The sequence below is a fragment of the Bubalus bubalis genome, chromosome 1, assembly GCF_019923935.1.
Source record: "Bubalus bubalis isolate 160015118507 breed Murrah chromosome 1, NDDB_SH_1, whole genome shotgun sequence".
In the NCBI taxonomy this organism is placed as follows: domain Eukaryota; kingdom Metazoa; phylum Chordata; class Mammalia; order Artiodactyla; family Bovidae; genus Bubalus; species Bubalus bubalis.
The window spans coordinates 169,793,904-170,947,336 of NC_059157.1; the positions used below are offsets into that span (position 1 = coordinate 169,793,904).

The 1,153,433-nt window shown below is 40.8% G+C and overlaps 4 protein-coding genes and 1 long non-coding RNA gene across 16 annotated transcripts; 1 reads left to right on the top strand and 4 right to left on the bottom strand.

Moving 5' to 3' along the window:
- Positions 1-14,379: 14,379 nt before the first annotated feature.
- Positions 14,380-36,371, bottom strand: DIPK2A (divergent protein kinase domain 2A). Its single transcript, XM_006078000.4, has 3 exons — positions 35,491-36,371; positions 20,058-20,361; positions 14,380-17,303 (listed from the first exon to the last, which is right to left on the bottom strand). Exons 1-3 carry the CDS (start codon positions 36,145-36,147, stop codon positions 16,972-16,974), a joined length of 1,293 nt encoding a protein of 430 aa, XP_006078062.1. The 5' UTR covers positions 36,148-36,371; the 3' UTR covers positions 14,380-16,971.
- A 44-nt stretch (positions 36,372-36,415) lies between these two features.
- Positions 36,416-840,751, top strand: SLC9A9 (solute carrier family 9 member A9). 9 transcript variants are annotated; one of them, XM_044946316.2, is made up of 19 exons: positions 36,416-36,703; positions 44,189-44,281; positions 44,447-44,677; positions 211,161-211,363; positions 246,788-246,865; positions 248,358-248,434; positions 370,781-370,896; positions 424,334-424,439; positions 502,800-502,938; positions 507,825-507,930; positions 516,371-516,436; positions 529,097-529,185; positions 587,801-587,914; positions 589,476-589,587; positions 622,130-622,283; positions 706,131-706,182; positions 724,433-724,512; positions 837,636-837,741; positions 839,072-840,751. In XM_044946316.2, the coding sequence occupies exons 3-19, from the start codon at positions 44,629-44,631 to the stop codon at positions 839,285-839,287; spliced, it is 1,863 nt and encodes a 620-aa protein (XP_044802251.2). In that variant the 5' UTR covers positions 36,416-36,703; positions 44,189-44,281; positions 44,447-44,628; the 3' UTR covers positions 839,288-840,751. The 9 variants fall into 9 exon arrangements, with proteins under 9 accessions (XP_044802251.2, XP_044802249.2, XP_044802256.2 ...); XM_044946314.2 differs by having other exon boundaries at positions 36,416-36,657; XM_044946321.2 differs by lacking the exons at positions 36,416-36,703; positions 44,189-44,281; positions 44,447-44,677 and adding an exon at positions 189,199-189,319.
- LOC123334535 lies at positions 310,601-312,308 on the bottom strand. Its single transcript, XR_006552545.1, has 3 exons — positions 312,171-312,308; positions 312,009-312,075; positions 310,601-310,735 (listed from the first exon to the last, which is right to left on the bottom strand). It is a non-coding gene; the product is annotated as an uncharacterized LOC123334535 (long non-coding RNA).
- A 165,139-nt stretch (positions 840,752-1,005,890) lies between the features above and the next one.
- Positions 1,005,891-1,011,334, bottom strand: CHST2 (carbohydrate sulfotransferase 2). Its single transcript, XM_025290461.3, has 2 exons — positions 1,009,931-1,011,334; positions 1,005,891-1,009,825 (listed from the first exon to the last, which is right to left on the bottom strand). The coding sequence occupies exon 2, from the start codon at positions 1,009,641-1,009,643 to the stop codon at positions 1,008,060-1,008,062; it is 1,584 nt and encodes a 527-aa protein (XP_025146246.1). The 5' UTR covers positions 1,009,644-1,009,825; positions 1,009,931-1,011,334; the 3' UTR covers positions 1,005,891-1,008,059.
- A 57,887-nt stretch (positions 1,011,335-1,069,221) lies between these two features.
- LOC102397726 (U2 snRNP associated SURP domain containing) lies at positions 1,069,222-1,120,026 on the bottom strand. Of its 4 annotated transcripts, none has more exons than XM_025290479.3 (28): positions 1,119,790-1,120,023; positions 1,110,306-1,110,350; positions 1,108,847-1,108,978; positions 1,106,766-1,106,864; positions 1,104,348-1,104,462; positions 1,103,656-1,103,789; positions 1,101,269-1,101,336; positions 1,100,628-1,100,722; positions 1,100,512-1,100,544; positions 1,100,339-1,100,421; positions 1,099,197-1,099,362; positions 1,098,819-1,099,030; positions 1,097,830-1,097,873; positions 1,094,658-1,094,762; positions 1,093,662-1,093,728; positions 1,093,418-1,093,581; positions 1,091,722-1,091,884; positions 1,091,238-1,091,317; positions 1,090,753-1,090,840; positions 1,089,610-1,089,732; positions 1,086,999-1,087,155; positions 1,085,301-1,085,396; positions 1,084,543-1,084,609; positions 1,080,562-1,080,721; positions 1,075,732-1,075,842; positions 1,073,090-1,073,208; positions 1,071,682-1,071,858; positions 1,069,222-1,070,577 (listed from the first exon to the last, which is right to left on the bottom strand). In XM_025290479.3, exons 1-28 carry the CDS (start codon positions 1,119,832-1,119,834, stop codon positions 1,070,439-1,070,441), a joined length of 3,087 nt encoding a protein of 1,028 aa, XP_025146264.1. In that variant the 5' UTR covers positions 1,119,835-1,120,023; the 3' UTR covers positions 1,069,222-1,070,438. The 4 variants fall into 4 exon arrangements, with proteins under 4 accessions (XP_025146264.1, XP_025146258.1, XP_025146270.1 ...); XM_025290473.3 differs by having other exon boundaries at positions 1,100,509-1,100,544; XM_025290485.3 differs by lacking the exon at positions 1,071,682-1,071,858 and having other exon boundaries at positions 1,100,509-1,100,544; positions 1,119,790-1,120,026.
- Positions 1,120,027-1,153,433: the final 33,407 nt, after the last annotated feature.

Consider the following 1,153,433-nt stretch of genomic DNA (forward strand, 5'->3'; position numbering starts at 1 on the left):
AAATAAATACCCAGAAGTCCGTACTGATATAAATAAATTATTAAATAAACAAATAGGGGGAAGAGACAAATCTCTCACATGATAGAATTCCAAATAATTTATGAAGATAGTTCTCCTCTAAAAGATGCAGCTTAACTCCCTGCCGCTCCACTACAGTCTGTACTTAGTGACCTGCTTTCAAAGACTAGAATAGGAAAGCGAAAAAAAGTAACTTTACAGTGGAAAAACCTGGTAAAAACTACCTAAAACAGGTGATCAAGGTTGACATTCATCAGTGATAAGTCACGCTGGTAACATGAACTCTTGGTACGAACATCAACCTTAATGCGACAAGAATGGTACTACACCTGTCTGGTCATTCTCCCCAAATCCCATAACCCTCATCTAACCATGAGGAAAACATCAGAGAGTACCCTTCAAAATTGCCAAGGACATTAAAATCAAGGGAAGTTTGAGAAATTGTCATAGACGAGAGGAGGTTGGGGAGATGAGGACTAAAAGTAATGTGACATTCTGGAACAGAAATGGGCATTAAGCAAAAACTAGTGAAATCTAAATAAAGTATGGAACCAAGTTAACAATATACCAGCATTGGGTCCTTGGGCTTCCTAGATGGCTCAGTGGTAAATAATTCGCCTGCCAATGCAGGAGACACGGTTTCAATTCCTGGGTCACGAAGATTCCCTGAAGGAGGGATGGAAACCCACTCCAGTATTCATGCCTAGAAAATTCCAAGGACAGAGGAGCTTGGCGGGCTACAGTCCATGGGGTTGCAAAGAGCTGGACACGACTGAGCACCTAGCACCTAGTGGGCACCTACTGGGTCTTTCAGATCAGATCAGATCAGTCGCTCAGTCGTGTCCAACTCTGCGACCCCATGAATCGCAGCACGCCAGGCCTCCCTGTCCATCACCAACTCCTGGAGTTCACCCAGACTCACGTCCATCGAGTCAGTGATGCCATCCAGCCATCTCATCCTCTGTCATCCCCTTCTCCTCCTGCCCCCAATCCCTCCCAGCATCAGAGTCTTTTCCAATGAGTCTACTCTTCGAATGAGGTGGCCAAAGTACTGGAGTTTCAGCTTTAGCATCATTCCTTCCAAAGAAATCCCAGGGCTGATCTCCTTCAGAATGGACTGGTGGGATCTCCTTGCAGTCCAAGGGACTCTCAAGAGTCTTCTCCAACACCACAGTTCAAAAGCATCAATTCTTCAGCACTCAGCCTTCTTCACAGTCCAACTCTCACATCCATACATGACCACAGGAAAAACCATAGCCTTGACTAGACGAACCTTTGTTGGCAAAGTAATGTCTCTGCTTTTGAATATGCTATCTAGGTTGGTCATAACTTTCCTTCCAAGGAGTAAGCGTCTTTTAATTTCATGGCTGCAGTCACCATCTGTAGTGATTCTGGAGCCCAGAAAAATAAAGTCAGCCACTGTTTCCACTGTTTCCCCATCTATTTCCCATAAAGTGGTGGGACCGGATGCCATGATCTTCGTTTTCTGAATGTTGAGCTTTAAGCCAACTTTTTCACTCTCCTCTTTCACTTTCATCAAGAGGCTTTTGAGTTCCTCTTCACTTTCTGTCATAAGGGTGGTGTCATCTGCATATCTGAGGTTATTGATATTTCTCCCGGCAATCTTGATTCCAGCTTGTGTTTCTTCCAGTCCAGCGTTTCTCATGATGTACTCTGCATATAAGTTAAATAAGCAGGGTGACAATATACAGCCTTGACGAACTCCTTTTCCTGTTTGGAACCAGTCTGTTGTTCCATGTCCAGTTCTAACTGTTGCTTCCTGACCTGCATACAAATTTCTCAAGAGGTAGATCAGGTGGTCTGGTATTCCCATCTCTGTCAGAATTTTCCACAGTTTATTGTGATCCACACAGTCAAAGGCTTTGGCATAGTCAATAAAGCAGAAATAGATGTTTTTCTGGAACTCTCTTGTTTTTTCTATGATCCAGCGGATGTTGCATATAATCACATTACAAGTATACAAAATGAAAATATACTAAAAATAAAAATACAACAGATAATGACTGCTAGCAACCCTCTACATTGCCAATTGGGCTTTTCTGAAATAAGAACAAAGTTTCACATGCTATTCAGAAACCCGTTTTTTTTCCCTAAGTGTATTTATGAAACTTAAACTATAGGTATCTGAATCTATCTTCTTAAAGAAATTCTGTAAACTTCAGGCCCTACATATCTGGATTCACCCACTTCCATGTGAATAAATGTATCTCTGCATTATCATTTTAAGTGCCAGAAGGTATCAATATTTGACTGCATAGATGGACCATCCTTTTTTCAATTAATCCCTTAAAGAGATATCTAGCTTTTCTAAATTCTTTACAATATCACCCAGTACTTGTGCTTGGGTGTTGAGTTAGGACCTCTAATCACCTTTCTCTGTGCCCTGAAGCCCCACACTAACTTAAGGTTCCTAGTGGGACCCCTGCTCTTGGTGCTCCTGTCCCCCACAGGTCTTGAGGAGAGAACTGGGAGGAAATTTTGGAAAACAGAAAATAAGTGCAAATTCTTGAGGAGGATCCCCTGGTGGCTCAGATGGTAAAGAATCTGCCTGCCAATGCAGGAGATATGGGTGTGATCCCTGGGTCCGAAAGATCCTCTGGAGAAGGAAATGGCAACCCATTCCAATATTCTTGCCTGGAGAATCCCATGGACAGAAAGCCTGATGGGCTACAGTCCATAGGGTGGCAAAAGCAGGACATGACTTAGTGACTAAATCACTTGAGGAGGAAATCAGTGAGAGGAAGTTGTGTTTTGGAGAATATTATTATGACAATCATTTAATCACCAAATTAGTATAGCATGTGTGTGCTTTGTAAATGTAATGCTCAGAGTAACAGGGTAAAGAAACTATGACAAATCTGAGACCGACCCCCTGAAGCGACAGATATAACCCCAGGGACATGCTGCTAAGTCGCTTCAGTCGTGTCTGACTCTCTGCGACCCCAGAGACAAAAGCCCGCCAGGCTCCCCCGTCCCTGGGATTCTCCAGGCAAGAACACTGGAGTGGGTTGCCATTTCCTTCTCCAAACCCCAGGGACATAAGATCCCTTAATATGGCTCTTAGGAGAGACAGTCTTTGAAATATAAATAAATAGGAAATAGAGGGTCTTCTGAGAGGGCAGGGATAGAACATGTGGGTAGGTACACTTTAGAAGGGTAGTGCATAAATTATATTTTCTCCTGTGAAAATAGGTGGCCCCAACATGCAGGAAGAGATAGGACTTTGAAGTATGCACAAAAGTCGACAGAGGACGTTAAAATAAAGCAAATTCATACCAGCAGCACATGGGATGGTTTAAGAGTTTAGGAATGAAGCTTTGTATGTCACTAACCAGATACCAGGGGCTTCCCTGGTGGCTACTTAGTGGTAAAGAGTCCTCCTGCCAATGCAGGAGATGTGGGTTTGATCCCTCGGTTGGAAAGATCCCCTGGAGTAGGAAATGGCAACCTACTCCAGTATTCTTGCCTGGGAAATTCCACGCACAGAGGTGCTTGGCAGGCTGCAGACTGTGGGGTCGCAGAGAGCCGGACACAGCTGAGCAAACACACAGCACACAACCAGACGCCAGATACACTGAAGGAGCCACACAGCTCCCGGCAGGGTCTCAGCAGAGCCCCGCGAGTCCCGGAAGGGCAAGGCAAGGGAAAGAGGCCTTGTTCTTTCTGACAACGGTAGGCAGGAAAGAGTGGTTGTGAAAGAAAGACTCTCAAATATGGAACTTATGGGGCCAGAGTGGCAGAGTGAAAAGGCTGCGGGAGAGGGACAAATCCCATTTTTGCAGTTCACCAGCTCTGCGGCCCTGGGCAGGCACTTAACTTCTAAGGCCATAGTTTCCAATGTGTAAAAAGGAAACAGCCTACCTGTCTTGCCTTAAAGATTTGATTTAAAGCGTTAAGCACAAATCCTATCACTTAGTATGTGCTCTGGGGACCTGCATTTAAAATGATGCCCATGTTAACAGACTTAAATCAATTGTTTCTTCTCTCTCCCTGTTTCCTTCTGGTAGCTTCTTTCCGCAAGCTCCACATCATCTCTGTGGTTTCTGTCTCTCTCTTTTCTTAGGCAGAGCCATTTAGCTCTTTTCACCTGCTGCTCCAAATTTTCAAAAGATGAATTATTCAGTAACTCTGGGTATAGGCTTATTCCTTAGATTTATTTACAATGGCTAATCCCTTTGTTTCTAAAGATATAATTAAGGAACCTCTTGGAGAAGGCAATGGCACCCCACTCCAGTACTCTTGCCTGGAAAATCCCATGGACAGAGAAGCCTGGAAGGCTGCAGTCCATGGGGTCGCTGAGGGTCGGAAACGACTGAGCGACTTAGCTTTCACTTTTCACTTTCATGCATTGGAGAAGGAAATGGCAACCCACTCCAGTGTTCTTGCCTGGAGAATCCCAGGGATGGTGGAGCCTGGTGGGCTGCCGTCTATGGGGTCGCACAGAGTCGGACACGACTGAAGCGACTTAGCAGCAGCAGCAGCAGCAGCAGCAAGGAACTTCTGAGCACTTTTGCACTTAGTAAGACATACACCTCTGTGGACACTGTTGACGTTGCTCCCGGTTTCCTCACAACAATTGCTGCACCCTTACCAACTCTGGGACAACAATGAAAAACTTTCTATTCATCTCCTTAGTGCCAACCAGATATTATAATTAAAAGATGTGTGACAGTTTGGAGATCTCTGAGCAAGTTAAAAATAAAAATCCCACATTACCCAGCAATTCTACTCCTGTATATAACCTCCAACGGATAAGGCAATGGCACCCCACTCCAGTACTCTTGCCTGGAAAATCCCATGGACGGAGGAGCCTGGTAGGCTGCAGTCCATGGGGTCGCAAAGAGTCGGACGTGACTGAGCGACTTCACTTTCACTTTTCACTTTCATGCATTGGAGAAGGAAATGGCGACCCACTCCAGTGTTCTTGCCTGGAGAATCCCAGGGACGGGGGAGCCTGGTGGGCTACCGTCTATGGGGTCGCATGGGGTTGGACACGACTGAAGCGACTTAGCAGCAGCAGCAGCATATAACCTCTAAAATTGAAAACAGGGACTCAATCAGTCACCTGTAGGCCAACGTTCCATTCAGTATTATTTACAACAGCCAAGAGATGGAAATTATCCAAGCATTCATCAAGATATATAGATGATGTTGTAGAGACAAACAATAGAATGTTATTCATTCATAATAAGGAATAAAAGTCTGCTATACACTACAACACGAGCCTTAAAAATATTATGCCAAGCTAAGGAAGCCAGACACAAAACGACAAATGTTGTATGACTCCCCTTACATGAAATATCTAGAATAGACAAATTCATAGAGATAGGAAGTAAATTAGAAGCCTGGGGTTAGGGAAAGGGATAATGTGCAGCTGTTGCTTAATTATGTACAGAGTTCTGCTTGAGATGATGTAACATTTTTGAAATTTTGGTGATGGCTGCACAATATTGTGAATGTAATTAATAGTGACTGAATTGCACACTTAAAATACTTAAATGACAAATGTTTTATATATTTTACCATAGAAAGAAAAAAAAAGTCATGACACATTGGAAAAAAGCACTCTAATTCACCAGTTAGAACACAAGCATGTCTTTAAATGTTAATATATCTGAATCAACATTCGTTTTACCATCTCTGTGTCTTACATTTGCTGTCTACCAGGCTGTGGTTGTCAAGCGGAGCCACTGCCTGCTCATGTTCAAATGTGGTTGATACTCTGCTTATCATTGGAAAGGCTCAATCTCTTAACACTTCGGTTGACACACTATTCAAGAACCATTTAAGGAGAAAAATATGAGTGTTTTTCTTTTTTGTCTGAAATCCCATTACTTCTACTGGTAAGCTCAAGAAAGTTCCAGTATCAAAACCTAAAGAATTGGTGGCTATGACTTGGAAAAAAATTCTGGACCCAGCACCAAAGCACTCTTTGGAGAAATGTGGCTGTACCAATGTATTTGATGACACAAAGGATGACATATAGTGTGGAAAAATACATACAGGGAGGGTACTGTAGAGAAAAGTAAGTCAAGACAGTAGATGAATTTTGACTATAAAATGTTTTGCAAATCCCTTAGCCAATCAATTTTGCTTATATTTTCCCTTTTAAGTACACACTCAAAACATCTAAACAAGCTCTTTCAGTACATAGAAAACAAAAATTCTAAGTGATAATATTCACTGGGACATAGCTTCATCAACAATACTTTTTTTAACCTCCCTCCCTTTAGGAATATATAAAATAAAGGCATCTTACAAGCAACGGCAGCTTAAATTTGATAAATGCAGTCATTGTGGCTAATAGCCAAAGATTAATATCCTTAATAAGATGAGGCACTCCTATAAATCAATAGAAAAATATGAACCAGCTTTTAAAAATGGTCAAAGGATAACAGCAAGCAGTTCACAAAACAATTACATGGCCATCAAAAATACTGGAAAGACGGTCGACCTCACAAGGGTTAGTGTTAGAGCAAGACATTGACTGACTCATTTCCAAGTGGAAGAACTGACTGAGAGGGACACTCCTGGCCTGTCTTCTCCCATTCCCCAGTGACTCATCTAACTGGTGAGTTAGGAAAGGGAACTGGATATGTGTGGTTCAGACACTTTCTCTTTCTCCTTCCTTATGGGGTATGACTATCTTATGAATCGCAAACTCTTTGAGATGTTTTCCAAGGAGAGACTAGAAGGTCTGTCATTTTCCAACTCTTTTAAAAGTGGGGAAGATTCATTACAGGATATAGCATTCAGAAAGCTGTTGTTATGAGGGATATAGGTCATGCTGTCCAAGAGCTTTCTCAATAGCACAGGCAATATTCTCTATCTTTTTGATTGCAACATCTGTCTCTCAATTTACTCTAAATCAGGTAGGAAGGTAAAAGAGTATTATTAGCTCTCTCAAGCTTCATCAGCTAAGTATCAGTAGTAAGGGAAATAGTATTTTGCACATAATACTCATAAAAATAAAAATAAACCATTAACCTCCTTTGAAAAGTGAAAGTGTTATTCATTCAGTTGTGTCCCACTCTGCGATCCCATAGACTGTAGCCCTCCAGGCTCCTCTGTCCATGGATTTCTCCAGGCAAGAATACTGGAGTGGGTAGCCTTTCTTTTCTCCAGGGAATCTTCCTGACCCAGTGATCAAACCCGTGTCTCCTGCCTTGCAGGCAGATTCTCTGCCATCTGAGCCACAAAGTGGGGCTCCCCAACCTCGAAGGCACAGAGGTAAACCACGACGTTATCTTGGCCCATCACTCCTTACAGCATTTACAGCAGTGTTTTATGAAATGGAATATAGTGACATAAACACAATTTTTCTTTTTTTTCCAGAGAAGAATAATGAACTCTGGACAATGAACTTGGTACATTATACTTACAAATTATTCCTGGGTGTTATGAGATCAGGTCCTGCTCTTGGGCCCATGATACATTATTTTCCTTCCTTAAATTCAACTTATTTTCATGGATATGTATAGATATATTCACAAATAATTTAGGATAGGTCAGATAAAAGTGATAATATTGAGGACTAGGATGATAATTTTAAGCAGTGGACACTAGGAATTCCCTGGCAGTTCAATAGTTAGGACTCAGCACTTTCACAGCTGGGACCCAGATCTGATCTCTGGTTGGGGAGCTAAGATACTGCAAGCTGTGTGGTACAGCTAAACATATACATAAATATAAAAGTAACAGTGTTGGCAGGCAGTATGAAGCCCATTCTCATACAGTTCTGGGGAGTGTAAGTTGGTAAGTCTTCGGAGAGTTTGGAAGCTATGTTTTCATATTTAAATACAAATATCTTTGAGCTGGTATTCACTTTCTACAGAAGTACTTAAATATGTACAGTGTTATTTGTATAAATATATTCAAAACAGTTGTGTTTAATAGAGAAAAATCGGATATGATTTCAGAAGAATGGTTATTTTTAGCATAAGTACTATATAACAATTTAGAACAGAGGTTGGCAAACTCCTCCCATGGGCCAAACTTGGCCTGTTTTTGCAAATAAAGCTTTATTGAACACAACCATCACAAGTTTTTGTATTGTCTACAGCTGCTTTTGTGCTACAGGATAGAGTTCAGGAATTGCAACAAAGACCACATGGCCTACAAAGCATCAAAGAAAATGTCTGCCAACCTCTGATTTAGAAAAATGAAGTAGATTTAGACTGATAGGTTCTGATTCACACACACACACACACACACACACAATCCAGTTGAAGACTAGTATAATGCCTATTACATAGTATGATCTTCATTATATAAAAACCTGTATGTATGGTTACATCAATGCAATTCAACACAGGTAGCATAAACAGCCGTTGCTTATTTGAAGGAGAGAAGAGCTGAGGTGGGGGAAAGAGGTGATTTCAGTGGGTGTATATTCTTGTATTACTTTTGGAAATTCTTACATAGGCATCCAAAAGGGTAAACAAAATGTCTGGATCTATCAAGCAATTTCTCTTTGCCTTCCAGCATCCCTAACCCTTTACTAAATCCCTGCTCTAGACTCATGCTATGCCAAGCCAAGTAGAAAAACTCTTCATCTGATTCTGTCCCATTTTTACTGGTACTATAGGGATGAAGTGTCCATTATTTATTATTAGCAAATTTGCATATTTTTTCTTATCAGCGCCACTGTGTTTCTTTTGAAAACTGTAAGGCTCAAGTTATATATACTATACTAGTTTCATTTAATTTTGATCAGATAAAGAAAATTCTAAGTAAAACCATGGGCTGAAAACAAGTGGCTATACCTTAAGTATCATTTTTTTCTATAACTGAGATTTATTTAAGTAACTGACATTTTTAAGTAACTGACATTTTTCTTACTTTAGATATTTCAAGGAAAGATGCAAAAATTAAGCTTCAAAAGTGATAATTTAACAAATAGTCTTGAAACAATTCCCCTCCCCCCAAGAGTTGGTGATTTTTCTTTCCCTTTTGATTATAATTATCCTATGAAGCACAAGAGGGCTTCCCAGGTGGATCAGTGGTAAAGAATCCACTTGCCAATGTAAGAGACTCAAGTTTGATCCCTGCCTTGGAAGATCCCTTGGAGGAGGAAATGGCAACCCACTCCAGGATCCTTGCCTAAAAAATCCCATGGACAGAGGAGCCTGACGGGCTATGGTCCATGGGGTCACAAAGAGTCGGACATGACTGAGTAACCAAAGACACACACATGAAGCATAAGAACCTGGAAACTTAAATTTCTCATGCTGAATCATATCTTTGGCAATTTCATCTAAACCACAGGATGTTTTCTAAAAATATCTGCTTCCTCTCCCCCTGCTACAACTAGTTTAGAGCCTTACATTATAAAGAGGTAAAAGGCATGGGTGCCTGTGCATTGCCAGCTAGCAAGAAGTCAATTATTTAATCCTTGAATGAAGTCTCGTCTTTCTCTCTGGGCAAACCATCAATGATTGTTATTACCATGTACTTGTATAGAACTTTACAGCTTACAAAGTGTTTTCCCATACATTACTGCATCTGGCCAGTAAACTTGTAGAAAGAGTCAGAGAGGACATTCTGTGTTTCTTTAATGTGAATGCTATCTCATAGATGTTAAATAATCTGTCCAGGAGAACAACTGGCAAAGTGTCAAGGAAGATATTCAAACTCTCTGAGAAACATCTAAGTATACATTTTTAGCAGTTCAAAGATGTCTTTCTTTTTCATGGCCTTTTCTCAGATGACATCAGAGAAATTATTTTTCCACGGGGGACATGTGTTAAGTGTTTGAGATTTCTATTTGTGGCTTTAGCAACAGCAAATGACTTTTTAAATGAGAATATTAATTTCAGAGGAAGACAAGAATTATACTCAAAACTTCATTACGTCTAAGAGTACACCTGTATCGTTAACTAGTTTAAGACCAAAATCTGCCTGTAACTTATCCTAATTGCTACCTTATTCTACTTCCCCAATATTTGAAAATAATTTGTCTGAAAAATATCATATAAAAGGAACACAATAATGCACTGTCCCAGTAATAGTAGAAAAAAATCAAAGTAACTCAAAAATATTGGCATTGATTTAAAAAAATTCTAAAAGATTGAATTTTAAAATTGTTGATGAGACAACTGAAAACACACCTTTCAAAGTTACCAAGTGATTATTTTAAAAAATGTAGATAACCTACATGGGAAGTCCTTAGAAGACTTTAAGTATAATTAAGTCATCTGGGTAGCTAAAAAAAGGAAAAAAACAAAGAATACATTTTACAAAAAACTAAAACCAATAATCCATTTTTAAGTATAAAAATTAAAAAATGTAAAAACAGTGAGACCACTCAATGTCATTGGAGGGCCACTGACTTTGTTCCAGGATTAAAGTGAAATAAGCAGAGTATTGGAGAAGGCAATGGCAGCCCACTCCAGTACTCTTGCCTGGAAAATCCCTTGGACAGAGGAGCCTGGTGGACTGCAGTCCATGGGGTCACTAAGAGTCGGACACAACTGAGCGACTTCACTTTCACTTTTCACTTTCATGCATTGGAGAAGGAAATGGCAACCCACTCGTGTTCTCGCCTGGAGAATCTCAGGGACGGGGGAGCCTGGTGGGCTGCCGTCTATGGGGTCGCAGAGTCGAACATGACTGAAGTGACTTAGCAGCAGCAGCAGCAAGCAGAGTATTGCTTCTGCTTGTTCTATCTTCATCTAAAAGCCTATAGGTGACCCCTCAGGATTTTGTTACCTAAACACCTGAGATAAACATCTAAAAGGAAAGCTAAAATTAACACCCAGGCCTGACTGAATAAGGTTGAGCTTACTTTAATGGTTTGTCACCTTACAAGGCAGACCTTATATAGTCTTAGAACCTGGAGACATGATGTACAGTTTCAAGTTATCTATAGGATAAATAAAAGTGGAAAAAAAAAATAACCCTGAAAGGCTGAGGTAGGTCCCAGAAAACAGAATGTTGTCAGCTTAAAGAAAAAAAAAAGCACGAGAGAGTTGCAAGTTGTTTTATTTGGGGTAAAATAGAGACTATAGGCCAGGAGACTGCATTTCAGATAGCTCTGAGAAACTGCGCCAGACGCAGGAAGGAGGTCAGTATATATGTTGATTTGCTGAAGCAGAAATACATCAATAGAGTACATATTTTTTGCGGGTTTCTGTCAGTCACAATGGACAACTGTCATCATGAAGGACTTCAGTGCTTTTCTAGATATGACGTGATACAAGAATTAGGCTCATAAAATGGGCTCCTAAAATATCTGAAGAGCTGTCCTGACAGTTTTCTCCTCAGCACAGAGTACCTCATTTCTGCTTTCTACTCTGAACTCCTTTCAGGGGTTGTTGAAAATCAGCAGTTGCAGAAGCACATGATTTAATCATTGTAGAGGTAGATGGCAAGTGCCAGTTTATAGTTGACAATATATTAGTAAACTCTTTTTGGCAAGAGTAATCTAAGTAATCTATATACATCTATGAGAGGTCTAACATTTCAAGGTCAAAGCAAAAAAGATCTTACCCTTTTCTCTTTCTACTCTTCTCCCTAAGTCTCTCTCCTAACCCTAACTTCCTTTTTAAACCTTGCATCTTAACTTGGATTTCTCTACTTCTCCTTGCCATCACAAAACTTTCCTTCCACTAATTTGTTAAAAATTGAGAATGCATGTAAATGTTCTATGCAATTATATGGTCATCTTCAACTATACGCTTCAGTTCTTAAAAGTTGCAACATGGTATAGAAGGGATTCCCAGGTGGCTCAGTGGTAAACAACCCACCTGTCAATGAAAAGAGACGCCACGCCAGAGATGCAGGTTTGATCCCTGGGTCAGGAAGATCCCCTGGAAGAAAAAATAGCAGCCCACTAACAGTTTGCCTGGGAGAATGCAATGGCACCCCACTCCAGTACTCTTGCCTGGAAAATCCCATGGACGGAAGAGCCTGGTAGGCTGCAGTCCATGGGGTCGCTAAGAGTCGGACACGACTGAGCAACTTCACTTTCACTTTTATGCACTGGAGAAGGAAATGGCAACCCACTCCAGCGTTCTTGCCTGGAGAATCCCAGGGACGGGGGAGCCTGGTGGGCTGCTGTCTCTGGGGTCGCACAGAGTCGGACACGACTGAAGCGACTTAGCAGCAGCAGCAACAGTTTGCCTAGACTTCCCAGGTAGCTCAGCTGGTAAAAGAATCCACCTGCAATGCAGGAGACCCCAGTTTGATTCCTGAGTTGGGAAGATCCCCTGGAGAAGGGATAGGCTACCCACTCCAGTATTCACGGGCTTCCCTGGTAGCTCATACGGTGAAGAATCCTCCTGCAATATGGAAGACCTAGATTCAATCCCTGGATTGGGAAGATCCCCTAGAGAAGGACATGGCAACCGACTTCAGTATTCTTGCCTGGAGAATCCCCATGGACAGAGGAGCCTAGCAGGCTACAGTCCATAGGGTCACAAAGTCAGACATGACTGAGAAACCAACAATTTGCCTGGAAAAGTCCATCAGCAGAGGAGCCTAGTGGGCTGTGGTCCACAGGTCACAAGAGTCAGACACAACTAAGCAAATGAGCACACACATTGCAGAGACAACGCTGAAGTCAACCAGAAAATCAACGGTGAGCCATAGGTCTGCCGCTATTTTTGTGATCAGTGGCAAATAACTTCAAAAGAAAGAGAACTAAAATGTCTTTATTCAAAATTTAGATATATAGCTCACTTAGCATAGTTTCGGAGAAGGCAATGGCACCCCACTCCAGTACTCTTGCCTGGAAAATCCCATGGACGGAGGAGCCTGGTGGGCTGCAGTCCATGGGGTCGCTAAGAGTTGGACACGACTGAGCGACTTTACTTTCACTTTTCACTTTCATGCACTGGAGAAGGAAATGGCAACCCACTCGTGTTCTTGCCTGGAGAATCCCAGGGATGGGGGAGCCTGGTGGGCTGCTGTGGGGTCGCACAGAGTCGGACACAACTGAAGCAATTTAGCAGCAGCAGCAGCAGCATAGTTTCATGGTTCTTCCACATAATAAAGCAAGCACGAAATTAAAGGTGGATGAGATTACTCAAGACATCCACCTTATTTTTCAGTTGTTCAAATTTATGTTTCCACTTGGTTTTAAAATAGATTTGTTCAAATCAGGATACAAAGGTGCTATCTGCATTTTAACTTAAGTCTCTTTTAAGTTAAAGGGTCTCCCTCCCTTTTCTTGCAATTGGTTAACAATGCCAAGACATTTATCCTGTAGAATTATCCCTGTTCTGGATTTTGTTGATCGTATTCTGATGGTATTCTGTAACATGTCCCTTTGTGCTGTGTATTTCCTATTAATGGACAGATCTGGAGGCTTGATCCGATTCAGGCTTTCCGCCCCGTCAGGACACTTCATAGGTGGTGCTGGGCACTTTTATTTGAATTGTATTATAAGGCACATCATGAACATTAACCAATGAGTTCATCAGGTGCTGCTATTTCATCCAAAGTTCCTCATCAGCTTTTCAATTAATAGCTTCAGCAGCCACTGATAAGCACTGCCTAGCTCTTGTCAATTTATTAGGAATTTTAAAATAGTGATATTCTAACACTTATCTCCATATATTAACTACAATAATTCTATAAATTCTTCCCCTCAATTATTTGATTATCCTGGGATAAGGCAGGATAAATTCTTCTTTCTCTTCAGATTTCCAGTTTTCAGAATAATTCCTCAACATCTTTCCAAAGGTAACTGAGTTGGTTGGTTTTGTTTTTGCCCTCTTTTATCATTTTGAATGCATAGGTTACATATTCAATGCACTTCATTTCATTTCAGTTTTTAATGAACATCAAAGTACTCCACATATATCACTAGTTGTTTAGAATCCCTCATTGGATCTTGAGCTTCTGAGAAAACATCTTCACGTTTCTGAAAGCTCTCTTGCTTTGGCAATACTTAGGTATTAATTTTTCCGATGTGATATTTTTGTTGGAAGGAGAAAGTGCCTAATGTGCACGTATGAATGAATGATCTCTCTCAAAATAAGCTGGGGCAAGCAGGCTGCAGTATAGATAAAACAGGTCTGGCCACCCACTGCTAACTTCTGCAATTAGTGTAAGCACGGTTTACTACTGTTCCTTGTATCATTCTCTCGTACACATTTGAAAACTTCCATAATGAAGCTTATCGTTTCATTTTAGTAGTAAAACTGTAAAAAGTCACCAACTACTACAGAAAAACAGAAGACAAACATACCCTAAGTCTAGCTCACACCCAGTCAGATAGTTTCTCAAAATTATATGCAAGAGAAAAAAAAAAAAAAAAAAAAAACTTATCTATTTTATCTCACTTTACATTCAAGAAAAAGCTGTATATCTGAAGTTAAGAGATAGTCTGAAAAGTGTGGTTCTTAAAGTATTCTTTATTAAGATTATTAAAAGTTGTAGAAACAACTTTATATTATAAAGGCACAGGGAGACAGTTCTGATAAAATATTCAAATTAAACAGTAACTTACAGTACAAAAGACAATTTTAATGCACATACAAACCCCAAATGTCTGATTCAAAAATATTTTACTGTGTCTATTAATGGGCAATGATTAAAAATATAAATTGCTACTGTATAATAAATATCTGATAGTGAACATCTTGATAGCAAAGTGAACAAAATATTTATTGCTTTTCATATATATATTTTTCCCTGTAATTTAAAATTCCTAATTCTTTTATTATCTTCTCAACTTTTCCAAAGATAAAAGAAATTCCACATAATCTCACAGGGGAAATGGTAGTTATCAAAAACTACCTCAAGAAGCAATCACTGCTGGCAGTGTTTTCTCACTTCCTGTTCTGCAATCACAGTCGCCCTTCCAAAAAGTAAGATAAATGTTTGCTAAACAGTAAGACAACTGCTCTAATGACTGGCATTCTAAGGTTTGTAATGAATACTTATACAAATATAAAAGGTGCTCCATTTTGAAATGTGTATTTTATTCGAAGTTTTGAGCAAGAGGCGAATGTCTGACAAGTAACTTTACCTACTCTCCTCAAAAGTTTTCCAAAGCTGTAAAAAGTCAGCTTAGTAAAATTTCCAGCACTTGAATATTTCTTTGAGGGCTAGTTGGCATATGTAATGTACTAATGTATTAAAATTAACATAATGCAATGTATTTTATAAGGAAGAGATCTTACCCTTCTTCCAGTTTTTAAACTGGGATTAACTTTATTGATTTCCTCCTGCTCTTTCTTTAGCAACAGTTATAGATAGTACAGGTAGAACGTCCATCACAACAGTAAAAGAACATGAAAGCAACATCCTAATGAATGCTATTTCAACTTAAGAAATATCCACATTAAAGTCTTTGATAATCATTGTAAAGTTACTTAACCATATGTCATGTTCAGACAGTGTGTAGCAGCTAGTAATGTACCTGGCACAGAGTTGATGCTCAATAAATAGTTGCTGAATGAAGGAAAAAGAAAAACTTGGCTTTGGTTGTGCATACTTTAATCACATTCTGATTAGAATAAGATCAGTCTAGAACTAAATACTGCACACTACATCAAACTTTGCTGTAAACAAAAGTTACGATTTCAAACAGAAAAATATCACCTACGTTAGCTTTAGCCAATTTATATATACATATATTTTAACTTTAAAAAACACCCGAGAGAAATTTCACACATTTGTTAATTTTTATCCACATACTTAAATTTGATGTTGTTGATGGTTAACAATTAGGTAATGGAGACCAAGTTGGACAGACTGGCTAATAAACCTGTCTGCTTTATAGTTAGAATTATTAGTCCATCAATAAATTAAAAAGTTATGATGCCAGATTAAACTCAAACAATGACTACCACGCTGATTTTTGCAAAACTACCACACTGAAGTTACAGAAATGTAACTGAAGTTACATATGTTTGGAAGTAGTAGCACAATTTTTCAACATTAAAGAATAACCAGGAAGATATGAATTTAATAATGACAGACTCAAAATATTGGAAGTAGGACAGTAAGAATAAGTAGGTGACCAATTTTAAAATCTAGGACTAGGTCTAATATTTCTTTGGCATATGCTTACTATCCTGGACAAGTTAGCATTTAAAAAATACTGTGTGTTTTTTTTTTCCTCTCAATTAAATTAACATTAAGGTATAGATTGCTAGTATACTCTTAAAGCATTTTAAGGGACAAAAATGACATTTTGCAACATATGCCAAAGTTCATATTTAGTGTACAGTTATAATTTATTGGCAGAGGGATGTAACTGTTAAATAACCTTAAATGATCTCATGCAATGGTGAAGCCACAGAAAGTGGGAAGAAATATAAGTATTTACACAATAAAATATTCAGTTTTCTGAAAACTGAATTCTGTTTTTTCGGAAAAACACAGTAAACCTAGGAATCCTAACGGTAAATATGTACCGCATAGCACTGAATGAAAACTAGCCCAACTGTAAATGAACACCTATAGTAACCTGAATGTGTAAAATTTAATAAAAAACATAAAAATGGAAGAGAAAAAAAAAAAAACCCCTACACATCAGAAGGAAAAAGTAGCCTATAAAACAGGCCATAATCTAACTTGATATTCAAAGTAAATAAAAGAGATTCACAAAATCATGACAGTAATGCAAACTAAGTCAAGTACCAAGTACCCTTTGATACACAAGCCAATGTAACTATCAGACTCATTTCCAATAGCTTAACAATACTCACTAATCCAGTCAGGCATTCAGGGGCTGAAGCGCTCAACGAGAGCTCAAGCCTCCAAAGTTTAAGAACAAACCCATCTGCAGAAGCAGCGTGTGATTTCTGAAATCATGTCTTATTTTGGTGGATGTTAACGTAAGATCTGTCAGTGCAAGTTTATCAGCCATTTGGAAGTATTACTTCCAAATTTCATTTTTCCGGATAGGTTTTGGTAGTTTTCGTTTTTAGCCAGTGCTATGTAAATGAAGAAAAGGAAAGACAAGTTCACCGTAGACTACCTCACATTGTTACTTAATTGTGCTAGATATTCACGCAGTTCTTTCGCAGCCTGGAATCTGCCGTAGCGCTTCTTTGGGTTGGCGCACTCATCCAGCAAGGCCTCGAGGCGGCCGTCTTTGGCAATTTCACTTGGTGGATCATGGAGGAGTCCTCCAGAAGTGCCACGCCACGTGGCGTGTCTGGATAAGAGGTTCTGACAAACAGCATAATAATTGTGGTCCACAGTGGCACGAGCACAAAGAATTTCTTTTGAAAATGATAAGCAAGCCTCCTTATCACAGTCATCAAATTTGCTTTCATACCATACATCCCAATTTTCAGGCTTATCTGTGAAAATGGAAAGAAGGAGAAAGAGAAAAATACATTTTAGAAGGCTTTTCATTGTTTCCCAAAATGTAACATTTGACTAATGAACACAGTAATGTTGGTTCTTAAAACTATATTACATTAAACATTTAAATATATTAATTTCTACACAGACATTTATAAGGAGTCCACCAAGGCAGGGGAGAAGGATCAGACAAGGGTCTCTCCATACTAAAGGCCAAAGGGTTCAGCTTAGAGTGAAACTCTCCATGATACAGAGAAAGTGCCACATGCAAGTCTGACATAGTGCTGCATGAGTACAGAGCAAGCAGTACCAGTGCCTGAGACTGCAGAAAGCCGCACAGGGAACAACTGATTGAGGCTTTGAAAGATAAACAAGTCTGAAAAGAGGGAAAACAGCATGCTAGGCCCAGGGTACAGTATGTACCAAGGCATGGATCTAAGGGGTTGGCACAGCTGGTACATTAAGGAAATAATAAATTCACTGTCGCTAGAGCACGAGACAGGTGACTGGGGAGGAGGCACAGGCAATGCTAGAGAAGAAGGCTGCACCTCCTGTGGTCATGACCACGATCTAATAGAAATGTAACTCAGGGCTGAAGACTGGAGGTGCTAGGATGATGACAACAAGAAAGAAGGTCCAGGAAAAAAAGTCAGACTGTAGAAATACTTGATACAAAAATTAACAGTAAAGTCTAAGGTTCTAACTGGATGACAAAGTAGACACTATTAATACAATATTAATATGTTATACATACAGAATAATATAAAGTAGCTGTGAGGTGTTCAGTAGAAAGATTCATTCAAGAAACTTAAAAGGCCACTATAGCGGAAGCATTAAGGGCACTGGAGTTATGTTAAAAGTGAAGCAGAACAAGGCCAAGTCACATAGATTATTCTCTGGTCAAGTGTACGAATTTTAGTAGACAAACCACTGGAAGTCATTACAAGCATTAAGGAAGGGAGTGCTAAGATCAGATTTATGTTTTGAAAAAGAAACTACCTGAGTAGGAGGAAACCAAAGGAGGAAATAATTTCAGAAAGCTGTTACTAATCAGTCACTTCACAAATTTGCCAATTGGGTGACTGCAAATAGTAACATGATCTTCTAAGTCAGGTTTAATGGGCTGAGAAATGAATGGACACTGAGGAAGTAGAGAAAGGCCGTAAGCAACTTTTAAAAATAGAGGGAAAGCAGGAGAGAATCTTATGCATACTTGTTTATGGGAAAGTAAGAAAAATTAGATTTTAAGGAGGAGGGTGGGAAATGAAGAAACTAACTGATGCAACAAGTTCTCAACGAAGGATCTATTTTCTCTGGAAAAAAATGTGTATTGCTTTTACTAGTTTAGATGATAAAGGGAAGGACATTAAGGGAGTTGCCACAACAAAACCACAATCTCCCTGTAAAGGTCATTTACTAGAAAGAGTTAAGAAAAGAGGGTGAATAAATAAATGCAGCCTTTTGCAAAGTTTCTATTTAGCCAGCTCTACCATGAGACATTTGAAAAGAATTAGCCAGAGCTAGAAAAGCACTGGAGCAATGCTCACTGTATGAAATTCAAAAATACAGAAACTATATTGTATTCATCCAAGGTCAGGAATTAGTTGGTACAAAATTGTAACATGTATTCCAGGAATGCCCACGGTTAAAAAAAAAAAAATTTACAAAAAAAATACTTTTACAAATACTGGAATAATAATGTTGTAGAGTTTAGGCAAGTTGCACAACTCTGTGAATATATATATTAAAAAAAAAAAAACTGAACACTTGAAAAAAAAGCACAGTTTAAGCTGCTGTAACTTCCACAAATGTATAAAGGGGTTAAGTGGGGAATGATGTACTCAGAGCAGGGCATCCACTCCCTGTGAAAGGGTCTGCATGGCAGATAAGAAAGAATCAGAAAGTAGTTTTCTGAGTATGGAATCGGAACAAGGCATTGAGAAAAATCAAGTATTTAACAAGATAAGCTGAGATAATGTAAAATGTGTCAACCTAATACATTGCTGTTACACTCACTGCATTCCACAGGTGCCACAAGCTTTTGGTCTCTTCATCAACAGACCCACATGACAGGAGGGGGTTAAAAATACAAGGCTTTTACCGTGGAACAACAACCCTTCGGTTTCTTTTACTAAGTACATTAGTTATAGAACCACAGGCTTTGTCCTTGAAACTAAAATTCCTATGACACTTTATTTTCAAAACACTTTAGACATTCTGCCCACCTATCCAGTGAAGAGTTCATAAATAAATGAAAGCAAAGTTTAATGTCAAACCAAAGTTAGAGATCTGCAGTGCTAGGAATCATCTACATGGTTCAAAAGGAAAAAAAGAGTCACTGGAGGGACCTCACAGAAAAAATGAAACACAGAATATTACTGTAAGAGAATCCACAGAAAAACAGACTCTACAAAAGCAGTATAGTCTCTCTGGTAGCCTTTAACTAAATAAAAACTTAATACTGCATTAGAGTCCTAAACCACAGCACACAGCAGACAGTATGGAAGAGATGTGTACACACACACCCCACACACAGTATATCTGGGTCCATTTGAACCTGAAGTATATTTTACTATATATGGACAAAATGTGACTAAGAGTACAACTCTAATAAATCAGTATTTGTTTACCGGTCAAATAAAACAAAGAAAGATGCAAGGCTGCTTTTTAAGGAGGAAGTTTTAAAAATCTGCATCATATAAATGTAAACATTTGACATAGGAAAAAAAACCTACAAGTTATATACTTACTTTGTCTGATTAACCTTTTGTCAGCAACCAAAACGTTTTCAGCGTCCACAATGATTACCTTCCCATCTCTAGGACCAACTGCAAAATTGTCAAAGCTGACGTCCAGGAGGTAGAGTGCAAATTCAAAGTCATTGTTTGTGAGCTGCTCTGCTATTTCCATTAACTGCCAAGCGAGGTCAACTCGTTTCTCCCATGGTGCATTAAAGTAACTCCACAGTTCTTCTCCAACATAATTTACAGCCACCATTCTTCCACAAGCTCCAAGATATTTTGCAAATGGCCAACCTTCATCAGATGGAAAACTCTACGAAAGAATTATCTTCATTACAAGACATTCTGATGAGGATATCCTAGGTCTATCCCCAGATCCTCGCAGTAGAGATTTCTGCTAGGCATGAGCTTGGATTTTCTTGTTATATTCAATAGTTCAAAAGAAATAAACATTTTTTTAATTGAGGTATAATTAATTTAAGATGTGATGTTAATTTCTGTTATGCAGCAAAGTGATTCAGTTATATGTATACATACATTCTTTTAAAAAAAATATTCTTTTCCATTATGGTTTATCTCAGGATATTGAATACAGTTTCCTGTGCTACACAGTCGCATCTTGTTATTTATCCAATTCTATATGTAATAGTTTGCATCTGCTAAGTCCAAGTTCACCCCTCCCTCACCCCTCCCCTTCCCTTTGGCAAACACAAGTCTGTTCTCTAGGTCTGTGAGTAACTTTATTTCTTTTTTTAACTCGTACCATTACTATGGACTTGAAATTTTTTTAATAGATTACCTCACATTATAAAGCTAAAATAAGTCTTTCTTATTGAAATCTCAGAATCAAATTGATCAACAAAACACAAGACACCTTATTACCAGATCTAAAAGTAGAGATGTTTTCCTTTATCTTTTTGACTAATGTATGTACAATCAACCAAAACTTTCTTTTGAATGAACAGGACTGCACACCTATTAGCCAGCAAGTGTTACCAGGCATCAGGCACTCTGTTATGCTGGCAGTAAGAGTAAACTACACTGTCTCTAAACTAAAAATTTTAGAAGACAAATACCAAACAAATAACTATGAGTGTAATTAAGTATTAGTTACAAAAAAATGGTTCTGGTCCTAAGAGTCTTTAATAGGAACCTCATCTAGTCCAGAAGCAGGCAGGAGAGGAATGCAGAGCAAGATTCTTGGGAAATGTCTTCTAATCTGTACCCACAGGTTGGTAAAGAGCAGTCTGATAACCTACCATGCAATCTCCACTCCAAGTATCTCTGATGCCAAGTTAGCTTTGCTTCCTTTTCCAATGTCACCACATTGTCTATTCACCTTAAATCCAACTTCAAAATTATTTATTCTCCTGATCTTGCCAAGATTTTCTAATGGATTTTTTAACTACTAGTAAGATTAACATCCTAAAACAAAACTTTTCCAGGATTATAAACAAGTTATTTTCAACCTAAGTAAAATGGCAGGCTTCTTGTAAAGTACTCTGCAGTACTGTAACACCCAGCTACAAGTTGAAAAAAGAGCAAAAGGAAGGAAGTAATGCTTTAAACAACTGTTGGAAGATCACATGACCAGAGGCGTTTTTAAAGAGCTATTTTTCAGAATAGTGAAGTGAAAGTCACTCAGTCATGTCCAATTCTTTGCGACTCCCATGGACTATAGAAGGCCATGGAATTCTCCTGGCCAGAACACTGGAGTGGGCAGCCGCTTCCTTCTCCAGGGGCTCTTCCCCACCCAGGGATGGAAGCCAGGTCTGCATTACAGGCAGATTCTTTCCCAGCTGAGCCACTAGGGAAGCCCTTTCAGTACAGTCCTTTCCTTAAATTAGAGGCAGATGATATTTACACAGATTGCAGGGCAAACAAAGCAAAACACTACAGAATATAAATATAGCCTACTTCTACTGCTAAAAATTGAACAATCTACATAAGAGCCAGAGATGAGGCTCTTCTGGGAACTCAAGAAAGTAGGTGGGTGATATTAATTTTACTCTGAGCTTTTATAAAATTGACAAAACTCAGTAACACTCTTACTTTAAAACTTGTATCAACTTTAAAACAAAGGATTTATAGAGTCATACTTCATCCACAATTGCCTATTTTCATGTGTGCTTCCTTTTAACTATCAAATGTACAATAACTGTATTTGTTCTTTGTATATATACCTTTTCTGTTTAAATTTCAATATCTGCAGTTTTGTGATGTAATACTAATTATGTAAATTAAAAATTTAGACATGTTAGTATGAATCTTTAAATATAGTAAATGAATTAATTCATTTTGTTCACAGACAATATCTACTGATTCTTTAGTAATTAGAGGAAAGTACATTTTTAATCTTATCTGAGATTTTAAAACTTCTTGTGGGCACTAGGGAAAGTGACAGATTGTTCATTTCCAATGTGACATGCAAAAACTGCTAACCACACATTATTTTCAGCTTTTCCTCCCAACTTAAAATACCTCCATAATCTTGAAAATTTATAGGCAAAATGATTATAAAAGATTTAACTATTTCTCAGAAGTATTCATGTATAAAATCTGATATATAAAACAAAAGCACTGAAAATAACTAAGTATGTGAGATTATACAGTTTTGCAGTGCAAAAAATAAAGAACTCCTCCACATACACTATTGGCATATTATTCACATGCCATATTGTCAAACAGATACAAACATATCTTTGTGAAACTAAAATGGTCTTTGACAACAGGAGAAAAGGGAACCCTGCCAACATCTGCACATGTACAAATGCCTCCTTGTTTTTGGAGCCTTTCCAAGTGAACGACAGTCAAATATATACCTCATTACTCAAGTCCCTCATGGAAGAGAATAAAATATATGAACAAATGTCATATTGAGCAACTTTATATTCATATAGCAATTTCTGACAATGTTAGATGAAATCATGTTATGCCTCATTTTAAGAAGAGCACAACAATTCTTTCATATAATTTGCTACCAAATCTTTTGGAAGAACTTTAACAAATGAATTCACATCACTTGCTCATATGAAAAGAATTTTTCATTGAATAATCAAAAGTCATACTTCATTAATAAGAACAGAATTCTACTGAGCATTCTATTGAAAATGCTCCAAGGAAGCCAAAATATTTATAATTTGTATTTAAAACAATTCTGGCTTAGAACCAAATGTACCATGATCAAGCAGAGTTTGAGAGACAAAAATTTTAAGATGTTACCACTTGGATTTATTAAATATATTAAGCAGTAAGAAAGAAAACATCTTACTTCCTGATTACCAAACTCCCACAGTGCATAAAACACAGTAGCTAGGATAAGAAGTATACTGCTGAGGTTCACTTTTTTTTTTTTCTTTAAACAAAATCTTAAAAATCTGCCCATTGTGCTGGGCAGATTTTCAAACTGCCTAACACAACAGGCACACAATTTCAAGTAACTTGAAATAAAATGTGTTTCATTTTTTACTTATATTTTTACTTTACTTTTTATTGATGTATAGGTGATTTACAATATTATGTTAGTTTCTATTGTACAGCACAGCAATTGAGTTTTTATTCTTTTCCCTTTTAGGTTATTTCAAAATATTGAGTATAGTTCCCTATGCTAGAGTAGATTCTTGTTGGTTATCTATTTTATATATAGTAGTGAGTATATGTTAATCCCAATCTAATTTATCCCTCACCCACTTCTCTTTTGGTAATTATAAATTTGTTTTCAAAAGTGTGCAAGTCTCTGTTTTTGAAATAAGTTCATTTGTATCCTTTTAAGATTCCACATATAAACAACAATATTAATATGATATTTGACTTTGTCTTGCTTAGTTCACTTAGTATGATAATCTCTGGGTCCATCCATGTCGCTGCAAATGCCATTACTTCACTCTCTTTATGGCTGAGTAATATCACATTGTGTATATATACCACATCTTCTTGATCCATTCATCTGTAGGTGGATATTTAGGTTGCTTCCATATCTTGGTTATTCTAAATAGTGCTGCAAGGAACCATAGGATACATGTATATTTTGGAATTATGGTTTTCTCTGGATATATGCCTCAGAGCAGGATTGCAGAACCATATGGTAACTCTTCCCTGGTAGCTTCCCATATGGGCTTCCCTGGTGGCTCAGTCAGTAGAGAATCTGCCTGCAATGCAGGAGACCTGGGTTTCATCCCTGGGTCAGGAAGATCCCTTGGAAAAAGGAATGGCAACCCATTCCAGTGTTCTTACCTGCAGAATTCCACAGACAGAAGAGCCTGGTGGGCTAGAGTCCATGGGGTCTCAAAGAATCAGACATGACTGAGCGACTAACACTTTTACTTTCTTTCATGGCAACTCTATTTTAGTTTTTTAAGGAACCGCCATACTGTCCTCCATAGTGGCTGCACCAATTTATATTCCCACCAACAGTGTAGGACGGTTCCCTATTCTCACGCTCTCCAGCATTTATTACTTGTGGACTATTTGATGACAGTCATTCTGACCAGTGTGAGGTGTAAGTCATTACAGTTGTGACTTGGTTTTTCTAGTAGTGGTGCTGAGCATCTTTTCACGTGCCTTTGGCCAACTGTATGTCTTCTTTGGAGAAATGTCTGCTTAGATCTTCTGTCTATTTTATGATGGGGCTGTTTGTTGAACTGTCTGAGAAAATGTGTGTATTTTACAGGATTATTTACTAGTGGAAAAATGCATATAAATACTTTTCATCTGAAAGAGAGTCTTTAAACCTGGAATGGTTTAAATTCTAACTGGATTAGAGGAACTCCAATTAATTGTTCAGGGTTTTTCACCAGGTTTGAATATGTCATACAGTATGCAAAGTTATAACTAAGTATTAGTTTAAGATTACACAAAGACACAAAGTGGTTAAAAAACTTATTTATTATTCTATTACTGCTTTTTTTTCACATTAAGTGGGTGACCACCCAAAGAAAGTCTGAGTATTACTACCAATGTAATAATTTAAAATGGAAATTTAAGTATAAAGTCAAAAATGCTTAACTCTAAGATTTAGAGCAACATTAAATGCTTTTACTGTTAACTGACACAGTATGTTGAATATGAAACCTAAGATATCATCATGTCTAGGTACCTTTTAGCTTAAAATCAAGGTTTCAGAAACTACTAGGATCATCTTCATTTTATGAGAAAATAAAATATATACAATCAATACAGTAAAGAGACAATTCAGATATTTTATATTTTTTAAGATACATAATATTTGATAAACTTTCTATATTTAAAGGGTAAAACAGTATATAAGCAGAAAATGGACTTGAAATCACTCGTCTAGCTTCTAAGTTTCACCTTTACCTCTGCCTCTCACTAGCTGTGTGATGGTGGCAAAGTCAAAACTTTTTAGCGCTTTAGTCTCTTCTCTGTAAAACTGGAATAATACTTGCCCCTATTCATCAGGGCCATCAAAGGGAAAAAAGTATGAAATGCTAAACTGTAAAAAGGCTCGGTGCTATGAGAGATGTCTAGTGCATCTACAAGCAGTAAATACACAGATTTAAAACTTGGTAATATGTATATACATAAACACAGCACTGTAATTTGATTTTCATTTATAATAGGTAAGTACCACAAAGTAAATTCTAAACGCTGACATCTCTATCACATCTATTGATTAAAACCAAAAGTCACAATGCTTTGTGGACCCTTCATGTGACCAAATGGGATGTGCAATCTAAAAATTCTAGAGTTGGAGGGTACTCAAGTTTTAAATACAGTTCAACTTTATCAGCATATACCTTAAGTGAGTTGCCTCAAGTCACAAAGGTAGCGGGGCTTCCCTAGTGGCTCAGTGGTAAAGAATCCTCCTGCCAATGCAGGAGCCACAAAACACATGGGGAGCCGCGAGTTTGATCCCTGGGTCAGGAAGAACCCCCAGAGGAGGAAATGGTAACCCACTCCAGGATTCTTGCTGGGATAATCCCATGGACAGAGAAGCCTGGCAGGCTATAGTCTATGAGGTCACAAAGAGGTGGACATGACTGAGCATGCATACACACACACACGCAAGTATTAAGGGGTGAAGTCAGGCTAATATAATCCCTCGATCCCAACATTCCTGTTTCAGAAGTTTTCAAATTTTGGAAAGGTGACAGTATGCATGTTTCACATTCATATTATGCAATGCTTCAAGGACTTTGGTATAGCACCTTACAAGAAAACATTTTGCTGCAAAAATACCATAAGCTTATTCATCCCAAGTTGGATAAAGCACATGAATTACCTCATGTGTTTTCACATTTGTTTTTTAACTTGACAAGGCCTATTTTTCTTCACTTTTTAAATCTAGAATTACAGATAAGGTCAACTCACATTTCACTGACTACTATAAGAAGCTGGACTAAAAGGCAATGAGAGTTACTGTGGAATGAAAATCTTGAATTAAAAAAATCCTATATCAAGCCTAACTCCATTGGAAATGCTAAGAGTTGCAAACAAAACATAATCCTGTTCTTAGCAAGGCTTTTTAGCCTGAGTTGGGAAGATGATTATAAACATATATAAATGATAAATTCTGGAATTTGTTACAAATCACAGAAAAGTACAGAAGATGCTGAGAAAGAAAAACAGGGACCTATTTTAAACTGTGTAGTAAAAGACAGCCTCTCTAAGGAAGTGCTACTTAGGGAGAACTCTAAATGCTGAGCATAATATTACACAGATTGAGGATGAGGCAGGAAGAATGTCGCTGGAATATGTTAGAGCCAGAAACTGTCTTCTCAGAACTGAAAGGAAAAAAAAAAAAAAAAAAAGGCCAAAGAAGCTGCAGTGAAATGAGGAGGGAATGGCTTGAGGTAATGGGGTCTGGACAGGGAGGTAGAGATTAGATCACAATCATGTTGGGAATTACAGAATAAAACACAAACTCCCCAACACAGTCTACATGCCATGAAAACACCAAACAAGTGTCAAATCTTTAACATTCAGAAACATATTACTTACTAGAGTTAATCAACATCCTGTGGTATATAACCTTTAATCAACAGCCACTGTCCTACCATATTAATTAGATCATTTTATTCTATTATATAAGAATACAGTCCTGAAAAAAGGAGACATGGGATGTGTAAGTAAAACTGACAAAAAAAACTAAAGTCAACTCTAAAATGTTCATGTTCTATTATCTTTTACTCTCTTTACATGACCAAAAGTGGGGTTTGCATACTAAGTTTAAAAGATCGTAATTCCTTTAATACAAAAAATATAAAATATTTTATAGCCATTTATTATCTCACAACATGCCATTAAAAAGAACATAACTTTGCAGTTTGCCTAAAAAGGAAATGTGTTACACAACTGCAAGACTGATTTTTTTTAAAAGGAGAAAATTTCTAGTAAAAAGATAATGACTTGAAAAAGAACTCATAAATAATCAAACATATAGTCTAAAAATCTAGTTACAGGTTTTCCAAAGAACTGGCATTTCTACTCATACACACAATTTAAACTTGAGATCATTTCTAGAGAGTAAATTACCAAAAGCATACAAAATGCTTAGAGGTTCAATCTGAGCTTCAAAATTATTTTTAAATGCCAAAATTTGAACAAAATCCCATTGTAGTAACGCATGTTATAACAGCTGTTCATAGAGATTAGTCAAATGTTCTGGTGACAGACTAATGTGTTCACAGTTTTGTGAACTGTCTAGAGGGGGAATACAGTAAAATTACTGGAATGATTTAATGGTTACCTAATTTTTGCTAAAACTTCTTTAAGACCTCAGCTTCTTAATTTATACTGCCAAATAGTAGCCAAAATCCATTGCAAAGACTGTAGGATCTTAATAATCTCAAGATTTTCAAGTCACAGGATATGTTCCATTTGTTTCACTAAGTAATTTTCTGAATGCCATTTCCACCCACCTAGAATTCCAACAATATTAAGCAATGTCTTGAAAATAGCAAGGTTGTGTTATTTCACTGAATATCGTGTCCAACAGCTAGCTGTATCTAAAATAGGAAACTAATGTCAAAACACATCAATGACAAAAAAACCTACCAAGTTTAACAGAAACAACTCATCTTTTAGAATAAATATCTTAAGAAATATTCTTCCATACCACCAAAAAAAAAAAAAAAAAAAGAAAGAAAGAAACCAAAATTGCTTGGCCAATAAAATTTTAAATATATATTTACTAGTCTCAACTGACCTCATGAGAACTAGCAACTGTGATTCATGTTTTTAAGTTGAAAGATATACCTAGGAACACTATACTCAAATATTTCTAATAAACTGTCAAATGGGGGAAAATAGGTATAAGCAGCTTCTTTTAGACCCAATAACCTAAGAATGCTACTTCATACTTTCTTTAGTCAAGATCTGACTTCTTTAATCTGCAAATAGAATAGTACTAACTTCCCCTCTTCCCTTTAAAACACAAACTGAATTAATACAGCCCTTCAGAAGTATAACACAGTATCTGCTAGGAGCATAGTATCTCTCTGCATTAAATACCTGGTGCCTGGTTTTGAATGTGTATTCCTTTGTCTTAAATTTAATACGACAAAACTCTTGGTTCTCCCTCCCCCAAAGCCATTCCTTCTCTGGGCTTCCTCAGCAGTAGTTGCTTAGACCAAAAACCCTGGTGATATCCTTTATGTTTCTTTCTCTCATACAGTAACCCATTCCCATCATCAAGTCCTATCAGGTATTTCTCCAAAATATACCATATCTAACTGCAACCACCTTAATACATACATACCAAGCTTTCTCCCACAAACCAGGGCAAAAGCCTTTGATGCCTTAAACCATTCTCCACAAAGCACGCGCTGCTAAAAACACATTTATTGTTTCCCACTGCTCTGAAAACAAAATTCTAAACTCATGAAGCATGTTTACAAGGTCACACACAATATGGACCTTGCCTACTTCTATGATCTTGTGTTCTACCAGGTTTTTCTACTCCCATGCTTGATCCTGCTTTGGAACCTCTGAATTTGCCCTCAGAATTCTGTACCACTGGCTTTTTCTCATCATTTACATCTCAGCTAAAATGTCACTCTTAAATTCTGACCACTGAATTTAAAATTGTATCTCCAATCCAATTCTCCATTAGAGGAATCTGCTTTGTTCTTTTCACAGTATGTAAAATCTAAGATTACCTTGCTCTTTAATTGTTTGCTGCCTATACCTAATGCCCCAGAAAGCAAAGAATCCACAATTGTGCCCTGGCCTGTCATCTTTACTATACCCTAAGGGCACAGAGGTCAGTTCCCAGTACTACTTGTCAATGCCGCACAATTCCTGTCAGATCTCCCTCAGATAATACATCTTTTAAGATTCCATCTCGGAGTCTAAGAATGCCAAGAAAAACCTTGACTTAACCTCTATTTTAAAATTATTATTTACTCATGTACTAAATAGAATTATTAACTTTATGACTTACAGAGAAAAATTAAACTATTTGGTTTATATTATTGAATCCTTATGAAAACTATGTTTATACAATAGTCATCATCATATGGGACAAATCCTTAATGACCTTTTAATTACTATTCCAAAAAAACTATGGCCTGAAGTAGCATCTACATAGGTATTTTTGATGTATGTATGTATATATAAAGAGGATGACATTTAAACATTTGCCATAGGAAGAGTAAAATTTATATATTTCTAAGACGGATGTCATGGTGTACTGCAGAACTTTCAGATCAGATCAGATCAGATCAGTCGCTCAGTCATGTCCGACTCTTTGCGACCCCATGAATCGCAGCACTCCAGGCCTCCCTGTCCATCCCCAACTCCCGGAGTTCACTCAGACTCATGTCCATCGAGTCAGTGATGCCATCCAGCCATCTCATCCTCTGTAGTCCCCTTCTCCTCTTGCCCCCAATCCCTCCCTTTACTCATGTCTAAAAGTGAAATAAGCTGATTTGCAAAGTAATAATATACTGTAAAAAACTTTACAATTAAGGATATTTTACATATATTATCTGAATAATTCTCTCCTTTCAAACAATTCATTGGATAAGTATTAACATTCCTATTTTACCCATTTAAAAACTCAGGGTCTGAACCATCAAGTGACTTGCTCATTGCCACCCTACAACTTTGTGGTGGTCTAGAATGCTATTTCAATACTGCCATCACCACACCTCCTGGTCCCTGTGAGCATAACCCCATTTATCCTCAGAACTCAATTCCTCTGTGAAATCCTCCCTGGTATTTACTCCAATGAAGGTACACTTAGATGTCCCTCCCTAAATAAGTCACCTGACAGGGTGCAAAGTATCTTTATTGGTAGGGCTAATTATACTATACTGATTTTAATTAGTCATTTATATACCTGCCAGCTACACACAGCTAAGCTACTTGCTGCCCAGAAAGGCCTTTTCAATCCAAATACCTTCTAACAGACTATTTACCAAACAAGCAAACAAACAAAATTCAGTTCTTCTAAGTCCAGGGCTATAAGTCCAAAGAGTTTCCAGCTGCTTCACAGATAAACTCCTGTGATCTATAAAAAAGACATAAAATGTGGATAAAAAATTTGATTACATAATTTAAAATCTTTCAAAGTCTATGATCAGGGTGAATAACTATCCTAAGTTTATGCCAAGAATTTACTGTTTTAAGACAGTTTACAATCATTTACTAAAGTTCATTATGTATAGGGCTTATATTCTAAGGACATATTAGTTTTAGTGTGAAAAGTAAAGAAAGAAAACATGCCAGTATTCTGTGAAGAATAAGCAGCAATAACAGCAATATAGGAAGGAGCCTGAGACCAGAAGCCAGAAAATCAGAATAAAAACCAGTCTGATGATTCCCTGAAAAACTGACTCCCTATTAACGTATGAGAGGAATACGTGCTGACCCATGCAATGGAAATACGAGGGAAAATAGTTCAAATATTAGACGAAAAAAATATTTCTGCACTTTCAGAACTAATAATGGCCAAAAGATAGGAATATAAACAGAAAATAGGCCAGGGTATCAAATGATTTTGCTCCATTGATCTGGAAGTGTTTTCCTATGGATGATCATCTGTTTCCACAATCTTTTCAAAATAAAAGTCTCCTTTTTGAGACCTGGGTTACACACAGATGTTGTTTTTTTGTTTGCTCTGTCACTAAGCTCAATCAAGTGTCAATAAAACCTCTGTTAAAAAGAAGAAAAACAAAAGGAAAAAAAAACCCTCTAGATATAAGCTTATTCATTTATTAGATTAAAAAGTAATCTATTCAGCACTACCTAGTCAGAAACATCTCTGAAGCCTAAATCTGAGAGTGTGGTTACCACAGCAGCATTCATTGGTAGAGAAGTAGGTGGCCCCTTAAACTCTGGTTTGAAAAGAAACTCCTGAGACAAAGTCTGGAACATCCTTTCTAGGTGCCACTGCCCCACAAGAACCTTAGCTACCCTTAGCTCCAGACTATTTTCCTTTAAAGGTAGTCTCAAATTTTGATTTGTTTTAACCTGATTTCATCTGTGTAAAAATTGGGGCTAGGAAGACAAGCTTGAAACAGGGCTAGCTAATCTGGCCTCTGACCCGTATACGCTATCAGGAATCAAGTACCAAACCTCTGACTCCCTTCTAGAGCTTAAACCCACCAGTTAAACTCAAGTTCAGAAGCAAAGTGACAATTTCAGGTTGAGAGTGTAAGAGTCACAGGGTGTTGAGGCTGAAAAGGAAAGGATCTAATCCAATAATCTCATTTTATAGATAAGTAAAGGGGGTCCCACAAAAAGTTCACCAACAGTCCAAAGTAAAAAAATCAGCTAAATGGTCATAATCTGTTTACGTCAAAAAGTGCATCTTAGTACATCTTAAAGATATATTCCTCACCTACAGAAATTATTCTTAAGGGCAGACACAACATTCACTCCAAGTTTAATTATAAAAATTCATCTTGTAATGTAGGAATGGACTAAATTAGTGAAGTAAAGGTATGGTTAATATTCAAAAACATAACTATTTTTAAAGTGATCCATATTCCAGACAAGCTTCAAAACTTTTAACCAAGTGCATTAGATAATTAAGTTACTTTTACTTATTTAATATCTAAACACTTTCTAATTATTGAGTGCTTACTATGCATCAAGCACTATATAAAATGCTTTCCATGTATTATGTCATTTATAAGAACTGAAGGTTTAAAATCTATAGCTTAAACAATGATAGCTACATACGTTAAAAATTAAAGAAATCCTATTAAAAACATGATTTAGAAAACAAGACAAAATTCTGCAAATAAGACAAATTCCCACATTCTTGCCCTTAAACAACAAAGAGCTTTCTTATTTCTATAGATAAGACCATCTTCACTATCTCTGAGTTATAAAGTCCGAGATAACACTTTGAGCTTCAGGAAATCCAGACAGCATTTTTCTCCCTCACATACTCACAATGTTTATAAATTCAAGAATAGGTTAAGTACAAATACTGGTAAAAAATTTATCAGTAACAGAAAACATCTTGCTATCTCGCGAAATACTTCATTTTTAACTATTCCAAGAATGCTGCTATACATTGTATTACAAAGTCCCTCTCTGCATTTTCCCCCATAGATTATGGCAAACTTGATATGAAATATACCTCTAGGTAAAGTAAAACTGTGAAGAGGAAAAGAAGGTATCAGAGTAGAAGATAAAGGTTCTAGCATTATCCTGCTGATGCTTATAATTTTTCCTTAGAGCTAGGTAAGCTGCTGTAAGCTAGTAAAACTATCCAACAATGGGAAAAGAGTCATACTTCTGTATCATTTCACATTGGGAAATTTACACAACAAATCTGTACAGCCTTACATAGATAAATTAGGTCCATATCGTATCTTGCAGACATTTAATACCATTCATGTCTACTTTCAAGGCATAACAGAAACTTAGGTTTTTTACTGTTTCTTAAAATCTGAAGAGGCAAATTGAATGGCCAAAATCACACATACTTTTCAGTTCTTTAGTACCTTATCAAGAGATTTTTAAATGTTTATTTTTGGAAGCATGTTTACTACATGGAAACTCTTGTTAAGAACAGCTTGGTGAATTCAGTTTAAAATACTTTTTCTCCCAAGTAGTTAATTTGGGGGCAATATAAAAAAATCTAGTTTTTCACCAACTGTCCAAAAATTCAATAAGTAGCTCCCTCTCCTGGAAAGAGAAAAAAAAAAAAAGGGAGTTCCTCGTTAAGCTGTAAAACACACACTTGTACTTTTAAAAATATTTTTAAAAAACCCATGAACCCAAAAATATATATAAAGAGAGTCAAAAAAATAAACATTCCTATGACTGACTGGTACTAAAGGCCTCAAATCTGTATTTCACACAGCATGTAACTAGCTATAAAACTAAATTAACATTTCAATTTACAAACAGCCGTCAATAATGTTGATACATGTATTTCCTCATATGCTAAAAACAAACTCATCCTATAATCCACCTAGCCACATGGTCAAGTGATTGTGTCAGTAAGTTTAAATTACAAAAATATAACTGATCTTTTTTTTTTTTTTTTTCAAGTTATCTATCACTAAAGATGAAAAGAGAAGAAAAAGTTTAAGGGAAGAGTTAATCAGAAAACATACTTGACAATCTCAACTGTAAAGTAAACTGAAAATGGCAAGACAACTTCAAGGCTTCAAAAACATGTGTTTCCTAAATAAAGCATTTATCTCAGTGCAAACCAAATGTCAATATTTCTCATATTAAAGTGACATACATTTATAGAACTACATGTACAACATTCTTAAAGTGTTAGTTCTAACATCAGCAGAATCATCTGACAAAAACCTTTTAATATGCAGCTATTACTATAGGTGCAGAAAACGTGTATTATTAAGGAAGATCTTTACTAAATTTTTGGATCCCAGAGAATTTGACAGACTACTCAGCAAACTATATTGCTAGAGTTGTCTCCAGAGACCAAACTTGCTAACATAAACATCTATTTCTCAAACAGAAAAGGCAGCTTAAATGGAAAGAAAAAAGTTTTAAATCAAAATGTACGCATTAAACACTTTAGAGGCTGACTAATTTTGCAACTACCAAATAAAGTAATTTCTTCAAGAGAAGTTTAACCAGTTTTATATCCTATTCACTGATAAGAGAGCAACATTTAATATACAATCTGTACTTTAATCCATTACATACATCCTATGACTCCTTAAAATTTACTACAGTTTTAATTGAGGCAAAATACTTATTTTGTGTTAAAATTATTTGGCTACACTAATCAAACGATGCTGGTTTCTTTTGGCTAAGTTGGGCAGCGAAAAACTTGAGAAAAGCAAGCCATATAAATGAATACTGGACATTTCTATACATGCACTTTAGATTAAAAAAAAAAAATGCAACCCTGTACAAACCTCCTAGCCATTGGTGACATTCTTAGCAGCGCAGACAGGGCGTGAAGTATATCAAAATTACTTGGGATTAGTTTTATGGCATGTTCCCCCGGCCCCCACCCTTTAATACAGCACAACTGGTACAGGGAAGGAGCAAGGTAACTTTCCCTGAGGTTATCAGGAGAGATCACACCCCCACAGTTGCAACAACTGTCCAAGGACACCGCACTAAAGGCGAACGGGAATGTGTATAAACTCAATAACTTTCCCCAAGGTAAACACAGTTTTGAGGGATTCTGTTTTCTTTTTTGGCTGTCACCGCCAGTAGAAAGATCACAGCCTATTCCCTAAGTCACGAGAGAGCCAATACGTCAAGTAGGAGAGAGGTGACTCTTCTTGCCCTGGCCTAACACTTCATCTCCTCCCTGCGGCCAAATTACCAAACGAACAGAGAAGGTCACCGGATCAGCATGAAAATGTGCGTCCTGACACCCTAGCAGCCTCAACTCCAACGTGCCTTATTTTTCCTCTTCTTAATCCCACCCAAAGCACACGACTCAAGGATGAACCCCACCCCAACCACGATCCCCATTTTCCAACCTCATCCTCCCAGTCTGGCTGCCCTGATGATGTGCCAGGTGAATGAGCTAAGGAATAAAACAAAGACAGACTTCGGGGCCGAAGTTAGGGCAGCCGGCGCGGGGTACTAAAGAGGAGAGCAAAAAACACTTGACAAGAGTACTAAGAAAAAGGTCCAAAGGCTCGAGAGCTCGCCGCGGAAGCGCAAGCCCGGGCGGATCAAAGCAGAAAGGCAGGGAGGGAGAAGAGCCCCGGGAAACTGGTCGAAGAGACATTTTGGGAGCGAACGAGAGACAAGCTCCCTCTGGCGTTGAAGGATCCGCAGTCGGATCGGAGATGCGCCCGCGTCCAGCTGACCAGAGCCGACTCACCCTTAGGCGGGTCGCCCTTCGCAACCCCGCACTGCGCCCCGGGTCCCCCTGCGCCGCCGCCTTCCCACGCCCGCCGCCGCGCCGCGCCGGGTCCAGACAGGGCGACCAGCGCGGGCGGGGCCGTTTCTCCCGACTCCCCTTCCCCGGGCGGCCCTCCCGGCAGGACGCTCCCAACCGGCACCCCGCGCCTACCTGTAGCACCAGAGGCTCGGGGTTGAAGGCCAGGGTCAGCAGCAGCTGCATGCGCTCCGAGTCCTTGAGGTTGCGGAGCAGGAAGCTGCCCGAGTCCTTGGTCTCGGCATAGCGGCGCACCAGGCGGTCGAGCAGGCGCTGCGAGGGGCAATGCACCAGGTCGGACCAGCCCTCCACCGCCTCCGGCGTGAGCAGCCGCACGTCGCCGTTGAGGCGCGCGAACTCGGTGCGGGGCATGGCCTGGAGCAGGTCGCAGCGGGGCCGGCCGGTGGCCCGCTTGCAGATGCTCTGGTCGAGCTGCGCCAGCTCGCGCTGCGAGCCGAGGCGCTTGAGCACCACTCGGCGGCGGCCGCCCTCGCGGGGCTCGCCGTACTGCGCGAAGTAGACGTTCTTCACGTTAAGGAAGTCCAGCAGGCGCAGGCGGCCCCACGCCTCGAACACCACCTGCCCGTTGAGGAAGCGGCGGCACCAGCTAGTTCCGAAACAAGCCGGGCACTTATTGAGCTGCAGGAAGCGCCGGTCGGCCAGCTCGTTGCGCTGCCAGGAGGCGAGCAGCGACGGCGAGTGCAGCACCATCAGCACCAACAGGCTGCCCAGCGCCGCCAGCTTCAGCGAGCGGGACAGGCGGCCCAGCTTCGGGGGCACCAGGCGCCACATCCCGCCCGCCGCCCGTCCGCCAGCACCCGGAGGGCGAGGGCACCCCCGGGGCGCCCCCGCCGCGCCGAAACCCGGAGAGCGACCGGCAGGGGCCCCCGGGCGAGAGAAGGAGCAAGGCGCGCGGGCTGGGGCGGGAAGCGGAGTAGGTGTGTAAGAGAGAGACGGAGAGCGGGAACCAGCCGACCCGAGCAGGCTGCGACTTCTCCCAGTCACTAGTCTCCACAACTCTCGAGCTCCCTCCTCCGAGCTCCCCGCCCTCCGACTCCGGCGGCGCCTCCTCCAAGCCAGTCAAGTTATACAGCAAGGGGAGGAGGGAGGGAGCGCAGGGACTCGACGGCCGCGCACCCGCGTCCGCCGTGCGCGCACGCGCACTACTCGCTGGGGGCGCGAGAGCTGCGGCGGAGGTGGCCGCCTGCGGGACGAGCGAGGTCTCTGAGAAGAGAAAAGGAGGAACTCACGGAAGGGGAAGCTGGAATGACTCACACCGAAAAGTAGCAACAGTGTAGGAAGGTGGGAAGGATGAGGTGCCCGCGCGTCCCTGACGCCTCACGCCCCGGTTCGTGCGCGCTGACTCTCCAGAGGGAGAGAGAGGGGGCAGGGGGGCGGGGCTGGCGGGGCGGAGCTAGCGCGCCGCCGAGAGAGCGTCTGCGTGGGCTCCCGGGGGCAGCTTTGGGGTGGGGGGAGGGTTGCTCCACGGGGCGGAGCTTGAGCTTTTGGAGGCGGGGTAAACTCGCAAGCTCCTGTAGTGAAATTATTTAATACTTTTAGTAACAGTTACTCTTTTCTGATTGTTGCCTTTTACTAGGACCTGTTTTTTGCCGTTGTGCAAACAGTCACCTTAGAGGGAAAAAAATAAAGGAGCCGCAGAAGCCTATTGCAAGCCCCTGCCCTCCGCACGGCGCGCCGTGGGTGGAGGCCGAGTAGGCGGGGCGGCGTGCTCTCCGGGCCTTATACGGGTGGGGGCGCGCGCCCGGGGGCGGGGCGAGGCGAGGCCGCGGCGGGAGCTGGCCTCCCCCTGGTCCCGCGCGCCGCTCACTCCGGGGGCGGGCCTGCGAGGAAAACGTGGGAGAGGGCGTGAGTTGTGGCGGGACTATTTAGGGGCTTCACCTTCGGCATCTGTCACGTCTGTGAAGACATCTTAAATTAAAGCTGAGTGGGCACCAGGAAAGAGAAGTCTGCGAGGCAGCGTGATAAAAAATGGCAAAGCAGGATGAAGAGAGAACAGACGCGGCCTGGCGTCGCCGGGAAATCTGCCCTAGCCACTGCGAAGGAGCTGGAACTAGCAGCTAATTTGCTCCCGCCAGCTTTCCCAGCCGGTTTCCTTCAACTGAAGGCGTTTTCTTTAACTCCGGGGAGTCTGTCCCAGGGCCTCCCTTGAGGCGCGGGCGGGCCCTTACTTCCCCCCTCGGACTCAGGCCTGCCCCAAGAGCCCCAACGCGTTGCTGTGACGGTAGCCATGGGGACCCGGGCTGCCTGGTGCTCCACACCTGCACCTTGGCTCAGCTTCACGCCACGACTACAAAAATAACTCGGAAATCTGTAGCTCCAGCGCCTTATTTTGGTAGAAGTTTAAGGGAACCCAGACTCTACAGTAGCTGAAATATGCAGTTATAATGCTTTTCAGTTTTAGCGCTGAAGTAATTAAAATGAGCAGTGTTTCTGATGCACAAGTGATTCCTCATGCGGTGTTAAAATATCTGGGTTTTAACCGAGTTAATGATAGGGGTTGAACAATGATGTTTAGGAGACCCATTCACTGGCATGTAGAAATCAACTCTAGAAGGGCTTAATGAAAAAAGTCTGTACTGGTTTCTGTGTGGTGTTCTCAACATTGTTTACTTGTAAAAGGAAGAGCTATACTCGAGAAGTACTGTTGTAATCAACATTTTGACCTTCGTGATTTAAGAATTCAAACTTTGGGGGGAAAAAACATACTTGTACAATTAATAAATATATTCAGCGTAGAAGTGACTTTTAAATGATGTTACATTGACTCCAGACAAATTGGGCGGTTTTAGTTCTTTCAGTATGTACAAAGTGACTGCTGAAGAAGTTTGATAACGCTAAGGATTTTTTGAAGCCTTGGCAGTAACTTGATTTAACTTACTTTCAGAGCATCCCATAACTTCATGAAATGTAGACTTATGAACAATATCTCCATTGAGAGTTTGGTGTGATTGGTCTGGAGATGTCAGCTCTGCTGCTGTCTCTGCTGATTTGTAAACTGGGCTGCTACTGCTGCTGCTAAATTGCTTCAGTCCTGTCCAAGTCTGTGTGACCCCATAGACAGAAGCCCACCAGGCTCCCCCGTCCCTGGGATTCTCCAGGCAAGAACACTGGAGTGGGTTGCCATTTCCTTCTCCAGTGCATGAAAGTGAAAAGTGAAAGGGAAGTCGCTCAGTCATGTCCGACTCTTAGCGACCCCATGGATTACAGTCTACCAGGCTCCTCCATCCATGGGATTTTCCAGGCAAGAGTACTGGAGTAGGGTGCCATTGCCTTCTCCGAGTAAACTGGGCTAGTTATTACTAAACTGCAAAATTCTTATCGCTAACATCCTTTCTTCCTGTCATTTAGATATGTTCAATCAATACTAGAGGATTTATGTGGAATTGCTTTAAAACAATAAAAGCACTACATACATTTCAATATTTTTATTTAGAGTGAATGATTCCATTGGAATTATTGCCAGTGATAAAGCTGAGAGAATTGAGGTATAATGCAAGACTATTCCTGGAGGAGGGCATGGAAACCGACGCCAGTATTCTTGCCTGGAGAATCCTATGGACAGAGGAACCTGGTACAGTACAGTCCACAGGGTCGCAAAGAGTCAGACTTGACTGAAGTGACTGAGCAGGCACCCAAGACTATCTAGAGGATTCAGCTCAGCTCAGTCGCTCAGTTGTGTCCGACTCTTTGTGACCCCATGAATCGCAGCACACCAGGCCTCCCTGTCCATCACCAACTCCCAGAGTTCACTCAAACTCATATCCATAGAGTCGGTGATGCCATCCAGCCATCTCATCCTCTGTTGTCCCCTTCTCCTCCTGACCCCAATCCCTCCCAGAATCAGAGTCTTTTCCAGTGAGTCAACTCTTCGCATGAGGTGGCCAAAGTATTGGAATTTCAGTTTTAGCATCAGTCCTTCCAATGAACACCCAGGGCTGATCTCTTTAGAATAGACTGGTTGGATCTCCTTGCAGTCCAAGGGACTCTCAAGAGTCTTCTCCAATACCACAGTTCAAAAGCATCAATTCTTCGACCCTCAGCTTTCTTCATAGTCCAACTCTCACATCCATACATGACCACTGGAAAAACCATAGCCTTGACTAGACAGACCTTTGTTGGCAAAGTAACGTCTCTGCTTTTGAATATGCTATCTAGGTTGGTCATAACTTTCCTTCCAAGGAGTAAGCGTCTTTTAGTTTCATGGCTGCAGTCACCATCTGCAGTGATTTTGGAGCCCCAAAAAATAAAGTCTGACACTGTTTCCACTGTTTCCCATCTACTTCCCATGAAGTGGTGGGACCAGATGCCATGATCTTTGTTTTCTGAATGTTGAGCTTTAAGCCAACTTTTTCACTCTCCTCTTTCACTTTCATCAAGAGGCTTTTTAGTTCCTCTTCACTTTCTGCCATAAGGGTGGTATCATCTGCATATCTGCATATCTGATACTTCTCCCAGCAATCTTGATTTCACCTTGTACTTCTTCCAGCCCAGTGTTTCTCATGATGTACTCTGCATATGAGTTAAATAAGCAGGGTGACAATATACAGCCTTGACATACTCATTTTTCTATTTGGAACCAGTCTGTTGTTCCATGTCCAGTTCTAACTGTTGCTTCCTGACTTGCATATAGGTTTCTCAAGAGGCAGGTCAGGTGGTCTGGTATTCCCATCTCTTGAAGAATTTTCCACAGTTTATTGTGATGCACACAGTCAAAGGCTTTGGCATAGTCAATAAAGCAGAAATAGATGTTTTTCTGGAACTCTCTTGCTTTTTCCATGATCCAGAGGGTGTTGGCAATTTGATCTCTGGTTCCTCTGCCTTTTCTAAAACCAGCTTGAACATCTGGAAGTTCACGGTTCATGTATTGCTGAAGCCTGGCTTGGAGAATTTTGAGCATTACTTTACTAGCCTGTGAGATGAGTGCAATTGTGCGGTAGTTTGAGCATTCTTTGGCATTGCCTTTCTTTGGAATTGGAATGAAAACTGACCTTTTCCAGTCCTGTGGCCACTGCTGAGTTTTCCAAATTTGCTGGCATATTGAGTGCAGCACTTTCACAGCATCATCTTTCAGGATTTGAAATAGCTCCACTGGAATTCCATCACCTCCACTAGCTTTGTTCGTAGTGATGCTTTCTAAGGCCCACTTGACTTCACATTCCAGGATGTCTGGCTCTAGGTAAGTGATCACACCATCGTGATTATCTTGGTTGTAAAGATCTTTTTTGTACAGTTCTTCTGTGTATTCCTGTCACCTCTTCTTAATATCTTCTGCTTCTGTTAGGTCCATACTATTTCTGTCCATTATGGTGCCCATGTTTGGATGAAATGTTCCCTTGGTATCTCATTTTCTTGAAGAAATCTCTTAGCCTTTCCATTCTATTGTTTTCTGTTGTTTTAAAAGAAGCTTAAGGCAAAGGAGAAAAGGAAAGATACACCTATTTGAATGTGGAGTTCCACAGAATAGCAGGGCGAGATAGGAGAGCCTTCCTCAGTGATCAATGTAAAGAAATAGAGGAAAACAATTTAATGGAATACCCATCATATATTTTTTTAAAAATGAACTTGCTCTTAGAAAATTAAAGTTTTACATTAAGTCGTTATTATATCCCCTGTAGCTGTTGTTGTAGTTGTTCAGTCACTAAGTTGTGGCTGACTCTGTGACCTCATGGACTGCAGTACACGGGGTTCCTCTGTCTTCCACTATCTCCTGGAAGTGAAAGTGAAAGTTTCTCTGTCGTGTCTGACTCTTAGCAACCCCATGGACTATATAGTACATGGAGTTCTCCAGGCCAGAATACTGAAGTGGGTAATCTTCCCTTCTCCAGGGGATCTTCCCAACCCAAGGATCGAACCCAGGTCTCTCACATTGCAGGCAGATTCTTTACCAGCTGAGCCACAAGGGAAGCCCACTATCTCGCAGTTTGCTCAAATTTATGTCCATTGAATACCTAACATTCCAGGTTCCTATGCAATATTGTTCTCTACACCATCGGACTTCGGTTTCAGCACCAGACACATCCACAACTGACCATCACTTCTGCTTTGGCCCAACCTCTTCATTCTTTCTGGAGCTATTAGTAATTGCCCTCTACTCTTTCCCAGTAGCATATTGTACACCTTCCGACCTGGGGACTCACCTTTCAGTTTCGTATCTTTTTGCCTTTTATACTGTTCATGGAGTTCTCATGGCAAGAATACTGGAGCGGGTTGCAGTTCCCTCCCCTAGTGGCCAAGTTTTGTCAGAACTCTTCATTATGATCCATCTGTTTTCGGTGACCCTGCATGGCATGGCTCATAGCTTCATTGAGTTACTCAAGCCCCTTCACCATGACAAGGCTGTGATCCATCGATGGGTCCCCTGCAGCAGTGGTACTCAATTAGGGAATATTGCCTCTTGGTGGGGAAAGGATACGTTGGACAACCTCTGGAAACATTTTTGGTGTCATAACCAAGGAGTATGGATTGGTATCTAGTGGGAAGAGGCCAGGAATATTGCAAAACATCCTACACTGTACAAGGCAATTCCAACAACAAAGAATTAACCAGCCCAAAATGTCAATAGTGATGTGCTATTGAGAAATTCTGACCTACAAAATTCTGCTGTTAGGTAGTAAGGTTTTAGGTATGAAAGCTTTATTGTTTAGCATTCTTTTCTGCAGCATAAAAAGTGTGTGTATTTACACTTATTGCATATCTTGTGATTATAATGTTATGAACATTGTCAATTCAAAGAAACTTTGTATCATTACAGCTGTTACTAGTATACATCTGCTCAAAGTATAAATGTCACATTTTGAGCATTATGAAAATAATACTTCATTGAAATACATTTCTTAAGAGATTGGATTTTTTTATCATTTAGGTTAAGTTTTCACAGATGAGTATTATTTATTGCTGTAATCTGACAGAGTTCAACATAATTCTTTTTCTCTTTTTCAACTTAAGAGATGTAAAGGCCAAAATGTCTTGTTTATTTGAGAGGAGTTAAAAAATGTTACACAGTAATGTCCTTTAATAATTTTTATTCCTTCAATGTTGTATGCCAAAAATCATTACTTACAGTGGTTTATCAGAATATTTTTAATGGACATATCAGTTAGGTTTTCCAGTTTAGAAGCAAAGCATTGGAATCTTGATTTAGAAAATGGTTCCTTACTGAGTCACTAATTTTCTCATTATTGACTGTTTAGTCCCCTCATCGTTATGTCCTGAAACAATATATCATAATAAATTTAGGATGAGTAAGAGTCATTCCTTTTGGAAAGGCCAAAGAGATAATTCTGTGTACTTAAGTACCTAAAATAGTGTCTGATTTAAGTGATTGTTTATTAGTAGTTGTTGTATAGGTGGATGGACGAACAACTGAAGTAATTAACACTTTAGGATTAAATACTATTGTAATAGTCCAAAGCTGGAAATGACAGCTGATAGCAAGGCTCAGACAAGTCTGCCTGCAATGCGGGAGACCCAGGTTAAAGTTGATGAGAATATTCTGAATATATTCCAAAGACAGATCTAACAGAATTTACTCAAGGTTTGGGTGAGAGTAAGAACAGCATCAGCTATCAATGCATAGTTTTTGTCCTAAACTACTAAAAGAGTTACCACTTTACTGAGGTGAAAAAGGTTGAGAAGAAAAGAATGAGAAAGATATTGCATTGGCCAAAACGTTTGTTTGGGTTTTTCTGTAACATCTTGTCCTCCAGTTAAAAATAAATACAAAAAGAAAAACCTGAGCAAACTTTTTGGCCAACACAATACAAGTAAGAGAAGGCAATGGCACCCCACTCCAGTACTCCTGCCTGGAAAATCCCATGGATGGAGGAGCCTGGTGGGCTGCAGTCCATGGGGTCGCTACAAGTCTGATACGACTGAGCGACTTCACTTTCACTTTTCATTTTCATGCATTGGAGAAGGAGGTGGCAACCCACTCCAGTGTTCTTGCCTGGAGAATCCCAGGGACGGGGGAGCCTGGTGGGCTGCCATCTGTGGGGTCGCACAGAGTTGGACACGACTGAAGTGACTTAGCAGCAGCAATACAAGTAAAATTTTCCATGTCCATTTACTTCAGTGCCACATTTGTGTTTCTAAGCTTGATTTAGCTATTGAAACATACAGTTATCTATCAATGTATGAATAATTATTACTTTTAGTCTAATTGAAAGACCTGTGTCATCACAAAATGATGGGGTCTTTTCCCTGTTTTCAGTTCTGACACCTAAAATTGAAATGCTTGACAATGTTAACTATAAGTCTTCCACTAACTAATGTTAATTATCTGATTTATGTATATTGTTAAAAGCTGTTCAGTGTTTCAATAACGTTTTAATCTCATTTTACTATATTTTAAATCAATGACATTATACACAGGTATTTTTTAGGATGGGTTTAATATCAAACAGTTGGCTCTGTTGGATAAAAATAGACTTCTCAAACTCATAAACATCAAAACCATGATTTTGCTTGAGAACATTGAATCATAGTTTTTCTGACATGGTCAGAATAATTCAAATTAGCTCAAGTGCAACTGTAATTTATAATTCTTGATTTATATTAATTCTGATTAACATGCAATATTACATAAGTGTTTTCTGCCTTGACTAGACTAATCCAGAGAGGCACATTTTCTCTTAGTAAATTTTTATTACTTCTGGTTTTTATTCCCCCAGTTTGTTTCAGCAGAGAAAGTAAGATATGCAAAGACAAAAAAACTAACAGCATTTCAATGAGAGATCACTTACTACCCTGTATTAAGATCTGTTGAAAAATTAAACCAAAGCCTATGTAAATTAATATTATTTTCTATTTTTAGGAGTTGGCGTACATACTGGAAATGCCCCTTATCCAATTTCACCAAGTACAAGGTTCTGAGGTTTTGGGTTCTTAGAGTCCTGTGGAGAGACAGGTACATATATATTAACTTTAACATGTTTGTGAGAAATGTGATGTAAGCAAATATTAAAGGATCATAAACAAGAAATTGTTATAGCTATAGACCTTACCTTTGCATTGATAGCACTCCTTTTAGGAGAGTTCACTAATATAACTTTGCTTCTTTTTTCCTTCATAGTCTGTTTTCCTCATGAGCCTCACATTCTGTGACTCCTACCTCCCTGAACCTACTAATGATGTTCCTGCCATCTCTGCTGGATAACAACAACTGCAGCCCAATGCTGGCTCTTAAGCAAGCAGGCCAAAAGTTGGGAGACCACAGCTGCCCTGTTCAGAGCAACAGCATCTTCTGGGTAGCTAATGCTTGGACTTCTAAGTAAAGATCCCTTCATGGAAACCACACGTATAGGTAAAATATCTGAGTAGTCTCCAGCCTAATTGTTGTGCTCATTTTATAAAAATCAGCCACAGCTGAGGAAGCCTATTTACGTCTTGTGTTTGAGTATCATAGTGTGTATTTAGTATTCAAAATTATGTGGTTGATGTATGTTTTTGTTTTTTTCCTTATAAAAGAGTTTATAAACCCTTTAGGCAAATAAGAAGTCCCATTTTGGGGACCTAAAGATTCTGTCACTAATTCCTGTGTGTGGGGTATATATATGTGGGAGGGCATTCTCCACATCAGCAATTCTCTGACATCAGCTGGGTGTCCTACAATTTGACTCGATTCTAACATTATGTATCTGGAGACAGTATTAGATTCCACAGGTTAAGGACTCAGTCCCACAAGACCACCCTATAGTTCAGAAGAAAATTGTGAGCCCAGGTTATTACCTGTGCTTCTGATGACCAGCTACAAATCAGAGGTACCTAGGACCTACTCCTTGGGTTATAGGTTAAGGAGTCAGTCCCCACAAGACTCGCATTCCCACTTCAGAAGCCAGTTGTAAGTCTAGGTTATCACCTATGCTTCTCACCATATGCCATCCTTGGATTTGGTTAATTTGCTAAAGTGGCTCAAAAAACTCAGAGAAGCATTTTATGTACTAGATTACTGTTTTATTATAAAAGGATATTACTCAGGAACTGCAAAATAGAAGAGATGCATAGGGCAAGGTATCAGAAAAGGACTCAAAGTTTCCGTGCCCTCTCTGAGTGTGCCACTGTCCTAACTCTCTACCTGTTCACCAACCCAGGAGTTCTCTGACCCATCCTGTTAAAATTTTGTGGATACTTCATTACATAGGCACAACTGATTAAACTTTTGGTCGGCCATAGGTGATTGATTCAACATCCAGTCCCTTCTTTCCTCTCCCCTAGGACAGAATGGGACTGAAAAGTTCTCTGTTTGAATCAATTCCCCTGGCAACCAGCAGCATCCTTAGGTGCTCTGTAAAAGTCACCTCATTAACATAGAACCAGCTGTAGGGGAAAGGGGCTTGTTATGAATATGATATCTTCACCTTGATGGCTCTGGAGTGATTTAAGGAACTGAGGACAAGAGATCAAGTATTGTAATAAAAGGTGCACACATTGCTGGCTGCTCAGGAAATTCCAAGTGTTTAGAACTTTGGGCCAGGAACCAAAGGCCAAATATGTATTTCTTACTATGTCCTATGACGTCTCTTATATGTGGAATCTAAAAAGAAATGACACAAATGAACTTATTTATTTAACAGAAACAGACTCATAAACTTACAGTTGCCCAGGGGAAGGATGGGGGACAGGGATAGTTACAGAGTTTGGGATGGACATGTACACACTGCTATATTTAAAACGGATAACCAACAGGACCTACTGTCCTACAGGGAACTCTGCTCAATGTTATGTGGCAGCCTGGATGGGAGGGGAGTTTGGGGGAGAATGAATGCATGTATATATATGGCTGAGTCCCTTGGCTGTCCACCTGAAACTATCACAACATTCTTAAGTGGCTGTACTTCCATGTAAAATAAAAATAACTATATCATAGAAACTAACTGAAGAGATGTCTTATCATCCAGTATAATCTAATTGTATAGTATGGCCAGTAGAACTATGAGTTCAGAATAGAAATATAACTGATTGACCTGTCTATCCAATTTGACAGATTGAGGGGCTTTTTTCTTTCTCTTGTCTTCTAGGAAATAGTAAAGCTCTAGTTATTTTTTGAGAAGTTGTTACTGAACCGAATTTGGGTCCACTTGCCTGCCTTGTAGCAAAGCCAACCTACTGGCACTAGGTTGTAGTAAAGGAAAGTACAGTATTTATTTGCAGGGCCCCAACCCCCGTGGCTCACACAGTAAAGAATCTGCCTGCAGTGTGGGAGACCTGGGTTCAATCCCTGGGTTGGGAAGATCCCCTGGAGAAGGGAATGGCAACCCACTCCAGTATTCTTGCCTAAAGAATTCCATGGACAGATGAGCCTGGCAGGGCTACAGTCCATGGGGTTGCAAAGAGTCAGACACGACTGAGCAACTAACAAGCAAGGAGAAGGGCTTCCCTGATGGCTCCGCAGGTAAAGAATCCTCCTGCAATGCAGGAGACACAGGAGACATGGGTTTAATCCCTGTGTTGGGAAGATCCCCTGAAGGAGGAAAATGGCAACCCACTCCAGTATTCTTGCCTGAAAAAGCCTGTGGACAGAGGAGCCTGGCAGGCTATAGTCCATGGGATCGCAAAGAGTGGAACATGACTGAGCAAGTGACTGACACAAGCAAGGAAAAAGGGCTGTTTGTGTTCAGAAGACCCAACCCCCAGTGGCTTTCATGGAAGGGTTTTTAAAGGCTACATTTGGGATGAGGGTTTCAACTCATGGACTTTCTTCTAATTGGTTAGTGGTGAGGTAACAGCATGACCTTTCAGGAATCTCAACCATCAGCTTTCTGGTTCCAACCAGTCAGGGGTCTGTGTGCTTGTGGTCAGCATGTAGTCACCTTCTTCCATTTGGGTTGCTGCTAAGTCGCTTGAGTCGTGTCCGACTCTGTGCGACCCCAGAGACAGCAGCCCACTAGGCTCCCCCGTCCCTGGGATTCTCCAGGCAAGAACACTGGAGTGGGTTGCCATTTCCTTCTCCAATGCATGAAAGTGAAAAAGTGAAAGTGAAAGTGAAGTCATGTCTGACTCTTAGCAACCCCATGGACTGCAGCCTACCAGGCTCGTCCACCCATAGGATTTTCCAGGCAAGAGTACTGGAGTGGGTTGCCATTGCCTTCTCCATAGAGGGATCTTAATTTCTATAGACCAACAGGGAGATATTCATCAGATTGTTAGGTGTATCTCTTGAGGAAAAACTAGGTCTCTTTTTTTTCCCCTATCATTACTTTTCTTGCTTTACTGCTTTTCCTTTGTTTCTGTATTCTCTCACTTCCCTAATTAGTAACAATTTGACCCTGCTCTTTGGAACTCAGGGAAGGCCTAGGAGATTAAAGCCTTTTTTTGCAAACAAGAAACAGGAGACATGGAGGGGCTTTTGTACCCAGGAGGGCCCAGCAGGATCCTGCTCAATTTCAAAGTCAAGAATTAAAATTTTAAATCACATCAAAGGGACTAGAAATATTACATATTCCTTTATTATAAATAAGCTTCCCTGAAGATTTGCCTCCTTCTTAGAAAATACAAGTTTAATAATTGTAGATAAGTAAAATATATTTTTTAAAAAAGTGATCTAATTAATGATAACAGGATTGCTAGAACTTATTGACCAACTGAAAACAGCAACTTAGTGGATTAAACTGAAATGTCAAAATAAAGTACGTTTTTATAGGTGTTACATTATTCTAACATAAGTGAAATTCACTCAGTCATGTCTGACTCTTTGCAACCCCATGGACTGTAGCCTGCTGGGCTCCTCTGTCCATGGAATTTTCCAGGCAAGAATACTGGAGTGGGTAGCCATTCCCTTCTTCAGGGGATCTTCCCAACCCAGGGATTGAACCCAGGACTCCCACATTGCAGGCGGATTCTTTACCATCTGAGCCACCATGGAAGCCCATTCTAACATAAGGTAGCACTTAATTACAGCTATCAGTTTGCAGACCTAGTGGCAAATACAGTAATTGAAGTTCTAGAATTTATTTTAAAAGAAGCTTTAAACTCTACATAAGGGCAGATTTTATTTTATTTTTGGCTGTGCTGCATGGCTTGCAGGATCTTAGTTCCCGTACCAGGGATCAAACCCAGACCCTAGGAGTGAAAGCCTCCAGTCTGACCATTAGACAGTCAGGAAATTGCCAAGGGCAGATTTTAACTCTTTCTTTTGGTAAGGTTTTGATTCCCAAGTCTTTAAGACACTAGCACTTAGTGTGGAACTGTAGATAATGAACAATAATTTAGAAAACAGTAATCTCCAATTTTAGGAGAGAAAAACTAGCTCACTGTCAGTCTTAAAGCAATGACCAATAGTAAATAGTAAACATTTTGCAGTAAAAATCATTAAATCATAACATGAATAATCATTTATTAATTGTTGGGAATGTTTGTCCCTTCCAAATTGACTACAAACTTGAAGTAATTGCAAAGGAAATTTCAGAGAAAATACTAAGAAAAAAATTATCTTAAAAAATTGCTTTCAAATCCCACAGATGTTTTTAAAAGTCACAGCTTAATATGCAGGTTAATCCTCAGGAATACTATAGGTCAGCTTTCTAGAGATCTCTGAAGTGCATTCTATTCATTAGTATTTCTCCTCAGCATCATTATATCTTGCAAATTATAAAATACTTGACTTCCTTAAACACCAAACTCTGTTTCCTCACTTACAGTGACTGCTAATTTCTGTTTCAGTACCCTTTAATATGATGCAGCCTGGAAACTCCAGAAATAAGCTTGGGCAAAAATAGGGATTATTGTCCATATTTTCTTTTTAACAGGGACATTGACCATTGTCCTGTGCTGACATTGTCCATAATCTGAAACAATTGATTCATATTTTTTGTCCAGTTTTCTATTCGTTATGCATGCATGTGCTCAGTTGCTCAGTCATGTTTGACTCTTTGTGACTCCATGGAGTGTAGCCTGCCAGGCTTCTCTGCCCACGGGATTATCTTGGCAAGAATACTGGAGTGGGTTGCCATTTTCTCCTCCAGAGGATCTTCCCAATCGGGGATCAAACCTGTGTTTCCTGCATTAGCAGATGGATTCTTTATCACTGAGCCACCTAGGAAGCCCTGTTTTTTATGGCAGGAGGTTAAAATCTGGTTCCTCTTATTCCACCATAGCTGGAAACTAAACTTCAGAGTGTTTAAAAGAACTTTTTTTGAAATTACATTCCTGGAGAAGGCACAAACTTTCCAGCTTTACTACAAAATTATTTACCACTAAATACAGTTTTAAAATGAACAGTTTCACACACATTTATGTCACTTACTTGGTCCCTAAAGTTGGCTGAGTTTGCACTGATTTCTAGTGTCACCTTTCCAGTCAGCTTTCTATACTTAGACTTTTCCCTTTTACAACACGAGAGTTCCTACAACTGTTCAAGAAAAAAAGACAAAATTAATACACAGGGCAATCCAAATCCAAACAGCAAAGGACATTTTCCCCAAAGACGCCAAAAAACCTGTAGAAACCTGATACTTAGGTACACTTGCTTCACAAAACAAAACTGAGCTGCTCTTAAGATATTTACATTCAAGATTCTTGAGCTTTGCCCAGGAACAATAGATTGATGACTTGATTTACATTTACTTTACAGGCCACTTTGTGTCTTTCTTAGAGCAAAGAAATAATCTAAAGGTATATTTAACCTCTTAAAAGGTAGACATATTATAATATTTAGATGGCATTTTCCCCAGTTTGTATTCATCAGTGATTCAGAAGCATCTTGTAGTCCAGTTTGTCACCTTTTTGCATAAATGTAGTGAAATAGACAAATATTTGGTCTTTGTCTCTAGTTCCTCACACAAAACTAAAATTTCTTGAACTTCTTTAGTGATAAGCAGGCCTTTAGATCACTTCAGAATGGGGTCTGGTCACCAGAAAGGCCAATCCGTTGTCAGGGGAGTGTGTAATTTCCTTGGTTCTGTCTCACATCAGCAAAGATTTGAAATGGCAGACCAGTATTACAGCTTGGTTACAGCTCAGTTTTATTTGGCAAGCAAAGGATAGTACACCCTTGAGGCATGAAAGTGGGCTGACCCAAAAGGAGAGGCTTCAATCCATCTTGGCTTCCTCTTTTTATAAGTTGTCTCCTCCTCCCTGAGCCAGCCCTATGTAAATTGGGCTAGCCAAGAAAGGGGTGTGTTTGTTTGACCTGAAGTTCTCACTCAGGTCCGTGGATTTTCTTTTGTTCCATTTTCATAGACTTTTCCCTTTCTTTGTCTTTTAGCCCCTGCTATTTTGGATTCCTTTCTCCTATTCTAACTACCTAGCACCATGATTAGAAGCTTGGAAGTTTTGTTGCCTGAAAACTACATAGAGTTGCCTCTTGGAGAGTGCAAAAGACATAACCAAGCCAAAGAGCAGAGAAAGGATTTATTCCTTGCAGCAAGTAAGGAGAACAACAGGGATTTCTCCCAAAGCCTTCTCTCCCCATACAGCAAAACTGAGGAAGTTTTAAGCTAAGAGTATATTCATATTCATGAAAGGGCTTGAGTAATGTATGCATATTCCTGAAGGGGCTTAAGCAGAGGAGAATTTCACACTGTATTGGGGCAGAGGTTGACCAGGTCCAGGCTTTAGTTGATTAAAACTCATAAAGATCAAAAAAGGTCAGCATCATCTTTCCTTAGGTTCCACTACTCTGACATCTAGTTCACTGTCCTTCACCTGAATGGATAGTTCCTGTGAAACTCAAAGATATGTATCAGAGTGTTATGTATATCCCTTGAGGAGGAACTATGAATCTGTTTTATCACTGTATTGTTGGCTCCTTGACTGCTTTTGCTTTGTTCCTACATTTCCTCACTTCTTTTAAGATTATTAATTACTGAGACCTGTTAGCAGAAACACACTGACTAAAACTGTCCACCCTGGCCAGGCACCGTAGTAACCATTTGCAAGGGTTGTTTTATGACTGGAGGTCCTGGTAAGGAACAGGAACTAATAAGCCACCACCAACTGGTAGAGTTCAGGAAAAGTCCAAAGGAGACACCATGTGTCTGAGCACCTCCCAGAATCCTCCTCGCTGGCATCCATCTTGGCTGAGCAATGCGTGTACCGCCAGGAAGGACTCTTGAGTCAAAACAATTAGTCAGAGACAACCTGGAAACTAATCCTATTACCATAGAACCCAAGACTGGGAGCCGTGTGATAGAGCAGCTCTCCTGGGTTCCCTTACCCTACTGCTCTTTGCATGGGGTCCCCTTCCCAATTAACTCTCTTGCGTTGTCAGCAAGTATCTCCTCAGATGATTCATTTCCAAGTGTTAGACAAGAGCCCCATTTGGGGACTGGAAAGGGTCTCCCTTCCTGCAATAGACTTTGTGAAGAGCAAGTATTGTGGCCAGGCTTAGATCACAAAATGACTTAGGACAAAAATGGTTTCTCACATGTTTACAAAGCCATGCCTGGTTCTCTTTCGCTGGGACCCCTTACCCTATCCACTTACACTTTCAGTCCTACCTTCCAACCTTCAGGAAGTGGGGAGGGGCTGGTGACTGGGTTTTTACAAGTTTTCAGTAACTTAGCCATCATGCCCATATAATGATACCTCCTTAAAAACCCCTAATGGATGGAATCTGGAGAGTTTTTCATTTGATAAACTCATTGAGGTGCTGGGGTTAATGCATCCAAAAAAGGCACTGAAGTTTCCCATCACTGCTGCCATACATTGCCCTACATACCTCTTCCATTTGACTGTTGCTGAAGTATATCTTCTATAATAGACCAGTTCAGTTCAGTTCAGTTCAGTCGCTCAGTCGTGTCCGACTCTTTGCAACCCCATGAATTGCAGCATGCCAGGCCTCCCTGTCCATCACCAACTCCCTGAGTTCACTCAAACTCACATCCATTGAGTCAGTGATACCATCCAGCCATCTCATCCTCTGTCGTCCCCTTCTCCTCCTGCCCCCAATCCCTCCCAGCATCAGAGTCTTTTCCAATGAGTCAACTCTTCGCATGAGGTGGCCAAAGTATTGGAGTTTCAGCTTTAGCATCATTCCCTCCAAAGAACACCCAGGGCTGATCTCCTTTAGAATGGACTGGTAGGATCTCCTTGCAGTCCAAGGGACTTGCAGGAGTCTTCTCTGACACCACAGTTCAAAAGCATCAATTCTTTGGCACTCAGCTTTCTCCACAGTCCAACTCTCACATCCATACATGACCACTGGAAAAACCATAGCCTTGACTAGACAGACCTTTGTTGCAAAGTAATGTCTCTGCTTTTCAATAGACCAGTAGTCATAAGTAAATGCTTTTTTTTTTTTTTGATTCTGTGAGTTGTTCTGGTGAGCTACCAAACCTATGGAGAGGGTTGAGGGAACCCTTGATATTTAGTCTGCTGAGCAGAGATATGAATAGCTTTTGCACACCATTTTTGGCCAGAATTTCAAGAGGGGGTGTCTTTTGTGGAACTGAGGCACTTGTAGATCCTGATGCTAACTCTGGGAGTTGGTGTCAGAATTTAATTATTGGAAACCTAGGTGATACAAGAGTTAGTTGATATGAATAAACAACAAATATCTACTTTTACAATGATAGTTGTTATGGGCTGAATTGTGTTTCCCAGAAGTTTATATGTTGAAATCCTTATCCCCAGTACCTCAAAGTATAATCGTAGTTGGAAATAAGGTCTTTAAAGCAATAATTAACTTAAAATTAGGCATTAGCATGTCCTAAGCTAATCTGACTGGTGTTCTGGGAGTGGTCCTGACAAAGTAAAGCAGTTAGGGTAGGGGTTCCCTGGAGAAAGAGAACCAGGCATGATTTTCTGGACATAAGAGATGCCATTTGGGGCCTAAGTCATTTACTCTTATAGAAGAAGAGACTTGGACACAAAAACTGACACTGGGGAGCATGCACACAGAGACAAGACCATGTGAAGAGGCAGTGAGAGTTCTGCCATCTGCAAACCAAGGAGCTAGGCCTCAGAGGAAATCAGTACTGCTGGCACCTTGGTCTTAAACATCCAGCCTCCAGAACTTTGAGAAAATAAATGTCTGTTATTTAAGCCACCCAGTCTGTGGTATTTTGTTATGGCAGTCCCAGAAAACTAACACAGTTTATTACTCCTTCTTCATTTCTGTTGACATATGCTCATTTCAGGCCTGCGTCTTCAGCCAGAAAATTGTAGGAGCACGTTAACTAGTATCCCTGTCTCACTGTATCCCAGGGTAAAGATTTGAATTGTGATTTTCAAATTTTAAAGCTCAGTACATAAAAAAGACAAACAAACAAACAAAAAAAACCTCAGCACATAAAGCATATATCAGAATTAGTAGTATAAAATGTCAAATGGAGGAAAATTGAGCACAGAACAAAAATACAAGTGGATAGAAAGTATAAAAGACAAGATCAGAAAACTGAAAGACACAGATGACCCAACAGTGAGTAACAGGAGTTCCAAAGGAAGGAAGCAAAAAGATGGAGTAGTACTTCATATAAAAAATTTTTATATAGAAAAAATAAAAAGTTCCTGAACTAGAGAAAGATCTGCAGAATAAAAGGTCCCACTCAAACTAGAGAAAGATCTGCAGAATAAAACGTCCCACTCGAACTAGAGAAAGATCTGCAGAATAAAACGTCCCACTCAGCCATGACTGATGAAGGAAGACATTGTTGTAGAAAATTAGACTATAGACTTAAAATTTTAAATAAGACTTTGTTATTTACTAAGAATGACATTGCAGAAAAGGAGAGGAGTTCCCATCAGCTATAGCAAAGCAATCATAATACATAAAATTTTACATAAAATTATCATGGTTTACTTTAAACAGTAGCACAATGAAAGCCCAATTCCAGGAAGTGCATTACAGGCAAAAGGGAAGAAAGGACTTCACTGACCCCAAGAAAGGAAATATTGGCAGTCAGAAGTTAGCAAACAAAATGTCTCCCTGAAAAATATGCCAATATTGTACAATTAGGAAGGATCATAGAATCTACTCATTAATATCTTAAGGATCTATCATTTTGTTGAAATTTCAACTTTCTTTACATTCTGACTTTTAATAGTATCTTGATATGGACATATTAGAAATAATCTAGTTAAATTTCTAAGTTCCAAGGATAAAGAAAAAAGTCTGCCTTCTTTGGAGAAATAATAAATCTCAAAGGCAAAAGAATCAGATCACATTTTACTTACACCATTAGAAGCAAGAGAAAAATTAAATATCATTTATATGGAGAAAAAGGACTATGATCAAATAACTAATTAAGATATCATTTAATTGTCAATTTCAAAGAAAGTTGTTTGGAAATACATGAAGACTGATAGAATATATCAGTAGTACAATTAAAGAAATAGTAAGGAAAGGACTGTAATCAAGCAACAAACAAAAAAATACAGATCTCAGGACAGGAAGATGGACTAAATGAAAGAGTGATGAGTTCTAACATGTCTGTAACCTGAAGAGAAGTCTAAACCGAAATGCAGGCTGGGTACGTATAATATGAGTCCTAATGGTCAGTTCTCGAAATAGACATGGCATATTGCAAGACTACACTGATAATAGGCTCTGAAAGTGAAAAGTGAAAGTGTTAGTCACTCAGTCATGTCCAACTCTTTGCAACCCCATGCACTGTAGCCCACCAGGCTCCTCTGTCTGAGGAATTCTCCAGGCAAGAATACTGGAATAGTTAGCCATTCCCTTCTCCAGAGGATCTTCCTGACTCAAGGACTGAACCCAGGTCTCCTGCATTGCAGGCGGATTCTTTATTGTCTGAGTCAGGGAAGATAAGACTCTAGCTAAAGGTAATTAAAATAGGGCAATAAATCCTAGGAGTTTGGAGGTAAGGAGAGGAGAAATAAAAGTGTTTTAAATGGTTCACCGAGTGAAGGAACTGAGCACCTAAAAAGAGAATTAATTGTTGTTTTTTTTTATTTTCATAAAGCCCTTACTTTCATATGGATTTTATGTTGAGTAAATGAAAATTATAATCACCAGTTGAATGGAAAAGTATAGTAAAATTTCCAAATTAAAAAGAGAAAAAAGATAAGTAATGGTAATGATCAGACAGGAAAACTAATAAGGGAAATATTTAGGAGGAAATAAGGAAAAAGTTAAAAAATGCAAACAAGGAAAGGTGAAAGCAATAAATTACACAAATGATTAAATTCCCCAACATATAAAACAGAATCTCAGATTGAGTTGATAAAAACAAATCTACCCATGTATTCCTAAACACATACACACACATTTAACCAAAACAATGAAGAAATAAGAAATAGGATAAGAGAAAAGCAACTGCATACAAATGGAGGAAAGGCAACATTAATAAATAAAATAGAAATTAAAAGTATTAAGATAAAGATTATTCAGTGATAAAAGGCTCAGTTTACAAAGAGAATATAACAATTATAAGCCAGTTTTTAAGTTACTATCTCTCAGCTTCATATTTATCCTTGTATATTTTGTTTTGTGATTTTAGAACTAGAGCTCTGGAAATTGCATTTCTGATTTGTCAATTTGCTCCCTGTTAAGCTCTGGCAATAGGGGAAATAAAGGGTGATCACAAGACAGAGGAGGAGGAAAGAAACTTTTTTCTCATACCATTTGCTTCTTGTTCCTATTCAGTTCAGTCGCTCAGTCGTGTCCGACTCTTTGCGACCCCATGAATCGCAGCATGCCAGGCCTCCCTGTCCATCACCATCTCCCAGAGTTCACTCAAACTCACGTCCATCGAGTTGGTGATGCCATCCAGCCATCTCATCCTCTGTCATCCCCTTCTCCTCTTGCCCCCAATCCCTCCCAGCATCAGAGTCTTTTCCAGTGAGTCAACTCTTCGCATGAGGTGGCCAAAGTACTGGAGTTTCAACTTTAGCATCATTCCTTCCAAAGAACACCCAGGGCTGATCTCCTTCAGAATGGACTGGTTGGATCTCCTTGCAGTCCAAGGGACTCTCAAGAGTCTTCTTCAACACCACAGTTCAAAAGCATCAATTCTTCAACCCTCAGCTTTCTTCACAGTCCAACTCTCATATCCATACATGACCACTGGAAAAACAATAGCCTCGACTAGACAGACCTTTGTTGGCAAAGTAGTGTCTCTGCTTTTCAATATGCTATCTAGGTTGGTCGTAACTTTCCTTCCAAGGAGTAAGCGTCTTTTAATTTCATGGCTGCAGTTGCCATCTGCAGTGATTTTGGAGCCCCCCAAAATAAAGTCTGACCCTGTTTCTACTGTTTCCCCATCTATTTGCCATGAAGTGATGGGACCAGATGCCATGATCTTTGTTTTCTGAATGTTGAGCTTTAAGCCAACTTTTTCACTCTCCTCTTTCACTCTCATCAAGAGTTTTTTTAGTTCCTCTTCACTTTCTGCCATAAGGGTGGTGTCATCTGCATATCTGAGGTTATTGACATTTCTCCCGGCAATCTTGATTCCAGCTTCTGCTTCTTCCAACCTAGAGTTTCTTATGATGTACTTTTTCCTATTAGCATCACCTTAATAAAGCTTCGGGGCTTCTCTGGAAGCTGAGCTGGTAAAGAATCTACCTGCAATGCAGGAAACCCTAGTTTAATTCCTGGGTCAGGAAGATCCACTGGAAAAGGGATAGGCTACTCAGTCCAGTATTCATAGGTTCCTTGGTGGCTCAGATGGTTAAGAATCCACCTACAATATGGGAAATCTGGATTTGATGCCTGGGTTGGGAAGATCCCCTGGAGGAGGGCATGGCAACCCATTCCAGTATTCTTGCCTGGAGAATCCCCATGGACAGAGGAACATGATGGGCTATAGTCCGTGGGGTGGTAAACAGTTGGACATGACTGAGTAAGCACAAGCACAGTAAAACTTCACTTGTTAGTAACATTTCCTCATCACAGCAGCAGTTGACTGTAGTTTTGCAGTCTTTCAAATACCATGCTGAATATGCCCACTCAGGGGAACCAACACCACTGTAGCTCTGGCTTCTCTTAGGGCTGGATCCCAATTCCATGAGTCCCTTCATTTGAACTCAGAATTGCCAGCACCAGCCAAGTACTAAACACTTCTTCAGTTTTCCAGATCTAGATATGGTAGTTGCTTCCTACAGTTTCTAGCCCTGTAATGGTCAAGAATTTTTCTTTTGCCTTTTGGTACTTTAATATCTAATGAACTTTTTATATTAAGGAATCTCACTTAAATAACTGTAGGATTCTGAGAAAATGGTAGTGGAGACATAACATGTTTGAGATCTTTTGAATTCCCACATTAAAAGACACTGCAGCTAGATTAACAAGCTAAAAACAATATTTGCAAAAAAGATAACTGACTCTCCTCACAAACCTGAGAATGCAAGCAGGTGAGAAAAGCCACCAGTAGCCACAAGACCCATGTCTGATCAGTGTCTATGTAGGGGGAAGCAATGTGAAGCCATAGGGCATCTGATGGACCTGAGGAGAAAAACTCCACATAAACTAAAACTTATTCACTGGGAATCGTGGCAGTTCAATTTGAGAACAGCAGCTGAAACTGGGAGAGGTCTAGCATGTTCCAGTAGTCAGAACTAAGTCTTATTGCTGGCCCATTTTCATAAATCCTCATAACTGACAGACACTAGAGTTCCCTTCAAGTACATGTCTCATACTGAAGAGAAACTGCTGAACTGAAAAAAAAATTGTTCAGCATAGGAACAACTAGGACAAAGGGAAAAAAAGATCCAGATAAAATAGAGAAGGAAACAGAGCTGCCAACTACACCAAGAAAGCAATTCTAGTTTTACTGCTATAGAAAAGCATAGAAAAGGGAGCTTGTGAGAAGTTAGAAAGCTATCTGGACCAAATCCAAGAAGTCATGCAGATTAAATCCATGTAAAAATGAGCACTGGAAAGCTATTGATGTGAAATAACATATAAGTAACTATAAGATGACAGTAAGAAGCAGAATAACCCTGCAGTCAAAGAAAACACTAGAAACACATGCTCACCTTGTATGCAAATTGAAATGTAACATTTCAAAATGAGACAATGTTGCATAGTGAAAAGAACAAGATATGAAAAAACAGTAAAAATTAGAAAAACTCAGAAACTAGCAAATAGAACTCATAAAAGAAAAGAAAAAATATTTCAGAACTGAAGAATAAATTAGAAGAAAAAACACATAACACACGTACACACACAAAACCAAATACAAGTAATGCCTTACAGGAAATAGATCCAAGGGAGGAAATCTTTAAAAATAAATGAAGAAATAAAAAGGATTTGAAGGATAATGACAAATATTAAAGTTATAAAAAGAAGATATATCATACAGTTACAGGAACACCTAAAAAAGAAAGAAAAAAGATGATCTAGGAAATAGAACAAATATTAAACGCTTGCTAAAAAATATTACTGTGAAATATACATTAAAAGAACACCCTGTTACCTGAGAATATCAACCCAAAGCAACTAGACCAAGAAGTATTCTTGTAAAGGTATTGGACTTAAACAAACAAACAAATCATTGGGAATCTAACCAAAAGAACACATATTTCATAAGGGCATCAAAATTATCATCAGATTTTTTAACAAAAATGCTTTATGCAGAAAGACATGGAACAACATATATAAGATGTGGGATAAAGTAAGTAGGATAAAATGAGCAATTATGATATATTCTAAATCTATCATTACTTGTGACCTTGAGAATGAAGATTCTCAGTGTGGAAAGGTGTAAAATAAAAAAGGTTAAGTAAAAACCCTGTAGTCCTGAATTTGAAAATTCCCAGGAGAAAAGAAATCACCAGTACAAATAGAAACCCTAGCTTCCAGACTATTCTTTAGAAACACTATTTTCTTTTAAAGGAAACCATAAAACTTTTTCAAGATATGACTGATCCCAGATCTACAGTAGAAAATATACTAGAATATCTTGAAGCATTTATAACAGAGAAACAATAAAAAAAAAAACAAAACTACAAGGGTCATGTCACAAGGATTCAGAAATCAAATTAAGGCTCTAAATTCGCCACAGTTTGTAGAAAAATGACAATGAATTGAAGCCAATCAAGTATATTTAAACCTCCAAGTTCATAGTAATATTAAATAACATTTTTAAAAGATTTTATTGTCACTGTGGTAAACCTCCAAAAATATACAGTTTTTAACTGTATGTGGAAAAAGGGTCTTTGTAGATGTAACTAAGAATAGTGGGATGGGGAGAGTATCCTCAGTTATCCAGGTGGATCTTAAACTTATCGTAAGTATTCTCTTATGGAAGGCAGAGGAAGATTTGACTACAGAGAGAAATAAGAAAGCCATGTGATGGAAACATTGTCAACGAGAGAAGATAGAGGTAGGACCTGGACATGGGATTTTCACTGAGAGCCTTTGAAGTGAATGTGAAACCCTGCTGAAACCTTGATTTTAGTCCCCTAAGATTCATTTCAGCCTTCTGGCCTCCAGCATTGTAAGGGAATAAATATATGTTGTTTTAAAGCATCAGGTTTGTGGTAATTTGTTACAGCAGCCATAGGAAACCATTATAGTCCCAAATCACTGTCTTAAAGGCAGATGAAAGGAAAGCAGCATTCTTGTCACCCTGTCTAAATGAACCGTGAAAGTGAAAAGTGAAAGCGAAGTCGCTCAGTTGTGTCCAACTCTGCGACCCCATGGACTGTAGCCTACCAGGCTTCTCTGTCCATGGGATTTTCCAGGCAAGAACACTGGAGTGGGTTGCCATTTCCTTCTCCAGGGGATCTTCATCTTCTCCATTTCGATCTCCAGAGATCAAACCCGGGTCTCCCGCATTGGAGGCAGACGCTATAACATCTAAGCCACCTGGAACCATACCATTCACTATTTACCATACTTGGTAAATAGTAATGAGGCTGCATCTTCTTATAAACTTATTTCAGTTAATAAAAACATTGAAGTGAAGTGGCTCAGTCATGTCCGACTCTTTGCGACCCCATGGACTGTAGCCTACCAGGCTTCTCCATCCATGGGATTTTCCAGGCAAGAATACTGGAGTGGGTTGCCATTTCCTTCTCCCTGGGAACTCACCAACCCAGGGATCGAACCCGGTATCCCGCATTGTAGGCAGACGCCTTATCGCCTGAGCCACAAGGGAAGGTATGGATATCACTATTTTGCAAACATGAATGAATTAGTGAATTCAGACATTGAACACAAATGGCTGCCAGTATCAAAACTTGAATGAAAACAGCTATAAGGGCCTTCAGATTAAAATTCTAGTCTTACCAAAGGGATAAAAAGATAGTTTTATCAATTTCTGTATCCTGAAGAGAATTTGCAAGAAATAGAAAAAATAAGAGCATTTGAATAACACCATGAATACAGAATCAGCAAAATTCAGTCAGTGAGAAACTGGACAGGACAAACAGCTCGGCTCTCCAGCAGGTAAGTAGTAAAGAAAAGAAAGCAATGAATGAAATACCTGTGTATAAAAAGAGACTTATAAGACAATTCAAGTTAACATAAATTGGTGAGGATTTACAGGCGCCCACTTTGGTGACTGAAAAACCATAATAACTCCAAGGATACAAATATTATAAAAGTTGGGATACTAGATATGGGTGGGAGGGGGATGTGAGAGGGAAAGAGTACACAGAGAGACTTTGAGAATGGCTAGCCGATTTCTGTTTCTTGACCAGAGTGATGGTTACAAAAGTCTGCTGTAACATAATACCACAACTGGGTAGCTTATAAACAATAGAACCTTATTTTGCACTGTATTGGAGGCTTAAGTCCATGATCACAGTGCTGACATAGCTGGGTGAGGGCCTTCTTCCAGGTCACAAACTTTCCCTTGTATTCTCAGTAGGCAGAAAGGGCTAGGGAGCTCTCTGTTGCCTCCTTTATAAAGCACTAATCAAATCCCATTTGTGAGGGTTCCACCCTCTTGACTGAAGTACCTGTCAAAGACACTGCTTACTAAATACCTTCACCTTTAGGGGTTAGAATTTCAACATATAAATTTTGGTGGGTACACAAAACTTGAAACCATAGCAGTTGTTTAACCTTATAGTATTATAATTCATAAGCTTCATTTTTTTTTCTGTAACTTTATTTTATTTTACAACAAAAAGACAAAAAGCAAGTTTTATTTCAGACTGGCACACCATAAACAACTAAAAAATTGGAGAATATATAGGAACAATTATTTTCAGACTTTAGCAGCACAAAGCTGTGATCCTAAAGAGCAGGGAAAGCACTTAAGTGAGTCTTGCAATCATTCTACCTTTCTAACTGGAGGCATTTTCCAGAATGAAAAGCAAGAAGGGAGAGCATGGATAGGCCTGGGATATATTTGAGATCAGACCAGCCAAAGGTAGAAACATTAGTAAACAGTCAAGGCATTCAGCAGGGACCCCAAAAGGATGCTACCTTAGTAACAGGCTAAATTATGTCCATATTAAGGCTACTCTGTGCCGTGCTGTGCTCAGTCACGTCTGACTCTTTGCAACCTATAGACTGTAGCCAGCCAGACTCCCTCTGTCCATGGGATTCTTCAGGTGAGAATGCTAGAGTGGGTTGCCATGCCCTCCTCCAGGGGATCTTCCTGACCCAGGAATTGAACCCATACCTCTGGTGTCTCCTGCATTGTAAGCAGGTTCTTTACCACTGAGCCACCTGGGAAGCCCTAAGGCTAGACTAGTATCTCATAAACAAAACTACTTAAACTCAAATGGATGAATAATTGAGCCACACAAAAAAGCCAGTATTCTTTAGAGGAGAACTAAAACCCCCAATAACATGAAAATAAAAATTACTAGGAATGTAATTAATTAATAGAAATAAACTCATGAAATAGATAATAATATTAGCAGAAACATTCTTTAAAATAGCAATTAGAAATACTTTAAGGAATTTTAAAGAGAGGAAAGAAAGATACAAAAGAACTAAAAAGAACATCTAGACCTGAAAAATATGTCCAAAATGAAAAAAATAAAAGAACTGAATGGCAGATTTAATTTTAAAATAAAGGATCGGTGAACTTAAAGATATAGCCATTAACAATTGTTCAAGCTAAAATATAGAAAGCAAAAGGTCTGAGTATAAATGAAAACATTCACTCTGTGAGCTATGAGACAATATCAAGTGATCCAACTTAAGTACAAATGGTGTTTCAAAGGAGGGGAACAGAAATATTTTTTATAAAATAATGGTCAAATATTTTTCAAATTTCAAGGAAATTATAAACTCACAACCCCACAAAGCTCAGTAAGTCCCAAGTAGAGCAAGCTCAAGAAAACTATACCAAGGGACATAAAATCAAACTGTTGAAAATCAGTGATAAAGACAAAAATTTAAATTAACCAAAGGGGAAATAAATGGATGTTGTATAATTTGGAATTAATGACATGAGTTAGAATTGGTTTTTCTTTAAAAATACTGTCAGCTTGAGGGTGATGGAAACACATCTTCAAAGGACTGAAAGGAAAAAAAAAGGAAACTATTAATCAAATTCCATATCTAGTTAAAATATCCTTCAAATATAAAGGCAAAATAGACATTTTCAGACAAAACTAAGAAAATATGTCATTAACAGTGAAGCACTACAATGATAAAGGAAATTATTTTGGCTATTGGCCAAATTATTGGCTATATAGCAATAACTCTGCTGTTCTGCTGTTCAGTTGCTAGGTTGCATCTGATTGTTTGCAACCCTATGGACTGTAGCCCATCAGGCTCCTCTGGTCATTCGATTTTCCAGGCAGAATACTAGAGTGTGTTGCCATTTCCTTCCCCGGGGGGATCTTCCTGACCAGGAATTGAAGCCAAGTCTCCTGTGTATTCTGCATTAGTAGTTGGATTCTTTACCACTGAGCCACCCAGGAAGCTCCCCCCACCAAAAATAATACCAGGTGGAAATCTGGATCTATACAAATATTCTAACAATCCATCAAAATGCAGAGATTTTCAGACTAGATGAAAAAGCAGGCCAAACTTTATAGTTTCCTCAATAACCATTTATTTTTTTAAATTTAAATTTATTTTAATTAGAGGCTAATTACTTTACAATATTGTATTGGTTTTGCCATACATCAACATGAATCCACCACGGGTGTACACGTGTTCCCAATCCTGAACCCCCCTCCCATCTGTCTCCCCATACCATCCCTCTGGGTCATCCCAGTGCACCAGCCCCAAGCATCATGTATCTTGCATCGAACCTGGACTGGTGATTCATTTCTTATATGATATTATACATGTTTCAATGCCATTCTCCCAAATCACCCCCCCCCCACAGAGTCCAAAAGACTGTTCTAAACATCTGTGTCTCTTTTGCTATCTCGCATACAGGGTTATCGTTACCATCTTTCTAAATTCCATATATATGCATTAGTATACTGTATTGGTGTTTTTCTTTCTGGCTTACCTCACTCTGTATAATAGGCTCCAGTTTCATCCACCTCATTAGAACTGATTCAAATGTATTCTTTTTAATGGCTGAGTAAATACTCCATTGTGTATATGTACCATAGCTTCCTTATCCATTCATCTGCTGATGGACATCTAGGTTGCTTCCATGTCCTGGCTATTATAAACAGTGCTATGATGAACATTGGGGTACACATGTCTCTTTCAATTCTGGTTTCCTTGGTGTGTATGCTCAGCAGTGGGATTGCTGGGTCGTATGGCAGTTCTATTTCCAGTTTTTTAAGGAATCTCCACACTGTTCTCCATAGTGGCTGGACTAGTTTGCATTCCCAGCAATAGTGTAAGAGGGCTCCCTTTTCTCCACATCCTCTCCAGCATTTATTGCTTGTAGACTTTTGGATAGCAGCCATTCTGACTGGCATGAAATGGTACTTCATTGTGGTTTTGATTTGCATTTCTCTGATAATGAGTGATGTTGAGCATCTTTTCATGTGTTTGTTAGCCATCTGTATGTCTTCTTTGGAGAAATTTAGTTCTTTGGCCCATTTTTTTATTTGTTCATTTATTTTTCTGAAATTGAGCTGCAGGAGTTGCTTGTATATTTTTGAGATTAGTTGTTTGTCAGTAACCATTTAAATATAAAGACAATGATAGATCTTTAGTCATAAAAAAGATAAAATGGCTGTATTAATAAGGGACAAAATAAACTTCAGGTCAAACAATATTACTGAAGTAAATGATGCCATCTCAAAATAATTAAAGAATCATTTAATTAAGAGAACATAATTTTAAATATATATGTGTCTAATAACAGAGCTTCAAAAGATAGAAAGCAAAAGCTAAGAGAACTGAAAGGAAAAATAAATTAATCCATAAATGTTGCTGAAGATTTCAACACAATTTACTAATTGATCAAATAATTTGACAGAAAATTTATCTAAGATTGTAGAAGATATGAATAACAATATCACCCTGATTGTCCTAACTAAAATTATAGAAAATTATGCCCAACATAAGATATATCTTATTTTTGAATGCACAAGAAATGTTCCTCAAGATAGGTCATATGTTGAGTCACAAAAGTTCCAATAAATGTGAAATAATCAAAGTCATATGGCATGTAATTTATGGACACAATTAAATTAATTTAGAAAGCAGACAAAATGTATCCAGAAATAAATTCCTAAATATTGAGAACTAAATTGCATCATTCTACATAAACCATGATCTGATGAATAAATAACATGGTAAATTAGAAAAAAGTATTGAGCTGAATGAAATGAAATTATCTTTGAACTATAAAAAAAAAAACACATCAAAATTTGTCAGGTGGACCTAAAATAACTTACAGGGAAATCTGTACCATTAAGTGCTAATGTTAGAAAAGAGGAAACATTTAAAAACCAACAATAAGCTTCTATTTTAAAAAGTTAAAGAAATTAAACCCAACATAAGTAGGAGGAATGAAATAAGGACTGGAATAATAAATAGAAAATAAACAATAGAGAAAATCCATTGAACAAAGAACTGGTTCTTTGAAAAGGTCAATAAAATTGAGAAACTTCTTTCCAGACTTATCAGAAAAAATGAAGGAAAACAAAAATTGCCAAAGACTAGAATGAAAGAGGACAAAACTCTATGGGGCTTACATACATTAAAAGAGTAATAAAGACATGTTTTGTTGAAATCTATGACTATTTATATAAAATAGCAATAGAAAATTTCCTCCTGAAAGGCTAAATTAACAAGATTAGCACAGGGGAAAAAAATGTCCATTTCCCATATTAAAAACATGAAATTGATTATTTTAAACTTTACACAAAGAAAATACCAGTCCCGTGCTGTTGGACTGGTATATCCAAACAAATATTAAAAGGAGAACATCACTAATCGTATACAGACTTCTGCAGAAAATAGTGGTAATAAACACTTCCAATTCATTTTATGATGCCAACACTATCCTAATACCCAAAAACCAGATAGAAACATTATAAGTAAATAGAACTACAGACCAATATCGCTTAGAACACAGATGCAAAAATTTTTATCAAATCCAGCAATATACAAAAATAATACATCATTACTAAGTGAAATTTATTCTAGGAATACAAAATTAATTTAATTTTCAAAAACTATAGATATTTAATTTTAAATGGGTCATTGATCTACCATAACAGTTAAAGCATCACAGAACTTCTGGAAAAAAAACCTAGGAGAAAATTCCATAGAGTTGGAGTAGAAAAAAGTTTTTGAGCTAAAACAACAGAAGTTCTCACCATGGTACCAAATTTAAAAAATTGATAAATTTGGGGAATTCCCTAGTAGTCCAGTTATTAGGATTGGGTGCTTTCACTGCTGTGGCCCTGGGTTCAATCCCTAGTTAGGGAAACTAAGCTCTCTCATGCTGTATGGCCAAAAAGGAAAAAAAAAAAAAAGATTATTTTATCAAAATTAACTTTTTCTTTTTAAAATGCTTTTATTATAAATTTTATAATTTAATAAATTATTTAATAAAATATTAAAAAAGTATTTTATGAGGTAAGCAATCAAAGAAACTGAGGAACTGGATACAAAGGTTATTGAAAGTGGGCATGTGGGATCTGAAGTATAATTTTTTGAAGATAAATTGCAGGCATGAATGAGGAGAACATCCTGACTCCATTAACAGCTTGAAGTAATGTTCAATGCCAGGAAATTATTCCAGCTTTTAAAACTCTACTTGGCAGGGTAAGACCACACTTCATCCCAAGGTAGAATATGAGAGCAAACTATATGTCTTAAACTACTTTGAAATCTACTAATTTTTTTTACATTTATTTTCTGATTCTGACTTTGCTACTCATTCTCTCTTTTCCAGTTTCTTCTAAATTACTAGCTGTTGGTTTACAATGCTCACCCAGTTTATCCTTACTCAATTGTTTTTCCTTGCTTGATGTTTTCTTCTTGCTTGAAGCAGCTGTGGAGGTACTCAAAAATCTTATGGTGATAACTACCCCTTTTCTTTTCTTCTGAGCTTCCCACTCAGAATTGTTTTATTATCCATTTTCTAGGTGTAAACCCGTATTAAAATGCTTTTTTATTATGACACAGTCACAGTCTTGGTTTCTTTTGGAGTGGTTTTAATAAATGAGTTATTATTGTTTTTAGGTTTTGCAAGTGTATCTTTTTTTCCAGTTTATTGATACATAATGGACATACAGCACTGTATAAGTTTAAGGTGTACAGTGTAATGTTTGACTTAATATTTGTGAAATGATTATAATAATGAATTTAGTTAACATTCATCAACTTGTATAGATATAAAAAAGGAAAAAAAATTGTGTGTGTTTGTGTGACCAAAATTCTTAGGATTTACTCTCTCAACAACCTTCAAATGTGCCATATAGCAATGTTAACTACAGTCATCATATTGCATATTACCTCCCTTGTTGTTCGGTCGCCCAGTCGTGTCCAACTCTTTTGCCACCCCATGGACTGAAGCACACCAGGCCTCTCTGTCCCTCACCATCTCCCGAAGTTTGTCCAGATTCATGTCCATTGCATCAGTGATGCCATCCAGTCATCTCCTCCTCTGACACCCTCTTCTCCTTCTGCCCTCAGCCTTTGCCAGCATCAGAGACTTTTCACATCAGATGACCATAATACTGGAGCTTCAGCTTCAGCGTCAGTCCTTCCAATGAGTATTCAGGGTTGATTTCCCTTAAGATTGACTGGTTTGATCTCCTTGCTGTGCAAGGGACTTTCAGGAGTCTTCTCCAGCATGACAGTTCGAAGGCATTGATTCTTTGGCATTCTACCTTCTTTACGGTCCAGCTCTCACAATCATACGTGACCACTGGGAAGACCATAGCCTTGACTATACAAACCTTTGTTGGCAAAGTAATGTCTCTTTGTCAACACACTGTCTACGTTTGTCATAGCTTTCCTACCAAAAAGTAATCGTCTTTTGATTTCCTGGCTGCAGTCACCATCCGGAGTGATCTTAGAGCCCAAGAGAGTAAATCTGTCACTATTTCCACCTTTTCCTCCTCTATTTGCCATGAAGTAATGTGGCTGGATGCTATGATTTTTTTTTTTTTTTTTTTTTTTGAGTTTTAAGCCGGCTGTTTCACTCCCCTCCTTCACCCTCATCAAGAGGCTCTTTAGTTCCTCTTTGCTTTCTGCCATTAGAATAGTATCATCCATGTATCTGAAGTTGTTGATGTTTCTCTCACCTATCTTGATTCCAGCTTGTAACTCATCCAGCCTGGTATTTCTCATGATGTGTTCCACACATAGGTTAAACAAACAGGGTGAGAGCAGACAGCCCTATTGTACTCCTCTCTCAATCTTGAGCCAATCAGTTGTTCCATACAGGGTTCTAACTGTTGCTTCTTGACCCACAAGTTTCTCAGGAGACAGGTGAGATGGTCTGGTATGCCCATTTCTTTAAGAGCTTTCCACAGTTTATTATGATCCACACAGTCAAAGGCTTTAGTGAAGTCAATGAAATAGAGGTAGCTATTTTTCTGAAATTTTCTTGCTTTCTTTATGATCCAGTGAATGTGGGCAGTTTGATCTCTGGTTCCTCTTCCTCTTCTAAACCTAGCTTGCTTGGACATCTGGAAGTTCTTGGTTCATATAATGCTGAACCCAAGCATGCAAGATTTTAACCATGGCCTTACTAGCATGGGAGATGAGTGCAATTGTCCTAAGTATTACGTCCCTAGTACTTAACTATCTTATAACTGAAAGTTTGTATCTTGACCGCTAACATCCAATTACCCCCCACCACACAATCCTTTGGTAACCATAGATTTGATCTCTTTTACTATGACTTTGGTTTTTGGTTTTGGTTCTACATATAAATGAGATCATACAGTATGTGTCTCTCTGTCTGAATTATTTTACTTAGCATAAATGCTCTCAAGGTCCATCCATGTTGCTGCAAATGGCAGGATTTCCTTTTTTTAATGGGTGAATAAATATTCCATCATGCACATACATACATAATATATATATATATATTTATATATATATATATAACTTCATAACTTCTTTATCCATTCATCTGTCAGTGGACACTTCGGTTGTTATCATGTCTGACTCTTTGTGACCCTATGGACTGTAGGTCACCAGGATCCTCTGTCCATGGAATTCTCCAGGCAAGACTATTGGAGTAGGTAGCCATTCCCCTCTCCAGGGGATCTTCTTGACCCAGGGATCAAAACTGTGTTTCGAGTTGCAGGCAGATATCTTAATATCTGGGCCACCAGGGAAACCCCTATCATGTCTTAACTATTGTAAGTAATGTTTCTCTGAACATCAGGGTGCATAATCTTTTAGAATTAACATTTTCATTTCCTTTGGATGTATTTCCAGAAGTGGAACCACTAGATCATATGATCAGTTCAGTTCAGTTCAGTAGCTCAGTCATGCCTGACTCTTTGCAACCCCATGAATTGCAGTACGCCAGGCCTCCCTGTCCATCACCAACTCCCGGAGTTCACTCAAACTCACATCCATCGAGTCGGTGATGCCATCCAACCATCTCATCCTCTGTCGTCCCCTTCTCCTCCTGCCCCCAATCGCTCCCAGCATCAGAGTCTTTTCCAATGAGTCAACTCTTCGCATGAGGTGGCCAAAGTATTGGAGTTTCAGCTTTCGCATCATTCCTTCCAAAGAACAGCCAGGACTGATCTCCTTTAGAATGGACTGGTTGGATCTCCTTGCAGTCCAAGGGACTCTCAAGAGTCTTCTCCAACACCACAGTTCAAAAGCAGTAATTCTTTGGCACTCAACTTCCTTCACAGTCCAACTCTCGCATTCATACATGACCACTGGAAAAACCATAGCCTTGACTTGACGAACCTTTGTTGGCAAAGTAATGTCTCTGCTTTTGAATATGCTATCTAGGTTGGTCATAACTTTCCTTCCAAGGACTAAGCGTCTTTTATATTCATGGCTGCAGTCAGCATCTGCAGTGATTTCAGAGCCCCCCCAAAAATAGTATGAACAGTATGAAAAGGCAAAATGATAGGATACTGAAAGAGGAACTCCCCAGGTCAGTAGGGGCCCAGTGTGCTACTGGAGATCAGTGGAGAAATAACTCCAGAAAGAATGAAGGGATGGAGCCAAAGCTGTGGATGTGACTGGTGATAGAAGCAAGGTCCGATGCTGTAAAGAGCAATATTGCATAGGAACCTGGAATGCTGGTACATGTTTCAAGGCAAATTGGAAGTGGTCAAACAGGAGATGGAAAGAGTGAATGTCGACATTCTAGGAATCAGCGAACTAAAATGGGCTGGAATGGGTGAATTTAACTCAGATGACCATTATATCTACTACTGCGGGCAGGAATCCCTTAGAAGAAATGGAGTAGCCATCATGGTCAACAAAAGAGTCCGAAATGCAGTACTTGGATGCAATCTCAAAAACAACAGAATGATCTCTGTTCGTTTCCAAGGCAAACCATTCAATATCACAGTAATCCAAGCCTATGCCCCAGCCAGTAATGGTGAAGAAGCTGAAGTTGAACAGTTCTATGAAGACCTACAAGACCTTTTAGAATTAACACCCAAGAAAAATGTTCTTTTCATTATAGGGGACTGGAATGCAAAAGTAGGAAGTCAAGAAACACCTGGGGTAAAAGGCTCATTTGGCCTTGGAGTACAGAATGAAGCAGGACAAAGGCTAATAGAGTTTTGCCAAGAGAATGCACTGGTCATAGCAAACACCCTCTTCCAACAACACAAGAGAAGACTCTGTACATGGACATCACCAGATGGTCAACACTGAAATCAGATTGATTATATTCTTTGCAGCCAAAGATGGAGAAGCCCTATACAGTCAGAAAAAACAAGACCAGGAGCTGACTGTGCCTCACATCATGAACTCCTTATTGCCAAATTCAGACTTAAATTGAAGAAAGTAGGGAAAACCACTGGAGAAGGAAATGGCAACCCACTCCAGTGTTCTTGCCTGGAGAATCCCAGGGACGGGGGAGCCTGGTGGGCTGCCGTCTCTGGGGTCGCACAGAGTCGGACACGATTGAAGCGACTTAGCAGCAGCAGCAGCAGCAGCAGCAACAGCAGTGACTATATATGGAGAAGGCAATGGCACCCCACTCTAGTACTCTTGCCTGTAAAATTCCATGGATAGAGGAGCCTGGTGGGCTGCAATCCATGGGGTTGCTAAGAGTCAGACACGACTTCACTTTCACTCTTCACTTTCATGCATTGGAGAAGGAAATGGCAACCCACTCCAGCGTTCTTGCTTGGAGAATCCCAGGGATGGGGGAGCCTGGTGGCCTGCCGTCTCTGGGGTCACAGAGAGTCGGACACGACTGAAGCAACTTAGCAGTAGCAGTAGCAGCAGGGAAAACCACTAGACCATTCAGGTATGACCTAAATCAAATCCCTTATGATTATACAGTGGAAGTGAGAAATAGATTTAAGGGTCTAGATCTGATAGATAGAGTGCCTGATGAACTATGGACAGAGGTTCGTGACATTGTACAGGAGACAGGGATCAAGACCATCCCCGTGGAAAGATCATATGATAGTGCTATACTATTTTTATTTTTGAAGGAACCGCTATACTGTTTTCCATAGTGGCTATACCAGTTTACAATCCCTCCAATAGTGCACATGGGTTTCTTTTTCTCTGCATCCTCACCAGCATTTGTTATCTTTTTTGATGATAGTCGTTCTAACAGGCCTGAGGTATTATCTCATTTTTGGTTTTGATTTGCATTTCCCTAATGATTAGTGATGTTGAGCACCTTTACATGTACCTGTTGGCATTTGTAAATCTTCTTTGGAAAAATGTCTATTCTGATCTGTTGACCATTTTTTATTGGATTATTTGCTTTTTTTATTGTTGTTATATGAGGAGAGGAGGAGGAGGAGCCTTGTGGGCTGCAATCCATGGGATCGCCAAGGGTCGGACGTGACTGAGCACACATGAGCAGGCTTTACATGTCACATCTAAAAAATTATTGCCAAGGATCTATTTCAAGAATTTTTTTTATGTTTTTTTCTAGAAGTTGTATGGATTATGGTCTTATATTGAAGTCTTTGGTCCATTTTGAGTTAATTTTTGTGAGCTGTAAGAGAGGGGTCTAATTTAATTCTTTTTACTTGTGTATCCAATTTTCCCAGCACCTATTATAAAGAGACTGTCTTCTCCATTGAGTATTCTTGACTCCCTTGTCAAATATTTGTTGACCGTATATGCACAGGTTTATTTCTGGTCTCTCAGTTCTGTTCCTCTGGTCAGTGTGCCATTTTTAGGCCAGTATCATACTGTTTACTTACTTTAGCTTTATTACATAGCTTGAAATCAGGAGGTGATACCTCCCACTTTATTATTCTTTCTCAGAATAACTTCTGCTGTTTAATACACACCATTAGGAAAATGAAAAGGCAAGCCATACATTGGGATAAAATGTTATTAAATTTCATATGTATATATATGTGGGTGTGCATATAATTATACATAGATAATACACATAATATATTTATATTATAAATATATTTTATATAAAACTATAGACACATAATATGTAAAATATGAGTAGTCATTGAACACATGAAAGAATGTTCAGTATTAAAAGTTGTCAGAAAAATACAAACTGAAATGCAGATGAGTTACTACTACACATGTTTTCATATGGCTAAGATTAAAATAACTAGAAATAACAAGAGTTGGTACAGATGTGAAACAACAGAAACTCATACATTGCTGGAGATTGTGACACAGTACAAACTTTGGAAAAGTAGCAGTTTAAACAACATCTTGTTGTAGAACACATTTTTGCAAATAAGACAATGTCAATAAACACTCTAAAAATTTATCTTATTCCAAAAATAAAGAAACATTATATAGAAATTCATCCCAGTTACAATCAGTGCTAGAAGATGATGCAATATTATTTACGTTTTTCTCAGGAAAAGAAAGAACATCAGAAGAATTTAATACAAAATCAAATTATTATATATATTTAAAGCCAACAGGTAGTTTTCAAGCCTATAAAAATCAGAGGATAAATTATATTAACATTAGAAAGAAAGCCACTGAAATCATTAGGAAGAAAATAAGCTTAAAACTAAACCAAAGACAAAACAAAACCTTAGAGTAAACAGTAAAAAGTTAAAATAAGAAAACAAAACAATTTGACAAAACAAAGAACAAACATATCTATCAGATCAATAAATTTAGATAGAATAAACTCACCTACTGAAAGAAGAATCTCTTACATCAAATCATGGAGCTAAACCCAAATATAAATTGTAGGTTCCAGAGATTCATCTAAAGTCAATCTAATCCAGAAAGGGTGAAAATTAATAGGTGGGCACAGACATACATGTAGATGCCAACACAACAAAAATAGGTGATATCTGTGCATGTTTGTATGTGTTAGTTTTATTTTTTGTAGAAATTGTTAGGTGCTAATCAATCCAATTTCTCTTTCCACATAGGAAGACTAAATTTCCTGGCCCAAACTGCAGTATGAATACGGTCTTGTGCCTGGATTCTAGACAATGTAGTGTGATAGATGAGATACATCCTCTTCCAGGGTTGACAGTAAAATGTTTTATGTGGTCTTCTCACTTTTTCTCTTGGCTAGCTAGCAGCAAAAGATCCAGCATAAAATTCTTAGAGGTTCATAGAAGGTGGCCTGAATTAATTTACTATTTTCTAAATATAAGTATTTATAGAAGATAGTTTATACTTCTTCTTCTAGAAAACATGGTCTTCCGCACCAGAAGATAGCATCTTTGGAAGTGATTTCCTAGTTCTGGGGCCTTGATCTGCTTAAATCCCAACTATCAGACATCCTTAAGCTTCAGGGGAAAGTAACATTGAAATATTGCTCAGTAGTGTAATATAAAAACCGTTTTTGTTTTTTTTTTAATGGAAGTATAGTTGATTTACAATGTTAGGTATATGATGATGTAAGTCTGTTACACATATATATGTATACATATTACATATACATATATAATTGGAGAAAGAAATGGCAACCCACTCCAGTTTTCTTGCCTGGAGAATCCCATGGTCAGAGGCGCCTTGTGGGCTACAGTCCATGGGGTCGCAAAGAGTCAGACATGACTGAACAACTAACACACACACACATACATATATAATATATATACTTTTTTCAGATTCTTTTCCATTATATGTTACTACCAAATACTGAATATAGATCCCTGTGACACAGTAGACCATTGTTTATCTATTTTATATGTAATAGTGTGCATCTCTTAATCCCAAATTCCTAATGCATCCCTTCCCCCTACCGTTTCCCCATATGTATAAAAAGCATTTTACTCACCTGTTTTCCACCATGTAAAGTTTCTGAATCATCAAAGCCTTCTCCAACTATTAATATTTTCAAGGCAGCCCAACACTTTCATGAGAATGATCTAAGCTCCATCATGTCCCTTTGTCTAATTTCTTTTTTTATATTGTATACTTACTCTTGACATTTGGTTATGATTTTTGGTTCTTCCTGCAGCTTATTTCAGAGAAGGCAATGGCATCCCACTCCAGTACTCCTGCCTGGAAAATCCCATGGATGGAGGAGCCTGGAAGGCTGCAGTCCATGGGGTCGCTAAGAGTTGGACACAACTGAGCGACTTCACTTTCACTTTTCACTTTCATGCACTGGAGAAGGAAATGGCAACCCACTCCAGTGTTCTTGCCTGGAGAATCCCAGGGACAGGGGAGCCTCGTGGGCTGCCGTCTATGGGGTCTCACAGAGTCGGACACAACTGAAGTGACTTAGCAGCAGCAGCAGCTTATTTCTGCCTAATTATGATCTTTTACATTACAAATTAGTTGCTAACTTCTGATTACCACTTTTGTTACTGAATATATCTTTCTTGTTACTATCTCCCGGAACCACTTTTCAAATCTTTTAACCAGACACCATGATTTTCTCTCTCACAAAATGGAATTTCCTGTTTTTTCCTCTTAAAGTTCTAAAGAATTCCTAACTATGACATTTATAGATTTTTTGGTAGATTTTCTGGTGGTTGTAACTAGTGATAAAGTGATGAATTATATCAATGTATTAAATGGGTTTTGAGCAATAAAGTAACACCACATTTTAGATTTCAAAGTCCTATTGAACTGTTCTAAATTCTCAGCCTTAACCAAATCACTGTTGACAAAATGATGGATGTTATACTCCTTTAAAAGTTTCCTTATGGTATTATTTAAAGTTTCCCTGTCCTCCTCCCCCCATCTCTCTGAAGTGTCTGTATTCTTTGGCCCAAATCAAATATTGCTCTAGGAGTTTGGGCAGCATAAAGGACCTCTCCTGTCTTTTGACCTTTGGCTTGCATAAAGTTTAAAAGTACATCATTGAATGTTAAATCATCCTCTGTTACTTATAAAGCTGGCTTGTATTCTCCAAGTCTACTTGGCAGTATCTAGAATCTCCTAATGTTGTCTTAAAGTGAAAAATACAAAGCGTGCTTTATTGTGGAGAGCATAAACATTTTTTTTTTCACTTAAGGGTTGTACTACCGGATTCAATTTACCTTCTTGTTCCTTCTGAACTGCTTCTGAAAGATAGAAGACACAACCCCTTAGCCAATAGTTCCTAGAAAATAGTAAATCTTTCTAAAGTGCTGTGCCTTGTTAAATCTAGAAGATTTATTAAAAGTGGCTGCCTCACTTTTCTAAGGCTGCCATAATAAAGTACCATAAACTAGGTGGCTTAAAAAAACTACCCCAAAAATCTATTGGATCACAGCTCTAGAGGCTAGAAGCCCAAAATCAAGGTGTCTGCAGGGCTATACTCTCTCTGAAACATACAGGGAGATCCCCCCCTTGCCTCCTCCTAGCTTCTGGTAGTTTGCAGCAGTTTTTGGCATTCTTTGGCTCGTCTATTTGTTACTCCCATTCTCTGTCTTCATGTAGTGTTCTAACTGTGTCTCCTGTTGGAAGCATTCCTCCATTTAAAACTCAGATCTGTAGATTAGAAGATAAGGTTGTAGGTTCAGGGAACAAAAATTTTGCTAGTGGATCAATAGGAGTAATAATAAATTATGCCACTTCCATATTCTTCAGGAGACTGCTGCTGCTGCTGCTGCTTAGTCACTTCAGTCGTTTCCGACTCTGTGCGACCCCATAGACGGCAGCCCACCAGGCTCCCCCGTCCCTGGGATTCTCCAGGCAAGAACACTGGAGTGGGTTGCCTTTTCCTTCTCCAATGCATGAAAATAAAAAGTAAAAGTGAAGACGCTCAGTCCTGTCCGACTCTTAGCGACCCCATGGACTGCAGCCTACCAGGCTCCTCTGTCCATGGGATTTTCCAGGCAAGAGTACTGGAGTGGGGTGCCATTGCCTTCTCCATTCAGGAGACTGTTTATGTCTAAATCAGCATCCAATACATGGTATTGTTTCTTCCATAGACAGTATTCATAGGTCCAGGTATCTGGGGTATAAATGGGAATGAATCCTATTGCTATTTAATACAACTATTTCCATACTCTAAAAGCTGAACAATAATAGCTTTTTAAATGATGAATTAAAATTAACTTCCTTTAAAAAGCTTTTAGTAATATATTTCAGAAAAAACATCTACTTCTGCTTCATTGGCTACACTAAAGTCTTCGACTGTTGTGAATCAAAACAAATTGTGGAAAACTCCTGAAGTGATGGGAGTACCAGACCACCTTACCTGTCTCCTGAGACACCTATACGCGAGTCAAGAAGCAACAGTTAGAACCGAACATGGAACAACGGGCTGGTTCAAAATTGGGAAAGGAGTACATGAAGGCTGTATATTGTCACCCTTATTTAACTTCTGTGCAGAGTACATCATGAGAAATGCTAGGCTGGATAAATCGCAAGCTGGAATCAAGATTGGTGAGAGAAATAGCAACAACTGCAGATATGCAGATGATACCATTCCTGTGGCAAAAAGTGAAGAGGAACTAAAGAGACTCTTGATGAGGTTGAGAGAGGAGAGTGAAAACCTGGCTTGAAACTCAACATTCAAAAAACAAAGACCATGGCACCCAGTCCCATCACTTCATGGCAAATAGAAATTGGAAACAGTGACAGATTTTATTTTCCTGGGCTCTGAAACCACTGCAGACAGTGACTGCAGCTATGATATTAAAAGACACTTGCTCCTTGGAAGGAAAGCTATGACAAACCTAGATAGCATATTGAAAAGCAGAGCCATCACTTTGCCAATAAAGGTCCGTAGAGTCAAAGCTGTGGTTTTTCCAGTAGTCATGAATGGATGTGAGATGAAGAAGGCTAAGCACTGGAAGAATTGATGCTTTTGAATTGCAGTGCCAGAGAAGACTCTTGAGAGTCCCTTGAACTGCAAGGAGATCAAACCAGTCAATCCTAAATGAAATCAACCCTGAATATTCATTGGTAAGGACTGTTGCTGGAGCTGAAGCTTCAGTACTTTGGCCACCTGATGCAAACAGCTGATTCATTGGAAAAGATCCTGATGACAGGAAGGATTGAAGGCAAAAGGAGAAAAGGGTGGCAGAGGATAAGATGGTTAGATAGCATCACTGACTCAATGGACATGAATATGAGCAAGTCTGGGAGATAGAGGAGGACAGAGGAACCTGGCATACTACAATCCACGGGGTCTCAAAGAGTCAGACGCTACTTAACAACTTAACAACAACAATAATCACTAATGTAAACACATACTTATATAATACTTATACTGTAAATTTTGAAGGAGAGCTGAGTTCCAGTCTATTGTGTGCCTTATCTGAATTCTTTATAGTTCTTTTCTTTACCCATCTATCAGTGGTTACTCCTTAATTTCACCATCTCAAATACCTCATTTATCCTTATCAAGGACAGAGGGGAGAAAAAGATAAATTCAGTCACCTTAACAACTCAAGGAAAAGAAATAAACTAATACCATCAGAAAAGCAAGTTTAAAAAAGTAAAAATTTTAGACTTTTAATTTTTGAGTTTAAAATACTTTGTGACTAATTTATCATAACAAGGTTATCATCATTGCCATCTGCCTTGAGTTCTTAAGTACTAGATATATATGATATCTGCTAATAGACAAGAAAGTGGACAATAGTCCATGATTTATTTATAATTTCTTTCATGTACAATTTTATATTTATAAAATATTTTTACATACACTATTTCATTTAATCAAAAGACTTTGGAAATAGATTTAGAAGTAGGCTTCTTCAAATGTGAAAACAAAGTTCCCAGGCAGCTAAACAACTTGTATTCAGTCATATAACTAGTTTATTGACAAATATGAAACTCATAATCCTTTCTTTTCTAATATAACTCAGCTTTCTAATAACTTAGCTAACTGAATATTCCCTAGTAAATGTTATAATAAAGATTAGTTGATGTATTACAATTCTCCTTTTAACCTATCAAAAAATAATGCTACTTATATGAAATTCTTTATAAAATATATAATTGTATAAAACATCTAATTTTTGTTTATAATTTACTTACTATTTAAAGATACTTCTGGATTGTTTGAATATTAAAATATATGAAAAAACAATTTTAAGAAAAAAGGTAGTTACAGCTGAAAATTATCACTTCTTAGTCATCAGAAAGTTTTTTTAGTCATACTCTAAAATGGCCTCATGCATCATCCAATATAATTTGCACAATTACCTCTTGTGTTCATCCCAGGGAAATTTAAAAAGTTGTAGGGGCAACGTTTCCTTTTATACATATTTTCTGTAGTAAAAGATTACAAGTCATCAGGTTCCAGTGTAGTTGAGAAGGTCAAGGTATAACTCCTAAAGAAAGTAGGAAAGGAAATTACCAAACCACTTTGTTTAAAAACAGTTAAACTTGAGGGGGAAAAAAGTACACTTCCATGTACTAGTGATGATCTCATTTATATCTGCAGCCTTGATTGTTCTTCTAAGCTCCAAGTACACATACATGCCATTATTACCTATCCATTGGGATGACCTTTAGGTGCCTTAAACTTAACCTGGTCCTAACAGAACTCTTGTGTCAGTCTTTTAGCCCTGTCTTACTAGATGGCTAAAATCTCAGACATTCTTATTTCCTCTTTCCTTTACTCCTTACATCCAACCTATCTGCAAGAGCCATTTGATTACTTTCAAAATACATACTGCATCCAACTATGTCCTGAAACCTCTACAGCTACCACCCTGGTCTAAGTCACCATCATAGTCTCCTAAATGTCTGCCTTCTTCTACCAGACCATTATCCTACCATCCAGTCTCTACATGGAAGCCACGGTGATATTGTTTCAATGTAAATTAGACTGTGAATGTTGCCACAGCCCAGAATATGGCCCAGTATCTTTACCTTGGCCTAAGGACCTACATACACTTGTCTAGTCCCATCTTATATCACTCACCCCACTACCATTGCTCCAGTCACACTCTCCTTCCAACTCTTCCTAAAAATACACCAAGTTTGCTCTGGCTTCAGGGCCTTCCTATTGGAGAAGGAAACGGCAACCCACTCCAGTGTTCTTTTTTTTGCCTGGAGAATCCCAGGGACGGGGGAGCCTGGTGGGCTGCTGTCTATGCCGTCGCACAGAGTCAGACATGACTGAAGTGAGTTAGCAGTAGCAGGGCCTTCCTACATGCTATTTCTTTTACCAATCACTGGATATCTTTGCAGATTCAATCCTTCATCTCATAAAATGTCCCCGGGGAAGCTTTTCATGATTGCTCTATCTATAATGCTATCCTTTTCCACTACTTGATATTTTTTTGATTCTTTGTCTCTTTTTCTTCATAGAAAGTATTTATTTTTTGTTTTCATATTGTCTGTCCTCCTGCAAGAAAAGCTTTGTCTTTTTCATGACTCCATCCCGTGCCTTGTACAATGCCCAGTGCTTAGACAGAAATAAATATTTTTGAATGAATGCAGAGATGTATTTATTTAAATATTCATAGTTTTATAATCAAGGCAAATAGTTTAATAGAAAAACACATAATACTTTCTTTAAAAGTTATCTTGCTTTGGAAAAATCTCAATTAGGTAAAATTGAATGCAGTTTGCATGTATGAAGAGAGTTGATAAGCTGAGTAAATCAAGCATTAATGGGCACACCTGGTGGCAGATGTAGGCGCTGCAAAAATGAAGACTAAGCAGGCAATGGGATTCTTGGCCTTGAAGTGATCCTGATATCCTTCGACGTAACACTGGTTTTTGTGAGCACCAACTTTGTGAAATACCTTGTTCTAGGCACTGGAGATAAGGAAAGTAACACAGCATTGCAAATCAAGTATACTCCAATAATATTAATTAAAAAAATAAATAAATGAGGGACTTCTCTTTCAGGCCAATGTTTAGGATTTTGCCTTCTAGCGCAAGGGGTGTGGATTTGACCTCTTTTCAGGGAACTAAGGTCTCACATGCCTTGTGGCCAAAAAACCCAAAATATGAAACAGAAAAATATTGTAACAAACGTAATAAAGAATTTAAAAATGTCCATATCAAAGGAAATCTTTAAAAAATAAATAAAAATAAAAATAAAAAATGAAGACTAAGAAAACAATTTGTCTCCATCTATAGCAGTGATTCTCAACCTTGGCCATACATTAGAATCACCTGGGGAGGTGACAAAAGTTTAATATCCAGGTCACACCCCAGAACAAGTAATTCAAAATCTTAGAGGGTTGTATCCGGGGCTCTATTAACATATTTGAAAAAGCTCCCCCACTGATTACAGTGACAACTACGAATGAGAACCACTGATGTATAAGTTAGAGGATGTTTGCAAAACTATTCCTCATGTTGACAATAGTATAGAAAGTACTCAAATATTTATTAAATGAATTGATGAGTGAGTGAATGAATGAATGCTTCTGCTGCTTCTAAGTTGCATCAGTCGTGTCCGACTCTGTGCAACCCCATAGACGGCAGCCCACTAGGCTCCTCTGTCCCTGGGATTCTCCAGGCGAGAATACTGGAGTGGGTCACCATTTCCTTCTCCAATGCAAGAAAGTGAAACGTGAAAGTGAAGTCGCTCAGTCATGTCCAACTCTTCGAGACCCCATGAACTGTAGCCCACCAGGCACCTCTGTCCATGTCCATGGGATTTTTCAGGCAAGAGTACTGGAGTGGGTTGCCATTGCCTTCTCCAGAATGAATAAATGGGTGAATGTAAAGGGTGTTGATAGTCAACTGAATTCTTAAAAATCATTCAAAGCTAGATTTAGCAAATAAAAGTACAGGATTCCCATTTACTTATAAGATTTAAATAAACAGGAGCTTTTTTCAGTAATCCATGTCCCCAAAATTGTAGGGGGCATACTTATACTAAAAAATGTATTTATTATATGCCTGAAATTGAAGTTTAATTGGCATCCTGTATTTTATGTTGCAACCTATCTACTGATTAGGGAACAGTTAAGGTTCTCTTGTAAAAATCAGCATGTTATTAAAATATTTAAAACAATTCACTGTTAAAGTGGTAATTTAATCTCTTCTATCATCAGCTATAAAGAGCTACCACAAAACAGTCTATTATCCTTAAGAATAAATTTAATTTTGCATTTTAAGCTACTAGTAATCATAAAAATTAGGTGAGTTATTGTGCATTATAGATTTTCCAAACGAACTTAGAATTTAAATTCTTCAGTATCTATTTTTCAGAGAAGGCAATGGCACCCCACTCCAATATTCTTGCCTAGAAAATCCCATGGACGGAGGGGCCTGGTAGGCTACAGTCCACGGGGTCATGAAGAGTCGGACACGATTGAGAGACTTCACTTTCATTTTTCACTTCATGCATTGGAGAAGGAAATGGCAACTCACTCCAGTATTCTTGCCTGGAGAATCCCAGGGACAGAGGAGCCTGATGGGTTGCTGTCTCTGGAGTCGCACAGAGTTGGACACGACTGATGCTACTTAGCAGCAGCAGCGGCAGTATCTATTATTAAGCTATCAAATCTTGTACCAAGAGTAAGAAAAGCAAAATTCAGACTGTTTTTAAGGCCTATGAAGTACATTCTCAGCTTGACCTCTGACTAAGTGACTACATTAGGGTGCTGTGTCTTGAGTTCTCCACAGGTCCCTAAAAGTGGAGAAAGACAGGAATCCTTCAGACTCTAGACCTTTATTTCTTTCTAGCTATTTTCTGCTAGGGGGCGACGGAGGATGAGAAGGTTGGATGGCTGTACCAACTCAATGGAACAGAGTATGAGCAAACTCCGGGAGACAGTGAAGGATAGGGAAGCCTGGCGTTTTGCAGTCCATGGGGTCGCAAAGAGTCGGACACAACTGAACAACAAATTTCCGCTCATTATACTGATCAGCTAAAACTAAGATTAAATAAGGAATAATACTTGACTTTAATTCTGATCGAAAAAAATGAGTTGAATACTTGGTAATGCAAGCAGAAGTATCAAAGGCACTGCATTTTTCTTAAAGGATCCAGGAAAGTTCCCGTTCTTTGTAAATGGCTGATAAACACCTTTCACCACCAGGTGGCGCACTCATTTGTTCAGAAATTCTCCAGTGAGTGAGTGAGTAACCCAAAGAAGGATCGAATTCGAGGTTAAACACAAGTGGAAAAAATGGAATGATGAAAAGACAAAACTGAAGAAGCTGTTCACATTTCTAACGTTTTCTGTCCCCAGCTGAAGTGCAGAGTATGGAACGGTTTCTATGCAGAATTTGCAGGAAATGGCTTGTTGAGTGTTGGTAGTCGATAATTTTGATTTTATTGAAACACTATCTTTTAACTGTTTGAAGACATCTTCTTCAAAACTGGTCCAAATGTTGTAATAAAAACCAAACTTTTGCAGCAGTTTTTTGGTTTTTTTTTTTTTTTTTGGTTATATGCCATTTCTTTGCAGAAATTCAAACCATCCCTAAATCTGATGATAGATTAAAAACAAACAAACAAAAAAAGCAGGAGAGGAAAAGGTCTATTCAGATATGAGTTTTAATCCATTTATCCCTTAAGTTTGAGACTGTTTTAGTTCAGTTCAGTTCAATCACTCAGTCGTGTTCAACTCTGTGACCCCATGAATTGCCGCACGCCGGGCCTACCGGTCCATCACCAACTCCTAGAGTTCACTCAGACTCACATCCATCAAGTCAGTGATGCCATCCAGCCATCTCATCCTCTGTCGTCCCCTTCTCCTCCTGCCCTTAATCCCTCCCAGCATCAGGGTCTTTTCCAATGAGTCAACTCTTCGCATGAGGTGGCCCAAGTATTGGAGTTTCAGCCTCAGCATCATTCCTTCCAAAGAGCACCAGGGCTGATCTCCTTTAGGATGGACTGATTGGATCTCCTTGCAGTCCAAGGGACTCGAAAGGGTCTTGTCCAGCACCACAGTTCAAAAGCATCAATTCTTCGGTGCTCAGCCTTCTTCACAATCCAACTCTTACATCCATACATGACCACTGGAAAAATCATAGCCTTGACTAGATGGACCTTTGTTGGCAAAGTAATAGCTCTGCTTTTGAATATGCTATCTAGGTTGGTCATAACTTTTCTTCCAAGGAGTAAGCGTCTTTTAATTTCATGGCTGCAATCACCATCTGCAGTGATTTTGGAGCCCCAAAAAATAAAGTCTGACACTGTTTCCATTGTTTCCCCATCTATTTGCCATGAAGTGATGGGACCAGATGCCCTGATCTTCGTTTTCTGAATGTTGAGCTTTAAGTCAACTTTTTCACTCTCCTCTTTCACTTTCATCAAGAGGCTTTTTAGTTCCTTTTCACTTTCTGCCATAAGAGTGGTGTCATCTGCATATCTGAGGTTATTTCTCCTGGCAATCTTGATTCCAGCTTGTGCTTCTTCCAGCCCAGCATTTCTCATGATGTAATCTGCATAGACGTTAAATAAGCAGGGTGACAATATTCAGCCTTGACGAACTCCTTTTCCTATTTGGAACCAGACTGTTGTTCTATGTCCAGTTCTAACTGTTGCTTCCTGACCTGCATACAGGTTTCTCAAGAGGCAGGTCAGCTGGTCTGGCAGTCCCATCTCTTTCAGAATTTTCCACAGTTTCTTGTGATCCACACAGTGAAAGGCTTTGGCATAGTCAATAAAGCAGAAATAGATGTTTTTCTGGAACTCTCTGGCTTTTTCTATGATCCAGTGGATGTTGGCAATTTGATCTCTGGTTCCTCTGCCTTTTCTAAAATCAGCTTGAACATCAGGAAGTTCACGGTTCACATATTGCTAAAGCCTGGCTTGGAGAATTTTGAGCATTACTTTACTAGCGTGTGAGATGAGTGCAATTGTGCGGTAGTTTGAGCATTCTTTGGCATTGCCTTTCTTTGGAATTGGAATGAAAACTGACCTTTTCCAGTTCTGTGGCCACTGCTGAGTTTTCCAAATTTGCTGGCATATTGAGTGCAGCACTTTCACAGCATCACCATTCAGGATTTGAAATAGCTCAACTGGAATTCCATCACCTCCACTAGCTTTGTTCCTGGTGATGCTTTCTAAGGCCCACTTGACTTCACATTCCAGGATGTCTGGCTCTAGGTGAGTGATCACACCATCATGATTATCTGGGTCCTGAAGATCTTTTTTGTATAGTTCTTCTGTGTATTCTTGCCATCTCTTCTTAATATCTTCTGCTTCTGTTAGGTCACTACCATTTCTGTCCTTTATCGAGCCCATCTTTGCATCAAATGTTCCCTTGGTATCTCTAATTTTCTTGAAGAGATCTCTAGTTTTTCCCATTTTTTTGTTTTCCTCTATTTCTTTGCATTGATCGCTGAGGAAGGCTTTCTTATCTCTCCTTGCTATTCTTTGGAACTCTGCATTCAAATGGGAATATCTTTCCTTTTCTCCTTTGCTTTTTGCTTCTCTTCTTTTCACTTCACATTCCTCCTCAGCAGAGGCCTCCTCAGAAAGCCATTTTGTAAGGCCTCCTCAGAAAGCCATTTTGCTTTTTCGCATTTCTTTTCCATGGGGATGGTCTTGATCCCTGTCTCCTGTACAATGTCACGAACCTCCATCCATAGTTCATCAGGCACTCTGTCTATCAGATCTAGTCCCTTAAACCTATTTCTCACTTCCACTGTATAATCATAAGGGATTTGATTTAGTTCATACCTGAATGGTCTAGTGGTTTTCCCTACTTTCTTCAATTTCAGTCTGAATTTGGCAATAAGGAGTTCATGATCTGAGCTCAGTCAGTTCCCAGTCTTGTTTTTGCTGACTCTATAGAGCTTCTCCATCTTTGGCCGCAAAGAATATAATCAATCTGATTTCGGTGTTGACCTAGACTGTTTAGGCAAGGGCAAAGCCAGGCAAGCTACATATTTTCTGCATGTAGGTCTGACTGACAATCGGAAGTGAGGATACAAAAACACAGGAACTCAAATTGATTTTTTCTGGCATAGAGTGCATATGTCACTATGCTTTTTCACAAACATTACTGCACCTTTCTTTCTTAGAATTTGCATATGATATAATTGCAGACTTTGTCACTTTTCAGCAACACACATTATTTAAGATATCTAATGCAGATGTGAATGCAACTTTGGAATACAAAATTTCAGATTCTGTTCTGTAGAAGGATTGCTGTGGGAAAGTGGATTCAGGTGTGGAGTTCTTGGCTCTATTTTGACTTTTAGAAGTTGTCCTCATATTTACTTTGCAATTCAGTACAAAGGTAGATGCTCTCAATTCAAAAGGTTATGCATGAAACTGTTAGATTCCCTAATTACATTTGTGAAGTTTCTAACATATGTATATTTTTTAGTGTATTGATTTTATGTTTATTTTCTTAAACTAATGTCCATGGTAATGATACTAATAATATCTACTTTTTGCTGAGGTGGTATAGTAAAGCTTAAAGTCTCTGGCCCTGGGCAGTAGTTTAGGGTTCTTCCTAATCTCTGACCCCAGCTCTGCCTCTTATCAGGTGTGTAACTTTGGCAAACCATTTAACCTGGCCTGCCAGGCTTCTCTTCATTGTATTCTTTAGGCAAGAGTACTGGAGTGGGTTGCTATGCCCTCCCCCAAGGGATCTTCCCCACCCAGCGATTGAATCACATCTCCTGCACTCCAGGCAGATTCTTTACCTCTGAGCCACTAGGGAAGCCCCTCTGAACCTTAAGAGAAGACAAATGTCAAGTCTCCAGGCAGTAAATGTTTGGTAACTACGCTTCTAAGGGTAGAATTTGAAAATTAGAAGTTAATACTTCAGTTAACTCATCTCTGAATGACAGATAATAATAGTACTTACTTTTATGGCATTTGTAAGGATTACATGATGTAAAGTATATGACATACAGAGTTGAGTGACCTGCACATAGTAAGTCAGTAAATGGGAGCCACTGTTTTATTGTTATTATTATTCTTTTTCAGGCACCATATATACTACTTCATCAATAAAATTTTTATCCTCATTTTTTTAAGTAGAAACTTAGGCCCTAACAGCCTAAAAGGATTTTGAGCCAGCAATAAAACCTCAGTCTGGCTCCAAAGCCCCAGACCCTTTAATGACAATCTATTTGGCTCTAACCAGTAGCAATTCTGACATCAAAAGAGCTGACACTGAGCAACCAAGGAACAAGTTTTATTTCAGTTTAATTGTTCAGTGAAGGGAAATTTCTCATACCTTTTGCTGATATTCTACTACATAGTTACTAAAAAATACATTGTTTAAGTTTTGAGGGCCTTTAAAAAACATCATGATGATGTCTTCTATCATTCAGACAATGAGATTATAGAGAATCCATGATCGAATAAAAAAGACAATATCATATTCTTTAAATACTCCAAAGTCTGGCAGATTTATAGACTTCATACTTCTTGGTGCATTTTAAGAAAACAAGAAAGCCGATATGAAGTATTTTGTACAAAAATGTTACATGAAATTATTATTTTTACCTGTAATGCTTAATTTTTACTGCTAGTGTTTACAAAATGCACCTGGCTACATATAAATGAGCCAATCAGTTGGTGTTCCAAATGTCTTGGGGAATATCCAGATGTTTTGATCTTAAAAAAGGATATTTTCAAAACAAACATTTTATTTTCCCACTTTTCAGCTGCATGTGCTAGCCTAGCTATTACACAGGCTTAACTATAATTTACTTTTTAGTATAAAATAACCTGAATCTTTTCACAGAGAAAATCTGATTTTAAGAATATAAACTTCAAGTCACTTTGGAAACATTTTTGAAAATTTGAAAAGTAAAAGGACTATCTATACCAGGGATTGGTAAACCTTTTCTATCAAAGGCCAGATAGTAAATATTTTAGGCTTTCCCAGCCTAAAGTCTCTCCTGAAAATACTTAATGCTGCCTTTGTAGAGTTGGTGTGCATGGTTGGATTCCAATAAAGCTTTGTTCGCCAAAGCAGGCAGCAGTGTGCTGTATTTGTCTGGTCTAGGTCTACACACTCTGAAGATACTAGATGTATTCTGTTTGGGGTAATACATAAACATCTGTCAACATAAATTAGGGAGAAGAAATTTCAAAATGGCAGCATCTGTCACTGTTTAGTTGGCCCTGAAGGTGTGCTGATTATTCTTTGTGGGCCCTCACTTCCTTGTTCTCCATTCTCTGTCCCCGGGGAGGCTGATCTTAACAGACTACATCATCACTGGACATTTGGGTAACACCAGTACGGAGATAAGAAGCTAGGAGGAGGGAGAAATTCTTCCAACTCTGGAGTGTCTCACACAGACACAGGTAAGTCACTGCCTACCAAACCTGGACTGCTCTGTTCTGAGGGAAATCCAAACAGTGCACAAATCTTTCCCCTCTTCTCCAAACACAAGTGTCTTGCTTCTATATATATTCTCTCAGGACAACTTCCTGCTGATTCTCACTGAGAAAACAGCTGATACATCTGCTACGGGTTGAGTAACCCTGGGAATGGGTGGGTGGTGGATTTTTTATTAGAGGACTCCAAGTGTCTTTCCTTAACACTTGGTCAGTAAAGAGGCTGCCGGCAATGCAGGAGACCTGGGTTTGATCTCTGGGTCCGGAAGATCCCCTGGAGAAGGAAATGGCAACACACTCCAGTATTCTTGCCTGGAGAATCCCATGAACAGTGGAGCCTGGTGGGCTACAGTCCATGGGGTCACAGAGAGCTGGACACGACTAAATGACTTTCACTTTCAAGAAATACCTTAAAAAGTAAATAAGGAAGGAATTTATAAAGGTAATACCAAAAGCTGCCCCATGGAAAATGAGAGTAAAAGAACCATTATGGAAATTCCTACCATAGAAAAAACTCATTATTCATAAGTTCAACCTTGATACTGGCAATGGACCAAGATTTAAAGCCACAGGTTTGTTATATTACCTCACCAAATGCCATTAGGGCTTAACAAGTGGTGTTGTGTTTATTCATGCTTGATACCACATTTACTACTATTCTAGAAATATTTTAAATTACTCTCAGTTGTCAGGTGTTTTACTGCCCATGATATAATTGTGAGATGGTGAAGTAGAACTAAAGCAGTGATTTTTTTCATGCCATCTTAATGACAATTAGAGATATCACTAGTTTGAATAGCTATGTGTCTACAAAGGATCGGTTGTTGAAAAAAAAAAAAATCCCTTTAAAACTCTTTTAATGTGTCATTTGTACTTTAATAAACCCCAAAGTCCAGTTCTTGGAACACTAATCATGTGAATCTCAGTAAAAGAGTCATACTATGTGTGGGGGGTGCTTTCCTGGTGGTTCAGGTGATAAAGAATCTACCTGCAATGTAGGAGATCTGAGTTCAACCCTTGGGTTGGGAAGATCCCCTGGAGAAAGGAGTCATATTTTAACCTGCTCCTAAAGGATCACAATGCACAGAAGCAGATTAAAGCCACTGGGAAGTACTGCAATAACTAACCAGCTTAACTTCCTGCATTAAATTTTTCCCAAGTTTACCTAATCATGAAATTTTCTTTTGAACATGATTTATTAACACTCCGTGGAACTTATTTTAAGAAGTGCTGGTAAAAAGTAGTAAAATATTTGGTTTCAATCACTAGGAAAATTGCTACTATCAAGTGAACTTGATTATTTTTGGCATCTATCTGTTGATACGAATATTTATTTAAAATTCTTACCTTTGGCCAAATTTATAAGGAAAAATTAAAAAGGGCTTTCCCCAAATAATCTGGTAAATAACTTTTGCCCACCTCGAACTGTTGGACCTGCTGAGATCAAGTCACCAGTAGTGCTTGAAAATAAGTACTTCCTGCCTAAAACCAACATTTGACTCAAGTATTACCTCCACTTGGAAGCATTTCTGGCCCATGATCCAGTTGCTTGCTCCCTCCTTTACATTTCCCTTACCATAATATTTAATCATTGTATGTCTTTATAGCCAGTGGTTTACTTATGTAACTCCACTCCCATGGATTATAAAATCCTTGAGGGCAAAGACTATAATTAGTCATCTTTGTTCCTAATATCTAACGCAGAACTTGATTTTTAGTAGATATTTAATAAAGTTCGGAGAAGGAAATGGCAACCCGCTCCCAGTACTCTCGCCTGGAAAATCTCATGTGCGGAGGAGCCTGGTAGGCTGCAGTCCATGGGGTCGCTAAGAGTCAGACACGACTGAGTGATTTCCCTTTCCCCTTTCCCTTTCTCTAATAAAGTGAGTTTCTTTGACAATTCTACAAGGTTTGAAGCTTCTACAGAAATAATTTGCATTCTCACTAGATACTGAAGCAGTCATGTACCAGAATTGGTGTATACCAATTCATGACAGCAGATGGTCAAAATTGGAGGAATTTTGCCAGCCAGTTGATTTCACATTAGTATCTTGATATCAGGCCATGGTGAGAATATTTACAGCATAGAAATTGGCAAAAGCTGCAAATGAAGGCTTTTTTTATTTTCCTGGACAGCCAGTTGCTAAATATTTACCAGCACACCACTATATATATTTTTATAATTTTTTGTTAAATGGTAATTTAATAATGATAAAATAAATTTTAAATGTTTTTTCATAGTAATATTTTTTAAATGAGCTGTTCTATCTCCTCATTTAGATTGCAAATTCTCTGGGGAAAGTGCCATTACTTTCTTTTTCTTTATTGCCCCAGCGCCTAGAAACTTACTACTGCTGCTGCTGCTGCTAAATCGCTTCAGTCGTGTCCGACTCTGTGCGACCCCATACACAGCAGCCCACCAGGCTCCGCCATCCCTGGGATTCTCCAGGCAAGAACACTGGAGTGGGTTGCCATTTCCTTCTCCAGGGCATGAAAGTGAAAAGTAAAAGTGAAGTCACTCAGTCGTGTCCGACTCCTAGCAACCCCATGGACTGCAGCCTACCAGGCTCCTCCGCCCATGGGATTTTCCAGGCAAGAGTACTGGAGTGGGGTGCCATTGCCTTCTACTAGCACTGAATAAATAACTGTATGTGGAGGGGTTGATGTCCTAAGCTTTTGTGTTTTGAGTAAATTGGAGTAGGGGAGGACGGGATCAAGAGTGAATGAAAAAAAAAATGAAATAATGTTTTGAGTTGATCCTAACACTGAATTTTGTGTTTAAAATTTTGGGTGTAGCATATATTATTTTTCTCTTCTAATTTTAGATTTATTCTCAAAATCTAAATATATTGAAAGCATTATATTAAAACCAGTGACATAATCATAGCCACAGGATTATAATCTTAGGGATGTAGGATTTTATGGTGTTTGGACTGCAGACAAAAACATATTTTAACTGCTGCAAAACTGCAGCAAAATTAGCTAGAGTTGTAGAATTTCCTTAGATTTCCATTAAAAAAGAAAAAAAAAGAAAACTTACCTTAAAAGACTATTACTTTCCAGGGATATTAATCAACCTCATGAATTAATTTACTGTGTAGAATGTGATGAGAATTTCAATGTAAGTTTTTGACCGTGTGTGAAGAAAATGCTGCCTCCAAAATGTACCATGTAGTACTCATGCTTATGCTGTTACAAATAAAATAAATTTTTGAAACCAAAAGCATCTACATCTAGGATTTCACCTAAGCAAAATATGTATTTTTAAAATATTTTAAATTAAGGTATATTTTACATGCAGTAAAATACACAAATCTTAAAGGGAAAGCTTGATGACCTTTTGCAAACATACATCACCAGATCAAGGTATAGACATTGCTACCCTGCCAGAAATTTCTCTTCTGCTCCTTTCCTGTTGTTACCCATCCTTCTCATATTATTATTCTGATTTCTACCACCATATATTAATCTTGCCTGTTAAAGACATTTTTTTGTCTATTTTTGTTGTTGTTAACAAATATATAAAATGGAATGATTCCTGTTTGGGGACTAGTTTGAGGCAAAGGAATATAAAACAGACTGCTGCTGCTGCTAAGTCACTTCAGTCATGTCCGACTCTGTGCGACCCCATAGATGGCAGCCCACCTGGCTCCGCCGTCCCTGGGATTCTCCAGGCAGGAACACTGGAGTGGGTTGCCATTTCCTTCTCCAATGCATGAAAGTGAAAAGTGAAAGTGAAGTTGCTCAGTCGTGTCCAACTCTTTGCGACCCCATGGACTGCAGCCTACCAGGCTCCTCCGTCCATGGGATTTTCCAGGCAAGAGTACTGGAGTGGGGTGCCATTGCCTTCTCCAATAAAACAGGCTAGTGATTATATATTTGAGAATAATAATAGCGATAAAATATCACTTTCAGGCATCTAGCAATGATTTCTTAAAGTGATTTTAAAAATATCTTTCAACACTTTAGGAACACCTCAGGACTTGTTAGTTATCATGATATTATTTACTCTTTGCCTAGAGTTCACTTGAACAGCATAGCTGTTCTGCATGAAGAACTTTTTAATAAAAAGAAACTTTATATTCTCTGAGTTCATTGTTAGTGGACCAAGAGACCAAATTAGAAAGATACTTTTGTCAAGATATTTAGAATCTAATGTCTGTAGAACTTACACACCTTTCACCATTCATCACTGTTTGCTTTATTAGGCTTTCTCTACTAAGTAGTATGTTTAAGGCCAGCCTAGGATTGAATCTGGATCTCCACAACACTTCCCCTATGGTTAGCTCAGTCTAGTCAAAAGAAAATGAATGATGTTTCCTTTGACGGTGGGCCACAGGGCTGTAGCCACCAAGCCACGTGCTCTTGCTCAAGTGGAACATTGTATTCCCTGAACAGATGGTTTCTGGGAAAAGCCCAAAGGGTGTGATTTTCTGTAATGTATCTGCACAGGCAAGATGGACTTCAGAGTCTGGAAAGATAATAATTATACTTTGTATGGTCTAGGGTTTTCTTGCTTTCCAAGTTGCTTTTGAGAAGGAACAGAATGTGAGTGGAATAAGTTCCTCAAGACAGCATTCTGATGGAGCTGCTTTCCTGGCCTGCTCTCCAACTCGGAAAACCACAATTCTGTCTGTAATTGTCATCTGGGGTCTGGGCTAGAGGTGGACTATACCCTCTGTAACTTTAATCCCTTCATCAAATATTCCATACTGCCTATTGCTGTTGGCAATCAGCATCCCACCCAACCATTCCCCTAGTAGAGTGTAACAAAAGCCTCATGAAAGAAAGAAATGATAATAATATCTGTTTCTTCTCTCTAATTATTTTTAATTATTAATCTATTCAAGAGACTCCTGTTTTCCTTCAAAGATATTTGATTTAGCCTAGTCCCCCAATATCCAAAGATAAAATTGAAGCTAAAAAATTTAACCTGAAATTTTGTTTAAATATGATTTCCCTTCTGTCCTAATTATTCTTTTCAAACTTAATTTAAATAAATTCAATTAAGCAAATTCTTCTTGAGTTCTACTGTGTTCCTGGCACTATCCAAGTCCTGGGGAAGTCACAACAGATAAGAAGTTCACACTCTATTAGGCAGAGATTCTCAGAGAGGCAGGAGTTAACGAGAAGGATCAGACCTGGGGATATTTTTCTTTTCTTTTTTTTTTTAATTCACAGTGAATGAGAATTTTGAGAGTCACATGTAATGAATATAATGGTGTGACTTTCTCTCCAGCCTGCATTTTTCTTTTCTTAAAAACCTACCTGAATCTTTATTTTGGTAGAGACAACTACAATACCTCATACACCCCCAGCTCGAGGGAGAGGCATGAAGTTCAGGTTCAAAGTAGATTTTATATTCTCTTGCTTGAATTTCAGTGATTGGTTGATGATTGTATCACCATGGGAGAGCCAGGCTCAGTATTAGACTAGTGCATAGAAGATGGAGACCTAGAAAGGAATGACTCCTTGATCAAAACAATCTTGAAGCCCACAGAAACCCTAGACTTTCTAGTTACATTAATCAATACATCCCTTTTATTTTTAAATTTGTTCTTAGAGTAAAGCCACTATAATAAAGAGACCAAAAAAAAGGAAAAAAAAACACAAAAATTTGTTGCTAAAATAGGATGGTAGTTTATTTCTTTCTTGTGTTATATTTTGATTTCACCGCCTAAGGCTGATGAAGCAGTTCTGTTCCATGAGGCTATTTAAGGACCAAGAAAGAACTCGCCATCTATTCCTTTGCTATCACTAGCATTACATTATTTTGGGGGGGATAGCTGAAGCTGGGTCACTGCCATGTCTCTACCCCACCCTATTTGAAGAGGTGAAGGAGAAGCTGGAGAAACATATCCCCAGTGTTTTTAAGGCCAAAGCCTAGAAATGGCAAACATTATTTCTATTCGCGTATTATTGGTCTAAATTTAATCACATGGCCCTACCAAACTGCGAAGCAGACTGGGCAATGTAGTCTCTAGCTGCCTGCCTAACTAGAACTTTATTACTAACAAAGAAGGGGGAAATAGATTTAGGAGACAACTAGCAGTATGTCACACAATTTACCTTTAATTTTCTGTTATTACATCAAAAGTTCTGAGATATCATGGACTTCCCTGGAAGTACAGTGGATAGGAATCCAGCTGCCAATGCACATGGGTTCAATCCCTGATCTGGGAAGACCCCACATGCCATGGGGTCACTAAGCCTGTGTGCCACAACCACTGAGCCCTCGCAGTAGAGCCCACAAGCCACAGCTACCGAAGCCTGTGTGCCTAGAGCCCATGCTCCACAAGTGAAGCCACCACAATGAGAAACCCGCACACGGCAGTGAAGACGAGGTCCTGCTCACCACTCTACAGTCCAAGTGCAACAATAAAGATTCAGTGGAGCCAAAAATAAATAAACTCATTTTCAAAAAGTTCTGAGACATCATTATCATAGCATGAAAAATTCATGTTAACATTTTTATGTAATGAAGTAAATATTACAGAAACATAAAAGGCAAAGCATTTCCCCCCCTTCGATCTTGCCTTAAGGATAAAAATTACAATTTTATGAAACTATTTGTAGGCTACACTTAAGCTATTAGAAGGTTCTTGGGGATATCCAATAATTTTTATTTGATCCATTGTCTCACAATTTCCTCTAACCTGGTCCATTATCTGCTTTCATTCAGTCTTTTGCTTTATTTCAAAGTACAGAGTCCAAAATGGTCTTTTATTGACTATTTTGAGTTGTCTTGCTGAGCACATACAACACTAAAATTTTTTTTCATTAATCATTGCTTTTATTTGTTCAAATAAGGGTACAGGAAAAGTTAATGGAATTTATAGAAAGGTGCATCAACCAACCAAAACTTGTCAATATTTTTTACGCTCTGGGCCATCTATGTGTAAGGGGCTCATTTTAGTCATATAACTTCACTTTAAAATTTCAATAGTGGGATGTTTTAGTTAAAACCTGAGGAAACAATATTACAATTTTAGTTGAAAAACATTTACTTCCTTTTAAAAAATGGCAGCATCCAAGAGCTTACAAAGGTTTAAAGTGGACTTTATTTTTTAAGATTATATATTTTTTAGAGTACTTTAGATTTACAGCAAATTTGAAAGTACAGAGTTCCCATATACCCCTTGCTCCCACAAGTGCATGGCCTCCGTCTTTATCAATATCCCCCACCAAAGTGGCATATTTGTTACAGTTGATTAATCTGAATTTGACACATCATAGGCACCCAGAGTCCATGGTTTATATTGGGATTCACTCTTGGTGCTGTACATTCTGTGGGTTTCAGCATATTGTAATGATGAGTGTCTACTATTACAGTATCATACAGAATCGTTCCACTGCCCTGAAAATCCTTTAAGCTCCTCTTGTTCATCTCTACCAACCTCCTACTACTGGCAGCCAGTGATCTTTTTACTGTCTACATGATTTTGCCTTTTCCAGAATGTCATATAACTGGCATCATACAGTATGTAAGCCCTTTTAGAGCTTCTTTCACATAGTAACGTGAATTTCAGTTTCCTTGAGATCAGGAGATCTCAAATATAGCATCCTTCTTCTTTAATAGTCCAGTTAAAAGTTTTCATATTAAGTAACTTTTGTTTTCCCATTTAAAATATTCTGATTCCACATTAGATCTAAAGTGAGACTGTTAAAAGCTTTGGTTATTGATTACTGAAGTTTCCCAAGTAGCCTGTTTTTACCCTATTGACCTCCAATATTTTGTTTTCACAACTAGTATCAAAAATTTATTTTCCTACTAAGGGGATTTCCCATGTAACATCACTTCTTTCCCTTTTCAAATCCTATGGTTTGTAGATACAAACATACACCTATATTTATTTACAAATATGTATACGTTTTTGAAATTTTAAGATTTTAGTATATTTAAAAGTGACAAGATGTTTTCTTTTACCCAACACCTCTTTAACAATTAGGTCTATGGCTATTACCTTTTTTAGTCATCTTCTGAAAAGTTCTTTTTAAAAAGAATTATTAGTGTACCAATAAGATGAATTATGGCAATAAGCAATACTTACATTATTTGTTAAAGAAAAATTTAATAAAGAATCATAATTGTAAATCAATCAATCTTTTATTTGTTTAACACATACCATTTAATTATTGTATTGTATATTGTACTGGCATGCCACTAAATTTAATTCATATTGATTAACATAAAGGTAAAGAAGTAGAACTATAAAAGAAAATATTTATATTCTTTGTCTGAATTCCAGGTTGAGACATCCATTGCATGTCATATATTATTTAAGTTTCCAATCTGAAATCATAACAGAACATAATTTTATGTCTGGGAAATTGAGGAGGTTTGAAGAAAAATATATTTCTTTTTCAGTTGTTTTCTTACATTGACATGTGATTCTTAAATTCTTATTACATTTTGAAAGAGATTTATTCATCTGTAAAATAGTTCAAAATACACTTGCATTTTACAAATTCTCTATTGCAATATCAGTGACAGATACATTAAACATTGGTCAGCAGGTTCAGTGGTCTTCAGAGTAGGGCACCTGCACACCTTAAGCACTATGCAAACTGACCCAGTGGTGTGAGGGAAGAAAATGTTAGAACATACATGCTTGTTAACTTTTGAAAATCTGATCCATTTAACATGGCTATTTTTATGAATGATTATATATAATATTTGTACAGGAAGACATGTATGTTATTTATAAATAAATAATAGACGTAGCACTTCTTTTTTTCCTAATAGTATTGCCCAACTTAAAAATTTTGTAGATGCTGACTCTAGATATAAACATTATTGTTCTCTTTTGTATGGCTCATACCTCATATAGAGCTTGACACAGAGTAGAGATGCTCAGTAAACATTTGTAAATGAATAATTAATCAGAATGGGTAGAGAAGAGCTCCATGCATTATTTAAACCTGGGAATGCCATGGAAACAGGTCCAATATATAAATAGGCAGAGTAAATGTTTTCCAGACTCTTTTTAGGGCACATAGACTTAGTGGTTGCTGTGATACTGGGTTGTTCTGGGAAGCACAGAGCCTTCTGAAATACATTCCTCCCATTTTTTTTTTAACTTTCTGTAGAATTAGAACAAAAGCAAATAAACATAAATGGTTGATAGGCTAGAATTCCATTTGAACTTAATGAAGAGTGGATTAGGGAAGAATTTACTATTGACTCTAAAAATATGGAATGGGAGCAAAATGAGGTATTGACACAGATACTTACAAAGCCATAACTTCTGCTAATGTTCAAAGCCTAAACTTTAAGAAGGAATATAATTTAAATTTGTTATGTATTTATATCTTTAAGTTTATATAGGTTTCTTAGAATCTTTAAGGAGAAACAGAAATTCAGGAGAGGACTCTTTTTAAAAAGGAATGAGTGCTTAGCTTCTCATACAGAAATGATAGCCCTATTTTTTAGGAGGGAATGGTAATATTTTCTCAGGCACCTGCAATGTGGGCCTCAGCAAGGTGTAGGAAAGGAAGGAAATAAGATTACTTTTGTACAGTTGAACTTGGCGATCAAAGCAGACTATGTATGCAAAGTAACTAGAAAGATAAGAGTCTTGGCTGCATGAATTACCATGTCCAAAGGAAGGCTTGCCAATAAGGTGGGGGATACTCAGTCAACGAGCACCTGCTTACCTAGTAGCTGGGCTTTATAGTATTTGATCTCCAGTGAGTCTTGGTGTAGTTATGGATGCAGGGAATGATATCAGTGAACTTTAAAGGACTTTTTTTGCTTTTGTTTTTTTAAAGCAAGACCATCTTCCTTCTGAAGTTCAAGTTAGTGTTTCTGCTTGATTTGATTTCATCCCAACAAAGGGCCTTCTGAACAAATGGCCTTTTTCTGATTTGGCTGCTCACAAGGGCTCACTTACAAGGAAAAAAATATACTGATGATATGAATTTGGGTTTTTCCTGATTCTTATGACAGTGGTTTCTTAAAGTGAACCAATTAAGTGGTTTCTGATGATGTTTGGGGTCCAAGCTGAGAAGGTGACCATGCTGAAGAGGCTAGCACTCCAATCTATGAGAGTTTTTGTCATGCATTAACTGGTGTTTTCTTCTAGTTCAAATTCACCTTAGGAACCATGAACCTTGCCCAGGTCTTATCATTCTTGATGAGGATAAAAGTGAAGTAATTGGCATTACAAAATGGCCTGAATCATTGGCAGTCCAATGAACTAGCCTTTGCTTAAAGAACTTAGTTTGGCTACTTCTTCTGTGTTCTCTCTCCTGTACCCAAAAAGGAATTTGAACACAAAGCACAGAGTCCTTTCACTTCTGTGTAAGAGAACAAAGAAACTACAAAAATGGAATTATTGAATAACTTGGACATTTTTTTGAATTTTCTTAAAAGGGCTGCACAGTAATTTTTCACTATTCAGCATACAGCAAACAACCCTCCCTACCCCCCAGCATTCCTCCCCCAAACACAAAGACACAAATATTAGCAGCTCTTCTTCTCCAGGCTTTCATTGTTGAGCAGCTATTTAAAAATGAGTCTCTTTCCCCATACCTTCTCTTTCCAAGTAGTTCTCTCTATCACCCACATACCCTGCACTTAACCCTCTGCCTAGACCCCTCCAAAATCCTGCTTGACATCTGGTTTGCCCTCCCCCCAAAATAAGGGATAATTTCTTATTTTAGCATAGGCATAAATTCTTTAAAAATATGAAAATAGCATATTGAGAGAAAATGATTACTCAGACCTTTGAATTAGGTAATAAATGACCTTATCACAGCTATAAAAGAAAGAGTTTTGAAAAGAATTCCAAGGAATATTTGAAAGTATCTACTAATGAAGAAATAAAAGAAATGCATTTATTTTTAATATTACAGAGCCAATTGCTAGAAAAACCTTCTTCCTAATCTCAAACTATTATCCAGGTTACTGTATTTAAAAAAAAATAAATTGGTGGTCTTTTATTTTTCTGTTATTATAACCATACTATAAATTCATTGTACGGATTTCTTTTTTCCCCAGCTTTATTGAGATATAATTGACATCTGTATTGATTTGATACATGTATATATATTGCAAAATTATTATCGCATAGCATTAGCTAACACCATCACATTACATAATTGCTACTTCTTTTTTTGTGGTGAGAATATTTGAGATTTACTCCCTTGAAAGAAAATTGAAAGTGTTAATCACTCAGTTGTGTCCAACCTTTTGCAAACCCACAGACTATAGCCCACCAGGCTCCTCTGTCCATGAGATTCTCTAGGCAAGAATATTGGGATGGATAGCTATTATCTTCTCCAGGGGATCTTCCTGACCCAGGAACTGAATTCAGGTTTCCTGCATTGCAGGCAGATTTTTAAAGGTCCTTGTATGTTGTTTTATCGTATTTTAAGGAAAACCACTTGGCTAGACTTGGCCCTATGTCAAGCCATGTGATGTTACTTTTCTTTGAACTTAATTTTCTTCATCTGTAATGTAGAATTAATATTTGCCCTGCTACAAGATTAAATTATATTATAAATATCTGTGTAATGAGGAAAATTTTAACAACTGGCACCATGGTCCTTCCTAGGGAGAAAGTTAGGGGACAATTGTATATAAGCTAGAACATAAGGTAAGAGTTTGGGTTTTTTTGCCTTTGGGACTGTTTATCCCTCCCATAGAGATAGCAAATCTTAAATTCAAATCTCATGAGACATTATTTCAGAAGTTTCATGTTGGACGACTAACAATTGTTTGGGGAAGACCTGCCTGATACTGCTTCAATCAATGTTAATTTCAGTTGTTTATAAAGGTCACTCAAGAAACTCAGTTACAAAAAAGAAGGCAAAGAAATTTAACCCAGCTGTAATCATTATTCCCCAGTACAATCTCTCAATTGCAAGTGTTGAATGTCATTGTGAATAAGACTTAAAGGTCACTTTAAAAAGCAATAAATTAAGTGGTTACATTATGGAGAACACGAATAACAGGTTGATTCTTATGGTTTGGGATAAAATTTCAGTGCAATCAGGCTGACTGGGTTAAATATGGTGTGTTTGTTGGCCGCTCAGTTGTGTCCAACTCTTTGCACCCTGTGTCCTTCAAATTAGTTAGAAAGAAATGAGCTTAGTGAGTTTTAGAAAGCTGTGTTAGGTGACTCAACAATGGTTCTATTGGTGGCAAAGACACCATGTCAAATATGAAGAATTTGTCTCCCCAAGTCCTGTGGAGCTCCTGTACTTAAGTCCCATGGGCCTTCAAAGCCAACAGCTTTGGGGATTCCTCCTCCTGATGCCAGACCTTCAGGTTGGGGAACCTGACAGTCTTGGAACTCTCACTCTGGTGGGAGAAATTCTGCAATCTGTTCAATAAGTGGTGCCAGGAAAACTGTACAGCTACATGTAAAAGGATGAAATTAGAACACCCCCTAACACCATACACAAAAATATACTTGAAATGGATCAAAGAACTAAATATAAAGCTGGGTACTATAAACCTTAGAGGAAAACATAGGCAGAACAGTCTTCAACATAAATCCTAGCAATATCTTTTTGGATCCATCTCCTAGAGTAATAAAAATAAAAGCAAAAATAAATAAGTGGAACCTAATTAAACTTAAAAGCTCCTGCACAGCAAAGGAAGCCATAAACAAAATGAAAGATGGCACACAGGATGGGAGAAAATATGTGCAAATGGAGCAAATGACAAGGGATTAATCTCCAAAATGTAGAATCAGCTCATGCAGATCTACATCAAAAAAATAAAGAAATAAAGGTCAATCAAAAAATGGGCAGAAGATCTAAACAGATATTTCTCCAAAGAGGACATTCAGACAGCCATAAAGCACATTAAAAGATGCCCAACATCACTAATTATCAGAGAATGCAAATCAAAGTTGCAAAGACATATCACCTCACACTGGTCAGAATGGCCATCATCAAAAAGTCTACAAACAAGAAATGCTGGAGAAGATATGGAGAAAAAAGAGAACCCTCCTACACAATTGGAGCAAATGTTAATTGGTTCAACCACAATGGAGAACAGTATGGAGGTTCCTAAAAAAACAAAAATAGAACTACCATATGATCTAGCTGGGCATATATCCAGAGAGAAACATACTTTGAAAAGATATATGCATCCCAATGTTCATTGCAGCGCTATTTACAATAACCAGGACATGGAAGCAATGTAAATGTCCATTGACTGATGAATGGTTGAAGAAGGTGTGGAACATATATGCTATGGATTATTACTCAGCCACAAAACGAATGAAATAATGTCCTTTGCAGCAACATGGATAGACCTAGAAATTATCATACCAAGTGAAATAAGTTAGAGAAAGACAAATATCATGTTATTACTCATATATAGAATCTAATTTAAAAAAAAAACAAGCTTATTTACAAAACAGAAATAGATTTGCAGATATCAAAAACAAACATGGTTATGAAAGGGGAAACACTGGTGGGAGGGATAAATCAGAAGCTTGGAATGAACATACACACTACTGTATATAAGATAAATAACAAACAAGGACCAACTGTGTAGCACAGGGGATTCTACTAAATATTATGTGATAAGCTATATGAGAAAATAGTCTAAAAAAGAATGAATATATGTACATGTATAACTGAATCACTTTGCTGTACACCTGAAACTAACCCAACACTGTAAATCAACTATACTCCAATTTTAAAAAGTAATATAGGTCCTCTATAATGGATTCTTTTAAGTATGATTGTGTGATTAAATTGATAAGCTCAATACTGTAAGTAGACATTTGACTATTTTACATCAATAATTTATATACATGTTTAAGTTGGCTAAAACTTCTTAAAGAGGATCTTCTTTTTTGGAAAATACACTCTTGGTCTCTTATATTCAGGCATATTTAGTATATTGATGAGCATCTTGTTGGAGAACTTGTGACTCTAGAGATGGACAGACAAATTTGTTTACCCATGAGGCAGGTAGAGAGATGGAGGCAGAAAGATAGAACCTTCTGAAAGTATGGGCGAAGAATCTCCATGTGGAGAAGGGCCAGAGCACATTCCCCATGATGGAGAGACTGAAGGATAGGGAAAAAGCAGAGAGGAATATGTTCGTCTGAAATTACCTGTGTGCTGAAAGATAAGCCCTTCCAAGTCTTCCATCAGACATAATCTTCAGAAAATTCTGTACACTACACTTTCACAAGCTTTTGGAGAGCAGAATTTTCTGGGGAACTCGAGAAGGGGGATGTTTTGCATCTGTGTTGACACTGGAGCTAGGTCAGAAGGAGCCTGGTGGCCAAACTGACCTTAAGAATACAGAATATTCTCTATCCTCTCACCTTGTACTTGTGTAAAACTTGAGGAAGGCTCAGAGATTTCACCAAGCTGAAGTCAGGTCAGCCTCTCCCAGACTCCATGGGAAGGGGACCCAGATGATATGTGGGCCAAAAGCATGAGAGTTGGCAACACTAATTCACTTCATAAAGTTAAGAGCATATTATTATCTAATGTAATTACTATCGCCTTCTACCTAGTAACTTGTAATTACTCAGCCATAAAAAAGGAAAAATTTGAGTCAGTTGAAATGAAGTGGGTGAACCTAGAACTTATTATACAGAATGAAGTAAGAACGAGTAAAATAAATATAGTATATTAACACTATTAACAGACTATTAATCTGTTAATATGAACAGATTCTATATATATGGAATCTACAAAAATGGTACTGATGAACCTATTGGCAGGGCAGGAATAGACATAGATGTGGAAAAAACTCTTGTGAACACAGAAGAGGAAGAAGAGGGTGGGATGAATCGAGAGAGTAGCACTGACATATATACACCATCATGTATAAAATAGCTAGCTAATGGGAACTTGCTGTATAACAGAAGGAGCCCTGTGCTCTGTGATGTGCTAGAGGGCTGTGATGGGTGGAGGTGGGAGGGAGGCTCAAGAGGGAGGAGATATATATATATATATATATATATATATTGTTCTATAGCAGAAACCAACACAGCAGGGCAAAGCAATTACCCTGCAATTAAAAAAAAAATTAACTATGTTTGATAAAAATACAGTGCAATATGTTCAATATGTTAACTGTGTGTAATTTTATAACTCATATTAATTTTATCTTATCTCATTTGAGCCCTATTTTTTAAAAAGAATATTTGAGTAATTATTAATTTTGAAATAAGTACTTTATGAAATAAATTATGGACCTAACAGAAGCAGAAGATATTAAGAAGAGGTGGCAAAATAAACAGAAGAACTATACAAAAAAGATCTTCATGACCCAGAAAACAACGATGGTGTGATTGCTTATCTAGAGCCAGACATTCTGGAATGCAAAGTCAAGTGGGCCTTAGGGAGCATCACTACAAACAAAACCAGTGGAGGTGAGGGAATTCCAGTTGAGCTATTTCAAATTCTAAATGCTATGAAAGTACTGCACTTAATATGCAAGCAAATTTGGAAAAATCAGCAGTGGCCACGGGACTAGAAAAGGTCAGTTTTCATTCCAATCCCAAAGAATGTTCAAACTACCACACAGTTGCACTCATCTCACGTGCTAGCAAAGTAATGCTCAAAATTCTCCAAGCCAGGCTTCAACAGTACATGAGCCGTGAACTTCCAGATATTCAAGCTGGGTTTAGAAAAGGCAGAGGAGCCAGAGATCAAATTGCCAACATCTATTGGATCATCGAAAAAGCATGAGAGTTCCAGAAAAATATCTATTTCTACTTTATTGACTACACCAAATCCTTTGACTGTGTGGATCACAACAAACTGTGGAAAATTCTGAAAGAGATGGGAATACCAGACCACCTGACCTGCCTCCTGAGAAATCTGTATGCAGGTCAAGGAGAAACAGTTAGAACTGCACGTGGAACAACAGACTGGTTCCAAATCAGTAAAGGAGTATGTTAAGGCTGTATACTGTCACCCTGCTTATTTAATTTATATGCAGAGTATATCATGTGAAATGCCTTGCTGGATCAAACACAAGGGGGAATCAAGTTTTCCAGGAGAAATATCAATAATCTCAGATATGCAGATGACACCACCCATATGGCAGAAAGCAAAGAAGAACTAAAGAGCCTCTTGATGAAAGTGAAAGAGGAGAATGAAAAACTTGGCTTAAAACTCAACATTTGGAAAACTAAGATCGTGGCATCTGGTCCCATCACTTCATGGCAAATAGATGGGGAAACGAAGCAGTGAGAGACTTTATTTTGGGGGGCTCCAGAATCACTGCAGATGGTGATTGCAGCCATGAAATTTAAAGACGCTTGCTCCTTGGAAGAAAAGCTATGGCAGACTTAGACAGCATATTCAAAAGCAGAGACATTACTTTGCCAACAAAGGTCCATCTAGTCAAAGCTATGGTTTTTTCAGTAGTCATGTATGGATGTGAATGTTGGACCATAAAGAAAGCTGAGCACCAAAGAATTGATGCCTTGGAAATGTGGTGTTCGAGAAGACTCTTACGAGTCCCTTGGACTGCAAGGAAATCCAACCAATCAATCCTAAAGGAAATCAGTCCTTAATATTCATTGGAAGGATTGATGCTGAAGCTGAAACTCCAATACTTTGGCCACCTGATTTGAAGAACTGACTCATTTGAAAAGACCCTGATGCTGGGAAAGATAGAAGGCAGGAGGAGACAGGGACAACAGAGGATGAGATGGTTGGATGGCATCACTGACTCAATGGACATGAGTTTGAGTAAGCTCCCGCAGTTGGTGATGAACAGGGAGGCCTGACATGCTGCAGTCCATGGGGTTGCAAAGAGTTGGACATGACTGAGCGACTGAACTGAACTGAACTGAATGAAGCAACTTTATTCAAAACCTTGATTGATGACTGTGTCTTGATATTTCAGACTTTTTATCTATTGCTATTAAAAAGAGTTTATTATTTGAGGCCTTGGCACAGAGAAGGGACTCTTCCCTAATCTTTAGCCAAGTATCGCCTTAAGAGATTCTGGGGGAAAGAGAAGAAGTTGGGGCAGAAAAGGAAAGTGGAGAAAGAGAATAGAAAGAAGAAGAGGGGACAGAGAAAAGGAAGGGTGGGGAATAAAAAATTGGGGGGAAATTTTCCAGCTCTTTGGGACTAATGGGCTAAACTGCTTCAGTTGCCTGTTAGAGGTGAGTGGCCTGCTTGACTACAACTCTACTTTATAATGTCAGCTGTGCTTTGTTAAAGGAAGCCCTACCCAACTAAGACAAAAAAGGGCAAAACATGCCCGTTTCAGTTTTCCAAAGAAAACAAAAATAACATTGACTTCCATGCACATATCATCAGACATTTTGCAAAGGCCATCACAACCAGTATAAAATTAGATCCTAACTGAAGACTTACCTGGTACAAGATGATAGTCATTTTTACAAACTGGGAAAGCAGAAAGAAGAAGGAAGGTGATTTGTGCAGTGTGACACAGGGGGCGATTGTGTGTGTGCGTGTGTGTGTGTGTGTGTGTGTGTGTGGTTTAATGCAACAAAAATTAATTTCTTGTTCCTACAAAGTCCATTATAGGTTGGAGGACTCTCTAGAAAAGATACCTCTCCCCAGTGTGGGGGCTTGACATTCCAGACTGTTCAGACTTGTGGCTCCTCTTTCTATATGTGTAAGTTCAGATGTTTGAACTTGAACCCAGACCACTGTTCCTTGTAAAACCCTAAACTTCTCTCATAACAGCCAGTCTTCACACCGTGATGTCATCTGAAAATCTAATAAGAAGGTTTAATATCATCATGAAAAATCAATAAAAGTATTTAAAGGGCAATTGTTAGACATATCTTCTAAACTAAAGATGACATATGGATTTCATCTTGCAAGCCAACTATGATCATTTGGGAGGGGCTGCCAATCCTGTGTATTGACGAGGATTCTGAGGTCATATTAGGAAAGAAAACCAAAATTAACAATGTCAGCTACAGGCACAGGAAGTGGGGTGTACAACACGTGAACTCAGGACGACAAATGCTACTCCAACCCTGAGAACAGTATGGGGTCCTCTTGGTTGAACAAAAGAGTTTTCCAGTGGGAAGAATGAAAATATAAACAAGGTTGGCCAAAGACATTTTTAAAAATTCTGCTTTGAGTTGCTTCTCTCTGGTTGCCTTATTCTCTGTCAGTATGGAAAGTTGGAACCTCAAAACTAAATTCTAAAATATATTCCTCACATGAAGCTTTATGTATGTGGAAGATAATGAGTATCTGAAGGATAAGGTCTTCAAGATTTTACAGTAAATGCAGAAAGATTGATAAGGAGAAGCAAAATTTGTTCTCAAGAACATTCCTAGCAACTGTTTCATGGTTGGTAGAACAAATGGATATATAATCAGGGAGTATACAACTTTGATTATAGTGGATTACACCAAGAGACATAATAATACTGCTATAATTACATATCAGCAGTTAGGCCTCAAATTCTTTTTTTAGAAAATAGCTATGAGTTTTGTAAAGCTACAAGTTTTACAGAAATAGATCCAAGATAACAAGAAACAAAAGGATCAGAGTAAAAACCCTTTGTGACTAAGAATGTGGCATGCTGCCCCTCCCCACTCCTCCATCGTAAACCTCCTCGAAAATACGTCCTTACTACACAGGACAGTAAACAGCAAAGCATATTTAGTTTTTAACTTAATTGTTTTTCAAGCATAAGATAGATGTCTGCTTTCAAAACAGATACATGCTTAAAATGATTTAAGAAGTTAAATAGCTCAAAAGAGACTGACCAATTTAGCAATATTTACTAACAAATAACTTCATATAACTGCTTTCCTTATAGAAGCTTATAAAATGCCACTTTATAAGAATGATGGAAGTTTTTTTATTGCTATGGAAATAAGAAACATATAAAGATCACTTTAGAATAAAATTAGAATATTTTAATTCAATATTATTAACTTTTTAAGTTATGATTCTTAAAGCTAAAGTTTTTTCCAATTTTTAAGTGATTTTTCTAAAGATATCTGAGCTATGGGCGAGATGTTTGCTTCTTCTAGTATTTATGTTTCTTAGAAAACCTCTCTAGTAACATAAATAATAAAATCGACTTCTAACATGGTTCTTTGTAAAATAAAGTTAATAACTAAATTATAAAGTTATATACAGAAAAATTGAGCAACTATGTGACCCTAGCAAAAACAGTCACATTTCATGTAAAGATGAAGGGAGGAGGATTCAGACTAATTCAGTGACAGGCCTGACTCACTAAAAACATGGAACTTTCCTTTTTTCACAAAGTTCAGTTCAGTTCAGTCACTCAGTCATGCCCGACTCTTTGAGACCCCCAAGGACTGCAGACCGCCAGGCCTCCCTGTCCATCACCAACTCATGGAGCTTACTCAAACTCATGTCCATTGATTCGGTGATGCCATCCAACCATCTCATCCTCTGTTGTCCCCTTTTCCTCCCACCTTCAATCTTTCCCAGCATCAGGGTCTTTTCAAATAAGTCAGTTATTTGAATCAGGTGGCCAAAGTATTGGAGTTTCAGCTTCAGCCTTCCAATGAACAAGTCCTTCCAATGAATATTCAGGACTGATTTCCTTTAGGATGGACTGGTTGGATCTCCTTCCTGTCCAAGGGACTCTCAAGAGTCTTCTCCAACACCACAGTTCAAAACATCAATTCTTCAGTGCTCAGCGTTCTTTATAGTCCAACTCTCACATCCTTACATGACTACTGGAAAAATCATAGCTTTGACTAGCTATGTAATATCTCTGCTTCTAAAGTAATGTCTCTGCTTTTTAATATGCTGTCCAGGTTGGTTACAACTTTTCTTCCAAGGAGCAAGCATCTTTTAATTACATGGCTGCAGTCACCATCTGCAGTGATTCTGGAGCCAAAAAGAATAAATTCTGCCACTGTTTCCACTGTTTCCCCATCTGTTTGCCATGAAGTGATGGGACCAGATGCCATGATCTTAGTTTTCTGAATGTTGAGTTTCAAGCCAACTTTTTCACTCTCTTCTTTCACTTTCATCAAGAGGCTCTTTAGCGTCTCTTTCTTTGAGTTCTGCCATAAGTGTGGTGTCATCTGAATATCTGAGGTTACTGATATTCATCTACTGAAAAAAAAAAAAAAAAGTGAGGTAATAGTCAGATGTTACCTGCACTGGTTTAAATGCAAAGTCCCTCACTGCAAGGTTAGTGCCAGTTCTGGCCACAGAAATTTATCAGTACTAACACTCAATAGCTATCTACTGTCAGTAAGAGTCACTTTAGCTTTCCAGCCCGTATTTGGTCAGGCTAATCTGCATATATCCAATAATACCAAGAGTGTGATGAACAATAAATTCTGGTGAAATAGTCATAGAATAGGAGCACTTCACTACAGAGAGCAGAACCCCAGGCTTCTATGGCTGGATGGCCTTGATCCCACAGCAGGGAGCCATTGCTCTCTTTTCTCCACACTTAAAAGTTGAGGCTCTAGCCAGAGATTTGGATTCCACTTGACTCTCACAATGCAATTTTCTCTCTAACAGCAGCCCAGACAGTCTCATGGGAGAGAGGAAGCTTTCGTACCTACAAGGCAACCAATGGAACAATGCAGGTATCCACCTAGAGACCTCACCAGTCAAGAATGTATGTGTGAGGGAGGAAGTTGCATGTATTAATGGAAATGGCTCTACATTTGTAATTCTGTAACAACTGTAAGAGAATTATATTCCACTTAGTACATCAAGGTCGTGGATGTTATACTGCCACCGTCTATCTGACCCACCAGCAGTAGTTTCAACCTCTCAGTACTTTGGAGTTCTTTTCCAGAAAGTCCCCCACTCCAAGGTTAGACTCTTCTGGAAATGAGAAGATCCCCAGTGATTATATTAACTATGGCAAGTCCCGCTCACCCCAAGTGCCAGTCCTGTGAGGCAAACGGGCCCACACGGATGGATCTCGGGAGACCCACGCTAGCTGATTCTGACAACTGTAGGACTGACAGGGGCATTAGGACCTTTCATCCTGCCTGTGGTGGGCCGAGTGGGAATAGACACAGTTTTCGGTTCAGTATTCAGCAAATCTTGGGCCTCCATGTATTGAAAGCGCCGGTCTTCCATGCTGACCGGTCCCTGCAGTGAGGGTCTGGTCGGTCTACTACTTCTGCCTCAATTTTCTGTCCAGCATTCCAATTCTCTAGAGAATTATTTACTCTAGTACAGCCCTTAAACCTGAGCAGAAAGGGCCCCCGTCCTGAGCCTTGAACTTTGGATAGCCTGCGTATCAGAAATATCAAATTGCAAAGATTATGAGAATGTTATTTTGGATGCTTGGTGATGATAGAACAAATGGGAATTATAAGAGAGGAATTTATGAACTGAACTGGGCATTCATCCAGCCCAGAAGATACAGCCCTGAGAACCCTCATTTGTGAATATGATGGTGAGAGTGGGAAGGGGTGGGTAGAATAAGATCACAGCCTCTGCCCTGGGGAAGCAGGGAGAGGGAGTAGTTGCTCTTATTTGAAGCTGGCCACTATTTATTCAAAGTGACACCTATGCAAACTGGATTCCAAAGATAACAGTACTCCCTTCTTATTTTTTGGGAAATGTTAAAAATTCTATGAAGGAAAAAGTTCATTTGGGAAGGAGAACTTACTCCCTTCAATATTCTGGGGGTTTTTTCTGTATCATTGGGCTAAGACTCAGTTTCTGCCCTGCCCTGCCTCATCCCAGCTAATCTGTGCTTGACCGGGAGACAGGCTTTATCCTTTAGCCATCAAGGCTTCAAGGCATTACCTGGGATACCAGTGGGAGAGGAGGTGCCTTGGAAAAGAATATGGGCCATACACTACACTTTTGCCAGGCCCTTGTGCTGGGTAACATGATGGGGATTGAATTCTGCTTCTGAGAATCGGGTCATGGTCTGGAGTCTGACTCAATAAACTGACTACCTGGAAGAACAATGCTACTGCCTTGTCTTCTGGGTTTGAGTTGTTGCTGCCTAGGGACTTCTGTTGCTATGCCCGTCCTCCCTAGAAACCTCACTATCTCAACATCAGCAGCACAACTATCTTGGATAACTTAGCCTGAGCTAATCCCCAGTTTGCCTTGGGATGTTGGATATTAAGCAAAATCAATTCTCCCTTAATCCTATTTCCTTCTAGGCCTGACTCCCTGGTAAAACAAGATTTCAGGCCATGTGAAAAAAGATTTCAAAAACTGTGGGTTAGTCACTGTGGTTCATTTTCTAGGATTGCCATAGCAAAATACCACAGACTGGGTAGCTTAAAAAAGAGAAATTTATTTTCTCACAATTTTGGAGGCTAACAGTTCAAGTTAAAGGAATTGGCAGGGTTGATTTTTTCCTGAGCCCTCTCTCCTTGACTTGCAGGTTACTGTCTTCTCACAGTGTCTTTCCTCCGTGGGCACATGTACCTGGTAGCTCTCTTCTCTTACAAAGACAACAGTCAGATTGGATTAGCATCTACCCTAATGATTTAATTTTCACTTAATTATTTCTTTAAATTACTCCTTTTTTTCTGCCTCACTATTGCAGCTGGGACATCTCATTTCATCTCTTGCCCTCAGATTGAGATTTATACCATTGGCTTCCCTGCTTCTTAAGTCTTCATACTCAGACTAAACTATACTGCCAGCTTAGGTCTCTAGCTTTTGAACAGCAGACTGTGGGATTTCTCATCCTCTATAATCACATGAGCCTGTTCCTCTTAATAAATCTCTCTCTGTGTGTATATATATATAGGAAATATATATTGGTATATATATTGAAAATTGATTTTATGAAATAAGAGTGTTACAAATACCCAAAAGTGTGGACACAGCTTTGGAACTGCATAGTAGGTACAGGCTGAAAGAGTTTTGAAGTTCATGTTAGATAATGGCTACATTTTGAATGGATCATTAAAGGTGATTTTGGTGAGAGCTTAGAAAGGAAAGAATAGAGCTGTAAAGAAAACTTCAGTCATCTTAGAGAATACCTGAGTAATGCTTAACAAAATATTGGCAGAGACATGGATGGTAAAGACCATTCTGGTGAGATATCAGATGGACATGAAGAACGTGTTATTAGAAACTGGAGAAAAGATAATCCTTATTATAAAATGGCAAAGAACTTGACTGATTTGTATTCATGTTGTAGTGTTTTATAGAATATAGAACTTGTGAACAGTGAAACTTGATATTTTGCTGAGGAGATCTCTAAAGAAAATGTTAAAGGTTCTTTCTGTCTGCTTACAGTAAGATGTGACAAGAGATAAATCTTTTATTTAAAAAATAGAATTGTTAAGCAAAAAAGAATTGGAACTTAAAGACTTGGAAAATTCTCAGCCTATCAATACTGCAAAAATGAGAACGTGTATTCTAAAGAGAACATTAAGGGCACAGCCAAGAGATAATTTGATAAGCAGATTAATGTGGATATGAATCATGGACCTAAAGGACCATCTCAGCAGAAGCCAGACACTCTTGTCCAAGACAGGGGAAGAATGATACCCTGTCTTCCCAAAGTGATGCAGATATCATCAGGATTGTCACTTCCACCACAGGCCCAGAGTGAAAGGGGCCGCGGGGCAGAATGGTTTCAAAAGGTGAGTCTGCCTCTCCAGTTCAGATGGTCTCGAGTGTCCTTGTCCAGAGCCTCTGTGATAGGGCCCCAGCAGAGCTGCAGCAGGGGCAGGGCCACTGCAGACAGCATGGCATTAACAGCACCCCATTGAGTCATGGGCTTATATTGTTATCGCAGTGGGACCAGAGGGCAGAACCTTGAGCCAAACAGGATTATTCCTGAGCCTCAAGGCTTAATATTGTTGCCAGGTTAGGTTTTGGATTTGAAACCACTAGTCCTTAAGGTCCATGTAGTCAAAGCTATGGTTTTTCCAGTAGTCATGTACAAATGTGAAAGTTGGACCATAAAGAAGGCTGAGTGTCAAATAATTGATGTTTTCAAACTGTGATGCTGGAGAAGACTCTTGAGAGTCCCTTGGACAGCAGAGAGATCAAACCAGTCAATCGTATTTAGGAAGTCAATCCTGAATATTCATTGGAGGGACTGATGCTGAAGCTGAAACTTTAATACTTTGGTCTCCTAATGAGAACAGCTGACTCACTGGAAAAGACCCTGATGCTGGGAAAGATTGAAGGCAGGAGGAGAAGCAGATGTCAGAGGATGAGATAGTTAGATGGCATAACCAATTCAATGGACATGAATTTGAGCAAAATCTGGGAGATAGTGAAGAACAGGGAAGCCTGGCTTGCTGCAGTCCATGGGGTTACAAAGAGTCAGACACAACTTAGCAACTGAACAACAAAAAGTTCATTTTTCTTTCTTACTTCTCCCTTTTGGAATGGCAATGTTCACCCTACCATTGTATTTTGGAAGCTCAAAACTTGTTTGATTTGAGAAGTTTAAAGTTGTAGAGGAATTTACTTCAGGATAAATTTTACCTTCTGTCTCATCCGTATCTGATTTAGATGATAAATTAGATAAGACTTTGGATTTAGACTTCAGTGTTGATACTGCAACAAATTAAGACATTTGGAGTTGTTGGGATGAAATACATGTATTTTGCACATAAGAACATTAATTTGGGGAGCTCAGGAATGGAAAGCTACATACTGAATATTTGTGTTTCCTCAAAACTTGTATGTTGAATCCTAATTCCTAATATGATGGTATTCAAGGTGGGGGCTTTGGAAGGTTATTAGGGTCATAAGATTATTGCCTTTACAAATGAGAACTCAGAGAGCTCTCCTGCCGTTTCTTACTGTGTATGGACTTAGCAAGAAGACAGTCATCTATGAACCAGGTGGCAGACTCTCACCAGACAATAAATCTGCTGGTGCCATGATCTTGGTCTTTCTCTAGAATTGTTAGAAATAAATGTTTGTTTGTTTAAGTCACATAGTTTATGATAATTTTGGTATAGGAGCCAAAACTGACCTTTGTCACATTGATTTGGGGGGCAATGTTTTACCCTATAACCTCACTGCTGTGATAGATCGAGTCATTAATTTGTTCAAGTTCATACTTTTTATTAGAAAAGAGAAATAACTTCTAGGGTCCTTTCATGCTGGGCTGGATACCAGAAGTCCCTGCTGAAATTATTTTTTCAGAAACACATTTTTGATTAGGGCTGAGAAGCAAGATTAAAGGTTATATTACCAGGTTAGTATCAGATTAATAGTATCCAAAGCACTAAATATTTATTCAACATGTATTTATTTGGTCCACTAAGTTGTGTATTAAGGCTTTAAAATTGTACTAGCTACTGGGAATATAACAGGAACCAGATACAATTATCATCCTCAAAAAGTTAGAGGCAAGCAAGATAGGAAAAACATGTAATTACATTTTGAAAAATAAAAAAAATTGTTCCAAATCTGATCTGAAAAAGAACATGCTTTGAGTGATATACGTCATATTGTCCTTTTGGGAGAAATTATTACTTCTGATTAGCTTTTAAATAATTTCCCTACAAACTTTAATAGCTAAAATGTTGCTCTGAGGAATCAAGTAACTCACCATCCAGATGACTCTCAGTTGAAAGTCTGATGAACTTCTACCAAATATTCTTTCCTTCTTTCTCTGATTCAACAATGACTATCTAAACATTCTTTTGACTATAAAATCTCTCACCAAGAAAGAACCTTTAACTAGCATATTCATAGGCCTTTTCCTCACAGCAAATGTAATGAAACTTTGACACATGTTCATAACTAAATTGGCTGAAAAACAGCACCAAGTGGCCTTCAACAGATAACTAGATGAAGAAGATGTGGTGTATATGCACAATGAAATATTACCCAGACATAAAAAAGAGTGAAATATTGCCCTTTGCAGCAATGTGGATGAATCTGGAGAATACTGTGCTTAGTAAATGAGTTAGAGAAAAATAAATACTATATAATATCACTTTTATGTGGAATATAAAAAATAATACAAATGAGATATATATACAAAATGGAAACAGACTCACAGATACAGAAAACAAACTTGTGGGCTTCCCTGGTGGTACCGTGGATAGGAATCCACCTACCAATGCAGCGGCAAGGGTTAGATCACTGGTTTGGAAAGATTCTACGTACTGTGGAGCAACATGCACCATAACTGCTGAGCCCACGCTCTAGAGCCCACAAGCCACAGCCACTGGGCCTGTGTGCTGGAGCTACTGAAGCCCGAGAACGTAGAGCCTGTGCTCCACAACAAGGAAGCCACCACGATGTGAAGCCCATGCACTGCAGCTAGAGAAAGCCCATGTGCAGTAACAAAGGCTGACTGCAACCAAAAATGAAATTAATTCATTCATTAAAAAATCTTTAAAAGAAAAAAAAAAGCCTAGGGTTACGAAAGGAGAGATAAATTAGAGGTATGGTACTAACAGATCCAAACTACTATGTATAAAATAGATAAGCAACAAGGATATACTATATAGCACAAGAAATTATAGCCATTCTCTTATAATAACCTATAATGGAGTATAATCTACAAAAATACTGAATCATTATGCTGTATATCTGAAACTAACACAGTATTGTAAGTCAGCTATACTTCAGCTAAAAAAAATAGAAAGAAAATTACTAAGCATTATAATAAAAGCACACAGATAGGGGAGGCATTTGAATTTGGGTTGTAAGAGTGGGTGAGGTTGGGGATGGGGAAAATTTTTCCAGAAGTGACATCTAAATTAAATACTACAGAGTGAATAGAACAAAGGGCTGTGGGGAGATAAGAGGAATCTAAGAGTAGTAAAGACAAGAAACCTAGAAGAGGGAAAACACTATCTGTACAGCAGGCCTGTCAGTGCCCTATCTATGTCCCTTGGCTTTGAAACATCCTTGTTCCCAGGGCACTTCCACCTCTCTGTACCTGCATCTCCACCTGAGACTTTTCCCCAGGACAGCAGAAGGCCATTCTTTCCTCTTTTGGGAAATGCTGGTAAAAAAACACTTGAGAGGACTGACATCTCCAATAGCAGCCCTGAACCAATGACAGAGTGGTGCAGTTAATATGAAAGCACCCTAGTTCCTTCTCCTCCTATCTCCTTCAAGTGGGATAATTCTGATAAGTTTCCCAGAATTTCCCCAGGGATTTAGTTCCAATCCCCCCTTGTGGGTCTGGCTTCCTTTTCCTGTGCTGTTTCTCAGCTCCCTACCAATGTTTTCCCTACTTGTCAAAATGCTTTCCCTCTAGCCCTTGTCACATGGTCTGCTCTGGGGAATCCAGACTATGCAGTCTTATTGAGTGAGTTGCAAGCGGCTGGACAACAGAAAAAATTTGTAATATCCAAAGAGGTTTAAACAAGGTTTGGCCAGAGTATACAGGGCCCTAATTCACCAATTTAACATATAAAACTACAGAATGCTTGGGTAAGCTTTAATTTCAGATAAATACTAAGGAACATTATAGTATAAGTATGTCCCACGTATTGAAAAACTACTTATTATTTATCTGAAATTTAACTAGGCATCCTGTATTTTATCTGGCATTGCTACACAATCTAGAAAGGATTTGGAGCATTATCTATAGGATACTTTGATTGCAGCTTGAAACATGGATTTGGGAAAGGCTGGGGAGACCAGTGAGGAGGCCTGGGCATGGAACGGTCAGGGAGATGGGGAGAGTGAATAGAAAGCATAAGGGCATTTGGAAAGCTATCTGTACATCTCAGACTAGCTGCCAGGGCAACAGAACTCTCTCACTGGATAGAATGGGAAAAGACTTCCAAAAAATGAGTTCAAGATGTCTGAAAATACCCCCCTGACTGTTTGGACAAAGATATCAAAGTAGCAGTAGAGGCCTCCTTCCCCTGCCTCACCTGTGCACTTAGGCTCATACAGTGAAGCACTCTTCTTTGGACCCAAACACCCAGCCCTCTAAATCAGACTGCAGGGACCCTTTGGGCCTAGACCATTTCTCCTAAGCTGTTCTGAAGACCTGCATTAGAATGGACTCGGCTCAGCCTTGTCCCCACACAAGCCTCTGACCAGATCTTCTGGGAATTACCAGCTGTGCATGACAAAGAGCACTAAGGAAAAGCAAATTCTCTTGTTGGTCATTTTCTCTTTGTTATTGTGGCTTTACCCCGAGATGGACCTTGCCCTATCTGATAATTCCAGCCATGATGCCCACATGTCTCAGTGATCTCGCTGAAAATTCAACCTCATTATGGAGATGAATGGAAAGCATATTTTGCTTTATCATATGGCTTTCTCTGTGGAGAGAACTCTTCAGTTTCATTTCAACTTTCATGAAGGAAATTCTACTCCTGTGGGAATCTACTTCAAAAACAATATATTAAAAAAGAAGAAAAATGAAACCCATTTTACCAATAGTAGATTCTTTCTTCTGTTTCATTCTGTTTCTTCAATTTGTAAAATGCACACCAAAGACCATTAGGGAACGTAATTTGAATTTCTTTATAGGAAAGTTAAAGTGTTGAAAGATTAAAAAAAGAGAAAAAACTGCTTCATCATTTTCTAACACCTGAATTTGATTATAACTTTCATTTCTGGAATTGCATAAGGCTATTTCTTCAAACTAAATTGTGAATACTTGTGTCAGACATTAGAAAGGCATATGCATGAATGGTTATCTAGAAGTCATGTGTTTTCTACCCACATTCACATACACACAGACACCACTGTATGAGTGATTTGAGTTAGCATGTAGCTGGGAAGGGTTAATTTTGATCCCATATTGGATCTGTGTCTGTAAGTTTAACCCTTGTTTTGCCACTTTTGTAATTATAGCAAATATAATGATCTACCTCAAGGAACTCTGCCCCCCTCCGCCTGACCCTTAAACTAAAGTGCCTTTGTTCAGCTCACAGGGAGATAACCTGACCCTGCCCACCTGTGAAGGACTGTGACATGCAGGCGTGGCTCAAAAATTCACATTTGGGGGGCCAGAATACAGATGGCTGTGGCATCCTTATTTATTAATATGGCAAGAGATATTCCATTTCACACCACCTATGAAATGGCTATCAGGAAGTGAAACTAGCACATTCTCCTACCTGAGCCTTGCCATTTTAGGAGATATTTGCAAGAATTAAATGGTCTTTTTACTTTGTTTCACCTCCCCTCATCTCTGATCCATAAAAGAACCTGGCATCCAGGCCCCAACAAGATGGTTATTTTGAGATGTTAGTCTGCTGTCTTCTTGGTCAGCCAGCTTTTCAAATAAAATCACATTCCTTGCCTCAACAACTCATCTCTCAGATCTATTGGCCTATCATGGGGTGAGCAACATGAGCTTGGACTCAGTAACAAGCAGAGCTGTTAATCACATTAAGCCATCCCACCGTAATCAAGCTGGTACCCTAGGGTCTCTGATCTATTCTGTTCCAAGGATCATTTTTATTATTTACATATAGTATATGTTTAATTCTCATAATAACTTCATTCTCTCAAAAAAACCTTCTCTACTTTACAGCTGTAGAAACTGAGACCAAGGTCACATAGTCAATAAATGACAGCTTTGTGCTGAATTTTGTCCCCGCTAAAATGTATGTATATTTAGGTCCTAACCTCTAATATGTCAGAATACAACTGTACTCCTTCCTCTGCCTTTTATTCTATTCAGGCCTTCACTGGATTGGATGATGCCCACCAACATTGGAGAAGGCAATCTACTTTACTAAACCCACGGATTCAAGTGCAAATCTCATTCAGAAACTCTGTCAAATTTACCCAGAAATAATATTTATTCATTCCTCAGGTACTCTATGGCTAGACAAGTTGATACATAAATGTAACCATCTCAATTGAAGAGACAGATAGACACAGAGAATCAAAACTACCTAGATCAGCAACCCATGAGAGCCTGTGCCAAGGTTGGAAAATTTAAGCTATAATTGATGAATTGTCAGAGGCTTAGTGTGGACAAATTTGAGAATTAAAAACTCCAAAGAGACCCAGTCATAGAGAGAACCCACAGTATTGTGAGATTTACCTCCAGGAGTTTCTACCAGGCCCTCATAGTGAATATCAGAGACAAATCTCCTCATGCTTCCAGCAGTGGAAGGGAAAAGGATTTTTCTGTATTTTCAAATACACCAGAGCATTCTGTTCTTTTTTTTATTTTAAGTGTTATTGGAGTATAGTTGATTTACAATTAGTTTCTGCTGTACAGCAAGGTGAATCAGTTATCAGTTCAGTTCAGTTCAGTTCAGTCATTCAGTCATGTCCGACTCTCTGTGACCCCATGAATTGCAGCACGCCAGGCCTCCCTGTCCATCACCAACTCCCAGAATTCACTCAGACTCACGTCCATCGAGTCAGTGATGCCATCCAGCCATCTCATCCTCTGGCGTCCCCTTCTCCTCCTGCCCCCAATCCCTCCCAGCATCAGAGTCTTTTCCAATGAGTCAAGTCTTCACATGAGGTGGCCAAAGTACTGGAGTTTCAGCTTTAGCATCATTCCTTCCAAAGAAATCCCAGGGCTGATCTCCTTCAGAATGGACTGGTTGGATCTCCTTGCAGTCCAAGGGACTCTCAAGAGTCTTCTCCAACACCACAGTTCAAAAGCATCAATTCTTCAGTGCTCAGCTTTCTTCACAGTCCAACTCTCACATGCATACATGACCACTGGAAAAACCAGTTATAAGTATACATATATCCACTCTTTTTACAATTCTATTCCCATATAGGTCATTAGAGAGTATTGGGTAGAGTTCCCTGTGCTATACAGTAGGTTCTTATTAGTTATCTATTTTATATATAGTAGTGTATATCTGTTAATCCCAATCTCCCAATTTACCCCTCCCTCCCACCTTTCCCCTTGGAGAGCATTCTGTTCCTAATGAATTTTTCCCTCAGGAGAAATTATTTTACCAGAACCTAACTTGCTGGGATTTTGTCAGAGCTTAATCTACTTGAAGGAAGGGAAATAACCAAATCCTACTGATTTAGCCTTCCATGTGGGAGAAACAGGAACATATGACTTCCCAGGTAAACTTCACCAAATATTTAAAGAAGAGTTGATACCTATTCTTCTCAAATATTCTGAAAAATTCAAGGTTAGGGAACACTTCCAAGCTTATTCTATGAGGCTAGTGTTACTGTGATACCAAAATCCAACAAAACACTCCAAAAAGAACAAAAACTTATAGGTCAATGTCTCTGATAAGCATAGATGCAACCCCCGTCCCCCTAAATATTAGCAAACCAAATTCAACAATACATTAAAAAGATTATATGCCATGATTATCTGGAATATATTTCAGGGATGTAAGGATGCTTCAATACACACAAATCAATCAATCTGATGCACAACATTAATGAAATGAAGGATGGAACTCACATGGTAACTTCCATAGATGCTTAAAAAGCATTTGACAAAATCTAACATCCATGTACAACAAAACTCTTAACAAAGTGTGTGTAGAGGAAATATCTCAACATAGCAACAGTCATATACAACAAACCCACAGCTAACATTATACTCAATGATGAAAAGCTGAAAGCTTTTTCTCTAAGATCAGGAATAGGACGAGAATGTGATCTCACTGAGGCAGAAGATCAATGTTGGAAGTCTTAGCTACAGAAATAAGCAAGTAAAAGAAATAAGAGCATCCAAATTGGAAGGGAAGAAGTTTCACTGTAGAATTATAACTATTTGCAGACAACATGATATGATATATAGAAAATCATAAAGATATCAAAAGACTATTAGAACTAATAAATGAATTCAGTAAACTTGCAAGATAAAATTAATATATAGAAATCTGTTGCATTCTATACACTCATAACAAGCTATCAGAAAAATAAATTAAGAAAACAATCCTGTTTACAATTTTACTAAAAAGAGTGAAGTACCTAGGAACAAATTTAACTGAGAAGGTGAAAGACCTGTACCCTGAAAACTGTAAGACATTGATGAAAGAAACTGATAATGACACAAATAAATGGAAGAATATGTCATGCTCATGGATTGGAAGAACTAAATTGTTAAAAATGTCCATACTACCAAAAGCAATCTATAGATTCAATGCAATTATTAAAATAATATCTTTCACAAAACTAGAACAAATAATTCTAAAATTTGTATGGAATCAAAAAAGACCCCAAATATCCAAAGCAAACTTAAGAACAAGGATGGAGGTATCACACTCCTTGATTTCAAACTATACTACAAAATTATAGTAATCAAAGCATCATGGTACTGGCAAAAAATAGACATAAAAATCAGTGGAACAACAACAATAAAAAAATCAGTGGAACAGAATAGAGAGCCAGAAATAAACCCACACTTACATGACTAATTAATCTATGACAAAAGAGGCAAGAATATGCAATGAGGGAAAAATTAAGCTCTTGAATAAATAGTGCTGGGAAAATTACATGCAAAAGAATCAAATCAGACTACCTTCTCACGCTACACACAAAAATAAACTCAAAATCAATTAACAATTTAAACATAAGACCCACAACCATAAAACTTCTGGAAGTAAACATAGGCAGTATGCTCTTTGACATTAGTTTTACCAATAATTTCAAGGGTTTTTTCCCAAAGGCAAGGGAAACAAAAGGATGGGACTACATCAAACTAAAAAGTCTTTGCATAACAAAAGAAACTATCAAGAAAACAAGAAAGCAGCCTTCTGAATGGAAGAAGATATTTGCAAATAACATATCTGATAAGGGATTATAAAATCCATTTGTAATATGCAAAATATACAAAGAACTCATATAATGCAATATCCAAAACAAAACCTGATTAAAAAATAGGCAAAGCATCTGAATAGATATCTTTCCAAAAAACAAACACAAATGGCCAACAGACACATGAAAAGATGCTGAACATTGCTAATCGTCAGAGAAATGCAAATCAAAACCACAATGAGATATCACCACACCTGTCAGAATACTTATTATCAAAAATAAAATCAATAACAAGTGTTGGTGAGGATATAGAGAAAAGAAAGCCCACATGCACTGTAGATAGAAATGTAAACTGGCACAACCACTATGGGAAACAATATATAGATTTTTCAAAATATTAAGTTTAAAAATACCATACAATCCAGCAGTTCTACTCCTTGGTATTTTTCTGAAAGAAAACAAACCACTAACTTGAAAAGATATATGCACTCCTATGTTCACTGCAGCATTCTTTACAAAAGTTAAGACATGGATATGGCCTAAGTGTCCATAAATTGTTGACTAGATAAAGAAGATATGGTATATATATCTATAACGGAACATTACTCAGCATAAAAAAAAAGAAATCTTACCATTAGCAGCAATCTGGATGAACTTATAGGGTATTATGCTATGTGGAATGTCACTTATATATGAAATCTAACAAAACAAATGAACAAACACACACACAAAACAGAAACACACACACCAATAAAGGAAATAAACTAGTTGTTGTCAGAGGGCAGGGAAGTGGAATAAATGAGCAAAATAGGTGAAAGGGATTAAGAAGTACAACTTCTAGTTATAGAATAAAAAAGTCATGAGGATGTAATGTACAGCACAAAGAACAGTATTGTGATAACTTTTACAGTGACAGATGGGAACTATCCTCATAATGGTGATTACTTCATAATGTATAAAAGAGTTGAATTACTAGTACAACTGAAATAAATATTACTTTGTAAGTCACCTAAACTCCAATAAAAATTGAAATACTAGTTGTGAGATTTTAAAGGAAAAAGAAAAACTAGAGCTGAATAGCCAAGAACTGTGAGACAACTACAAAATGTAACATCTAGAAAGATTAGGAAGAGATAAATAAACAGAAAAGAATATTGACGCAGTTATGGCCGAGAATTCCCCAAATTATTGTCAGACACCAAACCAGATTCAATAAGCATAAAGAACATGAAACAGAATAAATGTCAAAAATACCTACACTTAGACATAGCATACTCAAGTTTCAGAAAATGAAAGAGCAAGAAAAATCTTGAGAGAAGCCAGAAGCAAAAAAAACCTTACCTTTAGAGGAGCAAAGAAACCTTGCATGGAAGAAGAGCATGGAGTAAAACATTTGAAGTCTAGACAAAAACAAAATGAAAGAACTACCCAGAATCCTGTACACTGGAAAACTAGGCTTCAAATAAAGGAGAAATACTTTCTCACACAAACAAAAGTTGAAGGAATTTGTTTCCAGTAGACCTACCTTGCATGAAATATTACAAGAAGTTCTTTAGAGAGAAGGAAAATGATAAAGATCAGAAACTCAGATCTGCATAAAGGAAGACCATTGAAGAATGAATTTGTGAATATAAAATAATTTCACTTTTATTTTTAATCTAACCATTTGTTCAAAATAATAAAAGCAACAATGTATTGAATTATAATTGTTTACATATCAGTCAGTTCAGTCGCTCAGTCATGTCCAACTCTGTGACCCCATGAACCTCAGCACACCGGGCCTCCCTGTCCATCACTGACTCCCGGAGTCTACCCAAACCCATGTCCATTGAGTCTGTGATGCCATTCAACCATCTCATCCTCTGTCGTCGCCTTCTCCTCCTGCCCTCAATGTTTCCCAGCATCAGGGTCTTTCCAAATGAGTCAGCTCTTCACATCAGGTGGCCAAAGTATTGGAGTTTCAGCTTCAACATCAGTCCTACCAGTGAACACCCAGGACTGATCTCCTTTAGGATGGACTGGTTGGATCTCCTTGCTGTCCAAGGGACTCTCAAGAGTCTTCTCCAACACCATAGTTCAAAAGCATCAATTCTTCAGTGCTCAGCTTTCTTTATAGTCCAACTCTCACATCCATATGTGACCACTGGAAAAACCATAGCCTTGACTAGATGGATCTTTGTTGACAAAGTAATATCTCTGTTTTTTAATATGCTATCTAGGTTGGTCATAACTTTCCTTCCAAGGAGTAAGCGTCTTTTAATTTCATGGCTGCAATCACCATCTGCAGTGATTTTGGAACCCAGAAAAATAAATTCTGCCACTGTTTCCACTGTTTCCCCATCTATTTGCCATGAAGTGATGGGACCAGATGCCATGATCTTAGTTTATGTATAGATTTTATGAATTATGGCAATGACACAATGAATTGGAAAGAGAAATTAGAAATATTTTATTATTATAAGGTCATACACTATCTGTGAATTGCTACAGTGTTATTTGAAAGTGGATGTGGACTAATTGTATCTTCACCAAAGAAGATATACAGATGACAATAAGCATATGGAATGATGTTCCACATCATATGTCACCAGGAAATTGCAAATTAAAGCAATGATGAGATATCCCTACAGACCTATTATAAAGGCCAGAATTTAAAACACTGACAACACCAACTGCCTGTGAGGATGTGGAGTAAGAGAAACTCTCACTCATTGTTGGTGGGAATGCAAAGTGGTACAGCCACTTTGGAAGACAGTTCAGTAGTTTCTTACAAAACTGAACATACTCTTACCATAATCATACTCTTTGGTATTTATTGAAAACATTTTTGTTGTTTACTTGATAAGTTGTGTCCAACTTTTCTGCAACCCTATGGACTGTAGCTTATGTCTACACAAAAAACCTGCTTAAAGAGGTTTAAAACAGCTTTATTCATAATTGCCAAGACTTTCAAGAAACTAGGATATCCTTCAGTAAGTGAATGGATAAATAAACTGTGGTACATCTAAACAACACAGTATTATTCAGTGCTAAAAAGAAATAAGATACTAAACCACAGAAAGACATGGAAAAACCTTAAATACATATTAGTAAATTAAAGAAGACAAACTGAAAGCTACATACTACATGATTCCAACAGTATGACACTCTGAATAAGGCAAAAATATGGAAACAGTAAAAGATCAGTGATTGCCAGGGATTGGCGGTAGTGGGGTGGAATGAATAGGCAGAGCCCAGAGGAATTTTAGGATAGAGCAATGATTCTGTGTGATACCACAATGGTGGATAGATGTTATACATTTGTCAAAACTCACAGACTATACACCACCACAAATGAAACAATGTGAACTACAGACTTTGAGTGACAATCCCTGGTGGCTCAATGGTAATGAATTTGCCTGCAATGAAGGACCTGCGGGAGACGCTGGTTCGATCCGTGAGTTGGGAGGTTCCCCTGGAGGAGGAAATGGCTACCCACTCCAGTATTCTTGTCTGGAAAATCTCACGGATAGAGGAGCCTGGCTGGCTACAGTCCATGGGGTTGCAAAAATTCGGATATGTTTGAGTATGTATGCATGCATATGTCAGCATAGGTTCATCATTTGTAAATAATGTACCTCTCTAGTGTGGGAGGTTCATAATGGATGTGGTTGTCATGTGTTAGAACAGGAGGTATATGAGAGCTCTCTGTACTTTCCACTCAATTGTACTATGAATCTAAAACTGCTCTAAAAAAGTTTATTAATTAAGAAATTTATTTGTACAGAGATTTTCTTTTCCCCCCTTTTGTTTCCAAAAGCCTCATCAGATCCAGTCATTTCCCAAGGTGAGAATAGTGGAAAAGGCCTTTTAGTAAAGCTGACTAAAAGAGCTGCTAAAAAGGTCTTAGCCAGGTAGTGTTTACCTTGCAGTTACCTCCTAATACAGGATTAGAATCTCTTTCCGTCCCTAGCTCTGTCTGGCTAGGAACAATCTAACTCAAGAGGTTAAACCTTTGGTTTAACCTTTGATTAAAGAAGAGAGTGGACTCTGAAAGAAAGTGAAGAAAATATTGCATGATCCCATCTGTGTGCAATGTCCAGAATAGGCAAATCCATAGTGACAAAAAATAGATTAGTGGTAGTCAGGGTCTGTGGGAAAAGGGCCACAGCTAAGGAGTGTGGGTTTTTGGAGGGAATGATGAATATGTCCTAAAACTGATTTTTGTGATGGTTGCACAAATCTGTGAATATACTAAAAGTCATAGAAGTATATTATATGGTTTATAATTTATATTCCAATAAAATTGTTTTTGAAAAAGGAAGGCAAGGCAAAACAAGAGCTAAAATGACCAAGGAGTGGGAAAAAGGAGAGGGACAGGAAAGATAAAAGGGGCAAGTTTCCTGGTCATCCTGCAATGTCCAGCCTCAGAGGAATGACCACATGGGTATGCCTTAGCATTTTAAATTTTGAGCTTCAAGTTTTTAAGGAAATACAGACAAGAGTGAAGAAGTCAACTCTGAATCTCAGTGCTTCTGTGAGCCATGTAGAGATTGCAATAATCAACTTGAACCCAAGAGACAGTTTTGCACATGCTTCTGGACTCTCTCTGTGTGCCTGTCTATCTAACAGTGTGGTTGTTTGGGATCCATCTGTTTTTACTATAAAGGGAAACTCACAGTAGAGAGTTACTTACTTTTGAATTCCTCTTGACGTTTTAAATTTTAAGGTAGGATCAAACATAAACCTCAGAGAACTGTGTACTCATATTGTATTCTTTAGTCATCATAAATTGCTTGTAGTTAATTGGGTTTTGTTGTTTTGCCATCTGCCTCCATTGAAGAATGCATTGAAAAAACAATTTTTAAAATTCAGCATCATCTTTATTGAGTCCACAAGACCTGATATCAAAAGCACCTGAAGCTCTTATCAAATGCACAGATGCAAAGATAGTGAATTATAATCCTGAGACTGCGACCAGAATTATGATTCTCTATGTTAACATATAATTCTATGTTAACAAAGGCTTCTTCTGTTGCATTTCCCAGCTGAAAACTACTGTGGTACATCACCTGTTCCTTCTTTATAACACCCCAGAAATGTTTTTGAGAAAAAAGTTGAAGTACAGAAATAAAGTTATTTAGAGAGTGAGAAGGCTTGGATAAGATGGCAGATCTCTTGATTCTTCACTCAGTGTTTTTCTTACCACACCATATCGATGTCACTTACTGATCTGCTAGTTTTTAGGGATCAATAAAGGAGAGTCAGTGCTTCTTGTTCCATGTAAATACTAACCTGAGGGAAATACTCTGGCTTACCCAAGACTTCAGCACTAGGAAGACCCTACCAGCTGAGATTAGCACATGAAAGAAGGTGGGGACTGCAGGGCCTTGAGTCATCGGGTGTGAAACAGTCCACAAGTTCACAGGCCTTTGCTTCATTGCCTGCTGGATTAGTCTGACCTTCCTCCAATCTATCCCTAAAATTCCAATCTCTCCGCCTTTCAGTGGGAGCACCTCTTAGAAATATGAGATGCCTTATATTTCTGTGGAGAAGCTCCATGTGATATAAGCATTTTCAAAGAAAAGACAGTTCTTTGAAGAACATTTTATTGATGGGATTTTTCCCCCTAAGAAATAAAAGGTTTAATTTGAAAAGCCCAGATATTAGATGGAATTATTCATACTTTGGGGTTTCCAGGGACCAAAAAAAAATGTGCAAAATCACAATACTCAGAAGGGCAATTTATTTATATTATATGTCAATTAGCAATATGCAGATGTCCCAAAATTGGTTAGTTATATACTGCAATGGGAGTTCCCTGGCCACTCAGTGGTAAAGAATCTGCATACCAATACAAGAGACAGGGGTTTGATCCATGGATCAGGAAAATCCTCTGGAGAAGGAAATGCCAACCCACTCCAGTATTCTTGCCTGGGAAATCCCAGAGACAGAGGAACCTGGCAGGCTACAGTCCATGGGGTCACAAGAGTTGGAAACGACTTAGCGACTAAACAGCAACAACAGATATACTGCAATAACTTCTAATCTGTTACTCATGTAATGACAATGACAAATTGCAAATTACAAAATGCAACAACAACAAACCTGATTCTTCTTGACTGAGACTGCTTCCATTCTGGTTCACTTATTCATTTTTTTCTCTCTACACACACACTTGCACACACAGAGCATTTCAGTCACTCAAAGCTGCACCAGTTTGGAGATCAAAGTCTCTACATTTTCAGGTTAGAAGTTCTCTTGAATAGTTAAAACTAGTGTGAAATCACTTAAATTTCCATAAATTTCATTTGCTTTTTTCAAGACACATCTTACCTGGCTCATCAAGATGGAGTGGTAAGGAAATTGCTTGAGATTAATATTCAAATGGTCCTAGAAATAAACCAACAAGTTGAATTAAAGGTAATATGCATTTGTAGCAATTGTTCAACTAATTAGATTCCGTTTTTGTGATTCCAGAATTTATGCAACTGAATATAGGGCCCACCTTACAGTTTGTGGTCTGCTCCTTGGATTGATAATGCTTTGGATTGTATTGTCAGTTTAAATTCTTGAGGCTTAAAGGGAAATAATGCAAATGTGACCAAGTTAGACAAGTTACCTTACTTCTCAGAACGTGTTCCTCATCTATTAGTTTCTCATCTTTCAAGTTTGTAGTGAGAAATAGAGATCATTGATGTGAATCACTAAGTATAGTGACTGGCATATTAGAGAAAGTTAGTTATTGTTATTAATGATACTAACAAAGAAACTTTTGCTCAGCCATGATAAAAAAAATCAACTGGTTTTATAGCACAAGTAGAACACTTTTAATTAGAAATTACTTTCCATTTCGTTCTACAAGCAGCACCTTTATTTTCCTTGAAATCCCTAAGAATTCTCAAACAGTTCCTGAGTATTTACAGTCCAAAATTTTCTGTAAAATTATGTATTGATAATATAGCATATTGACACAGCTTTTTTCAACATAATAGTGCCTCATTTCTGCACAAATAAAGTAATGTTATATTGACTGACACCTTTTGTAGAAGCAAATGTAGGAGCCAATGAATAAGCTGATCCATAACCTCTTTATTAGCAAAATTTCTGTTTTGATATCCTTTACTTTAACACATTTTGTAATGTGCCAAAATTTTCTTCTTCCTTTCTGGTTGTGTATGGTCACTTTTTGATGTTCTTCTGGCATTTTTTGTACTAGAACACCTGTCACTAGAAATATATTTTTTTAATGGACCTTATTTTTTTTTAAGCAGTTTTAGCTCTTTTGACCTCAGTCCTGAGGAAGCTTTGAAGCTATAGTTGCTTCCTTACTCCGCACGAGCTGGCACAGATGAGAAGGTCACTGCGGTTGGTTGTAAGCTGCTTAGTTTTACAGCCAATGACAGTGACACAACTGCAAAAACCAAAATAAAAGAAATATTTCTTCCAGGTTCTCATGAGTGGGTTATGGTATATATGAAGATAAAGAGAATTGCACATTTTAAAATATTTTGTTGAAAATAAAAAAGCTGTAACAATAACAAAAGATCACAAAAATGGCAGTCAATGTTGTTATCTTTTTCTTCTGGTTCATCTAGTATTCAAAAATAAAATACTGATAATGCATATTGTGATATTCTATGACTTCTTATTAGGATGTATTTCCAGAAATTGATGTCTCTAAAATCAAAAGCTTTTAACGAGATCTACAAACATTAATACTGAAGTATTGTACTAGTTCTGACTGCCGTAACAAATACCAGAGACTGGATGGCTTAAACAACAGAAATTAACTTCTCACATTCTGGAGGTTGGGAAGTCCAAGAACAAGATGCAGGTGAAGTCAGTCCCTGGTTATGGCTTCCTGGATTGCAGGCAGCTGCCTTCTTGCTGTACCCTCACATGGTAGAGAGACAGACAAAGAAGGATCTAGCTTCCTCTTCTTATAGGACTACCAGTCCTATTGGATTAGAACCTCAGTCCTACAACCTCATTTAATCTTGGTTACCTCCTAAGATCTCTATCTCCAAGTACAGTCACATTGCAGATTAGCACTCAATTCTATGAATTCTGTGGGAACACAATTCAATCCATAGCAGGTATGTTCCCTGGTAGTTCAGCTGGTAAAGAATCCACCTGCAATGCAGGAGACCCCAGTTCGACTCCTGGGTCAGGAAGATCCCCTGGAGAAGGGATAGGCTACCCACTCCAGTATTCTGTCCTGGAGAATTCCATGGATTGTATAGTCCATGGGGTTGCAAAGAGTCGGACATGACTGAGCAACTTTCACTTTTACTTTCTAAAATAGAATAGAAAGGGAGGGCAAAAAATGAGGGAAGGGAGAGAAATTTTTCAGGGTGTGAAGATATAACTGTTGGTGTCTTGGTCTTTTCAGCTTCTGAATGAGCTGCCCTTAAGTTTATGGCCTTAAGTTTTACTGCTACAAGCAGCCATTAGCTGTAAGAAACATTTCCTGGCAGTCTGTCCCACACAAAGGTGTAAGCTAGCATCTTCTAGCAAGTTTCCACAGAATTCTCTGTTAGCTGGCATTGTTATAGCAACCGGAGTGCCAATGGAGGCAGTCATGGTCTTCATCATCAAGTATCACTATGGCAACAGGAGTCTCTGGAAAGTAAAAGTCAAAAAAAAAAAAAAAAAAAAAAACCTTAAACTGTCAACTGAAATCAAAGAGGTTTGTGAAGGAAAAAAGGTGGAGGCTGAAATGAACATGAGGCTGGAGCAAGGGGCAGAGCAAAGAGAAATGATTGTACAGAAGCTGAACAAACAAGAGAGAAAGGAAACAATAAGCAAAACAGAGGGCAGAGACATGGCTCACATAAGAAATAAGGCAGGAAAAAACATATTCACACAAAATGGTGAAAAGTGTTCCCCAGTGAAGGATTTGTAATATTTATTGATTTAATAAACATAGGATAGTAAGGTCTGTGTTGTTGGAACTATCCAGTATGTTACTATTGCTATTTTTTCATGTATTTATTTTTTAATTGAAGTATAATTGTTTTACAGAATTTTGTTATTTTCTGTCAAACATCAACATGATGTCACTATTACTATTAAAGAAATATTTAGAATGAGGCCACAAGATAGTAAGAAAGGATAAACCAATTTATGGAGTACTTTTGGCATAGCATCCTGCTGACTAGGAATTCTTGTAATACTTGATGTTCAGAGGCACCACACTTAAATGTGCTTCTTTCTTTATTGGACAATGTGATTGCTTCAGACAAGGGCATATTGCCATTTGGTCCATTACAAATATATATTTCCTTCATTAGAGGTTCTAAATGGATGTTGTTTTCCAAGAGAGAATTAAGGTAATTACTCTAATACTATTAAAAAGTAAGTGGTAATGTCATTGGGCATAAAACATTTTTCATTTAATATTTTCTATTTTATTAGTGCTCAGACATTAAAGTTTTTCATGGCCCAATATTAATTTTTGTAAAGGGAAAAAGATCTACTTTATGAAAATGTGTCACTAAATGTTGATACTTTTTTTTTTTAGAATTAAGAGATGATTTTGAGAAATGAGAGATTAAAGAAAATAAAAATAGAGACAGGAAAAGATGTGAGATGGTGCAATCATAAAGAAATAAAACAAATGAAAAATAACAAAAGCTTGAGATTAAAACAGAAAAAAAACAGCAGTCTTGGTGCTTTGCAGAACTCTGTTCTCAAGAATTTGTGTTGTTGTTGTTCAATTGCTGAGTCATGTCTGACTCTTTGTGCCCCATGGATTGCAGCCCGCCAGGCTTCTGTGTCCTTCACCATCTCCCGGAGCTTGCTCAGATTCATGCCCATTGAGTCAGTGATGCTTTCTAACTAAGAATTTTAATAGGATTTTAATTTTTCCTGATTTTTTACTTTAACAACAACTATTTCTTTCAAACACCTGTATTTCATGTGTCATTTGCTAACTTGACAAGGAGTGGTTTGTGGCCATTTCTCTTCTGCTCAGAAAAATGTCAGCTGCTTAACACTAGAGAGGAGCAAACCTCATCAGGAAGGCCCACATTTTAGTAGCCATTGGCCCCCATTGACCTGTTCCCACTGGAAGTACAGACCAAGCTCCTGAGCAGATCATAGGAGGGATACCCACCTGGTCTCTCAGATCCTTCCCCAAAGCTTGGATGACAGCAGTGATAATGCCTTTTTGTCAAAGTTCATGATTAGAAAACCAATGCAAAGTTTTTACTGGATGACACACACTTTCAAACAAAGTTTATTTTTCTTTTGAATATTAGTTATGTTTTAATTTTTCCCTATTTTTCTAACAACACATACACCAAGCATCATCATTTATAGAAAATGTATAAAGTTTTATGAAAAGCATAAATTAAATAGCCAATTTTTAATATTCCAGATACTTAAGAAATGAAACAAAAGTGAGATAGCATGCATACAGAAGTCAAGTTATGGATTATAACTTAAAAAAAGAAACCTTTTTTGTAAAGTATAATATATAAGCACAAACTACCTAAAAATCATAAATGCATTGTTTGATGAATTATCACATAGTGAACATACCTGTTTAATCACCCAAATCATGCTGTGGAACATTATACTTTTCTAGCGGTTTTCTGATTGTGTCAGAAAAGAATTTTGACATATTTTAAAACCACATCCATTTACATTATAAGATGGATAAGCAAAATGAAAATATTCTATCCCATCTTCTAAGAATTTATTGTACCATGTGCAGAGAGAGACCCCTGCTGGAACAATTTTTTTTAAAGACAATGTCTGAACCAACCCAAGGAAATTATTTTTTGGGGGGAAAAAAGCTGCCACCAGTTCTTATAGCACCCTTGTAAAAATTAGAAGGTGCCCATTTTTCAGTACCCCTTACTTATCTCTGCCAGGAGATTGATTTACTATACTTATGTTAACAAATTAACATTTGTTAAGAGCAGCCCAGAGTACTGAATGGTGAGCCACAGTTCAGCAACAGATCCAAGAGAAACTGAAATAAAGAAGTTATTGTTCACAAATCCTGGAGGAAATGCCCAGAACATCTCAACAGGCCACATACAAGGGTCAAGTCAAAAAGAGAGAGGCAAGATCTTGGCACATACCTTGATTAAGCACTGGTGAAGTGCTTTGGGATTTCCAAGCAAGGGCTAGATTGACCAATTCAAACCAAAAGAGCTGGGTTTTGGTAGGTCCCACGAGGGTCTTACCTAAGGGGCACATAAGGCTAACCAGGCTCTGGGAGGCAGGGGAAACCTGATCACAAGGGCTGTTGGAGAAGTCATGTGAGGAACTGTTTTTTGCTTCTGATTCTATTGTCTGCTGTCTGGAGCAAATACTTGTATGGCAGATCTAGTGTCCATTTAAAGTTACAGCAGGCTTCTTGGGTGAACAAAATGGATGTGGAAGCAACAATACTATAGAGTAGCTTAGCTAAATTCTCAATACCTTAGTTTGTTGAAACAAAACACATTTCTTCTATCTGCCAGAAAAAAGTGTTGCAATAACTCTAGGATGTCTGCAGTGGGAATGATTCCCCTTTATATGTGGTTCCCCTAAGGATTGCAGACCTGCATAATGGTATACAGCGTCTATGGTCATGAGAAAAAGATGCAATATGTTAGCATGCCTTGGAAATCCCCAGAAGTATTTGAGTGTGAGAAACTGCTAATGGAAGTAAGTTAGGACTGGCTGAAGAGAACATTACTACTTTTGTTTGCATGCATGAGTGATGTTTTTAAACAGTCACACGGAATGTATATTAATGCCAAACTAGGCATTAATATAGATGACTACATAGACGCTATAGTCCAGTGCATCTACAGTCATCAGAAAGTCCCCTGTGAAGACAGTCTAAGACTTTTCCACAGACATTTCTTTAAAAAAGAAAGACCGAGATGTCTGGTCACCTTGTTCAAATCCAAAGAACTGGATCCTTGTTGACTCTGGCTTAATCTTCCTCTGTCCTGAAAGATGTAAGATGTCTAGCATTTTCTGTTTATTTCTGAAATCATCTATTCTTACTTTTCAGGCAGCAAAGAAATGGAATGCTAACTGAGGTGACCAATGCCAGGGCTAGATGTGAGAGCTGTCTGGTTGGCCTGTGGACTATGAAATGCAAAGAGAAATGAATTCTGCTTTGGCGAATGGGGGTGGCTAGTAAGATTGGATTGATATGGAATATTTGATCTCATGGGGAAAATGGGAACAACAAGCATATGAGAAGCAGAGAGTCTAGAACAGATGAAAACTGATTTGGCAGGGTCAGGAGGTGAACGTGGAGAAGATACCTTGGGTTGATGCTGCAAGAGAAGACAACCCACATGGAGAAACCCAAGGGAGAGGAGGGAAGTACTACTAAGGTTAAGCTGGTTCAAAGGGGAAATCTGTCACCTCTGTGATTGTTCAGAATCCAAACAGCATTTTTAAAAATTCATTTGGCTGCTCCACATCTTAATTGTGGCACATGGGATCTAGTTCCCTGATCAGGGATTGAACCCTGGCCCCCTGCACTGGAAGCAAAGAGTCTTAACAACCAGACCACCAGGGAAGTCCCCAGAATCCAAACACTTTTCCTAGCTGAGGTTAATTCCAAATAGATGAGAGACAGGACTCCCCTTCTCACCAGAGGATCATAAATGAGGCAGTGGCACTCTTCCAGCTTACTGACGTGGGACATGAGCATTGCAGCCTAATATCAACCATCTGACTGCTCCAGCCTGGAAATGTGAAAGGTAAGGATATGACACTGACATAGCCCTGGTTCCCTAGACAAAAGGGCCTAGAAGAAAATCTTAGATGCCAAGTTGTCGTTGTTTTCTTTTCTTTTTTTTTTAATTTGCCAGGGAAGCAAGAGTGAGGAGAAAAGAAGTGGAGTAGAGCAGGAAGAAAGAAAATACAAAGTGGTGGATTACAGATCTGGCCACAGCTTCTCAAAAAGATACCATTGGTAGCTTCCTTATGTGAGACACAACCACAGTATGTGCCCAGAGGTCAGTCTCAGAACAGCCCAGCAGGGGCAGAGAAGAGAAAGAACTACCAAAGTCCTCATTTGGGTATTAACTCTCCTGCACTTTAGGCTGTGTTAACCTGGATTGGGGGCAGGAGGAGAAGGGGACGACAGAGGATGAGATGGCTGGATGGCATCACTGACTTGATGGACGTGAGTCTGAATGAACTCTGGGAGTTGGTGATGGACAGGGAGGCCTGGCGTGCTGCGATTCATGGAGTTGCAAAGAGTCAGACACGACTGAGCGACTGATCTGATCTGATCTGATCTGAACCTGCTCTCAGGAGCAACTCTGGGAAAAGCTCAACATTTGTGGACAGATTGGACCAGCCCTGGACCTGCTTTGGCCATGCAAAACCTAACCCCGTCTCCAGGGAGACGGATAAAGTAGATGGTAGTAGAGATGTGTTGACATTTGTAACAAAGTGTTTAGCACCACAGAAAGAGCATGAACCCTCTTTGGAGCTGGGTAGGCTGCAGTCCATGGGGTCACTAAGAGTTGGACACAACTGAGCGACTTCACTTTCACTTTTCACTTTCCTGCATTGGAGAAGGAAATGGCAACCCACTCCAGTGTTCTTGCCTGGAGAATCCCAGGGACGGGGGAGCCTGGTGGCTGCCATCTGTGGGGTCGCAGAGAGTCAGACATGACTGAAGTGACTTAGCAGCAGCAGCAGCAAGGCAGGCAAGGGGCTCAGGCCTGAGGGCATGAGGGCTCAGTAGCCCTGAGGTGGCACCAGGAGATAGTCAAGGAAACCAGTGAAGATTATTTAAGGACACATCTAGTGTCTCAAGGTGGCCATGCCAATAGCAATATGGTAACAACTGTCCCCATGACTGCAGAAAAATGTAAATGAGCAATCATTTTTTTAGTTTTCTGTGGTTGCTTTAGCTACTAGATTTCATTCCAATAAATCAGCTGTCAGCATGAATAACCAAAGTGGAGCTTTCTTGCTTACATCAGAATCCCCAGATATCCATCATGGCCATTTACCCTTTGGTTTGCTAAATGCATTACTCTCTACTTGCTCTGGATGGAGCGTGTGTGTGAACATTAGCATATATGCTGGGCTTGCGACAGGAAAAACTGTTTTTATGGCTCTAGAACAAATCACCAGTGAAATATTTTGGAAATTATTTCAAGTTTGTGAGATACTATATTACAGAGTATGAAGAAAGGAATTACCATTTGCTGGGAGCTCATTCAATTCACCATATACATTATGTATGTTATTTAAGTATCAGAACAACTTTTGTGATAGGCATAAACCAAAATCCCACAGAAAGTTTCAACATAGAGTGGGCAGGCAGTCCTTAATTGCCATTTCTTAGAAATGTAAACCTCTGTTTTATATAACACTCTCCTCCTTAGATATCTTTATTAATGTTTTTGCTGATATCTTTGAATTCTTTGCAATACTTCTAACATAGTAGGCCTTCAAAACATTCAGCAAATGGAGTTGGACTTATATGCCATATACTAACAAAAACTGCCTTTACAGAGTACATAAAAAGCTACTTTGTATTCACTCTGCATATTGTAGCAATGGATTTACATTTTCTTATGGACCATGATCAGCATAGCAATTGATGTCTCATCAAACTTGTTAAAAGAAGAATTCACCTGTCTGTAGATGGCTGTGCATGTATCAATCTTTTGTTTTGGAAAATGACAGTGACTGTGGGTACTACCTGCAAATCACTTAAATGACTGCTGTATAATTAGCAATCACTTCTACATTGTGCACACACAGAGTCTCGTTTGATTTTAACTCATTGTTGCTATTTGTGTGCTGTTTGCACTTCTGTTTATGATTGCAAGCCATTACTTAGATTTACTTTCAGGCAGAATATTTTATGAGACAGACAGGCATCTCTTGCCCCAACAGCTCCTGATGGTGCCACATTTGTTCACTTAGTGACTATTTATGAAGCAGGTGCTGTGAGGGCTTTGGTACTATTGGCTCAAATGGATTCTAAACATTAACTTGATTTTTCACGGGGGACCTTGATTTTTCTAGTCTAAATTGCTGTAACAAGGAGCCCAATAAGCCAGGGGATTAAGGAAGATTATTTCTCTCATCTAACAGTGGTCCAGGGTGGGTTGGTGAGTAGCTGTGCTCACACAGCTATTCAGGGACCCAGCTTCCTTCTCTCTGGCTTCCACTGGAGGTTGTCACCCTCATTCGTGTGGTCAGGGTGGGTCATAAGCACCAACCTGTTCCATTTCACAGAAGGGAAAAGTGGGAAGGAGGCTATATATAAAGGCTCAGGCCTGGAATGAAGCACATCACTTCTGTTCACAGGGCATGGTCACACCTGGATGCAAAAGGCCTGGCACATAGTAGTCCCCAGATAAGTGACCACATATGTAGGTACAACTCTGCTCATGTGCAGAAAGGGAAAGTGGGAATTTGTCTGTCACAGACACAAGACATTTGGAACTTCTTATGTTTTACAGCTGATTTTTTTGAGCAGCATCAGTCACTCCCTTTTTATAATCACCATCACAGAGCCATTCTGAGGCCTCAGTTTTGGAAATGAAGGTTTTGATGGCCAACTTCTCTAGAATTTTATGCTGGTCCAGGAAAATGACATTTTTCTTCCCGGTTTTGAGGCAGCACCTTCCCTTCATCTATTATCTCACTTTCCTAGATTCATTCCTGAGCCCTGATCACCCCACCTCTACCATATCTCATTGTTCATGGAACTTGTTTGCTCAGAAATCTGTTTTTGTTAAAGTTAATTCTAGTGGCCAGGTAATTTATTAAAATACCTACTGAGATATTAATTGGTGTCTTTATTTTCTGTTTTCAGAAAAATCAAAGAGATGCTTATGTTTTTTTATTCTCTAAAATTTATTGCACACCTGTTTATTTATTTAATTGAGATATAATTGATATATAATATTATTTTAGTTTTAGATGTATGGCACCATTCAATATTTGTAGATATTGTGAAATGATCACCATAATTATTATAGTTAACTTCCTTTACCATACATTGTTACAAAGGTTTTTTTTATCTTGTGATGAGAACTTTTGATTTACTCTCTTAGCAACTTTCAAATATGTAAAACAGTATATCTAACTATAGTTACCATATTTGATGTTACATAGCCATGACTTTCTAATTTTATAATTGGAAGCTTAAACCTTTTAACTCCCTTCACCAATTTTGCCCACTTCCCATCCCCTACATCTGGTAACCATCAATCTGAAACCTGTAGGTACATGCTCATTTTTTTTTTTAATGTTCCACATATAAGTGAGATCATACAGTATTTGCCTTTGTCTGACTTATTTCACTTAATATAATGCCCTCAGGGTAAGATTTTATTCCTTTTTATGCTTGAATACTGTTCTTTTTTATATATACCACACTTTTTTTAATCTATTCATCCACTGATGGATGAACAGTTTGCTTTTATGTCTTGGCTACTATAAATAATGCTGCAATGAATGGGGGGGGTGCATATATTTCTCTGAGTTAGTATTTTCGATTTTTTTAGATAGATAAACAGAAGTGGAATTGCTGGATCGTATGGTAAGCACTGCAGATGGTGATTGCAGCCATGAAATTAAAAGATGCTTACTCCTTGGAAGGAAAGTTTTGACCAACCTAGATAGCATATTCAAAAGCAGAGACATTACTTTGCCAACAACGGTCCGTCTAGTCAAGGCTATGGTTTTTCCAGTGGTTACGTATGGATGTGAGAGTTGGACTGTGAACAAAGCTGAGCGCCAAAGAATTGATGCTTTTGAACTGTGGTGTTGAGGAAGACTCTTGAGAGTCCCTTGGACTGCAAGGAGATCTAACCAGTCCATTCTAAAGGAGATCAGTCCTGGGTTTTCTTTGGAAGGAATGATGTTGATGCTGAAACTCCAGTACTTTGGCCACCTCATGCAAAGAGTTGACTCATTGGAAAAGACTCTGATGCTGGGAGGGATTGGGGGCAGGAGGAAAAGGGGAGGACAGAGGATGAGATGGCTGGATGGCATTACCGACTCGATGGACATGAGTTTGAGTAAACTCTGGGAGTTGGTGATGGACAGGGAGGCCTGGTGTGCTGCAATTCATGGTGTCGCAAAGAGTCAGACATGATTGAGCAACTGAACTAAAGTGAACTGAACTGATGGTAGTTTTATTTCTAATTTTTTGAGAGGCCTCCATACTGTTTCCCATAGTGGCTGCGTTAATTTACTTTCCTACCAACAGTGCACAAAGATTCCTTGTTTTCCACATCCTTGCCAACACTTGCTACCTTTTGTCTTTTTAGTAATAGTCATTTTAATAAGAGTGAGGTGCAGTCTTACTGTGGCTTTGATTTGTGTTCGCTGAAGATTTGTAATGTTGAGTGTCTTTTCATGTGTCTGTTGGCCATCTGTATGCCTTCTTTGGAAAAATGTCTGTTCAGATCCTTTGCTGTGCAAGATGCTTATGTGTTGTGTTAAGTGTTTATTTATTTATTTTTTTTTTTGTTACATCCAGGCTTCTTCCTTCCTTGTCCTCAAGTTGGGGTGGAGTGCTATTTTTGAAGGCTAAAAACAAAAATTACCTAAGTTCTTGCTTTCAAAACTGAGTTATTGAATGCATTGTGCTAAGGTCAGTCATTCTTAAAATGTACCCTAGAATCAGAGTCATGTGGAGGATTTGTTAAAACACTTCTTTCTGGCCCTCTACATCAAGACTCTAATAATTTCCATTTCTGACAATCTGCCTCTAGTACTGCTGCTGCTGATCTTAAGATCACAGAGAACCCGGGGAGAGAGGGAAGGCGGGGAGGAGAGTGGCCCAAGAATACTTCAGAAACAGCATAAGAAAGGAAAGCAATTTCCTCAGGCTGAGAAGGGGTCAGAGTTCCCAGGAACCTGAGGCCTACTAGGTGTCCTGGGGAGATCCCTCTCCCTGAGAGAAGCAGTGCCCCTGCCTTCAAAGGAAATGTGGGCTTTACTAACGCGCATAACAAAGAAGGACTGAACTTCTGGCTGCTTCTCATCCTTTGAAATATTCTTTGCCATGCAAGATCCCCAGGACTTTCCCATGACCCTGGCGAGTGGGCCTAATATTCCTGACACTGAATTTCCCAACAGCTCTGATCCATCAAGACTGAGATTGAATTTGAATAAATAAAATGCCATTCTTGCACATCTTGAGCTATAGGGTAAAATTCCTACATGCTTCATTGACTAAGTTGCTATTGGCTTAAGGGACTAACTTTTCTCTTTGTCCCTGTACATCTTTCCAAGGCCACAGGGAGAGTACTTCAGAAGGTCACTTATAAGCTCTGTGACTTAGATCTAGAAGAGGAAGGGGCAAGAGAAAACTTCCTAAGCTCATGTCCATGACCATGATCCTCTGTCCATCCAGCACAGCCAATACAAGTGTTCTGAGGTTAAGAGGGAGGAGACCTGGAACCCCAGGTCAGTTGACTTTCATTTAATCTAGACCTCAGGGCTACACTCTACTGCTACACTTCTATAAACTCTTTCTCATTAAAGTTGCACTGAAAATGTTTTGCAAAATTTATTACAGTTCCCCAATTATCCCAAACAAAAGGCTATTTTGTATACACCAAGATGTTTAAACATTTGTCTTAATGTTCTAAGTCAGAAATGTTTACTATCCAGACATTATAAACAAAGGAACTTTTTTTTTCATACACTTACCCAAACAAAGTATTTACTGGGACCAAGTTTCTTCTGAGCTTCTAATGAGGGAAATCTTCAAGGTATCTGGAATATTTCTTATAATGCTTTTCTCTGTCCATTCAAAATTATCCTTCATTTTAACTTTAGCCTGTTCTTTATTGACTGAAGTTCTAAGCATAGCCAAGAATAATATTTGTTTTCTGAATTATTTTCTGGCCATTTTCACAGAAACATGGAAGGAGATTGTCATTATACTTAAAGGACCTGACAGTAGAAAGAGAAGATGACATAAATAAGGCTTAAATACTTATCAGGTATTGATAGTGAGATAAACCATCATGAAAGAAAGCAGAAAATATCCCTATTATAAAAGCATGATGTTCACACTGGACCATTAATTCATATCCTGCTCTGTATAGATCACACAACTATTTGACACAGAACTTGCCAAGTTTAGTCTCAGACCTTTGGGACTTGAGTATGGCTCAGTGGTTCATACTGTAAAGAACCTGCCTGCAATGCAGGAGACCAGGGTTTGATCCCTGGGTCAGGAAGATCCCCTAGAGGAGGGTATGGCAACCTCCTCCAGTATTCTTGCCTGGAGAACCCCATGGGCAGAGAAACCTGGCTGGCAACAATCCATGGGGTTGCAAAGAGTCAGACACAACTGAGTGACTAGCACTTTCACTTTTCACTTTCAAGCTCTACATTGTTTGCACAGAGGCCCTAACTCCTCACTTTCTGCACAAAGATGAACTCTGTCAAGTTGTATAATATATGGCTCTATTTAGTACTCTATTGGATGTGGCATAAATGGAATACAATATGCAGCACCCCTTCAAAAGGCAACAGTGGATTATTATTTATATATTGTTATAGATTGGGCCTGATATGTTTTTGGTAGTTGCAGAAATTGATGACTATAAAAATAAACAAATTGCAGATTGGGACCTGTATTTCTTCACAGTTCTGATTTCAAAATAAATTAGTCAAAAAATACAAACTTCTGCTATTGTACATGTATCATTGGATCCAAAACAAGAAAGAGATATTGTGTATAGAGGGCAATTCCAAGTCAACCTCTATCCACTGTCATTTCAAGCTCTCTTTTTTGGTTAAAATGTAGAGAGCTCTTATATTTGCCATTTGAATAAGATATAGAGAATTCTTAGATACTGTGCTAGGAAATGTGCATATATTTCTCATTTAATCCTCACAATAACTCTATGAGGTTGACACTTGTTTTAACTCCGACTGCCATAACAAAATACAATAGACTGGGTGCCTTAAACCAGAAAATATTTCTCACAGTTCTAGATGCTGTAGGTACAGACTCAAGGTGCTATCAGGGTTGTTGTCTGATGAGAGTTCTCTCCTTAGGTTGCAGACAGCCACCATCTCCCTCTGTCCTCACTTCACCTTTCTTTGGTACATTTGGATAGGGAGGACAAGCAAGTTCTCTGGTATCTCTTCTTTAAGGGCACTAATCCCACCATAAAGGCCTCATCCTTATGACATCATCTAAGCCTAAGTATCTCCTAAAGGCTTTATCTTCTAATACAGTCATATTGGGCATGATGATTTCAACATTTAACTTTTGGAGGAAATAATTCATCTCATAGCAGTACTATTATTATTTCCATTTCATGCATGGAGAAATCAAGCACTGAGAGGCTCAGTCAATCAGTGGAGGAGCCAGGAATTATACCCATTGTGTCTCCAAATTCTGATCCCTGGAAGACCATAGGACCTTCATAGAGCTATCCCTGGGACCTAATCTCCCAGGCCTTAACAACTTGTTTCTGTAAATGAAACTGCAGTTCCAACTGGACTTTTCAGCTTATTCAGGAGCTCATCCCTTTTCAGATTGCAGCCTCCTGTCTTTTCAGGAAATGACAGTCAGATATCTCCTGTGGGCAATAATTAGCTTCAGTAAGACTGTCTCTCCACAGGTATCTGTCCTCTCCATCCGCAAATACTATGCTTCACCTCAGGCTGAGATCCTGGAACCTTCAAACCTCAGACTTCCTACTGGAAATGTTTATTGAATGTCTTCTGTGTTCTTGGCACTGTGCTTCATTTACCACCATGGGTGAAATAGCATATAACTAGTGAAATATCATGTATGTAACTACAAATTTTGATACATGTTTGAAGGTTTCAAACACACATTTTTCAAAGGGAAAAGTACATCTTTCTCTCTCTTTTTATGAATGTATAAAGAAAAAAAAATCTAAAACTTAGAAATAAAGACAAAAACATAACTGCGTGCTCTTTCAAAATCATACTAGACTAGTGATTCTCAACCATGGAAATTTTGTCCCCAAGTGTGATTTGGCAATATCTGGAAACACGTTTAATTTTAGAAGAACTAAAGAGCCTCTTGATGAAAGTGAAAGAGGAGAGTGAAAAAATTGAATTAAAACTCAGCATTCAGATAACTAAGATCATGGCATCTGGTCCCATCACTTCATGGCAAATAGATGAGGAAACAGTGACAGACTATTTTTTTTTGGCCTCCAAAATTACTGCAGATGGTGACTTCAGCCATGTAATTAAAAGATGCTTGTTCCTTGCAAGAAAAGCTATGACCAACCGAGTGCAGAGACATTACTTTGCCAACAAAGGTCCTCTAGTCAAAGCTATGGTTTTTCCAGTAGTCAAGTATAGATGTGAGAGTTGGACTATAAAGACCACTGAGCACCAAAAAATTAATGCTTTTGAACTGTGGTATTGGAGAAGACTCTTGAGAGTCCCTTGGACAGCAAGGAAATCCAACCAGTCCATCCTAAAGGAAATCAGCCCTGAATATTCATTGGAAGTACTGACGCTGAATCTGGAACTCCAATACTGTGGCCATCTGATGCAAAGAACTGACTGATTTGAAAAGACCCTGAGGCTAGGAAAGATTGAAGGCAGGAGGAGAAGAGAACGACAGAGGATGAGATGGTTGGATGGCATCACCGACTCAATGGTCATGAGCTCCAGGAATTGGTGATGGACAGGGAGGCCAGGCGTGCTGCAGTCCATGGGGTTGCAAAGTCATGCATGACTGAGCAACTGAACTGAACTGATGATTGGGAGGGGAGGTGCTATTGTTGTACAGAGGGTAGAGGCAAAAGTTCTGCAGAACATCACACAGCATACAGCATGATACATCATACAGAATAAGCCCCCACAACAGTAATCCAAATTTTCTGGCCCAACGTGTCAACTGTGCTGAGACTGAGAAACCCTGTACTCTAGAGTATTGTCTACCAAGCCTGATTAAGGGTCACCTGGTGCTCCAGGGACTATAACTTTAATTTCCTTTTTACTACTGATTAAGTCTTAGACAATGTAAAGTTGGATATTAACATATAGAAGATTGATAAGCTGCCAATGATTTCTGTCTAGTAGAAAAGTTGTATTGCCCTGGTAGTCATTGACCAGTTTTTTTAAATCTAACTTTGCAAGTTTATTCCAGCATTCTTTTTCTCTGAGTCTATATATACAGTTTATGCTCATTGTTTGTAGTAGTTATATTCTATAAAGTCACTGTGAATTCTGAATTAGTGAATACTGGACCATTGCTCCTAGAGGAAATATAGGGTTAGGTTCCTTCAAGCTTCTGGTCACATTTAATCAATTATATCAATATTTAATCTTGATTTGTATCAAAGTGTTTCTGTTTAAAGGCAACTTATATAATGTATGCTCTTGATTCTTTTGGAGAAGGCAATGGCAACCCACTCCAGTACTCTTGCCTGGAAAATCCCATGGATGGAGGAGCCTGGTAGGCTGCAGTCCATGGGGTCGCTAAGAGTCAGACAGGACTCACTTTTCACTTTCCTGCATTGGAGAAGGAAATGGCAACCCACTCCAGTGTTCTTGCCTGGAGAATCCCAGAGATGGGGGAGCCTGGTGGGCTGCCGTCTATGGGGTCGCACAGAGTCGGACACGACTGAAGTGACTTAGCAGCAGCAGCTTGATTCTTTAACATTGAACTCCCACTCAACAGCACTACAGCTCATGCCCCATCAAAGCTTATGTAACAAACAAAATTGCTCTGTGAGGTGTATCACAGCTTTCTTGAGTTTAGAAGTAATAGATAGAATCCTAACAACATATGCGGGACTTAATCTGAACAATAAAGTCACCAAGAAAAATACAAAAATGGAAAAAATGTGGCAATAAATAGACCTCAAAAAAGACATTTGATTACAATATGAGAACTGAAACAAGAAGGCAGAGTATGTATTTGTTTGACCTTGGCTAGGAGCTTATGTGTTGGGAGACTGGAATTTTTTGCCTCTCCTAAAATGACCTCTGCGTGTCTTTGAACACTCTGCAAATCATGACAAAAGTAGTGCAAGTATTGATTTTGGGATTACAAACCAATTTTAGTGAGCAGACAAATTCACAACTATGGAATCTGTGAGTAGTGAGGATCTACTATATTAGTTTGTAATGTTCTATTTTGAAACAGCTTTTCAATATGGATGTTAGGCCCTTCATAACTGAATTAAAAATTTGACACGCTCATTATATTGGCATGAGTTATGTTTCTAGCTTTTTGAAAATTAAAATAGAAAATTTAACCCTTTTCAGGTGTCACAATTTGTTATTTAGATAGACAAATGCCCAGTGTTTTATGATGATTTAGCCTCTTGATGAAAGTGAAAGAGGAAAGTGAAAAAGTTGGCTTAAAGCTCAACATTAAGAAAATGAAGATCATGGCATCCGGTCCCATCACTTCATGGCAAATAGATGGGGAAACAGTGGAAACAGTGTCAGACTTTATTTTTTGGGCTCCAAAATCACTGCAAATGATGATTGCAGCCATGAAATTCAAAGATGCTTACTCCTTGGAAGGAAAGTTATGACCAACCTAGATAGCATATCGCCAACAAAGGTCCATCTAGTCAAGGCTATGGTTTTTCCAGTGCTCATGTATGGATGTGAGAGTTGGACTGTGAAGAAAGCTGAGCACCAAACAATTGATGCTTTTGAACTGTGGTGTTGGAGAAGACTCTTGAGAGTCCCTTGGACTGCAAGGAGATCCAACCAGTCCATTCTGAAGGAGATCAGCCCTGGGATTTCTTTGGAGGGAATGATGCTAAAGCTGAAACTCCAGTCCTTTGGCCACCTCATGCGAAGAGCTGACTCATTGGAAAAGACTCTGATGCTGGGAGGGATTGGGGGCAAGAGGAGAAGGGGATGACAGAGGATGAGATGACTGAATGGCATCACCGACTCAATGAACGTGAGTTTGAGTGAATTCTGGGAGTTGGTGATGGACAGGGAGGCCTGGCGTGCTGCGATTCATGGGGTCGCAAAGAGTCGTACATGACTGAGCAGCTGAACTGAACCAAACTGAGGGCAGTAGCTCTTCCAGGTGTATTTTAGGGACGTAAGTCAAGTGGGACTGGACTCAGAAACAAATGTATGTGGTAGACAGCTTGCTGTGTTCACAGTCTCTGTCCCTTCAGGTGTTCCTAGCAAAGCCCCCTGTGTCTGACACCTATTTTCCTCAGTGTGAATTCTCCCTCAGGAGGCTCTTAGCCATCAGAGAAACAGGTTGCTACTGAGCCCACTGGATGCTTTCCAGAAATGTCAGGCTAAATTCAATCTGGGACTTTTAGGAAGAGGTGGTAAGCTAGTCTTTGAGGTCACAGCAAGGGTAAAGTCCAGAGGCTAAAGTCATGAAAGTTTCAACAAGATTAAACCAAAAATAATTCTGAGGAAAAAGGCTCTCCACAGAGTGAATTTTCATTTTAGGGACCAAAGAAATTCTCTTTCATCATAGAACTTTCTGGAACCCAGAGCCCAGGGCCTTTAGTAAAATAAATGTGCAGCATCTTCAGTATGCAATTGAAAGTTTATCAGAAGATTAACATGCAAATAGTCTTTTCCAGTAGGAAATGCTACATTATATGGTATAATGGGGCTGCTAAAGGAAGGCTGATATCTTGAGAATAAAAAGTAGCTTTATAATCCCTACACACCTAGAATCCATATGAGTTGTATTTTTAAATACTATTATACATTTTTTTGCTTGAGAAATTTTAAAATTAAAAATAGTATTGAGGGCTTCCCTGGTGGCTCAGTGCTAAAGAATCTACCTGCCAGTGCGGTAGACGGGGGTTTCATCCCTGGTCCAGGGAGATCCCACATGCTGAGGAGCAAATAAGACTGTGTGCCACAACTGTTGAGCCTGTGCTCTAGAGCTTGGGACCCACAACTACTGAGCTCATGCTCCACAACTGCTGAAGCCCATGCATTGTAGAACCTGTGTTCCAAAACAAGAGAAGCCTTGCAAAGAGAAGCCTGGGCACCACAACTAGAGAGTTGCCCCAACTCGATGCAACCAGAGAGAAGCCAACACAACAACAAAGACCCAACACGGCCAAGAATAAATAAATAAATAAAATGATTTTTTAAATAGTATTTTAAAAGCTCAGCAAGGGATAAAGTAACATCTTTTTTCTTTCCCTTCTCTTCCTCCTTCTTGTCTTTTCACAATCTTCCTTTTAGGCTTGTGATGATTCCTGGGTTGGTGTTTTCATCACTTTAAGCAGTGGTTCTGTTACTGACCTGTCTGGGTCTGCATTGGACCCCAACAAGGGTTCTTCTGCCCAGTGTCAATCGAGAAAATAGAATGAGACCAAGCTCCTTTCAGAAGCAAAGGAAAGCTATGTCTGATTCATGTTGATATTTGGCAGAAAACAACAAAATTCTGTAGAGCAATTAGCCTTCAATTTTAAAAAAAGGAATGGAGAGGTACGAACTTGGCTCTGGAGTACACTCTGTCCCTTACCGGATTTTGGAGGGGCTTCTACATAGGGTTCTCCACTACAGAGGGAGATTCTCCACTATGGATGGAGTGCTTACGGGTCCTTGTAGTTGTGTTGGCCACAGTGCTTCAAACTGAAGTGCTGGGCATAGCTTCTCTGTACCCAGTGTGCTATTGCCATCTTGAATTGCAGTGCTGTGGGCAGCACTTCTGCACACAATCTGCCAAGTTGGGGTGTGGTGCTTCTGAGCTGGGAGCTCTAATCCACAAGGTAGGTGCAAGACTTTGTCCCCAAGATTCCATCTTATTCCCTTCATCCCAGTCCCCAATGAGCTTTGCCCATGACAATTTTCAACCAGGAAGGATTTTTGCCCCTCGGTGGACATTTGGTGATGTCTAGAGATGTTTTTTGATAAAGGATGGAAGGGTGATTAGGGAGTGGTTCAAAATATCAATAGTGCTGAGGTTTTGAAACTAGTCTAATCAGGGGTCAGAAAACTGCTTCTGTAAAGGACCAGATAATAAGCATTTTAGGCCATACTCTGTTGTAACAACTCAACCCTGGTTGTAATTTGAAACTAGCCATGGGCAATGTGTAAATAAATGGGCAGCTGTGTTCCAATAAAATTGTATTTATGGACACTGTTAAATTAATTAAGCAAGGAGGCCATTAGGCTGAGGTAGGTCTAATGCTGGGACTGCCTACATAAGCAAACCAAAATCTAAGCCTATAAATGCCACAAACATAGGAAATTGAAACCTAAAGCCTATCAACCACAAACAGCCAACTAGCCTTCAAGCTGTACCAATCAATAATTTCCTTTCTTTGCTTCCGCATTGCTTTATAAAAGTCTCTCCTGAGTTCCTATCAGCAGAGCTGTCCTAACCACTTCTGGTTTGGCAATGCCCCATTTAAATCAATTTTTACTCCCAAATAAACTCTTAGAATTTTTAATATGAATCAGTTTATCTTTTAATAACATCAAAATTTGAATTTCATATAATTTTCACATATCATAAAATATGATTCTTCATTTGATTTTTTTCTTTTTCAACAATTAAAAAATATAAATGAAAAACCAATTCTAGCCTGCAACCATACAACAAGAGGTTGTGGGCTTGATTTGGTCACAATGATCCCAGTGAATAGACAGACTTTTCCTTCTTTTTTAAAGGAAGCACAGTGTTTTCATTCAGCAAAACCATTTATTCTTTTCTTTTTTTTTTTTTTTTTACTTGCAGCATTTTAATGTATGATTTGTGTCGTGTGATTCAGCTAAGAAGAGCTGTGGATGAAGAATAGCCCTTTTTATGTAAGCAGTTCTGTTGTGTTCTGGTCATTAAGAACTGAATTTTTAACAGACTCATAGGCTGAGGAAACTTATTCTTTTTCTTAAGTGTTTATGATTTGCTTATTTAATCTTTGTCCCCTTTTCAGTTTTCTTGCCTTCTTTTGGCTCAGCACTGGATATTCCGAGTGAAGCAGACTCAATTTTCTGTGGGTCTGAAATTTCACCAGGGGTAAATTCATTCAGATTCGGGGTCATTTACATTTCAAGTCTGCAATTTGATCTGATTATCACTGGCTGAAAAGAAACACCAAGGGCCTTTTAATGTGGGTTGAACTGGATAACCCATTCCAAGGGCTGGGTAAAACACAGAGAAACTGGGAAGTCTGGAGGGTACTTGGTTTTTATTTCTCAGCAGGGGGATATCATGGGAGAGTCTTATAAACACTAATTTCCAAAGAACAACTGAGAAAAACTTGAGATTTTTAGTGAAGAACCAGGGAGAGAGAAATGCTTCCTGCCGGGTTGGAAAAGAAGAATGGGAAAGGAACAAAAAGGGGTTATTGTGGAACAGGCTGAAATGTGCCTGAGGGTGAAGGGTATAGTTATCATACTTCCAGTACTTTCTCTTTTCCTAAGTAGTGTAAAGAGTACCTGAAAAAACTTCTAGAACTGATAAGAGTTTGTGAAAGTGCCTAGATACCATATAAAATATACAAAATTCATTAATTTCTCTGTTTACCTATTAGAAGACAGCATATGGAAAACAAAGGATCCCATTCTCAGTGTCAACAAAAGACATACAATAGCTAAGAATAAGCCTACCAGTAAGTGTGTAAAGCATACATAATGAAAACTATATTTTGAGAGGTATTAAAGAAAAATTGAATAAATGGAGAGAGATTTAACCAGTCGGTTTTCTGGCAGTGAGGCAGAACCATTAAGAGTAATGAGAGTAAGGGATTTTTTTCAAAGATTAGACCTTACACGACTGTGGTAACCAGTTGAGAAATCCGTGTAGAATAGTTGGCTTTCTGCATCTGGTGCTGACCTCATGTCAGCAGAGTTGGCAAATGGGAAAGAAAGATGGTCTAAGGTGGGGAGAGCAGGGAAAGACTGGAAATTGCTATTTTTTTCTTTTTCTTATCACCTCCAGCCTCAGTGACATGGGTGATCTGGAGGGTAACTGGGACCCTTCACCGTGGTGACCCTGGCACATGAAGCTGATTCTGAGAGCTGGAGGAGGAGATGTAGCATTAACTGGTGGAACTTAGGTCCGGATGCTGCTTCATTTCTTCCCTTCAGATATTTCTCTTAGTCAGTCCCAAGAGAATCAAAGTGCTGTGCTAAGTCACTTCAGTGGTGTCCAACTCTTTGCAATCCTATGGACTGTAGCCCACCAGGCTCCTCTGTCCATGGGATTCTCCAGGCAAGAATACTGGAGTGGGTTGCCATGACCTCCTCCAGGGGAGCTTTGCAACCTAGGGATCAAACCCAAGTCTCTTGTGTATCCTGCATTGCAGGCAGATTCTTTACCCACGGAGTCACTTGGGAAGCCCATATAGGGGAGGAAAGTAAAGCACAGTTCCAGCTTAGCTAAGGTGACACTGTGTAAAGCGACCATACAGACTTTGTCTCTTGAAGATGATGATGATGATGATGATGATATAGCAAATATGACATTAACTACATGTTACACACTTTTCTAAGTTTTTTACACTTATTAACTCATTTTAACTCTCCCCACAACTCTCTGAGGTAGGGATGATTAGTAGCCTTATTTTGTAAATGAGGAAACAGCCTTGAGCGGTTAACAGCCTGCTGGTGGCCACATAACTTACAAGTGGCAAAGTCATCATTCAAACCCAGACAGTCTGGAAAGACTGCACTTCTTAAAATGTCAAGTCTCCTCAGGTTAATGTATTTTAATACAAGCTGTTAAAATCCCAATGGGCTGGGTATTGAGAATTTGTAAGAATTTTTCTAAAGCACTTCTTAAAGCCTACATGTGAATACATGTGTATGTGAATACATACAATAAAACTCCAGTAACTGAAACAGCATATTTCCATATAAATCAGCAAAGAATCGAAGATAGCTCTAAACAGAGCTTAGTATACAAACCTAGAAAAGAAGAGCTGCTGCTGCTGCTGCTAAGTCACTTCAGTCGTGTCCGACTCTGTGCGACCCCATAGACGGCAGCCCCCCAGGAGCTAGAACATGACAAATGCACCCTTGAACAACTGGCTTCTGGAGAAGAATGCAAGGAGACCCTCCTCTGCCTGTGCCTCACTGTGACTGTGACATCACAAGCGGGGAGGTGACATCACAAGCGGGGAGGTGACATCACAAGCGGGGAGGTGACATCACAAGCGGGGAGGTGACATCACAAGCGGGGAGGCAGCATCACTTTCATACTTTCTCATGCCATCCTGGCAAACCTGCACATCAGCCCCGTTTCTTTTTTTTTTTTTTTTTCCCCCTGTGCACTTGAGAACTGTCCTGGGCAGATAGGTCCTACCATTTTTCAACCATATTTAGATAATAAGTCTCTCTAGTCACATCAGTCATAGTAGTAGGAGTGAAAAGGGGCAGAAAGTTTTGACAGGGAGAACTCCTCTGCTATTCACTCCCCCGGGGCTGTTGAATATGTTTACAGTTGGCTCCTTATTATGCAAAAGTTTTCCGGAGATGAGAAGGGGTTTACCCTAAAATACTTCTGCTGGATCGCTTTCACAGCAGATCCCAGGAGAGGCAGTGTCTCCTGACTTGGTTCTTCTAACCTTAGCCTCTTCTGAGGGCTGTTTTGCCTCTTTTTTCATAACTTCTTGAGCAGTTGTACAAGGTGACCAACCACCTTGGTTAGGCTGGGACTAAGGAGTTTCCCAGGATATGAGACTTTCAGCGCCAAAACTTCAACAGCCCTGAACAAACCAGAAGGATTGATCACTGTCAAAGTTCCCTTTTGAATACCTTGGCACAACCGTGCCTGTCTACCTCTGGCTCCTGAGCAATGAACACTTCTGGTCCACTATTACATCCTAAATACAGCTTTCTGAGTCCATGGATCACTATTCGTAAGAGACTTCCGTCTTACTCTGGTCCATTGTGTCCCCAGATACCAGGCAACTATACATCAAGCTCTCAGAGTGGCCTTCTAGAAGCCTCTAACAGGGCTTGAGGTGAAAGGAAAGAGAGCTACCAATTCCCGCCTTCAGAGTAGGTGTGGAACTTGCACCGACAACTCTCTGTAGAGAAAGCCGCCCCCTCTTGGCTTTTTTCACTGCCAGTCCTTGTAGGGGCTTTCTCTACTGCCGGCTCAGGGCCACACTAGTGTTTGTCTTTCTGTTGCAGTGCTGTTGAGGCAGTAAGGTTTAGCCATCCCACTTTAGCCTGTGGGAGCACCTGCCATGCACTTTTTTGGTCACGAGATTTTTAAGCCTCAGAAAAACTGTGACAAGATGGATTAGAGTTTTAATATCATGTTTCATAAATCTTTTTTTTTTTCATAAATCTTTTAAGCAAAAAAAAAAAAAAAGGAAAATTTCAGGGCAACAGAGGATAATGAAGTTGGAAAATAATTGACTTGATACATAGAATTGTTAAGTATCTGTACATCAAAAATTGTATACAAATTTAAAAGCTAAATGACAACCAAGAATGTATCTCCAACAAAGTGACAAATAAGAAGCTAATATACATAATTATGTAAACAAAACACTTTTACAAGTAATAGAGTCCACATCTCACCACCTGTACCCCTACTTCCCCTTCCCAAATCACTCGTTTTATGCCCTAAAAGCATAGCAATTTAGGATAATGGATACCTTTCTTGTCTCCTTATGTTCTATTCAGTACCAATAGTCAAAATAATCTTTTAAAATTGTAAATAAGATCCTGTCATAGCTCTATCTAAATTTTCTTTATGGCTTTTCTTACATTTAAGAATGAAATTCAAAGCGCTTACATGCCATAGTGCAGAAGGCCTCATGCCATCTGGTGCTGGCTACATCTCTGACCTTATTCACACCCTAGTCCTCTGTGAGAGCAGGAACTTTGTTTATCAGTTATCTCTTTGTCCAGTATCACAAAATGCTATCACTGAGAACAGCCCCTAGCACAGAGCAGAGCACCACTAAATATCCTTTGAATGAATAAATGAATGGATGGATGACTGTAAGAAAAAAGATCAATGAACTATGAGGAGTTTTCTAAAAGAAAGAATACTACACATCATTGGTTAAGAGCACAAGCTGGAATCAAGATTGCCTGGAGAAATATCAATAATCTCAGATATGCAGATGACATTACCCTTATGGCAGAAAGCGAAGAGCCTCTTGATGAAAGTGAAAGAGGAGAGTGAAAAAAGGCTTAAAACTCAACGTTCAAAAAACTAAGGTCATGACATGCAGTCCCATCACTTCACAAATAGATGGGAAAACAATGGAAATAGTGACATACTTTATTTTCTTGGGCTCCAAAATCACTGCAGATGGTGACTGCAGCCATGAAATTAAAAACACTTGCTCTTTGGAAGAAAAGCTATGACAAACCTAGACTGCACATTAAAAAGCAGAGACATTACTTTGCCAACAAAGGTCCATCTAGTCAAAGCTATGGTTTTTTCAGTAGTCATGAACGGATGTGAGAGTTGGGCCATAAAGAATGCTGAAGAATTGATGCTTTTGAACTGTGGTGTTGGAGAAGACTCTTGAGAGTCCCTTGGACTGCAAGGATATCTAACCAGTCCATCCTAAAGGAGATCAGTCCTGGGTGTTCATTGGAAGGTCTGATGCTAAAGCTAAAACTCCAGTACTTTGGTTACCTCATGCAAAGAGTTGACTCCAATACTTTGGCCACCTGATGTGATGAACTGACTCTTTAGAAAAGACCCTGATGTTGGAAAAGAAGGCTGGCAGAGAAGGGTATGTCAGAGGATGAGATGGACATGAGTTTGAGCAAGCTCTAGGAGTTAGTGATGAATAGGGAAGCTTGGCATGCTGCTCTTCATGGGGTCGCAGAGTCGGACACGACTGAGTGACTGAACTGACATATACTGCTTGATGTATGTTTTTAGACAATTTGAGGGGAAAACAATTTAGAAACAAGAATGTAAAGTATATGAAGTTCATATAATTATAAGATTTAGAAATTTCAATTCTAGAAATTCAGAATATACACACCTATTGATTTCAGTAAAAGAAGCTTATTATAGCATTATTAGTCATAATAAAAAATTGGGAACGATCTAAATGCCCAACAATAGCAGAAAAGTTTAATACATGTGTGCTTATTCGCATGATGGAAAGTTGTATAGGTATTACCATTATTTCCAAACAAATTTTTGCTTCAGATTCATTGCTAAGTAAAAGAACAAAATACAAAATTTAATATATTGTATGATTATAATTAAAATACATATGTATAAATTAAAAATTTGAGCAAATCATTAATGTTACCATTGATTAATTTTGTTGGTGGGATAAGTAGTGATTTAAATTTTCTTCATTATACTTTGTTTAAATTTCAAATTTTGTTATGTTTAGAATCAGAAAAGACTACAAAACTTACTTTTAAAATAATTATAATTGATAGAGAAACTATTGATCAATGAATGCTTGCAGTCTTTAGTATTTCCACAGATAGATGTGGACCAATGACTTGATGATTGTGAATCAAATGTGCATAAAATTAAATTAATTTCCAACAAAACAAGGCCAGAGAACCTTATAAGAAGATTTCAGTTCATGCCTATGGCTCAGATATGCATAAAAAGGAACTTCCTCCATTTTATTCTACATTTTTTCATGCTTATGATAGAAAATACTCGATTTGTCAGGTGAAGTTGTCTCCATCTCATACAATTTGAAATGGTAATTACTCCTTGCTATTCCATCTCTTCCTTCTCTGGTTGATGTAAATTTGGGGGTCATGGTTTATAGGTTTGCTCTAGAGATGTGTCATTTCATCCTTGCTGGACCTGGTTACAGTATTTCACTTCATTTGACCACTTGCCACATCTACCTCAGTGTCTCTTGACCCCTCAGTGATTGGAGTCCTATTCCATCAATTGTGAGAGGGAGGGTTGTCTCATCTGGTGTTCGGGGCAGTGTTTGTGACTGATGCTTATAACAACTAAGTTTCATTGAACACATGTCACGTGCAAGATCATGTGTTCTAACAACTTGAGGGGCACTAGCTTGTGCAATTCTCATAGCAGCCAGCTCTGTGAAACAGATACAGCTAAGGAAACTGTGGCTCAGAAAGGGTAGGTACTTTGCTCATAGCCTATCACGTGTCAAAGTCAGAATGTCCATGGACCTTGTTATTGCCCCCAGTTGTCAGGTCCCCCCTTACTGTGGCCTTCTCATTTGACCCTGGGTCTCCTTGGGACCCTTTCTTTAAAGTTCCAGGAACCCTCTATTGCTTCTTCACAGAATAAGTTGGGTGCTATGAGATTGTGCTCATACTTAGGTACAGGTCTTTACCTGTTCCCCAAGCATTACTGGATTACCTTGCCTTGCCCAGGTTGTGTTGGAGTCTGTAATGACAGGCTGGCAGTTTTCCCAGCATTCTCTCAAGGAAAGTAGGGAATTTGTCTTGCTGTCTTCAGTTTTCCAGAACCTGCCTTCCCAAGAACTTCCCAGAGACTCACTTTCTCCCCAGTCTGTTTTTCTAGCTTCTGGACAAGCTTTCTCCTTTGTGAGCTTTCTCCTTTTTCTTCCTTGTCTGATCTTCAAACTTTAGAACTTGATGAGTGATACCCAGGTGTGGGATATGTGATAAAATCATTAAAAAGTCAGGTTATTAGTATGAAAAAAAGTCTTACTAGAAAAAGAGTTCAAACAAGTCTTCCTACCTGCAGTTTGTTGCTTTTCTGGCTTTGTCTTTGTGATGAAGAGTTGAAGAGGAAAAAAAAAAAAATTACACAAGAAAGGACATGGGTGATATTTGAAAACATTATCTTCAGCCCTGAAGGTCCATGCTATCCTGTCTGCCCCTATCGGGAAGCACTTTTTCCTGTTTTGGTCAGTGGTCCTGTCTTTACCATCCTGCCATTGCACACTCAGTAGCTATTAATATCTACATTCTGCCACTCATGATAGCATTTGGAAGGCTCTTGGGTTTCAAAGGGCCCTTATTTGAATTCCACCCTGGTGAGAGTAAAATCTTAAGCATCAAATGCTGACATCTTAGCCACAACTCACTTATGTGTTATAAGCGAAGGTGAGAAAAAGATCTCAGAGAGGGAGCCCATAGAGGGCCAGTGAGACCATCAGCATGTTGCCCAGAAGACCCTCTTCTTTCTAGTGTGAATGCTTTCATTGCACAGAGGGAGCACTGTGCTACCTGTGCAGAAATATTTGTTGTTGTTCAGTTGCTCAGTGTTGTCTGACTCTTTACCATCCCATGGACTACACACCAGCTCACTTTGGCACTCAGCTTTCTTAATGGTCCAACTCTCACATCCATACATGACTACTTGAAAAACAATAGCTTTGACTCTAAGTACCTTTGTTGGCAAAGTAACATCTCTGCTTTTTAATACACTGTCTAAATTTGTCATAGCTTTTCTTCCAAGGAGCATGTATCTTTTAATTTCATGGTTGCAATCACTATCTGCAGTGATTTTGGAGCCCAAGAATATAGTCTGTTACTGTTTCCATTGTTTCCCCATCTATTTCCCATGAAGTGATGGGACTGAATGTCATGATCTTTGTTTTTTGAATGTTGAGTTTTAAGCCAGTTTTTTCACTCTCCTCTTTCACCTTCATCAAGAGGCTCTTTAGTTCCACTTCACTTTCTGCCGTAACGGTGGTGTCATCTGCATATCTGAGATTATTGATATTTCTCCTGGCAGCCTTGATTCCAACTTGTGCTTCATCCATCTTGGAATTTCAAATGATGTACTCTGCGTGTAAATTGAATAAGCAGGGTGACAATATACAGCCTTGGCATACTCCTTTCCCAATATTGAACCAGTCCCTTGTTCCATGTCCTGTTCTAACTGTTGCTTCTTGACCTGCACTCAGGTTTCCCAGAAGGCAGGTAACATGGTCTGGAATTGTCCACAGTTTGTTGTGATCCATACAATCAAAGGCTTTAGTGTAATCAATGAAGCAGAAATAGATGTTTTTCTGGAGTTCTCTTGCTTTTTCTATGATCCAATATTTGTTGACAATTTGATCTCTGGTTTTTTTCTAAATCCAGCTTGAACATCTGGGAGTTTTTGATTCACATACTGTTGAAACCTAGCTTGGAGGATTTTGAGGATTACTTTGCTAGCATGTGGGGCTTCCCTGGTGGCTCAGCAGGTAACGAATCCACCTGCAATGCAGGAGACCTAGGTTCAATCCCCAGGTTGTGAAGATCCCCTGGAGAAGGGAAGCCACTCACTCCAGCATTCTGGCCTAGAGAATCCTATGGACTGTATAACCCAGGGGGTTGCAAAGAGCTGGACACGACTGAATGACTTTCACTTGCTAGCATGTGAAATGAGTGCAATTGTATGGTAGTTTGAACATACTTTGACATTGCCTTTCTTTGGGATTGAAATGAAAACTGACCTTTTCCAGTCCTATGGCCACTGCTGATTTTTCCAAATTTGCTGGCATAGTGAGTTCAGAAATACAGTTGCAGTTTAATGTATCTGTTTAATACTAGCAAGTCTTAGTTATCTTTCATTTTGTCCATATATCCAGGTTCCTGGTTATGTTTTACTTATGCAGGAGAAATAATCAATATTCTCTTTTCATATCAATGTGTTTAGACTCACATTATAAACTTTGTTCAAACATATTCTATATTTAGATATATATTCTCCAGCTTGGGAACTTTCTAAGGTGAATAAAAGTGAACAAACAGGCATGCAAAACCCATAGACTATGTTTACAGTAGAAGAAAATAACCCGAAGAATCGCTTTTCACAATTCTTAGATAGTGTTATAAAACCGAACTTGGGTCCTCTTATCCACCACCCAGCAAAGCCAGTCTACTGACACCTCTTGGTGGTGAGGGAAAGTACAGTGTTTATTGCAGGTGCCACTCAAGTACACAGGTGGCTCATGTTCAAAAGACCCAGACTTCTCAATGGTTTTCAGGGAAGCATGCTGCTGCTACTGCTGCTAAGTCGCTTCAGTCGTGTCCGACTCTGTGCGACCCCATAGACAGCAGCCCACCAGGCTTCTCTGTCCATGGGATTCTCCAGGCAAGAACACTGGAGTGGGTTCAGGGAAGCATATTTAAAGGTAAAATTTGGGGAAAGGGCTGCTGCAGGGTATGTTTCTTTCTTCTCATTTGTTGGTGGTAAGGTAACAGGTGGTGTTCCAGGAATCTCAGTCCTCAGCCTACTGTTTCTAACCAGTCTGGGTCCAGTGCTGGTACTCAGCCTGGAGTAAACATTCTCCACTTGGGTGGGGACTTTCATTCCTGTGGAAGAACTCAAAGATAAGCATCCAATTGTTATGTATATCCCTTGAGGAGGACCAGGACACTGCTTTGTTGCTGCACAATTGTTCCTTGACTGCTTTTCCTTTGTTTCTGAATTCTCTCACTTCCCTAATCAGTAACTGTATCTGCCATTTGGAGCTCAGGGAAGGTCTAGGAGGCTGAAGGTTTTTTCTTGCCAACAAGAAACAGGGACACAGAAAGGCTTTTATAGGCAGAAGGAACTGACCTCAGGGCCCTGCTTGCTTTTAATACCTTTACCATAATAATTTTAATCAAAACAGTTTTGCCCCAAAGTTGAGTCAACAGACAGTCCACACTCCTGTGAAATTGGATTCTTTCCTGCTTTCAAGAGCTCAACTAAGTAGAGGAACTACTGCTCTTCAAGAAATCTCATCCTGCCTTAGAGACAAGTTCTAAGTTAGCATTTAACAGTTTTCCTCTTTCTTCATTCTTTAAATATTGTCATGTGCATGATTCCTTAAGTTACTAAAAATAAAGAAAACTCCCCTCTTATCATTGGTTAGCTTAGAGGCATTGTAACATTTGAATCATGAAATTTTTAAAAAAGCAAACACATCAAGAAGACATTTCTTCTCTGATGTCCATTATTATAAGGTTCTTGCCTTATAGGAAGGAACTGTCTCTGTCTCTGTCTGTACCTTTGACCTCCGCACTCAGAGAGGCTTTGAAAGCAGTGGTTGCCAGTGGGTGAGAGCAGGTTCATTGCAGAGAAGCAAGATAATAATAATGATGATGATGATGAAGTTTTTGCTTCACTCTTTGGAGGACCAAGAGTCTGAGCAGAAATTCAAAGGAAAGGAAATGTGATTGCACAGAGGCTTAGCACCATTCATAACGAGAGAAATGCTTATTACTCAGATATACCAGTTTCACCCACTAGATTGACAAAGATCAGCAAGTCTGATAACACGCTCAGAGAACATTTTGGAAAACAGAACCAATACTCTCAAAATTAGTGCTGAGATTTGGCAAGATCTAGCAAAATTGCCAAAGCACATAGTTGTTGACCCATAAGCTTCCTTCCAGTAGATTTACCCTATAAATATACTCACACACATGCAAAGTGATATAAAAGTTTACTGTAGAGTTGTTTTTAAACTTTTTTATTGGGAACAATCTTAAATGTGTCAACTACAAATTGGCACTTGCCAAGAGCATTGCCAGCAATTGAACAAGAACAACAAGGGCATTTGCCATCTGCCTCAGTGGAGACTGAACCCTGTGCTGCAGCTGCTGACCTTCAACACCCTCTGAGGGGAATTCAGGGTGGAGAGTGAGATTCTGCTCCAGGGAAACTTGTGCAATAGGTCTTTAGATAGATATTTCCAAGAATCGATTTTAAGATCCCAATCCTTGCATCTCTCTTATCTAAAAAAAAATCACTAAATCCCTTCATGGTGACATCAGCTCCTCATGAATAGTGAAAAACCTTTTGTAAAATAAGAGTTTGATTGCATTGAACTCGTCCTTCACCAAAATTTTATATATTGACCACCCTCCACTGCCTCTTTGGAGCAGTCTCTCAGAGCTGTCTGAGGCGCCGTCTCCCAGGATGCAGTCCTCATTTTGCCTGAAATAATACTTAACTCGCAACTCTCACCTTGCACATCTTTTGAGTCGACAAATGTTTATTAACAGGTCACAGGTTGGATACTACATCCTTACATCTTACTAAGCAGCTTTAAAAAGACTGAGAAAAATACATAGATACATAATGATCTCTAAATATGAGTTAAAGAGCAGAGTACTTAAACAGGGGATACCATTTGTATAAAATAGTTGCAGGGGAGCTCTTTGTATATGTGCATTTTCTTATAGTGTTGAGAAATAACTCAGGAAACTGATGTCACGTGTTCCCTCAGAGGGGACTCAAAGGTCTCAGGAGTGGAAAGGGAGTGACATTGTCCACTATATTTCTATCTATCTATATAGATGCAAACAAAAACACAAATTATTTGTGTTTGAATTTGGACCAAACAAATACATTATCTATCTAAAAAGTACACACACTTTTCTGTATAAGTAGCAAACACTTTTACTTTTTAAGTAACTGTGAGCTGTTTCTTGTCAAGCCTGTATATTGTCACCCTGCTTATTTAACTTATATGCAGAGTACATCATGAGAAACACTGGGTTGGATGAAGCACCGGCTAGGATCAAGATTGCTAGGAGGGATATCAACAACCTCAGATATGCAGATGACACCACCCTTATGGCAGAAAGTGAAGAGGAACTAAAGAACCTCTTGATGAAAGTGAAAGAGGAGAGTGAAAAAGTTGGCTTAAAGCTCCACATTCAGAAAACGAAGATCATGGCATCCGGTCCCATCACTTCATAGCAAATAGATGGGGAAACAGTGGAAACAGTGTCAGACTTTATTTTTGGGGGCTCCAAAATCACTGCAGATGGTGACTGCAGCCATGAAATTAAAAGACACTTACTCCTTGGAAGGAAAGTTATGACCAACCTAGATAGCATATTCAAAAGCAGAGACATTACTTTGCCAAAAAAGGTCTGTCTAGTCAAGGCTATGGTTTTTCCAGTAGTCATGTGTGGATGTGAGAGTTGGACTATAAAGAATGCTGAGCACTGAAGGATTGATGCTTTTAAACTATGGTGTTGGAGAAGACTCTTGAGAGTCCCTTGGACAGCAAACAGATCCAACCAGTCCATCCTAAAGGAAATCAGTCCTGAATATTCATTGTAAGGACTGATGTTGAAGCTGAAACTCCAATACTTTGGCCACCTCATGCAAAGAACTGACTCATTTGAAAAGACCCTGATGCTGGGAAAGATTGAAAGCAGGAGGAGAAAGGGTCAACAGAGGATGAGATCGTTGGATGGCATCCCCAACTCAATGGACATGAGTTTGACTAAACTCAAGGAATTGGTGATGGATAGGGAGGCCTGGCACGTTGCAGTCCATGAGGTTGCACAGAGTCAGACATAACTGAACGACTGAACTGAACTGAACTGAGCTGTTTCTACTCATAACACTTCTGACATAAAATGCATGGTTCTTCCAGCATCAACAAATCCTCCAACTGTTCAACCATCAACTAGGTGTTCTATAATTTAATTTAATTCTAATACTAACTACCTAGAGTTAGCACAGAACCCATAGGCTAAGGGCTCATTCCCAGGTAGTACTGACCCTACCTCAAACATCGATTGCAGGTCCCAGACCACCCTACTTCTTATTAACCAGTTATAAAGAGGGTGTTCCCATGATTCCCTCCTCAGGTTGATAATCTGCTAGTATAGCTCAGAAAATTTAAGAAACACTTTACTTATGAATAGTGGTTTATTATAGGCTTCTCAGGTGGTGCTAGTGGTAAAGAACCTGCCTGCCAATGCAGGAGACATTAGAGACTCAGGTTTGATCCCTGGGTCCAAAAGATCCCCTGGAGAAGAGAATGGCTATGCTCTCCAGTATTCTTGCCTGGAGAATTCCATGGACAGGAGAGCCTGGCAGGCTACATACAGTTCATAGGATTGCAGAGTTAGACATGACTGAAATGACTGAGTGTGCATACACACTGGTTTATTAAAAAGGGTACAACTCAGGAATTAACTCAAGGGCCTCGTTTCCTTTCCTGTAGGTTAGGCAATGGTGCCAAAAGTTCTAACCCTCTAGTCATGCCTTGGTCTTTTTTGCAACCAGCCCCCATTCTGAGGCTACCTAGGGTCCCTCAGTCAGCAGTCATCTCACTAGCATACAAGAGACACTCTATGGCTACAGAGAGTCTAAGGGTTTTAAGAGTTGTATGTGGAACCACTCCTCCTCCTAAGTCGCTTCAGTTGTGTCCGACTCTGTGCAACCCCATAAACAGCAGCCCACCGGGCTCCTCTGTCCCTGGGATTCTCCAGGCAAGAACACTGGAGTGGGTTGCCATTTCCTTCTCCAATGCATGAAAGTGAAAAGTGAAAGTGAAGTCGCTCAGTCGTGTCTGACTCCTAGTGACCCCATGGACTACAGCCTACCAGGCTCCTCCATCCGTGGGATTTTCCAGGCAAGAGTACTGGAGTGGGGTGCCATTGCCTTCTCCGATGTGGAACCACATACAAAGACAAAACATATATTTGTTGTATCACAGTAACACAATATCACTTTACAGAGGATGTGACAGATTATATTTTCCAAAAGTAGCTACATCACTGTATCACACCTCACAAGCTCTTCTTATAGTATGATGCTGACACGCCCCTTGAATCTGGGTGGGCCTGGAACCACGTGGAAGTGACTATTTCACCTTCAAGGTGAGGTCATAAAAGATGAAATAGCTGCTCCAGACTCTTCCTTGCTAGGGATGTTTGCTCCTGGAATCCAGCTACACTGTTATGAGGAAGTCAAGTAGCCCTTTAGAAAAGTTCTGTGAAGTTGTTTCCACCCTAGCCCCAACTGAGGTCCAGATGGCAGCCAGTATCAACTGCCAGACTTGGGGTTAAGAGAGCCAGCCCCCAGCTTTCAAGCCATCTCAACTGGTGCTGAGTAGAGCAGAGACAAACTGTCCCCTCCCAGCTCTGCCCAAACTGTAGACTTATAAGCAAGATAGATGATACCTTGTTTTAGACTACTAGATTTTGGATGGTTTACTGTTACACAGCAATGAATGAATAACTAGAACAGAAGATAAGTTGCTGGAAGGCTTTGAGTAGACCTTTGGAGCACTTTCATGAAATAAAGGAACGGTGAAGCTTGATGTTGTGCACAGCTAGAATCAGATTGGTCACTTCCACAATTTCCCCTCTATCAGTTTCTTGCCATCTGTTGGTCACTGCTGCTTCTCTTTTTCTGCATATTATTTTCTTAGGTCATTTGATTTCATGGCACACTTTCCCAATCTCCAATTCCCAACTTGGCCCTTCAAGAAGAACTAAACCTCTTTTCCTTGTTACAGGTTTCAATATACTATAAACGACTTTGGACCAATCAAATGTGCCTATAGGGAAAGTCTTATAACATTTGGCCTAGGGGTTTGCTGGAGAGTTGGGGTTATTTTCTGAGAAGAGAAAACTGCAAAATGAGTAGTCCTCACTTTTGACTTTGGGTGATTATTTAGGGAAATAATAAATTGCTTTCTGTGTGAGTTTAAATCCCAGAGTCTCAAGCAATATGAAGCTCTAATTTTATGATAGAAAGCAGTGACATATAAGATTAGCTGAACAGGAATTCTCCTAATGGTACCATCTGGGATACTTCTATAAAATCATCAAGATCAACTAATTAGGGAGCTTTCAGGATGTTAATGGTAAATGTAAAGGGAGATTGAGAAAGGCAAATTCATCCAGTGTGGCTTTATGTGTTAACTAATTTTACGCAGCAGCAATACATTATAGTTGTTAGAGACCTGGGCCCTGGAGCCAGATGGCCCCACTCGGTGTGGCTCCAACACTGGTTGTCTTTATGACATTTAGCAAGTAATCTGTGTGCCTCAATTTTCTCATCTGAACATTGGCTCTAATAACATTCCTGCCATACAACATTATTACGGGATTTAATAAATTATATGCTAGGCATTAATATTACTGTTTGGCACAAAAATGAGTCCTCAAGAAATAATGACTCTTGCTTTTGCATTTCAGACATCAGATATGGCATCTGCAGAATTTGTCCTTAATTGTCTTTGTCATTAGAATTTATAATCCAGTTAAATTTATAAAGTGTGAGCAAGTCCTAGCCCAAACTTAGTTGCTAAAGGGAAATTGCTTGCTATTGCCCTTTGGTTCCTGTCTCTGTCCATATTTTGGAGTGGAGAGGTGTTATAGAATGGTAGATTGCCCCTCAGCATCAGTTCCAGCCTCCTCCACATATGTTTGGAGTCTTGAAGATACTCACGTACTAAAACCTACTTTCCTAAACTTCCACATAGCTGGTGTTCTGGGTACTGATTAGACTCTTTAGTCAGATGCATTTATACAAAGCCTTTAAAGTGGATATGAGATGGGTGCCATCTTCCTGTTGCTTTGAATCCTTCTACTGGCAAATATGATTGTGAGAGATTTGAGTTTTTCTGGAGAAGTCCAGTGTCCCTTACTATTTCTGTGTGTCCTGGGAGGCAGCTGTGAGGGGAGGCCAGTGGCTGCAGTTCCCTGATTCCAGGTCACAGTAGGTGGCAGTAGGTGGGTTTTGAGGTCAACCAACACAAGCATTCTCAGCTGGTACAGAATCTGCCAGCAATGCAGGAGACCCGAGTTGGATCCCTGGGTCAGAAAGATCCCCTCGAGGAGGGTATGGCAACCCACTCAAGTATTCTTGCCTGGAGAATCCCCGTGGACTGAGGAGCCCGGCGGGCTGCAGTCCATGGGGTTGCAAAGAGTCCGACATGACTAAGCGACTAAGCACAGCACAGCACAACCCAAATATAACCTCCTAAAACCCCACATTTCTGAACATATCAGAAGTAACAGCTCTTTTGGCTAGCCTGTTATATGATGTTGTTTGGGAGTGATTTCTCTAGCCCCTACAACACTTACATAAGCACCCAATTTCTAACACTACAGTTACACTACCCTTTCAGCTCCTTTTCTTGCAACCAAACTGACTGATTCGGACAGGGAGCCACAGAGGCTGTCTTCCCTTGGCTGTCCTCTGTCAAGTGACTAATTTTTCCAACTTATTCCATATGACCTTGCCAAGCTTCTCTATAAAATGGAGATAAACAGGAAAAGGAGGGTGTGGGCTGAGGAGCTGGATTGCTGATTAAGGATGATTCCTCAAAAAATAAGCAAGTTGATCACGTACACAATGGGGAAAGCCACTTCTCTGCTGCAGCACTGTTATGGCGGTACAATGGGGTCATGTAGCGAAAGCACCTGGAGTAGTCCCCAGTGTGATCACCCCCAAAAGAATTTCACTTGATTTTACAAGTTATTGTTAGATCTTTCCACTTGAGCAGAGTGATTCGGATCTGTTTTAATCTCAGCTGTGCCACCTTGAAAAACTTAACTTTTTAATGCCTGTCCTTTTTCATCAACACCAGTACTGGGTTCCCCAAATGTTCCCAGCTGCTTTCTTCCTTGCCCCTATCTCCACAGAGCATAGAAAGTTATACACTACTGCCCTCTCTTCTCTCGCCCTAGCAGGAGTCATATGATCCAATTCTAGTGGAACTCTCCCTGGAGTAGTTTCTAGAAAAGCTTTTGTTTTCCTTTAAAAAAAAAATATATGGTTGTCAGAGTTTCTTCCTTCCTTCTCTCCTAACTTAAAAACATAAATATAGTATCTGGAGTCATAACAGCCATTTTGTGAACATGAGGTGACAAGCCAATTTACCAAAGACGATAGAGGGGAAAAAAACATGAGTTAAGACCGTTGATGACACCATAAAGTCTCTACATTTGCCATGAATTTCTTACCCTCTGGGCTTTTCCTTAAGTGAGAATAGTAAATTTCTATTTGTTTAAACAAGTATTTGTAGGGTATTCTATTCCTTGTAGTCTCATTTCTATATATTTGTTATTTATACCTCTTAGGGATTTTGTGGGATCTAGCAAGATAACTGGTATGAGAGTACTTTGAAAAACTATAAAAAGAGAACTAATTTTAAAGTCCTATTTTAAAGGGAATCAAATGTTTTCCAAGTAGCTCAAGGTAGAGGAAGTTTCAGTGAAATGATAAATGATTGAAATAAATATCCCACATATTTCTTTCAACAACTCAGATGAAGGCTTGCTTCTTTCTTAAATTATTAATAACCCCATTTAGTACTTTCAAAGTGCTTTGCTATCATTTGATATTTAAGCCTCAGAATTTCCCTAGCAGATTGCAAAATCTCATTTTACAAGGGTAAAAGTGAAAGCAAGGTTTTTCAAAGACTTTCTCAGAGACACACATGCCTGTGGCAGACTCAGAATTAAAAATCAAAGAATCTAACAGTCCGGTGTGTGATTGGCTTCCTCATATAAGTTTGATATGCAGGAAATGACACAGCCTAAGGAAGCCCTAAGGCCAAAGCATTTAAAGTTTCAAAGTATATGTATATTCAAGCTAAGGTCCAGCTAACCACATACTTTATACTCTTTATCCTTGTGAATAAAAGTCTTTATGAACAACATCAGAAGAGGGCAAGGAAATAACATCCTCCACCAGTAGTGAACTGAAAGTCTGTTTACACACTGCTCTATACATGTAATAGTTATGTGTGCCCCTCCCCCCTCCAATTCATATGTTGAACCTAATCCCCAGTGTGATGTGGAGCATTTGGGAGATGATTAGGTCATGATGGTGAAGGCTTCATGGATGGGATTAATATCCTAAAAAAGAGACTCCAGAGGGCTCTTTAATCCCTTCTATCATGTGAATACAGAAAGATGGCAGTTTTTGAAACAAAAAGTGGTCTCCTTAAATACTGAATCTGCTGGTGCCTTGACCTTAGGCTTTCCAGCCTCCAGAGCTCTGAGAAATAAATTTTTGTTGTTCATAAATCGCCCAGTCTACAATTTGTTATAGCTGCCCAAACTAAGGCACACACTGAAAGCATCATCCTACCATGGCATAAGAGATTAGACCATATTACTTTATTATTTTCTGAATGTACATTGTTATAAGCAGTAAGAAGGTGATTCCTTTGACACTATTTTGCCCCTATTTAAGTGGGCAAATAAGGAGAAATGTCTAACTGCCTAAATAGGAAGTGGATTCATACTTTTAAAGCAAGCGAAGAAAAATCATTAGTGATCAAAACTTCTTTCAGGATTGTGCTGCTGAGAATGTCCCTCCACCTTCAACCCAAAAAAATGTTCTGGTAATTTTAATCATATTTTGTTCGATGAAAGGAAACTTGGTCTTTAATTAATGGTGGTATTTTCAAGAACAAATTTATGCATTTCAAATCCTTTTATTCTAATTCTGATTTAGTGAGACTTACATGACATGAGATCAAAGAGAGGAAAAGGAAAAAAGAGTCCAAAAAGAAATGCAAAAAAGGCTTAATAAGTCTATATTATTACAATCTTTATTTTCACATCCAGAGAGGGATGATGTAGGAGTTTCCTGTCCCAATTCTACTACTTCCTAGCTGTGGGACTTCAGGCAAATGACTCCCTCCGTGTTTAATTTCCTCAAGTAGTAAATAGGCATAATGATAGTACCTGCTTCACTGGGTGGTTAAGAGGATTGCGTGAAATGGTATTGTAACAGTAATGTTTCTGTAAAAGCCAGGAAACAATAGGCACAACGAAGTCAGGGACAACTACAACACATACTACAAAGCTGCAGGACCTGTGTCAAACAAATTTTGTAAAATACTAAAGGGGAGGTTGTTGAGAGATGACAGAGAGCACACTTAGATCCAGCTCTGCTGTTTCCAAGGGCAACAATGGTCACTGGATTGAAGAGGACACAGTTGAATTTGAGGAATCAAAAAGGTGGTGCTCAGTAAGAAACAGGAATGTTCCTGAGCAGAAATCCACTGTAAATGGAGAAAATTACCAAAAATTATAAAGGGATTATTATTGGTCACAACAAGGAGCAGATGGCTTCCCAGAAATGTGCTTCCAGAAAGCCTGAATAGTGGAACTATGATTAGCCCTCTGGATTCTTGTTGAAGCTTGTGAATTTATGGGGGAACAGCACACACCCTGGGAGAGTGAGAATTTTGTTAAGATGTTTAAATCCTTGTGCCTGGTGTTTTAAAGGCTGCTGTATATGCACATTGTATATGAACTGCTTCTTTTTTTTTTTTTTTTTAACAAATTAGGTTTTAAATTTGTTGTTGTTGTTGTTTTATTTTTTTAATTATTATTATTTTTTTGGCCACACTGTGAGGCATGTGGGATCGTAGTTCCCTGACCGTAGATCTTGCTGTAGAAGTGCAGAGTCCTACCCATTGGACCACCAGGAAAGTCCCTGAAAACAACATCTTCTGTAGCAGTCTCATAATAATTAGAATAGAGGAGTGAAGTATCTTGCCTGTTTCATATAGCAGATATGTTTAGGATGCAGTGTAATTGCATTGGGGGAGAAATAGGAAAATGCAGCCAGAGAAGGCAAGTGCTTGAAACTGGTAGAATGAAACTGGCTAAACTCCAGGAAAATAAATGTGCCTGCCATAAATGTCAGGCCAATCTTGGCTTCTAAGTTTTGTTACTTCCAGGAGTGCCCAGCACAGGACAAGACCCTTCACCAAGTGTCTGCAAGGTCCCAAGAGCATCTCTAGTGTTTCCTGTTTGCCTCCCTTGTAGCTCAGTCTCTCCTGAGTAAGTGGACCGAAAGGGGAAATAAGATGAAAGAAGGGTGAGGAAGAAGAGACAACAATGAAAAAGAGGGAACCAATGAAGAATACAGAGAAGTGAGAGAACACTGAGAAGAAGGGAAAGAGAAAGGAAAAGAAAGGAGAAACTGAGATAAAATATGGGGAAGAAAGAGAAGAAAGCATGAGACTGGGACAAGCACGGAATCACAAAGATGTCACCAGGAAGCTTGGACTGGAGTGTTGAGCTAGCGCTGGATACAGGAAAGGAGGGAGGAGACACTGTGTCAGGAGGGGCTTCCTGAGAGCAGAAGAGGTAGGATAAAAGGAGGCTAGAGGAATAACGGAGAAGGCAATGGCACCCAACTCCAGTACTCTTGCCTGGAAAATCCCAGGGACGGAGGAGCCTGGTGGGCTGCAGTCCATGGGGTCACTAAGAGTCGGACACGACTGAGCGACTTCACTTTCACTTTTCACTTTCATGCATTGGAGAAGGAAATGGCAACCCACTCCAGAGTTCTTGCCTGGAGAATCCCAGGCACGGGGGAGCCTGGTGGGCTGCCGTCTTTGGGGTCGCACAGAGTCGGACACGACTGAAGCGACTTAGCAGCATTAGCAGCAGCAGAGGAATAAAGAACACACTACTTGTTATCGCAGATGTCTACATCAATAATAATCTTTAAATCTATTGTGTCAAAGCTCTTAGTGACATTGTGGGCAGAACCACATCCAACACTGTTTCAAAATAATGATGCCTTTTGGTGAGGCGGAGTGTATAAAGGGGAAGAGAAACTGGATCAATGATGAAGGAAGAGATAGGAAGCCAGGACTGTGAGACACCACAGGGAGATGCTGATGTTGAACCCTTGGGAATGAGGGTGATGCAATGCCCGTGAAAATGAGCAGGATGTTTACTATCTTTCTGCACAGTTTAAGAAAAAGGAATAATTATAGCACTGGCTACACACAACTCTTTCTTAAAGAAGAACGTATTGGCATCTGTTTTTTCTAAGATTGAGTTGTCACCTTGAGTATTTGGCATATGTTGTTTTATTTACATGTGATGTTGCATACTAGTTATTTATTGTTTTTTTAAATCAGGCTTTGGCTCCTTTGTATATTTGCTCCTTTTATTTTATGATATAAGTCATTTATTGCCTTATCCATACATTTCTCAAGTTATCTCTTGAACCAGTCGTTCTCAAATTTTAATGAGCATCAGAACCATCTGGAAGGCTAGTTAAACACAGATTTCTGAGCTCTACCCTGTCAGCATTTCTTGTGTATTCAGTGGTCTGAAGTGGAAAAGTTTTCATTTCTAACATGTTTCCAGGCCATGCTGATGCTACTGGTCCAGACCTTGCAAATAATAGTGTTCCTACTGGAGAAGGAAATGTCAACCCACTCTAGTATTCTTGCCCGGAGAATCCCAGGGACAGAGGAGCCTGGTGGGCTGCCATCTACGGGGTCGCATGCATGTGTTGGAGAAGGAAATGGCAACCCACTCCAGTGTTCTTGCCTGGAGAATCCCAGGGATGGAGGAGCCTGGTAGGCTGCCGTCTTTGGGGTCGCACAGAGTCGGACACGATTGAAGCAACTTAGCAGCAGCAGCAGCAGTGTTCCTACTGGATGCAAATTCTGTTACTGCAAAGATATTGAAACACAAGATGGTATTTCCAAGGATGGAATTCTTAGCGTATAGAAAACGTTAGAAGCATTACTACACCACATTGTCAGTTTGCTATTATATCAGTAGTAAAAATCAAAGAGTTTTATGAATGTTTTCAGGAAACTTCTGAATTTGTGAGTCTCTGATTACATGACTCATTTGAAGTTCTGGCCTTACCACTGTAGTTTCCTCAATTTTAAAACCTCAAACTTAAGAGTTGTGAAGGAAATATACCTGAAACTAACACAACATTGTAAATCAACTATACTTCAATTAAAAAAAAAAGTTGCAAATAAAAATTTCCCCTCTTCTTTACATGATTGCATCTTGGCCCAGATAGAGGACACATTCACCAATAACTGTCCTCTCAGAATAGCCCCAGTGAGGAAGCTTGCTCTCCCGTATCCACCTGAGCTGGACGGAGTGTGATACTCACTGGGCCATGTTGCTGTGTGAGGACTGTGCCCATAAAAAGAGGAGGGGGCCACCTTTGTCTATGTGAGTCCCTGAACTCTCAGGTGCCAACAGGCTTACCTGCACTTCTGTAGCCAAGCAGTAAGCCCACCTGGGCAGCATTCTTCTATAGTCATCAGTCTGCACAAATTCAGACTCATCTTGCAATTGACTGGGTAAGTGGATGTAGAGTCCTTCTGCAACCTGGCCACAGCCCCAGGGTGAATGTGCAGATCTTAGATCTAAGGTAACTTCAGGTCTAAGCTGCATACTCCAACATACTTTACCAGAAGCCCTGCTAAACCTTTAGTACAATTGACTGTTCTGTAAGTGTTTGCTTTATCAGTCAACTCTCTGAAGGGGAGCAGAATAGAATTTTAGATCTAAAAGGCCTTTAAAATATAGGCTGGGAAAAAAGTATACACGTAAGATGGGCATGTGGGCAATAAAAGGCAACCTAAGGAGAGCAAATATCTCAATGTAGGACTCACTGGTGAGGTTTGGCCAGGCAGCTCACAGCGGTTTACACTACAGCCATAGCTGCTCAAAAGCAGGGTCTGATTAAGTGCCTCCTCAAAATATGTGGTCTTCACCTGTGAGGCTTTTTTAGACATTTGTGGAAAACATGATTGCTACTTTCATGGTGTCTTTTTTCTCCGTAGAGTGCTTAGGGGCACAGGACACTAACGTGTTCATTCTGACCTCCAGTTTGTTAGGATCAGGCCTGAGTAACAGCTGTAAATCAGTTCCAAATCTGACTTCTTCACCTTATTTTAAATTACATCAAAAGTCAAATAGTCTTTTGGACTCATGAGGCTCCATTATAGGATTCTGGAAATATACAATCTCTACCTTTGGGTTGCAAATTAGCTCTGAAATGGGTATGTTAGAAATTCTTCTCATGGGTGTGGATTTATCCCAGCTATAGCATCAACCATGGAAGGGTAGTACAACAGACAAAGTGGGATGTGGAATTTCTCCAAAGGAGCTATGTCACATTTTTAAGCTGGAGTAGAGTTCAGAAGAAAACCATCCTCACTATGAGCCAATGGCTAGGAGGATCAATTTCAAGATTTCCTTCCAGGACACTCTGTCATTTAGAATTTGGCTTGCCAAGTAACATATTGAAGAGAGAAAACTGGAAAGAGGTTTGATCTTGCAATCAAAACATCAATGAGAAAAAGTAAAAACAAAAATGAAGGCATACACATTGAGAAGGTCAGTAGAATAGAGAATGAACTTTTATCTTTGATGAAAGATTGAATTCTTGAAAATAGATATTACTAGGGAAAAGGGAAATATTTTAGTTGTTATTCAGTCAGGGAGTTTGGGGAGCTTACAAAGTCAAATAAGGGAAATGAGATTGAGAGAGCTAACTGGATTAATTTTCCCAGTAAGAGTCCTGATAGAGAATACTGTTGACTTAAATTTTTATTGGAGTATAATTGATTAAAAATGTTGTGTTAGTTTTCTTCTGTATAACAAAGTGAATTGGTTATACATATACATGTATGTGTGTGTGTTTTAGTCACTCAGTCACGTCTGACTCTTTGTGACCTCATGGATTATAACCCACCAAGCTCCTTTGTCCATGGAATTCTCCAGGCAAGAATACTGCAGTGGGGTGACATATCCTTCTTCAGGAGATATTCCCTATCCAGGGATCGAACCTGGGTCTCCGGCATTCTTTGCCGTCTGAGACTGCAGGGAAGTCCCGTGCATATATGCATATATCCACTTTTTTTTTTAGATTCTTTTCCCATATAGGTCATTACAGAGTATTGAGTAGAGTTCCCCATGCCATATAGCAGGTTTTTATTAGTTATCTATTTTATATATAGTAGTGTGTACATGTCAATCCCAATCTCCCAATTAACATACTCATCACCCCCAGGTAACTATAAATTTGTTTTCTACATCTGTGATTCTACTTCTATTTTGTAAATAAGTTCATTTGTACCCTTCTTTTTTAGATTCCACATATAAGTGATATAATATATCTGTCTCTCTGACTTACTTCATTCAGTATGACAATCTCTAGGTCCATTCATGTTGCTACAGATGGCATTATTTTGCTCTTTTTTATGACTGAGTAGTATTCCTTTGTATATGTACCATATCTTCTTTATCCATTCACCTGTCAATGGACATTTTTGAGAGAGAAACTTTCCCTTCCTTTTCCTCTCCTCTCCTATCCTCCTTATCCCTTCCCTTCTCTTCCTTTCTTTTTCCTTCCCTTTCTTTTCTCCTCCTCTTCTTGTTTTTAAAAATATTTTAACTACAGCAATTTTCTAACATACACAAAAGAGTGAATGTATTCCGTTCTCTTCCATATGTTCATCTTGCAGCTCTACCAATTACCAACATACGGTCCTCCTCATTTCATCTGTACCCCTCCATTCCACCCTCAGCCCCTCCTTACCTGCTGGATTATTTTAAAGTTAATTTCAGGCACCATATGATTTCATCTGTATTGTTCTAAAGAAATAAGGATTTTTTAAAAAATTTTTGGCTGCACTGCACAGCATGTGGGGCCTTAGCTCCTCAACCAGGGATCTAACCCACATCCTTATTGGAAGGCAGAGTCTTAACCACTGGACCACAGGGGAAGTCCTGAAATAAGGATTTTAAAAAGCAAAATTTAGCTGTAAGGTCTTTTCATGTCTAAAAATATTAATAATGACTCTAGGAGTTCATAAGCTATTATACCAAAGTTCCAGTATACAATGTTAACATACAAAAGTCAGTTGTTATCCTACTCACAAACAATAAGCAAGTGGAATCTGAAATAAAAAATGCAGTATCATTGGGAATTCCCTGGTAGGGTCCAGTGGTCAAGACTCCCTGTTTCCACTGCAGGGGTGCACGTTCTATCCCTAGTTGGGGAACTAAGATCCTGCATGCTGCATGATGTGGTGGGGGGTGGGGGGAAAAAGTGATATCATTAACATTGACAGACTCACCTCAAAGAACTACTTAGCTGTAAATCTAAAAAATATGTACAAGATCTATGAAGAAAACCTTAAAAATCTGGTGAATGAAATCAAAGAACTAAATAAATGGAGATATATTCCATGTTCATGAGTGAGAAGATTCAATATTGTCAAGATAGTTCTTCTCAACTTGATCTGTAGATTTAATCAAAATTCCAGCAAGTTATTTAAGGAATAAGTTAGCATACTCATTCTGAAGTTAATGTGGAGAGGACAAAAGACCCAGAATAGCCAAAACGGTATTGAAAGAGAGGAACAAAGTTGGAGAACTGAAACTACTCAACTTCAACACTAACTGTAAAGCTACATTAATCAAGATGGCCTGGTATTGTACAACATGGGGAATATAGCCAATAGTTTATAATAACTATAAATGGAGTATAACCTTTAAAATTGTGAATCACTATATTGTAAAACTTCCAGTGTGGTGAAATAATTTTTGTGGCCATTGTTTGGGAGATGTTCAGGGAAATCAAAGTGTTAGGACTCTCAGCAAAGATTTAGGGAAGATGAGGTACAGAGAAGGAGAGCCCTGGAGATTTAAAAGAGATCAATTCTGGACCAGGGTCAGGTGCTGGGCTGATGGAAGGCACTTTGGGTAGAATTATCAAGCTTGGGACAGTGAGGGTGACTGGGTATGTTTGAACAGTGAACACATTTGGCTGAGCCAGAACTCACTGATTTCATGCAAGGGATCCCAGAACAACTGTCTGGTTTGAAAAAAAAAAAAAAAAATGAGGTCAGGAACTCTGACCTAGCAATAAGTGTTACACAGGAGGAAAGAAAATTCAAAGCTTTGCTGAGCCTGAAGAATTCATGGATGAAAAGGAAATGGAACAACAAGGGATATCAAACTGCTGTAGGAAAAGAGGTAGCTAGAGGAATAGCTCTACTACTAATGATGTGGGGAAAGAGATGTTCAGGGTCTGAAAAGTCCAAAAACCAAGGAAAGGTTAGGTTTTGGGGGAAAGCATGTGAAAAACAACACAGTGATCCTCACCTAGAACTATCCACAGCTAAGGGTTTACTGAGGCTCATTCTTTATTATTATTATTATTTTTATTTTGAGGATTATTCTTTAAATGAGTTCATCAGGGTGGTAAGAGGAAACTGCATCTGTAATAAATGGCTCCTTAGATTAAGATTAGAGGAATTCCAGCACCAAATCTTTTCCAGCACAGGCTAAAACTCTCTTGAGTTTCTACTGTGGATGGAGAAATAGAGAAGGGAAAGACATTAAGATTATATAGAATGGAGGTCATGAGTGTACTTAGAAGGGGATGAGGGCTACATCACTAGGCAGAGTTCAAGCTCTGAGAGGAACTGGATACTCCAAAAGCAGCAATCAAGAAGGAAATAAAACTATAGTTAAAAATTTTGAATTCTACATAAAAATAGAACAATATATCATTCCCATCATGCAGCCCCAACAGTCATAAAATTGTTGTCATTCTTATTTTGACTATCCCTTCACGTGATTTTATGGTGGAGTATGTTAAAGGTCCAGATGTTTATCATTTAATTAATAAATAATTAGGAGGGTTTCACCATATAGGACAGATACAGAGCAGACCGATGAAGCCTTAGGTTAACGCAGAGTGGGCTAGAGGTGTCACCCTAGCACATTTCAAAGTTACAGAAGAAGATAGTATTTTATTTTTAATGTTTTAATACAACCACAGTTGATTTACAATATTGTGTTAGTTTCAGGTGTACAGCAAAGTGCTTCAGATATATATATATATGTATATATATATATATTTTTTTTTTCAAATACATTTCCATTATGGGTTATTCCCAGATATTAGTTCCCTATTCTGTATAAGAAATCATTATTGATTATCCATTAATATTTATATATAGTAGGAGAAGGAAATGGCAACCCACTCCAGTGTTCTTGCCTGGAGAATCCCAGGGACGGGGGAGCCTGGTGGGCTGCTGTCTATGGGGTCGCACAGAGGTGGACACGACTGAAGTGACTTAGCGGCAGCAGCAGCAGCAGCAGAGTTACATTTGGAGAAGGCAATGGCACCCCACTCCAGTACTCTTGCCTGAAAAATCCCGTGGACGGGGGAGCCTGGTAGGTTGCAGTCCATAGGGTCGCTAAGAGTCAGACACAACTGAGCGACTTCACTCTCACTTTTCACTTTCCTGCATTGGAGAAGGAAATGGCAACCCACTCCAGCGTTCTTACCTGGAGAATCCCAGGGACGGGGGAGCCTGGCGGGCTGCCGTCTATGGGGTCACACCGAGTCGGACACAACTGAAGTAACTTAGCGTCAGCAGCAGCAGCAGCAGCAGCAGTGTATATCTATTATTGCCAAATTCTCAATTTATCCCTCGCTACTCTTTCCCCTTTAGTAACCATAAGTTTGCTTTCTACATCTGTGAGTCTGTTTCTGTTTTGTAAATAAGTTAATTTGTATTATTTTTTTAGATTCCACATACAAGTGATATCTGACTTACTTCACTTAGTATGATAATCTCTAGGTCCATCCACGTTGCTGCAAATGAGAATATGTCATTCTTTTTATGGGCCACACATATTCCATTACATATATTGTTGCTGTTGTTCAGTTGCTCAGTTGTGTCTGACTGTTTGAGACCCGGTGGACTGGAGCATGCCAAGCTTTTCTGTACATAGATAGATAGAGCTATAGATATAGATATCACAGGTGGCCCAGTGGTAAAGAATTCACCTGTCAATGAAGGAGATGCAGGTTTGTTCCCTGGGTTGGGAAGATTCCCTGGAGTAGAAAATGGCAACTCACTCCAGAATACCTGCCTGGAAAATTCCATGGACAGAGGAACCCAACGGGTTACAGTCCATGGGGTCACAAGTATTGTACACAAATGAGCACACATGTGCACATGCATTTTATATATATCACATTTTCTTTATTTATTCTTCTCTTGAGGGACAGTCAGGTTGCTTCCATGTCTTGAGTGCTGTGAACAGTTCTGTGATGAACACTGGAGTGCATATATCTTTTCGAATTAGAGTTTTTATCTTTTCTGGATAACATCTAAGAGTGATATTGCTGGGTCATATGGAAACTCTAGCTTTAGTTTTTCAAATGACCCTCGATACTGTTTTCCATAGTAGCTGTACCATTTACATTCCCACCGACAGGGTAGGAGGGTTCCCTTTTCTGTTCATCCTCTCCAGCATTTATTATTTGTAGACTTTTTTGAAGATGGCCATTCTGACTAGTATGAGTGATACCTCATTGTAGTTTTGAGTTACTATTCCTTTAATATTTGGCAGTTTTGAGCATCTTTTCATGTGTCTGTTGACCATCTCTATGTCTTCGTTAAAGAAATGACTATTCAGGCCTTCTGCTCATTTTTTGATTGGGTTGCTTTTTTTTTTTTTTTTAATACTGAGTTGTGTGAACTGTTTGTGTGTTTTGGAAATTAAGCCAAATTAAGCCAAATTACATTGTTTGCAAGTATCTTCCCCCAGGTTGTCCTCTTCTTTTGCTTGTTTATGGCTTCCTTCGCTGTGCAAAACACTCTAAGTTTGATCAGGTCCCACTTGTTTACGTTTACTTTCATTTCTTTTGCCTTGGGAGACTGATCTAAGAAAATATTGCTCATTTATGTCAGAAAACATTTTGTCTATGTTTTCTTCTAGGAGTACTATGGTGTCATGTCTTATATAAGTTTTTAAGCCATTTTGAGCTTATTTTTGGGTATGTGTGAGGGAGTGTTCTAACTACATTGATTTACATGAGACTGTCCAGCTTTCCCAACACCACTTGCTGAAGAGACTGTGTTCCTTCCATTGTATATCCTTGCCTCCTTTGTTGAAGATTAATTGACCATAGGTGTGTAGGTTTATTTCTGGGTTCTCTATTTTATTCCATTGATCTATATGTCTGTTTTTATACCAATGTCCATGCTGTTCCAATACTTAGCTTTGAAGTATTGTCTGAAGTCAGGGAGGATTATGTCCCCAGCTTTGTTTTTTCCTCAGGATTGCTTTGGCAATTCTGGGTCTTTTGCAGATTCATAAGAGTTTTAGGGTTATTTGTTCTAGTTCTAGGAAAAATGTCATTGGGTAGATTGATAGTGATTGCGTTAAATCTGTAGAATGCTTTGGATAAAATTGCCATTTTAACAATACTAATATTAATCCTTCCAATCCAAGAGCATAGGGTATCTTTTCATTTCTTTGAGTCATCTTTGGTTTCTTTTATCATGTTTATAGTTCTCATTATATAGGTCTTTCACCTCTTTGGTTAGGTTTATTCCTAGGTTTTTTTTTGTTTGTTTGTTTGTTTTTTAGCTAATTTTAAACAGAGTTGTCTTTTACTTTCTCTTTCTATTTGTTAGTGTAAAGAAATGTAACAGATTTCTATATATTAATCTTGTATCCTGGTACCCTGCTGAATTCACTTATTAGTTCTAATAGTTTTTGTGTGAGTTTTTTAGGGTTTTCTATATAAAGTATCATGCCATCTGTATATAATTTTACTTCTTCTCTTCCAATCTGAATACTTCTTATTAATCTTGTCTGATTGCTGTGGCTAGGACTTTGAATTTGAATAGTAGTGGTAAGAGTGTGTATCCTTGGCTTGTTCCAGGATTTAGTGGGAAGGCTTTCAGTTTTTTACCATTGGATATTATATTGGCTGTGGATTTGTCATAAATGGCTTTTATTGAGATATATTCTCTCTATACCCACTGTGGTAAAAGTTTTTATCATAAATGGATGTTGGTTTTATCAAATTCTTTTTCTATAAGGAGATAGCACTCTCAATGCTTCTCTCTAATGGTGAAATGAATTTCCAAATGAATTTCCCCATTGTTGCAGGAAACGTGATATGGCCATTAATGGGCAATTTCTCCCATGTGGGTTTAAATTTGCTGGAAAGGATTTCTCGACCACATACCCAGATTGATGTCTGTGTTGGTTAGCCTGAAAACAAAATATTTTATCTATAATTGTGCTTTCTTCATGTGCCTGTCTTTCCCTAGGACACAACTTAGTAATGTTCCTGCAGATAACAAAGATATAGACCTAGACTGTGCAGTTTACAAAACTGGGAACAAATAATTTTGCCTGGGATAAGGCTCTAGTGGCAAAGGAATTGCTTGCTTGTATTTTGTAAAGTTTGTTATAATAAGTTTGGTGCAGTGATTCTCAGGCACTGCAGAATGCATGAGTAATTTGTAATTGGGTAAATTCAACTTTGTAGCTGCTGAAGAAGCTATAATTATTCTAGTGCTTCAAAGATGGCACAAAACACTGCAGCTGCTAAAAGAAATCTGGCTCCATCACAGTTTGATAAATCCATTAAAACCAGAAAAAGACAGAAAAAATGTTGAATTTAGTTTACAAGGGGAAGGGGAATTTGATTTAGAATATTAGTACTCTCTTACTTTAACAATCAAATAATTAATATTCAAATTTGGGGCATTTGAATGTTGTTTGTATGGTGTGTTTTTTGAGTAGTTTTATGCTGGCATGTGGATCTTGTATACATTTTTGAGCTGTGATTTGCACAATGTGGATCAAAACAACTTACTAAAAAAAGAATTGAATAGGAATGAGTTTCTGTCCTTTGGTGTGGGGTGGAGTTGAGGCAAATTGAACGAGTTCTTATCCTTCCACTAGGCTTCAGGGGCAACAGTTAGACCACTCAACACACTGTCCCAGGAGGATGCAAAAGAAGCATCCTCATGAACACGGGAGCAGCATTGCTCAGACAAAATGCTGATTTCTATTCTGAAGTGGGTTGATCTGCTCTGGTTGACCACAAACCTGAAGTAAAGCTCAACAAACACCTGGGAAGAGTTCATGGGGGACATTCTGTTCCTATCCTCACATTCTCACACTGGTTCATACAGGAGGAAATGTCCACCTATGCTTTTGAATTTTTGCAAATGCCATGAAGGAGCTTCTGCCTAGCACTCTTGATCACTTGGAATAAGAATGTTCAGTGGGTGATCCAGACATCACATTGGCTGGGTCACATCTTATTAGAGGAGTTTCCTGGGCTCAGGAGCAAAGAAGTTTGAACTGTTCCTTTCTTTGATTTATACTGTCAAAGTGAGGTTAAGGGGTGATTGAAGCTCCAACATTCTTTCTTTCTTTTTCCTGCTGTGTTGCTGCAGGAGACCTCCCTTCTTAAAACAGGCTGAGTACATGGATGTGAATTCTGCTTTTCAGGAAAGGTCTTACATCAGCAGGTGTGTCTTTGAGTGTTCTCTCCTCAGCCTCTTTGTAGATTTGGGATGAGGTGAGAGACCTGAGGTCTACATAACTTGTTCAAACATAGTTCACCAAAAATCTTACATTTTGTATGTGACTATGTTGTTCAGCTGTTTGTTTTGCCTGTCTTCTCTTTTGGTTAAGGTGGTGGCAGGGAGGAGCTCCAACAGAACAGTTCCATTTTTCACATGGAGATGAATCTAGCTATTATAGTAGATTTTGGTGGAATACAATAATATTTCAATCTGACAAGCAATTGACTCTGCTTTTTCCAAATTCAATATTTCTTAATTATAGTGCCTTAACAGACAAGGTTTACATAAGTTCAAAGTAGAGTTAGACTTTTTCACTTAAAAAAAAAAGATTCTTCATTTAACATTTCAAAACAAATAGTTTATAGTTCCTCAGTTTTGAAGTTCAAATGTGCTGAAGAAAAATTCTTCTTTTAGCAGGATACTAAGAGTGAGTAAATATTCAAAATTATCCTTTTTTTTTTTTTTTTTTTTTAGTAATTTTGTTGAGGAACCTGGCAACCTGGATGAGCTGCTATAACACAATGTTCTCTGTTAAGCTTTAATTGAGATTTATAACCCCTGATAATGTTTTGAGGAACAGTTCTTTCCCCCACCTAGGGTCTTAGTATGTCTGGGCTGCTATCACAAAAATACCATAAACTAGATGGCTTACACAGCATTTATTTTTCACAGTTCTGGAGGTTGGGAACTGCACAATCAAGGTGCCAGCAGATGTGGTGTCTGGTGAAGACCCACTCCCTGGTTTACAGATAGCAGCTGTCTTCTAGCTGGGTCCTCACATGGTGAAGGGGGCAAGGGAACACTCTAAGGTCTCTTTTGTAAGGGCACTAATCCTCCCATTTGTGAGAGTTCTGCCTCCATGACCCAATCATCTCCCAAAGGTCCCACCTCCAAATATCATCAAATGGGGACAGGTTTCAACATATGAATTTGGGAGGGGAGAGAATACAAACATCCAGCTAGAGCTTAGAAATGAAAATGGATGATTTAGGTATTTGGATCTTACTGAATAATTTAATTATTATTTATGTATCCATAAAGGAGTACGTCAAGGCTGTATATTATCACCCTGTTTATTTAACTTATATGCAGAGTACATCATGAGAAATGCTGGACTGGAAGAAACACAAGCTGGAATCAAGATTGCCAGGAGAAATATCAATAACCTCAGATATGCAGATGACACCACCCTTATGGCAGAAAGTGAAGAGGAACTCAAAAGCCTCTTGATGAAAGTGAAAGTGGAGAGTGAAAAAGTTGGCTTAAAGCTCAACATTCAGAAAACAAAGATCATGGCATCCGGTCCCATCACTTCATGGGAAATAGATGGGGAAACAGTGGAAACAGTGTCAGACTTTATTTTTCTGGGCTCCAACATCACTGCAGATGGTGACTGCAGCCATGAAATTAAAAGACGCTTACTCCTTGGGAGGAAAGTTATGACCAACCTAGATAGCATATTCAAAAGCAGAGACATTACTTTGCCAACAAAGGTTCGTTTAGTCAAGGCTATGGTTTTTCCAGTGGTCATGTATGGATGTGAGAGTTGGACTGTGAAGAAGGCTGAGCGCCGAAGAATTGATGCTTTTGAACTGTGGTGTTGGAGAAGACTCTTGAGAGTCCCTTGGACTGCAAGGAGATCCAACCAGTCCATTCTGAAGGAGATCAGCCCTGGGATTTCTTTGGAAGGAATGATGCTAAAGCTGAAATTCCAGTACTTTGGCCACCTCATGCGAAGAGTAGACTCAATGGAAAAGACTCTGATTCTGGGAGGGACTGGGGGCAGGAGGAGAAGGGGATGACAGAGGATGAGATGGCTGGATGGCATCACTGACTCTATAGACATGAGTCTGAGTGAACTCCGGGGGTTGGTGATGGACAGGGATGCCTGGCGTGCTGCGATTCATGGGGTCGCAAAGAGTCAGATACGAATGAGCGACTGAACTGAACTGAACTTAGCCCAGGTAACAAACATTCTTGCATCTACATATGATGTAACAGCAAAATTATGATTGTAAGTTCTATCATTCTTTGTGAATTTTTATTCTTTTTCCACAGCAATGCAGGTTATTTTTACAGAAATAAAATTACATGGTCCTATGACATTTCTTAAAACTGCTAGACTGGATTGAAATGAATATGTAACCCACCTATTGTTCATTTAAAATTTATTTGGAGGAAGACCGTGATAGAGTTTCAGTGAAGTGCATTTTAGTATGTGCATATGCCAAATTACATAGCCTTCAATCATGGCACCCTACTCCAGTATTATTGTCTGGAAAATCCCATGGGCAGAGGAGCCTGGTAGGCTGCAGTCCATGGGGTTGAAAACAGTCGGACATGACTGAGCGACTTCACTTTCACTTTTCACTTTCATGCATTGGAGAAGGAAATGGCAACCCACTCCAGTGTTCTTGCCTGGAGAATCCCAGGGACGGGGGAGCCTGGTGGGCTGCTGTCTATGGGGTTGCACAGAGTTGGACACGACTGAAGTGACTTAGCAGCAGCAACAATGAGTCCCAGAGTAGTTTTAAACTTTTAGTTTAAAATTTAAACTTTAGATATGACATATCCACCAAAAAAGTGACATTTCAAAGCAAACTGAATTTCCTCTCCACAGGTGATATGAGACTTTAATTCTGCCAGCCATTGGGCATGATTTGCCTTCTTATCTAAGAGACCTATATTGTTTGTCATTGAATTTATCATGTAATTTTGTTGCTTTAAGCATAAATAAAATTTAACTTATGTGCTGCTTATGGGATGTTTTGACCACATGCATAAGGTGGGGTTTCCCAGGTAAAGAGTGCACTTGCCAATGCAGGAGATGTGGTTTTGATCCCTGGGTTAGGAAGCTCCCTTGGAGAAGGAATGGCAATCTACTCCATCATTCTTGCCTGGAAAATTCCATGGGCACAGGAGTCTGGCAGGCTATACTCCATGGAGTTGCAGGAAAGTTGAACACAACTTAGCATCTAAACAGCAGCAGCAGCATAAGTTATGGTATTAAAGTTTCAAAGTGCATAGACCCTATGAAGATATGGATGAAATGGGGAACAGATTAGGTTAAAATTTTATTTCTGAAAAATGGTATTTCCTAGTCTTTGTGCAATCTTCCTCAGTTGGGATTTTTGGGGGCCATCTCCTGACTAAATCATCTGCACCCGAATCCTTGTCTCAGGCTCTACTTTTTTTTAGGGAACCCACATTGAGATGTCCTCCAACAAGGCTGTTTTAAAGACTGCTTTTTAAATTAGATTTAGGAGGGACTGAAAGAAATTTCTGTCAAAATCTGCTTGGCATTTATGTACTTCATTTCAGAAAAATATTTCCAAGCTTACACAACATCACCTTTTTAGGAATTCTGTCTTCTCTGTACCTTTCACTGGAGAAATATGTGGGGGTAGGGAAAGGTGAGGGGCATGGCGCCTTCCTTTGTTAGTTCATATAACATTTTTTATAATTTAATAAATAAATGATAGGGCAAACTATCTTTTCGCTAATCAGGTCAGAGTTATTAATTTGTAAGACACAGAGTAGAAGTTACTTCCTAAGAAGATTGTGAATTTATCATGTGGATGCTTAGATCAAAGAAATGCATTTTTCAGGTCTTTGGTTGCAGAAAGTTTGCATTACAGCAAGCTGCAGCTTGGAGTGTCAGTACTCCATCTTGTTCTCCTGTCCTTGGCTTCAGAGCTCGTATTTCTTCCCAACTCTGAAGCCTCCATCCTGGGTTGTAGGGGAGGTTTTAGCCACTGTGGCTGGCCTGCATTTACTCTGCCTTGTGGAGAGCTGACAGAGACCGAACACAATAAAAAGCCAATGGGTGATTGTTGTTTTTTTTTTTTTTTTTGTACAACTGACCCGTCAATATGTTCAAGACAAAAGTGGGGACCAATGGACTGAAACATTTCTTTTTTAAAAAACATTTTAAAAACTGAGATATAATTAGCATGTAACCTTTATCATTTCTTTAAAAAGGTTCTCTCTACAAAAGAAAAGGGGATAATATCCCATGGATAGACATCTAGGGACAAAGGAAGAGGAGAGACAGAATGAGAAATCAAGGGATATTCAGGTGAGACCCTCCTCTGAGGCTTTAGCTGTGAGGCCCTGGCCCTTTGATGACACAGAGATGATGCAGCTAAAGGCAAGGCTAAGGCAAGACTTGCCTCCCTGCAGCTCTATACAGCTTTGAGACTCTCTGATAAACAGTACTTAGACCCAGAGGGATGGGATGGGAGGGAGGTGGGAGGGGAGCTCAGGATGGGGAACACATGCACACCCATGGCGGATTCATCTCAATGTATGGCAAAACCAATACAGTATTGTAAAGTAATTAGCCTCCAATTAAAATAAATAAATTTATATTTAAAAAGAACCTTAAATAACAAGTGGGACCCAGTGTGTATTTGCTGGCACAAAGCCGACAAGTACATCTAGTGCAAGTGCAAGCAGATTCCCCTGTTCTCTGCTCATCACCGGTTTGGGGACCTTATTATGTACTCACACACATCTAGCATGAAAAATCCAGAGACAAGGCCTCACTGGGAAAGCAGTAAGCTCTGTACCCCAGAGAATAGCTGGAACCTGATAGGGTAGAAAAAGGAAGAGGTCTTCATTTATACATACATTTCTATATATGAGCTGTTTTACAAAATTATACAGGACCTCTCATTTTCACTTGTTTTCAGTGTTCTTTTTTTTACCTTGCCACCAGAATGAAGAACAGTGGAAAGAACATGCTCTTGGGAGTTATGTCCTAGGTTGACGGTTCTTAGCCCGATAGATTTGGACTCTTCAGAGTCTGAAGAAGAAAACCAGGTATTAGTGAATTTCTTTGGGACTTACTATTGTCCAAGCATTTATCATGGAACTTAACTTTCTGTGAAAGTTTTCAACCTTCATATCTCTGGAGAAATCTACTGATGGGAGTGGTTCATATTGTTCAAATTACTGGCATTCTTATGCTAACATGTGACTTCTGGGGAGTAGGGAAAGCTAAGATGTGGTAAAAGATAAACGAAGGCATGTTAAAAATTTCAAGAGTGTATCTGTGCACACGTGCATGTCAACTTTCAGTTCAGTTCAGTCGCTCAGTCGTGTCCGACTCTTTGCGACCCCATGAACCGCAGCATGCCAGGCCTCCCTATCCATCACCAACTCCCAGAATCCACCCAAACCCATGTCCATTGAGTCCGTGATGCCATCCAACCATCTTATCCTCTGCCGTCCCCTTCTCATCCTGGCCTCAATATTTCCCAGCATCAGGGTCTTTTCCAATGAGTCAGCTCTTCGCATAAGGTGGCCAAAGCATTGGAGTTTCAGCTTCAACATCAGTCCTTCCAATGAACACCCAGGACTGATCTCCTTTAGGATGGACTGGTTGGATCTCCTTGAAGTCCAAGGGACTCTCAAGAGTCTTCTCCAACACCACAGTTCAAAAGTATCAATTCTTCGGCGCTCAGCTTTCTTTATATTTATAGACCAGCTCTCTCAGTCCATACATGACCACTGGAAAAAACATAGCCTTGACTAGACAGACCTTTGTCGACAAAGTATGTCTCTGCTTCATTATATGTTGTCTAGGTTGGTCATAACTTTCCTTCTAAGGAGTAAGTATCTTTTAATTTCATGGCTGCAGTCACCATCTGCAGTGATTTTGGAGCCCAGAAAAATAAAGTCAGCCACTGTTTCTACTGTTTCCCCATCTATTTGCCATAAAGTGATGGGACCAGATGCCATGATCTTCATTTTCTGAATGCTGAGCCTTAAGCCAACTTTTTCACTCTCCTCTTTCACTTGCATCAAGAGGCTCTTTAGTTCTTCTTCATTTTCTGCCATAAGGATGGTGTTAACTGCATATCTGAGGTTATTGATATTTCTCCTGGCAATCTTGATTCCAGCTTGTGCTTCATCCAGCCCAGCATTTCTCATGATGTACTCTGCATAGAAGTTAAATAAGAAGGGTGACAGTATACAGCCTTGACATACACCTTTTCCTATTTGGAACCAGACTGCTGTTCCATGTCCAGTTCTAACTATTGCTTCCTGACATGCATACAGGTTTCTCAAGAGGCAGGTCAGGTGGTCTGGTATTCCCGTCTCTTGAAGAATTTTCCACAGTTTATTGTGATCCACACAGTCAAAGGCTTTGGCATCATCAATAAAGCAGAAATAGATGATTTTCTGGAACTCTCTTGCTTTTTCCATGATCCAGCAGATGTTGGCAATTTGATATCTGGTTTCTCTGCCTTACTAAAACCAGCTTGAATATATGAAAGTTCACGATTCACATATTGCTGAAGCCTGCCTTGGAGAATTTTAAGCATCACTTTACTAGTGTGTGAGATGAGTGCAATTGTGCAGTAGTTTGAGCATTCTTTGGCATTGCCTTTCTTTGGGATTGGAATGAAAACTGACCTTTTCCAGTCCTGTGGCCACTGCTGAGTTTTCCAAATTTGCTGGCATATTGAGTGCAGCACTTTCACAGCATCATCTTTCAGGATTTGAAATAGCTCAACTGGAATTCCATCACCTCCACTAGCTTTGTTCGTAGTGATGCTTTCTAAGGCCCACTTGACTTCACATTTCAGGATGTCTGGCTCTGGGTGAATGATCACACCATTGTGATTATCTGGGTCATGAATATCTTTTTTGTATAGTTCTTCTGTGTATTTTTTGCCACCTCTTCTTAATATCTTCTGCTTCTGTTAGGTCCCTACCATTTCTGTCCTTTACTGAGCCCATCTTTCATGAAATGTTCCCTTGGTATCTCTAATTTTCTTGAAGAGATCTCTAGTCTTTCTTATTCTATTGTTTTCCTCTATTTCTTTGCATTGATCTCTGAGAAAGGCTTTCTTACCTCTCCTTGCTATTCTTTGGAACTCTGCATTCAAATGGGTATATCTTTCCTTTTCTCCTTTGCCTTTTGCTTCCCTTCTTTTCACAGCTATTTGTAAGGCCTCCTCAGACAGCCATTTTGCTTTTTTTCATTTCTTTTTCTTGGGGATGGTCTTAAATCCTGTCTCCTGTACAATGTCACGAACCTCTGTCCATAATTCATCAGGCACTCTGTCTATCAGATCTAGGCCCTTAAATCTACTTCTCACTTCCACTGTATAGTCATAAGGGATTTGATTTAGGTCATTCCTGAATGGTCTGGTGGTTTTCTCCACTTTCCTCAATTTCAGTCTGAATTTGGCAATAAGGAGTTTATGATCTGAGCCACAGTCAGCTCCCAGTCTTGTTTTAAACAGCCTTGTCTAACTCAGTGAAACTAGGCCATGCTGTGTGGGGCCACCCAAGATGGACAGGTCATGGTGGAGAGGTCTGACAGAATGTAGTCCACTGAAGAAGGGAATGGCAAACCACTTTAGTATCTTGCCTTGAGAACACCATGACCAGTATGAAAATGCAAAAAGATAGGACACTGAAAGATGAACTCTCCAGGTCGGTAGGTGCCCAATATGCTATTAGAGATCAGTGGAGAAATAACTCCAGAAAGAATGGAGCTATGGAAGCAAAGCAAAAACAACACCCAGTTGTGGATGGGACTGGTGATAGAAGCAAGGTTCAATGCTGTAAAGAGCAATATTGCATAGGAACCTGGAATGTTAGGTCCATGAATCAAGGCAAATTGGAAGTGGTCAAACAGGAGATGACAAGAGTGAACATTGACATTCTAGGAATCAGCAAACTAAGATGGATTGGAATGGGTGAATTTAACTCAGATGACCATTATATCTACTACTGTGGGCAGGAATCCCTTAGAAGAAATGGAGTAGCCATCATAGTCAACCAAAGAGTTTGAAATGCAGTACTTGGATGCAATCTCAAAAACGACAGAATGATCTCTGTTTGTTCCCAAGGCAAACCATTCAATATCACAGTAATCCAAGTCTATGCCCCGACCAATAACTCTGAAGAAGCTGAAGTTGAACAGTTCTATGAAGATCTACAAGACCTTTTAGAACTAACACCCAAAAAAGGTGTCCTTTTCATTATAGGGGACTGGAATGCAAAAGTAGGAAGTCAGGAAACACCTGGAGTAACAGGCAAATTTGGCCTTGGAGTACAGAATGAAGCAGGGCAAAGGCTAATAGAGTTCTGCCAAGAGAATGCACTGGTCATAGCAAACACCTTCTTCCAACAACATAAGAGAAGACTCTACACATGGACATCAACAGGCGGTCAACACTGAAATCAGATTGATTATATTCCTTGCAGCCAAACATGGAGAAGCTCTATACAGTCAGCATTCCAACTTGGGCAACACCAAACTGAGAGTGATTAGGAACATTCCACCAATGGAAGCTTAGAGGGAAGTTTTTATAGAAAAGATGGGGAAACAAGCAAGGACACTATTTGATTTGCTGTAGATTACCTGGTTGCCTTGTTTGGGAAATCTCCGTTGGCCATTTGTGATTGGTTGTTCTTAAATTCCTCAGATTTGAGCTCATTGACTCTGGCTTAGGTTTGTTTTGCATGCATAGGTAACCAAGACATTAGAGTTACCCTGGTCTAATAGTGCCTCATTTAATCACTTTAAGTCTTCCCAGGTGGTGCTCGTGGTAAAGAATCTGCCTGCCAATGCAGGAGACATAAAAGATGTGGGTTTGATCCCTGGGTCAGGAAGATCCATCCTCTGGAGGAGGAAATGACAACCCACTCCTGTATTCTTCCCTGGAGAATCCCATGGACAGAAGAGCCTGGAGGGCTACAGTCCATAGAGTCTCACAGAGTTGGATATGACTGAAGTGACTTAGCACTGCAAAATCATTTTAACAGATGGATTCATGGCAAGTTTGAAAATAGAACTTTGGTTGGGTGCATTGTGTGGCTTTCAAGTAAACTTAGTTTCAGTCCTGTCCTAGTCTATTTTATAACCTTGGGGCAAGATATGAAACTCCCCTCTCACTGGTCTCAGAGAGGGTTAAGTATCAGGGAAGAGGACAAGAGAGTGGGGAAATGGGATTTCCCTCAAACTCAGGGCCTGGGTTGACTTGAGAATTTTCTGTTAAGCCCAGTGGTTGAGACGGTACTAAGAATAGGTAGGTAGGGCTCTAGGGAGCAGGGAATAGGAACTCTCAGCAGCTCTTACACTAGGAAAGCATCCCTTCTTGATCCTGTGAGCCCACAATCTCCATTGTCCTCTCCAAGCAAAGGAACCCTCAAATGATTGGCTAGATTATGGAACACAGTCTCTGGGTTCTAACTGGTCAGATTCACTAATAGGTGAGGTTACTCTGCTATACAAGGTTATTGGCTTGGAGGCCTCATTAAGTTTTTCCTCCCATGGGACTGGATGGACAAGCTGAGGCAGGGCATATTCACCGCATAAACTGGACCATCCTGCTTTTCTCTTTACTTTCTTCCTCTTACCAGCATGTTGCACCTTGCAGCAAGAAACTCTGACTCAGTGGCCAACAGGTGTTAAGATCTGTAAGAGACAATCAACAATTCCTCTTTGAGCCTTATGTTTAAGTTTTAAGTTCTATCCCAACTTCATTAGAGACCTAGTACTAAGGTTTATGTCACCAGCTAATAAAATAGTGCCTTAATTTTTAACTGATCTTTTTTTTTTTTTTTTTTTGCTGAATATCTCCCTCAGGAATCTCATAAACAACAGTCATTTTTGATGGTACCGGGTTTGTAAATTTGGGGAATCTTAAGGTTGACCTATTGTCCTGGTTTGCCTGTGCCTGAAGAGTTTCCTGGGATGTAGCACTTCTAGTACTAAAACCAAGCAAGTTTCTGACAAGCTAAGATGCATTAATTGCTCTAGCTGAAATTCCATCTTTTCTTCCCAAACTTTATTAGACCTTTACTTCAGGAGAGCAAGATGTAAAGGAAGGAAAAGTGCTTATCAAATAGTCAATTATCAACTAGGAGGCTATGCATAATAACAACACAAAATATTTTATATTATCTAATATATAATTCTTTTATATATGTTATAACATGAAAAAATAAAAAGCAAAAAAATTTGGACATAAATGTTTAGCTCTAACACATCAACATTTGTTTGTTTGTTTGTTTGTTTTTCTTTTTGGTCTCAAGCAAGATTTCCTCGAATTTTACAGCAAGTTTTCCTCACTCTCTTGAGTCATGGCTGTGGATTACAGCTCTGAAATGCCATTGTAATACCATTAAATCCAACCTGTAAATTTAATTCTTACAGGCTGTGAAAACTGGATATATTACCAACCCTCTCTGAGCATTAAGAGCTTCACATATAGGTTTTCTATAAATATTATATTAAACTCAATTAAATTTCCCAGCATATTTCCTGGTTCATGTGTGTCTGCATGCCAAGTTGCTTCAGTCGTGTCCGACTCTTTGCAGCCCCATGGACTGTAGCCCGCCAGGCTCCTCTGTCCATGGGATTCTCCAGGCAAGAATACTGGAATGCATTGCCAGGCCCTCCTCCAGGGGATCTTCTCAACCCAGGGATTGAACCTGCATCTCTTACATCTCCTGCATTGGCAGGATGGTTCTTTACCACTAGCACCACTGGGAAGCTCTTCCTGGATCATGAATATGGGTGTGAAAGTTGCTCAGCCATGTGCACTCTTTGCAACCCCGTGGACTATAGCCTGCCAGGCTCCTCTGTCCACAGAATTCTCCAGGTAAGAATACTGAAGTGGGTAGCCATTCCCTTCTCCAGGAGATCTTCCCAACCCAAAGTTCAAACCCCGGTCTCTCAAGTTGCAGGCAGATTCTTTTCAGTCTGAGCCACCAGGGAAGCCAGGTTCATAGTAGATACCAAATTAATATGTGCTCGTAGTTCATTTTCTTATTTTTCTTGGCACAGAAGAATATTAAATGATATCCTGTGAGGAAAACACAATATAGGAGGAATTGAAATACTTTTCTGAATTGAAGAATTGGAAAAGATTCTTAAGTCTACTTTTCAGTTTAATGAAAAGAAATTTTCCTGATGTTAAATAGTATCAGGAATAGTGAATGCATTCCATTACTGGAATAAACCAGGGGCCACATATTCAAGTGACTGTGGAGGCCATGCAGGGAACATAAAAATGAGTGAAATAGGATGAATGGGACTGTGGCAGACAGGCACCCCTCAGCCCAGATTGTGGCCACTTGAGAAGAAGAGTCCAGTGTGACAGATCCTACCAGTTTTTCCTAGAGAAACTATGTGTTTGACTTTTTTTATGTGAAACATACCTTTTTTCATATGTTGACATCAAGTTTAGGATTTTCTAAAACAGTGTATTAGCCAATCAAAACATTCCATAAGCCTTTAATCCTCTCACTGAGTTGCTTCATTGAGTAAGAGAGTGAAACTGGATGTTGTAATAAGACAACCAAAGCAAGTTAATTCTGCCCAGATGGAATAATCATCATTATTAAAAGTAGCCAAAGCAATTAAATGATGACAGAAAATTTTTAAAAAGTTACGAAATTGTCAAGTTTTGAACTTGGCTATCTTGTAAATCTAATAACTCAAGGCTAACTTTGTGGGTTTGCAAAATTGTAAAGGTTGAACCTGCTAGCAAAGCTTGGTAAAATGCTTGCAAGCATTATCTGACAGATTTCAAAACAGTTTGAATATTAGTCATCACAAATAAGTCTGCCAAAAAGGGTAGTGTAAAACATCTGCAGCCCACATAAATACCCCCTGCTGAGTTACACTCAGGAAATCAGCTTCAAAAGTTGCAGGAGGCAAAGAAGCTGAAACGGCAGAATTTTCTACTAAGTGGTTGATAGACTTTCTATGTGAGTAAAACTGTTGGGGAGGAACCAGTGAGCTTTCAATATATCCTGTGTTTAAACTTCGGCTTTTGGGGACAAGATATTCTGAAGCTCTACTTGGACTTATCCTAACTCAGTGAATTACTTACACGGTATAAACTGAATACTAATTCTGTTGAGTTACGGGATGTTAGACGACTATTAAACTCCTGAGCTACAATAATTTTATAAAATGATGAAAAATCTCACTTAACTGCATTTAATTGTACTGCAGAACCAATAAGGCAAACATCATCACAGTTATTAAGAAAACAGCAGAGCCTAGAGTCTTGAACTTTTTCAAAAAGCATAAAATTTTAATTCAAACAGAACTAACCTGCCAAAGGCAAGATGATCTGAAGAATCATCACTGTCTGTGTCCTGGAATCCTGGAAACTTCAGGGTTAGTGGCAGACTATTCCTCAGCGAGCCACATCGTTTTGCCATGAGACAGAGGAGGTTTGTGATCTGTGGCAGATTCTGTGAGTCCTGAATGTCTGGATCAGGAATTTTATAAAGAGAAATCCACTAATGTGGCATTACTGGGAATGGCTGCATGGTTTCTTCCTTCAGAGATATGTTTCTTTTCTTTTTTTTTCACTCAGTACATAAAAACAGCACAGCTGTAGAGAGGAGGACAAAATTCTTTTTGTCTTATGTTTTCATTTATTCTTGTTAAAAGAAAAACAACTGATTCAGAGTTTAAATACTGTTGTGGTGACTACCAGTTATGTAAAACCAAACAGAGAGAGGAGAGAGAGAGTGTGTCATATACAAAATTATTTTCTTCTTCTCAATTAAAAAAAAAAATCCTTATTAAATCATTTTCAATCAGTCCCCATCACATTGCTAGGCTTTGGTTGGAAGGGAAAAATCTTGCATATGAATGAGGTTATGATTCAGGAATTGGCTTTTTGAACTTAGAAAATGTTGCTGATGTAAGATGATCTGTTCTATTATTAATCTACAATTCACCAGTTATGCAGCTTAAGAAGACTTGTTCTAAATGATAAGATCATGATTCAATATCTCAGAACAACTGCTAGCAGGTTTGTCCAATATGAAAGTTAATTTCTTGGAATGAATCATTTAAAGACAGTAAGAGTCGATGATGAAACCATTCTCTGGAGTTTGAAAAGAGACGGGGCTGCTTTAAGAGAGAAACAGGAAGTTGTAACTAGAAGCCATCTGAATACTAAGCCAAGGCAGAATGCTCATGAAGTAGCAACTTAAGTGGCAGTGTTTATCCTGAAATCCTCAGGCAGCCAGACCGTCTTAGGCAAATCTTGATAAAATAGTCCTTGTCCAGGTTTTTAATCTAAGGAATCCTGAGAAGACTGGAGAATGGAGAGAAAGCAAAGATTCATGTCAGAGAAGGATGAGTATCAGTTTCAACATCAGGGAGCGGTGGAGCTGCTTGTCTTTAATTTTTTGCTCATCCTTACCATTTTGACAATCTGGTTATTTAAAAATCATCGATTTCGCTTCTTGCATGAAACCGGGGGAGCGATGGTGTACGGTGAGTGCAGAAATCGTAGAATTGATGTGAAACTTGTTGCTTGGGCGTAATTAGAGACGTGCTCAGATGGCAAAGTACCAAAACTGGAGAAAATGTGCTGATTGAAATGTCATTAGCTTGATGAAAGGTGCTGCAGCATAATGAATGCTCATCTCTTGCCAGATGAGCTGCTGAAATTTGCCTTGTCACAAAAGTAAATGCCACAGTCATGTTCTCACGAGGCACATAATGCGAGTCTGTTGACAGATGCGGGTCCATTGTCATGTGGGAAGTCAAACTGAGCTAGTTGTTTGTTTTTGTAATGATAGATATTGGGAAGTGGCGGCTCCGCAGTCATCTCTCTCTGGAGGGGCTGATGAGCATTATAAAGTTCTAGAAATAACATCACTTAAATATGTGTTGAGAAAATCTTCTTACAGCACCGAGTTTCAAGAAGAAAACTTGCAGAAATGTATGTATTCCTCCCCTTCTATTGAAGCAATTTTGTTCAAATCTACTAAATTATATGAGTGTGTTTTATTTTCTTAAAATACCAAGAGTTTCTTTATGCAGTGCTCTTCATTTCTTAGCCTGATTTCATACTTTCTAATTAACAATTATTAGTATTATTTGCTAAGTATCTTCTTTTTTTTGGAGGTACGGACAAGATGTGGAAAAACATTTAACCTTTAAACTCCCGAGGTATTGCTCTTTCTGTGCAATTTACCATATCATTCCTTTCAGAAAGTTTATTAAAACATGACAGAGATCATCAAGTCTGTAGTCTTATCTTTTAAAGTAAAGTGTAAGACACTGGTAGTTTTAAAACTGAGTTGGTTTATGAAATAGTTTTCTGTACCACTCTTATCTCGGCCTGATAATGGATAGGAAATTTGAACACAATGGAAATGGCTGAGGCATTGTTATAATTCATAAAAGAATATACTTTTATATTTCACTTCCCTATTTTGGAAGTTCTGAAGCCTTTTACACTCCTGAGTTTCAGGGAATAGGATCAATGCACATCTTATATGCTAACAACGTGACGTCCTGATAATAACAATATACAGTCATGATTTGAGACCATGAGAAACCCTATGCCTTAATTGGATCCAACTGTGAGATATTTGAGCTAAGTAGTTTTAGGCTAAGCAGAGTAATTTCTTTCAGGAGACTGATGTGCTGGTCCATTCAGAGAACAGTTAGGTTCTTTCCATCGAGGGTCTTAAAGCACACACAAACTCTCATTTGAGGAGAAAAAACTCACAATCAGGTTTAAGAGAAATAGTCAAAGAAAGTGATACCACTAGATGTAAAGCCCTGGGTGCCAGTCACTGCCCTCCTCCATCATCACTGGACCAGGCTTTCTCCTGACTTGTCTAATAAATAATCAATGAGGATGTGGGATGTAATCTGAGAAGTTAGAAACAATGTAATACCTAGCATTAAATTATAGGGCAATTTATAGTTTAGAAAAACAACACAAGTTTTAAAATAACAAACATTTATTAGAGGGAAGGATTTCTTCACAGCCCTGAATTTGATTGACCATGACTCATTTACCAATTAAAGTTTATCTATGATCGAGATACTGTTTTGTAAAAGTTTTGATTAAATTTTGGTGACCTATTAAAATTCAACATACTTTGTACTCACAACACATAAATGTAACTTTTACTTTGGAACATGAAAATTCCCAGGTTAACTTTAATACTTAAACAGCTCCATGAAGAACTTTTAAGTTATGGTTAAACTCATAAAATATTAGCACATTTACTCTGTAGCACAGGGAGCTATGTTCAATATCCTTTAATATGCTATCCTGGGAAAGAATTGAAAAAAAAAAGAGTATATATACAAATCACTTTGCTGTACATCTGAAACTACAAATATTTCAAATGAGATGTAGTTTAATAAAAAGAAAAATAATTATCACATTGAACATTAGCTGAGATAGCATTTCTCTTAATTGCTATTCCTAAGGCAGTTTAAGCTTAAGGTTTGTGTGGGATTAAGTTGAGCTATCTGATTTCTGTCCTTCTTTCATAAATTTTTTTATACAAAAGTTATTGAAAGCAAGTTCTGAAACAGTACAATGTATAAGGATTATAAAAATTATGGAGACATGCACATATATGTGTAACTATCCCATTACTAGAAATTTTAGTATCCTTGAGTTATCTTGAACTATATAAATCAATGAAAAGACTTTTAGTGTTGCTGAATGTTTTTGTTGTTGACATAGAATTATAATTGTTGGAATTTAAGGAGATCTTAGAGGTTATTTTCTCTAGCCACCTCATTATACAGAGGAAGAAGCTAAATCTCAAAGAAGTGAACTTCCCCCAAACTGAATAGCTCCTTATAACAGCACCCTTGTGCTTTTGAGTATTCAAAAAAGCCTTAACTGATAATCCATGAAAATAGTCCATATGGATAGCACTGGTAATATCTCAGTGTTCTTTTTCAGGGATGATATAAATGTTATAGGTAAAATAATTCATAGGCAGTTTCTCTCAATGATGTAATAAAATCATTTGAATCTACAACAGAGAAACAAGATGGAACATTCTGATAAACTTTTTTAAATGGTAAGGGGAAAGGAGGTACCAAGTGAATGAATCTCCCAGTAGCTACAAATGAATTTGAAATTCATTTATTGGGAAGAAGTCAGAGATTGTAAGTTCAGTATCTTCATCTCATGGATGAGGAAATGAAGACTTAGAGATGTGAAAGTCATGCAAGTAGCCAATACACCTGTAGCTGTAACCAACCTATGGCTTGGTTACATATTCACGTAACTGAGCTGATAGGCCTCTATCTCTTTTAAGAGATGCTGAAGATGCTTTAACATAAATTATTTCAATGATTGTCCTAGAGAGAGGATGTATCTGTGAGATCCAGATGCATCCTCACATTGTTTACACTTTCAACATTAGTCAGAGAGATTCTATTTTCCAGGAAGTCCAAACGAATGAAATTTCAGAGTAAGACCATGTAAGCCCTCATCGTCAAAGTATGGAGACCAGGGTTCTTGCTAGAGTCCTGTCAGAGGCATGGTGATAATCAATATGGGAGAAAAGAAACAAAACTGGTTGAAATCAACTTTGAACTTTTTTTTTTTGGCTATTCTGGGTCTTGAGGCTCTTGTTGTATGCAGGCTTTCTCTAGTTGCAGCAAGCAGGGCCACTCTAGTACGAGGGCTTCTCATTGTGGTGGCTTCTCTTGTTGCAGAGCCCAGACTCTAGAGTGTATGAGTCTCAGTAGTTGTGCGACACAGGGTTAGTTGTCCCACAGCATGTGGGATCTGCCTGGACCAGGGTTTGAATCTGTGTTCCTTGCATTGGCAGGCAGACTCTTAACTACTGGACCACAAGGGAAGTCCCCACATTGAACTTCTAAAGGTTTTTTTGTCTTAGATGAATACTTGAGAGTAAACTGTACTTTAGTCATTTCCATCTTTCTGACAGATATACTTGTAATGAAACATCTAAGATTGCTTGGTCCTGTATCTGATGCTTATCAATGAATTTGACCAGTAGTTCTCCTACTGGACGGAGTAGTGCTCTTACTCTCATCAACTATCTGTATAATGTGCCATTTTCCTCTGTGTCAAGAATCATAAATATTTTCTAAGGCACTGGATTTCCTGTAATACTTTAGCCCAGCCAGCATGTTACCTTTCTGCAGGCATCCCACTGATATGTATCTGTTATCTTTTAGAAAACACAATAGATGTTGATTCCTTTTATCTGTATATTGTTGTTCAGTTGCTCAGTTGTGTCTGATTCTCTATAACCCTATGGACTGTAGCAAGCCAGGCTTGCTTATCCTTCACTAAATCCTGGAGTTTGCTAAAAGTCAAGTCCATTGAGTCGGTGATACCATCCAACTATCTTATCCTCTGTCTTCCCCTTCTCCTCCTGCCCTCAGCCTTCCTGGGCATCAGGAAATGAGTCAGCTCTTTGCATCAGGTGGCCAGTGTTGGAGTTTCAACTTCAGCATCAGTCCTTTCAATGAATATTCAGGACTGATTTCCTTTAGGATGGACTGGTTGGATCTCCTTGCAGTCCAAGGGACTCTCAAGAGTCTTCTCCAACACCACAGTTCAAAGGCATCAATTCTTTGGTGCTCAGCTTTCTTTATAGTCCAACTCTCACATCCATACATGACTACTGGAAAAAGCATAGCCTTGACTAGATGGACCTTTGTTGGCAAAGTAATGTCTCTGCCTTTTAATATGCTGTTTAGACTGGTCATAAGTTTCCTCCCAAGGAGCGTGCATCTTTTAACTTCATGGCTGCAGTCACCATCCACAGTGATTTTGGAGTCCAGAAAAATAAAGTCAGCAACTGTTTGCCCATCTATTTGCCAAGAAGTGATGGGACCGGATGCCATGATCTCAGTTTTCTGAATGTTGAGCTTTAAGCCAACTTATTCACTCTCCTCTTTCACTTTCATCAAGAAGCTGTTTAGTTCTTCTTCACTTTCTGCCAAGAGGGTGGTGTCATCTGCATATCTGAGGTTATTGATATTTCTCCCGGCAATCTTGATCCCAGCTTGTGCTTCATCCAGCTCCGTGTTTCTCATGATGTACTTTGCATATAGTTAAATAAGCAGGGTGACAATATACAGCCTTGACGTACTCTGCCGGGGTCCAGCACTGGTGGATCCAAGGGTTTCGAAGGGGAGACAGCTTCGGTGATCAGGAAACAACAGCTTACTTAAATGTTAATTAAAGATATAAAGAGTGGTTAAATAAGGATAGCTCAGTGAGGAAATTCAGTGGAGAAAAGAGGCTGAATAATTCAGCCAGAAGGTGAGAGAAAGAACGACATGGGGAGACCAAGCTTCAGTGAACAAGGCCCGCACTTTATTTTTCAAAGTAGTTTTTATACCTTAAGTTATGCATAGAGGATAATGGGGGAAGGGGTAGAGTCATGCAGTAAGCCAGGCTTTCTTCCTGCAAACTTATCATATGCAAAAGATTAGATGATTTGCATCATCTTCTGGCCTGGAGGCCTGTTAACATTTAAAGACCCTTTCTTCAGAAAATTAATTTTTCTCTAAAGGTGATTAGTCAGGCACCACCCTCCAAAAGCATTAGATAAAGTTGCATTCCTATAGGGCAAAGGTGTGGTGGGCTATAACAAGAAAAAGAATTAACTCAAGGGCCCAAGGTTACAAACATTAAAGCTACTACTTACACCAATCATATTAATCAATACACTGCCAGGGACACAGCAGGTAAGGGATATGGAGACTTAGCAGCAAACATTGGCCCAAGAAGTGAAAAACTCTTCACCAATACAATTTCTAATCAATCTTTTAACTGCTCAAAGGAATCGGTATTTAGACAGTTTAGAACATCTCATGCCTCTCACAGTTGGGAGGCTCTGAGCAATCACATGTGGCCGGAAAAACTATTCAGGCAGGCTAGAGGACTTCCAAAGGCGTTTGTAGGTTGAAACACTATCACGCCCAGGAACTTTATTAACTGGAACTGTAAGTTAACTCTTTTTTTCAGAGAGAGGTAGTGGGGGACAGCCCCCCGTAAAGTAAGAGGTGTAGGTGAGAGCACAAAGCAGAAAGTAGGCAGACTCTGGTTTTGGGGGTAGATGCTCGAGAAAATCCAGGGGGACTCCTGAGGCTTGATCTCGCCTTTGCGTATGCTGAGCCTCCTTCCTCATGACCTTTGCCAGGGGCGGAGCTCCTGCTCCCGGCAGTACTCCTTTTCTTATTTGGAACCAGTCTGTTGTTCCATGTCCAGTTCTAATTGTTCAAGGGTCCTGCTGCTGCTGCTGCTGCTAAGTCGCTTCAGTCGTGTCCGACTCTGTGCGACCCCATAGATGGCAGCCCACCAGGCTCTGCTGTCCCTGGGATTCTCCAGGCAAGAACACTGGAGTGGGTTGCCATTTCCTTCTCCAATGCATGAAAGTGAAAAGTGAAAGTGAAGTCGCTCAGTCGTGTCTGACTCTTAGTGACCCCATGGACTGCAGCCCACCAGGCTCCTCCGTCCATGGGATTTTCCAGGCAAGAGTACTGGAGTGGGGTGCCATTGCCTTCTCCGGTTCAAGGGTCCTAGGATGCCTTTAAAAATTAATGGTAACATTTTAACAATATTTTTGCTTTACTGATAACAGTGGTTGGTAATTGTGTCTCATGACATTCTACAATTCTCATTATTTCAAAATTGAAGGATTAAAATCCATAACTGGTTTAACGTATAAGCCATGATGATATTCATTTAAATTGGACTAAAAGCTTAGAAGACTATTAATGGTCAAATATTGATTGGCAGCAGATGGTGCACTTAGCGCTGCTCACTTAGGGCCCTATATCCCCTTCTTATTGTTCATAAAAGAAAAATTGCTTCTTGTTCTCTGATAGCATTAACAATTCCATTATACATCACTGGCAGCTCCCTTACTTTGTAGGACATTCCTAATGCCATGCATTTGAGGGGTGGGATCTGAACTTAGGAACAAAATAGTTTAAACCTCTTAGAATTCTGCCTTTGATTTCATGGCCTTACAATATAAGAAACAGTTTCTAAATGCACATAGAAATCTTGTTTAGTGGGCTGAAGGGAAAAATTAGCTACAAAATTTAGATTTTGAATTCATTAAAGTATGTTAAACTAACTATTGGGCTTCTCAGGTGGTTCAGTGGTAAAGAACGCACCTGTGAAACAAGAGACACAGGGCCCATCCCTGAGTTGGGAAGATCCCCTGGAGAGGGAAATGGCAGCCCACTCCAGTATTCTTGCCTGGAGAATCCCATGGACAGAGGAGCCTGGCAGGCTAAAATTCATGGGGTTGCAAAGAGTTGGACATGACCGAGTGACTAAACAACAGCAACATATTAAACTACTGACCTATGTTCCTCAAAAAAGATATTTACCAGTTTAATGGGTCCCATTGAGTTCATTCAACATCCTGTTTTTCAAGATTTAAAGAAAATATAGTTCATAGTCAATCACTAACCCTATCTTTCTTCAAAAATCACAAGATATTCATTTTACCTAGCACTGCTTGGAGGTTCCTCAGGATAAGACTGGGTTGTTGGACATGGTGTGGCTGTCCCCTACTGATCCATTTTACTCTGCTCCAGTCCAGCCCTGCCTCCTTGACCTCCAGGCCCATAGGAGACGTTGACTGCCACTTTATACCCTTCTCCCTGCCTGGAAGCCCTGTCTGAGGCTTTTTCCTTATTCAAATGTGGCATGCTTTATGGAGAAAGCATTGGATGCTCTCTTGTGGATTTGAGTTTTTAAATCCTTATGATTTTCCTTCTTTCTTTCCTTCTTTTTTTTCAGTAGCTAAATGCATTACTTTGGGCAAGTGACTTAATTTCTAGCCTTACTTTTCCCACCTATAAAATGAGGAAGACGTGAAATAGATTATCACTAACCTTCCTTCCAGCTGCAAAAGTCCTTCAAGATTCAGGTCAAGGCTGACTTTTTCCATCAGGCATCTCAGTTACTCCAACCCAAACCAACACCTTTCTTCCCAGAACCAGCCTATAGTGACATCCAGGTCCTTCTCCGAGACAGAATTTTAGTTAATGTTATATTGTCATTCTTAGTTCTTCCAATCCCTCTCTGATTTTGTATTGCGTGCTCAGTAAATCCTGTTGAATTCCTGTTAGAAAGTTAAAGAGAGAAAGTTATCCTGTCAGAATAGTGAGGGCTGGCTGTGGATTTGAGGGTCTGTGAATGCATGTCCTATGAAAGTCAGAGTGGCTCTGGTTTAATCTGAAAGGGTCTGCAGGAAAGGAAATTACGGTTAAGAGCCTAAGGAAGGAAACTTGCTTTCCCCTTTGGTTAAAAAAAAAAAAAAAAAAGGTTGGTTTTAAGGACGCCAGAGATCAGGGCAAGGTTTTCCATGCTGTTAAGTGTTAGCCAGAGAAAGTTTGAAAAAGTGGAAAAAATCGAAGGCAAATTGCTCTATGTAGGTTTCTGAAAGTTGATTTTAAGAAAATAACCTCCTATGTATTCTGCTGTGCTCCTGAATCAGCAGGGAGCTACAGAGAAAGCCCTGAGAGCAAACTGTGTTGCCTCAAAGAATCTTGTCTCAGTTTCTAAAGGCTAATGAGCAAGCACATCAAGAAAATGAATTTATGATTTGAACTGTTTATGGAGATATTATATGTAGTCTAAATTGAATTAAAATTATATGGTCAGCAAGTGGGGACATGAAGACTAAACATTTGTTAGGGTTTATTATAAAATCAGTCAGTTCAGTCACTCAGTCATGTCCGACTCTTTGCGACCCCATGAACCACAGCGCGCCAGGCCTCCCTGTCCATCACCAACTCCCAGAGTCTACCCAAACCCATGTCCATTGAGTCAGTGATGCCATCCAACCATCTCATCCTCTGTCGTCCCCTTCTCCTCCTGCCCTCAATCTTTCCCAGCATCAGGATCTTTTCAAATGAGTCAGCTCTTCACATCAGATGGCCAAAGTATTGGAGTTTCAGCTTCAGCATCAGTCCTTCCAATGAACACTCAGGACTGATCTTCTTTAGGATGGACTGGTTGGATCTCCTTCTTCAATTCTTCAGCGCTCAGCTTTCTTCACAGTCCAACTCTCACATCCATACATGACCACTGGAAAAACCATAGCCTTGACTAGATAGACCTTTGTTGATAAAGTAATGTCTCTGCTTTTTAATATGGTGTCTAGGTTGGTCATAACTTTCCTTCCAAGGAGTAAGCGTCTTTTAATTTCATGGCTACAATCACCATCTGCAGTGATTTTGGAGCCCATAAAAATAAAGTCAGCCACTGTTTCTACTGTTTCCCCATCTATTTGCCAAGAAGTGATGGGACCAGATGCCATGATCTTAGTTTTCTGAATGTTGAGCTTTAAGCCAACTTTTTTCACTCTCTGCTTTCACTTACTTCATCAAGAGGCTTTTTAGTTCCTCTTCACTTTCTGCCATAAGGGTGGTGTCATCTGCATATCTGAGGTTACTGATATTTCTCCCAGCAATCTTGATTCCAGCTTGTGCTTCTTCCAGCCCAGCATTTCTCATGATGTACTCTGCATAGAAGTTAAATAAGCAGGGTGACAATATACAGCCTTGACGAACTCCTTTTCCTATTTGGAACCAGTCTGTTGTTCCATGTCCAGTTCTAACCGTTGCTTCCTGACCTGCATACAGGTTTCTGAAGAGGCAGGTCAGGTGGTCTGGTATTCCCATCTCTTTCAGAATTTTCCACAATTTATTGTGATCCATACAGTCAAAGGCTTTGGCATAGTCAATAAAGTAGAAATAGATGTTTTTCTGGAACTCTCTTGCTTTTTCAATAAATAACATATAATAAAAAACAATAAAACAAATGACAATAATAGCTACCACAAATGGCATTTGCAGTGGGAACTATGCTCTCATAAGTACTTATACATATATTAACTCACTTAACCCTCACAATCACCATTTTATAAATGGGGAAACTGAGGCACCCCAAATTAAATAACTTGCCTAATGTCACACATCTACTAGATGCCACAGCTGGGACTCAAGCCTTGGTAGTTTGGCTCCATGAGGCCAAAGGGTATCACAAACATGGGAGTATTTGTGTGTGTGTGTGTGTGTTACAGGGAAAGATATTATCATTTTTTTAAGTTACAGATGCTGAAACAAACATTCGGAGACATGCTGTTACTTGCTGGTAACCAAAAGGGCTGAACTTCAAACCCAGGACCATAAAACTCATGTTCTTTTTCCTGAATCACACATTTAGTTCTAGGAAGGTTGCTATTATTCAGTTAAATGTCTACTCTGTGCCAGGTGGTAGTACCTTAGAAAGTTTATGGAAGTAAGACAGAGAATGAGAGATCTAACTTTATACTAAACCTCATTGCTAGTCATTACTGTATCCATGTCAAAATAGGCCTGAAGACCTTCAGTTTGTATGTTAGGAAGCAGAAACTCAAAAAATTTACAACTATGGCCAAGGTTTCCCACAATAATTGGCATGAACACCATTTTTGGAAGCTAGTGCTCTCAAATTCTGGCCACAGTTGACTACTCATCGAAGTCTTCTGCTGATATTTAACTCTCACATGAAGTCAGGAGTGGGGAGAAGTAGGGGAAGGAAGGTATTAAGTTTTCTTTTTCACCTTGAGGCCTCAGAAACAGTATACTGTCCATAGCAAAAAGCCCAGGATGGGAAACAGGTGATAAATCACTTTAGTCATGTCCGACTCTTTGTCACCCTAGGAACTGTAGCCCACCAGGCTCCTCTGTCTGTGGGATTCACCAGGCAAGAATACTGGAGTGGGTTGCCATGCCCTCCTTCAGGGGATCAGCCCAGGGATTTAACCCATGTCTCTTACTCCTCCTGCATTGGGAGTTGGGTTCTTTACCCCTAGCATGGGAAAGACAGTGGGAGCAACATTGTGAAAGTGTGCTATGCCAAGTAGCTGGATTGCAATGTCCCAGGGAGAGTGATAAGGCTGACCAAGAAACACCGGCCCCAGCATCAGGGTGGGTGGTGTTGCAAGTCCACAGTCATTCAGGTTTTAAATGCCTATGCTTGTTGGAATGGGTGGGGAAGATCCTGCAAATGCCTTATTTATGTGGAGTGGGCAAAGTAGGCTTTCATAATATGTTAGGTTAATTGAGTTAAATTTTTGGAAGAGATTGAAGATAAAATTGATTATACCTCTGGACTCTCCAAGCTTGATGAAACCTATGTGCATGAACCTGAGGTGACATGGATATTGATAGAGTTCTATGACTGTGATGTCAATCATACTGGTAGAAACTGTTGTCTTCCAGGACAGTGCTTGTCACAGTAGGGTCCCAGGACCAGCAGCATCAGCATTATCTGAAAACTCATTAGAAATGCTTATATGTGGGCCCCAGCCCACTTTTTAGGTCAAAAATTTGGGGCAGAATCCAGCAAAGAAGTTTTTCAACAGACCTTCTAGAGGGTTCTGATGCACCAAAGTATAACTACTTCATGTAGTTCCTAGTTTTGTTTCTTTTGTTTTCTTTTATATTTTTTTCTTTCTCACTTCATTACCCTATTGTGACAAAAAGGGGAGTTTGGGAGACAATCTCCATGTATTGTCTTCCTCTTTCACTATCTATAATACTTCGTGAAATTTACACCTGTGGTCTGAGGGAAAAAAAGAGACTGCTTTTGTGTAAACATTATAAAGTAAGAAATTAATTTGTTTTAGTCAGTATGTATTTAGTTTGATATCTCTATTTTCATATTTCTTCTGTAAACTTGCAAAGCTGATTTCATGGAAGCATGTTAGCTCTGTATAAGCTGGTGTCTGAGATAGTTTCTAGAGAAGAGTTACCTATAGCGCTGTGTTAGGAATCCATGGCATCCGGTCCCATCACTTCATGGGAAATAGATCGGGAAACAGTGGAAACAGTGGCAGACTTTATTTTGGGGGGCTCCAAAATCACTGCAGATGGTGACTGCAGCCATGAAATTAAAAGACGCTTACTCCTTGGAAGGAAAGTTATGACCAACCTAGAGAGCATATTCAAAAGCAGAGACATTACTTTGCCAACAAAGGTCTGTCTAGTCAAGGCTGTGGTTTTTCCTGTGGTCATGTATGGATGTGAGAGTTGGACTGTGAAGAAAGCTGAGCACTGAAGAAATGATGTTTTTGAACTGTGGTGTTGGAGAAGACTCTTGAGAGTCCCTTGGACTGCAAGGAGATCCAACCAGTCCATTATGAAGGAGATCAGCCCTGGGATTTCTTTGGAGGGAATGATGCTAAAGCTGAAACTCCAGTACTTTGGCCACCTCATGCGAAGAGTTGACTCATTGGAAAAGACTCTGATGCTAGGAGGGATTGGGGGCAGGAGGAGAAGGGGACAACAGAGGATGAGATGACTGGATGGCATCACTGACTCGATGGACGTGAGTCTGGGTGAACTCCAGGAGCTGGTGATGGGACAGGGAGGCCTGGTGTGCTGTGATTCATGGGGTCGCAAAGAGTCGAACATGACTGAGCGACTGAACTGAACTGAACTGAACTAGGAATCCAGAGTGCTGTGAAATGTGTGTGTTATGTGTTTGTGTGCTTGCATGTGTGTGTTTGTGTATGTTGTGTGCATGAGTGTGTTTGATAAACACCAAGGAAGGAAGTGTGCATTGAACAGCCTACCATGGTAGAAGATCTCATGGTTGGGGTTCTGTCATTTCCCATATGACTCTAACCTGTAAGGAGACAGAACTTTGAATGGATGAGGCATCCCAAGGTGGAGCAGCTTCACGGAGACCACTTTCCCACCTTGGGATATCATGGGATACTGTTGCTGGCAGGAGCCCCAGACAGACCTGTTCTGAAATCCTATGGGATGCTTTCCCTCAACAAGTTGATAATGAGCCAGCACCAAGCAATGAATTATGTCCCTTTTAGCAGCACCCACACTTTCTTTTAGTCCTTTGAATTTAGGAGGTTGGTGGGAGGGCAGAGAGAGAACAAAAGCCCTAAATAACAGAATGCACTGTGTATTTTTACTTTTGGTCCTATCCCTGACTAATCTTAGTGTAAAATTAAACTGCTAGAGGAAAATGTTAGGGAATGTATTTAGCATTTGAAACTCAAAGCCACATCATCTCTCTAAATCAGTGTTCTGACAAAGACTTTGATAAGATGGTAGAGGTGGATAAATACCAAATAAACAGTTAAAAATGGTGGAGATACCATGTAATGTCTAATATTTGTGAATAGTATCTTACAGTTAAATGGTGTCCACTGATTTGACTGCCTTAGAATGTTGATCACATCCTTTCCTTCTTCATCTCCACATTTGGATCCCTAGTTCATACATATTTGTTTTAATCTGAGTGACTAAAATAGCATCTTACATTCCCAGCCTTAAAGAGTCTCCTGTTGTAAAAAGTCTTAAGATTGGTAAAGAACACTCTTTCTTCCTTGGGCTTTATTTTATTCCTGTCATCTAGAAATTCCTGTACTCAAATTCCTTTGCTAAATTCTTTTTCACATAAAGGAGAAGGCAATGGCACCCCACTCCAGTACTCTTGCCTGGAAGATCGCATGGATGGAGGAGCCTGGTGGGCTGCAGTCCATGGGGTCGCTGAGGGTCAGACACAACTGAGTGCCTTCACTTTCACTTTTCACTCTCATGCATTGGAGAAGGAAATGGCACCCCACTGCAGTACTCTTGCCTGGAGAATCCCAGGGACGGGGGAGCCTGGTGGGCTTCAGTCCATGGGGTCGTGAAGAGTCGGACACGACTGAGCAACTTCACTTTCACTTTTCACTTTCATGCACTGGAGAAGGCAATGGCAACCCACTCCAGTGTTCTTGCCTGGAGAATCCCAGGGACGGGGGAGCCTGGTGGGCTGCCGTCTATGGGGTCGCACAGAGTCGGGCATGACTGAAGCGACTTAGCAGCAGCAGCAGCAACATACACTAATTCTGATGGTAACTTTCTGTGCAGTTGCCCACTGTATCTCATTTCTCTTTTCTCTCTTCTGATAATTGTCTCCAAATGCTCTTTCCTCTGCTCCAAAACAGAGCAAATCTGCCTCCCCCAAAGGGGGTGACCCTGCCTTTCCTCAGGATCTTCTGGCAAAACCGTCTCTCCTTCTTGAACAACCTCTGTTTCTCAGTTGTGCTGGGGCCTTGGTCTCAGGTGCCTTAGTGGGCCACCCCAACTGCTCCAGGGTCCTGATTAGGACCCTGCTCATTGATTTCCACAGGCTTCTCCCTAAAAAAGTCCACACGCTCTTCTCTACCTGGCAAACCCTATGCATCCTTAAGAACCTTTTCTGTAAGGCCTTCCTTAGTGCTTTCCTGGGGCAGAGTTAGGGTTCCTGGGGACTTTTATATTCACTTAAAAATTATGTCTGTTAGCATGTATTCAGCTGTATAGTCACAGAAGTCCTGACTCAAACACACTTAAGCAGCATGGTCATTTATTATCTCACATAGCTGAAGCCTAGAGGAGAGTAATCTTCAGGGCTGGTTGACTCAGCAGCCTGCTATTGTGTTCAAGGACCCCGGCTCTTTCCTTTACTCTGCTATTCCTGGTGCTGACTTCGATGTCAGAGTGAGGGTGAGGTGGACATGGCAGTTTCTACTGTCCTAACCAGGCCCAATAATAGTCTGAGGCAGAGGACAACTCATCTCTCTTCTGCCTCTCTCTTAGGATGACAAAGCTTTTCTAGGGAGCCTCCTAGCAAGCTTCCCTTCTCATCTTACTGACTGAAATAGAGTCACATGCCGTCTAGTACCAGTGGCTCAGATGGACAAGTATCCCGCTGCAATGCAGGCGATTTCCAGGTTAATCCCTGGGTCAGGAAGCTCCCCTAGAGAAGAAAATGGCTACCCACTCCAGTATTCTTGCCTGGAGAATCCCATGGACAGAGGAGCCTGGGGGGATCGTCCATGGGATCGCAAAGAGTCAGACATGACTGAGCTACTAACACAGTTTCCATGGTGGCTTGGCAGTAAAGAATCTGCCTGCAGTGCAGGAAATGTAGCTCTGATCCCTGGGTTGGAAAGATCCCACAGAGGAGGAAATGGCAATCCACTCCAGTATTCTTGCTGGGTAAATTCCACGGCCAGAGGAATCTGGCAGGCTACAATCCATAGAGTCACGAAGAGTTGGACACAACTGAGCAACTGAACACATATTGAATGGAAATACCCATAGAACTGAGAGAGAGGTCAGCTTACCCTGAGCATGTGTGGGAAGGAATGCTTAGCTGAACAAATCAGGGTTTTATTGGGATAAAGGGGAGATGGATATGAGTTGTCAGTCAACAATATCTGATACCCTTATCAAGTTGAAATATCATATTATACACCTTAAGGATTCATCTTTTTTTGTAGGGGACAGTACTTCATTTATCTAGATTATTCTTAGAAGCCACTCAGTGCGTAGAGTGAAAGAAATATAAAACTCGATTCTTCTTCAGCCTTCATGTATTAACTGCATTTTCTTTAGGCTCCTAAATTCTCTCCAATATCTTGTGGCATTGAAATGTACCTGTGTAGTCATCTGATTATCAGATGCATGTGTATAGTTGGGCTTGTTGCTTTATGTTACTCCAGAGAAGTACCACCCTTACAGAACAAGAATCTGAAGGGAGCCTGCTGTGTGTGCCATGCGGGTAGCAGTGTGTGTGACAGTGTGGGAACACAACTGTTGGTCTGAACATAGCCAAAGAGGTTTCAACATGTGATGTTTTCAAAACCATTCTGTAATCCATTTCATTATATATAAATATAACCATTATATGTCAAAGTAAATCCCCATACATACTTCTCTTAGAAAACACCCTTTAGGAGGACATTTCAGCATCATGCAGAATCACTGTCAGTAAGATGCAGGGGAACTGGTTATGAAACACAGGCTTAATATAAGAAGACACTTAGGAAACACCTGTTGTACCTTCTTCTTACCAGAAATTAGGATCACAGGACTGGGCAGAAGGTAGGGTGAAATATTTTAATATTGTATGATCAGGGCCATATTTTGTTCATTTTTATAACCATAACCCTACAAGTCCTAGAGCAAAGCCTGTCATGTCTATAGCATGCAAGCAGAAGGAGGGAAGAAGGGAGGGTGGTTTTTTTTTTTTTTTTCCCATATTTTCAATGTGAAGAGTGGAGAGTCAGTTCAGAGAGATGAGGCTCCCATTTCTAAATGCTTCTCATTTTGAGTGCTCGTGAGGCTCTTTTTTGTCCTTCCCTCTTTTCTCCCACAAACATCACCATGTCCACTGTATGTCAGGCATCTGCTATGAGAATTATACCACAAGCAAGCTCTGTAAAGTTGGGAACATCACAGCATTTGGTGTGATGCTCCTCACTGTGACATTTTAAAATGCTGGTCCCTGACTGACTACATAAACTCAAAGGAGTTTTCTTCTTGAAATCTCCCTTTTCTTCTTGAATCCAAGGGAGTTTGTGAACTTGGAGAAAGTTGGGCTGTAACTGCCTAAAGTGTTTGGCATTTCATGAGGGAAAAAAAGAGATGAGAAATAGCACAGCTTCTGCCCTAAACCGTCTCCTTGTCTAGTGGTGACAAAGACGAAATCTGCATAGCAATGCTGAGCAATTTATGTCTTTATATAAAATTGGGCCCAAAAGGGTGTGGTTCAAACTGTAAGTATTCCAAGTTAGGGAACTTAGTACAGGCCGCATCAGAGCCCAGGTCTCCCTGCCGGGACTTGGGATGTTCTTTGTTGGACTGTGAGTACTTTAGGCATGAGGACTGGGGTCCAGCTCTGACTTGGGGGGTTGTATGCTGCTGGGGCAACACCAGGGCTCGCTTGAGAACAGGTTCCCATGGCTGTCACTCTAGTTACCCAGAAGCTCAGGCTTGTAGACCCAGGGGATACACTTGGACTAGAGTTTCTGCTTGAAGAAGGTAATACCACCAGCCGGCCAGGTGACAGAGCTCAGCAAAGTGTCATACTTGGAGGATAAACCTGGGACCAGGGCTGTGTGCACATGTGTGGGTGATGTTGCTTTGCTGGGAGAGGCTGCCTTCTTTTCTCCCTGGGCAGGTGGGGTCAGCTTCATGAGTGCTGGTTTGTGTCTGTAAATCATGGTAGATAGTCTCCTCTTTCCTTCTTCTGCATACAAGTGGCTGATACTTTCTTTATCCTGTATCTTTGTGGGGGTGTAAAAACGATCCCTTTTCATTAGCATTTTCTTCCTATTAGCAGTCCTTCTTTATCTGTCCCCTTCTCTCTTAGAATACTGGGTAGGAGTGTGTTCACTCAAGACTCCATATTTGTGTCAAGATACAGCTAAAGCTGTGAGTGATTTAGCTAAAGCTAAAACTGTGAAGCTCTGTGAGTAAGTAGTCTGGCCTCCAACATTAAGGATTTTCTAGTTGCTGCTACTGCACACAGATGGGTGGATGTGTTTGTTAACCAAGTTCATAGGGAAGCTGCAGCTCCTCCACTGATCCTTATCCTAGGCTAAGATGACTCCTCTCAACCCTTGGGGTGGGGGAGAAGGAGGGCCAGGGTCTTTTGTCTAGTGTGTTAATTTGTCCAGTCTTCCAAGAAGCAGATACTGGAAAAAGATTAGTTGTGCAAAAGATTTATTAGAGGAAATTCTTTTGAGGAAAAATAGGGAGGGAGACTGAGGATGCTGGGCCAGCTGTCAGGCCTTGGTGCAGCCCCAACCAACTCCTGTGGAGAGAGGGAAGGACAGGAGGCTGGGGAGGAAAAGGTTTAAACTGCAGTGCAGTTTTAAACAAGGTTTGACAAGGCTGTTACAGAGTCTTTAGCCGTGGGGCCTTCAGAGGCCTGCTTAGTGCCCCTGATGAGATCAGTCATTGGCTGATTTCTTAAGTTCCTCCACTGTGCCTCTTCTCAAAGGCTGGACCCAGTGATGGCACAGAGGGCCAGGCACGGCCATTTAGGTTTCGATTCACTGTATGAATGTAACCACAGAAACCCAGGACCTGAGCACTTGTTTTTATGACAAATTCTTGTGCTTAGGAAAGAATGATGGACACTTCATGTTTACTCCCTGTTACTGTACCAAAAGCACATTGCAAAAATAAAACGACTCACCCTTTGGGAATTTCAGCCCTTATCAACAATATAGTTTCTTTCTATTCAGCTGCACATAGTACCTTGTTTCCCTTCTATATTTTCCACTAAGCAGAAAGCGTAAGAGGTCATAGTATCGTGGTACTTGCCAAGTAACATTTAGAGAATAAATTCTCCCTGAGATTTCACTACAGTGTTGGAAAAGTGATATTCTTGAGCAGGCATCCTAAGCCATGTGCAGCGTATATGGTGTGTCTTCCCTCCCCTTTCCTGACTAGTTTTATTACAGTCATTTGACGCTGCATGTGGAAGGCTGCTCACTGCTCTGTGATACGTCAAGTGCTCATGGTGGTTACAAATCCATCACTTATTTTTTCATTTCTAACAAAAGTTAGCATTAAATATTTCTCACTATTATGGGGGAGTGGACCAAATAGCGAAGCAGGAGTAAGTAAGATAAAAATATTCTTGATAGAAATCTGCTTTCATTCTCACCTCTCACTCTAGTTTTCTGCTTTATCACCAGAGTGATGGCTCTTACATGAAAATGTGACTGTTTTACTGTCCTGCCTAAAATCTTACAACACTTTCATATTACCACTAGGTTAGAAGTAAGAACTCCTTAGCAGGACAGAGGAGCCTCTTTATAACCTGGCCCCTGTAGTCTAGTTTCTCTCTCTTTCTCTCTCTCTCCCTCTCTTCCACTTATTCTCTTCTTGCTCCACTGCTGATTTCCTAAATCCATCAGATTTCTTAAGTTCCTTTGTATTTATATGGTATACTGTTAGGTTATCCTAGTGACCATTAACACAGAAGCACTCACATTTCAGTGAGTGCACAAGAGAAGTTCACTTTTCACTCACATAATGGTCCAGTGCAGGTTTTCCTGGTTCGTGGATGGCTTTCCCCCACCTGGTGTCTCAGGGACTCAGGCTTCTTCAGTGTCGTGACTCTGTCTACCTATAGTACTGTTTTTTCCCTTCCACGTCCATCTGATAGAGGGCGAAAGAGAAGGGAGAAGGCTCACCTACTTCTTCAACACTTCTGTGTCACACATCACTTTTGCTTATAATCCACCGGTGAGAACCCATCCAAACTCAAGACAGCCAGAAACACAGTCTCTGGGTCAGCAGCCACTCCCTGACAACTATTCCATGCGCTGGTGAGTCAGAATCCTGGGGAACGTTTAGTTGTCTCTGCTGTTACTCACGTGCTGCTACCCACCTGTGCAGCCTGGATCCCAATTCATTCCCTGATTCAGCTCATCTGGACAAATCTTATGTGACCTTTTAAGATTCATCTAAAGCTTTGCATCATTCAAAGGGCTTTGGAGTGTCTCCTCTCTATACTCATATAGCACAGAATCCTTACCAGCTGTCATAGCGCATGTCATGTTGTATTATAATTGTTTGCTTATGGATCTTCATTTCACAAACTTCAGCTCCTGTAAGACTGGGAACTGTATTTTTATTTTAAATCTATAAATGTCTGGCACAAAATATGCACCCAAATATCCACATTCATTTATATAATGTGTTATTAAATAAATGAAAGGCAATTAGATGACTTGATTCAGAGAAGAATGGTAAAACCCCCAGCATTTGATTTTTTTTAAAGAGTAAACTGTGGATTTATCCTAAAACAAATACATCAGTTCTAATTTTAAACTGAGGAATGTGTACACTTCTAAAGTTTCTTTGCTTTTTTTGTTAATAAATCCATAATATTAAGAGAATTCACATTTATCAGATTACTGTGAGCATCCGAACAGTTTGTAAACTTAAAGTCAAAGATTGTCACTTGAGTCCAACTCTTTGCTAAAGGAATATTGTGTCATTAAAATGTGTTTGGCTGCAGGTAAGGATAAACTTGATTTTAAATAGTTTGAAAAAAATTAGAAAATGTGTTATGTCACATAATAAGAAGTCTAGAGTTAGGGTAGGGCTTCCCAAGTGGCACAAGGGTAAGGAATCCTCCAGCCAATGCAGGAGACACGGGTTCAATCCCTGGGTGGGAAAGATCCCCTGGAATAGGAAATGGTAACCAACTCTAGTATCCTTGCCTGGAAAATCCCATGAACAGAGGAGCATGGTGAGCTACAGTCCATGGGGTCTCAAAGAGTTGGACATGACTGAGCGCCTGAACACACACTCAGACTAGGCTCCGGGATAGGTTGATCCAGGGCTCAGTGAAGTTATTCAGGACCTAGGTTCTGTGTATATCTCAGTCCCACCATCCTGAGTGTTCTGATTGTGTCCTTGGACTGTATCCCCTTAAGGTGACAAGATACCTGCCAGCAAAATGTGGAGAAATGTATTGCCTTGATCATGTCCTGAGGGCAAGAGAGAATAAGACTTATCCCCTAACCATAGTACATAAGTGCTGCCTACTAGTCTGATGGGGCTCTCTCAGATATGTGCTGATCTGTGGACCAGAAACTTTCTCCAGGGGAATTCCATCTCCTGACTGATTAGATTACTCAGTATCTGTCACAGAGCCAAGGTTTTCTTGAAGCAATTGGATGGAAAAAAAGAGGTGGGTAGCTCTTCTCTCCAAAATCTGTGGGTCCATTAGGAAGGAAAAAAGGAGAGGTACTAAGTGTCCACTGCAAATATTGTAAGAATACAATCTTATTGGCTTAGTGAGTGAACAACAAAAATCTAGTGAATTGGTGCCAGTGGAAGGGTAAACAATTTCTAAGCCAGGTAATGATCCTTCCAAATCATATATTTGAAAACATGGAGTAATAAACATTTTAGATTATGTTTTCCAGTACAGTTATTTATTCTTTGTTTTAGGCCTCGTAATGGGATTAATTTTACGATATGCTACAGCACCAACTGATATTGAAAGTGGAACTGTATATGATTGCGGAAAACTGGTCTTCAGCCCATCAACTCTTTTGATTAATATCACTGATCAAGTTTATGAATATAAATACAAGAGAGAAATAAGCCAACACAACATCAATCCTCACCAAGGCAATGCTATCCTTGAAAAGGTAAGGACCCTTTCTGTCTGGTCACATATTTTTGCTTCCCAGTGTAAATAATTGTGTCATATATAAGCCACCATAGAGAGTGCATTCACACACATACCTATGCCCCCTTAAACACCATACTCATGGGGCAATTTCATTTACTAAGTGGTTAATGTCTTGATATGCTCTTATTGTAAGCTCGGTTGTCTGTATATTTCTTCTAGAAGTTGAGAAAGAGTGCTTCTTATTATAACTGTTTTGCAAACCACAGTTACATTAGGGAAAAAGATAACAATAATAATTCAGCTGACTCTACCTTTAATGATACTTGATTCAAGTTTTCACACCTGTGTTTTAAGTGGCACTGCATATATATATTGTGGTGGTTGTATATGTTACCAGCTGGCTACTAAGTTTAAATCTCCCTTAAGCCAAAGGGAAAATGAAGGAGAACGAAGACATTTGCACTTGCAAACCCTGATCTAGAATCTGACTTTTAGCTGCCAACGTAAAACACTGGCCCCTTGGCTGTTTATGAATGCACTGACACACAGTCGCTCTCAAAAGATCCTGACTCCATCTGTCTAGTTAGAGAATCTTAGACTGAAAAAAGAAAAATTGTGAAGTTATTCACCTTCTAAAAATGGTTTTATTATTGCAAGTGTGTTAACCGCTTTGGTTATTTTGGAAGAGAAAATTTCTTTTGCTCTCAGGACTCTGGGTTAGAAAACAAGTGAGGTGACCTTTTTGCTGCCTTGCGTGTGGCTCAGTCTTTGTAATAAGTGAATTTGTGTTTAACAACATAAGTGCATGCTAAGAATCAGGATCTCGCATAACTTATTCTAGCTCCTTTTGTGTCAGAGCTGAGCACTTCCTTGAAATTATGGAAGTGCACTTTATCACTTTTATTCCATACAGATTTAATTTTCTTTTAAAATACACTTTTTTTCCCCTCTCCATTTTGAGAGATCTGGGGCAGGAGGGGAGATACATGACCTGCCATTTTTCCTCATTCAAGAGGAGTAATTTATAGTATTTTTTTCACACTATCTCCCAACTAGCCAATTTCTAGATTAACTTCCTCCTAGCACTTGGTAAGGGCTCTGGAAAGTCAAACTGATTATAATACTAACCTAAATCATGCTTAGGGAAGTGAAGTGAAGCACAAGAAAGAAAATTAAATAATGTTTCTGAAGTAAACAGGAGCAACTTCTAGATCTTTGATTTTCTTGAGTGATCTCTTCTGTGAGATTCTTTCTATTCTCGTGAATAGTGGAAAATAATCTATCTTGAAATAAATAATTTTTTAAAGTGACCTTGTTAGCAGCATAGGATTTAAACACCCTTGTCTGTTTTAATTTTCTTAGTACCATAATTCAACTTATTTCTCTTCTCACTCTCCTATCTGTTTTTATCTGCATTTCTAAGCAGCACTATTTCTTCAAACAGGTTTGAGTCCCATCCCCCACAAAGGTGCTGATAATTATCTCTGTCATTATAGCAATTTGTTTTATAACAGGACTGCCAGTGAGCACCTGTTCAGAAATTCTGTTATGGTGTTACTGACATATTGATTTTTATCAACAGCCAATTACAGTATTTGCTTTTAAAAAATTAAGGCAAGAGATGGAGAAAAATATGGAGCCTTCTTGGCTTTTCTTGTTGGTTGGATTTTGAGTTCTCACATGAAATGTTGAATTGACTTTGAATGGTTCAAGTATTTTATAGACTAACTTCTAAAGCATGTGACTTATTGAATCACTATTAGCATTTGTTCCTCTGGGCATTCCAGGCTGGCCATGGGCAGCTCAGTACCCAGGCTAAATCCCCAACGAGTCCCTTGCTGGTGGAACAAGGAGCATCTACTGATACACTTACCTTATTAGACAACTTTAAGTAGAAAAGATGTTTTTAATAAATAACCAGAGTATATTTTAACATATATTTGTTGCTTATGTGCTAATGTTGGGGGACCCTACTTAGTCTGTGAAAATGAAATGCTCATAGTCTGTCTTCCTTACTGAGAATTCTCCACTGCATGCAGTTATTCATATGAATCAAGCAATCGCTCAGTCTATGTCAGATGCAAAAGAATTCCAAAATGAGTCCAGTTTTTGAAAGGTTTAACATGGAGTTACAGAGGTAATGTGGAATAGTGGGGAAAAAATTCAGGACCAGAAAGACCTGTCATCTATCTTTAGTAAGTTCTTTGAACTTCCTAAGCTCCAACTTTCTTATTTGTAAGATGGGTAGATTAGAACGGTTTTGTAGGTTGTTTCAATGTTTAAGTGAGATGATGTATAGACAGTGCGTGACTGCCATAGACCTTTTATACTGCATGGCTCTCACTCCTTGTTACTGCTTCCACTGCCGCTTCTAATACCATCACCACTGCGTGACCTTTAAGACCAGTGCTACCATCGCTACTTCTCGATAATATTGGAATGCTTAATGTATTCCAGGGATTAACGGAATATATGTTTTTTTCCTCATTTATTTAATATCTTTGGGGGAGATAAGACCAACATATAATATATGTTAGCATATGATTCAGTTCTAAATTATATAGACTATGAGTTTCTTAAAACTTTACAGATTAGTTGTCATAGATATTTGAGCTTGTTAGGGAGGCTTCCTGGAGGAGGTGACACTTGAAAGGGCTTTCAAAGGTGGATGTGGCTTGGATAGGCAGCAGGATTGAGTTCAGAAAGATCTGGGCAGGATTGGAGGATGAGGCTGCACGAAGTGGTTAACTAGGTGAGAAGGGAAGAGGGCCTCATGGATTCTTTGGGTCAATAGAATCTGCTTGATTTATAGGAAGAGTGTGAAGAGAAGAATCTAAGGTTCCAGGGTTTCAAGCCTGGCTGGGAGAATATGAGGGTCCCAGGATAGTGGGAGGGAGAGAAAGATTTGTGGAAGAGGATGGGTGAAAATGACCTGTGGATCTGCAATTAGAGAGAGATCATCTAATCCAGAGCAAGAAAAAGACCTGATTTCATTATGTTGAACTCCATCATTTAATAGATGAGTAAATGAACTTGAGCACTTGATTTAGTGCTTTATTCGGTGATTTTCAAATTTGTCCGAAATTTGGAATCACTTGAAGCTTCAAAAAATTCTGATGCTTGTATTCTGTCCCTGGAGTTGGTGATTTTACTGGTTTGGGGTGTGGCCTGAGCATTGGAAATTTTGGGAGATCACCAGATGACTCTAATGCACAGGCAAGTTTTGGAACCACTTATTTAGGTGCTATGTTATGTTTGGGTGAATATAGCGAGGAAATAAATACCATGTTTCTGCTTCTTCTCACTTCTACTGCTGCAGATCTAACAGCCCGCTTTACAAACAAAGCATTTTTCTCACTTCAGGACCTCTACACATGTTGCTCTTAGCATATGTTGTCTAAATTGGTCTTATTTCTGCTCTTTGGATGTCAGACTACTTCCTATTCCTGGAATCTTGAAATGCCATCTCTTCAGAGAGGGCTTGTCCTGTGATTTTCTCACATTGCATCCTCTCTCTCTTTTGCCCTCTCTCTTGTTTCAAAGTACTTTTAGCACCGTCTGAAATTTTATATAATTCTTACATCATTTGATGTCCACTAGACGACTTCACTTTCACTTTTCACTTTCATGCATTGGAGAAGGAAACGGCAACCCACTCCAGTGTTCTTGCCTGGAGAATCCCAGGGACGGGGCAGCCTGGTGGGCTGCCGTCTATGGGGTTGCACAGAGTCGGACATGACTGAAGTGACTTAGCTTAGCTTAGACGGTATACTTCACAAAGCAGGGTCCATGCCTTTTTTTATTGACCAATGTGTCCCCAAAGCCTACCATAGAGCCCAGTGCATACCACTGCTAAATAAATAGTTTGTGAATGAATGAATGAATGAATGGAGGAATCTGAGTGCTTGGTAGAGTATATACAGCTGGAAAATTTGGAAGATATCATCTTGGAGTTGGTAGGAGAATGTCCTAGACACTTAATGGTTGAAGAGACTAAGATATTATATAATCTTAGCTGTGTTCATTGCAGCCATGAAATTAAAAGACGCTTACTCCTTGGAAGGAAAGTTATGACCAACCTAGATAGCATATTCAAAAGCAGAGACATTACTTTGCCAACAAAGGTCCGTCTAGTCAAGGCTTTGGTTTTTCCAGTGGTCATGTATGGATGTGAGAGTTGGACTGTGAAGAAAGCTGAGCACTGAAGAATTGATGCTTTTGAACTATGGTGTTCGGGAAGACTCTTGAGAGTCCCTTGGACTGCAAGGAGATCCAACTAGTCCATTCTAAAGATCAGTCCTGGGTGCTCTTTGGAAAGACTTATGCTAAAGCTGAAACTCCAATACTTTAGCCACCTCATGCGAAGAGTTGACTCATTGGGAAAGACTCTGATGCTGGGTGGGATTGGTGTCAGGAAGAGAAGGGGACGACAGAGGATGTGATGGCCGGATGGTGTCACCGACTTGATGGACATGAGTTTGAGTGGACTCCAGGAGTTGGTGATGGACAGGGAGGCCTGGCGTGCTGCAATTCATGGGGTCACAAAGAGTCGGACACGACTGAGTGACTGAACTTAACTGAGTTGTGTTCATATAGATATAAATTCATATACAGAGAAATTACAGGGTGGGCCCAGGGTCCCAGTAATTATATTACTGGTCAGAGGCAGAACTGAGGCCCATAGCACTTTACTCTGAGTACTGAGTAGTTTATCAAATTGCATACCACTGGACAGGCTCTGGAGTGGCCCTGTGGACAGAGAAGGGCTGAGGCCTGAACAATCTGACACTGAGATGTGTGGGGGGAGATGAGGACCAGTAGAAAGGGAAGATTTACAGAACTGCAGAAACAGGTCTAGCACCAGGGTGTCACAGAAGCCATTGGTGTGGCTCCACTGGGTCCTTTTTCTTTGTGGTACAGATTAAAGGGAGTACTTGGCCTTTGTTTCTAAAAGTTACAGGATGAGGAAATAAGTTTTACTCTCAAAATGCAGTTTAGGGGCTTGGATGAAATTTCTGACTTCAGGATTTGAAGAGGCTGGAATAAATTCTTGTGCTATATAATCATCTCTTGGAATACCAATAAAAGCACATGTATTTCTGGGATGGTTAGGCCTTGACGTGCTTGGAAACAGCACTGGGCTTGATGGCTCCCTGGGTTTCTTCCAATAATATGGTATAAAACTGGAAAATAGGAGAGCTGTTGGCATCTATATAAGCAGCAGTATACTGTGCTTTCATACCACATTGTAAACATATAAAATTTTTAAGAATTACCATATGCCAAGCTTCTTTTGTTCATGCTCAATACAGATAAAAGTGTAGAGAAGAAAAAATATTTTCACTTAAAGATGTGTGAGAACAGTATTTTTCTATATATTACGAGCAGCTGATGATCTCAAAACAATCTTCTGAGAGACTAAAACTAGAATTATGTTGATTTATATCTATTCAGTTGACATTTCCAGAACTATTTGTCAAATTGTTCTGTGGATCCACTATATTCTTTAGTAATTTTAACTGAGTGGGGCCTATATTCTATTATACAATATCTTTACAGACATTAATTTGTTACAAAATATTTAGGAATACAAAAATGTCTACTAAGTATTTTCTGAATTTAACATCAATAGGAAGTTATAACTTGTTTTTGAAAAAAGATCTGTCATTCATTCCTTCAAAACAAATGAACTGATTTCCATCAGTTTTGATTCTAAATAGGAATGATCTCAAGGAGTTTATTAGTAAATCTGGGGGTGAATAAATATACCACAAGACAGCTATCAAAGGAGTGGGTCAAATACCATAGACGTTCAGAGGAGGTGACATTATTTCTTATTAGGGTGATAGGCTAAGCACCGAAGAATTTATACTTTTGAACTGTGGTGTTGAAGAAGACTCTTGAGAGTCCCTTGGACAGCAAGGAGATCAACCCAGTCAATCCTAAAGGAAATTAACCCTGAATATTCATTGGAAAGACTGATGCTGAAGCTGAAGCTCCAATACTTTGGCCACCTGATGCAAAGAGCTAACTCATTAGAAAAGACGCTGATGCTGGGAAAGATTGAAGGCAGGAAGAGAAGGGGATGACGGAGGATGAGATGGTTGGATGACATTACTGATGCAATGGACATGAGTTTGAGCAAGCTCTGGGAGATGATGAAGAATAAGGAAGCCTGGTGTGCTGCAGTCCATGGTGTCACAAAGAGTCGGACATGACTAAGTGACTGAAAAACAACAAAGCGTGACAGGAATGATTTTGAGGAAAGATAGCTGATTGACTCTGGTAGTGATATATGTAGTGTTTGGAGGTTGGAGAGTCATTCCAAGCATGGGTAGAAAAAGGGGTAGAGACTATTCTGAGAAAGAAAGTCACTTCTAAGTTGTTGAAGTATGGAAGATCAATGAAACATAGGGTGGGATAAGGGCAGAGTCTGGCTACAGAATCACTTAAATTCCAGGCTGAGTAATGCCCACTGTATTTGTAGTCAGTGGAAGAGTGCAGTGTTGACAAAAGCAAAGAAATAGGCTGCTGTGTACAAGGTAGAGAGTGAAAGCAGAGGGACAGCTAAGTTTTAAGACGGAATGGTAACCAAGGGGCAGATAGAAGAGAAACAAGGAAGGAAGACACTGTAAAGTTTAGATCAGTTGGGCACGAGGAGGAAGGATGAAGAGCTAATTCTGCTGCTGTGTCTTGTGGGTTCATAGAAAGTGGCAGGACAGAAGTGGGTACCTTAGAAGTTAAAGGAAGGAGCTGTTTTATAGTGAAAAATCACAAGTATAGTTTAAAACTATGATGAATGAATGAATCAATCTTATTTATTTATTTTTCATTGATTTAACACATTATGTTTTTCTACATTGAATTGGAAAGGTCAGCAGACCATTTGGCTAGAAAAGTCTTGCAGACCTAGTAGATTTTCAAAAAGTTGTCAGCACAGTTAAATTTATACTTCCTATAATTTATAAATCAGTTGACTGTAGTGTGAAAAGTCAAAGGAAACCCCAGTGAAAAGTTTGCCAAGCCTTCACTTCCTGTGTGACAAATGACACTATCATTTGGTAAAGAAAGTTATTTTAGGGCAAGTTAAACTTCCAAGCAATCTGTCTTGTCTACTGTTTCAATAAAGAGAATTGTCAGGGAAATAGGTAACACTGAAGCTATTATCAATTGTGTTCATAGTACTGTGTATTTTTGAGATATTGATGTGAGTCTGAGTGAACTCCGGGAGTTGGTGATGGACAGGGAGGCCTGGCGTGCTGCGATTCATGGGGTCGCAAAGAGTCGGACACAACTGAGTGACTGAACTGAACTGAACTGAACTGAAGGAAGTCCTTATAGCAACAGTAATTATATGACTTTAAAAAAATAACTTTGTATGTGCAGTATTAAAACATCAGTGTCTGATATTTTCTCGCTGTCCAACTTTTTCTGAAGATGATTTTGACTGTTTGTGGTTCAGAGTCTTAATTCTCACATATTTATTTGTAAACTATTTTTGTTCTTTCCGGTCTTTCTTTTTGCTTGATTATTCTGGCTGCAGAGTCCAGAAGGCAGAACTCTTCTGCTAACAGGGACAGCTTGATCGGAAAGAGTCATTAGACCATGAGATAAATATGCGCACTTAGTGCTGGGACACTTCGGGGGAGGATAAAGAAAAGACAGGAAAGGAATGTCTAAACTGTTCCAGCCACAATGAGAGAAGCAAGTGTCATGATAAATCAGCACCTGGGGTTTGGAGAAACCCTTATAGAGTACTATCAATTATTTCTCCACTCTGTAGAGATCAGGGATTCATGATGTATGTTTCTCTATCAAGACCAGTCTTGATTCTTACACAGGAGATGGTCTCAGGGAATCTCAAGTTTAGCAGTGCATGGGATGAGTCTCTTTGGATAGACTTAGATACTTTTATCGTAAACCTTCCTTAAGAGATTTATTGTTAACAAAGAAACCTAACATTTTTAATTCATTTTATCTATTTTCTTCCACCTTTGTTCAACTTTCTTTGTAGAATTTTGGCCTGATACATGATTTCAGAAATGTCTCAAGACTCAGTATTCCATTAAACTTTTTCCAGTTCTATTGAGATAAATTAACATATAAGATTATGTTAGTTTAAGCTGTACAACATAATGATTTTATATAGCTACATAGATATCTATCTATAGGGCTTCCAAAGTGGCGCTAGTGGTAAAGAACTCATCTGCCAGTGTAGGAGATCTAAGACATAGGAGTTCAATCCCCTGGAGAAGGAAATGGCAACCCACTCCAATATTCTTGCCTGGGAAATGCCAGGGACAGAGGAGCCTGGTGGGTTACAGTCCACAGGGTCACAAAGATTTGGACACAACTGGAGGGACTTAGCATGCACTCACGCATGCATATATATCTATGTATGTGTTGAATGCAAAATGATTATCACAATAAAGTTAGTTAACCTTCATCAATTCATGTAGTTACAAATTATTTGTCTTGAGAACTTTTAAGTTCTTAGCAACTTTTGAATATACAATACAATGTTATTAACTATAGTCACCATGCTGTACTTATATCCTCAGGATTTATTTATTTTATAACTGGGAATTTGTATCTTTTGACCACCTTCAACCGTTTTTCCATCCCTCTTCTCTCACCTCTGGCAACAATCAATCTGTTCTCTGTTTCTATAGTTCTTTTTAAGTAACTGAGATGATGTAGTTTTGCCTTTCTCTATCTTATTTCTCTTAGCATAATGTTCTCAAGTTCCATCCGTGTTGTTGCACACCGCAGTTTCCTGCTTTTGCATGGCTGAATAATTCTATTGCATATTAATCCAATTATCCATCAATGGACACAGGTTATTTCCATGTCTTGGTTATGGTAAATAATGAGACAGTGAACATAGGAGTGCAGCTATCTCTACAAGATTGTAATTTCAATTTGGGGGGATATATACTCAGAAGTGGGATTGCCGGATCATAATGTAGTCCTATTTTTCATTTTTTTGAGAAACCACCATACTGTTTTCCTTGCTGGCTGCACCAATTTACTTTCCCATAAACAACATGCAAGTGTTCCTTTTTCTATTCCACATCCTGTGGAATAGAAAGATAACACTTGTTACCTTTTGTCTTTTCTATGATAGGCATTTTAACAAGTGTAAGATGATATCTCCTATTTCTTTGTGCTTCTGACTTGCATTTCCTTGATGATTAGTTCCATTTGGTTTTAATTTAGTCATTGAACAACATAAATTTTCTGTATTTATTTAGTCATTCAACAACTATTTATTGGACACTATTCATATGTAAGTACTCGTTTTAAGAGATGCAGATACAATAGTGAACAAAACAAAGCCCTCACCCTCATGGTGCTCAGATCCTAAGGGGGAGCTAGACAAGGTACAGTTCAGTATAAGTATTTATAATCTAATGTCAGGAGAAGACATGTGCTATGAAGCCAGGTTAACAACATGAGATGTCAAGAGAAGTGTATTTAGATATGCTTTGCATGGAAGCCCTTGTTGAAAAGGTGAATTTGGAGCCTAGATTATGAGTAATGAATGAATGAATGAATTTGGGAGTAAGCCACACAGAGATTAGGAAGAAGAGAACCAAACTAAATAATAGAAGATGTCTTTATTTTCTTGAGGTCAGTTTTTCCCTTTGCCAGTTCTTTGCTGTATTTTCATGAATATCCAAGATCATTTTGTCTATAATAGAAGTTCTGGAAAAATTCTATTCATTGTGATTGAGAAAGGTGGAGGAGAAGTAGAGAGATGTCAGCTTGGAATGGGCAGTGAAAATGCAGAAATAACAGGAACGTCATGCCCCAAAGGCTGGCAGTCTTGACCTAACATCCAGGCCACTTTTGCAGTCTTGCCTTCAGAATGCATAGTCCAGATATGAAGCAGTTGTTTTGTGACAGTTTAGTTGTAACTTGGAGCACTCCAAATGCAAGATTAGTAATTACCCTTGTTGTTGTTTAGTTGCTAAGTCGAGTCTAACTCTTTTGTGACCTCATGGACTGTAGCCCACCAGGCTCCTCTGTCTATGGGATTTCCCAAGCAAGAATACTAGAGTGGGTTGCCATTTCCTTCTCCAGGGGATCTTCCTGACCCAGTAATTGAACCCATGTCTCCTGCATTGGCAGGTGGGTTCTTTACCATTGAGCCACCAGGGAAGCCCAAGAATAACCCTAGACAGCTCTGTAAGACAGAGTTTGGATTAAGTCCTTACCACCTGGAATGCAGCTTGGCTTTTTCACACAGTGGTATGGATGCAGCACTCAAAAATCCTTCTGACTTCCTATCTTCTTCACAGTTCATCACACATCATCACTCAGTGTTCTAAGGAAGCTGACTACTGGGACATTTATTTGTAGCAGGATTGAATTCCAACCAGATGTCCAATTTTATTTCTTAACAAAAAACCTAGCTATTCAAAATAATGTAAAAGCTGCTGGTGGCAGTGATCTCTTGGATGTCATGTGATTAGAGCACAGATTGTACTGTTGTCTCTCACACTCACTCTTGGTTGGCAAAGAAAAGGAGTCATGTTAAAGTGTATGAGCAGGATGAACACTGGCCTTGGTGCACTTCCTAATGTGACAAAACTGGATAAGAGGAGAGTAGCTATGGAGTAAAGGGAACGCGTCTCAGGTTCTGGACTTTGAGCCCAAGAAAGTACCCCTGACCACCGTGGGGAGAAAAAACTGATATGCCCACCCATCTCCCAATCACGCCTTCCTCCCGACTGATGCCTGGTTTTGGACCATCTCAGTTCATCCATTTGCCTAGTTCCAGAAAGGACTTAGTGGCATCACAGACACTTTTTAGGAACTATAGGAGCCAGCATGGCAGACTGCAACATGGACTAGCATTTTGGGATGTTGAGTAGCCATCCACTTAGATATCAAAGTTCCCTGGTAGCTCAGATGGTAAAGAATCTGCCTGTAGTGCAGGAGACCAGATTCAATCCCTGGGTCAGGAGGATCCCCTGAAGAAGGGAATGGCTACCTATTCAAAGGATAGGTTTCCAAAGCTATTTTAGGGGGTTGTGGGTGACTGGGGGCTCTAAAGCTATTCTATTTCCCTGTCCTACTCAGTTCAAGATCATGGTGAAACATGTTCCATGAGAGGCAATCGTTAAACTGACTTAAAACTTGTTATTTGATCATATTTTCTGTATTTACTAATGTCTTATATTTATTGTGTGTTATCTCAGAACAAAATATTCCTCATACGTCACATTTCCAAAAAACCCCAAAGTATTATTCTTTTAAATATCAACACGTGATAGGAACTGGCATGTATGAGACAGTATAATATGGTAAGAGCCCCATTCTGCAATCAAAATCCTTGGGTTTAAACCTCTGGTCTACCTTTAACCTGCTGGGTGATCTTCAGCATCTGACTTACTCATTGATGCCTTTGTTTTGTCAAATGAGGCAATACTAGTACCAACCTCAAAAAGTTACCATGAGAACTAAATGAAATAATTCATATAACCAGCTAATGTGCTTTAGCATTAATAAATCCTCAGTAAATATTACTTGTTATTATTGAGCATCAGGTACTTGCCAATTAATTAAAAACACTGATTTCCAAACTTTGATATGTGCATCAGTTAAACTATTGAGTATATGGACCTTATATTTGCCCATTTATTTATAAATGACTTGCAAGTGCTATTGTACAATGTATTGTATATATTATAAAGTGAAAGTGTTAGTCACTCAGTCATGTCTGACTCTTTATGACCACATGGTCTGTAACCCACTAGGCTCCTCTGTCCGTGGAATTCTCCAGGCAAGCATACTGGAGTGGGTAGCCATTTCCTTCTCCAGGCAATCTTCCCAACTCAGGGACTGAACCCCGTCTCCTGCATTACAGTCAGATTCTTTACCATTAACGCCACCTAGGAAGCGCAGGTAATACTGCTATGAGAAAAGAGTATCAAACTAGAATTTTTCAAAGGATGAGAAAAAATATAAAAAGTTTTTTGCACACTTAAGTGGATCATCTTGTTCACTTCATAACATATGTACACCTGAACTTAAAGATCAATAAACAGTTCATATTTTATTATAATTTTATTTTTACTTTATTTTTGATATTTTTCTTAAAAAAAATTTTCTTGAAAAATTTTGCTCTTTTCTGAAATCTCACTGTATTCTGAGTCTCAGCAGCACCGATATGCACATGGGCTCTAGGCCTGAGGCCGGGATGCTTTTAGGGGTTGTTAGCTTTGTGGAAACATTCAGTCCCACCCCAGGAGACCCCACATTACTATACTTCAGTATCTAGTTCTAGCGTCTTAAGGCTCCAGCTGATGTTCTCCCACTATATCTTAGCTCAGATGTAAATTAATATTTATGTCCATGATGTTGGGTTACTGTCTATCTTCTCACTAGACTTCAGGGCAGGGACCAGCTCTGTCCACGGTCCATTGTATTCCCAGCTCACAGCAGCGTGCCTGGCACCTGGTTGATACTCTGTGGACCCTGGCAAGTGAGTGGATGATATAATGAAGTATCTGTCTCTGCTTGTCAGTTGCTACTTCTCAGTGCCACTCTGTCCTGTCTTCGCTGTTTTCCATTTTATTCCCAAGCATCTATCACAGATTTCTCCTCAGAGTGAAGTACCAGGGCTCTGTGACAGTTTTTTTCTCTACTCAGTTGAATTTTTGGCAGTCTTTTTTTTTTTTTTTTGGTGGTTGGTTGTTTATTTATTATTGCCGTATAATTGCTTAACAATGTTGTGTTGGTTTCTGCTGTACAATGAAGTGAATCAGCTATATGTATACATATAGTCACCTCTCTCTTGAGCCTCCCTTATCTCCTCCCCTGTATCACCCCGCTAGGTCACCACAGAGCACTGAGCTGAGCTCCCTGTGCTGTACAGCAGGATCCCACTAGGTATCTGTTTTATGCACAATATTGTATATGTGTCAATCCCCATCTACCAGTTTATACCCCAGTCCAAACCCTCCATGTCCACTCATCTGTTCTCTGCATCTGTGTCTCTATTGCTGCCCTGCAAATGGGTTCCTCTGTACCATTTTTGTCTAGATTCCATATATATGTGTTAATATATGATATTTTTCTCTTTTCTGACTTATATCACTCTGTATGACAGACTCTAGGTCCATCTATGTCTCTACAAATGACCCGATTTCATTCCTTTTAGATGGTAGCCTTATCTCCAAATAATTGATCAAGGATAGAGGGAGAGGGAGACAAGGAGCTGGGCACAGGAGAGACAGAGAAGGAGGGAAAAAGGAAGGGAGAAAAAGAGATTTCTCTTGAAGACTTATAGTATGAGTACATACAACTTAAAATGGATCTTTCAATTCCTTTTCTGTTTGCTTTATTCCTTCTAAAACATTAAACTTAGGCAAGACTGCACATTTATCATCGCTAGTCTCTCGCGAGCAATTATATAAGGTTCCATCCAACTGTGTTTCCTGGTTCTTCTCTAAGGTCATTAAGAAGCTCCTCATTAGTAGCTTACACAGCCCGAAGGCAGGGTAAACATAAGTGGCACAGAGGGCTGAGAACAATCAGAAGGAGTGAGGACCTTAAAGAAGCTGTGCATTTAACTGGCTTGTCTTCTGATTCTATTTAAGCCTGTCTTGTGTTAGGGGTCTCCCAGCTGCTCCTCTCAGATCCATTTTTAGTTACACTAAGTCTCCTACATACGAACCTTCAAGTTGTGAGCTTTCAAAGATGTGTATGTGTGTTTGTGTGTCCACTCATGTAAGTTAGTTCATGTGTCTGGTATACATTGTCGTATGTGTACATCCTCTGCCAGAGATTGTGCTTTTGTATACTTTATAGTACCGTAGAGAGTATAGTAGTACAGTATCTTTATGTCAAGCCCAGGATGTCTGTAAGCAAGCGTAAAAACAGCAGTGATGTATCTGGTACTACTGTGCTTTTCAGGGTACTATACTGTAAGATTAAAAGTGTTTGCTCTTTTGTGATTGTTTGTTTATGTATTATTTGGGTGAAAAGTATTGTAAATCTATTACAGTACAGTACTATATAGCTGGCTGTGGTAGTTGGGTATGTATGTGCTGTGTGCTCAGTCATGTCTGACTCCTTGCGACCTCATGGACCATAGCCCACCAGGCTCCTCTGTCCATGGGATTCTCCAGGCAAGAATACTGGAGTGGGTTTCCATTTCCTTCTCCAGGTAGTTGGATACCTAAGTAACATTGTGTACTTATGAACATGCTCTCACAACAGGACTCAATTATATGTAGGTGACTTACTGTATATGGCTAACTGGACATGGTCTGATTTACAGAGTTCTGCCTCAGGTGGTCATCTGAGTTAAATTTACCCATTCCAGTCCATTTCAGTTCGCTGGTTCCTAGCATGTCGACATTCACTCTTGCCATCTCTTGTTTGACCACTTCCAATTTGCCTTGATTCACAGACCTGACATTCCAGGTTCCTATGCAATATTGCTCTTTACAGCATCGGACCTTGCTTCTATCACCAGTCACATCCACAGCTGGGTATTCTTTTTGCTTTGGCTCCATCCCTTCATTCTTTCTCGAGTTATTTCTCCACTGATCTCCAGTAGCATATTGGGCAACTACTGACCTGGGGAGTTCCTCTTTCAGTATCCTATCATTTTGCCTTTTCATACTGTTCATGGGGTTCTCAAAGCAAGAATATTGAAGTGGTTTGCCATTCCCCTCTCCAGTGGACCACATTCTGTCAAATCTCTCCACCATGACCCGCCCGTCTTGGGTTGCCCCACGGGCACGGCTTAGTTTCATTGAGTTAGACAAGGCTAGGCAGGAATCCCTCAGAAGAAATGGAGTGGCCATGATGGTCAACAAAAGAGTCCAAAATGCAGTACTTGGATGCAATCTCAAAAACGACAGAATGATCTCTGTTCATTTCCAAGGCAAACCATTCAATATCACAGTAATCCAAGTCTATGCCCCAACCAGTAATGCTGAAGAAGCTGAAGTTGAATGGTTCTGTGCAGACCTATAAGACCTTTTAGAACTAACACCCAAAAAAGATGTCCTTTTCATTATAGGGGACTGGAATGCAAAAGTAGGAAGTCAAAAAACACCTGGAGTAACAGGCAAATTTGGCCTTGGAACACAGAATGAAGCAGGGCAAAGACTGATAAGAGTTTTGCCAAGAAAATGCACTGGTCATAACAAACACCCTCTTCCAGCAACACAAGAGAAGACTGTATACATGGACATCACCAGATGGTCAACACTGAAATCAGATTGATTATATTCTTTGCAGCCAAAGATAGAGAAGCTCTATACAGTCAGCAAAAACAAGACCAGGAGCTGACTGTGGCTCAGACCATGAACTCCTTATTGCCAAATTCAGACTTAAATTGAAGAAAGTAGGGAAAACCACTAGACCATTCAGGTATGACCTAAATCAAATCCCTTATGATTATACAGTGGAAGTAAGAAATAGATTTAAGGGCCTAGATCTGATAGATACAGTGCCTGATGAACTATGGAATGAGGTTCATGACACTGTACAGGAGACAGGGATCAAGACCATTCCCATAGAAAAGAAATGCAAAAAAGCAAAATGGCTGCCTGGGGAGGCCTTACAAATAGCTGTGAAAAGAAGAGAAGTAAAAAGCAAAGAAGAAAAGGAAAGATATAAACATCTGAATGCAGAATTCCAAAGAATAGCAAGAAGAGATAAGAAAGCCTTCTTCAGCGATCAATGCAAAGAAATAGAGGAAAACAACAGAATGGGAAAGACTAGGGATCTCTTCAAGAAAATCAGAGATACCAAAGGAACATTTCATGCAAAGATGGGCTCGATGAAGGACAGAAATGGTATGGACCTAACAGAAGCAGAAGATATTAAGAAGAGATGGCAAGAATACACAGAAGAACTGTACAAAAAAGATCTTCATGACCCAGATAATCACGATGGTGTGATCACTCACCTAGAGCCAGACATCCTGGAATGTGGAGTCAAGTGGGCCTTAGAAAACATCACTATGAACAAAGCTAGTAGAGGTGATAGAATTCCAGTTGAGCCATTCCAAATCCTGAAAGATGATGCTATGAAAGTGCTGCACTCAATATGCCAGCAAATTTGGAAAACTCAGCAGTGGCCACAGAACTGGAAAAGGTCAGTTTTCATTCCAATCCCAAAGAAAGGCAATGCCAAAGAATGCTCAAACTACCGCACAATTGCACTCATCTCACACGCTAGTAAAGTAATGCTCAAAATTCTCCAAGCCAGGCTTTAGCAATATGTGAACCGTGAACGTCCTGATGTTCAAGCTGATTTTAGAAAAGGCAGAGGAGCGAGAGATCAAATTGCCAACATCCGCTGGATCATGGAAAAAGCAAGAGAGTGCCAGAAAAACATCTATTTCTGCTTTATTGACTATGCCAAAGGCTTTGACTGTGTGCATCACAATAATCTGTGGAAAATTCTGAAAGAGATGGGAATACCAGAACACCTGACCTGTCTCTTGATAAATTTGTATGCAAGTCAGGAAGTAACAGTTAGAACTGGACATGGAACAACAGACTGGTTCCAAATAGGAAAAGGAGTTCGTCAAGGCTGTATATTGTCACCCTGTTTATTTAACTTATATGCAGAGTACATCATGAGAAAGGCTGGACTGGAAGAAGCAGAAGCTGGAATTAAGACTGCTGGGAGAAATATCAATAACCTCAGATATGCAGATGAAACCACCCTTATGGCAAGAAGTGAAGAGGATCTCAAAAGCCTCTTGATGAAAGTGAAAGTGGAGAGTGAAAAAGTTGGCTTAAAGCTCAACATTCAGAAAACGAAGATCATGGCATCCGGTCCCACCACTTCATGGGAAATAGATGGGGAAACAGTGGAAACAGTGTCAGACTTTATTTCTCTGGGCTCCAAATTCACTACAGATGGTGACTGCAGCCATGGAATTAAAAGACGCTTACTCCTTGGAAGGAAAGTTATGACCAACCTAGATAGCATATTCAAAAGCAGAGACATTACTTTGCCAACAAAGGTTTGCCTAGTCAAGGCTATGGTTTTTCCTGTGGTCATGTATGGATGTGAGAGTTGGAGTGTGAAGAAGGCTGAGCACTGAAGAATTGATGCTTTTGAACTGTGGTGTTGGAGAAGACTCTTGAGAGTCCCTTGGACTGCAAAGAGATCCAAGCAGTCCATTCTGAAGGAGATCAGCCCTGGGATTTCTTTGGAGAGAATGATGCTAAAGCTGAAACTCCAGTACTTTGGCCACCTCATGCAAAGAGTTGACTCATTGGAAAAGACTCTGATGCTAGGAGGGATTGGGGGCAGGAGGAGAAGGGGATGACAGAGGATGAGAAGGCTGGATCGCATCACTGAATCGATGGACGTGAGTCTAAGTGAACTCCGGAAGTTGGTGATGGACAGGGAGGCCTGGCGTGCTGCGATTCATGGGGTCGCAAAGAGTCGGACATGACTGAGAGACTGATCTGATCTGATCTGCCTCAGGTGGAGGTGGGTTGAATGAGGATGTCTCACAGATTCAGTTTCTTTTACTGTTGTTGTTGTTTGTTTGTTTCACATGGCATACAGGGTCTTAGTTCCCTGACCAGGGACCAAAGCTGCGCCCCCTGCAATGGAAGTGCAGTACCAATTACTGGACCACCAGGGAACTCCCCTCTACACCATTCTTTCTGTCCATCAAGTTCCTAGAGGACTCAGAGGTAGAGTTTAGTGAGCAGGATGGTTAAGTAAGCTTGAGATCAATATCTTATGAATGGAAGACGAAGGAAACCAGAGAAGGCCAAGGGAAAAGTTAAGCTCTGATGCAGGCTTGACAATTTTGTCTAACTCCTTGGCAAGTTCTTAAGTTAGAATGGCTCTTCAGAGTCCTCTGCCATTGGACTGAGATGGCCTGGACTCTAAAACACCAAATCATTTTGTCTTTGGATGTGGGCCTCTCTGGAAAGGGCATGACTTTGTGTGAGGCAGTTCTTTTCAGTCTTACCAATCTGTGAAGGGACTGACATCCTAAGCAGCAGAGGTGACAAGGCCTTCATTGGAGGAAAAGCCCAGTATCTAACATATTGTAACCCTAATAGGGGAGTAAAATCTTTCTTTCTACCTGTCTAGGTTTTTGCCTTAGGGCCCTTGTAACAAAAGACAGATGAACAAGAGAAAGATACACAGAAGTTTATTTCATATAGGCCTGAGAGAAATCTAGAGAATGAGCAATCCAAAGAGATGGCTTAGAATTCAGGCTTCAATACCATCCTCAGCTAAGATAAAGAAAAGTGTATAGGGGTGGCAAGTTTTAGGAAGGTAACCAGGAAATGTCTGGTGAACAAGGGTAAAACTGTTGTGCAGATTTAAGTCTGTGCCTTTTTTATTGATAAATTTCATATGATTTAGACTTATCTTTCTCTCCCTGGTATCAAGCAGGAGACACCCTTACAAATGAAGGTTTCCTTGATGTAAATTTCCCTTGCTGTTGTTGTTGTCCAGTTGGCCAGTCGTATCTACTGTTTGCGACCCCATGGACTGCAGCACACCAGGCCTCCCTGTCCCCCACCATCTCCCAGAGTTTGCCCAAGTTCATGTTCATTGCATCGGTGATGCTGTCCAGCCATCTCATCCTCTGACATCCTCTTCTCCTTCTTCCCTCGATCTTCTCCAGCATCAGAGTCTCATCCAATGAGCCATCTGTTTGCATCAGATGACCAGAATCCTGGAGCTTCAACTTCAGCATCAGTCTGTCAGGCGAGTGTATGCTCCTCGGTTCTGTCTCATCTCAACAAAGATTTGGAGTGACGGACATTAAAGCCCTCGGTGCGTCACAGCTCTCGGGTCTTGGACAGATCATGTTATAGCTCTCAGGTCTCGAACAGACAAATCAGTGTTACAGCTCTGTGTTACAGCTCTATTTTATTGAGAAAATAGCAGGAAAATCCATCCTCGAGGCATGAGGGCATGTCGACCCAAAAACGTGAAGAGAAAAGAGCCCCAGCATGCAGGAGAGAGAGACCCCTGGCTTTTGGGCCCTCTTTTTATATGTTTTTTCCCCCCCTGGGCCTGCCCTATGTAAATTGGGCTAGCCAGGATTGTTGTTTGTTCTACCTGAGGTCCTCCCTCCAGTCCTCAGACCTTCCTTTGTTCTATCTTCGCAGGCTTTTCTCTTCCTTGTCTTTTAGCCACCGCCATTCTGGACTCCTGTTTCCTATTCTAACTACCTAACAAGTCCTTCTAGTGAATATTCAGGGTTAATCTCCTTTACGATTGACTGGTTTGCTCTCCTTGCAGTCCAAGGGACTTTCAGGAGTCTTCTTGTGCACCGCAGTTCCAAGGCATCAATTCTTTGGCATTCTGCTTCTTTACAGTCCAGCTCTCACCACTGTATGTGACCACTGGAGAGACCATAGCCTTGACTCTACCAACCTTTGTCAGCAGGGCAATGTCTCTGCTTTTCAACCACTGTCCAGGTTTGTCATCGCTTTCCTTGCAAGAGGCAATCATCTTCTGATTTCATGGTTGCAGTCACCATCCGCAGTGATTTTGGAGCCCAAGAAGAGGAAATCTGTCAGTATTCCACCTTTCCCCCTTCTATTTGCCATGCAATAATGGGGCTAGATGCCATGATCTTAGTTTAATATTTAGTCTTAAGCTGGCTCTTTCACTTTCCTCCTTCACCTTCAATTCAGTTCAGTTCAGTTGCTCAGTCGTGTCCGACTCTTTGCAACTCCATGAATTGCAGCACGCCAGGCCTCCCTGTCCATCACCAACTTCTGGAGTTCACTGAGACTCACATCCATCGAGTCAGTGATACCATCCAGCCATCTCATCCTCTGTCGTCCCCTTCTCCTCCTGCCCCCAATCCCTCCCAGCATCAGAGTCTTTTCCAATGAGTCAACTCTTCCCATGAGGTGGCCAAAGTCCTTCACCTTACAAAAGGGTAATTTCTAGTCTGTTTTCAGAGCATCTCCTTGTCTACTCTTTCTCAAAATAATCAGTTCAAAATAATTCTATGTCTAAAAGGCAAGTTTTTTGGGGAAGTTATGTAATAGATTCTGGTCTCCTATACCTTCCACAGTGTGAGAAGCTTTATATATTTATGTAGGTCATGTGCTCAAGCTGCTAAGTCACTTCAGTCATGTCCGACTCTGTGCGACCCCATAGATGGCAGCCCACCAGGCTCCCCCGTTCCTGGGATTCTCCAGGCAAGAATTCTGGAGTGGGTTGCCATTTCCTTCTCCGATGCATGAAAGTGAAGAGTGAAAGTGAAGTCGCTCAGTCTTGTCTGACTTGTAGCGACCCCATGGACTGCAGCCCACCAGGCTCCTCCGTCCATGGGATTTTCCAGGCAAGAGTACTGGAGTGGGGAGAGTATCCAAATGATGAGTTAACACACAGCTGAAGTAAAAGAATGCAGTGGAGTACTAGAACAGGCTTGTCTGTTCTCTGAGAGCTGATTATTTATTTAATATCCATAATCTTACAAGCCAGTTGATCAAACATTGGCAGCTTGAAATGGGTCATGGTGGGAGTATTTAGAAACTGTCAACTGCTGCAAATCCAGGCTTGAAGGCTCTTTTCTCTCTCCAGAGAGATGATTTACTAGCATACCACTGAATATATGCCTACTCTTTGCATTTTTAGGAGAACTGGAAATATCCACACACCTCATGTTTCATTTCACAAAAAAGTTTTTTCTCACATGAGGCTTGTCTTAAAATCCCACTGTTAGAGATTCCTATCTTTAGCTTGAACTAACTGCTTCTAGGGTGATATAGAGAAAAGCATAAGGATTTTGTCTTAGTCCTTTTTGTCACCTGTAACAAAAATACCGTATCCTGGGTAACTTAAACAACAAACATTTATTTCTCACAGTTTTAGAAGCTGAAAAGTTCAAGATCAAGTCATCAGCATATTTGGAGTCTGGTGGGAGCTAACTTCCTGATTCATAGATGGCTGTCTTCCTGCTGTGTCCTTACGTGGCGGAAAGAATGAGAGCCCTCTCAGTTTTATTTTATAAGGACATTAATCCCCTGTATGAGAGTTCTATCCTCATGACCTAATCACCTCCCAAAGGCCCCACCTCCTAAGACCATCATCTTAGGGGTTAGATTTCAACATATGAATTTTGACGAGACACAAATATTCAGTCCATTGCAGTTTTGCAATTCCACCTTGGGCTGAATCCTATCTCTGCCACTTCTAGCACTGAGACCTTGGAGAAGTTAACCTCTCATATTTTTCTTTATAAAACAGGGATCGGTCATACCCACTTTACAAAATGAGTGAGAAAAAGTTGTTAGAAATGCTGTAAATATTACTCTTCTTCCTTAACATCTGCCCTTGGCAAGCATGGATTTCCCCCTTGGGACAAAGTTTGAAGTAGTTATGTTGAAGGAAGTTTGGTATTGTTTTTTAATGCATCATTTTTAAGGTGAAAGCACTGTTTGAAAAACACATCATTTTAATTTTAAATCAAGCTGTTTGGCATCTATTTTCTGCTGATTTCAGCTCATCCCCTCTACTTCCCCCAAATCCCCTCAAGCATGCCTGCTGTGACTGGCCCTTGCTGATTCAGCCCTTCCCTGTCCAGCTTCCCCAAGCCAGTTGCTCCCTGCTGAGGCCTTATGATGGGGAAGCTGCACGCACAATTCAAATCTAAGGACCGAAAAAGATAATGGAAACTCAGAAAATTGTAAGGCAAAAAGAAACTCTGTGGGACTGTGATATTCCTATATATAATGAAGGTCAGAAAGCAGTTTCTTTTGCTTTATAATATTAAGATTGGCCAAGATGACTATCAATTCCAGATGGAAAGGGAATCATTTCTTGATGCACAAGCTTGTCTTTCCTTTTGCAATCCTCACCCAGGTATTGAGGAATGAATACTCTTGGTGAGATGAAGAATCAATCCCTTCTCACATTCACCTGTTATTTTCTCTTCCCTTGCTGATATGAAGCCAGAAGTCCCCTTGTCATGTTAATACCACTGCTAGTGGGGTTGATGGGAGGTAGGCAACTCACAGCACAGGGCAGGCCTATAGGGGACCAGCAGCCAATCCAAGCTATGTATAAGGAAACAAAGGCCAGGAGTCTGTCCAGAGTTAGCAATAGAAAACCTTATCATTTGATTTTCAAGCTAGAACTCTTGTGTGTGAATGAGGGGCGTGAGTATTAATTAAGTCAGGACAACAGCTACTACCTGGGACTGTTCTGGTTAAGCTGGAAGGTATAGTTACCTTAGTGAAGGGTCACAAAGGTAACAGAGGTAAGTTCATGTGTCAAGAATCTTGTTCAGAAACATAGGAGACTCTGGCCATTGGTGTCTAGATGTTGTAGCAAAGATTTGGAAAATGTAGGTGGTCTTTATGTATTTGCAGCTAATGAGGACACATCCAGTAGTGGGGTGGGTAACCTGAACCCATAGGTGGATGGAAGATGGAATATTTTAGTTAAGAAGGTAGTCCCTGGAGCCATATTACTTGGTTCAGCTGCTTCTTACCAGCTAAGTGATATTGGGTAAGATGATTGGTTTCTCTGTGCTTCAATTATCCGTTTGTAAAATGGGATATTCCTAAATACTTGGTAGGATAATTGTGAGTTGCAAATGAGAAAAACTTGTAAAGCACTTAGAATAGTGCCTAGCTCATAGTAAGGGTTCAAAGTATACTAACTGTTAGTTTTATCATTATTGTTATCAACAAAACAATGGACTCACAATTAGAAGCTAAGATATGAGTAAAAGTCTTGATACTTACAAGGTTTGTAACGGTAAAAGTCATGTAACTGTGTGGGATGTTCACAGTACTTACCTCAACAGTTGTTGCAAAGAAAATATGAGAGTCTATGTATGAAGGTGCTTTTTTTAAAAAAAAATTATTACTTACTGTTATGATTAATTGACAAGTGGTAATAGCAGTCTATTAGTGAGGAAGACAGACCCTGAACTTCAGCCCTGCTTAAATTACAATAAATATGCATTCCCTTTTCAAAGATTGTTGTTATTTCCATTTTAGTCTCACCATGTTTCCATGAGGTGAACAGATATCACCCCCATGTCTCAGAAACTGAGACTCTGAAAACTTATGTGACTTGGTCATGATTGATCTGTGGCAGAACTGGTCTTAGGAAAAGGTCTTCTGGCTCTGAGTTCAGTGTACTTTCCACAACTCCATGCTGCCAAGCTAAATATTTAGAATTATGTAAATGTTTTATTCTAAATTCTCTGCTTAAGTTTGCCTGGGTTTGTAGACATTACCTGGGCTTCCCAGGTAGTGCTAGTGGTGAAGAATCCACCTGCCATAAGAGATATGGGTTTGACCCCTGGGTTGGGAAGATCCCCTGGCAACCCACTGCAGTATTCTTGCCTGGAAAATCCAATGAACAGAGAAGCCTGGAGGGCTACAGTCCATAGGGTCACACAGAGTTGGACAGGACTGAAGCAACTTAGCATGCCTGCACACACATAGACATTACCTACCTCCAGTGAAATACCAATGTTTGTATCTGTCATTTTTGCATGAATTTCACAATAGTGTATTTCTAACTTCTGGAATTTCAACTACTTGAAAAGTCATCATGGTTTTGTGGTATGATAGTCTCACAATTTCTCAGTGATATTAATAATTCATGATTATCATTACAAGGAAAAGTACATTCATTTTACATTTTTCCTATGTGATTTAAATCAGGTGGTCTCTAAAACTTTGTAACTTGCTTTATTTATATTCAAACCCTAACCTTTCCTCAGGCTTTTAAAAATTTAGGGTAAACAGCCAATTATAAAACCTTAGGAGAAAATATATTTAGTCATAAATATAAATATAGTCAGGATAAGTAAAGATTTTTTAAAGATGTTACCAAAAGCTGAATCAAAGTAAAAAATGGAATAAATTTTACTACATTAAAATGAAAAAAATTGGCATGAAGACACCAGTGACAAAGTTAAAAAAATGTTAAAAGGTTTAAGAAGGTAAGGGAATAGAAGAATATATTTGAAATGTAAATAACCAAAACTGAATAGTAACCATATTGTGTGAAGAATTAATAAACAAGAAAAAGTCATGCTGGTTAAAAGATATAATCCAAAAACTCATTAAAGAGATGTCACAAAAAACCAAAAACACACAAAATATACTTATTTCGTTAGTAATGGGAAGTGCAAAGAAAACAGTAATATTAAGCAGCCCTGATTGGTAAAAATTGGAAATTTGTTAATACTAAGCATTGGTTAGAATGTGGGAAAATGCTCCTACACCCTTATTTAGGGTGTAAATTGGTATGACCACTTTAAAGTAACTTCAGTCTAGTAAAGTTGAAGATTCGGCATCCAGCAATTCTACCTTTAGTGTTTTCCACTTCTAGAGAACTTCACACACATTATATGCAAAGGCTTAAGTACAGGAATATCTACTGCATCATTTCTAGTCATAGTGAAAAATAGGAAACAACTTAATTGCCCTGATTCTCTTGTTAGAGGAGGGAAAAAACAATCATGATATATTCATCCTACAGAAGGCTATACTGCAGTTTAAGCACATGGACAAGATCCACTTGTATTAATACAAATAAGTTGTAAAAAAAAAAAATCTAAATGTAAAAAGCAGGATATAAAAGGTTGGTGTTGTGTGTTTAGTCACTTTAAGCCTTGTCCAGCTCTTTTGTGACCCCATGGACTGTAGCTCACCAGGTTCCTCTGTCCATGGGATTTCCCAGGCAAGAATACTGGAGTGGGTTGCCCATTTCCTTCTCCAGGGATCTTCCTTACCCAGGGATACAACCTACGCTTCCTGCATTGCAGGCAGATTCTTTACCATTGAACCACCAAAGAATCCCATATAAAAGGCTACTTATAGCTAAAATTCTGTAAAACTTAAAGATGCACAAATAATAGTAATCATTGCTATGGATACCTGTATGTGAAGTATAAGAACACAGTCATGGAAGAAAAGAACACTCTCTAACTTCAGGGTACTGGTCACTTCTGGGGAAGGGGGAAAGAAGGGTCTTTAACTCTGACATATCATTTAAAACTTGTTTAAAGCAAAGTTAAGAATATATTATAGTAAAAAAAGGAATAGCTCTGGTCTAGAATTTTTAAGTTCAGTGGTGCCTCTGAGTGACACCTTGACATTTCACATGTTCCTTGAACTTTCTAGGGGACAATATTAGGTCAGGGTCTGCTTCAAATGAAGCAGAGGAATGCTTCATTCAAAGAAAATCTGAAAACCCTTCTCATTGTGTAAAACAAATCAAAACTGCTCAGGCAGAACCGGAGGGCTGAGCCAGGGTGGAGACCAACACTCTTGTTCCCACCTCCCATCACCACCACTCCCTCCGCAGAGCCCAGGAATTGACGGAGATCAGTTTGCAGACCCCTAAGACAGGTGACCTCTCAGGCAGCTTCTCCCTCTGCCTGTGGCTCTGTGTATTTCTTAATAAACAGCCCACATGAGGTAGAGCCTGTTTCACTGAGGAGTCCCTGCCACATATAAGGGCCCAGCAGGAAACCATCTGGGGAACAGAAGAATACTTTTCACTGTGAATAACAATCTCCTAACCTGGCTGCTCCACAAATTTGAAGTTTGAGAGAAAGATTTCTTTCCATATTTTTTTTAATTAATTCATTATCATTTTGCTGCTTATATTGCTTCCTTGGGGCTTCCCTGGTTGCTCAAACTTCTGCAGTGCGGGAGACCCAGTTCAATCCTTGGGTTGGGAAGATCCCCTGAAGAAAGGAATGGCTACCCACTAGTATTCTTGTCTGGAGAATTCCATGGACAGAGGAGCCTGGTTCAGGCTACAATCCATAGGGTCTCAGAGTCAGATACAACTGAGTGACTAGCACACACACACACACCCCACTTCCTTACTTCCCTAAACTTAAGCCTTCACCATTCTTTGTCCTGATCTGCTCCTCTGCTTCCTTCTTTCTTAGCCTTTATCCTTTTGTTTTTCCTTCATCTCCTCCTAGAGCCAGTTATTGGACTCCTGAAAGTGCTTGACACTCAACCTCCCAAATGAAGGTTCTAAACCCATTGCTTCTACGTTCCCATCACTCACTATTTCCTTTACTCCCTGTATCCATTTCTTGATTGGAATCAATCGAAAAGGATTGACAACCACTTCCTAATTAAGAAATTCAAAGGATTCTCCTCAATCTTTGAAATTCTTTTCTTAGTCATTGATATTGGGCTGAAGAGTCAGTGGCTCCTTGGTTATTCATCTCCTCAGTCAGTTCAGTTCAGTCGCTTAGTCGTGTCCGACTCTTTGCGACCCCATGAATCGCAGCACGCCAGGCCTCCCTGTCCATCACCAATTCCCGGAGTTCACTCAGACTCACGTCCATTGAGTCAGTGATGCCATCCAGCCATCTCATCCTCTGTCATCCCCTTCTCCTCCTGCCCTCAATCCCTCCCAACATCAGAGTCTTTTCCAATGAGTCAACTCTTCACATGAGGTGGCCAAAGTACTGGAGTTTCAGCTTTAGCATCATTCCTTCCAAAGAAATCCCAGGGCTGATCTCCTTCAGAATGGACTGGCTGGATCTCCTTGCAGTCCAAGGGACTCTCAAGAGTCTTCTCCAACACCACAGTTCAAAAGCATCAATTCTTCGGCACTCAGCTTTCTTCACAGTCCAACTCTCACATCCATACATGACCACAGGAAAAAGCATAGCCTTGAGTAGACGGACCTTTGTTGGCAAAGTAATGTCTCTGATTTTCAATATGCTATCTAGGTTGGTCATAACTTTTTTTCCAAGGAGTAAGCGTCTTTTAATTTCATGGCTGCAGTCACCATCTGCAGTGTTTTTGGAGCCCCCCAAAATAAAGTCTGACACTGTTTCCCCATCTATTTGCCATGAAGTGATAGGACCAGATGCCATGATCTTCATTTTCTGAATGTTGAGCTTTAAGCCAACTTTTTCACTCTCCTCTTTCACTTTCATCAAGAGGCTTTTTAGTTCCTCTTCACTTTCTGCCATAAGGGTGGTGTCATCTGCATATCTGAGGTTATTGATATTTCTCCTGGCAATCTTGATTTCAGCTTGTGCTTCTTCCGGCCCAGCATTGCTCATGATGTACTCTGCAGATGCAAAAACACAGGTTCACTTTTGATTTTCTATTTTTTGTTGTTTTCAGTTGATCAGTTGTGTCTGAATCTTTTGTGACCTCATGGATGGTAGCCCTCCAGACTCCTCTGTCCATGGGATTTTCCAGGCAGGAATACTGAAGTGGGTTGCCATTTCCTTCTCCAGGGGATCTTCCTGACCTAGGGACTGAACGCACATCTGCATTGCAGGCAGATTCTTTACTGCTGAACCACCAGGGAAGCCCCTTTCTATTTTTGCTTCTCTGTTTATTGAGTTTCAGGTAAGTAACAAATAATTGAGCAAAGCATATCCTAAATGCAGTGCTAAGAAACTGTTTTGAAAAATTATTGCTTATCTGAAGTTCCCATTAAACTGGGTGTATTTTTACTTGCTAAATCTGCCATCTTTTACAGGGAACAGCACCTCCTTCTTATACCACGCTTCTCCTTAGTTTTCTGTGGCTCTGACCCTCATTCTGCTTGTCTCGTGATTGCTCACTCATTGTCCTTTCCCATGATAGTACCACCTCTTCCCATCCCAGGGTCTGTTCTTGATTTTCTTCTCTTTCCTATAGTACTTACTCCTTCAAAGATCCTGTCTATACTTGACAAATCCTTTCCTCTATGCTGATGATTTTTAATCATTTCTTCTTGGCTCACCTGTCCCCAAGCATGTATTTCCAAGTGTTTCACAGACACCTCAGACTCAGGGAACCAAGACTTCAATTAGTCCTGAGCTTTTCTGACTCCTCTTACCTCTGCCAAGTCAGTTCCTCTTCAATCATTTTTTATTCAGCCATACTCCTAAGTGCAAAAATATGGGTTCCTTCTGTTCTTTTTTTTTTTTTTTTTTAAATTATTTTTGCCTCTCTATTTTACCTGCAAGCTCTGCTGCTTCTCCTTGCCATATGCCTGGCTTATTCTCAGTAAATATTGTTGAATGGATGGATGTCTCCTGGGTTTGTTTCTTTCTTTCCATTCCGTGATAAACACCTTCATTCACATCGTTGTTACCTTGTGCTCATTCTGGCAACTGTGGCTTGATAATGGTTTCCCTTCATCCAGGCCAATACTTAGGGCCCTTCAAACCAATCTACCTGAGACATCTTTTTTGGGGGGAATTGCTTCAGTTTATTTTTTGAGTAGGTAATGCATTCATGTGGCTCACATTCAAAAGGTACAAAAGGGTATGTTGAAATCTTAAAGAAGTTATTCAGTATCATCTTTTGCCAATCTGAGTTTTTAGTTGATAGTGTTTATTAAAATTTTTGTTGTTGCTGAGGTAGGGTTGCCCATCTGATTTTATAACTAGTTGAGACATAGATACAACAATGAGAAAGATGGAGATCAAAAGCTAGGTAAAATAATGAGGCTCAGTTTGTAAGCTGGCTTGCTCATCTTTAGCCCCAGAATTAGAAAGACTTATCAAACCAGCCACAGATCCATCTGGACAGAAAGCCTTCCCTGTGTTTGGGAGGAACTAGGGGCATCCACTTTGAGCAAACAGGCTGATTTCAACATGGAGAGAGAGGAGGCCGTGATGCACACTCTCAATTTCTTTTCTCCAACTTAGATTGGTCACTCTCTGTGTCCTGGGGAGGATGAGTGAAAGACGAAATGAGGGCCATGAGTATTCAATCCTGTACGGTGCTCCCCTGCTGATGTGCTAATGGATTACAGCTGCTCCACAGGCTTTAGATCCCTTCACCCTTGGGCTGAGGATGGTCAGAGTCCCAGTCTTATCCTTTTAGCTCTGAATTGTCTTACCAGGACCCTAATTTCCCCACTTTCCACTGACCACAGTTTCCTCCACTGACCAAATATAATCACTTTCTGTGTGTATGTAATGATGGCAAAAATCCTGGATGCACTGCGCTAAGCAGCAGTCATGTCTGTATCTATAGATAAAAGCCAGGGTGAAGAGAGTCATCCTTCACTACGTAAATACAGAAAAGCCTTCTCCAAGCCACTACCCTTCCTGCCACCAAGTTCTAATCCCTGGTCTCCCCAGAGGCAACTGATTGTATATCTATAACATGGTAACAATGGTGGTTTAGTCACTAAGTTCTGTTCAACTCTTGTGACCCCATGGACTACATAGCCCAATAGGCTCCTGTGTCTGTGGAATTCTCCAGGCAAGAATACTAGAGTGGGTTGCCATTTCCTTCTCTGGGGGATCTTTCCGACCCAGGGATCGAACCCAGGTCTCCTGAATTGCCCGTGAATTCTTTACCATCTGAGTCACCAGGGAAGCCCCGTATATAACATATATGATAGTATATATACAATTTACAATAGTATGTGTATGCACACACACACATATGTATATAATACGCAGGTAAATATTCTACACTTCCTCCTTTTCCACATAAATCTTGGAACAGGCCAAATATTTTAACAGACTACCCCCAAATCTCAATGTGAGGTGAAGTGAAAGTCATTCAGTCATGTCCGACTCTTTGCAACCCCATGGACTATACAGTCTATGGAATTCTCCAGGCCAGAATACTGGAGTGAGTAGCCTTTCCCTTCTCCAGGGGATCTTCCCAACCCAGGGATCGAATCCAGGTCTCCCACATTGCAGGCAGATTCTTTACTAGCTGAGCCACAAGGAAGCCCAAGAGTACTGGAGTGGGTAGCCTGTCCCTTCTCCAGTGGATCTTCCCAACCCAGGAATCAAACCCAGTGTCTCCTGCATTGCAGGTGGATTCTTTACCAATTGAGCTATCAGGGAAGCCCAAATCTCAACAACTTAGTACACTAAAGTTTATTTATTACTTGTGTTCAAATCCACTGTGGTCTTTGCAGTCTTCTCCAGGGGCCAGTAATCATTCCCAGCTTCCTTTAATCTATTGGCTCTGCCACTCCCTAGTATTTGGGACCTCTGCCAGATGTTCTGTGGGAACTAACAATGGCAGAAAGACAGAGAACATAGGAGATCTTTAGAGACCAGGGTTGGAAATTACTTATATTACTGTTATCTATATTCAACTGGTCAGACCTTTGTCATGTCACACGTGATGACAAGGAAATATAGTCTAGGTATCTGGCCAGGACAGAAAAGAAAAGGAGTGTGGTGAGAACATAGCAAGTTTTATTACACATGCCAGATGGACTGTTTTATACCTTGCTGTTTTAGCTTCACAACAAATTTTAGAAAGCAGCCATATCAGTTCCTAGACAGTTTCCTCAGCCTTTCTAACAGTTGCATAGTATTCAGTTTTACAGATTGTAGTTGACCATTGAACAACACAGGTTTGAACTGTGTGGATCCACTTCTGTGCAGATTTTTTTCAGTAGCAAATTCCACAGTCCTACATGATCCACAGTTGATGGAATCTGCAGAGGCAGAACCATAGATAAGTAGGAGTTGCAGAAAGAGAAGAATCTCGTATACAGAGGGCCAACTGTGAGTTATACCCAGATTTTCGAGCATGGGGAGTCGGCACTCCCCTACCCTGATCAAGGGTCAGCTGTATACTGTGATTTATTTAACCAGTCTGCGGCTCGGCCATCCTCAATGTTTTCTTTTTTCCCATTCATCCATCTGCAATGAATACTTTTGTCCTTATGTCATTCCACACATGTGCAAGCATATCTGTGGGATAAATTCTCAAATTAGGTGTTGCTGAATCAAACAGTATGCATATTTGACATTTTGATAGCTGTCGCTAAATTACCCTACTAAAAAGTTATACAAATTTATACTCTCAATAGCCATTTTATTGTTTAATCTTGCTGGGTAAAACATTTCTACTTTTCTTCATGTTTGAATGAATATTTCTGTGCCTCGTGCTTCCAATCCTCAGTCCATTGCGTCAACAGTTTCTTTCATTTCAATTAAGGTACAGTGACCATTTCTTGAGAAACAATCAGTGTTGGGTACCATGTAGACCCCTTTACATCTCTTATTACATCTAATCATGAAAAGCAAGTCTAGGAAGTAGGCAAATTACAAATGAGGAAACTGAGGCTCAGAGAGATTAAGTAAGTAGACTAAGCTCATCTAATCTGTAGGTGGTATATTTTCATTATATATTCTGAAATTATTCATCTTTTACCCCCTCTGGTACTTCTCACACCAAAGCATAACCTAGGGCAGAGGAAAGGAAGCGCTCATTCTTATGTTGTCTAGAGCTGCCTTCCCTAAGCAAGCCAAGATTTCTTTAAAAAAAAAAAAGTCTTCTATATATATTAAAAATGCATGCAAGTTTTGATTTTCACTTTTAAGTATATTTGCATGCTTAAAATATTCAAAATATTTCAAACTACTTGCTCTTAAGTATAACTGAAGCTTCAGGAAGCCGCCAGTTTCCCCTGTGGCTTGGTGAACCCTGGCTCAGTGCTCCCAGGGCAGACAAGGGAGCATGGTTTTGTATGTTGGTGCCCCATGGAGAGGCTTCTATTCATCCTTCAAAACCCAGCTCATGTGCTGCTTCAAGATCAGGGCTCCCTGCAGGGTCAGCAAGCCCAGAGTGCTATCTGTCTTCTAAAGAACTCTGGATTGCAGCAGAGAAGGGGCTCACTAGATTTCTAATGAACAAATCATTGCAGATAAGCAAATACATTATTGTGTTATCTACTTTCATTTTTCCAAAGGAGTTGGGAATTGCCAAAATAATGAAGTCTGTTTCTGAGTGCCAACCTCTCTTAAACACTCCTAAATCTTGGTTTAAGCAGTTATGTTAGCCGGGTTCTCAACTGAAAAGCACACATTTAGTTTGCCCAGGCATATACACCCCGTTCCCAGTGATATCCCTGTCACATTGATTGACACCGGGCATGCCTTTCATTTCTTCTCCTGTCTCTGGAAAAAGGGCATAATTGCATCTGCCAGCTACAACGCAGGAATGCTGTCAGAGTTGATGAAACAATGTTTTTAAAAGGCCTCTTTGGAAGTAATATGCCACATAAATCACAGTCCCCCATTAAAGTGGTTATTTTAGTGCTTATTTAGTTACTAGTTGCATAGAACACATACTTTTTCCCAGGTAATTCATATTGAGTCACTGGATGCCTTAATACTTAAGCCCAAACAGAATTTTGTATCTATAACCTTCTGATGACCTTGAGAGTTGAACTTGGTAGCTTTCCTTTCTACTCTTGGAAGTTTTCAAGTTGATTATCTCTCTGAATGTATGTCTGGGCCATTCCTAGCCAAACACTAGTGCATATTTGAGATAATAGATAAAACTACTGCATCCTTGTAGTAGTTGAACATATTGGTATTTTTCTGCATCGTACTATCTGATATTTTAAGAGTTGAATCCCAATATTTTAAAATCTCAGTTTTCGTGAAGCATTCATAATTCTACCATTTGAGTGGCAGGTCTGTTGCTCCAAATTAATCATTCCTTATGTAGGGCGATAAACCATCTAAAAACTGAATGGTCTGAAGTTTTAAATTCTAGTACCTGTCTATAAATATACTGTCCCATAGTTACTGGCCACGGAAAAATAAAAATTTCAGTCCCTCCGTTCCAGGAGTCTCCAGTTCAATTGCTCAATAGATCATATGACCCATGGCTACTCTATTGGGCAGGACAGTAACAGAATACTTCCACCATCACACAAAGTTCTGTTGGATGGTGCTGGTCTCTAAAACTTGTACTTTAAGAAAAGTGTATTTAGCTTTCTGTCCTTCCATTACACACCTCTAAATCCCCCTCATACTATAATGAAAAATTTTAATTGTTTGGGCTTTTAAACCAGTCTCACCTCCAAGGCCATGATTTGAACACAAAGTCTGAAGAAAATGACACGTGGAACCGCCATCTGGAGGCTGGTGCAGTGGCAGATCCAGCCATTTCTGAGAAATTATCTGGGTTTGGAGATACTCCCAGAACTCTGATTTAGCAGTTCCTAAGCTTATAGCAAGTCTGAAAGGAACACAAATCTGTTTTGTATATACAAATAAATCCTCGTACTCTGCATGCCATTCTCAGCCTGCCAGTTTCATCTGGCTGCTCCAGAAAATATAATTCAATAGCACATTAGTTAACCTGCATGCAGGGAATGGGGCACTCTGATTATGGAAATGTTCTGGTTGAGTGATTAACCTGATTTTTGCAGAAAAACTGCAGAGGCGAGGGATTTTCTGCCCAAGATGTTGTGCCACTGTAATCCTCTCTTCCAGAAGATCACAGACCACAGCTATATGGCTTCACTCCTCCAGAACACAGAAATACATCTCTTTGCAAAAGCCTTCAAATATGCAATTGATAGACTCTTGAAGCGGCCTCAAAAATAATCAATAATGGTGTTTTAGATAATCTTAGAAAAAAAGAGTAAACTTAGAAGGAGAAGTAATCTCTTTGCCCAAATGTTGCACAGCTGTAACACTTAAGAGTTCCTGACAATGGGGCAGTTTCTTCAAATCATATAACTTTACAATATTAATTCAGATATTTCCTTTTCTTTAGTAATGAATTCTTAAAAGTGCTTACTAGATGTTAGGCAATGCTGCAAGAGCTTTACAAGTATTAATTCACTTAATTTTTCCAACCACCTTAGAAATTAGGTATAAAATTATTGTATTCATTTTAAAGATGAAGAAATATGAGAGGCACAAGAAAGCTATGGATGGGCCAAGCTGATCTACCTGAATGCTCACTGGTCCAAGAGGTTGTGGCATCAGTGAGAGAATAACTAGGTTTATAAGTGGGCACCCAACTGAGTTACATGGCTCCTACTTCCCCAGCCTACCCCTTCCCAAATATTAGATGGGTAGAGTCAAGGAGCCAGTGTGGGGAAGGGAGAAGAGGGACGCTGGCAATGCTCAACTAGGCCCAAAGTAAATAGTGGAATTAAGAAAAGCTTTTCTTAATTTTTACTTAAGTAATTCTTACCTGTAATATGTAAGGTTTTTAGGGATATATATATATATATATAATTAATTCCCTGGTGGCTCAGATGGTAAAGAATCTGCTTGCAATGTGGGAGACCTGGGTTTGATCCATAGGTGGGGAAGATCCCCTGGAGAAGGGAATGGCAACCAGTGTTTTTGCCTAGAGAATTCCATGAGTAGAGGAGCCTGGTCCATGGGGTCACAAGAGTCAGACACAACTGAGTGACTAACATTTTCACTTTTTCATAATTCACTCTATTTTAATAGATTTGACTTTAAAAGGTAATTAATTTTTTTCCCAATTGAGAAAAATATATCGAGCAATAAGCTAGCCCTGGGAGGGATGAAAGCAACACAGAATTGACCAAAGCATCATTGTGATCCTTGATGGGCTCCCAGTCTAATGGAAAAGACAGTCAAACAGAAACTGATAAATTATGTTATGAAATATATGCTACAAGGGAGGATATAGAATGCTGAAAGAGCACAGAAGAAAGTACAGTCGGTTTTGACTGGGGAAATCAGCATGCTTCAGAGAGAAGTAGTTTTTGAGAATCAGCCTCAGAATGAGTAAGAATTCGGGCAAAAAAGTATAGAAAGTGTAGTTATAAGACCTGTACGTCTGAAAGGTTTTGATGAGTGTTGTAGTGGTAAGAAGGCCTTAGTGGAGAAATAATGAATGGCAGTGTATGTGTGTGCGTGTGTGTGTGCACGCACGTGTGTGTGTGTGTGTATGTGTGTGTGTGTGTGTGTGTGTGTGCGTATAAGAGCGAAAGACGGAGTGTGAGAGAAGTAGAGAAGAGGATGAATCTAAGGAAGCTTTTAAAGATTAAATTAGTTTTCATTTTCAGACTACTCAGCACAGAGCATGTATTGGATTCAAGAATTTCTACATCTCATTTCATCATACTTCACACTAAGGAATTTTTGCCAAGTTTATTTTAGCATTTAAGTAAAAGCCAATAAACAAATACTAGAAAAATCCTGTTTCTCTTTCAAATGTGTTTTTCCAGAGTCTGGAAAATATTTTGAACTTTGGAATAGGATAAAGCAGGGAAAACTCAGACTAAATTTCTAAAAATGTTTTTATTTGGGAAAATTTTAAATAAATCCTGTCAGAAGCTAAAATGTTTGAACACTACCAATCCCCTCAACCAGAAAAAAATAAAATAGAATAAAAGCATTTAAAATATGAAGAATGAATAGCTAATCAAAATAAAAGCAAAAAATTTTCTTTGCCTAGAAAGGTTTCATTCAGATTTTATGTTGTTCATATTAGCTACAGAATGGAACATAAGTTTTACATTTAAAATATTACTTTATAAGTTATACTCAAAAAAAAAATAAGTTATACTCAATCATAAATTTCTAAGTTTGCATTTTCTCTTATTTTTATCTCTACTAATTTAATAGCATGTTGATATGTCTCATACAACTTTAGCAAAGGCAACTATAACTTTTTTTTTAATTTATTTTTATTAGCCCAAAAGAGCATCTTCCTAACTACATATTTGTCTTTTTTGGCAGATGACATTTGATCCAGAGATCTTCTTCAATGTTTTACTGCCGCCAATTATATTTCATGCTGGATATAGTCTAAAGAAGGTAAATATACAGTGATTGTTTTCGTCTTTTATCATTAAATAGAGAATCTTGCCAGCACTAATGAAAAAAAAAAAAGCATCATTTTATTTTACGTGTTTACCTATTTGGTAAAAATATCATTGTCTTAGATTATATGATGCAGATTCAAATCTGACATGCTTAGAATTCTAAACTGGCCCTGTCCAGTATACTGATTGATAGTCACGTGCAGCTATTTAGCCCTTGAAACTTGACTAGTCTGAATGAAGATGCACTTTAAGTGTACAATATGCACTGGATTTTACAGGCTCGGTATAAAAAAAGAATGTAAAATATTTCTACAATGTTTTATATTTATTTCATGTAGAAATGATAATTTTTGAATACATTATATTATCAACGTTCATTTTACTTTTTAAAAACTTATTTTAATACGACTACTAGAAAAGTACATATGTCATTTTATTTTTTTACATATGTCATTTTAAATGACATATATGGTTTACATTATATTTCTATTGGGCAATATTATTCTAGATGATTATAACCAAAGAGTTTGCTTTTAATTAACATTGAGTTTATAGAAAGTTCATTCTCGCATTTTTTGCACTTGCAAAACATGACTTATGTGTAGCCTGAACATGTACATTTCCTAAATTAGTAATTCACATCAACGTCTACATGCTAGCCTCCCCAGGGCCAAAGATCAAGGCTCCAGCCTGAATGAGTTTTGAGATGCAGAGTTAATGTGGTTGCTTTCCTGGCTGCCCACCCCTTACTCCAGAGATTCCTAGGGCTCTCCTCCCTTTGGCCTGTGGGCTTCAGCAGCCTTTACTTGTTCAGTACAGACTTGCTTTTCTTGTGTACTTTGGGCTCCCTCTTGCTGTCAGTTCTGGCTACTTAGCTACCACTTACAGAACTAGAAGGGAGTTTTTCCAAGCAAGCGTTTGAAAAGATTTAGAAAGCTGGATTTATTCCGCTCATCCTTCTTCATCCTAGCCCCAAGACTAAGCATCATTTTGTGTGATTCATTAAAATAAACTGTTGTAGGTGATTAAGGTTTGGTTTCATCACTTTCAGAAAAACAGTAAATCAGAGATCCAATAAAAGTCAAACGGCAACTTAAATCTTTTACAACAGTATATTTAAAGTGCTAGAGGGGTTTCAGTGACAACAAAACTTCTTAAAAACTCTGTCTTCCTTTAATCATTCCAGAGTCCTGCATGACCATTGCCCCAATCCCTTCCTCCTCTCTCAGGGCCAGCCAGTTCTGGCCTGTCACTTTCCAGATGTATTTTTTCCCTATTTGTTGGCAACCTCTGTCCTTTACACTGTAAATCAGTTAAGTTATCTTTGTACAATAAGGCCAGCAACTGAGGCTCCAAAAACAAAATCGGCCTTAACAGTGAGGAAAGGGAGAGGCTGTGAAAACACATGCATTTGTTTTTATTTCTTGTTATGCTAAGAAGAAAAAATCTGATGTACTATATGAAATCTATCTTTTCCTCCCCAGAGACACTTTTTTCAAAACTTGGGATCTATTTTAACATATGCCTTCTTGGGAACGGCCATCTCCTGCATCGTCATAGGGTAAGTGACATTTGGAGCTTAAGTTCCAGAAGGCTGTGGGGCCAATCTCACGTTTCCTGGCCTCACACTATGTGGGTGAATTTTTTTTTTTTTTTCAGTATATCACATCTTGACACTTTTTTCTGACTCAATTCCAAGGCTTGCATGTCTTCTGAGAAACACAAGGCTTCAAATCAAAGCAAACTAGAATTATATTGTTGGATTTTCTCTGAGTTTTGAACTTCTGACTTAGACAATGTGGCTAATTTGGTTTGAATTATGTGAAGCACATTGCCTTTTTTTGGCTTAAATAATGCAGTAAGCACACACTGTATTCTTTTTCCATCTTCTTTGCAGGATCTTACCTGTATTTGACAGGACTACAATAGTTATATATGTCAGGGGTTTTCTTTCTAAGGGAAAGTTAACAAGAGAGCAGTCTGAGACAGACATTTCTAAATATCAGCAGAGCTGTTTAATGCTGGGATGGCTTTTTGGTCGATACACTGTAGAATCCAGACTTGTTTTTTTCTCATTATATTTTATTGGTTATGCTGTGAGCCCCAAACTCTGGCTTGCAACTTATCATAAAGCAGAATGTGGTACAAAATGGTGAAGCCAATCCAATTCACTTACAATTCTATCCAATACATTAAATCTTCACTGTAGAAAACACATCCAGCTGCTCTGACTATGATGGTGTGGATGTCTTAAATTGTCTAATACAGCCAGTTCTACCCTGAAATTTTACTGCATACAGCTGTTATATCCCTAAAACAAGAAACTGAGGCTAAAAACACACATTAGTCACTCACCTAGCCCTTTCCTTATGAAGTGTTTAGTGTGTGTCACTGGAAGGCTAAGGAGCTATCATTACTTGGACCTGAAAATGGGGAGCAGGGGGGGTTATGTTGAATTCGCTCTTAAATTTTTATTGGTTCAAGCCTAGAACAACTCAGGCTACATTATATGAAAATGTCCAGCATGGTTAAGTTAGTGAGGAAGCTGAAGATTTTAACAGCTGAAGCTGGAGGCTTGCAGAGATGTAGACTGGGGACCCTCATAAAGTCTGGACAACTAAGGGGTCTATCAACTGTTTGTGATTGAGAGTCATAGTGCATTGGATCCTTCTGGAAGCTTGTTTAAGGGAGAGCTTTTCTGCTCTGTGAGTATGCCATAGCTAAGTATTCAAACTTCAAAGCTGGCAAGGGCCTCAGAGATCTGTGTGATTAAACTCTTCCTTCTGAAGATGAGAAATGTAACATCTTGAAAGGCTAATTAATTGTTTCAGTCTCACCATCTATAAGTAGTAGGACCTTGGTCAGGACAAAATTAAAAACTGCTGCTCTTGATCCAGCAGCTCTTGCTATCACCCTCTCTTTATTTAACAATTTATCTTTAATTCCTGCACATCCCTAATCATTGTTCCTATACATCGACTCAAGACTTTGAGATGTGTAAACTTCAGATACTTATCAGTTTATAGCAAAGATTGATTTTTAGCAGTTTTATAATATGGAAATCTGAAATTTATAATAGATCTAAATTCTAAACTTATAGACAATATTATCAAATTATGGCATAATCAGTTTCATTATTACTCTGTTTCCTTGCATAACTGACTTCAAGTATACTTGTTTGTGCATTTACATAACATGCTTTTGCTATTATTAAAACTCTATACATCTCTTTTGTAAAGCACAATATAGTGTGTGTGTATACTAACATGGATGCATTGTATGTAACTGACTTGTTCTTAAAAATTTCAGTTCAAGAAATCCAGTAATATGTATTTATTGGAGCTGAGAAACTCTTCTAATTGATTTTTAAGGCCACAGTTAACCATTTATAATAGAAAGTGATTTGAGTAAGATGTGCAACCTGGCAAAACCTTTAGAACATGGTTCTAAAGGTTGAACAACAAAAACTTATAGGGTGCCTTCCTAATGTGGATCATTAGATTGTAATGCGGAAGGGATAGATAAGTTAAAGATTTTAGGATCTTATGCCGCAAGGTAAGGGAAACCCTTAAAGAGCTTTAGCTCGAGAGTGACAAGATCAGATTTACACTTTGGGAAGGTCATTCTGGTGGCCATGTGAAGTGGGAAAAAGGCAGCAAGGGGACTATTTCTTGAGACAATTTCTAAGCTAGGTTGGAAATGATGAGGGCTTAGTATCAGGCAGTGGCAGTAAAGAAGGATATTGAATCATCAATTTGTTGAAATCCTGAGAGAATGAGGTCATGCAGAGCAAGTATGTGGAGTGAGAAAGGTAGGTATCTGGGCAACAGCACTATCTGAAGAAGGGGAGAGGTGCCCTCAAAAGATGAAGAAGTACTGGGCCAAATAAACAGGAAGCAAACCAGCAGGGAATGTGTCTGGAAAACAAGGTAAAAGGTAGATGGAGGGTGGACAGTGTCTAACACAGGAGTGGTCAAGTGGGACAGACGTAGATATCCATTGGATTCAATCCCTGGGAAATGATGGGTGACTCCACACTTATGCTATGGGCAGAAATAGAGGAAGAACATTGGCAGGTTCAATTGTTCAGGGTACTGTACGATGAAAAACAATCATTGTTTTATGCTGCTCTCCAGATACAATTTCAAAAATTTTGAAGTGAAGTTAGTGGTGGTTTAGTCACTAAGTTATGTCCAACTCTTGTGACCATATGGACTGTAGCCCACCAGGCTCCTCTGTCCATGGGGTTATCTAGGCAAGAATACTGGAGTGGGTTGCCATCTCCTTCTCCAAGGGAACTTTCTGACCCAGGGATCAAACTCACGTCTCCTGCATTGGCAAGCACATTCTTTAAAACTGAGCCACCTGGCAAGCCCCAGCTTAATTTATAGGTATGCTCAAAACATTCCATAAGCAGCACCTAAGATAAATTTTATTTATGCTTAAAGCAACTAAATTACATAATAAATCCCACGACAAACAATATGGGTCTCTTAGATAAGGAAATCCCCCATTTCCTTCTTCAGGGGATCTTCCCAATCCAGGGATTGAACCCAAGTCTACTGTATTACAGGTGGTCTCCTGCATTGCAGGCGGATTCTTTACCAACTGAGCCACCAGGGAAGTCCACTGAAGGAAAGGCACACACTTAAATTCAGACCAAAATGATACTTTCATAATTTGGTAACTCCCATTTTGCGAATCACTCAAATTTAAACTTAAATCTTAGAAAACAACCAGTTCTGTTCTCCTGATAAATTAATAGTGACAAGAACAATACAACAAAAATTTATTGAAAGCTTGATATGTACCATGCCCTTTTAAAAACTGCTTTACAAGGATTATTTCATTTAATCCTCCAAATAATCCTATTAAGTAGATACTATTATTACCCTCATTTAACAGTTGAGACAGCTGAGGTTCAGAGAGAATAACACGGTATAAGTAGTAGGGCTGATATTAGTAACTAAATAGTTTGGCTCCTGAGTCATACTCTTCATGCCAAAAAATTGCTTTACTTCTATTTTTATTAGCACAAAAACATTTAAAATATTAAAATAAAAAATAAAATGGTAGAATAAATATTTACTAACATGCCACATGTTTCTTTGTTTATCCCCTTAAAAGTTCTCATAGACATGAGAGATTTTTATCAAGAATCCCATCTAAAAAGAAATCCACATTTTTAAGGGGAAGAAGGAATGCCTGAGTTTATGCAGATATATTTATATTTGGATAAAATAGGCAAGAGGAGGGACTGAGGACAATCAGTTAGAATGGAGGCTGAGAATAATTTTAAAAAGTGGGTAGATCCTGGGTAGTGATTTAGTGAAGAGGGATGAAGAAGTTGGATTTTACATACTATCAAGTGTGTTAGTCCTGGTGGGTATTAGGAATATTGTGCAATTTTCCATGTTGGAGATCAGTCTCACAGAGTGATGTAAGAGAATGTGGGAACTGGAGTGCTGGAGAGTCAGCTGACAGATGCCCGTGCATCTCAGGATCAGAAATGTATGAGGATGTGAAGATCATGAAGAGTGATCGTGGAATATGCATGAAAACTCAGCCTGTGGGCCATGATCTTCTGCTGGTAAACCCTGTAATCAAACTACAGGTTAGTGCTAGAGCTGGACTCAGATGTTCTTTAGGATTTGAGATTGTTGGGTCTGTTTAAATGAAAAAGTTCTTAAGTTTTATTAACTTCATTTCATTTAGAAAATTAGGTGTAAGTCGTCTTTCAATTTACATGGGAAAGTTTAACAATATCCCCCTGGGAATAAAGTCGAAGACATTTTTAAACATTTTTTTAAGGTTAAATTGTTCATCTTTTCTAGTTGTCTCCCCCATTTTATCACTTAAGAAATATTTAAAATATGTCTCTGCTTTTAAATAAAATCCATGTATTTGAATTATTTTGCTATTCATTTCCTCCAGCTTTGAGAGCTGTTCCTTTCCTGTTGACTCAGTGTCTCCACTTTCATGGTCACATAGGTGTATCATCACAACGCCAACCGACCTAGTGTTTACTGGCATCATGTTTATTTTTGTTCTAAGAACTGATCAGTGTCTGTGAAACACTTCTTTAAGAGAATTGAAAATGATATACTTTTAGCTTCTCTGTTAAGGACAAATTAAAACAAGTACCACAGCTTAAAAAAATATTTTGAAAAAGGGGGTATGGATCTAAATGATGAAGAATGGGGTGTTAATTTTAAGGAAAGCTCACTTTTTAAATTGCATTCCATGTGCCAGACATTGACCTATGCTTTTTACAAGTATTATCTCATCTTATTCTCATAGTGCCCCTATGAGACAGGCACTATTATCATCTTTCTTTTACATGCAAGGATGCTGAAGTTGAGACTTGCTCAAGGTTACACAGCAAGTAAGTGGTAATAAATGGCACAGCCTGTCTGACTTGAGAACAATACTCTTAGAGTCTCTTTGTCCTCCTCCTAAGATGATGCATTATATTTCCTCTAGTGTTTTGCAATTAATAATTATATATGCAAGACAAACCAATCCCTCAGTAATTTTATATTTTCACATTTATCATTGTTGCTGTTTAGTCACTCAGTCATGTCTGACTCTTTGCGACCCCATGAACTGCAGCATACCAGGCTTCCCCGTCTTTCACTATCTCCCAGAGTTGCTCAAACTCATGTCTGTGAGGCAGTGATGCCATCCAACCATCCCATCCTAGCAATTATGAAAAATATGAATGTTTGATAATGAGCTATGAATATAACTGCAGTGTAGAAATTGAACCTGTCCTTTCTTACTGGAGATAGTTGGAGGATGGTATGACTTCATTTTACTTCCTTAGAATTGCTGGATTTGGGGTAACTCACTCTGGAAAACCTGGATTCAGGTGTGAGGTTGTTTATATCATTCATATCAACATTCTTCAGGAATGTTGTTTTACCTGCTGGACTCTCTAATAGGCCACAGAAGCGTGCCTGACACAACCCTCTTGTGTTATCATCCCCACTGAGCTGGGGCCTGTAGGCCTGAGCACCCATGGAGCTAGTTATGGAATCAGTGTTTCTCTGTCCTTGAAAGGGATAAGGTTTGTTGATGTTCAGCAGTCTCAAAAGGCTGACTCCTAAACCTGGAAGAAGGAACAAGGGTCTAGAATCAAAACCTGAAGAAGTATGGTTCATGGATGGAGGCCAATATGTCAGTGCCTTAAGCTCTAACGCTGTAAAGAGAATGATTTACAGCAGTTCTTAGTTACTAATCCAGTTCTTAATCCAGGAAACACAGACCATTAGATGTGCATAGAAAGACTTCAGCAAGGCAGTTAACCCCCTTAAATCATCCATGAATTTTTTATGAGAGAGGGTCTATATAGATTTCACTGTTTCATCAGCTTTGCTAGGGAGTAGCAGTTCCCAAAGAACATGTTTTTCAAGAACCTAAGCAAAGAGAGAGCTGGGAAAGGAAGGATTTTACACATCTCCATGTTTAATTAGAACTGAAGAATTCTCTAGACTGCATTCAGGGTAGCTCTAAAGTCTGAAAATATGTGTCCTATTATTTTATCTGGACTATAGAGTAATAACAATAAACCAGCTATTAGGTATTTGCCTGTGTTCCCAGACTTGGTGGCCATTCTGTATCCATGCCTAAGACTGGAAGTGCCGGCGGTAGGGTATACAAAATGATATTCATTTTTACAAATGAAAAATCGTCTCCAAAGCAATTGTTCCTTGTAATTTTTGGCAATTTAATAGGAATGATATGAAATTCTACTGTAGTCTTTATTTTTATTTTCCTGATTGTTAATGAAATAGATTATATTTTCATATGATACCTGACCAAACTTTTTATCCATTTTTCTAATGAGTTGTTTTATTATATTTTTATTATTGTTGTTTTATCATATTTTAATTATTTTGCCTGGTTTCCTTATATATTCTACATGATGATCTGTACTTAGTTACAGATGCCACAAATATTTTCTTCCAGTTTGTGTCTTATGCTTTTACTTTTTTCATGATTCTCTTAATGAACAGAATTTTTAAATTTTAATATAGTTAAACTTATAATTTTTTTGTTTTACAGCTAGCATCTTAAAATTTTATTTACTAAATCCTTCCTGGCCCCCAAATCAGAAAGATATTTTCTTCTAAAGTGTATTAAAGTTTTACCTTTTGTAGTAAGTCCATTTTCTGAAATAGATTTTTGTGTATAATATGCAGTAGACAGCTAATGAATTTTTTTCTTTCTCAAAGTGACAACTAATTATTCTAACGTCATTTATTGTCCTGCCCCACTTTCCCCCTAGATCTACAGTGCCTCCTGCACTATGTGTTGTGGTTTCTGTTTGGGGCCATTAATTCTTTCTAACTGGTCTCTAATCTATCCCTGCACCAGTACCACACTGTCCTAATTATGAAGGCTGAATAATTAGCCTTTATATCTTAAACGGATACCCTTCTTCATGAGGACCTTGTCTATCATTATTTCTTTACTCTAGAATATACATTTATTCCAATGTTTACATTTATGAGTAAATAATTTTAAAATTTATAAATACATTCTTACATACTTTGTACATATTTGTAGATCTTATATTTCTGAGTGTTTTCCTTAGGGATCTTGCACACATGCACCATGTATAAAAATGTTTGTATCAACATTATTCATAATAGCAAACACTTTTAGACAACTCATATTTCATGAAAAAAAGGAAAATAAATGTATATAATATTATACAGCACTGAAAACAATGAAATAAATAAAATTGCTGATGCCAATGTAGGCGAGCCTTGGAAACAATGTAAGATCAATAAATCAAGCTCCATGTTACCTTTTTAGAAAGTTCATAAATGACCAAGATTAAACAATGTTGTGTAAGCATACATGCATATAGGTGAGAATGCATATATGTATATGTGTAGCAAATAGGGAATTAAGATCACAAGATTCAGCAAAGTGGTGATTTCTGGGAAAGAGGGAAACGAATGGGATGGAAAGAAACACACAGAGGAAATAAGTTATTGGTAATATTCTGTCTCATGGCTTGAAGTGGGTTTCCCGGTAGTCAGTGTGCTATTATAATGTATAATTTGCATATATCTTCTATATATTCTCCTCCATGTGTCAATTACATTAAAAAGAAAATAAAAGGGAAAACAAGTTGAAGGGGCTATCTAATAGGTTTATGACTATAAGCAGCTTGATTATGCTGCTCACTTCATTTCTGGGAAACTCTGATTCTTCTGTTGTTTCTCGTTGTGTGTGTTTTAATAAGAAGAACTCTGGTTGGCAGGCAATAGCAGAGATGCAAAGTGCCAAGAGTGTATTTGCCAGTATCCCCTGGTTAATTCTTATCAACTACAAAGCTCTCTATTTTCCCTCTCTCTTATCTATCTCCACCTTCTCTCTTGTTTTTCCCCGCTCTCTTCCCCTCCTTCCCAACCATGTTTTTCTCAGTGTCCCCTGAGACTCTGGGCTGCTGTTCTCTGAGACTCCGTTTTCAGGAGGCTGCAGCCCAGCAGAGCTCAGGAGGCGGTGGTGAGTCTGGCTAGAAAGCCTCATGCCTCTTCAGTGCATTCATTTACTCTTTGGATGTGGAGCTGGCACAGTAATAGCTGTCACTGCTGTCAGAGAGAAAAATAAATAACGCTGCTGCCCTGACACAGCCAAATAAGAAAAAAATAATCTCTAATCTGTCAAGTACAGCCTGAGCTGCTTAGCAGTGTGGTTTCTCATATCCATATCACAGCAGGCACGGGCTGTATTTCTGGGAGCAAAGAGAAGAGTGAAGTTTGTTAGGAAAAGAAACACAAGGCAGGTTAGAGGGGGCGCTGGAGAAATCAGAGATGTAGTTTGGAGGTATAGTTTGGAGGTGATGTCTTATAGCCTTATGCGTTAGTCCATTTAGTCCGTCTGTCACAAACCTGAAGTTGTGGGCAATAAGGATGACAGCACAGAACAGAGAAAATGAACAGATTCCAAAAGGAAGAGAAATGTGGAAAGTCATGTGGAAGGAACAGAAGGATGTGTGAGATTGTTGACATGAAAGAAGAGAAATGTCTTATAGTAAGAAAGCATAAAAATAATTCAAACATACTCTATTCTGAAAAAGAATTTACCTGACAAGTCTCATTATTAAATAACTCATTCTAAAGATCCTAACCATGGGATTCCTTTTAAATGAAATATTTAATTCTTTGAATTATCTAGTTTATCTTCATCTCCAGGACTCTTGGGTACAATGTCAAACATTTTTTTCAATTTGACCAAAATCTGATGGAGGAGCTACAGTAAATGTGGCACACATACACATACCCCACATCACATGCAGAAAAGGGTTAAAAAAAAAAGCTAAGGGAACTGTATCAGTTATCTATTGCTTATATAACAAACCACTCTCCAAACTTAGCGGCTTAAGACAGCAACTGTTCTCTTATATGTGCTCAGTCACTTCAGTTGCGTCCAGCTCTTTGCGACGCCATGGACCATATCCCACCATGCTCCTCTGTCCATGGATTTTCCAGACAAGAATACTGGAGTGCATTGCCATTTCCTCCTCCACAGGATCTTCCCAACCCAGGGATTGAAGCCGCATCTCCTGCATTGCAGGTGGATTCTTTTACCACTGAGCCACTGGAAGCCCATTAGTTCACAGTTATATGGCTCAGCCATTTAGGTTGGAATTGGTTGGGCAGTTCTCAGATACTCATCTGAGGTCATTCATGTGACCAGTCATCTGGGATTTGACAGGGAAAGGGTGGTCTAATATGTGCCTCGTGGTAGGCTAGCCATGGCTTTTTCCCATAGTGGTCTCAGGGCAGTATTCCAAGATGGTGGGAACTGAAGTGTAAGACTCTTAAGGCTCAAGACCAGAAGTCCTGCAGTATCATTTTCACTGCATTGTCTTGGTCAAATTATCATAAGAGCAGCCAAGATTCAAAGCACGGGGAAGTAGGCTCTTGATGCAATATGTGATAAAGTCACATTACGAAGGGATATATATATACACAGGGATGGAAAAATTATTGTGGTCATTTTTGTGAATAATCTAGCACAGGAAGGAGCTATAAAATATTTTCAAGATAAGAGCTTGCATTAAAAAATGGGGCTCAACTCATTGCTATTTACCTAAAACTATGACATTATTTTTCTAAGATTCATCCATTTTATGGTTTTCATAAATGGTTACGGAGAAGGCAACGGCACCCCATTTCAGTACTCTTGCCTGGAAAATCCCATGGATGGAGGGGCCTGGTAGGCTGCAGTCCATGGGCTCGCTAGGAGTCGGACACGACTGAGCGACTTCACTTTCACTTTTCCCTTTCCTGCATTGGAGAAGGAAATGGCAACCCACTCCAGTGTTCTTGCCTGGAGAATCCCAGGGACGGGGGAGCCTGGTGGGCTGCCATCTATGGGGTCGCACAGAGTCAGACATGACTGAAGCAACTTAGCATCACATTGTTAACTGGCTCTACCCCTATACAAAATAAAAAAAGTTAAAAAAAAATGGGACTCAAAACTTGTTATGAAACCTATGGCTACGAATGAAAACATGGTGGTGAATCAAGCCGACCTTACAAGGATTAACTCATTGGCCTCCTCTGTTAGACTTCCTGATAGCCTGAAACCAGTAACAATGAATATGTACCCTGATGATCTGAGTGACTTATGAAGAAGTATCTTATAACGTTCTTTGTTTGTACATAAAATGTCTATGGAAAAACATGCATAAAGTTCAAAGAAAATAAAGTGGAGAACATGGCTCACTAAGAATTTATGCTACCAAAAAAAACGGCATTCACGTTAAATTGAGCCTTACTCAGCTACAGTGGGGAAGTATGGAAAATTTTTATTTAACTTGAGAATTTCAATTTCTCCTTTTCCCACAAGTGATGCAGAAAATGTGGAGGCCATGTTATCTGCAAAGGCAACAGTCTCTGTTGAGGAGGTTTCTCTCATGACTGCACATCCCTGTGAAAGGCTGTCATGTCAAGCCTGGTTTGTATCCTTGTTTGTCTGGCTGGTCACGGTGCTTTGGGAAAGGGCGGTGCTTTGGGGATGACTAAAGCTCGATCTTGGCAGCTTATTCATTTTTCTTGAACAGCTTAAGAAAAAATAGGTTAAGGAGTTATGCCACATGGCCTTTATTGCACTTTTTCAAGGCCTAGAAGATTACCTTAGAATGAAAACCCATGAATTCTTCACTGACTATAAGCTCCATTGCCAAAGCTGTCCAACTTTCCCATGTGCTCCTCCCCATGGTCCTTTCCCCGCATCCCCAGAGGTAAATCTTATACTGAATTTTTACTTACAGTTTTTCTATATGCTTTCAAAATTTATGAGAACTGTATCATACTTTATGTCATCAAGCCATTTTTTCTTTTTTTTGTCCACTCATAATTTTTCTAAGATTCATCCATTTTATGGTTTTCAGCTGTAGTTCATTCACTGTCATTAGTAATATGCAAAAGTGGGAATATTTCATGCTTTGCTGCTGCTGCTGCTGCTAAGTCACTTCAGTCGTGTCCAACTCTGTGCGACCCCATAGACAGCAGCCCACCAGGCTCCCCCGTCCCTGGGATTCTCCAGGTAAGAACACTGGAGTGGGTTGCCATTTCCTTCTCCAACGCATGAAAGTGAAAAGTGAAAGTGAAGTCACTCAGTCATGTCCGACTCTTAGCGACCCCATGGACTGCAGCCTACCAGGCTCCTCCATCCATGGGATTTTCCAGGCAAGAGTACTGGAGTGGGGTGCCATTGCCTTCTCCGATTTCATGCTTTACTTATTCTCTTATTGATGGAGTTACTTCCATCCATGAATGTTCTTATACAAGTCACCTGGGGCCCTTGTAAAAGATTCTTTAAACAATGAACTTAGAGTGATATGTGCAATACCAAATTCTTTTTCCAAAGTAGTATTCCTACTCCAGCTGGTCCTGTTACTTCATGGCAAATAGATGGGGAAACAGTGAAAATGGTTAGAGACTTTTTTTTCTTGTGCTCAAAAATCTCTGCAGATGGTGACTACAACCATGAAATTAAAAGACGCTTGGAAGAAAAGCTATGAACAACCTAGACAGCATATTAAAAAGCAGAGACATTACTTTGCCAATAAAGGCCCATCTAGTTAAAGCTATGTTTTTTTCCAGTAATCATGTATGGATGTGAGAGTTGGACTATAAAGAAAGCTGAGCGCTGAAGAATTGATGCTTTTGAACTGTGATGTTAGAGAAGACTCTTGAGAGTCCCTTGGACTGCAAGGAGATCCAACCCTTCCATCCTAAAGGAAATCAGTCCTGAATATTCATTGGAAGGACTGATGCTGAAGCTGAAACTCCAATGCTTTGGCCACCTGATGCAAAGAACTGACTCATTTGAAAAGACCCTGATACTTGGAAAGATTGAAGGTGGGAGGAGAAGGGGATGACAGAGGATAAGATGGCTGGATGGCATCACCGACTCGATGGACATGAGTTTGAGTAAGCTCTAGGAGTTGGTGATGGACAGGGAAACCTGGCTTGCTGCAGTCCATGGGGTTGCAAAGGGTCAGACATGACTGAGTGACTGAACTAAACTGAACTGATTCCTACCAGATGGTATAAATGTTTCCATTGCACAGCACGCTCACCAAAGCTTATTATTGTCAGACTTCATGATCAGTTTGTCTAGCCCTGTGACATATCACACTATTTTAATTATCACTGCCTTCTACTAATTAACTCGATATTTAATAGGAATAATCTGCCCCCCCTCCCCACCACACATACCCTGCAATATTCTTCCTCAGTGTTGTGATAGCTATTTGGATCTTTTTTTACTGTAAACATTTTAGAACCATCTCATCAAATTCTTTGACTCACTGTATCAATATTTTGATTAGAATTACATCAAATCTATAGATCAGTTTAGGGAAAATTGATGTATTTATTATATTGTTTCTCTATTCTTAAACTTTGATATCTCTTTTTACTTAGGTTTTCAAGTCTTCCAATAAGAGTCTTGCATAAATTTTACAAAATTTATTCCTAGGAATAGTGTATCATATTATAAATTGTTTTATTGTCAATATTTTATTTTCTTAGTGTTATAATTTAGCAATCTTGATGAGCAAGAAAATGGCCCAGTCCCAGCTGGCCTGGAGCTAACAGTCCATAAGGGAGGCAGCCATTCATGAGGGAGTCACACATTCATGAGGGAGTCACACACACACGGAAAAGCACAACTGCCATGTGTGTGAGCAATAAGAAGTGAATAATGCAAAGAGATCAGAGACTTGGAGGATCTGCTTGAGGGTTGGGTCAGGAGTGATAGGACTGTGATGCTAGAGGTAAGGGAGCTGTGGGAGCACACTGAGGGGACCAAGAGAGGCTTCTGGGAAAATGACCTATAACCTGAGACCTTACATTTATTCCAGAGGAAACCAGGAAAAGATCTGGGAGAAGGCATGCCAGGCAGAGAGGATGTTATGTGGGAGGCCAGAGTATGGATAGGAAGCAGTAGGAGATAAACAGGGAATTTATCCCAGGGACTAGAGACCTTGTTCTGGAGGTTGGACATAACTCTGTAGGCTGTAGAGAACTACAGGAGATAAGCCCTTTTATATTTTTACTCAAATTGGAATATGAAAATGGGTGAGAGAAGGTCAAGATGGGAAGCAGGAGAACAGTTAGGAGGTGATGCTACTTTAAACCTGGAGACTACTTGGTTGGATTTGAGAGCTCCTTGAAATTAAAAGACGCTTACTCCTTGGAAAAAAGTTATGACCAACCTAGATAGCATATTCAAAAGCAGAGACATTACTTTGCCAACAAAGGTTCGTCAAGTCAAGGCTATGGTTTTTCCAGTGGTCATGTATGGATGTGAGAGTTGGAGTGTGAAGAAGGCTGAGCGCCGAAGAATTGATGCTTTTGAACTGTGGTGTTGGAGAAGACTCTTGAGAGTCCCTTGGACTGCAAGGAGATCCAACCAGTCCATTCTGAAGGAGATCAGCCCTGGGATTTCTTTGGAAGGAATGATGCTAAAGCTGAAACTCCAGTACTTTGGCCACCTCATGTGAAGAGTTGACTCATTGGAAAAGATTCTGATGCTGGGAGGGATTGGGGGCAGGAGGAGAAGGGGATGACAGAGGATGAGATGGCTGGATGGCATCACTGACTCGATGGACGTGAGTCTGAGTGAACTCTGGGAGTTGGTGATGGACAGGGAGGCCTGGCGTGCTGCGATTCATGGGGTGGCAAAGAGTCGGACACGACTGAGCGACTGATCTGATCTGATCTGATCTGGGAGATGGAATTGATAGAACATGGCTATTGCCAGATTTAGAGACATAAAGGCCATCATGGTAACTGTCAATTTTCTGGCTTCAGCCATAAGCTCACTCTGAGCTTGTCAAACCTAGCACAATTTGTACCTCATGTCCAAATGAGTGCTATCCCCTTCCATCCTTATTTTATGTTCCCTGGTAGAATTAAACTCTTGGTTATTATGCCCTTACTTTTAGTAAAAGTCAATAACTATATTGCCAAGTGAATTAATGAAAAGATTTGAAAAATGTATATCATTTGGCTGACAAAGGGGTCATAGAAATGACAAAAGTTACAACAAAAGCTAGCTTTTGGTGCATTTTTTGTTGTTGTTTCTGACCTTGAACTGACCATTCTGCATTTATTATCTCATTTAATCTTCACAGCAAACAGCAGAAATGGGTAATTTCTATTGTTCCCTTTTTGTAAGTGAGAAGCTTGCAGCTCGCATCCCTTAAGTAACTGTTCCAAAGTATGACTGACTCCAGTGCGTGTATGCTAAACTCATCCTTGTAACTTCAGTTGCATCTTTGAACCTGCAGTAGCACCTAGAGCTTGTTAGAAATGCAGAGTCTTGGGCTTCATGCCAGACTTCCTGAATCATAATCTATATTTTGGGCTTCCCTGGTGGCTCAGACAGTAAAGAAAAAGCTTGCAATGCTGGACATACAGGTTTGAACCCTGGGTTGGGGAGATCCCCTGGAGAAGGGAATGGCAACTCACTCCAGTATTCTTGCTTGGAGAATTCTATGGATAGAGAAACCCGGTAGGCTACAGTCCATGGGCTTGCAAAGAGTCAGAGATGACTGAGCAACTAACACTTTCACTTTCAATCTGTGTGTATATTAATGAAGTAAAGTGAAAGTTGCCCAGTCGTGTCCGACTCTTTGTGACTCCATGGACTATACAGTCCATGGAATTCTCCAGGCCAGAATACTGAAGTAGCCATTCCCTTCTCCAGGGGATCTTCCCAACCCGAGATCGAACCCAGATCTCCTACGTTGCAGGTGGATTCTTTACCAGTTGACCCACCAGGGAAACTCAATATTAATGACAGCCCTGAGTAAATTTGTTATACCTCACTTCCAAACCAGTAGTGAGATTTAATATCTTACTTAGGGATTTAGTAAGAACAGGCTATAGGAATCAAGATGATTTTAACTTATGTTTAATCCATATTACCCAGGTGTCATTGAAACTAAACCAAATTAATTTTAATTTCATAATTCATGTCCTCAAGATTTATATAGCTACCTATGTCAGTGCACATGTTCAGGGCAAATATTGTATGTGTGGTATGTAGAGTGTAATTGGTAGATTACTGTTAGTTGGGCACACAGAGCCATCTCAGTGAGAAACGCTCAATGTTCTGGTCTAAGAGTTTCAGTGTGGGAGGTGCTCAAGCTGATTTAGCAATTACACTCTGATGTCATTAAAATGAAATGGCTCCAATAAAAGGAATAGAAGTCAATCTTAACTACAGTTCTGAGATGCTTTATTGCTCTATCTCATCCTTACTTACTAATTCTCACTGTGTGAGAGGTAGCTATAAAGGTTTCCAATAGGCAGGCTACATTATCAACAGAATCATGAATATGAATGATGACATCATTGTTTTAGCTTCAATGAGCTATTTTAAACGTGAAGGTCACTGCTACTGGATGATAGGTACCTATCATTTATTTATACACAATTCTTGACTACTTGCCCTGTGGTTGCACCTCCTTCCTCCATGTGATTTCAACATCTATATGAATTTGACCTGCTTTTGACTGGATTTTTCTTGAAGCCTCTGTTCTAGTGTTTGGTGAAGTGGATTACTCAATCTTTTCTTTTAATTTCTCTAGGATAACATATCATTTGGTCCCTTTCTTTGAATAAGGTTTACAACTATGAGAACTATCAACTGTAGTGATGATAGATGCTTGCACTGAAGCGAGTTCTGTCCCTGGGTTGGGAAGATCCCCTGGAGGACTGCATTGCAACCCATTCCAGTATTTTTGCCCGGAGAATCCCCATGGACAGAGGAGCCTGGTGGGTTATAGTCTATGGGGTCAAAGAGAATCAGATACAACTGAGCATGCGCATCTCACTGAGTATTTACTTTGTGCCAGTTACTGAAATGCACTCTCCACACATTAAACTTATTCATTACCCCAATCCCCCATTTAAAGGTTTTTCTCACCACAAGAATATATGTTTTTATATTGTTTATTAAAACAATTTAAAATTTTCCTTAGAATGTTAAGAAGTTTGGCATAATATTTTTATAAATATTCTTATTTATAGAATAGACTTTGCTGAACTTTTGCTAATACGCAGTAGAAACTTAGGGTTCTTAACGAAGAAAGTCCTCAAGGATGAAAAGAATGAAGCTTATTATAGACTATAGACTTTAATAATAATGCATCAATATTGACTTATAGTACTGGAAACTGGAGGAGAGTTAAGGGATATATAGGCACCTATTTTGAGATTTTTTTTTAGTACTTTCTACTCAATCTTTTTGTAAACCACTCAAAAATAGAGCCTATTAATTTTTAAAGCATCCACATTATTAATCTCTTACAATCTCTTTCTTCTATAATGCACAAAATATACCAAATATTTCCCAAGGCCCCAGGTGGTTCGATGTTGTATGAAAACTAGAGGTTCTTATCCTTCTCTAAACCTAAGACTCTAACTCTTTTTGGCTCCTGGACTCTAAAAGCCTACTCAGCCTGTTTTAATGGTAGCATCTAGGTTTACCCGTTTGGCAGTGGCCCTACTACGCTTCATCTCTATTACAGTATTGGGGTCCTAAGAATAGCACTAAAAGCTGAGCTCTTTATGGCTACTGGGAAACTTTCCCTCTGGTAAGTTTCCATGATATGGTGGCCACCTTCCCAATCCCTTAGAATAGTACTATGAGGATGATGCTTTCTTAATCGCCCATGTTATATCATATTTCTTCTATTATTTTTGTTTTATTTTTTGAATTATTTTTTAATTGGAACATAATTGCTTTACAATGTTGTGTTGGTTTATGCTCTACAACAATGTAAATCAGCAATAAATGTACCTACATCCCCTCCCCCTTGAGCATCACTCTCCCATCCCGCTTCTCTGGGTGATCACAGAGCACTGAGCTGAGCTTCTTGTGATACACAGCAGCCTCCCACTACCTATTTCTTTTACACGTGATAGTGTATATATGTCAGTGCTACTTTCTCAGTTTGTCCTACCCTCTCCTCCCCACGCTGTGTCCACCACTCTGTTTCTTCTTACTTCTCCTCTTTAAGTGTCCAAACTACAGTACCGACAAGTCATGATTGAATACAAGCTTTTCATGGGAGTGATCATAGTGTATCATCAATCCCTGATTGACTGTGATTCACTAATCCCATTTCTCAAGATCATTTTCTCCATGGCTATGATCATAATATCTTCATTATGTTTTTTGGTTGCATGTAATGTGCCAATGTTTTCTTCTGTCCAAAATATTAACTGTAATTTAATCATCTGTTGCTAATTGATTCTCTCTCTGTGTGTAATGCATGCTTTCTGTTTCAAAGTTTACTTATGTATTTAATTTTTCCTGTTGATTTTGAACCACTTGGCTTCTGTTATCGGGCTGTCCTCTATTCAGGTAACCTAAGACTTCTAACATATATAGATAAATCCCTTACATGATTGTGAAGGCATTGCTTTTAATTTGCAGCAAAAATGTATCTATACTAGGTTGTGAATTAAAGGCTTCTACTGGAATCAATAACCTGATTATTGATAACTTATCTACTGTGCTTCACAGGGCTAAATACAATTACAGCCTTATTCCAGCAGAGAGAAATTAAGAGTATAGGAAAAGGCAAACAGTATCCTCTAAGAGTGGAAAGTAAATGGAGACTCATTTGGAAGAATGTTAGTGGTTATTGTGGATGGCACAAGCTTTAGGAAAGAATTTTACTTTAAAAAGACCTGTTTTTATAGGACTGATATGTTAAAAATATGGACAAAATTTACTATTTTCATAGTTCCCTCCTCACAAAATGTATTCATTTGCATTTTATAACAACCACACCAGACAGGCAGGACAGAAATTATCCTAGTTTATGGATAAGAAGTATTTGTCAAAACTGGTAATGATACCTATTTTTTGTAATTCCTAGATCTCTTCAAATGCTCTTCATTCTTGGTTAAGGTCTATCCCAGTTTTGAAACCTACTCTCTTGTTGACCATTCAATACAACAAGGAAAGTTTGAGATTTAGAACAAACATGATAAATAATAATAGTATATTACATATACTCTATGTATATATGTGCATATATATGCATATATACACATACTTATACACACACATACACACAGACACACACATATACACACCACGTTCAACTTTTAATTAATTTTTTTTTTTTGAAGCCTGACTGACATCTCATTTAGCATAATGTCCAGTTTCATCCATGTTGTTGCAAATGACTGGATAACCTTCTTCTTCAGGGCAGAATGGTATTCCATTATGTATAAACACCATATTTCCTTGATCTCTTCACCATAATTACATGATATTGTAATTATTGGCAATAAATGATTCTAAGGATAAATCTGAAACACCAGACTATTTTTTTAAGTGATTTTATATTTATATCTGTATAGCTATCCAAAATGTATTTGTTCAAAATGCTTCTTTTATTTAACTTTGAAATCCATTAAAGTGTATTTTTTTTTTGTATGTAGAATGTAGTTTATTGTATGCATAATGTGGCAAACAATAATCTTCCATTTCTGTGAATTCCTCCTAGCAGCAATTCCTAATATACTACTAAGCTGCTATAATTCCATTTTTTTTAATTTTATTTTATTTTTAAATTTTACATAATTGTATTAGTTTTGCCAAATATCAAAATGAATCCGCCACAGGTATACATGTGTTCCCCATCCTGAACCCTCCTCCCTCCTCCCTCCCCATACCATCCCTCTGGATCGTCCCAGTGCACCAGCCCCAAGCATCCAGTATCGTGCATCGAACCTGGACTGGCAACTCGTTTCATACATGATATTTTACATGTTTCAATGCCATTCTCCGAAATCTTCCCACCCTCTCCCATCAAGCCAGCTGGGATGTAAGATTTTGCCCCAAAGACATCCCTAAGCCAGATGCAGAAATGAATATAAATCCAGTGAAATTGTTTAGGACATTGGAGGTGTAATTTCATATCATTGCAAGAGTCCTACATTAGAAATAGTCCTGTGTTCACAGAGGTTTGGAGAACCATATTTAGTTAATCTCTGGAGGAAATTACATACACAGAGCATGCAAGTCAACCAGCATTAACTCACCCAACTGCAGCCCAAATTATACTTTTCAGGAGCTGTGCCTCTAATCTTTACTTAGACTCAACTGTTCTATTACTTCCACTGATGTGCAGTTTAGCTTGGCTACTTCGAATGAATAACTCTTTGTAAGCAAATTGATTTTCCTGTTGGAAAAAAGTACAGAAGTTTCCCCAAAGGTTTTTCTCTTTTTCCTTCTAAATTTAACTAACTTTCCACAAATCAGATTAGGGAAAATACAGCTTTTTTAAAGATGTTTTCTTTAGAAAATAAAGAGTTGCCTGATGATTTCCAACCCTCTTTTTTCTCTTCCTCCCTGCCTCCCAGATGGATATGTTTACAAGGGACATACTTAGTTAGGCACTGATATTCAGTTCCAAAAGCCGTTCTCTGACTCCATTCCTCCCATATTGAATAATTTCAGCATTCAGCAAGTTATGGGGTTTTTCTTTTAAAGTTTACAAGATGAAAGGGACTTTACTTAAACCTTGAGTCATTCATAGCTATTTAGATATTTTGAAACATATTTTGAGCAGTGTTAGTAGTCTTCCAACAATGTAGTTATGAGAACATATCAATTTTTTTACAACCTTGCTATAAGAAGAAAGACCATGAGCAAAATTCTACTGAAAATGTTGTCTGCAGACCCATACTAATCTGTGAGCTGAGTGCTACTGGATTGGGAGTAATAATTGCAAAAAGTGAGAATAAGCATATAGGAACATTAACAGTCACTTGATATCTGTTGAATTTAATAATAAAATATCTGGACTTGCATTTTGTGCAATGTAAAAATAAAATTTATGGAGCTCTAATTTTTATTGCATTTTATAAAATCAGTAGCAATAACTTAGAAATAAGAATAATAAGCTAATTAATTAATACTCATTTACCACAGAGAGTTTAAGAAGTAGTGCTCAGGAAGGTCAATTCAAAGATGTCCTTATGGTAGGGGGATTTCATATAGGAAAAGAAAGTGGTTAGAAAATGATTTCTAGGTTACGGTTAAAAAGAAGTTTGGTTAAAGTTCTCTGGGCTTCCCTGGTAGCTCAATCAGTAAAGAATCTGCCTGTAGTTCAGGAGACCTGGGTTCAATCCCTGGGTCAGGAGGATCCCTTGGAGAAGGAAATCGCAACCCACTCAGTGTTCTTGCCTGGAAAATCCTATGGACAGAGGAGCCCAATAGGCTACAGTCCATGGGGTGGCGAGTGTTGGACATGACTTGGTGACTAAACCACCACCAAAGTTCACTAGGTGGATAACTAGTTTCTCAGAACAAATCTTAATTCTATTAAAGTTTATCAGAAAATTACTTAACCATTTTTAAGATATGGAATTTATTTTTATAGGAGATTTTCAATTATACGCACGCACGCACGCACACACACACACACACATATGCTGCTGCTAAGTCGCTTCAGTCGTGTCCGACTCTGTGTGACCCCATAGATGGCAGCCCAGCAGGCTCCCCTGTCCCTGGGATTCTCCAGGCAAGAACACTGGAGTGAGTTGTCATTTCCTTCTCATATACATATATATATATATATATATATATAGTTCAGATAAACTTTGCTTCAAATTTTCTTTTATCAGAGTCAGGGAGGAAAGAGGTCAGTTATGCCGAATACTTGAAATCTAACTTAAGTATATTTCCTCCTGACATAAGCTTCCCATATTGAGTGAGTTTCTTTGAGGCAACTGGGCTTGCTTCATGTAATTCTGGCTATCCGGTTTTTACTGAAAATGGATGCTTTCCAGGAAGGGCCCAGTAGAACTGAGCTCTAGGTACGATCTCTGATGGGTACACCAACAACAGTCTAGATTTTTAAGAAAGACAGAATGGGGCCAAGGAAGAGATGACAAAGTCCCCTTTAGGGACTTATCTGATGGCCCATTGGTTAAGATTCTGTGTTCCCAGTGCAGGGGGCCAGGGTTGGACCCCTGGTCAGGAAACTAGGATCCCACATGCTGCAGCTAAGCACATGTGCCGTAAGGAAGACTTACTGCAACCTAAATAAGGGAATAATCAAAATAAAAGTATTTTTTAAAATGCTCTTTAGTAACCTCCTTGGTACCCCAAAGAACTAAACAAATGCACCATTCACCAGGTAGATATTCAATTGCTGAATGTTATGAGTTGCTTCCCCAAAAGAAAAACTTTATATTGACAATATATCTTAGCTCTCTCTTAAGTGAGTTTACAAAATTCTTATGATGAGAAGTGTTCAAAATTTTCAATCTTTCTAAAATGACAAACATACTCAGGGATGGTTTTTTTCTCAGTAGAAGCAACAATCCTACCAAGGTGTGAAATTCATTCATATTGAAAGGGAAATAAAATATCGCTTTAGAACATTACTTATAATTAAAAAGAAATCTGATCTAGAAAATTATCCCCCCCCTCAATTTTTTTATATTTCAACATCTAATGATATTTATGAGACTTTTTGTGTTATTACTATGAATTTTAGTCTTTTTTTCTTCAAAGTCCCAAGAAGAAGTTATAATTATGGGAAATAGCTTTTATTTTAAATGGCATATCCCTACTCTGTCCTTTGGAGAAAGAGAGGTGAAAACTATACAAATTGCATTCCTTAGAATGGAAGAGTTGATTTTATAATTCTTTATAATTTATTTTCATCACCAGCCTAGCTGTTCACATTGTTCCAGGTGTTCAGATGTTTTCTTATTAGTTTACAACTTCACTGGACAAGTCCATTAAATCACTTTGAAAAACATTTTAATACTAGGGGAAACTCCGGGGTTTGGTGATGGACAGGGAGGCCTGGCATGCTGCAGTCCATGGGGTCGCAGAGTCGGACACGACAGTTCAATTCAGTTGCTCAGTCGTGTCCGACTCTTTGTGACCCCATGAACCGCAGCATGCCAGGCCTCCCTGTCCATCACCAACTCTGGGAGTCCACCCAAACCCATGTCCATAGTGTCGGTGATGCCATCCAACCATCTCATCCTCTGTCGTCCCCTTCTCCTCCTGCCCTCAATCTTTCCCAGCATCAGGGTCTTTTCAAATGAGTCAGCTCTTCACATCAGGTGGCCAAAGTATTGGAGTTTCAGTTTCAACATCAGTCCTACCAATGAACACCAAGAACTGATCCCAGGGAAAAAACCTTTTAACATAATTTGATTTGAAGAGATGGAAAAAATTATACAGTTGGCACAAGGATATACATAAAAGATCTAATGATGATTTTTATACCTGTTTCCTTTGAAGGATAAGATTAATACATAGCTTATTATTATATGTGTTAAAATCCTTTCAAACCATGTTAAATATACACATGTTTTGAGAAAGCAGAAAATTAGTTTTTTTTTAAATTGTGATGTTTTATATTAAAGAACATACATTTGAATTTTGAAGGTTAGATTTTATTTAGAACATGATAAGGATGTATATTTTTTCAGTGTCCTAAGAATTTACATATAAACTAGATTCACAGCACAAAACAAATTGATAAAGCTTCATCCTTTGCGTTTTAACCAAACACCCACGCCGAGTTGAAGCCAGATTTTAGCAGTGTTTAAAGGCAACACAGTGTGTTATTGTAAGTTTAAAATTCAAATTCATCTCAAAGTTACAATTTTTTGCCTATTGGAAAGAAGAATTGGAACTTTAAAAAGGTCTGTTTCAATAAGCAGATGTGAAAAGCCATTTTGGTAAATTTATTTGCAGATTTCGGACTCAGGCAAACCTTAAACATGAGAAGAATGGAGTGTGGATTATATTAGAATGGATGTTAAACAGGAGGGGGCAACTGTCACCACCTAGGAAGCTGAAACTCCATTCCAAAATCAACAGAATGAAATAATTATACATGGTAAATGATACACCAGCTGGAGCTCCACAGTCATTGGCTTTTATATTGTGCCCTCTGGTGGGAAAATGTATAAATCACAATTTTAACAGTTACGAACTGAGAAAACATGTTTATTTTTTCTTATGTCTGAGCTTTATGTATAATCAAACTTTAGCTTAAGGGAGATTGCATGATGATTTTTTTGTTGTTTTTTGAGGTAGAGTTGCCTTAGGTATCAACTAATCCAACCTCCCAGTTTTACCTGGAGATAATAAATAATTTAATCAAGCTTAAAAAAAAGAAAAAAAATTTTATTATTTAAGTCTCCTGTGTCCCAGGAAAGTATTAATTATTGAATACCCTTTAAGTGCCAGACCCTATATAAGCGTCATTTCATTTAACTTCATTAACACTGACATGGAACAACAGACTGGTTCCAAATAGGAAAAGGAGTATGTCAAGGCTGTATATTGTCACCCTGCTTATTTAACTTATATGCAGAGTACATCATGAGAAATGCTGGACTAGAAGAAACACAAGCTGGAATCAAGATTGCCGGGAGAAATATCAATAACCTCAGATATGCAGATGACACCACCCTTATGGCAGAAAGTGAAGAGGAACTCAAAAGCCTCTTGATGAAAGTGAAAGTGGAGAGTGAAAAAGTTGGCTTAAAGCTCAACATTCAGAAAACAAAGATCATGGCATCAAGTCCCATCACTTCATGGCAAATAGATGGGGAAACAGTGGAAACAGTGGCAGACTTTATTTTTCTGGGCTCCAAAATCACTGCAGATGGTGACTGCAGCCATGAAATTATCAGACGCTTATTCTTGGAAGGAAAGTTATGACCAAGCTAGATAGCATATTCAAAAGCAGAGATATTATTTGTCAACAAAGGTCCATCTAGTCAAGGCTATGGTTTTTCCAGTTGTCATGTATGGATGTGAGAGTTGGACTGTGAAGAAAGTTGAGCACCGAAGAATTGATGTTTTTGAACTGTGGTGTTGGAGAAGACTCTTGAGAGTCCCTTGGACTCAAGGAGATCCAACCAGTCCATTCTAAAGGAGATCAGCCCTGGGATTTCTTTGGAAGGAATGATGCTAAAGCTGAAACTCCAGTACTTTGGCCAACTCATGCAAAGAGTTGACTCATTGGAAAAGACTCTGATGCTGGGAGGGATTGGGGGCAGGATGAGAAGGGGACGACAGAGGATGAGATGGCCAGATGGCGTCACTGACTCGATGGACATGAGTTTGAGTGAACTCCTGGGGTTGGTGATGGACAGGGAGGCCTGGCGTGCTGCGATTCATGGGGTTGCAAAGAGTCGGACACAAATGAGAGACTGAACTGAACTGAACTGAACACTGAACTTAGCCCAACCCTATTACCTTAAGATCTTTCCTGTGCTAAAACATCACCTCCAGTCTATTCATATTTGCCAATACAAATTTTAAATGTTATTTGTTTCCTTTCCCCTTTCAGAGAGGGATCAAAGAGGGGCAAGACCAGCAGAGCAGGAAAGGGTCCCAGGAGGTGCTACTCTTTTCAGCTAATGAGACTAGAAGCCTGAGACCTGGGGTCCTTCACACAAATTAGCAGTGGGACTGGGAAATCCAACTCCAGTCACTTATCCTGGGCCAGGTATGGACAAAAGTCCATGGCAGTGACCCACAATGAGGCTTTTGAGCTGAGAAAGCTGAGCAGGCAGGTGAGAGGAGGCTGATAGGGTCCAGGGATGGGGGACAGGGTCACAGAAACACAATGGGGCATTTTCACCCATCCCTGGGCTTGTCCACATGTGCTAGGTCAATTTGGAAGGCTCAGAATTGGCCAATGTGTATATACTATGAACATTTTTAGAACTAGAAAATGTTGCAACAATATGGAGCTCAACTTTTAGATTTTTTAAAATTGTCTTTTTTTCTGTATAACATGATACATGTATGATACACATAATAATATAATAGCTCACCTTATAGGCCATCTTTTGTGCATGTATTTTATTCCAAGTCTTTCATATATCTTAACCCATTCAGTCCTCATATACATCTCATGGAGTGGATGGCATTGTCATCCTCAGTTTGCCAATGAATAGATCAGAGCCCAGCCCATGACAGCATCACGTGAACAATACTTGTGAAGAATTAAGGCTCAAACTCAGGCCAGCTGGCTTCAACCTATGCTCCTAACGAATATGCCATGCCTACATGAAATTATGAAGCATAATAATAAATCAGCTATAACCCTTGGTTCAACTTTAAAAATGGACGGCATCACTGGTAGCAGGGAAGGCCCCAACCAGTGAAGATGCTTTTCTCAGAATGGCTAAGTGACTGTCCCACAACTGGTTATTATATCTTACTGAGTTTAAAACTCAGCTGTTGAGTTTATATGGATGCTACTAAAGTAGAAGTTCACTAGTTGATTTATTATTTACTGAAGCCAAGAAAACAGAACTTTTGTCTTCCATGCCTTTCTGCCTGGAGAAGGGAATGGCAAACCACTTCAGTATTCTTGCCTTGAGAACCCCATGAACAGAATGAAAAGGCAAAAAGATAAGACACTGAAAGATGAATTCCTCAGGTCAGTAGGTGCCTAAAATGCATCTGGAGATCAGTGGAGAAATAACTGCAGAAAGAATGAGGAGATGGAGCCAAAGCAAAAACAACACCCAATTGTGGTTGAGACTGGTGATGGAAGCAAGGTATCATGCTATAAAGAGCAATATTGCATAGCTACCTGGAATGTTAGGTCCACAAATCAAGGCAAATTGGAAGCAGTCAAACAGGAGATGGCAAGAGTTAACATTGACATTTTAGGAATCAGCAAACTAAAATGAACTGGAATAGGTGAATTTAATTCAGATGACCATTATATCTACTACTGTGGGCAAGAATCCCTTAGAAGAAATGGAGTAACCTTCATAGTCAAAAAGAGTCCAAAATGCAGTACTTGTATGCAATCTCAAAAATGACAGAATGATCTCTGTTCCTTTCCAAGGAAAACCATTCAATATCACGGTAATCCAAGTCTATGCCCTGACCTGTAATGCTGAAGAAGCTGAAGTTGAATGGTTTTATAAAGACCTACAAGACCTTTTAGAACTAACACCCAAAAAAGATGTCCTTTTCATTATAGGGGACTGGAATGCAAAAGTAGAAAATCAAGAAACACCTGGAGTAACAGGAAAATTTGGCCTTGGAGTACAGGATGAAGCAGGGCAAAGGCTAACAGAGTTTTGCCAAGAGAACACACTGGTCATAACAAACACCATCCTCCAACAACACAAGAGAAGACTCTACAAATGGACATCACCAGATGGAAGGTCAACATCAAAAGCATGTTGATTATCTTCTTTGCAGCCAAAGATGGAGAAGCTCTATACAGTCAGCAAAAATAAAACCAGGAGCTGACTGTGGCTCAGATCATGAAATCCTTATTGCCAAATTTAGACTTAAATTGAAGAAAGTAGCGAAAACCACTAGACTATTCAGATATAAATGATCTAAATCAAATCTCTTACAATTATACAGTGGAAGTGAGATATAGATTTAAAGGACTAGATCTGATAGACAGAGTGCCTGATGAACATTGTACAGGAGACAGGGAGCAAGACCATCCCCAAAAATAGAAATGCAAAAAGTAAAATGGCTGTCTGAAGAGGCCTTACAAATAGCTGTGGAAAGAAGAGAAGTGAAAAGCAAAGGAGAAAAGGAAAGCTATATTCATTTAAATGCAGAGTTCCAAAGAATAGCCTTCTCAGTGACCAGTGCAAAGAAATAGAGGGGAAAACAATAGAATGGGAAAGACTAGATATCTCTTCAAGAAAATTAGAGATACCAAGGGAATATTTCATGCAAAGATGGGCTCAATAAAGGACAGAAATGGTATGGACATAACAGAAGCAGAAGATATTAAGAAGAGGTGGCAAGAATACACAGAAGAACTATACAAAAAAGATCTTCAGGACCCAGATTAATCACAGTGGTGTGATCATTCACCTCGAGCCAGACATCCTGGAATGTGAAGTCAAGTGGGCCTTAGGAAGCATTACTATGAACAAAGCTAGTGGAGATGATGGAATTCCAGTTGAGCCATTTCAAATCCTTGAAGATTATGCGGTAAAAGTGCTGCACTCAATATGCCAGCAAATTTGGAAAACTCAGCAGTGGCCACAGGGCTGGAAAAGGTCAGTTTTCATTCCAATCCCAAAGAAAGGCAGTGCCAAAGAATGCTCAAACTACCACACAATTGCACTCATCTCACACACTAGTAAAGTAATGCTCAAAATTCTCCAAGCCAGGCTTAAGCTATATGTGAACCATGAACTTCCTGATGTTCAAGCTGGTTTTAGAAAAGGCAGAGGAACCAGAGATCAAATTGCCAACATCTGCTGGATCATTGAAAAAGCAAGAGAATTCCAGAAAATCATCTATTTCTGCTTTATTGACTATGCCAAAGCCTTTGACTGTGTAGATCACCACAAACTGTGGAAAATTCTCAAAGAGACAGGAATAGCAGACCACTTGACCTGCCTTTTGAGAAATCTGTATGCAGGTCAGGAAACAACAGTTAGAACTGGACATGGAATAACAGACTGGTTCCAAACAGGAAAAGGAGTACGTCAAGGCTGTATATTGTTGCCCTGCTTATTTAACTTCTATTCAGAGTACATCATGAGAAATGCTAGGCTGGATGAAACACAAGCTGGGATCAAGATTTCCGGGAGAAATATCAATAACCTCAGATATGCAGATGACACCCTTATAGCAGAAATTAAAGAAGAACTAAAGAGCCCTTGACAAAAGTGAAAGAAGAGAGAGAAAAAGCTGGCTTAAAGCTCAACAACATTCAGAAAACGAAGATCATGGCGTCCGGTCCCATCACTTCATGGGCAATAGATGGGAAACTGTGGAAACAGTGGCAGACATTATTTTTTTCAGCTCCAAAATCACTGCAGGTGACTGCAGAACCATGGAATTAAAAGACACTGATTCCCTGGAGAAAAGTTATGACCAACCTAGACAGCATATTAAAAAACAGAAACATTACTTTGCCAACAAAGGTTCATCTAGTCAAGGCTATGGTTTTTCCAGTGGTCATATATGGATGTGAGAGTTGGACTGTGAAGAAAACTGAGCGCCAAAGAATTGATGCTTTTGAACTCGGTGTTGGAGAAGTCTCTTGAGAGTCCCTTGAACTGCAAGGTGATCCAACAAGTCCATCCTTAAAAAAATCAGTCTTGAATATTCATTGGAAGGAGTGATGTTGAAGCTGAAGCTCCAATACTTTAGCCACCTGATGCGAAGAAGTGACTCATTTGAAAAGATCTTGATGCTGGGAAAGATTGGAGGAGGTAGGAGAAGGGGATGATAGAGGATAAGATGGCTGGATGGCATCACTGAGTCAATGGACATGAGTTTGAGTAAACTCTGGGAGTTGGTGATGGACAGTGAGGTCTAGCGTGCTGCAGTCCATGGGGTTGCAAAGAGTCAAATAGGATTGAGTAACTGAACTGAACTGCCTTATATGTGGGGGTCATCCCATCCACCCCTTACTTGATTTTAAACAGACCTGAATCTTACTGCATTTGCATTTGGAAGACTTCTAGACTCGGATAAGTAGTCACTAATGAACCAGTTAATTCACCAAGCATATGTATAACACCTACTGGGTGGCAATCACCATGCAAAGGACAGGGCAACGATTAGTAGTGCACTCTAGTGACTTATACTAGTTCCCAAAAGCCAACTGTTAACGATTCAGGACTTTTGTGAGTCAGTTGTCAAGTATATCCATTATCAAAAATTAAATTATATGAATGCACAAATATATGAATTATAATAAAACAAAGTTAATAAATGGCAAAACTTATCAGTTTCTCATCTTTTGCTACATTTTTATTTTGCATGCTCTTGAGGTTATTTAGAATTGTATGGTGGAAAGAGTATGCTAGCAATTGTGCTTTTTTTCCTACTCTACTTCAGAAATCTTACATTGGTCGCTTGAAATTCCCCATTGTGCGTTTATGTCATAGAAATCATCAGATGCTATAAACCAGGGCTTTTCTTCTCAAATAGCTACTTTTTCCACTTTTAGCAGCACACCATCAAATACAGTGAAGATTAATACACAATCTCTACTAAAAAAAGTAGAGATCTAATATAACTAGTTATTTGAGCAATGTTAGTGTTAGTCGCTGGAGAAGGCAATGGCAACCCACTCCAGTACTCTTGCCTGGAAAATCCCATGGCTGGAGGAGCCTGGTAGGCTGCATTACAAGGGGTCCCTAAGAATCAGACATGACTGAGTGACTTCACTTTCACTTTTCACTTTCATGCATTGGAGAAGGAAACGGCAACCCACTCCAGTGTTCTTGCCTGGAGAATCCCAGGGACAGCAGAGCCTGGTGGGCTGCCGTCTTCGGGGTCGCACAGAGTTGGACACGACTGAGGCGACGCAGCAGCAGCAGCAGCAGTGTTAGTCGCTCAGTTGTGTGTGACTCTTTGCAACCCCATGGACTGTAATCCACCAGGCTCCTCTGTCCATGGGGATTCTCCAGGCAAGAATACTGGAGTGAGTAGCCATTCCCTTTTCCAGGGGATCTTCCCCACCCAGGCATCAAACCCACGTCTCCTGCATTGAAGGCAAATCTTTACCACCTGAGCCACCTACACACACTCAATATGAAAAAAGAAAGGAAAATAGCTGAACAAATTAAACACCAAAATCCACCAGGGTCTCCAACAATGATAATTTTATACTGTTACCTTTTAATATAGTTAAAATCAACTTCATTTCCATATTTCTCTGGAATTTAAAGTTGGAAATACAGAACTGATGCCATGCCTCCAAAATTGAAATCTGTTGGGCAGGACCTCTGAAGGGCAGTGTTGTCTCTGTAAGCGTTTCTAGTCACAGCTCCAGTCCCAGTTTTCCACAAACTGGACTTTGGAGCAACCAGTGAGCTTGCTAATTAGCACTTCACAACAGTGGTCACTACTCTAGTTTTGAAGTGAAAAGACTTTCTGAAGGATTTAACTAAAAACAATAGGGATTAAGTGTTACAGTCCCTTCCAGAACTTGTTTTCCCTTCAGGTTACACCGGGCAGAGAGAATGCTAGGAAACATCCACTCAGCCTGCGAGCTTACAGGATGAACTGCTCGTGACCAATCTGGAATTGGAGGTCCTTCTAACTAGAACTTTCCTTCTTAAATATCTATATTCAATTATACTGACTGTCCTTAATCCACAAGCTTTAATGTACCAGAAAGAAACTTTTTTTTTCATGGACTTTGGTTGCTGTACTTTTGGCCCCAGTTTTTCTCTGGTGTGTGTGTGTGTGTGTGTGTGTGTGTGTGTGTGTGTCTGTGTGTGTGCACGTGCATGCGTGTGTATGTGTGTGTGTGTGTTTCTTTCCATTGGAGGATAATTGCATTACAGTCTTCTGGTGATCTCTGCCATACATCAACACACATCAGTCATAATTAGAAATATATCCCCTCCCTCTTGAGCCTCCCTCCCGCCTCATTCCACACCTTTAAGGTACTCACAGAACACCAGGCTTGCCTCCCTGTGTTATACAGCAGGTTGAATGTTAATGCTGCTTTCTCAATTTGTCTTACCCTCTCCTTCCCCTGCTGCGCTCACCAGACCATTCTCTACATCTGTGTCTCCATCTCTTCTCAGTAAATACGTTCATCAGTACTATTTTTCTAGGTTCCATATATATGCTTTAATATATGATGTTTGCTTTTCTCTTTCTGACTGACTTTACTCTGTATAACAGGCTGTAGGATCATGCACCTCATTAGAACTGACTCAAATTCAATTTGTATGGCTGAGTAGTATTCCATATATATATACCAAAACTTCTTTATCCATTCATCTGTCAATGAACATCCGGGTTGCTTCCATGTCCTGGCTATTATAAATAGTGCTGCAATGAACATTGGGGTGCATGTGTCTTTCTGAAAGTAGTTTTCTCAGGGTATAATGGTGGGATAGTGGGTCATATGGTAATTTTATTCCTAGTTTGTTAAAGAACCTCCATACTATCCTCCATTGTGGCTATACCAGTTTACATTCCCACCAGCGTGCAGTAGAATTCCCTTTTCTCCACACCCTCTTAAGCATTTATTGTTTATATGTGTATATTTTTTATAATGGCCATTCTTTTTTCTTTAATAATTCTTTTAAACTTTTAAAATTAAGTTATGAGAGTATGATAACACATTTACAGGAGACTTGGAAAATACAGAAAAAAAGTTACATTTAGTCCCACTATATGTTACAATTATTTTTAAGTGGATAAATGAAGATGTTTAGTTGGAGTTTCAATATCAAGCTCTCTATTAATTCAAGAATGAATAGACAGAAAAGCAGAAGGATATAGTATACCTGAAAAGCTCTATGGACCAATTCAACACAAATCTTAAGATTTATACAATTTTCACTCAGCAGCAGAATACAAATTCTATTCAAGTTCCCATAGACTATAAGCTAGGAGACACTGGAACATATCCAGGGACATAAAACAAGGTGCAAAAATTTCATGGTATCTAAATCATATGGAGTCTATTCTCTTATCACTGTGGGATCGTGTTAGGAGTCAACAGGTGATGGCCATTCTGATTGCTGTGAGGTGTTCCCTCATTGTAGTTTTGATTTGCATTTCTCTAATAATGAGTTTTTTTTCATGTGGTTATTGGCCATCTGTTTGTCTTCTTTAGAAAAATGTCTTTAGATCTTTTGACCAGTTTTTTTTTTAATTAGACTGTTTTTCTGATATCAAGCTGGATAAGCTGCTTTTATATTTTGGAGATTAATCCTTTGTCAGTTGCTTCATTTGCAATTATTTTCTCCCATTCAGAAGATTGTCTTTTAATCTTGTTTATTGTTCCCTTTGCTGTGTAAATGTTTTTAAATTAATTATGTCCCATTTGTTTATTTTTGTTTTTATTTCCATTGCCCCAAAGATGCTACCAGAAAACTACTAGAGCTCTTCATATAGTTAAGACAAAGGATATAAAATTAATACACAGAAATCCCTTACAGTCCTATACACTAACAATGAAAAATCAGAAAGAGAAATTAAGGAAACAATCCCATTCACCACCACAACAAAAAGAATAAAATATCTAGGAATAAACCTACCTACCTTCCCTGGTGGGTTAGACAGTAAAGAATATGCATGCAATGTGGGAGACCTGGGTTCAATCCCTGGGTCTGGAAGATCCTCTGGAGAAAGGAATGGCTACCCACTCCAGTATTCTTGCCTGGAGAATTCCATGGATAGAGGAGACTTGTGAGTTAAAGTCCATGGGTTCCCAAAGAATCAGACACAACTTAATGACTAACAGCAATAACTAAGAGCAGCAACAAAAAGACAAAAGACCTGTATTCAGAAAACTATAAGACACTAATGAAGGAAATCAAGGATGACACAATCAGATGGAGAGACATATCAAGTTCTTGGATTGGAAGAATCAATATTGTGAAAATGCCTATACTTCCCAAAGCAATCTACAGATTCAACACAATCCCTATCAAACTACCAATGGTATTTTTTACAGAACTAGAACAAAAAATTTCAGTTTGTGTGGAAACACAAAAGACCCTGAATAACCAGAGCAATCTTGAGAAAGAAAAACAGAGCTGGAGGAATCAGCTCTGACTTTCTGACTTCAGACTGTACTACAAAGCTACAGTCATCAAAAGAGCATGGTACCAACATAAGAACAAAAATATACACCAATGGAACAATTTAGAAAGCCCAGGGGATAAACCCACCTATGAGTGCCTTATCTTTGACAAAGGAGGCAAGAATAACAATGGAGAAATTCCAGCTTCAATAAGTGGTACTGGGAAAACTGGGCAGCTGCAAGTAAAAGAATGAAACTATAACACTTCCTAATGCCAGAAAGGCCAGAAACTATGTATAAAGCTCTTACTGGAGAACATAGGCAGTATACTCTTTGACATAAATCACAGCAAGATCCTCTTTGACCCACCTCCAATAAATTTTCTTTACTTTTTCTCTATAACTAAAATTAGTTTCTATTTTGAGATTTTACTATCCTGTCTGGATGGCTGAAACTAAATCTCTTCCCTATGATCATGTCCAATACTAGGAGACTTTGGAGCCCTAAGGTATCGTGGGTGGGAGAGCATCCTCTAGGCATACTAGCTTTCACAGAGACACCATAGGCTGGACTTCAGGCATTGGTCTACATATTTCACTTGTATATTCTCCCTGTCCTAGCAGCAAAGTCTAACCAAGACTGCCTGCAATCTGAGTCATGTGTGTGCCACCCTGGAACCCATGAAAAACATTCTGCTGCCCCCATCCCCAACACACACACACACACACACACACACACACACACACACACACATATTCTAGGGCTCTTCTGAGGCTGCCTTGGACCCATATGACCATGTTGGAAGCCTAGCTGTGGTTTAGCAGACCATCTGGCCATCCACTAGCACTTCCTCTTCCATTTCTGCTGCCCAGAATGGAGGCTAGTCTGGAAAGGAAGCTGGTTCTTCCTCTCTGTCAATTCAGGAACAAATGTGATCAGTTCTCCAAGTGATGACAAGAGGCAAAAAGAGTCTGAGTAGTTTCCACTACTTTCACAGCCGAAAACATGACAAGGAATGGCAACAAGAATAGAGAGGAAATCATAATGTCTTGTTAACTGAGTCCACTCCAATGTCAGTAAAATTCCTCAATTATAACTGAGGAGTTTCCTGGGTTTTCAATGACATGTTAGCCTGAAATGGGATAGTTCAGTGTAGAGGATAAATTTCCATTCACTGTCGTAATTCTCGAGCTTGAGATCTCAGCCTTTCCCCCATGGCACCTACTGTCTGCAAGGTCAGAGTGTCTGTCGATGTGTATGTGTGTGTGACTAACAACAACAGTATTTGTCTTTTAAAAACAAAAAACAGCTTTATTCAGTCTAGTCACTCCATCACTTCCATTCCTTGGTACACACCACATACTACATGCAGTTGAATCAGAATCCCACCCAACATGTCATAAGAAGAAAATATATATCATAAAAATATCTCCTCCTTAACCTGACTGACATTCAATGAGCATTGGTTGTATGTAGAAAATACTCCTTTTCCAGTTCCCTACAGATGCTCTCATCAGCCATTATAGTTCAGGCCTGTTTTGAGATCTCTTTGCTTCTTTGCATTGTTGTGTTGTATGGACAGAATATTTGTGTCCCCCTCGTAAAATTGATATGTTGAAACCCTAATGCCCCAAAGTGATGGAATTTGGAGGTGGGGTCTTTGGGAGGTAGTTAAATTTAGATGGGAGCATAAAGGTAGGATCCAATGATGCAATTCTTGTTTTTATAAGAAGAAGAAGAGAGATTAGAGCTTTCTCTGCCAATGTGAGGAGAGTGAGAAAGCAACTGTCTGCAAGCCTGGAAGAGGTCTCTCACCGGGAATGGAATCTGCTAGGACCTTGATTGTGGACTTCCCAACCTCCAGAACTATGAGAAATAAATGCCTAAGCTACCCAGTGTATGGTATTCTGTTATAGCAGCCAAGCTAGAAGATTATATAATGTGTGCTTGGAATCAGGTCTGCAAGTGAAACATAATAGGGAAAGCATTTTCCCTCTATAAACCTTTTGATCTGATCGTTGACATTTTGATAGGTGAAAAATAATAACTTTTAGTCTTCATTTATATCTCTTACTGTGAGTAAGGCTGAGTATTTTTACATTTGTTTAAGAATTGTTTATATTTCCTTTCAGGTAACCATCTTCATAATTTTTATCTATTTTGTCTTTTATTAAGTTGTATGGGCTTCTCCGGTGGCTCAGATAGCAAAGAGTCTGCTTGCAATGCAGGAGATCTGAGTTTGATTCCTGGGTCGGGGAGATCTCCTGGAGAAGGGAATGGCTACCCACTCTAGTATTCTTGCCTGGAGAATTCCATGCAGAGAGGAGCCTGAGGCGGCTACAATCCATGGGGTGGCAAAGAGTTGGACACAACTGAGAGCCTAACATTTTCAGGAGCTCTTTATACATCAACAAGACCATCTTCAGTGATGTGAGCTGCAAATAATTTTTCCAGCTTGTCATTTGTTTGTAATAGGGCTTTCTTTTCCAGGAAATTTTTTTTTTTTTTTATGTGACTAATGTTATCAATACTTTATTTTGTGGGTTTAGGTCATTCTTACAAAGGCCTTTCCCAGTCTACATTTTATTTCATTTCTTTGTTTTCTTTAAGTGTTTTCATGTCTGTTTATTTGTATTTGTAGTAATTATTTGGCCTATCTTCAATTTCTGGAATAAAAGTTGTGATGTAAGGCTCTAACTTTATCCACCCTCTATCCAACTCCCCGCCAAACACACACACAATATAGTTACTTATTTATTTCTATGGCATTTGTCGAACAACTCATCTTTTGCCCACTCATTTTAAATATTATTTTTATTAGATACAAAATTTGCACATTTATTTGGGTTTAATCCTGAATAGTATACTCTGTTTTATTTGTTGTTTTTTCCCTAAGAACCAGTACCTCACTATCTTAATTATTATGGCTGTAAAATATGTTTTAATATATGTTAAGGTTAATGTCTTTTCTTATTTTTCCCCAAACTTTTCTGACCATTCTTGTTTGCTTATTTTCAATATTAACTTATGAATCACCTGTATGATCTTGAATCAAATTCATCTAGAATCCCACCTGTTCTTACTGGAATTGCATTAAATTGATAAATTAACTTGTGAAAATTTTACATATGAGGTCTAGTCCTCATCTTCGAGAAATATGATATATTGCAAGTATCAATAATTTATTATGACTAGTAAAGTATCAATAAGAGGAAATAATTTATATCTTTATGTAGTTAGAATGAATTTCAGGCTACCCATAAGCATGCATGCTTACTTGCATGCAGATACATCTTTTCTTGAGTTGGGGAAAAAGAGACCACCGTTGCAACTAGTTCCCTAGGAGTTCCACACACCTCTTGACATCTCTTATCTCTGTACACAAGAGTGTGTATTCTTCATGTAAGCATCATCCATCCTTGTGTCACAGTGGGGAGAAAAAGGTTTTGAATTTTAGCCAGGGCATATGCTCTGACTTATCTAACACAGATTGCTGTGCTTTCTCGACCTTTTCCTTGAGTACTACCTTTTTCAGATCACCATTGTCCTAACTAGCCACTATATTTTTATGTTTTTGCATGTTTGCACTTTTTATTTATTAGCTCACATGGAATTTCAAGTTAGCATAGCTTCTTGGAAATTTGGCAGCTACAAGGCTACTTTTAGAAAACAGCAAAAGACAACATTTTTAATAGTGTGGAAAAGAAACGGTTCTTATCGTTTCTAGTGTTTTTGCCCAATTTTGCTTTTGTTTTAGAGGAGCAAAGAGTCGGACACGACTGAGAGACTGAACTGAACTGAACTGAACTTAGGGAATGAAGAATGAAACATTCTTCTAGTATCAGCAACTGAATTCAGTATGGGCTTGTTTTCACTAACATTAACATGGATAAGGATGGTATAAATGCACTGAGTCACATAATAGTAAGAGCTGAAGAAGCTATTCTCTATTTTTAAGATTATAAATACAATTTCATTTTCATTAACTTTTACAGCTCCTTGGTTCCCCTTTAATTACTAGCAGTAACAATGTTTCTTATCTACTATGTGTCAGTTGTAAGTAAGCATTTTACTTACATTTTCTCCTTTAATCTGATAACTCTGTCATGTTGTTTCCTCCCACTCTGTCGATGAGGAAATCTAGGCTTAAAAAAGTTAAGTAATTTGGTTAAAGTCACACAGACAGTAAATGGGAAAACTTGAGTGAGTACTTGGAACTCTTAACCACTAATCCATGCTTAACCTTTTATAACAGAATAAAACACCTTATTATTTTAAACTATTTATATTTTAATTTGAAATATTTACACAAAGTGCCAAAAAATAAACATTTGTACTAAATGTTGCATAGAGGTATATAACCTCATTTTAAATAGCACTAGTACTTTGGAATTGGAAACTTTACCAAGACATCCCATTTCCCTTTATTTCCCTTATTTTACTGAATGAAGACATTCATGGAGCATTAATATGCCATGCCATTTATTCAGCAGTTGTATACCTGTGGCGGATTCTTTTTGATATTTGGCAAAACTAATACAATTATGTAAAGTTTAAAAATAAAATAAAATTAAAAAAAAAATAAATAAAGCATGTATATAGGTCTTCCCTGGTGTTTCAGACAGTAAAGAATCTGCCTGCAGTGCAGGAGACCTGGGTTTCATCCCTGGTTAGGAAGGATCCTCTAGAGAAGGGAATGGCTACCCACTCCAATATTCTTGCCTGGAAAATTCTATGGACAGAGAAGCCTGGTGGGCTACAGTCCTTGAGGTCTCAAAGAGTCAGACACCACTGAGTGACTCCCACTTTCACTTTTTTTCATCATGTATAGAGCACTGGCCATCTCAGTAGCCTCACTGTAATGAATCTGTGTCTATGTGTATGCATGCATGTTTGTGTACTCAGTCATGTCCAACTCTTTGCAACCCGATGGACTGTAGCCTGGCCAGGTTCCTCTGGCCATGAAATTTTCCCAGCAAGAATACTGAAGTGGGTTGCCATTTCCTTCTCCATTCGCATGCACGAGTAGGAGTTATTTCCCTTGAAATTGCCCTTTGGTATCTGAAACACAGTTCCTCCTGTGTTTTGTTAGATGAGATACACTCCATCCACTTTCAATACCTCATTAAGTAGCGTTCTGTTACTAGATTCATATGCTCAGAGGAATGTGTTGCATCTGATTCCGAGAGAACAATGCTTCATTCTCTTTAAAAAAAAAAGGGAACAAATTTTCTTCAACATCTCTAATTTGGGGACAAAATACAGGGCGGTTTGTTGTCAAGATTAAATGAACTAGTATATATGTAGTTCTTAGAATTATGTGAGACTCATTTTGTCCCCTCAGAGAGTAGTGTTCTGATTGCTTATTAACATGGCCATTACTGTTATTTATAAGTAGAAATGTTTATCTGTTTTTTTCCTCTTGACTGAGAGTCATTGAGAGAGAGCAGCCCTTCAGGTGTGTAACCTTAGTGTCTAGCAGTTAATGGGTGAATGTTGTATGAATGCAAGAAGAGGGCATGGTGTGAAGAATAAGAAGGGGAAGAAAATGGTAAGAAATGTGGAAAAGTCTAGCTGGAGGAGGGGTAGCAAGCAGGATGGTTATAGAGAGGACCTGTACAGCTGCCATCTATTTACCTTTAATTACCTGCCAGAAATTTTGCAAGCATGAGATTTTATACCAGCTCTCTTCAAGAGAATATATATTGGTCATTAAAAAATTCTGAGGGAGTGAGAGGCTTGAAAGATATAATTATTGTCTGTGTAGTTAATTCTAAATCATTAAGCTTCCCGTTTATAATCATTTAGTTATAAGATAGAGAGGTGTCACAGAAATGCATGAAGTGATAAAGATGATTGGGAAACCAGCCATCTAAATGGCCATTTCATTAAGGAAATAGGCTGTTATTTTTAAACAGTCAATGAAATTTTTTTAAAATCATACTGTGAAGGATGAAGGAAGATTCATACTTACTGTTGAAAAAATTCTAAACCTTTCATGAGTATAAAAACAAGGCTGCACTAAAAGTTCCCTGCTATGAAAGAACAAAAACAATGGAACATATTTATTGAGAGTCCATGATGTTCATTCCAATGGGCTCAAATGCTACAGGTATTTAAGAGTTAAGATGAGTTCCTGGCCATAGTGAAGTCACTCAGTCGTGTCCAGCTCTTTGTGACCCCATGGACTGTAGCCCACCAGGCTCCTCCATCCTTGGAATTTTCTAGGCAAAAGTACTGGAGTGGGTTGCCGTTTCCTTCTCCAGGGGATCTTCTCGACCCAGGGATCGAACCTGGGTCTCCTGCATTGCAGGCAGATGCTTTACCATCTGAGCCACCATAGGGAGCTTTCTAATTGAGGTTAATGAGACATTTGTTTATGTAACTATCCTTCCAAAAAAAAAAAAAAATCATGATAGTCAAGGTAGCCCTTGAAGTCAATTTGTTTTTTCACTTTCTTGCTCTCTTTCTGTTTCAGTAATAGAATCATATGAAGGGCAGTGCCAGCTCAGGTGTGTATATGGTGGGGAAGGAGTAAATAGTTTTACTCAGCATGGACAATTACAGCTAGCTGGAGGATCATCCACATCGTCAAAGGTCTCATTGCCCAATCTTGTCTGAAGATATCCTGGCATGAATAACATGCATGAGGTTTGATCAAGTTATTCTAGTTAAACATCAATTCTTTCCTTCTGTCCCTTGCAAAAACATCTAGAGATCTGATCAAGGGGCGTACCTCCTGAATGGGACATATGCTTTCAACACCCTAACCATGTTATTAGCATAATTCTCATGAAGTATTCCTCAGCTCAGACACACTCAGATCATGGTAGTATTAAATGCTACAGACATGACTTTCTAATTGCATACAACAGTTGTGGGCATGACTACCATGCATAGTTTCTCAAAGCAATTGGTATACTGAAATAATAGTTATGGGACATGTGGATAGACTCCTCTAGTCTATCCCTCTACTTACAGCCAAAAAAATCCCAATACTTACTTGTAGAAATGCAATTTGCAATTTCTTAATATTAGCAATCATCCCACTATTTTTAAATGTGATGAGAGGGAAATCCTGTTTGGTAGCCATTCTCTACTGGCAGAATCCCTCCCTTCCGTACATGTTAGTTAATAATGGTTTTATTGATTCTGGTCTTGTGGCCTGATACTATATCCTTTTCAACTTTCTTAAATGTCAGCTTAGCTTCAGCATGGAGGATTTCCTCACTTTTGTTCCCTCTAGTTCTCATTTTTCAAACTCCCATGCTACAGTTCTTCTTTGCCCTCAGGAGACCATTTCTCAATAAGAACTTCCTCTGGTTAACCCCTGCTGCTGCTGCTAAGTCACTTCAGTTGTGTCCGACTCCGTGTGACCCCATAGAAGGCATCCCACCAGGCTCCCCCATCCCTGGGATTCTCTAGGCAAGAACACTGGAGCGGGTTGCCATTTCCTTCTCCAGGTTAACCCCTAAACCATCTCAAAACATAGTGTGCATCCTCTATCAGTTACCTATTGCCTCATTAATGCTGTGTAATGAACTACTACAAAAACCAGTGGCTTAAGGCACTAGTAGCTCAAGAATCTATAGGTCAGTGATTCAGGCTTTGCTCTGTTGGCTGGTTCTTCTTGTATCACTTGGTCTCAAACATATATCTGATATTCAGCTACGGTGACAAGAGTGATTGGGTCACTTACCTCTCATCTTTGAGCAGGCTTGCCTGATATATCTTTTCATGATGATGGCTGTGTTGTGAGAGAGCAGAATTGTGCAAGTACCTTGTCAGGCTTCTGTTTAGCCAAGTCTACTAACATTCAATTGGCAAACAAGTCACAGGGCTGAGGCTATAGGCAGACTGGAGAGCACTACAAAGTGACGTAGCAGACAGATGGGAAGGTGAGGAAGTAAGGCCGGTAATGTAATCATTACACCATAATATGACAGGAAAGTAATATTGAATTTGACTACACAGAGCTCAGGGTGACTATGAAGCACAAATTTATGTCAATGATTTATTTGAGCAATCACAGACTTATATCTTTCATAGATAGCAGTCTTTTTACCAACTGCCAACTAATGCTTTTTGGTTTTGCAGTAAAAAAAACTCTTATTATATGAATTGAATGCCAATTTATGTAATAAGCATTTATTTACCAAATATGATGTGTTGGTCATGAATAAACGGCCAATCTGTTGAACAACATACTTAAACAAGATCCCTACTGAACCCCAAATGACAGACCCCAAGTGACAGACTCATAGAATCTAAACTCAAGGTGTTAAAAAAAAAGGGAGGCCCCTTGGTTCAATGAACTCTCAGGGATCATTGGTAATGAACACAAGTGCCAGAAATGAAATACCAGACATGAAGAAGAGAAAATGGGAAATTCAGGGAAGGAAGTCTTCTTAGTCTTTCCATATCGCTGGGGTGGCCATTAGGCCGTAGCTACACCTAAAGGTTTTCTGGAAGTTACTCTGAAGGCAGCATTTAGCTCTGCTTGTAGAAGTGTAATTTGCATTGCATATATTTTACCTTTAAAGGGAAAAAAGACCATAAGTGGTCTATCTGGAAAATGACATGCTGTCTTTGAAATTTCTTCAGTTGGCTGCACAGAAACAGTCTGTCTTCATCCTGAGAAGCAGATGAGAACCCATGATTTATTATGTCTCCTTAACCTATCTAAGAGTACTCACATCATCGCTTAGATACCATATTAGCAACTTTCTCCATCAAACTTTTGATGAGAATTAATGACTGGGAGAAAAATGACCTTTCCTGGGCAACTGTCCCCTTCTCTTTCCCTAACCATTCAAAGTGGATTTTTTTTAAAAGCAGTGTCTTCCAATATAAACTTGGCAAAGGGAAGAAAGAGCCCAACTATCTTGCTTAGTCTATGACAAAGAATGGTTTTCAGAGGTTAGAGATCTTAGTAGAAAAAATCTCTTAATAGTAACCTGGGAAATGTGAACTCTCCCAGTTAAAAAGAAGCAATATTGACTTATCATATCAGACTCTCAATAAATATATTCTGTGTAGAAAAAAAAAATCACTCATCTGATTTGATGGCCCCATTTTCTCAAGTTTCTTCTGTTTTAGAGCTTTTACAACAGAGTTATCATCTTAAACATTCCACTAGGTGGAGATCCTGAGCCATATTCCATGCTTTATGACAAAAATGAAGAAACATGAAAAATATTTTATTTTGCTTTTTACTTCATTTTTCATGGCTTTTTTCCTTTTGAAAGATTACAGAGTACAACTATTTATTGGTTGCTATATTAAAGAAAATCTGGCATGTACAAACAAGCTCTCCAAAGACTTTTAGTAACACCTATCACACAAGATTGAATTGATACCAGAAACTAGAAGTATAAAATACCATGATGGTATTTTTTTGTGAAAAAGAAGACAGGTGTTTCTTCTTTGTTTTGGAACCACAGTGACCAAATCACACACTTACTATTTGAACTTATCTGTTTATAAAGACATTTACCTTAAATCAGATTAAGGGATTTTTTTTTTAACTCAAAATTTCTCTGTCCAGAGTCTAGTAAGATGAAGTCAAGATGAAAAACAAGTAGACGGGTGTAAATTTCCAAAGCTTGTGAACTAAAGGCTCACTTTGGTAACTGACACAGCTATCTGAATGTCATTGTGGGTTTTATCTCATCACATTATCCAGGTTCTGAAGGAAGAGGGTGGGGAACTCCCATGGCTCACAAGAAGAGAAAATGAATTTCCATTTCTGCCCACTGTATAGGAAGCCAGTAGAGAAGCTGCCACCAAGAGCCCCAATGAAAAGCTAGCTAGGTCTTCTAGAAGCATCTGTTCTGTGCTATTCTAAATCATTTCAGCAGTGTCCAATTCTTTGTGACCCTATGGACTGTAGCCTGCGAGGCTCCTCTTTCCACGGGATTCTCCAGGCAAGAATACTGGGCTGGATAGCCATGCCCTCCTCCCGGGGATCTTCCTGACCCAGGGATTAAACCTGCGTCTCTTACGTCTCCTGCATTGGCAGGTGGGTTCTTTACCACTAGCGCCGCCTGGGAAGTGCAGAGCCATCTGAGGACTCTCCAAAATATCAAGAAACCTTTAGGACTAGTTTTATCTCCTTTCCTTTTTTTCAAGTGGAACCCCAAAACAGAGCTCTGTAAATGGCTATTCTACTGGTTGCTTCTCATGTGAATTGATCTGAGTTTCTCAACCGTAGGTTACCTCTTAATGTTATGAAACTTGTAAGAGCCACAAAGCCTCTTCAAAGAAGTGAAATGTAAAGAGCTTTAAATCAGGAATGTCAGCTAACTCAGGATCCAATGCTAAACATGCCCCTAAACTGTGTGGCCTTGCTCTTTAGGCCTCAGCATCCTCATCTGCAAAATGAGGACAATGGGGAGAAAGTCTCTTTGTTCTATCTGTGTTTATCCACAAGTATATTCATTGCTTGGGCAAGTTCAGGTCAATTTGAAAAAATAACCATAGTCGGTATCCTTGCTTCCATCTCCCTCATAACAACATAGTTCATGTGGGAAAGTTGCCTTGGAGATCATCACACTATTTAAGCAAACCATTGCAGTTTTATTTGGGGGTATAAAAGTCAAGCTTCTATCTGGCTGTTTTAATTATTTATCAAGGATTACAGTAGAATTCCATTTTAATGAAACTGGTGGACTATCAAAATAGCCCAAATACCACTAAAATTAAAGTCCACTCTACAAATAAAAAGGGTATTTATGGTATTAGATGTGATGGTGGTGATGACTATTGTTATCATTTTAAAAGCCATTTCTATAAAGCAAAAGTATACTGTACGCCCTGTTCCCAGTATTTCTAGTAGGAAGTGGAAGTCTACTAGTGTCTGTGATATTATTATTGTCCTAAGACTAAATCTCAGAGGGATTTAGGAAAGTGTTCCTCGTCTGAAAGAAGACAGAAAATGTTGATGAAAGGGATAAATGCTTAAGGCAGTAAAATACATAAGAGGAGATCGAAACTACAGACTGGAGATCTCTTTGTTGTTTTAGTTATACCTCTTTGGTTGCAAGTGACAGAAACCAATTCAGGGCAGGTTTGGCAAAAAGTCGGTGCTCATTATGAGAACAGAAGGTATCTCATCGAATCTGATGGCAGAAAGGAGCTGGTCTGGAAAAGGGGACTGGACACATACTAAGGACCTAGGAAATGCCCCCTTCCCATCTCTTTTCTGTGTCCTTCCAGTCATTCCCCATCTTCTGCCTCTGAGTAGACCTGAGGGGAGGAGGCAGACACCTGGTAGTCCCTGCGCTGCCGTTTTCTCAGCATAAAAGACTGATCCAAGCTGACTGGTTATTTCTATCTGAATTCCAAATGATTGGGGCAGGGGAAGAATCTGAATGGATAACTTGGGGCCAGGTGCCCACCTTGACTTGAGCAATTCTGTCCTGGGGAGGGGCCAGTTGTACACAAGGCTTCTGGGGTGTCCACTCTTGGTGGAGGGTAGGGATAATTCTCAAGGAGGCTGTCATCCTGGGAGTAACAGAGAGTGTGAGATGTGAAATGAGGCAGGGTCACTTGACAGTTAAAAGTGGAAATTTGGAACCAGATGCCCACCTTCAGATTCCCATTCATACCCATGTGACCGAGTTGAACAAGCTTTTTAAACTTCTCCGCCTTAGTTTCTTCAGCTGTCAAATGAGGATGCCTGTAGTGTTGAGATGAAAAAAGTTAATTCATCTATTCATGACATAACATTGCCTACAACATAACTAATGAATATTAGTTGTTGATATTATCATAATTATTAAAAGGTACTGAGGTCTTAAGAACACATCCAGAGTAATTTTGAATCAGTTCTGAAGCTGTTAGTGACCTCTTATTTTGCAATCCTCCCTTCTTTGTCAATAAGCAAGGACATTACATTTAAAAGCCCCTCTTTATAACAAGGCTTAGAGGGTTCCTTCCTTCCCCCTCTCCCACCCGTCTCTCATGTCCCCTCTCTCCCTTGTAATGCATATCCAGTATACTAGTCTTTGCTTCTCTGCTAGAACCAAGCTTAGTATCAGTTATACCTCCTGACCTTTCACTGTCCTGGTTATTCCACCTGGCTTTACCTATATCTGACACTCCTCTATTTTGAATTTTTGAAATTGTCTTGACCCAGAGGGATGATATGGGGAGGGAGGTGGGAGGGGGGTTCAGGTTGGGGAACACGTGTACACCTGTGGCAGATGCATGTTGATGTATGGCAAAACCAATACAATATTGTAAAGTAAAAAAAAAATACTAAAATTAAAAAAAAATACTAAAAAAAAAAAAAGAAATTGTCTGACACCTATATTCCCACCCCCGCCTTGGTTCATTTCCTATTCTCTGTTAACAATTTTATTTCAAACATCTTCAAATCTGCATATCCCTGAGACCATTTTTTTTTAAAGCTTTTTTAAAGATATGAGTTTCTCTGGTGGCTCAGATGGTAAAGAATCCACCTGCAATAAGGGAGACCGGGGTTCAGTCCCTGGGTTGGGAAGATCCCCTGGAGAAGGCAATGCTACCCACTCCAGTATTCTGGCCTGGAGAATTCCATGGACAGAGGAGCCTGGCAGGCTAAAGTCCATGGGGTTGCAAAGAGTTGGACATGACTGAGCAGCTTTCACTTCACTTAACTTCAAAGATGTGAGGGTCATTACTCCAACAGGGAGACTCTCAACAGTCATTAAGTCCTTATAGGCAACAACCTTCTCCACTCAGAGAAAACAAAAAACTGTACTTTGAGAATTGATGCCAGATTCACACAGGATATTATAACATGCGATCATTCAAAAGTAGTTTCTATTTCTGAATGAAACAGCATATCAACAGATGTGTTAACTAGGTTGACTGGTAAATGAACAATGATTTGGGAATACAAAACTCTGTCTTACACGAGTTTTTCATTTAAAGAAGCTAATTATATCCATAACAGCAACCTTGGGTTACTGTGGGTTGTTGACCATGAGTTGGCAATGGCCTCATTATGTAGAATTGGATGTTATAAATGGTAGTCATTAAGACAGGATTCTAACCCAGTTTAGGGACCAAAGATATGAATGCAAAGTTTCTCAAATTGGGCATTCTGGGAAAGTTCCAAGGTGATGGAATAGGATGAAAGGGAGCAGCTTTGAAAAACTGTGCAGTGGTAGCAGTAATAAAAATCACTAGTCCAGCCTCCCTCCCCACATACTTTCCCTGCTGTTTCCTTTGCCTAGTGACTGCATTGACTTGTCCTTTGATCAGTTTCTCCTCCTCATCTCATTATCTTCATATTTCCTGCCAACCCCTTTATAGTACCCTTTCTAATCTAATGTAAGACAAAGGAAATGATCCACTATTGTACTGTTCTCCTTAAATCCTGAAAATCATGTTGTGAATAAGGAAAAATATGAGGTGAGATATAAAAATACCGAGAGGCAGAATAGTTTAGCCGCGGAACCAGACCCTGGTTCTCACTTTTGGGGTGAGGTGGGAAATGCATTTGAAATTTGGGGTGTTGAGGGGAACACTCTCATTTGCCTAAATGCTTCTATAGCTTTTGATTCCTGGGAGGCCTGGATGTCCATAGACTTGCAACACACAGCAAAATCCTGCACGGTGAAAACTTATTCCGCTCCAAGTGCCAGCAGTTCCACTGTTGAGCAACTTTAGTGGAGTGAAATAGGTCGATTATTTAGAGCAGGGGTCACAATATAGCCATTGAGCCAATAACCGTGGTCAACAGGTATGTTTTGTCTGCCTTGAGGCTTGTTTTATAAAAAAATTAAATGTGAATGGTGGGAAGGAATATTTTTCATTTCCCCATAAGACCCACCCTCTACCCCCACCTGCTGTGGCTTTTTACCACTTCATTAATAGCACCCACTTACAACTTGACTTTGCTTGGTGATTTTGGTTTAGGTGTCACAAATCTGTGTTTTTGAAAAGAAAAGAGAACCCCGAGTTCTCCCAGTTACTGTTTTGATTTTCCTCCTCCAGCATCATAAACTGTTTGGCCCTGTGGACCTGACATTGTTCCTGGAGACAATTTTGGGGATATCAGAGGAGCCTTTATTCTCTCGTTTGTCCTGTGCCCTGATATGGATCTCTTGGTTCATCCTGCATCTTACCTAAATCCCTGTAGAAAGCACTTGTGTTTTATTACATTTGCTTATACATTATTTATATCTTTTAAAAAAGACTTTGAGTCAGCTTACAGTAGCAAGACAAAAACAGAAACAGGACCATTTAAGAGATCAATTAAAAGGAGAACTACTAGGATTAATTTGATACTTGAGTCAGACATTTAATTTAAGTCTGTGCTTTGGATTAATCAAAGAATAGATTATAGAATTCTCTTGCCCAATTAAGGGAAGCACGCACCTTTGTTTGGAGAGACAGACCTCTTGTGCTGATACTGAAGTCTGCAAATATGTTATTGCACAAATTCTTATAATGTGGTAATTCCTATGAATATTTTCAGCCTGTCTCTATTTATTATTACAAAAACAGATTATCCATTCAATAAACCAACAGTCTCCCCAGAGTGCCTTGGTTTCTTAGGTTCGAAGGTGTGGAGGACCAATGAATGGTTTTGAGAGTAAGTACTTTTAAAAACCTTTGCCTGCTTAACATACATAGGGTAACGATTATAAGGTAAATGGATGTTTGTTCTAAAATTTGTTAGGCAACTGAATCATAGATATTTTTAAGAAAGAACACTAAATACATGGGACTAGAATGAGATAGTGTATGAGAATGACAGCTGTAAATCTCTTTTCATGTAAAGCCCTTGCCTGGTGAGTCAATGGCTTTAATTGGTTTATTCCAAGGATTTATAAAACCTGGATACTGCCACTGTTCTGTGAAGAAGAGCTTTCCTTTCCTGAATACTGAGGTCTAATGGGATTGTGGCCTTCATGTTTTGCAACCACAGGTACAGAAAGGCCTGTATATATTTTCTCTTTATGAGACAGTGTGATGGATGAAAAGTGATTTGTTTGACTTTGGGTGCAGAGATTAGGAAGAGGCCCCGATTGGTAACAAACGGTGATTTAGAGACTTGGTCCCTGGAGTCACCACTGCATCACCAAAGGCATGCCACTGAGCAGGTTTCTCAGCTCTCCCAATGGTTTCCTTTTGTCTCCCCTACCCCTCTTTGTCTTTTTCTTGCAAAGAGAAATTTACAGCCAAATTACTTTAACTTACATCTTAATAGCCAACACAATTCTCTCCTGCTCATTCTTTGCTACATTTTAAAAACTACATACACATACATGCATTCATGCATATTTGCACATGTATAATAGATATATTTGGCATAATATAGATTTGACATTATATTCTAAGTGACTTCAAGCTATTTTTGGAAATCAGAGGAGTATATATTATAAATACATTAGATACATAATAAATTATGATTTTTTCGTACGTTTACATTTTAGAGATCCTGCCATATTTCTGTCTCCCACCTGACTGTTTAACAGGACTGTTTAACATGTGGGCACCTAGGAGGCTCACAATAAATATGTCTTGGATTTCTTGAACCCTATTGCTTCCTATAGGAGTCTAACACAGTTTCAAAACAGGTCTTATAAATTTTACTTTTTTTTTTTTCAGTTCTACCAGTTTATTGTTACCAACCCATCTCCCTCCACCCTCATGCCTGCATGCTCAGTCATGTAATCCCGAAGACTGCAGCCCACCAGGCTCCTCTGTCCATGGACTTTTCCAGGCAAGAATACTGGAGTGGGTTGCCATTTCCTTCTCCAGAATTTTACTATTAAATTACCATGACCTAGGTTGCATACTAATTTATGCAGTCCTTCTTTCCCTGTGTCCTTGACTAATCTGTAAAGCTCCTCTTTGCTCAGAGATGCCCATGAATATGTTAAATGCTTGAGAACACACTTGTAGTCATTTCAAGGAGTACCCTTTTGGAAGAATCAACAAATCTCATAGATGTGTATACTAATGTGGATATAAATGTGTTCACCTTGAGAAGCCAATGCAGTGAGCCTTGGCATTCTACGGAGAGGGGATGTGTCTTCAATTCATTCAAGGGTGGCCTGGGGGCAGCTGGAAAGAGCCCACAGTCTCCCAATGCTCCCTGAGAAGGGCTGGAAGCTCCTAAATCACCCATTGTACAAACACCTATTCACTGGCAAGATGTGGTTATAAGATTCTATGTCCACAGCTAGGTTTTGATGGTGTTGTAAACCACTCAAGCTCAGCTCTTGTAATTTATAGAAACATCAATTCCCCTCAAGGGAATTACAGGCTGATAATTACCATTTGTCCAGGTGCCATAAACGTCAAAAGACCCGGGTTTCTCCATGGCAGAACTAAATATTATCCTATGTTGCAATAATAGTGTGTAGGGGGGCAGAAAGCTTTTCTAAAAACTAAACAGCCTAACAGACAAGAACTGTGCCTCCCAGATGAGGTTCTTTTGCTACACATATTCCCTCACCTTTCCTCTTTCCACCCTTGTCTTAATCCCTGAAAATTCCTTTTTTTGGAGGAGCTTCTGTGATAACCAGCTGTCCTTTGAACATCTCAGGAAGCTTCTGCGTTCATCACAGGCTTTGTCTCAGGACTTCTGGCCCCGTTTCCACCCCTCTGTTTTCCCCTTGTCACTTTGCTCTCCGGCGCCTGCCTCTGTCTGACTTGTCCTTTTCAGTGGCTCAGCCTTTTCAGCCACTCGACCACATGGGGAAAAGCCTATTCTGTTCAGGGACCCACTGAGGCTTCCACATCAATAAGGCAAATTGATGGCAGGTTTAACACATCTCCCAATTATTGTCTGCAGATGCTTTTCAGAACAAACAATCCCCAAAACCCTTCACATGCAAGAAAACACTCCCCTGGCAAAATGATCTTGTTGGGAGCTTGAAAAGGAAAACCTCGACAAAGGAAGAATAGAAAATATTCATTGGCAAGAGTTTCCTGGCAATAGACCTTACTCCTGTTCAGAGGGATAAGAGCAGGAAAACACCCCAAAGCATCACAGCCTGACATTGGGGTTGCCATATTGGAATTAGCTTTTAATAAGAGAGGGGGGCTGCAAGAACACTTTATTTCATCAGCTCAGTGGCTATGTTTTTCTATATTTTCTATTTCCTTGGTCTCACTTTTCCACTATTGTGGATTCAGGTGACTAATTCTGACAGCTGGTCCTCTCTTTTCCATACTTTTATCTTGAGTCTTGCAGAGATGATTTCTGAAAGGTCTATCCAAAACTGTGGAGGATGGTTGGGCTTCAAGCCCTTCCTGTAGCTCCTAGGAAGAGAGGGAGATCCTGAGATATCCAGACATGCTTGATTACAGGGGAATATTCAGCACTTGTGTTGGTCTGTTCCCTGTTGGCAGGCGAGGTCTTGTGAGTTATTTGCTTTTTCTCTTTGTAAAAAATCAGTAACCCTTTTTTCTTCCTCACTCTCTATAAAGAATTAGAGCATACACTTAGGCAAAACTATAATTCAAAAAGATACATGCACCCCTATGGTCATAGCAGCACTATTCACAATAGCATGGAAACGACCTAAATATCTATTGACAGAACAATGGATGATGTACATAAACACAATGGAATACTACTCAGCCATGAGAAAGAAAGAATGTCATTGGCAGCAACATGGATGGACCTAGAGACGCTCATACTAAGTGAAATAAGTCAGAAGGAGGAATACAAATCCATACGAATTTACTAATATGTGAAATCTAAAATACCATACAAATCGACATACTTGTGAAACAAAGACAGACACCGATATAGAGAACAGACATGGTTGCTAAGGGCGGGGTGGTTTAAGGGAGGGAAAGAGTGGGAGTTTGGGAGAACAGAGGCAAAAGAGTATATATAGGACGAGTAAACAAGGTTCTACTGTGTAGCACAGGGTACTATATTCAATATCCTGTGATAAATCATAATGGAAAATAATATGAAAAAGAAAATATACATATGAGTGAGTCACTTTACAGAAGAAATTAACACAGCACTGTAAATCAACTATACTTGAATGAAATTTTAAAAAAGATCAACTCCTAAAAGAAAAAAAAAATTGTTTCATGATCTTTTTTTATATCTGTTATTATTACACACCTTTCTGGGAAGCAGTGGTATGCAGGCAATGCCAGCAAGCCTGAGGATCAACAAGACTGAAGGTCTGAGAAGACTGAGTCCCCTCCCCGCTCAGCAGTGCCCATGTGCAGCAAGCGGCCACCGGGGTTTGAAAAGCTCTAGGGGCTGCCACAGTGGAGCGTCATTCCTGGAAATCCTCTAATGTTGCTGTGGGTGGTCACTCTTCTGAAACTCAACTGTAATAACCTGTTAGGGCCCTAAAGGAAACCAGGAAAGAACAAAGACCAGTGCTGCACCAGGCCCAGGGGAGAGCCTCCATCAGCTTCTTCTCTCTTCCTCTCTTGGAAGAAAAATTCCACCTTATTTTCCCACCCATCCAAAGAAGGGGCTGGAGCTCTGTATGGTTACAATTAACAGAAAATGGTGTGTGTGTTGGGGGTGTGGGGAAAGTAAAATTTTCAATCGATATTTGGTGTCTCTGCAAAGTTCCACAGTCTGTTACTTCCTAACTTACATGCATGTGGAGTCAGTAAAGTAAAAGATCCATGCCTTTTTTTTTTCCCCCACATAGACCAAATCCTAATTTCAAGGAGACAGAAAAGATCTTCCAAATATGGCAAAATACAAAGCAAAACTACAACCAAGGGGCGGATGTGAGCTTTCTAAAAGCAGAGCAAAACTTCTTGGAGCCTTTCTGCTCAAGGGAGTGGGGCAAGAGAAGGAATGAAGGCCTGAACTTCAAAGAAATGTAAATAAAACATTCCTCCTGCTCTGATTTTAATCTCTTTGTTGGCCGCTTTCTGTGAGGGGGTGCCTAAGTGACTGGATTTGCCTACCCCTTCAACAAATCAAAGCTTTTCAGAACAGGATCATCAGTGGAGACTCCTTACCCCAGGCAACTGTAATAGGTGGTAAATATTAATTTCAGAGGAAGGCCTTTGAGCCTACGAAGTGCAGCAACAATGAGCCTCCAAGGAGCCACTTCTTTTCTTTTCCGTATCCATTGGAAGCAGGTTGTGGGAGCAAAGCTTATCTCCCATTTTTATCCATTTTAACAATGCTCTGCCTACTGCTAGTTAAACTGAGCTGCCTTAAGCTCAATACAAAAAGCTCTTTTCAGAGCATCTAACAGATAACTTTAAAAAAAAAAAAAAAAAAAAAGGAATCTTTTCACACAGCCTTCCTGGTGCCCTTTCAAGAGATATGGCTGTGTGCAGACAGCAGGCCTGAGGTGGCTTTTGGGGACAAAGGCGACACCAAGAATTAAGTCTATGCTTACTCTTTAAAGTTGTCTCCATCTTCTTGTCTCTACCTTCTGCTTTTCCTCCAGTGCCCACCCTTACTACCCGCAAGTGGGTAGGCCCATGCTGGCAGATTTGATGATGGTTTTTCTTTGCATATTGGTCAGTCAAGCCTGGTGAGGTGAGGATCTCCTGTTTTAAATCATGTCTCACCTTCAAGTTGAAGTGAAAGTGAGTCGCTCAGTCCTGTCTGACTCCTTGCGACCCCATGGACTGTAACCTGCCAGGCTCCTCAGTCCATGGCATTCATCAAGTAATGGTGTCTAAAACCCACAGTGTCATCTGGAGACCCACTAGACCACCTGTAGTGAAGGTGATAAAAAGGAGAATTCATAACAGGCAGGGTGGTGGCTGGATTCTGCTAGAGGTCTGTGAACAGTTTGTTTCCGTACCAGCCTTGCTGAACATGGATTTCTGTTCTCGCTGCTAATGAGACAGACCACTGGACTGCCATTTCCCTTCTCAGGTAAGGGCAGGAGAGGCGCCCTTTCTGCTGCTGCTGATGAGGAGATTTCTGAGAACACTGGAGTTTATTTTAAAATCTCTGAACCTCCCTTTGAAGTAAGGCTTCTTTGAAGTCACTCTGAAGTTGTTTCTGAAGAGCTTGATGAGTCTCTGAGAGGTGATTAAAAATACTGTGGATGGAGGAACAGCCTTTCCTCACAACCTGAGTTGTCCTTTTCTCTCAACAGCAGGCCAGGTTGGCGAGGATAGATTTTTCACTAGTCAGACTCATTGAGGATGCCCCTGGCTCTGGTCCAGAATCCACTTGACTCAACTCAGTCTGAGGGGAGAGGAAGACATTGCCCACTTCATTTTGGTCTTCAGTGTGGCCTCCTTCTCCCCCATACTTCCAACTACTTTCCCTCATATCCATCAACATGTGCTTACTGATGCCATGCCCACCCTGTTAATCTGCCTTTGATCAGTGTCATGCCATTTACTTCTTCTGGAAAGGAGTTTTCTGTCATCTTTGTCACAGGCCAGTGTCTCAGGAAGCCAACTCTGCAGAAGAGGTTAGTGTTATGATGCAGGCCTGTGGAGAAAGGATGGGGTGGAGGGAAAAGCTGAGCTACAACACAGTTCCAAGAAAGGTCTCACCTTACCTTAGAGGATGGGAGGCCCTGGAGCCAGGATGGCCCTTCAGAGTTGTCCCAAACTGACACAAGGAGGCCAGGCCTTTATCCTCACCACTTCATGGGAAATAGATGGGGAAACAGTAGAAACAGTGTCAGACTTTATTTTTCTGGGCTCCAAAATCACTGCAGATGGTGACTGCAGCCATGAAATTAAAAGACACTTACTCCTTGGAAGGAAAGTTATGACCAACCTAGATAGCATATTCAAAAGCAGAGACATTACTTTGCCAACAAAGGTTCGTCTAGTCAAGGCTATGGTTTTTCCTGTGGTGATGTATGGGTGTGAGAGTTGGACTGTGAAGAAGGCTGAACGCCGAAGAATTGATGCTTTTGAACTGTGGTGTTGGAGAAGATTCTTGAGAGTCCCTTGGACTGCAAGGAGATCCAACCAGTCCATTCTGAAGGGGATCAGCCCTGGGATTTCTTTGGAAGGAATGATGCTAAAGCTGAAAGTCCAGTACTTTGGCCACCTCATTCAAAGAGTTGACTCATTAGGAAAGACTCTGATGCTGGGAGGGATTGGGGGCAGGAGGAGAAGGGGACGACAGAGGATGAGATAGCTGGATGGCATCACTGACTCGATGGACGTGAGTCTGAGTGAACTCCGGGAGTTGGTGATGGATAGGGAGGCCTGGCATGCTGCAATTCATGGGGTCGCAAAGAGTCGGACACGACTGAGCGACTGATCTGATCTGATCATTAAATGCAAGCTGCCCCTGGAAGGAAGTATACCCTTGCAAAAGGTGGGTCTCCTCAACCAAGGCAATCCCTGTAGGGGCCTGACAGCAGCAGGAAAATAAGTCCTGCATTCCTGAAGGGATATGAGGCCATGCCTCACATCTACTGTAGTCTCCATATTAAACCATCACGTGGGCCTGCCAGAAACATCCTACTAGTGATTTAAAGGTGATAGGTACTTAGAAAGAAGGATGCCCTCCAATAGCATGCATCCTCCTGTTCATATAGCGGGAACCTGATTGAACAGTGGCAAGAAGGGCAACCTCGATACACCCTACAGTGTCACATTGGGGTCCCAGCTAGCCTGGCTTCAAACACAGAATTGTCCATAATGATGACTTCCTATTTTATTGAAGTAGCATCTGCTGTGCATCTCCTCCAGCAGCCCTGGAAACCGGTTCTGCCAGCTGCAGAGGAGAGAGCCAACAGCTAGACACAACAGGAAGCTTGGATTTCAACACAGAGAAAAAAATATAAATATTTATCTAATCACATAATTAAAGAAAATCCACTGTTCCTGTACAGTTGCTATCTAAAGGGCCCACTTCATTAAAATGCAAAAGTTTTGTGAATTACTTTAAAATATTTCCTGAAAATGTTCTTCCCTTCATGGATTTATTTTTTTAAAAGAGGAAACAAACCAATATATTTAAAAGAATACATTTTTTATTTAAGTATATGTTTTGTGTGCCATATGTATACGTATATGATTACGTTTTGCTTTTACTCTGTACCTTCTTCCCACTTTACTACAGAATGGTTATCAGTTATTGGCACTTAACAAAAACGTTACCAAACAGTATTATGGAACATTTTATTCTCTGCTGTATTACAGGATAGCAGGTAGATTCATCTACACAGGTGGGGAAAGTGGAGAGCTGAATTATTCAATGACTTTGATTAATGTTTATGTCAGAGCAGGAACTAATGTATCAGTAATGGGGAAGTTCAATTAGTGCTTTAATTAATTAGATTCCTGTTTTTAGCTCTATTGTGAAGGATAATTATTTGTTAGATTTGCTTAGGACCTGGGTGAAGGCCTTGATTACAGGTATCACCAAAAATATGGCACTGAGTTTGGGGCTCTTTGAAGAAATGTGAAGCTTGTGAAAATAGAAAATGTCAGTGAAAATTCAAACACATTGTCATTTGCTAAGCCATTAAAGGCTTAGAACAAAGTTCAAAATAAATAGATTTAACTGAAGATAGGATTATAAGCAAGACCTCTTATATACATTGTCTTCTATTTGAATTTAGGGCTACTTTTGACTACAGTATCAAGACAATACAGTCTTATGCACTTAACCAAGAAGCTGACTTGAGACTCTCTCTCTCCCTCTTTCTGTTGGCTAGGAACTTTTATCCTTACAATGATAAATCTACTAACAAATATCAAGATCACAGAGGCGTAGTCTTACCAAAAAATGGAGTAACCCCTGCAGAGGAATCTGCATGATTTAGATTTCTCCCGGTTCTCACTGCTAGGATTTAATCACATCTGAAGGGCAGAGTAATTTTGATGCCTAAGCATCTGCACAGATTTTCCTTTGTTCCTTATTTTAGTCTGACCAGTATTTCTGAAACATTAAGGTATGCTCAAAGATTACTGAAGTATGTTCTTAAAACTAGGATAGTTGTACCTCATGGACCAATTAACAGGCGTTCAAGGGCAATTTTGGCTGAGAATTATGATAAGAAGCACATCAACGATGTAGCCACTTGGGTCTAACGTGAACTAAAGATCAAAAGTGTTGTCCCAACTAACTAGCTATTCTCCTCAACTCTAGCTTTCAGATGTAACACAAATATTAGGCTTCTGATAAAGTATTGAGCCTTATGAATGATTTGCTTTTTACCTTTGAATGAAGTAGAGAACATTAAATGTTAGACCCATAAAGGAGCATGCTTAATCTCTGGCATCTAGGAATGTTTCCCTAAGTGGGAGAAAAGGAATTCCAGCTAAGTCTCCAGAAGTAGAATTCTTAGCCTAGTTCTTTAATGCTGTGGGTTGTCTTTGAAAGTACTGTAGTGTTTCTGAAATGTGATTTTGCAGTGAATTTTCTTCTTAACTCTAACTGTGGATACATTTTTCTAAAAGGAAGAAACAAAGAATAGAGGAAGAAAACATCTTGATTGTGTGTGATAAAGAGTGACACCATAGCTATCTGTTTTTAACATCTAAAAAGTTTCAGTTCTTCTAAAACAGGGCAAAGAGATTTATGTAGCATTTATGAATATCAATTTAAAATAACAAGCAAATACATGAAAGTATGTGTTCACAATATTTACAATAATAAAATGCTTTAAATTTTTAAATAGTCTGTACTTGTCTTTGAGAACCGCATGAAAGTCTAGAAGGAAACCAAAATTTAAAAACTTAAGTTCAGTTAGAAAATATATATGCCATATTTAACTTTTTTATAAAAATGACACTTCTATTATTTGCGTGCTTGTGTAATGTTACTAGGTACATCTTTATCTTTATGTTTAGGGTTTTTTTGCTCTGCAATTTTAGTTTTATTCCTGTCTTCAGTTAGTACCTTCCTTTTTTTAAATATCTTCTTTTACTGCTCTTTCAACTATATTATATGTAGTTGAAATAAATCTCTCATATTTTACATTATCCCTTTAAGACTTCTGAAAACTTTTTAATGAAGAAAGTGTGTATATGTTTGTGTGCATGTGGGTATATTTGGGAAGGAGGATAGTGGCACCACGCAAGCAAGTAAACAAACAAAGACACCTTAAAATATTTGTGTTGTTGTTTAGATGCTAAGGCATGTCTGACTCTTTGCAATGCCCTAGACTTCAGCATGACAGGCTTCCTTGTCCTTCACTATCTCCCAGAGTTTGCACGAACTCATGTCCATTGATTCATAGATGCCATCTAACCATCTTATCCTCTTGTTGCCCACTTCTCCTGCCCTCAGTCTTTCCCAGCATCAGGATCTTTCCCTAAAAACACACACACACATATATATATCTTTTCTATGTTCGTATATATATATATATATATATATGTATGTATACATGGCCCTGCATCTCTTACACAGCTATACTTTGATAAACAAATTAATGCAAACAAGAAGAAAGGCTGTTCTTAAATTTCATATGTATTACATGTATGTAATTAATATACATATTCTTGGGGTTATTGGATGTGCTTCTCACTAACAGGAAAAAAATGATTGATAAGATGTGACACTTGCTTTCAGGCAGCTCATGGTCATAGGAAAAGACAGAATCGTATACAACCTATCACTCACTGTTCCATGAGATAGTGAAAGTCACTCAGTCGTGTCCGGCTCTTTGTGACTCTATGGACTGTATAGTCCCTGGAATTATCCAGGCCAGAATACTGGACTGGGTAGCCTTTCCCTTCTTTAGGGGATCTTCCCAACCCAGGGATCGAACCCAGGTCTCTGGCATTGCAGGCGGATTCTTTTATCAGCTGAGCTACAAGGGAAGCCCTCCAATTAGGTAAGTTCTGGAAATACTTGTGCTTAGGCCTGAAGGAATTGGAGAAGGAAATGGCAACCCACTCCAGTGTTCTTGCCTGGAGAATCCCAGGGATGGCAGAGCCTGGTGGGCTACCATTTATGGGGTCACACAGAGTTGGACATGACTAAAGCAACTTAGCAGCAGCAGCAGCAGCAGCAGCAGGTCTGAAGGAAGAAGAGGAACTCCCCATTAGAAAGGTCCTCTCTGTTATCAAGGCAGCAAAATCCAAAGCAGCAAAAGTATAATAGTCAAGTCTCCGAGGTCCATTGGAGGAATAGGTTCTTTCTGTTTATGATGGGAATGAGAAGCACCAGGGTACCAGTTAAGGCATGAACATTCCTGAAGCAAGAAAGAGGTAGTGAGCCCAGAGAGTCATCAATCACATATCTTGTCAAAGGGATGAGGGTGAAGAAGACTGGCATTTATTAAAAATCTCATGTGAGATGATTGACAGGCTTATTAAGCCCTCAGAGCAAGCCTATGATAAGTGTTCATTCAGGATATAGTTATGAGCACAACACTATGCTAGGCACTGAGAATACAGCTGGGAAACAGCAAATCCCTGTCCGCACAGGGCTTCCACTTCATTAGGAGAAACAGTCAATAAGGAAACCGACTAGTGAACATGTGATAGCATGACCCTGGGAAGGACACGCAGGAAACGATAGTCGAGCTGGGAAGTGCTTGGAAGAAGGGGTCTAGGCCTGAGGCAATGTGACGGAAGAACATTCTATGCAAATACAAAGGCCCCCAAAATGGAAATGAACAGAGAGTCTTCAAGGAACAAACGAAGGGAGGTGGGTCTAGAGTAGAGCCTGTGAGGTCACTACAGCGGGGAGGTGACAGGCAGGTGAGGCTTCACGAACTTACAGGAGGTGCCACCAGTGCTGGGGCACAGATTTGATGCCAAGTCTGCCTCCAAAGCCCCAGTTCTCTCTTACTGGATCCTCTCCCCTGTTGGTTGTAGTAATGGGCCAGGAACTTGTACAAGAACTCTGATCACGGAGTTCAAGAACACAGAATGCTTTTTTTTTTTTTTTAATTTTATTTTATTTTTAAACTTTACATAATTGTATTAGTTTTGCCAAATATCAAAATGAATCCGCCACAGGTATACATGTGTTCCCCATCCTGAACCCTCCTCCCTCCTCCCTCCCCATTCCATCCCTCTGGGTCGTCCCAGTGCACCAGCCCCAAGCATCCAGTATCGTGCATCGAACCTGGAGTGGCAACTCGTTTCATACATGATATTTTACATGTTTCAATGCCATTCTCCCAAATCTTCCCACCCTCTCCCTCTCCCACAGAGTCCATAAGACTGTTCTATACATCAGTGTCTCTTTTGCTGTCTCGTACAAAGGGTTATTGTTACCATCTTTCTAAATTCCATATATATGCGTTAGTATACTGTATTGGTGTTTTTCTTTCTGGCTTACTTCACTCTGTATAATAGGCTCCAGTTTCATCCACCTCATTAGAACTGATTCAAATGTATTCTTTTTAATGGCTGAGTAATACTCCATTGTGTATATGTACCACAGCTTTCTTATCCATTCATCTGCTGATGGACATCTAGGTTGCTTCCATGTCCTGGCTATTATAAACAGTGCTGCGATGAACACTGGGGTACACGTGTCTCTTTCCCTTCTGGTTTCCTCAGTGTGTATGCCCAGCAGTGGGATTGCAGAATGCTTTTTAAACTGGCTGTCCAACACTAGGACTTGTGCAAACCAGAGGAAGTCCCAGACCTATTCCTGGGTCTCTAACATTTGTGGGGCCCAGGACAAGAGCGTAAAGAGACGCTCATATATCATGTGCTTAAATATTTTAAGTTAAAAGGCAAGGAAATTCCCTGGGGTTTCACTGCCAAAGGTGTGGATCCAATCCCTGGTCAAAGAACTAAGATCCTGCCAGCTGTGCAGTGTAGCGAAAAAAGAAAATAAAAGGAATGGTTAAAAATAAAATTAGTAAAGTTAAAAGGAAGGCCAGAAGACTGCTAAATACACGTTCACACTTAAACCTTGACAAATATACTTTTATAATGACCTAGAAGATCTGTTCCAATTTGCAGTTCTCAAGATGCCAAGTTCAGGGCCAGAATATAGGGGCAGTGAGAGTGTGAGTCTCTGACCTCTGACTCCCAGCCTACTTTAGGTCCATCTCAGACTCAGGAAAAGGACCCACAGAATCCCAGGAGCTGGCTTGGCACCATTACTGGCAGGGGATCCTGGGAGTCAGAGCCAGTGTGTACCCTAGACATGGGGGTTATGCGTTCAGGGTGGTCACATCTCCTTGGCCTGTGAGCCTTTCACTGTGTGAAAGGAGAAGAGACAAGGTCGATAGCTGGGGCTCTAGATCATGAGACCTTCCTTGGCCAGAGGATCATTTTACCAGATCTGAGAGCAGTGCTGCCTGCCCAGTGAGCCTAGAGGTGAAGTGGGAAGCTACGGAAGACAGAAAGCAGACTAAACCCCCAAAAATAATTCTTTAAAAATGTAACTCAAAGCATGCTGCTGCTGCTAAGTCATCTCATTCCTGTCCAACTCTTCGCAACCCTATGGACTATAGCCTACCAGGCTCCTCTGTCCATGGGATTCTCCAGGAAAGAATACCAGAGTGGGTTGCCATGCCCTCCTCCAGGGGATCTTCCCAACCCAGGGATAGAACCCAGGTCTCTTGTGTCTCCTGCATTTCCTGGTGGGTTCTTTACCACCTGGGAAGCCCTAACTCAAAGCACATTTCTGTACTACTTTCTGATGACTGCTGTATGAATTTCTACAAACTTGGAAGCATAAAATAACAGAAATGTATTCTCTCACAGTTCTGGAGGCCAAATCTGGAAATCAGTTTCCCTGAGCTAAAATCAAGGTCTCAGCAGGCCTGCTTTTCTGCTAGGAGTTCTAATGGGAAATCAATCCTTTCCTTCCTCCAGTTTCCGATTGTGGTAGCGGCTGGCATTCCAGCTTCCTGTGGCTACATCACTCTGATAGTCAAGGCCAGCATCTTCAAATCTCTCTTCTCCATTTTCACATCTCCTTCTCTGTGTTAACATCTCTCTCTTCCTCTGTCTTATAAGGATATATGTAATTGCATTTAAGACCCATATGAATAATCTAGAATAATCTTCCCACTTTGAGATTTTTAACTTAATCATAACTGCAAAGTTCCTGTGTCCATATAAGGTAGTTACCAGGTTCTGATCATTAGGACCTGTTCTAGGCCCATGGTTCAGCCTACCACAGCACTGTCTTTGATGGTTCAAGTTGTAATATTGGTCAAAAAGAATGAAAAAGTATTACTTTTGAGGTAAAAAGCAATTAGATTTGTCACATAATTTAATGTTGTGTTAGTTGCTCAGCCATGTCTGATTCTTTGTGATCCCATGGACTATAGCCCACCAGACTCCTTTGTCCATGGAATTCTCCAGGCAAGAATACTGGAGTGGATAGATATTCTCTTCTCCAGGGGATTTAATATAGAGAGATAAATATTTTCATTTTGAATATTGTCAAGACCATCACCAGGGAAGACAAAAATTTTCTATTTGGTCATCTTTTTCCATGGTTAGGGACGATAACTGATAGCAGATGACCAAGAAAGCAAAGATTTCTAGCCAGTTGTTTTCCAGTTTTGTTTTGTTTTGTTTTTTTAATCAGCACTATTTTTATTTAGAATAGGCAGGTGACAAACCCGTCTATTTCCACCACACTGGAAAGAAATTATTCAAACACTTAAAAAAATGGTGAATGTACTCAAATAGGCAGGGCTTGATGGTAAGCTTTTTCCCTGAGAATTTGAGATAGGAGTCTTGAATTCCATTCAACATTTTAATTAAACCGAAAACATTTGAGACACCACTAGATGCCAGGCGCTGGGCTTTGGAAAGAGAAAGATAAATTATACCCCATACATGTCCTCCAAGAGCTCACAATTGAGTATGTGTGAGAGGCACAGAAACAAACAATTAAGAAAATGAAAACACAATGTATTATGTACTATGAGAGGGATGATTGAAGTGCTGAGGCTAAAGGTTCAAGAGGAGAAACAAGAGAACCCAGGAAACTCTCGGATATACAAGGAGCTCTCAATAAATATCTGAATGATTTGGCCACTGCTATCTCCTTCCCAACACCTCCTCCACCAGCTCTGAGTTAAAGTTACCATCATCTCTTGTCTGAACCATTCTATGCCTTCCAAATTAGTCCACCAGATCTATTCTCATGCCAGAAATCCGTGGCTTCTTTGCTTAAACCCTCTAATTTTTTCTCACCAAATTGAGAATAAGATTCCATCTATTTGCCATGGTCTGAGCAACATAGTTTAGCCCTGCCTACCTTCTGATTGTTGCTTCTGTTCACCTTTCTCCAACCACAGCAGCTTCCTTCTCTTGCTGGAAACTTAACTTATTCCTGCCTAAGAGCCTTCGCTTCTTGAGGTTTCCTTTGTTCTATCTTGGCTTCTGTTTAACCAGTCTCTGCTCAGGTATTCTCTATTCCCTGATAGAGGAATTTGATCACCCATTGTATTGGTTTCCAAAGTGATTTCCTGTGTTTATTTATTTTCTTTCTTTTCTTTTCAATTGAAATGCAATTTCCATGAGGCAGGACCTTGTTAATCTTATACAACATTTTTCCTCATTGTTTGTCAGAAGATAGATGTAAACTTTGACCCCTGCCATAATATGAAAACTGTAAATCTATACTGCCCCAAATCAAGGCCTTAATGACAAGAATTGCCAGAAAAATATACAGCAAACTCCAGTGTTCTAGGTATTGGTGACATTATTATCCTGATCCTTTAAGTAGGCTTAAGAGTTAATCCCATAAAGGCTGCATTGCACAGCTGTAAAGTTTTCATGAAAGATGATTTTCGTTTTCTTTCCAGACTTCTAGGCTAGTCATTGGGCTAGAATTATGACACAAAAGTAAAAATGGACTTAAAAAATACAGGATCACGTTAAAATGAGAATAGTCCAGGAGATAAAATTGTGACAATTTGAATTCATTATTTGAAAATCTCCTTGTTTTCTTTCTCTGGAGGCTTTTATCTGCAACAATAAAAGTATCTGTAAATGCTTTGCAATCAGAGAAGCTTATTATAAAAACATGTCTCGGTTACTTGAAAATGCTCACTGGTCAGTACTTTTCATTTATCAGTCTCTATGCCGTGCTTTGTCTGAAAGCTCCATCTCTCTCTCCTCTGAGTTATTGCCTGAGCATCAGACTAGTATATTTTGTATGCCAGTTATATTAAATTGGAGGTTAAACTGAAAAAGCTCCTTTGTGTAAAGGTCAAGCTCTCTTTAAAAAGCTCTGGCATTCAAAGCTAAAGCAGTAAACAACAAAAGAGGATGGCAAAGTTGAACAAATGGGGCTTAATTGGCTGTTAGACTTGGACTGATTTTAAAAAAATGAATGCCTAACTCTGCATTCTGGGTATCCAACTCTAAGGTAGTTCCCCTTAGCGGGCTCACTTCAGATAAATATCTAATTCCCTTCTCATTAAAAACTTCCTCTGAATATTGGCACAGTGAATACCTGCCATAAAAGGCTACCCCTGGCTCATCCCCTTACCTCTGCTTCTCCACTTAATCAGACTTAATCATTATTCATTTGCCTAATTCAGGAAACATTTAAAGCTGTTTTTCTCTTAATCATTTTGACTAAAATAGCTACAAGACCAGTGGAGATTTTTTTTTAAGCCCGTTAAAACCTTTAGAGCATAAAATGGTGAATTCTAATTATTATCTAATAACAGGGGAAAAAAAGAAACAGGAAGTTCTTTTTAATGGCAGAGGAACACATGCGGGGCCTGGGCAAGCTGCGGAGTGAGTGGGGTCCTGGGGGGAGAGGAGCCATTTTCTATTCTTGTGGCTGAGCTCTGCAGGGGTTTTGAGTTAGGGACACCTGTGTGGGAATGACTATGCAGGTAACTGTCATTTTTGATTAGCACTGCCTGGAGTCCTGTGACGAGGGAGACACATTCAGGGCCTGGAAGAGTCGGTCTCCCCAGGCAATAGGTGCCACGAGGGATGTCTTTGACAGGTGTGAAGTAGCCATTGCCAACATTCCTAAAGAGGATGGGGCAGCAGCAGGTTTCTACCAGCTGAGTGGACGTCTGGGAGCACCAGAGCCTAGAGCACAACTGGGACTCTGGGTTGCTCTGAAGCAAAATTGAGAACTGGCATTAACTTGGAGGCATGAAAGACTCTGAACTTGTCAAAAATTGCCTTGAATTCTATATGGCTGGTGCCTGGGACTTGGTTAAGTATTTAATTGATGTTGCTATTATTATTACTATTAATCATATTAGCTACTCACCACCTGCATCCACAGAATCAGAAAGCCTAGATGGTCATCTGGTCCATCAAACCTCTGCCTTTAGGGGCTTAAAAGTGTCAGAATATATTAAAGTTAAACTTCTCACTTGCATTCATGTCTAAAGAATTACACAGCCAAAGGAAAAAAAAAAATTCTCCTCACCCTCATGCTTTCTGTCTCGAAACAGGAATACCACAGGAAACCGACACAGGAACCAGCACGTACTAACACCTTTCTACAAATTAAACAGAGCTGACCCCTGTGAAGGGGTGCAGCCTCTTACCTTGGCCATGGACTGTGTAGGCAGAGTGGGAGTTGGGTTGCAGCCTTGACTCACCCCCCTAAACTGGTATAAATTGGAATGAGATGAACAGAACCTCCTGGGAACAGGTAGCAGGCTCTCTTAGAGAGCTATGATATATTTATTTTCATTTTTTAAATAATAGGCTATATTTTAGAACAGTTGCAGAGTTAACAGAAAAATTGAGAGACAGTACAGCGTGTTCCCATTATGTCTCCCGCTATGCTCCCCACTTCGAGGTTTCCCTTAAAATTAATGTCCTAGCATTAGTTTTGTTAAATAACAACAATTCAACTGAGTAAATTTTAAAGATCTGATTGACTTTATTGAATGAGTCATGAGTCAGGCAGCAACCCCTCTAGCAAATAGAAAGGACTCTGAGGAGCTGTACAAAATGGAAGGCTTTTCTAGGCAGAGGGTGAAGAGGAAGAGGTTTCAGGCTTAGGTACCTACCTGTGGGGGATGGAAGGGGACACGTGGCACATCACTTCATTGGTTCTCACTAGAAAATTCCAGACTGATTGGTTGAGACTACGTTCCTGGGAAAGGTTGCAGCTGCAATTAGGGTAGGGATTAAGTCTTTATTCACTGATGTGAGGCTTGCCACAAGTGACTCCATTTTGGACCAGTTGTTTCCTTTATAACAGTTTGGTATATTTGTTACAAGCTTTCCAGGTGGCACAGTGGTAAAAAATCCACCTGTCAGTGCAGGAGACACAAGAGACATGGGTTTTATCTCTGCGTCATGAAGATCCTCTGGAGTAGGAAATGGCAGCCCACTCCAGTATTCTTGCCTGGAAAATTCCATGGACAGAGGAGCTTGGTGGGCTCCAGTTCATGGGGTCTCAGAGAGTTGGACATGACTTAGCAGCTGAACAACAATGAACCAACACAACAATACTGATATATTACTATTAACTAATTTTCTCTCCAAAGGGGAGAACCATTTACTTAATTAATTCCAAAATATGTACAGCAGTATCAGAGTTTTTAATTCATATGTCCATGAAACAATTTTGTCAGCCAGAGTAAAGTATTTATGTACAGTTCCTTTTGCCTTTAGTTTTAGGTCAGCCTTTTCCCCCTTCTTTTTTGAGTGACTTGTTTCATGTTTGTGATACAGCTAGATACTCTTATCTCAGTCTGCATTTTTTTCCTGGGATTCTTTAATGAAGAGATGTGATAATTTAACACATTAATTAATCTCATGTTTACCAAGCATATCACTGGTGGTATGCAAGATGATTTTTAAATAGACCTTTTTATTTTAATAGCTATGCATTTATTTTAATTTGTACTAGAAAAAAGTATTTAGCCTATCAAAGCTATGATTTCATGACTATTATTGATTAGAACAAAGGTAAATATATTTAATTTTCAGACTGGGTCATATTAATGAAAAATAGCAGAAACAGGGAAAGGCCTAAGTTGGGGAAAAACTGAAGTAATTTATTCACCAGGCCCATCTCTATCCTACCACAGCCAGTTAAGAATCCTACTTCAGCTTCAGATTCTCAACCTATAACAACCTATAACATTCTCAACAGTTTGAAACAATAATCTGGTGTACAGATAATAATAATCTGTTACACATTCTATATCTTTCTCTTTTATCTCAAGTAGTGATGCTGCTCTCTCTGATCTGCTGCTGCTGCTAAGTCACTTCAGTCGGGCCCGACTCTGTGCGACCCCATAGACGGCAGCCCACCAGGCTCCCCTGTCCCTGGGATTCGCCAGGCAAGAACACTGGAGTGGGTTGCCATTTCCTTCTCCAATTCATGAAAGTGAAAAGTCAAAGTGAAGTGGCTCAGCTGTGTCTGACTCTTCCTGACCCCATGGACTGCAGCCTACGAGGCTCCTCTGTCCATGGGGTACCGGAATGGGGTGCCATCGCCTTCTCCAATGCATGACAGTGAAAAGTGAAAGTGAAGTCGCTCAGTCATGTCCAACTCTTCAAGACCCCATGGACTGCAGCCTATGAGGCTCCTTCGTCCATGGGATTTTCCAGGCAAGAGTACTGGAGTGGGGTGCCATCGCCTTCTCCACTCTCTGATCTAGTCTCATATAATTTTATGACACATGAGGCAGCTGTCAATTCATAACTCTGGCCAACTTCTCACTAAGTTCACAACTTCTTCAAATGGTATAACCTATAGAACTCCAGGATATTGATGTGGAAGAAGCTGGATTTCATCTGACTCTCAAAGAAGACAGCCCTGATTGACAACACTAGCTTTCTAACTTACCTTATGGAAACCCAATTGAGAGAAATAGCATCTCATTGGAGCATCAGTAGGACTAAGATACCTTGACATGAATAGGGGTAGAGATGTGAAAACTAGGCAAAAAAGCCTTAGAGGATTTATTAAACACAGATTTCTAGGTCCCACTCTCGGAGAAGGCAATGGCAACCCACTCCAGTACTCTCGCCTGGAAAATCCCATGGACAGAGGAACCTGGTAGGCTGCAGTCCATGGGGTCGCTAAGAGTCGGACACGACTGAGCGACTTCACTTTCACTTCTCACTTTCATGAATTGGAGAAGGAAATGGCAACCCACTCCAGTGTTCTTGCCTGGAGAATCCCAGGGACGGGGGAGCCTGGTGGGCTGCCATCTATGAGGTCGCACAGAGTTGGACACGACTGAAACGACTTAGCAGCAGCAACAGCAGGTCCCACTCCAGAGTTTCTAATTCAGTAGGTATAAGTGGGCCCCAAGAATTTGCATTTTTAACAAATTTCCAGGAGATACTGAAGTTTGGGTTACAGGAACCACACTGTGAGAAACATCGGTTCAGGTGTTCAAGCAGTGGCTTAATGGAAGCAAAAGAACAGATTAGCCCTTTATATGTTATTATGTGCTAAGTTGCTTCAGCCATATCTGACTCCTTGCAATCCCAGGACTGTAGTCTGCCAGGTTCCTCTGTCCATGGGATTCTCCAGGCATGAATATTGGAATGGGTTGCTATTTCCTTCTCTTCTATGTTATTATAGAAAATATAACTGCTTGAAGGCAAATACAATTTTAAGTATCTAAATGAAATTAAACTTGAATTTGGAATTTCCTTAATTTTATTGTGGCCATTGATCTCAAGACCAGGTAAGGTTAGTAAGAAAATATTAACCTATAAATTTAATAAATGTGACAGTTATCAGCATCATCATCTTTGATTCCTTTCATGACAGATTTTAAGTAAGTATTGGATAGTTATTCTATTTGGGTTTGACCTTTTTAAAATTAGGGATATTTTTGTTGTATTTTTCAAGAGGGTTGATTAATAGGAGCAAGTGGTTTGGGCAATAAGAAATTTTTTTTCATTTTTTTAAATTTTGTTTAGTTTGAAAACATACTTCAAATTTGCTTCATTTTCTCATTTGAAGATTTTTTAATATAAGTTAAATATCAAAGAAATTTGTTGCCTGAGATATAGTAACCTAATTTGTAGGAATCTCTCTTTATGGTATAATACAAAATGCAGGTAAAGTTTGGGAGCATTATTTAAGAGTAAAAAATGGAATTTGTCTCAATCTCCAATATTAAAGGAATGTTTAAATATGTTAAGTAAAATGAAATGTCCTGTGACTCTTATAAGTTAAGGTATAAATAAAGAAAATCATGTACCATATGAAAAATAGCAATTTGCAACATTTTGTAAATAGTATGAGTCACAAAGGGGCTATCCAGGTGGCACTAATGGTAAAGAACCCACCTGCCAGTGCAGGAGATGTAAGAGCCTCTGGGTCCATCCCTGGGTGGGGAAGCTCCCCTGGAGAAGAAAACAGCAACCCACTCCAGTATTCCTGCCTGGAGAATCCATAGACAGAGGAGCCTGGTGGTCTACAATACATGGGATGACAAAGAGTCAGACATGACTGAATCAGTTTGGCACAGCATGATGACACATGGGTCACAAATGGGTTAAAATACATAAAAATTAGATTGGTATAAAATGTATTAAAGTTGTATACAATTTTCATAGGACTTAAAGTGCTGCCTCTGGATGCAGACTGTATGAGCATAACACTTGGTAGCCATGTGGCCTTGAATGAGGTTGTTAGTCTTTTTGTTCTCCACCATGAAATGGTACAATGGGAAATATATATTTGATCTTTGTCCTGGGTTTGTGGCACACAGCTTCTAAAACCTTTAGGAGTTTTAGAGTGATAGGCATGTCTTTCATTATTTATAATAAGCTCATTTCAACTGTACCTGTGTTTTGCTTATGAGGTAACTCTTGCAGTCCTCTAGATAGTTTCAGGATGAGGGTTGATTGACAGAAAGATCAAGGCATGATTAGAAGCCTGGACTTTCAGCTCTGCCCCACAACCTCCAGGGAAGCGAGAAGGGCTAGAGATAAAGTCAGCCACCAAAGGCCAATAATTTAATCAACAAAGTCTTTGTAATAGAACCTCCTTACAAGCCCTAAATGATGGGTTTCAAATATGTGTTCCAGGTTGGTGAACACATCAAGGTACTGCAGGGTGCTGTGCCTGGAGACGGCTTGGAAACTCCATGTCTTTTCATCCCAGCCCCTATCCTCTGCCACCCCATTGCCATTATACCCCACTGCCACTATATCTTGCCTTGTACATCTCCATTTGGCAGTTCCCAAGTTGTGTCTTTTATAATAAATCAGTATTAGTAAGCAAAAAGTTTTTAATGTGTTCTCTGAGCTATTCTAGCATGTTATTAAACTGAGAGGGGGCTGTGGAAACTCGTGATGTATAGCTGGTCAGATCAGATCAGATCAGCCGCTCAGTCGTGTCCAACTCTTTGAGACCCCATGAATCGCAGCACTCCAGGCCTCCCTGTCCATCACCAACTCCCGGAGTTCACTCAGACTCACGTCCATCGAGTCAGTGATACCATCCAGCCATCTCATCCTCTGTCGTCCCCTTCTCCTCTTGCCCCCAATCCCTCCCAGCATCAGAGTCTTTTCCAATGAGTCAACTCTTTGCATGAGGTGGCCAAAGTACTGGAGTTTCAGCTTTAACATCATTCCTTCCAAAGAAATCCCAGGGCTGATCTCCTTCAGAATGGACTAGTTGGATCTCCTTGCAGTCCAAGGGACTCTCAAGAGTCTTCTCGTATAGTTGGTAGGTCAGAACTAAAAGTGACTCAGGACTTGTGACTGGTATTTGAATTGAGGAGTGTCTTATGGAACTGAGCCCTTTAACTTGTGGAATTTGATGCTAACTCCAGGTTGATAGTGTTAGAATTGAATTGAGTTGTTGGTCATCCAATTGGTGGCCAGATAATTGGAGAACTGGTTATTGACCTTGTAAAATACCCCAGGAGTCATATTATTTTTTAGCTATAACACTAACCGTTCATTTAAGAAAACAGATCCACTCTAGATATTTCAAGCAGAAAAGATGTAATAATATTTGGGGTTTACAAAACTGTTCAAAGGGCCAGAGAGGGAAGTCAAGAGGGTGGCCACTAGATTTTACAACTGTGTCCCAGAGATCCCACCCAGTGGTGAGGGACTGTAGGAAACCTCACTATTATCCAGTTACGCATATGTCCTATGGCATGTGACTGGAAGGGGATTCAGAAGACGTTGAAAGATCAATTTCTCCCAAGGCTCACATATCTGTCACTGAAGGAGGAAGAAGAATGAATTCTGACTCCTCTTATCTCCCAAATCAAGTGCTAGAGTATTTCACTAAATTGCAAAATGTGAATTACATGTAGAACCCAAGTGATAATGAAGTCGAGGACACGTAGTTCTTGGTCTTCCAACCCCTCAGACAAAGGGATAAACACAAAGATCCATGGGAATATTATAAGCTAATCACATAAAATAGTTTTAAAAATCCAGCATATTATCTCAAAGGGTTTTGAGGGGACAAAATTTAGAGAAATTCACAAAAAGTATTAGCATGAAGAGCACGTGAGCACATTTTAAGTATTAAGTTAGTGTAAACATTCTTGATAATGATAATGATTAGGAAGTGAGGGAGATGATGGATAATCTCTTGCTCTATACTTTTCCCATAGTTTCACATTTTCTATAGTAAAAACTTACTATATATTTAGAAGAAAACTAAATAAAACCAGCGTAAATGCTAGAAAATTATATTTTCTGTAGGTATATATAAAATATTAGTATAGAGTACCATATTAGAAGAAATTATATATAAATTCATAAGCAAAGTATATTTTCTGCACAAACCAAATACATTGACCTTCACTCCTGCACGTATTTGAAACTTGAGATTGAAACATGCCATCGGTAAAATCTTCACTAGCTTTGTCATGCATGGGAGTTTTAAAACTCTCTCTGGTAGGGTTCTTATTTTAGTTATTGAGTGAACTCTGAATCAGGCCTTTATTTCTGTGATTCAAACTTAATTATTCTACCTGCTGTCTTCCAAAAATAAAAGTGCATCCAATTCCTGTGAGAACATCTTGGTAAAAATTGGAAAAGGCAAATGACTAACAGGAAGAACATCAAATGTACCTGGAACATAAAGAGTAATAGGAACATGAAAATAGCTAATTTTTCAGTGAACCCAGGGAGACAATTCCAGTTAAAGGACTAATTAAAATACTGGGACAGAAAATGTTGTTTTCATGATTAAATGGTGTAAAGACTTAGAAAGAATGGTGCTTCCAGGGCAAATCTTAAAATACGACCTTCTGCCTTGACATTTATAATGTGGTGAAGTCTACTGAGTTATTATTATCATAAATCTTTAATAATATAAAATATTATAACCTGGCATTTTATCAAAGAGTATTATTAGAATGACTCAATATCTGAGCTTTGCTCTACTTAGTGCATTAAAATAATTCTTTCAAATACACCAATTATGATTGTCGGAGTAAGTGGAAAATAATTTATTTAGGAAGTAACCGCATTCTAATGTTCCCTATCCACTGACTCAGAGCTGATTAATACTTTACAAACCAGATGTGATTAGCTGGCAGCCTGGCTCAGAAGAGTCATCTCATTACTGGCCCATTATCCTGTTAGCCCTTTGCTCAAAAACTGATTAGTGAGCCAATTAACTATCCTCTCCTTAGTGTACAGGAGCATAGCATTATGGTGTGTTCATCTTTTACAGATGTCACCTACCATCATCATTTATTTTGCATGTCATGAGAACTAAGAACAATGAGAAGAGAGATTTCTCAGTCTTAGACCTTCTTGCTATCGGTTAAAACAAAACCCCAGAAATTTAGATAAAACTTGAAACAGGGAGTAAATAGTTACTTCCACAGAGCCCTCTGTTTAGAGTATGCTCTGTGTCTGTTCAACATCTATTGAATATTCACTTCCACTAAAATATTGCTTCTAAGAGGGTAGGGTTTTATCCTGATTACCTTGGAATCCACATGTTGAGAATTTTGTCTGCCATATAATAGATGTTCAATAAACATCTGTTGAATGAGTAAGTTAACACTTGACATGATGCTAGTGTATAATGGCAAAAATAATTAGAAGAGAAACACATGAGTTTACTTAAATATAGGGTAGTAGGTGACAAATTATAATAAGACAGGAGCAAGGAAGACTGTGAGTCAGTTCAATTCAGTTCAGTTGCTCAGTTGTGTCCGACTCTGTGACCCCATGAATTGCAGCATACCAGGCTTCCCTATCCATCACCAACTCCTGGAGCTTGCTCAAATTCATGTGCATCAAGTCGGTGAAGCCGTCTAAACATCTTATCCTCTGTTGTCCCCTTCTCCTCCCACCTTCAATCTTTCCCAGCATCAGGGTCTTTTCCATTGAGTCAGTTCTTCGCATCAGGTGGCCAAAGTACTGGAGTTTCAGCTTCAGCATCAGTCCTTCCAATGAATATTCAGGACTGATTTCCTTTAGGATTCAGTGGTTGGATCTCCTTGCACTCCAAGGGACTCTCAAGAGTCTTCTCCAATGCTGCAGTTCAAAAGCATCAGTTCTTTGGCACTCAGCTTTCTTATGGTCCAACTCTCACATCCATACATGACCACTGGAAAAACCTTGGCTTTGACTAGATGGACCTTTGTTGGCAAAGTAATGTCTCTGCTTTATACCTGTGGCAGATTCATTTCGATATTTGGCAAAACTAATACAATATTGTGAAGTTTAAAAATAAAATAAAATTAAAAAAAAATAAATTAAAAAAAAATAAAATGCTAAGTTGGTCATAACTTTTCTTCCAAGGAGCAAGTGTCTTTTAATTTCATGGCTGCAGTCACCATCTGCAGTGATTTTGGAGCCCCCCAAAATAAAGTCTCTCACTGTTTCCATTGTTTCCCTATCTATTTGCCATGAAGTGATAGGACCAGATGTCATGATCTTAGTTTTCCAAATGTTGAGTTTTAAGCCAACTTTTTCACTCTCCTCTTTCACTTTCACCAAGAGGCTCTTTAGTTCTTCTTTGCTTTCTGCCATAAGGGTGGTGCCATCTGAATATCTGAGGTTATTGATATTTCTCCCGGCAATCTTGATTCCAGCTTGTGTTTCATCCAGCCTGGCATTTTGCAGGATGTACTCTATGTATAAGTTAAATAAGCAGGGTGACAATATGCAACCTTGTTGTACTCCTTTCCCTATTTGGAACTAGTTTGTTGTTCTATGTCCAGTTCTTTTGCTCCTTGATCTGCATACAGATTTCTCAGGAGGCAGGTCAGGTGGTCTGGTATTCCCATCCCTTGAAGAATTTTCCACAGTTTGTTGTGATTCACACATTCAAAGGCTTTGGCATAGTCTAAAGCAGAAGTAGATTTTTTTTGCACTCTCTTGCTTTCTTGATGATCCAATGGATGTTGGCAATTTGATCTCTGGTTCATCTGCCTTTTCTAAATCCAGCTTGAACATCTTGAAGTTCACAGTTCACAAACTGTTGAAACCTGCTTGGAAAATTTTGAGCATTACTTTGCTAGCATATGAGATAAGTACAGTTGTGTGATAGTTTGAACTTGCTTTGGCATTGCCTTTCAATAGGATTGGAATGAAAAGTGACCTTTTCCAGTCATGTGACCACTGCTGAGTTTTCCAAATTTGCTGCCATACTGAGTGCAGCACTTTCACAGCATCATCTTTTAGGGTTTGAAATAGCTCAACTGAAATTCCATCACCTCCACTAGCTTTGTTCATAGTGATGCTTCCTAAGGCCCACTTGACTTCACATTCCAGGATGTCTAGTTCAAGGTGAGTGATCACACCATCATGATTATCTGTTTCATGAAGATCTTTTTTATATAGTTCTTCTGTGTATTCTTGCCACCTCTTCTTAATATCTTCTGCTTCTGTTAGGTCCATACCATTTCTGTCCTTTATCGAGCCCATCTTTGCATAAAATATTCCTTTGGTATCTCTCATGTTCTTGAAGAGCTCTCTAGTCTTTCCCATTCTGTTGTTTTCCTCTATTTCTTTGCATTGATCGTTGAGGAAGGCTTTCTTATCTCTTCTTGCTATTCTTTGGAACTCTGCATTCAAATGGGTATATCTTTCCTTTTTTCCTTTGCCTTTCACTTCTCTTCTTTTCTCAGCTATTTATAAGACCTCCTCAGACAACCATTTTGCCTTTCTTTTCTTAGAAATGGCCTTGATCACTGCCTCCTGTACAATGTCATGAGGCTCTGTCCATAGCTCTTCAGGCGCTCTGTCTATCAGATCTAATCCCTTGAATCTGTTTGTCACTTCCACTGTATAATTATAAGGGATGTGATTTAGGTCATACCTGAATGGTCCAGTGGTTTTCCCTACTTTCTTCAATTTAAGTCTGAATTTGGCAATAAGGCGTTCATGATCTGAGCTGCAGTCAGCTCCCAGACTTGCTTTTGCTGACTGTACAGAGCTTCTTCATCTTTGGCTGCAAAGAATATGATCAATTTGATTTTGGTATTGACTATCTGGTGATGTCCATGTGTAGAGTCTTCTCCTGTGTTGTTGGAAGAGGGTGTTTGCTATGACCAGTGTGTTCTCTTAGTAAAACTCTGTTATCCTTTGCCCTGCTTCATTTTGTACTCCAAGACCCAACTTGCCTGTTACTCCAGGTATCTCTTGACTTCCTACTTTTGCATTCCAGTCCCTTATGATGAAATGACATCTTTTTTGGGTGTTGGTTCTAGAAGGTCTTGTAGGTCTTCATAGAACCATTCAGCTTCAGCTTGTTCAACATTACTGGTTGGAGTGTAGACTTGGATTACTGTGATATTGAATGGTTTGCTTTGGAAATAAACAGAGATCATTCTGTCGTTTTTGAGATTGCATCCAAGTACTGCATTGCAGACTCTTTTGTTGACTCTGAAGGCTACTCATAGTCCTGTGAGTCAGGGAGAGACTAAATTTAGTGTCAGGAGGAGGTGTTTGGGGTAGGGGCAGAGGAAACTTTCCAGGGATGAGGATGCATAGATTTTAAATAATTGTCAGGAAGTCCACAAGCCAAATGGAAGGTTCCAGGGAAAGAACACTACATATATAAAGATATGATTTCCTGGCAAAGAATCATCTATTAGAAATATCCCAAGGGAAATTATCAGTATAACCCACACTGTTTTGAGGTTTCATGGTTATGATTTTCAAAAAGAGAAATGATAACATCTAGAAAAAGAACAAATAAGTTGTAAGGGGAATCTGAAAATGGCACATTAAAATCATTTTTGAAGAAACTAAAGTTTAGAGAGACTAAGTAACTTGCTCAGTGTTAGACAGGTAGCAAATGGGAGATCAGGACTTTGAACTCATCTCTAACTCTGACCTTTGCTGACAAAGGTCCCTATAGTCAAAGCTATGGTTTTTCCAGTAGTCGTGTACTGATGTGAGAGCTGGACCATAAGGAAGGCTAAGTGCCGAAGAATTGGTGTTTTCAAATTGTGGTGCTAGAGAAGACTCTCAAGAGTGACTTGGACTGCATGCAAATCAAACCAGTCAATTCTAAAGGAAATCAACCCTCAATATTCATTGGAAGGACTGATGCTGAAGCTGAAGCTCCAATACTTTGGCCACCTGATAAGATGAACCAACTCATTGGAAAAGACCTTGATGCTCAGAAAGATTGAGGGCAGAAGGAGAAGGGGGCATAGAGAATGAGATGGTTGGATGGCATCACCAACTCAGTAGACATGAGTTTGAGCTAACTCTGAGGGATAGTGAATTACAGGAAAGTTTGGCATGGTTCAGTCCATGGGGTCACAAGATTTGGGCATGACTTAGTGACTGAACGATGGTTACTCTCCAACCCATGATCTTACTAACTCTTGACAGCATCTGTGAGGCATCTGCTTAGTTCATTTTTTCCTTGAATTACTATATGCCTGAGAAATCAAATTAGTTATTCAAAGCCTTATTTCCTGAGTATGAAATGTATGGTTTTTTCCCTAAAGGAAGCCTACCGTTTGAATGTTTTCTAGAATCCGACTTTCATATTAGCTTTCCACAGGTTCATTGCTTCATTCTTTCAGTCAGCAGTCCCTAGCTCGTGTATGCCAGATGCTATTGAACACTGACTCATAACATTCCTTGTCCTGGGCTTTATGCAGCAGACAATGAGAAGAGTCTTAATTTCCAACTTTACTTTATCAGGCTCACTGTAGTGTTAATGCAAATCTAATTTGGCAGATAGCATATCTTTTAAATCTACAATTCCAAGGTTGAACGAAATATAAATTGAGTAATTCTTGGAGTTCCCCAAAGGGCAGGAGTTCTTTTATTTGAGGCCTTTGGGGTCTAATGTCTACTTTGCTGCTTCACATTATTGATTGCAGAAGCTTTAATCATTATTAAGATTTTCATTTAGGTAGTTGGTCCTCAAAAGTCATTCCGGTGATTGCTTTCTCACTGAGGAATGGGGAGAAAGAAGAGAGCTTATTTTCATTGTTATATTACCAGCAGGGCAAGAGATATGGCTCTCAAATGCGTTAAGGTTAATTTTGTCAGGAATTGCATTCTATATCCTAGCAAACAGGCCCTTCCTTCTACACAAAACAAGTGTGTGACTCTGAGTCCACTAATTATTGTCATTTGTTAAATGGAACTGATTGAGCTATAGCCAGATTAAATCGATGCATCTTTACCGAAGTGCAGGTGACAACGAAATTTGCAATGATCATCTTTATTATGATTTAGCCACAGATATCTTACCTGGGATTTTCTTTAGCCATTTAGAGAGGGAAAGTAGAGCAGAGTATGGTCATGTTATTCCACCTTAGTTTATCTCCTAACTCTGTCACCTCTGTGTCCTTGAAATATTATTGAATCTCTCCATGAGAGAGTCTGCTCATTCACAAACCTCCCAGCAGAGTATTTATGAAGATTAGAGACAGTGCCTGCATATAAAGTAACCAGAACATAATCAGTAGTTAGTGAGTGCTAAGTGCTGATATTATTATCTGGGAACTCATTAGGGTGGTAGCACATATACATGGGAAAACATGAGAACATTGAAAAAGAGTTAGAGAAGAACCACAAGATTAATTTGAAGGTTGAAGAATGAGCTTTGGAATAGAAGACTAGGGAGACTGAAGTTTGTGATGTTATAGACAAGAAGGAGAAAGATAATTCGTTGTCTTTGAGGTGTTGAGCAATATGAAGTGTTATTATCCTAAAGACAGCTATCAGCTGTTTGTTATTTAAATGAATAAAAAGTAGGAAAATTGGAGTCTACAGTATAGAATGGGGACTAAAGGTCAGTTGAACTGTTCCCACAGTGTTTGCACACACTAGACTCTTGATACACTGGTTGAAAATGAAAACTTACATGAACTAATGAGCAAATTTAGAATAATTTTCTAGCACTTACGTTTCTTGAACATAGATTATTACTGAGAGGGGTTAAGGAACTCTTCTATCTGGTGAAATAAAGAGATCAGAGATGTGATTAAAGAGAGGCCATCGATTGTCTTGGAAACATTGTTTGAGCTGTGTGCATATGTATTCACTATAGTTGTATATTAATTTATTCATTATTTTTTAATATGTTAAATATTGCATAATAAATTTGGAAATAAAATATTATTATAGATTCAGGTGTCTTACTCTCCAATACTTTGGCCATCTGATGCGAAAAGTTGACTCGTTGGAGAAGACCCTGATGCTGTGAAAGATTGAGGGCAGGAGGAGAAGGGCACGACAGAGGGTGAGATGGTTGGATGGCATCACTGACTCAATGGGCATGAGTTTGAGCAAGCTCTAGGAGATAGTGAATGACAGGGAAGCCTGGCGTGCTGTAGTTCATGGGGTTGCAAAGAGTCGGACACAACAGAGTGACTGAACAGCAACGCAGGATAGAGTCTTTTGGCAATGAGGCTTAGTGATGAGAAGGAATAACGGGAGAAAAGGATGCCAAAGTGCTCCTTTTGGCAGCACCTGTGGAATATTCTGATCCAGCTGTCCAGGATTCAGCATCCAGGGGCTGGGCCACAGATACACATTGTTCCACTGCTCTAGTGGTCTCTGCCCCAGGATGGAGACTGCTGTAAAGCAGGAAGCAAAAGCATCCTGCTGGAGACAGCTCACAACTCCTGAGGTGCTTCCCAGGAGAAGCCAGGCTAGCTCTGAGCACATAACATGAGGGGATGTGACCTCATGCTCTCCTCTTGGCATCTCATTGGTCTGCAGTGGTGACAACTATCATCAGGATTCTGTGTTTTTCTGTCAAATTAGGAAAAATTTAAACTAGTGCTCAGAGGTAGTTAAGTGTCAAGTGAATGAAAATAGGGCATCTTTCCAAATACTAAAAATAAAATTGTAGAGAAATATGATCAATTAACAGTTACGAGTATTGTTGGCTCGAGTAGATAGACTTTCCTCCTTTTGTTTCCACTGGGCAGTTGCTTACAGCTTTGGCTCCAATTTGGTCTTTCTCCCAGAGTACCTTTTGGAATAGTCTGTTCAGTGATCAAAATGCCTGTAAGTTACAAGCAGTTATTGTGTATCCTGGACCCTTACAAATGGAGGGCCAAAAGGAGACCAGTTATCCCTGTTCTTCTTCCTCTGAATTGTGAACCCCTAACTTGTGACCATTAGCTTGCTCTTCTTTCTCCCCTGATGCCTGTCAACATCTTCTTTGTGGCTATCCTGAGTATAAGACCCATGAGTGGTAGGCAGTAGGGACAGTGTTCCTTCATTTTTTTTTAATTGTAAAAATATATATATGTAACATAAAACCTGTCATTTTAAACATTGTGAGTATACAATTCAGTGGCATTAATTGCATGTCCAATGTTGTACAACCATGATCACTATTTTCAAATCTTTTCAAAATACCAAATAGAAACTTCTTAATCATGAAGTAATAACTCTCCATTTTCCCCCTCTCCAAGCACCTGATAACCTCTAATCTATTTTCTGTCTCTATGAACTTCAGTTCAGTGGCTCAGTAACATCCTACTCTTGGCGACCCCATGGACTGCAGCATGCCAGGCTTCCCTGTCCATCACCAACTCCTGGAGGCTACTCAAACTCATGTCCATCGAGTCAGTGATGTCATCCAACCATCTCATCCTCTGTTGTCCCCTTCTCCACCTGCCTTCAATCTTTCCCAGCATCAGGGTCTCTATGAATTTACGTGTTCTATGATAGATATTTCATGTAAGTGGAATCACACAATATTTTTTCTTTGGTGCCTGGCTTATTTCGTTTAGTGTAATGCTATCAGGGTTTATCCATATGGTAGTGCATGTTAAATGGAGAAGAAGATGGCAACTCACTCCAGTATTCTTGTCTGGGAAACCCCATGGACAAAGGAGCCTGGTGGACTAGAGTCCATAGGTTTGCAAACAGTAGGACACAATTTAGTGACCACCAACTGGCACATGTTAGAACTTCACTCCTTTTTATGACTGAATAAATTTTTTTTTCTATTTTCCAGTTTCCTGCACCTGTTTTCTTTACTCTTTTTTATTTTATTTTATTTTTAAACTTTACAATATTGTATTGGTTCTCCCATGTATCGAAATGAATCTGCCACAGGCATACATGTGTTCCCCATCCTGAACCCTCCTCCCTCCTCCCTCCCCTTACCATCCCTCTGGGTCGTCCCAGTGCACCTGCCCCAAGCATCCAGTATCGTGCATCGAATCTGGACTGGTGACTTGTTTCATATATGATATTATACATATTTCAATGCTATTCTCCCAAATCATCCCACCCTCTCCCTCTCCCACAGAGTCCAAAAGACTGTTCTATACATCAGTGTCTCTTTTGCTGTCTCGTATACAGGGTTATCATTACCATCTTTCTAAATTCCATATATATGTGTTAGTATACTGTATTGGTGTTTTTCCTTCTGGCTTACTTCACTCTGTATAATAGGCTCCAGTTTCATCCACCTCATTAGAACTGATTCAAATGTATTCTTTTTAATGGCTGAGTAATACTCCATTGTGTATATATACCATAGCTTTCTTATCCATTCATCTGCTGATGGACATCTAGGTTGCTTCCATGTCCTATCCATTAAGCGCCAACAGTTTTATAGCCCTGAATCAGCCATACAAAGATAATAAACAACACATAGTCTCTGCTCTCAGGATGGTCATGATGCAGTGCCTGATAAGGGAAGGATTCATGCAAAGTGGACAAGTAAAACAGTCGTTATTGATTGTACCATGTACTAAGTATGTACCCCATGTAGCAGTGCTACAAGTAAAACCTCACAAACAAGAATACAGAGCAGGAATAAAGACACAGAGGTAGAGAATGGGCATGTGGACATGGCGGTGGGGAGGAAAAGGGGAATGAATGGGGAGATTGGGACTGACATGCCAGGCTCCTCCATCCATGGAATTCTCCAGGCAAGAATACTGGAGTGGGTAGCCATTTCTTTCTCCAGGGGATCTTCCTGACCCTGGGACTGAACCCAGGTCTCCCGCATTGCAGGCAGATTCTTTACCATCTGAGCCACTAGGGAAGCCCCCCATACATACACTGCTGCTGCTAAGTTGCTTCAGTCATGTCCAACTCTGTGCGACCCCATAGATGGCAGCCCACCAGGCTCCCCCGTCCCTGGGATTCTCTAGGCAAGAACACTGGAGTGGGTTGCCATTTCCTTCTCCAATGCATGAAAGTGAAAAGTCAAAGTGAAGTCGCTCAGTCGTGTCCGACTCTTAGCAACCCCATGGACTGCAGCCCACCAGGTTCCTCCGTCCATGGGATTTTCCAGGCAAGAGTACTGGAGTGGGGTGCCATACCATATGTAAAATTGATAGCTAGTGGGAAGCTGCTGTATAGCACAAGGAGTTCAGCTTGGTGCTCTGTGATGATTGAGAGGGATAGAATGAGGAGTGGGAGGGAGGCTCAAGAGGAAGGAAATATATGTAGATGTATAGCTGATTCAGTTTGTTGTATAGCAGAAACTAACACAATATTATAAATCAGTTATTTTGCTGTTCAGTCACTAAGTCATCTCCAACTCTTTGCAACCCCATGGACTGAAGCCTGCCAGGCTCTACTCTCCCCCACTATCTCTCAGCTTTACAGCATTGGACTTCACTTTCACCACTAGACATATCCACAACTGAGCATCATTTCCCCATTGGCTCAGCCATTTTATTCTTTCTGGAGTTAGTAATTGTTCTCCACTGTTCCCCAGTAGCATATTGGACACCTTCCAACCTGAAGGGGTCATCTTCTGGTACCATATCTTTTTGCCTTTTCATACTGCTCATGGGGTTCTCCAGGCATGAATACTGGACTGGGTTGCCATTTCCTCCTCCACTGGTCCACATTTTATCAGAACTCTTCACTACAACCTGTTCATCTTGGGTGACCCTACACAACATGGCTTGTAGCTTCATTGAATTATGCAAGCCCCTTTGCCATGACAAGGCTGTGATTTGTGAAGGGAAAATCAAGTATACTCCAATTTTTAAAAAAGTTCAAAATGCTTGAACAGTAAGTGGATTTACTCTCTCAAATAACCAGACATCTGGATTCTCACAGTTGGTTAACTGAGCAACTTAAATCCAGGCCAGCTTCCTCCTGTCTTTTTGCTCTGCCATCTCCAATCTTTTCCCACTAAGCTAACTCCCTTCACCTCACAATAGCTGTGAGGTTGGACAACAGCTGAAACAGTCCATGCAGTTACTTCTCACACACAGATATCCAGAAGCTGAAAGAGGGACTGCCCCATCATGAATCTCCTTTTAGGAGCTAAGGGAAAATTTCCACAATACTCACCCACCCCAGCAGATTTCCCCTCATGTTTCATTGGCTTAGATTGTCCGGCTTCATCCCTGGGCGTGGCATGGCATCTCTCATCCTGAGTGTACTGAGAGAGATGACTTGAATAAACTCAGGGTTCTGCTGGGAAGAAGATAGAAAGGAAAGAGCCTAATGGAGTAATCACATCCTGCTACATCCTGGGACAGAGTGCTCATGGGGTCTCTAAACAGCTTGCAGAGTGGGAAAGGCTTAGATAAAACCTTCTCTTAGTGATGTTTCATTTCTCTGAAGCTCACAAACGGGTTACTTATACCAAATTCCTCTTTGTTTTGTAATGAGTGGTTTTATTTCCAATATTAAAGTCCACATGCCTCTTGAAAAATGTTTAAAATAAAACAGAAATAAAGCAGAAATAAAAACAAGACACAATTATGCTATCCCATGGTTTATGTTGTATATTTGTTTTCTCTTTGCATCATGTATATGTATATATACATGTTGCTGTTCATGGTTCATTCGCTAAGTTGTGTCCGACTCTTTGCCACCCCATGGACTGCAGCACCCCAGGCTTCCCTGTCATTCATTATCTCCTGGAGCTTGCTCAAACTCATGTCCATTGAGTTAGTGATGCCATCCAACCATCTCATCCTCTGTCACCCCTTTCTCTTCTTGCCCTCAATCTTTCCCAGCATTAGGGTCTTTTCCAATGAGTCAGCTCTTCGCATCAGGTGGCCAAAGTTAAAGTATTAGAACTTCATCTTTAGCATCAGTCCTTCCAGTGAATATTCAGGGTTGATTCCCTTTAGGATTGACTAGTTTGATTCCTTGCTATCAAAGTTACTCTCAAGAGTCTTCTCCAGCACCATATTTCAAAAAGCATTAATTCTTCAGAGCTCAGCCTTCTGTATGGTCCAACTCTCACATCCATAGATGACTACTGGAAAAACCATAGCTCTGACTATACAGACCTCTGTTGGCAAAGTGATATCTCTGCTTTTTAATACACTGTCTAGATTTGTCATAGCTTTTCTTCCAAGGAACATGTGTCTTAATTTCGTGGCTGAAGTCACCATCCACATTGATTTTGGAGCCCAAGAAAATGAAATCTTACACACCATTTCCAATTTTTCCCCATCTATTTACCATTAAATGATAGGACTGGATGCCATGATCTTCGTTTTTTTTGAATGTTGAGTTTAAAGCCAGCTTTTTCACTCTTTTCTTTCACCTTCATCAAAAGGTTCTTTAGTTCCTTTTCACTTTCTGCCATTAAAGTGGTGTGCTCAGTTGCTCAGTCATGTCCAACTCTCTGTGACCCCAAAGCTGTAGCCTACAAGGCTCCCCTGTGCATGAAATTCTCCAAGCAAGAATACTGGATTGCCATTTCCTGCTCCAGGGATTAAAGTGGTATCATCTGCATATTTGAGGTTGTTAATATTTTTTCCAGCAATCTTGATTCCAGCTTGTGAGTCATCCATCCCAGTATTTCATATGATGTACTTTGCATATAAGTTAAATAAGCAGGGTGACAATATAAAGCCTTGACATACTCCTTTCCCAATTTTGAACCAGTCCATTTTTCCATGTCAAGGTCTTACTGTTGCTTCTTGTCCTGAATACATGTTTCTCAGAAGGCAGGTAAGGTAGTCTGGTATTTCTATAAATACATACATTCCCATGTATACATATATATGTATTATATATACATATAATCTGTCCAAAAACTCATGTATAAAAGCTATGTAACTTTATTTTCCATAATTTTAATCAACATTAAACCTGAGGGCAAAAATAAATCTTGACTAGTTATATTAATCTCAACTAATTCAAGGTTTCAATTAGTCAATCTAAGTTATCCTCAGTCAGTTCAAGTTATTCTCTATTTTCTTGAGGATTCTCTAAATTCCAGGAGTTATGGTGTTGGACTCCTGGAATTTAGGAGAGAAATGGAAAGTCAAGTCATGGGTATTTCATTGTTTTCTGTCCACAGTCCATGACTAGGTCTGAACACTGGGTAGTTTCTTATCTTTGGTTCAAATAGATGACCACGATGCCTTCATTGTTTGTACACTAAGACCTCTCAGGTCTGTTGGTGATCATCCTGTCTGTTTACCAAGAATCACACCAGGGTACCTAGCAAAAGTTGCCTTAGATAGGTACCTCATGCCCCTATTTCTACCTGACACCTCTCAAGGCAGGTTCCACCAATGACCACCTCCATCCCGTGAGCTGGATGCCTTCACTAGGGCCTAGCTAGAAAACAGTCCATACAGCCTGTGCTCTCAGATTGCCCCAAGTCTATCTGAAGAGTGGCGTCTCTCCTCCCATCCCTACTCCTCCCCTGCAGCCAGGGAAAAACCCAGGTGTAAAATCTTTTCTTCACCCTCCTCCCATCCCCATCTCTTCTCTCCTTCCAGTCTCTGTCTCTGATCTGGATTTGGTGCTGGGATGTAGAGACTAGAAAAAACCTGCCTGTGGCTGAGATGGCATCCTTCCACAATTATTCATTATGATTGAATCCTTCAAGGACTTGCTTTGGTCATTCAAAACCTCAGCTTCTGAGAAAAACTCAAAAGCCATTTTCTCCCCAGCCTTTGTCTATTTTAAAGTTCAAAGTCTGAGAATTATAAAGCCAAAAGCTGAGCCAAAGTGAGACCAAAAATAAATAATAATAGTTCATGGACAGACTATTTGGGGAAAAAAATCAAATATCCAGTTGATGTAGAAAATAAGACAAAATGTAGTCTTTACTTACTCATGGGTCAGCTGATGGTTGTGAAAACTTTTTAATCCTTGTTTCACTATTCTAGGTGTTAGTTACCACTCAGTATATTCAGTCTAAGACAGCCATGTGTTCTGACTGAATTTGCTCTAGGGATAGTCATGCCATATTTTACTACTTCTTTTATCTCTGATCCAAATTTCATTTATTTGAAGTTCACAAACTGGTCATTGTTATTTTCTATGAGTAAGAAAAGCTCCTTTAGAGAAGATAGCTCAGCAGTGCCTTGAATTCCTAGGAGGTGTGGCAAGGGAGGAGGATAATGAAGTATTTAGATGGATTCCATTGAAGCATGGATTTATCTGTTGTAAACTGGACATTAAACATTTAAGGAAGGCTTTGTTAATGAGAAGTTAAAGTCAAAGTGGTCAGAGGCTACTTTCAAATCCTCATTCACAATCCCCATGGGTCTCTCTGAGACGTTCACATACAAAGCTGAAGGCAGTGTTGCATAAAGCTCTTTCTTTCAGGCTAACATGATAAACACATGCTTTCATTTATAAGAAAAGGGTTATTAATGGTACGTGTGGGGTATCAGTCACATAAAGAGAGAAGGATGAAGAGCTGCCCCACTCTTCTTTGTAAACTCTACATTGTCCATGATTAGATAACAGATTAGACACAAATTAAGACATTTACAGACAAAATACAGAATAGAATTTAGAAGGTCAAAGTAAGAGGCTTATGGGTTTTTCACAGAGAGGCATAAACTGCCACCAAGTTTCAGACAAAGTGAAACATTTTAAATTCATAGCACAGCATGCTTATCTTTTGAAGTGTGAGATCTGGGCCTTCTGTTGTCGTCAAGTTCATCCTCTGAATCAGTGACACATGCTCCAATAAACATCAAGTGACAGCTCCTAGTCACTAACCAACACAGGGTTCCTGGAGCGAATCCAATCCTCAGGAACAGAAGCCATGTAAATAAACTCTGTTGGGCAGGTCATGCACTGAGAGCAAACCAGACTAAGACATCAAGGAAATTCCTGGACAGATTGCTATAGCTGAACAGATGGCAGGCAAGAGGAGTGCTTAAAGGAGCCACTGGAGCACAATTTCAAGTGATGTCTCACATCCTTTGATGGCTGGAGAGTGATAGAAGCAAGCAGATCATGGGGATATATTATCACTTGGAAAGGAATGATTTCTTTCAAAGATGACCTGGGCAAAAGACACAGTAGATCTCCTCAAAAAAGGGCAATGGATATGGAGAGGTGACTGCAACTTGGACACCACGGACCTATCCTGGGTCAGAAGTATACCAAGGGTGACTTTTTCACATCTCAAGAGTCTCATGTTCACTGTGGGCCACTGCATCCCAAATCATCTTAACGGTAAGAATATTTGATATTATCGGAGGACAGGTATATTCAAGCACTTCCTGGCTCAGAAGTATGGTTGAGAACATGTTATGAGGTTGAGCCTACAGGTAGGAGGATGAGTGAGGACAAATTGTGGAGCAGGAGAACCAAGACACAGAGGGAAGATAATGAAGGCTGCTGAAAGCAGGAGCACTGTCCTCATCCTGTGATGGACACTGCATAGGCCTGGGCAGGAGCAGTAGAACAGGGGATGCACATTGTATAAAGGAGTCAGTTGGGAATTATGACTGCCCAGCATCCTCTCTTCCTCCCCCCTGCTACGAGAACCTCTAGTCTGTTTAGGCAGCTACCCATTATCCACATGGCTCTGAGGATGGTGATCTCCTCCCTAGTTCAAGAGTAAATCTCTGTAGATGTGACTAGACCCCTTGCCAGAGACTGGTTGGGATTGTGAACTAGTTCTAGCTGGTGAAACTTATGGGGGAAATCTCTGAAGGGCTTCTTTGGAAAGGTTTCCTCTCCCCTAAGGGGAGATAGCCCTTTCATCTATATTTAAGGGTTGGAGGGGCTTCCCAAGTGGTGCTAGTGATAAAGAACCTGCCTGCTAATGCAGGAGGTATAAGAGATGTCGGTTCAATCCTTGTGTTGGGAAGATCCCCTTCATAAGGGCATGGCAACCCACTCCAGTATTATTGCCTGAAAAATCCCATGGACAGAGGAGCCTGGCAGACTATGATCCATAGGGTCGCAAAGAGTTGGATGCATCTGAAGCGACTTAGCATGCATATGCACTTAAGGGTTGAAACACCTTGTTTCAACCATCTTGTGACCACAAAAGAACCAGCATATGTTGATCAAGTGAAAATGGCTGAGCAGGAAAATTACCAATATGAGTCAAGGGTTTTTTGGTCACTGTACCTATAGCATCTTAATTTCTAGTTTTTTTTGTTTTTTTGTTTTTTTTTTTAAGTCAGGTTAACTTTTCTGAAAGTTTAGTAGAAGTCTAGGGGAGGGAAGCTGGCTTTGTTTGAAAGGCTCTATCTTCTGCTCTGCTCATCCATCCATCCATCTGTCATTTATTATGTGTTTGCAATATGCCAGACATTTAGATGATTACTGAAGATACGAAGATAAAGTGGAAATAGCCCTGCCCTTGCAGTGCATGTAGTCCTTTATTATCAGATGGTATTATTATATGTGTCTTGTAAGATAGGGATGTACAAAATATCTTGGTAGTCCAAATATCTTGGTAGTCCAGAGTGGGGAGTGATGAGCTCTAATCTCCAGATTAGATGTAGAGTAGGACAGAGATGGATAAGAACTTGCCCAGCAGAAAGTATGTTTCAGGGAGTAGAAACTGAAGAAGTGAATAGAGGTAGTAAGGAAAGTCCAATCACTTCACTCCAAGATGTAAATCCATGCAGAAAGGCAGGCCATATAGAAGTGGACTGTCTGCATCTTAAGAGAAGCCCAGAAAATGGTGAACAAAATAGTCAGTTTACTTATTTAGATGCTGCAAGAGGAAGAAGGTAGGTTTGAGAAAGTATGAGGGATGTTTTATAAGACTAATCCTTGCTCTTGAGTTACACAGTCACACCAAAGTTCCCCAAATACCCTCCTTTCAAAGGTGGTCCAACAAGTGAATATGCTTCATGAAGCCTTTGTGACCTCCTTTCTGCTTCTGATTTTCATAATTATATAGGGCCACTCCCCTTGGCCTTAACATGTGCACTTCAGTTCCAAAAGCATTTATGTAGTCAACCACTAGCTATATCTGATATAATTTGAAGAACAAGATACAAATACCAGTATTTGTACCCAAGTAACTCACAGGATTGAAAAGAAAACACACACATAACACACACATATCATAAAATAGAAAGCAATTATAATAAAAGTATGTGCATAGGTGAGATCCTTGACGGATACAATGGAGAGAGATTGACCGGGTACAGAGAATAGATTATATTTCTGTTGGTCCTGAATGATAAGCAATGGTAGGAGTTTCTAAGTTGGGAAGGGACTTTCAGATAAAAAGACCAACAAAAACAAGGAAGCCCATAAGAAGAGGACAGTTAAAGTGAGAAGATAATCTTCTAGGGGACAAGAAGTTACAGTGAGGTGAACTGGATGGAGTTAGCACAGAGGAGTGGATGAGCAGAGTACATCATGAGAAATGCTGGGCTGGAGGAAGCACAAGCTGGAATCAAGATTGCCAGGAGAAATATAAATAACCTCAGATATGCAGGTAACACCAAACTTATGGCAGAAAGTGAAGAAAAACTAAAGAGCCTCTTGATGAAAGTGAAAAAGGAGAGTGAAAAAGTTGGCTTAAAGCTCAACATTCAGAAAACTAAGATCATGGCATCCAGTCCCATCACTTCATGGCAAATAGGTGGGGAAACAATGGAAACAGTGGCTAACTTTATTTTTCTGGGCTCCAAAATCATGGCAGATGGTGATTGCAGCCATGAAATTAAAAGACACTTACTCATTGGAAGGAAAGTTATGACCAACCTAGATAGCATATTCAAAAGCAGAGACTTTACTTTGCCAACATAATCCGTCTATGGTTTTCCCAGTGGTCATGTATCGATGTGAGAGTTGGACTATAAAGAAAGCTGAGCACTGAAGAATTGATGCTTTTGAACTGTGGTGTTGGAGAAGACTCTTGAGAGTGCCTTGGACTGAAAGGAGATCCAACCGGTCCATCCTAAAGGAGATCAGTCCTGGGTGTTCATTGGAAGGACTGATGTTGAAGCTGAAACTCCAATCCTTTGGCCACCTGATGCAAAGGGCTGACTCATTTGAAAAGACTCTGATGCTGAGAAAGATTGAGGGCAGGAGGAGAAGGGGACGACAGAGGATGAGATGGTTGAATGGCATCACCAACTCAATGGACACGGGTTTGGGTGCACTCTGGGAGTTGGTGATGGACAGAGAGGCCTGGCATGCTGTGGTTCATGGGGTCGCAAAGAGTCGGACACAACTGAGCGACTAAATTGATTGATTGATTGAATTGAGTGGTTGAGAGAGGTGACAAGATGAGAAAGAGCTTACAGACTAGTGAAGATACTGTATATATTTTTGAGGAGTCTTCATTTAATTGATTTTATATGTGTCAGGTGTCTCCCATGTGCCCAGGAGTTTTAGGATCCACAGATACAAAGACAAGTCTTAGTCCATACTCTCAAGGAGACCTGGACCAATGGAGGAGTCAGACATATAGATAGCAGTAAGGGGAGTCAATGTTTGAAGAGCCTTGACCTTGTGCCACACTCTACTTCAGTTATATGATGTTTGCCTCACAGTGTACCATGAAGTAGATACTATTATTCTGGTTTTACAGACAAGGAACTGAGGTAAAGCATGGCCAAATAAATTTTCCAAGACCTCACAGCTAAAACAACAGGGAATCTAGATTCAGACTCAGGTCTGTTGGATTCCAGGGTCAACACAACGATGGGGTCGCAAAGAGTCAGACACGATTGAGTAACTTTCACTTTCACTTTCTGAAGCTCAATAGAGTGGTACTTAACTCAGGCTGAGGATCAAAGGGAGGCTTCCTTAAGGAGATGTTGTGTAAGCTAAGTTTTAAAAATCAGAAGCACTTGGCTAGGTGATGAAGGGAGGACATTCCAGGCAGAGGGAAGAGCATAGGCAAGGATGTGAAGGTTTGAATGTAGGGAACTATCTGGTGTTAGAGTGAATTAGGTGTTGGCATCACATATATTATGAGGCAAGAGGGAAAGGAGATGAGTGTAAATATGTAAGCAGCAGCCAGATTATGGATGACCTGTATATTATAAGGAGATGTTGTCTATTCTAACATGAGCAAAAACATTTCTTTTTCAACCATTTCACTATCGTTGGCTTCCTGCAAAATATCTCTACCATACTAGTTATTGAAACCATTATGTACCTGGTTGTTAAAACTAGACTTTTATAGTCATCCTTGATTTTTTCATACCCCAGTCCCCTTATCTAATGAATCAAGAGTTAAGTGAGATCATTTCTCCCTTCTAAATACATTTCTAATCTTCTCCCCACTCCATCCTCACTGCCACTTCCCGAGTCCAAGCAACTCAATCTTCACCTGGATACAGTGAGAGCCTTCTTTGTGACCTTGCACTTCTGCTCAGCAACCACAGCAGTTTTCTAAAAATATCACTCAGACCACCTACCTCCTCATCCCTGCTTGAAATCCTTCTGTGGCTTATCTTACATTTCACATGAAACCCAGATACCTTACTATGACTGGCAAAGCTCTGCTTTCCTTTCCAAGCTGACCTCACCCCTCTGTTTCTTTCATCCATTTTGCTCTTCTTCCTTAAAGACTTTAGAATACGCTCTACCCTTTGTCTTGAGGCCTTTGTCCATGATGGACTCCTGCCTGCAAGGATCACCTTCCAGATCTTGACATGACTTCCTCCTTGCTATCCTTCCGATTCCAGCTTAAACAATGCTTTTGTTGATGCATCCTTTCATTCTCCTCCATCCCACTTTGATTTCTTCTCCATTGTTGAATATTGTGATTTTCTTAGCATTCCCACCACAAGCAGTCACCATATATTTTTCTTATTAAATGTGTCTCTCTGTTGCTCTCTAAACTTGCAAAATGACAGAAGTTTGTTATTTTGTTCATTCTACCCTGAATACCTAGCCCAGAAGAGTCGCAGTCCTTAGAAGTATGGCTGTCTTCCATTGTTTAATAACAGCTCCACCAGCTAACAACTGGAGACTTAAAACAACTTTAAGGAACAGTATGAGATATAGAAGAATATGGAGAAGAAATAAAATTTGTGTAGGAAATATAGGGAAGCATGATGATAAATTCAATTTAGCAGGCATGGGGAGAGTGACTCCTCTGGACAGTGCCTGGCACAAAACAGCCATCAGTAAATATTTGTTAAATCAATTAATGTTAGTTAAATGATTGAATCTATTGACACAGATGAATAATTCAGTTCTAACAGACCTCATAGTGACAAATAAAAGTAACAGCTCAAGTTTTGCATGCATACATGATCAGTCACTTCAGTCATATCTGACTCTGTACTCCTGTGGACTATAGCCCACCAGGCTCCTCTGTCCATGGGATTTTCCGGGTAAGAATACAGGAGTGGGTTGCCGTGTCCTCCTTTAGCCTAAGGTGAGTCACTGTCAAAAGCATTTTCATCATCTGTGATGGGAAAGTACTCAGTGAATTAATGTTTTATTTTCTCAGCCATTTTTTTTTTCAATATACAAATCTGAAGCCAAGATATAAGTTGTTATGGAAGATGAGCCCTGCTGGCCATATCATTTTGGCAGGAGAGAGGACTAAGTCTTTTCCCTTGGTAGTAAATAGAATACAGTTCACTAAGAGTAATCTAATACAGTGAGAGAAACAAGTGTCAAACCTAAAGAGTGTCCAGAGCATCTTTGGTTCTTGTAGGCTAATCTTGGATGGGGATATATTTTAACTCTAAATTTTATAATTCAAACAGCACAACACACCAGGTCATTGGAGTTGGATTTTAAAACATAGTGACGGTTCCCTTGATGCCCCAAGTAGGACTTACAGAGAGAGTGTTTAGTAATGCAGATTTTCTTTACTCTTCCCCTTTGATATTTGGATGTGCAGTCTATGTTTAAGCTGTCTTGGTTAGAAACAAAGATAAGATTTTAGACAGTTGTATCCTCTTCTCACAGTACTCAGAAAAAAATTTTTATCCCTGCTTATCAGACAAGTATTTATTGAATATCTGCCATGTGCCAGACAGTGTTAATTAAAATTTGTTTCTCCTTTGTCATGTTAAAAATCTAGGCCTTTGTCATTGTTTGCCCTATAATTACGAAGGTGATTTCTTTTCTTACTATTCATGGTTTTGTTTTTACAATTACTCAGGACTTTTTGTAGGGGTATGGGGCCTCATGTTTAAAATCTTCTAGGATTCATCTCAAAACTCAAGTGATTACTAAAGAGTCCCACAGATGGAGGAAGTCCAGTCTTCAAGCACTGGGATGAGACCTTTATACTTTCTGCTGGAATGATGGATTCCTTGAGAATTAAGTAAAGATAACTACAATCTTCACTATTGTATTTCCAGTCAAGCACATTCTCCCAGAGAATTTCCCTCAAGCATTTCAGAAAGGAGGTACTTTTTTTTTTTCAGTCTTTGAAGACATTATTTAATCTGGCTTGATACTTTTTTAAAACTCTGACTACAAAAATATACATTCACCTCTCCCTGCCTCCTTCTCAACATACTTATAGCTTATTCATGGACAAGTAGCTTATCCACTGAAGAGACACGTCAAAGACTGTCTTCAGTCAGGGGCAAACACAAATCCCATAATGATGAGACAGAAGATTAACAATATATGTGATTATCTTTTCTTTTACCTTTTAAGATGAACTTTATCATGTATAATCTTTATACAATAAAAGGCACTCATTTTATGTGTACAGTCAGATGAGTTTTAACAAATGTAAGCCCATTTAAACACCATCTCAATCAATATGAAGAATGTTTCCATCATCCCCAAAGTTTTCTTGGTGCCTCTCTGTAGTCAGCCACCCTCAACCTCACCATAGGCAACATTGATTAGGGCTCTATTTCTATTATTCTAATCACTGGGCAGAATAAAGGACAAGACACATCTCCTCTACATCTGTGTCTCTATTCCTGCTCTGGAAATATGCTCATTCATACCATTTTTCTAGATTCCCATGTGTTAATATTCGATATTTGTTTTTCTTTTCCTGACTTCACTCTATGTGACAGACTCTAGGTCCATCTACAGCTTGAAGCTCTGTGATGACCTACATGGATGGAATGGTGTGGAAAGAGAGGTCCAGGAGGGAGGGGATATATGTATACATGCAGCTGATTCACTTCATTTTATAGCAGAAACTAACACAACATTGTAAAGAAACTATGAAAGTGAAAATTGCTCAGTCATGTCTGACATTTTGCAACCCCATGGACTATACAGTCTATGGAATCTTCAGGCCAGAATACTGGAGAGGGTAGCGCTTCCCTTCTCCAGGGGATCTTCCCCACCTAGGGATGAAACCCAGGTCTCCTGCATTGCAAGCAAATTCTTTACCAGCTGAGCCACAAGGGAAGCCCAAGAATACTGGAGTGGGCACCTATCCCTTCTCCAGGGGATCTTCCTGACCCAGGAATTGAACTGGAGTCTAGCGCACTGCAGGTGGATTCTTTACCAACTGAGCTATCAGGGAAGCCATGAAAAGCAACTATACTCCAATTTTAAAAAAAAAGAGAGAGAGAGAGAGAAAAGAAATATCTCCTGCCTTATAAGTCTTATAGAACAATGGAAATAATGGAAACCAAAGAAATTCAGTAGCAAGATAGTCATATACTCAAGAATCACTGGGGTAGGGAGCAGGCAGAGCTGGGCTGGGAGGAGGCCTAGACTAAGCAATACAAGGCTTGGGTTCTTTCTTGTACAAACTGTTTTTAACCCCCTGTCTTAGTTTTCTACTTATAACCTAAGAAACTTGAACTACCTGACCTCTAAAGGCCCTTCTAGTGTCCCACCTTTATATTTTACTTATGAGGAGGGAATGCTCGAGTCCCTGGGACTGCCATTGGTGTGGAAGTCTGTAATTACTTTGTGACAAGTAAAAAAGTCTAACTTCACTTGCCAAATACATTTTCATAAAAGTTAATTTTTTTAATGTTTAGTATATTAGGCTCTTCTCATCAGAAGCAATCAATGGAATTTTATTTAGTCTATTTACATAATTTGAAATAATTGAAGGAGCAACTTTTTGGTTCAGTTTGAGAAATATGTTAATTGATGTTTCCTAGCCAGGATATTGGCTTCCCTCATGGCTCCGTTGGTAAAGAATCCACCTGCAACAGAGGAGACCCTGGTTCAATTCCTGGGTCGGGAAGATCCACTGGTGAAGGGATAGGCTACCCACTCTGGTATTCTTGGGCTTCCCTTATGGCACAGCTGGTAAAGAATCCACCTGCAGTGCAAGAGTTCAATCCCTGGGTTGAGAAGCTCCCCTGGAGAAGGGAAGCTAGGTTCAATCCCTGGGTTGAGAAGCTCCCCTGGAGAAGGGAAAGGCTACCCACTCCAGTATTCTGGCCTGGAGAATTCCATAGAATCTATAGTCCATGGGATTGCAAAGAGTCAGACATGACTGAGTGGCTTTCACTTTCATTTTCAGCCAGGATATAGCTGCTAGAGATGGCCTTAATTCCCCATGATCTCCCCTGCTGGCCTGTCTCCTTTACTCAGAGGTGGCTTTCCACAAAGTTAAATCTCCAGAAGTTACAACTCAGACAGGAAATGAGATAGGGAGTGAAGGAAGAGGAAAAGAGATCTCCACAGTGGTCTTCAATTCTAGCAAGGGTAAAACTTCCATCCCGAAAAGTGAATAAATAATTGGGCAATTATTTAAACATTGTTATAGCTTCTCTGACTGATAGGGGTGTTTTATTTTTCTTCAGTAGGCTTCTCAGACTTCCATGAGTTAAACTTCTCAAATTCTAATCACCTGGGAATCTTGTTAAAATGCAGGTTCCAAGTCAGCAAGTCTGGGAGGGGTCTGAGATGCTGCATTTCTAACACACTCCTGGATGCTCCTGGATCAAGGACTTGGACAGGTGACTGGAGTGGTGAGATGTCAGATGGGTTACCTTTTCTGGATAACTGATCGACTGAGTCCAAGTCATAACTCCAAGTTACATATGTTATTCAAGGTGCATAGTTTGGAAATGTCAAATTATTCAGGAACCATGCTTCCTAGAAGTTGAGTCTACTATAGAGTCAGCCCTCTGAAAATGTCATTGAAATATACATTTTTCCATTGGGCAACCAACCCACTAGTTTAACCTTTTGGTCAGAAAATGTTTCATCCTTTGGATTAACATGAGAAATAGGAAAATTCTCTCCCGCCCTAAAACGTGTATTCAGGAAATAGAGGCCTCGTCCATTACCATCCTGGCTTTCTGATGGACTTAAACCTGAGGCAATGGTATGTTTGGATCCCTCTACCCAGGATACTTGTTTTTAGCATTTAGCTTCTGACTCTCTGTGTGCAGGAGTCTGATCAAATTTTTGTCCTGACTGTGGTTTTCAGGAACACAAGTTTTTTTTTTTTTTTCTTCTGTTTATTGGTTTGTTGATTTCTAAAAGCAATCTTTGTCCCATCAATCACTTACCAGGGAGACATATTATTTTTATCACCTAAAGAAGGCAGATACTACAACTCAGAGAAGATTTATATGTTGTTGGATTTATTTATCTGCAGGGGTACCAGAACTCAATCAGCCTGTGACTAGTGAGGAGTGAAGTGGACAGTAATCATCAAACTGTAGTCAGGCGGCCTGGGAAAAAGTTAGGAGACAGTCATGTTATTGGTGTCCTGAGCCCTGTTTGTACTCAGCAAATATTAAAATACCAATTTTCAAAAATAATTGGTCCTTGGGTATTTCTAAGTTATCTAAGGTATTCTTAAGAGAATGAGTAAATAAATAGAAAATAGTCTTGGAAAACATAATACCAATTACTGCCCACTGAAGACAAAATTGACCAAAATGAAAAGGACATTGGGAAGGATGGGGAGTAAAAAGAAAATGTCCTTTTCCCAAGGAAGCCAACAAAAGGAAAAGAAAATTAAGGCCAGAGAACTTTGGATCAGGCAGAGAGAGAGGGAAGCGTACATTCTGTGTGATTCTACAGTTTGTATGGGACTTCAGGAGGCCAGACCTTTGGTACGCTGGCTTGGCCCTGGGGTGTGCCATCAATTTTATTGATGACTATGACTCATTTTAACCTGCAGAAAACTGATGAATTTAGGAGGAAGGAGAGTGTTACCAGATTTACATCGGACACAACTTCACTTTATTTCCCAATCTTAACCCATTAAATTCTTTAAAACTTAACACAATACTGCTTTTCTTCATTCACTTAAAAAAATTGTTTTGGCTTACAAAAATCTTTGTAAAGGCTATGTTTTCAGTAATACTTTTGTTTTAGACACTGACTAGTCAGAATGCTGAGATGAAAAGCAAATATGTTGAAAAATTGATGTGTTTTTCCTAGGCTCTTCTTCATATGTCTTTGTCTGATTTCCATCCAACCCTCGGTGTTAAAGGTCACCTCAGAAATGGCTCCCCACTTTCTCTCCTTGTACTGGGCTGCTACTGTGTGGGGATTTCTCTCCCTCCTCCCCTCTCCTCCGTCTCCACCACTGCTGAGCCTTACAACCATAACCACCAGTGATTCAGTGCTTCTCTTCTTCCCAAGGCTGGTGTGAGGGACTCTATAAAGTTACTGGGGAAAAGTTAAGGGGATGGGGTTAGCGCGGAGTTAACCACCTCAGCGCCACTGTAACAAAGCCTCTCCCTAGGACCTAGGATGGATTACTGAGGCAGCGCTTCCCCTCCACTCTCTTTATTAACCACCTCCTTCTCCAGAGACTCCCTTCCTACACCTTTACAGGCATCCTCAGATTCAGAGAGTGGGAACTCACCACTTCTAAGTGTTTCTTTATACCATTACATTAAAAAGATACATCAGTGGAAGTTGCTGGCATTTCTCCTCCCTATATCTGCCCACACGAGGAGGTTCTGACTTGGTCCTCTCCTGTAGCTCCCTCCCAGAAGCTCTGAGGGTGTAGCATGTGGTGGTGGCAGATGGGAGATATAAGGGAGAATTTTTAACAGGTATTGTTGGGACTTTTGAAGGTACAAAAAGTGTACCTGATGACCTGATTGTACTTTTTAGGTATAAAAATTGTATCTTATAACAAAGATAAAGCTTAAGGAAAATACTTAAGGACTGAAATATACATGGGTTATTATGGAAAAATATTAAGTCAGCCCTCCCTGTACCTAAACAGCTAACATGTTCATTTCCCCATTCTTCTGCCTGCCTAGACTGAACCTAGAAATGAGATGAACATAGGAACCTAAGAAGGCACTTTTCAACACTCCCCATTTTCGTGTTGAAGGCTCAGGGACAGGTGGGTGGGGTGGAAAGGAGGGAGGAGATGAGACTGCTGGAAGCAACAGAAGGTGGAGGTGGAACAGGATACTTTGCAGTTATGAAGGGTGTGACAGGACACCCGTGGGCCCAGGAGGCATTTTGAGGAGGCTTCCTAACATCTCTGTGTGTATGGGTTGAATTAAAAAAAAAAAAAAGTAAAAACTCTGCACCTGCTCATTTGCTCTTTCCTCAGCAAGTGAGGCCCGAGGCATTGGCAGCCAAAGCCATTCTCCTCGGGTGGCCTCCAGTCTCACAGTAAGTCCTGACTTCAATTGCCGGGCAAAGAACAGCAAAGAAAAACTCTAGGTCTGGGTAGAAATCTCTCTTGCTTTTTTCAAACTATTTATCATGTGTATAGCTATATGGATAGAGCCTTTGGAATATCTGCCTTATACTTCCAGTAGAGCACCCATACCCAACCTTTTTGACACAAGGAAATCGATTTTATGGAAGACAGTTTTTTACACAGATTGGAGAGGGGGTGGTTTTGAGATGATTCAAGCTCATTACATGTATTGTGCACTTTATTTCTATTATTATGACATCAGCTGCATCTCAGATCATCAGGCATTAGATCCCGAAGGTTGTGGGCCCCTGCAGTAGAGAACCCAAGTGTGGCATATTTGTGTGTATACCTACATATCAGAATCTTTACAGATATCAATTAAGTTTAATTTAGAACACTTACTTGGAAACCTTTTAAAAAGACTGCCAGATATTTAGGGTTAGGAATTACTGGCAAGCATGAGAAAAAAATAGATTAACTGTTTAGTCATATAATTATTGGGCATCTACACAGTAGTAGGAACAGTAGTCTAAGCAGTTTTTCAAGATGAAACTTTAGGGAGTCTCCATGTAAGAGGGTCTCTGATTCTCTGATTGAAAGTATTACCATTTTTTACCTGCATACGTATGAGGGGATGAGTGAAAAATGGAGAGCGATATCCCAGAATGACAAGAGGGCATACACAGAAGTAGGATTGGAGAGAGTTCAATATTGCTACCAGAGTATGGCTTTTTTTCATTTCATAATTTTTTTTTTTCAAGCAGTGCTTTATTGGGGCCCGTTCTACAACAGTAGGGAGCAAAAACAAACATTATTTACCTGTTTTCTAAGGGGGATGGTGAGCCGGTTCCTTCTATGTGGTGACGGTAGGGTTATGGCCAGGGGTCAGGTGGAGGGGTGGCTTAGGTATTTTGCCCACCCCTTAGATAGTGGTGCATGTAGGGGGCATGTGCAGTATCCTGCTTTTGCTCCTGACCCCCTTATCATAAATGTTTTCAACAAGCAACTACTCATCACCTCTTAAGTGCCAGGAACTGTGCTAGGTACGAAAATAAGAGAAGAATTAAATACGGCGCCTGCCAAGGGAATCCACAGCCTGGTTGCAGCAAGTAAACAAATGTTACAAAACAATGAGATAAGCTACATCTACCAGGGGTCCCAAAGATTTTGACAGGACTGAGTGAGCACACGCCAGGGAATCATGGATGGGAAAAGAAAGGAGAGAACAGTACTTTGGAAGACCCAGTGTGAATGGTGGATAAGTCCAGATGCCTTCCCAAAGATAGTGGCCCCTGAATTGAAACTTAGAGAATAAGCACCAAAGAACAGATGCTTTTGAACTGTAGTACTGCTGCTAAGTCACCTCAGTCATGTCCGACTCTGCGTGACCCCATAACGGCAGCCCACCAGGCTCCCCTGTCCCTGGGATTCTCGAGGCAAGAACACTGGAGTGGGTTGCTTTTCCTTCTCCAATGCATGAAAGTGGAAGTGGAAGTGAAAGTGAAGTCACTCAGTCGTGTCTGACTCTCTGCGATCCCATGGACTGCAGCCCACCAGGCTCCTCCGTCCATGGAATTTTCCAGGCAAGAGTACTGGAGTGGGGTGCCAGCACCTTCTCCAAACTGTAGTACTAGAGCAGACTCTTGAGAGTCCCTTGGACAGCAAAGAGATCACACCAGTCAATCCTAAAGGAATATTCATTGGAAGGACTGATTGCTGAAGCTCCTATACTTTGGCCACCTGATGCAAAGAGCCGAGTCTTTGGAAAAGACCCCGATGCTGCGAAAGATTGAAGGCAAAAGGAGAAGAGGATGGCAGAGGATGAGATCGCTTGATAGCATCACTGACTCAATGGAAATGAATTTGAGTAAACTCTTGGAAATAGTGAAGGACAAGAAAGCCTGGCATGCTGCAGTCCATAGGGTTGCAAAGAGTCAGACATGATTTACCGACTGAATAATAACAACAAAGATTATTTCAAGGGCTGTTCAAGGGTGGGAGTGGTGGAGGTGGAAGATATTCCATGTGAAGGAAACAGCAAGTACCAAGGTGCTATTTTATCAGCCCTACATGTTGTTCAGCAAGGAACATCATGTACATATTTGAAAATATTTTATTTTCAAGTAAAATATGGACCCTTGTATTTCTCTAGTACCACCACCTTCCACATTGTTAAGACTCTTACCATCTCCCAATTAGGAAAAATTACCAAATACTCAAATAAAATAGTAACTAGATTAATTAAGGCAAAGATAATTAAAAGCTGAAGATCCCAAAACTGTGTCTTTTAAATGAATTTCTTCCATTCCTGAAAGGGCTTATTTGAAAGCTAAAGAATATATTTTGATTGCTTGTGTTTTTATTAAAGATACAAAAAGAGACTTTTTCCCAAGTTAAAACAGATTGTAAATTCACAGTTGACTTTACCATCATCTAGCATCATGCCTGTGCATTTGGTGCCCTTGGGCTGCAGCAGCCCACATGCCTCCCCATAGGAATGGAGGTGCCTTGGGGGAGCTGTGAGTCCTGCCCAGAGATCTTATAAAATAGAAGACGGCAAGTCATCTGTCTGCAGGAGGAAAATCTGAGCCCTTTATCTGCTCAGATTTGTATTCATGGAATACAAATTCCCACAGTTGGAACCTCTCAGTAGTGTGCATTATGTTCTATAAAGAAGCAAACATGAATGGAAAGAACACATTAAGAAATTAACATCCAGAGCACATTAGCATGGATTTTTAAAAATCTTTTCAAGATTCAACAGCCATTTGTTTGGCTACCTGCTGTGTAACAACCTCCCAGGTCGGTTTTGTTATCCTCATCTTACAGAGAAGGAGACTGACTTTCTGAAAGGCCAAACTGTCCTCATTCAGCTCAGTTCAGTTCAGTCGCTCAGTCGTGTCCGACTCTTTGAGACCCCATGAATCGCAGCACGCCAGGCCTCCCTGTCCATCACCAACTCCCGGAGTTCACTCAGACTCATGTCCATCGAGTAAGTGATGCCATCCAGCTATCTCATCCTCTGTCGTCCCCTTCTCCTCCTGCCCCCAATCCCTCCCAGCATCAGAGTCTTTTCCAATGAGTTAACTCTTCGCATGAGGTGGCCAAAGTACTGGACTTTCAGCTTTAGCATCATTCCTTCCAAAGAAATCCCAGGGCTGATCTCCTTCAAAATGGACTAGTTGGATCTCCTTGCAGTCCAAGGGACTTTCAAGAGTCTTCTCCAACACCACAGTTCAAAAGCATCAATTCTTCAGTGCTCAGCCTTCTTCACAGTCCAACTTGCACATCCGTACATGACCACAGGAAAAACCGTAGCCTTGACTAGACGGACCTTTGTTGGCAAAGTAATGTCTCTGCTTTTGAATATGCTATCTAGGTTGGTCATAACTTTTCTTCCAAGGAGTAAGCGTCTTTTAATTTCATGGCTGCAGTCACCATCAGCAGTGATTTTGGAGCCCCCAAAAAATAAAGTCTGACACTGTTTCCACTGTTTCCCCTCATTCAAGCAGCTACTAAATAGCAGTGTTTGGAGTTGAACCCAGAGTTTCTGACTATAGGTCAACTATTCTTCCCCTATATTCAGTTCTCACCTTGAAATTCAGAAAGCAACATCCTCAGGAATGGCATTCATGATTAAATAATTTTTATAGGAGAAACGATAAGGAAATTTTCAATGCATAGGATACCTGGGTGGGCTGACCCAGGTGAGCTGCTGCAAGGCTGGCCGACTTGTGGTAGTCACTCAGTTGTGCCTGACTCTTTGCAACCCCATGGAATGTAGCCTGCCAGGCTCCTCTGTCCATGGGATTCTCCAGGCAGGAGTACTGGAGTGGGTAGCCATTCCCTTCTCCAGGAGATCTTCCCCACCCAGGGACTGAACCTGGGTCTCCTGCATTGCAGGCAGATTCTTCATTGTCTGAGTCACCAGGGAAGCTCATGAAGGGTCAGGGCAATAGCAGAAGCTGCCTGTCCAGGCAGTAGGTGGGAATGGGCTGAGAAGGCCTGGAGCCCAGGCATTTCACCCTGGGAGGGGTTCAGCTCCAGGGGAGATGTGCTGGTACAGCAGGGGCATGACTGAGCCTGCTCCAGTGTCACTCACACTTTGCTGCCTGAAAGCTCTTAATTCCATAGCAAGGGCAGAAGTGTTCATTCTGCAGGGACTCTGCTGGATACCTCTTCAACAAAAACAAGAAAGAATTATGAAAGGAAAACATTTTCCCCTGAGTTTCTTCTCAAAATTGTATGTGTGGGGGAGAGAAATATGTAAGAAGAACAGAAAAATGTAAGTAAACAGTGCAAATCAAACCAGTAGGCGAGCTAGCACAGCTAACAAATCCCAAGATTGAAAGAGGAAAAAGGAGTTATTTCAGCCTTATGTTGTTCTCTCTGAATGTTTCTTTTTTGTTCTTGATGTTTTCAAGTCAGAGGCTTGTAAACTTGCCAATTTCTAAGAAATGGCTCCAGTGGGGTACGCTGTCTTTTTTCCTCTTCTTGGCTTCAGTCTTTCTTTCTCCCCTGTTTAACTCCCCATAATCTATTTAATCTTCAGCTTCTGTGGCTTGAATTTCCTTCACCATCAGGATCTTTCAGTTGTCATTGAACTTGATTAGCTGCTTGATTCTTACCCCTTGAGAATGTTGCATCCACATTGTGATGTGTGAACCTACTAACCCCACCACTGTTTATTCAACTAATCATTCTTTCTCTCTTTTTCTGCAAAAGGGTAAAGCCACCTTGCCAGAGAAAATGTGTTCTTTCTGGACTTGCTTGCATCCTTTTGAACAGTGACATAGCTTTCTAAAATGGAAAATTGTGTTGATAATGAAAAAGACTTTCTGGAAGCAAAATTGTCTTTCAAAAAGAGAATGTATCTCCGTTCCAACTAGCATATCTGAATTTAGACACAAATGCAGAGGGGGATTAGGCAGGGGATGTAACGATGGAAGCTACCTAGATGTAAAAGTAGTTCAAACTATGACAAGATAGGAAAGCAGGAAGTCACCGTTCAGTTCCAATGGGCTGCTTCCATGAGGGAACAACAGTCCAACATTGCTGGATATTATTTTCCAAAAGAAGCTCGTAGTCTGAATTTTTTAAATTTATTTATTTTTAATTGAAGGATAATTGTTGTATAGTATTGTGTTGGTTTCTAACAAACATCAACATAAATCAGTCATAGGTTCACCCATGTACCCTCCCACTTGAACATCCTTTCCACCTCCTCTCCCATCCCACCCCTCTAGGTTGTTACTGAGCTCCGGTTTGAGTTCCCTGAGTCATACAACAATTTCCCATTGGCTATCTATTTTACATATGGTAATGTATATTTCCATGTTACTCTCCACACATCCCACCCTCTCCTCCCCCACCACCCCCAGCTGTGTCCTTGTAATCTGAATTTTTATGTGTGATCTTTTACTCTTAGCCACTAATCCTAGCGATTTTCAAGGCATTCAACTGCCACTCAACAGCCAGCTTAAAGTCTCCGTGGTAAGTGAGAAATGAAATAGACATGCCATGCTGGGATAGCACCATTCACTGAAAAATACTGACCTTGTGTATAGTTTGGGTTCTTGCTCCTCGTAGTGTGGTCCACTGACCAGCAGTATTCATATCACCTGTATTCAAATCTGAATGTATCAGAATTCAGAATTTCAGACCCCATCCTACATCTACATTGTATAAATGTAGAGTCTACATTTTAACAAGGTCTCTACGTGTTTGGTCTGCACATTAGAGTTTGAGAAGCATTGATATCTGTGTAAGATGATGATTAGTATAATGACAACTTCGATGTTCTTGAAGTGGTCTTCACCTTGTTCGCCCATCCTGGAAGGCATCAAGGAAGCTTGGTTAAGTTCTAGGAGCCACAGACTGTAAAGCAGCTAAAGGCTGTTATTCATTTGCAGTTCTCTCTCCCTCACCTCTTGCCCATCCTCCTTTGCCCCACCCCTGGTCGCACCAGTTGTGGTTGGAGAAAACATTTTTGTTGCTCCCCATAGATGTCCCACAGGGCTTCCCAGGTGCTAGTGGTAAAGAACCTGATTGCCAATGCAAGAGACATAAGAGACACTGGTTTGATCCCTGGGTTGGGAAAATCCCTTGGAGAAGAGCATGGCAACCTACTCCAGTATTCTTGCCTGGAGAATCACAGGGACATAGGGTCACAAAGAATCAGAGAGGACTGAAGTGACTTAACATGCATAGATGTCCCAGACGTCCAAGTCAACAGGAAAAGAGCCACAAAAAAGGCTTTAGCAACCTCCTCTACTTTCACTCTGTAATTATCTCTCCCTTTTTCCCTTTGTCTGCTGTACATTCCCTTACCTACCACCTTCCCCTTGGTCATCCATCATCCTGCTTATTTTTTGTTTGGTTGTTTGATTTTATTTTGTTTTGTAGCAGCCTTTGTTCATCAGCATTTGAAATGACAACCCCATGCTGGAGTGATTTTCTAAACTTGGCCTTGTATTCCCTTGGGATGTTTCTCTGTGTGGCCTTCCTCCTTTCACAACCACAGAGCAGGAGAGACATGCCTGAGTTCAGCATAGGGTTAATGGTGACCACTCTTCTCTATTGGTCAGGAGTCTGGAATGAAGTGCTTTGATTAATTTCTTCTTTGATGTGAACTGATAATTAACTGGTAATGCTTAATAAGAAATTAAGTATGTGGTTTTTTTTTTCTGAGAAATATGAAATTTGAAGGGAAAAAAAACTCCATTTTTCTTTTGAAAATAACTCAAAGTAATACCTGTGTCAAATCCAGCCAAGTTTCTTGTGGTGGCTTGGTGTGCAGTAACAGAAAATAACTTACTCTTTGGGGTATAAACCCCATATTTTTAAAATCCATGTAATTGAAGATAGTCTCTTCAGTTGACAAATAATCTATTGTGAAAAGTATCTTACCAAAGATTGTTGTTGTTGTTGTTTTAATGTCATACCTCCCCCAACTTATCTATGACAGTGAGAGGATAATCTGTGGTTTGTGATGGTTCTAATCACTCTGACTGGGGATCTTTCACTCCTGCCTTGGCCTTTCTCTCTACCTCCCCTTCTACCCCACTCTCACCAACCCTCTTATTTGATAAATAATTATTGAGCACCTGTGTGTAAGCCATGGTGTTACAGACAATAAAGAATCTGTCTGTCTACAATGGGGAAGACCTGGGTACAATTCCTGGGTTGGGAAGATCCCCTGGAGAAGGAAATGACAATCCACTCCAGTCTTCTTGCCTGGAAAATCCCATGGACGAAGGAACCTAGCAGGCTACAATCAATGGAGTCACAAAGAGTTGAACACAACTGAGTGACTAACACATATGTGTAAGTGTTCCAGGGATTGGGAAATGGCTAATACAGGGATGGCTCCTATTCTCATCCTAGCAGGAAAGACAGATATCAGACAGTCTGTTACCCAATTAACCATTTAATTCTATGGTGAGTGCTTGGAAGAAGGATAGCATTACAAAAGCTTCTATTAGGCAGATCTGACTCTTGCAGAAGGATCCAGAAGAGTTTCCATGAAAGAGTGATGTTTGAGGACTATTTAAAAGATGTGTGGAGGGCAAAGAAAAGACCTAAAGGGTAGACCAGTTTCCCAGGGCTAGTAATGGGAGGGGGTACTATTATCTGAGGAGGAAAGTGTTGAAACCACACTAGAATCTGAAGACATCTGTGTAGACAGGACCAACTGAATGGAGATGTGACCTTTTATGAAGGACAAAGAGCACATGCAGACCCTGAAGGGAGAGAACCGAAAGGGTAAAGAATAAATATCCCAATCTTACTCTTATTCCCCTCCCTGGACTCCTGCCTGTGTCGCTCTACCCCTTTGACCTGTTGGTCAAATCTAAACAAAATACAGAGATTAAGAGGAGCCCATTGATGGAACCCATACATATTAGCCTCTTGGGATACAGAACAGGGTGGAAAGGATGAAGAATGGACCTGGAAAGGAATAACCACCACAAGTATTTTGGCCTTTAATCTGTGAGCAATGGGAAGTCATGAAAATGATTTGAACATAGAAATGCGTGGTCAGATTTGTATTTTACAATGATTCTGGCTACACATTGGTGGGAAGTGAGGGGATAAAGGAAGACAATTTCAGCAGGCATAGAGATAGCTGGAGGAGATGTGGTCTAGGCTAGACAATGGATGTATCTGAAACCAATTCAAGAGATAAACAACAGTTTAGCAATGGATTGCCTGTGGGGAGGGGCATGGGGAGGAGAGAGCTAGAGATGTGTCTAAGATGACCTCCAGTCTTTTGGGTAGGAGTTGCTGCCTTTGCTGGAAAAAAAAAAAAAAGGAGACACTGTAATAACCCCAGTGTTCTGGATAAGATCCTAGTTTAGACTCAAAGCTAGTGAGTTTGAGGTGCCCACAGGTCCTCCCAGAAGCCAGAACAGGAGCCTGGGTATTAGATAAGGTAGAGAAACTGCTAGACATCCTGTTCAGAGTCATCTAGGAAAGAAAAATGAGTGGTTCCCCAGACTTGAGGAATTAAATGACTTTTATGGATGTCTCCTCCCATCTGCTGGGAGGGCTGAGGCATTTGACACAGACAAGGATAACTTCATCTGTTTTTATTCTAATCCCAAACTAAACATTTGTGAAAAAGCTACTGTCAGGTTAGGAAAAGAGTACTGGTTAATCAAATCAGTTCCTGGTGCCAGATTTTAGGTCCCGTCAAACTTGTCTTTATCTGTACTTTGATAACTGACTAAATGCTAAAAAATATTGTCAATTACAAAGTTTCCCATCTTCCTCTCTTGATCTTTGCTTTCATTTTTTTTTCTTGAGATTTTTATAAAATCATTAAGTTCTAGAGTTAGAAATTATCTTAAAATTCATTTAGTTCCACCTCCTAAATTCCCTCCCTCAAGTACACCTGTATCCTTTTTATATAATAGACTAATATCATTTATGCATAGAATACTTAAGGGATTCTAAAGCTCCTCCAGGGAAGGAAACTCTTTCCCTCCCGCAGTACTGCATTCCTACCACACTTTGGACAGGTTTCAATAGGTTGATATGACTCTTTGTAATGTCCACCTCTCTCCCTCCCTGCTTTCCCTCTAGTTTTCTGGAGGAACACAGGTTAGATTCTCTTTCTCTCTTCTTACGACCACCCTCCCATTGCAAACTCTGGACCCCATATTGCTTCTTGGTCTTCTCTAGGTAGCAAACCTAGCTCTGCATGTCTTGCCCATCTAACATGTTTCTAACCCTTCAGTAGCTTAAGTGGCATTTTCTAACAGGGTATTTTGAATAATAAAATATTTTAGCTAAGATGTGACCAATGTTGAATACAGTGGAATTAGTCTGCATCAAGGTCTGCACAAATATACCTCCATTGATAGAGGTGTCTTTTCCCTCAACTACTTTTGCCATAGATCTGCCTTCTCTTCTCTTATCATATCACTAGGCTTTGGGATTTTTGTGATATTTGTTTGAATATCTTCATTATGTGGGTGACTAAACACTATTAATCTATTTGTGACCTCCTGGCAAGTTGCTCTTCACCATCTTAAGCTTGGCGACTTGCTTATTTTCTTCAGGGGGACCCAAAATTGGATGTGATGGGGTCAGGAGAGGTGGTCTTTCTGATGCATGCTGTGGCAATGACTGTAGATCCAGTTTAAGAATCATTTAAAGAAGTAGCATCTTTGCCAGTGAGGTCTTGGCAAATTCCTATGGTGAAATTAGATGAGAACGTATGTTGCTATGCTTCTTTTGATAGCTCCAAATCTGAGTCTTTCTCAATTTGCTGATTCTCAGAGGGAGATGTTAATGCTAAATGGCCTTTTGTGTTTCTAGACAAAAGTAATAGCTGACAGAACTAAATAAACCCTTGGGTCATTCAGCAGTGGTTCTCTGGTAATAATACGAAAGGATGAATTTTTACACCTATTTTATGGATAAGGAAATTGAGGGAAAGTTGAGATAAGTAAATTGCCTAGTGTCAAAGAGCCTGAAAGTGGCAGAAACATTATGGATATAACTTTATAGATATTAACAATCTGTTTATTTCTCTACAGACCCAAGTAGATTGCTCATTATCTTTTATTTTTCTTTCCATTTTATGCTCAGCACCTAGCAGGGTTCTGGGTATATAGTTGTTATTTTTCAGTTGTTCTGTCATGTCCAACTCTTTGCAACCCCATGGACTGCACCATGCCAGGCTTCCCTGTCCATCACCAATTCCCAGAGCTTGCTCAAACTCATTTCCATCAAGTCGGTAATGCCATACATCCATTTCATCCTCTGTCATCCCCTTCTCCTCCTGCCTTCAATCTTTCCCAACATCAGGGTCTTTTCCAATGAGTTGTTCTTTGTATCAGGTGGCCAAAGTACTAAAGCTTCAGCTTCAGCATCAGCCCTTGCAATGAATATTTAGAGTTTATTTCCTTTAGGATTGACTGATTTGATCTCCTTGCAGTCCAAAGGACTCTCAAGAGTCTTCTCCAACACCACAGTTCAAATGTATATGGGTATATAGTCGGCACTCAATTAAAAATGTATTGTATGGCTTGATATTTAAATTTGATTCTTACCTCTCCATCTGAGCCTCATTTTTATAAAGAAGATGCTTATTCCATCTACATTATATTTTTAAAGATTAAATTATGCTTAATCATATCAGGTGCAATTCCTCTCAAGAGGAATGGAGTTATTAAGAAATCAAATTACGAGCTATTGGCCATTTACTTGGGTGAGTCATCTGCATATTGATCATACCATGTCTGTCTTACAGCAGAATTAAATGCCCATTCAACTCCAGTCACATGGGAGCATGCCCAGCTGTCTACATCTTAGTTTAATGCCTGGTAGAGTAAAGCAAGTCCATGTATCAGGTGAATGGGGTTTAGTAAACAGTGGTAGGGGCACAGGTGAAGAGTAAGTTATATCCAAATTCATGGTTACTGGGGAGAAGGATGGATAGAAGGGATAGTTAGGGAGTTGGGGATGAACATGTACACACTGCTATATTTAAAATGGATAACCAACAAGGACCCCTTACATAACACAGGGAACTCTGCTCAATGTTTTGTGGCAGTCTGGATGGGAGGGGAGTTTGGAGGAGAACGGCTTCATTATATGTAGGCATGAGTCCCTTTTCTGTCCACCTGAAACTATCACAACATTATGTTGTTCAGTTGCTTGGTCACGTCTGACTCTTTGCAACCCCATGGACTACAGCAAGCCAGGCTTCCCTGTCCTTCATTATCTCTCAGAGTTTGCTCAAACTCATGTCCGTTGAGTCACTGATGCCATCCAACCATCTCATCCTCCGTTGTCCCCTTCTCCTCTTGATCTCAATCTTTCCCAGTATCATGGTCTTTTCCAATAAGTTGGCTCTTCACACCAGGTGGCCAAAGTATTGAAGCTTCAGCTTCAGCATCAGTCCTTCCAATGAATATTCAGGGTTGATTTCCTTTAGGATTGACTGGTTTGATCTCCTTGTTGCCCAAGGGGCTCTCGAGCGTCTTCTGTAGTACCACAGAAGCATCAGTTCTTCAGCTCTCAGCCTTCTGTATAGTCCAACTCTCACATCTGTACATGACTACTGAAGAAACTGTAGCTTTGACTATATGGACCTTTGTCAGCAATATTAAATTTTAAAAAAATTGTTTTTTAAAAAAGTGAGTTATATCAATTGTCTGGTGCTGTGTACTGGTGGATAATTGTCAGAAATGTTCCCATAGATTGGTCAGGCTGGCCCCGTGTAGATCTAGCCATTGAGTCTGGTCATTTAATATTACAGCAGAGAAACTTGGGAATAACAGGATTTAGCAAACCAAATGGCCTTCTTTAGAAAATGTGTGTGTTGCTGGGGTGATGGGGAGCAGCAGCAGTGATCCAAGCTCAGGATCAATAAGGGAATACATAATTTCCTTATGGATCTAAATATTTTATCACTTTCTAAACATTTTCTAAATCATTTTGGTGATTTCTTCTATGTTTTATTAGTTGGTAAACTCTGTTATTAGTAGAAAAGCCCATGAGGACAACCTGTCTCTAGGCTCCAAAAAGTGATTTGAAATATTGCAAAAGAAATACACATTACAACTATGAAGGGATTTCAAGTAAAAGCTTGTATTACATGCATCATAAGCAAAACAGGCTATCTGAAATTCTCCATTTTAGATCAAAAAGTTTTTAAAAATATATTGAAGTGGTTGAAAAAGAAGAATCAGGGCAAGAAATGAATGTTTGATTTTCATCACTCTCAAGATAAATTGTTCATTCTATCTTGTTACCAATAATGATAATATATTTTAAAACCATCAGTCAAACAGTAAATAGTGTAACATCTTACTCTGAGCTAAATATGTTTTAAAAATCTACATTATTTATGAACTTGCTACTTGCTAGAAAATTGATCTGATTGGGAAAAGTCCAGAGAGTTGCATTTTCTTGTTATTTACCTTCTGTTGCCACCAGCAGTTGGCTTTAGGGTTCCGAATGGTACAGCTGGAGAACATAAATACGCTTTAGGGAATATGAGAAAGGATGGAAAGTTTTCTAGGAATAATAGATTAGGCAAGTTATATTCAGATCACAGATTCTAATCCCTTTGCTGAAAGGGATTAGAGATGCTCTCCTAAGCAACAGAGCATCTATGGAAACTGCGAGTTCTGGTAAAATTTCTTTAGGAAAAAACTGGGCGTCCAGTTCTGGCTCCTCTATCAACTGAGTTCAGTGTGAATTTGACCAAGACCTTAGCCTAGGTGGGCCATGGTTTATATCTTTAAATAGGGATTCTGAATTGAATTTTTTTTTTTTTTCTGGATCTAAATAACTGTTCCAAAGTGTTTCACTTTCAAACCTGAAGAAAGTGGTAGAATAAAGACTGTGAAGTGGCGAATAGGTTGCCTTGTGACAGTTACTTCCTCTGTGAAAGTAAGATAATGGAGCTTGACTTTACCCACCTCCCAGGGAGAGCAAGAAGGGCAAGAGCAAGAGAGGCAGCAGCTATGCATGTGTTTTTCCTTTTGATAGCTTTATTTATTTATTTAGCTGTGCTGGGTCTTAGTTGCAGCATATGGGAATGGGATCTAGTTCCCCAAGCAGGGGTCAAACCTGGGCCCCCTGTACTGGGATTGTGCAGGCTTAGTCACTGGACCACCAAGAAAGTCCCTGTGAATGTGTTTTTAATGATGAAGAGTAATAGTCAAGGGCCCAACTGTACAGGGTAGCAGGCTTCTCTCTTGCTGCTTTAGGCTGGATGAATTTCATAGCTGTAGGTATGTTGTACAAGTTTCAATTCAGTTCAGCTGCTCAGTTGTGTCTGATTCTTTGCAACCCCATGGACTGCAGCACGCCAGGCCTCCCTGTCCATCACCAGCTCCTGGAGCTTGCTCAAACTCATATCCATTGAGTTGGTGATTCCATTGAACCATCTTATCTTCTGTTGTCCCTTTCTCCTCCTGCCTTCAATCTTTCCCAGCATCGGGGTCTTTTCCAATGAGTCAGCTCTTCCCATCAGATGGCAAAAGTATTTGAGATTCAGCTTCAGCATCAGTCCTTCCAATGAATATTTAGAGCTCATTTCCTTTAGGATTAACTGGTTTGATCTTCTTGCAGTCCAAGGAACTCTCAAGAGTCTTCTCCAACACCACAGTTCAAAAACATCAATGCTCTGTCACTTTCTTTATAGTCCGGCTCTCACATCTGTATATGACTACTGGACAAACCATAACTTTGACTAGACAGACCTTTGTTGGCAAAGTAATGTCTCTGCTTTTTACAAGTTTACTTGTTGGTAATAAAAAATTCTATGTATGTATGGGTATATACATACACATATTTGTACTGCCATCAGAGCTTCTAAGTTGAAGTAGTTCAGCTGAAAACAAAGAAATCAGTTGCATTTTTTTTTAATAGGCACAGTATTCCTTTAATGGGCTTCCCTGGTGGCTCAGATGGTAAAGAATCTGCCTGCAATGCAGAAGATCTGGGTTTGATCCCTGGGTCCGGAAGATCCCCTAGAAGGAAATGTCTACCCACTCCAGTATTCTTGCCTGCAGAATTCCATGGACAACATGCAAATTTCTGCTAGAATTTAAATAAAAAAAAAAAAGTTAAAAGAAAAATTTGAAGATTCCCTTTACCACTTTTGAAAATGGTGGAACACTGCAGTGACCAGCTTCAGATGTGATGAGACCAAAGCAGTCATCCTGTGTCAGTGAAGGGCAGGTCTTTGTACCTAGGACAGAAGTGTCCATGGACCTATAGATCAAAGGCATAGCAGCAGTCTGTTAACTTTTACATTTTACTGGGGAGACATTCTTTCACTCCCTCTTCCCTACCCCTTTTCATTTTCTTCTACAAAGAGCTCCAAATTGGAACTGAGATGTAACAGTACCTTGATTCCTAATATACTATTCAATAATTCTCATCAATCATCCACAAATCAGCAGGGAGACCAAGTCACCATGCAGTGGGTATTAGGTGCTTAACTGTATGTGATCCTGTATTAACTGCATGTCAGGCAGGCTCCATTTGTGACTACAAAGCGCTTCCTCCTTAAAGAGCACACAGTTAGATCCAGAATGAACACAAGTGGCTGAGTGATTTTGCTTAGTTAGCAGCCTCCTCATTTACAGTCTCTGACTCAAAGTGTGGCATGGGACAAACAGCATCAGCACCTGCAAGACATCAGAAAGGCAGAATCTCAGGCCCCACTCCACCAGCTCATCCCTTAGCTCGTTGGTCTGGATACTAGAGACATTATGTATTGATTTAAAACAGTAGTTCCCAAACTTTTTGGCATCAGGGGCTAATTTCACGGAAGACAGGCTTTCCATGGACCATGGGTGAGGGGATGGTTTGGGGATGATTCAAGTGCATTGCGTTCATTGTACACTTTATTTTCTGATCTAACACTGCCACTGATCTGACAGGAGGGACTGATCTGTGGCCTGGAGGTTGGAGACCACAGATTTAGAAGATTTGTTCTAGATCTGGCTGCATAGTCAAGCAATGTAAGAACTTTAAAAAATACTGATGACTGGGTCCCACCTACAGAGATTTTAATATGCTTGGTCTGGGATTTAGCCTGGGTATCATGATTTTTCAAAACTCCCTATATGATTCTAATATCCTATGTATGCAAATTTGAGAGCCATTGAATTAGACTGTATAGTAATTCATAGTGGAAGAATCTATTGGGTACTCACCCTGAATTACCCAACTTCCATTGTCCACACTTCATGTGTTGACACCCACTGTTTCGGGAGCCATGTTAACTTTTCTGTAGTGACCACCCCTTTCCATGACCACAATTCATGTCTGACTCTATCAGTCCTTCAAGAAATGTGCATCTCCAATGCTTTCTTCCCCCAGTCCATGGTTCTCCTTTCCTTCCTTGAACCCTGTATGACTTTAGCTTTCTTCCCAAACGTGTTACTTTTCACTTAGCAGTCCAATTATTTACACACATAGTTTGTCCCTTTTCCTAAGCTGTCAGCTCCCAGAGGGCAGAAGCTGTATCAGATTCATCTTTGTAACCCTTAGTGTCTAGAAAGCTGGGTAATGTGTGAATAGAATGGAGATGGGAAGAGAGAAAGCAGAAGGCAGATGCGCGGATTCTCTTCAAATTAGTCAAGTAAGATAGGTACACAAAGGGCACAAGAGTGGAATTTAGAATCTGAATGAAAGAAGGGAGATTTGTTAACTACATAAAGGGACAGATAATGTGGATACAAGTTGGAAGAAGAATGGAAGCAAGAGAGAACGATGGCATCCAGTAATCATTAGGCGTGGTTCTCTGAAAGGACAAGGCAGGAGGCCCAGGTTGGAGAGAGATGAAGAGCTGAGGTTCTTCAGAGCACTTTAAGGGCCAGGCCACCCCAGGTCCTGACACAGGCTGACCAGCTCTGCAAGGGAGGTTGTTATTTAGGGTCCATGATGCCTTTAGTGTGACTGTGTCCCATACTGCCTTCATCATTCCTCTCAGTCTTCTCAGAAGCAATCTTCTTTCAGGCCCAAATGAGCCAGCATGCTCCCAGAAAGTGGATATGAGTAGACACGCAGTCAGGATGCCTGGTAAAGTTCTCACCTGTGTGTAGTTCACCTTTCAGTAGATCTCAGCTTCTTATGCATTTCAGCATTGCAACTTACATCCAATCCATATGCATGCTTGAAATTTGTATCATTTTTCCTCCAGGAACTGTGAAACACTTAATAGGAAGGAAGCTTGTTTCCCTGCAGGCACCTATGTAGATTGCTGTTGGGCCTCCAGGGAAGACCCAAGAAAGTGACAAGTTGACAGGCAAGTGGGCAGTAGAGTATGGGAAAATGGACTCACCTAACTCTGTTCCAAGGGTCTCAAGATCCCAAAGTTTTATACCCCAGCTATGGTTAAAGACAAATATATTTCATCACAACTGCCTCTCTGCAGTCTTTACATTCTTACAAATCATAGTGACCATGTTTTTTTCTAGGTCCATAGGAAGCCTGATATAAAACTGACTTAAAGGAAAATCATGAAAGGCCTGGTGCTTTCCATATCCTCTTACAGTCAAATTTGATGCTGAAAAGCAAGGTCTTCTAGGCCATTCCTAACTCTTAAAAAGCTGGTCTCATTGTGTATCATGTCAAAAACATTCTACCAAATAGTATAATCATACAATAAGGATTGGCAGTATCTCACATGACTGCATATGAATGTAACTTTTCACTCAATAATCCTATTTATATCAATTTACTTTGAAGATTCATCTTCAAAAATTGAAACAAAATATGCACAAGTTTATTCATTGTAGTATTATTTATAATAGCAAAATATTGAGAACAATCTACATGTATATATGCAGAGCAGATTGATAGAATAAGTCACTATATGACCATGCAATGGAATAATATGCAGCTATAAAAATGAGAAATATCTCTATAAATTGATATGAAGTGATTTTCAGAGTATTTTAAATAGAAGACACAGGTACTATGCTATATTTTTGTAAGAAAGTATGGGAAATAAGAATACATAACCATTTTTGCAAAAGAAACATAAGAAGGATAAATCAGAAGTGAGTGAAACTGATCATCTGAAGGGGGTGAGTTGAAATAAAGAAGAAATACCAAAAAAGAGACAGAGATGTCTCTAAATGTACTGTTTTTATAGTTTTGATTTTTTGACCCATGTAATTTGTATTTTACCATACAAAAAATAAAATGAAATTATCAAATATGCAGAAAGATCCTAAAACTGAATATAAACAGAAAGAAATAAACCTATCCAAATATTAAATTGGTAAGATAACTATACAGAAGGAAAAAATCTAATATAAATAATTTTTGGTGATAGTAATTGGACTATACTTCTCAATGAGACATATTCTAAAAATAACTGTGAAGAAATTTTGAAACTTTCTAACAGTATTTTTTTGGTATTGATATGAATGTAATAATTTCAAAATCATTTGCATATATCACAGCAATGAGCAAAGGAGTAGATATATTGGTATCGTTGAGAACCAGGGAGGTTGAGAACTTGGAGAAAATCATTGTGGAGGAATGTGATACAAAGAAAGAATGGGAAAAAGAGAGGAAAAATCTGTAGTATTGGATTGGAATTACAGGTGTTAATGGGCTTCCCTGGTGGCTCAGATGGTAAACAATTCGCCTACAATGCAGGAGACCTGGGTTGGATCCCTGGGTTGGGAAGATGCCTTGGAGAAGAGAACTGGCTACCTACTCCCGTATTCTTGCCTGGAGAATTCCATGGTCAGAGGAGCCTGGTGGGCTACAGTCCATGGGTTTGTAAAGCGTTGGACATGACTGAGCAACTAACACTTTCACTTTTCACACAATAAAGATAACAAATATTTCCATCATTTAAAAAAAAATTCTACCAGAAACAAAGAATGTAGCAATTGACTTTTTGAATTTGAGAAGTCAAGGCAAAGATATCTTAAATTTTCCACATAATACTAAATGCTAAATAGTAGTACTAAATACTAAAAAGTAGAAAGGAACATATGTTTAAGTCTCATTTCTTTCCTTTGCTGGATTTTCTTGTCTGTAATATCTGTAATATAAGATTCATGATGGCTGCTTAACTGGTGTGTGTGTGAGAGAGAGAGAGGATATAAAAAATAGAAAAAATGCACTAACATGGTAGCTGTACAGAGTAAGAACTCAACAAATGTTCATATGTTCACTTTCTTCTTCCTTCACCCATTTTTATTTCTATTATTTTCATTCCTTCTTAAAATCTCAGGGCCAGAGAGCCACTTACCCAATGACAGATAAGTGCCTTAAGAAGAACTGAAGTTTGTAATCCCATAAACTGTAACCTTCCAGGTTCCTCTGTCCATGGAATTCTCTAGGCAAGAATACTGAAGTGGGTTGCCATTCCCTTCTCCAGGGAATGTTCCTGACCCAGGGTTTGAACCCAGGTCTCCCACATTGGCAGGCAGATTCTTTACCATCTGAGCTGCCAGGGAAAGCAAGAAGAGAGTAGGGGAGTAGAAGCCATGGACAAAAATGGGGGACTACAGTCGTCTTTATGATGACTGTTGCAAACATTTTTGATTGGTCAAATGTCCTGGCATAGAATTTCCCAACCTCAGTACACACTTCTGCTGTTGACAATGAACTCTCCCCTCATCCCTCCTCTTCCTCCTACCCCTGTCCCATTCCCTTCTCAGCCTCCTCTTTCCACACAAGGACAGAAAAGTTGGATGCAACCTTTCCCTTCATCTAAAACCTGTCTCCCTCTACCCCTTTCAGAGGAAAGAGGATCAAGGGCAGGCAGTCTGCAGTCTTCCTAGTTCCTTGTCCAAGAACTGGACAGGGGCTCGCTTGTCACCATGGCAAAGCTGAGTGAGGCTACTTGATCCCCCATTTTCTTTTACGTTGTCCACAAGCCACCCAGTTGACTCCTTCATCCTCTTCTTCTCTCCAGTTTTCAATAAAACAGAAGGAGAAACAAAATCTTGGGACTGGTGGGAAAAGTAGAATGGGCCAAAGAAGTCACCTAGTTTGTGAGATCTTAGTTCTTGATTTAGCTACAGTAGGGCCCACAGACTTCATGGGTTTCTTGGGGCAGAGCGACCCATACTGGTTGCTGAGGTAAATGCCATAAATAGAACCACAAAAGGAGACAGGACAAGCCTTTCCCCATCACCTCTGCCGTGAGCAATAGATGGCAGATGGTTCTCCAGATTGCTAAAGCAGAGGTTTCATTTCTTTGTCCGTTGGATTGTGTACTGTTCCAAAAAGAAACTACCTTTAGTAGGAAAGGGATTCCCTGGTGGTTCAGATGGTAAAGAGTCTGCCTACAATGCGGGAGACCCAAGTTTGATCCCTGGATCAGGAAGATCCCCTGGATAAGAAAATTGCAACCCATTCCAGTATTCTTGCCTGGAAAATCCCATGGACAGAGGAGCCTGGTTGTCTATAGTCCACAGGTTCTTAAAGAGTCAGACATGACCGAGCAACTTCACCTTCACTTTTCTTAGTACGAAAGGTTTTGCATTCTAAAGGAAAAAAATCAGTAGTTTGGGCATCTCATATATAGGTAGGGCATTGCGGGCAGTCTCCTTACTTGAATGTGTATTTCACATTCAGCAAATATGCTACCTTCTTCTCAAAGTCTTTCCTGTGTCCCCAAGGGAGCTGCTTCTCCTCTGGGAATTGAACGCCCTTGATGCGTACCTCTCCTGCAACACTTAGCACTTTCTGTCATGTGTTCTGCTTTTGTAGGTGACTTGTCTCTCCCTCTTGAGGATGTAAGTCATGGCTGGCTTATTTTTGCATTTCTCATAGGCTTTAGTAAAAACTTTTATGACAGGAAATACTGTATATGTACATATGTGTGTATACACACACACACACATATATATATAGAGAGAGAGCATTTACTATCATATATATATATACACACACATGCATACATACACAGTGAGGAACAATGACAAAGAGGAGAATCATCTCTATGACACCTGTAGGAGTCGCCCATGGTCCTATAGAGCCTCTAAGGTCCATATAATTTCACCCAAATTCAGAGACTCACCACTTTGTGCCACTGATCTTGACAATGCAAAATTCTTATTTTTTAACTCTTTTTTTGTGTGTAACAGATGTTTGTGAGCATCTGTGAGATGTGAACCTCTTCACAACTTCTTCCTCATATCTTTGATATCAACTCAAGTCTCATCCCAATCTTCCTAATGGAGAAAGACCTGACTCGCCTCAAAACCAAACTCCCCAAAGGATGGATGTGTTGCCTGTCTCAATTTCCTCATTTTCTAATCTCACTTTAGTTCCCATATTCCAAATGACCCCAAATAAAAGGGCCCTCTTCTCAACACTCAGCTGTATGCATCATTCCTCCTTGAAGCACTCTTCTCCTGACTCCTATGACACTCTACCAGATTTCCACTCATGTCTCTGTTGACTGATTCTTGATATCCTCTGCTCCTCATCATCTCTACCTCATCTTCAAATGCTGGAGTTCCCAGGCCCCAGTCATGGGTCCTCGTCCACTTTATGTTCTCTTCACTCTTTCATCCACACCCAAGGCTGCAATAACACATACCACACAGTTCTTTCCTATTTGCTTTTAAGCAAATCTTCATTCAGTCCAACTCCGAATGCCCTACAATCTAGAAGACCTTGGCAATCCCACCCATCCCAGTATTGATTAATTATGAATTCTCTCACAGAAACAGAACAGATTAATGGTTGCAGGAGCAGAGGGCAAGGGGGAGGTGGGAGAAGTGAATGAAGATGGTGTAAGATGCAAACTTCCAGTTGTAAAATGAAAAAGATCTGGGGATGTAATATGTATATGGTAACTATAGTTAATAACACTTTATTGTGCATTTGAAAGTTGCTAAGAGAATAAATCATAAAAATTCTTCAAAGTTCTCAGCACTTAAAAAAAAGACTATAACTGTGAGGTGATGGATATGTTAATCAACCCTATTGTAATCATTTTGCTATATATATATATATAAAATCATCATATTGTACACCTTAAACTGACATAATGTTATATGTGAATTATATCTCAATAAATCTATAAAGAAAAAGAATTTCTTATTTTTCCAGGGGTATATTGCCCTTGAATGTGTGGCAGAAAAAAATAAACTATGAGATCGAAACTATCTAAAATGTGAATAAATAAATGGAGAAACAACTTATCCAGAGGAAACGTTTTGAGTGTAGAAATAAGAAATCTAGGTGCAGATTATAATCTTTGCATTGCTTTCAGATCCTGTTGGTGCTGCGCTTTCCCACTGCAGAGTGAGGCCCATGTAATGGTCTGTTTCACGTGCCTTCACAGAGAAGGATGTGTCTCTTCTGACAGTTAACAGGCCTGGTCCATGCAGCTGTCTCCAAACTAACAGCAAGTCCCCTTGCTTATCTCTAGCAATTCAAAAAACTGCCTTTTCCAGTGGGTCTATTCATAGCTTGATCAAGATTGTTTTTTTAAAAGAAGATGTATTCTAAAAAAAAAAAAATTCCTGAGAGAGACTGAGATGGCACACTTAAAAATCATCCAAGCAATTGAGCCTTCTGGAACTTTTTGTTTTGCAGCATGCCTTTAGGTGTGGAGCTTTAACAGTGTGAGACAAGCTCATGGAATTTAAAATCAGTATATGTGTCACAAACACTCAAGTATCTGGAGCTTTGTGTAGAGCATTTCCCCAAATTCTTTTTTATCCAATGCCTTCTGTTGGCATAAATTATATGACTGCCATCCTGTTATGCTCTGTTCTTTGAAGGCAGGTCATGGATTTTCACCTTTGTATCCTCCATAGCATAAACACTCTGCTTTTTAAAGAATAACTCTAAGTGACTATTTGTTGAAATCAGTGTTATCAGCAATTTTGCTTTGTATATGGAAGTTCTTCTGCTTCTGCCCTTCTCTGTGGCCTATAAAAGTCACTCAGTCATGTTTGACTCTTTGTGACCCCATGGACTGTATAATCCATGGAATTCTCCAGACCTGAATACTGGAATGGGTAGCCGTTTCCTTCTCCAGGGGATCTTCCTAACCCAGGGGTTGAACCCAGGTCTCCCACATTGCAGGCAGATTCTTTACCAGCTGAGCCACCAGGGAAGCCCTCTCTGTGACCTGGGATGTCCCCCACAGACTGACCCCAGAAGGATATCTCACTTGGTTTCATCTACCATCTTCACAGCATTGCATGCACTGGACTTCACTGGCTCCCCTCTCCCTATCAGACCATATCTTTCCTGTATCCTGAGCCATCTGAGATGCTTTCTGTGAAGTGTTGATAGAACATGCTGCTCTACGAGAATGTGGTGGTTGCTAATGGGTTCACTTTTTAATTCTCCCAGTTAATATAGTTATAACTAGTTGGTTACAATAGTGTAGCAACAATAGCAATAGTTACCATTTATTATAAAAGTGCCTGGCATATAACTATCGACATTGTAATCACCAGTGACAATGACCATTGTTATTAATAATAGCCAAATGAGCATATTGAGCTCATACTGCACCAGGCTGTTTTTCTCTTGCCTATCTCAAAGAAGATATTGGAATTATAGTTATTTTGTGTCTGGGAGTTGATTTAGAGTTACAAGTCATTTAATTTCTTTTTAAAAGCATACAAACTGTGTATACAGGGGTGTGTGTGTGTGTGTGTGTACATGCACACGTGTTTCTCTTCGTTTCAAAGCAATTCCAAAGCTTTGTGGAATGGAGTTATGTATGCAGGTTTTGGCATCTAGCTGTGCTTGTGCTTAGTCACTCGGTCGTGTCTGACTCTTTGTGACCCCTTGGACTGGAGCCTCCACCAGGCTCCTCTGTCCCTAGGGATTCTCCAGGCAAGAGTACTGGAGGGGGTTGCCATGCCCTCCTCCAGAGCCTGGGTTCAAATCCAGCTTTGTCACAAGCTAACTTCTGTGATCTTTGGCAGTTTACTTAACCTCTCTTTTTAAAGAATAGCACTTTCACCTTTGTAAAAAGGAATAATTATAGTATCTAGCTCATAGTATTTGTGAAGATTAAATGACATAATGAGTGTCTGTTGGGTCATACAATAGCACTCACTAGTGTACATTGCTTTTCTTTTTATTATTACTGTTATTTTAAAAGAACTGGAAAATACAGAAAAGGAAAAAAGAAAATAGTCACATACAATTCCATTTTTATAACCATTAGTAACATCCCAGACTATATGCTTTAGATCTTTTTCTACTTATAGATATGCCTATGTTCAGTTTTTGTAAAATTAGAAATTATTATATATCACCACTTTATAAGTTTACTTTTCTTTGCCTAATATACACTCTTGTATGTTGTATTGAGTTGCATATTAGTTCATTATATGTGTGTTCTGTAATTTATTCATTGGACATTTAGATTGCTTTGAATTTTTCACTCATGAATACCAGTAATGTGAAATAATCTAATTACCTTTGGGGTTGTATTCAGATTAATTTCTTGGCAATTTATAGAAAATCATTTAATAAGCTATAGATGTAAAACATTTAATACTTTTAAATAAATTTGCAAATTGGCTTTTATAAAAATTTTAATTTTATTTTCATCGATAGTATATGATGATGATTCTAGTTTCCATGTAACCTTGCCAAGCCAGTATAATATATATGTGTGCATATACCTTATCTTACCCAATCTAGTAACTTCTGTTGAGCAATATGGGGCAAGTTGTTTTAATTCTGAGCCTCAGATTCCTGACCTGTAAAATTAACTAACAAGAATAGAATTCAGAAATACAGTCACAGGTTTTAAAGTTGATATTGATTCCAGAGCCTCTCCGTGCTCCATATGGGAAGTGTAGCTCAAATGAGAAAAGACTGTAGTGAAGTTGGGTTAACACCAGATGAGGCTGAGGGGATGATTGTCAGCGAGCATTTCCCTGGCGCTGTCATGACTGCTCAGAATGTCTCAGTGTTTATCAGTGTTCATCAGACATGCATATTCTAATTCAGAGGGTGATGTGCATAACATATATAATTAAAATCTATTTTATTTTATTGCCATCTGCTTTGCTTTAAAATGCATGCTCCATAAGGACAGAGATCTTTGTCTTATTTATTGTTGTATTTTAAACACCCAACACAGAGCCTGACGTGTAGTAAAGTTTCAGTAATAAATATCTATTGAATAAGCAAATAAACTGAATGAATCTACCCTATACCTTTCCAGAGGCTTCACCCTCTGGCAAGCAGCAGAATGCCCTCCCCAGGATAACTGTAGATGAGCTGCCATGACTGGGACCTCTTTCCAGAAACCATTGCTATGTCCCATGACACAGTCTTTCTCAGATGTGTTAATACGCGCAGACTGGTTAAGATACAACCTCCCCTTCTAGAATCCACATACTTCACAGAAATATTGGGTCTGTCTACTTGAACTCATGTTGGTTGTGTTAATAGTTCGACTGAAGAAGAGTATTATTTCCAAGTTCTTAGGGACACTTTCATTGCTGCCCCTTAGTACTATGTAGAACTACCACTTATGGACTAGTTGAGAGAATATTATATGATATAACATATAGTAAGAAAGATAGAACTGTTCATCTAAGCAATATGCTGTGGTGTTTAAAAACACAGGACCCAGAGTCAAATTTCCTCAGTTCAAACCTGGATTCCAAAATTTAATAGTTCTGTCAACTTCAGCAAGTTACTTGATCACACAGTGTTCAGTTTTCTCATCTGTAAAATGCAGCTCGTACCTACATTATAGAATCAACATGTGGGTGAAATGAGTTAAAACATATGAAGAAGTAGAAATAGTAAGTGAATATTATTACTATATCTGTAATACTTGCATTGAAAATTTACTATGTGTCAAAACCCAAATTTATATTACTTCAGATAGTCTTTAAAACAACTCTGTAGACTGACCATTATTGTTATTCATAACTCATGAATGAGGATATTGAGGTTCAGAAGGTTTTAGTAATGCTCTAAAATCACATAGCTAGTGAATCGTGGAAACTGGGTTTAAATGCAGGTGTGTATAAAATATTCTCTCATGGAGAAATTTTTCTTAGGATTAAAATATCTACATTCTCACTGACATTACAATTTCTAATATCTGATTTCTAGTATTTTTAGTCATGCTTACAACCCTAGAACATTTTTAAAGAAACTAGCTTGAAATGAATGTGAATATCTAAGCAACCATCTGTGGGTCTGAGGGTCTATAGTTTCTAAAGACTCTTACAGTCACTTTTAGTGATTCAACTGTGGTCCAGTTTACGTGTCTCTGTATTTCTTTTCCTAGGACTTAGAAAAACTCAGTCAATTACATAGTTAAATACAATTTAAAAACTATAAGGTGACAAAAGATGACCAAAAACAGATAATTTGCATTCCATGGTGCTGGTTTGGTAAACATTATAATCTCATCAAAAGAACAGCTATCCTTGAAGATCAAAATGTAATGATTTCAGGTTTCATTCAGCAGTGTGTTGAAGTTACAGGCACTCTAACCCAACAGTGATTCTGTGGGTATGGAAGTGCCCTGACATCAGCAGTTGTAGAGACTCATGCACTCTAAAGTAACTGGTTGACCAAGTGCCCTGTGAGTGGCCAACATCCTTCTCATCACAGTAACAGACTTGAAATTTGAACCCTTTTCAGATATCCTAGCAGACAAAACAATAAAACTGAAAAGTAATCCATTTAAAATGTCTGTGCCCTCTGTATTTGCGGGCATGATTTGCTATGCCATGTTTCACGGATAATTTTTTATACCCCTGAGATATGTGTTTTCATTGAAGCACACTGCAAAACGTTGTGCTATCTTTTGCCAGGGGAATGAGTTGTGATATTTGGTAGGCAGTGTCCTGAGAACTAGCATTGCTACAAATTAGAATAGTGGTAATTTGTGCATCGTGCTTATTCAGGAAGCCCATTAGAATGTTAACTCTGATGGCATGGGTTTACACAGGATTCAACTTGATGTTTAAAGATCCTATTTTTCTCTTCAACAGGTTAATTATGTATGGATTTGTGAAGGCTATGGTATATGCTGACCAGCTGAAAAATGGAGACTTTCATTTCACTGACTGTTTGTTTTTTGGTTCACTGATGTCTGCTACAGATCCAGGTAATTGCCCAAATAATATATTTTCTTCTTTCTGAGAGTCAAACATTTAAATTGAATTTTTCTCTAAAGAGCATCACCCGAGTCAACATAATTCCTTATTCCTTTTCACCTGCAGTTGACATATCTGTTAGTGATTTTAAAAAGCAGGCGAATATTCCAGCAGCACTCAAAAAATGGTTCTCAAAGCAACTTAAAGTAATGGGGAAGACTCTAAAATTCTCCATTGTTCGCTTCCCTAGAACATGTAGCCATCTTGACTTATGGCTCTTAATTCTTCTCTGTTTAAGTTGTCTTCTTTCAAGAATGCTCCATTGCAGTGGTCCCCAACCTTTTTGGCACCAGGGACCAGTTTTGAAGAAGACAATTTATCCATGTACCAGCCAACTGGGGGGTGGGGGGGGCGGTGAATAGTTTGGGGTTGATTCAAGAATATTACATCTATTAATGCCACCACTGATCTGACAGGAGGTAGAGCTCAGGTCATAATTCCAGCAATGGGAAGAGGCTGCAAATACAGATGAAGCTTCATTCATTCAACCACTGCTCACCTCCTCCTGTGTGGGCCAGTGCCTAACAAGCCATGGACTGGTACTGGTCTATGGCCCAGGGGTTCAGGACCCTTGCTCTATTGAGTTAAATGGTAAAAGATAATTTTGAAAATTGATTGCTATATAATGTTTCAAGCATATTAAGAATAAGGAAAATAGTAAAAAGAGTTGTCATATACCCTTCATATTATCAAATTATGATAATAATCAAATTTGGCCAAAGTGTTTTATCAATATCCTCCTACATTCCTTCTCACTATGACTGAATTATATTAAAAACAAGTCTCAGACATTGTATCATTTTATTTGCAAATGTTTTAAAAAATGACAGTTGTCATTATGAAACCTAAAAATATTAACAATCTTAATATTATCAAAGTGCTATCCTCTGTTCAAAAAGGCAGAATTTTCTTGTTGTCATTATCATTATTAGTTCATGTAGTAGTTTGTACAAATTAGAACCCAAATAAGGGCTACACATTACAATTAATGGATATGGCATCTAGTATTTTTTTAATCTATATGTTACGCTTCCATCTTCTATTTTTCTTGTCACATATTTACTGCAACAAGAAAGGCAAATTTTCTATGGTTGAATTAAATATGATTGTTTAAAATGTTCCCCTAGCCTCAGGATTTCTTGTAAACTGATGGTTAAATCTAGAAATTGAGTCAGATCAGGGTTCATTTGTTTGGCAAGATTACTTGCTTGCTCTGAGTCTCTACAGAGTCACATCAGGAAGCACAGAGTGTTTGGTGACCCAGCCGTCAGTCTGATCCATCACACTGCTGAATTGCTGCTCCAGCAAAGACCACCAGAACACACCTGTAGTTGAATAAGACATGTTTATTACATGTTATAATGAAGAAACTGCTCACCAGCGGAACACTGGGACCTCTCAGAGGGTGTTAGAAAGGAATTGTTATAGGATGTGGGCTAATGCTTGGTGATTTTAGGGAGTGCTTAAGGAATTGGGGTTTTTCTCTGGATTAGATGCTGTCAGAAAGCATGAATGATTGGACATTTTAGTAAATCTTCTCTAGCAGGAGGAAAGACTGAACAGAGCCTAAGCCTACAATTGGTAAAGAAACAGCATCACTCATAATAGCCAGGATAGGGATGCTGTGGTTTGGACAGTGTTCATTATTTGGGTTTAAATGTGATTACCCAGTAGTGTTGTTTTTGTCTTGATTCTTTATGGTCACAGAGTGAACTTGTCTGATGTTTTATGTGAAATTGTTTACACTCAACAAGAGAACAACAAGGCCCAGCTGATAGTAACAGGCCAGCTCCCACATACCAGGGGCTGCTTCTCTCTTTCTTAGAATAGCCCAGTAGCATTGGCACCATGTGGCACCTTGTTTTAAATACAGCACCAGAGCTGCTGAATCAGCTTCTAAAATTTAACAATATCCTCAAGTGGTTTATGAATGCATGCATGCTTGCCTGCTCAGTCACTTCAGTTGTGTCCAACTCTTTGCGACCCTATGGACTGCTGCCTACCAGGCTCCTCTGTCCATGGGATTCTCCAGGCAAGAATACTGGAGTGGGTTGCCATGCCTCCTCCAGGGGATTTTCCCAGCCCAGGGTTTGAACCTGCATCTCTTGCATCACCTGCATTGCAGGTGGATTCTTTACCCACTGAGCCACCCGGGAAGCCCCAAGTGGTTTATATGCACACTAAATTTTGAAATTTAGCTAGTCAAATCAAATCCCAGTCGTGGGGAAGTTCTGTAATCAAATGACCTTCAACCAGACCAATTTACCTCGCTCCTGAGAAATTTGTATGCCGGTTAGAACTGCACATGGAACAATGGACTGGTTCAAAAGCAGGAAAGGAGCACATCAAGGTTGTATATTATCACCTGACTTATTTAACTCATATGCAGAGTACATCATGTGAGAGGCTCAAGCTGGAATCAAGGTTGCCAGGAGAAATATCAATAACCTCAGATAGGTAGATGATACCACCCTTATGGCAGAAAGCAAAGAGGAACTGAAGAACCTCTTGATGAAAGTGAAAGAAGAGAGTTAAAAAGTTGGCTTAAAACTCAACATTCAAAAAACTAAGATCATGGCATCTGGTCCCATCATTTCATGGCAAATAGATAGGGAAACAATGGAAACAGTGAGAGACTTTATTATCTTGGTCTCCAAAATCACTGCAGATAGTGACTGCAGCCATGAAATTAAAAGACACTTGCTCCTTGGAAGAAAAGTTATGACAAATCTAGACATTATATTAAAAACCAGAGACATCACTTTGCCGACAAAGATCCGTATTGTCAAAGCTATGGTTTTTCCAGTAGTCACGTACAGATGTGAGAGTTGGATCATAAAGAAGACTGAGTGTCCAGGAACTGATGCTTTTGAACTGTGATGTTGGAGAAGACTCTTGAGAGTGCCTTAGACAGCAAAGAGATCAAACCAGTCAATCCTAAAGGAAATCAACTCTGAATATTCATTGGAAGGACTGATGCTGAACCTGAAGCGCCAATACTTTGGCCACTAATGCAAACAGTTGACTCATTGAAAAAGACCCTGATGTTGGGAAAGATTGAAGGCAGGAGGAGAAGGGGATGACAGAGGATGAGATTGTTGGATGGTATCACTTACTCTATGGACATGAGTTTGAATAAGTTCCAGGAGTTGGTGATGGACAGGGAAGCCTGGTGTGCTGTAGTCCATGGGGTTGCAAAGAGTCAGACACCACTGAGTGAGTGAACAACAACAAATTTTAGCTAATGACGTTAGTACCCATCAATGGTTATGCTTAGTCTAGTATGTATTAGGGGGTATAAACTAGTGCTGTGTTAATTCTATCCTACCTTTTTGCATGTATTAGCTGGTACTCTCCCAAAAGAAGTAGTTTTCCAGATCAACTATTTGAGTGCCTGTGATATTATTTAAACAAAAAAAATCAGGATAAATTATTGATCTTTGTATTTACTAATTTTCAAAATAATGAATTGTTTCTCTAGCATCTCCTACATATGATCAAGGAAGTAAATTTTTCCTTTTCTTACTTTTTTTTTTTGCTTTTCTTTTTTTAAAAATTTATTTATTTATTTTAATTGGAGGCTAATAACTTTACAGTATTGTAGTGGCTTTTACCATACATTGACATGAATCAGCCATGGGTGTACATGTGTCCCCCATTCTGAAGCCCCCCTCCCACTGCCCTCCCCATCCCATCTCTCAGGGTCGTCCCAGTGCACTGGCCCTGAGTTCCCTGTCTCATGCTTCAAACCTAGACTGGTGATCTATTTCACATATGGTAATATACATGTTTCATTGATATTTCATTGATATTTCATTGATCTGATAGACAGAGTGCCTGATGAACTATGGAATGAGGTTCATGACATTGTACAGGAGACAGGGATCAAGACCATCCCCATGGAAAAGAAGTGCAAAAAAGCAAAATGGCTGTCTGGGGAGGCCTTACAAATAGCTGTGAAGAGAAGAGAAGCGAAAAGCAAAGGAGAAAAGGAAAGATATAAACATCTGAATGCAGAGTTCCAAAGAATAGCAAGAAGAGATAAGAAAGCCTTCTTCAGCGATCAATGCAAAGAAATAGAGGAAAACAACAGAATGGGACAGACTAGGGATCTCTTCAAGAAAATCAGAGATACCAAAGGAATATTTCATGCAAAGATGGGCTCAATAAAGGACAGAAATGGTATGGACCTAACAGAAGCAGAAGATACTAAGAAGAGATGGCAAGAATACACAGAAGAACTGTACAAAAAAGATCTTCATGACCCAGATAATCACGATGGTATGATCACTGACCTAGAGCCAGACATCCTGGAATGTGAAGTCAAGTGGGCCTCAGAAAGCATCACTACGAACAAAGCTAGTGGAGGTGATGGAATTCCAGTTGAACTATTCCAAATCCTGAAAGATGATGCTGTGAAAGTGCTGCACTCAATATGCCAGCACATTTGGAAAACTCAGCAGTGGCCACAGACTGGAAAAGGTCAGTTTTCATTCTAATCCCAAAGAAAGGCAATGCCAAAGAATGCTCAAACTACTGCACAATTGCACTCATCTCACATGCTAGTAAAGTAATGCTCAAAATTCTCCAAGCCAGGCTTCAGCAATATGTGAACCATGAACTTCCTGATGTTCAAGCTGGTTTTAGAAAAGGCAGAGGAACCAGAGATCAAATTACCAACATCTGCTGGATTATAGAAAAAGCAAGAGAGTTCCAGAAAAACATCTATTTCTGCTTTATTGACTATGCCAAAGCCTTTGACTGTGTGGATCACAATAAACTGTGGAAAATTCTTCAAGAGATGGGAATCCCAGACCACCTGATCTGCCTCTTGAGAAATTTGTATGCAGGTCAGGAAGCAACAGTTAGAACTGGACATGGAACAACAGACTGGTTCCAAATAGGAAAAGGAGTACATCAAGGCTGTATATTGTCACCCTGTTTATTTAACTTATATGCAGAGTACATCATGAGAAACACTGGACTGGAAGAAGCAGAAGCTGGAATCCAGATTGCCAGGAGAAATATCAATAACCTCAAATATGCAGATGACACCACCCTTATGGCAGAAAGTGAAAAGGAACTCAAAAGCCTCTTGATGAAAGTGAAAGTAGAGAGTGAAAAAGTTGGCTTAAAGCTCAACATTCAGAAAACGAAGATCATGGCATCTGGTCCCACCACTTCATGGGAAATAGATGGGGAAACAGTGGAAACAGTGTCAGACTTTATTTTTCTGGGCTCCAAAATCACTACAGATGGTGACTGCAGCCATGAAATTAAAAGACGCTTACTCCTTGGAAGGATAGTTATGACCAACCTAGATAGCATATTCAAAAGCAGAGACAATACTTTGCCAACAAAGGTCCGTCTAGTCAAGGCTATGGTTTTTCCTGTGGTCATGTATGGATGTGAGAGTTGGACTGTGAAGAAGGCTGAGAGCCAAAGAATTGATGCTTTTGAACTGTAGTGTTGGAGAAGACTCTTGAGAGTCCCTTGGACTGCAAGGAGATCCAACCAGTCCATTCTGAAGGAGATCAGCCCTGGGATTTCTTTGGAAGGACTGATGCTAAAGCTGAAAGTCCAGTACTTCGGCCACCTCATGCGAAGAGTTGACTCATTGGAAAAGACTCTGATGCTGGGAGGGATTGGGGGCAGGAGGAGAAGGGGACGACAGAGGATGAGATGGCTGGATGGCATCACTGACTCGATGGACGTGAGTCTGAGTGAACTCTGGGAGTTGGTGAAGGACAGGGAGGCCTGGCGTGCTGCGATTCATAGGGTCGCAAAGAGTCAGACACGACTGAGCAACTGATCTGATCTGATCTGATCTGGATATACATGTTTCAATGTTAAAGTATCATATCAATACATGGATCTAAACATAGTTGATATGTTCCCATCTACTACAGCAATTACACTTTTTGATGAGCAAAATATTCCATTTTTGTTATCTAGGGGACTCTTCAGATTTCTCCTACATCCTTTTGCCATAAACCAAAGTCTTTCAGAGATTTCTTATTTTGGTGCAGGACTAGACGTTCCAACCTTATCTTGTGTGTTTCCTGTACCCTGACGTGGAAACAAACATTTCTCTAAGAAATCTTGGTTCTGTATAAGAGGGAAATTTATTTAGAGCTTAAAATGTGGGCACTACTTGTTTTCATTGCTATTGGATTAGTCATTGTTTCTAAATATTTTTATTTTTTTGAAGGAGAAATAATATCACAAGTTCATATGAATATTGTTAGTTTCAATTTACGTTTACTTAACTGCCTTGAATTTACTTTGTATTTAAATTTTTCTTCTGCTACTTTTCTTCTCTCTGTTACATTAATATAATTTCTTATGTCCTTTAAATATATCTTTTTAAGGTTACCATATACATTATCACTAAAAATATGACTATTGAAAACTGCTTAGATTTCATTGCAGTTCTTTTTAAACTTTATATATATGCCACTAGGATGAATAGCTAAAAATTACTCTGTTTTAAGAGTTCTTAAAATAATCCTCTATGTAGTTATGCCACAAGTCAAATACACAATAATGTTCATGTGCTTCACTTTGCTATTAATTTCTGTTTTAAAATTAGATTAAATATGTACAAAATTCCAAAATGAAAACAATAGAAATGAAGAGAAATCTAGCTTTTATCCCTGTCCTCTCTACTCCGATTTTTCAACCATTTAGGCCGGTTTTTAGTTTACTCTTCTGCTTTAAATCTAAGCAAATAAGCATGAATACACCCAACCAGGCACCCATGGTTCATCACCTTGCGGTTCTTTAATTAGCAGTATTTTGAAGAGTAATCCATAGCGACATATAAAGAGCTTTTTCATTTTCTTTTATAGCTGCGGAGCACTCTGTAGTTTATTCTACCAGTTGTCTGTTGATAGACATTAGGGGGATTTTTTTGTCTTTTGTAATTAATGGTGTAATAAAAAAACTTTAATAGCTTTTAGCATTTTGCCACTGTTTCTTTGGGACAGAGTTCTAGAAATAGGTTAAAAAGTATTTGTAATTTTCCTGGATGCCAAATTCCTCCCCATAAAGTTTGTACCATTTTCCATTCAAACTAGCAATGTATTCTAGTGTTACGTGTTCTGCACAGCCTTGCCAATGCAGAATTCTGTTACAATTTTTAATTTTTACCCACACAGTAGGTGAGGATTTTTATTTCTCTGTGGTTTGACTTATTGCTTTTCTTATTATGAGTAAGACTGAATATTTGCTCATATGTTTAGAGTACATATGCATTTTTCTTGCCACAAACCAAATGCTTTTAAGTTGCCCTTTTCCTGGTAGGGTTGTTGATATATTTATTTTTCATGTTTCAGAAGCCCTTAATATATTAATCCTTTGTCTATAATTTAAGTTACAAATACTTTTTGCAGTTTGTTTTTTTTTAATGTATTATTTTGTTTATGGGATGTGGGAGTAAAAAGCACTTATTAATGCCTGATGTTGACCTGTTTTCTGGAAGAAGGTGAAATGAAAGTATGTCTCAGATTTGGAACCTGAGGTATTGATTAGAGGACCATAGCTGCAGAGTGGAACATGGGGATAGACCACTTCATCTCCAGGCCCGGAGACGACTGGCCATGAAGTCATTGCTGGAACATTTCTGGCTACTGCCTCCCAGGGCCAGGGAAATGTAGAAGTCCTTTGGCATCCACAGAAGCAAGACCCTCAGATAAAGTATTTTGAACCCATCAGTGACTTCTAGTTTGTTAGGGTTGTTGGATACTTTGTTTTTCATGGTCAAGTCCCACTTTAGGTCCCCTTTGAACAAATCTGCATGTTGAAAAGCATTGTATTCATTGTTTCTTAGTTCCAGTGCTCATGGCCAAGTTGTTACAGTCTATGGAATGACTCAGCCAGCTCCAAGCACAAGCTTTGCGCCTCCTGTGACTAGTGATCATTCCTGAGGTTATGTTTACATGACACAGGAAAAGTGATTGAAATAGAAAAAAATATCTAGCTCAGTAAGACGGCTATTAATCTGTATCGTATCAAACAACTGAGCTGACTGACTTTTTTTAAAATACAGAATTGACTCACAGCCATAAAGAGAATCTTGGGAACCAAGTCCACTTTTCAAGCCTGGCACAGACCAGCTGTGCAACTCTGGGCACCACTTTACCTCTCTAAATTTTATGGATTCCTGGAAGTGGAAGATATTCAATCTCATCTTTTCCAACCACTTCATTTTACAGATGAAGAAACTGACTTTTCATCTGTAAAATGAAAAGTTGTGACTAGAGCCCTTTGCAGCTCTAACATTTTGTGATTCTTAAAAATCTCTGTGACATTTTTTTAAATTTTAAACAAGTTTTTTTTTTTTTTTAGTAGTTCAAAGTGAAGCTAAAGCCCTTCACCCAGACATTTTGGAGTTCTAACCCCAACTCAGCCAATGTTAGAGAAGATCTCACATAGCAGAGACCCACAGATGAACAGAAATACTTACACTCTCTTCTATTCTGGGAATTAATTGTTATATTAAAACACACTGAGTATACTGTCTGCTAAATTGGTACAATTTAAGATCTTCAACAACCTTTACACACCTAGTTAATCTTATCCCACAATTACACATTTATTGCCTAAATTATTGTGACTTACTAATGAGAACCTATGCTTGCTCTCCAGGTCTGAATTTTCTTGGCCTTCTTTAAATTAATTCTTTCCCATTTACCCTTAGCTAAATCTTACCTAGCTGTTATTAACAATCCATATTTTTCTTTTATAGATACATATTTAGACTTAAATCTAATTCTTCCTCCATGTTTCTGACTCTCTTCAGCCAATTTTCAGCTTACCTCCAGTTAGGATGATTTGGCTGTTATTTGATTGATTTAACTTCCTCCTTTCCTCTCTGATGAAGGTCTTACTAATGATGTAAAGGTCATCAGCATCCCTTAACAGAAAGAGTGGATAAGTAAAGGCAGAGGCCCCAAAGAGACTGTGTATAAGAAATTGCAGGTAGAGGAAGAGAGAAAGAGGGCTTGGTCACTGAACTAGCTCATATTCAGTTGTGTCCCATATGTGTGTGCTCGGTTACTAAGTCATGTCTGACTCTTTGTCACCCCATGGACTATAGTCCACCAGGCTCCTCTGTCCATGGAATTTCCCAGGCAAGAATACTGGAGTGGGTTACCATTTCCTCCTACAGGGGATTTTTCCCCATCCAGGAATCAAACCTGCATCTCCTGTGTCTCTTGCATTGGCTGGTGAATTCTTTACCACTGAGCCACCTGGGAAGCCCCAGGTTTATTTAGACAATGATAATAGGAGGATGGGGAAGGGGAGAGAAACAACTGATAACATGGCAATACTGTACAGTAAAAGTCCCAGCAACTGGAAATAGATGCCATAGTTAATATCCTTTACTTTACAAATGGTCAAAGCCTATCAGGAAACCCTCTAGCCTAATATTATCCTCCTGTCTCTTCCCTCATTGACTTGGGTTCCAGTTTGGTAAATTTAGATTATCCAAGATAATGATTTTTATTATTAAGTTTGAAAAATCCCTTTATATGGAGTGGGTGAGACAGAGAGGTCATCAATGTACGTAAAGACACTTGGGAATCACAGTGTACCTGTGTGCTATTCTTTGAACATGTCAATCTTATTTTTTATTAATGACTAGTCAATTTACAATATTATATTAGTTTCAGATGTACAACAAAGTGATTCAATATTTTATATATTATACTCCATTTAAAGTTATTGCAAAATAGCAGTTATATTTCCCTGTGCTGTACAATATATCCTTGTTGTTATTTTATACATATTAGTTGGTATCTCTTAATACCATACTTATATCTCGCCCTTCTCCCCTTTTTCCTCACTGGTAAATACTAGTTTGTTCTCTATATCTGCAAGTTTTTTTCTGTTTTGTTATATACATTCACCTGTTTTACTTTTTAGACTGTACATATAAGTGACAATATGGGCTTCCCTGGTGGCTCAGACAGTAAAGAATCTGCCTGCAATGCAGGAGACCTGGGTTCAATCCCTGGGTTGGGACAATCCTCTGGAGAAGGGCATGGCAACCCACTCCAGTAATATGACCTGGAGAATCCCCATGGACAGAGGAGCCTGACTGGCTATATAGTCCATGGGATCAGAAAGAGTCAGACATGACTGAGCGACTAATCACATAAGGGATAGCACAGTGTATTTGTCTTTCTCTGACTAATTTCACAGCAGGATACCCTGTAGGTCCATCCACATTGCTGTAAGTGGCAGAAAATTTTTGATGGACAAGTAATAATCTGTTGTGTATATAAACCACATCTTCTTTAACCATTTGTCCATAGCTGGACACTTAGGTTGCTTCCATAACTTGGCTATTGTGAATAATTGTGTTATAGATATTGAGGCACATGTATCTTTTGGAATTAGTGTTTTCTTTTTCTATGGATATATACCCAGCAGTGGGATTGCTGGATCATATATAGTTATACTTTTAGTTTTGGAGTATCTTGTATACTGTTTTCCATAGTGGCTGCAACAATTTACAATTCCACCAGCAGGATACTAGAGTTCCCTTTTCACCACATCCTTGCCAACATTTGTTATTTGCAGAATTTTTGATGATAGCCATTTTTGCAGGTGTGAGATGATATCTCATTGTAATTTTGATTTGCATTTCTCTGGTGATTAGCATTGTTGAGCATTTTTTTCATGTATGTATTGGCCATCTGTATATCTTCTTGGAAAAAAATGTCTATTCAGGTCTTCTGCTCCTTTTTTAATCAGGTTGTTTGCTTTTTGATATTGAGTTATATGAACTCTTTATTTATTTTAGATATTAACCCCTTATTGGTCATATCATTTGCAAATATTTTCTCCCATTCAGTAGATTGTTTTCTTTTTGTCAATGTTTACTGTTGAAAGCTGTTAAGTTTAATTAGGTCCCACTTGCTTATTTTTGCTTTTATTTGTTTTGCCTTAAAAAACAGATCCAAGAAAATTTTGCTAAGATTTATGTCAAAGAGTGTACTACCTATATTCTTTTCTAGAATTTTCATGGTTTACATCCTTATATTTAAATCTTTAATTCACTTTGAGTCTGTTTTTGAAAATGGTCTGAGGAAATGTTCTAATCTCATTGCCTTCCTTGTAACTGTCCAGTTTTTCCAGCACCACTTACTGAAGACACTATTTTTGCCCCAATGTATACTCTTTCCTCCTTTGAATTGAAGTCACCGACTCAATTCCAAAGTGTCCGACTCTCTTCGAACCCATGGACTGTAGCCTACAGGGCTCTTCTGTCCATTGGATTTTCCAGGCAACAGTACTGGAGTGGGTTGCCATTTCCTTCTTCAGGGAATCTTCCCAGCCCAGGGATCGAACCTGGGTCTCCTGCATTGCAGGCAGACACTTTACCATCTGAGCCACCAGGGTGCTTTCTTTATCATAAATTAATTGGCTCTAAGTGTATGGGTTTATTTCTGAACTCTCTACTCTTTTCCATTGATCTATGAGTGTGTTTTTGTGCCAGTACTATGCTATTTTGATGACTGTAGTTTTTTGTAGTCTGAAGTCAGAGAGTGTGATACCTCTAGTTTTGTTCTTTTTTCTCAAGATTGTTTTGACAATTCTGGATCTTTGTGGTTCCATATAAAATTTACAATTATTTGTTCTAGTAAAAATGCCATGGGTTTGTTAATAGGGATTGCATTAAATCACTGTTTCAGATAGTATGGCTATTTTAACAATATTACTTCTTCTAATCCAAGAGTATGAGATATCTTTCCATTTACTTGTATCATTTTCAAATTCTTTCATCAGTGTTTTATGGTTTACAGGATATAGATATTTTACCACCTTGATTCAGTTTATTCCTAGATATTTTATTCTTTTTGATGTGATTTTAAACAGTATTATTTTTTTGCCTTCTCTTTTTGATAATTCATTATTGATGTATAGAAAAACAGCACATTTCTGTATATTAATCTTGTAGCTCTACTAGATTCATATATTAGTTCTAATAGTTTGGAGGCTTTAGGATTTTCTGATAGAGTAAGATTTCTCATGATAGAGTAACATGTCATCTGCAAACAGTGACGATTATACTCTTTCCTTTCCAATCTGGATGACTTTTATTATTTTTCTCGTCTGGTTACTATGGCTAGAACTTTGAATACTGTGTTAAATAGAAGTGGTCAGAGTGGACATCCTGTCTTTTTCCTGATGTTAAAGGAAAGACTTTAAGCTTTTCACCTTTGAGTATGATGTTATCTGGGACATACCAGAGGCACAGTCTGGCTGCTGCCTCTGGGCATTTGCATTTGTTGTCTCTTTCTCCTCAATTTCTTCAGGTCTTTGCTCAAATATCACCTCAATGAGATCTTCTCTAAACATCCTATCAAAAATCACACCCTTCATTCCCCCCAACGCAGTTGACCCCAAATCATTGTGTTTCCCCATATTTTCCTTGACATATTCTTATACAGCACTGATCACTATTGATCCATTATTTATTTTATTTCCTTATTTTTCCTTATTTTTTTCCCCTTTGAAAGAGAAGCTTTTTTTTCTATTTTTTCTGTTGTTTTCACTCTTCTATTTCTAGTATTTAGAATAGTAGGTTTTCAACAAATGTTTATTAAATTGATGAATTAATAAATTTGTGGAAGAAACTGCTAAAGTGGGGAGCTTGAAAGGGTATCTCTTCTCAAATATGAAATGTGAAGCAGGTGAATGTCCCAGCTCACTGTTGGAGATAAGGAGTCTCATGGCCCCAGGAGGGACAATGACTCAAAATGAAGGTGGAACTCCTAGCACATAGCTGAACTTCAAGCACAAGCTGGGTGGAAATATTAGTTTCTGTCCTCAGGGGAAAAAAAAAAAAAAGATATATTCAACTAAAAAAAAAAATGTGTCTTTATCCTTGTTCAACCATACAGCCAGTATTTATTTCCCGTTTTTCATTGTTGATCAGTGGTTTAACACTTTCCAGAAAGCATCAAGCCATAGGTTGTAGACTTGCAGAAGCAGTTATAATAGTGTGGATTTTTTTTTTCTTCAGTCAGAAGATGTCCAAAATAGGAGCTTCCTTTAGGAAAAGGAAGAACTCAGCACAATACATTAAATATTAATCACCCAGAAGATGCCAGAAACTCATCCTGGTATTTACAGGACTAACATTTCTTCCAAGGTCTGCAGGAAGCCATTCGTTCAGGCACACGTGGACTGTGCATTATTTCACTTCATCAATTTTCCTGTTTCCTATTTGGATTAAAATGTCTTCCTTTTATATGATGCAGCTGCATTGAGATTCAAATACAGCTGTGCTATTCTGAATTCCACAAGTATTAGTCCAGTATTTAAAACTAGAAAAGAATTCTTACTTTGTACAGTAGTCCTATTTTCTCTCAATAAAATTAATCCAGGTTGTCCTGATTTACGTAACCTCAGACAGGGCTTACTCGAGTGTTCCTGTGTCCAACATGGTGGCCAGAAGCCACATGTGGCTACTTGAAATAATACTGGTCAAAACTGACAGGCTGTATATATAAAATACACCCTAGATTTCAAAAACGTAATGTGAAAAAAGTAAAATATGTCACTAATAATTTTTATAGTGATTGTATTTTGAAATTATAACATTAATTGAATATTGAGTTAAATAACGTATACTTTTAGAATTCAGTTCAGTTCAGTTGCTTAGTGGTGTCTGACTCTTTGCGACCCCATGGACTGCAGCATGCCAGGCTTCTCTGTCCATCACCAACTCCCAGAGATTGTTCAAACTCATGTCCATAGAGTCAGTGATACCATCCAACCATCTCATCCTCTGTTGTCTCCTTCTCCTCCTGCCTTCTATCTTTCCTAGAATCAGGGTCTTTTCCAGTGAGTCAGTTCTTTGCATCAGGTGGCCAAAGTATTGGAGTTTCAGCTTTAGCATCAGTCTTTCCAATGAATATTCAGGTTGGATCTCCTTGCAGTCCAAGAGACTCTCAAGAATCTTCTCCAACACCACAGTTCAAAAGCATCAATTCTTCGGCACTCAGCTTTCTTAATAGTCCAACTCTCAGATCCATACAAGGCTACTGGAAGAACCATACCTTTGACTATATGGACCTTTGTTGGCAAAGTAATGTCTCTGCTTTTTAATATGCTGTCTAGGTTGGTCATAGCTTTTCTTCCAAGGAAAGTGGAAAGACAGAAAGTGAAGTCACTCAGTCGTGTCCGATTCTTTGTGATCCCATGGACTGTAGTCTACCAGGCTCCTCAGTCCATGGTATTTTCCAGCCAAGAGTACTGGAGTGGATTGCCATTTCCTTCTCCAGGGGATCTTCCCAACCCAGGGATTGAACCTGGGTCTCCCACATTGCAGGCAGATGCTTTACCATCTGAGCCACCAGGGAAGCCCTCTCTTCCAAGGAACAAGCATCTTTTAATTTCATGGTTGCAGATACCATCTGCAGTGATTTGGGAGCCCCCAAAAATAGTCTCTCACTGTTTCCATTGTTTCCCCATCTATTTGCCATGAAGTGATGGGACCAGATGCCATAATCTTAGTTTTCTGAATGTTGAGTTTTAAGCCAACTTTTTCACTCTTCCTCTTTCACTTTCATCAAGAGGCTCTTTAGTTCTCCTTTGCTTTCCATAAGGGTGGTGTTATCTGCATATCTGAGGTTATTGATATTTCTCCTGGCACTCTTGATTCTAGGTTGTGCTATTAGAATTAATTTTGCCCATTTCTTTTTACTTTTTTAAGGTGGTCACTATATAATTCTGAATTACATATGTGGCTTACATTATATTTTTATCAAATAGCACTGCTATAGAGCAATATAGAGAGGGAACTGTTTTAAGACAAAAGTATGATTTTTCCCAGGTTTGTTGAGATATTATTGACATATAACATATTTACATTTAAAGTGTACAGGATGATGATTTGATATTCATATGTATCATGAAATGATTACCACAATATGGTTAGTTAACACCTCTATCCCCTCACATAATTACCCTATGTGTATGTGTGTGTGGGGGGGTATCATTCAAGATCTACTTTCTTAACAATACTCAAGAGTATAATACAGTATTTTTAACTATATTCACTGTGTTGTATCTTAGATCCCCAGAACTTATTCATCTTATCATTGAATATTTATACCTCATCTCCCCTTTTCCAGACCCTGGCAACCACCATTCTACTCTCTGTTTCTATGAGTTCAGCTTTTTTCCATTTCACACAAAACGTGTTCCTTAATAGAAATTTCACAATTTAAAATTGAGCAGAAAAATTAAGCACATGTAAACACACTGCACAAATTATGGCTTTTGGTGAAATACAAGCACTTTATTTTTATAAGATTGAACTAATATGTCTGAAATTTTCTTTCTAAAGTCTCTTTTCTTGGTCTTATTTTTCTTCTCCAACACATAGTAACCCATAAATTAGTTCACACCCATGTTTCAGAAGCAAAGCAAAAAGAAATAAGAGTAAATATCTGTCTGATTTTAAATATCACACAACAACCTCTGACTTGAGAGAAGCAGATTAAATAAATTCCTGTCCAAATGTCTCAACTGTGTTCTTTTCCCTTAGTAGGACATAAATAATAAGTTCTCAAAGTCTGACAATCTGAGTTGCTTTTTTAATGCCCATTACTGTTTTGTTTTATGTAGCTTGTCAGAAACTCAAGAAACTTGACATTCATTTTGTTAGCTATGTTTCAAAGTAATTTGATGCATTTAATGTCCCTAAATTGGGTGGACTCAATATCAGGAATAAATATTTATCCCAAAGTAATAAAGAGGCTACCTGTGTAGCCTGTGGGTAAAATACGGTTGTTATTCTTTTTATTAAATTTAAAAATCAGGTTGATGTAAATTATTAGTTCAGCACTCCAATTAAAGTCAAAATAAACATAATGCTTAATAGAATCCATTGGTTTTTCTTTTCTTGTTTTGTTTTGTCCATGCCATGTGGCCTGTGGGATTGTAGTTTCCCTAACCAAGGATGAAGCCTGGGCCCCCTGCAGTAGAAGCACAGAGTCCTAACTACTGGACTATCAGGGAGTACCTGAGAATCCACTTCTTTATTGACTTTCCTAGTGGTTCGGATGGCAAAGAGTCTACCTGCAATACAGGAAACTCAGGTTTAATCCCTGGGTCAGGAAGATTCCCTGGAGAAGGGAATGGCAACCCACTCCAGTATTCTTGCTAGAGAATTCCATGGACAGAGAGTCAGACAATACTGAGTGACTTTCACTTTTATTTCTTTTTAAATGATATTTAATGACTAGAACTAAGAAAGCATCTACAGATGTATCAAAGTACAGAAGGTCTAGCAAGTTTTGCACAGTGTACAATAAATATTTATTGAATAAATGCAATGGTCATTGAATATTGGTTAGAAACACTGTCCATGACATGTTTATTTTTTTTTTTTTATGTTTTCTCTTTTTTTTTTAATTTTAAATTTATTTTATTTTTAAACTTTACATAACTGTATTAGTTTTGCCAAATATCAAAATGAATCCGCCACCATGACATGTTTAAATCCCCATTCTGTCTGACCCATTTGAGCCCCAGTTAATGATAATAATAAGTCTTATTTTAAAGGTTCTTTATAAGAATTAAATGAGACAACAATTTTAAAACCGTTGTCATTTTTTATGTCATTCAAAGCTAAAGCTGCTATTTTACCATCAGCAGGCAAAACATGCATATTTTTGCTTATTTTCCTAGTAATAGTCATGGCTTTCCATAAATCTACATACTTATTTAGTTACTTCCCTTGACTGACTCATTTGGTCATGAGTTGGGAGTGTTATATATAAAATATGGCTATTTTGCTTTGGATAAAACACAAATATGGGCACAATAAAGGACAAAAATGGTATGGACCTAACAGAAGCAGAAGACATTAAGAAGAGGTGGCAAGAATACACAGAAGAACTATGCAGAAAAGATCTTCATGATCCAGATAACCACAATGATGTGATCACTGGACTAGAGCCAGACATCCTGGAATGTGAAGTCAAATGGGCCTTAGAAAGCATCACTACGAACAAAGCTAGTGGAGGTGATGGAATTCCAGTTGAGCTATTTAAAATCCTGAAAGATGATGCTGTGAAAGTGCTGCACTCAAAATGCCAGCAAATTTGGACAACTCAGCAGTGGCCACAGAACTTGAAAAGGTCAGTTTTCATTCCAATCCCAAAGAAAGGCAATGCCAAAGAATGCTCAAACTACCACACAGCATTCATCTCACACACTAGCAAAGTAATGTTCAAAATTCTCCAAGTGAGGCTTCAACAGTACATGAACCATGAACTTCCAGATGTTCAAACAGGATTTAGAAAAGGCAGAGGAACCAGAGATCAAATTGCCAACATCCATTGGATCATTAAGAAAGCAAGAGAGTTCCAGAAAAACATCTACTCTGCTTTATTGACTGCACCAAAGCCTTTGATTATGTGCATCACAACAAACTGTGGAAAATTCTCAAAGAGACGAAAATACCAGATCACCTGACCTGCCTCCTGAGAAATCTATAGACAGGTCAAGAAGCAACAGTTAGAACTGGAAATGGAACAACAGACTGGTTCCAAATAGGGAGAGGAGTACGTCAAGGATGTATATTGTCACCCTGCTTATTTAACTTCTATGCAGAGTGCATCATGTGAAATGCCAGGCTGGATGAAACTCAAGCTGGAATCAAGATTGCTAGGAGAAATATCAGTTACCTCAGATATGCAGATGACACTACCTTATAGCAGAAAGCAAAGAAGAACTAAAGAGCCTCTTGATGAAAGTGAAAGAGGAGAGTGAAAAAGCTGTCTTAAAAGTCAGCATTCAGAAAACAAAGATCATGGCATCTGGTCCCATCACTTCATGGCAAATAGTTGGGAAAACAATGGAAACAGTAAGAGACTTTATTTTCTTGGGCTCCAAAATCACTGCAGATGGTGACTGTAACCATGAAATTAAAAGATGCTTGTTCCTTGGAAGAAAAGCTATGACCAACTTAGACAGCATATTAAAAAGCAGACATTACTTTGCTGAAAAAGGTCCATATAGTCAAAGCTATGGTTTTTCCAGTAGTCATGTATGGATCTGAGAATTGGATTATGAAGAAATCTGAGCACAGAAGAATTGATGCTTTTGAACTGTGGTGTTGGAAAAGACTCTTGAGAGTCCCTTGAACTGCAAGGAGATACAACGAGTACATCATAAAGGAAATCAGTCCTGAATATTCACTGGAAGGACTGATGCTAAAGCTGAAACTCCAATACTTTGGCCACCTGATGTGAAGAGCTGACTCCTTGAAAAAGACCCTGATGCTGGGAAAGATAGAAGGCAGGAGGAGACGGGGACAACAGAGGATGAGATGGTTGGATGGCATCACCATTTTGACAGAAATGAGTTTGAGTTGGCTCCAGGAGTTGGTGATGGACAGGGAAGACTGGCATGCTGCAGTGCATGGGATCACAAAGAGTTGGATAAGACTGAGCAACTGAACTGAACTGAAAACACAAATATATTTTTAGATTTATATTTCACAGGTAGAAGATAGCAATCTGTGAAAGCAAATCCCAGACCTTGTCATGTATCCTCATGTATATTGACATGCATATCTGTAGTTATGAACATTATTTTCACATGACCATGAAGTGATTATCAACTCTGCAAATTTCCCCATAATCCCGTGGCATTATCTAATACCCAGTCCACATTCACTTTCTCTAATTTTTTCCTTTTACTTCAATCAGAGCTTCACATTTGACTTCTAGGTATTATATATCTGCGTTCTCTTTCAGTCCAGGACAGTGTTTCCCTCTTTCATGTCACCACTTTTTGTGCTGTTGAGTTATTGAGGATGTTGGTCAGCTGTACAGGATGTCCCACAATCTAGATTTGTATACTACCTTACCACAAGTGTCATTTTATTTTTCCTGTATTTCTATGTTGAGAATTAGTTCAAAAATATCTTGATTAGATTCAGGTTCACCAGTTTTTCCAAAAATATTACATGGGTGGGGGCGGGGGTGGTTCTGTATAGCTTATGTTGCATTACATCAAAAGTTATACATTCTCTGGGTGTTGACTTTTAGTGACCAGTTGGGTTCAAGTGGTCATAACCTGATTCCATGTGATTAAAGACTTGCAGTATAGATATTACCTGGAATTATCTGGGTTGCCTCAAGCTTCTCACCTGCAAGCATGCTCAGGCTTGTCTGACTCTTTGCAGCTCTATGGACAGTAGGCTGCCAGGCCCCTCTGTCCATAGAATTTTCCAGGCAACAATACTGGAGTGGGTTGCTATTTCCTCATCCAGGGGATCTTCCTGACCCAGAGACTGAACCCTTGTCTTCTGCATCTCCTGCACTGGCAGGAGGATTCTTCTGCCACTAAGGGACCTGGGAAGCCCCATCACACGGGTCTGTAAAAGCTAGAGAACCTTTCCTGGCTATGATCAGGGATAGATGTGACTATGGAAGAAAGATACATAGAATGAACAATTTTCTAAATTTGAAGATAAAGAAAAGGGGCTATTGACCAAGGAATGTGGAGGGTGGTCTCTAGAAGCCGAAAAGGACAAGGAAACCAATTCTTCTTCAGAATCTCCAGAAAGTCCTGCTGACAACTTGATTTTATTCCATGGAGACTCATGTTAGACTTTTGACCTCCAGAACCATGAGAGAATCCATTTATGTTGTTTTAAGCCACTGAGTTTGTGATAGTTTGTTATAGCAACAATAGAAAACTAATTTTTAAGTGTTATGAAATATATAGCTAGATTTAAATATCTTGAATTATCTCATGAAACTTTTTATAGCTTCCGTCTTAGACCAAGTATCAAGACAATATCTCCACATTCCTTTTAGATAATATAAGGAATTCCTTTTAGATGACATAATGAATAATTTGAAATAATAAAAGTGTAGGATATTTTTGCAGAAAGAGGCTTTAGAAATCATTTAATGTAACACTCTTAACTTTTGTAAAAAAGACCAAACTAAGGTTTAGAGGTGAATGACTTGACCTTAGACAGTCATGTCAAAACAACATTATAATCACTCCAAAAAATTTATGAAGGTCTGCAGTGAGTTCTGGGAAAGTGATGGCCTTAACTTGACTTCTTTGCTTTAGTTACACACACCAACCTACCTGATTTTGCTAAAATCAAATAGATGCCTATATGCATCCGAGGGCTGGTGAAGCAGTGAGCTCAACACAGGTGAGATAGCAAGCACTGAACTTTCTCTACCATGAGGAGAATGAGCATCTAGATGCCATCTTCACAGATGTTTCAGATGGCCACTGGAAAGCTATGCATATTCACCAAAGATTTGGGTTTGCAGAAATCTGTGGGTCTTGGTGATGAAAAAGGAGGAATAGGTTGAACAGCTCGCTCCTGTGTGAGTGAACTTGGTCTCCTCGATTGCTGGGCAAGGGGGTAGCCTCCTCACAAGTGCCTGAGGGTAGCCCACCTGCTTCTACACCACTGGCCGACTTTCTGCCACTTGTGCTGTGCTGTGCGTAGTTGCTCAGTCATGTCCGACTGTGCAATCCCATGGACTGTAGCCTGCCAGGCGCCTCTGTCCATGAGGATTTTCCAGGCAAGAACACTGGAGTGGGTTACCATGCCCTTCTCCAGGGGATCTTCCCAACTCAGGGATCGAACGCAGGTCTCCTGCATTGCAGGCAGATTCTTTACCGTCTGAGCCACCAGGGAAGCCCACTTTCTACCCCTTACAGGACTGCTATTTGTAGGGTAGTCCAACAGTCTTAAGCTCCAATAACCCAACAAAGAAAAATAAAAACACAAGAGTAATTTTTATTAGCTTGAGGGAGGAAGATCAGTCAAAACAAACAGAGCACACTATATTCCTGAAGTAGTCAGAAGACAATTTGGACATTCTTATGAGAAAAGTTAAGAGGGTTGAGGGGCGAGGGGGGGCAGATAAAATTCATGATTTTTCAGAATAAACAACTGAATAGATAAATTAAAGGATGATACAGTTAAGACTTTCCCTTCACAACAGACAATTATCTGACCCCAAATGTCAATGGTTCGAAAATTGAGAAACCCACATTAGCTAATTTCTTGGGTCAGGGTTTAGACCCTTGGGGAGAGACAGCATTGGTAATATGCCAGCTTCAGGATTTGTATGGAAAGAGAACGCCTAAAATTCTCCTTAACTCGTCACCCCAGGAGATCTTTTGTACTGGTGTGATATTACTGTCATGAATACCTGTCCAAGTGTTTAGCTAATTGCGTATGCTTTGTGTGGCAAGGATCTGGGCAATAATTACTTCATGAAAAGCAAATGAGCCAAAAGGGTGGGGCTTATATTTTTTTTTTCCTAATTTGTCTTTCCACTGCTGTGTCTAGCTGCCTTTTCTGGAATCTGATAGACCCTTCCCACCTCCCTCACCTCCCTTCCACCTCCCTCACCTCCCTTCCACAAGCTACAGTTCAAAACCACCTTCTTTCTTCCTCAGAACTTCTCATGGTTTTTGTTGGTATTATTATTATTTGTTTGTTACAATTCCATTTTCTTTGTGTAATCTCTCTATCAGTGATTTAGGGGAAGAAACCAGTAGCTTACACTAGCTTGTCGTCTTGGTGATAGGAAGAATGTACGATAAATATGCCACTTTTACCTAAAATAATATCAAAATTTAATGCAATTCTCATGAAAATCTAACATTTTAAAAACTGGAACTGGATAAAATTATCTTAAAGTTTATAAATTAGAATAAAATCATGAGGGCAACTGCCTAAGCAGATGTAAGCATATACTACAAAGCTATTATAATAAAATTAATATGGTGCTGGCCTAGGAATAGGGAGATCAGTGGGAAAAAAACAGAGGATCTAGAAACAAGTCTTAGGATAAATGAGAATTTGAGGAATTGTGTTTTAATTCAGTGGGGAAAGGATTGTATATTTAACAAATGGTACTTGCATAAATTCCTGGCTATCCATTTAGAAGATTTTAAAATTGGATGCTTATCTAACCATCTGCAAAAATATACCCAGCGGAATTAAAATGTAAATGAAAAAATAAAGTAAATGAACTCCTGAAATAAAATCTGTACATTTATATTTGCAGATTATTGATAAGGAATTTCTACTTAACAAAGAATGAAAATCCAGAATCTATAAATAAAGAATAGACATATTTGACTTCATAAAATTGTTTTAAATGAGAAAAGATACCATAAACAAAGACAATAGACAGGCAATAGCTTGGGGAAGAAAGCATTTAAATACAGAGGACAGCGTATTCCTATGTCTACTATATTAAAGCACTTAAAAAGTGACAGTCTGGCAATAAGTAAAAGAAAAATGGGCAAAGACAATAAAGAAGCGATTCATAGAAGTGGAAATCCACTTGGGCCACAAATGTGAAAAGTTATTCAAACTCATCAGAAATCATGGAAATGTAAAATAAAGTAACAGCATATCACTTTACCCCTAACAGTTTGGCAACAATTATAAGGCCAAGTAACAGTCATTGCTGGCAGGGAGGCAGGAAAAAAAGTGCACTCTTACACATTTCCACTGGAAATTTAAATCATGAACAGACTTTTGGAAAGCAATTTGGCAACAGCTATTAGAATTTAAAATACATAGCCTCTTCTCCCAGTGATCTGACTCCTGGGAGCCTGCCCCACACAAGCAAAAAGTCTAGTTCTTAAGGATATATGGACAGGGATGTTTATTGCAACCCTTTTTTTTAAGTGGGGAGTGGGTTAAAAAAGAAGCGTAATGAATCCTGCCAATAAGGTGATCTACCCAATGTTGTGTAGCCATTAAAAAGATAAATTAGTGCTCTTCAAGCTAACTTGAAAGTTTTCCAGGAGACATTGTTGACTATGTAAAGCAAAATATGGAAAAGTATATATTATTTATGATTCAAATTTTTTAAACAACAATCATCCCCATATATTTATGTATAGATAACTAACCCTCATGCCTGTATTAGTATTTACATATATATATTTATATATACTTGTAAATTCATTTACAAATATGTAAATACATATTTACATATACATATACATATATATATATACACACACATACACATACAGCAGGAATCAGGAGGTATAACCATAGAAGCTGCTTTTTTTGCCCATTGCTCCTTTAAAAATATTCTTTTAAAGGGCTACTCCTTTCCTACCTGCTCAAAAAACTTTTGGCTTTTAAATTGCAATCAGAATGTCAATTCACCAATGAATATGTCCAATATCATGTAATATTACAAATTTTCAATTTAAGTTAAGACTTTGCCCTACCTTTCCTAGCCCATTGAAAGCAAATATGGTTGGGGTCTTCTTTCTCACATGCGTCATCTACCCCCTGCTAGATGCTGTCCTGACTTCTACAAGATGGGAGTATGAGATAAGGAAATCTTTTATTTGATTAATGATAAGCCACCTGGGCTTCCCAGGTGGCGCTTAGTGGCAAAGAACCCGCCTGTCACTGCAGGAGATATACGAGGCACAGATTCAATCCCTGGGTTGGGAAGATCTCCTGGAGGAGGGCACAGCAGCCCACTCCAGTATTCTTGCCTGGAGAATCTCATGGACAGAGAAGCCTGGTGGGCTACTTTCCATGGGGTCCCAAAGAGTCAGACACGACTGAAACAACAGCACGTACACGTGTAGCACATGCAAGCCACCGTTAGAGCAACTGGGCAGCCACATCCCATCAGACTTCTCAGGTGAGAGTCAACCAATATCCCACTGTATTCTCAAACTCCAGGGGTCACATCTTAAGCTGTCTGATTGTCGAGACAAAGACACTTTTCATTGGATCACGGTAAGCTAAAACACCCCCAGCTCTCCTCTTACTGGAGTGTGAGATTCAAAATTCACAAGTGGCAGAACACCATTCACAAATCTTTAGCCTGCTAGGCTAAAGTCTAGAGACCCTTTTGCCTTCTTAAGGTAGGTGAGAAGTTTAAAGGAGTCATGTAACTGGTTTTTTGGATAAGTACTTTAAAATTGTGCATCTCACTATGGAAAATGTGAAAATGTGTTTTCTTTCCTTTCAGTTTAAACTTCTGATTTAATCTGTTATAAATGCATATGTATGTGATTATTATAAACAGACTTCTCGTTTGAAGAGATATTGTTGGGACATATACTAGATTGTACAGTTGGATTATTTGGGAAGGAAAGGAAGAGATGGGGAAAAGCAGTCATGCAAAATAGGAAAAAAAAAGTTATTAAAACAAAGCAAATAGGGCTTCCCTGATGGGGTGAAGAATTCCCCTGCCAATGCAGGAGACAAGAGTTTGATATCTGGTCTGGGAAAATCCCACATAACTCCGAGCAACCAAGCCCATGTACCACAACTTCTGAGCCTGTGCTCTAGACCCCGGGGTCACAAGAGGAGTCACTGCAATGAGCGGCTGGAGCAACTCGAGTAGAGAGAAGCCCTCACTCAAAATGCACCACTGGAGAAAAAGCCTGCGCAGCGACAAAGATCCAGACTAGTCAAAAATAAAAATTTTAAAACTCAAAGCAAACAAATAAACAAGAATATTTACAACATGACATTTATAGCAAAGGAGAAAAGAAAAGATATAAGCATCTGAATGCAGAGTTCCAAAGAATAGCAGGAAGAGATAAGAAAGCCTTCTTCATCGATCAATGCAAAGAAATAGAGGATAACAACAGAATGGGAAAGACTAGAGATCTCTTCAAGAAAATTAGAGACACCAAGGGAACATTTCATGCAAAGATGGGCTCGATAAAGGACAGAAATGGTATAGACCTAACAGAAGCAGAAGATATTAAGAAGAGATGGCAAGAATACACAGAAGAACTGTACAAAAAAGATCTTCACGACCCAGATAATCACGATGGTGTGATCACTGACCTAGAGCCAGACATCCTGGAATGTGAAGTCAAGTGGACCTTAGAAAGCATCACTACGAACAAAGCTAGTGGAGGTGATGGAATTCCAGTTGAGCTATTCCAAATCCTGAAAGATGATGCTATGAAAGTGCTGCACTCAATATGCCAGCAAATTTGGACAACTCAGCAGTGGCCACAGGACTGGAAAAGGTCAGTTTTCATTCTAATCCCAAAGAAAGGCAATGCCAAAGAATGCTCAAACTCCCGCACAATTGCACTCATCTCACACGCTAGTAAAGTCATGCTCAAAATTCTCCAAGCCAGGCTTCAGCAATATGTGAACCGTGAACTTCCAGATGTTCAAGCTGGTTTTAGAAAAGGCAGAGGAACCAGAGATCAAATAGCCAACATCCGCTGGATCATGGAAAAAGCAAGAGAGTTCCAGAAAAACATCTATTTCTGCTTTATTGACTATGCCAAAGCCTTTGACTATGTGCATCACAATAAACTGTGGAAAATTCTGAAAGAGATGGGAATCCCAGACCACCTGATCTGCCTCTTGAGAAATTTGTATGCAGGTCAGGAAGCAACAGTTAGAACTGGACATGGAACAACAGACTGGTTCCAAATAGGAAAAGGAGTACGTCAAGGCTGTATATTGTCACCCTGTTTATTTAACTTATATGCAGAGTACATCATGAGAAATGCTGGACTGGAAGAAGCAGAAGCTGGAATCAAGATTGCCGGGAGAAATATCAATAACCTCAGATATGCAGATGACACCACCCTTATGGCAGAAAGTGTAGAGGAACTCAAAAGCCTCTTGATGAAAGTGAAAGTAGAGAGTGAAAAAGTTGGCTAAAGCTCAACATTCAGAAAACGAAGATCATGGCATCTGGTCCCATCACTTCATGGGAAATAGATGGGGAAACAGTGGAAACAGTGTCAGACTTTATTTTTTGGGGCTCCAAAATCACTGCAGATGGTGACTGCAGCCATGAAACTAAAAGATGCTTACTACTTGGAAGGATAGTTATGACCAACCTAGATAGCATATTAAAAGCAGAGACATTACTTTGCCAACCAAGGTCCGTCTAGTCAAGGCTATGGTTTTTCCTGTGGTCATGTATGGATGTGACAGTTGGACTGTGAAGAAGGCTGAGTGCCAAAGAATTGATGCTTTTGAACTGTGGTGTTGGAGAAGACTCTTGAGAGTCCCTTTGACTGCAAGGAGATCCAAGCAGTCCATTCTGAAGGAGATCAGCCCTGGGATTTCTTTGGAAGGAATGATGTTAAAGCTGAAACTCTAGTACTTTGGCCACCTCATGCAAAGAGTTGACTCATTGGAAAAGACTCTGATGCTGGGAGGGATTGGGGGCAGGAGGAGAAGGGGACAACAGAGGATGAGACGGCTGGATGGCATCACTGACTCGATGGACATGAGTCTGAGTGAACTCCGGGAGTTGGTGATGGACAGGGAGGCCTGGCGTGCTGCGATTCATGGGGTCTCAAAGAGTCGGACACGACTGAGCGACTGAACTGAACTGAACTGATGCACCCATATGGAAGCACATCTATGTATGTAAACAAGAAAATTTCAAATTTCCATAGAAATTGGAAAATTAAAGGATTTTTAATATATTGTTAGTAAATTACTATGATGTGTACTAAGATTTTAAAGGCATATCTTCAAACTCAATATATTATGCATAGTATGAATTTAAAAAAATTCAATGACTGCATACATATTATGTAAGCCACATATCTTGACTTGCTCCAGCAACTAAAGTGTGCTAAAAATCCCAGGTGCTTGATGAAGCCTTTAGCACTGGGTTTTCATTTTCACAAGGAGACGCTGGCTCATGTTAATTGAATTTACAATATTCATTCTGGCATTATCCTGTCTGAAGCCCAAATTAAATGCATGGATGATAATTCATTTATTGAAATTAAAACCCATGAGGAATATAGATACAAAGTCTCTGCTTTACTAATATCAAGCCCAACTAGCTCCTACTTGATAAGTGTTGTAGCACCATGTTATTTATATTGTGGGGCACTAGGAGATCTAAGGTCTAGCTCAGATCCTGCTACTAACTTGCAAATTCAGGTGCAAATTCAGGTGCCCACTTAACCTTTCTGGGCTTAGTTTCTTCATATATATTTGCTGAGAGGAATCAGAAGATTGCTGAAGTCACTCACTTTTTGTTTTCTATTAGTGATCCTCCAACCTGAGCATAGATAAAACTCCTATGTAAAATGCATGTTGCCAGGTTCTGCTTCCAGAGATTCTGATTCAGTAGGTCCAGTTGGGATCCAGAACTACAATTCTAACAAATGTCCAGTGATACTGATGATCCTAATCCAGAAGCCTATGAGTATCAGAATTGATGAATGAAATATTTGCATTTCTGAGTATACCTGGTGAATCATAGAGAGTGAAGTAGGCTCAGTACTGATGTTCTTCAGTTCAGTTCAGTTGCTCAGTCGTGTCCGACTCCTTGTGGCCCGTGGATTGCAGCATGCCAGGCCTCCCTGTCCATCACCAACTCCTGGAGCCAACTCAAACTCATGTCCAATTGCATCAGTGATGCCATCCAACCATCTCATCCTCTGCCGTCCCCTTCTCCTCCTGCCTTCTGTCTTTCCCAGCATCAGGGTCTTTTCCAAGGAGTCAGCTCTTTGCATCAGGTTGTTAAAGTATTGGAGTTTCAGCTTCAGCATCAGTCCTTCCAATGAATATTCAGGACTGATTTCCTTTAGGATGGACTGGTTGGATCTCCTTGCAGTCCAAGAGACTTTCAAGAATCTTCTCCAACACCACATTTCAAAAGCATCAATTCTTTGGCGCTCAGCTTTCTTTATGGTCCAACTCTCACATCCATACATGACCACTGGAAAAACCATAGTTTTGACTAGAAGGACATTTGTTGGTAAAGTATTGTCTCTGCTTTTTAATATGCTGTTTAGGTTGGTCATAGCTTTTCTTCCAAGGAGCAAGCATCTTTTAATTTCATTGGTTCAGGCACCATCTGATGTTTTTAGGCTGAGGTAAATACCAGTACACACAGTTGTAGGACATTTGTGTAATTCCAAGGGTGGCAAAACTTACTTTATAGTGTAATTGTAGTAAAGACAAATATTCACTGCAATATATGTTCCCTCCTCAGAGAATGTGAACTGTAGAAATCCTAGCTCCTAGAAGATCACAGAAGTGTAGAAAGTACTGCTAGAAAACCTCTGAAACTTCCACCTCTGTTGACATTCTTCCTTTCTTCTGGCAGTTTCCATTACCCAGCTTTCCCAGCATGTACTACCTAAAGTTGCGGCTAGGTGTCACTCTAACTCTGGGGAGGGTTGATCTAAGGGTTAGAGGTGTGAGCCAGGGCACTGGGGAATACATTACCAGCTCCTATGTGTGTGGGTTAAAGCATTTAAGAGAGCACCTTGGAAATTCTCCACATAAAAGGAGCACAGCTTGGGATGGATCATAAACTTTCAATTCCAAGAGGAATTGTCACTAAAAATAAAATAGGTACATGAAGGTGTAGGTTGTTGTCCAGTTTCTCAGGTGTGTCCAACTCTATGGACTGCAGCACACCAGGCTTCCCTGTCCTTCACCATCTCCTGGAGCTTGCTCAAACTTATGTCCATTGAGTCAGTGATGCCATCCAACCATCTTGTCCTCTGTCTTCCCCTTCTCCTCCTGCCTTCAATCTTTCCCAGCATCAGGGTCTTTTCCAATGAGTCAGCTCTTCGTATCAGGAGGCCAGAGTATTGGAGCTTCAGCTTCAGCATCAGTCCTTCTAATGAATATTCAGGATTGACTTTCTTTAGGATTGACTGGTTGGATCTCCTTGCAGTCCAAGGGACTCTCAAGAGTCTTCTCTAGCACCACAGTTCAAAAGCATCAATTCGTCCGTGTTCAGCCTTCTTTGTGGTCCAACTCTCCATACATGACTACTGGAAAACCATACCTTTGACTAAACGGACCTTTGTTGGCAAGGTAATATCTCTTTTTTAAATAAGCTGTCTTGGTTTGCCATAACTTTTCTTCCAAGGAGCAAGCATCTTTTAATTTCATGGCTGCAGTCACCATCCACGGTGATTTTGCAGCCCACAAAAATAAAGTCTGTTACTGTTTCCATTGTTTCCCCATCTATTTGCCATGAAGTGATGGGACCGGATGCCATGATCTTAGTTTTTAAATGTTGACATTTGAGCAAGTTTTTTTTTCACTCTCCTCTTTCACCTTTATCAAGAGACCCTTTAGTTCCTCTTTGCTTTCTACCATAAGGATGGTGTCATCTGTACATCTGAGGTTATTGATATTTCTCCTGGCAATCTTGATTCCAGCTTGTGCTCCATTCAACCTGGCATTTCACGTGATATACTCTGCAAAGAAGTTAAATAAGCAGGGTGACAATATATAGCCCTGGCGTACTCCTTTCCCAATTTGGAACCAGTCCGTTGTTCTATGTCTGGTTCTAACTGTTGCTTCTTGACCTGCATACAGATTTCTGAGGAGGTGAGTGAGGTGGTCTGGTATTCCCATCTCTTTAAGAATTTTCCAGTTTGTTGTGAGCCACACAGTCCAAGTCTTCAGCATAATAAATGAAATAGAAGTAGATTTTTTTTTTTAATTCTCTTGCTTTTTCTATGATCCGGTGCATGTTGGCACTTTGATCTCTGGTTCCTCTGCCTTTTCTAAACCCAGATGGTATAGGAGAGTTATCTAAAAATGAGGTCAGTATAGGGCCTTCCAGTGGCTAGATTATCATGGATACTGCAAGCATCTGTTCATTAAGGTAGGATCAGTGTGATGGATGAATGGAGCACCACACTTTAGTGATTTAGCTTCTTTGAACTTCATTTTCCATGTCCTTAAAATAGATACTGCAACAACAAAACATCAAGTACCTTCAATTTCTTCACATAATTCTTGTGAGATCAGATGAAATGTTATTTGTAAATTGATAGGTATTATTAAACAAATTTTTACTAATGATGAGTTGCTCTGAGTCACTTTATTGACCATTTAGATGACACTGTCATAGCATTCTTACTTGTTTACAATTTAGCATGAAATCGCCAGATATCCATTCTTTTCTTAAATAACCATGAGGAAGCAATTGTTTTCTTGTGATATTCCATTACTTCTCCACCCACTGTCATAGTAAATGTTAAATGTAAAAAGTTTAAAAAGAAACAATTAAATTGTACGTATCTTTGTGTGACTTCTGGAGTGGATAGCCTATCCCGTCTCCAGCAGATTTTCCTGACCCAGGAATTGAACCAGGGTCTCCTGCATTGCTGGCGGATTCTTTACAAACTGAGCTATGAGGGAAGCCATAATAGCATCTAGTGTGCCTTATTTATTTATTTTTATTGAAGAATAATAGATTTATAATGTGTTAATTACTGCTGTACAACAAACTGATTCAGATATATATATATATATATATATAAAATCCTTTCTAAATGTTCTTTTCCATTATGGTTTATCAAAGAATATTGAAAATAGTTCTCTGTGCTATAGAGTAGGACCTTGTTGTTCATTCATTCTATTTGTAGAATCTTACGTCTGCTCACCCCAACCTCCCACTACATCCCTTCCTCAAACCCTTCCCCCTTGGCAAACATCAGTCTGTTCTCTCTGTTCATGATTCTGTTTCATAGATGAGTTCATTTGCATCACATTTCAGATTCCATATATAAATAATGTCATATGGTATTTGTCTTTCTCTTACCGAATTACTTCATTCAGTATGATAACCTCTAGCTGCACCCATGTTGCTGCAAATGGCGTGATTCTGTTCTTTTTATGGCTGAGTAGTACTGCATTGTGGAGAAGGCAATGGCACCCCACCCCAGTACTCTTGCCTGGAAAGTCCCAGGGATGGGGGAGCCTGGTGGGCTGCAGTCCGTGGGGTCGCTAAGAGTTGGACACAACTGAAGCGACTTAGCAGCAGCAGCAGTACTGCATTGTATGTAGGTAGCACATCCTCTTTATCCAGTCATCTGTCAATGGATAGTTAGGTTGTTTCCATGTCTTGGCTATTGTAAATAGTATTGATATGAACATAAGGACGCATGTATCTCTTTGAATTATGGTTTTGTCCAGATAGATGCCCAGGAGTGGAATTGCTGAATCATTTAGTAATTCTAATTTTAGTTTTCTGAGACACCTCCATACAGCTTTCCATAGTGGCTCCACCAACTTATATTCGCATCAGCATCTAGGAGGGTTACCTTTTCTCCACACTGGTTCCAGCATTTATTATTTGTATATTTTTTGATGATTGCCATTTTGACTGGTGTGAGGTGCCACCTCATTTTAGATTTGGTTTGTTTGTTGTTTAGTTGCCAAGTTATGCCTGACTCTTTGCGATCCTGTGACTGTAGCCTGCCAGGCTCCTCTGTCCATGGGATTTCCTAGGCAAGAATACTGGAGTGGGTTGCCATTTCCTTCTCCAGGGGATCTTCCCAACCCAGGGATCAAACCCATGTCTGCTGCATTGGCAGGCAGATTCTTTACCACTGAGCCAACTGAGAATCCCAAGGCTTGGTTTGCATTTCTCTAATAATTAGTGATGTTGAGTATCTTCTCCATGTGCCTATTGGCCATCTACATTTTGTCTTTGGAGGAATGTCTATTTAGGTCTTCTATACATTTTGGATTAGGTTGTTCGTCTTCTTGTCATTGAGTTGTAGGAGATGTTTGTATATTTTGGAAATTAAGCCCTTGTGTTGGTCACATCGTTTGCAAATATTTTCTCCTATTCTGTAGGTTGTGTTTTTATTCTGTTGATGGTTTCCTAGCATACATTATTTACATATTTAAAATTCAGAGTAGTTTCCCTATGCTTCCAAATGCTGCTCCTGGAGTCATATCAGGCGTTCCAAAACATAGTATAAAGGCTTGAATACTAGCTTCTGTTCTGGAGTATATAGATCATGGAATAATTGAGTATGAGTGCTCTAGCCTTTTATTACCTGCTTACCCACACCTCTTCAACCCATTCTAAGCCTATCATGAATTATAAAGTCAAATTCAGATCTGTGTTTGGATTGATGCTTACCTGCTTTTTCAAGCCAGTTCTACTTCTCTAATTAAAGGCTTCTTTTCTTTGTAATTTGACTCAGGGCCACACCTTAAGTTACCTACTATAGCTCATCCCACATAATGTGTATCTACAGTCACCATTGACCATAGCTACCCTCTGAGTTCATAGGCACAAAGTATTACTTCTCATCCTACAGGGCACCCAAGGGTAGGGTTTTTCTCTTTAACAGATTTTCAAACTTGGCAAAATGATTATTATTGTCTCCTCAGCATAATCAGAAGCACTGGACAAATGAGCAGCATTGAGTTTTCATCTTTAAGAATCTTCCAAAATGAAAGGCATTTTTGTACACCATACTTGCAAGTCACTATTTTCATTGAACATTTAAGTTGTAGGGGAGAAAAGCCACCTTTATTCTTTAAAGTTTGCTACAGTGTAACTATTCCAGAGGCACGTGAACTATCTTACCTTTGATCCTGTTGATAATCCGAAGACCCTTCCGTTTGGGGTTACTATGGTTACGGCTGCATGGGTGATGTGTGAGCTACACTGCTGTTTTGATAAAAATAGGTATTAACTACCAGTCATAGTGCTTCTCATTTCACAGTAGTTCTTGCAGAAGAACAGCATATTAAAAAAAAGAGGGGGGGGGAGGAGAAGAAAGAAAAAAAGCCTGACCAGAGAAGCATGAAGGAAACTCTGCGTAAATAATGGTGATTGGTCATGTGTATAAAAATATTTTTAATTAAATTCTTTTTAATTAAACAGGGCATTTTGCTGAATCCATCTCTGTTATTTGCACCAAGCTTAGCCTTGAGGAAGATGGCTGATTAATAGACCCAAGAACCTATAATTAAAAACAGAACTGTTATTTTTAGAGAAAAGCCTCTCCAATAAGGGTGACTTAATTGGGCTGTCTCTCATATTTTTCATTTGTCTTTGAACTCTCTGATTAAAATTTTGACTTTTTTTTAATATATGGGAGAAACGACTATTAACATTGTCGTAATCAGAAGTCTTTTCATTGTTTAGTTTTGTTTTTCTTAGATCCCTTTGACCACACACTCCTTTCACTGTCGTTTCTCAATATTTAATTGTGGTCTTCATTTATTTCTTTTGTTATATATTCTTTTTACAATCCTATATTGTTCTTTTTCTTCTCTGGCCCTCTCTGTCTCTCCACTTCAGTTTCAGGATACACCAAGTTTGTGGTTTCTCATCACTGGCGTTATCAGCATTCTGCACAGAAATTCAAGAGAAAGCTGAATAACTTTCTCTCCTCAGACAAAAATAAATAAGATGTAATGTACAAAGCAGTCCCTTCAGCACCAGGGATGGCTTTGAGAACAAAGACAACATTCATTTAATATCTGCTAAGCAGCATAGAAAGAGATTGAGATGGTTTTATGCCTATATTATAAAAAAAAATACTCGCATAGAGTATATGGTTCATGTCCCTAAATCATTTGCTTAGTTATTGGTAGAGAAACTTGTATGAGTCTACTTTTATTATTTAATATTTGGTAGAGAAGTATTGTATTCATATTGCTGTGGAAGAAGGCTAGCAGTGGGAGATCATTTGAGGTCTTTTCATATGCTTTCATTATATTCCAAGGGGAAAAAATTACACCTCTGAGGATATCTGAGGATATTAGATCAGCATTCTTCCCATTGAAGGCAGCGGTCTTCCAGAGACTGCAGACAGACCAGCCATTTTTACCAGGCAATCTTTGCTTCAAACCTGCATACAGTGTCATTTAGTAGTATTTGGCTGCATTTTCTTTATCTGTCCAATTCCGTGTTATGAAAGCATCAGTATAAAAAGTCTCTGTATAAACCTAGGTCTATAAAATGCCATCATATAAACCTAGATTCTATTCTTGAGCAAATTTACCCAGAAATAAAAAGAGCAGCTTGAATTTATATTACGTATCTCTTTCAACAAACTCAAATAGCTTTCACATGCAGTATTTCAATTACTTTCACATGCTTTCTTGGGTAGAGAGGGTCCATTTCTTAGGTGAAATAATTGAGGTACAGAGAAATGTTGGGTTTTTCTTAAGATTTTATAGTAAGTCAATGAAAGATTGACACAAAAGCCGGGACTTCTATTTTCTTAGATGACTATGTTTTTTGTAAGACACTAACATCTGTGTGATCAAAATAAATTATTGACTTCAGCTAACATGCGGCCAGCTCTAAAATCAGTAATGTCCTTATTATAACCATTAAAGCATCTGTGCACTTGAGTCAGTATTTAGAGTCCAAAGCTACCAAATAGTAACAAATGAAAAACTCTATCTAAATGTTTCTACCTGGAGAGTTTGTCAGTTAGTGATAACCATTAACAGTGTACACATATATCATCTAATTTGATCATTACTACAGCCAGTCAATTATCTACATTTTAAGAAACTTAAGATTCTAAGTACTAGGCCCATAAGTGGCAGAGATGGGAGATAAAGTATATTCAATATTCTTTGTCCATGCATGCATGCTAAGTCTCTTCAGTTGTGTTTGACACTTTGCAACCCTGTGAACTGTAGCCCGCCAGGCTTCGCTGTCCATGGGATTCTCCAGGCAAGAATACTGAAGTGGGTTGCCATGCCCTCCTCCAGGGGATCTTCCCCACCCAGGGATCCAACCCGCATCTCTTATGTCTTCTGCATTGGCAGCTGTGTTCTTTACCACTAGTATCAGCTGGGAAGCCCATTCTTTGTCCTATAGCACTGTTATTTCTCAAAATAAAAATGTAATGTGACAGTCAAACTTAGCACAAATGAAACCCAATAGTCAAGATCTCACTTCTAATTGATTTCATTTAACAAACATCTATTCAGCACCTACTATGCACTAGATACTGTAGGAGTGACTGGGGAAGGGAGAAGCAAAACACAGATCCTGTGTTCGAGAAACTCCTGTCTAAAGGCAGATGCAAATGCAATAACTAGCAGTGAGTTTAAAAGATAAGACAGAGGTAGTCAGACAGCTTTTTAAGCCCAGAGGAAGGACTCCATGAACTCCTGCATCACTCTGCAGGGGGTGGAGAGAGAGTTCTGGGAGGACCTTAGGGTCTCCTTCATTTCAAAATAATATTTTGCTTGATTGAAAAAGATGACATGTTAGTCAGAGGAAACACAAAACATGTTTCCCTCCTATACGAGATGGCTCTATGAGTAGGGTTTTTTAAATTGCCATTCAGGCCACAGATGACATGACTTGCTGAATATTAGCAAGATCTTCCTAGGCTCAGATTCCCTTTGGGGGTGTCCTGCCTTCACAGTCCTGGGGGTCAGGGTCAAATAGAGAGCACACACAATTGCTATTATAACAGCTCTCTCCTCCCTTATGCAGAAGAGTCAAGCACATGATCATCTGTCCTTGATACTCTTCTGCACCCGTTGCTCTGCAGTGCTGTACCCAGGTTCCAACATAATAGACAAAATAGACACTCTCCACAACTGGGATCTACAGTTTGGAGTTTAGGTCTGAGAGCCACAGAATTTTAGCTTTGGAAGGACCTTAAAGACAACCTCTCTCAGTCTCATTTTTGGACAGGGATCTTGAGACTCAGAAACGTAAAATAGGGACTTCTGTGGTGGTCCAGTGGTTAAGTCTTCACCTCCCAACGCACAGGGTGCAGGATCGATCCCTGGTCAGAGAGCTAAGATCCCACATGCCTTATGGTCAAAAAACCAAAACATAAAACAGAAGCAACATTGTAGCAGCTTCAATAAAGACTTTAAAAACAGCATCAAAAAAGAAAAAAATATATTTTTGAAAAGAAAGAGAAAGTAAATGTAGGAGTAGGTGTTCTTTCCAAACGCAGAGATTCAAGCAGTAATTTGGGAGAAAGGGAGGGAGGCAGAGAAGAGTCTTCATGACTTCTCTACTTGATAATATCTATTTCTCTCACTTAAAGGCATTTTTGAGTATCAAAGGGGAAACACACAAGTCGAAGGTGTCATTCCACTTTTTAATGGACAAACCCGCTTGATGGTTTTGATGACATGAGTAATAGCATTAATAATAACCACCATTAATTGAGCTACAATATGCCAGACATTTCACATAAATTATCTCACTTAATCATTCTCCAAAAGCCTATGAGGGAGAGAATATTTTTATCTTCTTTTTGCCAGTGATGCTTCCTGAAAACTTAGTGAGGTTAAGTAACTGGCTCAAGATCACCAAGTTCATTTGCATTGCAGTTGGGATCTGAACATAGGTTGGTTTGCCATCAGAGTCAAGTTCCCAACCATTACCTCTACTTCTACTTTGGGACAGAGTTGTGAACAGCAAGGTCTTGGCACAAAGGTCTTGCTTCAGAAATTGGAAGCCTAGTTATTTCCAGAACAGAATTAGAGAATATAATGGGTGACAACCAACTATATACATGCCTCGGGATATTGAAAGTGGATAAAGCAAGACTCCAGGTGTTCTGCGGGTGGAATTTCAAGAACACACTGAAAAACCATTTGAAGCAATTCAGCAGCTCCGTGGACAGCTGGGAAACAGCTGTGGCTGACAGACCTCTCTGGCTCGCTGGTTTAGGGGACAGAATTGCTCTGTTTAAATGAAAGCAGCTCATTCTCAGCAGTGCTCAAAGACAGATCTGCAGAACAGAAGTTTGGAAAGTCAGCGTCCAGCCCAAACTTTCCACTTATGTGTTAAAGAAGACATTGCATATTGTGGTGAATAGGATTTAGGAAGTTTTAAGACTGTTTCCTTGGACGGTAGGCTGTCTGGCTCCCTTTAGGGCTCGGCTTGGCTGAATGAGGTCAAACTCACAGGGCAGCGAGGCAACGGTGAGTCATAGTGAAGGCGGCGCTCACGCTCAGTCAGGTAAGTGCAGAGTCAGCACCTCCACAAACTAAAAGTGGGCACCGCCTGAGGGTAAGATGCCCAGGGAGCCAGGAGAGCACCATAAACAGGGCTGAGTTCCCTTGCTCTACAAAGCTTCTCAGGGGCCCCGGGGGTTAGGATTCCTTGAAAAGTAATTTTCCTCCTAGAACACAGCCTAGAAATGATAGGGACTGACCTTTTACCTGGGTTTTATAGATAAGAAACATTGTAGTGGTCAATGCATTATTTTGAGCTGAAATGGACACAGCTTTTCATAACAAGCGCTATCAGGTCAGTGAGTTATCGAAGAAGTCCCTGATCACAGTGGGAGAACACGAGAGAGGCGGAGCTGGTCTGATCCTCAAGGAGTCAGACACGTGGCACACGACCTTCAAGTTTCATTCATTCATTTACTTAATCACCAGAATTGCCTGCTGCTTGCCAGAAACTATTGAAGACATCATAGATGAACAACCAATATCAGTGACGAACAACTTTTTATCCAAGAAGACCAGTTCAAAGAAAAGCTAAAATGCTTGCAGTCTACTTTTTTGGGAGTTTTTTTTTTTTTTTTTAAATACTGCTTTCACATAAGGAAAGGCATTTATCTGCAGCTGAACTTCTGCATTTTTATTATTTTCCAATCCAGAATGAATTTCTGTAGAGGGCTAAAATTACAGACATGACAAAGCTAGTTCATAGTGCAGTATCTGATGTAATAGATCACCACAGGAACGGGTTTCCTTTTCTTTCCTTGACTGTCTTTGTAAACCACTTAATTCCAAAGTGTGGCTTGTCTCTAATAAAAATGGCAAGCAGTGGCCATTTTTATTCTTCTTTGAACTTTTTTTTTTGTATTTTATAATTTTTCTACAATAGGCATGAATAAGAAAGAATAAAAAGCCATCTTGAAAGTTGGCCAAACTTAATAAAGAGATAAACCATGCGACTCGGAGTCTCTTCCCACGGCCCAGGATGCCATATGTGAGCACTCCTCTCCCCCTCCCTTTCTCCCAGAACTTCCCCCCTGGGCTTCCAGACTGTCAAGCCCTCTATGTGACATGCCACTGTGGACCCTTCATATCTCTCCAAGCACTCTCTTTTGTGTTGGGGGAGACTAATTTCTAGTTTCTCTTTGAACCCTCCAACCCCTCTCTGCCAAATTATACCCTATAATGCCAGAGAGTTTTCTATTGTAAATAAGTTACATTTTTTAGGATACACTTTATTTAAATATATATATTTTTTAATTTTTACAATGTTGTGTTGGTTTCTACCATATAACAACACAAATCAGCCATAATCATACATACACTCCCTCCCACCCTCCCCCACCCCATCCCTCCAAGTCATCACAGAGCACCAGGCTGGGCTCCCTGTGCTACACAGCAACTTCTAAACAGCTATTCATTTTACACCTGAGAGTGTCTATAAATTGATGCTAAGATAAGTTACTTTTTTTTTTTTCAATACAAACATAAGTTTCTGGCTAGGTGATGATGCCATTTCTTGAATTTGGTAATTCAAGAGCAAAAGCAACAGATTGATGAAGGCAGGTTAGATGACAGGGTATCTACAGCACCTCCATACCCAGTGCCAGGCACACAGTGATGCTTAATAAGTATTTGTTCCAGTAGAAGAACTCCAGGTAGAGTTGTCTTGCAAGTGGCTAGATATGGGAGTCTGTAGTTGAGGAGAAGAAGGGATGGGCTGGAGACGGAGACAAGTGAATGTGGATGAGATTCTCACAGAGACTTGGTAGAATGAGGAGGGAACTGAGGAATTCTTGGGCAGCATTTGTGTCAAAGGGGTCGGTTTGCCAAGGAGAGAGAGAGAGGGGCTGGAGGGGTCAAAGAGAAACTAGAAGTTAGTCTCCCCAACACAAAAGAGAGCACTCGGAAAGATAAGACGGGTCCACAGTGGCATGTCACATAGAGGGCTCAACAGTCTGGAAGCCCAGGGGGGATGTTCTGGGAGAAAGGGAGGGGGAGAGGAGTGCTCACATATGGCATCCTGGGTCATGGGAAGAGACTCTGAGTTGCATGGTTTATCTCTTTATTAAGTTTGGCCAACTTTCAAGATGGCTTTTTATCCTTTCTTATTCATGCCTATTGTAGAAAAATTATAAAATACAAAAAATAAAAGTTCAGAGAAGAATAAAAATGGCCACTGCTTGCTTTTCTCACGAGAGTAGCTTTAGGACTTTTGGCTTGCTCTTCTCAGTCTTGGCTGACCCGACCGTGCTAATCTTCCACCCTGGTTTGGGCTTCATCATTCCCACTTCAGCACCAGTTCTTCACAGTGTAGCTCAGATAAAATAAACAGGGGAAAATAAAGTGATATGATGAGCTATAAAATAAATACATTCTGAGTAAATGATCCATCTGATCGCACCAAGGGAGACACACATAGATAATCAGCACAGGGGGCCTCATGGCAGAAACATTTGCAAATCCACAGCCTTCTCATCGGTTCAGGTTTTGTCCTTGCTAAAGTATGAGCTAAAAGATGGATTTGTCTATGTGACTTCTTGTCTTCTTGGAGGGGAGGTAGGAGAAGGGAGGACTGAGTTCTACTCAGTAGCTCATGTGTTGAAAAGTCAAATACCTGAGAGTTTAGGCTGCCCACCATTTGTAGTTCCTCTGGTGAGAGGGGATCAGAGTGCATTCATTTGTTAGGGCTGCTGTAGCTAATTACCAGAAATGTTGCAGCTTAAAGCAACACAAATTTATTATTGTACAGTTCTGTAGGTTGGCTGGTTGACCTAAGTTGGCTCAATTAGGATCTCTACTACACTCTCGAAAGGCCAAAATCAAGGTGCTGACTAGTGGGGCTCTCATGGTGAAGCTCTAGATTCATTCCATTTGTTGACCGAATCCATTTCCTTGTAGTTATAGGACTGAGATTCCTACTTTCTTATCTTGGCTCAAAGAGGTCTCTCTATGACCCTCACAAGTGAGCCCCTGCAGCTCAGAGTTAATAATGGCATGTGGACTACTTCTCACACTTGGAATCTTCATGGCTGCTGGCCCCCCACCCCCCACCACCCTTTTTTAGTCTCTCTTCTGCCTTCTCTTCATCTGCATCTCTGACTCCAGGGAAACAAACGTCTCTGCTTTTGAGAGCTTGAGTAATTAGGTTGGACCACCCAAATAGGTTCAGTTCAGTTCAGCCGCTCAGTCGTGTCCAACTCTTTGCGACCCCATGAATTGCAGCATGCCAGACATCCCTGTCCATCACCAACTCCCAGAGTCCACCCAAACCCATGTCCATCGAGTCGGTGATGCCATCCAACCACCTCATCTCTGTTGTCCCCTTCCCCTCCTGCTCTCAATCTTTCTCAGCATCGGGGTCTTTTCAAATAAGTCAGTTCTTCACATCAGGTGGCCATAGTATTGGAGTTTCAGCTTTAACATCAGTCCTCAAATGAACACCCAGGACTGATCTCCTTTAGGATGGACTGGTTGGATCTCCTTACAGTCCAAGGGACTCTCAAGAGTCTTCTCCAACACCACATTCAAAAGCATCAATTCTTCGGCACTCAGCTTTCTTTATAGTCCAACTCTCACATCCATACATGACCACAGGAAAAACCATAGCCTTGACTAGATGGACCTTTGTTGGCAAAGTAATGTCTCTGCTCTTTAATATGCAGTCTAGGTTGGTCATAACTTTCCTTCTAAGGAGTAAGCGTCTTTTAATTTCATGGGTGCAATCACCATCTGCAGTGATTCTGGAGCCCAGAAAAATAAAGTCAGCCACTGTTTCCACTGTTTCCCCATCTATTTGCCATGAGGTGATGGGACCAGATGCCATGATCTTAGTTTTCTGAATGTTAAGCTTTAAGCCAACTTTTTCACTCTCCTCTTTCACTTTCATCAAGAGGCTCTTTAGTTCTTCTTCACTTTCTGCCATAAGGGTGGATCCAACATAATTTGCCCATTTTAAGTGAACTTTAATTACATCTGCAAAGTCCCTTTTGCCATGTGAAATTATACATGCACAGCCTCTGGGGATTAGTGCATGGATGCCTTTCAGGGAGAGGTCAGGGAGGTGTTGTTGTTCAGTCGTTCAGTCATGTCTGACTCTTTGCAACCCCATGGACTGCAGCACACCAGGCTTTCCTGTCCATCAAGTTTGAGCTTGCTCAAACTCATGTCCATCAAGTCAGTGATGCCATCAAACCATCTTGTCCTCTGTCATCCCCTTCTCCTCCTTCCTGCAATCTTTCCCAGCATCAAGGTCTTTTCTAATGAGTCGGCTCTTGGCATCAGGTGGCCAAAGTATTAGAGCTTCAACTTCAGCATCAGTCCTTCCAATGAATATTCAGGATTGATTTCATTTAGGTTTGATCTCTTTGCAGTCCAAGGGACTCTAAAAAGTCTTCTCCAACAACACGGTTCAAAAGCATCAATTCTCCTTTATGGTCCAGCTCTTACATCCATACATAACTACTGGAAAAACCATAGCTTTGACTATATGGACCTTTGTCAACAAAGTAATGTCTCTGCGGGGGTGGGAGGGGGCACTATGCAGCCTACCCCACAGAATTGTGGCAGGAATGACTGGACTCATGATATGATCCCTCTCCTCCTGTCTTCCCCACCCTGCTGTGTCACACAGACCCAGTGTAGCCTCTTAATATTACTCTTGTTCACCCTTAGCAGCTTTTCTAATCTACTTAGAAAGCAGAAATAGACACCCTCTACTTTGAAATCTTTCTGTAGTGTCTCTTGGGGTCATTATCCATAGATTGGGCGATGATGGAATACCTACTTGTTTCATGTCTTTTTGTAGCAAAAGAAAACTTTTAGTTGTGAAATCCACTTATATAAATGTGTACCATGATCATGACTCACATTATCATATTTTTCCTACAATTTTTGTTATGTGTAATGGGTCACAGTGATATTTTTACCTCCCATTGTTGACCCATTCAGGCTTTGCCTGCTTTATGGCTCCACAGAGCTTTTCTCTGAATTTATTTCATGATTTGTAGGCAAACCCTTGCTTACCACGTTCATTTTTGAAATGGCAAAATGCTTAAGTCATAATCCTGATTGGAGAACGCTTGTACGACAGGGTAAGTCATCTTCACTCAGATATTGAACAGACTGCAAAGATTCCCCATTAAACTGCACCATGGCTCATTAAACCCCATTGGTGAGAAAATTGGGTCTTTGTTAAATGTTTATGTTCTGTGCTAATGTTAAATTTAGAATATTTCTGTTGTAGGTACCTTTGGGAAAAATTCTAAAGCACCAGCTAAAGTGACAAAAGATATTAGCCATAGTTCCCAAAGAGAGGATCTGGAAAATATCTCCCTACCCCAGTATTTATTCCCAGGTTTCTATCTTGCTAATCTTTATATTTCTTATTTGTTTTTCTTTTCTTAATATCCAACCTTGTGATATTCTGATTACTTTTTTATATTCTCAGTAACTGATAAGCTCTGTCCTTCAGGTGTTAAAGCAAAAGAGGGAGTAGATTATCTGGAACTATGTTCGACCATGTTTGAAATCAAGGAAAGGACATGTGATTGTCAGTGTTTTTCATATGCATCCGTATGTTGAAGAAATAATCTCTGTCCACAAAGCACTTGCATTCCCAAAAAGGACTTAAACAAATGCAAATACTTATGACAGAAATGTGATTCCAGAATGTGCGGTTTTAATTAATCTGAAAAGAATAATTTCCCCTCATGTAAGAGTTATTAGAAATCCTCTACATACTAATTCCAAAAGAATCAGTGGCAAAAGTTATTTAGAGCTAGGGAGCCTTTCTCAACAGGAATCCAACAAGAGAATTAAATTCTACTGAAAATGATTTGAGGACTATTTTCTCACTTCTCTCAGAGACGATGTTTCATAAGTATCATTCTGGCTGCACAGGATGTAAATTGATTCATTACACACAACAAATGTCTTTGGACAGTGGTTCTCAAGCTTTTTGGTCTCACAACCCTTTTAAAATTCTTCAGAATTAGGAAGGACCTCAAGGAGTCTTTTGTTTGTGGATGTTATATCTATCAACATTTACCATGTTAGAATTTAAATTTTTTTACATAATTTCATTGATCTATTTAAAATAAAAATCATGAACAATTTACATGCTAAATGATATTTTTTATAAAAACTGAATTTATTTCCAAAACAAAAAATTTACTGGGGGGAGTGACACATCTTTGCAAGCCCCCTTACTGTGTGGTGTGAAGAAGACAGCTGGATTCTCACGTTGGTTTCTGAATTCAGCTGCACTAACACACATCATATAACCTCTAAGTTCCACTCTACACAGATAAAATAACAAGAATGAAACATGCAAGTAACTCTGTCATAGTATTCTGAGATAGTTTTGACCTTGGGAACCATCCTGAACAAGTCTCAGGAACTCCCAGGTGTCCCTGGACCATACTTTGAAACTATTGCCTTGGGACATTGGAACTTGTTTCTCCCAAGTAACTCTAGGGGAAAGGGCTGTAATGATGTGCTAACATATGGTATTTTCTCCACCACCAACTCAGTACCAAAATAACATATCATATTGATGGCCAAAATAAAATTGAAATGGTTTAGGGCTAAATCATTCATGATGGTCTGTGTAACTTCTAATTTACAATATTGTTGTTTAGTTGCTAAGACGTGTCCAACTCTTTTGCGACACCATGGGCCTGTAGCCCGCCAGGCTCCTCTGTCCATGGGATTTCCCAGGCAAGAATACTGGATTCGGTTGCTATTTCCTTCTCCAAGGGATCTTCCCCACCCAGGGATTGAACCCTCACTCCTGCACTTCAGGAAGATTCTTTTACCGCAGAGCCAAATGACCTCAATGAAATAACATCTAGTGGTTAGCTTTCTAGATCTGGCACTGTTTCTCTGACCTATTTCAGAAGGGTTAGGATTTCTAGTTGTATTTCTAGGATATGACTGGCAAAGCTTGATCGGCAAAACTAGTACACTGATTCTCTGCCAAGTCTTCACTGAGAAGATTGAGGCTCAAACTAATTTCGGTCTTCCAGCATACTAGAATACCTCAGCTATTTTGAAGCCTCTCCTTGTAATCTCACTATGTACAATATTTCAGAAAAGTGGGAAGAGTTACAGGAGAATTTCTTGTATACGAATTATAGGAGGGAAAAAAAATCCCACATTTTCCCAGTAATCACTTTTGGAAATAGAAATTGCTGCTTGGCTTAGGAGGCTACCAGGGGTCTCCACCTGTCAGCCTGACAAGGTTCCACTGCACAAGCCAGAGACGTTTTTGATTCTCCATGTGTCAGGGACAAGTGTCATACATACTGATTTGCACAGAAAACCACAGAGAGCACTCTCCAGGGAGAGCCAGCATTTTGACAAGGCTGAGTGATGACTTAGAGCAACAGGGGTAGGAACTATTGTGTGATGCTGTCCATAGACCCAGGCAGAGCTTGTGCGGGTTGCTGAGAGTCCCTATATTAAAATAGCATTTGAAATTTAAATTCCTTGTAAAACACCAAGAAAATATGGGTCAGAGAGCTGTTAATGGAGATCTAGTGAAGGAAATGTCACTAAATCACCCTGAAGACTTAGAAGTGACTGAAAGAGCATTAGGAAAGAGGTTAGTTCAAAAGATAGTGATAAAAAAAAAAGTAAGACATTATTTAAGTCAATACATTGAAGTACCAAATGGGGTAAGGTGGTCATTATCTGAAGTTTTATCTCTAGTTATGGTTATTGCATTTGAGATGAGAAAATATGAGTTCTCTTCTTTTTCCTTTGTTTTCAACTTTTCTTTCTGCTTATTCTGTTCAATCTGTATTAAATTAGAAATTGAAGAGAAAGCCTGCATTGGCTTTCTACTCCATAGGCTTCCCTTTATCACAAGTTTCTCAGAAGTGCCATCCCCACCACTGCCTCATTCGTTCTCCCAAGACCCCTCACTGTTTGACTACTGAAACTATAACATAGTCTCAGAAAATAGTTGAATCATTATTGTCATTCATTGAACCACCATTATCTCCCATAATTCAATGGTATGTCTCAACCATCCACTGCTCTTACATGGGAGTAGGTGTGTGTGTGTGTGCATGCGTGCACGCGCGCATATTTGAGCATAAGGTTATATATGCTTGCATTCCTTACTACCAATTCAGGAAACAAAACAGATTTTTCTCTAGCTAAAAAGTCAAGTATGAGGAAGGAACCCCAAACCCCAAGCTGAGTGTTGAAACTCACCACTAAGTGATGAGAACTAACTAAAGTATGACAAAGGCAAGCATGACACAATTCCCTGGTAAAATCAGAGGTTAAAGAAATCAGACTGTGTCTTCTCCTCTTCCTCTCCACACGGTGTCTGGAATGTTCTCCTCAGACTATCCCAAGCAGTCTGATCAAACTATGCATGGCTCTTCAGCCAAGCCTCGGACCTGGGTTGTCCTTACAAACCCAGCAAGGTGCGAGCAGAGCCAGTGTGAGCATGTCCACAGCTGTTCCAAGAGGTTCTCTCTTGGGAAGAGGTGCCATGAGAGTCTTGGACATTGTGTGTGAGACAGCCCTGCCAGCGAGCTAATTATATGCGTTTTTCAAAGCTCTCAGCTCAGCAATGAGAGTGGGTGGCTAATTTCCTGACTCACCTATTCAACTCATTTGTGGTCCCAGCAAATATTCCCTCTTGTAGAACACACTGCCTTGTTTTATTTCAAAGCTGTTCCATTTCTTCACAGGGTAGATAGGAATGCCCAAAGTAATAGCTTTCTCTTTGTGTGGGACAGCATTTATGCAGTGGAGTTCAGTTCTTTGTGCGAAAAGAATTGTGGGAATGTCAGAACAGTTTTGAACAAAACTGGATATTCACTTAAAAGCCTGTCCTTCCAAAGGCCCAAAGCTCTCACTGGAAAGATTCAGAGTCCATCCTAGCATTGGGTAGACTTCATAAGTGGGGAGGTGGGGAAAGAAACCCAGGGCTTTACCTCCCTATTTGTGAGTCCAGAAAACTCTTGTGCCTGGGAGTGCAGACAAGCTGAAAGTCATCTTCAAAACCTGGAAATACAAATAAGGAACTACAGAGACTAAAGTCCGTATTAGTAGAACTTCCATGATAGAATTTTCTAACTTAAGAATAACTTTCCACCAACAGTGTAAGAAGTTTCCCTTTTCTTTACACCCTCACCTGCACTTTCTGTTGGTAGATTTTTTGATGGCCATTCTGACCAGCGAGAGGTGATACCCCATTGTAGTTTTGATTGGCATTTCTCTAATACTTAGTTATGTTGAGCATCTTTTCATGTACCTGTTGGCCATCTGTCTTTTCTGGAGAAATGTTTATTTAGGTCTTTTGCTCATTCTTTTTATTGGGTTGTTGGATTTTTTTTGATATTGAGCTCCATGTGCTATTTGTATATTTTGGAGATTAATTGATACAGCCACTGTGGAGATCAGAATGAAGGTTCCTTAAAAATTAAACAGGTAACAACAACAACAAAAAACTAAACATAGAACTACCATATGCCCCAGCAATCATACCACTGGGCATATACCCTGCTACTGCTGCTGCTGCTGCTAAGTCACTTCAGTCGTGTCTGACTCTGTGCAACCCCATAGATGGCAGCCCACCAGGCTCCCCCATCCCTGGGATTCTCCAGGCAAGAACACTTGAGTGAGTTGCCATTTCCTTCTCCAATGCATGAAAGTGAAAAGTCAAAATGAAGATGCTCAGTCGTGTCCTACTCTTAGCAACCTCATAGACTATAGCCTACCAGGTTCCTCTGTCCATGGGATTTTCCAGGCAAGAGTACTGGAGTGGGGTGCCATTGCCTTCACTGGGGCATATACCCTGAGAGAACCATAACTCAAAAGACACACATACTCCAATGCTCATTGCAGCATTATTTACAATAGTCAGGACATGGAAGCAACTTAGATGCCCACTGACAGATGAATGGATAAAGAAGATGTGGTAACTATATACAATGGAATATTACTCAGCCATAAAAAGGAATGAAATTGAGTCAATTGTAGTGTGTGGATGAACCTAGAGCCTGTGATACAGAGTGAAGTAAGTTAGAAAAACAAATTTCATATATTAACACATATATATGGAATCTAGAAAAATGGTACTGATGAATCTATTTTCAGGTCAGAAATAGAGATGCAGACATAGAGAACAGACTTGTAGACACAACAGGGGAAGGAGAGGGTGGGATGAATTGAGATAGTAGTATTAACATATATACACGACCATGTATAAAATAGACAATTACTGGGAAGCCGCTCCGTAGCACAGGGAGCTCAGCTCAGTGCTCCATGATGACTTGAGGGGTAGGGTGGGGGTGGGGGTGAGAGGGAAGCTCAAGAGGGAGGGGATATATGTATACATATGGCTGATTCACGTTGTTGTTCAGCAGAAACTAACCCAACATTATAAAGCAATTGTATTCCAATAAAAATTATAATTTTACTTTTATTCCACACAAAGTTCTAGTAAAAGGAAAATGTTGGTAATTCAAACTCCCAATTGTGAACTTCCCTGGTGGTCCAGTGGTTACGACCCTTTACTTCCAAGGCAGGGGGCAATCCCTTGTTCAGGAAACTAAGACCCATATGCCTATGGTGTGCCAAAAAACAGAAAAATAAAACTCCCAACTGAAACCTTTTTGTTTTGATTCTATTCAGGATCTTGACTCTATCCTAGCAGGAGAAAGAGGTTACTTAGCAGAGATAATCATCAGTTCCCTCCCACCACCACCTGCAAAGGCTCAGACATGGTACAAATGTGAACAGCTACACACTATTAGAGGGTACATCTCTGCCATTCTATCATGATTAAGGATCTATTCATCTAGAATAATGAAATCGACTCTATGCCTAGTAAAATGGAATCTGGCTAATTGTCATGCTGATTCATGGCATTTTGTATTTGTTGTCTCTTTACCTTAAAGCTAGTTGTTGAGTTCAATACTCCTTTCCCTAGGATAATCTTTAGTAAATAAAAATCTGCTCATGATGGATATGGTTTTCAGCCAACTTGCTCATGCTTAGGATCAGTTCAGTTCAGTCCAGTCGCTCAGTCGTGTCCGACTCTGCGACCCCATGAATCGCAGGCCTCCCTGTCCATCACAAACTCCCGGAGTTCACTCAGACTCACGTCCATTGAGTCAGTGATGCCATCCAGCCATCTCATCTTCTGTCGTCCCCTTCTCCTCCTGCCCCCAACCCCTCCCAACATCAGAGTCTTTTCCAATGAGTCAGCTCTTCACATGAGGTGGCCAAAGTACTGGAGTTTCAGCTTCAGCATCATTCCCTCCAAAGAAATCCCAGGGCTGATCTCCTTCAGAATGGACTGGTTGGATCTCCTTGCAGTCCAAGGGACTCTCAAGAGTCTTCTCCAACACCACAGTTCAAAAGCATCAATTCTTTGGCACTCAGCCTTCTTCACAGTCCAACTCTCACATCCATACATGACCACAGGAAAAACCATAGCCTTGACTAAACGAACCTTTGTTGGCAAAGTAATGTCTCTGCTTTTGAATATGCTATGTAGGTTGGTCATAACTTTCCTTCCAAGGAGTAAGCGTCTTTTAATTTCATGACTGCAATCACTATCTGAAGTGATTTTGGAGCCCAAAAAAATAAAGCCTGACACTGTTTCCACTGTTTCCCCATCTATTTCCCATGAAGTGATGGGACCGGATGCCATGATCTTCGTTTTCTGAATGTTGAGTTTTAAGCCAACTTTTTCACTCTCCACTTTCACTTTCATCAAGAGGCTTTTGAGTTCCTCTTCACTTTCTGCCATAAGGGTGGTGTCATCTGCATATCTGAGGTGATTGATATTTCTCCTGGCAATCTTGATTCCAGCTTCTGCTTCTTCCAGTCCAGCGTTTCTCATGATGTACTCTGCATATAAGTTAAATAAGCAGGGTGACATTATACAGCCTTGACGTACTCCTTTTCCTATTTGGAACCAGTCTGTTGTTCCATGTCCAGTTCTAACTGTTGCTTCCTGACCTGCACACAGATTTCTCAAGAGGCAGATCAGGTGGTCTGGTATTCCCATCTCTTTCAGAATTTTCCACAGTTTATTGTGATCCACACAGTCAAAGGCTTTGGCATAGTCAATAAAGCAGAAATAGATGTTTTTCTGGAACTCTCTTGCTTTTTCCATGATCCAGCGGATGTTGGCAATTTGATCTCTGGTTCCTCTGCCTTTTCTAAAACCAGCTTGAACATCAGGAAGTTCACGGTTCACATATTGCTGAAGCCTGCCTTGGAGAATTTTGAGCATTACTTTACTAGCATGTGAGATGAGTGCAATTGTGCGGTAATTTGAGCATTCTTTGGCATTGCCTTTCTTTGGGATTGGAATGAAAACTGACCTTTTCCAGTCCTGTGGCCACTGCTGAGTTTTCCAAATTTGCTGGCATATTGAGTGCAGCACTTTCACAGCATCATCTTTCAGGATTTGGAATAGCTCAACTGGAATTCCATCACCTCCACTAGCTTTGTTCGTAGTGATGCTTTCTAAGGCCCACTGGACTTCACATTCCAGGATGTCTGGCTCTAGGTCAGTGTTCACACCATTGTGATTATCTGGGTCATGAAGATCTTTTTGTACAGTTCGTCTGTGTATTCTTGCCATCTCTTCTTAATATCTTCTGCTTCTGTTAGGTCCATACTATTTCTGTCCTTTATCAAGCCCATCTTTGCATGAAATGTTCCCTTGGTATCTCTAATTTTCTTGAAGAGATCTCTAGTCTTTCCTATTCTGTTGTTTTCCTCTATTTCTTTGCGTTGATCACTGAGGAAGGCTTTCCTATCTCTTCTTGCCATTCTTTGGAACTCTGCATTCAGATGCTTATATTTTTCTTTTTCTCCTTTGTTTTTCGCTTCTCTTCTTTTCACAGCTATTTGTAAGGCCTCCCAGACAGCCATTTTGCTTTTTTGCATTTCTTTTCCATGGGGATGGTCTTGATCCCTGTCTCCTGTACAATGTCTCGAACCTCAGTCCATAGTTCATCAGGCACTCTATCTATCAGATATAGGCCCTTAAATCTATTTCTCACTTCCACTGTATAATCATAAGGGATTTGATTTAGGTCATACCTGAATGGTCTAGTGGTTTTCTCTACTTTCTTCAATTTAAGTCTGAAGTTGGCAATAAGGAGTTCATGGTCTGAGCCACAGTCAGTATAGAGCTTCTCCATCTTTGGCTGCAAAGAACATCATCAATCTGATTTTGATGTTGACCATCTGGTGATGTCCATGTGTAGAGTCTTCTCTTGTGTTGTTGGAAGAGGGTGTTTGCTGTGACCAGTGCATTTTCTTGGCAAAACTCTATTAGTCTTTGCCCTGCTTCATTCCGTATTCCAAGGCCAAATTTGCCTGTTACTCCAGGTGTTTCTTGACTTCCTACTTTTGCATTCCAGTCCCCTATAATGAAAAGGACATCTTTTTTGGGTGTTATTTCTAAAAGGTCTTGGAGGTCTTCATAGAACCGTTCAACTCAGCTTCTTCAGCATTACTGGTTGGGGCATAGACTTGGATTACTGTGATATTGAATGGTTTGCCTTGGAAACAAACAGAGATCATTCTGTCGTTTTTGAGACTGCATCCAAGTACTGCATTTCGGACTCTTTTGTTGACCATGATGGCCGCTCCATTTCTTCTGAGGGATTCCTACCCACAGTAGTAGATATAATGGTCATCTGAGTTAAACTCACCCATTCCAGTCCATTTCAGTTCACTGATTCCTAGAATGTCGACATTCACTCTTGCCATCTCTTGTTTGATCACTTCCAATTTGCCTTGATTCATGGACCTGACATTCCAGGTTCCTATGCAATATTGCTCTTTACAGCACCGGACCTTGCTTCTATCACCAGTCACATCCACAACTGGGTATTGTTTTTGCTTTGGCTCCATCCCTTCATTCTTTCTGGAGTTACTTCTCCACTGATCTCCAGTAGCATATTGGGCACCTACTGACCTGGGGAGTTCCTCTTTCAGTATCCTATCATTTTTCCTTTTCATACTGTTCATGGGGTTTTCAAGGCAAGAATACTGAAGTGGTTTGCCATTCCCTTCTCCAGTGGACCACATTCTGTCATAACTTTATATGGTTACAACCTTTAAAATGTTTTTTTTAATTTATCTTTTGCTGTGCTGGGTCTTCATTGATATGCAGGTTACTCTCTAGTTGTGGTGCGAAGGCTTCTCACTATGGTGACTTCTCTTGGGGAGCACAGGCTCTGGGGCACTTGGGCTTTAGGAGTTGTGACTCCCAGACTCTGGAGTTCAAGCTCCATAACTGTGGCGCACGGGCAAAGTTGCTTAGCGGCATGTGGGAACTTCCCAGACCAGGGATGAAACCCATGTCCCGTCCATTGGCAGGTGCATTCTTTATCACTGAGCCACCAGGGAAGCCTCTAGCGATAGCCTTTTACTTCTAGCTTTCTTATTGAAATTTCCATTTGAAATTTCATCTGCCTATTTAAGTCAACATATCAAAAACCAAACTTGCAAAATTCCCCTGTCTACAAATTTCTCTTATGCAGCCCATATACTGCCTGCCCAGGGTTGAAAGCCAAGTCTTGCTGTCTCTCAAGAACCAAGACCTACCAGTTCTTCATCCCAAATATATTGTGGGTATTATCGCTTCTGCTCTATCCTCCCTGACATTATCTTTTCACTCACTAAAGCTTACCATAGTCTAGCAGCATGCTAGGGGTTAGAGACCCAGAGGGAAGGTGAGAACCAATGAGTAAGTAAAATACCAAGCACTGTGGTCACTGACCTATGAGAGCCCACGGTGGTGAATGTTCAGGGAAGAGCAGGATGTACGAGAGTCGAGGAGCCTGAATCTAGGACTCTTCCAGTCTTGGTACAACCCATCTCTTGCCAGAACATTCGGGAAAGCTTGCAGCCACATGTCCGTTCTGTCCTCTACCCTGCTGCCTAAACTTTATTTCCAGGGTTTAAATCAAGCTATGTCACTCCGTCACTAAAACCCTCCCATTATGGCAGGACAAGTGCCAAACTTATTGACCCTACTTACAAAATGGTCCAACTGAGCCTATTTTTTCTCCCCAGCACTCTCTTAGACAACACAGTTATTAACCTCACAGTGCATGAAATAGGAAAGGAAAGAACAGAAATGAAAATGCCCATTCTGCCTTAAAAACTTACCATCAGTATCATTTTCAACCACCCTCTTTTCCCGTTTGGTAGTCCACTCAGTGGATCATTCTCCCAATGATAGCTGTTCACACTTTGCATGACTGTTTCAAATATCAAGATACTGAATAGTTTTGGTGAACACAGTTAGTCAGTTTGTGATTACTCACTGCCCAGGTATATGTCCAGAGGCTCTGTACGACTATATGGTATATAGGAGCCATGAAGCAGACTGCTGAAAATGAACCTTAGGCCCCGCTCTTAGGAATGTTGGGTCCATCTGTATAGATGAGTGTGATCTTGAGAGAATGAGAGCCAGGTGCCAACCACCTCTCCCTTCACAGGAATAAGCCCCTGCAACAACATTCATTCATTCACTCACTCAGTCATTCACACATCAAACACTTCTTGAACATGTGCCAAGAAGTGGTATGTTCTGTGATCCCAAATTCTGGGATCAAAAAGGAGTGACCCAGATCTTTACTGAGGGATCAGAGGGCTGGGAGAAAACTTGCTGCTGCTGCTGCTGCTAAGTCGCTTCAGTCGTGTCCGACTCTGTGCAACCCCATAGGCTGCAGCCCACCAGGCTCCCCTGTCCCTGGGATTCTCCAGGCAAGAACACTGGAGTGGGTTGCCATTTCCTTCTCAAGTTCTCTGGGGGAAAACTTGAGAGGCTTTTAAAGATTGAATAAAGTTTTGGGGGTTTTTTGTAGCAAAAAGTGTGTGTGTGTGTGTGTATGTGTGGGTTTATGTACTTAAGGAAGGAGAATGGTAGCATCTGGATGAGAAACAGATAGCTGCCCTGCTAAAGTGAACCCAAATGCCAAGGTAATTAGAAAATGACACACTGTATTCAGGAAATTCTGACAAGTTCAGTGTGGCTGCTGCTGCTGCTAAGTTGCTTCAGTCGTGTCCGACTCTGTGTGACCCCATAGACGACAGCCCACCAGGCTCCTCTGTCCCTGGAATTCTCCAGGCAAGAACACTGGAGTGGGTTGCCATTTCCTTCTCCAATGCATGAAAGCAAAAAGTGAAAGTGAAGTCGCTCAGTCGTGTCCAACTCTTAGTGACCCCATGGACTGCAGCCTACCAGGCTCCTCCATCCATGGGATTTTCCAGGCAAGAGTACTGGAGTGGGGTGCCATTGCCTTCTCCATCAGTGTGGCTAGAGGGAGGCAACAGAGCGGGGGCAGGGAGTGCAGACAGAGATGCTGGAAGGCAAACAGTGCACAGATTATAGAAGACTTGTACCAAGGAGCTCAAGCTTTCTCTGTAAGCAGTGGGGAGCCCAGAGAAATCTTTTAAGCAGGGGAGTGACCGATGAGGTTGATTTTGGTTAAAGGTTCAGTATGTATGTATTGATGGATTTGAGAAGATGAACATTTAATGAGTGCTTTATACAGGTGACCACAGCCAAGGACAAGTCTATGGCCACATCCCAGCTAACTCTGTATATTTGTGTGTGTCTCCCCTAGTGACGGTGTTGGCCATTTTCCATGAACTGCATGTCGACCCTGACCTGTACACACTCTTGTTTGGGGAGAGTGTGTTGAACGATGCAGTCGCCATAGTCCTTACATAGTAAGTACCAGAACTTGGCTTGTGCTTCTTTGACCAAGTGAAAGATGCTTCAAATATGGTGATAATTCCTAGGGGCTTTAATAGTATCTTTTCTCTTATATCATAGAGATAAAGGCAATTTCTAGCTTTTTTCTTTTTTTTTTTTCAATTTCTAGCTTTTAAGGAATAATTACCACTGAAGAGCTCCAGTAATGTGTACATTTCATTGTACACTTAATTTCTAACACTATTAAGTTTCATGTTTCCAGTCTATGATAAAAAGCTACTCAGAGGGTAACACTTTTGTTTCTTGGTGTATATATTTACCTGATTCACTTAGGGTTCCTAAAATGCATATAAATAAGCTTTCTTCATTTTATTTAGTTATTTATTTTGCATTCTTCATTTTAAATCAGTATCATTTAATTTTTTCAAGTCATTTTCCAGATAATAGACTAATAGAAACCATTGTATTTATAAGAATTTTGGCAAATCAGAGATAGAAGTTGAGAGTCATAAATCTCTATTTATCAATGCAAATGTCACACATTATAGGAATACACACATTCTAAAATCATCCACGTGATAAGTAAAACTGATGAACCTTCTGCTAACAGGTAATATAATTTCCCTTTCATACTGGAGGAATTTTCATTTCAGGATGAGAATTAGTGCTCTCTTCTCACCTCCCCTTCAGGCACTCACCATTTATATTTAATAAATGCCATTTTGGTGGCTTTCACTATGTCAGAGGTCTCTTCTTGGTTTTAGATTAAGACTAACATTTTGGGCAACTGTCAAATACCCTAAAGGAAAGTAGCCATCTAATAATTAACTGTGACAACAAGATTCAATTCAGGGTGCTAATTACTTCGAATGCATTTGAAAATGTATTGCAAACTAACAAAGGATTTTTCAAAGTCAGACCTCACAGAGCAGTCTAGGAAACAGCAGAGCAGCACCTCTCTTTTTTTCTCCCAGCTGACATTTCTCAAGTCTGCCACCCCAAAGTTACCACTGTATCCAGCAACGTTCAGGAAAGAGTCAAAAAAAAAAACAAAAAAAACCCTTATATTTCACCTGGCTCCCAAGAAGTGCCTTTCCTGCTTTTAAGTAAAATATCAGTGAGTCCAAATTAAGAGTAAAAGCCATGGCACATTCACAAATGCCAAAGGATGCTTTTAAAGAAACACCAAGAACAGTTCATTAAAACATCAGAAATCTCTGTCCGAGAAATACTAGTATTAAGGGAACATTTGGAGTAAAACTTGTTTAAAATCTGCTGAGTCTCTCATCTTCACTTCCTGAACTGCCAAGTTGTAAAAGGCCAAGCAAAGCAAAATCACTAAAGCACAAATGAGCTTGGGAAAGAATCGTGCAGCTACAACCAAGTAAAGGTTTGGCCTTTCTGCTTTCAGCACGACCATTCACAGTTGTTTTCCATTAAAAATGCAGACTCCAAGGATGAATGTTGATGCTGCTGAGCACAAGCCTGGAGGACATCTGGAACAATCCATTTAATATCGCCTCGGGTCCAGTGGTTATTAACTGGCAGTGCATTTTCTACTCCCCTACCCGTGTATTGCATGTTGTAACAAAATGTGTTTTGCACCATATCAGGATCCCTTCCTTTCTAGGCACCAGACACTTGCCATTCTAACCAAAATCTTGTGCTTCCCAGCTTTGACATTTCAGGTATTGTACAGAGTGACCCCAAAGAGTTTTAACTTTAAAATAAAGGTAAATCCTAAATTAGGAGTTCTTGACATGGACACTGCCACACATTGAAATCCGCAGGCTCTTTCTTCCACCCAGTGCAAGCGGATTCCATTGGCCCCTCCCGGGAGCTCTACTGAGCATTAATGCACAGCTGTCCCTCTGCATCCACAAGGGACTGGTTCCAGGCCACCTGTGGATACCGAAATCCACAGGTGCTCAAGTAAGTCCCTTATACGAAATGGCACAGTACAGCCAACCCTTTCCACCCGCCAGCTCCCTGTCTGCAGAGTCAGCTAACTAACCTCAGATTGTTGGATGAGGAACGTGCGAATTCAGCAGGCCACTTGTACTTAGGTTATGCGGGGTCTGGACTCTGTCCACCTCTGCTGTCTATTAATTACTTCTTCTCTCACCTTGCACAATTCTCCACGTGTTTCACTCTTCACTTTTCTCACATGCGTGTTAAACTTAGTTTACAGCCCATATGACAGTCTCATTTTATACATCTACTTACCCACACATTCCCTCTCTTTTTAAGGCTGCAACCCACCCTCTCTCTTCCAACTATCTTCTATTTACCTTGCAAGAGCCCTACTACAAAGTTTTCCGTGACCTTCAGACCAGAAGTTCAACATTTGTCTCTCCATTTTCCTCTTCCTTCACTCTAAACTTCACATAGTGCCCAGTCAAGCCTCTGACTTGTAACCTGTGCTTTTCTTTACCTGCATTAAGCCCTCTCTTCACAGCTCCTGTTTTTGGCTCATCAAGTCTTTTACTACATACCTCAGACTCCTCTGGGAACCACTAGCCCACATGCTAAGACCCTACCCTTCCTTTCTGCTAAGTTGCTTCAGTAGTGTCCGACTCTGTGCGACCCCATAGACGGCAGCCCACCAGGCTCCCCCGTCCCTGGGATTCTCCAGGCAAGAACACTGGAGTGGGTTGCCATTTCCTTCTCCAATGCATGAAAGTGAAAAGGGAAAGTGAAGTCGCTCAGTTGTGTCCGACTCTTAGCGACCCCATGGACTGCAGCCCACCAGGCTCCTCCGCCCATGGGATTCTCCAGGCAAGAACACTGGAGTGGGGTGCCATTGCCTTTTTCGCTGGTGGGCTGCATAGGGTCACAAAGAGTGGGACACAATTGAGCATGTGTGCACACCATAACGCCATAGTTTAAATTAGCTTTTCTGTGCTAATCTAAGTAACAGTTATAATACTTTTTCTTAGGCTAAATGTGCTCTGAATTTCAAACAACTACTGTAATGTATAATTGAATTTGATGCTCACAACTCCTGAACATAGCAGTGCATGGTGGGTGGTGTCCCTAAGACTTAAAATGATCCAGAGTTACCTTAAGATAAAAGTAACTTTATTTAACAAAAAGTTTTGGAATTAGCTCTTCTCTGCTCCATACGATTATTCCAAGTATATTGGGAATGTCATGCCCAAACATGTATGCATAATGGCTCATGAATGAATTCCACGTGATGGATTTGCATTTCTAAGAATGCGTAATAGACTATGAGGGAAGGCAAAAGATATAATGAAGACATCTTAAAAGATGTGTGTTTTTGAATCCTGAACAAAGAAGCAACATGGTAGGGTAGAAAGAGCCTTAGATGTAAGTCAAAAAACTGGTGTCAGGATCGTCACGAATTAACTGTGCAGTTATTACCGTTGACATGGAATCAACCCAAAGTGGGGTAAACACAAGGGGAATCTGTGTGAACTGAGGTAACTGAACAGCAGCAGTAGACATGGCTCAGGAAAGGGCCAGTGAAACAAACACAGCTGTCTCCTCACTCAGCTTCTTCAGGGTTCTCTCTCACACCTGGTCACAGATGGCTGCCAGCATCTCCCAGGGCTGTATCTTTAATCAGGAGAGTAGGGCCAGAATCTTTGTCCCATTATTCCCAGAAATAATCTTGGTACATCTTGTAGGTTCTGATGCCATTCCAGACTCACTTGAGGCCAGGGAGATGTGCTGAATTTACTGTCTCGGGTCTAAGTCACATTGTTCATGAACTTAAGGCAGTAATTGGTTTTAATTGAAAGCACATGAACTGAGACTGGGGCAAGGTGGGATTATCGCTCAGAGTAATACTGCCACAAAAAAGGAAGAGTGGGAACTTCCTGGTTTTCCAGTGGTTAAGAATTCACATTGCAGTGCAGAGGACATGGGTTCTATCCCTGATCGAAGAACTGAGATCCCTCATGCCAAAGGATAATGAAGCTCACGCTGCGACAGCTAGAGAGTCTGCACTACAACAAAGATACCATGCAGCCAACATTTTTTTTAAAAATTAATTTAAAAAATTAAATTAAAAAAGACAAGTGGATGTTTGTTGCTGTGTGTGGCAACTAAGACCCCATGCAGCCAAACTTTTTCAAAAAATAAAATTAAAAAAGAAGAGTGGAGGCCTATCAGAAACAAAATAAAACTGCAAAAACCATTACAGTGACTTTATATGACCATAAACTTTTCACACTTGTTTCCTTACCTATATTATGTAAGAATACTTGTTCTGTATACATTACAGAATTATTCTGGGCAATAAATAAAGCAATATAATTGGAAAGGCTCTATAATCTATATAATCTACATAATCCATGCTTATAAGTATATATATACTTATAATTTATATAGTCACGTAAATCAATATCTTTCATTCTACTTATACATATCTCTGGTTTCAGTGAAATGACTAAAGAAAGATCTGCTTCTAGTGAAGCATTCCTTCATAAATATAACATTTTATGAACCAGGGAATAGAGAGAATAACCATTTTTACATGTGATTTCCCCCATTAGGAAGGAATGACTTAGTTAAAGCACAGTCTAAAATCAAGAACTAGAAGTTGAAGTATATTATTTAACCTTATATAGGTTCTCACAACCAAAGTTGATATTACTTGTGAAAGCTAATTGGAGGAGGAGAGAGAAAAGCAGGGCTATGTTACCTGAAACACCATGTCTCTCACAGTAAGAAATCAATTTTTACATATGGAGTTGATAAGTCAAGAAATGAAAGTGTGTGTATATATATATTTATTTAAATCTGAGTTGCAATGCAAAGGCCACGGATTCGATCCCTGGTTGGGGAACAAAGATCGTACATGCTGTGGAGCAACTAAGATCTGACACAGCCAAATAAATAAATATTGGGCTTCCCAGGTGGCTCAGTGGTAAAGAATCCTGCCAACGCAGGAACTGCAGGAGACGCGGGTTCCCTGAGTCAGGAAGATCCCCTGGAGAAGGGAATGGCAATCTACTCCAGTATTCTTGCCTGGAGAATTCCATGGACAGAGGAGGTTGGTGGGCTACAGTCTATGGGATCACAAAGAGTCAGACATGCATGCAGAGTCACAGGGCAACCATCCGAAGAAATAAAGACATAAATGGTTAAAAAGAGATACTTATGCTATGTACAACAATGATAAAAGTGAAAAGATAATTTAACTCTATTTTGTATCCTTTCATACTATCTGAATGTTTGTATGCATTTGAATTAATGTATTCAAACTATTCTTCAGGTGATCAAAATAAAAGAAAAGCCAATTTATTTGATGAGAATAGAGTCAATCAATCCTAGCAGGCAAAAGTCACTACAAACAAAATTAAATGATGAAAGATAGACCAGGGAAAGTGGTTTCAGCAGACATACTGATATTCTTTCAAATATGTATTATGGTTGTCAATCTTTTTAGTATACCAAGTGTACTAGTTCTGTTACCTGGGGTAAATTACTTAACCTCTCTTTGCACCAGATGTGTCCTTTATAAAACAGAAATGGTGATATTAATAGCACTTACCTCATTGGGTAGGATTAAACAAAAAGCACCTGGAATAGAGCCTGACGTAACACTCAGTAAACACTAGATATTAGCTTCTGATATTACTCCTGTTACAAAAGACCAATAAAGAAGAGGTAAACGTGATAGAAAAATGGGCAAAAGATGTCAGTAGATAATGAACAAGAGAAGAAATATAAATGGCCAGTATTCTACTAAATAAGATCAGCTTCACTAGTAATGAAACAAATTAAATATCATTTTTTGCCTAGCAAATCTTCAAATTTTCAGAACTCAAGAGAGAACAGTCATACTTGGGGTAAATCAGAGTTTGGGGAAATGGGAACCCTCCCACATTACTGAGAAAAAAAGAGAAAAGGAATAGAACTTTGATAAAGGCAGTTTGGCAATATTTATAGTCATTAGAATTTGTGAACACTTTCACCCATTTACTTCATTTCTAGGAATTTGTCTTAAGCATTTAAGGGTATATGTAAAAATTTCTTCATGAGGATGAGTGCATTGCTTTGAACAAAAAGGTGTACTTAAATTACTAGTTGGTTGAGTAAATTATATTAAAATCATGAAATTTTATGAAGACATTTAAAAAATGATAGAAAAATTATTGATATTAAAAGATATTCACAATATGTTTTTAGGTAAAATAAGAATATTTATTTTTATTCATTTATTTGGCTGCACCGGGTTTTAGTTGCCACATATGGGCCTTGCTTGAGGCACGTGGAATCTAGTTCCCTGACCAGGGATTGACCCCAGGCTCCCTGCTTTGGGAGCATGAAGTCTCAATAGCTGGACCACCAGGGAAGGCCTGAAAAAAATTTAAATGGTGTATACTATAAGATCTATTAATTTTTGGTTAAAAAAAACCACAGCCAAATTTATGTGTGTATAATTATAATATAATTTATATACAAAATCAAAGTGTTAGGTGGGATCACAGGTAATTTTTATATTCTTTTTTGCTTGGATATAAATATATACAATGATCAGCTTTGGTCCAATGAATTGTCCATTAACATACTTGATAATTGGCAATCTTCATTTAAATGTAGATTCTAGAGAGCTTTAAATCTGACATTTTTCTACCCATGAAAGAGAAGAAAGAGGACGATGAGTGTTCTCAGTCATTTATCTGCAAAACTGAAGTACTGCCAGTATTGTACTGAAATATCTTCTTGTGAAATAATTGCACAGTGTACAAATGCTTCCAGATTTTCTTAAAGATAAAATGAGAACCTCATTAAACAGCTGGCTGTTGGATGATAATAAATACATGCTAGGTTCCTTCATTTTCTGGTAAGCAAATGCTTACAAGGAAATTCAATGTAGATTATTAAAAGAGGGTGGGAAATGGAGCACCGTTTTCTTTTTTTAAATAAGAGTGTTACGCTGCTTAGAGGTTCTTACTAGAAAATGTCATTTAAAGTGTGACACTGGGGAATGCTTGGCACTTAGCGTGAGTGACATTTTGAAAGAGCACATTTCTTATAGCGCATGCATCTTAAGAGAAATTTAAAATGGAAATTAATGGGATGGCTGTGAGACTCCAAGTGCCATGCAACTAACAGGAACCTTGAGATGTCATCCAGTCTTTCAGCAAAAATGTACTGAGGACCTATAAGCAGACATTGTGCTGAGACCTGGTGATGTAGAAGGATGGGCACAGCCACCTATCCTTGCTCTCAACTTAACTCCTCAGTGAAACAGGCAAATGATAGCTAACGCAGGATTTAATATGTGTAACAAAAACTTGCTCTAAAAATTATCCCAGAAAATAGCTCTGTAGAGATGGGTTCTGAACATACAGTGCTAAGGAAATATATTCTTCCTCTTGGTACCAGCATCTCTACATAGATTACAAGCTCCTCGAAGGCAAATAGGTGGTTCTCCATCACCCACGACACGAAGCTAATTATCTGGAAGTTTCTCAACCTTTCAAATACAGATGGGGACATTTTACTAATTATTAAAATTAAAATTCATTCCAGAGGATGGATGTTTAATATTCTTCATATTGCTTCTTCTAAATATATGAAAAGCCTTATTTGTTATCCTCATTAGCTCTACTTCCCCCATTTGACCTGTAGCTGTAAACAAAGAGGTGATAAGAAGATGTCTTCTTTGGATGAGCATGAACCAAAACTGTTATTTCAGCCAGAAAGTACAATATTTCTCATAAATCTGCTTAACTTAAAAACAAATTTCTTATATCTTGACATATCTTTCTGAGGATAAGTTACTTTTAAATTTGCCTTGGAAACTGATAATCAGCATGAAATGCATTTATTCTGATGCCTGTCTGGATACTGCTGGTATACATAATTGAAAAAAAGAAAAAAAAGTTATGGTCCTCTTGGCTTAAGGCTCCTTATCCTGGCAGTGAGTTCCATGCCAACTTCATCTTTTGGACACCAGGTGGCGGCACCTGGTAGGGATGGAAAGGGGTCCTGGTATCTTTAAGAAGCAACTGGGAGGCAGAGCTCAGCTGACCTCAGCTTCAGTCAGAAAGCCCAGCGTGTGCTGCCACACCCATGCCTGCTGCAGCGGCCTTGTTTGTTTTTTCTCATTCCTGATCCCTGGTTCCTGTTTCCTGGATCCCTGGTTCCTGGCTATGACTCTGGAACCTCCCCTACCCTGCCTCTTAATGTCCCTGTTCAGATGACAGGAACTGACCTTGGCTTCATCCTGGGACTCCATCCCTTGTCTCTCAGATTAGATCTGACGTTTGCTCACTATTTCTCCGAAACTCAGAACTGGCTTTGCTTCATGTCAAACCATGCACTACAAACTGACCTACCAAGAATAAATAAATAAAAGAAATCCATGTTGATGGTATCTTATTTCAATCCCACTATAAGTTAGTTTATTGGCACGTAAATCAGTTGTAAGTGACAGAAACCCAATTCAAATTACCTTAAGCAAAGGAATTCACTGGCCTATTTAACAGGAGTTGAGCTGACTCTGGACATACCAGGATTTAGGGGTTCAAATATCATTGTCTTCTTTCTTGGCTCTGATTCCCTCTGAGTGCTAACATCATTCTTTCCTACTACAGATAGACTGCCCAGATATATGTGTATTTATCTATGCACAATAAAAATTTATATATATATATATATATAGACTGCAGGAAAGGGTAACGAATGCTATCTCCAGGCTTATATTGTTCTAGCTCAAAATAACACTTAATTCTCCCAGTATTTGCATATCAGCCACAGAGAAGGACTCCTGTTGGCTCTGCTTGTATCAGAAGATCACCTCTAGACCAATCACACAGCACTCCATGGAAATTAAACATGGTGACTGGCCAGATATGAATGATATCCTCATCCTTGTGGCCGGTGGCATGGAATCTCCTATTAGAAGAAAGTGACTGAAAAACCAGTTTAAGCCCAGAATAACAACTACCGATTTCACAATAACGGAATGTTCAGGACATAATGAACTGAAATGAAGCAGATAGGCCCCATGCCTTTACAAACTTAAAAAAAAATGCTTTATCTAAAAAGGCAAAAAAATATCTTCTAAATGTAGAATTGATTTGAAGAAGAGGAAAAGAAATTCCCTAAGTGTAAGAAACAAGAGAGAATCAAGGCTGCAGTGGGAAGCCGCCACTGTCAGTAGCCACATGATTTTGTGTGGGATATAGACCCAGAGGTTTGGGAGCTGGAGTCCCATTTCCCTGAGGAAATCAGAGCTCTGTCTTATAAGCTCATTCATGATAATATACTTGTGCAAAGCTCTTTGAATAAAGCCTGCAGTCTCAAAGTGCTCTCTCCATCACAGACTCTGTCCATCAGCCTTAAGAAATGGTGAGGACACTTGCCTTTTGGATTTTGCATCAAAATCCCTGATCCGGGAAGTTGTGTACAGGAAATACAAGCCAATGAATTAAGATGAAAAGTTTTTAGGACTATTGAAACTCCTGCCCCTGCCTTATTTTCCTTCCCTTATTTCTAAATATGCAAACTTCTCTGAAGTGATACTATCTCAACTCAGAAACATGGAAATCCCACAGTAAAAAAACACTTCCTGAAAATAAATTCACAGTAAAAATTTACAAGCCAAGGAAGGAAATGACTCCACTATGAAGAAAACCCAGGAGGTAACCAAAAGTAAATCAGAACAAGCACTCTAAGGAACTAAACAAAAAATATAAAATATTGAGGTATATTATAAAAAATGAGCATATTAAAGTGACTAAAGAGATAAGTGGAGGAGCAGAAAACAAGTTAGGAAAGAATAATAAAAGAAGAAGCGAATGACTGTTCCAAAATGAAAAATGCATATATTAACATTAAAAACTAAACAGATGAGATAAATGTCCTATTAAATGCAGATGGTTAATCAAAAGATAAAATTTGCAAATGAACCAGGATGCAGAGCAGAGTTAATTTGTGGCACTACTTGAAGAAATAATGGATGGTAATTTTCCAGAATTGAAGAGAAAAATTAAGACATCACATTATGTCCAGAACGGGATAAATTAAAATTATCTCACATCCAAATATATTATAGTGAAGTATGAGATCATCAAAGACAAAGTGGAAATCTGAAAAGCAACCAGAGAGGAAAGATGAATTGCTGACAGTGGAAAACAATTTAGAAGGCAGCACTTTTCTTATTAACATTAATAGTTGCCTGAGGACAGTAGAATAATACATACAAAGTACCAAGGGAAAATAATCTATAAACAGGGTTCTAAAGAGCCTACAAACAAGGTTACCATTCTAGGGAAAGAATGAAATAAAGACATTTACAGATTAAAAAGAGTTGACCACTCATGGATAATCAGTGATAGAAATAAGAAACTGAACTAAATAGGAGTGGGAGACAGGAGTGGTGAGCAAAGAAATTGGTGAAATAATCATAAATCTAATAAGGAATGACCATGGCAATAATAATGATGATTAGTGGAGTAAATTATGTGAGAACTAGCACTCTATTATTCACTACAATATTCAGAGGTGGTGGACATTGAATGTGATTGGACTAAGAGATGATGCTGAGTTCAGGAAGTAGAAACACAGCAAAAGAGCTGTTTTAAAGCAATCCAATTTTCACTCAAGCAGCCATGTTCATTAATATATTTATCAAAATGGCCGAAGAGTATGACAACAGATAATCCTTTTCAGCTTGGTTTAGAAATGCTAAAATCAGTTTAAATGTGCTATGAAACTTTAGATAGTCTTTAATAATTTCAAACTATACAAAGTATTTCTTCAAGTTAGAAAGCTGGTAAAGTATCTTTCTTGGGATCCTTTCATTTTTCTGCTCAAGATTATAGGCTCTCTCCTTTGTACTTCTAGTGTCTCGAGAGTAGGACTTATCAGGTTTTCTCTGGATGCTGTTCTTCATCGTTCTCATTGTCTTCCTAGAATTCTTCATTTTTGGTTCTGATTGCCTCACGTTCCTTATTGTCAGATTTTATGATCCTCACTAGGAATTCATCTATTCAGTTCTTACCAAGTCCTGGAGAGAGGTTACCTCCCTGGGTGCAAAACAGGGATGTTTTCTGCCACATCCGTTCTTGATATGTTGGGTAATGGAGATTCTTTAAAATATTGTCATTTATATACTCAAGTAACTCTGAGCTAACAAACCAGTTTTGAGAGAAAATTGGAAGGGATAGTTTTGTCTTCTGATGTACACTGGTCACTAAATCACAATGAACAATATATGTAGCTCCTTATTCAGTTTTGTCTCTGTTTGAAATTTTGGTTCTCTCTACATAAAAGAACCTGGGGATCTCTAGTCCAGGCCGGGGATGACCAGCCATGTACTAAGATAATGATTTGTGCTAAGCAAAGTATGTATGAGGCAGAGGCAGACAGCAGGGCACTGATATAGAATAAGCACCAAGAAATTACTGATCCATGGCCCAGACTATCCACATTAGCTTGATCAGTTCATTTTCTTTCTATAGTCAAGTTATGTAGGAAGCTGAATCATAACCAGCATCCACTTTATTATTTACCATAGGAAATTGCTGTCACTAGGATTTCAAGCACCCCAAAGATCATATGACAAAAGCAGTCTCCCTATAGGCTGACCTGCATAAAAAGATAAATATCTAGAGGGTTGTATGATCAGCATGGGAACAGATGAAGAAGAGTAGATTGATGAATCATTTGTTTATCTGCATCTTTCACCCAATAGGTACTTTTTTCCCCCAACCGGAGGTAGTAGGCAACCACTCGTCAAATCCATTACCAACATTTAGGATAATTTAAAACTATTCAAAGTATGTTAGCATAACTAAACCTTACTCTCTCCCCACTACATAAAGCTGGGACTGTCACTCACAGAGTTTGTGTGATTCTTCTTGATTCTTCTGTGACTAATCAGTCCTTCTTCAGGTTGATAGGTTGCATATTTGTCACTACATATGAAAGCCTTATCTCTATTTAATGTCCTTAAATACCTGATAGGGGAATTGATAGAGATTCTCTCTCCTCTGTGTTGTAACTTGTGACATACATTTGCAAGACAGTGGACTAATGATAGGCCACAGTTCATCACTAGGTATCTGGGACATCTCTGAGAAGAACCAACCATGACTTTGGCTACACGGGAAGTAAAATTTCCAGCGTTGTCAAACTGGCTTCTGTTCATAACATGATCTGAAACACTGCCCATTCAACTTTTGGGGAAGAGGTTACAAAGTCTTTTAGAATCTGAAGAAAGCTATGGTTGTCATCTCAGAGAAGGGGGCATGCATCTGAACTTCAGTAACTCGTGGTTAAGATGTTTTTGTCCTAAGGCATATTTATTTCCGGTGTGTTTTAAGCTTGAATTCTCATTTTGAACAACCAAAAAAATGCCTTTTATTTTAAGTGATCAACTCTGAATATTTTTTTCCAAGAGAAACATTTCCAGAGAACAAGGGGTCAAATCAGTATACAGTCATAATTTTGATCTAAATTAAAAGCTCTCTTTCAGCCCAGAGAATAAAATCTGTTCATATTACTTGGGCTCCATAATGAATTTACATGGCAGGCTTATTGCAGCTTTTATGTGGGCTCTCCCTTGCTGGGGCATGTGATGCTCAGGGAGTCTGATTAAAATTTGGGGAAGGAGCAGCTGTTCAACCATAGAGGGTGAACTCAGGGCCCGTTTTTCAGAGCATGACTTTAACGCCTGACACCCTTGCCAGCTATTGGATGATAAATTAACTGTCTTTAATGCCCAGTTCCTGTGTTAATAGCTTTAAAAGATCAGTTGTTTATGGGAAAGAAGTTGAGAGCTCTTATCAATTTTCCTGTCCCAAGGGTCCTCAAATACATCATTTTTTTCATTGCTAGAATGGCAGGCAGTATTTAAGGGGAAAGGAAGAAATTCTTCCAGCATTTAGTCTACTCTTCATTGGCTAATGGCAAGAAGTTTCTCATTTCAAAAGATAGTGAAGTGAGTACCCAGTGAATTCTTACATAAAACAAAACACATAAAAGTCAGACCATGTGATTGCCGGTATTATTCTATAGTATCAGAATCATGATGTAATTTCATCTGATGTTTCTGAAGCTACTTAATTCAACTGAACATGTGAAAGTCAAATTCTGAAGCCTGTGTTGTTATTGTTCAGTTGCTCAGTTGTGTCTGACTCTTTGCGGCCCTGTGGACTGCAGCACACCAGGCTTCCCTGTCCTTCACTATCTCCCTGAGTTTGCTTAAACTCATGTCCATCGAGTCAATGATGCCATGCAGCCAACTAATCCTCTGTCATCCTCTTTTCCTCCTCATTCTTTCCCAGCATTAGGATCGTTTCCATTGAGTTGGCTCTTCAGGTGGCCAAGATATTGGTGCTTCAGCTTCAGTATCAGTCCTTCCAGTGAATATGCAGGGTTTCCTTTAGGATTGACTGGTTGGATCTCCTCACTGTCCAAGGGACTCTCAAGAGTCTTCTCCAACACCACAGCTTGAAAGCATCAATTCTTTGGCGCTCAGCCTTCTTTATGGTCCAACTCTCACATCAGTACATGACTACTGGAAAAGCTGTAGCATTGACTATACGCACATTTGTCAGCAAAGTGATGTCTCTGATTTTTAATATGGTATCTAGGTTTGTCACAGCTTTTCTTCTAAGGAGCAAGCGCCTTTTAATTTTATGGCTGCAGTTATTGTCCACAGTGCTTTTGGAGCTGAGACTATAAAGTCTGTCACTGTTTCCATTGTTTCCTCATCTATTTGCCATGAAGTGATAGGACCAGATGCCGTATTCTTCATTTTTTGAATGTTGAGTTTTAATCCAACTTTTTCACTCTCCTCTTTCACTTTCATCAAGAGGCTCTTTAGTTCCTCTTAGCTTTCTGCCATTAAGGTAGTATCATCTGCATATCTGAGGTTATTGATATTTTCCCCAGCAATCTTGATTCCAGCTTGAGCTTCATCCAACCCGGCAGTTTGCATGACATACTTTACATATAAGTTAAATAAGCAGGGTGACAGTATACAGCCTTGATGTACTGCTTTCCCAATTTTGAACCAGTTCGTTGTTCCATGTCTGCTTCTAACTCTTGCTTGCTGACCTGCATACAGGTTTCTCAGAGGCAGGTAAGGTGGTCTGGTATTCCCATCTCTTTATGAATTTTCCACAGTTTGTTGTGATCCACCTTGAAGCCTGTGCCATGTTGCTTATTTTCAGAATGGCCGTTAAATGGTTAAATCTTATCTAGTGCCATTGATGTGAGCATACTATCCCTGATGTCACTAAATTAAAGTGAAAGTGAAAGTGTTAGTCTCTCAGTCATGTTGGACTCTTGGCGACTCCATGGTCTGCAGCCCACCAGGGTCCTCTGTCCATGAAATTCTCCAGGCAAGAATGCCGAAGTGGGTAGCCATTCCCTTCTCCAGGGGATCTTCCCCACCAAGGGATAGAAGCCAGGTTTCCTACACTGCAGGCAGACTCTTTACCACCTGAGCCACCAGGAAAGCCCCATTAAATTAAGTCCTAACCCTAATACACTGGGGGTTTACCCTTTTTTTATCTTTTACCACATGCCCACCCTCATCTGCCTACTTTGTTTTTATGGACATCAGAATATCTTCTAAGTGGAATCAGTTTTTAATTATGTGACTGTTGAACATGCAGATTTTCAGACATTGCTTATTATTCTAATAGCAGAGTCTGCTTTTAGCCTTTTCATTAGCAGGTTTATAAGGACAAGTTATAAAAAGTAAAAAATATATACAGGTAGGCACTCAATTTTATTTGGAGTTCTGATAAAAGTTTTGGTGGAAGAATTTTAACCTTAGAACATACTTCACATGTGGATCATGTGTTTTTCTTTCTCCATGAAGAAGTGAAGGCTGATCTGAGGGTCTGGATGATGACTCTATCATTTACTAGCTTTATTCCACTAAGCAAGACAGTCAGCCTCTTCAAGTCTGCTTATTAATGTCATCAAGTTGTACACATCAGTTTACACATTTATTCCAGTTTAAAATATAAAAATCTATTGGGATTTTAGAAGTAAAATTGATTATAGATTATAAAAGCAGATAGGATCAACACCATGGGAAAACAAAATTAGAGAAAACAAAAGCCCAAAACATAACTATTTACTAAGATAGGAGAAAAGACTATATATATCCCGAAGATAAAGGTAATTTGAGATTTTAAAGAAAACTTAAAGAAATTTGAAATATAAATGTCAAAATAAGTTACTTAATAGATAAGCTGATATGACTGTCTACGTAAGAATACAAGAGACTCATATGGAAAATTTTGGAGAGCTCAGAAATCTGGCTGGACAAAAGACTGACACACAGAAATCAATAGTTTTTTCAGACTTCAGTAACAACTGATGATAAAATGCCATGGGGAAATTACTTTGTTCACAATAGCATTTTAAAATCTAAAATAATTAGAATAGCTCTAAATAATAAACCTACAATATATATAAGAATAAAACTCTTAACTTTAGTGAAGGACAAAAGAAGGCAACCTTAATAAATCAGGAACCTTTCTATGAAATAGGTTGGGAAGATTCAGTATAGTAAAATAGTCAACTCTCCCTCCAAGTAAACTGTACCTTCAGAATAATCTCCCTCCTCAAATACCAACAGCTTTTTTTAAGGTAATTCTAAAGTTCATGTGGAGCTTCTGCTTAAGACAGCAAAATAAAATATTTTATTCTACTAAGCTCTCTCAAAACAAACTAACACTATGAAAAACATTGAAAAATAGAGAGGGAATTTTCATAACACATGAAACAGAGAAATAGTCACAACTCTAAACCACAAGCTATGAAATATTTACATATGAAGTACTGCTGCCAAATATGAAAACCTGAACGAAAGGTGGAAAGTTGCTGAGCCAAGTCACTTCCTCTCAGACCTGACCGCACATCACATCACTGAAAAAACCAGCTAATATTCCATTGTTGAGAACACAGATAAGATCAGGTTGGATGGGCCAAGGGAGAAATGGGGGGAAAATAATCTGACCCTTCAAAATGCAAGATGAGTAGAAATCATGCTGACCTACATTCTAGTTTCACAGCTAAGGCATTGCAGGAGGCTATCTGCATGGAGGGAGGGAGGCAACAATTTTCAAACCAAAACATAGCTTTTCTGCTACCCTTGTATTGGATCCTCCAGCTTCTTTAGAGCTTCCCCAACTGATACCGCTGAACCTGCTATGTATACATGCGCAGTCGCTGAGTAGTATCCAGCTCTTTGTGACCCCATGGACTGCAGTCCACAAGGCTCCTCTGTCCATGGGATTTTACAGGCAGGAATATTGGAATAGGTTGTCGTTCATTTCTCCAGGGGATTCTCCTGACCCAGGTATCCAACCCACGTCTGTTACGTCTCCTGGATTGGCAGTCAGATTCTTTACCACTAGTGCCACCTGGAAAGTCCCCGAATCTGCTGAGCTCTGCCCAATCTGCAGATCTGTAAACCAAGCCACTGACTGTTGTTTTAAAACACTAAGTTCTGGGGTGGTTTTTTGCACAACAATAGATAAGCAGAACAAACCCAAATTAACATCGTAATTGGCTTCTTCTTACTCAACTCTATTCTACGCATCCCCCCATAACCCTGAACCACAATTTTCTTTAATAAATGGCCAGTCTCTTAAAATTAGTAATAATCAAAAAGGAGGAAGTAGGACATGTTCATCAAAACTGCAAAATTTTTAAAACTTTAAGCCAAAGGAAAACCCTTGCATGCATGATAAGTCATTTCAGACTCTTTGCAACTCTATGGACTATAGCCTGCCAGGCTCCTCTGTCTATGGGATTCTCCAGGCAAGAATACTGGAGTAGGTTGCCATGCCATCCTCCAGGGGATCTTCCTGACCCAGGGATTGAACCTGCGTTTCTCATGTCTCCTGCATTGGCAGGGAGGTTCTTCCTACTAGTGCCACTTGGGAAGCCCAAAAGAAGAACCCACAAACGCCTCCCCCAAAAGTCAAATTTACCAAAATATCCTAGAAAATTTTAGGCAAAACTTTCTCCATTATTATGAAAGACAACATCAACTTTTCGTCTCTAGATGTAGATATACATATACGATTCAAGGTTTCCTAGAAGAGACGTAAAATAACCAAAAGAGATTAAAAGTGGACTGGCAGGATTTAGGAGGAAGCTACAGTGATAAATACAATTACTTAAAAGATTAAACTTTGGAAGCAAAAAAAGACAATGAACTTCTCTGAAAACACTGTCAGGGACATAGAAGACGGGTCTGAGGAAATAATAAAAAGCAAGGTAGAAAAGAACCTAGGTATGACAATGACTATAGGAAATATAGTAGAAATGGATGGTAGGTAGTTAAGTGATTTTGAAGAAGAAAACACATGGACATTAGTTAAAAACACAATAAAACGATATTCTCCAATACAGTGATATAGTAAGTGGATTGAAAGACTTGAAGGACCCACTGAATGCCAGGAAAATTTCATTTGGAATCATCATGATGATGAGATAATCTGGCAAAGTTATTGAATTTCAAGTTTAAAGAAAGAATTATGGGGACATCTAGGCAGACAATTCATGTCACCTACAAAAACAGAAATAATGAGGTTGGCCTTGGACTTGACTACAGTGACATCCAATTTCAGAAGATGGAAAGGCCACACATTTTCACTTCTGAGGGACAGAATGTGAAACTCAAGCCAAATCGTTCTTCCAATATAAGTGCAACAGATTAGGTGGGCCAATGAGCTGTTCCTTTGGGAGAAAAAATTAAATACCTAATTCACATCATTCCTAAAAAGTAATTCTAGAGGGATACAGAGCAAAATGTTAAGAAAAAAGTATGAAAATACTAGGAGAAAATTCAAAAATTAATTCTATAATTTTGAAATGTTGATAAACATTTGAGTCTTTATAAATAAGACTCAAAACTTAAAAACAGTAAAATAAAAAAATCCACTGACTTGATACACAAATTTTAAAAAGTAAATAACAGCATAGATAGGGGACAATTGACAGACTAGAAGAAAATATTTGCAACATCTTGACAGTCTTAATATTTTAAATGCCCAAAGAATACCTGCATATTAATGTGGAAAAGATAATACAATAGAAAGTTGAATAAAAAATATAAACAAAAATTTGCAAATCTCTCTCTATATGTGTGTATATACATGTATTAATACATATACATACTTATAGTCAAGTAAAATGATTTGTATTTAAAAATGGAGAAAATACAAATTCAAATGAAACGTTTTACATCCATCGATCTGGCAGGAATTAAAACGTTTTTTTCATGTTTACTTCAGTGTTCTCAAGAATGAAGAGAATCAGGTGTTGTTATATACGTTTGCCAGTATCACCCAACATTTTAAATGCACCCAGTAAAACTACCTCCAGTAACATAACTCAAGAAATATTTTCTTATGCAGACAAAGATACCTTTATAGTCATCGGTGTAATGACAACAAAGATGTAAACAGTCAATAATGTCTTTTCATAAGGAAGAAATTAAGTATTTTGTGCTACATACAAACTAGGGAACAAGTCGGAACCTCTAAAAAGTAGATGACAGAAAAACCTCTAAGGCATTTTTACTTACAAAATAACATTTCTGAAAAATACATATTTATGATAGCATTTATGCAAAAGTGACATTTGTATGTGTGTGTATGCTAAGTCGCTTCAGTCGTGTCCAACTCTTGGTGACCCTATGGACTCTAGCCTGCAGGTTCCTCTGTCCATAGGATTCTCCAGGCAAGAATAGTGGAGTGTAGGATAGAACAGTGTGTCCATAGGATAGAATAGTGGAGTGGGTGGCCATACCCTTCTCCAGGGGATCTTCCTGACCCAAGGATCAAATCCATATCTCTTATGTCTCCTGCATTGGCAGGCGGGCTCTTTACCACGAGCACTGCCTGGGAAGCCTGACATTTGTGTGCAAGTGTATATGAGAGAAATGTAAGAGAAAGGCTTTCACATTTTACTCTATATACTTTTGCATTGCCTTAATCTTTAATACAGAGAGTATATTTCTGTTTCATTCTCACCTGTTGCCTAGTAGAGGTTTTAAGTTGTGTTTACTGCTACATTTTGAGCACCTACAAATGGCATAATAGTTGGCCATCTGTTGTAAGTAGGCCTCTGTTTAATGAATGAGTGAACAGGGATTTGATGTCGATCCAATGGGAGGGTGATTGTAAAAGGCTTGTATAAGCACAGGTATTTGTGTGATAGAAAAATTGATTGTACGTTAAAAGAGTGAAACCCTAGAAATGTGTGACTATGATTCCAGAACAGTTGATTGAAAATTTAAATCTTTGGCCAATCCATTTAGATCATTTTTGAAGTTCCAAATCCCTAAACACATAAAAATATTTAAGGTGTATCAGATGTATCCATCATGAACTTGACCCATGAGTATTTATTTACATAAAATCAATTTTTTTCCCTTCATATTAGTGACAATGCATTTCTAAGTAGTTTTTGAACAAAGCAGATAATATGAATTTGTGATGGTCTAGGGTAAAAGACACGGAGAAGGTGATGGCACCTGACTCCAGTGCTCTTGCCTGGAAAATCCCATGGATGGAGGAGCCTGGTGGGCTGCAGTCCATGGGGTCGCCTGGTGGGCTGCCGCCCATGGGGGTCGGACACGACTGAGCGACTTCCCTTTCACTTTTCACTTTCATGCATTGGAGAAGGAAATGGCAACCCACTCCAGTGTTCTTGCCTGGAGAATCCCAGGGACGGGGGAGCCTGGTGGGCTGCCGTCTATGGGGTTGCACAGAGTCGGACACGACGGAAGTGACTTAGCAGCAGCAGGGCATAAGACAACAAAAAGTGGTGGTGGGGCCAGTGATTCAGTGGAAGGTACATGCTTCCAAAATGACTTGAGATTCAATTTTAATCCTAAACTTGGTGATAACCAAGCATAACTGGAGGTGACCAGTTTGAGATCCTGGGTTTAACTGACAAAAAGCATCCTCTTCCATTAGAATCTTCTCATTGTCACCTCCATTCAGGCCATCCTCATTTCTACCTTAACTCTTTTGCACCTGTACTTTTATCAATTAGGAATTTCCTCCCAATGTTCTGTCTCCAAATTATTATTGTTTTGCAAAGCTTAGATCACACCCTCCATCTCCAACAAACATTATCAAGAACCATCAGCCCTAGATGCCTTTCTCTGAACCCCCAGGGAAAGCTTTATTTGGAACCCTAGCCTCTCAGAGTGAAACAGGGCGCTAAAGGTCAATCAATCCAGTCTCAGGTAAGACTGCCTTCCCACGTGACCAGCAGGAGGTCAGGCCACCCAGAGCTGGTGATGGAGGGAAAGCAGGGCAACTCTGAGGAACAACTCATCTCCTGCCTGATTCCCTGTACCTTCAAATTCTTTCCTGGGGTCCTGGTCTTACCCCCGGAAATCCTGTAGTAACCAGCAGCCTGGTTTTGTCGGATTTTCCATGTTGATTGTGTGTGTGTGTGTATGTTTTGATGTGAATTTATTGCCCAGGTTTAAATATCAAGAGAATTAGCATAAAACCCCAGATTTCTGACTACTTTTGAAAAAGCTGTTAGCTGTACTAAGACTAAGACAGCATAGCTAACATTTCCCCTGACCAGAATTAGCTGACATGAGGAAACTGCCACCCCTTCCCTTTAACCCTGCACAACACTTCAGTTAGTCACAGTTCCCACCACCCCATGTGGCCCCTAAATTGAGCCCAGGAAGCATCTGCCATTGGCTAGTGAGTAGGCACAGTAGCTTTGTACAGGAGAGATAAGAGGAAAGGCATTATTTCTTGTGTTTCTGTCTCTATCAAAGGAGGAAAAGGAAGATAAGTCTCTCCTCCTCATTCATATTACCTGCCCAAACTCTGTGGAACTTTGAATTTGCCACCTTAGTACTGAACACCTTCTCTTTTGTATGAAAGCTACTTATATAGTGTGTGTGTTAGTCAGTTAGTCGAGTCTGACTATTTGTGTCCCCAAGGACTATAGCCCCCAGGCTCCTCTTTCCATAGGATTCTCCAGGAAAGAATACTGGAGTGGATTGCCATTTCCTTCTCCAGGGGATCTTCCTGACCCAGGGATCCAACCCAGATCTCCTGCATTGCAGATAGATTCCTGACCATCTGAGTTATAAGGAAGTCCACATTTATATATTAGAAAAAGTAAAATTATCGAAAAGAATTCATTGTTTTCTCCTCTGCAGATCCCTATTTCTGTTCAACATAAAACATAATTCTGATTTCATTCATCCTCCTAGTTGCTGTACTGTGAACGAGTTTGCTGCTATGTTTTCAACAGTGTATTAGAATTGTTGACCCAAATTTAAGGATTTATTTTTAATTCCTACCGAATTTTGTTTGGATTTATGCAAGGGGCTTGTCCTCTCATCAGAATCTTGTGGAATAATATGGAGAAGTTAGAGTTAGTAAGAAGGAAAATTAAGTACTTGGGTATTGATTTAAGTAGCAATAAAAGTCAATATTTCTAGTAGCTGGGCAGAGAGCTCTATTTAGGGACTTTTTCTGTTCAATATTTTTCTCAGTGACTGAGATGGAGGAACAGATTGCAGGCTCGTCAAATTTGCAATTGATATTAATCTGAGAGGTATAGCAAATATACAGAGTACTATGTTGAGATTACAGGAGATAAAAACAGGCTGGAGAAATAGACTACCACATGTACTTAAGATTATTAATAGCGTGACATAATTAGTCTCTGGATTATTAATTATCATATCATAATCATCCTATCTCATCCATCTCATCCTCTGTCATCTCCTTCTCCTCCCGCCTTCAATCTTTCCCAGCATCAGGGTCTTTTCCAATGAGTCAGTTCTTTGCATCAGGTGGCCAAAGTATTGGAGTTTCAGCTTCAGCATCAGTCCTTCCAGTGAATATTCAGGACTGATTTCTTTTAGGATTTACTGGTTGGATCTCCTTGGAGGATAAGATGGTTAGATGGTATCACCGACTCGATGGACATGAGTTTGAATAAACTCCAGGATTTGGAGGAATGGGATGTGATGGACAGGGAAGCCATGCTGCAGTCCATGGGGTCACAAAGAGTTGGACATGGCTGAGCAACTGAACTGAACTGAATCATCCTATCAGATTGCTTTGTTTTTGGCTATTAATGGATGAAAAACCTAGGTAAGAGCATTTCTAATGAAACATACTTTAAGCAAAGTCCATAATATTCAGAAAATGCATTTGGGTATGAATTTATTTTTTATTTGTTCTAATAAGCAAATTAAAAATTGAGCTTTAAATCAGAATTCCATTTCTTCCCCTTAGATTTTCACATAATGAACTCAGCTCTTGGCCTGAAAACTAATCTCTGATCATTTTTCCCATGAACTGCATTACCATTAATACAGTAGATATTATTTTAAAAATCTCAGATAATTATCAAAGTAGAAAGAATTTGCCTTGGCTTCTATGACGAGAAGAATGATTCTGTGCTCTTATCACAAGAGTCACTTCTTTCCCCCATATGAACTGATCTTCAGAGCAAAAGGACAGTTCACTTGGGTATAAGGTATTTGTGGTTATCCTGGAAGTTCCCAGATGACTACATTTCTAGAATTTACCCTTTTTAGGGGGGTCCTTCCTCTCATCTAGAGTATCTCTGCTATTCTTGAGACACACTGGATTAAACAATTGGTTGTTTTGTGTTTGTGTCTTTGGACCTTTTTCCTCCACTTGTGTTAATTGTTTTAGGGAGTTATTTAAATGCATCTGAATTTTCTCTAGAGAATTCATTTTACTTCCAATTGATTTTGAGGCATTTTATTGATGAGTAACACAAAGACAGTTATTGTAAAGGATAACAAAAGGTTGTCAATTTTTTTTTTCTTTTCTTCCCCTGGACAAGATGAGGATAAATGGTTGTTGAATTCAACAAAAATACATATTTTTGTTTTTTCATTGAGCCTTATATTAGCACTAAGGGAATAAAAATGGTATACTTGAATTATCTTGCATCCCTTTGCTAAGTATGATTTCATTTCTGCTATGCCCTGTCATCCTCAATTGGTTCTTTAGACTGGTTGGTCCATGAGAGTGGAGAATACTTTGGTCCTACTCACCATTGTATCCCCAATGCCTGACTCGTAATAGACACTCAGTGAATAATTGCTGACTGGATGAACATCTTAGGGTCTTTGAATATGCTATTCTTTTTTTTTTTTAATAAATACTTTACCCCTCCCACACCTACAACAACATCCCATCATGCCACCCTCTTCTTTTCCTGGATTGCTTCTTTTTTCTGTCCATCTCAACTTAAATACAGTGTCTAGAGTGAGCTTTGCTTGACTATCCAATCTAGTATATCTCTCCTCTGACTCACACACACACACACACACATTTTTTACACTGGTAGAATTGCCAGATTTAACAAGTTAAAGTGTAGGACCCCAGTGAAATTTGAACTCCAGATAAATAATGACTGCTTTTAATATATGTAAGTTTAATACTGATAATCCTAAACATGGTGCCCTGATCATAACACTTTCCATGATTTGCAATTATATAGTCATTTACTCATTTATTGGCTATTATCTATTATTTCCTACTATGTTGTAAATTCCATGAGAGCAGAGACCACATCTATTTTCCTTACCAACATGTCATTATCACTCAACATGGTTCTTTGCACTGGTAGATGTTCAAAACATATTTGTTGAGTGAGTACATTGGAGATCAGGTGAGCTATCAAGCTTAATAAATGATTTTTCTGATTGATGTGTTGAGCAGAAAGAGAATTTATTGCTTAGTGCTTTCCCCCCAGCACAGGTGACTGATTGCAGTCAGTTACATTTAAAGAATATTACCTTTTTCCTTTGATGACATCACCAAAAAGGTGACCTCTCTAAGTGCAGATGACCCAGAGGAAACAGAAATCGTCATGGATTTACCCCAAAGAAATTTTGATTAGTATACCATTGACATTGCAGCTCCACGAATGATGGTATTTATGTCTGTTTTAATGTTTTTAGCAAAAGAAAAATACTTAACTAAGCTACATTTAAATTTTCTATTTTATTTTTAATTACTTTGCACAAGAAATTTCAAATGCATTGATATTGGAGAAAATAGGATGGTTTACCGACAACATTTTGGAGATAACATTTGAACATACTCTTTGGGCCTGATTTACATCATCTATAAAATGAGTGTTGATTAAATGCCTCTTATTTTAAGTAGTGAAACTCTGATATCCCAAAGTATAGTTTAGAAGATAACTTCATAGTTCAGAAAATGATTGTTCTAACAAAAATAGTCAGTTTGAATGACTCAAATAGGCCTCTATATTCCATTTTACTAATCAGGAATATTAAAGGGTAAGCTATTATGTTACTCTCTCTATCCACTTACCCTTCCATCCCTCCATCCTAATCAATTTATCCCTCAGAGAATTAGCTTCAGCTCCCTAGGCTCTCACATTCTAAACAAGACCATGTTCCTTCTAAGAAGTGAGAAAGTATTGTTTTCCTAAGAGTGAGTAGAAGGGATTAACATATCCTTAGGGAGAGCCCCAGGGTAGAATGCAGACCACATTACATTAAATAAATAAAACACATTAAATACAGATACCTTAAATCAGTGATGGCCTGTCCTCCTGACACCTCACAGTTTAACTGGAGATGGAAATGGTCACCACTGAACTTGTGTATTACCAACTCCCTGCTAATTTTTTAAAAGTTTTTTTCTCATCTATTTAGTGTTTAGTATGTATTTTGTATTGAGAAGTGATTTGCATATGCCATCACATTTAATCCTCCCAACACTATATGATAGATGCTTCTATCCCCATTTAATAAATGAAATAAACCTGGATGTAGGGATGTTAAATTACTTGCCTAAAATTCCTTGGTTAGAAAGTGGCAGACCTTAGGTAATAGACCCACTACACAGATAGTTGGTACAATTTGAAGTGACATAAATAGGACAGATGTCAAAAGAACAGGGCTCTGCAAGAAGACCCTTCCTGCAAATGAACCAAAGGATCATGTCTTGACTCCCAGACACAGGAACTGATCTCGGGTGGCTTTGGCCTGTGGTGGTTTGAAGGCTTTGGCTCCTGGCCAGAGATTGAGGTTGGGTTGCAGCAGTGAAAGCACTAATTCATAGCTTCTTGACCAGTGGTCAGTGATAAGGCCCTGGCCCTTTGGTTTTGCAAAACAAGAATTCCCATGAAGATGGAATGGAGCAAAACAAAGTGTTTACTAGGAGGAAAAGAGTACAGTATGTGTGGATAGACACAGGTGGACTCAGAGAGAGTCACACCCTAGTGATAGTTTAAGTCAATTGTATGGGGCATTTGTTCCGGGCTACCTTTGGCCAGTCATTTTGATTTGCCTGGTTCTGAGTCCATATTTGGTATAACTCAGAATCCTCCCGTGTGTACACACATGTCTCTCAGCCAAGATGGATTCTACCAAAGAAGCCAATGGGTAGGTAGACTTAGCATCAGTTCTCTTTTGACCTACAAGAAGCTTTCTAGTCAAGAGGGTTTCCTTGACTGTGGGAAGGAAAAATATATGGTCTCTTATCTCTTATCTGGGCAGCCTCCTCTTTTGGTTGTCCTGCTATTCTTATCTTAAAGGATTGGTCCCCAGGGAATGAATCTCCAGTTGGTTATTATGGGGGTTGGGGGGGTTGGGGAGGGAGGCATCTACCTCCTGCTTCAGAACCACTGAAAGAAAAAGTTCTCCCAGTCTTGCTTCTGTTCCTTGGCCAAGGCACAGCTGGACACCCCAAAGGTTGCCTGGGTTGAATCCCCACCTCTCCTATCTCCTAATGATCCTAAAAATGTTATGCAACATAATTGACCTGCATTGCTGTCATCAACAAAATACAGCTGCAACTTGTACGAAAACTTAATCAGCCTGGCTCTTTGTTAAGTATAAAATACCATGAAAATGGTATTTATTATTGGGCTTCTTTGAATGGGTCCAGAAGTTGTTGAGCTACTGGGAAAGAAAAGGCCATTCTTAGAAGTGCTTCACCTCAGTTCTTCCCCAAATCTCTGGCCATGTGGGTGGCCCTCCAGAGTCAGCTGGGGGATAGTGGAGATTAAGAAGGACTAGTTTATCCTCTTACCCAAAGCTATTGTCCTGGTAAAATGAGGATTTGTATGCCTTTCCTCAGGATTGACGCAGCATGACAGTACGAGATGAATTTTTATCTGGGGCAATGCAAAATGTTGCACACATGCATGCATTCCACTAAATAAAAGGTTCTGTAAAGATTTTAATATTTGAATGCTATGCATGGAAAATATGAGTACATTATGTATAAAATGCAAATTTTTGCAAATTTGAAAATCCCATTTTTATTAGACAAGCATAATGGTTCTGGTTTGCTTCAAGTAAGCTTCCTTTCTAAATATTAGTTACTGTTTGGAAATGTTTTCTTTCTTTTTCCTCCATAGACAAACAAAATGACTCTGCTTAGAGCAGTTATCACAAGTTCTCTCAAACAGCGAGTATTGCTTGAGATTTTGCTTCAGAAACTGTAATCTTTACAGTGACCGCATTTTCTAGGTTTCCTTTTTAACCTCTTTGCTTTTCCCCCTGTCTTCCAGTTACTCCTGTGGACTTTCTTCCACATATCTCTATAATATTGATAAAGTATAGGGCTTAGAAAATTGCCTCAGCTACTCTTCTAAATGAATTTGATAGAGGTGTGTGGGTTGTTGAGGAAAAATCTTTTCTCTTCTGTAAGATGCAGTTCACTGTCATGATGAACGTGATTGGGGAAGATACCACAGCTTTCAAAGTTCAGGACGCTGTGCTTTGACTTCTTTCAATGTGATGCTTCATGGGAACTGCCATTTCTTCTTTCCTCAGAGAAATGACCTGAATGCTCTGTGTCTTTCATTCTCCATTTGGTCAAAATCTTTAGAAAACCCTATTGATTACTTGTTTGATTGTTGTTCTTGTTGTTGTTTTCTTCAAATGAACACCTATTTTGAGATTATCTCTCCATGCTACAAGTGAAAGTAGAATTTCAGTCCTCCTTACTACTTCAGTTCAGTTCAGTTCAGTCGCTCAGTCGTGTCCAACTCTTTGCGACCCCATGAATCGCAGCACGCCACGCCTCCCTGTCCATCACCAACTCCCGGAGTTCACTCAGACTCACGTCCATCGAGTCGGTGATGCCCTCCAGCCATCTCATCCTCTGTCGTCCCCTTCTCTTCCTGCCCCCAATCCCTCCCAGCATCAGAGGCTTTTCCAATGAGTCAACTCTTTGCATGAGGTGGCCAGAGTATTGGAGTTTCAGCTTTAGCATCAGTCCTTCCAAAGAACACCCAGGACTGATCTCCTTTAGAATGGACTGGTTGGATCTCCTTGCAGTCCAAGGGACTCTCAAGAGTCTTCTCCAACACCACATTCAAAAGCATCAATTCTTCAGCACTCAGCTTTCTTCACAGTCCAACTTTCACATCCATACATGACCACTGGAAAAACCATAGCCTTGACTAGGTGGACCTTTGTTGGCAAAGTAATGTCTCTGCTTTTCAATATGCTATCTAGGTTGGCCATAACTTTCCTTCCAAGGAGTAAGCGGCTTTTAATTTCATGGCTGCAATCACCATCTGCAGTGATTTTGGAGCCCAAAAAAATAAAGTCTGACACTGTTTCCACTGTTTCCCCATCTATTTCCCATGAAGTGATAGGACCAGATGCCATGATCTTAGTTCTCTGAATGTTGAGCTTTAAGCCAACTTTTTCACTCTCCACTTTCACTTTCACTAAGAGGCTTTTGAGTTCCTCTTCACTTTCTGCCATAAGGGTGGTGTCATCTGCATATCTGAGGTTATTGATATTTCTCCCGGCAATCTTGATTCCAGCTTGTGCTTCTTCCAGCCCAGCATTTCTCATGATGTACTCTGCATATAAGCAGGGTGACAATATACAGCCTTGACGTACTCCTTTTCCTATTTGGAACCAGTCTGTTGTTCCATGTCCAGTTCTAACTGTTGCTTCCTGACCTGCATATAGGTTTCTCAAGAGACAGGTCAGGTGGTCTGGTATTCCCATCTCTTTCAGGATTTTCCACAGTTTATTGTGATGCACACAGTCAAAGGCTTTGGCATAGTCAATAAAGCAGAAATAGATGTTTTTCTGGAATTCTCTTGCTTTTTCGATGATCCAGTGGATGTTGGCAATTTGATCTCTGGTTCCCCTGCCTTTTCTAAAACCAGCTTGAACATCTGGAATTTCACGGGTTGGTGCAAAATAATTGTGGTTTTGCATTGTTGAACTTTTCTGTTAGATATTGGAATGCATTCTTAAATAAAAATGGTTATTCTATATTCCATTTTAATGTGTATTTCTCACTTTTATTTTGCTTATGACTTTTTGCTTGCTATTTATTTCATATTTATTTTAGACTATGGAAATGATGTTAGACAAAAAGCAAATTTGAGCAATTTTCTTACTCAAGTTCAAAATGGATCATAAAGCAGTGGAGACAACTTGCAACATCAGCAATGCCTTTGGCTCAGGAACTGCTAATGTACATATAGGGCAGTGGTGTTTCAAGAAGTTTTGCAAAGGAGATGAGAGCCTTGAAGATGAGGAGTGCAATGGCCGGCCATCAAAAGTTAACAAAGATCAACTGAGAGGAGCATCAAAACTGATCCTCTTACAACTACACAAGAAGTTGCTGAAGAACTCAATGTGGACTACTCTATGGTCATTTGGTATTTACAGCAAATTGGAAAGGTGAAAAAATCAACAAGTAGGTGCCTCATGAGCCAACGACAAATCAGAATGTCACTGTTTTGAAGTGTCATCTTCTCTTATTCTGTGTAACAACAGCGAACCATTTTTCAATCAGATCGTGACATGTGATGAGAAGTGGATTTTATAGGACAAGCTGTGAAGACCAGCTCAGTGGTTGGATGGAGAAGAAGCTCCAAAGCACTTCCCAAAGGCAAACTTGTACCAAAAAAAAAAAGGACATGGTCACTGTTTGGAGGTTTGCTGCTGGTCTGACCCACTACAGCTTTCTAAATTCCAGCAAAACCATTACATCTGAGAAGTCTGTTCAGCAAGTCAATGAGATGCAGCAAAAAAGTGCAGCTCCTGCAGCCAGCATTAGTCAACAGAAAGGGCCCAGTTCTTCTCCATGACAATGCCCGACTGCACATTGCACAACCAGCGCTTCAAAAGAGATGAATGAATTGGGCTATGAAGTTTTGCCTCTTCTGCCATATTCACCTGACCTCTTTCCAACTGACTAGCAGTTCTTCAAGCATTTTGACAACTTTTTGCAGGGAAGATGCTTCCACAACTAACAGGAGACAGAAAATGCTTTCCGGGAGTTCATCAAATCCCAAAGCATGGATTTTTACACTACAGGGATAAACCAACTTATTTCTCATTGGCAAAAATGTGTTGATTGTAATGGTTCCAATTTGATTAATAAAGATGTGTTTGAGTCTAGTTTTAATACTTTAAGAGTAACAGTCCAAAACCACAATTACTTTTTCACCAACCTAAATATTAGGTAGGAATAGATCCTTCTTGGAAAGCTCATGAGGGTCTTTCCACCAGCAGGCAAGAAGTGACTTGTTTGTTATGCATCTAAGGAGGCTGAGAAGAATGATGTGTTAGTCACTGAGTTGTTTTTAACTCTTTGCAACCCTATGTACTATAGCCTATCAGGCCCTTCTGTCCATGGATTATCCAGGCCATTATACTGGAGAGGGTTGCCTTCTCTAGGGGATCTTCCCAACCCAGGGATGGAACCCAGGTCCTCCTGCATTACAGGCAGATTCTTTACCATCTGAGCCACTATGGAAGTCCTAGTAGAGAAGAATGATGAGCTCCATTTATAGTCCTAGCTTGGTCCTGAGGCAGGCACATGGATTCAGTTTTGGAGACAGAATTAGAAAACAGGCACATGGATTCAGTACTATCTCCGAGCCCTTGTAAGGACTCTGAAAGTGAAAGTGAAAGTAAAGTTACTCAGTCCTGTCCCACTCTTTGCGACCCCATGGCCTGTAGCCTACCAGGCTTCTTGGTCCATGGGGTTTTCCAGGCAAGAATACTGGAGTGGGTTACCATTTCCTTCTCCAGGAGATCTTCCTGACCCAGGGATTGAACCCGGGTCTCCCGCATTGTAGGCAGATGCTTTACCATCTGAGCCACCAGGGAAGTCCTGTAAGGTCTCTATATCTATCTATATTTACCAGACTTTCCAAATCTGGGATTGTACATTGGACCCCAAGACTCTAGCAATTCCATTTCTCCCTTTGACTACACTCATGTTCTACCCCTACCTGTAATGGAAGGCCACTGGCCCCAGATAATTTTTATAGTCTCTTCCAAAGGGCTTCTCTGCCCCACCTCGACACCTGACATCCTCAACACTCCTGATGCATTAGCTGTCTTGACCCAAGGCTGGTCAATCAACCACCCAAAGTAAGCTCTGTGCTTTATTGATTTTGGGAATCTTGAGAATCCCCAAGTGGGATTTCAAAAAAATGGTCAGTGTTAACACTCTTCCCCAAACCATTCTAGTGGTTAGCTTTTGTCAGTCCAGTACCTAATCTCTCTGAGATGTTTTCCTCCTTTATGGAATGGGGCTAATTTTACATCAGTCAGTTCAGTTGCTCAGTCGTGTCCGGCTATTTGTGACCCTATGGACCACAGTACGCTAGGCTTCTCTGTCCCTCACCAACTCCTGGAGTTTGCTCAAAGTCATGTCCATCAAGTCAGTGATGCCATCCAACCATCTCACCCTCTGTCATCCCCTTTTCCTCCTGCCTTCAACCTTTCCCAGCATCAGGGTCTTTTCCAGTGAGTCAGTTCCCCGCATCAGGTAGTCAAAGTATTGGAGCTTCAGCTTCAGCATCAGTCCTTCCAATGAATATTCAGGACTGATTTCATTTAGGAATGACTGGTTAGATCTCCTTACAGTCCAAGGCACTCTCAAGAGTCTTCTCCAATGCCATAGTACAAAAGCATCAATTCTTCGGTGCTCACCTTTCTTTACTGTCCAACTCTCACATGCATATGTGACTACTGGAAAAACCATAGCTTTGACTAGATGGACCTTTGTCAGCAAAGTAATGTCTCTGCTTTTCAATATGCTGTCTAGGTTGGTCATAGCTTTTCTTCCAAGGAGCAAGTGTCTTTTAATTTCATGGCTGCAGTCACCATCTGCAGTGATTTTGGAGCCCAAGAAAATAAAGTCTGTCACTGTTTCCCTCTTATTTTCCATGAAGTGATGGGACCGGATGCCATGATCTTCATTTTTTGAATGTTAAGTTTTAAGCCAGCTTTTTCACTCTCTTCTACTTTTATCAAGAGGCTCTTTAATTCCTCTTCGCTTTCTGCCATAAGGGTGTTGTCATCTGCATATCTGAGGTTATTGATATTTCTCTTGGCAATCTTGATAGCAGCTTGTGATTCATCCAGCCCAATATTTCACATAATATACTCTGCATATAAGTTAAATAAGCAGGGTGACAATATATAGCCTTGACATGTTCCTTTCCCAATTTGGAACCAGTTCATTGTTCCATGTCTGGTTCTAACTGTTGCTTCTTGACCTGCATACAGATTTCTCAGGAGGCAGGCAAGGAGGTCTGGTATTCCTATCTCTTTAAGAATTTTCCATAGTTTGTTGTGATCCACACAGTCAAAAGCTTTAGCATAGTCTATGAAGCAAAAGTAGATGTTTCTCTGGAATTCTCTTGCTTTCTCTATGCTCCAACAAATGTTGGCAATTTGATCTCTGAATCCTCTGCATTTTCTAATTCCAGCTTAAACATCTGGAGGTTCTTGGTTCACATACTGTGGAAGCCCAGCTTGGAGAATTTTGAGCATTACTTTGCTAGCATGTGAGATAAGTGCAATAATGCAGTAGTTTGAACACTCTTTGGCATTGCCTTTCTTTGGGACTAGAATGATTGAATAAATGCAAGTGGGATGTATACAAATACAAGATTCCTTTTCCAGTCTTGTGGCCAGTGCTGAGTTTCCAAAATTTGCTGGCATGTTGAGTGCAGCACTTTAACAGCATCATCTTTCAGGATTTGAAATAGCTCAGCTGGAATTCCATCACCTCCACTAGCTTTGTTCATAGCGATGCTTCCTAAGGCCCACTTGACTTCACACTCCAGGATGTCTGGCCCTAGGTGAGTGATCACACCATTGTGGTTATCAGGTTAATTAAGATCTTTTTTGTATAGTTTTACATATGTCATGCAATTATTTTAATGACAATAATGATAAATTATTTATAGCATCCAATATATAATAAAAACTGAACAAATACTGCCTGCTGCATTTATTTTACCATTACTATTGGCTCTGACTTACTTCCTGTGATTGTTTTAATATTGATACATGAACTTAAGCTTTCATAGCCATTTTTTTTAAATTTCAGATATCTGGGTTCATAGCTGCCTTTTGAAAACCTGAGAATGTCATAAATTATATAGTATCTGAGAGCACAAGTACCCCACCTGACACATAAAAGGATCCCATAAATGTGGAATCTGAATTGATAGTTCTACCACCCACTGTGAGAGGGAAACGTTTTCAATGTCCTAACTATGGTTGGCATTTTTCCTATACTAATAAAGAGACCAAAAAAGAGAAAACCACCTTAAATCATCCTGGATCTCTCGTGAATGCCATGTGAGCAAAGGCATGATCCAGTCATAACACATTCAGAGAGCAATTTCTCCTGATTTTATTAGGCAGTCAGTAAGATGTACCCTATTGTCTGTTGGAGGACTGTGAATTAAAGTGCCTGGAATCAGAAGAGAGCTCTGCATAGTCTGTTTTCTCCTAAGCTAGAGGATCTCTGAATATGCTTTGTGGCTCATTAGAAAAGAGAGTTGGAGAAGGAAATGGCAACCCACTCCAGTGTTCTTGCCTGGAGAATCCCAGGGATGGGGGAGCCTGGTGGGCTGCCGTCTATGGGGTCGCACAGAGTCAGTCACGACTGAAGCGACTTAGCAGCAGCAGCAGCAGAAAAGAGAGTAAGAAGTGATTGAGAGCCAGAAAGACTGATCAAAGAACTAAATATATAGCTTACCAAATGATGCCCACTAAGAGTGGTGGTTGGGTGGAAGGGGATCAGAAATTGATACAAGCTTACCACAAGTAAAAAGACTTGTTTAGACAGAAACTGAGCATAGGAAACACTAGGCTTAACCCTCAGAGGTGGTGTACTCATCACATGGCTTGTTGAAGATGCCCTCAAAGGAAACAAAGGAATAACCCAGACTCATTCAAACTACTGGATGCTGCCCCAGAGCCGACGGACGATGGAAACCACAAGCAGAGGTAGGGCTCAGGAACTATAGGAGGAGAATTATAAAATCTGAAGAGGGGAGAGATACACTATTACATAGGAAAATCCATTATTAAAAATGTTAATTCTCCCCAAATTAAGTTTAAAATGTAATACAATTCTCAAAAGTAATCTTTTTCTAAAACTGGATACAATTTAAATTTTATATAGGAGAATAAGTGAGTTACAATAATATCTAAATTCTGAAAAATAAAGCATAATGAAATGATATAATTACAGTTATTGCAATACGGTACCAGTGCAGGAATAGATAGGTCAAATAAACAAAATAGAACATCCAGAAATAAACAGGTGTATCTGTGGACATGCACACACAAGTATCATATGTTTAAAGTAACAATTCAGTGAAAAATGAAGAAGATAATGAGGTTGGGACATTTTGCTGGCTAATTATAAAAAGACAGGAAGAAAATATTACAACTCTACTATCATACCTTACACAAAAACAAATTCCAGATGACATTGTAAAAAAATGTATATAAAATCACCAGAAATACTGACTTTACTACAACTTAATACTACCTAGTAGCACTTAATAAATATTTGTGGTAGATCTCGTGGTCATAAGATTTAATTGCAAAATTTGAGAGGTTTTAATATACTTTGAAGACTGGCCACCAAGGCTTCAAACATTAAAAGCACAGTAATTTTCATAAATTCTTCATGGTTCTATATTTAATTTTCTTGTTAGTAACTTATTATCCATAACTGCCAGAAAATTAATCATTGCTATTGATATTTGGAATTCCTTTTACACCCTTTTCAATTTGAAGGTGCATTTTGAAAAGAAGAGAAAAAAGAAAAAGATAGGCATAACTCAGGGTCCTGGCCCCTCTGCCTTCTTAGACATTAATCCTGTGACTAACCACAGCAGAGCTTACAGAAGGAAAGGTAATTGATCACAGTAAAAGCACCTTGCCATAAGAAAATGTTTTGTATCTTTTCAATACTTCCTGGAGTCAAGGAATCAAACTGAGAAGAAAATACAAGTCGTATGTTATTGGGAGACTATAGCAATCAGCACAGCTGCTTCCAAATTGTTTGTCACATATTTCAGCCCCTGCTGAGTTATTTTCTTTTTTTTTTCCCTACATTAGGGGGAAAAAAAAGTCCATATTGGTCTGATTTAGCTTTCTTAAAGTGCTTTAGGTTTCTAAGGCAGTTCTTTAAGTAAGTTGCTATTTAGGAAACTCCTTTTGTTTACATATAATATTCAAATTGAAATCACAGTCTTCCTCTCTAAATGGCAGGCTGGAATATTTCAGTGAGAAGTGTCATGGAGTTTGCCCTCTGGCATGTATGAAACTATAACTAGGTGCAAATTAGCTGGGGATTCCTGTGCATGTCATTTAAAATCTGCTTAGACTAGTTGCAGGGATTTTGGTCTGTTTTTCTATAAACAAAAGGATACTATGAAATGGAGGTTTGATAAACAGACAGTTCTGTTGGAGAACCTTGAAATCGCCTCAAAGAAACAATTATTTACCTCTGTTTTCAATTCTGCTTCTGTACTGGCAATCTGGCATCCTAACCCCGGGGTTTCTCTTGCAAACCTGTCAGAGTACAAGGGCTCCGCCCTGAAGGTCAGTGTGATTGCAAGCCAGGCCAGATGCTTGCTCATTTATATAAGATTAGCCCATGAGTGGGAGAGACTGTCTGAAGGCAATAGGATTGCCTAGGATTTGCTTCTACCTTGCAGACAATATTCTGTTTAACTGGGATGCACTCATGCATATTCACAAGGGTTCAGGGTTTGAGACCTTGAAACAGGCTGAAAATGCAAAGTTTAACAGCTATGCTGCTATACACAGTGCTACACACCTCTCTTCAAGCTTGTGCTGCCAGTGGCCATCACTGTCTGTGCCTGGAGAGAATGCCAGTTTAACTCTGCAGTGATGCACCCCATGTGGGGCAGGCTGGGATGCTGTTTGGGGTGGAGTCCAGCACTCATTACTTGTCTTTTAGTTACTTCTAACATTGATGGGCTTCCCAGGTGGTGCTGGTGGTAGAGAACCCTACTGCCAATGCAGGAGACAGACTAAGGTTCAATCCCTGGGTGAAAAAGATCCCCTGGAGGAGGGCATGGCAACCACTCCAGTATTTTTGCCTGGAGAATCCCATAGACAGAGGAGTCTGGTGGGCTACAGTCCTTAGGATTGCAAAGAGTAGAACACGACTAGCAACTTAGCCGGCATGCAACACTGATGATCGACTGGAAGCTTTGACTTAAAAGTATTCCCTATGCTATGCTATGCTATGCTAAGTCGCTTCAGTCGTGTCTGACTCTGTGTGACCCCATAGACGGCAGCCCACCAGGCTCCGTCGTCCCTGGGATTCTCCAGGCAAGAATACTGGAGTGGGTTGCCATTTCCTTCTCCAGTGCATGAAAAGAGAAAAGTGAAACTGAAGTCGCTCAGTCGTGTCCGACTCTTAGCGACCCCATGGACTGCAGCCTACCAGGCTCCTCCATCCATGGGATTTTCCGGGCAAGAGTACTGGAGCGGGGTGCCATTGCCTTCTCCAGAAGTATTCCCTGCTTATCTCCGATTGGTTCATGTCGACCTCTGTAATATTGCTGTCCTTAACCTCTTGCTTTTTCCAACCCAAATTCACTCTGAATCAACCCAGTTATGCTCCTAAGCCCTAGGACACTTCCTTGTCATCTTGCAAGACAGGATCCAATTTAAAACTAATTTAAAGACCAACTGACTACAAATAAGCTGATCTTTTGAATACAATAATATTTTTCCATAAATGAATATTCCATTTTTGTTTGTTTTTTTTTCATGTAGCAGCTTGATTTTTGAAGTGCCCTAGATCAGGAGAAGGCAATGGCACCCCACTCCAGTACTCTTGCCTGGAAAATCCCATGGATGAAGGAGCCTGGTGGGCTGCAGTCCATGGGGTCACTAAGAGTCGGACACGACAGAGCAACTTCACTTTCACTTTTCACTTTCATGCATTGGAGAAGGAAATGGCGACCCACTCCAGTGTTCTTGCCTGGAGAATCCCAGGGACGACGGAGCCTGGTGGGCTGCTGTCTATGGGGTCACACAGAGTCAGACAGGACTGAAGCGACTTAGCAGCAGCAGCAGATCAGTTTTACAGTCCTTTGTTCTCCTCTGATTACTTCTTTTTGTTTTTTGCTGTTTCTTCCACCTTTCTTCACTCCCATACCACCCCATCTCCCAGAATACAGAGAAACTAAATGTTAAAATATATATATTACGTTGAAAAAGAACCTAAAAACTCAATAGTTGGAGGTTATGCCTGCCATAATTGAAAAAGTTTTTAATGGATTGAGGGTAAAAAAAGAAAAAGAATATTTCCCTTCAGTCTATCATAACTTTATAGCTTTTTGTATAAAAGGCATGAGGCAGTATTTAAGGAGACCACAGAACAGGCCTCACTGCTGAGTAGACACACTTGACTAAGAATTAACTCCAATTTTATAAATTAAAGGAAAGTATCTAAAAGGCCAAGTCTAAAAGATTTTAGTACTTTTCCTTTTTTGTGTTTTTATTTCTTTTCATCTATACATAAAAATAATTTATGTACCTTAGATACAAATCATAAATTGCAGAGAAACAAAAAGATATACATCAGAACCCCCACCATAATCCAACCTACTTAGAGACAACCACTATTATAAATATAACATTTCTTTGCTCATACATATGCAAAACATATACATATATACCTTATTCAGAAATGATATTATACCATATTTAGTGTTTGAGAATATTTAACCAGTCATCTATTGTTGGATATTAGTTTTATTTGTGAGTGTGTGTGTGTTTTGATAAATTTTTCTATTACAGATAGGTACAATAATAATGATAAAAATAGATATTGAAAATTTAAGGAAAAAGAAAAAATATTCTGGAAATTGACAAGAATATTTAAAAATAAAACATGATAAAATAAGCTGAAGGAGCACCAGGTTACCTGTTTGTGGGTAAAAACGTGTTTTTGATTATTATTTTCAGCAATTCATTCTTTTGACTAAACTATCTTATTTAACAAATTTCCTGTGAACTATGTCCAATCACCTTTATTGGGTCCCATTAAAGTTTTGCGGCAAGTGTCTGTCTCTCATGAGGATTCAGAGAGTGATTCATCCTGAGCCCCAAGTGTTCTGCCATTTAATATGTTTCAGATCTATTATATGCTCCTTAAGCCTCTGATTCTTTCCCCCTCCTTCTGCATTTCTTCAGGCGTTCACTTATAGTAATACCCAAGTCATCACTTATAAATTGACTTTTACACAATCAACCAGACTTTAACATACCATCTATCCTAACTTTATCTTGTTTTTTAATTTTTTTTCTGCACTTTGAAATTGGCAATATCTTTTTTAAAAAAAATTTTGGAGTATAGTTGCTTTATAATGTTGTGTTTGTTTCTGCTGTACAGCAAAGTGAATCAGCTATACATGCACATATGTGTGTTTGCAGTTATGTTTAACTCTTTGAGACTCCATGGACTGTAGCTGCCAGACTCCTCTGTCCTTGGGATTTTCCAGGCAAGGATACTGGAGAGTGTTGCCATGTCCTCCTCTAGGGGATCTTCCCCATGCAGGGATCTAACCAGCGTCTCTCCTGTCTCCTTTGTTGACAGACAGATTCTTTACCACTGCACCACCTGGGGAGCCTTATATATATACATGCTGAAGTTGCTGCTAAGTCGCTTCAGTCATGTCCGACTCTGTGCGACCCCATAGACGGCAGCCACCAGGCTCCCCCGTCCCTGGGATTCTGCAGGCAAGAACACTGGAGTGGGTTGCCATTTCCTTCTCCAATGCATGAAAGTGAAAAGTGAAAGTGAAGTCGCTCAGTTGTGTCTGACCCTCAGCAACCCCATGGACTGCAGCCTACCAGGCTCCTCCGTCCATGGGATTTTCCAGGCAAGAGTACTGGAGTGGGGTGCCATTGCCTTCTCCGATATATATACATACATTCCCTCTTTTTTGGATTGTCTTCCCATTTAGGTCACCACAAAGCACTGAGTAGAGTTACCTGTGCTATACAGTAGGTTCCCATTAGTTATCCATTTTATACATAGTATCAATAGTGTGTGTATGTCAATCCCAAAGTCTTAATCTTTTCATTAGTATCAGATAAACCACCCTTCTTGTTAGAGTGACTGTCTTCACTTGGATTCTCATCCCTTTGTGTCCATTTTAAGGCTTTATCTCTAAGCTCATATCTTCCTCTATTTTGTGTATCACTTATTCTCCTTTATTGTTTTCTTTAAGCTATGCCCTTATTTCCCCTCCTTAAATAGAACTTTTGCTTGTCTCTATGTACTTTTACTATGAATGTATTTTTCTTCTTCCTTGCATCACCAACACGAGTACATGAATTGTACTACTCTACTTTCTCAAAGCCCACCCTTAACCCCTGTAAACTGACTTCCATCCCACGGACTCAACAAGCCTTCCTCACCTTTACTTTTGGTTCTATCCAAGCTGTGCTTTACAAGAATTTGGCCTTCTTCTCTGAAGCATCAAAAACTGTTTAAGCACCTACTCTTTTAGGGCTCTCCCCACTTGCATTTATTCAAGGAGATTTGCTCAACTTTATGTTCCAATTTTGAAATTTTCATTTCGGCTCTTATATTTTTCTTTCTAAAAGCCCTTTCTTGTTTTTGATTGTTTCTTTTTCTAGGGTCCTATTCTTGTTTCATGAATGCAATATTTTCACTTGCCTCAGAATACTAATAATAGGTTTTGGAAGATTAAGGCCCAGGATATGGGCTAAAAGCAAGTCTAGACTGTCAACTGGTGAGTCTTATTGTAGGCTAATTGGGGAATCTGGCCTTTATTTGGGGGCAGCTCCAAATCTAAGTACCTGTGAATTAGTGAGCATCTACAAATAGTCCCTCTGCTGCTGCTAAGTCACTTCAGTTGTGTCCGACTCTGTGTGACCCATAGACGGCAGCTCACCAGGCTCCGCCATCCCTGGGATTCTCCAGGCAAGAACACTAGAGTGGGTTGCCATTTCCTTCTCCAATGCATGAAAGTGAAAAGTGAAAGTGAAGTCACTCAGTCGTGTCCGACTCTTAGCGACCCCATGAACTGCAGCCTACCAGGCTCCTCCGTCCATGGGATTTTCCAGGCAAGGGTACTGGAGTGGGTTGCCATTGCCTTCTCCAATAGTCCCTCTAACCAGAGGTATAAGTAGATTACTATCATGCTGGGAGTACCGCACGGAAAGGATCTAAGGGCTCTCACAGTTTGTCATATGGGCTTCCTGTATCCCACTCTTCCTCCTCTGTGCCTGCTGTCCCCAGTCCAGAACCTCCCTGCCTCAATTTCCTCAGTAAATCCTCTACAGGTGGAGTGTGTGATAATGGCTGACTGCTCAGAGAAACAGACTGGATATTTTAAACTTAGTAGAATGATGCTAAAGCTTTATCTGGAAAAATAAACATTCAAGGAAAATTCTGAAAGTCCTGAGTAACACTCAGGTATAAGATCTACCAGATACTAAATGTATTATGAGACTCTAGCCATCAACGTTTGTGTGAAGGAAAAGGCTGGCAGCTTTATGGAAGACTGCTGCTGCTGCTGCTGCTGCTGCTGCTAAGTCGCTTCAGTCGTGTCCGACTCTGTGCAACCCCATAGACGGCAGCCCATCAGGCTCCCCAGTCCCTGGGATTCTCCAGGCAAGAAAACTGGAGTGGCTTGCCATTACCTTCTCCAATGCATGAAAGTGAAAAGTGAAAGTGAAGTCACTCAGTCGTGTCCGACTCTTCGCGACCCCATGGACTGCAGCCTACCAGGCTCCTCCGTCCATGGGATTTTCCAAGCAAGAGTACTGGAGTGGGGTGCCATCGCCTTCTCCGTATGGAAGACTAAAGTTATAAAAATCCACACAAACATTTGTGGGAATTTTGGATATGATAAAAGTGGCATATCTTTAGGGAAAAGAGGATACTTATTACAACATTATTTGTAAAAACAAATAATTTAAAATTACCTAAATGTCTACCAATATAGACTTGCTTTAATAGATGTGATAACTTCATAGAATATTTGCTACTGTCCAAAAGAATGAGATAGTTATATATGAGCTAATTTGGTAGATATTCAATATATTACTTTAAGTTAAAAAGCAACTTACTGAATAATACATATGATATTATTTCATATTTATTCTAAAAAAATGAGAGTTATATATTTGCTAACCCATGCATAAAAGTTCTAGAAGCAGAATATTAATAGTACTTCTGGGAGTGTGAATTAAGAGCCTGGAGAGGGAGGAAGAAGTCTTTCACTTTTCATTTCATACCCTCTGCACTCTGAATTTTTTTTTTTTCATTTTTTCCCTATGAGAATACATATTTCATACAGCCAAAATTTTGTTAAAAATTAATAACTACAACACTGCTAACTTGCTGTCCAAATACTAGATTGTGAAACAGTGTTTAAATGTAATTGAAAAAATATTGATTCTAAGCTGGCTTGCCCTATGGCAAATTGGCCCATGATCTGAGATTTCTTCAGGCTTGTCATTATCCTATATTTTTGCTTACACTAACTCCAGCTGCCAGTCATCATGCTTTCTCACTTCTTGGAACACTCTCCACAGTTTTTATTTACTCAGTCTGTTGCAGCATAAAAGTTTCCCAGATATCTGTTCTCTTAGGTCATTTACTACACTTGGAGCAAATCTGAACCTGAACAGATTGATTGAAAATAGACTTATCTTCATCCTTACTTTAACTCACTGGAGTGTGGAAATAGGTTGGATAAGGAAGTTATAGAGCACCACATACAACAGACATAGCAAAACATGTTCCATCATAGATTACTAGAAAATTGGCAGATTTCACATTTGTTTTAGAGAAAAATATTTAAAGTGATTCAACTACATAGACGTATACAGAAAAAAATGTAGCCATTACTCAGATTTTTTTCCAAAAGATTTATTTTACCTTAAGACTCTTTTTTAAGGAATAAAAAATATAACTACTATTTAGTCCTTTTCCTTCCAGTTCTCTTCCTTCCCCATTTTCCTTCTCCCTGAAGGTAGCTACTACCCTAACGTCATTGCTTGTCCTTCTCAACCACTGCTTAATTATGTCCTATGTCTGTATGTATCTGTATACATTATATAACACATTTCTGTACATTTTATGTAAAAATTTACAAAAATAGTATTTTACTGTACTTATTTATTTCAATTAGGTTGTGTTCAGCAGCAAGTGACAGAAAAATACGCCATAGGATACTAAATAATGAGTGTTATTTGTCTCACAAAACAAGAAGTCTAAGGAAAGGGGGTCCTGTTCTGATCCAGTGGCTCAGTGGCATCATCAGAGAGGATGTCATGTGTCACACTCTGCACCGTCCCTGGGTAACTCTTCACCTGCTGGCTAGTTGTCTATGAAACCTCAGTTCATATTCCAGGGGGGACAGAGAGGAAAGGCACACTCAAAACCTTTTTCTTTCTAACTTTTGTCATTTTATTTAGGAAAGAAAAAACACCCAAAGAGAATTGCATTCATCTCATTTGCTAGAACTGATATACCTTTTGCTGCAAGAGAGGGCAAGGTATCGAATATTTTAGCTTTTCAACTTCCTTAGAAAAAGTCACCGGGAAAAAGGGGGACTGTTAACTCTTGAGTGGCTAATCATGATGTCTGCTATGTTATTCTTTTAAAACTTGCTTTTTCCACTTGCCATCATCTTTTTTTTATGATTTATCCATATTTGTAATTCTAGGTATAATCCACTCATGTTAACTACTGAGTTCATGATATAAATATATTAAAATTAAATTTTAATTAAAATTTTTATTTATTAAAATATAAATATATTAAAATTTGTGTATTTTCCTATCAATGGGCCTTTAAGTTGTTGCCATCTTTTTGCCATTTCAAAATTAAAATCTTTGTGTGTGTGTGTATCTTTGTGCTCACGTGAGAAGTTTATGTATAATATTAATGTAATATATAATACATATATTACACATTATATGATATACAGTTTACTATATATTATTACATACAAAATATATATATCTAAATGGTGAAATACGCCAATAGAGCATGTCATTTTCATCTCTGTTTGCACACACAGGTGCATGCACACATATACCTTACTTTGTACTTTTGATGTAAATACTTTTTAATACTTCCTATTTTCTCCTTTTCTGCTTTCATTTGGATTATTGAATGACCTATGTCTCTTTTATATTTTTGTTCTACAGTGTGAAGTGACTCATTTCAGTTTCTTTTGTTACCTTTGTCATTATCCTTAAATTTAAAATATATAATTCACATAGCATCTGTAATTAACAAAGTCCAAAACAAATAAATATCTCTAGCATCATCCTGCATAACACCAAAAAATGAAAATGCTTTAACTCTTCTTACTCCTTCCATCATTCATGTGATTAATTATTTATTATTTTAATTCCACCTCATTTTTAATCAAATAATTATTGTTGTTACAATTAATGCTTATTTTGGTTTATCTTACATTTAATAGTTTCTTTAATTAACATTGCTTCATAAACCTGCTCTTTCCTCTGTGTCCAGCTTTCTTTTTTCTAAAACTTTTCCTGTAATGATTATTTTACTAAAGGCATGAGATTTTTGGCAAATTATCTCAGTAGTAGTAATTTACCAGTAAATTATTAGTCTTTGGCTTAAAATTTTCTTTACTTTGTCCTCACTTTTGAAGTATAGTTTATCTAGCCATAAAATTCGAAGTTGACAAATATTTTCCCTCAGAACTTTGGACGTATTAGAAAATTGTATTTTGAACTTTGTTGCTATTGATTAAAAATATACTCTGTGACCGTTATCATTTTTAAAGCTGATCTGTCTTTTCTCTCTGGTTGATTTTGGTTTTCTTTTTATGTATTATCATTGTGCAGTTTCACTACAGCATGTCTGAGTGTGCATTCAGTTCAGTTCAGTCACTCAGTCATGTCTGAGTCTTTGCGACTCCAGAATTGCAGCATGACAAGCTTTCCTGTCCATCACCAACACCCAGAGCTTGCTCAAGCTCATGTCCATCGAGTCAGTGATGCCATTGAACCATCTCATCCTCTGTCGTCCCCTTCTCCTCCTGCCTTCAATCTTTCCCAGCATCAGGAGCTTTTCCAGTGAGTCAGTTCTTCCCATCAGGTGGCCAAAGTATTGGAGTTTCAGCTTCAGCATCAGTCCTTTCAATGAATATTCAGGATCGATTTCTTTTAAGATTGACTGGTTTGATCTCCTTGCTGTCCAAGGGACTCTCAAGAGTCTTCTCCAACACCACAGTTCAAAAGCATTAGTTCTTCGGCCCTCAGCTTTCTTTATTGTCCAACTCTCACATCCATACATGACTACTGGAAAAATCATAGCTTTGACATAGCTTTGTTGGCGAAGTAATGTCTCTGCTTTTCAATATGCTGTCTAGGTTGGTCATAGCTTTTCTTCCAAGAAGCAAGCATCTTTTAATTTCATGGCTGCAATCAGCATCTGCAGTGATTTTGGAGCCCCCCAAAAATAAGGTCTCTCATTGTTTCTAATGTTTCCCCATCTATTTGCTATGAAGTGATGGGACCGGATGCCATGATCTTAGTTTTCTGAATGTGTGCCTTAATTTTAGTTTATCCCACTCAGAACTTGAATTGAATATGATTATCCAATTATATAAAAATTCTCCTAGAATGTAGTCTCTCCCTTGTCTCTTTTCTTTCTTTTAAAACTGTTATTAGATATATGTTGGGTCTTTTCAATTTATTCTGCAAGTGTCTTATTATTTTATTTTTTTTCCCTCTTTATATTATTTGAATGATTGACTCGGATCCTGTTCTCTAATTCTCTTTTGAACTGTGTCAGCTGAGTTTGGGGGGCTTCCCTAGTGGCTCAGACAGTATAGAGTCTTCCTGCACTGGGGGAGACCTGGGTTCAGTCCCTGGGTCAGGAAGATCCCCTGGAGAAGGAAATGGCAGCCCACTCCAGTACTCTTACCTGGAAAATCCCATGGATGGAGGACCCTGGTAGGCTGCAGTCCATGGGGTCGCAAAGAGTCGGACACGACTGAGTGACTTCTCTTTCACTTTTCACTTTCATGCACTGGAGAAGGAAATGGCAACCCACTCCAGTGTTCTTGCCTGGAAAATCCCAGGGACAGAGAAGTCTGGTGGGTTACAGTCAGTGGTGTCACAAAGAGTTGGAAATGACTGAGCAGTTAGCATTTACTTTGTAGATTTTGGTTTGTTTCTTTTTAAAATTGGCTATGTCTTTTCATTATGTTATATATATTAATGTATTATTAATTATTTTAAATGTAGCTGTTTAAGAGGGTATTTCAGACTATGCTGCTGTTTCTGTTTCTTTTGGTTCTAGTTCTCCCTTTTTAATTTTTTTTCCTGCTTCTCCTTCACAGTGGTTTCTCTTTCTAAACTACGTATATATTTTTAAATCTTTTTATTAAACACAGTTAGAATGAAAAGTGAAGGATATTGCTTTGAATTCTCTTTCCGGTCAGTTCAAGAAAGCACACAAATTTGTCTTTGGTGAGGGTTTTGTTTTGTTTTGTGTTTTTTTTAGTAACATCAAGTGGGGCTTATTCTTGCTTTCAGTTTTCCTTTTGTTTCTTACTCTTGGGAATTTCCATTTCTTTATTTTGCATTCAGCCATGGGTTCAAGAAGCTGTTATAGTTTATGTATAAACTTATATGCACTAATACAGGAAGGAACTCTATATTAGTTTCATTCTGCTGGATGCATGAACCACCTATTAACAACTTTCTGAAGGCACCTAACTTCCCTAACACTGCTGTGTCCTCCCGTCAGCACTAGGCGATGTCATAAAGTCATTGAAAACAAATGCACATCTTAAAAGTGGTTTCTGAACAATTTCTTAATATGTGCCAAAGATAACATCTGCTAATATAATTGCCTAAAGCTGAAGTTACAAACATACGTTCTACTGGTCATAACCCATGTGCAGGCACATTTTGTTCAGTCCACACAGTGTTCAAAATTTTGTTTTCATTTCTAACATTTAAAAATTAGCCAATCTTACATTATGGTTAAGATTTTCAGTGTCTCTCACAGACAAATAAAAATAACCAGAAAAGCATGCCTGTGCTACAGCTGAAAACAGGGAGTTCTCACCCTGGCCCTCATTTGCACAGCCAGTTCCTTTACGTTATAGGTGTGGCCTTGCTGGTACCTGAGTTTGTAGCTTCTGGTCTGAAGAAGTACAAAAATTTGTGGAGTGCCATCAAATAACTTACCATTCAGCTCCTAATAAATATGCAAAGGGCTGATTAATCTGGTTAGTTGCTGAATGCTTTAGTGTTTAGACACTTTAAGGCACTAAGGTCAGAATGACAACCTGCTCTTTTGACGCAGTCCAGTACTTTGGCCACCTCATGCGAAGAGTTGACTCATTGGAAAAGACTCTGATGCTGGGAGGGATTGGGGGCAAGAGGAGAAGGGGACGACAGAGGATGAGATGGCTGGATGGCATCACTGACTCGATGGACATGAGTCTGAGTGAACTCCGGGAGTTGGTGATGGACGGGGAGGCCTGGCGTGCTGCGATTCACGGGGTCGCAAAGAGTTGGACATGACTGAGCGACTGAACTGAACTGAAATAAACTGAAGGGAAGCATATTTATTTGGGGGAGTAATCCAAGGTCTTGTAAAGAAAACATACTACTAATTGAATAAATGTAAACACAGTGGGTTCCAATGTGGTTTAGACCAACAGAAAAGAGCAGAAAAGGCTTTCATTTTTGCTTTGTATTGGTGCGTTTGTATCTTGGTGAGGTTTCTGGTTTTTCTGGAAGCAGGGCCTCCAGAATTCTCTCTAACTCTTGTTTTAACCAGCGGGCCCCTTTTTGGAAATGTGACAGGATCTGTGGATAATTAATAAGAATTGGACATGTTTCTAATTTTAAATTATTCTTTCTTTCTAGTTGTGCAAGAACTCAGCAGTATTACCGCTGAGTGGGAGTGCTGTACACTGTTATTAAATAGCTTTATTATTCCCTTGCAGGTTAGCTATTTATTAATTTGATCAGTACTCATGTGGAAAAAATGGCCTTTATTGTGCTGCCATCTCTTCCCTATACACTGTGTTCCCTGGTAGTTAGAAGCATATTACTTGTTTTCACTTTTACCCCATAAACTTCCACTTTCATCTCACCCCTACTTGAGCCACACTAAGTTTCTCACCATAATCAAGATGACTCTTTTTTAAATAATTATTTTATTTATTTTTGGCTTCACTGGGTCTTCATTGCTGCACAGGCTTTGTCTAGCTGTGGTGAGTGGGCGCTCCTCTCTAGCTGTGGTGCATGGGGGTTACTCTTTAGTTGTGGCGCACAGGCTCCTCAAAGCAGTGGTTTCTCTTGTTATGGAGCTCAGGCTAAAGGGCCTGGGCTCAGTGATTGCAGCTCAGAGCCTTAGTTGCCCCCTCAGCATGTGGAATCTCCTGGACTAGGGATCAAGTTCATGCCCCCTGGACCACCAGGGAAATCCTAGATGATTTTTGTTTTCCCTGAGTAGTAATGCCAGCCTCTCCCTCTTCATTGAGTCCAGTTTTGGTTTTGTCCCAAGTCAGGAATCATTTTTCTCTCCCCAACACTTTCATCCTGCTTTATTCACCCTGTGATGAACAGGACTGTCAGCTGGTTTTATGACTGGCTCTCCATGTAATTGTTCAATACTAGATTTTGAGCTCCTTAAAAGGAAGCCTTACTTCTTGTCTTGTTCGAACATCTTTGTATTTCTAGGGCCTGCTACCCTGCTTTGCACCTAACGATTACTCAACAAACTCGTAGTATCTGAATTAGCCTTAATTATATCCACAAAGGACTTGAGTTAATTTATGGGACTAAGGAACATTTACTTTCAAAAAGGGTAATAAATAAAAGATAAGACATCTCTTGAATAAGAAGATGAGTATCTGGGGCCAATTAGATACTTGGTGCATGCATGCTTAGGCATGTCCGACTTTTTGCAATCCCAAGGACTATAGCCCACCAGGCTCCTCTGTCCATGGGATTTCCCAGGCAAGAATACTGGAGTGGGTTGCCATTCCCTTCTCCAGGGTGTCTTCCCTACCCAGGGATCAAACCTGCATCCCCTGCATTGGCAGGAGGATTCTTTACCACTGCACCACCCGGGGAGCCCATAACTAGATACTTAATTTGGCATTAAACTTTGTTCAGAGCCTCCTGGCAACAAAGTGAAAAGGGAAGTATGTCGGTTTACACAGTTCTCCAAGCCAGCTAAAGAAAATACACAAATTATCTGCCAGTGTTGTTATTGAAATGTGGAAAGTAGGGTGACATAATAGACAATGTTCTTGATTGTAGTCTTATGAAAGACACAAAACTATCCTTCAAATTGACCTTTTAAAAATCTGCCAACTACAAAAGCTAAAAGTAAAGCAGTAATCCCTAACTACATAAAGCCACTGCTGTTATGGCCCCTACTCCAGTCCTCCTGCCTGGAGACTCCCAGGGACGGAGGAGCCTGGTGGGCTGCAGTCCATGGGGTCGCTGGGGGTCAGACGCGACTGAGCGACTTCACTTTCACTCTTCACTTTCATGCATTGGAGAAGGACATGGCAACCCACTCCAGTGTTCTTGCCTGGAGAATCCCAGGGACGGGGGAGCCTGGTGGGCTGCAGTCCATGGGGTCGCTAAGAGTCGGACGCGACTGAGCGACTTCACTTTCAATTTTCACTTGCATGCATTGGAGAAGGACATGGCAACCCACTCCAGTGTTCTTGCCTGGAGAATCCCAGGGACAGGGGAGCCTGGTAGGCTGCCGTCTATGAGGTCACACAGAGTCGGACACGACTGAAGTGACTTAGCATAGCATAGCATTATATAATAGTTCTTTAAAGTTGTTTCCTGATGATCCGATGTGAAACCAAGTTAGACTTAACAAGTTACTTAAGTAACTATCAAGTATCCATTGCTGGCTAGCAAATTACCCAACAACTTTGTTACTTGATATGGCAAACATTCATCACCACTGAGACCCTCTGGTTCAGGATCTCTCATGACTTGGCAGTTGCCAGCACGGCAGTCTCTGAGGACTCAACTGGGACTAAAGGATCCACTTAAAGCTCACTCACATAGCTGTTTAACTTCCACCCCACACGTTCTCCTCCGTAGAGCTGGTCATGACTGAACTTCCCCTTCAGAGAGCAGTCTAAGAGAAAGACTGAAAGATTATGACATAATGCATGTGAGAGAAAGAAAGAGCAACCCAAATGGAGGCCGTGGTAACTGTTTAATCTCAGACGGGATGTACTATCACTTCTGTTGATCACACAGACCAGCACTGGTACAGTGTGAGAGGGGACTACACAAGGGTGTCGATACCAAGGGTCAAGAATCACTGCAGGCTATCTCAAAGGACGGCTGCCACGGCAACCAAGGATGTTTGGTTCTCGTGTACTTGAGATGGTCCTTCTCACATCTCAGATGTGACCACGTGTAAGTAGTGTATGAAGACCATTCAAAGTTGACTCCTGTGGTTGCAAGTCAGTATTTATGTGTTGATTAAGGAGAGACATATATACTTCTTTGGGCTTCTCAGGTGGCTCAGTGGTGAAGAATTTGCCTGCCAAAGCAGGAGACACAGGTTTTATCCCTGGGTTGGGAAGATCCCCTGGAGATGGGAATGGAAGCCCACTCCAGTATTCTTGTCTGGAAAATGCCATGGACAGAGGAGCCTGGAGGGCTACAGTCCCTGGGGTCACAAAGAGTAGGACACAACTGAGCACGTACACGTGTATACTTCCCGTCCCAGGAGACAAATGCTCCTTGTACAGGGTAGAAATATATAGACCTGATGTGAGTATTTCTTTCCCACCCTTGCAGTGATAAGACCAACAGTTTCCATGAAAGATAGCTGATTATTTTGAATTACTTACAAGAGCTGCACATAGGTTTCTGCTCATAAAATATGGAAGAAAACTCTTGGCTTTAAAACCCTTAAGCTCATGTGCGGTCACAGGCATTCTCAGCCTCTGCTATTTCACATGCTTGATTTTTACTAGGACTGAATCTTAAATGGCCCTTGGGGTGAGAGTTAAAGAAGGGAACCATCTTAAACTGTGAAAGGGACTTCCTTGGAGAAAGCCAGGTACTCTTATCATCCCCATTATACAAAGGGATTAAGTAATTTACACAGTGTTACAGAGCTAAGCATCGGTTATATTCAGCCAGGAAAAAAGAGACTAGGCTGTCTTACTTTAGACTACATGCAGAATTGTCCCACCTGTGCCTATATTTCCTTTAGCCTTTTAAAAGGATTTATTAAGCCATTAAAAATGAATGAAATATTAATTAAAAAGCACACAAATGCTAGTATTAAATAGAGTTAAAGTTAATGTACTTAAGTATTAAGAATTTCTAAAGGATAAAAAAATTGCTTAAATTCCCTTTAAAGGGAGCTAATGAATGTTTGGAACAACTGACCTGGTACAGCTGGCTTTCGTTGCCAATAACTTCTCAAGGGGCAGACTGTAGCTAAGATCTCACCGTTGTGATCTTGAGAGGTGTTGACCTAGAGCCCTTGGGTCTGAGCCAGAGCCTCTAACAGGGTCAGGAGCACGCACAGGAAGGAGGCCTGCGGCTGCGGGGCCGGCTACGTGCTGCTGGTCTCATAATGAGTAAACCAGCGAGTTTTCAAAGCAAACTGGTCCAACAGGCCTCCCCAACTCTCAGCCACTTTGAAACATTAAATAATACAACAGCAAAGTTAATTTTTTTATATGATAGTGTTAAGGACAAATAAGACCTGCAGGAGTAATAAGTTTTTAAAAATTGAAGAAAGGTATTGTGGAAAATTTTTCAAATAAATAGGAAAGAGAACATGGGAAAACTGTTTTCTATAGGTTGAAAATGTAATAGAGGAGAAGTTCTCCAGAAAATTTCCCCAGCAGGGCCTCAAGTCTTAGTCAGGGCAGGGTCAGGGGTCAGAGGGATGGTAATAAAGGTTCTGGGGTGCTGGGGGTGGAGATGAATGTGGGAGCAGCGGGCATGACAGTCTTGAACCCAGTGGGGATTCTGCCAGAAGAATCTGCAGATCCCCCAGAAGAGTCTGCAGGGGGAACAGTGCTTTTGTGCAAACACATGGACACCTTCCATCGAGTTCAGGCACTTTTCAAAATATGCAGAACTGGGTCTTCCTTCTGGATGACTTTAAATGACAGCTAGATAACAGGCTCAATAAAGAACCCCTAAAAGGTGTGCTTCGCAGGCATCTGGGCTTGAGAAACTGGGAATTAGAACACCTGGTCTATTAGCTGGAGTTTTGCTCACACCACGGCACTGGCTCCAAATTTCACCAGAATACTTAGGTCCTCTTGAGTGGAAATAATGAGAAGTCTAGTCTAGCTACATGTCATCCATCAGACAGCTGATTTAGAAGATTCTTTTTGTGATAATTACACTTCACCATTCACGAAGTCTTCCTACATCTATTGTACAATATGATTCTTATGACAACCCTGAGTTAAGTAAGGTAAACTAATGTAATTATCATTTCTTTTTTACAAATGAGGCAACAAAGGCAAAGAAAAGTATCAGTGACTCCCCAGGGTGTCATATGTAACCATGGTGTTGTGTGTACCACGCATGGCCTCTTATCCCCACCCCCACATCCCCCACCTGCCATCCCCAGCAAAATCACTGTAAGGACACCAGTCCTGTAAGCTTCTGTACTCAGTTAAATCACTGCCTCCAGGGTAGCAAAAGTTACTCTCAAACCCAGAGGGTCTGGCACTAACCCTGCTCACTTCACAGTGAAATTTGAAAGCAGTGGTTAATCCACCATGCTGTAAATTAGCAACACAGAGTGGAAAGGTTAAATACATGACTTTGGAGAATTGTTGATAGCTCAGTTGGTAAAGAATCCGCCTGCAATGCAGGAGACCCCAGTTCAATTTCTGGGTCAGGAAAATACCCTGGAGAAGGGATAGACTACCCACTCCAGTATTCCCGGGCTTCCCTTGTGGTTCAGCTGGTAAAGAATCCTCCTGCAATGTTCGATCCCTGGGTTGGGAAGATACCCTGGAGAAGGGAAAGGCTACCCACTCCAGTATTCTGGCCTGGAGGATTCCATGGACTATACAGTCCATGGGGTCGCAAAGAGTCAGAAACGACTGAGAGACTTTCACTTTCACTTGAAAACTGTATCGTTCAGTTCAGTTCAGTCGCTCAGTCGTGTCCGACTCTTTGCCAGTCCATGGACTGTAGCATGCCAGGCTGTACATAGGTACACAAAATGCTAAATTAATCCTGGAAGTGATATGATACAGTAAAAGAGCAGAAGTTTTAAAGAAAGATGTTCTGAATTTATTTTGTTTATTTATTTTTTGGTGCCTGGATAGGGGCATGAACCTTGGACCCTCAGATTAAAAGTCTGATGCTCTACCAGCTGAGCTACATAGGCTATTAAGAAAAGGTTCTGAATTTAAACCCTGGCTTCCCTGTTCACTCTTTTTGTTTGTCTGTTGTTTGATCATTGTATTTATTTATTTAAAACTTTTCTTTATACTGGGGCATAGTTGACTAACAGAGTTGTGTTAGTTTTAGGTTTACAGCAAAGTGATTCAGCTATACACACGTGTATCTGTTCTTTTTCAATTCTTTCCCCATTTGTTGTTGTTTAGTCCCTAAGTCGTGTCTGCCTCTTTGCAACCTCATGGACTACATCACACCATCCTTCCCTCTCCTTCACCATCTCCCTGAGCTCGCTCAAGCTCATGTCCATTGAGTCAGTGATGCCATCAAACCATCTCGTCCTCTGTCACCCTCTTCTCCTTTTGCCTTCAATTTTTCCCAGGATCAGGGTCTTTTCCAAAGAGTTGGCCTTTCGCATCAGGTGGCCAAAGTTTTGGAGCTTCAGCTTCAGCGTCAGTCCTTGATTTCCTTTAGGATTTACTGGTTTGATCTCCTTGCAGTCCTAGGGACTCTCAAGAGTCTTCTCCAGCACCACAATTCAAAAGCATCAATTCTTCAGCACTCAGCCTTCTTTATGGTCCGACTCTCACATTCATACATGACTACTGAGAAAACCATAGCTTTAACTCTAGGGACTTTTTCAGGCAAAGTGATGTCTCTGCTTTTTAATACACTGTCTAGGTTTGTCATTTTCCCATTTAGGTTACTTCAAAATACTGAGATCCTTGTTAGTAATCTCTTTTTAATATAGCGATGGGTACATGTCAATCCCAGGCTTCCAACCTATCCTTGTCCCGACCTCCCACCCTCATCCCCTTCCCCAGCAATAGTCACTGTTTAAAAGAATTCAGCTGAGTCACTTAACTTTGCTTAATTTCAACCCCTAAATCTATAAAATAGAGCTTTCGTGACAAAACATTTCATTGGAATATGAAGAAACTCAGATAAGGTATTGTCTCTGAAGTCACTTTATAATTTTAAATTTTGAATTATTTCAAATCTGTTTGGGGAGGGTAACAGATCATTTCCCATCTCAAATGACTGATTGTTGGTTTTCATATTTATTGTCTCTTTGCCTCCCCACGCACCCCCCCTCACTTATATTGACCAACATATCACCATCATCTACAATAGTGCCAGGCACTTAGTAGGCACTCGGCAAATACTCGCTGAATGAATAAGCATGAAAACCAATAGAAATAATCATATTGGAATTTAATTAAAGAGAAGAAATTTTGAAAGATAGACTGTCTGCCTCTAGCTTCCCCAGGTCTAAAGGAAATTAAATGTGTGGTTAAATACACTGGCATCATTTCCACTTACATCTCCAATCGTCACTTTCTTACACCCAGTTAAAATAAATCATACAGAGCTTCCTCCCCTTACTGTTTTCTGATCTTCAGCAAGCCCTGCCAAGAGCTAGAGACACAGCCCAGTAGGTCTCTTCTCTCAGCCCTGAGCACAGTGAAAAAAGACGGTTTGAAGTATTTGAAAGCATTTGTTAAAAAAAAAAAAAAAATATATATATATATATATATATTTCACCCTTCTGGTCTATTTAACATTCTGTATCACCCATATTTCATTACCTTAGCTCCTCACAATGACTATGAAATAATTTCCCGATTCTTTCCGTATCCATGGTTGCTGGTCAACTTGAGTGATTTCATACTGATCAGTTTTTCTGATTTACTGAGAGTTGAGTTTTGGGACAGTCCTCTCAAATCCACTGAGGAACAAGAATGTCACCAACCTCTGTACCTCATTAATATTAAAAAGCTAATAACATTTATTAGCGTTAAGGATTGACTTACCAATGTTAATATTTAAATCTGATAAATTAATGAGTTCTACTTTTGTTTATTTTTTGCATGCTTAAAGAATTCTAATCTGTCTAGAGGAAACTTCTCTGTTTTAGTTACTTTTCAGAGCAGCAGAATATCTGCAGGCAGCACTAGGGATATAGGTAAGAAGCCAAGAAAACCATAGTTGGAACAGTTATTGATTACTTGCTAAACTCTGGATGAGTGACTTCATTCTCTATATTTCCTTTGATTTCTGAGTTTTTTTTAAAAAGAAAAGAATGAAGAGAACCACTGATTTCCTAATTTGCAACATGATGAGAAGACAAATGAAATATTTTGATTTCTTACAGGTCTCAAGGAACCACAGGAGTTTGTTTTATTTTCATTTTATTATATATTTTATTATGGATGACATTGAATATTTCATGGCACTGTGAAGTAACGTGGACTCCTTTTGCCTCCAAGCCTAGTCTGTGGTCAGCCTCAGCATCATTTGCATTGCAATAGCACAAAGGAAAGAAGTGGTATTTTGCTAGGTCACAGAGAGTGTCAGTGCCAAGTCAGGACCAAACACAGGCAATTGTTTAGCTCATAAAGCCCCACAGCTTCCCGCGGATTATTTGTGGGTCACATCTCAACCTTATGTTTAATAACCACTACCACCACAAAGATTGCTGATTACTCAGATGTTAAGCACAGCCATTATTTCTTTGCAAATAAAGGCTCTCCTCACAGAATAAAAAGACCACTTGTGCTTTCCAAGTAAAATCCTTTTATTATTAGATTCTGGGCATTTGGTGACTTATACCATATAATATATACTTATAATTCAATGAGCTTAATAATAACAAAATAGCTATAACTGATTGTTTGATGAAATACAGAGAATTCCAGAAACATAGCTATGTGTTTACGAGATAAATCATAGTATGAGACTGGGAATATAATTTCTTTTCAAACCCTTTTCCCGTGAGGCATATGGTAGACTTTCTTTTCCCACTTTGCTGCTCAATCCCACTCCTGTCTTGTGTGACAGCAAGAACTATCCCTTCAGGTTTACAAAGGGAGAATTAGTTCGAATTTTGTTTAGAATGGGGGATTGAGGCTGCCAACATTTTTTAAATGTATTTATTTATTCGGCTGTTTTGGATCTTAGTGGCATCCTTCTGGGGGATTGAGGCTGCCAACATTTTTTAAATGTATTTATTTATTCGGCTGTGTTGGATCTTAGTGGCATCCTTCAGGATCTTTTGTTGCAATGCATAGACTCTCTAGTTACGGCTCATTGGCTCAGTAGTTGTGGCACGGAGGCTTAGTTGTTCAGGAGCATGTGGGATCTTAGTTAACCTGACCTGGGATCACACCTACATCCTTTGCATTGCAAGGAGGATTCTTAACCACTGGAACCAGGGAAGTCCCGAGGCCACCAACATATTGAAGCTACTCACATCATTCTCCAGTGGCTCAGTCAATAAAGAATCAGCCTGCAGTGTGGAAGAACTGGGTTCAATCTCTGGATTGGGAAGATCCCATGGAGGAGGAAATGGCAACTCACTCCAGTATTCTTCCCTGGAGAATCCCCATGGACAAAGGAGTCTGATGGGCTACTGTCCATGACACCACAAAGAGTCAGACATGACGGAGTGACTAAGCACAGCCCATCATTTTCAGCCTCTGGTTTGCCATGCAAGTCAAGGCAGCAAAACAACAAAAGTGTCCTGCCCCTTAAGAACCATAATGGCATTGTTAAAGAATACGGCAACTCCCCAGGTATCAATTGTTTTTTATATTTGTCTTCATTGATGCCTACTGCACCCCACACAGAGAAAACCAAACTTTTTTCCCTTTTGAAAGACCAGGACAGCAACAGGCTGCGCTGTCTCCCCAGATGGAAATTGGGGAATGATTTAAAATACATTGCATTGACTCCCTTGCAGCATTTTAATAACACATAGGTGTGGTCTATGGAACTTCAGATAAGTAAGTCCTGAGCGAGTGCTGTCAGTAGAGCTTGCTTCTGGAATGTTCTGGGAGTAGCATGGAGATTTGGGGGATGAGGATCTCTTTTTTAAGGCAGCTACTGTAGAAAATTATTTTAATAACAATCACCTGGTACTAAGTATCTGCCTGGGAAAACTGGGGGTAAGTTGAACTTGCACAGCTCTAAGTCACCCTCCAATGAACCCTTATGGGGTCAGAGCCACAGCCCCATCTTTAGTTCTGCTTGGACTTGTACACATGTCCCTCTCATTCTGGTGAAAGGCAGTAGCATCATTCCATCTGGGCGTGTTTTAGGATGCCTCTTGGAAACAGCTGTGTTGCCTGTCTTTGTGTGGATACAGTATTTTTGAAAATGAAAATCACCATGGCAACAGCTGCAGTCACTTATTACAGAGCAGTGGAAGTGATGCTGGTATTTGTGAGGAAATCTATGCTCTCAGAATAATGTGCCCCTTACAATGGAGTGGATTTTTCCTGCTAACATTACCATTAAAAAAAAAAAAAAAAAGTGTAACAGTGTGTGCAAAATAAATTTACCAGGGAACTGGAGCGTTCAGGGAATTGGTAAGCAAGAATGGAGCCTTTTATCTGTGGCCCCTGAGTTAAACCATTTGCTATTAGCTCTCAATGCCGGGGTTCTAGGGAGAGCAGTGCTTGTTATTTGTTTTTGACTCCCTGGTATCTAATATGGCACTCTAAATAGAATTGCTTAATGATGGTGATGATTAGAGTTAATTGAAGCAGTTTTCTGCTGCTTTTAGCACCACACCTCCTTTAAAGGGTTGAGGAATCTCTAAATTGGGGACTGTAGGAACCAATGTGCTCTCATCTCAGCCAATAAGTATAAAATAGTTTAAGTTTGGTTTTCTTTCAACTCAGTTCTGAAATTAATAACATCTTTCATAGGCCCGTGCTTAATTTTCTGGCAATTTCTATTTGCTAAGCATTAAGAAGGAGAGTGAAGAGGAAGCTAACAAAGAAAGATATGCCTCGACATATGTTCAAGACTCTGTTTATTATGGAGGAGCATCTGTGTGCTGAGTTTTGAATGAGTTTTTCATATTCCCTAAGCGTGATGTCACATCATTTAGTGATCAAGAACATAGACCGTGTTCTTGATGGACGCAATCAGATAATTCAACAGGAAGCACTTAACTATAAGCAAAGAGAAGAGTGATACCAACTGTGGGTAATTTATGGAAATAATAAAACCTCAAAAGCTGAGGTCTCTAAAACTACAGATAAAGGAGCTTTGAGCACAGCACAAACATCCTTCAAAAACAAAATCCTTTACTCCAAAAAACTCTAACATCTGATGAGATGTTTCAGGTGTGCAAGTAAGATGGGTGGGCAGGAGTGTGTGGTTACTTATGTCTCTGAGTGTGTGTGTGTTGAAAAGAGAATACAGCTTATATTATCTGCTTTATCTCTCATAGTGTTCAAATCCCTTAAAGAAAAGTTATTCCATATATTTTTTGGCTGTTGGGCCCTAAAGTTTTAGAGTGTATATTTCACTACCAAAATTATATTTCATCTAAACTTGGTTAAACTATGTTGTGCAATGGTTTGTTTTCCCCCAATACTCAGAAGAAGCAGAGAAGCCCAAGGAGAAAGTTTTTTGCCCTGGGCTATCGGAAACATATTGGAAAAAGGCTCCATCTCATCCTATTCCTGGAAATGATTGCAAAACAAAAACATTTCCCCCTTTAAGCCCAGTCACAAGGGATTGTTTCATTTTTATTAGAAGACAAGGAAGCATATTAGAATCCACTGAGCAGCAAGCAGTATGTCCATATCTCTCCTCTCTGCTGCCAACTTTGTTTCCTGTTCAAGTCAACCAAGCAACTGTTACACAAAAAAAGCCAGAATTTGGGATTAGAAAATGATTGGATAGAGTCTTTCCAGAAAAATATTTAGTGCTTATGATTTACATCCCCCTCTTATTTCTACATCCACAACTGGGTGTTGTTTTTGCTTTGGCTCCATCTCTTCATTCTTTCTGAAGTTATTTCTCCACTGATCTCGAGTAGCATATTGGGCACCTACCGACCTGGGGAATTCATCTTTCAGTGTCCTATCTTTTGGGGGTTCTCATACTGTTCATGGGGTTCTCAAGGCAAGAATACAGAAGTGGTTTGCCATTCCCTTCTCCAGTGGACCACGTTTTGTCAGAACTCTCCACCATGACCTGTCCATCTTGGGTGTCCCTACACAGCATGGCTCATAGTTTCACTGAATTAGACAAGGCTGTGGTCCATGTAATCAGATTGGTTAGTTTCCTGTGATGGTGGTTTTCAGTCTGTCTGCCCTCTGATGGAGAAGGATGAGAGGCTTATGGAAGCTTCCTGATGGGAGAGACTGACTGAGAGGGAAACTGGATCCTATTCTCTAACCCAGGTCTCCTGCATTGCAGGTGGACTCTTTAATCCCTGAGCTACCAGGGAAGCCCGAGCATGCTCAGTAAATCTTTAATCCAATTTTCTGTCAATGGGTGGGGCTGTGTTCCCTCCCTGTTATTTGACCTGAGGCCAAACTATGGTGGAGGTAATGAAGATAATGGCGACCTCCTTCAAAAGGTCGCATGCACACACTGCCACACTCAGTGCCCCCAACCCTGCAGCAGGCCACCACTGACCCACGCCTCCACTGGAGACTCCTGGACACTCATGGGCAAGTCAGGGTCAGTCTCTTGTGGAGTCACTGCTCCTTTCTCCAGGGTGCTGATGCACACAAGGTCCTGTCTCTGCTCTCCAGAGTCGGTTTCCCCAGTCCTGTGTAAGTTCTGGCAGCTCTGTGGTGGGGTTAATGGCAACCTCCTCCAAGAGGGCTTATGCCATACCCAGGTCAACTGCACCCAGAGCCCCTGACCCTGTAGCAGTCCACTGCTGACCCATACCTCTTCAGGAGACACTCAAACACAGTTGTCTCAGTCTCTGTGGAGTCTCTGGGCCCTGATTTCACCCCTCCCACCATCTTGCTGGGGCTTCTCTGCCCTTGGATGTGGGGTATCTCCTCACAGCACCTCCAGCGCCATGCAGCCACCGCTCCAGTGCCACAGAGTTGCAGCACCACTCCCTGAATCAAGACAAATTGGAAGTGATCAAACGGGAGGTGGCAAGAGTGAACACTGATGTTTTAGGAATCAGCAAACTAAAATGGACAGGAATGGGTGGATTTAACTCAGATGACCATTATATCTACGACTGTGGGCAAGAATCCCTTAGAAGAAAGGAAGTAGCCATCATAATCAACAAAAGAGTCTGAAATGCAGTACTTGGATGCAATCTCAAAAATGACAAAATGATCTCTGCTCATTTCCAAGGCAAACCATTCAATATCACAGTAATCCAAGTCTATTCCCTGACCAGTAATGCTGAAGAAGCCGAAGTTGAACAGTTCTATAAAGACCTATAAGACCTTATAGAACTAACACCCCACCCCCCCCAAAAAAAAGATGCCCTTTTCATTATAGGGGACTGGAATGCAAAAGTAGGAAGTCAAGAGATACCTGAAGTAACAGGCAAATTTGGCCTTGGGGTATAGAATTAAGCAGGGCAAAGGCTAGTAAAGTTTGGCAAAGAGAACACACTGGTCATAGCAAACACATCTTCCAACAACACAAGAGAAGACTCTACACATGGACATCACCAAATGTCAATACCGAAATCAGATTGATTATATTCTTTGCAGTCAAAGATGAAGAAGCTCTATACAGTCAGCAAAAATAAGACTGGAAGCTGACTGTGGCTCAGATCATGAAACTCTTACTGCCAAATTCAGACTTAAATTGAAGAAAGTAAGGAAAACCACTAGACCATTCAGGTATGACCTAAATCAAATCCCTTACGATTATACAGTGGAAGTAACAAGTAGATTCAAGGGATTAGATCTGATAGACAGAGTGCCTGAAGAACTATGGATGGAGGTTCATGACATTATACAGGAGACAAGTGATCAAGACCATCCCCAAGAAAAAGAAAGGCAAAATGGCTGTGTGAGGAGGCCTTACAAATAGCTGTGAAAACAAGAGAAGCAAAAAGCAAAGGAGAAAAGGAAAAATATACCCATTTGAATGCAGAGTTCCAAAGAATAGCAAGGAAAGATAAGAAAGCATTCCTCAGTGATCAATGCAAAGAAATAGAGGAAAACAATACAATGGGAAAGACTAGAGATCGCTTCAAGAATATTAGAGATACCAGGGGGACATTTCATGAAAAGATGGGTACAATAAAGGACAGAAATGGTACAGACCTAACAGAAGCAGAAGATATTAAGAAGAGGTGGCAAGAATACACAGAAAAACTATACAAAAAAGATCTTCATGACCCAGATAATCATGATGGTATGATCACTCACCTAGAGCCAGACATCCTGGAATGCGAAGTCAAGTGGGCCTTAGGAAGCATCATCAGAAACAGCTAGTGGAGGTGATGGAATTCCAGTTTAGCTATTTCAAATCCTAAAAGATAATGCTGTGAAAGTGGTACACTCAATATGCCAACAAATTTGGAAAACTCAGCAGTGGCCACAGGACTGGAAAAGGTCAGTTTTCATTCCAATTCCAAAGAACAGCAATTCCAAAGCATTCTCAAACTACCATACAATTGCACTCATGTCACATGCTATAAAGTAATGCTTAAAATTCTCCAAGCTAGGTTTCAGCAATATGTGAACCGTGAATGTCCAGATGTTCAAGCTGGTTTTAGAAAAGGCACAGGAACCAGAGATCAAATTGCCAACATCCATTGGATCATCAAAAAAGCAAGAGAGTTCCAGAAAAACATATATTCCTGCTTTATTGACTATGCCAAAGCCTTTGACTGTGTGGATCACAATAAACTGTGGAAAATTCTGAAATAGATGGGAATACCAGACCACCTGACCTGCCTCCAGAGAAATTTGTATGCAGGTCAAGAAGCAAGAGTTAGAACTAGACATGGAACAACTGACTGATTCCAAATAGGAAAAGGAGTACATCAAAGCTATATATTGTCACTCTGCTTATTTAACTTATATGCAGAGTACATCATGTGAAATGCTGGGCTGGAAGAAGCACAAGCTGGAATTAACATTGCTGGGAGAAATATCAATAACCTCAGATATGCAGATGACACCACCCTTATGGCAGAAAGTGAAGAGGAACTAAAGAGCCTCTTGATGAAAGTGAAAGAAGAGAGTGAAAAAGTTGGCTTAAAGCTCAACATTCAGAAAACTAAGATCATGGCACCTGGTCCCATCACTTCATGGCAAATAAGATGGAGAAACAATGGAACCAGTGACAGACTTTATTTTCTTGGGCTCCAAATTCACTGCAGATGGTAACTGCAGCCATGAAATTAAAAGATGCTTGCTCCTTGGAAGAAAACCTATGACCAACCTAGACAGCACATTAAAAAGCAGAGATGTTACTTTGCCAACAAACGTCAGTCTAGTCAAAGCTATGGTTTTTCCAGTAGACATGTATGGATGTGAGAGTTGGACTCTAAAGAAAGCTGAGCACTGAAGAATTGATGATTTTGAACTGGGTGTTGGAGAAGACTCTTGAGTGTCCCTTGGACTGCAAGGAGATCAAACCAGGAAATTCTAAAGGAAATAAAGGACTGAAGCTGAAGCTGAAGCTCCAAAACTTTGGCCCCCTAATGCGAAGAACTGACTCATTTGAAAAGACCCTGGTGCTGGGAAAGATTGAAGGTGGGAGGAGGAGGGGATGACGGAGGATGACATGGTTGGATGGCATCACTGACTCAATTGACATGAGTTTGAGTAAGCTCTGGGAGTTGGTGATGGACAGGGAGGCCTTGCATGCTGCAGTCCATGGGGTCACAAAGAGTCAGACACGACTGAGTGACTGAACTGACTGACATTTCTACACTTCATCTAAACCAACCTAATCAGTTTATTCATGGCATTGCATTATATCTTACTTGAGAGTCTCAAGAGGAAGGTAACTCTAACAACTTAATTTTCATTAAACTAGGCAAAAAGGAAGGACATGCTGATTCAAATTCTGATGCAGGAAAGGGAACTTAAGCAGCAATAAAGAAGGAAGACAATCATTTTCTTCACAAGAAGTCAGTACTTCTCCTGGATTTGGTAGCCTCAGGCAGATAATTTGATAACAGTTGTCAGTGGAGAAGGAATCACTGTTTGGCATGAAATGCATCTGAGTATAATTAATTTCTCATTAATAAATGTATTGAATTTTGTTGAACCACCTCTGAAGCCAAAGGTACAAGATTCTATTGGGAAACTCTTGGGTCTGCAAAAGGATCAGGTCTACCTTTTTCTGTGTGCTTAGGTCACAAGAAACCACTGCCCCAATTCTTGTGTGTTTTAAAGCACAAGTCATGTGTTCAAAGAGAACTCATCAAGGCTCATGTTTCTGGATGACACCTGTTTTCACGTTTGCCTTGGTAGGTCGGCTTCCTTCATTTTGCACCCAGAAGAGTCTCCATTTGGTATGACATTCCATTCTGATAGAAAAATAATGTTTTGATTATCCAGAAAATTTAGTAGCAGCCAAGGACAGATATGCTACTTCCTGCCAGATAACAGGCAAAACATCTACCCTTCAAACACAAACATTTTCTTAAGCCTTTGGGAAGGACTGGAGAACAGTTGACTGTGTAAGTTCTTCAGTTTCAATATCCCTTTGGGCTTTTTTTTTTTTTTTGCTGGTTTGCTATTAAGTAGACATACAAAGAAAGAATTAAAGAAATATACAGATGCTTTAAAGATCTCACTTCACCTGTAAAGATTACTTAAGGGAAGAACTTACCTATTGGAATCACCACATAAAACTAACCTTTTAGCGATGCACAAATTTGCCTGCAGTTTACTGGGGGTGGTCAGGGAGAGAGGGGGCAACCCAGGAGGTTTAGAAACAGGTTCTAATGCAGGTCCTACCACTTACTAGCCATGTGTAAGGACATGTAGCTTAACCTTCCTCAATGTCCTCAATTTCTCCTTGTAATATGTAGATAACATTATCTCTCCTGTGGGGCTATTGCTCTCGTCCGCTCCTAAGTCATGTCCCATTCTTTGCAACCTCATGGACTGCAGCACGCCAGGCTTCCCTGTCCTTCACTATCTCCCCAAGTTTCCTCAAACTCGTGGGGCTATTGTAACGATTACAAATAACATATACAAAATGCTGATCACAGTTCTGGCTTGCAAGAGGCCGTCAATAAACGGCAGCTCTTAGCATTACAATGCGGAAAGCACAAAGTCCAAGAGAATGTTAACACAGAACATTTTGCAGGAGCAGACCACCTATGCTTTCTAAATTCAGTATTTAAGACTCTAAAATTATGTTGGCTTTGCACGAACTGATCACTCAACTGACCAACAAACTGCCTTTGTGTATCTTGCTGGTTTATTTTGTTATGGTTAGAAGAGAAAGAAGTTTTTTTTTTTTTTTTCTGTCATAATTTTGGTAATTTATTGAGTTCTTTTTTTAAATCCAGAAGTTTGAAGGCAGGGCATTTTAAAAGTAAATGATTTAATAGAAGCAATGTTCTCTTTCCTGTCCACTGTTACCTACACAGACTGGTTGGTGCCAGGGCCTAAACTGTCAGGCAGTTCTAGGGCAGAAGATGGCAGAGGCACTTGTCCAGTTCCCTGAGACTTTCCATTTCATTACAGTCCCCAGATTCTGGCATGAGGCCTGTGGGGATTATCATACTCTTCCTGTGATGAAGCTACCTGGGGCCTCACTATCACATCCCGTATGCATCCATTGTGCTATAATCTCCAATTATGCAATGACCTCCTCCTGATAATGTTTCATTAGCATTAAGTGATAAAGCAGGTTTTTCACATACAAAAGCATGGATTTTGCTATTTCTCAGAACAAAATTTTTAAGAGTCTCTCTCTCTCTAACACACACACACACACACACACACACGATGGATATGACCGCAGCACAGTCCTCTATTGTTTTCATCTAAATGCCATTCTCCTCTCCTATCACTCACTCATTTCTGTTTCCATTTGGATGCTTTCTAATAATGGCCCTAAAGCATTTTTTAAAAAATTGGATTTTCCAAAAAGGTCGGGATAGGTTTGAATAAAAATCTAGTGAATAGATTTAATCCAGAGGAGACAGTGAGGTATAATTCTGCCCTTTTTCTCAAAGACTTTGTGATTTCTATATCCCCTTAGTCCTACTTAAGTAAAGTTCAACATAGCTGGTAGCATACTCAGTAAGTGGTGGGTAGAATGATAATGCAAGAGAGCTGACCAAAGAAATACAACAACAATGGCAAAAAACTGGAGAAAGAGACAGAGAAAGAAAGACCTCCCTTCCATAAAAGGAGCAAGTGGGAATTATTCAAAGGCAGCCTTCACCACCTGCCACTTGCCCTTCAAATTAAGAGGAGCCCCACCTCCTGCACCTTGTACCAGCTCCTCTTTCTGACCCACACTAGCTACCAGTTTCTTCCCTTACAAACAGTATGAACAATTCACTAGTTTTTAACCCATCTCAGAAACAGACAGCTGCAACCCAAATGCATTTTGTTACCAGCATGTTACTTATTTCACAACTAAGCCATCAAGGTACATTTCTCTCCCAATTCCGTTTCTCCCGTGGGTTCTCATGACATATAAATAAAGACATCGCATCTTTTGGAGATCTTGCCCTGGGTGCAGTAAACAAAGACTGAGAGCTGTTGTGTCTCACACATTCTGATAGACCTGTGGAGAGTCAAGCCCTGGTGGTGGTGGTGATGGTAAGTTCAGGCATGTGACTTTGGATGTTTTGAATCAATGAAGTTGACATAAGCTAGACCATGAACAGAGAGGATTGATTCAAGCCATGGTTAATTTATGCTTCACGGTGTTATCTGCTATACTTCCTCTGTCATGTATTCCCCTGTAAATACAACTCTCAAAACCTCACCTCTCTCTGCAGAGATACTTAGATGTTGTTATTTACTCACGTTCTCCCATTGCCTGCTAGCCCACAGCAGCCATGTAAGATCCCTACCAGAGCAGAGAGTGTGCAAAAGGCCATGGCTTAAACACAGGGTTTCTCCCATGATCCCACTCCTATTCCCTGTGCCTTGCTCTGGTTAGCTGATTCTCTGATCTTACCTTCTGCAGTTATTGTTGGCCTCAGTTTCTGACCACTCCCTCCTTGTTCTGCCATTAGTATTTGTGTATCCCCACTGCAGTGATGTGTAACCTTTTTGAGGTCATGGACTAAATGGAGAAGATGTATGAAAGTTAAGGACTCTCCTTCCAGAAAAGTGCGAGCGTGCATTTATGTGGCTTCACAGCCATCCCTGGTCTCCTTCGATCATTAATTTCCTGGCTGCGTTGGTTGATTCACTGTGGCTTGCTCACCTGATTCTAACTTGAAGCATTGCGCTGACCTGTCTCCACCCCAATCCTCAACTGAGTCTTCCAGCCTACATTTCCCCCAGCTTCTGAGCTTTTGTCTGCTTGAAGTGAAAGTAAGTGTATGTTGCTCAGTCATGTCTGACTCTTCGTGACCCCATGGACTGTAGCCCACCAGGTTCCTCTGTCCATGGAATTCTCCAGACAAGAATATTGGGGTGGGTTGCCATTTCCTTGTCTAGGGAATCTTCCCAACCCAACAATCAAACCCAAGTCTCCCACACTGCAGGCAGATTCTTCACTGTCTGAGCCACCAGGGAAGCCCCAGTTATCTTCTGACATGTGCAAAAACCATCTTCTTGAATCTTCAGACTGTTTCAGGGCCCAAGGTCCTAGCCCTAGGAGCTTCACAGCTGATCAATGACCTTGGTAAATGAAGTGTTCATCCTGGTGCTTGGCATCTGACTCCAAGTCTTAGTAACTACCTTTATTACATGGGTGGGATAGACCTATTAATTACCTGAGTTAGAAATCTCTCAATTTGTACAAGTTGTATTGGCTTAGAGATTCAAATATACTGTAAAGTCTACATTCTTGTCCCAGACAAAGCTGTGTCCTGAAGATGCAGGATCAGAGATGACTCTACCGTGGAACATTGCATTCTGCAATATATACTTTACAGCAACTGCTACACACATAAAATGTAATTTAAAGGCATTATGTGAAAGGAAAACCCTCTTTGGTAAGATTTATTGGTCCACAGCTCCCATGCCTCAAACACAAAATCAAAATCTGTAGAGGAGAGGCAACTGCTTTGGTAAAATGCATTAGTTTAAGAAGATAACTGTGTGCTTTGCCCCCAAAGATATATCTGTGCTCAAGTGAAATTATCTGCAACTCTAAAAAGATGGATGCAGATTCTCAATTAAGTTGCGATTTGGGATGCAGATGCTCACTTAATTGCTAATAAATAGAAGAACAGGAGAAGGATCTGGGGATATGAGTTGATCAGTGCAAATATTTTCTAGGAGTTGGCTTGTCACCAGGTGAAACTCCATCAGGCTCTCTCAGAAAGCTCTTTATAATCTGAGTGAGTTTGTTACACACAGGAATGAAATGTGCCCAGATTAGGAAAGCTTTTCAAAGGACCTTATCTATGAAAAGTCCTTTGACCCAACCAGAGGCAGCTAGCATTTCATTCAGCCCCTCATCTCTGTCCTCAGCACACATTTTTGAAGCACTACAGGCTCCAATGCAAGAAAGTGCCTGTTTTTGAATTCTTTTCATCTCTATGTGGCTTGCAGTGAGCTGTGGATTGATGATTGCCATGAAAGCAAATGCCATAGGTTTCATGCCTTTTCCTTGATTGTTGCTGATCAGCAATTCCACACAACTTTATTAGATACTTTCTATTCATGATTTTTTTTTTTCCTGCTTTAGATATAGCAATGAGGTAAAGAATCTGCCTTCAATACAGGAAACACAGGTTCAGTCCCTGGGTTGGGAAGATCCCCTGGAGGAGGAAATGGCAACCCACTCGGGTATTCTTGCCAGGAAAATTCTATGGCCAGAGGAGCCTGATGGGCTACAGTCCATGGGTCACAAAGATTCGGACACGACTGAGTGGCTAACAGACTTAGCAATGAGATTTCTGTGGTATGTCTACCTTGGTGTCCCCTACTCCAGCAAGGCTACTAGAAGCTCAGCTCTGTTGGATTTGCAAGACAACCATGGATCTTTTGGTCTTAACTATTGTTAGCAATTTACATGCATCTCCTTCTTTGATACTATCCCAGAAATCTTCTGCTTTACAAGCCTCATTAAGAAAAAGATGAATTCAGCATTTGATCTAACTCTAAATGTATTACTCATTCCACCTCAAAAGATTCTTGAAATGTTCTGACACATTAATTGGAATTCTAAATGCGCTATATTTTTAGAAATAAAGTTCAGTTTTTATTGACTTCTTTTGAGAAAATGGTGAAAAACAGAGTAATCACTCTAACAATAATATTAATACAAATAACAGTAACAACAGTTAATAACAGCTATCATTTATGGAGTGCTTTCTATGTTCTTAGTAGAAGCACTGTACGTATATTAACCCAATGAATCTCCACTCTGTGAAACAGGCACAATTGTTATCACCACTTTTTAGATGAAGACACTGTAACACAGATAATTGCTATAAAGAGACAGTAGTCACACAGGGTGCACACCTGTAGGAGATGATGTGAAACTTGAGCTGGTGCTGGCATGGACACCAAAAGACACAAAGTGTATGTAGTTTCATAGCAAGCTCATCTCCATATGCAGAAGAGGCCTCCACGAAGAAGTCCTGGCCTGTAAGCAGCATTGGCAGTGAGCAAAACCGCTCATATCAAAACGATTGTGTTCACTAATGCAATTTTTTTTATTACAAATTAGCTCCATGCCGTGTGTGCGTGTGTGCTCAGCCTGTCCGACTCTTTGCGACCCATGGTCCGTAGCCCACCGGGCTCCGCTGTCCATGAAATTTCCAGGCAAGAAAACTGGAGTGGGTTGCCACATCCTTCTCCAGGGGATTTTGCCGACCCCAGGATCAAACCCGCCTGTCTTGAATCTTCTACATTGGCAGGTGGGTTCTTTACCAGCTGAGCCACCAGGGAAGCACTAGAAGTCTTAAAATCTTCAGAGTAGTCCATGCCTCCATCCTATGAAGGTGGAATGTTTGTTGAGTTATTTATCTGTGCACGCACTCAGGCAATGAATCCAACTGCTCCCACTTTCTATTGTATTGTAAATGGGCTTTCACTAGTGAGACCTGAGTTGAGTGCCTACTGGTGAGACCTGAGCTGAGTGCCTACCATTCCAGGAAGAGTTACTTGGGGCAACTAATTTACCATCCCTGAGTCTGTTTATGTCCAAAATGCAAATACATGCTTCATTAGATTGTTAGAAGAATTAAATGAGGTGAAATACACAGTTACTTAATTTCTCTAAGGGGCTTCCCTTGTAGCTCAGTTGGTAAAGAATCTGCCTACAATGCAGGAGACCTAGATTCAATCCCTGGGTTGGGAAGATCCCCTGGAGAAGGTCATGGCAACCCACTCCAATATTCTCGCCTGGAGAATCCCATGGACAGAAGAGCCTGGCAGGCTACAGTCCATGGGGTCGCAAGAGTCAGACATGACTTAATGACTAAACCATCACCACAATTTCTCTAAGCCATAGTTTCCTCATCTATAAAATGCAAATCAAAATAGCACCAACTTCAGGGAGTCACAGTATTAAATGAGATAATGTTTATTAAAATGTTTAACCAGCACTTGACACGTAGTGAATGCTCCATAGTGAAAAAAAAAAAAAAGCAGGGAATAATAAGCATTTTGAGTGCTCAGTCAAGGTTGGAACACCTGACCCCCTTCTCCATTTCAGCCTTGGGGATTAATATTTGGTCTTTCTTGTGCATATTAATGATTATATTTTAATTTTAACTAGCTTTCCATCTTTAGTGACTATTAACCTACTTTTCCATCTTTTTCTATCTATTATGACTAAAAGTTTCACACATCACAGTACTCTTTGGAGCTAAGGTTTCATTAGTGAGGATTAAAGCAACTAAAAGTTGGAAACGGGTTGAAGTTCACATCAGATCATGAGAATTAGTCCCTCTCTCTCTTTTTAAATAGGCTCACAGTAGTGGGATTCAAATTCTTGTTTCTGCTTTAGTAAAAGAAGAAAGAAAATGAAATGAGAGTATTTGCAAGTGACTTTTATCTTTAAGACTATCTCAAATTCACTTTCCTCCCAATATTAGGTATAAGAAAAAATTTCTCAAAGCCTGCAGACTAATTCAATTCTGACAGGACTTTTCAGGCTAAATTGCAAAGTAATTTAAGATCTCCTTTCAAAGAAAATGCACATATAATTCATAACAAACCTCGTTTAACTCTTCTTCCCTTTTAACCAATTTTAAGCTCAGAGCTCTCTTCCTCACTTTAGAGTTGGAACTTAATGGACCAGAGCTACTTAGGAATCTGTCAAAGACTTTATTCCCTGCTGAAATTTGTAACTGTTCTTGATGTCATGATCAACCTGGCTCCAACCTAAATCATCGGCGTCTTCCTTGCATCTCCACTTACTGCCCCTTGCTTGCTGAATGCCCCTTGCTCAGCCGTTTCCAGTGGCAGGATCTGGGTAGCACAGAAAACCAAGTCCCCTATCCCTCACCTGAGAGTTCTGGAAAATGCTGAAAATAGAGAGTCATTAATTCTGGGGGTGGGAGGTTCCTCAAGGCCATGTTATCCAACAGTCTAGTGCATGAATATTCTCCATAGCACCCTGACAGGTAATGGTTTCATTCGGTGTTTAAGCATCTCCAGTGACAGAGAACTTACCTTTTAAAGATCCCATTTCATTTTCCATCAGATCTAAGAGTTAGGAAATTTCTGAAATAGAATATAAAGCTGAAATCCTTCTCCCTCTGATGCTTTACTTGTAGACTTTATCTTTCCTTCTGGAAACATAAAGAATGAGGCCAGCTCACTGTACCTGTTTCTGCTAAATGCATCTATCATTTAAACTCTCCTCCTTCCTTACATCCTCTTCCCCACCATCCTACTCTTCCCCCTGTTATCTGCTGTGGTTTTTCAGGTTTCGTTCAGATGGTGGTATCCAGTCCAATGAAGAAAGGCCTGCTCTGCTGCAGCCGTGGGAGAGTACAGCGAGGTCATGCCCACTCCTGTCCAGCTTTCTCTACTCTTACTAATGCAGCCTTCACCCAGAATGCTCTATAACATGCTCCCCTACCCATGGACCCTCCATTAGATGCCCTTTCACTGTTAGAGGAAAATCTAAGTCCTAACAATGTCCTGGAAGCTTCCATAAGACCTGGTCCCAGCCCCATCTCAGCCTGTCTCCTACCACCCTTCCCCGGCCCCTTTCCCTCTAGCCACACCGCCTCTGCTTCTGAGACTAGAAACCCCTCCCATCATTTTCATATAGGACTCCATTCAATAGTGCTTTTCAGAGAAGACTTTCCTGACCACCCTAACTAAACCAGCACCCTCATGACTGTCTCTTCCATGCCTTCATGCTGCTTCCTTCTCTTTTCTGTCTCTGTCCTTAAATCAAATATCTATTTGCTTAGCTATTGATTATGTTGTTTTCTTCCCTTGAACGTCAGGAACATGAGGTCAGAAGCTTTGCTGTATTTCCTGCTGTATCTTTAGTGTCTAGAACAAAGTCTGCATGTAGTAGGTACTCAAGAAATATTTGTTGGTGGGAGGAATCTGCTAATTCAGTCTGAGATTGTATTATTCTGAGGGCAGCCATGATATACTAACTCATACTTCCCACAGAGTTCTCTTTGTCTTTTTTTCTGTTGTGCCAGATATCAAAATGGTATTCGTCAAGGATTTGGAAAATCACTCTTTGGAGTGAATTTGGATTCTTAGTCAGCAGTCATTAACCAAACAATCCCTTAGAAGCTGAAAGAGTTAATTAATGTGCCTCCCCAAACACAGCTGTTTGCCCTACAGGGTCTTTAGCCCTGGGGAAGGTAAAACCCTAGTTCTAACTCAAGCTCAGCACACTTCTGGCCAGAACCTCTTATTATTAAGAGGCAGCTCTTCTAACCTCCCAGGGTGCCTGGAATGCCCCCAATTCCTGAAGTCATTATGTTTTACAGCAGGTTCTCTTGACAGAGCTTCAGAGGCCTTTGGCAGAACATAAGCCAGAATAATGGGCGAGCAGATGCCAGGATGAATTCTGATGTGTACACACAATTCTTGGCCCCATAAAAATCAATTCCTTATTCATAATTAAGCAACTTCTTGAGAAAGGGCAGGTTGGTACAGTTATTAAAAGATAAATAATAGATAAGGATCCACTTGTTTCTTTTTAGGGGGAAGATAAAAATTTTAAACGCAAAATAGCACTGTAATTAGTTTTTCTTCTATGCTGTTTCTTACCTGTGACACTCAGAGCCAACCAGAGCACTTTTTACAAATTTCCATCACCCCTCTGTGTTGTATTTCTCCTTAAAATGTATCCTTCAGAGCATAATAACAAGGTAACTCTAGATAGCTGGGGAGAAAAGAAACTAGAAGCACCCAGAATAAAGGTCACAAAATGTGTCAGCCTATGAGCTTTTTCCAGTTTTCCAAATTGGGTGTAAGGAGCAGAACTGAAAACAAAAGTAGCTAAATGCATCCATACTAAAAGGAGCAGCAGGGCTCCCCAACAGTAAGAAACACATACCTCTCAAGAGGCTTCACTGGCAAAAGAATTGGTCTTGTTTCCTCCAATGTCTACCCCATCTTCTTGGTCTCAAATAACTGTATGAAAGGGGGCCTCCTTAGAGAGAGGGCAGTGTATGAGGTGTGAAGCTGTTAGCCCTCCCCATGAGCAAGTTTCCTCTCCCCTAAGTCAAGTGGAAGAAACCCCATTAGAATCACCCAAACAGACGAGGGCTGCCTACAAGAAGAAGACCTCCAGCTTATCCCCAGCGGAGGAAGCTGCAGAGGGCCTGAGGCCCTCTCAAAACAGAGCAGGGAAGGGAGTTCTTGGGTGTGGCTTCTTGGAGTGGAGATGCAGAACACAGGGACTGGCCTACAGATTGCTGAAGGAATCAGCTGGAACCCTCTGTGTCAGCACGGCTCCCTGGTTTGGTGTGTCTGGGGAGTGGGCAAGGTGAACCCACCCAGAGCAGTGGTCCATGGTCCCTGGAGGGAGTTCAGTGCTGCCCCAAATAAGAGAACTACAGATCAAGAGAAAGGTGAAAGCCACTGATCTGTCCAGGTGGCCCCTAATCCAAGCCATAGAAAAGGGCTGGGAATGTGTATAGCTGGCGGGGCAGAAGGAAAATTGAGTGGCCCCTGGCGGGGCGTGGGGGGTGGGGGGTGGGGGCGGGATTCTTAATAAAACGGAGGTGTCATCGTGAAAGTAGGGACCTCCAAGAAAGGGACCAAGCAGGAACAAGAGTGAGATCAGGGACCCTGTCCATGGTGGCCAAGCAAAAGGTGGACAGCTTGGCTCCCTGTCCTTCCTCCATGTCTCTGACACCAGGGGGCGCTGGTGCCCAAGTGGGAGTAAAGGGACATCTTCTCTCCTCCCTTTCAAATCATCCTGCTCTCTGCTTTAGAATATTCTGCAGGGAGAAGAATCTTGCTTTGAAGATTTAGGTTTGAAGCTGGACAGCACTAAGTTTAGATAACTGAAAGGAGTTGAATAATGGAATTTGACCAAGACATCATTAATAGAACTATATATCCAGCACAAAGAAGGATTCCATACAATACAATGGAAAGCAGTGATTAGAAAAAAAAAAAAAATTCCTACATATGTCCCAACTAATCAAGAACTCTGTAATAAACTTGGGCCAGTGGTTTAAATATTTTCTTTTAGGGATTAAAGATTTGGCAGAGAAAATGGAAGTGCCTTTGGTATATCTTTGGCTATGGTAATCATCTTCCCATTTTTTTCTTGATGACATTCATAGAAATTCTAAAAGGAATGCAATCTATTTGCTTAAAACTGTCCTTTTAAAATTTTAAAGTGGCATTGATTCATGTTAACAGGAGAAGTGAGACTGAACTGGGAGACACAGAAGTCGATTGTTTCAATCAGGCACTCAGGACCGTGAGTGGCTTGTGGGAGCTGGGAGGGCCAATCCGAGGGACAGCGTCTTTATGAAAGAATGGCTGCCCAGGAGCTGGAGGTTGTTGAGTAGTGTCTGTGAGTAATTATGGGGAAAATAATTTAGCAGTAGCAGTGCAGAGTAACAGGAAGGAGTGGTGATGGAGACTGGGTGGTCCTGAAAAGATTGTAAGAATCAGGAGAGATGACTCAATAGGATCCAGAGTGAGGAGATGCACAGCATTTTGGAAGGGGTCATTGGCAGCCGGGATAGTGGTTCCATTTACAGACTGCTTTTCATATATGATCTCATCGTCACTCTCAGCATGATTGCAACACTTTTTCCCCTGCTTCCTCTTCTTCTTCTTTCTTCTCCTCTGTACCTCTTTCTCCTTCTTTCTCATCAGTGGCATTTATTGAGAACATGCACCACATTCCATTATATACAAAACGATTTGTAGGATCAAATGATACCTGATACCCAGAGATTCTAGACCAGGGACTAGTCAGTGTGAGACAGTTAATGGCATCTCAGTTCTAATTTGCTTGAGGTAGTACTGATTGGACATCTAGTTTGGGATACTTCTTTTAGAACTAAACCAATCTCTCAGTTCAATAGAAAGAGACAGAGGGAAAGAACAGACAATGAAGAAGGACAAGAAGAAGCAAAAGGAGGAAGAGGATGCAGGGCAAGAAGAGGACAGAGTAAAAGGAGGAGGAGGAGGGGTTACTTGAAGAAGGAAGACTTACCTAAGAAATGCTTATCTAGTTTTGACTTTGTACCAGGTACCATTTCAAATGCTTTATAAACATTAATTGATTGAATTCTCATAGCAACCTTATGTGATAGGTATATTATTATTACCATCATTTATTATCATTTTAATCATCATCATAGGAAACTGAAGGGCATATAGTCTAAGTAATTTGGTCAAGGTCACACAGCCAGTAAGTGGCAGAGCTAAGATTCTCACTCAGATCTCAGATTTAGGTACTATGCTCTTAACGCTACCTAAGCTGCCAGGGGGTTCCCTGTAGGAACGTTGGAAAGATGAAAAGATGGGCTGTTGAGAACACTGGAGTTTCAGTCATGTCTGTGAACCTTAAATGATACAGTGAGCACTGTGATCCTTATTCATGTTGCTCTCTTCAAAGAAATGCAGGCTATTTCATCCATTTCAAAAATTTTGAATAAAAGATACGCACATTTATTTCTGAGACTGGATGCAATACACGATCATCAAACTAGTTTTTGCTGAATAATCTGTTCCTGAACAGAATGAATCAATAACCTGGCCTTATTTCCAATTTATAAGATGAATATTTAAACACCACTGTGTAGTTCTAGTCATGTTATTTTCAAGGATATTGGTTGTATCCAACTCAAATATTCTTTTCCAGAAATCTGCATATCACAGATCTACCTTCACCAGATTATGCTATAAACAGTGCATCTGCAGAGTGGTGTCCCATAGAGCAAGCACCACAAAGTCCAGTTCTTCTTCCCCACCTCTTCCCAGTCTGGTATTTGCCCCCACTGATGTTCAAACGGCTCTCTTGGTGCATGGGAGGAGGGATTTACTTTTTAAGTCCAAAGTGCTGAAACCAGCAGTAGGGCTGGCTAGAACGTGATCGTCCTTCCTCTGTCAGGTTGAGGTTGGAAAACTACACATGCTACCCAAACTCTTGGTTGTTTCTGAAAACACCCTCTGTAGCTGCTGCTCCATAATCTAGAGGCTTTGTGTTGCAGCTGAAAACTGGAGCCCAGAAAGATGCCTCCTTTGCCAGGGCGTCGAGACTGGAGGAATAATTTCCTAAAATCCGGGCAGTCAGAAGAAATTCAACATCCCTGGGCTATAAAGCCCCTTCTTTCTCGGCTTCATCCCTCACCAGAAGCCAGAGAGTTTTGCCTGCAGATTGTCCCCCGTGAAACCTGGGGAGATGTGACTCAAGCTCGGTGTACTGGCCTGTCCTTGTCCTGGAGCACATCGTTGTCCAGGCTGCTGAGGATGCTCCTTTCTTCCTTCATCCATGGAGCCAAGAGCTCCACACAAAACCAACTAGCATCACTTCTATGGCCATTTCCTCCCTCGAGAACCTTCCGTTCCCATGCAGAAGCGACTAGGTCCTCTGCAGCACAGTGTGCTGGGAGGGGAGCTGCACCCCATCAGCCCATACCTGGAACCGAGGCCTGATTCAGCCTCCGCACTCTGCTGTCTGACATTGTGGGCCTGTGGAAGGTCTTAGCACAATGATGATGCACTTATGGTGGTGATGATGATGGGCAGCATTCTTTGAGAGTCTTATTTTTTGTGCATATTATCAGCACTCAATGAATGGCCCTACAACCTATAAGACACATCTAAGAGTTTTGGGTTTTTTTTTCCATCTCATTTATTTATTTATTTATTAGGTCTTGTAGCATGTGGGATCTTAGTTCCCTGACCAGAGATCGAACCTGTGCCCCCTGCAGTGGAAGTTCAGAGTCCTACCCCCTGGGCACCCTAGGGAAGTCCATATATATATATAGGTGTTTAAATATACCTCATATCCTTGCACATTTCTGGAGCATAAGTACTACTATGTCCATTTTATAGACTTTGAAACAGAACCTGAGTGATGAAGTAACTCACCCAAGGCCATACAGCCAAGAAGGATCAGATCTTTGAAGCTCAAGTTAAGAATCTCAAGTGTCCCCTTCAGGCTTGAATTGGTGACCTTAAAAGTAACCACAACAGGACAACATATTGTTGCTGTTCAGTCGCTCAGTCATGTCCGACTCTGCAACCCTATGGGCTGCAGCATGCCAGGCTTCCCTGTCCTTCACTATTTTCATTATATCTACATATTGTCACTGCCTAATAAAAATCTGTAGATGATGATTTATTTTAAAGATGACTCATTTTGGCAAGACTCCTCCCTTCCTGCATTTCTTCCTTTTTCCCCTCTGACTTCCAGTCAGCCTGCCCTCATTTCCTCAGACTTTATATAGTCTGCCATGGGCCTGTGTTCTGGGCATAAAAAGAACAAGACCCAGACCAGATCCCGCAAAGCTTAAGTGCTGGAGCAGAAGCCAGACACGAAAGCAGGTTGCCAGGAGAAGCCCTGTCTCCTGCTTGCTCGTAGAATGGGAGAGGGGGTGCTGTTGCCCCACACAACACCCAGCATGTTCTGCACTCTGCCTGCATTTGTGGGGGCGCTGCTCGTGTCCCATCCAGGTGTGAAATGTAAGGCTCTGGTACCTGAACTCCAATTGCCTTACATCACAGCCACACTTGCTCAACTATGCTGACGCGGGTTTAGGTTTTCCTCTAACAAATCACTTTTTCAAGGTAGAAAGAAGAAATCTACATTTGGAACTTAGTGATCTTTATTTCCCTGACTCTTAGTTTCTGTATTTTATTTTTAAAAAGGCAAGGGGAGGAAAGATAAATATACGCGCCCTAATTACCTGGCAGAGATGCTATCAGATCAAGCACAGTTATAAGGCAGGCATAAGAGGACTAAGCATTATGTAAATGTGAGGGCTTTTTGTATATTCTTAACGTGGGGTTTAAAGTTTTGAGTGATGCCATCTACCTGCCTTTACCCTCCACCAGGGCTCATACACGTGCTCCCAGTCTCCTGACATAACTCTATGCTTCTACCTTTCTTGTTGTTTAGTAACATTTTGTTTCTTTTGCAACCCCATGTACTGTGTAGCCCAGCAGGCTCCTCTACCCATGTGATTTCCCAGGCAAGAAGACTGGAATGGGCTGCCATTTCCTCCTCCAGGGGATCTTCCAGACCTAGGGATCAAACCTGCATCTCCTGTATTGATGGGCAGATTCTTTACCATCTGAGCCACCTGGGATTCCACCCTCAATTCTCTGATTCCTTGTCTTTGCTACCACTCCAGTGGGAATGGCAACCCACGCCAGTATTCTTGCCTGGGAAATCCCATGGACAGAGCAGCATGGCAGGCTATAATCCATGGGATTGCAAAAGTCAGACATGACTGAGCAACTAACACTTCGGTTTTGCATTTGAATAAAAATGAGTTAGTTTAAAAACAAACATTACATAAATAATCATACAGAATATGGCCAAAAGATGTGATGGTGCTACTTCAAACTGGGGAAGCATCAGGACAGAGAAAACTCTTCTGGGGAGTGTGAAGGTGGAGATGGGGGTGAAGAGATGCTTGTTCTAAGGATCAGATTTGCTGGAAGCAACCTTAGGAATTAATAGAATTATTTACAAAAGAGTGTGACTGTGCAAAAACCTGTGTTTCAAAGGCAGACTGCAACTGAAATGTTTTCTCGTTACTATCATTTCTTCATTGAAATGAAGAAATATGTTCATATCAACTCACACACACACAGCTGTGGACACTGAATTTCAGAATGGCCCTGGGTTTTATACCCTTTCCCAGGACTGTCAGCCACAAAGGACCCAAATGTGGGTTTGCGTTTCCTTTTTTCCTGCAAAGCACAACACTTTACAAAAAGAAAAACACTTCAAAGGCAATCCCTTTCTCGCATACATTTCAGGGCTCCATTTGAGATCCACATTTATCTTCCTTATCCAATTACGTGATCAAAGCAGAAGTGTTTGGCCTACTTTGGGGGTTTAAAGACATCCAGGGAAAAACTAGAAACATTTAAAACTACCTTTTTTATGCCACACATTTTCCTGGAGGAGAATTGGAATCCACTCTCCCTGCTCTCTCTTAACTCTCTTTGTCTCCAGACACAAAAAGTCAGGTCAGAGAGTTAAGATACTTTAATTGTCCAAGCCATAAAAGATTCAGTTACATCTCTGTAAACACCTGCCTAATCTCAAGTCAGTGTGTCTGGTATCCTATTTGCTCTCTACAGGGCTACAAAGTTCCTTCCAGAAGCTGCTGAGAAACTCTTGATTTTGTCTGATTAGTTTTAAAGAACTTGTATTAAAAAGAAAAAAAAAAAAACCTAAAAAGGGACTTTATTAGTCTCCCCAACACTACTGGGTCCAGCACATCTGTCATGTTAATGCTACAAGATGGAGCTCATGTTTCCTAAAATAGGTCACACCTTGTCCTTTACATCAACACTGTAGGGTTTGAAGCCCTGGATGAAAAAAACAGCAAATATGACGTCTTCAAAAATATTTCAGTGAACAAACCACCTATTGGTGGATTGATTTTTCTCTGTGGATATAAATCTGTTGTCAGCCCCCAGAATCGGGGCATAAAAGATGACCTCAGGCAGCTGCTGCCATTTGTTTCGGTGGGAAAATGAGGGTTTTTGTCTCTCCCTAGAGGTTAATCCTGTGATGCTCTGAATGTCGTCTGGGCTCTGTTTCTGAAGGGTTACACTGGAGAGGAGCAATGCTTTGTGGTTTATGACAAGATCACGGCAGAATATTTTGTGCACGCTGTGATTTGTATCGCCCATTTGTGCACAGGCCATAAAAGTGCACTTTTTATCAGGAACATTTGTGAATATATAACAGCACGAAGACATATGGCCACTAAATAATTCACAGTTATCTATCTCCTCAGCGGATTCCATATATACCTACCATGTTTTAATGCCTAGTTTGCTCAGAAACAATATTCTTTACGACCCTTCCAATATAAAAATGTTTACTGACTGGCAACAATATATGGATACCAGGGGATTGGGCTGTAAGGAAGGGGAAAGCTTTCTGCCTTCTCGCCTCTCCTTGTCCTCATCTGTTGCCACTGAATGCTTCCAACCAGCACCTAACCTCATAGGAGAAGGTGTCTTTCCCAAAATTGGGTGCTAAATTCTGACTTCTGGTGTTTGGGCCATGAGATAGTAGTCCCTGACTAACCTTCACCCTCTTCTCTTTTCAGTTCTATATCCATTTACAGTCCCAAGGAGAATCCAAACACATTTGATGCCGCAGCATTTTTCCAGTCCGTGGGGAATTTCCTGGGGATCTTCGCCGGCTCGTTTGCCATGGGGTCTGCATACGCTGTTGTCACAGCTCTGATATCCTTTGTCTGTGTGTGGGAAGCTGGGGACTGTTAAGAACAGGCAACATCCTTGGGATGTTTCTGAGGACTAACAAACTCCAGACCAGGAAATGGCTAGATAGTCTTGTTCAAGTGTAGCAGAGCACCACTGGGGCCATCTTGATTCTGAAGCATAGGCTGACACCAGTGGAAGAGGGGCCCAGGCTCTTTTCCTGCCCAAGGCCAATTCTAGCACTGCTCATACTGTCTGATCCCAGGATATCAACAGTCTTAAAAAATTCCCACCTAAGAATACAAGTGGCCAGGGGGATATCAGGCTTGGCTATATTAAGATCAAGAAGAAGAAGTGAATATCCAAAGTCAAGAATAAAACAGGATTGACTGAAGAGTGACATAGTAAGTATTTTCTGCATCCTTTGTAAACTCATATCAATCACTAGTTCAGAGGGTTGGCTAAATCAAGAATCACTGTGTGTTTAAACGAGCATCCATAGCTATTTTATGGAAGAAGAACAGCAAGCCACTTAGAAATGATGCTTACCATATCCAGGCAATTGTGTCATCCCCCTCCCTCTTTTTCAGCAGAGAGGTGGGAGGATGGGTAGAGTTCCTAGAGAACTTGAGTCAGGGAAAGAAGCTTGTCTGGTGGTCTCCTCACTCACAGCAGTTACATGGGACAAAAATGTCAGATTCTAGGAGGAACCAGAAGGCAAATGTCAAGTGGGCATAACAGAGTCCAGAGAGAGGAAGCAGGGCAAAGGATTAGAGATCTTGGGGGAAAAGGGAAGGACTAAAGGAGAACGGTGGAAGAGGGGTCAGGGATCAAGGCAAGGAAAACAAAATGTTGGACTCTTTTTCCATGAGGACTGACCCAACAGTTCACTGAGCAACTGCTAAAAGGCTAGGTTCTACTAAAGCTTTCTCAGGTAAGTCAGAATATGAATAAAACATGGACCCTGCCTCCAACTAATGACAGGCTTGGAAAGACAAACTCTACAGAAAGAGTTGGATAGAAACTGAGTGCTAAAACTGCAGCCACCTTATTAAGGTTATAAAAATATAAGGATGAGGCCACTGTGTCTGGAGAAGTCCAACAGACTCTTGGCCAATCTGATGATTCTGGAAAATAACCTGAGAAGCAGGATTTACATGCGGGGGGGTGGGGGGGGGCACTTAGGCTTGACCTGAAAGATAGGTAAGATGCAGGAAAAGACCACATAGGTAATTCATGAGAAGATCAGCATTCACAAAGGTCAGGGGTGGGCGGCACTGACATGACCTAGAGCAGTTGTCCCAGGGAGGACCTTAGAGCTCGGGCTGGTGTGCAGTGCAAAATGAGCAGACACAAGTGTGAAGGAGTCAGCTTGTGGAGTACCTTGGAGTGCCACTCAAAGGAGCCTGAGCATCTCTCTATAGTCCACAATATGCGATTGAAGTTTTCTCCAAGGATCATGACACACTGAAGGTCTTGTGTTTTTAAACCATAAATAAGGAACTGGTATGAAGAATGAATGAGAAGAGGAAGATTGACATCAAAGAGAACTGTGATCATGACCTGTAGGAGAAAATCAGAAAGGAGGTCAATGTAGAAGACCCTCTAGGACTCAGTGATTGGTTGGTTCTATGAGATAAACAAGAGGAGAAAATCAAAAGACCGCCCCAAAGTTTTGTCCTGGAAACCCTGAAGAATGTCAATTCCATTGACAAAAATAAGTCAGAATAGGTAGGGTTGATTTCCAACAAAAAAGCAATGATTAACAATCTACCCAGTACTGGTGATACATCAGGCCTCCTGACATATCACCTCCTACTTGTTTTACATGTAATACCTCATTTAATCTTCACAATGGTCATATCACACAGATGCTATTTTTCCTGGGGGAAAAAAAAAAAAGCTTAGAAAGCATAAGCCCAAGGTCATGCAACTAGGAAGTAGACCCAAGGTCAAACCCAGGGAATGAAACCAAGAGACAGACCATGCCCAGACCACACTCTTGATCACTACTCCTCTTTTTTTTTGCCTCATAATCATTAAGGGGAATTACAATGGAGGTTACATGTTGTTTGGTGTAGAGAAATAGTAATGATGATAGTAATGATAATGAGGAACTAAAGAGCCTCTTGATGAGAGTGAAAGAGGAGAGTGAAAAAGCTGGCTTAAAACTCAGCATTCAAAAAACAAAGATCATGGCATCTGGTCCCATCACTTCATGGGAAATAGATGGAGAAACAGTGGAAACAGTGTCAGACTTTATTTTTTTGGGCTCCAAAATCACTGCAGATGGTGACTGCAGCCATGAAATTAAAAGGTGCTTGCTCCTTGGAAGAAAAGCTATGACCAACCTAGACAGCAAAAAAGGAGACATTACTTTGCCAACAAAGATCCATCTAGTCAAAGCTATGGTTTTTCCGGTAGTCATAATGGATTTGAGAGCTGGACCATAAAGTAGGCTGAGCACCAAAGAATTGATGCTTTTGAACTGTGGTGTTGGAGAATACTCTTGAGAGTCCCTTGGGCTGCAAGGAGATCAAACCAGTCAATCCTAAAGGAAATCAGTCCTGAATATTCATTGGAAGAACTGATGCTGAAGTTTAAGCTCCAATACTTTGGCCACCTGATGCAACGAACTGACTCATTGGAAAAGACCCTGATGCTGGGAAAGATTGAAGGCAGGAGAAGAAGGGGATGAAAGGATGAGATGGTTGGATGGCATCACCGACTTGATGCACATGAGTTTGAGCAAGCTCTGGGAGCTGGTGATGGATAGGGAAGCCTGGTGTGCTGCAGTCCATGTGGTCGCAAAGGGTCAGACATGACTGAGCAACTGAACTGAACTGAATAATAGTGAGAAGGTTAGATGGCATCACCAACTCAATGGACATGAGTCTGAGCAAACTTCAGGAGATAGTAAAGGACAGGGAAGCTTGGCACTTGGCATGCTGCAGTCCATGGGGTTGCAAGGAGTGAGACAAAACTTAGCGACTGAACAATAGTAATGATCACAACATTTTGTGAATGTCTAGCATGTGTCTTTATATATATCTCATTTGAATTTACCCTATAAGACATATTATTATTATTCCTGCTTTATACATAAGGAGATTAAGTATTCATAGCTCACTCTGAGTCACATGTCAGTCATAATGGGCATGATATTAATATCATCTTATATATGTTGAGAACCTTACCAAGTGCCACCCATTATCTTTTATATTTTGCATAGATTATCTCAGAGAGTTTTTATAAGAATCCTGGCAAGGAGATACTATTACTCTCTCAATTTTCAGCTGAAGAAACTGACGCATAATTTTAGACAACTTGTCCAAGGCCACACAGCTAGGATATTTTAGGGCCAGGACTTAAACCCAGGCTTTCATCCCCAGGGATGGCATGAAGCAGAAGAGCTGAGATTGGAATGTTTCTCTGCCTGATGTGCAGAAATGTATGAACACATAAGTGAACAGATTTTGATAAGAGAAGGGAAAAAATTCCTGGAGACTGGAAGTCTGCCCTGACATTGGATCAGATCTGGAGAAAGGGGTGCTCCTCCTGATAAAAAATTGCTTCCACATCTTTACTGAATCTCTTTCCAGAAAAGAGGTTTCACAAAACAGATTCACTTAAATTACACTAATTGAAAAACTTACACATCCGTTGTCACATGCCAGGCACTCTTCTATATACTTAGAAGGTAGGTTGTACTCCTTATGCCCATTTTCAGATATGGGAACCAAAGCACAGTGTGGCCAAGGTATACATCTAAGCTGATACAATGAATATGAGCCCAGGTAGAGTTGCCTTTTAGAGGTCACGCTCCTAACCACGATATAATCCTGGTATTGTGTGCTTTCTAAGACTTTACAAAACATTTTTAATATTGTCATCTCATGTTACTCTTCACACTGTGGGGATAGGTATTATTCTTATGCCAGTTCACCTTGGATACAAATAAGGCTCAGAGAGAAATCATACAGCCAGTGACTGGCAAAGCCAGGACTCAGACCCAGATCTTGAACTCCAGAGGTCATGCTTTTTGCTCCCCTGCCTGGCTGCTAAACATCTCTTAAGATGGAATCTCTCTTAGATTTTTTTTCCAGAAACATAAAATTGCAATGTAACATTTCCTTGCCTGTCAGGGCATTTTCTGCCTGATGGTGGATACAACTGCGGTTGTAGCCCTTTACCATCCGTCACATACGCCTAATCATCTCCCCATAGCCCAGTCTCTGCAAGGCTCAGATCGCTGTGCCTTTGTTCTATTTGCAATTTACAGATGATTGGCCAAGTGTCATCTTGGCCAAAATGAACAATTGCCCACCAAAGGGCATCTTGCTTGACTTAGAAATAATACACATTTTCCTCTATCCTACTTATGCAAAGAGAGCCTGGGCAGCTTCCCCATGACTGAACAAAAATGCTCCTCCTGATCCAGTTTCCATCCCTAAGAGAAGAAAAGGCTCTTCAAGGTGATCTGTCCATAGACCAGCATTCCCTGGGGAGCAGTGGCCTGGGAGGCCACTCCTGGGAGTGACTGGCTGGCAGCATCTCCATGAGACATGCTCTCCTTGACTTTATTTTTCCAGATCTGCCAGTCTGCTGAAGGGCACACCCAAAGGGTTGAGGCCAAATTTAAGGGGTTTCGTGTCTCCACTTAGCTGACTTCATCCTCTTAGTAAGACATCTTTTTTAATCTCAAGACCACTTTGCGTTTTTACAGCAGTGTTCAGCCCCCAATGAAGCATGACTCATGCGGGCCTTCAAAGGGAGTCTCAGTGAGAGAAACAGTCAGGTCTGAGAATCGGTTCTCTCCTCTAAAACTATCACCACCAGAGTTTTTCTCAGCCAAGAGGAAGATTTATTCATAAAAGCAGTTGTTGTTTCCCTTAACGCCTCTTTGTCACTTGACCAAATTTACCAAACTGTGCGAGTTCCCTATGCTGGAAACGGGCCTGTTTTTCCTCCTGTCTTGGAGCGCCTTTCTGTCTGCAGAGGCCGCTGGCCTAACAGGTCAGTGCTTCGTCTGGGCAGCCCACCGGATGTGTGAATACCTGTGTTTCCCGCCCCTCACCAAGCCCCCCTCCCTGACCCTGCAGGAGGTGAAATGGATTGTGTCAGAATCAGCCTCTCCTGGGAGGAAAAAAAAAAAAAAGCATCCATTATATGACAGCTCAATCGGAAGTCTCCAAAGTGCTGATTCCTCTTCTCTCCTTGCTGGTCAGGAAGGAGACGTTGAAATCTACGAATGACCGATGTACGGATGGATGGTTTTACACACAGGACTCTCTGCTCAGAGTGTGAAGGGACTCACGGCTGCTTTGTGGGAATGAGTGCTGGCTTTCCACTGGCTGTTAACAGCGATGCCCACGTAGGCGGTCTCTCCGGGTGTGCGCCTCACCACACCCAACGGTATTTTAAAATCTTTGCCTACGTTCGGTGGCACACTAGAAAACAAGGAGCTAGCGCGGTAGTTTCAGTTCAGTGCCTCTTACGGTAGAAGGTCTATATGTAGAGTCCTCTGAGATGGAACGGTTGATGGAGAAAGAGGCAGTCCCTAAGGTCCCCCGGGGGGAGAGGGGAGGCCCGCGGGCGGGGGCCCGCAGCTTGCATCCCGTATCTGAATTCTGCAATTAGATTGCCTTTCTGCAATAGCGAGGGTTTACGCTTGGGTAGCTGCAACGATTGGGTGCTTTTCCATGTAGAAGAATTACCGTGGCTCTGAGCAAAATGTCAGAGCTATTTCTTTCCTTTGGCCTAATCACCTCCTTCTCCCGGGTTTGAGTCCTGGATCCCTTGCTGTTCGCTACATCTAAATTGATCAGATGGTGAGACCCCACCCCCCGAAAGCGCTAACTGGGAATAAGGTGTGCCTCCAGGGGTACTCGCATTTTAATAGGTGGTACTTTAAGTGTAAATAATAATAAAAGTTGATATAGAGAAAGCTTACAATGAGCCAGGTGCTGACTAACTGCCTTTCATGGGTGTTCGGATTAATTTAAAGAAAGACCCAACATTAGGGACTATAACCAGTTTACTTGGCCAAGAGCCAGTGGAGGAGCTGGGATTTCAGACTAGAAGATCTAATTCCAGAGCCTGGGCTCATAGGCACCAAGCACTGCTACCTTGAAGGAAATTATATCTTTGGAATATGAGGCAGGCCTTCAAGAGGAGGAGGATATTTGGGGTCCCAGGGGCCTGCCTGGTCCCCTTGCTTCTAGGCTGGTTTGGGCTTTACTATGAAAGCCATGGCAGATCTTTTTTTGTAATGATAATCTGTTGCTCCAGGCATCTGACCCACCTTACTTCATAGCCAAGGGGAACCAGGCTGTTTCCACAGGCTTTGAGAGTGTTTGTTGCTGATACAAACAGCCACCTGCCAGCTTTTATGACACTATAATCAAGACTACATTACCAGAGTCCACCCAACCAGACCATGTATCATTCCAAACCACTCTAACACAACATCCATTGTATTGGAGCTTTGCCTTGTTATTAGAAAGGTTGCTAAAGAGCTTATGCAATGCAAAGAAAATGGATACTTAGTGTCTCTTAAATGAAATAATGGAGTGAAAAGTTTACATAGGTCATTCGAAAAGTTGTTCCCTTTCCTCCACATTTTATGCCCTTTTCAGCATTTAACATGGTATAAAATAATGTAAGCAATGTTAACAATAAGAATACATATTTGACTTTCTAAAAAGGTAAAGTATCTTAACTCACCTGATATTTTTTAGTCTACAGTTTAACATTGTAATAGAACACACAAACATACACACATATCCCAATGCCTAAGATTGTTTCTGTGTGTGAAAATTGTCTTATTTCGTGATCCAATTCAGCAAGATCATGTTTTCTTAGCTCATTTTAAGATTATGGTCCATGTATAAATTATTGGTTTATCTGTGCCTTGCTCTTTTGCTACACTTTGGACCCCGATATCCTTATTGGATACCATGTAGACCTCATCTAAAGAGCCAGTATCATGAGTTGAGTGGATGCATACATGGGCTTTAGTAGCAGAAAGACCCAAATGGCCACAGCTATACCCAGGGGAGCACTTAACCAGAACAGGACTTCAGATTAAGCAACAAGTCGGACAGGTGTTTGATACAAATCAAACTTTTTAAGTGTGAGCATTTTGTACTGCTCAAGACCAAGCCTGCTTAGTCCATATTACTTATGTGTTTGTTTATTACTTGATCCCTGCCTATTTCTAAATTGGCTTAGAGGCAACTCATAACATGAGCCATGCATATCATGGGACCATTTAGTTGAGGCTAGACACTCAAGTGCTTTGGGATAGAGTTGTTCTGCAAAATGAGACAGCTGTTCATTGCTGTGGTTTGGCAATAAATATGGCTCAGCTTTCTGGCAGCCAAAGCCAAAAGAGAAACATGAGTTGTACAGGAATAACACAGTATTATAAAAGGAAGTCACAATTATTTATAAAAATGGGTATGCTTTTTTTCTAAAATTTCCAGTGAATTTATCACACACATCTTTATATAAGGGCCTTTGAGCACCATAATGGACAATGTATTGTTTTAGGAAAGATGGAGATCCGTTCTTTATGTAGTCCTTTCTCATATCAACCTTCAATAAAATCTGACAGTGTAGTATTAAATTACAATTCCCTGGGGATATTTCATGTACTAAGAAAACCCTTTAAGTTCTAATCCACAAGTAAACTAATATAATACAAAGCTAAAAATATAGAAAATTTTTCAAAAAGTGCTTAATGAATAAACATATGATGATGAATATAGTGAATGAAATGAAATAAGATATAAAGAGTGTATGAGTTTCTGCAGTAGTAACCAACCATCCTGGGGCTGTGTACGGGTTCCCTAAGAATATCTCATGTATGTCCTTGAAATGGTGCTTACACACAATAGTTTCTCAGCAGAATTCTCCCAACCCTGACATTGCTAGGTGGGGGCTAGAGAATGCCAACCAAGTGAGCACCCCCACTTCACCCCTTTTATTGGTTCCACAGATTGAATTTTCATCTAAGATTTCATTTGCGGGGGGAAAGGATTTCTGTTGCATTAAACAGAATAATATTTTTAAAAATCTTTTCTTACTACCAAGATAAGGCATTTTCCTTGTAGAAAATTTGGAAAATGTAGATTTACTGAAGGAAATAAAATTAAGAGTTACCTGTATTCTCACTGCCTATTAATAACTATTGTTAGTATCTGTCTGAATTCATCTAATTATATGCAAATATTAGCATATGTACATAATTATATATATGCAAGGGCTTCCCTGGTGGGTCAGTGGTAAAGAATCCACCTGCCAATGCAGGAGACATGGGTTCCATCCCTGGGTCAGGAAGAGCCCCTGGTGAAGGAAATAGCAACCCACTCCAGTATTCTTGCCTGGGAAATCCCATGGACAGAGGAGCCTAGTGGGCTGCAGTTCCTGGAGTCACAAAGACTTGGACACAACTGAGCATGCACACAAAATGTGTATCTAACTGTATTTTTATTTTTAAATAATGATTTTTTTCACTTGACAATTTTATAGTGAATATTTTCATGATATTAAATATTCTTCTATATTATTTTTTATGGCTGCCTAGTATTATACTGAAAGTGTTAGTCACTCAGTTGTGTCTAACTCTTTAAGACCTCATGCACTGTACCCATCAGGCTCCTCAGTCCATGGAATTCTCCAGACAAAAATACTGGAGTGGGTAGTTATTCTTTTTTCCAGGGGATCTTCCCAAACTTAAACCAGGATCTCCTGCATTGCAGGCAGATTTTTTACCTTCTGACCCACCATGGAAGCCCCACTATAACATATTAACTTGCTATAATTTATTATATCAACCTTTTGATCATTTATAGTTTTCAACATTATTAATATGATTGCTGTGATCATCCTTTTAGCTTGATATATAAACTTCTATTTATATAACTACCTAAAAATAAAAATCCTGGGTTAATGAAAATGCTAAAATTTTAATGTCTTGGAAAAATACATCCAAGTTATCCTTCAGAAAATTTGTATTCCTTTATACTTTCACCAACAATGTAAGAGAGAGCTCATTCACTCACATCTTCACCCCCTGAACTCATATTCCCTCCTGCTAATTTGATAATCCACCTCCATTTCATTCTGATTTAAATTTATATATTTTCACTGAGGAAAGGATTTTAATTATATGTCATCATTGGCAATTTATATTTCTCCCTTGGTGAACTACCTGTTTATGCCCTTTGTCCTTTTTTTTCTACTGAAGTGTTTATCTTTGTCACATTAAATTTTAGAGGCTCTTTATTGAGTCAAAAATATTAACTGTTGACTATCTTGTAGGCTACAAATGCTCTCCATTCATGGTTTTGTCTTTTAAATATATTGTATTTTGTTTGTTTACATAAGGGAAGAGTTTGGTTTAGACATTTTGAAGGTTCATATGGTTAATTTTTTCTTTCCTTAGAAAGTTCCAAGTTTTATTAATTTCTGCTCTTTGTCGTTGTTTAGTCACTAAGCTGTGTCTGACTCTTTTGCAGCCCCATGGACTGTAGCCCTCCAGGCGCCTCTGTCCATGAAATTCTCCAGGCAAGAATACTGGAGTGGGTTGCCATTTACTTCTCCAGGGGATCTTCCTGACCCAGGGGTCGAACCTGCATCTCCTGCATTGGCAGGCAGATTCTGTACCACTGAGCCACCAGAGATATAATTTCTGCTTAAGAAGCCCAATATTATTAATAATAATTTTTACTTTATTTTTACTTTATTTTAATATGTGTCTGGTTTTTTTCACATTGGAATCCAAACTGGAATTTGTTTTGATGTGAGGAATATGAGGTGTGAGATATAGCAAGGATTTGATTTTCTTCCTAGATTGTTATTCACTCATCCTAATACCTTTCAACCTTAACCTATGAATTTTTAACATAATGTCCATGTATGTAGGTACATATATGTGTGTATATGTTCTGGCTTTCTGTTATTCCACTGAGCTTTTAGTCTTCACTGCTTTCATCATTTCAGCTCCATGGTTCATTTTAATGGCTAATAGATCCATTTCTAATTCCCCTCCCCCATTTTTAAGAGCTTCTTTGCTATACTCACATGTTTATATTCCAGAATCACTTGAAAATAACATTATGTCTCAAGCAGAAAATAACTTTAGGACTATGGTTAGGATAGTATTAAATTTTTAGTTTAATTTGAGGAGGAGTGATGTTTTTACAATGTTGAGTCTTCCCACAGAGGAATACGTTATGTCTCTCCATTTATTCAAGTCATCTTTTATAGCCCTTAGTAAATTTTTATAGTTGTCTTTGCATTAGACCTACAAATTTCTTGTTAAGTACTTTTTAAGCTATTTTATATTTTGGCATACTATGATGAATGGAAACTTCTTATATGATAGTTTCTGCATGGCTATCGTTTATGTGCATCTAGACCTCACTATGCTATTTGATTTACTATCTGCAGCTCTGAAATATAGAACCTGAGCTGATGTGTAGAATTAGGATTGATGGGCCAAAGCTATATTAGACTATCAGGTTCATGAGAGCTATATCAGCACCAGCAGTGTGGCTGAAGCATTCTAGGCAGTCAATATCTTTTGAGCAATGGAATGAATGATTTTAGCTCAACAAAAGGAAAAATTTCTAAAATATGAATAACAGACTGTGTCTAAGTTAGTGACTGCCTTATCCCTGATAACAGTCTTTTCTTTTTCTATATTATTTATTTAGCATTGCACTGGGGCATTGCTGCACACAGATTTCTCTAGTCGTGGTGAGCAAGGGCTTCTCTGTGTTGTGGTGCACAGGTTTCTCCTTTCTCTAGGTGCACGGGCTTCAGTAGTTGTGGCCCATGGGGTCTAGAGCATGGGCTCAGTAGTTGTAGCACATGGGCTTTGTTGCTTCACAACATCTGGAATCTTCCCAGACCAGGGATCGAACTCGTGTCCACTACATTGGCAAGCAGATTCTTATCCACTTTACAACCAGGGAAGTCCCTGATAACATTCTTATGAATTCTTTATGACCACTAGTCAAGGTATTTCAGAGCAGTTTCATACATTACCTAAAAGGTGTATCATAAATTACATTAAGCTGCAATTTCATTTCTCTAACTCTTAACTGAAAATGGAGACATGTAGACCCAGGGAAACAAGAGCCTAGTCTACAAGAATATGGTGGGCATATGTTGGCTTTGGCTACCCAGCACCCATTCTCACTTTCACTGGTAGTAGCATCCTGATGTTACTGAGGGAACTACCCTTTCTCCATCAGATACCATCTTGTTAACCAACGTACCCCATCCTCACCTGCCAAAGAGAAAAGGGGCATCTGAAGCAAGGTCAACCAGACACTCCTTCCTGGGGGTGTGAACCTTTAGGAGGACGTTAGAAGGATGTGTAACTGTTGGCACCCAGACTTTCCAACAGAAAAACCCTGTTGGGAATCTCTATTCCTGCCATAGATCCCTGGAGCTGCCTTTATGCTTCTCCCCTCCAATAAATTCCCTTCTGATCACAGTTGCCAGAATTAGTTTTCACTGCTTGCAAACAGAGAAATCTAAATAGTACAAGGGAAGGAATAATCCATGAGGGTATTTCAACAAAAGAAGCTGTGTAACTTGGTGACACTTCAGAAGGGAAATGAGGCTCAAGGACAGCACAGCCTCTAGGCTTAGATGCTTGGACTGTCTTATGCCAGGTGCATGGTGATACACAAACAAAAGGAATCAAGCTCACAAAGACAGTTTCAGTGTTCATTATTCTTTTTGAGTTCATCTCCTTGTAAGATTCATTATGAATACTTCTGTGTTGGAGGGGGGGGGGGCTCGCTCATTACCACAATTTTCTGCTTTCACTTTCAGTTGTTACTAATTTGATGATGATCATTTGATTTATTTTGATCATCTTTTGCTTCAAGGGCCACATTTGCAGCCGCCTCGTCTCGGTCTCGGAAATTGCACCTGCAAATGTTCAGTTGTCACATAGAAGAACTTAGTTTTATGAAACAAGTGGCTTTTAGACATGCAAATGAAGGTTGGCATTTCTATTACCCAGAGGTCTGATACTCTGCTATTGGAAATATACAAGCGCAGTCTGAGAAAAGTTTTATGTAGGAAGACTGGGCAGAATGTCAAATGCTAGTGAGAAGTCTTTCTGGAAGATGAGGGTGTGTAGATAGAAATGGAATTTAAGGAGTCTTCACAAGCCACAAGCTGGGACAGCAGAGAAGGAAGAGAACGTATGTACAAGGGTCTGCCCTGATTACAAAATCAGCCACTGAGGGGTCTCAGATTTCTAACTCTTCTGCTAATTTGTGGAAGGATTGGAAGAAGTCACCCTATTAATTGGTATGTCAGTTTTCTTTATTGCTGAGGTAAAAGGATTTTATCATTTTGTAGTGGAAGGACATTGCACACATACACACAGAATGTGGCTTTTGAGTAAATACAGGACCCATGGGACCCTCTCTATGAGGTACCTGGTACATATGCATACCTAAATTCTGATCAAGTAGAATTTTTCTTGGCCAAGTTTTTAAAAGTCATTAGGTTACTGAGTCATTATTCTAAATTGAATATGGGAAATAATTCAGCAGTATTATTTATAGCATCATCTCTGGTGGAATTGAATCCTGTCACAGAAGCCACTTTTTCAGTTTATAAAGATAACCAAAAAGCACAGCTGGACAGGTTGTTTGAAAATTCATTTTATAATCTGTTTCCCAGCTGAGACTTTGGGGGTCAGGTTTTTGCCAGAAGCAAACTTTCAGGGACTGTCATTAAACGCTGGAAGAGTAAGATTTCTAATGGCAACATTGACACTGCGTCTAATGATTTCTCTGCTTCCAGGCACTGTTGTAATAAAGGCAGCTTCCATTTTTAGGTTCCTGGGGCACATTTTATGTCTGCTGGAAGTGAAGAGGGAGGAGGGAGGCGGTTGGCATTCCTCAGTTTCTCGTACAGAAAGTTAAACAGTATAACCCATTATTTACTCGGTTTAGGATGGTTTCCACCTAAGAAAATAAACATGTAAAAATCCGAAAGAAAGAAAAAACAGCCCTGATTACTAACCAATGCTATTGGGCTTAATAGTCTTGTTCTAGAGAGTAAAAGACTGAAAAAATTTTTTTGAACATAGAAGGGTAAAAATAAGTGACACCCTGGCCCATTCACTAAGGAATTGACCAAGATGTCTTAGAGAGAGCACTCAGCACACACAAGCATCAGGACAACAGAAAAAGTTCATTCATTCCAATCCCATCACCGAGGTTTGTTCTCCCGTTGGTTTCAAATGACAAGGGCCTAATTACATTGTCGTGATAAGGAAAAGCTGACACTTGAAAGCTCAGGTCCTGCTTATCTGTCCGGTCAGCTCTTGAAAAGCTTTTGGAGAGTAAGTAGTCAGGAAAAGCGGAACCTGGGAAAGTCTTTCTTTCTTTCTTTCTTTTTTTTTTTTTAATAGACAAGGAGGGAAGATTTCCAAATGAAATGACTATTACTGGGCATGTTGCAACTTTACTTGGTCTGAGTAAGTAAGCTGGCTCATTACTTCTCATCTCCATCATCTCTCAGTTTGGCAAAAGCTTGTCTGAAATCTTAAGAAGGCTTCTGGTTCAGAGGTGAATGTGTTCCATTTGTCCTGCCACTGAACGCATTGCATGACTGGATGGGAAATACATTTCTAGATCTCAGTAAGTAAATCCCCAGGAGAGAACTTAGTTTGCCTTGTTTCTCAAATCAAGTCTGGCCAGTTTTAGCTTCTAAATACATGTCATTGGCTGACACCTCAGCTTCAAACTGTTCTTGCTTTCATATTGACAGGACCATATGAGTCCAACTTACTAGCCAACAATTTAACAATAAATGAGGTGCATTGAGTGTTTTCCAAGCCAAAAAATAAAGCCAGAGGCTCAAACTATTTATTAGGCATTCAAGCTGCAGCAATAGACACCCAAAATTCTCAAGGGGGTTTGTTAACCAGCTCGCTGAACTGAGAGTGAACACTCAGTGACACCATCTCAATAAACACAGGTGTAAAGTATATCTCCTCGCATAAGAACTCATTAACTCACACCTGCACTTTCTTGAACCAAATAGCTCCTGGTTTCAGTATGCAAACGACCTTGCACATGTAACTTGAATAGTGAACAAATTTACCTCTGTTTTCTTCACTGTAAATATTTTCCGTCATTATTTAACATCTCCTCATGGTGCCAGCAGGCACAGGGAAAAAAGAAACCTCATTCTCTTTTGCCCATGTTCTGCCCAAGCATGTAGAAATTTGTCCGAAGATAGATGGCACAAATAATTAACATACAGGTGGAGGAGAAAGAGGAGTCGAGGATACTGGGAATTATATCAAATGGATCAATGGCTCATTTCAGCAAAATGGGGTATATAAGTGAATGAATACATGTTGTAGAGGGAGACACAAAAATTAGTTCATTCAAAAATCTGGACTCTATGCAAGTGTGGAACCTCCACACATAAAGGCCATTGAGTGTAGACACCTGGAACGAGGCTACTTACTGGAGCCTTAGGTGGCACTGGTATGTCCATGTATTAGCTGACTCCAAGGAAATGAAAACTGAAAAGCAGTAAGCCTGACAACACCAGCATTAAGGTGGGAAGTCAGGGATCCAAGTAAAAAGGTGTTTTTCTTCACTCTGGACCTCGAATTAATTTGCCTAAGTACTCACTACTACATTGTTGAAGGAATTTTTGTTTGTTTTAAATGGAAATTTATAAACCTTGCAGCATGGACGGAAAGTAATCTTGAATGCATTGGAGGATCTAGAAATAAGAACATAATTTGTGCTGTTTTCTATATTGATATTCTCATATCCCATAGACTCATGTTTCATCAACTGTAGCATTGCGCAATGTGGCGAATTAGACTCGAAGTGTACTCTTGGCAAACTTGGAATCCTTCATATTCCCTAAAGGGGATTTCCATCTTGTTAAATCTTTGACTTTTCAATTCTAAGTTCATGTTCAGCAGTGGTGTAGGAAAACTGTCAGAAATGTCTCTTTTTACTAGATCAAAAATAAATAAAAGTGTGGCATGGAAAAATAGCCCATCAACCTTAAAACTCCTCAGAGTGCCATCTGAGAGCAAGTCAGAGTTTTTTCTTTCTCACTTGTTCTCTTTCTGTGTTCTGATGATATAATCAATATTTCCTATCCAAAAACGCAATATTCTCCAGTCTTAGAAACCCCCTCAAGTCTTCATTTAATGTCAAAGAAAATCATGCTCCATGTGACAGATGTTTATTTTTCAGCTTCTGTATCTGAAGGCTTCGTCAACTTTTAATGAGAAAAGAACTACTGAATAATGTTATCAGCAGCAGAGACTATATATAGGTGCCAATAGTCTTGAATAAGAAGATTTAAATATTAGAAGAAAATAGACTCTGCCACTAATAAATCCAGATAAATGTCTATTTGTATGTGAGGATCAAAAATAATTTCTCCTGCTTTCTCTTTTTAGAGCAGATAAATATTTCTTGAAATAGAGATTTATTCCTTTGACAGACCTGCCTTTGAGTGTCTGATGTCTGCTGGGTACTGTTATAGGGTTGGGGGCAATACAAAGAGGGACATGATAGACCCAGCCTTTGAGAAGGTCCAGGTCAAGAAGGGACACTAGTAATTTAGTTGTCAGGAAGCCCATTGGAAGCTGTGGTGGCCCCATGTAATTGTTCAGTTCCATATACAGTAAGTCCCCTACATACAGACCTTTAAGTTTCAAGCTTTCAAAGATGCAACGTGTTCAGATGTCCAGTCATGTAAGTTAGTTCAGGTACCTGGCATGCATTGTCACATGTATGCACCCTTGTGCTTTTGTGTACTTTACTGTCGAGTATTATACAGGGTACAGTAGTACCATATCTTTATTTCAAGCCCACGATGTCCAGAAGCAAGTATAAAAACAGCAATGATGTAGCTGGTACTACTGTGCTTTTCAGGGTACTGTGCTGTAAGATTAAAAATGTTTGCTTTATTTTTTGTGTTTGCTTATGTATTATTTGTGTGGAAAGTATTAGAAACTTATTACAGTACAATACTATATAGCCAGTTGTATTAGTTGGGTACCTAGGCTAACTTCGTTGGACTTAGGAACAAACTGGACTTATGAAAGCACTCTCATGAGTGGACTGATTTGTGTTTGGGGGAATTTCAGTATGCAGTCCTTGAAGCAAATGTAAAAACAGTAATTCAGGTCATAGATATTTAAGATGGGAAAGTGCTTAGGGATCATCTAGAGCAGTATTTACCAGAATTTCTTGATCCTACCCACTCCAGTGTTCTGGCCTGGAGAATTCCATGGTCACAAAGAGTTGGACACAAATGAGCAACTTTCACTTTCATATACTTTCTTGATCCTTATTGGAAAAAAAAATAGTTTATCATGCACTTATCTGCACACAGCATATTTTTGTCCGCAAGGGTACTTATATAGTTTAAAATATATAGACGTGGGAAGTGGGTTCAGGATGGGGAACACATGTACACCCATGGCTGATTCATGTCAATGTATGGCAAAAACCACTACAATATTATAAAGTAATTAGCCTCTAATTAAAATAAATTAATTAAATTTTAAAAATACTATACACAGACGTTCTAATTAGTAATTATGAAGTTATATTTTCTCCTAACCTTCTGTGGGTTTCTTGTATACCCAAATTTAAAGAACACTTATGCAGACCATCTTTTTTTAATTCACTGAAAACAATGGACTAGGCAATGAATTTGAATTGCTCTAGTCATTCAGCTAGTTAGGTATCTGGACTATGCCAAGTAGATCCCAGGTCTCCTGGCACCAATTGTAGTACATTTTCTCATAAATAATTTGCAATGACACAATGAACCTTCATATCATGTAAACATATGTTTGTACATACGTGTGTGTGTGTATGTATATAACACTAATGCTCCCTGAGAGGGTCCAAAAGAGGGAATCACAGAGAACAGTGTAAATGGTGTTCTGTTAACCAAAAGGAATGAATTGTCCTCTCAAAACTGATCTCTCTAGAAAGAACTTACTTGCCAGCAGAATCATCATTCTTCCCAAAGAATTATGGACCTCCCCCTGCTGTTTCCTAAACTTCTTTGCTAGCCAGTAATTTGAATTTAACTGTGTACCTCTTTGTGGTTTCTCAAACAGCTCTTTTAGTTAGTGTCATAAAGTATTGGTTCTAGTCCTTGCTCAAAATTGCAGAAATGAGTCCTTGCAGACAGCTCTTCAGGGAGCTTGCCCACCACTGAAAGCTCACGGTGCAAACTGAAAGGCAATTTTGAGCACACGCATGAGTCAGAAACTCTTATCATTATTTTCTCCAAGTCATTTCTTGATTTCTTTCAGAGCTCCTTATTTATTTCAGTTCTCAGATACTTTTGAGCATGCTCCACTCCCCATGGACCTGGATGTATGTACTTAGTTCTGTTTGTCATTGCCACGGGATCCCATAAATACAAGTGGAAACCAAGACTTCAGACATGCAACCCAGCAGTTGCATTAAGGACCGCTTGTTTTTCAGAAAAGATGGAAACAGAATGATCAGATTTTACGTCTGCTGGGAAAGAAACTGAAGTAATGTTTTGCCAACAGAAGATTGTCATACTTGATGCTTCATAATTCTATTTTGTGACTACTAGCGGTAATAAAACATAGAAGAGAAATGCTTTCATACTCGTGATAATTAGCTTGACCATTTTTAAAAAGTATTTATTTATTTGGCTATGTCAGGTCTTAGTTTTGGCATGGGGATCCTCTGTTGTGGCACGCGGACTCTAGTTGTGCACGGGCCTCGCTTTTCCTCAGCATGTGGGATCCTAGTTCGTTGACCAGGGATTGTACTCATGTCCCCTGTACTGCAAGGCAAATTCTTAACCACTGGACCAACCACCAGGGAAGTCCCTCCCTTGACCATTTTAAACATAGAACATATTAATTGTTTCTTTTAAATTTTGTATTTAGAAAAACTGATGAACTAATTCAATGTGTATTTATTGCCTAACCTATAAACAGATTCAAACCCCAAGTGTGCAAGTAAGCTGCCTGTTCATGTATAGTCCACACAGTCTCTTGGCTGTCTCCCCTCACTCACATTGAATTCCCTACCACTGATTCTACACCCTCCCAAATGTTCTTTTTCAAGACCTAAATGCCTCTCCATCCTTTAGGAAAACTTTCTTCATCTCTCTTCTACCTTCCCCAGCCCAAAAGAAGTCACTGCCTCCCAGAATTCCTATTTTATTATCACTTACTGCATTCTACCTGCTATTAGACGTTTCTGTGTACATGTTGTTTCTGCTAGGAGACATAAAGGTAGTTGAGGTCTAGGATTGGGTTCATTCATTTTGGCATTTCCCAGCAGATGGATAGCATTTGAATGGATGGATAGCAAGTACCCAAGCTAACTCATGGGCTTCCCTGGTATCTCAGTGGTAAAGAATCTGCCCTCCAGTGTACATGATGCAGGTTCCATCCCTGGGTCAGGAAGATCCCTGGAGAAGGAAATGGCTGCCCACTTCAGTATTCTTGCCTGGGAAATGCCATGGACATGGGATTGCAAGAGTCAGATACAACTTAGCAAGTAAACAATGACAAGTTAACTTGCAAAAATCCAGTACCTTAACTGTAGTGCTACTGAGAATTGGGTTACAAGACTAGAGATCTCTTCAAGAAAATTAGAGATACCAAGGGAACGTTTCATGCAAAGATGGGCTCGATAAAGGACAGAAATGGTATGGACCTAACAGAAGCAGAAGATACTAAGAAAAGGTGGCAAGAATACACAGAACTGTACAAAAAAGATCTTCACGACCCAGATAATCACAATGGTGTGATCACTCACCTAGAGCCGGACATTCTGGAACGCTAAGTCAAGTGGGTCTTAGGAAGCATCATTACGAACAAAGCTAGTGGAGGTGATGGAATTCCAGTTGAGTTATTTCAAATCCTAAAAGATGATGCTATGAAAGTGCTGCACTCAATATGCCAGCAAATTTGGAAAATTCAGCAGTGGCCACAGGACTGGAAAAGGTCAGTTTTCATTCCAATCCCAAAGAAAGGTAATGCCAAAGAATGCTCCAGCTACTGCAAAATTGCAGTCATCTCACATGCTAGTAAAGTAATGCTCAAAATTCTCCAAGCCAGGCTTCAACAGTACATGAACTGGTTCCAGAAAGACAATCTATTTCTGCTTTATTGACTATGTCAAAGTCTCTGATTGTGTGGATCACCACAAACTGGAAAATTCTTCAAGAGATGAGAATACCAGACCACCTGACCTGCCTCCTGAGAAATCTGTATGCAGATCAAGAAGCAACAGTTAGTACTAGACATGGAACAACAGACTGGTTCCAAATAGGGGATGGAGTACATCGAGGCTATATATTGCCATCCTGCTTATTTAACTTATATGCAGAGTACATCATGAGAAACATTGGGCTGGATGAAGCACAAGCTGGAATAAAGATTGCTGGGAGAAATATCTATAACCTCAGATATGTAGATGACACCAACCTTATAGCAGAAAGCCAAGAAGAACTGTAGAGCCTTTTGATGAAAGTGAAAGAGGAGAGCGAAAAAGTTAAAGCTCAACATTCAGAAAACTAAGATCATGGCATCTGGTCCCATCACTTCATGGGAAATAGATGGGGAAACAGTGGAAACAGTGACAGACTTTATTCTTTTGGGCTCCGAAATCACTACAGATAGTGACTGCAACCATGAAATTAAAAGACGCTTACTCCTTGGAAGGAAAGTTATGACCCACCTAGACAGCATATTAAAGAGCAGAGACATTACTTTGCCAACCAAGGTCCATCTAGTCAAAGCTGTGGTTTTTCCAATAGTCATGTATGGATGTAAGAGTTGGACTTTAAAGAAAGCTTAGTGCTGAAGAAGTGATGCTCTTCTCCAACTGTGGTGTTGGAGAAGACTCTTGAGAGTCCCTTGGACTGCAAGGAGATCCAACCAGTCCATGCTAAAGGAAATCAGTCCTGAATATTCATTGGAAGGACTGATGCTGAAGCTAAAACTCCAATACTTTGGCCACCTGATGCGAAGAACTAACTCATTTGAAAAGACCCTGATGCTGAGAAAGATTGAAGGCAGGAGGAGAAGGGGACAACAGAGGATGAGATGGATGGATGGCATCACCAACTCGATGGACATGAGTTTGAGTAAACTCCGGGAGTTGGTGATGGACAGGCAGGCCTGGCGTGCTGCAGTCCATGGGGTTGCAGAGTCGGATGAGTGAGTGACTGAACTGACTGGGTTACTCGGAGTGAGGAGTACATTTCTACCTGCTTCTTGATGCAGGAGATAATGTGGGAGAGAAGGCAACAGATAATGATTAAAGACATAAAATGTGTGAGATGTACTAGATGCTTTCTGTTTCTTCCCCTAGCCACTGGCTGAATAGGAAATATTGTGGTTATACCTGGAATGTGTTTTTCTCAGTTATTTCTCCTTTTCGTGTCGTCTTCCTTTCACCTACTTCTAGTAATTAGAGCAAAACCTTATGATTATGTATTGGTATTTAGGTTACAAATCATTTTAAAATTCATCATATCACTTTATACTCAGAAGAGACCTGTGAGACAGGTGGACAGGTATTATCCAAATGTGAAAATTGTCTTGGATGCCTGAAGCCCTTGGCCAACATCACCTGCTGTATATGGGTCTGGTCAGAGAACAGCATCCTGGAGCAGATGGACACGTGAGGGTCTGAGAGGCATGGGCCACACTGTCACTTTATAACTCTTCATTTTACTAACCAAATCTACTATTTTTAGAATGTTCTCTTTGGCTATATTTTTTTCATTTTTGTTTATTTAGTTTTTAATTCTACTGTTTTGGGGTCTGTTTTTATGTCTTTTGTCTAGATTCTTGAGGTAAATAGTCCATTTTTTTTTTCAAATTTTTTTTTTTCTAAATAGGATACATATAAGACTATAACGTTTCCTCTGAATAACCCTTTGGTTTTATCCCATTGATTCTGGGGGGAAAAAATGTTTACCTTACACTTATTTGTACATAAGCTAAAAATTCAACTTTGACTTCATCCGCAAATCCAATTTTGTTTAAGAATACAATTAAAAATCCCTGATGGATACATTTATGCAACTATGCTATTTGTTAATTTCCAGTTTTATAACATTGTGGTCAATGGATATGCTTTGTTCGTTTGTTTGTTTGTTTGTTTTTTGGAGTGGTAAAGAATTTATTGAGCTATTTGATAGTAAAATATACATCAGTTTTATTCCATGTGAGTAATTTATTTTACATCCCAGTATTGCTGAGAAATTATGATTTCTTAAATGTTCTTAATGGACAATTGTTCCATGAAGCTAAAATTACTTCATAGAATCCTGTTAATACTATTAATATAAAGTTACAGAAAGAAAAATGGGGAATAAGATGCAAAAATATAATTTAAAAACATGTTTTTATAGCTAGCAAAAGTAATTTACAAACTTTGTAAATGAAAAATGAAAAAAAAGGCAATTAAAAAACGTATTTCTTCTTTGGAGCAGCCTTTTAATTGTTCCAAGGTGCTAAAAGAGCAATATTAGGCACAAGTCTCTCTTTTAAGGACCATACACATTCAAGGCCAAAGCATAGCAAAGGAGAGTTGACGCTAATACCAAAGTGTTGATCAGCAGAGATTTGTCTCAAAGTGGGATGATAGAAGACCAGTAGCATGGACATCCCATTTATACAATGAATGGTCATATAAATGCAGAATCTTGGGCTTCGAGATTCTGAATCTTCACTCCAAACCTAGGGAAGTAGAATCTGTATTTAACAAGGTTCCCAGATAGTCTGAATGTTCATTAATAGTCCAGTGGCATTAGGGTAAAGTTCTGAAACTTCTCTTGCCCAATGCGGACTCTTGGACCACAGTTGACCCCACAGCCAGGTGGGGTCAAGTGCTTCTGATGTGCCGGGTGGCGAGCAGGATAAGCTGTGAATTAAGCTTATCTGGGAGTGACAAGCAACACAGAGGGGTGAGGAGCAGAGGTAAGAGGGAAGAAAGGAAGCGGGTTCCTCTAAAGTGAGCTGTGTATGTCACTTCCACACAGCCACTGGGGTTCACCCTTTTCAGAGCTCTCTGACCTGAAAGTTTGTGTTCTAGAGATTTAGAAACATTTTTGACACAGAGGAGACATCCTGAGTTCATCTTTAAACTTCATAGCTTACTTGAAAAAATTTAGGTTTTTTCATACCTTCAAAAAATTGAAGGTATGCTAGTGATATGTTTTAAATTTTTATTTTAGAGTAGCTGTCTGTCCAAATTTGAAAGAATATTTGAAAGTCTCTAAGTTTATCTTGTCTTTACTTTTTGAGAAAGTCAGGCTGCCTGTATTCAAAGTATCTAAATATTTCCTTTAGAACCAGTATTATTGTCTTGACCTGAACTTAAAAACAAACAAAAAAATTAATTGAGGTATTAATCCTACTGAATTAATAAAATAGTATATAAGAAAATGACAGATCCACAGAACTGTAGGATATCCAAATTTCTACAACACTTTATGTAAAAAGTTCTATAACAGCTCTGGCAGATGATCATTCAGCTCATACATTTCAAATGATAGGGAACTTGTCACACTTCAAGGCAGTCACTCCATGGTAGGACAGTTCTCATATTTTGAAAAATCATGTGATGGAGAATCAGAAAACATATGTCCAAGTTAACTTACTCCTATCCCCAAACCACTTGGTGCAATCTAGTGGCTCAAACTAGAAAAAAAAATTCCAATCACAGGTCAGATTGAAATAAGCCTGAGCCCAGTCCCCAGGGATTTGGCACAGAATCTCATGTGCAGCTGGCATCTCCCATTGTCCCAGTTATAATAAAGAGAATAGAGGTTGAATCTTATTTTCAGATGACACACCTTCAGAGAACCATCAAAGTTTAGAATAGAAGGAACCCACAAGAGAGTCCTGGTCGGGGTTCAGTCAGGAAAAGAGGAATCAGCTGGCTATTAACAGAGTTTAATGCAGGAAATTGGATACACAGAAGATAGAGAGCTGCAAAAGTGAAAAGGGGATCACTGAAGCAATGCACAGGTAGTCATTGCAGGAAGCAAGTATGATGCCTCAGACAGGAGGAGCAAAGGGAAGAGAATCTAGAAACTCCTAAGAAAGTGTCATGGAGTTGGGACCCAGCCCTCAGAGGACACTATCTGGCTGTTACTCCTCCTTCCTCTTGGCTAGGGGCGAGTCCCAGGAGGCTGGTCTGGAAGTGAAGGGAACAGAAAAAAGGAGAATATCCAGCCAGCTCAGATATATAATCTTCATCATCAAATCTCTATTTCCCTGGGGCATCAGAAATTATATTTTTAGATTGCTTAAGATTACCTTAAAATATTCACAGATGGTCTAAATACAGGCAGAAAAGTACAGGGGCTCTGTGATATTTTGAATCTCAGCTCTGCCACTTTCAAGGTGATCTTGAGTAAATCACTTTGGTTTCTTGTTACCTGGTGATAAGAATGTTCATTTAGTTATTCAACAAATACATGGAGTACCTACCATGTGCCTGCCATTGCTTTAATGGTTGGGGACCAGTGAATCACTCTGTACTCAATGAGCTTTCCATTGCTGTGCAGGAAGGCAGGAAATAAACCAATAAATATATAAAATGTTAGGGGGCAGTAAATAATATAAAAAAATAGATCAAAATAGGCAAGTAGAGAATGACAAGAGGGATATTTTTACAGAGTGCACAGCAAAGACCTGTCCAATGATGTAACATCTTAAGGAAAGGAGGGAGGCATGTCGAGATCTGGAGAACTTTTCAAAGAGCAGGAACTGGACGTGCCAGGGTCCTGCAATGGAGCCTGCTTAGTGAATTCATTGAGTGGCAAGAGGGGGAGCCAGTAAGAGGGATCAGGAGCTGTGGGGAGGGGTTGGGAAGTAGGACTAGATCCTACCGAGCCTGTTCATCAAGGGGTTCCATTGCAGAGTTGAGAGCAGAGGACCAACATGATCTGAATTGTCTTAAAAGTGCTGGGTTGAAGACAGACTGTGGCAGAGGCAGCAAGGGAGACGAGGGGCCATGTAGGAAGCTGTTGCTGTCATCTAGGCAGAAAATGATGGTGGCTTGGTAGAGGGTGTTGGATGGAGATTGGGTTGAGAAGTGATTGCATTACGGGTAACTTTTGAAGAACAAGTCAACAACGTTGTTGATATACAGAGAGAGGAGAAGTAAAGGGTGTTCTCAGAGTCTGGGCAGCAGGAAGAATGGAGATGTTACTGAGAAGGGAAAGAGAGATGGAAGAGGTGATAAGTCATGAGAAGTCTGTTATGAGATAATAAATTGATGAAAAAAATAAGATGTTGTAAATAAAACTAGTGTGTTCCTTTCTCACAATAAGGTTTGGCCAATCTTAGCCCCCTTATTTTATTCTTTGTTACCTATTTATGTTCTCAGAATGCATTTGTGAACTATCCACACACCCCTCCCTTTTTATTCACTACTTCTCTGCAGATCAATATACAGTCAAAACATTTCCATGACAGGCAGAGGTCAGCTAAACCTCACCCAGAAAAACCTCCAACAGACTGCAGAATCAGCAGAGATAGATACATTTCATTTTCAAATAAAGAAAGAAAAATATCTGATGCCAAAACAACATGCATGGCAATCCTCCTAGTTCCTCAAAGTCCTTGAAGTACTTCAGTACCTAAAAGTTTCTCTGGCACTGCTTGTTTTTTAATAGATATTCTGTGAAGAGTGAAATGTAATATTTCTTAGGCATTTTCCTTTGAATTTCTGAAGAGAGACTAGAAAACTGAAGTTACCAAAAAAAAAAAATCTATTTAAATGCTTACTGCATATAAATCTCTTGGCAAAATTTCCTAGTTGTTTTTATTCTTTTTGTCTAAAATTTTGAAGCATAATATTAAAAGGAAATAAGTGATGCAAATGTATTAGACAAATATGTCTTAGCAATATTTTATCAAAAGCCAACCCCCAAAATAACAAACATATAAATAGAAGCATACAGTCAACATACAAAAAATATGCTTGGTTCTTTAAAATTCTTTACTGCAGATTCATTTGAAATGTCAATATTCAGTTCACATATCTCTATACTCTTAAGAATCATCAGCATTTAATTTATGAGTGTTTTTAGTGGGAAAGATTCTGCTGTTTAAAATTCAGTTCAATCCCCTTGGTTTGAGTTGAGGAATACTTACATCTTGTGTTTTTCCCAAAGCCCTCCTATAGAGCCCTCCCAATTTCCCATAATTAATCAAATCTTTAATCCAAGGTAGGAAGCAGCCCCCACCCGCCTTCCCCACCCCAGCTTAGGGGCAACAATAGAGAATAACAGAGCCCAGGGACAAATAACATGTTTGTCCCATGGTTGCTGCTCCTCTGTTCCCCAGGAACCGTGTATGTATGGCTTCTAATCTCTGTGTGGCTTCATGCAGCATTCAAAGCTGGGTGTAATGATGGCTTATGAAATAAATCCTACAACCAGCCAAAAAGCAGCTGAGGGCCCACTGTGGACAGGAAGCACACAAGAACAGACCAGCTTGCCTCAAGGATTGTGTGCCTTGAATGTGTTCATGAAATTACCCAGCAGTGGAAGGACAAAGTCCCCAGCTTTGCCAAGGAGACATAGAGGCAAACAAGGACCTCTTTCTGTGCTTGGCAAGGAGGAGCACTGGCAGAGGCAACTGAACCCTTGTAGACGTCTTAGGTTTACGACTCATGGTTGTTAATACTAAATTGCGGTATGATAGGAACTTCTCAGGCTCCTCAAGGTACACAGTGGAAAGCAAATTCTCAGCAAATATGCCAGCATTTAAAATGCAGCAAAGTAGTTGGCACTGGCTGTGAGAGGCCTGGAACCAACTACACAGTCTTTTGTTCGTGGGTTTCCAAGTATAACTTTCCTAACTCATGACCAGAAAATAATTTATCCCCAGGAAGAATCTACTTATTAATGCTTTTTTTTTTTTTTTTTTAAGCTTTAATCCTGTAAGTCCCCTGTTTAAAGCAGGAGCAAGGTTTACCCAGGTTTCATCATTCTAATTATTAGCCATTTTAACTCTCCTGACACCAAGTCTGTTTTCTAACTGGGATAGCTCTGCCCCTTGACTTAGATGGGAAAGAAAATTGGTTTTGACTGGTATGTTTTTAAATTTCAGGGATAGTTGCTGTTCTCTTCTGTGGAGTCACGCAGGCACATTATACCTACAACAACCTGTCATCGGATTCCAAAATGAGGACTAAACAGGTAAAAGAAAAAACTCACTACAGGCTTTGTCTCTTTTCTCAGTGTAATGATTACGGAGCAATTCTGGCAGTGCGCTCAGAAAGAATTTCATTAGCAAAGGAAGAAAGTAAGCTTAAGGCTTCATTATAGGTTGGATATTTATAGATTTTTTTTCTTCCTTCAGGATAACTATTAACAATTCTCTTGGTAAGCAAAAATATAATAGTCTTTCCCTCCTGAGAAATGTGGAACATAGACTGTCAGTCTTGAAGATGAAAGGCCCACAGTCAGTAATAATTCACAGTCACTTACATCTAAATGCATTGTAAAGCATGTGAGATTGGGTAGTTATATAGAGAGAAGGAAATGAAGAAGAAAGACAGGGATGTTTGGTCTTTAATTGGGTGCTTCTGCTTCCAAGTAAACTCAACTGCCAGTTGTCGCACAAGCAGAATGTATCTCCCATATGCCAGGAACACATCTGTTTCAATATTTGCACATAAACACTCAAAGATTCCTTCCACCAACATTTGCCGCATAACCACTCTGTGCCGAGCACCGTGCTAAGTACTAGGACTAAAAGGGCAGATAATACACGACCCTGCCTAATGTGGTTCATTTTCAAGTCTGCTGAGGAGGATCAAAATGTGCAATGAGCAATTAATGATCCACAGTGTGGTTAGTACTGTGATAGAAATATCTGTAAAAGTTGTTTGAGGAAAATTCAATAGGGCCTCCTCCCATGGTTAGGATTGGGACAGTGAAGAGAAAGTTTTCAGAGATGATAAGCCTGATCTGGAGCGTGCAGTGGTGAGGGATGAGAGGGTAGTAGGAAGGATATTTGAGGCCAAGGTTGTATTAATATCATGGACAAAAGTTCTGAAACAGTTGACTGAGCACTTTAAATAGTTCTAAGTTCCTGGTAAATGGGGAAGGGCTGAAGTTATAGTGGCGTATAGTGTGGTAGAGACCGCAGACACAGCCAGAGACCAGCTTATGGAAGGACTTTCATACCTTATGAAGAAGTTTAGACTTTATCCTAAAGGCAATGAGGAGTGGCTTAAACAACAGAAAGTTATTCTTACATCCCAGGTGGTGCTGGTGGTAAAGAACCCACCTTCCAGTACAGGAGACATAAGAGACACGGGTTCCATCCCTGGGTTGGGAGGCTCCCTTGAAGGAGGGCATGGCAACCCACTCCAGTATTCTTGCCTGGAGAATCCCATGAACAGAGGAGCCGGGTGATCTATGGTCCATAGAGTCACAAAGAGTGAGACACGACTGAAGTGACTTAGCACACAGCACACGGTTCTGGAGGCTAGAAGTCTGAGATGAAAGTATAGGCAGGATTAGCTGCTTCTAGAGTTTGTGAGGAAGACTCTGTTCTATTCCTCAATTTTGACCTTCTGGTGATTTTCTGACAAACTTTAGTGTTCTTTGGCTTGTAGACACATCATCCTAATCTCTGCCTTCATGTTCACATGACATTCTCCCTATGAGCATGTCTGTCTCTAAATTTCCCCTTTTTATAAGGATACCAGTCAGAATAGGGACCCACCCTACTCCAGTATTACCTCATCTTGGCTTAACTAATTACATTTTTCAATGACCCTATTTCCAAAATCGTCAGATTTGGAGGTACTGGGTGTTAGGAATTCAACATGTGAATTTGGGAAAACATCACTAACAGAAGTCATTGACGTATCTTAGGCAGAGTAGTTTTAGGATAATTGAAGTTCCATTTTAGAAATATCACTGTGACAGGCAAGAAGAGTGTGGATCAAGTGACACTTGTATCAGCTAGCTTTTGCTGTGTAACAAGCATCCCAGTGACATTCAACAATACACATTTGTTTATCTTGCATTTACAGGGTTCATCTCTTTTCACGTGGGTTGATCTGGGTGGCTCTTCTTGTCTTAACTGGGCGGATTCACTGAGTTTGTTGGGGCTCTGTTCTAGAGTAGGCTTGGCTGGTGCACCATAGCCAGTCCTGCATGTCTGTTATTCTTCTCCTGGCAGAAGAACAAACCCCAGTGTACAGGACCATTTCAAGCCTTTACTTGCATCACATTTCCTAAACATCCTATAGACAAAGGAAATCATATAGCTGAGCCCAGAGTCAAAAGGCTGAGCAGGTCATTGGCCCACAGTGGAGAGCACTGTAAAGTTACATGACAAGGATCATAGATATAGAAAATGTATAGAATTGGACCAAATGATTGCAATCTGTCCCCAAATGCAAATGAAGGTAAAGAGGTTCCCATACTAGGTCTAATGATGCTGAGAACATCTGATATGATACTGGGGCCGTGGGAGTGCAAAAAGCCAAAAAGACATCTCAGCAAATGTATAATTGGCTGGGAATTCCCAAATAGTTTTCAAAGACTCACCTTCAAGTTCTGTAAAATGGCTATTGTTTTCGTTCTCTTTGTCATGTCCCAAGCTCAGCTGGACCTGAACCCAGCTCCCACCCACCCAGGGACTCTACAAGGTCACTCTTACCTCTCTGCTCATCAGAAGACTCAGAAGATACAATTGCAGAAATTTTAAGGACCCCCAATTTTTAAAATTGAACACAAAAATGTATACCAATACCTAGAAATGTCTAATATATAACCTTCCATCTAGGACCCTTTTAATTATGGAGACAGCTAGCATTCTCTAGAGTTTAAAGGGCAATCTCTTGAGCTGGTTTTTCCTGACCTCATATGGTTCTCTGAATATTTGTATTCTGGGAAACTGAACTCTGTTTAGGGACTTGCACTTTTAAGTCACACTATCTAGATTGCTCAGCAGAACTTCAAAGATAACTCATCTCATGGTGAGTCAGCAGCCCAGCACCTAGGGGAGACAAAGCCAAAATCAGTGCTCCCACAGCCTTCTGTTCTCCTCTCAGTGGCTTGACAAGCACTCCCTGATGGGCTGCCAGTATCCATTTTTATAGCAGTTCCCTTTAGGGAAGGAGATTTTTGAAAGTTCATTCTTCAACATCCAGATAGCTGCATCCCTCCATCTTTGTTCCCCCCATCACCTTCTTTCCTAGGTGCCTGGTTCATTGTAGGAGCTTAATGAATGCTAATTCCCTTCCCCTCCCTTCTCGTACCTTTCTCACTTCTTTTATTCCGGGAACTCTCACTTTCTATTTATTTTTTTCTCTCAATATATGCATATATAGCATGTGTGCATATTCATACATGAATACATATGCATGCATCTACACACATATTCCCCAATCAAGTACATAGAGTCTGGGGTCACCATTTTTTAAAACATGAGATTGAGCCTTTTAATTAACATCACAGATCAGAAGTTCTTGGCCACATCTGCACCAACGTAGCAAGCAAAGTTTAAACTCCATGTGGGAAACCAATTACAAATTGTAAAGAAAAGCTGAAGCAGATATTGTAGAGGTAGCCACTGTTTCCTTTCTGAAAGGGGCAAAGGTTTAGAAGGCATTAAATGACATGGTTACAGAATACATTATCTTTCTCTGCATCTCCCTGAGTTGTGTTTATTATCAGTGGGAAAAGTGGCCCCTTTGCCTCCATCCCCAGGACTGTTTAATGGGAGTGAAGGAAGTCAATTAATGAGTCTAGGGGAAACCTCTGTAAATCAACTTTGTGTTTTAAAATCCTTAGGTAATATAATTTACAAAGGAATTTTATTCATGGACTGTGCCTATACCAGCTAATCAAACTGCTACAACTGGAGACAAAGACTTTTGAGAATTAATATATCCTTTATAGCTTCAAGAATTAGAGTGCCTTTTTAAAAATGCAGTTTTACATTAAAATATGTTTTGTACTTGATAATGACCATCTAGATTCCGGTGAATTGCTTTTCACTGCAGTCCATGAACATGTAACATCCCTGTGTGTTTAGGCATAAAGCAGCTTAATAGAGACACTCTGGTGCTGCTGCTCACCATGAGGATTTTTCATAGCAAAGCATTTGGGGAAAGAGTATATGAACACTGGTGGCAATCAGTTTTCCTGGACTCAGATTGGTTTGCTTATTTTAGGGTGTGCACATCTAGCCCTAAAGACAAACACATACTGACTCTTGACCTAGAAACTGAGAACCTTCAGAGATATTTGATATAGACATCGGCACATGGCACTCTGTAAGCTGAGAGATTTCACCCTGAACCATCCAGAAAACTGCATACACATCCCCTGACCCCACTCACACAAGTCTCAGCCTGCCTCTCAACTTCTTCCTCCCTCATACCCTCACCCACTAGCCAGGCCTGAGGGCTGATAATCTGGGCCAGACCCCAGGGTGTTTCCATCAGCTGTCTCTTCCTTACTTGAGGCTTACTTCCAAAACCATGTACTTCTTTTTTTTTTCTTTTTTTCTTTTTCTTTTTTTTTGCAGATTAAAGGGTGTCCTTTAATTTTCCCTCCAACTTCCTATAAGGTTTTGGATTTTTTCAAAATTTGTTTTTCAAGTATAGTTGATTTACAGTGTTGTGTTAATTTCTGCTATACAGCAAAGTAATTCAGTTACACACACATATACATTCTTTTTCATATTCTTTTGCACTCTGGTTTATCACAAGTCTACCATCTCTTTTAACTAGAAATTCTCCTTCCCTTCCTGCAGTTTTCACCTAAAAATTACTCCCAAAAGATACACACGAGCATATAATATTAAGTTAAATAATTAACATGTATGGTGCATCAACGGGCTTCCCAGATGGCACAGTGGTAAAGAATTTGTCTGCCAATGCAGCAGACACAGGAGACTCAGGTTTGATCCATGGGTCAGGAAGATCCCTTGGAGGAGAAAATGGCAACCCACTCCAGTATATTCTTGCCTGGAAAATCCCATGGACAGAGGAGCCTGGCAGGCTACAGTCCATGTGGTCCCAAAGAGTCTGACACAACTGAGAAACACGATGCATTAACAGATACAAAGTGAAAGTGTTAGTTGCTCAGTCCTGTCAGACACTTTGCAACCCCATGAACTGAAGCCTGCCAGGCTCCTCTGTCCATGGAATTCTCCAGGCAAGAATACTGGAGTGGATAGCCATTCCCTTCTCCAGGGGATCTTTCTGACCCAAGGATCAAAACTTAAGTCTCCTGCATTGCAAGCAGATTCTTTACCATCTGAGCCATCCAGGAAGCCCAACAGGTAAAAAAAAAAAAGTACTTATTTCATTTTTACTTACTTCTTTACCTAAGAGGTGGCTCTTCATATTATCACTGAATACCTTCATTCATTCATCTAATATTTTTTAAGAGCCTATTTTGTGCCAGCCACTCTTCAAGATGCTAGGATATAAGAGTGGATAAAAAAGAACTGCTAGTAGAGGAGCTTTAGAGTAATCAGAATAAATAAGCAGAGTTTACAGTGCATTCATGGTCAGTTACAAGGCCAATAATAAAGTAAGAAAGGGAGGAAGGGCTGTGTGTCTGGGAAGGCGGGGTTGCTTTTAAACACTGTGGCCAAGGAAGGCCTCAAAAAGAAGATGATCCTTGAAAGAAATAAAAGAGGGAACTATGTGGATATTTGGAGCAGAGCTATCCAGAAACTGGGAACCACATACACAATGGCACCCTGGGACAGAGTGACCAATGTGGCTGAGGTGGAGTGTACCAGGTATGTAAGACAACATCAGAGCAGGTCTTAGAGAGCATGAACAAGGTGAGAAAACATCAGAGGTTTTTAAGTTCAGGCGTGGCGTGATATGACTTAAATTTTTAAAAAAAAAAGGAAGGTGCTATGTGTTAGCTAGGAAGGCTGCAAAGTGACAACATTTGAGGGCAACTGAGAACCAAGGATAGGTTTGTTACATTTGAGATGTATCAGTTCAGCTCAGTCGCTCAGTCATGTCCGACTCTTTGTGACCCCATGAATCGCAGCACGTTAGGCCTCCCTGTCCATCACCAACTCCCAGAGTTCACCCAGACTCAGGTCCATCGAGTTGGTGATGCCATCCAGCCATCTCATCCTCTGTCATCCCCTTCTCCTCCTGCCCCCAATCCCTCCCAGCATCAGAGTCTTTTCCAATGAGTCAACTCTTCGCATGAGGTGGCCAAAGTACTGGAGTTTCAGCTTTAGCATCATTCCTTCCAAAGAAATCCCAGGGCTGATCTCCTTCAGAATGGACTGGTGGGATCTCCTTGCAGTCCAAGGGACTTTCAAGAGTCTTCTCCAACACCACAGTTCAAAAGCATCAATTCTTCAGCGCTCAGCTTTCTTCACAGTCCAACTCTCACATCCATACATGACCACTGGAAAAACCATAGCCTTGACTAGACAGGCCTTTGTAATATTAGGCCACAAAGCAGAGATGTTGATAGTTAGTTGGAAATAAAATTCTGGAGTTCAGGAGAGAAGTCTAGGCTAGAAATGTAGAAGTCACCAGATAGAGATGATATTGAAAACATGAGGTTGGATGAGATCTCTAAGGGAGTGACAGAGGAGAAATCCAAGAACCAAGCCTTGAGGCTCTCCAGTGGTGGTAAGAAATCAGAAACCAGCAAAAGGAGACTGAGGGAGTAGCCAGTGGGGAGAAGGAAAACCAAGAAAGTATGGTGTCCTGGGAGTCAAATAAAAAGAGTGGCTCAAGAAAGAGCCTAATGAGTGATGCCAGATACTGCTGAAAGGGCAAGTAAGATGAAGAGCATGAACATCATTGATATTATTGACAAGAACCATATTGGTGGAGTGTCAAGGTAAAAGCCTGAATGTAATGGGTTCAAGAGAGAAAGGAAAGAAATAAATTGGAAACTGTGTATAGACAAGTTTTTCAAAAAATGGGGAGCAGAGAAGTGATCGCTGAAGGGAGAAGTGAGGCCAAAAGATATATCTTTTTATTTTTAGATGGGAGAAATAACAGTATTTTTGTATGCCGATGGGAATAATACAGAGTAGAAGACCCTGTGTTAGAGGGTTCACTAAGACTTATCAGTGGCAGAGGCAAATTTTAAACTTGGATTTTTTTTTTTTTTTTTAAGATTTATTTATTTGGCTGTGCTGGGTCTTTATTGCTGCATGCAGGCTCTCTCTAGTTGCAGAGGCTGGGAGCTACTCCTCATTGAGGTGCGCTGGTTTCTCCTTGAGGTGGCTTCTGTTGTTGTGGAGCATGGGCTCTAGGGTGCATAGTAGGGTCAGTAGTTGGGGCTCGTGGGCTTATTTGCTCTGTAGCATGTGGGATCTTCCCGGATCAGGGATCGAACCTGTGTCCCCTGCATTGGCAGGCAATTCTTAACCACTGGGCCACCAGGGAAGCCCAAACTCAGATTTTGTGACTTTGTAATTCAAATTATTTTTGCCTCTTACTAAATATTCTTTGATTAGTAGATAGGTTTAGTAGCAATTTTGGGGCTTAGCATCATTTATCCAGTAACCCTTGAGTGGATGGATAGATGAATGAATGAATGAATGTTTAGCTATTTTGTTATATTTTCAGCTAATTAGTCATTTATATTTAACTATCATCTTTGAAAGTCTACCAATTTCAGTACATTTTAATTTTTTTTTTTACTGAAATATAGATTGGGATGGACATAGACATTTTCATTCATTTATTTTTGAAAAGTCAGATTCTTTGCCTAGCCTTTATGGACAAACAATGACATCTTCATTACAGCACATTCTTTCCAGATGCTTATTTCATTTCCACTCCCTCCAGATGATATTTTAATCACCAATTGAATGGAAAAGTAGCAATGCAAATCCAAATTTAAATTTCCAATTAAAAGAAAAATGACAATGGGAGCCAAATTAGACATGCTATGCATGACTTTGTAAGAAGATTCAAGGAAAATAACAGGAATGTGGGGAAAACAAGATGATATGGTGAAAAGAACACTTAACCAAGAGGCCAGAAAGCTAGAGTTTGTCTAGACAAGACAAACAACACAAGTTTTACCCTTGTCTCTACAACTAATGGCGGGGTCTTGGATAATTAATTTAGCACCTATGAGCTTCAGTTTTCTCATTTGTAAAGTGAATGATTGAACTCTGTGACTGAGTTTTAAGGATGATGCTCTAAACCTAATAACTCTCTGACCTGACATAGAGCATAAAATATGCATCTGATCCCCACTTCTAGACTAGGACTGGGCAGTGATCACTTGATTACAGGGTACTGCATAGAGATGAGAGGATCCATCAGTTTGTCATTGCTCTGGCCAACACGTCACCAGGTAAGTTGTCAAATCAAATCCAAGGGTGAAGCAATCAAACACCAAAGTCCCTGATTTATCCTGGGGTGAAACGTTTCACTGAAGCCTGGATAGTTCTTCCTGGAAAAATTCTCTGTTCCTACATGAGTGATTGTAATGGGTTCTTCAAAGAATGCCTGCATGCTTGGGGAAGAGAGGACAGAGTTTACATTGCTACCACTCAGTCTCAGAGTCTGACTGAAGGGCTTCTCAGCTTTCCATTTCAAGCATGGATTGAACGTGGACTAAGCACCACATGCTTCAATGACAGGCACAGTGCTAGAATCCAGGGAGACAAGGGAAATAAGACATGGTTCTCACCCTTACTAGCAGTAGTAGTAGTGTTAGTCCCTCAGTTGTATACAACTCTGTGACCCCATGGACTATCCATGGGGTTCTCCAGGCAAGAACACTGGAATGGGTTGCCATTTCCTTCTCCAGGGGGATCTTCCTGACCCAGGGATCAAACCCAGGTCTGCTGCATTGCAGGCAGAATCCTTACAATCTGAGCTATAGGGAAGTCCTGGTTCTCACCCTTAGGAGTTCCTAATATAGCAGGAAGCACATGCATGCACACAAATGCACAAACAAGAATCACAGATTTTAACATAGAGGGATGGCCAACATGTCATGAGAACCAGAGGACTGAATTGCTTTCTGGAGGCAAGGTGTTCATGGAAAGCTGATTGTGGGTTAGGTGTTTTAGAGAAGGATGTAAGGATAATTAGGATATTATCATTCAGATTTTATGGGAAATGAAACAAAAAAGAGTGTGCAAAATCATAAAACTAAGAGTGAGCTTGATAAGTCTCAGAGGCAAAGAGATGGCACACTCTGCCCCAGCTCAGGTTGCACTAGGGAAGTAGACAGGGTTGGGTTTGGCCTGCTGGTATATGTTGTGGAACAGGAAAGGAAAAGGTGTGGGAGAGAGTTCAGGATTAAAATGGAAAAGGGAGTTCAGGTGGCCATTTCAGTGTCTCACTCTGCTACATTTAGGAAAACTGTCTTTATACTTGCTTAGACTTTTTGACATAGAGATGATGATAATAATCAGATTTGTGCCTTACAAAGATAATGAAGGTAGCATCATGGAGGAAATGACATCAACCTATGACATCAATCTCCCTGTTCACCACATTTCCTTTTGATAAATACTTACATATGTAACATCTAAATTTATCTTAACCTTCTCTGGCTCTAGATATATTTTTGTCTTGCTAATCTCTTAGGATGTTGTGGTCTATGTGAAAATTTTGTGGAAATTTACCATTTGGTTTTGTCTTGAACTTACGAGTTGCTGATTAAATAAATAGATGAATGAATGAATTAAAACCATTCATATTCCAAGATTAAAAATAGGGAAAATAATATCTGTTAATTAATGGTTTATTTAATCCTGATATGATGCATTAGTTTAACTGTCATGAGTTGGATGTACAAAGCAAATGTCTAAGGTAATCTTGAGATATTGAAAGAAAGATCAAGTATAATTCCATTGCTTGTGTGAGTTTCCTACAGTGTGCTTCTGCCTTATTGATTTGCATTACAGTGGTTTTTGATTATGGTTTTGTGCAATTTTGCTCCATCACTTCTAACAAAAGCAGGCACGTCCCATCCCAGTTACCTGTTTGAGGCACAGTGCAGAGAGAAAGTCGTAGGCAACAATGCCCACGTCTCCCTGGCTTCTGAGAAGTAAGATTAAAGATATCTTCATAAAGCATAGAATTGCCATTTTTAAAAAAAGCTCTAATTACATTTCTTTTGTCAAGATTTCTACCACTTTTCTTCTCCCCTTCATTCAAAGTACATTTAAAAATACCATCCTAGAAGGGTTGAATTCATAAATGATGGCAAAGTGTTTAAATTTCTCCTTAGCTAAGCTGGTGATTCTTTTCAATGAAACTCATTATATTGAATAAAGGACATTTAGTAGTTCAGCTAATAAGTGTTCTTTTAAATGCTAATGAGAGTAGAGCTCCCTCATCATGGCAAGAACACACTGTACTTTCAGTGCCCAGAAAGAATTAATATCTGTGAACCCCTAGTTAAGAAACCTTATGCCACAAACAACTTGGATAATAGTAGGGGCCAAAAATGACCATTAGACACCCTCAGTAGTAGGTGTCTCCTATGTGCCAGGTACTGGGGCCCAAGGAGAAATAAAGCCAAATAAGACGTGAGATGCACTTTCCCTTGAAAATGTTTCACGTAAATTTTTTTCTCCGATAAAGATACAATGGTACCATGTCTTCTTGATTAAATTTTAGTTCTTTTTACTTTTTTAACTACACATCTGTGTTTGTTTATCATAGTATATAATTGCAGTAGAAAATTTTAAGTCATAAAATCCAACAAGTTCAGAGAAAGGTGGGACAATAAAAATAAACATTTAAACCCAGATATTGGAAGAAACTGAAGCTCAAAGAAGTTCAGTGACCTGAGGGGTAGAGTCAGTTCTTCAACCCAGGGGCCAGTCTGAACATAGATCAATGCTCAAGGGATATGCTAAAAATACACAATGCTGCTGCTGCTGCGTCGCTTCAGTCGTGTCCGACTCTGTGCGACCCCATAGACGGCAGCCCACCAGGCTCCGCTGTCCTTGGGATTCTCTAGGCAAGAACACTGGAGTGGGTTGCCATTTCCTTCTCCAATGCATGAAAGTGAAAAGTGAAAGTGAAGTCACTCAGTTGTGTCCGACTCTTAGTGACCGCATGGACTGCAGCCTACCAGGCTCCTCCATCCATGTGATTTTCCAGACAAGAGTACTGGAGTGGGTTGCCATTGCCTTCTCACAATTAGTTATCTATTGCCATGTAACAAATTACCCCAAAATTTATCAGTTAAAACAACAAGCTTGTACTATTTCATATTGTTTTTGGAGGAACAGAGTCTAGGAGCATTAGCTCAGGGTCTCACATAAGGTTGCAGACGAGCTCTTGGCCATGGCTACAGTGTACGAAGACTCAGCTGGGTGTGGAGGATCCACTTCAACATGGCTCACTCATACAGTTGGCAGAAAATGTCAGTTCTTCACCATGTGTCTTTCCCTGTGGCTCAGCTGGTAAAGAATCTGCCTGCAATGCGGGAGACCTGGGTTCAATCCCTGGATTGGGAAGATCCCCTGGAGAAGGGAAAGGCTACCCACTCCAGTATTCTGGCTTGGAGAATTCCTTGGACTGTATAGTTCCTGGAGCCACAAAGAGTCAGACACGACTGAGAGACTTTCACTTCACCATGTGTTTTCCATGGGGCTGCTAGAGAGTCCTCATTGTGTGAAAGTAAGTTTCCCTCATAGCAAGTGAAACCAGTGAGAGAGAGCAAGAAGAAAGGAGCAATGCCTTTTATTCACTAGTCTCTGAAGTCACTCACTGTCACTTCTGCCATATTCTGTTTTTAAAAAGCAAGTCACTAAGACCAGTCCACACCTAATGGGAGGGAAATAAACCCCTAAATAAGTAAATTATTTAAAATAATTTAAATTATTTATTTAAATAAATAAATAAACTCTTGAAAGGAGGAGTATCAAAAATTGTGAAAAGTTACTTTAAACCTACCATGGAACTTGATGCCATTTTGGGAAGTAATTTTTTGATAATGGTTTCAATTTCTAAAATGATTGAATATTTAGGTTTTCTACTTCTTCAGTCAACTGTACTTTCTTAGTAAACCACCTATTCTCTCCAGAGTTTCAAAAATTTTAATAACAACAATTATGGACCACACACTATTACCAGGCATTATAAGTATGTATTTCATATAAATTATTTCAATTAATATTCACCAAAAATCCATGAGGAAAATACTGCTAGTTAGATTTTGCCAGCCTTAGAGAAGGTAATAAGGTCACCCAAAAACTAGAGTTGTGCATCATAACCCATTATTATTTTTAATGTCTTTTTCATATATTTGATTATAGACATTTCCTATAGAAAATGATGTGTATGTATTTCTCCCTTTAACTTAGAAACTGCATATTATACTGATCATTTTAAGAAACAGCACTTGGATTTATTTATCTCTTTGATTACCATTTTCTCTAATTCATTGTTCTATCACTATCATTTTCTTCCTTTCCTTGGGCTTCTCCTCTTCCTCCCTGTCCCCTTTAATAGATGACAATGAACACAAGTCACCTTGTCCCTGCCAGCCAACACTCCTCCCTTTACTCTTCATTTCCTTTCTCAGCCTTAACAACGACCCAAGATGGCCTTAATATGTAGAACCAAGAATGACTTTTTTTTCCCACCAAGTATTGATGCTATCACATCTATCCTAATCACCTCTTTATCTTCTGACATGTACTTTATTCCATTTTACCACTGTTGGGTTCCTCTTTCTTCAGGATTCATCAGTGTTCCAGGTAGCTAAGAGTAACTGAATATTGTTGTTATTTTCTTCCAGTTCTTCATCTTGCTCATAAAGAGCTCTGTACCTGAGTCACCTGCCAGGACTGTCTATCTCTACCCCAACAGGCAACATTTTGGGGATCCATATTAATTCACCATGACATTTCTTGACAACACTGTTCCAAGTCTTCTCTGCATTTTTGTCTTATCTTCCAAAACTCTAAGAAAGTTTTGTTGTTGTTCGGTTGCCCAGTCGTATGTGACTCTTTGCAGAGTCCCCATGGACTGCAGCACACTAGGCCTCCCTGTCCCTCACCATCTCCCAAAGTTTGCCCAAGTTCATGTCCATTGCATCTGTGATGCCATCCAGGCACCTCATCCGCTGATACTCTCTTCTCTTTCTGCCCTCAGTCTTTCCCAGGATCAGGGACTTTTCCAGTGAGTCAGCTGTTTGCATCAGGTGACAGAAAGAAAGTGTATTTACCTCATTTATCATTTTCTAAAAATTTTACTACATTTGCTGCATTAAATTTTACTACATTTCCCCTCAAATAATGGTTTCATATTCTTTACCACTATGTAGAGCTTTAGGGTCTCAGAGAGGGATGGTCCTCTCCCTTTCTTTTACTCTCTCTTTTGCCTTTTGTCTCATTCTTTCTTTTCTCTCATTTCTTTCACCTTTAGAAAACAAAACAAAAAAAAATTAATGCTTGAGTATCAACACATAAAAATATATGTTATTCATGCCCTTCTATGTATAAGTCTGATTCACTGCTTAATGGAAAAAATTTATCTGAATAGGATTTAAGAGATCAGCTAGCCGTTCTGATGACATTCAAGACAGATGGTTGCTCATTATTACCTCAAAACTTCTAAGAATGGCAATGGCATAACCCCCTTGAATAGTCCATTATAGTTTTATCACCCTGCTTAATAGGTGTAGGTATGAAGGGCTTTGGTCTCATAATGGCATTTGGGGATGATAAATGGAAATTACTGTAATTTTTCTACTCACTTTAATTAAATTTTATTGATGCAGCACAGAAAATACCAAGGCTGAATATATGCACCAGAGTGTGTGTTTGTTAAAGAATACTGCCAAATTTAAGGCTGCCATTTTCTTGATGGTCTTGAAAGATGAAGCAAATGGATTTAGTAAAATGTTAAGACTTTGTGCAATTCCTTCAGAAGAGAAATTGAATTGCTTCTGGAGACATAGCTCAAAAATCCAAAGAATCTCATCAGTGGAGAAAAGATATAGAATTCCAGAGTACCTGAAAGGAAAATCTAATAAATGAGAGTAAGAGTTTGGTTTTAGCAAAGTCACTTAATGCAGTTGTTCTGGGTTACATTGAGAAAGAACTTGATTGGCATCAGCAGTGACCAATCCATTCCTGAGAGAGAAGAGAATGTCCCTTATAATGGACCCAATGAACACGCAAGTAAAAAACTATTCCCGATGTATTTTTCCAAAGGTTCCAATAAAAATTATTCTTGAAAACATATTTTTTTCCCTGATAGAAAAATAAAGGAATTCTTCAGTTGGGAAAGAATGTCTAAGGTAAGTGAATTTATACAACTCTTCTCTTCCCCAGAGATCTGTAAAAATGTGGTGTTTGGGACTCAGATTGGGGAAAAAGTGTTATTTGGGGTTTCTAGGACAATGACTTCAGACCTCAGCACTAGTCATCCTTTGACTTGCTTTTCTTTTCTAAAGATGCTGTTCTAATGATACCTTTGGAACCTACAACAGAGGAGCAAGGTGTAAGATCTCTCAACCAACTAGAAACAGATGGGGCTCTGGGTTAGGGCTAGAGTTTCAGTATTCTGAGTTCTCGGAGAAGGCAATGGCACTCCACTCCAGTACTCTTGCCTGGAAAATCCTATGGATGGAGGAGCCTGGTAGACTGCAGTCCATGGGGTCGCTAAGAGTTGGGCACAACTGAGCGACTTCACTTTCACTTTTCACTTTCATGCATTGGAGAAGGAAATGGCAACCCACTCCAGTGTTCTTGCCTGGAGAATCCCAGGGACAGGGGAGCCTGGTGGGCTGCCGTCTATGGGGTCGCACAGAGTCGGACACGACTGCAGTGAGTTAGTAGTAGTATTCTGAATTCTGACACAGCAAGTTTCTGGACTGTTACCATGAAGTTCTATGAGCAGCCCCTGGGTCTTTCCTAGGGTCACAAGGAGAACTATATCTTAATGGTTTATGTCCTTCTGTAGGTGTTCCCAAAGGTGCTGTGTAGGCTGGTGTCATAATGATTCAATTTTACGACACCATCTGTACCCAGTTCTGGCATAAGGTAATGATTTACACCACCCTCTGAGGGAAGCACCACTATTCTTCCCCTTTGTGCTGATTTATTATTTGGTTTTTGGTTTGCTTTTATGGTACCATGTTGAGGCAAGTGGTCTACAGCGGTCCTTTGCTTCATCCAGGTTTATTTGAGACAGAAGAGTTTGAGACCATCTAACCTTAGGCTTCAGTCCATGGGGTCGCGAAGAGTCGGACACGACTGAGCGACTTCCCTTTCACTTTTCACTTTCATGCATTGGAGAAGGAAATGGCAACCCACTCCAGTGTTCTTGCCTGGAGAATCCCAGGGACGGGGGAGCCTGGTGGGCTGCTGTATATGGGGTCTCACAGAGTCGGACACAACTGAAGTGACTTAGCAGCAGCTTAGCAGCAACCTTCCAAGGAAAAGTAGTCTGATTTTAAAGGAACATTTCTGGCTTGTTTGGCCCTACTGAATGTTAATAGCTGGCCTCTTGCCAGGATTAGATACACACCCTATGGAATAAAGCAAATTTCCTTGAGGGTCTTCCTTGGGGAAAAATATACCTATTTAGAAGCTCCAGAATGTTCCCCCAGGCACGAATACAGGCATCTAGCCTAATATCTGATTTGTCCAAGGTCCAGGCAACCCAAGGGAAGGAACCTGAATTTTATCCCTAACTGGGCTTCAGGCAGGTAGTGATACGGGCTTCCCAGGAGGCTCAGCAGTAAAAAATTCACCTGCCAATGCAGGAAACATGGCTTTGGTCCCTGGGATATCCTGGAGAAGGAAATGGCAACTCACTCCAGTGTTCTTGCCTAGAGAATACCACAGACAGAGGAACTTTATGGATTAATTTCATGGGGCTGCAAAGATTCGGACACAACATAGTGACTGAGCATGCATGCATATGCAGTAATATATGTGTGAGGAGGGCTTTAATGACAGATACAGAGGGAAATAGCCAAACTGTTAAGAAGGAAATTCCTATAAATGGGAAGGCATCTATTACTGCCTGACAATCAGCATCTTTTCTTGGGACAGTGTGAGAATGGAGGTGGTCTTCCCAACATACCACCTATTGGCCTGCCTACATTTTCTGAGGACAAGAGCACTGATTGGTAAAATGGGGAGCGGAGGACACAACTTCACGATACAACTTAGCATTGTGTCCCTGCTGGGACCCTCCTCTATTCCCAGAATATTGGGTGATAAACTAGAAAGAATTTAAGCAGATGTCCAGATAACTCCAGATATTAAAAAGTAGAGACATCACTTTGCTGTCAAAGGTCCTTATAGTCAAAGCTCATGTTTTTCCAGTAGTCATATATGGATGTGAGAGTTGGACCATAAAGAAGGCTGAACGCAGAAGAATAGATGCTTTCAAATTGTGGTCCTGGGGAAAACCCTTGAAAGTCCCTTGGACAGCAAGGAGATCAAACCAGTTAATCTTAAAGGAAATCAACCCTGAATGTTCATTGGAAGGACTGATGTTGAAGCTGAAGTTTCAATACTTTGCCACCTGATATGAAGAGCCGACTCATTAGAAAAGACCCCGATGCTGGGAAAGATTGAAGGCCAGAGGAGAAGGAGGCAGCAGAGGATGAGATGGTTAGATAACATCACTGACTCAATGGGCATGAGTGTGAGCAAACTCTGGGAAATGGTGATGGACAGAGAAGCCTAGAGTTCTGCCTAGAGTCCATGGGGTCACAAAGAGTCAGACACGAGTTAGCGACTGAACAACAACAACCAGATAACTTTACTAAGGGACCATCTCTAAAAGAACTGGATACAAGAAAATGAAGTCCTCCCCTACTGGTTGAAGCAAGAGATAAATGAAAAGACCAGGAGGCAGCGGAAATGGAGTTTAAAGTGCTAGTGGCAAAAATAGCCGGTGCCCCCAGGAGTGAAGCCTTCCTAGAATCGCAGGAGGCAGGCAGCAGCAATGCAGGCCAATGGAAAGCACGCTCAGCAGCTGGGAGTAAAGTGAGAGGTTTAGCACGGGTGTGACTGAGCAGAGTGAGCATGTGGCCCACTAGAACTGAGGCATGGCAAGTTCTAGACTCTGATCATAGTTGCCATCCCTGCTCCTTCTTCCTGCAAGCTCTTAGAGCATCATTCCCAACACGGAGACTCTGTTAGAATCACTGAGGAGCTTTTACAAGTCCCTGATGCCTGAGCCCTATGTCCAGGAATTCTGATTTATTTACTCTGTGGTGGGGCCTGGGCTACAGTATTTTTTAATTCTGAGTGATTTTAACTCTGGCTTCCCTGGTGGCTCAGCAGTAAAAGAATCCACATTGCAATGCCAGAGACAGAGGAGACATGGGTTCATTCCCAGGTGGGGAAGATCCCCTGGAGGAGGGCATGGAAACCCAATCCAGTATTCTTTCCTGGAGAATCCCTGGTGGGCCACAATCCATAGGGTCACAAAGAGTAGGACACAAGTGAAGTTACTGAGCACCCATGCACTCACACAAGTGATTCTAATGATTGACCAAAGTTGAGACCCTAGAAAGACACTGGAAGGGAAGGACCGAGGTCCTGGCAGGTGGGTTTTTGATCCAGTGCACAGAAAACAGCCAGTCCCTGTGACTTCACATGGGGTGAAAACTGCACACCCTTGGGCTTGAGGCCCTGGCTCTCCAACCAGGCTGCACAGTGGAATCACCCAGGAGTTGTGTCAGGTGCTGCCCCCAGGGATTCTGATTTAATTGGCATGGGGTAGCGTGGCCCGGGTGGCAGAGCTGTTTAAAGCTCCTTGGGTGGCTTTAATGTACAGCGATGCTTGAGAACCAATGACTTGTGGGACATTAAAGGCACTCATGAAACTGCCCTTTGAGATGCCTACAAATATTCAAGAGAAAAGGAAACTCTGGAAGGAATTTTACATTCCATGTGAGTAGGCAGAGACTCAGAGCTATCAAGATTTAGATGTTCATACAAATGCCTTTATATCAATATTTGCAGTCAGGATGTTTCAGGGATATTACCCAGATAAGTATTTCCACAGTTCTTAGATCTGGGAAGGCAGTCAAACCAACAAGCCGAAAAGAACAATTGACAGACCCCCTCGCAGGGTGACTTACTCACCTGTCTTAAGCAGACAAATGGAGGTTTCACTTTAAGATTCACAGATTCACTCTAGTAAACACAAAGTGCAAAAGTGTTACATTACATAAAAAATGGGACTTCAACTAGAATGAGCTGTTTAAGGGCTCCTGTTTCACTACTTGCATCTTTAACTTGGGCGAATGCAGATTTGATTAATACTTACTGCATATCTAATAGGTGCCAGTCACAGTCTAAGGTGGTTCAGTGAAAATTAGTATATTTAATCTTCCTGACAACAAATGGTGAGTTAGGTCTCAGTAGCAGCTATTTTCCTGACAAGGAAATGCACACAGAGAGATCACTCATTGACCTGGGATCACACAACAAACATGGATGGGATTAGAACAGATCTCAAGTTTTTTTGTTGTTTTTTTTTTTTCCACCTCACCAAGCTGCCTTTCTCCATCTCTACTAATTGACTTAAAAGTATCTCACAGTTTAACTCTCATTTGCCAATTTTAGTTCCATAGGATCATTTACTTGTGATGGATTTCATGAAATACATTTGGAAAGTTGCTAAGTATAGGATCTATATGAATCTAGTCTTACCTACAGAATCTAGACTGACCTACAGTATTTAGACTTACCTATGAAAGTGTTCAGAGAAGGCAATGGCACCCCACTCCAGTACTCTTGCATGGAAAATCCCATGGATGGAGGAGCCTCGTAGGCCGTAGTCCATGGAGTCGCTAAGAGTTGGACACGACTGAGCAACTTGCCTTTCACTTTTCACTTTCATGCATTGGAGAAGGAAATGGCAACCCACTCCAGTGTTCTTGCCTGGAGAATCCCAAGGACAGGGGATCCTGGTGGGCTTCCGTCTATGGGGTCGCACAGAGTCAGACACGACTGAAGCGACTTAGCAGCAGCAGCAGCAGCATGAAAGTGTTAGTTGCTCGATCATATCTGACTCTTTGTTACCCCATGGACCGTAGCCTACCAGGCTCCTCTGTCCAATAGTATCTGTAATTTTATGATAGAGAATTTTTTCTACCTAAAATTATTTGAAACCTCAGTAAGTAATATCTTCTTAGAGTCAGTAATCTTGAGCGTGTTGAAATCAAATCTATAATTTCATCAGTTGAGGAGGTTGCATTCTTAAATGACAGTGATGCTAATTATTGTATTCTGCCATGTATGAATTGGGAGAAATTGCCATGTCTGTTTCTCAAAAGCTATGGCTTAGGTATACTCTTATAATTTTCAGAACTGTGCAAAAGAAAGTGAAATGTTTTCTATTGGGTGGGGTAGACACATGTAAAGAAGAATCAAATTTGTGTTTAAAGTTATAATCTATGTGCAATTATAGTACATATTTAATAATTTTAGATTCTTTAACATTCTCAAAAGCTTTCATCTTAGACCACCTTATTCTACTCACTGAATCCCTGCCCCACAAAGAACACATTTGTGTCATAAATTATAAGTACTCTAAAAGCTCATATCACCATAAGGAAGATAATCCTGTCTATGGCCTGCAAGGTCACTTCAGTTGCGTCCAACTCTTTGTGACTCTATGGACTGTAGCCCACCAGGCTCCTCTGTCCATGGGATTCTCCAGGCAGGAATACTTGAGTAGGTTGCCATTTCCTCCTCCAGGGAATCTTCCCAACCCAGGGATCGAACCCAAGTTTCTTATGTCTCCTGCATTGGCAGGCAGGTTCTTTACCACTAGCACCACCTGGGAAGCCTTAAGGAACATACTCAACTGCTTAGGGAAAAAATGCTGTTTCCAAAGCGTATATTAATACTTAATTTCAAGCAATTCACACAATGTTTTTCAGAGTTCAGTTCAGTTGCTCAGTCATGTCTGACTCTTTGCAATCCTATGGACTGCAGCACGCCAGGCCTCCCTGTCCATCATCAACTCCCAGAGTTTACTCAAACTCATGTCCATTGAGTCGATGATGCCATCCAACTGTCACATCTTCTGTTGTCCCCTTCTCCTGCCGCCTTCAATCTTTCCCAGCATTAGGGCCTTTTCAAACGAGTCACCTCATTCACATCAGGTGTCCAAAGTATTGGAGTTTCAGCTTCAATACCAGTCCTTCCAATGAATATTCAGGACTGATTTCCTTTAGGATGGACTGGTTGGATCTCCTTGTAGTCCAAGGGACTCTCAAGAGTCTTCTCCAACACCACAGTTCAAAAGCATCAATTCTTCAGTGCTCAGCTTTATTTAGAGTCCAACTTTCACATCCATACATGACTACTGGAAAAATCATAGCCTTGACTAGACAGACCTTTGTTGGCAAAGTAATGTCTCTGCTTTTTAATATGCTGTCTAGGTTGGTCATAACTTTCCTTTCAAGGAGTAAGCATCTTTTAATTTCATGGCTGTGGTCACCATCTGCAGTGATTTTGGAGCCCCCCAAAATAGTCTGCCACTATTTCCATTGTTTCCCCATTTATTTGCCATGAGTGATGGGACTGGATGCCATGATCTTAGTTTTCTGAATGTTGAGCTTTAAGCCAACTTTTTCACTCTCCTCTTTCACTTTCATCAAGAGGCTCTTTAGTTCTTCACTTTCTGCCATAAGGGTGGTGTCATCTGCATATCTGAGGTTATTGATATTTCTCCCAGCAATCTTGATTCCAGCTTGTGCTTCCTCCAGCCCAGTGTTTCCCATGATGTACTCTGCATATAAGTTAAATAGGCAGGGTGACAATATACAGCCTTGACGTACTCCTTTTCCTATTTGGAACCAGAGTTTCAGAGTTAAGCAAAACAAAATATTCGTTGACAATGTCCAACTGGACATGAAAATAGAACACCCTGGTATCACTGGCAGAAGGTGATAGCATTGAACCTAACTTCAGGTTCCTGTTTCTAACATGAATTTTTCTTCAGAAATAATATGTAGTAATGGATTCTGTGATATAGAAACTTCTTTGGCAGAACACTACCATGTTCTAAGCGGCCTTAAGATTTGCTCCAATCTCCATGTTCATCAATATCTTAATGTTACTTTGACTTGAATGTATATACCTTATGCCTTCTCGGGACTTTTAGTTCAGTTCAGTTCAGTTCAGTTCCTCAGTCGTGTCCAACTCTTTGTGACCCCATGAATTGCAGCACGCCAGGCCTCCCTGTCCATCACCAACTCCCGGAGTTCACCCAAACTCATGTCCGTCGAGTCAATGATGCCATCTGGCCATCTCATCCTCTGTCATCCCCTTCTCCTCCTGCCCCCAATCCCTCCCAGCATCAGAGTCTTTTCCAATGAGTCAACTCTTCGCATGAGGTGGCCAAAGTATTGGAGTTTCAGCTTCAGCATCAGTCCTTCCAAAGAACACCCAGGACTGATCTCCTTTAGGATGGATTGGTTGGATCTCCTTGCAGTCCAAGGGACTCTTAAGAGTCTTCTCCAACACCACAGTTCAAAAGCATCAATTCTTCAGTACTCAGCTTTCTTCACAGTCCAACTCTCACATCTGTACATGACCACTGGAAAAACTATAGCCTTGACTAGACGGACCTTTGTTGGCAGAGTAATGTCTCTGCTTTTGAATATGCTATCTAGGTTGGTCATAACTTTCCTTCCAAGGAGTAAGCGTCTTTTAATTTCATGGCTGCAGTCACCATCTGTAGTGATTTTGGAGCCAAGAAAAATAAAGTCTGACACTGTTTCCCCATCTATTTCCCATGAAGTGATGGGACCAGATGCCATGATCTTCATTTTCTGAATGTTGAGCTTTAAGCCAACTTTTTCACTCTCCTCTTTCACTTTCATCAAGAGGCTTTTTAGTTCCTCTTCACTTTCTTCCATAAGGGTGGTGGTTTCTTTCCTAAATGCTTTCCTTGGTTGTGATTTATTATGATGATTTAAGTGGTAATCTGTAGAAGTTAGACTTTCAATCTGCTTTTAAAAGAGAAATGATTTTATTTCTGTTGTTCATCTGAATATCCTAATGATATATGCAATCAAAGTTACTTTTTCTATCATTTTTTAGAGGCCTCCCTCAACCTAGAAATTCCATTTTTTAAAAAATGCTTTTTGATTTTAAATTGCAACAGACACTTCAGTTTATGCCACAGAACACAAAAGTGACTTTTTAAAAGTTCTTTTTAGTAAAATGTTAGTTGTACCATTAGTTTCTAAATAAGGTTGCAGTTCAAAGAAAATCTCATGCCAAATTTACCTACTCAAAATGTGTTTTTCTGATCCCAGCGTCCAGCATTCCAATTCTTCAACCAGTTTCCAAATGTCAAGTCAAGTAACCAATAGAGTTGATAAAGAAACACTTACATCTACCCTGCTCATCATCATACAAGACTTATGTGGATGCCAGGATGCTCACCTCTGTCCTGGGAATAAACCCTAGCTCTCTGGACCCAAAGAGTGTGGGGTTTTAAATTAACCCATGATGTTTAACATGAATCAGCGATCCTCCTGCTAAAATATGCCCACTACCTGCATCTAATCACTGCAGATGGTGACTGCAGCCATGAAATTAAAAGATGCTTACTCCTTGGAAGGAAAGTTATGACCAACCTAGATAGCATATTCAAAAGCAGAGACATCACTTTACCAACAAAAGTTCTTCTGGTCAAGGCTATGGTTTTTCCTGTGGTCATGTATGGATGTGAGAGTTGGACTGTGAAGAAGGCTGAGCACCGAAGAATTGATGCTTTTGAACTGTGGTGTTGGAGAAGACTCTTGAGAGTCCCTTGGACTGCAAGGAGATCCAACCAGTCCATTCTGAAGGAGATCAGCCCTGGGATTTCTTTGGAAGGAATGATGCTAAAGCTGAACTCAGTACTTTGGCCACCTCATGTGAAGAGTTGACTCATTGGAAAAGACTCTGATGCTGGGAGGGATTGGGGGCAAGAGGAGAAGGGGACAACAGAGGATGAGATGGCTGAATGGCATCACCGACTCGATGGACTTGAGTCTGAGTGAACTCCGGGAGTTGGTGATGGACAGGGAGGTCTGGCGTGCTGCGATTCATGGGGTCTCAAAGAGTCGGACACGACTGAACGACTGATCTGATCTGATCTGACCTGCATCTAAAAAGCATTATTACCTGCCCGTGGGGGAATGATTCCAGGGTCCTGGAGGAGATGCGCAAACGCAGTGGCTCTGGGAGAAAGCCATGACCACAGGAACGTCAGACTTCACAGTGGCCATGTTGAGAAACCCCATAAAAAAAAAAAAATCACCTTTTGTGGTCAGTTAACTTCATAAAGTCACACTTTACCTTTCAAAGTTTGAACTAGGTGATCAGAGGCATGATTTAATTGTGGTTCTGCTGCATAGAAGCTACACATCATTTAAGTTTAGAATTTATTTTCAAATGTTTAAAAGCACCAGTAAATCATTTTTCTGTATTACCGGCATTCAGATTTACCTGATCCTTGAAACGTTATATTTTAATTATTATGAGCTGGTCTTGAGTTTCAAAGTATCATTTGATAACTGATTTAATTTTAAAGATATAAAATATGGGCTCTCTTCCTACAAATAGAACTGCTTTTTTTTTTAAGAGAAATATGGTTAAGATAATTATTACACTCAGTTTTTATCATATTAAATCTTTAATAAGAAAAGCTTTTTTGCTATAGCTTTGTGAATTGTTCCAACTTGCAGTATATTACTCCATTTATTCGTAGATGCTTATGTTAAAAATTGCATTATATTTTAGACAGTAGGTTAGGTGGACTAAACCCAGACATTTATTGCATTATGGGGAAGATCTATGCAATTATTTTTAGAAAAATATGCATAATATCTCTTCACCAATATTCACCTCATTAAAAAAGAAATACCATTTCACTTTAGCTACAAAGACCTTTCATTGACAGAGGCATGTTGGCTACAATGATCTGTTGGAATTCTTTTTTTTTTCTCTCTCTCTCAGATACATTTTTAAAATACCTCTACCTCCAGATGATTCAAAATATATGATACTTAAAGATGCAGCTTGTTTTTTTCATGGTTACGCATCAGTAACGCAACAAAGGTCAGCTTTGCTCTGTTTTGCATGTGATATGCTCGTATGTCTGACTATTTCCACCTATCTAGACTCACTTACTGCACTTTTCCAGATTTCATTGTGTTTGTCCTTTTCAAAGCATCTTGTGCTGCGTTAGAGCCGTGACTTTTTGAATTATTAGCACCGGTACAGTGCCTCCCAGAAATGAGACAATATGAATACTGAATTATCCTGTGTGTCTCCAAGCCGATTTCCATACAACCTTGGCATCTAAGAAGCAGGGAAGGTGGGATAGCTAACACTGGACATAGGAGACCTGGGCTCTTGGTCTGGGTCTGCTCATGCGCTGGTGGTGTGCCCCTACACAAAAGATTCTTTTCTTTTGTACTATTTGTTAGGCTTTTTAAAACTTACTATGCCATAAGTGATGTTACAGGCCACAGTATAGATATCTTTCATTAAAATGAGGCTTGTAGAATTATCCTGAATACCAATTAGGATACCAAAACAAAATCATTTGGTCTTGTTTTTCTTACAACTTATCATCTACACCCACATTTTGTATTTTATAGTGAGTTAAGCTATTAAGAGAAGATGAGAAGGAACTCAGTGAAGGAAGGTTTGTGTAGACTGACTCTTTTCAGACAAGCTTCCCACATATCATGTCCTCCCTAGTTTAGTGCCTCTTCCAGCAGGAAGATGGACTGTGGACCATTTGAGGTTTAGGTTCTTTCCTTCCCTCATCTGAATCCCAGTTCCCAAGGACAAGAAAAGTTGCCCTTACTACTCTTTCTAAGAGCATCAAATAAGGAAAACTCAGCTGAATGCACTGGGTTCTGGAGAGTCCAGAGCAGAATTCTCAGGAGAGAGGAAGTTCAGGGATTGCAGTTTGCTTTGGTGGCTCAGATGATAAAGAGCTCACCTATCAATGCGGGAGACCCAGGTTCGATCCCTGGGTCAGGAAGATCCCTTGGAGGAGGAAATGGCACCTCACTCCAGTATTCTTGCCTGGGTAATCCCACAGACAGAGGAGCCTGGTCGGCTACAGTCCATGGGGTGGCAAAGAGTCAGACAGGACTGGTCAACTAACACTTTTCCTTGCCAAGAGAGCATTCAAACTCTGAAGAGCTCAATGAGGCCAGGATACCCAAGAGCAGGCCTGAGGGGGTGAATCCAGCTCATTAGTGAATGCAGATAATGATAGCTTCTGTTTTAATACTTGATGGCACCGGAATCTGTAACAGTGCTCAGCAAATAGCTGTTGACAAGGGAATAGAATTGATGTGAGGATTAAATTAGCTTTCACACATTTTGTTTTCACAGTGTTTGTGGCACTTACATGCATGTTAGGTTTTGTTTTGGTTATTTTGTTTTGTTTTATTTTGTTTGCTTTCTAAGTGCTAGAATTAGGACTCATAATACATCTCGCACTTCAAGCTTCTGATCTATAATGGAATTATCTTATTCCACGAAGTCAAATTTAAAATGCTAAAAGAAGATAGGTGGACATAGACAAATCCTGAATCATGTTAGAGCAATTTTTCAATGAATTTAGATAGCGTAGCTACCAATCTGAAGCTGGTTAGACCAGAAAACAGGTAGTGAAGAAGGCACGTCTTGACAGAGCAGCAAGAATCTAGGTGTACCCTTTAGGCAGCTGCCTGATTCTTGTCTGTTTTCTACCTTGGTGACTATTTGAATAGTGTTTTGAAGACTTCTGACAGACTTGAAAAAATGTGTGGGCAGTCTTCCACCCGGTCAGTAAGGAAAAACCTTGACCAGATGAAATAATTTGAATAGTCTTTCAACCATGATAATTTACTTATATATTAGCCACTTCTTGTTTGTTAGCCAGAAACATCTCCCTTCCTCAAAGGCAGGTTTTCCTTCCCTTCTGCTTGCTCAGAGAATGTCACAGACTCAGTGAATGCAGGCTGAAATAAACCACAAGGCTGAAATGAGGCTGTAGCTGCCTTCCAGTCTCTAAGAACAGGTAATACTCAGGCTAGCCTCTGGGCAAGGACAACCCCAGGTTTCTCATTCTAACTTCTTCATCCTGGACTCATGGGGGTAGCACCCTTCCTCTCATCATAAATTCAAACCAAAGTAAGACAGACTTTTCTTTTGTGAAATAAACTAGAAATACAGCATCAGATATAGTGTCCAATTCTTTTTAGTCCTTCATTTGTTGAATTCCTAACTTTTTAATATATAATCAACAACTTTCTAATTTATAAACACTATATGTGCACGTGTACATGCTGAGTTGCATTAGTTGTGTCCGACTCTTTGAGAGTCTTTGGACTGTAGCCCACCAGGCTCTTCTGTCCATGGGATTTTCCAGGCAAGGATACTGGAGTGGGTTGCCATGCCTTTCTCCAGGGATTCTTCCCAACCCAGGGATCAAACCTGCAGCTCCTGCATTGCGGGCAGAATCTTTACCACTGAGCCATCAGGGAAGCCCATAAACACTATATAACTTTATATAAATATCAAGTACTTTATACAATTCTGTGGCTTTCCAGTCTCTCTCCTGAAGCCTTGTAACCATTCATAGGTCACAGAGTCCTTGGACTTGAAATCTATGACTTCTATTTTCATCTTTGTTAAAATGTACTTCAAATTTTCCTAAGAGTTAAAAATTGCTTCTCTAGTGTGTTCAGTTCATCCAGTATATAAAATTATCCAACAAAACAAAATCCTTCCAAAATTCACTCACAGATCCTTTTACAGGATGACATTCCCCAAACAAAACTTCATAATGCCCTTGTTTTATCCAAATCTCTTGAGAGGATTACATATCAAAAACAATTAAAACTTCAGTAGAAATGGGGTCAAAATGCTTCAGATGAATAAGAAATCCTCTAGATCTTTTCTAAAAGCCAATGAACTTGGATTTTTTCTCCCTCCTGTGTTTTTATAAAAAAAATTTTTTTTTAAGTTTAACTTGTTTTTCTTAACTATCTCAGTGTTGCGGTTTAGGTCATGAAATGTGGACTTTCTTCCAGAAAGGCATTTCCCACCATAAGTGAGATATTGTGATTGTTGCTCCAGAGGCTTGGCTGGGTCTCTGAGTCTCAAGAGTTAGATTCCCCCAGGGTCCCTGCACCCTGTTCAGAGGCTCTGTCTCCTCCCTCCACAGCCCTGACTCTCTCCTCCTCCTCTGCTTTCAGATGCATATGTTCTCCTTCAGGCTTTTTTCTTTTCCTTCAGAGTTAATGCTCTTGCTGGCTTTATATTTTCATTTTTTCATGCTGTTGATTTCCCCCATGATCATGAAGATTAACCAAAGTAAAGATAAATTTCTGGTTTGTCAAATTGTGTCAACTCTGGCACAGAGTGCATACTCAAGAAATATCTGTGGCATTTTATTTCTTTTGAGTTAAAGGGACAAGTTAAAGTTTAAAAGTTCCCTTCATCCCCTCCTAGCCATGTTAGGACTTTTTACTAGTTCAGACCATATGAAGTTGTGGCTATTTGATGATTCTGACCTACAGAAATGACAACTTCATATGATTCAACTCATACCATGCTGCTAAGCAGCTGGGTGTTCAGTTTATAAAGAGCTCTCACACGCATGACCAGGTAACCAACCAATGGTCTTGGTTAACCCAGCACTGAGGGGCTCCCAGGATATGAGATTTCAACTCTATAACAGGAAAGGAAGGAGTTAGTCACTCAGTCATGTCCAACCATGGTCCCCATAGACTGTAACTCACCAGGCTCCTCTGTCAATGGGATTCTTCAGGCAAGAATACTGGAGCAGGTTGCCTTTCCCTTCTCCAGGGGATCCTCCTGACCCAGGGATCAAACCTGGGTCTACCGTATTGCAGGCAGATTCTTTACCACCTGAGCCACCAGGGAAACCTCAGCAAACTGGGACTAGTTGGTCAGCCTACTCATTACACTGCAGTCAAAATTCTGTTTTCTATGCTTTCTTGTTTCCTAAATGTGTACAAAAAAAAAAAAAAAGTCCAAATTTTTCATAATAATATTGGGTTGGCCACAAAGCTCATTTGGGTTTTTCCATAAGGTGGAAAACGAACAAACTGTGGCCAACCCAATATAATCATCAATAAGATTTATCAAAAGCCCACCGTGTGCAGACACCTCAGTCAATCTGTGTAATCTTTCCAATAATTCTATGAGGAAGGAAGTCTTCTATCTTCATTTTCAGTTCAGTTCAGTCGTTCAGTCGTGTCCGATTCTTTGCGACCCCATGAATCACAGCACACCAGGCCTCCCTGTCCATCACCAACTCCCGGCGTTCACTTAAACTCATATCCATCGAGTCGGTGATGCCATCCAGCCATCTCATCCTCTGTCGTCCCCTTCTCCTCCTGCCCCCAATCCCTCCCAGCATCAGGGTCTTTTCAATGAGTCAATTCTGCACATGAGGTGGCCAAAGTATTGGAGTTTTAGCTTCAGCATCAGTCCTTTCAATGAACACCCAGGACTGATCTCCTTTAGGATGGACTGGTTGGATCTCCTTGCAGTCCAAGGGACTCTCAAGAGTCTTCTCCAACACCACAGTTCAAAAGCATCAATTCTTCGGCACTCAGCTTTCTTCACAGACCAACTCTCACATCCATACATGACCACTGGAAAAACCATAGCCTTGACTAGATGGACCTTCGTTGGCAAACTAATGTCTCTGCTTTTGAATATGCTATCTAGGCTGGTCATAACTTTCCTTCCAAGGAGTAAGTGTCTTTTAATTTCATGGCTGCAGTCACCATCTGCAGTGATTTTGGAGCCCAAAAATATGAAGTCTGACACTGTTTCCACTGTTTCTCCATCTATTTCTCATGAAGTGATGGGACCAGATGCCATGATCTTCATTTTCTGAATGTTGAGCTTTAAGCCAACTTTTTCTCTCTCCTCTGTCACTTTCATCAAGAGGCTTTTTAGTTCCTCTTCACTTCACTAGTCAGTAAAAGGAGGCAAAAAAAAGAATAACCTGACGGGGGTTATGGAGCCTGAAGTCGTAGAGCAGGGAGCTGAGCACAGGGAATCTAAACCCAAAGTCAGTGGTCTTTTGTACAGTACACTGGTTCTCATTAGTTATCTATTTTAGACATAATATCAATAATGTACGTATGTCAATCCCAATCTCCCAATTCTTCCCACCTCCCTTTTCCCCCTTGATATCCATATAACTGTTCTCTATGTCCATGTCTCTGTTTCTTCTATACATGTCCAGCTATTAACATGAGAAGCCACTCTCTGTCCACTAGGACCACCGCTCCCTACAAACGGCTTCATCTATGGCCAATATCCCCTTCCCCTTGGCTCTGCTCCCACTACTAAGGAGCAAAGGGGAGGAGGGCTAAGCATCACCAGGTGGGCAGGTTGCTAGGTTGTGGAGAGTATTGAATCTTGAAAGTCATGCTAAACAATTTGGCTTTTACTTGATCGACAGTAAGGAGCCAGCTAAGGCTGATAAGCAATGGCATGAGCACACTGTTTTAGAAAGGTAAGTCAGAAGATCAACTGGGGCAAGGAGTCTCTCAGATTGCTTTCATTATATGAGCACTGACAAACTCTGATGCAATGGTGCTCACCGTATACTATGTTGAACCAAGGCAATTAGTCAGTTAAATGAAGAACATCAACCTAATCCAGTTACATCAGCCTGTGATAATGTTCCCTATTTTCACTCCAATAGAAAATGCTCACAATAAAAAGATACAAGTTGTCAAGTTTTGTTGTGTCGATTAAACACTTCAGCTGTATCGGATCTTACTGTGTTCTAATATCGCTAATATATTTAGTTAAAATGTAGTTTATTAATCTTATGTTAAGCCCTAAAAGGGTTTGCTTCCCTGGTGGCTTGATGGTAAAGAATCTGCCTGCCAATGCAGGAGACAATCTACAATGCAGATTGTAGCCTGGTGGGCTACAATCCATAGAGTCACAAAAGTCAGACACAGACACGACTTGGCAACTAAACCACCACCACAAGGCTTGAAAAGGAGTGACTGAACACATTTCATGCTATCTATGAAAATCAGTGAAAACCGAAAACAAAAATGAAAATGTTAACACTGTGAAGGGGAAACGAGTGCTGAAATATGTTACCAAACCATGTTATCACTGTTCTGTGATTATTTGTGGATTCTAAGTAATTTGCCTAGAACTGCATGGAAGGAGTTTCAGAAAAAGAAATGTAAAAACCTGCTTTAAGTTAAGGAAATATCTCCCCAATGGATACATGTATATGTATGGCTGAGTCCCTTCGCTGTTCACCCGAAACGATCACATTGTTAGCTATACCGCAATACAAAATAAAAGGTTTAAAAAATAAAAAGACAATAACTCCCCCCACCACCACCCTGGTCCCTATAATGGGGCTGTTGTTATTGTTGTTCAGTCACTAAATTGTGTCCAACTCTTTGCAACCCCCATGAACACAGAGAGTCAGACACAGTCCGACTGCCAGGCTCCTCTGTCCATGGGATTCTCCAGGCAAGAATACTGGAGTGGGTTGCTATTTTCTTCTACAGGGGGTCTTCCTGCCCCAGGGATCAAACCCACATCTCCTGCATTGCAGGTGAATTCTTTACCTCTAAGACATGAAGGAAGCCCCTATTATGGGGTAGATCTGCTTTAAGATGAATGAAACAGTTTTCTACATCCATATCCATAGTTCCGCACGGGTGTCCGAGCCCCTCACACCACAGGAAGCTTGATATATATTTTAACATGTGAGATAACATATACTTTGCACTGAGACTTTCTTGCTAAACTCAAGATCCTTACAATGGCTGCCAACTCCTAATATTTCAAAGACTGTCTACATTAATATCTTTCAAAGCCCCAAACCTTGGCAAGGAACAAAAATTGTTTTTGAATCTGCTTCAAGAATTAATATTAGAGAATAGGAGGTTCTCCTCTCAGCAAATTGAAGCTGAATAAATTGTTCTCTGTCTCCTTAGAAATGGAATTGATTGCTGGAGGTGAACGCTGCTGCGAGGAGGCAGGGTGCAGTGCTAGGGAGGGACGCATGTGGGCTAGAGGGGCCTTTGTTCTCTTAAATTATTGGCAGATCTGTTTCTTCAAACCCCCCAGTATAGATGCAGGAAATAAGTATATTAGCTTGGAGTTACATTAAAGGCAGCTGGAATGGCTGGACGATCACTGCCTATTTTCTCTGATGACTGTGTGCCCACAGAGTAGCCTGCTCCCAAGCATTTCTGGGTGGCCGCTCACATCCTTGCCACTGTGACAGATGAATTGAAGCAATCCCGTGCAGACCTGCATTCGGTCTTTTCCTTGGAAAAAGACAACAAATCCGAGAGACTTTTCCTTGTGGTGTTTCTGGCATCTGCTTTGTCACTCCCTGCCCCATACAAGCAGCGATTCTGTGGTTTGAGGATTTGGTGTAGTTCTCCTTGTGAATTTAAAAGACCCAGAGTTCAAAGCCACCTCCCAAAGGTTCTGGTAATGGCTTTGTCTTTATTTTTTTCTATTTATAAAAATGACATAATTCTTGTAATCTACCAGTAAATATCAAACAGAATAATGAGACTAAAAGAAAATCTTACTTCCTAAAAGCAGCCACTGTAACTGCTAATATTTCGGCAGTTTTTTCTCCCAGTCTTTCTTAGCTGTTTTAATTTAGCCAAGAACAAACTGTGTGTGTACAATTTTGTATCCTGAACTGTCTACCTGTCTGTTATAACCTAAGCATCTCCCATTAATTCTAAATCTTCTTTGTTTTGTCATTACTGGTCAAATAAGTGTATCTAGATCCATCTATCAGATTAAATAGAAAAAAATAGAATAGAAAAATGGAAGAAAATATTGGATTTTCTTCTCCTACAACCTGTGGATTTTTATCATTTCATGCTTTCTTATTTATGTATCAAATTAAATCATTGACACCATCTAAGTGAAAGGTATCTTTCAAAGGGATAAAGTGTTCTTCATTATAAGCCCAGCAATATGCTCTAAGGTTGTACTGACATTTGAATGCTAATTTCTAAAACAAAAGAAGAAATGGTTCCTCCAAGACACTCACAGAGCAACAAGAAGATTAGAGGGAGATTTGAAGCATGAGACTCATATGCTACTTCAGCATTCCAGAAAAAGCATCCATCACTTAGCTGACAGAGTCAGGGTCCTCACTTGTCACTTACCTGCTGTATGATCTTAAATATGTCACTGAACTTCCCCACAGAGGCTTTATCTGGGAAATGGGAGAAATAATACTTACTTCATATACGGACTATTTTTTTTTGTTTCATCGCTAAGGCTTGTCCGACGCTTTGTGACCCCATGGACTGCAGCATGCCAGACTTCCCTATCCTTCACGATCTCCTGGAGTTTGCTCAGGGAGATTTAGCATAATCTAGTATATAATCTCCGAGAAGGCGATGGCACCCCACTCCAGTACTCTTGCCTGGAAAATCCCATGGACGGAGGAACCTGGTAGGCTGCAGTCCATGGGGTCGCGAAGAGTTGGACAGGACTGAACGACTTCACTTTCACTTTTCACTTTCATGCATTGGAGAAGGAAATGGCAACCCACTCCAGTGTTCTTGCCTGGAGAATCCCAGGGACGGGGGAGCCTGGCGGACTGCCGTCTATGGGGTCACACAGAGTCCGACATGATTGAAGCGACTTAGCAGCAGCAGCAGCAGTATATAATCTGGAGAAGGCAATGTCACCCCACTCCAGTACTCTTGCCTGGAAAATCCCATGGATGGAGGAGCCTGGTGGCCTGCAGTCCATGGGGTTGCTAAGAGTCAGACATGACTGAGCAACTTCACTTTCACTTTTCACTTTCATGCATTGGAGAAGGCAATGGCAACCCACTCCAGTGTTCTTGCCTGGAGAATCCCAGGGACGGGGGAGCCTGATGGGCTGCCATCTATGGGTTCGCACAGAGTCGGACACGACTGAAGTGACTTAGCAGTAGCAGTATGTAACAACTTTTTAGCATATAATCAATATTTGTTGGAGCTCTGTCCTTACTATTCAAAGTGAAATCTTTTCATAGTAGATTTGTGTTAATGTAAACAATATAAAAATAGAGAAGTGACATTTTCAAAGGCCTTAAAAATATGAGAACCAGTTCCTTAACTGCATCCTCCTATAGCTAGCATTTTTTTTAAAAAAGAGAGCCCATATTTTGCCTAGGCTGACAATTTTTTTTTTTACATCTGTATAGCACTCAGTATACTTTGTTCATCTTGGTTGACTATGGATGTAGATTCTCAAGAAATTTAATTTCATTAGTTGATCACAATGATGCACACACTGGAAACCCAAATGATTAGTGTAGATAGAATTCTAGGGCCTTGTTTCGAAAAGTGTATGCATAAATCGCTTTTAGTACAGTTGAGCATTTTCAAAACCATTATATACATATAAAGAAACCACATGGCTGCCACACATTCATTCTTCCATGATTATTACAGTTGATCCACTTCCTCCTCTTTCTGCACGTTCTTTAATCCCATGCCTCCCTTGCCTTCAACTTGACTGAGACAACAGACTATCAGTTGGATGGGGAATCTATTAGCCTCCATCCCTCGTCTTGATTCAGCCTCTACCCTACTCTTCTGTGAGGGCAAAGACTTGGATGTCCTCAGGGACTCGGTCATCTTCTTCTGCCCTTGTGTCTTCAACCTCTCTACCCCTTCTAGCTGTTTCTCCTCCGCAGTGTTTTTCATCACCAACTGATAACAATCTTCAATCCACCGCTTTCCATGGTTTCTCTGAGACACTCAGTCCTCGCCTGATCTTCCTCCTCTTTTCTGGTCTTCTCTTTTCACTCTTCCATCTGCTCTGCTCAGGCATCAAAATCTACATTCAGAGAGGACCCCAGGGAATTCCATGGCTGTCCAATGATTAAGACCCCGTTGTTTCACTGCCATGAGCCCAGGGCTCAATCCCTAGTCAGGAACTAAGATCCTGCAAGATGTGAGGGAAAGCCAAAAAAAAAAAAAAAAAAAACTATGTCCTTTGAGCATGTCAAAGAAATTTAACATTACTGTTGGACTTCATTGTTTGACTTGAGTAAAGGAGACATCCATATTCAACTCTTCTCTTTATATAGCTTATGTGGCAGAAATAAAAATAAATGTATGTACCATCAATCTTTTCTTTCTCATTACCTTCTTACCTAAGATATACACAATACACACAATCTTGACATGATTTGTTGTCTTTCAATGATTAATAATTAAGAATCCCCATGTGCTAGACTTTGAGGGATTACAGAAAAATATAATGATAACAGTTACCCTCACTGAGCTCCTCATGTTTGCCGGGAGGTTTACGTAACAACAACTTGGCACAGTAGGATTAAATTGTCCAGTTCTACATGGAATAATGTTGAGGCTTCAAGTTTTCAAGTTCACACAGCTTGTAACCAAAGGGCTAGAATTCAAGCTGTTTCTTTATAACACAATACTTTCTCTTTATGACTCAACATTAAATATATATAACAGCTCCTGAGAGGTACAAATTATGAGGAGGGGTGATCACTGTGGTTAGCTTTGAGTTTTGATCAAATTAATTATGTGGGGTTTTTAGAATTTATTCATCTGTTTTTCTAAAACTAAGAAAAATATGCAGATCTACAAAATTTGAGTTTTGAAAAAAGTAAAAATAAGTCACTCCTATCCTCATTTTTCATTTCAATTTACATATCAATTTTTGTCCTGCCTCATAAAATCATGTACTTTGGAAGCAAAGATAAGCATTATTTTATGAAAAATATGAAAATACATTCAGAAAAGTTAAATGCTGGCCTTTTGCTGGTCATTCCTAAGACCTGTAGAATAGGAATGTTTGCATGATTCAGGAGGTGTTGAAACTGTGTCTCCTGAAAGTTCATTAATTATGGACATTTTCTCTTTTTCTATCCATGGAATTCTAGGACTGGAAAAGACCTTGTTATGTAGCTCCAATATAAAAATAAACAATGACCTGAGAATAGAATGTAATTGGGGCAGGCCTAATGAGAGTCAGGAGTATGCATAATGAGAGGCAGGCAGTGGGCCTAATGAGAAACTTTACAGACTCTGTTTCTTTCTATTACCCCTTTTCTATTTTTCAGGGTAATCTGTTAAGCTCTGTTTTACTGAAATTTTCAGCATATTTTCCCTTATGCTTTCTTAAAAGTTTCTAATGTAGTGAACATAATGGCATGATGTGGTAAGGTTTACTGTAGTGTAGGTAGACATCCAGAGCGGTGTTAAAGTAGCAGAGAAAAATCCTTGTTAGATCTGGTGGTTCTGTGCCGTTCTGGTGCCCAATCTTTTCTCATCTTGGAAGCTAGTTATAATTGGAGGGAATACCAGATGCTTAAGGGCTTTCTCCTAGGTCAGGAAAGACAGAAAGAGATGATATATGAAGTTGAACTGACAACATGAGATAAAGGTGGAGTTTATGGCTGTTCCCAAAATCAATGGAAAAGAAAGCTGTGATTAATATTAACTCCTTGTCGCATCATGCCAGTCCATGGGGTCGCAAAGAGTCGGACACGACTGAGAGACTAAGCGCGTACAGCACATGTCGTGCCTAGCCTGGGTTGTGACCATTCCTTTATAACAAGACCGTAAATCCCTCCATTCAACTGTTAACTCCTTGAAAATATGAACTGCTTTATTCTTTGTTGTATCTGCACTGGCTAGTACAGTTTTAGCATAAATAATTAGTCAACCAATATTTGGAAATAAATGGAAAATAAATTAAGAGAATATAAATAATGATTTTAAGCTATTTTGAAGTCTAATTTTTTGGCCAGACTTGTCTCACAAATAATTCTTAAATGTGAGCTATTATACCTACAATAACTCAGAAAATATTGGTAGGGTTCTAGGTGGGAAAGATGTATCCCCTGAGAAATTTGACCTCATATTTGACCTTATGGGAGTCTATGGTTTAAATTTATATTGCTTAAGATATCCACAATACTCAAATTTAGAAATAAATTTAAAATGTGGTCCAGTTGGAAACAGCCCTGGAACAACTAGCAAAAACAAACCAAAGCATCTTTGGCAGGCTCCATTCCAGACGAGGGCCACAAAGATGTCACCTCTGCTAAAACTCCATCAACACTAGCTCATAGTCCAAAATCAAAAATACATAAGGAAACAAACCACCATGAGAAACAGTAGAAATAGCAAACAACAAAATTAGATTCTAAGATTTCATGTAACAAATAATTGGATAATGATTACAAAATATGTATTTTAAATGATTAAAGAAATAAAATATGGAAATAAAAATGAGAAAATAACATAAATTATTAAAATAAGAAGCAAACATATCAAAGAATTTTAAGTTTTTAAAAGGGAATATTAACAGAAATTCACTTTACATAAAATACATATGTTATAATTAAATGCATCACTTCCAATCCAGTGGACAAATAAAAAAGAAAAAAGTCAGCCAATAAAAAAGCAGGCAGAAAATGAGAAAAACAACAGCAACAAAAATCCAAAGCATAGAAAAGGCAGGGTAATTTGAAAACAGACAGTAGAAATAAAATAAAAATGCATTAATAGTAAACAAAAGGTAAATGGACTAAACTCATAAGTTAAAAGGAAGGGACTGTCATGCTTTCAAAAATTTTTATCAAGGTATAGTATTCACAAGGGGAAATGTGTGTAACTGCACCACCTGCTAAATTTTTGTGAACTGAACTCACCTGTACAAATAGCACCTGGGTCAACAAATATTACCAGCATCTCAGAAGTCTCTCTCTTGCCTCTTTCAGTCATTTCCCTATTCTTCCCCAAAAGAGCAACCACTATCTTGACTCTAACAGCATAGATTAATTTTCTTTTTATTCCCAGTTTAAAGATGTATATATGTAAAGCAACATACAAAACCTTTAGAAGACAGTCTTTATGATCTCAGAGTTTGGAAAGACATCTAAAGCACAAAAACATATATAAAGGAAAGAATTGATCAGTTTGACTTCACTAAAAGAAAGAACTTTTGTTCATCATAAGACATAAAAACAATAAATAATCTAGTCACAAAGGAGAAAATATTTGCAATTTGAAATATAACCACCAAAGGATCAGTATCCAGAATGTATAATTCCTATAAATCAATAAGAAAAAGTTAAACTACCTATTGGCTTGAAAACTAGATAAAGATTTAGATATTTCATAAGAGAGGAAACCTTAATAGCCATTAATATGGCACTAGATATTCAACATCAGTGGTCATATAGGGAATTCAAATTAAACTGTAACCACCAGGTTGAAAAAAAATGAAATATTATAGTGATTAAGGGTATAGACTCTGGAGTTGTCCTGGCTGGGTTCACACCCCAGATCCGCATACCTAGTTATGTGCTCTTGGGCAAATTATCACACTTCGCTGGGCTTCGGTTTCCTTATTTATAAAATAAGGCTATTAATTCTTCCTACATTATAAAGGCATTAACCTCATTAATATTGTTTTGTTTAGCCCAAAATCCTTCTTATCTTTGACTTCATCTTTGGCTTTCAGAAAATCCTCTCACTTCTATTTTTAAAATATATACAGAATTTTCTCTCTTTTCACCACTCCTATCACTACCACTGTGGTCCAGATTCACTGATACATCTCACCTGGACAATCACGATAACCATCTGAATGGCCTTTCTACTTCAGCACTGACCTCTGTAGGCTATTTGCAACACAGTAGTAAGAATTCAAGTGTTGAGGCATATTCAGAACCATGTCACTCAGTCACTCAAAACCCTCGCATGCACTCCCATCTTGCCCTGTAAAAGCCAAAATTCTGACTACGTTCTTCAAGTCCTTCAGGTTCCTAGATCACCTTGTTTCTGGTTCTCACTCTGATTTCCACTTCTTCCATTCTGCTCCTCCGTTCCAGACACGCTGGGTTCCTTGCTACTTGCTCTAATCAGAATGCTCCTCTTCCGTATGTCCACCTGGCTTGTTAATTTACTTCTTTTTTAAGTCTTCACTTTAAGTCAGTGATAGCTTCATTGGGCACTGTTTAAAATTTCAACATCACTTGTTTTTGTTTTTGTTTTCCTCCAACCTCCAATGAGGAGAAACCAAAGACCAAAAATAAGCTGGAACTATTGAAATTTCTGGGACAAAGTTAGTAGCCAAAGGAAGTTGTTCGGCCAACATATTGAATAACCCTACTTTTTCCTACTTAGCTTGGCTACATGGCGTATCAGATCATTTCTAACCTCTGTACTTTCCCTCTCCAATTTTCTCCATCAGGCTTACCCTCTCCTGGGGTGGCAGGGTCTAACTCAAGTGTTCATTCCTTCAGGCCTGAGTATCAGGGACTGCTGTCTAACGCTTGTGGTTCTCATCTCCCTGGTAGCAAAGTGAGCTCCTTGGGGGAAAAAGGAAAAAAAAAAAAAAAAAACTTGATATCTCCTTTTTTGCCTTTTTTTTTTAAACCTTAGTTCATTCACTAATATACTATATTTTAGCTGTGAAACTAAAACATAACAACAATCTTGTTTAGTGTTTCTTCTACAGAATTTAAGTTCCAAAAGATAAGGATTTTTTGTTAAGTTTGGTTCACTAATGCATTTTCAACACCTAGAATAGTGGCTGGCACACTGTAAAGCCTCAATAACTTTTTGTTGAGTGAATACATAAATGAATGAATGAATGAATGCCTAGTTTGGGCAAGAGTATGAAGCAACTGGAAGATTTACACGTTGCTGGCAGGAGTGTAAATTTGAATGACTTTGAGGAGTAACTTGACAGTACTGGTAAAGCCAAAAATGGATGTCCCTTCTGACTCAGATGTTCAGTCCTGGTAGATACTCTTTAATTAAATGCTTCATATGGGCATCAGGAGACAGGTATGAGAATAGTCAAAGTTCCACCATTTGTAATAGAATAGGATTAGAAACAACCCAAATGTTCATCAACAGTAGAATGGATCACTGCATTTCCATTGTTTATACCGTATAGCTAGAAAAATAAGTGAATTAGGACTATAGCCAAACAACACAGATGAATCTCAAAAACAAAATATTGAGCAATATATTCAATGTGATTTCACTTATATAAATTTGAAAAACACAACAACCAAATAATATGTTGTTTAGAAATAGTAAGATTTTCAGGCAAAACCAAAACATAAAATTTAGGATAGTGATTCCCACAGTGGCAGAAAGGAAGAGATGGAATCACAGAGGACAGAGAGCAGTTCCAAAGTGTAAAATCCATGTTCTTTTTCTTTTTTGTTGTTTTATTTATTTATTTATTTTTTTTTTTACAATATTGTATTGGTTTTGCCATACATTGACATGAATCCACCATGGGTGTATATGAGTTCCCCATCCTGAACCCCCCTCCCACCTCCCTCCCCATCCCATCCCTCTGGGTCATCCCAGTGCACCAGCCCCGAGCACCCTGTATCACGCATCAAACCTGGACTGGCAATTCGTTTCACATATGATAATATACATGTTTCAGTGTTATTCTCCCATATCATCCCGCCTTCACCCTCTCCCTCAGAGTCCAAAAGACTGTTCTATACATCTGTGTCTCTTTTGCTGTCTTGCATACAGGGTTATTGTTACCATCTTTCTAAATTCCATATATACGCATTAGTGTACTGTATTGGTGTTTTTCTTTCTGGCTTACTTCACTCTGTATAATAGGCTCCAGTTTCATCCACCTCATTAGAACTGATTCAAATGTATTCTTTTTAATGGCTGAGTAATATTACATTACTTTACTAGCATGTGAGATGAGTGCAATTGTGTGGTAGTTTGAGCATTCTTTAGCATTGTCTTTCTTTGGGATTGGAATGAAAACTGACCTTTTCCAGTCCTGTGGCCACTGCTGAGTTTTCCAAATGTGCTGGCATACTGAGTGCAGCACTTTCACAGCATCATCTTTCAGGATTTGGAATAGCTCAACTGGAATTCCATCACCTCCACTAGCTTTGTTTGTAGTGATGCTTTCTAAGGCCCACTTGACTTCACATTCCAGGATGTCTGGCTCTAAGTGAGTGATCACACCATCGTGATTATCTGGGTCATGAAGATCTTTTTTGTACAGTTCTTCTGTGTATTCTTGCCGTCTCTTCTTAATATCTTCTGCTTCTGTTAGGTCCATACCATTTCTGTCCTTTATCGAGCCCATCTTTGCATGAAATGTTCCCTTGGTATCTCTAATTTTCTTGAAGAGCTCTCTAGTCTTTCCCATTCTGTTGTTTTCCTCTATTTCTTTGCATTGATTGCTGAGGAAGGCTTTCTTATCTCTTCTTGCTATTCTTTGGAACTCTGCATTCAGATACTTATATATGTGGTGTTGGAGAAGACTCTTGAGAGTCCCTTCAACTGCGAGGAGATCCAACCAGTCCATTCTGAAGGAGATCAGCCCTGGAATTTCTTTGGAGGGAATGATGCTGAAGCTGAAACTCCAGTACTTTGGCCACCTCATGTGAAGAGTTGACTCATTGGAAAAGACTTTGATGCTGGGAGGGATTGGGGGCAGGAGAAGGGGACGACAGAGGATGAGATGGCTAGATGGCATCACTGACTCGATGGACACGAGTCTGAGTGAACTCCGGGAGTTGGTGATGGACAGGGAGGCCTGGCATGCTGCAATTCATGGAGTTGCAAAGAGTCGGACACGACTGAGTGACTGAACTGAAATGAACTGGATATTACATTGTGTATATGTACCACAGCTTTCTTATCCATTTGTCTGCTGATGGACATCTAGGTTACTTCCATGTCCTGGCAATTATAAACAGTGCTGTGATGAACATTGGGGTACACGTGTCTCTTTCAGTTCTGGTTTCCTCAGTGTGTATGCCCAGCAGTGGGATTGCTGGGTCATATGGCAGTTCTATTTCCAGTTTTTTAAGGAATCTCCACACTGTTCTCCATAGTGGCTGTACTAGTTTGCATTCCCACCAACAGTGTAAGAAGGTTCCCTTTTCTCAACACCCTCTCCAGCATTTATTGCTTGTAGACTTTTGAATAGCAGCCATTCTGATTGGCGTGAAATGGTACCTCATTGTGGTTTTGATTTGCATTTCTTTGATAATGAGTGATGTTGAGCATCTTTTCAGTGTTTGTTAGCCTTCTTATGTCTTCTTTGGAGAAATGCCTGTTTAGTTCTTTGGCCCACTTTTTGATTGGGTCATTTATTTTTCTGGAATTGAGCTGCAGGAGCTGCTTGTATATTTTTGAGATTAATTCTTTGTTGCTTCGTTTGCTATTATCTTCTCCCATTCTGAAGGCTGTCTTTTCACCTTGCTTATAGTTTCCTTTGTTGTGCAGCAGCTTTTAACTTTAATTAGGTCCCATTTGTTTATTTTTGCTTTTATTTGGGATGTGGGTCATAGAGGATCCTGCTGTGGTTCATGTTGGAGAGTGTTTTGCCTATGTTCTCCTCTAGGAGTTTTATAGTTTCTGGTCTTACATTTAGATCTTTAATCCATTTTGAGTTTATTTTTGTGTATGCTGTTAGAAAGTGTTCTAGTTTCATTCTTTTACAAGTGGATGACCAGTTTTCCCAGCACCACTTGTTAAAGAAATTGTCTTTTCTCCATTGTATATTCTTGCCTCCTTTGTCAAAGATAAGTTGTCCATAGGTGTGTGGATTTATCTCTGGGCTTTCTGTTTTGTTCCATTGATCTATATTTCTGTCTTTGTGCCAGTACCATACTGTCTTGATGACTGTGGCTTTGTAGTAGAGCCTGAAGTCAGGCAGGTTTATTCCTCCAGTTCCATTCTTCTTTCTCAAGATTGCTTTGGCTATTCAAGGTTTTTTTGTATTTCCATACAAATTGTGAAATTATTTGCTCTAGTTCTCTAAAAAATTGTATAGACCTATGTTATATTATCTATTTTTATGTTTCATAGTTATAAATATTCTACATTATCTACTTTATATATAATAAAACTAATTTAAAACAAAAATTTAATGAAAATGATTAAAGAAAAAGATAGACAATTCATTGAATAGGAATTCCCATTGGTCAAGAAACAGGAAAAGCTGCCCAAACTCACTATAAATCAGGGCTAGAAATAAAACAATATTAAGGTAATATTTATGAAGCTGGCAAGCTTTTCAAAAGTTATCAAACTAGATGTTTTTCAGGTTTTAGGGAAACATATTCTAATAAACTGCTCATGAAAAGGTAAAAAAATATACTCACTTAGAGGGCAATTTTGTTTTATCTATTAAATTAGTGATGTGTAAACCTACAGCCCAGAGAAGGCAATGGCACTCACTCCAGCACTCTTGCCTGGAAAATCCCATGGATGGAGGAGCCTGGTAGGCTGCAGTCCATGGGGTCGCTAAGAGTCAGATAGGACTGAGCGACTTCACTTTCACTTTTCACTTTCCTGCATTGGAGAAGGAAATGGCAACCCACTCCAGTGTTCTTGCCTGGAGAATCCCAGGGACGGGGGAGCCTGGTGGGCTGCCGTCTATGGGGTAGCACAGAGTCAGACACGACTGAAGTGATGCAGCAGCAGCAAACTTACAGCCAGCAAATTTTCAAAATGGTACCATTTTTCCATCAGAATATCTTCAAAATAATACCATTTTTGGAAAACATACAAAAATATTATTTTAATAAGTATATCTTTCTAGGTAGAATAGACTACATGGGATGGGGCCAGGAGGAATAGTCAAAGGGGTCTCTATCTGTAATGTTCTAATTTTTTTTAAGCATGTTTATGTATTGCTTGTTTAATTATGTTTTCTTTTGCAAAAGAAATACAATTAAAGCTGCATACCAAAATTTGCAGCTAATTAAATGTAGTACTTACATGAAATTAGAGCATTTATAGCCTTTCGTGTTTATATTAAAAACTACAAAGAACTTGAATTTAATGAGTTCGAATATCAACTTAAGAGGTGAGAAAGGAACAAGCAGAACAAGTCCAAAGAACAAAATTAAGTTAAAAATAAAGATAAAAGTAGGAAAAAATAGGAAAAAAAAACTTCAATAGAGAAGATCAACAAAAACCAAAAGTTGTCTCCTTAAAAAGACCAATAAGGAGACTTCTCTGGAGGTCCCATAGACTCTGCCTCTATTCTATGAGTAGACTCATGTACTCATGTACTCCCAATAGAGGGGGCAGATGTTCAACCACTGGGGAGGAACTCAGATGGCACATGCTGTGCAGCCTAAAACTCAGAACAAGAGCAAAAACAAAACAAAAAAACTGAAAAGACCAACAAAATAGACAATCTTAATAAGGCAAAAAAAGAGAACAAAAATTAACAATGTTAGAAAGGAAAAGGACGGCATAATCACAGGTGCTGTGGAAATTACAAAGATGAGAACATGTCATGTAAATAAATCTGAAAATTTAGATGAAATGGACAATTCCCTAAGAACATGCAACTTATCAAAACTGTTTGAAGCGGGAAAAAGCTACATAGACCTTAAAGAAATTGAATCTGTTGCTAAAAATCTATTCACCAAAAAATACACAAAGCCCAAGTTGTTTCATAGGTGAGTTCTATTTAACTTTCAAAGAACAGATCATTTGATTTTTATATAACCTGTTTAAGAAAAAAGATAAAGGAGGAATGCTCCCCAAATCATTTAGTGAAGTTATTATAATACTCCTGAAATAAAAGTCAACGGCTGTAATAAAAATGAAAAATACATGTTGATCTCACTTATGAACATAGATGCAAATGTTGTGAACACAGTATCAGCAAGATAAATTAATCAATGTAAAAACAAGCACATTATGACTGAACTGGGTTTATCCCAGGAATGTTAAGTATGCTCTAATATTAGCATATTGTAAATATAATTTGGGCTTCCCCCAAATTATAGTGGTAAAGGTGCTAGTGGTAAAGGACCCACCTGCCAATGCAGGAGCTGCAAGAGATACAATTTCGATCCCTGGGTCAGGAAGAACCCCTGGAGGAGGGCATGGCAACCCACTCCAGTATTCTTGCCTGGAGAATCCCAAGGACAGAGGAGCCTGGTGGGCTACACAGTCCATAGGGTTACCAAGAATTGAACAAAACTGAAGCAACTTAGCTTGCTTATTATATGAGCTCACAGGCCAAAATAACCATGAGTATAATTTAACAAATGAAAAGAAAATATCTCTGTAGATATAGAAAAAACATTGAATATGAAAGATTCAACACATATTTATTTTTTAAATTCTTGGGAAAGTGTAGAAGGGAAGAATTTTATTTATGGATAAAATGTATCTGCTAAAAACCCATAGGAAACATCATACATGGTGGTGAACCTTTAGAAGTTAAATCTTTTTAAAAATTTTAAAGGATTCTTCTTTTGATGTATGTTTTGGCTGTTCTCTTTATCTTTTTATCTTAAGCAGTAAACATCTTGATGTAATCTATGTATACTTAGAACATTGTTTGCTTAGGAAAAATTCCAAGAAGTAGAATTGTTTAGATCAAAGTTTAACATCCTATAAATTATATTATATTTTCCTAAATATCCATGAAGGAAGATTGTGCAAACTTACAGTGACAAAAGGAAATTCCCAAAGGAACTTGGAATAATATAAACTTGGAAAATAAAAAGGAAGTTCCCTTTTTATTCATTTCAATTATTCAATAGATATCACTATTGAGCATCATGATATGCTAAACTCTCTGCTGGGAGTTGTTATTCAATGACAAACACAACAAATATGCTTGGTGCCCTTCTGAAGCTTGCAGATTAGTTTTGAGGTCATCTGCCTATCTTCTTTAAGAAATTACTTGTGTGTGACTTATCCATTTTTCTGAGTTTTCAGTTTGATTCTACAGAAGCCAAAATTCTAGGGTCTTCAGTATCTGGAATATAGAGTCCAAGAAATGAGATCTCTTCAGGTAGAGTAACTTTGTTTTCCAAACCAAAAATTGAACGGATGGTAGAAAAGCACAATAGTACTTAGATGGGGACAAGGGAACAAAGTATCTGAAAATAGGTCCATCCCCGAAAAGTCTGAAACATATGATTTCCTCAGTCATGGCAAGGGAGGGAGTGCTTACACACAGAGAGGTTGGGGACATAAACCACAGGCTACATCATATCCCCAGTTTTGCCTTGAGTAGGTTCTACAGTAATTTGACTGAAGTTAAACTGGCGTGCTGCAATTCATGGGGTTGCAAAGAGTCAAATACAACTGAGGGACTGAACTGAACTGAACTGAAACTCAGAAACCACTATGGAGGAGAGCCCTTCAATAGCATTTATCATTCTCAATCAGCAACTTTAATTTTATTAATAAAAAATAATAATAATAAAAACCTCACCAATGACAAGAGAGCAAACTACCTTTAGCTACTCCTTCCTCCCAAATCAGACATGAATAAACTATGTAATTGAGAGAAAGCATGGAACCAAGCAAATCATAAAAAGTATAAGAACACCTGGAGAGGTGAGAGGTAGTCTTGATGTGGTGTGGAAAGGAGCCACATCTGCACAGCTGCCAAAGCAGGAGCCCGAGGAGAGGATCGGTTAGAGATGTGAACTTCTGTGTTCACTATTGCTCTCATTATTTTGGACTGACCTTCATCTGCCTCATTGCAATACCCTCAGGCATCCATTGTCATACCAGAAGTAGCATCTGGGTCATAAAGATGTTGATGAAGGTGGAAGATGACCAGTTGCCCTGCCCTTGAGCATCCTCTCCTCCATCTCCTGTGCCTCTAAATTCCCAGGCTGATGGAAAATAACCTAGAGAGACTGCCTCTTGCCAGTGTTGCTATGTTCTAAGGATTTAAGGGTCAGTCCCTGACAGAGGAATTGCCAGAGGAGTAAACTCAGTTCAATCTGGGGGTGATCTAAAATCTGATGGTGCTGGAGGCTTTCTCCACTGTGAAGCACATCCCTTCCCATCTCCTAAAAATCTCTGAAGGAACACTCTAGTGTGTGTTCCTCATAACATTTCTTTGTAACATTTGGGGAAAGGGTTGACCCCAGAATTATATGAGCTCACAGGCCAAAATAACCAGATGCCCAAGGAGCACCACCACTGAAAAACAGAGACCAAAATCTGGACATAGACCACAAGAAGCAAAATTATTGAAACAGGCAAGCTGACAATTTAAAATAGGCATATTGAAGAGATAAAGAATATTAAAGATAGATATTAGATAAAGATATTTAAAGATAGATAAATATAAAATATTAGAGAATAGTAGTAATTTGGGACAGGTACAAGATGTTGTAAAAATATAAATATGGAAAATATTAAACGCAAAAAAAGTTAAAATAGAGAAAAAAGGAAACTACTTTTATCTAAAACAAAATCGAAGTGAAGTAAAAGTTGCTCAGTCCTGTCTGACTCTTTGTGACCCCATGGACTGTAGACTGCCAGGCTCCTCTCTCCTTGGAACTCTCCAGGCAAGAATGGAGTGGGCAAGAATTCCTTTCTCCAGAGGATCTTCCCAGGCCAGGGACTGAACCCCGGGGTCCTGTATTACAGGCAGACTCTTTACCATCTGAACCACCAAGGAAGCCCAAAACAAAATTGGAATTAGTCAATTAATGGAAAAGTCACTCAAAGCAAGGAATCATTTTTAAATGACACAAATACCTTCAACATTTTTCACTTACATAAATGCATCTTAATTTGCCAATCTTTTGATAGTCAATGCTTTTTCTTTGAATCTTAGAGTTCTAGGATGTCTTTCTTGCACAAAGCACACTCAAAATATATCTACCAGAACTTTCAGTTTCTATTTCTGTGTCTTTAATTCAGAGCCAAGAATTAAAAGACATGCGCAAAGTATGTAAGTTGAGTCTTTCTGTATCTCAGTGTATTTTTGTAACATTCTACAGTTGTCCTGCTCACTACTAATTTAGTAGCATTTTCTATGCAACTAATTTTTACCACATCTTTTCTACACATTTAACTTAGTGTTTTGAAAAAACAATTCTTTTTCATAGTCACACTTAATCTGCATAGATGAATTAACCGTTACGATTACCAGTTTAAAGCAAACGTATAAGACTTTGAGTAATGGAATTGACTCTTGTTAAGCCTAAAAATTTATGTGGTGGGTGTAGGAGTGCCCTGGGCAACTGGAGAGTAATCTGGTGCCATCAGCACTTGCTGTGCAGAAGGCATTGGTGGATGAGCTTTCTGGCACAGTCTTTCCCTCCATATATGTTCAGGATTTATTTTGTGAACAAACTCATTCTGAACATCATCAAAAATACACATGTAGCCCAAAAGAACTTTTTGCAGGATCTTTGTGGGGTCACTTTGAAGTGCCTAAACAGTTTGGAAACAAAATAAAAGTAGCTCTAAAGCACCAAAGTAGGTCAAAGCTAAAACTTTCATTCAGATTAGATTTTTGCATGCATGGTTCTTATGTGAAAATAGAACTGCCTTCTTTGGAAACAAAGAGCAATACATTCTTGTACTGTAATAATTCATAATTTTTGACATTTTACCTATATTGTCAAGGATGTGCAGTAGCTTCAATACAAAGAGACCTTAAGGAGGGGGCTTAATGAATCTTGCTGAAAAAGAAAGCTCAACAAAGTTAATCAGTGTAAAATAAGAGTTTTCTGGAGTTCAATACAAGCAGTGACAATCTACCCTCACCACACTTTAACTCTCACAAAGAAACAAGTCAAGCAAGCTTAATTTTCATCAGCTATTGATTTATAGATATTCGTGTCTTCATAAAAATCATTTGGTAGCTGTTTTCTAATTAAGTGGCATTATTCAAATGTCATATTTTTTTGTCTTCATTTTCATTGATTTCTCTGATTTATAAACTCTTTCACATGTTCCAGTTTCTTATTATGTTTAACACAATCAATGTTCTACTCTAAGCTTCAAGCCTTCTATTGAATGCCTTTACATAATCTAATCTGCCATAGTTCAGAAATTGAATTCAAACTCTTCTTCATAATAAAAACGATTTTAACCTTTTGCTGTAATTTTTTCTTTCCTTTGTCAGTCAAATTAATGAACTCTTCAACCATCTGGAAAACAAAAATTTAAGAGCTTGAATATTGAATATTACTATTTACTTATAGTGTTATATACTTGTATCAGACTTAAAATCATTTTGAAATATACAAGAAAACAATCTGCACCTCTTTACATTCTAAACTGTAAAATATCTACCTCCACGTATTGTACAAAAGATGACCTCAAAGCAAAAAGAAAAGTTGAACAAAGAGTTTGGCTAAATAGCCAAACTCAGGCTAAATAGCAAATCAGTTGAATTAGTCTTCAAATTATTTTCCCTCAAAAATAGAAGATGGGGTAAGAATGGTAAATAGTTTTTTGTTTTTTGTTTTCTGAGATGTTCTGGTTACTGTTGTACCATTATAGTAAAGTACTCAAAATTAGCTAATTCAGAAAGTTATCAAAGGGATTCAAATATGATAGGTACACTAACAAAAATGACAGTTTTTATTGGGAGTAACATAAAGTGAAGCAAAGAAACTGGAAATTTTCAAGTTAGTGATACAACTAAGTGTTATTCCAAACCATGCTTCCGCTTCTCAAAATTGAGGCAAAGCCTTTCTCCTTGGTTTGGCTCTAGTGTTTTCATTTGTCCCGATACTCTGTGCATTACACTGTGAAATAGCTGACCGTAAAACAACACTGAATAGTGTCCTCAGTCCTAGGCTTTGTAGTTTGCAACACTTTCATCAAGGAAATGGGACAGCATAAAGCTCACAGAGTTGTGGCTCAATATTCAATTTGTTGCCAGTGGCGAATCTTCATGTAGAAGGACCACACAGTCCTCATGGTGGATGGAATGCTGTAGTTTCAGTCATGCTTGGATGGTTGTCCCTCATGTCAGTGGCGAGGGCTGGGGCACTGGTATTCAACTCAGAGACCCACCTAAAGAAATGAAATCATTAGATATCTTCCTTTTTGTATACATTCTTCATACTCCCATTCAAGAAAGAATTCAGCATAGGCTAATCATAAAGATAAAAAGACACACAAGATGAATAAGAAAGGAGATTAAGAATAGCTGATGTAGAAAGTAGAAGAAATGGATATTAACCTTTAAAACTTTTGATAATATGTGTATTTTATCAATGCCTAACAATATCAATGTTTCTCTTGGTTTCACTAAGAGTTTTTTTTAAGCATAGTTTTAATTTCTTCAGAGAAAATATGTTTCAACTAGTTAATTTTCTTTATTTATTGGCAAGGCCACTGAGAAATTAATTATGCTGTGCCATGTCTCCCTTTTTTTCCTCTGAAAGACAATACTATTAGATTTGCTGAGAAGATCCTTCTGGAGGACATTTATTTGAACATAATTCTGGTCACTGTAGGCCCCCAGCCCTTGCAGATATTCTAGACTAGAAGCCCCATGTGCCAACTACAAGCTTCTAGCAAAATGTTTACTTTCAAGACAAATAAGACAGTAGAATGAAAAGTGGCCGTTGCTGTCTAAACTGTAAGATTTTACCTAAACTGCAACTCTTCTGGTAGAAATCCCCTTTCTGCTGTCAGAGCAAGCAGGATGAAATAAAATGATACCCTACTTGACTCTTATTTTTTATGAGCTGAAGAAGTAGAAGTAGGAGAAGCAGTTGAACGTGATAAGAGAACCAAATTTCAATTCAACGAAAGGAAAGATCTTCCAACAGTAGTGCTCTTTGCAACCCTATGAACTGTAGCCCATTAGGCTCCTCATCCATGGGATTCTCCAAGCAAGAATACTGAAGTGGGTCACCATGCCCTCCTCCAGGGGATCTTCCCAGCCCAAGGATTGAATCTGCATCTCTTATGTCTCCTGCATTGGCAGGCAGGTTCTTTACCATTAGTGCTACCTGGGAAGCCCCTCTAACTGTTACAGATATCCAAAAATGCCATTTGCTTCCTTGGATAAGAGGTGAGGTTTCTGCCTTTGGCCGTGTTCAATTATAAGCCAGAGAACCCTAACCAAGAATGTTGGAGCAATCAAGCATTGGCTAGACATCTGGTCTACATACATCACAGAGTAACTCTGGCTTTGGAATTGATGTTCCTATGTTTTAGGCTATGTGTGTATGTGTGTGTGTGTGTTTCCATTCATTGAAATAGATCTAAGGCCAGTCTTATGTGGGGAACTGATATTCCTGATCAATATCATGATAATAAGCACTTTGAAGTTGCAGACTTGAGAAGATATTCTTAACCTAATGGTGCATTAACTTAAATGCAACCTTACAAAACTCTGTACTTATCCCTTAATAGCTTCCCAAAACAGAGAGAATCAAAAGTAGAAAACCTCCAGAAATAAGAACACTATTATCAGTGTTTACTGGCTAAAGTAATTTAGCAGACTCATAGAAAATAACCTTCCCTTTAAGTTATAAGCTCAAGGATTTCAAGAAAATCTGACTACAGTATTTATTCAGTTTAATGAAGCTCAATTCCTTGTAGCTGTAACTACATTTCTTTCCTATATTAGCTTTACTTACTTAATGATGCCTATTCATCTTCTTAAAATGTGTTTTGCTGTGTTTTTATAGGCTGTGCTTTTGGAAGTCTCATGTTTTTAAAAAGTCAAATTAAGTTTAAAGGAAGACAATGAAAAATACAGGGGATGGGGGAGGGCTGGGTAGCAGCCAGGAGTGCATAGGGAACCCCAAAATTCTCAAAGAAATGACAAAGATGCAGCTCTCTGAACACTCAAGCCGTGTGAATGGCCTTACTACAGGACCAGTAGAGCCCTGACCTTCAAGCATCTGATCTTGGATTTGAAGCCCACCTCCTGCAAATGGGGCAGAGACACTGCATGAAGTTTGTCTTATTTTAGGACATAGATAGATATAGATATAAAAATACACAATATATGTATAGCAATATTATAAAACTGTACAATCATTATATAAGACACAGTCCAGAAATTTCTCTAAGGGGAAAAGGGGTGATAGGAAAGGAGATTTGTCTTGATGTTACAAAGGCATGGCAAGATCTTTGGTTTTACTTTCATTTTTTGAGAGGAGGAAAGGGTTAGAAGGATTGGATTGGAGGGGATGGTAAATAGACATTGTGGGGAGAAAAGTATCCCCCATCTTAAGTCACCCCCTGCTTCCACTGTTGCTGCTGCTGCTAAGTCGCTTCAGTCGTGTCTGACTCTGTGCAACCCCATAAACGGCAGCCCACCAGGCTCCCCCGTCCCTGGGATTCTCCAGGCAAGAACACCAGAGTGGGTTGCCATTTCCTTCTCCAATGCATGAAAGTGAAAAGTGAAAGGGAAGTCACTCAGTCGTGTCCGACTCTTCGCGACCCCATGGACTACAGCTAACCAGGCTCCTCCATCCATGGGATTTTCCAGGCAAGGGTACAGGAGTGGGGTGCCACTGCTTCCACTAGCTGGGTACAAAGAAACTTACCTTTTAGGTTTCTTTACTTAAAAAAAACACATGATCAGAATTACAGATGTCTTCCCAACCAACAAAGAACTGCCCTGATGATCAAACAAGATGTATGAAACTCTGCTTGTAGACTCTAATGTGTTTACAAGCATTCACCAATACTATTATTAACTGTTATTAACAAACATCTTGCTGTCCCTGAACCTGGATCTTGTCTAGTGGAGAGGCAGTGTAGTCTGGCAGAGAGGGTGTGGACTTTGGATAAAACTCAGGACAGCTCAGTTCTTCCCTTTATTGTGTTTTATGTGGACAAATGCATTAATATGGTCAAGTGCAGTTGTCCCAACTGTAAAATAGAAATAATAGTATCAATTTATGAGTTTTCTTGTTATAATAACATGAATTGTTAAATTTTTTGAAAGCCTTTAACACATTCCCTAGCACAAATCCTAAAAAGTGAGTCCCATTGGCATTATTACTATTTTAGAAGTATAATAGTAATACTGAAATTATTTTGTTGTTATTTAGTTGTTATGTCATGTCCAACTCTTCTGCAACCCCATGGACTATAACCTGCCAGCTCTTCTGTCCATGGGTTTCCCCAGGCAAGAATACTGGAGGGGGTTGCCTTTTCCTTCTCCAGAGGATCTTCCTGACCCAGGGATCGAACCCATGTCTTCTGCATTGGCAATTCTTTACCACTGAGCCACCAGGGAAGCCCACTGATACTATTACAATGTCCTAAATCTAGAAAAGGACCTCAAAAGATTGCTCTTGTACTTATTTGTAAATCTTGTACTTATAAAGCTTTGGCTTCGTAAGGAGAAGCTTCACGCTGGGTACCATGATCTTGACTGGCAAGAAAGCTTCTGTCCTGGTGGTAAAGATCACAGGTCTTCAGCACAATTCATCTCCTATGCTTACCTCTAGACCCCATAGGAATTATTGGGTTCATCTTGAACAGATTCCCTCAGGATTTCGGAGAAGGCAATGGCACCCCACTCCAGTACTCTTGCCTGGAAAATCCCATGGATGGAGGAGCCTGGTGGGCTACAGTCCATGGGGTTGCTAAGAGTCGGACAGGACTGAGCGACTTCACATTCACTTCTCACTTTCATGCACTGGAGAAGGAAATGGCAACCCACTCCAGTGGTCTTGCCTGGAGAATCCCAGGGACGGGGGTGCCTGGTGGGCTGCCGTCTCTGGGGTCGCACAGAGTCGGACACGACTGATGCGACTTAGCAGTAGCAGTAGCAGCAAGTATTATAATCCCAGGAGCAAAAGTTTATAATTCTAACAGAATATATAATAATGTTTGTTTGCAAATCCCCCCAATATAGTAATAAAAATTGTTTATTGGTACTCTAGTTGGCTTCTCATGTGTCTCAGTGGGTACAGAATCTGCCTACAATGCAGGAGACACAGGCAGATGTGAGTTCAATCCCCAGGTCAGGAAGATCCCCTGGAGGGGAGTATGGCAACCCACTCCAGTATTCTTGCCTGGAGAATCCCATGGACAGAGGAGCCTGGTGGGCTACAGTCCATAGGGTCACAAAGAGTTGGACACAACTGAAGCAACTGAACACACACACAGCCCAGTTTGTTCAGAATAGTTGTAGATATACCCAATAACTTATAAAAAACAAAATCTGAAGTATTCTCAAAGAAGGCTCCCAGTTAAAAATAAAGGCAAATTTTATTAACAAAGAAAAAAATTAATCCCAGGACAAAATTATGGAAAAAATAAAAGAATGCATTTAGTTCTTTCTTTACTTTCACAGTTTTGTAGGTTCTTTAACATCCAAATTAAAATGAATTTCAGTGCACTACTTGGACAAGTAGATGAAGGTCAGTATGTTGGGCCAAACTTTACTAAGTCAAATAGAGGCCACGTTGAGGAGTCCATGTGAATTTAATTAGTGCTAGTTAATCTGGGTGTAGTGAACTGCTGTAATATTTCTGCACATGAACCAGAGTAATATGATAGTTTCATTCTTTCACTATTAGGAGAAAGAATCAATCAGAATTAATAATAAACATATTTTATAAAACAGATATATAATAAAAAAGAAATGCTTCACCATGGCACCAGGTTTTCCTTCCCTTCCTTTCATGTTTAGAGTTGGTATGATTTTTTTGATCCAAACGAATTCAAGTTCTGGAAGATTCTTTGTGTAAAAGGCTGTAGTAATACTTGAAAAATGATCATATGTAAAATCTTCAATATAGTCAATATCAATTCAAGATAAATAAATAAATAAAACAGATATGATTTTTTTCTTACTTTTTAGTAATTACAATAAGTAACACCAAATGAAAACATGGTATCAAAGAAGTCTGTAAAAAACATGATTTGCTGACCATATTGTGTAATTAACATAGGAGTGGTTACCATGAATTTTTAGAGCTTTTAAAGATAGATTGTCCTCTTATGCAGTTTAAATGTTCCCCTAGTCTTGTTTGCACTATTAACTTGCTTATTTTTCCTGAAGAAAAGCTTTCCCAAGCAAATATTATTTTAAACCTGAGACCGCCAAATGCTAACAAACTGTGAATTAGTGGAAATAAAACAAATGTTGTTTACTGTACTAGATAAATAAAATGTTAATTCAAGTTATTTTTCATTGACCCTGAGTGGGAAAGAAGTAGATTCAAGGTTATTCATATTGAATACTGTATCAACTATTTTGACATTTGTTGTTACTATTGTTACTACTCTTATTGGTTTTGGGGTAGAGTTTGTTCTTTATTTTTTCAAAATTGACCAATAAATCTATTTCCTCGGTAATTGACTACTCTGGGCCAGACTGGGGCAATGAAGGTTTAATGACCAAATTGGTTGCTTCTGTCAGCTTGGCCAGTAGTCTTTTTGGCACAGAGAACCAGTTTTGTGGAAGACAAGTTTTCCATGGACCAGAGGATGGGAGATAGTTTTGCGATGATTCAAGAGCATTACATTTATTGTGCACTTTATCTCTATTTTTATTGTATCAGCTCCACTTTAGATCAACAGGCTTTAGATCCCGAAGTTTGGGGACCCCTGCAGTAGAACTTAATGTAGATTCTCCTTCTGAAACATGTCTTCAGGAGATTTTTGCATGTGAAACACAAAGTTGAATTTGCCCACACATTTTCATTAAGTGCCCCAAGAAGGAAGTTATTATGAAGCCTATTCATTCAGAGGAATTTTGTTACATGATATAAATAGACAAAGGAGTGCTAATCAGTGCTACCGCCTTGCTTTGAAGGGTATCTTTTTTAAAATTCTAACAACCAGCTATAATTTAAAATGAGTCTATCAAATTGTCAAAGGTTTTTTTTTTAATTGATAAAAATTAATTTTGGCAAGAATATGAGGAAAACACAGCCTCCACACCATTGTTAGAGATGAAAATTGGTATAATCTTTCTGATAGGCAGACTGGTAGTATGTTGAAAAAGTAAAATTAATGTATGTCCTTTGACAGAAGTAGCCCATATCTGGATATTTCACCTAAGGAATAGTCACTCAGCTGAGGAGAGAGGTTTGTATAAAGATGCTTATTGCAGTTTTGTTTGTAAGGACAAAATCTGAAACAGCCAAATGTCTAATAATGGATAATAATGGACACAGTGAAATAAAATTTGATATGAAGATACAAAGAGATTGTGCTGCCATTAAAAATTGTTTAATAAATTCAAATTTATTGCCATGGAAAGAGCTTATAAATATCATTGAGCTAATGAAAGTAAATTATATAAAAATACAGTCAGATTTATGTAGCATTTTGCATGATGACTGCCCTAATGGCTCAGTATAAAGAATCCTCCTGCCAATGCAGGAGACACGGGTTCAATTCCTGGGTCAGGAAGATCCCCTAGAGAAGGGAAGGACCACCCACTCCAGTATTCTTGCCTGAAGAATCCCACAGACAGAGGAGTCTGGCGGGCTACAGTCAATAGGGTCACAAAAGAATCAGACACAACTGAGTGACTGAGCACACACACAGATAAGGATGCTTGATACTTTCCTAAAACTAAAAAGATGAAGAATTGTGTGAAAGCAAGGCTAAAGAAAGAAAATATTTGGGAAATATCTTATTCTACTCTATTTTTTTAATTTTCATTTTTAACTGAAGGACAATAGCTTTATAGTGTTGTGTGAGTTTCTTCCATACAAGAGTGTGAATCAGCTGTAAGTATATGTATATCCCCTCCCGCTGAAGCCTCCCCCCACCCCTTCCATCTACCCATCTAGGTCATCACAGAGCACTGAACTGAGTGCCGTGTTACACAGCGGCTTCCCACTAGCTGTCTCTTTTATACATGGTAGTGTATATCTCGGAGAAGGCAATGGCACCCCACTCCAGTACTCTTGCCTGGAAAATCCATGGACAGAGGAGCCTGCTAGGCTGCAGTCCATGGGGTCGCTAAGAGTCGGACGCGACTGAGTGACTTCACTTTCACTTTTCACTTTCATGCATTGGAGAAGGAAATGGCAGCCCACTCCAGTGTTCTTGCCTGGAGAATCCCAGGTTCGGGGGAGCCTCGTGGGCTGCCATCTCTGGGGTCGCACAGAGTCGGACACAGCTGAAGCGACTTAGCAGCAGCAGCAGCAGCAGTGTATATCTGTCAATACTTCTCCTTCAACGTGTCCCACCCTCTCCTTCTGCCACTGTGTCTACAAGTCTCTTCTCTATGTCTATTCTGGTCCTGCAAGTAAGCTCATCAATACCATTGTTTCTAGATTCCATATATATGCATTAATATATTACTTCAATATTTGTTTTTATTTCTTGTAGTTTAATTCAGCTTTTTTTTTTAATTCTGAAAGTAGTATGTTTGTAGTAAAAAATTAATACAAACGTCAAATGTCTGTAAAGTGAACAAGCTGTTTGTACATGTGTATGTTAATACACTTGATGGATTCATCCATATACAAACATATTTTTTGTTTCTTTAACTTACTTTTTTTTTTTTATGTCTCACATTCAGAAGTCCTAACTCCAGCTAATAACAGCTGAATTCATCACACACATTCCTGAACCAAACACACTGGTCTGAAAATGGGTAAAGAAGTGGACCCCATAGACAAAATGGGGTACGACCACTAAGAAGAGGCTGAATGGATCCTAGTCAGCAAATGTCCTCTCTAGAGTAAAATACACTTGGGATGGGGACCCAAGAAAGGAAGGACCTATACATTTAACCTTGATATGTGGTTATTAAAGCTATGACAAACCTAGACAGTGCATTAAAAAGTAGAGACATCACTTTGCCAACAAAGTGGTGTCATATAGTCAAAGCTATGGTTTTTCCAGTAGTAATGTCTGGATGTGAGAGTTGGACCATAATGAAGGCTGAGCATCAAAGAACTGATGCTTTTGAATTGTCGTGCTAGAGATGACTCTTGAGAGTCCCTTGAACAGAAGGATATCAAACCAGTCAATCCTAAAAAACAACTCTGAATATTCATTGGAAGGACTGTTGCTGAAGTTGAAGCTCCAATACTTTGGTCACCTGATGCAAAGAGCCTACTCATTGGAAAAGACCCTGATACTGGGAAAGATTGAAGGCAGGAGGAGAAGGTGGTGACAGAGGATGAGATGGTTGGATGACATCACTAACTCAGTGGACATGAGTTTGAGCAAGCTCAGGGAGATAGTGAAGGACAGGGAAGCCTGGTGTGCTGCAGTTCATGGGATCACAAAGAGTTGTATACAACTTAACAACTGAATAACAACAGCAATGTGATTATTAATGTCAAAAACTGGGTAGTCTCTCTGGACTGAATATCTTCCCCCATCTTCCCCCCAACAAATTCATTTGTTTGAGCCCTAATCCTCAATGTGATGGCACTTAGAGGTGGGCCTTTGGGAGGTAATTAGGTCATGAGGGTGGAGTGCTCACAAATGGGATTAGCACCTTCAGAAGGTGAAACAGTAGAAGGAAGTTCTCCCTTTCTCTCTGCCATGTGAGGACACAGCAAGTAGGTTGCTGTTTGAAAGCCATCAAGAGGGCCTTCATCAGAACCAAATTGCCCAGCACTTGGATCATAGAATTTCCGGCCTCCAGAACTATGAGAAATGAATTTCTGTTGTTCAAGTCACCCAGTCCCTAGTATTTTGTTATAGCAGCCTGATGTGTTATGGCACATAGGCAGCAGCCAAATCTCACATTTTGAAAAAGTAAAGATATAATGAAATAGAAAAGTGTCCCCCATCTCCTGTATTTTCCCTCATATTTTCACATTGTCTGTGGCTATTTGGGTTATGGTGTTTGTTTAGATGGGCTGGCCTAGAATGTAAAGTGAGTGCTCAGGATAATTGATGATCACTACCGCTGCAGAAAGACCAGCCTGTACAGAAAGAGCTGTGTCTTTTTAATCCATTCTTTCTATTACTGGTTTTAAATAATGTGTCTGACAAGATTCTGCTTTCTTTCTGTCAACTGTCAGTGAACAGGTATTGGGCATTATTTGTGGGGCTGTAAATACATTACATGAAAAAATAATGAGTCCTTAAAAAGTCAAGAGAAATGCCTCCAGAGACGTTTACCTCACATGGTGATTTATGTAGGTCTGGGAAGGAAGTTTCAGAAACTTCCAAATGATAAGTCTGGAACATAAACTAATGTCTCTTCCAAATCTGCCTTTGCTGTAGCCCCTGGACATATTTCCCTTTCACTTCTAACCTGGAAGTCGGAGAATGTTTTTCATGTTCAACTTAAATTGTTTAGTTAATGGTCTAAGAATAACTCTTGGGAGCATCCCTCAGCATAACATGCTATTACTCTATCCCTCTGACTGAATTTGATGTATCTATTGTGTTCTTGCTGAATAAACTGATCCCTGGGATTAATCATTTTCTTTTTACCAGCTAGAAATTGTAGACATTTAATGGATATACCTACATCAGTCAATTTAATGAGTCTCATTGTCTGAAGTTTGAAATATACTGATCATTCTAATGTTGAAATATAGTTGACATTCATCCTTACCACAAGTTTCTAAATTCTCCAAGTTTGTCTCTCCTGCCTGCCTGAGGAAGATAATTTAGCTAATGCTTTTTTTTTTAATTTAGTTCTTCCAGGGTCTGAGAACTCAAGTGCACCTTCTGGATGGTGTACAGAAGGGGCTAAAACATTCTTGCATGGTTCACTACAGTGCCCATTAACCGAATCACATAGTGTCGGTTTCTGTTAAGAGGGACTGTTCTGTCATCCTGGGAGGAATTGTGCCATTGAGGATCATGCTGGTAGATCTCACCCTGGGATATCACAGACAGCCTTGCAGTTGGAAAGGAGGCTGAGATGCTGACATGGATGTGGCATCTGTCCCTGGGCAGAGAGGCAGGATAGAGTCAGCTGGCCTGGCCAGTATGGGCAGGTCCCCTGTGCCTATCCAGAGGCTGAGCCTAAGGATGGCCTTCCCGATACAGCAGGACCATCTAGTCACCAAACACAGCACAGGAAATTAAATGGACTCAAAGCTGAGTCATAATTCATGGCTTTTGTTCTCTGTTTTGTTTCCAGTTGTTTGAATTTATGAACTTCTTGGCTGAGAACGTCATCTTCTGTTACATGGGCCTGGCACTGTTCACGTTCCAGAATCATATCTTCAATGCTCTTTTCATACTTGGAGCCTTTGTATCCTTTGAAATACAGAACACAAGGAGAAGAAAACAAACTACTTAACTTTAGGGATTATTCTTTTAAATTGTTCATTTTCCTCAGATTTACTGCAAAGTTCAAATTAAAAACATGTAAGTAATTTGAGTTAGAGGAGAAAAGCATCCTAAGAAATATTGGGGCCTTTATTAAATGTCTGTGGTTCAAGATATAAAGTTTGGAAATTGCTGAGGAAAATAAAGGGAAAAAACTGAAAGAGGAAGACATTTTTTGAATATTCAAAATATGTTTAAAATATGAATCATTTACATAAAAATTATGTCAATCCATTTTTTTATGTTTAATCTGTGTTAGAATGTATCAGAAGACAGCCAGGCCTTAGAACATTAGAAATACTTTCACTGAAAGATGGTAAAATCTTTTTTCCAGTGAAGACTTTGTAAAAAGGATAGACAGAGTAAAGATCAAGTCAAATTACCATGATGGATGTGCTTTCACTATCTTAAGCATTGTGCACATGTAAGTTTAATAAGACAGCCTCTTTCCTGTAAGTAAAAGAACAGGTAAAGTCTAGACCTCACTTTTAATGCAGGGGGCTTTTCTTGCTCTAGGTCTGGGGTCTAAGCATTCCCAGAGGGAATGGATGTCTATCAGAAAAGATACTGAGCCACTGTGGATGTTCCCAGGGATAGTCAGCAGCTGTTATCCTTGTTCCTCGTTGGAAAATGGACAGATGCCCTCTGGGATCACAGGTAGATGATCCTAACAGCCAAGAGAGCCAACTCCTCTCCAGAAGCCCTGGTCCAACTAGGCACCAGCCCTGGCCTCTTGTTCCCTTTTCACTGAGAGGAGAAGTGAATTTTCAAATTCCATCCAAATCTTAGAAGGACACTCCCTCTTTCCCAAATAACTCCTCCCATTTGAGGACAAACTAGCACAGACAATCAGGGAAGATGTCCAAGATGTCAAAAGGGGAGAGATGACTACCACCAGTATTTTCATAGATTTTTTAACCTGTATAGCTTGGATTTTAGTGAAATGCCTCTTAAAGCAGAAGTTGTTTTATACATTTAGACAGGCAATTCCTCTCAAAATTAAATTCACTAAAAGAAAAAAAAATAAGTGAAGCTTGCTAGATTTAGAGAGTATAAACTGATGGAAAGTAAGATGATAATCGTGAGCCAAAGCACATTTATCCTTTCTCAAGTGCTGCTTGAGAGGATAATGGCACAGCCTCGGAATGGTCTCTGCCTCACATTTTGCAGCAGAATTGAGCGTAGAGTCAGTTATCAGCCACATAAATGTGATGAGAAAATTTACGGTGATTGAAATGGTATTGGGTTAACAATTTTAAACCAAGTATATGTTCAAAGAAGAGAGTCCTCTATTATTTCTGGAAAGGAACTGACATTGAAAGATGAATTTTGGAAGCAGTTTGGACATACATGTATCTACATGTTTATGCCTATTTTCTGGGTCATAATATAGAGAAGCTTAAGGACATAATATTTAAAGCCCAAGGACTATCACACTTATGGCAGCAACATTTTCCTCAATGTTTCCCTGCGCTTATCCACAGGTAGCAATTTTCGTAGCCAGAGCCTGCAACATATATCCCCTCTCCTTCCTCCTGAATCTAGGCCGGAAACACAAGATCCCCTGGAACTTTCAACACATGATGATGTTTTCAGGTATGTGAATTTTGTTGTGTGTTCGTGCAACTCTTCTCTCATATTTTTTCCTTGGCCTTGGGAAACCATGTACACTATACATTATACTTAGAGACTTCCTGGGGAAGCATAACTTCTCTTTACCCCATTGTACCTACTTTCATGCTGCTATCCATACATTCTGTGCACCAGTGGCATTTCTTTCCAGAAAGAAAATGAAATTAAAGAGAATCTGGTTAAGATACCCCACGTTTCAATATCTGCCCCAAACTGGCCAGAATCGGGCCTAGAATAGCCACTGAACTTTTCCCTGGCCTGTGCTCAGTCACTCAGTTGTGTCCGACTCTTTGGGACCACATGGACCACAGCATGCCAGGCTCCTCCGTCCATGGGGATTCTCCAGGCAAGAATACTGGAGTAGGTTGCCATGCCCTCCCCCAGGGAATCTTCGCAACCCAAGAATCGAACCCAGCTCCCCTCATTGCAGTCGGATCCCTTAACTGAGCCACCAAGGAAGCCCTTTCCTGACCTATTTCAGATCAATTTTCAGTTGGCGGGATTTGCATAATTGTTTCACAAAATGCAGACCTACAGATAAATAGTGTGTAAGTGGTGCCATTTCTGTCCAATGTTATGGCTCCTTCTCCTTAGAAGCCTTGCTGCTTCCCTATGCAAAGCTCCAGGGAGTTTTCATGGTTAATACAGAAGCAAATCACATCCAAGTATGATCAGTTATTAGTTGAGAAAAGCGTTAATAGCAATTCCACCAAATACCAAGAGCTGTCCTACACACAGGTGGATGAAACCAGCAAAATCTCTACTCTCAAACCATACCTGAAGGCCCCTTTTTCCCAAAGAAAACAAACAGAATGAACTTGCTGACCCTGAACTGCTCTGGGGACTGTGCTTCTTTATGTTCAATTAATTTTCCTACCATCAGCCTTTTCTTATTTGGAGACTTTTCCCCTTACATGCCTTCTATGTACTTGTACACTTATATTACAGTCGGAGGCAGTTCACTGGAAGATACATGAGAGTAAAACAAAGCTTCACAACAGAGCAAACAAAATTTGGGGTATACAGGAGAATATGGAAAAAGTGAGAAAAACTATCATTTACTGAATATCTGCTATTTGCCTCTCATTATAAATCAATCCTAGTGAAGTGAAAGTTAAAGTCGCTCAGTTGTGTCTGACTCTTTGCAACCTCATGGACTATACAGTCCATGGAATTCTCCAGGCCAGAATACCAGAGTGGGTAGCCTTTACCTTCTCCAGGGCATTTTCCCAACCCAGGGATCGAACCCAGGTCTTCTGCATTGCAGGCAGATTCTTTACCAGCTGAACCACAAGGGATGCCCAAATTAATCCTATGAAGCAGATATTAATCCATTTTCTAGAGGGAAAAAAATGAGGTTCAGAATCTCAAAAAAGGTTAAGTAACTTGGCTGAGGATGAAATCATTCCTAAGCCAAGGTCTGTGAAACTTCACCTCAAAACCCAACAAATCCACATTTTTAGAAGTAGGAATAAGGGCTTCTCCGATGGCTTGGCGGTAAAGAATCTGCTTGCAATTCAGGAGACACAGTTTCAACCCGTGGGTCAGGAAGATCTAGAAAAGGAAGTGGCAACTTGCTCCACTATTCTTGCCTGGAAAATCCCATGGACAGAGGAGCTTGGTGGGCTACGGTCCATGGGGTTACAAAGAGTCAAACACAACTTAGTGAATGAACAACAACAACTAGGAATAAAAGGCTTGTTTCACCTTCACTTCCCTCCTAGCCTGTTCCACAGAGTAAAGGGTGGCAGCTCCCAGGTTGACAATGAGTCATTTAATCAAGTGCAGGCAAATGGAGATCCAGAGTTTTAAAATGTCCTCCTGTAGGCCTCTGACAGTGCTTCCCTACACTTCCAGATATGCCGGTGTGGCGTGCCCGAGACAGAGAGTCATACAGAGTGTGAGTTGTATCAATCAGTTCAGTTCAGTTCATTTCACTCAGTCGTGTCCAACTCTTTGCGACCCCATGAATCGCAGCATGCCAGGCCTCCCTGTCCTGTTGTACCAATAGGTGATCTTTAATTTAAAGCAGTGATGAACTTTGGTAATGATTAACTCTTATAATGGGACAGCAAAACACAGATTGGATCACATAAAGAAGTTGGCACTGGGGTGCATTTTTGTAAAGCATTTCTAGGAGTTGGGAAGCACTCTTCCTTCTTTTCCATCAAAAAATCAGTAGCTTCACTCTGGAGAATTGTGGTTTATTTTTAAAACTGGGATATTATATTTTAAACAATGCTTTATTTTACAAAGAAGATTTTGAGAAAAGTGCAAGGTTTAAATAGCTATCTTGGGATGTGAAATGTCTGCCCGAATAACCTCGTGGCTTGCTGGTTTTCTGGATTTGGCATCTTCTGTGTTTGCTTAGCTGTCAAATTGGAGCTGCATTAAAATCTGAGGACAGCAGTATAGTATATACGGCCAGGGGATGTGAGGAAGCCCAGAATTTGGTGATACCTTTATGATATTCTAAAGTGGGGAGTCAGCGAACTAGGGCCTTTGAACCAAATCTAGCCCTCATGAATTTTGTAAATAAAGTTGGAACATAGCTCTACCTCTCTTTATATAATACCGCCTGTGCTGCTGTATGCTGTACATGCTGTGCAAAGTCGCTTCAGTCGTGTTGGACTCTGCAACCCCGTGGGCTGTAGTCCACCAGACTCCTCTGTCCATGGGACTCTCCAGGCAAGAATACTGGAGTGGGTTGCCATGCCCTCCTCCAGGGAATCTTCCTGACCCAGAGATCCAACCCACATCTTGTATGTCTCCTGCATTGGCAGGCAGGTCCTTTACCACTAGCACCACCAGGGAAGCCCCATCTTTATGCTACAAGGGCAAAATTGAATGTTGCAGTAGAAACTATATGATTTACAAAACCTAAAACATCTACTACCTGGCCTTTGTTCTAAAACACCTTCATCCTCTAGAAGGAAAACTACAACTCCATCACATTAATGGGACTGGAGTTAATAGTTTAATTAGGAGAATATCCATCGTCCAGGTCCTATTATTAAGAACATTGACTTTTCTGCTAAAAAGCTATCTTCTTAGCTTTAAAATGAGGAAATTGCTAGGTTACATGGTTATGTAATTGAATCATAGATGGTCAACTCTAAAGTCACTCTGTACCTTTCTAAGACCTTTTGTGGGTATGTTGTGAGACTCATCTCCAGGGCAAGATAGGCTAGGCATTATTGGCCTCTTTCTGTGGATTAAAAAAGAGAAGGAAAGAAACGCATGGAGAACTTTGGAGTATCTTGCTCACAACCTGGCAACTAGTTAAGAGATGAAATTGAGACTTAAACCTGGGCCTCTGGACTTTGAATTCAGATCCTTCTCATCTGCCTTGACAGGACTTCAGATTTACCCTCCAGGTCATGAGAACAGAAGTTAAATCAAAGCCGTGCCCTTTCTAGAACAGGCAAACTCCAGCATCCAGTTCACAGTAAGCCACCCATGTGAGCGACACCCTTCCCCTAGCCATAGGCTTAGTTCTACGTTTTACCCCCTGATCCCCATCAGAATGTAGGAAGGATAGAGGGAGTTCACCATGTGGAGGGCAATAGTTTTCTTCAAAACAGAATGCTCCAGACTAGGCTTTGATTTTCTGCATGAATCCTGATATTCCATACCTCATATTCCACACCTCACTCAGGACCTAAAGTTTTCAATGTATTTGCTGGGAAATAAAGAATTTAAGAGATAAACTTAAGGTAATGTAAGCCAGAGGGCAAAGTGAAAAAGCAGATCTTTTTCTGGGTATGTGGACACCACAGCTGCTGAGATCAGAAAAAAACGACCGACCCCCTTAAAGACTATTTGCATTATAATGTAGTTTAATGTTCTTAATTATGTCCAGAGGGGTTTTGATCATCCAGTGAGAAGGAAACTTTGAAGCTCTCTGGTGGGACCTAGTTGTCCTTGCCTCACTGAGAAATGAAGATGGAGCCTCTCTTTACACAGCTCAAAACATTTTTCAGAGTCCTTCAGATGAGATCAGTCACTCAGTCATGTCCGACTCTTTGCAACCCCATGAATCACAGCACGCCAGGCCTCCCTGTCCATCACCAACTCCCGGAGTTCACTGAGACTCACGTCCATCGAGTCAGTGATGCCATCCAGCCATCTCATCCTCTGTCGTCCCCTTCTCCTGCCCCCAATCCCTCCAAGCATCAGAGTCTTTTCCAATGAGTCAACTCTTCGCATGAGGTGGCCAAAGTACTGGAGTTTCAGCTTTAGCATCAGTCCTTCCAAAGAAATCCCAGGGCTGATCTCCTTCAGAATGGACTGGTTGGATCTCCTTGCAGTCCAAGGGACTCTCAAGAGTCTTCTCCAACACCACACTTCAAAAGCATCAATTCTTCGGCGCTCAGCCTTCTTCACAGTCCAACTCTCACATCCATACATGACCACAGGAAAAACCATAGCCTTGACTAGACGGACCTTTGTTGGCAAAGTAATGTCTCTGCTTTTGAATATGCTATCTAGGTTGGTCATAACTTTCCTTGCAAGGAGTAAGCGTCTTTTAATTTCATGGCTGCAGTCACCATCGGTAGTGATTTTGGAGCCAGGAAAAATAAAGTCTGACACTGTTTCCACTGTTTCCCCATCTATTTCCCATGAAGTGGTGGGACTGGATGCCATGATCTTCGTTTTCTGAATGTTGAGCTTTAAGCCAACTTTTGCACTCTCCTCTTACACTTTCATCAAGAGGCTTTTGAGTTCCTCTTCACTTTCTGCCATAAGGGTGGTGTCATCTGCATATCTGAAGTTATTGATATTTCTCCCGGCAGTCTTGATTGCAGCTTGTGTTTCTTCCAGGCCAGCGTTTCTTGTGATGTACTCTGTATATAAGTTAAATAAACAGGGTGACAATATACAGCCTTGACGAACTCCTTTTCCTATTTGGAACCAGTCTGTTGTTCCATGTCCAGTTCTAACTGTTGCTTCCTGACCTGCATACAAATTTCTCAAGAGGCAGATCAGGTGGTCTGGTATTCCCATCTCTTTCAGAATTTTCCACAGTTTCTTGTGATCCACACAGTCAAAGGCTTTGGCATAGTCAATAAAGCAGAAATAGATGTTTTTCTGGAACTCTCTTGCTTGTTTGATAATCCAGCGGATGTTGGCAATTTGATCCCTGGTTCCTCTGCCTTTTCGAAAACCAGCTTGAACATCAGGAAGTTCATGGTTCACATATTGCTGAAGCCTGGCTTGGAGAATGTTGAGCATTACTTTACTAGCGTGTGAGATGAGTGCAATTGTGCAGTAGTTTGAGCATTCTTTGGCATTGCTTTTCTTTGGGATTGGAATGAAAACTGACCTTTTCCAGTCCTGTGGCCACTGCTGAGTTTTCCAAATGTGCTGGCATATTGAGTGTAGCACTTTCACAGCATCATCTTTCAGGATTTGGAATAGTTCAACTGGAATTCCATCACCTCCACTAGCTTTGTTCATAGTGATGCTTTCTAAGGGCCACTTGACTTCACATTCCAGGATGTCTGGCTCTAGGTCAGTGATCATACCATTGTGATTATCTTGGTCATGAAGATCTTTTTTGTACAGTTCTTCTGTGTATTCTTGCCGTCTCTTCTTAATATCTTCTGCTTCTGTTAGGTCCATACCATTTCTGTCCTTTATCGAGCTCATCTTTGCATGAAATGTTCCTTTGGTATCTCTGATTTTCTTGAAGAGATCCCTAGTCTTTCCCATTCTGTTGTTTTCCTCTATAAGAAAGTAAATGACAATGACCCTCTATCTAAAATGGGTGAAAGTGAAGTTGCTCAGTCATGTCGACTGTTTGCGACCCCGTGGACCGTAGTCTACAAGGCTCCTCCATCCATGGGATTCTCCAGGCAAGAATACTGGAGTGGGTTGCCATTTCTTTCTCCAGGGGATCTTCCTGACCCAGGGAGTGTGAATTTATTTACACAGCCCCTCTGTCATCACCCAGCTACTCATTCCACAGACAGTTCCTTACAGGCTCCCTTAGGTAAGTGTTTGGATGAACTGAGACCAAGCTGAGAACCCTGCCCTTAAGGTGGCTTGCAGTTTCAGAGAGAGAACTTGGCCTTGGGCCAAGGTTCACTAAGCCCTTGCAGCACAGATGGTTCAAAGGCCGATCCAATAAGAGCCAGAATTTCTGTCTTAGTCAATTATACCTACTATGTGACAAAGCCTTTTCCTCCATCATCTTTACTTTCCCCTTGTACATGACTTTTTGGCACTGGGCAGGAAGAGGGCTGGTGATGCTTTAGAAGTAGAAGTGGATTCACTTGTAAAGTTAAAGGAGCTTCAGTTTGAAGCTCCCCAGGTCACTGTTCCAAGACCCTGGGATAAGCCCTACCAGTGTGTTCTGATGGTGTATAAAATCCGTTAAAGATATTTCTGTCTCATTTTTCTTAAAAAGGGTCCCAAATACATAAGTTTCAGGCCCCATAAACCTGAATCGCCTATCTCCATTCTGGAGGCACCTGAAGATGAGAGTTTGCAGAGGGATCCCGGGCTCATTACTTACCTCCTGGTGGGGAGGGCCAGCACACAGGGCCTGCAGTGAGCACTGAAGTAAGGGGTGGAGCTTCGTGGATGGTGGGGGTTCAGCAATGTTCTGGGGGAATCTTCACATTGTTCCTGGATGATGACCGTACTGCCACTCCACCACCCCCTGCTCTCTCCCCTCAATCCTCCACCTTTGGCTTCTAGAGCCAGTTAAAGTGAGCAAAGCCACTGTCAGGACCCAGGCTGAATTTCTCACCTAGCACAGGCCCTTTGCTAAGTCACTTCAGTTGTGTCCAACTCTTTGCGACCCCATGGGCTGTAGCCCACCAGGCTCTGTCCATGGGATTCTCCAGGCAAGAAAACTGGAGTTTTCCTGGAAAACTCCAGTATGGTTTGCCATTTCCTCCTCCAGGGGATCTTCCTGACCCAGGGATTGAACTCGTGTCCCTCATGTCTCCTGTACCACTGAGCCACCTGGGAAGCCCAGCCCCTACCCAGTTTATTTTGTATAGACTCAGAGTCTACACATGCGCAGCCTTGGAACCTGAAAATGAAGAATGGTCTCAAGGTCAGGAGGAGTGTGGTCTCTTTGCTTGCTCAGTCTTGAGAAGCTTTTAATAATGCAAATTCTGGGTTTTTTTGGTAGCTAGGTTGCAGCTCAGAGTCAGTTGGGGAAGTTTACCCTGAGACATTTTAAGACCTTCTTTAAATTCAAGGCCAGGAGTCCGTCACTGCTCTGTTGTATTGTGTGACACCCAGCACAAAGGGCTTAAGAGGGCTGCTCAGCATCCTGCCCCCCCTCCCCAAAACTGTTCCTGTCGCGCTCAGCACAGCCCCAGTTAATGCTTAGAGTGGGCGGCCCCACCCAGCACTCAGTCACTTGAAACCGAAGAGGCAGGCCTCTGTGGTTTAAATTAAAGGAGGAGATGTGCTTGGCACAAATTAGCTTTCCTATTGATATGGTGCATATTACAAAGATCAGGCCTCTTGTTTTAATTCAAATCCGTGTGCTGCAATTTTTATTTAATTTAAAACTAAATAAGAGCCAAGAATTGCTAGAAGGCGGGGAAATACCAAGCCCAATTGAGCCCTGGCAGCCTTCCTGAAACCAGCGTAACCACCAGGGACTGTAGGCTAGTGGGTTGTGGAGGCTCATGCAGAGTTGCTCTGCCGAACTGGACAGAAGGGAGGCCCAGAGTCACCCGGGCAGGTTGAAGGAGCCCAGCAGTGTGTCAGAAGACATGATTTGCCAATTTATCCATTTCTGTTGCACTTTGAAGAGACTCTGTAACCCTGAAGTGTCCTATCCCATGAACTCGGAAGGGTTTTAACCCGGAAAATGTGATCGCAGTATACGGATATAACATAAAACCTCATCCATGAGTTTACATAACCATAAAGACAACAGGCCCAGGTGTGGCCCGGCTTTGCTGCTAATGTTGTTTGTTGCTCATTTGCTTGCCCACCAGCACTCATTAGCATCCAAATAGCTGTTGGCACTAAAGAACTAAGGGGAAGTCATGGAAGAAAAACTTTAAATTAAGAAAAATTTCCCATCAGCATTTATCGTCCCCCCTTACTGCTGAAAAGACTGCCATTACTATTCAAGTTTTGGGGAACACTGTGCTCGGTATAGAACCCCAGTGTTCTATAGAACAGCTTAAGAACTCTGCCCACGTGTAGGTAAGCATTTTTCTCTGTCTTTTTGGTGAGCTACTGATCAGGCTGTGGTCAGAGCCAGTCTGAGACTTTGACCCCAAAATGGCATTCCCTTGTTGACATTCCGTTACAGGAAGGAAAAACACATAAGCGAAGAGACTAGGTTATTGTTTCAGCAGTGCCTAGTAATAGGACTCTCTGCTGCTGCTGCTGCTAAGTCGCTTCAGTCGTGTCCGACTCTGTGTGACCCCGTAGATGGCAGCCTACCAGGCTCCCCCGTCCCTGGGATTCTCCAGGCAAGAACACTGGAGTGGGTTGCCATTTCCTTCTCCAATGCATGAAAGTGAGAAGTGAAAGTGAAGTCGCTCAGTCGTGTCTGACTCTTAGCGACCCCATGGACTGCAGGCCACCAGGCTCCTCCATCCATGGGATTTTCCAGGCAAGCGTACTGGAGTGGGGTGCCATTGCCTTCTCCAATAGGACTCTCTATGACCACCTAAATAAATGGAACCATATTAAACCATCAGACTGTCCCACACAATTACCAGCCACCATGTAAAAGGAGCACTTCCAGGCTTTCTTGATCCTTTGAACCCAAAGCTGTGGTCCTGGGACCAGCAGCTATGACATCACTGGGGATCTCTTTAGAAATGCTGATTCCAAGTCTGCCTTCTGATAAGATCCCCAGGAAATTTCTGTGCATGTGAAAGTCTATGAAGCGCATCCCAGAACATAATCACAGTGCACGGTTTCTGTTCTGAACATCTCTCTTCAATCCATTCCCCTCACCTTATTCACTTTTGCTTTAGACCCTTCTGTGATGCCAGTCTTGCTTCTTTTTTTCCATTTGCCAGTCTTCTCAGCAGAGCAATGTTTACCCAGTTACCGAATTTCCTCCAGTTCCTCAAGCATGCGGAGATCTTTCCCACCTCCACTCCCCGAACCCCAACCCCCGCCATTTACTCAGGTTCTTGGTCTGCCCTGACCCCTTTCCACACCCACCAACTTTACTCTTTTACTCAGTAATTGGTTTTATCCTTCACATCTTGGCTTAGACATCACTTCCTGTAGGAAAACTCTTGCTGCTGTTGTTCAGTCACTCAGGCGAGTCCGACTCTTTGCAACCCCATGGACTATAGCACGCTGGGCATCCCTGTCTTTCACCACTATCTCCCAGAGCTTGCTCAAACTCATGTCCATTGAGTTGGTTTTGCCGTCCAACCATCTCATCCTCTGTTGTCCCCTTTTCCTCCTGCCTTCAATCTTTCCCAGCATCAGGGTCTTTTCAAATGAGTCAGCTCTTTGCATCAGGTGGCCAAAGTATTGGAGTTTCAGCTTCAGCATCAGTCCTTCCAATGATTATTCAAGATTGATTTCCCTTAGGATTGACAGGTTTGATCTTCTTACAGTCCAAGGGACACTCGAGTCTTTTCCAATTCCACAGTTTAAAAGCATCACTTCTTTTATACTCAGCCTTTTTCATGGTCCAACTCGCACATCCATACATGATTACTAGAAAAACCATAGCTATGACTAGATGGACCTTTGTTGGCAAAGTGATGTCTCTGCTTTTTAATATGCTGTCTAGGTTGGTCACAGCTTTTCTTCCAAGGAGCAAGTATCATTTCATGGCTGCAGTCACCATCTGCAGTGATTTTGGAGCCCAAGAAAATAAAGCCTCTCACTGTTTCCATTGTTTCCCCATCTATTTGCCATGAAGTGATGGGACCAGATGCCATGATCTTTATTTTTTGAGTGTTGAATTTTTTAAGCCAGCTCTTTCACTCTCCTCTTTTACCTTTATCAAGAGGCTCTTTAGATCCTCTTTGCTTTCTGCCATAAGGATGGTGTCATCTGCATATCTGAGGTTGTTGATATTTCTCCTGGAAATCTTGATTCCAGCTTGTGCTTCATCCAGCCTGGCATTTTGCATGATGTACTCTGCATATAAGTTAAATAAGCATGGTGACAATATACAGCCTTGACATACTCCTTTCCCAGTTGTCTGGGTTGATGTCCCTCACCTCTGTTTCTGTAATACCCAACACTTCTCCTCTCCTAGTACCCATCTCATTCTACTATGGTTTTTGGTTCACCCGACTCTATGCCCCTCTAGACAGGGAGCTTTGTGAGGTTAAATGCTTATCTATTGGGTTCACTCTGTACACTCAGCACCCAGCCCACTACTTGAACCTGAGTAGCCTTCTACAAATAAGTGACAGATAAATAGGCAGATGAATGAACAATTTAAAACAGTGTCTCAGTCAGTCGTCAGTTCAGCCACTCAGTCATGTCCGACTCATTGCATGCTCCTGCACTGCAGCACGCCAGGCTTCCCTGGCCATCACCAACTCCCAGAGTTTACTCAAACTCATGTCCAAAGAGTCAGTGATGCCATCCAGCCATCTCATCTTCTGTCATCCCCTTCTCCTCCCACCTTCAATCTTTACAAGAATCAGGGTTTTTTTTTTTTCCAATGAGTCATTTCTTAGCAGCAGGTGGCCAAAGTTTTGGAGTTTCAGCTTCAGCATCAGTCCTTCCATTGACTATTCAGGACTAATTTCCTTTAGGATGGATCGGTTGGACCTCCTTGCAGTGTCTACACAACAGTGTCTACACAACTTAAATGGTATACTTCACTAAAATGCCACTTAAGGACTCTCCATTCCTGTTCTATCAGCCTGGGAACTTCAGAATCCAAAATCGCCCCATATGCAGCTCTCAGACCAGGCTTGCCCAATTCTACAGGTGCAAGCCAAGCAACAATACACTTAAGGAAAGAGATCCACAAATAAAACCTTTTGTTTTTTAAATGAAAGTATTTTTCACCTATAAAAATACTGAGTCTTCCTAACAGTAGACATTGTTAACACTTCCTTGTAAGTAAATATTGCTCTGATATGAGACTGTTTTTCAAATCTTCACTTGCTTTGTGTTGGGGGATGTTTTTGGTTTCCAATTAAAAACTTTAGATCTCATTTAAAACCCTAAGATTTTTATATGAGCCAAGTGATTCAAATCAAGAATCAGGCTTAGCTTCAGCTTAGGAAAAAAAAAAAAAGATTTCTGTAAACGTATATGCAAGGGTTGTCTGAGAATCTGAGGCTTCTCTAAGCAAGAGGACTCTGTTTTTGTTGTTTTTTGAAGGGGAGGGGAGGTGCACTGCAAAGCATACAGGATCTTAATTCCCCAACCAGGGATCAAACCAGGCCCAGACAGTGAAAGCATGGCGTGCTAAGCACCAGACTGCCTGGGAATTTCCAGCAGGACTTTTTCTCTTCTTGTCTCTTCCTTTTTCATTCTTCCAGAGAAAGACAACCTGGATGACATCATCATGGCATCAAGCATTCCTTGCCAAGGCTTCCTTTTCAAAGCCCCCTCCCCCAGAGTCCAGTGTCCTCTCCTGTTCCCGAGCTACGTCTCCTTCCAGCTCCTGGTGTATCTTGTGCAATTAATTAGGCCACTATCTCTTCCTTACCACTACAAGACCACTAACCAGCTCACAGGGCACAAGCTCAGGATATTTGTTTTCTCCACTAGAAAAGATGAACCACATCAAGTCCCCAGCTCTCACTGAAGCCTGGGGCGGGCATGAGTGGGCAAGTGGGCAAGTGGAGAAGGTCTTCTGAGGTCTTCAAATAGGAATGAATGAGGAATGAGTCATGAAACTCTTCTAACCAGTGTATCATGCAGTCACAGAAAAAGTCATCTTAAATAATGAATAGCCACGTGCCACATTGCTATGACAAAGTGGACAAATGCAGTAGGCCCATATGAACTGAAGATTCCATTAAGTCCACATGTGTGCTCAGTGGCTAAGTCATGCCCAGCTCTTTGCAACCCCATGGATTGTAGCCCTCCAGGCTCCTCTGTCCATGGAATTCTCCAGGCAAGACTACAGGAGTAGTCTGCCATTTCCTTCTCCAGGGGATCTTCCCAACCCAGGAATCAAACCCAACTCTCTTGTATCTCCTGCATTGGCAAATGAGTCCTTTACCACTGAGCCACCAGGGAAGCTCTCCATTAAGTCCTCATATAGTTTCAAATGCTGAAAAAAAGTGTGAATATGGCGAATTGAGAACATCTGAGAACTAGCTTCAAACTACAGCCAGTACCATAGTTTTCTCCTATTATTAGGTCAAAATAACATATTTTTCACTTAGTTCCCAAATAAATTTAGAATACAAGTTATGAGTCACTGCATTTTTAAGCAGAATACTAGATTCCTCTATTTGGCAGATGATAATATTTTCTAAGGGAAAAGGCAATGGCAACCCACTCCAGTATTCTTGCCTAGAGAATCCCAAGGACATACATAGGAACTCATGCTTTGGTAAAATGCAGAGGGCTCGTGCTTTAAAGCAGTCTTAGCCATGGGGAGCAGTGTGGTTAACCCTCTCCAAACCTCAACTCTCTTGGCTGTAAAATGGTGTTTACCATAGTTGGTCAGTGTTGAAAACCAAACTAGAAAATGTATATAAAATGCCTGGCACAGGGACGGCCACTTAGGAAACATTCAACAATTGGGAATTTCTGTCATTTTCTTTAACCAGCACAGAAAAAGATAGCCATTAGTGCTTCATAGAGACTTGATGCATATAAACCCACAACTGTTCTCAGAAAAACCTTCTATCAGAGATGAAGTCTTTTATTCCTAATAAGGTATGACTGTCCAATCACTACTAAGGACCTACCTGTGCTGGTGCTGCTGACATACCCATGCATGGCAAGAACCCCCGATCCCTTCATTTAAGGACAGTTACTGATCTTCTGCTTTTAGTTCCAGCAGCAACTTATTCCTGGCACTAAGACATGAAACATTATAAACTCAAAGCGAAACTCAAAGTAACAGTTTTTGTGAGGAAAATATATTGTAACCCTCTCTGGGACACTACCCTTATGGTAGAATCTGTCACCTTTATGGCAGATTACTCCACCCTTATGGCAGAAAGTGAAGAAGAACTAAAGAGCCTCTTGATGAAAGTGAAAGAGGAGTATGAAAAAGTTGGCTTAAAACTCAACATTCAGAAAGCTAAGATCATGGCATCCAGTCCCATCACCACAGCAAATAGATGAGGAAACGATGGAAACAGTGAAAGACTTTATTTTCTTGGGCTCCAAAATCACTGCAGATGGTGACTGCAGCCATGAAATTAAAAGACACTTGCTCCTTGGAAGAAAAGTTATGACCAATGTAGACAGCATAATAAAAAGCAAAGACATTACTTTGCCAACAAAGGTCCATCTAGTCAAGGCTATGGTTTTTCCAGTAGTCATGTATGGATGAGAGTTGGACTAGAAAGAAAGCTGAGTGCCAAAAAATTGATGCTTTTGAACTGTGGTGTTGGAGAAGACTTGAGAGTCTCTTGTACTGCAAGGAGATCCAACCAGTCCATCCTAAAGGAAATCAGTCCTGAATATTCATTGGAAGGACTGATGCTGAAGCTGGAACTCCAATACTTTGGCCACCTAATGCTAAGAACTGACTCATTTGAAAAGACCCTGATGCCAGGAAAGATTGAAGGTGGGAGGAGAAGGGGACAACAGAGGATGAGATGGTTGGATGGCATCACAGACTAGATGGACATGAGTTTGAGTAAACTCTGGGAGTTGGTGATGGACAGGAAAGCCTGGTGTGTTGCAGTCCATGGGGTCACAAAGAGTCGGACATGACTGAGCAACTGAACTGAATTGGGACAAGTTGACACATGCAAAATGTCACTATCTACTTAAACAGTTATTGAGTGTGAAAAAGTGGTAAGACCTTGTAGATTACCCAACCACGCTATATATAGAGTAAGCCAAGAAGAGCATGCCAGCCCCTGAGAGACTCTGAGTAATGAAAGGGGACAACCCAGAATGCTTGTCACCTCTCCCTATATCTCAAGACAAGGTCTTAGAAAGATACAGAAAAATAAATAATCTTATTTAATTTGGGGAATATGTGCATTTCAGTTTTTCAGGCATGTTACAGGTATCACAAATATCTGACTGATAGTTTTAATCAAGTGAAACTGTCTACTGAGGGGAAGAAAAAAAAAAACAGACTACATTTTTTTCCCCTGTTTTCTGCCTGAATTTGCTTCCTAATTGCTTGCTTGTTTCTGACATTAGGTTGACATAACCTTAGAAAACTATCGATACACAAAGCAAGCTCAAAAAATAAGTCTGTCTGTGCCATGCATAAATCCCTCTAATTCCACCCTCAGGTTCTGTGGATAGAGTTCAGAAGAAGTCAATAAGATTGACTCAAGTAAGTTATATGTGCAAATGAACAAGAAGCAGTTACATTTGAAAATGCCTTGTGCTAAATTTTCAATAGAGCCATTATATCAATTAGGAATTTTCAGCATTTGCTCTGATATACTGGGGACCTTCAAAAGCCTGTTCTTCACAGACAGACCAAACCTCTGTGAATAGGGATGGGTTCCAGACCCACTACCAGGTCTCCCACTGACCCTCTTCCAAAACACTGGGAACTTTTAAAGCCCTGTAGTCACATGAGAGGGCAGAGGGAGACACCAAGGCAGGTGCCCTGCCTGTGAATAACGCCTTGCCCACCCTTTACAAGACCCTCAGTCCCCCTCACCAACTGTTCCCTTAGTGCTTAAAAACTGCCACTGGGCCTTCAGGGAGCTGTTTTCAATTCTACAGGTAAACATGAAGCACACATGTTAACAACTATCTCAAAAAGCAAGCCCTTCAGAACTGTGTACTTTCCTTTCCCCAGCAGAGTTCTTCCTTCCAGTTTTCTTCCTGGCAGGAAGCTTGATTTGTCTACATGGGGAAATGAGGGTCTTGAAAAGTCAGAAACCAATCATGTTAGAATAGGGCAGCTTGGGCTCAGGTCGGGGGGCGGGGCAGCACAATGGCGGTGATATGGGGAAAGGGAGACAGAGACTGAGACAGAAGGCACAGAAAGAATTAGGGAGGGAGAGCAAAAGGCAAAATATCTTTTTCAAAACGTTGCCTCAGGTTGATCTTCTGCCTAGGAAAGGGAAGACAATTTTCTTCTTCACATCTTTCCTAAAAATTCAAATTCTTAAGATAATCATGATTTTTTCATCTTTGTTATGGATTACATACTCAGTTGGGAGAATGAAACAGATTCAATAACTAGTCATAACATTCACTATGTAACCTTGGCCTCTCCATCTCTCTGAACCTGTATTCCCTCATCTGTTAAGAAAATACCTGTGATTCTGCAGGGACATATAAGGGAGAGAGACATGGGGTGAGCAGATATACAGAATCCTCTGGTAGGCTAAGCTGTGGAGCACACAGTCTCCCCAAATTCAGTTCTTGAACCATTGCAGTAAATCCTCTCTCATTCAAGTCATAGGTCAGGGTTGATATTGCTGGGGGAGTATGTAATTTCCTTGGTTCTGTCTCGTCACAACAAAAATTTGAAGCGACAGACCAGTGTTACAGCTCTCAGATGGATGAGTGTTACAGCTGAATTTTATTTAGAAAGTAAAGGAAAATACATCCTCGAGGCGTAAGGGCATGCCAACCCAAAAGACGTGAAGAGAAGAGAGGCCCCCAGCCCAAAGTAGGCTCCTCTCTCTCTATGTTTTTTCTCCTCCCCCTGGGCCTGCCCTATGTAAATTGGGCTAGCCAGGAGTGCTGCTTGTTTTACCTGAGGTCCCCACTCCAGTCCTTGGACCTTCCTTCGTTCTATTTTTGTGGGTTTTTTCCTTCCTTGTCTTTTAGCCACCACTATTCTGGACTCCTTTTTCCTATTCTAACTACCTAACATTTCCCCCCTCAAGAGACAGGAGGCCCAATTCTTTGGGAATAGGGGCATCAAGGTCTTTCTGGCTACTTCCTGCTAAACTGGGACAGCGAGGGGCATTGGGCCTCCCCCTCTTGCTAGTCTCAGGCCTCAGAGTCCTTATAGCAGTGTCCATCCAAGGGTGAGTGATATTTTCTGTGGTCGGCTGTAGTTTTATATATTCTTGTTGAACTGGCACTGCATGTTGTAGCTTGTTGACCTGGGCAGAGACGAAATGGGTTAGAAAATTGATAATATATGGATCAATCACAAGCAGCATCAATATGTTGATGACAGGGACTAGTAGGGGCATTAGCCAACTCCAAATTTCCCATTTCCAGGAGGATCCCCAAAGAGAGATTGTAGCCACCTGGAGAACTCCCCAGCTCATTCTTTGAGATCCTGTGGGGTCTGAATGTTTTTCTTGAGGACTGTGAGACTTTCTTTAACTTAGCTGGAGGTATTTACCCAGAAACAACATGTCTCATTGAAGATGGCTCAAGTCCCTCCTTGTTCAGGGATCAGAAGATCTATCTCCTGTCTGTTTTGGAGTACAACCTCTGGCAAGCTGTGTTGGCTCTTCAGAGCTGTCCTGAGAAATCTTATCCCCAGAAACTTAATTTTGGGGTGTTCATTAGAATGGCACTCATTTGTAATTCTGATTAGGTATCTGAGATCTCCCAGGGGCTCACAGGTGTATTGAGTGTCCTCTTCTGTTTTCTTCCATGGCTTGACTCATGAGTAGTGAATCCAGGAGTCATGTCCTGGTACCTTGACTGCTGTGGGCATAGAAAGTATTACAGGGTAGGGGCCCTTCCACATGGGCTGGAGTTGTGCCTTTGGGGACCCATCTTTCCAGACTTTAATTAGGACTTGAGTCCCTGGAGCATATAGTGGTGACTCCTTAGAATCTTCTGGGTCTTGGTTCATACCCCACAAGCGTATATCCTGTTGGAATTGTCCAATGGCCATGGTATAAGACCAGAGGGTCTGAGCCTTTGGATCTAGGAAGAGGTCATTGACATAAACAAAAGGTCTCCCATATAGCATCTCATAAGGACTAAGACCAACCTGTTCCTTAGGGGCAATACGGGTGTGGAGGAGAGCTTTGGTAAAACCTCCTTCCATCCCAGTGAGGTCTCCTGGGTTATCTTTTTTATCACAGATTTTAAGAATTGGTTGGCTCTGTCTACTTTTCCTGAAGACTGAGACCTCCAGGCACAGTGGAGGTAATAAGTAATGCCCAATGCTTTAGAGACCCCTTGGGTGACCTTAGAATAAATGATGTCCCATTGTCACTGTGTAATGACCTGGGTAGACCAAATCTCAGAATGATTTCATGGAGCAATTTTTTTTACCACCTCCCCAGCCTTCTCAGTCCAGGTGGGAAAGCCTTCAATTCATCCTGTGAATGTATCTATCATGACTAATAGGTATTTATACCCTGGAGAAACTGGCATCTGGGTGAAGTCCATCTGCCCGTCCTCTCCTGGGTAGGTCCCACGTCGTTGGACAGACTGGGCCAGCTGGGGTCTTTGAGGTCCTTGGGGGTTATTTAATTGGCAAGTGGGACAAGAGGAGACCACTTGCCTTTTAGTCATTTGGAGGCCTGTTCCTCTGAAGGACCTTTCTAGTAATCTTTGGAGGGCCTTCTCCCCTAAATGAGTGGTGGCATGTAAGGAGTTAACTAACTTTCATTGGAGGTTCCCAGGCAGAAAAAGGAGTCCCTCCTTTTGGAGCCACCCCATGTGATCTTCTTGAAAACCCTCACTCTTACCTTTAAGAGTCTCACCTTCAGTATTTGAAGGAGTTTCTGACAAATTAGTTTGTGAAACTAATGACCTAATAGGCAACTCCTATTAGGTCATTGTTCTGTAATGCTGCTCTCTTAGCTGCCTGATCAGCTGCTTGGTTCCCTCATGCCACTTCTGTGCTCCCTTTTTTGTGTCTTTTGCAATGGGAGACTGAAACCTCAGCAGACAGATGACTGCCTCCAAGAGCCTAAGGATTTGATCACCATATTTGATTGGGGACCCTCGGGTGGTCAAGTGGCCTCTTTCTTTCCAAATAGCAGCATGTGCATGTAGCACCAGAAAGGCATGCTTGGAGTCAGTGTAAATGGCTACTCTTTTTCCTTTTCCCAGCTCTAAAGCTCGAGTCAGGGCTATGAGCTCAGCTAATTGGGCTGAAGTACCCGGTGGCAAAGGTTTAGCCTCTATGGTCTCAAAATTGGAGACTACTTCATATCCAGCTCTTTTTTTTTTTCCATCCAAGACAAAGCTGCTTCCATCAATGTATCAGATTTCCTCAGGATTGGTCAGAGGATCTTGTGACAATCCCTCTGGAGGTTTTGTCCAATGGTCCAAGGTTTCTAGGCAAGAGTGAAAAGGGAGAGAGCCCTCAGGGGTAGGCAAGAGGGTGGCTGGGTTAAGAAACTCACAGGGGGATATAGTGAGGCCTAGATTTTCTACTTGATATCTGAGGATTCTTTGATTGGACATCCATAAATGGCCTCTCCCATTTAGGAGTTGTTTCACTTGGTGGCTGGTAAAAATAGTTAGTTTGCCCCCAAATGAGAGTTTTAAAGCATCTTCTACCAGGATTGCAATAGCTGCAAGATTTCAAAGGCAGGGAGGCCAGCCTCAGGCGATTGGGTCAAGCCTCTTAGATAAGTAAGCTACAGGCTCTGGTCCCAACATTTGAGTTAGCACTCCTAAGGCTATTCTTTCTTTTTTGTGGACATAAAGTTGGAATGCTTTTTCTGTGTATGGCAACCTCAAGGCAGGTGCTTGAGTTAAGGCTTGTTTTAGTGTAGCCTCTTCCTTCTTTTGAGAAGTTCCCCACAATATTAACATAGGGGTGGGGGATGGATGCCTCTCCTTCAGATGGTGATTCAGATGTTACCAAGCTCCTTTCATCTTGTGGCATCATAATCCCCTAAGACAAGGGTTCTAAAAATGTAGTACCTGGGCCAGCAATATCAGCAACACCCAGATTGTTATAGATGCAGATCCTCAGGCCCTACCACAAACCCCCTGAATAAAACAATCTAGGTGTTGAGCCCAGCAATCTCAGATTGAACAGGTCCTCTAGGTAATTCTGGTGTACTTAAAGTTTGGGAACCACTGCTATAGGGACTTATCATAACTTATCACTAGCTGGTGGAAAGGGAAAGAGAGACCAGGGTAGGAACAGTTGTTTCTTAAAAGCCTTGGCCCAGAAATGACAAGCCTCATCTCTGGTCTCATTTCCCTGGTGAGATCCAGTTTTATAGCTATTCCTAGCTGCAAGAGATGCTAGCAAATGTAGTTTATGCAGTTAGAGCTGCATACAATGGATACCAGTGGACATACATGGATACATACATACCTACCTGGATACTATGGATACCAGTGGACAGATAGCTATCTTTGCCAAAATAGCCCTTTGCAGTAGCAATAAGATCAAGATTTTTAGCTTTGGTCCTATGAGAAAAAAAATCCAGTGTCTAAACTAGGGCTTATTAAACCAAGCAACTATTGACATTTTGTTGTTCAGTTGCTCAGTCATGTCTGACTCTTTGCAACCCCATGGACTGCAACACACCAGGCTTGCTTGTCCATCACCATCTCCCAGACCTTGCTCAAACTCATGTCCATTGAGTCAATGATGCCGTCTAACCATCTCATCTTCTGTCATCCTCTTCTCCCTCTGCCTTCAATCTTTCCCAGGTCTTTTCGAATGAGTCAGCTCTTTGCATCAGGTAGCCAAAGTACTGGAGAGTCAGCTTCAGCATCAGTCCTTCTAATGAATATTCAGAGTTGACTTCCTTTAGGATTGACTGGTTTGACCTCCTTGCAATCCAAGAGACTCTCAAGAATCTTCTCCAATACCACAGTTCAAAACCATCAATTCTTCAGTACTCATCCTTCTTTATGGTCCAACTCTCACGTCCATACATGACTATTGGAAAAATCATAGCTTTGAGTAGATGGATCTTTGTTAGCAAAGTAATGTTTCTGCTTTTTAATATGCTGTCTAGGTTGGTCATAGCTTACCTTCCAAGGAGCAAGCATCTTTTAATTTCGTGGCTGCAATCACCATCTGCAATGATTTCCGAGCCCAAGAAAATAAAATCTGTCACTGTTTCCATTGCTTCCCCATCTATTTACCATGAAGTGATGGGACTGGCTGACATGATCCTTGTTTTTTGTATGTTGAGTTTGGGGTCTGTCTTGTACATGGTAGGAGATTTAGCAGCACCCTTGGGCTCTGCCCAGGGATTCCATGATGGCTCAGATGGTAAAGAATCCAGCTGCAATGCAGGAGACACAGGTTCAATCCCTGGGTCAAGAAGATCCCCTGGAAAAAGAAATGACAACACACTCCAGTATTCTTGCCTGGGAAATCCCTTGGACAGAGGAGCCTGGCAAGTCCATGGGGTCACAAAGAGTCAGACATGACTACTAACTAACACTTTCACTTTTCACCTGGGCTCTATCCACTAAATTAACAGTAGTGCCTCCCACCTTCCAGTTGTGGACAAACCATAAATGTCCCTGCTGCTACTGCTAAGTTGCTTCAGTCATGTCCGACTCTGTGCGACTCCATAGACGGCAGCCCATCAGGCTCCCCCATCCCTGGGATTCACCAGGCAAGAACACTGGAGTGGGTTGCCATTTCCTCCTCTAATGCATGAAAGTGAAAGTGAAGTCACTCAGTCGTGTCCTACTCTTCTCGACCCCATGGACTGCAGCCTACCAGGCTCCTCCATCCATGGCATTTTCCAGGCAAGAGTACTGGAGTACTGGAGTACTTAGTGCCATTGCCTTCTCCAATAAATGTCCCTAGATATTGCCAAATATTCTCTGAGGGACAAAATCACCCAAGATGAGAACCACTGGTCAAACAGAAAACTTATGAGGTGATCCTTGGAACACAACCTGGCCATAAGTTGGGTGTTACTCCTCACAGAGTGTGGACTTTCTTCTGATCTCTGTCAGCCTTTCTGAAACCCTCCATTGAAGTTTTCAGCTAGTGGCAAGGATTATTCCACAGTTTCCTACATCCACCTTTCTTACATAAAAATAAGCTTCCAAAGCCAGAGGCATCTATGCATGTAGACTCAGAGCTTTACAGAGCTAATCCTTTTGACAGTTACCCTTCCTGGCTGCCTAAGGTGTCCAAAAACAAACTTCATTTTATGCAAAAATATACTAAAGTTACGGCACATTCCTCAGTGGCCTTAGGTTTAAATGCTTCAAGTTCAGGAAGAGAGATGAAGGAAAGAAGGTTCTGCTTGTCTGACACAGGCTTAGTTTCCAGAAAAACTCAATTTATTTTTGAATGCAGAAGGCTTTTTCAATGAAACAATCTGTTGGTTTCGCTTCCATGTGATAAAACGATGTTGAACTGAAAATGGGACTGTGTAACAAGGTGGTACTATCTTGGAAAAATGTATTTTGAAACCAGACTGACATTTTTGCTGAAAGTAGTTACCCTTTGCAAGGTCATGGGACTTCAGCAAAGGTAAAAGCAATGCATAATTCAATTTTAGATCCAAACTATGGTTTGATTTATCAGATTAATGATAAGAATGTGTTAAATCTTTGAAATCAATCCCTTCACAGTACTTGAAGTGAAGGGGAAAAAGAGATGGCAAAGAATTTCCCAAATGGAAAGAAATGCAGCAAAATAACTCATTTCAGGGGTATTTGTATTAAAGAATGGGTCAGTTTCTCAGGGACATTTCTGCATCTCTGCCCAACTACTCATTTTCCTTTGGGTTCCACTTGTGCTTCAGATGCAAAGTATGACCTTTCCCTCGTCCATTCTCTCATGCATTTATCCAATGCTTGCTTGCATGATAAGTCACTTCACTCATATCTGACTCTTTGTGGCCCTATGGACTGTAGCCTGCCAAGATCCTCTGTCCGTGGAATGCTCCAGACTAGAACACTGGAGTGGGCATAAAAATTCAGATGGTGTAATTGTAATAAATGACAAGCAAAAAAAAAAAAAAGACCTGGATTAAAGTGGAGGGCAATTAGATGGCAGGATCATGACAGTCTTTCTGACTCCTGAGATGATGAGCAGCCAGGGCATAGGGGAAACTGAGGGGAAGGTAGGAAGGAGAGATGAGGAAAGCCTAAGAGCACCCCTCAAAGTGGGAGGAGCAGCACAGAGGCCTTGAAACAATATAAAACATGGCTTAAAATAAACTTTATCTTCCCACATTTTTTGAACTCCAAACTTTCCTCCTGTCTTCTTACTCTTTCCAGTAAAAAGAACTTTCCCCTGAACTCCAGACTCTTAGATCCAACCACCCGCTCAACCTCTGCACTTACATGACTACTAGGCATCTTGGATTTTGCCGGGCTGCAATATATCCCTTGATCTCCCCTAGACACCCGAATCTGCTCTTTTCACAGAATTTTCCTCAATTCTTCCCATTGCTCAGGCCATAAGTTCTTGGAGTTCTCTCATCTTCTCATACTCCTTGTCCAACTCATCAGCAAATATCATCAGCCTTTGACATTATTCCAGCACTTATGATGCTGCTGTTGCAGGAAGGCGGACCCCTTCCAGGGCCTGAAACTGGGCTCTTGTCTAACACTTGGAAATGAATTGTCTGAGGAGACGCATGTACGGACAAAACAAGAGATTTTATTGGGAAAGGGCACCCGGGTGGAGAGCAGTAGGGTAAGGGAACCCAAGAGAACTGCTCTGCCGCGTGGCTCGCAGTATCGGGTTTTATGGTGATGGGATTAGTTTCCGGGTGGTCTTTGGCCAATCATTCTAATTCAGAGACTTTCTTGGTGGTGCACGCATCACTCAGATTCAGAGAAATGGACAGACACGCGGTGTCTCCTTTCGACCTTTCCCGAACTCTTCCGGTTCGTGGTGGCTTATTAGTTCTGTATTCCTCATCAGGATCTCCTGTCATAAAACAACTTATGCAAATGGTTACTATGGTGCCTGGCCAGGGTGGGGGGTTTCAATCAGTGTGCTTCCCTAACACTACCATTCTGTTCTGATCCACTTTTACTTCTCCTATGGATTATGCAGCAGCCTTCTCACTGACCTTCTGCCTCCAGTCTGAAGATCTGTTTTTCAGAGCCAGATGGATCATTTTGAGCATAGAATAGGTCATATCATGACCCTGCCAAAAACCTTCCTGAAGTTCTCCATCTCAAAATAAAATTCAAAAGTCATGCTGTTCAAGAGCCAATCATGATCTGGCTCAGTTACCTCTTTGATGTTATCTCCTTCCACTCTCCCCCAAAACTTGCCCCCCATTCATCTCTTTCCAGCCACACCAGCCCTTTTGTTGCTATGTGAATGTATCAGGCACATCCTTGCCTCAGGGCCTTTGCACCTACTGTTCCGGGAGCCTGAAGTGTTTTCTTCCAGATGCACACATGGCCTCTCCCTCATTAGGGTCTATGCTCAAATGTCACCTAACCAAGTGGCTTTCCTAATCACCTTAAAAACTCCCACACTTCACATAAATACATCCTCTACCTTCTTACCCTACTTTTGTTTTCTTCACATATTACTTTTTGCCTCTTTTTTAAACTAATCTGGAAGCCCCTTTCAGGCAGAAACTATCTCTTGCTTTCTGCTATCCCCTGGAGCCCAAATGAATGCAAACGCACAAGAATGCCAGCACCTCATACCTCCAGGGTTTAAAGCCACTGCAAACATTCAATTCAAAAGCATTCACTGAGTTTCATGTTTTGAATACTATGAGAGATATAAAGCTGCGTAAAGAAGTTGTAATCCCAACCTTTTAAAAGATTAATAATTGAGAATAAAGAATAGGTCACATTAAACTACTGATTCATCTCAGACTATCATTTAAGAATATGAGTGGCATAAACAATATGTTTTATAGGATTTCTAAGAAAGAGAGAGCAATATGGCCTGGAGTATTCCAGAAAAACGTCATGGTGTTGGTATAGAAGCAGAAAGAAGTTAGTTATGGGCTTAACAGTAGGATCATTGCAAAGTGCATTCTCAGTTGCCCTGTCAAGCTCAACTCTTTGAGGCCCCATGGACTGTAGCCCGCCAGGCTCCTCTGACCATGGGATTTCCCAGACAAGAATACTGGAGTGGGTTGTCATTTCCTTCTCCAGGAGATCTTTCTGCATCCACTCCAGGGATGAACCTGCATCCCCTGCATCTCTTGCACTGGCAGATGGGTTCTTTATCACAAAGCCACCTGGAAAGCCCCATGGCATAGAGGCAAGAATAACAATTATTTCTGGGGAGAAAGAAGGAAAGAAGACCACCTTGTTGGTATGCAAAGCTCTCAGTGAATGAGAGAAGGCAAACAAGGAAAGAGGGGGTTGAAATTCTGATTGAGGGGTTTCTATGGGCTGTAGGAAACCACTTATGGTTGCTGGATCAGATTACTGAAAGAGTCTTTGGGCCTAGTAAAGAAAACAACAATCTCAAAGGCCCTTGCTGAGTCATCTAACTTGGAAGAAAACAAAACAGGACTTTAGGTCCCGCCCTGATGCTCCAGACCAGTTGCATCTATCTGGGACTTGTCACCCCCTGTCCAGAAACCTTCCACCCCTTACACCTGCCCAGAAGACTCATCACCCGCTGTCCAGAAACCTTCCACCCCCTACACCTGCCCAGAAGACTTATCACCCCCTGCCCAACTACAAATGCCATCTCAACTAAAGAATACCCAAAACATCCTGCCTGATTAACATTTCCCTTATTGCTTCCACAAACCTCCCTATAAATATGGAGCCTCCCTGATCCCTCTTGCCACTCAGCCTGGTCATTAGGCCGACTGTTGCCCCTCCTTGCCTGAATAAAGGTAGCCTACTTCTGTTGAGGTCGTCTTTCCTTTTCTGCCTCGGCCCGAACTATACCTTACAATTACCACCTTATAAAGTTAGATTTTGAGGAAATTGTTTAGAGGGACATTGATAGCTTAGAAGGAGGGAAGGGTGAAGGCTGTGAGGCTAAGAGACCAGAGAGTCAGTCAGCGGCACAGTCAGAATGTGAGGCGATGGGCCTTGGACCAAGGTGATACAGAGGGAAGGAAGAGGAGTCTTTGATGTCAGGTGACTCATTCTCTGCTGGATACAGATCTCTAGAGTTAGCACAGTAGCATGAATGACTCATACATGTTTAAGTTTCACAGCTGATTGTGATGTGTGCTCCTGACTAAAGACCGTAAGCTAGTCTTAAAACCCCCATTTAGTGATGAAACAACACAGATTCAGATAAGGCAATCTGCTTATGATCATGCAACCTGTCGGGACAAGTCGGAACAAATTCCAGGTCTCTTGACTCTCAGTATGAGCCAATAAATAGTAGAATAGCAAAAGCCAAACTTGCAGAAACTCAACCACTCCACTAAACTAAGAGGTATCAATCACTTTTCCACTTTTCCATGTAATCTGAAACCATGAAGAATCAGAACATTCATCCATTCACTGATCTTTTATGTGCTTGGCATTGCTGTGTCTGCATAAACACAAAGCCAGCCAATTACAGTGTAATGTCCTAAATCCCCTAGACCAATCTCAGCTAGTACTAGGAATGTCCAGGCCCAGATCTCAGAGGAGGCTTCATGGAGAAATCAGAGGCTCAGCTGAGCTCTGAAGATGAGTGAGAATTGGGTGAAATTTGGGTGAGAGTTATAGAAGAAAGAACTAGAGAATATTTGAATGGGAGAAAAATGATTCAAGTATAGAAAATCAGGTGTGCAAAGATCTCTTTTACCCCACCATTGAATTCAGTGTCTTAAACATTGCACATTTGTTGACGATGACATAATTTGGGCCCTCATGCAGTTTAGCAGTCTTATCTTTTACTTCATCAGGGTATACATGCAAAGCATACTTTTCATACATCTGATGGGCTTTCCAAGTGGTGCAGTTGGTAAAGTATCTGCCTGCCAAAGCAGGAGATGCAAGAGATGAGGGGTTCAATCCCTGGGTCAGGGAGATCCCCTGGAGAAGGGCATGGCAACCCACTCCAGTATTCTTGCCTGGAAAATTCCATGGATAGAAGAGCCTGGTGGGCTACAGTCCATGGGGTCACAAAAAGTCGGACAAGACTGAGCACACACACATACATCTGATACACTTTGTTATAGTTAACCTGTTGAAAGAGAGTCATTTTTGTAGGACCATGAGCCCTGGAATATAGGAACCCAAGCTTCCTCATCATTGCATCCCCCCACTCTATCTTGGGTAACATGCAGCACAGAGTGAGTCCTTAATAAACATTTAGGTTTAGACTGTTGCTTTGCACTTTCAGTACGCCTTCGGGGGTACTTGTATTCTTGTGACTTAAATGTAGCTGTATATGACCTTCACCCTGTTCAGAACACATCTGCAAATTTATAATAGATTAAGTTTCACTTTTGCTGTTTAAAGATAAACAGGAAGCCGAACATTTTCTGCAGCAGGGGTCCTTGCCCAAAAGCATTCCTTGGTTCAATAGTCTTCTATTGTTATGAATAGAACATCAACATAATTAACATAAGAATCCCTTAGAGGCCAATTTTAAATGAAACCACATTTAATTGCAGGTAATTCTTTTATTTCCCAAGATGATGCTAACTTTCCAACTGAGTATGTGAAATATGTCAAGTCTCTGAACAGTAAACCCATCTAAAACAAAATGATAGAGTCTGTCAATCCCCAAAAGTATAGAATTATGTTAATTAGTTGGCCAAAACAAAGAGAAAAAGAAAAGTAAATCCAAAGAGTCAAAGTACCCATAAAACAAAACAAAACAGGTTCTGACAATGAGTTCAGAATTTCCTGGTTTCTAAGCAAAATGACATGTGTTCTTTGCAAAGAGTGTTTTGCTAAAAGAAACACCTAAGTGAATACTAATCTTCAATTTCTAGTATTTTGCTAGTAGTATAAGTAATTTATTTCAATCCTAAATTCCTCTGTTTCCCAAATCCATGGTGTGAAGAATTTAAGTGTGCCCAGAACCTCCAAATAGCAGATAACAAACACATATTGCTATGGACTGAAACGTGTCTCCTTCCCAGGTGGCGCTAGTGGTAAAGAACCTGCCTGCCCAATGCAGGAGATGCAGGTTCATCCCTGGGTCCAGAAGATCCCTTGGAGGAGGGCATGGCAATCCACTCCAGTATTCTTGCCTGGAGAATCCCATGAACAGAGGAGCCTGGTGGGCTACAGTCCATAGAGTTACAAAGAGTTGGACACGACTGAAGCAATTGAGCACACACACACATACAAATTCATAAATTGAAGCCCTAACTTCCAATATGATTTAATTGGAGACAGAGGCTTTGGGAGACAATTAGATGAGGTTATGAGGGTAGATAGAGCCCCTATGACAGAAGTAAGACCCTTCTAGGAAAAGACCCCACAACCACTGAGCTTGCCTCTTGCATGGCACGCAGGTGGCCTTCTGCAAGCCAGAGAGAAAACTCTCACTAGACCCTGGCCGTGCTGGCACACTGTTGTAGACATCCCGGTTTGTACAACTGTGACAAATATTTTCTATTGTTGAAGGTACCCAAACCATGATTTTATTATGTCAGACTAAGACACTAAGACATGTATGTATTGAATGAAGCAATGAGTGACCATTGATTTGACAATTGTCTAGGCTCTAAATGTGTAATCAGTAACTTTGGCAATCACAAAGGATGAGTGAGATATAGATAGCCGTTCCCATCTAATGTTCTAAATGAGCTTCACTTTGTCACTTAGTGACCTCACCTTTCTCAGTTCCGTGCTTCCCCTGCTACCAAGTCATCTCACGTGTTGTTGTTGTTTAGTCACTCAGTTGTGTCTGACTCTTTTGTGACCCCATGGATTGTAGCCCCCCAGGCTCCTCTGTTCATGGGATTTCCCAGGCAAGAATACTGGAGTGGGTTGCCATTTCCTTCTCCAGGGCATCTTCTCAAACCAGAGATCTAACTGGCATCTCCTACATTGGAGGTGCATTCTTTACCACTGAGCCACTGCAGAATCCCCCATCTCATATGTGGTATGGGCCATATTTGCAACATGCACAGCAAAATGTGACACACCTTTTAGGTGGTCATTATATGGAAAAGACCTCCTCTTATAGAGCCATCTTGGAGTTGTTTCTTCAGTTCAGTTCAGTTCAGTCGCTCAGTCGTGTCCGACTCTTTGCAACCCCATGAACCGCAGCACGCCAGGCCTCCCTGTCCATCACCAACTCTTCTTAGTATGTCACAAATATAAATACAAAACAGTGGCTGAATTTTTTTTTTTTTTCTTTCTGAGATCTCTACATTGCATCCCCTGTAAATATAGTTTTATGTATAGAGTACAGATATTTTAGAAGTCAGAATAACATATATTTTTGAGTATATCTTTAGATCAAGAACTGCTCAGGTATAGATAATTTAGATTTAAGAGCCTAGTTGTGCTAGTTTAACATAATAGCAATTTTAGGAAGATAAATGATTATGTTCTTCCTTGTCCTTGATAACTAACATGAAACATTTACAATAAATGTGATATAGCAAGTTTTAACTTTTATTCCAGTCTCTATTCATTTCTTTATCACAAAATTCAAAGTAAAACCAAAACAAAATAGAACAAAACCCAAACAAATACACAAATACATATACACAAATATTCAATAAAATGAAAACAAATACTTTGATTCTCATCACTTCAATATTTCTAACACACACCACTTCATTTAGGGTAATGCCTTTTTGTGGACATTTCGGACAATAGGAGCTTGAGAGAAAGAAAACAAAAATACCACCTTTCATCTCCAGTCTTGTCCTAATTAAACACTGTTAGGAGCTTTACCTTAACCTATAAATTTTCTCCTCAGATATAGAAGGCTGTTGCAAAACTGTTTGCTTCTGTTCTCATTCCCTAATGACACCATTTGTATTTCCTGGAGAGAACATTATTGAAATATTCTCCAGTAAGAAGGGTTATTAATATCTTCACTCTCTTCTTCCCAGCTGGGTCTCAATGAATGAACATCTCTGGTGGGGAACCTTTCTTCTTGAATATAGCCATATAATGTTCAGTGTTCAGAATTTCTGATGTATAAGAACTTTTTTTTATTAATATCTACTTCAAATGTTATCTTCCTTACCTTCAGGCCATTTCCTTGTCTACATGGAGATTTAGAATAATTTTCTTCTTCCATTACATTTTGTTCCTTGAAGGTAATTTTATAATCAGAGTGCATGTCCTTCTCTCTTTCTGAGGCTTCCTTGTTTCAGGCAAAAATATATTAAGTCTCTCTAGTCTAATTCTCTGAATCTTGTGTTATGCCACTTGTCTCTTGTATAGACTCAGGATGGAGATAAGAAAGGAGTATTATGTTAAGTTGGGAACCCAAGGATAAAAACCAAGATAGTTACAGTTTTCCTCATCCTATCCTGTATCCAATTTCTAAAAGTCTTTTAATGTATGAATACAGATTTAGAAATTTAGAAATCTAGATGATACAATAAATACTTTAAAAAAAATAGACCATTAAAATTTTATGTATGTAACTTAAACCTTCCTATAAAAGTAACAAAATCACTACATTTGACTTGCTGTCATTATAAATGTTTATTTGCCCTATTACATGGTATTACAGAGCCTGTAAATCTCTTATAAGTCTTGTGTTACCCAAGACAGATTTTCCATTTTAACATTTTTTATTTTACTACTTGTACTTTTATTTACTCTTCAAAGTCTACATCTGTTTTTATAATACCATCCCATTTTGATTTGAAATTTTCACAGTTAATCTTCTGTAACCTCTTGCAAGTATATTTAATGTGGATTCATAAAAATTCAATTAGCATATTATTATTAAAGAGGAAAAATGAAGCAAAAATTCAGATTTTAATATGTCAGTTCAGATTACAGACTTTGTAAAAGTACATTCTCAGGCTGGAGGAATTCTTAAATGTTATTTAATTATTTACTCATTTCAATGATCCATAAGCTTGGTTTTCCTTGTTGTCTAACACATTTGATTTTTCCAAAAATTATGTGTGCCCAGAAAGACTTTTTTTGGTAAATACAGACAATATTTTTTTAATTGCATGGTAGAGTATTTAAAATAATTTTGAAAATGAAAAATAAGAATCACTCTACCTGATATCAAGTCCTACCATATACCTACATAATCATGACAGTATACCATCAGAATAGGAATAGACACTCAGATCAATGGAACAAAATAGAGAACCTAGGAATCGAGCCAACAAATCCACTGAACTGATTTTTGAAAAAGGTACAAAAGCAATTCAATAGAGCAATTAAATATCCATGGACAAGAAAAGAAAAAAAAAAAGAAGACTCTCAACCTAAAACTCACCGCTTATGCCAAAATTAACTTAAAATGAGCATAGACTTAAATGTAAAATATAAAGCTATGTAACTTTAGAAAAAAATTTAAAATATAAGGAAAAATCTTTGAGACCTAGAGCTGATATAGAGTTTTCAGTGCTGTGCTTAGTCATGTCCGAGTCTTTGCGACTCCATGGACTGTAGCCTACCAGGCTCCTCTGTCCATGGGATTCTCCAGCCAAGAATACTGGAGTGGATTGCCATGCCCTCCTCCAGGGGATCTTCCCAGCCAAGGGATTGAACCCAGGTCTCCTGCATTACAGGTGGATTCTTTACTGTCTAAGCCACCAGGGAAGACCAAGAATACTAGAGTGGGTTCAGTTCAGTTCAGTCACTCAGTCGTGTCCGATTCTTTGCAACCCCATGGACTGCAGCACGCCAGGCCTGCCTGTCCATCACCAACTCCTGGAGTTTACCCAAACTCATGTCCATTGAATCAGTGATGCCAGCCAACTGTCTCATCCTCTGTCGTCCCCTTCTCCTCCTGCCCCCAATCTTTCCCAGCATCAGGGTCTTTTCAAATGAGTCAGCTCTTTGCATCACATGGCCAAAGTATTGGAGTTCAGCTTTAACATCAGTCCTTCCAATGAACACTCAGGACTGATCTCCTTTAGGACTGGTTGGATGTCCTTGCAGTCCAAGGGACTCTCAAGAGTCTTCTCCAACACCACAGTTCAAAAGCATCAATTTGTCAGCACTCAGCTTTCTTTATAGTCCAAGACCACTGGAAAAACTGTAGCCTTGACTAGACGGACCTTTGTTGGCCGAGTAATGTCTCTGCTTTTTAATCTATTGTCTAGGTTGGTCATAACTTTCCTTCCAAGGAGTAAGCATCTTTTAATAGCCTATCCCTTCTCCAGGGCTCTTCCCCAACCCAGGAATCAAACCGGGGGCTCCTGCATTGCAGACGGATTCTTTATCTGCTGAGCTAGTAGTTCATAGACTTGACTGCAGATAGATGATTCATAAAAAGAAACATCAACAGATTAAAGGTCATCAATAGAAAGCTACAAAGTGGGAGGAAATATTTGCAAACTATATAGCCAACAGAGGACTATTATCTAAAATATATAAAGAACTCTCAAAATTTCACAATCGAAAAATCCAACAATTCAATGAGAAAATGAGATAAAGACACAAAGAGCAATTTCACCTGAGCAGGTATACAGATAACAAATGAGCACATTAAAAAATATTCAATACCCAAGATGGGGTGGGGAACATGTATATACCTATGGCTGATTCATGTTAATGTATGGCAGAAACCAACTCAATGATGTAAAGCAATCATCCTCCAATTAAAAATAAATTAAAAACAAGAATAAAATATTAAATTCCATTAGACAAATGGAAATTACAATCCCTATAAGCTATCAGAATGACTAAAATTTAAAACAGAGACAACACTAAAGGCTGATGAGGATACAGAGAAACTGGATGACTTATATATTGCTGATGAGAATGTAAAATGGTAGTGTCCTTCTAGAAAAGTTTGGCAATTTCTTTTAAAACCATGCAAATACCATATAACTCAGTGATTGTTCCTGGGAATTCATCTCAGAGAGTTGAAAACTTATGTTCACATACACAGCAGCCTTTTTTGTAACAGCCAAGACCAGGAACTACCCAGATGGTCTTTAACAGTTAAACAAACTGTGGAACATGCATACTGTGGAAAGACTTACCACTCAACAGTGAAAAGAAACAAACTATTGATACATTTGACCACCTGGATGAGTATCCAGGGAGTTATGCTGGGTGAAAAAAAAAAAAAGCCAATTCCAAAAGGCTACCTAACTTTTCAATTCCATTTATATAACATTCTCGAAATGGCAAAATTCTAGAAAAGGAGAATGGATTAGTGGTTGCCAGATGTTAAGGAGGAAGTTTGTGGGAGAAAAGCAGGTGTGTTTACAAAGGGTAACATGAGGGATCTTTACAATGATGGGAATGTACTGAATCTTGCCTGTATCAGTGTCAAAATCCTGGTTGTGATGTTGTTACTTGAGTTTTGCAAGACATTGTCTTTGGGGAGGAAATGGGGAACAGGCACGCAGTAAGTCCCTATTATTTCTTACGACAGGTGAGTCTACAGTTATCTCAAAATTAAAAGTTTAATTTTAAAAAGAAGTTGTGTTTGTCAGTAAATGGTGAATATAAATGCAATGAAATGAGAATGACACCTGTATAGCTGTTTACTTTCCTCCCTTTGGTGTTTCCCTGTAAGGTTTGCGAGGAGCAATAGCCTTTGCCTTAGCTATTCGGAACACAGAATCTCAGCCGAAGCAAATGATGTTTACCACCACGCTGCTCCTCGTGTTCTTCACAGTCTGGATATTCGGAGGAGGAACAACTCCCATGCTGACTTGGCTTCAGATCAGGTGGGTGATGCTGCTTAGAAAGGAAATGACTATGAGGTATGATTGTGCTGTTCCGTTTCAGATGTTGCTGACTGGCCAAGAGTACAGAGGCCTGTGTGTGCATTTACTTTCCCTGGGGTCAAGTCAACCTTCAATGACAAGGTGAAATAATATGACTGATCACCAACAGAACTGACTTTACCAAGAGTTCTAGAAATCTCAGGATGATGTCTGTTCACAGTCTACCATCCCTAGAAGTGACTGTCTTTATCTATGAGTTCTTCCATCAATCAGATTTATTGAATACAATGTGATATGCTGTGGCGTTGACAAAAATGAGTAAGACACCATCTTGTCTTCAAGATACTTATGATAAAATGCAATTTATACAGAAAAGGCTGTGATACAAAGGAAAAAGTGTTTTGTTTTTAATTCCTATAGCACTTAGGATAGAATTGAGGACATGGGAAATGCTTAAGTGTGTTTGATTATTCAGCCATAAGTTTAGCCAGAAGGATGCTATAAACACAGATTAGACAACTTCTCAAAGGAAAATGGGGTCAAGGCTTCAGTCAGGGGCCATTCAATAAGCAGTGCTTGGAAGATGATTGCTATGAACCCGAGAGATGCAGGTAGTAGACGATATGATGAAAAATGAATAGCTTGTGGCAACTGCGTAAAGGGACAAATCTGTTGTAAAATGCTCTTGTCTTTATTTAAGTGTTTCTTTGACCTGGGTCCTCATTTTCACATGCCAGAATGTAACAGTGCTTTACGTAAATCACATTTTATTTCCCAAAGTCATACATCTTGATGATCCTGCAGCCCCTCCCTGGTCCCCACCTATTCTCTGTGAGGCAAATCCATACCCATCACATCTGACAGGATAAGATTCGTCTGACTGGGAAGGGACTTCCAAGAAGATTTTTTTCAGACCAAGGACTATGTTATTCCAGCACCAGTGTAGTGCCTGGCACATAGAAGAATTGAATAAATAATTGGTACATGAAAAATTAGATGGATATAATAACCACACACATATATTTCTTTTGTTAAGCCTTTACTGACAGATTTCTACCCACTTGACAAATAGATGCAAGAGCAGGACTAACGAGTTTAGGATAAAAAAGCTTATCTTTAAATTGGGCCAAGTGGCTATGTGTCAAGCCAAATTCAAGGAGAAAAGGGCCTTTTAAAGTATTGTGAATATTGCTAAACACTTAAAAGCGCTTTGACCAAAGGTTGAAATGGAGAGTGTTTTGAAATGCTTGTTGAACTATTTTCTAACCATGTAAATGTGACCTGCAATTTCTTTCACAGTGGTAGCTACTTGTAGGCTCCTCTGGATGAGCACAAATATTGCATTAAACACTATAGTGTCGGCTCCTCTGTAAACTGATAGTAAGATAATAGTGTGTTCAGGTTTCTGGAAAATAAATTCAGTAGGTGGATCCATGCATGCAAAAATTAGGACTTGGAAAGCAGAAGTTAGACGATACCAATCCCCACAAGAGAAGTATATTAAATGCTCTATCAGGTAAATTAGAATATTCAGAACATAAAGTGGTGCTGGCAACATTTTCTTTAAAGTAATTCAAATATAACTTACTTTCTACTATTGTGTTTCTTTACCCTGAAGGATTTGTCCCCGAAGCAATAACGTGTTTTACCCTAAAATATTTACCGAATTCTCCTATGCACGCGTGCATGCTGAGTTCCTTCCGTTGTGTTCCACTCTGCAATGCTGTGGACTGTAGCCCACCAGGCTCCTCTGTCTGTGGGATTACCAGGCAAGAATACTGGGATGGGTTGCCATGCCCTCCTCCAGGGGATCTTCTAGACCCAGGGATTGAACCCACATCTCTTACATCTCCAGCATTGACAGGCAGGTTCTTTACCACTTTTTTGAAAGGCATCCATTGGCTTCAGATAGATGTCATAGCTTATGCAGTCTCTTAACAACTGGATCAGCAGGGAGAAGGTAATATAAAATGGGGCCTTAGCCGAGTTAGAAGGTTTATCAAGTTATAGTACAGTGCCTAATAGAGAAAGATAGTAACATCAACTGTAGCATCCACAGTAAGAGTCCTGGAGGTCATCTTAGCCCAGTGTGTTATGGCCTGCTGAGAGGCACAGCATGGAGTTGCCAGGTCATGGAAATGCCCCAGTGAGAACTAGCTCCAAATGGCCCACAAATTCAATGCCAGACCTATCCACCAGCCAGAAGGGAAGAAGAGTAAAAGTTAAAACCATAAGCTTTCAAACTCAAATGAACATCAGAACCACCTCGAGGGCTCATTAAACTCCAGATTGCTGGCCCCAGCCTCAGAGTTTCTGATCCAGTAGGTCTGGTTCAGGGCCTAAGAATTTGTATTTTAACCACACTCCCGGCAATGCTGATATGGCTGGTTCTGGGACTACATTTTGAGAACCACTGGTTTAGACTTATAACCCCACGTGGAAATGGGACTACCTTGAGGAGAGAAATTCATTGTGCATTGATCAAGAAGGAAATAGAACATACTAGAATAAACATAAAAGAATAGGACCATAAGTTAGTGTGTGTTCAGGCACAAGCACAACACACATTTGGTTTGACCGTGTAATAGCGGTACTATCGTATGCTCTACTTCCATCATGGTTTATAATGCTATCAAAGAAATCCTCAATTTCATTATAGCTTTTAAATGATAGTTGTCCATCATTTACACTGTATGTAGGGAGACTTTGCTTGTTTACAGAGAAACATCTCATTAACCATCTTTCATGTCAGATGCTTTCCATGAAATGCCAGAATGTTAGCAAACTGGGGCTTCAATCAAATGACACATAAAGGGGAACCCAAAGGGCAGGTATGTAAACATGACATAGAATGAACTCAAACGTCCTCACTTGGCTATGATTTATTTATACACTTTGCCTTCCCTCTTATATATATTTTACATTCAACTTTTTTCTTTTTAATTATTAGGTATGTACTTGAGGATTTTTTTTGTCCCTATAAATCTGTCATTCAGCTGCAAACTCTCACAGTAATATGCAGTTTTATGTAAGGTAAAAATTGATAACATTAATATGAATTGCACTTTGATAGAAATAACTTGAAATGGCAATGACTTAAGCTTAGAGAAACTCTATGTAAAGAATGATCTTTACATATGAAACAAATTCTCCATTGGCTAAGTCTTATCGTGGGACTTCCCCGGTAGCTCAGATGGTAACGAATCTGCCTGCAATACAGGAGACCAGGGTTTGATTTCTGGGACAGGAAGATCCCCTGCAGAAGGATATGGCTACCCACTCCAGTATTCTTGCCTGGAGAGTTACACGGACAGAGTTTTATTAATAATAACAAAATACTTTTAATGCAGCATTTTAACACATTTAACACAGAGACCTTTGCTTCTTAAAATTCTAGAGAAAAAGATTCCTCCAGTATTATTTTGGAGGTTTTCGTGTAAAAGCAAGCAGAATGGTCTCTTGATTAGAATCCAGGTCTCCTCCCTTCTGTTAAATACATTAATCCTGGTGCTTAGGAAAACTCAACTCTCAGTAGCCAAGGACTAGCTCTGCTGTTAGCCAGGAAATAAGAGATCAAAGGTGTCAGGTTTTGCCCTACAGAGGCCAGTAAATAGTATTATCCACCAAAGAATCACACATGTTTACAAGGAAAGTTCAGAGACCAACAGAGTAAAACTTTTTGGCAGTGAAACTCCAGTACTTTGGCCACCTCATGCGAAGAGTTGACTCATTGGAAAAGACTCTGATGCTGGGAGGGATTGGGAGCAGGAGGAGAAGGGGACAACAGAGGATGAGATGGCTGGATGGCATCACTGACTCGATGGACATGAGTTTGAGTGAACTCCGGGAGTTGGTGATGGACAGGGAGGCCTGACGTGCTGCAATTCATGGGGTCACAAACAGTCAGACACGACTGAGCAACTGAACTGAACTGAACTGAACCCTACTTAGTTAAGAGTAGGGTGTCACATGGAGTTAATGGAATGAGAGAGCCCATTTGTTGTTCAGTCGCTCAATCATGAATGACACCATGGACTGCAGCATGCCAGGCTTCCCTGTCCTTTAACATCTCCTGGAGCTTGCTCAATCTCACGTCCATTGAGCTGATGATGTAAGCAAACAATTTCATCCTCAGTCATCCCCTTCTCCTCTTGCCCTCGGTCCTTCTTAGCATCAGGATCTTTTCCAGTCAGTTGGCTCTTAGCATCAGGTGGCCAAAGTATTGGAGCTTCAGCCTCAGCATCAGTCCTTCTAGTGAATATTCAGGGTTGATTTCCTTTAGGACGGATTGGTTGGACCTCCTTGTAGTCCAAGGGACTCTCAAGAGTCTTCTCCAACACCACAGTTCAAAAGCATCAGTTCTTTGGTGCTCATCCTTCTTCATGGTCCAACTCTCATATCCATACATGACTACTGGAAAAACCATAGCTTTGACTATACAGACCTTTGTTGGCAAAGTAATGTCTCCTTTTTAATATATTGTCTAGATTTGTCATAGCTTTTCTTCCAAAGAGGAAGCATCTTTTAATTTCATGGCTATAATCACCATCTGCAGTAATTTTGGAGCCCAAGAAAATAAAGTCTGTCACTGTTTCCATTGTTTCCCCATCTGTTTGCCATGAGATGATGGGACCATACTACAGTAAAAACCTTTCCTAGCTTCTACCAGATAGGAATGCCGGACCCATCTCTTCAACACATCTCAGCCACAGTGCAGAAAGCCTAGTTTACCAGAGCAATTCAGAACTTGTATTCCAGACAGTATGAGAAAGTGCCCCCAGCAAGATGACTTATACAACTTCCAGATTTTAGCTTCCAATATCACAAAGAATAATAGCTGACTTTTATTGACAATTTATTCTGTGCTGGATATTAGAAAATGAAGTGCAAGATAAAGTACAAAACCTCCCTGCGACTCTGCCTCTAATCTATGAAATGGAGATGATGGTAGTAGCTTCCTCCTAGAGTGGGTGAAGCCTGACGAAGTGGCACAGGGTCACCCCACTGTCCGGCTGCAGAGTCAGACTCCAAGGCCAGGCAGCCCGAGCCCAGGGCCTGCACTCCCAACTAGTTCCTTCTTCTGCCACTGCCAATAAATGAGCTTATTCCTGATGCCAGCAATCTACCTTGATTAACAAATCCTCTGGGGAAAAAGAGATGTACTTTTATAACCAAGACAGGCCAGTTAAAAACAAACACAGGAAATCTTCATCCATCATGAGTGATTGGGTTGACTTGCTCACACAGCACAAAAATTCTTAGATACAAATTTTCTCCTTGACCTAGAAAAGTTAAAGGTAAACAAGGCCAGCCCTGGTCTCGGGTAGCCAAGCAGGGAAGTTTGTCTACCTCAGTTATAGAAATCTGAAATTAGAGGAATTTGTTACCCTCAGGCTCATTTCCCAACCCCATTTGGGATCCCATCAGCCCTCCATCAGCCTCTTTCACAGATCAGACAAAAAAATTGCACATCCTGTTCTGTGTCCATTGCAGAATGAAAAACTTTTAGATAATGCAGTGTCTCCGCTAGCATTATTTTAGTTAAGTCTTTAAATTTTATTTGGGGTTTATGTCCTCTTCTATTTTATGTCATCCTAGAATGATTTTTTCATCATATGTCCTCACTGACTACAAAGTTTTTAATAACAGTCACCATGGGAATGCATACAGAGGTAAAGAGAGAACTGTCTTTAGTAATATTTTTTAATCCTAAACAATAATGAAGTTAAATATACCTGCTTACATACCAATTTCCCTTATTGCTGAGGTGAGGAAATGCCAATCTAATGTACTAGAAGATACATATAATCAAATTCCCTTCATATCCAGCTGGGTTCTGCTTGGTTTTCTTTTTGGCATCCAGAGTCTTATGCATGTTTAACAACTTATTTCACTGGTGAGTTAACATAGTAATTAAGCTCACACATTGTGAGGCAAACAATGTGGGTTCCAATCTTGCCTCCCTCTCCTACTAGCTGTGGGACCTTGAGCAATAATTTAACCTCTCTATGCTTCAGTTTTCTTATTTGTAAGCTTGGAACAATAATAACTTCCTACCTCTTTAGATTTTTATATGGGTTAAGTATTGCATGTATAAATTTAAGGCACACAGTAAGTGCTCAATAAATGTTGTGCTGTGGTTGTTTAGTCGCTAGGTCGTGTCTAACTCTCTTGTGATACCATGGACGATAGCCCACCAGGCTCCTCTGTCCATGGGATTTTCCAGGCAAGAATACTGGATTGGGTTGCTATTTCTTTCTCCAGGGTTTCTTCCCAGCCCAGGGATCGAACTCAAATCTCCTGCATTGGCAGGTGGATTCTTCACCACTGAGCCACCGGGGAAGACCAAATGTTGCTGCAACACTACCCAAATCACCACCTATGAGCCTTGCTTATCTAAACATCCTTTTTCTGCCTATGGCATATATATATATATATATATATATATGTAAGATATATATATATATATACACACAAACATACACACATATACGTGTCCGACTCTGTGTGACCCCATAGATGGCAGCCCACCAGGCTCCCCTGTCCCTGGGATTCTCCAGGCAAGAACACTGGAGTGGGTTGCCATTGCCTTCTCCAATGCATGAAAGTGAAAAGTGAAAGTGAAGTCGCGCAGTCGTGTCCAACTCTTTGCGACCCCATGGACCACAGCCTACCAGGCTCCTCCATCCATGGGATTTTCCAGGCAAGAGTACTGGAGTGGGGTGCCATTGCCTTCTCCATTACATATACACACACACATATACATATATGTGTATATATACGTATACACATATATATACACATATACATATATATACACATACACACATGCATACATACACATAAAGAGTTATTAATTAATTGTATTTATGAAAGCATGGCTTACATGGGAAATAGAAATAATCTCTAGGGAGTTTATTTCATTTTATGTAGTGACTAGATTCATCAATTTTACAGGCAGCTCCTATTTCTGCATTCAAAATGATGAACCTCTTAAAGAAAAATGCTCACAAAAAGCATAATATTTATCCAACAACTCAGAAAGATTCTTTCTGGAACATGCTTCTGTTTGCTTCTGAGTAAAATAATCTTTGTCTCAGATCTCTTCAGAGATTTAATTTGCACCATTTCATTGATATATATTAATTTATTATTTTGCATTGATTTTGTACCAATTTGTACATTTTGTATCAATTTGTATTAATTGACAAGTCTGAGAAATACCCTCTGTCTTGTAACATGGAAAATGAGTTTACTCCTATGAATGTAAACTTATACTCAATATTCCCCACCTCTAACTCCCATTTAAAATTATGTTCTATTTTCTCTAGGCTTTTCTAAATATTGTTTCAGAACTCCAAATATTTATTGCTTAAATTAATTTAGTTTGATATATTTTATTAAAATTATTGGATGACTCTAGTAACCTGCTGTTAACCTAAATATATCCTGGGTTTTTAACAACTGTGGAGAGCAGCTACTAGATTTACCTTCAGTGCCATCTGGGTTTTTTAATATGTTTCTTTCTGCATACTGAATCTTCCCAGTTCCAGAGATAATAGACTTTATCCTCACATCTGCCAGCTATCCTCCACTAGGCATGCGCTTATCTTCTTCAACATGCTCTTGAGAACATCAGTATCAATAAGCTTCACCCATTTGTGAGGTTTACCAAACAATGAACATTCTGCTCTATTGAAGGGTATTTATTAGCCTACTATCATAAAATGTGATCAAATATAGGCGCCTTACTTTAAGTAATAAATGTGTCGTTGTTACTGTTGTTCAGTCGCTGAGTTGTGTCCATCTCTTTGTAACGCCATGGACTGCAACATGCTAGGCTTCCCTGTCCTTCACCATCTCCCAGATCTTGCTTAAACTCATGTCTATTGAGTGATGCCATCCAAATACCTCATCCTCTGTCATCTCCTTCCCCTCCTGCCTTCAATCTTTCCTGGCATCAGGATCTTTTCCGATGAGTCAGCTCTTTGCATCAGGTGGCAAAGTACTGACACTTCAGCTTCAGCACCAGCCCTTCTAATGAATATTCACGATTGATTTCCTTTAGGATTGACTGGTTTGAACTCTTTGCAGTCAAAGGGACTCTCAAGAGTCTTCTCCAGCACCACAGTCTGAAAGTATCAATTCTTCAGTGCTCAACCTTCTTTATGGTCCAACTCTCACATCCATACATGACTACCGGAAAAACTATAGCTTTGACTATATAGATCATTATTGGCAAAGTGATGTATCTTTACTTTAGGTAATACGTGAAGTCTGAAAAGAATATTTGAAATGCAATAGATGGAACTTGTGACCCAAAAGGCTATAGAGGGAATTCCAGTTTGGGTCAAGATGGAGTAACCATGCTTAATCCCCTCTGTATCTTCCTCTGAATGCAATTAAAATCTCTAGACAGAATGCCTGTAGCTGCTATCTAAGGACTTTTAAGAGTAAATGATGGATTGGGGAAAGAAACAAATTCAAAGTACTATTAAACCAGTGGTGAATTTCCCTTTTTTTTTGCCCTCTCTGGCTTCTCAACCTGAACTCAAAGCAATTTAAAGGCCAGAATTGCACAATAAGGAAGAGAGAAAGAACCGCAACAGAAATTATCTGTTTGGGCATAAGGACCAGGACAGAGGATCATCATGGGTTAGAGGAGTGGGGAATTCCCTGGGTTTGTTGTTATTGCTTACTTCATTGTCATTTCAATACCAGGCAGAGCTGAGGCAGCAGCGGTAATGATGGCAGCCACGCCGGTTGGATGGACCCCAAATTCCCAGTCAGGGGAACTAAGATCCTGAGGCCTCAGGAAGAATTCCCATGGCATTATTTTCTCTCTTAATCTTATCACTGTTTGACCTTGAAAACAGGCCCAATATTGCAGGAAAGTCATGGGAAAACACGTAGCAGCATAGGGAAACAAAGACCCTGGGCTTTAGGAAGCCAGAAAATGTGGAGGAAATTGTGGTGTGGAGGGAGCACAGGAAAGTTAAAATTGTGTATAAACTTTTGGGCTCACCTCCAAGCTGCATAAGCATATATCTGACCCTAAACATCACACCAAAGTGTTTGAGAAATGAACTGCAAGAGAGAGCATCACTCAGGTCCCATATATACACTGTATAGCTCACATGCAGGGCATGTATGGATTTTAGATCAAAATTTAAACTATAAAACTTCTAGAAGAAAACATAAGAGAGAAATCTTCATGGCCTTAAATGAGGCAAAGGAGTCTTAAATGTTATACCAAAAGCATCACATACAAAATAAAAAAAGTGATAAATAGGACTTCATCAAAATGAATCTCTTTTGCTTTGCAAAAGACACTGTTAAGAGCATAAAAATGCAAACTACACACTCAGACTCTGAGAGAATGCATTGCTGATGGGAATACAAAACAGTGTGGCCAATCTGTAGATCACTTTAGCAGTTTCTTATAAAGTTAAACATACAGTGATTATAGGAGTCAGCATTCCCTCTCCTAGACATTTAGCCTAGAGAGTAAAGTGGGGATAACAGAATCTGTCTCTGAAGATTAAACGTGTGAACATTAAATAAAAAAATACATGTTAAAATCCTTTGAGCAGAACTGAGGACTCATTAGTAACTATTTTATTCACAGCTTTTATTAGAAATGTCAGATAAAGTTTAATAGTGTTTTCAGCATATATTGAGATAATCACATCATTTTTTTCATCTGGTTTATTGATGATGAGGTATATTGATTGCTATCTTGATATTGAATTATCTTTACAATAACAGGATAGTTATTTTTTTCCCTACAGTTCTGCTATCTATAATAATAGCCGAGGTTAGTCTATAATTTTCTTTTTTTTTTTTGGAAGGAGAGGGGGCTCTCTTTATTTAAAGTTTAAATAGTGTTAAGGATGTGCTATATTCATATCATGAGCTAAAGACTTCTATTTTTTCATGGTATGAAATGAAAGCATAGAGTAGAAATGATCAGGTTTTTAAAGAGAAGTTAGGAGTCAGCTATAAAACCATCTGGATCCTGGAGTCCTTTTAATAGTAGGTCTTTAATCACCTTTCTGGATGTGAGAGTTGGACTGTGAAGAAAGCTGAGCACCGAAGAATTGATGCTTTTGAACTGTGGTGTTGGAGAAGACTCTTGAGAGTCCCTTGGACTGCAAGGAGATCCAACCAGTCCATTGTAAAGGAGATCAGTCCTGGGTGTTCATTGGAAGGACTGATGCTGAAGCTGAAACTCCAATACTTTGGCCACCTCATGTGAAGAGTTGACTCATTGGAAAAGACTCTGATGCTGGGAGGGATTGGGGGCAGGAGGAGAAGGGGACGACAAAGGATGAGATGGCTGGATGGCATCACCGACTCAATGGACATGAGTTTGAGTGAACTCCAGGAGTTGGTGATGGACAGGGAGGCCTGGCGTGCTGTGATTCATGGGGTCGCAAAGAGTCGGACACGACTGAGCGACTGAACTGAACTGAACTGAACTGAACTGAATCACCTTTCCAGTGTCTCCTATGGTAATTGCTGTATTCAGATGTAAGATTGTGATTTTTTTTTTTAGCTCAAAAGTGGTCAAGGATTGGCAATTTCATATGGTTAAATGTAGTAGTAAAATGGATATCCCTATGACCTTTACCTAGTTTTATCCACTGTTAATAATATGCCCATTTTGCTTTCTTGCTTTTATAAATACATATATCACATATATTAAATGTGTTTTTATTTGCTTTTTTTATTTTTCACTGAATCATTTAAATGTAAAAACAGACATCATACACTTCTAATCTAAGTACTGAAGAATGAGTCTTTGAAAAACAAGGACATTCTATTAGATAACTAAAATACCATCACTGTGTCTAAAAATATTAAAAACGATAATTTTATCAGTATACACTCAAGTTTTCCCAGTTATTGCAAAAAAAAAATCATGTGTAGATGCTTTTTAATTTCATGATCTGATAGAGGTTATATATTGTATTTGGTCAGTTTTCTTTTAGTCTCTTTAAATCAGTTTCTCTGCTTGTTTTTTCCCCCATGACATTGATTTTTAGGAAAAAAAAAAGGTCAGATGTTTCACACACTATTCCACATTCTGGACTTGTTTGTTTCCTCCTAGATCAATTAATATGTTCTTTTCTCTGCTATATTTCCTGTAAACTAGAAATTAGGTCAAGGCTTGAAATTCAGGTTGAACCTTTTTGGCGAGAATTTCCACTGGCAAATGAACAAGTCTTTCACTCATTAGGGGTATGCTTCAGGTACAGCTGTTGGACTGTATTATTTAACATGGTATCTGGTAATCCCATGTGGAGGTGGTTAGTCCCAAACTGAGATATACTATCCTGGGTAGTAAACTGTGTCCTCTCAAAATTCATATATTGAAGCTCTAACACCCAGTATGACTGTACTTGGAGACAGGGTTTTTAGAAGGTAATGAAGGTTAAGTGAGATAATGAGAGTAGGGTTCTAGCTGATAGGAGTGGTGGGCTTATAAAAAGAGAGATGGATTGCTGTCTCTCTGCACATGTGCTCCAAGGAACACAATGAGAAGAATGAAGGTTAAGTGAGATAATGAGAGTAGGGTTCTAGGTGATAGGAGCGGTGGACTTATAAAAAGAGAGATGGATTGCTATCTCTCTGCACATGTGCTCCAAGGAACACAATGAGAAGGATACAACCAATTTAAGCTTCATTTCTGGGATGAGAAAGACATATCAGACAATTTAAAGAGTCCCTATCATAAAGTGGTATACTTCACACAACACATAAAAAATACTGATTCATGAAAGACTATATAAAATTAGAATGTAAGACTTTGATTACAAAAATTCTGCTGGGGAATTTAACGTATCTCTTTCAGAATCCTATATCTAGTGAACATAGGGAGAAAGTGCTGTCTGCAAACCAAGACGTAAGCCCTCACCAGAACCTAACCATTCTGGCAACCTGATCATAGACTGCCAAAACTGTGAGAAAATAAATGTCTGTCATTTAAGCCAAAAAGAATATTCATTGGTAATGCTATATACTTAATAATGTGTATTTCCCCCCAAATTAATAATGTACATTTCATATCAATAGGCACATAAAGTCAACTTGTCCCACTACTGGTGATGCTGAGTTTGTTCATATGGTTATAGCAGTAACTTCCATTGTAAAAGTATAGTTTTAACTCTGTAATTAGTTTTTAACTATGGGGCAACACTTGAGAACTGTGTGAATCTCCTGTTTCCAACATTCTTTTAGACATTGTTTTTGCATCCATCAATGATCTCTGTCTGATTCAGTGATTCATTTGAGATGACTGTTTTGATTTCCTCTGCAAGGCGATTTTTTGTGAGGTTCTTAGTTTACCAAATGATCACAATATTGATTACCTTTTTTATTAGTAATATTTATTTCTAATACATTGAATATAAGAATGTTTTACCAGTAACAATTCTACTTTTAAAATATAAGATTTTTTATAATCAAATATGTGACTAATTTGAGTGTATATTTCATGGACACACACCAAAAAAAGTATTTTTGCTCTTTTTAGGGAAAAAGTTTTGTACATATGTATTGAATTTCTTGATGATGTTACTCAAATTCCCTACCTCCTTATGTATATTTTCACTAGATATAGGATTCTGAAAGAGATATGTTAAATTCCCCAGTAGAATTTTTTGTAATCAAAGTCTTACATTCTAATTTTATATAGTCTTTCATGAATCAGTATTTTTTATGTGTTGTGTGTAGTATACCACTTTATGATAGGGACTCTTCAAATTGTCTGGTATGTCTTTCTCATCCCAGAAATGAAGCTTAAATTGGTTGTATCCTTCTTATATGTTCATTCCCCTCTTCTATTCTCTAGTTATCATAATGTGACATCCTAAAATAAAGAGTGAAAGCAACACAGAAAACTCATTTTCGTTAGTACTAGACAGTGGGAATGCCTTCCTTCCTCCATTTCATTTTGGTTATAAACAAGCAGTGAGCTAGTAGATTTCAGTGTTTTGATCAACATCATTTCATTCCCTGAAGTCCTTAACTTCTCTTTAGAAAATAAAGTCTAATTTTTTAATCTATTATCATCTTTTACTTGTTAGTATGCATTTTAAACCTTAATGAAATGGTTTAAGAAAAATTACTGCATAAAATCCGAAGAGTTGCAATAGAACTCCCATTTTGCATTTACCCTAAAGATCAATTGCAGAGCCCAAATATGGGATTTTAACTGGAGTTTTTAAAAATAAGTGCTGAGTTCTATCACACAGAATCACTTCGAAGAAATTGGTTAAGACAGGGAATTGCCCATTAGAGGCAAAATATGCTTTAATGCAGAGTTCATTGTACTCAGTACATGGAATGTTTGGAAGACTATTAGCACTTCTTTTTTTTTTTTTTTTTTTAACGGGAAGCATGTTCCCCATGTCCCAGTGCTAGATTTGCAGTGCAGAATATAACTGACCAGTAATGAAGCAGTCCCCATGCTTGGAGATGAGGGTTGAAAGAATGTAAAAATTGACTTCTCTGTGGCATTGGCTGCTTATTTCTTATTTTCTGCAGGATTCAATGTGAACATCAAAGGTCACCACATGTCTCCTTGAGCTTCTTTGTCTCTCATTCTCCTTGGGCACAGCACCCACATATGAGCCCCACCAAGTAAATGATCATCTTCGTTTGGAAAGTTCCAGCTAAAATGCTGGTTCAGTTCTGGGGCCACCACAACCTGGATTTCCTCACCTGCTGGCCCTCACGGGGCTCTGCCAGGAGAGTGCAGCTGCCTGCCTGCAGCCTTTGTCCATGTAGATTGTGATTTATTCTGGTCTATAATAATCCCACTCAAATCCCAGCAAAATAATCCCACTCTTTTCTTTTATTATTTTACTGTCACCATGGATCTACTCATTATTATACAGCACTCTTATGTCAAAGAGATCCTCAAAGAAAGGGAGAAAATATAAATGTTTGAAACAGTAATCTTAATTCTATTTTTCATGAACCATTACCAGACATTTAAGCAAGTGTTTAATTTTTATGAGTATAAACTAATACATGCTTATTATATAAAATTTTAAAAACTAAAAAATTATTAAAAAAAATAAAATTCACCTGAAGTCCTTTTATGCCAAGATAATTACTAACAATAGTACATTTCTCTATTAATATATAGATGTATAGATTTATAGATCTATAGGTTTTTTGGTAATCAAATTTTTTTTACAAAACTCAGATCTGTTATTTTTTTACTTAAAAATATAGCATGATAGCTTTCCAATTTTATTAGCTATCCTTTGAAATTATGTTTTCAAGCACTGAATAACAAAATTATATGAATATGCCAAAATTATTTATTATTTATTAGAACATATGAACCTAGAATTATTTTAAACAATTATAAATGATGCTGTGATTATTTCATACATACATACACACATAAAACTTCTTATATCTCTGATTTTTTTTTGGAATAAAAATGAAATTGAGGAGTCAGCAGTGGAATATTTTCTAGAACTCAAAATATATTTTGCCAAATTGCTTTCTAGTAAGGTCAATGGCAACCCACTCCAGTACTCTTGCCTGGAAAATCCCACGGACGGAGGAGCCTGGTAGGCTGCAGTCCATGGGGTCGCTAGGAGTCGGACACGACTGAGCAACTTCCCTTTCACTTTTCACTTTCATGCATTGGAGAAGGCAATGGCAACCCACTCCAGTGTTCTTGCCTGGAGAATCCCAGGGATGGGGGAGCCTGGTGGGCTGCCGTCCATGGGGTTGCACAGAGTCGGACACGACTGAAGTGAATTAGCAGCAGCAGCAGCAGCAAAGGCAGATTAATTTAAACAACAGCAATGTAATCTATTCTTTCACTGGTGACTTTCCAACCTATTTCTTGTAGTCCAGGATTATTGCATGTTTTGAGGATGCCTAATCATTTTCTAAAATTTTGTCCTGATTTCAGAAGTTCATTTAGTCTAGGTCTTCAAGAAGATGTTCCTTTTTCTTCACTCTGTAGAACATCTTGATAAGCTCTGTGCGATTTTTCTTGCCTCTGCTAGTTTTTGAATATGTAGAAAGCTTTCCAAACAGACTCAGTATTTGCCAGCAGACAGGCGTGTGGATTGCCCTGGCTCCCCTCAACACCCACCTGCCTGTTTGTCACTTTACCTTCTGGGAGTCATAGCAAGCAAATCAATCTGCAACAAATTTAACCAAAACTCTAGGATCAACCAAATATTCATCTTGAAGCTATGCCCTATGTGTGTAGAATTTTCTGTCATCCTCACTGCTCAGTCTTCAGGCCCTCTGAACCAATGCTGCACGCTCTACTCCTAGCATCTCCCCACCTCCATCCTTGGCTATCACTTTACATATAGGACATTTAGACTCCCAAAATGCAATGTGCCCTTGCAAATGCTGACCTCTGTCCCTCATCCTTTCATTCATTCATTCACATTCATTCAGTGAATATTTATTGAGTTTCTACTCTGTGCCAGCCACCAGATAAAGCACAGAAGAGACAAAAGTCCCTGCCTTTGTGTAGCTGACACAACACCCCTAACTCCCACCTTCCACCCACCCTGTGACCTTTTGCTCTGGGTTTTCTGGTTGATACAAGATCTCTAAATTGGTGCAGGTAGTGGGGCTGAGGACAAAGTGTGTTTCAGCTGTCTTGCACACAGGCCAGGATGCTGTATTCCATGAAGTGGGATATGGGTGGGGAAACACCACTGGTTGCTCTTCATAAAATAGCTTATGATTATTGAAAGCTCCTGGGAGATTCTAATGCTAACCTGTCCATTATTTGAGGTTTTCAATGGGATTGGAGTTGTCTCCTCCTCTGGATCTTCAAAAGCATTTAAGTATGAAGTTAGGAGGGATACCGATAGGTACTGCTAACTTGAAACCATTTTCAACAGTCACACAAGGCATTTACAATCTTCCAGTTGTGCTATTTCTTTTTATCAAGGTAAATTTTGAGGCAGTTGTTTTCGGAGATTTTGTTCTTGCTGTTCTAGTGGTGAAGAACCCACCGGCCAGTGCAGGAGACTTCAGAATCGGATTCAGTCCCTGAGTCAGGATGGTCCCTTGGAGAAGGGAACAGCTACCCACTCCAGTATTCTGGCCTGGAGAATCTCATGGACAGAGGAGCCTGTTGGGCTACAGTCCATGGGGTCACACAGAGTCAGACACGACTAAAGCAACTTAGCACAGCACAGCAACAGAACAAAAGAAACACAAAACTACAGGAGCAAATTTTGTATGATGCATATAAATAGTATAGTTTTGATACTTAATATTTCTGCCTTCAATCCTTCAACAGAAACATTTGGCTGTGATTTTCTTTTTTTTTTTTTTCCCGTCACTGATCCAAATCCTGTGTTTGTAACTCAGTAGGACACCAAGGTGAAATGAAAATCTGGCCTGTGTTTATATCTTATAATTAACTTCTTCTTGGATTGCTTGGTGTGTCCCATAACTTCTAATACATGCTATAAAAATATCAACATCTTAATTTTATCTTCTGCCCTATGTATTTGCGATGGTGGTGGGTGGAGGGGCTTAGCAGGGAATATGGAAGTAGTTTCAAGTATGTTGTTGTTGTCGTTCACTTGAAAAGTCATGTCTGACTCTTTGTGACCCCATAGCCTGTAGCACCACAGACTTCCCTGTCCTTCACCATCTCCCAGAGTTTGCTGAAACTCATGTCCACTGAGTTGGTGATGGCATCCAAACATCTCCTCTTCTATCTTCCCCTTCTCCTCCTGCCTTCAATCTTCCCCAGCAAAAGGTTTTTTTTCCAGTGAGTCGGCTCTTCACATCAGGTGACCAAAGGATTGAAACTTCAGCATCAGTTCTTCCAATGAATATTCAGGATTGATTTCTTTTAGGATTGACTGGTTTGCTCTCCTTGCAGTCCAAGGGACTCTCAAGAGTCTTCTCCAGCACCACACTTCAAAAGCATCGATTCTTCAGTGCTCAGCCTTCTTTATGGTCCAACTCTCACATCCATACATGACTACTGGAAAAACCATAGCTTTGACTAGATGGATCTTTGTTGCAAAGTAATGTCTCTGGTTTTTAATATGCTGTCTAGATTTTAATACACTGTGTAGATTTGTCATGGCTTTTCTTCCAAGGAGCAAGTGTCTTTTAATTTCATGGCTGCAGTCACCATTTTCAGTGATTTTGGAGCCCAAGAAAATTTAAGTCTGTCACTGTTTCCATTATTTCCCCATCTATTTGCCATGAAGTGATAGGACCAGATGCCATGATCTTCATTTTCTGAATGTTGAGTTTTAAGCCAACTTTTTCACTCTCCTCTTTCACCTTCATCAAGGGGGTCTTTAGTTTCTCTTTGCTTTCTGCCATAATGGTAGTGTCATCTGCATATCTGAGGTTATTGTTATTTCTCCCGACAATCTTGATTCCAGCTTGTGCTTCATCCAGCCCAGCATTTGCAGTGGCCCCCATTATTTCATCAAAATGTTCTTACTTGTTTTTTTTTTTTTTTTTTTTTTTGCCACACACTTGGGGGCTTGTTGGAATTCCCCATCCAGGGATCAAACCCAAGCCCCTTTTGTGGGAGCATGGTTTCCTAATACTGGACCACCAGGGAATTCCCTGTTCTTACCAGTTTTGATGCTCTCCTCCATATTGCTAAATCCAGTGGTCAAGTCTCACTTTTCAGTTTATTGGACCATCAATATTTAACTCAACTGATCCTCCTTCTTACTTGAAACCTCCTTCTTCACTTGCATTCTTGGACACACTCCTACTTTTCCTAATACTTCTGGACCACTACTCAGCTAGTCAGTTTTTGCTGCAGGGACAATAGACCAAATATATCAATGACCTGCAACCACAAAGATGCTTCTTGTTCAAGTTACACAACAGCTAGGAGTCACCTACAGGTCTGCCTGATGCTACTGGGTTCTACTTAGTTGCAGCTCAGCCCTGCTCAACTCCTCTTGGCTACAGGTTGGCTGGAGTTCTACCATCTGTTTTCTCATCCTTAGACCCAAGCTGATGGAGCAGCCTTATCTGGAACATGCTGTTCTCTCATGGCAGATGACAAGAGAAAGTCTCTAAAAGCTTCTACTTGGACATGGTGTGTATCATGTCTACTCACATTCCACTGGGCAAAGTAAATCTACAAGTCTCATTTACTACAGGAAAGGAATAACACAGATGAGGCTTGCCCCTCACCTTAAGCCCCTGAGATGTGCTTCAGAAAGACCATCAACAAGCTTGATAAATGTCCCCAGACGACTGAGAGTTCCAGTGTCAAACCTGCAGCCTGGTTCATCTGAGAAATCTGAAGGGCCAGGAGCTGGCTGAAGCAGCCTGCAACAGAGTGAGATCCACGGTCTGAGAAGTTGATACATTTCCACCAAGAATACCTCTAAGCAGTGTGTTTTCTATTGGTTGATAGTGTGGTGGAATAGACTTCTATTCAATAGACTCCATTCCATTGCATGGAGTTGTCACAGACTTAGCCCTAGAATGTCAACTGGAGAGACCAGAGATTACAGCAGAAGAAAGTCATGGCTATATAGTTGGATGTTCAGGGGCCGGGGGAGAGGTGGATAGAATGCACAATTCATGTAGGAAACCACAGAAGCAGAGAGCTTTTTGGGTTTCCTGGAGAGCCCTCACAAATGCCCACAAAGGTCAGCTTTCAACATCCATCACAGCCAAAGAGAAGTGGTGCCAGCAAATGAAACCTTTCTTGCCTGGTTACTTCTCCTCCTCCTCCCGTCCCCTAACCTTGGAGAAGCTAGGATAGCAAGGGAGTAGATTAGGAAACAGCAGGGGGATCAAAAGAAAGATGGACACTTGCAGCAAACCCGAGCTGGTGAAGGGAACTCACTTGGAATGAAATTCAGATTCTGATATTATTACATGCGACTGAACATAGTTAACACCTGAGACTATTTCTGTGATTACAGGTGACCAAAGGACTCTTTGTAAAATTATTTTATTTTGAACAGGAAATGTGTATATAAGATACAAAATTTGAAAGGTACAAAAGGTTAAATAATGAAGTGAGTCTGCTCCGCTCTATTATACTGCACACACATGTATTTTATTCGAGTAGAGTTAATTTACAATGTTGTGTTAATTTCTCATGTACAGCAAAGTGGTTCATATATTTTTCATATTCTTTTCCATTATGGTTTCTCACAGGATATGGAATATAGTTCCCTGTGCATTAACAGTAGCACCGTGTTGTTTATTCAGTCTATATATAATAGTTTGCATCTGCTAATCCCAAACTCCTCTGTCACCATGCACCCAATCCTCCCCACTTGGCAACCACAAGTCTCTTCTTTATGTCTGTGAGTCTGTTTCATAGATAAGTTCATTTGTGTCATATTTTCGATTCTGCATATTAGTGATATACATGATATTTGTCTTTTTCATTCTGATTTCAGTTAGTATAATCATCTCCAGGTCCACTCATGTTGCTGTTAATGGCTCTTTCCATTCTTTGCATGGCTGAGTAATATTCCATTGTGTATATGTACCGCCTCTTCTTTATCCATTCATCTGTCAGTGGACATTTGGGTTGATTCCATGTCTTGGCTCTTGTCAGTAGTGCTGCTATGAACATAGACATGCATGTATGTTTTTGAATTACAGTTTTGTCAGGATATATGCCCAGGGATGAGATTGCTGGATCATATGGCAACTCGATTTTTAGTGTTTGAGGCACTTCATACTACTTTCCATAGTGGCTGCGCCAGTTTACATTCCTGTAAATTCAGTGTAGGAGGGCTCCTTTTCCTCTACACCCTCTCCAGCATTTGTTATCTGTAGACTTTTTAATGATGGCCATTTTGACCAGAGTGAGGTCAAAATGGTTACTCGTTGTCATCTAGATCAAAGGACTATTTTTTAAACTATCTGGAAGTAATAAAAAGTTATAGAACCAGTTCCACAGAGGGAAGTGTTGAAGCAGAGGTGTGTATATGCATAGTATGTGTGTGTGTGTGTGTGTATATGTGTGCACATGAACACGTGTACATGTGTGTGTTGGGCGGAAGGGAGGGAGACCTGATGGAGGTGCCTTCTTTCTTGCTCCATAAGCCACATTCACTGCAAGGGCTCTTGGCCCCTGACTGGTTGCTTCCATCAGCCTGGGTTTTCTCTGTACTAAGAAGTTGCATCATGACTTTGAGGCGACTTCACAGACATCTTTGATTGTGAGGCTCCAGGAGGCCAGAACCTTAGTTTACAATTGGCTGCCCTTGCATTTGACCCTGTTTACGTAAAGGAAATCTAGGCATCTGGCCAATTCAGGACCAAAGAATTTTGCAGTGAGGGTGTTGATCTTCACTTCCTTTTTTCATTTGTAAATGCAGTTGGGAGCTGATTTCAATGTGTTTTTAGGAAGTCAGTAAAAATATTTAGGCATAACTACCACTGTTTTATGAAATTTCATCTATTGTTTTGACCTTGCCTGGGCTTAAATACGGAAATAAAAAGCCTGGTATGGCTGTGGGGGAAGGGAGGGGCACTATATCATTACAGCACCTACTTCAGGTCAGGAAACTCCGAACTGACCATCCATTTCCTACTTTACTAAGCCAAGGAATGCAATCGAGTGTGTGACCAAGGGTAACATGATTCAGGTTAAGAACTGGGCCTATGGAATTTGTTTCCTGGCCGAGAGAACTCCAATTCAATTGCTGCTAGAGTTAAGTGGAAAATAAATACTTTTGCCTTCACTAGAACTATTGTTACTTTTAAAGACTTGTTGTGAACATAAGATCAAACTTAAACATGATAGCATGGATTCTCCTTATGGGAAACTAAGAAAGCCCTGGGAATAGAGCCTTCCACCCCCAGTTCTGCTTGTGCTCCATGACTGACCTTGCATATCACACCTCAGTCCTTACACTTGAGAGAGAGACTGTTTCTCATTAACACTCAGCATTGGACAAATTAAAAAGGCCCACTTAGACACAGGTTTGACTAACGTAGTCTTATCCTTATGTGCATTTATTTGTTTATCTAGTTCTTCATTTCTTAAGATGCCATCCTTCATAGAAGCACCTGGGGCTACAAGCAGCATATTAAAACAGTAATTAAAAAAGGTAGAACATTACAGAGCAGCAAATGAGAGAGCAGCAAAAGAGGTTACATCGTAAAACACTATTATGCTTAAAACCTGAAAGCAGGATTCACCTCATCAGTATAGTAGGCACCCAGGCAAGCAGTTCTGGAGCCCTACAGTGGCTTCGAGAAATCATACATGGGAAGCACATGATGATAAAATTACTCCAAATTTTACCTCAAAATGTAATTTTCCAACCCTCCCCACCTCTGCCCTACTCTGTTCACCTGTAGGGTCGTCTGCTGCACACAGGGCTTCACATGTCCGTTCAGCCAGAAAGAGTTACAGAGAATTCAAAAACCCCTTTCTTTCCCAGAGGCTGTAACCGGAGTCCTTAGTCATACTTAACACAGCTTAAATGGCAGTTGATGATGCTTAAGTACTGGAAACAATCAAAGGATCATAACCTCAGAGAACATTCTACCAACTGAAGTAGGAGAAAAACCTTGTCCTTCATCACCAGCTCCTGCCCCACCAGGCCCCACAAACCCAACCAGTTTCCTTATGCAACCCCGTGGGCCCTCTCAGCCCGTCACACACCTAATCCAGCCTAGGATTAATAACTGGCCTCACCACTCCTGTTTCTCTTTCCCCTTTTAACAAAGTGTACTTGAAAGATGTGGCTTTTAAAAGTTAGGATTTGCTTGGGTAGCAAGCTGCTTACAAAAGGTGATCACTCTGTGACAGGTTATTCAGTGAGTGAGAGCTTGGTGAGCATTCTGAACAGGGAGGCTGAGAGTGGATCCCTTCCATTATGTTGATCCAAGGGCGTCAAGATGCTGTTCTCCAACAACACACTGAGTCCTTTCAGAACCCCCTCTGTAGGCTGTTTAACTTGTTTGTGTAAATGATCCTGTATGTCCATTTTGGTTCATATGGTACTTAAAAGGCAGCATCCGCCATGCGTGCCAGTGTCTGCCTCTACAGCCTGGCTCCCCTCCACCCTCCCACCCTTTCTCACTCCAGCAAGGCCAAACCCCTCAGGGTGCTCAATTCAGTAAATAGAATTCCCAAGAACAGCATCTTTATAGTTCTGGGCTGAGCTCTGTAAAATAACAACCCACAGAAGTTATGCCAGGCTTATTTTAAAGCCTCTTCTATATGAACATATTTAAACAGTTTCAATTTTGCCAGCACATCTCCTCTGGAGGATGTACTATTCAAATGGTTTTCTACCACAAAGTCCTCTGAAATTATTCTGGAATTCCATATCAAAGAGAGAAAGAGCATCTCAATGTTCAGTAAAGACCCTGCCTTGGGAAGCAAAGGCTTGCTGAGGCCCTTGGCGAGCGCCTCCAGCTTCCTATGGCTTATTTCATGCAGAACTGCATGTACCCAATGGGGTGTGCCACCCCTCTGCCAACAATAAACAATAGGGCCATCTCCCAGAATTCAAACCACATTAGCATAGTGGCGATTAAACAAATCATTAGAATGCCTTAAAGGAACTTTGGATTTCCTACAGGAAACATTATGAAGTCACTGTGTTTTCAGAGCTCATAAAATCCTTAGGTGGGTCTTGCCAGCAGAGGAAAGTGGCAAACCAGGGTCAAACACACTCTCCCCCAGCATCAGCCTGTGTTCCCCTTGTTTCCTGCACCATTCACCCCATCTTAACTGTCCCTTTCCTGCTGTAAAACACAGTTTGAAGGTGGCTTACGTGAGCATGAAGACAAAAAAACTTGCACTGGCTAATCGTGCTGCCTGGGGAAGCCCACAAAGTCAGGGGCAAACTGAATTTGGCACCAGGGTAACCTCTGAACTTCTGACCCCATAAAGCCATTGTGGGCAAAACCTAGACATGGGTGCCAGAGCTTTAGAAGAGCCACCTCTGCCCCTAGCATGACTGCTTCTGCTTTGTCCTCATGGCAACACCTGCCCCAAACTTCTCTTCATTTCAGAGCCAGGGCCCTGTGTTCTCTGCCAACCCTCTCCTTTCATTACCTGGTACTTTGGGTGCTCTGGGTGGAGGGCAGAGAGGTAAGGCTTGATCCCAAAAGTTGGCCCCTAACTAGAGGTACAGTTTACACATGAAAGCCACATGACTCCACAAACTAGGGTGATGGTTGTTGTTCAGCTGCTAAGCCGTGTCCACTGCGAGGTCCCTCCTCCGGTCTTTGCTCTAGAAACCCCTAGAGTTCAGGCTGCCTTTTTTTGCCCTAATTCTTCTTCCTACCCCGGGCTTCCCAGGTGGCACTAGTGGTAAAGAACCCAACTGCCAATGCAGGAGATGTAAAAGACATGGGTTCGATCCATGGGTCAGAAAGATCCCCTGGAGAAGGGCATGGCAACCCACTCCAGTATTCTTTCCTGGAGAAACCCATGGACAGAGGAGCCCGGCGGGCTGGGGTTGCAGAATCAGATATGACTGAGAGACTAACACTTTCACTTTCTTCCTACTCCACCTTCCACCTGATGCTGATTGTGGCGACTGCTCATCCACAAACCTTCCCTGGTCCCATGGAGAATTGAACCCTCACTCACCACATGTCCGCTGGACTCTGAAGGTACAGCAAGCTTAGCCAGAGGCAGTGCAAGGCTGTAGCTAGGAAGACAGGAGGCCGACAACCAAGATACTAAACCTTAGGTCTCTTTAGCTGTGTGACTTAAAACAAGCCTTTCTGTGCCTCTGTTTTGTCACCTGCAAGAATGGGAACAATAGCACCTACTGTGCAGAGTTGTGAAAAATTAACAAAATTAACAGAAGAGACTCCGAACGGTGTCTGGCATGTGATAAGTTCCTATAATTGTTGTATATGACTACTGCTGCCACTCCTGTTAGGCTGTATGATTCCCCGGGGTATAGGCACTGCACATTTATCTTTATAGCCCCACCTCCTTGCAGCTATGGGTAGCACAGAGTGGACAACCATAGAAGTTTATGAAATACAAATTGAACAGCTGCATAAAGGACTGACCAACAAGTGAAAGGACCCAGGAAGGACAGATGGAGCAGCATCTTATTGCAGCAATAGCCCTGGGCTCAGAACCGGGGATGCCTGAGTTCCGCTAATACGGCTTGACCTTGCTCAATCAAATGAGCCCCTGAGTCCTCCAGCAGTGGCACTCCTGGAAACAAATGATGGGGTGTGGCTCTGAAGACTGGGATCCACTCCCCACCCAGGGGTTCAAGATCCATTTGACTCCAACAATCCCCGCCTTGGTTTCCTCAACTGCCAAAGATAGGCATTGGACAGACCAAAGGGTCCCAAACCCTGTGGGCCATTCTGGACTAAGGACTTACACACTAGAGTTCTTACAGTTTCCTGGGAGACCAGTTCCGCTGTTTGGTGTGAGGCTGAGGACCAGAGTCTTAAAAAAACTCCCCAGGTGTTTGCAAATCTCAGACACAGGTTTGTAAACAGCTAGACTAGATGACTTCTCATGCCAGAAGGCAGAGGTGGCTGCGGGCCATACCCTGGAGTGTACTATAGCACCACACTCCTCCCTGGGCTTCCCTGGTGGCTCAGATGGCAAATAATCTGCCTGTGATGCAGGAGACCCAGATTCAATCCCTGGGTCGGGAAGACCCCCTGGAGAAGGAAATGGCAACCCTCTCCAGTATTCTTCCCTGGAAAATCCCAAGGGAGCCTGGCAGGCTACAGTTCATGGGGTCACAAAGAGTTGGATACGAATGAGTGACCAAAAAACAGTAACAACCATACTCCTCCCCAGCCCCTACCTCACCTGTGCATGCACATACATACATACGCACACACACACAAACATACACCAGGGGGATGCTAGGTAGAGCCCATCTCTGCCCTGCTCCTGAAACACAGAGCCTTGCGCACCGCCCAATCCCACATCAACTTCTGCTCCAGGAAGGCAATGCAGTATTGTTACACTGAAGCCACTTTTCTGTGGAGACTGGTCTCCAGCCCCTAGCCCCTCCCCAGCACACACCTGACAAGTGATGGGATGAATGACCACCTGTGATTGATCCATGCAAGTCCTAAACTGTTATGAACCTGGTTAATTGTTTTGCTTGTATAAGCACATTTTGCTTCATCCATTTGTCAGGCTGAAGGAAGGTTATTTTATAAAAGGAGATTTAATTAAATGTTTCATCCCAGCCCAGGCTTTCTCTCCACATCTGCATTATGCTTGTGTCATATTTTCCCTGAAGGGCAGGAAAACAATTTAGTGAAAATGAAGGATCCATTGATTTACTATTGAAAAAGGAAATGCCAAGCTAACAGCTCCCCTCTATAATTTTCTAGTGACCATAAGCGAGAATCCAGCCATTTAACTTCCAGACGTGTGTTTCCTGATGCTTTACATCCTTCTATACCATTAGTGTGATTCTGTTTATGGCCTTGCTCTTGATTGAAATTATTTCTTGAACACTCTTAACAGCTATTTTTCTTCCCTGAACAAAAAAGATGTTTCTAGTAATTAATATCCTTTCATTGTTTCCACCTCCAGGCTGGTGACTGGGGGGTGGGGAATCTTTCTTTCCCCAAGACCTTCTCAGTGGGATCATAATAGCCTCCCACCGTTTAGCCACAGATCTCCCTGTGAGCAGAATTTAACTTGACCTACTTTTCTGCCTGTTGAGCTGCCTCAGGCCTCAAATGTTCTCCTAGCAGAGATCAGCGATTTTCTGGGTTAAAGTCTTAGATCTTCAGCTCAATACAGTATCCCAGCACCTCAAAGGAAGCAGGTAGGGGAGGCCGAATGTGACAAGACCTGCACTGGGTGGCCTGTTCCTCCAGCCGCCCTGTGTCTGCTGGTGACCATCCTGGAACCTGAACCTGTGGCCAAGGACCGGGACAGCTCTAGAAATTTCATTCTGAAGGGAGGGAGTTCATGAGTGAATGCAGAAAGGAATGTGGGACTAGAAATCAGGAAAATATGTTTGCCATAAGGGGCACTGTGTCTTTGGGCACAATCTGTCACCTCTGAGGGTTTCAGTGTCCCTGCAAGTGCTAAGAGTCTGTGATTAATTCACTCAGTTTCACTGAGCATCCGCTAAGCAGCAGCCTCTGTGGTTGGAGCAGTTGGAACCAGACCCAGTCCTGCCATCACGGAGTTCTGAGTCTAGTGGGAGGAATGGGCTGGAACAAATATGAGACAATACTCTGATTAGAGCTATACATGTAGGGCACACAAGACTGAGACATCACCAGGAGATCTAGCTCGGCACCTGGATAGAGAAAATCCAGGGAGTGGAGGAAGGCCTTTAGAAAGGAGTGACTTTGGGGTGAACTCACAAAAGATGACTTAGGGACTTCCCTGGTGGTCTAGTGGTTTAACTTCGCCTTCCAATGCAGGGGGTGTAGGTTCGATCTCTGGTCAGGGAGGTAAGATCCCACAGGCCTTGTGGCCAAAAAACCAAAGCATGAAACAGAAGCAATATTGTAACAGATTTAATAAAGACTTTAAAAAAAGATGTGTTAACCAAGAGGAATATGACTCAGGCAGACCCATGCAGACAAAGGAGCAATGCTACCACAGACTTGTCAAGCACCCTGGCTGAGGATGCTCATTTTCCTGTGCCAAGCATCTGCCTTCTCTCTAGTTGCTCTATTAGGAAACACACCTGCAAACCTCTGGACTGGAGCTGGTCAGCCAGAAAGCACTTATACCTAATTAGTCACAAGCTGCTATCCATAAAGAGGAAATGGTTTATTTTACTGCGTTAGAGCAAGGATGAGGGCAGCTGTACTTCTCACGGTCACCTCTTCCATCTGCCCAACGCAGAAAGGAAGGGAGAGGACAGCACTTCTGCTCTGATTTTCACAAATCATCTGACCAAATCACAAGTGGCTCATCAGAACAGGACAGTAGCTCACCTCTCATTTGCTGATGGACCAAACAAGATATAACTGAAGCTGTCCTGCATTTATAGCACTGTCCACCCAGAGCCATCAAAATGTTTTGTGAGCGTGACAAGCAACAGGGTCTCATGCTAATGCTAAGTGCCCTCATAATCAATGTTCACAGGCCCAAGTCTGGCTTATTAGCCAGTTGGGGTGGGGCGGGGCATGCCTGGGATGGGGGCATGAGCTGAACTTGCCAACCGAGACCAGACCCTGTGCCCACCAGCCAGGGCTTTCTCCATGGATGCCGAGAGTGAGCCTCATACAGACTCGAACCTACTTCTCCCCATGCCAGGGGAAGCCCCCACAGCCCTTGTATCTGGAAAAACAATGTGAAGGCTGATTGCCAAGAACCTAGAGCAAGAGAAGGGCAGGGAGAGACTAGAGGCAAAGAGGGAAAGGCCCGGCCTGAGGGTGAGGGAGGCTGAGGAGGACCGTGGGCTGCACCCAGGGGGTGATTAGTTTAGAGTGACATAAAAACTGGCACTGTCATCTTGAAGGACTGTTGTCAAGGTCTGTGACTTGCCTTTCTACAGCATTCCTCCTGCTCCTACCTCTGTCCCTCTGAGGGAGGAAATACTAAAAGTATGGTGTAGTCCTGTTTGTATATAGTTGTGTTTGTCCTCCAGGGGTGTTAGTGGTCTCACTAAGCAGGGTAGAGAGATGGGTCCTCATGTGCCATTTTGGGCTGAGTGGCACTCAAGCTCCAGTCCCACAGAAGAGATCTAAGCGGGGCTTCCAGTCACCTCTCAAATCCTGCCACTCCGGGGGCTGCTCTGGAAATCTGCCCTAGGCTACCATGCCCCTGGTCCTTTCATTCCAGAGCTGTTGTCTCCTGGAAAGCTTGATTTCATCGATTCATTCCTTGAAGATAATTCAGTAAAAATCTAAAGTGTCAGGCAATATGTTAGACTCAAAGTGAAGACGTTTTTCCTTGCTCTGACTTCTGAATTTCCCAGATTTTCTATGGTGAATCTGTGAATTTTTTTGGATGATAAGATTTGCTATAGAATTAAAATTGAAAATGGAAATATGTAAGCTAAGCAATTATTGTTGTTGTTGTTTAGTTGCTAAGTCAGGTCTGACTCTTTTGCAAACCCATGGACTATAATAGCCTGCCAGACTCCTCTGTTCTCGGGATTTCCCAGGCAAGAATACTAGAGTGGGTTGTCATTTCCTCTTGCAGTGGATCTTCCTGACCCAGAGATTGAACCCAAATCTCTTACCTCTCTTGCCTTGAGAGGCAGAGTCTTTACCACTGAGCCACCTGGGAAGCCCAAGCATTTATTAGAGAAAAGCAGATTATTATTACTTTTAAAAATACTACTTGAAACTCTTACTTTAAAACCTTGACTTTGCTATCCTCTTTACCAAGAAAATACAAGGCTTTTGGACTCCAACTTTCTCACTATCTATAGATGCCTTTCTTCCAACTCAGAGAATCAGGTTCATTGGGTTTATAGTGGGGAAAACCTCCTTAAGAAGCAAAGATATAGTCATACAGTCTGTCAGCAAAACATTTGCAAGATCAATGGTTAGAAGAGAAAAGACATCCAAAAATAGAATTTTTTAATATAAAATAAAATATATTAAATATGACAAGATCGACAGGGATAAGTATTTTTAAAGGTGTCTTAATAAGGTCTTGGAGAAGGCAATGGCACCCCACTCCAGTACTCTTGCCTGGAAAATCCCATGGATGGAGGAGCCTGGAAGGCTGCAGTCCATGGGTCGCTGAGGGTTGGACATGACTGAATGACTTCACTTTCACTTTTCACTTTCATGCATTGGAGAAGGAAATAGCAACCCACTCCAGTGTTCTTGGCTGGAGAATCCCAGGGACGTGGGAGCCTGGTGGTCCACCGTCTATGGGGTCGCACAGAGTCGGACATGACTGAAGTGACTTAGCAGCAGCAATAAGGTCTAAGAGATGCTAGTAGGAAGTGTTTACTCCAGCTGAAGGGTGGGAAAACTTGATGGCAAACACGGGAGCCATGCCTGAAAGAAAACAGGGTCCAGAGCTGCAATCAAGGTCAATATTGGGTGATCAAAGAGGGGATTAACATGAGCTGTAGAAGAGAGGTCAGAGGAGGAGGCTCCTGGGATGGACCACATGAGCTTGGTTGGCTAGCATGAAGCCTAGGAGACATAAAAGATGAATGTAAGATTCATGAATCCAGCTCTCTCAAGCTGGATGGAGGGTGCTGGGAGCCAGGCTGAAGGATTTGATTCTATCATCAGAGGCACTGGGGGCTTCCCAGGTGGCGCTAGCGGTAAAGAACCCATCTGCTGATGCAGGAGACGTTGAGAGACTCAGGTTTCAGTCCCTGGGTCAGGAAGATCCCCTGGAGGAGGAAATGTCTACCCACTTCACTATTCTTGCCTGGAGTAATCCCATGGACAGAGGAGCCTGGTGGGCTATAGTCCATGGGGTCACAAAGAGTCAGAGATGACTGAAGTGACTTAACATTCACCATTTCCGAGGCATTGAGATGATGGGGGCTCTTCCCAAGTCAGTCTGGTCCAGAAGCAGAGGTTATGGATCAGGGTGAGGAGAGATGGAAATTTATGAAGCTGAATCCAAATAAATAAGATGAATACCTGACCTAGGGGAATAGCCATGTGAATGGGGAGAGGGAGCAGACACAAGAGGCAGCTCAGAGACAGAATTGGTAGATTCTGGAGAAACAAGGATTTTTCTTCAACCTGTGCCCTGATATTGGATGGGGCCAGCAAGCGGAGGTTAGTAGTTGCAATAAAACTCTGGAAAGGAAAATTACAGCACAATACAAAGGCTGGAAAGGAAAATTACAAGATGTTCTTCCATGAGAACTTCTTCAGTTCAGACGCACAAGAGGAGATGCCAGCATAATGAAAGCTAAACATAGGATTTCCAAGTAAGCAAGAAAGATAACTTACAAGACTTCTCTTTCTGTTTCCTTTCTGCCTCTCTCTCTCTCTCTTTTTTTTTTTTAAAGTCATATGTGCTTGCTCAGTCACTCAGTCATGTCTGACTTTTTGCGACCCCATGGACTGTAGCCCACCAGGCTCCTCTGTCCATGGGATTTCCCAAGTGAGAATACTGGAATGGGTTGCCATTTCCTTCTCCAGGGATCTTCCCAACCCAAGGATCAAACCCAGGTCTCTGGCATTGGCAGACGGATTCTTTACCACTGACCCACCTGGGAAGTCCTATTTTAAGTTATCAGTCACTAAATATCTATAAAGCAGTTACACTATGTAAAAAGCTAAAGAAACAAAACTTAACACCTCATTCCTAATCTCAAATGACTCAATGTATTTGCAGAGATAGAACTTCATCCCCATGTCAACATAACATCATACACTGTAGTTCATGATAAAGGCCACCTTGAAAAAGATGCTGAAATGTGAATCAAACTTGAAATGTTACATAAATTAGGAGGAACTATGTGTGTGTGTGTTGGGGAGGGGAAGGCAAGTATCATAGTATAGTGCTACTCTGTGCACTTATTTGACTTCTTATCTTATTCTCCTGCCCATATTTGCAGGGAAAGAATAGAGGCACAGACACAGAGAATAAACGTGTGGACTCAGTGGGGGAAGGAGAGGATGGGACAAATCGAGAGAGTAGCATTGACATATATACAGTACAGTGTGCTAAGTAGATAGCTAGTGGCAACCTGCTGGTCTGCTTAGGGAGCTCAGCTCGGTGATCTGTGATAACCTAGTAGGGTAGGATGGGGGTGATGGGAGGAAGGCTCAAGAGGGAGGGGATATACATTACTTATGGCTGATTCACGGTGATTACAGCAGAAACCAAGACAACACTGTAAAACAATTATCCTCCAATTAAAAATTTTTTAAAAGAGAAGTAAATAAAACCCAGAGAGGTTAAGCAACTTGTTCAAAGTCACACAGCCAGTAAGCTGCAGAGTCAGGAGAGCCTGATCCAAAGGCCCGGAGCAGCATATCACCCTCCAGTGAGGCAGAGGTCAGGTAGGGAGGCAGCTGGAGGCAAACGATGTGCAGAGAGAAGGGAAATGGAGGCTAGCTAAGTTTCAAAACCACTGAAACACTGAAGTGTTGGTAGGCATCTCCCCACTTACTTTACTTTCCAGATGGTTTTAATAAAGGTTTCTGAAAGACTCCTACTGCTGCCAAGAATCTGCACATTTCCTCAAGATTTGGCGCAAAGCAGGACAAGATATTAATGGAAACACATGAGTAAATAGAAGATAAACGGGTTACTGACTGAAGTGAGTGTAAGAGTCAAACAGGTTTAATCCTTGTGCTGTTCTATGTCTGCCTCCTGGGGTTCATAGGGTTAAGAGACACCAACCTTTTATAATATCAGCAGATCTTGATTAATCTGGCAAATGCTATAAATCAAGGGACAGTGTGAAATTGGACACTAAATGTATTGGACGTTATTATAAAAAGAGAAATTGGATAATTTCTACTCATTTCTATCCGAAAATGAAAAACCGCCAGGGTAATGAATCTCCTTGATCTGCTGAAATGCCTATCAGTTATAAAGTACCTTTCCATCAAAGAGATATGCGAAGTCAAAACATGCAATAAAAATTATTCACCACAGAATTTTTAAATAAAAGTAAATAAATCTCCATGATGCTTGTGCTATAAATCCCCCCAACCCCCACCCCTCAAAAGACCAAGTTACCATCTCTGTTTTAAAAAGCCATAAAGTCAAAATCAAGACACATCTGAGTAAAGGGAGGACTTCACTGCCATTTCAGAAACTGTCCGCCCTTCCATGAAGTCAAGTGCCAACTTATCAGGACTGCATCTTATGGCCAAGTCCAGTTAGATTTTATTGAAAAGAAATGCTAGCCCAAGAGTTTTATTTAAATTCTCACCTTCATTGTTAAGTTCAAAGAAAGTTACCAGGGCTGCAACATCATCCCCAAGGGAGTTGGCTGATGCTGTTGGTTCAATCATATCGTACCTTGGATTCTGATTTACCATAGGCAAAAAGGTGAGAGTGCCTTCAGTTGGGGCAATATCAGTCAGCCAGCCTCCATTCTCAGGGAAAGAATACTGATTCCTGGACAGCCTATAACATAGGACAGCCTATAACAAAGATCGTAATAACATCTTTCTTTGTGAGGTTCCTCAAACCCTCAACCTTATCTGTTTCCCTTTTCTGTATGAATTACTGATGTGATTGTAATGGATTAACCCTCCAGAAAGTAATGTTTGAATACTTAATTCTTCCTTTATAGGATAAATATACCCTCTACCTATTAGTGAGATTAGTTTAAGTGGGGTAACTGGGATGGTAAACACTCATCTAACTGCAGACTCTTCAGGGGCCAGGATCATATCATTTTTCCCACTACATCCCCAGGACCTGAGAGTGTATGGCACGTGGTAGGTCCTCGATGCCATATTGATCTAAATCAATTTATTCATATACTCAGAAATATGTATATGCAAAGCACTTTTCTGGGCACTTGAAATAAGTCAGCTATCAAAAAAAAAAAGACAAAAATGTTTTCCCTCAGGAAGCTTTCCTTCTGGCAAGAGGAAATAAAGCATAAGCAATTAGCACAATAGGTAAACTATATAGTATATTAGGCGGTGATGGATGCTATAGAAAAAAATAGAGTAAGGCAGAGTAGAAGGCTGGTTATAGGGAATAGAGACGGGTTGCAGTTTGAATTAGGCGGTCCAGGTAAGTCTAAAGAGAAGGTCTCTTGAGCAAAGACTTGAAGAAGGGGAGGATGAAGAGCTTTCTGGCAGAGGGAGCCACTTATGTAAATTGTAGGTGAGATGCGCCTGACACGATGAAGGACCAGCAGTGGGCCAGTGTGGACGAAGAGTTAGAGTTAGGTGGTGACACTGGAGAAAAGATGGGGCAGGGGGATCCTAAGACCCTTATGTGCCATTTTAAGGACTTCGTCTTTTACTTTGAAAAAAATGAGGAGTCACTGGCAATTTCTGCAAAGAAGAGGGATGTAACTGACTAGTGTTTTAAAGAGACCTCTTGTCTACAGTGAGAATACACTGTAGGGAGGCAGCAGCGGTGGCTAGGAGTCAAGTAAGAATCTGAGCAAATCAACAAGTAATATGTGGTTTTACGTGTTTTGGTGACGGTACAAACAAGGCTAGACTTTAGAGCAGGGTGTGGGCTGTGATATTTGAACTGGAAGAAAGAAAGGGGTTTTGAGAAGGGAGGGAGGTGGCAACAGGTGAGATGGGAAGGGTTTTGAGGCATCAGATTGCAAAAGGCCGTGAATCCCAGGGTTTTTACTTGTTATGATACCATAAATATACCCAACTATATACCTTACACAAACAGGGCCTTATTTGTCTCATATACAAAGAAATCTGAGGATCAGTCCAGAACTAGTGCAGAAAATCCATGATGACGGTGGTGACCAGGCTCTTTCCATCATCCTTGTTGGGTTAGTTTGTCATGGTTATAAGATGCTGCCACGGATCCATGTTCTCAGAAGGAAGCGGGGGGAGAGCGTGTATAACACATGAATCTGGCACCTCCTCTATTTAACCAGGAGAGCAAATCCCCCAGAAGCCCCATCCAATAGCTTCTGCTTACGTATCTTTGGCTCAGCTGGGTCACGTGACCATCCCTACCCGGAAGGTGGCTGGACAGAGGGCTGGTAGACCAGGTGTGTCCATGACTAACAGCGCTGCCACAGGCTCTTAAGGCAGCTGATGCGAGTGAAGAGGATACTTTCCCAGAACCCAGGAGCAGCCGCACCGCCTCCCACGTGCTGGAGGCAGGTTCAGTGGAAGGGGAGTGGCCAAGATGTGCCCACTCCCCACCTTGGCTGTCATCACCCCACCCCCTCCTCAGGGGCCCAGGAGGGCCAGCTGGGCTTCCAAGTCCTCCTTTCCTGCGTGTCTGTGAGCATCGCCAACTCAGCAGTGGGCTGGACACCCATGCTGCCTTTGGGATCTGTCTCTCTGTGGAGAAGAGGGATATATGTGTGTACTTAACACTCAGAATTTCCCTAAGACTCCAGGGCTCGCTTTTGTTTTGGCAGAAGGGGCTTCTGTCCTGTCAGCCTAAGTGATGTAGCAAGGAGGCACCCATGTGAGGTGACCTGGGGCTGTGACTGACTGAGCCACATTGTGAGTCTGCAGCACTTGACCTCAGTGGCCGGAACCAGCTCTCCCCGACCCCAGGTGCCTGCCACCCATCTCTCTTCACCTTTCCAAATCTGTTCTTCCTAGAGGCTCTGACGAAGTCATTAACCCTGAAGTGTAAATGACTCATAAGACAGAAAATATCCCCTCCCCTAGGTGTGTTCTCATTTCAATAGCTGCCAAGTCCCTGTGCCTCAGGCCTAAGCGTGGCATGAATAGGGCATCAGAGCACTGGTTCCTATTTCCAGCTCTGTTGCTCACTGTCCAGTGAATCAGTATATCTTGTGGGCTTCAGCTGCCTCATCTGTAAAGTAATAGGTTTGAAGGAAATGACCTCTAAGGCCAATGCATGTGTGCGTGCTAAGTTGCTTCAGTCATGTCTGACTCTGCAAACGTATGGACTGTAGCCCAGCAGGCTCCTCTGTCCATGGGATTCTCCAGGCAAGAATACTGGAGTGGATTGCCATGTCCTCCTCCAGGAGATCTTCCCAAGCCAGGGATCAGACCCGCATCTCTTGCACTGGCAGCAAGTTCTTTACCACTAGCGCCACCTGGGAAGTCCCTAAAGCCCGTACAGCCACATAGTAAACACTGGACACTGTGACTCTGGCCTTGACTGCGACTTAGCTGTCAGCATGGATGCAAGCTTCATCCTACACACTGTTGATCAGGACCCCACACACTCTCTCTTCCTCTGTAGGGCTGATCTTCAGCCAGGTTACACCCCTTCCTCCAAGACCTCTGTCTGACTCCCTCTAAAAGTAGCTATCTGCAATGTGGACAACCATGGAGAGGAGCTGCCTCTTGGTGAATCCACTAGACCATCAACCTGTTGAGGGCAGGGATGTGTCTGGGTCACCATGGTAATTGTGGCATCTACCACAGGTCTGGCACACAGCAGGCATTCAACATGTTTGTAAAGCTGAAGTGTTCTCTCCTTCCAAATAGACCCAGCGGGCTTTGCAATCTATCCTTATCTGCTGTCTCCTCTGCGCTCTTCCTAATGCAAGGCAATGACTGCCTTACATACAGTCTTACTAGGGAGTCCCAAGTTGACCTCTCACCCCAAACATCCTCCAAACATCCTCACAGGCTACAGAGCTGCCCAAGTCACCACCCAGGTCAGTTCCCTAATTTAAAGGTACTATTGCTTTGATTGTTCCATTAATAATAAATACCCATAAACACCTTTTCAAGTTTTCCCAGTGTTCTCATTTATTCTACCCCCCTCTCTTGGGAGAGGTAGTTTCGCAAGCTAATATCAAGCTGTGACTTCTAAGAGATGAGCTGACAGCCAGCTAAGAGACCCTGGGGGGTACGGAGCCACAGGAGACATGACTGAGGGGAATATCAGCATTAAGTGCTAGTAGCTGGGCAAGGAATGAGGATAAAATGAAATACCAGGAGGCAAGACACATTTCAGCAACATCACACCGTTACTTTGTGCCAGTTAAAGGCATAATGCCAGGCTTGGTTGCAGTAACTATCTCCAGCCCTAAGTTTTCTGAAACCATCATTTTCTACCCACCCCTCCTCCCACCCTACCCACCTCATCATAACAGAACATTTGTGCTTGTTGAACTACTTGACCTTCTGTTGTAAGCTGCCTGAACTCCTATTTTGTAAAAGAATAGCATATGGGTAAGAGAAGTACCTTCTTTAATAATTATTCGAGACTGTTGCCCTGATGCACTAGGAAGAAGATACAAGAATAGTTTTAAATACCTAAAAGTGAGAAGTGAAAGCTGAGTCATGTCCGACTCTTTGCAACCCCATGGACTGTAGCCCACCAGGCTCCTCCATCCATGGGATTCTCCAGGCAAGAGTACTGGAGTGGGTTGCCATTTCCTTCTCCAGGGGATCTTCCTGACCCAGGCATCAAACCCGGGTCTCCCGCATTGCAGGCAGATGCTTTTACCTCTGAGCCACCAGCGAAGCCCTAAATACCTAAAAAATACCCTAAATTTCTAAGTAATAATAATCGTTTTAAATATGTAGCCGAATATGATGGCTTCTTTTCTTAGAGCATGAGACCACACAAAGAGGTATGGCTAACTCCAATAATCTTGTGTGCATAAGCATGTTACACAAGCATAATTTTTGCCACTATTACTAGGGGTACACTTTCTAGGCATTTAACCCACTTTGTGCTTCAGCCTGGCTCGCAGTAAGCAAATGGAACATTTCCCAGGACTCTTATCCGTGTGGATTGTCAATCAGGATATGAAGAAGTTGCTTCGTAAATCTCTTTGGCTTCATTTTTATGGGTTTAAAAACAAACAAAAAAAAACTGGTTCAACCGTGCTTCAATAGTTATCATATTTTGTAGATAAGAGTAGACTGTAGTGGCTGAAAACCTGGGCTCTGGGGCCAGTTGCCTGGTGTGAATCCAGCTCTGTCGCTCACAAGTTTCATAGCCATGGCCTAATTACTCAACCTCTTGGCACCTCCCTTTTCAATTTCATAAACTGGGGACTATAATAGAAACTACCTCAGAGGGTCATTGTGAGGTCATTAGCTGAGTTAAATTATGGGCAGCATACACAGTACTTAAAACAGTGCCTGGCACATAATAGGTGCCCTATAAGTGTTCGCTCTTATGATTATGAATAGTCATCTATTGTTACACTTAACAATTTCCATTTCTAGTGCCATTTTCCAACATGGCATTGCTTATTATCTAAATTATTAGCTGCTTTCAAATAGGTTGTCCATGTAAGGGTAATCATAAAATTTCTATTTGACCTTGAGCAAAAATAGCTCTTTGTATGTTCTGCATGCGTGTGTGTGTGTTTGAAAAACATTAAGACTATAAGCCTATATTGAGATAAAAGAATTTATTTAAGGATCAACAAGAGTAAAAGGTTGGGGAAGGGGCAAGAAAATTGCTGCTACATTTCCCAGAAATGAAGAATCAGTGAACTCAGAGCTGGATATTTTAAGAAAGGAAACTGATAGGTTTCTACAAGATACTTCTCATAAACCCAGATCAACTTGGAAATTTACAGTGGCTTGATTGTGAGGGACCAAAATGGTTCCACACTAGTGACTGAATCTGAAAGGGTCGATTAAAACACTTTTTCAGGAGTTCACAGCCTTGGAAGTAAAGTCCCGGCTATGACCTGAGCCAGTAATAGCCAGTAAACAGCTAATGACATTATAACGTGTGTTTTTTAATTGTTAATTATAATAAAAGAAGAAACAACCCAATAATAATTTGCCAGTTCGTACATCTGTGAAGTTTAAATGGGAAAATTGCCTCTTGTCTCAGCAAGGATGTAATTGATTCTTGGGCACTTAACAATATAATACCAGTTGCTGCCTGTTCTTTCTTCCTTCAAAGAGCTGACACCATTATGTCACTGATATAAATGGAATCTTGAAGATGCATCAAAAATTCTCTGCCTTTTGAGAAAAAAAAAAAAGCCAGTGTGACTCTTTAGTTCAGAACAGGGGCATATTCAAGTAGGCATCCCAGGGTCAAGGTTAAAGTTCAGCCCAGCTGGAGATTTTCACTCTTTTCTATGGGGTGAGGTGGAGCCCATTTTGTCATGTTAGCAATGGTCATTGTGAACCTCTAAAATGTTTGAAAGTAACATTTTAAAAGACTGCCAAATGAGAGAGCAAAGAGGCTTTGTCAGAGCCCATCTGCTCTCATGTCAACCAAAGCTAACTGAAAAAGAACTCAAGGTTCTTAAAACCGAATTTAATTAGTGGAGATGGACCAAAAAATTATGCATTGGGAGGTAACTAGCAAAATATTAGCCTTACTCCCCACCCCCAATCTCAGCTCCTCATATTGCATTATTCCTGCTTGATATTAATTATTCAAAGGGAAGAAAAGGAATAATTTCCAAGAATCAACATCAAAGCGCTATCTGTGTTTCCTTCCCAACAAGAACATTGTTTTAATTTCAATTTTTAATTGAATTAGCAACTCTTGGTAGTGGATACACTTTAATCCTTTACAATAGGCCCTGTGTATATATTTTTAAACTTCTTTAGAAATATATTGTCAATGTATAATCACTTTTTCTTTATATTAATGCCTAGATTATTCCTAACACAACATTTTGGCCTGATATAATTATGTATATATATTTAAAAAAAAAACTAATCCCTATTGGGCCCCCCACATCAAAAAGTGTATATCCAAAGATTACAAACATATTAGTGTTATTTTAAACTCTCTCAGTCTGTGAAATCTACAGCCGTCTGCCTGAATAATAGGATTGACCACAGAGCAGATGTTTCCTAGCTGAATTCTATTTCTAGCTGAACAAGTCAGGAAGAATACACCAGATCTCTCTCCCTGGCATATGCCCTGAGGGGAAAAGATCACAGAGAATCATGTCATTGCCTACCAAGTAAGAAAAACAACCAGTAGTATTAAGGACTGATTGTGTTAAGTACTTCATTGTTGCTAACTCACAGGAAATGCTATGTAGGTGCAAAATTATCCCCATTTTGCAGACCAAGAAAGTAAGTCACTGATGATTTAGGCCACAAGTCATGTGGCGCTAGTGGTAAAGAACCCTCCTGCCCATGCAGGAGACATAAGTGACATGGGTTCAATCTCTGGGTCTGGAAGATCCCCTGGAGGAAGAAATGGCAACCCACTCCAGTGTTCTCAACTGGAGAATCCCATGGACAGAGAAGTCTGGTAGGCTACAGTCTAATGGGATCGCAAAGAGTCAGACATGACTGAGTGACTGAGCATGTACATGCATCACATAGCTGGAATTCAAATCCAGAGCCTAAACAGTGTTTTTAACCACTTTACTATAACCCCTGCATGTACTACCTATGTTCCTCTTTACCGTTGCTTTTGTTTTGAGGTTTTTATTGTGAGGAAGATAATTTTTTATCTTGAAAAATATCAACAATTTTTTTTTTTCTCAAAAGGCAAGCAAAAAAATAGTTGCAAACACAATACAAAGAACTTATATTTCCTGGATCATTTGAAAGTCGGTCACCTGATAAATCTTCACCTTTAAATACATTAATTAGCATGTAATTCCAATAAACCAGATACTCTCCTTCGTAACCACAACACAACCACCAAGATTAGGAATTTAACATTCAAAATATTTCTTTGGTCTAATCCTCACACCCCATTCACATTTCACCAGTTTACCACTAATGTCCCATAAAGCAAAAGACTGCAGTTTAAAGTCGTGTCTCTTGCATTTTTTTGTCACATCTCATTGGTCACCTTTAATCTGGAACAGCTCCTCAATCTTTTAAGTTTCATGACCTTGATGCCTTTGAAAGTTACAGGCCAGATCTTCCATAGAGACCCTTCCTTTGGTGGGCGTCTGATATTTCCTTGTGATTAGATTCAGATTTTGCACCTTTCATGGAAATACAACAGAGATGACACTGAGTGCTTCTCATTCATGCTATCAGGGACACAAGTCCTGGACTTGTCACATTGCTGGTAATCTTCACTTTGATCACTAAATTAAGGTGATGTCAACCAGGTTTCTCCACTGTAAAGTTACTCCATAATTAATAAGTATTCTGTGAGGAGATATTTTGAAGTTACATAAATAGTCCAGTTCTTATCAACTTTCAAGTCATTCATTTATTTATGAATATCAGCGAAGGCGTGTGCTTTTATTATGTATTACTACTGTTATTTATTTTGATGTTCCAGTTTTCTTCCGTTGGCCTGTTGGGAGTTTCTTCAGCCTGTCTCTTTGTTTTTTTTAATTTTTCCACCATTTTTAAAGCACTTCCTTGCTAATTGACACAATAAGATGTTCCAGGCTCATCTTGTACCTTCCTCACTGCAGCCTTGGCATCAACCATTTCTCTAAAGATTCTTGGTTTCTTTTAATGAAGAACGGTGTTTAGAAAGGAAGATGTGGTGTTGGTGTGCTCCTCCTGGTGCTTTAAAGCCGCCCTCTGGGTAGAATTTAGAATCTGTGTGTGGCTATGTATGCCTTTATATATGAGTTCACACATGCCTTCAGCGCTCGTCTAACACCATTCTAGTTTTTCCCTCTCCATATCTGTAGCTCCCTTCTCTGACAGCAAGAAACCTAACAGCCTGTGCTCTTAACATCCTGCTGTATTGTTTGCCTCCCGGGGCCTCAAGGAAAAGGAATAAAACTGGACTAAAACCTAGGATTGAGTCCTGGGCTTCCTTTTCAATAGCTGTATGATCATCGCTAAGTCACTTAGCAATGGTTTGTCATTCTTCGTCTGGAAAATAGCTGTGACCATAATACCTATTTCAGGAAGATGCAGAGGATGGAGATCAGAGCAAAGGGCCTGGGGCCAGACTGCCTGTGACACCCACTGGCTGTGTGGCCTTGGGAAAATGACTCAACTACTCTGAGCCTTATTACTTCGTTTTAAAATTGTAAATAATGCGACCGCCAAACTCCCAAGTGGTTGTGATATTTATCGTATACAGAATTGCTTGGAAGAGTGCCTGGTAGATAGAAACAATTAATAAATAATTATTCCCTTCACCTTTCTCCTCACCATAACATTAAGTAATAATAATAATAAAACAACTATAATTATGCCTATACAGAGTAAAAGATGTCCAACACAAGTTAAAATGATCATGTGATCTCTTAAGTACTGTCCAATGAGATAAGCTTCTAAAATAGCAACTGAGGATAAAAAGTTGCATTTTTATGGCATTTTCACCTTCTCTGAATATTTCCAAGGCATGATAAAACTATGAGTAAGAGATGACCGTGCTACCAATAAAGGGTGCATTTAAGAAAATTTTACCATCATGTTTTAACTCTGAGTAATAATAAATAATGATGGCTTTGGTTGATTGAATGCATCTTGTGTTAGGAACGCTGCAAACTCATTGCTAATCCTTACAACATCCCAGCAAGGAAGGGCATTTCATAGACTAGAGAACTGCAGTTTGGAAAACTTAATGTCTTCCTAAGGCTACACAGCCAGTAAATGAGTGGGTCCAGATTGGATCCAATGTGTGAGGGTCTTCAGACCATCCAGGCACTGTTCCATTACTCCCAGTGAAAGAACATACCCAGGACATGACCCTGCCCACCTGATCTGTGGAACTCTGACCATGCCCCATTTAGTCAGAGACAAAATAGCTAACAACGAGTTCAGAACAGCACTTCCAGTTCCCAGCATTCCACATTCCCCATGCTCCAGAAATTCAAGAGCACAATGATTAGAGTTTTTTGGCATCTTGTTGCCAGAGTATTTCTGTCACACAACTAGAAGAGCTGGCATCTGCTCAGGGACCAAAAAGGCTCCCACTGAGAATGAAATAAATTCAGCATCATCGACCTGTTCTTTTTCCTTGCATAGCTTGTTTTTCACAGGCTCTTGTCTGTGGGGGTTTACCTGTATTTTTTTGTACTTTCCCTATCCATTTGTCTGATCCCCAGCTAGACTGAGTTCTGAGGATACAAGGAGAGTATTTTGGTCATCTTTATCTCATTTGTGGTAAAACAGGGCAAACCTTTCATAGATAAATGTTGGCTGTCGGGATAGACGGTGCTTGTGATCATTGTCCTTAATAATGTGAGGAATAAGGGGGTTGCATGCAATGATATGGAAGTAAGGAAATAGCCTAGTTAGAGGTAAGTAGATCTAGTCTAAATTTTATCAGAAAGCAAATATTTTAAAGACACAAACTTTCTAACTTCTTTCCAAGGGTGCACTAGAGAAGCATAGAGGATCAGAGCATGGAGTCCAGAACAAGGCAGCCTGGTTGAATTTTAGTTCAGATATTTCTTCACTGTGTGACCTCATGCAGGTTACTTAAGCTCCCTTTGCCCTACCAGTAAAATGGGGTTGTTGTGCAAAATGCATGTGTTCATATATGTAAAGGGCCTGGCACCTGGTGAGTGCTATGTCAGTAAAGGGCCTGGCACCTGGCGAGCGCTATGTCAGTATGAACCTTCGTTGTCATCTTCTGCCTTCGTTGCTTTGGTACAAAGAGATTAAGACCCTGATAGGGTAATAAAAAGAAAACATAGGACCCAAAGCCACATAAACTACGAAAATACTTTTTATCCAAAGCATTCTACAAATTAAATTATCATAAACTGGTCATTTACACATGTGGTCTCAGGGGAAGGGGGCAGGGAAATGAGAATGAAGCTGCAATAAGGTGAGAAGATGCTAGTATAGTTCACTTCATCATTAACATAATATATTATGGAAAAACCAACACAATCATTGTGTGATGCAGACATTAGTGCAGCGTGAATGCACACCCCTGCAAGGAAGGACAATCGATCAGAAAGCAGCTCCGTGCCTTCTCCCTGCAGCACCCTGGGCTGCTGGAGGTTGCAAGAAATTCACACAATCAAGCCTTTGTTTTCACTTTAAATTCATGATCTCGAGACTCACATTGGCACTCAGTATTACTCAGCAAGCTTGCTAGATTTCTCTAGAAGGGTCATTTCCCCCCTCTCTTAGACATCTAATTCATTCCTTCTCCAGCCCTCACCAGCCTCCCACAGCCCCTCCTCCATACTCTGCATGAGCTGATGACCTTGTTTCGGGCTTCACAGAGAAAACAGAAGCCAGCAGGCACACACCCCTCACACTCCACTACCAGACCTGCCACCCCAACTTCTCTTGCTCCCATCTTCTTTGCCCAACGCAGTCAAGAGCATTTTCCTTAAGAAGCACGTGCCTAGGACCGACTGAACTGCCCATGCTTCAGTTCAAGAAACTGCCCTGGGTCCCCTGCTACTAAACTCAAGCAAGAAGAACAGAAAAAGACAATAAGAGTCAACACTGAGTGTTTACCAGATGCTAAGATTTTTTTCATACATTAAATTTCTTGATTCACCACAATAAGCCTACAAGATGAATGGTATTGTGGGCCCCACATTACAGATAAATCAAAGGCACAGAGAGGCTAAGTAATCTTCCCTAGGTCACAATACCACTAACTGGTGAACCCAGACATCTGGCTCCAGAGACTGAATTCTTACACTGGTACAGCCTTACCATGAAGCATGGGTGGCAGATATGGGAAGAAGAGGTAATAAATTATTAATTGGTGGCACTAATAGTAAAGAACCTGCCTGCCAATGCAGGAGACATAAGAGACGCAGGTTCAATCTCTGGGTTGGGAAGATCCCCTGGAGGAGGGCATGGCAACCCACTCCAGTATTCTTGCCTGGAGAATCCCATGGACAGAGGAGCCTGGTGGGCCACAGTCCATGGAGTTACAGGATCAGACACAACTGAAGCGACTTAGCACACACATGTCAATCTTTCTGTGCTCAGAACAGACCCTCCTGCTGGGTCTCCTTCCTTCCTGGGGGTTGAGTAAGAATTAACCAAGTGGAACGCCCTGGTAGAGGAACACAAGAAATGCACATAACAAAGCTCCTTGTTCTAGAGAGTGAGACTGCAGAATCCTCGTACTCCTTCCTCTGAGAGTCTCCCATCATCTCAGCCTCTGTGACCATCACACAGAGCAAAGTTGTCTTCCCAAAGTTAGAATTCCTCTGGGCCCTGGAAACTACTCTTCCACAGGTATGGGGAGAGCCCTTGAGGGGTTTCAGTCTGCTCAAGCTGCCAGAACTAAATAGCAGAAATTGTAGCTTCAACATTTTATTTCTCACAGTTCTGGAGGCTGGGAAGTCCAAGATCAAGGTCCCAGCATATTCAGTTCCTAGTAAGGAGCCTCTTCCTGCCTTGCAGAATCGTCTTCTGACTATGACCTCACATGGCCTTTCTTCAGTGTGTGCTGGTGGACAGAGAGATCTTTTCCCCTCTTCCTGTTCTTTGTCATTGTTCCTGTTGTTCAGTTACTCAATCACGCCTGACTCTGCGACCCCATCGACTGCAGCACGCCAGGCTCCCCTGTCCTTTACTATCGCCTAGTGTTTGCTCAAATTCATGTCCACCGAGTCGGTGATGCTGTCTAACCACCTCAACCTCTGCTGCCTTCTTCTCCTTTTGCCTTCAATCTTTCCCAGCTTCAGGGTCTTTTCCATTGAGTCTGTTTCCTCTTCTTATAAGGCTACTAATCCTATGGGATTAGGACCTCACCCTTATTTAACCTAAATTACCTCCTAAAAGCTTTATTTCCAAACACAATTACATTGAGGGCCAGAGCTTCAGCATATGAATTTTAGGGGATTCAACTCAGCTCATAGCAAGGAGTGTTTCCGAGCCTTTGGCTATGGTTGCCACCACCTTGAGACCAGTAGCAGTCCAGCTTGGAAAGAGCCTCCTAACCAAGCAGAAGACGTGCCCCTTCCCCTCCCTAAGGCAACCTCTCCCTGAACTCTGAATTCTACCCTCCCTCACCTCTTAGATCGTCCCTCCCTTGGCCCTCCCTCCCCTCTTTTCTGCACCATCAATATCTCCCTTTGGACCACAGGGCTAATACCAGCATCCCAAATGTTGTCCTATGCCCTGCCCTCCTGCAAGACTGCTACAAGAATCAGGAAGAAACCTGAGCAAGATGTCATTTAGACTCTTCAGTCTAGCTTTTGTAAAGAAATGGCTTGATTGTCAAGCTATAGTAGATATCTGATATATACATATATGTATTTATAAAGTATAGATCTATATTATCTGTACTAAATGTGAGCATGTGCACATACATACACATACCAACATACACAAATACACACATGTAGATATATACAAATATATACACATGCACATATATGTATAGATTTACACATGCATACTCCTGCACATGAAAATATACTCACATATGCACAGACATGTATACAGATATATGCACATATATAAAGGCATATACAACTTTACCCACATAGGCACATATACACAACACATACAATCACATATACACATACAGACATACACATATGCACACGTAGTCTTGAAGAGGTTGCAAAGAGGAAAGGAGAGATTGGAATGCAATTATAAAAACAAACGGTGTGAAAGCCAAAAAGAAAGAAAAGATCAGACTGAATCTCTACCTTTCCACTAAGTACTGACTGTTCCATTTTCAGCACATTTTTCCAGAACCTGCTATGTATCTGGCCCTGAGTGAGGCACTCGCCCTTGCCTTCAAATGGCCCATTTAAAGCAACAGCATGCTTAATGAGATTTTTCAAGGGGGCAATAGGCTCCTTTCCAGGAAGAGATGGAGTATATTCTCACCCAGAGAAGGCTGCTGCTAATGCATCTTCACAATAAACACATACGCATGCACACACTCACTCAGTTAATGCTCTGGTCTGTATAACATAGTACCTTCAATATGACTTCCTGAGCAAGAGCAAGAAAATGGCACTGTGAGACCAGCTACTTCAAGCGACCTCAGGCAGAAAAATGATGAAAGCAGTCAAGATTAGGCTATTTATCCAATAGCATTATTTTTGCTCATTCCCAGTCACACAGAGGTCTGGTGACAGATGAAGGGTTCTTCAGAAAGTTCTGGTTGGTCTTTCCCTCCACAGGACACTCTTCTTTCCACACAGTAACTTAGCACAGTAGCTCCTGGTCCCCTGTGCCAAGTCCAGCTTCTCTAAAACATGAGAGTCTGTGGGCAAGCAAGAGGAGGGTGAGTCCTGCTTCATTATAGTCAGCCGCCTTGGGAAAGACATCTCCCAACTCTTCTTGTGCATTCTGTAGGACTGAACCTTGCTTGACTAATCATTCTTCTTCTTAACATGATGCATCTGTCAAGCTTCCTGAAGTGTCAGAGGCATTTCCCCCTCCAGCTTATCTTTGTAATGGTTCATGTATGACCCTATGTACCACAAGCTACCAGGCTCCTCTGTCATGGGGATTCTCCAGGCAAGAACACTGGAGAGGGTTGCCAAGCCCTCCTCCAGGGGATCTTCCCAACCCAGGGATCGAACCTGCATCTCTTGTGTGTCCTGCATTGGCTGATGGGTCCTTTACCATTAGTGCTGGCTGGGAAGCCCTCATGTATGACAGGTCTTATGAAAAGTGAACCTCTGGCCTTCAGCCAGCCGTCTTCTATCTGATGAAGCTGCATACTCCCAGGCAACTGGGGACAAGGCTCTGCGTGACATTCAGTGGTTGTGACTGACCACGAACCCAGTTACTCCACATCCCATCCCTTTCCTTACAATAGCACCTCCATAGGGTTGTAGAAAATAATTGGAACTCCTTCCCATGAGCTTCAGAGGCCTTTTCTAAAGGTGCAAGTCTGTAAACTGCTGCAGAGGACATCAGTTCTTCTGTTAAACCCCAGCATTCTACCTTAATTTAAAAAATAAAAAAAGAAAAGCTCAGGATTGGTCCACCAATGCCCAGTTCAATCATTTTCCATTGTCAGTTCAACACGACAAAGATTAAGCATTCATTTCATGAAAGACACTGTGAGAAGAGAGAAAATAGACCCAGAACCTGTCCTCATGTTATTTAGGATCTGGTGTGGGAGAGGCAGAGGCGTTTACAGGTAATTTGAGAAAAGTCTGGTTGTATTAAGTGCTGCCACTGGGGAACAACCAGGAGTAATAGGAGTACCAAGGAGGGAGAAATAAATTCCAGTTGAGACTTCCTGTCAAAGGTGGTATCTGAATCAGAGAACTAGGAGGATGCCAGAAGTCAGAGACAGGGAAAGGGGTGAGACTTCCATATGAAGGGAACTGTACATTGATCCAGAAGGGGACCGCATGACATGGAGCTGGAAAAAGTGAGGAGTCGGGTATGACATAAAGTTCAGTGCATCCTATTTAAGGAGAGTACAGTTCCAAGGCCTAGGGCTTGGATGTCGTGCTTAGGAAAGGGGGAGCCACTTAATGATATTAGTATTGTCATGCCTACATTTTAGAAAGATAACTTGGAATCTGAGAAGGTGACTGCCAGAAAGAAAGCATGGACTTGGCCCCAGTCCTTCTCAATCCCTTCTCTAGAGTCAATAGAAATGAAATTAGAGTCAGAGTTCAGAGAATGCATCAAGGGAGAGCATGCTGGGGACTTCAGACTCCATGGCGATGTCGACTGAAAAAAAGAATGCCATGTGAGAGTTGTGAGTTAAGTTTTATTAGGGGCAAAATGAAGACTGTAGCCCGAGAGACAGCATCTCAGAGAGCTGAGGAACTGCTCTGAAGAGGTGGGGGTGGGGGGAGGTCAGTACATATGTGATTTTGGTGAAGGGAGAGTACATGCAGTCAAGCGCACATTTTTGGCAGAAAGTTACTGCTAGTCACGAGAAGCAGATGTTTCCATTAATGATTTTGGTGCTTTTGTAGATATGAGAAGGTGCAGGAATTTGAGCTCATAATTTTCCTCCTGAAAATAACTATCTGAAGGCTTGTTTTGCCAGTTTTTCCCAGAGCACAGAGTGTCTTGTTCCTGATCCCCACGCTGAACTCCTTTCAAGGGTTGTTGAAGGTCAGTTGATGCAGTGGCTCATAATTTAATCTTTGTAGAGGTAGATGGTGAGTGCCGATTTGTAGTTGGCGGCAGCCAGCAAGACCTGATGACCAATAGCAGAGGAGGAGCTATACAGCGAGGACCTTGAACACTGTGACTCCCTAAAGAACCCCATCTGGCCGATGTCTTTCTGACCTGCTTGAAAGGGGGCTATGTCTCTCCTGACTACAGATGTTGAATTCAAAGAGGTCACCAACTTACACTCACCCTCTTCAACCTACATGGGGCCTCCCTTGTGGCCTGGATTCTGTTCTATTGAGAGAGAATTTGACCCGCATCTCAGCAGACAGTCGGGCTTCCCTGGCAGCTCAGACAGTAGAGAATCTGCCTGCAATGTAGGAGACCTGGGTTCAATCCCTGAGTTGGAAAGATCCCCTGGAAAAGGCAATGGCAACCCACTCCAGTAGTCTTTCCTGGGAAATCCCATGGACAGAGGAGCCTGGTGGGTTACAGTCCATGGGGTCACAAAAGAGCCAAACATGACTGAGCAACTAACAAAGCTTCCAACCAATCTCAGCAGAAGGTAACAATTTGCCTAGTTGCTGGCCATCAACCTACAAAAATGGACACTGGCGTGCCTCCTGCCCCCTGCTCTGCCATTGCTGATAGAATTCCCCAACTGGCTGGTTGGCACAGGTATTAAGGGAGCCCACAAGATCAGGAAGTAATGAAAAATTACAACCCACTTCAGGGGACTCTGTAGCCAGAGGGAGAAAGACAAGGCTGAGCAAGTAGAGCTGGCAACTTCATTTACAGTAGAACTAATGAAAGGGAGAGAGGGGACATTAATAAAAGTAATTAGAACAAGATATAATTAGAGCACAGAAAGGCCTGCTGGAAACAAGAAGGATATTTCTGAATTTTCAAAGTTCAGTAGACAAATTGAAAAAATGAATGTTCACTGCTGAGAATAGGATTCATGTTCTGAGAGATCAAGTGAAAGAAATATCTCAAGACACAGAAAACTTGTCCCCAAAGTAGAACTCACGTGGAACAAGCAAAGTGCCCTAGAAGACACATCCCGAGGATCTACTGTATTTACATAAGAAGCAACAAGTGCACAAGCAATAAGCAAGTAGTGGGAGAAAGTGCTCCCTAAACTTGGACCTTCAGATCGAGAAGATGAGTTAAGAGGGGAAAACAGCAACAATAAAACCTGAGACATATTCTAGTGAAATTTCTATATGGCCCTGCTCCCCCATATGCCTGTGTCACCAGTCTAGGGCTACAGTTGGCATATCAGGGTGATATATAAGCAACACTTTGTTTCTTCCCTGGTGGCTCAGATGGGAAAGAATCTGCCTGCAATACAGGAGACCAGGGTTCAGTCCCTGGATGGGGAAGACCCCCCTGGAGAAGAGAATGGCTACCCAATCCAGTTATTCTTGCCCAGAAAATTCCATGGACAGAGGAGCCTGGTGGGCTACAGTCCGTGGGGTTGCAAAGAGACACGACTGAGCAACTTTCACTCACATAATATATTTCATAATATATATTATATATATATATATTCACTCACTGAGTCTAATATAATAGGCTGATCCCAGAAATGTACGGCCAAACTCTAGAATGAGAGAGAAGAAAGCTCTATTCTTTCCACCCATCTCCTCTGCCACTCTGTTCACAGGGACTGTCCAGGGAGATTGGGGCTTGAGGGCAGGCGTAGACAGAAACAGGCAGGGTCAGCATTTCCTCAATCGGGCCTCATTATTCAACTCTAACGTCCTACTTAAGGAACAAGGGAGCTTCTCAAGAGACTTGTTCCGAAAGTAATTAAACACAACTTCACAGTTGTAGCTCAATGACTATTAAATACAGCTTTAGCACTTCAGCTCAGTTTATGTTTGTCCTTCAGTCCTGCCCCCACATCCCAGAACCCCAGCAGCACATCACTGAGAAATCTAGACCTTGGGAATCAAATAAAAGAATCATTGGTCAAGATCTCATAATATTCAGATAACTTTTTCAAACAAATCTTGTAATAAACATTCTGGATTGCATCCAAGTCAATCTTCCTTCATAACTTCTATAAAAGCGGCAGGTCAATCATAATATTTGTTTGGGAGGAGGGAAAAAAGCCAGACAGTGAAGCATAAAGGAAAGATTTTTCTGTCCTATGCCTCTACTTAGGCCAGCTTTGTTTTCCCTTTAATGTAGAAGGACAGCTTCAGGCAAAGTAGGTGGTTTAGTCGCTAAGTCATGTCCAAATCTTTGTGACCCAATGGACTGTAGCCCACCATGGTCCTCTGCCCATGAGATTTCCCAGGCAAAAATACTGGAGTGGACTGACCGTCTCCTAGTCCAGGGAATCTTCCTGACCCGGTGATCTTGACCCCGGATCTCCTGCATCGTAGGCAATTTCTTTACCAACTGAGCCACCAAGAAAGCCCTCAGGCAAAGTATATTTGCTTAACTCTCTACCACATATTTGTGCCATGTTAATTTAGTCTTTTGGTGAAGAGGTTTAACTAGTGAATGAAATGGAAAGGTTGAATATTGGCAACTGATTTTAATTACACTTTTCTAGCACTTTGATTGAGTCTATGCTTTGTTGCTGAGAGAGGCTAAGTCACTACTCTGGATTCCCAGAGATGCTTACAATATGGAGAGCTCAGGTTGGTGTTCCAGCTATGAACCTGTGTCTGAGAATGTCTGACCAGTATCCCAAAATGTTTCCTCCCAAGTTCAGGCCATGGAAGATCAGATCATTATGTTTAGCCACCACTCTTCAGTCAAAAGAAATAGCAGGACATCACATCACTTACAACTGAAGTCTAAGTTTTTCTTTGAATTACTACCATTCACAGGCACAGCGACCTGACCTCATTCCAAATGAGCCCAAATCATGCTCAAGGAAAATAAAGCTACAGATACCCAAAGTAGTTCTGAGAACCACTGATATATCACTAGAGAAAAATGATATTCCTGAGCCCAGAATTATCTTCCCTCATTCTTAGGAAACTGTCAAAATACATCTGGGCTGGCATTCTCTTTTCTTCTTCTTTTCCTTTTCTTTGTGTGCAGCTCTTTTGTAAAGTTGGTCCTCATTTCTCCTGGCTGGTGATGCTTATCAGCAGCCCAAATAAAATGATGGCAAAATGGCCTTATTCTTCATCTTTTTAAAGTTGCACCTATTTCTGTAGAGTGAATAATAGTATAAATTTGGAAATTTAGCCAGGATTTTTCTTCTCCTTTATGTGCTAAGATTATTTTTCTCATGTGGTACCAATGCTTTTGTCTCTTTGCATCCACTGAAAATGAACTTTTAATAATGCTCCAGAGTAAAGGGTCTTTTGTAATAGGCTTACAGATTTTGAGGCATGAAGCATTTCATCTGAAGAATTTCACATATCTTATAATCTGAAAGGTACTGATCAAGGTAGTTTCAGTCAAGGTCATTTGCTGAAGAATTGATTGTTATTGAGATATTCTTTTCATGTCTTTGTGCTTTCTTTGAGGACATCTTACATATATTGGATGCAGTGCTGTTATTCTATCAGTATCATTTCTTAACAAGTCTTAATAACATGATTAGCTGCATGTCAGCCTATTAATCATTGAGTACCCTCTCTCTGTCCTAAAGCAGAATGTGAGACCTTTGATTTTAGTTCCCTGATACCCAAAATGTGATCCAAAAGCCAGCAGCAATCTTATCTCCTAAGAGCTTGTTAGAAACTCAGAATCCCAGGCTCCACACACGCCTACTGTTGTGGACTGAATTGTGTAACCACCCCAAGTTCATATGTTGATGCTCACTACCCCTCCCCGCAATGTGACTGTTTTGGAGACAGGGCCTATTAGGAGGTAAAGTGTGAAAGTGTTAGTCACTCGGTGGTGTCTGACTCTTTGCAACTCCATGCTGTTCTGTCCGTGGGATTCTCTAGGCAAGAATACTGAAGTGGGTAGCCATTTTCTTCTTCAAGGAATCTTCCTAACCCAGGGATTGAACCTGGAGCTCCTGGATTGCAGGCAGGTTCTTTACCATCTGATTAAGATTAAATGAGGTCATAAATGTGGGGCCCCAATCCTTTAGAATTAGTCTCCTTATAAGAGACATTGGAGAGCTTGTGCTCTTTCTCAACACACACACACACACACACACACACACATACAAAAGAGGTCACATGAGCACATAGTGAGAACCCAACAATGGGCAATCCAGGAAGAGATCTTACTAGTAACCAAATCAGCCATTACTTTGATCTAGGACATCCCAGCCTCCAAAACTGTAAGAAATAAATGTCTGTGGTGGAGGCCACCCAATCTATGGTATTTTGTCATGGCAGTCAAGCTGACTAAAACTCTTCTGGCTCAAATTCCTCATTCTAACAAGGTCCTCATTAAATTATGAGGATTACATTATTACAAGATGCATATTAAATTATGAGAAAGACACTGCTTAGTTACCTTGACAAAGACAGTATTTATCCCTATCCCTTATTATTTCATTTTCACATAAGTTCAGTTTAGTTACTCAGTCATGTCCAACTCTTTGCAACCCCATGGACTGCAGCACACCAGGCCGCCCTGTCCATCATCAACACCCGGAGTTTACTCAAACTCATCTCCATTGAGTCGGTGATGCCATCCAACCATCTCATCCTCTGTTGTCCCCTTCTCCTCCCGCCCTCAATCTTTCCCTGCATCAGGGTCTTTTCAAATGAGTCAGCTCTTCGCATCAGGTGGCCAAAGTATGGAGTTTCAACTTCAGCATCAGTCCTTCCAATGAATATTCAGGACTGATTTCCTTTAGGATGGACTGATTGGATCTCCTTGCAGACCAAGGGACTCTCAAGAGTCTTCTCCAACACCACAGTTCAAAAGCATCGATTCTTAGGCACTCAGCTTTCTTTATAGTCCAACTCTCACATCCATACATGACCACTGGAAAAACCATAGCCTTGACTAGACAGACTTTTGTTGGCAAAGTAATGTCTCTGCTTTTGAATATGCTGTCTAGGTTGGTCATAACTTTTCTTCCAAGGAGCAAGCGTCTTTTAATTTCATGCCTGCAGTCACCATCTGCAGTGATTTTGGAGCCCCAAATATGAAGTCTGTCACTGTTTGCACTGTTTCCCCATCTCTTTCCCATGAAATGATGGGACCGAATGCCGTGATCTTAGTTTTCTGAATGTTGAGTTTTAAGCAAACTTTTTCACTCTCCTCTTTCACCTGCATCAAGAGACTCTTTAGTTCTTCTTCACTTTCTTCCGTAATGGTAGTGTCATCTGCATATCTGAGGTTATTGATATTTCTCCCAGCAATCTTGATTCCAGCTTGTGCTTCATCCAGACTGGCATTTCTCATGATGTACTCTGCACATAAGTTAAATAAGCAAGGCCTTGACATACTTCTTTTCCTATTTGGAACCAGTCTTTTGTTCCATGTCCAGTTCTAACTGTTGCTTCCTGACCTGCATACAGATTTCTCAAGAGTAAGGTCAGGTGGTCTGGTATTCCCATCTCTTTCAGAATTTTCCACATTTTGTTGTGATCCACACAGTCAAAGCCTGGCGTAGTCAACAAAGCAGAAACAGATGTTTTTCTGGAACTCTCTTACTTTTTTGATAATCCACAGGATGTTGACAATTTGATCTCTGGTTCCTCTGCCTTTTCTAAATCCAGCTTGAACATCTGGAAGTTCACGGTTCAGGTACTGTTGAAGCTGGCTTGGAGAATTTTGAGCATTACTTTACTAGCGTGTGAGATGACTGCAATTGTGCAGAAGTTTGAACATTCTTTGGCATTGCCTTTCTTTGGGATTGGAATGAAAACTGACCTTTTCCAGTCCCGTGGCCACTGCTGAACTTTCCAAATGTGCTTGCATATTGAGTGCAGCACTTTCATAGCATCTTTTAGGATTTGACATAGCTCAACTGGAATTCCATCACCTCCAAAATTCCAATAGCTTTGTTCATAGTGATGCTTCCTAAGGCCCACTTGACTTCACATTCCAGGATATCTGGCTTTAGGTTGGTGATCACACCATCGTGATTATCTGAATCATGGAGATCTTTTTTGTATAGTTATTTTGTGTATTCTTGCCACCTCTTCTTAATATCTTCTGCTTCTGTTAGGTCCATACCATTTTCGTCCTTTATTGTGCCCATCTTTGCATGAAAAGTTCCCTTGGTACCTCTAATTTTCTTGAAGAAATCTCTAGACTTTTCCATTCTATTGTTTTCCTCTATTTCTTTGCACTGGTCACTGAGGAAGGCTTTCTTATCTCTCCTTGCTATTCTTTGGAACTCTGCATTCAAATGGGTATATCTTCCTTTTCTCCTTTGCCTTTCGCTTCTCTTCTATTCACAGCTGTTTGTAAGACCTCCTCAGACAATCATTTTGCCATTTTTCATTTCTTTTCCTTGGGGATGGTCTTGATCCCTGCTTCCTGTACAACGTCAGGAACCTCCGACCATAGTTCTTCAGGCACTCTATCAGATCTAATCCTTTGAATGTATTTCACTTCCACTGTTATCATCACTATATAACAGGACTGGGAAACTCTTGGAGGGCACAAACAGAACTTTGTGTGCACCAGGACCCAGGAGAAAGAAGCAGTGACCCCACAAGAGACTGACCCAGACTTGCCTGTAAGTGTCCAGGAGTCTCTGGTGGAGGCGTGGATTGGCGGTGGCCTGCTGCAGGGCTGGAGACACTGAGTGTAGCAGTGCATGCATGGGACCATGCAAGGAGGTTACCATTATCTTCATTACCTCCACCATAGTTCGGCCGTAGGTAAATAACAGGGAGGGAACACAGTCCCACCCATCAATAGAAAATTGAATTAAAGATTTCCTGAACATGGCCCCACCCATCAGAACTAGACCCAATTTCCCCCTAGTCAGTCTCTCCCATCAGGAAACTTCCACAAGCTTCTTACCATTCTCCATCAGAGGGCAGATAGACTGAAAACCACAATCACAGGAAACTAACCAATCTGATCACATGGACCACAGCCTTGTCTAACTCAGTGAAATTATGAGCCATGCTGTGTAGGGTCACCCAAGATAGACAGGTCATGGTGGAGAGTTCTGACAAAACGTGGTCCACTGGAGAAGGGAATGGCAAACCACTTCAGTATTCTTGCCTTGAGAACCCCATGAACAGTATGAAAAGGCCAAAAGATAGGACACTGAAAGATGAATTCCCCAGGTCAGTAGGTGCCCAATATGCTACCGGAGATCAGTGGAGAAATAACTCCAGAAAGAATGAAGAGATGGAGCCAAAGCAAAAACACCCAGCTGTGGATGTGACTGGTGATGGAAGTAAAGTCCGATTCTGTAAAGAGCAATATTGCATAGGAACCTGGAATGTTAGGTCCATGAATCAAGCCAAATTGGAAGTGGTCAAACAGGAGATGGAAAGAGTGAATGTTGACATTTTAGGAATCAGGGAACTAAAATGGACTGGAATGGGTGAATTTAAACTCAGATGACCATTATATCTACTACTGTGGCTAAGAATCCCTTAGAGGAAATGGAGTAGCCATCATAGTCAACAAAAAAGTCCAAAATGCAGTACTTGGAGGCAATCTCAAAAACGACAGAATGATCTCTGTTCGTTTCCAAGGCAAACCATTCAATATCACAGTAATCCAAGTCTATGCCCCAACCAGTAATGCTGAAGAAGCTGAAGTTGAACGGTTCTATGAAGACCTACAAGACCTTTTAGAACTAACACCCAAAAAAGATGTCCTTTTCATTATAGGGGACTGGAATGCAAAAGTAGGAAGTCAAGAAACACCTGGAGTAATGTGCAAATTTGGCCTTGGAGTACAGAATGAAGCAGGGCAAAGGCTAATAGAGTTTTGCCAAGAGAATGCACTGATCATAGCAAACACCCTCTTCCAACAATACAAGAGATGACTCTACACATGGACATCACCAGATGGTCAATACTGAAATCAGATTGGTTATGTTCTTTGCAGCCAAAGATGGAGACATTCTACACAGTTAGCAAAAACAGGACCAGGAGCTGACTGTGGCACAGACCATGAACTCCTATTGCCAAATTCAGACTTAAATTGAAGAAAGTAGGGAAAACCACTAGGCTGTTTTCCCATGGAAAGAACTTAAGCCATGGAAAAACTTTGAAATGAACTTTAGACTTGGTTAGGCTCTGACTTTTTGGTTCAGAAGACCTTTGCCAGCCCCAGTTTGCCAATCTCTGAAGCAAAGAGAATCCTGGTTCTATTGTTAAGTGGAAAGTGAAGTGAAGTGAAGTTGCTCAGTCATGCCCAACTCTTTGCAACCCCTTGGACAGTAGCCTGCACCAAGCTCCTCCATCCGTGGGATTTTCTAGGCAAAAGTACTGGAGTGGGTTGCCGTTTCCTTCTCCAGGGATCGAACCCAGGTCTCCTGCATTGCAGACAGATGCTTTACTGTCTGAGCCACCAGGAAAGTGGAAAAGGTGCTCCTTAAAAACAAACAAACAAACAAACAAAACGCTGTGCATCTGTGAGCCTAGAAAGTTACATGCCCTTTTTGGGAGAAGTCTATAAGAGGGTCAGCAGGAATTGTATGGTGCAAAACTGAACAAATAGTTTTTTGGATTATAACAAAGGCTTCCCATCCTACAGGTACCTTTATTTTTGTGCTGTCCACCTGCTCTTCAGGGGGGTGGTTTCATCAAGTTTACAGGGCTATATTGTTTGGAACCACATTTACTCCATTTCAGAAAACCTAGATAATTTTCCATTGGATATCAAGAAATACTTGTTCCTTCCTTCCTTCCTCCTTGGTGTTAACAATATTTTGTGAGATAGGGTGCTAGACCAAACATTATTAATGGAAAAATGTCTCTTTCTCAAAAAAGAACATTACAAATAGGAATTAGTATCTAAGATGACAAATGAGCAAGAAATACATCTTTACTATAGGATGGTACCAGGAAAATCCAGACCCATTTCTGGAGTAGGGGAAAAGAAGGTCTCTACTCTCTCTAAGTCTCTCTTCTACCACAGTAGTGGGAACATCCTAGGGCAGGCTTGCCACCTTTTCTTGTATGGTTTATGAGCTAATAATGATTTTTACATGTTTAAGTGGTTGAAGACACATTTATTAAAGATTATGTCTTGACATGTGAAAATTACTGGGAACTAAAATTTCAGAGTTAACAATAAAGTATTGGAACATAGCCATTTATTCTTTATATATTGTCTATGAGTGGGTTCAAGCTACAAACACAGAGCTGAGTAGTTGCAACAGAGTATGGCCTAAATTAGGGCCTTCCAGGTGGTACAGTGGTAAAGAATCCACCTGCAAATGCTGGAGATGCTGGAGTCGAGGGTTCAAGTCCTGTATCGGGAATATCCCCTGGCGTTGGGAATGGTAACCCACTCCAGTTTTCTTGCTGGGAAAATCAATGGACAAAGGAGCTTGGTGGGCTATAGTCCATGGGGTTCACAAAGGGTCAGACCTGACTGAGCACATGGTCTAAATCACTACTGGCCTCTTACAGAACACATTTGCTGACTACAGTTCTAGGGGAATTGGACTGGGGGGTCAAGTAACAAAACCTAAATTGTTTCTAGATAAGTTTTTGGACTGTTGGTGATAATCTGTGGTGAAAATGATGATGCTTTTAATTTAGACTTTATTTTAAACATCAATTGGATAGCTTAATCTCAGAATCAATTCCCCGGAATAAGGCTTTTGGGGCCAAACAGTATGTGACTTTCAATATTGCCTATTTGTTCTGTTCAGTGCAAAAGAGTTGCAGTTATTTCTAATACCACTGACAGTTTAACCATATCTTTCCTGAATGCTATGAACTAATGCCTTCCTAATCCCAGAGGATGTACCTGATTTAGTCCCTCATGTTTTTTCCTCACATTAATAAAGTCCAGGATAATGTGGCAAGCCTCCCCTAAATTTTCTATTCTTTCTTTGTCATCACCATTCTGACTTCTTGGTCAGTAGTGACAGCAAAATAAAAATCCCTCTTGTTGCTTTCATTTTCTTCTAGTATAGTAATGAAATTGTCAGCAGGGAAAACCAAAAAATAATCAGGTGCCCTATGTTTTTAAAAAAACCTTATACTTCCAACAGATATCTGGAGCACTGCACAGATATTCCAGCTACAGGAGCTCTTCATTCACAATACTAAGAGATTAGGTCAAGGTCTCTCAGTTCAGTTCACTTCAGTCACTCAGTCATGTCCGACTCTTTGAGACCCCATGAATCGCAGCACGCCAGGCCTCCCTGTCCATCACCAACTCCTGGAGTTCACTCAGACTCATGTCCATTGAGTCAGTGATGCCATCCAGCCATCTCATCCTCTGTCGTCCCCTTTCCCTCCTGCCCACAATCCCTCCCAGCATCAGAGTCTTTTCCAATGAGTCAACTCTTCACATAAGGTGGCCAAAGTACTAGAGTTTCAGCTTTAGCATCATTCCTTCCAAAGAAATCCCAGGTCTGATCTCCTTCAGAATGGACTGCTTGGATCTCCTTGCAGTCCAAGGGACTCGCAAGAGTCTTCTCCAACAGTTCAAAAGCATCAGTTCTTCGGTGCTCAGCCTTCTTTACAGTCCAACTCTCACATCCATACATGACCACAGGAAAAACCATAGCCTTGACTAGACGGACCTTTGTTGGCAAAGTAATGTCTCTGCTTTTGAGTATGCTATCTAGGTTGGTCATAAGCCTCTAAGTCTGTATAATACTCCCAGAATATAATCCTTCCACTTCCCTTTCATCCATGCAGAAACACTCTTCATCTCACTTCTCCACTACGATTTATTTATTTATTTTTCACTTAATTGTGTGTCGTTAAACACACACACATGGGCTTCCTAGGTGGCACTAGTTGGTAAAGAACCTGCCTGCCAGTGCGGAAGACATAGAGACATGGGTTCAATCCCTGGTTGGGAAGATCCCTGGAGAAGGAAATGGCAACCTACTCCAGTATTCTTGCCTGAGAAATCCCATGAACAGAGGAGATGGGCAGGCTACAGTCTATGGAGTCACAAAAGAGTTGGACACAACTGAGCGACTAAGCACATAATAGGAAAAAAAATCATCATTTACCATCTAGGTCCAACGTGCTTTTGCTTTTTATATTTATAACACTTACAAATAATTTTCAGGAGAATAAAAGGATAGTGAAAAACAACTTTATTCAAAATTTTCATAAAGAATACAAACACATAAAACAATTTTTGTTATATATTTTTCCTCTCTCTAGATACATAAGAGAGAGAAATCTCAACTTGGCAACGTTCTCTGAGTTCAATTAATTTCTTGTCAACTGTCATGAACACACCTGAAACATACTCCAGATTTCAAACATATCACTAACAGGTTCTAGCTTATCGTTATTTATAGGCCTTCTTTTTTGCACTTGCATCACAAAAGTGGAAAATTTTAATATTTTTTAAAATTTTTGATTAACCATAATTTTGTTGAAGAGGTCATATTTTTAATTCCACATTATAAAACATTTCAATCTTAGATTTACAACAGCAGTTAAAGTAATATACCTATTGAATTGTTTTAATTTTCTTTATCTATTTATCTGATTCATCCTTTGTCTACTTATGAATCATATCAAATAATTTTGGCTCTAAAACATCATAAAAGATAAAAGAATAAGGAATATATTCTTTTAGAAACATGGGATAATCCAAGTTCTTGTTGCAAAATATTACATGATAAAATTCTTCCTCTTCAATGACTAAATTGATGAGAATGCCATATTTCCTTTGTTCTTATAGAATTATATTCATCACTCATGGATTCTGGAGTTTAAAACAATTCATCTAGGATATTGTTATCGGAAGAATTATGGTCTAAGATTTAGCTAATACAATCAATTTGACCATCATCCTTAGAGAATAGAGTTTTGCTATCCCTTTGCATTTGTCTTCTCATTTGTCTAATAATTGTGAAATGTCTTCTACTGTAAAATCTATTGTTCTTATCATTATGGGTGAGAAATGAAAAAATTCTGAGTTGTGTCCAGTGAAAGCAGACTATGACTACAAACTCCTCTATCTTCTGTAAGATACCTTTTATAGAAGATGATGCAATACTTTTCAACAGAGGATGCAATACTTGAGGCAGCATAATAAGAAAGTTAAGGATAATAAAATAATGGCTCATATCCCTCTTGTACCTAGGCAATCCCATCAGTTTTCTTGTTTTGCTATTAATTTAGTATTTTTAGCATCTTTTGGAATAATGAGTGATGAGGACATAATTTCTAGAATGATAAAATAGCAAAATTTCAAGACAGAAAAAATAAGATCACTAAGACTTTATAACATATTTTAGCTTTTTAAAAGGTCCAGTGGACCTATAGTGGGATAATTTTTTTTAAGTGGTATTATTTTATGTTTTAATATGTAAGATTTCTCTCTGGGCTTTGGAAGACTTATAAGAAGAAAAATGCTGTTGAATAGCAATACTTACAAATAAATGACTCAAAACATAAGTTAAATTTAGACCCAATGAATGTTGATGGTGTACGGAGGATAAAGGGATATATAAAATATATAGCTAGCATGTCAAACCATGATTTCACAGATATTATTGCTTAAGATAAACTAAGCTTGTAAGGCATCAATTGAGCAGGACTTCGAAAATAGAAATAAACTACATAATTTGTCCAGGCAATCCACTAAACAAACTAATAAAAAATAGCAACATCATCATGCCCTAGGGGTGAGAGATGGGGCTAATCAGAATCCAGAATTGGTACAATATATATCTATAATGTCTATTTTTGACAAAATATTATAAAATATGGAAAGAAACAAGATAATGTGTCCCTTGAATAGGAAAACAACAACAAATAAGCAATTAAAAACTGCATTTGAGGGAGCCTGGGTGAAGGAGACAAATACTTCAAAGCAGCTATAATAAATATGGTCAAACAACTAAAACCATGAACCATGTTTTAAAAAAAATTAAAGAAAAAGTAGGATGACCATGGCCCACTGATAGGGAATATCAATTAGGACATAGAAATCATATTGAAACGTAGAAATTTGGATGTTGAAAAGTACAACACTTGTTGAAATGGAAAATTCACTACAGGGGTTCAAATGTAGACTTGAACTAGAAAAAGAATCATCAAACTTGAAGGTAGATAATTAGAAATTATACAATTTTAAAAACTAAAGAAAAGAGTGAGGAAAAGTGAATAAATCCTCTGAGACAGCATCAGGCACACAAACAAGCTTGTAATGAGAGTCCCAGAAGGAGAGGAAGGGCAGAAAAATTATTCAAGACGTAACTGTGAAAACTTTCCAGGTATGATGAAAAACACTGATTTAAACATTCAAGTTCAGTGAACTCCAAATAGAAAAAACGAAAGAACCAACTCTAGACATATTGTAGTCAAAATGTTGAAAGTAAAAGACAAAGAGAAAATCTTGAAAGCAACAGAGAAATAATGATTTACCACATAGAAGAAAATTCCAATGACGTTACAGCTTACTTCTTATCAGAAACAAGTAGTCCAAAAAACACTTGATAACATATTTTAAATGCTTCAAGAAAAAGAAACCGTTAGCCAAGAACACTACATCTAGCAAAATTATCTTGCAAAAGTGGGGAAAGCATAAAGACATTCCAAGATAAACAAAGACTAAGAGAATTGATTTGTAGCTAGCAAACCTGCCTTACAAATAATATTAAAGGAATTCTCCAAGCTCAAAAGAAATAACACTAGACTAATTTAATCCATATGAAAAACCAAAAGTATGGGCAGAGGAAATCACCTATTAAGTATAAAAGACAACATAATTATGCATTTGTTTTCCTTTCTTCTCTTCATTAATTAAAAGACAGTAGGGTAAACAATATCTATAAAATTTAATTCTTGGGGCCTCTAGCATATAAAGATATATGTTTGACAACAATAATACAAAGGGGAAAGAAAGAAAGGATACTACATATATATATATATATATATATATATATATATATATACTGAGCAAAGTAGTGAAATTAGATAATAACTCAAGTCCACAGGAAGAAATAGAGTACCAGAAACAGTGAATAAGATTAATATAAAACGTTTGTAAATACATTTTTTGCTTTCTTCTTAATTTCTTAAAATGACGTGAGATTATATAAAGCACATTATAACACTATACTGTTGTGTTTGTAAGATATATAAATGTGATATATATATACATTGTATTAACAATATAAAAGAAGTGAAAAGGAATAGAGTGGAACAAACTTTCTATATCTCACTGGAATTAATTTAGTATAAACATGAAGTAGAATCTGATATGATGTATATTGTAATTCCCAGAGCAACCACTAAGAAAATTACTCAAAAATATTTTAAATGTTATTAGAGGAGTTAAAATGGTACACAGAAAGTATCCATTTAATACAAAAGAAAGCAATAATGGAAGAACAGAGAAATAAAAAAACACATACTTGCAAAGTCACTTCAGACATGTCCAACCCTTTGCGACCCTGTGGACCATAGCTCACCAGTCTCCTCTGTCCATGGGATTCTCCAGGCAAGAATACTGGAGTGGGTTGCCACTTCCTTCTCCAGGGGGCCTTGCCCGCCCAAGGACCACATCTCAGAAGTCTCCTGCATTGGCAGGCGTGTTCTTTACTACTAGCGCCACCTGGGAAGCTCATGAAACATGTAGAAAAAACAGCAAAATGCAGAGGTAAATATGACTATAGCAATAATTAAATATGGATGAACTAAATCGAATGAAAAGGCAGAAATTATTGGACAAGATTTTAGGAAGATAAGATCCTCCTAGATTCAAAAATACAAGTAGACTAAAAGACAAAAAATGGAAAAAGATATACCATGGACATATTAACTGTAAGAGATCTGGCTGCTGCTGCTGCTAAATCTCTTCAGTAATGTCCAACTCTGTGTGACCCCATAGATGGCAGCCCACCAGGCTCCCCCGTCCCTGGGATTCTCCAGGCAAGAACACTGGAGTGGGTTGCCATTTCCTCCTCCAATGCAAGAAAGTAAAAAGTGAAAGTGAAGTCGTTCAGTCAGGTCCGATTCTTAGCGACCCCATGGACTGCAGCCTAGCAGGCTCCTCCGTCCATGGATTTTCCAGGCAAGAGGACTGGAGTGGGTGCCATTGGAGCTGTATACTAATAGAAGATAAAATGGACTGTCTCACACACACACACTTTGCTAGAGATTTCTTTATAATGATTTTTAAAAAGGGCCAATTATTAGGAAAATATAACAATTTTAAAGACATGTTCTTAACAACAAGGCCCCAAAATACATGAAGCAAAACTGACAGAATGGAAGAAAGGTTAGAGAAAAATATTAAAGAAATAATGGTAGAAGTTGCTTTCAGTAATTTAAAAAATGAGAAAGGGACTTTGTGAATTACTGCAGCTTGAGAAATACCACCCCATGCCACATTGCAGCCATATTGTTTTCAAATTTCAAGTTCACTCTGTATTATTATATCCTGACACCTCAGGAAATAGGTATCTTCAGCTAATCTCTTCATTTTAATCTTTCCTTCTCCTAAAAGTCCATTCTCACCAAAGGATAAAAATGGTTTTAGAATCTCCCCCATCATTGTTCATCTGCTTATTCAAGGTAGGCAACATACAAAGTTGAAAGGAAACAACCTAAATTTTAGAACTGTTTTACCTCTGGGCTCTATTACTTACAACCGAATTACCTCTTCAAAATAACCTCTGTGACTCTTGACGTTCTCATTTTTTAAATGTGATGTAGGATGAGACCTTGGAAGAAAAGCTATGACAAACCTTGACAGCGTTTTAAAAAGCAGAGACATCACTTTGCAAGCTATGGTTTTTCAATGTACAGATGTGAGAGCTGAACCATAAAGAAGGCTGAGCACCAAAGAACTGATGCTTTCGAACTGTGGTGCTGGAGAAGACTCTTGACAGTCCCTTGAACAACAAGGAGATCAAACCAGTCAATCCTAAAGAAAATCAACCCTGAATATCCATTGGAAGGACTGAAGCTGAAGCTCCAATACTTCAGCCACTTGATAGGAAGAGCTGACTCATTAGGAAAGACCCTGATACTGGGAAAGATTGAGGGCAGGAGAAGAGGGTGACAGGATGAGATGGTTGGTTGGCATCATTGACTCAATGGCCATGAGTCTGAGCAAACTCCAAGAGATAGTGAAGGACAGGGAAGCCAGGGGTTCTTCAGTCCATGGGGTTGCAGAGTCAGACACAACTGAGGGACTGAACAATAACAAAGAATGAGACCACCTGAAGTCCGTTCTGAGCCTTACATGAACTGTTTTCACCAAGCTCACCATCAGGAAGCCAAAAGGACCCAGATTGCTGAGGTGGTGAGGTCCACCTCACTGCTTCTCTAGATTATGATTTCAGCTTCCAGAAAGCCTTCTGTGAGCTTTTAACATTTTCTATAGACTTTAGTAGTTTAAGATGGAGCATTTAATAAAGCACATTTTGCCTTTGGATGTAATAAGAGGATTTGGTTCTAGAACACTTTTATGCCTCCTGTTTAGGTCCTAATAGGTCTGTGAAATGATCTACACTCCTAATATCTGCAGTGAGCAGATTTTAATCTGAGCCAGTCTAGGGCTGGGAGCCTTTATGTCAAGTTGGGCATGAATATGCAGATGCCCTAGAGAAACAGTTAAAAATGCAGTTCCAATTTTTATGGCTGGAAACAGAACTCTGTGTAAGATTTGTTTATTATACTCAAGAGTTCCTTGAGAAATTTCATGTCTCTACAAAGTCCCTAGTTCAAAGTAAGAACTTTCTGCATCTACAAGCTTACACATGTGAAATATTCTATATTAGCCTGAGTTTTGGCAGGAAACAAACGATACATTCAAATTGATTCATTTAAAGAAAGTTAATAAAGGAAATATTTACAAAGATATGGGCTGGCCTAAGAAAACCAGCAAGGGATAGTGCAGCACCCCAGGACTAGGATCAGTGGAGAGCAGTTACAAACTATACCTGAAAGGGCAGGGAAAGGGAGGATTGGCCAGAACCCAGAGAGAGTAGCTGCATAGAGCAGACTGACAGCAAGGAGCTGAGGCTTTGGGAGAGAGACACAGTCAACCATGGTGACCTAGTAAGGAGGGAGCCTGGAATAAATACCCTGTCTTCATTCAGTATCTTGGAAGGAGTACTTCCCTTCAGCCGAAACCAATCCAGAGTTAGAGGGCAAGAGAACACACTCGAGGCTGTTCACATTGGTGAGAATCCCAGATCACAAGACAATGTGGAGGAGGAGGGAGAGAGGACATTGGGGGCAAATGGAAAAAGTCACACAGTTCCCAAATCCAGGGATGGCGGCAGCAAAAACAACTGTGAGGTTCTCGTATCCAAAATCAGGACTACAGTGAGGCAATCAAGGTATCTAAGATTTATAATTTAAGAAGATGCTCACTCTCAGGATCAGGCTAAGGTTGAGCACTTGCCTGATGGGGTCACCTAGTGCCAGCAAGCAGAGACTTGATTACCAAAATAAGACCAGATTTAGCCGGAGAATTGGAGTTATTTACAAAATAATTAGCAGAGGGGATATATTACCTTTTGATATGTAAGTATAAAAAAATTGTTAAAAAGATTTAAAAATATCTCTTCAGAGACTTTAAAACTATTTCCTCAGAGACTTTTAAAACTTCTCTTTAGACTTTTCCCCAGAGGTCCAGGCAGATAATACACTATTATACATGAACTGTCCAGAAGCTAGTGTGTTTAATGGCCTGATGTTGGCATGAAGCACTGGATTTGGACTATTTTGTGTGGGTGTGTTACTGATTGCAACTGCACGTTTTTTTACATTCTATCATTGCTGAAGCCAATCTTGTCTTATAATCAATGGAGTCAGAAGTACACTTAGTAGCATTTTTCTTCTCATTGTTTAGTTGCTAAGGCATTTCCAACTCTTTTACAACTGCATAGACTGTAGCCCACGAGGCTCCCCAAGTATACAAAGTAATAGTGTACCTTGTAATTGATGGCATCTTTGATTTGGTGAAATTTAGTGTCAGTACGGATTTCATATCTAGCATGTAATAATGGTTGTGATATATTCTCAACAGGATTTCATGAATGAATGAATGAACAATTGAGCAAAGAAGGGAATGAATGAAAGAGTCCTCCTGTCCTAGCTGATATTTCCTTTTAGGGCTTGGATAGTGTGGTGTCGGGAAAAATATTAGTTCATATACAATAGTTTAAGCTATTATCGGGCTTCCCAGGTGACGTTAGAGGCAAAGAACCCTCATGCCAGTGCAGGAGACATAAGAGACACGGGTTCATCCCTAGGTAGGGAAGATTCCCTGGAGGAGGGCATGGCGACCCACTCCAGTATTGTTGCCTGGAGAATCCCATGGACAGAGGAACCTGGCAGGCTATAGTCCATAGAGTCGCAAACAGTCAGACACAACTGAAGCGACTTAGCACTCATGCAAGCTATCATCATGATCTTCTGGAATGATAGGCTAAAAAGGCCTGAATGTTGCATTAGCCATGAGTATTCACTTAATGCTCATTATTTCATTTTCTGCCAAATTGATGCGAATTCTGTGTACATGCTATACACTTCCTGTAGTTTTCATGATAACTTGAAACTCTGTTTTACAGCAGATTTTCACTCACTCGTTTCATCTTCCTCTTTATCATCTGCTCTAAGATAACTCTTTCCAACACCTTTTCGTTAATTTTCAGCTCACATTGCTGATTTTACCCTCTGAATCTGAAATCAAGGTGCAGTTTCCAGTGTCATTCTATTAATAGCATTAACCATGAATTCTTTAAAGTTTTAAAATTTCATTTCCTTTTAACACAGTCCTGCATGCAGGCATACATTTTAGTCTCATGGTTAATAGCAGCTGGTTTGGCCAGAGAAAACATAATTCTTCTTGTGATTTGCTTTAATCCATTGCTGCAGGAAACTAACATTATTTTCTTCTTTTTGATGAGTCATGTAGTAGCAGCTTCCTATGTTAACCAATATCTCTTCCTGTCAATTAAATTAAGATATTTATTCATTTTTAGCAAAAAACAATATTGAGACTGGTATTTCTGACAACTCTCTTTTGGAGATAAGCTTTTCATTAATACGTTATGTCACGAAGCTGAACATTAATTACTTAATAGGATCATATGGCCTTAAAAAGTGTTAATCACCCCAAAAGAGAGTAGGATTTCAGTTGTTTTTAGAGGTTATGTATCACCATCTACTTCCAATTTGGGGTTTAAGTAATGGTTTTGGCAGCCATTATTTACCCCAAAGCTGTTTCCATTTCAATTTTAGTGATTTATTAGTGTTGGTGAAACAATCTCCTTTGGCTATTTTTTTCATGTTTACATCCATGTGGTTAATAATTCTGTACTATCTGCAGAATGTTGGTGATAGATAGCCAGAAGCAACAAATTTACTGGTGCAAAATTATTATAGAACTCATTTCCAATGCTTTTTAATGGCTAAGTTAAAGAAACTGCTATAAATCTTTTTAAAAATTTTAATTATTAAGATACATGGTATTACAATAACTTCAGATCATCTTCTCAACCTCCATATGCTTTAGATAAAGCATGTTTTTTATCTGACAAAGCACTCCATTAGCACTCAATGTATGCACGCATGCTCAGTTGCTTCAGTCGTGTCTGACTCTTTGTGACCCCATGGACTCTAGCCCACCAGACTCTGTCCACGGGATTCTCCAAGCAAAAATAGTAGAGTGGGCTGCCGTGCCCTCTTCCAGGGAATCTTCCTGATCCAGGGATCAAACCCACATTTCCTGGGTCTCCTGCATTGCAGGTGTATTCTTTACCACTGAGCTACCAGGGAAGCCCATAAGCACTCAATATATATTGGCTATTAAGCTTATAGCTGCTTTTTCATACTCTTCCTTACTCCCATACTCCATTGTGCCCTCTCTTGGTAACTTGTGACCTTTCGGCTTTTGTTCTTACCTCTTTCTGTTCTCAGGAATAAGCCTGGTCCAGTCACTTGTACATTGTATGAATACAAGTCCAAATATTACCTCTACCAAGTCCTTGCCTTTAGGTCTAGTCTTCAGCTGGGAATGAAGCACTTTATCTCATCCTAAGGAAGTTCAGGCATTAGTAGTTAGAGATGGTCATGATTTGGAGTAGTAGCCTTCTCAAAACATCTTGTAGATTACCTACAAGAGTTAAAACCAAGAGTTAAAGCCATGGGAGCCAAGAGTTAAAGCCAATTTGGGATGAAGAATTCAGGACAAGCGACTGGAATTATACCTTTTGCATCAATTGTCTTGTAGATAAATATCCTTCAACTTTGCAAAGCTTTATTGTTCTCTTAAAATTATTTCCAGGACATCATCCCACATAAATGTCTCTTGGTCATCATTTACTCCGGCTGGGTCAACTTCTCTCCAGGATTAGTGTTTAGAGAAATTTAATAGTTCGCTAAATGTATGTTCTGTATATCTCCCCTTCATTGTCAAAGTCCATTCTTGTTTCTTCTGGATGATTTCTCATGGGTAGAGTATATTTCTTGCATCAAGAAAATATTCCCGTCCAGGGTCCTTCCCACTGAAGTCTGAGCATATCAAAGAACGGTGTGAAGCCTTGCTCTGAGGGGACATCCAGACCCACATCATACACCATGTGTGGTCTTTCCTGGAGAGCAGGGTTCAGGCCACAGTTCCTCCTGGAGTTCCTTACAGCGTGGGCTGGTTTGGAGTGAAGGAAGGAGATGTACTTCGATATTGTCATGGGAGCCTATTTGTTTGACTGTGAAGTAACCTCGATAGTTTCCAGGTTTTAAGCTTTCCACTTCTCACTCAGACAGCTGACAGTCTGGGATTTATTTTCAACCACTTTGGGTTTCACACCCACATTGAAAGCAGGCTGCTACAACCACTTTATATTCAGGAATAAAGTGTCTCTCTTTTTTCTCATCCAACATCTTCAGTTTGACATTGAGAAGACACCCCACCTGATAACACACTAGAATTTAAACAAGCTAATCCACTTGAAAGGATGGTTTTTCTTGAAAGGGGATGAGCACTTGGCTCCGATAAATCCCTAATTGCCCAGGCAGGGCACCCAGAGTGAAGCCCTTAGGGAAGAAAGGGCAGACGCCTTGATAAGTTATTGCATCTGTCTTCCCACCAAAGTGTGTCAGTGTGCTTCCAGCTTAGGTCCAAAGAAATTAGTCTGTATGTTCAGTCTCAATCCACTTTCTAATTGACTTTTATCTGTAGCCTGAAATTAGCTTACATCTTGGCAGAACTAAAGACTCCAAACTCAAGGGAAGTTTTGCCAAATTTATAGAACAGGATGTAGAGCTGCCTTTGTGTCTGTGACACGTACTTGTTTATTGGTGTTTATTTTTCAAATAACATAACGTTTTCAGCATACTTTTATGTTCCCAAATGTACTTCTAAATTTTCCAAGTGTAAACACTAGTCCCATGACTCATCTACGTATCCAGAGCTCGCCTCTGCTTCTCAGTGTTTGCACTGTAAATAAGCCTCCACCAGAACGGAAGTCACATGGAAATGGACTTTAAGGTCAGGTGATAAAGGGTGAAACATATCTCCATTGTGGAGATAATCACAGTTCAATCTTTATCCAGGAGGCCTAAGCACCGAAGACAACAACATCCACAACCACCACAGCCGAACAGCAGCTACCACTTCTGAGCGCTGTCTCAGTGAAGTCCTGTGCTGACCCCTTACATGCATCAACTCACAACACCCCCATGGAATAGTTGCTATTTACATTTCATTTCATGGAAAGAGAGGCACAGCTTCTGGCCTATAATCACACAGATAAATGGTGGGACCAGCTTGTCAGAGTGTCTAACTCCTAATGATCATGTTATCTGCCTCTTGTTAGCTGCTACCTAGAACTTTTAGTACACTGTGTCAACACACAATTAAAGAGAGAACAGATCCTTCTCTAGTCTGATCAGCCTGACAGTGACTCAAGAAATCTGTGCTGCATCCATAGTCTCATATAAAACAAATATCACATGGGCAGTCACGGGACATCAAGACAGGAATGTGACATGAAACCTTGATCTAGCCATTTTCAATTTGGGGATCAGACAAGTCCCAGGGATAGAAACGTGTAACCCAGCAGAGCATCCAGGAGACCAACAGATGACAGTGTGTCCATGTGCTGGTGGAGACCCAGAGTGACAGCTCTGTTCTCAGCAGCATCCCCAGACTTCCCAGTATCTTACTCATCCATGTGAGAGCACAGTCACATCAAATACTTCACGTCCTCAAATTATGGAACCTCCCTTTCTCCCTTCACTTCAGTGGCAGATATATTATTTTATCACTCCCCAAATTTAACATCAGAGTTGTTTCTGAGTACACATCACCCTGTGAGCTCTAAATGCAGTCTTCTGATAGAAGTGTCAACCATCTACCCAGTTACAGATCAGGGGGACTCGCTATCACACCTCTGTGATATCCATCATTCTTTGCTTGAAAGCAAACAAGAAATGGTGGAGCAGGTAACTTGTCTTGATACTGAGCTCACATGGACTACATCTGAGTAACCTCCATGTGGTACTGTCCCGTGTAATCGATATTAATCCAAACTACAATTTTTCTACATCTATTGCCACAGCCTTCATCCAGAAAATGTTTACCTCTTCTCAAGACTGTGATAAATTACCCTCCAGAGCCTCTTTCCTAAGCCTCTCTGTAGCCCTTCTTAAATAAGATGTCCAAACTGTCTTCAAATACTGAATGCAGTACACCCTCTCCAGCTTCCATGAGCATTCCCGGTCCACTGATCTTGGCCTTGAAATGCCCATTTCCTCTTGTGGTTCAGCCTCCACCTCAGAAAAGCAAATAGTTTAAACTGTTAAGAGGGAGGGGCTGCTTTTCTCGAGCTTATAAGAATGTAGAGAGCTGACCTTGCTTCACTCACAATAGAAGTGCTCAGAACTTACTGATGCTGAGGTTCAGTTCCAGCTTCCTAATAGGATATGCCTCAGGGCACATTACCAAAAGGGAGACATGGGGGAGGTGATAAATTAGGAGATTGGGATTAACATATACAAAGTGCTGTATGTAAAATAGGTAACTGTATAGCACAGGGAACTATACTCAATTTTTGCCATAACCTATATGTGAAAAAGAATGGATATATACATATATATATATACACGCATGCATGCTCATGCTCAGTTGTGTCTGACTCTTTGGGACCCCATGGACTATAGCCTGCCAGGCTCCTCTGTCCATGGAATTTTCCAGCAAGAATACTGGAGTGGGTTGCCATTTCCTACTCCAGAGGACCTTTCCAACCCAGGGATAGAACTTGCGTCTCCTGCATTGGAAGGTGGATCCTTTACCAACCGCGGTGCCATGTAAGAGACATACATATATATGTCTTCCCATATATATAGGCTTCCCATAAACATATATGTATGTATACATAACTGATTAGCTTTTCTGTACAACTGAAACTAATACAACACTGTAAGTCAACTATACTGCAATAATTTTTTTTAAATGAAAGAAAATCCACACATATTCCTCCATATATGGTTAATGGCAGGAGTGAACCATTCAGATATCCTGAGTAGAAACTCAGAATCATCTCAGTAGATTCCTCTCCTTCCCTCCAGCTCAGTCCACCATATATCACAACCCCCCGCTCCTTCATATACAAATCTCTCAAATCCATCTCTTCTCCACTACCGCTATCTTAACTTAGACTCTTGCATGGACCATTGCAGTAGTCTACTAAATGACCACTATACCTCTAGTTTATTAATATCTCAATTTTGCCACTGCTTTTCTAGAACATGAATGTGATTATTTCAACCCCTACTGCCTACAGGAATACAAAACAAAAAACACCCTCCTAAGCATAGCATTCAGCTTGAACATACAACATTCCAGATGTTCCACATTCCAGATGTTCAAGCTGGTTTTAGAAAAGGCAGAGGAACCAGGGATCAAATTGCCAACATCCGCTGGATCATCGAACAAGCAAGAGAGTTCCAGAAAAATATCTATTTCTGCTTTATTGACTATGCCAAAGCCTTTGACTGTGTGGATCATAACAAACTGTGGAAAATGCTGAAAGAGATGGGAATAGCAGACCACCTGACCTGCCTCCTGAGAAACCTGTATGCAGGTCATGAGACAACAGTTAAAACTGGACATGAAACAACAGGCTGGTTCCAGATCGGGAAAGGAGTACATCAAGGCTGTATATTGTCAACCTGCTTATTTAACTTATATGGAGAGTATATCATGTGAAATGGCAGGCTGGATGAAGCACAAGCTGGAATCAAGATTGCTGGGAAAAATATCAGTAACCTCAGATATGCAGATGACACCACCCTTATGGCAGAAAGCAAAGAACTAAAGAGCCTGTTGATGAAAATGAAACAGGAGAGTGGAAAAGTTGGCTTAAAACTCAATATTAAGAAAACTAAGATCATGGCATCTGGTCCCATCACTTCATGGCAAAAAATGGGGAAATGATGGAAACACTGAGACACTTTATATATGAGGTTCCAAAATCACTGCAGATGGTAACTGCAGCCATGAAATTAAAAGACATTTGCCCCATGGAACCAATAGCACTGAAGAAGCTGAAGTTGAACGGTTCTATGAAGACCTACAAGACCTTTTAGAACTAACACCCAAAAAAGATGTCCTTTTCATTATAGGGGACTGGAATGCAAAAATAGGAAGTCAAGAAACACCTGGAGTAACCACCAAATTTGGCCTTGGAATACAGAATGAAGCAAAGACTAATAGAATTTTGCCAAGAAAATGCACTGGTCATAGCAAACGCCCTCTTCCAACAACACAAGAGAAGACTCTACACATGGAGGTCACCAGATGGTCAACACCAAAATCAGACTGATTATATTCTTTGCAGCCAAAGATGGAGAAGCTCTATACAGTCAAAAAAGCAAGACCAGGAGCTGACTGTGGCTTAGCTCATGAACTCCTTATTGCCAAATTCAGACTTAAATTGAAGAAAGTAGGGAAAACCACTAGACCATTCAGGTATGACCTAAATCAATTCCCTTATGATTATACAGTGGAAGTGAGAAATAGATTTAAGGGCCTAGATCTGATAGATAGAGTGCCTGATGAACTATGGATGGAGGTTCGTGACATTGTACAGGAGACAGGGATCAAGACCATCCCCATGGAAAAGAAATGCAAAAAAGCAAAATGGCTGTCTGAGGAGGCCTTACAAATAGCTGTGAAAAGAAGAGAAATGAAAAGCAAAGGAGAAAAGGAAAGATATAAACATCTGAATGCAGAGTTCCAAAAAATAGCAAGAGATAAGAAAGCCTTCTTCAGCGATCAATGCAAAGAAATAGAGGAAAACAACAGAATGGGAAAGACTAGAGATCTCTTCAAGAAAATCAGAGATACCAAAGGAACATTTCATGCAAAGATGAGCTCGATAAAGGACAGAAATGGTATGGACCTAACAGAAGCAGAAGATATTAAGAAGAGATGGCAAGAATACACAGAAGAACTGTACAAAAAAGATCTTCACGACCCAGATAATCACGATGGTGTGATCACTGACCTAGAGCCAGACATCCTGGAATGTGAAGTCAAGTGGCCCTTAGAAAGCATCACTACGAACAAAGCTAGTGGAGGTGATGAATTCCAGTGGAGCTATTTCAAATCCTGAAAGATGATGCTGTGAAAGTGCTACACTCAATATGCCAGCACATTTGGAAAACTCAGCAGTGGCCACAGGACTGGAAAAGGTCAGTTTTCATTCCAATCCCAAAGAAAGGCAATACCAAAGAATGCTCAAACTACCGCACATTTGCACTCATCTCACATGCTAGTAAAGTAATGCTCAAAATTCTCCAAGCCAGGCTTCAGCAATATGTGAACCATGAACTTCCAGATGTTCAAGCTGGTTTTAGAAAAGGCAGAGGAACCAGGGATCAAATTGCCAACATCCGCTGGATCATCGAACAAGCAAGAGAGTTCCAGAAAAACATCTATTTCTGCTTTATTGACTATGCCAAAGCCTTTGACTGTGTGGATCACAATAAACTGTGGAAAATTCCTCAAGAGATGGGAATACCAGACCACCTGACCGACCGCTTGAGACACCTATATGCAAGTCAGGAAGCAACAGTTAGAACTGGACATGGAACAACAGGCTGGCTCCAAATAGGAAAAGGAGTACATCAGGGCTGTATATTGTCACCCTGCTTATTTAACTTATATGCAGACTACATCATGAGAAACGCTGGGCTGGAAGAAGCACAAGCTGGAATCAAGACTGCCGGGAGAAATATCAATAACCTCAGATATGCAGATGACACCACCCTTATGGCAGAATGTGAAGAGGAACTAAAAAGCCTCTTGATGAAAGGGAAAGTGGAGAGTGAAAAAGTTGGCTTAAAGTTCAACATTCAAAAAACGAAGATCATGGCATCTGGTCCCATCACTTCATGGCAAATAGATGGGGAAACAGTGGAAATAGTGGCAGACTTCATTTTTGGGGGCTTCAAAATCACTGCAGATGGTGATTGCAGCCATGAAATTAAAAGACGCTTACTCCTTGTAAGGAAAGTTATGACCAACCTAGATAGCATATTCAAAAGCAGAGACATTACTTTGCCAACAAAGGTCCATCTAGTCAAGGCTATGGTTTTTCCAGTGGTCATGTATGGATGTGAGAGTTGGACTGTGAAGAAAGCTGAGCACCGAAGAATTGATGCTTTTGAACTGTGGTGTTGGAGAAGACTCTTGAGAGTCCCTTGGACTGCAAGGAGATCCAACCAGTCCATTCTGAAGGAGATCAGCCCTGGGATTTCTTTGGAAGGAATGATGCTAAAGCTGAAACTCCAGTACTTTGGCCACCTCATGCGAAGAGTTGACTCATTGGAAAAGACTGTGATGCTGGGAGAGATTGGGGGCAGGAGGAGAAGGGGACGACAGAGGATGAGATGGCTGGATGGCATCACTGACTCGATGGACATGAGTCTGAGTGAACTCTGGGAATTGGTGATGGACAGGGAGGCCTGGGGTGCCGAGATTCATGGGGTGGCAAAGAGTCGGACACAACTGAGCGACTGAACTGAACTGAACTGAACTGCCCCATGGAAGAAAAGCTATGACCATCCTAGACAGCATATTAAAAGGCAGAGACATTACTTTGCCAGCAAAGGTCTGTCTGGTCAAAGCTATGGTTTTTCCAGTAGTCATGTATGAATGTGAGAGTTGGACTATAAAGAAAGCTGCATGTCTAAGAATTGATGCTTTTGAACTGTGATGTTGGAGAAGACCCTTGAGAGTCCCTTGGACTGCAGGGAGATCTAACCAGTCCACCCTAAATGAAATCAGTGCTGAATATTCATTGGAAGGACTGATGTTGAAGCTGAAACTCCAATATTTTGGCCACCTGATGTGAAGAACTGACTCATTTGAAAAGACCCTGATGCTGGGAAAGATTGAAGGTGGGAGGAGACGGGGACAACAGAGGATGAGATGGTTGGATGGCATCACTGACTCAATGGACATCAGTTTGAGTAAACTCTGGGAGTTGGTGATGGACAGGGAAACCTGGCATGCTGCAGTCCATGGGTCACAAAGAGTCAGACACGACTGAGTGACTGAACTGAACTGAAGCATAGCAGTCAATATCCTTGGCCTCAAATTACTTTCTGATTTCACCCAGAGTGACTCTTCCCTCCTCAACATACATAATAACTCTCACAGTCTACTCGTACAGTTATTTGCTATGTCCTAAATCTACTTTGCTCTTTTAGATTTCTAGTCCTTTGCCCATGCTGTACGCTCAGTCTGGAGTGCCCTCCCTCAACCTCTCTTTCACTAAATGCTCATGTGGTGTGGGTCCCAGTCTATTAACAGTGATGCTCTGAGCTCAGGATGCCTAAGGCACTAACTCACCATACCCTTCGTAGAGACCCCACAGACATTTCCCCTACTTGGGTCAATGTGTCGGCTGGACCAGCCCTTGTGGTCTCGGTTATGATTGCAGGACACACACTTCCAGAGACTATCAGGGAACTTTAAGGAACAAGACTCATTGCTCAGAGGGTATATGTGGCACTCCTGAGGCCACACAGCAAAGTCATGGGGAGAGAGAGAGAGAATAGGGATCTGGGGCTCTGTCTTTATTAGAACTGAGGGTGGAGTATCTAGGTTTTTGGGTGCTAACTCTTTATTGGCTAATTAAGCTGGAATTCGGGGGAAAACAGAATCTGAGTCACTCAAGCAGTCAGTCCAGTCCTCTGGGTTATCCTAGACTTTCTGAAAGAGGAAAATTTATGGGTGGACACAGCCTAATTCCTCACTGGTTGTTTTGCTAGGAACTGTGTCATTTAGCTGGCAACATGTTTATTGAAGATAGATGTCTTTAGAAATGGATGCCTCAACAATCAAAAGCTTAATGTCAGGCACTCACACTACACTCCCTTTTCAATATCCAACTCCTCTTTGAAATGTGCCCAAGCCCTTCACAACCCATCTTGGCTGGACTCTTTGTTGATGAATTCCAATAATTCCGTGTACAGTGCCTACCTTGCTGTACTTTAGTTCTTTACTTCCAATGTCTGTCTTTCCAATTACATCTGGGGTCATTGATGGCAGGAATCCTGTCATTGACTTATATATCTTAGCATCTATTATTTATGGACTTCCCTTGTGGCTCAGCTGGTAAAAAATCACCTGCAATGCGGGAGACCCGGGTTTGATCCCTGGGTTGGGAAGATACCCTGGAGAAGGGAAAGTCGATCCACTCCACTATTCTGGCCTGGAGAATTCCATGGACTGTATAGTCCGTGGGGTTGCAAAGAATCGGACACGACTGAGTGACATTCACTTCACTTCACTTCATCTATGATTTATAGACAATCTATTCTTGGTTTTAATCTATTCTGTATTTGCCATTCAATTTGTTGTTGTTAAGTTGCTAAGTCGTGCCTGACTCTGCAGTACTGTAGCCCACCAGGCTCCTCTGTTCATGGGATTTCCCAGGCGAAACTACTGGAGTGGGTTGTCGTTTCCTTCTCCAGGGGATCTCGACTCAGGGATCAAACCAGCATCTCCTGCATTAGAAGGCAGATTCTTTACCACCGAGCCACCAGCGAAGCCCCACCATTCAGTTTAGGGTATATCAATTTCTCCCTAATAACATCAAGAACATAAATTAATGTTTCATAAGTGCTTCTTAAGTGGCAGCCAACATTTTACACACTTTATATGTATTAACTCATTTTATCCTTATAATAATCCATACATTGATATATATTTATCTCCATTTACAACTGAGAAAGCTGAGGTTTAGAGAGATAAGTAATTTGTCCCAAAATTATAAATGCAATAAATCCTAGAAGTGAGATTTGAACCTATACAGCCTTGCTACAGACTCCCAACTCATCTAATTACTGTGCTGCACAAAATAAAATGAACTGGGATTTTTCCAATTATATTAGCCTATTTTTGTATTTCCCCAAAACCAATGTAAAATATTTGAGTGTTTAATTATATTAATTTTGATCATACACAAGCCCAACTAATATTTATTCAAATAACATGGGGTGGGGATGGGGTGAAGTAGCAGATTGAGTCCCCATATGATGTTCCCATGGCTACACAATAGTCTCCAAGCCTCAGCGGGTGTCTTTCAGACTCCTCCATTGTCCTCCCGTATTTGTTGTGCTCAATATCCAGTCACTCTTCCCTTACTGAAAATGTCATTTTTTTTACATTCAGCCATCAAATACAGTTCTTAAAGGTTTCTCCTCCCCCACCACCTGGCCCCTGTCAGCCACGGGGGGTGGGGGAGGGGGTGCTCAAAAGAACCAAACTGAACAGTAAGACTATTGGAATTCACACAATGAGAGTAAACCCTGGTAATATTTCACTGCCTTTCCGGAGGTGCTAAGTGATAAGGATCAGAATGGATTTTGTTGGCTTTAATGGGAAAAGTGAGCCTTTTGTTAGTTACTTACCTTGCTTCCCCTCTAAGGAAAAACCCAACTTTGGAGCATTCGTTTTGCCGTGATTGGATATGGGAGCATCCTGAGACTTCAATATGTCTAATAAAACTCTCCAAAGAATGGAGGTGCCCTGGGAGGGGAGGGATGCCCAGAGATGTGTCTGGCTCTGAAAACAGCACTGGCAGCTTGCTGTAAATGAGGAACCTGGAGTGAGATGTTCCAGGGCACAGCTGGGAATATGTGCAAAGCTCATTTTCATTTTCATTTAAATACCATAGAGGCAGCACTCAACTTGCTTAAAATTAAAAGGTACATCAAAAATGCAAAACATGGTATAAAATTTTAACCAGTCTTTTGAGTTGCTTTTTAATCCTTTACTGGCTCTTCATATTCTCTATATTCAATTCTCTATATTATTAGACATCTTCTTGGGCTGTGTGGTAGTTCCTCCATCCACCCTCAGCTTCCCTTTCTAAAGTTGCGTGTACCTTTGTGGTTATTTATCCACTAGCTTAGCTCTTCTTGGGCTTCCCAGGTGGTGCTAGTGGTAAAGAATTAGCCTACCAATGCCAAAGACAAAAGAGATGTGGGTTCAACCACTGGGTCGGGAAGATCCCCTGGAGGAGGACACAGCAACCTACTCCTGTATTCTTGCCTCGAGAATCCCATGGACAGAGGAGCCTGGCGAGCTACAGTTCACGGGGTCGCAAACAGTCAGACACAACTGAAGTGACTTAGCACATAGCACATTGCCTATTCTTTATAATAATGTACTGTTTCCTTTTTACCTGCCTTCTCTTTGCTCTCTTTCTATCCATTCTTCCCTTCCTTCCCTTTGCTCTCTAAATGCCTTCCTTTCCTTCTTTGTTGCCCTCTCACCTCCCTAGTCTACCAGTAAATTGTGAATGAACCCCATTGTGGGAAGCTCCATAAATAGAACTGATATTTTACTGTGAAACCGGAAATCCCTGCTGTGCCCTGGCCACTACCTATGGCTCCACTGTAGCTGTTAGTTTACACCAGAGGGTTGCCCAGTGCAGAATCGGGAACGAGAAGGGCTGAGCAGCGAGCATGGCAGTACTGAGCTCTGGCCCCGCTGATTTTAAAAAGCACCGATAATAATAAAAATAATAACCTAGGGATTTCCCTGGAAGTCCAGTGTTTAAGACTCTACCCTGCCAGTGCAGGGGACGCAGGTTCAGTCCCTAGTCAGGGAAATAAGATCCCACATGCCAGGCAGTGCAGCCAAAAGATAAAAATGAGCAGACAATAAAGAGGTTCTGGAAAGAACGATTATTTGTAAATAATAATTACATGGACAATAGCTGCTAACATGTCTTAAGAGCTCAGTAGGTACCAGGCCCTAAGCTAAGCTAACACTTAACAAGTATTTTCATTTAATCTTCACCATAACTCTAGGAGAAGGAAATGGCAACCCACTCCAGTATTCTTGCCTAGGAAATCCCATGGGCAGAGGAGTCTGGTGGGCTACAGTCCATGGGGTCGCAGAGTCAGACACGACTAAGCACACACACAACAACCCTAGGAAACAAGTTCCATCATTATCCCCATTGTACTAGCCAGAAAACCTAGGCAGTGAGTGATGCAGGTCACACAGCAAAGAAACTCTTAACAACCGGGTCCACTCACCCCTCAGTGGCCACGGGGTGACCTTGGGTCTGGGATTACAGCCAAGACTGCTGTCTCCTGAAGGGCGCTGGCTAGCCGCATGGCTGGCTCTAACCTCAGGTGAAAAGAGGGTGGGCCATCAGGACAATCACAGGTGCCCCAGGAGGGGTTCTGTCAGGAAGCAGAGGACAGAATAGAAGACATACGGCTATTTGCCATCCGAGTCAGTGAAAACTTTAAGTGATGGCACATCTGAACGAAGTTAGTGCAGCAAGATGGATAGTCCATGATGGTGATCAGAAGAGGAAGGGCAGGACGGGGAAGTTCAGAAAAAGAGGCAAGGCATCACAGATGGCCAGAGATGGCCAGCATGGCCCAACCACCAACTGGAGTTTACAGAGAGTGTTCGGTCAATGGAAGAGGCACTGATCCAGGCAGGGCCAGAGCACAGGGGCCGTACTGGGCACTGAGGCTCAGAAACAAGGACACGTCCAGTTACCAGCCCTGAGGCACAGCCTCCAGGTCAGATGAGCAGAAAGCGTAGTTCAAGGCTGGGGGAAAGGTGCTGAAGAAACTGAGATATCCCCTCAGGGGTTGTACTTTATCCCACACACCCGTGATCTCGCCTGGGGAGCTGCTGTATACACATGTGATGCCACATGCCAGGGTGACGTGGTGTCTTCTTTCTAATAATCTCTCAAAATCCCATAGTATGTAGGTGATCTTATGCATAAAAGTGAGGGGACTCAAGGGTAACCCTTTACGGGGCTACTTTCACACTCTGATTTGCTTTCTCAAAGAAGAGAGTAAGAGATACAGATGCAACTGGCATGTTGGCTTAACCCTGGGGATGCCATGTGAATGTGCCATGCATGCTGATGCCAGTATACACATCACAATTGAGAAAATTGTGCAGAAAATTGCCCTTGGAGGCAATGTGGGGGTGGAGGGAGTGTGGGGGTAGACGGTTGGTCTGTGGGTGTGCAGGGTGTAGCAGAAGACAAGCTATTTTCTCAGAAGCCCTTCTAGAATGCTTCAATTATATTATGTTGTCACATATGTGTATGTATTATAAACTTAAAAAGAAAAAAATGTACTAAATCTGACCGTCAGGTTGTCATACTAAATATATACACCTATGGCTAATATGGTTGATGTATGGCAGAAACCAAATAAATTTTTTTAAATATCCTATGATAAGCCATAATGAAAAAAATATAAAAAATAAAAAGGTGAGCACAGAGTTAATATGCTGACATATTGTTGCAGGCAGGAAATCTAATTGGCAGATACAAGAATTTCAAAAAGAAAAAGAATAGTAGCCAGGGACCATTTAATATGGGCATAAAGAGGTTCACATGCCTCTTGGAAATCATTATAACACAGTGAGTGTTAGATTTTATGGGGCCAGTGGCGATCCTGAGACCTCCAGTTAAAGCTCCGAGTTACCCCATCACACTGTGTTTAGGGAGGCAGGGAGCCAGGTAATATATTTTAGCAAGATTCCCATCAAAAGAAGCCAAAATCACCAGTGAGAGAAGGCTTCACTCTTAGGTGCCTTTCCTTCATAGCCCTTAAATTATAATAAACTTTTTAGATTTTTAAAAAATTAGATCTACCCAACTGTATGCCCTGTGAGGACAGGGACCACGTCTTCTCTGTTCTCCTAGTTGCCCCAGAGGGAAATAACTCCCACTCACAGAGGGTTCTGTTTCCTCAAGCCTCATGAGACTTTTTTAATATTTATGTATTTGGCTGTGTCGGGTCTTAGTTGGAGCACATAGGATCTACATTGCATCAATACAGAACCTTTGGTTGCTGCTCGGGAGCTCCAGAGGACGTGGGCTCAGTTGCCCCACAGCATGTGGGATCTTAACTCCCCATCCAGGAATCAAACCTTCATCCCCTGCACTGGAAGGTGGATTCTTAACCACTGAACCACCAGGGAAGACCCAAGTTCCTTGAGATGTTTAGTCTGCTCTAGGCAAGAAAGACTGCAGGCCTGGCCTCGGGAGCAGATGCTGAGCTTCCATGAAATGGGAGGTGTGGGAGGAGATGTGTTCTTCCTCTGAGGAGAACAGCAGATCTTTTGGACCCCCGAGATGCTCTTCACGGAATCCCGCATAAAACTGAAAGACATAAACTGTCCCCTCTTCTTCCTCTCTTCCATCTGGTTTCTGGAATAACTGAAACTAGCCTGGTCTACTGCGGTGGCTGCTGGGGAGGAAAGCCTAAACGTCAGTGGAAAATCTCAGTGCTGCCTCCGACTTTAAACGTTGGGTTTCTTGTGAAATTTGACTTTTGTTCCCTTCAGTTTTCTAGACAGAGAACTGAAAAAAGGGGCCCTAAACAGATGCAGCTATGGAAAGTCCAGGGCCCTCAGCCAGTTCACTGTTTGCATGGGTGCTGGTTAGCTCTTGGGGCTGGGGAGGGGTCCAGGCTTACTCAGTAATAAAGGCTCCTGCAGAGAGCTCAGGTCCACCAGAGACATGAGAAGGGGGGCCTGGGGCCCCACTGTTCACAGAGGCTGGGCTCAGGTCAGGCTCATTGCCTAGACTCACCTCAGAAGGCTGAGCCTCAACTCCCCTCCATTCTGCCTCCCCTACTCCTTCCTCCTTTCCTTCCAGGATCCCACACTCTCTATCCTCTTCCAGCCCCCTCCTTCCTCTCCCCACTCCCCGCTTCCTCCCCACTCCCCCTCCCTCTCCCTCCTCTCCCTTACCCCTCCCTCTACCCCCTCTCTCCCCTCCCTTCTTCTCATCCCTCTAGGCCCCTCCTTTCTCCTTCCTGACCCCCTTTCCCTCCCTCCTCTCATCCTTCTCTCCCCCCAGCTTCAATAAAACAGATCAAATGGCTCTTTCTACTGTAAGAAAATCAAAGATTAGCCTCCACCAGAGGCTCTTTCCAGTTACCTGAAGTCCAAAAGATTCCACACCCAGTAAACAGCTACCCACTTCCCCCCCTGGGTTAGTGAAAAGGGGCCCTTCAGGCCCAGAGGCCACTAGTCTTTGAAGAATCAGAGGTGTTTGAAACCGGCCGCCTCTGCACTGTGGCCTTCCTTTCACAGGCTAGCACATCTGCAGGACTGGTGTGGTCCACCTGCCTCCCCTCCCCCACCCAGAGAACAGACCTGGAGCACTAAGGAAGAGTTTCCGGGGGCAGGAGGGCAAGGAAAGACTCCAAAGCGCTGGAGGTTGTGGCGTTCTCAGGAAAGGCTCTGGTGGAGCTTGAGCAGGTGGCTGAGGCCCTAAGCCACCACCCCCCACCCCATCCTGCCTGCCACAGGCAGAGGCCCACTGCCCAGAGCAGAGGAAGTTCAAGCTCCAGGCCCTCACGTGCTCCTTCCAAGGCCCTGGGAAGAGCCCCAGCATTGTGTTCCCAGGGCCCTATGTTTTTGTAAGATTTGCAAAAGGAATAGATTTTAACCACTGTTGGGTTGGATCGCTGTTTCTTTCTACTACCGTTTCCTCTTACTTCCTCTTACTTCGCCCCGGTCAGATGGCTCTGGTGTGGCCCTGGGCATCTGGGGGGTCTGACCAAGGGGAAACTGAATTGGGAGTGCATTCAGCTTATACTCAGTGGGGTTTTATGGTCTGCTGTCACTCTGTGAAGGGCAAGCCACTGCTGGTCCTTCTGCAGGGACCGCTCACAGGAACAGCGCCACGAGGCTGAATCCAAGTTGACTGTGTTCTATGGTACCTGGCTTCACAAGTCTATGGTTAGTGGAGGAAAAACAAGGCTTGAAATGTCCCGAGCCAGAAGCTAATCTGTGGAAAACTCTTCCAGTTGTGAGATGTGTAAAATTCTAAGTGGAGGATTCCATTTTCATCAATGCGCCGTCAAAATGGAAATTCAAGAATACTTATATTCAGTGATGCAGCACTTACACTGATAAATGTACTGGGTAGTAGTGTTGATGAGAATCGCTTGGAGGGAAATTTATCAGAAATCTTGTCTTTTCAGGGTATTAATCTTTAGCGGTTTTGCACACAGCAAGTATGTCTGTGTAAGGAAGCACGCTATAATGACTCCCAATTATTAATCATTTCCATCAGTCTTGCTAGAGGAAAGACTGCCTTATCTTCCCATTCTCTCTTATACAAAGTCATTATATCATGTAAACAGAGTAAGAAAGTATGCAGGCAAAACTCAGGAGGAAAAGTTATTTTAGAGGTGTATTAGACAGTAAATTAATTAGAACATTATACATCTTATAGATTTCGAGATGTCTGTTGCACAGATTTTAAAATTATTAATTGTGTTACAACTTATTTTCTTGTTGTAAAGAGTCACTTTCATACCTCATTTTGTATTTGTATTTTTGCATTAATTTGCTCAAAGAGAGCCCCCTAAATCGTATAAGTCCCACAAACCTGGATCCTCCCTACTGCCAGCCTCCACGGGCATCTGGACGAAAGATCAGATTTTTCCCTAAATAAAATATTGTAAAGCAACTAAAAAAACCTTTTTTGTTTGTTTGTTTCTGTCCTGGGAAGCCTGCTGCAGCCCGGGCCCCCACATCCCCAGAGCAGTGGTGGTCAGTGAGTCCTGCCAGAGAAGCAGGTGGCCCTCCCTCCAGGAGCCCTGTCTGGGGGCCCTGGAGGTCTTTCCCTGAGGGCTTCGCTCCCAGATTCTCTTGCTGGGAAAGACAGCAGTGGGGAACAGCTGTCGGTGCTCCGTTGCACCAGCTGTACAGAGGCCCAGCTGCGCGAGCTCTCCTGTTCCCATAAATCTATTTGATGTTCCCTGGACTCAGGGAGAGGTATGAGGGTTTTCTGCCAAACCAGTCCTCTGATTCGTACTGTCTTTGGTTCAGGTGGTCTGACCTAAGAGACTGTCTCGTCTCGTCTGCACAAGACCCTTACCAGTTCTCTCTTCTCTTTAACAGGGTTGGTGTGGACCTGGATGAAGATCAGAAGGAGGAACCCTCCTCACACCAGGCAAGTCAAAAAAGCGGAGGCATAGAGAACAACAACCTGAGCTGTTCTGTTTCATAGCCAGGAAGCCCCATTCTAAAGGGGGGCTATTTTCTCAGATAAAACAAATCAGATGACTATAAAACACATGGGAATTCAGGGTGTCTATAACCTTTGTATCATGCCGGGGTCCAGCCCCGGCTGATCCAGGGTATTCGAAGCGGGGACGGCGTCGGCGACCTATTTATATTTATTTATTCATCAAAGATTCAAAGAGTAATAGAATAAGGATAGCTCAGTGAGGAAATTCAGTGGAGAAAAGCGGCTGAAATAAGGATAGCTCAGTAGGAAAATTCAGTGGAGAAAAGAAGCTGAGTGGCTTGGTTTACGCGGAAAATCAATATAACCCGTGACACCAGGTTAGCTCTGACCACGGAGGCCGCAGGCGCCCTCTCGAATAGCGGAAGGTGCCCCACCTTAGACACCTTCTCGAGTGGGTCTTAGAAGCCCAGGCAAATAAATGGTCGCAGAGGACATCCACGCTCCAGATGGACGCTCAGCCGGAAGTTAAAGGGAAGAATGACATGGGGAGACCAAGTTTCAGTAAACAAGGCCCGCACTTTATTTTCCAAAGTAGTTTTTATACCTTAAGTTATGCATAGAGGATAATGGGGGAAGGGGTAGAGTCATGCAGCAAGCCAGGCTTTTTTCCTGTAAACTTATCATATGCAAAAGTTCAGGTGATAGACATCATCTTCTGGCCCGGAGGCCTGTTAACATTTTAAGAAACTTATCTTTCTCTAAAGGTGATTATTTCAAAGTCAGGCGCCAGCCTTCTAAAAAGCATTGAACAAAGCTGCATTTTACATTTCTATACACCCATTATATCAATCAATACACTGCCAAGGACACAGTAGGTAAGGAGTATGGAGACTTAGCAGCAAACATTGGCCCAACAAGTGAAAAACCCTTCACCAATACATTTTCTAATCAATCTTTTAACTACTCAAAGGAATCTGTGTTTAGGCAGTTTAGAACATCTCCTGCCTCTCACAGTTGGGAGGCTCTGAACAATCACATGTGGCCGGAAAAACCCATTCAGGCAGGCTAGAAGATTTCCAAAAGAGTTTGTAGGTTAAACACTGTCACACCCAAGAATTATTAACTGGAGCTGTAAGCTAACTCTTTTTTCAGAGAGAGGTAGTGGGAGACAGCCCCCCGTAAAGTCAGAGGTGTAGGTGAAAGCACAAAGCAGAAAGTAGGCAGACTCTGGTTTTGGGGGTAGATGCTCGAGAATTTCCAGGGGGACTCCTGAGGCTCGATCCCGCCTTTGCGTATGCCGAGCCTCCTTCCTCATGACCTTTGTCATGGGTGGAGTGCCTCACGCTGGCTCTCAACAGTGATAGAATTCCAGTTGAGCTATTCCAGATCCTCACTCAATATGCAATATGCCGGCTCCCAGCAGTATCACCTCTAGAGTGCTTAGGACCAGCAGACACTTGTGCCCTCTTTGCAGCCTCAGGAAGCCTGGAAGCTGCAGTGTGGGAGCAAAAGCACAGCTCTTGGAATCAGGCAGCCTGGAGTTCAAATCCCTGCCCAGCAACTTGCTTGCTGTGGTCATTTCAGTGAAATTGATTTGATGCACGTTCAACACATGTGGGGCACAAAACAGATGGGCCTGCTTCTCCTGCGTGACTTCTCATTTATCAGGTTGAGGTATACAGAAATACAGAAACGTTAAAAATCTGCAAAAGCACAGCCTGAAAATCCTAAGGGAAGATAGTTCAGGACAACATGCTGTCACCTCAAGTAAGAGAAGTGTAGTCTCCAATCTCTGGGCTTGAATCTAACATCAGAGTAAAATCTATCATTGGCAATTTCGCTTTAGTTGTTTTTCACTTGGTACCCAAAGTTAACAACTGTGTAGCCATGTTGCACCTTTTGCTGAAATTGCAGGTAGACAGACATGAAATCCCAGGTAGAATAGCATCATAAATAAGTGATGCTGCTTAATGAATCGTGTCCTGATCCTATCTGAATTTGAAGAGAATCCATCTCTTTTATCTCGTGGCTTCTTCCTACCATCACATCAATGAGACACAGCTGGTTAGTGCTGCCAGGCAAGATGCTGCCGCTTTCCTGGTTCACACAAAGAAGGAAGGATGTTATGCTCTACAATAAGGGCTGGAAAATTAAGTTGGCAATGATCCGGCTCATATGCACTTTGAATTTCTTTTGCCACATGTGTTCCAAGGTCAGGCTAGTGCTGTTTTCACTGACTTTATTGCCCAGGAAAGACACCTAACTGCAGGACTGAGCCCAGCCGGGGTGTCAGCACACTGGGATTAGGGCCAGAGTATTGACCTTGGAAAGGTGATCAAAACCATCTCCTTACACTGGTGGGCTATAATGAGTCAGCAGGAAGGGCTCCTGGTTAGGATTTTCACAAAGCATTTTATCTCATGCAGGTCAACTAAGCCCTTCTCCCACTTTCAAGCAAAGCTTTTATCTAAGTTTTGTTCTTCTCCTATATCTTTTTCTTTAAAAAAAAAAAAAAAGTAATACAATAAGAAAATTGATCAAAGAAAATTCTTCATCTTCTTCTAACTAACTGCCTAATACTTTACAGTTACATGTAATTATTGGTAAGATTATCTGCTAGCTTAAATTTTTTCTTTTATGATTTAAATGTATTTTATTTTCGCTCATTCGCACCATTGTCAATTTAGTAACAATTCTTACCTGAAAATACTTTTAATCAGTTGAAAGTACTTTTTTGTTGTTCTTAGAGAAATGAGATATACCACAAAGTACAGTGAAAATTGTACCCCAGTAGGTGAGTGACAAAGAATCCAACTGCCAATGCAGAAGACGTGGGTTCGATCCCTGGGTCAGGAAGATCCCCTGGAGAAGGAAATGGCAATCCACTCCAGCACTCTTGCCTAGAAAATTGCATGGACAGAGGAGCCTGGCAGGCTACATGGGGTTGCAAAAGAGTCAAACATGACTTGGAGATTAAACAACAGTGAAAACTGCATGGTATTTGGATCTTCGGCAAGCTTTTTACATCTTTGAATCTTAATTTTCCTATCTATATAACGCAAATGATAATAATGTCTATTTCTCCAGGTTGTTAAAACAATCAAGTGAAATTATAGTTATGAAGACTACCTAACTTAATCTCATTAAAACCATCTTATCTCATAAACTATTTGATGAAGCAGCTTATACCACCACATATGATAAAATAATAGTGAAATATTTTTAAGAATTTTAAAATTCAGTTTAAAAAATTTATAAAAGCAGGAAGACGAAAACCAGAGAAGTAAAAAAAAAAATCATAAATAAAAGATCATAAGGTCCTATATACTTGCTAAAGTTGAGCCACAAGTAAACTTTTTGGTAGCCAAAGAGGTGGGAAAGGAAGTAATAATTAGCAATATACTGTTATTATACTTAGAAAAATTACACTCACTCCCCAAGCTGTACAAAGCTTCACAGACCACAATGCTTTAAAAGAATTTTCTCACTTGAGGCTTCCTGTAGAGGACACATAAGGAGCTGTCTAACTAACTTACATGTAATTTGCACGGTTTCTACTGCTCTTCTGCTGCTTAAAAACAGTTTTAATTTTAAGAAGTGTCCTGGAATTGTTCTTATTCATGCTGCTTGACTACTAAGATGACTACATTTCAGATAAAGGTTTTCATCACACTTTGCAATAATTTTTATTTTCAATGTCAAGTACAGGAAACAGTGGGCTCAGGCCACAAGTAACAAACCACAGTGCCCATGCAGCTGCTAATTAGCCTGGACAGAGGGGGTTTTGGGGGACTTTTCAAACCATGTGTCAAAAACCTCTTTGCCCTCATTTTGCCTGACAGCTCTTTGCTTATTATCAGCATCTGTTGCTCTGACTATAGAGCATAAACTTAATTCTTAGGAGGACTGTATTTTTCCACTCAGTTTGCATTTTATTAAATTGGCCTTGTGTTAACAAACAGGTATCTTTGCAGTGGTCAACTTCTGAAAAAAAGACTTTATTCTTAGTTGTTGTTCATGTTGCTCAGTCATGTCCAGCTCTTTTGCAACCCCATGGACTGCAGCTCGCTAGGCTCCTCTCCTGGGATTTCCCAGGGCAGAATACTGGAGTGGGGTGCTATTTCCTTCTCCAAGGGATCTTCCCGACCCAGGGAACAAACCCGCATCTCCTGCATTGGCAGGTGGATTCTTTACCACTGAGCCACCAGGGAAGCTTGCCTTATTCTTAACTTACCAGAAGATAAATTTTTTCAGATAATTATGGCAATTACTGATCATAATTTTGATCACTCTCAAAATCAATAATAAGCATATGTAATGACATGTACATATCCTTGAAGGAATTTCCTCTTTCTCTGTTTCTGGAGAGTAAAATAGCCTTTGGAAAGTAGGAACTTGCAGCTGTGACTACCCAGCCGTGTCACGATTTTCCTTTTTGCCTTGTAACACCTTGGAAGTGTGAATGGTATTACGTTCTTACCCATTCCAAGCCCAGAAGATTTAAAAAGCATGTTCCACAAGCAGATACTAAACTTTAAATATACACTGTATGCAAATGTGCCACTTCAAGAAATGAAAGGTATTGCAGCTGTGAAATTTATTTCTCTTAAATGTAAAAAAAATAAAAATAAAAACACCCTCAGACAAACTTTCCCCTTTGGCAGGAAGTTTTCCTTGTACTTGATGCTGTGTCCTCGGCATCACAGCATTCAGAAAGGTGAGACCCGTTGGAGCACCATACCTGCCTTCTTAGATCAATAAAAAAATTCCTGCTACCCAAGAAGGGCCACCACTATCGCTTCTCTTTTTCCTGCTTGCTATCTTTCATGATCATCCTAATATTTGTAGAGTGCTAACTATTGTTGTTAACACTTCTGAATGTTAATACTTCAGCTGTGTTAACTCATTTACCCAGATAAACCTATGGGTAGGTGCTATTATTATACTTGTATTTTAAATAAGGAAACTGTACACAGAGCATTTAAATAACTTGCTGAAGGACACATAGTGAGAAGAGGTGAAATTCGAACCCAGATAATCTGGTTCCAGAACTTCCACTCTTAATGGATGTGCATGCATCTGTTCATCCATTCATTCATTCATTCGTACAAGCCACCATGTCAGGCAGGAATCTAAGCGGGAGGAGGAGGCATCAGTTACCAATTCAAAGTCTTCACCCTCACAGAGCTTACAATCTAGTGGGGTACACAGAGAAGAAAGTAGTAAATCTCTATACACTGTCAGTTCAGAGAATAATAACAGAGGAGCAGGGAAGGGGATGGAGAACAGCAGAGGAGAGGCTATGGCTGGCTTCCTTTCTGAGGAAGTGGCCTTTGATTAGACACCTGAACAACGTGCAGAAGTGAGATGTGCACGTAGGCTCTAGGGTCAACGGGCCAGGCAGAGGGAACAGCAAGGATGATGTCACAGTGGGTTACAGTGTGCTCCATACACCGCAGGCATACCATGTGGCTGGAGCTGAGGGAGCAAGGTGAAAGCAAATGGAGAAGGCGTGGGAGAGACCAAGAGGGGCCAGATCGTTGGCCATGGTGGTGGATCAATGAAAGAGATGGAAATACCAGACCACTTGATCTGCCTCTTGAGAAATTTGTATGCAGGTCAGGAAGCAACAGTTAGAACTGGACATGGAACAACAGACTGGTTCCAAATAGGAAAAGGAGTATGTCAAGGCTATATATTGTCACCCTGCTTATTTAACTTCTATGCAGAGTACATCATGAGAAACGCTGGACTGGAAGAAACACAAGCTGGAATCAAGATTGCCGGGAGAAACATCAATAACCTCAGATATGCAGATGACACCACCCTTATGGCAGAAAGTGAAGAGGAACTAAAAAGCCTCTTGATGAAAGGGAAAGTGGAGAGTGCAAAAGTTGCCTTAAAGCTCAACATTCAGAAAACGAAGATCATGGCATCTGGCCCCATCACTTCATGGGAAATAGATGGGGAAACAATGGAAACAGTGTCAGACTTTATTTTTCTGGGCTCCAAAATCACTGCAGATGGTGATTCCAGCCATGAAATTAAAAGACGCTTTTAAGGAAAGTTATGACCAACCTAGATAGCATATTCAAAAGCAGAGACATTACTTTGTCAACAAAGGTTCATCTAGTCAAGGCTATGGTTTTTTCCTGTGGTCATGTATGGATGTGAGAGTTGGACTGTGAAGAAACCTGAGAGCCGAAGAATTGATGCTTTTGAACTGTGGTGTTGGAGAAGACTCTTGAGAGTCCCTTGGACTGCAAGGAGATCCAACCAGCCCATTCTGAAGGAGATCAGCCCTGGGATTTCTTTGGAAGGAATGATGCTAAAGCTGAAACTCCAGTACTTTGGCCACTTCATGCAAAGAGTTGACTCACTGGAAAAGACTCTGATGCTGGGAGGGATTGGGGGCAGGAGGAGAAGGGGACGACAGAGGATGAGATGGCTGGATGGCATCACTGACTCGATGGACGTGAGTCTCGGTGAACTCCGGGAGTTGGTGATGGACCGGGAGGCCTGGCGTGCTGCGATTCATGGGGTAGCAAAGAGTCGGACATGACTGAGCAACTGATCTGATCTCATCTGATGTACGATGGAAGCAAAAACTTTCAGGTTTGGAACTTAAACCAACTTTTTTAAAAACTCATTTTTCTTCCATTTCCAATTCTGCCAACTATTATTGTTCGGTTCAGTTCAGTCACGCAGTCATGTCCGACTCTTTGCGACCCCATGAATTGCAGCATGCCAGGTCTCCCGGTCCATCACCAACTCTCGGAGTTCACCCAGACTCACATCCATCGAGTCAGTGATGCCATCCAGCCATCTCATCCTCTGTCGTCCCCTTCTCCTCCTGCCCCCAATCCCTCCCAGCATAGAGTCTTTTCCAATGAGTCAACTCTTCCCATGAGGTGGCCAAAGTACTGGAGTTTCAGCTTTAGCATCAGTCCTTCCAAAGAAATCCCAGGGCTGATCTCCTTCAGAATGGACTGGTTGGATCTCCTTGCAGTCCGAGGGACTCTCAAGAGTCTTCTCCAACACCACAGTTCAAAAGCATCAATTCTTCGGCTCTCAGGTTTCTTCACAGTCCAACTCTCACATCCATACATGACCACAGGAGAAAACCATAGCCTTGACTAGACGAACCTTTGTTGACAAAGTAATGTCTCTGCTTTTGAATATGCTATCTAGGTTGGTCATAACTTTCCTTCCAAGGAGTAAGTGTCTTTTAGTTTCATGGCTGGAATCACCATCTGCAGTGATTTTGGAGCCCAAAAAAATAAAGTCTGACACTGTTTCCATTGTTTCCCCATCTATTTCCCATGAAGTGATGGGACCGGATGCCATGATCTTTGTTTTCTGAATCTTGAGCTTTAATCCAACTTTTGCACTCTCCACTTTCCCTTTCATCAAGAGGCTTTTTAGTTCCTCTTCACTTTCTGCCATAAGGGTGGTGTCATCTGCATATCTGAGGTTATTGATGTTTCTCCCCGCAATCTTGATTCCAGCTTGTGTTTCTTCCAGTCCAACATTTCTCATGATGTAGTCTGCATAGAAGTTAAATAAGCAGGGTGACAATATATAGCCTTGACATACTCCTTTTCCTATTTGGAACCAGTCTGTTGTTCCATGTCCAGTTCTAACTGTTGCTTCCTGACTTGCATACAAATTTCTCAAGAGGCAGATCAAGTGGTCTGGTATTCCCATCTCTTTCAGAATTTCCCACAGTTTGTTGTGATCCACACAGTCAAAGGCTTTGGCATAGTCAGTAAAGCAGAAATAGATGTTTTTCTGGAACTCTCTTGCTTGTTCGATGATCCAGTGGATGTTGGCAATTTGATCTGGTTCCTCTGCCTTTTCTAAAATCAGCTTGAACATCAGGAAGTTCACGTTTCACATATTGCTGAAGGCTGGCTTGGAGAATTTTGAGCATTACTTCACTAGCATGTGAGATGAGTGCAATTGTGCGGTAGTTTGAGCATTCTTTGGCATTGCCTTTCTTTGGGATTGGAATGAAAACTGACCTTTTCCAGTCCTGTGGCCACTGCTGAGTTTTCCAAATGTGCTGGCATATTGAGTGCAGCACTTTCACAGCATCATCTTTCAGGATTTGAAATAGCTCCACTGGAATTCCATCACCTCCACTGGCTTTGTTCATAGTGATGCTTTCTAAGGCCCGCTTGACTTCACATTCCAGGATGTCTGGCTCTAGGTCAGTGATCATACCATGATGATTATCTGGGTCGTGAAGATCTTTTTTGTACAGTTCTTCTGTGTATTCTTGCCATCTCTTCTTAATATCTTCTGCTTCTGTTAGGTCCATACCATTTCTGTCCTTTATCGAGCCCATCTTTGCATGAAATGTTCCCTTGGTAACTCTAATTTTCTTGAAGAGATCTCTAGACTTTCCCATTCTATCGTTTTCCTCTATTTCTTTGCATTGATTGCTGAAGAAGTCTTTCTTATCTCTTCTAGCTATTCTTTGGAACTCTGCATTCAGATGCTTATATCTTTCCTTTTCTCCTTTGCTTTTCGTTTCTCTTCTTTTCACAGCTATTTGTAAGGCCTCCCCAGACAGCCATTTTGCTTTTTTGCATTTCTTTTCCATGGAGATGGTCTTGATCCCTGTCTCCTGTACAGTGTCATGAACCTCATTCCATAGTTCACCAGGCACTCTATCAGATTTAGGCCCTTAAATCTATTTCTCACTTCCACTGTATAATCATAAGGGATTTGATTTAGGTCATACCTGAATGGTCTAGTGGTTTTCCCTACTTTCTTCAATTTAAGTCTGAATTTGGCAATAAGGAGTTTATGAGCTGAGCCACAGTCAGCTCCTTGTCTTGCTTTTTTGACTGTATAGACCTTCTCCATCTTTGGCTGCAAAGAATATAATCAGTCTGATTTTGGTGTTGACCGTCTGGTGATGTCCATGTATAGAGTCTTCTCTTGTGTTGTTGGAAGAGGGTGTTTGTTATGACCAGTGCATTTTCTTGGCAAAACTCTATTAGTCTTTGCCCTGCTTCATTCCATATTCCAAGGCCAAATTTGCCTGTTACTCCAGGTGTTTCTTGACTTCCTACTTTTGCATTCCAGTCACCTATAATGAAAAGGACATCTCTTTTGGGTGTTAGTTCTAAAAGGTCTTGTAGGTCTTCATAGAACCGTTCAACTTCAGCTTCTTCAGCGTTACTGGTTGAGGCATACACTTGGATTACTGTGATATTGAATGGTTTGCCTTGGAAACAAACAGAGATCATTCTGTCATTTTTGAGATTGCATCCAAGTACTGCATTTCGGACTCTTTTGTTGACCATGATGGCTACTCCCTTTCTTCTGAGGGGTTACTGCCTGCAGTAGTAGATATAATGGTCATAGTTGCTAAATTATCTGACACTTTTGTGACCCCATGGACTATAGCCCTCCAGGCCCCTCTATCCATGGGATTCTCCAGGCAAGAATACTGGAGTGGGTAGCCATTCCCTTCTTCAGGGGATCTTCCCTTCCCAGGGATTGATCCCAGAACTCCTGCTTTTGCAGGTGGATACTTTACCACTGAGGAAGCCCTGCCAACTGATTAAAAATTAACTGCCAACAATTAACAAGGAGGTTAATTTTCATCTTTTCAAATATAACTTTATTTTTAACACTCTGTGCTCTCTTAAGGCTAACTTCCAATTTTATTTTTGCTTCTGAAAATCCCTTCATTGAAATTCTGATGTTTGTTGTCATTTATGCTTGTGTGTAACCTGGGTAGATCAGTTCTGGTCACCATAGCTTAAGGAAGTCAAAGCAGAGCTGAGAAAGGTCCAGAGAAGGGCAGCTTCAGTGAGCAGAGGGGGTTTTAAAGAATCAGGATTTCTTCAGCAGAAATGACTAGCACCACAAAGGGCTACAACGAAGTGTCTTTAAAAATATGGAGCATGTGAATCAGGTGAACAAAGACTTGTGTGCCAGATCCCAGAAAACCATAACCTAGAACACCCTTAAATCTGAAAAAGCTCATTTGGAGAAGAATAAAAGTACTTGTTCTTCTGCACAATTGACGCTTAGTACTCAGAGTCATCTGGAGTTATGAGACTGGAAATACAAGTAAGTTCAGCAGGGAAAGAGATTCATTAACAGATGGTAGGGTCATCTAGTCATTAAGTAATATTTAATTTTGCCTTGTGAATATTTTCTAATATTTCTAACAAACTTATAGGAAACAGAATAAAGATTCCCACAAGTATGTTCCTCAGATTTAACAATTATCAATATTTTTTCATACTTGCTATTGGAGTTGGCCTTATAGAATGGGAATCCCATGGTACATACCAACAAATATTTCAGAAATAAAATACTAGCCTCTAAAGGGCTTCCCTGATAACTCAGTTGGTAAAGAATCTGTCTGCAAGGAAGTACCCCAGTTCAATTCCTGGGTCAGGAAGAGCCCCTGGAGAAGGGATAAGGCTACCCACTCCAATAATCTTGGGCTTTCCTTGTGGCTCAGCTGACAAAGAATCCACAATGCAGGAGACCTGGGTTTGATCTCTGTTTTGGGAAGCCTCTAAAATTGATCTGATCCATATGAGAGTTTTTTTTTTTTTTAAATATTATTGCAACTAATAGTTCTGTGTGAAAAAGTAAATGACTGTTTCAGAGCAAGTATCTTGAGTTTTTTGGGGGCCAACACTGAATTTATTTTGATTTTACTTGCTCATGCTTATACACTGAAAAGAGTACAACCTACCCACTACTATTTTTACTGAGTAAGACTAAATTCCATGTATATACATATATGTCTTACCTGCAGACTCTATAATTTCATGCTTTAGAAAGCAAAAATAATAACAAGGAAGAGGGAGCAGAAGATGGTAGCTACTATTTAGTGGTTAGGCACCATATATAAAATCACATTTAGTCTCTAACTTGAGCAATCAATATACATATTGTAAACCTCGCTGTGTTAAGAGTAAAGCTTTTATTTAGTTAGTTATGGCTGCACTGGGTCTTTGCTGCTGCGTGGCTTTCACTAGTTGTGGCAAGCAGGGGCTACTCCAGTTGCAGCGTGCAGGCTTCTCACCGCAGTGGCTTCTTTTACTGGAGAGCGTGGGCTCTAGGGCCTGCGGGCTTCAATAGTTGCTGCAGGGGGGCTCAGTAGTTGTGGCACATGCGCTTAGTTGCCCAACATCACGTGGGATTTTTCTGGACCAGGGATCAAACTCGTGTCCCCTGTGCTGGCAGATGGATTCTTAATCACTTGACCACCAGGGAAGTCCTAAACCCTATTTTATAAAGGATGAAATTGGAGTTCCAAGAATTAAACTAACTTTCCCAAGACAGCATAAAAATTCCAGCCACTGCAACAATACCCAAACTCAACTTCTAGTTCCACAGCTCATGAAACTGTTGTTCTCAGCTTGAATTGTTCTCTGCTTGCACTCTACCTCTTCACACTACCATTGGGAAAGGGCCTCCTGGCAGAACAAACAGAGAATATAGGGCTCTTTTCATTTGTTTTCCTTCTTTCAAGGGTCACAGTCCTTTGCTGCCTGAACTCTATCACATGTTTATGACACCAGTTATTCTACCAGCCATTATGTATTTTGAAAGTAGTTTTGTAGGGAGAAACATTGTTCTGTTTCATTTCACTTTCAGGCAAAAATATAACACTCTGTTCAGTTCAGTTCAGTTGCTCAGTCGTGTCCAACAGGCCTCCCTGTCCATCACCAATTCCCGGAGGCTACTCAAACTCATGTCCATGAGTCGGTGATGCCATCCAACCATCTCATCCTTTGTCATCCCCTTACCTTCCTACCTTCAATCTTTCCCAACACTCAAATCACAAGTCTAAATGCAAGACCCTAATCTATGCTATGGTGTTCGTGATTTGGAGTACTGTCATTGGGGGATAGCATGAGTTAGGATATTCTTGCTCCAAAGTACCTTTTCAACTCCAGTGCCTTTTACATGTAGAACTTACAATTCTATTAGTAGTATGTAGTTGTATCAGACTTCTACAGCTGCACAATAAACTGTCCTGAAAATTAGTGGCTTGAAATAACAAACATTTATTACCTCACAATTTCTATGGGTCAGGAATTTGAAAGCAAATTAGCTGAGTGTTTTTGGTGCAGGGTCTCTCCTGAGGTTGCAGTCAGAATGTCAGCCAGAGTTAGTCATCTGAAGGCTCACCTGGGGCTGAAGAATCCACTTTCATGTTGGCAGGAGGCCTCAGTTCCTTGCTCACTCTTCAAGGAGACTCAGACCCTTACCACATAGATCTCTCCACAGAGCTGCTTGAGTATCCTCACGATATGGTAGCTGACTTCCCTCCAGTGCTTCAAGACAGACAGCAAGGAGGAAACCACAATGCCTTTTTATGATATACTCTTGGATATCACCATCCCTTCTGCTCCATTCTATTGATTAAAAATGAGTCACTAAGTATGGTCCACAGTCAACAGGAAGGGAAATTAGTCTCCATTTTTTTTAACTCATGTCTACTATTTATTGGACAATCTGTGAAGCACTATGCTACAAAGGGCTTCTCATGGAAGCCCATGAGGTAGGGATTGCATCCACATCTCACAGAGAAGACAACAGTTTCAGAAGAATAAGCCGCTTGCCCCTGATCACACTGCAAGGGAGAAAGTCTCCATCTTTTAAAGGAATAGGTACCAAAGAGTCTGTGAATCTACGTTTTTAAATCGCCAAAGTATTATACTTACCTGAGCTGATTTATTTTCACTGAATTAACTTGAATCCTTTGTACAGACAAAATTAGTTTTGAAGCAGTCCCCATCCTTTTTTTGTGGTAGTGAAACCATGAGTTTAGCCCATCTGGTTATATATCTGTGATGTCTAAGTCTCCTCTTAGCAGTTTTATTCATCCTTATCTGGTTGTTTCCTTCATTTTTTTTTTCTCCCTAAGCATGTATTTTCTGACTATACCTTCTTGGGAACATTTATGAATTTATCATGGTGTGGGGAAGGTAGAAATGTTTGCATAAAATACTTGATATGTGGAGGCTAAGAATTAATTTTACTTTTTAAAACATAAATTTAAAAAAAATTTCCTTTTGCCCCTCAATTGTATATGCCCCCCCCTCTTCAGAACCCAGAAATCTTTCCCTTTAGGGACAGAGACTCTACTCCTCTTCTTGGTCATCATAAAATCAAGGCAATAAATTTGAAATTATCACATGAATACATCTCCAAACTGGGGGAGATGGCAGGACAAAAGTACTGCTATCAAATTCCATTCTCACTTACTACTGGAAAAAGTGCTCTGGAACCTTGAGGAACCCTACAGACTTATTATGATAATTACCTGTCATTGTCATCATTCTGTACAACCTCCGTTGACTTTAGTATTGAATACGAAATCTTGAGAAATAGAAAGGAAAATCTTCTCTCTCTTAATCCACCGAATCCCCATGAAGTGAGGAGCAATCCCATATGATTAGCCCAGAGCAGAGGTTCATCTGGTTCACTTAGCAAAGGTCCCTCATTTGAATATTGATAGAGGAATGTATTTACATTGGCTTAGTTCTTTCTCACTAAGGTTAATACAACAAACAATCCCCTCTTGCTTCAGTGTCTGGTTTTCAAAGATTTCTTGCCAGAGCCTTTTGTTTTCTCTCAGGGGTCCAAATAAGCATAAAACAAAGAGTACCTTCATAATTTCCCTCTTGCTCCCTCTCTAGGGTGTTGCTAGAGGGGTCACTTAAAAGACAACTACTCACTCCCTACTGTGCTCCGCCACTTCCCAACCTCTGATCTATTCCCTTGTTTAAGGAGAAAAAGGAAAGACATCAAATGCCCCGGTCATTTGTACATTTTCCCAGAAATAGAGGATAATAAAGGAACCCGAAATTGCACATATATCAAACACTCTGCCTCTTAGAAGTATCAAGGGCAAATAAAAGCTAAGATTCAATGCCCTTGAATCTCCAGTTCCCATTTACAGCTGTGAAACATGAGGCTCACAGTTGGAAAGTGTATCATTATTATTGAATGGGAGACAGTCGAGACAACTCAAATCTTGGTCTTCAGTTTCTGGATCCTCCGCTTGTTCCAACATGTGTGCCACTTCCTCTCTGGCATCCAAGAACTCAGAAGAGAAGATATATTGCTAACAATAAAGAAAATATCACCATATTCCAGATTTTTCTGATGACTGCTCACATCCATTGTCCTGGGGTGTGATCTGATCTCAGCTTCAGAATGATCTAGGTAAATTGATGCTACCTGCTCTCCTCTGCCCATCTGGGCCCTCCCAGGGGCTTGCCCTCTGTGCTGCCTCATCAGATACTTCCCATGTTCCTGGGTGGCTGCAAAGGCTGGCCTTCCCTTGGAACATTTATCTTCAACCCCCAGTGAACAAGCAGAGCACATAGTGGACTAACTCATTTATTTCTCCTCATTTATTGATGGCCTTTCATAACCAAGTTATTAAGTCATCAATAACTTCAGAGAAATAAATGAATGGATCCAGAACTGGGCCAACAGATATTTAAGACATACTCTGAACATTTTATCTCAGATCAGCAGAAAAAGTCAATGCTTGGGTCCTCAGTGGTATTTTCCTTACCTGGAAACACATGTTCTATATTTTATTGTAATGGAAACCCAGTTTATTTCTCTAGAAAGTAGTGAAATGACTAACATCTCCAGTATCCCAAGTAAATTAAAGTTTGAAAAATAGATTATAAGTGTTAACATTTTTTCCCAAAATACCATCTAGTATGTGTTGCTCTCATCAGCTGGCAAAAAAAAAAAAAAATAGTTCTGGAATATTTGCCAGAAATAGATTATAAACTTTCAGGAGTGTTTGTAAATTCTGATATTCCCCTCAGGAGATAAACTAAAATGAAAAGGAGATGGAAAAGGGAGTGAAAGGCAGGGAGGGTTTCTAAGACCCTGAGAAACCCTTGAAACCAGTATTTAGGAATCTAAAGAAATTTATAACACTAAAGTTAAGTTTCTATACAGATAACTTTCTGACATATCAGTGGTTCAGCCACCTGAGAGGAGCCATGCATTTTCATTATGTTTGGGGGTATATACAGCTGCTCTGTCTCAACCTTGGGTTGAGACATTTGCTCTAGTTTGCTCTTCACTAACCCTGGGACCTCACAATGAGAATCTTGGCTGCTGTTGAGAAGCCACAAGTGTGGTTGGAAACCTCTCTGTGCCACAGTGGCCTCAGTTTCCTCATCTGTAAAGTGGGAATAATATACAAGCAGCACTTTGAATAGTGTCTGGCACATGGTATCTGTTCAAGAAGTGTCAGCTGTTATTGTTGTTGTCATTAATGATAATACAGTATTTTCCATATGCTTAGGACCTCAGAAACCAGTCAATCTAATTTCCTCAATTCATTTTACAGACAAGGAGACTGCAACCCAAATAGCTTATCAAGCAATGTACATTCTTTTCAACATTTAAAGGCTGCTTGAGAGACCAGCAGAAAGAACATCATCTTTGTTTTTTATTAACTTTTTATTTTATATTGGAGTATAGCCTATTAACAATGTTGTGATAGTTTTAGATGGACAGTAAAGGATACTGTCATACATAAACATGTATCCGTTCTCCCCTAAACTTCTTTCCCATGCAGGCTGCCACATAAAATTGAACAGAATCCATTTTGTATATAGCAATGTGTACATGTTGATCCCAAACTTCCTAACTATCCCTTCCCCACTCCTTCCCCCTGGCAACCAAAACTTTGTTCTCTAAGTTTGTGAGTCTGTTTCTGTTACAACATCATCTTTAGAATCCATGAGTCGTACATTCAAATACTAGCGCTGTAGCTTGCTTGCTGTGTGACTTTGGACTCACCTCTTCTCTTTGAATCTCGCTAGATCCTCACTTGTAAAATAGGTATAATACAACTTACACTGATTGATTGTGTGAAAACTGAAAAATAATGACTGAAAAAGTTAATGACTGGATAATGTGACCAACACACTGCCTAGGAATTAATGAGCATTCCATAGCTGAGGACTCTTACTGCAAATATCATTCAACTGGGCTACTGCAGAGTAGGGGCTAGAAGCCTAGGCCCCTGATTGCCAGCTAAGCTCACCACTACACAGCCCACCTTAGCTTAGAAACAACCAACCAAACAAAAAAACAGAAATTTGCTTAACTCCTTTCTATCAGTTTTCTTCAATGACTATCTTGTCATCAGTGGATGTTACTAGCTATCAAAATTAACTATGCCTCTTGATGGATTAAATTTATAACTCCTTATTGTTCTTAAAAAAAGAAAGCAAAGAAAGCAAGAACTCCCCAGTGTTGGCCCTAGTTTAGTTTTCTACCTAGTTTAGTTTAGGGAGAACAGTTTTACTCTCCCAGATGTGCCCCAGCTGCTGACCTGTTTGAGAGATGGTGACTCAGAAACAGCTTGCAAATGTTCCAAGATGATGACGAAAACACTAAGTTTAGCAACAACTTTGCAAATCTGACACCTTTTGCAAGGTAGAAATAGCTAGAGAAAGGTTCAGGGAAGAATGGAAATTGAACTGGACACCCTGGTTTCCTTTTAGTGGAAATGTAATGAATAAATTCTAACTCTAGATAACAGGGCATGGCATTCCAGGTGTATCAGAAAACAGATCTATGGAACTCAAACATCCATGGAAAGATCATGGATGTCCCACTGAGGAGCTTGGGGGTGGGGCATGCGGTCAGGTAAGTTTGAGAAAAGCTTCCCTCTCAAAAGTTTACAATGCTCACTTATAAATTAAAGATTCTAAAAATTTCTGTAAATAGCAATCCTGCTTAACATGCTCAAACCCACCTTTTCCTGAATGATTAGCACAGGATTTCCATCAACATCACATGGAACAGTGGCATGCTAAGGAACGCTATTTAGGAAACTGTTCCGTGTTGGAAATCAGAGGTCTTCAAACACCAATGAGAAAGCCTGCCTGTTTGGGTTCTCATTCTATTGTTGAGTTTCTGTTTCAATCATTTTAGACAGAGTTTAGATGGCTGCTTAGAAAGGGATCACACGTAAGCTTTCTTACATCCCCATTTCTTTTGAGAGCATGGAACTGAAGCCCCTGCTGTGACATGTGTTTTGGAGCAGAATCCAGCCTTTTGTGTTCAGTTATTTATCATTAACCATCAGTGGTACTGTCTGGAGAGGGGAATAAAAAGTAAATACATTAAATGAAGCAAAGTAACTTAGATTCATCTAAAGGCTGGCTTTGGAGCAGCCCGTGGTTTGTCACTGTCTTCCATGCATCCTGATTTCTTGAGAATGTTCACTTACTGGTGGACTGTGAACTCTTGAACCATTTGGGGATGGAGACCAAGGGTCCAAACAAAGCAATGAAATCCATTTTAATATATAAATGCTTTTAATGATGGAGATAATTGCAACTGATTGAAGTCTGGAATTTTCTTTTCTTAATATGTGAAATGGGATACAAAGAAAAAGATTAAATGTCACTGAATCTCCTTCATACCACACTGCAATGTTCATTATCATCCACCTTTATAAAGTTCACAAAAAATTTTCACCTTTTCCCTTTTTCTTGCATTTTTATCATCTACTGTTACATAATCACCCACCAAATGCTTTCTTTTTGTCCTTCTTAATTCCTTTTCTTTGTCCCTCCCACTGTGGTCCCTTTGGAAAAGAGAGGGGAGGCAAGGGGGCTGGGAGATAAACACATTCAGTTATTATAGGCTACTTAACAAGAATGTCTATTTCAAAACTTCAGAATTGAAGGGAAAGATATCAAGAAATTAACCAGGGCCTTTGGTAGTGATCTATCAAAAAGAAAATGAATTAAAACTAGTTTAACAATGATTAGACTGTTAGCCCTTTAGTCTTGACCTTTTGGTAAATCATAAATAAATACCATCCAAATTTGAAGGAAGTAACTGCCAAATTCCCACAACAGCAATCTGACAGAAATATCATTTTTATTGGTGTCAAAAAAGTGGCATTTCTAAGCTGTTTAATAAAACAGGGATTATTAAGAAAAGTAAATGTTGAATTATGCCACAGGAGTCTCATCCATATGGCAGGATCTATGAGCTAATTGCTTGGCAGTTGCTTCACCATTTAGATAAAAATGCCTCTACCTGGAAAGTTTTTTTTTTAAGTGGTTTAATTTGATATATAGTTAAAATATACTAAATATATACTATATATTAATGTTGATATGTCAGTATTTTATATTGATCATTTCTCTAATGACTTCTTCTACTGTCCCTTCTCCAGGAAGCAAATAATTTGGGTAAAAGCACGACAAAATCAGAGAGTGCCTGGCTCTTCAGAATGTGGTACGGCTTTGACCACAAGTATCCTTTGATAATGATCATCTTCCAGCTCCTTCTCCATGGCAAAGATGAGCTTTGAGCACTTCATCACTGAGGTATGTGCCTCTGCTCTGCAAGAAACACCAAAAGGTAAAGTGAATTTGTGACCAAATTTAACCGAAAGAATGATTTCAAATAATCAAAACGTATGTCATTTATACTTACGTGTTGCGAAGAGCTAAAGTGAAATCTCTCGGAAACATCTGAATTTGGTGTGTGCGTGACAGTCTACAATTTCCTAATGCCAGATGACAAAATCGTGGAGTCTTGAAAAATGGACCTATCTTACTAATTTTACTGTTCATCCCTTTGTAAAAATATCATATTTCTGGTGGAGTCAGTCAGGATGACAAAGCTCCTTCACCCTTCTGCTAGGAACCCATTTATCTGTTTTTGTTTCATGCTGTAAAAAATGAAAGGGGAGGGGGAGAAGGGAGAAGGAATGGTCCAAGGAGAAGAGTGAGTCCCGTCATCACACTGTGAAATAATACTACTTTGTTTTCCAGGAAACACTTGAGTAAGTTTTTTTTTTCTAGTGAAGGGCAATTTTAAAATTCTAGCAATCAGTGTAAACAGGGTGTCTCAGATACACGTTGCCATGCGACTCACAGGGCTAAGAAGTCAGGCCTGGAGGGCTTTGCCATTGTGAGTTGCAGTAAGCGGTCCATCTCTAATCCCAGGCAAAATTGCCACAGAAGAAAGGCAAGAATTGCGCTGAAAATTGAATGTGTTGGGTCTTTGTAGTTAGTTTTCCACAGTCACAAATCCCTCTCCTTTCAGGGAGAAAATGTCAGTCACTGGGTGATTTTAAAGCAGCTTGGCAGTGATTAAAGCCACAGCGGATCAGTGGGAGAGGAAGAAGAATTAAGAACGGGTAAAAGAAAGTCAAAGAACAAGAAGAAGAAGAGGTAAAAATGGAAAGGGAAGAGGAGGCAGGAGAAATACAGGAAATTCACAGCAGAAAGGAAAATAAATTAGAGGAATGACTGTAGAAAAATACAAGTAAGAGTGACTCGAATAATCAAAAGGTTAAAATTAGAAAGCAATTCTGGGAAAGTAGAGCATTCCAAGAATTATGAAATAGAGATGTGGAAGGTAGAGGCTTTCTGAGACTATGGTTTTGTTTTTCCATATTCCTGTTATCTATGGACAAATACCTTGTCTTGCTCAATCCTGAGCTTTCGTGGACGGTGTAGGCTGCCGCCACCCTAAAAGTGGCCCATCTTGGCCATTAACTGCCTCCAGGAGGTGCTGGTACCGCATTAACCACTCACTGGTCCCTGGCTTTTAGCAGGTTTTGCAGGTTTATGTTCCAGGTTGTGTTTCTTCTAGAAATATATCTCCCCTGCCATTGCTTAGGTATCAATAACCAAATTTGTAGGAAGTTGTAAAAATCTGGCTAAAGAATACATATAACGGCTGCTTGGTTATGACAAAATGTACAGGAAGATAATGTTTTGGGGTTCTTGGACCCGAGATCTGACTTGTGTGAACAGAGGCTTCCCCATCCATCCAAGCAAAATGTGCTGGATACCAGCTCAGTGTCCTACAACTCGACTCATTCCTGACATTGCCCATCTGGATACAGTGTCAGATCCTCTCAGGTAAGGGCTCGGTCCCACAGGGCTGCTGCTCTCACCACTTCAGATGCCAGCCACAAGCCCAGGTTGCTACCTATGCTTCCAATCTATCGGCTACGGGTTGGAGGTTCCATGACCTCCTCCTTGGATTCGATTAATTTGCTAGAAAACGTCACAGAACTCAGAAAAACATTTTACTTACTAGATCACTGGTTTATTATAAAAGGATATAACTCAGGAAAAGCCAGATGGAAGAAGTGCACAAGAGAAAGGACACGGAACCCCCATGGACTCTATGGGTACACCACTCTCCCCAAATCTCCGCCTGTTCACCAACCTCTAAATTCTCCTCAACTCCATCCTTTTGAGGTTTTATGGAGGCTTCATTGCATAGGCACAATGGATGAATCATTGGCCCTTGGTGACTGAAATCCATTACCAGCCCTTCCCTCTTTCCCAGACGTGGGAAAGGCAGGGCTTGAAAGTTCCAACCCTCTAATCACATGGTTGGTTCTCCTGGTATCCAGCTCCTGACCTTAGACGGGGTCCAAATGTCACCCATTAACATAACAGAGGATGCCTTTTTGCTTTCATCACTTAGGAAATTTAAGGGTTTTAGGAGCTCTGAGACAAAACTAGGGATGAAGACCAAATTGATATTTCTATGGCAAATCAGAAATTAGATAAAAGATGGTTCTGTTCAAATTCTGACAGTGTTGTAAGGAATGCTTTACAATGAAGAAAAGAAACAAAATGGAAAAAAATAACTGGGAGACAAGAAAATGAAAGTGGCAACCCTCCCCAAGTTTTATCTTAGAGTAGTTACACTAAATTCAGATGATGTCATAGATTTTGTCTCACATTTCACCAGGGGATTATTTCCATGTGATTATGGGCAGACTAGCAAAAAATGAAAGCAGACTTAACACTCTTAGTAATATCTCTTCTCATGGTAATTTGTCCTCCTGTGCATTCATTCTAGAAATTGCAGGACGACCATCACTGCATAAATATATTTTCTCTTAGACAACAGAGCTTTTATATCCCAGTTGTGCTCTGAATTCATACCCAGAGAGTAGCAAAACCTACAAATTTCCACTCTGTACACTCTTGATTTATCTGTATTTTTAGAGATAAATTATTCTCGACATTTATGTTCATCCTGTTGTCCCCCCAGAACCCGGGTTCTGTGCCCCCATGGACCTCATGGGTAGGCTATGCCAGGTGCGATCAGGGTACAAGTGATCTCCCTGTTCCAGGGTCAGGTTGCCTGGCTCAGGCCAAAACAGAAATTGTGAGGCCGAAAGAAATGGACCATGCAGTTTGGAGCCACTCAAGTTTCATTTTAGTAAAACTGCATCCTGCAAATGAAACGTCATAAAGAATTGCTGACAAAAGAAAAAGAAGAATAAATGAGCCTTTGTATGTACCTTTATCAGTCAGCATTCTCCGGAGAAACAGAATCAGTAAGGAGTACACATGCACACACGTATACATACATACACCTATACACGTACACATACACATGGGTTTACTTCAAGGAATTGGCTTATGAGTTTGTGAGGGTGGCAAGTCCAGAATTTGTAGGGTAGGCTCTTAATCTAGAAACTCTCAAGCAGGAGCTAAGATTCAGTAATCTTGAGATTTCTTCTTCTTCCTCAGGGAAACCTCATTTTGCTCTTAAGTCCACTCAACTGATCAGATGAGACCCATTTATGTTACTGAGGATCATCTCTTTAAAGTGAACTGACTGTAGATGCTAACCACACCTACAGAATCCCTTCATACAACACCTAGATTAGGGTGTGGTTTTTTTAATTGGAGTATAATTGCTTCACAATGTTGTACAATTACATGAATCAGCTATAAGTATACATACATCCACGCCCTCTTGAGCCTCCTTCCCACCCCTCTAGGTCCTCTTACAGCACCAAGTTGGGCTCCCTGTGTTAGATAGTGGCTTTCCACCAGCCATCTATTTTCCTGTGGTAGTTTTAGAGTTTGATTGAATAACAAGGTAAAAGTGTCACTGTACTCAGTTCACATTCAACTGTTGTCCAATATTCAGACTCAAAGAAGAAACATCCTCAACTCACCATCGGTATCAATAAAAAACAAGTCACTATTGCTCATATAGTTTTGTTTTCTTTTTTTACTTTATCATAGCATAATTAATATATACTAGTGTTTTTGTTCAGTCACTGCATCATGTCTGACTCTTTTGCAACCCCATGGATTGTAGCCTGCCAGGCTCCTCTGTCTGTGGAATTTCCCAGACAAGAATTCTGGAGTGAGTTGCCATTTCCTTCTCCAGAGGATCTTCCTGACCCAAGGATTGAACCTGTGTCTCCTGTGCAAGAGGTGTCTCCTGCCCTGCATGTGGATTCTTTACCTCTGAGCAACCAGGGAAGCCCAGTTAATGCACATGCATTCCTATAAAAATTTTCCAAAAGCTACAGAAGAATAAAAATGGTAAAAATTAGCATTCCGTAAGGATGAACAATGGCCAAGGACTGTGGTGCGTGCTTCACATGATGATTTCATGTCACCTCCGCAGCTCTGTAGGCGGGTGGGAGGGTCTAAGGGTATAACACCACACAAATGGACTACTGATTGTGTCCACCTCTGATGAAACAGCCTGAGCTCTCTCATTCAGGAACGTTGCTGGAAGCCTATGGTGCCAAAATTGATGATTAATTAAGATTGCATTATGATTCCCTGTGGGCAGCAATTCTGAGTCATGCGATGCAAAGCAGAAATTGAGAAGGGGAAGATGTTACTGCACACCAGTGCTTTGCCATCAAGAACATGATTTTGTTTAATCCTAATAACCACCCTTTCAGTTTCATTCTCACAAAGCCTCTCTTTGAGGTGGAAGAAACAAAACCTCAAAGGACTTAAATAGCTTTCTTAAGGTTCCATACCTAGTGTCGGTTCCATGGTTCAAGCCCAGATCTATCACAGTCTAAAACCCATAAATACCCTTAAATGAACTTTATCATTAACAGCTCTGTGTCCTTGATAGCCCTTATTTACATGCAAACCCCATCTCCATGCCTTCAGAATGTCAGTATTAAAGCAGCAACTATTATGACTGCTCACATTGTGTCGTGCAGAGCTCACATCTCATACATTTGTTGACTATATATGGGGTGATGCTTTGAGAAGACTCTTGAGAGTCCCTTGGACAGGAAGGGGATCAAATCAGTCAATCAACCCTGAATATTCATTGGAAGGACTGATGCTGAAGCTCCAGTACTTTGGCCACCTGATGCAAACAGCTGGACTCACTGGAAAAGATCCTGATGTTGGGAAAGATTGAAAGCAGGAGGGGAAGAGGGTAACTGAGGATGAGACGGTTGGATGGCATCACTGATTCAATGGACATGAACTTGGGCAAACTTCAGAAGATGGTGAGAGACAGGGAAGCCTGGCTTGCTATAGTCCATGTGGTCACAAAGAGTCAGACACGACTTGGTGACTGAACCCACACAAGGTTAGGGATCCCGGTAGGTCACCCTAAGAATACTACCACTGAGGAGTCTCCAAGTTTCTGAATCAGGTTCTCAGCTTTTCAGAGGCAGAGTTCAATATGCCAAAGACTCCAAGAATGGCTTAGTTTCATAGAGATGGATGCACTCTAGCCAAGCTCCAGGAAGGACAAGTAGAAAGCAAACATCAAATTCCTAAATCATTATAGGTATCCTCATGGCTGGGAGGGAAACTTTTTTTCTTTGTTTCTTTACTTTTAAATTTATTTTTGGCTGTGCTGGGTCTTCGATGCTGCACATAGGCTTTCTCTAGTTGCAGTGAGTAGGGGCTACCCTTTGCTGCGGTGTGCGGGTTTCTCACTGTGGTGGCTTCTCTCGTTGTGGTGCACAGGCTGTAGGGCATGCGGGCTTCAGCAGTTGTGCTCCCAGGCTCTAGAGCACAGACTCAGTAGTTGCGGTGCAGCTGCTTAATCGCCCAGTGACATATGGGATTTTCCCCGTAAGTGATCGATCGACACACGGGATCAAACCCATGTCCCCTGCGTTGGCAGGCAGATTCTTAACCATTGGACCACCAGGGAAGTCTGGGGAGGGATAGTCCTTCCCAGCCTTTGGAAGGGTCAAGTCACAATCTGGTCCCTGATGTCCCTCTGGCCCCCTCTCTTCGTCTTGCTCACTGCTCACTCTACTCCAGCCCCCATGGCCTTCCTGAGATGCACCAAGCACCTCACTGCTTCAGGGCATTTGCACTGCTCCTCTTCCTGCCCTCTCATTTGGGATACTCTCAGACATTCACATGCCTCCCTCCTTCACCTCTTTTATCCAGCTTGGCAGTGAGACCTTCCAGGTTCCATATTTAAAGTAGCTGTCCCAAGAGAAGCACTCCCCCACCCCTTCCCTGCTTTGTTTTTCACCGTTATGCTTATTACCATCTGACGCTGTGTGTATTTTTTGTATTTGTTATAATATTCTCCACCAACCAGGATATATGCTTTCTGGGGACAGGGATCTGAGTCTGTACTCAAGGCATAGAATAGTATTTAGCACACCGTGAACACTCAATATATATTCTTTGAATGAATGAATCAAGCAAGCAAGCAACATTTTCTATCCAGGGCACCTTCATTCTACACATTGATGTAACAGAAAAATCCAATTAATTATCTGAAGGTTGCTAAGTGTGTATGAAAACAGAGCAAGGCAGAGCAGGTAATATTAGTTGTTTTCACCCAGGTTGCCTTTTAACCCCAAAAAGCACACCCCCGTGGACACCCACCTCTCCCCTCAGCCTCAGTGTCCCTGGCAGTGACAGCCACCACAGTCCACTTGGATCCCTGTTGCCTCACTGATCTCCTTCCTATGGTTGGTCCATTTCCCTTAGGTTTAATTAGTACACCTGATCTCGTCTAGGCAAGCCTGGCTCTGGCTTAGAAGCCATTGTCTGTCTGAGAGACTGTATCTTATCTCAGCAATTGTGTATTGATTTTATTTGTGTATAGAAGTCAGAACTTTAGAGCTACCTATCATCCTCACTGACAATCTCTTATAATGAGAAGAAATTGATGCCCCCTTATTCAGATTTTAAGACACCGGATAAAACGGCTCACTTAGATTCACAGTGTTGCAGCTTGTGTGGGAGTCGTAGGTTGCCCTGTTCAGTGGTGACTAACAATGCTGCTGGACTGTCTGCTTCCTACTGTCTCTCTGTTCTATCATTTATCATCTCTCTCCTTAAGTATGTGTATATATTTCTTCTACAAATGTGAATGACGGAGGATAAGAATGACCTTTTCCAAAATAAAAAGCACAGCCTAAAATCATTTTTAGCACTTCCTGTATGCCGACAACCGCCAAACATAAGGAGTTATCCTGTGGTTGCCAACACTTTACATAGTGTAAAGAAAGCACAAAGATAACAATGGATTGGCAAGTTGACACAGTAACAGAATTACATAAAGTCACGTGGATGAAGACTTCCTTCCCATCACTGGTTTGAAATGAACTGTGCACTGAGATATTACTAACAAAATATAAGACCCATGGCAGATGTGTGGATGCTGTGGCATTTGAGTTTTCCATTAAAAAGGCTGGCAAAAAAGTGGCAGATGCCAGACCCCCTCCTGGACCAAAGGGTGACAGATTGCCTTCTAGGAAAAGTCTAACGTGAACATCAGGATAATCCAAAATGATGCTTGGAACCAGGTATTTAATGGACTTAAATGGAATGGCATTGTAGTCTTAAAAGAAAAAAAAAAGAAGAAGGAAAAAGAACACGTTTCCTCTTAAAACTTGACAGAATTCATTATATCCCACACAGACATGCTTATTTTAAATCATAGGTATGAATATTGTGAGCAGCAATTTCCATTTTAAATGATAATCACTGCATTGCAGTTTTTTCTTACTCTGACTAGCTGAAGCATCTATGAATTATTTATTGGATTGGTACTGTGGCCTTGTGAATGACTTGAGTTTACTTCGCAAAAAACTCTCAGAGGAACAAGGAATATTAGCTCTGTGATTCCTGTTTTATAAATGAGGCAACTGAGCCCAAACGAGGGAAAAGGCACCTCCAAGGTCAGTGAAGGACTTGGAGGCAGCATTCATAATCAACAAAGAGTGGGCTGTGCCCACCTGAAGAATCCACGGGTCCCTGTTGCAGGAGTCCCTGCACTGAGCACTAATATGCGTGTGATGCTATTGTTATATAAGTGTGCCTGGCCTACAGTTGGCAGTCTGACATGATAGCTTCTTGAGTAGCTCATCAAAAACTTGACCAGTCTGTTAAGTAGGGTGTGTTTTACTTTAAGCAGAAATCCAGAAGGATAGCAGAGGATATAAGTAAGATGCTTTTTGTTGAACTTATTGAGTGCCTACTATGTGCCAGACAACATACTCAGTAGGTATGAGGCCAATAGCAAACAAGGTAGGCAAGGTTGACTTTCCTGAGGTCTTGCTTATTTGACTCATTAAAACCAGTCATGACCCCAAAGCTCCTTGAAACGCCAGGTGATCTTTAGTGCTGGAAAGAGAGACATTGGCACCACCAGAGTTTAATGGGGGGAATTTTTTAGGGAGCCATAAATTAAAATAATTTGTCACCCTTACTTGCAAAATGTAACCAGATACCTCCATAAGTGGTTTCAGAAAGCACCAAAATTTCATACTATTTGAAACAAATGTAAACAATCAGCTTTCTGAAGACTCCCTCTAAATACATCGCTGATGGTATCCCACGTGAGGATGTACATGGCATCATAACTGCCTCCCTCCCAGGATGCTGGCTGTAGGGAAGAGCTGAGCTTCAGCACTAGTGTGGCCGGCCCTCTCACGCAGGTGGTTAATCCCTTGGGCATGCAGCTTGGTTTTGGTCATCCTTGTCCTCACAAATGCTAATGTAGAAAGATCTTGTAGATAACCTTTGATTCAGCACTTAAGTGTAATGAAATTAAAATTCACTAAAAGAAAACACTAGCTTCCTGGATCCTTGTGTTCCTTGACTGCTTGGTGAGACCCAAAGTAGGGGGATGTTATCAGTACCTGGCAACAGCTGTCTTTGTTCAGGTCATAACTTCGCTCTTCCATAATTTCTTCTTCCATATCATGGGAATAATAAACACTATGCTCTGTTTTGGTTAAGTCCATTGGAAAAGTTGGCCAGTTATTTACTCAGCTTTGTACTGATGGCAATTTGTTCAATCATCTCTCAGAGCCAAAACATGATTAAAACAGTTAAATGGTGCAATTTTCTTCAGACCCTGTGGCCTAAATACATTGAAGTATTCCATAACTGGACTGAAACTTTTATGGAGTCTTGACAAGTGACTACAAGCATGACATTGTGAATTGTTGCCTGAACATGTTGCCTAACCTACTGTGATTGTGGAAAGTTGTGGATCCCAAGATGATAATTGAGTTTTTTACAATAATCTCAGGGTTCTGTAAGAGGTTTGGCATCCTTGATTTGTTTTGCTTTATCCCCTGTAAAAGTTTTAATAATAATTCTGTTAAATGAGAATGCTTTCTCATTTCATCTTCCCTGTAAGCAAAATGAAAATCTGAATTTATGCAAACAGGAAATCAGGTGACTCCTCCTCTTCTAAAATAGATTCATAAAACAAATTTCTTTAAATCCATTTTTTTGAAAAACCTTTTTTTTTCAAAACAACTAGTTTTATTGGTTTCTGTGACATTTAAGATGGACCTGTCTCATTGTGGCTTCTTCTTTGTCTTTGGATGTGGGGTATCTTTTTTTTGTGGGTTCCAGCATCCTCTGTCAATGGTTGTTCAACAGCTTGCAATTTTGGTGCTCTCTCAGGAAGAGATGAGCACAGGTACTTCTACTCTGCCATCTTGAACCAGAGGTCCATTTTTTTTTTAATCTTTTGAGCACTTTCTCATTGCAAAGCACAATGTTAGGCTTTCCTCTTTTCTGTTTATTCGTGTATTCATTACATGTTTATCAAGAGGCTACCGTAAGTCATGTACTATGTTGGGCATGAGGAATACAGCTGTTGACAAGTTCTCACAGAGCTCACATTCCAATCTGGTTCTGTTTTTAAGTTTCTGATTTACAGATGTCTTCCCAGAAAATGATAATGGTGTAAAGGAAGATAAACGTCGACATTCTACTCTTGGTTTTTATCAAATAGAGGAAGGTCTGGCTCCGGGTCAGGGTTTGTGGATTTATTGTAGCTTACTCACTTACTAGATATGTCCTTTTAGGAAGTTATTTACCCTCTCTGGGCCTCAGTCTCTCAGCTGAAAAATGGGACTAATCCAAGTCCTTACCTTATAAGTTTGTTTTGAGGTTTAAATGAGTTAACCCAAAGCACTCAGCAAAGTACACAATAACGTGAGCTATATTATTGTCATCGCTACCTGTTGATGTCTGTTTCTCTTAAAAGAAGGCATCATGTAATGTAATTAGTATTCACTGTCATTTATTATTTCTGGGTGACCAAAATATCCATGATCGTGTAGGCCAGTAATAATTTTTAGTTGCAACAGCCATATTGTAAAACAATAAGAAAGTCTCAGTATCCATAAACCAAAGCTTCCACTCGGGTTGTAAATCAAATGCAACTCTTCTGACTCAGTTTGAGTCAATGGACATAGCTGGGTGTTCGACACCTGCCTGTGTCCCCTGTGATGCGCATGTGAGTGTTTCATTTACGATTTTTCTAAGTTATAGTACTTCATCCCATAGTTATTTTTCTGGAAATGACACCATAGAGAGCAATTTTGACCTGACAGAGAAGTGCAGCAATTTTTCTGCCCACAATGGAAGCTGTACAAACCTTCAATGATAATTATTCCTCTTGGACCTTCTTGTGATAAAGGAAATCTTTTAATTGCACCTGTTAGGTGAAGCCATCGTGTTTTGTCATTAGCGTTGCAATGTTACATTTTGAAGATTTCTAGGCCAGTAGGTACTGGATCGTTTTATTAGAAATAAAGAAGAAGGAAAAAATGTTAAGGTTGAGGAAAAATATATATATATATATTATCTTAATGTGATCAGTTTTGAACTTAGTCTCAGGATTTCATCCCCATAGGGGAAAAAAAGAGTATTTTGTTTAAATTGTCTTTCATTGCTACTTGGTCACTCCTTCTCAATCGCAGGAACCAAGCCATTTACAGGCTGACAACAAATCCATGCGTTATCTGAGACATGTTAGCAGCATGAGCCTTGGTTGCTATGGTTCACATATTCTCACCTGACAGGGAGACAGAGGCCAAGTCTATTTTGTGGGTGGCAGATACTCAGCCCTGATCTGCATATGAAGCTGCCACAGACATAGCACAAGGCATGTGGGCAGACATGGCCCTGCTCTGATGAAAGTTCACTCCACAAGGCGGATGGGGATGGCATATTCTCAGCATATGTCACGCCAGCTCATGAAGAAGAGTGGGTAAAGAGGTGTATGTGCTGGTGGCGAATGGAGGAAGAAACTGTAGGAGAAATCACTACTGTTCTAGTCCTGTGGGAAAGAGTCCAAGGAGGAACTGGGATTTCCTAACATGAAATTAAACAATGCGAAGGGAAGAAGAGTATTCTGAGCAGAGGGAATACCGTGGAGAGAGGTCTCATGACAAGTGTGGCATGAACAGCTCATAGAAGCCTGAGTAAAGCTGCCTGAAAGACAGAGTTGGGAGAAGAAAGAGGAGGTAGTCTCCAGAGAACTATAGTGTCAGCCCATGGAGCAGAGGAGGAAACTCTTATTCCCTACACCTAGTGCAATCAAAATTCTCTCTCACTGGGACTTCCCTGGTAGTCCAGTGGTTAAGACTTCGCCTTCCAATGCAGGGGGTGTCGGTTCCATCCCTGGTTAGGAAACTAAGACCCCCAAATAAACAAAAAATAACTCCATAAAACAGATGTGATGTTGTAACAAATTCAATAAAGACTTTCAAAAATGGTTCACATTTTTTAAAAATCTTTAAAAAATTCCCTGTCATCGGTATTAACTGTTTTTCTTTGTTTGGTTACTCAGATGGCTAGCAGTAGAGTAATGTGTCACAGGCTAAAGAACCTTGAGAGTTCCTTTTCTGGCACAAATCTGATTCATCTGCTGACAGTCATTTATCAGGTACCTACACATTTAATGCTCCCAGAATTAAATGGAATTTTAATATTTCCCCTGGAAAAAATAAATATGTTGTTTAAATTACCTTTAATCATTTTAACTAAATTTAGCTTTAATACTTCTTTTACAGAAAAGAAAAATATATGAGTATGCTTTCTGGCTTCTTCTGAAGCCACAGAGATAAATAAGAAATGGTGGTTGCCCTCAAGATAACGAGGTAGAGACAGCAGCCACCACTCTAAGAACTATATTAAAGTTATGAGCAAAAAGTATTATGGAAACCAGAGGTGTGTGTAACCAATTCACCAGTTTTAGAGAATCAGAGAATCTGCACGGAAGTCACTTTGAAACCAGAGGGAGAAAAAAAGGGGGGAAGAAAGAAAGAATCTGTAAGGAGCTGGACTGAGGATGTGAAGAGCATTCTGACAATAAAACAGCTCAGGCAGAGGCACAAACAGGGTGTGAGATGTTTGGAAAATGGTAAGAGTTTCAGTGCAGCTAGATCAGTGGGAAGTGAGACTAGAGAGCTCTCATGTGGACAGATTGGGCTGGACCACACGTGCCATAGTCAAGAAGATGGATTTTATCTAATCGCCAGTGAGAGACCAAGGCCTGGCTTCAAGCACAGAGTCGCACAGTCCGTTTTGCTATAATGAGAACTCACAGCTGTGCGGAGGGGGTGACAGGGAAAACCGTAAACTTAGGACAGTTCTGGACAGTTGCTCTCAAGAACACCCACCTGTTTTCTGTGTGGATGAAAATGAGGACAGGAATGTTCTTATTCTTCTTTGAAAAACATTTGGGAACATTTGATTCTTGTTTCAGGGACTTCCCTGCCAGTCCAGTGGTTAAGATTCCACCCTCGCAATGCAGGGGGCGCTGGTATGATCTGGTTGGGGAACTAAGAGCCCACATTCCTACCCAGTGTGGCCAGAAAAACAAATAAATAAATTATCACTACAGCCCTATAAAATAGGTCATTTAAATGTGTGTGTGTGTGTGTGCGTGTGTGTGTGTGTGTTTCAAAACCAGGGTTCTGTAACAACCTAGAGGGCTGGAAAAGTTGGGAGTTGGGAAGGAGGTTCGAGTAGGAGGAAACATATATAGGTACATGCGTGCTAAGTTGCTCAGTCTTGTCCAACTCTTTGGGACCCCATGGACCCCATGGCTACCCCATGTAGCCCTCCAGTCTCTGCTGTCCATGGGACTCTCCAGGCAAGAATACTGGAGCCAGTTGCCATAGATCTTCCCAACCCACATATGGAAACTGCATCTCTTGCGTCTCCTGCATTGGCAGGTGGGTTCTTTATCACTAGTGCCACCTGGGAAGCCTCAACATATGTACTAATGCTGCTAAGTCGCTTCAGTCGTGTCTGACTCTATGCGACCCCATAGACAGCAGCCCACCAGGCTCCCCCATCCCTGGGATTCTCCAGGCAAGAACACTGGAGTGGGTTGCCATTTCCTTCTCCAACATATGTACACCTATGGCTAATTCATGTTGATGTATGGCAGAAATTTAACCAATATTGTAAAGCAATTATCCTTCAATTAAAAATAAATTTAATATATTTATGTTTCAAAACAAATATGTTAAAATAGAAAGGTGTCATTTCATTAAGAGGTTTTTTTTTTAGCTTCCATTAAGGAAAATGATCTGGTGGTGAAATTGTTAGGGTGTACCAGGAGGTTTTCTGGTTCAAAAGCCAACTGACTCAGCTTAGCTTCTAGTCTTACAGTTCCCTTCCCATGGTCAGAATCGGGAGCACCTCTGACAGAAAATGTCAGATTAAAAATCACTTTCAAAGAAAAGGCTGTTTTCTGTTCCCAAACTGATAAACTACAATGCCATCAGCCCTCAGGCCACACTCAGCCCTGGGGTTAGCCACTTACCAGTGGTAACTGACGCTTTTGAATGTAGGGGAAGAAGCACAAGAGAGCTAACCTTTTTCCAGAGGAAACAGACACATCCTCAAAACATTGCCTTTGACATTCATTAAAGCCATTTCCTTGGAATTCCTTGAAGTCCACCAGTGTGCTGAGTTTCTCTGACCTGCTGCCTGTAAACATAGCCAGAGCTGCTTTCCAACTTACAAGTAGTGTTTAATAGCTGGAACAGGAAAGACCGCACGTAACTGCTGTGTCCCTTTCCTCACTACCCTTTCCTGAAGCCACAAACACCTCTCCCCACATCCCTCAGCACCAGCAGCTCTTGGTTGCAGGTGCCAAGCTCTTTGCTTTTCCTTCCCCTGCTTCATGTAGACAAAGGTCATACTTGCAGCTCCCAAGAGAAGGCCAGGCTGCCTGCATGCCCTACGAGAAGAGGGGACCCCTCTCAGAAGCAGGGACCCCACATCTTAAACAGCATAAGCCCAGAAGCCTGGTCTTTAGTTCAACCACTTCTTTTTCCTTTATTATTATTATTTTTTTAAATTTTTACTCTCAGTCTCAAGTCCTCGGGCCTTCTCTGAACCGCAGTGTTCAGAAGATGAACATTATGGTAATTGGTGATCGCACAGGCACTTTGCAAACATCAAGTGCTTCATAAAGTTGAAATGATACCAAATCCAGTGACAGTTTTATAGGCCTGAAGGCCCTCAGACTCACTACGCAGATATAAACAAAGAACTTTATTACATTTTTATTATTTTTAAATTCTAGCTGATTTCCTGCTCTATTCAGGATTATTATGAGCACACCAGTCTCTTCTCAGTCCACAGATAGGCCTTATTGAGAAATCTTTCTCCCCAGATCTCTTGCGCTCACAGTCCCATTCTTCTGAAGATGATCCACTGTGAAATGGATGCATCCCATTCCTCTATCAATTAGCCTGTTAAGAATCCCTGTCCTTGCATAATCTCACGTACACGTGGAAGCCACAAAAGTCAAACTCATAAAAGCAGAGAGTAGGGTGGCGGCTACCAGGGGAAATGAAGAGATGTGGGTCACAGGGGGCAAAGCTTCAGTCATGCATGATGAGTAAGTTCTAGGGATCTAATGTACAGTATGGTGATTGCAGTTTGTAATTCTGTACTGTGTATTTGAAATGTGCTGAAAGTGTACATCTTAAGTGTTCTCACCACCAAACAAAAAAGGTCACTATGTGGGGTGATGAATTTGTTAATTAGCTTGTGATAATCCTTTCTCAGCGTATTATTGTTGTTATTCAGTCACTCAGTCATGTCCGACTCTTTGTGACTCCATGGACTGCAGCATGTCAGGCTTCCCTGTCCTTCACCATCTCCCAGAGCTTGCTCAAACTCATGTCCCTTGAGTCAGTGATGCCATCCAACCATCTCATCCTCTTTCACCCCCTTCTCCTCCTGCCTTCAATCTCTCCCAGCATCGGGGTCTTTTCTAATTAGTCGGCTCTTCGCATCAGGTGGCCAAAGTATTGGAGCTTCAGCATGAGTCCTTCCAGTGAATATTCAGGGTTGATTTCCTTTAGGATTGACTGGTTTGATCTACTTGAAGTCCAAGGGACTCTGAAAAGTCTTCTCCAGTACCACAGTTCAAAAGTATCAATTCTTCACAATGTATATGTATATCAAAATATCACTATGTACACCTTAAAATATATAGTATCTTTATTTGTCAACTATTCCTGAATAAAGCTAGGGGAAAAAAAAATCTCTGTTCTTGACCCCCCAAGCAAGTGAAGGTGGTGTTCTTGCTCTCCAGCTGAGGCCTTCCTTCCTGGCCTTGCCTTTGTATGAGGCATTTGTGTTCCTAATAGGAACTGCAGCTTAACCCCCCCCAATGAACACAGTTCTCTTACTAGTTCAGTCTTTGTACAAATCTTTGAAAATTTGAAGATCTGGCTCGTAGGCCTGCCTCTCAGCTGTAGAACCTCAGGCTCCAGGCCTGTTCAGAGCCAACATTTTCTGATCTACAAAATGAGTATAATCATATCTGCCCCACTTAGTAACTACAATTTTCCAATGGAATAAGGTAAGTGAAACCACTTTGAAAACTCAGAAATATCAAACAAACACAAGATGTGCTTAGTAAGTTTTTCCGCATGAAGCAAAGGTCACACGTGAAGGTAAGAGTGGGTGCCTGGAACAGACTGAAGACAGCAGCTTGGCCCATGTAGGGCTGGCCGTAAGAGAGGAAGGGATTAAAAGGCTTTTCTTGGGGAAATCTGTGGAGATTTTGAGCATCACATCAGGTGAAAATGTCTGGATTTGATTCAGCAGCTAATGGAGAATCGGATGATCTGTAGACAGGAGTGACAGTCTTGTTTTAGAAAGACTGATCTAACAGCATTGACTAGGGGAAAGAAACAAGGCCCTAAATGGAACTAGTTGCAATGGGACTAGAAAAAAAAAGAGGTAGATGCTAGAAAACCCTTGCCCCCAATCCATAGAATTTGATGCTGCATTACTGAGGGCAACTGTGCTGCAGAGAGGAAGGTCCAGGGAGGTGCAGTTTTTAGGAGGTGAGGGGCTGCAGGTAGCTGGGGGGGTGGTCCAACCCTCTGCTTCTGCCTGTCATGAAATGGGAGGCAGGAAGACTTCAGGAAGTCCCCTACATACAAATGAGTTCCATTCCAAGAGTGTGCACCTAAGTCCAATTCATTCAAGTTAGCCTACGTACTCAACCAACACAATAGGCTATATAGTACCGTACTGTAATAGGTTTATAATACTTTTCACACAAATAATACATAAAAAACAAACTTAAACAATAAAGAAAAATTATTAATCTTACAGTACCTTCAAAAGTATACTAGAACAGTACAGTAGAGGACTTCCCATGTGGTTCAGTGGTAAAGAAACCACCAGCCATCGAAGGGGGTGCAAGAGATGCAGGTTCAATCCCTGAATGGGAAAGATGCTCTGGAGAAGGGAATGGCAACCCACTCCAGTATTTGAGCCTGGGAAATCACACGGACAGAGGAGCCTGATGAACTACAGTTCATGGGGTCACAAAAGAGTTGGACACAACCTAGCGGTTAAACAACAGCACAATAGCTGGCCTACAGGGGCTGGCATACACTTTCCCTTTGCATCTTTGAAAGTTCAAAACAAAGTTTCATAGATAAGGAACTCACTGGATCCTCTTGGGGAGAGGATGAGTGGTTGGTCCCAGCTCCCCCAGGTAGAAACCTGTTTATAAGAACTTGCACCATGTTCTTATTGAACCTGTTCTTTGGGACAAATGAGCCACTGGGCCAGTCTTGCCTGGCAAATACAGTTCTCTTGACCTCTGAGTGAACTTGGTTTGTTCTCCTGAGCTGCTCTCTTACAGGGAGATGCTCTACAATTAAAATTCGACTCAAAAAGAGGCAGAACACTTATTTTTAGTATTTTATGAAAATTAAGGCTCATCAATTTATCTTCTATTTGCAGACTTTGCTTAAATTAAACCTCAGGTTAAGTTATGTTATGAATACAGCCCTGATACCATATCCTACCAAGTCAAGTTCAAAATCATTAGCCTGGAGCAGCATGGGGGTGAGTCTAATAGCTAGGTTTGGTTATCTGTTACTTACTAGCTGTGTGACACTGCAGAATTTACTCAAACTCTCTGAACCTTAATTCCCTAATCTGTAAAATGATGACGATGATCACGATAATAATACCTATCCCTCAGGATTGTTTTAAGTTTCGCAATGTTAAACATATGTAACATAGAGCTTAGAAAAAAATAGACCCTCAATAAAAGGCTGCTATTGTTACCCTTATTCAGGGATATGAATTGATGTGTTCCACCCTCCTTCCTAACCACACACTACAGCTTTCCCTAATTCCATGGGCTGAGGCTTAGCCAGCCCAAGGACAGGGGTTTCTAGGGCTGACCTGGCAGCACCTATTTCTGCAGGAGCAAAAAGGCAATTTTTACTGCACCTGTCTGTTAAGCCCACCCACAGGCTCTTTGGACAAAATAACTTTGTTCCAGCTCAACAGTGGTCCAAAAATGCCACGTGTCCCTCACTGGGAGTAGGCGCACAGAGGTAGGACCACTCCATGTGTATGTACCACTTCGGTCACCCTGTATCCAGGGATTGGGGAAAGACAGGGTTCCCATGGCTGCAGTCAGCTGAGACCCGGGGCAGCTGATCTCGTCCTGCCCCATGATCAGAAGAATCCTTGGGAAATCCCATCTGGCCATGAAAATAAAATGCTTATGTTTCTATCATAAAATATGATTGCAAGCATTACATTCAAGCAATTAAGTGAATAGAGTATTCTTTGTGAGAAAGTCAAGTATTCACCAGCTAAACCAGAAATCATATTCAAAGAGTACGCAGCTGGGCCCCAGAGATCACAAAGCAGCAAGATTATGAGTCATGTGTCCTGGTTTGGGGTCCTGACTTTGCAGGCTATGTAAGCTTGAGGCAACCCATTCCAGCCCCAAGTCTCCTCATCTATGAGGACCTGGAATGCCCCTTTCTGTTCTTCATTTGGTTGTTTTTTTTATTTTTGGCTGTGCCATGAGGCATGTGGAAGCATGCCTACCATGAGTTCCCTGACCCAGGATGACCTGAACTCCCTGCAGTGGAAGCATGGAATCCTAACCCTGGACACAAGAAAGTCCTCTATCCTGTTCTCTAACCAGGAAGAACACTCCCCCAACACAGAGCACTGTTCCTGCAAGTTCGGAAACCCAAGGCTTTGACAGCCCATGATACCCACACAGTATCCCCCACATTTTTTTTAATAGGCTTGGAAGCTAGAATTTATTTTTTAGTCTTGCATTGTCTATTTATGCTTCCAACCAAAACCACATTGCCCAATAAAAGTGCTTAAAACAAATTCTTCTGTGAGAAATGGGTCCCCCCAAAACTCACTTTTATGAAAAGGAGTGTATATTCTCCCATGGTTGTGTGTGAAGAAAGGAAAGACACCTCTGGCTCCCTGTTGTATGTTTGGAATCTACTCTCCATGAATGGGGTGCACTTGTCATGCTTTTATCCTTGCAAACTTAACAAGATGTAATATCCCCTTTGGATGGCATGTAGTACATAAAGGTGTTTTCTTACACTCCCAGGAAGTAAATAATTGACATGGTAACTTCCTATGATTCAACCAAAGAAACATACATGAAAATGAAGGAAAGAAATGGAATAAAGTCCAATAAGCTGTTGTCAATAGCTGCTTACCTTTTCATCAGCTTTCAGGAAGAACTGATTTCACCCTATTTGTGATAGAAACAAAGAAAGAAATCTTATATCACTTCTGACAAGCCATGAACTCATCTTTTTTATGATGCTCCTTAAATTGTCACCTTTCAAATTTTTTTTTCTAACTGGATCTTCATCAACTTGATTCTGAAATAATTCTTTCAAGAGAGAGTTAGAAATAGCTGCTCTGCTAAGGTGGGTTGTGGATGAGAGAGGGCAACTGACCACAGGGGTGGCTTTTCTGTTCTAGCACAGAGCAGGAGACCTTCTTCCCTTCTTACAGAAAGAGAAACTGAGGTTCAGCAGAGATGGAACTAAAACCCATGACATGGGACAGCCCCATCCAGGGGCCCTTTCCTTGTCTAGTGTTTCATCCCTGTGGACTTCCACTATTTGATTTCTGATTTAGCTGAAAACATTTACATTTTCTTATAACAAATTCTTTTTGGAGGAATTTTGAATTTGACTTTTATTCTTTCACTTATCTGTTTCCTTGAGTGATTTTCTTGATTTCCTCTTTTGTCTGGCTCATCAATCCATTTGTTAACACAAACAAACAAAACTATTTCTGCTCTTTTCCCAAGCTACCATCTGATTAAACCATACATAAAGCTGCTTCTCTATTAAAGCCCTCAATGATTAGTTGCCATGCTTGTGAACATTCTTGAACCAGTACTTGGCCAAATTCAAAGATGAAATATATCTTGGATGTTCCTCGCTGAGAAAAATGCTATCCATTATCTCATAGGCTCACAGATGGACACATTCTGAGAGTCTAGCAATTGCTTCAATATGCCCCCTGCCAGATTCAAGTTCATGTCCTTGAATTGTTAGATGCTTTTTGTTTATTTGAGGTTTAGCTGGTGAGAAGAAATTCCATTTCCTTTCATTTGCTATTCCAAAATAACTAGGCATTTTCCTTTCTGGAAAAAAGGCAAGTTAGCTTTGCCCTTGGCCATGATATTACTTATTATTTGGTGAAGGAAATTGACAACAGTCATCTGAAAAGTTTTCTGGAGATTGTATGTAATGGCCTTTCTCACGATTTTTCTCTTGTTTTATAATAGCTAGTGTTTTCCTTTTCATTTTATCCAAAGGTTTTATTAAAAATAATTTAATACAAAAAGGCCACAGAATACTGAGAAAGATATGAGACTTTAACATGATCATTTTAAGTTTTTTACAACATCAAGTATCAGTTTTCTTTCTCAATTAGCTCAGCATTCATTTTGCTGAGAATAATGGAAAAACTAAATGAGGTTCCCCTTTGAGTAAAGTTATGCTTTTCATTCTCTCCATTTTTCTCCTCATCTGGTCTCCAGTTCTTTGTATACATCCTTTACCCTTGGGCTTCCCTGGTGGCTCAAATGGTAAAGAATCTGCCTGCAACGCAGCCTGCAATGCAAGAGACTTGGGTTCAATCCCTGGGTCAGGAAGATCCCCCGGAAAAGGAAATGCAACCCACTCCAGTATTCTTGCCTGGGAAATCCCACGGAGAGGGGAGCCTGGCAGGCTACAGTCCATGGGGTCACAAAAGAGTCAGACAGGACTGATCGACTGACACTTTCACTTTACCCTTAGCAAAATAAAAAGATGAGAACATTTTCCCCACAAATTTATTATGCTGAGAGAGTTTTAACTGGAATATAGGGAGAAATCTACATTCAAATAAGGATTTATACAAATCTGAACTGGTCTTTGAAATCTGTTTAGTCTATGCTTGGACCTTCCTACAAATTTGAAGGGAGAGGGAATAGTTAAAATTGGGCTTAGTTCTCTTTTGCCCTTTAGTTTAATTAAAAAGAAATTCTTTATCCAGATATTTATAACATTAAATAAGACATTATTTTTCCTCCTTCTGAAGACAAGCTGTATTAAAAGTGGCATATGCATAGATGAGACCCTTCTTTGAGGTGATAGAGATTCCAGTTCACTAAGGTCTGTCCTTTCCCCAGTTTTCTACTTACCTAGATTGGAATCCACGCCCCATCATTTCAATAACACCCTTACAAGCCCTCTATATTCCTGTCCGTCTGTTGTCCTTTTGGTATGCCCATCTGGCAAAACCCAAGCATTGATGAACCCAACCCTCTACTTTTGGGGGAAACTGCCCCTGAGTTGCTGAGACTAGTTAGAGTTACATACCTGGGAAGACTGGGTCCCTTATAAACTGTTAATCACCAACCTCACATGACTCCATACCGCTCAACTCTCCTACTTCACACATTGCATAATTTTTATCTTTACTTTTTCGAGCCTACATCTGCACTCCTGGAACTTCAGCTCTCCAACTCTTCAACTCTTCCCATCTCGCTGTCATCTCTCCCCTCCTCCTTCACAGAGAATAGAAGCCCTTTGATGGGAACTTCTCCCAGCTATCTGTCAAACATTAAAACCAACCTACTTCTATACTTTCACTTTTCTTACATTGTCAACCACTCCTTCTCAACTAAATACTTTGAAATACTTTTTTAAATTTTTTATTTTATTTTGGAGTACAGTTGATTCAAAATGTTGTATTAGTTTTGGATGTAGAACAAAGTGATTCAGTTATACATATACAAGTATCTATTCTTTTTCTAATTATTTTCCCATTTGGATTATTACAGAATATTGAGCAGAGCAAACTAGGATCATGGCATCTTGTCCCATCACTTCATGGCAAATAGATGGGGAAACAGTGGAAACAGTGACATTTTATTTTGGGGGGCTCCAAAATTACTGCAGATGGTGACTACAGCCATGAAATTAAAAGATGCTTACTCCTTGGAAGAAAAGTTATGACCAATCTAGATGGCATATTAAAGAGCAGAGACATTACTTTGTCAACCAAGGTCCGTCTAGTCAAGGCTATGGTTTTTCCAGTAGTCATGTATGGATGTCAGAGTTGGACTATAAAAAAAGCTAAGTGCCGAAGAGTTGATGCTTTTGAACTGTGGTGTTGGAGAAGACTCTCGAGAGTCCTTTGGACTGCAAGGAGATCCAACAAGTCCATCCTAAAGGAAATCAGTCCTGGGTGCTCATTGGAAGGACTGATGTTGAAGCTGAAACTCCAATACTTTGATGCGAAGAACTGACTCATTTTAAAAGCTCCTGATGCTGGGAAAGATTGAAGGTAGGAGGAGATGGGGATGACAAAGGATGAGATAGTTGGATGGCATCACCAACTCAATGGACATGAGTTTGAGTAAACTTCAGGAGTTGGTGATGGACAGGGAGGCCTGGCGTGCTACAGTCCATGGGGTTGCAAAGAGTCAGACACGACTGAGTGACTGAACTGAACTGAGCAGAGTAACCTGCACTATACATTAAGTCCTTGTTAATATCTATTTAAAATATAGTTATGTATATATGCTAATCTTAAACTTCCAATTTATCCCTCCCCCCAACCTTAAGTCTTAACTATTTCACAACTACAGTTGGTAAAGAATCCACTTGCAATGCAGGAGACCCCAGTTCAATTCCTGGGTTGGGAAGATTCCCTGGAGAAGGGAATTCTCCTTCTGTGAGTAAAGAATACTTCACTCCAGTATTCTTGAGCTTCCCTTGTGGCTCAGCTGGTAAAGAATCCACCTGCAATGTGGGAGACCTGGGTTCAATCCCTGAGTTGGGAAGATCCCCTGGGGAAGGGAAAGGCTACCCACTCCAGAATTCTGGCCTGGAGAATTCCATGGGGTCGCAAAGGGTTGGACACAACTGAGCGACTTTCACTTTCATATAAATACAACCTCAAGTAACCTCACAACACCTTCATCAATCATCTTCTTTAACCTTCTCTTTTAAAGTCAAAATTCTCAGAAAAATTGACAATAGTCACTGTCTCCATTTGTTCTCCTTCTATTCAATCCTTGCCCCACCCAGTTCTGGCTTCCATCTCAACCACATTACTAAAGCAGTTTTGTTAGGCCCACAATGACCCCCATGTTTCTAAACCATTCAGGTATTTTTTAGTCCTCTTCTGACATGTCTTTTTAGTAGCACATGATACTGTTGATAGCTCCCTTCTTGTCATGCACTTTCTCTTGTCTTCCCTGACAGCACTCTCTTTGAGTTTCCTCCTGTGTCTCTGGCTAGTCATTTTCAGGCTCTACTTCCTATTCCATTAAGTGATGGAATTCATCAAGTTTCTGTCCAAGGCCCTCTTCTCTTCTCACCCTATTCTCTATCCCTAAGTGTCCATGTATGTTTTTGTTATTCAATCACTATACCATGTCTGACTCTTTGCCACCGCATGGACGGCAGCACACCTGGCTCCTCTGCCCTCCACTGTCTCCCAGAGTTTGCTCAAATTCATGTCCATTGAGATAGTGATGCCATCCAACCATCTCATCCTCTGCTGCCCGCTTCTGCTGCCTTCAATCTTTCCCAGCATCAGGGTCTTTTCCAATGAGTCAGTGCTTCGCATCAAGCGGCCAAAGTACTGGAGCCTCAGGATCAGTCCTTCCAATGAATATTCAGGACTGATTACCTTTAGGATGGACTGGTTTGATCTCCTTGCAGTCCAAAGAATTCTCAAGAGTCTTCTCCAACACTGCAGTTCAAAAGCATCAATTCTTTGGCGCTCAGACTTCTTTATGTTCCAGTCTCACATCCAAACATGACTACTGGAAAAACCATAGATTTGACTATATGGACCTTTGTCAGTAAAGTGATATCTCTGCTTTTAAATGTGCTGTCTAGGTTTGTCATAGCTTTCCTTCCAAGGGGGAAGCATCTTTTAATTTCATGGCTTCAGTCACCATCTGCAGTGATTTTGGAGCCCAAGAAAATAAAATCTGTCACTGCTTCTACTTTTTCCCCTTCTATTTGCCATGAAGTATTGCTCTTGGATTAAAATAACAGGGAAACAGAGAAAAGTCACAAATTTAAACCTCTGTGAAACTCCAGGTACATAGATGTAACTTACTTGATAACCCCACGCATAGGCCTTAAACTCAGAAATTTCCCCTCCAAACTTAATCCATGTCTAGCATCCCCTCTATTCTGTTTTGCAGCAAAAAGTTCAAGCATTTTTCTGGAGACTCTCTCCTTGATCCAGCTCTTATGTAAATCACCTCTCACCAGTTTTACTACTTTCAAAATTTACATTCAGGATAACTTAGAACATTCTGATTGTTATTGTTCACTTAAATTTTTAAAAGGAACTACCTAGCACCTTTTACTTTCCTCTAACCTCTTCTAACACAGTGAAACAAGAAAGACTTATAAGTGGGAAATGGTGTAAATGTAAAATACTGCACAGGATCGAATATTTTTTGGAAAAAAAAAATTACATGGCAGGAAATAGTTTATGTTTTTTAAAAAGAAGCAACATTAATAGTGGGCATCACGCTTGTCACCTTCTCAAAGTCACAGTCACTAAGTTACACAGAAGTGAGAGCACATAAAGGACTATAGTTACACCAAGAGTTTCAGAAGATCTAAATGGACTAATGTCTTATCTTCTTAGATACATACATTTCTTCCATTTGGTGGAGTTGTAAAATGGAGTTTTAAAGTTAATTTTCTGATCATAAAATCTTAAAAATGGGCCTCCTCATCCTATCATATTTCTCAAGAGATCTGGAACATGGCCTGTAAAAGAGATGTCTCAATATATTTTAAAATATTATCTTTAATTCTAAGCAGAAAGCACTAGAAAGTTAGAGTGAACATTTACCCTGTTTTCTTCTGGTCCTGACTGTTTATACACTAGTAAAGAATGATAGATTCTTCTGCAAAGCCTCCTGAGAATATGGAACTAAATGCATCCAAATATTGAATTGTTTGGAAAAATAATAGTTACATTTCTGCAGATAAACCCTCTACCTCTGTTGAAAGCTAAGTATTCATAGGAATATTGAAAGGAGCTTTCCCAAATAATATGCCTCCCTCTGCCAAAATACAAAGCAACCTCCATCAGTTAATAATGAGCATGACTAATTATTAACCTGAATAACACATGACATCAGAGAAAACTGGCATAAATTATCCCAAAATGAACTGTGAGTGAATCTGTCCACTTAATGAATCTAATTTACATGATTCTTCTCCCTGCTGTTCCCTTTGTAAATAATCTTTCATTTAAATCATTTCCAGCCCAAAAGCTGAAATCATTATTCTGAGAGTTATGTGGGATTGATGGGTAAGCCATTCTTTCAGCCATAACTTGCAAGCTGTTCAGATCATTGATCACTACACCTGGCTCTTGGTTTGGATACAATTTTGCTCGGGTAGTCAGCTCAGGACCTTGTTCAGAGCTCAGATCACAAAGAGAGGCTCTTTAAAGAGACCTAGAACCAGGCTTCAGAGGCAGCGATGTGGGGTAAACAAATGTATATCCTCTGTCATTTTTAACTTACAAATAGCAAACAAAAGCGCCTCCTTTTATACAAAACCATGAATCATCTTTGACATCATCAAAAGAATCAATGGTAGTCACACCACTTTCACAGCCCTCCAAGGTCCAGCAGACGCTTTATTCATTTTGGGGGAACCCAGTGGGGACTCCTACCATTTTCTCTTTATAGCGTTTCTTTGCTGAATCCCAGACCACATTATGAAGCCATGTTATTGATTTTATCGCCACTTGTGGCAGTTCTCTCTTAGCAGTTAAAAATTACTTTTTTTTTTTTCCTCTTAACATCTTGCTAGAACACCTCATTCTGAAAATTGGTTTACTCTCACCCTTCATCCCCACACTTTGCCTGGAAAAAGAGAAGGATTTTAAAAGACTGCCCTCCCGTGCCTGTCACTACAAAGTGAAAAATCAAAAGGAATTTAATATTTCCTGTCACACGTGTGCTCGTGTGTGCATGATCACATAAAATTAGTCCCTCCAGTATAAAGAGGAAAAGAACCAAGGAGAAAAGCATCCATAACCTATTTGGGTATTAAGTCTATGGAATGTGCTGTACAGTCAAACCATCTATTAAGGTCAAAACCATTATCTCCTCCTCTGGGTGTCTAAACTGCCCATAGCAGTCATTTCAGCGGATAAAGGAATAAAGACTAGGAAATGGGATAGTTGCAGATTTGAGAAACAGTCAAAGTGTCAGTGCCATGAATGGCAACACTACCACTTGTATTATTACAGTCATTTTTATATTACCAGCTTTTGAGGATTATATTATCTACTATTTGAGGATTGTTTTGGCAATTTGTCCAAAGAGAGATAAGATAGAAAGAAGGGTCTTTTCACAAAGAGAGGCATGTTTGTGTGTGTGTGCATGCACATGTGTGTGTGTGCCCGTATGTGCTTTAAATACATACAAGGTACACCATACCTGACCTGAGTGATAAAACAGATTGCCCAATAGGAATTTTTGCAGCTAATTTTTAGTTCACTTGGTCTTTTAAAATAGTTATAGTCTTCACAGAGGTATGTGTCTATAAGCATTGTCTGACTTTAACAACTTGCTCAAGTTAATCTTGACATATTCAGTGTAAGCTGGATGGCCTTGACAGCTGTTTGGCCTTGAAGGTTATTTTATTTGCGGTTGTTGCTCTAGTGAAATGACTGATGCTGAAGCTGAAGCTCCAATACTTTGGCCACCTGATGGGAAGAACTGACTCATTGGAAAAGACCCTGATGCTGGGAAAGATTGAAGGCAGGAGAAGGGGACAACAGAGGATGAGATGGTTGGATGGCATCACCGATGCTATGGACATGAGTTTGAGCAAGCTCTGGGAGTTGGTGATGAACAGGGAAGTCTGGCATGCTGCAGTCCATGGGGTCACAAAGATTCAGACACAACTGAGCGACTGAACTGAACTAACTGCTCTAGTGCTTAGTAGATAATAGCATTGGGCGGGGTGTTTTAAATCTAAGGTAGTTCAGTGATAAATAGGAATATGTCCCCAAGAGGTTTATGAAGCGTTTCATGAGGAATCTTTCAGCTCAATAAATTCTGGATCAGGGCCTGCTGATCAGAAGGAAGCATACGTTCTGGTGTTGGTCTCACTGAGAGTTCCCTTCCTAAGGGATCAACAAGCACCTTCTCACATGATCTGCAAAGCTCCTGGATGTGCTAAGTGAAATGTGAAACTTAGAAACATAGTTTCCACATTCGCCTTTGCCTGCCTCCTACTGACATGGCTGGATAGCTGAGCCCTGCCCGTGACATGGCTTAGAACACACTGTACATGCAGAAGTGTATTTACCAAGAATCAGTGACATTGAACTCTAAGGGCCCTTCACTGGAGGGAGCCCCTTGTAAAGAATCTGTCTTTACTTTATACCCAAAGTTTATATTCTTTCTGTTAGGGAGGGTCCCCCAGACTGGTAAACCTTCGGGCTCCACAAAATCTGGATCCACTCCCATTCATTTGAGGAAGCAAAATAGAGAAAATACAACAAATATTAGTCTTTAAAAAAAAAACTTTTTCAAGCATTTTACAAAGCAGATGACAATTTAAGTATTTATTTTATTTTTGGCCACACCACACAGCATTGGGGAGCTTGGTTTCCCAGCCAGGGATAGAAACTTGGGCCCGCTGCAGTGGAAGTGCAGACTCATAACCACTGGACCACCAGGGAAATCCCAAATTTTCAGTCTTACTGTAATAATATTTGTCACATCACAGTGAAATCTCCAGCACCCATTCAGCACTATTTTCTGCATTTGTTTATTGGAATAGTTTTGGTAAAAGAATATGTTTTCAATTTACTTGAGCAGGGTTCAAAAATTCCTTGGAAAGTGTAACCCTCAATTTGGAGCCTAAAACTAATGTTATTCCTCTCCACACCTCTCCTCAACCATCTTGCACAGCTTCTCCTACTCCTCGTACTATAGAAAGTACCACCTTGTTAATTCTTGAAAATTGTGCTTAAATTCACAGTACTCAATCATCTTTATTACAAGATCTTTTCCAATACCTTTCAATCTTCAGTCTAACTTTGCATTGTATAGCTAATGACCTAGAAGGCCTCACTTGCCCTCCTTTGCCACTCAATCCAGTTATGAATTGATGATTATTTTTACATCTCACTCTGGATCCCCCAAACTGCCCCAGACCACAAATCCTTAACTTGCTTTGGAGGCCCCCAACTGGTGCTGTCTCACTTGTAGGTTCTCATGACCAAAGCTTCATGGGAGCTAGGCACCTGTAAGCCCTCCTCTCCCAAGGGCCTGCACAATAGAAACACTAAAGAACAGTGAAAAAGAGCCTAATTAAAGAAAATTACCTCCCAATCAGACCAAATTAATGCTATCCCAAGGTAAGCGCAGAGAAAAGAACTGATTATATTCAATATAAGTGCCAGAAGGCACTTGGGCAGAGTTTCTAGCTTGTAACATAGTGGGAGGGGCAGTCTTAAGAATTTTGTTAAGGATTTCTTAAAGAATTTTTTTGGAATTCAGTACCCTTTTCAGGTTTAATTATGATTCTGCTACCAGAAAGAGTGATAAAGTTCAGATGATTCTAACTACACAAAATATGTAGAAATGAATAAAACCTTTGGTCCTGATGACTGACAAATTTCAATAAATTCCTATCTCTCTTCTTTACATTCCTCATACCAAGTCATTCATACTGGCATCTTAGAAAGAGAGAAAGAAAGGGTAACCACAGACAGGTGTTTGGACCTCAAGAGATTCTTTACTAAACAGAGATTAGATCTGAGAAGAATCTCTTTCCTGAGTACATTCTGAAATATAGACACGTTATCGTAAGGGAAAATAATTATCATGAACTGCATCTGAAAAAGGATTGGTGCTCCTTTCCAGAAGAAATCTTTTTTTTAAATATTTATTTATTTATTTGGCTGCATCAGGTCTTAGGTGTGGCATGCAGGATCTTCCCTGCATCATGCAGAATATTTCCTTATGGAGCACGTAGTCTCAGTAGCTCCATGGCATATGGGATCTTAGTTCCCCAACCGACCAGAAATCATACCTGCGTCTTCTGCATTGCAAGGCAGATTCTTAACCACTGGACCACCAGGGAAGTCCCTCCAGAAGAAATCTTCAAGAGTGTGTAAACAGAGAGCGCTGGGAAAACCCAAACCAAAATCTCATTGACGAAGTGTCTTCAAAGACTCTACTATAGAGTGGTTGTGATGGGAACCCAGCTTGGTTTTCTGCTGAGAAATTCCAGCTACTCATCAGTACTTGTTTTCTCATCATGATAGCCTCTAGGCCTACCACCATGCCTGGCACAAAGCAAGTGTTCTAGTAAATGGCTAATCAGCAGATAATCAAAAAGGTCCTTCAATTAAATAGTAGTAAAAACACAAATGTATTTCATCAAAAGGCTTGCTCTATTTCAGGCTGGTGTTGGGCATTGACTTTTGACCTCTGTCCATTGCTTTATTTATTTATTTGCTTTGCACTTAATTTTTGCAGTTTAGCATGGCTGTGCACAGAATCTGGAAACTAAGTCTATATTATGCCAGTCAAGCATGAAATTATAGCTTGTTGGCTGATAGTGCACAAGGGTGCCTAGGAGACTAAGCATGAGATAACAGTACTGAGGGGCTTCTAACAGGAATTTAACCAACCATTATTCCAAGACACTTATTATTTTGTTTACAATGTCATGATGCACAAGTTCTCCTGATGTGTCTTTAATGCTTTTCAGAATTCTCCAATGCGTTAGGCTTTGGCCTGATTGTTTTTTTCCATGTCAGTTAACACCTTCTGAGGGAGCTGTAATTGTATGTAACACACTCCATAGTCAGGCAGCACCAATTCTTTTACAGAAGCAGTTGTCACTCCCAAAGTCATATTAATAATTGTAAGAAAACAGTGAATTGAGCAACAGCTGTTAACATTAACCTAATGATCAGAACTGAACACAGCCAAGCCTGGCTTTGGAACAGAAGAGGAAATTACCAGTGTAGATGTGAATGTTAAGAATTTCGGAGAACACCTCAACAATCTGCTCTTTTAGTAACAACTATTGTTCACTGGGCATAACAAGGGTTTTCAATGATGGGGCAATACAATGTGATAGAGAGCCTTAGGAACAGCAGTGAAAAGGATCTGAAGAGTCATTTATTTGTGTTAGAAACAAAGCAGTGTGTCACTGCAGAAGGAAGGAATGTGACATAAAGGGAGGTGGGCGGGGAGGAAGTTTGTGCATTGAGCAACAATCAAGCAGCCTGGAACCCAAGCAGATCTTCATCCAAGGTTTGAGCCCAGTAGGTGAGCAAGAGAGCTGGGAACTGCATTTCTTCTCCTTCAGTTGCTCATCTCCGGTGAGGGGGTGGGGTAACAAATTATAATTAATTACAAAAGCAAAAGATAACAGCCAAGACACACGAGCAGTAAAGGAAGCTGAGGACACCTATCCAAGGAGTGGTGTGATGAGCCTCCACACCAGGAGGGGGCACTAGTAAGCATATTGTGAGACAGCAAGGTAGGGACCCAGGGACACACAAATAATCACTGATAATGATTGAGAGAGAAGCCATCCACCAGCAGATAGTGGCATAGGGAAGCCAAAATTCTGTCCCTCAGGCTGTCAGTTGACACAGAGCTTTGTGTAGGAGGCATCAGGAAGCTTTCAATTATGGAGTCTGAAGTTTTCCAGCATTCTCAACCATTCCATGGCTATAATTCCAACAAGGCCTAATAGAGAAGAGATCGCATGACGTTCTTTCATGATATAACCTAAGGTGGTATGACTTGTGGAACTTCAAAGGTCTTGAGATTCAAAACACATGTGTTCAGACCCCCATCTCTTTTGATTAATATTAAATAACTGCGTGACCTGGATAAGTCACTTTTCAAATCTCTGTTTTCTAATCTTCCAAAGGGGAAGAAGCTATTGTCATAATGGTAAAGTAGCAAGTAGTATGCCTATGTTCGTGATTATTTAAGTAACTTGACAACCCAAAAAAGATGTCCTTTTCATTATAGGGGACTGGAATGCAAAAGTTGGATGTCAAGAAACACCTGAAGTAATGGGCAAATTTGGCTTTGGAGTACAGAATGAAGCAGGATAAAGGCTAATAGAGTTCTGCCAAAGAACACACTGGTCATAGCAAACACCCTCTTCCAAAAACACAAGAGAAGACTCTACACATGGACATCACCAGATGGTCAACACCAAAATCAGATTGATTATATTCTTTGCAGCCAAAGATGGAGAAGCTCTATACAGTCAGCAAAAACAAGACTGGGAGCTGACTGTGGCTCAGATCATGAACTCCTTATAACCAAATTCAAACTTAAACTGAAGAAAGTGGGGAAAACCACTAGACCATTCAGGTATGACCTAAATCAAATCCCTTATTATTATACAGTGGAAGTGAGAAATAGATTTAAGGGACTAGACCTGCTAGACAGAGTGCCTGATGAACTATGGATGGAGGTTTGTGACATTGTATAGGAGACAGGGATCAAGACCATCCCCAAGAAAAAGAAATGCAAAAAAGCAAAATGGCTGTCTGAGGAGGCCTTACAAATAGCTGTGAAAAGAAGAGAAGCAAAAAGCAAAGGAGAAAAGGAAAGATATACCCACTTGAATGCAGAGTTCCAAAGAATAGCAAGGAGAAATAAGAAAGCCTTCCTCAGCAATCAATGCAAAGAAATAGAGGAAAAGAATAGAATGGGAAAGTCTAGAGATCTCTTCAAGAAAATTAGAGATACCAAGGGAACATTTCATGCAAAGATGGACTCAATAAACGTCAGAAATGGTATGCACCTAACAGAAGCAGAAGATATTAAGAAGAGGTGGCAAGAAAACACAGAAGAACTGTACAAAAAAGATCTTCACAACCCAGATAATCATGATGGTGTGATCACTCACCTAGAGCCAGACATCATGAAATGTGAAGTCAAGTGGGCCATAGGAAGCATCACTACAAAGCTAGTGGAGGTGATGGAATTCCAGTTGAGCTATTTCAAATCCTGAAAGATGATGCTGTGAAAGTGCTGCACTCAATATGCCAGCAAATTTGGAAAACTCAGCAGTGCCCACAGGACTGGAAAAGGTCAGTGTTCATTCCAATCCCAAAGAAAGGCAATGCCAAAGAATGCTCAAACTACCACACAATTGCACTCATCTCACACGCTAGTAAAGTAATGCTCAAAATTCTCCAAGCCAGGCTTCAGCAATACATGAACCGTGAACTTCCAGATGTTCAAGCTGGTTTTAGAAAAGGCAGAGGAACCAGCGATCAAATTGCCAACATCCACTGAATCATCAGAAAAGCAAGAGAGTTCCAGAAAAACATCTATTTCTGCTTTATTGACTATGCCAAAGCCTTTGTGTGGATCACAATAAACTGTGGAAAATTCTTCAAGAGATGGGAATACCAGACCACCTTACCTGCCTCTTGAGAAACCTATGTGCAGGTCAGGAAGCAACAGTTAGAACTGGACATGGAACAACAGGCTGGCTCCAAATAGGAAAAGGAGTACATCAAGGCTGTATGTTGTTACCCTGCTTATTCAACTTATATGCAGAGTACATCATGAGAAATGCTGGACTGGAAGAAGCACAAGCTGGAATCAAGATTGCCAGGAGAAATATCAATAACCTCAGATATGCAGATGACACCACCCTTATGGCAGAAAGAGAAGAACTAAAGAGCCTCTTGATGAAAGAGAAAGAGGAGAGTGAAAAAGTTGGCTTAAAGCTCAACATTCAGAAAACGAAGATCATGGCATGCGGTCCCATCACTTCATGGGAAATAAATGGGGGAAACAGTGGAAACAGTGTCAGACTTTATTTTTCTGGGCTCCAAAATCACTGCAGATGGTGACTGCAGCCATGAAATTAAAAGACGCTTACTCCTTGGAAGGAAAGTTATGACCAACCTAGATAGCATATTAAAAAGCAGAGACATTACTTTGCCAACAAAGGTCCATCTAGTCAAGGCTATGGTTTTTCCATTGGTCATATATGGATATGAGAGTTGGATTGTGAAGAAAGCTGAGTGGCAAAGAATTGATGCTTTTGAACTGTGGTGTTGGAGAAGACTCTTGAGGGTCCCTTGGACAGCGAGGAGATCCAACCAGTCCATCCTAAAGGAGATCAGTCCTGGGTGTTCACTGGAAGGACTGATGTTGAAGCTGAAACTCCAATACTTTGGCCACCTGATGCAAAGAGCTGACTCATTGGGAAAGACCCTGATGCTGGGAAAGATTGAGAGCAGGAGGAGAAGGGGACGACAGAGGATGAGATGGTTGGATGGCATCACTGACTCAGTGGACATGAGTTTGGATAAACTCCGGGGGTTGGTGATGGACAGGGAGGCCTGGCGTGCTGCAGTTTATGGGGTCGAAAAGTCGGACACAACTGAGTGACTGAACTGAACTGAATTGACAGCCTATACAAAATCCTCAGGCTGCTGCAAGTCATTTTTTTTTTTAACATAAAGGTGATTGATTGCCCTCAGTCATTCTGATTTTTTTTCCTCCAGCAAGTGGCTGCTCTGAGTAGAAGCAAACACCAGAAAATCCATCTCCTGGTCTGGGTGCAGTCAGGTGTGTCATTGTTTTTAAAGAATTTTTCAAAAATATGTGTATGCATGTTCCAAGTTCTGTACACACACTGTGGGCTGGGAATGAGTTAAATCAAAAATAAATGACTAGGCAAAGCTGACTGGCTGCTGCTTGCTCCCTCTCCCTCCCTCTCTATGGGTTTCACAGAGGTGTTTGTTAATATAACACTGCCCTGTCTGCCTGGCAGGAGTTTGAGTCTGACACAGAAAGCCACAGGTCAAATTGGGCCAAACATGTTTACAGTGCCCTTCCTTTTGCTACCTTTTTGGTGCAAGCTGAAATATTACACAAAAAAGGATTCAGTCTTATTTACAATGAAACCTCTTAAAATGGATTTAGGCACAACTGCGTTGACAACCATAATACTTTGACATTGCAGTCAAAAATGAAAGCTCTTTTCTTCCTTAAAACTTTCCAAGACCACTAAGATGATATAGCCAGTTTGCAGCCTGGCACACACACACACAAAAAATATATATGCATTCCTTACCTTCCCCAAATACATGAGTATATATTTAATAAACCTTTTATTTAAAGAGATCCATTGTTATTGTTGTTACTGTTATTCAGTAGCTGAGCCATATCCAACTCTTTGTGACCCCATTGACTGCAGCATGCCCTGCAGTCCTCCACTTCTGTCCTCCACTATCTCCCAGAATTCACTTAAATTCATGTCTACTGAGTTGGTGATGCCATCTAACCATCTCATCCTCTGTCGTCCCCTTCTCCTGCCCTCAATCTTTCCTAGCATCAGGGTCTTTTCAAATGAGTCAGCTCTTCGCATCAGGTGGCCAAAGTATTGGAGCTTCAGCTTCAGCATCAGTCCTTCCAATGAATATTCAGGGTTGATTTCCTTTAGGATTGACTTGATCTCCTTGCTATCCAAGGGCCTCTCAAGAGTCTCCTCCAACACATCCATATTAGACTCTTATATACAAAAGTCATTTAACTGGCATTTAAGGATCCCTCCTTGTTTCCTTTACCCTTTTCTTAAGAACGAAAAAGCAAAAAAACATGTGGTTCTCCTTCATGGGGTCATGACTGGCTCCACTCGGGCCCTGGCAGAAGCAGCAGTGAGTTCTGACCTTCAGAGTAGCCAGACAAATACTCCTCTGCCAACAGAGAGGATGAAAGTCTAGGAAGGAAGGGATACGGCTACAAGGCCAGGGTTTCCAAAGACTGGAGATTCCCCTTCCCACTACTTAGTTCCCCAAGAACGTTATCAGGGTTTGCCAAGCTGCCTGTAGAGCAAACAGTAGTTTCTAAACATGGAGGCAGCTCGGAATCCCCTAAGGCTTTGGTTAAAAGTTAAGATCACTGGTCCTCTTCCTGAATATTCTGATTTAACCAGTATTCCATGGGATTCTGCTATAGTAGGTCACCAGGAAAGTTTTGGGAAATTCCAGAAAGCATCTGAAGGAGTTGCCCTATCGGGTTCCAGTATGGTCTGACTGCTGTGCCCATTTTACAGAAGAGATCACTGAGGCTCAAAGTCACAAAGCAAGAAAGGGGCCAAACTGACTCATGAACCAAAATCTGTTAGAATTCCAGAGTCCACACTTTGACTCCCTGTGGGACAGTCTCTCCAAGTGCAGTGGGTGACTGTCAACTTACTTCCTCTGCTGTGGCTTCTAACAGTTTTCCACATGCCAGCTTCAAACAGCTCTCTGCTAATATATGCTGTTGAAATGGAATAACCAGGATTGTTAATCAGAAACCTTGTTTTTAAACCCATTTTAAGTCCATGGTCATGGTATAAGGGCATGTAGGTAGATGCAGATTTCTCCCAGGAGTCAAGTTCACGGGCTTTGTGACACCTCTTTTCCGCTTGTGCTCAGGCCACTTTTTCAGACATGCATGGGGTGAAAATTGGATTTCCAGACAATTAAAATTAAAAGAAGTCCAATTGATTGACACATGTAAATGCTTACCAAGGGATTTCTTATATCTAGTGCTGTGCTCTTCACACCAATTATAGCCTTATTTTTTTCAAACATATAATTAGTAAAAGCAAACTGCTCAGGTTGAAGGTGGAATGAATATCTTAGAGCCTAGAGTCCAGCCGTTTCTCCACTGACTTTCTTCTCCTCCCCATGAGATCCATTCCACACACCAAGGAATCTTGGGGCTCCACAGAACATAGCTGGAAAGCCAAGGTTCTAGTGTCTCCTTCCAATGATTAAAAAAAAAAAAAAAAAAAAAAAAAAAAACAGATGCTAATTAAATGCACAAGATTTTGCCAAGAGAGTAAATCATAACAAATGAATAAAATATCTCTTACCTGGCTCCATTGTTAGGAATTAATAAAAACTGATAATTCTAGGCTTTAGACTTGGAGTTAGGGACTTCTGCAGTCTGTTGTATGTTCCTGTGCCGGTGGCTTTTATTACCAGGGCAAGTCATGGGGCTTGCCTGGCTGCAGTAACTTGTGTCTCCTCAAGGCCTATTTTCATGGTCTATCGCCAGACCAGGAAGCAGCCCACTGGACTTAGATAAACGTTGTCAAATTAAACATGTTCAGGGCTGCTGATTACTATAGCTGCCTTGGTTGTGCAGGGAGATAAGAGAACTGAAGTTTCAGACCAAGTAAGAATTTAGTGTTTCCTGTGAATAACTAGTTTCCTGCTTATGAGTTCTGAGATGATTCTGATAGAGCATTAATTGGATTAATTGGGTGCAAAATAAAAACCTGCTTACTTGAAATGAACTTGTGAAACAGACAAATCCAAGTTGTATATATATTTGCAAAAGGACATTTAAAATTAGCAAATGTGTCTGTTAATTTGAGAGGTTCGTTGTGCTGTTGGTTCACAGAAATTACAACCAAGCAAACACGCCTTGTTAGGGCAGTGACATGATATGCTTACAATGAGGATTTAGGCCAACCAGAACACAAAGTGAGAGCACAGTTCCTGGTAGGTGGGGATTACCTTGTCCAGACCAGAGAGAGACATTCATGTTCCCATTAGGCCTCCATAAACAGACCACAGTTGATGTAAAAATCACCCATTTCCTTAATGCCATTTGCAGAGCTAAAGGTTACAGGTTTAGAGGTTAACATACTAAGTGAAGGAAGTCAGACAGAGAAAGACAAAAATCATATCATATCACCTATGTGTAGAATCTAAAATATAACACAAATGAAACTTATCTGTGAAACAGACTCACAGTCGTAGAGAACAGACTGTGGTTGCCAAGAGCGAGGTGGGTGCGGGAAGGATGAATTGGGAGTTTGCGGTTAGCAAACTAGGGCTAAACAACAAGGTCCTACCGGATAGCATAGGAAACTATATTCAGTATCCTGTGATAAACCGTGATAGAAAAGAATATAGAAAGAGTATGTATGTACACACACACATATATAACTGAATTACTTTGCTGTGCAGCATAAATCAGCAATACTTCAATACATTTTTTTAAAATATCACCCATTTTCTGGGCCACATGGTGAGCCCAGACTACTTGCCAGAGGAAGAGGCTCAAGTTTTAGTTCTCAAAAGTGAACTTGATCATACCTAAGAGTAGCAACACACTCCCCACCTGCTCTTATTTCTTCTAATAAATTTCCTGTGTTTTACATGTGATTTACAGTAAAGTCCTGAAAGTAAAATGAAGGAGTAAAAAGAATATAACTCTTGTCATCAGATTACCCTGTGATCCGTAGCAAGTTACTTAAGGTCTTTAAGATGTGGTTACTTCAGCTGTAAATTGGGGATAATAAATACATATTTAAAAGATTAATGTGGGGATCAAATGAAATTATATATTTGCATATAAGTTAGCAAACACGTAAACACACAGAAGGCTGTCAAGAAAGCAGAGCCATTATTATTAATAGTTATACTATTTGAATAAATGCCAAACAATGGCAAATCCTTTCCCATCTTCCCTGAGCCATCTTCTCCCCTCTCCACAATTGTCAGGAAGGAAGATGAAACCTCTTATGTTTAATAATGTTCTCAACTAATACCCAGACAAGTGGATTTCAACCCCTAGGTACACATGAAATCATTTGGGTTCATTGGTTTAGAGTGTGTCCTAGGTATAAGATATTTTTAACAAGCACTCAAGTATTTCAGTGTACAACTAGGGTTGAGAACCAATGGCTTAAACTACTGAACACTCCAATCCATTCTCTAGTGTCCTAGTGAAACGGGCTTTCCAACAGTCAAGTCTGATGCTGTTATTTCTATATTCAAAAAGCTTAGATAGCTTCCTTTGCCTAGTGAATATAATTTTCCTGTGTTCCAATCCAGTAAGGTGGAGGCGGCTTCCTAAAGCCCTGTGTAGAGAAGGATTCCCTGGGCTGGCCTGGGATCAGCAGGAAAGAGCACCATTCATGACAGACTGGGGATATCTGCCATGAGAGTAGAAACGGGGAACACTGGGATTTGCCCAGTATATGGAATAAAGGGAAAGTGCCAACGTAACATTGGACATCCTGCAAATGTTATTTCTCTAGTTCTATTTCCTCCCTATGAAGCCACAAACTTTATCCACAATCAATTTCTTATTTCCTTAATTTTCCTCCCAAGCATGAGTCCTTAACTCCATGACTTGACTCATACTATTCCTTTGCTAGGAAAGGAAAAGGCCTTGCCCTCTTCCCACCCCACCATCACCACTGCTCAATCCCCTAATCCAGCTTCAAAATTCAGGCTGAATGTCACCTTTTCAGGGAAAATTCCTATGACTACACCAGATATAGTCTCTCTCTCTCTCTACCTCTATCCTTGTGAAGCATTTTCCCCTATTTTTATAACTGACTTTGTCATAATACCATATGGTAATTTACTCTATGTTTACATATTCAAATCCCCCAGTGTTTGAAGCATATCATTAATGCTCAGTAAATGTTGATGAATGAGTGACTAGACTCCTTGGTGGCAGATACTATCACTGCTTACTCATCTTGTTTCCCAATGCCCAGCTAATAACTGACACGTAGTAGGAATTCAGAAGTCTGCTGAGCAACTGAGCCAGTGTCTAAAGGCTCTGCTGCCATCCATATGGCACCATGATCTGGGCTCATTCTGAGTCACAAATCACAATCTGCCAGAAAACTTCCATCTGGAGTGATCACTCCCCTCAGCAGCTTTTCCTTTTAGTCTTTAGGCCTGTTTTGTTCTCTATTCAACAGGAAATAATTGAATGCTAGCATGGACTCAAAAATAACTTTGGAAGCTATTAACTGTAAAATGTCTATTAGTAATATTGTGCAGGATGCTTTATGACAGTCCTGCTGAGGGCCATCCATCTAGTTCTCAGGGTTTCTTTATGCATTTCTGTTGCACGTGTTCTTCTTATCCATGTGGTCAAGGCAGCCCACCAGCCCCTCACACCCCCTCTTGTGTGCAGCACGGCCTTGCTGACTGCTCGGTGCAGACAAACTGATCAGATGTCTATGGTAGGGAAAAGGAAAGTGCTCAGGGTTTGCTCAGGATTATCCCTAATCAGTTAATGTTGTGCAGAAGAAGTGTTTCGAGCAAGAAATGGCAACCCACTCCAGTATTCTTGCCTGGGAAATCCCATGGACAGAGGAGCCTGGCAGGCTACAGTCCATGGAGTCACAGAGAGTCGGGCACGACTGAACAACTGACCACACACACAGCATAGCATAGAAGAAATTACTGCATCTGTCCTTTCTAAAGCCCCCCACCTGAAACATAAATGCTGTCCTCTCTCCATTAACTAAAGGTGAAATTCTGCCCACAGAGAATTCTTTTGCAAGCACAACCATGCTGAGATGCACAAAGAGTTAAGCTTTCTTGATTCCTTGTGGTTTACTCATTTAAATCAGCATCGCCACAGAGCAGAAACTATTCTGGCTCCATGCATAAGTGGAACATCTAATATAAAATTACATTATAGTGAAATATGCGTTAATGCAAGCCTCATAAAGTGCTTTTCATGTTCTGTGGGCATCCAGAAGTTGAAAATGACTATAATCTTATTTTAGTTGCTGCTCAAATGATGATTCATCAGGTTAATACGCTTAATTAAAAGTCACATTTGAAACATTCAAAGGGATAGTTAGTTCGCTATTGACATTTGCTATAACATATTTACGCATTGTGGAAACAAGACAATGGAATGTGTCACTCCTGCTAGGAATAGAAGGATGATCTTTTATGATCTTCAGGAAACAGCATGTGCTTGACATCCAAGAAAATGTAACTAACCGTATCCTAAAGTATTAGCCATTAATAATACATTTGTACTTCAAGAGACAATCTCAAAATAATATCCAAACCACTTAACTGTCTACTTTTAAATGAAAATGAATGAAAAAGGGGTATGTCCAGACGCTGTTTACTCCACAGCAGGTCTGATTAGTTGACTGTTGGGTACAGTCCTCAGAAATGGACAAAGACTGTCCAGAGACTGTCGCTTTCCATTTCTAATGACGCACCTGTCTCCAGTATTGAACGTGAGACTTAAAGCTAATAAAGTCCACTCCCTCCCACTTGACACTGAATTTAAAATAAAACGACTGAGCTCAGTTCATTCACAAATGTCTTGACAATAGTCAAAACGCCCCAACAATAATGCTTTATCCTTTTCTTCTCCTGCCCTAAAGTCCATAGTGGTTTACAATGCAGCTGAGCCACCCTCTGCTCGCCTTGGTCTCACCGACAGCTCTGGCCAGTTCTTCAGGTTGCACACAGGTCCTCACGTCATCATCTGTTTCCTTCACTCCCAGGACTCAAAGCCTGGCACGGTGGGTCGTAGTCCAGGCAAATTCCACTTTTCCACGAACTGCGCCTCCAGCATTTTTTAAAAAGTATTTTGAAAGCTCTTTCTCAGGATTTCCTCCTAATTACCCTCTCTCCTGCATTAGGAAGAAAAAACACAGAGCCAAGTATGGGGGTGTACAGGTGCTGAAAAAAGCTAGGGGAAAGGGAACCCTACCCAGGGGACCTGGGTACAGGCACCACCAGCGAGGCCCCCAGAGTCCCCGTGGAGAAGGGACCTGAGCATCCTGACAGGGAGCTGCCAGAGGCTGGGAGATGAACAGAAGGGTACTCCCTGGGCCAGGAGGCAAGTAAGCATATCTCCATCAGTCCAAGACCCTTCCAGGCAAGAGGATCAGCACCCTGGGCACTGGGAGGCACAGGGTGGTGCACACAGGCGTGCCCTGCTTCTCCGGCGTTAACCACCCTCCTCCCAAGAACTGGATGGGAAATTAAAATTGTTTTGCTAATCAATGATTTTTAATCTCATGTCAATACAGACTCTGTGCTACCAACACGAGGGGGAGTTTCCTTTACAGGGTCTCAAAGTTACTCATTTTTCATTTTGGCTACCTTGTTCCTCAAGGCTCTATTGAGTACCCTTCTCTGCCCCTGGTCTCAGCTTCTCACATTCTTTCTTTGCTCGCCCATCAACTCCCATACTGCCCCTTGCGCTGCAACACACAAGCATATACACACAACCTTCAAGGCACAATAAATTACCAGATCTGTAAAAGGCTGTCATAAATAGGAAACACCCCTTATGCGTTAGGGTTTATATGGAGCAATGTGTTGTTTGGATAATGGCTGTACTGAGACTTAGAACAGCTCCCTGTCCTTAAATGGTTGGACTCTTGAAAGTTAGTTATTAACATGGATGGACCTAGAGCTTGTCATATTGAGTGAAGTAAGTCAGACAGAGAAGGAGAAATATCATATGCCATCCCTTCTATGTGGAGTCTAAAAAGAAATGATACAAATGAACTTACAAAACAGAAAGAGACTCACAGACTTAGAGAATGAACTTACCGTTGCGCAGGCAGGGGGAGGATAGGCGGAAGGGATAGTTAGGGAGTTTGGGATCAACATGTACACACTGCTATATTTAAAATGGATAACCAACAGAGATCTCCTGTATATCACAGGGAACTCTGCTCAATGCTATGTGTTAGCCTGGATGGGAGGGCATTTGGGGGGAGAATGGATACATGTACATGTATGGCTGAGTCGCTTTGCTATCCACCTGAAACTATCACAGAATTGTTAATCAGTTATACCCCAATACAAATAAAAAGTTTAAAAATAAATAAATATAAATGCTTTGCTGAAACGACTCCCCACAAAAGAAAGTCAACTGTGCAGAATACTAAACAGCACAGAGCATGCATACCTGCAGACTGGCAAGAACAGCAATTCCAAAGAGAGAAAATCCAGGTACCATTCTAACAATCCTTCAGGTCTATGACAAGTAGGGTGATGGGGGGTGAAGCAAGGTCATCAGAGGGAACAACCAGGATTCCTCAACAGTTCAAGCTAACTGGTGGCAGAAACAGAAAGAGCCCTGTGTACAAGTTGCAGAAGCTGGGAAAATTCCAGGAATGGTAACAAAATTATTTCCAGGTGGAGAACGAGAAGTTCTGGTAAAGAGGATCACAGGGAGCTGGGCTGTGAGCACTGTGTAGGCTTTTGAATCAGGGAGATGGAGGAAGAGGACTTTGGGGGACAGGATCAGGACATCCTGACCCCAGTGTTGTGTCAGCACCCCTTCAAGACAGCAGAGTTCACCTGCTCCTTTGTGGTTCACTGTTACTGTGTTCTCGGGCTGTTCAGAACAGTTCTATGAAATAATCTTTAAAACCATCAAAGATCTGGAAACCAGAGGAGTTGCAACTACTTTTATATATTTTTAATTGCTAGACTTTACTTTTTGGAGCAGTTTTAGGTCTGCGCAGAGAGTATAGAGTCCCCATATACACCATCTCTCTCTGCATGTAGTTTCTCCTGTTATTATTAATATTTTGCATTCATCTGGTACGTTTGTTCCAACTGATGAGCCAATATTGATACATTATTATTAACCAAGGCCATGGTTTACACTGGGGTCCACTTTTTGTGTTGTACATTTTATAGGTTTTTACAAATATAAAAAGACATATGTCTGCCATTACAACACATGTAACAGTTTACTTTCTAAAGACAGCTCGGACTCTGATTTATAGATATCTATCTGCATGCGTGTTCAGTTGCTTCAGTTGTGTCCGACTCTTTGCAAGCCCATGGACTGTAGCCTTCCAGGCTCCTCTGTCCATGGGATTCTCCAAGCAAGACCACTGCAGTGGGTTACTATGCCCTCCTCCAGGGAATCTTCCTGACCCAGGGATCGAACCCATGTCTCCTGCATCGCAGACGGATTCTTTACCACTGAGCCACTGAGGAAACCCAGATATCTATCTAATACTGATTAAAACCCACATAGACAGGAAAAATGGATAGTACTTGTACACGGAGCAGAAATGTCTGTGTAGAAAAACTCCCTCTGCTGACACAGGTTGCAATCCGGAAGAAAGGGGCCTTGCAGAACCTTTCTTTTCTTACTAAAAATAGCTCATCTAGGTTTGCAACTTTTAGTGAAACCTGAACATTGGGGATTGGACTAGTTAGTGCTCAAGGAGTTTAGAACGAATTTGGAAGAATTGGTATTGCTCCTCATAAAAGTTACTACATGCCCTTGATCTTTCCCCTAGATAGCTTGGAAAATCTAGTTACTACCACATTCTGGAACAGTGTGCCAGCCCACCAAAATTTTGAGGTCAGAATGTCCTAATGATCCTGAGTTATATTCAGAGTATTACCCTCAAGTACATTGAACAGAAAAATATTAGAGGCTATTTCTCTATCTCCAGTAGGTGACCGTAGATGGAGGATGTTTGTGGAAGAACTAAGAATGCTTAAGGCAGGGGAGAGGGATGACAAAGGAAAATACTTCCAAGTTCAAATGACAGGAAACAAGAAAAGCCTCAGGGCTCAAGAAATGGAATCAATGTACTAGTAATAATAAGAGGAGCTGAAACAAGTTAAACAGACAAAAGCTATGTCTCCTCTTGAATTAAAATTCATAGCTGTTCCATATGGCGTTGTACTCAGGGACTTTTCGAACTGTCTGATCCAGTGTCTAAGTTGGTTTTCTTCTTTATTCCCCACATTTAACAGGCAAGTTCCTTTACTGTTCATTCACCCCACTCTACCCTCACCCCCACGTCTACTTTTATAGATTTTTTTTTTCTATCATTGTGGGAGGTGGTGATTTTTTAAGAGAGGAAGTTTCGCTCTCACTTGGATTTATCATTTGCAATTTTTGGAGACTTTAGACTTCCTTCCTCTTTCTTTCCTGTCTGAAGGAGCCTCCGTGAGTGAGAGTTCTAGTTGAAATTCTGGAGAAATATGTTTCCAGCTCTCCACTTTACTCTCAGAATACTCACAAGGGCCCTTTCTGAGCTTTTTCAACTAAAATTATCCTTAAAAGACTTATTTCTGAACGTGTGTCTGCTGACAGATTCAAGGGGATCATTACTGCTGATGAAAAAAATTACTTTATTTCACTGCAAGACAGATGAGTGGCCCCTATCACCATTGGTAAGAACTATGAGCACAAGGCAAGAGAAAATGGACCACTGAGAGAACGACATGTGTGCCTCTTGATTTAAGTGCACAAGCAAATAACACCTTATTGATTCTACAAATATTTACTTAGTGCCTACTAAGCATCAGGCCAGCTTCCCAGGCGGCTCAGTGATAAAGAATCCACCTGCCAATGCAGGAGGTACAGGAGACACAGGTTTGAATCCTGGGTTGGAAAGATCCCCTGGAGAAAGAAATGGCAACCCACTTCTGTATTCTCGCCTAGAGAATCCTGTGGACAGAGGAGCCTGGTCAGCTCCAATCCATGGGGTCACAAAGAGTCAGAAATTAACCAACAACAACCTCTAGACACTATTTAAAGCTGTAGATGAGATCACCTAGATAGATGGTGTTTGGGGGAATATAGGAGGGCCCAGGACAGACCCTCTAAGAATACCAGTTTTTAAAACTAAGTAGAAGATGGGAGTCTGCAGAGAAGGCTACAAAGGAGAGACCCATGAATAGAAGAGGAGACAAGAGGGTACAGGGTCCTGAGAGTTCAGGCAGCAGAGTGTGAGAAGGGTGGTCACTGTGCTGGGGGCTGAGGGACACAGAGAAGGGTACTCTGGAGTCGGCACCACAGAGGTCACTGCTTGACCTTGACTACAGCAAATTCAATAGAGTGACAGGAGCAAAAACTAGGTGGAGGTAGATGCTGCTGCTGCTGCTAAGTCGCTTCATTCGTGTCTGACTCTGTGCGACCCCATAGACGGCAGCAGTGAAGAAAGATAAGCAAGTGATATAGTGAGCAGAAACCAACTCTTCCGGGTATGTGGGCTCTAAAAGGAAGCAAAGAAATGGGGCAAAATGTGGAGGAGAGTTAAATATGGAAGACACCAGATCACGTTTGTCTGTAGCTGATGGAAATGATCCAAGAGGGAGGGAGACAGCAGTGCTGAAGAGTGAATAAAAAATCCATTCCCTGAAAAGATATCAGAGGATGGAATCCTGATCCCAGGAGGAGGGCCTGGCCTCTGAGAAAACAGGACAGCAGAAGAAAGGAGCAGAGGAAGAGAGGGCAGGCCAGGCAGTGGGAGTTTGTTGATGGGATGGGGAGGTGGTTCCATCTGTTATAGCTAATGGCTCCTCTTATTTTCAATAGAATACGTGGTGAGGTCGTCAGCTGACAATGAGGGTGGGGCAGAAAGCTAGAGGAGAGAAGTCATTTCAGGGAAGAAAAGCACATCTTTTTGTTTGTTTTTTGCCCAACTGCACAGCATGCAGCATCTTAGCTCCCCGACCAGGGGTAGAACATGCGTCCTGTACGATGGAAGCACAAAGTCTTAACCACTGGACTGCCAGGGAACTGGCAAGTTCCCTGAAAAGCAAATCTTACCTAAAACAAAAACAAAAACACCGTAGGGTCATCTAGCTCAGTTAAGTACCCACGGGCTTCCCAGGTGACACAATGGTGAAGAATCCACCTGCCAATGCAGGAAATGCAAGAGACTCGCATTCGATCCCTCGTCAGGAACATCTCCTGGAGGAGGGCATGGCAATCCACTCTAGTATTCTTGCCTGGAAAATTCCATGGATAGAGAAGCCTGGTGGGCCACAGTCCATGAGGATCTCAAAAGAGTAGAGCACAACTTAGCAATTAAACAACAACAAACAGCCTCCTAAAGAGTCGGACACGACTGAGCACACGTATGCTGGACTCATGCTACAACTCAGGTGAATGATTTTCCCCAAAACTGTCTAGAGAGAAGATCTTTTTTTTCCCCTTCCTCCAGAAGAAGCCTGTTTACCTGCCACACAACATGTCCCTGTCCAGGTGTTAACACTAAGTTGCTTCAGAAGCACCTATAGAACTAGAAACTCCCTGTGAAGTGAAACCCTAACACTGTATAGGTTCCTGGGGAAAAGAGAGATCCAGGATGGCTGACAGAGAGAACTGGACACACGGAGAAATTTCTTCTAATCCTTCCCCGCTCCTTCAAAGTATTCTTTTCTCCAATAATTGGGTCCAAAGACAGTCAAAATCTCCTCTCACTGCACACCCAAGATTTGTATGTTTTTTTTTTCCTTTTCATTATCATGAACAACTTTTTATTGAATTTCCTATGAATATTCACATACAAGCAAACACATGAAGTGCTTGCTGAACAGTCGCGTGCCAGAAGAGCAAACCAATACCAAGAGCCTCAGCCATAAGAGAGCAGATTCCTCCTTTCAGAAGTAGGACATTAAGCCAGGACACTGTGATGTCTCAGGACTGACTGACGGTACATCTCTCCACTCTGGAAGCTGCGTGAGCTGCAGCTGATACACCCTCTGTGTCTGCCCTACGCTCATCCTGAAGACAGAGATCAGATCTGCAGGATTCACTGTCAACAATTACTGACAAGGAACCATAAACAGCTTATTACTGTCTCCTTTTGATGCCGTTGCTGATAGTCCTGATTGGCACAAGCCATGGGCTTTCAGAGATTTAAACACAGCGCAGAGCCCAAGGGGAGGTCTCATCCTATGGAACTGGCCAAGGCCTTCCAGGTGTGCCTGTGTTGCTCAGTTACTCCTGCCCACACCCCCCTTGCTCTTAGCACTAGAAGGCAAGCTTTTGATCCTGATTTGCATGTGTGGCATATAAGGCAGGGCCCTGGTCTTTGTAGCCTGTGGTCAGAGACACAGGAGTGCCAGAGGGACTGCCTGGCTGACCTGACCAGAGCAGAACTGAGCCTGACCCTAAGCTTTATCTGAATCAAGGCCAAAGACAAGATTTGGGGTTATGGAGGGAAAGGAATGAGCGACATGATTGACTATGTTCTGCAGATCTGTTAACAAACTCTTAACAAGGGCAATATTTCAGGCACTTCCTGGGGTTCAAAACATTCAGTGCTTAAGCCGTGTGCTTAAGCCCTGACATGCATTTTCCCATTCAATCTTTGCACTGTGGTTTATAGCTGAGAAGAAGCTGGGGTGGGAGGTGAAGTGACATGGTGACATGGCCAATGAGGACAAATTCAACCAGGGCCAATGAACAGCGGGCTCAGAACTGCTCTCACCACTGTGGAAGAATAGCTTTTATTTATTTATTTATTTATTTTTCCTGGTCAGTGAGAAGAGACAGAAACACATTAAAAGGGAAAGAGCAGGTTGTCCATAATCTGACCAATCAGGGCAAAGGCTTTGGGGAATTTTTGCATATTTTCCATAGAAGATTTTTGATGACATTAAGAAGATTAAGCTGACAGCCATGTGCAAGGTGGGAGAAGCAGCATTTAAGAGGCTGCCGTGAGGGCATTAATGTAGATTAACGAAGAAGCAGCTACAATTTACTCAGCATCCACACTGTCAGCAGTGCTTGAGGGTCTTTCTTTACATGTACGCTGTCCTCACTCAGCCCCCCTAGACACGGGTATTGCTTCCAGAAATGGGGGAACTCACCCAGCAGGGTCACACACTAGTACAAGGGAGGGCCCTGACCGCAGTTACAGCCCAGATCGGTCTGACTGCAGAGCGCTTTCCCACCCGCCTGTGCGGTTGGAGCTTTCAGGACCCAGAGATGCTGTGGGAATGGAGGGGATGACCTAGACCAGGCTCACCGGGGCCATTATTACAATGACCCCACAATGCTCCCACTCCTTCAGGAGGTCTCGTTCAAGGAAGGCTGCTATTGCTCCCCTGGCCCCGTCTCTGCCCTTTCCCAGGAAAGCAGAAGTTTTAATCCTAGTAAAGGAGAGAGGTGGTGATAACAGCAAAGGAAGTGACTTCAGCCTAACCAGTTACCTCCACCACCAAGAACAGACCGTTCTCACACAAGTATAATACAAAGAAAAATGGATACATTGGGGTCAAGTATAAAGGGTCAATTAAATAACCGGAAGATTAGCTAACCATTTTCTTAGGCTGCCAAACTGAAGACTAACATAAGCCAGGTTCAAGAATCCTTTTTAAAAAATATTAGTTTCCTCAGGTGCATATGTATGATAAGTGGAGCCATATGCTGACAAAGAAGCAAACATAAGCATCTTTTATGATTACAACTGTGTGAAACCCATGCCAGGCACTCTGGTCTGGAAACCTTCTTTCTTTTAATCTGCAGGCATCCTAGTTCACGCTAATTAATACCCTGAAAGTAAGCCTTGGAATATCTAGTTTGTATACACACACACACACAAGGCCTAGATCCACTGAGGAAGAAGAGCTCACAGGCGAAATGAGGCACAGAGCCTGACTCCTCTTTCCCTGATTATATTAGTCAGGATTCTCCAGAGAAAGAGAATCAGAAGGAGATATAGACACATATTTACACATGGGGAGGGCAAACTGCTTTGCTCAGTTTGCTGATTCCCATGTTAATCTCACCCAGAAACACTCTTACAGATACACCCCGAATAATGTTTGACCAAATTTCTGGGCTCCCCATAGCCTGGTCAAGTTGACACATCATAGTAATCATCATGCTGGTGAATTATGTAAATAAAGGAAAAAGTCAGACTAGATTAACCAAGAGGTCAGGGCTCCTCCACTGTCTTCCAGAAAGCAAGAGGCCAGGACTCCTCTTCTGAAAAGTCAGTGGAGGAGCCAAGCAGCTTCCCCTTGTGACAAGCTGGGATGAAGAAGAAGATGGTCCACCTGGAACAGAGGAGGGATTCCTAACTCAGGGTCCAGACCCAAAGCATCATCCAGATGTATGTACATGTCCACCTGGAGAGATTCCATAACATCCTCAGATGCTCAAAGGGTCTGTCACCGAAACAAGTCTAGGAATCACTGTTCCAGAGTCTTCCTAAGGAGCTAAAATTCAGAATCAAGGACCTTGGCATTCCAAAATTACTGGACGTTTTAAACATTGCTTAGTTACAAGAAGGAATGTACTTGCGAGCAATGGATGTACTATTTCGGCTGACTCTCTGGGCCTCGGTGATTATGATTAATGTGAGGGGAAACGTCCTAGAGCATAACTGTGTGTCAACACGGTGCGAGGGAGGCTCCAGAGGGAGAGGATATATGTATGCATATAGCTGACTCACACTGTTGTACAGCAGAAACTAACACAACATTTTAAAGTAATTTTATTCCAATTGAAAATGTTTTTAAATTTTTTTTTTACTAACTGATACACCGATGGCAGTGTCAAAGGGATCCATAGCAGATCCCTTAACCTCACTGGAAACAGAGAATACAGACCACACTAAGTGAGAACCTGAAGCTCCAAAACGGAGGTCAGCCAGTCAATAGGTAGCTAGTGGTATCCATGACAATGAACATGCCAAGTGAAGCTAACCCCAGGAGAAAGGCCTCCCCAAACATGAAGGATTTCAGGGGGTCATATCAGAAGAGCAGACAGACACACCCAGGTCAGAGAGCTCCTTGGCACAAGGGGAAAGCCTGCGTAAATTCCACACCCTTCCCTTTCTTCCCATCCATGTCTCTTACCACTCTGACAAAGCTGCTGTGAGACTACCTTGCTCCACAGTGGAGGCCATAAGTAAACTGAGCTTCCCAGCAAGCGTGAGGAGCGCTTCCTGTCTCATTCCCCGAGGGCTCTCTTGTTGATCTGTAATAACCTTCATGTATTGGTTTCCAGGGTTGTTGTAACAAAGCCCCGCAAACTGGGTGGCTTAAAACAACAGAAATGTATTCCCTCACAGTTCTGAAGTCCAGATGTTTGAAATCAGTGCTTCATCAAGGCAATGCTCCCTCCAAAAGTTTCTGGAAGGACTCCTTCCTCCCCCTCCTAGCTTCTAGTGGTTGCTGTCAGGCGATCTTTGACATTCTTCGGTTCGTAGATGCCTAACTCCAATCTCTGCCTCCATCTTCACATCATCTTCTCTGTGCATTTGTGTCTCTAGGTACAAATCCCCCTCTTCTTATAGAGACATCAGTCATTGGATTTATGGCTCACCTTGATCATTTTAATTTGATCATATCTGCAAAGACCCTATTTCCAAATAAGGCCATGTCCATTGGTACCAGGGGCTATTATAGAACATGTATGTGTATTTTGGAGGGGCTACAGTTCTTCAATACTTCAAATACAGACACAGCCTCTTCTTCTAAACAGTAGCTTGTCATCATTGAACTGGTAGCTTATAGAGAATAAGCAGTAAATTCATCCAAGCAATGTTTATTTAACAACGACTACACACCAGGCCAGTCCCAGGCACCGAGGATACCATAGTGAATAAGATGCACAAGGAGCCTTCCCTCTGGGAACTCACAGGGCTCTAAAGAGAGACAGAGTATGAATAAGTAAACAAGTCAAAGAACTTCAGAGGGTGGTAAGAACTGTCACCCCAGCTGCTCCAAAGTGGCCATTCAGGGGGCAGAGAATTGGGGCGGGGTGGGCGCCAGTGATAGACAGCTCGTGTTTGTAGGGCATTCCACAGCAAAGACCTTGAAGCAGTGGTGCTGATGAACGATACTTACCCTCAGGGTGTAGGTAGATTAATTAATGTTTGTCAAGTGGTTTGAAGATCAGAGTTTTTCACTGCTGTTCCCAAGAAGTCAGTTCCCTTAGAAAAAGAAGCCCTCTCCCAGGGCACTGGCTGCTCTCCATCTGACGGGGTAAGATCTTCCCCATGTTTTCATCTGCCAGAAGGAAAAAAAAAAAAAAAAAAGGTTTGTTTAATTAGCAGGCAATGTTTTTCGGGAAACAGCTTCTGTGAATTAGCAAAGAGCCTGCAACTCCCAGCATATTATTATCATTTGTCTTCCCCCCCATCTGACATTTGCAGTCTGTCGCAAGTCACAAATTCCTAAAAGATAGATGTACTGAGGGGGAAAGCTAAGTGGTGAGCATGACACACCACTAAGGATTTCTGTTGCAACTGAAATTTAAAATCTTCAGGAAACATCTGCAAGATTATCGGGGCAAAGGGGCAACAGAGAGAGTGGAAGCCTGGAGGAACGATGGGTGAATGCCTTGCTATATTTTGCGTTTCTATTTTCTCAGTCTGAAACAGGCTGATAATCCTTCCCTGTCCCTTTGCTCCCCTATCATATTTATCACTGGGGTCAGTCCTGTCAGCTGTGTCTACTGCTTATGCCTGATTCTCAAACAGGCAACAGAAATGGACATCACAGTCTAAGTGAGGATCAGGAATGACAAAAGAGACTCCATGCCATGTTAGGGAGAAGTGGTGGGGACTCCGGCAAGTCCCATAAAGGGCAGCCATCTGTGACCGACAGGTTGTTTTGGTTTCTTTGGTCCAATGCACGTGTCTGGTGGTTATTACATTCACTGACTAATTGTGAGGTCTATATGTAGCTTCAAGTTCTGCTTGACTGCACTGTGCATTCTGAACAAACACATCACTTTTCCTCTCCGTGTTGTTTCTTCAGGAGAAAAATGCACCCAGTGACATTTGTCTCATCTTTACTTCACAGGGCTAATTGAATATTACTTTGAGTTCCCCAAAGAAATAATATAAAAATGCTGCTTAGCTCTCTTAAAGACTGCAGTAATGACGGCTTCTTCTCAATACGATTTTATGTCTCCTCTTCCCTTTGAAACAATCCCAGTCATGACTTGTTGAAAGAAGGGTGAAATACATTTAGCAGCATTTTCTTTTTTTTTATTTTGTTTTTATTTAATTTTTTTTTTTTTTTTACTTTACAATATTGTATTGGTTTTGCCATACATCAACATGCATCCACCACGGGTATACACGTGTTCCCCATCCTGAACCCCCTCCCACCTCCCTCCCCATACCATCCCTCTGAGTCATCCCAGTGCACCAGCCCCAAGCATCCTGTATCCTGCATCGAACCTGGACTGGCGATTCGTTTCTATATGATATTACACATGCTTTAATGCCATTCTCCCAAATCATCCCCCCCTCCCTCTCCCACAGAGTCCAAAAGACTGTTCTATACATCTGTGTCTCTTTTGCTGTCTCGCATACAGGGTTGTCGTTACCATCTTTCTAAATTCCATATATATGCATTAGTATACTGTATTGGTGTTTTTCTTTCTGGCTTACTTCACTCTGTATAATAGGCTCCAGTTTCACCCACCTCATTAGGACTGATTCAGATGTATTCTTTTTTAATGGCTGAGTAATATTCCATTGTGTATATGTACCACAGCTTTCTTATCCATTCGTCTGCTGATGGACATCTAGGTTGCTTCCATGTCCTGGCTATTATAAACAGTGCTGCGATGAACATTGGGGTATATGTGTCTCTTTCAATTCTGGTTTCCTTGGTGTGTATGCCCAGCAGTGGGGTTGCTGGGTCGTATGGCAGTTCTTTTTTTTTTTTTTTTTTAATTTTTTTAAAATTTTATTTTATTTAACTTTACAATATTGTATTGGTTTTGCCATATATCAAAATGAATCTGCCACAGGTATACATGTGTTCCCCATCCTGAACCCCCTACCTTCCTCCCTCCCCATACCATCCCTCTGGGTCATCCCAGTGCACCAGCCCCAAGCATCCAGTCTTGTGCATCGAACCTGGACTGGCAACTCGTTCCATATATGATATTATACATATTTCAATGCCATTCTCCCATATCTTCCCACCCTCGTATGGCAGTTCTATTTCCAGTTTTTTAAGGAATAGCCACACTGTTCTCCATAGTGGCTGTACTAGTTTGCATTCCCACCAACAGGGTAAGAGGGTTCCCTTTTCTCCACATCCTCTCCAGCATTTATTGCTTGTAGACTTTTGGAATGAAGCCATTCTGACTGGCGTGAAATGGTACCTCATTGTGGTTTTGATTTGCATTTCTTTGATAATGAGTGATGTTGAGCATCTTTTCATGTGTTTGTTAGCATCTGTATGTCTTCTTTGGAGAAATGTCTATTTAGCTCTTTGGCCCATTTTTTGATTGGGCCGTTTATTTTTCTGGAATTGAGCTGTAGGAGTTGCTTGTTTATTTTTGAGATTAGTTGTTTGTCAGTTGCTTCATGTGCTATTATTTTCTCCCATTCTGAAGGCTGTCTTTTCACCTTGCTTATAGTTTCTTTTGTTGTGCAGAGGCTTTTAATTTTAATTAGATCCCATTTGTTTATTTGTGCTTTTATTTCCAATATTCTGGGAGGTGGGTCATAGAGGATCCTGCTAGCAGCATTTTCTAATCAGTTAGTAAAACAACCTCAGATATAGTTTCTGAAAGTAGACTATCTAATAAAAAGTAAAAATAAAAAGATGACCACATGTCAATATCCAGCCCCACCAGTGGTTGTAACAATCTTCTAGAAATCCCATTGGGTGGCAAAAGCCCGTAAAGAGATTGGGATGGAGAGAGAAGGAAGAAATGAAACACAGAACATATCAAATCTCTACTAATTTTGTAGACATTGCTTTCTTTAAAATAAAGAAAACATGTGCCTGCTTTCTGCAGTACCCAGAGGATCTGTCTTGGAAAACATTGCTGGGAAGTGTGGTTCATTAAATCTCGTCTTTTTCCCTCTGCCGTCCCTCTCACCCTCCCCTTTACCTCTCCCTGCACAAACAAACACCTCGCACTCTCCTGTTGGTGTGGGAGTCATGAGGATTTTTTTTAATGATTGTTTTAATTGTGGTAAAAGTCACATAATACAAAGCATACTATTTTAACCAATATTTAACTATATGGTTCAGTGGCAGTAAGTACATTCACATTGTTGAGCAACTCTCACTATCATCAATCTCCTGAATTTTTCACCTTTCCAAATTGAACTCTGTCTCCATTAAACACCAAGTACCCCCTTCTACCTCCCCCACCACTGGCCCCTGGCATCTACCAATGTCCTTTCTGACTGTATATATTTGACTATTCTAGGTACCTCATATAACAGAATGGGGGGTAAAAAGAAGGTACAATCTGCTTGTGGGACATACAGTAACTTTAAAAATGCATTCCAATATACATTAGGAATTGGGAGGATTTTGACTGAAGAAAGCCATCTTATCTCAGTAACACTGAGACATCCAGCCTGAGAGAAAAGGGAGGGACAAATGAGGTGGGAGTTTCCCCTCCTTGGCCCTGGTTGGACAGAGCAAGTGGGCAAACTCCTGCCTCCTTTCTCCTTTAGGGGCAGGAAACAGTGCTTTTAATCATTGAGGAGTCTGCATGAGGTTGGTTATTTGAGAGGAGTTCGTTTGTTTTTCTCTTGGAAGAGATCTGCAAATGAGATTTATCCATGTTGGTAACAGTGGTTAACCTCACTGGAGTGCTGGCCACGTTTAGGGCCTCATTCTTAGCATTTGCCCATATTTAGTCCACATAACAGGGCAAAGTCCACCTGATGCTAGAACTAAGATTGACTCCTACGCCCACCACTTACTATCTGTGTGATACTGTGCCCACACAAGCTACTTGCCCTCTCTGAGCCTGGGTTTGCTCATCTCTGAAATGGAAATAAAAATCGCTTCTTTCATGGGAGGGTCACTGGGAGAATTAGGTGCAGTAACACTTGTCAGTTGCTTTAAGGGCTCAATATGAATTTTATTGTTAATATTGTCAGATTTCCCTGGTGGTCCAGTGGTTAGGACTCTGCACTCCCAGTGAGGGGGCGAGTGGTTCAATCCCTGGTTGGAGAACTGAGGTCTCACATACCACATAATGCAACCTAAAATATTGATATTGTCAATACATTTTTCTCTACCCATTCCTTGGTGTGTCATTACATCCAGCTGATCCCCCACAGGGCTGATTTTCTCCCGGTCCATCCATGTCAGGTGGTCTGGATTCTATCAAAAGTCAGTGAAGTGAAGTCGCTCAGTTGTGTCCGACTCTTTGCGACCCCATGGACTGTAGCCTACTAGGCTCCTCTGTCCATGGGATTTTCCAGGCAATAGTACTGGAGTGGATTGCCATTTCCTTCTCCAGGGGATCTTCCCAACCCAGGGATCGAACCCAGGTCTCCCGCATTGTAGACAGACGCTTTACCATCTGAGCCACCAGGGATCAAAAGTCAAGAGTGCAAATACAAAGTACAAGTACAAAATACAGCTGAGTTGCACCTCGACGTGTGGAATCTTCCCATACCAGTGATCAGACCTGTGCCCTCTGCATTGGCAGTCAGATTCGTATCCACTGGACCACCAGGGAAGTCCTCACCTGGCTTCTTTCATCAGCCAAAGGTCCCTCCTGGTTGCCACTGGAGTCCTATTCTCCCCACCACATTCCCAGGCTCTGTATCTTCTCCGGGACCTTCCGCAGCACATGGCCATGGCATCACATTCACTCTACAGGCACGCAGTTAATAGGCACTTTAGCATTACCCCCAGGGAAGCTTTAAACATTGGCTTTATTTTAGCTCTGCCCAAGTGGGAATTCTTCCAATTAAAGAAGGTAATATAAAAGCCTAAAACTGGTACAGACAATAAGTGTTACTAAGTCTCCTTGACCAAAGGACAAACAACACCCTAGGTCTTTATTAGCTTATGGTTCCTGAGTCATGATCCTCTCACGTGGTTTTAAACAAACCAGGCAGGAAAGGGAGGAAGTGGCATCCTTCAGTTCTCCTTGGGGCTACACGGAGGTTGCTCAGGGCCGATCGTGTATTTACTCTGTGCGCTAAGCACTGGAGGACAGAGCAGACCGCCAGGTTTTGCTTTCTCATACCGCACAGCAGTACATCAATTCTAGAGACGCCAAGAATGCTTTATAGAGCTGAGCGGAACGGAATCGCCCCAGATGGAGTGTGTTGCTGCTAGAGGCTCTCACCAGCCATCAGCCCTGTCAAGATGCACCAACTATCTCTTTGCAAAAATATAATTTTAGAGAGATCAGAGCTCGGTAATATGTGCCCAGTATACTGGGAATAAAATGTGACTTCCATTAGTCAGATGACCAGAAGATGTACTATAACTTGTCTTTGCTGGGGCCCTACAGCTGACGGTGTTTTAAATTTAATTTATTCTCAAAAATTGATTTTCTTTATTTAATTTGCCTCCTCTATCGGGCTTTCTATGAAGACTGCCCATGGTATAGCCATTAATAACCACAGGACTCTCTGAAATTTCCTTGAGTATCACCCCTTGAGGTTATCTGTTTCTGTGAATTCCACTCTTTAATTCTCTAATAAGAGCATTTCAAAAACCAAACAGTATTTTATGTTTAACTTCCCAGGTGTTGAGGGCTTCCCCTGGGGCTCGGCTGGTAAACAATCTGCCTGCAATGCAGGAGACCTGGGTTCGATCCCTGGGTTGGGAAGAGCCCCTGGAGAAGGGAACGGCTACCCACTCCAGTATTCTGGCCCAGAGAATTCCATGGACTGTATAGTCCATGGGGTCACAAGGAGTCGGTCATGACTGAGCGACTTTCACTTTCACTTTCTTTCCCAGGTGCTGAAGGGCTATTGGAAATGGCACTTCCCATCACCTATCAGCTACTCACTGTCGAGTCATTGTCAAGTGTTGTCATAGAATCCTTAGGGCTGCTCTGGAGTTCGTCTCCAAGAGTGTAACTCTTGCCCCAAAGTGGAGCGAGCTAGCCTGGCTGCATTTGTCTCGGGCAACATTTTGCGTGCAGCTTCATAGACAGTGCCAGGGAACTTGCTTAAGACCAGTTAAAATCCATGATAAGCAGCCTGCCAGAAAGAACTGAGATTTGATTTATCTCTGCGATGTGGGGGACCAAAGCCTCTAGAAGGGCTGGCTGGTAGAAGGAAGGCAGGGTTAAAAGAAATCTTCCTGGCTGGTCTTCAGCTGGAGAAACTTCTTTCCTTCAATCCCTTTAGAATGATTCGTTTCCATGGAGTTTTGTTTTAAATTCTGAGTTCATTTGTAGTGATACTTGCTAATCAATTTTAAGTGGAAACAGCTGCTGTGTGTCACACAGAGTGCCCCTTCAAACCCTGAAAAAAATATAATTCAAACCATCCTCTCCCCACCCCCAAGCTGACTCACAATTCGCACCCCTATGGTTCTGTCAGTCAGGTTCCTCACCTTCACTCCACGGGGCCAGCCCTCTGGGGACAGGTCAGAGGGAGAAGAGGGGAGAGGTGTGAGAGCAGGAGGAGTGGGGATCCTGATAACCTGTGGCATAGAGCAGCTTGTGACCTCAGCAGTCAGGAAGGTGATGCGCAGGAGGCAGCCAGCCATGTTTCTCCTTCTGCTCATCCATGACATGTTTATTGAACAGCTACTATGCACTAACAAACTATGCTGCCTGCTTGGGACAGAAATGAGAAGATGCAAACCCTGTTCTGGAGGAGCTCATAGTCCAGTGGGGAGACAGGGGTTAGAAAGTCATAACTCAGAGAGTTGAATCCCATGATGGAGGTGGTGTAAGGGCAATGGGAGCTCCAGATTGGTCCCTGAACTCACCGACCACCTCTCCTGTGCACACCCACATCCTCAGTCTTATGAAGAGCCCAGTCTGGCAGTGTGGTCAGTTTCAGGCCTGGGACTGGCATGGTCACTCCCATGTGGGATCAAGACAAAGTGTACTTTTCCCTGCCTCCCCGCCCTGTGTTCCTGCACTTTCCATGAGTGGCAAGCACATTGTAAAGGCCAGCATCCCTCCCAGGGCCAACCATCCAGGAGAAGAGAGATAAGCTGCTTCGCCTCTACCCAAAAGGGGAGAAAGGAGAGACCCAAGTGTGCCCCGAAAGCCAGGAGGTCAAAGACTGTGATTCCTTCATTGCTCTCAGGACATCAGTTCAAATTCAGTTCAGGCACTAAGTCGAGTCTGACTCATTGCAACCTCGTGGACTATAGCACACCAGGCTTCCCTTTCCTTCACCATCACCCAGAGATTACTCAAACTCATGCCCATTGAGTCAAATTATGCCATCCAATGATCTTGTCCTCTGTCATTCCCTTTTCCTTCTGCTTTCAATCTTTTCTAGTACCAGGGTCTTTTCCAATGAGTCGGCTCTTCACATCAGGTGGCCAAGGTATTAGAGCTTCAGCTTCAGTATCAGTCCTTCCAATGAATATTCAGAGTTGATTTCCTTTAGGATTGACTGGTTTGATCTTGCAGTCCAAGAGACTCTCCAGAGTCTACTTCAACACCACAGTTCAAAAGCATCGTACTTCAGCACTCAGCCTTCTTTATGGTTCAATTCTCACATCTGTACATGACTACTGGAAAAGCCATAGCTTTGACTAGATGGACTTTTGTCAGTAAAGTAACATCTCTGCTTTTTAATACACTGTCAAGGTTTGTCATAGCTTTTCTCCCGAGGAGAAAGCATCTTTTAATTTCAAGTCAGCAGTCTGGAGGTGATGGAATTCCAGTTGAGCTCTTTCAAATCCTGAAAGATGATGCTGTGAAAGTGCTACACTCAATATGTCAGCAAATTTGGAAAACTCAGCAGTGGCCACAGGACTGGAAAAGGTCAGTTTTCATTCCAATCCCAAAGAAAGGCAATGCCAAAGAATGCTCAAACTACCGCACAATTGCACTCATCTCACACGCTAGTAAAGTCATGCTCAAAATTCTCCAAGCCAGGCTTCAGCAATATGTGAACCATGAACTTCCAGATGTTCAAGCTGGTTTTAGAAAAGGCAGAGGAACCAGAGATCAAATTGCCAGCATCTGCTGGATCATCGAAAAAGCAAGAGTTCCAGAAAAATATCTATTTCTGCTTTATTGACTATGCCAAAGCCTTTGACTGTGTGGATCACAATAAACTGTGGAAAATTCTGAAAGAGATGGGAATACCAGACCACCTGACCTGCCTCTTGAGAAACCTGTATGCAGGTCAGGAAGCAACAGTTAGAACTGGACATGGAACAACAGACTGGTTCCAAATAGGAAAAGGAGTATGTCAAGGCTGTATATTGTCACCCTGCTTATTTAACTTATATGCAGAGTACATCATGAGAAATGCTGGACTGGAAGAAGCACAAGCTGGAATCAAGATTTCTGGGAGAAATATCAATAACCTCATATATGCAGATGACACCACCCTTATGGCAGAGAGTGAAGAACTAAAGGGCCTCTTGATGAAAATGAAAGAGGAGAGTGAAAAAGTTGGCTTAAAGCTCAACATTCAGAAAAGGAAGATCATGGCATCTGGTCCCATCACTTCATGGCAAATAAATGGGAAACAGTGGCTGACTTTATTTTTCTGGGCTCCAAAATCACTGCAGATGGTGATTGCAGCCATGAAATTAAAAGACGCTTACTCCTTGAAAGGAAAGTTATGACCAACCTAGACAGCATATTAAAAAGCAGAGACATTACTTTGTCAGCAAAGGTCCATCTAGTCAAGGCTATGGTTTTTCCAGTGGTCATGTATGGATGTGAGAGTTGGACTCTACAGAAAGCTGAGCACCAAAGAATTGATGCTTTTGAACTGTCGTGTTGGAGGAGACTCTTGAGAGTCCCTTGGACTGCAAGGAGATCCAACCAGTTCATCCTAAAGGAGATCAGTCCTGGGTGTTCTTTGGAAGGACTGATGTTGAAGCTGAAACTCCAATACTTTGGTCACCTGATGCAAAGAGCTGACTCATTTGAAAAGACCCTGATGATGTGAAAGATTGAGGGCAGGAGGAGAAGGGAACCACAGAAGATGAGATGGTTGGATGGAATCACCAACTTGATATGGGTTTGGATGGACTCCAGGAGTTAGTGATGGACAGGGAGGCCTGGCTTCCTGTGGTTCATGGGGTTGCAAAGAGTCGGACATGACTGAGTGACTGAACTGAACTGAACATCCACAGTGATTTTGAAGACCAAGAAAATGGGTTTCTCTATCTGTAGACTGGGAGTGACACTGGAAACATGTGGGAAAGATCAGGGAGAAAATAGAAGTATGGATGTTCTGGTGAGAAAGTGTGAGGACATCTCACTACAGGCAATAAGCCAAGTTCCTGGCCGTTGTAGCTCCCAGACAGAGCAAGACTATAGCCTAAATCACTCTGCCCATCCCCAGCCAACTGGACCCTGGCTGAGTTTTGTGAATTACACATGGATCTAGATTCCCATGGCTTCCAGGGGACCAACAAATGTAAAAAAAACAAATGTAAAAAGAGGTAGAGACAGGATTTAACCTGGGGCCGGGGGTGGGGGGGGTGGGGAGGGAAGGGGGGTACCATTCCCTATCACTGGGCCCCTGTCCTCTTTTGAGTGTTTGGCCTTAGAATCAGTAAGAAACTGAACTGCAGCTTTTCTACTCACAGTGGAACTGAGGCTCTATTTCCTCAAATACAAAACCACCAACAGCCAAACCTACCTTGAAGAACCATCCTGAAGTTTAACTCTGAGGGTCCATGTGATCCACAGAAGAAAATTGATTAATTGTAAAGTTTTTTCTTTTAACCTCCGTACTCTTTGTGTTGTTTCTTGTTTAATATTATTAGCTTCCTGAAAGTCTCACAAGATGAATTAGTTAGTTCTGTTGCCCAGAGAATGACCTGAGAAAGATATTTGAAAAAAGAGGAAGTATCATCTTAACATGGAGAAAGGAATGGCAAGCCACTCCAGTATTCTTCCCTGTAGAATTCCATGGACAGAGGAGCCTGGCAAGTTACAGTCCATGGGGTCACAAAGAGTCAGACATGACAGACACATACACACATCATCTTAACAAGAGCTTGCAAATATCATATATTAAGGGCTTCCCAGGTGGCGTTAGTCGTAAAGAAACTGCCTACAATACAGGAGCCACGGGAGATGTGGGTTTGATTCCTAGGTCAGGAAGATCCCCTGGAGAATGAAATGGCAACCCACTCCAGTATTCTTGCAGGGAAAATCCCAAGGACAGAAGAGTCTGGCGGGCTATAGCCCACGGGGTCACAAAGAGTCAGCTATGACTGAGTGAGAAAAATTTAATTAATTAATTAAAAATATATGGAATCTAGAAAATGGTACAGATGAACATCTTTGCTGGGCAAGAATAGAGACACAGACTTAGAGAACAGACCTATGGACACAGCGAGGAAAGAGGATGGGACAAACTTGGAGAGTAGAATTAACATATACACACAACTGTCTGTAAAATAGATGGCTAGTGGGAATCTTGCTGTATAGCACAGGGAGCTGAGTTCTGTGGTCTGTGGTGACCTAGAGGGGTAGGGGAGGGGAGGAAAGCTCAACAGGGAGGGGATAGAAATATGCTTATAGCTGATTCAGGTTGTTGTACAGCAGAAACCAACAACATTTTAAACCAATTATCCTTCAATTTAAAATAATATAAGAGCGTGTTCTCTGAGATGGAGATTGACAAGAGAATTCTTTGAGTCAGGAATGTAAGGCAGGGGTTATGTGGCATGAGAGGCCATCTTGCCCTTGCTTTAGGCAAGGTCAGAGGTGAGAGGGGGACAACATCAGTCCCAGATGTCTCATATTGTTAGAAAACAGTAGCCAGCTGCACTGAAGGAAGACACAACATGAGGGACTCAGTTTCAAAAGTGAGAAGACCTTCCAGGAAGCTGGAGATGCTACCCCAAGTAGCATGGAGTTGCCCAAAGGTAGGTATGGAATATCACTGCTCAGCCAGCTGTATAAAGCAGGAGAGGTTTTCATCCACTGGACAGAAAGTCAGGATGATGGAACAGATGACTGCACTGGGTCCCGCCTCATCCTCAGGCCTGGTGAGCCAGTGTCTAGTTTGGAAAGGCCATGCTTACCCCTGGTGGACACCAAATGGCTCACCTGCTTCTCTTCTTTGGGACGGATTCAGAGATAGTCAGATGGAGGTTGGAGCAAAGAGTTGAGAGCAGACTTTTTCCAGAGAAATGCTCATGCTTCCAAAACCTGCAAAGTCAGATGTTTTGTAGTGGTGCTTTGGTGGCATTACAATTGAAGGTTAGCCTTTCAGCAACCATTTCTGGGTTTCCACCAAAGTTCATTATGGCTCCTTTGGCTCGATATTGGGTTGAGCCTTGTTGCAATATATTTCCAGCTTTTCACCACCACCCCCCACCCACACACCCACACATCCATCCTTGTTCAGCAGATGACAGAAGTAGGTTACACCACATCCTCTTTCATAGAGAAAGGGCAATCAGTATTTTCCTGGGGTATTTTGATTCTCTGTAACTTAAAAAGGATTTAACAAGTCAAATGGTCAGCATACAGATTTTGTTTCTCCATGCAGATTGGAGCTAAATGCTTTTATTCACCTTCTGGTAGACAAATAGTATAGAATGTCTCTCATCCTTCAAAAGGACTAACTCATTTAATTTTTCCTCAAGGTTAGGAAAGTGTCATGTATGTTAAAAACATTTACTCAGGCTAAACTTAGGAGAATCTCGGAGAAACTAAATCATGGCATGGTTACTTTCGTTCTTCAGTCTCCTCATGTTTAGGGCTGGTATTCAGTACACAAGGGAGCAAAGTCAGCCAGAGCAACAGCTAGAGATAAAAGAATATTCTCCCCCACCACTGTCAACATAATTAGAAGAGACATTTTTCCCAAATATTTTTATTTTATGTAATAAGATCTGATATATCATGTGCTTCTAATCCAACTTTATTTGTCCTAATTCCACCCGCCCCCGCCTCCCACCGCCATTACTGTTGTTTAGCTCTGCAAGGTATCGCTTGGCCAAAACATTCATTCATGTTTTCCATAAGGTGTTACTATGCTAAGTCACTTCAGTCGTGTCCGACTCTGTGTGACCCCATAGACAGCAGCCCACCAGGCTCCCCCGTCCCTGGGATTCTCCAGGCAAGAACACTGGAGTGGGTTGCCATTTCCTTCTCCAATGCATGAAAGTGAAAAGTGAAAGTGAAATCGCTCAGTCGTGTCCGACTCTTAGCGACCCCATGGACTGCAGCCCACCAGGCTCCTCCATCCATAGGATTTTCCAGGCAAGAGTACTGGAGTGGGGTGCCATTGCCTTCTCCGTAAGGTGTTACAGAAAAGCCCAAACAAACATTTTTGTCAGTCCAATAAAAGGTGTAGCTATTTTTAGTAGAAGCATCTAACCTGCCTGGGAGTGAAGTCTGCTTTTGCCGGGGTCCTAGAGAGGAATTTCTCATAACCTGGAAATGCTAAATTGTTTTAAGATGGAATTGAATTGGAATAAGAAGTCCCTGGGTCAAGCCCCACATCTGCCACTTAATTGTCTGCCCTTGAGCAAGTCATTCTTTCCTATGGTTTTAATTTCCTTATCTGTGAAAAAGGGAACACGTACGTCACAAAACAGATATTTAGAGCAGATGAAATACTGTGTTCTCATTAACTGTTAAGTGTTGTACCAATATATAATAATGCACGATATGTCAATGGTTTGTTCCATTACACTTCCCAACTAACAATAAGAGAAGGTCATAACCAATAGGGAAAGCAGGCACGTTTATTTATTAATGTAGAATATTTCTGAACCCATACCAAAATAAGTTGTCGTTCACTTCACCAGCCATGTAAGGTTTTTCCTAGATATACCCAAATTATCAAAACCTGGACTACCAATATTGATTTTGATTTTTGGCTCTCAGCAGTGTTTCACTGTCTTTTGGGTTCACCGAGCCATCCTTCCCTTTACTGCTAAGAATAAACCTTGCTAAGAGAGAGGACTTCCCAGGTGGTCCATCTTCCTGCCAATGCCAGGGACAATGGGTTTGATCCCGGTAGCACCCTAGAGCCTGTGCTCTGCAACAAGAAAAGCCACCAATATGGCCCATGCACTGCAACAAAGACCCAGCACAGCCAAAGATAGATAGATAAAATTATCTGCAAAAAGAGAGAGAGGCCAGGGCAGGTAAGAGTCCTAGCCACTCTAGACAAGGCAGTTGACCAAGGGCCAATTAAGTCACAAGAGACTTGCTTTTAAAGAAAAGACCACCCTCTCCCCCTGACCGTGTTGGGTAGGTAAGGAGCCAGTTTTTATCCTGGCTGAACTGGACAGGAAAAGTTCTCTGGAAACCAAGTTGTTCACACAGAAAGCTTTTACAACCTAGGGCAGCTCCACCTTTCTGGTTGCCCATTTCCTGATCACTAAAATAAGACACCTACGGACAGCTGAAATCCTCCCAAAATAAAATCCAGTTTGACTTTGGGACAGTCTTAGCCCTGAAGGATTTTAGGCCTAGAATATTTTTCTAGAACTTAAATTTTCTTCTGATTATCTATTCATGAAAATTATGACTACCTGTACTTATTCGTGTTTACAGAATCATGTGAGCCTGAGAGACAAATTCTTACGGATACACCAGTTTTCATCACTGCCCTCTCCTGCACACACAGGAGTTGCCCCCTAGTTTTCCTTCTCCCTCTGCTGCTGCTGCTGCTAAGTCATTTCAGTCGTGTCCGACTCTGTGTGACCCCATAGACGGCAGCCACCAGGCTCCCCCATCCCTGGGATTCTCCAGGCAAGAACACTGGAGTGGGTTGCCATTTCCTTCTCCAATGCAGGAAAGCGAAAAGTGAAAGTGAAGTCGCTCAGTTGTGTCCGACTCTTAGCGACCCCATGGACTGCAGCCTACCAGGCTCCTCCATCCATGGGATTTTGGAGTGGGGTGCCATTGCCTTCTGCACCTTCTCCCTCTAGTGGTCCCCAACCTTTTTTGGCATCATGGACCAGTTTTGCAGAAGATAATTTTTCCATGGATTGGCAGGAAGGGAAGGTTTCCAGATGATTCAAGCATTTTTCATTTATTGTGCACTTAATTCCTATTAGCACTTCCCAGGTGGTGCTGGTGGTAATGTATGTGCCTACCAATGCAGGAGATGCAAGAGATGTGGGTTCGATCCTTGGGTGGGGAAGATCCTCTGGAGAAGGAAATGGCAACCCACTCTGGGATTCTTGCCTGGGAAATCCCATGGACACAGGAACCTGGCAGGCTACAGTCCATGGGGTCACAAAGAGTAGGATATAACTGAAGCAATTTAGCACACTTAACTTTATTTCTATTATTATAACATCAGCTCCCCCTCAGATCATTAGGCATTAGATCCCGGAGGTTGGGGACCCCTGAGAATGCTCCATCGACCTAAACAACTATACCTACCCTTGCAGCCCTATAATTTCTACAACTAGGAAGCATCACTGTGTTAAGATAGAGGCAGGAAGCAGAAAGTATCCAGTTCTGAAATTGGTGCCAGCCTAGATTCTAAATTGGGATTTGTTTTAAGTGCAAGACGTTCTGGGTTTGTTTTGTAAAGGCCACCCCACCCCCACATTTCACTACAAGATTCTCAGCCCTCATGTTGGCCTGATACCAGCCAAAAATTTCATAGCAGCCCCAGATTTCTGTGACTGTCTTCTAGAAAGGAGATCACTACACAGCCTATGGAAAAGGAAGACAGTGTTCCTCGGAAAGTGCTCTTAGTTTACAAACCTCATTCGCAGGCTGAGTCATACTGGTTGGCAAATCACAGTTGCTTAGAATGTGAGCCTCTAGGCTTCCTTTCTAAGCTGCTTGAAAATGGAGAGAAGGGGCTACTGCCCAATATCTCAGTGAATGTTGAGAGCGGTGCAAAAAACCCTTTCCCATTGACTCAGAAGCATCTGTCAGTTCAGGACCACTGCAGCAACAGAGGGGCAGATTAAACTAAAAGCAAAAAATTTAGTCTTCAATCCCCCTGAAACAATACATGCTTAATCAGGCCAGTTTGATGTTTGATCACATGAGCCAGTTCATGTGAAAAGTACAACCTTAAATTTTAAAAGATATGACTCAAAAAGTAAGCTGAATCCTTTGTCCAGCCAGAGCTCTCCCCATGAAAGGACCAGCATGAATAAGGGCAGGCACAATATTAGGGAGTAAGAGCATTTCCAGAGACAGAGAGGGTTTTTTTTGGTCTCTAATTCTCACCCCTGGGAAAAGTTCAAAAATTTCCAACTACCAGGCACATGACCAGATGCCCCATAGTGAGGGCTGGTGGGAATTCACATGGACCAGACCCAGGGAATGGCTGAGAACATTCCTTCCTTCTTTCAAACTTTTCTTTTAGGGGGATGATTAGATATCCCCCAAAGACCAGTTGAGATAGAGGGAAACAAAAGGTTAAGAAGATGTGCTTTTAAAGGAACATCTGTTTATTCACCCTGGAGTACAGAAACATGAGAAGGAAGGGTCTGGGAATCCTATGCTCAAATAGGGAAAGAGGAAACCGTCTTCTTTACTAAATAGAAATGACTGGAGAAATCGCGAAACCAAGCCTGCATCAGGTGTCCTGGGTTGGAGAAATGGGAACATACTTGAAAAAAATATACAGTGAAGCCTGGAGGAAAATTTACCTTTTTTTTTTTTTTAGGTTTTCTACTTTTTTGTTTTTATGAGAAATTTTTCAGAAAAGAATTATTGCAGGAATTTCCCTGACAATGCAGTGGTTGAAACTTCACCTTCCAATGCAGGGGATATAGGTTCAACCCCTGATTAGGGAGCTGGGATCCCATCTGTCCTACAGCCAATAAATCAGAATGTAAACAACATGGACCTAGAGTCTGTCATCTAGAGTGAAGTAAGTCAAAAAGAGGACAACAGATACCATACTATTAATGCATATATATGGATTCTAAGAAAATGGTACAGATGAACCTACTTACAATGCAGGAACATAGATGTAGAAAATGGACAGGTGGACATGGGCGTGGAGGGTGTGATGAATCGAGAGAGTGGCATTGCCATATCTACACTGCCATGTGTAAAATAGACAGCTAGTGGGAAGATGCTGTGCAACCCAGGGAGCTCAGCTTGGTGCTCTGGGCTGACCTAGAGGGGTGGGATGTGAGGGAAGCTCAAGAGGGAGGGAATGTATATATACAGATGGCTGAATTCATTCTTGTACAGCAGAAACTAACACTAACATTGTAAAGCAAGTATACTCCAATTAAAAATATTAATAAATGAAAAAAGTTTAAAAAAACAATATTGTAACAAGTTCAATACTTGTTGAACTTGTAACTTCTTGTAATAACTTGTAACTTCTTATAACAACTTGTAACATGTTACAACAATATTGTAACAAGAAGCAATATTATAACAAGTTCAATGAAAATTTTAAAAATGGTCCACATTTTTTAAAAAATCTTTTGAAAACAAGAATCATTGCAAAGTATGATTATAAAGATGTCTTCTGATGTGTCCTTAGTCGGGAGAGAAACGGTCTCATTGTCTGGAGGACCAGGGCCCAGTTCCTAACCTCCTCCCTCTCGTTCTACAGCTCCTGGCAAGGCAGCCAGCCAGCCCAAGCCTCAGACTGCTCACATAGAAAATGGGTTGACCTTTGAATTAGAGGAACTTTAGAAATCAGCTCATCCTGAACCCTCCTCCCTCCTCCCTCCCCATACCATCCCTCTGGGTACCTGTGGAGGATTCATTTTGATATTTGGCAAAACTAATACAATTATGTAAAATTTAAAAATAAAATAAAATTTAAAAAAAATCACTTTATATAAAAAAAAAAAAGAAATCAGCTCAGAACACTTGATTTATGTATTCAGGGTTGGGAAGAGAGCTCTGTTAATATGAAAGGAGCTTGAAGGCCAAATAGAATCTCAGCAAATCCAGGGAGGGAGAAAGATCTTTCAAAAGAACATTAAGACCCGGTATATATAAATGTCATGGAGTTGGTCAAAACAGATTTAGAGCTGGTAAGCCCTTTAGAGATTTCCCGCAATCCCCATGTTTTATAGAGGGAAAAATCTGAGCCTAGAAAAGCTGAAGTGACTTACAAAAAAATCACCCAATTTACATTATGTCAAGGTAAGAAATCAGGACTCTGTTCTGAAAAGGACTGAGCAAGCCAGGGGGAGCCCAGGCCAGATGCCAGAAGCAATCACCCACACCTTCTGGACATCTTCCCTGGGCCAGGCACCATGCTCATTGCTGTCCATGCTTTGGGTCATTAAGTCGCCTCAACTCTGGATGGTGTTATCTATAACCAGCACCAGCTTCATGGGCTTGAGATCAGGGGTATTGCAAAAAGAGCCCCCTCTCCCACTGATTCAGAACGGCCCTGTGCTCTGCAGTAGCATCTTGAACTTCTTAATAAGTTTTGAATAAGGGACCCCACATTTTCATTTCACACTGAGCCCCACAAATTATGTATCTGGCCCTCATTATCTCCTTGTTACAGATGTACCAACAGAGACTTAGAGAAATTAAATGGCTTACTTTTGGTCCTGATCATTCATGAAGATGGGGGCACAGACAGCAGGCAGTGTGAAGGTGACCAAAGGGACTGGCTACGTGGATGCTTTGCTTTCAAAGCCCCTTTGGGATTTCCCTTCCTCTGCTGGCTCTCAGCTCTCTGTGCTCTGAGGAGGGTGAACAACAATTCCAGGTTGCATTGAGACTGCAGGGGGTTCCCAAGACACGGGACTTTCAGTGCTAAAATCAGGAAAGTCCAGGGCAAACCAGGATGACTTGGTTACCTTACTGTCCAGTTGCTGGCTTGGGGTCTGGAGGCTTCCCAGACTTTGTCTCTTGTGCCATGCCCTGTGCCCACTGGCCCACACATATCTCCTCTAAAGCAGACTCATCCAGAGCATAGGCTGGAAACGACAACCCGAACAGAGATAGGCAGCCAACTGGCTGCTATTATGAGACTGGGGACCAGGCAAGCGAGTCCAGTGAGACCAGTCTGTTTGGGAACAGTCAGGCCTCAATCTATATTCAGAGACCCAAGCCAAGCTAAAGCCAGTGTGGGTGCAGACAGTCAAGAGAAGAAGGCAACAAGCTGGAGCCAAGCCCCAAGGCACAGTCTCAGGGGATCTTCAGTTTACTCACTCTGTGACATTGGGGAAATCACTTACTTTGCTGAGCCTAACTCTTCTTATTTGAAAAACAGACACATTACTAACTTCACGAGGTCATTGTCAAGATGATTGATCGATAGATGTCTATACAGATATAGATAGATAGATGAATGGATGGACAGATAGGTAAATAGATTGATTTATACAGTATGCATTTCAGTATGGTCACCCTGAAAGTCTCAACTTAGACTTATTTAATTCCGTAAATGGGCTTCCCAGGTGGCTCTGAGGTAAAGACTCCACCTGCCAATACAAGAGATGCGGGTTGATCCCTGGGTCGGGAAGATCCCCTAAAGAAGGAAATGGCAACCCACACCAGTGTTCTTGCCTGGGAAATCCCATGGACAGAGGAGCCTCGCAGGCTACAATCCACAGAGTTGCAAGAGTTGGACATGACTTAGCGACTAAACAATAAACAAAATATTCCCACCAAGGCTGATGTCAGGGTGGGAATGTGAGGTCACTGAATACAGAGTTGGCTTGTGCCAAATCTGCTCTAGGGAGCCTACGTCAGCACTTTACTGAGCTCCCCTCTAATGAAAGAACAAACCTTAACACTGAAAGTGTTACAGAAGAGAAAGGAGAGGGGGAAATGGATCAATGTAATTTCGGACAGAGAGCAGGGAAGACCTCCTTGAAGAATATTTCTACTGAGACCTGGAGGATGCATAGACATGACCAGGGGAAGGAAACAGCATGTTGCCAGGCCAGGAGGAAAGAAAGAGAGGAAGCAAGGAAAGCATGTCTGAGAAAAGCTTAAGGCAGGAAAAGACAAGGCTGGAGGAACAGAAACCAGACAGGGCAGGGGCCGAGTTCACCGGGCTCCCAGGCTGGTTCTATGCTAAAGCAAGCACGGGCATAGCACTTACAGTATTTCAGAACCATCACCCAGGCTAAGTGTGGTCAGTGTTGAAAGACAAGAGGGCAAGCAGGGAGACCAGACAGGCCAGGGCAGCATCCCAGATGGAAGATGCTGGTGTCCTGGCCCAGGCTTTATATATCTGTTTTAACTGGTATTTATTGAGTTTGTCCATGTAGCTATACCTGTGTGAGGTCCCGGTGATTCACCAATGAGAACACTGCCCCAGCCTTCAAGTGTTCTAGCCTTCTCACTTCTCATGCAAGTGAGAAACTTTTAAAAGATATAATAATAATGAACTCTGGAATGTTTGCTGCTTGCCAGGCATGGTACTTTATATTCTACATACAGTGTTTCATTTAATTCTCAATTAATTCTAGGGAGTAGGTCTAAATACCCTCAATGCCTAATACCCTTGCTTGACATATTAGGTCATAAACTGGAAACAGGTGATTCATGGTGCAGGTACCTGGGTTTCTCTGGAAGGCAGATGGATGCTGACATGATGGTAGAATGGGATCAGGTGGTACAGGGAGCCAGCAAACCCCTGCTATCCTGTCCAGCACCCTGCTTCTGCTCTTCCCCACAGCCACCCCGAGGGTGCAGTAGAACCTTCCAGGAAGAAGTACAGCTAGTGTGGGATGCTAAGGAAAACAATGCCCATGTTTGTCAGTGTCTCATATTAGAATGTCATGAAACTCCACTTCGGTGATTTTTCAGGTCATTCACACCAAAGAGGATAAAACAAATGTTCATAATCTGATAAAACTACCGAATATACTACAAAGGAGGTTTTGTTAGACTATTTCGCTCATTTGCAAGTAACTATGACTCTGACAAATAGCAAACATTCTTCTCCACCATTTGACAGCTGAGAAATTGAGACAAGCCAGGAAAGAAGCTGAGGAGATGATTCTATGACTTGAGCTGTGTTTTTCGCCAAGCCACTTCTGGTCAAAAATATATTTCTTTCATCTTCAGTCATTTCTTTTTGATGGGGTGATGGGCAGTTAGTTTGAATCATGGAGCTTCAATAGAACTGACCTTTATTGACCAGACCCATCAAATCCACCAAAAGATTTCCTTGAGACCACTCCACTCTGTAGTAGTCGTATTTTCATTGGCAGCCTCCTCCTTAGACTTTCTCTTCCTATCAGTTCACTCTCCCCCAGCATCCCTGTCATAACAAGAGCAGAATCCAAATAATCATGAACTTTTATGAAAACAACCAAACTGCTTTCAGGACCTTGAGGTCAGATAGACCTGGTGTTATTTCTTTTTTCCAATGCTTATGAGCTGTGTGACTTTGGGAAATGTACTTAATGTCTCTGAACCTGTTTCCCAACTATAAAATGGCGTTACCTCATTTGTATGATTGTCAAGAAGAATAAATGAGGTAAAGAATATAAAGTTCTTAGCACTCAGTACATCTATTGCTATTACCATCACTGTCAGGAGCCACGGCTATGTAACAAAATAATTGTGATTCAGTGAGAGGTTTAGAAGAGGAGGCAAGGGTCACCCACCAGAACAGGGTGAGAAGCAACAGAAGAAATGCCTGATGGAGTTTCTCAAAAAATTGGCCTCAACTCTCCCATTCCCAATCTATCCAAATGACCCATATCAGTTGGCATTAGGATTCTTAAGCAGATATTGACATAAAAACTGTGACTGCCTTTTTACTTCCTGAGCAAAGGAAAAGAAAATTTTTTTCTCAATCCCAAAAATCTAATTTTGACATATGGTCCAAGATCAAATATCAAAATATAAAATATTCTTCAAAATTGTGATCCGTAGACCCAGATCAACTAGTCAACCCTGACTTAGAGCTGAGTGGCCACCAGCAGGAAGAGCTGGAATGCCAGTGTGTGTGTTTCTGTGTGTGTGTGTGTGTGTGTGTGTGTGTAGGAGAGTTGTGACCTACGGATGGCAATTCTCTTCACTGAGCTTGCAAATAGTCAACCCTTAGAAAAAAATCTGTGTGCAAAAAAAAAAAGGAATTTTTGTCACTGGACTTAAATTTTAATAGGAATACTTGAGAAGAAAGGGAAAGATGTTAAACCAAACTTAAAAAAAAAATACTGATAGGAGATGGATTTTGTATGTCTGAGGAAACATTCTCAGAAGTCATTATTGTTCACATTATCTTTATTGAGAGAAATCTTAGAAAGACTTCATCTTATCAGCAGTGATAATGCTAATTTATTGGCTTCTCAGAAGATAGACCTTGGATGTCTCATTCATGAGTCAGCCTTGGCTGGACTCTTATCAAGTCCGTCAACTTGAAACCAAGTTTTTGACTGAGGCCTGAATGCCACCAACATGAAGCATAAACATCCCTTCTAATCCCCAAATGCCTCTGTTATAGAACTCCAGATGACTAAGAGACTTTGGGTTCCTCTCTTGGTTTCATATCTTAGACACAGGATGCAGTTTTTCACTGCTGGAGAGAAACAAAGGCATTTCCCAGGCACAGCCATTAAGGTGGGTATTTCCTGGATGGCTCAGCCACCAGTTATTCAGAAGATTAACCCCAGAAATTGGATTTTCAAGGCTCTTTCTCATCTCTCTCCTCCCTGAGGCCATCTCTCTGTTCGGTAGAAATCTCACCTGTGTACAGAAGACAGGAAAAGGAGAAAAATGTTTAAGAAATTCCATTTTCTTCTCATAAGCAGACCTGGAATGAAGTTATGTTGAAGTCCCAGACCAAAACCAGTGGTTACACCATCCAATGGCCACTAAGAGCTGACTGTCTTAGTTGCTGTCTTCCCACGGAGATCTAAGATATCACTGAGTCCTCTTCCCCTCCCCCTAGTTTCCCTCTTGCCCTCTTTTTAACTGACAATATAAATATTTTCTGGAAATCAGTGCCAATAAATGCCCAACGGAACATTTTTTGGTTTAGCCTCCCAAAGACTAACCTGGTATAAATAAAGTCCTTCTGTTAAAAAATGAAGCAACTGGATTTTTTAAAGCACCAATATAGGGGCCCAAGGGGCATTCTGTGAACTGACCTGAGCCCTGTCCTTTGCAGCTTTAGAGGGAGGTGAAGAGGCCTAGCCAGTTCTGCAAGGAAAACCTCACAGATCACTGAGGCCTGAGGTCCAGGTGAAAAGACCCAGGTGTAAGCACAACAAAATGGAATCAAGTTATGGTTCTGTCATTAACTATGTGACATGGAGTAGGTCATTTATAAATACCCCTCTGAGGCTGAGTTTGTTCATATATATTAAAAAAAAAAACCAATTCCACATGTCATTCCTGCTTCACACCAGACATTATTTCCTGTAAGGTGACATCTGCCTCTGAGCCTGGCATTCAGGTTCCTTCATGACCTGGTTCTTCCCACCTGTTCTAACCTCATCTCCACCGCTTGGTCCCCTGTTCACTGCCTTCACACAAAGGCTCTAGCAATACTGAAAATCAGTTTCCCACCTCTGCTCCTCTGCACAGGCTATGCCTGCTGCCCTAAGCAGTTCTCTCCCTTCCTTCCACCCACCTTCCCCCACTAAAACCATCTGGAAGAGGGGAAATTGTTCATCTTTGAAAACTCAGCCCAAATATCACTTTTTATGAGCAGGTCTCCCCAAACACCTCTGTACAAACACCCCTCTTTTCACCACACACACACACACACACACACACAGCCTCCTCCTAGAGTCTCTGACTCTGTGACACACGTCTTGTTTTATCCCACCAACACTTTTCTTCAGTTCATCTGCCCAAGACCTCAAGGGCCCCTTTTTCCAATGTGCACAGCGGCTGCCAATAGGCTGGCAGTGGCCCTGGGGAGGGGAGGGGGGTGGTCCCTGGGGACAGGAAAGCGGCTTCAGAGTCTGTGTGTTACACCGACCGGAAGTGTCTGGAAGTCGGAGGGGAAATGCCTGGAGATGCAGCGGTGGCTCCGCAGGGAGGGGCAGGATGCTGTGGCTGGAAAGGGAGGCCCGGGGGAGGCTGCCAAGGAGTGGCCAGGGGGTTAGTAGGGGTTGTCAGGGGCTTAACTGGAGGTGGATTTGTAAGGTGGGAGGGGCTGGACTCTCTGGAGAAGGATAATTGAAAACAAAGAGGATTATGTAATTTGAAAATATCCGATTCCAGAAAATGTCCTGAATGCCGACAGTAGCCCACTTCACTCGCACTGGTGTGACTTTTCCCTCCAGTCCTGCCCCAGTCAGACCTTCGCCATTTGTGTCTGTCCTCAGTGAGGGGACCAACTGTCCTAGCTCGTGGGAGGGTCTGTCCTCCCGACGGCTCTCCCGCTCCCCCACCTCCTTCTTCCTACTTTTACTCCCTTCCTCTGTCTTCAACTTCCTTCAGTCTCTAGTCAGTCACTACCTTTATTTCTTTCTCTCTGGTCATTTCCTCCCTTTTCTCTGTTTCAGCCACCCCACCCCACCCTACCTCATCCCCTTGTCCCACATAAACCTCACCCAGGCCTCCTGGCCTGTTCTGCATCTCCTGATTCCCTCCAATATTTATTAGCATGAATACCTCATTTTTACCTACTTTTCCCCTTCAATATAATTTCCGTTCTGTTTCCTGGAATCCCTTGGCTTTTTTTTTTGTACTTGTTTCTGCCACTTCATTCATTAGATGGTCACTTCTTAAGCACCTACTCTGCTCCCTGCAGTGTGCAGAGTGCTAGGGAAACCAAGATGTATGAGCCCGTTTCATAAAGCTGAAGTACAGACAATCACCCAGAAGTGTGGACTAGGGGACCAAGTGGGCCATTGGAAAGTTGTGGGACGTTTCCACTGGGGAGGTGGAGAAAAGGCCCGACCCTGCCAAGCCTGCAAAACCACAGCTTTTCAAAAACCGTTTCCACCCTCTTGCTGACTTCTCCGAGCCTCTGGGGTGTATTAAGCCTAAATTTTGTATGAATAGAACAGGAAGCAATTGGTACCCTTATGAGAGAGGGATAGAAAACTACTGTTTAAATGTGACAGATTTTCACAACTCACTAAGTGTGTATTATGCACAAAGGTCCAAATGGAGTCAGCAAATCAGAACAATTTAGGAGAAGTGCGCGGGAGTGTTTGTGAAGGCGCAGCGGACCATATACCAGTCCTGTGGTCACTTTGTAGGATTAGCCAGGTTTCAAAAATGAGAAAATATGGAAACATAAACATAAGATTTTCCAAGGTCGCGCTGAAGGTGGTGATGGAGGGAATTAGGAACTGAATACTCTCCCGAGTCTATTTGTGAGCTACTGTACAAATGCAGCTTCCTGAATACAGATGTTAAACAGGTTTTTGCCTTTAAAATAAGAGTAAAAAAGATTCTTATTTTGGCCATGTTTCAGTGCAGATCTCCTAAGGAAAAGGGGGTCCATTTGAAGGGAAATTAATTGCTTTAAGCTCCTAGAATATGAATCAAATGCAACTTCTCCCTTTGCCTTACTAAAGAGTACTGTGAACCTTAGAGAGTAGTTCTCAAACTTGACTGCTCATTAAAATACCTGGGAGTTTTGGAAACCTTAAGCTCAGGGCTCACCCTGGACCAAGTCAGAATCTCTGGGAGTGAGACCCAAGCATCATTATTTTTTAAAGACTCGATGGAGCCAAATTTAGGCACCAGTGCTGTCGACACTGTACACATTGGGACGAGCTGAAGCTTCAACTAGGACTGATATTTTCATCCCACCCCTAGGGAGCAGGATTTAATTGGTTTGGAATATGGTCTGGGCTTAGAGGTCGCCAAATGATTCCAATGTGCAACCAAGTTCAAAAGCAACTGCTGAGGAGACTTGCCATGCAAAGTGTAAGTCCGTGGACCAGGAGTGTGGTCCACTTGTGCTGCTTAGAAATGCAGGTTCTCAGGCTCTACCCTAGACCTATTGAGTCTGAATCTGCATTTTAATAACATTCCACAGTGATATGGATGCACATTTGAGTTTGAGAAGCATTGTTTTACAGCAATGCCCCTGACAAAATGAAAAAAAAAAAAAAATTACAAGGTAAAAAAGTTTTTACATTTCTAAACAGTGAAGGTTTGCCTCCTTCTTCTAATAAGGTCCAGAATAGGCACAAGAATGAACTGCAAAATTTGAGAAATAGAAATAATAATAGATAGTGATATGCATGATACCTAATGTTTATTAGCATTCACTCTATGCAAGGTCCTTTGCATGCCAGGCCCTCTACATGTACTACTGTGTTTGATATTTGGCACAAACCTATGATATAGATGGGCTTCTCAGGCAGCTCTAGTGGTAACAAACCCACATGCTAATGCAGGAGACATAAGAGACAAGAGTTTGATCCCTGGGTTGGGAAGATCTCTGGAGGAGGGCATGGCAACCCACTCCAGTATTCTTGACTGGAGAATCCCATGGACAGAAGAGCCTGGCAGGTTACAGTTTATAGGGTCGCAAAGAGTCAGACATGACTGAAGAGACTTAGCACACACGCGTGATATAGATACAAGCATTGTGCCCATTTCACAGCTGACCAAACTGAGGCTCAGACCCAGGTGAATAGCTGCAAGACTGCACAGATCAACAGATAGAGGACTTACCCTAGGACTTCCATAACTTGAAACCACTTGCTCTTAACCACTTAGTCTGACTTTCCCAACCAAACACTCAGGGTAGACTACACGTGTGCTGATATAAAGATCCCCTGAGCCCTCAATCAGTCTAGCAGGGCTTGGGTTGGCCACTCACTACAGAAAAAATTATTAGGAAGCTCTGGTCTAAATTATGCTTTTCCCAGATTATACTTTTTGCCTTGTTGTTGTACAGAGTGGAAGCCCTGTCTCCTAGGGTTTAAGTGACTTGCCTAAAGCCAGGATGGGTCCAGAGCCATGGAGTCCCAATTGCCTGCAGGACTTCCCTGGTGGCTCAGACAGTAAAGCGTCTGTCTACAATGCGGGAGACCTGGGTTTGATCCCTGGGTCGGGAAGATTCCCTGGAGAAGGAAATGGCAACCCACTCCAGTGCTCTTGCCTGGAAAATCCCATGGAAGGAGGAGCTTGGTGCAGGCTACTGTCCGTGGGGTCGCAAAGAGTCGGGCATGACTGAGCAACTTCACTTTCACTCCTCCCACTAAGCAGCATTTCTCCAAGTATGGTCTCCAGACTAGGGGGTCAGCATCACTTGGGAATTGTGAGAAATGTAAATCTTCAGGACCCACAAGCCCTCCAGGCCATCCTGATGTTTGCCCTTTAAGCACCAGCATGCAAGGCAAGCGGCCCCCTGGCCCTGCCACTGTGCTTGCTCACAACTCCTGTGCTTAAGCCCCTGCCACAGGCTGCAGCTTCTCCACAAAATACAGATGTCTTAAGGGGCTTAGCTTGGACCTAAGCTGAAATTTACATGCTGATTTAATCTTCTTAGGGCCTTCTTTACCTCTCAGGAAAGAATCATAATGCTCTAGAAAAGAGAAAGAAAATAATGGAAAACAGATAAAATATTAAGCACTCTTTCCATGCCTTCAGCTCACTTTCTGCTAGGGCAGCAAACACATGGGTATCAGAAAAGGAAAAAAGAACTGCCATTTTCTGAGCACCTAGTATATGCCAGGTGTCAGGCACCAATGATACAGCATATATACTCTGCTCACCTCTCATGTCATTAATAGAGTGATCTCTGTCTGAGAAATAGGGAAACTGAGGTTCAGAGACTTGAAGTAACCTGCCTAAAACCAAAGTGGTGATGGTAGCCCTAGGGTTTTTCTGGCAGCCTGTATTTTATGTTCCTTACTCTCCAGCAGGAGAGGTAAAGAGCTTAGGGCACACTCACTATCTGGAATGATTGGATTTCAGAATTCTCAGAGCAAACTCCCAAAACAGATCCGCCTACTCAGAGCCCCGGGATGCCTCGCTCAACAACCCTTTTCTGTGTTCTGTGTTCTCACTGCACTATGGAAGCTGCTCGCAAAGCATAAGAATAGATCAGACACAAACAGTGAAATAATTCAGCTGTGCCTGAGCACCCTAAAAACTTAGAAAGCTATTCTTAACTGGCAGTGTCTGTTTCAAGGCAGCAGGCCCTGTGTTGTCAATGCCCTGCTAAGCAGCCTGAGCTTCACCCTTCAGAAGACCAAGGAACTTCTTTGCCACACCTAGAACTTTGGAAACGAACTCCCAAGAGAAAGGAACACATGAAGATCTTGATAGCAAGCACATCCCAGTAGGAGCTGATGTTCATGCCATTAAGCGCAACAGGCTCGGAACTATGACCCAACATTGTTAGTTGCTCACTCATGTCCGTTTCTTTGCAACCCCATGGACTGTAGCCCACCAGGCTTTTCTCTCCATGTGGATTCTCCAGGCAAAAACACTGGAGTGGGTTACCATTCCTTTCTTCAAGGGAACTTCCTAATCCAGGGATTGAACCCAGGACTCCTTTGTTGTTGGCAGATTGTTTACCGTCTGAGCCACCAGGAAAGCCCAACGATCCAACAAATGAAACAAAAAGGAAATTGGCTGATTCAAGCACAGAATGAGATGGACACCTGGTTAAAGGTTAACATTGGCTTGTGGATCCAGACTTCCTTTGGGCTTCCCTGGTGGCCCTAGTAAAAAAACCCATCTGCCAATGCAGGTAGACATAAAGACTTGGGTACAATCCCTGGGTTGGGAAGATCCTGGGAGAAGGGCATGGCAATCCCCTCCAGGCATTGCCTGGAGACTCCCATGAAGGAGGAGCCTGGCAGGCTGCAGTCCGTAGGGTCTCACAGAGTCAGACATGACTGACATAAGTGAGCATGCATACATGCACAAACTTCCTTCATTGTCTGTCTGCCCCAGCTCCTGCCCAGCACAACTTCAAAACACTCTCTTTCCAAGCACTATGTTCACCCACAGATTAGACACAATGGGTAATCTGAACCCCAAGATGTGGGAAGCCTTTCCAGCACTTGGTCCAAATAGATCAATTCTATGGAGAATTCGGCAGGCAAAACAAAAATTTCAACTCAACCTTTCTCATTCATGCAAGAAGAAAGCCATTTTCCACTCTGAGTAATTTTGTTCTGAATTACACGCTTTTGCCAAAATGCAGGTCAGTTATTTCTGTAAGGGCCTCCATGGGCCATTTTCCCTCTTGTTGGAGGTTAAGTCAAGGACTCTTTGAAAACCTGCATCCAGCCCAAGGGTTACCACTTACTTGTCACTACTGGGACTCCAAGTTCCACTTCATATTGTCCTTTCCAGGTAGGTACACCACCACCAAGGCTGACTCTCCAGTTGAAGTCAAGAAAAGGTTATTCAGACATGATGGGCAATACCGTATTATTAACAACTGTAGGTCCTTAAAAGAGGAGTGATGATAGAAAGATCCACAGTGGTAGTAGCCACATGCCAGAAAGTGTGGGGGCTTCATTTCTTAATGGGCAAAGAAGCGTTGCTATGAGCAAGTGTGGGGGGAGGCAGGAGCTTTTTTGCATGTTTTGATCAATTGTTCCATTTCATATTATGAAAAGATGTTGCTGTGTAATTATAGTAATGCTGGAAATGGTCTGAAGCACAATTATAATCTACTTGAATAGAAGAGAAAAAAATGGCCTAGAAAAGTGTGATTTGAAAGGTTAGCTAAACGATGGATATGAGAGGCTATTGGTACATTGTCAGTTTTAGCATCATCTACAGATTGGTGATGGGGGCAAAAATTTTTTAAGGATGTCTTAGAGTCAGTTACATTTACTGAGCATAATCGCATGAACTATTTAACTTCCCCAAATCATTTATCATTCCCATGTAACAGATGAGAAATCTGAGACTCTGAGTGGTTAATGGGTTAGCCTGAGGTCATAGAACTGAATAGTGAAAAAAAAAAAAAGAACTGAATAGTGGCATGGTAGACTTTTTTAAAAATATTTATTTGTTTATTTGGCTACACCAGGTCTTAATTGCAGCATGTGGGATCTTCAGTCTTCATTGCAGCATACAGGAATTTTTAGTTACAGCATGTGGGATCTATTTCCCTGACCAGGGCTCGAACAGGGGCCCCCTGCATTATGAGTGCAGAGTCTTAGCCACTGGACCACCAGGGAAGTCCCAGCCTGATAGATTCTTAAATGCAAGTCTCTCTTCTTTTCACTTCTATTGCTTTCTGTATCAGGACACCCACCTTAAAGTGCCTACAGGGACAAGGCAGGCTGGACAAATAAAAGGAGCTACCAGACTGGAGGGGAATAAAAGAAATAAAAACAACCGATACAGGGTCAGGGAGACATTAGGAACTGGTAAGGACTACAGCAAAGTGGAAAATGACAGACAACGTCTAAAGTGAACAGCTGATATTCAGGACCATCTGTCAGCTTTCAGGAGAGCAGATCCAATTGCCAGATCTGCTGATTGTTCAGATTTTTATATAGGGTTTCCTGTTAGTTTGTTTTAATGTTAGTGCAAAAAAAAAAAAAAAACCTTAAACATCAGATGTTTACCTATTCCATCAACAGGCGAAACAAAACCTAGCTGCAAACTGATTTTGGTTCATGGACTTCCAGAGGTAACCAGCTTTTTCTTGACCAATAAAAAATTATTAAATTTTATCACAGATAAAATTTCAGTCAGTGATCTTCTGATCAGCATTTCCATCTTGTACATGAAAAATTTTCCAAAGTGATAAATATTTATTGAAATTATAAATATTAATCCCCATGATAATGTTACTTTGACATAGTTCTATTTCCTACATGGGGTGTGCATAGAAGAAACATGTTGTCCAATCAATGTTAGCATCCCAGCAGGAGTGTGACCTTAAAGCAAGTAACTCAGTCTTTCTGAGTATTCAGTTTCTTCATCTGCAAAATAGAGACACTGGCGTGTGAATTACAAAATCGAAATGAGATTTAAATAAGGCAACTATTAGAAGTTATAGTACTCAAAGCCTATCAGAAAGAGCTTGGGCAAGGCCCTAGGAAAGATATAACCATTTGAATTCAGAGCTCCAAAGACTAGCACAGATAGCAAAGAAAGCCTTCTTCAGTGATCAGTGCAAAGAAACAGAGGAAAACAATAAAATGGGAAAGACTAGAGATCTCTTCAAGAATATGAGAGCTACCAAGGGAATATTTCATGCAAAGATGGGCTCAATAAAGGACAGAAATGGTATGGTCCTAAGAGAAGCAGAAGATATTAAGAAGAGATGGCAAGAATACACAGAAGAACTATACAAAAAAGATCTTCATGACCCAGATAATCACAAAGGTATGATCACTCACCTAGAGCCAGACATCCTGGAATGTGAAGTCAAGGGGGCCTTAGGAAGCATCACTACAAGCAAAGCAAGTGCAGGTGATGGAATTCCAGTTGAGTTATTTCAAATCCTAAAAGATGACGCTGTTAAAGTGCTGCACTCAATATGCCAGCAAATTTGGAAAACTCAGCAGTGGCCACAGGACTGGAAAAGGTCAGTTTTCACTCCAATCCCAAAGAAAGGCAATGCCAAAGAATGCTCAAACTACCGCACTCATCTCACATGCTAGCAAAGTAATGCTCAAAATTCTCCAAGCCAGGCTTCAACAGTACATGAAATATGAACTTCCAGATGTTCAATTTGGTTTTAGAAAAGGCAAGGAACCAGAAGTCAAATTGCTAACATCTGCTGGATCATAAAAAAAAAAAAAAAAAGCAAGAGAGTTTCCAGAAAAACATCTACTTCTGCTTTATTGCCTATGCCAAAGCCTTTGTGTGGATCACAACAAACTGGAAAATTCTTCAAGGGATGGGAATACCAGACCACCTTACCTGCCTCCCGAGAAATCTGTATGCAGGTCAAGAAGCACAGTTAGAACTGAGCATGGAACAACAGACTGGTTCCAAATAGGAAAAGGAGTACGTCAAGGCTGTATTTTGTCACCCTGATTATTTAACTTATATACAGAGTACATAATGCAAAATGCTGGGCTGGATGAATCACAAGCTGGAATCAAGATTGTGGGGAGAAATATCAATAACCTCAGATATGCAGATGACACCACCCTTATGGAAGAAAGTGAAGAAGAGCTAAAGAACCTCTTGATGTAACTGGAGCCTATTATACAGAGTGAAGTAAGCCAGAAAGAAAAACATCAATACAGTATACTAACACATATATATGGAATTTAGAAAGATGGTAACAATAACCCTGTGTACGAGACAGCAAAAGAGACACTGATGTGTAGAACAGTCTTATGGACTCTGTTGGAGAGGGAGAGGGTGGGAAGATTTGGGAGAATGGCATTGAAACATGTATAATATCATGTATGAAACGAGTTACCAGTCCAGGTTCGATGCACGATACTGGATGCTTGGGGCTGGTGCACTGGGACGACCCAGAGGGATGGTATGGGGAGGGAGGAGGGTTCAGGATGGGGAACACATGTATACCTGTGGCGGATTCATTTTGATATTTGGCAAAACTAATACAATATTGTAAAGTTTAAAAATAAAATAAAATTAAAAAAAAAAGAACCTCTTGATGAAAGTGAAAGAGGAGACTGAAAAAGTTGGCTTAAAACTCAACATTCAGAAAATGAAGATCATGGCATCAAGTCCCATCACTTCATGGCAAATAGATGAAGAAACAATGGAAACAGTGGCAGACTTTATTTTGAGGGGCTCCAAAATCACTGCAGATGGTAACTGCAGCCATGAAATTAAAAGACACTTGCTCCTTGGAAGAAAAGCTATGACCAACCTAGACAGAATTTTAAAAAAGCATAGACATTACTTTGCCAACAAAGGTCCATCTAGTCAAAGCTATGGTTTTTCCGGTAGTCATGTGTGGATGTAAGAGTTGGACTTTAAAAAAGCTGCGTGCCTAAGAATTGATGCTTTTGAACTGTGGTGTTGATTCTTGACAGTCCCTTGGACTGCAAGGAGATCAAACCGGTCAATCCTGAAGGAAATCAGTCCTGGGTGCTCATTGGAAGGACTGATGCTGAAGCTGAAACTCCAATATTTTGGCCACCTGATGTGAAGAGCTGACTCATTGGAAAAGACCCTGATGCTGGGAAATATTGAAGGCAGGACAAGAAGGGGTCGACAGAGGATTAGATAGTTGGATAGCATCACTGACTCAATGGACATGAGTTTGAGCAAGCTCCAGGAGTTGGTGATGGACAGGGAAGCCTGGCGTGCTGCAGTCCATGGGGTCACAAAGAGTCAGACATGACTGAGCAACCGAACTGAACTAATTGAAGGCCCTAGGGGTTGCCACTGCCCACCCTCATCCATCTACTCTCCCTCATCTGTAAATTTTCTGTTCTTCCAGCATTTGGACAACCCAGATAGAATACAACTTATATTCTTTAAAAATTAATGTAAAATAGAAACTGGAATTTCTTCTTTTGTCTGAAGCAGGCTCCACCACTAGACTTCTGTGCTTCCTTGTCACACACTTACTGGGTATCTTGTTTGGCAGGAGTCTTGCCTTCTTATTTGATATATGATATACTGGAAAATGCACAGTAAGGATTTGAGTCTTATTTAGTTGTTGTTTAATCTAGTCGCTAAGTCACATCCGACTCTTTGCAACCCCATGGACTGTAGCCTGCCAGGTTTTTCTGTACACAGGGTTTCCCAGACATGAATACTGGAGTGGTCTCCAGAGAATCTTCCTGATCCAGGGACTGAACCTGCCACAATCCAACCCATCTCCTGCAATGCAAGCGGATTCTTTACCACTGAGCCTTACCTTACTCTAGAGGAAAACCCAGATTTTTCCTTCCACAGTAGGGGAGACCCAGTTCTTTTCTGCTGCACTTCTTTCCTGGAAAGTGAAAGTTGCTCAGTCATGTCCAACTCTATGATCCCATGGACTATACAGTCCATGGAATTCTCCAGGCCAGAATACTAGAGTGGGTAGCCGTTCCCTTCTCCAGGGAATCTTTCCAACCCAGGAATCAAACCCAGGTCTCCTGCTTTGCCAGCGGATTCTTTACCAGCTGAGCCACCAGGGAAGCCATTCTTTCCTGGGGTCCCCTTTATTACTCACACAGAACCCTCCACTTCTGATACTTCCTGTCACGAGATGTGGAGGGAGGGTTCTCCGCAACAACGAGCAGGTCTTGGACATCAGCTGGATGTCCTACAGTTTAGCTCTATCCTGACACTGTCTACCAGGAGATAGCCTCAGATCTCACAGGTAAGGGCTCGGTCCCACAAAACGGCTTCCCTCACCCCCCACTTCAGACGCCAACCACAAGTCCAGCTTATCACCTGTGCTGTGGATTGGCGGTTCCAACAGCTCTCTCCTCAGATTTTATTAACTCCCTAGAGAGGCTCCCAGAACTCAGGGAAATACAATAAGTCCCTTGCATACAAACCTTCAAGTTGTGACCTTTCAAAGATGCAAACGTGTTCCATTAGCATCAGGTAGGAGTGAAATTGCAGCTTGCTCTCCGTCTCCCATTGCTGATGATCCTTCAGCTCTACCATCTTCCAGTGAGTATCTTTTCTTGCCCCTTCACTTGATGCCAGCCCCTGTATGCCAGCTGTTATATGGTATTACCATACTTTTCAAGATACTGTACTGTAAGATTAAAATCTTTTCATTATTTTTTGCTTTATGTATGTATTATTTGTGCAAAAATTATTAAAAACCTATTACAGTGCAGTACTATATAGCCAGCTGTTAGTTGAGTACCTTGACTTACTTTGTTGGACTTAATAAACAAAATGAACTTATGAACTCACTCTTGGAATGGAACTAATTTGTATTTAGGGCGCTTACTGTACTTACTTACATACCAGTTTATTAAAGATTATAAAAGATGGGGCTTCCCTGGTTGCTCAGTGGTAAAGAATCTGCCTGCCAATGCAGGAGATGTGGGTTCAATCTGTAAGTCAGGAAGATTACCTGGAGAAGGAAACGGCAACCCACTCCAGTATTCTTGCCTGAGAAATCTCACGGACAGGGGAGCCTGGCCATCCATGGGGTCTCAGAGAGTCAGACACGACTTAGGTACCAAACCACCACCAGTGAGCTCATCACTTAGGAATTTATAAGGGACTCAGGAGCCCTGTGTCAGAATCCAGGGTCAAAGACCAATATATATATACATATTTTTTTCTATTATCTCACACTTGGTATAGGTATTTGTCAGTTGAAAACAGACAGAAAACCAAAGCTCCTACCTCTTTCCCCCTTCCTACATCAGTTGCCTAAATTCAGCACTCTCTTTTCCACTGTAAACACCAACAATTACAGGAGCAGGTAGGCAACTGGGGTTTACTTTTCTTTAGTTTTATTTAAGGTTAAGTGAATCCCACAGCAATGAAAAATCAATATTGTATTTGGTCAGATAGACATTATTAAAGCACCTAGATTAAATGGAACATAAATAATAGTCGATTGATTTTTTTTTAATCCAACTTTTTGTAATTTGGTTTACAAGAAACGGTTATTCACAATGCACCATGTGCTTGACTTGGCTGAGTATATTCTACATTTTATATGAATTTACATTTCATCATCTCATCTTATTTGTTCTTTTTGTTTTTACAGATGTATGTAAGTAAAGAGGCTTATAATTTTTTTTTTTTAATCTCTGGTCCCTAATTAAATACTTGATTTTAACAAGAAATACCTCCTACCAGAGTTCAGACACTTTTAAAACACAGACTTGTGCTCAAAGATAGGATTCTTCAGTATTAGTAAATTTTGCAGAATCATATTTTAAAACCTGATCATGGAGATTAAACCACCTTCTGATCTTGAGACTACCCAATTCTCGAGTATCACATTATTCAGGAATTTCCAATTCCAGACCAAAGAAGATATCAGATAAGCTCCTATGATTGACAGTAACATACTAAAATTCAAAGCCATCAACCTCAGCCTCAGATCACATTCAACAACAGAAAGTGAACTTGGACAATGACAGGCAGTCCTCAGGTGGGTTCTGCTCTCAAGGTCTTCTCTCCCATAAGCCCTGAAGATCTTGAAGCAATTATCAGGAAAATGCCAATTATTCCAATAACAGAACAGCCATAGAATGATAAACAGCATGAATTAGTCTCCCCGTCTGAGCCATTCCCCAAAGTATCTGTTCATGACAGTTTTCCTATCTAAAGGTGCGATCACCAACCTAACTTTATTCACATACTATTGATTTTTGGCAGAGTGAAGCCAAATAATACAAAAATAGTGTAAAAATTGAAGAATATGTTCAGATGCACATATCTGCCAGACCACTTGTTAAACTCTGCCTGAACCAGTGCATATAAGTAGGTCATTGAAAGTCAATGCAAACCAGGGCAGCTCCCTTGGCAGGAGACATTAACCTGTAGGAGGAATCTTGCAGACAAGCGATACATTTTAGCCGAGCAGCTGTATATTTTATTTATGAATTGATATAAGCATACAGATATATGAGGAGAGGGATGCATACTGTATGTATTCTTAAACACATTTCAAAACAAAGATAGATGGGAACAGAGATTTATACCCACACATTCTTCAGTTTAAAGGGTTTCTTTTCCCACCTCTACCCCCATCCCATCCAGAATAATAATAATCAGAGCTCTAATTATAACCCTGGGGCCTCAGTGCACTTGAGTATCTTCCATTTTGTGCCCCCGCAAGTGTAGCTTTGACCAGCCCCAGGCTCCTGGCTCAGAGAAGACCACCCATGCTACAGCCAGAGACAGCAGTGCCTTCTAGGCACAGAGGGATCAAGGGATTCACATGACTCACTTGGTCTAAAAGGCACCGGCTTCCCAGGTGGCACAGTGTTAAAAAAAAAAAAAAACAAATCTGCCTGCCAACTCCAGAGATGCAGGAGACACAGGTTCAATCCCTGGTTCACGAAGATCCCCTGGAGGATGAAATGGCCATCCTCTCTGGTATTCTTGCCTGGAAAATCCCATGGACAGAGGAGTCTGTAGGGCTACAGTTCATGGGATCACAAAGAGTCGGACAGGACTGAGCACACACACCAAAAGGCACCAGTTTCTTTCATTTTGGGAAAAGAGGTCCTAAAGGGGGCAGATTTCCCTTCCTAGGCATCCACTTGGATGTGAACCCCATTTTAGACAGTGGAATGTGTGTTGGCTTCAAGTTATGGAATGAGAGGTCAGGAAGGAATCTTCTAGATCATCCAACCCACAGCTTTGATTTTACAACTCTGGGCCACATAGACGCAGGGAAGCACAAAGAGAGGACCTGCATGTGGCCTGAAGGAGGCAGGATGTAGCAGAAAGAACATGGGTTCTGGAGCTAGGTCAACTTGTGTTCAAATCATAAGTGTAGAAACTGCATCAGATCTCTAACCTTTCTGGTCCTCAGGTTGCTCCCCTGTACAATGGAATAAGAGCATCAACCCACAAGCTGTCATCAATAGTGCAGAAATCTAAACCGCTCTGAAAAAAAAATTCCTAATTCATTTGGTAGCAGAGTCAGCCCAGACTGAACTTACTTGGAGGTATAAGCTGCCTGAAGGAACAAGGCTACATATGGTCATTCTTTATCCCATGGCAGCCTCTGTGTCTTCATCCTATGTGCTCAATGAAGAGACTGAGGATGCTTCTAGTCCCCCCAGCTCCTGCCTGCTGTTCTGGTTAGTAGCAGGTTAGGGCCAAGAGGGAGAAGGCAATGGCAACCCACTCCAGTACTCTTGCCTGGAAAATCCCATGGACAGAGGAGCCTGGTGGGCTGCAGTCCGTGGGATCGCTAAGAGTCGGACATGACTGAGCGACTTCATTTTCACTTTTCACTTTCATGCATTGGAGAAGGAAATGGCAACCCACTCCAGTGTTCTTGCCTGGAGAATCCCAGGGATGGGGAAGCCTTGTGGGTTGCCGTCTATGGGGTTGCACAGAGTCGGACATGACTGCAGCGACTTAGCAGCAGCAGCAGGGCCAAGAGAATGGCTCTTATTCCTAGGAGCAAAATCTAAACATCTAAAGCAGCCTTTAGTAAGGCACAGGGAGAAGTCAGATTGATTCATGTTCTAGAAGCTTAAAGTAATTCATTTCCCAGAGGATGGACCCCCCTCTTCCCTAGAAGAGTCCCCTGGCCCTACCCTCACTGGCTTTGAGCCACAGTACAGGGCACCAGCCCCCCTCCCGACTCCCTTGCAGCACCTATTAGCTCAACTACAAAGCTTCACAATGGCATTTTCTGACTTTTCCCCCGCCTTTTAGACTGGAAAAGGGTCTGTGAAAAAGGAGGAGTTTCAGCTTGTAGTTTTTGTGAAATTTTGTCAGTCTATAATAAATAATTAATTTGAAAGAAGGAATAGTGTCTCAGAAGGAAAAAATATATATATACTGCAAAAAAATTTCTTCAAGGCAGACATTGAAACCTGCTCCAAGGGAACAGGGTTTAACTTTTGGGTGCCATCTTTTTTTTCTCCTCCATCAGTGAGTGGTTTTAAGTTGGGTGTGTGCTTTTCTTTCCTGATGTCTCAGGAACAGCCTCATCGTCTTCCTTTTTGAACGCTGACCCATGAGTTCCCCTTTGGGTGATGGACAGAAGGTTTGACTTTGGTGCCTGGCCAGGCCAGTCTCATAAGTGAGTGCAGACAGAGAGATGATGTACCATAGAGAGGCAGAAAGATCCTGCTCGAAATAAGCCCTGCCGCCCAGCCTTCTACCACTTGAGCTGCCCTCCCTGGAAGCCAGAGGGTGTTAGTTAGCAAGAACCGTCTAAGCAAACACCCCTGGGTGAAACTAAGCCTCGTCAATTAGAGCTTTGGTGAACAGACTGTGACAAACCCCACAGGTATGAACACTGAGGAAGTGGGATGGGAACAGGGTGTGAGGTCACGGTGGGCACAGCTCAAAGGGAGTGTGGCCAGGTGTGACAGACAAGCTTCACAAGCCTCGTGGTTTCCTATGTTATTTTCAGGCAAGTCAGCCTCCTCCTAGGCAGCCTGTAGGGCCAGTGTGGCAGGGTGACATGGTTCCCCCAACTCTAAGCTCTTTTGTCCTCCGTTTGAGTTTATGCCATTTCAGTCTACATGCAACAGACATTTTTTCGAGTGTCAACTGTGTGCCAACTGGTCTAGGCAATGGGGAAAGATGAGTAAAGTACTGGCCTGGCCTTGAGGGACACAAAGCTTTCATCTACCTAGAGATGCTGGAAAGCACAACTTTATTGGTTCTCAGAGCAGGTTTCATGGAACATGAAAGTTGGGAAATAAGAGAGGCTAAGAGAGATAGATTGTGTATCTAACTAAATTTCAGACACACTGCTTATTTCTCAGTGTTTAAAAGAGTCTAAGTGATAAAGATATCTGCAAAATTTCCAGCTGGACCCAGTAGCCATTTATCAATTAACAAGTCCTCACATCCTAAGGTGCTTATCCATCAGGAAACACACTTCGGGACCTGACCCATCTATTTCATCTCAGCCAGATGTGTTTTGGAATTCAGTATTTTGAAAGTGTTAGCAAGGCAATATGGTATTTTCTGTGCTATTGTGATGTCTGGGGACTTCTTCAGAGGAGAAACAGAAAACCTAGGTCCAGTAGACATCAAGACCTACCAGCAGGTTTGGGGACAAATGACTTTACATCAGACCCTGGAGTCTGAGACCACGTGACCAGACTCCTGTTTCTTTATCATATTCATCCCTTCTTTTATTTATTTCTCATATGCATTGAGCACCTACTATAGAAGCAACTACATTGAAAACTGGATATTCTCTGTCATCAGTGTCCTTGCAGTCTACCGGCTAGGGCTGGGCTAGGGGGAGACCCAGGAAGTTAACAAATAATTTGAAGCTGTGATAAATGCCATGATTAGAGTCATTGAAAAAGACCCTGATGCTGGAAAAGATTGAAGGCAGGAGGAGAAGTGGACAACAGAGGATGAGATGGTTGGATGGCACCACCGACTCGATGGATATGATTTTGAACAAGCTCTGGGAGTTGGTGATGGACAGGGAGGCCTGGCATGCTGCAGTCCATGGGGTCACAAAGAGTTGGACACGACTGAGTAACTGAACTGAACTGAACTGAACTGAGGGTGACCACGCACCCTAGGTTTGCCTGGGTCAGTCCCAGTGTACACCTGTTGTCATCATAACATGTCCAAGTACTCTTTTCACTCCCTTAGTTGTCCCAGTTCTGACATTAGATCACAAGATCCCTGTAGTTACAATGGGTGCAGGTTGTGGAAGTCCAGAGTAGGGAGGGTCAGGGGAAGCTTCTGGGAGGACCTGACCCTTGAGTCCTGAAAACTGAGGAAGAGGAACCATGGACAGTGGTGGACTCAGCACTCAGGTGGAAGGAATAGCAAGTGTGAAGGCTGAGAGAAGATAGGATTCAGCACATGTGGTTACACTGAAGGAGGCAGGAGCCAGATCTCAGAACCCCAGTTATATCATGCTAAGAAGGTGAGACTTCTCAGGGCCATGGGAAGCATTTGATGGGCTTGTAGGCAGAGAAGTATCATGGTCAAGTCAACATTGCAGAAGAACCACTCTGGCTGTGACTGGGAGTGGAAGTGATGCTGTGAGCTGGGGCCAGTCAGCAGAGCCCCTAGGGCAGCGAAGTGGCTGTTGAAGCCACCCAGGAGAAAAGTGCTGGCAGCCTGGGTGAGGACCACAGCTGTGAGCTGGAAAGAAGTGAAAGGATAAATGGATGGATGGGTGGATAGATGGATGAATAAATGGATGGATGGATGCATGCATGCATGGAAGGATGGATGGATAGATGGATAAATGGATGGAAAGAAGGCTGGGTGGAAAGGGAGATCTTTGGTAGGCAGAATAGACAGAACCTGGTGATTGATTGACTGACTGACTCCGGTGAGGATGGAAGAAGAGAGAGTTGAAGGTCAACCCCATGCTGGCGCATGAAACTGGTTGATGGAGTCTTCTTCAGTGAGACAGAGAGCATACAGGGAGGAACAGGTTTGGCAGATGAAACCAAGGAGGTCAATTTTGACCAGGACAAATGTGAAGTGTCCTTGCTGTGTCTTGGCCTTTTCTAGAACTTCAGGGCTGAAAGGGTAAAGACAAAGGGGCATTTTAAAAAGTGACTCACAAACATTCTTGAAACTGAATGAAACAAAAAGCCAAGTCAAAGTGTACAGGAGCAGCCTTGTTACTGGCACAACATGTCACTGGCTGCTGTTGTTCGGGAGGCAGTGAATTGAGCCTCTAATGCCAAGCTCCTCTGTTTAGCCCTGCAACAGAGCAGGTATAGACAAGGGCCCTGTGAGCATCCCTCCCACCCACCCGGATTGCAGAACCTTCTGCTTCCAGCCTGTGCTACCGCTGTCAGCCCCACTGAACAGACCAGCAGTTATCAAGTGGTTTCAGCCCTTCCTCAGGTGGAGACAGGTTTACAACTGACAGCAAAGTGTACTTGAAGCCATTAGCCAGCCCCCTGAGCCATCCACCAACACTGTCAGTTCTCTTGCCACTGCTTCCTCCTCACCCCTGGGGCCATTGTACAGTTTGGATGAGGGCAGAAGCAAGGGGATTGGGTTTCCTTTTGATCAGAGAAGATCAAAGCTTAAAACTGCCCTGGCAGCTCTTGGATCTTCCAAGGTCATTCGAAGTTCTCTACTTGACTGTCCAATCCATTTTGTCTTTAGGTTCTTGGTGCAGGGTTTATTCGTATTATTGATAATGGGCATGGGCTGATGAGTTATAGTTCCTGCATGGCTGTAATGGTCCTACTCTTTCCAGGGAAAGAACAGGAAAGATTACTTCCTGGAACTTGGCTGCCTATAGAGCTGTGCTTGATAATGGTGCTGTAGCAGGGATAAAATTATCTCGCCAAAAACTCTCCGGTCCTGGGACTGGAAGATCCTGTTGTCTGAAACCCTGAGCCCTCAGCACATGTGTTAGTCACCCCCAAAGTCTCCTGTTGTAATTCAGAGGGCCAACCTTCGCATGCAAAGCAAGAAAACTCCAAGTTCAAGTTTCACTTCATAAGCTGTTATAGTGACCCAGGGTCAAGCTAAACCCTTTAAAGAAAGCCTAAAAAGAATTCCTGGCCCTGAAAATGCAAACAAGGAGAACCTGAACAGTGTATTTACATTTTACTTAGCAGTCCCAAGAAACCCACGATCATTTGGGTTTTATGAAGTGTGATGTGTTCGTTAGTTTTTGTTATAACAGGAGTCTAGGCTTAGCTTTTTTTTTTTTCCATGCTCTCTCTGTGTATAGTTGGAATTACAATCATCATAATCAAGCATTTAAGCAAACAAAAATAATCATTTGAAAGCCATTTTCCATAAGCGCTTTAGTTCTCAGTTCACTACAATTCTATTCAGAGGAAAATGTTCCATTTTTTTTCCTATTGTAGTACTTACTGTCAGCAGTAGAAGCAATGACCAGTTCTCCACATATAAAATTAATTCCATTTCAGTTTTTCTGAATAAAAACAAATCAATCAAAAGCCTAAATGTGTTTTTCTTTGAGGTAGACATTTTTTGGTGTGACAAGCCAGAATCTACTGGAGAATAACATCTTAGTGATACTTAAGTATAAGCACTTGGCATCATTTTGTGCCCTTCTGGAAAAACCAAATTGTTTACCTCTGAACATTTTTTAATCTCTAAAATCTCCCTTGGTATCCACTTTGTGAGAATTCTTCTCACAGCCTACCATTCCTAATTAAAGAAGTGCAAAGGTCCAGAGATACAATGATTCTATAAACTAACTCACTATTATTCCATCACCACTGAAGGACAAGGTGCTGAGCAGAAAATGGGAAAATGATTGTCCTGGGCTCCTTGAATAGCAGCTACGGGAATTATTCCAAACCCTGGGGGAATAGCTGCACATTCAGCTCCTTCATTGTGCCAGCAAAGAGAGTGAGTTTGCAAGGATAACTCAAACCAATGCGTGATCTGCTCCCGGTTCTTCTTTCACCTTCAGTCACCTGTGAATCACAGAAATGAGACACGAAATCACAAGAGGAGCTAGCAATGGCAAGCACAGGAGGAGAAGCTCCTGGAGGATAATGAAAAGAGAAAATTTTTCCCTCTGGTCCATAGCACCCTTTGATGTCTGCGCCTTAACAGGCTATTTTTTGAGTCATCAAATTATTCACAGTTTGCCTTATTAGCACTTTTCTAAATGGGCAACAGAAGACTGCTGGCCAAGCCCAAGGTCAAACAGAATATGGCAAATAGTATCTGTTTTGCCTCCTCCTCCCGGTCAATCCAGTGGCCTCTCTACAACTGCCTTGCCTGGGCCTCCTCTGCTTGCCAGGATTACCTTCCATCCCACACCAGCTCAGCTACCAAAACAGAGTAGGCACTGAGAGATGGAGAATTTTGCTGACACATACTTTATGAGGTCCAAAAATCCAGGGTGGGACTTCCCTGGTGGCCCAGTGGATGGGAATCTGTCTGCCAATGCAGGGGACGCGGGTTCGCTCTCTGGTCTGGGAAGATCCCACGTGCCTTGGAACAACTAAGCCAGTGGGCCACAACTACTGAGCCCGAGTACCTAGAGCCTGTGCTCTGCAACAAGAAGCCACTGCAACGAGAAGCCCATGCACGGCAACTAGAGTAAGCTCATGCACAGTAACAAAGACCCAGCGTAGCCATAAATAAATAAGCAAAAATGCTTTAAGACTTCTAATGACTCTGTGGGTCGGGAAGATCCCCTGGAGGAGGGCATGGCAACCCACTCCAATATTCTGGCCTGGATAATCCCATGGACAGAGGAGCCTGCTGGGCTATGGTCCATAGGGTCACAAGGAATAGGACATGACTGAAGCGACTTAGCATGCACGATGACTGACGTGAGCTATAAGGACTCAAGTGTGGCCTGCCTTGGCACCAGTTTTCACAATTTATCAGACACTATGAAGTTTGATTCTGAAGGATTTGGACTTAATCTGATTTATCTGCCTCCTGGGGGAAACCCTGGGAGATGCTGATGTGCTAGTTATCTGAAGTCACTGAAATCTGGTGTGAATGTTTCCAGTTCCTCTTGTATCCAGACTGCATCCCTAAAGTGGGAAGAATCAATGAAAGAAAAAGAATGCGAGTCCACTGCATGAAACAATACAGCCTCAGCCTGTGAAGGAACATCCCGTGAGGGCCCAGCCGAAGGCAAGTGTGGGGGCTGGAGGGGAGGTCACCGGACTGTAAACCTCCATAATCGGCTTGACCCTGGAAACCACCTGAACTGAGAATGCCTTGGCCTCCTTTGCAAGTGTCAGATTTAGTCCAAGGGCTCCTGACTCTGCTCAGGAGCTCTGAGCGGCATCAGGAGCCCTGTGGTTCTGCTGACTCCAACAGAAAGAGCTATAGAATGCTTGGCTTCACATCAGATCAGATCAGTCACTCAGTCGTGTCCAACTCTTTGCGACCCCATGAATCACAGCACACCAGGCCTCCCCATCCATCACCAACTCCTGGAGTTCACTCAGACTCACATCCATCGAGTCGGTGATGCCATCCAGACATCTCATCCTCTGTCGTCCCCTTCTCCTCCTGCCCCCAATCCCTCCCAGCATCAGAGTCTTTTCCAATGAGTCAACTCTTCGCATGAAGTGGCCAAAGTACTGGAGTTTCAGCTTTAGTATCATTCCTTCCAAAGAAATCCCAGGGCTGATCTCCTTCAGAATGGACTGGTTGGATCTCCTTGCAGTCCAAGGGACTCTTGGACTCCTCCAAATCTTCAAGAAGACTGCAGAATCTCTATGTCCAGCGACACTGTGCTCATGGCCCCAGGCCCTGGCTGTGGCCCTCAGCAGGTTCTGGGAAGATTTATCGAAACCCCATCCCTTCACTACCACTACCACCTCTAGAGCACACGCTCGTCTTCCTTTGAAAACACTCTCAAAATCAGACACAAAGAACAAGCCCAGTTAAGAGAAAATAATGACTCCTGTTCAATCAGTGCATGGCTCATGGAAGATGAAAACACCCCAACTTTTAGAGTGACTAACTCTTGAAGGTCCTTGACTTCCCTTTTCTTGGTTGAAAGAGAAGGAAATTTTTCAGTTCTGAGTACAATGTTGTTGTTTAGTCACTAAGTCGTGTCCAATTCATTTGCAACCCCATGGACTGTAGCCCACCAGGCCCCTCTGTCCATGGGATTTCCCAGGCAAGAATACTGGAGTGGGTTGCTATTTCCTCCTTCAGGGGATCTTCCCCACCCAGGGATCGGACCCCTGTTTCCTACATCGGCAGGCGGATTCTTTCCCACTGACCCACCCGGGAAGCCCATTACTAACCTCTATATTCCAATCTCTCCCAAGTTCTGGTTATAAGTCACATCTTATACTTCCTCAACTGTGTATTCAGTTCCTCCAAGCCTCAAAACTCTACAGCTCATGAATAGAATCTCAAACATGAGAGAAAAGGGGAGGGGGAGACAGCCCAGCTCCCCTTCCAGGGTGTCTCTGCTTTCCTCTTCTCTTCTTTTCCCTCAAGAAACCAGGGATATGTGGGAAAAATTATTAAAACTCCAACCATTGCAAGTGGAAGTCTCTAGTAAACTCCTCCATGGCAAATCCTTTCACACCGATAATTCTGCCCCAAACCCATGAATCATACCACAAAGTTCGTGGGCTGCAGTCACTATTAGGTTGACGGCCTCAGGTATAAATGGTGCAGAAGCAGCCTCAGAGAATACAGAAAAGCGAAGGTCTTTTATAAGACACACTTCTATCAATTCTTTTGTGCTACTTTGAGTTCCAGAGTCAAGATGAGAGACAGTTAGGCTGGCTGGATAGCAGCCCTAGTGTGCATTCTGGCTTCATCATCTCCTAGCTATGTGGTTTCATCTCCCTGGGCCTCAGTTTCCTCATCCATAAAATGGGGATAGTGATAGAACTTCCTCAGATGAAAGGATCATTCATGTGGAGCACTTAACACAGAACTTCCAACATACTTAATGTTTAATAAATGCTGAGCACCATTAATATTGCAGTTCTGAGCCTGAGGGCCAGAGAAGCACGAGCTTGCTGCTTTTGATTCTAACGCAGGTCAGAAACTTGACAGTGTTGCACAGAATGTGAAATTGGAGGGCAGGAGTAGCAGGAAATCACCCATACTGTAGGAAGACCCTTTGATCTTTACCTTCTCTATCCTATTTGTAATCAGTTGATAGGGATCTCAAGTCAACAGGGATCTACAACTCACACAGAGCTAAAGGATGCAGCCGATCTTTATCACTCAATTTGTCAGTGTCACTCATTAAGAAGGCTTTATTAGGCTTGGCAGATTAAATGATCACTTCCACATGGGAATGGGGCAACCCCTCAGAGCACAGCCACAGAGCAAGGACCCTCCTCTTTGCAGAGTGGTTCCCATGGACTTAAAATTCTTGTCTAAATACCAAGGTCCTCTTAAATAGGGGAAAATCCCATAAAATCTAATTTCCTTACCAAATTCCAGTTCCTAAGATTCAAGTTGAGCTGGAAATGCCCTCAAAGTAATCATATTTCTGAGACGCTGCCAATATTTCTCACCCATGCCCCTACTGAGTAGGGAAAGTTCTCCATCCTGCTAAAATATTTATAGAGGAATTCTGACTGAAGGTCACAACCAATTCAGCCTTACCAATTCCTCAGGGTGATTTCAGATTGGGTTTCAAAAAGAGGCCAAGAGCCAAGCCCCACAGAAATTTCTGGAGCTGGCAGTAAATGAATCTTTCACAGAACTCCGAGCCACGGTTGGGTATTAACAAGGAGAAAAGAACAATTATCATTTGGGACTCCAAGTGCCACTTTATGTCACTTTAAAGAATGAATAGACTTCCAGTCCTACTCAGCTGTCTGCTCACAATTACAAAGCAATGGTAAATAATCGTGGCAAATGGAAGGTTTGATTTAGGAGAGTGAAATTGTATAATGACTTGGTGTTTTTTTCTTCCTTTTTCTGTGGCAAGTGGGACAGCTTCTGCCACTAGTTTGGCTTATATCCAGATCTTTGACTCACACACACACACAAGAAAAAGACCTTGGAACCTTTTATTAAAACAGACATACAAACACAGAGCAAAGCTACCAAAAACATTTTTAATTATTTTTACAAAGAGGGAATAATCATATAATGTGGCATGGTTTAATTTGCTCTCCAGTGGTTTTATTTGGCCAAAGGATCATATTTGTCTACGGCAATAATATTTTTGAACAGTTTTAACAGAAAGTGCATCTTTCCATTTTCTGTGTGCTGGTTTCCGAGGAGGCCCCCTGAGCTCTGCTCCTGAGAAGATGTGTAGATATAGTGAATATACAGGATTTCTCTCCTTCTGCACCCCGTAATTCACTGAAAGAGTGGCACTGGTTTTATACTCACTCTGAAAGGGGTCCAGAGCCCTGGCAGGCAAGACTTTGATCTAGCGCCCAAAAGCATCTTATCCAAAGATGCATTCATTTAATCTTGCAACTCAAGAGTGACAGACCCTTCCAAAGTGGTTTGGAAGGACCAAGGGGACAGGGCTGGGGCTCATGAGAGGCACTCACAGCTATGCCCAAGGAGCCAGTTATCTGTGATACCCAGTCTCGGGAGAGAAGCTTTGCCTCTCAGAAGGCAGGAGGGTTGAGGTAAAGCATTCCAATGCAGGCAGACTCCTCTAGGGATTTCCAGGTAGCTGCAAGGTTCTGTGTACGGAAAAGCATAACGGCAAACAAGAGCTACCCTGGGGAGATCCAAATCGGCTGAAACCCATGGCTGTGGTTTTTCCCACCTTTCCTTCTGTGGCCAGTCCAGCCCTACTCATCCCTCACACCCTCCTCTCAAAGGCCCTGTCCAGTGTCATTTCCCATGATGTTATTTCTTGCCAGTTAAATCCCGAATAAGGTTCAGGTTTCAGATAATACCCTTTCCAAAAGAATTTGCATGTTAACAGAAAATCCGAAATATGTTTCAAATCTTAATTTAATTCAACAAACATCAATTGAGAGGACTCATTATGTCTACTGAGTATTAAACACTGCAGATACAGAAAGGAATGAGACAATGTTCCTCCCTCAAGGAGCTCACAGTCTAACAGGGAAGGAGATATAAAGTCAAATAGTTTTTATATATTACAATAAATATAATCAGAAAGTTGACTGAAGGCCTATGGGAACCACAGCTTAAAAAAAAAATCCCTAGTTAGGATACAGGAATAGATAAAGAAGAACTTTATGATTTGCTGCATGTAACAAAAATCCAAATAACAGTAGCTTAATCAAAATAGAGGTTTCATCTCATGTAAAAGAAGTCCAGTATTAATCAACCTACAGCTGGTAACAGACTTCTAGAATGTCATCAATATTCCTGTGGTCCTCCTATCTTTCTCTTTGATCATCCTTGGTATACAGCTTCTATCATCAAGCTTATCTCATGGCCCCAGAATGGCTGCTGGAGCTTCAGATGGTATATACAAGTCTCAGGCAAGAAGGGAGAAAGGACAAACTTGATGCTCTTTGCAGAGCTTGCCTAGAAATTCCACCCAACAAACTTCTTCCATTTCATTGGCCACCTAATCTACTGAGGAAATAGAACCTCTTGCTATTGTAAGGGGAAAAGGGAGACTGGATATTGGATAGGCAAAAAGCAATCTATCACTTGGACTTTAAAGAATAAATGGACCTCCTCCAAAGACAAAGTGAGGAAGGACATTCCTGGTAAAGGAAACAGAATATGCAAAGAAAAAATCTATATAGTCTTTGGTAAATATAGAAACTGTGAGTAGCCTACAAAGGCCTTCCAAGTCTTTGTAAACCAACTTTGCTTTTTTAAGTTAGTGAATCTTCTAACTTTGGGGTATGTGTTATGGTTATTGTTATTCATAGGAAGCTCTTTATTTAGAAGGAATTTGAGGGGGGACCCCAAGATGAAAAAGCTAAAAGAGAGCAGCTCTGGCCCAAGGTGGGAATGGAGGAGGAGAATTGAACTTTAATAATTAAAAGGTAGAGAGCAGAAAGTCCTAGGAGAGGAGTAAATAAAAGATCAACAATTTCAGAGGGGCTTCCCCAGTAGCTCAGCTGGTAAATAATCTGCCTGCAATGAAGGGGATCCTGGTTCACAGTGACAGTTGAGTTGTATCTGAAGGAATGTAGGATTTCCAAGTGCCAGGGTGAAAAGAAAAGCTATTCAAATGGAAGGAACATCATATGCAAAGGCCCAGAGGTTCAGTGACACATAAACAGGAATCAGTGCCTCACAAGTATGGGGAATGGAGTTGAGAAGGTGTGTGGTATCAGCAGAGGATAAGGAAGTTCAAGTATCTAAGCCGGTACGTAGCCGTGGTAGAGGCCTCTGATCTCACCACTCGACAGCACTGTGGTAGCAGCCACGCATTTGTACTCCAACTTCTTTTAATAATAACTGGGATACATTTGTAATTTGGGCTCTCAATACACATAAGCTATTGATATTAATAAAATGTAGCATACATGAGGCCTGAATCTGGATCCACATCCATCCAAAAAGCAAAAAAAAATCCCACAGAACACTACTCAGTCACCTTTGGAATTAGTCTGTGGTGCCTCCCCATCAAAATTATTGCATCCTAACTCTCTAAGTCTCAAATCACACAACTCCTCAGTCCTTAAGTCACCCAACCCTGGCACTTGAAACCCTGAGGAGAGACCACTAGTGTGTGCTCACCCTCCTCTATGGGAGTCTCTCTCCATCCAAACTTTGGGGCTGTTAATGTGGCAGATGCTTTGGGAAAATGATTTGCAAACTGTACAAGGCTATCCATAGTAGGTCAGGGAATCATTTCAATAACTCAAGATCAACATTTCTTCAAAAAGAAAGAAAAGAAATATGCAAGAATACCACATTAGAGTAGGACAGACTACTCTGTAGTAACAAACACCTCCCAAATCTCAGTTGCCCATCAAACACTTTTATTTTTCTCTTACTTAAAGACTTGTAAGGATGCAGATGACCCTCTAGAGTGGCAGTCCTCCATGTGGCCACCCAGTGATGCAAGCAACTTTGATCTGTGACTCCACCGTCTCAACCTGAGGCCTCCTTGGGTCACCATATCAGGAAGAGAGTCAGCTGGAGGGATGCTGGCTTCCTGTGTTTCAGTGCTGAAATGATACTAGTCACCATGACCAGGGGCTTCCCAGGTGGCACCAGTGGTAAAGAACCCGCCTGCTAATGCAGGAGACAAGAGATGCTGGTTCAGTCCTTGGGTTGGGAAGATCCCCTGGAGGAGGGCATGGCAACCCACTCCAGTATTCTTGCCTGGAGAATCCCATGGACAGAGGAGCCTGGCGGGCTATGGTCAATGGGGTTGCACAAGGTCGAACACAACTGAAGCGACTTAGCACACATGCGTGCACCATGACCAGAGCACATTGGCCAGAGTTAGTGATATGGCCCTAGTTACTTCAAAGAAGCCCGTGTACCTTCTTCAAAGATGCTGATGTACCAGTAAGACAGGAGACCTGGGTATTGGTGCATTCTAGTAATGCCCAAGATAAGCAAATAGAGGACAGAGAGGATGGGATAGGGTAGGATGGGGGAATAGGACTAGGAATAAAAAAATAGGAGTAGGAATAGATCCAAGTGGACCACACAACTATCTTCAATTTTATGACTCTGTAGATGTTAGGACATGTACTGAGAAATAATTGTAAAATGCATTTCCAGGTAGGGGTTAGAGGTGGGGAAAAAAGTTTGCAAGTGACTGCATCTGAGAGAAAAATGTGCCTGGAGAGGAAAGTGAGATTATTTATGACAAGTGACCCTGTAATAACACAGGGCTCTCCTCTTGTGTCCTCTCAAAGGAAAAAGATTTTCTAATGTCTCCTGAACAGGCTTCATTCCACAGCTCAAAATAACCCAGCATTGTATATCCCGATTCCCGAACGTGCAAAAAACTCTGTGGATTACAGCAGTCAGCATTGCTGGGGAGTGTGTGTGTGAGAGAGAAAGAGAGATTTGTTTTCCTCAAAGAGCCAAGGGATGTGCATTCTACTAGGAGTTCACTAAATGCCCAGGAAGAGGCAGTGTCTTCAGAGTACAGGAAAGTGGGATTCGCCTCAAGGACAACCAGGGCTCAGAAGAACACAGTGATGAGAAACGGCTGCTCTAAGGTGACCTTAAAAGCCCGATGCCCAACGTGAAAACACCTCCCTTCCGAGCAAGCGTCTTACCCCTGTGGAGGCAGGTCATTCCCGCGTCAGGTGCCTCGGAATGTAAGTGCTCCATCCAAAGCCCTGCTGACGTGAAACAGTGAGCCGAGTCTCCCTGGCCACTTCTGTGCAGGACACAGCTCCGAGAACACGAGGGAATCTTCTGGGAGTCAGTGTAGTCAGCAGAAGAAACAGTAGGAATGCAGGCCATGTCGGACATTTAAAATATACCTCTAATACCTACAATTCCTCAAAGGACACAGCGAAAACCAGTAACAATAATGTTAACTAATGTTTTTTGAGCACTTATTATGTGCCCAGACCTGTGCTTTTTTATTTCACTTAATCCTCTCCCCTATGAGATCACTATTATAAGCTATTTCTATTTTATGGATGGCAAAAATCAGGCTCGAAGAGCTTAGGAAATTGGCTTACTCATAGATAATAAGAGTTGTGATTCAAACCCAACCTAACTACTCCCCACAAATAACTAAAAAATACACTGAAGACATGGGATTATTCAGAAGAAGCAGGAAGTTATGAGCTGAATTATATCCCCCTCCCCAAAAGGTATTTGTCGCTGTTCAGTCACTAAGTCATGTCCAATTCTTTGCAACCCCATGGACTGTAGCATACTGGGCTTCCCCATCCTCCACTATCTCCTGGAGTTTGCTCAAACTCATGTCCACTGAGTCGGTGATGCTATCTAACCATATCATCCTCTGCTGCCCCTTCTTCTCCTGCCCTCAGTCTTTCCCAGCATCAGACTTTTTTTCAGTGAGTCAGCTCTTCACATCAGGTGGCCCAAGTATTGAAGCTTCAACCTCAGCATCAGTCCTTCCAATGAGTATTCAGGGTTGATTGGTTGACTGGTTTGATCTCCTTGCAGTCCAAGGGACTCTCAAGAGTATTCTCTATCACCACAGTTTAAAAGCATCAATTCATAGGTGCTCAGCCTTCTTTGTGGTCCAACTCTCACATTCATACACAACTACTGGAAAAACCATGACTTTGACTATACGCACCTTTGTCTACAAAGTGATGTCTCTGCTTTGTAATATGCTGTCTAGGTTTTTCATAGCTTTTCTTCCAAGGAGCAAGCGTCTTTTAAAGATATATTGAGGTCCTAACCCCTCATACCTCACAGTGTAAGCTTCTTTGGAAATAGGTGCTTTGCAAATATAATTATTTAAATTAAGACTAAGTCATACTGGAATGGGATGGGCCCCTAATCCAATAACACTGGTTTCCTTATAAAGACAATCCTGTGAAGACCCAGGGGGACAGCATGGGAAGGTGAAGATAGTGATACAGGGATATACCTACAAGGCAAGGAACACTCAGGAGTTCAGGCTGTGACCAGTATCCAGAAGAGAGGCAGCAGGCAGCTTGGCTCTCAGAGGCCTCAGAAGGAACCAGCCCTGCCATACCTTGATCTCAGACTCCTAGCTTGCAGAACTGTGAGACAGTACATTTCTGTTATTTTAAGCCACCCCATGTGTAGTGCTTTGTGATGCAGCCCTGGTAATCAAAGACACCAGGTAATTGCAATCTCTAAATAATTACCTAACCAGACCTACTGGAGCATCATGAGTCTCCTTAGTAATGAGAAAATAGAAGCACCAAGAGTTGAAGACATTTGCTCAAACTGAGAGGCAGTCACAAGCCAGAACCTCAGCCATCTGTGTTCAGTATCTGCTGCCTTCCTCCCCGTGAAAGCATTGAAGGTAGTTTCCTCTTTAGCTCTGTGCTCTGAGCATCCTGACCCATGGTCCACGTTCAAGCTGTCAGTAGGGAAGTGACTATTCCTATTTCCCCAAAGCAGAAGATGTGTATATGGGGGCTCCTGCCCATGTCCACAGGAGGACCAGTCCCCCTCAGGCATACATTCTATTCTTATGTGCAGCAAAAGGGCCCAGACTCATGGATGAGCCAGAGAGGGTTTGGGCAGGCTTAGCCACCTGCATATTAAATATGAACTCTCCGATAGCTAGCTGAGACTCCAGCACTCAGCAGGGTGGGGGCAGAAATCAAATAAAAATTTCACTCCAAACCAGAGTGGAGACTCAGAATGCTGGTGCAGAGTCACTTCTCACAGCCCAGTTCTTCAAAACACCACGAGGCAAGTGACCCATAAAAGCCTCTGGTTGAAATCACCATGAGCTAACAGAGGGGGTCTGGGTCTTTGGCAGCACTTGCCCTAACGACCAGAAGGCTAGGAAAAGCCAAGATTCACTCTGTGTGAGTAACTGCAGCATTCTTCTCCACAACTGTTTTCTGTCAAAACAATGAGCCAAGTGTAACCTTCTCCATGGTGCAAACAGACTAAACTGCATCTGATAGGCAGCAAAGATTCCTGGAAATCTGTGATCCCATTCTGTGCCCAAAGGGAAAAATCTTCAGGACACAATAGTAGGAGGAGAAGCAATGGTAGTAAAAGTAACATTATTGTCATGGTTATCGTTGCACAGTGTAGCTCACATATGTGGCACGTCCACAACAAGAGTCCTTCAAGAGACAAGATGTCATTCTGCTCCGCATCACTTAGACCACTTAGTGGTTTTCAAGGGGTTGTTATTATGCAGATTGCTAGGACCCTACCCAGGGGGTCAGAGTCAACGGGTCGGAAATCTGCATTTTAAGAAGCAAAAAGCCATTGTAATACAAATATCAGGTGACCACACTTGGAGAAACTCCAGATTTAGACTTTCTTTTGTATTTAGATCCAAGGCTGTGGATCAGATGAGCTCTCAGGTTTCTTTTCCTCCAGCCTCATGATTCCAATATTTCCCTCTGTTTATCTTGTGTCCACTTGCCCTACTTACACCGGCTGCTTTGGTAACCTACAGCTGTCTTCTTTCCTTTAACCTTTCCAACAAATTCCACTGCCCTTTCTCTGCCCCTGGATTGTCTATCTGGAGCTGATAGAATTAATATTTAATAGGTAGACCTTATAGATACCAGTGATAGAAACCAACTCCCTATACAAATAGGATAGCAACCAGGTCATTTTTTCAGTCTTTAGTCTGCCCTGGTCCTTAATACTTAATTGCCAGTTTCCTAGCTCAGGATCTCTAGGGGAGCATGGATACATTTTAAGGTATCTCTAAAATGTCCTGTGAAATTGTATGCAAATGATGAGCACACAGGCATTTTTTCACTAGCCGAAGACCAGGGGAGGTTAAGAACCATGATTCCAGGTGCCACTGGGCTCACCTGGCGTAACATAGGAAGTTCATTCTGGTAAATCAAAGCTACAGTGGTTCAATTATGGAAAATTCCAAGTTAGCTTGGGCAATTCAGACAGAGTAAAAATGTACTCTGGATTTACAAATCTACCTAGACCACATCCCCATTCATTAATAATGTGCTGCTGCTGCTAAGTCGCTTCAGTCATGTCCGACTCTGTGCGACCATACTATTAATAATTACCAGTGATATAAGATCAAATAAAATACAGTCCTGGAGGGTTCTGGGAAGAAGACAGTGGCAACAGCAGTCTTTCAATCTCTGGAGCAGTCAAGACCTTGAGAGTTCTTAAAATTATGTACAAATGATGAGCACATGGGCATTTTTTCAGAGGGCTCCCTTCCAGGTCAGTGTGCAGCATTCAGGAGAAAGGACCTTGGAGTGGCATCGAAATTGAGCTGCATAGAGATGATAGTAACAATTGGAAAGGCAAGGTCCAGATCAGCTGGTGGGGATGTGGGGGGAGGCAGTGGGCATAGGAAACAGGGCTGGAAAGCTCAGAATGCAAGCTGCCATGCTTACCACTATATAAACACAGCAGAAGAGGGATCCCTGTGAAGTCAGGACAGCTTTCCTGAGCGCTGCCTCATTCTTTAAGTTCAGGAAAACTAATTTTGCATAAAACTGAACAATAGAAAAGAAGTCAAATCCCATAGAGACTTATTATAAGGGAAAAAAAGAGGATAAGGAACAGAATAACATCTCTACAAATAATGAAAAAATGCCAGAAAGATGTACCCATAAATAGATCAAAACTATAACATACTATATTAAAACATACTATATTTTAACTAGGTTAAAAGACATTAAGAAAATGATACAAGCTATGAAAGAACAAAATAAATCAGAATAAGAAAAAACTCTGGAGACAATTTAAAAGTTTAAAAACATATATTTCAGAAATGAATAGCAAATCAGAAGGGCTACACAAGCAAATAAACAAAATGGATAATACCTTAGGAGAAATTTCAGGTAAAAGGAAAGTGTTTTAAGTTAAAAAGAAATGAAGAAAAAAGATTTTAAAGGTTTAAGAGAAAGTGAAAAAAAATGAAGACAGGTAAAGAAGACTGAACATTCAGACAAAAAAGAATTCTTGAAAAAGGAAAGCAAAGCAAGGAAACAAGAGAAGTCCTAATTCAAGAGAACTTTCTTGAAACACAACACACTTAACACACTGGGAACTACATACCGAAAGAGCACACGGTGTACATGAAACTATCAATTAGGAACAACAAATATCAGGAAAAAATTAGTGAAATTAATGAACTTAAAAAAAAAAGTCCTTTGAGCATCTGAAGAAAAAATACATGGTTTATAAGGGAAAGAAAATTATATTTTCATTAGACTTTTCAGTAGCAATTCCTTATGCCAAAAGAAAATAAAAACATATTTAAGTAATCAACTAAAGAAAGCATAGGTCAACAATTTTATTTCCGGAAAACAGACTTGCAATATATAAAGGGCACTATTATCAATATGCATGAACTCAGAGAACGTTCCCATGAATCCTTCCTGAGGAATCTACTAAAGAACAAGCTTCAGACAATCCAAATGACTAGAAAGACATTGACATAAGGCCTGAAGGTGAGCGTTAAATATATAGTTACCTGTAGAGCTCAGATTTAATGAGGTCTGAGAGAGAATATAGAATGTAGTGGTTATATATTCTGACTGTGTAAATATAGCACAATTATGTATAGCTGTACTGTAGATTTTCTTTATTTAATAAGCTAGAATGGCAGACGGAGAAGGCGATGGCACCCCACTCCAGTACTCTTGCCTGGAAAATCCCATGGACGGAGGAGCCTGGTGGGCTGCAGTCCATGGGGTCACTAAGAGTTGGACACAACTGAGCGATTTCACTTTCACTTTTCACTTTCATGCATTGGAGAAGGAAATGGCAACCCACTCCAGTGTTCTTGCCTGGAAAATCCCAGGGACGGGGGAGCCTGGTGGGCTGCCGTCTATGGAGTCGCACAGAGTCAGACATGACTGAAGTGAGTTAGCAGCAGCAGCAGCAGAATGACAGAAGGATAAGCAGAAATGTTTAAATATTATAAAATATCCATATTCTGTAATTATTATGGTGGTATTATTATTATTATGAGATTACTATAATACTATGGATAAAATAAATGAGTCATTATAGGATATTCTAATTTTATCCATTTCCTATGTCCTTGAGAATCATAAATTCTTGAACTGAATTGGAAGTATCCATAGGAACTCATGACATATATAATCAGTGGTGTGGTGAAGCTGGTTTACAAGAGCTGGTAAGAACAGGTTGTACACATCTTGCCCAGATCAACATTTAATGACTGCATGTTGATATATTAGAATAAGCCATAGTGGGAGTGTTTACACTGTGGAAATTAGGAAATGCTACAAATCTGCCCTTTTTTTCTAATGAGTCAGTTGTTACACATTTACCAGCACCCCATTGTATACTGCAACCCTTGATGCCCAGACTGTGGTATTAAAATACCATTTCTCACTGAAAAAAACACCAAGGAATGTTGTAGAAATAGCTGGTTTGAGGTCCAAAACAGGAAATGTACAAGATGAACCTACAACTTGTCATACAGATGACAAGGAACCTATCAAATATACTAGCATTATGTCAATAGGACTCAGAAGCCAATCTGAAGATTCCCATTGACCAAAAAGCTTCAGTTTGAGCTTCAGTGATAATAATAATGTCAATCAAATTCATTTAAATTCATTACTTCATGATGATATTTAAACAAAGAAAAAGTCATTTTCAGGGAGTCATAACCAATCATTATCTGGAAAACTAGTAAACAGAGGGAATAAATCAAACATTTAATTTGCCTTTCCTATATTGACTATTCCACCAAACATTCCAACAGGACAAATGAAAAATGTCTCTTTATAAAAGTATTCTATCTAATAAAAGAACAAAAAGATAAAATTAGAATTTCACTGTTTGCACATCCCAGTGAGCAAATAGATATAGGTATGACACGTCAGTGGCTGCTGAGATCACACAGAGAGAGACAGCCAGATATGCTGTGCCTTCTTGAGTTTTGCTGAAGGGAGAGAATAGAACCTGCGTCTGATCCCATCTCTGGATCCAGCTGGCAATTTGAAGGAAATACAAAGGGCAGAGGAACATGATGGGTTGCACATGAGTTTGCAACCAGCAATTCAGACTATGGGAAACTCCACAGGTCAAATGGCCCAAGTTCTTCAGCAGATAAATTATAAAGAAAAGGGTGGAAGAGTAATCTATAGATTAAAAGACATAATACATTTTTTAAATAGGCAAAACCAAACTGTAGTGTGTCAGAATGCACATTTAAGTGACAAAACTATAATAAAAACTCAAAGAAGTGATTAGTGTAACAGTCAGGATACAGTTACTTTTGGGGAAAGGAAGAAGTTTTGATTAGGATGAGACACCTGGAAAGGCCTTCAAGGGTTAGGCCACATAGTTCTGTTTCCTGCAATCTGGAAGCTTCCATTAAGATATAATACATTAGGCTTGTGAGGTTTGATGTATCCCTTTTTCATTTTACAATAAGAGATTTTATTTAATAATAAATTTCTTGCCCTCTGGCTTTCCAAGTGATTCAGTGGGTAAGCAATTCAGGAGATGTGGGTTTGATCCCTGGATCAGAAAGATTCCCTGGAGAAGGAAATGGCAAGCCACTCCAGTATTCTTGTCTGGAGAATCCCATGGATAGAGGAGCCTGGTGGGCTACAAAGAGTTGGACATGACTGAACAGATTGAGCATGCACGCACGCACATCCTTGCCCTCAGGGAGCTTAGAATCTAAAGAGGGAGACAGAGATGTAAACATTTAACTTCAAGACAATGTGATAAATGCTATCAGGTAAGTATGTACACATTGAGCTTGAAGGGAGACCAAATAGACACATGAGTGGCAAAACTCAGAGATCAAGCTGAAGGGGGTTACAGTCACTCCTTGCTAGCTTATTCTAGACAGTTCTGCTTACTCATCAGAATGTTTATCCAGACTTCCGTTCTGCCCCAGCAGTTATCTAGGGCCATTTTCTCTAGAACGGTAAAGGTTAGGATTGTCAACCAAAGGAATACATGTTCACCCATGTGTGTGAATAGCGGGTTTCTACCTTTTCCTTGATTTTAAACCAGTATTTCATGGATCGCCTAGGAGGAGAAGGTACCATCTTGATAGATTGTTCTGGAAATAGAGTGGTTGCTGGGACAGGATCCCACCCCTGTGTTCCCTGTGAGTGCCCTGTGCAGAACTGAAGTCAAGCAAGAGAGAACAAAGTGATGAAACAGCTTAAAGAGGAGGGCTTTGGTTGGACTCCTAAAGCCTTCCTCCAACCTGAACCTCAAAGACAACTTAGCAGAATGGTTGATCACATCCTTAGGCAAGATGGCAAGACAGTGAGTGTCTAATTACAGAATCCAATAAATCCAAAGGAAAGAGGAGGAACACACTCAACTTGTCAGCCCCCATTTCCTGTGAAACAAAGCATAAAGGGTGTGATTTGTACATTGAAATCAAAGAATGACAGGGTGTGTACAATTTGGGGATGTCCTCTGCTAGTTCTGTTCATGGATGCTGACTAAAGAACCATGTGGGGTCTCAGCAAATGGGATGTAGTTTTATGAAGGTGAAAAGTGAAAGTCACTCAGTCGTGTCTGACTCTTTGAGACCTCAAAGACAATGGGCAAAAAATGATGATTTAAAATAATCAAAACATTTTACAGATGAGCCTGTTTACAGGGCAGGAATAGAGACACAGGAATAGAGAATAGATGTGTAAACAGTGAGGAAGGGGAGGGTGGGAAGAATTGAGAGATTGGGATTGACAAATATACACTGCTGCTGCTAAGTCACTTCAGTCGTGTCCGACTCCGTGCAACCCCATAGACATCGGCCCACCAGACTCCCCCGCCCCTGGGATTCTCCAGGCAAGAACACTGGAGTGGGTTGCCATTTCCTTCTCCAATGCATGAAAGTGAAAAGTGAAAGGGAAGTTGTTCAATCGTGTCCGACTCTTAGCGACCCCATGGACCGCAGCCTACCAGGCTCCTCCCTCCATGGGATTCTCCAGGCGTAAAATAGCTAGCTAGTGGGAAGCTGCGGTATAGCACAGGGAGCTCAGCTTCATGCTCTGTGATGACCTAGAGAGGTGGAATGTGAGTGGGAAGGGAGAGAACTTTAAGAAGGAGATATGTGTATACATATGGCTGATTCATCACTTTGTTGTACAGCAGAAACCAACAGAACATTGTAAAACAATAATACTCCAATAAAAATTTTAAATAAATAAAATAATCAAAGCAAAAACCAACAGAAGAGAGAAATCAATGTCACCATGTACTTTGGAAGCTGGTTCAGTTAAGTACTAAATTTAGGTCTGGACCTGCTGATAGCAGATGCATTTTCTCTTTTGGCCTGAGTTAATTGTCTTTCCTATTTCACGCATGTTAAATTCTGGGTAGAGCTCCAGCTTTTACTTACATCACCCTAAACCAAACTGCTATTCCCAAACTCATGCCCTTTAAAGATGAGAAAAGTCATTGGTTTTTTTTCCCCCCCTAGAGCCTAACATTTCATCTCGATGTATTTCTAACTTATTAGAAAAGCAAAACTAGCTGTACCAAAAATACCCAGTGGGGAATATCTCTCTCTCCAAACATATACTAGAACCTGATAAGAAAAATAACCCAGTTTGCAAAATCAGCAGTAGGGGTTTTCTGGAGATCAAAAGAGTTTTCTTACTATTTTAATAATTCCAGTAACCCTGGTGATCTAGCCACTTTCCAGACCCTGCTCAGCAATGAAGAACTCAGAAAGTCACTGATAACCCCATTCCAAATCAGTTATCCAATCAGATGAGACCTGTTACTCGGTGTCTCTGTAACAGAAGGAAGATGCTCAATGTGATGGAAATGTCTGGGATCTCAAGCCCAACTGGCTGGATTCCACTGAGCAATTCTTTTATTCTCTTTGAGCTTACTGTCTTCATCAATTCAACAACTATTTCTTGAACATCTAAAATGTATCAACCACTGTACCAGGTGAAGGGGACAGCCCTACCCTCAAAGTAACCACCACCTAGAGACAAGAATATATGGCAAAAACACTTTGCAGTCTATACAGTGACAGTCGCTCAGCCGTGTCTGACTCTTTGCGACCCCATGGACTGTAGTCCACCAGGCTCCTCCGTCCATGGGACTCTCCAGGCAAGAATACTGGAGTGGGTTGCTATTCCCTTCTCCAGGGGATCTTCCCAACTCAGGGATTGAACCTGGGTCTCCCACACTGTAGGCAGATTCTTCAGCATATGAGCCACCAGACTGTAACTGTTAATTTTCTTATGTGGGTACCCCATTAGTTTTGCACATAAAATAAAAACATGTGAGCCCGTGAAAGAACAAATGAATGCTCAAGCAAGGGAGATACGATGGCTGTTTTCTAGCCTCTTTATCTTGTGCCGTTACCACATGGTCCCATTGGTCTAATATCTTAGTCCCAAGAAGTCCGTTTTGACTTGACCTCCTCAGCCTTTATCCTCAGGAAAGCCTCATCTGTTGGCTGTCATCTTCCCCCTTCATTTCTCCCTGGCATAGTCACCCAGAAGCTACCTCCATCATCTGCCCCCTTCATTCCTCCCCTGGCATAGTCACCCAGAAGCTACCTCCATCACTCATAGCACCCTTGAGTATTTTCCTAGACCACAAATTCAGTAAACATCCACTGAGCACATAACATTATATATGGCAAGCTCTGGGCAAACTAAGATGTTGGCGAACATAGATCCTGCTCCACGTGGTGTCTGTGGATGGCACTTACACATTCCATTCACTGCCACAGGATGTACGTGTTATTCCTTTGACCCGAAGCTACTGAGACACAGCCAGGATGGCATCATGAGTTTCCTAGAAGAAGAGTTTTATGACAACAAATTATCCTACCTCTCACCTACCACCTGACACCAGCCCCCCATACAGTAATGTTTAACCCAAATAGCTATTTTTGGTGCAGGAGCAGCTTCAAGTTTCCAACCACGAAGTACTAGCTTGTGACTCCTGATACCACACCAAGGGCTGAGTGCCATTCTCTCATCTCTACCTTAGCATCATTTCTCCTCTGTTATGTGAACAACAATCAACACACCACTTTCTCCAAAAAGTATTACTTAAGAAATATTTTTTTTTTATAAAATAGCATTTGAATGGCATGTGAGAGAGTCCAACACCATTTTCCCACATTATATCAGCTAACATTCACAGCAATACTTGAGGCTCACAGGGGTCAGTCGCTAGACCATAGGTCATAGAGTCAGTGAAGGGGCAGAGTTGCCAGTTGTACACAAGTCTTGTGAGTTGGGAATCCCAGAGCCTGTCCAGAGGGACCAAATGGTAGCCCATTTGGTACAGGTCGCACATTCACAGAAAGCCACAAAGTAAGTGATTAAGTGTTAGCTCCAATAATAAGACACAGAGAGTTAAAGAGATGCCTCGTGGAAGACAAGAGGAGAAGGGGACAACAGAGGATCCAGAGATGGTGGGATGGTATCACTGACTCCAATGGACATGATTTTGAGCAAACGGGAGATAGTGAAGAATGGGAAAGCCTGGCATGCCGCAGTCCATGGGTTCACAAAGAGTCGGACACAACGGAGCCACTGAGCAATGACATCAGGATGAAAAGAAGAAAATGTTCATTGTGCAATTTTAAATTTGTGTTTTCCTTTTGTGACATGGTTTTGGCATTTTGATTTTTCAGTATATTGAGAATCTCAAACAATGGAAGTTTCCCAGGCCTCTCCTAAACTTAGAACCTTGACAAACTCCATTTTTACTTACACAGCCTCGCTAAAAATGTTGCTTATTTGCTGTCACTTTTCCATCTGGAAATGAAATTGGCTGGATTTTCTTTGATTTATGTGCTGTGCTTGCTAAGTCATTTCAGTCATGTCCAACTCTTGCATTCCCATGGACTGTAGCTCCTCTGTAGAACCCCAGGCTCCTCTGCCCATGGGATTCTGCAAGCAAGAATACTGGAGTGGGTTGTCATTTCCTTCTCCAGGGGATCTTCCTGACCCAGGGACCGAACCTGCGTCTCTTGTGTCTCCTGCATTGGCAGGTGGGTTATTTACTACTAGCACCACCTGGGAAGCTGTCACTTTTCCATCTGGAAATAAAATTGGCTGAATTTTCTTTGACTTACACTCCAGTTATATGTTTGTGTGTGTGTGTATGTGTGTGTGTATCCTCCATCTCAGCTCCCTATTAAAAAAAATTTTTTCCCCTGACCTATGCACACCATAAAGCCTATTAGACCACATGCTCCCGCCTGAGCGGATCCACAGCTCACCAGCAGGGGTGTGGTCTGCGAGCTTTTCTCCACGAAGAACCAACTGGTCACATACTCCATCCCACACTGAGAAATTCCCTTCTGCTAGCATATGATGTTTGTGGATGCAGATAGCAAAGGGAGCCTCTGGATTACTTAAAATCATCGTATATTTAGGCCTCAATGCCTTCATCCATAAAATGAAGGAAATAACACTGTAATAAAAATTAATGGAAGATCATCAAGAGCTTTCCAGAGTTGTAGACAGACTTGCAAGATGTCGCAGGCAATGCCAGGCTCTGAACTTTAATATCTTCCCCATCCTTAACTGAGCACAACAGCTGCACATCTGAAAGGAGTCGTCAAGTTTTCCGCTCACAGTTGCAATCACAGACCCTCTTAAGTATCTCTCCAGTCGCTCTCCTCGCATCGTAACTAGGCTGTGTTCATGAGCCTCTCCTGCTTTGTCCCCACTGTGGGGGTGAATGATTCAAAGCCAGAGGCCAGTAGATTCCTGGCCCCTGCCGGCTGCATGCCCCTCTGTCCCACACGCTCAGGGCATCCTGGAATGATGGAGTGGTGTCGTCCACCCGTGAATGGGCTCCAGTAGAGCCTCCACCAAGATCTTCTCTTGAGTGCCTGGGGGTGAGTGCGCATCTTCATGAACCAACATTAAATGCTTTCCATTTTTTTCCCCTCTCCCTATTTATTATAGCATTTCAGAAAGTTGACGAGGTGAACTATTCTCCAGCAGAGGAAATAATACAAAGTTTGAAAGTTGTTTCTGATGGAATGGTGAAATAATTTCACTACCTTTCTGGGAGGGAAAAAAAAAAGGCAACGTGAGGCGGCAGCCTCTAGGGATTTCATTATTGCTAGATTGGAGGGAAACCTAAAGGCTTTAGATAAATAGGTTTTTCTTTTAACTCGTTAGAGCACTTTGGGACCAAGAGAGGAGAAAGACAGGTATTAGACAGTAGAATAAACCTAGCTCCAGCTTATTTACATAATTTTGTATGGCAATGCATTGATGTATGAAGTATAAAGTGACTGTGTTGAATAGTGAAAATAACTATTTTGGCAAAATCTGTGTTTACTACCCAGTTCTCAAATAAGGGAATGTTTTATGAAATGCCTCTTGCTTTTTTGTGTGAAAATTACCAGTGGTTTAAGCTGTGTGTGCAGTTTTAGGAAAACACAATCTTTTATGCTATTATTTCAAATAATTATTAAGAATATATTCTCTAAGCAGAAGAGACGTTGAGTAGGAGAGGCGAGGAGAAGAGGACCACTTACACCTCTCTGACATTGGCTGGTCCGGGTGCCATTTCCCCATGAGTAAAGACTACCAGGAGGGCTGGGAAAGTGTGGGGATCAAAGAACATAAATAGCAAATTTGTGCAGGCCACATTACTTCCTCAGTGAGAGAGGAGGGGATTTGAAGGTAAAAATAACTATCTTTCACTGCATGCAAAGTTTTGTGCTATGTGAGAAACTCAATCCTGACTTCCTCTTGGCAAGTATTCCTTAACAGGCCTCACAGATACCTGAAACCAATTCTAACTCACTCTGGTCCTCCACTGACCACCACGTTACCTGAATGGTGTGGCCCAATTTCCCGACTGCTCACCAGTCCTCAGGCCTATGGGGTGAGTAAACATCTCGTGAGGGACAGGCTTGGTGAATACTGATAAAACCCAGAACCTTGGGGCTATTTCTTCCTGCCTTGAAGAGGAAGCATACAGTTCTTAAAATTCACTGCACCAAGAAGCTTCTCTCTTTTCTTTTCCATTGCTGTTGATGTGGGCTCATTCTTCTTTTTAAACATGCAATTTTTTACTGTCACCAATATTTTTAACCATAAAATGAATTTAGAAAAATATAGAAGAAGTAATGTGAACTCCCAAACTGCTATGTTTTGAGGCTTTGAATATCAGGCCAGGTGCCTTATAGCTGAAGGGAGTAGAATAAAAAAAAACTGCTGAGAAGCAATTAGACTCCCTCCCAGTACATCAGAGTGTCAGAGATGGGAGAGGAGCAGAATCTTGGAGTTTGTGGCACCCTTGGAGGTGGTCGACCCCATGTCTAAACAGAGAAAAAGTCATCTCAGATCTCAGATGTGCTCAGAACACAACAGCCTGAGCCAGCGATTCTCAAAGTGTGTCCTTGGACCAGCAGTTTCAGCCTCACTTGGAAATTTGTTTTAAACAAAGATTCTCAGGCCCCACCTCAGAATTCTGGCCTCAGGAACCCAGTATCTGGGCTTCAAGGAGTGATTCCAGTACAGGCTGAAGTTTGAAACCACTGACCTAAGATCACCTAACCAGGGCTCATTCTACAGGGAATTCTGTGATGTCTTCCCAAAGCCAATGAAAGAAAACTTGAGATTTTAATTCCTTTTCTTCAAGGGGAGGACAACTTTATTGGCCAGATCTAGTTGGTTTCCACCATTACCCACCATGGAAACTTCCAACCACTTTTAACCTTGGGACACTCATCCCATTTGAAACTTTTCAAAGAAAATATAGCAGACATTGAGTTAAAATATTAAAACCAATACTGGTGCATTCCAAAACCAATATTGGGAATCATTCTGTACTCTGAGGTCAAACGATTCTAAAAACTCCTCTCATCCAGGTTAGATACCCATTCAAAACAACCATAGCATTTTATTCTAACTCCCCTTTAGCATTTTATTTAACCCACAGACATGCTCAATTGGCACACGTTCTCTTACTGATGAGACTTGGAGACTTCTTATGATTGTGTGATGATGTCCATCTTCAAGGTCATCTTAGAAATGTTTCACAACTCCTGCAGACATGGAAAAGGTTACATGTGGCATACCAGAAACTTCAGCCAAGTCAAGACAGGGCAGTGTAAAAAGGAAAATGAACATCCTGTTTTCCTATACTGCAGGACTGCCATTGTCTTCTGCTTTTATCAAGTGAACTCTCTCTCTTTCTCTCCAAAATCTAGGAACATCTCAAAGAGGATGATGAATGCATCGTAAACCAGGACGAGCTTGCCATGAATTACCAGGAGCAAGGCACCTCACCCTGCAGCCCTTCCAGGGAGGACCAGAAAGCTTCACTCCAGACTCCAAGCAAGGAAAACATTTACGAGGGGGACCTTGGCCTGGGAAGCTATGAACTCAAGCTTGAGAAAACTCCTAGTCAATCCCAGATGAACTGATGGGCGTGAACAGCGCAGACATGATCACAGGTCATGCAGGGCTCACTGAGGAATACAAGCCAAGCTGATGAGGCCAAGTGCATGGAAAGAGGCTGGAAAGTATATGAAGGGCAGAAAGGAGAGATTCAAAACATACATCCTCTGGTGCCCACAGAAATGAGAATTTATTATCATCCCTCTATAGTAGGCAACTGATTTAAGTTTTGGACAGTGCCATTTTTATTAATGAATTGGGGAGGGTGGGGGGTGGGGGGTGTGGGGATAGGAGACAGGCGGCTAGTTGCTGGAAGGATGAAACAGTTGTTCTTGTGTCTGCAAGGTATTTCTTTCTGTGTACAGCTCTCCTGACCCTTCCCTCAGATTTGAGATTCTATTCCCTCATTAGGGAGAGTTTTAAAACTCTGTTTAAAAAGAGTTTCTGAGCTTAAACGCGTGGCTCCTAAGCTGAAGGGAATACCCATTTATTCAGGAAGTGACACGTTTTTCATGTTTAGAACCTAGGGTCCCACTCGCTCCTAGTGATCCAGGGCTATTTGTGCAGATAAGTGCTCTACATCACTGCTGATGGCCTTGGTGCGTGGGGACCCCTGTCCTCCTGGGCATCATCTTCAAGCGGCTCCTGCCGCTTCTTGAAGGGGTGGGCTCCTGACAGCTGGGAAGCACTCCGCACTAAACGCAGTGCCGCTTTCCACCTTGGCGGGACCCCTTCCAGGGACAGTGGGGTTCTCTTCCCCGCACCAGGTTTCAGCTTTCCTATGCTTGCTTGCATTCGAGTCACTTCCTGGCTCTGTGGCAGGTCCTTCTGTCTGTGGGGCGATGAGATCCCATATCCCAGGCTCCCCTCCAGTTATAGTTCCCACCTGAGAACAGCCGCGCGGTGCGGGAGCTAGAAGAGCAGGACTGCGCATGCGCAGAGCTCCCCCAACCAACCACCCCCACCCCGGCCCCCGCCCTCGCCCCCGGCAGCGCCAAGGACGCAGCATCAGCACCCTCCTCACAAGACGTGGCTCGTGGCCTGTGGCGGAGAGACCAACACAACAGCTTTTAATTCAGCTGCACGACCTGTGCCTTTAAGCCATTAAGATACCTCAAACCCAGCTTCTCTTGAAATAACAGATGTTCATATCAGACTCAAAAAGGTCAGCCCAAAAAGGGCAGCCCGAGTCATAGATGCCCAGGTTCTGAAGAGTCTGCATCTGAGGACGAGCATCTTCGTGGGGCCCAAAGCTTGAAAGTAACATATGCTTTGCTGACGAGTCTTTAGGCTTTCGACACGAACCATGGAGGTGCCGGGTACGCCGCTATGCACAGCAATCCTCTTGCTTTCTAAAAGGTAGAATCCAGGGCACAAATTATTTTCTACTCAGCTAAGTATATCCTGGTCATTCCAGATAAATATGGCAAGCGGCAGAGCATGAAGTTTTCTAATTTGACTTAATCCTAATAAAACTTTGTTATAAAGTACGATTGTGTTCGCTAGTACATTATTTTAAAACGTCCTTTACTGTCCCGGGACTTACCTTGTAGCTCAGTCGGTTTACCGACTGCAATGCAGGAGACCCAGGTTCGATTCCTGGATCTCCAGGGAACATCCCCTGGAGAAAGAAATGGAAATCCACTCTAGTATTCTTGCCTGGAGAATCCCCATGGAGAGAGGAGCCTGGCCGGCTACAGTCCATGGGATCATAAGAGCCGGCCATGACTTAGTGACTAAGCCACCATCTACTGTCCTTGCTAATTGGCAGTGCTAAGCCCTTACTCTTGAAGTGCCAGGTGAAAGGTGATGCAAGGGAGATGCAGGCATCCTCTGGCCAGGAAGAGTCATGGGAGTTTCTGGCCGAGTCAGTGATGCATGCAGAGAGCAAGGGACTGGGAGGACATAAGGGAAGGTGGGATCAGACAGAAGAGAGCACCTCCTCCTTTCACAGGACAGGGGACCAGAAACCGAAAAGAGCTCCAAAAATAGGGGAGGAGGGACTAGAGGAGAAAGGACCAAAGGAAGGGCAAAAGAGAAAGGTTCATCTTAACTTCTGCCTTTATCATGTGAAAGGAAGGGACGGGAACTCATATTTTGTTTCTTTCCTTTTGCACGGAAAAAGACACACCAAGGAAAGAGAAGATCCCTCTGAAACAGACAAATGTGAGTGGGGGCAGAAGTGGAAAGGAGGGAGAGAAATATGACATGCTGGATAAAAATGAGGTGGGGTGAAGAGGGAAAGATACACAGTCTAACCCAGCACCAACTTGCTAAGATGGCAGAGTAAAAATAGCCTCCTAGCCACAGGCAAAGCTCTCTTCTGCTTGGAAAAAGAATCTTTTTTCCAGCTAAACATCCTGAACCATTACCCACAAGGAGATTGTGCATGTGTGCTCAGTCGTGTCTGACTCTTTGCAACCCCATGGACTGTAGCCCACTAGGCTCCTCTGACCATGGAATTTCCCATGCAAGAATACTGGAGTGGGTTGCCATTTCCTTCTCCAGGGGATCTTCCCAAACCAGGGATTGAATCTGTGTCTCCTGCATTGGCAGGCAGATTCTTTACCTACTGTGCCACCTGGGAAGCCCCACAAGAAGATTGAGGGCTTCTTAATCTGGGCTGGACCACTTATCCCAGTGACTCCAGGTAGGTATGATATTGGGAGTTTGAGGAAATTGTGTCCCACCCCATAAGACAGAATTCTAGCTTCAAGATGTAATAACCAGCCTCTTTCCCTCTGAGTCAGCCCAAGACCAGAACAGAGGCTAACTGGTGAACCAGCTAGCAATTTATAAACCCCAAATTCCCTTTTTTCCCCTGTTGTGAAGAATAATAATTTATGATCTTAAGAAATGCTCTGTGCTTTGATTATAGCATCAGGGTTATGCAATTCAAGCCTATTATTTACTGCCAGTTTCTAGTGAATAATAAAGGCAAAGGAGCTTTATTCAAACCACTAATGCTTGCATTCATTATTAGAGCTTTAAACAGCACCCTAATTAATTGGCTTATGGTTCTTCTTTGAACTTCTTACCATATATACGTCACACATACACACACACACACACACACACACACACACACACACAGTAGCTCTCACTGTCAGGGTCCCAGCTAACACCTCTGTAGTTTTCTGCCTGGTACTCAGCACATGTCTGAACGAGTTTGAAGCCCTGTGGCAAATGCTGTCATGGTCTTCATTTGTAAAGTTTCTAGAAACTTCTTGGAGGACAACTTAATGGTATAAATCAAAGCTGAAAATTCAAATGCCCTTTGACCCACCAGTTTTATGGGCAAAATTTTGATTCCAGATATTTGAGGATTTTGTACATACAAAGGATATTTATTAAAACAAATGAATTGCTACCCTGGTTAAATAAAACATGCCACAGGCATCTCATGAAACAGCATCATATATACTGATATGGAATCATCTCCAAGATATATTGCTAAAGAAGAAGACCAAAGAAGAAGAAGAAGCCAGTATGACTGGCTCTTAAGAATTGAAGAGAGACCTAACAGTTTTGTATCTTTGGGGTTTTGTACACTGTTCAGTTCAGTTCAGTTCAGTCACTCAGTCGTGTCCAACTCTTTGCAACCCCATGAATTGCAGCACACCAGGCCTCCCTGTCCATCACCAACTCCCGGAGTTCACTCAGACTCACGTCTATCGAGTCAGTGATGCCACCCAGCCATCTCATCCTCTGTCGTTCCCTTCTTCTCCTGCCCCCAATCCCTCCCAGCATCAGAGTCTTTTCCAATGAGTCAACTCTTCGCATGAGGTGGCCAAAGTACTGGAGTTTCAGCTTTAGCATCATTCCTTCCAAAAAAATCCCAGGGCTGATCTCCTTCAGAATGGACTGGTTGGATCTCCTTGCAGTCCAAGGGACTCGCAAGAGTCTTCTCCAACACCACAGTCCAAAAGCATCAATTCTTTGACGCTCAGCCTTCTTCACAGTCCAACTCTCACATCCATATATGACCACAGGAAAAACCATAGCCTTGACTAGACGGACCTTTGTTGGCAAAGTAATGTCTCTGCTTTTGAATATACTATCTAGGTTGGTCATAACTTTCCTTCCAAGGAGTAAGCGTCTTTTAATTTCATGGCTGCAGTCACCATCTGCAGTGATTTTGGAGCCCAGAAAAATAAAGTCTGCCACTGTTTCCACTGTTTCCCCATCTATTTCCCATGAAGTGATGGTACTGGATGCCATGACCTTGTACACTGTAGATGCATTATTTATTCAAAATAATAATGAGAAGAAGAAAATTCCTATGAAATAACACATTGAGGTGCTGAGCTAAAATAGGAAGTACGGACTGGAAAAGCTATTTTACAACACAGTCTTTGAGACCTTGAGAATACCGAGTATAGCATCAATAGTACCAAGAGCTTCTGGTTTATTCATTTGCATCATTCAACACATCTGGATGCAAACTATATAAAAGGTCTTTAAAATTCAAAGACATGTGACTCAGTCTCATCAAATATCTAGAAAAAGACAGACACTATAAGGTATCTAGACATATGATAAAGGTATAGTAACAAAAACACTGTAGTATTGGCTCAGAAATAAGCAAAGAGAACAAGAAAATCTGCTACAAAGGACAAAAATTCATGACCTGTATTTAGAAACTTAGTTCATAAAAAATGTCATTTCAACTTGGGAGAATAGATGAACAGACTATTAACCAATAAACAGTATAGACCAATTTGACATTCAGTATGGAAAAAATAAGAAAATTAGGTAATACTCTGAACATACACAAAATTAAATTCCAAGTAACTTTAAGAGTTAAATGGAAAAAGTAAACCTGCAGAATAACAAAAATATAAAATAAAATATGGATATGCATACGGATGGTCTTCCTGAGAAAGATACAAACCAAAAACAAAGAATGACACATTTGACTACACAAAAATATAAAATTTCTTATAATTAAAAACACAACAAGCAAAATTTTTAAATGAAGCAGAGAAAACTATACATATTTGTTGTCTGTGTGACTAAGGATTATTCTTCAAATTATACAAAGAATTCTTACTGACGCATGAGGAAAAAAATTTTTCTAAATACAAAAATATGTCAAGAGTATGTAGAATCAGATATCCAGACTTCTTCTTTTATGCTTCCCTGTAGAAAAGAAATGCTTGGCATTTATGCATGAGGAGGTATGCAAAATTATATTCATTGTGACACAGTTGTTACAAAATACTGGCAGAGATGGGGAATATCCATCAATAGCAGGGGTTAACTAAACTGTATTACACCCGTATTCTGCAGCAGTTATACTCTCTGTAGAGATGGACCCATACACATAAACTCACATGGAAATATTTTCAAGATAAATTGTTAGTGAAAAAGTCTGGACTGACTCCCAGCAGACTGATAACAAGATGAGGAATGAGAATAGGAGAGCTGAATCAAGAGAGCCTTTTGGTTTATCTGCATTACTTTTAATTTTCACAATGATATTATTTTCATATATAATCAGTTCTTGAAGCTTTGGCTTCAAGATGGGGGAAGGCGGTGAAGGTGTGGTCAAGAAAGTTGTCCTGGAGGAACTTACATCTGAGGGAGGTCTTGAAAGATGAGAGTGTTTGACCAAGCAGACATGATAGATGCTGAACTGTGGGGCAAGAGGTGGGGTGGATCCTGTATTAATATTTCCAGTATTAATAGAATATGGAAAAGGCATTCTAATCAAAGGAGAGAACCTGGGCAAGAGACAGAAGGGTGTGAAGCAGAGGGGTGTGAAGCATTAGAGGAACTATACATTATTCCACATGTGTTTGAACACAGGAAAATGGAAGAATAAAAGATAATTCTGGAAATGTAAATCAGATTAAGTAGTCTGAGCCATGATCCTTTGAGAATGGGGAGCTATTGAAATATTGTAAACAGGGAAGAAAATTACATGCATTGTGAGGAGATGGAATACCAGGAAGACTGGGTATTGGTACAATAGCTCAGTTAGGACATTATTATTTCACTGGCCCAGGAGAGAGACAATAAGAGGCTTAACTAAGGCAGAATCCAGAAGGATAGAGAGGAGGCAGCTTCTAGACGGGTTTCAGAACTAGACTCAACAAAGCTGGTAACTGGATATGGAAGGTGAGGAAGCTGGGGAGCCCAAAAGGACCCCATATTTAAGGTTTAGGTGACAATAGGTTGATGACTCCATTCACCAAGGGTTTTAGGAGGAACAAAGAAAAGGTGATGAATTCAGCTCTGGATATGCTGAGTCTGAGGTTCTTAGGCAGAGCTTCCTGGAGCTGTCCAGAGGTTTACAAGAATCTGAAGTTTAAGGAAAAGGTCCAGGCTGGAAGTATGTGTTTGAAAGGAGAAGGTGTGCATCGGAGCTTCGCTGAAAAGTTTCTCAACTGCCGCACGACCTTCCTCACCTCTCTCTAAGAAAGAGATTCTGATATGCCCTCCTCACCAAAGGACCATGTCAGAGTCTCCAAGAGGACAAGCAGATCTTTCCTCAAAAGGCCCCATAGATGATCCTAACTCAATCCTTGGGGAGAACCACTGACAGTAAGAAGAAAGGGAATCAGACAGAGGCTGAAAGATACTCCATTCAGTGGATGGACAGAGTACACACCCGTGAAAAGAGCCCTGGACAAGCCCTCACTGAGAATTCAGGAAGCTCTGTATGCCCATGGAACAGGGAACTAGCTCAGACAGACATTCATTTCTACTGCTACTGTGTTCGTGGTCTTGTACCATGACCCCACCTCTCCTCAGCTATGATAGTCTCACGTGTCAACGTGGCTAGGACATAATCCCCATTCAATCAAACATTAATCTAGATCTTGCTGTGGATGCATATTTTCAGATGTAATTAACATCTGCCCTTAGTTGACTAGGCCAGCTAATCTGGGTGGGCCTGCTTCAGTCAGTCAAAGGCCTCACGAGTGGCAAGGTTTCTGAGAAGTTCTACCTATGACCCCAGTGTCAGTTCATAGCAGAGACTCCCAGACTGGGTACTCTGATAGCCGACTTGCCAAGCTATGTCCCCCTTCACCTGGTCTCTCCACCCTCGCTTTCCCCTCCCCACTCCTTCCAGATTGGAACAGAAGGACAAAGAAGGCTAGAAGAGGAATTTATTTCACAAAATAAATGAAACAGATAGATTACCTGATCAATTCAAATGTTTTTGAAAGGAGCACTTCAGATATTTGTTTCTTATAAGAAACCATACAATATTCTGATTTACACATGATGTTGCCCCGATTTCTTACCCCTTCTCCATACATAGCACAGTTCAAGGATAGCTGATGTTTATAGCATGGTCCTGAAGTACAATCTCAAAGTACTTGTGTGATTAGCCAAGAAGCCTTCAAGTGTGTTTGTCCTTCAGAGCAGGCAGCAGGCTTGGTGTGGAGGAGGTTGCCAGGAGTAAGACGCCTACCTGTGGAAGCTTCCGTATGCTTCCCAAATATTGGCCATCAACCTGTCATTCATTCAGTTTAACAAACATTTATCAGATACTTACAATATACGGCTGATAATCAAAGTTAGGAATTGCCAGTGTCAGCATCATTAATGGGATCAGTAAAGATGGGACAGATAAGCAATGGTGAGTCCCAGAAAGCACATTAATTCAAAGACATCTTGGCCCATTGCATCACCCCATCATGCAGATTGATTTGTTTTAGCAAAGAGTGAGGAGGAAAGAGAAGCTCCAACAAGTCAGACTGGAGGTAAAGGAGGGAACTGGGCCATACAGGGGTCAGTGTCTCTGCATGTCAGCATCCTCCTCTCTGCCCCCTCTCCCCTGGGAACTCATCAGTGGGAGGCAAACAGCTCAGCAAGGACCAAGTGCAAGAGACCAATTTGAATGCCCCCAACCTCAAGATGTGGCCTAAGCAATGCAGTCATACTGTGGAACTCACCCTTCAGCAACTGAACGTCTCCAGGGAACCCTCGGTTAACCAGAGTTACCAGGCCACCCTCCCTGAAACCCTGCTGTCCACTCACCATCTTGCAGATGGCCAGCATTCAGGAGTGCTGATTTATCAGAACTGAACTGAATTCAGTCCTGGGTTGGTTGTACCTGGCATCATGCCTAGAGGGAAAAAGGAAAAGTGTCAAAAGGAAGAAAAGGAAACAAATATTAGTTGATCTTTTGCTATAGGCCTCACTTTTCCATATACAATATCTCATCTCAACCTACAACCACTCTGGGAGCATCACATTTAAACCCCACTTGATGTGCATGGACCTGGGAAACAGGAATGTTAAGTCCTGGCCTTAGATCATGTAGTTGACTCATGGCAGAGGGGAGTTTTGAACCCAGGACCCTATAGTTTCAAAGATCCTGACTTCTTCCCCAATTATACTGGACTGTAGGCTGACTTAGCACAAGACTGTCAATAGACACTAAGAACCCTTGATGTCCCGACATCTGGGGTAGAAAACCAAACAGATGTATCTCAGCTTCATGGAGTTTACAGTGATCAGACAAGTATATTTTTAGTGGTTTTATTTTAAGTTTGTTTATTTATTTTTGGCTGCAGTGGGTCTTCAGTGCTATGCATGGGCTTTTCCTAGTTGTGTTGAGTGAGGGCTTCTCTTGTTGCAGAACACAGGCTCTAGGCAGCACGTGGGCTCAGTAGTCACAGCTGGAGGACTCTAGAGTACAAACTCAGTAGTTGTGGAGCAGGGGTTTAGCTGCTCCTCAGCATGTGGGATCTTCCTAGACCAGGAATGGAACCCATGTCCCCTGCATGGGCAGGCAGATTCTTCATCACTGGACCACCAGGGAAGTCCCAAACAAGAATTATGGTACTGGTTGGACACCGGATGGACCAGGAGAGCTTTACAAACTCCTAATGCCTGGATCCACCCACTGGATCCTGACTTGACTGGTCTGGGCCGTAGCCTGAACATCAGGATGTCTTAAATCTTCCCAGATGATTCTGATGTGCAGCCAAGGTTGCAAACCACTAGATGAACGGGACTTTGGAAGTGGTTAGAGATGTCATCCAGTTGCAGAAAATCATCAAAGGGGAAGTGGTGGTTGAGATGGGCAGTAAAAGCTGGCAGTGTGGGGGAGACCATCTAGGGAAAGGGAGGAGCAGGGCGAGATGTGACAGCAGGGGGCATGGACCCATCCATGGCATCCCATGTACTGGGGTAACAAGGAAGCACACGCTAGCTGAGAGGCAATTGAGAGGTGGTGGGGTACTGCTCTCATTTTGTGTCTAATTCTGAACCCGGGCTATAACTACACGCATAGCCAAGACCACTGTCCAGTTAGAAAAGCACCAACTCACAAAACCTGTGAATCATCAAGTTCTAAATCCCTAGCAGGCAACACATTTGGGAGTCACAGCTGCTGCCTGAACAAAAGAAAGAAAAAAATAACTGCTCCCTTCAAGCCTCCGTGACCGTGTAACGTCATCCACCAAATCATTTCAAATTGTCTCCTTTTCATAACACTGGGTCCAAAGATACGAGCTGCATCCAAGCTGGCCTTGGTCCCCAAGTGCATCCTTTTGCTGGTAAAACCTTGACCAAGAGCCAACCTGGCCCTCACTGTCCCCCACAATCTGTGCCAGCTAGAAGTGAAGAGATGACTCTATTCAGTCAGCATAGCAAACGCTTCCTTCCTTCCCTGCTAGGCTCTCTGGCTGATCTAATAATTAAAGTGACATAAGACAGATACACAGGAGAAAAACAAATTTTGTACAGTGGGAGCCTTGTAAAAATATGAGATTCCCAGCAGTCAGGTAATTGAGGTTTAAACACCTTCCTGAGCTAAGGAGAAGGGAGGAGGGACCTGGGCTTCAATGGGGGAAGAAGATAATTCTCAGGAAGATGGGAAGAATCAAGGTTTGGGAACAAATGTTTTGCCACACCATGCAGATGAGTCTTTTGGATATAAAATTCCTCTCTGCTAATAGCTCTCTTCCTGGTACAGGCCTCTATCTAAATTCTTTTAAGCAGTTAAAGGGGAGGTAAAAAGCTCTTCCTGAGTCTGTGTGCATGCATGGTAAGTCGCTTCAGTCGTGTCTAAATTGGTGGGACCCCATGGACTGTAGCCCGCCAGGCTCCTCTGTCCTTGGGATTCTCCAGGCAAGAATATTGGAGTGGGTTGCCATTTCCTCCTCCATGGGATCTTTCCAACCCAGGCTTTAAAACTGCATCTCTTATGTCTCCTGCATTGGCAGGTGGGTTCTTTACCACTAGTGCCACCTGGGAAGACCCTTCCTGAGTCTGCTGGGCCCCCATTGTCTTTAGCTGAAAATAATCCACATGGCAAAGTGGCACCTTCTGGGGCGGCTCATTCTGTCCCCCCATTTCCTATTCAGCTGGTGTGGCTGCCACCCTTAAAGGCCTGCAAGGCTGCTGTTCTTTATTAGGAGAGGAAGAACACCCTCCTGACATCCATCTTAGGAAGAGGTGTCCAGAACATCACCTCTCAAACTTTCATGTACATTTGAATGCCCTGATGGTGGTGGTTTAGTCACTAAGTTCTGTCCAACTCTTGCGACCCCATGGGCTGTAGCCCTCCAGGTTCTTCTGTCCATGGGATTCTCCAGGCAAGAATATTGGAGTGGATTTCCTTCTCCAGGGGGATCTTCCTGACCCAGGAATCAAACCCAGGTCTCCTGCATTGCAGGCATATTCTTTACCAACTGGGCTACAAGGGAATGTCCTGAGGACTTGGTTAAATGCAGATTCAGATTCCGAAGGTCTCAGATGGGACCTGAGTTTCTACATCTCCAGCCAGCTCCTGGTTGATGCTAATCTGCCAGTCCCTGGACCACACTTTGAGTAGCTGGGGGCCGAAGCAGTGTTTCTCAGGCTTGGGACTCAGTTAACAGGCAGTCTTTATCTGTCAAAGGGTGTTCAAGCAGTTTGGCAATTTTCAGAAATAAAGTGACAGAATGATCTGATTTATATGAACTGTGATATTAACTATGATTTTCACAAAAATCATTCTATTTTTCAAGTTTGTCCATGTCTGGTAAGGGTGTTATTGCTTTTTTCCCCCTAGTTACTCCTCACGTCACTTTTCAATCATCTAACCCTCAGTTTGGAGGGCACAGCTCAACTTGACTAACATCTTTTCTCATGTGGGAAAAATGGCTATGTTTGTCATATATGCATTTTTTTCATCATACTGTGTCACCATATTCCCAAAAATGGATCGAGGACTCCAAAGTAGTTCATTGGAGCATAAAAATAAGGATAGAAATAGTTATGTAAATACTGTGATTCAAAATGTTATATATATATATATATATATATATATATATCAAACAAGACTCAAATGAGAGCTTGGTTCTGTGGTTCCAGCAGCTAACCAGGCAGGTGAACCCATCAGATGACAACTGCAAGTAAGCAGCACAAAGAGAAAGCATCTGAAATTCAGCTATCAGGTCACCCTTCCCTCAGAAGACATCATCTTTTACAAAATTTGTCAGAGGAGAGCATAAAGCTTTACCTTTACTTCAGAGCACAGAGGGAAACTCCTTTTGCCTTCTATGGTAAAACCCTTCTATCTTTTTTAAAAACAAATATACAAAATAATACATTTCAGCACAAAATGTGTACTGGAATGCACAATTTTTTGTACACAATGTACTAAATGTGTACTGGAATGCACAATTAACAAATGTGGCCCAAAGCTGAAGAAGAGTTAGAGTTATCAGCCACAGAATCACGATTCAAAGTTGTATGCCCCACACAGCAAAAAATGGATCAAACTATACTTTCACCAAAATGTGTATTAAACCAGTTTAATTATAAATACTCTGCTTAGAGGGAAAACAAGAGTAAACATCAGGACATGATTCTTGAGGTGAAAAGCCTACATGATCTTTGAGTTTGTAAGTGGGCATCTTCAGTTGGGCAATACCACCAATGAAAAGAATATGAATCAGCTCTATGCTTATGTGAAATAAAGTTTGCTTTTTTTTTTAAATGCCCTGTACGTTTTTATTCTCTTTGTTACTAAAAACCTTTGCTACAGAAAAGACTCAATTTTGAAATGATTATTTTGTTCCTGGTGAGGTAGACCAAGAAAGATGTGCTTGAGTCATGCTGACAAAACAGCTATGTGGCCAGGGAGGCCTTTGCCGGGCAAATAGAAATGTGCATATGCACACTGCATCATTCAGAGAGAAACTCGATAGTCACCAACATTTATTCTACAAATATTTAATGAGTACCTACACTATGTCAGGCACTGTCGCAGGTGCATAGGATCCTGAGCAAACAAAGCAAAGTTTCCTATCCTACTAAAGCTTACCTTCTAGCAGAAAAAGACACATTTTAACAGTGACTGGAAGATGACCAAGGATAGCATCATTATGGGGACGAAATAGAGCAGTGCAAGGGAGGTCAAGAACACAAGGGGGCTTCCCTGATGGCCCAGTGGCTAAGACTCCACGCTCCCAATGCAGGGGGTCCAGGTTTGATCCCTGGTCAGGAAACTGGATCCCCCGTGCCGCAAGTAAGGATCTTGTGTGCCACAACGAAGATCGAAGATCCTGAGTCCTGCAACTAAGACCCGGCACAGCCAAATAAATAAATAAAATTTTTAAGAAAAGGATGAGGAGGAGCATGGAAGTTGGGGTTTTAAATAGGATGATCAGAGTCAGCCTCTCTGAGAAGCTGGCATTTGAGCAAAGACCATGGAGAGATACCTGAAGGAAGAGAGTTCTAGACTTGTTTAGAATGTTCAAGGAGAGCGGTGAAGTATGTGTAGCTAGAGGAGAGCTAGTGAGGAGGCTTATGGAAGTCAAAGTCAGGGAGGAGATGAGTAGGGAGAAGAAGTAGTTCATATGTGTTCCTATAAAAATTTCTGGTTGACCCTTAGTGAAATGAGAACCAATGGCAGGGCAACACATAACTGGCAAAATCTGGCTGCTAAAATGACCATTCCATCCGCTGTGTTGAAAACAGACTTTAGGGAGGTAATGACACAAATAAGGTATTTTGGTCAGCTGTTGCTGCATAAGAAACAAGTTCAAAAATCTCAGCTATACAAACGGTATGCATTTATTTAGCTCATGTGTCATGAGTCATTGTTGGGGAGATCTGTTAATCCAGATTGGATCCAGCTGGGGTGGCCCCACTGGTCTAGCCTGCTGTACCTCCCATCCTTCTCTGGGACCAGCAGGCTAGACCTGGAATTTTCTTTTCATGAGAATCACTGACATGTAGATGGTATTGTAAGCCATAATATTGATTTAACAAAAAAGTTACATATCAAAATTGTGGCCACCAAGTGTAGAGTTTCTCGGTGTGACATGTTAAGCATGAACAGTAAATACTCTGACTCATCAAAACACTCTGTCAAGGAGAAAGGAGCTCACATAGTTTTGCTTTTTTTTTTTAACGGTTGATATGATTTTTTTCACTTTATGACTCTGGATTCCAGTAGAAACGTTTTCTATAACTAATCATTTCAACTGTGTTGCTCAAGGTATTATCACAGGTGCACCTTCCATGTCTTGAACATCCTGAAGCTATCACTTCAGAGCTGAAATGCCATAATTCTTAATATTGGAAATGAAACATCAGATTTTTAAGAAACAAACAGTTGTGAGGACAACTCCATCCCTGCAAGTAACTATTTGTCTAAACAATTTCTCTAGCCTTCTGATAGAAACATATGGCTTATTAACAGACATATTAAAAACCCTATCTGAATATTACAAAAGAATGTGAAGAAAACTGACAAATAAAACCAAAGAATACATGAGGAATCCATTCCCCATCATCCTCCTTGTTGAAACATCCCTGTTTTCACAGTAGGACTAATTGACAAGCGGGCTGATGGGCACCAAGACGATAATGAGAAAAAGCCCTGTAACTTGAGGTTCTTGTCCTTCCTTTTCAGATATTCAGAACTATCTGACAGAGTCACCCTACACGTCCCTCCATTACCAAACACATAATTATGAGTAAGGGTTTTCAAATTTAGGAGAAATACAAACCCAAAAGCAGTAGATTACAGGGGATTTCATTTGTGCCCCAAACTCTCCCCCACTGAATAGATACATTATACATGTCTGTATATGGATATGGACATACATTAGTGATGGATGGTAGACTATATCATGTCTCTTGCCGAGACAAAACTATTGTTTCGCATTTCAAATGCATTTTCACTTTCCTTTTAAAAAAAAACTGTGTTACCCCTTTTTTCTATGAAAATGGTGGTCCATAGACATATCAAATGGCTTATAGGTTGTCGAATACTAAAAAATACATGCCAAGAAGCTGAAAATAAACCCAATTCAGTCACTCACCTACCACCTACCTACCACTCACCTACCAGTCAGGTTATACTAAGTACTTTTGACAGATAGGCCCAGAAGAAGTAGGAGAGGCTTTCCATTTGAAGGGAAAAAAAGTTATTCCCAATAATTTTCAGTCCACAATACCCAGCGGTGCCAATAAGCCAAGCTAGTTATAAGAAAGATGAAATAAGTACAGCCATAAAAACAGTGACCCATCCACATTAAAAAGAAAACACACACACACACAACTCCATTTAACAGCTCAATTGAGATGACCTCTGGCCATCACACTTGTTCCAATGACAGCTCCTGCCTCCAACACCCACTAGACTTGGCCTTCCCCCGCGGCCTGGAAATGACAAGGGAATGGTGAGCTTTCTCTCTCGAGGCGTCAGCATTTCATAAGCACTTATGGTGGCTCTCACCTCAAAAGAGCTCCTGCTCTGAGGGGTGAACTTTTCTCCAGCACATGTAATTAGCCCATTGATGCATCTCCCACAGTGTTCTGATCCTCTGGAGGGAAGCTTTAGGAGGTCAAGTTCAAGCGAGGAAGGCAGGTAGCACAGCTGCCAAAGAAGAGAACGAGCCCTCTGTGGAGAGGGGGCTGGACCCCTGAGGGTCTCTGAACAAACACTGATGCCCTGGGAGACAGGACCATCATTCGAACCTGATGGGCTGTGACTAAAGCGTTGACAGGGGTTGGGGTGGAGGACAGAGAGTGCGTGATTAGGCAGACTCCTCCCCTTCTGCCTTTCCCAGGAATTCTGAGCCAGATGAGGGCAGAGCCGGTGGTGATGGGAGAGAAAACAGGGGAGAGGAAAACCCAAAGCTCTGATAGGACCCGCCCCTGAAGGATGTCAGAGTCATTGAGGGTATCGGGGGGTGCTGTTGTTTCAACATAGTAAATGTTAATTAAACACAATTACAAGAAGCCATACCCAACCACACCTGAAATCTCAGTTGATTGAAGATGAGCAAGAAATCTTCTTGCTCAGCTAAGCAAGGGCTTCCCAGGTGGTGCTAGTGGTAAAGAACCCGTGTGCCAATACAGGAGACATAGGAGACATAAGAGAGCCTGGGTCCACTTGAAGAGGGCATGGCAACCCACTCCAGTGTTCTTGCCTGGAGAATCCCATGGACAGAGGAGCCTGGTGGGCTGCAGACCATGGGGTCGCAGAGAGTCGGACACGACTGAAGCAATTTAGCATGTAGCCAAGCAAAGTTGAGTTAACACAGCCACACAGAGGAGAGGGATGCTGGGACTGAGTGCCTTCACCAGTTGAGCTGTTCCCGAGTGTTCCATGTGTTTCTCTGTTCTAGATAGCTCAGAAACAGGAGGATTTAGCACTGCTGCAGAACACAGAGAACCACAACTTGAGTTTCTCAAGTTTTGAAGCTGAATTTTTATGCTTTTGAGAGTTCTGATCCAATTTCAACACTTCAGTCCCTTCCCTGTTCAGGAATTTGGGGAAGAAAATGAATACACATCCTGACTCCCTCACAGACACCCTGATTGTGCTTCACAGGTCAGTTTCCTGTGAGGAGAGTAGACAGCCCCACTCCAGGGAGAGACAGAACCACACATGTGTATAAAACATGGGAGTGACCATAGGACCCAGCAAACATTCAAGAATAGACTTGCCCTCTGAGACACCACCTGTGAAACCCATACATAATGCATGAGTTCAGCCATCTGTGGAAAGAAACCCAGAGACTGTAAATGTGTGACTAAAAAGATTGGGAATATTCAAAACTCCAATCAAGGGGACCAGAGTGTAATTTTCAAGAAACAAAACCAAACTGTAATTGTAATTTAGAAAAATCAATCCTAATCAATGGTATTGTACCCAGTTTAAGCACAGTCTCTGGAACAGGCAGGGAGTGCTTGGCCTGAAGCACATAGAGGGGAAGCCCAGAGGCCCCCATCACTGACTGTTTATTCAGCCCCATCAGGCTTGATGAGAAAGATCCCAAAGCCAGTATCAGCAAGGAGACATGCCCTGCTATGGTACAGGGTTGACACACCAGGCCTGTCCCTAGAGGAACCACGGTGGGTTTCTGAGGGCCTTTGGGGGCCACCACAGGTGGGGAGGAGCCCCATCCCTGATCCACCTAGAAGGGCTCTCCCTTGATAACACCCACAAACTAGACTTCCCCAAACAGTTTTAAAATTTTGTTTGTTTTTAAAATATTTATCTGTTTATTTTTGGCTGTGCTGGGTCTTCATTGCCCTGCACAGGTTCTCTCTAGTGGCAGCAAGGGGGCGCTTCTCTCTAGTTGCAGAGTGCCTTCTCATTGCGGTGGCTTCTCTTGTAGTGGAGCACAGGCTCTAGGGCACCCACTCTTCAGTAGCTGCAGCCCAAGGGCTCCAGAACACGGGCTCAGTAGTTGTGGTACACAGGCTCGCTTGCCCCATGGTATCTTCCCAGACCAGGGATCAAACCAGGTCCCCTGCATTGCAAGGTGGATTCTTAAGCACTGAACCACCAGAGAAGCCCACATTTAAAAAAATTTTTATTGGAGTGTTGATTTACAGTATTGTATTAGTTTCTACTGTACAACAAAGTGATTCAGTTATACATGTACATATACCCACTCTTTTTTATATATTCTTTTCCCATATAGATCACGACAGAGTATTGAGTAGATATCCCTGTTTTATACAACAGGTTCTTGTTAGTTATCTATTTTTATATATACTAGTATGGAGCATAGCCACTGTAACAAATTACCACCAATTTAGTTGCTTAAGTGAACACATATTTGTTATCTTATAGTTGTGCATACGTGCATGTTAAGTCACTTCAGTCATGTCCAACTCTTTGCGACCCCATGGACTATAACACACAAGGCTCTTCTGTCCATGGGATTTTTCAGGCAAGAATACTGGAGAGGGTCTTCCTGATCCAGGGATCGAACCCGTATCTCATATTTCCTGCATTTGCAGGCAGGCTCTTTACCACTAGCACCACCTGGGAAGCCCCATATTATAGTGCTAAAGAAGTCCAAAATCACTCTCACTGGCCTAAAGCCAAGGTGCTGGCAGAGTTGATTGCTTCTGGAGGATCAGGAGGAGAGTCTCTGCCATTTTCTGCTTCTTGAAGCAGCCACGCTCCTTGGTTCATCACCCCCTCCCTGCATCACTCCAACCTCTTGCGTCTATGATCTTATTTTCTTCTGCTGACTCTGAGCCTCCTGATCATTCCTCTTAGAAGGACCTTGTAATTACATTGGGCCCACAGGATAATCCAGGATCATCTCTCCATCTTGAAATCCTTAATCATATCTGCAGAGTCGAAAGGTAACATCCACGGGTTTCAGGGATGAGGGCCTGGGTGTGTGTGGGAGCCATTGTCAACCAAAACAGCATCACAGCCATGGGTGATGTGAAAGATAAACTGAGGCATATTTAAATTTTAAGAGTATTTGAGTGTGCGTGCATGCTAAGATGCTTCAGTCGTATCTGACACTCTGCAACCCCTATGGGCTTGCAAGTTTCCTCCGTCCATAGGATTCTCCAGGCAAGAATACTGGAATGGGTTGCCATACCCTCCTCCAGGGGATCTTCCTGACCCAGGGATTGAACTTGCCTCTCTTATGTCTCCTGCATTGGCAGGCCAGGTTCTTTACCACTAGTGCCACTGGAGAAGCCCCTCATTTGAGCAAAAACTTCTTTTATTTGGGCAGCACCAAACCAAAAGTGGTTAAGTGCTTGGCAGACAAGAGCCTAAGGAAAGACTTACACCAAGAAGGTGCAAAAGCAAAGAAAGGAGACTATTTGATTGGCTATAGCATAAAGTCTGGTTGGTGCTTTGCGACTGACTGTCCCTAGTGTTTCAGTTTTGTAACCAGGAGGTACTTACGGGCTCAGGTCTTGGTTGGCTTACACAGGCTGTCAAGATGTTGGCGCCAGTCTGAAGGCCTCCTTATTTGATTAATGTAACCACTGGAACAGGAGTAAATGGCACAACTGAAATGCAATTGATCAGCCTTAAAGACTGAGCTCCAAAGGTCTGCATTCTAGAAGCCAGAGAACTCTTTGTACCTTAAACCTTGATTTTGATTCAGAAAGAAAGTGCATGTCTGAGGGGTGCTGGCATGAATCCATGTGAGACACAAGTCACCACAGGACATTAGCACAGACCAGCAGAACTCCCAGGACTGGCACGACCTAGGAGAAAATATGAACAGCACCAACAGACACACCAAGCCCCAGCCAGCTCCACATTTATTAACTAGTCATTACTCCACTACTCTTGCCTGGAAAATCCCATGGATGGAGGAGCGTGGTAGGCTATAGTCCATGGGGTTGCAAAGAGTCGGACACAACTGAGCCACTTCACTTTCACTTTCACTTTCATTACACTAGATGCTCAAATTAAGGAGCATCCAGTATGTTTAGGGTCTGTGTGGGTTTATTTTACAATATATAGGCTGGATGAAAAGCTGTGCTCTACACTGTATTCTTAATTATTCCTTCTCATAACTTTCACAAAGTTACAAGTAAAGATGCCTTTAGATCTTTTTTAAATTAATTTTTATTGGAATATAGTTTCTTTACAATGCTGTGTTAGTTTCTGCTGTACAGCAAAATGAATCAGCTATATATATATATATATATATATCCCTTTCCTTTTGGACTTCCTTCCCATTCAGGTCACCATAGTGAGAAAACTCCTTTCAGTTTTGTCAAGCAAGTAACCTGACCAGAGGTCCCAACTAAAGCTGCTGGCCACTGTGCCAGGACTTGAGCTCAGGTCAACACGACATTTGATCTATTCTTATTGACTGTGACTTACTTTTTGATGTCAGCCATGCTGAGAGGACCTCCATAGCCCAAAATATCTCCCCAATATCTTCACAAGCCTATGATGAAGACCTGCTTCTATCAAGCTTGGCTTCCAAACTGGGTCTGTCTAGATACAGATTTTCCCTCTTTTTAGCTGCATGAAGGTGAACTTAACCTTTCTGAATGTTGGCTTCATCATGTATAATATATAGGCTGTAATCTCGACCTTGCAGGTTATTGTGATTGTAATGAATAAAGTAGAAGTATAGCTAACATGGGAATATAACACTCTATACATAGGAGCTATTTGTTATTGATATTCTTTTCTGAGTTGTGAAACAAGGATAACCACATGCACACAATTTGTGTAAGAATGAGGTAACATGTGTTAACACCTGACACAGCACCTGGAGCATAGAGTATGTTCAGTGATAATTCATTTCCGATGTCCTCCTTCCCCATGTTCTTCACAATCACCTAAAGAACAGCTGCTGGCTCCAGAAATATTATACCAAATGGAAACACTTTGGTGGGAATGTAAGCTGGTGCAGCCACTATGGAACACAGTATGGCAGTCCCTCAAAAAACTAAAAATAGAACTACCATATAATCCAGTAATCCCACTCCTAGGCAGATATCCAGACAAAACTGGAATTCAAAAAGACACATGCACCCCAATGCTCATTGCAGCATTGTTTACAGTAGCCAAGACATAGAAACACCCTAAAGGTCCATCAACAGGTTAATGGATAAAGAAGATATGGTATATATGATTATGTCAATATATATAATGAATATTACTCAGCCATAAAAAAGAATGAAATAATGCCATTTGCAGCAGCATATATGGACCTAGAGATTATCATACTAAATGAAGTAAGACAGAAAGAGAAAGATAAATACCATATGATATCACTTACATGTGGAATCTAAAGTATGACACTAACTTATCTACAAGACAGACTCACAGACATAAAGTATAGACTCATGGTTGCCAAGTGGAAGAGTGGTGGGGGAAGGAATGAATTGGGACTTTGAGATTAGCAGATGCAAACTATTATATATAGGATGGATAAACAACAAGGTCTTACTGGATAGCACAAGGAACTATATTGAATATCCTGTGATAAACTATAATGTAAAAGAATACAAAAAGAATGTATATATACATATAACTGGAGCACTTTGCTGTACAGAAGAAATGAACATAACATTGTAAATCAACTACACTTTAATAAAATAAATTTTTAAACTCTGTAAATCTTTTACCTGAGACCACCCTCTGGTTGGCTCATCAACACAGATTCACTTTTCAGATGAGCTCGTCATCAGCACTGCCTGGAGAGCCTGTCCCTAAGGACACAGGAAAGACTAGGTTTAATGGGCTAGGCCAGGAAGGTATACAAGAAAGTATTCGCTAAGGACCTCTTATTAAAGGATCCTGTGAGTAGCAGAAACACAGCATTAAGAAGCTTAAGAAAAGACAGGCAGGATGAAAAAATCTGTTGACTCATATAACAGAAAAGCCCAGTGGGTGTATCTGGTAAATATGTCTTGAGCCAGATTCTCCAAAGATGTCGTCAAAAAGTCATGCTCCACCTCTTGGCTTTGCTGTCTTCCAATTTGTTTCCTTGTCTGAAGACGCTACCCTCTTCTGCTTCTACCCTAGTCCCCAGCTCAGCAAAATGGACAGAGGGAGCCCCTTTCTCAAGAGTTCCAACAAAATGCCTAATTTGGGATTCTCTAGACCTCGGTGGTTCAGCGGTAAAGAATCTGCCTGCAATGCAGGAGCCACAGGAGACACAGGTTCGATCCCTGGTTCAGAAAGGTCCCCCAGAGAAAGACAGGGCAACCCTCTCCAGTATTCTTGCCTGAAGAATCCCATGGACAGAGAAACCTGATGGGCTATGGCCCATAGGGCTGCAAAGAGTCAGACATTACTGAAGCGACTTGGCATGCACGCACACATCAACTTGGCTAGGGTGACTAGCCCTATACAAGACACTGAGGTTGAAGCAATAGAATATGCTGTTGGCCAGGCCGAGGGGACATGCTCACCTTGGCGCTAAAACGCATGGATGCTGAGAAGGCGGGTGAGTTTACACTTCCCATCTGAGCTCCATAGATTGAGTGGATAATGAGTAGCTTACCAAAGAGAGAGAACAGTGCTAAGATTACAAGAAGCAGAAGTAGATGCTGATGAAGCAAAACTTTCCAGAGGACTTGAGACATCAGCAGCCTAGGTTAACTGAGCAACACAAGGTCTCTGGCCGACACAGCAGACCCTAGATATGGGAGGAGAGACTCATGACTTCCAAGCAGCTCTTCTGCTTACAGGTCTTGCCCTGTCTGCCTTTGAGTGAGTGGATTACCACATCCCATCAGTCTTTCCAAACAGTCTCTGGACTACCCATGACTCATTTTCTTTACAACACTCTAGAAGATCTTACATTTTCAGAGTGTGAATCAAGATCTGTCTGGGGTCAAATTCAGATGAACAGCCACTCAACCTTGCCACCCTGTCCTGGACAAGCTGTCATGGGCAAGGAGGAGGGCAGAGAGCTGGTCGTTGACCCCTTTGCTTGAGAAGCCTTGTCTCCCAAGACTTTAAAATTGGGTAATAAAAATAAAATAATCTTAAAAATCAGCTTGTTGATCAGATCCTTGTGTGGGTCCCCACTAAAGCTGGCTACAGTGAAAAATGCCCATTTGTTCCTGACTCCAGGCATCCTGGCTCCTAATCAGCCCTAATCTCCCACGGTTCTGCAGTTTTCCTCCCCCGTTACTAAATTCCCTTCTCATGAAGAACTTTGTCAAACACTTCTGGAAAGACTAAATAAATTAAAGCCACTAGTCCCTTTTATCCATGGCTTTATTTCAAGGACTTCTGACACATTCAAGAGGCATAATTCTACTCACTCCAAAGGCATGCCAGCTTGTTCCATTCAATCAGGTACTTCAGAAGACTTTTGAGTGATTCAGTTTGCCTTATCCATCTCAGCCTCATTACAGAGAAGTTATATAATCTATCTTTAATTCCCAAGGATGAGATTCCTTCTTCAGCATCTTCAGAATACAATCAGTGCATTCTCAGTCGCTTCAGTCATGTCCAACTCTTTGTGACCCTACGGACTGTAGCCTGCCAAGCTCCTCTGTCCGTGGGATTATCTTGACAAGAATACTGGAGTGGGTTGCCATTCTCTTCTCCAGGGGATCTTCCTGACCCAGAGATCGAACCTGTGTCTCCTGCATCTCCTGCTTTGGCAGGCAGATTCTTTACTACTGAGACATGTGGGAAGCCCACAGAATACAATAAATGTGGCTTAAATTGAAAATAGAGCAAGGTCCTGACCTGTTTAGCCATGACTCTACAGAGCCTGCATTTAAGGATAAAATAGGTCCATACCAAATTGGCAAGATAGCCAAGAATATTGGTTCTTCGCCCTAGTTATAAATAAAATCATTTAAGGAGAATTTTTAAAAAATAACCACTCCAAGCCTCGCCCCAAACCATTTAAATACAAATCTCTGAGGTTGGGGCCTAAATTCTGGAATTTTCTTTTAAATGTCCAGCTAAGCTAAGAACTACTGCTTAGAAGACTTTGGGGTTCTCAAGATGTGGGTCCAGGTCATCACTTCTGATTCATCCTCAAGCTGGTGTAACCTGGAAAGAGTCTGCAAATGTCCTAGGAGCTGTGAGCCCCATTCACTGGGTCTTGAGCACCTGAGGGTGATGAACCTATGAATTAAAGGATCCCGAGGTCAGCTTTAAAGGAGGTCATATATATGGGAGCTAGAAAAATGGTGCTGATGAACCTATCTGCAGGGCAGGAATGCAGATGTAGAGAATGCACATGCAGGTCCAGAGGGGAACAGAGAAGGTGAGATGAATTTAAAGAGTAGTATTGACATCTATACACTAGCATGTGTAGAATAGATGGCTAGTGGGAAGCTGCCGTGTAACCCAGGGAGCTCAGCTCCCTGTGGTGCCCTGTGATGACCTAGAGGGGTGGGAGGAAGGTCCAAAAGGGAGGGGGTATAGTTATACATATAGCTGATTCACTTTGTTGTACAGCAGAAACCAGCACAACATTGTAAAGCAATTATAGTCCAATGATAAAATAAAATAAAAATTTTTAATAAATTTGTTGTTGCTGTTGTTCAGTCATTAAATCATGTCTGACTCTTTGCAACTCCATGGACTACAGCATACCAGACTCCCTTGTCCTTCACTACTGTCTCCCAGAGTTTGTTCAAATTCAGGTCCATTGAGTCAGTGATGTTATCTAAACATCTCATCCTCTGTTGGCCCCTTCTCCTTTTGCCTTCAGTCTTTGCCAGCATCAGGATCTTTTCCAGTGAGTCAGCTTCACATCAGGTGGCCAAAGTATTGGAGCTTCAGAATCAGTCCTTCCAACAAATATTCAGGACTGATTGACTTCCTTTAAGATTGATTAGTTTGATCTCCTTGCAGTCAAAGGAACTCTCAAGAGTCCTCTCCAGCACCATAGTTCGAAAGCATCAGTTCTTCAGTGCTCAGGCTTCTTTATGGTCCAACTCTCACATCAGTACAGGACTACTGGAAAAACCATAGCTCTGACTATTCAGATCTTTGTCAGAAAAATGATGTCTCTACTTTTTAATATGCTATATAGGTTTGTCATAACTTTCCCTCCAAGGAACAAGTGTCTTGTATTTTCACGGCTTCAGTTACCATCTGCAGTGATTTTACAGCCCAAGAAAATAAAATCTGTCACCGCGTCCACCTTTTAACCTCCTATTTGCCATGAAGTGATGCAACCCAATGTCATGATCTTAGTTTTATTGAATGTTGATTTATAAGCCAGCTTTTTCCCTTTCCTCTTCCACCCTGATCAAGAGGTTCTTTAGTTCCTCTTCACTTTCTGCCATTAGAGTGGTATCATCTGCATATCTGAGGCTGTTAATATTTCTCTCAGCAATCTTGATTCCAGTTTGTGATTCATCCAGCCCAGCATTTCGCATGATGTACTCTGCATAGAAGTTAAATAAGCAGGGTGACAATATCTAGCCTTTCTTAATTTTGAACCAGTCAGTTGTTCCATGTCCGGTTCTAACTGTTGCTTCTTGACTAGTATACAGGTATCTCAGGAGACAAGTAAGGTAGTCTTGTATTCCCATATCTTTGAGAATTTTTCACATTTTGTTGCAGTCCACACAGTCAAAATATTTAGCATAGTGAATGAAACAAAAGTAGATGTTTCTGGAATTCCCTTGCTTTCTCTAGAATTCAGCAAATTTTGGCAATTTGATCTCTGATTTCTCTGCTTTTTGTAAACCCAACTTGTACATCTGAAAGTTCTTGGTTCACATACTACTGGAGTCTAGCTTGAAGGATTTTAAGTTTATTTTGATAACCTTACTAGCATGTGAAATTAGCGTAACTATATGGTAGTTTGAATATTCTTAGGCATTGCCCTTTTTTGGGATTGGAATTAAAACTGACTTTTCCAGTCCTGTGGCCACTGCTGAGTTTTCCAAATTTGCTGATATATTGAGTGCAACACTTTAATAGCATCATCTTTTAGGATTTGAAATAACTCAGCTGGAATTCCATCACCTCCTTTAACTTTGTTTGTATTGATGCTTCCTAAGGCCCACTTGACTTCACACTCCAGGATGTCTGGCTCTAGGAATGGCTATATCATTGTGGTTATCTGGGTCATTAAGACCTTTTTAAAGGAGGGCAAATCTTCTGTGCATATGAGAAAAAAAAAAAACTATTCACAAAGAAAGACAGTGACCGGTAAAGGATGTCTGTCCGTGAAGCTATAAAAGACACAGGAAAGTCTCAGAGTGACACCATGTCTAGGCCTGGATGCTTGTTCTTCCCAGACTCTGACACTTATTTGCTATATGACCTGCCTTGTCATGTTCACCCACTTGAGGAATGGGCATGGCCTTCCTGGCCCTTTAAAGATCCTTTAAAGAGGGACTTCCCTGGTGGTCCGGTGGTTAAGAATCCACCTGCCAATGCAGGGGACATGGGTTTCATCCCTGCTCAGGGAACTAACATTTCACATGGCACAACTAGTGAAGCCCTCGCACCCTAGAGCCTGCGCTCCCCAACAAGCAAAGCCACCACAGTGAGAAGCCCCTGAACCACAACTAGAGAGTAGCCCTGACTCCCTGAAACTAGAGAAAAGCCCGCACAAAGCAACAAAGACCCAGCAAAGCCAAAAATTAATTAATTAAAATTTCTTTTAAAAAATCCTTTCCAGAAACAAGAGGCATTAGCTCTCATCTAAAAATAATTTTTGACCTATAGTAATTATTTTCTTGGGCTCCAGAAGCACTGCAGATGGTGACTGCAGCCATGAAATTAAAAGACGCTTACTCCTTGGAAGGAAAGCTATGACCAACCTAGACAGCATTTTAAAATGCAGAGACATTACTTTGCCAACAAAGGTCCATCTAGTCAAAGCTATGGTTTTTCCAGTAGTCATGTACAGATGTGAGAGTTGGACTGTGAAGAAAGCTGAGCGCCAAAGAATTGATGCTTTTGAACTGTGATGTTAGAGAAGACTCTTGAGAATCCCTTGGACTGCAAGGAGATCCAACCAGTCCATCCTAAAGGAAATCAGTCCTGAATATTCATTAGAAGGACTGATACTGAAGCTGAAACTCCAATACTTTGGCCACCTGTTCCAAAGAACTGACTCATTGGAAAAGACCTTGATGCTGGGAAAAATTGAAGTCAGGAGGATAAGGGGACGACAGAGGATGAGATGGTTGGATGGCGTCACTGATTCAATGGACATGAATTTGAGCAAGCTCCAGGAGTTGGTGATGGACAGGGAAGCCTGCCGTGCTGCAGTCCATAGGGTCGCAAAGAGTTGGACACAACTGAGCAACTGAGCTGAACTGAATGAAAAAACAGGCTGTGGACGTTCTTAATGGGAGAGTGGGGCAAGTCCTCCTGGTAAATACTACCTTTGTCCCCTCCCCATTACTCTACTTTCCTATTTATAGAAACAGAGACAAAACTACTGGAAATGTATCAAAATAGATTATGGACAAATTAAACCTCCCTAAGTGCGTTGAAGATAAATGCTTTGAAAGTTAAGTTGATCACAGCTACTCAGAGTTGAAATATGTTCAGGGTAAATCAGAGTCAGAAGTCTCCACAATTTGTTTAAAAAGCACAAAACCCCACAAGCTTTCAAAGAGCACCCCACATCTACAGATGAATTCATGCCTTGTCAAAATTCCCTTTTTGTTACAAAGAAGCAGGCAATATATTATAAAGTCATTAACCATGACAAGGCCTCTTGACAATAAAAACTGGTACAGAAACTAAATGCTATCCAGTGAGAAAGACCAGAGTCAGAACTGACTTATACTTGCATCTTGGGTTTCGTGCTTTTCAGAGTCTTCAGTACTCAGAGGTCAAGTAGCTGAGAAAGTAGACTTCAACTCTTCATATGATCGCTGTTTTCAGGACAGAACTTGGGAAGCAGGCTGGTTAATTCTTCCCATGCCCGGAGACCTGGCCCTAGTGGGCAATGTTATTTGATTCTGCAGAACACAGGAAGTAAATGGGTTTCTCTCCATGTGCAGATAACCAACCAGCCAAGATGGAACACCAGCAGTTTGTCTCACAATGTCATCCCCTGCAGCAAGCACTTAGATGCAAACATCATATCTTGAAGAACCATCTACCTTCTTGATTTATTCCCATCAAAAATGATTCATTTCTTCCTTCCTTCTTCTAGTGACTCTTTCAGGAAACATATTGTATTTGTATGGTATGTCAAACTTAATGCTCTGTATGGTGAGTAAGAGCTTTTAAAAAAAAAATCCCTTCATTCAAGGAGTGGGGTAATCTAACTGAAAGTGGGATCTGGCTGCCCGCTGCTCAAAAGCCATTAAAGAAGTAAGATTAGTGAAAAGGAAAGTTTGCTTTAGTTTGGATACCAGCAACTGGGTGGCAGGGGTCGGGGAGAGTGGACTCCTGTTTAAAGGTCGATCTCCTGGCCCCTACCCCACTGACAATCAGAGAGTAAGAGCTTCTATAGATGGAGAGAGGGCCTATATGCAGAAACAGCACAGTCAGCTTTGACAGTCATCTTGGAATTGGTCATACAGTGGTTTGGTCAGCGTCATCTTGATTTTTTTGTTGTTGTTCAGTCACTAAGTCATATCCAACTTTTTGCAACCCCCTGGACTGCAGCACGCCAGACTCTTTTGTCCTGCACTATCTCCCAGAGTTTGCTCAAATTCATGTCGAAAACAAAAGGATGTCCTTTTTATCATAGGGGATTGGAATGCAAAAGTAAGAAATCAAGAGATACCTGGAATAACAGGCAAGTTTGGACTTGGAGTACAAAATGAAGCAGGGCAAAGGCTAACAGAGCTTTGTCAAGAGAACACACTGGTCATAGCAAACACCCTTTTCCAACAACACAAGAGATGACTCTACACATGGATATCACCAAATAGTCAATACTGAAATCAGACTGATTATATACTTTGCTGTTGAGGATGGAGAAGTTCTATACAGTCAGCAAAAATAAGACTGGGAGCTGACTATGGTTCAGATCATGAGCTCCTTATTGCAAAATTCAGGCTTAAATTGAAGAAAATAAGGAAAACCACTAGACCATTCTGGTATGACCTAAATCAAATCGATCATTTTAAGTACAATCAGTCTTCAGTTCTAGGGTTGATTTGTTTCCATTTCTTTGAGGCTAGCTCTCAGAATTGTGGCGGCTTATGTCATGGCAACAATCTGGTCATCATGTAGTTAACTTCTTCCAGCTGATGAGAGTTTCAGTATCCATAAGACAGCTCACAGGATATGGCTCTGAATATTATCTATAGTCCTTGAAGAGGAAATAAAGGTCTTTGACTGTGTTTACTGACTAAACTATTACTATTTAGTCTTGTTTGACACTTTTCCTCTATTTCTGCATTTTTTCACCTCTGTGGTTAAACTTATTCTTTGGCTGAAGTTTTTCCACAAACAAAAGGTAGCCTGAGGACATGGGGACAGGGACCACAGGATCCTGCTCTGTTTCAGTAAGAGCTGTGATGAAGGAATCCCTAAGATGCAATGTGTGATGAGAGAAAACCAAAGCCAGATTTGAGACATATAGTTGGGGAAGGCTTATGGGAGTATCAACTGAGCTGAAAAGAATAGCCCAAAGAAAAACAGTGAAAATGGCATTCCAGGCAGAGGGAAGAGGTTATGCAAAGTCCAAGAGATGTCCATGGATCAAGAAGTGCGTTTCAAGCCATCCAGTACATGTGGAGCATGAGGAATTTGAAAAGAAGGGAAAGAGATGGAACAAGCAGGAGGGGTGGACCAAACCAGAAAGGGTTTTGAGGATCTCATTAACGGGGCTGGATTTTAAAGAAGGTAACATGGACCCACAAAAGATTTTAAACAGGAAGGCATGGCAACCTACTCCAGTATTCTTGCCTGGAGAATCCCATGGACAGACGAGCCTGGCAGGCTACCATCCATGGGGTCCCAAAGAATCAGACATGACTGAAGTGATTTAGCACACACGCATGAATGGGTAAGAGCAACACGGTGAAGGATGGATTAGAAGATGGAGAAAATGGATATGAGGAAACCAGCTGGAAATGCTCATTGCATAAAATGGTAGAAATCAAGGGGCACCAGGACAGGAGGCAGGAGGAGAGAGTCAGAGAGAAAGCGGGGATGGGGATGAGTCTGCTACTGTATTGGATGACTGGGGGATGGTGGTGAGAAAGAAACCTCAGAAGAAAGCACGTTTGGGGAAAGGACAGTGAGTTTGGTTTCAGTCTTAGTCATAAGCTGGGCCCCGTCAACTGTACGCATGCTTGTTCAGTTGCTTAGTCGTGTCCGACTCTTTGCAACCCCATGGACTGTAGCCTGCCAGGCTCCTCTGTCCATCGAACTTCCCAGGCAAGAATACTGGAGTGGGCTGCCATTTCCTTCTCTGGAGGATCTTCCCCACCCAGGGACTGGACCCATATCTCCTGCGTCTCCTGCATTGGCAGGCAGATTCTTTACCACTGAGCCACCTGGCAGGTTAATGTGTCAATGTGGGATTGGGAAGAGAGGCTTGATCTCTGTAGAAATACAAAACTAGGGGTACAGGATAGAGGGAGATGTGATTCCCTGCAGAAAATGCTTATGACATGAGAATATGGTCCAGCAAGAATCCTGCCTCCCAGATCCTAAGGGTTGACAGTGATGGACCCTGTAATTATTAATAAGGAACTTAAAACCCCTTAAATGCATAAAAATAATGTACTAGAGCTGGTTACCATTCATGGGACACTTAGCAGTTTTCCAGGCACTGCATGAGTAATCTCATGTCATTCCCAAACAATCAGAGACATGTCTCCCATTTTTATGCTCATTTTTCAATAAGCAAACCTAGATCTGTAGAGGTGAGAGGACTTACCCCAGGTTATACAATCTAAGGGTAGGAGGAGAAGGGGGCAACAGAGGATAAGATGGTTGGATGGAATCATCGACTCAACGGACAGAGTTTGAACAAGCTCTGGGAGATGGTGAAGGACAGGGAAACTTGGCGTGCTGCAGTCCATGGGGCCACAAAGAGTTGGACACGACTGAGCAACTGAACAACATACATTTGAAGTGAAGGAGACAGGTTTTGCCCCTAGTTCTATAGTTAAGTCATGTCCAACTCTTTTGCAAGCCCATGGACTGTAGCCCACCAGGCTCCTCTGTCCATAGGAGTACAGAGCACAAACCTTCCACATGCAAAGCAAATGCCACATGCTATTGGCAAAGAGAAAAGAATTTTTTTCCCTCTGCTTCTTACCAAGACAAGAAGTAAAATGTTACAGATGCAAATTTAGAAGAAAAAAAAAACCAATGATTTGGGGGCTAGAAGAACCAAGAAAAAAGGCGTGGTTTACTAAAACAGAAACTGCCTCTGCAACCAGCCTGCTGGTGCTGGGGGCAAAAAGAGCGCAGTGTGGAGCAGGCCTCCATCCGGTCCTCACTTTCTAAATCTGACAAGCGCATGCTGACATGTTAGGATGCTTCGCACCACATAACAAAGAACAGGATGCAGGGGGGGTGGGCCAGGGACTGAGATGATGAAAAACACACACTTCAAGCAGAGTGGAGCTTGGCTGAAAGGGCACTTTTTTTCAGCAAAGCATCTGAACTGAGAGCATCTTTTCACTTACTTGACATCAGACAAGATGGTTCTCACACATTTTTTCCTTTTTTTTCCTCCCCCTGGAAAAAATGTATCTCCAGAGGGCAGTCTCATCTTGAGCCTGGTTTTGCTTTCCACGATGTGTAGCATCCAGACCGAATTGTAGCAGGAGCCTGATCTTGTCTCAGAGGGGGAGGCCTGGAGGCCCATTGTGCCCATCAACCCCTTCAGCAGAATCCCACCCAGGGTTTTCCTCTTTGATTTCATGCTGGGTCCCATCATTTCCGGATCTAATTTTTTTTAAGGTGAGTGTTTTCCTTACTAACTCAAGACTGGCAAACCAGCTCCCACTCTTTATCTCCCCCACATCTCTCTCTCCCTCTCTCTCTCTCTCACATACACACACACACAGACACACACCCATCTTCCTTTCCAGCCACATCTTATTGCCTTGGCGAAGAGTGCAGTGAAGCAGAAAACAAATGTAGGAAGTGACAGACAACACAAGCATTTGTCCAATTAGCAATAAGAAAATCACAAGCACCAGTGGTGACCATTCATGTCAAACAGCCAACTCAGCAAAGAGCCCCGCTCCATGTCTCTCTGATCTAATTAGAACCACTGGGGCTGCGACTGCCCAGCCTGTCCCTGCATTTTTAGCCCACGCAGGGCAGGTGCCCAAGCTGGCCGATAATGAGAGATGTGAAACCATCAGTAGTTTTGATTAAGCTACAGACTACCAATTTAGATGTACCATACTTCACAGAGTCCAAGACAGGCTTCCCCACCCCCTACATCAAAACATCTTTAAAATCAACATGTGCCTTAGAATGAAGGCAATCGTGGGATAGTCCTCATGGTTTCTGTGTGATGAACTTGGTCCCAGCTGTTCATATTGTCATCATTTCAGCTGAGTTCAAAGCATGGTTGTAAGGACAGGTAAGGAGGTTCAGTGCTGTTTAAAATGCCCTCCAAAGAGTATCCTATATTTTGGCATTTTCACAATGACCTATTGTGAATGCAAAAAGAAGCAGACAAGGGGGCTGTAAATTCAACATTTGTGAAGCAAATATTTGTTGCTACAGGAACAACTGCCATTTTATACTTTCTCACAAAGCAACAATCAACTGCTTTGAAGACCTCAAAAAAAGTTGTAATGTATAAGAAATGAAGCAGTTCTATTTGCCCCATATCCCGCAAAGCAACAGAAAGCAGGAGAAATTGACAAATCCCTTGGAAAAGATAAAAGAGATTTCACAGCAGCCAGGCTAGTATGACTAACTCAAGAGCCATGCAGTACTGTTAAGACATTATGTGAGAGTTTAAAATAAATTTTTATCTTAGAAGTTCACAAGGTAATGGTGAATCTGGTACTCCATGATTTCTTAGGTATGATGAAATATAGTCTGTTCAGAATAACTTTGACCCCCAAGAAAACACATAACTATCCTCTAAAGTGCTTGACAATTTGAAAAGGGTAAGTTCACAGTTCAGGAGAGTGGCCACTGTAGACGATGAGAGACACAGACAGGGCTGAGCACCCAAAAGCATCACCCTCGCTACAGAGGATGCTATTGGTTGTCATCCACTACCCTATCTTCCTTGCTAGTACAATCCAGGGTTGATTCAAGGCTGAAGGGGCCTTGTGCTTCAGAAAAGATTTGGTCCTGCCCTACTCCTAAGAAGCTTCATAAACCAATTCCAACATGATGTTTCCTTCTCTTTCTCATTAGTTGTTTTAAGGGTGACATGTGACCCAGTTCTGATCAATAAGATGCGAAAAGATGGGAGTGGAAGTGTAGGGAAAACTTCTAGGATTAAAAAAAAGATACATGAGAAGAAAAGAAAGGTATCTTTTCTACCTCTGGGCTTAGTGATGCCTAGAGCTACTGCAGTCAATTTGCAAGCACGAGGAAAGCTAACTGAAGGACAAAGACACACACTGAAGACCTAAGTCCTTAGTGACATCACTGAACCACTTTCTTAACCAAGACTAAACACTGGCTTCTGGTTATGTGAGATATTAAACATCTATAGTGCTCAATTCATTGTTAGTAGTTGAGTTTTCTGTTACTTTCACCCAAAGTCATATAACTGATACACTCCTGCCTCCCCACCACTGTGGTGATGCCACCTTCCCTTCTAGACTTCTTGAGACTCCCACTTGGGATGAACCAAGAGAAGTATGGACTCTGAAATGAGCAAGGTGGCAGTGCTGCTCAACTCTAAGCTGGGCTAGTCAGTCAACATCGGATATACTATTTTTTGGTGGAAGTGTGTGTGCGTGCATGTTAAGTTGCTTCAGTCATGTGCAACCCCATGGACTGCAGCCTGCCAGGCTTCTCTGTCCATGGGATTCTCCAGGCAAGAATACTGGAGTGGGTTGTCATGCCCTCTTCCAAGGGATATTCCGGATCCAAGGATCAAACCCAAGTCTCCTTCAGCTCCTGCATTGCAGGCGGATTCCTTACCACTGAACCATCAGGGAAGCCCACCAGTAGAAGGAGAACACATATTAAGAAGAACCTGGCAAAACAGAGCTGAGGCCTGCCCCAAGGGAAGCAACTAATATTTGTTATTTTATTGAACAGATTTGTCAAATGAATAACAAAGATTATGAAGTAACATCAAAATCACATGAGAAATGGAAAGTTGGAGAATTATCCTGGGGAAAAGAAGCCTTGTTTGGGATGAGGAAGAAGGAGCCAGTCTTCAAGAAACTGAAGGGATAAAGTATATGAAAGAGATGACGTTATTTAAGAATAGAATACACCATTGTCATTCATTCTGACACTGTTTAAGAATAGAATACACTATTGTCATTCATTCATTCATTTGTTCAACAAAGATGACCCAAGTTGCTGCCCAACAGCCAGAACTCACCTTCATGAAACTTATGGTCTATGGGGCAGATGGATGATAAGCAAACTAATCATTACAAAATACAAAATGTGCAAAGAAGGAAATGAAGTAAGGTGCTGAATTAGAAAAGAAGAGCAGAATTCTAAAGTAAACAGAACAGTAAGAAATGATGTTGCTAAGGCCATGATGTTTAAAGTTGAAGCCAAAACACTAAAAGGAAGACCATTCAGAGAGCAGGGGGAAGGATATTTAAGGTGAGATAACAACGGGAAGGAAAGAACAGGAAAATGATGGGAGGACCCATAGCATATAGGGCTTTAGGCCATGTAAAGGTCTGACTTTTATGTTGCTGAATACAAAGAAAAGCCATTTAAAGGTTTTTGAAAGAAGAGAGGCCTAAGTCAAGTTAAAATTTCAAAAGATCATTGGCTGGGGCCTGAAGAATTATTTGAAGAGCAGAGAGTAGTTGGAGAATATTGTCCCTGTTCAAGGGGTTCCTGCTGGGGGCTTGTACAGAGGGTGCTGGCAGTACAGAGGGGAGACACATTCAAGACAAACTGTTTAGTTCTAATAAATAGGACTTGTTGATGGGGGAGGGGGCAGGAAGAATGACTCAAAGCAAGAAATCAAGTGTCTTTCTAGTCGAAACAAATTGGTGGATGGTGATACCATTTATCAGGATAAGGAAGAAAGCAGGTGAATAGGTCCAGGAGGGTGGGGAATGGAACATTCAGTTTTGGTTTGGGGAATTTTTTTTTCTTTTTTTAAATTAAAGTATAATTGATTTACAATGTTGTGTTAGTTTTGATGTATAGCAAAGTGATTCAGTTATACATATTTTTTTCAGATTCTTTTCCCTTATAGGTTATTACAAAATATTGAATATAGTTCCTTGTGCTATACAGTAGGTCCTTGTTTTTTATTTTATGTATCAGTTCAATTCAGTCGCTCAGTCGTGTCCAACTCTTTGCGACCCCATGAATCGCAGCACGCCAGGCCTCCCTGTCCATCACCAACTCCTGGAGTTCACTGAGACTCATGTCCATCGAGTCAGTGATGCCATCCAGCCATCTCATCCTCTGTCGTCCCCTTCTCCTCCTGCCCCCAATCCCTCCCAGTATCAGACTCTTTTCCAATGAGTCAGCTCTTCACATGAGGTAGCCAAAGTACTGGAGTTTCAGCTTTAGCATCATTCCTTCCAAAGAAATCCCAGGGCTGATCTCCTTCAGAATAGACTGGTTGGATCTCCTTGCAGTCCAAGGGACTCTCAAGAGTCTTCTCCAACACCACAGTTCAAAAGCATCAATTCTTCGGCACTCAGCCTTCTTCACAGTCCAACTCTCACATCCATACATGACTACTGGAAAAACCATAGCCTTGGCTAGACAGACCTTTGTTGGCAAAGTAATGTCTCTGCTTTTCAATATGCTATCTAGGTTGGTCATGGTGTATATATCTTAATCCCAACCTCCTAATTTATCCCTTCTCACATCTTTCCACTTTGCTTTCTATGTCCATGGGTCTATTTATGTTATGTATACAAGCTCGTTGTATTGCTTTTTTTAGATTTCACATATAAGTGGTATTATATGATATTTGTCTTTCTTTGTCTGACTTACTTCACATAGTATGATAATCTCTGGATCCATGCATGTTGCTGCAAATGGCATTATTTCATTCTTTTTACGACTGAGTAATAATCCATTGTATAAATATACCACATGGTCTTTATTAGATGGTCAAAAGGCACATGAAAAAATGCTCAACGTTGCTTATTATTGGAGAAATGTAAATCAAAACTACAAGGTATCACCTTACCCCAATCAGAATGGCCATCATCAGAAAGTCTACAAATAACAAATCCTAGAGAGGGTTTGGAGAAAAAAGAACCTTCCCACAGTGTTGGTGGGAATGTAAATTGGTACAGCCACTATGAAGAACTGTATGGAGGTTCCTTAAAAAACTAGAAGTAGAGCTGCCATATGATCCTGCAATACCACTCCTGGGCATATATACAGAGAAAAACATGGTTCAAAAGGACACATGCACCCAAATGTTCATGCATCACTGTTTACAAAAGCCAAGACATAGAAGGAACCTAAATGTCCATCAACAGATAACTGGATAAAGAAGATGAAACATTCATCTTGGGACATGTTAATCTGAGATGCCTGTGAGGTAGCCAAATGGAGGAGTCAAGATGACAGTTGGATGTATGAGTCTAGAGCTCAGAGAATTATAGCGAGAAGGAACTACAAATTTGAGAGCCTGCAGATGCTATTGGAAACCATGGGAGAAAGATAGATGAACTCATATAAGGCAGCAGTATACAAGGAAAAGGAGGGCTTAACACCATGCTGTATGGAACTTAGAGATGGCATAGAGGTGGGGTAGAGGCGACAAACCTAGACAGCGTATTGAGTGCAGAGACCTTTCTCTTCCAACAAAGGTCCGTCTATTCAAGGCTATGGTCTTCCCAGTGGTCATGTACGGTTGTTAGAGCTGGACCATAAAGAAGGCAAAACACCAAAAAATTGATGCCTTCTAACTGGAGAAGACGTCTACCTGAGAATCCTTTGGAGTGAAAGGAGATCAAACCAGTCAATCTTAAGGGAAATCAACCCTGAAAATTCTTTGGAAGGACTGATAAGCTGAAACCAGTATTTTGGTCATCTGATGCGAACAGCCAACTCACTGGAAAAGTCCCTGATGCTTGGAAAGATTGAGGGCAGAAGGAGAAGAGGGCATCAGAGGATGAGATGGCTGGATGGCATCACTGATGCAATGGACATGAACTTGGGCAAACTTCAGAAGATGGTGAGGGACAGAGAGGCCTGGTGTGCTGCAATCCATGAGATCGCAAAGAGTTGGACACTATTGGGCAACTGAACAACAACAAGAGGTGGGTTATCCAATAAGTAGGGGAAAAATCATCTAAGAGAAGAGCCGGAAGAGTATTCTATCATGGATGTCAACAGGGTATCTCAAGAAGGAGTGAGCAGTCAGTTATTAAGAAAATCATCTGAGGGGTCAGTAAATCTATGACAGAATATAGGAGACATTGAATTTATAAACTAGAGGTTGCTGGTAATTTTGACAAAAACTAGATGGGAGAAGGCTGACCAGTGAATGAGAGGAAAGGAAGTGGAGATGACTTTCAAGGACAACTCTCATAAAACTGGCTATGAAAAGCCTCAAGAGATACAAGCCAAAAATAACAACGATAATAATGAGAAAAGCTCCCATTGATGGAGCACCCACTATCAGCAAGCAAATTGTCCCTAGTCCTTACAAGGACCCTAGATAGTAGATACTATTATGTTTTACAGAAAATCAGTGAAGTTAAGAACCGAGCCCAAGATTATATAATACATTATTCATTTTCTTTGCTGTGTAAAAAATTATAAAACTAGCAGCTTAAAGTAATGCATTGATTATTGTACAGTTTCTGAGAGTCAGGAGGTCAGGAATGGGTCCCCTACAGAGCTGATATCAAGATGCTCATCCAAGATGAGTTCTCATCTGGAGGCGTGACTGGAGAAGGTTCCACTTCTAAGCTTTCTCAGGCTGATGGCAGAATCTATTTCCTTATGGCTGTACAATTTATTACAGCCTAATTTTTCAAAGCTAGCATTGCAGATAGAGAGATGATCTCCTACAAACATGGAGTCTCATGTATTATAGGCATTACATAATTATGGGAGTGACATCATCTTGGTTACATGCTGCTGCTGCTGCTAAGTCGCTTCAGTCGTATCTGACTCTGTGCGACCCCATAGACGGCAGCCCACCAGGCTCTCCGTCCCTGGGATTCTCCAGGCAAGAACACTGGAGTGGGTTGCCATTTCCTTCTCCAATGCATGAAAGTGAAAAGTGAAAGTGAAGTCGCTCGGTCGTTTCTGACTCCTAGTGACCCCATGGACTGCAGCCTACCAGACCCCTCCGTCCATGGGATTTTCCAGGCATGAGTACTGGAGTGGGTTGCCATTGCCTTCTCCGTCTTGGTTACATAACATAATGTAATTACCCATGTAACAGGAGTGACAATCCATTACTTTTACCATATTCGGTTGGTTAGAAGTAAGTCACAGGACTCACCTATACTCAAGGAAAGAGACTTACACAAAGCCATGAATGCCAGGAGACAGGGCTCAAGGACTCATCTTGGAATCTCTTCAACTCATACAGTTAGTAACTGTCATGGAACTAGAGACCAGCTCTATCTTGTTCCAATATCCATTCTTTTTTACTTTGGCTATGAAGCCTCAAAAATGTAAAGTAAGTTTCTAAAAAGGTAGAGCCTTCTGCAAATGGAATAGACTGACTGCAGAGGACCTAGCTTCTCTGTCACTAGAGATGTCCATGTTTAGGACCAATACTAGATGGAAATGTAGCTGAAGGGGCTTCTGCTTTAGCAAGGATATCAGGGGGCAAGATGGGGAGGAAGCTGTAGAGTCAGGTGACTTCCAAGGTGTTTCTCAACCTTGCAGCTCTGATTCTTTCAGGCACATCATAGAATCACAGAATGTTATGGCTGAACAGAGTCTTTGAAATGAAGCCTCTGCATTTTACAGATCAGGAAACTGAGGTTAGAAAAGCCAAAACTTGTTTCAGGCTCAGTGAAACTGTTGGTGATAGAAAATAAATGGACTTAACACTTGTTTTCAAGAAGCCTATAATCTAATTGGAAGAAAATAGTTATATATATATATATATATATATATATATATATATATATAAACATGATAGACAATAAACAAGTCCTGTGATGGAATATAATTTCAGGTACTCCAAAAACCCAGAGGAAGAGAGGAAGCTCAGGAGGAGGCAAGTTTGTGGGGGCAGATGATAAGTTTAGATTCACACCTGTGGACGCTGCATACTTAAAGGACATCTAGATGGTGATGTCTGGTACTGGGCTTCTCAAACCTTAATGTTCACACAAATTCACCCAGAGACTGTGTTAAAAAGCAACTTCTGATTCTGCAGGTCTGGGGTGGAACCTGAGATTCTGCATTTCCAACCAGCTCCCAGGGGGTACAGATGCTACTTGTCCTCAGACCATAGTCTGCGTAACAGTCTAAGAAGGTGATTAGTAAACATTCTTGAATATTCATTATCCATTCCTTCCCCCCCTCATCCCATTCTCCTCTCTCTGAAAAAGGGATAAGACCGGAGGTTTCTGGCAAAATGAGAAAGAGAGACACAGAATGAGGGAATTCCCAGGTAGGAGCACCTCCACCAGCAGCCACTGGAGATAGCCACATTACCTGGAAATGCCTTTTAGTTGATACCAAGACTTCATCTACTATTCTTACCTTCTAGTACATTTACTGACTTTCCTCTCTAAAGAAATACAAAAATGAATAAGTCCACTGATGCAAGAACTTAGTAATGCAGATCAGCAAGCCTGATTAGCCAGGAACTGTGGGCTTGGTGGTATAATATGTTTCAGTGTAGAGGGAGAAAACCTAAAGTAGGTAGGTAGGTAGGTTGGAGAAGGCAATGGCACCCCACTCCAGTACTCTTGCCTGGAAAATCCCATGGATGGAGAAGCCAGGTAGGCTGCAGTCCATGGGGTCGCTAAGAGTCGGACACGACTGAGCGACTTCACTTTCACTTTTCAGTTTCATACATTGGAGAAGGAGAGGGCAACCCACACCAGTGTTCTTGCCTGGAGAATCCCAGGGATGGGGAGGCCTGGTGGGCTGCCGTCTATGGGGTCGCACAGAGTTGGACACGACTGAAGTGACTTTAGCAGTAGCAGGTAGGTAGGTAGGGGTGACACAGTAAAAGGAGAATCAGGGCTGAATGGAGAAGAGCCTAGAACTAAAGGACAGTCTCCTAAGATGTTCTTTTCCATTTTCAAGATAGCCCATGACTCAATCGAAATGTACACCCTGCGATATTTAAAATGGATAACCAACAAGCACCTACTGTATAGCACAGGGAACTCTGCTCAATGTTAGGTGGCAGCCTGGATGGGAAGAAAGTTTGGGAGATAATGGATCCACGTATATGTGTGGCTGAGTCCCTTTGCTGTCCACCTGAAACTATCACAACATTCTTAATCATCTATATGTCAATAAAAAATTAAAAGTTAAAAAAAAAAAAGAGCCCATGACCCACTCCGCATAAGAATAAGTTACAAATGCGCTGAGTCTACCATCCTATGAAACTATTTTCTCCATCAGGCACTCTCGGCCCAGTGCTCATGTCATATGAACTCTTCAGGGACCTACAAAAATGTTTGAGGCCAGTATATAAAATCATTGACTCCCAGATGTGAAAAGAAAGCAACAAAATACAAATTAATAAATGTTTATTGCCAAAATATGACATTATTTTAACCTCATTAATTGTTCAGTTTAGTATTCATAAAAGTCCCATTATAGCTGAAAAACATTTATAACAGATTTGCTCACTTTGTAAAAACACCTGAGTAGGCATAAGGATTGCAAAAAAATCCTAGCAAATTGTCAGTTAAGTAAGTTTCCAGGAGCCAGTAATTTCTAAAGAAATCTTTGGCCTATTTTACAGCAAAAAGAAAAAAAAATATTTTTAATGCAAGGTTTGGGCATGTATCAATACCATTATGTCTGAATGCAGTCTGAAACCTAGGACTGACGTTAGAATGTGACAGTCTGTTGTGAAAAACTATAAACCAAAATCCTGAAGGATGATGCTGTGAAAGTGCTGCACTCAATATGCCAGCAAATGTGGAAAATTCAGCAGTGGCCACAGGACTGGAAAAGGTCAGTTTTCATTCCAATCCCAAAGAAAGGCAATGCCAAAGAATGCTCAAACTACCGCACAATTGCACTCATCTCACATGCTAGTAAAGTAATGCTCAAAATTCTCCAAGCCAGGCTTCAGCAATATGTGAACCGTGAACTTCCTGATGTTCAAGCTGGTTTTAGAAAAGGCAGAGGAACCAGAGATCAAATTGCCAACATCCGCTGGATCATAGAAAAAGCAAGAGAGTTCCAGAAAAACATCTATTTCTGCTTTATTGACTATGCCAAAGCCTTTGACTGTGTGGATCACAATAAACTGTGGAAAATTCTTCAAGAGATGGGAATACCAGACCACCTGATCTGCCTCTTCAGAAATTTGTATGCAGGTCAGGAAGCAACAGTTAGAACTGGTCATGGAACAACAGACTGGTTCCAAATAGGAAAAGGAGTATGTCAAGGCTGTATATTGTCACCCTGCTTATTTAACTTATATGCAGAGTACATCATGAGAAATGCTGGACTGGAAGAAACACAAGCTGGAATCAAGATTGCCGGAAGAAATATCAATAACCTCAGATAAGCAGATGACACCACCCTTATGGCAGAAAGTGAAGAGGAACTCAAAAGCCTCTTGATGAAAGTGAAAGTGGAGAGTGAAAAAGTTGGCTTAAAGCTCAACATTCAGAAAACAAAGATCATGGCATCCGGTCCCACCACTTCATGGGAAACAGACGGGGAAACAGTAGAAACAGTGTCAGACTTTATTTTCCTGGGCTCCAAAATCACTGCAGATGGTGACTGCAGCCATGAAATTAAAAGATGCTTACTCCTTGGAAGGAAATTTATGACCAACCTAGATAGCATATTGAAAAGCAGAGACATTACTTTGCCAACAAAGGTCCGTCTAGTCAAGGCTATGGTTTTTCCTGTGGTCATGCATGGATGTGAGAGTTGGACTGTGAAGAAGGCTGAGTGCCGAAGAATTGATGCTTTTGAACTGTGGTGTTGGAGAAGACTCTTGAGAGTCCCTTGGACTGCAAGGAGATCCAACCAGTCCATTCTGAAGGAGATCAGCCCTGGGATTTCTTTGGAAGGAATGATGCTAAAGCTGAAACTCCAGTACTTCGGCCACCTCATGTGAAGACTTGAGTCATTGGAAAAGAGTCTGATGCTGGGAGGGATTGGGGGCAGGAGGAGAAGGGGACGACAGAGGATGAGATGGCTGGATGGCATCACTGACTCGATGGACGTGAGTCTCAGTGAACTCCAGGAGTTGGTGATCCACAGGGAGGCCTGGTGTGCTGTGATTCATGGGGTCGCAAAGAGTCGGACACGACTGAGCGACTGATCTGATCTGATAAACCAAAAAAGAAAGATGGATCTCCACCTGAGAATAATTGTCCAAGTGAAAATTATAGAATCTTTAGGGTCTCATTCAAAGCCATCTAAGGATAAAAGAGACAAATTCATTCAGTCATTGAGCACGTACTATGTGTCAGTCACAATCCGAAGGCAAAGCAATACAACAGTAAAGAAGTTAGATAAAGCACCAGGTAGCACTGTAAGGTGAGTTTCCCTGGTGGCTCAGCGGTAAAAAAATCAGCCTGCCAATACAGAAGGCGCAAGGTCAGGAAGGTCTCCTGGGAAGGAAATGGCAACCCACTCCAGCATTCTTGCCTGGGAACTCCCTTGGATAGAGGAGCCTGTTGGGCTACAGTCCATAGGGTCTCAAAAATGTCGGACAGGTCTGAGCGACTAAATACCTAGCAATGACAGGCAAGAGTACCTGGAGATGGATCTCACTGAACCACGCCCAACCCATCCACCTGAGGCAGGGCTAGGTAAGCCCAACAGGATGCCTGCAGTGGAAGGCCACCTTGTTTCCTCAGAGAGAAGAAAGAAAATTTACATTAAGTGCCTACTTTGTGCCATGACGCTAAGTGTTGTGTCATTCTTTCCGGTTGACCCCCCTGCCCGCGGCTCAGTGCGGTCTCTTAATTCACATACAAACAGCAAGGAAAGTGAACCCCGCGCCAGATCAGACAGCTAGTTCCCAAGTCGGTTACTCAGGACTCAAGCCCAGGCCTCTCTAACCCCGAAACCACACTTCTTCGCTCAGACACCCCTGCTCGGGAAATTCCCAGAGCTGGTGTCCTGTCGGTGAAAGTCAGAGACAGGGAGGAGATGGGGTCTTTGTCACTTCCGGGGGACACGGGCCCCATCCAGGCCCCCGGCTCTGTCAGAGAACCCCTGAAGGAAGCCTTGAAGGTTCTGATGTGTTCGGTCTCTGCACTTAAATAAACACCTCTCTGGCCCCAGGCAGGTAATCTGACATCCGGGGAGACTCTCGCCCCTGCCCTCGACAGCACCTCTAGTCCGGTGGATGGTTACCTGTGGCACGAACGATGCTCTGCCTTGGGATCCGAGCTGTGTTCTCCACATCCACGAGCAGCTTCTTTTCTCTCTCGGGGTCCTCAGCTCCCCCAGCCACCCCCAGGCATGAGGGGACAGTGGACAGGCCTCTCCCAGGCTCTCTGCTCAGCCGGCCTTTAATCTCTCCTCCCCGCGCCCACCGCTCATCAGGTGATGCAGGGCCCGCTATCTCCCAGGAGCAGACTCCAGAAGCACCAGGAAGAGGACTTCTCTCCAGAGCAGCTGGCCCTTCACAGCTCTCACTTCCAGGTATCCCCACTCAAGGGTCCTCCTGTGCAGGCTGCTAGAAATGGTTAATGACCCCACAACTGTCTCGGGTAGCCCTTAAAAGTGGGTAGAAAAAAAGAAGTCAGGCTTCTGCTTAGTTTCCTGGTTTTTCTTCCAAGTACTTCAGTATAAAGGAAGTGTTAGTCCTTCAGTCATGCCCTACTCTTTTGTGACCCCATGGACTGCATGCAGCCCACCAGGCTCCTCTGTCCATGGGATTTTTCAGGCAAGGATACTGGATCAGTTTGCCATTTCCTTCTCCAGGGTGAAGGAAGAGGCAGCAGTATTTACTTCCACATACGCCCCCCACCCACCCCACCCACAGTCCTGTGAAAGTGCAGTTCTAGAGAGTTGGGGGTAGGGGGTGTCCTAGACTTGATATTTGGGCTCTTTCCCACTCCCTACCTGATAGAAGTCAGTCTTCATGTCCTTCTAGGGGCTGCAGGTGCTGCAGTAAAGACCTGGGCAGAAGCTGCTGCTGCTGCTGCTGCTAAGTCGCTTCAGTCGTGTCCGACTCTGTGCGACCCCATAGATGGCAGCCCACCAGGCTCCCCGTCCCTGGGATTCTCCAGGCAAGAACACTGGAGTGGGTTGCCATTTCCTTCTCCAATGCCTGAAAGTGAAAAGTGAAAGTGAAGTCGCTCAGTCATGTCCGACTCTTCGCGACCCCATAGACTGCAGCCTACTAGGCTCCTCCATCCATGGGATTTTCCAGGCAAGAGTACTGGAGTGGGGTGCCATTGCCTTCTCCGGGCCAGAAGCTAAAGCTAATCAAAGCAAGGGAAAAACCATCCTGTCTTATAGCCACAGCAATGGAGCCCAACTGATGTCAAAATACCCCCACAGAAACTCTCTCTCTCTCTGTCTCCAGCCAGCTTTCTTTAGCAGACACCACCAGTCACCTACTCAGCATGGCTACTCTTTCTCTTCCTTCATTGGGTTTAAAGCCTCCTCTCTTTTGCAGCTAGGCAGATGGGAAGATGACAGTTCCCCTTCACTCTATGAGGACTTTGGACAGGGTGACTCCAGATATGGTGGCCAAAGTAGAGTTTCCAAATAGGTCCATCCATTGAAAGAGACCCTACAAGTCTCATTCCTTTAATCTATTTGGGATTTATTTTTATAAATGATAGTAGATATGAACCCTTTTTAATTTTCTTCCAGATGGATAGCCTGTTGCACTTGCATCATTTATTAAATAATTCATTCTTCTACTGAATAAAATACCATATGTGCATATGTAAAATCCTCCTAACAGAGGCAAACTATTATATACAGGATGAATAAACACAGTCCTATAGCACAGCAAACTATATTTAATATTCTGTGATATATCATAATGGAAAATAATATAAAAAAGAATATAAATGTGTGTATGCATGTATAACTGAGTTGGGCTTCCCAGGTGGCGCTAATGGTAAACAACCCACCTGCCAATGCAGGAGACATAAGAGACTTGGGTTCAATCCCTGAGTCAGGAAAATCCCCTGGAGGAGGGCCTGGTAACCCACTCCAGTACTCTTGTCTGGAGAATCTCATGGACAGAGGAGCCTGGCAGGCTACAGTCCATAGGGTCGCACAGAGTCAAATACAACTAAAACGACTTAGCACACATGTATAACTGAGTCACTTTGCTGTACAGAAGAAATTAACAGAACTATAGTTGTAAATCAACTGTACTTCAATATTTTTTTAAAATCCTCCTATAAAATGGGACCTATTTCTGAATTGTCCATCTGTGTTCTGATCTAGATAGCTATCCCTCTGCCTGTATCATACTGATTTATTACAGTGGCTTTTTAGTTAAATAGATGCCCCCTTATTCTTCTTTCTACAATTTTGTTGGCTCTTCATAGGCATTTTTTTCCTATGAAATTTAATATCATGATCTGTTATCCCCCCAAAAGCCCTCATTGGAATTCTAATTGAAATTGCATTGACATATTAATTGTAACATAATTGATTTTGTTTGATATCAATGCTTCCATCCAAGAGCATATGTTTTTCCATTTATTCAGATGTCGATCCTTCTATCTCATATTGTTTATTTTACAGGTTCTGTATCATTCTTAGCTATATTTTAAATTTTTTGTTTATGTTATCAATGAAATGTTTTCCCATTTCCATGTCTTACTTCTAGAATAAAGAAAAGCTTGTATCCCACATCACCAAATTCTTTTATTTCCTCTTAATTCTCTATGAAAATTTTTTATTTTACAAAATTTTAAAACTAGAATTTCTTTGTTTTTCTAGGTGTAGAATCATATGATCATTTGCCTCTTTTTTTCTCCAATGTTTATACATACTATTTTATAATTTTGTCTTTGTATATACAATAGAATCTCTAAAAATAGTGATAAAGGTAATCATTAGCACCTCTTTTTTATTTCATTGATTTTCTTTCATCATTTCAGTACATGGAGTGATGATTTTGTTTTCAAAGATAGTCTTTTGTTTTAACTGAGGTTCAGTTGACATGTAACTATGTTAATATCAGGTACACAACATAATGATTCAATATTTGTATATATTGCAAAATGATCACCACAGAAAGTCTAATTAATATCTGTCCCCACACATAGTTACAACTTTCTTTTCTTTTGATGAAAACTCAAGATCTACTCTCTTAGCAACTTTCAAATAGGAAATACAGTATTATTAACTATAGTCACCATGCTGTACATTACATCCCCAGGACTTATTCATTTTATAACTGGAAGTTTGTACCTTTTGACCTTCATTGATTAATCATATTTAAATAGCTTTTCTTAATTGCTATTTACTTAGAGGGTTTTTTTTTTAGGAATAACTTCTGGGGTTATTTTCAGTCAATTTTTTTTTTCAATATCTATTGCTCTGATCATATGGGTTTTCTTTTATTTGCTGATATGATTAATTATTGATAAATGGACTTCCCTGGTGGCTCAGATGATAAAGAATCTACCTGCTAATGCCGGAGATCTGGGTTCAATCCCTGGGTCTGGAAGATCCCCTGGAGAAGGAAATAGCAACTCACTCCAGTATTGTTGCCTGGAGAATTCCATGGACAAAGGAGCCTGACAGGCTACAGCCCATAGGGTCGCAAAGAGTCGGACGCAACTGAGCAATTAATACACACACACACACACACATACACACACACCCTGGCCTTTCCTCCTTGGTTATAATATACCATTCACTTGATACTTTGCTGTATTTATTTGTATATATTAGGTAGGTCAGTTATATTTCTCAATCTTTGATAAGTGGCCTTATATAGGAGACACCCTATGGGGCCCAGCACCATACTCCCCTCTGGTTGCCAGAGCTTTACCTTCTAGGGGTGCCCCTTATCTGGGTTTCGTGGACTTTTCTGTTGTGATGAGGTTGACTTCTGTGGGCCCACGGGTCATTGAAGCTGGCACCCAGCCCAGTTGGCTCCCAGGTCCTGCCTCATGTGGTGGTTGTCAGCCAGGTCAGGTCCCAGTGCAACTGGCTGCACAGCCCAAAGTGTCTAGAGCTGGGGATGGCCCATGGCTGAGTGGGCTGGGGATGGCCAATGGGTCTATGGGGCTGAGTCCCAAGGCTGGCACCAACCTGCTGGTGGGCAGGTAAAGCCCCTGGCATTGATAAGCCAGAGGGAAGACTCCAAAATGCCACCTGTCAGCACCAGTGTCCTCAGGATAGAATGAGCTCTCAAAAATGACTGCTGCTAGCATCTTTAATCCAAACTGCCTCCTGTCTCTCTAGGAGGCTTTCCAACATTGGCAAGTGGGTCTGACCCAGGCTTCAAAGCAGCGCCTCTGCACGGGGACTTGGAGCATGGGAGATCCCTGGGTGCATCCTTTAAAAATGGAGTCTCCGTTTCCTACATCCCTGTCCGCACTTTAGGTCCCAGTGGCCTTAGAAGCCAGACATTTGGGGCATTCATCTTCCCGGTGCAGGGCTCCCAGGCTGGGGAGCCTAATGTGGGGCTCAGACCCCTCATTCCTTGGGGAGAACCTCCAATTGTGGTAGTTCTCCTGTTTGCCTGCCCAGGGTGTGGATCTTGACTATACTGTCTCCACTCTACCTACCCACCTCTCTGTGGTTCCTTCTTTATATCTTTCAGTTCAGTTCAGTCCAGTCACTCAGTTGTGTCCGACTCTTTGCGACCCCATGAATCGCATCACGCCAGGCCTCCCTGTCCATCGCCAACTCCCGGAGTTCACTGAGATTCACATCCATTGAGTCAGTGATGCCATCCAGCCATCTCATCCTCTGTCGTCCCCTTCTCCTCCTGCCCCCAATCCCTCCCAGCATCAGACTCTTTTCCAATGAGTCAACTCTTCACATGAGGTGGCCAAAGTACTGGAGTTTCAGCTTTAGCATCATTCCTTCCAAAGAAATCCCAGGGCTGATCTCCTTCAGATTGGACTTGTTGGATTTCCTAGCAGTCCAAGGGACTCTTGAGAGTCTTCTCCAATACCACAGTTCAAAAGCATCAATTCTTCAGCTCTCAGCTTTCTTCACAGTCCAACTTTCGCATCCATACATGACCACAGGAAAAACCATAGCCTTGACTAGATGGACCTTTGTTGGCAAAGTAATGTCTCTGCTTTTCAATATGCTATCTAGGTTGGTCATAACTTTCCTTCCAAGGAGTAAGCATCTTTTAATTTCATGGCTGTAATCACCATCTGCAGTGATTTTGGAGCTGCCCAAAAATAAATTCAGCCACTGTTTCCACCGTTTCCCCATCTATTTCCCATGAAGTGGTGGGACCAGAGGCCATGATCTTCGTTTTCCGAATGTTGAGCTTTAAGCCAACTTTTTCACTCTCCACTTTCACTTTCATCAAGAGGCTTTTGAGTTCCTCTTCACTTTCTGCCATAAAGGTGGTGTCATCTGCATATCTGACATTATTGATATTTTTCCCAGCAATCTTGATTCCAGCTTGTGTTTCTTCCAGTCCAGCATTTCTCATGATGTACTCTGCATATAAGTTAAATAAACAGGGTGACAATATACAGCCTTGACGTACTCCTTTTCCTATTTGGAACCAGTCTGTTGTTCCATGTCCTGTTCTAACTGTTGCTTCCTGACCTGCATATAGGTTTCTCAAGAGGCAGGTCAGGTGGTCTGGTATTCCCATCTCTTTCAGAATTTTCCACAGTTTATTGTGATCCACACAGTCAAAAGCTTTGGCATAGTCAATAAAGCAGAAATAGATGTTTTTCTGGAACTCTCTTGCTTTTCTGATGATCCAGCGGATGTTGGCAATTTGATCTCTGGTTCCTCTGCCTTTTCTAAAACCAGCTTGAGCATCTGGAAGTTCATGGTTCACATATTGCTGAAGCCTGGCTTGGAGAATTTTGAGCATTACTTTACTAGTGTGTGAGATGAGTGCAATTGTGTGGTAGTTTGAGCATTTTTTGACATTGCCTTTCTTTGGGATTGGAATGAAAACTGACCTTTTCCAGTCCTGTGGCCACTGCTGAGTTTTCCAAATTTGCTGGCATATTGAGTGCAGCACTTTCACAGCATCATCTTTCAGTGTTTGAAATAGCTCCACTGGAATTCCATCACCTCCACTAGCTTTGTTCGTAGTGATGCTTTCTAAGGCCCACTTGACTTAATATTCCAGGACGTCTGGCTCTAGGTGAGTGATCACACCATCGTGATTATCTGGGTCGTGAAGATCTTTTTTGTACAGTTCTTCTGGGTATTCCTTCCACCTTTTCTAAATATCTTCTGCTTCTGTTAGGTCCATACCATTTATGTCCTTTATTGAGCCCATCTTTGCATGAAATGTTCCCTTGGTATCTCTAATTTTCTTGAAGAGATCTCTAGTCTTTCCCATTCTGTTGTTTTCCTCTATTTCTTTGCATTGATCACTGTGGAAGGCTTTCTTATCTCTTCTTGCTATTCTTTGGAACTCTGCATTCAGATGTTTATATCTTTCCTTTTCTCCTTTGCTTTTCACTTCTCTTCTTTTCACAGCTATTTGTAAGGCCTCCTCAGACAGCCATTTTGCTTTTTTGCATTTCTTTTCCATGGGGATGGTCTTGATCCCTGTTTCCTGTACAATATCACGAACCTCCATCCATAGTTCATCAGGCACTCTATCTATCAGATCTAGGCCCTTAAATCTATTTCTCACTTCCACTATATAATCATAAGGGATTTGATTTAGGTCATACTTGAATGGTCTAGTGGTTTTCCCTACTTTCTTCAATTTAAGTCTGAATTTGGCAATAAGGAGTTCATGGTCTGAGCCACAGTCAGCTCCTGGTCTTGTTTTTGCTGACTGTATAGAGCTTCTCCATCTTTGGCTGCAAAGAATATAATCAATCTGATTTCGGTGTTGACCATCTGGTGATGTCCATGTGTAGAGTCTTCTCTTGTGTTGTTGGAAGAGGGTGTTTGCTATGGCCAGTGCAGTTTCTTGGCAAAACTCTGTTAGTCTTTGTCTTGCTTCATTCCGTATTCCAAGGCCAAATTTGCCTGTTACTCCAGGTGTTTCTTGACTTCCTACTTTTGCATTCCAGTCCCCTATAATGAAAAGGACATCTCTTTTGGGTGTTAGTTCTAAAAGGTCTTGTAGGTCTTCATAGAACTGTTCAACTTCAGCTTCTTCAGCGTTACTGGTTGGGGCATAGACTTGGATTACTGTGATATTGAATGGTTTGCCTTGGAAACAAACAGAGATCATTCTGTCGTTTTTGAGATTGCATCCAAGTACTGCATTTCGGACTCTTTTGTTGACCATGATGGCCACTCCATTTCTTCTGAGGGATTCCTGCCTGCAGTAGAAGATAGAATGGTCATCTGAGTTAAATTCACCCATTCCAGTCCATTTCAGTTCGCTGATTCCTAGAATGTCAACATTCACTCTTGCCATCTCTTGTTTGACCACTTCCAATTTGCCTTGATTCATGGACCTGACATTCCAGGTTCCTATGCAATATTGCTCTTTACAGCATTGGACCTTGCTTCTATCACCAGTCACATCCACAGCTGGGTATTGTTTTTGCTTTGGCTCCATCCCTTCATTCTTTCTGGAGTTATTTCTCTACTGATCTCCAGTAGCATATTGGGCACCTACTGACCTGGGGAGTTCCTCTTTCAGTATCCTATCATTTTGCCTTTTCATACTATTCATGGGGTTCTCAAGGCAAGAATACTGAAGTGGTTTGCCATTCCCTTCTCCAGTGGACCACATTCTGTCAGACCTCTCCACTATGACCCGCCCATCTTGGGTGGCCCCATGGGCATGGCTTAGTTTCATTGAGTTAGACAAGGCTGTGGTCCTAGTGTGATTAGTTTGACTAGATTTCTGTGAGTATGGTTTCAGTGTGTCTGCCCTCTGATGCCCTCTTGCAACACCTACCATCTTATTTGGGTTTCTCTTTCCTTGGACGTGGGGTATCTCTTCACGGCTGTTCCAGCAAAGTGCAGCCGCTGCTCCTTACCTTGGACGAGGTGGGTATCTCCTCACCACCGCCCCTCCTGACCTTGAATGTGGAATAGCTCCTCTAGGCCCTCCTGCGCCCCTGCAGCCACCGCTCCTTGGACGTGGCGTTGCTCCTCCCAGCCGCCGCCCCTGGCCTCGGACGTGGGGTAGCTCCTCTCGGCTCCTCCTGAGCTGTCGCAGCCTGGCACTCTCGGCTGCAGCCCCTGACCTTGGGCGCGGGGTAGCTCCTCTCAGCCATTTCTGCACCGTCGCAGTCTGGCACTCTCGGCTGCTGCCCCTGACCTCGGACGTGGGGTAACTTCTCTTGGCCGTGCTATATGCGCCGTCGCAGCTGACCGCGCTATATCTTTAGTTGTGGAAAATCTTTTCTGCTAGCTTTCAGGTCATTTTCATCAATGGTTGCTCTGTAAACAATTGTAATTTTGGTGTGCCCATGCAAGGAGATGAGCTTAAGGTCTTCCTGCTCTACCATCTTGGCCACATCTTTCTCTATAAATACTAAAATGGTTATTTAAATATCTACATAAGAGCCTCAATTTACCTCTCACAAAGCCTAAAATATGTACTGCCCAGCCTTCTACCAAAAAAGTTTGCCCTGTTCTTGATTTTCAAATAGGTTACTGAATAGTTGCACGTGCAACATAATGATTTTCTCTTACTACATTTTTTTTGGTGTGAACCATTTTTAAACTCTTTATTGAATTTGTTACAATATTGCTTCTGTTTTATGTTTTGGTTTTTTATCCATGAGGCGTGTGGGACCTAGTTCCCTGACAAGGGATCAAACCTGCACTCCCCACATTAGCAGGCAAAGTCCTAACCACTGGATCACCAGAGAAGTCCTTCTCTCGCTGTTTTAACCCACATTCTCTGTTAGTTCTGTCTCTTTTCTTACTTCTGTGAAGTAAAAGTCGCTCAGTCATGTCCGACTCTTTGTGACCCCATGGACTATACAGTCCATGGAATTCTCCAGGCCAGAATACTGGAGTGGGTAGCCTATCTTTTTTCCAGGGGATCTTCCCAACCCAGGTATTGAACCCAGGTCTCCCACACTGCAGGCAGATTCTTTACCAGCTGAGCCACAAGGGAAGCCCTTTTTTACTCCCAATCTTGTATATTTTGCTCTCCCACTTTCGTTCTGAATCAAGCTCATGAAGACATTATGTATACATTACCAATCTTTGCAAAAATCTAGTTTTGCATTTATTTATACATTCTACTCTTTCAGTTTTCTATTTCATAACTTTCAATTTTGGCTGGGCTGCCACAGTTCATCATTTTTCAGGACACCACTAAGAGAAATAAAACACTTCCACACTATCTAGAACATAAGGCTTTCTTATCACTTAGAATGTTTATTTTGTACTTACAGGAAGAGCTCTTTTAGAGTTCATTAGGCATAAATTTTAATCATATTTCTCCTATGCATCCATAAAAGAAAATATAAAATCACTGACGATACTTCTAAGACGTCTTCTGATTGAGAGTCCAGCTCTTTTAAATCACCATCCACTCAATCATCAATGTTCCAAATTTTCTGCACAATTTTGTCCTCCGTGCTAGTGACACAGCATTTCCTAAAGGAATGTTCCACTACTGTGTCCAAGATTTTTCTTCCAAATTGCTGATACTAGCTCTCTCTTACTGGAAGTGTCATTCAAAGTATTTAAGGTACCAACCAGTATTCACAGCCCTTCTTCAAAGAGCCCTTAAATGGTTTTTTGACTGACATCCCAAGGGATTTCAATCATGCCACCAGAAAGAACAGCCAAGTTCTTACAGGCACAGGTAATAAGAGGTCACATGGCTACATGGTCAACAGAAATTGAAGACACATTCTGATTTAAGAGATGTCAAAATAAAAAGGGAAGCAGGCCTTAGAACTGATAAAATATGGTAATCCTCACTTTCTGATTATTTTGAGTTATTGTATCTTTTTCTAAGATAGGCAATGTTATTTTCAGCTCTTCTATCTCCAGGCAAGACTAATGGAATGGGTAGCCATTCCCTTCTCTGGGCTATAATAATAAAGATATTTAAGGCTATGAATTTTTGTATGAGAGTAGTTTTTGCAGTGACTACTAGGTTTTAAGGTAATGTATTATATTCATGTGTTTAAATAGATTGTAACTTCAGTTTTTATTTTGGATGGTACCAGGTGTCTTCTGTTTATTTTTATTCTCCATGTAGTGGTATTTTGATTATTTTCCAATCTTTGCTTTTAACCGTTTTGAATTAGGACCGTACAATTTGCCTGTAAAATCTCTACCTCTTAAAATGTATTAAGATGAGCTTTTTTGGTAACACATAACTAGTTTTGGGCTTCCCCAGTGGCTCAATGGTAATGAATCCTCCTACAGTGCAGGAGCCATAGAAGATTTGGGTTCAATCCCTGGGTCAGGAAGATCTCCTAGAGAAGGGCATGGCAACCCACTCCCATATTCTTGCCTGGGGAATCCCATGGACAGAGGAGCCTGGCAGACTACAGTCCATGGGGTTGCAAAGAGTCGAACACAGCTGAAGAGACTTAGCATGCATGCAACTAGTTTTATAAATGTTTATGGGCATATGCACTTAGGATTTTACCCCAAAGAAATAAAATTAAAGTTAATTAAAATAAAATCCATTAAGAATTAAAATCAGTTAGATAATTTTCATTCAATTCCTCATTGTCTTAATTTTTTTTCCTACTAGTTATGAAAACAAATAATTAAGAAATCTGGAGAAGTTTGGAGCTTCTGGGTAATAGGAAACTTAAGTGTGTCTGGGGAGTAAGGTTCTTTTTTAACCACACAGGTGCAGCCACAGTATTAGAAGTCAGAACAGAGCTATTTCTCTGGGCTCCTGACTGACAGGTTCCTGAAAAGAGCTTCTAGGATCCTGGTAATACTCTGAGTTAGTTTTTATTATTATTATTTATGTGCCAGTTCCATGGATATATTCAATCTATAAAAATTCTACCATTTTTATAAATTTATTTCTATATGTTATTCTTTTTAGAATTTTTTTTAATATAGCACCACAAGGTAAAATTATTTAATGCCATTTCTTCTTTCTTTCCCTATTCCCCATTCTCTTCAACAAATATCAATGCAAGGGAAATATTAATTTCACCTTTAGACCTGTTTTGGGAAAACTGCTTTGTGTTTTTGCTCCTTCCTTTTTCCCTAGGTCTTTTCCCATATATCAGTGAAGACAGTTTTAGTTCAGTTCAGTTCAGTCACTCAGTCGTGTCTGACTCTTTGCGACTCCATGAATCACAACACTCCAGGCCTCCCTGTCCATCACCAACTCCCGGAGTTCACTCAGACTCACATCCATTGAGTCAGTGATGCCATCTAGCCATCTCATCCTCTGTCGTTCCCTTCTCCTCCTGCCCCCAATCCCTCCCAGCATCACAGTCTTTTCCAATGAGTCAACTCTTTGCATGAGGTGGCCAAAGTACTGGAGTTTCAGCTTTAGCATCATTCCTTCCAAAGAAATCCCAGGGCTGATCTCCTTCCGAATGGACTTGTTGGATCTCCTTGCAGTCCAAGGGACTCTCAAGAGTCTTCTCCAACACCACAGTTCAAAAGCATCAATTCTTTGGCACTCAGCTTTCTTCACAGTCCAACTCTCACATCCATACATGACTACTGGAAAAACCATAGCCTTGACTAGATGGACCTTTGTTGGCAAAGTAATGTCTCTGCTTTTGAATATGCTATCTAGGTTGGTCATAAATTTCCTTCCAAGGAGTAAGCGTCTTTTAATTTCATGGCTGCAGTCACCATCTGCAGTGATTTTGGAGCCCAGAAAAATAAAGTCTGACACTGTTTCCACTGTTTCCCGATCTATTTCCCATGAAGTGATGGGACCAGATGCCATGATCTTCGTTTTCTGAATGTTGAGTTTTAAGCCAACTTTTTCACTCTCCTCTTTCACCTTCATCAAGAGGCTTTTTAGTTCCTCTTCACTTTAATCTACAGTTAATGCACTATTTTCTGACCGAACTTGCTCACACAAAGCCTTATACAGGTCAGGAGAACTTTCTTCATCTTGTCTTCACGTAAACTTCAGAGTAGCAGAGAAAGAGTAATGCCCAGGGCCCACCTGGCTTTTAAGCCACTTCCACCCTCATTGGATGTCCTGAACCTAAAAACCATAGGGGCCCAGAGGAAAGGAGCTATCATTCCGTGCCTGGTGACACGCCTTAATGAACTGCAAGAGCATGTTTCATGTGTCAACCCTGCAGTCTTCCCAGCTGTTCAAAAATCTTTCTTAATCCTGCAAACCAGCTCTTAAACTCATGAAACTGATATATTAATCCTTTTTCCTTCGTCATAAAACCAAACGATGTAAGTAAACATTTTGCTTTGTTAAGAAAAGACTTGTGGTTACCAAAGGAGAAAAAAAGGGGAGGGATAAATATGGGATTTAGGATTAACAGATACAAGTTAATATGTATAAAATAGATAAACAACAAGGATCTGCTGCATAGCACAGGGAACTGTACTCAATATCCTGTAATAACTTATAATGGAAAAGAATCTGAAAAAGAATAGCTAAATATACATAAGGGCTTCCCTGGTGGCTCAGCAGTAAAGAATTCACCTGCCAATGCAGGATATGTGGGTTTGATTCCTGAGTAGGGAAGGTCCCCTGGAGAAGGAAATGGCCTGTATTCTTGCCCAGAGAATCTCATGGACAGAGGTTCCTGGTGGGCTATGTAGTCCATGGGGTCACAAAGAGCTGGACATGACTAAAGCAGCTTATCACACATGCACGCACAGCGTATAGCTGAGTCACTCTGCTGTACACCTGAGATGTTGTAAATCAACTATACTTCAATAAAAATTTTAAATTTAAAATTAAAAAGAAGGCAAAAAATTCCGGTGCTTGTTTCTAGTTAGGTTTGAAGTGGGGGAGAGAGAGTTTCGATCACCTATGCTTACTTATTTAACATCTCTCATTTTTCTATGACATTCCTTAGCACTTGTCCAACTGTACCTCTGATATTCTCATGGGATCCATTTAAGAAAAGAATCAGACTCATGAGTGGCTTGATCATTTTCTATTCAAACCCATCCTGTGGGGCCTAATTTTTCCCCGTTCACTAGATGAAATTTAAGACAAGTCTCATGCTTTTATGTTCAATTATCACCAATTTTTTTTAAAAAAGTTTTCCAGCTACATATAGTTCATGAAAATAGTCTCAGTTCAATAATTAAAATATCTAGTCTTACAGAATAGTCACAAGATTCAGTTCTGTTTATAATGACATCTTTTTCCTGATAGACATGCTTTGAGAAGGAAACAGGTGTGGTCAATTCTTTTCTGTTTCTTCATCTTGAGTTTCTGTTCCCCACCACTCTCTAGGTTGTGTTCACCTCTTCCAGGCTTAGAGAGCAGGGAGAAGCCAGGGCAGAAATGTTCTTATTAGACAGATACTATCATCAGCTGCTGCATGGGGAGCATACAGCAAGCCTGGAATAAACCTGAGCTATTTTACTCAAAAACGAAACGCATCAGCGTGGTACTGACATGCCATGGTGTGATTAATAGTGTCACTTCACAACCATGTGTCTGAGGAGTTCGGGGTGTTTTGTACCAGCTTGTCAGCATTGTTTATTGGTAACAGTGAGGTTGGTGAGTTGCACCCGGTCTTGGTGAAAGCCCCCAAAAGTCTCAGCCATCAGGGCTGATTGCATAGCAAAAATATACCCATGTGACCAGCAGAGTATGAGAAACCCTGGTTCAGACTCTCTTCTGGGCTCCATCCTTCCGCAGTATTCTGCACACACATCAGTGGTTCCTGAGCTGGGGCGGGGGTGGGGGATGAAACAGAGCTGATGTTCTGTTTCATCCTTTTCCTGAGCGAGCTATAGATTGTTAAGTGCTGACTATGTGAGTCCTGCCAGTCTTTAGCAATCCCAAGGAAATCAACCCTAAATATTTATTAGAAGGACCGATGCTGAAGCTGAAGCTCCAGTACTTTGGCCACCTAACGCAAAGAGCCAACTCATTGGAAAAGACCTTGATGTTGGCAAAGGATGAAGGCAAAAGGAGAAGGAGACAACAGAGGAGATGAATAGATAGCATCAGCAACCCAATGGACATGAATTTGAGCAAACTCTAGGAGATAGTGAGGGACAGGGTAGCCTGGCATGCTGCAATCCATGGGGTCACAAAGAGTAGGACACAACTTATCGGCTGAACAACAACAACCCCTACTGCCACCATTAACGCAGTTGACACCAGTGCTTCCTAGGATGTGCAGCTCAATGCAACTGACTCTTTGTTTTGAGGGGTGCTTTTGTGGGTATTTCACAGGGTCCTCCCAAGACTGGGTTTCTCCCACAAGCCTCACCCAGCAGGACCCAACAGCACCCTCTCTGGACTTCACCTTGCCCTTCCAGGCAACCTTCCTGGTTGGCATCTAAGTCAGCCCTCCCGGGCAACATCTGGTCAGAAGGAAACATACTTTCTTTGCTCCAGTCAGCTTGGGGAGTGGATATCATCCCGTCTGCAGCAACTTCTTTTCACTCCTCTCTCAATAAAGCAAAGCAACAATAGTCTCTTACCTTTTGATGACTCACACATCAATCCATCAGGACACATTGTCAAATTCACTGGTGGGCCTTTTGAAGACCTTCTCTCTGAGCTTGAGGTCAGAGAAAAATGTCCCCCTTTCCAAATAAAAATTTCTTCTAATCTCTATTCAACCCTTCTATATTTTTGATGCTGAGAGGATACACGTTTCTAAATAGTACTGGAAACTTCCTGCAAGTCCTGCATGGTGGTGTCATTCCCCATTTTGTAATGTATATTAATTTCAAGTCTTGAAGTCCTGGCCAAATCTGATAGCCATAAAAAAAAATGTTTTATTTCAACATCCTATGACACTGCAATAAGTGGAAAATCAAGATTTGAACCCCCAATTAGTTGATTCCAAGTGCCTTATTCTTTGTACTGGGCCAGACATTTAAGTCAATTTAAGGATGCTGTTTAGAATTTACTTAGAACCTTTCGGATTGTCTTCATTTTGGTCTTGGAAAAGATGTCCTTTCAAATGTGCCTGTGCCACATCCTTCCTTTCTCAGTGCATTTTGTCCACTTTATTCAGAGATGGAAAACCAAAGGAAGTTTTTAGGTTGCCTTTCCTTGGTCAAGTGGAAAAATTTAATTAGCTCCTCTGTTCAATGAATACTGTGTTTAGCTGTTGTCAAACATAGTTTTGTGGTATGAATCCTTCCTTAGAGAAATGGTGAGGTAGAGTGGAGCACAAAAAAAAAAAAAACTTTCTCAACAATGCTTAGAAAAAGCATTTGAAAGCGTTTGCCACAGGTTACTGACTCTAAAGTCTAAAATTCCCAAATTTTCATTTCCAATTGGAGTCATATCAATAAATGTGCTAATCTCCCTGTGTCCTATGGTTGATATTGCTATATTCATTGTGGACAGTAAACTCAAGGCTCTCTGGCACCTCTTCTCACTCTGAGTTTTGGCCATGTGGTCAGTCGGTCAGAAGTCACTAGGGAGGCATCTTCCCATGTTTAATTATTCCCCCAACCCATTCCACCCAGCTCATCCCACAGTTGCTTCATAATAGAAGTAAATAGAGAGATGCATGCGTGTTCCTACTTAGTTGTATCTGACTCTTTGCCACCCTATGGACTGTAGCCTACCAGGCTCCTCTGTCCGTGGGATTCTCCAGGCAAGAATACCGGAGTGAGTTGACATTTCTTCCTCCAGGGATCTCCCCAACCCAAGGATGGAACCCAAGTCTCCTTCATCTCCTGCATTAGCAGACAGATTCTTTACCACTGAGCCACCTGGGAAGTCCCAAATGGAGAGATAATATTGTGCAAAACACAACACTTCCTCTTTTTTCAATACAAAATAATCAGTCTTCCCAGTAGTCTTTATGCAATGACATAAAAGAAACATATCAGGAGTTCTATCCATAAACAAGTTTGTAAGGATAGCCCCACAGGATCTTTTGTGGTGGTCAGTGGTTGAGATTCACGCTTTCATTGCAGGGGGCATGGGTTCGATCCCCGGTTGGGGAACTAAGATTCTGCATGCTGCATAGCACAACCAGAAAATAAAATAAAAGTGTATTTTTTAAAAAAAGAAAAAGCTCTGTGGTAAACAGATCTCTTTGGGCCTTAAGAAGGCAGTTAGGGCTTCCTTGGGGGCCCAGTGGTTGAGTCTGCCTTGCAGTGCAGGAGACATGGGTTCCATCCCTGGTCCAGGAAGATCCGATAGGCCTCAGAGCACCTAAGCCCACGAGCCACAACTACTGAGCCCACCTGCTGCAACTTCTGAGACCCATGTGCCTAGAGCCTATGCTCCGCAACAAGAGAAGCCAACACAATAAGAAACCCATGCACTGCAACCAGAGAGTAGCCCCTGCTCACCTCAGCTAGAGAAAGCCCCTGTGCAGTAACAAAGACCCAGTACAGCCAAAAAAAACCAAAACAGAATAAATAATTTTTTTAAAAGGAAGGTAGTTTTAAAAAAAAAGAATAGCCCAAAACATAAATCTCAGGCAGATATAGCGTTCTGTCATGGCAAAATAACAGGCTGGGTTTTTGCTCCTGAACTTTTACCCTAAAAGCTTTCAATTGCATTGTTTAAGTAAAACCTTCATGTTAGCTACTTCTATTTCAGAAAGGCTTGAAGTAATTTTTTCTATAAATTAAAAAAAATTTTGATTGTTATAAGTTCAAAAAATTATGTTAAAAGTGTGAACACTTCCTCTCCACCCCACCTCTTAAGAAATCAAAGTTAGAAGTTTGGCCATATACTTTCACACCTTTCTTCATGATCATTTAAACATTGTCAAGGCAGATCAGATTCTTTCACAGTCAGTCTAGTCACTCAGTCCTGTCCATTTTTGAACCCATGGACTGCAGCACCCCAGACTTCCCTGTGCATCACCAACTCCCAGAACTTGCTCAAACTCATGTCCATCGAGTCAGTGATGCCATCCAACCGTCTCATCCTCTGTCGTCCCCTTCTCTTCCTGCCTTCAATCTTTCCCAGCATCAGGGTCTTTTTCAGTGAATTAGTTCTTCACATCAGGTGGCCAAAGTATTGAAGCTTCAGCTCCAATAGTATTTTTCTGTCGACGGCTGTTCAGGAGTTAGTTGCAGTTTTGGAGTTCTCACAAGTCTTTCTACTCCACCGTCTTGTAGGAACAGACATTCTTTCACATATACTTTAAAATCATATCATCCTACACGCATTACAACTGAAAATTTTTTTTTACTTTATGTAAGGTATTAATAAGCCTGGCTGCAGATAACAGAGATCCATGTTAAGAAGACAGAAGTTTCTGTCTGATTTAACAATTTCTAGGCAGAGGGTCAAGGGGGCCTTGTGGAACTCTGCTCCAAACTATGGGCCAGGCAGCCAAGGTTTTCTATCTTGTTACCCATCCTGCCCAAGCAGTACTGCTATTCCACATGGCCTCAGTTTGCCATCATGGCCATGTTCAGGTAAGAAGATGGAGGAAAGAAAGCAGAAAGGATATGCCCCCACCCCTCTAATTTCAGAACACAGCACAGAAGTTGCCCATCTCACTTCCTCGTATTTCATTAACTAGGATCTGGTCACGCTGACTACACTTGGTTGCAAGGAAAGCAGGGAAATGTAGTCTTTTCCCCTGGCAGCAATGTGGCCAGCTAAAAATCATGGAAAGGGTTAGACTTACCAGAGGAGTGGGGGTGGGGTAATGCATAGCCTTTGCTCTTACTGTAATACATATCACTAACCATATCAAAAGTCAATGTTTTTACTAACTTTTTTTTTGTCTTTTCACAATGCCGTGCCTTAATTGCCACATGTGGATCCAGTTCCCTGACCAGAGATTGAACCTGCATTAGGAGCTTGGAGTCTTAGCCACTGAACCACCAGGAAAGTCCCTAACCATTCTTTTAATAACTATTCTTTTCAATAATCATTCAATTCTGTAAAGTGTGGGTGATCATACTTTATCCAACAATCTTCCTATTTCTGAAAATGTGCCCTATTTCCAGGCTTTTGTTTTCTCTTGGCCATAACAGGCAAGACTATTGAATTTGAGTGAATATTTATCAAATATATTTAAACAAACGTGTCTCATTCTTACCTCTCCTGGACTGACAGGTGGAGGGACTGTCAAGTCTCTCTTCTTCTCTATTAAAGAACCTTGAGAAAAGATGAAGAAACTCGTATGAAAGGCCCTCTTGTTGTCCCTTGTCTCTGCTGCTGCTGCTGCTACTAAGTTGCTTCAGTCGTGTCTGACTCTGTGCGACCCCATAAATGGCAGCCCACCAGGCTCCCCCGTCCCTGGGATTCTCCAGGCAAGAACACTGGAGTGGGTTGCCATTTCCTTCTCCAATGCATGAAAGTGAAAAGTGAAAGTGAATTCACTCAGTCGTGTCTGACTCCTAGCGACCCCATGGACTGCAGCCCACCAGGCCCCTCCGTCCATGAGATTTTCCAGGTACTGGAGTGGAGTGCCAGTCCCTTGTCTCTAGGTGTTTGTTATTCCCTTCTCAGTGAAAAGAGCTGTTGAAGATCATGCAAATGGAACTAGACATACATCCTTAACTAAGAGGAGACTGCCTTTAGGGAAGAACAATGATTTTGCTTAGTTTCTTCAGATAATATGTTGTGCGCTATACTCTGGAAAGTATACCCTTCAACTTAATTTAGCCCTCAAACCTGAGAGTTTGTAGCTTTGGGATTCCTGGCAAGAAAACAGCTTTAGGTTAGAACAGGGATTCTCTGTAACCTGAACACATGGTCATAAAGCAGTCTTGGGGGATAAATTAAAAACAAAAAAGGAAATGAAAGAGAGGGAGAGAAGGGAGGAAGGGAAAAAATCAAGAAGCAACATCCAGGCACCAGAAGTCCATTTGGGAAAATGGGTCTCTGCTAGTTAAATCTTTTTGGTTTTAAGTCACAGACAATAACTCAAGTCAATGTAAAGATATAAGATATAGGAGACTTCCCTGGTGGACCAATATTTGGAAGTCCACCTGCCAATACAGGGAGCAAGAGTTCAATCCCTGGTACAGGACGATCCCATATGCCGTGGAGCAGCTGAGCCCAGGCACCACAACCACTGAGCCCACATGCCTAAGGCTCAGGCTCTGCAGCAAGAGAAGCCACCACAGTGAGAAGCAGTGCACCTTAGCTAGCGTAGTCCCCGCTCACTGCAGCTAGAGAAAGCCCTCGCACAGCAAGGAAGACCAAAGCAGTCAATTAAATTAACCAATAAATTAATTAACTCATCTTTTAAGTCATGGGAATAAGGATATAAGATATAAGAATTCTTATAAAGATATAAGAATATTCAGGAAGCAAAAGGAAGATGGATCTAGAAGCCAAAAAGAGGACAGCTCGATGGAATCTGCTTCTCTTTTCCTACTGAAGACCAGTCTTTGATGCTTCTCTGTGATTAAGTGAGCAGAGGGGGAATGTGTCCCAGCTCCTGAGACCCTGTCCTCTAGCTTCAAAAGACCAGAAAAGACTGATGAGGTCATAGTCTCAATTCAAAGTTCCCAGGACAAAGAATATGGTTGATGTGGTGTGGGTCAGGTGCCCATCCTAGCTCCAATCAACCATGGTCAGAAATGCAGCATCGGGAGAATAAACCTGGCAGGCAGGATGAGACCCCTGTGAGGATAGGAGTCCTTCTCTATGAAGCATGAGCTGGGAAGGTGAGCAGGTACCTACTCAGATTAAAGGTCAAGCCAACCACCTACTCAGCTGTTTCAATAAGGGAAAGATAAAATACTCTGTGTGCATGCATGCTAAGTCTCTTCAGTCGTGTTCAACTCTTTGCAACCCTACAGACTATAGCCCGCCAGGCTCCTCTGTCCATGGGATTTCCCAGGCAAGAATACTGGAGTGGGTTCCCATTTCCTTCCCCAGGGGATCTTCCCAACCCAGGAACTGAACCTATGTCTCTTATGTCTTCTGCAATGGCAGGCAGGTTCTTTACCACTAGCGCCACCTGGAAAGCCCAAGATATTCTACCTCAAATAATTATAAATTGCAGTGTGACCCAGGCCATCTCTGGACATGTTTCTTGGATTCAAAGTTCAAATGACATGGTTAAGGATGAAATAAAACTGATGCATCAGTTCTTGTCCACAATCTGTGCAAACCTTAGCGTTCAAACCAATAGATCAGAAAAAGGTCATTAGTGATGGCACAATCACCTGAACACTAGTCCATTCTCCAGGAAGGGAGGCTTGCTCTTGTCTCACCACACTCAGACCCAACCATCAGGAAAGTCATTTCAACCTTAGACTTATAATGACCTACTTCTCCTAAGGAGGTATAAGCCAGTACAAAAAGGACAGAGACATCCAATTTAGGAATGATCCTTCCCACACAGAGCATGGAGGGGAGCTGCCTGGACCAGGGAAATGAACTGTTCTCCAGGACCCATAAGCTATCCCTTGTGGCCATTCCTGTAGGTCCACCCATATGCCTCTGTCAGCTGGGAAAAAAATCACAATGTGAGAGTTGTGAGTTAAGTTTTATTGGGGGCAAAATGAGGACTATAGCCCAGGAGACAGCCTTTGAGAAACTGCTCCCAAGAGGTAGGGGTAAAAGTCAATATATATGTGATTTTGGTGAAGTGGGGTACATGCAGTCAAGCACACGTTTTTGCAGGTTTCCCCTATCACAAGGACCAGATGTCACTATGAATGACTTTACTGCTTTTCTAGATATACGGAGATGCAAAAATAGGGCTCATAAAATCTGCTCCTGAAAATATCTAACTCTCTGTTGGCTTGTTCTGCCAGTTTTTCCCAGAGCACACAGAGTGCTTCATTCCTGATCTCCACCCTAAACTCTTTTTCAGTGGGTATTGAAGGTCTGCGGTTGCAATGGCTTAATCCTTATAGAGGCAAATGGCAGCTGCCAATTTTTAGTTGGCACCTCTTTCTTAGACTTCTTTGTCCCAAGTCTGCTAATCTTTCTCCTGCTGGGCCTCTGACCGATCGGTCAGGTTGTTTGCCACTGCCCAGGAGTCCATTCATATTCTGACCTTGAACCATTTCTCCTTCCATAAAAGTACAGACTGGATGCATGACTCAAAATTCTGCCCTTTGAGGGGGTTTGGGTCTTTATCAATTATTCTTTTTTCTGCCATTCCTCCCAAGATGTTATAGTTTTCATCTACAGTTGTTTAAGGTATTTGGGCTAGCCTTGGGGCTCAGATGGTAAAGAATCTGCTTGCAATGCAGGAGATGTAAGAGATGTGGGTTTGATCCTTGGGTTGGGAAGATCCCCTGGAGTAGGGCATGGCAACCCACTCCATTATTCTTGCCTGGAGAATTCCATGGACAGAGGGGCCTGGCAGTCTACAGTCCATGGGGTCACAAAGAGCTGGACATGACTGAAGCGACTAATACTTTCACTTCCAGGTGGCTCAGTGGGTAAAGAATTCATCTGCAGTGCAGGAGATGCAGGAGACATGGGTATGATCCCTAGGTAGGGATGATCCCTGGAAGAAGGCATGGCAACCCACTCCAGTATTCTTGCCTGGAGAATCCCATGGACAAAAGGACCCTGGCAGACTACAGTCCACGGGGTTGCAAAGAGTTGGACATGACTGAAATGATTGTTCGTGCCAATGTTTAACTCACACATGTTTAAGTTAAGACAAAGGATGAGATGGTTGGATGGCAATCACTGACTCGATGGACATGAGTTTCAGTAAGCTCCAGGAGTTAGTGAAGGACAGGGAGGCCTGGCATGCTGCAGTCCCTGGGGTCATAAAGAGTCAGACACGACTGAGCAACTGAACTGATGCTTAAGTTATCTGTTGTTGAATAATGTTACCACAAAATATGGGATTTAAAACAGCAACTAGTTTATTACTTAGCACAACTCTGTGAGTTAACATGGGCCTAACTGGATCATTCCTCTGTTGATCTTGCTTGGAGTCTCTCATGCAGATGCAGCCAGATGTCAGCTGGGATTGGAATGTCCAGGATGGCTGCATTCATGTGGCTGGCATCTTAGCAGAGAGGGCTGCCAGGCTGGGACCCCCTTATTCCATGTTTCCTCTTCATGTAGCTTCTTTATATGGCAGCTGATCCCAAGAGCAAGCATTCCAAGAAGACAAGTCCCTTCGTGCAAACTCATATCAAGGCTTTGCATGCATCATGCCTACTCATCACCATTTTCCCAAGCTCAGATTCAGTGCTGGAGGAGACAACGAACTCAAAGCTGTGAATACTGGGAGGCGTGGTGCATTCAGGACCACCGAAGCTACTGCTCGATTGACCATTAAGAGTACAGCAGCTGCCCCAAAGGCTTCCACTTTGCCTTTTCCACTACAAGAGCTCTAAACTTAGAGCCAAGGCATAGATATGGTGGTTCTGCAAACTATCAAGTATGTTTTTTCCAGGGAAATAACTTCTGGATGAGTCCATGAACTCAATGTACTCTATGAGTTAGACCTACACTATTAAAGAGGAAGGGACCCCAGGTATAATTTCTAAGACTGTTGGACTCTGGTGCCAACAGTCTTAGAAACGTTTGGGTATCCCCCTTTATCCTGTGCACAGTTAACTGAGTAAACAATTAGAGGCTCTCTGGGGAATCATTACCCAGAGGAATTATATCATATTCCCCTGATGTGGTGTTGCAGAGCCATTCCTCCTAGGAACTTTGCCTATCCTGCATTTGACAAATTCTAAGTCCAAAAACTGGCTCAGGGGCTTCTCTGGAAGTCCAGTGGCTAAGACACCACACTCCCAATGCAGGGGGCCCTGGTTCAATCCCTGGTCAGAGAATTAGATCCCACATGACAAAACCAAAAGATCTTGCTTGCCACGACTTAGACCCAGAGCAGCAGAATAAACAAATATCTTTTAAAACAAAAACTGACTCAGGCCTGGAAACTAGACAAGGGATATCATGAATTTTTATTAAATTAGTTCCCTCAACCTCCTGATAATCTAGCCTTGATTTCTTTTGATCCTATGGATTGAGCAATCCTTTGTGGCTGTCCATCTATTTCACCTGCAAGGTTGCTACAAGTTCAGTTCAGTTCAGTTCAGTCACTCAGTCATGTCCAACTCTTTTCGACCCCATGAATTGCAGCATGCCAGGCCTCCCTGTCCATCACCAACTCCCAGAGTTCACCCAAACTCATGTGCATCGAGTCAGTGATACCATCCAGCCATCTCATCCTCTGTCGTCCCCTTCTCCTCCTGCCCCCAATCCCTCCCAGCATCAGAGTCTTTTCCAATGAGTCAACTCTTCTCATCAGGTGGCCAAAGTAATGGAGTTACAGCTTCAGCATCAGTCCTTCCAATGAACACCCAGGACTGATCTCCTTTAGGATAGACTGGTTGGATTTCCATGCAGTCCAAGGGACTCTCAAGAGTCTTCTCCAACACCACAGTTCAAAAACATCAATTCTTCAGTGCTCAGCTTTCTTCACAGTTCAACTCTCACATCCATACATGACCACTGGAAAAACCACAGCCTTGACTAGATGGACCTTTGTTGGCAAAGTAATGTCTCTGCTTTTGAATATGCTGTCTAGGTTGGTCATAACTTTCCTTCCAAAGAGTAAGCGTCTTTTAATTTCATGGCTGCAGTCACCATCTGTAGTGATTTTGGAGCCCCAAAAAATAAAGTCTGACACTATTTCCACTGTTTCCCCATCTATTTCCCATGAAGTGATGGGACCGGATGCCATGATCTTCGTTTTCTGAATGTTGAGCTTTAGGCCAACTTTTTCACTCTCCTCTTTCACTTTCATCAAGAGGCTTTTTAGTTCCTCTTCACTTTCTGCTACAAGTTACTATCTCCATCGCTCTCAGTAGGTCAGGGCTTCTGAATGCCATTTTGATCTTACCTTTAATTATGATTTTTGTTCCTTCCTCACAGCTTCCCCAGTGGCTCAGAGGTAAAGAATCTGCCTGCAATGCAGGAGCTGCAGGAGATGCAGGTTTGATCCTTGGGTCAGGAAGATCCCATGGAGGAGGGCATACTAACCCACTCCAGTATTCTTGCCTGGAGAATCCCATGGACAGAGGATCCTGGTGGGCTACAGTCCAGTCCACAGGATCGCAAAGAGTCGGACACAACTGAAGCGACTTAGCATGCACGCATTTTTGATGGTGAAGTACTGTGGATCCTATCAGCCCCATTGTTAGTGCTGAACTAGGTGCTCCAACAGCACCACCTTCTATTAACATCAGCACTGGCCTTCAGAATACAGCCACTACTGAACTTCTCAGTGATGTTCATGTCCTTCTGACCAGCTCAACCTTTATTCTTCTGGCTTTCTCATGGGATGTAATCCACTAGTACTTTTTTAAATCCTTACTCAGTTTATTCTCTCTAGCATACTCAATTCTCTGAGCCTTTGATCCCTTCCACCATCTGCCACAGAGTTCTGGAATTTCTACTCCATGTACTTAGACCATCACTTTCTCCAAGCTTCTAAGAGCATTCTAAGAGCTTATCAGTCTCACTCCCCAGGGTGGCAAGTCCCACTTGCCAAGGTGTTAAATCATGTAATCCTGTGAGGTGTTTCCCTACCTATAAACTCCCCTTTAACCAACCTTGTACTTCCTCCTCACCTTCATCCCCACTTGATCCAGCCTCCTATGCATACTCTTCCAACTCTCAGTACCACGTGCTGACCAGGTACAGCTGCTCCCTCTCCTTCCCCAGCAAGCACATCTCTTCTTTGGTCAGGTGATACTGTGACCTAACTCTAGCTATTGGTCTAAAGAAGAGGTAGAAATAGATCCTGGGAGTGGCTGGGGTATGTTGCTTTTCAAGGCAGAGACGTCCTCCTTGTCTTCAAGAAAGGGGCCACATTAGTCTTTAATAGTGAGGACTTTGACCATGTCTATAGGCTCAGAGACTCAGGAGATTCTGGAGATTAAGAGTCTAATTACATCAACCCAGGTGACCCCATTCCAAGTTGCAGAGTCCCACCTTTCTCATCAGGACCCCGAGGTAGCTGTCATGCCCTGTTTAAGAATTCAACCTCTTCTGGATCACCATCACTCTTAAAATTAGGTCTTAGATTTGATGATGCTGAGTGTTTTCTGCCCTTTGGCTACAGGAAGTGAGAATCTTTCCATATGCTGCCAAGGAGGCCCTCTGCTTTTCACCCTTCATCTGAAATGGGTGATGAATCACCCTAAGCCTTTCCTGCTCTCAGTGCCTTGATGTCTCCAACCACCCACTATTCAGTTCTATAATCCTAAAAGAATATTTGCTTTCCCTGAACCGCTTGACTGCTGAGCTATTGCAACTGCTAGTGAATTCCCTTCCACCGGTATCCCATCCCAGTTCCCCACCAGCAACTGCACCACATATTAGGGGGCTAGTAGCAGTGGTGGGGTCCTCCTTGCCACCTAGCAAGTGATCCAGCTCCAAAATCGTGTTTTTCTTTTGGGCAGTTCTTTTTTAAAATATTTATTTAGTCTCATCCGATCTTAGTTGTGGCATCTGGGATCTTCTGTTGCGGCACACAGGCTTCTCTCTAGTGGCAGTGCCAGAGAGCATGGGGGCTCCAGTGCACAGGCTCAGAAATTGCAGGGCACAGGCTGTGTTGCCCCAGGACATGTAGGATCTTAGTTCCCCAACCAGGGATTAAACCTATGACCCCTGCATCGGAAGGTGGATTCTTAACCACTAGACCACAGGGAAGTCCTCAGAATCCTTTCTTTTGGCTTCTACTTGCTAGGACTATGTCTGATACCAACCTTTGTAGGTGAGCTTCCTGGAAAAAGACTCTGAAATTGAGGTTGATTAGGGTGTCTTGTTGGAAACAACTCCTATAAGCAAGTAAGGAAAGCAGAATGGTGTGGGGTGAGAGAGGGGGTGGGGTGGGTATTTGAATTGTGATTCAAGGCAGGAAGACCTAAACCAATCCATGGGGAGCTGTGGAACTAGAATAGCTCCTATATCGAAGATTTTCAATATTGAAGCCAAGGGATCAACCTTTGTACCTCTGCACCGACCTCCCTTTGTCCAAGGACAGTTTCTGCTGAGCCATCAACAGGCAGCACACCTACCTGCTGGGGAATGTGTTCCCCGGTTCCTAAGGGAGGAGCTGGAAAGCATATCACAGCATCCACCACACAGCCTAAAGAGAACTCACTACACAAACCTGATCTTGTCAATGCGCTTATTAATAAAAATGAGATTCTAGGAAAGCATAGCTATGTTTTAATAAGACTTAAAGATCTGGTCAATAAATAATGATGGCAGGGCAGTGAGAAAGACAACATATATCAGAAGTCTAAAAACATCATGAACCTAAAATCTCATGACTAGCAGGATGAACAATTAAAAGGTGGACCAGCCAGAGCCATTGACCAGGGTTCTGGTTTAAATCATCTTGAACTTAAAAAACAGGTCCTGTGTCCAGACCAAGAACCAATGGTCCATCCCAGAGCCTGCCCTCTAAGTTGGTCTGATGAAGTTATTGTTACTTTGGGAAGGTATAAGAACACAAGTGAGAATGAGGACACAGATTTGGGTAGAAAACACTGAAATCAATAAAACACTGAAATCAATACTGTAAGTAGAAAAATAGGACTGCGATCATTGTGATATTCTCTGTGTTTTATCTCCCTCTTGGATGTTTAGAGCATTTAGGAGAATCCTAATACAAGGACCTGTGAAGATTTACTTTGTGAAAGCATTTAATCAAATAAATTTCTAAGTTTCAGGGGGGATATCTTCTCATATTCATCAATTTTGATGTATTAGTTGTATCAAATAGCATGCAACTGTTTAGAATCAGGAGGAAATGGCAAACCACTCCAGTATTCTTGCCTGGAAAATTCCATGGAAAGAGGAGCCTGGTGAGCTATAGTCCATGGGGTCACAAAAGAGTCAAACATGACTGGAGCATGCACACACACACATATTTAGAATATTAATTATTTAATCACTTCTAATGGTTATTGTTTTATAAAATCCAATAAGTTAATAAATTGTGCATGAAAGGAAGATAGGTAGTAGCAAGTATTCCTCTCCAAACATAAAAAGCCCTTCAGATAGTAAATAATAAAATCAATAGAGACAATATAACGAGTCGTGTCCCCAGGGTTGGCATAGAATGTATAATTTGATATATATTGGTTTTGCTGTAACCACAAAATTCATTCTCTATATTTAAAAGACACCACTCAAGGGACACGCCTGGTGAAGCAGTGGTTGAGTCCATCTTGCAGTGCAGGGAACACAAGATTGATGCCTGTTCGGGGACTAAGATCCCACATGCCATGGGGCAACCAAGACCACTCGCCACAATGGAAATCCTGCTTGCTGCAACCAAGACCTGCCACAGCCAAATAAATAAAATAAAAAATTTTAAAAGCACAACCCAACAAAAGGCAGTTCAAAGCTAAATATAAGTAATTGGATATCATCCACGACTTCTACCTCTTTCTGTCTGTCATTCCCATTTGCCAGACAATTGTGAGCTGACTCTACACGCAAACACTGATGGAATTCTCTTGGTTGGCTGTGATCCAGGAGGAGCTTTTTATCTGCCTCTCAGTCGACCCCTTCCATCCTTTGCTCTTCCTGGAAGGCAGCAGAGAGTGTGCCAGCATCCCAGCAAATATCAGCTGGAATTGGTTATTGTTGGTGACTCTATCCAAAGTCATTTCCACTGATAAGCTTGCTTGACTCCCCAGGGTGGAAGAAAACCAGAAAAATCAACACAAATTCAGAATAATTTTTGTATGATACAATAAATAGAAAATGCAAAACTACTCACACTTCAGAGAAGCCAAGATCCAGGCAAAGATTCAGATTTTAAAACCGGTTCCCTGTTTTTAAGTACTCTGGCTTAAAAGCACTGTCTCCTAAGCACTCAAGTTTCCAAAATGCACACTGTGCACTTAAAATGAGTCTCCTGGATGTATTCAAACAAACCCCAATGAGCTTATTCCCTTTCCTCTGTAAAGCAGTTTAGCTCTGCACCTGCAATGGGAACTCCCTGTCCTTGGACTCACAACCTCTCACGGAAGTTTTTAATCCTCATGTAGAATGTAGGTGTGAGAGCTTCCTGCTGACCTGACTCAAAGCCACTTTGACGTCCAAAAGAGTGAGCACACAGTGCCCACTCTGTTCTCACAGATTTGTTTGTGTTTTGGGGTTTTCTGTTTTGATTTGTTTTCAACTCTTGATTTCCTTTTGATTTTATGTTGAGTTTTATTTACTTTTTAAGTCCCTTTGCTGAACCAGCTCATCATCAAATATCAGCCAAGTTGGCCTGGAGTTGCCCTAGTAGGGGGGACAGGGTAGGGGGGCGGGGTGGTGGTGAGCAGGATGTGTGGTTGATGCCAAGCCTGACTACCATCCTTCAGCACTCCTTCTTCCCAACAGATCCACAAAACATGGAGACTATTGTCCCCTGGAGAAAGAATTTCCTTGTCCTCCAAGGAAACTTTCCCCAAAGCGCGGTGAAGGAGAGGAAAAATCTCTGATCTCCAGGGGCCTTGATCCCAGCCCAGCACTGCCACTAGCTGGCTGAAGACCTCAGGCAAGTCACCTCCCCTTTCTGTGTCTGGGTGCTCCTTGGTAAAATGAAGGCACAAGATTAAATCATGTAATAAGAAGTCTGGCTCTTTTATGATCAGCAGTTGGAATTGACAGTCTGGTTTTCTTTTAGCATTATATCTTTTTTTTTTTAATATTTATTTATTTATTTTTGGCTGTGCTGAGTTTCTCTCGTTGTGGTTCGTGGGGGCTACTCTTCATAGTGGTGCGTGCGCTCCTCACGGCGGTGGCTCCTCGCGGCGGTGGCTTCTCTTGCTGTGGAGCACAGGCTCTAGGTCCATGGACTTCAGTAGGTGCAGCATGTGGGCTCTAGAGCACAGGCTTTGGTAACTGTGGCACACGGGGTTAGTTGCTCCTCAGCATGTGGGATCTTCCCGGATCAGGGATTGAACTCAAGTCCCCTACATTGGCAGGTGGATTCTTATCCACGGCGCCACCAGGGAAGTCCTGGAATTGACAGCTTTTAACTTTCTCTTTCCCTCTTCCCCTTCTGCCCCACATCTGGAAAAGCTGAAAAGAAATCCCAGATGTTCCCTCCAAGGACTTTCAAGTCACTCAAGCTTCTGCCAGCACATGGGAACCCAGTTCTATCCCCAAAAGGCTACAAAAACCACAACCAGTCTCCCATTCCTCAGCTCTCAGGCTATTTTTGGAACCACCCAGGACTGACTCTGCTCTCCCAGGAGTGCCTCATTATGTGACTAGCAAAGTTTTTCCTCCCCTCTTGAGATGTGGCTTAATCAGTCTCAACATTTGAACCAAATTTAGTGTTGAAGTGTATCCATTTCTACAGGGTGGTCACAGCAGATGGCTTCCAAGACCTTTGTTCTAAAGCAACACTTCCAGGAGAAAAGAAAAGTTGTCTCCATATGGAAATTAACAGTTTCTAGTGATCTTGAAAAATAAAAAGATGAAATCAACTTTAATAATACAGTCTATTTAATCCAATATAGCCGAAGTATTAGCATTTTCAACACATAATCAACAAAAAAGTATTAAGGAGATATTTTAGCATTATTTATTTTCATATAGACGTTTCCAGCCTCTGGTAACTTTTTTGTGCTACAGCACATCATCATTTGTACCAGCCACACTTCAAGTGCTCAAAATTCACAGTTTTGGCTACAGTTTTGGACGGTACAGTTCTAAGAGATCCTAATGAACCATTGTTGTTAATAAAAGTATTACTATATTCATCAAAACTAAGATGCCATAATTATGAAATATGTTCGTATTCATATGTCATATAAAATTGTAATTATAAGGCCATAAATTGTCAAATGAATTCAAAATTCAGAGATATTAAAAAGTGTACCTTAGATATTTAAAGTGTACCTTAGAATTGATTTAAAAATATATATTAAATGTATATACATAATACATATATATACATAATATGCATAGTATACTTATATACTATATGTATTATGTATATATACCTTAGAAGTGATTAAAATATATATTTAACATATATACATTATATATATTACATGTATATAATGTGTGTGTGTGTGTGTGTGTATATATACACATACATATATGGTTAGTCAAAAGTTTCATTAGGATTTTTCCTTAAGATCTTATAGAAAAACCCAAAAAAACTTTTTGGCCAACTCTATATATACTAGTGTATATATATATACTAGAAGAATTGATGCTTTTGAACTGTGGTGTTGGAGAAGACTCTTGAGACTGCAAGGAGCTCCAACCAGTCCATTCTGAAGGAGATCAGCCCTGGATTTCTTTGGAAGGAATGATGCTAAAGCTGAAACTCCAGTACTTTGGCCACCTCATGCAAAGAGCTGACTCATTGGAAAAGACTCTGATGCTGGGAGGGATTGGGGGCAGGAGGAGAAGGGGACAATAGAGGATGAGATGGCTGGATGGCATCACTGACTCGATGGACGTGAGTCTTAGTGAACTCTGGGAGTTGGTGATGGACAGGGAGGCCTGGCGTGCTGCGATTCATGGAGTCGCAAAGAGTCGGACACGACTGAGCAACTGATCTGATCTGATCTGATATATACTAGTTTTCCATAAAAGGCCAGACATCTGGGTAAGCTGTGAGGTGAGAAAATCAGTGTCTTTGGTGTTCTTACCCATTTCTACCAGATTCTCTCTCTCCCCTTTGACCCTCTCCACTTAGTTCCTGCCAATCCTTGCTTTAATTATCATTTGGTGATGAGTGAGCACTCACTAATAAGCACTCATTGTATTACAGAAACCCTTGATGTGGCACTTGTATTTTCAGATAGGACATTTTATTGAGCCCTGTGCCATGCAATGAGCTCATTTAATCCTTCCAGCAACCCTGATTTAAGCATTATTTTCATTTCCATGGCAGGGATGGGGAAGAGCAGACTCAGGAACCCAAGATCAAACGGTATCTAGATGGCAAGTTTGGCTTCAAACCTAGGTGTATCTAACAGCCCAGGTATTTTCTCTGTAACCAAAAAAGGTGACTCAGACAGTAAAGAATCCACCTTCAATGCAGGAGACTCGGGTTCAGTCCTTGAGTTAGAAAGATCCTCTGGAGGAGGAAACGGCAACCCACTCCAGTAGTCTTGCCTGGGAAATCCCATGGACAGAGGAACTTAGAGGGCTACAGTCCATGGGGTCACAAAAGAGTCAGACACAAGTTAGTGACTAAACAACCACCACCAGGATGACAAGTAGGGTCCCAGAAGGCAGCACTCTTTCCTAATAAGACCTCCTCACCCCTTCACAGATGCCTGAGGCTGGCACTGTCGACGGCCTCTCCATCAGAAACCCCATCAGACGTCAGCTCTGGCCACAGCATTTGGCCACCTGTGGTGATTCAGCAGGTTTCCTCTGCAAGTCTGCAAGAAGCGTTGAAACCAAAAATTCCCCTTCAAAAATAATGCACCATCCTGAGCACCACGGAAATGCCTCAGTGAGCAAATGCAAATGCACACACATAAAGAAAGGACTGAATTGTGCATTTTTGGACGTGAGACTACACAGTTGAGCGGCCATGGCCCATCACTCAGGACACAGGGTCTACACAACTGCAGTTCTCAGGAGTCCATCGGTCACAGCTGGGTAGATGTGACTTGTTTTTCTTCTCTACACTTGACAGCAGCCTCCCAAAGACCTCAGTCAGGACTGAAGGGCTACCTGGCAAGCCAGCCGGATTGAATTCCAACCCAGCTCAGCCAGCTGGAATGTGAGAAGTGGGTATTCTTCAGGATAACCAGGATCAAGGCAGCACATGGCATAAACAATACTTTGAAACACACAAGCAAAGAACCCGTCAACCAAGGCTCTCAGCTGAAGGTGTGGGTAGGTATCAAAACTGCTCATCATTCTTACAGATAATTTAGAAAGGTACAGAAAGAATGACTATTATGTTTTGCAATGTCTGGGGTTTCTGATGTGACCATGGGAATGCGTGGAGTAGTGGGGTGGAGGGGAAGCAGCATAATTATCTGAAGTTTTCTTCACTCAAATAATCTGGTTCCTGGGTGGGAATGACTTAAAGGCTGAGCTCAGCTGGGATGGTTAACCAAAATGCCTATGCATAGCCCCACAGAGTGACTTGGGTTTCCCCACAGTATGGTGCGCTCATAATAGCTGGACTTCTTTCATTGGGCTCCCAACGTGAATGTTTCAATGAACAGGGGGGAAGCTGTATCACCTTTTATGAATCAGCCTAGGAAGCCATCTAGCATAATTTCCATGATAGTCTATGGGTTGAATCAGTCATAAGCCCACCCAGACTCAAGGAAAGATTAAAAAAACTCCATCTCTCAATGGAAGGAGTATCAGGGAAAAAAAAAAAAAAAAGGACCAATTTTTTAAAGCCAGTACTGTTAGCAAAAAAAAAAAAAAAAGCATGGACAAGTAACAGTAACAACCTTCGGATCAGAAATGAATTTCATTTTCAAAAAACAATCCCAGAATAACTGCAATTTTAGAAAACTAACAACATTTTGCAAACCTTGCTAGAGTGGATTTTCTTTTCAGCCTTGAGGTTGCAAGACAGACCACCTACCCACCGACTTCATCTATAATTTAGCAATCAGTCAGGCAAGTACTTTTCAAAATATATGAAGAACACATTCTCTACTCCCTAGGAGTTGAAAAGTTTAATGAGAAAAAATGAGCTGGTTTACAGATTCTTTTCTTTAGCCTTTTCCATTGGTTGGAAGTTCTGCATGCTTCCTAGCTAGTTCTGCCACTCATGTAAAATGAGCCCAAGTTCATTTTACTGTGTTTGCTCTAGCTTAGCCACCTGTAAAATGGAGCTAGCCATCCCTGGAGAGCGGGTTCTTGTGGCTCCTTTTCTCTATTTACAACAGACTGTCAGGTCCGTGGAGACTGTGCTGTTTAAATGCAAAATGTTGCGACTATCATTTCATTACTTGAAAAACTAAACAGCACAAGGATGCTTCTGTTGCCACGTTGCTAGGTAACCAACAGATCTCCCTGTCTGCACGTAAATGTTGAGACTCACTGCAGTTTTGCACCAGGGCAGCCCTTCTTAAGCTGAGATGAAGGTGAGAGAGAGAGGTGGCTGACCTAGAGTCAAATTGCTATGGTCATCACTGGGAAGAGAGGGGATTTAGCTCCCAAGTACCATGGCAGGCTCCGCTTGATCTTTGAATCTCACAACTCAGCTCATAGTATCAATGCTAGAGATGGGCTCAACAACAAGACAGGCTTAGTGCTGACAAAGTTGAGATTGCTTCTCTGAAGGAGCCAAGCCCACATCCACTTCATTTTCTGGAGAGTAAGGGTTGTGATAATCAAATGTGAGAAGCAGACAATAATACTGGAATGTCTTTCATATACTCAAGGCATGGCATTGCCTTTCTGACACATTTGACCACATTTTTTAAAGGGAGGAGAAAACAATCATATGCTATTAATTGTTGTTTAGTCATTACATCATGTCGGATTCTTTTCCAACCCCATGGACTGTAGCCCACCAGGCTCCTCTGTGCATGGGACTTCTCAAGCAAGAATACTGGAGTGGGTTGCCCTTTTCTTCTCCAGGGGATCTTTCTGACCCAGGGATTGAACGCATATCTCCTGCATTGGCAGGTGAGTTCTTTACCACTGAGCCATCAAGAAAGCCCATTAATTCTATTTATATGAGCCATTAAAATATTCTTTCTGGGGCTGAGTAATCTTCTATTGGCAGTCCCAAGGCAGATGCTATTGGAAATGCCTAAAGGAAGATAATTTCTCCCAGATATGACATTTAGACACAATGACAAGTAACCACACACACACACACAACACACACACGCACACACAGAAGGAGTTCTCGCCCAGCATACCTCCAGGTAAATGCTATTTAATGAATATACTCTATTGCTAAAGAAAACTTTCCAGAAGCTTTACCCTGGTGAGTCTTTGTCTCTTTAATAACAATTTAAATCTGGCAGCAGCACCCCCGCCCCCACTCTCAAAAACCCAGGGATATTTTCTCCCTGGCCATGCAACCATGAAGAGTAATTTTAGAAAAGTCTGAAATGATCTCATCAATGGGGATGTGATATTCAGTATTCATCTGAAATCCTCTACCCATCTGTTTCCTTCTAGAGCAACATGGGAGAAAAAAACAAGGAAACCAATAAAGTTGTTACAAATGAATAGGGGAAGGAGGGAAGGACAGAGGAGGGGAGTGAGAAAGTAAAATGGAGACAGATGGAAATCAAGCTGTTGTAGAATTCTGCTGGGACAAGGCAGAGATGGGAGTGGTGATGATTCTTCCTCAGAAAACCAAGAAGTTCGCTAATCTGTCACCAAGGATGTACTGGGCACTTGTTCTAGGTGCTAGGGAGCCACAGCAGAGCCCTGGCAGGGAGGTACAGTCAGGACAGGAAAACCAGTAAGCACACAAGTCAATGCATATTTACAGACGGCATGGGAGCCAGGAAGGAAACCCCCAGGATGCCCTGAGCAAATACAGCTGGGAGAACTGATTTAGACCTGCAAGAAGTGGAAGACCAACCTCAGTTGGTGACATTTGCTCTTGAGAAACACTGGGAGCCTGTGGAAGGCAGTCAGGAAAGAGGCGGAGCTCTCAGGCTGCTCAGCATCAGGACCAGACCTCAAAGGCAACTGGAAGCGAAAGCGGAGCTGGTCTACTGCTCTCATTCTATCTGGACCAGGAAATTCACAGGAGCTGCAACATGTGGGCTGGCTCTGCACTCCCCCGCCCCCATCCTTTCCCAGGGCTGCCAGGGAAAAGAAACCTTCTGTTTGCAGGGTGGTTTGTACATACTCCCTCTTTCTTCCATCTAGAATGAAGTCAAAGAAATGTGTCTGTTTGCCTTTCTAATTTGACATATTATCCTCTCTTTTACTCCTTGTCACTTTTCATAGCATTTTCATCATTCTTTCATGCACATGAATCCCCCCTCCCCTTAGTGTGTAATTAAAAGCTTCCCCAGAATCCAGTTGTAAAGAAGGCTTCACAGTAAGCTGTTTTGCACAATGAAATGGGACAGGATCTCGGTGTGTACAGACGGGATGAATTTATTCTTTTAAAAAACAGAACAAAGGAAAAGAAAAGGAAGGTTCTGGAGTTGGGAGAAAGCATTTATTTCTCTTGATGTTGAAAGAGTCCCTTAAGAGGACTCAAAGAAACCTCAAACAGGACTACATCAATTAGCTGCAAATTAAGTCAAAATGATATAAACTTTGTGGGAAAGATTTAACAGTGTATCTTAATCCCTTGAATCATTTTTCTTAATGCAGCATGGCCACAACTTCCAGATGCTGGTAGCCTGGACAGAGACGAGAGGCAACATGCACAAGGACTGGCAGCGTTTATTCAGTCACAGCTGCCATCCTGCAATAAACATTCTATATGCAAATTGCCTCAAGTGACTCTCCAGAAATTGACTAGTTTCTTATGATGTAGCTTAGCACCAAAAGAAATTGAAAACATTTTTATGGCTTATGTCCATAATACATTCCTTCAGTATGTGCTGTGTTTTTTATCTGCCAATATATTAAACTCTTCTCCTGCTTGCTTAGGCATCACCAGTTCATTTTTTTGTGCGACAATGGGGGAAAAAAAAAAAAACAGCTTGCCAAAATATCCATCTAAATGAGAGCTATTAATGGCCATCACCAAACTGCGGTCAAGCTTCCTTTGTTCTTGAAACTGAATTGCTTTCAAAAGCAATAAGAAAAGTTGTGCAGATTCAAACCATTTATGATGTAGAAATTAAGCCCCATTTTTCCAGGGATGAAAGGTCTTGGGTGGACCCGATGCTTTGCTCTGAGTTATTTTGTCCTGGCCATAAAGCTTTGGTCACTTCTTTGCAACAGAATTTCCATCGAAGCTTTATAATCCAATTAATGAGATCAAGCAAAGCCACTGTCCTTCGTGTTTTCTTTTTAATGGTGAGGTGAAGATGATTGTGTTTTTGTTTTGTGAGTTCCAAGGGGGTATTAAATGCTTGGTCATGCTCTTAGAAGCCTCATTTTCCTTCTAATCCTGTTGCTCTTAAGAAAAGTTTGGCAGGGACCTTCAAAGCAGCTCCATTTCTTTTGTTTCGCTTCCCTGGAGCTTTGCAAAATGGTAACAGTGCCCACGGCTCCATGCCTCCAACATGAGGCCCACCTCCTCCCACTGAAAGCTCACATCTCACCCCTGCTTCAGAACGGCAACAATGGCATGATGGGGTGGTTTTAAATTTGTCTTTATCACAGCACTGAGCGCTAGAAAAGGTAAGAAATGAAACTAATTCCATAGTGCGCACAGTTCTTCTGTTTCTTACTGACTTTCATCTAAGGAGCAGTAGGTGGATGCGTTCAATCACAGTTCTGTGCATGCCCATGGACACCAGCGCTGGGAGCGAGAGTTAACATTCTCTTCCTGGAAGGGACCACTTGCTGTACAAATTGTGCAACACAATTCATGCAGTTATACACTGCTGTTGCTGGAGAGATCTTAGAGAAGTCTTCATCAAATCTTCCTCACTTTACAGGTGAAAACACTGAGACCTAAAAATGCTTGTCATTCAAGTTTATACAGTCAATTGGTGACAGAGCTGGAGCAAGGATCCATTTCCTGATTGCTTGTTCAGGACTGCTTGGGTCGAATCACACTTCTGCATGATTTTATAGGTTTATCAAAGATATTATGTTGTAGATATTTTACTGAATATATAGCAAGTTAGCTATTTGAGTACACAGGAAAATAAATCATGTTGGAAAAAGAAGCCTAGATAGTGAAAGATGCTATATATGTGTGCTCAATCACTTTCAGTCACGTCCGACTCTTCGTGACCCTATGGACTGTAACCTGCCAGGCTCCTCTGTCCCTGGAATTCTCCAGGCAAGAATACTGGAGTGGGTTGCCATGCCCTTCTCCAGGGGATCTTCCTAACCCAAGGATCCAACCGGTGCCTCCTGCATTGCAGGCAGATTCTTTAACCACTGAACCACCTGGGAAGCCTGAAAAGATGCTACTAGTCTTGAAATTAATTTGCAGGCTTAATATATTGGGGCTTAGAAGTGTGCAGGCTTCAGCAGTTGCAGCACGTGGGTTCAACAGTTGTGCTTCCTGGGCTCTAGAGTACAGGCTCAATACTTGCGGCACATGGGCTTAGCTGCTCCATGATCAGGGATCAAACTTGTATCTCCTGCATTTGCAGGCACATTCTTAACCACTGAGCTACCAGGGAAGCCATGGAGAGAATTCTTAATCCATAAAATTCACATTTAATAAAAGAGAGACATATCAACAGAAAAATAGGCAAAAAGACATGAGCAGGAAAAATTACAAAAGAAGATGTGCAAATAGGATAGATAGACAAATATTTAGTCTCAATATCAATAACCTCAGATAATATCCATATCTCCATAGCAATAACCTCAGATATGCAGATGACACCACCTTTCCGGCAGGAAGTGAAGAGGAACTGAAGAGCCTCTAGATGAAAGTGAAAAAGGAGAGTGAAAAAGCTGGCTTAAAACTCAACATTCAAAAAATTAAGATCATAGCATCCAGTCCCATCACTTCATAGCAAATGGATGGGGAAACAGTGGAAACAGTGACAGACTTTATTTTCTTGGGCTCCAAAATCACTGCAGATGGTGACTGCAGCCATGAAATTAAAAGACACTTACTCCTTGGAAACAGAGAAGGCAATGGCAACCCACTCCAGTACTCTTACCTGGAAAATCCCATGGGCAGAGGAGCCTGGTAGGGTGCAGTCCATGGGGTCGAGAAGAGTCGGACACGACTGAGCGACTTCACTTTCACTTTTCACTTTCATGCGTTGGAGAAGGAAATGGCAACCCACTCCAGTGTTCTTGCCTGGAGAATCCCAGGGACGGGGGAGCCTGGTGGGCTGCCGTCTATGGGGTTGCACAGAGTTGGACACAACTGAAGTGACTTAGCAGCAGCAGCAGCACTCCTTGGAAGAAAAGTTATGACCAATCTAGACAGCATATTAAAAAGCAGAGACATTACTTTGCTGACAAAAGTCCATCTAGTCAAAGCTATAGGTTTTCCAGTAGTCATGTATGGATATGAGAGTTGGACCATAAAGAAAGCTGAGTGCGGAAGAATTGATGCTTTTGAATTGTGGTGTTGGAGAAGACTCTGTTGAGAGTCCCTTGGACTGAAAGGAGATCAAACCATTCAATCCTAGAGAAAATCAACCCTGAATGTTCATTGGAAGGACTGATGCTGAAGCTGAAGCTCCAATACTTTGGCCACCTGATACAAAGAACTGACTCATTGGAAAATATCCTGATGCTGGGAAAGATTGAAGGCAGGAGAAGGGAATGACAGAGGATGAGATGGTTGGATGGCATCACTGACTCAATGAACATGAGTTTGTGCAAGCTCTGGGGGTTGGTGGTGGACAGGGAAGCTTTGCATGCTGCAGTCCAGGGGGTCGCAAAGAGTCGGACATGACTGAGCAACTTCACTTAGTCTCCATAAGAATAAAGAATAAAAAACACAAAAGAAAAACATTGAAAAACATGTTCTCTTGTCATGTGGATAGAAAATCTTTTCTCCTACTCTTTTTTTAAAGATAATATCAAGTGTAGATGTTAGTTCAGTCAAAAGGGAATTCTTACACAATAACAACAACAAAAAAATGTATTCCTTGATACAACCTCAACAAATGGACAATTTGGCAGCATGTATCATAAACTTTAAAATGTATTGAAACACTTTGGTCTTATCTGCCATTCTAAGAATTAATCCAGGAATAAGAGATGGGGGGGGGGGGCAGGAGGAGGTGGGGGCTTTATGAATGAGGATGTTTCTCATAGTATGATTTATAATACAAAAACTAGAAATCCAAAAATTAAAAGTATAAAATAGTCAAATAAATGGTACTGTAGCTATATAGTAAATATGATGCAACATCAATAATCATATTTTGAAGAATATTTAAAGACATGAGCTATAAATTTTTCTAAAGACAAATAAAAACTATACACACTCAGTTCAGTTCAGTTCAGTCACTCAGTTGTGTCCAGCTCTTTGCAACCCCATGAATTGCAACACGCCAGGCCTCCCTGTCCATACACACTATATGCTACCTATTTCTTGTCGAAAAGCTGGAAAGATATACATCTAAATTGTAACCTTTTCTCTAGTTGATAGAATATTGTGTGATAATTTAATATTTTAAATTCTGAATTTTTCAAGTTTTTCACAGTGATCTTATATCACAAGATAAAAAATGCTATTAGTAAAATAACACAAAATACCAAGTTAGGAAGAGACCAGAGCTGGTCCCAGGTAGCATACCCAGCCCCTTCTCTAGACAATATAGATTTAAACATTGCTTTCTATTCTTGAGCCCAGGAGGTGTGCCACGCTGCTAATGGTTGTGGCTGGCCAGTGACTTTGTAGATGCCCAGGGATTGGAGGAGATGGTTTTAATCTCCTGACCACTCTCCTGACCGCTGAGTTTTAAGAGGGAGAGAAAAAACTCACCATCATCAAAATCCTATAAATGGAAGAAAGCAAGGTGTCCTTCAATAGGTGAATGTATAAATAAACTACAGTATATGCAGACAAGGAATATTATTCAGCCCTAAAAAAGAATGAGCTGTCAAGCCATGAAGAGCTATGGAGGAAACTTAAATGTATATTACTAAGTAAAAGAAGCCAATCTGGAATGGCTCCATAATATATGATTCCAAAAATATAACATTCTGGGAAATGCAAAACTATAGAGACAATAAAAAGATCAGTATTTGCCAGAGCTTTCCCAGGTGGCTCAGTGGTAAAGAATCTAGTTGCCAAGGCAGGGACTCAGGAGACGTGGGTTGGGAAGATCCCCTGGAGGAGGAGGAAATGGCAACCCACACCAGTATTCTTGCCTGGAAAATTCCATGGACAGAGGAGCCTGGCATGCTGCAGTCCATGCGGTCAAAAAGAGTAGGACACGACTGAGTGTGCATGCACATTGCCAGAGGTTGAGAAGAGGGAGTGATGAATATGTGGAGCACAGAAGATTTTTAGAGCAGAGAAAACACTCTACGTGATTCTAGAATAATCCAGACATTTGTCCAGACCCGTAGACTGTACACCACAAAGAGCAAACCATAATGTAAACTATGGACTGCAGGTGATAATGATGTGTCAGTGTAAATTCATCAGTTGTAAAAAATGTACCAGTCTGGTGGAAGATGTGGATAGTAGGGGGTGGAGGGCTGCTACATATATAAGGAGAGAGAAGATATGTGGGAAACCTCTGTAACTTACCTTCAATTTTGCTATGAACCTTGAACTGCTCTAAAAATTTTTCTTTAGAAACAACAACAAAAAACCCTTTAGGGTGGCCTTGTACACAATCAACCACATTAAATACTAACCCATGCCCGAACCACCACTTAAAGACAGACTTCCCTTCTTCACATCTATCCTGCAAGCCACACATTGACTTTTTATAATGTCTTTTTCCCTTAAGCCTTCCCACAAGACTCACTTTATTCTGGCTTCACTTGGATAAAAATACAAAGGGTTATATAAGAAGAGCAAGCAGTGTGAGCTGCCCCCGGAGTATGAGTAGCTGAGACATCTTTCTGAAAGGGAAGGGTGGTGGGATCTGCTGTAGGAACAGATCTACTCAGCTCCAGAAGAAACTTACACTAATGTCCCATAGTAGAAAATCTAGTCCTTTCATTACAAATAGGAACAATGAGTCAAAGCTCAACAAACAGTTGAGGAAATAAACAACATGAGAGAAATTCTATGGCAAACAGAGCAACTGATTATCAAGGATGCATGGACAGATTAAAAAAGACGCCACATCTATCAAAATCAAAAAGGACACTTGAACATGTGCAGAGACAACTACAACCTTTTGGGAATTATATAATTGTCAAAAGAAAAATCATAGGAGGACTAGAAGACAGTCAGGCTAGATTGTAGATTAGAAAGAAAGAAGGAGAGGTTTATAAAGGACAGAAAGAAAAAAACTAAAGCAATATGGTAGAACTAAATTCACTCTGAGAATTACAACACCAGTCCAGCAGGAACTCCAGAAGGAAAGGGGAGGAAAAAAGAACAGGAAGGAAGAAAGTCATCAAATAAATCATAGATGAAAATTTCCCAGTGTACAAACAGAGGTCTGGGATATACCAATTACTGAGAAAAAATACCCACACTTAAACATATTCTTAGGAAATTTTGAAGCATCAAAGATAAAAACTTCCAGAGGGGAGAAAATATCTACAAAAGAACTGGCATCACCAACTCTACTAGATGCTGGAAGATAGCAGAGCAACACTGGCGAAATTCTCATAGGTTATTTCCAACCTATATTTACAGCCACTCAAAATCAAGTGTGAGGGCAATATAATGCAAGAACTTAAATAAACAAAGACTCAGAAATTTTACTTTCCAGTTACCCATTCTGAAAAACTTACTTGTGGTTGAACACCAACAAAAACTTGTAAAAGAGAAAGACATGGACCAAACCGGAATTTCAATACAATGTCAAGATGACAGCTATGCAGCAGTAATAAACTTGAAAGTTGAAATTGAAGCAGGAATCAGAAACCCTCACACAAAACATCCTCAATTTAGAAAAAAATAGGTTTACTTCAATAACAGTGCAATTAAGAAATTTCATATGCTTACTAATCAGGCAAAGACATCACAAAGTGATTAAAGTCTCAGTTTCCAAAATTAGACTGCTTGGTTCAAATTACAAACTATGTGTGTGACCTTGAGAAGTTACTTAAATTCTCTTTGGTTCAGTTTTCTTGCTTCAGAAATGAGTATAAAAATAATTTCTACTTCATGGGATTGTTGTGGGTATTTAATGAAATAATACATGCAAAATATTTAGTGCATGAGCCCTCAGTAACTTCACTAAAAAGATTTTATTTTATGGTTATAATTTGCATATCAACAAGAAAAAAAGAGAGGCAATTAGAGATTTGGGGAAAGAAAAAACAAACTGGTCAAAAAAATCATATGTCAAAGCAAATTAAACCATGGGGTGACTTTAGCAAGTAAAGGAGTATGGAATGGAAAACAGAAAATTTGACCTTGAAGACTGGATTTTTCTCCTTTGAGTGCCATGGGTTTGGTGATTTGAGATTATTTTTCCTTCTCTACAAGTCTAATCAAACTACTTGGTTCTACACTGAATAATATTTACATAATCATCGTTTGCAATTGCCATTTAATAGTTTTCGATTTTAAGAAACTAACCTATCGTCAAAGCACAGAAGACTTAATTATAGTTGCAGATCAGAATATAAATGTAATAAACCTTGATCATGTAAAAGTAATGACTGAAGCTGAGAGGGGAGGGGCCAGATAAAAGAGGAAGAAAGTGTTGGTGTAAATTTCCTCTTCTTCCATAATGGGGAGTCAAGAAGTAGCAGTTTACATGTACTATTTATGGTTTAAAAAGTAACTAAAGGAAGACATTTTAAACAATAATGCAACTTTTAAAAATGGACAAAGAGGAGAGAAGTGATGGTAATATGATAAACTCCAGAAACACCTGATGCAAAGAGCCAACTCATTGTAAAGACCCTGATGCTAGGAAAGATTGAAGGCAGGAGGAGAGGATGACAGAAGATGAGATGGTTGGATGGCATCACCAATTCAATGGACATGAGTTTAAGCCAACTCCAGAAGATAGTGAAGGACAGGGAAGCCTGGCATACTGCAGTCTACGGGGTCGCAAAGAGTTGAATATGACTGAGCTACTAAGCAATATGGAGAAGGAAATGGCAACCCACTCCAGTATTCTTGCCTGGAGAATCCCTTGGACAAAGGAGTCTGGTGGGCTACAGTCCACGGGGTCACAAAGAGTCGGACACGACTGAATGACTTCACTCACTCACTCACTGAACAATAATAACAAACTTCAAAACCAACTTACTTCTTGGGAGTGAGACCCAGATGGGGAGGGGGCAGAGGTGGGGATAAACAGGGAATGGGGAGAGGGAGGGAGGTCCTGAGCGCAGGCAGGATAATTTTACTTGTTTTATGCCTTGATACTATTTAAAAATTTTCTCATGTGCTTGAATTACTCGTATGATTCAATAAATGAAAAAGAACTAGTCCATTGCTCTGGTGGCTGCCTCACACCGTGAAAAGTCTGCCTTGCAATGTGGAAGACCTGGGTTCAATACTTGGGTCAGGAAGATCCCCCTGGAGAAGGGAACCCACTCCAGTATTCTTGCTTGAAGAATTCCATGGACAAAGGAGCCTGGCAGGCTGCATCCATGGGGTCACAAAGAGTCAGAGACGACTGAGCAACTAACACTTTCACTTTTCACTTTTTTCCAGTTAGTTAAGAAATATTTACAGGTACATCCTCTGTGTCAGGCCTTGTCTATAATCACAAGAGAAAGTCCTTGCTCTCAAAAAGCTAACACTCTGATGAGGAAGAGTAACAGTAAACATGGAATTTTATGAATATGCACATTTTAGACAGTGATGCTAAGAAGAAAATGGAGTAATGTGATACAGAGTCTACAAGGGGCCATGTGAAATCTCCTTTATTTACTGTGAACAAGGAAGATCTCTAGGAGGAGGTGAGTTGAACTGAGTTGTGAATGATGCCCTCAGATCAGCCACACAGATGTCTGAAGAAGTATCGCATTCAAAGGGCTGGGACTGGAAAGAGCATGTTCTCAGGCTAGAAAGGCCAGTTGGAATGAGTGGGTAAAGGGGAGGCTGAGTACAGCAGGTGAGTTTAGAAATTTGGCAGGAGCCTTTTCAGCCATGATCAACCATTTGATTTTGTTCCATCGCAATGCAAAATCATTAAAGGGATTTAAGAAAAAGAGTAAAATGGCCTGATATTCACCTTAATAAGTTGTTATGCCATGCCATGCATGAATGCTCAGTCGTTTGTGTCTGACTCTTTGTGACCCGCATGCACTGTAGCCCACCAGGCTCCTCTGTCCATGGGATTCTTTATCCAGGCAAGAATTCTGGAGCTGGTCACCATTTCCTTCTATAGGGCCGGGGATCGAATCTGTGTCTCTTGCGTCTCCTGTGTTGGCAGGCAGATTCTTTACCACTGAACCACCCAGGAAGCTCCTTAATAAGTTGCCTGTCATTTTAATTAAGTTGTCATTTGAACCAGGCAGTCTGATGCCATAAATTTTGATTTTAACCACACAGTAAAGTAGATGCCTTTACTCAACTAGTAATAAAGTTGAAAAATGAAGGCAGGGTGGGCAACTACAAGATGTTATTGTGGCTTCAGCTGAGGTGATAGCAGTGGAAATGGTGAAGCAGGCAAATTCAAAAGATTTGAAAGTGCAGTGGAAGGACTCATGGATGGATTGATGGATGGATGAATGGATGCAGAAAATTAAGGAATCTATTAGGACTGTGGTATGTTTATCATGAGAAATAGAATGAATGGTGATGGCCTTTGCCCCAGTGGGAAGTTGAGGAACAGCAGTTGAGACTGGGAGGAAGAGGTTAAACCCATTATTCTGTACAGCTAATTTTGAAACCCCTATTAGACATTCAAGTAGGCAGCAGGATATACAAGCCCTAGCTAGAGATAGAATTTAGGAGTCATCAGAGGATGGACTGTATTAAGACCAAGAGATTATTTGTGATCACCAAGAAGAGAGTACAAATAGAGACAAGAAGGCATCCCCAGAGATCAAGAAGTTGATGATGTTAGAGAGAAGAAGGAGAGATGCAGGAAAGAAGTATGTAATGAGGTGAAAAAGGATGGAATAGGCACAAGTGGAAGGGTTTGCCTTGGATGGGATCAGGGATTCTGTCTCCACTTCAACTGAATGGAAAGCAAGGAATATGAGTTCCAATTCTTATAAACTGATGGATGTGATGGTAGGAAAATGAGGTACTTGTCATCTGATTGCACACAAAAATTGTAAGGTGATGCTAACTCCAGGGTGAGCTAGAGGAATAGAATGATGGTGGAGACTTAAGGAAGAAGAGGTGTGGAATGGTCTTGCTGGAGGGTGGGAGGGTGAATATCAGGAAACTGTGTTAAGATTGTCTAGAAGTCTTCAGAGATGATTTGAGACTCCTGGTAATAATAAAAAAAAGTGAGAATAGTTAGAAGGTTGTGTGATCTTTCTTCAGAAACATTCAGATATTCAGGTGCAGACATGGAGTCAGTTGATGGGTGGGCTTGACCAGCTCGGGAATATTACCATGCAAGAAGAAAGGGAAAGAGGATACAAGAGGTATCAATACAAACCCATCCAAAGGAGAAATTGTAATGCTGTGTCATAATTAAATTGTTTCCAAAGATGGCATCAACAATCCTCCTCCACCTTTTCCAGGTGCTCTTTTGCACTGTAATCTTGCCTCTCAGAGATCCAGTCTATTTCTGCTCCCTTTGGATCTGAGTTCACCATATGTTTTGTTTCAAGTAATGGAAAGCAGCAGAAGTGATGCTGTGTAACTTCTGATGCTGTGTGACTTCTGCAGCATCTAGCTTTGCTAATTAGGATATTCACTCTTGAGATCCCAACTGCTGTGTAAAGAAGTCCAAGGAGGACACCTTCAGTGCAGCATGAATTGACAGAGACAGAGAGAATGATCCTACCATCACCACCAAGGTTCCAGACCCGAGACGGAAGCCATTAGGGACACTCCAATCTCAGTTACCATTTGACTACAACCTCATGAGAGATTCCAGCTGATGCCACTGTGAGCAGAAGAACCATCTAGTCAAGCCCTGCTCAAATTTCTGACCCTCAGGATTGTGAGCAAATAAAATGCTTGTTGTTTTGAACCACTAAGCTCTGGGGTGATTTGTTACACGGCATTACCTAACAGAATCAGAAAGTGTTCCCCCAGTTTGCTGCCAACTCCACTGAAAAGAAAGGAGGATTTCGAGGGATGTTACTATAAGTGGAATAATAGGGTCAATAAAGTTGTTGGATTTGAGGCTTCCATGAGTCAGAGGAATTTCTGAAGTGGGATTACTACAATAGAGAGTTGGAGGGACTTCCCTAGTGGTCCAGTAGCTAAGACTCCAAGCTCCCAGTGCAGGGGCCCCAGGTTCTATCCCTGGTTGGGGAACTAGATCCCACACACCACAACTAATAGCTCACATGATGCAACTAAAGATTCCAAGTGCTGTGACTAAGGCCTGGTGCAACCAAAGAAAGAAAGAAAATTCTAAAAAATGCAATAGAGGATTGGAAAAACAGGAGATGACACCAGAGGGGGAAGAACTTGAAATCCACATTTGGAGATAATGCTGTTGTAACCGCAGCAAAGACCTCAGGAGTGAGTACCCGTGGTAGGACAGGGTAACCAAGGAGATGAAGAATCAGAATGGCCAGAGTGTCTGCAGAGACATTAAGGTTGCCAGGAATGTTAACAGGGAAACAGCTTACTACGCTGTTTAAGGGTGTTTGCTCTGGAGCCCAGTTGTACTTCCAGCCCTGACTCTATCACTAACTGCGTGTGATCTTAGGCAAAATAGATTTCTCTCTGTATCCCAGCTTACTCATCTATAGAATGAAGATGACGATAGTATTCCTCTCATAGTTTTAGAGGATTTACATAAAAGAATACTTTTAGAGAGCTTAAAAGACTTCCAGGAGAAAAAAGAGCACTGGATAAATACTGCCGTTATCATCAGCAGGAGAGAGAAAGACAGCAAAGCAGGTGCTGGAGGCACCCAGGACGGAGGTCAGTGAATGACAGCAGCAAGGTGGGGTAGCAGGTGGTAACATCTGATGCTGCGCTTCAAAGGGTCTTTGAAGTTGGAAGCAAGAGCCATGATTAATTAGAAGCAGTAAAGGGGGGTAAGGAAGAGACTTACCCTTTTTCCAGGCTTTCAGATCCATGGGGTATGAAATCAAAGGGTCTCCTTGAGAGGACTGCAAAGGAGACAGAGTCCCCAGGGGGAGCCAGGTTTTAGTTAGAGTGAGAAGGTAAAGGGAACATTCAGGGGAAAAGATGAGAATTTATGTCTGATAAAGACAGAGCTCCAAAGGGCATGGTGGAAGGATTGGGACAGACATCAAGGCATGGAAAGGTCAGATTTTAGATGTGTGGAATAGTGTGGGGATAAGGGAACATGCAGGTGAGTGAAGGGTTATCATATGGGAAGTAAGGAGTAAGGAAAAAATATTTGTAACCCACAGGGGACTGATCCAAGAAGTCTCTAAAAAGAAGTATGGAAAGATCCAGAACCAGCTGGCCATCTTTGTGGCTCAAAGTGGTGTGTGGGTCTAGGGGATGGGAGGGCTCCTCAGAGCTGTTCTGCTGGGCAATTCAATTTCTATGCAAGATTTTAAAGGTATGGGGAGAGAGGAGGGGCGGTGAAGAGAGTGTTCTTCCCATCTCTCCCTGGTGGGAAGGGCAAACAATCAGAGCATCCATCTGTGATCCATTCTTGGAAGCCCAAAGGGTTTTTGTTCTCTTTCTGGCCATAGAGGCTAGGCCACATGATCCTGAATGATTGAATGGTATCAGGTGCTTAACATATCCTTTGGCAAAAGAGGAACTAATATTGCCCTTTACTGTATGTCTCAGTCTGTCTGGGCTGCTAAAACAAAATACTATAATTTGAGTGGCTTATAAACAACAGGAATTTATTTCCTGCAGTTCTAGAGACTGGGAAGTCCAAGGTCAAGGCACCAGTAGCATCAGAGTCTGATGAGGGCTCGCTTCCAGCTGTCTTTTCACTGTGTCCTCACATAGCAAAAAAAAAAAAAAAACCCACAGGAAGCTCTCAGAGGTCTCTTCCATAAGGCCACCAATTCCACTCATGAGAGCTCCACCCTCATAATCTATTCACCTCCCAAAGTGCCACCTCCTAAAACCAGAGATTAGGAAATTAGGTTTCAACATATGAATGTTAAGGGCACACAGTCATTGTCCATGGTTCAGGATCTTTATTTTTTTTTCTTTCTTTTTTTAAATGTATTTATTTTTAATTGAAGGATAATTGTTTTACAATAATGTATTAGTTTCTGTCATACATCAACATGAATCAGCTGTAGGTATACTTATGTATCCTTCCTCTAGAACCCCTTACCCACCTCCCACCCATCCCACCCCTCTAGGTTATCAAAGAGCACTGCTTTGAGCTCCCTGAGTCATACAGCAAATTCCTACTATCTATTTTACGTACAGTAATGTGTATGTTTCCATGCTACTCTCTCAATTCATCCCACCCTGTCCTTCCCCCACAGTGCCCACAAGTCTATTCTCTATGTCTGTCTCTCCACTGCTGCCTTGAAGGTAGGTTCATCAGTGTATAGTTCAAGTGAAAAGTGAAAGTCCTAATCACTCAGTCGTCCGACTCTTTGCAACCCCATGGACTATAGCCTGCCAGGCTCCTCTGTCTATGGAATTCTCCAGGCAAGAATACTGGAGTGGGTTGCCATTCATTCCTCCAAGGGAATCTTCCTGACCCTGGGATCAAATCCAGGTCTCCACATTGCAGGCAGATTCTTTACAGTCTGAGCTACAGGGTAGTCCCATGTACCACACTAATATACGATTCAGTATCTTAATGCAAATCAGGGAGAGATACTCTCCCCTGGCAGATGCAGCCTCCAAGGTACATGGCTTGACCAGCACACAGTGCTTAATAGGAAGAAAAAGCCTCTGCTTCCTGCAAGTAGGCACAGCCTATAGCAAGGACATCAAACCTAATACAGGCTTGGCCAGGCGTCCCCTTTATAATGTACAACCTGCACATAATATTTTGTGACACTGGTTGGAATCTGACTAAATGTCAACTGCACAGGGTTCTTGTGTTGTTTCTAATTATGCAAACTTGAGTCAATCGCTGTCCTTTTCCAAGCACAGTTAGGGATCTTATTTGGCTCATATGACAAATGCATAGGCTGGACTAATCCAATTCACACATTTTTAAATGCTATAATGTGTTTGGCTTGTACCGGGCACCAAAGATGCCAAGATGAATTAGATGCCCACGGTCTTTGGGGGAGAACAGACACACAAACATCTAGTTCCACACTGCAATTCAGGTGCTATGACAAAAGTGTGCACGGGTATCCACGGAAGCAAAGAGGAGTCCCTGTGTCTCCTGTCAGACATGTGGCAAGTCATGGCCAATGAAATATGAGTAGAAATGAAATCACTTCAAGCAAAGGTGGTGAAAATCTCCCAACCCCACTCCCACCAATTCTCCAGTCTCCTTCTATCCTGGTACAATGCTCTTGGGGAGGCCTCTTGTTGAGATGGTGGAACATATAAGACCAAACATCCTGGATCCCTGAATAACCACATGACAGATGGCTGCCTGGGACACATAAAGGACTTTGTACAAGCAATCATTAAGCTTACTCCATTGGGATTTGGGTGGTTATTTGTAACAATGACAATATCTAGACTATCCTGACTGATGTTGGAAAGAGGTAATTAACAATGGATGATGCCTGAATTGCTTTCCAAAATGGATGGATCTGATGAACTGCTGGGCTTTTGTTCAGCTGAACATCTATGCAAAACTATTCAACCAATGTTGAATTATTCAGGAAAACAGAGGATGGCTGGACACACTGTCCCTATACCCCTCAATCTCGTCACTCAAATCTTCTCCAAATAAATGCAGTACAAAATATTTAATTTTTTTCCTCTGGGGACCTGTCCTCCCATACTCCCTGTTCTTGTGAACTAACTCCAGGATGGGGGATATACCTGGCCAGTTGTGGTCCCACATCTTCTTGGCCACAATGGGAATATGAACCAAGCCAGGCCATAGAGAGGAACCCAAGGTATCTGTCTGGAGAACCGCCAGAGGAAAAGATTTCTTTCCTAAGGGGTGGTTACATGAATGGGTGTAAGGCTGGAATTGTTAGACTGACTTTATCATGGCATAGGGAGACTTTTCCTCAAAATGAAGACAACTCAGAGGAGAGCAGAGTCAGAAATGAAGAGAGACAGTGGCTAACTGATACTGTTTCTCGTGTCAAGACACCCACATGTGATAGTCCAGTCTCAGCACAGGAGCCACCAACCCCAGCTTGTGATCCTTGACGCTAAGCACAAACTCTGGCACGGACTTCCTCACCTCCATCCTCAAGGATAGAAATGAGGCCAGAAGCTCATGTGCTCTGGATATGTCCACGCTCCCCTAGACTCCACACTCTCATTTGGCAGGAGACAAGAGGGAGCTCCAAAGCTGTGCGTGCTCCTGGGAAGACCCCATACATCTTCCCCGCCCACTCCCACCACCAACACTCACAGCTTCAACATCACTATCTGCTGTAGAGACCATCAGGTTTAATCCCATCATACCTCTCATCCCTGTCTAACAGCCTCTACAGATGTGTGACTTCAGACCACCCCTTACACCCCAGCCTTCATCCCAGGAATCCTCTACTCAAATTCTCCCTCCCACCCCTGCCTAACTCCTGCAACTTCTGCACTGTGTCCTCTGAAACTCACTAAACATCAACAAAATCCCACATCGCAACATCTTTTCTGAAATCATCACCTCCCTGCTCCAACTGAAACCACCTGTCATATGAAGACACTGCTCCCGCTTCAACCCTCATGCTTTGTGGGCTGTTTTCTTTCTCACAGTCCTGGGGCCGTCACAGTCACGGGGCCTGGAGGTGGACTGGATGACCTGCTTGCTCCTCACTGACATCTCACTTCTTCTAAAACTCTTCCATTTTTGCATGACCAGCCTTCAGCCTAAGTGTCCACTACTTCTCCTGTTGAGGTACTCTCCAGACCCTCATCACACGCCCTCAATTCTTTAGTACTCTTAGCTGCAAGTTCACAAACAACCTGGCCATCTTAATACTTGTTGATTTCAAGATCCGTGTAAATAAACCCTTCAATATTCTGGCTTCCTAATTCCTAGACTGGCCCTTCTTCCCATGATCTTTTCCTTCTCTGCCACTGCTGACCTACTTCAACTGCCCAGTCACATGGTCACCCCCTAAATCTTGTCAGTATCAATAACTACATGCTCTTTGTAATCTTAGTTTAAATCTCCTGCTGCCCATCCACCAATTACACCACTCCCTCTGGTACCCCAACTGCCACAACTCGTTGACCCACCAGGATAAAAGCTGTCGATCCTACTATTTTCATTGCTTATTTTCTTGCTTCCCTCTCTACAAAGCTTAGAAGCTATGAGTCACCACTGTAAACATTTCCTTACCTTTTCTTCATTTCTTCTCATTCATCTGGGGAAACCACAGCCTCAACTGAACCGCACACCCTCATGGACAAAGACTGGATGTAATTGGACAAAAGCACAAAACCAGGCTTGATCTTAAGTTCAAGATCATTATCTACAGCCCTTCATGCTCTCCTCTCTTACAACTTCCAATGTCTCCTCCCCATCCTCTCTCTTGGTTAATGACTTGACTTCCAATTTCTCTGAGAATATACAATCAATTGGAGAAGAATTTTCACATGCTCCTACCATACCCCACGTGATCCCATATTTCGTGCCTCTTTTCTCCCAGAGTGCATAAACCATCCATGCTTCTACAACCAATTACTTCCCCCTCCCTTCTTAAGGCCCACCCAAAGATATTACTCCAAGATTTACCCCATCTTTTCTGCATCATTTTTTTTTCTTTCTTTGCTAGAATGTTCATATCTGCATATACACTTGCCCTAATACTATTTAAAGACAAATCCTTAATAGGACTGACTCTGTGCTGTCACTGCTGAGGACCAGGGTTGAATCCCTCATTGGGGATCTAAGATCCTGCAAGCTGCATGGTGCAGCCAAAAAAATAAACACCTGAAGATAAATCCAACACTATACATGGAATCTAGAAAGATGGTACTGGTGAACATATTTGCAGGGCAGCAATGGAGGCGCAGACATAGGGAACTTGTGGACACAGCTTAGGAAGGAGACAGTGGGGCGAACTGCGAGAGTGGTAGCATGGAAACATACACGTCACCAGATGTTAAATAGCCAGTGGGAACTTGCTGTATGACTCAGAGAACTCAAACCAGTGCTCTGTGACAATTGAGGGGGTGGGAGGGGGTGGGAGATGGGAGGAAGGGTCAAGACGGAGGGGACATAGGTATAGCTATGGCTGATTCATGTTGATGTGTGGCAGAAACTAACACAATATTGTAAAGCAATTACCCTCCAATTAAAAATAAATAAATAAATCCTTTAACTCAGCTCCCCATGCCATCCCAATACTCTGCTTCACAGCAGAATTTCTCAAAGGAGTTTTAGGGGGTTTGGGGGTGAGGCATTGTTTGTTTTTATACCCACTGCCTCCAGATCCTCTTGTTGCCACCTCTCTTGGGCATGCTAAGTCACGGCAGTCATGTCCCAACTCTTTGCACCCCCATGGACTATGGCCTTGCGCCTCCTCCAAACTTTCAGCCTCTCTACTTCACCAAAGCAGGTCCTCTTCTCTGAAGTTATACATCTACTGTTGTTGAATAAATGAGTCCAGGGGTCAATTCCTAGTTCTTATCTCAACAAAACTGTCAGCAGCATTTTTTCACAGACGGTCACAGTGTCTTTCTTGATACGTGTTTGCCCTTGGTTTCCAGCATACCACCCTCCCTTGGCTCTTCTCTTTCTCCTGTATTCATGATCATCTCATGTCCCTAGCTTGGGGCTCAGACCCGAGACCTCTTTTCTCCTCTCTTTACACTCAGCCCCTTGTGATCTCAACTGATTCATGGTTTAAAATACAGTAAGAATCTCAGATCTGTGATCTCCAACTCATCCCTCTGACCTGAACTCCAGACTTACATGCACACCAACCTACTCAGTCTCACCACTTGAGTGTCTGCTAGGCCTCTCCAACTTAACTTGTCTGAAACCAAGTTCTTGATCTGCCCTCCCCAAACCCTCCCCAACCTTCTCCTCCTACCGCCTTCCTATCTCAGTATATGACAATCGCATCCTCTTGGTTTCCCAGCACAAACACCTCAGCATCGTTCTTGACTCCAAGATTTTCCCACATTCTGTATCCAAGCCATCACCAAGTCCCATAACCTTCAAACACTTCTCCTTACCTCCATGACCACAACCCAGCCTCATCCCCCATCATCTAACGCTTGGATTATTACAAGAACTCATAGTGGTACTTTTACCTTCTGCCCTTGCCTCCTTACAGGCTATACTCAACACACCAGCTCTTTAAAATGTAAGGCCTCTGACCCCAGAGACAATACTATACTGCATTTGTAGAGAAATACAATAGTCCCTTTGTCACTTTGATTTCTTTCCTGAAGGACTTTTATGATATTTTATAATAACTATCAACTATTGTGAAAAAGAAAAGATATTAAGAATTAGGCAAAATATATTTGGTGTGTTTTAATCATTTTTCACAGTTTTGAAACAGAAATTTATGAATTATCTTCCTCTATTACATTATTGGGAATCTCTGATGGCTAATTGATAAATTACATTTACAAAACTAAAGAAATGTTCAAAGTATGTAATGTAGAAATAAATTACTGTTGGACTAAACTGACTTTTATTATATCTTGAAAATAAATAAAATGTAAGACCTCAATATCGTGTCTCTGCTAGACCGCTCCAGTCACTTTCAGAGTGCGTACCAAAGCCCTAACAGTGTCCAACAAGCCCTTACATGACCTGGCAACTTGTCTGACCCATACCTTCCTCGCTCTTTCTGCTCCCATCACACTACTCTTCTCTGTCCTTGACCAGGCCAAGCACACATCCACCACAGGCCTTTTGCACCTACTGTCTCTTTGTCTCTGAAATATGTACCTGACTTGCTTCCACATTTTCTTTATTTGTCCTTAAATGTCTCCTTGTTAGAAAGAATGTCCCTGATGCCTTGCCACATGAAATAAAACAGTCATCCACCCAAATGCTTTCTACATGCTCATCCTGCTGTTTTTCTCCATTCCTCTTCTTGTCACCTAATAGATATATTCACTTTTTGGATTTTGTTCCCTGCTATATTCCTGGCATTTAGACCAATTCCTAGAACATCAATATTTGTTAAATAAATGAATACATTTGAACCCTCACTCCATTGTATTCTATGTGCATGAACTTAAGTATATGGCTTAACCCTCTAAAGTTTAATCTCTTCATCCATAAAATGATATCAAAACCTATCTCACACTGGTGTTGCTAAAGTGACTGTCGTAATACACGTGAAATATCCTCTGTTGAGCCAGTATTTAATAGGAGTCACATGAGGAGCTTTTACCATCATTGTGGTCATCATAAGTGATGTTGCTGCTGCAATCTGTGGTCAAGAATTCCATTTTAAATATCATATATAAATGCACATGTGTGGAATCTAGAAAGATGGTACTGATGAACCTATTTGCAGGGCAGCAGTGGAGACATAGACATAGAGAACAGAATTATGGACATGGTGGTGGGGCAGCGGGTGGGACAAATAGGGAGAGTAGTCTTGAAATATATACGTTACGGTATATAAAATGGATAGCCAGTGGGAATTTGCTGTATGATGCAAGGAATTCAAAGCCGGTGCTCTGTGACCACCTAGAGGTGGGGGATGGGCTGTGAGGTGGAAGGGAGGTTCAAGAGGAGGGGACATGCGTGTACCTAGGACTGATTCATGTTGATGCATGGCAGAAGCCAGCACAATATTGTAAAGCACTTATCCTCCAATTAAAAATAAATGTTTTTTTTTAAAGAATTTCATTTTAAGAGTCTCCAGAAAACCCTCCTGACCAGTTCTAGAAACTTCGGGGGCCAAACACAATCCCCATCCGTGCCCTTTCCCAGCCAACCCTCAGACAAATGTCCTTCAGTCCACCTACAAGACACATGCTTGGGACTTCCCTGGCAGTCCAGTGGTTAGGACTCTGCGCTTCCAATGCAGAGGGCTCAGGTTCCATGCCTGGTCAGGGAACTAAGATCTCACATACCAGTGGTAAAAAAAAAAAAAAAGGCTCAGGCTCATGAGTCCCCTAGAGCCCACTGTGTAGAAATACTTTAGCTCAGAGAGAAAATAACTCACCTCTATGACACCAGTTCCATCTTCCAGGACACAGGGTGGTATTCTGTGCAATGAAAGCCATTTACTAAATAGTCCTCTGGTGCCGTGGAAAAGTGAATTCATTTTGCACGGGTCACAAGTTCACTTCCAAAGAGCAGTTTCCTCCCTGCCTGAGCAGAGCCAAGTCTAATGAAAAATTGAAAGGCAGCACTGAGAGTGCCTGCAGACAGCGGTCCCCACCGTCCTGGGCTTTGGGAGCCCAGTTGAGGGAGACAAACAGAAGCAATAATGACCATGAGAAAGCGGAGTTGTTCTCTGTGCTGCTCTTGAGACTGTTGGGACCAAAAGATTGGGGGTGGCGTGACTACCACCAGGCCGGGGTAAGAAGAGAGGACAAAGCCAGGGGTGCAATAATACCACAGTCAAAGCCAGGTGTCCAAAATGCAGTGAACTTAGACCTGACTGTATTGAGAGAGAGAGAGAGAGAGTGTGTATGTGTGTGTGTGTGTGTGTGTGTGTGTGTATGAAAGAGAGAGTGAATACAGTGTTCTTAACTGCATTCTTACAACAGGGTTGGGAATTCCAGCCCCCAGATGTAGACAAATTAGAGGACGAAGTGATACGATGACTACAGAGCCTTCAATAAATAACAAATCTCCATATCAAGTCCCCCCCACATCTGTCATATTTCGTGTTTTAAAAAGATCTCCTTTTCACATATGTGTGCACACTTCATAGCTGCTCTTCTCAGATAAGTAACAGAGTTTCTCACCAGATCTGGATTTAGAATCTGCCCTTTTTGAGCATTTAGAAATCACTCTAAAATGTCAAACAAAGGAGGCATTTGAGGAGACATCAGCAGCACACTCGGGGAGGGCAAGTGAGCTTCATCACACGCTTCCTAGGTTCACATCTGAAAGTGAAAGTGAAGTCACTCAGTCGTGTCCGACTCTTTGTGACCCCATGGATTGTAACCTACCAGGTTTCTCCATCCATGCGATTTCCCAGGCAAGAGTACTGGAGCAGGTTGCCATTTTCCAGTGGTCATGTATGGACGTGAGAGTTGGACTGTGAAGAAGGCTGAGCGCCGAAGAATTGATGCTTTTGAACTGTGGTGTTGGAGAAGACTCTTGAGAGTCCCTTGGACTGCAAGGAGATCCAACCAGTCCATTCTGAAGGAGATCAGCCCTGGGATTTCTTTGGAGGGAATGATGCTGAAGTTGATACTCCAGTACTTTGGCCACCTCATGCAAAGAATTGACTCATTGGAAAAGACTCTGATGCTGGGAGGGATTGGGGGCAGGAGGAGAAGGGGACAACAGAGGATGAGATGGCTGGATAGCATCACTGACTCGATGGACGTGAGTCTGAGTGAACTCCGGGAGTTGGTGATGGACAGGGAGGCCTGGCGTGCTGCGATTCATGGGGTCACGAAGAGTCGGACACGACTGAGCGACTGAACTGAACTGAAGATCGGGAAGAAATCCAACGGTGTTATCCAGGACAAAGGGAAATGTCAGTTTAGGAGATTATTAGAGACCTTAGAAGGTGACTTTAGACAGTGCAAGCTAAAAGACAATCCTCTGTATCATTGTTTCACTTCTCAGTCATTTTTTTCAGCCCCTATTTGCTTGCCTTCTAGAAATCTCAGTCAACGCTTTCTTTTTAAGGAACCTGATTAAAATTGTACAACACTGCTTCTACAGGATGTTACTAAGTATTTTGTGAAAAAAAATTATCCTTTGGTCAATTTAACTTTGTAAATTCTAGGTTGAAAAAGGTTAAGAATATGTCTTCCCTGAATATTTTTTGGTACTTTTAACATGTGTACTGTGAATCTCAAATAATGGATATAGCACGTGAAGTTCTCCAAACTTACTTGATGACAGAAGCCTCTTTACAGGGAACATCCTGTAAGGACGTACATGCAAGGAACACATTTTAAGAAATGCTAGTTCGATCTTTCCCTTTTATTGGCTCAAAGAAGCATTAATGGATTTTCTTGTGGCAAAATTCTAATCAACAGTCTTTTGAGAGTTGAACACTTAACTACTGGGCACTTTTGAAAAATCTTCCTTTAATTGTTTGGTAAACATTTCAATTCATGAATATGGAAATATGAACCCCACAGTAATGAAATTACTCAAGCCTCCATTGAATGCACACAGCCTGGCCTAGTGGTTCAGGCCACAGACTCTGCAGGCAGAGTTCCTGGGTTAGAATTTCAGTTTTAATCTCATTTATTGACTGTGCAGCCTCGTGTTAGATACTCAGCCTCTCTGTGCCACAGTCCACACCTGCCCCACATGTATGATGAAGACGATACTAATAATGGTATCTACTGACAGCGCTGCTGGAAATCTAATGGGTTAAAAATTTTATAGAGAACTTAGAATGGTCAACACCGAGTTTCTGAAAAGTAATATGTGATGTCAATCATTTCAAACTCTCAGGAACAAAATGGTACACGTACCCTTTGAAACCGTAAGACTTATCCATTTCCCCTCTCCACCTAAGAACTGTCCCATTTTCTTGTCTTATATATGTTTATTTTTATTTACTTATTTGTCTGTGCTGGATCTTAGTTGTGGCATGTGGGATCTTAGTTCCTGGGTCCCACTGCGCTGGAAGCTCAGTCTTAATCACTGGACCACCAGAGAAGTCCCAGAACTATTCTATTTTCAACGTGAAAAAGAAACAATGGAAATTTAAGTTAGACATTTAAAAAATGTTGACTGGAAAGCTATACAGTATTCAGTTGTAGAATGAGAGACTGTTCAGTTTGAGCTATTTTAGAGAAAAATACCGAATTTGAATTAAACACAACTTAGCCTACTATCTGATCTTTGGGCCTGGAACCATTGAAATTTTGTGGAATCGGGTGAGCAGACAAGTTTGTGTGGGTGCTTTTGTATACACTGGGCAATAACATTTTTAAGACTCTGGTATTCGAAACTGCTAAATTGCTGAATCGAAAAAATAACTACTGTGCCATGAAACCATAGTCATATCAATGTCATAAACCCTTCATGAGCAAGCAGATTTTCAGGACATGACTAGACTCAGTGTTTTTTGGCATGTTGATGATTACACATCAAGAAATCCATGTCCCATCACCAGCCCCTTCTTCCCTCACTTAGGTCTGAACCTTTGTGCCCTCTCTACCCTCGTCTATCTTGTCCCTCATCAGCACAAATGCAAACTCTGCATTAAAATAATCCTTCAAAATGCCACAGAGCACGCCAATCTCATAGACTCATATTCTCCCAAGCTGATTTCTTCAAAATGATTTTCTGTTTTTAAAGACATGACTGAAAGTTTTTTGGCAACCCACTCCAGCGTTCTTGCCTGGAGAATCCCAGGGACGGGGGAGCCTGGTGGGCTGCCGTCTATGGGGTCCACACAGAGTCGGACATGACTGAAGCAACTTAGCAGCAGCAGCAGCAGCACCCTTGATTTGGGAAAGGTATTAAAAAAAATTTTTTTTAATTGAAATAGAGCTGTTTTATGATGTTGTGCCAATCTCTGCTGTATAGCAAAGTGACTCAGTTATACACATATAGATGTTCTTTTCTTACATTCTTTTGCACTGGGGTTTATCACAGGATATTGAATATAGCTCCCTGTGCTATATAGTAGGACCTTGCTTTTTATCCATTCTATATATAAAAGCTTACATCTGCTGACCCCGCCTCCCACTCTGCCCCTCCCCAGCCCCCTCCCCCTTGGCAGACACCAGTCTGTTCTCTGTCTGTGAGTCTATTTCTGTTTTGTAGATAGGCTCATTTGTGTCATATTTCAGATACCACGTATAAGTGATATCCTGTGATATTTGTCTTTCTTTTTCCAACTCACTTCACTTGGTATGATAATCTCTAGTGGCAGCTCTTTTGCTGCACATTATATTATTTAGTTCTTTTTACAGCTGAGTAGTATTCCATTGTACAAATATAACCACTTTATATTATGCAAATCTAGTAGGCTGAAGCGCCAAATGAAGCCTATAAACTTCCTTTAAATTCATTATTGCTTGCAAAAGTGAGTGTATGTGTGTTGTGTGTGTTGTGGTTGGTTGCCTGCCTTCCCCCAGGTCCATCCTGACCCTTCTGTCTACAGCAGTTACAGCTCTGAGCCCTGGGGACGAACACCCAGGGCTGCATCAACCAGGCTTCGCTGCCAGCTGGCTCCTGGGTGGGTTTGGCCAAGAGAGACAACTTAAAAGAAGGCCACATCCCTCCCTGACTCCAACGTGCACTGGCATGACGCAACGCACTCCATGATGCTCTGTGTCCCTGGGGCAGCAACGGCTCTGCTGTTTGTCTCTGGGGGTCTCACCGTCCGTGCTTGTTCCCTTAGCCCCGTTCACACCCGTGTAGGCAGCATCTTCCTTTTGTCTGTTTATCAAAGTTTTAAATTTTTTATGTTAAGTTATATTTGATTTACAGAGGCTTTCCAGGTGGCACAGTGGTAAAGAATCTGCCTGCCAATTCAGGAGACAGGGGTTCAATTCCCGGGTTGGGAAGATCCCCTGGAGAAGAAAATGGTAACCCACTCCAGTATTCTTGCCTGGAGAATTCCACGGACAGAGGAGCTTGGCGGGTTACAGTCCATGGGGTCACAAAGAGTCAGACGTGACTGAGTGACTGCGCGGGTGATAGTTGATTTACAATGTTGTGTTTTCAGTGTACACCAAAGTGACTCAATTATATATATATATATATATATAATTTTTTTTTTCTTTTTCAGATTCTTTTCCCATTTAGGTTGTTACAGTATATTGAGTAGAGTTCCCTCTGGTATATAGTAAGTCCTTGTTGGTTATCTGTTTTGAAAATAGTAGTGTGTGTACAATAATCCTAACTTCCTAATTTACTCCCCTCTTTCCCTTCTGGTAACTTTAAGTTTGTTTTCTAAGACTGTGAGTCTGTTCCTGTTTTATAAATATGTTCATTTGTATTATTTTTTAGTTTCCACAAACAAGTGATATTATATATTTGTCTTTCTCTAACTTATTTCACTTAGTATGATAGTCTCTAGGCCCATCCATGTTGCTGCAAATGGCATCATTTCATTCCTTTTCATTATAAGCAGCCTCTTCTTTGCAGTCTCTTGAACTACATGAATGGAATTCTGTTTATTGCTGGGATCCTGATAGATACACAGTCTTACTAAAAATATAATATTTTTATGAAAATTATAATTTTTAATGTGATTATTAAACAAAAATAGTATTTTTGCATATACATATGGCCTCAAAGGTGAGAAAAAACCAATTATTGTTTCTATTAAGCTCTACCACCCTGGTGAGCAAGAGACCCGCCTACAGGGAGTTATACTTATTTACAGATGTCTTAACTTTCACTAGAGTCGGACACGACTGAGAGACACTCTCACTTTTCACTTTCATGCATTGGAGAAGGAAATGGCAACCCACTCCAGTGTTCTTGCCTGGAGAATCCCAGGTATGGGGGAGCCTGGTGGGCTGTCGTCTATGGGGTCGCACAGAGTCGGACACAACTGAAGCGACTTAGCAGTAGCAGTAACTTTTAAAAACTCAAGTAACATTCCTGACTCCTAAATGAGTTAAAGCTACCTCATAAATAGCATATACTTACAACTCAGAGACAGTTTTTTAGCAAAAATTAAAAATGTTTCAAGATGTATAAATTAATGTTCTCCAAAAATAAATAAATAAAAAGCTCAGGTTGAAACTTTTAACTTAAAATCACACAAAAGTTATCAACTTTAGGAAACAACCTGTGTCCCTCCCTCACCTTGCTTTCTCTCTCTACCTGCAGTTCTCCAGATCTCTTTATGGCTGGCTTCTACTTATCATTTAGATCTCAACTTGATAGTGACCCACCTTCTGCCTCAGTAGCTCAGTTGGTAAAGAATCCACCTGCAATGCAGGAGACCTGGGTTTGATCCCTGGGTCAGGAAGAGTGGAGTGTAACCCACTCCAGTATTCTTTTTTTTTTTTTAATTAATTAATTTTCAGTTCAGTTCAGTCACTCAGTTGTGTTCCAATTCCTTGTGACCCCATGAACTGCAGCACGCCAGGCCTCCCTATCCATCACCAACTCCCAGAGTTTACCCAAACTCATGTCTATTGAGTCGGTGATGCCATCTAACCATCTCATCCTCTGTCGTCCCCTTCTCCTCCTGCCTTCAATCTTTCCCAACATCAGGGTCTTATCAAATGAGTCAATTAATTTTAATTGGAGGCTAATTACTTTACAATATTGTGGTGGCTTTTGCCATACATTGATATGAGTCAGCCATGGGTGTACATGTGTCCTCCCGTCCCAAACCCCCCTCCCACCTCCCTCCTTATCCCTTCCCTCTGGGTTGTCCCAGTGCACCAGCTTTGAATGCCCTGTTTCGTGCATCGAACTTGGACTGGTGATCTATTTCACATATGGTAATATATATGTTTCAATGCTATTCTCTCAAATCATCCCACCCTTGCCTTCTCCCACAGAGTCCAAAAGTCTGTTCTTTATATCTGTGTCTCTTTTGCTGTCTCGCATATAGGGTCGTCATTATCATCTTTCTAAATTCCATATATATATGCATTAATATACTGTATTGGTGTTTTTCTTTCTGACTTACTTTGCTCTGTATAATAGGCTGCAGTTTCATCCACTTCATTAGAACTGACTCAAATGTGTTATTGTTAATAGCTGAGTAATACTCCATTGTGTATATGTACCACAGCTTTCTTATCCATTCATCTGCCATTGGACATCTAGGTTGCTTCCATGTCCTAGCTACTGTAACCAGTGCTGCGATGAACACTGGGGTACACGTGTCTCTTTCCCTTCTGGTTTCCTTGGTGTGTATGCCCAGCAGTGGGATTGCTGGGTCGTATGGCAGTTCTATTTCCAGGTTTTTAAGGAATCTCCACACTGTTCTCCATAGTGGTTGTGCTAGTTTGCATTCCCACCAACACCCACTCCAGAATTCTTGCCTGGAGAATTCCATGGACAGAGGAGCCTGGCAGGCTACAGTCCACGGGGTTGTAAGAGTCAGACATGACTTAAGGGACTAAACCACCACCACCACCACATGCCACCTCAGCATTCTAATTTAATCCTGTACATCGTTCACTGTTGGGTTTGGGGAGAAGCAAGTAATTTTTTTGTTATTTATTTGTTTGTTTGTGTACCTTCTCCCCACTAGAACATGAGCTCCCCAACAGCTGAGACCTTGTCTATTTTATTCACTAATATATCCTCAGCATTTGTCCTATAGCAGATGCTCAAAAACAAAAGTGTTAAATGAATTAATGAATGAATTGGCATTTTATAAAAGATAAGTGAAAGAAAATACTTTCCTGCTCTCAAGGAAGTCATAAATGGGACAAAGAAACACATCTGGAGATTTATAGCAGAAGAGCATGCTGCAATAACAGAATACACAGAGCCCCACTGCCGACTACAGCGGCAATCAGCCCACTGAACAAACTACAAAAGTGTGATAAAATGAGAAAAAAAAAACCTGTTTGAAGACATTGGAAACTCTTAAGCCAGGATTTGCAGGAACCCAGAGAGAGGAGAAACTCACTGAGATGGGTCCAACATTCCATACCACTTTTTTCCTTAGGGTATTTTCTGGTACATATACATTGTGTGTAAGGGCTAAGAAGCCAAGCAGAAAACAACTGCTGAGAGACAAAAAGCTGAGCAGCGCTTTTATCATCTCACAGAAATGGGAAGACAAAAATTGGAATTCAGAGCCAGCAAGACAGCCAGGACTTGAGGGGCCAAGATTCAGGAGAGAAGGGAAGCCAAAAGGTGAACCCAATAAGCTGAGCCGCATTTCCCCGGAGACATTTCCAATTCACACAAAGCATCTAAGGAGTGGCAGGTAGTGGTTTCTAAGACTATAAGAAGCTGGACAGAGCTCTCAGTGGCCCCACAGTGCTGGAAGATTTTTTAAATTCTCTCTGGAGGAAGAAAGTATTATTTAGCAGGAACAATATTTCCTTTCACTTATCTTTTATAAAATGCCAATTCATTTATAATCTCTGCATTGTTTATGCACATATCTAGCATTCAATAAAATGTAACCAGACATCCAAGAGAGATAACCAAGAGGCAGAAAAGACAACAGAAACAGACACCCTCCTCCCAACAATCCAAGGAGTTATTTGAATACTTTAAAAACTCCTGTGATTTATAGGTTAATAAAAATAGATGGCAAGATTGAGAAATTCACCAGAGAATTCAGTTCAGTTCAGTTGAGTTCAGTCACTCAGTCGTGTCCAACTCTTTGGGACCCCATGAACCGCAGCACTCCAGGCCTCCCTGTCCATCACCAACTCCCGGAGTTTACTCAAACTAATGTCCATCAAGTCAGTGATGCCATTCAACCATCTCATCCTCTGTCATCCCCTTCTCCTCCTGCTCTCAATCTTTCCCAGCATCAGGGTCTTTTCCAATGAGTCAACTCTTCGCATGAGGTGGCCAAAGTATTGGAGTTGCAGCTTTAGCATCAGTCCTTCCAATGAACACCCAGGACTGATCTGCTTTAGGAAGGACTGGTTGGATCTCCTTGCAGTCCAAGGGACTCTCAAGAATCTTCTCCAACACCACAGTTCAAAAGCATCAATTCTTCAGTGCTCAGCTTTCTTCACAGTCCAACTCTCACATCCATACATGACCACTGGAAAAAAACATAGCCTTGACTAGACAGACCTTTGTTGGCAAAGTAATGTCTCTGCTTTTTAATTAGAACCTACAAAAAATTATCAAATGGAAGTTCTGAAACTGATATCAGAAATTGAGAACTCAATAAATAGATTTAGTAGATTAGACACAGCTGGAAAAGGGACTAATAATTTGGAAGATAGGACAATGGAAATTATCCAGAATGAAGTACAGAGGGAAAAAAAAAAGATGCAAAATATTGAAAGAGATATAGGGGACCCAGTAGAAAAAAATCTAATATAAGGAATTAGAGTTTCAGTGAGAAGAAGGCAGAGCAATATTTGAACAAAAAATAAACAAGAATTTTCTAAAGCTGACAAAATACATCAAGCCACAGATTCAAGTAGCCCCTCAAACTCCAAGCAGGATAAATATAAGAAAAATACACTGCGAAAAACCAAATGCAAAGAGGAAAAACTTGGAGGAATATGCAAAATATTATGTTATATTATATTATATAAAAGGAAAAAAATGATTTTGCTTCAGAGGATCAGATATTCACAAAGGAGGTAACAATTGATTTATTAATTAATCCAACAAAAGAATTCATTGAGTCGTTAGCATATATCTATCGCTAAGTTGAATCTTGAAAAAACTGAAAAATAAAAATGACAGAGTCCTTTGTCTCTTGGAGATCAGGTCTGGCATACAAAAGAGACAGAAATGGCAAACAAAATCTCTAGAAAGCCTTCCAAAAAGGGTTGTTTTTAAAACAGAAGACAAATGTTTGGGGCAGGCAGGAGCGATGGGCTAGGGGAAGATACAGGACATTTGCATGTTGCTTTCATGGAGACTCTAAAGGTGAAAACAACTGAAGCAAGGCACAGTGAGTGTCTCTTTGAGCAAAGTGGGTTGTCTTTGGGCATTCAGTGTGGGGAGGTGGTGGGGAGTTGCAGAAAACGAGGCTGGAAAGTTTTGTTGGAAACAGATTCAATAGGAAGTGGGAGGACCCACCACAAGTTTTCAGCAGGAGAAAGGCATCATCTGAGTCATTCTTTAGGAATGACTTAGGAACGTTATGAGGGTGATTTTGAGAGGAAATCAATGATAGCCTATGGGACCAGTTAGGACAATTCTTTGTTGTCATGACCCAGGCAAGCAAGAACTATGGTGGTGGAAGTAGAAATGGAAACCTAAGAGCATCTTCTGTAGACATTTCAAAGTCAGAATCAACAAGACTCAGCCACCATGGATAGGAGGAGACAGAAAAATAAGACAAAGTTGATTCAGGCATGTGGAGGACGTCACGCAAGGGTTGCTTGGGGATAATACCCTGAAGTCGCTGTTAGCATGTTGAGTTAGAAATTTCAACAAGACTTTTCTGAAATATTTATTAGGAAGGTAAAAAGTTCAGTCCAGAGATCAGAAGCAAGATCAGGAGCTGACACCAAGCTCTGAGAGACCAGAAGGGGAAGATGGCATAGCAAGAGCTGTGTAAAGACCAGTAACTCCAAACCAAACACTGAAGTACAGATGATCCTAACAATATATTCTTGGGTTTCTCATTCTGAGATATGTGAAACTATGTTAAATGAAAGAAAATCATTAATATGCTCATTACATAGGAAAACACTTTGAGAAACAAATCTATTACCCTTCCAATTTTGTTTTCCACAGCCTTTTGCTACGCCGCATCCCAGTTTTTTCTGCTTACACAGCAGAAGCACTAATGATGTGACCTGTACTTAAAAGTGCTTTCCAAGTCGGCTGGTTGAAAGCTTCGGTATGAATAATGCCAGAGGCACCAGGGATTTAAAGACTACATTTCTGCCACCTTTTTAAAATAATGCACATCAAATTAAGAAAAACACCACTTAAAACCAAGATGAAGTTTTCATAATTTTAACCAACTACTTTGATTTAAATATATACACACATATACCTACGCTGTTTACAGTCACTGGGGATATTTTTTTCTCTGCTCTCAGTCATTTGGTTTCTCTCATTTCAGATTTGATTTGTGGGTAAGAATATAACTTTATTAGTGAGATTAGAAAGATTTTTGCAGCCTCCACATTATTGCAGAAGACTGAAGTTCAGGTCAAGAATAACAGACTTCCTTTGCTGTAGAAATTCTCTCACAGGGTTACACCGGATGCAATTTGAACTTTTGCGTTTTTCAGCTACTTGTGGTTTATTTCTTGAAAAGTCTGTTGATCTGCTTTAAGTCCCCTGAGGACTACAGAGAAGCAAACTCAGTTAATACTCACACACTTGGTCTTTGGAGATGATTCCCCCAAATTACTTGCCTACACCCCTAAAACCCAGCACTCTCTGGTAACTGCCCCATAGCTAGTCTAATTAGAGAGTAAAAACAATTAGTAGTTACCGACATGCTCGACATTGCTTCATGTGACAGGAAGTGAGGGAGCAGTGGAAGAAATGAGCCTTGAAGCAAATGAAAGACAGACGTTATTAAAGAAACAAACTGAAAATAGCTATAATCAAGGGCTGGAGAAGCAGCAAGTATTAAATGCTGTAAGATCTTCTGTAAAGGAGTAATGTGTGTGGGCTGCAAAAACCTGAAGGCTTCATGGAGAAGAGCGAATTTAACCCTGGAAATATTCGTGTCTCTCGCATACTCTTTGGTCTGGGTATAATATGTGTGCTGCATCTTTGCCAACCAGCCAGGGGAGAATGAAGTATCACAGACTTGGTGTTTAGAGCAGGCTGAAAATGCAAACCCTCTGCCTTACATATTAAAGTAAATGGTTGAAACTCTTTCTTTCCTCATTCCCAAGCCCGCATGTGTGCAGCCCACCCCACTTCACACACACACACACACACACACCCCAACATGAGTGCCTGAGAGGGCATAAAGAGGTGAAGCCACGAGAAAGGGGTAAAGTTCCTTGTAGGCTGGATATCTGCAGCCTTTTACATTAACAGGGAAGTTGCAGTCTGATTCCAGACAATCTCAGACAAGATGGTGGCATGATGGAGCTGTCCAAAACCTCGTTCTATACCTCCTCCAACAGCTCTCCTCTCATTCTCTTTTAGCTTCTCTCTGGAATTTTTCCCCTGCAGATTCAGATCTCATGAGTTGTCATTCACCAAATATTTACTAAGCACCTATAAAGTCTTCCACATGAAGTGGATTGAATGTGTGTACCCCATGAAGGATGAACGGACCGCCAAGAAGTATACAATCTGTAAGGGAAGCAGACAAAAAATTCTAAGGCTGGCAGGGAGTACTGGGTAATAGAATTGTGTGCAGAACCAGCTATAGGGTGATGTAGACATGGGGACTACAAGTACAGGAATTTTGCGAAGCCTTGAGGTACTCAGATCTGCAGGGAAGGGAGGAGGGGAGTGCTCATCAGCCAGTTAACACAGAATCTGCGAGAGAACCACTTTGAGAACTGCCTTGTGGTCAGCAGCGGGAGGGCACCCAGATGACACTCAGGGGAGAGGAGATCTCATTAGACTGCATATGAGAGAGAAAGGTAAACCTTAGAACTGTTAAACAAACAAACAAACAAACAAAAGTGGGGATGGTGGGGCAAGAGGAAAGGGAGCCACTGATGATACACTTGGAAAAAATTCAGTGTTTGTCCAATAAAATTTTCGAGAGCTTCCATTCTGCTGAAACTTTACCTCTCTTCCTCTAACTCCTGATGTGTGATGTTGTCAAAGTAGGGACTTGTTTCTATCTGAACAATCCCTAACGGAGAGAGGAATGAATTGGGAGGCTCAAGGAAGACTTTATGTAGGAGGCAGCATCCCAACCCAGCCCAATGGGTCGACTTTTAAAAGATAGTGATGGAAAAAAAAAAAAAGATAGTGATGGGAGGACAGCCAGAGAGGAATCCATGGCAAAGGTGAGTAGCACATTCAAGAAGATGTATGGACTCCAGAAGAGCTATAATATCCACATGAAGGGTAGGATGGGAAAATTTAGGAGTCCAGTCTGGAAGACTAGCCTGGCACTAGTTCCTGGAGCCTCTGTGTACCAGCCTAGACTGTTCACATGGGCACTGGGGAGTCACTGAAGGTATCTGAGCAGGAATGGGGACTTGATGCCACCAAAAATTCCCCAAAGCTACTGATAAATACTGCCTCAGGTCCTGCCCTCCTAGAAATATTTACATTTCAATTTAAAACTTCCTGGATCTCCTGTATAGCACAGAGAGCTCTCTTTAATAGTCTATAATAACCTAAATAAGAAAAGAATTTTAAAAAGAATAGGTACACGTACATGTGAAACCGAATCACTTTGCTACATACCTGAAATTAAAACAACATTGTTAACCAGCTAAACTCCATATTAAATAAAATTTTAAAAATTTTAAATAAACTCTCTAAAGGCAAAAAAAATGTGTTCACTTATCCGAAAATATAGATGTCAAGTGAGAGAATATCTCCAAAGTATGTATCTTGGGACAGGGTCCCCAAGTGGTCCTCAAGTCACTGCTTCCACACCAGGACGGTCTTCCTTGAGGCCGTGAGATAAAGACAGTCTAGCTGTCAGTCTCCCTACCCTTTTTTCCCCTGAGACACCCAGGTCAGGTGACAGTCATAGACAGCCTACTCCCATGGGTGCATCTAGGCTCACGTGAGAAACTAGACCATCAAACGGCCTGAAGCAAGCAGGGTTCAAATAGAAAGCAGCTTTGTTTTTTCCTCCAGCCACTGCACTCAGATCTGCCTGATCAGACCGCCCTCCTCTACGCCTTGACATACTTGAATGATGCTGTATCTTTCCCGTCACTGCCAGTTCTAAGAACAAGCCTCATTTGGTCATTAAGACTCACTCTCAAGCCTGGTCCAGTCAAAACTGAAATATCAGCCCCACGCCATCCACTGCCCTTTCACACCTCCTCCACCTCCACGCGGTCCTCTTCTGAGGCGGGAGCAGGGAAAGGGGGATGGTGCAAAGTGGACAAAGGTGCTACCAGATCAGTGCTTTTGTGATGCAGTGTTGATGCCTCCGGGGAGCCCCCATCCCAGGCTTGGAAGGAAAAGCCAAAGCCACAGGCTCATTTCATGATCCCTTTGAAATTCTCTTCTTCTCTTCCTAGAGACTGGAAGTGGCTGTTGGTTGAAGCTCACAAGGCTGGTTTGGCCCCTCTTAGTAGGTGCTGCAGGGACCTTGCTAGCAGCAACTCCCTAGGAATTTATCATCCATTCATTATCGGCTCTGGGCCTTTAGCTGAATTTTTCAAGACAGCAGAAGTGTCATTTAGCATCCGATGGGTACTCAAGTTACCACTCACTAATTGTTAAAAAATTTTCCCTCCCACTCATTCATGGACATACCAAATGTAAGTCAGTGAGAATGAAATGATTAGACAGAAACGCCTGAATCTACTCTAATTTATTTTTTAAATATATTGCTAGCAAACTTGAATGCTATAAGCATGACTAATAAGTTTGTTTTGACACACCTCGTGACTGATGTTTTGCAACATAAATGGAAACTTCCCTTGCTGGGGACAACTATAATTTTATTTCAAGTGAGGGACTCAGTAGAGAGAGGCTCATTTATGCAGATATGTAAGTTCTAAGATTCCAGTGTTAAGTATTCCTTGGTATTGCTAACTCTCATGTCATGTGGGCAGGTAAAGGAATCCTGGATGATTGTACCTTGGATTTATTTATTTATTTATTTATGCCAAACTGAGGCATGTGGGATCTTAGTTCCCTGAGTAGGGATCAAACCTATATCCCCTGTGTTGGAAGCAGAGTCTTAACCACTGGACCACCAGGGAAGTTCTGTACCTTGCATTTCTGATTCACCTCTCTGACTGAGATGGGGAGGAAAGTGATAGAGAATCACAAGAGTGGAAAAGGACCATGGCAGAGAGCACTGGAAAAGACCCTGAGGCTGGGAAAGATTGAGAGCAGGAGGAGAAGGGGGCAACAGAGAATGAGATGGTTAGATGACATAACCAACTCAATGGATGTGATTGCAGCAAACTCTGAGAGATAGTGAAGGACAGGGAAGCCTGGTGTACCTCAGCCCATGGTGTAACAGAGTTGGACGCGACTTAGCAACTGAAGAGCAACAGAAAGCATGTGGCATAGAAACAGTATTGATGGTTTCAAATACGCAGCCTTCACAGTCCACTCTGTAGCATTTTCCAGCCACTGATTTATGAATTCCTTTGGTCTCTGTGGTCTAATGTGTGGTGAACCAGCATTATAGGAGAAAGACCCAAATGCACCAGTGTTTAGACCCCGGTACCCATTCTCACACTTTGGTCCTTTTCCTGATTAGGGCCTTAAGCGTCACAGAGATTTATTGGATCACTACTGCATCCATTAACCTCTGCTTCTGGAGCAGGCAGAGGTTGGTAAAGGATGGCCAATTTTTCTTAATTTCTCAGCTGCTTCTCTCTTATCAAAAATATTTACAGTCACTGGCAAATCAGTCAAGCAACAAATATCTAAGAAGTACTCACTAGGCACAAAGCCCTGTAGGGCCGTCCTGCCCCTACCCCCATCCTCCCAGTCCTAAGGAAAAGTACAAGCTAGTCTACCTCTAAGACTAGGGAGACAGGATTCATCCAATGATACTTTAGCTAACACTATATTCCCTTTAGGAATGAACTTCAGGGTTTGATGTGGGTCAGGAGGGAAGGAAAGAAAAGAGAAAGCTCATCAAGAGGTAGAAGAGATCACAAATTTCTAGTGGAAAAATGTTCAATTGATAGTTAGAAAGTAGAGATGATGAAGGATTAGGGTTCTTAAGAAAAGACAGGTCAATGATAAAGTCAGTTCTAAAATCGGAAAGTATGACTCATGCACAAATCAGATTCGTCCATTCAGTAGATTGGGTCGAGTGACTTCTAAGTCCTCATTATTGAAAGCATGGTCCTAGGCCGGCAGCAGCAGCATCACCTAGGAACTTGTTAGAAATGCAGGCTCTCAGCTCCCATCCCACAAACAGTGAATCCAAACCCACACTTAGTAACATCCACAGGTGACTCACAGGCTTGTTATAGTTTGAGGAATTCTGGTCTGAGTGCCAAGCATTGGCTATACATGTATCTACAAACAGAGGCCAGGAAATCTGTTTCAACAGATCATTCTGAGCTACCGAGAAAGAACAAGTCCTAAGCTTGTCCTCCTCTACAAATCTAGAGAATTCTCAAGCGGCTGGTGCCTCCCATCTGGTACCTAATTCCTTCAGTGGGAGACTGCTATGGTATGGCTGCTTTAGAATTCAGAAGAGCCCCCTTTTCAACCACTGGGACAGCAGAAGAAATGCTGAATGAGAGCTCAGAATGCATTTTCCCTGTTGGACAGTGTTTGTTACTTGTTGTTACATGTTGATATGATTTATACTTCTCAATTAATTTATATAAAGTATTTATACTTTCAAAAATTATCTGTAACAACTTATATATTCAATAAGGCTATTCAAATACAAAGAAAAATCAGACATTAGACAGGAAGAAGAAGCAAAAGGAAATGCTTCAAGCACCTTGAATATCATGATTATTTAAACTAAGCAGTAGTTATAGTTTGAAGTTGCTGGTAGCCAAACCAAAAAGAGAAACATGATGAGTTCTGAAACTATCATTATCTGAAAATTACTACCCAAAGGAGGTAAGGATATTTTTGAGAGATCAGTGTTAGGAGGAAGAAGTTAAATATGTGAAAAAAGAAGGATTAAAGACACAAGTCTGACTCCAAAATCTTTAGACAAAAAGACTTCAGATGGGTGTCAAGAGTAAATGTTTTGTATTTTATGTACATCCTTCAAACTCTGCCTAAAACTCTTCAGGATAAGAAATATGTTTCCTAACACTTTTGTCCCCCTACTGAGGTACTGAATACAACCTGCAAATTCAATACTAGTGAAAATATATTTCCTTCATTCCCTCTCCATTACAGACTGAGAATTTAAATCACTGAGACTTTCAAAACTTTTTCAAGTGTTACATTTTGTTTGACTTTCACAACCTTCTGAGATTATTTCCTCTATTGAAGAAAGCAGACCCAGGAACTTCACAGCACTTGCCTAACATGACATAGTGGGTCAGCTCTGGAAGTTAATCTGAAATCTATATCTGCCAACACCCAGTCTGGTGTACTTGACTCTACAAGTTGCCCATTCTTGGAAGTCAAGATTTAACTCCAGTGAGCAGCCCCCAAGTCATTTCCAACTACCAAACAGCATATTCTTCAGGGAAGGAACTCTTCAAGACAAGAGGAAGATAGATCTGTAATATATTGCAAGGCCAGTGACTTCCTGCACTTAGGAAGCTTGTTCTTAAAAGAGTCAATGGGAGAGGGCTCTCCAGCTAAAACATTCCTGCATTCATGCACTTGATAGCTCAGCTGAAACCCTAAGAGGAGGTTTTAAAGTCTAAAAATAACTGCTAGAGGAAGGGAAAAGTAAGTCCACCCTAATTAAAGAAACACAGCCAATGAAAGAGACGTCTGCTGGGGTGGGCCATTCAGCAACAAGCTGGTTCTGCTAGAATATAATTCAAGAAAAGGTGTCCACATCAAAACTGAAACTGCAGAAAAACAGCGTGAGGATGAGCTGTGCAGTAGGGCAGGCTGGTCACAGAGAGGATGACCACAGAGATTCAGAATACAAATAATGTGATATCCACTGCAGGGAGAGCCCGCGCCACTCCAGGAGGAAGCCTTCAGAGTCTCCTTGCCAGGAAAACCAAGCTAAGAGCAAAAACATCTCTAGTTCCTCCTCTCCTCACCACTAATCCACCACTCAGGCAAACAAATTGGACACCTGGGGCTCTGTTACAGATACCAGCTCATGATGCTGCTTGAGTGCATCTGTGAATTTACCCTGGGGGCTGTTTAGTGACAAATCATGTTTCCCTTTTTGTTGCTGTGGCTAGGAAGCTCAGAGCCTGCCTGAGGTTCAGGACCAAATGGTGTCTATTTCTTTGTGGCTTTGAATTTACACTTATTTCCTACACCATTTTATCTGGTTCAGTTCAGTCGCTCAGTCATGTCTGACTCTTTGCAACCCCATGAACCACAGCACGCCAGGCCTCGCTGTCCATCACCAACTCCCAGAGTTTACTCAAATTCCTGTCCATTGAGTCAGTGATGCCATCCAACCATCTTATCCTCTGTCGTCCCCTTCTCTTCTCCTTTATCTGGTAGGTGACCATTTTTATAACTGTGTTAAATTTACTTCGGAATGAGGTGGGATAAAGATGAGAAATGAATAGGAAGGAAGAAAAAAGGAAGGATCCATGACTCTGTGTGTGTGTGTGTGTGTGTGTGTGTGTGTGTGTGTCTGTGAGGGAGAGAGTGGGGGTGGGAGAGAGAGAAAGAGAGGAGAAAGAGAGAGGATATGTGTGAGTTAAGAATTCAGGTGCAAATAAACAAATGGGACCTAATTAAACTTAAAAGCTTTTGCACAGCAAAGGAAACCATAAACAAAACGAAAAGACAACCTGTGGACTGGGAAAAAATATTTGCAAACCATGCTGCTGACAAGGGATTAATTTCCAAAATATAAACAGTTCATACAACTTAATATCAAAAAAACAAACAACTCAGTCAAAAAATGGGCTGCTGCTACTGCTGCTAAGTCGCTTCAGTCATGTCCGACTCTGTGCGACCCCATAGATGGCAGCCCACCAGGCTCCCCTGTCCCTGGGATTCTCCAGGCAAGAACACTGGAGTGGGTTGCCATTTCCTTCCCCAATGCATGAAAGTGAAAAGTGAAAGTGAAGTCGCTCAGCCGTGTCCAACTCTTAGCGACCTTATGGACTGCAGCCCACCAGGCTCCTCCGTCCATGGGATTTTCCAGGCAAGAGCACTGGAGTGGGCTGCCATTGCCTTCTCCGGAAAAAATGGGCAGAAGATCTAAATAGGCATTTCTCTAAAGAAGATTCACAGGTGGTGAACAGGCACATGAAAAGATGCTCAATATCATTAATCAGTTCAGTTCAGTCGCTCAGTCGTGTCTGACTCTTTGTGACCCCATGAATTATAGCACGCCAGGCCTCACTGTCCATCACCAACTCCCGGAGTTCACTCAAACTCATGTCCATTGAGTCAGTGATGCCATCCAGCCATCTCATCCTCTGTCGTCCCCTTCTCCTCCTGCCTCCAATCCTGCCCAGCATCAGAGTCTTTTCCAATGAGTCAACTCTTCGCCTGAGAAAGTATTGGAGTTTCAGCTTTAGCATCAGCCCTTCCAAAGAACACCCAGGACTGATCTCCTTTAGAATGGACTGGTTGGATCTCCTTGCAGTCCAAGGGACTCTCAAGAGTCTTCTCCAACACCACACTTCAAAAGCATCAATTCTTCAGCGTTCAGTTTTCTTCACATCCATACATGACCACTGGAAAAACCATAGCCTTGACTAGACGGACCTTTGTTGGCAAAGTAATATCTCTGCTTTTTAATATGCTATCTAGGTTGGTCATAACTTTCCTTCCAAGGAGTAAGTGTCTTTTAATTTCATGGCTGCAATCACCATCAGCAGTGATTTGGGGCCCAAAAAAATAAAGTCTGACACTGTTTCCACTGTTTCCCCATCTATTTCCCATGAAGTGATGGGACCGGATGCCATGATCTTAGTTTTCTGAATGTTGAGCTTTAGGCCAACTTTTTCACTCTCCACTTTCACTTTCATCAAGAGGCTCTTTAGTTCCTCTTCACTTTCTGCCATAAAGGTGGTGTCATCTGCATATCTGAGGTCATTAATTATTAGAGAAATGCAAACCCAAACTACAATGAGGTATCACCTCACACTAGTCAGAATGGCCACCATTAAAAAGTCTGCAAATAAGAAATGCCAGAGAGAGTGTGGAGACAGGGGAACCCTCCTACACAGTTGATGGGAATTAAATTGGTGCAGCCACTGGGGAGAACAGAATGGAGAGTCCTTAAAAACTAAAAATATAATCTTGCAATTCCACTCCTGGGGATATATCCAGAGAAAACTTAAATTCAAAAAGATACATGCACCCCAATGTTCATAGCAGCACTATTTACAATAATGAAGACATGGAAGCAACTTTATTGTCCATCAACAGATGAATGGATAAAGAAGATGTAAGATATATACATATATATATACACACACACACAGTGGAATATTAGCCACACAAAAAAAAAATTAAATAATGTCATTTGCAGCAACATTGATTAACCTAGAGGTTATCATATTAAGTGAAGTAAGTCAAACAAAGACCAATATCATATCATATCACATATTATGTGGAATCTAAAAAAAATATACAAATGAACTTGCAAAACAGACTCACAGACATAGAAAACAAACTGATGGCTACCAAAGGGAATAGCAGGGTAGGAGGGAGATAAAATTAAGGGTCTGGGATTAACAGGTACACACTGCTGGGGATAGAACAAACCTGGGCACCCAGAGCTCAATGCCCCTACCCTGGCTTATGAACTCAAGACCCAGACATTTCCCCAGTCAACAAAATTTATTCCCTGCCTCCTTCTACTCACCCCAGGCTTGGCTAGGATACTCTGGGCCTTTCTTTCCTTTACCTAAAAAGGTAATTCATTATTCCTTAGGAGTAATATATCATAACGTTTGGTTTGAGAGGTTTATTTATTTATTTGGATTTAAGACAATTGAAAAGGAGTCTGCTTCAACTTGGCTGAATGGACCAAAATGGAAACAAAGACATCAGAATTCTCTTTCTCTCCCCAGTCCTGGTCTGCTGATTTACCAGTGCACAAGCCTTCTTGCAGAGGCAATGTACCTTAAAAAATGATACAAATGAATTTATATACAAAACAGAAATAGACTCACAGACACAGAAAACAAATTTATGGTTACCAAGGGGGAAGGGGGAATAAATTTGGAGTTTAGGATTAAAATATACACACTACTCTATATAAAATAGATAACCAACAAAGACCCACTATATAGCATAGGCAACTAGACTCAATATCTTATAATAATCTATAATGAAAGAGAATATAAAAAAGAATATATATATGTATAATTGAATCACTTTGTTGCACATCTGAGACTAACACAACATTGTACATCAACTATATTTCAATTTAAAAAAAAACCCAGATACTGAAAAAAAATTTTTTAAACGTATACACACTGCTATGTATAAAACAGGTAGACAGTAAGGACCTACTGTTATAGCACAGAGAATTATACTCGATATTTTATAACAACTTATAATGGAAAAGAATCTGAAAAAAGGCAGATTTTATATACATCTGAATCACTTTGCCATACACTTAAAACTAAGACAACATTGTAAATTAACTATTGTTGTTGTTCAGTCACTAAGTCATATCTGACTCTTTGTGACCCCATGGACCACAGCATGCCAGGCTCCTCTGTCCTCTATTATCTCCCAGAGTTTCTCCTGGAACTATACCTTAATGAAAAAACATGCCTTAATAAATATATATATGTACATATATATATCTGATGCTGGGAGGGATTGGGGGCAGGAGGAGAAGGGGACGACAGAGGATGAGATGGCTGGATGGCATCACCAACTCGATGGACATGAGTTTGAGTGAACTCCGGGAGTTGGTGATGGACAGGGAGGCCTGGCGTGCTGCAATTCATGGGGTCACAAAGAGTCGGACACAACTGAGCAACTGAACTGAACTGAACTGATATCTTAAAAAAAAGAGTTCAAGTGCATCATTGTGAGTAACGATAATAAAATCAAAACATCTCCTAAAAGTCCCCTGTGAGTCCATAGGAGCCTCTAGGTAAAGATGGTTGACAGAGCTACCAACTTATTGAGGAAGCAGATCAAAACTAAAACTACTGATATTGTTGTCCATGCCTGTAATACCCACAGCCACCATTTCTGAGAAGTTACCCTGTACTGTGCCCTTTGCCACACTGTCCTTTTTTATTTAGCAGTAATTTACATACAGTAAAATACATATGTCTTAAAGTGTTCAACTCCAGTTCTGACAATTCTATACGCTCTTGTAACCACCAGTCTGTAAAGATGGAAATGAGCTCCCCTCCCCAGTGTTGCTTGTTACTTTGCGTCGCTTTTAAGTCAGTTCCCTCCCAGGAAGACAACCAACATTTGATTTCTATCGCTATAGATTCATTTTGTTCTGTCCTAGAATTTAGCATAAATGGAATCATGTGGTTTGTTCCTCTGCTTTCTTTCACTCAACATAATGAGGTTCACCCATGTTATGTATCAGTAATTTGTTCTTTTGTATTGCTTATAGTATTCAATTACATGGATATACCAACCTACTCCAATATTCTTGCCTGGAAAATTCCATGGACAGAGGAGCCTGGAGGGCAACAGTCCATGGCGTCAAAAAGAGTCAGAAACAACTGAGTGACTGAACACATTGCTGCATTGTATTCAATTACATGGATATACCATGATTTGCTTATCTTTTCACCTATTGATGGACATGCAGATTGTTTCTGGTTTCTAGCTATTAAGAATGAGACTGCCATGAACATTGTTGCACAAATCTTTCAGGAACATATCTCTTGGATAGGTTTTCATATCTCTTGGATAAATATCTATAAGTTTAATTATAGAGTTATAGGGTAGATTATACTTAACTTCCTAAGAAATTGAGAAACAATTCTCCAAAATGGTTGCACCATTTAAATGTCGACCAGCAGCATATGAATGTTTCAGGTGTTCTACAACTTGGTGTTATCTGTTGTTTAAATTTTGGTCATTATAATGTATATCTAGTGGCATTTCATTATGATTTTAGTTTGCCTTTCCCTGATGAATAAAGATATTGAATATCTTTTCACCTATTTATTGTTCATTCATATATCTTCCTTTATGAGTTTCTCTTCTCAGATCTTTTGTCCATGTTTTTATGGGGCTGTTTGTCTTCTTCTCCATTTCCTTCTTCAACCCACTCCAGTAGTCTTGCTTGGAAAATCCCATGGACAGAGAAGCGTGGTAGGCTACAGTCCATGGGGTTGCAAAGAGTCGGACACAACTGAGCCACTTTACTTTTTACTTTCGTCTTCTTATTGGTGAGTTTTGAGAGTTCTTGGTATGTTTTGGATACAAATTCTTTGTGAGATCTATGCTTCCCTAGTTGCTCAGATGGTAAAGAATCTGCCTGCAATCCAGGATCCCTGGGTTCCCAGAGGAGGAGATGGCAACTCACTCCAGTATTCTTGCTTGGAGAATTCCATGGACAGAGAAGCCTGGCGGACTACATGAGGTCTCAAAGAGTAGGGCACAACTGAGCGACTAATACACACACACCATGCAGATATATGTATTACAAATATTTTCTTATTTTCTCCTAATCTATGTCCGACCTTTTTATTTTCTTAACAGTATCTTTCGATGAGCAGAAAATTTTATGGTTAGTGCTTTCCATGTCCTGACAAACAAGTCTTTGCCTATCCCAACATAACTAAGATATTCTCCTACGCTTTCTTTTAGAAGATTTATGGCTCTGATTTTATATTATGTCTATAATCCATCTCTAATTTTGAATGTGAACTTGTAGGGGTCGAGGCTCATTTCCCCTTATAGGGCTATCCAGTTGTTCCAGAATACTTTGTTGAAAAGGTTTTCTTGTCTTGCATTGAAATAACTTGGCACCTCTGTCAATTACCATGTTACATATTTAATCTTCACAAGCCTGCGGTGTATTTTCCCCATTTTACAGATTAGGAAAATGGAATACTATTCAGACATGAAAAAGGAATGAAATTCTGCCATTTGCAACAACATGGATGGACCTGCAGAGTATTATGGTTAGTGAAATATCAGATCAAGAAAGACAACTACTCTGTTATCACTTATATGTGGAGTTTATAAATAAAACAAGTTAGTGAATATAATGAAACAGAAACAGACCCACAGATACAGATAACAAACTAGTAATCACCACTGGGGAGATGATGAGGGTGGGGTAATATGGGGCTAGAGAATTAAGAGATACAGACTACTATGTATAAAATAGATAAGCAACAAGGATATATTGCATTGCACAGGTAAAGATAGATTTTATAATAACTTTGACTAGAGTGTAATTTGTAAAAGTATTGAATCACTATGTTATACACCTAAAGCTAATATACTCTTGTAAATCAATTATGCTTCAATAAGAAAAAGAAAGTAATAAACTCCCTTTAAACATAGTTGTCTCCAGAAAACTGTAGTTTTGTCATAAATATGAAACATGTATATTCTGCTAGGACACAGAGAGATTACAAAAGAGACTGAAGCCTGAATTATGGGGCACTGTCAGAAAAGGAGACTTCCAAGGTTATTGAGCTGCTATGAGATGTAAGGTTATTGAGCTGAGCTGCTGGCCACAGATGCCCACATTGGAAGCTCAAAGGGCACCAAGAAATGCAGCTAAGAAGCAGCACCCTTGCAGGGCAGGTTGTCTGGGGGTCAGAGAAGCCACAGCCCACACAGAGGGTGATGTGGTTACCAAGTTAATTCTTCAAAAGAGCCTGCCCCTCAGAAGAGATGATGGAGCAATTTCCATCTCAAAGACACTGTCAGCAGGAAATCATGGGGTGACGGGAGCTAGAGGCTAAGGTCTCCAGGGAAGAGGGAAGGCAGTCTCTAGAGAAACACAGAGGTGATCCATCATGAAGACAGAAGGTCAGTGTCCACAAATTGAGGAGGGATTAAAAACAAAAGGGCAGAGCTCATGACGAAAAGTGAAATCTAAGCAGTAGGAAGAAAAACTCCAGATATAGAAGCCAATGAGGAGTTTCACTTTAAAATCACTTTGGTGGGGTCTGAGGAACCACCCTTCCTAACAGGACACAGTCAAACATTCTTATCTCCACAATCAAAGTGGAGAATTCAGCACATCTCTGGGAAACAGAGAACAACGGATTTGGGCTTTTTAAGAAAGAGCTGTCTGTTGCTCTAGTCCTCTAAGTTATTAGAACATATCTTCAGTCCTATCTTTAGAGTTCTACAATAGAACCTTGCAGTTAACGACAAGGCTCACCATTTCAGTAGCTCGTGAAAAAGTTAGATTGGTGAATCAAATCAGTGAAATGTCTCTTCAGGTCTTTGTAATCTTTTATTGTTCTCTGAAGAAAACAGAAACAACATGGATTTTCTCACCAGATACAAGGCAATTTGGTTAAAATATATGTGCAAACACAGGAACTCAATTACCCACACAAATGAAAGGAAGGACAGGTAATTCACAAACAGCCATTAAGCCACCTAGTATCAACAGCCACCCTTTATTAACGTGGTAGGTTTAATGTGGTAGGGCAGGCCCTATGCTCAGCACCTCACATACAGGAATTTAATCCTCAGGTAATTCTGTGATTGGGACTTCCCTGGCAGTCCAGTGGCTAGGAGTCCACGCTTTCACTGCAGGAGGCCCAGGTTCAATTCCTGGTCAGGAAACTAAGATCCCACACACCACACAGCAAGGACAAGAAAAGAAAAATCCTGTGATAATAATAACAATGGCAACTGATATAAATATTATTTCATTTGTTTCTCCGACCAAGAGTGGGAGGGAGACACTATCATTATCCCATTTAATAGATAAGGAAAGAAATTAAATACACAAAATAAATGTAAAGAAACTAAATATAGTTCCTGTGGTCATGTAGCTAGGGAGTGTGGACCATGGAATCAATCCAAGTGTCTGATCCTGTTATCTGTATCTTTAACTACAAGACACTCCCCACATTTAACAAATGAGGTGACTGAGCCCTAGAGAAGATAGAGCTCTGGTCCTCCTAATTTCAAGTCTCCATGCTCAAATGGATTTTCACACCCAACCTAACTTCTATTTGCATTTTTTTGAGGATTTCCTAAAACAGGAAATCCCAGGGCTTCAAACCAACACCCAAGCTCCACAGTAAAGGACCATCTCAAGAGAAGCCGGATGGGTATCCAAGCGATGCACCCCGACCTACACACCACCCTGAAGATGGCCCTGAGCACCTTTTGGACAACAATGTCAACCATGTATCATCATTCGACTCCCACTTATCCTGGCAGGGAGAGGAGAACTATTTAGGACTTACAGTGAATACATGTAGGGAACATAGGGAAAGATAGTCTATTGCTCCATGTTTTTTTTAACAATAAATTAACTTAAAGCTCACAGCTGATGGAAGAAAGCTGAGTAATGAAAGAGAGTAGTGGACACCAGCTGTTGGCAGTTTAGCTCCTTCTCCCCATTTGTGGGTTTTTATTCAAAGTGTTCTGCCTTTCCACCACCCAGTGATGGCATGTGACTCAAGTTAGACCAATAGATCAATCCCAGAAATTCAGTTTTAACTGGAGACATGCAAAGAGAGGTTTCTTTTTTGAATTGATTCACACTGGATAGAGTGACCATTGGTTCCTACTATGAGGTCTCCCAGAGCTTCTAAATCCCTATTCCTCTGTAACAGGGTCCAGCAGCTTTCTCTTCCACTCTGTGAGCAGCCTCCAATACATTCCTTTTCAGCTAAGGTAGCTAGGGTTCTTTTCGGTTGCCTGCAACCAAAAACCCTTAAATGAATCTCAAGTTGGCCAAGAGGCGGCATCCCTTGACATGGTGAATCTCAGCATCAGAATCTACTGCAGAGATCAGAAAGTGACTGACTGACTGATATAGGGAAAATGAATGGAGAAATGGGGCTGTTTCCAGAGACAAGAAGATGAAAGAATAGGCTCTAGTTTTGTTGGTTTCTAATTACAGAGTTTTTCACCCCCCTGGAATTCTCTGTCCCTTGCATGATTCATACCTTCTATGGTTACTCATCACTTAAGCCCATATATTTTTCATCCTGTGAGAAGTAACTCAGCTGTCTAGAGCATGATGCTAATGAGGGCTGCGCCTCTGACTTGACTTTTGTGGGCTGGTTACCTTAGTTCTGAGTCACAGACAAGAATGGCACTTGAAACCCAATCAAAGTTCTTTTAACATTTCACGGGGCTGGAATAATGAAGTTGATGGACAACACTAATCGATGTCACAAATTCAGGTTCAGCTCATATTTCTTAAAACTCTGAGCCATGCCAGGTGGTGCATTAGGCACTTTACAGGCATTATCTCATTGACCGTCAAGCAGGCACTCGTAACAAATGAATCCAAGTGGATTACAAATGAATGACATAACCATGTTGAAGACCAGTGAGGAAGGAAGGAACTGAGCTAAGCAACTTTGGAAAACAGTGTCTTAACTGGGTTGCTGCTAAGTCACTTCAGTCGTGTCCGACTCTGTGCAACCCCATGTATGGCAGCCCACCAGGCTCCCCCGTCCCTGGGATTCTCCAGGCAAGAACACTGGAGTGGGTTGCCATGTCCTTCTCCAATGCATGAAAGGGAAAGTGAAGTTGCTCAGTCGTGTCCGACTCTTAGTGACCCCATGGACTGCAGCCTACTAGGCTCCTCCATCCATGGAATTTTCCAGGCAAGAGTACTGGAGTGGGATGCCATTGCCTTCGTACTACAAGGCTAAAGACATAAAGAAGTTTCTCTAGTTGGTAACTCTGCTTCTCATAGGAGTACTGGGTTAGCAATTCTAAAACCACTTTGTGTGTATGCTAGTGAACACATAAGAAATTATATTGCTGATCATAAGAACCAAGTTTCCTACTGCTTAGAGGAAGAAGTTACAAATAAGGAAAGAAGGAGGTGAGAATAATCTGTCATGCTAGATGACCGTGGGAGGTTAGCAACATGAATTTATTGCTAAATTTTTGTGGTTAAAATATACACAACAGACAATTCAGTGGCATTAACTACATTCACATTGTTTTGCAACCATCAACATTATCCATCTCCAGAGCTTTACTTAATATCATCCCAAACTGAAACTCTGTAACTTCTCAGGGTCTCATTGTTCTTTCTTGTAGTGCCTTTGGTTTTGCTACCACGGCTCATGGTTAATTGGAATACATATACAGCTACAAAAATACAGAAAGAAATATAGATACATCTGTGTGCATACGTTAGAATACACACACATGTGTCCTAGCTCAGACTATCTTCTGAGAGATCCTAGAAATAGTAATAACTAGTAGCAATGAGCACAACTGCTACCCTGTTCTTGGTCTCTAATACCATGCTACCATAAAAGGAACTCTCGCCCCTTGGAGAAGAGGTTGATTCCAGGACTGCAGCAGGAAAAACATAAAATGAACTTGGAGCATTTCACAATGGCAGAAAGTTAAAAAGTGAGTGTTTTACCAAAAAATAAGAAGACTGTAAGGGCATATTAAAAAGCACAGGCACCAACCTGAAAGAACAAAAGCTGGAACAATTGGTGCAACAAGATAAATAACAATAGTATTGGATCATAACTGAAAGGTTAAAATAAATGTTCTCTGAGTCCATAGTGTAATAAATAAATGGTTGAATGAATAAGTAATAAATAGATAGGAAAGGACAATACTTCCTTACAGAAGAATTCCAATAAATAAGTGTAAGAGGAGTTAGAGAAATAGTAAATCACTATCAGAACACCACTGTAGAACCCACTGGAGGCAAAACCCACTAATGGTTATTAAAATTAGTGAGTTAAAATTTAAGGAGAAACACGTGTATACCTGTGGCGGATTCATGTTGATATATGGCAAACCCAATACAATATTGTAAAGTTAAAAAATAAAATAAAATAAAAAATTTAAGGAGAAACAGGATATTTTTATAATCTGAAACTATCTCCCCCAAAATAAATATTTATTCATTTCAAAGTTAAATGCAGTCATTTTAGAGCAGAGAAAGCACCTTAGCCAAATGATAAAGGCTAATATCAGTAGTGATGTCATTATGACATCATCATGCACCCTCCAATATGACCACTGACAAGGGCACATCACCCCGGTGGTATTCATCCCAATAATCCACAACTCCAGTCTAATCAGAAGAAAATATCAGACAAACCCAAACACAGATATATTCTACAAAATCTCTGATCTGTATTTTTCAAAAATATCAAAGTCATGAAAAACAAGGAGAGATTGAAATATTGTCACAGATCCAAGGAGACTAAAGAGGCATTATACCTAAGTGCATCCTGGACTGAATTCTGGAACAGACAAAAGGTGTTAGAAAAACAGGAAATTCTACAATCATCTGTAGTTTAGTTGGTAATATTATACCAATGTTAACGTCTGAGTTTTCATAATTATGCTACAGTTCTGTAAGATTTTAACATTTGAGATAGCCTGATAAAGGATATATAGAAGCTCTCTGTACTACATTTGCAACTTCCCTGAAAGTCTAAAATTATCTCAAAATTAAATATTTAATATCTCAAAATTAAAGATATTAAAAATGTCTTTAGATATTTTTAAATATCTAAAGAAAAAAACAGACACACGGAATGAAAATTATGAGAGTCCTGAGACATGACCTTTCCAGGCAACAAGGGAACGCTCATTTTTTCATGAATTAGGAACTCACAGTGGGAGTTCACCGTTTCTCCCCACCAGAAGTATAAAGCCCTCAGGGTCCGTTGTTGAGGCAACAGATTTAGGAAGCACTATGGCATTGGCCTGAGGCAGAAGTGAGTTTGAATTTGGGGAATTTGTCAGGGAAAAGTTGTTCCACATCTCTGAAATGTAACGTTTCCAGATTTGTTGTGAATATTAAATGAGGTCATACTTCAGAAAGCACTTTTCCACAGTAGGTATTCACTGAATATCATTTTAGGGACTTCCCTGGTGGCCCAGTGGTTAAGAGTCTGCCTTGCAGTGCAGGGGAAGTAGGTTCGATCCCTGGTGGGGAAATCAGGATCCCACATGCCTGGGGAGAAACTAGGCCGGTGTGAGTCAGCGCACCACAGCAAAGACCCTGAATGATGCGACCAAGACCCAGCACAGCCAAATGGATAGTGAAAATCCTTTCTTTCCTTTGCTTCTGCTTTAAGCGTGTTAGAATATGAAAAGAAAACAAGACGTGTTCCCTGTTATGTCAGGGCCTTATAATCCAGATTGGGACAAAATGTACACGGGTGTAAAATAATGACCAAAGAACGGTTTCACACTCTGATACCATCAAATGCCGCATTCACCTGGGAGCGGGACCGTGTGTACCAGAGCACAGTCCACAGGAAAGGAGAGACGAGAGAAATGTGAGCCAGCGTCCCCCGGGCCGCCTTCGAGAGCAGCGGGACTGCCCTGAGCCTAGCGTCCGCGGAAGAGGACTGGGTGGGGCTGGGGTGAAACTGAGCCCCCTTCTGGAGAGGGAAAGCAGCAAAGGCGAGAAGACAAGTACGCGTGCGTGGATGCAGCTATTTCCACTTACTTTCCCATTATTTTTGCAGATAAAACAGACCAGTGGGAGATATGTTCATTTGGAGCACAGGATGAATGTGAGGAAACAACAAACCCTCTTGACTAATTTAGGAGGAAGCAGAATTCTGGAGAGCTGAAAAGCAGCCCAAGTTCTTCTGGATGCTGGAGGCAGAAGAGACTGTGGCCGGTTAGTGAGGAAAAGTAGGGCTCAAGGGAAGCACGATTTAGTTTGAACTGTATTTGATATACAGAAGTGAGTTTCTTTTGTTTTACTGTGTTTGTTTTAATCGAAATATAATTGATTTACAATGCTATGGTAGTTTTAAGTGTACAGCCAAGTGATTTGTGTGTGTGTGTGTGTGTGTGTATTCTTAGTGAATATATGTCTATCTAAGAACTGATACTGTGTATAAAGTAGATAACTAATGAGAACCTACTGTGTAGCACAGGGAACTCTATGCAATGCTCTGTGGTGACCTAAATGGGAAGAAAATTCAAAATAGAAGAGATAAATTTACACACATAGCGGATTCACTTTGCTATACAGTAGACACTAACACAATATTCTAAAGCAACTATACTCCAATACTGCAGTACTTTTGCCTGGAAAATCCCATGGATGGAGGAGCCTGGTAGGCTGCAGTCCATGGGGTCGCGAAGAGTCGGACACGACTGAGCGACTTCCCTTTCACTTTTCACTTCCATGCATTGGAGAAGGAAATGGAAACCCACTCCAGTGTTCTTGCCTGGAGAATCCCAGGGACGGGGGAGCCTGGTGGGCTGCCATCTATGGGGTCGCACAGAGTCAGACACGACTGAAGCGACTTAGCAGCAGCAGCAGCATACTCCAATAAAAATTAATTTTTAATATATATATATTCTTTTTTCCAGATTCATTTCCCACATGGGTTATTACAAGATATTGAATATAGTTCCCTGTGTTATGCAGTTGTTGTTGTTGTTTAGTTGCTAAGTTGTGTCCAACTCTTTTGCCGCCCAAGGACTATAGCCTGCTATGCTCCTCTGTCCATGGGATTTCCCAGGCAAGAATACTGGAGCGGATTGCCATTTCCTTCTCCAGGGCATCTTCCAGACCCAGGGATTGAACCCAGGTCTCCCACATTGCGGGTGAATTCTTTACCAGCTGAGCCACAAGGGAAGGCCAAGAATACTGGAGTGGGTAGCCTATCCCTTCTCTTCCCGACCGAGGAATCAAACCGGGGTCTCCTGCATTGCAGGCAGATTCTTTACCAACTGAGCATATAGTAGATCCTTGTTATTTACTTATTTTAAATAAGCGCTGAAGAATTGATGCTTTTGAACTGTGGTGTTGGAGAAGATTCTTGAGAGTCCCTTGGACTGCAAGGAAATCCAACCAGTCCATCCTAAAGTAGATCAGCCCTGGGTGTTCATTGGAAAGACTGATGTTGAGGCTGAAACTCCAGTACTTTGGCCACCTGATGCCAAGAGCTGACTCATTTGAAAAGACCCTGATGCTGGGAAAGATTGAGGGCAGGAGGAGAAGGGGACGACAGAGGATGAGATGGTTGGATGGCATCACTGACTCGGTGGACATGGGTTTGGGTGGACTCCGGGAGTTGGTGATGGACAGGGAGGCCTGGCGTGCTGCGATTCATGGGGTCGCAAAGAGTTGGACACAACTGAGCGACTGAACTGAACTGAAATATAGTAGTGTGCATATGTTAATCCCAAACTCCTAATTTATCCCTCCCTTCTCCTTCTCCCTATTGTAACCACAGTTTGTTTTCTATGTCTGTGAGTCTCTTTCTGTTTTGTAAATAAGTTTACTTGTATCCCTTTTTTTTTTTTATACCACGTATAGGTGACATCATATGAGATTTGTCTTTGTCTGGCTTACTTCACTTAGCGTGATAATCTCTAGGTCAATCTGTGTTGCTGCAAATGGCATTATTTCATTCTTTCTTATGGCTGAGTAATATTGCATTGTATCCAAGTACCACATCTTCTTTATCCATTCATCTGTTGATGGAAATTTAAGTTGTTTCCATGTCTTGGCTATTAGAAATAGTGCTGCAATGAACATTGGAATGCCTGTATTTTTAAAATTAGTTTTCCCAGATATGTGCCCAGGAGTGGGATTACTGCATCATATGCTGCTGCTGTTGTTGTTTTTCAGTCGCTTAGTCATGTCTGACTCTTTATGACTCCATGGACAGCAGCATGCCCGGCTTCCCTGTCCTTCACCATCTCCTGGAGCTTGCTCAAACTCATGTCCATTGAGACAGTGATGCCATCCAACCATCTCATCCTCTGTCATCCCCTTCTCCTCCTGCCTTCAATCTTCCCAGCATCAGGGTCTTTTGTAATGAATCGGCTCTTCGCATCAGGTGGCCAAAGTATTGGAGCTTCAGCTTCAGCATCAGTTCTTCTAATGAATATTCAGAATTGATTTCCTTTAGGATTGACTGGTTTGATCTCCTTGCAGTCCAAGGGAATCTCAAGAGTCTTCTCCATCGTACGGTAGCTCTATTTTTAGTTTTCTAATGAGTCCATACTGTTCTCCATAGTGGCTGTACCAATTTACATATCAACAATATAGGAAGGTTTCCTTTTCTCCACACCACAGCATTTATTATATGCAAACTTTTTGATGATGGCCATTCTGACCAGATTGAGGTGATACCTCTTTGTAGTTTTGATTTGCATTTCTCTAATAATCATTCCCAAGAGCATTTCTTCATGTGCCTGTTGGCCATCTGTACATTTTCTTTGGAGAAATGTCTATTTAGATCTTCTGCCCATTTTTTGATGGGTTTGTTTCCTTTTTTTTTTCCACAGAAGTGGTTTAAGCAGAGGAGTCCTATGATCATAGCATGGAATATTAGGTAGGATTCTGTTGCAGGGAAATAAAAACCACTTCAGCAATTTTAAGTGGAAAGAAAATTAAGTGTCTATAAAATCATTGAAAAGGCTGGAGACTTGGTCTCTAGGCTGTCCTATTAGAGGGAATGTAAATTGGTAAAATCTTTTTCCAAAGGTGTTGAATGGCACCTATTAAATTGTACATATATATTTTTTTAAATTTTCATTGTGTATTAGCATATCATTGATTTACAGTGTTGTGTTAGCTTCAGATGTACAGCAAAGTGATTCAGTTATACATAAACATATATTCATTATTTTTCAGATTCTTTTCCCAATATTTCAATATCAATATTTCAGAATATTGAGTAGAGTTTCCTGTCCTGTACATTAGGTCCTTGTTGAATATATATATATATACATATATTATATATATAATATTTTATTTAGGAAATAAATAAATAGAAAAACTCAGTTCTAGAAAATAAAATTATGTATAAACACAAAAAGATTTACAAGATTGTTCATGGGAGCATTTTTCTACCAGTGAAAAAAATTTTGTCTACTTCCTAAGTGGAAGAGGTTAATAAAGCATGGTACGGAATACTGTGCAGTCATGAAAAGAATACATCGAGCCTTCATGGGAAAATCTCCCAGACATCCTGTAAATTGAAAACCAAGTCACAAAGCAAAACCCACAGTATGTCCCATTATTGTGTTTTTAAAGTACTTGGACCAAACGAAGGGAGAGCAGGGTTCACAGTGCGTGTCTCTCAGAAAGAAAGGTAGTTGGGAGCATGCTATGGAGAAGCTGTCATGTTTCCCTCTGAATATTCCTACATTGTTTAATATATGAATATCCATGCATTCATATACTACTAATGTGGTAAAAACATGAGGAATTGGTCCCCTCCTCCAAACCTCTTGTTAAAACACAATAAGGAAAAGAATGCTGATCCTAAGTTGAATCATGATAGAGATAGATGACAAGTACCATTCTTCTCATATAAGAAATGGACTGTTATCCATCTCAAGTAGAAACAATTACTGAAAGTCAGCAGCAAGTCAGTTTCTCCTTTTGTCCTGGTGAGTTGGGAAGAGGAGGGAAGAATGGAGATTTCATTTTTCCTTTACGTGCCAAATACATATGACTTTAGCATAAGGGATGCTTTGAAAGACTGGCAGCAGAGCTCTGAATCCATTGGAAGACTGAAAATTGTAAGTTTAGAAGGCAGAAGAGGGCAAACCAGACAGCCCAACAACATACACAAGTTCCCATCTGGGCAGAGTGTGGTCAGGTCTCCCCTACCAGGACCAACACCACCCACCTCTGCCTGCCACAACATATCTCCAATGGCCCCTGCATCCTTGCATCACTCCCTGAAAACTCCAAGCCCCGGTGGAAGCATCTTATTGACCAAGAAAGCAAGGAGTAAGGAAGGGTATCTGTTCCTCTCCTTGATTTAGTCATGGGCCTTGCCCATCCCCAAGATGCCAACAAGCAGAGACATGTCCCAAATAAGAAGGGGACTTTGGTGCTGAGAAAACAATGACAAATGTCAACCACATGTGGGGAGTTCCACTCAGATTTGCTTGATGTTGAAGAGATGCCCTATTGGCCTGTCCATTTGCCTTGGTCTAACGAGTTCATTTGCTTTGGATTTTCGTTTATTTCAAGTCAGCTGAGCACTTCACAAACCGCTTGAGAGAAGGAGGCTCCTAGAGAGGAAGTGGCCTCACTTCTGAAGAAGGCATCGGTGGCAGCATCCATGAGACAGGTATTTATGGAGCTGAGAGCCAGAGGTGGTGACTGATGCCCTGTCCCGCAGCATTCGGTTGAAGCAATGTGCCCCATGTCAGGATCCCCATTGCATCAGGAAATGAAGCAAACGATTGGGAAGTGTATAGGCTGGCTGGCTGTGGGGGCCGGCGGGTTGTAGCCACGCCTTCAGCAGACTGATGGGTTATACTCCAGAAAAGAGTTATTCAGCCTAGACTAGGGAGACAAAAAAGAAAATTCAATTGAGGTTCATAAAACTTATGAAGCATATGCTGAGAAGTGCCTCAGCAACTCACTCTCAGCCTTGTCCCATAAATAACACAAGGACAAAGGGAGAAGGAAAATGAAATTGGAGACTAGGAAAAAAAAAAATCTCTTTCACACACCCAGGAGTTTAGATGAGGCATGCTCCTCCAGCAGGCAGTAGAGCACACAGGATGGCAAAATGTCTTTGGACAGGCCCATTTCATTTGATTTTTTTTTTTTTTTTTACCACTTTTGGCCTTTGCAGATATGGGGTATTGGCACTTCTTGATTTAGAACGCAATTATATGTTTATTGGAAAAGGAGGGGCCAGGAGCATGATTATTTCCCATGTGTAAGAGCAATTTGTAAATAACCATATTCATTTCTGCATTTCACCCCAGGCTCTCCATGTGATCCTCATCAATTCAGGAAAGGAAATATATGAATTTCTTTAATCCAGGACATCTCTGGGCAGATGTGGACACAAGTGAAGAGAAATCTGAAGGTTTGGTCACATCTTGGCAGACCATCAGAGTCCTCGCTTGCTGACAGCTGAAGGAGCAGGCATAAGCTGTTTCCAGCACTTTCTCACTTTTATCAAGCCACAAGGAAGAGTGGGTGCAGCTCCTGGTAGCTGCACCCCAGGAGCCTCTTGCCTGAAACCACTTTTCTCTTTCTCATCCAGTAAACCAGCAGCTAAGGCAAGGGGGCTAACTGAGATAATACAATTACCTCGGAATGTATTGGTTACTGAATTTCTTTTTTAAGGGGCCAAGAAAAGCAAACAGGACCATGCGGCTCTCTCTTAGGCCATTCTCATGGCTTTAGGCCATCACTCCCTGTCAAAATGAAGGGATGAGAACTGCCTCTGAAATCATTAAATGCAGAGAGAGCAATATTTGTGTGGCAGACAGAGCCAAGAAGATGCTGGGGGATGTGACCAAAGAGGAAAAGAGCCAAGGCAAGAAATCAGGCTAAGCAGGAGCAGAAAGAACCCTGCCAGTCCTGGAGACATAAGTGGCCTGTCGGCGTCCTCACAAAGGATTGCTTCAATTTACATTTTTTTAAGGAACAAAAGACATAAGAGGCCAGATGCCATAATTTCAGACAAAGCAGTAGCTAGAAAGGCCAATTCTCCTACAGAGAACTAGACTGTATATTGTTCTCATTATCCACTCATATGCCCTCTGCTTTCACATAAAACCTAGTGCCCATTTCCAAAAGGGGAAATTTACTGCTGTCTACAAGCCCATTGTTATGGAAGCTATTTGTATCAGTTAGAAATATCTGCAGATGCAGATAAAACGACTATCAGGGACTTAAATAGGTAGAGATTTATTGGTTTTATTCGAGAAGCAGTCTGGGGGTTTGCACTCTCACAATAGCTTAGAAACTCAACACCAGCATCCAGATTCCAGGTTCTTCTCTTCTTCCTGTTCCACAAGCCTTGTATCTTAAGCTTCTGTTCTCATGCTTATTGCCGCATGGCTCCAAAATAGCTGCTGCATCTTAAATCATCACATATAATTCCAAGCAGGAAGCAAAGAAAGAAACAGAAGGAGGAAGCATTGTATCCAGAAGGGGAATGTTTTTCCAAAACTCCTTTATCAGCATTCTGCTTACAACTTGGTAACCAGAATGGTGTCCCATGGCCACTCTTAGCTGCAAGGGAGTCTGAGAGGTGGGTATTTTTAGTGAAAGGAGTGACTATGGAACACCATAATATCTCAGTGAGCTCCTGACCACGGGTCACCATCACAGTTGAAACCCTCTGAAAATCAGTCTTTCTCAGAGAAAAAACAAATGTATATTGAAGCACATGCATGGAATCTAGAAAGGTGGTGCAGGTGAGTCTGTTTGCAGGGCAGTGATAGAGATGCAGATGTTGAGAACAGGCGTGTGGACATGGGGCAGGGGAAGAGGAGGTTGAGACAAATTGGAAGAGTAGCATTAACACATATACACTACCATGTATAAAATGGACAGTTAGTGGGAAGCTGCTGTGTAGCCCAGGGGGCTCAGCTCAAGTGCTCTGTGCTGATCTAGAGGGGTAGGGTTGGGGGATGTGAGGGAGGGGATATATGTAGACTTACAGCTGATTTATTTTGTCATACAACAGAAACACAACATTGTAAAACAACTATACTTCCCCCTGCCAAATAAAAATTAATCTTTCTCTGCCTCCAATCCTTGATCTAGACCCTTGATCTAGACCCCACCCTGCATCCCTGATACATGCATACATGCTAAGTCACTTCAGTCATGTCCAACTCTTTGAGACCCTATGGACTATAGCCTGCTAGGCTCCTCTGTTCATGGGATTCTCCAGGCAAGAATACTGGAGTGGGTTGCCATGCCCTCCTCCAGGGGATCTTTCCGACTGAGGGATAGAACCCGTGTCTCTTATGTTTCCTGCATTGGCAGATAGGTTCTTTACCACTAGCACCATCTGGGATTCATATGTCACATCAAATGTCTCTTGCTCAGGGAGGCTTTCCTGGCCACCTTCCTTAACATGTTTAGTTTTTCCTTGTTCTCTATTTTTCTGCCTGGTGCTTCTGTTACATGTCTAAAAGCTCCTTGAGAGCAAGTATTCTGCCAATACTATCTCCTGTGCCTGGACCAGTGCTTGGCATAGAGAAGATGTTCAATAAATGTCAGCCCTATAACTTTGAAGCAAACATTTATCAAATATCACCAGGTATGATTCTCAATGCTTTACATATATTAATTCACTTAAACTTTACAGCAACCCTATAGGTAAATGCTGTCATCCCGTTTTTCAGATGAGAAAACTGAGGCTCAGAGAGGTTAAAACTGAACAATAAACACAGAGCTGGGACTCAAAGGCAGACACAGGCTCCAGAGCAAAGATGTTAGCCACTGCTTTATTCTGCCTCCACCTCATAGAAGTTTTCACAACACAGTCAGGTGGGTTGTAGCAGTACCCGTCTACTCTTCCCGACATATTATCATAAGATTTCATTCAACTCAGTAGTTATCCCAACTTCTTTAAGTCTTTTTTTAATGTGAACCATTTTTAAAGTCTTTATTGAATTTGTTACAGTACTGCTTCTGCATTGGAAGGTGAAGTCTTAACCACTGGACTACTAGAGAAGTTGCTGTCCTTAGTTCTTAATCTTTTTCTCCCTTCTCTCCATGGCTAGACGTGACCCCAGGCCTCCTTTAATGCTTCATGAATTGGGCACAAAATAGGCACTGCTGCTGCTGCTGCTGCTAAGTCGCTTCAGTCGTGTCTGACTCTGTGCGACCCCATAGACGGCAGCCCACCAGGCTCCGCCATCCCTGGGATTCTCTAGGCAAGAACACTGGAGTGGGTTTCCATTTCCTTCTCCAATGCATGAAAGTGAAAAGTGAAAGGGAAGTCGCTCAGTCGTGTCCGACTCTTCTCGACCCCATGGACTGCAGCCAACCAGGCCCCTCCGTCCATGGGATTTTCCAGGCAAGAGTACTGGAGTGGGGTGCCATCGCCTTCTCCGAAATAGGCACTAGTAAACATTTATTAACAACTTGTTATTGTCCTTAAATGCTTGGGAGAATCATCATTTGTTGGAAATAACCTACATTTTTAAAGCCAACTGTAAAAATAGTTCTTCTTTTCTGTTCAGGGAAGTTTCAAGAAGGGCAGATGCAATTCATTGAATACCTACTTCATGCTAACATTGTGCTGGATGCTGTCTGTACGTTCTCATCCTTTCAACTACCCTGTAAAGAAAGCAACATTTTTCCATTTTTGAGATGAGAAATAGAGCCTTTAGTAGTTTCAGTGAATTGTCTAAAGTTGTGTCACAAGGAGCAGGTGGAGGAGCAGTATTCCGATTCACCAGGTTTCACCATCTTGTGAAAGAATTAAATGCCTTCCCAAGCCTGAGCTCCTCACCAGGGAAATGTGAGGCAGTAAACTTTCAACCGTGGACTTGAAGGAAATCAAGATCCATAAGAGAGTTTAACAGACAGAACTCTTTCCCCCTAATGAAAAGGTATTATTCTCCTTCCAAGAGTTGTGCTGAGAGGTAGGCATTTCTGAAACAACCACAGAGCCAGTTCACAAATCATGCAAGGAAAGGAGCATTATGACTCGACAGTCTCATCGTATATGCCCAGCTTCTTCCGGGGAGAAAGCTCACCTTATTCACAGCCCCTTTCTGCAAAGGACTTTTAGCTCTAATCCAAAAATCAAACCCACCTTCAAAGGATAAAGATTGGCCCATTGGGACTTCCCTGATGGTCCGATGGTTAGGACTGTGTGGGTTCCATCCCTGGTCAAAGAACTAAGATCCCACAGGCCAAGGATGACACAGCCAGGAAAAAGAGAAAGATTGGCCCATCACTGGAGATGATGACAAGGTTGTAATTATCTCCAATTTACAAGGGAGGAAATGCAAACTCAGAGCTTGATTCCATTGCCTGAGGTCATTCATTTTGTCATCAGGGGAGTCCAAGCTTGACCCCTCATCTTAGGACACTGAACCCATGCTCTTTCTCCATTTCTAAGAGGCGCTTCATTGTCTAGGACGGGATATAGAGTCGAGAAGACAGAGGAAAAGGGAATATGTGACAGGCGTTGGTGGCGTCATTGGAATCAGCCCACCTCAGCTCAGGCTTTGACTGTGGGAGATGCCACACAGATGTGTTAAAAAGCTGTTGGTTTACTTCACAACTCCTGAGATGTCATTATAGTCACATATAGTGACAACTCCTGAGATGTCATTACATGAAGGCTTGGTGGTTCTTGTTCACAGGGGAAAAATAGTAGGCCCTCTCTGGTAGAATGCATTCCCCCTGGACACTGGGGTTTAGAGATTTCTATTAATAGGATTTCTGCTCATCTCTTCAGTCTAGCAAGTGGTGGGATTGAAGAACCTCCTGAATCCCATGGGTGACAGGCCACCTGTCACAATGGCTTGGAGCTTTCCATGGGCTCTGGAGTCAGACAGACCTTCATTCAGTTCCCATCTCTGCTCCCCACCAGGTGGATAATTTCAGTCTGCCCCACCAGCACAGTGGGGAACTGGTGCAGTCTTTGAGAGCGGATGTGAGGGTTGGATGTGCTCATGATGCAGAGCCTTGAGCGCCCCATAGGCACTGAGCAAGCTCGCCAATATTTCAGCTGGAAACAGAGGATCCCAGGGGAGCCACTTCCACCCAGCTGCGGGGCCTTAACAGGGCAGAGGAGGCAAAAATTGCTCTTCCTTCAAAGGTCAGGAAGACATTGCCTAGAGGGACCCTGACTTCAGATCGAACCACGTGAGCTCCCTGAATGAATCACTAGGGGTGTGTGAGCACCCCTGCCTCCAGCCACAGCCAGTGTGGGCGGTGTTTGCCGAGGGACACTGTCCCTCCCAGGAAGACAAGGGAGGCAAAGAAAACACCCAAAAGCAGCTTGTTTGCAAAGCAGCCATCCAGAATCTAAGTACACATTTTCAATAAAAATGCACCAAAAACACTGTTTTTCTTTGTTGATACCGTTTCTAGCATTGAAACGCTGTCTAAGACACACATTACCATGACTGCAGTCACCCTCTGTGCACAGAACCTGCTTCTTTCACAAAATATAATTATTCCCGCTCTCCAGGCTTTTAGCAGAAGATTAACTTGTAGCAACTTAAAAGGTCAAAGCTGAGATCAAACTGCCTGCGTTTTAATCTCCAAAAAATGTAAAGTGGGCCAAAATTTCAAAAACAACAAGCACGGCGGGTAGACTATATATTCATGAAGAGTTTCCCATGACATCTGAACTGATCCTTGGAAAACAGGCTTTGCGTCAGAGAAGCACATGTCATCTCTGATGAGGTATTTGCCGTGGTGCGGTAAAGGCTGATGCTTTATTGAAAAGAAACAAGCAAACAGAATAGAAATATCACAGGCTCCAAAACACGCCACAGTTGAAATGAAGGCTGTCTCCAGCATGATGGCTACGATGATTTATGCAGCCAAATGTTTAAAATAAATGCCTCGATATGTTTGTATTGATTGTCCTTAGTTTTCACTGACAGAAATTGTCTACTAACTCCATCTCTGGGTAGAGGAGTCTAGATTTGGGGCTATAAATTCCAACAATGGCCTCCATAAACCATCCTGAAAAAGAAAAAAAAAAAACAAGCTCCACTTTGCAGAGAACAAAATGCATTCCTTTCCACATGGCTGTTCTTCAACAAGAAATAATGAAGGAAAACAGTGCTGAAATGTGCTGTGCCGTTCTTAATGGCATTTTAATAGTTTAAATTAGGAGCGAAAGGCCACTCGGCATGCGGTTTTGCATAAACATTGCCCTTTCGTGATATTAATTGGGGTGAGGCGAGACGAGCTAGGAGAGAGACGTCAGATGGCAGAACTCAGGGCGGGCTCCACTGGGAGGTGGCCGGTGGCACAGACCCTCCTTGGCTCCTGAGAAGCTACAGCCAGACCTGGATACCAGAGTACAGCAAATCCTATCAGCACCCCCGAATTATGAACTGACTTACAGCATGAAATACACTCCACAAGCGGTTGAGAGTTTGCTGGCCTGGACTCTGCAACTGCTTAATTTATGTAATATTCAGCTAGGGAAGAAAACTTGGAAGTAAGAGGAAAATGACTCTTCTCTTACCACCAAAATCTATCTTTTCTAATATCTACAAAGAGGATGATCATGATCATAAAATTCCAAAAGACAGACAGCTCCAGGGACATTTGTTGCTGTTGACATTCAGTCACTAAGTTGTGTCCAACTCTTTGCGACCCCAAGGACTGCAGCACGCCAAGCCTCCCTGTCCCTCACTGTCTCCTGGAGTTTGCCCAAGTTCATGTCTATTGACTCAGTGATGCCATCCAACCACCTCATCCTCTGCTGCCCCCTTCTCCTTCTGCCTTCAATCTTTCCAGCAAGAGGGTCTTTTCCAATGAGTTCCAGGGCCATGTGGGGATTCCAGGTACATGCTGGTTTACAATTTGGGAGGAACCTAAGACCATAGCATATGAATGTAGGAGGCACAGACCTGTTTCTTCTAGGTAAAGTTAATGGTTCCATGTACAAATTGACACAAGCGTCAGGAATCCATTTTAAGATTTCAGCATTCCTGTTCTAAACCCTGGGGATGTGCCCATGACCAAAACAGACAAGGTCCCTGCTCCCGCTCCCAAGGGCTTCCTATTCTATCTGCCCAAGTATCAAGTGTACCACCCTTAAGTGTACCACCCTGAACAAAGGTCCGTCTAGTCAAGGATATGGTTTTTCCGGTAGTCATGTATGGATGTGAGAGTTGGACTATAAAGAAAGCTGAGCGCCGAAGAGTTGATGCTTTTGAACTGTGGTGCTGGAGAAGACTCTTGAGAGTCCCTTGGACTGCAAGAAGATCCCACCAGTCTATCCCAAAGGAAATCAGTCCTGAATATTCATTGTAAGGACTGATGCTGAAACTGAAACTCCAATACTTTGGCCACCTGATGCGAAGAGCTGACTCATTTGAAAAGACCCTGATGCTGGGAAAGATTGAAGGTGGGAGAAGCGGACGACAGAGGATGAAATGGTTGCATGGCATCACCGAATCAATGGACATGAGTTTGACTAAACTCTGGGAGTTGGTGATGGACAGGGAGGCCTTGCATGCTGCCGTCCATGGGGTCGCAAAGAGTCGGGCATGACTGAGCGACTGAACTGAACTGAAGTGTCAAGTAGACAAATCAACCAGTAGAGTAATATCAGATCATGATGAATGCTACAAAGAAAATAAAAGTTGGGCAGGAAAGAGTGCCTACGCAGTCAGGGAAGCCTTTCTAGGGAGGGCATATTTAAGCTGAGACCTGAATGGCCAGAAGAGAACAGCCACATGGAGAACTCAGGAAACAGCATTCAGGAAGAAGTTACCATAAGTGCAAAGGCCCTGGGGTACGTGTCTTGTTGCCTTCCTTTCACCATCAAACAGGTCCATGTCATGTCAGATCTTCTCATTTCAGCATTTCTTGAGCAGACGGTCTAGCTCTCTGGGGTGGAACATGGGGTGAGCATTTTCTAATACAGAAAATGAGCATCTTTTTGAAGAAGTAAATGGAGTGCTAAAGAAGCATAAGGGCACAGGATCCCAGGAGAGTAGGAAAACATAAGTGCTGTTTTCAAGGTGCAAGAACTGGTTTGCAGAACCCCCTCTGAACACTGTAGGGCAATTACCAATAGAAACAACATATGAACTCAAAATGTAGGTGGGGTTGGGGGTGGTCCTGAGAAGATGTTTGACAAACACCAGATTGTTTGTGAAGTTTTTAGCAGATTATCAAAGGACAGCATATTCTGCTGCCAAACTGGCTGATCTGGGTCAGTCACGAGTTTTCCTGTGCCCCACAATTCTCATGATGGCAACAATACCACTCTTGGGTGTAATCTACAAGGTAGAATTGGTATTGAGGATTATCCACTGGAGAAGTAGGAGCCAACAGGAAGAAGAGTCTCTGTGTGCTGGTGTGAGAAATGACTTTCTTCATCAGGAGCTCTGGATGAAGAAATGAAGCACACAAGTGGCTTCAAAAAGGTATCATAGCAACTCCCCTGGTAATCCAGTGGTTAAGACTCCATACTTCCATTGCAGGGGACACAGGTTCAATCCCTGGTTGGGGAACTAAGATCCCCAATGCCGCACAGTGTGGCCACAAAAAAGAAAAAAAGAAAGGTTTTTTTAAAAAAAACTATTTTACTGTGTCTCAAAAGGCTAAAATGGAAAACTTGAACGGACCTTATTTTTTCAAAGCATAATTTTAAAGGAAGAACTACTCATAATAAGCACTCTTCCATTGAAAAGGTCCCATGAGGCACACAGGAGGTAATGAAGATAACTGGATGTCCTTTCCAAGCCTGTTAGGGATGTTCTTCTCTTTGAAGCTGGGTGACATGGTCGAGTCTGGTATACATCCTGTTCAGATGTCTCTCTTGAACAGCAATGATTTTTATAATCACAGCCCAGGTTTGATCATATCAGGAACTGCTCATCTTTGGGGGAACTGGCTCTAGACAATAGCAACGGAAAATTTTCCTTTTAAAGAATATAATTTCTCCGAATTTCTCTTTTGAAATCTTTCATTGTTCCTTCTTAACTTATCTTTTGTCACCAAATGCATCAAGTACAATGTAGAAAAGTCTTTGACTTTCTAGATAAGAAGAATTAGGTGTTTTGATCTATATGATTGCTCTAACTGCATTACCCATGTGGGAAATTGTTAGCTAGGTCAGCATGATTGAATCATGTTCCAGGGGTTTCTTCACTGCACTCCTGTTTGATCTATAGAGTGAATTTGATGAGGAACCCATAGAAAATGAAATAGAGACATCCTTCACCAAAACAGAAGAGATTAGCTTTTGCACTGGGAGATTTGGCCTTGAAGTTCATAAATTACCTGTTGACTATGCCTATAACTATGATATACTTTGGAGGAAGGAGTATTAGCTATGCTGATTTGATATGACTCAACCATCTTGGCAAATGTATTACAAACTGGGAAATTGAATTTCTGACTAAAGCTGTATCTACACAACAGCACAATTGTTTAAAAAAATGAAAAATGTAGTTAGTTGATCAGGATCTAACTATGCCAAACAACTAGCCAAGCTGATTTTTGCTTTACTAAATTGACCTGGAGCTTGAGCAAATGGGCTGAGTCAACCAGGTGATAAGGCATTAAGTAGATATAGTCTATTCACACCAACATGTACATGTATATCATCAGAGTTAGATTTTCCATAATCTATTTTCTTTTCAGCTCTAGTAGCAATAAATTTTGATGCTCACAGGTAAAAAGATGAATTATTAGAACAGCAAATATTCAATAAATATTTGTTGAAATGTAGTAAATAAGCATAAATATGCACACTGATATTTCTGTAACTGTTAGAACAGTGACTTATATCTCAACATCACACAGGGCATAAAACTAAATTGATAATAAAGAAGTAACTGAGCAGAAAAGAATGAAAAGTGGCAATGTGCAACCAACTCCTCTTTTAGAGAGGCTTACATTTTGTTCTGGTGATTATCAGATCTAGCCCTCAGATCTTAATTTTTAAATAACATTGTCTAATAGAAGAAGTCATGGCTTCTTGGAAAAAAGGCTGATTCCAGGACAGGGAAAGAAAATCCAAAGATAAACCTGGACCATCTTATGGTGTCAAAAAAGAGTAAGAAATGCTCAAAAAATGATACAAATATATTGAAATGACACAGGAAGCAAGTGGCCTACCTGGGATAATTTCAGCAATAAAATAATGATAGTAATATAATAGAATAAAATAAAAGCTACTAATCTGTGCTGATATAAGTAATTGAATAACCAAATAAATGAGAATGAAGAGCTCTTTCTTCTAGTATAATTCTAATTAATAAATGTAGGAGTGATGGAAATAGAGAATTTGGCAAATCAGTTCAGTTCAGTTCAATCCCTCGGTCATGTCCAACTCTTTGTGACCCTATGGACTGCAGCATGCAAGCCCTCCCTGTCCATCACCAACTCCCACAGCTTACTCAAACTCATGTCCATTGAGTCGGTGATGCCATCCAATCATCTCATCCTCTGTCGTTCCCTACCCCTCCTGCCTTCAATCTTTCCCAGCATCGGGGTCTTTTCAAATGAGTCAACTCTTCACATCAGGTGGCCAAAGTATTGGAGTTTCAGCTTCAGCATCAGTCCTTCCAATGAATATTCAAGACTGATCTCCTTTAGAATGGACTGGTTGGATCTCCTTGCAGTCCAAGAGTCTTCTCCAATACGACAGTTCAAAAGCATCAATTCTTCAGCGCTGAGCTTTCGTTATAGTCTAACTCTCACATCCATACATGACCACTGGAAAAACTATAGCCTTAACTAGATGGACCTTTGTTGGCAAAGTAATGTCTCTGCTTTTTAATATGTTATCGAGGTTGGTCATAACTTTCATTCCAAGAAGCAAGCGTCTTTTAAGTTCATGGCTGCAGCCACCATCTGCAGTGATTTTGGAGCCCCAAAAAATAAAGTCTGCCACTGTTTCCACTGTTTCCCCATCTATTTCCCATGAAGTGATGGGACCGGATGCCATGATCTTAGTTTTCTGAATGTTGAGCTTTAAGCCAACTTTTTCACTCTCCTCTTTCACTTTCATCAAGAGGCTCTTTAGTTCTTCGCTTTCTGCCATAAGGGTGGTGTCAAATAAGGATGGTGAGGTATTGGGCAAATACCACAGTAATAATTGTTCCCAGCAAGGGTTATCAAAGGGATAACCCATAAGTTATTGATGCCTAAAATTAATAGGCACGAGTATGAGATACAAGATGTTTACATGATCTCCGCATATCCCCTTAAAAACCTACTAGTTACAGAGAAGAAAATAGTAATTTCACAATGGAGAAACTTCTCAGACACTACCTGAACCACGTTTTCAAAGTTAATGTCTCCAGATATGATGATGATTTAGTCACTAGGTCCTGTCTGACTCTTGAGACCCCATGGACTGCAGCCCACCAGGCTCCTCTACCCATGGGGATTCTCCAGACAAGAATACTGGAGTGGATTGCCACGCCCTCCTTCAGGGGACTTTCCCAACCTGAGGAAGGAACCCAGGTCTCCTACATTGCAGGTGGATTCTTTACCATCTGAGCCACCAGGGAAGCCCAAGAATACTAGAGTGGGTAGCCTATCCTTCTCCAGGGGATCTTACCAAGCCAGGAATCGAAACAGGGTCTAACGCATTGCAGGCAGATTCTTTACCAGCTGAGCTACAAGGAAGCCCCATATTTGCACTCAGTTCAGTTCAGTCACTCAGTCGTGTCCGACTCTTTGCGACCCCATGAATCGCAGCACGCCAGGCCTCCCTGTCCATCACCAACTCCCAGAGTTTACTCAGACTCACGTCCATTGAGTCAGTGATGCCATCCAGCTGTCTCATCCTCTGTCATCCCCTTCTCCTCTTGCTCCCAATCCCTCTCAGCATCAGAGTCTTTTCCAATGAGTCAACTTTTTGCTTGAGGTGGCCAAAGTACTGGAGTTTCAGCTTCAGCATCATTCCCTCCAAAGAAATCCCAGGGCTGATCTCCTTCAGAATGGATTGGTTGGATCTCCTTGCAGTCCAAGGGACTCTCAAGAGTTTTCTCCAACACCACAGTTCAAAAGCACTCAGCTTTCTTATGTAAAATAGATAGTTAGTGGGAAGCTGCTATATAGCAGAGGGAGCTCAATTTGGTGCTCTGTGATGACCTAGAGGGATAGAATGAGGGGCAGGGTGGCTCAAGAGGAGGGGAATATATGTATACATATAGCTGATTAGTTGGATCATGGAGAAAGCAAGGGAGTTCCAGAAAAACATCTTCTGCTTCATTGACTATGTCAAAGCCTTTGACTGTGTGGATCACAACAAACTGTGGAAATTCTTAAAGAGATGAGAGTACCAGACCACCTTACCTGTCTCCTGAGAAACCTGTTTGTGGGTCAAGAAGCAACAGCTTGAACTGAACATGGAACAACTGGTTCAAAATTGGGAAAGGAGGATGACAAGGCTGTATATTGTCACCCTGCTTATTTAACTTATATGCAGAGGACATCATCAGAAATGCCAAACTGGATGAATCACAAGCTAGAATCAAGATCGCTGGGGGAAATATCAACAACCTCAGATATGCAGATAATACCACTCTAGTCACAGGAATTGAACAGAAACTAAAAAGTCTCTTGATGATAGTGAAAGAAGAGAGTGAAAAAGTTGGCTTGAAACTCAACATTCAAAAAACTGAGATCATGGCATCCAGTCCCATCACTTCATGGAAAATAGAAGGTGGAAATGTGGAAGCAATAACAGATTTTATTTTCTTGTGCTCCAAAATCACTGTGGATTGTGACTGCAGCCATAGAATTAAAAGATGCTGGCTCTTTGGAAGAAAAGCTATGACAAACCTAGACAGCATATTTAAAAGCAGAGACATTACTCTGCCAACAAAGGTCCATATACTCAGACTATGGTTTTCCAGTAATCATGTAGGGATGTGAGAGATGGACCATCAGGAAAGCTGAGTGCTGAAGAATTGATGCTTTTGAATTGTGGGGCTGGAGAAGACTCTTGAGAGTTCCTTGGATGGCAAGGAGATCACACCAGTCAATCCTAAATGAAATCAACCCTGAATATTATTTGGAAGGACTGATGCTGAAGCTGAAGCTCTAATACTTTAGCCACCTGATTTGAACAGCTGACTGGAGAAAGATGCTGATGCTGGAAATGACTGAAGGCAAAAGGAAAAGGAGGCAGCAGAGGATGAGATAGTTAGATGGCATCACTGACTCAATGGACATGAATTTAAGCAAACTCCAGGAAATCATGGAGGACAGAGAAGCCTAGCATGCATGGGGTCACAAAGAGCTGGACATGACTTAGCGACTGAACAACAACAACGCTGATTCACTTCATTGTATAGCAGAAACAAACAGCATATAAAGCAATTATACTTGAATAAAATAAATGTATAACCTGAATTCAATCATCTTGAAACCTGGACAAATCCAGTTAAGGAATATTGCACAGAATAGCTGGCCAGTACTCTTCCCAACGTGTCAAGGTCATGAATGACAAAGACTAAGGAGCCAGTTGTCACAGATTAAAGGTAACTAGTAGACATAACAGCTAAGTACAACAGGCTATCCCAGATTGGAGCCTGGACCAGAAAAGAGACATGTGATGGACAACTGGAGAAATACGATAATGGTCTCTAGCTTATATAACAATATGACATCAATGTAGATTTCCTGGTTTTTATCATTTTACTGTGGCTATATGAAATGTTAACATTTGGTGAATCTGGGTGAAGGAGATAAGAAAAGTCTTTGCAGTATTCTCACAACATTTTGTAAGTCTGAAATTATTTCAAAATTAATCAGCAAAAAATAAAGAAAATGTTTAGAACTGCTGCCATTGCAGCTGTGGTAGGCTAGCCGTTGGCAAGCTGGGGACAGCCAGCTTTGTAGAGACCAAACTGTAGTCTGTCAGAGAGCCAAGGATCCGGCCACCAACAAGAGGCAGCAGTAAGCTGAGAGTGCAGGGTCTGGATTAAGCTTACACTTTGCACTAACCTATTAACCCAACCGACACCTCTGACCACACATATATATACCCATGGGTGCTTAAGACCTCACCTTGCTTCCTGCTGCTGCTAAATAGCTTCAGTCGTGTCCGACCACATGTATATATACCCATGGATGCTTCAGACCTCACCTTGCTTCCTGCTGCTGTTAAGTTACCTCAGTCGTGTCTGACCACACATATATATACCCACGGATGCTTCGGACCTCACCTTGCTTCCTGATGCTGTTAAGTCACTTCCTGCTGCTGTTAAGTTGCTTCAGTGCGACCCCATAGATGGCAGCCCACCAGGCTCCCCTGTCCCTGGGATTCTCCAGGCAAGAACACTGGAGTGGGTTTCCATTTCCTTTTCCAAAGCATGAAAGTGAAAAGTGAAAGTGAAGTTGCTCAATCATGTTCGACTCTTAGCGACCCCATGGACTGCAGCCTACCAGGCTCCTCCGTCCATGGGATTTTCCAGGCAAGAGTAGTGGAGTAGGGTGCCATTGCCTTCTCCAACCTTGCTTCCTACTGCTCTCCAAATGGAGAACAAACTCCTTAATGGTGCTTTGAACAAGGTACTTTACCTCTTCATTCTCCATCTGTAAAATGGGGCCATAATATTAAGCCAGTCATAGGGCCATTGTGAGGATAACATGAAAAGTACTTAGCATGGAGTCTGACACTGAGAAAGTTCTTGATGTGTGCTGGCTGCTCTACCATATTTTTTTCTATCATTATCATCATTATTATTATTCTGCTTGCAAAGACTTACAAACAGCCTCACTGGAGCCTAGTTCCACGGGAGCAGGTACTCTGTCCAGCATGGTGATCTCAGTAACCCCAGTTTCACACAATCCCTTCACAGAGGAGATATTCAGTTAGCATGCCACTCAAAAGGAAGAAAGAAACATCTGGCCCAGCTTCCCTCTTGAATTATTTTGAACAGAAACATAGCTACTTTCAAAGACACTCAGATTATCAGTAACTTAAACAAGAGAGAAGTTTATTTTTCTTCCACAGATCCATCTGAGCATAAGCAGCCCATGGGTATAAGATGTTTCCAGGAACAGGACTCAGTCTTCTTTTGGGGCAGGGCCATTCCCAGAAAGCTCATGACCTCATCCACATTCCTGCCCACAGGAAGCAGGCAGGAAAGGGCAGGAGGAAGGACACAGTCTTTAAGCGCACAGCCAACAGGATATACACTCACTTCTGTTTCCTTCTCACTGGCCACAACTTAGGCATGGGCAATATCCAGTTGGAAGGGAAGCTGGGACATGTAGTCTTTGTTCTGGGCAGTCATGTGCCTGGCTAGCATTTGGTGGTTCTATTACTACAGATGATCAAAACAGTCAATCTTAAAGGAAACCAACCCTGAATATTCACTGGAAGGACTGATGCTGAAGCTGAAGCTCCAATACTTTGGCCACCTGATACAAAGAGCCATCTCACTAGAAAAGACCCTGATGCTGGGAAAGATTGAGGGCAGGAGGATAAGGGGGTGACAGAGGATGAGATGGTTGGATGGTATCACCAACTCAATGGACATGAGTTTAAGCAAACTCTGGGAGATGGTGAAGCACAGGAAAGCCTGGTGTAGGGCAGTCCATGGGGTCACAAAGAGTCAGACATGACTCAGTGACTGACAACAACAACAATTACTGTAGGTGAAAAGGATGATGCTATTGGGAAGTCACCAGCCGTGCTGCCAATCCCTCCCACTCTAGACGCCAGCCCCACTACTCTTCTCCTAGGCCTTTGCACCCACTGTTTCCCCTTCTTGGTGCCCTAGCCTGATCTCAATTCCACTCTTTTTAGAAAACCCTATTTCACTTTTCAGACCCTTAAAGAGACATCACTTCCTCTTGGAAGCCTTCTAGCACCCCACCACCATCCAGTAGGGATCAGGTCCTCCTCCCTCCATGCAAGTCTGTCTCTGCCCCCGAACTTGTCCTACCATGGCACTTGGTGCTGTACCTAAAGTGTTAATCTGTCTCTCTACTACAATGTACAGTCCAAGAATGCAGAGAACATGTCTGTCTGTGTCCCTTGCACATTACAGTATTTTAAATTTCTGCTGAATTATTTTTATATACTTTTGAAAATCTGCGTTTGAATTTCCAAGCTACTGTTGCTTTGCCCCCAGTGGAAGAATATTCTTGGCATAAACACAACCACGCTGGACCCAGGCAGCTAGGAGAGAAAAAACTAGTGAAATCAGACCTGCTACTTAAGAGAGGAAGGAATCCAGATGCCGTGAGCCCCCACAGGATCCTGGGAATGTTTGTCTGCTCCTAACTCCTGTTTACATCCGGCTGACCTAGAGCACAACAGAGCCCCATCATCAACACCTCCCTCTATGAAATCAGTAAGACTCGGGGGCACATCTAACTCAGGACAGCACAGGCTTGTTTCCTGGTCAAAGAGCGATCAGGTGGCGATACCAGGACTCTGCTGGTTGAAGTCACAGCACAGATGGCTTATAAACATGAAAAGGCTGTTTAATGTTAAAAAGCCTTTGATTTTTTTTTTCCAGATTAATTCCTTCAGTGCCTGCAAGCTGTACCCAAAACTATGAGCCAGGGAGAAAGGGCATTTCAACCAAAACTCTAAACATCCTTGCTTGGTATCATTTCTGTGAGTCCCAAATCAGGGTCTTAAATACATGTTTGTGGATTCACTGTTTGTTTTGGTTTGTTTGAGGTAGGGGAGTGAAGGATACGGCTGTAGGCTGCTTTCCTTGCCCAAGTGTCAACAAAGGGAATGAGAAAATATTCAGCTCAGATGGAAGAATAAGAAGTTAACATTTGCAAATGTCTTAAAGGTTTCACTGGAGGGTTCTTCATTCACTCCTCCCAGCCTTTTTAATCAATACTTTGAAAGCAAGATGGAGAAGGAAATTGGAAGCCTGGTCATTCCTCAGTCTGGAGCATCTTTCTGAACAGAATAGGGACTGTGAGTTTCTGGCAACCAAAGGAAAGTCCTAGAAGAACACAGCTAGTGACACTCTCCAGTCAAAATGTTGGATTGTGGGTTCAACACGTTTTCTGTTTGTAGCTTTTGCTTGGGGCACAGAAACGATGAGCCTCTGCTCTGTCTCCTCCACAGTACAATTCAAAAAAAAAAAAAAAAAAAGGTTGTCATTTGCAAAGGATGTTTTATTGAAGGAAACCTGACTTTAAACCTAATCCTAGGACTTCCCTGGTGGTCCAGTGGTTAAGACTCTGCCTTCCAATGCGGTGGACATAGGTTTGATCCCTGGTAGCGGAAGGAAGATCCCACATGCTGCAGGGCAACTGAGCCTGCAATTCACAACTAAGACCCAACACAGTCAAAAAAAAAAAAAAAAACCTAATCCTCTTTTTTTACTACCAGGCTTACAAGCCCTGTTCATTGTCCTTTCCTCACCGAGTACCGTTTCCTTTATTTCCAAATCAGAGGTTTAAACAAGACTGTTGATGGAGGACTTGCTTTTGTTCGTTTGAAGAATAGTTCTTTCAGTATTAGACCATTGAGCACTCTAAGTATTGAGCTGTACCAAGAATTTCATCTCATTTAATTTCCTTGCCAATGTTATGAAGTCAATAACAACACAGGGTTCAGAACAGTCCCCAGCTGGTAAATGACAATGTCATCTCATCTGACACCCCCACCTAGAAAAGGAAACCAAAGATACAATGTTTTCTTTCAATACTCAAGGAAAGTTAAGGGAAACCCAGGAATTCTTTCTTGAGGAAGTTAATAAGCCCATGGATCATTCTGGTCCTTGACTGCTACTAGTCTATGATGTCACCAGCTTATAATACCACTGTTAATCAAAATCTACCTAACTTCTTGCTTCTTACTAGTCATTCGATGTGCCATGTGTCATGTCTGACCTTTTGCAACCCCATGGAATGTAGCCTGCCAGGCTCCTCTGTTCCTGAGATGCTCCAGGCAAGAATACTGGAATGGGTTGTCATTCCCTTCTCCAGGGGATCTTCCCCACCCAGGGATTGAACCCTCATCTCCTGTGTCTCCTGCATTGCAGGTGGATTCTTTACCCACTGAGCTACCTGGAAAGTCATTCAATAGGCCAGAGCGACTTCTGTGTAGTCCCTGGCTAACCACATCTGTGCTCCGCAGCCATCTCCTGTCAGTGAGCACAGAGCTATGACGTAAGACAGTTGCACTTGTCATGCACAGGCAATGTCTTTATCCTTATTTTTAAGTACATAATACTGTGGAAGATGACAGGTTTGGCGATTTTTTTTCAACCTGCTATGAACATCACAGGATATTTTTGTAATGTCCTGAGGACTCAATCTCTAAAAACCAACATCCACATGTGACTAAGTTTTCAACGTGCATCTTTTAATAAGGGGGTCACTGAGGTCCCCTGCTCACATGTCTGATTAAGAAAACACTTAAATAAGTCCTCCTAAATCATTCCACATCAACTGATTCTCAATGGCACCAAAACAGAAATAATTGCTTTCTTCTTGCACCCAAATAGGACATTTCCATGAAACTGTTCATTTGATTCCAAAGAGAGATGATACAGGATGATGATTCAGTTCAGAAATTAGATCTTAATTGGGTCTCTGGATTAAACAACTTGACGTTTTCTTTTATTAAAAAAAAAAAGTCAAAAACAAAGATCCTTTTGTAATTACCCACAGGTAAAGAAGGAGTTGTGTGATGTTTTCCTCTTCTTAGCAAATCATTTATTCTATTCTAGGTTTTCAACTTAGAAGGTCGTTAAATTGATCTGAAATAAGAACTACAAAGTCTTTAACTGGGAAAATGAGTTGCATGAGAACACCTTCGGCTCTGGGCTGAGAAACTGCTGTTTCTCCTGGCTATTGGCTGTGTGACCGTGTGCAGGTTACGTCACTTCTCTGAGCCTCATCTGTGAATGGGGCTGAGAAAAGTGGCTATCTTAGAGGCTCACTGGCTGGATGACATATATACACAGCACAGTTGCCAGAAGAGTACACTCAGTCAAGGTCAGCAAATTGTTATCATCCTCCGAAGGTCAAGGAAGGAGGATATTTTCTACCCATTCACTGCCAATACAAAGTTGCTTTTGAAAAGTGAACCAGGGACTTCCCTCGTGGTCTAGTGGCTGGGACTCCACACTTGCAGTGCCAGGGCAGGGGGTGGGGGAAGAAGGGGCTGGTTTCTCTCCCTGGTCAGGATCACACCACATGTTCCAACTAAGACCCAGTGTAGCCAAATACACACATAAATAAACACTGTTAAAAATAAATAAAAAACACAAGATTTTCTTTTAAAAAAAAAAAAAAGTGAACCAACCAACAGTTTGACAAATCTAAAAGAGCTGGTACCTCTCCTGGACCAAAGAAAGTGAAAGTGAAGTCACTCAGTCGTGTCTGACTTTTGGCGACCCCATGGACTGTAGTCTGCCAGGTTCCTCCATCCATGGGATTTTCCAGGCAAGAGTACTGAAGTGGGTCACCATTTCCTTCTCCAGGAAGGCAGTGTCTACGCCAGCCAGCTGTTAGTGTACTCAAGCCCTAACCTGTTAGGTTGCTGCTGCTGCTGCTGCTGCTAAGTCGCTTCAGTAGTGTCTGACTCTGTGCAACCCCATAGACGGCAGCCCAACAGGCTCCCGCCTCCCTGGGATTCTCCAAGCAAGAACACTGGAGTGGGTTGCCATTTCCTTCTCCAGTGCATGAAAGTGAAAGTGAAGTCACTCAGTGTCCGACTCTTAGCGACCCCATGGACTGCAGCCTACCAGGCTCCTCCATCCATGGGATTTTCCAGGCAAGAGTACTGGAGTGGGGTGCCATTGCCTTCTCCGACCTGTTAGGTGAGGTACCACCAAGTACATGTGTACATACTAAATCACTTTAGTCATGTCCAGCGATTTGTGACCCCATGGATTGTAGCCTGCCAGTCTCCTCTATCCATGGGATTCTCCAGGCAAGAATACTGGAGTAGGTTGCCATGCCCTTCTCCGGGGGATCTTCCCAACCCAGGGATTGAACTTGTGTCTCTTATATCTCCTGCATTCCCAGGCTGATTCTTTACCACTGGCACCACCTGAGAAGCCCAGGGACCACCAGGTAGGTGCATTCAAGCCTAATGTGGGCGTTTAGTCCCACTTTGCTCAGTTCTAATATGTTAGAAGCTTCCTTAAAGCTTCTACATGCTCTAGGACATGTATGTATATATCCAGATAGATGAATGGATATGAGATATAGATAACCATCTATTGTCATGCTCTGGATTTCTCCCACATTCTGAGGACTGGCCTCAGCCTTCGGCAGTGAGAGTCTGTGTTACCAACTGTGTCAAGTTCTTGGCCCATAAGTGTTCTTCCAGGCTACAGCCAGTTGAGCGTGTTCCACCGTATGTTGCGTTTAGGCTGTGATGCCTTTGCTCTCTACCATTTATTGGAGCTGTAAGCCATGTTGGCTGGCAAACATTATAGAAATGAAGGCATTTAAACTGCCACAAAGAAACAAAGGATGAGTAACATGTTGGATATTAAAATGCAAGTTACCGCTTGGGTGTCTACTGGGCCACTTTCATCAGAGTAGTTAGGTAATCATCTCAAAGCCAGGAGGAACTCCTGGAAGTCCTTAGATATTATTATCAGGCATCATCATATCACTGCAACCCAGAGGACTGATCCACAACTGACTCTCAACTCTATCCTGGAGGCTGGAAGAAATAAAGGCCAAAATTCTGCAGTTATCCCACGTGGTTCAGAAAGCCTGGAAGAGCAACTGCCAACGGCAATGCCAGGACCACGTCCCCCTGGGGACAATGCTGACTCGTCATCACTCTCTCGTCCCGGAGAGCAAACCGCAGCTAGGAAGAACATGACTGTGCTCCTTGCCTACCCCCAGCTTGAAGTCTCCAACCAGCTGTTTTTAAACAAACTTTTAAATTACAGAAAAGAAATGACTCATTCTTTCTCCCCTGTCTTATACCGAAGTTATGCAAATAATTTGTCACATTACTTACAGATAGAACATGCATATGTGATCCTTAGATGAGACGCTATAGATTTATTCAAAATTCATGTTATGATTGTGTGAAAAACTCTTATGATAGAACAATATTCTTATTAAATGAGGTGAACAGAAGCCAGAAAAAAAGAAAAGATGAGCATTGCCATGTTTAACTAACATCTAATCTCTAGAGGGTTTGGTGAGACAAGTTTTCTTATCACCTGGAAGCAAGCTAAGAAGTGACAGTATTTGTCATTTTTTTCTGTCATTTATACAATGCTTGTTTGCTTTTGGTCCTCCAAAAAATGCACACTCACAAAGACTGAACATCAGACTCTGGACCCAGCCATGTGGCTAGGATGCTGCAGGATGGAAGCCCAGAGTTCATTTTGACATGTCGTATTCTCTTGACTGTGACAGATTTCAGGCTTCAATTAGCTTTCTTCAAGCTCCCCAAATCAAGAAGAATCTGGTGGGCTGTTAACATATTCATAAGCAAACAAATGTTTGGTCCTTTGGCAGGTGGCCAGGATGTGGTGCCAGGGAGGGGTCCAGGCATCCATAGGGCAACCAGGGGGAGCTTTCGCATCCCTCACTCCATGGGCCTTGACCAGCTGTGGATGCTGCTCCTGTTTTTCTGAGCACCTTTATCTATACATTTATAGAAGTGAACAAGATGCCCGTGGAAAGAAGCCTGACATACACCCGAAATCACTTAACTGATGGGGTACTGCTTGTGCAAAACCATTCCAGGCTAAACGTTGGCGCAATGAAATTGCCTGTAGGTCTGCCTCAAACTTGAATGTGAACATCAATCACCTGGGATCCTGTTAAAATGCAGATTCCAATCTGGCAGGATAGGGAGAGGCTAATGCTGCGGACCCAAGGACCCCATTTCCATTTGCCATTAAATAAGCATGGTTTGGAGGCATCTCGGGTGCCAGGCATGGTGCCTTCTGCTGAAAACACAAAGATAAGACAGGGGGCCCTGCCTTAGAGACGCTTGTGTCATAGGAGAGACTGCTTACAACACTCTGGGAAAATGCAGCATTCATTTGGATTCTTTGCATTACAAAGAAGAAAACCCATCCAAAGCAGTTCAAGTGCAAAGGAAATAAAACTGGCTCCTGTAATTGCAGAGCCCAGGAAAGGTGATTTCAGGTTCGGTTTGAATCGGGGCTAAAATGACGTCACAAATACCTAGTTTTTCTTTCTTCACCAGTACCTGGTTTCTCTGTCTTTCAGCTCTTCTTCCTGTGGTTTGGCTCCTTTCTCCTGAAGGTAACATGGATACCCATCCATATTTCTTCTCCTCTTAATGAGAGTGCCTGCTTATCCCAGAAATCTCAGCAAAAACCTCAAGGTATCTCATTGGCTTAATTGGGTCATGTGTTCACCCCTTACCCAATCACTGTGTCTGGGGAAGTCAGACTTCCTCCATGCAAACCCTAGCATTTAGGGTGGAGTTAGCTCCAGTAGAACCACATGTACTAAGAGAGCCGGAGGCATGGATTCCTGAAAGAAAATCAGGGGGTTGGATGCTGAGCAGCCAGAAGCCCACAGTCACCACACAGAGGTGTGATAGAAGAAAGTGCATAGAGAAAAACGCTGCTACCTGGTAAGTACTGTCGACAACGTGCAAGTGTGTGTGTGTGTCACCAGCCGTAGGCAAAGTGCACAGTGTCTGGAAAGGACTACTGATTGGTTTCTTGGAGGCCTTTAACACGACATTCTCCTACCTCCATTCCAGCCATGGTGTGCTTCAGGCACTCTAGAAATATTTCATTCACTGCTTCAGTGCAGGAGATGAGACATGAAAAGTATGGTTTAATTGTTTCCAAGATTAAAGTTGGCATTTAGTGAAGTTGGAATATAGACCAGATTGACACACATCAAATATTTTAAAGCCAGTACAAAATACTGTGTAGCTGAGTACCAATTTGTCCTCAAAGAAAGGAGGCATTGGGGTAAGCTGGGATAGAAGCTTCCACAGACATGAACACACAGATGGAAATAATGAGCTAGCTTGTGCATTGGGACATGAAAGAAAAACTAGCTGTAGAAGAAAATGGGGTCAACTTCAAACACCAGGGATAAATGCAAGATTTGAACTCTCAGGCCGATGGCCTCTCTCCACCATGGCCCAGACCACCATGACATGGTGAAAACCCATCTGACATCCTGGCCTATTTCAGCTTCTCAACATCTTCACCTTCAATCCAACCCTTGGCTGAGAACTGCACCATCTCAGAAATGTGGGTCTCAAGAATTCCTGACCACTTGTTATACATTCTATCCCTCCAGAACTGTGTGTGTGTATATATATACACTCTATATAGAGAGAGTATATATAGAAATGTATATATAGAATTGTATGTGTGTGTGTATATATATATATAGTGTATGTATGTTATATAATATATATGATCTCAAATCTTTGTCATCATTGAGAGCTTAAACCCAGTACCTCTCCCACTTGTTCCCTATCCATTACCCATCATCCAATCCACCATCTTTTCTGCACCTAAGCTTAACAGTTTAGGTGTAGAGCAGCAGAATGTAGCTATAGAAACAGGCAACCTTTAAATTCATTGTAGTCTCAAACGCCCAGAATAGTTACAATGATGATGATGTTCATGATGGTGATGATGTCATTAGCACCTAACATTTATGAAGTATCATTATGAGGCAGCCTTATTGTCAGTTCTGAGTCAGTAAACACATAATTCTCTTTGGCTTAATTTAGCTCAGTATTTCTCAACGGAACCACTATTGGCATTTGGAGCAGGACAGTTCTTCATTACCAGAGACAGTCTTATGCACAACGGAACATTAACACTGCCCCCCACTAATGCCAATGTCATGGCAAAACACACGCATATATACACACACAGTTCTCCAAAGGCTGATCCTCAATTTTGCCCCCAAGTAGATTTCAGGGACAGTTGAAAACCAATGGCTAAATGGAAAGAGTACCAATTTGGACATGAAACTGCCATTTACTGTATTTTGATCTTGAACGAGCCACTGAGCCTCTCTGAGAATCAGTTTCTTCTTCTATAAAAGATGGATCATAATTCTACTGCTGCCCAGTGGTAGCAAGTTTCCAATGATTTAATAAAATATTAGTGAGAATATTTAGTGTATTCATTAGGATTGTATGTGACTGTAACAAAAAAAATTTGACAACAACAGTTTAAACAATTAGGTGTTTATTTTTCCACACCACAGGTATTCTGAAGGTTAGTGATCCATGAGTGGTACCGTGGCTTCATGATCGCATCAACATACCTGTCTTCTGTCTTTCTGCAAGTGGCTTTTACGTTCATGACCGCTTCTCAGTCACAACATAGAGACCTCCCTTCCAGACTCCAAATAGACCAACAGACAGGAGAGAGGAAGGAAAGAAGGAAGGTATGAAGACAAAACAGGCAAGAAAAAGCTCTATCTCAAGAAAAATGTAACACCTAAAATTCCCCAGCAAATTTCCATTTGCATCTCATTGGCTGTCGCGGGATCATTCCTACCTACAAGGGAGACTGAGAAGTATTTTTAGCTGAGCATTTTGCCTCCTTGAACAAAATTAAAATTCTGTGAGTAAGAAAGAAGAGGAGAGTGGATAGTGGGTAGGAAACCAGTAATATCTGCCATACTTAGTAAACTATAAAGTAGTATATTAATAGATGTGTAAGATGGCATTATTATTAGAGCCTGAATAAAAGTGCATCACAAAACATGCTATCTCTATGAATTTCATTACTTGAATTAATCCTCATCACTTAAATAAATGAGTATTCTTATTTACATCCAAAAGAATGGCAGCCCAATTTACTAATAAGGTCCATGGCTGCCCATATTTTAACATAGTAATGCAAAGCAAAACATCTTTAGTGTGCTCTAAAGAAAATTGGGCCCTGATTATTCAAAGTAACAGGAAAATGTGGAAGTGTTAGCAGCTGTTATGTCTTATTCTTTTCGACCCCATGGACTAGTCCTCCAGGTTCCTTTGTCCATGGGGTTTTCCAGGCAAGAATGCTAGAGTAGGTAGACATTCCCTTATCCAGGGGATCTTCCAGACCCAGGGATTGAACCCAGGTCTCCTGTATTGCAGGCAGATTCTTTACCATCTGAGCCACCAGGGAAGCCCAAGGTAATAGGAGATAATAATAAAGTATATAAATGAATATAGAAGAGCATTTATTGGTTTAAGGCCACCTGGCATTTATTCCCCAACTTGTGATCATTGCACCCTGATTTTCTTGTGAAAAACTACTTTCCCACAATGTGTGCAGGTTGGTGGTGATCTTGGGTGACCTTGGCCTGCAGTGGCTTGAAGCAGGATCTCAGTTCCCAAACCAGAGACTGAATCCAGGCTGCAGCAGAGACAGCACTGAATCCTAACCACTAGACCACAAGGGCCAGTGGCCAGTGACAAGGCCCTGGCTTGTCTGCTTTGGAGAAATGAATTTCAACAAGGAGACAGGGGATTTCCTGGTGGTCCAGTGGTTAAGAACCCACCTTCCAACGAAGGGGACTTGAGTTCGATCCCTGGCCAGGAAACTAAGATCCCACATGCCATGGAGCAACCAAGCCCGAGTGCTGCAACTAGAGAGCCCAAGTGCTGCAATGAAGACCCAGCACAGCCAAAATTTTTAAATAAAAAAGATAGAGAGAGTAGTAAAATAAGTACAGTGTTTGTTAGGAGGAAAAAAGTATGTGTGAATAGACATACACAAGTGGGGCAGAGACGGAGAAGGCAATGGCACCCCACTCCAGTACTCTTGCCTGGAGAATCCCATGGATGGAGGAGCCTGGTAGGCTGCAGTCCATGGGGTGGCTAAGAGTCAGACATGATTGAGCAACTTCACTTTCACTTTTCACTTTCATGCACTGGAGAAGGAAATGGCAATCCGCTCCAGTGTTCTTGCCTGGAGTATCCCAGGGACGGGGGAGCCTGGTGGGCTGCTGTCTATGGGGTTTCACAGAGTCGGACACAACTGATGTGACTTACCAGCAGTGAGCAGAGAAAGAGTCGCACATCTGTGGCAGTTTAGATCACTTACATGGGGCAGTTCTTCCAGGTTTCTGGTGACCAGTCATCTTGTTTGCCTGGTTCTGGGTCCCTGTTTGGTATAACAGTATCCTCCCCTGTGTGTGTGCATCTCTTAGCCAAGATGGATTCCAGCACAGAGGCCTGTGGGAAGGTTGACACCACCTATTATGGAGTGGTGCTCCTCCCTTTTGGACCCCCAAGGAGGCTTTCTGTAGTCAGGGGGTGTCCTTGACCTCAAGAATCAGAAATATGTGGTCTCTATCTTTTATCTGGGCAGGACTCAGCTCCTCTCTGCCCCTGACAGAATCTTGGGGGTACTGTCCACAGGGAACAGACTTCAGCTGCTCAGCCAGGGGTCCACACATCTCCTGCCTCCGTGGGACTGTCAGTCAAGGTGCCCTGATCAGGTGCCAAGGAACAGACATCTGCCCCAAAGTCAGCTCTGTCTTCCAAGACATTGAATTCTGCATGTGTGAAGCAAAGCAAACAAAAGCAAGAGAAAGGGGAAAGGAGAGAGTAAGGGAGAGAGAGGGAAGGAGGGAGGAAGGGAGAAAGGAAGATTAGGGGAAAAGAGAAAACAAGGGCATCCAGCCTTGCTTTCAAGCTGTTCTTCAGGTCCGTGGCCTCCCCATATCTTTTCCAGTTAATGTCCTGCTTTGCTTAATGTAATGGAGTCAGGTTTTCAACCAAGACCCTTAACTGGGACCTATGAGAATGACAAGGGCAGACCACCTGAAAACTCAGCTGTCTGCTTTGGTTTCAACCTCATCTCTTACTAAAGCTTGACCAGAATCCCAAAGGACACTTCTCTGATTCCCAGACATTCTATAGCGTTATTGTGAAATACTGGAGTGGCCAAAAGATGGTGGGAGCCAAGAAAATTAAAAATTCTTAGGGCGGGGATGTGTTAGAGAGCCCTCGACTGGGAATCAGGAGCTGTTGATTTCTAGTTTGTGTAATTTCTCTGACTGTGGACACAGAGAATGTCTTTCAGCCTCTGTGCATCTCAGTTTACACACTTGTAGATGCCAGAGCTGTCTCTATCACATCACAGCTTTTATAACATGCCTGTATTTCCTAACTTTGCTAGGTCTCCACCTGCCCACCAAGTTCCTACCTGCAAAGCCCAGAGTACAAGCCATATATCCACCTCTCAGACACCCCTACTCCTTGAGCAGTGCTCACGCCACCTCATCCTTCAGATTTTAAATATGATAGCCTAGAAGCCCTCTGTCACAGCTGGAGAGAAATTTCCCTCCCCACCGAGTGCCTCCAGGGACAGCTGTGGTAAGCCCACACTTCTGCAGATCAATTCTAGCTCAAGTTCTGCTTCCTCTGAATTTGCAATCGCCTCCCTGCCTTTCACCTCCTGGTGTTTTTCACCCCATGTCATCCTGGGTGGCACTACTCTGATCTCTTTAAATCACCACGCAGTCATGAAGAGCCTGTAGCAGCCTTTGCTAGAGGTTTAGGAGTATTTGGGGCTTCCCTGGTGGCTCAGATGGTAAAGAATCTGCCTGCAATGTAGGAGACCTGGGCTTGATCCCTGGGAAGATCCCCTGGAGAAGGAAATGGCAACCCACTCCAGTATTCTTGCCTGGAGAATTCCATGAAGAGAAGCCTGACTGCAGTCCATGGGGTCACTAAGAGTCAGACACAACTGAGCTACTGACACTTTCAACTTTAGGGTAACAGAGGCAACCATCCTGCAGCTGAGGAGGGCAAACACCTCCATGCTGAACAAGACTCTTCCTGTCATTAGCCATTCCCTTCTCTTCAGGGACCATCACTCCTTGGTCTCCAGCATCCCTTCACGTTACTTGTCTCCTATTATTCCTCCCTCAAACCCTTCACCTCTCCTTTCAAACTCTCTCAATCCCCAAATTTCCTGTTCAGATTTTATATAGCTTCTTCCCACCATCAGAATGGCCTTTTACATGTTTTGCTAAACAAAGGTCATTCTAAGAGGAATTTTGACCAACAGCACTTAAGCCAAAAATTCTTTCTGCTAAAAAAAAAAAAAAAGTATCTTTAATGATACTGATAACACCTGTTCCCTGGCTGAAGGCGTAATGCTTCCAGCATTTAGGAAGCATTTCTCAGAAAGCATTTGACTAGAACAAAAAGCTTTGCTATTTGGCTAATATCCTTTTTATGGAAACCATGTGAACTCTCCTGTACCAAGCAAAAAGAAAGAGGCTTTGTCACTTACTAGCTGTGTGACCTTAGGAAAATTATCCATCTAAACATCTATTTTCCTTGCGTAAAGTGGAACACTCCATCATCTCATCACAAGCAAAAGAATATTTTCTGTTTCTCTAATTTTGTGTCTTTATGAGACAATGGATGTTCACTAAGCTTAATGTGACAATCCTTTAGTGATGTATGTAAGTCAAATCATTATGCTGTGTGCCTGAAACTTATACAGCGATGTATGTCAATTATTAAGTGAAGTGAAGTGAAAGTCGCTCATGTCTATAATGACCCCTAAATGAACAAATTTTTTTAGGTGCTTGAGACATAAAGTCACTTTTTTTTCTTCTGAAGTCATACCCAACTCTTTGTGACCCTATGGACTACACAGTGCATGGAATTCTCCAGGCCAGAATACTGGAGTGGGTGGCTGTTCCCTTCTCCAGGGGATCTTCCCAGCCCAGGGATCGAACCTGGGTCTCTCACATTACAGGCAGATTTTTTACCAGCTGAGCTACCAGAGAAGCCTAAGAATACTGGAGTGCGTAGCCTATCCCTTCTCCAGTGGATCTTCCCGACCCAGGAATCAAACTGGGGTCTCCTGCATTGCAGGCAGATTCTTTACCAGCTGCAATTATACCTCAGTAAAATTGGAAGGAAAAATGGGCACAATAATAATAGTTACTCCAAAGGATCGTTATAAGAGTCAGACAGAATCATACAAAGAATTTTGCATAGTGGCCAGCCCAAAAACAAATGCTCTACAAAGGTGATTGTTTTCACCATCACCATTAGGACACTTGAAAGTGAAATTAAAATGGTGATAGAAAGTTATAAAGAGTACAGCACATGGAGAAGTCACTGGGGAAATGTAAAACTATAAATGAAGACTTAACCTAAAAAAGTGCACTCAGAGCTCACAGTCTAGAAGGATACTCATCTCAACAGCAAGGTTATTTTAGCTCAAAAACAGAGCTAAAAACTATAAATGCGAATGCCCATTCTTTCAAAGAGAAAATATGTTTCACTTCTATTTTGCTTTTAGAAAGAAATAACATAATACCCTCCTTCATCTAAAGATGCTGAGCACCAATATAAGAACATCAAATATCTTAATTCCTCCCAGGAGCTAGTTCAATCCTAGAGAGAATAAGGTTTTGCCAGAGTAACTGGGACATCTGAAAATGGAAATGTAATATTCAGACCTCCGTATCGTACCTTGAAAATTTTCCAGTCCCTGAAAAAGTTAAAAGACAATCATACCAGCGGTGAGAAATGCATGTCAAAATAAATACACAGGCTCAGCCTACATTATAGCAATACATTTTCCTGGTGGGCCCTTAAAATTGTATCATTTCTACATGCACCCCAGGGTTCACAGAAGCACAATTTACAATAGCTGAGATATGGATGAAACCTAAGTGACCATCAAGAGATGAATGGATAGCAAAGATGTTCATACAAGGGAAACCTACTCAGCCGTTAAAAAAAGAATGCAATTTTTCCATTTGCAGCAACCTGCAAATGGACTTGGAGAGCACTATGCAGAGTGAAGTAAGTCAGACAGAGAAATACAAATAGTGTATGAGCTCACTTCTATGCGGAATCTAAAAAATACAACAAACTAGTGGATATAACAAAAAAGAAGTGGACTCACAGATATAGACAATGAAATAGTGGAAACCAGTGGGAACAGGGGAGGGGAATGTAGAGGTAGGGAGGTAGGAAACAAAATATCAGATGTCAGCTGGCCTCAGGATGCACTGCCCAACACAGGGAACACAGCCAATATTTTATAACAACTGTAAATGGAAAGCAACCTTTAAAAATTGTATAAAATTTTTAAATATGTAAAAAATATGCACATATATTATGCTTATAATAAAACTGTATCATTTTGTTTGACTGTAACTTGGCTGTTACCTGTCTTTGGGGGGCTCCAAATTATTGTTGTTTCTCTGTTTCAAACATTTAATATGGAAGGACCCTATTTGAGGCTTTCCACGGATCTTTTTTTGGAACTCCTTTTTGTCCATATTAATTTGTCTTGCTTTTTCTGCTTCTGTCTAGCACACGCATGAAGCTCAGCCCATGGAGAAATGTCACATCTTAACTTAAAAGCCTCTTGGTCACTGTCTGTCTGGCTTCTTGGGTAACCCCTTTTATACAGCACTCACTTTGCTAAATTAATGTTTTTTCATTCTCTTTATTGTTTATTTAATTTTTTGGCTGTGCTGGGTCTTCGTTGCTGTATGAAGGCTTTTCTCTAGTTGTGGCGAGCAGGGGCTACTCGCTAGTCACAATGCCTGGGTTTCTCCTTGCAGTGGCCTCTCTTGTGGAGCACAGGCTCTACAGCCTGAGCCCAGCAGTTGTGGCGCACAGGCTTAGTTGCCCTGTGCATATGTAATCTTCCCAGACCAGGGATCAAACCCAAGGCCCCTGCATCGGCAGGTGGATTCTTTACCACTGGACCACCAGGGAAATCCAGCACTCACTTTTTAAAGACTTCCAAGCAAGATGCTGCTTCTATGTTAGGAAGACACACACACAAACAGGATCCAGTTTCTTTTCTCAACAACAATAAAAAAAAAAAAATACCAACCTGCAAGGACACATACCAATAGATCTATGCGTAGATCTATGCAGCCAGAGTGAATAGGGGATAGAAAGACACTTCTGCATCAGCTGATAAATAAAAACTTCAAAGAGACCCAGGCTCTTTAATAATAAGCAGGAATTCACAAAATAGAGAAGACACTGGAGGCAGGAGGGGGACAGAGTATGGAGAACTTTCCCCAGAGGACAGTAGCACATACTATACCTACAAGGAAATAAACTTAGCCGCCGTACCTGGCACACAGAAAGCAGAGCAGTTGGCTCAGCAAACCCTGCACCTTACTCCTCGAGTTGATTGTAACTTGACCTCCTGCTTTTCTATACATAGACTCTCCCTCTCTATTATACACAAAGCAAATGCAGAAGGAAGTTCAGAAGGAACTGGTAGTTTCAGAAGGAAGGGAACATTGTCATCAGCAGAATCTGCCAGCATCCTCCTGCTAAGGACAAGGAGGTCAAGCTCTCCATCCTCACGCAAGACTGTCTGACCTGTTCTTATGGGAAGGGTTCCTCCAACAGCACAGGCTAAGTATATATAAAGTTATAGAAAATAACTTCCTGAACTTAAGAAAGAAGTAAATATTCAGATCAAATGGGCTTGATGAATACTAGACAAAACTAATAGAAAGGGACCAGTTCCTATGGAAGCTTGACATTTTGGTTTTCATAAAAAGAAGATGGGGGGATGGGGGAGAGAGTAAAACAAACAAAAAGAATGAACAAATTAGCTACAAGGAAAGAAAAATCCAGACCAGAAGTTAATAAAGCAACATCCATCCTGAGCAGGATTGGTCCCAAGTGGTCTCAAGTCCAACTGATGACTTGGAGGACCTTGTCAATCACTGGCAGCAATCATGGAGGATTATTTGTCATGTATGCACTCGCCGCCTTTGAATTCAGCATACAGAGTACACTTGTCTCCCCAGGATGTCTGTGATTTAATGATAGTTACACATGATACCCTGCACCCACTTTCCAGGAACTTGTAGGTCACCAATGTTAATTCCCTCCTATAATTAAATATTTCATCTCTGTCTCTGGATGCAGGACTCACTTCGTGGCAAACAACCTGTGTAGTTTGTGGGCCCCGTGCTCAGAACTGCCCGGGCTTGGTTTAATTCTCTGCTGCTGCAGAGTTGAAATGCTTCATCATTTTTTTTTTTTTAATGCTTCATCATTTTTTAACAAGAGACCCCACATTTTCATTTTGCATGGAGCCTCACAAATTATGTGGCTGGCCCTGTCTGGAGGGCTCACTGCCTCAAGGTACATTTCTATCAAGACTGTCTACACACTCGGGATGGGAGCCATTACCAAATGGCTCTGAGTATAGCTTTTGTTACAATGGTCGTTTTCACCCTCATTTACTTGGCAGGGTGACTGTCATCAACCTGAAAGTTCAAACAGCCCCCAGACACTTCTGACGTCCGATTACAAATAACTGGTTTGGTCAAAAGTTAAGCTTTGACCTTGGCCATCCTCTATCATCCTGCCAGGTACACAGACAGGCCCTGTTTCTTTAAGGCTCCTCTCAAGTTTATAAACAATCCCACCCCCTCAACACTGGTTCATAAAGTTTCCCATTCTACAAACTTAATGTGTTATTCAGAACCGAATGATTTCCTTAGCATAATTTGATGAAGGGTGTGCAGAACTGCATCAGATGTAATAAAAGTCAAGCCCTGTAATTTCAATTATTAAACACTTGTACTAGAGCCTGTACCTGAGGAGCTCAGTGGCTCATACTTAAACTGCCAAAGTAGCAACCGGGTTGCCAGAAAGAAGGGAAGGTGCAGAAAACCAGCCTGTGTTCTCAGTCATGACAGATTTGTAAGGGTCCTTCTCAAGATGAGTGACCAAAGGGGTCTATAGACTGTACATTTACCTCAGGACATCTCATCATATGGCTGAAATCATTCCTCAGATTGCAACTGTTGTTTTCTACATGCCCACCTTGGATCCTGACACAGAACTATCACCAGCTCTGATAGATTCATCGCCCACATGCTCTCAGAGGCCTGAGAAAAGTGTCCCTCCCCACACGCCCATTTGCTGGTATGTTAATAAAAGCATGCTCTCTTCCAGACCTCGAGACAGTGCAGAAACACACTTGTATGTGCAGGAGGATATGTGTGCTATGTGTTGGGAGGGAGATGAAGGAGGTCAGGGGAGGCTGAAAAGTGACACCTTGTCCTTATTCACGACTAGATAAGACACGCCTTCTTACTTCCCTCTTAGTCTTTCTGAAGTCATCTCTAGAGACTGGGTTTCAAACAAGCTTTTTATTTCATTGCTCAGACCCAGGGTATATTCACTTAATGGCCTCACTTAGATTTACATTCATTTCAGACAGGGAAATTCAGCCACAACTCTCCTGTGTGCAACAGAAATCCTGGACAGAACTGGCCACAGCCTGCATGGGGACAGGCATCCTTTGTCTCATTCAGCATCTACAATAGGACCCAATTCCTGCAAGTAACTATTCCCTGCCTGGGTGAAATTCACAGCACTCAGGCCGGAAATAAATGTCACAGGCTTCTAGCTGGTGAATAGCACAGGAAGCTCAGCTCGGGGCTCTGTGATGACCTAGAGAGGTGTGATGGCAGTGGTGGGAGGGAGCCTCAAGAGGGAGAGGATATATGTATACATATAGCTGATTGACATTGTTGTACAGCAGAAACTGACACAACATTGTCAAGCAATTATACTCCAATTAAAAAGAGAAAAACCACAGGCTTCCGCAATCATGAACAACATCCCAGCCCTCCCTTAAGGTATCCGGGCAGCATTTATTCTGCAGATATGTTCTGATCCCTGCCTTTTATCTTGTTCATGGAAAAAATGAAGAATAAAAGTTGAATTCCTCATTTGGAAACTTTTATCTCTCCCCATTCAGAAATTCTAATTCATCAGAGAGAAATGTTGGTCTATATACAGCAACACCTCCCTGCCCCCCACGGCCCCTCAACAACCAGGAAATCTTGAAAGTGTTCCTAGCGCCTATGCCTCACATTTAAATAGAACCTAAGATCCACTCTCTTTAGCAAACTTTGGTGAACAGCCTGGCACTTTCTCCAGGTAATTCATTTTCCCACTCTTCCCCTTCTGAGCACTTTCAAAATTGGATAGTTACATATTTCACTCAGTAAGTACTCATCAAGTACCCACTGCATAGTAGACATTGAAGGGAACAGGATTTGCCCCAGTCCCCGCCCACAAGGTACCCACGGGTCAGTCTGAATGAGGCCTTTGAGTGCCTCTGAGCTCCTTGAAACTCAAGCACCCAGCCTGGGCTGCTGCCTTTTTCCAAACTCATATTTGTTGGCTAAATGCACTAAGGAGACTTCGTTTTACAAATAGAGCTTTCTAATTAGCAAAGGCATTCCAAAGTCAAAGGGGTAAGTCAGGCGTGCTATGGGTTGAACAGAATTTGAAAATAAAAATCACTCTGATAACCTGCTCTGAAGAATACCTCCTCCTGCTGATGGACTTATTGCCAAGCTGAGAACAGTGAAAAGAACCTCTTTCACGTTTGCTGCTTCAGAAATGGTCCCAGCTTAGTTGCAATCTGTTGTGACATGAGTCTGCGAGCACCAGGGACTGACCAAGGCTGATTAACGCCCAAAACTGCTTCCCTCCTTCTCAGACCTATGGAAGGTGAATGTCACTAATACGATGATCTCGGCTGTTAGTAGGAACAACACCTGTCTCACTTTCCTAGAATGCAGTGAGGTATAAATCTCCAGGAGCAACAATTCACCCTGTCAAATTACAGAGCCCAAGAGTGGCAGAGTGGAGCAAAGCAGCTGCTACAAAACAAGAAAATTACAGGCAGAAGCTCCATTCAAGCACAGCAAAGGGAGAACTGTTGGTGTTCAGCTCAAAATTTCATCTGAGCAGAGACCACGAATGTGCTGCAGGCTGCCAAGCCTCTACGTGACATCTCATATTTTTTAAACGCAAGATCCAAAAACATTGCGATTTCATTTTAACGCAATCAAAGTCCAGAGAGAAGAATGAATTCCACTGCTTAAAAATGCTTCACTCAAAAACTAAGCATGAATTTTACTGTGATTAAGTGAAAAGAGTTGATTCTAATGCCACATGAAATTTGTTTTTAAATGGTTCTTTTATTCAGAGCGGTTGCTTTTTAATGATGTTGTCTTAATTTTCTGCTAAACCTGTTTCATCTCTAGTCATCCAACATTAATATTTATTTTGTTCATTTACTTTTAAAATATTCTTAAAGCTGTTACAAATATTCTACTGCTGCTGAAGATAATTCAGCATAGGCGCTACCATGAAAATATCATAGAAACCATGATCAATGTGTTATAGCTGTAATCTGGCTTAATAAACACAACACTATAAACAATTTTAGTAAATTAAGAAATATCCATTCTAGAATGTGTTATAAAATCAACTGCTAAATACATCCTTTTTTTAACCTCTGTGCTTCATCCCGGAATTAACAGTGTAGTTAGATTTCACATTGTAATGAAAATTATACTTAAAAATCATCTTGGGTTAAAGTATTTCCCATGTACATATTCCTTTCCATTCTATTTTCCTTAAAATAAAACCCTCAGCATTTAACCTATACAGATTGGCTTGCACAAATCTCACAATAAATTACAGTAAAATAGCTATGATGAACTTGAACTTGTACCATATTTAATATAATATATAACTACACTCTCGTTCCTATTTAGGCTTCATAACTTTATATCATAACACAACATTCTACAGAATGCTTCAGTACAAATGGGCTCAGGACGGCAGCAACACCATTACCATTACAGGAAAACTGCAATGGTTTTTTTCCCCTAGAAAATACCAAATTCCAAAATCCAACCTACTAACTCATAATTCATTTTCATTTCTTCTTCCCCATAATTTACTTTCATATCTAAAAGAAGCTCTTGGTTGAAGCCTTATAATGTCAGAACATATAGCTACTTCACAATTTTACTTTCTGGAAACATGATAAAGAAAAGCAATGTGCCCCACAGGCATCCTAAGTAAACCATTATTAATTCACATTCTCTTTTCATTAATTTGGCTAGGAAGCCGGGAATAAGGGGGATAGCCTGTGGGCGCCCTTACAGTTCTCAGATCAAAAACTTCCCTTTTCATATGCCTCCGTGGACTGTGTCAGAGGCAGAAACATTGCAAACTCAGATACTTGCGTCACTTTTCTAACCAAAGAACTTGTTGACTACCATTGCCAACAAAACATTCACACTAATTTTTGAGGTTTGTGTTCACACCATCAGATGGTTTTTGAACTATATACTTATCTTCTAAGAAAAAATTCTGTTTCTGAACTAAACTCAGGACCAAAACATCGGTCTCTGGTTCAAGGTTTCTCAGTGTAACTCCAGGGTAATCAAAACCAAATGCCTTCAAACCCTCAAGGGGTTACTTCTTCCTTTCTGTGCCCCAAGTGGAAAGTAGTGCCATGCTTTTTCCTCCACTGCCCTGCTTGTTTTTTGCCTTTAGAATTTGAAGATGTGTTCCCATTCCTGGGCACTGGACAGGCTACGATTTACCTGGGAGAAAACAACTCCAAGGTAGGGATCAAGGAGTCAGAGGCTGCTCCCACCCATCTTAACTGTTTTCTAGGAAACAGATGGGGGGAAAGAGGGTGGGAACAAGGGAAGCAGATTCTGTCTGAAGCTGCACAGGACAAGGAACACAGGTAAATCCAGAGTAATGGAGGCAAATATTTTTTAAAAAAGAATATTATTTATTCTCTTCTTTATTAATACTCATGTATGACCTTTGCTTTTTACATATAAGTCTACTTTATAAGAATGCCTCCTTGGTTTAGCATGCCCAATGGGGCTTTCACTCCAGGACCACTTTCCCTTTCTCCACCCACCCCTCCCCCCACATCCAAAGACTGTTCTACATGTTCACAGATACCACGAAAATTTTGTAAACAAGATTTGCAGTTACCCGATCTTGATTTAATCAACATCCCACTTCAAAATGGAAGGCGGGTAGGGAAGAGGGGAAGAAAAAGGTAGAGGAGAGAGAAGGGCAGCTGTGGTCAGAACTTGCAAGTCGCCTTTTCTGAGATGTGTGTGCATTGTGGCTATTTCTTGAAATTCCATGACTCAAAACATTGAGAGCAAGTGCCTGTGTATTTATATTATGTATCTATAGCAGAATATGTGGGCTTCCTCAGTTTGGATCTGGGCTGTTTTTGTTGAAACACACCACAATCCTTCTGTGGGTGTCTCCACAGGGAGTCAGGTCTCCCCGGAACCCCTCTCAGAGTCGGGGTTTCCGGAGCAGGGTTTTGCTGAGGTCTTTGACCTCCTCGGGGCTATTGACCCGCTCGTAGCCCAACACGGCCATGGGCTGGTAGCAAAACTCCTCCACCTGTTTGATCTGCTGGAAGGTGAGGGCGGTCCGCCAGGCATTGGCGGCCTGTGTGGCGTTGCGGGCTGACACCACAAAAGGCTTGGAGGAGGAGCCTGAGCCACTAGTCATGTTGAGTGCAAACTGCTCCATTTCGGGGCTCACCAACAGCCCCACAAAGTCGTACACCCTCCGCAGGGTTTTGACGGGGTCTCCCACCAAGTCCTCGTACCGCACCACCAGGTAATGGCCCTGCAGCCAGTCAGGGGGCTGCAGGGCCGTCTGCAGCGTCTTGGCCATGCTGTTGCAGATGACCTCCATGGCGCCAAGCGCGTGGTAGTCTGCCGGCCCTCCCATGTTCTCCTTCTTGACACCCAGTTTGTGGCCGGGGGCCTCCAGGAAGGGCATGCGGTGGGCTCGCGGGTCCCGGCTGCGCACCACCTGCAGGCTTTCACGGATGAGACCGTGGCGCGAGCGAATGCGTGAGCTGGCCACAGCGCGGGGGTCCCGCACCAGATGAATGACCTTAAGGTCCAGGGCCGGGTCTCGCAACAGTGGCGCCAATACCGCCACGTCGAAGACCCGAACGCCCTTGATGACCAGCGTGCGGTACTTGCGGCACTCCTCCTCGAAGCGCGCCAGGCGCTGCGGCGGACACTTCTTGCACACGCGGTCGTCCACCAGTCCCACGACCTCCTTGCGGTAGGCGGGGCACAGCGGCGAGGAGCACACCACCTTGTTGGTGGCCGCACCGAAGATGCCCAGAGTGGTGAGGTTGCGCCCCCCGCTGCCGGCGGGGCTGTACAGCTGGAAGACCGAGAGGTCGCAGCGGTAGAGAGCGCTCAGCATGTCCCGCGCCGCCCCTTGCAGGGAGACGGCGTCCCCTGGGTACAGTTTCTGCCACACGTGCCACACCGGCTCGTAGAGGAAGAACACTTCGGGGTTCTGGTTGAAAAGCTCGCCGAAGAAGGACGAGCCTGAGCGCCACGTGGTGAACACGTACACCAACTGCCTCTTGTCCCCGCCGCCCCGAGTGCCATTACCTGGAGGGGCTGCGGCCCTCGCCGCCCCGGCCGCGACTGCCGGAGCTGCCTGGACTGCGGCGACGGGAGGGCGGTATGGGGTCCGGGGATCCAAGCGGGTGTGTGCGCGGGGCGGCACGGCTGGAGGAGGTCCTGGACGCCCCCAGCCGCCCGAAGCCGCCCCCGCCCCGGCACCCAGCGACCCGTCGGGGCTGCACTGCTGCAACGGCTCCTTGTGCCACTTGTAGTCCAGGAGGTTGAGCATGGTGAGCACCAGCAGCAGCGCGTAGCCCGCGCAGAGCACCAGCGCCTTCCTGCGGAACACCTTCATTCCGAGCGGGGACGCAGGCCAGCGGCGACCCAGGCGCCGGGGCCACGGCGGGAGCAGGGCGCGCGGCCCGGCGGCGGGCGCGGCTGGGTGCAACCCGAGGGGCGCGCCCGCGGGTAGAGCTCGCGGCGGGCTGCGGCTCATCACAGGCACAATTCGGGCCGGCAGCGCGGCGGAGGCGGCCCTGCAACCCGGGAGGGGGACTCAGCGGCCCCGCTTCGGGCGCTCGGACTTGGGCCGCGGCTCCGAGGCGGGCGCGGCAGCAGCGGCGGCTGGTCCCCGGCGCCCAAGACTGGCTCTCCCATGGCAGCGGCTCCGACAAGAACCTGCGAGGGGAAGCGGAGTAAGCCGGTGCGCCCCAATTCTCCCGCCAGCCGCCTCCTCCCGCTTAGTAACGCCCACCCTCCGGTCTGCCTGGCTCCCCAGCTCACCTGGAGCCGCGGGCGCGCCCCGGGGCGGCCCAGGAGCACGGCCCGGCGTTCAGTCCTGCTGTCACTCGTTCCTCGATTTCTCGAGAGCTGTTTTCCGCCAGGGATCCCCGCGCCTCCGAGGGGGCCGCGCGAATTGGCAGCCCAAGCCCTGGGCAGACTTTCTGGGCAGCGGGCGCCCTGCGGCTGGGGAAGGGAAACTTTCACCGGGCCCGGAGCCCTGCTCTGTGCTCTGCCGAGTTCAGTGCGCCTGGCTCCAGCGGCGTCTCCGCCGCCCTCTCGGGACTGTAGCTTCCTTCCTCGCTCTGAGGGGTGAAGCTGGCCGAGGGAGATGGGGGGGAGGGGGCTTATACTGGACCCGGTTCCCGGCAAAGCAGCTCCGCCTCTCTTGCTCTCAGTCTCCGCGCCCCGAATCTTCCCATCTGTTTAGCGGTGGTAGATGGGGCGCAGCGCGACCCTGCAGCCGCGGCAGCAGGAGCCGCTTCTTCCATCACCAGGAGGATGCCCTCCGGGAGGGCACTGCCGGCAGCCCCCGCCGCTTCTCAGCCTCCGACTGGCCCGGAAACCCCCTACATACACACAGCTCTAGGCAAAGGAACTGGGGTCTGCAGCGCTGTCTTGCCCGTCCCACCCCCAGCACCAGGCTCCTCTGACCAACGAGGAATCCGGGCAGAGAAAACCCCCGCCGCAGCAGCAGCCGCCGCGCGAAAGCAGCGCCCAGGAGGATGCAGCTACGCGCCTCTCCCTACGCCGAGCGGCTGCAACGCGCTCGGGCCAGCCTCTGCGCGGCTCCTGCCAGACCGCGCCGGGTTGGTGCGCGCCGCCGTCTGTCGCTGCGGCTCCTCCCCTTCGCCGCGCCGCCCGCCCCCTCGCAGCGCCCAGCTCCAGTCGCCGCCTTGGGGGTTGAAGATGCGGGGCCCGATTTACAACGGCGTCGCTTGGGCCTCCATACGCTCGGCTGAGGCCGTAGCCATCCTAGCTCCACGCACCGGGGTACGGATGCGGGGTTTGGAGCGCTTGGGCTCCCGGACCTCTGGGAAACTTGGATTCTTGTGTGTGCTGCTGCCGGGCTCAGCCGCACATTTTTGCTCTCGGAAAGAGTTGGTGACAAAGTTTGGGCAGAAAGCCCCCAGTGGCTTCCCACTCCGCTCTGCCCCGCCCGGGTCGGCGCCGCCGGCTCCCGGTAGGAACCCAGGACGCACCCGCGCCTCGGAGCGCACCGAGGACGCCGAGCACCGCTCTCGGGCTTCCCACTCCCGGCGCGCCCATTTCATCTGGCCTGAGGCTTCTCCCTCACCAAGGAAGTAATAAATCTTTCTGGCCCCGGGGTCAAAGAAGAAGCTTCAGTTTTCCAGAGGAGTGTGCCGGCGGGGCGTCTTCTCCGCGCTTTCCTCCAACTATGGAGAGGGCCTCTCTGGTTTTATTACGCCCCCAGCAGACGCCCTCTGCATCTCCGCTCGTAATGACGCGCCCGCTGTGATTGATGTCCTCGGGAATTGGGGTGATAGGGGGTCGTGGGGTGACTGTTACAATTTACAAAAATACTTGTTTTGCTTCTTGGTTTTTAGAGACGCGATCAAAAAGATTTGACCCTAAAGGAAACGCAGTTGTTGAAAGTAGATCATTTTAGGTTTAAGAAGGTTCTTTTTTTTTTTTTAGATGAGGAACAGCCCCCTTCCCCCTCTCTTTCTCTTACAAACAGAGACTAAGCCATAGCTGACTTTCAGCCACAAAATGGGGACACTTATAATAGCCTCCTGTATTTGAATGGTGATGAGGAGTTAGATGCCCAAATGATTAATCCCCACATGAGAGCCCTGGGCTGAATCGCTCGGAATCCCGAAGGTTCTTGAGGCTCAAAGTCCGCTGGTAACTGATCTCCTGGAGGCATTTTGCTGCTTGCGGTCGTGATGGAGTTTTTAGAAGTTTGACAAAATTGCTGCACGTTTATCTTTATACTATGTGGGGCAGCCTTTCTCGGCCAGAGGATACTTCTAAATTTAAAATATTGTTGTTTGCGCCATTATTCTTCAGTGAGTCTTACTGAAGTACGAATCAGTACTGTAGTACTTACTGAAGTGCAAGGAGTCTTAGAAAGTGACTTAATTCATAGGAATTTTCAGGGTAGAAAAATGTTCCAAGAACTTGATTTAGCCTCGTTTACAGAAATATGCAGAAAGCCACGGGTAGAGTTCAGAATCTTTTCTTCGGGGTTCTGATAAAGTGTAAGGATGAGACATTTCTAGGACAGATTTTTTAGAAATGAAGGGAGGGAGCATGAAGGTGGAATTTTATAGGTAGCCTTCTCAAGCAGAGTGGCATTTGCCCTGGGAGCACGTCAGGATAGACAGAGGTTTTTAAGCCCTGTTTACAGACAGTGAGAGTTTCATGGAATGACTTCCCATCTCTCCATTTCTGGGCCCACCCACTTCCCTTCCCCTGCTCTCTCTACCCCTCTCCCTTCTTCCCTTTGCTCTTTCCCCACAAAACTGACATGATACTGACACATGAAAGAGTGGAAGAGAGGGAGTTGGAAGGCAAGGAAATCTCGAGATTAGTATTCAACTTGGTTCTGAGAAAAATAATTTCTAATATTTAAAATTTTGTCCCTGGCTTTGTGGTTACTCAGAAAGCTCAGTGAATTGCAGTTATTTGATGTAAGGACCCCTTTTAAAACTATTGTTTGCATAGAAACGATTTTGTCTGCAATTCTGTAACACTTTCCCAAAGTTGGCAAAATAGTAAATCCTTTTGCCCGACATCCCCACAGGGAATGCTCAGCTGACATCAATTTACAGGTTCTAGCGACTCCACCCTCTCCTTGCTTGCAAATAATTTACTGTTTTGCACCATGTCATGATTAATGCCAAACTTCGTCACGACTAATGACATCCAAAAACATGATAATCCCTTCCCCACATTGGTTCAGGAAGTCCTTTCAATTTTTTTAATCCACACATCCCTGTAAAAAGTAATGACCGAGACATATTAGAAGTCACATAAGTCCATTGCCAGAGGAGCCAGTCAGGGCTAGCCTTAATTTCAGGGCTAACCTTAATTTCAGCTCACTGTTGAATTTAACTGCAATTGAGTCTTTTCCATGAGGCTCCTCAGTCTACTCTCTGCTGTCTGGGATGTGGGATGGAAACTGCTGTTGGAAACTTGCTGTTGCATTTACCTAATCCTGGACAGAGAGGAGGTCTAACATTCTGGGGTGCTGTAGGCCCAGCGCCCAGGCTGTGGAATGTGGCGGAGAGGTCTTCCCAGACCTTCCTCTGTAGTCTGAATTGGGAGACAGCGTAAGGCTGGGTTACCTGGCCAGTATCTGGCCAGGCCTACCCGTGTCCCTGTGGACCCACAGCTTCACCTCTGGGGAATGCCTACCACTGGGCACCAAGATCCACTCACTCACTCATTGTTTCAGCAAATATCTATTTCCAGTGGAACTTGAGTGCACAGAGTTGGATTCATCATAATCCTTGATTTAAAACATGTTGACATCATTAGTTCAAGGGTCGCCCTTTTCTTTTTTTATATGGTTTTAAATAGTATGACCATTAAATGAATGACTCCCCTGGTGGCTCAGACAGTAAAGTGTCTGCCTATAATTCGAGAGACCCGGGTTTAATCCCTGGGTCGGGAAGATCTCCTGGAGAAGGAAATGGCAACCCACTCCAGTATTCTTGCCTAGAAAATTCCATGGACAGAGAAGCCTGGTAGGCTACATAGTCCGTGGGGTCGAAAAGAGTCAGACACGACGAGTGACTTCACTTTCACTTTCAAATAGTATAATGAATACTCATGAGCCCATTATAGAGCCCAAGAGCCTCCAGAGGTAAACAACTCTGCTTAATGTAGTTTAAAAATTGAAACAAAATGGTCAAGTTCAAGGTGCGGGGGACCAGAGTGGAGGTTGTGGGGGTGGGGGGGGGGGGGGGTTGCCTTATGTCAAAAAAGGAAATAGCCTAAATAGTGTTATTTATGAAGGAATTCTTTTGAGTTTCCACCTTTAAATTCTAGTATGTAGCCCCTAGTCATCCTGAGGAACTCTAGCTCTTCATTAACACCAGTGACCTTACCACTCACACACCTCCACTCCCACCCCCTATGCCCCCCAACAGTTCCCCCACCTGTGGGGGGGCATAGCGGGTGTGTGAGTTCCCCCACCGCCCCAGGTCTTTCTGCAAAAGCCCACAGTTCCCCCACCGCCCCGAGTCTTTCTTCTCTGCAAAACACTCTACTACTCTCTTCCCTTCTGACACTGCAGCTCACCAAATGTGTGGATTCTGTGACACCAACTGGGTGTCCAGCAGATTAGCTCAATGCCGACACTGTCTACCTGGAGAGAGTGTCAGATCCCAGGGATTTAGAGCTCAGGGCCGCTAGACTGCCCCCCATGTGCAATGTCAGTCACAATCCGGATTATCACCTGGGGTCTGACCAGCCGGCCACGAGTAAGAGGTTCCCATGACCTTCTTGGGTTCAATTAATGTGCTAGAATGGATCACAGGACTCTGGAAAAGCTTACTTTTATTGATTTATTATAAAAGGATATGAAAAAGAATACTGATGAACAGCCAGATGGAAGAGATGCACAAGGTGAGGTATGTGGGAAGGGGCGTGGAGCTTGCACGCCCCCTCTAGGCTCACCCCTCTCCCAGCACCAACACATGTTCACCAGCATGAAGTTCTTTGAAACCCTGACTGTTGGAAAGTATGGAGGCCTCTCAGATAGTCATGACCAATAATTAACTCCATTTCCAGCCCTTCTTCCCTCACCGGAAGATGGAGGCTAGTGGGCAAATTCATTGTTTCTAACGTGACTTGGTTTTTCTGGTGACCAGCCCCCATCCAGGAGCCCACCCAGAATCGCTTCAACAGAGCAAAAGATGCTCCTAGTACTTTTTTTTTTGGTTTGGACCGTTTTTAAAGTCTGTATTAAATTTGTTACAATATTGCTTCTCTTTTATGTTTTGGTTTTTTGGCCCAGAGGCATGTGGGATCTTAGGTCCCCCACCAGGGATGGAACCATCACTCCCTGCATTGGAAGGTAAAGTGTTAACCACTGGACCACCAGAGAAGTCTGTAGTACTCTTATCACTTAGGAAATTGCAAGGGTTTTAGGAGTCTTGTGCCTGGAATCAGAGACATAGACCAATATATGTATATTTCCTATTATCTCATGCTAACATTGATTGGGCTGGTCACTCATAACCGCTGATCTCTTTTATGATCATTTAATTATAACCCCCCATTCAAAAAATAGCAGGAATGTGAAGTAGCCCACAAAGATAAACACAAGAAAATTGATCAAAGGGGAAAATAACATGAAACCAGGCATATGGTCTGCACGACAGTTCATTTCATGAGGTCCTTTGTAGTTCCCTGGTGGCTCAGACAATAAAAAGCATCTGTCTACAATGTGGGAGACCCGAGTTCGATCCCTGGGTTAGGAGGATCCCCTGGTGAAGGAAATGACAACCCACTCCAGTACTCTTGCCTGGAAAATCCCATGGATGGAGGAGCCTCGTAGGCTACAGTCTGGGGTCGTGAAGAGTCGGACACAACTGAGCGACTTCACTTTTCTTTCAGTTTATGTAGTTGTGGGCAGTAAGTCCAAAAATTGACTCTGAGCTTCCTAGTAGGCATTGTAAAGAAGGAAAGTTGCTCAGGAGATTGACAACTTTGCCTGACATAGAGAACTAAGGTAATAGTTTCTCTTCTTTGTGTCGTAAACTTGATTGATGTGATTTCCGTGTTCACTGCTTTATTCCTAATACTAGTACCATATCTGGCATATGTGTTCAATAAATACCTGTTGACTGATTACTATGGGTCCTTAAAAAGGAATTATGCAGTATGGAAAGTGTACTATGTCCTTAAATATGTCTCTACGATCTACAATAATAACAAGTGAAGAGTTGGGGCAGAAGGTACCAGTTCTTATTGGCCCAGTCAATGCAATCTAATGTCGTAACATCAGTACTCAGTTCAGGGAAGGTGGTTTAGTGTGGACTACATCTACCACTCTCATGGTCTGTCTGGCCTCCTGCTTCATCTCAGCAGAGCTATGTATCATGCCCATGTGTGTAGGGGTGAATCCCTTCTAGAAAGAGGCTTCTTGGAGAAATGACTGCCTGGAAACAAGGGACTCAGCTTCTGTCAACTCTTTCCACATCTCTATGCCAAACATCTCCCAACAGCAGGAAAAGCTGTGTCTTGTGCCATCAGCTAGAAAGTAGTCTTGAAGCATTTGGAAAATCATTCAATTTCCCCTTGCTGTCCCCCTCAAGTTCCCAGAACTTGCAGTTTATGAACACACTTAATGCAGTAGAACTGGAAACTTGCAACATGCCTTGTTCTGACCACTGGCTTTTGTCTCCAGGCTGGAGCTCCAGCTTACAGGAATTGCTCCTTGGAGCAAACTTGTTCCATCCATGGAGAGCCTACCCATCCCTCCGACAGTTGGATGCCTGGAGATTAGTCCTCCCTGTATCCCCGGAGAGATGGCCAATCTGTGGGTCTTCTAGACCCTTCTCTTACCTGGTCTCAACCAGTCCGGAGCAATGACTTTCACTGTTTCTATAAAAAACACAACATTTGAAGAAGCTTTGCCATTGACATTTTAGTGTATGATCAGAAGTACTTTAAAAATCATCAACCAGTCACCAAAATCAACTGTCACACAGAAGCAGAGATAACGTCACACGGGTGGAAACCCCATGGGACATCCATGGGGCTGTGCAATTATAGAATTCTGCTTAAAACAAATAAAGGGCTGTCTAGTGTAAAACCCCCATGCCTTCAATGTGACTTCTAACCTTGGGTACCACAGTCTCTGATAAAAGGCTGTCAATTGGAAAACCTTCCTTTTATTGACAGAAGAAATTAAGTTCCTTGAGATGTAGCAACAAGATATACAGCTCATGTACAGAATTTGAAATCGGCCCTGGATTCAGTTCCCTTCAAGTTTACTTACTGTTCCCATGTTCTCAGACAAGGCATGTCATCTCCCTGGGCCTCAGTTTCCCATCTGTAATACTGGGATCATAATAGCCATCTCCTTGAATGACTAGAAAAAGCCAGAGTGAGTGTAGAAGAAAGGCGCGCTACATGGCTCAGTGTGGCCAGGACATGAAAGCTCCTGCCCATACCCCAGGGAGAAGGCATCTTCTTCTTAGGGGAGGAATTAACCCCAGAAGTCTGCAAGAAAGAAGCATGCCATATCACTTTTTTGAAAAATATTTATTTATTTGATTGCACCGGATCTTAGTTGCAGCATATGAGATCTTAGTTGTGGGCATGTGGGATTTTTAATTGTGGCATTCTGGATCTAGTTCCCTGATGTGGGATCAAACCCAGCCCTCCTGCATTGGGAGTGCAGGGCTTAGCCACTGGACCACCAGGGAAGTCCCCATATCACTTTCCTACCCCTTTTTGGTAAAGACTTGGGGAACTTGTTTGGTGAGGGCTTTTTTTTCAGGGTGGGAAGTGTTCTGGTTGAGGTTTGTAGGGGCAGAAAAATGGAAAATGATTCAGTGATTAACAGAGAGGATGAGGCCATCACGACTTGGAGTTGACCTTGGGGTTCATTGGTCTTGACATTCCCTAGGCTTTGCTGCTTAAAATAAGATCAGTGGATGGCCTGAATCAAGGTCACCTGAGAGCTTGTTAGAAATGCGGAATCTCAGGCACCAGATGGCTCCCATCAGAATCTGCATTTTAATAAGATCGAAGAGTGACCGGTCCACACATGAGAGTTTGGGTGCCCAGCAGCCATTCTGGTGCTAATGGGCATAAACACCTAAGTAAGGAACTTAGGGTCATGAAGATGGATGGACTGGTGTTTCACTTCCTTTTCCATTACATAAGATTATCAGGTGGCTAGGATAAGCTCCTGGATCAGCTGCTAGCAACATATTAATAATGGGGACTTCCTCCCCACAGTCCAGGTACAGCCCCAAGTGAGGATGTGCAGGCAGTGAGCAGAGTCTTTGTGAAGAATACAACCATTCACAACCACATGAAGGCCTGTTCCTGGCACAAAAATAAGAAAAATAATACAAATTTCCAGAACTTTCCATCACTCTCAACTTCTGTATTGACCAAAGCCATGGATAACTGCTTTGCTGGCATTACCTAGGAAGAAAAAGATATTATGGCCGCACTTAGGGTTCCTTGTTGGCTCAGATGGTAAAGAACCTGCCTGCAATGTGGGAGACCCAGGTTCGATCCCTGGATAGGGAAGATTCCCCTGGAGGAGGGAATGGCTACCCACTCCAGTATTTTTGCCTGGAGAATTCCATGGACAGAGGAGCCTGGCAGGCTATAGTGGGGTCGCAAAGAGTCAGACACAACTGAGTGACTAACACCCTTAGTAGCAGCACATCATGACCTCAGTTTTTTCTGAAGAAAGATAAGTGTTCTGGACACGTCCTGAGTCTCATGGTACAAAAGCAAATTCCATTCTGAGCAATGTTATTTCTTGTAACTTACAGACAAACTATTATGCAGAAACAGCGATTTTCCACGGGTGACCTCTGTGCTTAAGTGTGTAATTTCCATGGTGTGTCGGGTGAATGAAGAGGAATGTAGCATTTTATGCATATATTGTTTCAGCAGTCACAAGATAGAAAATCCAACTGGGGGAAAAAATTGGAAAAAGAAAGTAGGTCTCAACCTAGATAGTTTCATTTTGCATCTCCTCAGTCTACAGTTGGTATTCCACCCCCCTCCAACTTCTGTGGCAGCATTTGAGTTCTGAATTCCCAAAGTTTTATGTCAACTCTTTATACTCTGGCTCAGATCTTGCCTAGTTACATGCTGAAAAGTTGGATGCAATTTTTGTCTCAGAATGTAACATCTCATTAGTTTTCAGATGATATATCCTTGTCCCCCGACAGATTTCTTTCTCAGTCACGACATAACATGTGGTTTTATTTACTTCAAAGGAGCAACCTTTCAGCTAAAACTTGGTTTCTGCCACATCCATTGCAAAAGCACAAACTGTTTGTTGATTTGTTGAGCTGTTTTGTTCCCTTCACCATGTTAGCTATTTTTATGCACGATTTCATTGTTAGGACACAACTTATTATGCAGAAAAATTTCTTCTGCAAATCCATGCTCCACTTACAGTTTTGGGAGACAATCTACATTTTAATGCCACAGGTCAAATTCCAATCCAATAAATGTCTAAACTCCTAGTCTTCAAACAAAAATATATCATTCTCTTCATCTCCAGCCAATGTCCCATTTGTCATTTATTTCAGGATCTAATTGACTCGATGAAATTTCAGTACAACATAAGAAATTAGGAATTTATTGTACCATGAGTTTTTATTTTTATGACTAACATCTGGGTTCATCCAGATTTATGTTTCCATTATCATTTTAATGATGGATGTTTTGTTTCTTTGCCCCGCCAAATCTCCTCTGCTCAGAGCATAGAGACTGGTGGTCACTGCTTTGTATTCATTACAGAGAAGCAACCTTCAGCCATTGCCACCACCTGGATTCTATACTCAGAGAAAGAAGATTTGACAGACAGCATCACAGCACACAGCATTGCACGAGACACAATGGCAGTGCCAACGAAGTGGGAATAATGGTCACTGATGGCAAAAGGAAGCCCTCTCCCTCTGGTGAAAGTTAATTCTTCTCAATTAACATGCATGGTGCTGCTCTGGCAGCTTGTGGATCCCTGACCTGTTGCATGTGGTCCATAATGAGTGAAAGCCACAGCACATCATTAACTAGCCCAGTTTGCAGCATTTTTGTCAGAGTCACATCAGAGCACTTGGGTACCATCTTTCAAGTTTCGCCCTTCTGTATGCTGTGCTGTGTTGAAGAAGAACCCAAGAGAGATAGTGCCATTTGGTATATTTTGGCTGAAAGGCATTGTTTCTGCACACAGCTGGATTTGGCCAACTCTGTTGGCCATCAGCTTGGGTGTTTATGGCTCTTATGAAACTCCCATCTCACTCAGGCAGGCAATTGTTTACTTATGTTCTGCTGGAAACCCCTAGAAATACGTGCTCAATAGCTGCAGATGTGCCCACAGCTTGCCCACAGTCCCAGCCTGGGTCAGCAATCTTTTACATCCTTTTAAATAACCCATTCAGACTATCCCCTAACAGATTATTATCCATCTGGTAGTTCAAGTCAAAGTGCTGAATATGCACTGTGTGCTTTGGGGGCTCACATTTAGTCTAATCCCATGGTTCCTCCCGATTCAAAAAGTCTTTATTTGCCTACCAGACTCCCCACATCACCGATTCTTGCTGTCAGTAAAAGGTAGATAATGCCATTTGTTTGCATAATCATGGTTCACTTTCAAAGCAATTTACAGGTGCTAGTCCTTAAAACCTCCCACCAGAGAAGGATAGAAATTTCAAGAAGACTGGAGATGAGGCACTAATTTCGCCCATGAATAGCTAGGTCCAGTAGAATTTTAGCATCCTTATTTCATGGTGTCCTCCAAGGATGCCTGGCCCTGCATGAGGTTTATATAGAAAGCATGAACAGAGAACTGAGAAAAGCTCTCTCTCCATCTTCTCACATCCAAGCAGTCTCCTCTCAATCTCTCCCACAAAAACACCACTGAACTGGTAATAAATATGCATGTAAGCCTCATGGGCCACGTGAAAGATACATGCATGTGCTGAACCTGCCCTTAGCTGGGATTGCAGCGGAGACAAGGAAAGGGGAAGCAGCCCAGTGGTGTGGCAAGTCTATGACCACAAGAGGGATGCTGATTCCGTGCTCACAGGGTTCTGACCTCTAGATTACAGGCTCTCTCAAATGGTCCAGGTACCTGTGCAAAGTGAGGTTTAAACACTCCCCTCCGCCAACTCACACAGTCATTATCTCCAAGGGCAGGGTCCTGGAAAACCCTCCAGCTGATTCTGATGCACTTAAAGGGGGGCGGGGGGGGCGGTTCTGTCAACTGCAGCACACACCTTGACTCTCAGGCTTTCGTAGTCATTTCCTTTTTTCGAGGCCCTGGCTCCAATGCTAGTCTCCATCCATAGATAGACAGGCAGAAAAGGCTCTTCCAGGGAGACTTCTATGATTACTACAGGAAAAGCACAACCATAGCCCAGAACTCTGTCTGTGGCTCATGTTTGAACCACTGAGTTATCTGATCAAAGATATATGTGCAAGTCTTACTTCTTTTTGGGCAATTCCCCAAACTTCATTCATTCCCCTTCTACTTTCATTCCTTCTTGTCATGTCCAGAGACCACCTGCTTTATTGTTTACTTAATATTTTTTTTTATCTGAATCACTGTTCAGAGCTAACCTATATTTATTTAAGTAGAAATTTTATTATCACTACCACAATGGAAAACCATTATCATTTTTTACAAATGAAAGTAACCAAATATAAATGTAACCCAAAAAGGAAGTTGTTACATTCTAGTTAGATTATAGCCTGTAAAAGGTTTAGACATGCTCTCCCTTTGTTTATTTTACTTTTTTGTTTTGTTTTTAAGAGGAGGGGAATATTAGCAGATATTAAAGACAGACCAGCTGCAGACTAAAACTGAAAATTACTCCTCATTTTCCTGCAAACAATATGACATGCCATGAATGCTAGGGTTCCTAGTCTTTAAGAAACACTGCACCAGAAATGGGAAGTTTCTCAAAGACAAGAACTGTATTTCATGGGAAATGTTAACAATTCAAAACTAGACAGATTGCCACTTAAGAAATCAGTCTGAACATTTTATAATACCATCATGCACGTCTTTAAAACTGCCTTAGGACTTAGCACAAGTGTTTTGCATATGGAGGTACTGAACAGATATTTTTTGAGTGAATAAATGAGGAAATGTACAAACATCTTGGCTGTAAAATTGATTTTGTAACTTTCCTCCATTTAACTGCTCCATTAACCTTTAGCAGTTCAGTTCAGGATCTTTCTGGTATAATACAAACTCTACCCCATGAATGCCTTCCCCTGTGTGGTGAAATCCAATTACACAATTCAAGTAGACAGCACTTGATTTGCATGTGATTTGGTTAGGGCCAGAATGTTCATTAATGGAGGCCAAAGTGGGGTTTTTTGTTTGTTTGTTTATTGCACCTTCCGTCTTGTATGCCAGATCACCCCATTCATTTATGTTAGGTCATGAACCACACAGGTTATTGGAGCCACTGGTTGGTTTTTTGGTTCAGGTTTTGGTTTAGGATTGCATGTGTCACATTAAGCCTCCAGTCTCTAGCTTCTCTGTTGCTGAAGGTTTGCGTTTATGCCTGTGCAGGTCAAAGCAGTTTCACTCAACCTGCAGCCCTGGCTACAGCTCACTGAACAGCTTCTTCATGCTATTTCCTTATTAACATACTAAATATTTCCATTCCAGGCTCATGAGCATTGCAAAAGATGCTAGCAAATTCCATGCACCCAAAATCTGATAATTCCTCTGAAACACGTCTGTGAACTATATATACAATTTGCTTTCATTGTTAAGATTTAGAGTTTTAAAAGTGCTTTTAAAAACTCGCAGTTCGTTTTTAAGCGTATCTAGGCCTCCTTTCAAAATAGTATATAATCAATTATGTTCAAACATCAGAGCCACATGGGTACCACGCATGCAGTTACAGGGAGAAGAGAAAACACATTCTGCTTGCCATTGCACTTGGCATTTTTACTTATGCAAAAGACTCATATATTCAGCACATATTTTTGAGCACCTACTAGAAGCATGAAGTCAACATGATATCACCGTCTAAATTAAATAACAAACAATATAAATAGGCCTTTTCCATGCTAAATCTTGTTCTGACCCACTTTGGGGTTGCACATTGATATCACGTTTTCCAGAGTGCCATATGGGGTAACATATCCAAATCCTTAAAAAATGTTCTACTCAGAGGGTACTGCTTCCACTAATAACAAATTCAGTTGTTCGGATCAGCGTAGCCACTTACTATAAAATTTGATGGCGTCAACTGAAAAAAGCACAACCTAAAAGCTGAGAATTAGTTTTATTTGGCTGACAAAAACTGAGGACTTAAGCCCAGGACACAGCTTCTCAGGTCTGAGAGACAGCCTGGGAGAGGTAAGGGAGGAGCCAGGATATATAGGGTGTTTCGCAACAAAAGACCAGGTAGGCTGAACATCAAAAAATGACTGTTATTTAGATAAAATCAGATATCTCAAGTTAACAAATTTAGCACTAGCCTGCATATGGGGAGATACAAGAGTCTGGGATCATTGAAATCATTTCTTTAATATACACCTTAGCTGTCTGGGGCTGGTATCCTGTGCTTTCCCATCCTGAATCGCCTAGGGGGATGAACCGCAGGGGGTGGTTTCAGTGGCTGAGGGCTTGGCAGTGGGCAGCCTGTTTGTCACTATCCTGAGGTCCCTCAAGGTTCACCATCAGGGAGGCTGTAGTGGCTTGATGGCTGCAGCATCCTTTGTTTACTGATTTATTTCATTCACAGTGGATATATAATGAAGAGAGGCAAGAAAAGCCAAGCAAAGCTCGAAGAAGAACAAGTAGGAAGATTTGCGTGCATGCTCAGTTGTGTCCGACTCTTCGACCCTATGGACTGCAGCCCACTGGGCTCCACTGTCCATGGGATTCTCCAGGCAAGAATAATGGAGTGGGTTGCCATGCCCTCTTCCAGAGGATCTTCCCAACCCAGGGATCAAACCTGGATCCCTTATGTCTCTCCAGCATTGGCAGGTGGGTTCTTTACCGCTAGTGCCCCCTGGGAAGCCCCAGGAAGACTTGCTATTGTAGTTATCAAGACTTAGTACAAATCTCTTATTATGAAGACAGTGTGATATTGATGCAGGATAAAATAGGCCATGGACTGGAATATAGACCAGGTAGTTCCATCACAGACTCATGCATATATGGATCTGAGCTGTGACAAAGCTGCTAATGCAAAAGGGTAGAACAGAGACAACCTCTCAATAAATGATGCTTGGACAATTAAATGCCCATATGGAAAAGATGACATTGGACACCTATCTCATACTATACATAAGGCTCAATCCCAACTAAATTACAAACCTCAGTGTGAAAGGTAAAACACTGATGCTTTTAGAAGACAATGGGGAAGAATAGCTTAAAGATCTCAATAGAGAAAAACATTTTAAACATACAAAAGCACTAACCATAAAAAAACATGAATTTAACTACTAAACATGTATTTAACTACTACTAAAAATAAGAGCTTCTGTTCATCAGAAAATAGCATAAAGGAAATGGAAATACAAATCATGGAGTGAGAGAAGGTGCTGCAACACATGTAGGTTTCAAAGGACTTCATTCCATGTTACACAAAGAACTCCCACAGCTTGGTAAGAAAAAGGCAGGTAACCTAATAGGAAAAAACTGCAAAAGATTTGAATAGGCTCTTCACAAAGGAATAAACTGAAATTGCCTATGGACACAAAAAGATGTTCAGTCTTATTAGTAATCAAGGAGATGTGATTAAAGACCACAATGTGGTATTACTACATACCACCAAATTGTTAAAAACATAAAAAATCTGGCAGTGCCAACTGTTGGTGAGGATGGGAACTCTCATTCACTGCTGGTGGGAATCATAAACTATTGCTATTTTGGAAAAAAAAGAGTTTGACATTGTCTAGTCAACTTGAAAAATTTCATCCCTATAACCCAGCAGTTCTACTCAAAGGGAATATTTGCAAGAGAATCTTTGGACCTGGGCATTTTTTCAGGAGATAGACCAGAATCTTCAAAACAGTGTTGTTTATAAAATCCAAATCATCAAAATAGATCAACGAATTATACAAACAATAGAATATAAAATGAAAAGAAATGAACTAGAGTATAAGCAAAAATATGAATCTTACATTGTTCAGTGAAAAACAAGCAAGACACACTGTATTATCTCATTCTTATGAAATTCATGACCAGGCAAAATTATACACTGTATTCAATATATATGTATATATGACATATATATGACAAAATTATATCATTTTAATCAAGAACATGCTTTCCACAAAAGTCAGTAGTGGTTACCTCTGTGGCTGCTGCTGCTGCTAAGTCGATTCAGTTGTGTCCAACTCTGCGCGACCCCATAGACGGCAGCCCGCCACGCCCCACCTTCCCTGGGATTCTCCAGGCAAGAACACTGGAGTGGGTTGCCATTTCCTCCTCCAAGGCATGAAAGTGAAAAGTGAAAGTGAAGTCGCTCAGTCATGTCGAACTCTTAGCGACCCCATGGACTGCAGCCCACCAGGCTCCTCCATCCATGGGATTTTCCAGGCAAGAGTACTGGAGTGGTGTGCCATTGCCTTCTCTGAATGGAGGAGAAAGCAAATGTTGATTGAGGAAGCATGTGGGGTGCTTTCAGGGAACTCATGCTATTACATCTCTCAACGTAGGGACTTCCCTAGCCGTCCAGTGGTTAAGACTCCACACTTCTACTGCAGAGGGCTCAGGTTCAATCCTTGGTTGGGCAATTGACATCCCACATGCCACATGGCTAAACAAAAGACCAAATACATTTCTTAACTTAGATGGTGGTACATAAGTGTTTACCTGTGACAGTATTCATTATAATGTATATTTTATGTGCCTTTCTTACATGTAGTGTATTTTGTAAGATAACAGGAAAGAAAGGAGAAGAAAAGAAAGTAGACAAGAAAAAAAGGAAAGAAGGAAGGAAGAAAAGATGGGAGGGAGGGAAAGAGAAGGAAAGGAATGAGGAAGGCAGAAAATGAGAATGATCAGAGGCAGAAACACCGCAGTGCAGAGCCACCTGACCACAGACAGGCTGGTGACTCAGCTTTGATCCTGCAGTTGAAGACGATCCCCTAGGGGATGGCAGAACAAGAGGGAGGGAGCCTTGGTCCCTGAATGACCACACGGAGCTCAGCGGGCCCCCAACCTCCCAGTCCACCAGCCTGGGCCCTCACCTTGGAGAAATAAATGTCCATCTTCTTCAATCCAGCATGTTGTGAAATGTGTTTGTTACTCCAGCATTACCTTCCTACCATAACTAATACAGCTATCTATCTCCAAATCAGATTTCACATAAAATTCAGATTTCCATTGAAAAATCAGAAGCTCTAGAGACCCTGGACTGTATTCTCCTAAGATAATCTTCCAGAGCCAGCTGAGTAGTGGCTGTCCACTCAGAGGGGCCGAGTAGTGATGGACAGCTCACCAGAGCCCCCACCTGGTATGCTTTATTCATTTATGGTACCTGCCTAGCTTCTGAGAAATTTGCAGTCTCAGCATTAAATGCATTTTTTTTTTTTTCCCTTCTATTTTTTGGCCGTGTGGCACGTGGGATCTTACCTCCCCAACCAGGGGTCAAACCCAGGCCTCCTGCAGTGGAAGTACAGTGTCTTAACCACTAGACGCCCAGGAAACTCCTATTAAATGCACTTTTATCAATCTGTTCTGTTCCACAGATTTCATTCGCCCCCCGCCCCCAAGATTTTCCCAAGCTCCTCATTCCAGCACTGCATTCTCATCCCTGCACTCATGTACTCCCGGAGCCCACTTCCAGGCCCTGGGTCCACTGGTCCCCTTGCTCAGGGAAGCCAGCCTCCTCCTCTCTGCTCAGGCAACCAAACACACACACACACGGCTGCTCAGGGCCCAGCAACCTGCCATGCTCTAGGCTGCTGGGACACAAGTTAATTGTCTGTGCTTCTCAAAAGATCATAGAATGTCAGAGCCAGAAAGAACCATAAGAAAAGGAGAGAAAGAGTTGTAATGAGAGTGTTTGAAATGACAAAACTAATTAATGGTCAATTTCTGGATGGAAAAACCCAGACTCCCCAATACTTAGCCCTTTTCACTCCATCTCATTCATTAATTTCTCCAAGCCAGAGCTTCACACGCATTTTTTTTTTAATCATAAGGCACAGTAGGAAACCAATTTTACCTTACAACCCTGTACACACACACACCCCCACACCCACTCATGCGCACAAGTACACCACTCATAAAACATAAGCGGTACTCTGATATTTTCTAGTCGATTCTACTTTTTAATACTGTCCTTAACCTCTGAATACTCTTCATGACCCATAAATTGTTTACAACCCACAGTATGAAAACCAGTCTGCTCCGTGATTTTTCCCTGGCCAGGTGGCAAGGAGCTCTGCTTGTCTCCAATCTTTAATCAGTCACTTAGGGCACTCAGGCCTTGGGAAAATTGGCTGACTTCTTTGAGTCTCTGTGTTCTCACCTGTAAGATGGGATAATAATGTTCACTGAGTTGTAAGGAGTCAAGACAATGTATACAAGTATTTCGGAGAAGGCAATGGCACCCCACTCCAGTACTCTTGCCTGGAAAATCCCATGGACGGAGGAGCCTGGTAGGCTGCAGTCCATGGGGTCGCTAAGAGTCGGACACAACTGAGCGACTTCACTTTCACTTTTCACTTTCATGCATTGGAGAAGGAAATGGCAACCCACTCCAGTGTTCTTGCCTGGAAAATCCCAGGGATGGCGGGGCCTGGTGGGCTGCCGTCTATGGGGTTGTACAGAGTCAAACACGACCGAAGCTACTTAGCAGCAGCAGCAGCAGCATACAAGTATTTGATCACAGCGCCTCATGTATAACAAGTGGTCTATAAACAGTGGCTTGTCGTCAGTTTTTCTTTGTTGTTTTTGAATCCTGTTCCTCAAATGCATGGCAGTTTTCACCAGAGCGTCATGGCACCCTGAGAGCCACTGTGTACCTGCCAGGATCTCAGCGAGTACATCAGGGACAGTGCCCTGTCACCTCTTTTGTCTTTGCCTTTAAGTCCCAACTTGAGGAATCAGCTGGGAGAGTCCAGATGGAAATGAGGAGGAGGAAATGTAGGAAGGAGGGAGGGGAGGGGCAGAGTTTCCCCTCTTCCTATACCTGTGATCAGGAGCCACCCATCCTCCCAAACATTGATTCAGAGGCTGGCAGTACTGCAAAGAGTCTTCAAGGTGACCAGAAAAGAATTCCTCATGTAGGGCCCAAAGGGGACATTGCCTAGCAGCCGCAGGAAGGATGGGTTAGAACAGGTCCTCAATTTGAGGAAGGGCAATTTTGGGGAAAGCAGCTTTTTTTTGGCCATCGTATGGCATGTGGGATCTTAGTTCCCCAGCCAGGGATTGAACCCATGCACCCTGCATTGGAAGTGTGGAATCCTAACCACTGGACCACCAGGGAAGTCCAAAGGCAGCTTTTAAAAATTACATGCACAGACACATGGATATGTGCACATACCTACATATGCACACACTGAGTCATCTGGTGAGAGTAAAAATATAATGTGGTGCAACAGCCCCATTTTACAGATGAGGAAGCTAAAGTCCACAGAGTAACTGACTGAAGGTCACATGCTCACCCGAATTTGAGCCAGGGACAGGGTTCTTTTCTCAGCCAACACCTTTTCCCCTGTGCAAGCACCAGCTAGCTGCATGCTTTCAAGCTTCATTCAGATGCCACACTACCTCTCTCCCCCGATACAGTCAGGTTACACATGGGGAAGTTGTGGGCGTTTAACCTTCCGTTCCAAAATTTTTGTAAGAACTCGAGCTGGTTTTGGTTAATTTTTGTTTTTTAAATTTCTGGGGCAAGTAACATTGATGACATGAAGTAGAAGTAAAGCCAATCTACCAGCTTCTCCATGCCTGCAACTCTTTGTGGCCCCATGGATTGTATCCCGAGTGACCCTGTGGATTGTACCTTCCAGGCTCCTCTGTCCATGGGATTTCTCAAGCAAGAATACTGGAGTGAGTTGCCACTTCCTTCTCCAGGGGATCTTCCTGGCCCAGGGATCAAACCTGTGTCTCTTGCATCTCCTACGTTGGCAGGAGGATTCCTTACCACTGAGCCACCTGAGAGGCCCCAAAGCATCAACAGTGGAAATCTCTCTGCTGGTAATCTTTTCTGAAGGCACCATGTTGGCCATGTAAAAATTGTCTCTCTTCCCATCCTCACATTTGCCTCATTTGATTCAGGAAACCAGGAATTAACCACCAAACTAGTAAAATATGGTTGAAGCACTGACTGATGAGAAACCAAGTAATTGCGTTGGCAACTCGCACTGCTGGCTCCCCACCCAGCCTGGGGAAACACCGACTATTCAGGCCATAAAGTATGAGCCAGGCCCAATCCACTCAGTCTGCAAAATGCAGGAATTTTTCATCTACTGAAGGCTGAACAGCCGCCCGGGCTCTAAGTTTCTAAGCTTTCGTCAGTTTAAGTTAGGACTCTAATGCAATTTTAATAGGTAGTGATTTTATTTTGTATCTAATGAAATCAACGGAGCGTGAAAATAGAATCAGAATTTGGAAGATAATGAGTCTGTTAGCCTGGCTGCAAGCATCTCTGAGCGAAGGTACAGTATTTAAGGTACGAAGAATAGCCCGCTTCCGAGGAGACTTTTATTAGCTTCATTAGGTGGACATCAAATGAATGATTTCATAGCAGATCTAATTAACCAAAGAATGTGCAGAGGCTGCATCTTCTTCCTGATAATTGGGCATTTAGACGCAAGGCATATTAGCTACCTTAGAAATTCAGCATACAGATAAAACTTGATAGATTCTTTCTGGGAAAAGTTTCAGTGCAGGGGGCATTTAATAGCAGAATTTTTAACAACTCAAGATAAAAACTTTCTAACCTTTTGGCTCCTAATGTTGGACTAAGGACAATGGTCGCGCCCATCCCTTCCTCAGCTACCAGGAAAGGCAGCATCGATGGACAGAAATTTTGTGGAATCCCTGGGAAAGGGTTTGACTGCAGGAAAGAAGAGCAGGGGAGGAGGCAGTGCCAGAGAGTAGACAGAGGTGTAGGATGCAAATCTGCCTAAGGGAGCCCTGGAGAAGTTGTGCCAAAGACAAAGGGCTGTCTTGAGGTGAATCACTGGATGGCAGAGAAGGCGTTGAGGACAGTCAGGGCTATGGGCAGTGCCCACTGAAACAAAGCCAAGGCTAGCCGGCCAGAGTGAAACGCTCACCCAGAATGCAGATCTCCTACTGATGGCCAGGCTTCCCTGGTGGCTCAGTTGGTAAAGAGCCCCACCCCCTTATTATGAAAGCACCAGCCTCTTGTTTCTGGAAAACAAAGCCACACATGGGCAAAGCCAACTCATATCTCTCATATCCTGAGAGCTGCAGGAAATGGTCAATCAGAACAAAGAAGAGAGATTAATTAAATCTATGATCACCAGTATTTAAAAAACAGAAAACAGAAGGAATGGTGGGAAAGACTGAAGAACAAGTGGATGATTTTAGAGGTAAAGTCAAAATCTCCCAGAGTATATAGAATAAAAAGAAAAAGAAATTTAAAAAATAGGACAGGAAAGTAGAGAAGGACAATATTCATGCAGTTTGACGTGTATCTGATAGTAATTCCAGTAGGAGTGTATAGTCATTACTGAAGAGAAGAAATAATCAGAAACAATAATAAAAGATCCACTGAACAGAAAGATGTGACTTTTCATATCGAAAGCTCTCACCAAACAAGATTAAGGAAAAAGACCCTCACCTGGAGACACTTTACCAACATTTCTCACTCCGGACATAGAGAGAGAAAATTCTAAAAGCTTTCAGGGGGGAAAAAAAAACAGACTTCTTTGGTAAAAGGAAAAAAAAAATCAGGCTTCTTTAAGCAACACTGGATTCTAAAAGACAATCATGAAGTATATTTCATAGTCTAATGAAAAATAAAATTTTTAGAGAATTTTATGACCTGGCAAATTGAATTAAATATTAGAGTAAAATAAAATATTTCTAGTCTAACAAGTACCAAAAGATTTACCATGCACACACTTTATACGAAAGAATGAAAGAAGCAAAATTAAATGAAATAAAACAAATCTACATCATGTAATGGGCAAACATTGATTATAATGTCATAAAAGTTGATGTCATTATTAGTGTCCCCATCTTTTAGATGAGAAAACTGAGAAACAGAGAGGTAAAGTAAGTTTCTTGAAGTTACACAGCTAAGAAAGAAATGGAGTTTAGATTTGAACCAGGCAATTACCTTCCCGAGTAAGCTATGCTTCCTGCAAAAGCAATGCTTTTATTCCTCCAATATTTTTAAGTGCAATTGGTTTTGAGAATCATAGCTTGTGCCAAAAGGGATTTTAAAGATTTAGGTAGACTGTCACAACAATGCCTGCCCTGTCCCCTGATTCACATCTTTTTGCGGTGTCACTTTGACACCCCCATCTAGGCCTCCATCTCCCCACTCTGTGTCTGGGCTGACCTTCTCTGTTGCTTTGAGCAAGAGAATGCAGCTTGTGCCACTTTGAGCCTAGGCCTTAAGAGGTCATGCAGTTTCCAGCCTCCTCCTCTCTGAAATCCTATGACCCACATGGCAAGAAGAACTCCAGGATGAAAGCTCACGTGGAGAGACGGGCCAGCATCACAGGTGTCCCAGCTGAGCCCAGCCCCTGACTGATGCCCCGGGTGAGTGGTGCGCATGTGCCAGACCAGCAACCCAAGCTCGGTCAGCCCACAGCACTGGAAACGGTCCTTGGAGGCCACTAAGGTGTGGTGTGGTTTGTCAGCAGCCGTAAATAACTGGGACAGAGCTCAGATAGCACAGCCCACTAATTTTACAGCTAAGGAACCAGAGGTAAAGTGATTCACCATGTCCTTAAAGATGAAATTAAGATAGAGCCACTGTGACTTACTGGCTGGCCCAGACAGAGAATAATGCCCGTGCCAGCGCTGCAGGGTTTGCATCCACGCTGCCCTGGAAGGCGAGCGGCCAGCTGGGTGCAGGTGTAGGTGCGGGTGGAGCAGAGTTCCAGCTGCAGGCTGCAGCAAACTCACTCTCCTCTCCCCTCCCCTCCCCTCTCCTTTCCTCCCCTTCCGTGACTTGGCAAAGCTCCTGAATCCTCAAGCTTAGTGTGGGAGGGTGGGCAGTGAGGGGCAGAAAGGGGCCAGTCTGCAGACGCTGGCCGAATCCCTGCTGTATCCATGGAGCCTGAGCTCAGGGGTTGGCAAATGGGAGAAACATCAGCAATCATCAAACGGATCCCCTCTCAATGACCTGAGGCTGAGCTGAGAGGCTGCGGAATTGGGGTGATCCTCCCTATCCATCCTCTTCTTGGGGGCAAGGTGACCTGAGGAGCCCCAGACCTGCCACAGCCGCTGCCCTGAGCTGTTTGGCCAGCAAAGCCAGACAGGCCTGAGCTGGGGTTGGGGTCAGGGGACCCTGAATGAGACAGGAAGGGAAGGGGGGCAGGGAGAAGGAGAAAGAGACAAGAAGCCTGGGGAGGGCTCCAGAAGCGCCCTTTCTCCCATCCGCGTCAGCTGACCTCTCTACCTGCCCACCAAGAAGAGGAAGATGGTGGATCATGTGGGGGGTCTCAGAGGGGTTCAGCCCCACCTCTCCTGTAGGGTCCTGGCGTTGTCTCCCTGAAAGCTTCTTTCCAGTGTTGACCACATCCAGCCTCTCCTCTCTACAGCCTGCCTCCCTGATGGCACAGAGGGAACTCTCCAACTCTTATCAGCAAAAACAAGACAAACCACTCCCCCACCCATGAGATTTCTTTTCCCAAAGCCACAGACACCTGTACTATCACTTCGCGCTTTCTTTTAAAAAATGACTCACTTTCTGACTTAAATAAATGTATCCTCATTCTAAGCAATAATACTCATGACACTGTGGGCTTGATGTGCTGTTTATATATAGTTTTCCCCAATATACATTAAAATAATTACATAACTGAAAAATGTAAATGTTGTTTGTGTGCCACCTCAGATCATCCCACTGACTCCATCACACTCTGAAGCCACAGTGAGAACCGTGTCACAATACATGGGATGCAAAAAACAGGAATGGGGTCTGCTATCAGCAATGAAAGGAGATTTTTATCAGAAAGCTATAGGGGTGGTTTGGGGGAGGGGGGAAGACAGTGTCACAGGAGAGAGGAAGGCAGAAGGAAGTCCCAGACCCCCAAAGGACAGAACCAGTCTGGTCTGGGACAGGGTGCCCAAAAAACTGTGTTCCAGCCCCACCCAAGCACACCCCCACTGGAGTGAATGGCCCCAAGCATTTTCTGTCTCTAGGTCAAATAAAAAAGTGATTCACATTCCAGGGAGGGAATTCCATTCGTCCTACCTGGGGTCTTCGCTCACCTCTTGGCTGTTGGTTTAGGTGCAATTATAAAATGGATGTTGCACCATCCAAAAAAACCACCATCCACTCTTGCTTCCCTCTTAAAATTACCTCTGCAGAAATATTCATGGGTAGAATATTTCACCAACTTTACACTAAAGATGGAAATAGTTATGTGTCTTTTCCTCAGACTTGGTTCTTTGGGGGAATTTTTATGTTAATTAGTTTGATGTTAGAGTCTTTTAGGAGGAAGATTGGGTCAGAGGGGACATTAACAACACTACAATTGTCCAGGTTTTTAAAATAAATCCAATTTAAATAGATTAAAAGTACTTTCATCATCACAATCTACTGATCACCTGGACCCAAAAGAAATTCCTTCTGTCTCACATTTGAAGACCAGCTGCTTCTCCTCATTTAACTGGAAAGCTCAGAGCCAGATTTTGGTCCGCTGATGGGAACTGTGTTGGTGTTTAGCCTCACTCCTTTTTTATATATTCATATTTGTTTTTCTTCTTTCCATCACTCCCTCCTAAATTCTACCTACTTCTTTTTATGCCATATTGCTTGCTTTTTGTATCCTTCAAAAGTAAAGATACATAAATAGGCTATATAACAAGCTGGGAGATGATAATGAAGATGCAAAAGCAATACACACGCATGACAAAATGTTAAGCTGGGCTTCTCTTGGTCTCAGTTTTGCCCAAAGTTCCATATGATCAAGAACAAATTAATGGGTTGAAGAACATAGTACACATTAAGATACCAAAGGCTTATTTGTTGCTCTTCAGTCACTAAGTTGTGTCCTACTCTTTGCAACCCCATGAACTGCAGCACACCAGGCTTTCCTGTCCACTATCTCCCTGAGTTTGCAGAAACTCTTGTCCATTGAGTCGGTAATGCTACCTAAACATTGCATCTTCTGCTGCCTCCTCCTCCTTTTGCCTTCAATCTTTCCCAATCTTTCTCCAATAAGTCAGCTCTTCCCATCAGGTGGCCAAAATATTGGAGTTTCAGCTTCAGCATCAGTCCTTCCAGTGAAAATTTAGGGTTGATTTTCTTTAGGATTGACTGGTTTGATCTCCTTGCTGTCCAAGGGACTCTAAAGAGTCTTCTCCAACCACAGTCTGAAAGCATGAATTCTTCAGCACTCAGCCTTCCTAATGGTCCACCTCTCACATCCATATATGACTACTGGAAAAAACCATAGCTTTGACTAGACAGACCTTTGTTGGCAAAGTGAAATCTGTGCTTTTTAATATGTTGTTTAGGTTTGTCGTATCTTTTCTTCCAAGGAGCAATCATATTTTAATTTCATGGCTTCAGTCACCATCCGAAATGATTTTTGAGCCCAAGAAAATAAAATCTGTCACTGTTGCCATTTTCCCCCATCTATTTGCCATGAAGTGATAGGACCCGATGCCATGATCTTAGTTTTTTGAATGTGGAGTTTTAAGCCAACTTTTTCACTCTCCTCTTTCACCTTCATCAAGAGGCTCTTTAGTTCGTCTTCACTTTCTGCCATTAGGGTGGTATTATCTGCATATCTGAGGTATATAATCTTTCTCCTGGAAATCTTGATTCCAGCTTATGATTCATCCAGCCTGGCATTTCGCATGATGTACTCTGCATATTGACTATGCCAAAGCCTTTGACTGTGTGGATCACAATAAACTGTGGGAAATTCTGAAAGAGATGGGAATACCAGACCACCTGAACTGCCTCTTGAGAAATTTGTATGCAGGTCAGGAAGCAACAGTTAGAACTGGACATGGGACAACAGACTGTTTCCAAATAGGAAAAGGAGTACGTCAAGGCTGTATATTGTCACCCTGTTTATTTAACTTCTATGCAGAGTACATCATGAGAAACGCTGGACTGGAAGAAACACAAGCTGGAATCAAGATTGCCAGGAGAAATATCAATAACCTCAGATATGCAGATGACACCACCCTTATGGCAGAAAGTGAAGAGGAACTAAAAAGCCTCTTGATGAAAGTGAAAGTGGAGAGTGAAAAGGTTGGCTTAAAGCTATTCAGAAAACTAAGATCATGGCATCCAGTCCCATCACTTCATGGCAAATAGATGGGGAAACAGTGGAAACAGTGTCAGACTTTATTTTTCTGGGCTCTAAAATCACTACAGATGGTGACTGCAGCCATGAAATTAAAAGACACTTACTCCTTGGAAGGAAAGTTATGACCAACCTAGATAGCATATTCGAAAGCAGAGACATTACTTTGCCAACAAAGGTTCATCTAGTCAAGGCTGTTTTTCCTGTGGTCATGTATGGATGTGAGAGTTGGACTGTGAAGAAGGCTGAGCTCCAAAGAATTGATGCTTTTGAACTGTGGTGTTGGAGAAGACTCTTGAGAGTCCCTTGGACTGCAAGGAGATCCAACCAGTCCATTCTGAAGGAGATCAGCCCTGGGATTTCTTTGGAAGGAATGATGCTAAAGCTGAAACTCCAGTCCTTTGGCCACCTCATGCGAAGAGTTGACTCATTGGAAAAGACTCTGATGCTGGGAGGGATTGGAGGCAAGAGGAGAAGGGGACGACAGAGGATGAGATGGCTGGATGGCATCACTGACTTGATGGACATGAGTTTGAGTGAACTCCAGGAGTTGGTGATGGACAGGGAGGCCTGGTGTGCTGTGATTCATGGGGTTGCAAAGAGTCTGACACGACTGAGCGACTGATCTGATCTGATCTGATCTGACTCTGCATATAAGTTAAATAAGCAGGGTGAGTGACAATATACAGCCTTGACATATTCCTTTCCCAATTTTGAACCAGTCCATTGTTCCATGTCTGGTTTTAACTATTGCTTCTTGACCTGCATACAAGTTTCTCATGAGAGAGGTAAGGTGGTCTGGTATTCCCATCTCTTTAAGAATTTTCCACAGTTTGGTGTGATCCACACAGTCAAAGGCTTTAGCATAGTCAATGAAGCAGAAGTAGATGTTTTTCTGAAATTCTCTAGCTTTTTCTATGACCCAACAAATGGCAATTTGACCTCTGATTCCTCTGCCTTTTCTAAATCCAGCTGTACATCTGGAAGTTCTCAGTTCACATATTATTAAAGCCTAGCTTGAAGAATTTTGAGCATTACCTTGCTAGCATGTGAAAGGAGTGCAATTATGCAGTAGTTTGAACATTTTTTGGCATTGCCTTTCTTTGGGATTGGAATGAAAACTGGCCTTTTCCAGTCCTATGGCCACTGCTGAGTTTTCCAAATTTGCTGGCATATTGAGTGCAGCACTTTCACAGCATCATCTTTTAGAATTTGAAATAGCTCAACTGGAATTCCATCACCTCCACTAGCTTTGTTCATAGTGACGTTTCCTAAGGCCCACTTGACTTTGCACTCTAGCATGTCTGGCTCGAGGTAAGTGACCAACCACCGTGGTTATCTGAGTCATTAAGAGCTTTATTATACAGTTCTTCTGTGTATTCTTGCCACCTCTTCTTACTATCTTCTTCTTGTGTTAGGTCCACACTGTTTCTGTCCTTTATTGTGCCCATTTTGCATGAAATGTTCCCTTGGTATCTCTGATTTTCTTCAAGAGATCTCTAGTCTTTCTCTTTCTATTGTTTTCCTCTATTTCTTTACATTATTCACTTAGGAAGGCTTTCTTATCTCTTCTTGCTATTCTTTGGAACTCTGCATTCAGATGGGTTATCTTTCCTTTTCTCCTTTGCCTTTCATTTCTCTTCTTTTCTCAGCTATTTGTAAGGCCTCCTCAGACAACCATTTTGCCTTTTTGCATTTCTTTTTCTTGGGGATGGTCTTGACTACTGCCTCCTGTACAATGTTACGAACCCCCATCCATAGTTCTTCAGGCACTCTATCAGATCTAATCCCTTGAATAATCTATCTGTCACTTACACTGTAAGGGATTTGATTTAGGTCTGGTGGTTTTCCCTACTTTCTTCAATTTAAGTCTGAATTTGGCAATCAAGAGTTCATGATCTGAGCCGCATCAGCTTCCAGTCTTGTTTTTGTTGACTGTATAGAGCTTCTCCATATTTGGCTGCAAAGAATATAATCAATTTGATTTTGGTATCGACCATTGGTGATGTCAATGTATAGAGTCGTCTTTTATGTTGTTTGGAAGAGGGTATTTGCTATGACCTGTGTGTTCTCTTGGACAAACTGTTAGCCTTTGCCCTGCTTCACTTTGTACTCCAAGGCCAAACTTGCCTGTTACTCCAGGTATCTCTTGACTTCCTATTTTTGCATTCCTAAGTCCCCCATGATGAAAAGGACATCTTTTTTCAGTGTTGGTTCTAGAGGTCTTGTAGGTCTTCATAGAAAAATTCAGCTTCAGCTTCTTCAGCATTAGTGGTTGGGGCATAGGCTTGGATTACTGTGATGTGAAAGGTTTGCCTTGGAAGCGAATCAAGATCATTTTGTTGTTTTTGAGATTGCATCCAAGTACTGCATTTTGGAGACTCAGTCAGTAAAGAGTCTGCCTGCAATGCGGGAGCCCTGGATTCAGTCCCTGGGTTGGGAAGATCCCCTGGAGAAGGAAATGGCAACCCACTCCAGTATTCTTGCCTGGAGAATTCCTTAGATAGAGGTGCCTGGTGGGCTACAGTCCTTGCAGTTGCAAAGAGTCCGACACGACTGAGCAACTAACCCTATACTGATATGGTCCATCATATAAACATATCCGAAGACCGCATTTTGGGCTCTTTTGTTGACCATGTGGGCTACATCATTTCTTCTAAGGGATTCTTGCCCACAGTAGTAGATAGAACAGTCATCTGAATTCAGTTCTTCCGCTCTGGTCCATTTTAGTTCACTGATTCCTAAAATGTCGGTGTTCATGCTTGCCATCTCCTGTTTCACCACATCCAATTCACCTTGATTCATGGACCTAACTTGCCAGGTTGGTATGCAATATTGTTCTTTACAATATCTGACTTTACTCACACCATCAGACACATCTGCAACTGGAAGGCTTATTTATTACTGTAGTATTTGTAAATATAGCTCTTTTATTTATTAAAAAAAATTTTGGCTGCACAGTATATGGGATCCTAGTTCCCTGACCAGAGTTCAAACCCTGAACCCCTGCAGTGAAAGCATAGAGTCTAATCACTGAACCACCAGGGACGTCCCAACATAGCTCTTTTAAATGTCAAATAAAACCGAAATTTATAAAATTTTTAAAAAGAACAAATCAATAGGCATCAAATACTGCCTGGATTTCACAAGTTGGTACTCAGCGACCCCCTCCCCCTGTACAAGTCTTGCCAAAGAGGGGCTCAAAATTTGCAATCCTTAGCTCAGTGCCACCTGGAGGGTACTAAAAGGGTGAAGCTGAGAGATGAAAAGATTTATGAGAGAGATGAGGAAATATTTCTCTCTCTCCTCCTATGGGGAGAAGTGAGAGGCTTGGAGGGGACAAGATAAGAGAACAAGTGGTTTCTTATGAGTCCTCATGACTCCTACGCTTTCAACACACCAGTTCTGCAAACTCACAGTCTTTTTTTTCCCTCAATTTTTTGGCCATGCTACACAGCATGCAAGATCTCAGTTCCCCAACCAGGGATTGAACTTGTATCCTCTGCAAAAAAAAAAAGTACAGAGTCCAAAACCACTGGACCACCAGGGAAGTTCCTGAAAACTCACAGACTTTGAGAGCATACATATCAATTCTTCACCCAGCATTGGTCCCAGGGTCCCTGGATACAAGTGTACATGATATCCATGAGAAGGTCTATCATGGAAATAAATGAAAACTCTTACTTGAGATTGGACCCTAGAATTGGTCTAAATCTAGTAAAACGCCACTCCATCAAGATGCCTAAAGGCCCCCTAGGGGACCTTTGGATTTTGTTTCTTGATCTGGGAGCTTTTCGAGCTTTCCTTTGTTTGCGTTGGGCTGGGGCTGGACAGCTCTTTTGAAACTAAGGACTGGAAAAGTCCTTTCCTTTTCTCACAAGACGCTGACAGAGGTCACTGCTCCGTGGCTGTCTGGTGTGTTCAGAGTCTGAGGAGGGAATGGGGGAGGGAGAAAGTGGGACCAGGAAGCAGGGAAATCCCAAGTTGTAACCCTTAGAAAAGCCTGAAATACATTGATCAGATTCTCAAGCCAGAAATCACACACACACAAGGTGAGGTCCTTGCCTGACTTCTCTGTAGGCTGAGAGGTTCAGCAGTCTTGCTCCTTCAAGAACTGTAGTAGCTAAACACAGTGTTCACTCGGGAGACGGACGCACTTCACCTAATTGGTAAACACTTCGAAATTTGGTGTTTCTACGTCTCCTTAAGGATAGGTTGTACTGAATGTTCAATATGTGTAGAAATGGTAGGAAGAATGGACTGTGTGGTTGAAAACAAGTGGTATGAAATTCCGGCAGATCAATTCACTCCAGGTTAAGTGTTTTATTACAATCACAGAAAAACTAAGAGATTCAAAGAAGAGGCTCCAAATAAACTCTTTCTTAGCTTTCTGAGTTTATGGCTTGAGAACATTATCTTTTCTAAAAATCAAAACCACAGCAAATGAGATTATTTTTTGTCTTCTAATTGTTTAATTATTCTTTTGTTCTTCTCTGAGACTTTGCCCAATAGCTAGAAAAACAAGAGATCAGGACATCCCAGGGTTTCTTATCAATGCTACACACCAAACATTCCCAAATAACCATCTATAATAAACTGCTAACCATGAATAATTTAATCTGAGAAATAAATATATTTAATTATAAATGTGTGGTTTAGAGATAAGCTTGCTCTCAGCTTCTTAAACTTTTTATTGTTTCCCAGAAATTTCCCAAAGACAGATGTTGAAGAAGGACTTTTCAATAAGATATTTTTTGGTGAATTATCAACTCGTTAAAGAAATGGGCAAAAGATATGAAGAGGCACTTTGCCAGCAACCAGATCTATTTCCCATATTTGGAAACTTCCCCAACATAAGTCCATTCCATTGAGAAGCCAGAAGGTGGCTGAAGTTCTTGCTCGCTGGCTCTGCATGGAGGGCCCAGCACTGTGACCTCAGCTCCACTAAGTAGCCTTGCAGACACAGAACAGAGGACAATCCAGCCTGACAAGAGGACTGCGCCCTTAGCACCTCCTTGCCCACCCATTCTCTGAGTCTGGCTCATTGCCTTCCTGGTGATTCTAGGAGCTTCCCAGTAACTCTTTTTCTCCCCAGTCAGCACTAGTTGGTTTCTGCTGCCTTCAGCTAAAAACCTTGGTTTATTTGACAAAGTTGTAGAGAAAAGGGAACCCTCCCTACACTGTTGGTAGGAATGCAAATTGGTGCAGCACTACAGAGAACAGTATAGTGGTTCCTCAAAAACTTAAAAAATAGAATTACCATATGATCCAGCTATTCCACTTTGGGTATTTATCCGAAGAACACCAAAGCACTAATCCAAAATGATAGGACTTCCCTGGTGGCGCAGTGGTTAAGAATCTGCCTGCCAGTTCAGGAGACATGAGTTCAATCCCTGGTCCAGGAAGATTCCACATGGCTTGGTGCAGCTAGGCCTGTGAGCCCCAGCTACTGAGCCTGCATTCTAGAGCTCTCAAGCTGCAGCTACTGAAACCTGCTCACCTAGAGCCCGTCCTCTATAATGAGAGAAGCCATCACAAGAGAAGCCTGAGCACCACAGTGAAGAGGAGTCCCCAGATGACACAATTAGAGAAAGCCATCACACATCAATAAAGACCCAATGCAGCCAAAAATTTTTTTAAAAAATTATATACGCACTCCAACGTTCATCACAGCATTATTAACAATAGCCAAGATGTGGAAACAACCTAAGTGCCCATTAACAGATGAATGGAGAAAGAAGATGTGGTGCATATATACAATGGAATACTATTTGGCCATAAAAAAACATGAAACCTTACCATCTGCAACAATATGGATGGACTTTGAAAGTGCTATGCTAAGTGAAATAAGTCAGAAGGAGAAAGACAAATATTGTACGATTTCACTCATACGTGGGCTCTTAAAAACAAACAAAATAAGTGAAGAAATCAAACCAAACAAAAACAAATATGTAGATACAGAGAATAGAGCAGTGGTTTCCAGAGAGGAGGGAATAGTGGGAGGAGAGTAAGATGGATAAAGGGGATTGACTGTATAATCGTGGATGGAAGCTACATTCCTGGCAGTGAGTATGCTGTAGGGTATACTGAAATAGAAATATAAAGTTATACACATGAAACTTATATAACATTATACACAAATGTTATTTCAATAAAAAATTAAAATTAAAAAAAAAAACTGAGCTGTTCATTTTGAATCAGGAATGTGAGAACACTATGCTCATACAAGATGCCAGACTTCAAATGTGCCTCGGCTTCCCACCTAAAACTTGGAGCTACTCACACCAGCTTGTTTCACTGAATTTGTGAAAAGAAGAACTTTAAAAATGCAAACATTTTTGGAATTAAGTAACACGGACAAAACACACATGTGTGTTTTGAACCAGCACATCATATTAAAAGAAATGAAGGAATTCCCTGGTGGTACAGTGGATAAGAATTTGCCTGCCAGTTCAGGGGAAGGACACAGGTTCCATCCCTGGTCCAGGAGGATCTCACATGCCAAGGAGCAACTTAAGCCTGTAGTCCACAACAACTGAAGCTGATACACCTAGAATCTGTGCTCCACAATAAGAGAAGCTACCGCGGAGAGAAGCCTGTGCACACAGCTGGAGAAAGACTGCGCAGCAATGATGACCCAGTGCAACCAAAAATAAATATATTAATTTTTAAAATACGAAAATAAAAGGAATGCAAATTTCAAAGCCAGAGGAAAGCAAAAGGCTCAGTGCAGAAATGCTGCACAGAATATTTGTGTTCTAGTTTCTTCAGGCCGTAAGTGGAAATCCAGCCTGTGCTGCCACCTCGGAATTTATGGAGCCACCTAGGAGAAAAAAAAAAGAGTTTTTTCACAAACCCAATGATGCCATCTAAGACTTTGAAAAGCATCCCACACAGCCATAATTCTACCCGCATGTCACAGCATCTCTGTGTTTCCCTTCTCTGTATCTTTTTTAAGCGGCTGAGATAAATACAGAACCTCAGTCTCTTAAGAATTCATCTGTTGGGAAAAAAAAAAAAAGAATTCATCTGTTGGAGCCTTTTTTCCTCTCACCAGCTGTAACCTCCAATTGTCGCATCCATGGTAGAGGCTGGGGACATGGTAATCAAGTCACAAAGAATGAGCCCAGAAGGAAAAGAGAAAGCAGCCCGCGTGAGGAAACCCTTCACATCAGAAGCCCATTCTTAAAAGAAAAGGTCACTTACCAGGAAAATTAAAAAGGAAATGATCATCTGGAGACTATTCCTTCATTAAGACTTTCTTTTAAAGCCCTTAAGGTCGAGGTATCCATAACCTTTAGAGAATATCACACGCTTTCATTAGCAAATCCATCCAAGGGCATCGTGTCCCCTCTCACTGCAAATATGTTGTTGATGAGGAGCAAGAGATGGCCCTCAGTGACCCCATGGCGAAAAGGGAGCCCCAGGGAGTACAAGGCATCAGACCAGAACACGCTGTTGGGAAATGGAGGTAACATTTTCTGCTGGCGTCAGTGACTTGGAAAGTCAACTCTATTCCACTGAGCCTTTTCCCTGCGTTACGATGCTCTGACCTCATCTTCTTTTCACACCTGCAGCCTAAGGACAATTCTGTGCGTCAGTCTCTCACCAGTCTGCCCTCTGTACATCAGCAAGAGGCACACATGTGGCTGCGGCACCTGGCCAGAGGCAAACCCAGAGATTCCTTTTAGAAGAAGGTGCTACCAGAAGATTGTCAAGGTCTGGGCCCCGAGAAGGGAGACCTGCAGGACCGCTGCTGTCTGCAAAGGACAGGATCTTAGGTGGGGCAGAGAGAGGACCCCTGGGCTCCCACTTAGAGGCTGAATTTGTTTATCCCTCCACACTTTATTTAAGCATAGTTTGTTGATTTTTTCATAATGTTATTTGTCTACTTATTTTTGGCTGTGCTGGGTCTTCATTGCTTTGAGAGGGCTTTTCTTTAGTTACAAAGAGCAGAGGTTACTTAGTCTTTGTTGTAGTGCGTGGGCTTCTCATTGAGGCGGCTTCTCCTGTTGCAGGGCACAGGCTGTCGGGCGCACAGGCTTCAGAACTGGCAGCACACGGGTGCCATAGTTGTGGCTTCTGGGCTCTAGAGCACAGGCTCAATAGTTGCGGCTCACCGGCTTAGTTGCCCCGCGGCATGTAGGATCCTCCTGGACCGGGGATCAAACCTGTGTCCCCTGCACTGGTAGGTAGATTCTTTGCTACTGGCTCACACTCTTGGAAGGAATGCCCAGCAGACAGACAGATTCACAGGCGTGCATAGGATTAAGTGAAAGGAAGACAGCGTGGTGAGGAAGTCCATTTCCCATCTCTCCCTGCAGTTCTGAAGTCACCAGCCAAACATGGTGCCCCCAGGTCAGCCTCGGGCCTGTGCAAGGGGCCTGGGTGCTCTGGTTCCCAGAGTAGGGGATACTGGGCACCCCAGGTTGCCCTCAGCCGGTGGTGCCCCTCACTCAGGCACAGTGAAAGATGGGCACTTCCCTTGCGTACATTCAAAATGTATGCAGCCTGAGTTTCAGCCACTACAAGTTCAAAGGCCTTCAGCTCTCCCTTGCCCGTGGGGGTGTGGAGGAGGCCCTGCAGACCACTTGGATTCAACACTAGGCCCAACACATCCCTGTAATTTCCATCCTATATGGTCCGTCCTGACTCTTCAGAGAGTTTAAACCATTTGTGTTAGCATTTTCCAATATTATTCCTAGATGAGACACAACTTTATTACCATCTCTAGCTGCCCTTTCCAATTCTAATATTCTCGTATTCTGTGTATCCCAAGAGGTCCTTTTCCTGACAAAGATATTTACCTTCGATGTGTGTAACTTCCAGGAGTCTAAAATATGATCATAAAGCTCTTAGCTAACACAGTGTTTTTTAGCTTCTCCAAAGCAGAACTCCCATCATTAATAAGTCTTTTAGTATATTCACCTCTGGGTAGCTTTCCTCTACCCCCCTATGCGAGGAGGACTTATTATATTTTGGATCCACCAAGGGACCACAGAAATGAAGTCTGCCTAGCATTTTATTAGCCCAATAGATTATGTTCACGATGGAGATGGAGAAAAAAACATGTTAATACCCCCAGGAGACTTGTAATGGTGCAAAGCTTTTCCTTTAGGCTGAAGTAAGAGGGAGAAACCTCAGCCTGGGCGAGAAAAAAGTCAGGCTCCTGCGTCTTCTCTCCTTGGGGGTCACTTCAGCCCTTCAGAGGCCCAAAGGTTTATGCTGTTCTGGAAACTGGCTCTGAGAGGCGTCCTGAGGATCAGAATTGGTCTAGATGGGGGTTTTCATACTTGCACACCAATCAGAACACCAGGGATGGCTGGTGGGAGCACAGATTGCTGGGCCCCAGCAGAATTTCTGGTTCTGTTAGTCTAGGGTGGGGCCTGAGAGTTTGTATTTTTAACAAGTCGCCAAGGATACTGCCTCTGCTGGTCTGGGAACCACACTCTAGAACCACTGGGCTTCCAAGATGGCTCACTGTTTTAGGACACTCTAAGGGGCCAACAAAGGTCCTCTAGTCAAGGCTATGGTTTTTCCAGTGGTCACGTACGGATGTGAGAGTTGGACTGTGAAGAAAGCTGAGCGCAGAAGAATTGATGCTTTTGAACTGTGGTGTTGGAGAAGACTCTTGAGAGTCCCTTGGACTGCAAGGAGGTCCAACCAGTCCATTCTAAAGGAGATCAGTCCTGGGTGTTCTTTGGAAGGACTGATGCTAAAGCTGAAACTCCAATACTTTGGCCACCTCATGCGAAGAGTTGACTCATTGGAAAAGACTGATGCTGGGAGGGATTGGGGGCAGGAGGAGAAGGGGACGACAGAGGATGAGATGGCTGGATGGCATCACCGACTCGATGCATATGAGTTTGGATGAACTCCAGGAGTTGGTGATGGACAGGGAGGCCTGGCGTGCTGTGATTCATGGGGTCGAAAAGAGTCGGACAGGACTGAGTGACTGAACTGAACTGAAGGGGGCCAATGAATACACACTCTGAGAGCCGCCCCAGTCCAGCTGCTCCTAGGGTCCCCACCGCCCACTGCAAGCCCCCACTTCAGGAGTCCAGTCATCCCCAGACAGGCCCTAGTCCTATTCACTTTGACCTCAGGGCCAGGGATTTCCATGCAGCAACCCCAACCCCACGAGAACAAGTGACTCACTGGCCCTGCCCCTGTTTTCCCCTCTACCAGGACCAGACACATAATGTATGGAGCCCAACGTGTGTGTTAGTTGCTCAGTCATGTCCAACTCTTTGAGACTCCGTGGACTGGAGCCTGCCAGGCTCCTCTGTCCATGGGATTTCCCAGGCAAGCATACTGGAACAGATAGCCACTCCCTTCTCCAGGGGATCTTCCCAACCCAGGGATCAAACCCCAGTCTCCTACCCTGCAGGCAGATTCTTTACCATCTGAGCCACCAGAGAAGCCCCAGTGGAGCCCAGTGCAAAATTAAAATGGGGGCCCCTTATTCGGGGGGGTTCAGTTTCAGTGACTATAGAGCATTAAACCAAGCATGCACACTTCTTCTCAGGGCTTGGTCTTCAGGCTTCCACACAGCTGGCCGGTCAGCGAGTCCTAATTCTTTCTCTGCCCATCCCTCCATCTCAAGTCTCTACACAAGAACCCACTCTCCTTCCACACCACATCCCACCTCCTTGACTCCACAACTCTGCCCTCAAAAAAGGGGTATTGATATATTTCCAGAGAAAAACTTAAATACCTGTGCAAATTATAAAGCGCCTCTCCAAAATCACTGCAGATGGTGACTCCAGCCATGAAATTAAAAGACGCTTGCTCCTTGGAGGAAAAGTTATGACCAACCTAGACAGCATATTAAAAAACAGAAATTTTACTTTGCCAACAAAGGTCTGCCTAGCCAAAGCTATGGTTTTTCCAGTAATCATGTATGGATGTGCGACTTGGACTACAAAGAAAGCCGAGCACCAAAGAATTGATGCTTTCGAGCTGTGGTGCTGGAGAAGACTCTTGAAAGTTCCTTGGACTGCAAGGAGATCCAACCAGTCCACCCTAAAGGAGATCAGTCCTGAATATTCATTGGAAGGACTGATGCTGAAGCTGAAACTCCAATACTTTGACTGCCTGATGCAAAGAACTGACACATTGGGAAAGACCATGATGCTGGGAAAGATAGAAGGCGGGAGAAGGGGACGACAAAGGATGAGATGGTTGGATGGCATCACCAATTCAATGGACAGGAGTTTGAGTAAACTCTGGGAGTTGATAATGGACAGGGAGGCTTGGCGTGCTACAGTCCATGGGGTCTCAAAGACACGACTGAACAACTGAACTGAACTGACATTTCAACATAGCAATTCCACTCCAGGGGACTCATTTGTCCTCCAGTGGACAGATTGCTTGAAGTGCGCTCCCAGTGCTCACGGGATGTTCACTGATATGGTGTTCGTGTGTGCATGCTCAGTCGCTCAGTCGTGTCCGACTCTTTGCAACCCCATGGACCACCCTCCAGGCTCCTCTGTCTATAGGGTTTTCCAGGCAGGAATACTGGAGTGGGTTACCATTTCCTCCTTCAGGGGATCTTCCTGACACAGGGATCGAGCCCTGAACCAGCAGGCAGATCCCATACCAACTGCACCAAAGCCCATGCAGTAAGGAAATTGTCTTTGTGTGTGTGTATATATTAGCACATGAGTAGGAAAAAAGTCAGAAAATCTAAACAATAAATTGTTAGCCATTACTATCAGGAATTTTCATGTTTACACTCTAAATTTTGAATTTTAAAATTACTTCTTTTATTATTAATATTTTTTAGTTTATAGGGAACTAAAGGCTACTTAAGACCTCCACCAAAACTGTTTTCATCCAGAAACTTTTCTTTTCCAGGCAAGGTTTTATTGGGGCCCCTGCTCCAGCAAGGTGGAGCAAGAACATATAACAGGTTCTCTTGCTGGCTGGCTCATTGAGAGGGGCAAGCTTATTCCTTATATGGGGTGAGCATAGGCGTGTGTTCAGGGGTCGGGCTGGAGGGGTTTGCCCACCTCTTTGGTGGTGTTGACTGCAGGGCATGTTCAGCACCCTGTTTTTGCTTCCAACACTGTTTTTGCTTCTGGCTCTTCAGAAATGGCAGTTGCAGATTTTTTTGGTCTCTTTGTATCCTTTGTCCAGAATGTGAACTAACTGCACATGCCCACAGCTATTTTCAGTCCCATACAGTTTCTCTGTGTTTTGTTGCTGGAGGAGAGGTTTGTCCAGGTGCAAACAATGCGCACTGCAGCAAAGGGTCTCAGGTCCCACACTGTCTCATTCCCCTCCGAGAGACTCTTCACCTTATTCTTAAGGGATAAGGGGCCGAAGGTCTCTTCTGAAACTTCTTCCTGCTGGACAGGGGCTGTAGAGCCTAGCCTACCCTAGAGGTGTAGACGTCCCTTGATGACTATTCCAAGGACCTGCAGGGACCTCGGCCGCTCTCTACTGGAATGGGTTGAACTCCTCGAGCCATTATGAGTCTACCTTCATGCTGTTGGAACCTAAAAGACAAAAACTTAACTAAAAGCTTAAACAGGGCTCAAAATAGACATTATAGAGCCTAGAAAAGGAAGGAACCGGGTTATCCAGAAACCTAGACCACCAGCCAGTCTGCTCCTCCCTGAGTACCCCCTTCTTTCCAGCCTGGTCCCTTTTTGCTATTATGACATACATCCCATCCCTGTAACTCTCCACCCACTGCCATGAAGCTTCTCAGGTGCCCAGTCCAAGCAAGACTACAGCTGAATCTGCTGTATCTAAATATGCTCAGTTCTCCCAAAAATGGGTTCCTGTAAAAACCCAACATGAATATTGAAAGGAGAAGGAGCATTTATGGAATGTCTTTCAGATCTTTTGTCCTATTTAGTTTTCACTCTGGGTATGAATGTATTCTGTCTTTAAAATATTTTAATTTTATTGAATATAGTTGATTTACAATGCTGTGTTAATTTCAGGTGCAGAGCAAAATGATTCAGTTACATATGTACATATATTTATTCTTTTTTAGACTCTTTTCTCGTATGGGTTATCACAGGATATTGAATAGAGTCCTCTGTGCTATCCAGTAGGTCCTTGTTGATTATCTATCTTATATACAGTAGTGGATGTGTGTTTATGGATGTATTCTTATCCTCAGATTGAGATTTTTAGAATAGAACAGGATGCCCACCCTCAATCAAAGTTGTCTCAAGCTCCATCCCAAGTTGAATTTTTTAAATTTTGATTCGTTATTCATCATGGATTTTTTTGCAGCAGTTTTTATTATTTGGCCACACCCCATGGCATTTGGGATCTTAGTTTCCCAGCCAGGGGCTGCACCCATGCCCTCTGCAGTGAAGTCTTAACCATTGGATCGCCAGGGAAGTCCCTGAGTTTTATCTTGACCAAGGGCCTCCAGCCTCCTCGCCTCCTAAGACTCTAAACCATTCATCTTTCTTATTCCCAAGTCAGTTGAGGTATTAGGGTTTACTTCAGTTCAGTCGCTCAGCCAGGCTGACTGTCTGTGACCCCATGGACTGCAACATGCCAGGCTTCCCTATCCATCACCAACTCCCGGAGCTTACTCAAACTCATGTCCATTGAATCGGTGATGCCATCCAACCATCTCATCCTTTGTTGTCCCCTTCTCCTCCCGCCTTCAATCTTTCCCAGCTTCAGGGTCTTTTCAAATAAGTCAGTTCTTCACATCAGGCGGCCAAAGTATTGGAGTTTCAGCTTCAGCATCAGTCCCTCCAATGAATATTCAGGACTGATTTCCTTTAGGGTGGAGTGGTTGGATCTCCTTGCAGTCCAATGGACTTTCAAGAGTCTTCTCCAACACCACAGTTCAAAAACATCAATTCTTCGGCACTCAGCTTTCTTTATAGTCCAACTCGCACATCCATACATGACCACTGGAAAAACCATAGCTTTGACTAGATGGACCTTTGTTGGCAAAGTAATATCTCTGCTTTGTAATATGCTGTCTAGACTGACCCAGACTTGCCTGTGAGTGTCCAGGAGTCTCCGGTTGAGGCGTGGGTCGGTGCTGGCCTGGTGCAGGGTAGGGGCACTGAGTGCGGCAGTGTGTGCATGGGACCTTTTGAAGGAGGTCGTCATTATCTTCATTACCTCCACCATAGTTTGGCCTCAGGTCAAACAACAGGGAGGGAACACAGCCCTGCCCATCCACAGAAAATCGGATTAAAGATTTACTGAGCACGACTTAAAGCTCAACATTCAGAAAACTAAGATCATGGCATCTGGTCCCATCACTTCATGGCAAATAGATGGGGAAACAGTGGAAACAGTGTCAGACTTTATTTTTGGGGGCTCCAAAATCACTGCATATGGTGATTGCAGCCATGAAATTAAAAGATGCTTACTCCTTGGAAGGAAAGTTATGACTAACCTAGATAGCATATTAAAAAGCAGAGATATTACTTTGCCAACAAAGGTCCATCTAGTCAAGGCTATGGTTTTTCCAGTGGTCATGTATGGATGTGAGAGTTGGAGTATAAACAAAGCTAAGCGCCGAAGAATTGATGCTTTTGAACTGTGGTGTTGGAGAAGACTCTTGAGAGTCCTTTGGACTGCAAAGAGATCCAACCAGTCCATTCTAAAGGAGATCAGTCCTGGGATTTCTTTGGAAGGAATGATGCTAAAGCTGAAACTCCAGTCCTTTGGCCACCTCATGCGAAGAGTTGACTCATTGGAAAAGACTCTGATGCTGGGAGGGATTGGGAGCAGGAGGAGAAGGGAATGACAGAGGATGAGATGGCTGGAAGGCATCACTGACTCAATGGACATGAGTTTGAGTGAACTCCTGGAGTTGGTGATGGACAGGGAGGCCTGGCGTGCTGCGGTTCATGGGGTTGCAAAGAGTTGGACATGACTGAGCGACTGAAGTGACCTGAACTGAACTGAGCATGGCCCCTCCCATCAGAACAAGACCCAGTTTCCCCTGCAGTCAGTCTCTGCCATCAGAAAGCTTCCATGAGCCTCTTATCCTTCTCAGACAGAATGAAAACCACAATCACAGAAAACTAACCAATCTGATCACATGGACCACAGCCTTGTCTAACTCAGTGAAACTATGAGCCATGCCACGTGGGGCCACCCAAGACAGACGGGTCATGGTGGAGAGTTCTGACAAAACATGGTCCACTGGAGAAGGGAAGGGCAAACCACTTCAGTATTCTTGCCTTGAGAACCCCATGAACAGTATGAAAAAGTATTAGGGTAAGTAATGCTAACAACAAACTCCCACATCTCAGTGGCTTAACACAGAGGTTTATCTTTCCCTCAACGAGGTCTAATGTGGATGTTCCTCGGTGGTGGATGGCTTTCTCCTTGGCTATCCTGGGCCCCAGGTCCCTCTATCTTCTAGCCCTTCCTTCCTTTGTGTTCTCGGCACAGAGATGGTGTAGAGGGCTACAAGGGAGATTTTATGGGCCAGGCCTGGAAGGGAAGAGTAGAAATCACATCCCTCTGGTCACATCCCAGTAGCCACAATTTAACCGCATAACCCCACCTAACTATGAGGGAGCCTGGGATGAGTGGTGTAGTAGACACAATACAGACCCAAAGATGTCCCCAGAACCTGTGTTCTATGTGTGTGTGAGTGTGTGCTCAGTCATGTCTGACTTTGCAATCACATGGACTGAAGCTCGCCAGGCTCGTCTGTCCATGGAGTTTTCCAGGCAAGAACACTGGAATGGGTTGCCATTTCCTACTCCAGGGGATCTTCCTGACCCAGAGGTTGAACTTGTGTCTCTTTCATCTCCTGCATTGGCAGGCGGATTCTTTGCCACTAGAACCACCTGGGATGTGACATGCCAAAAGGACTTTGCAGATGTGATTAAGTTTAAAATTTTGTGATGGAGAGACTGCCTCAGATTATATGGGTGGGCCCAATGGATTACAGTGTCCTAAGAAGAGACAGGCAAGAGAGTCAAAGTCAGAAAAAGGAGATCTGAGGGACTTACCTTGTAGTCTAGTGATTAAGACCTCATCTTCCTATGCAGGGGGTTCAATCCCTGGCTAGGGAGTTGGGAGCCCACATGCCTCTCAGAGAAAGAACCGAAACATAAAACAGAGGCAATATTGTAACAAATCCAATAAAGACTTTAAAATGGTCCACATTAAAAAAATCTTAAGAAAGAACGAAATCAACTTAAAAAAGAAAGAAAGAAAAGAAAAAAAAAAGGAGATATGAAGATGAAAGCAGAGGTTGGAGTCACATACTTGAAGGTGCAGGAAGTAGCCCAAACCAAGATGGCTCCTCCAGAAGCTAGAAGAGGCAAAGACAAGCTTCCAGAAGGAACGAAGTTCTGCCAACTCCAGAATTTTAGGCTTCTGAATTCCAGAACTGTAAGCGAAAAACTTTGTGTTGATATAAGCCACTAAGTTTGTGGTCATTTGTTATAGCAGCAGTGGGACTAATACACATGGTCCAAAGGAGGAAAAGGCAATCGAATTTGGAAAATAACAGCTGCCTGTTCTCCAGAAGGAGATCCAGGCTACCCCTTCTGCTGCTTTCTCACCTAGCCTCCAGCTCTGGCCAGCCTCCCCCTGACTCTACTTTATGCCAACGTCTTTCCTCCTCAGCTACCCAAAAGGTTTTCCTAAATTCTATAGAAGAAAGTCCAAAATTCTCAGCCTCTCATTCCAAGTCTTATAATGCGGCTCCTAACTGCTTTCCCACAATTGAGGGGGAAAACCTGGGGCTGTGAGAACCCATGACTAGAGGTCAAGGGATACCGTCAACGGGGCCAGTCAGGTGCTGGCAGTTGACCTGGGCTTACCTGCTCCCTCCCCTTCAGGCTCCATCACCTAACAAGACAGAGAGAGAAAGCCAGGGGTGTGCCTTCCAGATGTGAGGAGCAGTTTGAGAAAAGATGCTTCACATACGGATAAATAATACAACCCAAAGGCGCTTGTTCTGAGTCTAAATAATTGAAAGGGCAAACTTTAGACAAATTTTCATCGACCTCCGTGGTTACTGGGAAGCCAGTTCTTTAGCCTGCAAGGCTGGACAGTCACCCCTGCCATCAGGCCCCATTCAGTGAAGTCCTTCGTGTGAAAGCCGAACTGCAGTCCTCCCAGTGATGAAATGCCTGAGGGTCCACCAAGGAGACTAGAAGTTTCGAAAGATCCTAAGCCCACGCTTGTAGCTGGACTGTTTGTGAGCACGATGGACAAAGCTCGGGCAAGATGAAGGGGAGGCACCATCACGTCCACTGTGGCCCCGCTGAGTCTTCTCAGCCTAGGGTTTGTGTCCCCTCCCCCATAGCTTCCTGGTAACATCCCTGCCCCAACTCTAGGCTGTGCCTTATGCTTGGTGCCCCCTTTCCCCAGGCCCTGTGGTTTCCATTTTTTTATTTCCTTAAACCTGATTTCTAAAAGCAGGATTTCTGGGTCAAAGAGTATGAAAATATTCAGGGTGTGGTCAAAGTGCATTTTTAAAAGTTGCATCAATTTCAAGTGCAGTGAGCAAAGAAAGAGAATATCAGACATGGAGATATTTGTATTTCTTATAAACATTTTAAAATAATTTCAACTATATTTTTGCTATTTTAATTGGCAAGAGAAAAAAAAATAGCATTTTGGAATTGGAATGAATCTCATTTCCAATCCAGTGGTTTCCAAACTTGGCTTCATAACAGAATTACCTGAGGAGTCTCTTAATGAGTTCCATATTGTTGAGAAAGCTTCAGAAATGGCTATTTTAGGTCTGAAGGTAAAAAAAATGTATAAGATGAGTCTGGAGACTTTGTCATTTCAGAAAATAAGGAAGCTATGAAAAAACCAATGACTTGTGTCAAAAGGTCTCAGGGTTAAAGCACATCAAATACCTTAAATCTATGAGGTTACAATGTTAATAATAATCATAAAACTTTAATGGTCACTTTGAAGGATGTAATGCATCAAAAAAGATTTTGAGGGACTTTCCTGGAGGTCCAGTGGTTAAGACTCCATGCTCCCAATGTAGGGGGCATGGGTTTGATCCCTGGTCAGGGAACTAAGATCCTGCATGCCATGTGACAACACCAGAAAAAAGGAAAAAAAGAAAAGATTTTGAAAACTGGAAAATAAAGGGAAAGAATCCAGCATTTAGGCTGCCTTTCCTATCTGAACTGTAGACTAAGCAAATAATAGACGAGGGGAAGTTTTTTGCATCATCCCAGCTAACAAATGAAAAAGGAATGATAAACAGGACGTCACCATATACTGCTGCTGCTACTGCTAAGTCACTTCAGTCGTGTCTGACTCTGTGCGACCCCATAGACGGCAGCCCACCAGGCTCCCCCGTTCCTGGGACTCTCCAGGCAAGAACACTGGAGTGGATCACATATACTATTATAATGAATTAATGGACACAGGCAATGACCATCAACAGCTGCTAATGCCACAAAAATAGACACAAGCAGACCCTAATGAAAGTCCATACCACCTCTTATGAAGTTTCCTTGCCAAAACTTTTTTTTTTTAATTTAAAATTTTTATTTTCTATTGAGGTGTAGCTGATTAACAATGATGTGACAGTTTCAGGTGAACAGTGAAGGGACTCAGCCTTACGTTTACATGTATCCATTCTCCCCTAACTCCCCTCCCATCAATTGCCAAAACTTTTGAACTTACATCAAATCAAATTATTGCTTCACCGAAAATAAACATGGTGGATGGAAGAGGCTCAATCAGCAAAACCCAAACTACGGGAAAATCTTCAGGACACACACCTAGCTTCTTCGACAAAAGCTTTAAAGTGGAAAAACAAAATTAAAAAGAAAGATACCAGTGGATGAAAAGTTACTTAAGAGTTACATTGACTTCCCAGGTAGCTCAGTGGTAAAGAATCCGCCTGCCAATGCAGGAAATGTGGGTTTGATCCCTGGGTCGAGAAGATCTCCTGGAGAAGGAAAATGGCAGCCCACTGCAGTATTCTTGCCTGGGAAATCCCATGGACAGAGGAGCCTGGCGGGCTACACTCCATGGAGTCACCAAGAGTCAGACACTTAGTGGCTAACAACAACAAGAGATCAATAGCCAGTCATAATATAGAATGTTTTCTTGGATTTCAATTCAGACAAACAGGGGGGAAAATTTTTTTTAATAAGACAATTATGGATTTGTGAACACTGACAGGATTTTTTATGGTATTAAGGGATTACTGTTTATTTTTCTCTGGTGTATAATGGCGCTGTGGGTATTTTTAAAGTCTGTATCTTTTAGAAAAACATATAAAATATGTATGATTGAAATGACGTCTGGGATTTATACAGATTAAAGAGGCTGTGAAATGATAATTGTTGACACCAAGTGATGTAGTCGAGGGGATTCATTATATTATTTTCTCGACTTTTGCGTATATTTTAGTTTTCCACGTTAAAATTAAAGACCCCAGACCTGCCGAACCAGTGTCCCAGTGCTGGGACCTGGAATCTGAATTCTGAGAGCTCCCCAGTGATTCTGATGTGCTAGTCTGTGGACTGGTATTTGGGAAACCGTGGTTTGACAGGACATTTCTTGCCTAAGCTCACACAGCCAGTTCATGGGAGAATGCAGCCTCTTGAATGCAAATGCCCTCGCTCCTCAATGTCTTCCCCTCTTAGGCAGCAGGATGCTTTGACCCAGGTCCAATGCATGTGGTCAGAAGGCACCCCAGGAGTTGTCTAAGACTTTTCAGCACTTTGTAATCATCTCAAGGAGCTACCTGATCCACAAGGACCTCTGTGTCTTTATGAAAAAGGAGAGGGACTTTTGAGCCACATTTTGCACAGGAACTCACATTTCAGAACTTCCCCAGTTGTCTTCCTGCATTCACAGTCTAACAGTAGCAACATTTCCTGTGTCTGCAACATCTTCTCTGAATGAAAACCAAAAGGCAACAGGACGTAGAGGATTTTGTTTCTGTTGGCCTGAGAATCCTGAACAGAACAGGGAATATTCATCACGAGATGAATTAGAAGGTTGGAGGTAAAGGGCAACACGGGAATCTGGGGGACTTCATGGTAACTGAACATAAGCTGAGCTAAAGAATTGGGTAAATTCAGTCTTGGTGGATGAAAAGAATAATAATAATAATGGTCAAGGACTTCCCTGGTGGTACAGTGGGTTAAGAAACCAATGCAGGGAACACAGATTCTATCCCTGGTCCAGGAAGATCCCACATGCCTTGGGGCAACTAAGCCCCTGCACCACAACTACTGAGCCTGCACTCTAGAGCCTGGGAGCCACATCTACTGAGCCCACAGGCTATAGCTACCGGAGCCCGAGCTCCTGGAGCCTATGCTGTGCAATGAGAGAAAAGCCAACGCAATAAGAAGCCCGTGCACTACAATGAAGAATAGCCCTTGTTTGTGCAACCAGAGGAAGACTGCACACAGCTATGAGGACTCAGTGCAAGCAAAAATAAAAAATTTTAATCAAAATACTAATGACAATAATGGTCAAATTGGTTGTGAAAAGCTGTGAAGAGAGAAAGAGAGAGGGGCCTGTGTGGTTTTCTCCTGATTACAGGAGATGTGAGGACTTCTTCTGGACCTTTGGTAATGAGGATAGAGGCTAAAGCAGGGTTCACTGCTATGTGACCCCTGTTGTTAAAGAGACAAAGCCACACCACAAGCACCGGCTCCTCCCTGGCCCAGAAGCTGGGGATGTATTATCGCTAATGGCAACCAGGGTAGCAAGCTTCAGAGGTATGGTTCACCCTTCCACCTTGCTACCTACCATGTTTGATGTTCAATATTGCTTCTCTTTAGATTAATCAAACACAAGATTAGGAAGATAAGAACCTTAAAGTTCAATTTTTTATTCTAGTAGTCATGTACGAGTGTGGCTCAGATGGTAAAGCGTCTGCCTGTAAAGTGGGAGGCCTGGGTTCAATCTCTGCGTCAGGAAGATCCCCTGGAGAAGGAAATGGCAACCCATTCCAGTACTCTTGTCTGAAAAATCCCATGGATGGAGACTGAGTGACTTTACTTTCACTTTCAGTCAGCTACAAATGTGAGAGTTGGACCATAAAGGTGGCTGAGCACCGGAAAATTGATACTTTTGAACTGTGGTGCTGTAGAAGACTCTTGAGAGTCCCTTGGACTGCAAGATCAAACCAGTCAATCCTAAAGGACATCAGTCCTGAATATTCATTGGAAGGACTGATGCTGAAGATCAAGCTCCAATACTTTGGCCACCTGATTCGAAGAGCTGACTCACTGGAAAAGACCCTGATGCTGGCAAAAATTGAGGGCAAGAGGAGAAGCAGGTGGCAGAGGATGAGATGGTTGGATGGCATCACTGACTCAATGGACATGAGTTTGAGCAAACTCCGGGAGACAGTGAAGGACAGGGAAGCCTGGTGTGCTGCAGTCCATGGGGTCAAAAATAGTTGGACACGACTTATCTACTGAACAACAATGAAGCGCAGGAGGATCTTGCAGTATTTCACAACAAGTCATCTGGGAGAAGGGCAAATTTCCTCCTAACACACTCCAGGATGTAGTAGAAAAATGGAAACCTGCCTAAGTGGCCCCTGGTCTGGAAAACAGGACACACAGCATTGCTTGGCTTGATTTTCTCATGTACCTACCAAAGATTTCTTCCTTTCTATCTCCCCTGATCCCTCTTCTATAACAACTCTACTCAGACACATACACACGTGGAAAACTCACTTACCAAAACTGAACAAAAAATTGAAAGCAGCTGAAGCCAAAGACTTACACTTAAGTTATTATATAATTTCTCTCTTCTAAAAATAATGTAAAATAGTGATTTTTAAAAAATTGAGTTACAAGAGATTCATATCATTCATATTGGCCTTTTGCCTCAGATGTGAGAGAAAATTAGTGCAGCTCTAGTAATATGCTGCCACTCAGTATGGCTCCTGGAAGTGGAATTGCTTTAGACCTACACTCTTTTTCAGATGACTGGACCAGTTAACTCACTCATCTATGCAGCTTGCCAAAATCACCCTCTGTTTTATAGATTCCAGAAATCTCCCAGCTGGGAGCAAGTAATTTCTTCCAATTTGAATTATTTTTTTTTAATAGTATGTCACAAATTCCCAGTGCTGGCAAAGACGTGGTGAAATATCCACTGCCCAATATTATAGAAAGTCTAAAACGGTACATTTTTGGAAAGAAAGTTGACAACAGACATCACATGAGCTTTAAAATATTTATATTCTTTGACCCAATTATTTCATATCTGGGAAGAATCCAAAAGTTCTTTTTAAAGAATGAAAACAAAAATGTCATGCATGGTGCTTTTCATCACAGCATTATTTAGAAAAAAGTGGAAATAACCCAAGTTTCTAATAATAGAGTCTTGGTAAACTACACTGAACGATTGTTTGTAGCCATTCAAGTTATTTGTTTTTTAAACACTGATGACTGGAAAGCTAGGTCCACCAAGTGCCCCCTTCCTGGAATCCAAACTTCAGGTAGAAGAACCCAGAGGCTGAGCAAGGCTAGAGATGTGATCCTTCCTGGGGGGGCCTGGCCAGACTGCCCACCACTGTGATTCCAGCTCTCTCACCTGCTGCCCTCCTCGGCCTCCTGACTCCCACATCCAGCTTTCCATCTGGCCCTGTCAGCTCTCTGAGTCTACACAGCCTTCCACTGAATCCCTTTTGGCTTAATTTAGCAAGAGATGGTCTCTATGATTTGTGCCCAAGGACTCTGACGCAACCCATCAATCAGATCATCAGATCCCAAAACATTTAGTTGCCCAATCAGTTTGAAAGTGTTTTCCAAAGTCTGTTCAGTGGAATTTTAGCCCTTGGAGATCAGATAAGTTTGGGAAATAGGACATCAAGTCTCCTGTCTGGGGATATAGTGCATAGTCAAGGTTCTGAGAAGGACTGCTGTAAAGAAGCCTATGTAGCCCGATGTTTCTCAACTGCTTTGACCACACAACTCCTGTCTCCAGGTAGCATCCATTAACACCCAAAAGTGCAGCAGGCAGTGGTAGCAGCGGGTGGGAGTGAACTGTAGATATGAAGGAATGCTTATGTAGTCTACTCAACTTATAATTTCCTCAAATACCAGACAGACAAATTTTATTTTTTGGGCCTCCAAAATCACTGCAGACAGTGACTGCAGCCATGAAATTACAAGACCCTTGCTCCTTGGAAGGAAAGCTATGACAAACCTAGAAAGAGTATGAAAAAGCAGAGAGATCACTTTGCCAGCAGTCTGTATAGTCAAAGCTACGGTTTTTCTAATAGTCATGTATATTTGTGAGAGCTGGGTCACAAAAAAGGCTGAGCACCAAAGAACTGATGCTTTTGAGTTGTGGTGCTGGAGACTTTTGAGTTCCTTGAATCACAAGGAGATCAAACCAGTCAATTCTTAAGGAAATCAACCCTGAATATTCAGCAGAAGGACTGATGCTGAAGCTCCATTACTTTGGCCACCTGATTTGAAGAGCCAACTCATTGGAAAAGACCCCAATGCTGGGAAAGATCGAAGACAAAAGGAGAAGGGGTTGGCAGAGGATGAGATGGTTAGATAGTATCACCAATACTCAAATGCATGAATTTGAGCAAACTCCAGGAGATTGTGGAAGACAAAGGAGCCTGGCATGCTGCAGTCCATGGGGTTGCAAAGAATCAGACACAACCTAGCGACTGAACAACATATACCAGCCTAAAAGCAACAGGGGTGCTATATCCTGATCTGGCTCAATTTGTCTAAGAGAGGTCAAGTGAAGTTAACCTTAAAGTGAATGCTTAGCCTCTGTGGGGAAGAAAGGAATCACAAGATCCAAGAAAATGATAAGATGAGAGGTTGAATTATTTATCAGAGAACTGCTATGTGCTCAGGGCAATGCTAGACACTTCACTTACACGATATCATTTAATCTTCACAGCCAAGAGCTTCCTAACTAGGTTACCTGTTTCTTCTCTTGCTGCTGTGCACAGTGGCCAGTGATCTTCTGTAGCTACACCACTCCCTTGCTTAAAATTGTCAAGTTCTTCCTAGCCTCACCTCCTGTCATGCCTTCCTTTCCTCACTGCACTGGAGCCACGCTGACAGCCTTCCCTTCCTCACCAGATCAACACTGCTTCCTCCTTAACACAGTCATTCCTGCAGCTTCCTCAGCCTGGAACACCTGGTGCCCTATTTTCACTTAGCCAGCGCTACCTTCTTACTCAGGTTTCAGAGCAAAATTTACCAGCTCTGCAAAGCCCTCTTTGACTGCTGCTGCTGTCCGACTCTTTGCAACCCCATGGACTGTAGCCCACCAGGCTCCTCTGTTCATGGAATTTGACATGCAAGAACACCGGAGTGGGTAGCCATTTCCTCCCTGACCCAGGGATGAAATCCATGTCTCCTGCTTGGCAGGCAGATTCTTTACCACGGAGCCACTTTTGGCTACCCACCATGCATCTAGAAGAAGCACCCCTCACCCACTTTCTGTCTCGCCTCCCTGCTTTTTTTCAGTACCTTTTACCATTGGAAATGGTCTTATTTGATTTACTATCTAGCTCTTCCTATTAGCATATAAATTCCATAAAAAAAGACCTTTTTCTAACATCACCCTACACCCCGTGCCTAGAACAGTGCCAGGTGCAGAGTAAACACTCAATTTGTTGATGAACCCAGTAAAGTGGATGGTGTGCTCATGCTGATAATGAAATCGTGACCATGACCACACAGCCGGGAAGTGACTGGAAGCCACTGTTTGCTACAGGACAAAGCTGAAAGAAGTCTTTGCAGTCCAGGGATTATGTTGTATGGTTTGGCCAAATCCTGCTGGGCTACAAAATACAAAGAGCTGGGTTCTCAAGGAGGTACTCGGCTTTTGTGAAGTTTCTGACTATCAAGCCCTCGTGGAAGATGCTCAAGGTCAGAAATTCATCTTTAGAAATCACATTCCACCCAAAATAACCAAAGAGCTCTAAGGTCTTGAGGTGTCTGACAACTAGACTCATTCAGACATGAGGTGATGGAAGTGATTATATCTAACACTTTGTGCCTTTGCCCCACCCAGTCTTGCTTATTGCTCTGGGCAGTATTTGGGTCAGAGGTAAGTATCTGTACAAATTAATCAGAGAGAAATATCATTTTAGGCAAGATCAGATATTTTAATATATTTACCTTGTTGTCTTCAACACATTCTGCAAGGAAAGAACTGAAAGCTTCAGAGAAAGTGGGGAGAAATAAAAGTCCTAGAAGGCAATCAGAAGAGGGAAGGCAGGCAGGCAAGTCCTCTATTTTCTCCAAAAGCACATTATATCCTCCTCTATATTCAACAGAAGGGTCTGTTGCAAGAGGTACACTGTCTCCCACATAGATATAAGGAGCTTTGCAAGGTCTTCAAGGGCTTTTGGATTCTCAGTGGGTGCATGTAGGACATCAAGATAAACTAACAAAAGGCTGAAATCTAGGACAAAGACGGGTGGGTAGGTATTAGTGTACTCAGGCACTAAAAATAACTTGAAGGCTTTTTCCATATAATCCAAGTTTTATAAGGATATAGGAAGTACAGGAAAGCCACACTTGTGGTAATCTGAGTAGCTGAGAATTCTGAACTTTGTGATAAGCTATGGTACCTAAGAGAATTATCTTAACTCTTCACACTTGTTGTGGCTCAGTTGCTAAGTCATGTCTGACTCTTTGTGACCCCCATGGACTGCAGCACACCAGGCTTCCCTGTCCTTCACTGTCTCCCGGAGTTTGCTCAAACTCATGTCCATTGAGTCAGTGATGCCACCCAACCATCTCATCCTCTGCTACCTTCTTCTCCTCTTGCCCTCAATCCTTCCCAGCAGGGTCTTTTCCAATGAGTCAGGGTCTTTTCCGATGAGGGTCTTCCCAATCAGGGTCTTTTCCGATGAGTCAGCTCTTCATATCAGGTGGCCAAAGTATTGGAGCTTGATCTTCAGCATCAGTCCTTCCAATGAATATTCAGGACTGATTTCCTTCAGGATTGACTGGTTGGATCTCCTTGCAGTCCAAGGGACTCTCAAGAGTCTTTTCCAGCACCACAGTTCAAAGGCATCAATTTTTTGGCACTCAGCCTTCTTTATGGTCCAACTCTCATATCCATGGACATGATTACTTGAAAAACCATAGCTTTGACTATACAGACCTTTGTCAGCAAAGGTCCTACTCTTCACTCGGAAGGACACCATCAGTGTAAGTGCTATGGTTGTTACTGATGTTAACCATGAAGACTATTACAAGAGAAGCTGTTCTAACAGATCTAGAATTATGCAACTTGTGAATGGTACTGTAAGTTCCAAAATATGAGCAGGCAGAATAATGCTTTATCTTAGCACCAAAACTTTCTCTCATTCTTCATACATTGTTAGTCATGGTTCTATTATGCACTAGAAAAAGAATACATTAGACCTCATAATACATGCAAGTAAAGAATATTCTGAGGTTTCGACAAGTTCCAATCAAGAGAACAAACAGGTAAGAAGATCATTCTTGGCTTAAAGATTTTGTCTAACAAATGCCTAGGATTTGGGCTTCCCAAGTGGCACTAGTGGTAAAGAAACTGCCTGCCAATGCAGGAGATATAAGAGACATGGGTTCGATCCCTGGGTCAGGAAGATGCCCTGGAGGAGGGCACAGCAACCCACTCTGGTATTCTTGCCTGGGAATTCCCATGGACAGAGGAGCCTGGCGGGCCACAGTCCATGGGGTCTCAAAGAATCAGACACTGAGGTTAAGTGGCTTCAGTTTGAAAGCCACTTAACAAGCCACTTAGCATGTTAGCAAGCATGCTTTTAGGGCAATCAATTCAGAATTCAACCAGTATTTTTATACGTTGAAACCTCTTGAGAAGTACTCGAGTGGTATTTCTGCTTTGTAGCACACATATATAGTATTTGGCACAGACCTGGACAAGCTGCAGATTTTTCTGGAGAGCATACATTCTTAAAATAAGGATGTATCAGGGGAAGTTGAGGATAAGCACCCTATGAAATACGTAAGGTACATATGTGATCTTGGAATTTAGAGTTGAAAGTCACGTTAGCAAAATGTTATAGTGATTGGAGACTATAAAGATTTAAAAAACCCTTGGTACACCTTTTGTTTTTTGATACAGCACTGCACCCTGTGAGGGAGGCCTATAATAGGCCCAGATACCTAAGCTTCCCAGGAGTGAGTGAAGAGTTTGACAGAGCCTATATTAAAATGTTTTGTTGTTCTTCAGTTGCTAAGTCGGAGAACGCAATGGCAAACCACTCCAGTACTCTTGCCTGGAAAATCCCATGGACGGAGGAGCCTGGTAGGCTGCAGTCCATGGGGTCGCAGAGTCGGATATGACTGAGCGACTTCACTTTCACACATTGGAGAAGGAATGGCAACCTACTCCAGTGTTCTTACCTGGAGAATCCCAGGGACGGGGGAGACCGGTGTGCTTCCATCTATGGGGTCGCACAGAGTCGGACACAACTGAAGCAACTTAGCAGCAGCAGCAGCAGTAGCAGCAGTTGCTAAATCCTATCCGACTCTTTTGCGACCTCATGGACTGTAGCCCAACAGGTTCCTCTGTTTGTGGGATTTCCCAGGCAAGAATACTGGAGGAGGTTGCCATTTCCTTCTCCAGGGGATCTTCCTAACTCAGGGATCAAACCCGAGTCACTTGCATTGGCAGGCAGATTCTTTACCCTTGAGCCATTAAAACCTTAGCATGGCTAACCACCTGAAAAGCATCTTCCTTAATGTTCTTAACAATCTGCTCACTCCCAATAGCTATTGCAGCAATAAAACAAAATATGCTGAAAGAAGAAAAACGATCTAATAGCCCTTCATGTAATAGAACTATTTAGATGCCAAAGTAGCCAATGGATAGTGAGGTACTCTTTTTGATTCCAATGTTTCAGTGATATGGAGGACCAAATAGTGTTTTTAATCAAAGTTTTGCTCTTCTAGACTCTTGTTAGTGCAGCTGCTGAGAACTCCAAAGATCGTTACAAATGTTCTGAAGACATATTACTGTGTAGTTGCTAAGTTGTATCGGACTCTGTGATCCCATGGACTGTAACCTGCCAGGCTTCCCTGTCCATGAGATCCTCCAGGCAAGAATATTAGAGTGGGTTGCCATTTCCTCCTCCAGATCATCATCCTGACTCAGGGATTGAACCCGCATCTCCTGCATCGGCAGGCACGTTCTTCATCAGTGAGCCACCAGTGAAGCCCCTAAATCTGAGTTTGTTTTCTATTTTGCATGTGCATTCATTTGTATTGTTTTTAAATTGCACATAAGTGATATCATACAGCATCATTCAAGTCTCCTCCACTCTTGGCTGCCCTAAATCCAGTGCAATGCTGTGGCAGAGAGGTGGTGGGAACGGAGCATTACCAGGTAGATAATGGGATCATTCACAGGAAAGCCATCAGCATTTCTTCCCAGTGGATAGTCGTGATCATTGAGCATGGAGCGCAGTGTATGAGTAGGGCTCTTGAGGAGTGGGGGTAGGGACAGAGGGTGGACTAGGAGTTCCCGAAGCTGTGATGGAAGGGAAAGAGGATTACAGAGACCAGACTCCCCCAGTCCTGAAACAGGCAACCTGACACTGAATCCCAAATACCTGTCCATTGCTGGAAGATATTAGTTACAAGACACACCCTCTCTGTGCCTCAGATTCCTCCTAGAAATAGTCTATTTGCTGCCTGATAACTGCACTTGTGTCCTCCCACACTGTTACCACCCCAAGCTCTGCCAAACTCATTCACTGCACTCATAAGGCGCTTTCTCCAATGTGAACTCTCCAATGATCAGAGACTGGATTTATCAAGAAAAGATTTCCTGCATTCACTCTACTCATAGTCTTTCTCCACTGTGAATCTCTGAAGATACTGAAGGCCAGAGCTGGCAGTGAAAGATTTCCCACATTCACTGCACTCATTTTTCCCTCCAGTGTGCACAGGAATTGAGGTGGTGCATTTGATTAAAGGATGTACCATCCTGAGTAGAATTTAAAGTATAATTTCCTTTTCAAATTCTATATAGTTTGAGCTCGCCATTCTAAAAGGAGCTTTAGGATACATTTCTTGTTTTGGCATGATCTGAAAATACAAACTGTAACTTGCAAACATACACAAAATACAGGAGTCCAATTACCCTCACATTACTAACCTTTGCAGTCTTCCCTCATCCTATTCCCTGGCCACTCCTTCTGTGAATACTGCACACTGTTGCTCAGCTCTGGTAATTTGTATAACTTTTTTTTTTTTTTTTTCACTTTGCATTTGGGCAAAGAATCCAGCACCTCATCCTATTTTATACTATTTCCCAGGCTCTTTTCACATATACCCTATTTCAACTGTTTACATTTGGATTTTCCATTATAAGCTTCCTTTCAGAAATCTTGGTTAATGGAATTCCATAATAAATGACAGTTTAAAAGCATTTTTAAAAATCTACTTAATGAAAATGTCTTTCTCAAAGGAGATTAAGAATTAAATGTCATCTGTAAGTAGTAAAGAATCCACCTGCCAATGTAGGATACAGGTTCAATCCCTGGGTGGGGAAGCTTCCCGTGAAGAAGGAAACAGCAACCCACTCCAGTATTCTCGCCCGGGAAATTACATGGACAGAGGAGCCTGGCAGGCTATAGTCTGTGGAGTCGCAGAGTCAGACAGGACTGAGTGACTAAGCACAGCACAAATGCAAATCAAGTACAAGAATGTATCTTATAAAGGTACCAGCATTATAGAACTGTAGTTTTGCTGTTTAATTTTAGTTAAAAGATGTTCCCATCATTAGTTTTCAGGAACACTAAAAAGTTTAACTACCACTGCATGATAACTACACACCAGTGACTTACATGTTATTTCATCCTTACAATAAACAAGCAAGGTTACTGCCATTTTATAGATGAAAATAGATTCCAAAGGATCACAAAGCTAGTAGTAGGAAAGAGCTGGTATTCAAGTATGAAGCCACAGCCCAGATTCTTACTCTTCCTCCAACATTATGCTATGCCACATCTCATTCAAAAGTCAGAAAATAAATCTTTAAAGTTTCATGCTCTGTGTTTTCTAAGGATAGGGAAAAAACTATAAAAATATATAAATAAAACAAATGCTTTTCCCCCCCTTTGTGGCAAAATTAACATCTAATCTAAACACTGAGTATACTAAATGGCAACATTTTAGTTTCCTTTTCACCAGGCAATGAAACTAAAAAAAGCATTCGAATATAGTCATTTATATTAACAGCTTCAAAATCACACATTTTAAGATGCTAAAATTTGTTTTTATTTATGTTTTGGCCACACTGCACAGCATATAGAACTTAAGTTCCCGGACCAGGGAGTGAACCTGTGCCCCCTCCAATGGAAGTGTGGATTCTTAACCAATGGACCACCAGAAGTCCCTCAAAACTCACATATGCTTTTAAAGTGTATTTTGTACCCCAAATTATGAAGTGAAATCATATCACACATAATCAATCATGTAAAGAGAACATAGCACAAAAAATGTCTAAAAAAGTGGTAGCTGGCATATCTACTTGGTATTACTTTGTTTTCTTTTTTACAGTTTTTACTCAAAATAGAAAACGCTAATGTGCCATTTGGGAAAAAACTTTTCTAATTTTAAAAGGAAATACATAAACTTTCAAGAAAAAGTAGGCTTGAAAAAAGAACCAACTCACATGCTACCACATGGATGAACCTGAAGGAACACTATGCCAAGTGAAATACGCCAGTCACAAAATGACAAGCTCTGTATGAGTCTACTTATTTGCAGTATCTGGAGTTGTCAAACTCACAGAAACAGAAAGCAAAATGGTGGTTGCCCAGTGTGGGGAGAAGGGAATAAAGTTGTTTAATACATAGAGCTTTAAGTTTGTAAGATGAAAAGTTCTGAAGACAGGTTATATAACAATGTGAATATACAAACACTACTACACAAAAATGGTTAGGATTTTTTTTGTTTCTTGTGATTTTTGTTATGAGTATTTTATCACAATTTAAAAAATGTAAAGGAACCAGTGAGTTATTTTTAATGTGATGATACTACAGTTATGTCTTATGTCATTTAGAGACTAGTAAGTGGATCATCTGTAGACTGATGGGCACCAGGGAAGCTCATCCTATTATTCCACTTTCATGTATGTTTGAAAACGTCCTCAAACAGAACTTTTAAAAAATGGAACCAAAAAGAAAATGAAATTTCCTGATCAAAAAAATTATCTATCATGAAAATATTTTATTATGGTTTAAACATGTAAAAACGTAGAACATTTTAGCTACAACTGATAAATAAGACACATCATTTATTTCACTTGGGAGAAAGCTGCTGAAAACCAGATACGGTTTGCTGGGCTTACATTAGAAAAGCTGTATGGAGAAAATTACATGAACAGTCTAAAGTTTGCTATGAAAACGATGTATTTTATTAAAGTAATTCAAAGTCAAAAAACAACAACAAAAGGGAAATTCCACAACCTTTGTTTGCAACTATATAATCTTTATGTAGAAAAACTATAAAGTGACAGTCTGGAAAGCAGCTCCACAATAAACTGAATCCTTACATCAAGAGTAACTAAAATGATGGAATCAGTTCACCCAAAAGAAATTTAGTTTTGCCGTAGAGTATTTCAGCTGAGCTGATTTCAACTATATTATTCTCATTTCTGAAAAGTTGTCTTTCCTGATATTTCAAATCACCAAAGATACAACGTACAAGAGCCTGCTGAAGTCAAAAGAACAAAACACATACTCCAAGCACAGTTACATATAAAAATGAATGAGGGCTTTTTATCTACACATCTACAAAACTGTATAAATAACCAATTACACATATAATCTGTGTACACTGAAGCTCCATGAGGTGGTACTGAATAAACACTTGAGGCATAGAATTTTCAACACTGGAACATGGCTCACTCTGGTCAGCAGCGCATTCCCACCTTTTAGTCCAGCATCACAACACTTCCCCTGGGATTTGTATTTGTGTCTTATCTAAGTCCTGGGAAGCTGATAACAAATAAAGAAAAATGCCGAAAGGAAAATGAACGAAATATCATCTAAAATCTATTCTAAAACATGCCTGTGAAATATGAACAAACCAAGCTTTTCGTGAGTTTTTAGAGTCATGTTCCTTTAAACTTATATTAGTGTCATTAGTACCTGCACTGAATTTTCTGTAGCTTTTCCATTAATATATAATAGAAGAGGAAAACAACAAAGAAAAAAAGCTCTTATTTTCTTAGAAAAAAAGTGGTACTATTTATTTTAAAAAACAACTTTCTCTGCTAAAGAAATCACACTATTGTGATCATCAAAATGGGTTAAGTCACTTTGACAATACAGACTTATTTTATTTTTAATAACCATAAACTATTACCATGGTCATATAATTTTTCAGAACTTATGAACATAATGGAGACAAATATGTACAGAATATTTCTAATAACCTATATTAGATCATGATTATAACTGTTAAAAATATATTCAAGTACTCAAGAATATTAAAGTTTGGGGGAAAAATGCAAAAGTCATAAGCATTTCCTCCCTCTTAGATTCTTTAATTGGGATGAGAGTCTCACGGTAAGCCCACAGGAATGGTCTGTAATAAAGAAAAATTAGGTCAGTGTACAGTAATTTCTGCACACTTTAGCAGAAATGGCAAGAACACTTTGAGCCAAATGGAAGCATTCCTTTGGGTCAGGGCTTTTTGTTTTAGTTCTTTCATCTCTAACTTCTCAACATGTCACAGTTCAGAAGTGCCTATACACCTACTAACAGTAATAAGAAAATACAAAATCAAAGAAAAGATTCACAGACATGATTCTTTTCAACCTTAGGCCTCTCTCTGATAAGAAATAAATGACCATTTTTTCTCTCTCACCTGTTAAAGAGAGCGATTAAATGGTATTAACCTAGTAAGGAATACCTGTTTATGTTGGAGCGGAAGAGTTTAAGCCACGCCCTTTATAAAGAGTAGATAACAGAGGATTTCCTCCTACATGTAGCTGTTGGGGAGGATAGACATGTCATAGAACTGGAACAGGATACTTCCTATAACTGAACAGCCATGCCTACAAACATTTTCATGAACCTGCAGAAATTCTGCTAATTAAGTGTTCTTTATACAAGAACCAATGAATACTATGCTTTTATAAAAATATGGTAGAATATCTCCCCCCGTCCCATTCACCAATTTCTGACCATTAAGCTTTCACTGAATCCATAAAGAATTAAACACACTTACTCTGGATATTTTCTCATTAAGTAAAGCTGGAAATTATCTAACAATACCACTTGCAATTTCAGGAAAAAAAAAAAAAATTCAGTACAATCTAATATGAACACTATCAAGCTTCACAGAATGCATATTCCATCAAGCCTACAGAATCCTCATCCATCACCCAAAAGGAAGTCAGTCTTACCCACTGCATAAAATAAAGATGTTCGTTACATATCTAGATGCAGATTAAAAGAATAAATTCTACTACAGTAGAGAAAAAAATACAAATAAGCACTCAAAACCGACCTAACAATGTCTACTCACTCCTGCTTCTCCAGGCTACTTTTTTAAGAGACAGAAAAATAAGCGTAACTTGCAATTTGACTGGCAAAATCACTTCCTGACTAATCATTTCTAAGCCTACACTAGATACCAATGATGATGGAATGCCCACAATCACCAGCAACTCAACCTTATCATTATTTCTGCAACAGTAATTATATAAAATTCCATTCTCCCAGGCAGTGAACAAGGGAGAAAAACACGTTCTTTAAAAATGGCTGTATTTGTAGGTTTTTAGAAACCAGCACCAAACGTTCATGTTTAATTATTCTAAGCAACATTTAGTAATTAACTAAATGCCTACCAATATGGACAAACAAAAGAGTGAATGATAAGGAAATAACTTCCAAGCAATAGTGCATGTTGTTAAGAACCACTAAGTAAAGTAATTTGACACACTTCTACAGCTTTTGTAGGTTTGCCCAGTTTGGAAATAACATGCCTCACTACTCAGTAATATTCCTACCCTTCAAATCATGAGTACAGGTTTTTAATTTTGTGACTAGGCAAGACCAAGTAGAACTTGAAAAGATCCTTTTAAAAAACAAGCTAACTCAGAACAATCTGTTATTAGAACTGTTACTCTATTAAGAAGGGAAAAAACCATCAAATCACTGTAAAAAGTGTCTAAATGAGAAACTGAAAGCAAGGTCACAAACAGTAGCATCAGTTCAAGTCTACATGACCCTTTATTACATTGTAGCGATATTATGTTCAACATTACATAAGTTTTCTTATGTCTTCCTCACACTGCAATTTATCCCCACTGTACAACAGATTTCAACTCTGAAAATGGTTTAAATCAACTTTTTCCATCTTTAATTTACAAACCATTGGGTGTTATGTTTCATAAAAATTTATATCATTTTAAAATTCTACTTAAAAGCTAAACCTAAAACTAAACCCTTTAAAAACAAAAAAACCAATGAAGGTGCTTTAAACAGAACCTTGTAGAAATATTCTGATACCAGTGTTTGAAAGAGAGCCTACAGAGGGCTATAAAAGGGCAACCTTCATAAAAAAAATTCTATGGCCAATTACTGTTAAATTCTTTTAAATAAATTTTTCTAATGATAGAAAATTAAATCAAAAGATGGAAATTTAATTTTTCCCTGAAAATAAGTAGTTGTTCAGGACATGGGTTAAGTGTACTGAAACCATATTGCTTCTTTGAAAAAAAGAGATTTTAGCCAGGCATACCATTAACAAAAGACCACGCACATCTGCCTAGTCTCTTGATCTCTGGGTACTAGTATTACCCAAGGGAACATTACCCAAGAAATTGGTTGGCAAGCCTACCAAAAATGAGTCTTGGGTCCCTCAATTTTGACAGTCATCTTAGCAAATACAAAACTTTAGCTACTTGAAGAGTGAAGCTTGTAAAGTGCATTAGGTGTAAGAAACACAACGGAAGTGCTAAACTCACTTAGCAGGATTTTAAGGGACTTGATGTCATCAACAGGGCAAAAAAACAACATTTACGTTTTCTGTTCAGATTTTATTTGAAATCTAATTCAAATTGTCAAAGCTACAAAAGGGGGGAAGACATCTGTATTATTTTTTCTAAGTCACAACATCCTAAAACAAAATACTACTACTGCCAGCAGATCCATTATACACATTTCTGATGAAATTCATTAGCACAATAAAAATTTCATCTTGAGAAACAGCCACAACAAAAGTAATTTATACAATATAAAACAACAACAGGTCTACAGATGCAGTTACTTATGAGTTTACACATGCATTCACAAACAAATAAAAACCCCAGGAATGCTCTTTCATTAGATTTTTTGTTTTTTTGTTTTTTTTAAAAAAACAGACCGTTCAGGCACAAAACAAAATCGCGTTTCCAATAAGTGACAGCATCTTAAAAATTTATGTCAGTGTTTGTTTTTCTTTGACTTTTTATGAGACCTGTGTGGAGATCGGGACTGGGATCTGGATTTCTTCCCTGATTTTTTAGGGGATCTAGACCGTGATCGCCTAGATCTTTTAGGTGTCCTTGAACCAGATGGAGATCTGAGGAAACAAACAAAAACAATTTAACCAAAGTACTCACGTGATCAAAACAAACTATCCATAAATTATCTAAAATGATCTTTAACAGGGCACAATGAAAGTCACTGAAATAAAAAAGGCTGTAAACCTTCCAGATTTATACTGTGCCTACTGTATGCACACACTCACACACACACACATTTTGTACTTCCTATGCACCACAAGTGATCACCGGTAGTAGGCATGGCAAGACAGACTCCCGAGCCCTACCACTGCTCTACTGACTCAAACTCTCGAAATCTGCATTTTAACAGCTCCCCAGATTATAAGCCAAAGTTCAAAATGGCATCCAACATCATTCACAAAACTTTTGAACGCAGTGGCTTTGCAGCCTATCTTCAGGAAAAGCACCAACTACTGCAATTTCAAGGGAATCATTTAAGACAGCACTCTGTAAGTGCTATGCATTAAAATTACCAAAACAAATAACTGTATAATTTTCATGAATGTATATATATATAATATATGCACAAGTACCATTCAGAAAAGAGAGTTATCTGTTATAGAAAAATTTTACTAAAAAATGGCTACAATAAAAACATTTTAGGATAAAAAGCAGTTTCAGCTCTCAGGAAAACTCTATAAACAAAACACTTCTGAATCACCTTTCTGGAACTTGGAGGAAAAAGGTATAGAACACACTAAATTAAATGCTGAAGAAATAGTCCATGGTATTTATGTCCACAAGTCTACCCAAGAACTTGCTAATAAGATTACTGCTCGGTGGGGAGGGAACATGTATTTTTCTTTCAGCCTTGACAAAAACCAAAGACTATTCCATAGAAACTAAAGAACAGAAAGGAAAGAAAAGCAGCTATTCCTACTTCACAGAAAACTGATGCTTAAAATTCCTGGCTGTCTTTCCGTGTTGGAAGCTTTCTTGTGCTTTAGTCATGAGTAGACTGGGGTGGGGAGATGGAAAGGAAGAATCTAAAATGAAAGTATATCTGTTTGGTTTTCTAAAATCCTTTCAAAAATGGCTGCCAAACAAATTATTTTTAAAAGCTGGTGGAATGACAAGGAAACTGGCATTTGAAATATTACAAAAAAATGACTTGTGTTTACCTTTTGGCCTTTTTGCTAACATCTCTAGGAGAATCTTTGTGAGATGACCTGGACCGTGAGCTCTCTTTATGAGATCTTTCTGAACGCTCTGATCGCTCCGATTTTGGTGATGGGGATTTCACTCGTCTACCACTGCTACTGCGAGATGGGCTAGGGGACGTACTGTGTCGCCTTTTCCTATGGAACAAAGCCCCCAAAACATCCCATAAGTGAGCAAAGGATCAGGTATATCATTTTCCTTCTACTAAATTAGCTTTTAATTCCTATCAGTTTACACTATCTTTATTTTCACTAACCTTATTAATGTTACTTTCTAACAACATTCAAAGCCTTTTTATACTAAGAACAAAAAAGTCTTAAAGATAGGCTGATCGACACAAAAACTGAATTCAACTAAACTGGATTTCTCTCTGCTCTAAGAGAGATATTGAACAATGGACAAAATTCCATCAAGGTCTCTGATTAGATAATAGTGTTTTTTTTAATGTTAATATCTTGCTCTTGAAAATTTTTTCTTTTTGTTAAATCTGGAAACTTTTACTGTGGTTAAGTATGAAAATGGGGCATCATGTAAGCAAGTTATTCTTAAATGATTGGGGGTGAGGGGAGAAAGGAAGAGGAAGAAGAAAATAAAGCAAAAGGAGAAATACTTTTAACACTGCGGGAATGAAGGTGAAAGATATCTGGAAATTCTTTATAGCATTCTTGTAACTTTTCTAGAACTCTGAAATTATATCAAGATAATAATAAATGACAAAAAAGTGATAGATTTACTACTTTACCAATTAGTATAACCATGTTATCTTGTAACTATATGAAGAGTGACTAAGTCAAAATTTTTAATTTGCATTTGCTTGGTTTTTATTAGGAAAATCTCAATTCTAAAGTAACTTTCTCTACTAATCAGAGATTTAGGAACTGTGAAAGTAAGAAATAAAAACTACAAGAGAAATGATTTTGATTAGAATGAAGACTTAAAAGTGAGGACCAAGTCCCTACAGCCTAAGTACACAATTTCCCTTAACAAACAGGACTGGGAGACTCAAGTTTACAGGTAGCAGCCTCAGCACAAAAGAAAAGCTTATATTGGAGGTAAGATCTAGCAAGCTGCTTAGTTATTTAAGCCTTAGGTTCGATACCTAATACTGTAACTGAATTCTTGCCCTGAACTAAGGCTAAGGTACCTTATTAACCATGTAAAGGGATGATGTCCCAGGTAACTAAGCCAAGTGCCAAATGCCCCTTTGCTCAGCTAATTTCTGCTTCTGCAGGCAGAACCCAAACATGTTTATCATACACACAAAAAAACCTTTTCCAATCTGTTGGTTCCAGTGATGAAAATATTACAAAATGAAACACGATTCCAAATCCTAAAGCCAGCATAGGCATTAAATGAGAAATGTTATACCTTTCTTTCCTTGTTGGAGTACATTCATCTTTCTCCTTCTTGTCTTTGGATCGAGATTCCAGTTTTTCTTTATCCTTCTTATCTCTTTCTCGCTCTCTTTCTAATTCCTTCTCTTTCTCCTGTTTTTTTTTTTTTTTTCAAAGAAATATTTAGTCATTAAAAAACACCAATCTGGTTAATCTCATTTATGTAGTAATATTTTCCCTTCTAGTTAACTATTTATAAAATTACTACTCAAAGTATACCTACTCTTCCGGAAAGTCAGTCATTTCTTCTACTTCTCTACTTATACTGGATGATAATAATGATACCAGCAACAGTGGCTAAGTATTTTCTGAATGCCTACCATAGGCCAAGCAATTAATGAACAACGTTCCATATACCACTGCATGTAATTCTTCAAAACATGCCTATGAATAGTATTATCCTCATTCAAAACATGAAAAATGAGCCTTACAAAGGCTCAGTGCCATGCCTAAGGTCATACAGGAATGAAGTCAGGATCTGAGCCAAAGCTCTAGAGTCAGGGCTCTTAAAGAGTGCTGTCCCTTCACTTAAACAAATTGGAAAAACAATATGATGACCTTTCCATCTCAGACTACAATAAAACTGTCAATAGTGATTCTAATTGCACAGCAAGTTGACTTAATCAAAGGAAAGCACTTATTAAAGTAATATACTAAAAAGGAGAAAGATTTATTCACAATAAATGTCTAGCAAAAAGTCTTAGTATTAATAGTGGGAAACAAGTATCAATCATATTGGAAATTTATAAAAGTACAAATTATAAGTCCTAATATAAAAGTACAAATTGACTACATAATTGCATAAACCAGAAAAATTACTTATTTGCTTATCCCCAACTGCTACAACTGCCACTTCTCACTTAAAATTATGACTGCTATTGATAATTAAGGGAGTGGCTACCAACAATGAACCCGCAAAGCCAACTGAGCTCTTCAAAAACAAGAATTAAAAAACAAAACAATTAAATTTCTCTATGATTTGTATGCATCAAGAAAGGTAACCGATACCTGATAAAAAGCCCATACCAGATGCTGGCAAATGTTTTCTGTAAAGGGCCAGGTAGTAAATATTTTCTGCTTTGTGGGCTACAGTCTGTCAACTTTATAACCGTAGTCCAAAAGCTACTACAGATAATACATAGATAATAACTGAAGGGGCATGGCTGTGTTCTAGTTAAGTTTATTAACAAAAATGAAGTGATGGTTATAGTCTGCTGACCCCTGGCCTATGCCTTCAAAAAACCACGTTCTTTCTACCAATTATAACCATGGAGGGCAAGGAGACTAAAATGGTAATAATGTGGCACCTCAAGGTGCAGTCTTCCATGCAAATCAAACACTTGCCACCATCCCCAAAGGGACTCAACAGGGTTCAGATATATAACATCTTTTTTTTTTTTTTAATCTCATGTATCTTTTTTCCAAATACAACTACTGAGGACAAATTTACAAAGTGATGTTGAAGAGACCAACTTCCTCTGGTGATCTGCAGGTTACATTTTCCTGATTGATACTTCACAGGAATCAGACTACAGTTTACTTATGATATTTTAAACACTTTAATAATAAAAAATTAATGTTAACTATTATTTAATTCTTTGCGTGTGTAGTGATAATGGTAAAAAATCTGCCTGCCAATGCGGGACACAAAAGATGCAGGTTCAAACCCTGGGTCAAGAAGATCCCCCTGAGGAAGGCATGGCAACCCACTCCAGTATTTTTGCCTGGAGAATCCCCATGGACAGAGGAGCCTGGTGGGCTATACTCCATGGGATCACAGAGTCAGACACAGCTGAAGTAACTTAACACACACATACACAATTATCTAATTCACGATCCTACAAAAACTGGACCATTAACCTAGTTTCGCTGAGTAAAAGCAGGTTTCAGTGATGTGCCCAGGCATGCAGAGCAGAGTAGCAGCAGGAGCCCACACGCTGTGCGGCACCGCAGCTGCTTTACCACACCACTGCTCCCATCACCGTGAAGAGCTTCGGATGACTCTAAGCTCCCTTCTAGTTGTTGCTCTTTCTCTCAATCATCTTTTTTTGTAATGACAGTCAAGATGTTGGTAAAAATTAATAACAGTACCAATCAATAAAATTCCTAGGTTCTTTCAACAACTATCCTGTGGGCTTCTTGTGGTAAAATTCCCTGTATATCCCTACATATCTTTTGATGTACAAGAATACAAGGTCCCTCAAAAGCTTAGAATTCACAGATGAGGTATTCTACCCCTTGCTGTTCCTCCTTGGACAAAATGGAAAAGTAGTCCTAACTCCATCTCTGTCTCTGTGCCACTACTTAGGGTTGTTGGTCACAAATGTGACTCTTTCTATAGGACCTTCCAGTTCTGAAAGTACGTCCTTAACAGGATGTTATGCTCCACAAGGATCTAGAATAAAAGAACATGGTGTTGTTCTGAAACTGTTTTCCAAGCTGAACTAACTATAAAACATCAAATTCCAAAAGTTCCTAATTATTTACCAGTATTCAGCATTTATATATAGGATATAATTTGAAATAGTCTCTTCCTTAAATACACCAATGTATCAATATTATAGGCAGTCAAACAAATAACTGAAAAATGCATAATTGCGTATACTTATTCCTTACTCGCTGAAGAAGTTTATCTCTGTAGTGTTCTACTTGCTCCTGAAAGCTCTGGCCTGCTTTTTTAGGTCTTTTTCCAGATTCCAATTCATCTTGAAACTTCATAACTTTGAGCTGTGAAATAAGACATTTTTAAAATAAATCTTTTTAATCATTATAGCTTCTCAAGCAGTGCTTTGCTCCTTTAAAAAAATATTTTCTTTGAAATGTGTATAAGAAGGGAAAACAAAAATAGCAACATAAAACATAAAAACATAAAGTAACTTATTAGGATTCAGTCAAAACATAACATCAATGTATATAACTCCCTAATCTGAAGGCCACTTGTGAGACAAGCCCAACTGCAGAATTCAAGTGATCAGGCACAGGCCCACGTTCTCTCTGCACAGCCACACAAGATGACTTGAAAACCAAGACCTGTGCTTCATGCCCTTGAGAACGTACCTATTCTTTGATATAATGAGAATGAATTTGGTATCTGGTACCCCAACTTACTCCAATATTTTGGCCACCTCGTGCGAAGAGTTGACTCACTGGAAAAGACCCTGATGCTGGGAGGGACTGGGGACAGGAGGAGAAGGGGATGACAGAGGATGAGATAGCTGGATGGCATTACCGACTGGATGGACATGAGTCTGGGTAAACTCTGGGAGTTGGTGATGGACAGGGAGGCCTGGCGTGCTGCGATTTCATAGTGTCACAAAGAGTCAGACACGACTGAGAGACTGAACTGAACTGACCCCAAATTAGAAAGGTAATGTTGTTAAAGGTAAGCATAACTTCCAGCAAGGTAAGACAGTCAGCAGAACACAGGGGATAAACAACTATTAAAACAATCAAAGAGAGCAGCATTCTGGTTATAGCTCATAAAGCTGTAGCTTGAAGTGAAATTGCACTCTGTTTACAGGAGAGTCTAATCACTCAGCATCAAGACATCCAGAAAAGGTTAAACCATATTCAAAACGTACTTTTAAAGACACTAAGTATACAGTGATTTAAAAGAAAACAGAAAAATTCCCATTTCCTGTAATTTATTCATATATGAACAAAGTTTTTTGTACAAAAGTATTCACTACAGCATTATTTGCAAAGGAATGTAGACCACCTCCAGTTTATCAAGAGATTGCTAGCTGATTTTACGTGTGTGTGTGTGCACTGTGACTGTGAGTGAACTAAGGGAAGTCAAATATACAGTGAACAGCATGAGGACTTAGATGATCCTGGATGGTACCACAGGACTACAGTCCCAAACCTGTAAAATCTTGTTTCACTTCAGGCGGTGAGAGGGAACACACTTATCTGATGCAATTATTACAGATGCAAACTTCTTTATCTATTTCACAGTTATGCCCTGTAAATGGACTAAATGCTACTATTTTACTTGTATTTAAAAAAACAAGGCCTCACTTGTTTTAGTTTTTTCCTTCACTACCAATGAGACTTTCCAGCAGACTGGAAACAAGCCATAACTTCCACTCAAAGTGGTATTTTCATCATGTTTTACTTCATGAACATTAAGTTTCCAGATTTTTGCCCCTTTTCTACCTAATTCTACTTCTATTATCAGGATCATTTATAATCAGAGCTTTGAGGTTCTCTTCTCTTTCCTTAAAACTATTAAAAAGTACTTGCATTTTGTGTGTGTGTGTGTTAACAACTACATTTAAAAAGATAGTAAGATGTAAGGTAAAAGAGGGTAGGGGCTTGGGGGGGGAGCAAGTTTTCAAGTGCATCACTGTGTGAAGCCTCCCATAACTAAAACGGCTGTTCCAGGGAATGTATTTGTGGCAAATCAGTTTAAAAGTTAAGCAAGCAAGAGTCAAAAAACCTGAATGTTACTCACATGAAAGGGATCCCTACAGTACCTTTTGAAAAATCACTATACAATCCCTAGTTACAGTTCCTGCTGATGTGGCCTAACTCAGGCACAAGCACAAGTCCAGGGTGCCCAAGAAAACATGTCACAAATGTTCCCAACTCAAAAGAGAATAGCCCGTGCAATGGTTTGCTGGCCATCTCAAGTATATCACCTTTCCCTTCAACTATTCACTCCTTCCTCAGGGGTCAGGGCAGAAAAGGGATCTTTCTACTTCAGTAACAAAGAAGACCCTTCACCTGGCTCCCCAACTAGTGTTCCTCTCTTCCAACCCTTACTGGTAGAAATGGAAACAATAGCAGAGTAAGAAAAGGTAACTCCAGCCCAGGCACTGTTCTAAGAAATCTGAAAGATTACAAACTTACTTCCAGTAAACACTGTAAGATCACATGACTGCATATTTTCTAAGTGCTTTGCAGAAAATGTCAATATTTTATAACATAAATCTTTGGTTTTTATTAATTCCATGATAAAAAAGGTTCAGCTATAGACATCTTTGTTACAATACATTTGGGGACGAGAAGGCTTTTAAAAAGAAAAACTGCTAAGATGGTAAAGAGTCTGCCTGCCAAGCAGGAGATGTGGGTTCAATCCTTAGGTAGGGAAGATCCCCTGGAGGCTACCCACTCCAGTACTCCTCCTGCCTAGAGAATTCCATGGACAGAGGAGCCTGGCAGGCTACAGTCCATAGGGTGGCAAAGAGCTGGACACAACTGAGCAACTAACACTTCCACTTTTTCACTTTCTTATACACATACTATATATATTGTAGTATATAATAAAACTAATTAGAATCTTATTCTTCATTTAAGGGATCACCAATAAAAAGGTATTCAATGAATTCTAAATTCAGAAACTGACACTCGAATTTAGGGGCAGAGAAGGGACAATACATGAATAAAGCTCATGAGCCCTGAGTTCTAGCTTAAACTGGCCACCAGTTGTGGACCCTTACTCCACATGACTAAATCTCAGAGTAAATAAGGGAAAAGAATAGATAATTTAAAAACAAAGCCAAGATCTACATTTTAAAATTAGACTTTTGGCTCACCATCCAAATCCCCAAAGAGTTAAGTAAATTGTGAGAGGGTAGCCACTATAAGAACAAGAAAGACATCACTGAGTAGCAAAGAAAAGCCAGATTATCAAAGAGCATATAAAATAGGGGGAAAGAAAAAAATATATATATACACACATATATAGGTGTGTTGGTGTATGTACATGCATGTACAGCACATATACATACATATACAGTGTAGAATCATCCAAATTAACCAAAAAGTTAAAATCACATGGCTCTCTTTCAAGTCAAGAGGAAAACAGAACACTAAGAATTAGTCTATTTTGGTATTTGTAAGAAGACAGTTCAATTATCAAGAAAATACATTTTTTTTTATTGACCTCAGTCTTTGTTTCTACTCCAGTACTTCTATCAGGTCAGTGAGGCAGAGTTCAGTAAGACTGGGAGGAGTTCTGAAAGTTACGAAGGGTCATGAGCAGCTTGAAAAAGGTCCACAGGTGAGTGCATTCACTGAGATAACACATCTTATTTTCCTGAAAATTTTATAAAGAATGTATATATCTCAGGAAAAATAAATCAACTTAACTAATTCTGAAAATCCTACTTGTAACTGACATCATACTGATTCTGTGTAAGGCTGAAACAAAATGAATGCTTTCTCTGTTTTCGGCTTGGTAATAGATATCTGAGAAAGAGGTGGGCAAGAACTTGTACCAGCCCAATAGCAGGTGGCGGAGAAATGAAAACTGGTCATTAATATGGTAAGGTATGGTCTTCCCTAGTGGCTCAGTGGTAAAGAATCCACTCACCAATGCAGGAGACACAGGTTCAATGCAGGAGCAACTAAGCCTGTGCACCACAACCATTGAGCCTGTGCTCTGAATGCATGTGCTGCAACTACTGAAGCCTGCACGCTGACAGTCTGTGCTGCTTCTCAAAAAGAGAGGCCACGGCAAGGAGAAGCCCGTGCACCACCACTGGACAAAGTCCATGCAGCAACAAAGACCCAGCGCAACGAAAAATACATAAATAAATAAAAATAAAATTACAACATGGAAGGTATTACAAGTTAATAAAGGAAAAGCAGAGACACACAGTAAGCATATAAAATACTGTTAAATGAATGGACAAAGTGTTACAATTCACTCTCATGTACACTTTTGAGATTAAGGACTGACTGCTCCACTATTGCTAACATTTACTGGGAATGTTTCATCATCTGGGGGCAAGAAATAAGAAAGGCTCCCGTTACAAAACCCTCCCCTCACTGACATGTCTGAATACCTTTGGAAATTTTTAAAAGACATTACAAAATGGAAGGGCATGGAGACAGAGAAGTCTTGAGAGTTTGGACTCTTCCTTCTTATGGTTAAGCCCCAATGTCTACTCTCTCCCCATCACTTGTGCAGACACATAAAAATTTTGAGTGATGTATACATAACTTGAATGTGCCAGAAAAGATTTCACGTTTATTACATACTATGTATGCTCTAATATGATGGGTCTCATAAGGTGAGATATAATCTATTACATCAGTATCTGCAGATGGTCCCCTATGTGCCAGGCATTGAAGATATGATCGTGAACAGACAACAGACATGTGAAGGGTCCCTTATCCTCACAGAAATCACAACCTAGAGGGGAATACAGACATTAAACAAGCAATCAAGGGAAAAAAACATAAATATACACAACACAATACATGTAAAATCATAACAGACTAATATGGAGAAGTAAGCAAATCCAGAAGGCTAAGAAAAGGGTACCAAGACAGAAGAGGTACTTGAACTAAGAGGCCTGAAGGAAGATAGTAGGTATGAAGGTTCCAGACAGACAGGGAACAGTATGGACCAAGGTGTGATGCTGAGAGAAGCACAGTTTGGTGGAGAAGGTGGAAGAAGGTACAGTGTAGTTTAAACTTCAATGCAATACTAACCTCGATTTCACGGAGTTTAGCTCGTTTTTCCTCACTCATTTCAGAGTACTTAGAGAACTTGGACTCAGTCATTTCTTCTTTGATTGGATTAGAGTACAAATGATGTTCTTCAGATTTGGAACTCTGAGTATCTTCTTCATCTTCACTTTCTTCTTCTTGACTTTGGAAGTAAACAGAATACATTGTATGTCAAGGCAACAAGGAAAATAAAAGTTACATTTTAGAGTCTTGGCCTTTTTGATTTTTCATTGCCTTAGAGCTTAAGTAATGTTAACAAAACTAAGAGGACAATTCATCATTAAAACATTCTGTACAAAATAATAGACAATTTTATAAAACTCTTATGTTTCCTCCACAGAAAAAATTTGTGCTTAAACATAATCACGCTTTTAAAAATTCTGCTTATGTTAATGTTATTTTTACGCTTTTTTTCTGCCAGAAACCTTTGATGCAGCAGTTAAATGAAATGAATAATCAATCAATGATTTCTGTACTCTTTGTAGTTCAGTAATTTTATGATGGTTAACGTTTAAAAAGCCAGATGTTTACCCTTCCTTCAGCAGAGTCTATAAACTAGAAAATACAAGAGTTTCAGTCAGTTTCTATGAAACAATCAACACAGCAGCAAAGGCCTTATCTATTAATAATTAACATATAATCCTAAGAATAAAACAATATATTAATTTTAAATATTAGCACATATTACTTCATGTCATAGTTGATTATGAAAGTTGGATTGGTATGTAAAATAAAAAGAAAATGAAAAACTAACTACCACAGCTAAGGGATACAAGGAAGAAAAATTCTCCTGTTCTTCCAGAAGCAACCTAGTGGAAACAGACAAGCAACTATGACAAGCTGCTCATCATGGCCAGAATAAGATTAACAAGTGTTCTTCAGTGTTCTTCAAATACAAAGAATGAAGTGACTTTAAAAAAAAGAAAAAAGTTGTATGCTCCAAGACTAGGCTTTGTGAGTGTTAAATTTTAAATTTGAGCAAAACAAATGTTCTATGTACGAACTAATTCAGAAATGTTTATGTATACTGAAACAAAATTCCTCATAAAAAAATATGGTGATATGAACATGATTACCAGCATACCCTAGAAAATATGTTATTTTCTCTTTAGTATTTGAACCCAATAAGCCCTTATATGTTGCTATTTGGATACTAACACTCTACCATGAATAAGGAGTCTTTTAGTATATATTTACAACTATTTGTAACATATAAAAACAATTATAACCATATTTATTCCAAATAAAATTTTAATTATTTTAGAACCTGATAAGACACACACTGAGAAAATTTTAAGCAAAGTAGATAACAATAAAGAGAGAATATACTGTTTGCCTTTTAATTTCTCATCTACAGAATACTAATAAAATACTTTCAAACTTTATACTCTCAGAGCCCCACAAATCATTAGTAGCACATATAGGCATAACTCAATACAATACTTACGTGAGGAAGAAAAACAGAAAAAAGTCAAAATCCAAGATTAAAAAAAAAAAAAAAAAAACTCTTTTCTGAACTAAAATTTACATAATATTTCTTAACTTGTCAGAAACTTGGGAGAAGGAAATGGCAATCCACTCCAGCACTCTTGCCTGGAAAATCCCATGGATGGAGGAGCCTGATGGGCTACAGTCCATGGGGTCACAGAGTTGGACACGACTGAGCAACTTCACTCACTTTTAAACACAGTTCTTAGCTAATTTTTTAGAACACAACAATTTCTTGTCTTATGGTACAAAATAGTTCTACAAGTGCCTCACATGCTTTTAAGTGGTTAAACTGTGTGTGTGTGTGTAAAAACAGATGTTTACTGAAGGATTATTCTGGAAAGAGCCAGTCAATAAAGATGCAAAACAGTTAATGAAATTGTGTGACGTATGAAGTGAAGAGTGCTTAACCAATTGTCTGTTATTGACAAACTCAAAAAAATTCAAAACAATTTTTTTTGCAATTCTAAATATTCCTTGATAAACTTCCTTGCACACTTATCTGAATACCTGCTTTCAACCAAGATGAATACAAGCAGATAAACAGAGGGACTGACATGAAATAACAACACTCATGATAGTTCAATAAAAAAAAACAATGTGGGTCACAGAATAGTATGTAAAACATTATATAATTTATGCTTTAAATTTATGCATATTTTTATACAGAGGAAGAATCTAGGGAACTAGAAACTAATCATATTACTTAAGACTTTTAAAATGAACTACACTACAGATGATGATTTTATAAATATACACACTTTACAGTTATCATTTAAATTTTCTAAGGCTTGAGCAATCTGTTCTAAATGGCTTTGACTTTAGCTCTTATTTACCAGTTCTAGGTTCAGGTCTCAGACCCAACTTGTCTTTTACTTTTAAAGAAATGGAAATTCAAGCCTCTAAACCCATAAAGAATTCATTACAAATGAAATTAAATTACTATTTTGAACTTTTCTGCAAACTACTAGTGATATATACATACATATATTTAAACCAGTCTTCTGCCACAAATACAATAATTACTTGTGTCAAAAGCAGCTTCTTGGTAAAAAGGTATTTTTGGACTCAGCCACTAGAGAGCAGTAGTGAGGCGCAAGAAAATTTCAAGAAACGGAAAACAGAATTTTAAGTATTTTTTCCCTATTTTGCACTTTCATAAAGTTACTTTTGTTATTAAGACTTATTTGAAACTCCTAGGAAAAGTAAAAAATATATATTATACTCGTAGTGATCCGTGCTTCCCTGTATGAATGTATGATTACCATCAACACAAATGCATACGAATTTCAAGCATTAACATAAATAACAAACTTACTGCAAAAAATTAGTATGCTTAGAAACAATACCACTTGAACAATACTTGAGTTCTGCAAAGGCTTTTCTACCCTTTATTTTCCTTAAATTAATTATTTTATAAGAACAGGTATTCATTTTAAAAAGCAGTGATCCTATCATAGTGAGAGATGTTAACTAATGATGGGATTGCAGACATAAAGATGAAAACAAGTTGTACCGTTTTCAATTCCTCTACTTCTAAACAGACTCAGTCAGGTTATTTCTGACAGCCAACAGCATCTATAATTTACAAATATGTTGTCATAATGATTGCTGACATGTTCTGATCACACTGTTTCTGGAAAGACACCACTGCAGACAAGTTTTCTTCGTCATATCAAACTGTTTCCACAAACACTTATCATATTTCCTTAAATTTAAATGCTAATAATACACATTTATTAGATCCATACAAATGCTCAAATTGTGCTGGGACACAAAGGGACTTTTCCTTTTGTTTACTCTTCCATTTGAAAACAAACAAACAAACAAAACCCCAGAAACCTCTGCTTTGTGTTCTTGATGCCTTCTCTTTCCCTATTAAAAAAATAATTAACTTCCTTTGCATTGATTTTAAAAAGTGCCCAGTGTTACCAAAAAAACTACCAACATAAACTTGCAGAATTTGGGAGCAGGAATTCCTACTGCATTCAGTGCTAACCAGCAAAACTGAAAATTATAATAAATTTTCTATATGACGAAGGTAAGTGGTTTTTTCTTTTATTTTTTCTTAGTTCTTCTGAAGTGTGTACATTTAAATAACAAAAAGAATGGTCAGAATGCATTATTTTTCTTAGCAATGAGCATAACCTTCCCATTCACATTTTAAAAATCACCATTTTGTGGAGCCGAAAGAATAAAGATTTAAAACAAATGCAGTTACTACAATGTAAGAATGTATAACCTAGCACAGAAAAATAAACTCAAAAGCAAAGTGAAACCAGATGCATCAAAACCAGAAAGTAAAAGCTCTTTACTCACTAGAAAAACAATGAAGAACTAAAAATGATCCTCTTAAAACAAGCTTTTTAAGAGTTAAGTTTTCCTCTTCCCTATTATTCAAGTACATCTCTTAATGAAAAAGAGAGTGTGTATATGCAATAAGAAACTGAATATATTCTAAACCTAGATTCTTACTTTTGATTTTCTTCTTCTTCTGATTCTTCATGCTGGTCAAATAACTCCCATTTAGAAGTTGTTACAGCTAAATAGAAGGAAAAACAGGATGTAATTCCATAAGGTAAATTAGCATTTTTGTAGCAGCACAGTAGAAGCCTAGCTTTAGAACTGAAAGCTTATATTATAGAAGTTATCTACATTTATCTTTTCTTTGAATAGCCATTTCCATGTACTAAATCTATTTCCTTCCTCATACCTACACTATAATTTTATTCCAATTCAGGAAGTAACAAACAGCGCTGTCCTCCTTGTTTCTGTGTTAGATGCTAAGATTTGTTTCATTAGAACTTACAAAACACTAAATTAACAATTACACTAGGATACATGTCCAAGCAAGTATGAAAGGCAGGTCTAAACTGCATCTAATAAATCAACCACTATAGGAGACACAGTGATTTCGATTTTCTGAAACTGACCTCTAAATTTCCAAATAGGCATCCCACCTACATTTTCTACTGATTGGCTCAACCTGAAAGGTTTTCAATGATTTCTGATTACTCCAAGCATCCAAACTGAAGCATCTAAGAAAACTGTAACAGCAACTACACTGAAAACTTAGCCACTAGAAATATAAAATAGGGTAATACTGGGTCTTAAGGTTGAAACATGTTATAAAACACAAAAGGAAAACTACACCTACACACACACACCAATGTTCAGTAAAATTTTAAGTACTCAATTGTCTAAAGATTTGCATTTACTGTACTTTAACTTACCCTGTGCTTCCAATTCAGATTCATCTACAGCTTCCCATTTTGATGGGGCAACTTTAAATATAGGCTCATTCTTCTTTGAATCTTCAGTTGCATCCACTAAGGAAGAAAAATGAGCCATCAACTCTGACTACTAGAGGATGACTTAAAGAGCTCATGAGTATTCGCTGTATTATTAAAAAGCAAAACTAAATAAGGTCACACACGGACTAATAATGCTAGTGTCAAGAATAACGATTATGACTAATCCAACTCTCTGCATCTGAAGGCTAATTTTTAAATATCAATGTAAGTAAAAATAATATATATGTGTATATATAAAACACACACCCAGAACATACAGGTGGTTACTTCAAGCAAAGGGAGAAGTTGAGGAAGTAAAAAAAAACCCTGCAGTACCTTTATCTAATTATTTTTTTAAGTATAAAATTCATATTATTCAGTGTTTTAACATACAATTCAAATGTACTGAAGAGGTACATTAGGTATACTTAATTCAATAAATGATTTCAGACAGCCAGAAAAACAAAGTATAAGTTAGGAAAACTAATAATAAAAACAGAATTGGAGAAAAGGGAACCCTCTTACACTGTTGGTGGGAATGCAAACTAGTACAGCCATTATGGAGAACAGTGTGCAGATTCCTTAAAAAACTGGAAATAGAACTGCCATATGAACCAGCAATCCCACTGCTGGGCATACACACCAAGGAAACCAGAATTGAAAGAGACACGTGTACCCCAACGTTCATCACAGCACTGTTTATAATAGCCAGGACATGGAAGCAACCTAGATATCCATCAGCAGATGAATGGATAAGAAAGCTGTGGTACATATACACCATGGAGTATTACTCAGTCATTAAAAAGAATACATTTGAATCAGTTCTAATGAGGTGGATGAAGCTGGAGCCTATCATACACAGTGAAATAAGCCAGAAAGAAAAACACCAATACAGTATAATAACGCATATATAAGGAATTTAGAAAGATGATAATGATAACTCTGTATGAGAGACAGCAAAAGAGACACAGATGTACAGAACAGTCTTTTTGACTCTGTGGGAGAGGGAGAGGGTGGGATGATTTGGGAGAATGGCATTGAAACATGTATATTATCATATATGAAATGAATCACCAGTCCAGGTTCGATGCATGATACAGGGTGCTCAGGGCTGGTGCACTGGGATGACCCAGAGGGAGGGGATGGGGAGGAAGGTGGGAGGGGGGTTCAGGATGGGGAACACATGTACACCCATGGCGGATTCATGTCAATGTATGGCAAAACCAATACAATATTGTAAAGTAATTAGCCTAGAAATAAATAAATTTATATAAAAAAAAACAGAATTGATAAAACAAAGTACTTGGCATTATGCATACAACTGAACATAAGGTTGTGCCTCTAGTTTCCCAACAATTAAGACAGGAAAAACTTGCTAGTATTTTAAGAGGCTATCTCACCAAAACAAACAAACAAACAAACAAATATGACCAGAAAGAATACGCTTTTCTTGGCATACTTAAATGTATTGCTGGGTATGTGAATTCTGAAAAGTCAAAAATAAAAGAAAGAAAAAAGTTAATAATTGACATCTTACTCAGAAATTATAACCTTCTTAAACATCAGCATGTGCAGAAATGAAGAGATTTGGAAACAAACTTATTAGCTAGATTTAATGACTTTGAAGTCTGAACTTACAAGGCACTCCATCAAGATCATCATCAAGGCTCTTTATAGGGACTCCATCAAGGTCATCAATAGGAGTAGCATCAATAGGAATTCCATCCACATCTTCTAGAGGGGCACCATCCAGCTCTTCCTCAATGGGGGCACCATCAAGGTCATCTGGTACATCCTATAAAAACACGTACTATTGTAATATGGGCTCGATAAAGGACAGAAATGATATGGACCTAACAGAAGCAAAAGATATTAACAAGAGGTGGCAAGAATACACAGAATTGTACAAAAAAGAGCTTCACGACCAAGATAATCACAATGGTGTCATCACTGACCTAGAGCCAGACATCCTGGAATGTGAAGTCAAGTGGGCCTTAGAAAGCATCACTGCGAACAAAGCTAGTGGAGGTGATGGAATTCCAGTTGAGCTATTTCAAATCCTGAGAGATGATGCTGTGAAAGTGCTGCACTCAATATGCCAGCAAATTTGGAAAACTCAGCAGAGGCCACAGGACTGGAAAAGGTCAGTGTTCATTCCAATCCCAAAGAAAGGCAATGCCAAAGAATGCTCAAACTACCGCACAATTGCACTCATCTCACATGCTAGTAAAGTAATGCTCCAAATTCTCCAAGCCAGGCTTCAGCAATACGTGAACTGTGAACTTCCAGATGTTCAAGCTGGTTTTAGAAAAGGCAGAGGAACCAGAGATCAAACTGCCAACATCCGCTGGATCATGGAAAAAGGAAAAGAGTTCCAGAAAAAACATCTATTTCTGCTTTATTGACTATGCCAAAGCCTTTGACTGTGTGGATCACAATAAACTGTGGAAAATTCTGAAAGAGATGGGAATACCAGACCACCTGACCTGCCTCTTGAGAAACCTGTATGCAGGTCAGGAAGCAACAGTTAGAACTGGACATGGAAAAACAGACTGGTTCCAAATAGGAAAAGGAGTTCGTCAAGGCTGTATATTGTCACCCTGCTTATTTGACTTATATGCAGAGTACATCATGAGAAACGCTGGGCTGGAAGCAGCACAAGCTGGAATAAGGATTGCTGGGAGAAATATCAATAACCTCAGATATGCAGATGACACCACCCTTATGGCAGAAAGTGAAGAGGAACTCAAAAGCCTCTTGATGAAAGTGAAAGAGGAGAGTGAAAAAGTTGGCTTAAAGCTCAACATTCGGAAAATGAAGATCATGGCATCTGGTCCCATCACTTCATGGGAAATAGATGGGTAAACAGTGGAAACAGTGTCAGACTTTATTTTTCTGGGCTCCAAAATCACTGTAGATGGTGACTGCAGCCATGAAATTAAAAGACGCTTACTCCTTGGAAGGAAAGTTATGACCAACCTAGATAGCATATTGAAAAGCAGAGATATTACTTTGCCAACAAAGGTCCGTCTAGTCAAGGCTATGGTTTTTCCAGTGGTCATGTATGGATGTGAGAGTTGGACTGTGAAGAAAGCTGAGCGCTGAAGAATTGATGCTTTTGAACTGTGGTGTTGGAGAAGACTCTTGAGAGTCCCTTGGACTGCAAGGAGATCCAACCAGTCCATTCTAAAGGAGATCAGTCCTGGGTATTCACTGGAAGGACTGATGCTAAAGCTGAAACTCCAATACTTTGGCCACCTCATGCGAAGAGTTGACTCATTGGAAAAGACCCTGATGCTGGGAGGGATAGGGGGCAGGAGAAGGGGACGACAGAGGATGACTGTAATATGTTCTTTTGCATGCTAAAGTCTAAGGATACAATAATGAGAGAAAATGAGCTTTGGTCCCTTAGTCCCTCCTGTCATAGAGCTCAGGAGAACTTGAGGGGCAGAGAGGGCAGGGGAGTGGAGAAGGAGCCAGTCAATCAGATGATCACAACAGTGTAGGATGACTTATACAACAAAGAGGTGCACTGTATTATTAGAATGTATAGTAAGTAGGTTCTACCTAAAGAGGTCAGAGAAGGCTCAATGAACTTATGCTTAAACTGAGATCTAAAGGGTCTGAGACAAGAGATGTTCCAAAAAGAGGAAAGAACACGTATAAAGGTCTACGGTAGGAGAAAACATTGATATTAACAAACTGAAACAGGACCATGTGGTTCAAGTGGGGAAGCAAATCAGAAGTATCTTGTAGAAGTGAAAGCGAAAACATGATAGATGGATCAGGATGGTGAAAATGAAAATGAAGGATTCAAGAACTATTGAGGAGGCTTAAAAAAAAAAAAAACCCAAAACAGTGATGAACAGAATCTGCTACCACTGTGGTACACATCTTTTCAGGTACGTATTTACTTACATAGGTATCTTCAGTTTAACAAAATGAAACTGTGCTGCATATTTCACTCTATTACTTGCTTTTTTTTTCTTTCTTCTACTAAATACAATAAATGTTTTCATGTCATCAAATAAAACACCATTCATCAATTTTTACATAAGGACACAAAACAGAGAATTCCTGTTATATATAATTTCAACTCCTGGGCTCCAACAATTCCAGCAACAAATATCCACTCTTTTGTGGTAAACAGTACATATTTTCCACAAAGAAATGTTAATCACATCTGTACCTCCAAAGCATCCCCAGAAATAAATTTTAAGATAATCAGACAAATACAGTGAATACCTACCTCTGCTTCCTTTTCTTCAATAATATTTACAAGTCCTAAGAAAATATTTTGTAGTTTGATCAAAAATGGTTCTGGATAAATTGCCCAATCTTCCCATGCTCTAAAGCAGGTCATTACCCGTTGCTAACAGGAAAAAGACAATGAATTATTATTCAGGACAATATGTATCAAACGTCATCTCATGATAATGACCATCACAATTTGCTGAATTTCCATCACAATTTTCCTTTAAAGCAATATTCTTTTTAAAATTTAAGGAAAATAACTATCATTACAATATTTTTTTATCATTACAATTATTTTTTTTAATCAGTTACCTCTCAATTAAAAGAGGAAAGACACTAAGAATAAATATAATAAAAAAAATCATAACTGCTTGCTCTTGGTCACCTAAGCTCAAATTCCCTCCCAGAATGGTACACATTCTGGGAAACACTAGCCTAGAAACTAATGAAAGCTAGATACAAGTGTAGCCAAGTTCTGATCTGAATTCCTTTATGGTCTGATGAAATACTTCCTGAGTCAGATTAATACCTCTCTCTGGCCCATCCTCAAACTTTTCTATAATCTCTGTCTTATGGTCAAAATTTAAGATAAAAAAATTTTAATGCAGTTGTTTGTTTGAATCCCCTAAATGGTGGAGTCATTGGGAATCTTCCCAAGCTAAAAATTTCCTTAATGAGCATTCTGCCCATGGAAGTATATCTATTTTTTTAACTATAAGTAAGGTATTTTGTTTGGCTTTTCTTAATGTTGGTCTATAACTTCAGAGTTTATTAAAAAAAATTAATTGCTGAATATACTTTCTAAACATGAATAACTAAAATGTATATTTCTAATCCAGCCAAATTATATATACTACTACAAAACAAGTGATCTTCTGAATGTTTTTTGTGAAAAGACTAATATTTTATTAAAATGTTTAAAAATAAACCAGATACCCAAAACACTACACATATTTTAAAATTTTAGACTTTTTCCGATACTGAAGGTAAAATGGTGGTAAATTTTAAACCAGTAATTTCTGAAACACCTAAGTTATGTCTTACAGCCCTCTTACATACTCTTAGCTCTCCAATGTGGTTCCCAGCCCCATGTCCCATTTAAAACACTAGGGCAAAAATAACCAAACAATAAACGTACCTTAAAGTTTTCAGACTGTAAATGGCCTTGAATTGTACGATAGGTAGCATTGAGGTCTGAAAATATCTGACACAACTTTGTTTCAAAACTGAAATTCAAATAATACATTACTTTAACTATTATTCTGAATTTTTCTTCTGCAAAAGCCCCCAAAGAGTCTTAAGAACTAGTTCCCTTGATTAACAAGGAATTTTACATCTAGGTTACTTTGGGCCATCTAGTCCAACCTCTTTGTTCCATAAAATAGGGAACAGAAAAGTTAAGCGACTTGTTCAAGGCAGAAAAAGGAATAGCAGAGCCAAGATTAGGGCTGATATCTCCAAATTTCCCTTCAGAGCCAGTTCTTCAAAGCTTCCCTGATTCATAAAATAAACACCAAAAAGGAAATGTTGGGAACTGAGCAAGAGTCTTACTATACTCTTTTCTGAGCATCTTACCCTTATATATTTTATTTTAGGCATATCACCTTACATCACTATACTTACAATTTTCTATAATAGGAAGCATTGGCAACTTTGGCTGAAGAGTTGTATAAAACATCAGAAACCAAATATAATCTGGCAATCTAGAATACCAAAAGATAGCATAAAATGGATTAAAACTGAAAACCAACAGCAAATAATGTAGCTAACAAAAACTCCACATTGAATTTTTTGAATCAACAGCATAAGGACAATGTTTAGCTATAACTTAATTATAACTAAATAGAAGAATTTTAAGAAATTCTGTATCACCACAACCATGACTTTAGCAGGAATAAAAGTTGTAATTCATTTACATTTCAACCTATTGATAATTTGTGTCAATTAACCTACATTTCCCAGGCAGAAGGAAAACAAAACTACATGGGAAAGATTTCTTCAGTCAAGTTCTTGATTCAAAAATGAAACCAATTTCAATCAAAGCAGAAGTCAGTTATTACCTCTTTTTCTTAATTAAATGTTCCATAAAGAAAAATCATTCCCGTACCTTTTTGGGAAGGGGTGTCTTTAAGATGGACAAGGACTCAGTAATGCAATCCACGATTTCTTCAGCAGCTTCAGCATTATTAAGACAGAAAACCATTGCATCTCCAATATCATTTTTCCTTGGAGTTAACCCCCGCAGAATTTCTTCTAATTTGTCTCTCTGTCTGAATACAAATTTTTTTTTGCTTGTAAGTATTTATAGACAAATTTTAAATACCATTACCATTTCTGTTCACAAACTAATTTCTTTAAAACCCACTCAGGTAAAATTCTGAAGGCTAAATTGTGTTAAGTCTGATTTGCGTTACATACTCCAAATGTGTTACATTTTTTTAAGAACTTATATGGGGAAGAACACTTTTCCAGGAACAAATAAATTACTTACTTCAGTGACTTTCAGTTTACAAATTAAGTAAATTAAAATTACAGTCATTTTTTTCCAAAAGTCCTTGAGAACATTACAGTTCTATTACCCTATTACACTGAAAAAGATCCTTCATGCTCTTCACTTTCCTTTGAAGTCTGTTACTTTAGCATGTCTGCATAGAATTAGGACAGGCTAAAGCAAGGGTTAACAAACTTTTCCTGTAAAGGATCAGATAGTAAATATTGAGGCTTTGAAGGCCATACAGTCACTCAACTCTGCTGCTCTAACACCAGAGGAACCACAGACTACAAGTAAAAGAACGGATATGGCTGTGTTCAAATAAAACAGGAGGCATCCAGACTTAGCCTATCTATGGGCTTAAGTATATGCAGATCCCTGGGCAAAAGTGATGGTGAACATACATCTTTAGAATCAAATATACTCTCAAATACTGTCGTTCTCTATTATCAATGCTCTTATGAACAATGCACCAATGCAACTATTAATAGCTTTAAGATTTATAGGCTAACACAATGAAGCATATAGATACAAGCTAAATATCATTTTAGCCTTTTTTCCCCCAAATCAGGGATACAGAACTTCCTTTGAACATTTCAATAGTTAAATTTGTTTCTGCTTGTTAAACCAAGGTAACTGCACTGTAGCAGCACTGAAAACTAACAATAACATGTTTCCATGGTGGCCGCACACTGTACTTCTTAGAGCAGCTTTTTGCATAGTCATCCATCTCACTTCACTAAGTCATACAATAATTTTCCCTCTTTATGCTGCACTCAGAGAAGCAACAATTCTAAGGACCCTGAGATAACTTCTGTATGAATATAAAGTATTCCACTGCTAAAGTGCCATCACTTAAGAGATCATCATCAATTTTTATCAGTAAGAAGAGGTCAAGTTCAGCAGGACACACATTTACACTTGCCAAGATGTTTCAAGGGCTTCCCTGGTGGCTCAGAGGTTAAAGCGTCTGCCTGGAGACCCAGGAGACCCAGGTTCGATCCCTGGGTAGGGGAGATCCCCTGGAGAAGGAAATGGCAACCCACTCCAGTACTCTTGGCTGGAGAATCCCATGAAGGGAGGAACCTGGTAGGCTACAGTCCATAGGGTCACAAAGAGTTGGACACAACTGAGCGACCTCACTTCACTTCAAGATGTTTAAAATGAAAATGTATATGTTAAGACACGCACTATTTAAAACAGTCACAAAATTTTAAAGACCATTTTAAGGTTAACACATCCTACTCCATTAATTAAAGTGACCATTAAATCATCTTTTCTGAAAATAAAACAAGGAAAAAAAAAATCTTACTCTTCCTTAAGTGCTCCCTTTTTACTTGGCTCCTCTACAAAAGCTTCTGTTTCCTGCTCTTCTGACATCCCATGCAGATATGGATTTAATGGTGGTGGCCTCCAAAAAGATCCATTTTTGAACATACGAAAATCTTCCGTCCGCCACTTAGTTGGAGAATCTCCCTAATAAGTGCCAAGAATGCTATTAGAAAGGTCCAATACCTCAGATTCAAAATTAACAAAGTAACTGATTATATACATGCCTGGAGAATAGAATAAAGCTTCCACCTATAGTAAACATGGGCTGGTGTCTGGTTTTCAAATAAGAATCTAAAACAAAAACAAACAAAAAAATTAAACACCACTTTTTTTTAATGCAGAAGTGCCTTCAAGTAAATAAAAACAAATGAGAAATTTTATTTGCCTATTTAGTTCTAAATAAAATCAAAAGCAAAGATCCCTGAAAAGAAATCCTCACCCTCACTCCAAACTGTCTTTTGACTGACATTAACACTCAGAAGGTATAATGCATCATGCTGAGTCTTAGGATTAGTTTTATTGAATACTCATAAGTCAGGGACTGCGTCTGGCAATGGAGAAGTCTTCCCAAGATGTAATTTCAAAAGCAGCAGTTTTTAAATGACTTAACTGTGAATGAATGTGTTAGATATCATAACTATCCAGAAGGTAAGTAGTTTTCTATAAACCTCATTTATTCTACCATATCTTGCTTATGACTCTTTCAGTGAAAAACAAAATGAAAAGTATTTTCCTCCAAGAAAATGCTAAAAACAATGCTAACTAACACCTGTGGCCATAATACAACTCTGGTCAATAATGTGTTAAAACTACCCTCTCACCCCATTACAAAAATAACCTCATACTTTCAGGACTTTATTCTTGGAATATTTTTGAAGTATTTTAAAAAAGCACATCTGAGGATAAACAGAATGTGGTGTGTGTGTGTGTGTGTTCATCCAAAGATGAACCCTGAAGACATATGCTAAGTGAAATTAAGTCAGTTTCAAAAGTACAAACAAGTACATGATCCCACTCAGATGAAGTACCTAGAGTATTCAAAGAGATAGAATGTAGAAACGTGGTTGCCAGAGGCTGAGGGACCAAAGGAATGGAGTTACTGTTTAAGGGGTACAGAGTTTCAGGTATGAAAGACTGCCACTGAACCGTACACGTAGAAACAGTAAATTACATGGGTATACTACATGCAAATTTTACCACAATTAAAAAAAAATGCACACCTGAACATAGGATTGTTGATCTCTCTGTTCATAATCATAGCTTCAAACATTGGCCCTTCACGTACAACAAACTCGATCATTCGATGTATCAGGGCGAGCAAATTCCTACAACAACAACACAGTTAAAGAAAATGGATTCAGACCTACCACTATATAAAACTACACTTGACCTAAGTTACTATAATTGTGCAGAAAAAGATTGTCCTGCTGACTAATACAGAATTTATACCAAGAAAGTAACCTGGAGCATATGTTAATATACCTTGTGCATTAAGAGGGAGCAGGGTAATGGGGATAAGGGAGTGGGAGAGAAGGGGAGGGGGGGTGGGAGACCACAACACAGCTTCATAGCAATAAAGATTTCAATTTCTAAATGCCACTCAACTTTATTTTTCAAATGCAAAACATTAAATTATGAACCACAACTAACTGGAAAGCTGCAAATATATAAAATCAGTAACTCAGAGCTTATATGTTATCATAACCATCTAAAAACTTACACACTATCTCAGTTTTAAAAGAAAACATTCCTAAGCCAAGCACTTTTCTGGTCATATTGAAATGTTATAGACATGACTATAGTTTGTAAAAATGCAAAACTAACAAGTTTAAGGCCTGATTTAAAGAAAAAAAATCCATCCAAATCCTGTGTTTTTCTGGTACACATATAGCAGATGGAGTTTTTATTGAATCTGACCTTTAATGAGGCAACATCCCTTTGTATCACACTTCAAACTAGTTCACAGTTTATGACATGTATAATTCTGTCTGTGTGTTATCAATTAATAAAGCAATTATATTGCCAAAGCCTTAAACAAATGGAGTCCTCTTTCCAAAATATTTCAAAATACAGGACATGATGATATTCCCTTCCCATTTTTCATAACAATTACTTCCCAATATTTAAGCCAAAAATAAATATATGTAACTTTTTAGTTGTCGTTTTGTTGACTGGGTTTATAGAAAGTCTTTATTTTAAAAATATGATACTTTATGAGACTCCAAACACAATTTCAGACATTGATTACAATTCCAGGCAAAAATAATTCAGTTTATTACAGCTACTTCTGATTTCTCATTTTATTAGTTGCCACCATATAAAGCTGGCAAATAACAATTGGGAAAAGCAAAAGGATATTGGCTCTTGGTACAAGGCACACACTAAATTACACCTTTAGCATTCCCAGCTCAAATTAAAAGTTCATATAACTGCCAGAATATAAATTAAATATATAGTTATAGAATAAGGCATTTTTTTGCTCTGTAAAGCCCTGCTTCAGAGTACATGAACAATGAAATAATTTATCTCATAGTAATTATAATTATTTTCTCAGGCAAACCTACTTAAGTGGACATTAAAATCTCTATGTAATGAAAAAAATGAATTTTTTTGACCTCTTAAAAGAGGTCAAAAAAATCACATGGAGGCTTAATAAGTGTTTAACACAGGGGGAACTATATATTAAAACTATTAATTCAACCTCATATTGTTAAAACCCCAAAAGCATCACTTAATTTTAAATCTAAAATTTATTTCTTTCACAAATGCTACTACCTGCTCTGCAAATATGCATTTCTTGACATCCAAATGAGAATGTATTCTCAGCATCCATACGGCTAATGAGTGTTTTAAAGGAATGGAGGTAATGCAATGTAAAGTACTGATTCGGTCCCAAAGCTCCCACTGGTATGCATCAAATTAAACTTAATTTTGTGTTTCATAATATATAAAACTAATGACTAGGTGGGCAAATACTACACATCCGGAAACTTCTATGAATTGTCAAAAGCAACTTGCATATTAAAGATAGATGAAAAATGGTTTAGCAAGTTTAAAACAAAGGATTCATTGTAATGGTGAGTCAAGACTTTACAGCAAAATGTATACTCAAAATCTTATTTAGAAATAAGCTGAGCCACATGTAAAACTAATACTGGATATATACTTTTTGAGTGCTGCAAATACACTTCCCTGTGAGTTCTTTACCAGTGGGGGAAAAAACCCACTATAGTTTTAAACAGGCTTGTAACTGATAAATCTATTCTTAGAAAATATAAAGTTTAAAAGAAGTTCTAAAGTGCTTCATGATTATTTAAAATCAAAATCTGACAATTAGTTGTTGCTAACTTAAATTCAAGATTCTTAAAGAATTGTAATCACTTATCCTTAAGGATTATGTGCTTATTTTTAAAAGGGTGACTTTTCTATCAGAATGAAACAGTGTAGTACAAAAAGATGATATAAGTGCATTATTTTATTTTAAAATGGTAATTATCTTATTCTGGGCAACAACAACAAAAAAACAAAAATTGTCTCTCAGTTATAATAAAACCACATTTACTGGAGTCGATCGTACCAATGTCTGGTCAAAAACTGTATACTTTCCCAATCCATCCCATGATGTTTTCCTGGTCCCCCGCTGCCGCAGACAGTTCAGCTGGTGTTGCTCACCAAGGCCAATGTCAAAGAGAATTTGGTATTCTTTTGTGTTCATTTATTATTCAACCAGTGTTGTGTTCCTGTGTTTGGGAAAAGGCTTAGCTTGACTGAGCAAGAGCATACCTAGAGCATGAATTCTTCTGCTTTAACATTATGTTGAAAAAGAAAAAAAGGAAGAAAGGAAAATAAAAGAATTCCAAAAACTTTTGTTATTAAAAAAAAAAATTCTAGTTATGTCCAGTGTTCATAAAAACAAAAGAAATTCCTTCTTAAAATCATTTAGGAAAAAAATAAAGCTACGCTTTCAGTAAAGAAAACTCAAACTAAGGTTGTACATTAAACACAGACAATTCAGAACCAAGAAAAAACAACAGATCAGGTCAAAATGTAACATTACCTAAAATTTAAGATATATTTAAAACACCTATTTTCCCATCACAGTAGTCCAGTATTAGTAGACCAGCAACTCCAGATTAAATCTATTAAACACATTCTATCTGCTAAAGCTATAAAATTTCCTACATTGGTAACAATAAAAACAAAAAAAGATAATGACATAAAATTGCAAAGTGTACTAAAGTTGATTAAGCTTCACATATCCCCCCAAAAAGTACTGGGAAGGAACCATTGCTCAGTCAAGATACTACCTTTTCCTCAACACTATTTTTTTTTTAAATTCAGAAGGGGATATTGTCTATATTTAGATCAGTAATAATAAAGAAAAACATGTACCTTTCTGTTGGGATAACCACTTTGACTATGGCTTGCGACAGAGTCTGTATATGAAGTCACATCAGATAATAAACATAGAATATGTGAGTATTGTTAACAAGTAACAAGCAAAAATATACATATGCATTGAAAATACTACACAACTAATCACAAGTTTTGCAGGCAATCACTGCATCTGAAGTAATTATACACTAAGCAATTACATAAATGCAAATGGATGTGTTCAGTGAACAATAAACGTTCACCAAATGCAAAGAATCAGAACATTCCTGCCAGAATGCACATCAATGCACTGAAATAGGTACTACACTGAGAATTATCAGATAAAGATTTTAATTTGTGAAATAATTAACTGTTTGCCTCTAGCCATACAGTTTGCTACTTTGTTCCCAAGCCTTTAAAACCAGCCCTGTCATTTTTAAGTGTAATTAATTCATAATAGAACCAACAAATTCTTATAATTTGAAATTAAGTTGGTTTTGTTTAATAAAAAGAAAATACTCACCCTTTGCTTTTAATAGAGTAAACTTTTTAAAAACCACATATGCTCTCAAATATTCTAATACCTCAGATCTTGAGAAGTTATTAGCTAGCTGCCATCCAAACAATTTAACTATTTAACTCCTAGAGTCTTTCTAATTGAAAAGGCACTTAACCAATACAAAGTATCACTTTCTCAAAATAAATTTAGATACTACACTTAAGCAAACCTGGATACAACAGAGGACAAAGAAAACAAAACAACAACAAAAAAAACTTAATAAGAGGTCAAAAAAGGAATGGTGGCCACAAATAAAAATATGATCTATTATCCCAGTACAGGGTTTCCATGGGCTAAGGCAGGGAACACATCTAAGTTATTTCTTTTTCTTTAACAGTTGCCAAACAGAATTACACACACATTTTCTATAAAATTGTTGAAAAGAAATACTACCACAGATTTAGTATTTACAAATTAGATGCGGCCCTATGTACATTTTTAAAATTACCTTCTCAAAATCCTCCTTGTTTTTAGGTGGTGGTAACATGGGAGCATTGGGGTTTTTTAACCGCTCTCTAGGCTGCGCATTAAAAGGCAGTCCTGATGGAGGTGGGGGAAGCGTATGTTCCATCATGGAAGGCGGAATGTATATTGGATGTGGAGGAATAGGCACAGCTTTACCCCAACCTAACTTCATTTCAAAAGACATAATCATCTTTCCTAAAAGAAAGAAAAGAAAAGTCACATTGGTAACTCTCAAAAAATCTCTAGTGATATGAATTAATTTCCACATTTAACCTTCACACTTCTGGTTCATTTTCCCCCTAGAGTTTTGATACTTTTCAAATCCAAAACAATGTCTAAATTCTATGATGGACTTCCTTACCATTTAAATTTTTTAAAGCTCTTTCAGCATCTCTTCTGTTCATAAAGGCCACAAAGCCACAATTTCTCTCTCTTGCCCTTTCTTCATCAGTTCTAGGCCACATAATTTTCACACTGGCTAATGGTCCAAATCTTCCAAATTCTTGGCACAACATTTCTTCATTCATCTATTAAAAGGCGTAAGATATTTTTAGTATGCAAAGAGAAAATAATTCTATACAATGGAAAGCAAAGTAATTTTGCAAGATAAGAAGAAATCTATCAATGCTACAATTTTCCATCCAAGTACTAGGACCTCTGCAAGGGAAAAATTCTGCCTTCATTGGCATTCACAAATCTTTTCATACCAAAAACATTGTTTTACGTAAGTGGCCAGGTAAAGACACTGAGAGGCTGGAGAAATCAAAAACACACCTTTACCTTCACTCTTCCTCCTTTTGAGAGTCTGCATCTAAAATAAGCTACAGCAATGATTTGTTTTACAACAATGATTTGTTCAGCATTTACCAACATTTTTCAGGCAGCAATGATAATCATACTTAAATCAAGGAGCAAATATTTGTTGGCAATGAAAGTAATAAAAGACCCGGTTACTTTTTTCTTTTCCAGCACCCAGCTACCAGTGTAATCAAGAAAAGACAGAACGGAAAATGGTAAATATGCAATGAGGTCCAAAACATGTATTAAAGATACTATGCACAACCACCACCAGATTCAGTTAAGAACATAGCAAGGGAAAGAATTAAAATATAAAAGGCGGCAGAAATATTATTTTGCTATTATGGAGACAAAAAATGAAAAAAGGAAATCCATAAGAAGGAGACAGTCTAAAAAGAATACTGTCCATCACTGGTCATATCCTGATTTGATAAATAAAATCAGCACTTAGGAAAACATTTCAAAATCAGAGTCAGTCCAGCTATAAAAAGAGGAGACAAGTCCTCAAGAATTATAACAAGAAAATTTGGCCCACATCAGTAAGGCTCAATTTCCCAAGATAATTTCAGTTCCTACCTAGTTCTACCAAATCTGCTTATTTCACATTCTTGACTTCATCTTTTTTTAATGTTGATTGACAAAGCAGTTTTCCAACAAGAGCATACAATATATGAGCCAATATTCATCTTACTTTCCTAGTATTACCTGTGGGTTAATGTTTCCAAGGTATAAATTAGTAGTGCTTGGATCGCCTACATCATGTGAGCCAGGTGCATAATCATCAAGAACTATGACAAAGAGGAAAAAAATTATAACCTGCAAAATACAAAGTTTGGACAATTTCTACGAATTAAAAAAGCAAGAAACTGTATTACCACCAGATGATCGATTTCTTCTTGAAGGCGCGTCCACTTTAAAAGAAGAAAAAGAGAACAATTCTTAGTTTTTAGAATAGTTCATCACAAATATAAACATTAAAATAAATGTCACTTACTAGAACGACGCTGACCATCAGAATCTGACTGTGGAGGTTCAAATCGACTTAACCTGCCTTTTGTTTTATGTCTCTCGTCACGCTCTTCTTGAATTCTGTTGAAAATATATATCATCACTAATAATGAGCCAAAATTTGTTCACATTTGATAATCCAGAACTTATCCAGATGTCACCTTCAAATAACTTCAAGTATTTGTGTGACACACTGACAACCGAGACTAGAAGCGCCCCTCAGCTACAAATCATGAGCAGATTTCTCATGTGTCGTATAAGCAAAAGAATACAAAGCCCACTTGTAAGATGAAAAGGAAATTCAACATGAAAAACACTTAAATTTGTTCTTTCTTGGCTAAGATAGACCACTCCTCACCCCTATCTCACTGACTATATTGTTTCCACTGCAAACAGGACTCCGGACATTAGTTAAATTCAACTTAATTGAATCCATATAATGCAAGCAATCTAGATGCTGCACAAAATGCTAATTTACTGTCAAGTATACCCCACAAAATATCTAAAACAGCTTTATGTAAGCCAGTTAGTAAAAAACAAACTGGCAGACTACATTCTTCGCACCTGCATCTGTAAGAATCAGCTCAAAATACCTATGAGAGCCATTCTCAACACTATAAAACTTACTGTTTCAATTCTTCTTTGAAGAGTTCCAAATTGCTTTTTTTCTTTTCTTTCTCCCCTTTCTTCAGTGGCTATGAAGGATATGATAAGTTATACTTCAAACAAAACAAGGTCAAACAAAACTAATGGTTCGACAATCAGATCACTTTAAATATACTTTTATTTTTGTGCCAATTATGATCTAATTATTTAAATTAAAAAGAAAGAATGCTTCTGTTACCACTGAACTGTCTGTCCTTCCTGTTCTCTAAAACTAAGAATTCAACAAATTATTAAAACAACAAGCAGAAGTCTTAAAGTAAAGGAGACACCAACTTTATCCTCCCCTTAAATAAAGTCTATGATTGTTAGGCCAGAATACTGCCAGAGGAGCACTGGAGGAAAAACTAATAACCATAAAGTAACTGAAATGTCATGTAAATAACTGCCATGAACAACTACCAGAAATATGCACTCTCAAAACAATCACCTTGGAGGAAATTAACTACTGAAACAAACAGCAACACTGCTGGAATTTCTCTCTTAAAACTGCTTCCAAAAATGCTTTTGGGATCCTTATTTTAAAAGATCCTTATTTAAAATCCTTATTATCTTATTTTGGGATCCTTGATTCAATGAGGAAGAATAGTCTTTTTAACAAAAAGGAGGTAGGTAAACTGAATATCCAAACACAAAAAAGAATGAAATTGGACCTTTACCTCATTCCATATACAAAAATTAAATGGTTCACAGACCTCAATATAACAACCAAAACTATAAAACTCTTAGGAAAACATAGTGAATCATCATGAGCCTGAACTAGGCAACAGTTTCTTAGATATGACACCAAGAGAAACAAAAGAAAACAACTGATATATTGAACATCATCAAAATTATAAAATTTTGTTCTTCAAAGGACACAATCAGAAAAGGACAAAATAAACCCAAAGGAAGAAAACAACATAGTTGGTAAGAGACCTGATTCCAAAAACTGTAAAAATCTCTTAGAACTCAACAATAAAGAAAGTGAAAGTGAAGTCACTCAGTCGTGCCCGACTCTCTGCGACCCCATGGACTGGAGCCTGCACCAAGCTCCTCCGTCCATGGGATTTTCAAGGCAAGAAGTAATGGAGTGGGTTGCCATTTCCTTCTCCAGGGAATCTTCCCAACCCAGGGATCGAACCCAGGTCTCTCACATTGTAGACAGACACTTACCGTCTGAACCACCAAGGAACAATAAAAAGACAACTCAATTAAAAATGTGCCAAGGATCTGAAAAGACATTTCTCTAAAGAAGACTACAAATGGATAAGAAATAAAAAGATACTCAACATCACTAGACAAGTGCAAATCAAACTGTAATTAGGTACAACTTCACATCGACTAAAATGACTAAAATAAATTTCAGCAAGTGGTGATACAATTTCACTAGGAATATATATTAAGAGAAAAAACATATATGTCCACAGAAGACTATACACGAATGTTTTCAGAAGTATACTCATAATAGCCAAAAAGTGGAAACAACCCAAATGTCTGTCAAGATGGATAAACAATACATAGCATTATCCATAAAATGGAATATGATTGAACCATAAAGAGTTGAAATCAGTAAATGTACTAATGGCGGTTACCAAAGGCTGGGGATGACTAAAAGTGTAAAGTTTCCCTTAGGGATAATAAAAATGTTTTGAAATTAGAGATTAGTGATTGTTGTACAACTGTCAATATACTTTAAAAAACACTTTATACTTCCAAAGGGTCAATTTTATGATATGTGAATTAAATAAAACTGTTTTTTAATTGCTTTCACAGTCAGATAGGAAAAACCAGTTTTACTGTTCAGTATAACCACATTTTCTCATCAAATCTGGCTCCAAATGATAAGACCCACATCTACCTACCATCCTCCAAGAAAAATTTCACTCTCAAAATACAAAAGATTTTCTAACCCTAAGAATATATAAAGGAAAATGTCACTAGTTCTGATAGTAATTATCAGATTACTTGGAACATTACCAAACATGTCCCAAGCAACAGACACATTGTTGGAGTACAAAGTCTTCCAAATAATTGATATCACGCATGCTGATGTATTTAAATACCCAGTTCAGGATTGCTTAAAAAGACTATCCCATTATTTCACATTTATACCTAAAATATAGTTAACTTTTAACTTGCAACATACTATGAGTAACCGCGAAGGTTAACTGCTCAGTGAACGTACCGAGTGTCATCTGTGTGTCCCAATTTGTTATCTCATATAGAAGATTAAGCATCAAAACTCAGTATATACTCCCAAAAGAATTAAAAACAAGAAACCAAAGTCCTGCTTACAGTGGAAGTACAGAAAATATTATTGGCAGTGCCATCCCTGAACCTAAATGGTCACTTACTTAAGTATGACTTACAGGTTTTTTGGTTTCTATCACAAGAAGAGATGGTGGTCTTTCGTTGGATGACTGATTTGGGGGATTTTTTTGATCTGCAAATCTTGAAGATGGCTTATAGATTTTACCTCTTTTTTCATCTGTTTCATGTTCTTCTGAAATTTAAAATACTAAGTTTCAAAACTAATTTCACATTACATGGATTTTCTTCACCCACTATTTTTATTGAAAATAAACAAAAATTAGTAAATGTTTTTTAGTACTAAGACAGATGACCTGTGACTAAATATGATAATTCAAATACTATTACCTTATTCTCAAAAATACTAGTTTAATCATTTCATAGTAAAAGTATAAAATCTGTAAAATGGTACAGGTAGTTTCTCAAAAGGTTAAACAAATAGTTACCAAATGACCAGAAATTCCACTCCTCGGACTATAAAGTAGAACTATAAAATACATTTTTTCAGGTGTTTACAAAGTTTTCTGCCCTCTTGAAACTTGAAAGGTACTATATATTTTAAAAACTTCCCTGGCTCCAGTTTCTCATTAATCCTTATTTGGCTATTTATTTTGCTAATAAGTAGCACCACCAGAGGGCGCTGATAGAAAGGAAAATGAAACTGAAAAGCAACCAGACTTTTTTCATCATTACCTAGTCATTCAACCAAGACTTTTTAGGTTTGCTCAAGGACTGTAACATTCACACTAACCTTTTGCTGCATTAACAACACCTCCGCGCACAAACGTTTTCACTTTATTACCATCACTTCCTTCAAAAGCAGCAAGAAATTCCTCATAAATCTCAGCAGCTGCCTTTTCATCCTCCTAAATACACATGAAAATATTAATATCACTTGATATAAACATTATTGTACACAGGGTGAAACTCATCAAGGAATAATGTAAACAGAATCTCTCCCTCCAATGGGGAAAGCAGTTATTAAGCACTCCTATTAGGCAATAATACCTAATCCTTAGTAGATACTAATTAACACTGAAATTAAGAAGGACTTTGCTCCTCTACCAATAATCTGTGGAACAAAAAAAAAGGATCCACTAAATAAATTTGTTTAGAGACAACTCAAGGGTGCAACTATATGACGACTACACAGACTATATTATTCTATTAATGTTTATGACAATTTTAAGGCACAACAATTTAATTCAGTAAATATAAACATTTCTGTCATAAACCACCAAAGACATAAATAATTATAAGTCTGAAAAAGCTTCAAACAGTTTGCATTAAATATCTCCAGAGAGTTTGCATTAAAGAAAAAACCTTCAGTAGAACCCTGACAATTTAACTATTCTAAATGTCCCTAAAACATGTGACTTGAAGGTCAAATAGAGCAGAACAGAAAATATAGAAATAAATCCAACAGTATGTGAAAATTTTGTGTTGTTGTTGTTTAGTCACTAAGTCATGTCCAACTCCTGTGACCACATAGACTATAGCCCACCAGAGCCCTCCTCTGTCCATGCAATTTCCCAGGCTAAGAACACTGGAGTGGGTTGCCATTTCCTTCTCTAGGGGATCTTCCCGACCCAGGGACTGAACCCGCATCTCAGGCATGGCAGATGGATTCTTTACCACTGAGGAACCAGGGAAGCCCATGTGGAAATTCAGTATTCAACAACTTGATAGCTATTTAAAAGAAATAATAAAAATGAACCAATTCTTCACATCATACACTAGGAGAAATTGCAAATGAATAAGATTTAATTTTTTAAAATGTAGGTATGAGAAAAAAAATGAGGAAATTCCTTTATAAGTTTGGAATAAAAAAACAAAACTGAAAAACCAGAAATCAGAAGACTGATAGTAAATCTGCCCATGACTTGTTTCTGCATGGAAAAAAAACACCAGAATCAAAATAAAAAGGCAATCCACAAACTGAGGAAAAAGCCCTGTCTGTACCTTGTGTCACACCCAAGTGTTACAATATACTTAAACAAGAATTTCTAAATACAGATATCCTTCTAAGAGAAATACTGGTTTAGATATAAGCAGGCAGTTCACAAAAATAAACACAAGAAAAGTTGTTCAACCTTACTTATAAGAGAAATGCAAATTTAAAACTACCCTGAGATTCCATTTTTCGCTTACTAGATTGGCAAAACTCCTTCAAAAATATCCTGTTGGCAAAGCTATGGGGAAACAACCTCTCAAACTTGTTTATAGGGACACAAAATGGACTCGCCCATATAGAGAGCAATTTAACACCATCTAGCTTAACTATGGAGAAGGCAATGGCACCCCACTCCAGTACTCTTGCCTGGAGAATCCCATGGACGGAGGAGCCTGGTAGGCTGCAGTCCATGGGGTCACTAGGAGTCGGACACGACTGAGCGACTTCACTTTCACTTTTCACTTTCATGCATTGGAGAAGGAAATGGCAACCCACTCCAGTGTTCTTGCCTGGAGAATCCCAGGGACAGGGGAGCCTGGTGGGCTGCCGTCTCTGGGGTCGCACAGAGTTGGACACGACTGAAGCGACTTAGCAGCAGCAGCATAACTATAATTATACATTTACCATTCAATGCAGTAATCTCACTTACAGGAATATATCCTAAAAGTATACTAGGAGTAAACCCAAATGCAAAACACTATCCCTGACTGCACTACTGGAAACAACAAAAGACCAAAACATTAATTCCCTCAATAGGGATTGCAGCGAATGTAGGATTTTAGTAAGTAACTATCACATATCTATATAGCTTCAATAAAGAACAAGCAACGCTTCAATATACTTGCAGTAATCTCCGAGATACAATGTTGAGAAAAAAGCAGAGTGAAGGAAAGGGTACTATATAAAGTAAAACACTGTTCATCTAAAAAAAACCAGGCACAACATACATTTATACACACTTGCTTACACAAGAAGAATAGACCAGAAAATAATCAAAACTGTCACACAGAAGAGAGGAAATAATGAAGGGGGAAGGCATAAAGCTGGACCTTCACTGAATACATCTTGTGTTATAGACTTAACTTGGGGTAGGAGCTGAGAATACCCTGGAAATCAAGAATTTTTGAAAAACATTTCTCTACTGTCCATACACTTAAAGCCTCCTTAGGTACATTTAACTGACAGAGATAACTAAAAATACATTCTAAGCATTACCTTCTTCTTTAATTCTTCTTGCTCCTTCTTACTCAAAGTTCGCTTAGCTGTACTCATTTTTCCAATACTGAATGCTTTAAGTTTGTTTTCTAGAAGAGGCTGTGAAAAGGTAAAAAGCACACACCTTTACATACACATTCTCAATGTTATCTATAACCTTGAGGTTATTAACAAGTTAATTGAGTTGATAACATACAAAAGTCATTTTTAAATAAAAATAAAACACAAAGAGACACTAAGGCTTATAACACATTCAACCTACTTGTTGGTAAAAAGAATAAAAGCACTTGAGGAGGGAAAATATATATGTTTCTGGGCAAAAGAAGCAGTGATAGAAAACAGACATTCAAATAGGGAGGAAGAACATATATTTCCATGGTTGAATAGCAGGAATCATTACCATCTAGAACTCCCAATTCAGGTGCAAAAATCACATCACTTCCTTTTATAATTCAGCAAATTACTCTATTCTTCATCAACAAAACTGATATTTATGAACACAATTTCATTTTCATTGCTGGGAAAATACCACATACTATGCAGTTACCAATTAATTTTGAATGAGAAACAGTATTTTAATGAAGTCTTCATTTATGTTAAATTAGAAGCAATTTCCTTCTGAAATATGGTGTGAATAAACTGTAGACTCTTAATTGTTCTGTCATTCATTTGAATGTTAATTTTGATTCATAAAGTTTTCTTTTGATTCATAAAATTTTAAAAGAGAGGAATGTTTATTAAATACAGCCTAAATATTAACCTGCAATTGAAATCTGAATATTCCTCTCTCACCTACCAAAATGAGACTGACTTATAAGACTATCAGTCCCCCAGTTATTAAACAGGCTTGCTTTTGGTGAGAGACAGAATGGAAAGGATATACTGCATTAATACCTTAAAATGACATTTAAATCCCTCTGAAAAGTTAAAAGCGGTTCATAACTCAAAAGTCACTACTGATTTTATGAACAGATTTCAAAGTGAATTTTTTTCCAAAATAGAAAGGAAAATGTTTGGCCATCATTCAGCACCTTTGGTTTCAACTTCTTTGGTTTAAACAAATGGTAAAATTACACATAAATTCAATGAAAAACAAATTTTTCCACAACAAAATTTTTGTCCTCAATTTTATTTATATCTTAGGAGCTAAATTTAGACACCTAAGAGAGAAATGGTTAAGGAAATCATGGAATATTTACTCAAAAAATATAATGATTCATTAAAAAGTTTGCTTATAGAATTCTTCCTAGAATTAAAAAAAATTAGACCTGAGAGTCTTTTAAAATGTGTTCCTATAAAATAGACCTCAATGAAATAAATATATATTTATGCTTACAAATACTAACCAAGAAAAATAAAGTGTTATCAATGTCAACACTGGCTGGTAATAACTGCTTTATTATATTTTCCAAATTTAACCATGACAAGAAAACATTATGTGAAATTTAAAGAAGACTAAAAGAATACAAGAGTATTTTGCAGATACATGCAGTAGAGACACTCCTCTGGGTGCCTGGGTGGCCCTGGGCCCTGCACTGACCAGCAGAGTGAATAGCACCTGCTCCTGTTTGCTTCCCAGGGTGAGATTACATATAAGCTCCCTGAGAACAAGTGTGTTTTGGGAATTCCCTGGAGGTCCAGTGGTTAGAATACTGTGCTTCCACTGCAGGGGGCGGAGGTTTGATCCCTGACCAGGGAACTAAGATCCTGCGTGCCACATGCCGTTGCCAATTAGGGAAAAGTATTTTAAACATTTGTATATTTCCAGTGACTGGCCTCTGGCACTTGGTTCAGCAAAGGTTTGGCCTAAGGGGCGAACAATAAACCAATTAGCCTTTTTACATCCAAACACTCCTTGGTTTTTTTAAATAAAATTTTTAAATGAAACATTATCTTACATTTGACTTAAAAAAATTCCCTTAGATGAGTTTATTTACTGTTAACCCAAACCGAATAATGAATGCTATTTTCAAATAGTACAAAATGAAACAAATACAAAACAAAGACACTTTAACTACCAAATTCAATTAAGGACACATCCAAATCATTAATTATCCTTTCTAGTCTTTATCAATACTTACCCTTGAGAGATTCTGATGAGGAGAATCAGAAACATTTTCACGGGCACTCTCATTCCTATAATTATGTTTTCTTGGGCTCTTAGGTCGAGTCCGACTTGGCATATCACTATCTGAGGGTCCAGATGCATCCATCTTAAAGAAAAGGAAAATAAGTTCTTAAGAATCATACAAGTCATATGAAACTAGAAACAACCCAAACATTCCAATACTGACAAACTTCATTATATACTATCAAAATATATCACTACTGCCCCTTAATCTCATCCCTTAATACTACCACTGATTTCATCAGAAAAGTTCTTAAATACAGAAAGTTTTCAATAATTCTAATTTGGACTTGAAAGTTCAAATTTTATTATCATTAAACAGATTGTTGTCTTCTTCAAAGGAACAGGTACCTTTCTTTCACTTTAAAGAAAATGTATGCCAAACACCCAAGTCTGATTAACCAGCTTGTCAATCAGTTGTACCTTTAGGTAAAAATAGCACTCAATGAGGAAAGGAACCAGTTTTATTTCACAACTTAATCCCACAAGCACTTCTCCTTAAGACAAATACCACATTTTGGCAGGTAGAAGTGCCTCCCATTTCATCACTCAGAACCCATAGAGACGGACAATATTTAATATTAATCATTTTTACTGTCTAATCAAGAAAGTTCTTAAGTGAAACTAGCTTGTTTTTACTGTGCCTAGTGGAGAAGAATATGACAACTACTCGCACATTTTGGTGACGCTGCCTTGATTTGTGCTGAGGTGCCAACAGTTGACCTGTCAACTGCTTTTATACCATTAGTGCAAATGTCAACACAGTGAAGGCAAATGATGTCTTAGTATTATTACAAAAGAATTCTGAACTCAGACTCTCTGAAAAATTCTCAGGGACCACACTTTTATAGCATTGAAGACCACACTTCTATAGCACTGCTATATAACACATGTAAAGTAATGTTTATTGCATTATTCAAAAAAGTCAAAAAGCTTTAAACAAAACATCTTGGCCCACCAACAAAGAAACGAGCTTAATAAATAATAATATACCTCCTGCATGGAACGTTAAGATGTCATTAGAAAGATGAGATTAGAGTTATAGCCGTTGACATGCAGGGATTTCCAAAAGGTGTACTGTGCAGTGTGAAAAGAACTGTGTATAAATGCAAAACTTGTTTAAGAGATGTATAAACACACACACGTATATATGCACAAAATTTTACAAGCACAATAAAAAAAGGAAATATATGTATTTCGTTTCTAACATGGTTTAGGGGCCAACTTATGTGAATAATAGAACAGAAAAAAGAACTCAAAATATCTAGCAAAAAAGGTTAAAAGAAAATAGGCACATACAATGCAATCATATTTATTTATCAAGTAAAATTATAAGGGAAATATCAAGTAGGGATCTACACAATAAGAAAGTAAATTTTAAGGAAAAAAGACAAAAACTGCCTCATACTTACATGGGCATCTGAAGATCCAGATGAATGAACATCTGATGATCTGGTCTGTAAGTATTAAAAATAAAAATCAACCTTTAAATAATGAGAAAAAGTATCATGCTGTCAAAATAAGTATTTTTCATGTTATAAAGACTTAATCTTTCCAAATTAATAGCAATTTCTTCTCAACTCATAAAATCAAACAAAGGCAATCTGACTTACAGGAAAAAAAATTGTGATCCAAAATAAATGGGCCAAGTCAAATTCAGTCTTCAAATAATGGTGCTTTTTAGTAAGGCCAACTGTTAAAATTTCATCTTTTAAGTTGATATATAATTTCAGATTACATATAGTATATAACAAATTTGATTTTTCACTATGCATCTAAGGATGAAAAAGCCAAACTATAACTAATATGAGATATCTTTCTGAAATTTTTACTTGGAGGCCCAGAATTTAACTGTCACTGAGTCATTTTTATTTTTCAAGGTATTGTGTAGTGAGATTTTACTTACTTTGCATATATTTAAGTATTAAAAGTGAAATCAAGAAACTTGAGATCACAATTATCTCACCTGAATACTAGATTTCAAAAACAAGGCACATTTTTAAGAGAAAACTGAAGATTTGTATGATGCAGAAAAGAGCAAACAAGATTCCTAAGGATCCACACAATACTTTTTTACACACATATCTTGTAGAAACATATGGCTCTGAACAGCTGATCAGATTTTCATACTGAGTTAATTTATTCCTCCACTGTACTGGACTGAGGCACAACCAGCCCAGGACAAGCAAGCACTGAGCCACTTCCCATCTCCACTCTTTCTACCCACCTTTTTTCTGTCCCCAACTTTTATTTTGTCTCTCCTATTTCACTTCCTTCTCCCTGCTAACCTTTCCTAAAAGTCAAGATATATGGGAGAAATTTTTTTTATATTTAAATTTAACCCTGGGAAACATACTTTGAATCACAGTTTGAAATGTGCCTAGACACTTAAAAATCCAAGAATAAATAACTCCTCATAAAAAAGAAAAGTTCAGTCAAGAGACTGAATTGAACAGAAAAAAACATTGTTGCTCTTTGTTAAGCTACTAGGTAACAAAAATAACACCCTAGTCATAGTAGCAAGAAAAAACATGAAACACCTAGAATCAACTACAGAAATAACTATTAAGACAAAGTCAGCTATACCTAAATTTATTTTTGTATTTAATGCAATTTCATTCCATAGCTCAAAATCCTAAAGACAAGTCTTTGCAAGGGGACCAGGGGGATTGCCAAAAATAATTCTGAAGTTTGCCCAAAAGAATAAACACGAAAGAGTAGCTGTGAAAGTGCTAACATTTTTTCTTTATGCCACCACATCCAAATCATCATTTCTAGGATTTAAAAATAACAGCATAGCGTAGGACGGACGATGCATCAGCTGATTAACCCAAGATGGCACTGGACAATATTTACTGCAAACCAAACATTCTCCAGTGATAACCAGCTGCAGCTACAGAGCATTCAGAATAAAACTTTTTTAGGCTTGAGAAGAGTTAAAGAGATGAAAGAGTAGTGAATAAAAAATTTAAAGGAATAACTAATTTCTTGAGCTAATGGTGCAGGTAAACAGTAAGTGTAACACTACTTTTGAAGCCATGTCTCTGCCTCTACTTAACCTGGAACAGTACTATATTATTTGTCTTGGGTCTGGGTTTTATGCCTTTCCTGAAGAACACCAAATTAGTGATGTTTAATGAGCTTCTGCAGTGCACAGCACAATTCCTCATCCAAGTGAAAAGACCCAAAAGCAAGAAACAAAGGGGGAAAATAAGGGAGATTTGAGGCAATAAAGAAGCAGACACAAGAAAAATTTATCTCAAGACAAAGAAAGCAAATATGTAATACAAATGTGGGGAAGGACAGCAAAAAAAAAAATTTTTTTTTAATAATTCTGACGGCTGCTGAGGAGAGAGATGAAGCCAACTAAACTTCAAAGTAAAACTTTTTTCTGATTGCTCCTACCTTTACTTCAATTGAAAAACCCCCATATCTGAGTTTTTCAAATTACCAAGCTACCCACACCAACACTGCTCCAGTATTTCCACTCTGCCTGATCAGTTCTCCTATCCCATTTGTCTCCTTCCTCCTCATACCCTCTAGAGCATCAACTCACATCTCTGAAAGCTGAACAATCACTCCCAAAGGAAGCACATCAACACTTCTATTGTACAAAAATGAACCCCAATTTCTTATTTTCAACCTTGGTGCTTCTCCTGGGTTCCAATCTGTTCTTAAACAATTTCCTGGACATCTTCACCTGAATGTCTCCAAGTTCCTCAAATCTAGTATGTATAAAATTCCTCCCAAACTAGCTTCTCTTGTTGACCTGATTTCTGTCACTGAATGCTAATTCTCATTCATAATCTGGAAGTAGTAACATGTTAAGAGCAGATTCTGGAATCAGACTTCCTGTTTTAGCACTTACCAGCAGCTTTGTAACCTCAGTTCTTTCATCTATAAAGCTGACTGTGGTGTTGAAGGACAAAGACGGGTGAAGCACTAAGAACAGCACTAGGCCCATAAAAGTGCTCAATGAGTGTTAGCCAGCAGGATTATACCAGGGTTGTCCTCGACTCCTTCCTCACCCCCCATAATCAACTGAGTCACGTTCTGTTTATCCCACCTCTACTAAAACTCTTCTCTGGGACCCTTTTTTCTAAAGATACTACTATACTTCAGATCTTCCCTATATTCAACCCATTTACTGGCAACCACTTACTGGTACTGTGTCATGCATTAGAGATATAAAGTAAAATAAGACATAGCTCTTGCCCTTAGGAGCTAATAAAAAAGACAAGTAAAACAGTGTGGCTACTCTACAAGAGCACAGAGGACAAGCAAATCTCAGCGGGAATGGAGACAATGTCAGCAAAGCTTCCCAGAGAGTATCTGAGATGAGATTTTTGGAGCAATCTTTAATATTTATCAACAGCACTGCAAAAATCTTCAAACTATTCTCCTCACTCCCAAATTCTTCTTAAATTGTCTCCAGTATAGTTTTCCTAAAGGTCTTTCTTGTCTTGAATTTTCCATGACTCTCTTATTCCATAGGTTTCAAAGCCTCCACAATTTAGCTCAAACTAACCTTTTCATCTCAGAAACTTTTACTTCCTATTCCAGAGCCTTATAAATTGGCTAAAACAGACCATTTAGCAATCCATTTCCAAGTGATTTTTATTTTCTTTACTTCACCCATCTCTTTTGATACCTGTGTCTACCCTTCAAAAGTCTGCCCATTGTTCTAAAGACTCAATCAAATGCCTCCATTCCTGAAGCCTCCCTCAACCCCTCCATTCAGCTGTCATAAAAACACCCTCCATTCAGCTGTCATTTCTTTCTCTAACTTTTAGATGCTTCGGATAGCTCTGCCTTGAACTATTATACGTTGACTCTCTTCTTCCACTAGACAGCATGCTCCCCAAAACTGAACTGTCATCTTATTCAACATTTTATTCCTCAGAGTTAAACACAAGATCTGGCAAGTGACACAGTCTCAATACACTTGCTGATTCAGCTGGCTGGAACAAGTACCTACCCAACAAAATGATATTCCATACTATCAATATATACTAAGCTGCCCACTCACCAACAAGGAGCAACTGCCTAACTGAATACCACTCTCCAAGACAAACCAAAGTCCACCTCTCAAAAAAACTTCATAAACTCACTGAGACAAGCACTATTTAATAATGTTAAATAACAGCCTGAAACTATCCTTAAAATTACATCCAAAATACACAAAACATTTTAAGTACATTTTGAATGATCTGCATTTAATCTAAAACAAGGGAAAATCTAGTGAAAAAACACTGACTGCTCAAGGAAGAGACATCTAACAATACCAAACAGCCTCAAGTGCTATTGGCAAATGCATCTTCCTTTAAAAAAAAAAAAAATTTCCGCAAAATATCCAGCAGGTGGCTGATATGCAATAAGCTGTTAAAGCTACTTAGTATAAGATGCAAATTATTTGCAATATTAGTATTTTTGAGTTTAATATCCTATAGAAACTTTTTTGCTTGTTTCTCCAAAAATGATGCTCTTTGTAAAAAAGGAACAGAGAGGCAGAAGTCTTCAACTTGCATGGCAAATGAATGTTTTTGTCGATTTGTTTTGCAGTAAAAACAAAGCTTCAGGAATAAAAAAAATCAATTCAATCCAATAAGACAGATATTTTAAAAACACGTATCAGTAGTCATAGTCAAGAACCAATGCTACAAATACTCAAATTTCTAAAAGGCACTAATCAAGAAAACAAAAGCTCCTAATTCCTCTCTCCACCTCAAAACAGCCTTCCACATAGAAAACTGATCACCTTATATTTTAAGATAAGGTGTATATCTTACAGTTTCAATCATATCACAATGAAGACTCAGTTTAAAACTGGCAAACAACAGAGGCTAATTTCTCAAGGTTTGTGTACATGTTTGAAGTTTTTGGTCATATTTACTTCTTACATATCTTTGTGAAAGTGAAGTCGCTCAGTCGTGTCCGACTCTTTGTGACCCCGTGGACTGTAGCCCACCAAGCTCCTCCGTCCATGGGATTCTCCAGGCAAGAATACTGGAGTGGATTGCCATTTCCTTCTCCAGGGGATCTTCCCAACCCAGGGATTGAACCCAGGTCTCCCGCATTGCAGGCAGACGCTTTAACCTCTGAGCTACCAGGGAATGTTGCTACATATCTTTAGGTACCACCAAAAAAAAAGTACACAGGCAATAACACATACCTAAGGATCACAAGCTATGAATGGATCCTCATCATACATTATTTCATGCAAGTCAAAGAAATATTTTCACTAATCAGCAGTCCATCAAAATACTGATAGTTCCCACACCAATTTAGAACTGAGCATCCAAGGAAGCCAACAGCATTTTATACTTTGCTCATTTACCTCTCTAACCCAAGTTTTGACAATATGGGAAAAAAATAATGCACTGTCAGAGTAAAGTCATAGGGCACACAATTCCACTATACTTGCAGTATTACCAGCACAGCAGATGCAGAGGGAACAAGGATACCACATTCTCTTCATATCCTCATTGTGCTGAGCAAACAACTCTTAAAATCAAAATTTTTATGAACTAATTTTTATAAACTAAATTCTAAGGAAATATGCTTAATATTTTTCTAAGCAAACAATTATAGACGCTTTGCCTCTCCTCCCAAAATCAAAGCTACAACATGGCACCAAGACTCCTCTCCCCCAAAGCATTATTTTAGTCTGGTGATACAGGAATAAATGCACAGGAAATTCTTAGCTAATTCCTAAAACCTTTGCCAGGCTTTAAAATGTTAAGTACAGCAAAATTCCACAGAAAACAAAGGACATGGGGTTTCTTCATTAGGACAACTACACACAAAGGTTAAATCATTTGACCATACACCCTTATGGAGAAGGCAATGGCACCCGACTTCAGTACTCTTGCCTGGAAAATCCCATGGACGGAGGAGCCTGGTAGGCTGCAGTCCATGGGGTCACTAAGAGTCAGACACGACTGAGCGACTTCACGTTCACTTTTCCCTTTCATGCACTGGAGAAGGAAATGGCAACCCACTCCAGTGTTCTTGCCTGGAGAATCCCAGGGACGGGGGAGGCTGGTGGGCTGCTGTCTATGGGATCACACAACTGAAGCAACGCAGCAGCAGCAGCAGCAGCAGCAGCATACACCCGTAATGTAATTTTTAAAGCTAAAAGAAACTGCGCTGCTCCTGCTCAGTTGCTCAATAACGGCCAACTGTGTGACCCCATGGATGCAGGCTCCTCAGTATGAGATTCTCCAGGCAAGAATACTGGAGTGGACTGCCATTTCCTCCTCCAGGGGATCTTTTCAACCCAGGGTTCAAACCTGCATCTCTTGTGTCTCCTGCATTGGCAGGAGGATTCTTCACCACCAGCACCACCTGGGAAGTCCAAAAGAAACTATAGAGAATATCTAATTTAATCTCTTTATTTTGTATTTAAGACAGGTCAAATAATTTTGCCATTGTCAATAGCAAAAATTCCTGTCATACATTATATTTTTAAAATGTATTTTACTGATGTATAACTGACGTACAACACTGCATTAGTTTCAGGTATACAATATGATTCATTATTTGTATGTTGTTGTTTAGTTGCCATAAGTCATGTCTGACTTTTTGACCTCCTCTGTCCATGAGATTTTCCAGGCAAGAATACCGGAGTGGGTTGCCATTTCCTCCTCCAGGGGATCTTCCTGACCCAGGGATTGAACCCAAGTCTCCTGCATTGGCAGGTGGATTCTTTACCATTGAGCCACCAGGGAAGCCCGAGTATTTGTATACACTGCAAAAAGATCACCACAGTAAGTCTAGTTAATAGCCATTATCAAACACAGTTAAAAGTTTTTTTTTTTCTTCCTGTGATGAGAACTTTTAAGATCTACTCTCTCAGCAGCTTTTAACTATGCAATACTTAAAACTGTTAACTATGGGCTTCCCTGGTGGTTCGGTGGTAAGAATCTGCCTGCCAATACAGGAGATGCAAAAGATCAGGGTTCATTCAATCCCTGGGTGGGGAAGATCCCCTGGAGGAGGGCATGGCAACCCCCTGCAGTATTCTTGCCTGAAGAATCCCATAGACAGAGGAGCCTGGTAGGCTACAGTCCATGGAGCCTCAAAAGAGTGAGACAGAACTGAGAGCTCGCACACACTGTTAACTACAGTCGCCATGCTGTACATTACATCCTCTTGTGTATTTTCAAATTAGCGTTTTTCTCATAGTCTAGAAATATGATTGACAAGCACATATCAACAGGAATTTATGACCAAAGAATGAACATGAAACTGAAAAATCTGTTCACTCCATCTGTATGGTAGAACAGGTCACTCATCTGCACTCCCCAGAGGAAGGGAAATCAAACCAGAGATCAAAGACTAGAAATCCCAAATACTGCAGCATTAAACCAAAATCATCTTATATTCTCTCCAATAAATTCTGGACTTGGATTAGAAATAAAAAGCAACAATCTGAGCTGTCATGATAACTGATGACAGATTCTAAATCTCAGGTTTAGAATTTATCCTGACATTTTGAAAAGTACGTTTTGTTTCCTCTAAGAACAAAAGGGGAGAGGAAAGGAACTAAGTTTTTTAATGTACGTTATAGATATTCACTTATTTAATTCTTACATCCATCCTGTAGAAATGAGATTACATTCATATTACAAACAAGGAAATTTAAGGCTGAAAAAGTTAAGCAATTTGCCTTGATAGCACAAATGATTTATTATCAAGTCAGGATTTGAATCCAATTATCTTGTTAGCAAAATGTATAATCTCTCACTACAACATGCACCCTCCATATTAATGGAGCAAATCACGTCAAGTCCTGAGATATTTTAATGACATCGGTAGAAAACTTCTTAACAGCACCAACTGATGATAATCTAAAGCAATACAGGGGACTTCCCTGGCAGTCCAGTGGTTAAGACTTCACTTCCAACAATGCAGGGGGTGAGGGTTCCATCCCTGGTCAGGGAGTTAAGATCCCACATGCCTGGCAGTCAAAAAACCAAAATATAAAATAAAAACAATATTGTAAACAATTCAATAAAGACTTTTAACATGGTCCACATTAAAAAAAAAAATTTTTTTAAGCAATATAAACTGAAAAGTTTTATTACTGGAAGATCTAACAATTTACTTATAGGGAATAGCCACACACAACATGAGAAGTACTATTAGAGAAGGAAGCCTGAACATACACATTAAAATGTTTTCAATATATCCAAAACCTCAAATAGAAGATACTTAAAATATTACTTTGAAACAAAGTAATATTTTAAAACAAAGTAAACAAAAATAATGAAGCTTATGCCGTGAATTTTATGAATACACTAGCTTTCCTGCCCAGGTGGCGCTAGTGGTAAAGAACCCACCTGCAATGAAGGAGACACAAGGGAGGCGGGTTCGATCCCTGGGTTGGTAAGATCCCCTGGAGGAGAAAATGGCAACCCACTCCAGTATTATTTCCTGGAGAATCCCACGGACAGAGGAGCCTGGCGGGCTACGGTCCATAGGATCGCAGAGAGTCTGAGGCGACTCAGCACGCAAACAGCTCTCCTAACAGTTCCCTAACAGTAAGGAGGCCTGGGCTGGTTTTGTCAGAGTCGGCTGAGGAAGTGGGAAATCATGTACTCAACTATTCCCCTCCTCACCAAGGGAGAAGGTACTGGGGAAGGAAGAAACAAACAAGAAATAAACCTCGCATGTAAAGTAGCCAAAACTAGCCCTCTACCATAGTTTCTACACAACTGAAGGATTTCTGGAAAAATCCGCTACCGGTAACGAACTAATTATAAACACCATTCACCAAACGGCATAAAGATTACAATTTAACAGAAACTGAGGAAGCAAGTATATAACAGGTTGCGTTTCCTAGGACAAACTACATACCAGACATGCTCCGTCTACCGTAAACCTAACTTCCTAAAAACCTACTAACAATCATACACACTCTGTAAGATGTAACAGACCTTAGAACCTTTAAGGATTACACAACTTCTCGGATCAGCATCAAAAAGCGTTTAACAACCACTTCAGGCAGGACCTATTACTTTTAATATCATGTTGGAGATGAGAAATTCAAAGCAAAAAGTCGATTAAAGGACCCGTCCAAGATGGCAACTTAGAACTTGATGCTAATCACAACCTAACTAACGCTAAACTGCTTCCACAGCTCAGTAGTTTCCACAATACATGCACACGGTTCCCTGTAAACTCAAAAGCAATTTAGTAATCTTAGGTGGCTTCCGAATCTATGGAAGTTCTCTTTCCAGAAGATGCGGAAGATCCGGAGTCCTGGGAAAAGAGCCCTCCAAATATACTTCCTCTTACGTGAGGTAAAACCACGTGTAGAGCGTAGCGTTAACCTTGGCGATGCATCGCCGCAAAGGGGAACTGCACTTCCCACCCCGCGTCCCTTCACTATTGGTCCTCCCCTCACAACTGATGTCCCTAAAGATTATTTATCCCCCGGAGGACGTGAGGGAAACGGGGGGAGGCCGGAAGCGTGTGAGATCCAAAACCAAAGGAAAAGGAGGCAGACACTTAAGCTCAGGGAAGCGATTCCCGCCTCTCCTAGGCTCTGCCCGGCGGCCTGAGGAGCGCAACAAACTGAAATACCCCGGCGCGTTTTCCGGGATTTAAGACCTCGATCTAAATCCCTGATTTCACTCCAGTGCTAAGCTCGGGCCAAAATACTCACGCCACCCGCCCTGGGCCCCCCAGTCTCGAGCCGAATCCAGGCTGGGACTAAGGGAAGACACCAGGCCTCTCAACCTGCGCACCACGGTCCGTCTGCGCCCCGGCCTACCGTCGCGACCAGAACACGGACCCCGACCCCAATCTCCTCCCGCTGGCCAGAAGCGTCTATAGTCCCCAGACAACAGTGATAGAGCCATTGACTTAAGAAGTCCTCTAAGAAATTACCTTTGAACTAGCCTTCTGAGAGCCGCCTGGCGTTTTGTCCGCCATCTTGAGCTTTGCCCCTCCTTCGGCGGCGGCAGCAGCACGGGCGAGTCGAACACCGAAAGGCTGGATCACAGCAGAGCCCGCCAGAGGCGCCTGCAAGGCTGAATAGTCAACTGCCGACTTGAGGAATTCAAGGAGAGCGGCGCCACGTGACTTCCGGTGTTGAGCATTTCCTGGGCTTGCCCACAGAATACTTGGGGGCGTCTCCGTGGCGGGTTTTGTTATTGGGCCGGAGAATTTAGTGAATCTTTTTGTACTGGCTTTCGGGGCCGGTTGTTGCTTCACTGTTTTTCCAGCCCCAACCCTAGATAGGTGCTGGGCGGGGAAAGAAAGACTTCTTAAAGAAGAAATGAATGATCAGCTGGGGAGGAGCTTTTACTTCAACTCAGAAAATAAATCTGGAGCCGACTGGGAGGTGGAGGGGGCGGGGCGGGGCGGGGCGGGGTGGGGGTTTGTCCTGTTCTCCTGGGATGAAGATGGGTAAAGAGACAGAGGTTTCAGAGAGAAGGAAGCATTTAAGCCAACTCTGAAGAAGGAGAATTTTGTTTGTTGGATGGTGTTGGGGGAGAGGGAGGGGAGATTGGATTGGTGGTGATCTGATACATGGAAAGGCTGACAGTCCTGTGCCAGTCACTGAGGAATCAGCAAGCTAGATAGGGCTCCTGTTCTGTGTGAGCGGGTGGGGGTAGAACAAATAGTAAATAAATAAGCAAAAAAAAAAAAAAAACGAAATGGTCAGAAAGCAACAAGTGTGAAATATCTTTTTTGTAAGTTTGGCCATCATAGACAATATATATATAATTTTTATTTCTTTATCTTTTTTTTTCTGGCTGTGCTGGGTCTTCCTTGCTGCAGGGGCTTTTCTCTAGTTCCGGTGCTCAGGTTCCTCATTGCAGTGGCTTCTGTTGCAAAACACAGGCTCTAGGGCAATCAGGCTTCAGTAGCGGTGGCACCTGGCTTGAGTAGTTGCGGTTCCTGCGCTCTTAAGCACAGGCTCAATAGTTGTGGCACCTGAGATCTTCCCAGATCAGGGAGCCAGATGGTGTCTCCTCCATTGGCAGGCACACTTCACCACTGAGCCACCGGGGAAGCTCCACTGCAAAATACTGAAGTAGAACGGTGGTTTGCAACCTCCAGTCCTACTGAATTTAATTTCAAGTCCAGATATTTTTAATTCTAGACTTCTCACCCTCATCCTGGCCTCTAATTGAAGGTTAATCAGTTTTTTAATACTCTTATGGGAGATATACTTTCTCCAGGAAGACTTAACAGACTTCCCTCCCCCACCAAGCCTAAGTAAGTGACTCTGCTTCTGTTTCCATGGGAACCTGTTTCCCACTCAAGATACTCATCACATTAGATCTTAATTGTCTGTTTACAATCTAGGATTAGAAAGTGAAATCATCAGCTGAGATGTAGGGAGAAGTGTGGGCTTGTCCCTGCCTAGTCATGTTCTGGCGATACTTAAGGCCGACTTTGTCGCTATGAAGTAAATATATAAATGCTTTTTATTTAAATCCCTGAAGTCCTATTTCACATTAAAATCACCCTTATTAAATGTTGGGGCTTCCCTGGTGGCTCAGCTGGTAAAGAATCCACCTGCAATGCAGGAGACCTGGGTTCGATCCCTGGGTTGGGAAGATCCCCTGAAGAAGGAAACAGCTACCCACTATAATATTCTGGCCTGGAGAATTCCATGGACTATATAGTCCATAGTGTCACAAAGAGTCGGGAACGACTGAGCGACTTTCACTTCACTTACATTATTAAATGTTTACTCCTAAAGACTTATGATTATACAGTGGAAGTGAGAAATAGATTTAAGGGCCTAGATCTGATAGATAGAGTGCCTGATGAACTATGGAATGAGGTTCGTGACATTGTACAGGAGACAGGGATCAAGACCATCCCCATAGAAGAGAAATGCAAAAAAGCAAAATGGCTGTCTGAGGAGGCCTTACAAATAGCTGTGAAAAGAAGAGAAGCGAAAAGCAAAGGAGAAAAGGAAAGATATAAGCATCTGAATGCAGAGTTCCAAAGAATAGCAAGAAGAGATAAGAAAGGCTTCCTCAGCAATCAATGCAAAGAAATAGAGGAACACAACAGAATGGGAAAGACTAGAGAGCTCTTCAAGAAAATTAGAGATTCCAAGGGTACATTTCATGCACAGATGGGCTCCATAAAGGACAGAAATGGTATGGACCTAAGAGAAGCAGAAGATATTAAGAAGAGGTGGCAAGAATACACAGAAGAACTGTACAAAAAAGATCTTCACGACCCAGATAATCACGATGATGTGATCACTCACCTAGAGCCAGACATCCTGGAATGTGAAGTCAAGTGGGCCTTAGAAAGCATCACTACGAACAAAGCTAGTGGAGGTGATGGAATTCCAGTTGAACTATTTCAAATCCTGAGAGAGGATGCTGTGAAAGTGCTGCACTCAATATGCCAGCAAATTTGGAAAACTCAGCAGTGGCCACAGGACTGGAAAAGGTCAGTGTTCATTCCAATCCCAAAGAAAGGCAATGCCAAAGAATGCTCAAACTACCGCACAATTGCACTCATCTCACACGCTAGTAAAGTAATGCTCCAAATTCTCCAAGCCAGGCTTCAGCAATACATGAACTGTGAACTTCAGATGTTCAAGCTGGTTTTAGAAAAGGCAGAGGAACCAGAGATCAAACTGCCAACATCCGCTGGATCATGGAAAAAGCAAGAGAGTTCCAGAAAAACATCTATTTCTGCTTTATTGACTATGCCAAAGCCTTTGACTGTGTGGATCACAATAAACTGTGGGAAATTCTGAAAGAGATGGGAATACCAGACCACCTGAACTGCCTCTTGAGAAATCTGTATGCAGCTCAGGAAGCAACAGTTAGAACTGGACATGGAACAACAGACAGGTTCCAAATAGGAAAAGGAGTACATCAAGGCTGTATACTGTCACCCTGCTTATTTAACTTCTATGCAGAGTACATCATGAGAAACGCTGGACTGGAAGAAACACAAGCTGGAATCAAGATTGCCGGGAGAAATATCAATAACTGCAGATATGCAGATGACACCACCCTTATGGCAGAAAGTGAAGAGGAACTCAAAAGCCTCTTGATGAAAGTGAAAGAGGAGAGTGAAAAAGTTGGTTTAAAGCTCAACATTCAGAAATGAAGATCATGGCATCCGGTACCAACACTTCATGGGAAAGAGATGGGGAAACAGTGGAAACAGTGTCAGACTTTATTTTTCTGGGCTCCAAAATCACTACAGATGGTGACTGCAGCCATGAAATTAAAAGATGCTTACTCCTTGAAAGGAAAGTTATGACCAACCTAGATAGCATATTGAAAAGCAGAGACATTACTTTGCCAACAAAGGTCCGTCTAGTCAAGGCTATGGTTTTTCCAGTGGTCATGTATGGATGTGAGAGTTGGACTGTGAAGAAAGCTGAGCGGTGAAGAATTGATGCTTTTGAACTGTGGTGTTGGAGAAGACTCTTGAGAGTCCCTTGGACTGCAAGGAGATCCAACCAGTCCATTCTGAAGGAGATCAATCCTGGGATTTCTTTGGAAGGAATGATGCTAAAGCTGAAACTCCAGTCCTTTGGCCACCTCATGCGAAGAGTTGACTCATTGGAAAAGCCTCTGATGCTGGGAGGGATTGGGGGCAGGAGGAGAAGGGGACGACAGAGGATGAGATGGCTGGGTGGCATCACTGACTCGATGGACATGAGTCTGAGTGAACTCCGGGAGTTGGTGATGGACAGGGAGGCCTGGCGTGCTGCAATTCATGGGGTCGCAAAGAGTCGGACACGACTGAGTGACTGAACTGAACTGAACTGAAAGACTTAAAAATAAAGGAACAGAGACTTCTCTCTCTTTCTCATACAGTAAAGCTCCAAAGGAAGTCAAACATGTGACCTGACTAGAAATTAAACATAAGCCTTCAATTAAAACCTAATTAAGTACACTCTTAAAAACACAAAAGCATGATTAACAACAGAGTTTTCCTTCATACATATAAATCTTCAAATTATGGCCCCTTTCCTCAAACCACAAATGAAGGAGGATGAGATAGCATGCATATAAATAGAAACATGTTTATAGAACCTGAAATTGTTAATTAGATTCACAGTTATTACCAAGTGACTACACATAAATAGTGAGAAAAGTATACAATTTGCTGCAATTAGTATTTTCCCAGTCATACTAAAACCATGCTATTCTTGCTGACGTGTTGGTTCTCTACTCTTAGACCTGTTTTTAAGGATTCCCCCTGCAGCTACATTTGACAGAGATTACAAAGTAGTGCCAGATGCAGTTCACAGAGGTGTTTTGTTTGGCACAAGCAGAAAGGGTTTTTTCTTTGAATTAGGAGACTTGACTTTTTTCTACTCAAGATTTCCAGTTTTTCTTGAAAATCAGGCAGGTCTGGGAACAATCCAGTGGGAGGGAGCCACATGGGACTCTGGGGTCACCAGGCCTTCACCACACTTGGTGGACAAATGCCCCACACAGGCCTGCTTGTAGGCCTGTGTATTTTCTAACTTCTCATATACAGTGTCAAGTCTCAGCAGAGGTGATAATCAAAACATTTAGCAGAGCTCTCCTGGGTTCAGTGGTAAAAAAAATCTGCCTGCCAATACAGGAGACATGGGTCCCATCTGTGATCCAGAAAGATCTCACATGCCATGTGAGTCACAACTAAACCCATGAGCCACAACCTCATAGCCTGTGCTCTGGAACCCAGGAGCCGCAACTACTGAAGCCTGCACGCCCTAGAACCTGTACTCTGCAACAAGAGAAGCCCCTGAAATGAGAAGCCCGCACATGACAACTAGAGAAAAGCCCGAGCATCAGTGAAGACCCAGCACAGTCAAAAATAAATGTTTTTTAAAATTAAATAAAATCAGCTAAAACACACAAAACAACTCAAAGAAAATGGACATACAGAAAAGAGGAGGAAAGAAAGATAATATTCTGTGGTTAACCCTCAGGAAAAGGGAAAAAAAAACAGTCAGTCCCCCAGGACCGAGGTGAACTGGCTTACCCATTAGACACAGAAGGCTCAGTGCCTAGGGCCAGTATATTTTTAAGGGCCTCCCCAAATGTTTTGGGCTTCCCTGGTGGCTCAGTTGGTAAAGAATCTGCCTGCAATGCAGGAGACCTGGGTTTGATCCCTGAGTTGGGAAGATCCCATGGAGAAGGGAACAGCTACCCACTCCAGTCAGTATTCTGGCCTGGAGAATTTCATGGACTGTGTAGCCCATGGGGTCGCAAAGAGTCGGACACAACTGAGCAACTTTCGTACACACAGAAGTTTTAATTTCTTTTAAACCAAGGGAGAGAAAAAGGTGGAGTGGAGAGGCTGAAACAAAAGCGTTTCACAACATACACAGTGAAAGACAGAGACCTTACCAGGGCTTCCCTGGTGGCTCAGTGGTAAAGAATATGCCTACCTATACAGAAGACTTGGGTTCAATCCTTAGTTTAGGAAGATTCCGCATACCGGGGAGCAGCTAAGCCTGAGGGACAGAACTATTCAGCTGGTGCTCTAGAGTCCAAGCAAGGCAACTTCTGAAGCCCCTGTGCTCTAGGGCCCGTGCTGCACAACAAGAAAAGCCACCACAATGAGAAGCCTGCACGCCACTAGAGTAGCCCCTGCATTCCCCAACTAGAGAAAAGCACACTCAGCAACGAAGACCCAGCACAGCCCTACATAAATTAATTTAATTTAATTTAATTTATTTTTTTAAATGACTGCCCCAAAGGTAACATCTCTATTGTGCCAATGGACTGCTCCTATTTGGTGGCACTTAGAGAAGCAACTTAGCAGCAGCAGCAGAGAATTTTTAAGCAGCTTCTTTCTGCTCTTTAGGCTTCAGGATATAGGCTGGTGGAAGGACAATCCTATCCTTGTGTTCATTTGGCAGTTGTTGAATTTCTAGCATCTGCCAGGCTCTGCAGAAAGAAGATAAGGAGGGAGGAAGGGAGAGCTAAAAATCCGACTTAGCTCTTCTTCTGAGAGAGCCTAGCCACCTCTAGGAGTAGTCAGATAACAGTCTCCAAAGAGGGTGTGGTCTGTTTGAAATGGAAGATTCTTTGAGATGAACCTGATTGCCTGTCCCCGCCCCTCCCCCCTCCCACCACCCCATCCCATCCCACCACCCCACCCCATCCCACAAGGCTAGCCTGACAAGTAAGATTTCAGTGACAATAACAGCGTCTCCCTTTTCTCCACTCCTGTACCAAAAGAAATGTACTTATTGATGCTATCTAAAATTCCTTTGACAATAGTCATTAGCAGTGGAATTTTTTAAAAACAAGCATCTCTTTTTAGCATTTTATTTTATTTTTTAACTTTCTTGGCCGTGCTGTGCAGCATGCAGCATATAGGGTCTTAGTTCTCCAAAATGTGAAAGTGAAAGTCGCTCAGTTGTGTCCGGCTCTTTGCTACCCCATGGACTGTATAGTCCATGGAATTTTCCAGGCCAAAATACTGGAGTGGGTAGCCTTTCCCTTCTCCAGGGAATCTTCCCAACCCAGGGATCGAACCCAGGTCTCCCGCATTGCAGGCAAATTCTTTACCAGCTGAGCCACAAGAGAAGCCCTTAGTTTCCCAACCAGGGATCAAATCCACACCCCTTGCATTGGAAGCTTGAAGATTCAACCACTGGACTGCCAGGGAAGTCCCTAGAAGTGGAATTTTTTTAAACTACAATGCCCAAGATGTAGAGTGGTAAGAGGTATATAAAAATGGTGTCCAAAAAACATATAACCCAAGAATAGGCTGGTGACATGTTGAACATCATAAAATGGTTATTTTAGCTATGCTCCTGAGAAGATTACCCTTCAGTTCAGTTCAGTTCAGTTGCTCAGTCGTGTCAGACTCTTAGCAACCCCATGAATCGCAGCACACCAGGCCTCCCTGTCCATTACCATCTCCCGGAGTTCACTCAGACTCACGTCCATCAAGTCAGTGATGCCATCCAGCCATCTCATCCTCTGTCGTCCCCTTCTCCTCCTGCCCCCAATCCCTCCAAGCATCAGAGTCTTTTCCAATGAGTCAACTCTTCGAATGAGGTGGCCAAAGGACTGGAGTTTCAGCTTTAGCATCATTCCTTCCAAAGAAATCCCAGGGCTGATCTCCTTCAGAATGGACTGGTTGGATCTCCTTGCAGTCCAGGGGACTCTCAAGAGTCTTCTCCAACACCACAGTTCAAAAGCATCAATTCTTCACCGCTCAGCTTTCTTCACAGTCCAACTCTCACATCCATGCATGACCACAGGAAAAACCATAGCCTTGACTAGACAAACCTTTGTTGGCGAAGTAATGTCTCTGCTTTTCAATATGCTATCTAGGTTGGTCATAACTTTCCTTCCAAGGAGTAAGCGTCTTTTCATTTCATGGCTGCGGTCACCATCTGCAGTGATTTTGGAGCCCAGAAAAATAAAGTCTGACACTGTTTCCACTGTTTCCCCATCTCTTTCCCATGAAGTGATGGGACCGGATGCCATGATCTTCATTTTCTGAATGTTGAGCTTTAAGCCAACTTTTTCACTCTCCTCTTTCACTTTCATCAAGAGGCTTTTGAGTTCCTCTTCACTTTCTGCCATAAGGGTGGTGTCATCTGCATATCTGCAGTTATTGATATTTCTCCCGGCAATCTTGATTCCAGCTTGTGTTTCTTCCAGTCCAGCATTTCTCATGATGTACTCTGCATAGAAGTTAAATAAGCAGGGTGACAGTATACAGCCTTGATGTACTCCTTTTCCTATTTGGAACCTGTCTGTTGTTCCATGTCCAGTTCTAACTGTTGCTTCCTGAGCTGCATACAGATTTCTCAAGAGGCAGTTCAGGTGGTCTGGTATTCCCATCTCTTTCAGAATTTCCCACAGTTTACTGTGATCCACACAGTCAAAGGCTTTGGCATAGTCAATAAAGCAGAAATAGATGTTTTTCTGGAACTCTCTTGCTTTTTCCATGATCCAGCGGATGTTGGCAGTTTGATCTCTGGTTCCTCTGCCTTTTCTAAAACCAGCTTGAACATCTGAAGTTCACGGTTCATGTATTGCTGAAGCCTGGCTTGGAGAATTTGGAGCATTACTTTACTAGCGTGTGAGATGAGTGCAATTGTGCGGTAGTTTGAGCATTCTTTGGCATTGCCTTTCTTTGGGATTGGAATGAACACTGACCTTTTCCAGTCCTGTGGCCACTGCTGAGTTTTCCAAATTTGCTGGCATATTGAGTGCAGCACTTTCATAGCATCATCTTTGAGGATTTGAAATAGCTCAAGCATCCCTACGAACAAAGCAAGTGCAGGTGATGGAATTCCAGTTGAGCTATTTCAAAAGATCCACAGTTTCTGAGAATTAGGATGTGGACATCTTCAGAGGGCTATTATTCAGTCTACCATAGAATCTAAAATGAACTTTCTGCGTTTATATTTTGTCCCTGGCTGGCAGGCACAGCTTTGATCCCACCAGAAAACTGACATGGCCCCAATAAATACCATTTTCTTGAAGCAGTTGAATTCTGAAATTGTTACTGGGGAATTAAATGGGCTGAAGGTGTGGTTCCAGTGAAATGGGATGAGACAGATCTCTGTTATCAATTACAGGGCATAAAGGAGACAGCCGTGTCACAAGTGTAATAGGAGAAGAGTCGGAAGTCTTAGTCTGATTTGTGCACCGCTGCATCTGTTGTGCCTCGAACAGAGTAAGCACATGCAGGCACTCAATGGCTATTTGCTGATGAAAAAAGTCCACAGCAGAGGTAGTTTTTAAGGAACATATAACCATCACAATAAACTGTGGAAAATTCTGAAAGAGATGGGAATACCAGACCACCTGACCTGCCTCTTGAGAAATCTGTATGCAGGTCAGGAAGCAACAGTTAGAACTGGACATGGAACAACAGACGGGTTCCAAATAGGAAAAGGATTACATCAAGGCTATATTGTCACCCTTCTTATTTAACTTACATGCAGAGTACATCATGAGAAATGCTGGGCTAGAAGGATCACAAGCTGGAATCAAGATTGCCGGGAGAAATATCAATAACCTCAGATATGCAGATGACACCACCCTTATGGCAGAAAGTGAAGAGGAACTCAAAAGCCTCTTGATGAAAGTGAAAGTGGAGAGTGAAAAAGTTGGCTTAAAGCTCAACATTCAGAAAATGAAGATCATGGCATCCGGTCCCATCACTTCATGGGAAAGAGATGGGGGAAACAGTGGAAACAGTGTCAGACTTTATTTTTCTGGGCTCCAAAATCACTGCAGATGGTGACCGCAGCCATGAAATTAAAAGATGCTTACTCTGAAGGAAAGTTATGACCAACCTAGATAGCATATTGAAAAGCAGAGACATTACTTTGCCAACAAAGGTCCGTCTAGTCAAGGCTATGGTTTTTCCAGTGGTCATGTATGGATGTGAGAGATGGACTGTGAAGAAGGCTGAGTGCTGAAGAATTGATGCTTTTGAACTGTGGTGTTGGAGAAGACTCTTGAGAGTCCCCTGGACTGCAAGGAGATCCAACCAGTCCATTCTGAAGGAGATCAGCCCTGGGATCTCTTTGGAAGGAATGGTGCTAAAGCTGAAACTCGAGTACTTTGGCCACCTCATTCGAAGAGTTGACTCATTGGAAAAGACTCTGATGCTGGAAGGGATTGGGGGCAGGAGGAGAAGGGGACGACAGAAGATGAGATGGCTGGATGGCATCACTGACTCAATGGGTGTGAGTCTGGTTGAACTCCGGGAGATGGTAATGGACAGGGAGGCCTGGTGTGCTGCGATTCATGGGGTCACAAAGAGTCAGGCACGACTGAGTGACTGAACTGAACTGAAGCTTGGTACTGCATAAAAGGAGTCAGGGAAGACCTCATCAAAGAATCTACAGAATTTTCAGGGTATCTGTCCTACTCTTAAAAGGTCACCTCTGGGGCTAACTCCTAGGAGTTACTAGAGGCCCTCAGAGAGAAGGATGGAGACCTTAGCATAGTGTTGTCTCATTTTAAGAAAATGCAAATTTTGCTGATTTTAAGCAGACGGAAAAGTCTCCCATCCAGTGCAGATTTTGAAATAATACGAATCTCCTCTTCTTCAATCTAAAAAATTCTTTTTGAGAATTGTGTAATTTCAGGAGTTTCCTGGTGGTCTAATGGTTAGGATTCAGCACTTTCACTGCAGAGGCCTGGGTTCAATCCCTGGTCGGAGAACTGAGATTCCTGCAAGCCACACAGAATAATATTCCCCTCTCCAGCTTCCCAAAAAAGAATTGTGTAATTCCTACAGACAGGCTTAATGGACTGCAAGCATCATTTACTTTTGTGCCACGTGGTGGCGCTGCTGCAGCTAGTAAATAAAAACATCCACTAGCCTTCCTTAGGAAGATCCCCTGGAGGAGGAAATGGCAACCCCCTCCAGTATTCTTGCCTGGAGAATCCCATAGAGAGAGGAGCCTGGTGGGCTACAGTCTACAGGGTGGCGAAGAGTCGGTCTCAACTGAGCATACACACACACTCTATTCTTCATAGGTGTTCTGTGAACATACATGGAACTTCTCTGAGTGGTCTTGGTGCTCAATTAAAAATCCTCCTAACATCCTGTCAACCAGGCTTTCATTGAACAATTGTACTAGCTTCAGTGCTGAAAAGAAAATATGTGCTAACAAAATGTAGAGGGGGAAGTTAAACATGACAATACCATGGTATTCTGTGATGTTCATCGAGGAGGGAGGAGCTTACAAAATCTAAGAGAGAACAAAAATATATTAGAGATGACATTAGAGGTAATATCTTTTCAGTCCGACTTGTCCTGCTTCTCAAGGAGGGCAGGAATGGGGCTGAATCCTAGCCCCTATTACTGTGCTTGGCACCTATAGGCAAACAATGAACATTTACTGAATAAGTGAACATGGAAGACGGTACCTCATGCTCCCAAATATATATCCTCTTGCCCTACACAGAGACTAACAAAAAGTTGCTGACACCAAATTCCAAAATCTCAGCTGAGAGTTTCTTAGTATTCCAACTCAAGTTAGCTGCTCAGTCTTGGTCTAAGCAGCTGCATCCAGGGAAATAGAGCCACGTGATACACATGGCTCCCAGAGGCTTACGGTGGGATGAATGAAGCCTTCAGGTCAAGGGTGGGAGCAGAGAGCCAAAACTACCTGCAGAGTATGTGAATAATCGAGCTTAGGCATATACACAATTATTTTTTTTCAGATGTTTGGAGATGCAACAGTGATTGATAGGATACAGTTTGATTTATTGTGGAAAAATACACATAACATGCAATTTGCCATTTTAACCATTTTCAGTGTACAGTTTAGTGGCACTAAATACAATCACACTGTTGTGCAAACTCACACCACCATCCATCTCCAGAATTTCTTCATCTTCCCAAACAGAAACTATGCCCATTCAACTCTAACTTCCCACCTCTTCTCCCCCCAGCCCCAGAAAGCTACCATTCTCTTTTCTGTGTCTATAAATTTTTTAAATTAGTTATTTATTTATTTTTGGTTGAACTGGGTCTTCGTTGCCTTGCACGGGCTTTCTTTAGTTGTGAAGAGCCGGGGCTACTCTCTAGCTTCAGTGTGTGGGCTCCTCATTGCAGTGGCTTCTCTTGTTGCAGAGCCCAGTTCTGTGCTCCAGGGTGTGTGGACTCAGGAGTTAGGGTGCACAGGCTTAGTTGCTCACAGCATGTGAAATCTTCCCAGACCAGGGACCGAACCTGTGTCACCTGCATTGGTAGGCAGATTCTTATCCACTGTAGCACCAGGGAAGTCTTGTCTCTTTAAATCTGACTACTCTAAATATCTCATAGAAGTGAAATCATACGGTATTGGTGCCTTCATGACTGGCTTATTTCGCTTAGCATATCTTCTGTGCTATAGCTATGATGTAGCATGTGTTAGAATTTCCTTCCTTTTTAAGCCTGCATAATAGTCCATTGTATGTCTATAGCACAATTTATCTGTTCATCCATCGATAAACATATGGGTTACTTCCAGCTTTTGGCTATTGTGAATCATGCTGCTACGAACACTGTCAGAGCATTCTTGAGTTCACAACAGCTCTTTGTCAGTATCTCTATTCTCAATCAGTGGTCTTCAAAGTGTACCTACTATCAAGTGGGGATCAGCAGAAAGACTGGCAGTGTGGGTGCCCTCATGTTTGACATCTTTTTGAATCTTAGGAGTGTGTTCAGAGGAAAGGAATCCGTGTCGCGGCACATCTGGAAATCAGCTCCTGGGAAGAAGGAATGAATAACGTCATTGGCCTACTGAAAGAAGTTATGGGAGCCATCTACAAGGAGCAAAGACTTTTCCCCTGTTGCTCCCTAAGACAAATTAAGAGGCACCGCAGCACCAGATTTCTGATTTCAACTCAATATATGAAATACTGGTTAACCTCTAGAGCTGTTTACTAATGGAATAATCTACCTTAATAGAATAAGTATTCCCCTATGAAAACACACAGAGAGAAGTTGATTGTAGAAGGGATTCCAGAACTTGGAAGGGAATTGGAGGAGAGCTGTATCTGGGTTCTAAGACTTCTTGACCCCAACATTCCCTGTCTTTCTAATGCTTGAAACATCCATAGAAAAGGCCAAAATGGCCAGAAAGTATAACGTTTCCAAAGTAAATAATTATTCAGTATAAACTTGACTTGATATTCATGAGTGCCATGTCCTCAAATGAAGCTGAAATCTAAGAAGTTAACTGCTGAGTGACCCACATAAATATCAGAGAGGGAAGTGTTACCTAAGCTTGTAGTGACAAGAGTCAGAAATGATCAGCAGGTACACTGGGACCTAAACTCAAGAGTCCTTAATCTTGTTTGCATATTTATTAGGAAAATACCCTGGTAAATCCAAATCAAATTATACAATGTTCCACTGTCAGTTACTAAAAATTAATGACTCCAATTTGTTTCTCTTATTAGACTTTGGTTTTTAGTTTTTCTCCTACGATTTCCCTTTTGTTCATTAAAACTTGTGAACAATGCTTTAAGAAGCTATGGAGAAGTAGACAATTCTTCTGCTTTGGGGTCGGGATGGCCATTTGGCCATAGTTATCAAAATGTGAAGGGAACATATCCTTTGACCCAGCAATTCCACTTGTAGGGATGAATTTCCCTCCATATGAGAAATCCCTGCAGTAAAGAATATGTGCAGGGCTTCCCTGATGGTCCAGTGGTTAAGAATCTGCTTTGCAATGCACGGGAAATGCTGGTTTGATCTTCAGTCCCTTTGATCCTTGGTCCTGGAAGATCCCACATGCCTGGGAGTAGCTAAGCCCATGCTCCACAATAAAAGAAGCCACAGCAATGAGAAGCCCACGCACCCCAGCTAGGAAGTGACTGCTGGTCGCCACAGCTGGACCAAGCCAGCGCTCAACAGTGAAGACCCAGTGCAGCCAAAAATACATAAATAATCATTTAAAATTTTTAAAAAGAACATGTGCAGCAAAGCATTGAAAATGCTCTGACTGTCCATCCATAACAGACTGTTTCATGAGGGATGACACATGTTGTATCAAGGGTAGAAGATCTTTATGTACTGACCTGGAAATTGCTCCAAGATCCACTGTTCTATGACAAAAGCAAGGTAGTAAACTTTGTGCTTTTTAAAAAAAGCATCTAGGGACGTCCTTGGTGGTTCAGTCATTAAGACTCAGTGCTTCAACTGCAGTGGGTGTGAGTTTGATCACTGGTTGGGCAACTGAGGATCCCACATGCTGCAGGGCATGGCCGAGAAAAAAAAAAAGCTCAAAAAAAGGACATCTATAGACAGAAATACACACATGTGCCAGGCAGCTTCTAAGATGATCCTCAATGCTCTCCAACCCTTGATGACCATGCCCTGTGTAATCCCCACCCCTTGAGTGTGGGTTCAACCTAGTGTCTTTTTTCTAACAAACAGAATATAGCAAGGGTGTCAATTCTGAGCTTGGTTATAAAAAAACCACTTTGGCTTCCTTCTTATCCTTCTTGAGTTTTCTCGCTCTTGTCACCTATTTGTTTGGATGAAGTCAGCTGCCATGCTCTGAGGAGCCCAGTCGAGAGGCCCATGGGGTAAGAAGCTGAGGGAGGCCTCAAGCAAAAAACCAGTGAAGAAATGAGGCCATCAGCCTAAAAGCCTGTGAGGAACTAAATCCTGCCAGCAAGACCTTGAGGGAACTTGATAAGCAGATAGTCTGGAGTGGAGCTATGAGGTGACTGCATTCTCAGCTGACAGCTTGATGACATCTTTGTAACAGACCCTGAGCCTGGAAGGCCCGACTAGGCCACTGGGACTCCTGATCACTGGAAATATGTGATAATAAATGTTTGTTGTTTAAAGCCACTGAGTTTTGGGGTAACTTGTTACACAGCTGCTGCTGCTGCTGCTAAGTCGCTTCAGTCGTGTCCGACTCTGTGCGACCCCACAGATGGCAGCCCACCAGGCTCCCCCATCCCTGGGATTCTCCAGGCAAGAACACTGGAGTGGGTTGCCATTTCCTTCTCCAGTGCATGAAAGTGAAAAGTGAAAGTGAAGTCACTCAGTCGAGTCCGACTCCTAGCGACCCCATGGACTGCAGCCTACCAGGCTCCTCCATCCATGGGATTTCCCACATAGCAGTAGATAGCTAATACCAAATGCATGTTTGTTTATGCATGTATTCCTTTTTAAAAAACTAAATAAAAGTATCTACTTTATTTTTTTTTATTTTTTAAATTTATTTTTAATTGGAAGATAATTGTTTTATATTGTGTTGGTTTCTGCCATACATCAACATGAGTTAGTCATAGGCATACATAATGTCCCCTCGCTCCTGAACCTCCCTCCCACCTCCTGTCCTGTCCCAACCTTCTAGGTTTTCACAGAGCACTGGATTTGAGCTCCCTGCAACATACAGCAAATTTCTACTGGCTATCTAATTTTACATATGGTAATGTATATTTTTAAAACCCTGGCCACTGTGCTTGCCACCAGGGAAAGAAATTTAAGATTCTAGGATGGGAGGAAACTTACTTTTTAATATAGACTCTTTTGTTTTATCTCAGTCCATTGTTTATTCAACAAACAAAGAGGCAAATAATAACATGTTTAATATTCTCCAATGAACAATCATTCCAAAAGCCCATTTCTAAAATTCTCAAATGAAGTTTTATTTTCTGTATTTACATAAGTTAGCTAACTCACTCACAAACTTTTTCATACTTCAACTGGAGCACATATTATATCACTTCACACACACAGAAAAGGAGACTCTTTCCTTCACCTCTTTGGGGGAAAAGGAAAATGCCTTCTTCTCAGCCCCATTCTCTGTGGCCTGATAATTCTGTGCTCCGGCCACACCAAGGGGTCCAGCTCCCCCAGGGGCCCTGTTTCCATCTCTGTCTCTTAACTCACACCTGCTCTCAACTTGGAAGTCTGCTCCTCCAACCCACCCTCCCCACTCCTAGCTAATTCTTATACCCAACTCTAGGCTCTTCGTCTGACACCTCAGCCCACTCCTGCCCCAACCCCCCCTTAGCAATTCTGTTCCTGGATATGCATCCCAGATAAGTGGGTCTCTCCCTACTTTGGGCTAGCCCTGTGCTTTAAACTTAGTCCCAGGCAGGTCTGCACCCACCTCAGGTCATTTTTCTGTGTTCCCTATTAGACAGTAAGCTCCTTGCAGATAAGAGAAGATGGGATAGAAGGCCGACATATGGGACTATGGTATGACACACCCTGTTCACTCCCCCTGTCCCTACCCGGAGCAGAGGCAGCAGATGTGGGAGCCCATACAGGGGTCACGTTCTCGACTTAAAGTCACAACAGATAATTGAGGATTTATGCTTACATTACCTTAGGAAGCACGTGTAAGATACCTTTATGGTCCAAAAATATATACACCAAAAATATATACATCATAAAACCATCATGGTGCTGGAGAAGACTCTTCAGAGTTCCTTGGACTGCAAGGAGATCAAACCAGTCAATCCTGAAGAAAAACCAGCCCTGAATATCCTTTGGAAGGACTGATGCTGAAGCTGAAGCTCCAATACTTTGGCCACCTGATGCGAAGAGCTGACTCACTGTAAAAGATCCTGATGCTGGGAAAGATTAAAGGCAAAAGGAGAAGGGGAGCGGCAGAGGATGAGATGGTTAGACAGCATCACCAACTCAATGGACACGAATGTGAGCAAACTCCTGGAGATAGTGAAGGATGGGAAACCTGGCGTGCTGCAGGCCTTGGGGTCTCAAAGAGCTGGACACAACTTAGCAACTGAACAACAACACAGGATACCCAGGATACCTTTAGTCACAGCTGACAGGAATCCTATCACTTGTGTGGCTTACACTGTAAGGAAATTTAATTACTTCATTCATCAAAATGCTCAGAGGCAAGACTCTCCCAGAATTTGTTAACTTAGCAGCCCAGTTTCATCAAGGGCCCACATTCTTCCCATCTCTCTGCTCTGCCGTCTTCAGGGGGGTCAGCCTGTTCCTCAGGCTAATTTCCCTCACAGTCACAAAATGGCTACCACACCTCCCAACATCACACCAGAGGAAGAAATGTTCCTTTCTTCCAGAAAGCTTATATATCATTTTTTTTAAGACTAAGAGAAAAGGCTTCTTAGACATCATCCTGTCAGACTTCTTCTTCATGTCTTATTTGTCAGAAATGAGTTGACGCCTATTCTACTTATGAGAGTAGAATGACCATGATGGGTTTTACATGGAGCACCTGGCTGATTAGGGTGTATGTTATCTGAGTAAAATCTGGGTTCTGCTAAAAAAAGGAATAGAGTGGGTAATAACAACACTGTCTCCTACATTGTGAGGTCCTAGGCTTCTGACTTTTAAACTATTGAGCTAAATTGCACATATTATAATTAGAAAATACTACATCATTCCCAGCACCTGGAGATTTATTTTTAAAATTATCATATATGTAACCTGAATCTAGCTTAGAACATGGATTTTTAAAACTTTGAGCTTCAATAATACTGTGTGAAAAAAATGAGGCAATTAAACCCAGAAACATGCTAGTGTTTGCCAAGAGGCTGAGTTGATAAATTTTTTCCCTTTTCCCAATTGGTCAGTACTCTTCATTGGGCTCAAAGAACAATCAGACCAGGAGCTGATACACTGGGCATGTAGTAGAAAGGAAAACACACGCTCTCAAGCGAGGCTGACTGACTAGTTTAAAATCCTAGTTTCACCATTTAACAGTACATGAACTTTGGGCATTGAAATTAGATTTTCTGGGCCTCTGTTTCCTTATGTGTAAAATATAGATAATAATACTGACCTAGATCATCACAATCATGGTATTAAATGTCACCTCTAAAAGTTAAAAAAATAAAAATACTGGCCTTGAAGCATTCTGAAAGAATTAAGTGAAAATCTGGACTGGAATCACATGACAGTGTATACAGAATAAGAATAAAATATCAAACCTCTTGCCATTGTAAAAGCAAAACAAACAAACAAAAATGGTGTGCTCATAGCACAAGAACTGAAGTTTGGCCAATGGATTAGAAGAGCTAATGCAGGGCCGGTCGCACAGGAACTTCATACACAGCAAAGGTGTCAGCACTGCCCAATGGCGGAAAGAGTGATTGCTTAACAGATGGTGTTAGGAAAACTGACTCATTATGAGCAGCAAGAAAATCCAATTTGGAGCATGGGACTGGGATGGAAAATGCCCTTCTCGCCTCTCAAACTGGCAGAGTGGTTTCAAGATGAATGGAGGTTCTAATTGTCTGAGAGAGAGCTCTAAAATTAATGGAGGAAATTGCAGTAGGGAATCTTTGTGAACTTAGGAGTTAGTAATAGAAAGCATTTCTTAAAATTTGATGAAGACAAATATTCTATGATAGCACCTATATGCGGAATCTAAAATACACAACAAACTAGTCAATATAACAAAACAGAAACAGACTCAGATATGGAGAACATACAGTGGTTACCACTGGGCAGGGAGGGGCAACTGGGGGTTAAGAGGGACAAACCATTATGTATAAAATAAGCTACAAGGATATAACGTATAGCACAGAGCAGATAGCCTATATATATAATATATATTCACGACTGAAGTGACACATACTCAGGAGTGGAACTGTCAGACATAATTGAGCACACACGCATGAAAAGTGACTGTTAAATTGCTCAGTCATGTCTGACTCTTTGCAATACCATGGACTGTAGTCCGCCAGTCTCCTCTGTCCATGGGATTTTCCAGGCAAGAACACTGGAGTGGGTAGCCATTCCCTTCTCCAGCTGATCTTCCTGAATCAGGGATCAAACCCAGGTCTCCTGCGTTGCAGGCAGATTCTTTACTGTCTGAGCCACCAGGGAATGCACGCATATATACATATGGTGATTCTATTTTTAGAAAAACACAGAAGTTCTTGATTTTTGAGAAAAGGAGTGGCTCTAGAATTCCAGAGTGTTTTCTTTAACCACTAGAGGGCACCCTACAGCGAGTATTTTGTTTTTCTCCTGTATGATCTTTAAATGTTTATTTCAAGAGAAAGTCAAAGAGTAAAAGAATAGCGAACTCTGATTTTTCAAAATAAATATTTTTTTAAACTTTCATTAACTTCACAAGAAATGATTAAGCATGAAGAAAGTAACAAAACAAGAGGGAAAGAAGTCAAAGTCCTGGAAACCTAAAAATGGATCAATCCAGATACTGTACTTGCCAAAAAATAAGTAAATACATAAGTTTTTCTCTTCAATTACTAATTAGTTAGAGAGCAAATCTAACTAAGTAGTTTAGAGAGTAAATCTAACTCCCCAGAAAGTAAAAAGAGAGAACTGCAGCACCAGGCAAGTGTCAATCCAGATACTGTACTTGCCAAAAAATAAGTAAATACATAAGTTTTTCTCTTCAATTACTAATTAGTTAGAGAGCAAATCTAACTAAGTAGTTTAGAGAGTAAATCTAACTCCCCAGAAAGTAAAAAGAGAGAACTGCAGCACCAGGCAAGTGTCAATCCAGATACTGTACTTGCCAAAAAATAAGTAAATACATACGTTTTTCTCTTCAATTGCTAAGTAGTTAGAGTAAATCTAACTCCCCAGAAAGCAAAAAGAGAGAGCTACAGCGCCAGGCAAGTGTTATACTGTGAAGTGTCAGCAAAAGATGCTTTATGATGTTGTGATAAGAGGCAATTCCCTACTTAAAAAGTCATTACGTGTTTTACTTAGTTTTATCGGATTGCCAATATATGCATGTCATGAAAATTTTAAAGGTACAAAATAGTCTCTCTTCTCCCCACAATACAGTTCCCCTCCTTAGATGCCACAACTGTTACTGGTTTCTTACACATCTTTCAAACGAATCTATACATGTATAAACATAGAATTGAACAAATACATTGAGTTCTACTCACCACAGAAATGACTGTGTGTTACCTACACTGTTCTCACTTTGCTTTTTTTCTTTCCTTTTTTTTTTTATCTTAATAATGTATCTTGGACATCCTTCTCTGTATGTTTGAATCTGCTTTATATCTGCATGACTATTTTTAGCAGCTGTTATTTAATGAGGTTACATTATTATCTTGTAATCCTATTGAAATTATACTTATAAATTTCATCACTATCCAGTAATGAACATTTAAGCTATTCCCAATTATTCCTTTTATTAATACTACTGCAATGAATACCGTTTGCAGAGGTTATTTTCACTGTGAATATCTGTAGAATGAATATCAGGACTGAGTCAAACCTAATACACAATTAAAGTTTTGACTGACATTATCAATTTGTCTTCTGCAAAGATTATATTAACTAAATTCCCATAACCCTGTTATCCTGTACCTTGCCCACACAGTTTTTACTTAATTTTTTTTTTTTAATCTTGGCCAATCTGCTCTGGCAAAAATATTGCCTCGTATTTTGTTTTGTGTTTCTCTTAATATAAGTGAGTTGAGCATCTTTTTCACATATTTAAGGAAAGGCTGGTATTAATCAGAATGAACTCTACCATATAAAGGCATAGAATGTGGAGATATTATCACCCAAGTTAAGACTAGAGGGAATTACATTTTCATGAGGAAAAGAGAATCTGGGAAACTCCTGAGCTGACCCCACAAAGGAGGCCTTCGACAACACCCCAAGCCATACTACTACTTTCTATGCTGGGACCCCAGGTCCTGAGCAGATCTCTAGGGGCCCTCCCTGTCAAATTGAGAGAAGACCAGACACCACCTGGGGCCAAATGTACTAAAGCACCTCTTATCCCCATTATCCTCAGCCCTGCTCTGACCTGATCCCCCTCTCAATCTTTCTCACTACACTTTTATATCAACTCTGTCCAATAGAAATGTAATGCAAGCCACACATGTAATTTAAAATTTTCTAGGAGCTGCATTAAAAAAGAAGCTGCTGGGCAACTAGAGAAAGCCCACATGTACCAATGAAGACCCAGCACAGCCAAAAATAACAAATAAGTAAATCTTAAAAAAGAAGTAGCTGTAATTACTTGTTTTAAGTTTATTGAAGTATGCTGCTGCTGCTGCTGCTGCTGCTAAGTCGCTTCAGTAGTGTCCAACTCTGTGCGACCCCATAGACGGCAGCCCACCAGGCTCCCCCGTCCCTGGGATTCTCCAGGCAAGAACACTGGAGTGGGTTGCCATTTCCTTCTCCAATGTATGAAAGTGAAAAGTGAAAGGGAACTCGCTCAGTAGTGTCTGACACTCAGTGACCCCATGGACTGCAGCCTACCAGGCTCCTCCGTCCGTGGGATTTTCCAGGCAAGAGTACTGGAGTGGGGTGCTTGTGTTAATTTGTGCTGTATAGCAAAATGATTCAGTTATGAAAATATATATATTCTTCCCATTATGGTTCATCACAAGCTATTGAATATAGCTCCCTGTGCTAAACACTAAGACCTTGCTGTTTATCCACCCTATGTATAATTGTTTGAATCTGCTAATCCCAAATTCCTAATCCTTCCTACCACATCCTCCCTCCCCCTTTGTAATTACTTTCAATATTTTTATATAACAAAATATATGCAAATTATTATTTCAACATGTGATCCATATTAAAAGTTACTAATATTCTGTATTCTTCTTTGGGGACAAAGTTTTTGTGTATTTATGCTCACAGCCCATCTCAAGGGCTCAGTAGCAGAACGTGGCTAGATCAGCATTGTCCAGTGGAACTTTCTGCAATGATGGAAGTGTTAGATCCTTGTTCCCATAAATACCATCTAACCTCCTATATATTCATTTTTTCTCCAGAGCATTTTTTCTTCTTCTTACATCAGCGGGATTCAGGTCCTCTCCTAAGGCCACTACACCACCCCTGGGCATCTCTAGTGGAGGCCACTTATTCTTTTATGCCCCAAATTACCAGAACCAGCTCCTCATGAAGCTTCAGTCGAGCTCTGTGTTGTCCAATGTGATAAACGCAAATAAGCATGTGGCTTCCTAGATGGAGCAGGGGTAAAGAATCTGCTTGCTAATGCAGAAAACGCAGGTTCGATCCCTGGGTCAGGAAGATCCCCTGGAGTAGGAAATGGCAACCCACTCCAGTATTCTTGCCTGGGAAATCCCATGAACAGAGGAGCCTGGCGGGCAATGGTCTATGAGGCCACACAGAGTTGGACATGACTGAGCCACTGAGCATGCACACACCTACATTTAAGTTAATCAAAATAAAATACAAAATTTCATTTCCTCACTTGCACAAACCACAGTTGTGGGGCTCAAGAACCACATGTGGTTGGTGGCCGCCATACTGAACAGTACTTCTCTTCTATTTCTCTTCTACCACCAGAAAAAGCCATCTCTCTCTGGAGACCACAGAGCTCTAGAATCTTCAACCATGCCCTCATGGGAATCATGGAACTACCTCTTCTGAGGAAGACTTTTAGAGGGTTCTCCTCATCCTTCATCACCTACAGAGCTACCCCATGCTGTCCAGCCCAGCGCAGAACACCACACTGGGGCTTTGTACCGTGTGTGTTCCTCTAGGTAACATCCTAGCTGAATATGTCTGGTACTTTCTTAGTTCCAACCTTGCCTTCACTCCATTTCAATCACTTACTCCCAGTACCCAACCTTGATCTGGTCATCACCTGGCAGTACTCCACCCAAGATATCTTTTCTTATTCCCTTATTGATAATTAATTCATAAATAATGCATACTAAAGAAAGAATTGACCCATACAGCTAAAAGGAAAGTCCCCTTTGGCCAGCCACCCCTAAAAATCAAGCCTCCCATCATGTGTCCATCTCCCAATCCCCTGTCCTTGTATTTCTAAACTTTGATAAGTGCATGTTGTTTTGCAACATGCTTGTTTTTCTTAACAATTTGTCTTGCAGACCTTTCCATGTCAGTAGATGTAGACACACTTCTTCCTTGTTTTGTGTATGTAAGGGCAGGGGAGGTAGTATATTCACATAGTTAAAGCCCCAAAGGTATGTAAAAAGGTACAATGAAGTTTTCCTCCCCATTCTTGCTCCTCATCCACACCATTCCCATACCAGTTTCATAGGTAACCATTGTTGTTAGTTTTCTTACTATACTTAGTTTTTCCTCATGCATTTCAACCAAATATGAATATAGATTCCTATTTTCTCCCATTTTATGCACATTTATACACTATTCTTAACCTTGAAGTGACTTTCCATATCTTGATTCCATATCAGAGTATTGAGAACATCTTCCTCCTTTTTTCAGCACCATGTTTTCCATTGTATGAAGGTGAAAATGAAGTCACTCAGTCGTGTCCTACTCTGCGACCCCATGGACCTACCAGGCTCCTCCATCCATGGGATTTTCTAGGCAAGAATACTGGAGTGGGTTGCCATTTCCTTCTCCAGGAGATCTTCCCCACCCAGGGATCGAATCCGGGTCTCCCGCATTGTAGACAGATGCTTTACTGTCTGAGCTACCAGGAAATATATGACTGCCCCGTAATTTATTTACCCAATCGGAATGGATGTTGATGGAGTCCTGGGTTGTTTTCAGTGTTCACTATTACAATGAGTGCTACAATAAAGAACTTTGTACCTATATTACTTTCTGTACAGAAGTATACTTGTAAGATGAATTCCCCAAAGGGAAACTGGACAAAGGGTTTTTGATTGCTAATTTTGATAGATATTGCCACATTGCCTTCTGCTGGTACTGTACCAATTTATACCCCCATCAGCATGTAGCTCAGTGTTTCCAACCTCTGCATAATACTCTGAAGACTATCACCCTTCCTCTTGGTGGGTATGGAGGACCGACTGTACTGAGGATATAGACTGCATTGGGTAGGCTCCTCCTACTGATGCAGGACGTTGGGTTGTTTCCAATTGTTGTATTACAACGATGCTGTAATAAACATGCTTGTCTGTGCTTCCTTGTACACGTATTTTTCCAGAATAATTAAAGTAAACAAAGCGCAAATGAAGCAGCTGTGCAAAAGCTCCAGGGTGGAAGAGAGCTCAGAGTGATAAGAAATGGAGAGAGAGCCAGCGTGGCGGCTGGAGCTCAGGCATGAGGCTGGAGACATGAGGGCAAATGTGCACAGGGTCCACAGCTGGGCCAGAAAGCCATGGGTAAGGTTTTGGATTTTATTCTAAGATCAAGATTACCTGATTCACATTTCAAAGACCACTCTGGCTGCTGCATTGAAAAATGGTTTCAAGGGAAAGAGTGGAAGCACAGGGACTTCCCCGGCAGTCCAGTAGTTAAGAATCCACCTTCCAATGCAGGGAATGGGGAGTGGTTCAATCCCTGGTGGGAAAACTAAGATCCCTGGCAGGGTAGCTACTAAGCCCTCCCACTCGAGATCCCGGTCTCCACAGCTAGAGAAGGCCAGAGCACTACAAGGAAGACCAGTGCTGCCAGAAAAAAAAAAAAAAGTGGAAGCAGACCAGGTTAAGGATGAATGTCAGAAGGGGCACCAGAGGCCTGGCTAAAGTGAAAGACTAGGTTCCTAGCAGGTTGCCCAAATGAGAAGTCAGTGGAACAAGAAGGGCTCTGCTCCCAACAGACACCATAGAGAGCACCGAGGGACACCTGGAGCCTCAGGCTGACAGAGCCTATGCCTGCGAGGAACTTCCTCTCTAGCAAGGCATTTGGAGGTTAAGCAAATCATTTCAAGTGTAGACAAGTCCTCACACAGTGTGATGGGGAATAGAGAAGTGGCTTTGACCTTAGAACGAAATAGGGTCATTTGTAGAAACTTGGATGGGCCTAGAGACTGTCATACAGAGTGAAATGTCAGAAAGAGAAAAACAAATATCGTGTAGTAACGCATGTATGTTAAATCTAGAAAAATGGTGGTGCTGCTGCTAAGTCACTCAGTCGTGTCCGACTCTGTGCGACCCCATGGACTGCAGCCCACCAGGCTCCTCTGTCCATGGGATTTTCCAGGCAAGAGTACTGGAGTGGGGTGCCATTGCCTTCTCCGAGAAAAATGGTGCAGATGAACCTAATTTCCAAGGCAGGAATGGAGACACAGATGTAGAGAATAAACATGTAGACACAGAGGGGAAAGGAGAGTGGGATGCATTGGGAGATTGGCATCGACATATATACCCTGTGGGTGCTAAGTCAATTCGGTCGTGTCTGACTCTTTGCCACCCTATGGACTGTAGCCAACCAGACTCCTCTGTGCATGGGGTTCTCCTGGCAAGAATACTGAAGTGGGTTGCCATTCCCTCCTCTAGGGGAGCTTCCTGACCCAGGATCTAACCCATGTCTCTTATGTCTCCTGCCTTGGCAGGCGGGTTCTTTACCACTAGTAATTCCTAGGAAGCTCCATATATATACCACCCTGTGTAAAATAGATAGTGGGAATCTGCTGCATAGCACAGGGAGCTCAGCTCTGACTCTATGGTGACCTAGAGGGGTGGGACGAGGAGTGGGGTGGGAAGGAACTTCAGGAGGGAGGGGATATATGTATACATATAGCTAATCAAGCCTATGGCTCAGATGGTAAAAATCTGCCTGCAATGCAGGAGATCTGGATTCCATCCCTGGATCGGGAAGATACCCTGGAGAAGAGAATGGTTACCCACTCCAGTATTCTTGCTTGGGAAATTCCTTAGACAGAGGAGACTAGTGGGTTACAGCCCATGGGTCCCAAAGAGTTGGACAGGACTAGGCAACTAACACAGAGAAGGAAATGGCAACCCACTCCAGTGTTCTTGCCTGGAGAATCCCAGGGACAGGGGAGCCTGGTCGGCTGCTGTCTATGGGGTCTCACAGAGTCAGACACGACTGAAGTGACTTAGCAGCAGCAGCAGCAGCAGGGCAACTAACACTTTCATTAACACTTATAGCTGATTCACTTTGCTGTATAGCAGAAACCAATACAACATTATGTAGCGATTGTATGCTAATAATATGCTAATTATATAGTAATTTTTATTAAAAGTTTATTAGCATACAATTGTATTAGAATACAATTTTTTATTTAAAAAAAATTCTACTCTCCCACTTACTGGCTGTGTTACATTCATCAAGTTTCTCTCTCTCTCATATCTGATTTCTTCATCTGCAAGAGATAGTGAGAAGTTTAAATGAGATTCTTTTTGAAAAGCACCTAACACTGGTTTAAAAAAAAAAAAAGGAGGTACTTAATAACATTTAGTAAATGTAGAGAAAAACACATCCCCTTTTCTCTGCCATCTGTCTTCTTGTGCCCCTGCTGCCTTTCCAGGCAATCATTTTGGTTCTAAATTCCTGCCACCTCCTTCAACTACAGAAAGTGGTTACCACTGAAGTCAACCCAGCTCATTAACTGTTTGCACATGGTTTGCCAGAAGCAGGGGTTGTCAAGTAAATGCAAATTAACTGTTTATACTCCTTTGGGTCTATTCTTTCCCCAAAGTTATCCTTTTAAAAAGTAAATGAATATTCTTCCTCTTTCTCCCCTTTTATTATCAGGAAATTGTAAATATCCTAGTAACAGTGGATGGAGGAATTAATTTATTTGATTAATGGATACCAAACTATTATGGTTAAGTTTATTGTTTCAGACCACAGCTCCACTGGGACATTAATAAATGTGATTGCTTTTGCTAGAATATTTGTTAATCCTGTGGTTTAGTGCACTGATAATGGAGCATGCTCTTCCCCTGACTTTTAATGAGCGTGCTCCACTGACTAGCAGAAAAGCAAAGAAAATAATTTTATGGACGTATATACACTAAGAAGAATAAGGTAGTTTTTAAAAGTCCATATGCTCTCAAAACATGTCACAAAGGTGTTCTTATTTGTAATTTCTATTTCCTATAGGTTTTTTTCTATAGATCTTTTTAAAATTTAAACTAGAAATCTGAGAAGTGGTGCTCTTAAATTCTAAAACAAGATGAGTTATTTCTAGCTATTGGGATTTTAGAAGACTTTCTTTGGCTTGGAGGCCTTAATTAACATGATTTTTGCAGTTATGGGGTTTTGCCTTCTTTGTGAGTATATAACTCAAAACTGACAAAATAATATGATGGTAATAGACATTGCTTCTTGTTGATTCAGGTCATAGCCATAGTTGAAAGTGAAATACTGTTATTTAAAAAATCATGAGAGCTTTGCACTCAAGGACAATAGATTACCAATGTGTTGATTCAAATGTTAAGGCTCATTGTGTACCCTTTCCTACTTTCATCTGCCCTCATACAAATCTACTAAATCAATGTAGTTTTTTTTAAGCCACATGAAATTAAAAGATCTTGCTTTCAGTGGACCATATATTTTCTTCCTGTCGTTACAGAGACAATCACTGTATAAATATTTATGGTGGGGATGAGGAGGGATAAAATTAAAACAGCAAAGAGAACAGGTGAGGAAGTCACCAATGGACAATAATTTCTGGAAGACAATTCAGATAAAGTGGGGCAGAGAAAGCCAAACTCCAGAATACACTGGGGAGGAGGATGCAGATCCGGTGAGAGAGAACCCTGGCAACGATGTTTAATATGGAGACCATATATTTAAATGGCCTGGCATGGTGTTAAGTGCTCAAAAAATGTCAGCCATTATGTTGTAACTCAGAACTTGCTTTTGTTACTCCAGATCAATACATAACATGTAATGTATTCTTTTGTAGACATGATAGTCCATAACATGTTCATCCATTTCCCTATTTGAGAAAACTTCAGATTATTGTTGTTTTTAAGGGGATGGTCTAAAAAAATTGGTGCAACAAACTCACTTATATACCTATCATTTAATGATTTGTGCTGTCATTTCTATAAGCTAGATTTTCTATGGGCTAGGTCAAAAGATATACACAAGCTTAATTTTAACTAATTAGACAACTGATTAAATTTTGTCACAAGTTGTAGCAGACACACTCTGGCCAGCAACACTGAGGACCACCTGTTTCTGTATCCTCCAGACAAAGCTGGATATTGTATTATAAATCATAAATTTACAGATTTTTGTCATTCTGTTGAATTGAAAAAAGACAGTTCAGTCCCTCAGTCATGTCCGACTCTTTGCGACCCCATGGACTGCAGCATGCCAGGCTTCCCTGTCCATCACCAACTCCCAGAGCTTGCTCAAACACATGTCCATTGAGTCAGTGATGCCATCCAACCATCTCATCCTCTGTCGTCCCCTTCTCCTGCCTTCAATCTTTCCCAGAATCAGGGTCTTTTCTAATGAGTCAGTTCTTCACATCGGGTGGCCAAAGTATTGGAGCTTCAGCTTCAGCAACAATCCTTCCAATGAATAATATTCAGGACTGACTTCCTTTAGGATGGACTGGTTTGATCTCCTTGCAGTCCAAAGGATTCTCAAGAGTCTTCTGCAACTCCACACTTCAAAAGCATCAATTCTTCAGCACTCAGCTTTCTTTATGGTTCAACTCCCACACATCCATACATGAACTGAAAAAACTACAGCTTTGACTAGACGGACCTTTGTTGGCAAAGTAATGTCTCTGCTTTTTAATATGCTTTCTAGGTTTGCCAGAACTTCTCTTCCAAGGAGCAAGTGTCTTTTAATTTCATGGCTGCCACTACTATTATAATTTGTGTATCACTGGCCTAGTGTAGTTGAGCATCTTTTCAGACATTTACCAGCTATATAAAGTTCTTAATTGGTGAGTTGATAATTCATACCCTTTGCCCATTTTTTTCTTTTTTTGTTTTTTATAAGATTGTAGGAGGTTTTTGTGTTTTACAAACATTAGTCTGTCCTATATTAACTTTGATTACCATTTTTCGCTAGGCAGAAGTCCCAAATTTTTATGTTGTTGAACTCATCAGATTTTTCTTTTTGACTCTTCATTTTCTGTCTTCCTAGAGGCTGTCTCTCTCAAACTGAGATTATACAAATATTCTCCTATATTTTCTCCTGCTATCTTTATTGTTATTTGTTTTAAACTTAGATCTTTAATTCACCTGGGATTTTTTGTTATTTATTTATTTTAAAGAGGGAGGTTTTTTTTTGTTTTTGTTTTTGCTTTTTTTTTCCGGCTGTGCTAGGTCTTTGTTGCAGTACATGGACTTCTCACTGCTGTGGCTTCTCTTTTTGCAGAGCACAGCCTCTAGGTACTTGGGCCTCAGTAGTTGTGCTGTGTGGGCTTAACTGCCCTAAGACATGTAGAATCTTCCCGGACCAAGTATTGAACCTGTGTGCCTTGCATTGGCAGGTAGATTCTTAAGCACTGGACCACCAGGCAAGTCCACGATATCTTTTTTTATTGAAGTGTTGTTAATTTACAATGTTGTGTTAGTTTCAGATACATAGCAAGTGAGTCAGTTAAACATATATATATATATATATATATTTTTTTTTTTTAGATTCTTTTCCATTATAGATTATTATAAGATATTGAATATAGTTCTCTGTGCTATACAGTAGGTCATTGTTGTTTATTTCGTTATACAGTATTGTATATCTGTTAATCTCAATCTCCTAATTGATCACACACACACACACACACACACTTTCACTTTTGGTAGCCGTAAGTTTCTTTGCTATATCTGTGAGTCTGTTTTCTATTTTGCAAATAACTTCGCTTGTATCACATTTTTAGATTCCACATAACACTTGCCTTTGTCTGGCTTACTTCACTTAGTACGATAGTCTCTGGGTCCATCCATGTTGCTGCAAAGGGCATTACTTTATTCTTTTTTATGGCTCAGCTGTATTCCATTGTATATATGTGCCACATCGTTTTTATCCATTCATCTGTTAACGGACATTTAGGTTGCTTCCATGTCTTGGCTATTGTAAATAGTGCTGCAATGAACATTGGGGTTCGTGCATCTTTTTGAGTTAGAGTTTTTGTCTTTTCAAGACATATGGCCCCATCTGGGATTTACTTTTATATAGTGAGAAGAAATAATAGTAATGAGCAACAATAACAGGTAAAATTTACTGAACAATTTCCATATGCCAAGAGCTCTGTAAGCACTTGATTTACTTCACTGGATAAGAAAATTAAGGATTAGAGAATTTAAGGAACCAGCCAAGTTTATACAGCTGCTAAGACACAAAAATGAAATTTTATTCCAAGCATTCTCACTCAGGACCTTATCCTTCCAAATATCCAGACGAAGAGTTAATTACGCTAATCGCATTTAAGAAACATCTTTCCCATTTAGCTGAAACACACATTTCACAGGACAAATTCTCACATATAGCCAGTCTATCTCTGGATTCTATTATAGTTGTGTCACAACTATATTGGTCCAGCTTTTATAGTACTTTTATAGTTTTATAGTACTTTTTCTCTCTGGTGAGGCGAATGCTCTCTCCCGACTCTTCTAAATGTATCCAATAAAATTTAAATATTCTTATTCCATACAAACATTTAAACCATTTGTTCAATTTCAAAGAAAATATATTTTCACATTTTATTCAGATTATATTAAATTTGCCTATTAATTCCTTTGAAAATTTACATATATATTAAATTTCTCTATCCATGAAAATGGTGTAATGCCTCATTTATTTAGGTCAATCAAGAAAATGTTAGAGTTTTTTAAAATATAATTCTTGTGGTTTTATCACTGAATCTGACTCTTTTTGTCACCATTTTGAGTGGGATTTTTTCCCCCATATCTAATAGGCAATTGCTAATATAGAAGAAACAATGATTGGGCATATTTCTGGCATTTGGCATTTGAGTTAAATAAAACATCTAATTGTTTTAATTGTTTTCTTAATGGAGTCTTGAATTTTCTAGCTATATAGTCATGCTACTGCCAAAAATTTATCCTCTTTTCCAATATTTATACCACTTGTTGAATTTATGGAGGAGTCCCAATACATTATTTAAAATTTTCAAAAAGTGTTGAATAGTGGTAAATGTGCCTAACCCAGCTTTGGCCCTGATTTTAATGACAGTGGCTTTAATTTTTCACTTGATAATATGATGTTGCCAATTGTAATTCATAGTTTGTGGCAAGTTTAAGTAGCTTCCTTTTGTTCCTATCATATTTGGAATTTTTATTAGAAAACCTACTTTGTCCAATTTTTTCATCTGGATTGCCATCATCACATAATTTTTAACCTTTAATGTGATAATATTCTAAATTATGTTGATATATTTCCTAACATTATAAAATGATATAATTCTGAAATAAGTACTTACGTGAATATCCCTACACTTCCCAAACCGTCCCAGATGGTGAAAACAGTTGGAAAGCACTTTACTTCATTGAATGATTTTATCATGTCCTTTAATACCAAAACTTACTACAAAATACAAAACACAAGAATGATGGAACAATTTTACTTATGAAAAGAGGGATGCATGCATGCTAAATAGCTACAGTCATGTCCAGCTCTTTGGGACCTTATGGGTGTGTAGCCTACCATGCTCCTCTGTCCATGGGATTCTCCAGGCTAAAATAATAGAGTGGGTTGTCAAGCCCTCTTCCAGAGAAACTTCCTGACCTAAGGATCGAACCCAGGTCTCCTGCATTGCAGCAGATTCTTTACCACTGAGCCACCGGGGAAGCCCTGAAGAGGGGGATCAGTTCAGTTGCTCAGTCATGTCGACTCTTTGCAACTCCATGAATCACAGCACTCCAGGGCTCTTTGTCCATTACCAACTCCCGGAGTCCACCCAAACCCATGTCCATTGAGTCGGTGATGCCATCCAGCCATCTCATCCTCTGTTATCCCCTTCTCCTCCTGCCCCCAATCCCTCCCAGCTTTAGGGTCTTTTCCAATGACTCAACTCTTCACATGAGGTGGCCAAAGTATTGGAGTTTCAGCTTTAACATCAGTCCTTCCAAAGAACACCCAGGACTCTTCTCCTTTAGGATGGACTGGTTGGATCTCCTTGCAGTCCAAGGGACTCTCAAGAGTCTTCTCCAACACCACAGTTCAAAAGCATCAATTCTTCACTGCTCAGCTTTCTTCACAGTCCAACTCTCACATCCATACATGACCACTGGAAAAACCATAGCCTTGACTGGACGGACCTTTGTTGGCAAAGTAATGTCTCTGCTTTTTAATATGCTGTCTACGTTGGTCATAACTTTCCTTCCAAGGAGTAAGTGTCTTTTAATTTCATGGCTGCAATCACCATCTGCAGTGATTTTGGAGCCCAGAAAAATAAAGTCTGACACTGTTTCCACTGTTTCCCCATCTATTTCCATCTATGATGTGATGGGACCAGATGCCATGATCTTAGTTTTCTGAATGTTGAGCTTTAAGCCAACTTTTTCACTCTCCTCCTTCACTTTCATCAAGAGGATTTTTAGTTCCTCTTCACTTTCTGCCATAATGGTGGTGTCATCTGCACATCTGAGGTTATTGATATTTCTCCTGGCAATCTTGATTCCAGCTTGTGCTTCTTCCAGCCCTGCGTTTCTCATGATGTACTCTGCATAGAAGTTAAATAAGCAGGGAGACAATATACACCCTTGACGTACTCCTTTTCCTATTTGGAACCAGTCTGTTGTTCCATGACCAGTTCTAACTGTTGCTTTCTGACCTGCATACAGGTTTCTCAAGAGACAGGTCAGATGGTGAAGGGGATAAACTATTCTAAATGAAATATCAAATTAAATCTAGCAATGTGTTAGAAGAATGATAGCAAATGATGTGAGAGTATAATTAGAAGACATAAAGAAATTCAATGACAATAAAAACATACTAAAGAATTTTGAAAAAAGTCTAGATATAAAAAATTAATAATATAAAAAATCAATAGTTGTTCTGTACATAACCACAAGCATTTGGAATTGGAAATGTAAGGAAATCTTATTCATACCATAGTTTTTTGATTTTGATAGTTTTTTTTGGAAGAAAAATTGTTTTTTCTGTTATTTGGGGATTTGTGAAACATAATCTTGAAAATGGAAAATAAACATGGGTGGAGCCCGGCATGTGGTCTAATGATTCATTCACGAAAGACCATTTAGAGATAGAACACTGGCTGCATGACTGACTCATCAGATCTTCACTCCCCAACCAGAACCACTGCACCAGGTCAATTCAAAATAATTCTGCAGGTTCCCTAAAAAGCATGGATTAAATAGCACTTCACCGGAGTATTTCTGGAATGAATTTCCTTTTGTTTGGGCTGGTCTTTACATCAGGGCAGAGCTGATGTTCACTTTACATCTGCTAAGTGTTATGTTGTCACTGCTAACCATTAAAAGAAAGAAAACTCTATAGGTACCTGGAATAGAAAGCCCCCTGGAGAGAAAAGACTTTGTTGTCTCATTGATTTCCTGTTTCTGGGAATAAATTCATTCATTCATGAATTTAACAAGTATTTCTTGCACTTCGGGTGCTGTACCAGGTCCTACAGAAAGGCAGCACAGCTGGACAGGGACCCACCCTCTGAGAACTTACGGAGGAGTGGGCTGAGGGCAGTGCTACACGTTGGTGATGAAATTACGATGCACTGTTCATTTGCTTTTGGAGCAAACAACTGGAGAGCAACTGATGAATGAAGAACTGGTTATCTCACTCTTAAATGGACAAATAGGGTCTTTTATCACTAAAAGACCTGATAACAGTATGTTGTTATTTGTTGTTTAGTCACTAAGTTGCGTTCGACTTTTTGCAAACCCATGGACTGTAGCCCACCAGGCTCCTCTGTCCATGGGATTCTCCAGGCAAGAATATTGGAGTGGGCTGCCATGTCTTCCTCCAGGGCATCTTCCTGACCCAGGGATTGAACCTGCGTCTCTTGCATTTCCTGCCCTGGCAGAGGTGTTCTTTACCACTAGCACCACCTGGGAAACTGATAACAGTATAGTCCTGTAAATTCTGCACCCCATGGACTGTAGCCCATCAGGTTCCTCTGTCCATGGAAATCTCCAGGCAAGAATACTGGAGTGGATTGCTGTGCCCTTCTTCAGGAGATCTTCCCAATCCAGGGATCGAACCTGGGTTTCCTGCGTTACAGACAGATTCTTTACCATCTGAGCCACCAGGGAAGCCCATTACTGCACATAAGAAAGTCCTTTTCCAGTTCATTTTGTTTCCTTCTCCCCTCTACCACATGTTTTCTAAGCAGAAAGAGAAGCAGTATTTCTTCTCTGCCTTCTGTCTCCTAGGCTGAGGTCAGCCTCAGGACAAGGTCAGCGTTAGTCAGCTTGCCCAGTACTGACTCTCACCTCTGCCTCGAGGCCAGTCTTGCTAAAATCTTGATGAACAAATGAAGAGTGTCTATCCAGGGT

Bases quoted from the DNA above. Each gene is read 5' to 3' on its own strand.
- DIPK2A (XM_006078000.4), bottom strand. From the start codon at position 36,147: ATGTGGCGCCTGGTGCCCCCGAAGCTGGGCCGCCTGTCCCGCTCGCTG. The intron at 20,362-35,490 runs GTAGGCGCGGGG...ATTCTTTCGTAG, and splicing joins CCGAGCCTCTGGTGCTACAG to AGTTTTCCATCTGATGAAGG. The intron at 17,304-20,057 runs GTAAGTATATAA...CCATTTTCACAG, and splicing joins CAAAAGGTTAATCAGACAAA to ATAAGCCTGAAAATTGGGAT.
- SLC9A9 (XM_044946302.2), top strand. From the start codon at position 191,100: ATGCGGGTCCATTGTCATGTGGGAAGTCAAACTGAGCTAGTTGTTTGT. The intron at 191,305-211,160 runs GTATGTATTCCT...TCTTTGTTTTAG, and splicing joins AGAAGAAAACTTGCAGAAAT to GCCTCGTAATGGGATTAATT. The intron at 706,183-724,432 runs GCAAGTCAAAAA...TCCCTTCTCCAG, and splicing joins AGGAACCCTCCTCACACCAG to GAAGCAAATAATTTGGGTAA.
- CHST2 (XM_025290461.3), bottom strand. From the start codon at position 1,009,643: ATGAGCCGCAGCCCGCCGCGAGCTCTACCCGCGGGCGCGCCCCTCGGG.
- LOC102397726 (XM_025290473.3), bottom strand. From the start codon at position 1,119,834: ATGGCGGACAAAACGCCAGGCGGCTCTCAGAAGGCTAGTTCAAAG. The intron at 1,100,723-1,101,268 runs GTAAGTTTTATA...TATTTTCAACAG, and splicing joins TTCAAAGAAGAATTGAAACA to AATTCAAGAAGAGCGTGACG. The intron at 1,093,729-1,094,657 runs GTGTGCATTTTT...TTTTTGTTTTAG, and splicing joins ATCAACAATCCTATGTTCAG to ATTCTTATTTGAAAACCAGA.